Source organism: Achroia grisella, unplaced genomic scaffold (assembly GCF_030625045.1).
Source record: "Achroia grisella isolate CSIRO2021 unplaced genomic scaffold, CSIRO_AGI_Agris_v1 utg152, whole genome shotgun sequence".
Classification (NCBI taxonomy): Eukaryota; Metazoa; Arthropoda; class Insecta; order Lepidoptera; family Pyralidae; genus Achroia; species Achroia grisella.
In genome coordinates this window covers 1,202,557-2,242,725 of record NW_026712648.1, presented here as the reverse complement: position 1 = coordinate 2,242,725, position 1,040,169 = coordinate 1,202,557, and the positions used below count along the sequence as shown (strand labels likewise).

The 1,040,169-nt window shown below is 31.4% G+C and overlaps 44 protein-coding genes, 2 long non-coding RNA genes and 2 other non-coding genes across 61 annotated transcripts; 22 read left to right on the top strand and 26 right to left on the bottom strand.

Moving 5' to 3' along the window:
• Positions 1–21,956: 21,956 nt before the first annotated feature.
• On the bottom strand, positions 21,957–27,155 carry LOC131840929 (uncharacterized). The gene has a single exon (XM_059189144.1). It carries the CDS (start codon positions 27,153–27,155, stop codon positions 21,957–21,959), a length of 5,199 nt encoding a protein of 1,732 aa, XP_059045127.1.
• A 1,126-nt stretch (positions 27,156–28,281) lies between these two features.
• Positions 28,282–65,951, top strand: LOC131840928 (putative uncharacterized protein DDB_G0293878). The gene is made up of 4 exons (XM_059189142.1): positions 28,282–28,480; positions 62,996–63,239; positions 64,080–64,373; positions 64,746–65,951. Exons 1-4 carry the CDS (start codon positions 28,282–28,284, stop codon positions 64,873–64,875), a joined length of 867 nt encoding a protein of 288 aa, XP_059045125.1. The 3' UTR covers positions 64,876–65,951.
• Positions 65,511–78,834, bottom strand: LOC131840908 (uncharacterized). Its single transcript, XM_059189123.1, has 17 exons — positions 78,779–78,834; positions 74,754–74,911; positions 73,775–73,935; positions 72,409–72,791; positions 71,938–72,158; positions 71,276–71,378; positions 70,827–70,954; positions 69,984–70,280; positions 69,400–69,561; positions 68,983–69,111; positions 68,172–68,656; positions 67,886–68,069; positions 67,597–67,792; positions 66,758–67,521; positions 66,409–66,598; positions 66,063–66,176; positions 65,511–65,584 (listed from the first exon to the last, which is right to left on the bottom strand). The coding sequence occupies exons 1-17, from the start codon at positions 78,819–78,821 to the stop codon at positions 65,514–65,516; spliced, it is 3,789 nt and encodes a 1,262-aa protein (XP_059045106.1). The 5' UTR covers positions 78,822–78,834; the 3' UTR covers positions 65,511–65,513.
• A 29,876-nt stretch (positions 78,835–108,710) lies between these two features.
• LOC131840969 (keratin-associated protein 19-2-like) lies at positions 108,711–115,387 on the top strand. Its single transcript, XM_059189188.1, has 4 exons — positions 108,711–108,765; positions 109,932–110,118; positions 114,364–114,477; positions 114,994–115,387. Exons 1-4 carry the CDS (start codon positions 108,754–108,756, stop codon positions 115,152–115,154), a joined length of 474 nt encoding a protein of 157 aa, XP_059045171.1. The 5' UTR covers positions 108,711–108,753; the 3' UTR covers positions 115,155–115,387.
• A 38,794-nt stretch (positions 115,388–154,181) lies between these two features.
• Positions 154,182–171,723, top strand: LOC131840958 (neuronal PAS domain-containing protein 2-like). Its single transcript, XM_059189177.1, has 6 exons — positions 154,182–154,226; positions 154,773–154,911; positions 155,752–155,825; positions 169,007–169,132; positions 169,548–170,129; positions 170,873–171,723. Exons 1-6 carry the CDS (start codon positions 154,215–154,217, stop codon positions 171,404–171,406), a joined length of 1,467 nt encoding a protein of 488 aa, XP_059045160.1. The 5' UTR covers positions 154,182–154,214; the 3' UTR covers positions 171,407–171,723.
• An 8,321-nt stretch (positions 171,724–180,044) lies between these two features.
• On the top strand, positions 180,045–187,146 carry LOC131840936 (uncharacterized). Its single transcript, XM_059189152.1, has 2 exons — positions 180,045–180,216; positions 184,710–187,146. The coding sequence occupies exons 1-2, from the start codon at positions 180,205–180,207 to the stop codon at positions 185,355–185,357; spliced, it is 660 nt and encodes a 219-aa protein (XP_059045135.1). The 5' UTR covers positions 180,045–180,204; the 3' UTR covers positions 185,358–187,146.
• A 197-nt stretch (positions 187,147–187,343) lies between these two features.
• On the top strand, positions 187,344–191,932 carry LOC131840932 (CD209 antigen-like). Its single transcript, XM_059189147.1, has 6 exons — positions 187,344–187,614; positions 188,035–188,096; positions 189,204–189,325; positions 190,471–190,603; positions 190,912–190,972; positions 191,330–191,932. Exons 1-6 carry the CDS (start codon positions 187,610–187,612, stop codon positions 191,454–191,456), a joined length of 510 nt encoding a protein of 169 aa, XP_059045130.1. The 5' UTR covers positions 187,344–187,609; the 3' UTR covers positions 191,457–191,932.
• A 1,176-nt stretch (positions 191,933–193,108) lies between these two features.
• On the top strand, positions 193,109–195,233 carry LOC131840966 (small ribosomal subunit protein uS12m). Its single transcript, XM_059189187.1, has 4 exons — positions 193,109–193,278; positions 193,519–193,685; positions 194,244–194,407; positions 195,115–195,233. Exons 1-4 carry the CDS (start codon positions 193,209–193,211, stop codon positions 195,194–195,196), a joined length of 483 nt encoding a protein of 160 aa, XP_059045170.1. The 5' UTR covers positions 193,109–193,208; the 3' UTR covers positions 195,197–195,233.
• Positions 195,234–202,240: 7,007 nt separating this feature from the next.
• On the bottom strand, positions 202,241–202,861 carry LOC131840927 (hepatic leukemia factor-like). Its single transcript, XM_059189141.1, has one exon. It carries the CDS (start codon positions 202,859–202,861, stop codon positions 202,241–202,243), a length of 621 nt encoding a protein of 206 aa, XP_059045124.1.
• Positions 202,862–208,944: 6,083 nt separating this feature from the next.
• LOC131840926 (hepatic leukemia factor-like) lies at positions 208,945–209,781 on the top strand. The gene has a single exon (XM_059189140.1). The coding sequence runs from the start codon at positions 209,140–209,142 to the stop codon at positions 209,779–209,781; it is 642 nt and encodes a 213-aa protein (XP_059045123.1). The 5' UTR covers positions 208,945–209,139.
• An 8,208-nt stretch (positions 209,782–217,989) lies between these two features.
• On the top strand, positions 217,990–218,619 carry LOC131840925 (transcription factor VBP-like). Its single transcript, XM_059189139.1, has one exon. It carries the CDS (start codon positions 217,990–217,992, stop codon positions 218,617–218,619), a length of 630 nt encoding a protein of 209 aa, XP_059045122.1.
• A 12,442-nt stretch (positions 218,620–231,061) lies between these two features.
• Positions 231,062–233,506, top strand: LOC131840943 (gastrula zinc finger protein XlCGF57.1-like). The gene has a single exon (XM_059189158.1). It carries the CDS (start codon positions 231,153–231,155, stop codon positions 232,575–232,577), a length of 1,425 nt encoding a protein of 474 aa, XP_059045141.1. The 5' UTR covers positions 231,062–231,152; the 3' UTR covers positions 232,578–233,506.
• A 136-nt stretch (positions 233,507–233,642) lies between these two features.
• Positions 233,643–240,525, bottom strand: LOC131840941 (protein Smaug). The gene is made up of 7 exons (XM_059189157.1): positions 239,994–240,525; positions 238,577–238,784; positions 237,639–238,279; positions 237,023–237,238; positions 236,275–236,399; positions 235,736–235,869; positions 233,643–235,627 (listed from the first exon to the last, which is right to left on the bottom strand). Exons 1-7 carry the CDS (start codon positions 240,244–240,246, stop codon positions 235,375–235,377), a joined length of 1,830 nt encoding a protein of 609 aa, XP_059045140.1. The 5' UTR covers positions 240,247–240,525; the 3' UTR covers positions 233,643–235,374.
• Positions 240,526–241,130: 605 nt separating this feature from the next.
• On the bottom strand, positions 241,131–243,045 carry LOC131840970 (5,10-methylenetetrahydrofolate reductase-like; the record flags this gene model as incomplete). The annotated part of the gene is made up of 2 exons (XM_059189189.1): positions 242,730–243,045; positions 241,131–241,612 (listed from the first exon to the last, which is right to left on the bottom strand). Coding segments are annotated over exons 1-2 (798 nt in total), but the record flags the coding sequence as incomplete, so codon positions are not given.
• A 7,397-nt stretch (positions 243,046–250,442) lies between these two features.
• On the bottom strand, positions 250,443–296,553 carry LOC131840909 (serine/threonine-protein kinase SIK2-like). The gene is made up of 9 exons (XM_059189124.1): positions 295,903–296,553; positions 280,938–281,054; positions 273,009–273,072; positions 269,125–269,240; positions 268,381–268,551; positions 267,753–267,876; positions 255,773–255,999; positions 254,176–254,372; positions 250,443–253,690 (listed from the first exon to the last, which is right to left on the bottom strand). Exons 1-9 carry the CDS (start codon positions 296,056–296,058, stop codon positions 251,167–251,169), a joined length of 3,696 nt encoding a protein of 1,231 aa, XP_059045107.1. The 5' UTR covers positions 296,059–296,553; the 3' UTR covers positions 250,443–251,166.
• A 2,179-nt stretch (positions 296,554–298,732) lies between these two features.
• Positions 298,733–301,011, top strand: LOC131840899 (N-alpha-acetyltransferase 30-like). Its single transcript, XM_059189109.1, has 2 exons — positions 298,733–299,780; positions 300,166–301,011. Exons 1-2 carry the CDS (start codon positions 299,019–299,021, stop codon positions 300,328–300,330), a joined length of 927 nt encoding a protein of 308 aa, XP_059045092.1. The 5' UTR covers positions 298,733–299,018; the 3' UTR covers positions 300,331–301,011.
• A 33-nt stretch (positions 301,012–301,044) lies between these two features.
• On the bottom strand, positions 301,045–302,982 carry LOC131840898 (NEDD8-activating enzyme E1 regulatory subunit). The gene has a single exon (XM_059189108.1). It carries the CDS (start codon positions 302,839–302,841, stop codon positions 301,234–301,236), a length of 1,608 nt encoding a protein of 535 aa, XP_059045091.1. The 5' UTR covers positions 302,842–302,982; the 3' UTR covers positions 301,045–301,233.
• A 104-nt stretch (positions 302,983–303,086) lies between these two features.
• LOC131840950 (transmembrane protein 185B) lies at positions 303,087–311,156 on the top strand. The gene is made up of 7 exons (XM_059189168.1): positions 303,087–303,269; positions 303,346–303,522; positions 304,781–304,988; positions 305,725–305,854; positions 306,801–306,931; positions 307,378–307,501; positions 307,821–311,156. Exons 1-7 carry the CDS (start codon positions 303,220–303,222, stop codon positions 308,081–308,083), a joined length of 1,083 nt encoding a protein of 360 aa, XP_059045151.1. The 5' UTR covers positions 303,087–303,219; the 3' UTR covers positions 308,084–311,156.
• A 3,762-nt stretch (positions 311,157–314,918) lies between these two features.
• Positions 314,919–328,736, top strand: LOC131840934 (uncharacterized). Its single transcript, XM_059189149.1, has 18 exons — positions 314,919–315,131; positions 315,351–315,592; positions 316,578–316,710; positions 317,423–317,553; positions 317,993–318,243; positions 318,673–318,789; positions 319,224–319,353; positions 320,122–320,180; positions 320,419–320,509; positions 320,863–320,935; positions 321,225–321,372; positions 321,755–321,922; positions 322,482–322,567; positions 323,000–323,123; positions 323,729–323,846; positions 327,057–327,173; positions 327,833–327,933; positions 328,606–328,736. The coding sequence occupies exons 1-18, from the start codon at positions 314,919–314,921 to the stop codon at positions 328,734–328,736; spliced, it is 2,433 nt and encodes an 810-aa protein (XP_059045132.1).
• A 79-nt stretch (positions 328,737–328,815) lies between these two features.
• Positions 328,816–342,775, bottom strand: LOC131840906 (ribonuclease 3). The gene is made up of 19 exons (XM_059189121.1): positions 341,692–342,775; positions 341,507–341,588; positions 341,215–341,425; positions 340,720–340,855; positions 340,011–340,166; positions 338,999–339,219; positions 338,333–338,460; positions 337,538–337,667; positions 337,139–337,316; positions 336,623–336,830; positions 335,487–335,727; positions 334,930–335,150; positions 334,382–334,513; positions 333,900–334,071; positions 333,387–333,568; positions 332,764–332,928; positions 331,686–331,846; positions 330,010–330,155; positions 328,816–329,346 (listed from the first exon to the last, which is right to left on the bottom strand). The coding sequence occupies exons 1-19, from the start codon at positions 342,603–342,605 to the stop codon at positions 328,922–328,924; spliced, it is 4,209 nt and encodes a 1,402-aa protein (XP_059045104.1). The 5' UTR covers positions 342,606–342,775; the 3' UTR covers positions 328,816–328,921.
• A 287-nt stretch (positions 342,776–343,062) lies between these two features.
• On the bottom strand, positions 343,063–345,432 carry LOC131840948 (mitochondrial tRNA-specific 2-thiouridylase 1). The gene is made up of 5 exons (XM_059189166.1): positions 344,930–345,432; positions 344,483–344,833; positions 344,175–344,401; positions 343,908–344,075; positions 343,063–343,634 (listed from the first exon to the last, which is right to left on the bottom strand). Exons 1-5 carry the CDS (start codon positions 345,003–345,005, stop codon positions 343,335–343,337), a joined length of 1,122 nt encoding a protein of 373 aa, XP_059045149.1. The 5' UTR covers positions 345,006–345,432; the 3' UTR covers positions 343,063–343,334.
• Positions 345,433–347,053: 1,621 nt separating this feature from the next.
• On the top strand, positions 347,054–348,716 carry LOC131840938 (proteasome subunit beta type-2-like). Its single transcript, XM_059189154.1, has 4 exons — positions 347,054–347,281; positions 347,358–347,551; positions 347,841–348,003; positions 348,525–348,716. The coding sequence occupies exons 1-4, from the start codon at positions 347,176–347,178 to the stop codon at positions 348,677–348,679; spliced, it is 618 nt and encodes a 205-aa protein (XP_059045137.1). The 5' UTR covers positions 347,054–347,175; the 3' UTR covers positions 348,680–348,716.
• Positions 348,717–349,851: 1,135 nt separating this feature from the next.
• On the bottom strand, positions 349,852–353,732 carry LOC131840937 (transcription initiation factor TFIID subunit 8). Its single transcript, XM_059189153.1, has 6 exons — positions 353,156–353,732; positions 352,763–352,861; positions 352,494–352,681; positions 351,695–351,845; positions 351,168–351,302; positions 349,852–350,699 (listed from the first exon to the last, which is right to left on the bottom strand). The coding sequence occupies exons 1-6, from the start codon at positions 353,301–353,303 to the stop codon at positions 350,581–350,583; spliced, it is 840 nt and encodes a 279-aa protein (XP_059045136.1). The 5' UTR covers positions 353,304–353,732; the 3' UTR covers positions 349,852–350,580.
• A 383-nt stretch (positions 353,733–354,115) lies between these two features.
• On the top strand, positions 354,116–355,611 carry LOC131840945 (synaptobrevin homolog YKT6). The gene is made up of 2 exons (XM_059189162.1): positions 354,116–354,336; positions 354,509–355,611. The coding sequence occupies exon 2, from the start codon at positions 354,547–354,549 to the stop codon at positions 355,141–355,143; it is 597 nt and encodes a 198-aa protein (XP_059045145.1). The 5' UTR covers positions 354,116–354,336; positions 354,509–354,546; the 3' UTR covers positions 355,144–355,611.
• Positions 355,612–359,423: 3,812 nt separating this feature from the next.
• On the bottom strand, positions 359,424–558,390 carry LOC131840973 (uncharacterized). Its single transcript, XM_059189193.1, has 12 exons — positions 558,066–558,390; positions 513,473–516,229; positions 512,680–512,779; positions 502,796–502,870; positions 369,612–369,718; positions 368,741–368,848; positions 368,406–368,499; positions 367,948–368,153; positions 365,538–367,454; positions 364,206–364,368; positions 363,574–363,742; positions 359,424–363,295 (listed from the first exon to the last, which is right to left on the bottom strand). The coding sequence occupies exons 2-12, from the start codon at positions 516,167–516,169 to the stop codon at positions 363,094–363,096; spliced, it is 5,838 nt and encodes a 1,945-aa protein (XP_059045176.1). The 5' UTR covers positions 516,170–516,229; positions 558,066–558,390; the 3' UTR covers positions 359,424–363,093.
• A 14,023-nt stretch (positions 558,391–572,413) lies between these two features.
• Positions 572,414–618,115, top strand: LOC131840911 (uncharacterized). Its single transcript, XM_059189125.1, has 6 exons — positions 572,414–572,662; positions 613,523–613,727; positions 614,057–614,282; positions 615,343–615,516; positions 616,178–616,412; positions 616,776–618,115. The coding sequence occupies exons 2-6, from the start codon at positions 613,557–613,559 to the stop codon at positions 616,993–616,995; spliced, it is 1,026 nt and encodes a 341-aa protein (XP_059045108.1). The 5' UTR covers positions 572,414–572,662; positions 613,523–613,556; the 3' UTR covers positions 616,996–618,115.
• Positions 614,678–614,748, bottom strand: Trnag-ccc (transfer RNA glycine (anticodon CCC)). The gene has a single exon. It is a non-coding gene; the product is annotated as a tRNA-Gly (tRNA).
• A 2,570-nt stretch (positions 618,116–620,685) lies between the features above and the next one.
• On the bottom strand, positions 620,686–630,279 carry LOC131840912 (deoxyribonuclease-2-alpha). 2 transcript variants are annotated; one of them, XM_059189127.1, is made up of 9 exons: positions 630,098–630,279; positions 629,933–629,990; positions 629,224–629,398; positions 628,177–628,282; positions 627,717–627,932; positions 626,883–627,108; positions 622,601–622,783; positions 621,800–621,962; positions 620,686–621,134 (listed from the first exon to the last, which is right to left on the bottom strand). In XM_059189127.1, the coding sequence occupies exons 3-9, from the start codon at positions 629,326–629,328 to the stop codon at positions 621,033–621,035; spliced, it is 1,101 nt and encodes a 366-aa protein (XP_059045110.1). In that variant the 5' UTR covers positions 629,329–629,398; positions 629,933–629,990; positions 630,098–630,279; the 3' UTR covers positions 620,686–621,032. The 2 variants fall into 2 exon arrangements, with proteins under 2 accessions (XP_059045110.1, XP_059045109.1); XM_059189126.1 differs by having other exon boundaries at positions 629,933–630,279.
• Positions 630,280–631,261: 982 nt separating this feature from the next.
• Positions 631,262–639,716, bottom strand: LOC131840896 (probable methylmalonate-semialdehyde dehydrogenase [acylating], mitochondrial). Its single transcript, XM_059189101.1, has 10 exons — positions 639,540–639,716; positions 637,481–637,617; positions 636,066–636,176; positions 635,514–635,620; positions 634,745–634,858; positions 634,246–634,412; positions 633,360–633,480; positions 633,025–633,174; positions 632,475–632,615; positions 631,262–631,920 (listed from the first exon to the last, which is right to left on the bottom strand). Exons 1-10 carry the CDS (start codon positions 639,573–639,575, stop codon positions 631,436–631,438), a joined length of 1,569 nt encoding a protein of 522 aa, XP_059045084.1. The 5' UTR covers positions 639,576–639,716; the 3' UTR covers positions 631,262–631,435.
• Positions 639,717–665,609: 25,893 nt separating this feature from the next.
• Positions 665,610–705,809, bottom strand: LOC131840947 (protein TIS11). The gene is made up of 3 exons (XM_059189165.1): positions 705,086–705,809; positions 677,510–677,545; positions 665,610–668,554 (listed from the first exon to the last, which is right to left on the bottom strand). The coding sequence occupies exons 1-3, from the start codon at positions 705,143–705,145 to the stop codon at positions 667,832–667,834; spliced, it is 819 nt and encodes a 272-aa protein (XP_059045148.1). The 5' UTR covers positions 705,146–705,809; the 3' UTR covers positions 665,610–667,831.
• A 47,927-nt stretch (positions 705,810–753,736) lies between these two features.
• Positions 753,737–754,797, bottom strand: LOC131840924 (uncharacterized). Its single transcript, XM_059189138.1, has 2 exons — positions 754,567–754,797; positions 753,737–754,258 (listed from the first exon to the last, which is right to left on the bottom strand). The coding sequence occupies exons 1-2, from the start codon at positions 754,795–754,797 to the stop codon at positions 753,737–753,739; spliced, it is 753 nt and encodes a 250-aa protein (XP_059045121.1).
• Positions 754,798–797,902: 43,105 nt separating this feature from the next.
• LOC131840946 (uncharacterized) lies at positions 797,903–801,644 on the top strand. Of its 2 annotated transcripts, none has more exons than XM_059189164.1 (3): positions 797,903–799,152; positions 800,081–800,212; positions 800,728–801,644. In XM_059189164.1, exons 1-3 carry the CDS (start codon positions 798,100–798,102, stop codon positions 800,800–800,802), a joined length of 1,260 nt encoding a protein of 419 aa, XP_059045147.1. In that variant the 5' UTR covers positions 797,903–798,099; the 3' UTR covers positions 800,803–801,644. The 2 variants fall into 2 exon arrangements, with proteins under 2 accessions (XP_059045147.1, XP_059045146.1); XM_059189163.1 differs by having other exon boundaries at positions 800,725–801,644.
• A 5,168-nt stretch (positions 801,645–806,812) lies between these two features.
• LOC131840907 (nuclear factor related to kappa-B-binding protein) lies at positions 806,813–825,518 on the bottom strand. The gene is made up of 23 exons (XM_059189122.1): positions 824,789–825,518; positions 824,384–824,671; positions 824,175–824,291; positions 823,344–823,720; positions 823,151–823,272; positions 822,547–822,804; positions 822,294–822,406; positions 821,521–821,714; positions 820,694–820,810; positions 820,306–820,476; positions 819,144–819,290; positions 818,451–818,595; positions 817,265–818,017; positions 816,872–816,961; positions 816,255–816,341; positions 815,702–815,795; positions 812,654–812,721; positions 810,627–811,547; positions 809,773–809,946; positions 809,456–809,534; positions 808,443–808,504; positions 807,917–807,964; positions 806,813–807,092 (listed from the first exon to the last, which is right to left on the bottom strand). The coding sequence occupies exons 1-23, from the start codon at positions 825,218–825,220 to the stop codon at positions 806,967–806,969; spliced, it is 4,983 nt and encodes a 1,660-aa protein (XP_059045105.1). The 5' UTR covers positions 825,221–825,518; the 3' UTR covers positions 806,813–806,966.
• A 607-nt stretch (positions 825,519–826,125) lies between these two features.
• LOC131840894 (serine/threonine-protein phosphatase PP1-beta catalytic subunit) lies at positions 826,126–832,992 on the top strand. The gene is made up of 7 exons (XM_059189099.1): positions 826,126–826,266; positions 828,029–828,160; positions 829,183–829,398; positions 830,556–830,747; positions 831,053–831,204; positions 832,025–832,159; positions 832,883–832,992. Exons 1-7 carry the CDS (start codon positions 826,218–826,220, stop codon positions 832,979–832,981), a joined length of 975 nt encoding a protein of 324 aa, XP_059045082.1. The 5' UTR covers positions 826,126–826,217; the 3' UTR covers positions 832,982–832,992.
• LOC131840895 (uncharacterized) lies at positions 832,924–836,427 on the bottom strand. The gene is made up of 3 exons (XM_059189100.1): positions 836,177–836,427; positions 835,328–835,537; positions 832,924–835,200 (listed from the first exon to the last, which is right to left on the bottom strand). The coding sequence occupies exons 1-3, from the start codon at positions 836,287–836,289 to the stop codon at positions 834,876–834,878; spliced, it is 648 nt and encodes a 215-aa protein (XP_059045083.1). The 5' UTR covers positions 836,290–836,427; the 3' UTR covers positions 832,924–834,875.
• A 2,340-nt stretch (positions 836,428–838,767) lies between these two features.
• Positions 838,768–849,412, bottom strand: LOC131840897 (uncharacterized). 5 transcript variants are annotated; one of them, XM_059189102.1, is made up of 7 exons: positions 849,302–849,412; positions 846,113–846,228; positions 845,647–845,883; positions 843,423–843,665; positions 841,934–842,098; positions 840,955–841,185; positions 838,768–839,107 (listed from the first exon to the last, which is right to left on the bottom strand). In XM_059189102.1, the coding sequence occupies exons 2-7, from the start codon at positions 846,201–846,203 to the stop codon at positions 839,094–839,096; spliced, it is 981 nt and encodes a 326-aa protein (XP_059045085.1). In that variant the 5' UTR covers positions 846,204–846,228; positions 849,302–849,412; the 3' UTR covers positions 838,768–839,093. The 5 variants fall into 5 exon arrangements, with proteins under 5 accessions (XP_059045085.1, XP_059045087.1, XP_059045088.1 ...); XM_059189104.1 differs by lacking the exon at positions 849,302–849,412 and adding an exon at positions 849,053–849,175; XM_059189105.1 differs by lacking the exon at positions 841,934–842,098.
• Positions 849,413–858,656: 9,244 nt separating this feature from the next.
• On the top strand, positions 858,657–866,956 carry LOC131840972 (uncharacterized). Its single transcript, XR_009357434.1, has 3 exons — positions 858,657–858,746; positions 859,206–859,313; positions 866,631–866,956. It is a non-coding gene; the product is annotated as an uncharacterized LOC131840972 (long non-coding RNA).
• A 24,323-nt stretch (positions 866,957–891,279) lies between these two features.
• LOC131840935 (homeobox protein Nkx-2.2-like) lies at positions 891,280–908,813 on the bottom strand. Its single transcript, XM_059189151.1, has 3 exons — positions 908,428–908,813; positions 898,848–899,068; positions 891,280–892,817 (listed from the first exon to the last, which is right to left on the bottom strand). Exons 1-3 carry the CDS (start codon positions 908,577–908,579, stop codon positions 892,219–892,221), a joined length of 972 nt encoding a protein of 323 aa, XP_059045134.1. The 5' UTR covers positions 908,580–908,813; the 3' UTR covers positions 891,280–892,218.
• Positions 908,814–909,793: 980 nt separating this feature from the next.
• Positions 909,794–909,866, bottom strand: Trnar-ccu (transfer RNA arginine (anticodon CCU)). The gene has a single exon. It is a non-coding gene; the product is annotated as a tRNA-Arg (tRNA).
• A 4,688-nt stretch (positions 909,867–914,554) lies between these two features.
• Positions 914,555–925,609, bottom strand: LOC131840949 (vam6/Vps39-like protein). The gene is made up of 13 exons (XM_059189167.1): positions 925,294–925,609; positions 925,066–925,218; positions 924,414–924,541; positions 924,003–924,206; positions 923,486–923,672; positions 923,050–923,167; positions 922,360–922,486; positions 919,005–919,391; positions 918,566–918,788; positions 917,885–918,340; positions 917,328–917,557; positions 916,585–916,719; positions 914,555–916,173 (listed from the first exon to the last, which is right to left on the bottom strand). The coding sequence occupies exons 1-13, from the start codon at positions 925,361–925,363 to the stop codon at positions 916,018–916,020; spliced, it is 2,574 nt and encodes an 857-aa protein (XP_059045150.1). The 5' UTR covers positions 925,364–925,609; the 3' UTR covers positions 914,555–916,017.
• Positions 925,610–929,660: 4,051 nt separating this feature from the next.
• Positions 929,661–963,089, bottom strand: LOC131840884 (glycogen synthase kinase-3 beta). 5 transcript variants are annotated; one of them, XM_059189074.1, is made up of 11 exons: positions 962,673–963,089; positions 951,437–951,499; positions 944,620–944,810; positions 944,426–944,509; positions 944,235–944,294; positions 935,470–935,580; positions 934,527–934,764; positions 933,796–933,893; positions 933,443–933,538; positions 930,128–930,434; positions 929,661–929,729 (listed from the first exon to the last, which is right to left on the bottom strand). In XM_059189074.1, exons 1-11 carry the CDS (start codon positions 962,782–962,784, stop codon positions 929,680–929,682), a joined length of 1,410 nt encoding a protein of 469 aa, XP_059045057.1. In that variant the 5' UTR covers positions 962,785–963,089; the 3' UTR covers positions 929,661–929,679. The 5 variants fall into 5 exon arrangements, with proteins under 5 accessions (XP_059045057.1, XP_059045060.1, XP_059045058.1 ...); XM_059189077.1 differs by lacking the exons at positions 951,437–951,499; positions 962,673–963,089 and adding an exon at positions 958,384–958,771; XM_059189075.1 differs by lacking the exon at positions 944,235–944,294 and having other exon boundaries at positions 929,662–929,729; positions 962,673–963,088.
• Positions 963,090–965,961: 2,872 nt separating this feature from the next.
• LOC131840901 (leucine-rich repeat-containing protein 58) lies at positions 965,962–971,380 on the top strand. 2 transcript variants are annotated; one of them, XM_059189111.1, is made up of 4 exons: positions 965,962–966,591; positions 968,048–968,264; positions 969,583–969,772; positions 970,200–971,380. In XM_059189111.1, exons 1-4 carry the CDS (start codon positions 966,101–966,103, stop codon positions 970,373–970,375), a joined length of 1,074 nt encoding a protein of 357 aa, XP_059045094.1. In that variant the 5' UTR covers positions 965,962–966,100; the 3' UTR covers positions 970,376–971,380. The 2 variants fall into 2 exon arrangements, with proteins under 2 accessions (XP_059045094.1, XP_059045095.1); XM_059189112.1 differs by having other exon boundaries at positions 966,485–966,591; positions 968,055–968,264.
• A 199-nt stretch (positions 971,381–971,579) lies between these two features.
• Positions 971,580–974,671, bottom strand: LOC131840963 (small ribosomal subunit protein uS2m). The gene is made up of 3 exons (XM_059189184.1): positions 974,461–974,671; positions 973,540–973,617; positions 971,580–972,491 (listed from the first exon to the last, which is right to left on the bottom strand). Exons 1-3 carry the CDS (start codon positions 974,477–974,479, stop codon positions 971,842–971,844), a joined length of 747 nt encoding a protein of 248 aa, XP_059045167.1. The 5' UTR covers positions 974,480–974,671; the 3' UTR covers positions 971,580–971,841.
• A 636-nt stretch (positions 974,672–975,307) lies between these two features.
• On the top strand, positions 975,308–977,390 carry LOC131840960 (dnaJ homolog subfamily C member 17). The gene is made up of 3 exons (XM_059189179.1): positions 975,308–975,635; positions 976,188–976,791; positions 977,175–977,390. Exons 1-3 carry the CDS (start codon positions 975,561–975,563, stop codon positions 977,357–977,359), a joined length of 864 nt encoding a protein of 287 aa, XP_059045162.1. The 5' UTR covers positions 975,308–975,560; the 3' UTR covers positions 977,360–977,390.
• A 1,187-nt stretch (positions 977,391–978,577) lies between these two features.
• LOC131840903 (serine/threonine-protein kinase PAK mbt) lies at positions 978,578–986,075 on the top strand. Of its 3 annotated transcripts, none has more exons than XM_059189115.1 (10): positions 978,578–978,616; positions 979,262–979,421; positions 979,913–980,462; positions 980,940–981,055; positions 981,595–981,786; positions 982,124–982,306; positions 982,760–982,882; positions 983,062–983,226; positions 983,519–983,832; positions 984,091–986,075. In XM_059189115.1, the coding sequence occupies exons 2-10, from the start codon at positions 979,281–979,283 to the stop codon at positions 984,092–984,094; spliced, it is 1,788 nt and encodes a 595-aa protein (XP_059045098.1). In that variant the 5' UTR covers positions 978,578–978,616; positions 979,262–979,280; the 3' UTR covers positions 984,095–986,075. The 3 variants fall into 3 exon arrangements, with proteins under 3 accessions (XP_059045098.1, XP_059045096.1, XP_059045097.1); XM_059189113.1 differs by having other exon boundaries at positions 978,578–978,662; XM_059189114.1 differs by lacking the exon at positions 978,578–978,616 and adding an exon at positions 978,808–978,839.
• Positions 986,076–987,712: 1,637 nt separating this feature from the next.
• Positions 987,713–991,608, bottom strand: LOC131840900 (26S proteasome regulatory subunit 6B). The gene is made up of 10 exons (XM_059189110.1): positions 991,482–991,608; positions 991,314–991,400; positions 990,899–991,070; positions 990,434–990,595; positions 989,703–989,906; positions 989,021–989,168; positions 988,741–988,837; positions 988,559–988,653; positions 988,236–988,394; positions 987,713–987,848 (listed from the first exon to the last, which is right to left on the bottom strand). Exons 1-10 carry the CDS (start codon positions 991,512–991,514, stop codon positions 987,764–987,766), a joined length of 1,242 nt encoding a protein of 413 aa, XP_059045093.1. The 5' UTR covers positions 991,515–991,608; the 3' UTR covers positions 987,713–987,763.
• An 801-nt stretch (positions 991,609–992,409) lies between these two features.
• Positions 992,410–992,943, top strand: LOC131840968 (uncharacterized). The gene is made up of 3 exons (XR_009357433.1): positions 992,410–992,487; positions 992,589–992,650; positions 992,840–992,943. It is a non-coding gene; the product is annotated as an uncharacterized LOC131840968 (long non-coding RNA).
• A 718-nt stretch (positions 992,944–993,661) lies between these two features.
• On the bottom strand, positions 993,662–1,009,864 carry LOC131840923 (uncharacterized). Its single transcript, XM_059189137.1, is given in 11 exon segments — positions 993,662–993,772; positions 994,210–994,400; positions 995,001–995,099; positions 995,468–995,744; positions 996,527–996,749; positions 1,005,718–1,005,725; positions 1,006,272–1,006,391; positions 1,007,142–1,007,335; positions 1,008,188–1,008,286; positions 1,008,435–1,008,708; positions 1,009,652–1,009,864. Coding segments are annotated over 11 exon segments (1,809 nt in total).
• Positions 1,009,865–1,040,169: the final 30,305 nt, after the last annotated feature.

The window sequence follows — 1,040,169 nt, the reverse complement described above, 5'->3', positions numbered from 1 at the left end:
CCTTACATAACTTTTTTCCCACTTAATAATTCTATCTTTCGGCACACATAGTACTTTAAAATTAAATCAATTCTTGTTTCTCTATATATCTCTCTCTCTATCTCCTTTTGTCTCTAACATTATATTACACTATATGTAATAGTATTTTTATAAAAGTCATTAAATATCCATCTTCATATTATTATTTTCATAATTGCTAATCCTAATTCGCAAATTGAATCTTGATTGAAACTGTCAAACAAATATCTTTTCGGAGAATAAATCGTGTTATCTATCCTCATCTATTACTGATTTAATATTTCACTAGGAATTATATATAACAACGAAATATTAGTTCTAAATTCTTAATTTATTATGAGATCTACTAGACGACCAAATAATAATCACTAAAATTGTCAAAACATCATTGTAATGTGATAATTCAATAATGTAGCGTAATTATCAAGGATGTTAATATTATATTATAATTATAGCATATCATGCGCAGGTATATAAAATAATGTGGCAAGATTTAGTAAATAATGATTCATTTAATAAATTTTATCTTAATAACTTTAATGTAAGAATATGAGACTTATTAGTGCTTTGCGCTTCTGTAAATAAGAAAATAATCTAGTCAATGATCAGTATTACATAGGTTTATATTTGTAATTGATTATGCCAAATTTAATAGCGATATTAAGAAGCTTTAGTTCGTTTAAGGTTGTGATTATTTTAATTTTTAATTGGTAGAAAACATTCACCATTCACTATTGTTGTATCATACTATATTATATTATATACTTATGTATATTAGAAAGCATGCCTCTTCGTAAATAATGTAAAATATTATGTGTAAGTAATACTAAAATAGTTTATAAAAATAGACATGTATTACATAACACCAAAATTGATATTGTAGGTAATAAAATGTTTTCATTTTCATATTACAATGTAACTTTATTTCTTCTGTACAAATTATATAAATGGGATAATTACCATGATAATATTGTTCATGCTCTCGATATTCTGTCTTTGCCTTATATAAAATATGTCTTTTTCTGTTTTATATTTTCTGTCTCAGATTTATTAATTGTAATCTATTCCAATGTGGAATCCTCAAATTTTATTTATTATATTATATTATATTTTGATAGTTATAAGTAGTAGTAAAAGTAATAAATTTATGTATGTAATATAATGAGCTGTCTTTCAATGACATGAAAAGTGCACTGCGAGATTTGATAAGGTAGTATATATAATTACTCGCCAAATAGTAATTCGGATCATATCAACAATATAATTGTATAAAATATTTATTAGAAATATATTATTTCATTGTATAAAATAATTTGAATATAATATATTACTTGAATTTGATTGTAATCCAGTATTACTCTATTTAATATCAAAGAACTATTTTATTTTCGTTATCACTGCAGTAGTATTTCCCGCTTAAGATTTATTTTTATTAACAAATATTATTGTAATAAAATTTTTGTTCTGCTCAATTAATTTTAGAGTAGATATACATTTTCCTATCGTTTTTGTGATAGATAATGTAGATAAATTATATGATATGAATGCAAAACAAAATATCGTCTTTTATCTTGCTCAATGAAACAAAACAAAATCGGTAATCAATTGAGACAGTGCGTCATAGGCCATCATGGAAACCAGTTTGACTAATATTTTATTTCATTGATGTACTGCCGTCTGCGCTACACATCTGAAATGGCGCGAAGATAATGAATATAAGGTGAGGTCAGTTAGCATAGTAACAAATTTACTAGGAAATAACCATGATGATTGCCATAGGGATGTCAACCCGACATAGTTAATTGGTACCAATGACGATACTAATACGTATTATTAATAATACGTATTACAAACAATCCCCTTTTAGGATCATTTGCGTATTCTACTGCAATTCAGTCAGCGCGCGTCTTACACCACCTGTATTTTTTTTTAATAGACTCAAGGGGGATGACTTCAAATCCATTACTATAGTTATATTAAAAATATTTCCTTTGTGCGCTCAATGTGTATAAATTTGATATTATCGTGAAACAATAATTATTAGATTCGTTGTACTGTCCAGTAATTTATTATTATATATAATGTAATAATAGTTAAAAACCAATTGTTACAGGGTTTATCAATGAAAATCTTGAAATAATGCTTTCTGATATTGATATATGGACATGTACCAAGTGTTTATATTATTTTAAGTTGTATGAGTAGATGAAAAATTATATTATATATAGTAGAAAGCTTATTAGGATGTTTTAGTACATGCATTATAGAGATATATTTATGACGGAAGTGAAATATCTTGATATATTATATATATCCATTTTTCACTTGTCGCATAATTTATCTAATAGAGTTATTATATAGCTGTTACATATGGTACTTAATATATATAATATTATTTACATGGTCGTTCGTAAAGAGTATACCTAGGTGGAAAAGTCTATGACTTTTAAAATAAAAATTTAAACCACTTTCAATAAAAAATGAAGTGGAATTGTGAGATAAATTTTAGACTTTACGTACTAAATTATACAGGTGATCATATGGTGTGTATGAAAATTTGATTGCAAAATTCTTGTAACCAATTAGTAATTATTTGAAGAAAATCTTTTTTTCAATATTTACTTTATGTTTTCAGAACATTCGCACAGTATATAAATAATATATCTTGCTCTCTTCTTGGTAGACCCTTTGCGAATAACCCTGTATAATATATTTTATACATAATATAATATGTATTGTACTATATACATATATTTCTAACTTATCCTATAATAAATCACAAATATTTACTGTAAAAAATAACCCTGTAATATCTACGTGTAAATAATTACTGTGATTACAGTAAATATCAATCAAGTTAATGATATCAATAAAGGATATTACCGAATTTTATCATAATTATAATATTGTTTATAGTTATGTTTGAAAATTCTACGTGTACAGTAAGAGACAAGAATTTGTATTATTAAGTACTTAAGTATATTATTTGAATCATGAGAATTATGTTGTTTACATCTAATTGACTATTAATTTGTATCTAATAATAAATAGTAAATTATAAAATAATATTTATAGCAATATAATTGTAATAATACCTATTATTATATATTTAACATTATATGTACTTATTGAAATATTTGTAACTGACTGTACTCGAATGAAATTGTATGTACGTTACGTAGTTTGTAAACTATGTTTTCTATGTAAGGTAGTGTTTTAACTTTCTATGCGAAATTGTGATGATTTAAAATATTCTGTTTTACAATTACTTGTTTTATTTAAAACACTCATCGTTTTTCCTTCAATAAATTACTAGGTATAAAATATAATAAAAAAGAAAAATCCCTCGCTGTAATAAAGCGAAAGATGATTCTAGCTAATTACCATAAATACACAAATGCAATATATATCGCTCCATAAGGACAAAAATGAAACAACGAATTTATTATTCGCCATTCTTCTACTACTACATAAAATGAAAAATTTTGATAGAAAAATGGTAAATCGATTTCTGTCAAATTTTTTGATAATGCAGTTTATTATGAAAAATGAGCGTTATATAAATAAAGAGTCAAAAAAATATTATCGTAAAAGTTAAAAAAGGCTATTAATTTGAACTACATCCAATGAAGTTAACTTTTAGAGCTGAGTTAGAGTTGTTCTTGAAATAAATAGCAAAAATCAAATAACATTACAAAATTGTATAATTCGTAAACAAAAAATACGATCCACCACATTACTTTTAACTCGTTCAAATAAAATTTTCGTGGTTAATTCTGTGAGCTCTCTCAACGCCTTTTGTCTACCAGAATATGTACTTTCAGGCCGCAATTAAATTTTGCACACCATACAGGTGTTATATTTTGCATTCCATTGGTCTTAAAGGACGTTATTTTAAATCTATTCTACTAGATCATTTAGTTAAGTATATAGACAAAAATCATATACATACATATTTTACTGTAAAAATAGTTTATATTTCTTTACTCAAAAATGCATATCAATAAAATTATAAAAAAGCTATTGTATTATAAATTAAAAAATACTTCAATTGAATTACATATGATTAGACAAGTGAAGTACATACTATGAGAACCCAAAAACGTCTCATTGCACGGATCTCTTACCATGGTATTCTAAAATTATACTTTTGTTAAACTTATGTTACGTAATTAATTATTAAAAGTAATTCCGAAATTCTAATCTGAAATAGTTACTTTTGAGTATTGAATAGCTACTAGACGTCTTAGTGTAAACGGACATTGTATATCAAAATAAATATTCTTTCTAGTTACAACAGCTAAATCAGTCTCAATATGTTTCATACCGCTGTTGCAGGATTATCAGAAAATATCCTCAATATGTTTGATTAACGATAAATTGATTGAATGTGACCTTTCTCATTCTCTGAACGAATGTTTGTTTGGGATTACGTGTAGGTATAATATTTTGATAGATTATGAGCTGCTCTCAAACCTTTAACGCAGTATCAATCCTATTTATACCTACTGACATATAGGTAATATTATAAATGTCAGTATATATTTATCCATCTTAATTTAGTTCAATGACCCTGTCAATCTTTATGAGATTAAATAGAGTAGGTATAATATAAAAGAATTTTGTATACTAAACTACTATTAGAAGGAAGTCTTATCCCAATTAATTAATATGACCATTATAATGTCTCTAGGTAAAATCAGTTTAATAAAGAAAACTCATAAACTAGATGTTCTCTTAAAGAATCAAGCTACAAAAATAATAAAATTGTCCTTGGTGGCTGTTCGTACAGGGAAAAAATATTAAGTCAATTTCAAAATAATTATTATTGTTGGAATTTTTGTATGTTTGTCTCTGGGTCTTAACCGTTTGGGTGCGTTTTTCACCTGTGTATTGTGGTATGCGTCTCTTAATGTTTTGTTTTTGTTTTATTCTAATCTGTATAAAAATAATGTAAAAAAGTTAGACGATATCACACGACTCTGCTTGGTTAGTAATATAGACTTTCCTCAATGATTCATTAGAGGAATTGTCGAAAGAATGATGATACACTTAGATCTACATATTATGAATTCCGGATCGTTATACGTATGTGTCATATGTGGGTAATGACTACCGCAAGTAGTTCTTTTACTTACATATATAATATAAATGTGGAAATGTTCATTCAAATACGTTCAGTCAATTAAGGGCAAATATCTAATCATTTTTACGCATACTTTCACGTTTATATTTATAAAGATTATTATTACATGCGTATAGGTACTTTGTTGAAATAAAAAAGTTTAATTCATCACATTTAAAATTAGGACTGATGCTTTAGTAGTTCCTGAGATTAGCACGTTATTTCCACCAAACAAACAATTCCTTTGGCTTTATAATATTAATATAGGTAGAAAGAGAGGAGAAAGAAAATATCCAATACAAACACTAATTAATATCTATATTTGTAGTGTGTGACGTTCGAACCCACGAATTAAACGGTATACTAGTATTTTAAACCTTTACATCACCAGAGTCGGAATTTATATATATAATTCCATCTAAGGTTACAAGGTATAGGTATAGTCTTTTAGTCACCGTATGTGTTGCATCTAATGTTACGATGAATTCTGATTGAAACTATTGGTTGGTTCGACCTATCCTCTTACAAAATTTGTAGCGTAGCAATAAATTCAGTCAACCTAACGACTAACCGACATACGCCTAAATGTACTTCATACGTAATCAACTATCCATCACATGTATCCAAAGGTGAGTGACGTAAATAACTCATTAATTTCTTTGTATATTGTAATAACTACTTGTCCTTCCTCTTCAGATCTCATTAGTTTATATTTTAATCATAAAAATGGTAATAAGTATTTGTTGTTTTAATTTCATTACCTATTTTTAGCCAGCTTAGGTAGGAATCCACTTTGTCAAAATAGGAAGCATCGTAAACAAAATGTAACATATAATCAATCTATCTCTGACAAGATTGATTGATCAATTTCCTCCACAATTTGGACGTAATGTTACTAGCCATTCTTGACTATAGAATATTGATGTGACCAAATACGTAATTAACTTGTAATAATTTTCAATTTATGTATATTTAATTACAAATGCGATATATCTATGTATGCAGCAACATTGCTGTATATATGACTAGAGTACTTACCATACCACAGTAACGTTTATTGTGGGTGAAAAATGTAACTAAATATAGGCGTTGGTATATAATAAATATAAAAATAACTATTTTATATTTACGATTTGTCTGATCTTTTTCAGTTTCGTTTTAGATTTTTCTGATAACGTATTTCTATCACCGCAAATATAGAAATGTAAATAGACAGGTAAAGTTTTTGTTGGCCAGATTTGATCTCATAACCTCTATGATTTCTAAATCTGAGTACTGTTACACAAAATGTGACAATAAAATAAAGACTTTTTAATATTTTTTTATTTAAAAGCCCAAAAATGTCTAAAAAAAGTCCAACGTGCTCAGTAGAGTGACATGGTATTTCACGCCTCGCAGTCGCTTACAACTATGCGGGGCACGAATCCGACCTGACATGGAATATTTTCTCACCTCGGCATAGTAGTAGTACAATACCAGCTACTTCCATTTGACTGCATTCAACACCGAGTGCCTCAAATCATCGACAATCAACGGCTTAAAAATGGCCTGCCATTTATATTGCCAAAAACGTTACATTTTTTCGTTTCTTCTACTGTACTTCTTCATCTGAAAAGCTTCTTGTTATATTGTAGGTTATGAAGGCTTTGAATGAAGAATGAGTAGCTACAATTCATCATAAATCAAAACGCGATTCCGACTATCTGAACGAACAATACTTCTTTCAAAATAGAAGTAATTTAAATTCAAATAAACTTAATATAAGCATTTCTGATTAGTCATATTTTTTTGTTCTTATTCTATTAGGAACATAGAATCAGTACAAGAAATATAAGCAATAACTTGCATGTTGCTCTTTTAAATAAACGTTGTTCAAAAATACATTTTTGAGAAATATATTATAATAAATTAAATATAGAATATTGGTTTGTTTTGAATATTTTATCTTGTTATTTTATTGTAGATTTTTATAAAATCATTTACACTCCTGTCTGAAAAGTCCGACACCCGACGAAAAGCACTCTCTGCATGTATTTTGCATACTTGAATGCCACTTCGTCAAAATCTGACGTTTATGAAATCTGGGTTTATTTGTACTAAAGCCAAATTTAATAATGAAAATTACTATAAAAACACTTAACATTCAAGGCATACAATTTTATCATCAAAGACGAGTGGAAGCTTATAAAAGTGAATAAGAACTATTACTGGTGTTTCAATTTATAAAGCTTTCGAATGTTCCGCATTTATTCTCATAGCCAATATATTGTACGGAACAAATGGGTCTACAAAATCTATTACCCAAAATGGCTCGTGAAATATCCCGCGTCTAATCTATCGCGTCATATTGCGGCAATCTGATCACATAGGAGGCAAAATCGTAGTTGAAAGTTAATACTGCCAACATCTTAACCATTGTTAGAGTAACAAAGGCTTTGCTGTATGAGATCTCGATCTGGATTTGGTGCAATAATATAGGGTGGTTTTAAAAATTTTAGCGTATACTTATTGAAAATAGATTCCCATTTTTTTATACCTAATAAAAAAGAACAGTTTTCAAAATTTACATAATTCTAGCATATTCACTAAGTTGTGGACAAACACACTTTAGTAATAATAGTGGCATAAGTATTTTATTTTCTAGGTAAGAAAAAAAATATTTACAACCAGAACACAAAACTAGAAGAGAAAGTATAAATAAATGCAATCGCAATGGGACATGAATTTAATAGCGTCGCGTGAAGAAACGACGGTATCTCAGTATATATTCACAGTTTAGCCATAAATATCAACACAACATAGAAAAAAAACGCCGAATTTGGAATATCTCTCTTATATTATATATATAAATTAAATGTTTTTTATATTTTTGCACCAATCAGTATAAATATAATACAACAGGTGTAAGTATAATAGTTCATGGTAATTATTTAGTTGATAATAATAATTAAATATCACTTTATAGTGATAGTGTGAACGTGTGAATGTGAATGACAGATGTATAAATTGTACAAAGGAATTCAATTCGGTTTATAGACTATATTGGGCGCTTTAATAAATAATCATTATCAATATCAGTGTTTTGAGTATAAATGTAGTCATTAATTTAACCTTCCAGAACAATTTTCCATATGGGCATCATGGAAAGCATCATGGTTAATTTATAATGATTTGACGAGGGTGATTTGCTAACATCATTATCATGTTGTCTTCCAATAAGTATACTATTAGTGCATGCAAGTTACCATTCCAGTGAATGAATTTTTTTTGATGAAAATTTAACTATAAACATTAGTATATTGTAACATTATATATATATTTGACGAAAAATTACAAGTGCATCTGTTCAACCAAGTATTTTTATGCCAACAGATGTTAGTGTATAATCACTAGACTCTAAGACAGTATATCTACATAAGAGACAACCCAAAGAAATATTATTCGTAAGCAAAACCCTACGAGAGATTAATTACAGCACCAGAAGCATTGTTGAAGGGTTATGGGGGATGAATAAGAGCCATAAGGTTACGGCTAGTTATGGAAGGGGGTTATATTTTGGTAACTACCTTAGCATGGAAACAGGTTGGAGGAATCTGTGGTAAAAGTCAGTGAATGCTAACCGGATATCGGATGATTTGCTTACATAAATTTCATTACATATATATGTTACATCTCTACATTTAACTTTTATTTAATATAAATATACATAAATAGTATTACTGTCTTTATCTGTTTATATTACAAATAGCGTATTTTCAAGTATATATATTTCATTACCACAGTAACTGCAGGAATAGAAAATATAAGTATTATCTATGTAAGACATAAGCATTTATAACTAATCAATCCTTGCAATCAAAGAAAAGAATAAGGAATAACAGAAACATTTTTATCAATATATGCCTATATTTCCCACGATACCTGCCAACTTTTGCATTGTACTCTTATATCTATTTCGTCAATCTCTCTCCACACATTCATTCCACATGGCCAAATATGGATTATTTTGCCCATAATAAAACATGTATGTTTTATTATGGGCAAAATGTTATGTATGAAACCTCTAATAAAACAATTTTATTTGATATTTATTGCCATTACCAATTAAAGCACAAACTCATCTCTTGTGTGGACAGAGCAATGCTCAACAGAAAGGCGATAAACATTTATGATAATGATGAAAAAAAATAGTTTATTTGCTAACATCTCGCTTGTTCCGCTATAGTTTTTATTTTAGACCATACATGATTGTGGATAATGGTCGAGTTTGAATTCCGGGCATATTGTCCCCGGAGAAAGGGCGGGATGACGTCTTAGGAGAGTGAAACTAAATGTACTTTCGCTACAATTTTATTAGAAACGTTCTGAAGAGGGCCATTTTCATTTACACTGTTATTAAAATACGCTTATTATGAAAATATAAAGGCAAAGGAACTAATTTACCAGTAATATTGGCACATATAATTTACTGCAAACTTAGGTATATATATTAATTTTGTTACAAATACAGAAAAGAAGATTTATATATATTAACTCTTAGAACAAATATCAAATTATTGTTTGAAACAAGAAAGATATTTATAATTTATTTTGTATTATATTGAATTTACAAAAAGGAATTCATTTCATATTCAGTCATACAAGCAGAGGATAAAGATTATGTAAGTCTATTAGTAATGAATATTTAAACAAAACCTAGGACATAAAATAGGTAATTATTTTACTGTACATATATACATACATCTAAATTCTACTGGATTGAATAAATTATTATCTATTACAAAGAGTAATATACCTTCACAAAATATATATTAAATATCTGAATAAATAGATAAACAAATAATAATAAGAAAATTGTAAGTTTATCGACTAAAATATACCCGTATGATTTATATAGGCGCTATTTTCATTTCCTACGACAAAGCAATAAAGTTATTACATGCAAATCATTTTGTAGAGTACTATATGATAATGAAAGGATCACTAAATAGAACCAGGAATTCAACTGCTGAAGCAATATATTGCTACCGACTCCAAAATAAACTTGAAGTTAAATCATATCTATAGAACATGGAGTTAAAATAATACTGTATAATATCTTTATATATAGTTAAGTAAATGTATACAGGGAATCTATTAAAATATTGCGTTCAAATTCATGTCTAAAAATCTTAGTGGCATTTTAATAATAATAATAACTCAGGACAATTTACACACTACCATCTAGTCTAAGTACGGCTTGTATAATGTGTACTAGACAACTGATATAAATACACAATTTTTTTGTAAAATATACATAAGTATACTTAGGAAATACTCAGACAATCATATTCATACTTACAAATATTTGTGCTGGATTGGAATCTGACAATAAGAAGTAAAGTATCAAAACCGCTAGAGCACCGTGATCGGTAATGAAACATTACAATAAATTGAGAGTTTAATTAGTATGTTGTTTTTTCAATCGTTCATATACCAATTTTTTTAAAGATATCTAGAATTTCGTTGTTAATGTTTACTTTTCATATAATATTCATTTATAGATTACTAAATATTTTCGGCATATTTGGATAACTCTTAGTAGAGAGATTGATATGAAAGAAATAAGATATGTGACGGCAATAAAAATAACGCTCACGAAATAACAGTGATCATCTATTAATTAGTAATTATAGTAGTACTGCTCAAAGTATGTATGTGTAGTGTGATATATATACGAGTATTATATACTTTCATGACTATTATCCTAGACGAGGTAGTCAGAAAATATTGTAAACTACTGTCAACATCGCGTCGCTGTGAACGCGACACTTGACATACTGGTATTTCGGGGATCTATTTGAGTCTATGATGTATAGGACTAATTGGAGTTGGTTGTCTATTACAAGAGAGTTACTTAGAAATATATGAGCACACAAAGTTTTTTGGTCAACCAAAATTCGCATTTACGGCCTTTTAACTCTAAGTCAGGATAGTAAACCACTAGGCCACGATGCTCTGAAAACCTATTGTGTGTGTGTGTGTTATTATAAAAGCAGATATTATTCTTTTACCAATATAACTTATATAATTCAGTCAAGATGAAGTGTTAGTGAGACAAAGTGCATCATTAAAAATCTTTAGGTTCGACAATGGAAAGAAAGCATTCCTGCAGAAAATTGTTGGTTTTAGCTGAGCTGGATGTGAAAGTCTATTGAATAAAAAATCTTTTCTGCCGCATAAAAGAATTTAAAATAACATGAATCACAATTCTTGTGGATAATTATGGTCTCTTTATTACAAATTGAGTCCATTGTAAGACATTATACGTGTTAATTTGATTTCTAGTAGTAGTACTAATTACAATTGAATCATTAGAATTGTATATGTATCATATACAATTTTACAGGTATAATATAAACTTAAAAATAAAGAAGAAACCAGAAGTATAAAGTGGTAAACCACACTGTGTGATATCCGGTTTATATATATACCGAATGAACATTTTGCGGAATAATTCAGAAAGTCGTAAAACGAAGGTAACTCCGTTTTAAGGCCAAAACTTTAATGTTCTGAATTTATAAAGCCGTTTTATTAAATCCATAATGTGGTCACACCTGTGAAGTAGTGCAAAATATACAATATCAGACGATAAGATATTTTGATCACATTTTTCTTAAATTCAATATGTATCAATCTACAATGAAATTTCTTAGTGACTTTTCAATAAATTTCTTAGTCACTTTTTTATCTTAATAAATAAAAGATATAAACATGAATGTGAAGTCGCACGTTTAATACTTAATTACATTATCTTAAAAATAACTAATTGGTAAATTACTGTGAGTTTTAACTTTGATGTTTATTGAGCTAAATACAGAGTTGAATACAGTATTATATTGAGTTAGTTATTATATTTAACTCATAGTCTTGCAAATACGCAGTACGATGACGGAGATTCATTTATTACACATATGACTAAATCTTCCGGGTGAAATTATTGAAAGTTTTAAAATCTGTTGTCATGACTGTTTAGAAGAAGCCGAGAAATTGGCAGACGGAAACAGCTAGTTTATCTCACACTATATAGAGATATTTTTAGCTGCTAGATATAATATTAATGACAAAACCAGCTTATTTCAACAAATTACCATAGACAATATCCAGTTCCTCATAAATACTATAAATATTAATATCACAAATATCTCTGTTTTGTGACTCATATTTTGACTACTCTAAACATATTCACTCTAGTTTTTAAAAACCTTTTCTGTGGATTACTCAATAAATATTTTTAATTAATCTCTCTGCGATTTAATCGTGAGTATTAGTTGAAAAGTTAGTTACTACCTCAATACAATTAATGTCGCCCTTTTATATTAGTCGCCAAGTAATTAATTTGAACAACCCACCTACAAATTAAAATTGCTCGTCTGGTAGACTACTTGCCTAATTTACTCTGACATTTATAAGCCTTTTAGAAGCTTGACACATTACGGCCTATTTCATTTATTTGATGCAAAATTATTGTAGGAGACAGATAGTCCGACAGTTAATTTCATTAGGTGCTAACAAGTTACTGTTTAATTTATGACTCCGGGAAAATATTTATAAATAAAAGAGTTTTTAAATATTTTAATAATACTTCTTTGTATTTCATAACACCTCTGTTTAATTTTATTGTAACATAAATTTATTGCTGGGTTATATGTTATTTTCAATATATCATAGAATTGTATGTAAAACTAGCTTAATCCAAGACTTGTACTAGCATTCAATTTTTTTGTAAACCAATTGGAAGTAATAATAATATAATAAGAATCCAGGACAATTCACCCAGCTATATATTGTCCCGAGCTAAGCAGAGTTTGTGTTATGGGGACTAAACAACTGATATAACACTTAGATAAATTTTTAAAACATACCTAATATGATACATGGGTAACACCGAGACTAATACAAAAAATTATATACCAAAATACAATTTTTTTTGTATAGTGAAGACTAAATATTAAGAGTATATGTATTACACATACAATAAGTATATTATTGAAAAACGTAACCCAAGACGTTAAGATTAGCGCGCACATAATGCACAGAAAAAAATCTACATCATTCATATAAAGACAGCGACCATGCGCAATAATAAATTTTAGAATATACTTGTACATATATAGGTGTTTAAAGTCTTGCCCGTAATCCAAGAGGTTAAGATTAGAGCGCACATATACTCAGACAAAAATTATGTATCGATCATGTAAAGACAGCGACCATGCGTTTATTGCTAATTGCCGTAGTTGTAGAATATACATATACGTAATACACAATTGCATGTTGCGACCCTAATTACTTTGTCTGATTTTCTAAGTGTGAATAAACGGTGACATAGTTTATTTTGCTTTGTCTGCGTCCGTCACGCCATAGAATAAAGTGTTGATTACATTTTATTTGGAAGTCTATTAGTAAGTTAAGAAAATAGCAACCTAGTTTTTATGTTTAGGTACAGAGGGAAACTATCTTTTCACATAAATCTTCGTTAGTCCGACGAAATTAAGATTTATGAGAGAAAAATAGAACAGCTACAAAGATTTTTAAAGATTTAAAAATCAAGACAAATATTAAATCGAGTTTTTTGAAATTGGTTTTAAAAAATAAAGAGCTTTTCGTTTCAGCTTTTTAGCAACTTACTAAATTTATTTAATTATTTAAAATTATATTTAATAATTACAAAGAATAGTATTGTATACATGAAAATTGATGATTGTTCAAATGTTTAATCATCCTAAGATTATTCTAACAAATTTTCTTAGATATTCATTATTATATAGATTTATACTTCCTTAAGGATATTAAAAATGATACTAAAAGTACAATTCATATTAGTATAAAAACTTAAACCCTGTGATAGTGATTATCTATCAAAGTTTTAAGATTTATAGAGAACTTGGGTACGTAATAGGTAACTAAATTGAAACAACTGTTAACACACCTTAAAAGTGCTCTGATTTATATTATTTAAAATAATTAGAATATTCATATATTTCTAATTTTATTTATGCTAAACTTCAAGAGATAGAGTGTTTCTACCTGTACCAGTATCAACCTCTCCTTTCAATAGTACACAATGGACGCATTACAAAGTAATTTTTTTTCAATGATGGAAGAACTAAATGGAAAGATGGCTGCATTTCAAAATGATTTACAAAAGGTAAACACCACACCAAGCACTGTATCACCAAGCACTGTGGCCACATTAGCAGCGGACTTTGCGGTTTTCCAGTCGTTTGTCACCAGCACCTTCTGCAGCTTTCAGCAACAGTTGGAACTGATAGGTCGTCAGATGGATCACTTTGAGATGCGTAGCCGCAGGAAGATTCTCTTGCTACATGGTGTTCGTGAGTCTAGTGGAAACAATACGTCACAGGATGTGGTCAAGGTGATTGGTGAGAAATTGAAAATCCCCGGATTCTCTGAAGCCAATATTAGCCGATGTCATCGACTAGGCCGCTCTTTTGGTGCCAAGCCTCGTCCTATATTGGTGAAATTCCCTGATCTTACTCTGCGAAATAGTGTTTGGTTTGCTAAGACTGCACTCAAAGATTCAGGAATTACCATCTCTGAGTTCCGGACTCAAGGAAGACACGAAGCATTCATGACTGCTCGTCGTCATTTTGGAGTAAAGAAGTGTTGGACGCGGGACGGTTGTGTGATTGTAGCTGGAGACGACGGTACGAAGAACCGAGTTACCACCATCACGGATGTTAACAAGTTGATAAACCTCTCTGCCTCTGATCCGGTGGTACCGCAGCATGGGAGTTCGCTGACAATGGTGGCCGGGAGCTCAGCGGCGACGAAAGCTACGACGGCCGTCACGGCTCGCGTTAAACGAGTGGTCAGAAAGTGAAGTTGTCTTGTTTACCATTGGTTTCGTATGATAGTTTTCTGTGAATATCTTAACTATTGATTTCACCTACGTTAGCATATAATCTCTCATATTTAGTTCTGCTCGATAAACACGTAGGTAGTTCCATAGTATTACAGAAATAATGACTGAATCTGGGTAACGCAATAATATAATCGTTTGTTTTCCACCTTCAAAATAAACTTTTGTTTCACCAATACAATCAATTCAAAGATTTTTATAGCACAGATCTGACATGTATCATCTCAGATCAGTGAGTCTTATTTTTGACATTTAGTTTTTAAGTCAGTTGTTATTTGTCATATCATTTCTTTACATTTAGCAATATAGATCATAGTACAGTGGCTCTCTCTGCACTGTAAGTGTGGATAGTGAATTTTGCAGTATATTATTTTTACTTTTTTTTTTATATGTTCTATTGAGCGACTGTATTCCTTATTTTTTACCTAATATTTTTCTTTTGGTTAATGTTGTTTTACCATTTTTTGTTTTTTTTTCTCCATATTAATAATTGTATTTTCTATTGTATGAAATTTGCTATATACTTTTATTGTGTGTAACAGTTTGTTACAATTTATATGTGTTCATATATTTCATTCAACTGGCGGGTAGAAGCTCTATCTCTGTTATACTCTAGTATATATATTTTTATTATTATTATATTATATTTGGTTATATATTATTATATTTATAAATCAGTATTTAATTGTACACATAATTATGTCTAACATGCAAGATGAAAGCTTTCACTCTCTCTCTACTTTCTCTTCTGCAAATTCTAGTTTTTACAGTTTACCAATTCCTCTAGACGAAATTTTACATAAAGAGTTCGCCAACGTACCAAGAAATTTCAATATCGTGCATATTAATGCACAAAGCATTCCAGCTCATTTCCCAGATATGCTGGCATCCTTTAATGTAAGTAACGTCCACGCTGTTCTTGTCTCTGAGTCTTGGCTGAAGCCCTGTCCCCCTTCCTCTTGTTACTCGTTGCCAGGGTTTGTTCTTATTCGGAATGACCGCACTGGTAAGGGTGGTGGTGGTGTGGCTATTTACCTGCGTACAGAAATTCCCTTCAAACTTATTTCCTGCTCTAATAGTAGTAACCCTTCCAATGAAGCTGAATACCTCTTCACTGAAGTCACTCCTTCCCACTCCAAAATTCTTCTCGGTGTTTTCTATAGTCCTTCTCCTACAGTTGATTATTTCTCTTCTTTAGAATACCTCTTAGAAAATTTGATCCCATCCTATGAGCATACTGTAATCATGGGTGACTTTAACACGTGTCTCCTTAAAAACGATTACCGCTCTAATTCCCTACGATCTGTAGCCAATGCTTGAACTCTTACAATCCTGCCCCTTCAAGCTACCCACTACTTTCCTAGTTGTAAACCTTCACTTTTAGACCTTATCCTCGTTTCCTCTCCTGATCATGTCACAAGACATGGTCAATATACTGCTGATGCCTTCTCTTTCCACGATCTCATTTTCCTATCCTTTAGAATAAGAACTCCTAAACGTAAACATAAAATTCTCATGCAGCGTAATTTTGGTGCCATCGACTTGGACCGTTTACGTAAAGATGCCGTGGATACGGATTGGACTGCAGTTCAGGATGCTACTTCTGTCGAAGATCAGGTGGATATGTTCAACAAAATTGTCACTAAGCTATATGATCGTCATGCTCCGGTTCGACCTGTTCGAATGAAACATCTACCTGCGCCTTGGTTAACGAAAGAAATTAGAGAAATCCAGACTAAAAAGAATAAGGCAAAAGCAAAATTTAAAATTAATCCCGATAGATATCGAGACCAGTACATTAAGGCTAGAAATCATTGCAATAAGGTGTGTAAGAAGAGGCACAACGTCGCCACATTCATAAATCTGTCGAGAATGGTGATCCGGCTAAAGTCTGGAAATTTCTCAAATCTCTAGGGGTTGGTATGAATAAAAATTCTGAATCCACTTTCTTCAATGTCGATATTGACAACCTTAATAGGCATTTCTGTTCTTCTGTTGTTTTTGATAACAATATTAAAGCTAATACAATAAACCTCCTTTCTACTACACCAACCCCTGATTATCCATCTTTCTTCTTTAGTCCAGTTACCAATTGTGATGTTGAGAAGAGCTTGCTATCAATAAATTCTGATGCTATGGGTACTGATGGCATTGGTCGTACTATGGTTTACCTTATCCTTGATATCGTCCTTCCTACAATCACTTTAATTTTCAACAATTCCCTATCCTTAAGTATCTTTCCTTCCATTTGGAAAGATGCCCACATTATTCCTCTTCCTAAAAAATGTAAGCCGTCTTCTTTTTCCGATTATCGTCCTATCTCAATCCTTCCCTTCCTTTCCAAAGCACTTGAACGTCTTGTCCATGGTCAACTCAACAAATTCCTTATAAGTAATGACCTTCTCAACCCTCTCCAATCAGGCTTCCGACCTGGCCATAGTACTACCACTGCTCTTGTAAAAATCACAGATGACGTTCGGCACGGTATGGATAATTCGCAACTGACAGTCCTTACACTGCTGGACTTCAGGAATGCTTTTAACACAATCGATATCGACATCCTATTGGCTTGCATGCGCTCAATCAACATATCTCCAATGGTAACCGACTGGTTTCAGAGTTACCTGTATGGGCGCCGGCAATGTGTCCGTATTGACAATACACTTTCGTCGTGGTGTCAAACGACTGCCGGCGTTCCTCAGGGTGGCGTCTTATCTCCACTTCTCTTCGCTTTATTTATTAATTCTATTACTGGTAAACTTCATTCCTCCTACCACCTTTATGCAGATGATCTTCAGATCTATACGCAGGCTCCGCTGGATGACATTGATACTGCTATTCATACAATTAATGCTGATCTAGTTCACATATCAAACTGGTGTAAATCGTTTGGTCTTGTCCTGAATGCCTCTAAAACTCAGTCTATCATCATAGGCAGCTCTCGGTACATTACAAGAATAAACTGGGGTTCTCTTCCTCGAATAGTATTGGACGGAGTATGCATTGACTATAGCGACAGCGTCAAAAATCTGGGCATCCACTTCGACAGGACCCTCTCTTGGTCAGTGCAGATCGCTGAGGTTAGCCGTAAATTTTTTGCTGCTGCAGCTTCACTGAGGCGTCTAGGCTTCTTTTTGCCGATTGATACCAAAATTTCGCTTGCGCATACCCTACTCCTTCCTGTCCTTGATTACGCTGACATATGCTATCTAGACCTCACCGAAGACCAATTAAACAAACTTGAGCGTCTCCAAAATATATGTATCAGGTTCATATTTGGACTTCGTAAATATGACCACATTTCTCATAATCGTTCACAGCGCAAGTGGCTTCCTATTCGCCTTCGCCGTGATTGGCATATTCTTTCTCTTCTCTACTCCATTCTTTTTAAACCCACTACTCCTCACTACCTTAAAGAAAGATTCTTATTTCTCGGTGAGGCACAAAGTCATGGGCTACGCAGTGCTACAAACCTCAGTTTAAAAACCCCTATCCATACATCCTCATTCTATACTAAATCCTTTTCTGTACTAGCTATTCGTTTGTGGAACTCACTTCCATTCTCTATTCGTAGCGCACCATCACTGTCCGTTTTCAAGAACTCTGTTAAATGTTACTATCTCTCCAACTAAACTTTTCTTGATCTGTCAGTCTTCATCCAGTTAGCTTATTCGAAATTGCGTGTTACATAATTACTCTTATACAATAATTTACTTATATACAAATACAAAATAAACACTCCTGTGTGTTTTGTATTTGTATATAATATTTGTGTGTATGTATGTATATAAATTGTATTATAAATATATATGTTAGAGCGGGGATTGATACCAGACAACTGATCGTTACGATAATTAAATAATAAACACTTTTATCAAATTCCAGAGATGTATTCGGTGCAACGGTTACACACAGAAAGAGAGTTATTCAATTACCGACCTCCGTATTTATAGACCGAATTCAGTGTAGTAGGGAGAGAAGCAGGCGTAACGATTATCTTATGACAAACAACTTAGTTCGGTCTATAAGTACTAGATGGCGCTATTTACAATATTTATAATAATCCTTAACTTTAATACTTCATTATGTTAAATATTAAATAACAGTGATTTGATCAATACAGGTCGAATATAATTAAATTAATCAATTAACAATGAAAATAGTCATTGTATTGAGTTTGCGCTATCACGGCTATCCTGATGAGCTGCTCGTGCTCTGAGCATGCGAATATCCTAATCTGTAACAGAAATAATGTTATAATTCTATTATTAAAGAAAAACTTAATAGAAATGTTGGCCCAGTTGTCAGACAGTTGTTTACACTCGTCCCGACAAGTGGCTTGCTTATAATTGTAATGATAATTGCAAAAAGTTGAGCCCAGTTGTCAGACTGAGTTTTTACTCCCGTACAGACAAGTGGCTTTCATATTTTTGTAATAATAATAGCAAAAAGTTGTGCCCAGTTGTCAGACTAAGTGTTTACACCCGTACAGACAAGTGGCTTCATTATTCATTGCTAATTTTCTTCAGTACAGCTATCACGGTTATCATGGATCTGTGAAGTTTTGAACTCAGGATCGACTTCATGTGTTCATGTGCCACTAGTCACTACTCTTATTGTTTTTGATGTTGTCACTTTTGTTTCTTCGAGGGTAGTTGATAAGTATTGTCATAAGATGGCGGCCTATGAACGGTGACACAAATTGAAATATTTATTTTTATAAGTAGGCCCTTACAGGTACTACTCTAGTCAATAGAAATTAAATAATTTCTATCTATACAATCTTTAGAAGAAAGTTATATCTATCCAAAATAAACAGTTTATACAATACATTCATTTATTGGTATACTATTTAGTACAATCTATGTTTATTGCCGTTTTATTACAGTACTTCGTTAAACTACATTTAATTTATCATTAAATAAATTATATACTAGTAATTTAGTATAGGCCAACTTTTGTTTACAATAAAGGCGTATTGTACCTCCTGTCATAACAATTATTAACTATTTTATTTGTATAAAAAAAAATAACAGTTTTTCACTATGCACTGACAAATTGTGCCATCACAAATTAAGTTTCAATATTTTATCATTTTACTGATGCAATGCATTAATATTAGCAAAGATGATATTAATAGTCTACCTACACCCTGCTCAATAATATTTGCGAGTGCGTGTATACAATCTATAATCCTGTTTATTTACATTCCACGAATTGCCAAAACAAAGTATAATAGTACTATTACTGTCAAAATTCTTTTCATTTATTATTTTGTTAGTTATGTGCCAAAGATAAAAAACCCGGGAAGCAGTACTTTCATTTCATTTACTTTAAATACTTTCTGGGTTTTGGTAATATTTTACCCATATGTATACGCAAACTATCTGAGATGATATACGTTTTAAAAGAACTAGTTAGTTGACAGTTGTCAATTACATTTTCTATTGGTTGAGTCTCAGCTAAAGTATCCTGTACAGAGGGAAATGTCATAGACTGTGACTCTCTAGTCCCATTAACACTGTTACAACTTGCAGATGTGTAATGATTATACGATATAAGTTATTTAGGGCTTAACCCAACTAAATGTTCTATAGCTAATAAATACTCTTTTATTTCATTTTGAGCGATATAGATTTTAATTTTACTTCATGTGTCTTGAATAAATTTGCGTTTTTTTTTTTTTTTATTTATTTGTTTAACTTGATATATTTATTTGTTTGATTACTACCCATAAAATTTCGCTTGATCGAATTAACAGGTAGATGTGGCGGTTAAATCTATCGCCTTAGCTTTTTCAGATCCCGCGATGTTGTTGCAAGTAATCAGTTCACTATATAAATGGCATGTATTTTTCTGAAAAAGAACTTGTTTCTACGATATGAGAAAAGAAATTTGAGCTTGAGCTTCACTCAATTTATTTTCTAGGAAAGATATTCGTTCCAATGTAGCCTCATATGAGCATTGGTCATATGCGTGGAAGATTTCTTGTAAGCGATCCCTTTCTAAACAAATTCTTTCACAATAACCAGACATTTCCGCTAATTATGCTTTAAGAGTAGTATTCCTCTTAATGACATTATCGGTCTTATTACAAAAAATCTGTTAAAATTCTGACGAAACGTGTCTAAATAATCCTGGTTTAAACCATCCCTGAAGTTAATACTTGGAATAAACGTAACATTATTACGAATCCAGATCTAACAGAGAACTTCTCAGTACTACAGTTAAACTAGGGGTATCGCAGGTCTAACTTTAGACCATAGGCGAATCACAGTTTAGAGATAAACTTCTTTATGTATTAATAATAATACTTTGGTCAATGGTTTATTACTAGTGCTAAACCAGGTTTATTTTTTTTTTTTTTCATAAGACGGTATATGTAGCAGACACCGTGAGGCGGTGGAATTCGATCGTCTGCCACACTCTGGTATCACTGCAGGAGCGATCACAATAAATAAGAAGGATACGTGCACTTACTTGGATGGAGTCTTGTGCGACGTTCTGGTTCCACCTTAATTTCAACGAGATGCTTCGAAGAGTATTCTCCTGGATTTATCCTGGTTATTCGGTAATATCACGATTTGCGAGACGACAGACCGCGCGTATGTCAAGCCAAGTGCATGCGTGGGTTCACCGCGCAAACCAACTTACGATTGTGACCGCTCCAAACATTACGCGCGGTAAGCGAATAAAAATGCACAATTTATAATTGGGTACGGTACATAATTCCGCCCACCGAAATCCGATAGGCATTTCTTTAAATAAAAATTTGCACATAAACGATACTAATAAAAAAAAACTATTATTAGAAATACAGATGAACTACTCACTAATGCTATACTATACCTACGATGTAAAACTACGATGGCTAAATATAAATAATAAATATTAAAACGGTTCATTGGGTAATGGGCATAATTTGACCAAAGGTCTCTTGATCAAATTATCCTTATCTGTTCGTACGGTAGCCACGCGAACCAGACCATCTGGTCCAGGGTGTAATTCTACAACTCTCCCTATTTGCCAATGTAAAGGTGGATGATTATCATCTTTGATAATGACCATTGAGTTTAATTCTAATGGCTTCGACTCTTTTGTCCATTTAGCTCGCAAATTTAACGAGTGGAGATATTCGTTTCTCCATCGATTCCAAAACGATCGTTGGAACGACTGAATCAGTTGCCAGCGATCTAGCCTGTTGACATTAAGGTGAGTTACATCCACATCTGGAACAGATGTCAATGGTTCCAGAGTTAAAAAATGTCCTGGTGTTAAGACTTGGTAATCATTGGGATCTGAACTCATAGGATACAAAGGCCGCGAGTTCAGGACTGCTTCAATTTGACTAAAAAGTGTAGCTAGTTCCTCGAATGTCAACACCTGATCACCTACAACTCGATATAAATGCGTTTTTGCAGCTCGTATTTGAATTTCCCATACACCTCCGAAATGAGGTGCAGAGGGTGGGTTAAATTTAAATTCGATCCGTTCTGTCTCAGACGCGATTTTAGTGAGAGACACGAGTTGATTACGAGCACCGATAAAGTTTGTACCACAATCTGCGTGTATTGTGGAACATCTGCCTCTCCGAGCAACGAAACGACGTAAAGCAGCAATAAATCCGTCTGTAGAAAGACTGGAAACGGTCTCTAAATGTACAGCCTTAGTGGCTAAGCATATAAATAAACAAAGATAAGCCTTGTCTATTTTAGCTCCACGATATGGTCCAGTTTTAATACGAAACGGACCAGCATAATCTACTCCTACAATAGAGAAAGGTTTTACTTCATTTACACGATATTTTGGAAGGTCGCTCATAAACGGTTGTAACGGTTTAGGTTGGAGTCGATAACAATTAAGACATTTGGATAAACATCGTCTTATAACGCGCTTAGCCGATATAATCCAAAATTGTTGCAGTATTAAATATTGTGTAGTATTTACGCCACAATGACAGTTGCTCAAATGAACCGATTGTATTAATTTAGATGTGAAGGGATTATTCGATGATAATAACGCCGGATGCTTTTGTTCATACTCAAGCCCAGAACGAGAGATCCTGCCGCCCACCCTGAGTACATCCTGGTCATCGATAAATACATTGAGTTTACGAAACGACTTTGGTAATGATTGACCAGAACGTATTCTTTCTAGTTCAGTAGGAAATGATAAAGTTTGAACGTATTTTACTAGAATATAAAGTGATTTGTACCGTTCTTCACTGGTCAAGACTGAATCCGAAGAAAATTCAGATTTTCGTAATATAGTGAAGCCTACCTTATCGACTATTGCATCCAGCGAGAGATCGCTATTGAGTAAATCCTCAAAAAAAGGATCGAGATTAGGATGTGCCATCTGTTGAGTTAACAGAGTCGCGGTTCGCCTAACTTCTGAAAGCACCGTATTGTCATTTGTTTCCTTAACAAATACAGGGGTTGATGGCCACTCGGTGTGTGGTTTACATAACCACGTGGGCCCCGCCCACCATAACGAATTGTTAATAAGTTGTCGAGGAAGCTGTCCTCGCGAACAAATATCTGCAGGGTTATCATTTGTAGGAACATGACGCCACCGTTCAATCGTTGCAATGCCTTGTATGTGACTAACTCGGTTTGCAACAAAAGTTGTCCACTTTGATGAATGTGATCTAAGCCACGAGAGAACGACAGTCGAATCACTCCATAGAGTGACAGAGAAATTAATACGCGGAGCATATGCCTCTTCCACGAATTTGAGCAAATTCACCAATAATACTGCCGCACATAATTCTAGACGTGGTAAGCTGAGCTTCTTTAAAGGAGCTACGCGAGCCTTGGAGCATACAAAAAACGTGTGTACACGATCGCTACTATCAGTAACACGCAAATAGATCACAGCACCATAAGCCTTTTCTGAGCTATCACAAAATCCGTGAAGTTCATATGACACGGCGTGATCGATAGTACACCGACGAGGCACGAATAAATTTTGAATCGATGGTAATTGCTGAATATAGTCATTCCATGTGCGAACTATGTCATCCGGTGGTGTTTCATCCCAACCTATGCCAGCCACCCAAAGTTGTTGAATTAAAATTTTGGTGTGAATCGTCAACGGGGAAAGAAATCCCAAAGGATCAAACACCCGACTAACCTCACTCAGAATTGATCGTTTAGTGCACATTTTATTAAGAGGTTTTACATGAAAGACGAATACATCATGGGATGGATCCCATTTCAGTCCGAGAACCTTCAGTGTACATGGTTGTTCATCAGTAAACGATTTAGCTTCAACCAGGCAATGCTCAGTCAGTACATCGTCCAGTAGCTCAGGTTTGTTACTAGCCCATTTTCTTAACTCGAAGTGCCCAGACTTGAGTAATTCAACAACTTGTGACTTCACCTGTCGGGCTTCGATCATATTGTTAGCACCAGTAACAATATCATCGACATAGATATCGTATGTAATCGCCCTTTTTGCTAAAGGTAATGTGTCGCCCTCATCGCATGCGAGCTGCTGAAGAGTTCGACAGGCGAGAAAGGGAGCCGATGAAACACCGTAAGTAACGGTGTTCAGTTTGTACTCTGATACCGGTTGTCGTGAATCTGAACGCCACAAGATGCGCTGGTAGTCCCGATGTGTTGGACTAATAACAATCTGCCTGTACATTTGGCGTATGTCCGCCATAAAGACAATAGCGTGTTCTCGAAAACGTAAAAGAACTTTCGTGATATCAGTTTGACATTTTGGTCCAATTAGCAGTGTATCATTTAATGACTGACCAAGATTATCCTTTGCGGAGGCATCAAATACCACACGCAATTGGGTGGTGGGACTGTCAGGCCGTACAACACAGTGATGCGGGATATAATATTTTCCGCGACGCTTTTCTGAAGTGGGTACCAATGACATATGACCACTCTGAAGATAGTCAAACATAAATTCAACGTATTGACGCTTTAAATCAGGGTCACGCGATAATCTACGTTCAAGAGCATAAAACCGCCTCTCAGCAATATCACGAGATCCCGAGAACACGGGTTCACAAGAATTTTTGAACGGTAAGTGTACCACATAACGACCGTGCTCATTCCGATGTGTAGTTGCGATATATTCCTTCTCGCAAAGAATGTCATCTGGGGTAAATGAATTAGCTTGAGGAACGTTATCGATTTCCCAGAACTTCTCCACTAATTTTGTAAGATCATCATATTGGATCTTTGATTGCAGCGCAACCAATGACGAACCTGATAATGAAGTCTTTCCTAGTAATAGCCAACCAAAAACTGAATTAAATGCAGGTGGTTGTGATGGACCGCCCTTAAGTCGTTCTGTAAGTAACGAATCCGCAAAAATATCTGCACCGAGCAACAGATCCACGGGTCCGGGTACATCAAACCCAGGGTCCGCTAAATCTAACGATTTGATATGTGACCAACCAGAAGTATTCAATCTCGCGATTGGTTGGTCACCACAGATCTTAGGAATGACGTGCATGTCAAGTTCAAATGATACGTTTGTATTATTTGTCGATAAGCTTCCTACGATACCACGCACTAAACCACTGATGGAAGCTGACACGTCACCCAAGCCGCTTATTGAAGAACAAGAAGAAAGCACATTAAGATTTAAACGATTTACTGCTTCTTCAGTAATAAAATTATTTTGACTGCCGGTGTCAAACAATGCTCGAAAAGTATTGTTATTCCCGAAACTGTCCTTTACCGTTACAAGAGCTGTTGCTAACAAGACAGTTGTGTTAACACTTGAATTTTGTGTTAACAGTGATGAAGTGTTACTGGAATTTGTTACTTCCCTATGTAACAATGTATGATGTCTACGCTTACATTTTTGACATGTGAATACAGAATTACAAGTTTTCAACTGATGCGACGATTTCAAACAGTTATAACACCACCTTTTCTCGTTTACAATTGCCATTCTTTCATCTACTGATTTTTCGAGAAACGATTTACATGAACCAATTGAATGTGATTGACTACAAAATGGACAACTAGACGACACTGATCTAACGACACTCGACGATGCACCAGTAACCATACCGGTTTTAGACTCATTAGTTGCTACGAGTGTATGCGAAACGTTCATGCGCCTTGTATGAGTACCGGCATGAACATTCGACAAGTCACGAGAATTTGAATGTGGCTTCTGTTCGGTAAAATGTGTATCACGACTATGCGCTTCACACTTAGAATGCAAAAATTCACTAACTAATTTATAAGAAGGAATTTCGATATTCGAATATTTTTCTTCGAACTCACGACGCATCTTTGTGTCAAGTTTTGACAACAAATGGTAAATAAGAATAAAATCCCACTGTTGAACTGGCAAATTCACTTGTTTTAATATATTCAAGTTTTCATCAATCATATCCAGCGACCGACGAAAATCTTTAACATTATTAATTTTAAATTCAACATTTAAAATTTCGCGCCAACATGTAAATGCTAAGTCACGCTTATTTTTGTAACGATTAACGAGTGCGCTATATGCATCGTGATAATATTCACCGGTTACCGGGTACGAACGTATTAACGCTAAAGCTTCGCCTGAAAGGGATGATCTTAAGTAATGGAATTTTTCCAAATTATTTAAAGACGGACAATCATTAATTAATGAATTAAAAATATCGATATATTCAGCCCACTCCTTTATATGTCCTGAGTACGTTCTTAATGAAATTTTTGGAAGTTTTATATGAGAAGAGGTCTTTTGCTCCGATTTCGACGGTAAATTTGAATTTGTATAATTGCGTTGCAAAGCCAAAATGTTAAAATAGATATCATCAAAACTTTCACGGACACCCTCATCATCCGACTCAGGATCATCCTGTAATTCTAAAATAAGAAGATGCGCATTTTCGAAATCGGTAGTAATTTTTTGTAATTCATCACAATACGATAAAAATAGATCTAACTTTGTTGCATCCAACTTCGCGTCATTACCTATTTGTAATGCTTTAGATAAACGGTTAAATGCAATAGTTCGTTTACGTCGCAAGGAAGGCAAATCACGAGTTGTATATTCGTCATGTTTCGATTTAGTTCGTTTTGACAGGCTAAGTTTACGTTTAGTAGTGAGCGACATCTTTAACAAAGAAAAGATTTATTTCTATTTATAAACTAATGGAAACGAATAGATAACAACTCACAAGTAATGTTCGAGAATATTCAAACAAAAAAAAAACAAATAATTTTGAGGGTAGTAATGAATAGAACGTATGATGACCTAAATTATCACGTAAACAACTCTCTTTAACGGAACGACTAAATTATATGTACGTCGCGATAACTGTTACCGTGAAATTAATAACAAATGTAAAACCTTACAAATGTTTTACTATTATAGGATAGTTAAATGTTATGCCAGAGAAAAAAAAATGTTTTTATTACTTCTCACTATTACGAAAGGTGCATAAGAAATATAATAAATATTCCTATTAGTAATGATTACTTTTGTCACTACTAATACAATTAAGAATTTGTCTGTCTTGTTTGTATAGGATATATAATTTTATTATAAGAAAAATTATTACGATATCATTCGATAGTTTACATTCAACAATTACGTGAACCGATACTAATATATAAACACCGATTAAATATAAGATTGTTTATATGATTCCACACAATTGTTAAATATAACGATTTTGTGATAATAACCAGATTGGGAATTTTATATTTAATGTTTATGCAAGCCGAATTCTATTTATAAAAACATCAATATGAATAAGCTTGTTTTTATGATTTTACAAAAACATAAAATATCGATATGACAAAACCAGGTGAAACTATTAGTTAATTCTTCAAACCAAACCTACTCATTACAATGGCAAACAGAGAGTTACAACAGCGTCCGTATACCCACTTATTTTAGGAATAATGGATACCAAATTCGTATAATGAAATTTAATGATATTTAACGATTTATAAATAATTGTATTTAGTAAATATATACATATATATATATGTATATAATTCTATGTTTAATTGAAATATGTAACGTCCCAGTGCAATATAACTTATACAGCTGATCTGAACTATGAACTTTCGTTTGGTCGGGTTTTAATTCGACCGACGATTATCCCGGGTTTCGGCACCAAAAATGAGATGTAGCAGACACCGTGAGGCGGTGGAATTCGATCGTCTGCCACACTCTGGTATCACTGCAGGAGCGATCACAATAAATAAGAAGGATACGTGCACTTACTTGGATGGAGTCTTGTGCGACGTTCTGGTTCCACCTTAATTTCAACGAGATGCTTCGAAGAGTATTCTCCTGGATTTATCCTGGTTATTCGGTAATATCACGATTTGCGAGACGACAGACCGCGCGTATGTCAAGCCAAGTGCATGCGTGGGTTCACCGCGCAAACCAACTTACGATTGTGTCCGCTCCAAACATTACGCGCGGTAAGCGAATAAAAAATGCACAATTTATGATTGGGACGGTACAGTATATATTTTAATTTTCCCTTCATATCTTTCTTGTAGGCTGGGACTGTAGTCATGTGGAGCAGTTTCATTTGGTAATTATTTAAAATGTTGTCAATTTAGTTAGTCTACAGTTTTGCTCTTTAAACTTTGAAGGTAAGACTACACTGAATCTAGCTTCGTAATATGTTAATAATATTGTAATAAGCAGCCCAAATACTATACAGAATAATAACAATGCACACAATATTGTAGATAAATTGTTTTGGCTTCACAAAAAGTGAGATAAGTTGTTAGGATTAGATCCTGCGAATTTATATTTAAATTCAGACTCGTTGCCATTGAACCAGATCTACTGCAATATTTTGTTCTAATTTACGAATTCATTTCAAGTGCTATAACGGTTTATGTCAGTACCTTACAATAGTGGATATTTGAATTGATAACAATTATCCACACACCCACATTAAAGAGATTATTGTAATTAAATGTTCGTAATGTCTTGCCTGTTAGTGAAGATTATGTATTATAATGGCCTAGTATTTATTTTGTTTGTTTTAACTATTGTACGGTTGTGATTTCAATTTAACTTGATTACACATACGATTTTAACACAAAACAGTATCAGTCCTTGGATTTTTTACAAAACGTATTTATCACAAACTGTAGAAACTATCACTAATACTGGCACATAATATTAGTTACTTATTTTTTAACATAAAAACATTTTTGTAATATTTTATTACGTTAATGTAATTTATTAAGCAGAGCGTAAAGTTTATACTGACAGTGGCGCCGCCACTTTCGTCACAGACTGATTAAAAAAAGGCATTATACGAGCAGCACGCGAGCCGACCAGACGAGTTGTGAACAGGTTTCTAATATTGTTTAAATTTCTTTATATTTGTCTTTTATTATTTTTTTTTTTGTAATCGTTGGGTATCCTTACGGAAAACGAAATCGTTAAGTTTGTAGGGGGTACCATTGCCATATCTAATGTCAAATCTGTTTTTATTTTTGAAGCTTGTTCGGTTATTCTGACTGAAATATTTTTTTGGTTGTATTTTATTTTTTCAATGGTAGAAGAATGAAGAACCTTTTATTGTTATTATAGCTATAAAAGGGAGTAGCCCGTTATTTTGGACTTTGTATAATTAATTTTATATTTTATTTAGTAATTCAAAATTGAAAGCTGTCCTTTTTTTTTATCTAAAGTAATTAAATTATTATCATCATAGTAGTTATACTCGGTTGTAGAACGACCTCACAATTCAATCAATGAATCTACTTGCTGGCACCATTTTACTATTGTAAGCCTACGATTATCAGGATTGAAATCCGATAAATATACTTCATTAAGTTTCCGTTTGTATAGTTCTATTTGTTTTTGTAGAATATTAAATTCGTTGTTGCTAATTATTTTGGCAGTGACGCGGTCAATACTTTAAAGAAGATGTTCTTATCCTTAATGTTATGAATAATTATCACATAATAATTCTAAATAGTTATGACGTGGTTGAGCGTCATAGTCATGCTCACTAACATGTCGAGACACGTGGCGGAATGGTGAGACGAATCATTGGGCTCTCTAAATTATGGTTGAGTAGACATTAGTCTGCTCTAACCACTACGACTGATTTACTTTTATTTAGTTACTCAACCAGTTGTGTATTTCTTATTGTGAGTCTATTGAATTGGTGCTAGTGGTAGTTTGTATTCTTATCGTCCAGCTTAAAAATGTAAAATTACAACTAAATTATTCAAAAGAGTAACACGCAAGTTTTTTTGCTCATTTTTCATAAGACAAATTTCCGAATAGGCGGTAGATAGTGCTTCAATGTAGGTTTATTTAAATAAATGATTTGTTATTCTCAATGTCAGTGAATGACACGATGGTTTATTAGATTGTTATTAGTTTCTTGGGCGTGATGATCATCCCTCTCTTCTGATGTTAGAGCGGGGATTGATACCAGACAACTGATCGTTACGATAATTAAATAATAAACACTTTTATCAAATTCCAGAGATGTATTCGGTGCAACGGTTACACACAGAAAGAGAGTTATTCAATTACCGACCTCCGTATTTATAGACCGAATTCAGTGTAGTAGGGAGAGAAGCAGGCGTAACGATTATCTTATGACAAACAACTTAGTTCGGTCTATAAGTACTAGATGGCGCTATTTACAATATTTATAATAATCCTTAACTTTAATACTTCATTATGTTAAATATTAAATAACAGTGATTTGATCAATACAGGTCGAATATAATTAAATTAATCAATTAACAATGAAAATAGTCATTGTATTGAGTTTGCGCTATCATATATGTAAGTAGTATATGTAAATTATTATTATTTAGTATTAATATGCCTTTTATATTTCTCTAGTCCATTCTTGCGCCATCTACCACTTTCTGTCTTCTCTCCTCTACCCAAAGGTTGTCTGGAAGAGATTGCTTAAGCGACAAGACCGCCTTTTGTACCTTATTACTTATTACTTGTTTGTTCTTTATTTAATTGTTTGTCTTTCTGGTGCAATAAAGTGTTAATAAATAAATAAATAAATAAATTGGGTAAAACTATTAGCAATCCTGATTTAAAAAGAAAACTTGTGCATACATCTAGATCCTAAAGTATCAGTTATATATAACTCAAATTCAACATACTCAACTAACAAAACATTAAGAATTTTTGGACTTTACAACATCACTAATATATTTTATTCTAGAAAAATTAAATCTTAAAATACAAACTGTGGCAAACGTCAAGATAACTATATCAATATAGAAAGAAGAAGCGCACTGCAGTCTTAGCCTCTCCCAGAGGGAAGAAGGAGTAAGCTTATAATAATAATACTATAAAAAGTGCTGGACCGGGGTTAATTCAGTTGCTTGAAAGTTATATCATAAAAGAATAAAAACCCACAAACCGCAGAGGCGGAGGCAAGTGTCCATAAAACTTTATGCTCCGCTTTTTCTGATGTACATACATAAAACAAGTATCTTTAATCTAAGCTAGAAATAAACGACACATAAAAAGTGTCTCATCTTATAATTAAACTTGTTAAATGCAACTTCTTCTTAGGCACATCTTGCTTATATTTATGGTATAATTAGAGAGAGATGTTAACATGATTATAGTGTACAAGTATACCGGCGAAAAGGACTTTAGTATACATCCTAAAGAATAGATATAATTTAAAAGGTCCAAGAGCTTTTATTTTTGTGAAAAGAATGTGTAATATTGCTATTTAAGGAAGAATCGAGCAATAAGATGAATTTCACTAACCTAACTTCAGAATATAATTAAATCAAAATTCAATTGCCAAGATGTCAAATGGTAATTGTAAATAAGGTATAATCAAATTAAATATACGTAAAATATTAAAATAAAAAGACATAATATATTTTAAAAACAACCTTCTATTTTTATCACTTTTAATAAAAGGTAAACAGTAACTACCTCTTCATTGAATAATTGAACTGAATAACCATCTGATGCAAAAATTAGTTTCAAACAATTACGATATAAAATACACCCAAATTAGTTCAGTTCATATTAATCTATATTTTGAAATGAATGTAACAAAAGCTCGAAATATCGTAATTATATGAAATTATGGTTATTGCAATTGTTACAAATAAAATTCATATTATACTATTGCATATAATAAAAACTATATCTATACTTTCTGTATATTCATTACTCACTTTGTATACATTTAAGTTTATTACTGAATTTAAAAATGCAATAAAGAATATGTAATATATATCCTTGTTATATTTAATACCGTAAACCAGTAGAAAAAAATGCTATACGAGCATTTTTTTCCAAATAAATTTTAAATCAATATTGAATAAATTTTCATTTTAAAAATAGAATCTAATCCTATATTGTAATTCTACAATATATAGTAAATCTCCTTTTGTTACTAATTCCTTTTTACTTAATAAGCTCAGTTTCATCGGATAACACTTGAATCATCTTCGTTGGCTCTTGTTGGCTCTTAAACCGACTTCAGTCTGAGCTAACGCTTTCCAACAGACCTCTTTCTCAATATTGCTTGAAAATACAGCAAAAATATTATCTAAAGTGGAGTATACTTCGTATCGCTAAAAATGCTCAATAGTTCTTAGTTTTGTAGAACAATAACATGGATTTTGTGACCGTAATGGAAGAACTAAATATTTATTTAGTGTACATTCGTTTATAAACATTCATTAACATTATTATAATAGCGACAGGAAACTTTCTCAACTTTAAAAATACACCTTCAAATAACAATACATTGTGTGATTATATTGACATATAATGAATATAGAAATATATATACATATATCGATACAACATAAACCTGGTTAACTTACGAACAAACTAATATAATAGGCTTATAGCATTACAGACAACATGTAAACTAATAAATATGTATATTTATTCATAATATATGTAAGTGAAATTTTGCACTAATACGATACAATACAAATAAATACAGTATATACTTAGTTCTATTCAATTATATCAAGTTATAAAATACAATGATGGAATAGTTAATCCTGCATAAACAGTACACACGAATAGGGCACTAGTGCATTGTTGCAGGATGAGAATAAAGGGAAGTCAATTAAACCACTCTGAGAAAATACATTACGATTATCCACAATGCTTTACATAAGGGAATGAGTGATAGTGGACCAGTCAATGTACCCTATCTTGTTAGCAATGGGGCCACTAGTCCCCATTACTGGCAATTCGTACCCACCTTTATAGTCTAGTTTCAACAGGGAAATGTGGCAGTTAAATTACTGAGTATGGTGACATTACATCTTCAGTCCTTAGAAATGGTAATTTGTAAGGGTATATTAGTCGCTTTCCAGTGTCCTTAAGTGTTCAAGCATAGATGATGAAACCAATTTCATTTATTCAATCCCGTCTGTTTGTTTAAAGTTCTTATACTTATAAGAAACCTACCAACAATATATTTACATTAAAAGTCTAAAAGTGTATAATTCAGTTAGCAACATGTATTAAAGAAATATGATTCTCTTTCGTTCAACCAATAGCAAATAACAAACCAGATTCGCAGCAAATTTCCTCAGAAATATAATATGTTATCCAAATAAGTGTAATTTACAATTTACATACGTTTTCGTACTCTCATGTAAAGTAGACATTTTGTCATACAATTACAGTTATTCAAATTTGTCTTTTATCCTAATTTTGGTAGACGACTGCGTATATTAGCTATTAAAACAGCTTGTCTAAGAAGTATTCCTATTTTAAGTTATATCAAGTTTTCCTTCATTTCATCATGTTAATCTGCACCCCGACTGCTCATTACACCTTATATTTTCTCTTCATTACGACCATATTTTGTTTCCCTTCTCCAGTTACTGCTCTAACGTAGATATTTTTACTGCGCCACCCGTGAATAAAATTTGTTTTAATTAAAATACAGCTAATTGAGTTTCTGTTACTAATACTTGTTAAAAGTAAAAATTTATAACACATAAAATTAAAAATTATACATACGTATGGAAATTAAGTCACACTAATTAATATTCAACTAGCGAATAAAAAAATATCAATGATAATTAGTTTTGCTGAATAGTTCTTTGTGAATTTTAATTATTTCCGCAGGTAAATGAAATTTTGCGTATTTGTATTTTACAATTGACATAATTTTTTAGCGGTAACGATTGTAAATACGAAAAAAAACTTTACTGGCTATGTTATTTAGATAATGAAACTTAGATTATGAAACTTTAACAAATTTGTACCAATTTTAACTCATTGTTTTATAAAGAAAACCACTTCGAAAAAATACTTAAAATCTATCCAGAATAATGTTTAAGAAATTATGTTAATTAAGAATATGTTCTTTTATTTGTACTACATAAATAAAAAAAAACATCTAATAGTAATTTCAAACAAATGTTCTGCATTTGTATTGAAACTACTATTGACTTTTCAAATATTTACTTAATAAATATAACTTAATATAAATACAAGTTTATTTGAATAAAGATTTCTGAAATCTGTCAACAAAAATAACATAATTCAATATAATTTACCTTTCTACCATTTGACAAATCCAATCGTGGAAATCGAGAATTTCAGAAAAAATGGCTACAGAAACCATTATAATAGAAGTAGCAAGGTGAACGTTATCGCCCCTCAAAAACGCTCAATGCGTAATTTTTTATACATTTTATATGTGTCATCGTCAACAAAGCCGTGCAATGGTGGAGAAAACAAAAAATCGAATTGTTATCTCAGTCGCATCGTTAAGCAATTTTTCTTTCTCACATTCGGATGCTAAAAGTACCTCTAACAGATACATAATATTCTTTAAAATTAAATACTTTACTATTCTAATTTTCTTCATATTAGACGTTCTTCGACGATTCCATTGAGTTTTTTTTTGCATTCATATAACTATTTCGACAGTATGTCAAACAAGCTGAGAGCTTGTTCAATGAAAAATAGTAACCGTCTCATATATACATAAACTGTACTATGAATATCTTATTGTATAACACCTCTGGCACTCCGCTTATATCCTATACTTTAGGATTAAGAGGTCACTTTATTATTGCATGCAACAACTCATCATTCAAACCGGAAAACAGCTTGTACAGAAAGCGGTTTGCGGATAGAAATTCATAAGGATTGATTACGTCTGCATTGGTCAAATATTGGCCTTTGATTCGGAAACATATTACGTGATTTAAACAGTTTTAACCACACCAGGCTGGTAAACCACTGATTCTTACTCCAAGAATACGAAAAATCATAAAAATCATATTTTCATTGAAGATTATCGGTAAAATAAAATAAGAATTGAATTTAGAGTATCATAATTTTTTCTAGAAAGGCAGTATATCATCTTGTTTCAACTGCCACAAACAGTAACTACAAAAAATAGTGTTGATTAGAATAGAATAGAAAATAGAATAGAAAATCATTTATTCAAATAAACTTACATTGAAGCACTTTTGAATAGTCATAACATTTTTTTTTTTTTTTTAATCTACCGCTCATTCGGAATGCTGTCTCATCACAAGAAGAACAAGCAAGAAACTTGTGTGTTGCTCTTTTAAATAATTTATTCTTACTTACAATTTAAGTTTAAGTGTGTGAATACAAACCACCGATTAGCACTAATTCAATTAAATACTCAAAAAGAAAAAAATATTGAATACATAACCAACTGGTTAAACAATTAATAAGAGGAAATCAGTCATAGTGATTAGAGCAGACCAGTCCCTACAAGCAGCACCCGTTCACGAGTATGACGGATGAGCCAGCCATCACTGCGCTCGACCATATTTTAGGGAGCCCAATGACCCGGCCCACCACGCCGCCACAAGTCTGGACATTTTAGTGAGCATGACTACTCAAAACACCAGACCACGTCATAGCTACTCACAATTGCCATCTGATGTTTATAGTATTCACATTTCACATAAGAATGCATGCGGCAATTAATACAAAACCCGCTACGCTTTCATATTTCTAAAATAATTGAATCAAGAAAGCAATGAGATAAACAAATTATAACGTTGTATGCTAATAAACTAATTATTAACTTGATATGTTGTCTTCTATGAATTCGTCTATCCTGTAATAGGCTTTCTTACATAAAAATTGTTTAATATAAGATTTGAATTGCCTCTCTGTCAGATTTAGTGCAGATTCTGGCAGTTTATTATAAAATCTTACGCAATTACCATAGAATGAATTACTGACTTTGTGCAGGCGGCATTTAGGTAAAATTAGCTTATTTTTATTGCGTAAGTTTCTATTTGTACAGTCTTTAAGTTTTCTAAAACTGTCTAAATTCTTCCGTGTATACATGATATTCTCATAAATGTATTGTGAAGTAACGGTGAGGATATTTGAATCTTTAAAACACTGACGTAATGACTCACTCAAACCCATACCATAAATAGAACGTATGGCTCTCTTTTGTAAAATAAATATAGTATTTATATCGGCTGCTTTACCCCATAGTAGTATACCATATGACATAATGCTATGGAAATAACTAAAGTATACAAGTTTAGCCGTCGCCACGTCTGTTAATTGCCTAATTCTTCTAATTGCATATGCAGCTGAACTGAGTCTATTGGCCAATTTTGAAATATGGGGCCCCCATTGTAATTTCGAGTCCACTGTTATACCTAAAAAAACTGTATCATTAACAAAATTTACTATTTCGTCATTAAGCAATAACTGTGTATTTATTGGTCTTACATTAGGAAGTGTAAATTTTATACACTTTGTTTTGCTGGAATTTAATAATAGGTTATTACATGTAAACCAATTTAATATAGCAGACATAGCACAATTTACATCGTCTAATTGATTAGTTTGACGTCCAATTTTAAACACTAACGAAGTATCATCCGCAAACAGCACTATATCTGCAATTTTCTCTACCATAAAGGGAAGGTCATTTATGTAAATTAAAAAGAGAAAGGGGCCTAAGATTGACCCTTGTGGAACGCCCATCCCAATATTAGCTCCCTTAGATTTTATACCGTCAATATCTACAGTTTGGACCCTATCCTCTAAATAAGTTCTCATTAATTTTAGATCATTATCTTTTATACCATAATGTTCGAGCTTGTACAAAAGTGTTTTATGATCCACGCAATCAAATGCCTTTGATAGGTCACAAAAAACTCCGAGTGCATCCTGTGACTTCTCCCATGATTGGAAAATATGTGTTATCAGCGCTACACCTGCGTTAGTGGTAGACTTGCCGGCTGTGAAACCATATTGTTGACTGTGAAGCAGTCGGTTATCCCTGAAGTGTTGTAACATTTGATTTAACATTATCTTTTCAAACACCTTACTTAGAACTGGCAAAATAGATATAGGTCTATAGTTCCCTGGCTCAAATTTATCTCCTGATTTAAATAGTGGGATTAATTTGCTAAATTTCATTAATTGTGGAAAAGTCCCATTATCAATACATTTATTAAAAATAGTAGCTAGATATGGAGCAACAATATCTATGAAAGAACTAACTACTTTTACAGACATGCCCCAAAGGTCTTCTGTATTTTTAAAATTTAGATGTTTGAATATTTTTATGATATGAACGGGGCTAACATGTGCAAATTTAAATCTTAAAGCACAACAACCGATATTAGACTCTAGTAATATTTTTGCTCGAGATGGAGATGAGTCCAGAGAAGATGTAATATTAATCGGAATATTAGCAAAAAAATCTTCAAAAACATTAACTACATCTTTTGTTGCTGTTATTAATTTATTATCATAATTTAATGCAAATTGATTATAGGCTAATTTAGATCTTCCGGTTTCTTTATTTATAATGCCCCAGATGGTTTTAATTTTGTCAGAAGACTGGTTAATTTGTTTATTAATATAATTAGATTTAGCCGTAATACAAACTTTTTTAAAAATTTTTGAATAATTTTTCACATAAGTGGTGAATTTGTCATCAAATCGATATTTTTTTTGATCGTATAAATCAAACAAAATATTTCTACTTTTAAGTATACCTACTGTTGCCCATTCCGTGAATTTAGATTTAACATAAACTTCTTTTTTCTTGAAAAATTGTTCATATTCTCCTGATAGAATAGTAATTAGCTTGGTGTAAAGATAATCAGGATTATTACTATATTGTAACAGCAAATCCAATTTATTTTTAATCGCGCTTTTGTATTTGTTAATATTGTAAACATTTATTTGTCTTTTTGATTTTTTATTATTGTTGACTTTATTGATCTGACTGTTAAACTTAACAACTTGACCACAGTGATCTGAAGGAAGTTTATTTATTATGAATTTTTCTGTATACTCACAGTTACAAAAAACATTGTCAAGACAAGTAGCAGACGTGGCAGTTACACGAGTGGGTTCATGAAAGACATGACTTAAATCAAATGACTGAAATAAACTAATAATTTTTGTACATGTGGGTGTGTTACAAAGAATATCAACGTTAAAATCTCCACATACAATAATTTTTTTAAGACTATTAAATATTTTTTTTAAAATATCCTCCATCACCCCTTCAAAAACATTGTAATCACTATTAGGAGGCCTGTACACACATATAAGGATATAATTTTCTAGTTCTATACAAGATAATTCTATACAACACTCAATAGAAAGTCTAACAATGTCAGCACGTTCCTTTACTTTAATATTATTTCTTGCAATTATCATAGACCCGCCTCTGTTAACTGACTTTCTATTGAAGCAGCTGACAACGTTATAATTATTTAAATTGAACATCATATTGCTCTCTTTAAGCCAATGTTCTGTGAAACAGACAATATCAATATTATACTTTTCTAAAAATAATTGTATAATTAACTCGCTGCCGGGAAAACTTTGTATGTTCTGATGAACAATTATTAATTCTGATTGCTTTCCCTTTGTCTGAATTCTGATTGAATTTATTCATAGATTTCAATAATTAGGACAAAATCACCAAATATAATAATGTATTTTACACTTTCTCTCTTTACACCTCGATGTCAAAGTAAAAGCAAAGGCGGCCACCGCCAAGTTAATAGGTACTCATAATATTTAGTCGGTGCTGATGGGTCTGCAACAGCGTGCTTACCTGCATAATTTATTCGTATATATTTACAGGCATCAAGATGAATATTCAGGGCAACTGGACCTCTATGGGTCCACAAGAGGTCGAGCATCTAATGTTGTGGATATAGAGTAAACCAAAGAAGACAGTGAATATTCTCTAATTACATAAAATATAACTTACCTATACTTTCACAACCGTTATCCTAAAAGCATTGGCAACTGTCGTCGTCAGGACGTATTTGACATGCCTACATTAGCCGATATTTAAAAATAAGCCGATAATCTGTTAGTCAGCTCCTTCACATTGGATTCAAATATGTGTATATTTGAATCCAAAGTGCCAAGCAACTGACTGCAATTTATCGGATTATTTTTAAATAAAGTTCGATGAGCCTGCAATTTATTTTTAAATAAAGTCGATAGCATTGGTAAAGAAGAGTACGGATACCGAAAATCAGTGTGACGTAATTTTACTTTGGACAATCTAAGGACGATAGTTGAACAACCTAGTTGAAAATATACTACGATATAAGTGCCTGATAAACCATAAAATTATTCACGTTAAAACTGAATTACTATATGAATAGTAATACTTATTATCGGTGTTTTCACTACCGGAAAGTAAAGATGTTTGTTGGATAATTGAGATAGACATACTTTTGTTAAGCAAAACTAATATGTACCCTATGTTACAAGTTATTTTTACCCTTACCTCATTTTTATAAATAACATATTATGTCACTTGTAATGCTCATGTCAGAATCACACAAATATCTCAATATAACGAGGTTATCAAAATATGACAAGTTCGCCAATATCGTAATCTTAATATTTATAATATGTAGTTACATATTTATAATAACAATAGTATCTCTGGACAATTCACATAGCGCCATCTAAACCTAATCTGAGCAGAGTTTGTGTTATGGGTACTAGACAACTTCTAGAAATTAGAGTACTTAGAGACATACTTTTGTAAATACTTACATAATATATAGTTACATGGAAAATACCCAGTTCGATAAAAATAATAATACTCATGAATTCAAATGTGTGTACCGTGCGAGGAACTCGCGACCATTGAAAGTACCACGGTGTGCTAAACCGTTAAACCACCGAAGTCATCCACTAATTGAATTACTAATGGTTCCTGTGACTTCATTCACATACTTGAAGACCAGAGTATATGTAAGTCGCCAAAATCTATTTTATGTAAAAAATTAAGTAGTAGGTATAAATTAAATATAATAACAATATTATCCGCAAATATGAGATTTCTTTACCATATTTATTCAAATAGTTGTGAATATATATATATATATGCACTGTCATATCATACAAAAAATATATCATATTATTATTTTATGTAATATATATAAACAAATTTTAAATTTAAGGTTTTAAGGTTAAAAAGTTTTATCCTTAATATATTGACTGGCTCCTTCAATTTAATTTTGATGTATGTTTGTTTCAAAATCTATGCAAAATAAGCACTCTAAAGGAAACGTGGCACTTTATTATGATAAATAATGTAGGGAAATTCATTTGAAAGTCCATAATGTAAAATATTAAAACAGTTAAATAATTTTTTTATGAAAGCGGCGTGAAAAAAATGGATAGATATTTAGTTTGGATTGACTACATAAATGGTCGCCTCAGAAAATATGTCTTAATAATCATTTAAACGTATGTATATAGATCTCATTCATGAATAGAGTATTAAATGAAGAACTTTTAGTAACCCAAATAATTTTTAGAATCTACTTGATAAATTGCATCGAAATTTTATTACTGTTAATAAAATTTTATATATCTTATATTATTTATTTTGATAACTCAAATCATCCATAGCCTCTTGCCAAACTGTTTTGGCAAAGAAATCCCAGAAGTTTTAAGAGTTATGATTATTCAACAATCGGAAAATACAGCCATTTAATTTAGATGATCAGTTGTTATAACATATAAATAATGATGATAATATAATTATTAGTATGCACATATTATTAATCTCAATAAGCTGTTTTTTAACCGTGAATTTGCCTTTTTTTTTAATATGTCCAATATGACTACTTAGATACATATTTTTGTAAATTCATGCATAATATATATAGAAAATACCAGACAGATGCAAATAATCATACTCATAAATCCAAATGTTTGTATCGTGTGACGAATCGAACCGACGACCATTAGAATTAACGGGTGTGCTAAACTTAGCACATCTGTTACTTTTGATGGTCGTCAGTTAACCGGCCGTTAAACCACCGAAGTCATCACTTTTTTTAATTACTAGTGTACCTTTGTATGTATTTTTTTAATAATCTGTCAACACACTTACTTTTTCGTGTTTACATTATTATTAAGTTCATTAGAATACATTTCTATGTATTTAAGTAATATTTGGCAACAGATATATATTTTCGCTTATTCATAAGGACACGTGCATTAGTTTCGAAACAAAAATAAATTCATACTCCACTTACCTACTATTAAATATCTATCAACTAACAAAAATGTATTGATTTCTACAAACTAGTGCAACAAATACTGAATGCATGCATGCAATGCATCGACCATAATTTCAGTGAAACTGGATTGCAATATCTATATAATGAAGTTATTTTTCACTTATAAAAATGTATTTAGTTATTTTGGTAACCTATTTGATTGATTTTAATATTTAAGAATAAAGTTAAAATGATAATTGGATAACCTAGTAGTAAGTTGGTGTTAAATTTGCCACTAGTTTATCCAATTATCACTGGCAGCTTAGCGATGGCATCCTCCAAACTTGCATTCATTCAATCAATTAATGTCCCATCCGTAATTGGAACTCCAGTGTCTAATTGATGACTGATTTGAGAGATCTAGAAATAATTTTAGCTCTTGCCAAAGTCCACGGAAGTAGAACTTAATACTTTTTGTAGTCAATTAATTTTATTTCTTTTTTATATCAAGAGAACGTATTAAGAGCACACTGGATTCAAGTCCTTTGTTCACATTACTTTACGTTTGACAATTATTTGTCATCACTTGAGATAATAATAACCATTATGTTATATTATCTTACGTCATTCTGTTACCTCAGTATGTAGGTACAGTACCACATACAAGCACAATAAATAATACATATAAAGAAAGCAAATTAATATACTTATTAACTTTAAACAGAAAAAATATTTTAAAAAATCATATGATATTTATGTTTCGATTTTTATGAAGCATTCAGGATTTTATTTTAAATAGATAGATAAATACTAGCTACTCGCTCCGGCTTCGCACTGGTGTACATGTATTATATAGGTGTATGTGGTAGATAAAAAACAAATTCTTATGACTATTCAAAACTTTATTTGAATTAAGTTCTTAAATTAAGTTTAATTGAATAAATGATTTTCTATTCTATTCTATTCTATATAAATAATCCTCTACAATCATTATATCTATTAAAAAACCCGCTTCAAAATCCGTTACAAAGTTTTAAAGATTTAAGCATATATATGGACAGACAGCGACAGCGACTTTATTTTATACTATGTGATGATAAGCATTACAAATACTTGAAGATCTAATGTCTTAAAATATTAATAGCGTTTTTAAAATAAGCAGTTTAATAAAAATCTAAACCTGCATATCATATGAATTATTCCTATAAGTTTCAATATCTTTGCAATATAAACAATCTTCTAAAGATAGCCAAGGAACAATTTAAACGCATCGCACTTAGTAATTGCTGAGCGGGCAATTGGAAAACTTATAACGTGAGGATTTCTGGTAGCATCCATACAAGCAAACAATGCAGGGTCTATATAAGGACATAAAATAAATATATGGATTAGTAACAACCACGAAAATGTTGCTGAGAGTATTTAACTCTAGACTTTATTAGTTAATATCTGTAGTCTGTATCTATAGCGTAATACGCTGTGACCTAAGTTCAACTACAACAAAATCAAGGTTAGATATTAAGTTACAATGATACAATATTTTAATTTTAAAAATGAAATGCTAAGAAAGTGTTTTATATTTTATTACCCGCAAATGTTTATATAAAAGTCTCTTCACGTCACGTACACTGAGGCTGCTTACGATGTACCTTCACGTATTGTACGTGTGTGAAAATACGAAACTTTACCAAGCGCGGTATTAAAAAAAGTTTTCTTCTAAATGAAATAACTGATCTATATACATACACATAAAGAATAAAAACTTATACGACACCTAACGTAGATATCTGTATATACATATAATATAGATATCTAAGTATACATCATTGTCTAAAAGTAGATTCAAAGAACAAATTATACTCTAATCATGCAAGCAAAATACAAACGTTCTACTTGATTACATTATAAAAAAATACAATACTTTTAAAACAATGAATTGTCTATCGAAACTAAATTATAAATCTACAATAGTTGCTACACTGCCACATAAATTATGTTTTTTCATATAAATTTTCAGATGGTGATGAAATAATTTATTTCATATCTGTATTTGTCTACCAGGTTATACAAAAAATGTTTAACCACCTGTTTGGTGGCATTATTGAGTAACCACTTGGCCCACATGATAAAAAAAATACATTCAATTTAAAAGTATATTATTTTCCAGGAACAGTAAAACAAAATGCATTAGCTCTTATAAAATATTTTATAAATAAGTATTAGGCATTTAAAAATAAATAAGTATTTACCTATTTTTTTAATCTTATTCAAATACACACACATAAGCTACGTCATTATGTAAAGTGAAATAACTGAAATACCTATCAGCAAAGGATGCGTACGGAGGCTATACCGCAACCCATTAAAGGAATTTAGGTGTGGTTTTCAAGCAAAGAGCTTCTATGAGCTATTAATAATATAAGCTTGATTCTATTTACCTATGTGGTTAATAACTTTCAAATTTTTTAACTATACAGGACGATGGTTTATTTTTAGTAAAATTACTAAAACTAAATTCGTTTTTAGATAAACTAATTTGAAATATGGAATAATTACAAAAACGTACTATTATTTTATAAAACGACAATCATAAATAGAATGTCCTTGCTTTAAAGCTATTGTTTTCTTAATGATGGACTTATATATAAAGCACTATATAGACACAAAATAAATAGAACTTGTACTGCACTATGAATACTAAACAATTGATAGAAATATTTAAATATTATACATATAAAATAACCAAAACTAAATATCCTAATGTATGCATTGCGCGAGAATGAAATCTGTGCCATTGCCAAAATCGTTGGTGTTATATTAATATTACTGATATTTTCCCAAAACTAAACGGGGTTCTACTTCGATTTCGGTCGAACCAATTTAGCTTTTTTTTAAATGAGGTTGTGTTGTAAATGGTTCAGGTGTTCATTCGTTATCTAATTTTTGCTAATAGAGATTATCTCATTTTGAAACGAACAATCAGACTTAGTATTAGGAAAGGTTTGTATATTTGAAAATATATAAATTTTCCTAGATTACTTTGTAATAAAAATTTTAACCTATATCCGTCTCCGTGATATAATCTATATTCTTGTGAAATTTCAATAATATCTATTGAGTTTATTTTATTTGTGTAAATACACTCAAGAATCATACTTTTACACTTATAGTATTAGTAGTATTACTTGTAGTAGTAGTATAGAACAATCGAGATTAATTCGCTAACGCCAAATAATAAAATGATGACATGAAAATCATGGTCAATCTACATTCAAAGGCGCTCAATAGAATTTTAGACTCATTTTTTGTTGCTCTCTATACATATACCACTCATGAGAGTTTCTTTTAAATTTCTTTTACGTTTACGACTACAGTAGGTGAAGACCATTCCTAAAGTGCTGTCTCTAATATAGGACTGCTGGCCTCGTATTTTGTGAGTTATAAAACTCACAGGTCCACTATGTACGCTGTTAAAATTCAGAGGGGACCCTCATAATAAAACGAGCATTGACCTACTAACCCAAAGTTGAGATGCTTATACATCTGACTATCTACAAGCAAGATTCTGAACGTAATTGCAGCGCAGAAGCTATTAACTGGTACAAGTTTATATCTACACAAACCAAAACTTGTAATTTTCATCCCCTGAAAAGTTCTGATAATGAAATACAAAGGTTATCATAGTAATAATTATTAGATTACATTTTTGTACAATGGGAACAATGGAACACTTTTTCCGCATGCTAACAGTATATGGTACATGGTGGATCACCAGTGAAGGATCATAGAATGAGTATGAAGCCAGATCAGTTAGCCCATCATCGCGAATACAGCAGGAATTAACTATGACTACTTTCAGGGTAGATCGTGTTATTTGTCATGATAATGCCCTACTCACCACTATGCTGGCAAGAGTGATACTAGACAAACATTTATAACCATGACACTGATTGAAAAAAATCCAAACTGATTTAGACTGCTGATATACTGTAGGTAGTCGTCAGGCTGCCCCATTGCCACAAACGTTCCGATGGACTCTGATTGCGCACTTGGTTGCTACGAGACTCACCGAAATCGACATTGCATATCAACCCAATGTGACAATGACGACTAGCGGACTGTATGTCAACAGTCTTACTGTTCCAAAAATAGCACATATTTTATTCTTCCTTTATAATATCGATACATTAGATACTCGTATCTTCGCATTGATTGGAAATTACGGGCAACAGTTTCTGTAAGGAATGCCACATAAAGTAAATTGAATTGAAATGTATTCCTATTTGTAATGTAGTCACGAAAGCGGGTGGATGGATTCCAATCACATTATGCACGCTTAATGCTTATTTTACCCAGACACTGTTCTAGACATTTTTAACATGACTCAGGTAAATAGCCTAGATGTATACGTATTTTTTAATCAAATCAAATTTAATCAAATTAAAATATCTTTATTCATGTTAGACCTACATACCTGACACTTTTGATAAGCAAAATCTACTGTCAGTTTTGAAAGTAGCTTTGATGAGCTGAAAAGAAACTCATTTCTCTTTTATACAAATGCCATTGTACATAAATATAAAAATGTAGGTTGAGGATGAATACAATGACCATTATCATATGGTATAATATTATTATAACCAATATACAATACTAGAATAAAGATCATGAATCATCATCATCATTATCTTTATCAGCCCACTGATGATGAAGATGATATTCATGAATACTTACTGCCAAATATGAAAACTAGTATTTGACTATAATAGTCTTCCTAACTAGCCTAAAACAAGTCAATTACAAAAACTCAAGAAACGCACATTAGGTTTTCTTTATTATTATACAATGTTTTTATATTTTGGTTGACTTACTGTCCTCCTAATGGAAAGTGGGTAGAATATGTATTATATTATACACACATGAGTCTTATACAGTATTCAACATTTCTAAGTTACGTTAATTAAAAAAGAAAGAACTTTAATCTTAATACCATTACGTTTATACCTAATATAACAATTCAACTAAATAAATTTAAAATTATACATTATTCATCATGAGACGAAGTAGATGCTGAATGCTAAAATAAAAGCTGGGCTTTAAAAACATTTTAAAATGTTTAAACACAGAGTAGGTATTCATTTTAAGGGACTCAAGTTTAATCTACTGAAGCATTGTGAATATAAATATGTCGAATTCTATTTCAGAGAATAAGTCCATAATATTTGAATATTCAATGTGACATATTTTTGTTGAAAAAATTTCGATTGTTTTTATACAATATATACGAAAAAACTCAGTACGAATCTAAAAACTTTACATTTTCAAATCTATTTAAAATAATGCCATTCAAACTAATTTATTTCCGAGCCTGAACACGATATTATTTAAATATTACATATTAATATTTATGTTGTAACAATTTGCGAAGTCTATCCACATGATTGACATGCAAGAAGTAAGTGGAGATTTTTAGACTTTTTGCTACTTTTCTTATGGTATACTGATACCCGACTACCATATAGTGTTAGCGCAGAATGGGTCACCCCATTATCATTTATTAAAAAATATAAAAGAGGTTCTCATTACACGAATTCATTAGGACTGCCTCGACTAGATTCCAGAGTTTAGGGATCGTTCATTATGGTAGACAGAGATGAGTAGTGTATAAAGAAATTATTATGTCAATTATGGACAACAATGAATATATAGTATAATCTACTCACACAGCAAATAAAATCATAACAGTGGCTTTCAATTTAGTTGAAGGGTTCACTTAGTCGTAATAGTTGGGGACATCTCTCGAACCAAATAGTTTACCAGTTCTCAAGGGAAACACTTTACGACTCTCCCTAGAAGGGCATAATTGATAATGAAACTGTAGTAAAGATCTTTTCACTTCAACTAATAACGAACTTTTGTGAATTTCAGATATTCTGAAGTGGTTTCCAATATTTATTAATTCTGAAAATATAGATCGAAAAATTTTAATAGTGCTAATATATTTAGAAGATTTCTAATATTATAAATAAATATATTTTTAAACTTTTATCTACTACTATTCAACATACTGTACATTGCTGTAGTTTACGAAGGCAGATTACTTTAGTAATAACTAGATAAAATTATATTAATATTGTAATTGTGTGATACTTTTTTTATCCAATTATTCTTTACATATAGAACAGATAAAGAACTTTAATTCTCATATACGTGTATAATACAGTTTTTGCTATGTCCATTTTTATATTGTTTTTATCTATGAAAAACAGTTAAGTTATTATCAAATATTCGCGTATACCTAAACTGTACGGGAAAAATAATCTTCCAAAATATTAAAGAAATTGCCCAATACATTTTTACATTGCCTTTGGAATAGTAAACTATAAGAATCTTTTGTGTCCAAGAAAAATGATCTTCAGTGTAACATATTTCATAGCGTTTCATATCAAAGAGGCTTCATAACAATAGAGTCCTCTTGATGGATTGTAACGACAACTTTAACTTAAAATAAATCAATAACTACGCAAGATATTTTTGTATTATCATATCGTGAGTTAGCAGAATTGTTTAACGTACAGAAAACGAAATAACATTTGAAAAAAAAAATTACATTGGTTAATGGCTTATTATTTCTAAATTAGGTTGTCATTTTATTTAGAAACTGATAAAAGGTAAAAAAATTGTACCAGTTTAGTTTCTTGCTAGTATTTTCAACTGAAGTAGTAGGTAGTCAGACTGAACGGTAGACATACAGGAAAAATTAACTATGCGCATAAATAGTCGAAACTATCTTATATGATCAAATGATTATGACTAGGAATATAATGGTATAGAAATTAATTTAATTTAGCAAATTTTGAGTAACATTTACTGTTGTACTGTCAAAATTTAAGTAGATAATCTAAATCATAGGCACAGTTTATAACTTACATTAATTATATATAATACCACAGATAACATAATATTATAATACTAACAGTGCCCGCGGTTTCATCCGCGATAAATTTTAATATATACATTGAAATATAAAATATAGCCTATTTGTAATTATGATATTACTGTAAAGATGATATTACTGATATTACTGTATGAGGTATATTACTGTAAAGTTTTATCAAAATCTGTTCAGTAGTTTTTGCGTGAAAGAGTAACAAACATCCTTTTTCACAAACTTTCGCATTTATATTTTTATTAAAATAAATTACATTATTTTAACTTAATTTCGATCACTATTTCATTCTAATACATCTTTTGATGTACCTGGTTAAGATGTTCGTCTTTTTGAAGGACAAATTAAAGTAAAACAAAAGAAAGGAATAAATTCAAACCATGGAATAAGTAAATCGCGCGCTTTTACTGCGAAAAAGCAACACACCTACTTGGTATAATTAATTAATATTTTTTTTATCTTATCTATATAATTTATTATCATATTTCTTCACTACAAATTGGTTTTTAAATAGAAGACAAATATTGGAAAACTTCTATCTCTTCCCGATGCAATGTGAACGTAAAATATATCTCATATCTATTACATGAAGTAGCACCATATTCTACACGGTATGAATTCTAAGATTTCTCTCTTAGTGGCATACGAATCTTCGTAGCTTTACCAGCGGATTGCGAGCCCCGACGGACGATGTGAATCCAGAGAAATGCATCGTGTAAATTGCATTCGGATCATCTTATTCCACACACACACACATTCACAGTATGATATATAAATGTTATATTCATATTGAATTAATATAGAATATGTTGAAGAAAATATATAACATGTTAAAGAAGAAAATAGAGCTCATAGCAGAGGAAGAATCGATTTTTGGAGATAATTTTTGACAGTCAATTGCCAGTTTAAAAGAACACCTTTTATGTGGCATAACAATATGTTTATCGCCTTGAGGTCAAAATTCATAACTTAATAACTGAAAGAATTCATATTACATACACTATGCGAATAAATTGTATATGAATTTTATGTGTTAATGCATTTTACCTAAATATGACTACGGAGACATTGTATATAGATTTCGCCTGTAGGCCAGAACTCAACTTTGAATTAGTCAGCGTGTTCAAAATGATTGTTGCTATTTTTGTAATAATATTTCCCTCAGAAACCTAATCAATCCCTATTTAAAATGTTTCAATTTTAAATATATAATTTTAAATGCCGTAAACAGTTAAATCTAGCTAGTCTATTTTTTGGTGTTTGTATAATAAAATATAGCATCCCGATTATTTTTTCTTATAAGTAAATAATCTTTATTAAAGGACAAATATGGATGCAGTTTCATTTGATATAATTTATCATTCCAAATGCACAGAAAACTTGTACTCACTGGCTGCCTCTGCTATCGAACAACAAACAATAATTTATTGCAAAAACAAATAATAGTAGTGGAGAGTATACTTAGCTTGCGCGCTATCTAGTTATGATATAAACCAAAAATAACAGACTTGACATTCAGGACAAAATTATTGTAAATACCATGTACATATCTACAATATATCTGTAAATAGCTAGCTCCAACTTTATCTCATCCTTTCACCGCCTAGTTCCTACAGTTCCTGCCAGTGCCGGTACCATAACTAACACAACTGATAATGTTAGTCATAGCCACTAAATAGGCATTCCACATAATTATTTCTTCACATGTATACATGTTCATTAACTTGTACTATAATTCATATTAAAAGTTTCTATTATATAATTAAACACTTCCCACGCAATACAAGCACGGGAACCATTTTTATTGCTTTTTATGTTTATTAATTATTTTCACGTACCCTCAAATGGGTTGAAGTTTAAAATCACTGTTTTGTTCCCTGAACAATCTTCCACACTGAACTTACGCCCTTTTTGTTTTATTCTGAATCACACATAACAACTTAACAAGTTTGAGTTGTTATGTGTTCGATATTATATCGAACTATATATTGTTCAGTTTTAAAAAAGTACGTATATTATTGTGTGATTTACAATAGGTATATTTTTATAAGCAATTTATCTGCCGTTCATCTATTTAATTAATACTTTTGAAATACCCAAGTACTGACTTATACTACAATGAATATTACTTTGCAAATTATATCAGTAGTTTTACATAAGTTACAGTATGTATAATTGAGGAGTATAAACATAATATATAAGATCGTTTGCGCAGTAAGTTACAGTTACTGTATTATAACCCTATAATTATAACTAAACCGAGATTATGTCGATGCAAAATATTAAAATTTTCAACAAAGTGTAATCCTCGTTAATTAAGTATATTACATGTGACCGATAACCATTAAACCCCTGTTAGAGTGGAGGCCTAAACCAACAGAGTTGTTGGTTTTGCGTGATTGTCCCAAGGCGGCAAGCTTAAGATTTATAAATGCGAAGTTTGCTGACTGCTAATTTATATCAAATATGTGTAGCTAATCGTTATTAATGATTGTTTACTTTGTCCGAGAGATGTGTATATATATTCTATATATATAATCTCTAAATTAGTATTTCTCAACCTGTTGTCCGCAGATGCCCTAGGGGTCAATCATTAGCCGATAATCTCTCTGGACCATTTAACAATCTACACTAAAATGAACCACCAAAGCGCTTTGTCTGTATACTTAATATAATATAAATTTGTACCGTAGGTTAGTCTTTAACACATACCCTAAAATAATTTAATTAAATTGTGGTCTATATGTTTAAAGAACATACAATAATAATAAACAAATCAACGTTCGTATACTGTTTTTTTTTTATTAAATATCGTCTGAAGACTATTTATTCTTTTGTTTACTAGGAATCCTTGGCTGAAAAAGGTTATCTATTTAATTCAGGCTACTAATGAGCCATATTATATAGATTATCATACACATGAATGAAAGAAATAAATTGAAATTAATATAAGATATAAATATAAATTGTCTCTGTGGCCACGACACTCACGATGGCAATCTGCCACGGTAGCACCGATGCAGCACCCCCTTCAGCCGATAGTCCTCTCTCATGAAGGTCAGCATGTTGGTGAGGACCTGCACCACAAACGCCTTGAAACTGAGATTGTGACTCGACTCCAGCTGCGTCATCTAAATGACAGATTACTAATGCTCGGTATCAAAATTCAAAATATCTTTATTCATGTAGGTCTATAACAGACTCTTATCATATGCCAAATCTACCGGTATCAGTATCAGTTCGGAATGATTTCGAGATGAGAAGAACTAACAAGAAACTCAGCTCGTATTCTTTTCAAATAAATGTTTACAGTAATACAGATTCATTTTTAATTTCAAATTTGGGAGAATAGAGTAACCAGTATATAGTCCATAATGTGCTGCTCCTTGGTAGCGTAATGTAGACGAGACGGATACATTGCCCTGTTCGGTAATTATGGCAATGGCAGCACGCATAAGGAAGTTAGGCCCAGTGGGTGCAGTGCCAGAGATTCCGATTGGTCATCTGTATGTACATCTTCTTCTGTACCATGACGAAGTCATCATTGTCACGGTCATCAATATTAGCATACGTAGGTAATGAATTACCATATTAATTATATTTAATACTCCTTATTTAATATGCAAACATAATATTTTTGTTTTTGTAACAAACTGTAATAACAAACAAACCGCATACAAGAAACCTGCTTGATGGGAAGTAATAAACATCGCCTGTGGACCTGAACAACACAAAGTTCAATATCAGTACAGTGGTACGACTTATGTATTGTTCTACTTATATGCAGTAACTTCCCTAACACATTCTTCAAACTGTGTGATCAAATATGTATGTCTTTATATATAAGATAAATAAATGTTTTGAAATACAAAGATTATGTCTATTATGCAGAAGCTTTTGTTAGATTTTGAATCGTGACCTGATTGCCATCTTATTCAGACTTCCGCTTGATATGCAGAAGTGGTTTTAAATATTAAAAAATGTATAGAAATAAGATAAAAGATAAAAGCGCTTATAGGAAAAAGAAGTGAGTTCAATAAACAAACTTTTATTGCGATGAAAGAAATTATCCAATTCCTCGACTCCAGACAGCCAACGATTGCTACTTCAGCATATACGAGCAAACGAAACAGCCGCCATCTTTCTTGTTTCTTTTAAACTTTGTAGCAATATTTCTTTTTGCTTTGTTTCTCGGAATGGATAAAATAATTTATTTTAATAAAACACCAATAATTGCACCGCATTACTCGTTCTGATCAACGTCCTTGAAAATTTCTTTTAGATTTCAGTATTTGTTTATTACTAAGCTTTTTGAATTTTATTAACAAAAGGAAAAATATAATAAAGCAATACGTCTGTTCAGGTATCCGTATAATATGTATTTAAAATTTTACATTGTTAACTCTAAATTATTAATTCATCACATATATGTATTAAATATCTTATCTGTGGTATTTCTGAAATGTTATTGTGTCATAGAACTTACAATATTTAAATGTAGCTGACTCTTGATTACATTCAACACACAATAACTATACAATAAATATACTGTAAAATAATAAGTGAAAAGCTAAGTTTTACCTATTATATGATTAATAGTGGTTCAATATCTATAAGATTTTTACATATGATGATGAGTTCAAAAATAAAATATAAAAAATAAGTCTGTATTATTGTAGGACAAATAAATGTTTTCACAATAAAAAAAATATTTACTCCTTTTTTGTAACAAAAATCCTAACAAGCAATCCTCTGGATTTCGGAGAACTCATTATAATTTTGTAAATATAACCATCTGATATTTTAACTCCTAATCAAATTATTCGAATTTTGTTATTCCACGGGTTTTCAATTGACAGACAGTTTTAAAATGAAAAGCAGCGTTGTCCCAAGGGGCCTATAAATAGGTTTTTTATTAAACTTGGCTCTATTGTCAAAATCTCATTGTAAATTCAATATTTGTCACGGGAGATTCGAATTGAATGCCTCCACCTTTCTTTTGTGGAGCATTGTTGATAAACGAACAATAAAGATATCTTCGCGAACCATTCACAACTTTATAATAGTTTGTGAAGTGAACAAATAGAGATAGTCTTCTAATATGCATGTTGACATACTAATAACACAGATAATATAATATTACATACTAATAATTACATATTATCAACAGTTTTCAATAAAACGGTCATCACACGAAACTAGATATATAATTCTCGTGAAACAATGTTTGTAACAAAACTCCTCCGAACGGCTAGAACTTTTGTGTATATGCAGTCTGGTCATATTATATTAGTCAGGTCTGATGACCTAAACTATTTTTCATACCTTTATGAGATAAGGCTGATCTAGCTCCGTTTCTGGACAACAAAATTATATTTCATTTTTTTTTTGTTATTCAGCATTAATACCATATTTTTTATTAGCGATATTAGTAGGTACTTCAATTTATATGGCAAAACAGTATTTGCCAGGTAAGCTAGTAATTTATAGTATAGGTATATTGTGGTATAGTGATGCAAATCAGATTCATTAGTATAACGACACGTAGGTCACGCAGTACCTCATATATATAGTTTATGTAATTAATCTAAGCTAAAGATGTAACAGTTTATATGTGTTTACTCTCACCACCACTCTTGTCATCACATGGCAAAACAGTATTTGGATCAGATGAGCTAGGTTAATTTATAATATATATTATATAAAGATAGAATAAAAGTCAATTACAAATGTTGTAGTGATTATCAAATGTGCCATTTTCATTTCTGAAACAATTGTCATAAAATGTTTATTATATAAATACAACAACAATAAAAATGTTTATAACATTTTTTAAAAAACATTTTTTTCATTACAAGAAATTTGTTAAATCTAAACTCAATAAATACCAGAGTCTTAAAAGTATTTAAATATTCCAGTGAATATCAATATAACAACAACAAAAACTCTTTGTGTAATTAAATGTAGTAGAGAATATTAAAACAGATACATAGTTTGTTGAATAAGCAATGAACCTATTTAAAATATCTCTAAATGAAAGTCTGAATTAATTAAAAAGTGACGCATGTGAATACTAGATCTATTGACAAAATATAGTACAAACATGTTCCCTTCAAATAACATCAAAACATGATATTAAACAATTCGTTACATTGGTATAAAAACATACTCTGATTATGTGGACTACACTGTGTAGTGATTTAATTAAAATTCACGTTAAATCTGACCGTCCGCGTTTAAATTAAACGTTGTATTATCATTATACGAAATTCAAATATTTTTTTTTAATATAAAATAACGTTATGTGTTCTGTCATTCGAAAAATATGGAATGTTAAAGATATTATGTAAGTTATAAAGTTATGGTTTACTTTATTCTTAATTATTTAAATAGCAATAATTACTACTCTGCGTCTTATCTGTAATTGTTATTGTGTTGTGTGTTAACTGATTTCTTTTATTACTTTTAAAACTAGCTAGTACCCGTAACTTCATTTGCACAAACTTTCACTCTCTACTTCATCCCCATTCAATTACTTTTTAAAATAAATGGTAACCAGTATCCATCTGTTCGTATAATCTAACTTCGTGTCAAATTTTATATAACACTAGCTGTCCCGGCAAACGTTGTTTTGCCATATAAATTAATAATGCTATAAAAAATAGGGGTTGATGATAGAAGGGTGAAAATTTAGGATTGTATGTATTTTTGTATGTTATATCATAAAAAAATAGAAACTAAAAATGTTGTCTAAAAAATTAAAAAAAATTAGGGGTGGACTACCCCTAACATTTAGGGGGATGAAAAATAGATGTTGGCCGATTCTCAGATCTACTCAATACGCTCACAAAATTTCATGAAAATCGGTCAAGCCGTTTCGGAGGAGTATGGGAACGGAAACTGTGACACGAGAATTTTATATATGAGATAATATTACATAGTTCAAACATTATTTATTATCTCGAAAAGGTAACAAATAAAACAGATACGCTTTTACATTTATAATATCCATACACCTTAAACTACATTCTCTTCTACGGCATCGCCCCTCGAATCAAAATCGAAATCGAATCAAAATAATCTATGTTTTCCATTGTCTTTCCATTGTTCAATAGGTCGATGCAATAAAAACTTGTAATAACACTGATAAATAAATGTAGTAAATACCTAATCCCCTAAGAGTAAGAGCTATTAGTCCACTTAGTTTAATACTTAATCCTGCTAACTTCAAAAACGTCCTAATGTTAGTGTTTTGGTGACTGAAGTGCTTATAAAAAGTTGACATTGAGTAGTATTGGAGCGTACTGGAATTAATCGAATTTAAGTCCTTACAAGCTGACTTAACTACTAAAGTTCAGTAGATTCCTTAAAGAATTAAGACTTGTCTAGAAATATTTATATTATTACTAGCAAAGCGTCACTATATTCTACCTGTCTCTAATAAACAACAACAACAGTAATCTATAACAACCTGTATCCTGCAATATTTAATTTACTGCAAAAGTCATGAGACATAAATTAAACCTAAAATACCACAACAAACTCGCAATTAATTTTAAACATCGAAAACTAATTCACGTTGTTAACTTCAATACTTGGTGTGAGATTCAAGGGTGTGAGTAAATCATATTTTTTATGCTATATACAAATCATTATCAATTATTATAATAGTATGTTTTATTCGGTATTTTAGTGGCGTAGTAGATTTACCTACATATTGCCTTATATTGCCTAACACGAATAATTTAGGTTATAATTCATATTAATTGATATTAGTCATTGCGATTTAGTTCTATATATAATTTACAAAAAATGCACTATATTATAACGCAAGTTGTATTCCTGTATGTAACTACCTCATTACAATTATTTATCTTATTGAAATAATTAACTAATCGATTATCTAGTATTAAGATAACGTGGACACTTATATAAAACTATTTCATAAACATTTATTATACAACTCTTCAATAAAATAGATTTTTTCTCTTTGAAATTGGTACAAATCCTCATTGGGATATTTTGCGTTCAAATTTTAATAAAACGAAAGCCAACCTACATCAAATTAAATTCAAATAGCACTACATGTTTTATTTGATTAAACAATTTCAGTGCAAGTTGCTTCATTACTTTGTTAGTACCCACTCTATTGTTCGTAATTAAAGCAACAAATGTTGTGTTTACTGTTTATCGTGGATTCGTGTATTTAACTAACTCCTTACTTCGCTCGACGCCTTATCTCAATGAGACACAATCTAAAAGTCTAATATCAAGACGGCAGAGTATCATTTGAGTACTTATTATAATGGTAGACATTTCGAAGTCTCAAGTACCGTTCATTATTATTACATTAGACATTAAAAAATTGTTTAATACTTTAATAATGATGGGTACAGAGAAGTTAATATTTTTTTTTCCTAAATAATAACAAAATTATCTGATAACTAACCATCTGTTACGTTATTATTAATGTAAGTAGTAATGTGATTATTATGTTTTTGATGACTAGATATTTTTTTTCTGAAAATAACATAACTAAGACAGTTTTTAATATTTACGACTATTATTATTAATACCGAATACATACATTGTTTAATATGGGCCATATTAAACAATGTATTAATACCTATACACGTATTTACAACTATTGTATGTATCAGACCTTCAAATATAATATGCAACATATTGATAAGAAAATATATAAGTGACATTGAAACCCATTTCAAAATATGTTACATAGTATAGAGGAAGGAAGCTGAAATACAGAAAGCTAGTCTGTTAGCTACAATGTGTTTATTACATTTAACTCAACCATAATAGTTTTTGTGTTCCTGCTCTTCTATACTTGTATTTTTAAAAACTTGCCATTTGTTGTCTATTGCGTATTAAACAAAAATCTTTGCAAGCAAAAGAAAGGAGTAAAATTATTAGTAAATTCGATTCAATTGGACAGGCATTAAATATGGGTTATACTTTTGCAACTCTTGTTACTACTTTATACCTTGTGAAAGTCAACGTCAAAAAGAAAATCAGTTATCATAATAATATAGAACAAATGGGGGATGAACCTTTGTATGAAACTTTGTCAATTTTAAACCATTAATCTAAATATATAAAACTCAATTAAATCACTGACAAGTGATCTTTTTTTTATCAACGATATATCTAAATAAATCTACCGTCAGTTGGAAGTACAGCCCAAACCACTGGACGAATTTTTAAAATAAATTTAGGGTCGAATGGTTTAAAGAATATATATATATGAGGCCACTGATTGGACTGTTATATATACAATAAGAATGTATAATAGTCCAATCAGTGGCCAAAACCCGAACAGACCAGTCTCCACAAGCTGCACCCGTTCACGAGAATGACGGATCACTATTCCTATTATCAGTTTCCGCCCAGTTCAACATGAATTTAATGTTGATCTTGACCAATTACTAGGAAGCCGCTCAGTATATGAATTACTGATTTTATTAGAAGCATACATAATTATGACTATTATCTTAGACGGGGTTGTAAGAAGCATTATCCACTGTCGACGTAGCAATGAACAAATACGGTACCTGTTTTTAATATGAAAATACTACTATCACATATTATTTTCAGATGCAATAAAATATTGTGTCTCTAGTAAAAGAAATATATCACAAATCACTATCACTATCTTTTTACTGTAGAACGCAATCAATTTAGTTTATTTCTCCTTACCCTTTTCAAGCTTAATAAGTAGTTGTCTGATGCTTGACCGGACATTTGCTGTGATAGATTTATCTCAAAATAGAAATGGGCTTTTTCATTAATAATGAGTCAAAACAAGTGAACGGGTATGGTACGAGATATGTGAAAGATATTTTTCCAATATAACATTTTATTTACTACTCGCATTTTTTCTTGATATTTTTGAATGATTTGGGTACATGTCAAACTGTCGGAATACTTATGGATCTCTGTCACTAACAGTCCCGACAGTGCATGATAATATCTACGAATGATAACACGTGACTGAGCAATCCAAGAGTAGTCAGGTACCGTAACAAGATTCTTCCCGCATCTTTCATTACTTGTAAGTCCGAGTGGGTCAAAAACATTGTCATTTTGTTATCACGGTGAGTAGTTCTTGTTGGTTTTTTAAGCTGATTATATTTTTTAGATACAATAACTCTTAGTAGTATGTATATTCGTGTGGAAATTCATTTTATTGAATACGTACACGGATAAAATCCCAAAATATACTTACTTGACTGATTTCAAACTTCTATCATATATGAAGACTACATTATGTATGAGTAATATGGCCTATGATGAGTATGTTACGGTTTAATTCCGTGGGATAGAGTTAGTAATATAAAATAACGTAATGAATATTTTATTTTGAATACGACCCATGGTACATAGAAATCTACATTTATTTACAGCTATAGATATTATAATGTATGTACATATAATTATACGACTGGCGCTTGAGTGCTATTTAATTAAAGAGGACATAATCTATTCAAATTAAGCTATCTGGCTGTTAACTTAGGACATGAATATATTAGTAGCCCACATTCGCAATTAGCTTGAAAACTGCATTCATTTTCATTCTATTACCATCAATCAATCTTACTTAAGTTACTTCAGGTTTACGTAGCATTTTAGATAAAACGTTAGAATATTGTATGGGTAAATTAATAGATACAAACCACCTTCAACCCAAGGCCATAGCAACCTCGCAGGCATGACCTCTTAGTCCTCCAGAATGGCAGAACATTATGTGGTACCACGGTACCATGATAACGTGATGACTGCAGTACTGATAATGTAAATTTATTTTATATATTTCGAATATCCATCCATATTATGTTAGTAAACAACTTATAAACCATGTTAGTAAATTACAATAATATGTATTGTAATTTTAATTCATATATCTATGTCTATGTACAAGTCCAAAAGCACTGGATCCGCAGCAGTGCAATGATGTTCAGTGCCTCTGGAGCGGATAATCTGATATATTTACTATAATCTTTTAAATAGACGATGGTTACATTTAGCATGAGATATGCCGTCAGCTTACATGCCATTACAAATGCATTAAAAAAACAGATTTTGATTGTATCCTAAATTGTTCATTAAAGAAATATCATTACATATAAACCAGAAATTGGTATATTAGTTATAAGCTTACACAAATGGAGGCTAAAGCGGTAATATCCAATAAGATACAGCGGTGGATGCGACATGCGGACTCTATATATGAGTGCTAATATCGTTCCGAATGCGTTTTACTAACCATATGCGACTACGATTCAACTGACCTCTGGATTATTACATAATATTTAGTTTTTAATATATTATTTTCGCACCGAAAGATATGCTCACATTTCGCTAGATATATTCAATTGTCACTTGGCAAAGAGTGAGTCTAGTCTGGTCTCTTGGATATTTTTTAAAATTGTTATTACAATTTATATTTCTGCCTAACTGATTCCCAGGCTTTTATATAATTACAATAATAAATGAACAGACCCGACAAGAATATTTCACCCGAACGTTGAGTTTTCATTTGGTTAATATAATTGAAAAATGAAAATATATTCCTGGAACTTTACTGTAGCTGCACCTACAGGATTTACATATTAACCATCCAAGGTCCGTTAAATACACAATTTTTACAACTATAGATACATATACCGTGATAACTTATTTATCGTAGTACTTCGTGTAGAAGGTCTACTAATGAATAGATTTCACCATATACTTGCGAATATATTTCCTCCACTGCTGAATTTGATTTTAAACACTTAAAAAGTGTACATATGCATATTTTTTATCTATTGTAAAATGGTAAACAATCTGACACCACCTGGTGGTAAATGGTAACCATCGCTTATACACATGAACAACAAACATGACGTCGTTATGCGATATCCTTCATGATTTGCCATTTAGAAGAATTAAGGTTGTTTATTATAATTGTAATAAATTCTATAATTTATAACAATAATAATAATAATCCTGGACAATTCGCACAGCTCCATCTAGTCCCAAGCTAAGCAGAGTTTCTGCAATGTATACAACATACAAAATAGTACTATAGTTTTTTTTATTTATATATATATATACTTACTAATACAAAGAATCATACTCATGAATGCAAATATTTGTACCGTGCGAAGAATCGAACCCGCTTCCATCGGATGTCAGTCAGGCTGATAAACCGCTAAATCACAGAGGCCCAAAAAATCACTCAGTTTCCGAAATTTAAAAACAAGGTGCAGAAATAAGCGAAATAGAAATATTCACGCGAACGATGATTTTTGATTAAATCGTGCAATATGAAATTATTGCCAAATAAAATCGACAATTCCAGGCTTCGATTACCGGCTACACTTTCAGAAATAAGCATTTTGTTTATGAAACTATAATGTAGAAAAATAACAGGGGTGCCTAATTATTTTGCCGAAAGAAGGCATTAACAAGGGTTTGGTCAAATCCCTAATGATAATCCTGGTAAGAGGAAAGTCTTTAGATAATGACCGTTGTATTTTTCTAAGGGTATCTTTCTGTACTCGCTAATCCTTGGATTTTATGTCATATGGTTTTTTGCTATTCAAGGATATTAGATGGTCTGTATTACATTTTCCATAAATGTACAGCACTGACTATTTAATATGCACGTTTTTACAAAAAGATTTAATATTGCATCATTCATAAATATGTATATCTTACAGATAAAAACTTTCACAAATTCATTAGGTACTTCTGTACTAAACATATTTTTTTAAATATAATACATAGAATCCGAAATATGTACAATACCAGCAAAGAAATCAAACCATCTGATATCATTGGCTTCTATGGGTCTGCAAACTGAAGTGGCAACAAGCCGATCATGTAGCTATGAGAACCGAAAATTAGTAGGAACTGGAAGGATGGAATTCTTGAGTGGCAATTGGAGACTGATCAATAAGCTTAAAACTATGTTCAGATATCAATGGTTACAAATCGAAGACCGTTCCTTATTGGAATACTTATTTACTAATTGTAAATAAGTATTCCATTAAGGAACGGTAGTCAAATTAAAATTATCAGGTGTATATACAATCTTCAATAATTTCTAAGTGTGGTTCCGCCACCAAGTGTGATTTTAGAAATATTTCTATACCTAAGGTACACTATTCCTATACACTTCATTATATTTAGATTTCCTATCGAAACAGTTTATACTCGTACCTATAGAGAAACTGTAAAAAACAAACAATCTCAGCAGAATTTCAGTAGTTTCCGCAATACAAACAATAATGTACAATTTAAATTACATATTCAAATTGTCGAAGTAAGTATAGTAGTTTGGCAATAACGGGTATTGTAGCCACCTGGGTTTGCGTAAATCCCTCCCAGTAAACTTTCATGTCATGTGCGTGCCGAGACTAGGTTATTACTGCTATTTACCATGCCTATCTGCGGAATCTAAACCACCCTCGCAAGTACGGCCAACCCTTCCCTTCTCATGGAACATCTGGGAGAAACTCAACAAACGGCTAACATAAATTAGGGCGACTTAGGGCGGTACTCAACTAAAGCCTATTTCTACACGGTTGAATAAAGATGCCACGTCCAAAAATAGTTCTACCCTTTCAGGTGATGGTTTAAAGAGCTTTTTATGACTTACCCCTTACTTATAAACTGTAAATAGGTCCACTTGATTGCTAATTAATGGGAAAAGCCTCTTCCACATGGGTTTAATATTAAGACGAAAGAGTCTTTCCAAAAGAAGATCATATGGTTATGGAACAGACGCAATTTCACTTAATACTCTGTACTTTATTCTGTACACACAAGCCACTCATCATGGATTTGCTTTTAACTGCGTTCTAAAATGGAAGAACGCAATTTATTTGTACTTTTTATGACTACTGAAATGAATGTGTGACGAACAAAATAATTATCTTCTGGCTATTTTACTTACATCGGTAATATATTGTATATACGAGCAATATCATTGCCTAGTTACGATACAGAGTTGGAAAATAAAAAAGATTGTAATTCAGAACCGATTTCTTTTCCTGAATATTTTTGTAAATATATCTCTTCTGTACAAATCTTTTATCTACCACGTGTATATAGGTATGTTTACAATATACATACCTAAATAGCTAGAAGTAGATTCATTATTTCAAATTCTCAGAATAAAAACTTCTTGTTTGGAATGTAGTATTCTGCGTAATGTAAATGCGTTTCTCTGTAACAGCAGAAAAGCTGTTACAGAGAAACGCATTTACGAAATATTAGTTATAGTCGCCAAGAACTATTATTATTCAGAATACTACATTCCAAACAAGAAGTTTTTATTCTGAGAAGATTCTGTATGATATCAATAAATTCAACCATAGGTCTAGCATGCGTAACCATGAAATTCAAATTCAACACGTTAATGTCATTTTTAGAAATGTCACATAGTAATGTTGCGTTATTTTTATATTTATTATTATTGTGTTTGTTACTTTGTCTAGAAATATGTTTTTGTAATAACCATTTATCTGATAATTCCGTGAGTCATAAACGCAACTTACCTAGAAGTCAACGTATACGTATTAACCAACGAACCTCTGTTCTAAATAAAAATAAAAGGCAAAGCAAACAAAGTCATGGTGGTAATAATGAAATAACACAAATTGACGTAGCCAGTTTTATACAAAAACCTGATTATTATGATATCGACGATAATGTCTCATTCAATTGGGGAATTAAAGACAGGTTTGCATATACTTTCAAACTATTTCACTCCTTCCAGATTATATATTTAAGGTAACCTCAGTCGTCGTTATGTCAGTATGTCGTATAATCAGATCTATTCTATATTTTTATCAAATTCAATTTCTTGTGAAATTGTAAAATATGACAGATTGACAGGCATTTATAATTTGAAGTTCGGAAAAAATATTTTAATATTTTGATTTCTGATAGGTACATGGTAGTGTTTTTTGAGAGCGACTATGATTACCATTTCTACATATCATTGATATTTCTAACTAACTATAATGCTAACTTCAAACGTAATGATAAATTGTATACATGGAATAAGAGTAGGTACGATGTAAATAGGCCTTGAAATTTTCGAATGCATTGAAGTTTATATGTATATTAAATTATCTCTTGTTACAGTTTCTAGTAACTGATGTCCTAAATTTATTGAACATTTGAATAACTTGACTATTCCTATGTGTATTTATAACTATTAAACTACTATATTGTTTGTCTATTTTCTTATATAATATTGTATATTAAAGTCAATATTAAGAATTTTTACATATTTTATATTAATTTTATATATATATTTATATATTTTATATACTTAGCACGTAGTATTAAAAAAATATTACGTAATACAAATAATGCTCAATACTGCCTGTATTATTTACCTCATTAAATATTTATCAATTCAGCGAAAAATCGAGCACAAAAATGTAAACTAAAACGCCACAAGCAACAAGATACTAAAGACAGTCTAGTTACAGTGTTGCATTAAAATAATATAATTTAGCTTATTAAAATATATTTATTTATTACTATTGTATTTATTCTAATACTTTTCAGATTAACTAGTAGGGTATATTATGATTACGATACAAGCAGATACACAAACACTGAGAAAAATGTTGAAATTAATAACACATTTCAAGAATATTTAAGTGTGGACGAAACTGACATTTTGAAAAATCAATTCATTGATATACCGAATACAAAATCAAATAATGCAATACCCTTTGGAAAAGTGTTGGTTGATAAGAACAACAATAGAAATGAACATGAGAATAATCAATCTAAAGACTTTTACAGAAATAAATTGTCATTAGCTACAGATAATTTAAACAATTCTGTCAAAAAATTGTTAGTAAATCTCAGTTTATTTTTAATACTACCTATACTAATATACTAAATAGCAACCGTAGTCTATAGCAAAACAAAGGGTAACAAAGCAAATGGGAATTAAAGAATTATGTACTCATAGAATATTTAATTCCTTTCCACTTCTGAAGATTGAAGTATTATCAGTACTTAGTCAAATTTAATTGCTATATCTTTGAAACCTATACAGTTGTGTATGTAGAACCCTATCCAGTTCTAGATATTCGAATAAGATAGAGGCAGGTACCACACCATAACTTTACTGACATAGTAAGTTTATTACGTAAAAACTTTTTATATGAAAAAGAATTTCATTATTATTATGTTAATCTAATGTAAAGATTTATTATGCAGATCAATTAAACATCTGAAGTGGCCGGTTTTTTTCCATAATAATACCGACAAATATGATCGAAAAAAAGGAAAAAAAAGAATAATGAATCATAAAGTAACCAATAATTTACCAAACACAGTAAATAATTAAACGCATGATATCAACAAAAATATCATACAGAAACAAGAACACAAAAAAAATTAAAAGAGGTTTAAAATTGTATTCAGAATGCCAAACTTGTAAATGAAAATATTTTTTGAATTCAAACAACAGAACGAGACCTATTTCCAGTCTCAATCATAATGATATGCAATACAACAAACAAAATCTGCTTATAATGGATGAAGAGTTGGTTACGAGTTTACACTGAAAAGTTAAAAAGTTAGCTATTACTTACAAACTATCAACATGAATAATATTTATTAATTGTCCATAAAATAGAAATTATTTAAACACAAACAAACAAATATAATCAAATAAAAAGGTTGCGTATTTCAATAAAAATATGAATAGTTTCCAAAAATAAACAAAAATTTTTATAAAAAGTAAGTATGCATTTTGCTTTCCTATAAATCTACATCTATTCCAACTTATCAATTTTATGTTATGGTACGCATTATATACGTAAGTGTTTTGTAATTGATATGAATTGTAGCTACATTTATTACATTATGTTAATAAAGCTGATGTGTTTGTTTTAAAATAAAATGTATAGAATAAATAGTATATGTATGTAATAAGCAAGAAAATGCAAAATTTTAGTAATTACTGATTAAACAACGACCACATTAATTGAACTTAAATTGCTCGAGGGAAGTTTCAGCTAACAAACAATTACTTTCAACTGTACATGGTCCATCTGAAAAAAAAATGGTAATATTAAATTACATTAGATTAAATTATTAATAGATTCTCTTTGTATTATTCTTTTTATTGTTTGTAATCGTGTGTATATATTCGTGTTTATAACCTATGCTATAGATATATATTCGGACTATACTCGGTTTGTTCAATAAGTTGTTGGCTCGTGACTTTCTGGTGGGCTCTGTCGTTGTGTTTCGAGCATGTTCTGGATTATTCTCTGAATTTTTCTTGTATTGTTTTAAATATTAAGTTTGTACATTGTTTCTTTCCTGAAGTTTCATTTTTGTACCAATTTAGTCATTTATTATTACCATAATAATATTTATGTAACTATAGGGTAACGTAGACTTGTATATTCCAATTATTATGCAATAAAATATATGATACTAATAATATTATAAATAAATTACTTGAATAGTAATATTAATAAAATAACAATATTTTATTTTATTTAAAAATTGTTCTTTACATACCTAAAGGAAACCAAGTAGAGCTAGAAAGTCCACTATCTGATCTTGCAGAAACAATAGCTTCTCTAATAGCAAAGGGTATTACCACAGAAAGGCAAAGAGGAGGCTCCCCAATAGCTGCAAGGAAGTAAATAAAATAAATACAGTTGTCAAAAATCTAATTCAATTGGTATTGAAAGCATATATCCATTACATGTAATAAATGTATATTCTTATACATAATATTCACTAATACGAAAATTTACTTCATCTATATTTGTTTTTAAACTGCTAGTGGGAGTAACACAGAGATAATCACTTAATTAAACTATGAGGGTCGTATATTTCATAATAACAAGTACAGTAATACCTTTAGCACCCAAAAAAAGATCGGCGCCCATTGATTTTTTTCTAAAATACACTCTAAAATCTTGAGGTATGTCTCTTGCCTGAGGTACATAATAATTCCACGTTCGATCAGAAAGAACCTCTCCTGTATTGGAAAACATTATATTTTCGCTTGTCCAATATCCTAGACCCATCACAAATGCTCCTTCTATCTGTAAATTTGTATCTAGTTACTAGAAAAATACAGCCGTAGGACTGCTGGAAATAATATTCCTAATAATTTAAAAATAAATATGTTCACTCAAACGTCAACTTACTAAGTCATATATTTAAGAATAATTAATTTATTAGCACCATTTAACAATACTTACTTGTCCCATATCTACTTCAGGATTTACACTCCGACCAGCGTCTTGTATTATATCCACCCTTAATATTTCTAATTCTCCAGTTAATACATCCACTTCTACCTCAGCACATGCTACACCATAAATATTATAATCTACAGTATCAAGAAAACTTATAAATCCATGAGTTTGCAAGTCAATGTTAGATTGAAAAGCTTTTACTATTAATTCTTCCCAAGTTGGATTATTCATCGTTTTTTTTATGGGATCTAATCTCTGTAAAAGTTGCTCACAACACCTTTGTACACCAAGACCAACATTCAGAGATGTAAAACTGCCACCCGATATAAAACAATTCGGTGCTATTATTGTATTATTGCCTTTAATCTGAATTTTGCTAACAGGTATATTCAGAAGATATGCACATATTTGAACAGCTTTTGTATTTACTCCTTGACCCATCTCTACACCGGCATGAGTTATAGCAACAGTTCCATCGCCATGATAAACTGACAGATTTACATCTAACTGCTGTCCTCCAGCCGGTGTCCATTTTGATAATGAAACTCGTATACCACGTTTTTTCCACCTGTTCTCCACATTGTATTTAGAAACTGATATCTTTCTTTCAGCATAATTTGAATTAGACTTTAATGTTTCAACCATTTCTCTAATTGCGCTGTGTTCGTCATCTAAATTGGCCAGGCGTAAGTCTATTGGATCCAGAGATTGTTCGTAGGAAATATGTTCCATTATACATTCTGCCATTGAAATAGCTTCAAAAGTACCTAAAAATATTGTTATAATTTAACATTCCGTTTAATAAGAATCCACTAAAAAATAATAAAATTTTAAATAAATACCTGGAGATCTACAAAACGTATTTTTGGCTAAATCAGTGATGACATCATAACCCTTAAAATTCCATCTTGTTTTCTTATAACAATTATTGTAAACTCCAATACTAAGCATCGATAGTTGTTCGTTAATGGTATATCCATTACCTTCGTACAGATTATAGTTTAAATATTGAATTATTCCTGAAGCATTAATCCCAGCCTGAAATAAAAAGAAATTGATTAATGTTACATTGACTTTAATACAATACTATAGTAATTACCTTCTGGATAATAATTTTCTTAAAATACCTACTTCATAGTCACTTGTTGCATTATATCTTTTTCCAACCGCCCTCATATTAGTTGTTAATGATTGAATGAATCGACAAGGCCTATTCATTTTTTGAGTTACTAGGCTACAAGCAACTGCTAATTGGGTAGTACGAGATATTTTATAGCCGTAAGCTCCTCCAAGTCGCCGCACATAAACATCTATTCTGGAAATAAAATTAGTGTACTAGTATAAAAATGTTTGCATTGACATTGAAAATTGCTTAAGCATAAATTATTATACGATTAAATTAATTATTGTTGCATACCTATTTTGTTCTATATTCAATGCTCGCGAAATCATTAACTGTATACCATCGGTCCACTGCGTTGCTGCATGTACTTCTAATCCTTCCTCTGTTGGACGGGTTAAACATACTAAGGTCTCCATAGGCATGTGATATTGTTCATGAAAAGTATTTTCTCCTTTTATTACCTTCACTACATCATTGCCCTTATCTGTAGAATTATTCGCTGTGTACTCTTTCCGTCTATTAGGATCATTCTTAGCGTCCTTGATATTAATTACTGGTTTTGTTACATTGTTGTACTTTACTGTAATCATTTTTGCAGCTCTATCAGCTATATCTCGTGTTTCAGCAACAACGATGCCAAAAGGCTGATTGAAATACCTCACTACATTGTCACATAATACTTCTTCGTTTGTTGAATACAATACAGCATCAGATGGAGTAAATGAATTTAAACCAGGTATATCTTTTGCTGTGTAGAATGCCAAAACGCCTGGTTGTTCCTAAGATCAATAAAATTAATATTACTGTTTTTCTAAATTCGACTTTTAACCTTCTTTTATGAATACTATTTTGCATTTGTCTACGAAATAAGTAAATGAAAATATTTTATGATATATATATCTAGAATAACAATCGTAATGGTAGACGGTAGAGAATATAAGTATGACTTCGAAATTTGACCATTTCATAAAATATTTATGTGCCTAGTTGTTCATACCCTTAACTCATATACCGAACACTATATTATTTTCGAAAGTGATTATCTATGACTTTGTCACTTGTCACATATTATAAAAGTATTTGAAATATCTATATATCGTAATACCAGAGCTGTACTCGGATCGATGCTTTCTATATTCCCCGCAGCAACGGTACATAGTGCGAATGCGGCATATACCTCTCTGGGAAAGCAAGGTAAATCTTCTGTATAAGGAGCCTCACCTGAACACTGAATCTATAATAAAACAACAAAACATTGAAACATTATATGCTATACGTATTCAGAAAAATTGATAAATAAATAAATTACATATATATTATCACATAATATATACACGTTCAAGTTTTGTTTTTAATAAATTTATATAGTCTTTGAGATTGTTCGAATATCAATAATATGTACTTAGAAATTTCTTAGCCACGGTGATAAGGATTTAAAATATCAATAAAATGCTAAGAAACAATGTTTATTATTACAAATATTAATTATGAGTTACACGTATTAAAGTAGGTAATATGTTACCGTGGCTTCAACTTTTTCTAACGGTTGATTCAATGGCCACAGAGCCGGATTTGTATCAAATATTTGTCGAGAGTCAGAAACTGGTCTTGTTTCATGTATCTTTATTGCTCCAGAGACATAACGAGAACCCAGTATTTCGGGAGGACATATGGCCAATAATCCCTGTAAAGAAAATATACTTAATTTTAATAAAATATATTTAAAAAATACAGTAGACTATAGCTACTAAGATCAAAAGAAAAGACAGTAATTAAATAAGATATGCTTATATATTATCAGTAAATAAAAAGTACAATTATACTTCCATACAAAATGTACGTATGGAATACTTACTGTACATTTAACATACACACGTATGTGTATATTACGCATATCTTTCCATACAAAATTTACTGTATCTTCATAAGGTTAACACTTTAAATTTGGCACATCCATACTAATATTATATACCGAATAACTGTATGTTACCATTTGGGAATACTATATTACACCGACAAAAAATGTATCTCTTATCTCTAAAATAGTGGTGGATAACAGCAAATAAATTACATATTACTTTTATATTAATAAGATTAAGTTCTTACTTTATAAAACAGGCCTAGAGCCAGTTTCTTTCTATATGCCACAGACCATTCTGACAATAGACCCGTTTCTGTCACCACCATCTCTTTCTCTAGGGTCTTCACTGCTCTTAAGAGTATATCATTTGTAAACGGCATTTTCCCAAACAAATACCTCTCAGTTAAGTATCCTCTACTAAATTCTGATGATAATCCACCAAACACCAATCTAGTTTGCACTAATTTATTGTCTTTTATTCTTAACCTGTATAAAAATCCAGCATTCACTACAGCATGGGCATTCTGTGCCCGAGGCATTACCTGGAATATTTTAATTATATTATATAGCTTACTATAATTTATATACTAGTCATCATAACATATTAAAGTTCTTATATCAAGTGAAATAATTTAGTTGCTTAAAAAAATGCAAAAATACAACTCCAGTACAAAAATCTTTCAATAGCAATAAGTAGTTGACATGCAGTAACTATCGCTTGCTTGTAAAAATATAAAGTGAAGTTCTTAATATAAATCAAATTATACTAAACACAAAATAAAAAATTATAGCAATAGCAATGGGCGTAGTGTCTCTCAAACTACCTGCTTACAAAGACGTTTAACTACTTTTCAAATGACAACTGACATGATTTCCGGTTAATAGCGAGCGCCGCCGTAATGGCGGTCAAATAACAAACGCTTTTAAGTAAGTAACAGGTAAAGATACAAGTAATAATATTATTATATACAATAGTCTATCTTTTATAATAATATTTTAATAGTCGTCATCTTTACTTTATACAAAAAAATAATTATGCATAGTCATATACATATATATGTACCTATATACAAATTATATCAATTTACCTTGAACGTTACAATTTTAGTATCCTCAGCTAAGGGCGGTAGTAAAGCATTTAATATTATTTTGGACCTCATGTTTAATTTCAGGAACTGCGACATTGAAACTCTTTGCTGTAAGCCTCGTTGATTAACTAAAATATAATGTTATGTTAATTTTAATTATATTTATGTTATGCAAATTCCATTTAATATAACTATAATTACTAAATTGCATGTGGTAAATACATATTTTACAGTTAAATTTTCGCCGAGTTTCCAAATCAATTTTTAGTATCAAACTATTTCTCACCTATTTTATGACATTTACCTACGTAAATGTCAATTAAATGCGCAAAGGTAATATAATTCTGTAAGTACCTATAAATTTATGAAAGTATTTGCAATCGATATTAACTAAGATTCTACATATGGTCCGAGGCTGGTATATAAAAATTGACAAACGTAATACTAACCTATAGTTAACTGTGCCCCAACAGTTTCTAATAAAAGAAAAACATCTGACGGAAATTCATTATATTGATGTTTTATCATTAGATTACCTCCCATTGATCCCAGCTGAAAATGAAAATATTACACATTTTAATGCAAATACATGTATTGCATTGATGTAATAAGGATTTTGAAGAGGTTACCACTTCTTTTTATCGTCGAGATATCAAAAAGCAGTTAATTGAAGCATTGTAAATTAATCAGAGTAAAGAAAAAACTCAAAATACCTCATAACCCTATATCTGTTTTGACTTGGTAATACTATGCTACTTTTTCTATAAAATGAGATCTACCCACACTAATATGAAGATTATAGGTTATAATCATTTGAAAATATATTGCATATTCATAGTAATGTTATAAAGAGAGAAAGAGAGAGTGGAATTTATTATGAGGAAAGTAAAACACCACTGCACCGATTCGAGAAATCCTTTCACTACTTGAAAGATATGTATCCTTTCACTATTTCAAAGTGACATACGTTACGGTAAGATATCCAAAAGTAAAATACACATGAACGCCTAGCTCTAGATGCTAATATTTCTTTACATGAGTGTTATATTATTTTAAATTTTGCATTTGCTCAATAAATATAATGGAGTAAAATGTCTAAAAATATACTTACATTTCTTACAGCGATATGCGCAACCAACTGGAGATGATCATAAAATTTCTTTAGATATTCAAAATATACTTCATTAGACATAGTTTTAAAGATATCTATAAGTTCTGTTAAAGTATTACCGGCTCCAATTACCAAGTTTTGGTCTAAGAAACACCCCTTGATTTCCGTCACATCACTTATGTCAATGAGAATTCGAGGATATTCATCTATGGGGTACGCTCCTGGCAATGGCATTACATACTATTATTACGAAACCTAATAATTTATCACCACAGATATAATGCGGATAAAAAAACTACAAAAAAAATAGACTATATTACTTTTAGGACATTATTATGCTATGTTATTAGCAATATCAAGGTTTACAAGTCATGTTTATAAATAAATACGTAATTTAATTAAAAATATTGAAATTATTGCAACATAAAATATTGTAACGTACATATATGCTTTAATTTGTAAAATAAATACCTTTCGCTGTATTTCCTGAAACTAACATATAAGAGTCGTCTCCTGTAAAAGCTAAAATTTCAAATACGTTTCTTATTGTCGATACCTTAAACCAATATTTGCCGTCTTTCAAAAGTATTTTTATTGAAGTTGGTGCATCGACATCAGATTTAGAAACAATGCACCAATCTTCTTCTTGACAATCGTGTTTATCACAGTTTTTGCCAGTTTTACTACAAACATGCAAATCTTCTATATCAAGTATCTTGTCAAATTGTGGAGCATCTTTAGCAAATTTCTTAAAAGCTTCTAGTATAGGCCTGTATCCAGTACATCTGCATATGTTACTTCCAAATGATTTCTCTATATCAAGCATAGTTAGATCATTTTTGTTGTTAATAAGACTGAAAATAATTTTAATGTTATTTGTTAAATTTTGTGATAATTTAAGATTCTCAGTTGAACGATAAACCTATTGTAATGCATGTATACAGCTATAATTCAGCAGCAGATCGTAATTAACAATAACTAATGAAGTCAATGAATTCCCAAGCGAAGCTTCTACCGCCGGATACCTCGAAGACAGAGAATAACGGATGCAATCAAAACATTATTATTCAGTCACTTTGTGTGAAATATCTAAGTATATACAGTATTCATGTGGCCTTTCAAATATTATTGTCTCTGTTAACCGCCATACTAAAAAATGACACTCGACTTGCTAATGCAATTCGTGACACAGGCGTATCGTTTTATTTATAGGTACTTTATCTTTTATTGCACACAAAAAAGCAATTTAAAAATATATTAATAGAAAAGATGTCATGTTTAACTTTGTGAAAATTTTCTTCTTGTAAACTCGGAGTGGATTATAGATTAAGGATTTTTATTTCAAAATTCACAATAAATTTATAATTTCACTAAAAACGTTATATGCTTGAACTGTGTCCACTAACTTAGGCGCTATTGTAGTGGTTGCGAGTATTTCATATTTGAAGCATTTTATTATTGAAATCGAAAGAAAAATAGGTACATAATAATATGGACACGACGTCCTTACACTAGGATGAACGTACTTAGTTAGTAGTATATAAAGACTGATTGTATATTATAATAATCAATCCTTATGTACTAGGAGAACTAACTTGTTTGAAAGCTCTGAACTGCTGTACTGCATATTGCTCATTTTTTATAAAATAATCACCTTAATAACTGAAAACTAAATTGAGTCAAGAATTGAAAACAAAATTAAAAGGAAAAAATGAATCCTCTGTAAACTTGCATCTTTAAATTGCAACTGTAGGTAAGTTTAAGGTCAATGTACGAACTTCTCCATATTGCTGGTGGTTACACAGAGTAAATACATCTCCAAAATCGTGTTCCTCACCTGTACATTGCCATGACCCAACCCGGTGAACAATAACCGCATTGAGTGCCATTGTGTTCAACTAATGCTTTCTGGACAGGATGATATCCGGAAAGTCGGTTGCCAACTTTTTCTACGGTCGTAATTTCCCATCCTTCACAAGAAGTGATTGACACCAAACACTGTGAATATGACAACTACTTAATTCCATCGTAATATTCAAGATAACCATATGTACCTAGTATTGATATAACAAAAAATCATTGTCTCAAATTTTAATATAGAAATTAAATTTAATCATAAATCAGTTAATGCGAAGGAAATGGCAAATACAAACATACATTACATGATAAACTGGTAACGGTTACCTGCTGACATTAACAGTGTTTAAAAATATAAGTACCTATATTACTTTGTAATGTCTGACTGCAGTCTTATGCTTCACTACCTCGTAATTTTACTGCCACGTTCAATATTCAAACTGGAACGGAACTTGTAATTTTATTGGCGTATGAAACCTCATGATTTCACGTGATTATATTAAGAGATAGAACCAAGTTTATTTTCTTATACTCATATAACATAACCGGAAGTTAAACAAAACTATTCTAATTCTTAAGTAGTGAATTCTAGTTTCGCTTATTAACACTTGATTCAATGAAATTTATACAACAATTTTTGAAGCCTATTTATAATGATATCATAGGCAGTCTTCATATAAAGTCGTTAGCGTGCATCAGACAGAGATCTATCTCTACTATTTCAGTGGCAAGCAGCTTGCTTTATTATATAGATGGTGAAATAGAAGATATGGTTCAGTTGGAACGTGAAATGTGGCAGTAACATTATAGGATAGGCAGGCATAACATCTTAGATTGGAATGGCAAAACATGAGATTTACTTACTTCACTACTTACTCACTTATCATTTGCTATTCCATAAAAAATCTTTATATGGAATATATGTATAAAGTATATATACTTTTTATTATATATCTTACCGAATTGACTGATATTGGTTGAGCACCAGCAGTTTTAACAACGCTCACGATACAAGAGCCGCAGCCACCTTCGCGGCACATGTACTTCGTACCACGTAGCTCCAGAAAATCTCGCAGGTAGTCCACCAAGGTTAACTGTGAACTTACCTCGCAACCCACTAAAAAAACAAAAAAGTAAAGATTTTAGCAATCTTTACTTTTACATTATTTATAATTGTCATCAAAGATAATGAAGCATTAGATTGAATATACCCTAGCGACTCATCGTAAAGTATATTTCCGGGTTGAAGTCGAAATCTGTATAAGATATGTGTGTTTATTTTACCTCGGCTTCATCATTATTAATCATACCTTGGAATGGCAAAACCATAACATTGAACATTTGAGATCAGCGTAATATATTTTCCACTTTTATACGTCTCTATTTACTTACAATCTAGCACTCATTTCTGTCTAGCCATATTCTCTTTCACACAATATATCCATCCGTATTTACCCTTCTTTTACCCATATACCCATCTACATCAATATTAAATAATTTCATTGAAACATCTTGTTCAACTGTGCACTTTAAATATCCATACGAAGACAAAAGATTGATACTTAGATTTCTTATTACTAGCTCTTCTTAGTTTGAAGTTCAAATTTAAATATTATTCAAGCCATTTAAGATACTGGTTCAAATTCTACTTCATTCACACATGATATTTTAAGCATTAAATATTTTGCGTTCAAAGAACTGTAACTTGTTTCGACTGACGATGAAGCAGGCTAAATACCTACCTATGTGTTGTTATTAATTATTTAAACTTCTAATGACTGGGTAGGTATATGTGCGCTGGCGCATTAAGCATGCAACCATGCGTGGGCAGTCAAGTATTAGCAGGCAAGCAGGTTCTATATTATTATATCTTCATAAAATGTATTTTAACGAGAGATCAATTGAAGCCTGTTAAAATCTACTTTAATTACTAACTAACTCATATCTATCACTATTAACTCGACTGTACTTTTCCAAGAAAATAACATAGTAAATATAGTTCATAATTTTCAAATGTACCTATATCTATCAATAACACAGTTCAGGAAAGATATAAAGACATAAGTAAGATTACAAAAAAATAAATAGTAAGCCATCCCGCCTGCTAACCCATATCAGGTAGTCTGAAGCATTGTCAGTAGTCGCCTGATAGAGAATGAAGATACTGGACGTGCGCACGTTGAATTCAACGTGGCGGAGAGGCGAAGCTAGCCCCATCTCATAAATTAATTTCGTTTAATATGGTATTTCCATCACTGGAATACTTATGCATTCAGAGTTATAAACAGTCGCACGAAATTTTTGGTGTCACCTAATTATCGAACAATTGAATCAAGATTTGTGAAGAGAAGAGAGAAATTATAGTAGTAAACCACTATAACCACGAAACTCTCGTATTAAGGAGAGATAGAATAAAATGTTGTTATTCTTATAAAATGTTGCTAAAATGTTTATTATTTTGTAAACATAGTAATCATTACGCCTACTATCATAAATATAAACAGACAAAAACTACACAATAAAAAGAATTAACATGTAGACTGTAGCAATAATAATAAACTGACTATTGCGCAGTTTGAAAGAAAATTCAAATATTATTGAAATTACAAAAGGTGTTCTTGTCGGTACAATCATCGATATAATTAGTAATAAGCAAATATTTATTTAATTAAACTGGGACGTGACATATTCATAAATCTATTTTATTCTACAAATAAAATATGTAACATCACAGGACAAATTTACCCAGTGTCATCTAATCCCAAGATATTTTATAAATAAAACATAAGATACATAGAAAAATGCTAGAACAATCCAAACATCATCATCTGCACATCCTTATCCCATTTATTTGTGGTCGACGTAAAATGATTTTCTCTACCATTCATCCCTGTTCTCAGTCATCGCGTTATTTACTTCCTTTCTTACCATATCATCTTTCACACAGTCAATCCAAACAATCACACACATAAATACAAATATTTTTACTGTGCTAGGAATGGAAACCGCGACTATCGGAAGTAAGGCAGTGTGCTAAACCGCTAAACCCGGTGGTGTATATTTTTGGGACCCGGTGGTCCCAGAAATATACAACATTAATATGAACATTTATATAGTTCCATTAAATAATAATTTCGCTTGTGCTCATAGTTAATGCTAAACAAATGCTTATAGCTAAAACACTAGTAAACAATGAAAGAATAAGAAAATTATGGCAAACAGATCCCTTAGCCCATAACGATAGTTAGGTCACATAGTCTATATGGGCATATATGATAGATCTCTCAATCAGAACAATTATAAGCTAAATGTCTTGACTTATTTAAGTCCACGACGATTATCAGAGGAACTTAGAAAATAGAGGTTGAACTGAAAAAGTACATTTATTTATAAATAAAAAATAAATAAATATACTATTAGTCTATTGTTAGCAATTGGAATAATATTATCACAGATAACATTAATAATAGTAGTAAAAATTTCTCATAGACATGCCTCATACTTTTCTTTAAAATTTGTTCATACGTTTACGATTTAGTAACTAACTGAAAGCTGTCTGAAAGAAATTGCGTATGCAATATGAACTTCCTTTGTACCTTATTACTCTAATTTATGTTCTTTGTAATTTTTTTCTGGTGCTGTAAGAGTTAATAAATAAATAAACAAACGTCTACATAACAAAACATCTTTAAAATCATTCATTTTTATAATTTTGAAGTTAAATATTTATCGTCCTTCATTTAATAAATATACTAGTTGCTTACCTATGTAGTACCTACTATTTACGAGTGCATTCAGTACATATGGTTACAATTGTACGTAAATTGTAAACGAATGATGTAATGTTTACATACATATATACATTATAAAGTATACATTATACATTATAAAGTAAAGTCACCGCTGCTGTCTGCTCGCTTATATCTTTTAAATTATGCAACGGATTTTAATGCAGTTTTCAGTAATAAAGAGAATGATTCAAGACAAAGGTTTATATGTATAATACATGCGTGTTAATATAAACACATGCGTGTTAATATAATACATGCGTGTTAATATAAAGCATCAAAATTCAAAGTTTCGTAATACATCCTTGCGAAGTAGAACGGTTGGCTAGTAATATAATAAATTAAAAAATAATATTTTTAGTTTAGTTACTTTTATAAAAATATTAATGTTTTAAATGATTTCAAATATATTTCTATATTTTTCTTAGAAAATATGTAAAACGCTTATAATGTTTTTAATCAGATGGATATAATAAACGTGATCTGGAAAAGATAGCCGGTGTCTACACTCTGGAAGACGCTGAAGAATAAAGTCGAGGCAATGAAAATTCCTAAAGGAATTTCTACAATCCTCCAACCTTGGAGGATTGTAGAAAATCTGAACTGTTTGAATTAAAAATGTGTAATTTTTTTTATTTCAAAGATAACATAATACTCGTCAAAAACTTGGACCAATATAATACTATGTGGCATGTAAATTAATATAAACAAATATACCATATATTTGTAATCATTAATATTTGTATCATGCGAACTAGAACTACCATAATCAGAAGCTAGGGCAGTGCGTCAAAATACTTAATTAATTATATAGTAATAAAAAAAATAGTTGTCTAACACCAATATTGGATATTTAATATTATTAATATTTAGCATCAAACCAAAGAATATTAGTCCACTATTTGTAATTGTTGTTTATTTATTTTATAATAACTGTACAATTAATACAAAGGCTGAAAGGATGAAAATGAATTCAGGTCATATAAGTCATCAAGTCAAGTGACCTAAATTCATCCTCTAACTTTTATCTTAATTTCGACTTCGTTTATATTCGAATACGATTCGCCAGAAATTCATATTAATTTATTTTTATATTAGCAGTCTTAAGTCTTATTCTATGATATGTAGTTATTATTTATTAAATTAATACGTATATAAATTTATTATTATTATTAAAATTAGTAATATAGTCTCACCCGAACAATTAACTCCGTTTACTTTGAAATTAACTCTGTCCATGTCTGTACGGACAGACGAGTTTCAAAAGACTAACATTGTAAGTATTTACACAGGTTGTAATAGTAAAAAAAAGGTATAACATTGTCTGTTCATATTAGACGGGTTCCGTTACTAACATCAATTTATAATCGCACATCAGGCTTTATCAACTATACGTGCTACATTTTTATAACTACAGTTATCAGTACAGACTGAATAATTATTCTTTATTTTTTTTACTTTTTAGATACCTAATAATAATGTCTATCCATTTGTGCCTAAATCTTGATCTAGTCATGTGTTTTTACTTAACCGAATTCATACATGACAATAGTGCCCATATATTATATAATTATATTATTATATACCTAAATAATATTATAATTATATAACTGCTTACTTTGTATGTAATTCGACGAATGTTTATTCTTAACCTATTTCATAGATAACAGTTGTGACAACATATTGTAAATAGGTACCTTATATTATAGGTACGTTACATCAAAGATATCATAACATTACACAGTTATATGTAATTCGAATTTCAATATGTTATTTTGAATGTGACTTAATTCTAATTTGCAGGATAAGAAAAAACAAAAAAGGGTTGCATTTACATGTATGTTTCGTACATCAGTAATAAATTGTATGTTTACATGTAATTAATTAGTATAATCTGCACTGCTATCACTTGATGTCCTTAGGATTCCGTATAAAAATTAATACTTTAGACAGCTGAATCAAATTATAAATGATTACGATTTGATAAAACAAAAATCATAAAACTATACATTTATTACACGGTTATTGCATTTTTTCGATATTTTTTAAACTCTTTAAATATTAACACTAGCAATGTATAAATCCAAATTTCTGTGGTTATTGAAAGAACTAACAGTCATTAACATCGATTTATTGACTACTGATGTAAATTGTGACGATTGGTTTTAATTTTTAACAACTCAAAACCTAAATGTAAAATAAATTATAAAACTATTCTCCCGGACTAAACTAAACTAAATCTGTTCAAATAATATTAGATATTAACATTAGGCAACATACAAATTCTAGATTTTATTGTCACTGAAAGTACTGACGGAGTTTGATATCGATTTATTGATTAAGTTTCAAATTAAAAGTGTAAAACTGCATGGAATACATATATTCATTATTCATTATCATTAATATCTCAGAAGATTGGAGTCCAGAGTAGAGTAAATCAGATGAATCAGTTATAGGCGTTAGTTTTTAAATTGACAAATATGGAAAGGTACACCTGCTAGCTCTTGCGATACTTGGGCGAAAATACTGTAAAGAATGATAAAATGAGGAAGGTCATGTCAGTTAACCCATCGTGACATGTTACACACAAAAACAACGGCATTGTGTACATTTTTTACGGAATCCAAATAAATTTGTACTGTGACGCAGATTAAAACTTGAAGACCGATTATCAACGTAATTAAAAACAATGCCATGAAATTGTCTAGATAGATGTAAGTAGTGTCTAAGTGAGTTAGATAACTTTCCTTCCTGTCGCCGAAGATAATGCGATGAAATAACACCATGAACCTTGTTACAATGTACTACGTCCTTTTTTTCCTGGTACAATCTTCTGCGTTAATAAGTAAACAATTTTATTACTGGGTTTTATTACTAAATAAATAAATAGTTATAATTTTGATATTTATTTTACATGAAAGTTAATTATTAATAAACTAGATATGTGTGTATAATACAGTGCCATCGAGTCTCACGGTAAGCAGAGCTTGTGCTATTGGCACTAAACAACTGATATGAATACTTAGATATTTTTTTGTAAATACTAAACCGTTTGTGTGCTAAACCGTTAGATCACCGAGGCCTTCAATTAAATACATATACAATTAAATTAATTAATAATACTATATTAGTTAAATAATTATAAACTAGTTTAGTAAAGTATGAATGTAAAATCATCTATCTGTTCAAAATAACACATAAAGACTACATATTTAAATATCATTATACAGTATTGTACTATGAACATGAGCAGTATCCCGGACGCAACAGAGGTTGAGGTTCTACATTCCTATCAAGCGTTGCAATTTGCTTCAAGGAAACGGCAGATTGTATGCAAGTATGCAATACACTCAAGGTAATCCAGAAAGAAGGATGGTATTATCCTATTCCTATTTAAATCCTAATCCTAATAATAAAAATTATATAACGTTTTATTCGTATTATTAAGATCCCGATACATAAGAGTAGCGTACAAGTGGAAAAAGTATGGGCAGACATATTCGTTTACCTTTCCAACACTTTGTTTATAATTACTACCGAAACTCGTTTAACACTCATATCGATACTCTCTGTATATATGTACTATCAACTCGTACATGTAACACAGATTGTGAACATTTTCATTTTTTTAATTCACCGTATCCAAACGACCGTTTCAAATTAAAAAATTGCATGCTTACTATTCTACTACAGACATGAGATTACATTATATAAACAAAATAACAGCATAAATTTTACTTTCGAGACATTGAAGATAAGTATCACAATTTGTTTAACTGAATCAACAAGCCTGTCATTGCAGGCCGAATCCCTTTACTGCCTGCTATTGTAAAAATATTTCTCGTTTACATTTCTTATATTTATTACATGTAAATATTTCAATAATATACACATCTAAATAACTACGACTCGTCTTATAAATTTTACTTCTCGTTTCCTAAAGAAGAAGAATACTATACAGACTTAATGGCCATTATAGCAGCTAAATAACTATTTAAATATTGTAATAATTATGGTAACTTATTAAAAATTGTATTTACCAATGTGTATTACAAAAAAATATCAATGCATCTTAAATGCAGAATTTTATTGAACCCGTTGAATTACAGTTATCTCCTAATAATTTATCAGAGCTATGTTTTTATGTTGACCGTATTGCTATTTTATTTTACTAGGATCACTACGTGCAATCTTTAATGTTTCAAATCATTCCTATCAATAAGACATAACTGAACTGATTATAAAGTAAGTATATTTACTAAATTTAAGCCTATTTCTAAATATCTCTAATATATTTGTCTTTTTTGGTCATTGTCCAACTGATATAATGTATCATTTTGTATATCTATAGTGATAACAACATATCTTTATGACTTCTTTGCATTCTTTATAAGCAAGTACAACCATTTTGTTGTTATGTGATTATACTTTACTTCTATTTATTTCAACCAGCGCCTTCCACTTTTTAACCTCAGAAAAAAGACAAAGAAGCGACGGAGTCACGAACTTGTTTGACCAGATTGGTCCAGTTCTTTAGGTACTTTTTTTTATTTTCCATTGGTGTTTTGTACATCGAAAATCCCGTTATTACAGGTGATGTATCTCCTACTCTTGAGGAAATTAATAGGAGTTATTATTATTAATTTAGTGCATTTCAAACCGAAATTAATGTTGGGTATTTCTTAAAACATTTGTTATAAATTAAAGACGTCTCTGATTTTATCCAGATCCACGGGATTAGTAAGCAAAATAATTTGCGTGAATGTCTACTACAAAATCGTTGCATAATCATTCTATAGCAAATTTTACTTTGGTATTTTGCAACAGTAGATATTAATGACATAATGATTTTTTTTTAACCTACGCGTCTTATATTATAAAGCGAACCATTAGCAGCTCACCAATCCTTTACATATGTTTATATTACATTTAAATTAAAACAAGTCTAGCATGCAAGATATTAATGCTCAAGGGACAACCCGAATGTGTAAACTTCACAAATGATAAGTCTATACGGAACTTATTACCACACAGATAATATTGTATACTCATGTATGTTATATTTAGCGTTAATATAAAAGCAATTTTATCAAAAATATAATAATAATCATGTTATATTTTCTAGACTGTTATCTCAAATCTGTAATTTAATATATGAAAATGGAGGGAGGGAATTATTAGTAATAAGAACTAGTGGCCCAATTGTTAGCAATGTACCAATTAAGTTGACCTAAACACGATTTCCCCTGGAATCCATCATTATAAATTCCTGATGAGCTATAAATGATCTGACCTCGTGTTCATATTATCATTATCCACTGGTGCATCGCCGTATGCCGTTAGCGGTGGCGGGTGCACCATTCCATTATAATATAAGTACCCTATCAGGGGGAAAGGGGTTTGTTAATAATATGGATTTAAATCTTATTGCTAGCAATGTACCATGTCAGGTTGACCTCCACGCGGTTCCCCCTCGAAACCATCGTGACAAATTCGTAAGGAATTTATCACGATGGACTAACTTAGCTGACCTCATGCTCATCTTGTCATCCTCCACTGGTGCCCCGCCAGCGTAAACCGTTAGCGCAGGAGAGTGTACCATTCCATTACTATACATAAAAAAAAATATATTTTTATAACCTACGAGAATTTATGAATTCAGTGCGAGACGAGACTCTATATTGACTGGGCCTTATGCAACCTAAAGAACAAAAACATAGTAAGTATATGAAATTCCAAAACTCCTTAGGCGGTTTTGGAATCGGATTATATGTAGGTATTGGAAACACTTTTTTATTTCTTTTTTCATATGCCAAGCAATTGCGACACACATTCCACATTAAGAAATATAGTTTCTTTAATAATAGATCGAATTCCTCTACTGCCTTTAATGTCAGCGAATACGATTACTATGTAGTCTGAGATTACTATATATAACCCATAATTATACTGGCGACCTATCAATTGCTCTGTAGTAACCCGTATAACCCAGTAACTATCTGTAGTTACATGAGTCACTAAGTTTGACTTGTAAAATGATAGCAACCAAATTCGTTATGCTAGATACCTACAGGTTAGTCAACTGTAGTAACTAATAGTCGTATATTCATCGTAAAATTCATACGATGGATAGACCTGACTTATTACTTTTTTTAAGGGTGACACTTTTGCTGGTGTGATCTATCAAGGCATCTATCATGGTAATTACTCAAACCCTTTTATTAAAATTAAGATTGACTTTAACCGAAATTTCTAATTCAATTATTAATTCATAATTTCACTCACTTAAGAATATATAAACATATTATTCAGCCATAAATTAAACTTACGTGATGTGCCTATCTGTAATTTTGCTAATACACAATTCTCAGGCGTTTAAAAGAAAAATTATAGGGTAATTATTGTTTTAATTAACTCGCTGCATTTTATACAGGCAATGTACTATGTATTTGTGTTAAAAATAATAAATTCAACTAATTAATTAGAAAAGTAAGTTGCGACGATGATATTACACGTTATGGGGACACCTTCGTTTAGAAATGCCAACGTATAAAGGGTACTTACTACCACAGATAAGATAATGATACCACGGACACAGTATTTTGTAATATCCGTACTGTATCCAGTGCTTATACATTAGTATAAACATGATTTGCTTATTTGCTGTTTCTTGGTTTACAATATGTTTATTTACTAATTAATATCACTTGTTGATTGGAAGAAATCCCTTTTTTTTGAGGATAAGTCCGCTATTGAACCTATAATTAATTATAAACATAATATTTTTTTCTTAATTTTAAACAAATAATGCTTTTCTATGCTTATATTATAAAGCGGTAAGATTTGTGACTCTGTATGTTTCTAACAAAAATTCTGTTGCTATTAGAATGTGTACTTTCTTTGAGTAATATAAGAGATATATATTACTAGAAAAAAATAAATATCTTCCGCCCTAAGAAGCCAGGAAGAGCCACTACAATAGTACCTACTTGTTCTTATTATACGTCGTAGTGTTTAATATTGAACTGCAAAATAACATATAATTTTTAGCTTTACGAGGAAGAGTTAACCATAATTTACGATATATTTTATAGCTGGCGCCTAGGTAGTCGTGTAAAACGAATCGTTGCCACTGCATAATAAAATTGTTTTAAATAGCTATTGCATGACTGAATACTGTAGGAATTAAAAAGTTCAATTGATATTGACTTGGCTCTTAGCAGTACAAAGCCTCTGACATACCATTTCCGGTTTTTGATACCAATTTGCACTAACATCCTGTTCTACTTTCACCACATTTCTACGTTCCAAAGAAAGGAATACGATATTATTCAGCGACTCAATATACATTACTTGTTTTGTACAAACATCGGTAAGAGTATTTTCTTGTAAGAGAGCAACGGAATTCTTAATTAAGTTAGTTTGTATACGTTGCATATATCACGTCAGTGGAATTAAATTTCAGAGGTGGTTGGTACACTGACTCCGAATAATGTAGTATATTAGGTATCTCAGATCCCTTTGTCAGCGAGCTTATTTGAATTTGATAACAGGTGGGTTATTTGCGCTGTGTCTACAGAAATACATTTTATTTATAATAGCTATAATCTTTAAAATTTAAACAGTAGTAGGTATAAATACAATTAGTAATACATTCTAAAGAGATTATTTTACACTTCTGAACTTATTTTTAACTATTCGTTAATAATGTTAACTTTTATACTCTTTTTGAACTTTAATAAATGTAGTTGACAGTCACTATAAACTTGAAATTAGTAACTTAGTATTTATTAGAAGTGACTCCCTCTTTTATTAAATTTTACGAAGACTGTGATATACCAGTAAGTAACACGTTTTTAAAATTTGTATTTCTTCATTTATTATTTATGATCGTAAATAGTATTTCGAATCGTAAGTTGTCGCCTATGACATGCATAGATTATTAAATGTTTATAGAACTTAAGTAGGTAAAACATTTTTTACTAGTTCTTTAAATAGCTTCATAGTTCAAGTAAAATATTTTAAGACACAGAAAGACGTATTAATATTTATATCTATATATATCTTTCCCTAATTATTCTTTCTTTAAAGTTATTTTTATGGACTTTTATAAGATACCTACAGAAATGTTTATTAATTATTTGTATAAATTCTCAATTTTATAATTACCCTTTTGATTTTTCAAACTTTATATTTTATGCCATGAAAAATGCATGTAAACAAATTTCATACCTAATCGATGTCATCAAAAAATACTCAAATTAAGCTTGAACATTACAACATACAGAACACTAATTTATTTATCCTTGCAAGCTAATAATAAATTTATCAGAGAAAGGCAATTAACAATGTATCCTCTTAATTTGGAAAAACAATTATGTTGGCTTCCTATAATTGCTTTGTGAATTCATGAATAGCTTTTGTTTACGTCGCGCGAACAAAGGTTTGGGCACGTTTGACCTTATGGATATTAGAACTATGGTTTCTCGTTCTTGTTAGATACGCCCTGAATATTTGTGGTCTAGTATTCAATACTCTATATATTTTTATATTGAATGTATATAACCTTTGAATCAGCATCTATAGTTTAATACAAGGCTACGCATTTGGCATTCAAGCTTTCTCAGTTGGAAAGAGCTAGTCAACGCCAAATAAAGGCAAGGACTGGAAGATCAGAGTAAAGCATAATGTAGTAAGGTATTCATTACAAGTAACGTACCTGACCTCAATTAACTGCGATGGATTAGTTTATCGTCATCTTATCAAAAATAGCAGCTTGGGTACTTCAGCCTAACATTATTCAGGCGTCAAGCAGCTTGCTTTGTAAACTGTGTAATAGGTACTGTTAAACACTGTTATAAACACTGCATTTTACGTTGTCCAGTTAGTCTGTAAGCATCCGCTGCATTACAAACACATGTACAAAGTAAATATATGTTATACGTGTATCTATGTAGTTTTCTCCAATACCAACCCCTTCACCATAATCAACAGGTACATAGTTTACAAAGCAAGCTGCTTGGTGATTGAAGATTAAGCAGTGAATTTATAGCAGTCTTAATAGCGGCGCATGAGTTCATTTCCACATTTGTCATATAATGACGTGATGTCCGTAGTGCTGTTCATGTATTATACTTGCATTAGGCGACGGTTTTAGCCTACCATCAGGTTTGCCGACCGCTTGTTTGCTTGATTTCAAGTACATAAAAATATCCCACCAGCCGCCATCCATCCTAAAAAACCATCGCTTGTAATCCTCCTTCATCGCATCTCATGAAGGAAATATTGCGCACAACACAAGCCTAAATAAAAGAATAAAAATATTAAAAAGAAGACTTGTTAATAATAACTATTTTTCCCTGTCAATTGCAAATGACAAGTTTACATTAGTAAAACACAACAGTCCTTATAAGCAGCTCTTGTTTACTATCGAACCATCGCATCGTTTCCTTCAGCCATATTTTAGGAAGCCTAATAACTCAATTCTTCATTAGTTCTATAAATTTTGGTGAGTTAAACTCACTAAGTGGTATACTTACTTACTTAGCAAATTATAATTAGATATGTTACCAATTCTAATCCTAAATTATTTTCTTTATATTATTATAGTACTATAAAGTACCTATCATACTGAGCATCAGAATTATGTTCGTATTATGTATCAGAATTATGTGGACAATTAAATTTAAAAAAATATATAAAGAAGATTTATATATTTTTTTTTTGGTTTCGTAATAATTATTTTTTTTTGGAATTCTATTTGATTTCAAAAATATTAGCTTACTCAACGTTCATAAGTAGTCTGAAAACTAATTCTTATTTCATAAGAACTAATATTTACGTTATATCCGGTCAATCTCTCTTGAAATGAACATTTCAGAATGCAATCATATGAACGGATCAATGGACTATCTCCAATGAAATGTAACTTTACAGTACAGATACATACGAACGATGTTGTCAATTCTAAAAGTAATTTATATCGTAAGTATTGAGCTAACAAATAGATTTACGGAATCCCTTTCTGAGTGATTCGATCAAAAAAGTCTTGAACTAAATCTAGTATTGCTCAAAGTGAAGGCTACATATGAAAAGATTAGCTACTTACGTAAAAAGGACAATAGTAATGTTTTCAAATAAAGCTTACTTGTCTTTATATTATACGAGTATTCCTGCCGTTTAGACATTACATATCTAACCATTTTTTGCCCTAATGATAATTATTTTTAATTAATATTAAAATATTATCAGCAAAATTTTATTTTAATAAAAGTACGTACTACTTCGGCACGGTAAACTTTGTACGTAGCACAGATAACATAATATTACATAGTACGTAGTCATCTGTGCGGGTATTTCTGTTACTCACACGTTTCAAGCGCCTGGTTGAAGAATAAGGTGCCGTGAACTAACAGTATACAGAAGCATGGCATCTTATTCTTCTTAAATGACAAGGCATGTTTGGTGCATACGTGGTACAGTCGTCATGTAATGACGTCACAGCCGTGGTGCTACTCATGTATACAGGCGACACCTTACCATCGAAAGGTCCTTTATCTCGTTTTCAATTCCAATAGCATTAAAAATGAATGCTCTTTTTGTATGGACTATTTATATAACAAAAATTATAAATATAACAATATGTTTAATCACTTACAAATTATTAATAGCAAATATTTACATTTACGCAACTATACTTTTTAGTGCCACATTTACTCACTAGATGGCGCGACCATCGAGTTAAAACGCGATATGTTTTCTTTCTATGTCACGTATAGAGACATTCTCAGAGTTTTGACTCTTTGCCATCAGGAGGGTCTTAACTGACTCGACTGAACAGCGAGTGATGATCTGGGAAATGATTTCTCCTGATTATTCTCCGCTCGCACGCAACTCAACTATCGCAGAGGTGCGTGTCGAATATCTGACGCTGTTTTTGGCCTATTTTAATTTAATTAAACTCCAACGCAAAAACTCTATAATAAACAGTGTGCTGAATAAAAGAAATTGATGAAGTTTTGTGTTATTTGAAATTGAATATTATTGGAATTTGTAATAAAAATAAATTATCTTACTAATACTATTAAAATAATATTAGCTATTTACAAAAAATAAAGTCCATTTTCTTAAAAATTGTTTTTTTTAACTTATAAATCCTAATAAAATCAATAATTATATATTTCAAAATTATATTTTATTACACCGATATATTTCATTTCCTACAACAAATTATTCCTCTACTGCTGCTACAATTACATGATCATGATCTACTCGCTTAAAAATTATATCTAGTTACAATATATTTGACCACAGTCGGCCAATAAAAAATATTTCAATCAAATGATTCATATAATAGAAGTGCGATATTTTTTACAAGCACGTAATAAAATTATATTGACCTCTGAAATATACGTTTAAGAACGCAAGCATTGTTAAAATTATAGACTCAATAGAAACTAGTGCAACATTTTGAATGAGAATATTCACGAAACATATTGTATTTTCCGATCTTAAAAAAATAACTATCGGTAATATTGCTATTAATAATCTAAAACTTATAAAAAAATACGATTATCCATAATTAGCGAACGAAGACATAAAAAAACTAAATATACTTATGTTATCATAATATTAGGGTTCTTGTCAAACTTTTCGTCATCCATTCACTATTCTTTTCCTTATTATTGTTTTTATACTTTGTATTCGTTTGTGCAAATGTGTCATTTTCTTTTTCTTTTGCTATACTTGCAGGTGTAAAAAATATTTTTTATGGAAGTCAATATATATGATGGCCAGAGTTAGCACAGCTAATCTATACTAATTTATTTCTAATGGAGAAAATCAAAATATAGTTACTTAACCTATTTATTTATTTTTTTATTATGATTACGAGAAACAAGTAATGTATTTACTATACGGGTAGCGATTTGCAATACATCAAATTGCATTTTTTAACGGTAAACCTGAGGGGGGGGAAGGGATGGTTAGTAATGTGGATTAATAAGCCTAAGAATGTACCGTCAGGTTGATCTCCACGCGGTTCCTCCTGGAAACCATCGTGTTAAATTATTGGTGAATTTGTCACGATCGGCTAACTGACCTGACCTCATGCTTATCTAATCATCCTCCACTGGTGCCCCGCCAGCGTAAACCGTTAACGCAAGCGGGTGCATCATTCCATAATGGAATGATACATACATACATAAAAAAACGGTGCACTTGTTTTGTGTGTCTGTACTGTAGCAATGAATCAGAGCGCTGTAAGCGGCGGCGCGCGTCACCGCGACCGTCCACCGCCGCCGTCCAGCGCCGTGATTGTCAAGTTCACTGGCAGTTTTTTTAACCACACAACCTTGTCGACAGCCGCCCGCAGAATAAAATACACTAAACATAATGTAAACACCTTGTAATGCTGTCGTGGGAACGATTTATTAAAATTTTATTATTAACCTACTTCAAAGAAAATAGGACCCTCCATACCCAGGAATATTTCTTTTAAATTTACATTCAATTATCTTAAATTATAACTTTAATTGTATGCCGTTATTGAACCGATTTAAAAATAAAACGATGTTCCCAATAGAAATGTTATTGCGTTTTTTTTTCAACTACGCTATTTATTTCACAATTCTGGGCCGATGTCCATAATTTGCAATAAATACGATTACTGATATAACATGACTGTATGATATGATAATTTAAAGATGCCTCTAAATAAAATATAAATTTCAAATCATGTACGTACATTTACATGTTATAGTGTAGAAATAACTGTTATTTTCTCAAGCACAGTTATAAATAATGTTAAATAAATTAAATAAAGATTATTATGATACTGACCAACACCTATTTAATTTATATTTACACATATAATATTCACAAAAAAAAAAACATCATTGTAATCCACACATCTAAGCAGCTCAATTTGTAGGAGCGATTAAGCAAATACACTAACTGTGCCCGCGGCTCCACCAGCATGCAATTTATAGTCTATTATTCTAATGTATAAGCTATATTACTGTAAATTTATATCCAAATCCGTTCAGTAGTTTTTGCGTGACAGTAACAAAAATCCATCCATACTCACAAGCTTTCGTGTTTATAATATTAATAATAATAAGATTTTAATAGACATTTCGACCTAACTTAGGTTTATAATATGTACTTAATTTACTTCAATGTTGTGTACTTGATAATGTTAAACTCTATTCAAGTACCTGAGAACGATCAAATAAAGCAGCGTATTAACTAAATACATTTCATATTATTTCCCTAAAGAACTATCTCACAGTGGTTTAAACAACAATTCTATATTTATTGACTTAAAGTAATAATAAAGTTTTAAGATATTAAACCAAAAGATAACCTTTTTAAAGATAAAGAATACCGAAAAAATAATAACGTTCATAATATTATTAATAGCATAGGTAATAAACAAAAGGTAAAGTTTAAAAGTTCAGCTGAAAATTAAAATATGGTAAATTTGTATTAGGATTCAATTTTTAAGAATAGTAAATGTAAGTAATCCTAGTAGAGATTTACAAAACTCTCCTTTCTTGTTAGATTGCAATAATATAGAGTAGAAGGACGATATTTTGTATACATATAAATATATTTATTGTCTCTATACATGATCTTAGGCTGAGCTATAACCAGTACATTTATAGAGGTTCATTAGAGGTTATATTCATTAGAGGTTGACCTCCACGCGGTTCCCCCTGGAAACCATCGTGATAAATTCTTGGTGAATTTGTCACGATGGGCTAACTGACCTGACCTCATGCTCATCTTATCATCCTCCACTGGTGCCCCGCCAGCGTAAACCGTTAGCGCAGGCGGGTGCACCATTCCATTATCATCCACAAAAAAAAAAAAGTACATCATTAGAGAGCATTTAGTAAATACGCATCTAAAGCATGCATGTGTATGTCAATAGCATGTAAGTTGCGTAATATGTTGCGTACTATGAGACACATCGTCGACTGTGAGAAATCTCATATAATGACGCCACTACATAAACTATGAATTTTGGAACATTAAGGTATCTATATATTAATATAATTATATAAAATAATAAGAGAGATACTAATACTGACATCGAATCCAAAAATAAATAACATTATAATAATATTTTTAAGGGATTATAATGGAATGATGTACTCGCCTGCGCTAACTGTATACTCTGGCGGGTCTCCATTGGAGGGTGATAAGATGAGTATGCGATGAGGTCAGCTAGCAGCTGGCAAGTCCAGCAGGAATTTATCACAATTTAGCGTAGTACATTGCTATCGATGAGGTTATTAATCCACATTACTAACAATCCGAATGAAATGAATTAGACATTACATTTTGAGTTACTTTAAAATAAATGCCTACACAAAGTATGATTTAATACTTTAATGTACCTTTTTCTTTGTATAAGAATAATGGAAACTAAAGAATCTGCCCTTGTGAAAGCATACGCTTACTATAACGGACACCGCCTGCAACATGAGAAGCGCCACGTGCGCGTTACTGACCCTTATTATGCCCTTTTAGGAAACCCCATATCTACAGTATTCTCGAACAATCCAAACAATCTCTTTTGAGTAAAACCTCGATATGATACTTATCCCAATGTTCATAATTAATATTATATAAACAATATTGCGAATTACAACAATTTACAGTATTATTTTTATTTATTTATTTTACCACCAGTTTTAATATTTGTTAAATAGTCAAAATTAGTCGTGAAAGTGCAAAGTCTAATGTTATCATGGGTTAACCTGCAACAAAAATGACCAATAGGCGTGAAAATTTTTCATAACGAACAAATGCAAAATCATGTAAACATTCGTGACATGCTCCATACATGTGCAGTGGATAATGTACGAAACATTGTTACAAAAGAAAAAAAACAACTCAATCGTGACGAAACTAGAAGGTACTGCTAACTCTATCGATTAAAATGAGACTGCTCAAATTCATGCATAAAATTCCATTTTCATTCCTTCCTTGTTGAACTCGTTTGAAATTAGAATTAAAAGAATTCGATATGTATTTTATCTTTCATCATTCAATAATCTATACCTACTCGAGTGAGTTTATGTAGAAGAAGTCACGAGTAACAATTAGTATTATTTATACATATATTAATAGGAATAATAATATACGTACATACATATATTTTAGAAATAGAAATAGTGTTTATTCTAATAAACTCAGTACAAGCACTTCTGAATAGTCATATTTTTTAATCTACCATTCATTCGGAACGCAGATTCATCTCAATGAGCAAAAACTTGTGTGTTTCTCTTTTGAATAGACTTTTTTGTATTAATAATTACTCAATAACAAGTAAGAGGCATGCGATAATCAACATAGAAATCGCTACGCAATCATTATTAAAAAATTCGATAATATTGTCAGCGCTATGACTTTTTAATTTTTCTACAAAATTATTATTATCGTTAACGACCTCTTCAATTTTATATGATTTTTTCCAAAGGATTTGTTTTATACGACGTTTAAATATTTTTTCAGGCAGATTTAGAACAGACTGGTAGTATGTTGTAAAACCTTATGCAATTACCATAAAACGAATTACTAACTTTAGTTAAACGATATTTAGGACATTTAAGAATCAGTTTGTTATTGTTACGTAAGGTTTTTGAATATTTTATAGTTCATTACTATTCTATACATATAATCTTAAATGACATCATACAGTGCATGTAACACTACAATACCTAAATCTGTAGTATTTCATTGCAACAAAACTGTTAGTCAGTGATTCATACAGAAGTAGGGCGTTGGTTCACCTACAATAAGTATCTGTAACTATGGAATGAAACATTAAAATGCAGTATGAATATAGAAAATAAATTCATCTAGATCTTGTTATAAATAAGATCGATTGGAGAAATTCATAAATACCTATAAAATTATGTACATAATAAAATTACATACATACTTTGATCGTCCTGTGTCATTGTTTAAATTCTTCTACAAATTTTTTGAGTACTTTTTTGTATATTCAACTAATCCAATCCAATAAGTTAAGGATTAGAGATTAGAATCTCATCCCTTCTAATTTATTGGATTTATGCATAACATAAATTTTATCTATCGCTTGATAGCTCTACCATAATCAACATTGCAGAAGTAATCCATTACATTATATATTTCGGGTAATAAGACAGCCACCCCAATCATCATATTATCTTATAAACTACTACCAGATCTTTTGACATTCTTAGAGAATTAAAAAAATAATAAATACTTTACATTTAACCGCCTTAGCTTTTAATCATAAGCGGAACTTGTATACTTATTTTATATAAAAAACAAAACTGTATAAATCAAACTGATAAAATCAAACCTTATGTAGATCAAGGTTATGATCAAACTCATTGTTTTCAACATTATTGGATACTATTACTTAACAGCAACTTGCATTGTTCACTTTGCCTTTTTAGTTTTTTTATAATTACTTCCTAACAACATTCTTCCACTCTCTTTTTAATATTAAGGAAAGAAAGCTAAGCGAAGCAATAAAAATCGAAAAGAACTATTTGTTTTATTAAAATTATATAATACATATATTATATACCAAACTTTACGTATTAATAGAATTTTATAATAAACACAAATAATAAAAATATTAGATATACTGTATAGAGCTCTATAAACAAATCAAACTTAAAAATCTAACCATATTATACGTAGCTAATCACATTTTATCTAGAGGTCTATAGCGCATTGTCTTTCCATTGTTACATCACAGATACCTATTGTTAGTTACAAGGAACAACCTACTAACAGTATGGCTATAATAACCTCCACTACCAAGCAACCGTCTTTCATACTACATGCTATGATAACGAAAATCTAGCGGTACGTATGCATCATTCATAAGAATTGACCCAGTACCTGTAAATTCAGTTTGTTCAGAATCAACTACTGAATATTAGTTAGCAGATTCTGAATATGAGTTGCATATTAGTTAGTTTAACAGATATTAATGATTAACATGCATGCCAAAAAGAAAACAGAACAGTATAGTTACCTGGAATTTATAACTATGAAATTTAATAATAATTTAATTTGTTAATAGTATTAAACTGTGATATAACATGTCGTTATGCCAAATCTTAACCACCAATACCACCAAAGAAAAATTAGCTTTGTTACAATCCTATACGACTTTTTTAAATATATACACACATTTTACAGCCTTTAATATAAATGGACTTATTATTTTGCCTATTTTTGACACAAAATTTATTAATTATTCTAATTCAAATAAAATAATATTTATTATTCTCTTTTATATATGAGTGTTTATTAATATACACAATTACATACTAAAAATATAGAAGTTTTATTACTTTAGTTAAGTTCTATCTTTTTTTAATAAAGTTATTTAATTAAATATAATTTGATTATTTTGTAATTGGAGTGTATATGAATGTATACGCATATGCACGTATATGTAATATAATTATATAAAAATACATAGTAACAAAGCCAGCATAAATTAATTATGAAAAAAATGTTTTGTTAGAATGTCTCGACCTGGATTAAATGAATTATGAAATAATTTACTTTTATGTACTTACATTACCAAGGTGCTTTACATTACTAATTATTATGTACTACGCAATGCTACAGAGGTCATCTTCTATTTATAGATGGCAAAGGAAGTCCCTAGTTTTATTATAACATAATTATAATAATTGTAACTTAAATTAAACTTAGATGAAAATAGTTTAAATTTTTACATCTTTATTATATTATAGATATACTATATACATACTGCTCCTATAAAGCAAGTTGTATATTATGTACCGCACCAACACTTTTTTCTATAACTGAAATTGGTTCTGTAGGTCCCTCTGATGGTAAGTGGTAACCGTCGCTTATATAGTTAACAAGTATTCCAAAAGACTAAGGTGTCAGATCTTATAATTTCACTGGCTTATAGCTTATACTAACGTATAATTAATAGTTACAATATTTTATATAAAAGGGAAATTCTGGTACATTTGTAATGCTTTATCTTTGTCAATATAGTTATATTCTGACATAATCTATATCACATTTGAATTATAATTTCAATAGCTAAATAGCTATTACCCCAAATTAAAATGTTTTGGTACGTATCTGAACACCTTTCAACTGTTATGAATTTATTATACGAGTAATAAGTATCTATATTATCATAGAGAACAGAACAGAGCCCCCTGGCATTTGGCTTTCTCTACCTCGGTCCTACTTCATATGAATTTAAATAAAGACAATTTGAAAGTCAAATTATGTCAGCTATTGTGCATGTATGTTTCCCATACGAACCCGAAACCCTAAATCTACCCGCATTTCTCATGACAGTATCTGTGACATAATGAAACGTTGCGGAATTCCTCGATGATATATAATATAATATATGTAATCTAATGAAAATAAAATTTCCACGCATATTTCAGTTTATTACAGCAGGCCCAGATTATTAAGTTTAGATCCGACGGCCCGTACTGAACAAGCCTTTCCTTGACTAACTTACAAATAGATCGGCGTAGTCCACTTGGTTTGACGCGTCTGTAAATAATGTGAGACTGCTCTTATAAGATACTTTTCCAAAAATTCAATTTTATAATCAACCAAAGTATGTAACATGATAGTATAATTTCAGATACGGTATTTAAAGACATAGTCGACTTGAAAGGAAACATACCTTTATGACAAAGGTTTCCTTGCTTACAAATCACAGAGAAAATTTGTAAAGTTTTTTTAACTAAATGGATGACAAACAATCTGACGCTTCACTAATTCCACTGCCTTAACACAAATGACATAGCAATCTATTTGGCGTCTGTAATATAGTTACCCACAAAGATGACTCTTTACAAACTACCTCGATAAGCAGAACATTTTTATAATTATGATATTTTGAAAACTTTTGTGTCTTTATTATTAAAAGTAAAGTTAATTTACACTATTTTTATTTTTCTACATAGAGTACATTATAGAAGTAGTTATATCTACCGATTTGTTAATTAAATTTATATAAGTTGAGTTTAGTAGAAAATACAATGACTTTTGTCTGTTTGATTTGTTTTCGAGATTCGAAAACATAACCAATTTTGAGCATCATTTAACCAATTTTGTCTAATGTAATATTTTATATACAAATTGAAAATCAAGCGTACGTTGTAACATTGGGAATTTGTATTGGTTTATATTTAATTTAATTTGCTTGACTAAATATATCATGATTTATAAATTATTATTTAAAAGAATTTAACATTATTATTGCCTGGATGGCATCGCTACATGAACTATAAAGCCACCTTTTGTTTCCTCTTTCTGCTACGTCTTGTTATGTATTGTTATTTACCTCTTTTTACCCTACGACTAGCCCCGGCGTTGCACGCATACCTTGTAATTCATGTATGTATGTATTATGAAGCAAGTAAATCTTTCATCTCTCTATTTCTTCTTCTCTATTGTTGAAACTAAATTAAAATTCGTTACGTAATTTAAAGTAAAACATCTTATCGGTTAGACAGACGCACCAACATTGTTTTATACTGTGTAATTACAGTGTGTAAAATCATGAGGAAAAATAAAGGGTATATAATTTCATTATTTCTCATATTTTTACAATATAACCTAATAAAGTACTATTATGTATATCCTGACCTTCGAATAAAAAATTCAATAATCCGCCAAAGTAATATCCGCTTTCCATAACCGTCGTTCTAATGTTATTATAATAGCATTTTTTTTCCAAATATTTGCCGTAAAATATGTTCAACCACTCTTTATCAAGCTATCTTAATGTTGATTAAATAGCAATAAGATAACAAACATAATGAGATTATAGGTGTAAATATATCAACATATAGTGCCCTTCCGCTTAAATTTTTTAAATGGCCTGTTTCTGTTACACTTGTTTTTCTCACAAAAATAGGAGACTGTTAGTATTTAACTTACTTCAGAAAAGTAAATAGTTTTCATAACGACAGTATTTTATTTATGTGTATGTTACCTTATAACTTCTAAGGGAACCGTTTTTGGTCCCCTACATTTTATCGAAATTATTTTTTGAGTTATAGATAATAATGCGCTTAAAATCGGTTTTTTCATGATCTGCAAAAGGTATTGTATATGAAGTGTCTCTCTCGTACATAAGAGTACATTATGTATAATGACTGTCTGACGTGTAGATATGCTTATCTATTATCTTAATTAAATGATTCTATTGTTAATTAAAATTACTACCGCAGAACGGTTTTAAAAAATGAGACCCTAAATATCCTCTCTTGTTTTAACTTTGGTAACACCAACATGTTTCAAAATATAATCATTTTACGCGTCCATACATATAATTAATAATAATGATTTATTTTTAGGTATTCCATGTATACCTACCATTAAATTCCATGATAAAACAGCAGATTAAGACGAAGTTATTCAAGCAGATCTTTACTAATATCTACGTTAATTAAAAAAAATGAAATATTTTCATTAGATATATCTCGCTAATTCGTGATATAACCGGTTTCTAGGATGGATGATATTAAACTAAATTCAAGGTTTTACTGCAACATACGCCATAACAGGAAATGATATCGTTATTATTATTAAGTAGTTAAGAGGTGATATAATTGTTTCACATTCCTGATGCAGATGAATCATCGTGTTCCGTTCCCATAACCTATTGTAAAGATACAATCAAATAACCAGAGATTTGTGAATGATTCTGTGGGTCAAGGTCGAGGTGAGTTTGTAACGTGAGTGGTCTATGGTCATTCTCAAGGAACAACTGCTTTGTTTCCATGATTCGTGAATATTTTTCACGCATATTACATAATAGGGTAAAATTAATGTATTAACTAGCTTATGACGACTTCGTACGCGTTGTATTCAGAATTATAACTTTTCTGTTTAAAAGCTAATGGATAAATGAATATATTAAATAATATGCTGTATCATAGCTGGGATAGTCAGCGATTATTGGTGGCGATTAATGGGATAGTTATTGATGTTTCCTTCATTGAAAGAAACATCAATAACAAACAAAAATTAATTCTAGTGACAACTGTAAGCTCTTCAATAATTGACATCGCTGACTCGATCTGTAATATAAATCAACACACAAGATTTTAGTGTTGGTCAGTCAAATATCAACTTACTCCCTTTTGAATGTTTTCGAGGTAGTAAACAGAACATGCTAAAATATTAGAACAAAAGCAGCATTTAAATAAGCTGAGCCGTTTCTGATTTTAGCGTACACAGACAAATTCTGAGACATTTTGATTTACTTCTATCTTCTATCGTATAATTTTTTTATATACACAAATACGTACATACATATTTAGTACCGACATGCCTCTCTCTAGTAAAAAAATAACACAAGCTTGTAGCTTAGAAACCCGTATTGCAATATCAATATCAAGTGATGGCAGATAGTAATAGAGTATAGTGCCCTAATGCTAGCAATTGTAGTACAATGTGAGGTCCATCTAAAAAGAATACCGCACGCGTAACCTTTCAGTGTATCAATATATCATAAGGTTTGAAAAAAGGTATTTTCATGCCACTATTTAATATTTATTATTTATTTAGTAGTGTTTATTAAAGTGCCAATTTGAACGTGTGGCTATTATTAAATGCTCGTAATAAAGAATAAATTACCAATCTACATTTAATTTCGATGTGAATATGGTAATTTTGAATAAACAGAACATTATTGAAGCTTTCCGTTAACCAATAATCGGTATTCAATATAAAATGTCTATTGTGTTTTTGAATGAATTTCAAAATTTTAAAAATATTAAACAGATTTCTTATTGAAATTAGTACGTAATCACTTAATTGACTGTATATATAATAGTTTTAAAATCTATTCCCACGCTAAGAAGAGCTTGTGTTATATGTATTAGACATACCTATAACAGTGTAAGTGATATAAATACAGAGATACATTTTTTGTAAATACCTACTTAATATACATAGAAAACACCCAGACCGATATAAACAATCATACTCATGAATGTTTGTACCGTGCCAGGAATTGAACCCGCGACAATCGATGTGCTAAACCGATAGAACACCGAGGCCGTCAATATAAAATTTAGATATAATGCAAACATTATATCTAGATATTATATTATTAAGGAATTTATTTATTAGCATTCTCTACTTATTCTTTGGCAGAATAACATTTCCTAATATAATCGTTCTATTTATTATGTTTACATAAAAAAAATTATGAATCGTGATGAATTGCTATCTGTCTGGAGGAATAATGATGAAATTTTCACATAATATTTTATTATATGGTACCACACTTATGCTGAAGAAATTTTAGAAAAATATATCGTGTACATACTTTATTTATTTTTGTCCTTTCATCACCATCAATATATGACAATCTACAAATGTATACGAAGCCACGACCACCACTAGTTTATAATAATTTTCTTGGATATGCTATCTAATAAGATTGTTATTATTATGTGCATACATTATGATATCCTTAAATACAATGTCATATTTTCTTTGTGCAATTTGCGTTGAAATTTTTCTTGAATAGAATAAACTCATGAATTTTAAATGAGACCACCAAACAGTTTCACAAAGTCGTACTTAATGAATACTGTTTCATATATTTTTTTCCACTCATAAAAAAGAATACCTGTATAACAAAAATCTAAACCCTACAATTGTATTGATATCTGAGTTTTATAATTAAAACACCTTACACCTGGCAATTGAAATGATGTTAATATACTATTTATTGAATTGATATCATAATGAGTTTTGCATAATATTGAACTGGTATTTATTACGTGTAACACAACCCGATTTTGTGTACAATTAAAAATCTCTAAATTTTTGTTTAAAAAATATTGTCATTGTTAATATCGTTTATATTAATAAAGATTATATTATTTCAGATTTCCTGGTCATTGATCGACTCAGTCAACCATGATTAAGATGTTTGTAACAGCGTTGAAATTTCAGCTATATTATTATGTTAAATATTTTCGTTTATATAAAGTGAATCATTGTAAACCGTGAAAAAAGATTTAAAATCCGTTTTAAACTTTTCATTTTCAACTTAACATTACGTTTTCATTAGGTCATTTTTCATTGTTTCAGACGTAACTTTTAATTTAATAAACATTTCAATATATATGTAGAAATAAAATAAATGTACATTTTTTTTTGTAATATTTTAAAAAATCTTTCACCTGTAGTAAGTCACTTTATCAGCTAGTGATATGGTTTGTAGTCTACAGAGGCAACGCCGCAGGATATCTTAATATGCGATAATTTAATTACATCTACCAGTTTCATAAACTGGGGATCTGTAACTCCCTAACTTTAATAACGGTTTTACGTCTGAAATAATATTATCATATCAAACATTTCATACTTATCTTTCCTTTCTTACTTTGTTTTGTTGAAATAAGTAAACGATGAAACATGAAGGCATATTTTATCCGTTATCACAGTTTATTTTCCAAATTCTATAAGAATAATGAATATGTTTATAACATCATATTTTATTTGCAATATACCTTCACTGTACAGGCTTACGTAAATAATTTTGTAATTTGATAAATATTTATTTTGTTTACGCAGCATAGCGTATTCTAGGGAATATTTCAAGTCTGATGAAAGAGAAATCTGTTTGATATTTAAAATTAAGCGTTAGTAGTTGGTTGCAACTTAGATAATTACATGTATTTATTTCAGTAACTACACATAAAAGTAAAATATGTAGTAGTAAGTATTTTAACCTAATCTCTAATTCAGATATATAATAGGTTAATATGTTAAGAAATCGTAATCTATCGTATCTAAGATCTGAATTCAAATAATTATGGGTATAGTACTATACCCATCAGGTGCGTCGGTAAACAAAGCTTCATGTCATGCATAGAAAAATATAAATACTTTATAAATATGTCAATTATGACAATTATAAAGTACTTTTATTTTTATGTAATTGTACATCAACTTTATTTACTTTCAAAACTATTAATATTTCAGTTGTCAAATAACCTTCAAAACGATTCATATAGATTGATGTGAAAAAGTAAAAACTAACTTTGAAAATCATGTACATATATCAATCCAGAAAAGAAGAAAAAATATACTCATTCTGAGTATATTTTTTCTTTCATCACTTTGAAAATCATGTATGTATATCAATCCTGAAAAGAAGAAAAAATATACTCATTCTGAGTATATTTTTTCTTTCATCACTTTTTATGAATTTGTATCAAGGCTGTAACAAAACATTAACATTGTGTCCACTCTCATTAATACGTGTATAATTAAATAATTAATTACGTTTTATAGTAATTTACTGAACAGTAACTGTAATTGTAAGTAAACAATTAAAAATTTCAATGACGTTTTTTACATATGTAGATATCATTACTATCGTAATTTATAAACAGATTCTAAAAACTGTTTTTTTATCGGGGAGGAAAATAACTTCTTTAATCTCGGTTAAGTACTTACTACTACTATTTTACTTGAATCAAAATTACATATAGTATGCAACCTAATCTCACTTTATTAGCTATTGAAGTCGAATTCTTTACACATAATTAACATGACAACTTTTATATAGATAATTAAAACTATTATTTTAATTACAAGTCAAATGTTTTTCATAGAATATTAGATATTGTTACCCTATAAACGTAACGTAAGATGCACAAAAATCAATAGAAATTTCTTCATTTGAATTAGTATGTAATATTATCTTATCTGTGGTATTATTAAATTTTTAAATTCATGATTGGTATATACATTCTCGCATCCAATACTTGTCTGGGATAAACTACTTAACAAATTATAAAATTTTGATCACTGCGTAAGATTTTTATATGTGATATGTTTGTTTATGTAAGTGCAATGAAAATCAAGCTTTGGGCTAATGGTAAGACGTTTCCTCTTACCATTATGTCGCCTACGTTCGTTAACAGCTCCACGTTATCATGTGACACCCATGATGTACTCATACGTTGTCATTTCGGAGGACTAAGATGTAATGCTTCATGTCCTGTAATTTTGCTGCCTTATCTCATTCTTCAACCGAGCAGCAGCAGTTTCTTTGCATGTTGTGTACATGCAAAGAAACTGCTTCACTTGTTAAGCTAAGCGGCACAGAAGAACCCATGCAGACAGCTTTGTACAAAGTTTATCTCTGGAGAAAATTGGTCCACTTTAAATATGGGTAATTTTTATTGGTTTCGATATTAGAAATACTGAATCATAGTAAAACCAGGACCGCTCAAATACTTTAAAGATATTATGAGAGATAGATATATTTTAAATGATTATATACTTAGATATATTTGAAATAAATAAACATAAATCTTCTAAAAGGCTCAAATTGTTTCGGTATCATTTTTCATCAGGCAGGCCGCATAATATTTATACTTCACACAAATACCTATATTTAAATTTGCTACCGTTCATTTCCAAGCAGGGTTAGAATCCACCCACTGCTACATAATTCCACTCAAAAGGGGTAAAAATGTAAAACCAAAAAGGGTATGTAATATGTTTATTCTTCACTCCCAGTTGTCTAACCAATTTTGGAATATATAATGAATTCAATAAATAAGATATATTTTTAAAATAATTAAACAGTATAAAAACTGTGGTTATCTTATAAATAATATATTTATTATTAAAAGAAAATAACTACGTCCTATGTCTTAATTAATTAATGTTATGTGATTATTTGATAAATAAAATCAATCTCTAATTAAATTTAGAAAACTAAAGAGTTTTATAAAGATTATAAAATGCGGACTAAGTTAATTAAGTACCTAGTTGCTTTGCATTATACTTACTCTAATAGATGTACAATACATACCTAATGAGGTCCAAAATTATTTTACTAAATGGGTACTGAACAATCATACATAAACCTTATAAATTTTGATATGCAAATTTGTAAGCTAAATATCCTTCTCTAACAATATAAAAACAGATCTAAACTACAAGGGTTAGTTAACAGCGTAGTCCTGAGGACGAATAATTTACGGTGGCAGCATAAACTGCTATCTGCGATAAAAGACGATCTAATCCAATCTGCAGTCTACCTGCAATGTAATCGTCTTACATCACAGCTAGCGAGCAGAACAAATGATTGGAATCGTTTCGTAGGTGCGGTTAGATGCGATTTACCTGCGATAGGGCGAGGTACGCGGCGAGCTCACCGCCGCACGCTTCCGATATGATCGCGGATTCAGTACGGTGATACCTGCGCCCTTACCATTGGTTCCTATGCAGTCGCTAAAAGAACTCACATGTCCAATTACAAAACAATATTACACAGATTCATATTTTATTTGAATAAAAAGATATAATATACATTTATTTGTAACCCACGCTGTAACAATATTGTTGCAAAGTTATATACCAAATTACCATTAGTTTAGTTCTTATCCTAATTCATTAGATCATGGTAAAACGCAAAATATGGCGAATATAATCGATACCCATATGGAAAAATCTATTTTATTTTGGCTCTTTTAAACCCAACATACTTCAAACGATAGTTTCTCAATTTTATTATTATATTTGAATTTCTAATAATCCTTAAAATATATATTTTTAGATTTATTTGTTTCGTATTGTCAGTTTCGATATAGTATTGAAAGCATAGTACGGGAATCCCTTAAGTTTGAGAAACATTTTCCCATCTACCCGCGATCCTATGTATTCGATCTTCGCGACACCGCGATAAACATACGATCACATTCGGCTCCTTACAAGATTCGCCCCATTTCTTCATCAGTCGTATATTCTCTACTCTTATCTCTTTTCGATTTTCTTACTCGATATTTTAGGGAAGACAGTTTTCTAATAACACTAACGTCTTTTGTGGGGAAATTACCAATTCACATTCCATGACGGTTCTAACCAGTGACGAAATATTACAATACCCGTGTGTATTGTAATTCTTGTCGTTAAATCTACTTTTTTCTGGTAACAGAATCGTACCTATCGACTGTACATTGAAATCGGTTTTATCGATTTTCTTCAATTGACTGCCAAAAGGATAAGGTATCAATTCAATCTTTTTTTGTATATAACTTCTGGTTAGATATACATACACTGTTTCTCTTAATGTGGCATATTTACTAAACAATTTTAGTTGTTTTTTTTTAATGAATTAGTACTTAATTACAGATATACGATTAGTAATAATTACTGTCCATATTTTTTAAATATATTAGAGGAATGAAAATCACACAAAAGTAAAATAAAAAAATAAGAAAAGTAAATCTTTTAACAATATTATCCAGAGACGACACTTGAGGTTTAAAATTGTAGGTCTAAAATGACCGCATTGGTGGAACAGCACTTAATTAAATATATTTATTTGACGTCGTTTTTATTAACGTCGTTAAGCTTCAAAGAAGTTGAATATGTTTTAAACAATATATTTATTTGCTTACACAGTTTAAATTATAGACAAATCAAATGCTTACAACCTCTCACGTTCTACGTGCACTGAAGCACGGACAAAAGTAGCGGTAAAAACATTATACCCTTCCTTTCAACCTTGCAAACCTTCTACTATAAATAATTTTATTAGTAACATGTGCAAATTAAATATAAATATATTCCAAAAATAAAAGTCATGTACAAATAAACATAATTAATTATATTATCTTTTGCAACAATAACAATAAATTGTACTGTTATCATTCTCTCTCGCTCTTTTTTTACTTAGAGTCACTTAAAAATCATTGATGGAAAGTAAATCTTAAAGTAAGTAAATATTTATTACAAAGTAAAGTTCAGTAAAGAAACACAGTATACAGTATAGACCTGCCTACAAGTAATGATTAAATATGCTTTATTTCTCTGTACTAAAACTAAAAAATGACGAAGTTTATTTCTTATTTTTAATGGATGAATATAGTAATTAAAAGCATAAAAAATACCCCAATACAATTATTTTAAGAATTTTGTTAATTTATCACAAGAATTTTTGAAAGGATTTTGAATTAATCGTACACTTGGATAAATACTAGTCTAATTCTAAAGTATAAAAGTAACAAAAATTTATATTGAATTGTAATGACAATCAAACTAGCTAGCAAGCTATTAATACCAAATAATGGACAGTGGTAACCATCTTGTCTAAACATAAAAGCATCTTACAAAGCAAGCTGGTTAGCAGTAAACACACAGACTCAGATATACCTAGGTTACTAGCATCTAACTTACAAATTCCGTATTCACAAATCGGTCATAATTCGAAGTTCAATATCATAGAACAAGTTACGACACCCAAACAAAGAAACAAAGTTTAAGGTGTAAAGAATTACTTCGTTCAACGAATAATTGGAGCGACCTCGCAAAGGACGCGTACGCAATGATACATTTTTTGTGGGAAAACCTTACGTTGTATAGATATAACGTAGTAGGTATAATGGAGCTAATGGATCATACAAAAAGTACAATTTCATGGTCCCGCGACATTTTCACAAAACACAGCAAGCCGACGTACAATTTCGAAAGGGCACATATTCGTTAATTACACGAAAATATTATACGAATTCCATGCAATACAGTCATAATGAGTCAGTCCAAAAATTAAGTAGGTAACAATAATAAAGAGCAGTACAATACACTAGCTTAATATAAAGTAATCCATTTTTAACCAATAGCTTTTTTATCTAAATAGTCGTATTATAGATTTTTTAAATGTTAAAGATAGACACCTCCTTAAATAGTGAGATATAAAGAGATAAAGGAAATTTGCTGATTCTATATATAAAATGATGAAGTCGAAAAGGAGTTATGATAGTGAACAAAATTGTATGTTACTACAATCTATAATCATAGATCTTTACTATATATCAATAATGTTTAACCCGTGTGAAAATGTTGATTCTACAATATATATAATAAGTTGTTATTTATAAAATATTTTATGATATTAATTATTAAATTGGCATATTCTAAGGTTTAAAAAGAATAATTTAATTACTGATAAAATAGTTGTACGGAAATAAATAAGAATGAATGAACATTATAAAAATAAAATGAAATATCATTATCTTACATTTGTATTATATTTTTTAACATAAAGTAATATATATATTTTATACGTATATTTATATATAATTTGATTATAAGCGTTACATAATTTTATAAAACGTATTTTCGTTTTTAATTTATTTGAAGTAATAATATATAGATAATATTTTCCGTACACAATAATGCCTCAAAGAATTTATGAGCAAAGTATAATCTTACGTAAAACCTAAAATGTAAGCTCCAACGCAATTCTAGCGTATATCTTCTAATAACATCTTCAAATATATTATTGCAATTAAACAATGCACTTCTGCTGCAAATAATCTAAGAGCCCATATATAGTATGGAAACAACTTCTAAAATTACAACAATCTGCTATGAAAATTTAAAATTTGCCATCAGTGTTATCGACATTCAAAATATTCTTGTAAATATATAATACTATTTTAATATTCTCCAATGTTATATATACATATTTAGTAGTTAGTTTCGTAGTTTTTAAGTACAGGGATAATCCCAACTAACTTATGATTAATTTCGGAACAATCTTAAGAACTATTGAACGGATTTTTAAACTTAAATAAGTTGATATCAATGGTTTAGGTATTATATTTCGGTATTTTTTTTGTGTAAATTATATTAAATACGTATGTACGTTCGTACGTTGTGCGATACCGGGGCTTGTCATCAGTAGGTGATAACATAATGCTACATAGTAATACTAATATTTTTCTGATACCTACAAATATTTACTATGTTTATTAATTTAACGAAATTGTATAAGAAGGAAGAGAAGCTATTAATTTACGGACACTCAAGTCTCAGTTATAACTTTCAATTTCAAGTTAGCTTAAATTGCAGTTTAGTATTCTGACGTCATATAATATTATTAGGTCTATATATTTTTTTTTATAACATATAGAATTCCTTAGTATTAACAATACTTTTTATTTATAATTATATGAGTAACTTCGACGACATTTAAATTGTACATTATAATATTATTATACAAATTTAGGTTATTGTCTGACGAATGCCATCTATCAAAAGGAATTGCCATTGACTTCAGAAATACATAATCCAAAAGTAAGTATTGTTATTAAATTAATAAAATACAAAAACCCAATAAACTATAATATACATATTGTTTATTCCTAATATTTCATGAATGAAAATAATTATTGAAATATATATTCTTAATCAATCCTCACAAAAAAGCAAGTTGCATAGAAAATTATACTAAAAAAGAATACCATTTATATTTCGGCTTTGCACGGGTGTACGTATATTATATATTAAATTAATGAAATCACTCTAGCTATTTAAAAAAACGCTTTAAAATCCGTTGCGTAGTTTTAAAGATTTAAGCATACATAGGGACAGACAGCGATAGGAAACCTCTTCCAGGCAACGTCAGGATAAAGAAAATCAATTTACTATAACTATAAATATTTGAAACTTTGTATCGCTTTTGATCTATAGTCATATCATACAAAAATATAATTAAATATATTTGTACTTTTCTATTTATAAAAAGGATATTTCCAATTCAATCGCATTTACTAGGCGCATAGTGCGCACAATATTTCCACTTTTTATTACAGAATTTTTGTGATTACACTTTTAATTAATATATGTGTTAGTTCTGATTTTTGAGGTATACATAGTAAAGTGAATATGTTTTCAAAGAAATACCCTGAAAACCAGATTGGTTGTTATTAGAGTACCTATATATGTAAATACTTATGAAAATATATTCTGAAATATAAATGCCTTTGTTGATCGTTAAATGTCTGTTCAAGGAATTATAAACCACATCTGTTATATGAAACCAACAGATTTTTATGTGATAATTAAATAACTAATATAAATATAAATAAATAATATAAGCCGTTTAGTTTACACACTATATTTTCATTCCCCTTCATCATCCCCAATCTGCACGTACATCGAAGTATCCTTGGCTATAAAAAAACATTAATTGGATCTGCCCATACTAGCTAGGTTATGTTGAGTATATAAGGTAGGCGCGCAGGAGTCGGTCATCAGTCAGTCAGTGAACAGTGCTGTGATACAACTTAACATATCCAACATGAAATTCTTGGTGAGCATATTATTATTATAAAAAAACTGTTGTATTAACATAACAATTTTTTCACCTGCATGAATATAATAAAGTACAATAAAAATAAAAAACATTGGTAATTTCTAATAAATTCAAAAAATTATATATATATACTATTTTATAGTTTTAGCTAATTTATTGTACATATTAATAATTTACAGAATATCTTTTGCATTAATATGTTATCCTAGAAAACTTAATATTATAACTTAAATCGCATGATCATAAATTATAACCATCGAGACGAAAGGACCGTAGGATATTGAACGGCGGAAGTTGCAACCTCACGAATTATAAATATCTTGCTAGAACCCTTTCTGAATAGAGCTCATATTTGCAATAATAATTTGAATCTATGAAATAGATATAAACTTTATTCGAGTGGACTTAATATTCCAGTTAATAAATTAATTATATTTGCATTCTACCGGCCGGAGACTTCGGTTAGTCAAAAATAATGCAAAAAATGGCTCTTTTTCGGTCGTTTCTAGTTAATTAAAAATAGTACCACTTTTATTTCAAATTTAGTATAAATACATACTATTGAAAAGTACGAGTTCTCTATAGTCAAAATATTTTGAGGTTTGAAAAAAAGTATAAAAGTAAAGATTTCATAAACTAGTAGTTATTTGATAATATCTAATTAGTCTAGCATTTGGTAATCGAAAACATATTAATAACTTTCTGTCAAGTAAACCATTAACTGTATGTAATAAATATAAAATTTGTGATTGATTAGCGTAATTTTTATAATAGTTTGCTTAAATCTTTCATATAACTGTTTTCACTTACAATCATTATATGAAGAAAATGTTTAATTGATATTAAATATATCTGTTACTCATAATAACCAAAAACAATAACTTTGGATGTATAACAGAATTTGCATATACAAAAAAAAATATTAAATACGTTTATATAAATTTATTGGTTCATGTAACAGTATGATGATATGATGAGTTATCGTGGATATAACAATATAATGAGTGAATTGTGGTCTTTTAATAAACCAATAGTATTATTAATTTTATACCAATAATAATATTTTTATTACAAAATACATATAGTCTACAAACAATAAAATAAAAGATGACATGTGATGAAGTAAATAATAGGAGTTAAAATTTATTGTTTCTATTTAACAGATTGTTGTCGCTCTTGCTGTGGCCGCGGTCTCCGCCGAAGAGGCCAAAAAGACAGAAAAGCGTGGCCTGGCCGGTCTTGGGTATGGCGGTCTTGGGTACGGAGGTCATGGTGTGGGTTATGACGGACTCGGATACTCCGGCGGTCTCGGATACGGCGGCCTAGGATATGGTGGTTACGGTGGCTATGGTAAGTTTTCGAATTTATTTATAACTACACCTTATAGCATTTACCTCTATCTTTTGAGGTAAAAAAGAACCTATATCAGTCTTTGTAATAATAGTTATTACATAAATTTTCATTAACATTCGTTTTGTTGTTTAGTCACCAAAATGTAATAAAGATATAGACACATTACACCTAATTAGTAGAGACTAAATAAAGAAGGAATAGTGAAGGAATTGTGTAATTTTTCTTTTTTTTTTTCTATTAAAATTAGTAAGATAGTAAATCGTTTCGAGGTATTAGAAAATACGATAATTTTCTTCTCAAAATGAAATAATTGACAGACAGTTGAAATACCATCGACTCATTATTATTATAACATCCCTTATCGTCCCATTGCTGGTCAAGCCTCTTTTCATAGGAACAAGTTTTAATTTACTTGTATCTGGCTGGCCTGACGCCTAGGTATAAGGTTTTATTCGACTTTTCAGTATTTTACTCTTATATTTGCGCATTATCCCAAAGGCGATTCTCGCAGCATCCCGGGAATGAAAAATGAAGATCTGTTATCCTAGAGTAAATAAATAAGGCTTTTCAGAAAGCATCATCTGTAAACCATTATTAATTCTGTACCTACTTATTCCTTAGAATATCATAGAATTTGTAATGCATCCTCTTTGTTCCAAGATTACTCAAATAATGAAGTTATAGAAAGAAAATATCAGAAAGTGCTGCGTTAAACCAATTTATTCGAGCCATTAAATTCTTCCGAGACTTAAAAGCCTAACAAATTACATTGCTTAGGTGCTGACTATACGACAAAGTAGGCAAAAGTACAATACTATTGCCATTTCTTAAACAAACATTAAAAATGTTTCTTCAACTGCAAAGATGTATAATATTTTTTTTATTTACTTGTATTGAGCTCGAGTGGATTAAAGACGTTATCAAACTTATTGAAGTCTAGAATATGTTGTTGTTATAAATATCGACTAACCAAAGCCACATCCATATCCAAAGTTTACTTAAATCTTGCGTGCTAGAATTGCTAAAATAGCTATTTTTATTATAAATAAGAATACTTGTATCACATATCTATATATATGTATGCAGAATAATATTGTACAGTATTCGATAATCCTTTGAATTGAGATCATTCATTTATCAAAACTATTTCTCGGCCGTTACGTTTGATGAAAGTGTCAGATAGTCTACCAATAACATGGTTCTCGTAATTGTACATTGCGAAAAAGAATGAAATAAATTAAAAACTTACGAAGAATTAAGATACTCGTATAATATAATAATGTTACGAAAATTCTAAATTATTTACTTTACTGATATGCTTGTTACATACACTCGTAAGTAGTGTACTATAAATAACACTACCTTTGCACTTTCAAACTTTGTGTAATATCAGGACCACTTAGTTTTCTGATTTACTTTTATTAGTATAAAGGTCAGATTTTATCGCCCAATTCCGTAGCTTGTAGTTACATTTAATGATTGCAAATTTCAGAATTAAACCTCCTAATAAAATCTTAAAACGAACAAAGGATACCATAAAATAACGTTAGTGGTAGAATGGAACAAATCCGTAATACTCTAGCAGAGCAAATCTCTCTAAGAGATTAATAAATACTCTAGCGAAATGAAATGGCCGGCTCTAGCGCTCATTATCTCTTGAGAACTACCTTACTGTTGGTATGGTCAACTAATCTTTCTAACCCAACCCAGCTTTTCGTTCGATTAACAGCTTTACTTCATTTGAAATAAGTGTTTAATTACCGTCATAGATTTACACTGTTACTAATTAATTTACTTAATACAATTTTTAAAGGATATATCGATAGGTAATATAAAATGTTAGTAAGAAAATTATTTTTTTATATTAGTATGTAACGGTCCGACTGATAAAAATTATAATGTATATATATTATGCATTATGCATACCGTAATAAACTCCTCTCATGCGTCTGATAGTGTTATATCTCTTTACTCTAATTCCATGCCAAAACGCGGCTCATAATTTAAATTCTTTTAGTTGTTACATGTTACTTATTTATCGATTGCAAATAATATACTTCGTACTATCCTTTTAGTTCATTGCTATAATGTGTGTGCATACAAATAAATCGTTCAGCTATACGGATAGCTGTCGTTGTAGTTGTTTCCTGTAAAAATTGAAGTCACTGGTAATTTTGATGCTCTTAGAAAAAATATTGTCATTTTTATATTAGTGTACCTGTAACTAGCTAGTTATTGTTAATAATACATAATGTTCGATTGGAATTAATTAAAGATCATTACGATATTATTTATTTTCTGAGAAAAAAATGTCATAGCTATGTAGGTACAGGAGAATAGACATCGAAATATACGGAAATTCTAATGAAAATCATAGACAATACATAATTACATTGATTACCACACTCTGGCAACACAGTGGAGGAAGTAAGGGCCCAGGTATTGGTAAGAAATAAGTATACGTCCGTCGCGTAAGTAATTGCGTCGCGCCTACAATGACGGTCACTTACAGTGTCACAAGTCTAATGACACACGTGGGAAAACTCAGTATCCTTGGCATACAATCTAGGTAATAATAGATATCACCACTGAAGAGTGTCATGGCGTAGTGGTTTACCACCCCGACTCATAGACCCTAAAAGTCATGAGTTCGAATCTGTGCGATATTAAACATTTTGTGTGTCTTATTACTTATATATATAATTAATCTCTAGCGATCGAAGAGCTGATAATAAATTCAACCGAAACACGACATTAGGTTAATCCCTTGTTGACATTAATATAAATATAGTTAGCTAATTTGGACATGTATGTGTAACATGCGTAAATTTTTGCATTCACCACGACGTTAACAGTTGACAATGCTTCTGACTACCCCATTTCAGATTACAATTTATACATCTGTACATTTGGATATTTTGTATCGTACCTTTGTGTATGGAGGTAGAGGTGTTGTAGAATAGAATATATCTGTTAATAATGTATTTGTTACTTATATCACAGATAACATAATATTACATACTTATATTCAAAAATATATACTTAATTACAAGGACAAATTCGACATAATAAAATCTAATAGGTATGTATATTTTACTGACAAATTTCCATTGTAACCTTCATATTGAGCATTCGATTAATAATTCGTCACGTTCTTTGTTCACAAAAAATACAGCTACTGTGAGTTAAACCTTCTTCCTATTCAATTGAGTTGTTATTATATTTTTATCCGAGTGACCAATAATGGAGCATAACATTTTTCCAAATACATTTTTTAAAGCAGTCATACAAACAACTATTACAAAAAATGAAACTTTTCAGTTTATGTACAAAGTTATCGTTTTTTATCCTCCATTTTATTTCTTGATGAAAGTTGTTTTGTTTCATAAATATTCTACCCTGTCTTTATATTGCGATATCCTTTACGCCTAATCTTGTGTATAACGAATAATATAATCGAAATAACAAAAAAAATTATGCCCAGTAGGTTTCCTGATTGTGACATGTTGATGTTTCCTTCTTCTGTCCACTGCTTTTTTTTAAACGTGGAGGCGGTTTAATTCAGACTAGTCCTATTTTTATTTTTATGGTTTTCTCCGGGATAAAGTGTTCTATTGAAATTAGGAATGAAAAATATTTACGTGCCCAATAATCATCTTCTATTAATGCAATTTTAAATAGGCCTGTTGTTCCTAACACAGGCCGCTTGTTTCTTCGACACTTATTACTAGTATGTGATGTGTGCTAATGACTAACAAAGCATAACAAGAATGCCGTAACCATGTAAGGTGTAAGATTAAATTTAGGTTACTGTGACGAACAGATGAAAAGAATCACAAATACTTTTGAAGAAGGTTATCACTCCTTAGAGAGGCTTCATGGTCTAAATATTCTGATTACAAATCAATATTAATAACTTAATTATAATATTTACCCAATATTATTTATTAAAATAATATTTTGAGAAGAAGTAGATCATACAAATATTATCCAATTTTCGATTCCATTACAAGTAATTATCCTTGCGAAGCCGGAACAGTCACTAGCAGGGATGCCAACCGTGCATCCTCGTACAATTTTGTAGGACGCTTAGACCTACGAAAATCGATTAAATTAGTATGATATATGAAGTTAGACAGCAAATTGCGCTAATATAAAATATTTTATAAGTATTTTAAGGTTGGCAGCCTTGGTCACACTAGTCGCTAGTCATTTTTTTAATATTTCATGGATATTTTACAGCTGCCGCCCCCGTCGCTGTTAGCAAGGTTGCGTACACCACCGCTCACGGTCTCGGCGGTTACGGTGGATACGGATACGGCGGCCTCGGTGGATACGGCGGATACTCCGGCCTCGGTAAATATCGTGGGAAACTTTCCCAACACCCTGAGAAATTCTGTAAAATAATAAACAACATTATGGATTTTGTACGATAATCAGCTTGTAGCTCATTGTCTATAAACAATACATACATAAACATGAAAGATATGAAATTACTTACTCTTACATATCAATTCCCGTATATTTCATTAGATTAATTTAACTACTGAGTCACATCAAAATTACGTTTTTATATTTTTAATTTATTATGTCTTTTAGTACCGGTATATTTATGTATGTTCATAAGATTTCATTATTCTATATATATCCATAGGGTACTATACTATGGGAGTCAGTGTATTACTAAAGCGTAAGCCATTTCTTTCACTTTTCAAATTGGAACACAATATACAGAGAACTTTGCGAGTTGCTTATTTTACTCGTATTAAATTTTGACATCAGCTTTTTCACATTTCAAATTCCAGCAAGTGCTAACAGCAATTACAATTGATTGAGACAAATTTAAAATATATTAATTTTTATCTATTTAAGGATACGGCGGTCACGGATATTCCGGCCATGGAATAGGCTACGGCGCCCCTGCTCTGAGCTACGCTAACCAGGTCGCCTACAACGGTTACGGCGGATACGGTGGATACGGACACGGTCTCGGTGGCTACGGTGGTCTGGGTGGATACTACGGACATCACTAAACCACGACGAATATCATTTCGATACAAATGTGTTCATTTTATTATTTTAAATACTTGCAAATTATATGGTACTGCAATACCATCCAGTATTGAAATTTTATAAAATACCTAATGGTTGCACTTATACATCTTCGTACCTCGAACTCAGTGGGCTTTAGTACCACGATATTTTTGTACAATGAATTATACTCTGTAAGAATGTGTAAATATTTAAATATATAAACTAAACTATATCTTCAGTTCTATGTTATTATCCCCATCACTTCCCCAATGTGACAGACAGCTAACAGCTCCAGTTTAGTAAGAGATTCAGATTCAAATTAGTAAAACCTTAAAAAATTTCTTCCAAGTTCAAATTTTATATTCCTATAATGTCTTAGACCGCCTGGATATTTTAATGATAAATTTTGATTCGTTACAGAGATAAGAACCAAATTTATTAAACAATGATAACTGTTTTTTAGCATTCAAATTATATAATTCTCTATAATTTTAATAGTTGTCAAAGTACCTTATGAGATCAAACACCTTTTAGGTATTAAGAATAATAAAAGCATATTTATTGTTATACATAGGTAGATATTGATTGTTATGAAGGAATACTTCAGAAATAATGTAACGATATTAACCGATAGCTGTTTGATATATGATCCATCGCTGTTTATGGATCGACATAATGTTAATGGAACATAGGGAGCCGTATCCAATAGGCTCGAGTTACCCATTCTTTAGGTTTCCCTTGCGATGAATTATGGGCATTGGCAAACATATATAAATATAATAAATCATTTTACAATTGTACCTTTCAATTTATTATGAGCATAACAAACGAATTTTCCTTTCTTTTGTGAATAGTTAAAGGTTTTATTGTAAAAGAAAAACACTTGAATTTTTGAGATATGTACTTACCTGTAAAGTGTAAATTGAGCTCCAATTTCCGAATAAATCCTTTGCGACATTGTTCGCGTAGACCCATGGCAAACAGCCGGTCAATCTCTGCTGACAATCACTTGACAATCACCATCGGTATACTAGGGTAGGTAGGGTAGGGTATCCCCATGTAAGGGAGACTTCACTCTTTCAAAGATGTGTGTGCATTGGGAGGTTTTGCCTACACATTCAGGATTACTTAGGCGGTTGTTTCTAAGATAATAATTGAAATCTTTAATATGGATTTGGAAAGGCGTAACTAACAATCATGAGCGTACATACATCTTAAAATAAATATTAATAGGCATGTTGTCTTAATTAGAATAGAATAATATACTTTTTGTATCTCCTACGGGATAGATATATGACCAATAGGGCAAATACGTTTTAGAAGTATTATATATACAAGTCTATTGTATATAGTTGGCAATAGATAAAGAAAACTAAATGAATACCACATGCAAGCCTTATAACTCGAGATATATTGCTTTACGTCTTTCATAGGATCATTGTATATTATGCATATACATATGTTAAAATTTATATCATTCGTGTATGCTTTAATGTCAAGGGTTAAGTACAAGGCTCGTTATTTCTACATTTCTAAATGAACAGAAAGGATTTAAAAGGTCAGTGGGTCCTGAAATACCCTGATTTGGAAATTGAAGTACCTGTCTTTGTGTTATATGAGAAAACGTATTGAAGTTTCAAAGGATACCGCCTTTGATATTTTCATTTGCTTAAGGAATATATGGACTTTTACGTCTGTTTCATATTTCACCTTTAAAACTTTAATGCCTTTTGTTTATGGTTATAACGACTTTATATTTCATTATTTTTCATTAAAAATGAGTAATTAAAATATTAAGTATTTCATAGTCAAAAACTATTAAATTTTATACATCCTCCTCGTAGAAGCCATGGAATCCGTAGTAGTTTATTCCTGTTGAATTTGCCACGATGGGCTAACTGACCTGACCTAAAGACAAATTGTATGTTACTTATGATAATTATCCTATATTGTATACAGGTAAGATCATACAAAGCTTTGGCATACTTATCAAAGCGCTATGTAAGTGCACTTGCGTGTGATCTCCTATTTGTCCAGCACTACAATACGATAGTAATAATAGTGCAAATCACTAAACAACCACTGAGCAATAGTAAATTAGATCATTGATCAATGATAGCCACTAATCTGAAGAATAATTAGACCTAAACTATTTATACATACTATACCCTTGCAATTAGTCACTAAGATATATCCTGTAGAGGATAGTTCTTAGTAGGAAGATCCTCCTTGCATTCGAGCCACTATCTAGTACTCAGATATTTATCTGTGCAATGACTATGGTCCTGGACTGCATTTTAATCCAGCAATACAAAACAAAGTATTGAAGCCTATTGTAGAATTTAAAGGCTTAAATATACCTTATCGGTTACTCTTGTCTCTGAAGCGCAAAGCAAACAGAATATTAGCATAAATGAATTATTGACACCATGCAAAATAAGCGACACCCGAAGAAAAAAATGTATTATTCAAAAAGGTAAGTCCCAAAGTTTAGTAAAACCAGGATAAATGGAGTATGTTGAGACGGTACACCGCGAGTTTGAAGCCTTCAAAGTTACCAGCGAACTTTTGATATGTAGGTACTAAACTTCACGGTGTAGCAGTTTGCTTAGAACTCTTTGTAGTGTGCGTTTCCCACTAAATTTACTTTTTGGGCATCGATGACATCGGGTGGGTGTCTAATATTATTTTTATCTATAATTATTGTTATAATATAATATATTAAATTAATAGATTGACTGAAATTAATGTTTGAGGGATTGACCGGTAGAAAACTGTTTGTATAATTTACTTCGTCTGTTTTTTTTTCTCTTTCGTTTATTTATTTTGTACTCAACATGTGGCAATGATAATCACATCGTACCATATTTATTCCATATTCTACATATATGACAAAGAGAAATAACTTAAACTAATGTGATGCCAGCCAGAAATAATAATTTGGTTGCATCGAAAGCTGCTCTGCCAACACTTTGTCTTTTGTAACATATATTATATGATGTAAAAAATTATTAAATGAGTGCATATTTCTAAGATCAAAGTACACTACTCAGATTTATTTTTGATCTTAATGCAAATGACTCTGACTTCCCCATCCGCGATAACAGTCATGACTGTATGTTAAATAGTTTTAGTATATAATATATATATCAATTATTTGATATAGATAGGAAGTAATTTTTTAAAAATGTAATAGTTGATAAACATTTAGATACATAGTACCTAAATCTGACACCACAAATTGTATGTTACTTATGATAATTATCCTATATGGTATACAGGTAAGATCACACAAAGCTTTGGCATACCTATCAAAACGCTATGTAAGTGCACTTGCGTGTGATCTCCTATTTGTCCAGCACTACAATACGATAGTAATAATAGTGCAAATCACTAAACAACCACTTAGCAATAGTCAATTAGATTATTGATCAATGATAGCCACTAATCTGAAGTGTAATTAGACCTAAACTATTTGTACATACTATACCCTTGCACCTAGTCACTAAGATATAACATGTAGAGGACTCCTTGTATTCGAGCCTCTATATACACACACACACCCATACTATAGATATAATTAGAAATCACACTGCGTTTTATATCAGTTTACACGGTACTTATCAGAATTGAATCGAAATTGAATATATCTAACCACATTTAATGGTTCCAAAATAAAGAAGTTTTACACATTATGTTTTGTTTTAAAACATATTGTTTAGATTAAACGTATAACAATGAAAATATGTTAAGATTTAGAAGAAGTTACATATAAATGTCATGTCTCAATAAAATTTTCGTTAATTAAATCTTGGAACTGAAGCCTAAAAAAGTTCAATAATGCATTGTTTGTATATATGTAAAAAATAATACCTACTGCTATTACGGTAGGTAGTAAGAGATACAATTTGTTTTTTTAAAGATACCCACCCCTATGCAATATTCATGATACCTAGAAAAATAAAACAAAAGAAAATGTGATTAACACGTCAGAATGAAACGCAAACGATTATTCGGCTTCCAGATTGGCATGTCGACCGAACGCGGCACAGCGTATACGGGTGATAACGCCTGAAAAAAATAACACGCAAACATGTCCCTTCAAACATTTTTGCATAGAGCGGTAAACAAATGATAGGTACCGCAAATTCATTTTCAAGTCACAAAGATGAAATGAAAAACTGACTTTCACATTTATGATTAATAATTATGTATAAAAACTTTATTATTGGTAGGTATTTTAAAAATCTAAAATATTTATACTTATTTTAAACTAGATTGCACAGTAAACTTCGTAACACTTATTATTAAATTGTTTACAATTTTTATCATTTCATTTGCTTCATTTTGATAAATATTTTTCTAAAATAAAAGTAGCCTAAATTACTCCCTACTACATCAGCTACCTGCCCAAAAAGGTCCCGTTAAAATCGATCCAGCCATTTCAGAGATTAACCGGAACAGACAGATATACAGACAAAAATTTTAAAAAGTGGTTATTTGGTGTATTTATATTCATATGCATGTAGTAAAAACGGTTATTTCAATATTACAAACAGACACTCTCAATTTTTTTTATATGTGTAGACTAGATTGGACAGTGAACTTCACAACATCTGTTATTAAATTGTTTACAATTTAAATCATTTCATTCGCTTCATTTTGATAAATAATAAATACTGTTTTGAATTAAAAATATGTAATAAAACAATTTAAGAAGTAGGTACTGTTTTGTATATTGTATACTCATTTCATTTTAAACTATTCAGTTGATCTGTTTGAATAGGGTATTTCAGATTTTTTTGCTAAATTATTATTATAGTGAACAAAACCAAAAAAAAATCGAATCGGTAACGCTAGTTTTGAGTTTTAAGGAGATTAACCAATTTATACATATGTAGATAAAGTCCAAATTTAAATTGCGCCATTAAATATAAAATATATTTACTTCTTGGAAATTAGAATTATTGACTGAATATCGGTGTTGTCTGTCACAAAAAGCGCCGGAGCGGGAAAATCACGTCTTCATATCAATTTTATGCCCCATTTACACGTGTAGGCTTCAGAATCTCTGAATAATTTATATAAACACAGTCGTATCGTATTACTGGGTTATAACGACCTTCCCTATAACGTTAAAAAGGCTTTATATCGTGAATTCGTCACGTTACATTTGTAATGTATGTATACAGTTTATTTGTTTTCTTTTATTTTTAATGGTAAGTTAGACAATGATTTCAAAAAGGAAATACTTAGTTCGTCTATATTTTTATATGTACTGTATTTTATGTGTTATGGCTAATATTTAATAAATATCTGCTTGTTTTATGAAGATTTAGTAATTAGTTTTTTTTCGTGGTTAAAATTTGATATTGTTAAAAGTATTCCAAATAGAAGCCTAAAACTATGGCTATCGTCCACAAACAATCCACAAAAGTGCATCGCTAAAAAATTAATTAAAATTTTGCAATGCCCCTTTGTCATTCAGAACCCAGATCCAAGCTAAAAGGGTTCATATAAGGGAAAGGGTTGATAAATTGCTGGGCGACCGCTTTATTTAGTTACTAGTAAAATATAAGGGGTGTAAGGTCGACGTCTTAGTAACCCCCACCTATATTAGGTATACTACAAACTTTATTACTTAGATACATGACAGCAAAGGTGACTCGTTTTAGGGAATATTTGGAATCTGTTTTGCAGTATATTCAATGATAATACAATATATAATAAACACTATGAATTTAAAATTAAATATGAATATAAAAATATGAATTTATAATAATATTAACTTGCTGTGGGGAGTCAAGTTGTTAGTAAAAGGGAACTGTGCTCCCATTACTAGCAATTCTATTTGAAACAAACATTCGAAAGTAAAATCTTCACTATTTTTAGGGATCAATTTACCATACGAAGTCGGCCTTCGCGTAGTCTCTCTGGAAACTATAATACTGTTGGCCGACTTATGTGAAGTTACTGTTATTTTATGCATATCATCTTTCATACACTCCAGCCATTTTTTTTCGGTCATCGTCTCCCTTTACGCACACGTTCAAAATAAGTACTTTCTTGAAGTTAAGGACCTCGCTCTTCATGACATACTATTTATACAGTAACATTTGATGTAATATTTAAATAAATATTATGTGTAGTATATAACGGACTAACGTTTATATACCTACTCACTTGTTTGCCCCGGATGGATTCTAAATATACCAGGCATAATTAAATCAAAATGATCCACGAACCGTGATGCTGACAAATTCTATTAATAACGTAAAGTTTTTATACTTTGTACGCACTAGATGTAGCTGTGCGAATATATTATGTCTTCTGCAAGCTGTTTGAGGGCTAAAAAATAGAAAGATGGATAACATATATAGCAATGAAAATGCCTTTTTACAAAGTCTACTTCGGTAGATTTTTGTAAAAATTAGATTCGGTAATTTTGTACACAGTACGGAACAATACTTTTTATACAAAAAAATCCAGTGGCGAGAACTTAGATGCGCTTAAAGCTAGTAGTACTTAGTCCTAATTTAGTAAATATTGAAAACTGTTTTTAGAGAAATTTGAGCATAATTATAGTACAGCGTAAATCCTTTAAAAACATTGAAACAATATAAAAAATCAATAGAACTGTACCTACCTAATTCTGTTTTTCCGTTATGTGGTTATGTTTGACGATACCGCTCAACAGATTCAGTATAAATAACAAGAGATTTCTCAGTCCTTCAAAGGTTTCTGTTCAGTCAATAAACCGGGTATGTGTCAATATGGAATTTAATCTAATTGTGTGTTCGTGTGTTACAAGATGTTTACATAACGACAAACAAGTTTGTTTTGTTATCATACGATTTCTAGGCTTGTTTACAGCACCTAATAATTTGGCAATATTTGTGGTCTATATTTAGCGACAAGTTTTATGTGTCTAATTATTTTAACCATATAGTACCTAGTACAGTAAAAGTAGGTTTTTTATATTATTTATTAGAATTGACGGTTTCAGTAATCTAACGGTATAGCACACCGCATTACTTCCGATGGTCGCAGATTCGATTCCTCGCACGCTGGAAACATTTGTATTCATAAGTAAGATTATTTGTATCGACTTAGGTGATTATATCTATAATATGTATGTATTAAAAAAATATATGTATGTATTTGTATCAGTTGTCTAGTTCCAAACTAAACAGAGTTTGTGTTATGTTATGTTAATACTGAATGGCGCTGTATGAGTTGTCCTGAGATATTATTATTAATTAATAATCATGATTTCCGGGAACAATTGCTTGCAGGCGAACATGATAAATTGTTAGTAATTAGATCACCATTACTACTCGCAACAATTCTTTCCCCAGTATAGGTAGATTAATGTGCAAGTATCAATTCACAGAAAAAAACATAACGAAAATTGAAGAGTTAAAGGGTAACAATCAAACGAATGTAAAGGTCAAGCCCATAAATATTCCCTTGGGTCGGGGTCAAAAATATAATACTACAAAAGATCGTCAATCGGAAAGGCAACCAAATAGGATTTTGGGTAATCAACTCTTTGAAAATAAAACAGATAAATGTAGCAAATATGCAAAAATTGAACTTTGTGTTCTATACCACTCACGGAAATACAACCTGTTTTCGTGTTAAGATTTATACTCTAGTCGTGCTATCTGGAACTAGATCAGCCAAGTTCTCTATTTGGTAGATATCATTGTTTGCCTAGCATCAAAATAATGCCAAGTAACTTTTCTCGGCTAAACAGGAGAACCGATCTTAATGCAATTTGGTTAAAAGATTGATTTATGATGATATCACAAAATAAGCAGACTAATTCGCGGATAACAATTTCTTCTAAACTACGCAACGGATTATGAAACTATTTTCACTATTATTTCTGTAGATACCTACATACATATATGTAGTTATCGTGTATCACATGTTTATTATCATATAAGATCAAAAAATATCAGGTATATTTATTAAGAATAACCGGTCAAAGAAAAATATTAATATTGGCACGTTTTTACTGGTATGTCAAATTAAAAATATAAACAATAAAATAAAACTAAAATTGGCAAAAGTCAACAGGAAATCTTGACATGATCATTTCCTCATCCATTTCCTGTTGCATTGACTTTTGCCTATTTTACCCTGCATTTTATTATATTAATATGAAAGTAGGTATAGTACGTACAACTCGTGTTAAATAATGTTTGCGTTCATCCTTTGTTTCCCGTATCGTTGATTCTGTTTAATTAATAATTAGTAAAGATGATTTCAATACGGAGATGAAAGTATATATCGCAATTATTCACTAAGAATAGCAGTTCATTAGTCTTAGTGAGTAATTCGTTCAGTAATTCGTGTATTTCTACATTCTACGTACAGTAGTTGGGTATTTAAGTAATGAAAGGTTCTTATTATTGTGGTGTTTTCAAAACATCTTCGAGCTCAAATAAGTATTATCTTTAGTCTAAATGTCACAAAAATTTAATGAAAGAAAAACAAGTGCTTACTTGTGACTATTAAATTTTATAGAAGCGAATAAAAACCACCATTGAAAACCATGTATTGACATGGTATGGGGTTTTAATTCGCTTTTAAATATATTAAATGATTGCATATTTAAAAGAAAATACATTTTAATATCTTAGTACACCGTTATAACATTTTTATTTCAAAATCATTTATATGATATTAAAAATACATTAATTGGTTATGCATAATATAAACTGTAATAGCACGACAAAACAAAATTTTGTCCTTTTATTTAATTTCATCTTAACATGAATCATTGCAGACAACGAGTATTCAACATAAAGCTAATTTTGCGGTTGCTTGCATCCCTCGTTATTTATTACGTCCACTATTGCATCTCGCGATTTAGAGCAAGTCATAGGAGATAATCTTGTTATTATATATATCTTGATTCATTCTCAGTAGTCCTAAATATATTTATCTATATTTAAGAAATACGAATACTTTTGTCTCATTCACAATTACAATATAGGGAACGGTTTTCTTTGAAGCTGGTTTACACACATCTTTATCTGCTTCGTAGTTCGTTCTAAAAAGTGGGTGTTTGGCTAAGGTAACAAACAATACCGCAAAGTCGCGTATTCAATCTTAATATTCAGGAAGAACCAAATAATAATGATTAAAGTTTTGTATCTTTTTAATTGCACCAAACCTAATATTAACCCGATGAACCTCTTGGTGTCCTCAGATATTACAATATGAACCCTATCAAAATGCCCGCTGGTCCACTTTAATTAATTAACTGCACTTTATTAATATCTCAGGCAAACATTGCATACATTACAGTGTCCAGTAAAATTAGTTTACATTTTCATGAAAAACGGACCTCTAATATATTTAATATTCAACACATTATTCCACAAAGCAACTGCAATAAACAATATTATTTTGTAATACAAATAGTAATCGGATCTTTCTGTCTATGACGTAATGGATTTAATATGTAAAACAAACCCTTCTATTTTCTATTTAAACTAAAACTATAAATTCTTGTCATTAATATCGTATCCTTATATTGTAAACTAATTTGTTGCCCGTTAAGAAAATTGAAACCACACTTCAGTTGGCGGTATCGTGTAAGGGCTTCATAACTGTCGACCTCACACACAATGATTGATGATTGTACATTGGAAAGATAAAGCTTTCGTAGTAAAAACACTCCATCAATGTGTCGCCACCTATGTATTTAGATAAATATTTTTCATGTTTTTAGATAAGGAGATACAACAGAATTTTTTATGGACATCAAATGTCAACAAGTCTATTTATTTAAATTATTAACCACAAGTTTTATGTCCGTACCATTGTCTCTACAATCCGGATATATTATTATTAAATAAATTTTGTCACTCAACACTAACTAGGCAAAGAACTTAAGTCGTAAGTATACTGTATTCTATACTCAGAGATGATTTTTAGTAGCAAATATTCAATAGCAAAATAGGCATAAAAGTTACAGCAGAGCCACAAAAGGAATAGTGTATCAAAGCTGAGCAAATCAATCACACTAAAATACTAACACACAAACAGGTCTATCTATATACATATAAACAGGTCACATCTATAAAAAAGTAAGCTAGACTACATTATATAACAAATGCTGTTACTTGCCTAAACAAATAAAGCAGAAAAAATACACACAATGATGGAACCCCGGTTATACATAATGTTGTATTGAATTCATTTGATGTCGACATCGTGCATCGGAACAAATATTTACTCAACTTTTCAAATATTTATGTCAAATCTTTGAATAGTCTAAAAATCTATATCGTACTAAAAGTACCTCAATGCTTCAGACCTTCCTTTGATCAGACCGGAATGAATCTGATCAAAGTTCTTAAAAAAAAACTTGATCATGTCTATAAAATTGTATTCTTTCCTCCTTATAGTTCATAGAATTACCTGAAATTTCTTTATAGAAGTTATCAGAGTGATCCCACGTAGTTTAGTAGTTTCACATGTGGGATACATGTGAAACTACTAAACTACGTGGGATCACTCTGATAACATCTATACGTACAACTCAATTGGATATTACTACAACTAAAATTCACTTAGCCTAGATTTATCGATTAACTGAATTCCTTACATTGTAGTGTTATACTATACTAATAATTGAAAAGTTTGTTCCATTATCTACACATTAATAAACAAGGTAGCAGTAGAATAAACTAGTCCTAATTAGTAGTTAGTCAGTATATGTAACATACTGAACTAAAATATATGAGTTAAACTATAGTAATGATTATCACGTATGACAGATATAGGTAATTATTACAATAAGAAGAGAAATATAATGGTGATAAATAAGAGTATAACATATTTAGAAATCGTAGATATCTATCAGTTACTTCAGGTGGTCACTACACAGCACATACCCCACACACCCATTACATATCAACGTGAGTCAACCACGGGATCAGAAAGGTCTGTGGGTCACATGTTATATCTCAATTGGTATCAAGTGATATTTCTCGCATATTGCACCACACTGCTTCACTTTACATACAAAGGTATGCGTATGTGTTACTTCAAGATTTATAATAGTACCGGTATTAATAGTAATACTTGTATTACACACCACGCTTCAAGTTAGGAACATACTACTACATAGAATCGCTACAAGCTACTGTCAAAAATTGTTATATTAATTAAAATTTTCAAATGGTACTTATTGAGAAAGAAAGTTTTGCCAATTAAAATTTTGAAGACGAAAATAACATTGTTTACTTGTTATACCCACTTTGTTAGTTGAAAAGGCCTTCAAATATTAATTTGATAATATCTGTTTTGACAACATAATTGATGTTTTGATTATGTATTATTGGAAAGAAATAAATTAAAACATTGCCAAGACTATAGTAGTATGTAAGGTGACCATTTCACAATATGGGTATTGCAATATATGATTATTAGAGATGAATGTTTGAAAATTTATTCAAGTTAAATGAGGGATATAAATTTTTCATGAAAGTATTTCTTATATAATAGATTATCATTTCACTTTTTTCTGTATAATTAAGAAAGAATATTTTTGGTCATTACAAAAATACATAACTGTGGTCTGTAGTGTGGACTGTGTGGTGGTCTGTAGTAGGCTATATGAATTTTCTACTTCAATCTGCCTGAAAAACCACATGCTTTTCAACACAAAATGAAGCCATGAAACCTGGCTTAATGACGGGAAATCAATTCTTAGCCGTCATTATCAAAAATTTATAACTAAATTAGCAATTTTAATTTAAAATTTTGAAATTTTTTTAATATTCATACGTATTTATAAATAAAATATAATAAGTCCATTGAAGACATTTCAATAATACGAATAACGAATGTGATATGCTTATTGTGTAATCACAGTAATAATTTGTGCATTTTCAGAGGATACAATTGTATTTCCAGTATAGTCGTATTGTATTTTCCAACAGTTATTGAAATGTATGTCTATATTATATACTCGTACTTGGGTTGCGGATTACAGGAAAACAATTATCAGACCTTCGCAGTTAGCAGAACTAAATCAATTGAGTTGAGGAAGCTTCTACATATGTCTATTCGATAATATGGACATTGGTTTCATTAAAAAATAGATTAATTTACATATAGCTTTTAAAAATTATTATTTGTTAATAATTTTAAAGCAAAGTTATAAGATTTAACTAGCCAATAAAATTCTATCCAACTCGATAAACCAATATAAAACTTTGTTATTGATTTTGATACTGGTGAATATTGGCATTTGATGGAACTTTGAATATATTATATATATATACAGAAATGTCATTTTACTACTAATTTTGTTTTTTCCTTTAATTGTTACTTTATTACACGATGTAATATACATTTTAAGTTTACAAATGTAACCTATAAAAATCTAATCTGTCTGAATACACTGGTTTTGTGTATCTATAAAATATAACAAGCATTGTTTTAAAAATAAAACAGAGGCATTAAAAGCCGATCACTCTTTTTATAATCCGAATCGTATGTCAATACTGTATGTTTTATATTTATAACTCAGTAATAAACTGTGTTATATTGTCTGTTAATAAAACGCTGTCATTTTGAGGTACATACGAGTATAAAACTCGCTTGGATATACGAGTACATAGTGCTAATTATATTAAAAATGCGAAAATCACACTGTCAGTACCTATTCATAACGCAACAGTCAAATAATCTGAGTGAAAATTGATGAGAAGGTAGACTGTATCATGGTGATGATCATAGACTAACTTTCATCCCGAAAAAACCAAACGAAGTCGCGGGTAACAGCTAACAATTAAAAGTACAAACTTTATATATATATATATATATTGTGTAAAGCCAAATTTTTAACAAAATTGTAATATTTTGACCAACTTAAGTAACTGCAACAGCACTAATATTCTGCCGAGTTTGATATTCAAATAATATTGTAGACACTAATATATCTGCCTAAATTAATGCTCGACTCCATATTGGTAGTATTGAAAAGTTACTGCCGTACTCGTTTTATATAATTTATAACCACCATATTTATTTCATTGTGTTGTCATGATATTGTCGTCTTGCATTGTACTCCAGACATAGATCTATACTGTGTCCACTTTTACCATTTACCCAAGTGAGTCGTCATTTATGTAACTGTGAACTATAAGGCAATTAAGATCAGAATGACCGACACACTCGATCATATTTGATAAACCTATCTATAAAATAACCATATCTTGCCATTTCGCAACTTAGAGCGTTAATATACTAAGCGTTAGATGTCCATGAATCGATAATTAAGTTTACGGGCCAATAGCTTTTACGAAGGCCGCGGTTAGACCGAAAGGGGAGCGACGCTATGGTGATTCAAAACTGATATGGCACCGGTGCGAAGAAAACATTAATACAAAATAGATTCGATCACAACATAAGTATCATCCTCTAGACATAATTAAATAAATGAATTATAAACTGTAAACTTCAATTTTAATAAAAATGTACCAGTTAACATTCTTGCCCATTCATCTCAACCGAAATAATTATCTGAATTGAATGGTAATAAATATAGGACAGTGTTAAACAATTTGAACATGCATAAATGGCAAACAATGTCCTATATGAATGTCTAAATCATTTTGACTTTGAGTTGAATGTTATGAAGATCATAATACCTATATCTATATCTGTATTGGGGAGTAACACTTAGGTGTTAGCAGAAAGCAGCAGACTGATTTATATAAAATTTGATATACTTATATTTTCGTCGAAAAAATATTGATAAGAGAGGTCTGCATCGCGTCTGCGGGTACCTCACTCTATTAATTTCAACCGCCTCGCAGAAGTGCTTTGCAATCTGTCCTATAGTTGAAGGGTGCTATATAAGTGAAATTACAGCATAAGCGGCATGACACCTTAGTGCTCCGAAATAGCGAATGTATAAAACATGCAACTAACAACTAACTACTATACTATATATGTCACTTGTGATCAAAAGTCTACTCAGCCGTTGGTGACCATAGATTTAACAAATACACCCAGCTCAAATAGTTGTGCTAGTCAATTTAATAGTGTCAATAAATTAAAAAAATATATAAAAATAAACAAATTTATTAAAAAGTCAGAAAAGTTAGTGAGAACTCATACTAAATGTTTAAAATCTATAAATATTAGAAGACAAAAATTAGACCTGTTACAAGAACTTCAAAATTGTAAAACAAATTTACATGATAAGGATTTAGAACAAAATAAATTAAAGAGTAAAATTCAAGAGTTGGAATCTTTATTATATAATTTAACAAATAAATATGAGTGTGCTCAACATGAAATTAATAACTATAGTAAATCACTGGATAAATTAATAGAGTTGGGTAATTACAACATGGAGCGGTTCACCTCATTGACAGAGAAATGTTGTTGTGAGACACCTGAATCTCCTAAATCTTGTCAATATAGCCCTAATGGAAATAACAATAAGTCAATCACATCAGTCTTGACTGAGTCAATCACTCCTTGTTCAAATTTACTCAATTCTAACTTGTCTTTAAAAACTGATAATTGTAATGTTGCACCAGTACGAAGGACAATTATTTATTCAGATGAATATGGTAAGGGTTTGGGCCGTTCATTATCAGAAAGTTTATCTCAACATGTTATAAATAATTGTCTACCTGGTGCTTCATTGCCTAATATTTTAAATAAGGTGGTTAATGGTAGGTATGATAAGTTAACCACATTAGTCATTGCTTTAGGCAACTGTTTAAATGTAAAAAAAAGTCATGTCATTAAACTTGTAAACTCTTTGCTTAATATTGCTGAGCTGGGCATAGGTAAAATAATTTTATGTGCATTTCCTTACTGTCATTCTCTGACTATTGAACAAAATAAGTTCATATATTATATTAATAATTTAATTTATAATATGACTTGTCGTCATAATGACTTTTTATTTTTTGATAGTAACAAATTTGTTACAAACTTTTGTATGACTGGAGATAGATTTTATCTGCCTAAAAAACAAATAAGAAATATAGCTAGTTTACTAGCTTATAATATAAATGACCCCATTATAAGTAATATAATGGGTTGCACTAATCCAATTAGTAGTATTTGTACTAATGTTAATACTAAACATTCTGAAAATATTGACATAAATATTGATTCTAGTAAGAATCCTTTTATTTACAATAATTTAAATATGACTGCAGATTTAAACTGCTGAAAAAGACAAAGGGAAAGCTATCAGAATTGAAAATTGTTCACCAGAACATACAAAGTTTTCTCGGCTGTGAATTAATTATTCAATTGTTTTTAGAAAAAAATAATATAGATGTTCTATGTTTAACTGAACATTGGCTCAAAGTGAGCAATATGATGTTAAGCTTAAACAATTATAATATTGTCAGCTGCTTTAATAGAAAAATAGTAAATAGAGGAGGTTCCATGATATTGGTGAAAAATAATATAAAAGTAAAAGAACGTAGTGATATTGGCAATCTTTCCGTTGAGTGTTGTATTGAAATTTCCTGTGTGGAACTAGAAAATTATATAGTTATGTGTGTATATAGACCTCCAAATAGTGATTATAATTTATTTGAAGAGGTAATGGAGGATATTTTAAAAAGAGTATTTAATATTAACAAAAAATTTATAGTGTGTGGTGATTTCAATGTTGACATTTTATCACATAACACCACAAAAACTAAATTAATGAGTTTATTTCAATCTTTTGACTTGAGTAATGTCTTCCACGAACCCACTCGTATCACAGCCACGTCTGCTACTTGTTTGGATAACATATTTAGCAACAGTGAATATTTAGATAAAATAATATTAAACAACCTTCCTTCTGATCACTGTGGTCAATTAGTAATTTTTCCAAATCACGTAAACAAAATTAGGAAAATTAATTTATTAAAAAGAGACTTGACTAGTTATAAGATAAATAAATTTAAAATATCAGTTCGTAGTAAATTAGATTTTTGTCCTCAATCTGATGAACCTAACAAACTTTATACAGATTTCTTCAATATTGTTTCTTACGAATATAATAAGGCTTTTAACAAAAAAACTATCAGTATTAGTAACAAAACAAAATTTTCAGAATGGGCTACAAAGGGAATTCTTAAAAGTAGAAATATATTATTTGATTTATATGATCAAAAAAAATACCGTTTCGATAGTACATTCGTAAATTATGTAAAAAGATACTCAAAAACTTTTAAAAAGGTATGTAATGTAGCAAAGTCTAATTATCTAAATAAAAAAATTAAAGAATCCAAGGATAAGATTAGGACAGTGTGGAATATTATTAATAAAGAAACTGGCAAAGTTAAAAGTCCATATAATGATTTTACGTTAAATTATAATGATAAACTAGTAACGTCCACAAAAGAAATAGTCAATATTTTTGAAAAATTTTTCGCTAGTATTCCAACTGATATTACGTCCTCTTTGGACTCTTCTCCAAGTACAGCTAAATCATTCCTTATTGACAATGTTGCTTCGTGTCCGGTTACATTTAAATTTACATTTATTGACATTGCTACAATTACGAAAACATTTAAACAATTAAATTTAAAAAATACTGAAGACCATTGGGGCATGTCTGTTAAAGTTATTAACACCGCTATAGATGTTATTGCTCCATATTTAGTAACTATCTTCAATAAATGTATTTTTGACGGTGTTTTTCCCAATTTAATGAAACATAGTAAAATAACTCCACTTTTTAAGTTAGGGGATAAAACTGAAGTAGGTAATTATAGGCCCATTTCTATCTTACCAGTACTAAGTAAAGTGTTTGAAAAAATTATGCTCAATCAGATGCTTCACCACTTTAAAATAAATAGACTGCTTCACAGTCGGCAATTTGGTTTCACGGCCGGTAAATCAACTACTGACGCTGGTGTAGCTTTAATGAAACACATTTTTGACTGTTGGGAGAGGTCACAGGATGCTATCGGTGTATTCTGTGACCTCTCAAAAGCATTTGATTGCGTTGATCATGAAACACTCTTACTCAAATTAGAACATTACGGTATTAGATATGAAGCACTATGCATGATGAAATCCTATCTAAATAATAGAATGCAAGTTGTTGAAATAAATGGTGTAAAGTCTGAGGGAACTAGTATTAAAATGGGTGTTCCTCAGGGCTCTATTCTAGGTCCTTTCTTATTTTTAGTTTACATAAACGATCTTCCTTATATGGTAGAAAAGATAGCTGACATAGTTCTGTTTGCTGATGATACTTCATTAGTATTCAAAGTCAATCGACATATTGATGATATGGACGAAGTAAACGGTTCTCTCTCTTATGTTTTAAAATGGTTTACGGCAAATAATATGCTACTAAATGCAAATAAAACTAAATGTATCAAATTTACTCTCCCCAATGTAAGGCCGGTAGATTCAAAAATCGTATTGGACAATAAATCTATTAATTTTGTTGACGATACTGTATTTCTAGGTATCACATTAGATTCCAAGTTGCAATGGGGTGCTCATATTACTAAATTGGCGAGTCGACTTAGTTCTGCCGCTTATGCGGTAAGAAGAATTAGACAATTAACAGACGTGGCAACGGCTAAACTTGTCTATTTTAGCTATTTCCATAGCATTATGTCGTATGGTATTTTGTTATGGGGCAAAGCAGCTGATATAAATACAATATTTACTTTACAAAAGAGGGCCATTCGCTCCATTTATGGTATGGGTTCCAGGGAGTCATTGCGAGAGTGTTTTAAGGAATCAAATATCCTCACCGTTGCTTCTCAATACATTTATGAAAATATCATCTATGCCAGAAGGAATATAGCCAGTTTCAAAAGAGTTAGTGATTGCACTAATAAAAGCTTACGTAACAATAACAAACTGATTTTACCTAAATGTCGTTTGGCTAAAGTTAGTAATTCGTTTTATGGCAATTGCGTAAGGTTTTACAATAAAATACCAGAGTCTGTTATAAATCTGCCAGAAAAAAGATTTAAATGTCAAATAAAACAGTTCCTTTGCAAAAAAGCTTACTATAAAATTGAAGAATTCGTTAACGATAATAATGTTTTTATAGAAAAACTTTAAATCTATAGCACTGACAATATTATCTGATTACATTAATAATGAGTGCGTAGCGACTTCTATGTTGATTATCGCATGCCTCTTACTTGTTATACTGTAATTATTTATATAAAAAAAAACATCTATTAAAAAGAGCAACACACAAGTTTCTTGCTCATTCTTCTTGTGATGAATCTGCATTCCGAATGAGTGGTAGAATCAAAATATGACTATTCAAAAGTGCTTGTAATGAGTTTATTTGAATAAAGATTATTTCTATTTCTATTTCTATTTCTATAACTTTTTATTGGCCGATTTGCTTGTTTACCAATCCCAGAAGTAGATAGTAAAATATTAGTAATCATATAAATTATTACGGATATTCTTGCTTCTCACATCTCAAAACATATCTAGACTTTTAATTGCAATTAAATTTATTAATTTAAATAATATCTATATAAAAATTGTGAATTAATTATATAAGACATGGTTAACATGTATTGAGGTATATTAATTAGTTATGTTAACGTGTTACAATTTAATAAGATTTGCAAATATCTAGGATTTAATATATACGTTAAAACTTACGTTCTCATATTTAGTATCATATTTCTCAAGACATGAATATTGAATTGAATCTTAACACTTTTCATCGCATTTTGCAAATAACAGATTAACAAATATGAGAGGATCCGCACTGCTTAATTTTACTTTCTATAAATTTCGTTATACTTTGTAGGTATCTAACATTACTTTTTTATGTGGGTAGACAGGAAATTCATTTATACCTTCAATATCAGTCGTATACTATAATTGAAACTACATACATCCCTCTTCGATCAATTCTCCGTCCAAATTAAACGAGGATCAAAATTACGAAGTCCCGAGTCGAAATTCGAACCCGTAGCGGTACCCTCATAATCGTATCCGTCAGGCAGAAGTTAGTCTTCAGCAGCTCCATAAGTACCTCTGCGGGTTTGGTATACCATCTGCATTCGCCCCCTGTAGTCCGGTGAAGCTCTAAAGGCCAGCTGCGACCAACAACTTAGAATAGTCCGGAAAAAAAAACTTACGTACTATGATGATTTCAGTAGTCTAATGGTTAAGTTCACGGGCTTACTTCCGATGGTCGCGATTTCGATTCTTCACACGATGCTAACCATTGTGTTTAAGTATGATTGATTATTATTTGTATTGGTATGGGTGTTTTCAATGTATTATTATGTATGTATTATGTATGTATTTAGAAAAAAATATATTTTTGTACCTATATCCGTTGGTTAGTACTCATAACACAAGTTCTGCTTAGTTAGAGACTAGATGGCATGTGAATATGATTATTATATGTTCCCATAAAGTAGAAACCATTGCCTCTATAATTTCACGTGTATGTTTCATGGGAACACAGTTTACAAAGCATGGTGCTGGGCGATAGAAATAAATGAGACAGAGATACACACGCAGAAGTATCTGTATCAATTGTCTTCCATTGCATAAACATCCAAACGACACAAAATCAAATATTTTAACTACATTCATTCAAAAATATCCTTTAAACCAAAGCTTATTATGATCCATTTTGACATTTAATACCCGAGTCAGGGGTATTCAGCGAACAGAAAACCGCAAATAAATTCGTACAGATCATTCGTAAATCCTGAAAAATGTTATCTGATAAATTATAAATGTGCCCAACAGGTTGATTAATGAAAGTGGTATAAAATAAAATGGACTGCCGTAATAAAAATACTTGAAGAATTATCTGTACAAATGTACGTTTGACTACTTGTTCCCGTTATATTGTTCGTCTAAAAAATGATGAATAAATGCTACGCTGCTAATACTACTACGTAACCGTTAATTAATATTTAAAAACATTATTCTAGTATATAAAGCTAAAATATACTAACTAAAAAGATGGCCTAAAGAAATCAACTGTATATAAACAGCCATCACATATAACTGAAATAGGCCTTTAAAATATCTTATTATCAAGTTAGCAAAATTATCATATTTCATTGCACATAATCAAAATAATGACTATAATAAATATAAATAAATAAACTAAAAGTTATCAAAGCAATAACAATCGTATAATCATATAATCAAAATCCAAATAATTTAATGTTGAGAAAATTTTAGAAATGCACATGTAGGTACTATTTGTTAAACACCCAATATATACATCTAATATAATAATTATTATTATAATTAATTATTGTGAATTATTAAGATACATATATAAAAATCAGCAATAATTTAGAACCAACAACTCAACAGTAGAACATACGAAAATATAGAGTGGAATTGAAAACCTTTTAAAACTCAGTTGAAACAACAAACAGGGCGCTTCGCTAATAACAAAATTATTGCTTTAAAAACCCATTTGTCCTTTCCGAAGAAGTAAAGTATCCGTTAACTTCTATAAAGCCGTCAATGAACAAGGATTTCAAATTCGCTCGAAACGTTCGTCGTAAAACGAACGTCAATTTTCCAGAATATCTGTTTGGATAGAGGAAACCCGTTATAATTTTATGAGCGATAAGCTCAACCTAGACTGCTTTACGATCCAACTTGTATCCCACATGTGGAAGCCGGCCCGAATAACATACATTGCCCAATTAAACGGAATTAAACTGCAAGTTTTTATTACAGTTTCAACTCGTTCTCAGAAAATATCATATTACAAATTAGTTGATGCGAAATCTGAATGTTTTTGTAATATGTAATAATGACAAAGTTGTCTCTTAACACCTGTTACAGCAACATGATAGTTGTTATACGAAATTTGAGAATTGTGGTTTAATTTCTCTCTTTCTTCTTTCTTTCTAATTTCTCTCTTTTACATATAGTAGTCAGCAACAGGTACAGGTACTTGCTGCTGACTACTATTTAGCTCGATTATATAATTTCATTAACCATGCAGTATGTACTATGAGAACAAAATGTTCTATTACTTCTAATAAGAACTTCGTTTGCTAAATCTTACAACTGTGTTCAGATCAGTGTATTCTGAATTTCAGTTATCAAAAATATAGTTTTAAAGTATCTTATAAATAACGATTTTTTTATATAATATACTCAGCAATGTATAGATAAACGTATATATATAACGCCTGCATCCTCGGTTGGGTGCCTCTACAAATAGCTTACAACAACGGACATAAAACATTAATTGAAAATGCTTTATGGTTCCAACATTCAAAATCGTAATACATAAAAACTTTTAGGGCTCGCGATTATGCGATATTTTTATCACTTCAATATAATAGAGGTTACATTTTTATGAAACCCGCACAATGAATGTCAGCAATAGCCATTAAAGACCACATGTGCGAGAGCACAAATCAATAGTTTTCTATATCGAAACATTCTATTGATAACTTCTTTTATTTTTTTATGTAACATGAAAGATATACAAACTGACGGCCCACCTTATGGTAAGTATCGTTTATATAAATAAACATAATCAAGACATTACCTAACAACGTAATATTATGCGTTGCCATTGCAGTAGACTAATGTCTTAATGAATAATAATGGAATGGTGCATCTGCTTACGTTAACGATTTAGCTAGAAAGCCACCAGTGGAGGATGATAAGATGGTCAGGCCAATTAGACCATAATGGTAAATTCTCCAGGAATTTATCATAGCGAACACTGCGGGTAGGTCAACCTAGCATTGGTCTTCATGAGTCCAAATTAATAAAAATACCGTTCTCCCTGTAGACTAATTTGCAAACCTGTAATTTCCCTGTCATATTAAACCCTCGAAGCCAAAACACAGTTTACCATGCAAGCTATTTGGCAGCTGAAATAGGTGAGACAGAGTCTACTTTCTACAGAGTCAACCTCGGTAACTTTACACTAATATTTGAGCATGAATAACGACTGGATTAACTGTCGGATGGGTAGTCGACAAATATAGGTACAGATAGAAAGCGTCGGTATTGCTATCCTTTTCGTTCAAATTCATTCTTTAATATTTCTTTCTATATAAAACTCGCTTTACTCATGAAAATTACACAATTTTCTAAATTAAACAATTTGTTTAAAATATAATAGTCCTTTTGACAAAAGATTCTATAGTATAAAAAATAATTATAAAAAAAACTGTAACACCTTTTGTAAAAATGTAACATAATTTACTATTCTCATTTTGAATCTGTTTCGTGAAATGTTAAAATGGGAACATTTTCCTTGTTATTTGTTCTTATTACGTAATAATAAAACACGCTGAAATGAGAAGCGCCCGCCTGTCTCCGAACGTGCACCATACCCCGATGTACAGTCCACATGCTTAAGTAGAAAAAAGTAAACTGTCAAGTACGTAATATTTAATTACTAATATCTTATTATATATTATAAACGTGAAAGTTTGTGAGTATGGATGGATGTTTGTTACTCTTTCACGCAAAACCTACTGAACGAATTTTGTTAAAGTTTTACAGAAATATAGCTTATATATCAAAATAACATAAAGGCTATAAATTTCACTCGGGTGAAACCGCGAGCACAGCTAGCTATGCATAATTTTAAATATAGTTCTATTTCTGGGTACTTCAAATTCAAAATTTAGTATTTGTCAAAACGAACTAAATGCAACACTAAACTCATGGGCTAAATAGGACGAGTTGTAAGAAGCGATTTTGATGACTTCATAGACAGTCTCGGGCCTCGTGTTTAGCTAAATTAGGACCGATTTTTCATAGTGCTGAGCCGATATTGCATCTCATTTTAGTATCGTGTATAGGCTACTTAATGCTGTGTCTACAATGATAATATTTTTTATTAGTGGCAATGTTATGTAAATAATAATTCTCTAACAAGTTATTATTTAATAAAAAGTTGAATTTAATTACTATTTCCAAAAGGCATTTGGAAATAGAATATTTATGTACAATAATAATATTAAACCATCCTCGAAATACGTTGCAAATAAATAAATAAAAGTGTACACTAAATGTATCCAAAGGAGTGTATCTTGTCCCTAAGTACATACATTTCCAAGATCGAATACGTTGTGACATCATTTCACCCTTTTTGATCGTTGACTGTACCAGAGCACGGTTAATACCAGCTATATTTTATAGAAACCTGTTTTTAATAAACGTAACAGATAATTTTGTTTAATATAGCGTTACATTAACTCTCAGATCGAGATCGAAACCCAATTAATCAATATTACAATTCAACCAATTAACTGCAGATCAGTATTGATTGACGTGTCCCTTTCCATTGTACTATCTCTGATGATCTGTTTCATAATTTATAATTGCATTTGGAAGTCACCCGTATTATGTTGCAGTTTGACCATGTCCGTATTGTTAAATTATTTTGCGCACTTGATGTATTTTATATTAGTGACGCTATAAGTGGGGTTGCCACTCGTACTTTATAATAAACAATTGTACGTTATTTCAGATAGTTGTACTCTATACTTTATGTGAATAATAAAGTACACGAAAAGACTTTATTTCACATGAATTGATTTCCTTGGAATTTTGAAAAGTTTAGTCGTACGTTGTATATCTTTTCATTAAACAAAATTTATCGATTGGTGCTAACCGAACCAATATTATTCATTATTTATTTTAATTTAAATATAGACTATATGTACTAGATGCTGTGCAATTATTTAGTAGAGATACTAATTCGATACAAACTGCAATAAGCAATAAAAATATGTTTTTAAATATCATAATAAAGAAAAATAAATTGTACTTTATTTTGATACTATGTACTTTTTTTCTTACCTGTAATAACCAATGTACTTTAACTGTAAAAAAGGTGGCAACCCTAGCCGTGAGATGTTCAAGAAAAATGTGTATATAATTTTACAAGAAACAAAACAATATCGCAGGACAAATTAAAGTAAATAATAATGATGTTCCATATTTAAAAAGTATGTTTTCAATATATACATAATAGCTATTTTAACTGCAAACATCTAGAAAATTATGGAACAATGTTCTATATATTTTATACCTACTCCATTCCCGAGTGATTAATTGACCGGGATAAAAATGATCCTATGTCTACATCAAGTACTACGGGTTTTTTTTTTTATAATTACATTACTGGTCTGCTTTGTTACGTTTATATTACAATATATAGCTTATATTTCAATGAAATGATGTACCTTTCAAACAGTGAAAGAAATTCTTTCACTGTTTGAAAATCTGTACTTTAGTTCCGGTGTTTACTTTCATCGTAACAATATCCGCTCTATCTCTTTCTTTATAGTATTAGTGTAGTTTTGGATTACTCTGAGATATTGTCTAAACTAATTATATATATATATTTATAAGTATCGTACAATTTTTGACAACTATTAGCTATGTGTCCACCACAAAAGATAGTAATATAACTTTTAACAAAAACTTTGTTCTTATAAAAAGGTTGCTCTATCGATAAAATCAATATCTTACAGACAATTAAAGTATATCCTATATCCTTCTCCATATCAAACATAACAGCTGACTATAATTATTCAAGCAGTTAAAACGCAAAAAGTTAATAAATTAACATACTTTCACTTTTATAAATATAATAATATGGAAAATAATGTTATTCGTTGTATTACGGCGGGACTCTTGTTATTTTTTATATAACCCATTGTATGTGATTCATGAATATTACCTGTGGACAAGGCTAACGTTCGAATATAAAATCCAAAACGCACCATTTCCACCGGTAACCATCCGACTGCAATAACCAGCGACATTAATAGTATGCTCCCTTCTGATATAAACTACTACAAATGTCAGAATTTTTGTTTATTGTATAAGATATCTTAAAAATGGGTATTTCATTATAATTTCGCTAGATAATATGTCAAGATCTTAGTTAATACGATCACTACTACTACTAAGTCATTTTTAATAAATAAAATATTTACTGGTATGAATGAGTTCCGCGTCCCATAAATTTTTTATTCAAATAGAGCTTAAGAAGGAGCTCGCAAAATCGCGTCAATTACACAAATTACTGCTTGTCAAAAGAGAGATGTATTTTTTATTGCTAAGAGAGATTATTATTTTATTAAAAGTAATCAAAAACATCCTAATACATTTTTTATTACCTCACTTCTTTATTTTAACATAACTCTTTGCCGTTAAACATTATAGACAATTTATTTATTACATATAATTTTTATATATATCCCATAAAAAATGGGGAGATATAAATAACTCACACATTTATACATGTGTGGCTTCACTTTTATTATAAGTAGTGTCTTACCCTGTTATAGGACAACTCGTATTAGCTGTGTTGAAACGATGAGTCCGATTAGACCAAGTCGTATATTTTGAGTGGTAGTATCTGTCTAACAGTTTAGTACGTATTATCGATGTATTCACAAAAAATACCCATTTAAATATTTCTACCAGCAGTTTAGTAATCATAGTATAAGTTCTGCTTAGTTTAATTTTATTATTAGTTCTGTGTATTACTATACATAATCGTTTATATCGTAAAGCATTTCTCGTAATTCGAAACAAAAGTATGAACTGACATATTCGCGTAATTAAATGCGATGCGGTGAACTGTTACTTTAGTACGTAATATTATCTTATCTGGGTTTAGCATACTAACTTAAAAAGTTAGATAAAGAGAAAAGCACATGTTACTGTCTACACGATAAGTTCCATAGTTTACACTTCCCCAATTTATCCCAAGCAAAAAATTCGATATCGGGTTGAATACTTCAATCATGGCAGCATTCTCCTCTATGAATATTTTCTGTAGGAAACATACTTGAGAATAAGCAGATCATATGTAACATTCGAGTGTTACACAATTTACATTGGCGGAGCAAAAGTAATATTTGAGTTGGAGTAAACGCTTTATTTTTTTCAACTCTTTCGGAATATAAACAGCGTAATATTCGACTACTGAATAATATATTAGACAGGCTAATACATATTTAAAATATAGATATTTAAATTCTTAAATCTACATTTAAATTGAAAAAATTAGATTGTGATTCGCAATCACTATCTACAGTACTTCCACAAATCCGAACAGACATAACTATCACACACTTAATATATATACAGAATATTTTGAAATAATTATAAAAAAATATTACCATTTACCATTGTCAATCTGAAAAACTAAGATGTTATGCTCCGGTTCTCTGTAATTTCCCTTATCTCCTTCCAAACAAAATACATCTTACAAAGTAAACTGCTGCGCGGCTAAAATACTGTAGATGAGAAAGAGGTGCCCACGTTGACGACTTTGTATATAGTCTGCTTCGTAAAGTAAATGGCAATATTACGGTTCATGTATTGTGCCAAACTACCCCAGCGACGATCTATTTACGTATGGCTATAGCTGTAATAATTTAAATACTAATGGGAAAATACCACATTAATTATATTATTGGTATGAACTTAGATACCATTTTTTTATGAAAATCAAACACACCATTACATTCCATGTTAAAAGGACATTACTTCCGAATATTCACCATATATAACTGAATCAAATTACGATTTATTGACTACTAATTACTAAATGTATCTATAAAAACACGAGTTTAATTTTTTATTTACAATTATTCTAACCTATTTTTACTATACCTTCAAATGTTTGAAGACATATTTGAATAACTTTCAACGCACATTTAAAGACATGTTGCAAACAAAAGTGTCTATGTTCACGCCAATTTTCTTACGAGGTAGATCGAGTACAACAGTTTTCAATTCATGCAAAACTGTTGCATCGACTAATATGATTCATGTACGCAAGGGGCATACACGGTAGTTCCAGATATTCTTTGACTCCTACTTGAGATCCCAAATGATGTATCTTATTTTAATATATTTTGGCTTCGCTGTGTATATAAATATTCACTTTCGTATTGTTGACATATCAAACCGTAACGTTATCATGTGATACCCGTGATACATTTTATTCGTTATCATTGCCACCTATCCTGTAATTTCAATGCCTGACCGCGCCAAAACATAGTATACAAAATAAGCCGTTTAACTGCTAATTCAACATATTGGAGTATGGATATGTATATGTCTATATTAAACAAAGTTCAATCCCTAAGGTGCTATTCTAAAGGATTTATACGTACATAAACATTATACATTCCTTTTTTTCATGTAAAATACAAAATTCCCAAGAGTATGTCTAAATGTATTATACATACATATATTATGTATTTCGGAAATAGTCATTTAATCCGCCCACGCGAAGCCATGACATTTTATTAATATATATATTTAGAATGGCTACACACAATAACAATGAATTTGTTTATAATAATATCATGTTACTAAAGTTCCTTTCCAGAGAAGAAAGTTTAAAATAAATCACTTACCATCAGGCGAGCCGACAGCTTGTATGCCATTACAATTACATAAAAATAAACTATGTAAATCACAGATAGGAAAACATGTACTTACTAAAAAGGACATATAAACCAATAATAAATAAGCAACCACATCAATTACCGGACCCAAAAATTTTTAATCTTAAAATTGTCTAAAAAAACTGCGTATCGAACAATAATTGAGCCTTTTTACTAAAATCATAAACAGTACAATAATATGCACCAAGCCTATAATAGCTAGTAGCTAATATACACATAAAAATCGAGCATTTAGGCAGCTGACGAGAGAATTATCGGCGAAGTGGTATAAAGTCGACATATACTCTCGTATCTGACACTATTACATAAATATATGACAAACTGCTTTCTAGTTATTTTTATACTTGTTTGTATATCGTGAGAAAAATATTACATTTATTATCTGTTCGACCTGTTTTTTTCCTAAGCAATCAACAATTATGATCGAGCCCAGCTGTTTGATTACATTTATGTTTCGTTGCGTTCATCTCATTTACTTATAAGCTTCCCTTCATAATTTGTATATTTGCTTATAACATGACACATCAAAGTCTCCCCCCTAGAGGATTGGCTTTTTGAAGCATCGGATTATGATTGACATGGGTTATTTGACTCGTTTACGTGAATTAGTCTGTTCTTAGCGAAACATGGTCTGGACAATCCACATATCTCATACACATACGTAAACCATATTATCAGCAATAATAGACTAAAGCCTCTAAGCTCCTTCCGTGGGGTTATAACTACACCTAATACATTTTATGTTTTTTTTAGTAATCTAGCATGAAAATGAAATTGTATAATTATTAATTTAGCAAGGTTACGAGGATCCAAAGGTCTCTACTGGTTCCGAGTAGTATTAAAATCAAGTAAAATAAATATCTTACTAATTCCGAGATATTTGCCTTTTTATGGACATTGATAGAAATAAAAAGTAACATATAAAGAATGTCCTAAAAGCCGACAATAAACCGGAAGCGAGAAATAGAATAGGTAAAAAAACGATTATATAGCCTGCTACTTCACCTGATTTTTATACTGAGGAACCATCAAAAAGAATGTGCACCGTTGGTAAGATTTGAGGTACAAAGATACAATTTTAACACATAGACAGATTTCTCATTAATTTTATCCAAAATCCAAAAAAATCACCTTCAAATTAATAACCAGTGCCATTTTAGTTCTCGAGATTCACCAAATAGTTTTTTAATGTACAAATACTACAACTAATATTAGACTCATTACTAATATTAAATGTTTTTATGTGACTGGAATGCAAACAAGCTGATGTGCCACCTGATAGTAAGTGGTAGCCGTCACCAATGTACATGACTAACTACGGACATCACGTTATGTGACGTCCGCGATACGATTTAAAAAGTGATTTAAGCCATTCTATACTATTAAGATGTAGTGTCTCTTACCCTATAATTTGTATGGGTTATTTTATCTTTCATCCGAAATACAGGGTAGCAGAGGCAGCCACGGATACGATTTTTTAAAAGTCTACGTCGATAAATTCGTTTATATAGACATATTTCTGAATTGAACGAGTATTGTAATAAAGTATCATATTAAAAGTTTCCCAGCGGCATCACTCGTGCGGAACCCGCTTTCGCGTTCCGGGAAGAATTTCAAATAACTCTTGCTTATTAGTTATCTAATACATAACATGAGTGAAATATCAAACAGACAGTATATTCATGAAATCGCTTCTGATCTCATCGATTATTATTGAAATTGTAACGTTTCACACCCCTTTTTGCGAGTTCGTGTATGTTAATAAAAATTCCTAACTCCGAAACGATGTGGAATAAATATACATAATAAATTACATAACTTATCAGCATCGGCATCTGCAATTAATGACTAACAGGTAGTCTGTCAAGTTAAAATAAGTAGATCACTGACTTGAAAACAACTCACTGACAACTAATAAAAAAATCGATTATCTTAGCAAGTTACCCAATATCTCGATTCGAATATTTTACGTTCATTTGTAGAATCATTAACTTTAATATTAATTTTATATGTGTTTATTTTATGATAGTTTTATCGATAGGTATCGTTGAAACAGATAGACATCAAATACATTTTTAGTATATATATGTATGTATAGATTTTGTACAGAATTTGGAACATGGTCCTTTGTTATAATTTAAGTCATTAAATACTCCAAATATGGATATAGATATTGTTACGTAAACCTTTACTTAATTGTTTCTAGATTTGGTAGGGTATTTTGTGTGCAATTTAGAATATGACCTAGATCGCCCACGTTCATTGTTTTTTTTATAATTGGGCTGTTACTATGAAATTTTCAAATCTAATGTCATTCCATCTGTTTCTGCTATCTTTCATCATCTATTTCTGACAGTTTTATGTAATCTTTGATTTAATTATTGTTGAAATGGCATATACATACTGCATGCAGGCAATGGCAGGCATATTTTTAATCGATCAAACGTCGTCGAAAATCACGAGCATATCAAAACATAATTCCAACTGCATGTGACGTGAAACACCAAGGCTTTAATTACGTGATACTCATAAATATATATTAAGTGTAGGTTTTAAACTTTTAAGATTGAATATGTATATTCTTCTCCAACTTGACATTAATTTAACAACTTAATACGTAACAGCTATAAAATGATAGTATAAAATTAGATGCAGAAGAATAAATGACTTTGCAATTACTTTACAAGTTCTATTTCGATATCCAATAGATAATTAATAAATATTTAAATAAAGTAAAAGCAGATCTTGAAACCAAACTTATATGCATGCGATATGCAATCATCATAACTGTGTCATCATAAATATGGGGAAGACAAATTAAATCAAAATATAAGATGCGTTTATTACTAATAAGTAATAAACGCATCTTATGTTTTGATTCCCATAACAATATCCTAGCTCTGTCATGAGACCAATTCATAGTTACCATAATATTGTATTGCAAGAGGACTTAGATACTTGCATACGTCTTGATATAAATAATATAATTGTGTAAAAGCCTTATAATGAAAGGGTATTTAAAATTAAAAGGTGAAAAGAGGCTACTCGAAAGGCTACAGTTTCCTCCTAATTCGCTATAAATATGAAAGAAGTTTTAGATTATACGAATACCTAATGGGTTGTATAATAAAGTGCGTATAAACCCAATAGCGACTAAAATTTATATGCAAATTCAAGCATAAAACGAAGCCAGTCAAACATTCGAAATATTGACAACGCGGGAAATTTGAGTCGGCGATGTGTTAAATTAAATACTTTTTTGGTCATATACGAGTATCTACATACATCGCATCTTCATAGACAATTTGCATAGATCGATTTTGCTATTCAGTAGTATTAGAAATGCTATATATATGAATAATGAAATATCTTTCTTTTTACGTATTTCTAGGATTTCTTAAGAAGTGAGTAGGAGGTCAAAGTGTAAATACATTTGTGTAAGATAAATCTTGAAAAGCCCCATATGTTATATAGTCCCCTTTAGTCGCCAGCTTCACCGAACAAGGGCCATGTGACGCCTCATGTACTTTACATATTATAATTATTATGACCCCTACTACTGTTCGGGGGGATGGAAATTGTTAGTAATGTGAATTAATAACCCCATTGTTAACAATGTACCATGTCACGTTGGCCTCCACGCGGTTCCTCCTGGGCACCATCGTTATATATTCCTGCTGAATTTGTCATATTAGGCTAACTGACTAACATCATGCCCATCTTATCATCCTCCACTGGCTCCGCCAGCGTAACCCTTTAGCGCAGGCAAAAGAACCATTCCATTATCATCCATTATAAGAAAATAATAAAAAGAACAGTAGTAGACTGTTCATGCACTAATGACATACAAGAAATACTAGCATTAGTCTACAGCAAAATAAATAAATTTACAATGTTATCCATCCTCTAAAGCTTTCGACATAAATTTTATATGCAGAATTAAAATTTAGTCGGTGTCAATTAGTTGCTGAAGCACCTAATTTATGGGCAAGTAGGTATTAAAAGTAGCAGTGGACACGCAAAAGTGTATACGGTTGCGAGATCTAATATCCATATCTGTGAATACGACCCATGTCACAGTTAAGTGACGTAATGAAATTGTAAAGTGCTATAGTCCTATAGGCACCGTTGTCTGCCTTCGTTCACAAATGATAGAATCAGAGACAGGAACAGAATCTAGTTTCTAATGAAGTAGATATATACTATAATCAGCCATTATGAATATTTTGTAGACTTCATGAAACTACGACCACAAATTTGATTATAAAACGTAGGATAACCTCAGTCGACGTTTTATATATAATATTATTTCAGTGTTAAAGTAATAAAAAATATCAATATTAATGTTAAATTATCGTATTTTTTAGACATGTAAAAATTCTCTAGAATATATAATAAATCTATATTTAGGACCACTAAAGTATTTTATTTCGTGTACACACTTGTCGAATCATTCGTATATCCATTCATCCATTCACTTTACTTTTACCTTGTTATCTTCTTTTAACCTTTAAGAATTCTTTTTCAAAAATTTCTTTAACTCCAAATTAAAGTAATGGATTTATAGTACCAAGGTATGTATTTCAAAAGATAAAGTATAAAAAGCGAATAATACTAATAAGTATGGAAAAAAACATTTCTTTTCTAAAAATTTATGTACATTTTCTCCACGCAGTATCAGTACTGCTATAATTTCTTCAATATTAAATTAGCAATAACAAATTGTTTGTGATTTTAAGACGCTACATAGTTACATCATCATTCATGATTATATAACTTGTATAAATTTACTTATATTTGCATTACATCAATTTAAATTATTGGATTCTAGTCATCATCATAGTCTTACCTATTCCATTATTTGGGGTCGGTGTAAAATTTCTGTGATGATCCTCTGATTTCATCATTTTACAATAACTATTTTACAATATATAGATCTTTATCCCAAAACATACATATTTATACAACTAATCTATTTAGCAGAAAGTATCAAATATAAGGAAAGGTAGTGGTATATTTAAATATTACATATATTAAGAATGGATTATGGATGAACCTGAACGCCTATGTTAACGGTATATGCGGGCATAACACCAGTGTCACCAGCTCAGTCAGCTCATCTGACAATTTAACAGAAATTAAGAAGAATAATTTTCGGGAGGAGGGGCAAGTGGAAATCCATCTAACATAGCATTGCTGCAATGGAATCACAAATTTCTAATAATGTCCATTATTAATAATCCCCTCCGCCCAAATTATTATCAGAGGTGAAGATTATGAGCGAAATATTCCATTAGACTGTCTTTCACCAGCAACTGTGTCTTTAATAAATTTAAATAATGTCCTGGGGGTAATTTATTTCAATTTCGTTTTCAATTACATATGTTTCTCTTGGAGTAAATGATTACTATATGAAAAATTATTTCATTTTATTTCTTAGAATAAATGTGTCGGTAGGTAACCAATATTCAAAATTTATAAATATGTGACTGTTGAAGTGTGATGGCTTGACAAACAAACAGAATTGACAATAATATAATGAAGGACATTTGATTGTTTTTTAGATGGCTATTATAAATTTTTGTCTTTTAAAAATTATTGCTTCCTACAAAATATACCTACTTGTAAAAAACATACGATTCTAGATTTTTCCACATAAAAACACTTGTATTCGGTCACTAGTCAAACAACTTCGAATTCGTGAATACATTGCATAATCTAGATCAATTTTCATAACGCATAAAGTGATTTAAAATAACCATCCAATTTAGATTAATAATCATTTTATGTCCATGTGATTACTCAGTTACAATTTGTAAATTTTGTAAGTCTCTTCCTTCTTATACTATTATACTACACTCATCTAGGCAATCATCAGATCAGATAGGTTTACAATCTAAATTCAACATATCTATGGGAAGCCACACTAACCATATAAAAGTGAAAGTATGTCTGTCTGTTAACTTTTTTATGAATAAATGGTTGAACTGATGATATTTGACTTGATATTTAACATGCAATGTATCACGATAACGAACATGGGATATTTTTTTATCTCAAAAATACTCGAAGGCATTTGCCCTTATATGGTATTACAGTGAGTTCATTTTACATGAGTAATTTAGTTATCTATTTTAGTCACATTTCTGCTATATCTAATATTTAATCCGTTAAGTATTTATATATACAACATTATATATATAACAATTTTTTTTTCTATTATATTTAATTCTAATTAATTTAATTTCTCATATTAACACAAATAATTAAATTTTAAGTAGTTTTTATTTAAATACTTTTTTTTTTAATTACAAATATATGAAAAAACGAAAATATTTATTTAGAAAACACATACCTAATAAAAACCGGGATATATTTTTAACCATTTGTTTAAAAACAGTTAAGAATATTATGGTTTTACCCGTTCATCTCTTATATATACTTAGAAAATGTTTACGAGTGTATTTTTAATACCTGCTATTATATACCATGCATTCTATGTGTGCACTTACAACAAAAAAAAGTATCAATGTATTTATATCAGTTGTCTAGTCTATAACACAAGCTCTGCTTAACATGGGACTAGATGGCGCTGTGTGAATTGTTCAAGAGTATTTTTATTATATTCCATACAAATAATTTCTAAAGAAATCAACATAAACTCTAAAATGAATAGAATATATCATCTAAAATTGCGATGCGCTTGAAAATAATTACGAGACAAAATTTACTTTAATCACCACATCATTACCGCGGATGCTCGAAATATTAACTCGGTACGACGATGCCACATAACTTGGTATTTCGCAAAAGGGTCACATGACAAAAATAACACGAGCAGAATTACTACAACAACAGTAAAACTTGTTTTTGTAACGTCACTGTGACAAAAATATTATATTATCTACTGTTGGATTACGAATCCGTATATAGAATAAATAAAATAGACAGTGGACTGTATATTTTAAAAAGAATATAATTATTCGAAAAGGAAGGAAAAACACGATTTCAACCGGGAAGAACGTCTTCGACACTCCGAACACCCCAAAGTAAGCAATGTAACACCCAACTTACTTTTACACTTACTCCGGAACGTCCCGATGTGTAGTACTGATTAGTGGCCACGCACTCTAGATTGTATATTTTTATAAAAACAATTATATTATAATAATTAAACCAATAATTTTCTTGTTTAATATAATGAAAAATAAGGAGCTTCCTTTTTATTCCCGATCTTATTTTCAATGGTTTTTTTATTGTATATTCGAAATTTAAGTGGCCACATGTTTTTATTTGTGCCCAGTATAACCAAGCGCCCTTTACTTCACTAAGCCAGCCCATGATAGAACCTGCTTAGACTAAGGAAGTTCGGAATACGAAATACTATATCATCATCATCATCATCATCATCATCTGCTTCTTCCTTATCCCATTTATTTGGGGTCGGCGTAATATGTTTTTCTCTTCCATTCATCTCTGTTCGCAGTCATTCCGTTATTTACTCCCTTTCTCACCATATCATCTTTCACACAGTCCAACCATCCACGGAATACTATATAATAGTAGAATATTAACGACATGAAAGAAAATCTCTTACAAAAATGAATGACCTACAAAAAGTTATATTAGGGAAACAAAGTAAATTATTCGGATATTGAGAAACTTAAATGTTAACTGTTTTTTTTTAATATAAGATACTAATACTAATATTTAAAATTTACTAATATCTAATAGTACTCTTAAAATTAAGAAGTACATTAAACATATACTTTTAAATAGAACGATAATAAAATTTAAATAATAGCATATACCCGATATACGAATTATTATATAATTGATAATTTACAATTTAGTCAACTAGATCGATATAACTTATGCATAACAAACTTGTCTAGTGTGTAGCAATTTTATGAGCATCGATGACCTTGTTTTAAAAGGAAATCAGATTATGAAATGATAACATCACACACCTGTTGCTGGAGAAAATTGGACGTCTTTTGAGAAAACAAACAAATAACTAATCTAATGACAACTTGTCTAATAATAACTTATTTAAATTTATTATATCGTTCATTTTATTCTCCTTAATATGTATATAAAAAATACAATCAATCTCCTTAATATACTACAAAGAATCTCCTTAATATTTTATAAAAATTACTTATTTATGTATCAGATAACATATCTCGGTCATTCTGACATTTTTATGCAGTTTTGTTTGAATTAGTAAATGTTAGTTGTCAAAACTTTAAAATGATAAATTGGTATGAAAACGTATGAGAAATTAGAGTGAGAAAGTAGATCGTATTTCAAATATCCCAGCGAAATGTGGGTTTGTCATGTATTTACCTCAACCAACAGTTGGCAATGCCCCTAAGACAACAATCACTACGTTATCAATCATACACAATCTGCATGCAATAAATATATGAGAAAGATCGTTTTAGTAGAGGAACAAAATGTTAATTGTCGCCAACTATCGTAAGGAAATTAATTGAAAGCTCCACTGTGTGGTAAGGAGTCATCGACACTATCTTTTCCACACTTTCTGAAATGAATGGTAATCAGCAGCTTTCCCAGGCCAGAATACAGATAGGAAGCAATGTTGGCTAGAAAGAATAAAAAAACATTTTGAGTAACCATAAAGCCTCTGTAAAAAAAGACAATATTATGTAATAAGTACTATTAATAATACATATTATATAATATTCTTTGAAAATAGGTATTACCTAAAACATAATTTATTTTTAAAAGTAATTAAACGAAATAGATTCTAAGTTCACTACTATTTTATAAACCTACAAAAATGGTGGACATACCCTAATTCACATTAACCGCTCATAATTATAACAGTAGCGACAGTGGTTATTATTTTAAATACATCGTAAATTATCGTGTCACTAGTCTACTGATCCGGTTGTGGATGGGCAAGTTATTAAGCGTAAATCTTATGAAATCTGTGAGATTAGAGCATGACAACATTAAAGACGTGCTAGAACTATATGTAGGTACCTACCGCAAAATAAAACTATGTATAATTTCGTAACTACCGATATAGTGTTATGTCATACATTTTTATGCAAAAGACAGAACGACAGCAAGTAAATTTAAATGTAGTATATATTTTATAACTGTTACTTATATCATTTGCTTCGTTAGATAATATTTCTTTGCTGTATCCTTTTCAATTTGGACAACAAATAATCGATAATCTACGCAATTAAGATCTAATTTCGCTAGAAATTACATTACATTTGCATAGATATAAAATTACGTGTTATTGCAGGTAAATGAATACGATTTCGATAATATTGGGTATCTCACTGAAAATTCTATAATGCAACTATACAATTGGCTGGCCAATATACCTTTTCGGGTACATTAGATTTAACATATTTATAATATAAGTGGAAATATTTTTTTTTTGCATTTGCAAGCAAAATTCTATCACCTAGTACTAACTAAAGGATAATGTTCATTGTTACTTTGAAGTAATAAAAACCTGATTTACCACTTGTCAAAACAAGTGAACTGTAAATCAGCTGTAGGTCTAAGTGATGGAAGCAATTTTTAAGACTTGCTCATTTAGCACCAACATTTTTATAACTACATATGTACGGTTATTTAGTGACTTTACTAGCTATTCATTTCTTGAGATAATTGTTTCGACTTCATCTGGAAGTCTTCTTTAAGTTAAGTACATTAGTCACAGCGTCTCACCTCTCAACGCCTATTTTTTTATAATTAGCCTACTAATTGTAAAAAAAACTAATGCAATTGACCTTTACAGCTTCACCCGAAGAAAAGGGGTCCAGTGCAAAAGGTACTCCAAATCCACAAAAAGAGTTATGAAGCGTCTGAAAACAAACTCCTACCGTTTTGTTCCAATACCACTCATATTTGAGAAAACTACTAGGGGTTCGAACGTCGTAATTTGAATACCCATTAAAAAAACATTCGATCAGAGAGCAAACTATATATAAGTAATTGTTGACTTCTAGTCTGAAAAATAAATACAAGATTTATCCATAAAACAAAGATTTTTTCCAATTCCAACATGTTATTGACCACTCCGCTTACCAAAATATATTTATGAAGTTGTCTTTTCTTACTTATGAAGTATGAATGAATAGAGCAGAATAATCATTACTTTTGTTAATGTGACATTTTAAGGAAAAAGGGCATTGAACATCATTCGGACAGATTGACGTACAACTGTGTTATCTTCTTAAGATTGGGTTTTCTTTATGAAAAATTATGAAAAAAATATTGGTTACTTGATTCTATTAAAGAATTTCAGGTTCGTATTCATATTTTATAGATATATATTTATTTATATAATCTATAAAATGGCATAAATATTGTTGAAAATGAACCAATTTATTTCATGATCTCGAAGTTTTATTATTAGTCTTGATCCGTAACTATAATTATTTTCATTCTTTGTAATTTATGTTATATAAAAACAACAATATCATATAACGTTGAAATTAGAGAAATACGCTACGAAAAGCTAAGAATACTTAAAATTATTAATCCTACTTAATTCGTATTGGAAATCCGAGATTACTCGAAATCCTTTAAGGATAACAGGAAATCTTACCATTGCCATTTGATTTCTAAAAGGTTAATTAAACTACAATTAAACTTTTTATTTTTAAAGTACTTGACTGACGAAATAAAATAATATTGATTTCTGTAACGTCAAGAAAGGACTTGATTAATAATACGTTCGTACTATAGCTTAACAAATAATGACATTAGCATGCTAAATCGACGCATTGGTTACAAATAAAACTTGTTATTAGTTTCTTCCAATTATTGTAAATATTAATTTGTAATCAGAATTTATATCTGTACCATAATAGAAGTACACGTTTCTTAAAAATATAATACAATCTTTAATCCAATTTAACTGGCACTATTAATATCATAATTCATAAGAAGTAGATAACCACTTTAATTTGCAACGTGTATTGAGTCAGAGATATGTAAGTAACGACGGGTGTTGCTACAGACCATCCGTCAACATAGAAATACTATGTACCTACCTACTGCTAATTACATTACACGGGCCATACAAAATTGCATCCATGGAATAGTGAATGGCGGTTTACTAATGTATCCCAGAAGTCCTAGAGTCAACATACTTTTCTACCGAAAATCCCTTTTTCTAGACCCTCCATTGGTCTAGTAAAAGGTTTTTTTAATATTTAATTAAATAGAAAACATTTAATTATTTCCTTTTTTTATCTTTTCCTTTTTTAACACTATTTTAATTTATATCAGTTTCTTAGCACAATATACATATATTGTTTTGATACCTACAGACAAGTATATTATGCAAAAGTAAACTATGTCGGATACTGTCGTCTGAAAATTTTTTACTAAAAAGACATAGCGTGAATCAGAACCTTGTATGAGACTATTATTATACATAATAGTATTTTATTTATGCACAACGATCAAATCACCTCATCACCACTGCAACAGCCTACGGTGACAAGCAAAGACGATATAAGCTTCGGCTCACTGCCTTTGCCACATTCGTTGTAGTGTGGTGCTTGTGAGTGTATACCGGCGCGTGCGCAGTGTGACATGAAATTTACGGTTTGTCGATTATTACTAGTGATGTGACATAAAATCGGTGTTGGTGATATTTAGTGGAATGGGTTTACAGGATTATTATTGGCTATGTTCATGTAAATTACATTCAGGAAAACTGTGGTTATTTTCAGTTATAAAAAATATTAAACTGTTATACTACTTATATATATTATAAATAATAAAAGTTAGATACATATCAATTGTATCAATGCTGTAAAGGTTATAAAATACTTTACTTATTTATTTGTAATACAATTATTCATACAACATTACATAATTATAGCTTGTTATAGCTAATAAAAAAGTAATTTATATATTATCATCATGATTTTGACCCGTGATCATCATCCGGGCAGACATATTATGATGGCTAGAAGACATTTTTTCTATAACTAAATTTATATGATATTGCGATTTGATCCTATATAAATCATAGTGGAAATATCGGGTACAAAGACAACCCTTAGTTCTTAGAAAAAAACGATAATAGAGCATATTTCACATTCTAAGTAATAAAAAAATTCTATGTAATTTAAATCATTTTACCAGGCATTCTTCTTGCTGGTGGCCGCCAGCCATGCAGCTGAACTCAGAGCATCTAGAAATAAGGAAAATACACAAGAAGACAAACGAAGTCTTGTCGAAGTGAATGCTAATATTGACAAAAGGGCGCCCGCTATTTCTACTGGTATGTCTATCATTATCTGAAAAATATCTATATTTACCTATCTATGAAAATTTAAAAATTATAAGAATTTAAGTTTTTGTCTTTCTAAGAAAGATTTCCTGTGCGAGGCGAAAATCTGCGTATGAAACATCACTCAATCTATAGAAAACTTCCGAATGAAGTTACAATAATTGCCATGAATTAGGATAACTTAAATTAGAAAAATTTTAAACATTCTGATATATATGTATATTACATTAGATTTATTCTATACCAAACAAACAGAAGATATAAATTTAGACGTTACTTAATTATAATTTTACGGGTAAATTCGTATTCATCCTTATTATGTTAGTACATAACAATAAAATATTACAAAATAAAGGTATCTTACAATGAGATGACCTAATAAACTTAGATCATCATAAAATAGCAAATATAATAATAATATTTACACCATGTTGATAGATTCACGATAAATATATATTTGAAACCACAAGATAATGTTATAATGCTAAGAAATTTATTTACCATCAAGTTTATATTATTTGCTTAAGTCTCAGTACTTATAGATAGTGATACTGATAGTGACTAATTGATGTATAAATAGAGCCATTAATCCTAGATATTAGCCATCTAGTCTAGATCGTAAAACCAAGTAAATCCACGGTTTCTGTGATTTGGTGAGATAAGGCACTATGAAATTTGTCTAACATGAATACAAATCATTAAATGATTACAAATAAATACTCTAAATATGAGAAGTCATTATTTATAAGATATTAAAAAGTATTTTCATACGTTAAATGGCCATAATTGTAAAAGCATAATCTTTTAATAAATTGAAATAAACTTTTCCAGTTGCACCACCCGTTACACCAGGAATCGAATACGCTGCCACCAAGGATGCGCACCAAGACAGGTCACCATCACAGGTATGTCTCGATAAAGCGAAATCGTATTTTAATAATAAATAGTATAGATATTCATTTAGAGTAAAGAAATGGATCTAGCATTATTTTTACACCTGTTATTATGGCATTTGTAAAAATAGAATTTGTATAAGAGTAGGTTATACAAAATTTAGTTCTAAAATATCAAGAACTGACATGTAACATCGTCTGCACAAAATTTTATATCCTATCCCATATTAATCTTGACATAAAAGATGGCCTGTGTCATCATATACAGATCATTTTTATGTCTATCATTAAGCTCTATTCAGTCATTCAGTAGTCATAACACGCAAAAACATAGACAGGCAGACAGATACAATTTTGCATTTACAATGGAAGTATGAATATAACTGTATTATTGTAGGTATTTTATGAATATATATATGGCGGCTATATTTATGAAACACGTTAATATAATTCTTTGAAATAAAATAAACTTAACCAAAATAGTCCATTCTTTTATCAAGTTGAGTATGACGATTCGTTAAGGGAACAATCGTCCCTACGAAATATACAATGATATTTAATGAGAAAATGGCGTTCTTTGAAATCTGTCTACCCTGAAATGAAAAGGGCATGATGACATAATGCCTACTGTCAAACTGCAGGTGTATTCCTAAGGCTCACGAAGAGTTACGAACTCGAGTGACACCTCACACAATGCAGTGATGTACGCCTTGATTTCTCACCCCCGGGACTTATGAGAGAAGTTTGACGGAGAAGAAATTTAATATAAAAGTTGTTAGGCGCCTCACTGGCCGATGAATTTTTGTTGCGAAAAATTTTACGGCTGCCACTCCAAGTCACTTTTTGTTTTCTGTTTTTTTAGGGAAACGGTGGCATTGTTTATTTTGGTCTTACTTTGTTTGGTTTTTACGTATAGAAAAATAAAATGTACGTTTCTGAAAATTAATCTCATGTGCTTGTAATAAATATAGATCAATGATTTGATTTAAACATGTTTTGAATTCTAGTATTTCATTTATAGTGATTAAAAAATTAGAAATAGAGTTTATTTGCATATTGTGACGCTTTCAATGGTCTAGCGGTTTAGCACATTGCTTTACTTCCGATGGTCGCGGGTTCAGCATCTCGCACTGTACAAATATATCTATTCATCAGAATGATTGTTTGTATCGGTGTGGGTATTTCTATGTAGGTATATTAAATATGTTTGCAAAAAATATATATATCTATCAGTTGTCTAGTACCCATAACAAGAGCTCTACTTCACTTGTAACTAGATGGCGTTGTTTAAATTACAGAGGGATATTATATTATACATAAATATGTCTAGCACATATTTTATGTATTTGTGTGTCAATTATACTCTCTAATAAATATCAAATGATGTCTTCACCACAACTGTGACAGTAAACATTCACTGCCGCCAGAGGTATTATATTTCCTTTTACTTTTTTAACTGTATATAAAAAGAAGAAGGTACTTACTTCAATTGCTTTTGTTCGTCGTGCGTATTACTTCAGTGTAATGTCTGCAACGTTGACAAAAAAATATTTTACGGTACAATGCTCAAAGCACAAATTGTTGTTCAAACAATCCACCATATATTGTTGTAATTGTATTGAGAAAAAAACATAGAATGATGTGTGTATTACCACAGATAACATAATATTGCATAGTATTACTGAGAATTGGGACAACCAGACTGATTTACAATAATGTACTTGTGAAATTTAATTATTAAAATTGTAAACATTTTTTTTAATTTAACAATTTTTCCATAACTTTGTAGCATATAAAAGAAAAAAATAATTTGTACCAAAATTTTTTGTATGCTCACGGCAATGAAACCTCTTTGATAACCTAGATTGAAAAATAATCTTATACTTATTTATAAAATAAGAATTGTAACTTTAAACAATTTCTGAAAATAACTATTCATTCAAATCGTTATTATTTTTCTGTAGTTTCGTAATGGCCATTAATGGAAGTTATAAAGCTATGACATGCGCTCGGAAATGTGATGAAACATGATTTCCGTTTTTCCTTAGCCTGTTCAGTTCTAAAATGCTATACGTGACAATAATAGGTATATTGCTCAATTACCACGCTTGCCAAATATGGGTAGATAATCATAACACGGCAATCGTTAAGCTCGCTTCAAAATCAAAACCTCGTTATCTTAATAAACGGTAAACTAACCATAAAGTGTTATCTAACTAGTTCATCAAAATTACACTTTAATTCCAAAATAATAATAACTGTGAAAGCGTACCGGATGGACGTAAGGACCCTTCGTTTAATTAAAGTGAGAGATTATATTAATTTTAATTTAACTTTTCCGGAAACGGATGTGTACTTCCCAATTTCAAGATGGCGATTAATTACAAGGGTATTCGTGAATCTGCCCTTTGTGCCACGGCATTGCGAGCCCCTGCAAGAAATAAGAGGGTTCCACTATGATGGATGGTACGATTATTGTTTAGCCTTTTTTCTCTTATCAAAAAGATTACGCCTAGTCGACACAATCCTTTCTAATTACTGAGTAATATTTATTAGAGAAAGTAACTGAAAGGTATATTAATTTATTATTAGACATACAAACTTGTGTTATAATAAGCTGCATACAAAATATTTTAATCTATATTACTAATTTTTATCCTAACGATCTAGTACAATAACTTTGAAATTAATCATTAGGTTACTGTAATCAAATTTAATAAGTACACATTAAGGTAGGTTATCGAAACAAATAAATACAATACAAGACTGGAATTCTAACCTTTTGAGTAACTTTTCGTGATAGATGGCTTTAGATTGATCTATCATAACCTTTGTTGAATATATTCGAACCTGTAATAATACTAACGAACATGTAAGAATAATATCAGTATTTATTGTTTTACATCGTTAACTAGTACAACGTTGAATACATCAATTAGAATGGTTTTCCATGTTGTTTGAGTAGTTTACCAATCAGATTCAGGCCTAACGATTGTAAGTTTGAATCTGGCCGAAATTGTATATAAAACTACAATTGCAACTCGCCACTGAGAGAAGGCATCATTAATCAAGGAATGAATTTGTTAAGTATCTCAATGTATACAATGACTATTAATTTTTTTTTTAACAATGTATTCGGAATTCTTATAATTTTCAATAGATGATTCGTATCGTAAACTAATCGTTGATTGTAACACACATTCATCAGTCTTATTAATAAAGCCACAAAGTTGATTGTATTGAATGGGTTTACGTAATAATATTTTGATAATGATCAGCATATAGTAAGTATAATGTATATTGGTACTAACCCCAGTCAAGTTGCGATCCGGTTTGTCTACTTCGCAATACATATGTGGCGTACTTTCACACGACGCGCCCATCTGGACCATATCATTTGAGTCATGTTAATTATGCTACTGGTCCGAAAGCTTTGTTTTTCAATCTATACATACATTTAATAAAAATGACACTCAGACGATTATTGTCGGTACATGAAAGATATATGAGTACACACACTACTACTATATTAATGTACTCTAATCCAAGACAATAATTCTTAGAATTTTTATCTGTGTATGGTGTAATTGTGCATCCTAGTCTCTGAAACTGTTTTTAAGTCTGGTTTTCAGTAATGAATTTTAGTAAAGTTCACTCAAATTTAAGTGTTTGTTTTATAGGTTTACAAACAAAAAGTAGCACTGTTACAACTTCTAGTTCTAGTAGTAGAGACAGCTTGTAGGTCTTCAATATATTCAATATTTAATCAAAGTTTTAAAAAAATGTATATTCAATATAGTAGTATTGAGTACGAATAATAAAGCTTTGTAGCTAATAATATGTTGAATTTTCACTTTAATCAAAATTATATATAATATTTAAGGGAATAAGTTTTTAACTTGTGATGAATTTACGTTTGTTATATATATTTAAAAGGCAAACTGATTAACTGAAGTAAAAGTAAATTCTTTTCCGCACAAAATGCTAAGTACCTCCATTTAATGATTTTTGATAATGTAACAAACGAACTTACTTTCACATTTATAATATTAGTAAATATCATTGTAAATACATCTTTACATTAAAAGTACATACAAAGACCGATAGGTACACGTGTTGCTTTATGACGTAATATTTTATATTTAATAATCCAACAGGTTTTTAATAAAAAATATAAACGTACACTTTATTTATAGTGGCCGTCTAGACAACAAATTCCAACATCTTGGTCGTATATTGGGATTTTTTGGATATTGATTATACAGATCATAATAAAATTTCATTTTAAATAACATAATTTATCATTCTATTGTTATCGCTAGAATTATAATAATAACTGTATATAAATAATAAAACAAGAATAAATTTTAAAAACGTTACGAGTTCATTATACCTACTGTTTCGCTGTTTAGTTTACATATTTGAATTTTAAAGTCTATTATTATATATCTATATTTATTCTAATTTATATGTAAATTGTTGCTATAGTATTTAATAATAGAATTCCAAATTAATGAAATTTCAAAATAGAATTAAAATTTATAGAATTGGCTACAGTCCACTGTTAAATGCGACAACTTCGATGCGGATATACATATAAGTTGCAATCCTACTTCACATGACTTATGCAACCTCATGTGTATACCATAGGATGTGATTCAATCAAACCAGTTCGAACAGAGACGACCGGTCGACGTCGTCAACGAAAGTTTAATAAGCCAACTCATTAAATCTTTACGTTTGTGTTTCAAGTCATACATATACCTAACTATTATTTAAACGAACCGTGTATATACAATTCATTAATTATTATAAGATGTTACCGCGACTATTATTGATGTTTTTTTAATTTATAAATATGCATTTCTTTATATACTTATCGATTATTTATCGGTATTGATATCGATCCTTAATCAAGAAAATGTATGTATATTATGTATAGAGTGTTAATAATAGGAAGGTAGTAAACATTTAGGAAATTATAAACTTATAGAAATATACACATAAAAAACTATAAACCTATTTCGAGAGAAAGTTTAACAAAAAAACTAAAAAGAAAAGAAAGTGCCGGGGCGCAGCGTTTAAAAATTAATCGCTTACCATTGTGGAAGGCGGCTTAATGACTCCAGCATTCGCAAGCGAAATAGCCTAAAGCATTTCCGTGAATTTGTCACTGGTCACAAACCTAAACCCTCCTGTGAAATTAACGTAACCCCTTTTATTTGAGCCTCGTTGGAATTCAACGCTGATGAATTTGTTGAAATCATTAGAGAGCTCTAGTTAGTGGAAAGTCGCCTATTCTGTTGTCTTAAAAAATAAATCATAATACAAAATATTTTCGATAAACATCAATCAGCAAATTAAATTAAATTTTTGTTGCACATTACTTTTACGCTAATATCTTTACTTATACTTCGGAAGTAAGGAAATAAAATTGTGGGCTCCAGGAAAAGCTTAATCACACCAACCCCCTTGTAAACATGAGGGGATTTCTAAAACTGGATAAAGCAAGACATAGACAGTAGTCCACGATAGTCGCCATTATCTATCTACTATTATAAGGAATCTGAGACGAAGATCAAAAAGGAAATAAATAATTTAAGGCAGTATAGCAAAATATGACCACAAATATAAATTGCAAATAATCAAGTAATAAAAAGTAATTATGACATCCCTAATAGCATCTATAAATTTATCAATTAAATGAGGCGAGATGCACCTAGTTATTCTTATTTTTACCGGTAAAACAAACTCCTTGATATAAATGAAAATCATAATATTGGAGTACGGAAGAATACGCCTGTTGTAGTAATTACCTCACAGGTCTCTGTGTTCTGTCGACGAGTCGACCAATTTATCTTTAAATTTATTTTTATTGCAACACTCATTAGGAACACAAGTTATATGTTTGAACATTAGTAATATGGTGTGCTAAAATAAATATAAAGACACGTTAAATTGTTAAATAAGTAATAATAATAAAAGAAAACTAAGATTTTGTTCCACAAACTTAATTTAGAATAATAAATAAATTAAATTAAATAAAACTATTGACAAAGGGATGTTTTGTTTTTTATTTTAATAATATATTAATAATATATTGCATATAAATCACTAGATTATTAATAGACTACAAAAAAAATTACATCTTTCTTCATATAATCTTGGAAAAGGAATAATAATACTCAATTTTATATGTAAATATTTTGCTCTCTTGTACGAAGAAAAAAAGCATGGAAATTAACAGCCTACAGGCTATACGAACCCACTAAAATGAAGTACCTATAAAAACTTTTAATTAACAATGATTTGAAAACGTAAATTGTTTTACGTCCAACTCGTCGTTAGACCGATCATAAAATGTAAAGCACTCAGATCTGGATCCAGTATTTAATTTTAATCACACGGAAATTAAAACATCCGCAGAGCTCCTAAACCGCGCACTTGCCGCTTACCAGGGTTGACAACTTAGGGCTTTTAACTTTAAATTTGAGTCAAAAATATGCCTATTGGGGTTTATTTAGGTCCCAAAAAGAGACGCAAATAATATTGCATAGATCATTATAAAATACTACGACTTATTTTAAAACGAAATGGTGGCTTATTACCCCATCTCCAAAATACTACGGGATTTTTTAAACGCTTAGTTGAAATTTAGACAAATTGTTACCAATGATTGATAAAGTAGTCAATCGACATTGTCATTAATTTAACAATTATTATTTTTTTTCGTCAATATGTAACAATTGTTATTTATAATACAATATGAAAAAAAAGGATATCTAAAATAAGTTACGTAATATTTATCTTAGCAAAACCTTAGCTTGCTATAGAATGTTGCTTTGGTTGTAGGATGCAGAATAGTCAGTTTAATTATTATAGCCCTAGAGTAGGTACATTTATTCAAAGGATTTTTTACCCTACAATACCTACATCTGTATACATGTACATACATACGTATAATTTGAATTTATATTTAGGGCTATTTCGCGGTATTTGATACTGATTTTCGAGTTATATTTTTAGGAGTTGATAACCCTGGTGCTAACAATGATAAATTATACACCGAAAGTCACAATCTAAACAAATGAAGAACAATGTTATACAGAACAATAAAAAAGAAACATATCCTTGTACGTGTTTAGAGTAAATGATGTTAATTTAATGGCTTTTTTCTTTTGCGTTTTAGAATTAATAACGGAGTCAGTCATTACTGTAAGAATACAAAACTCGTGTATCTTTTTCAAACGTAATAATTGTACTGTAGTCTACAAGGTATTCAACTTTCCTATGAATAGTATTTTTCGTGACTATCTTTAATTTCATCTAACTACAGATCAGTTACAGATTGAGTAGAGAAAGTTAAGTTTTACAAGCTTTTGCTTGACTCTACAACCATTGCTTCACTCTCTTTAATAAATTGTCTCATTATTAACTAACATACTAATTATATAAATTATTTTATGTAGAGTGGAAATGCAAATACTTGTAAAGTTTACAGGAAAGACACAATTAGTAAATAAAATGTTTCGCTCCTATCACATTTAATCACTGAACTCAAATTCAGTATAAACGATTATTTTCTTTATTGATACTATAACCATAGACAAAACAACATTACATATAATATAGGCACTATTAAGTCTAAATCATTGACCTTGAAAATTAAAATGAAATATTGCAATCCTATAAATCAATATGTGCCGTACTACCTTGCTGCCCTTAAAATGAAACCGTGTTTTGCAGCATCATATTCTTTTACAAGCTTTTTATTCGAGTACCTTTTGACGAGAAATTGCAGTTCTTTAGCAAATTGCGAGGAGGCGTCGAGTGTTGGGAATCGTTCAAGCACTCGTGTGAAACTTTCAAAGATCGCCTCATAATCCCTCGGCATTAGCCGTTGCGTCACGGCTTCCATACGATAAACCTCGGTTATTGCGGCCCATAGAAAGAAATTCCCCATTCCGTTGCGAATTCTGCCGGAATCGACGGCAACTTTACAACTAAGAGGGGATGATTCGGGCCCTCGTTGTGGACTTATAAGAGCTTTAAACGATTCTCCAGTGCGTTATAGGGTTTATAGGACATTTTGCATATTTAACACATTGTTTAAATGTTGACATTTTGTAACCAAAACGTTTTAAAGGTATAGTTTACAATAATTTAGCGTAATTAACTAACCTTCGTAACTTAATTTGGTGTCTGGAATACTATAATAGTGATCATAAAATAAACCATAAAGTTTTAAAAAACAAACAATCCTCTGCAGTGCAATGCAAGGTAATGTGTTAATAATAAATTCTATTTCGTATTATTAATTTTATACCAGTAGCTGTTAGGTCCTTTTAAAAATAAAATAACTCGTGAAGCACTTAAGAAATATAGTATAAAATATACTAATGATCTGTAAACTTCAATCACATATTAGAACAAAGTACTTATAGTTTCGTATTACTATTTTTCATATAATATTTCGTACAGTAAGATGAAATCTTTTTGGTGAATATATACGGTATATTTTTTAACATATTGAAGTTTCAATATTTTAATACTTCGTATATAATATTTGTTCTTTTTTATTAGAATAATAAAGTACCTTTACTTATTCATACTACCTTCAATAATATTTGCAGATATGAATATACCAAAGTAATAGATGGCGAATGATGGATCCAAAACCATTTACCATATTCACAAAATTAATAATACCATACGTGTGTATATATTACGGTTATAACATAAATTTCTAAAATTCCCTTTCCTGGGTTCTCATAAAACAAGGCTCAGCTGCTCGACATGCAAATTGATGATCCCATACCGATACCAAATATGATAGTAACATTAATATTGTCATTACAGATACTTATGGGAGGGTCGAAAATATATTCCTGAATATTATATCCATTTTTGTTATCATACTATAATAAATAGTTCCTATACAAATTTTATACTACGTAACCAGTATACCTTAAAGAAAAACGACCACTAGTGTTACAGATATTATCATGAACAATCTTTGTGGTAACTTTTTTTCTTTTATTATTAAATGTAACCTCGTGGATACAACTAGATATTCTCTTCTCATACTTTATAAATCTGAGGACTGAGTGTTATTCCACTATACTTATTAACTTGATTACCATCTCTTTTAAGGAACATATTATGCATGCAAGCAAACTGTAGCAGAAAATATAGATAAAACACTAGCAACCTATGTACCTAGACAACTTTATACAACATATATTACTATGAACCTACTATAGTTATCTTCTTTCTATCATGTATTATCTATTAAGTCATAAATAGCTTTAATTACACTAGAACACAAAAATCAACAATAATTGCAGCAAAATGTCTAGAATAAAAGTAAAGTTTAAGTGTCCATTAAAAGATGAAGTATTTTTACTGTAAAAATGTATTCTAAGTAGGTAGGAGCTACCGCAAAAATTACGTCCGCTAAAATGCGTATACACGTCAGATTACTACGAGAACCCGTATTTTTTGTCTCCTGACTTTTCCTAAGTGGAAAGTCACTTTTCCGCAATTGGCACACAAATCACGAACTGGCAAAGGGAATAATATATAGTCATTGCTTCACCTTTACGTATCTAGATTAAATAAATTTATATAAGGACAGATAATCTAATTTTTACAAAGCTTTTGTGAATTTTGTGTTATATCATACAACAATCTGGAAATGTTACACAAATATTAATTAACAACAGATCAACACAAAGTCTAAACTTCCTTACCGTTAGGCAAAAGTTGCCTTCAGCCGCTGCTTCAGTTCTTGCGCGGGTTTGGAGTGCCTTTTGCACTCGTCCCCATATTCGTCCGACGAAGCTGCAAATGTATTAGAATAAAGTCGAAAATGATCAATTTAGATCGCTCTTTGCTCAAACTCTTTAAATATATGACATAAAATCATTTCATTTATAAAAGAAAACAAAATAGTTTGTTACTTTTTATGATTAAAAAATATCTCTCACTATCTTTTTTTTTTAATAATTTGTATGTGTAATTATTCTGATATCAAATTGTATTATTATACAGAAATGGTATGAAATTAATATTAATAATATTATTCATCCATTTGAATATGAAATGTAATTTAATATACTGAAACTGCATAGAAATAATAAACCTACATTATTAGAATTATTATGTTAATCAACATCTAGACTATACATTAGGCCCCCAATGAACCAAGAACGCCTGCAAAAAGATTTTCCGTCGCAAAATAAAAAGAGGTTGTACTTAATATACGAGAACTCTAGAAGATTCTATACATTTACATCCAGTTTGATAAGAATATTTTATAATGTTATGTATCAGATTTTGTTAAAATATAATATTAATTGTATTTGAATATTGTCTTTCTCACCATCAGTCATCATCATCATTATCTATACGATATGTGGGTATAATAAAATCTTGGCACTGAAAATACCTCACCCATATGATATCAACTTATCTTGTGTAATTTTTAGGGGTCGCCAAAAACCGCGTTGGTCGTTAGGAGGTCACTACTAGAAGACCCTTCATTACCTTTAATTGTACAATAAAAAGACTACCAGTCACATTAGCTTTTCTGCTAATATTCTTATTACAGATGAATCATGCAGCAAAATTCCTTCAATTTTAGATATCATATGTCTGATGTACGCATGATGCATGTCGATGCAACTATTTGCAATAAACTTAGTATGCGTAGATAACATTTACTCATTAGATCTTCACTAATTTAGAAGTATTGTTTCGTATCGCCTAAAATATACCTATTATTAATCATAGCTAACAAAGTCTTGTTCTTATTGCGAGGTTTTTATCGTGGCCGGATATGAGACGCCCAAGAAATTAGTTTGCCTCAGTAAATTTCTCCCGAAGGCTCCGTGACACATTCCCCTAGTCCCGGGAATAATGTTATGACACTAATCGTCTTATCTACGCCCCGGAAAACCGAGGATCCCAGCGCCTTTCACACTCCCCGTCTTCCAAAATGGACCCGTAGGTATTGCAGACGGTTGTTCTTAATGAGATTGGGTACCTCATATACACATGTTCAGAACTTTTAACAGAAGTTAAAAGTTTCAACAGCAACAAATGAATAGAAATTAATAGTTAGGAGTAGCTATAATTTTCTATAGAAGTAGAAATACTATCATTTTCTATTCATTGCCTTTTATATAGGCGCAAATATAGGTATAAAAGTAAAAAACCTGGTGTAATGAACAAGAAGCTGAGCCGATTTCAGAAGAAACAAGCAAAAATAAACCATCATTACTGTTTTCACCAATGGGTTAGTCAGAGGATTACCTCTGATTCCTTCACATTACTAAAGTTATCGGCGTCGTGGTGAACGCCAACACTAGTCACATTTCGTTGGGCATATTTGAAACCAACTAGGCCTGGGTGAATCAACCGCCGCGCCGTCACTCAAATGAATTTTCGATTTCATTATAGCTGTCTCTTTTAAGGGAGTGTCAGAAATATAAATTGATAATCATTTTTTTGTCAGGCAGATTTTCAGTCACTACCTTTAGTGTGTTAGTCGGGGTATTTAACCGCTAGGCCATAATGCTGTAAATTAGAACTGAAAAATAATATTATACTTTTCGTATTAATTTGCAATGTAACTGAGCAGATTATAGTTATGAAACTTATTTAAATAACATTCTGGTATACGTCTTTAGGAAATTTGTTCAGTTTCATTAATACTGTGGCTTTAGTCTTCATACCCTTTACGACTGACCCTGTGGAGAGCAGTAATGTGTTTGGGTAATGTCGGTCGCACCACAAAAACATTTCAAAGTAAACTTTTACCACTGCATACTGGGGAAAGTAACTGTTGTTTAAATATCAATAAATATGACATTCAATGTTTGTAAAATTTTTACCTACAGATAGCACCGGTGCAATTTCTCTAGCAGTAGCTTACAACACGAAACAAAAACGAAAATAACTTTTTTCAGTACATTACTTAATTTTACGCTCCATAATCATCTGAATGTCAAATTATACTACCAACCCTTTGTAAGTGGTCACCTAAATAGAGCAATATTATTATTGTACTTTATAATAGTCTTAATACTTTTACTAAAATGAACTTACATTTTTTATTGAATAATAAAAAAGTCACTGTTTTTTTTTGTATTCAATATAGATTAGATGACATATAAAATTTCAATATAGTAAATATAAAGTATTGTAAATTAAAGCATCTGTCTCACACACACTGTTCATGAAATTAGTTGGCTTTTTTATTATAATAACTAAGAATAATTATATTAAAGTAAGTTAAATAAAATTAAAGGAAATTATTGGATGAATTGAAAAGATTAAAATATGTTCTAAACAATTGTTAATATATACAATTTTTAAAAGTAATACGGTAAGAAAACTATCTTTAAAGTAGAAACCATTTTACTTTGGGAAATCATTACCTAATAATGATTCCCGCTCGATTGCTAGTTACTTTTATATTTTAATATAAACTCTATTGCAAACATACAATTATAATGCGAAAATTAACTCATGTATATGTATACAAATATGTAATAAATGGCAATTTATTTATAAGAAAGCAGACATTTCGTATAACCTGATGTCATTGAAATGTTTGTTTAGATCACAAAGATTTCCTTGAGATAGGAGCTGTTAAGTGACTTTGATACGACTGTGAGTTTGACATCAAGTTGTACTTGGGCTAAACTAAAAAGGCACTCTGTCTCTACATTAGTTTATATACATAGTATAGACGACAACTGATAAATTCAATGAAGTGTTAAATTCAAACACGATGTATGAATATTTTTTTATGAATGCGCTGCGCTGACGTTATACACTAGTGGGACACCAGTGGGGGATAATAAAATAAGAATGGAGTCACGTCAGTTAATCTTGTCATGAACCATATATTGTTAGTAATGGGCCCACTAGTACTTTCCCTTTCCCCCAAAATTATATTTTCTTCATCTAAAGTTCCTTAGTTTAATATCTTTATAGATATAATAAATAAAAGACAATATCGTATGTAACAAAATAAGATTATTGTAATAAGGGATCCGGAAATACTCATATCACCTCAATGTCTTAAAAGTACATGCCCTTAAAAAATGTTTACAAAACAACTCCATTTTTTCTAAACTAAATTATACCATATGCACTAACGCATAACGTTAAAATTTCCACAGCAAATCTACGCCACTCCTGTGCCACAAATCGCAAAGATATCAGATGTGCTGACGGGACAGGGACCCCCGTTCCAGGCTGCCATTGCAAGCCATCTATACGCCCCCGTGTCGATTTACCAGCCTAGGGTGAGTGAAATGACGTAAATAGACATTATATTATTACTAAGTAAACGTTATGGGCCCAAACAAAGTAACCAGTATTTTCTTTAGGATGCTTTATACACCGTTGTATTGCGGTTTTCAATTTGTTCAATCAATGGTGGTTATGTATTAGCGACTGACCACAAGTGTACTAAATGATAGCGGAGCCGTCCTATAACATAATGAAAGATAGAGCTGATAAAGAGGAAAACGATGTGTATTTGCCAACGAATTAACCACGATGATATGATGAGAGCGTACTTTGGAAGCAATGAGACTACTAGTTCCATTCCTATCAATATTCTTCATAACAGCACATTACTCTCTCAAATATTGAATTGTAATTTCGTCTTGCAAATATTTGTTTCATTAAACTAACTCAAACAATTAAAATTTACAGCTTGGATCTCCCACTACATACGAGATATCTCCGCCGATACAATCTCAATTAGCGTACTCCGAACACAAGATATCATACCAGCCACCGCAGAACGCTATACAGTACACACCGCAAACACAATACGAGCAAACTGCCAAACTAGTACCTTTAAACCAAGTAAACTTACAACGGGTTAACCAACAACAGCAATATCAGCAAATATTTGTCCAACCACAGCCAATAGTGTATTCCCAACGATTGGGCCAACCTCAACAAATATCTGCCTACCAGCCTCTGTCACAAATTAGCTACCAACCTCGATTAGCCGTTCCACAAAATGAAATTTTGAGGCCTATACAATATATTCAGAGTGCTTCGCCCTCCGTGGCATATTTGCGTCAGCAACCACAGACACCACAAACAACCAACTCGGTGCCAGTTATTCAAGCACAAAAGCAATTGGTACTCGCAGCTCAGCCAGGAATTACGTATGTCCAAAAATCCAATGTTGCCCAGAGCCAACCAGCTGCTCAAGCAGTTTTGCCAACCCCAGTTCCAAGACAGGCTAAAGAGGTGGAAAAGGATGTGCCAGAATCTCAGCAGGTATTTATTGAGGAAAATTTTTTTTCGTTACGTATCTCATTAAAAATATAATATTTGTTATAATTAAAACTGTATTATTAACAAATAAGTTTTCTATAAAATCATATGTATATAGATACTCGTTAATAAAAAAATTGTCTAGACACCACTTTATTTTCAAGAATATTTTCTTTAATTATATTAATTATTAGCTGACCTTGCAACTTAGTACCGTATAACTTTCTGTGTAAAACTATTACAATAAAATGTACATACAATTGAGCATTTAAGTATAATAATAAACGGACGATTCACACAGCGCTATCTAGTCCCAAGCTAAGCAGAACTTGTGTTATGGACAAAGAACTGATTGAATACTTAGATACCTACATTTATTTTTGTAAATACATACATAGTATACATAGAAAACATCCAGACCGATACAAACAAACGTACTCATGAATATAAATGTTTAATAAAATAGCTAATTCACACAGACAAACAAAAGGACTAACATAATGACCATTATGCGTTCTTTTAAGTTTATAAAGTTCAATAATAGGTATTCTAAAATGTCGTCTATGTACAAATATTTTTTTTTATATATAGTGTAATTATAGTTATAATACATTATTGTATGTGACGGTACGTAGGTATATATAGGTACATATGTTAGGATAATAACATATTTTATATTTGAATTACATATTTTATAGTTAAAATAACCTATTTATTAATATTTTCAGAAAAATGTTCAACAACAGCAGCAACAACAAGCGACTATCCCATACCTTCGAACCCCAGCTCCGATCGCCTATGCTCAACCTCAACAAGCAGTTGCCTATACACAACCGCAAGAACCAATCGCTTATGCTCAACCACAAGGAGTAATCTACTTGCAATCTCAAGGACCGCTTAATTACAATGACCTACAGGGAGCTATAAGCTTCGCCAGCTTCTCACAAAGTCAGCCAGCCCCAGCCAATCAACAAAAACCCAGAGAACAGCCTCAGTACCAGACAGTACAATATCAAGCACCACAGAGTCTTCTAGTAAAAGCTGAGGCCACTCAGACCTCATCCCAGAAATCAGCAGTTCAAAAACCAGTACCGTACTTGCGACAAAGGACCGCACTTCCTCAAGCACAGCCAATCCAACCCCAAGTTTACTCCCAAGACCAATTGCTACTACCAAATACAAACTACATTTCCTCGGCTTTATCGGAAACACCATCTTTTCCACCCGTTCAATATTTTGGCAAATTCGCCCCATCTATCTTCAGCAGATATAGACGTTGATTAAAGAAATATATATTGACAATTTCTTGATCAATCATTTTGTGTTATGAATGAAACACATTTACATGTGTGTGTGTTATTTATGTATATAAGAATATATTTGTAGGATGTCAAAATTCGAACAACACTAGTTCTTTTTGCAGTAGAAACAAAAAAATATTATAACATAACAGCAGCGAGAATTATAAATATTATAATATATAGCATTACGAAGAAAGTTAAGTTTGTGCGTAGTTAAGTAATCGAAGTTGTAAAGGTGCTAAAAGTATTTTAAGTTACTGTGATGCCATAAATAGATCTTTATTTTAATTGTTTTGCCAATTAAATTTTAAGACCATTTATATTGCGTTTATTTTCAACTTCAACCAAAACCCAGAAACCACAAGGAAACAATTTTAATCATACTTATTTCGTATCATGCATTATAATTTTACTCATTTACATTAAATATGACATTTAATGTTTTACATCAATTCATGCAGCAGCTACTGAGAAGATTTGATGAAACCTGACAGTAATATAGCTTATAGGATATCAGAATAACAAGGGCAACAATTCCTTAAACATATTGAATAAACTAGTGGTTTCCATCATTCTATATCCATGCTTACTATATATTTCTAAACCACTTTTTTCTTCTCCAGGGGTTTGAAGTACCTATACATTTAGTCTATATATTCGTATACATCTGTCACATGTACTGTATAGTAAACATACAAATATTATAATTGGTAAGTATATCTGTCTGTCTATTCATTTCACAACTGAAGAACTAAATGAAATAAATATCTTCTTGAAATTTCAAGTGGAGATACATCATGAAGTCGAGTTTATACACCTTTTACACTTAGTAGAGCTATAAAATGAAAAGTCTATATGTCTAATGTAACAGATAAAAAGGACTTTTGAATTGGTTAACTGAACCGAAGGGACGGGCACTTGGGCTTTCCTGCCCGTAGGTAAGTAACGTTAGAGAGCTTAACTTTATGCGAGCTCAGATCCCTATGTGAGTATAAAGACTTCATTAATGTAATGTTTATTAGCTATATTACGGTGATAAAGTAGTATTAATAGAATAAACGGCTTCATTATTGCTGTAAACACCGACCGAACTCTGCACTTTATTATCTAATGATTTATTTATTTATTTTTTGTTTATTAGTATTTAACTAACTAAATCTTTTCATAATTGTTATTCAAACCGATTAAATCTTTATCCAACAAACTATACGACAACATAGTTTTTACATATATTTTTTTGCTTACAGATAATAGTAAATAAATATAGTATATACATATAACTTCAAAAGCGAAATATCTTTACATATTTTACACATGACATTAAGTATGATTTACTAGTGGTGAAGTCTTACGCGATACGTACTTTTACCTGTATACATAAAAAAATATTGCTACGTTTTTTTTTTCTAAGGTGGAGGTAAATATTTCTGTGTAAGCATGTTTGAGAAAAGTTTAACAATTTCATGAATAGTAATGCCAAGTTTCAGAATTGTTGCCATATATTATTTTCGATACATTCTGTAACTTTCTTACCTATACTTAGAGACGACAGTTTCAACCAAGCGTACCTAATGCGTATTTTAGGAACCGGTACATTTCACTTAATATGAAACCTCTCAGAAGACGGTGACTTGAATTAATGACTTCCATTTAACAGCAATAATAATGGCCAATAGCGTAACGTCCTCTGCATTTTGCTTTCCTAGCTTCGTTAACATTGATTTATATATTGCCTCTATTCATCTGTTCATTTATTACTATCGTTTATCTATATCATGTTTATTTAGAATTCAGCTAAAGATTGAATATTTGCCTTTTTACTTCTTATTTCTCTTCACAAATACACTTTATTAAGCCCCATTTTCAAGTTTTGGCTGGTTGGCTTTAACAGCTGTTATCCGCGGTTTTATCTGCATAAACTTATCATCCCTTATTTCAATGTCCTCAGATATATTTTTTAATTCAATGTCCGTCTTCTTGATACAATCTATTTTCACATCAAATTTCATTAAAATTCTATTCCGACGTTGTGTCGAAAAACGGTAACAAACAGACACTTTTGTATATTATTCTAATTATAATAGTATTTATAATATACTTTGCCAAGATACAGTAGCTATTAAAACATATTTTAATTCTCTCATCTAATATAAATAATAACGAAATCTTAGGCAATATTATTTTATTAATATTTTATATTCCCAAATTACATGATAAGAGGTATTTTTGCTATTAGTGATGATGTTCATGTATATAGGCGACTATTACAACTTATCATCAGATGGGTCATCACCTTGTTTCCGATTTCAATTACATAGAAATAAGTAAGACTTATCAATTTACGATAAAAAATTTGGAACGAAGAAAATTTGAGATTCTAGTTTATACCATAAGTATTTTATAAATGTTTTCAAAGAAAACGTAACACAGTCCTAGGAACTTTATCAAGGGCTTAAAAACTTACCCAATAGATTTTTATTCGCAACTTTGAACTCCGCTGCCTCGAAAAATCAGAGTGCCTACCTTTGTTACATTTCAACTCGTATTTAGAAAGTTTTTCATATATTTCTTACGGAATGAAACTTATCACTACTGCAAAAGTTCACCTTAAGAAATGTTTTGTACAAAGTTGTAATTGACTTGATTTTATTTTAAATTGAACAGAAAACTTTAATTCACATCTACAAGTTGTTATTTTTATGTTTATATATTTGTTTTTTGTATTAAAACTATTACAAAAATAGCATAACTCTAAAAAAGCAGTCAAGTGATATTACATACTTACATAAACCAACATTTGAATTTTTCCATACGCCTATCAATATTTGCCATTTACCCTTTGCCGCTTCCAGCAGGTCTGCATATGCTTCTGCTTCCCATCCTACGTGCCTACGTGACCGGCCCAATACCAGCGATAATGTTGGTGAGTCCAGTGTATCACCTGATCTCGGTGTTACGCAGTCTGTCTTGTAGGATGATACAGAGCATAGATCGCTCCGCTCTATTGCTTTTTAGGTGACATGCAGCATATTGATTTGTGTTCACATCGCACCAGCGTGTATTAGTACTGGAAGTTGTACTTACTGTTTGCGGGATCTTCGATTTGAAAACAACTTTGAATTTTCCGAAGGCGCCCCATTCCAGCTGAATTCGTCTATCTATCACGGCATAATGAAGTAATCTACATCTAGTTGGATTTTATGGTATTCCTGCAAATATTCTAAGGACCCATCCGCTTTGTTTTCTCCAGATTCATCTTCAGGCCTTGAATAAGTCCGAGGTTGATGGAATAAAAATACTTTATTTAACAATATAATTTCGGTGTATTTCCCACCATATTTTTATTCAAGAATAATCATATTTTCTTTTTATAATTATATGGCAACGGAATACCCATATACAGCCTAAACAGGCCTATTTGACCAGATGCTCGACTTGAGGCTGCCGAGCATTTCAGCTATCTATAAAAGATTAATATGGAATAAATATTGGAGAAATGAATTTACACAATTAAAAATAGTAATCGAATTTTTTTTACGAAATATAGATAACAATATCCTGGATTAAGAACACGCTGCTTTTAAAAGGTTGTAGAAAAGCGAAGCTTTTTCACAAATAATGTACCTACAGTAATATTGTATAGTATCACCAGTACGTAGGTACGTATTATCTGAAATAACTATATATTTTTATCCGATCCACTATTGTGTCCAAAATATTTACATTGATATTGAATTTTAAGCTTGGTCGAAGCCAAGAAAAGCACTGACGCACGCTGTATAAACGCGTGAATGGTTTCATTCTCTACATAAAATACTTTCCACATAATGGAAAGGCAATAAAAGCAATAAATGAAATTTTCAATTTTTCCAATGACATTATATATTTATTATATTGCCAGTGCCACATATCAATATTAGCTATCACCCACGACTTTGTTTGCTTTCACGACTTTCTTCATATAAAAATTAACCTATATCAGTCTTCTTGACAATCTATCTTCACGTCAAATATTAAGATTGATTTACCAGCCGTTTAGGCATCAAAATTTGGAAACAGAAATACGAGTATGAGTAAAGATGGGTTATGTAGGTTTATAGCAGTATACTAAGTACCTGCATAGCTTTTGTATTCGTATATTATACTGCTTCTTAATAGCTATTATACAATATCTCAAATAAAATGTAGCCAATATACTTTGACATATGTACTGTATTAAAGAAATAGTCACTGCGATAATTTCTTTCTAAATAAGGATCACAAGGAATTCGACCTGCCACTGTTCATACAAAGCAATGGGGCTAATAGTCCATATTGCTAACAATGCTTTTCCACGGCAGATAATAATATAACATATCGTGTAAGGATAATCAGGAATATGCTCTATAAATATGTGATAGGAGCAATAGACGGAGGCACAGGACGAAACAAAGGCCCTAGGGATCGGTTTCTCTGAACCCGGATAGAGGTTTGACCTCTAATTTAAGATAAGGCAACGCTCGTAGATATAAAATTGGGAATTGCGTCTATTGTCCATTATTGTTCCCTATTTTGTCATAAAATTTGTTTTAATTAATACATAATATAATAATTGCATTACAGATAATTGCCAATAATAATGAGTAGGGTTAGGTACATAGGAATAAATTTGCTTTAAACTCACTACATATACATAAAAACAGGACAATACCAGAGCAATGATAGGGAGAGCCTATAGAACGCCTGGCATGTAGCGAAATAGTAACGTATTTTACACCAATTACGTTTACACAACCCGTCTAATCTGATTTTTGTTATAGGTTCTATGTCATAAAATGTTAGTAAGTAAGTCAGTGTTTATCTAATAACTATCAGCACCCATTATAGCCTTTTCAGACCTAATGTGAAATAAAACATACATGAAGATAGTGAAAAAGAATATTATAATTAAAATAATAACACAATTTACACAAAAATAAAGCTATAAAAAGTATCTAATGTTTCCTTCAACCTCCTAAATTATTATCCCATCAATTCAACCACATCTTCAATTTATCTACAAACGTTACAATTACATGAACTCCCTTTCTCCTTCGTAAGTGTAATATGCGCTGCTTTCAATGATGTAGAGATGTACTCCAAATTTTAAATTAAATTTATTTAAATATAACCATTCAGTATTAAGAACTATTAATTACCTAATATGTTAAAATTAGTTGAATTTAAATTTCAACATTACAATAATTACTAATTATTTAATCTAATCAAAGCCTTCTTTTTGGAATGGTATTCATTATTAGGTACCGTTGGGATTGATATTAATCAATATGATAGAAATCAATTAATTACAATCTACAGTAGAGTGACATAAATCAGCATTACTTTTTACACGTTTATATCACTAACTTCAGATTTCTAACCTATATTTTATTGTTATTTCTTCCATTCAGTAGAATCGCTGTAGTAGTTTTTAGAGAACATTATGAACTAACAATATACTGATAGCAAGTTCTTTGGATACAATACTTAAACAATAGAAAGGCTTCAGTTATGTAATAGTTGACTTACGCCCTACTCAGATGTTCCAACGAACTTGACTTAGTATTGTTAATAACATAATATAGCTAATAGCATAATATAGCTGTATAATAATGTACATAGCAGATAATATCAGGTTTTATTACGAAGCATATTTACTTCTCTCTACATGATAAATAATGAACCAATTTTCCCAACTATTTTGTTCTAAACTAAAATTCAATACCATCTGAACGGAGTCTTAAAGGTCGAGATGTGATTATAATATCATTTTAATGCTAATTGTGTGGGACCCTTGCCGGTTACAACAATAGCGTGAACACAATATGTACACCAGTTTATACCAAAACATGTCACATATATTTACTATGCTTAGCTTAATTAAGAAAGGATCGTTTGTTATTTCAATGTTTGCTGACCTTACCTCATTTAATTCGGCCACAGTCAGACAAACTTTCACCTTGATTAAAATAAACATTAGCAAATTCGGATAGCCATTGTCGGTTTAGAAAAATACTATTCTAAATACAAAATAATTAGGTTAGAGGTACGTAATTATTGCATTACTACTAATATTATAAAGTGGTAAAATTTATACGTTTGTTTTTTCGGAGTAATTTTAGGGTAATAAAATTTTAAAAATATATATTATCCCCAAGTACCCAATAGCGTGATGTTAGATAGTCTATAGGTTATCTAACATTACGCTATGATCAATAAAAGCAAAGACAGCAATATATGTGGCAAAAAATATTCATTTTGAGTACTTCCGCTGCGTGCGCTGCCTAAACGGTTAAACTTACGCTAAAAATATGTATGACGGAATTATTCTCTTTTATAAGTTCTAAAAAAGTCCTCTACAACATATGGGTTATCTATCTTTTGAGCTTATCTCACTATAATCCAATATTCTGGTAATCAATATTCTTCTATAATAATGCATTATTTTGTAAGATGTTGTTATAAACTAGATATGAACCCTTATCTAATTAAATAATATATATGTATATATATTAAATGCTTATAGCATTTAAAATTGAACAAAATTATCCTCCACGACATTTGATTTCAACGAAGTTTTAATAAAAGAAGTAACACAAATATTGGGTTCGTGAGAAGCCGGGGCGGATTGCTAGCTTCCAGAGACTAGTATTATTAATTTAACCAAGGTAGAAACAATTCGTCTACATGATATTTCTGATGCCAAACATGCTGCTTTTTAGGCTGTATATCGATTTAAAGGAAGAGAGACGTGGTGGTATAAATATAGGGTACAGAGGCATGATATCTTTTTACTATCATATCTCATTTTAAATATAAAATAGCTCGTTCATATAAATATATAAATAGCTCGTTCATTTAAGTCGCTAACTATTCAATTGTGTTTATTGAAATACCTATGTATATTATTGCAAGGTAATATATCACTGTAGGTGTTCTATTAAAATACCAGATGCTCTGTAACTGTGGCAGCTAACCCTTCGTTGCGCCCAGCGAACCTTTTGTTCCACCTCGAAGCAGAACCGTGTATCCCCGCAGAATCAGCTCTATGTTAATTTTACGCATATGTAAATCGAGTGGCCTTCCTTTCAACTCTACTCGACCTCGCCTTTCTTCGTCCGATTAGGTTTTTTGACTAGCTATGTAGGTTTTAAGGTTCGTTGGTTTTGATCTGTGAGAATTTAAATTATTTTCCATTAACAACATCATTTTTCAATTACTAGGAGAGGATTATTAGGAGAGTTATCAATTTATAAAAAACACAGACATTCATATTAACTGTTAGACAGATCAGAGAATTTCTTATACTGCAGCCGTAAACTAAATAAAAAACAAAATACAACCTCAATATAAACTACTTACTTTAAAAAAAGAATTAAAATCACAATAGGAAACAATAAGTAAAAACAATATAGTTATCTTACAGTTACACAAGTGTACTTGCTATATATTACATAATTACATAGTATAAAATAAAGTCGCTGTCGCTGTCTGTCCCTATGTATGCTTAAATCTTTATATATATATATGCACGGGTGTACATGCGTAGTTAGTAGTATATAAAACATGTAAAAAAGTCCATAAACCTATTCAAATAAACGTTCCTCGTTTTGCCCTTAGTTAATTGTATTAAAACTACTACTTGATAACTGTAACTATCACAAAAGTAAAAGTTCCAAAGAGCCTCATAAATGTTTACTTTTTAATATAAATAAAACAATATAATAAATAGATGGAACATCAAAATATAAAAAATGCGCTAATAAAAAAGTAATAAATTATTCAGACATTTTAATGAAATTATTATTTTTCAAATTCCGTGGTGCTCTAAACATTAAAGAGCATATTTATACATTATAGGTATCATTTGTCACTTTGTATCAGTTAGGTTCCGTTGAACTCAGAAAGCTATAAATAAAGATCACGTACATTAATTCGTATACGAACAAGTAATATATCTACTTTTAGTATAAAGCAATGCTTCATAAGAGAGCATATTGATATTCAAATCGGATACAGCTTATTGTCCTTGAAGGATAGACATACAATCCCTGGCCTTTCTCTGATACGCTACTTGCATGTAACTTGCATACACACCTCTGCGCAGCCACTAAATATCCAAAATGTTCATCTAACCTAATAAATAATGTAAGGTATCATTCTAAATCAAATAAATAAAAAATATATTTTATCTATTTATCGAAATATTACAGAAATATTTGGTCGTCATAGAATAAAATTTTAAATAATATATTATGTCGTATAAAATTTGGAAAATATATACCATAAAATTTTGCAATTCTTGAAAACATCTCGCAATATACGTACATAAGTCACCTTTTACCAACAATGCAGTCCAAGTAATAATCTTTTATTATTTAATTGATTGCTAATATCTATTGTCAAATAGAAAAGTTATCATACAAGCTATACAGTTTTTTTTTAAATAGATGGCAACAACATTCACTAACGAAATCTCAAGTAAATAATGAAATAACTACTATAAATCTTATAGCGGATTAATCGCCGATTTCATAGCCTTCGTACCTACCAGTAAACCACACGCGCCAACAACTTGAACCCAAATCACAAACACAGTTTATAGAGACAAGTTGACCGTGCCAGTAGTTGATAAAATATTTAAAAAATTTCAAATATTTTACATGTATGAAAATAATGTGATACTATGTTTCGGAGAGAGTATAGGCGTATAATTTTAATTTGTATTTTTATTTATTAATTCTGTGATCATCATTAATATGATTAACAAGGTAAGGTACCATAAAATTAAATTACACACATTTATTCGTACAAATTAAATTTATAAAAAAAGAGAGAACCATATGTATAAATTCTTTAAATATTATCCATTAAGTAGTATAATGATTTATTTAAAAAGTTACAAGAAACATAACAGTTGGAAAGTTACTGTATTTGAGAAGTTTTAGTTAGAGTTTAAGTTCCCTGAACACAACTTATTTTAATAACAATAACTTTCATCGGTTGCCATTAATTTTCTTTCTTTTAATAACCAGACAATTCACACAGCGTCATCGAATGCTAAGCTATATACGCGGAGAAATACATGGACACTTAATATACATAGAAATCATTGCCTGATACTAAAGATTATTCCAAAATTGTATCAAGGCCTTTTGCGTTATTCTTATACTTAAGTTTCTTGCCAGTTCTTCTCTACTAAAGTAGATTAGCAAATTTGTACGTGAATGAAATGAAGGCAATGGCATTAATTTATAATTTTTTAAGGTTCACGATCAGTATGTATACATATACTTAAGTAACGAAATAAATCAGTCATGGCTCCATTCGGTTCAGATTTATAATAAATATATTATAACTATATATTTTCATAATCATATTATATCCAGTATTACACGTATGCTTAAAATTTTGAACTAAAGTCATGTTCAAAGACAAGATATGCTTACCTGAATAACAAAATCAACTAATTAATATTTACGGTGCTTACTTCAATATTCACTAGGGAAAGGTTAAGGCCCGTGGTTTGTTCTGTGCAAGTTTAATATATAAGATTCCTCTCGAGCTGGATTTAGACTAATAGAACAAAAAGCTCACAAGTTTACTACTTCTTCAGGTATATTTGAAGTCGTAGTATAACGTTCTAACTTGTAGTCGTTCTGAGGAACTGTTTGTATTGCTGAATCTCACTGCTGAATTTTACCATCGCACTACCGGCCAGATCATCTGGATTAATGACGGTATCGTACGTTTTTCCAGAAACTTTTTGGCACGTACAACCACATTGTGGAATCACCTTCCAGTAATGGTATTTCCGAACCGATACGATTGTAAACTACAAGAAAAGAACTTATTCCTTTTTTAAATGTCAGCAACGTACTTCCAATTAGCCACAATTAACCGCAATTGGCGTTGCGGGTACCCAAAATGAAGCATAAGTCAAAAGAATAATAAATATAATAACCCAAAATAAATTTAAAAATATTTAAGAGCTATGATAATGTATGAGTTATAAAAAATATGGCGTTCTAAATATGGATTGAAGTGCAGGGATTGTTCTAAATCATTTCATTTGTATTTGTATGCGCATGTAATATTGTAAAAAATATCCGTAATTCTAAATATTTATAGATAACTTTTTTTGCGAATCTACATTAACTTCCCTATTCTATCCAATAGCATTTACCAGTGTGTTGGGACCTCCACAAAAACGTCTTTTTGCAATAAGTTAGCTTTACTGCAATGCAATAGACCAACAAGCAAACTTTATTTTAGATTGAATGAACAAGACAGTATACTGTAGCTTTAACAAAAATTAACGCAAATTAAACTTTTTTCTTTTAAAACCCCAAAAAAATCCGTTTTTTTGGCTCTATTAATAGTCAATTGTTTATTGTTATTAATAGTCTAAGAATGCATGTTCATATATGCATGCATTCTTCGAGCAGATTTAGTTAAATAAAATAATAAAAATTGTAATATTATTGTAGAGTATGTATTTGCTCCCGTAATTTAAATCCATTTTCAGATGACCCACGCGGGCGCGCCAATTAGTCTTCCTTTTTGTATATCATAAATTCTCTAAGGTCCCTTGACAGAAAATTTTATACCTGCGACATGAACCGTCAGACATAATCAGAACCCCAGGGAATATGTGACAACCGCTTGTCAACTTATCTGGGAAATGATGAGCACATTTTCACGTAGTAAACGAGTTCTCCATTTCTACAAAATAGCTATTCTGATATAAAAGGTTATTCCTACTAACATTATAAATGTGAAATTTCTTTATTTATTTCCTGCCATTAGGTACTTTCATGTGAACTTATTATACCGGTATTTTGTATTCTCACATGACTTCTTATCCCAGATAATCAAAAGATTTTAATCAGTTGTAGTTAAAAAATTGCATAAATAAACCTTACTTCATAGATACATAACAAACGTAAAAGTTTCAAAATGAAAACATTAGATATATTTTCAGTTATTATAAAATTACGTTCTGATTGCAACAAACATCCATAATAAGGACATTCTAATACGATAGGTATTGTAAGCCCATTATTATTACACCAACTATTTTACAATTCAATATGTTTAACTACTGGTCCTATTATAAAATATATTTTTTTTAAATATATTCTATTTTGTTTATAATAATAGTAATAATCACAAGACAATTTACACAGCGCCATCTAGAGTTAAATAAAGCTAGCTAAAGCATATATTATGGGTACTAGATTACTGATACAAATACATAGATATATATTTTTTTTCTTCAATACTATAATCTATATTGTATATAAAAAATATCCAGACCGATAAAAACAATCATACTCATAAATACAAATGTTGGTGCCATGCGAGGAATTGAAGCCGCGACGCGACGCGAAGTAAGGCGATGTGCTAAACTGCTAGGCTACCTAGGCCGTCATTATATATACTTTATAAAAATTAAATAAGTTATTTTGAAAGAATTGACTATCTTTAAAAAAGTCTAATATCAAATGTAAAAGGGTACTATTTCATAAATAATGCAAACAGTTGTTGAATTATAGTTGGCAAAACTTTTAGACAAAATCTGTCGCATTTACTAAACTTAAATAATGGAACATCTGTCTCCTGTTTATAACTATATAAAATACAAATTTTGCATAAAAACTAGTTCACTTGTGCGAATAAATTTTATTGAGCGTTTTATAATAGACTGTTAATAAAGAATCTAAGATAACAATATATATAAAAGGAAACCGATAATTCTAAATGAGATCATTATACGACTGTATATGAAATAAAATGTTATTTACAAGTATTAAGAACACTCCAAAAGATTTAATGACCTTTTTAATTCTTTTGAGAACACAATTAGGAACCATATTAACACATCGTAAAACAGCTGTCATTACAAACTGACAGAGTATGTGAAACAATGCAGAAAATATAAACTGTATAATACCAATTATAAATAATATGAATCCTGAAAGCAGAATCCCTTTGCCAACTTTAGTTCTTTACTATTTAGTTATGTCTCCCGAGAGGATTAGCCGTTATAGTAAAAAAAAGATATACTATACTCTTAATTCGTGTCGCAATTAAACATGTAAGTATTTATAATTACATACATATTTTAAAAAAATCACTTCGTTGCATTTTTAAATCATAAAATACCAATATTTGCGTTATACATTTAAAAATAAATCAGCAATTTTAAATAATAAAATTTCGTTATTGTATTAAAATAATGCGACATTTTACTCATAAAAATCATAGAACTAGAACACTGACTACAGCAAATACTACATTTGTTTCAATGAACCTGCTCCCACGACGAGGACCGTTAATTCAAAGGATTAATCCCTCCGACTAATAAGATCTGTACCGAAGCCCCTCATGTCTTGTGACTAAGCTCAATTCTTTTGTCTCTTTGATGTGATATACGATGCTCGGAAAAGGTTTCGAAGCATCGTTGTGGTTTGTGATCTTATTTCACATAACTACTACCTTTACACTCTAATCTACCTTAATTATATACGTAGGCGTACATCTATAAATAGTATAAAGCATTGTCGTTGTTTTCAATTGTTTACTGGCATAGTTATTCAAAATCCCTCTATGGATTTTGACACGATTTTCATTATCACATCGAAAATTTCTTCCGGAAAGCTTTTTACACATTTATAATACGTACGACATCGGTCGCATACTCTGTATACTCATCGAAAGCCTAGGTGGCGGCATACGTAGGCTTTTTATAAGTGTATTTAGTACTAATTTGCTCTAGTTAGCTCCGTATATTAGGATAATAAAAAAAGTATTTTTTTATAATAGTAACCTAAAAATAGCGCCGTCTAGTTCACAACTAAGCAGAGTTTATGTTATAGGTACTAGAAGACTGACAGAGTAAATCATTGTTTCTGTAAATATATATAGAAAAACCCAGACCAAAACAAATAAACTTGCTCATGAATACAAATGTTTTTACTGTGCGAGGAATCAAGTCCGCGACCATCGAAAGGAAAGTAATATGCTACTAGACCACCGAGGCCGTCCTAACCTTAACCTAATTAATTAAATATTAAGATCTGACGATTTGATTAAATATTACCTATTGATATACTGGTATACATTTTGGATCACTGATTCAATGATGATCAATGATTGAACCTTTATTTTACGTAGTTTAAGAATATTCATTTAAAATCTATCATTTTATTAAATTCTGTATGTAACCAATTTATTATAGATATTCCTATTTCTTTTACAGATGAAAAAGCTATCATTTTTGATTCTCATAGTTCAACTTCAGGAAGTCATAAACGTACATCAGTCTCGCATGCCGAATATAAATTCTTTACCAATATCAGTATCAGAACATGAAGATAATAAAATATCACCGGTTTTAGCTCCTCTACTACATTCACACAAAGTTGCGATGTTGACAACTGCAAGAAAGAAGAAGGGTCCAAGTATTCCTTACTCTCTTCCCTTAATACATCACCTTCTTGTACCGTCACAACTACACGTGCTACCCGCGCATTCAAACGTTCATCATAGCTCTGTCCACACTGACATAAAGCATGTTGTAACACACGATAATGTAAAGATACCCATTATAACTCACACTTTATCTCACAGTTCATCCAACGTAACTCACCAAACAGCTGTGATACCGATATTGGTCCCGGTATCATACCCGAATCACGTGATACCGTTGCATGATTTGACTGTGATACCTCTACACAAACAAGTGCATGAGGAAAGGAAACTGAGTCAATACCAAACACAAATGGAGATGATGAAAAACGACGAGGAGGAACAAATGAATAGATTTAGATCGTTTTACGGTGGATTTGGAACAGGCCTCTTCTTTGGGGGCCATGGCGCTGGACATGGTTTTTACGCTTATGGCTGAAATATTTATTTTTCGTAACGATACGTATAAATAAAACAATCTCTTAATACATATAATTATTACACGTTTATTTTTAAGTTTAAGTTACGATATTGTTATATGTAAATTACAATTATATATGTATATTACACATACTGGACTGTTGTATCTAATTCAACATAAAATATGAGGTAGGTATATCGTATTGATATTGTAAACTCAGAAAGTTTGTGAGCAAAGATATGTTTTTGAACGGACTCTAATAAAATTTGGAACATCGACCATATCATTAATTTACACAAAATATCCCTTCCCAAATTCACACAGATGACGCACAGGACATAGTTAATACAATATGAGTCATAAATAATATAGAAGATAAGAGCTCATATACATACATATCATATAGTTTTGTTAGGTGACGCTTAGGTTTGCATATGGTGCTTCAACGTTGTCTCTTTGGAATGCGATCACGTGTGGAAAATCGTCCACACATTGTTGCACGGATGGTGTCTTGGTACCGTCATATACTTGCACAGATCAGATATCAATTGCGGTGTAGCATAACCATAGAATGGTACAATAGCTGAGGACCTCATCAAATAATAAAGTATTTCTCATGTTTTGCCATACTGAGGACTAATTTTATTGCGCTTTCGTACTGTGTAATTTTACTTTAATTGACACGTAAAGATTTTTTTGTGTAATCCAGATTTAATTTTATGGCCATTAGGAGTAAGTTGAAGTAGTAACTACTAGGCTATGACCTCTTCCCAAGGAGCTACTTCTTAATTAATGAACAACATCTATAGACCCATAGCGTCCTGAAGTAGAGATAGTGAGCGTTAACGAGATATCGATACTCTGTACAATAATGAAGGAGTTCATTTTACATAGATTTGACCCATTATATAATTGGAGTAATTGCCACTGTAAAGTAACACCTAACTCATTAATTTAAATGAGTCAGGTGTTACTGACCCTGTCCCCAAAGAAGTGATAACTACATGGAGTACTGGACTATGGTGTGAATTATGTACTATAATTGAGATACTTTGGTATTAGATAGATTACGTAACATGTGATAAGTATTAATAATTATCAGTATAATACTCGTATGTTATAAATTATTTTTCTTAATCTTTTGATTTTTTCTTTTGTTTCCTTTCACCGTAAAGTGTTAAAGGAACGTATGAATCATTATATTCGTCATGCATGTGTCTGATAAATGAGTTAGTGTCGCGTAGTGAGGACAAATAGACGGCCTCTAACTTCTCAGATGTTAAGAAAACTTAAATTATTATTAAACATAAGTCGTTGTCAAATATCTTGTTGAGAGAATATAACGAAAGTCGAATTTTTAGAATTCTGAATTATTTAAATAAGCAGCGCAAAAACTAAACTAAAACTTCATTAGATTAAACAGCTGCTGGAAAATGTTACGTTGATAAAATAAACAAGGTTTATTTAAGAATATACTTCTATTTTTAGTTAAGAAAACTGTTACTTTCTGGAATTAAAAAAATTCATTTTAAAGATACCTTCATGATAGAAAGAATTATATAGTTATAGAATGGAAGGTTAAGCAATTAAATAAAATAAACTCTATATATATATATACAATATGGCTTGACTGATTTTATTTCTCCCTCGTACAATATAGGTACCATCTTGTCTGAATAAAGGTCAGTTTGTTCCGTTACATACCTGCATCCATCCATTTCCTCGTTGTTTAAGTTTTTTTTGCTTTTATATCTTGAACAAAGAATAAACAATGAGTAGTAATTATAGTAAACACTTAACGTAATTTAAAAACATATATTGCCGTAATTTAAAATAAATAATAATAATAAAAATAATTGTAAAATACAAAAAACAATAACAAATACAATCTGACAAAAATATGTGACCAAAACAGTAAAATTGTAAACAATTTATTTTTTCAAATCAGTTGAAGAAAGATGATTTTGAACAAATAAAAATTGTTCATAACTGTAACGCCCACTTACAATTAGTAAACATACATTTATACCATTGGCATTTATTTATGTGACCGTGACACTAATTTATTATAGTAGATAAAAACAACGGTATTAATTATCCTATCGTAGGTAAATTATTCCATGTGGACATTGTCACTGTCATTATTCATTGATGGCATCCATTTCTTCATTCTGCGGCAGGCATTGGCACTTTCTAAACGTACCATACGTCTTGTTTACGTTGTATTAAAATAGTCTTTCTCAGTCATATTATCACAGTGTTCACAAAATATGAGGTGAGTATATTATGTCTTCATCTATAAGTGAATTTTACATCTTCTATTCTATATTAAAGTATAAGTTTTTTAGTATCACGAAATTGTATAGTGAGTCTCTTTATTTCTACCATAATATCGGATTTGTATCATAAAACTTTAATAGATAGATAGTCATCTATATATCTATTTGTATATCAAAATAAACAAAGTACCATTTCTCATGTCGTAATACCTAAATATTTATATAATACATATTAAGATATAAATAATAAGATATTACGTAGGTATATATATATATGTATATTGATTGAAAATTATTTATTTACTAGTTGTTGTAACTTGTAAGTAATGTAAGTATGCCTAAATAATAATTATATAAAATATTACGTATATAAAAAAGGTATAAAATTGTGCTAATTTTAATTATTTCATTTTCAGGTTCTATATGATATTTTCAGTATTCATTTTTATTACATATGCCAGAAGCGAATCCCCAGAGGGTATGTATCATGTCAATATTATCTATGTATTAATATAAGCTCAACTAGAATAACAAGCCTTTGTTTTTGGTAGTGGCCTTTAGAATAAGTTCATTTACCTTGCAAAAATTTGGTAGCCATACAAAGACGCAGAAATAAGAACCAAAGAACATATACATATATCAAGATAAGATCAAGACATTCTATGTATTTGTCTCTTCCTAAAAATATACGATGTGGATAACTATTGTTTATCTGTGACATGGATATAATAAATTTCACGTCCTTTGATACTACCAAATATTTATTATACTTTCTATATATGTATTTTTGTACAAGTTATAGATTGCTAACATTTCTTATTTGAAAAATATTAAAGTAAAATCGGAAATCTACAAGATGATATAGCGAAAATACACCCTTTTATAACGCACTTATTAAAAAAATTAATACATTTTTAGTACTTTGCGGTTCGTTATCTGTCCATAATAAAGAGTAATTATAAGTTATTTACAATTTAATTGGCACTGCTTTACCTAATACAGCATCGGTTGTGATCTGTTACTTGTTAATTAGAAACAGTAGTGAAATATACTATCTCGTATATTCTTCTTCCTCTTGCATATTTTTCAACGAAACGTATGAAAACGTATTTATTTGAATGTTGCGTTAATAATTGGTTAGTTCCAATTATTAGTCCTATTTCTAGATGTGTATAGCACATAACCAGCAATAGGGTCATTTTCGACTCCACGCAGAACGTTCCAGAACGTTCCATCTTATTATAAAAATACCTACATAGTTCACTAGTTGATTTGTATATTTAAGTTGTGTACCTTATGGGATAAATTTAATTATGTAATTACCTCAATAATGTACTGTAAGTATTTACATACAATACAACGAATTTATTTTGACAATTAAAATGTTAGAATAATTTAAATTTAAACCGTTTTGCCACGGCAACACGTCATTAGCTACACCTATTATACGACAAGGTATGGAAATTGCAGTTTTTAGTCAGAATTACAAAACATACATAATCGTAAGACGTAGATATAAATATTTAAAAAATATATTTTAATGAGGTTTCATTACTGAATTACTGCATCGCTTAAACTTTTACAGAATACATCACAAACGAAATAGATGGTCATGGATACAAGTTAATTTATACAGCTGAACCCTGGACACGTGCTAAGGACAAATGTACCGAAATTGGTGCTAAGTTATCAGTGCCCAAATCTGAGGTATTTATTTTATCTAATTATATGGCTTTTTTTTATTTTATCTTCCAAAATGGAGTTTGTATGACGTTATGTAATGTAGGTGCCTGCAGTAAACTACTTGAGTTACAAGCAGTTTGCATTCTAAGAAGTTTTTAGGATTTATTATGATTGAGATATAACAGTCATACGAAAATGCAAAAAAGGTCGTCAACACAATGGTTATTCCAGTCATATAAAAAAAATATCTTTTATTCAGCCATCGATCATAAACTATTCACTACACACACTGTTAAACACTATCACTGTCTATTTTCGACTCTAGATCTCTGTATAAATCTCAAACTCATTAATGTTACTACAATTAGATACTATAAACTTTAATACATCAAAATTATTGACACCCATTAATTCCTCTCATTCTGTAGCCACACACAGAAAAGTGAGATAATTAGTTCGAAATTTGATCTCAGGATACAACGGAGCTGATAATCCTAATAATAAAGCCTCTTTAAAAAAGACAAATATTATAATAACGCCGCCCAAATAGCGTAAAAGTACAAATAAAAGTAAATAGATGCACATTGTATAAGATATAAATAAAACACGATACTATAAAGAACTCTGCTACATACAAACTCATTGTTTCAAGTAGGTAGATACCGTTTGGAAAAAGTTAATAGGTATTTTATGGGAATGAGCATTAAATTGTTCAATAAAATCCCCAGAGATAAATTGAAACTTCCTTTAATAAATTTAAACATTCGCTGTGCTGTTTGTTCCAGGAGATACATTCTGCTTTGGTAACTAATATATGTATGACATGCCATATTTCTAGACAGCTTATTTAAATTCATTTCATATCATTTACTCTGAATCTATAAACCTCTTGAATATTTTTTTTTTAAGTTTTTTAATTTGATGTTATTTTAAAACGTAACTCAAGACAATTTCTTTATATATTTATTGTCTAAATTATCTCAAGTTAAATAATTATGTATCTATTCAGTTCAAAAAAGTTAAGTGTAAAATACAGTACGAACTAAGAGAACCCTTTTTTTAAATCGGTTATAAATATTTTTATATTATAAGCCTGTACGCACTTGTAATTTTTACTTAATAGTAATACTTAATAGTGTTTTGCGTTAAGAGTATGTTTTTATTTCCAGGCGGAGTTTAGATTCATACAAAAAATTGTACGATCTATGAAGTATCCGGATATAATCGGTAGCCGATACAAATTACTTGTTTGGCTTGGAATATACCATATCGATAACCACACAACTTGGACGAACGTCGATGGTAAGTCTTGATTTGATTGCAATATGTTTCTCTGATAAATTACTAACATATTTCTTTGAACTATCCGATCAAAGCATTGTTTACTAATTCCAGCTTGATAAATAAAAATTAAGGAAAACCTTTCTATGATAACTAGCAATTATTATAAGGATCTCTACTATATTATTGATATTATTGTGTTTTTTTTAATTCGGTGAAGTTTTTTTATTTAATCCATAAACAAAAGTCTTATCTTTCGTCTTAATAATATTATTTTAGATGTCTGTATATTAAACTTTTATAGGTTACTAATAACATCACCTTTACAGGTGAGAACATCGAGGATACTGGTTTTCACACTTGGGCAGGACAAAATGGACTAATATTCAGGTATGTGTTAAGTACTTTTAAGATCGACAATGTATGAAAGCATCAGGTGACATTGTGATGTCCGTATCTATACTAGCAATAACTACAAAAGATGTAATAATTCCATTTTAAATGGTTATTTATTTCATTATATAGTCTTATGGTTTTTTTGTGAATTACCACTTTCTTCACTACGAAGAATTATTAAGTTAGGTTAGACCAAAGTGGTAATTTGATTTTTCCAGTAGGAATATATTTGAAGTACACACTACAATTCACTAAAATTTCTCCTCTACCTTTCTACTATTTGGTCCCTATAAAGACCAAATATATGTATATGTGTTGTACTTATATTTGTATGTTCATAACGATTTACAGTGCCAATCCAGCAGAGCCCCACTGCGTGGGAATGGATGCAGCAAACTACGGTCTGAGGTCGTACTGGTGCCATCACCATCAACCATATATCTGCGAAATTAATATAAACTCTACTACTCTCTACTAAGTAATTAATATAGTTTTGAATATAACGTTTTATTTAAAAGTCTGAATTATGAAATAACAATTATTATTAGGCTAAGAACTATATCAAGTCGACCTCTACGGGGGAAACCACCGTAGTTAATTCGTGGTAAATTTGTCACAATGGACTAACTGATCTGACCTCTTGCTGATGCGTCTTATCATACTATACTAGTATTCCTCCAGCGTTGTGTACCAATTATTTATTTTCTGATTAAATATCCAATAATAATAAATACAGTTTACGAACCTATATATTTAATCCGGGTGATATCAGAATGTAATATAAAATTATTGTATACACACTTAACAAGAGCTATATTCGGTGGCCTTGGCCCTGAACTCGAATCCATAAAATGGATTATAAACGATTTTAGACACTGTTCAAGCATCTATAACATAAAATCACTCGAGCCGACTTCTCTGGGATTATGGTAAAATTCCAATATAAATGTAAAAGTCAAATATTCGCTAAGCGGCCCAATAAAACTTGGAGAGATTACGACAGAAGTTTATAATTTAATCCTGAATGTATGAGAAATAAAATTAAAGTTACCGTACCTGTTATTTTCTTTCATTCACCTGTCGCAAGAATAAGAGACCCTATGTACATCTAAGTATTTCAAGAATATGTCATATACCTACACAATTATAACTAATATAATAAAAAAAGTTTCATGGAAACATTCAAGTTTGCGCCCTCTACGTAATTTGAAAGAAATTAAAGACTTTCATAGACACGCTTACACTTAAAAGTCAAAATTCAATATAACTTGTTTTAAATAGATGAATATTTATTGGCGCATCTACCTGCAGTATAGGTACTCCTTGATGGAGCTCCAGTGGAGATGATAGAATGAGCATGAAATCAGATCAGGTAGCCAAACATGGCGAAATAACCAGTAATTAATAACGACAGTTCCAAGGTAGACCTTGTGGAGGTTGATCTGACATGGTGCCATCACCCTATATTTGCCTTTTTTACCAAAATTCGCCTAAACTCTTAAAAGCCTTATATCCTTATACTTTTCTTATACGACGATGGTGGCAATCAAACATACATCCCATCTAATAGTCACAGTAGCCTACGGACGTCTGAAACACCAGAAGTGTGACATGTGCTTTGCCGACCCTTAAGAAATCTCAATATACCCTTAGTGAAAAACCTCATGTAGTCTCTAGAGGAAACCTCAGACCTTGAGAACACTAGTGTTATATCTGTACCTATCGACAATATTATAGCGTAATAATTTAATTTTAACGATGAGACAGTACAGCGCATACTAAAATTCATACTTATTATTGTGCCGTACAGGGCCATCTGTGGGTTTAATAAAACATTATACATCGACAACATTCTTCGCGTAAACGCCATCTACTGAAATAATACCTGAATAATTTGAAAATAAATTTAATGTACTTGGCAATTCAACAGTAAATAGATTATTTATATGTGACTTATTCACATAATAATAATTTGTTTTTAATCTGTTTCTGTAATAAATATTTATACGTAGTAAAAGCATAGTGTTTTTATAATTAAACGGATAATATGTAGCTGCTATCTGAAAGCAGCCATGTATGTTAATCAATAATCTGTCAATCTCGATGTCAATAAAATGTCAGTTGAACAATATTATTTCAATTGGTTATTTTAGGTTATGTTCTACTTGAATTTAATGTTATTATCCAATAATTCCTTATAAATCTAGTATTTTTATTTATTTCACTCAAAATGAATTTTTTAAGAAAAGGAATCACGCTCTTATCTTTAGGAATCAAATCACATTGTACACAACCCAAAGGTAATTACTTCATTATATATTATAGATACATTAAAGTATTATTAAAATAAAAATCAAACTTGAGTGTACTGTACATTTTTGCTTATCTAATGAACTTATTTTGTCTCTCATAACTTCCTGTGACTCTAAATTTAAGATATATATTTTGTATGTAAAGAAATAAAGAACTTAATTTAACATATTAAATGATTGTTTGCGTGCAAAATGTATGCATTAATTATATATTTTTTTCCAATTTAGTTGCTGTATTGAACAATATTTCCTCACACATAACCCAAACAATGTGTACCTCTCCGATGGGACTTCTAGCTCGCACTATGGCATCATTGGCCCAGATGCATAGGACAGGACCACATATTAAACAAAGGAAATCTAGAAATCCATTGAATGGAAATCCTTTTGCTAAGGTAACAAATCAGTTTAAAAAACTATTATTTGCTTAGTGGTGTTTTTTTTGTAAATATTACTATACATCATTTTAAACAGTTATAAATTCACATCTTAATATCTATGCTACTACTATGATAGTTAGTAATGTTATTTAAAAAAATATAAGTATTTACTTATTAAAAAGAATACCCATTTTTTTTTTATTTTTTAGGCAATAATAGCCTTAGTAATAATATACTCATTACTGCTATGCTAAATTCACAATTAATTTTTTAGTATATACTTCTAAATTCAATTCCTATAAAGTAAGAATGCATGTTTACATTTTACAATAATTGTAGTATTGTCCGCAATTAGAATATTTTTATATTTTATTGCTTCAGTTAAATGATTTATGTATAATAATAGAATTAAAAGAGATCTTAGATATGATAGATATGACCTTCAGCAAACTTACACTCTTGACATGTTTTATATTCTGATTTGCATATTATGGCATAAAGTAACTCTTTGGTATATAATTATACTAAAATATGTGATTTTTTTATATACCTTAAACTTGTACCTTATTTCAGGGTGTGGTACTAAAAACTTTAATCAAGAAACCAAAGAAGCCAAACTCAGCAAACAGGAAATGTGTGTTAGTTCGTTTGTCCAATGGAAAAGAAATGGTGGCCTATGTTCCAGGCATCGGGCATAACTTGCAAGAACACAATATTGTACTTGTTAGGGTTGGAAGGTATGAGACAATTCTAGAACATATATTTTAAAGTCACATAAAACTTTGTCTACAAGCAGATAAAATTTTAATTAATGTTGATGATACCAGTTACAAAAAAGCTGTTTGGCCCAGATTAAAATCTACAGTTTTACAATAATGTGTGGAAAAATTTACATATTTAATTGAATTAGGTGTTATTTTGCGGAAGTCCATTTCACTACTCAATGGATTTATATTATTTTGTTTAATTTTTACATTGCACTGAATAAAATATTTTTCTTTCTTTCTTCTTCTTTCTTTCTAATTCCGCTACAATTAACATGTGTGAGACTATGAATATTCAGTGTAGAAACCTTACCAGCGCTACGACCTTCTCAGTGGTGATCAAATTCCGACCGTTATTGAGTCTACACCCATAGCGATATGGGTAAAAATAATATAATAAATAATAAAAATAATATAAATCCATCGAGTAGAAAAATTTACAGTTGCAATTGCAAAACATACAACTTGTAATTTGCAACTTATAGAGATAGAAATGTTGAAAATGTTGACTGTGTGGGTAACAGTGTCTCACACATATCTCACAAGTGTCCTGATTATGTGATGTCCATAGTGATATGCATGCAATGCAATATTATTATTATTATTGTTATTATTAATTACAATTGCGAATTATTAACAGCATTACATAGTAGTATTATTAAGTTTTTTTTTATTTTTAGGCTGAAGGACTGTCCTGGTGTGAAACTTAAATGTGTACGTGGCAAGTATGATCTCTCCCACGTGGTAAAACAGAAGGTGTAATGTTTTAGTTATTTGTATTATTAGTGAAATTATATATATGTAGTTTAAGTATAATGTTGTTTTACTTAAAATTTTAAATGCAATGTTTACAGTCTATGCAAGTTTCTACTATATACTGAACTGAATGTTCAGTATATAGTAGAACAAAAAGTGCATCTGGACTGCATCCATTTAAGATGTGAGTCTACTCAATTATTGTAAATTAATTCAAATCCACTTGATAACATTTGAATTAGCATATTATCAAACATCAAACAGAAAGAATAAGAAACTTTTAGTTCGTCATAATTGCTATATGTAGGTACAAAGTAACATGAGTCGTAGTAAGAGGTCTCTAATGATATGTGTCAAATTCAGTCATTTAATTATCGTATTCGTAATTACATGTACATATAAATATAAGTAGGTAGGTACAAACAGTACATTATTCAAGCTATTAAGTAGTTATGAAGTGTTATCTTTTTCTGGGACAAAATTAATTTGCTATTCAGTTTTACCCGTGGTTTTACTTAAACTCACACTAAAGTGATATAACCATAGCTGTGAGGGTACCTCACACATACAATTTCTAAAGATTTGCAAGATGGTTGCAAATTAATATCAATAAATTTTCAAATTATTTTTTTAATAGAATTGTTATTACTAATTATATAGAGTCAAATTTATTGTGACTGCAAATGAATAGAGACTACAATAGGCAGCCCAACTATGTACAATCAAACGACTGATAAAGTTATGTTATTCCACATTATAGTAGTTTAATACAAATTTGACTTACGACGTTTCCAAGAACGTACAATACATTCATGGCTCAACTCTTGCCCATTGTGGCCGTGTATTCCACTTTTTTTTTAATATGTCTTTGTATTTAGAATCATTCATAAAGAAAAAATCAAATTGAATCTGTGTGTCCGTCATCTGTGGACAATGCCCACTATTAGCGGATTATAACGCACAAAAAGAGCAGGTACAGCGTCTTAGCAGAATTTTAGGTTCATAAGGCATAAGCGGTTAGGATGCGGATAAATTAAATATGTAACTCGTAACCAAATTATAACTTAAAGTTTCAACGAAAATCCGCTTCAATCGTGACAACAATTACCTAGTATAGATATAACGACTAACGATGTAGTAGTAAATTAAGTAAGTACCGAGTAGTTAACATATAACTTCCTCCTATTTTTAATTGCTTAGCTCATCCTATACGAAAAACGCAAGAATTCAGTTCCTGCGTTTTTAGTACTTACCTACGTATATGTGATTTAAATGTTGGATCTTAAGAAAATGGTTAGGTAGTCTTATGTCTTGTGTACCTGCGTCTTTATTTTATTTATAAAATTCAAATTTAAAAATCTAAATATCATATAGTCATGTACTAATAGAATATTTTTGCCGTTTTTGAATGAAGAAAATTTATTAAATAAAATGTAAAACTACCAAAAGTAATTATAAAACCAAACGCTTCTCACTTAAACCACGTCAAAATATTTGCTTATGTTATAGCAGATGCAAACTTGTCACTGTCCCACGGGATACTTCAGCATCACCAGTCACCGATTATCCCTAACAATAACATTAGGCCGGACAACAAGCAAAATGTATGCACGTAATATTTCCTAATCTTCACAGACTTAGAATCTGTTGCGTTTGTTATTTTTAGACATTGCCCAAATAATTTTAACTTCTGAAATATTTTTTGTGTTTGCATACTTGTTTCATCAGTCAAAGCAGTTCTTGAAGTATAATTGATTTCATTTTTGATATTAGTACTGGCAATACGCCTTTTTATGTATAAACACGACATTCTCTTCATAGTACCTACATAGTTGACTATGTAAGGTCTGTATTTCAATTACGATTTGTCTTATAACGCTTATGAAATTATTCAATTCCTCATATAAATTTAGATCCCCTGTTTTCCCCTTTAATTTTCAAGGTAAAAGGTCTCTAGGTTCACATCTGCCTTTGTCAAAATGTATCATACATAATCGATTCAACGGTTTAGGTGTAAAAGCTTAACAAATAAGTACACATTTGCATTCATAATATTAGGTAGGTAGTAACTATATATGTATCTAAATTAAACTACAAAGACAAAATATTGCTTTTATTTGTAGTTTTCTTTGATTTTTACAACTTGTGACTTTATCATTATGTGAACCGTTGTTTATTACTTCCATTACACTACAGTCCTACAAAAAGCCTTCTATCCTATCACATCGGATTGTTGCCAGTTAACCATTCTCTCTAGATTGTAGAGCAAACGCCTACCTATAGTTATAAGAAAGTATTCACAACCAATACAATTGATACAATCCCAATATTACAGGAACTCTGCAAAATGAGCAATTGTTGTTATGTATGTAGTACAGAAAACGCGTATTATCTATATCCCTTTAGTATTGTGAAATAACTCGTCAAACATATCTGCGTAGGTATAGATTTTGCTTCAACGTTTTCTACCTTATTACAGTTGCATTAGGTGTATTCTTGGTTTTGTAGATAGATGAGCTGTCTAAAAGCTGCAACTTTTTTTCGAGGCTTCAGTAGATAATCCGTAAGGTGGTAAAACGGTATTAGCACCTGCAATATTTGTTAGACATTGTCCCCTTACACGTATGTAACGGAGGTTATTGAAAGATTACAGTTAAAAAAAATATGCAATACAACTTTTGTTTTGCTAATAATAAGTATTTTTTTATTCAATTTCAGAACATTATGTAAGTACTTTAATATAAATATGTTGTAAATAACAATAGAAACTAAACATAAAACCATGACGTAATGAGACCCTGAATTTTTGCTAGTTTGCTCTAAACTTTTTCTACATACTTCCTAAAATATTGCATACATACACATACATTACATAAGTTGGTATATATTTATCCTTGATCGAGTCTACTATAATACAAAGAATTATTAAAATTATAGTCATCTATTTATCCCTTCTTATTACTCCTGGTTGCTTCTATTTATGAATAATTTCTGAATGAAAGTAACAAAAAAAAACACATTTCCCAAATTGCAAAATGTAGAAGTATAATTAATGAAGTGTATGTCCAGCAAGGCTTTCATAGAAACCACCGAAGCGGCGGTAACGCAACTGTCGCCGAAATGATGATTTTATTTCACCCATTGTATGGAGGTCTTCAATTTCCGGATGTCCACAACTCTTTCTATATTCAAGTCACGGTGGTTCCTAATGTCCTTCAAAAAAACTTCAGTTCAATAGACACATATGGTCTCTTGGCTTTTTTTAGGCTATTTGTACAAAATAGATATAGGTATCTAATGGAACATTTGAATGTGCAATACAGAATACAAAAATTGTGTAAACGATGAAAATTTATTTTCGTGAAAGTACAACACTAAAAATATAGGGTTTCAGGATAGCAAATTTATTTATTAACGTATATTATTTGTATATTTCTTTATATAGTGACAATTCACACCGCACCATTCGCTTTTATTAGTCCGCACATAGGCACCCGAGTACTGGTGGGAATATTAGAAACATATTGTTTGTGTAAATACATAACAAATTTACTCACTTTCTTGAATATGAGGATACATGAATATACATATCTACTATAGATGAGGCGTTATAATAATAGGTAATAGGTATTGGGTGATAAGGCTATTATTATAATTCACTAAATAATAATACAGTTGATATCTATATTTACCTACACTGGACGGACTTAGAGGTTTTCTTGATTATGTATGTAGGTATAAATCAAATCCAAGATTTTTTATCACATCTGGTCCGTTAAAACGGCCGTGCTACATATAGCTCAGGGGAAATATTTGCGCAGTCGTGGTAGGTGTAAAATCGGCTCGGAGAGCAGAAAAAAGAAATATAAGAAATTGACCTGAAGAGTCTACACATGAGTCGAACTAGGAAGTCTTCCATGACGCTCCCCACCACTGATACCTATTAGCCCTGATTTTAGTGTCATGTGTATGTATGCCATTTTGCAGATTTAAGTACTATACTGTACTTTAAATACGGCACATACCTGTAACCCTATCTTTATATTGATAAGACTTACATGCGTTGTCTCGTGTCAAGTGTTATTTATAATATGAGAAAGAGAGATAACAATATTACCTGTCTACAGTCATATGGTGAACAAAAGCTATTCATTGCACAATGCTGTTATTGGTTGCATATTACCCTACATGTGGGTTATATATTGTATGTTTATATGATGTGGTGCATATATACACATTCACGCATTTAGGTAGGTACACTAACGTTAATATATCAAATGTGCAACTTTGTCAGTTTGAACCCATTGTCCCCTGTGGATGAGTACCTACTTTTCGTAAAATACTGAAAAACCGAATCATTTTAACTAGGTAGACTTTATGGAAAGTCATCTATGTAAGTTACTCTGTTTCATCCATAACCGTATCGTTCAGTCACTAATATAGACGTACTTATATAGGCGACAATTGACAGTTGCCATCCGATTATCATTTTATTTGCCATTACAAACAAACGAAAAGAAAAGTAACGAAACAAATGTCTCTCAATACACTAAAATAAAAAATTTCCCATATTTTACTATTCAATATATATTTTTTTATTATGATATACTTATTAACTCGATTTAGGTAATTAAATATTTTATATCAATTTTCACTATAACTTCTGGAGTTCTTCAAAATGAATTGTCCAGAATGCTGTTTAAGGATTTGCAAATTTGAGGTTTATAGAAAATATCGTGATGAGAAAACGAAAACAAATTATATGTATAGAGTGCCCATATATGCGCGCGATTCGCCCCTTTCCGATTTACCAAAGCTGAATGTCTAATGCTTGGGGGTTAGCTATTTAATTGAGTTGGGAAAGGGGTCGCTCCCTATAAACGCAATGCCTCCCTACCTATATTATGTAATACGCATCGATCCACTTATGAACAAAAATTCTATCGAATAAAACATTAACTTAGATGAAAGAATATGAGTACCTAAAGAACACTTGAATATATATGTAGTGTTGAGTGCCTACTCTACTCTACATATATACCTAATTTAAAAATATATATATTATCGGAATTGCATTTGCAATTCCGTATTGCATTGTATACGGAAAAAAGAAATACATTACAATGCAATTATAAACAACCTATAATTTCCACAATATTTATATGCATATAAAAATATATCGGTAGCATACCTATGCATATCTATCTACTTAAATAGATAGATATACATAGTTACTGTGAGAAGTGTAAAATGACAGCAAGTAATTAATATTTATTAAATAACTAAATGTAATATGATTTTATACAAAAATGTCAAAAATTACACGAAATAAAAGTCATAAAAACTGCAATATGTCGTAGTCATAATGCGGGTTTACGGTACCGCCCACCCATCCGCCCATCGCTCTCTTAGCCTTCATTTAATAATTTCAAGTGATATAAAACGAACTATAATAAAATAAATTATGACAGATTGTGAAAAAAGTCAAGTATTATTAATATTTGACAGTCTCGGTGGTCTAGCGGTTAATTATACTGCCTTACTTCTAATGGTCGCAGTTTCGATTCCTCACGCGGAACAAACATTTGTATTAATAAGTATGATGGTTTATATAGGTCTGAGTATTTTATATGTCTATTATGTACTTATTTATAAAAAAATATGTATTTCTATCAGTTCTCTAGTATCTATACCTAATAGAAGCTCTGATGCCTTCTAGTCTTGTGAATTGTCCTGAGATATTATTATTCATAAAATATATTCAAAATTATATCAAATTATGACAGTGTTGTGAAAAATTAAAATTGATAATGCAATACTGTACTTTCAATCTCGCAGACCTACTTTACACATGCCAATACTGATAACATTGTGTCCTTGCAACTCGTATGGTAACACTGTAAATTCAATAGAAACAAAACAAAAGGGGTTTTTATTGCTATTACTCGAAGGAAAGCAGGACAATTGTGAAATATCTATTCAAAGACAAACTACCAGCATCATTGCTGTGGTACCGTTAACTTTTTTTTGTGTAACTGGAAAGGCCAATAATCTGACGACACACCTGATGGTAAGTGGCAACCGTTGCCTATATATGTATGTACCTAGCACATCATGCCATCATGTGAGGCGCGTATATCCCTCTGTGTTGTTATGAATGTTCTACGATAAGACCTCCGAATGCTATAAGTTCATTGCCATATCTCACTCTCATAAATACACAGCATCAAAGCACTACTTGAATGCTGAAATGAGATAGATAGAAGTATCCATGCAGAAGAAGCAGAGACGACTTTGTAGTCTAGCTATTTTTACCATTTTTTATATTTGTGGTTATTACTACTATACTTGTATACAAAGCTACTATATTTAGTAGTAATATGTAGTTAGGAGTACAGTATAAGAAACTGTATTATACATGTGAAAATCTATTTGTTTTCCCCTTAGGACAACCTGCATAGTTTTCAGCGTTTCATAAATAAGTATAAATAAAAACTTTTATTTTATTACATTTTAATGTCAACTAAGGTAAAAGAAAGAGCATTGAATTTGTAATAATAGTTATAATTTTATTTCACAGTTAGTAATATAATCATAATATTTCTATTTAATTGCACATATAATATAAAATTCTTCTTACAAAATCGAAGTATCTCTATAACTAGTTCTATGCTACACTTTAGTAATAAACCAATATTTTACGTAACTAGAGAATACACGAAATTACATAAAATATAATTCAAATCATACTTATATTTAAAAATACAATTTTACAGTAAATGTTTATAATTAATAAGAGAGCACTAAAAAAAGGGTTTGAAAAAGTTACTATCAAACTTGTTTGAATAATAATCACTAAAATATGATTAGTCTTTCCTGAAAAATAGTGACGTACAAAATAGATGTAGGTACTATTACTAGCATAACTTATCATTGAGTAAGAATTTGAAACTTTATCAAATTTAGCACCGAGTGGATTTCAATGTACATAAGTCACAAAATGTCACAAAGTCCATTGACTTATAAACTATAGCTCTTCGATTCATCACATCAGTATTCACGAACCTGGTGACAACGCGAGCAAACACCGGCAGATAGCCTAGCTCGTAGTTCAGTTACTTTCTTCTTTAAATACGTCGTTTGTAAGGACAAACGGACTTCCCTCATTTTTCTTCTATCTCTGCTCTGTTTAGCAGCGAAGTTGTTTCTTTGTCTCTGTTTTCTATATGTATCATCTACTGCTTCATTAGTTTGTATAGCTCTTCGCATTCGTGGATTATGTCCCAATAATGTTCCGCCATTCTTTTCGGCCATCGCTCTTATGGCATCTTTTTCAAACTCCAAGTATTCCACATCATTACATAGTGACTCTGCGTCAAAGGATTCTACTGACACTGGTGGTGACAGGGCAGGGTTTGGATGTATTTCATTGCCTTCATAAACGGTCGGTAGTGGAGAATAGTTCACATAATATGGCGAAATCTGGTTCAATGGTACACACTGCTGCACTTGTGAAATAGAGCACTCCCTATAATCGAAGTTCATAGATGTAGGTGATGCGGTACTCAAAGGCGGACTTTCGAGTGCTGGTGGAGTTTCTTGTTCTCGCTTTATTGATTTTTTACTCAAATCCAGAGCGGGTTCTAACGCGTACGGCGTCCACAATGACATTTTGAAAATAAGATTTGGTTCTGAGATGTGAACAGCTTAAAGCTCAGATGACAATTGACGAATTTCTATTTATCTATTCATACAAACGACTCCTGTTAAGGGGCGGAGCTTGTTGAGGGCAGGGAAGGGGAAGGGCTACCCCAGAGCAATGCAAGATAGGAATGATATATACACCGTTGCTGATAAAGAAGTAGTATTCTTTATGAATTCTTTTAAAAGTAGTTATAGTTATACATAAATCAATTTATTTCATCAAATTTAGACATGATCTAGACATGGCGCTAATTACTATTAAGTAAGTATTTACTTTGATAAATTGATATAGGTACATATATCTAAGTACAATAAATCTATAAGAATAGAATTTCTGATATATAAATATTTATTTAAAAAATAACACAATAACTTGAAAATTATGAACCAAACATTGTGTTGATAAAATATATATTTTTTCAAATATTTCGTCAATCAAATTTTACAATATATATATTTGAAGCTTATTTTTAATTTAAAAGATACATTTTACAGACAGATTACTATAAAAATTTCGTGCATTTAAGATCACTTTTACCTAGAATACATCCAGATCACCTAGGCATTATTTTAGTAGATATATGACTACTATTTTAAATATTACATGGCTACAATAAAATACTTACCTGCTTATCTAACATACCTGCTTATATAACTAGATATCTGCAATTAGAATTGAACTAAAAAGTTATTATTTAAAAAATAGGTAATAGTGTTTGAAGAAGAAGGCAACTATAATAAAATCAGGATGCCAACTTGATGTGTTGGTGGACTGTAATAAAATAAATAAATATTTGATAATATACCTTTCACATAGCTGTAGATACTATTATGGCTTTTATTATTCTTATATCTAAAATAAAACAAATATATTTTTTGGAAGAAAAGTTACTATGGTACTGATTTTTGCACCCTGCATAAAGTAATCTTGTGTAAAATGGACCGAGTATGCAATACAAATTCGCAGAAATTATCTATTGTCAATTTCCACGTTGAAACTGTAAAATATGCAAATATTGATACCATTGTGTACTACCACTACCTGTTTAGTGAGACTATGAGAATTGGTTAAGTACAAGACAAAAGGGTTTTACCTATTGTATCCCTGAAAGTAACGGTCACGCCAAACGAAAGTATGCAAAACTTCGTCAACTGTTTGCAGTATTGTAATCCATTTTGCAAATTTATAAAATAAAGCAAATAGAAATTAATAATGACCAATTTTTTATTATTTTATATTCAAACTTATTAACTAATCACAGTATTATGCCTTCTCATATGTCTATTATGTTGCATTTAGAGACGAAAACAGTTCAATTACGTAATGAAAGTCTAAACAGAGTAAACATAATTAGTAACTATAGGTAACCACAACAACAACAAAATTTAGGTACTTAGTACCTACATTCCTTACGTATTAATATAATATTTTATGAGGAGCATCTGAATAATTGAATACGAATGTGTTCAGATTCTAATTCCCTACGTAACAATCTTTGTAAACATGTAACAAAATCTGTATCTTTTCATTAAATTGAGATATACTTATTATTTTATCGGTATTCAATTATATTATTTTTTGTCAGAAGAACATAGGGAGGGACCACCGTAACATGAATATTGCATACAAAATAAAGAGTTGTGGACATCCGGAAATTGAAGGCCGCTTACTACAATAAGTGAAATGAAATCATCATAGAGGTGACAGTTGCGTTACTCTCGCTACAAAAGTTTTCTATATAAGTTCTTCAGGACATTCGCTTCATTTAATATTTCTATAGATATTCAAAAGAGAAGCGGTTCCTTTTACGGTTCTGTTGACTGGAAATATAAGTTTAACCGTTGTAAAATAATTTTCACACTATCAGTCGATTTGCTTAGGTTTCAATATTTTAGTAGTATAACAAATAAAATCGGACAGTAGGTAAACAATTTGTTTAACAAGCCTACATCTTAATATATATTTATATATTTCTAATATAATAATTCTCCTTATGACTAAATTAGACATAGTATATTTACTTTAAATATACTAACTTGTAAAATAAGTAGGTATATCTTATGCCCTAAACATCCGAATTTTTTTAATAATGCAAACTGAAATATATTCATTCATTCCACTGCTAATCGTCCCTAAATGAAATTGAAAATTATGTCTAAGAGTATTTTGAATATAATCATTTAAAAAGACAAATTTCGAATTTATGTGATTTTTTTCTCAAGTTTGTGTCATTCCATCTCATCAAAGGTCCTGTCTTCGTTATCAACATGAATAATGCACGTTACAGCCACTATGTCATATAGGATAAAGCGATTTCAATCACAAACCCTAATAATAGATACATACAATTGATACAATCACTGTGCTGCAGGAACCTTTGAAATAATGAATTGTATGAATCACAATACATAACAGTATTCTCGAGAGTCCAGCCCTTTCGTAAATAATTCGTCAGGCATCACACCTATTTCATGCAGTGCTTTCATATTTACCCTATTACACCTTAAATTTAAGATCTCTTTTCGTATCTTAAAGCTGACATGGTAGTACTTACAATAGAAATAAAATCTGCAATGGTTGGTAGTCTCCAGTGGATAATCCGTAAACTAACAATACGGTATCAGCACCTGTTTGACTGACTTGTCTCACACGTCACTCTATCTACCAGTAATTGTTTTTAAAATTGTCTATTTAATTATCTCTACCGCCTAAAACTATTGATATGAGTAGAAAAGTAAAATAAATTACGAAATTATTTTTAATTGTTTAAAGTTATATTTAATCCTTTGCATTATTAAGACAGTTTATTCTTAACGCAAATAATTTTATTATAAATAAAAGTACAAATATAACATCGTAACTACTGAAGTACAAGCGAGTTAGTATACAATACCTATAGTCTCTGTCGTTCGGTGCAATACATGCAATTGAAGAATTAATAAATATATATGATAGATATTAGTAAAAGAATAATGACTTGAAACTTTTAACTTAACTCTTGCAGTTAAGGACGTTCTACTGATGAAAGCACTAAGAAGAAAATAATAAATGATAACGCATAATAAATACCCATACACTTTTTACATTGTCATAATATCTACCTAAAATTAGGTGACAGTAAGCTGTATATAATGATACCTATGGCGGTCAAATAAAAAGAAAAATAACTGTTTTGCACCAAACAAAGGACGAGAAAATTAATGAAGCGAGTGTCCAAGAAATATCTCTTAGAAATAATCGGAGCGATGGTACTGCAACTGTCGCCGTCATAATAGTTTCATTGCCACCAATTCACTACCCGTAACTTCCGGATGTGTACAACTCTACTCTGTATGTAATAATGATGTCACGGTGGTCTCTAATACCCCATGTGAAAAGACTCGAGTAACTGTATTTGAATAGAGACCGATGTGATGGCTTTTTATATGTCCATATGCATTCAATTGTGACCGATTTGTCTGATAGATGCTGGGAAACTTATATTGTGAAAAAAAAAATTATTACTGACTACAAAAATAGTAAAGCCGTCATATTTAAAGTTACAGTTGAAATTAAAATTAGTGATTGTATTTGATTATATTAAACATTAAATGAATTACTGCTATTCTATTTTATTCTAATCTATTTTCATTGGTTTGAATTTAACTAAATATATATTGACGATCTCGGTGGTCTAGCGGTCCAACAAACCGCTTTACGGCAACAATTACGGGTTCAATTCCTTGCACGGCACAAATATTTGTATTCATGAGTATGATTGTTTGTATTGGTCTGGGTGTTTTCTGTTATGTATAATAGTATGTTATACAAACATGTATTTACGAAAAAAATCTTTTGTACTTGTACCAGTTATCTAGTACCCGGGACACAAACATTAGATAGCGCTATGTAAATTGTCCTGAGATTATTATTATTATATACAGTTTTTTTAATGTATTTAGGTCAAGTATCGTATAGATCCGATTTGTAATTGACATCTACATATGAAGAAATATAATTCTGGACAATTTTAAGTTCTTACAACCAGAGTATCTAACTATCAGGATTCATGAAAAATTAAATCTGTATAATTGAGCAAACTTGATGGCAACAGCAATGATTGCATGTGAACGTCATTATGAACAAGTGTCAAAACAAAACTTTCATATTAGGCGTCAGTATGACAAAGTAGTATTGACAACCAGACAGACACAAATAATCTTACAAATATTTGTCCCGTGTGAGAAATCGAAACTGCGACCATCGGCGGGTAAGGCGGTGGGTTAAACCGCTAGACCACCGACGCCATCAAACAACATTATGGCTTTACGTACCTTTTATAGTCTTAAATGTAGTAATTTAGTAGTCAGTGAAAGAACTAAATAACATTGTTAAAGATCGACTATAACGAAAAAACAGTATAAAAATGGACTAAATTGAAATTAATATTGAAATTAGACTCCAGAGTAAACCTAAGTTTCATAGTTTTAGGGCAGGTAGCAAGACCATTCTAACATCATCCATAAAAATTCCCGCAACTGTTTTGTGTGACAGATTAGTAGTCTATTATAACAATATACATTTTCGTAGTAACTTGCTTACCGAAAGCAAAATGTGGGGCAATAAAATCTGATAGTTTTGACTCGTGTCCGCCGTCACCATAAACTTAATACTTTAATGAATTTCCTTATCTGAACGCTATTGTTATTTATTAGACAAAGATGCCCGCATACCCTGCTGAATGCATATAATAATGAAACACTTCTTAAAATACATTGTTAGTAGTTGTAAATTGTCATATTTATTTCGGGGACAATAAATATATAGTAGATAAACATTTGAGATGTTAACGGAAGCCGCTGTTTGCAAAAATTAGATCCCATTCTATTGGCTCTAGAATCTAAAACTTTGTTACTAGATGCTTTTGTACCTAATGTATATAAGAAACCCGTGAATGCTAGAATACATTCATTTTTTAAATTTTTATCTGAACTATGGATAAGTAATAAACGCAACGCATAAGTGATGACTATTTATGTATGTTTTAAGGTAGCAATATTATAATGAAACTCAAGTAATTTGCCTATCTACTACCAATTATATTAATGAAACGTATAGCAGATACATTTTAATAAATGTAGACTTCATAGTTTTCTAATGAACCAGTTATCTATTACTTGTACTGTCTTGTACGTCGCAAAAGAAATGACGAGGTATGACGTTTTGCCTTGACCGTTATTTCGAATTTCGTTTCGTCGTTCGAAAATTTCGTTTGAAATTACAATACAATCCTTTTCTTCAATCTATTCAATTTGCAGTCTCACTAAATTGCTAAATAGTAAAGAGACAATGCTATGAATATTTGCATATTGACAGTTTCTACGTTAAACCGAACAAAAGAGTTTTGCAAAACTGCACAGCACGAGCTTTGACAATACGCAATGTTGATGTTGATGTAAATTCAGTTAAAGTTTATAAACATATAATATATGATATGCTGCCAGCATATAGTCATCTCGTTAAATCAAATCGTTACACCTATGTCTTGTATTACGCTAGTAGTATTTGTATGATACCTACCTACCTAGATACCTACTAACACTCAAAGGTTTGCAGTTACATTGGATTTGGATAATCCGGATTTACAGTTAGTACTGCAATAATAATAATATTCGGTGATAGTTTACCGAATTTCGTAATTCGCTTATCCTGATCAAAACTGTACCTAATACAAAACAGCCTAATTTGTAGTTACGTCAAAAACGTAGTAAAGGCACGAGTAGAGTTTATGATCATTATTTTGAATAAACATATCGAATGTAGAGAAATCAGGTAGACACTTGTCTGTATCTGTCTATATTTTATAAGTAAAATCTTAAATGTCATCTTAATAAAAATATAACACCAATACTTTTATGTCCAAAAGTATCTTTGGACATTAAAGTTAGACTATATTTTTATATCTATTTATAAACTTTTTTTACTAAGAAAATGTAGATAGAGTACATTATAAATTAATTATATCTCATAATTCAAACTAAAATAATCCATCATCAATATACAAAAAGTTAACGGGGTAGCGTCATTCGTCCTTGTATTCCGTTATTTCGGGGTAGCGTTTCCCCTCCTCTGCCCCTAACAAGCTCCGCCCCTTGACAACTATGGGTCGCTTGGGCATACAGATAGACATTCATAGACAGTCCTTCGAGCTTTATAGTGGTATCAATTAAAGAGTAACTTTTACATATTTATTACAACATTCAAAATGTCACTGTGGACGCCATATGTGCAAGAATATGCTTTGGATTTAAGCAACAAAATAACGAAGAATGAACAAGACATTCCTGCAGCCCTTGAAAGTCCTCCGTTAGGCGCTACATCGCCTACTTATTTAAATTTTGAGTACAGGCAGTGTGCTATTTCACAAGTGCAGCAGTGTATTCCAATAAACCAGTGTGTACCAGTAAACCAGATTTCACCATATTATGTGAGCTATACGCATACGCCGCCTCTGTATAAATGCGACGAAATACCACCAAACGCTGCACTATCACCACCAGAATCCGTGGAATTATATGATGCAGAGTCATTGTGTAACGACGCAGAATATTTGGAATTTGAAAAAGACGCCCTAAGAGTGATGGCTGAAAAAAATGGAGGAACACTATTAGGACATAATCCAAAAATGCGAAGAGCTATTCAAACAAATGAAGCGGCGGATGACACATATAGAAAACAGCGCCAAAGAAACAATTTCGCTGCGAAACAGAGTAGAGATAGAAGGAAAATGCGAGAAGTTCGTTTGTCGTTACAAACTACATATTTAAAAAAGAAAGTTGCAGAACTGAAAGCGTTGTTGGCTGCTGATGTTTGCAGCCGTTGCAGAAGCCGATTCCATACGTGCTAATATTTCAATATTACACTCGTAGCATTGCCGACACATTTACATGCATCTAATAGCCAAATCCGGCAAGGTTTGTAAATAATGTGATATTTTGTGAACAGTGTATACATTGCAGCTGATATCATAAATAAAAATAGTACATAGCAATATTTATAAGTTGTATAAGCTTCAGAGGAATTATAATTATAATTGTATTATTCATTTTGTAGTTCTAGGTATAAGGTTTTCAATTATGTAGCCATTTTAGGTAAAGTAATATGTATTAAATAGATTAAATAATGTATAATGTTTACTTTTGTATTTTTATGCTTGTAAATAATTTAAATTTGTATATATTTGGACATCTGTTTTATTTTTAATTATATTATGTGCAATAAATTTACCAATTGTAAGAGATTAAAAATGTGTGAAAAATAAATAAAACTAGCACATGATATACCTAACATTGACTATTTTTGTTTCATTACACCTTGGGTAACATAGGTATATGTTCATATGTTATACCTAATTGTGGATCACATGTAATTTTAATAATAATATTAGGTAGATATTTGTCGATTCCATTCTGAGATTTATGAATAATTAGTATAAAATTCTTTCTACTCTAAAAAATTGTAAATATGTAGTAATATTAAAAAATGGTAAGTTAATACTTTGTAATTGAATAAATAAAAAAATTCTTGAAAGGTTTTAAAAACCATTATCCTGATTAGCTATAGAATAATCAGTAAGTGACGTACTTACATATAGGTAAGTTGTAGGTATTGTACGCAAGGCGGGCGGGTGCCGCGGTAAAATCAACATATTTTAAATACCTATAGGAAATACTAAGTTCATTATTTTTAAAATAAGTATTCACGCCATTTTAAAGAATCATAGTTAAAAAAAGCATAAAACATTTCAATTTTTATGATGAAAGGTATAAAGCTGTTTTTGGACTAATCTGGAATGGAACAAGCTGACGACCCAGTAAGGTTGCCTGTATAACAACGTATCGTCATGTCATGTAACGATTGTGGTAATCAACCCTGATGCATTGTCACTGAGGTGCCATGACCGTACTCTGTGATAAGATAACCACTGCTATATTATATGTCACTGCTATATTATAACCTTTTAATTACACAGTAACAGCGTACAAAGCTACTTGGCCGCAAAAATTGGTCACACGGAAGTACCAACGCTGTAGACTTCATACAAAGGCTACTATAAATCGATATATACACACATATACCATATTTGTTGTATATTTAAGTGTACTAATACTTACAGGCCATGCAGCTGCTCCTAAGTCTCCAAACAAACTCATTTATGTAATAATACTATTAGAGACTATATTGCAACGTCAGCATATTAGTGGTATAGAATAACATTTGTTAGGGACAGTTACGTCGCGCGCCACCACCTACAAAAACCCTTCCGCGTGAACCGAGATTATGTCCGAGAGGGATTTGAAATTTTGGAAAGAACGACAAAAAATACTGTAACGTAATACTGTGGTTGCAGGCCATACAGTTATTTAGAGGCTGTCACTTATACCTATATATATGATTTAAAGCTTCATGCTCATTATCGATATTAAACCTTATTGAGCTTTATTAACTCTATTACTTTGACGACCTCGGTGGTCTAGCGGTTTAGGACACCGCTATACGACCATTTGTATTCATGAAGTAAGTATGATTGTTTGTATCGGTCTGTGTGTTTTCTATGTATAATATGTATGTATTTACAAAAAAAATATCTATGTATATGTATCAGTTATCTAGTACCCATAACACAAGCTTTAACTAGCTTAACTTGGGTCTAGATGGTGCTGTGTGAATTGTCTTGAGATTATTATTAGTGGTAGTAATTATAATAGTTATTATTATTACTACCACTTTCGGTATATCCCGTACATAAATTATATAAATGAAATTAGTTTTTATTGTATTATATACCTAATAATTTCTTTTAATATAGTTTAAGGAATAAGTAATCCTGGCGCCAATCCCATCAAATCCCAATCAAATATAGTATATTATTTTCTTTTGTATATTGAATTCTGAATGTAATACTATAAGTTTCCTCGCATATATTTAACTTTTATTAATTATTACATCTATAATTTATAAATTAGAATTTAAATTTGAGTTTTGCACTCCACACATTGTCGAGTACAAGAAAGGTTAAAATGAGAGGTACATAGAACTCTGGCCAACGCAACTATACCGTAATCACGTATCCAAATTCGATGGCCATTTCACATTTCATATCATTGATAATTATCCCACAAGATAAATCTGGACATACAACAAATCTTCCACTGTTCTTTCTCTAAGTTTCTTTTTCTAAGACAAGTACAATTATGCATTAATGAAGCAGCGAGCCTATCTATTAGAAAGTGGTTACTGTCCCCTGTATTAGACAGATACAGCATCACGAAAATCTCACTCTCCATAGGTTTATCATACCACTATCTGTTGTATGAACACAGAGCTGTACGTATACCTAATTGTAAAAGGTTTTATGAACTCTTTGACATGTGAAAAATAATATGAAGACATTAAAAAACTTTACCGGTATGTAATGAGTTTCTATGTTAAGAATATCCTGTAAAATTTCCCACTTCAACACTACTACCAACAGAATTTGAACTCATATAAAATTATATCTGGGTGGAGTGTAATCAAAGAAAGACTATTACTAGATTAAACTTAACTCTTCCATTGCATGACACGCGGAGTAAATCATAAGTAGGTACTCTAATGAGAACATATAAATACCGTAACTTAATTGATAGATATCATATGCTATATTTGTAACAAACAGTGAACATAAACAATATATATTGGAAAACATGTTTAATGACATAATTAGTATAATATTAATACCTATGTGTATTGAAATATACTAACAATATCTATATAGAACGATATATGTAGTAAGTACAAATACAAAAAACGCAACCCGTAAATTGCGATTGTGGTTGTAGGTTTCCATTCACACAATAGGTAGGTAGCAATACCATAATCAACCAACTGATAAAGTTATGTTATTTTGTGTTATAAATGTTATTTAAACACAAATATGATTTACGATATTTCCTAGAACAGACAATGCGCCCGTGGCTGCAACTCTTGCCCATTGTCACCCAGTGTAGCACTTTCTATTAAATATTCCTTTGTAATAAGAGACACAAAGAAAAAATATCTTGAATCTGTGTGTCCGTCATCTGGGGACAATGCCCACTATTAGCGGATTATAACTCGCAAAAAGAGCAGGTACTGTTGCTTTGTCCACCTCGCAAGCCATAAGCGATTGTCATGACACATAGAATTCATAAGGTAGTATGGCATGCAATAAATATATCACATATTTAGTAATATTCATTACATTAACTTCTATACTTATATTTTTTGTGCGCAATAAAGAGTTTTTATTATTATTATTATTAAAATAATTTCAGTAATTTAATATAAAATTAAGTTGTATATTGAGGAATGAAATTCAAAAATATTAAATTTAAATGTTTCGTTTATTAAAGTTACTTCTATTATGTAATATTATGTTATCTATGCTTCTATTAATTAGAAATATGTGGTCAAATCGGTTGAAAAAACCATTGCAGTAAAGACAATATAGACGCATTGTATAACTGTTTGAAAGCAAAAAATATTTTACTGTAATTTAATTATATTACATATTATATAATTAATGTAAATACAGTTAATGTAAATAAATTAACGCCAGCACCTCATACTTAAACCACAGTCAAAGCTTGCATTTTGTCAGATGCAAACTTGTAACTATCCCAAGGGACTGGACTTCTTCGGTAATACCAGTACCTTCTAGTGGTCAACCATTACGCAGAATACAGGCAAAATGCATAAACGTGATATTTCTCAAATATTGAAATGAGTTGAAATCTGCATTGCGTTTGTTGTTTTAGACTAGCACCTGCACGCAGTTTCGTTTACATTGGATTCAGTAATCTCTATCCCATTAAGACCCTTTAGGTTTGCCGTTTGTCAAAGGAGAATATAGAATATCAAACATATCACTACGGGATAGAGTTGGTTCATAAGTTATCTCATCTAAAATACTTTAAAACGATCCCTACGTATGGCACAATGAAACAAACAAAAAACTTAAGTAAAAATTATACATGCCTATTTTACCTACCAATTCTAAATACCAATTTTACCCGTGGTAGACTGTAAATCTGCTTGAGTGAGATATGTAAGTCTGAGGGTATCTACCTCCATATTTCCGCCACCAAGCAGCTTGCTTTCTTAAGCTGTGTTTCGGTTGTAGAGTGCGATTAGGCAGTCCGATTAAAATATAACATGGTATTTTAGTCGTATAATAGAGTCATGAGTACTATCACGGGTGTCATCATGGTAATGAGATGTCTGTTCATATATATATATATAGACGACGGTTACCACTCATAATTAGATATAAGTGGTAACCGTGGTTATATTAGATAATTATAATTAGATATTTACTATTCCTAATTAAGTAAATTCAGTAAACAATGGTATGCATAGTCATGCCTGTTACAGATAGATATAGGTAGATTTATATACTGGTCAATTACAATTATGTGCTTACATATTATAGTATAATATTCTAAAAACATTAATTAGTTATTGCTTGTTGGTATACCTACAGTTAGTATATATAAAGGGCCTGACCTAAACTGCCCTAAATTCAGAGCCGATTTCGAAGCTGTGGTGAGTAGCTCCCTATATATCGTCCTAGTTTACCTCGTGGGTAGCGAATATATTTTTATTATTATTCCCTCTGCCACTGAAATCGTTCAACGACCTAGGGAACTATATCGCCCCGTGCACCTATAGCATATTTCTTCCAGGCTTTTATGGCCATTTTGTTATTATTACAGTTTGCTTAGAGTTAATATTGGTAGGTACTGACACAAATTACACACACAAAACTAACAATACAAATTGGTAATAATAATAAAATTAAACTTTAATTAAAATAGATATTTAAAGAAAAGTAAAAATCACGGCTACACAATTCCATTGGAATTGAATTGATTTCATTCAATCGGGTATGAGCACAGTAGTTAAAATGTAATATACCACTGCTGCTAACACTGCTATAAGACAAGCAGATTGCCTAACCATCAATGCCTCTGGACGCCGTGCCCATAGAATAGGTACCTACTGTACTTACCCGCAGCTATTACATTATTTGAAATTACTAAATATTGTGTTAAATAATTTTATTTATGGTTTATATACCTACCTAATAAATGTATTAACACCTAAAAGTATTTTTAATTCTTTATCAAATTTCAATTACATAACTACCGTAAATAACCTGTACCTACCCCGTAGAGTATGCAAATTTGAAAAATCCTAATCATAAAGTAATGTAAGTAACTATGTGTGACATTTTGAAATACAAACGTATTTATAAAAGGCGGGTTCATAATAAGCGGTGGGAGCGGTCACAGTGACACAAAGGAATATACCTTTCTAAAGAGGTAGGCGGCATGGCACGTGCTTTAGAACACGAATATATTCTTTTATACTGGAAAGAATGTTCTAGTTTGTGAGTATAGAACTGAAAATATGGTCTTTTTAAAATTAAAGGCTGACAAAATATGCACTATACACTATGAGTAAATATTATTAATTGGCTTAGAATAAATGCAATATTAGGAACATTTTACCCTGAATCTTCCTAAAATAATAGCCAAGATATTTTCTAAACAAACAAAAATAAAAAACCTTGGACAATTCACACCGTGAGACTAGATGACGCTCATCTAGTCTCACAGTAAGCAGAGCTTGTGTTATGGGTACTAGATAACTGATATAAATATTTAGTTATTTAGTTCTTTTTTTGTAAATACAAACTTAGTATACATAGAAACACCCAGTCCGATACATATAATCATGCTCGAGACACACTGTATCTTAATATTAAATTTCATTAAGATTAATTTTAGCCGTTTAGTCGTGCAAATATAACAAACGGACACATATACACAATTTCTAATCTTAATAACATTATAAACACGAAAGTGTTTGTGTATGAATGAATGGATGTTTGTTACTCTTTCGTTCTTTCGTTCGTAATGTGATGCAGAATACAATATTACGTTTAGAGACGACCTTTTACAGCGCCTATTTTAAGTTATCATGAATTTATTTGATTTTGCATAGATTTATTTACTTCTTTATAAAAAGAAATACACATAGAAACTAAACAGTCAGTGTATGGGTTCAATTTTTAAGCTAAGCTTCACTTACTCTTCTTTTTACTGCAAACGTTACAAATTTAAAATGCTTCTCATTTTTTCCTATAAGTAGACAGCTTTAAATATAAGAATATAGTAATAAATTTAAAAAAATTACTTATGTACTTTGTTTTGGTTAGGCTCTGTAATATTATCTTATCTGTGGTTAGGAGAACGCATATAAAGTAATTCTCGTGATCTAAATACGAGTACAAATCAGCGTTCTTTGAATGTGTAGCCTTATTGGATATAACATCAAAGATCCAGACTTATACCTATTATACCGATGTAGGTACAGATAGTATGCATTAAAAATTATTACAATTGCCATAACTGAATAAAAATACCACGCTTCAGTTACAATTAAGAATAACTTAAGCTGTTCTAAAAGTTGCGGCTTGTTTTTTAGAGAAAAAATACAAAATGTAAAGGCTTGTCATAGTTCGTAGTATTTTGCATATAATAGGAGCATTAAAATGAGGCAATAAAACTACTGACACAAGTCACTATTCATTCGTCAACGTGAGTGGTTTAATTGTCGTACCTACTAGAAACATTGTGGGGCCATAAAGAACTTGAATAAGCCTTTTTTCATCTGGATCCTATTGTCACAAATATACCCGCATACTGACTAATAATACTATTTTGCATATACTCGCAAACTTACTATCATTGGCTTTTAAAAGTGATATTAAATTAAAAATGAAAATTGGGTTTGGTGTATTAAAATTACCTACCAGAGAACAAATATTAGTGCCTATTACTTTTGGTAGTACCAACATAACATGCATTATTATCGCAGTTATAAAACTTTATGTTTTTAAATAGAAAATTAATAATTTTAAGTAGGTAACTCCCGATCCAAATGCAATAATATTTAACCCTGGACAATTCTCACACAGCTTTATCTAGTCCTACGGTAAGCAGAACTTGTGTTATGAGTAAGTACTAGATAACTGATATAAATAGTTACTTTTTGTATATATACCGTGCGAAGAATCGAACCAGCGACCATTGTAAAAACGATGTTCTAAACCGTTAGACCACCGAGACCGTCCAATTCTGATAAATTGTACCTAAGAACTGTCTCGATCACATCAACTTTCACATAGAAATTCTAATTAATATCAGTCCATTCAGTTCCATTCCAGTCCATCAGTCCAATCCATGCATGTTTATCTGTATTGTAGGGTAGGAATAATAAAAAAAATTATAAAAGATAATAATAATAATTTAAAAAGTAATAATTAATAGTAATTGATTAAGATTATAATTTATTTATTATTTACTCTTCCAATCCGCAGTGATCGCTTTACTATACGCCCAACATGCAGTATTTCGCAGACAGTCAATACCATATGTATTTTTAAAATAAATCATGTAAGTCTCGTTATTTACTTTACACGATTAAAAATGACCTAAATATATACCTACCCAATAGATTACTTTTTAATATCCCTAAAAACTGTATGAAATGTCCTTTAACCTGGCCAAATTAAAATATTTATGATTTTAATAGAAAAAAAATTACTAAAGCATTTAGTCAATAGCTACAGAGTAAAAACTAAAAAATATATTAAATATATTTTTAAATTTATGTATAAAGTAAGCAAGCTTAAGTTTATAAACTTTAGGAAGAAGTTGCAACAAACATATATGTACTTATTTCATAAAATGCAATTCTAAGAACCAAAATAATGTAATATGACATGCAAAATTTTAGCTATTGTTCCTCTATTGTCATTTACTTATACAATCCTTTTGGGCAGTGTAGCAGCCACCGACCTCTTAATTACGAGTAGGTACCTACTCATTGTTGCGTTATCAGGGATGAATTTTACTCCCACCTATACTAGGTATATACTGTCTCTTATATCAAAAAGTCAGGATCATTCACTTGTAAGAAGTGCTTGTGACAACATCATATTTGCGTAAAAGAAAATAAACCAAACATGTCTATCTGGAAACCATATTGTGAAGACGATACTTTGGATGTATCCAGTGTATCAGACATTAAACCAGAAATAAAATCTTCGACAAACAGTCCGTCCGTACATGTCGCTGAAGATGTTCGCTATGAATATCCTGTTGGACAATCCAGTTATTACCAGTATTGGTACCAATATCCACAGCAATACTATTATCCACAGCCGTACTACGACCCCAACTCCGCTGCAGTATCTCTACATCATGTTCAACCAGAGGCTTCCTCATCATCGGACTCATCAGTATTATGCAATTCAAGACGACTAAGTGTAGATGATGATGAGCTATCTGATGACCCTTCCTACCAAGAATTCGAGCAAAATGCCCTACGAGTTATGACTGAGAAAAATGGCGGAGTTTTATTAGGTGATTATCCGCGAATGCGTCGTGCTGTAATTACTACCAGTAAAGATGCAGCCGAAGATGGATACAAGCAAAGGAGGCTAAAAAATAATATAGCTGCTAAGCAGAGCAGAGATCGGAGGAAAATGAGAGAAATCCATCTCGGGTTGAAAGCAAATTATTTGAAGAAAGAACTAGCACGCCTCCAAGCACAACTTGCTACAAAACTATGTGGTCATTGTAGTAGACTCTAATGGTGCGTGGTTTATATTTAAATATAAGTTTTTTATATCCTGCAGGATAAACAAAACTTATGTTTTTAATAAGTACATGACGATGATTTAGTTCCCAATTGTAAAATATTTGGAACCGATTATGAATTCGACAAAATTTGCCAGTTCTTTTTTCTTATCAATACACTTTTTCGTATTGGTTCATATGAATTTTTGTACCAATTTTCACTAGGTATTTTATGGCACAAAATATTCATATTCTCTTTTATAAAAAGTAAGTTAAGCGAGCCTGTACTGTCTTTGTGAAATTGACAATTATGTATTTTATACTTGATATAAACCCAGTGTTATAAATTGTATTAAGTTAGTAATCATGAATTGTATATTCAATTAATATTAAGTATAATAGAAATGCATATTGGTAAAGTACCTTAGATGTGTAAGTATTTAAACATTTCACAAACAAAACAAACTCATAATCAATTAAAATGCAAACCAAACTTTAAAAAGTGCAAACCTATTGTAAATTTTACAAATAAAAAGTAATATAGGCTCTTAGATTATAAGTTGTAGTAATAAGTATTGCTCAAGAAAATGTTTTTTACCTTTTCTTCTATTTCTCATCCATCATGTACATATTTTGTGCGTGCAATAAAATATAAATATTAAGAAATATTTTTTTTTATTTATTTGGACTCTCCATTATTAGGAACTAATTTTAGTTATATTTGGAAAGGAAAAAGATATATCTTCACGACAAATTTCATCAAAATTCGTTCAGCCATTTTGTCTTGAAAAGTAAACACATCTACATACAATCAGACACGTTTTATGCACAGTTCTATTGTTGATAAGTACTTTCCTGAAACTAATTTTAATTTTTTATTTTACCAATATACTTAGACAAACTTTATAGACTAAATACACATTCTACCCAATTTTTATAATTACCCTCTTATTTTTATATACCTACTTTTATGTAGGTATATAAGGATAAGAGGTATATAAGTAAAAAACTGCTAAAGTAGATCTAATACATTACACATGTATTCTAATACATTACTCTTCATTGAGCAGTTAGCTATTGAAGGATTTTTCTTCTTATTTTTAGATTTTCTGTTCATTTTAAAGGTATAGAGAGATATTACAATGCGATACACTTGTATTATTATACACTTATACTTATATATCCATCAGTTTATTTGTGATGCCTATTTTAGGGCTATCACAAATAACCTGATGACCAATCTGATGGTAAGTGGTAACAGTAGCCTTATATATAAATATATGAATAATGTTACAGACACCGAGTCATAGTGTGGCCCCCGTGTTACCCCTCATGCGTTGCTATTCTAGAAGACTTAAGATATCATGCCTCTTATCCCGAAATTTCGCTGCATTTCCTTATCTCTCAATCAAAACACAGCATACAAAACAAAGTATTTAGTAGCAGAAATAGGTGAGTTTGAGGTGGACTACGCAGACTACTTATTACAAAATCTGTATCGGTCAAAGTTAGTGTTGATTAGATAGTACTCCTTATAATACAAGCTGACAATGTAAGCTGGTTCACGATTGTAATATTTAAGTTTGTTTTTGTCATTCTTCACCCAAAATAGGTTCATACGATTCATCTTATTTCTCATCCCATATACTAAGGAAATATGTAATGTAATATACCCTAATTAATTTAACATATTTTTTTATTTTACACAGAAAATATATAGATATATTTATACTCTCTCTCACCATTATATGCAGGTAACACAATAAATTGCGGCAAGGCATAAAGGCTTCTATTATAATTTCGTAATGCAGTCAGCATTTTGTGCCTTGCAAGGCATGTGTTAAGTATATATACCTACCAACTCCTTATCAGTTACCTAGTTATCAAATAATAACAATAGGTATGTGTGTTCAAAAGTTTTTGTTGGACAATATGTTGCAACTATTACGACTTCCTCCGCCCATAGATATGTGTTATGTGCAAAATCTTGTTGTCGTTCTTACATATAGAATCATTCAATTTAATATAATCCTACACAATATTTTGATACACCTTTTTGAATAATTTTAATTAATAGGCAAGCGAAAGTGACTTATATCTATGTAGGTTAATATGTGTAATTATTTCACTAACTTAACTTTTCAAGTAATAATAATAATAGTGTATTATTATTATTACTACGTGAAAGTTAAGTTACCGATCATAATGAAATTTATAGACATTTTGATATAAAGGCTGGGCTACTCTTAATCCAATCGATTATGGTCACATAGTCGATGTAACTGGGAGAAGTTAGTAATTAAATAAAACTAATGTTAAGGCTATTGTTTGCTGAAGAAATATAACAATGTTTAATGTTTAAAAAATATTTTGAATGTTTTGTACACTGATTTTAGTAATAACGCCACGGAATGTTCGAGAAGTGCAAAATTTATATAAAATAAATATGTGTTCTGTGCCTGACTTTCCAAATTTGAATTATTATAATTTTATTTTTAAATATATTAAATGGCTATTTGCGATCGCAGCTATGATACTATATATTTTTTTAAATATTTATTTTATTGTTACAGTGGTGTTATTCCCTAAAGACAACAAAAAGGTATTTAGGTATCTACTGGAAACAAATAAGATCATTATCTAATTACATTGTTATCCAGAAATATAATCCATACAAATCAATAATATTCTATTAGTTAATGATTTTATTGACAACAAACTTGGATAGATACTACCTGCACATATATTGATATGTCATTGTAGTACCTATGTATAGGTAAATATTTTCTGATAGTGCATAGAAAGCGATTGGTGTTGTCCCCATAGAAACGAAATTTACCTACTGTTCAGGACATATATGATTGTATAGAATCGAACAGAGTGTACATTGTATACGTACATTTCGACGATAGAGGATAGAAAGAAAAGAAGACATATGATCGAATTTACGCAAATTAAAGATGAGACTGATAGAATTATTGGAAATAAGATTTTGTTAATTCGGCTAATACACATGGTAGCCGAACAATTAATCAGTTGTTGTGAAATTATTAATCCGGGTCAATTTCTCTTAATACTTACCTGCTGAACATATTGTAACTCTGATTATAATGTCTTACATAGGCCAGTACTTTTATATTTCTGTAAATCATATAGGTAAGGTCAAATAAATTTTATAATAGAAGTAAAAAATGAAAAATTACTTGTAAATTGGAAAATTAAACGTCAAAGATTAAAAAAAATACTTGATTATTAGTAACATTAATCAACAATACCATAGCTTTAGTATTATTTCTCCTAGAGCAGCTATCACAACAAGTGGGAACCAAGAAGGAAGAAATTCGGCCACTTATCTTTTTATCTTACTATTTACGTACACAACAACAATAAATACAGAAAAAATAAACCCGTCATACCTATCATTTTTTTTTATATACTACTATGGTGGCAATCAAGCATACGGCCCATCTGATGGTAAATGGTTACCGTAGCCTATGAACGCCTGAAACACCAGGGGTATCACTTGCGCGTTGCCGACCCTTAAGAAACCTTAATATACCCTTCTTGAAAAAGTCTCATGCTGTAGTCTCATGGGAAAACCTCGGTAGGAAGTTCATTCCAGAATCTAAGTGTACGCCTTCTGAAACCGCACTGTTCGGGACCACTTAGGTTCCAGTGTGTGGGGATGAATTCCCTGTTGATGGCGAGCGGTGCGGTGGTAAAAGGTGGCTGTCGGCATCATGTCGAACAATTCCTCAGAACACAGTCCGTTGTATAATCGGTAGAACACACAAAGCGAAGCGAAGTCTCGCCTCAAGCTGAGTGGCTCGATACCGCGAGAGAGATTGGGATCATCGACAATTCTCATAGCACGTCTCTGATCCGAGTCAAAAGGACCGAGCTGGTATCCAGGTGCTCCTGCCCAAAGATGAGAGCAGTACTCCATGTGCGGCCGAACCTGTGACTTATATAAGAGAAGTCTCTGGTCCGCATTGAAGTACCGCTTCGCTCTATTGAGCACACCGAGCTTCTTGGATGCCAGCTTTACCTTTTCTTCCAAGTGACTGCGGAACTCAACAGTACTAGAGATGTCGACACCGAGAATCCCAACACTGCATTACGGATATTTCTGGCATAGAGCTACTACACCATGGAATGGTAGTAGGTATGGTGTCCCTAGCGTCTAGAGTCGAATTTGAGGCAAAAAGAGCGCACAACAAATCGGCCTTCTCTTTTGCACTGAGTGCCAAGTTATCATCCGGCTTCCGTAGTGGTGGTAAGGACGTATCTAGCTTGTTATTGCTCTTTTACTTTCTCGGTATCTATATATATATATATAAATAAAATTGGAGTGTATAAGTAAAATTGTTTGTAATATTGAAATAACCGTTTTTTACTGCATGCATATGAATATAAATAAGGAACATACACCAAAAAAACACTTTTCAAAATTTTTGTCTGTCTGTCTGTCGTTCTGTTTGTTCCGGCTAATCTCTGAACGGGGCATTTTTTGGCAGGTAGCTGTAATAGGGAGTAACTTAGGCTACTTTTATTTCAGAAAAATAAAGTTAAATTCCACGCGGACGAAGTCGCGGGTACAGCTAGTAATAAATAAAATTAATAGAATCCCAAGTTTTCTATAAATTACGACCAATGTAAAGAAGAGCCGACAGAAGAAAAATATTATCTACAGCTGCAACACAGATCTTATCCGATATTTATTGATCATAGAATATAATCCTCTAAGAGCTCTCAAACATTTATACAGAAATACGCGTGTGCGCTATCAAAATAATCCTTTGACAGGTAAAGGACAAACCCTCAATGATAACATTCAATGTTATTATATTACCACGTGTCGCGTGCCGTATGTTTCTGAACAAGATCTATAGAGATACCAATTTTAACCAACTTCGTTAGACAGGGAGTTCTTAATTGTACTGTACATATTTAATTTTAGTTGTTAGCTATTCAAAATTTTGAAATAATTCATTTTGCAATCTATATGGTTATAAAACTATATAACAATTTATTATATTTATCTACATATTAGTTACTCTGCCTATTTACTATATTCATTTTTTTAGTATTATACATTGTTCCATTATTTTATTTCAATAGTAGATATAGCAAACAATAGTGGGAAGGTTTTTTAGCACCGCCTCTATATACGCCTACCGGCGTTTACGCAGCGATGGCTTGGTTTGGCCACACCCACAAGTAGGTACCTGAATAAAGCAGATAGAATATACCATATGTTTGTTGTAAATTTTTAGCCTTACTTTATGTAATACTATTATTTTATATAAGGGTTATACAAAGAATATTGTATAATAACAGTATAAACATTACAATGCGAGACACGAGTCCCTGTAATTTCACTGCCTATAACCTCTCCAATAATAAGGACAAAGTTTTATCGCGATAGATTTAATGGTACTCCTAGAGACAGATCTAAAATAGGAAAAACCAAATATTGTTTTTATATAGGTGAGTAATGCTGTCCCTATTTCGCCCCCAGATTATATTTGAGATAATTTGATAGCTGCATCTTTGCGATACAATCAATCTACATGTCAAAGTTCATTAAGATACGTTCAGCCGTTAGATACATAGTGATACGACACTCTCATACTTACAACATCAATATTAATACATTTAACCATACGAACTATAGGTAGGTATATTATGACTTGTACTTATTGATTAAGATGATGTTTTCATCAACCAATGATTATGACTTCAACCGGTACCTAGTCTGTTTGTTGTGAATACAGCGCACTCGTTGAATGAAAATAAATAAATTATACATATATACTGTATCTAATTTATCTATCTCCATTATCCATTCCAACAATACAGTAGGTAGGAAGCCGCAGTACCTATCTGTCAATATAGCAACACTTTGTGAAACGAAAATCAACATCTGCATTTAATGCAGCTGCTTTTGTACGCAATAGAAATCAATTCTAAATGAGTATATGCATAGAGACTATTTTGCGAGAATATAAGTGTTGGTCAATAATAATATTGGTTGTGATTGTTACGTCGCGCGCCTGTCATTTGCGAAACCCTTCCGCGTGGACAGGGATTAGTCCTGCGGGATTTAGTAACATGGTAGGATCAGCAAAAAATCAGTCTCACTCCTATTTTACTCCGAGTAATTTGTGATATCCGTACATATTATTGTGATATCCGTTGAAAATTTATAGGGGAACGTGTATATTACCATGGGAGCTGTTAGTTTGTTTGCCATTCTAATTAAATAAAAAATCTCTAAACTACAATATAAAAAGAAACAATTTATCGTAATTTTGTTGCTGTGGCAAAGAGTAGTTTATAACTATCATCTGACTAGTGGGAAGGAACTTAATACAATACAATACAAATACATATGCATACAGAGGACGCCCTATACGAACATACTGATAAGTACCTACTGGTAAAAAAAAATACATTACCTATACCCGGCGAACTTGTATGAATAGACTAATGAATCAAGAATCGGCCAACCAAGAACGAGAAGCTGCAATATCAGCCAATATCATGCGGCGACGTCAATGATGCAGGAACAGCAATATAGCAGTTGAAGCTTTTTTCTTCTCAACTTAGAATGGCAAACAAGCTGACGGCTCTCCTGATGGAAAGGGGTAACCGTCGCCTATATACATGAGCGTACCTGCCATGTTCATATCAGCACATTGTTTCCCTCATGCGTTGCCATTCCTGAAAACTCGGGTGTTATTCCCCTGTACCTTGTAAATTCACTACCATATATATACACAGGTAGTCTATATAGATAGATATACATATACACAGATAGTATACCCTGAGAAAGGTCATAGACTACTTTATAGTGCGAAAAAAGTATTGTAACGGATTAAAAGCGGAGATGAAAGGTTGTATAAAAGTATCGTCATTGTTTAAGTGAAACAAAGAAACTTTTTTAGGTTATAATCTAAATATATTTCCTTTATTTGGTCAATTTCATTATACCACGCTGACGAAGTCGCGGACACACCTAATATACATATAAGGATGGAACCTTTAAATCAAAACAAAGCCTTAAAACACAACTATTATATATAAATAAAATAATTATTTGCTAAGTATAATATTTAGAACAAGTGAATATGGCAATAATGTATCCGACTCTTATAATAAATTATATTGTATCTATTAATAAATAAACTGAATTAATATGTAAGAAGAATTAATTAGTAAATTTATGTTATAGTAATTTCATCTTCCTGTCCTTATCCCAATTATTTGTTACTCATATTACTTAAGGTTTTGGCTTTTAGTTGTACAATCGGCCAGCATCCTGACATCAACCCTCTAGGAATAATATAATAAAAAAATATGGTCATTATTAGCACTTTGATAATTAAGATAAATCACGTTATTTAAAAAAATCCAATAAGTAGTCTCAGTTAAGTAGAAACATATCACATTATTAATTAAAATATTACAAGGATCAAAATGGTTCATACTAAATCCACACCGATTGAGCTACACGGTTATTTGCGTCTGCGTGTATTACTGTATGTGTGCGTAAATCCATGCGATTAAACCTAAAGTTGAGCGGCATCATTTTGTAATAGGCTAATCTTAAGGAGGAAAAGAACGATTTATTTGCCTAATTCATTATTCACATCAAATTAAGCTATCTTTGCATTACGATTGTACACACCACATTCCTTGCAAATAAACATTTCTTTTCATTTCATACATACCTAATAATTAATAAAAATATCAATATATATATATATATATATATATATATATATATATATATGAAGCCTACATCTACAGGCAAGTCGATTTCTATGTAACTATGAAAATTAATTAATCTACTACTATTTACCTGGCGTTGTCATTTTTGCAAACCGTACAGCGTCAGTTGCCTCTACTTAAACAAGGAAAGGGTGGAATGAGTCAGCTTTCCAATAACTGACCATCGCAACTGCACTATTGCACATCCGTAAATCCATCGACCATTCACACTTCTAAGTATTGTTACACATTCTCACATTTTTGCATGACTTAAGATTTTTCTTTAAGATTGCCACCAATTGCTTTCTTCTTTCATCCTTTTCAAAATAAAATTTGATTTAATAATATATCTTTTTTTTAAAAAGATATGAGAACACACAAATATATACAAATAAATAATTTTAGTGTTTTTTGTAACTTAAAATTTACAGATTTTCACTAAATGCATATCAAAGATTATACATACCTACTCGCATTAAAAAAAATTTTTAGCTTCTCCGTCTGTCTATGTCAATTCTCCGTCTGTCTATTTGTTCTTAAAATCTCTAAAATGGCTGGAACGATAGACCGATTTTAATCTTCATCTGGCAGTTCTAACTTTGTCACAATATTTAAGTGCGGCTATAAAACCAATTAAAATGAATATTTTACTTAGGTATATGATATACCTAGTATTAATTGTAAGTGTTGTTTAGCTAACTTAACGCTGATATGATACTAAATTGTATCAACGCTCTTGCGGTATAAACATTAGGTAAAACTTGTTTCATGATTAATTCGCGTTCATCACTAGTCTCTTGCATTATAGAGACTCTTGTCCCTTATCCGTATAAAAAAACTTACATATAGTAGCTTATATTTAGTAGCCCATATTATGAATACTATATACATTAACATGCATATGATATAGTAATATTCATTTTCTTTGTGGTCACCGCTCTGACGACGGTAATCTGGCACACACATATGCTATATTATGGTAAAATCAAGAAGCAGCTCATCCTGATTTAGGTTTAATTATAAACCACAGAACGTCACACAATTATTTCTAATTTGCACACACTTGCATCTTCAAAAAACCTTTCAATCATTTCGCAGCAGGGTGGTGCCAGTCAAACATTCTGTTCCCGTTATCTATCTCAAAGCAAACGCCTCTAGTTATATAAATTTAATCACAAACCCTTCACAATCGTTACAATTGACACAATCCTCTATAGCAGGAACGCCTAAGCACGCAAAAACGAATAGCTGTATTCTTTCAGCCCTTTCGTGCTTAATTCGTCACAGTATTTTTTTGTCTTGCAACATTGGACTCAGTTTATACTGCGATAGAGTTTATTGTTACTTAATTTGGGTTAAAATAGTAGTAAATACAGATCTACAAGCTGCAAACTTTGGTGGTATCTTGGGACAAATCGGTAATGTGACAGACAATGTTGTATCAGCACCTGCAATATTTGACACACACAATGGTAATAACGGTATTTTAATTTATCCATATTCTACTTCCCTATTAAAGATATTAAAAATATAAGATGCTGTGACTCCTCCAGGCTTACTCTGGAGCTCACAACTTTATGAATATTATATATTTTAATTTAATATACTTACTTAGTACAGCATAAGTCACTTTGCAACAAATAGTAAAATAATTTTTTAAATAACTAGTTCTTAACATAAGAACCTAAGAACTTTGTACTAAGTAAGTATATACTTAGTACAAAGTTCAAATTTTAAATAAAGTTTATTTATATATAGGTACAGAAATAAAAAACTATCCTCATTTATTAGAGGTCGAACATGTTTACTCTCTATTTATAGCAGTCATATAATTAGTAATAATCATCTTTATTTGTCTCAAATATACTCATATCAAAGAGATATAAAAGCTCTTGTAGTCAATAAAGCTCCTCTCTTAATTTTGTTGAACTTAGGTTAAATATCATGTAAGTTCTGATCTACTAGCTGTCTGAAAAAAGCTGCTCTTTGAAAGTAACGTACAAAGACGATGTCATCTATTTGCAATCAAACAGTTTGACTATGAGTACCTCCTAAGTAAGTGAAAATAAAAAAAAAAAAAACTACCTAAATACTTTTTACGTAAATATATATGTATCTACCGGATAACACAACAATCTAACATACGAATTTAAATGTTTGTATGGGTCGAGTATAGCTCCCGCGATCATTTTAAGTAAAGCGGTGTATTAAACCGCTAGATACGGATGCCGTTAAAATAGGATGATATTTTGTACATACATAAATAATATACAACTTTCAAACACCCAATGACATTGCACAGACCACATACAATAGTCAAGCAAGCGAAAACATGGATTCATCGTACCAATAACAAACAACATTGTACAATAAAAGAGCATCCCATGCCGCTACCTACGATCATGCAGTCCTTTCAACCCAATGCTTTTACAAGGCGGGGTTATAAATATTTTTGTATATGCGTACCTACCTACACATAGACTTGTAGTTTTTTTTTAATGGGTGATAATGAAATGGTAATCCCGCCTGCGCTACGCTATCGCTACACTAGCGGGTCACCAGTATGGGATGATAGGTGAGAATGAAGCAGGTCAGTTAGCCCACCGTGACGAATCTAACAATAAATCAATCACGATGGTTTCCAGGGGAAACCACGAGGAGGTCGACCTGACAGGGAATATTGCTAGCAATGGGGCTACTAGTCCCCATTACTCATCATCCCTTCTCCCACTCATAGACACGTAGTAGGTACGTCTATAATGGGTATAGTCACGAGCACTTATATAATTGTAAATTATTGACATTCTAGACAATCCCTAAAATTATATCCCTACTTGACATTACAACACTAGTGTTTGAATGCTAACGCAGGTCCTAAGTACTGTTCTCCTGAAGAAGAGTTGTGAAGCCCTTCTATAGAGACGAGTATCCGCCGTCGAAACTGCAGAAGAATAATCACGCACACCCGTGTCAACGGCAATAAACGGTAGAGATACACCTTGAAATATCGGAACTGGAACCTCTGGAGCGGGCGGGTCTCCATGACAGACTTGTCCAAGTAAAAACACGGAGTCATATTAGAATACTTTGAAACATTTGCTTTGAATCATGCTACTCATGCCTAAAGTTCTCTTAAAAAACACTATCTTGATAAATTACAAACGAAAAGGAAACCAACATTGCAATGCCTATGTTAGTTGCGTGGGTTGCACCCCTTTCTTAGTTGTTAGAGGGTTGGCTATCTAATTAAGTCAGCGAAGGGGTTGCTCCCCTATAGTGCAATATTATTATGTAGGGTAGGTACTCCTCATATCGTATATGTAGTGCCTACTTTATGTAAAATCGATCCATTTGCAAATAGAAAAAAGATATATGTCCTCTTTTTTAAAAAAAATATTGAAGGACAAACAAAATTCATATTTAAAATTTTGTATGAATACAAACTTTTTTTACTTTTGTCAGTCTTGCTATTTGGTAGCAACAGTATTTGGACTGACAAAAATAAATAAATATATATACCTAATAGCTACTTAAGTAACAAAATAAATCAGTCATAGTTATCAGAGCAGACCAGTCCCTACAAGCTCTCGTTCAAGAATACAACGGATGAGCCAGCTATTGCTCAGCTCATCCATATTTTAGGTAGCCGAATGTAAGTAGTAGTACCTAGTATCTAAAAGTATACCGTCTACCTACTTCATTAAAATTTACCAGTAAAGCTTAAGAAGTGGCTTGTATATAACCATTACACAAATTGATAAAAAAAATTATGAAAATTTTTTTTATAGAAAATTAAATTTGAAATTACCTTACGTTCTTCTGCATGGAACCGGTGTAATGCGCATTGGCATGGGGAAACAAAAACAGTTTTTTACGGAATATCAAAAAAGCACTGGGGAAATATATAATATAATGTTAAATAACAGTAAATACTTACAGTATTTTGGTCTAGGAGTAATTCTCCAGAAATTTTCTATTACGCATTATGCATGCACAATTATTGAATGTAGAAAAGCAGAGAATATGCTAAGATGAATATGCTTGTTTATGTAATATTTTAATAATAATAACAAAGAAAAGCGTATATATACCTTTTTTAAAGAATTATCGCCTTATTTTAACTTATAAAGCATGATTCTGTTATCGAACCGACAGTGACATGAAATTTTCCGATCATTTCATATCATACAATTTTCCCTCGTCACAAATATTTCAATGTGATTAGAGGTTGTTATTATTTTTGTTACGCATATTCGTCCGGTTATGTTATCATTAAAATGATTGTTGGATATGTTCATAAGTCCTTGCGCGGCATTAAAGTTCCATCTCTACTCGCCCCCTATAGTTCGGTTAGCTTTCTAGGTTAGCTGCGCCCAAAAAAATTACAATAGTTCGAAAAATAAAAAAAAAACAATAAAATCTGTTTATTCCAGGTAACTCAAGACTCGAGTTACCTGAATTTCAACTCGAGTTTACTCGAGTCATGTTTATTAAGAGTTAGCACATCTCTAGTCAAGCAAAACGTTACTCAATATAATACCTTCATCAAATTAAAATAAATGTTTTGATGTTTCATGATGCTTTAGCTCAATATTTCAAATCTAGCCCCTTTTTTGCTTAGTTGTATATTCTTTGGTTTGACGTGACGTCCAGTTGTCAACACTGCCTTTCTGACAGAATACTATGTGACTGATGGTCTGATATTTCATTTAAAATTTCATAAATAAATTAATTTTATTTTCAATTTATTTAACCCTTTCCCTATACATAAATGGATCTCAAAATATGTAGATTATGTTGTGAAAATAAAGGAAATTCCTACATACATGACAAAATTAATGATAAAATTATTTTAAGTGCCAAAATAATGTATTGTTGTGCCAATATAAACATTGTTGAAGGTGACGGACTTCCAGAATTCATCTGCAACAATTGTGAATCAGAACTGTCCACTGCTTATAATTTTATAAAAAAATGTGAAGCCACCGATAAAATATTACGTTCAGAGGAATTTAACCAACCCTCTCCAAATATGAACGATCATGATGATAGCCAAGGAAAAGTTAGCGTGAAGATTGAAGAAAACCCTGGTAGTGATGAAGATCTAGCTTATGATGATATTGAAGATAAGTTTGATATTACTTGCGAAATTCTTAATCCAGATATCCAATTAAATAATAGTATAAAATGCAAAAAACCAATAAAAAAGAAAGTATATAAAAAGAGAGTAAAAATGAAATCATCAACTTTAAAAAAATGTTCTATTTGCAATCGAAAGTGTGCTAATTCGTCTACATTGGTCATACATATGAGATCACATTCTGATGAAAAACCATACTCTTGTCTGTCTTGTGATAAAAAATATAAAGATTCTGGAACCCTTAAAAGACATGTAGAAAGAAACCATTTAGAAAATAGAGAACGAAATTTTATATGTGAAAACTGTGGTAAAAGTTTTTATTCAAAAAGTGATGTTAAAATACATATGAGAACTCATACAGGTGAAACACCTTATGCATGCTCAGAGTGTCCTATGAAATTTACACAGATAAGTGCAATGCTGCGGCATGTGAAGAGGCATACTGGTGAGAAGCCCTACACATGTATCACATGCAGTAAAGCATTCTGTACCAAAGAGGAATTAAAGAACCACCATATGGTTCACACAAGCAAAAAACAGTTTTCATGTTCCATCTGTAATATCATGTTTAAATATAGAAATAATTTAAAAAAACATTTGAGGCTACACTCTAAATCAGATCATTATATTTGCAGTTACTGTGGGCGTAATTTTAATTTAAAAGGCAATTTAAAGATTCATATCAACCGGCAACATTCTGAGAAGTCTGGTTATTGTACTATATGCTCTATGAATGTATCAGACTTAGAAGTCCATACAAGAAAACACACAGGAGAAAAACCATTAAAGTGTGAGTTTTGTAGTAGTAGTTTTGGGGAATTGAGAGCTTTAGCTCTCCATATGAGCTTTCGTCATAAAAAAACAGATAAACATAAATGTCTAGTAGAGGGTTGCATGATGGCATTTCCATCTCGGCCCATGCTAAATTTTCACACAGCTAAGCTTCATAGCACGGAGATACCATTTCCTTGTGATCAATGTTCCAGAGGATTTTATAGAAAGAGTGATCTTGCAAGACATAAAATAGGCACACATAAGGAAAGGCTTCTAATTTAGACAATGCGGCACTATTCAAAATTTACCAAAAAAGTTTGGAATTTGTATTGTGATATATATTCACTTATTTGACATAAAATATGTCCATAGAATTGCTAAATGTCATTTAGTGAAGAGTGTTTTAATTATCAACATTCAGTATGCTTTGTTTAGTGCAAAAGACCTATCAAAACTCATGTGTCTAACAAAGTTCCAGTCACATCTAGTATATTATGAATGTACTTGCTCCAAACCATTATTGTATCTAATCTCAATTTGAATATCATAGAGGGTTGTAATTATCTAGCTGAAAAATATTTTGAATTATAACTATTTCATTTTTTTTTAGTTATTATTTATCTTGATTGTATGTTATATTATAAATATCTAGCTGATATATGATACTTAGATTTTTTAGATAAAAGATAGTTTAAGTTTAATGTCAAATACAATCTTATCTTTTTATCAAATCTGTAGTCTGCAGTAGTCTGCAATCTCTGTCTGAGCCATGAAATACTAATAAACAGACACTTTTGATTTGCAATATTACTATGTAGTATTCTGCAAACTGATACAAATGTTAATAAATGTTGATACAGAATAATAATTCCTAGTCATCAACTTGAATCAATTTGTGGTTATAGCATTTACCATAACCACAAGGGATATGTTGAATGGTCATATTTTAGAGTTATCCAATGTTAGGTGACCAATAAATTACATAATTGCTGGTGACACCATAGGAATGTTAAGTCTGAGAAAATAATAAAATGGTTTTTGACCCAAGTTATTAACCATTAGTTGTCAACCATTGTCTCAGCTCTTAGGATTTAGTTCAATTGTCAGTAATTTAATATTTTCATTATACTTATGACCAAAACTAGTCATCTGATTTCAACTTGTGATATAATTTAAGGAAACATTTTATAAATTAAGGAAATAAAATAAATATCCACATTACACTTTACTTTTATTTTAGTGCTGATAAATATTGTAATAAAAAATAAACCATATCACAGTCCAGACATATAAAACAGAAGTGTTAATAAAATAGGTACATGAACAATAAGTTCTATGCATGAGCTATTTAAAATATTTAGTTACAAAATAATATTACTCCAGAGATTATTTTTAAAAGTACAATTTAGAACTACAATTATGAATTATATAAATTCATTAAAATTTATAAATAAATTAAAATAAAATGTGGACTGTGTCATATAATTTATATTAACCAATTAATAATAAATGAAACAATTTACTACATACCAATTATTACTTTCATTGCACTAAAAGTCTGTCATAAACACAACTTCCAAAGTTTGTACAAAGCTATAATCTTATTATATAATATTTTAAATACATTGTAACCCAGTCAATTATTTACAAAACTTGATAACATTTATCATAAACATTTATAGAATAAATTAAAAAAAATTGCACATCTTACAATCAGATTTTTGATCCAGTCAAAATGGTCGATACAGATAATTATAAACTAAATAAATAAACTGCACACAAATATTATAAACAATTCTTCAGTCAACAAGTTACATCTAATTTATACCATAACATTAATATTTGTTTAAGAACAGACAATAATGTGCAAGTGTAACAAGTCAACAATAATTACAATGAATACACGAACAACAAATATACTTATTGTTTACAATTAGTTTGATATTAAAACAAATAGGTATCTACAGATTTGTTTAGGCCGTACTATCTGTTTTCGTAACAAATGCCTACGCTACAGCGTGGACGTGCGAATTAAATCACAACCAAGTCCATCTCCTAACTCCAAAATAATTATACCTATATATTTTACTGTAGCTTCACTATTTTTATGTCATAAAAGTAATAACTACTAACCATAATTAAATAACTTACTACAAAAGCTGGAATTAAAAAATTGCAAAATTAGCACCAGATAAATTTAGGATAAACTTTAATTCGTATTTATATTACAACAATTGGACGAACCAAATTAAGTCGATGTCATCGATTATAATAATATAAGAAACTAATATTTTACAGTTTATTATTTACATAATATTTAATTTGTGGACCATGAACTATCTTATATTAGAAAAATGCAAATATCGAAATCTACAAAAAGCATCATGGACTTTCATAGACAGATCAGAAATGTACCTAATAATCTGGAACGTCATTATTTGTATTTTCGTTAAATTAAGGCATCATTTCTCCAGCTCTTCATTAGTTAAATATAAATATTGATTCTCTATATATTCAATGTTATATTAATTTGTTTACTCCTTACCTAAGACGTGATAAATTTTCTATGGTGCATAATGGCTAATATATTTCAACAAAAAATGCGGAACGATAAATAACATAAATTAGGGTTTCATCCGCAGAAAACCCAGTCAAGTAAACATAAATACAATTTGTATTATAAATATATCTCTTCTATGCAGCTGATAAATCGAAGTACATGTGTATATATAATGTACTGTACAAAATAAGTAAATATGTGTATTTTACACAAATCAAATTGTAATAGGAGATGTACATCTTATTATTGGTTGCCTATGGATGGTGTTTCTGTAGATCTTATAAAATCCTTTTCGTGAACATGAGGACATCTATTAAATCAGATGATTAGACCAAAATTCTTATGTTTACGTGAATTCTGCAGTAACGATTTTGGCACAAAGTCATGTACCACACAAACTCTATCTATACATAGTCTATGGTCCCGCCGAAATCGTTAACCGCAAAACGTTACGGTACCAACTACACCATAGTCACAATTCGAGACAACTATCGTATTGGAGAACATGTGAGTGGACATTCAGTTTATCGCCTGCTCAGTCATCTGCAGACAGAGTGCATCCAGGCTGGAGTAGTCATCATTGGGGAAAGGAAGCGCGGGTGTGGTGGCAGCAGATGGAGCCACCAGGCGAGGTGCGGCCGCGGGCGGGAAGGGCGGATAGGAATTAGACTTGCCTCGTGGCAGCGGCGGTCCGCCCTTAGGCTGCGACTGCGGTGCCCACACGCGACGGTGTAAAGGTTTTTGGTATCCATTTTGCGGTCCGAGACGCCATCTGTAACACGTTATTACTTTTTTAATACAGTCATACAGTCATGAAAGTCAAGGCAGACATCTGATCATATATATAATAAAGTACCCTAAATTATTATGTATCTTATACCTGGGCTTAGGACACCGCCTGTTGAGTGGCATATCACTGACATGGTGGAAGAACTGCCTTGGTGGTAACCTATGCCGCAACCTTTTTAACTCCTCCAATAGCTCCGGCTTATTAAATGCCTCGTGATGAAGTGCCTAAAATACAGATGTAAAAATATAAATTATAAAGTGTGAAGCCAGTATGCTCTAATTCTAGTAATTATCAATGTGACAAAGTTACAAAAATATCCCAAGAAATTCCATCATTTTTGAAAATGTCAACAGTTTATGGCCGCCTCGTTAATTTATGCACTAATACTATTAGCCCTATACTATACCCGAATTTTCTACAATTTTACTACCCATATTGAATAACAAAAGCGCAATTCTCAAAATCAAGTATACCAGAAAAATAGAGTGAATAAAATAATACATAGCACTTGACATTACTTTTTAAAATGATTACAAATGTGGTAAAGCATCCTACCAGTAACAATAATACAACAATCTGTGAACTATAACTATTGTTCACGGTATATAAAAAATATGTTTTCTACAAACCTTTTCAACCAGCCAGCAATGTAACGACAGAGGATCAATAGGTAAATCGTGTTCGCTTTCTTCATGAGGCACCTGCAAGGGGACACGCGAATTCATCCCACAACCATTGCATAAAGTATTGGAAGCTGAAAAATAACATGACTTTTAAAATGTAAATTCTAAATTATACCACACTACAAACAGTTTGTAGCTTAATACGTGTTTCAAACAGTGAAATATTTTAAATGGGTCTATGTTTAATGACACATAGGAAGATCATTTGTTTGTTTTATAACAAAAAAGCCAGATAGTCTTTGTTTCAGTGAAATATATGTCAATAAATAAATCCATTATGATATAACAAACCTATATTTATTATATATACTTTATTAATTATGTGTTAATGCATGTTACATGATCACCCACATATATTTAAGTGTAACTGATATAAATAAATAATTATTATAAATAAGTAGTTAATTTTAATTGTATCACAACACAACACTACTTAAGAATCGCAAAAAGCTGGAAACAGGTATGTATTTTAATTTGTAGTCTGGTAATGAAATGTACTTCCGCAAAGTAGCAACGAATTCGATAAAATATTTAATAATTACTTAACAATAAAATTAATAGTAGTCGATAATAGACAGTAGCAATAGTCAATCAATGGGTCTTTCGAACAGACAATTTGAATTCGCGAGCAGAAGCTATATGTATAATGTAATAATTACTAGTTTTTAAAGTTTAGGGTATAAAATTAACTTACCTATATTTAAAGCCCGCACAATTGCGACGGGCAATTCGGAAGCAGGCGGTATAGGACTCAATAATACACCACGCAGACGTTCCAAAGCTCTTGCAGCTGCAGATGCAGACATCACAGGTGTCGTTAAATCTGCTTCTACACTTTCGATAATGGCTACCCGTTCATTCAATTTCTTTATAGACAACAATAATTTATGACGAGCCCCTTTTGTTACACCTGTTGAAAAATTACTACACATTTACTGCAAGATTAGTATAAACCAATAATGACGACCCCCCGTAATCTAGTGATTTGGCAAACTTGCGATAGACGCGGGTTCGATTCCTCGCACGATAAAAAAATAAAAGACGAAAATTGTTCGTTGTTTGTATGGATCTGGGTGTATTCTATGTATATTATAAATGTATTGACAAAAAAATTAATCTAGATATTCACATCAGTGATTTAGTATTCATAACTCTGCTTGACTTGGGAGTAGATGAATTGATGCATGTGAATTTTCTTGAGATATTAATATACTAGATATTATTGCTACATCAATATTTACTAACTGCTTACACAACATAACTAGTGTTAAGTAGAAATTGTTTAGTAGCATGATTTACAATATACCCACCAAGTTTCTCAAGGTATTTGTCATCCATAGCCATCATTTGGTCATAAGTAATATTTGTAAAAAGCCATACATATTTATGAAGTCGCAAACTCTTTAACCATTGTGTCACTGTAGACATTCCAGGGTGTTCAGTAAAATTGTTTGACCTTAAATCATCCAACCGTGTCTCACTTCCTGTTGTGCCATACATAACGCTAATGGGTCTAATCTGGCTTAGGCTGTGTTCACTGGATAAAGAGAAACTACGTGGTTTCTGTACAAATGGCTCATCACTCAAATTTTCAGCAGATGATGACATATGTATAAAATTACTTGAAGGCGGCGTTAAACTGTTGGATCTCTGTGATTTCGGTTGTGACACAGCTGCATCAAAACTTAATTTTTCACCTTCTAAGCTAATATCTACATCTCTGCCATTTTTTGAAAAAGATTCCAAGAGCAAATCTGGACAACACATGTCTAATGTGTCTACTCCCCTGAATTCCACATTTTTTCCAATTGTCCGCCTGAAAGTATTGTTTGTGCTCCAAATGTTAACATCAGGTAGCAAGCCAGGGCCTATCCTCTGCTGCCAGACTGTTTCTGTAGTTCTGTTGCCAGACATGTGATTTTCTAAATGTCGCAACCATTGTGTCAGAGTTCTGAAATATACAAAACATAAAAATATAATTAAAAAATAGTATTCATTAACTGATTACAAAATTATGTTTCATAATTGTAATATAATTTGGTGGATTAGAAAAATATGTAACATGGTTCTATTCCATAAAAAAAAGTTGATTGATATATAAAATGATTAGTGAGTCATTTCTAAAAAAGTATAGGACTTGTAACAAACTATGGTGATGTCAGACTATTTAGTGTAGTTAAAATCCCTTCAGTAACAAATACAAACATGACAAAATAAATCAGAATATAAATTATAAGTAATTATTCACTTTTGATCACTATGTGTTAGAGCAGGATGCAGAAGTAAATAAGATAACAACTGTCGACAAAGATCAGATGTAGCTGATGCGCGTCGTGGTGAATCAACACATCGCTGCACAAATGTCTGTGCTGCTGTCACATAAAGATCCTTGGCACGCTCATTATCTGTTCTCAGTAGAGGTAGTAGAGTCAACAATCTACGAAGTTGTTCCCCTCCTATAAACAAATAGAAACCATCAGTGTGTGTTTTTTATGAAATATTAAGGTCATTTTAGTTGATACAAGAGGCAGTTAATAAGCTATACTTTTTAATTTTGTGTTAATGCCATTTAAAGAATCACCCACACAGAATTTCTGAGGATCCCATTAAAATCTATAATTCATTCATTTTTTATAGTGCCACAACATAATCTAATAACCGCAAAAAGCTGGCTATGTTGCCAGTTTTTTAGTAATATCAAATTTGTCTCTAATTTAAAAAACAGATATAGTAATTGTTCCGTATTCCGAACCTCCTTAGTCTAAGCAGGTTGTATCACCGGCTTGCTTACTGGAGCAAAGGGCGCTCGGTAATACTGGCCACATATAAAACATGTGGCCACTTAAATTTCAAAAAAAGAATAAAAAAACAATTGATAATAAGAACTGGAACAAAAAGGACGCTCAGTATTTTTATCTATATAAAACAAGATAATTAAGGAATTATTTAACACAATATAATTGTTTTTGATGAAAATATACACTCTAGAGTGCGTGGCCACTAAACAGTACTACACATCGGGACGTTCCTGAGCAAAGGTGAGTAAGTTTGGTGTTACATTGCTTACTTTGGGGTGTTCGGAGTGTGGAAGACGTTCTTCCAGGTCGAAATCGTATTTTTACTTGCTCCTCCATTAATTATTTTCTTTTCAATAAATACAGTCCACTCTCTCTTTTATATATTAATTTATAAGGATTCGTAATTCAACAGTAATATACCATACATATAGTAATAAGGCCATCAAACTCCATTACTAACATTCCCAAATTATTAATTACTTATTCATAATATTACACTAATATTTTCACTAAGTGTTAATAATTACTCGCAATAACTTAATTTGGTAAATCTCCTATTTAAAACAATAGCCTACCAAAGTGTACTTACTGCCCATATCACCCCCATACGGTATAGGTAGCTTTACTTATTAATTATCATTAAATCATATAATATACAGTAAGTAATATGTACTAATAATACAGAAAAATTCTACCCTCATTTTGTTCTATCAAATAGAATATCAGTAATCTAATGATACTTTATTAATAAGAAAATAATATTTGTATTTTAAAAAAATACTTAAGTTTAAATATCAATGTACGTACATTGAAAAAAAAATATATTTTAGAACCTACATTGAATAAATGAGATAAATATTTACTTACCCTCATTGTCATCATCATCTATTCTAGTATTGAAAAGACTAGCAAGCGCTGTCTCGTCATTAGCTTCGTGTTCCAAGATCTCATCGTCTAAATGGTTTTGTAAGGCTGCTTCCACCGCCCTCTGCACCAGCTTCAGACCCGGCCAGGGGACGCGTCGCGCGAGCGCGCATGCTACCATTGTCCGTTCGCAAGCACCCCATTGCTCGAAGAGTCCAGTTACGCCTGATAACTGATCATAAAAAGTGCCGTTCATTGCGGCAACAGCATAGCAAACCGATACTCAGGATTTGTTTGTGTTCTACACGTCAAAGGTCCCTGACAGCTGATCGTTGTAGTTATATGTATTCTAGGAAACCACCTCCAACGGTGACGGTTACGCAGCTAATATAAACTAAACACCGCGTTGCACAAATATCAATTTTGTTACAAAATTACAGGTAGAACAGAAAAATATTTCGGGTTGCGACAATTATTTTTAGTTTTTCAATGAAAAAAAAAAATTAAGTACAGCACAGACGGTAATCTTTATACAGATATTACATGCACTTTTTTAATATACTATTTTCACGACTTTGATTGCATATCACTTTCAGCCCAACAGTATTATCAAACGAATACCATAAACAATTAACACTTTCCTGCTGTGTTGCCAGATTAAAAAATACGTAACGTGTAACAAAATCTAAATAGGATCTGAGATAAAATTTTAAAAAGTCATGTCTATTTTTTATTATTATAACAATAACTGAAAACATAAAATTAATATAAATTTTGAAGCTCAAATTCAGGAAAACAATTCCCAATGTGTGTGTAGCTGTTATTAGTCAATAATGTTGTATAATTTAGCGTTTAGTACACTGCTTTACTTCCAATGGTCACGGGTCCGATTTCGCATAATAAAATCATGTGTAATCATTTATGTCTGTTTGTGTTAGTCTGTTTTTTCTACCCTATGCAGTAGCTAACTAAATAAGTATAAGAGATTAGATTTTGCGCTATGTGTATTGTCGAGTTTTATTATTATATTATTATAATTTCCAAAGCTTTATATTCTTAGGTAGGTAGGTAAGTAAAAATACTAGCAATTTCAAAACTCTTTATTTGTTTTAACTCTATTCAAAAGTTATTTTCTTGTTTATATAAAAAATCACAAATAACACCTAACTTGTTCATAGTGAAAAAATGAAAGTGATAAAATTTCTCGCCTTTTATATCGAGTATTAACTGTTTTACAATATCTCGACCGATTATTTCTTGTGACGGATTATTTTTAATATATCCTAATATATTTTCGGAAACCTTAATATCACACTTATTTATAAACCCGGAAAAAGCTGTGTAAGTCTCAAAATAAAATATACCGGGTATAATTGGTACCTTAATACCTATTTTTGCACATCTGTGCACAAAAGTATTGTAAATATTTGCTTCAAAAAATGCTTGAGTCAAAATGAAATCTGCGCCGACTCTTACTTTCTCTTTCAGAGTCATTAGTTTGTCGTCATTACAATTAGGTAGTCCGGCAATACCTATACAGAAGTATGATCCCGTGTGTTCTCTTACACATTTTATCAATTCTGAGCTGTCTTTAAAATCCGACGTCTCCGGATTGTAATATTCTGTAAATAAATAATAGATAGATAATAATGTAGTACGTCACGTCGTCATACAACCTATGCCTCCTGAAAATCATCGTGATGAATTTCTGGTGACAGGTGAAATCCTCATGAGCGGTTACCTGTCAGGTTACCTTCATGTTTATTCTTCATTGGAACCCGGTTGAAGCATATTTATCAGTGGTACATGTTAGGTAGTATTTATTCATTTAAGTTACGGTCCTAAGAGAGATATACCCTCATGTCTTATTTAATAATGACGTTTTTATCTAATATACTAATAAGGTCGGAAATGTGCACATGACATCCTTGGCGTTTCAGATGTCATTGGACTACGATAACCATTTACCATCAGATAGGACGTGTGCATGAATGCCCTTTAATGGCTCTTTACACAATAGAGTGCATGTTGGTGATAATGACTTTTAAATTTCTTATGATTCTAATCTTTTTACTTCATTGTTCTATGTTTTCACACCTTAGGCCCTAGGATTAACTCGACAACCTATTTGTAATTTATGTTTCTAAATATTATCTGATATATAAACGTTGCCATTGTCGAATAACAGATGAGCCTATAGCTCTCTCAGCATGTATCCACTACTACTACTACACACTACTAACATGATGTAACTATATTTTTTTGTAACGGTATATAATTATCCATTACACAGATCCAATTATAAGATAATCACAACATACCGTTATACCTACGTAACGTAAATAATATTGTCGTAAACTTGTTATAATCAATGTTTTAATTCTATACAATAGACAGAAATAGAAATCATTTTTATTCAAATAAACTTAAATGATTATAAGAACTTTTGAATTGTCAGCCAATACTTTTTGATTCTATATATGCATTGCTAGTGATGGGGTCATGAGTCCACATTACTAACAATCCCCTTTCCCCCTAACGGTTTACGTTGGCGGGGTACTAGTGGAGGATGATAACATGAGATCAGGGATTTATGACGATGTTTTTCAGGTGTAACTGCGTGCATGGAGGTCAACTTGTCTTACGGCCTTGGTGCCTTGCTATAGTACATATTATTTATTAAATCATCTGGAAAGCAGACTTATCACAAAAAGAACGAGTAAGAAACTATTTACATACCTCCCAAAATAATTAACAAATTCCTAACATTTATCTTTTGGAGTAGTAAGAGTACCCGAAGTAAAAACTCCTTTTTCAACAAATCACACGACAAATGTAACAAAACATCCTTCTCTTTGCTTCGCAAAAATTTCGCGATCCTTAAGGGACCTATATCCAAATGTTCGTTTTGATGAATTTTTGCATGCCACGTGACAGAGAAGAAAGAAGGCTCAACATTTAAATTATTTATCTCCTCTTCAGGAATATCAGGAGTAACTTCGAATGAATATGAAAATATCCTGCTTCTGTTTAAAATATCTGTAATTTTTGCCATTCCTGTAAAATAGACAAGTATAAATTCATATGATTGGATAGGTATAATTATTTTTTACATTTTTTAATAAGAACATAAATTCTTACCTCAGTAGGGTCAGGTAAGAAAAGATAGTAAACTAGTTGCCAAAGGCCTATTTTTCTCAGGAGTTGTCCAGATTTTGTAGTGTCCTGAAACTTCCTGAATGGTTTTATATGATTATTTTAATTACATGAATTCATTTCACATACTTTTACCTACTACATACAACAATTATTTTAACTATTACAACTCTATTACTGCGTCCTGTTTTTAAACTGAATTCTAGGTAATCCGACTCCAAATCCTGGTTTTTTAAATTTGGGGTTGGCTATAGGGTATAGTAAACATAGTAGATAGAAATCTATAAATAATATCTACCTATGTTACACAATCGCTGTTTTCGTCTGTCTGTTTCTCTTTTTACTTCTCAACCTGAATTTTGACAGGGGTCTATATAAATTTATATATAAATTTCTAATCATAAGAGAATTTCTTAATTCAATAAACTCAAACTTTCATTCAAATTCGTTTTTCAGGTTATAAAATCAACCAGGCCGATGGTTATTGAGATAAGAATACGTAATAAAATAAATATTCAATATCAATAACTAAATATTAAGATAATACATAAGATATATAATATAACATCATATTTTATTTTAAACCGTCTACACGTCACAAAATACATGAAAATGGCTCATAAAAAATTACTTACGAAATCACAACGCGTACACCTTCAACCAAAATATCTATGGTACTAAACACTTAATACCTATTATTACCCTTAACAATAATTTCTAGCGACGTCGCGTTATCAGTTCTATTCCGTTTCTCATCTTATCTCTCTATCTTTTTTTAACTCCTCTTTCCCGTCCCTAAAATTAATATATCTATGTGAATGTATTAAGCCGATGCGACGTTGTACCTTGTTCAAAACTTCTTGCTTCTATATTTGGTTGATAAGTTAATTCTGTATTGTTCTAAGAAGCATATTGTGTTATAACAAACTAGGTATTTTATAATATCGATAACAGATTTTTGATAGTACCCAAGTTATTTATGGCAGTACGTACATATACCTATATGTACAGGGATCACAAGAAACGAGTTTGTTTTGTTCTTTTTAATTCGATTTTGATTTTGGGGATTTCAGGTGTGGTAAGAAATAAAAGCAATTGTTTTTAAATACAATATATATGTATTTAATGTATTTATATATGACTGTTCTATACATTGACTAACAATCAGCCATTATACATATCACAACCAAAACTACTGTTAAAAGAAAATAACAAAAACTATAAGTAGTATCACTACTTGTACCGTAAAGCTAATTTGAAGCTGTGAAATACAGAATACATACGTAATATCTATTGCTCATCACTACGTTATTGATTTGATCCGTTTTATATAAAATTGACTAGATACATAGTTAATTGCAGATATTACTGCTATTATCCTGATCTAATCCAGACAAGGGCGATTTAAACATTGACGATTTTCTTAGAAATGTAAAAGCCTCCAAACACCTATTCTACGATTTTCTATGTATTATATTATAGTAATACAATCTACTTTACATAATAATATATACTTACGTATGTAAGTTATTGTTACAGTTTTGATAAAGCTTTAGCGATCGGCACGTGACCGTTCGTAGACTTAATTAGTACCTACCTACAGTTGTTATCTACTTGTTTACATTGCTTATCAATCACAAAACTTAAAACATGACTGTGTTTCAACATGTGTAATTACTTCAGTAATAAACCAATAGTATCAAGACAAATGAGTATCTAATAGATCCAAATAGAATAGATAAATAAACTAAGTACCTATACGCGAATCTTATACTTAAGACTACACGTCGTCATGTCGTGTCTCCATGAGAGATTTTCTCCAAGCGAAAAAAACGTAGACAAACAATAATTCTATTACGATATACTGTCAGAAACAGCACACATATCTTCATATGACAATCCCAACATTCAGTTGTATTTGTCATAAGAAGAAATATATATATGTTTATTAAGTCCTTTTTTCCTGGCATGAGATATCCTCTCATATGATATATACCATTAATAAATAAAAGAAATTTAGAACTGTAAATTTCTTATAGGATTAGTATCTAGGTATATTTAAACAAAATTCATTGTTAAAGTAAGGTTTTACACACATATACCTATTTTGTAAGAATTTAGTACCCATTAACATATACCATAATCATCGAATGCAATATCCAAACTGATTAGCCCTTAGTTTTGTATATTATTATACAAGCGGAACTCTTCAAGGATATACTAATAAGCGACTCGTCGCTAACGATATATATAAAATAACCAAAACGATCGAATGAAACAATATTATCGCAAGCATGCACAAGTTATAAAAAAGTAGGTTATTGGTTAAAATCGAATATATATGAAACGAGTTCCAAAATAATCTCACTAAAAGTAGTAGGTACACATTTAAGAAATAATACCGCAATATGTGTAATACATACACTCTGATATGTCTAATTAATTGTTACTTACATTAACTTTCTTTTTAAATAAATTAATACCATGCTCCACGCAAGGCGCACCGATTCATCCATGAAAGAATTTATCCGTTATATTGCTTTCTATTTGTAATGGTACCTTCCCAAAGGATTTTTATAAAACTGCAATAACAACAAGCACGCAATCCACCTAATATGTACCCACGGATTATTTATACTGAAGTGTGACTAAGTGCATATGAAAGTACTTGCATGAAAAGATTTATTAAAAAAATTGTTATATGTCTGTCTGTTTCTTCTCGGTAATCTTTAAAAATTCTGGACCGATTTTACGGGACTTTCACTAGCTGAAATTTAATGTCATAAGTAGAATATTAAATTTTTGGAAGTTTTATAAATTTTAATAAAAAAATAATAAAGATCAGGGTATCAGATAGTACAAAATATATTACAACTCCTCTGATACTACATATGTGTTTCCATTTATAAATAATATGTGCAAGTACTTTCGCTCCTATAAACAGCTTGTGTCATAAGTTGCTTGGTAGCATAAATAGACGAGTCAAAGGCGATCATTTAGACTTTTGGGTACAATGTCTGTTTCCTGGCATGTGGATTCGAGGACAAGTGCCTCAGGGACACGTAGTGGTGACTTTGTTAATGTCTTCACAGCGAACTTCAGAATTGACACTGAATTCAGTCTTCTTTCAATGATAATTAGAGGTAGTTTATTTACAGGGAACATTCCTAACCTACTTTTCAATAATACATTGACTTCTCAATTAAACAATAAACGTGTATAATAAAACTGGAACTTCATTGTTATTGTATTACCTTATAGGTACAACAATGTAAATCTCTCATATCTAGACTATACACATGTCTTCGAAGGTATTGTGTAGCGCAGCCTTATTCTACTTACCTAATATAAATACCTACTAAATGGAACAAGAATTTGGAAAAATATCACTGCAAGAACAATCAAGGAGTGCATATAAAAAGTACCTACTTATTAATTCGAAATAAACAGATTATTCAGTTTTCATTTTCCCATAAACTATAAAATATGCCTAGATCTAGAATTGTCGCAGTCATTCTGTTGCAGCCTGTAAAGGATATAATGAAATCTAATCATTCAGTGACATATTAGATAAACACTTTTACATATACCGAGTAACCTACTCAGATATGGTTAGGGAAATAATAAGTAATATTTGTTTAAAATTTTTCTAAAGTTGTTCTTCAGTGACAGTTGGAACAGCTTATAACTATGTTGATATTGTCGCATCATTTACCTACTACTAAATACGCAAGTACATATTACCTACTTATAAATCTAAATGCAAATGCGCCTATTTAACTTACTGTATTGACTTATTGTAGTGCAATAATAATGATTAAGTTTATAGCCAAGATTATGGACTCTCTCATATAAATTTTAGACTAATCAATAATAATGGTATATTAGGTTGGTGCTAAACTACCTATATATAAGATGTTTAAGTTATATTAAGCGATAATGGACACATTATTATAGCCACATAATATTAGAGATACTTTTTAAATTATAGTACTTTAAAGAATAATACATTACTTTAACTTCGAAAATTATTTAAAATAATGGTAATAAAATATCTTTAAATCGGCATTTTGCCCATTTTGTTTAGAGTTATTGCTGAATACCTTCAGTTATTGACCCTACCTTTCATTTTTGTTCAGGATATTGATTTATACATTTTATTACCATACAATTATACCACGGAATTTATTATATTGATTTATCGTTAATTTAATCACATTATTTATTCGTTAGTATCTTTCTAACAGTAAAATTTTTATCGCAATATTTTGGTAAAACCAATTGATGTAATATCTTATACAACGTGTATAAAGTGTTACCTTAAAATCAATGGCGATATCGGAGCAGAAGGGATCGCACATCAGATTGCTTCTTGGATCACTTAATGTGGGCAAAACGTAATCTTTTTAAACGATTTTAGAGTTGTGTGTAGACTGTCTGTGCTTTTATATAAAAATCGTTTAATTTATTTTTAATATAGGTACCAAAATTTGTTGTGATAATATCTGAATTTTAAACAAATGTTACATATATGTATATATATAGCTGTGCTAGAGATCGACAGCGAGTTGGTACGCACAGAACACTGTTGAAACTGAACACTGTGAAATAACAGATCAAAACAATATAACGAGCCTTTAATTTATTTTTCAATCTCGAATTATCAATGTAATCAAAAACTTCTTTATGGATATATTTAGTAGAGTATATTGTAAGTAGCTAAGTGGTACATAAAATGATACACAGTTCAGTCGGATTATGTAAAAAGATCACAGCTTTAGATTTGTTATTTTATAGTACATACCTGCTCCAGTCCAGACTGTACGCTCGAAACCCAATTATAGTAATACTATTATATGTATATTATGAGTACTTAGTATTCTCTTATCAGTAGCACAGATAACATAATATTACAGTATTTTTTATACGACAACTAAACAAGTTTCTCCAAGGAGCAGAAAAAGTAATTCCTTTTGTATAGTTTATTTGATATTTAAACATTTAATTTAATGTTTAGTATTAAAGAAAGTGTACACGACAGGCAAAAATAAAATTATACATATATACCTACATAGTACATTCTAGATGAAACCATATAATTTATTTTCATCGTAATTTACAATTTAAATTTAAACATTTTTATATTACAAACAATTATTAATAGCATTTTATTTTAGGTTGGGGTATCTTTACGATAGTACGAAATGATCTTTATGAGTTACATATTAAGTCGGTTATATCAGAAGTCTCCATGGGGAAATTTGTTCAGTATTTCAGTAAACCTTTCCCACACTATCTCATCTTGTTACATCCGTTCTGATACATGGTATAATTACATGTAATATAAATAGAATTACGCAAAACACCAATTAAAAAAACTTTGTTTTATGATTGTACATTATTATGTAGATAGCTTATTGTACATTTATAAATTCCAAAGAATCAATGTAAATTGACCGGGAGAAGAAGCAGCCCATATTTCAGTCACAAATACCATCTGTAAATTAAATTAGTTTAAACATAATCATTGATCAAATGAACTAACTGAATACAAACTTTTCAGAATCAATGCAATCCATTAATCCCGTACCTTATATGTGACAGTTGCTCGTAATATTGCAATTATCAGTTCAGAATAATAAAAACCATTCTTTAAATCGACTCCATCTGCTCAGTTAACTCCAGTATGGGACTTTCACTTAGTGGTAACATCCCTGCGGTGGGGGGCAAGCTGTGGCCTTGCCAGTTTTGCTGTAATAACGGATTATATTTAATTAATAATTAAATTAGGTTTTACGCTACGTAATTTCTTTGCCAATACATCTTAAACTTGTTAAGTAAATTCGAACTTTTGATATTCTTGATACAATATTTAAGCTTATTTACCTACTTAGTAAACGTGTGGTACAGATTACTTAAATATTAAATGTGCATGACAATTATTGTTTATGTACGAGATTTAAATTCTTAAACAGGGACAACAAAATCTATAAAAAGAAATATAATTGGAAGTATCCATTTGTAATAACAAATTAACAGCTCTTCGCTAAAATATAAATGTAAGTATATACGGCATTTACATAAAAAATAATTTAAATAACTTTTGTCTCTCTGTCAGTCTGTCTGTTTCACAGATAAGTTAATATTATACATATTCTGTTGGTTCTTGCTAATCTCTAAAACGGCTGGACAGATTTTTACGGGCTCTCTCAGATAAAACGACTAACTTAGACTACCTTTACTTATATTTTATTTATTAAAAAAATGTCTCACGAACGAAGTAGTTAAACAGGTAGTTTTTCAAAAAAACAAATCACTAACTAGACGGTAGGAAAAAAAAAATAATTTGAAACACTTCATCTTCTTGGAACTAATGAGTTAAATTTTATATATATATATAATTAAACACATTACTAGTAATGTACCATGTAAGATAGACCTTCTCGTAGCTCCCCAAGAAACCATCATGATAAGTTCCTGGTGAATTAGTCACAATGGGCTAACTGACCTGACCTCATGCTCATCTTACATGCTGCACCAGCGTAAACTGTTAGCGCATGCGAGTGCACTATTCCATTATCATTAATTAAGAAAAGTGATTACGTGCTAAAACTATTTTTTCTAATTCAAAACTACAAGCTGAATGGAATTGTTTAATTTATGCCGTAATAGCTAGGCATCTAATAGATAGGTGTGGGTGTTCTTATCCTATCTAGCGCTTAATATATTTGACATTATTATAGGTACTTACAACATTATCTCGACATCGAAACGATTTATGTTGTTAGACAACAGGATTCGAACCTGTGCCTGACCAGAACATCCACTTACATTCTTATTGTGTGTGACAATGTTTTTATCTATCCTTTAAAGTAATTTTGAGAAAAGGAATCTGCGGTATAGCTCTGATAATAATTATATTATGATTGAAGTTTGATTTTGTAGGTATATAAAAAATTTGTATACCTGTAAATTCACATTTATACTTGGAATATTAAATTCGGCACATTATCTTTGTGGTCTGTAGGTACACGCACTATGATCTAACTCTAGTAGGCATTTATAATTAGCATGCATTTGGTGTCTTCTACAAAACTGATCTGAGCAAATTATAAGGTGATGAAATAAAACAAAGAACGATTAAAATTATACATTTACTTGTATTTTAAATAAAACTTGTTTCTAAATAAAGCTATCACATCTCACATATATATTATAACTTTAATTACAGCAAATAATAATCAATACTATACAGACTTTCATAAAGAAATCATAACCTATAAATTATTATTAAATAAATAGATACCCAAGTTAAATAAAATTAATGTAAGTATCATGGATTAGATTAATACAATTACATAGGAACATTATTAAGTGATGTTTGCAGTTCGTGTAAAATGCACCATAAATTATTATAATATTTTAATTATAAATAATACATTGGCAAGTTTAATCTAACAAATGGAATAGTATGTATAATAAAGATGCAATTTTACTATACGTTCTTAATATTAGGAATGAATGTTCTAAAAATATTTTGAGTAATTGATTTGGTAGTGCAAATTACAATTAGTACCTATATAACTTAGTATTGATACATTTTAATATATGCGAAAGTCCTTCTAATTACTAGCTATATTTATTATTGTTATTTGAAGTGAAATTTGGAGATTTTCTATTTTATGCCCTTTATAAAAATGTGATTATATTATCATATTGTAATAAGTAATGAATATATTTGCAATATAAAGGTGTCGTTGGTATACAGTTTAAAAACTTTAATTTATTGTCATGCACTAATTTCAAGATAGCGAAAAGTACGAATCATCTACTTTATGCTCACCTAGTACAATGCCTTACAATTACGAGTACAAAATTTAATGAGACCAATCATTGATAATATATTATGCTTCTGAGGACGTAACGACCAAAATTTTTAAAGCTATTTCACGATCTTACGCTGCGTGCATACAATTGACACTACTACATCTACTTCTCTACGCTTAACGTGTAGATCTACTTAGTTGATCTGTTGGAATACCTGATAACATGGTTGAGGCTGGAAGAGACCAGGGTTCCACTGGGCCGGCCACAGAGGCGCGTCTACAGCTGCATGACTCGCCGCTTCTGTATCCCCATCACGGGTCTCCTTTCCTTCCCGGTGTCCTGCAAGTTCGGAGATCTGGCACGCACTTTGTAGGTTGGACGGTAAATTTGACCAATTTTCATTGCCTAATTTATCTTTATTCATTATGCTTATTTCCATTGAGCCTTGATATGCAAACTTCGAAACATCTTGATTTTCTTCTGGTTTTGGCTTCGCTGCACGATTCGGCCCTTCTACTATTGCCTGAAATGCGAGTAAATCTCTGTTCTCTGTTTCTGTAAGCGGTAATGGAGGTAGAATTTGTTGCTGCTGAGCTATTTTGTAACTCTGTTGTCGAAGCATTTGCCGTCGACTGAGTCCGACTTGTAATGAATGCAATGTACCAATTTCATGAGCAGGTATGTTAGGAGGTGTCATTTGTTTTTGCAGTAATTGCCGTTTTTGTTGAAACAGTCTATGTTGCATCAATTGCTGCTGAAGCGGAGGTTTATTAACTTGAGATGGCACAGAAGTGCTATGCTGTAATTCTTGTGATTCTTGCAACTGTGCAACCATTTTAGGACTAGCTGGCATCGGTGGTGATGTGCTTGAATAATTGAATGTTTCTGGAAGACTAATACGTTTCGTGGGTGGATTTTTAGAATCTAAATAATGTGGAGTAAAGCTTGCTGCAAACTGATTGTGTTGCAATTGTCGCTGTGTCATTTCTTCGGCAGGAATTGTAGATTGATATTGAGTTTTAAGTTTCTGCGCTTCTTTTTGCACCAAGTGTAATTCTAGAACGCCTTTGGCTTTGCAATTTTCATTTAATCGTTGACTATTAAACGCCAACGTATTTTTTTGTGATTCGTTAGATTGCGCCACTTGTTGTGCTACAAGGCCATCACTTGCCCGACGACCTTCCCTGAAGTCCACAGGACTCCTGGTAATTGCTCGAGCACAGTTTTTAGCAGCCGACTGATAATTTAAAGGATTGTGTCGTGCAATAAATCCTGTGCCTGTTGTTTTATTATTGTATGATGATATATAGACACATGGATGCATTGGACTAGTATTCACTAAGGAACTAGTCTCATAGGCCAACTTATCATCATTTGATGTACAACTAGGCAAACTACTAGCCAACTCACTAGAACAATCCGATAACTGATAATCCAGGCTCTCAAATGCTGAAAAATTGCTTTGCGATGAATCGCAGCTGAGGTTCTGACTGAGGCTTTTGTTATTAAAAAAAGTGACAACACCACTACTCGAACTCGAGCTTGCATAAGAGCTTAGCCTGTTTTGAACACCACTTGGAACATTTGCAACATCTTCCATGTCTGTTTCACAACCTTCATCTGTTGATGATGAATACTGTTGTTGAAACTTAGTCGCTTCAGTTGTAGTACCTTGTAGTCCTTGGGTATAAGTCTGACCAGTAGTATACCTATTTAAGGAAAATTTACTGTCCGGCCTGTACAGTGCATTTGGAAATAAATCCCCTGTAGTTGTTGATGTTGAGGAAAAATTTGTTTCAGCTGTATTAGAAATTGGCGGCAACACTGTATTTTGTAAATAAGAACTAAAAACTGGAGAATGATGATTCACGTAATCTTTGAATGGCGGGGTACTGGTTTGTAGCCGATTTAAATCTTGCTGTTGTGCCTGAGAAACCAATCGACTAGACTCTAATGGTTTTGGTTGCTCTAGGACACTACTAAGCTTCGTGTCTGTTAGTTGGGTTGGTATTGGACTAGTACTTAAATTTACGGTGCCTTTTAATGGTAAAGGTGACTGTTGTAATGTATTCATTAGTTTTGCGGCTTCAGAACACATTGTAAATGTTGTAGAACTCGGCAATTTTACGGACTCCAGATTAAAATTGGTTGCAGATGCAGAATTTTGAAGAAAATTTGCAATAACATTATGCTCTGTCGTCGAAGAACTTCTTCCTCCATCGATAGCACATTTTGAATCGAAACTAGACGATGTCAATAACCTAGTAGTGTCTCCTGTGCCTTTACTAGTTTCCGATCCTACTGTTGTTGATTGCTGGAGCAGTCTCCGGCAATCTTCACTGGATTGTTTCAGTATATTTTGTTGTTGTTCATATGTTGATGTAAGTAGTCTATGAGTTGGGACGGCGTTTTCATTTAATTTTGTGCCTAGTCTTTGATTAGATTGTGATACATCAATATTCCTCATAGAGAGTAGCCTAGTTGATTCTGCTTCATGATTCCTTCCAGATGAAACGTCAAGGTTTCCGACTAGAAAGCTCCTATGCGTGTCCGCAGGATCGGAATTTCGCTGGAGCAGTCTTTGTTCAGTCATATTGACACCGGCAAGAGACAGCAATCGCTGCGTTTCAGCAGACGAGGTGTCGGTTGATGCAGCGCTGATTGTAGGAGTCGCCCTACTATACTCCCTTGATTGAGAATCACCAGAATGAAGTAATCTAAAAAGAAAGAAAAGTCCTATGAGATATTTTTATTCATACTAATATATATCATGCATATTTTTATTGTTTTTTTTTATTAATTATTCTTCCCTATGTATAGTCATTACTACTTTCACTCTTCGCTAATATCTTATATATTACACGAGTTTTCTATTTATGGGTTTAATAAGTAGTAAAATATTAATTCTCAGTCTAAAAACTCCAATGAAATTTTATATTGAGCAATTATGTATATAGTATCTTTTTAAACTTGGTCAACATCTCAGCCATTACCTATTTTCAATACTCTGAATCTAAGACTCAATATAGGCCACTCTATAGGTTTTTATAATAAGAAACTTCATAAATACAATACACACTTCAATAAGATACCACTAATATAGCATATAAAAGAAGATCGCTCTTGTAAAGTTTCATAACTAGAAAGTCTTTTTCCCTGATATTAGTTATTCTAACCAGTACAGTGTACATGTTACAATTACCTAGTATGATGATCCCGTCTATTTTCATGGACTTCCCTAGCAAGCGCTTGATCAGCAACTGACGAGGGACGCCGAGATGGCCGGTTCCGCGTCTCCGCAGTACTCACGGTACTTCCGCCTGCCGCTCTTGCCCTCAAGCGTTCCAACAGGAGCAAATATATAGCTGCATGGTGGTCGTAGCTGTTCGACCGTAGGCTCTAAAATAAAAGCACATAAAACGTGAATTTTGAAATTCTTCATATAAGTAGTTTCTATATTAGAAACTAAGGAGAGCGAAAAGAGTTAGGAATTGTAAAACTTGAATTACACTATGAAACACTATAGACCTACACTATAATGTAAATATATTAGAGTTGTTTTAAATGTTAAAGAAATTATAATTAAGAAAAGTTTTTATTACAACAATTAAATTTATATGCATTAAAAATGTTTTTGTTGTATATTTAATTAAGGTAAACTTAAACTTAGACAACGTAAACCATTTCGACAGTCATCCTTTTCCTTATCCTATATCATTTAGGGTCAGCGTAAGATGTTTTTCTCTTCCATGCATCTTTTTTTTTTTATAACACAGGGGACAAACGAGCATAAGGCTCACCTGATGGCAAGTGATTACCGCCGCCCATGAGCACCCGCAACACCAGGGGAATTGCAAGTACGTTGTCGGCCTTTTAAAAAGGAATAAGCTTTTTTCTTGCAGGTTTCAATATCGTATCTGTTCGGAAATACCATTGCTGGAAGGTGATTCCACAATGTGGTTGTACGAGGCAAAGTTTTTAGAAAACCGCACTGTGGAAAACCGCCATTCATCCAGATGATCAGGACGGTATTTCAGTTTCTGGCGGGTGGTACCGTGGTGAAACTCAGCAGCTGGTATTAATCCGAACAATTCCTCAGAACACTATCTAATATCTCGCCGCAAAGCCAATGGGTCGAGTCTGTCACATAGACGTTGATTACCAATGATTCTGGCTGCTCGGTCCTGAATGCGGTCAAATGGAAGTAGCTGGTATTGTGGTGCTCCCGCCCAGAGATGAGAACAGTATTCCATGTGCGGCCGGATCTGCGCCTTGTATAATTGCAAGCGATGGGCCGCCGTGAAATACCGTCTCACTCTACTGAGCACACCAACCTTTTTTGAGGCTATTTTAGCCTTGTCCTCCAAATGACCGCAAAACTGAACGTCGCTGGATATATCAACGCCAAGGACCTCGAGATTTCGCTTCACATCAAGGAGAGTGTCTTGATACTGAGGAGATACGATAAATGGATTCTTTTTAGCGGAAAACGCGCACTTAACGCGCACAAATCTCCGTTTGCACTCATTAATTCCTGTTGCAAGTTGGTAGTTACTGGCAGCCTACATTACATTTATATAAAGACGTTATATAAAAAAAAACAATATATAAGTCGCAAATTTGAAAAAACATTATTACTTTATCTCACCGTCAGTACAAGATATATTGTTGACATAGAATAGAAGTTAACATTTATACATAAGTAATTTTCAACGATTGGCTAGCCTTAAAAATGTGTTCAAAGCCATTCATACCGTATCATCCCACGCCAAATGATACTAAATATATCTTATATTTACCTCTTTAGTTTTAACTGGATCAATGCCTAAGCTCTGCATAAGCCTTAGCACTTGTTCGTTTGGTTCGTGGTGAGCCGGCGTATGCGCTGGGCTCCGAGCCGGGTCTGCAGTCGCACACGATACCACATAGGGCTCCGCTGCCATCCACCGATGCTTCTTAATTTGTTCAATCGTATACCTCTTCATTGGTTCCAAAACTAGCATCTTCCGAATTAAGGATTCACATTCTGAAACAAATAATAGGTAGGTATGTATTCACTTTTCCAAAACCGACCTTTTTAAACGAAGGAAAGCAATTTATACTTGACTTTATATTTGTGTGTTTAAATTATAGGGCTCATTAATTCCCTTGCCATGAGAGGTCTTATTTCTCAGTTTGTTTTTCAGCTAGTCTTTTTAATTTTTAATCAGAGAGGTTTCGGAACCAATTCCGGTAAAGTCATTTAATCAACAACTTTGGAATGTTGGTTCCTTGTTTGTTTTATTGTATTAAATAATTCAAACATATAATATAAACAGTATATAATTGAACTGTTTAGTGATAAAATACCTTAAATGACAATATAAATATATATATATATATATATATATTAAGCATTCCAAATCCTTTAATTACAAGAAATAATATATATTGAGTTAGTACCTCCTAATTAGCATATCAAGAGGAAAATTAGTCTACTATATTTGGAGAGACATCTGTGCTACTGATGTTAGGTTCTACGGATTATGTGCCAAATCGTGTCGAAAACATTATAACCGCACTAAATTAAATATTTCCTTAAGTTAGACACCATTGCATTGCATTTACACGTGTTTATGGTCTTATGCTTAGTAATTTCGAATAAGGGAAAAATTTATTGATTATACTACTTAATAGTTAATAATGGTCTGTAAAGTACATGAATATATGTAGGTATAAGGTGATTAAGGTCATATATAGATACGAATAATAATCTTTTTTTAACTATTTGTATTAATTTTTGTCTTTAACATAGTCTACACAATACATTTACAACCAAATCATTAATTTCGAATTGAATGACACGTGACAAGTCAGTTTTAATCATCATAGGTCATTATAATATTTTATTATATAATATTTTATCTATATATAATTACTTTATACTAATATAAATATATAGGATAAATACTTATCTTGATATATGGAGCATGAATTAGAAATTTTATCTTTAGGTTTTCTTTTCTTTAACATAAATTCATTAAAAAAAAATACTTAAATTATCTGTATCGTTATATATATAAGTTATTATTACATTCAAAAGAATGTTGCCGGCTGACGATCCCATTGTATTATAAAAACCGTTTGATATATATAAAAATGAGCCCTATTCATATAGTGCGAGATTCTTACCTTGCCGTAACACAGTTATCTAACTAGCACGGGAGGTAATGATTTTTAACTGTATACCCTCAAAAATATTTGTTTTGTTTTATATAGTTTATAAATAGTAAAATTAACAAAAGTGAATAAAATTAGATTAGATTAGAAAATTATATTGGAAAAATGCTAACCTAACCTTAAGTATTTACAAATATTCATAATGTTAATAAAATTTTCATTCATTTTCATTCATTTTCATTCATTAACCTAATTGGATAAAATGCGATAAGTCATCAAACTTGAATGTTTCAAATACTTAATAATGTATATATATAATATTACAATGGAATATAATATATATATTATAGATTTATTTTCCACAAAAAATGTATTCTCTCAAATTATTTTGCTTTACGTACGTACCAAATCATAAAAATATTCATACAGATAATATTTAAAAATTTATTACTAATGGTTAATGATAGTCCTTCCTCAAGTGGTAAACCAATAATGATGTGAGTCCAAGAAAAAATTGAGCAGCAATGTTTGTAAAACAGAAAATTTATTAGTATTTATTCATACAAAAATATTATGTAATACAATAATAATACAGAAACGTGTTAAATATATCCTTAAATATATTATAATATATGATCGTAATACAAAGAAATTTATTTGTTAATATTCTTAGAACAGGTAAAAAAGTATTGGTTTATTCATTTATATATATCGATATTATCAACCACAATGTACATATGTATATTGTACGCTTGATTATTGTTCGAAAAAATACTAACATAAATCGTTCAAAATTAAGATTTCAGGATGATACAGAGCTTCATTTATTTATAATAGACAAACGCTTAAGAGTTTCAAATACGATAGGTATCGTCACAGTACTTCCTACGCATGCTATTTTTTGCCTTTTGCTCTGAGTAAAGGAAACCCTTTTACTTGAGCGCCGGCTAAAGCTTGATTCGGGACTTCCTACGCAAAATTGAGGTACGTTTAAACGATTTGTCAAATCTATATATGCCACAGAAGAGAGTTTCCTACTAAAAGTGTAAATATTTTTATTCTTACATATTTCAGATACAGCTTTATATATGAAAATACCTATATATCTATACTTTCGTCCGAAACTAAAACAGTACCAGTAAGTAATAAGGAACTCTAGGAAAGCAATGTAGAGTCCGTGGTCGAAATATTTATGAATACTTTTTGACAATCAAAATGTGTGCATAAAAGTTAATATTATGTGCATGTATATCCTTATTTATTTTGACAATGCATTTGACGTCATACTACACTTTGTATGTCCGTGGTACTGTGTATGTTCAGTTGTATATTCTATTCAGTTTTATATTACTTTTACTACTTACAATACCAAACGATCTGACTCATTTGACCATTTATTCGAAAAAATCATAAATACCAATTTGACCGCAATCCAATTGACGTCGCGATTAGTACAGCTGTTAATATACGTAGTTTACAAATATCACTTTATACAAACTGTAATTGAGTTGTATTTATAATGACGTATATGATGACCTAATATGTTACAAAGGACGCATACAAATGCAAGGTTTTCAGCAAATAAATTAAATTGTAATTGAGTAACAAACCGAACACCTTTACAAACTTTAATATTTAATGCTAGCAGGATCTCGTAATTTGTTATGTAACTGCAACCTTTAATATACTTGTCATTGTGTCATCTACTGAATCATTCATAATGTATTTGGAAATATGTCTTTGTAGTATTTGAGTTCATTTTTATTTTTCTACTCTCAACTAATAATATCATTATTTTTTCTCGTACTCTTCTGTAATAATACTATATACAGGTATATACTTTTACATATACTAATGCAATTCTCGGTGAAAAGGGGTATATTGACGATGTCCTACGTACGTCATGGTTTACCATAAAAAGATATACTCTAAGTACGTATTCATTTATAGTTTTCTGTATATTGTACTATATTATTATTCCTGTAATCGTCTTTTACACTTATCTTTTAGATAGCAAGTAGCCTTACATACATACTCCGTTGCCAAACTATGACTTCAAAAAACTAATTATACTTAGGACAATTTCAATTCCATTTTTTAGTATATTTTTATACATAATTTATTATATTTTATAATATACTTATGAAAATAAACAATAAGGTAAAGTTAGAGGTATATTTAAATTTACGTCATGAAAAAATATTCAGGTCATGCGTCACTTCAGTGAAAATACAAATAATTGCTTTCACATGCCGATGCCGAAAACGAGTGACGCTCGTCCAATATACCGAAAATAATCTTAAGTAAATATTTCATTCGCAACACTCACTCTTTACTTAGCTTTAACAAAACATAGCTCCAATTCGAGTGACGAATCCGATTATAAATATTCGTATAACCTCAGTGCGCTCTGAAAATAGACAGCGCGCTTTCAAATCCGTATTTTGCCGCGCAAACATAACATAGAGCGCATCAATACTGAGTAATTCCCGCAGAATACTATTTTATTTACATTCTATTCGTTCAGTTCTTTCTCAAATACAGCGGATGAATATACTGCCAGGCGATTCTATTTATAGCTACTCGGACGCAAATATCGCGTGCTTCGTTTGACCATTGACGCAATCATGTGAAAAATGCGCGGATATTATTATAAAACATGGAAAGTCGGGTGGGCGCCCTGATGGCGGTCATACTGAAACTCCGTGAACTTGATTCAGTTTATGAGGGGCGAACGACGCCGCGACGCTCGCTGGCGCTCATCGGCATTGGCCGTCATCTCGCACGTTCCGACTGCCACCGCCGACGACTAATTACAGTCATAAAACTCATGTAAACACGCCACACATTAGCTGACGCATTTGCGACGTCGTTACATACCGTACTGGCATGAATTTTATTGCAACAACAAATGGATCAATAATCCAAACACTGTATTGTTCCACTGTCTGTGGATCTATTACAAAACTTGTCAACTGCATCTTGACTATCCACGTAAGAGAAAATAAATATATATTTATTGATTTATACACAGGGTTCTTTTATTTTCTACAGCTGTTGACGTGATGTTGTTATCTGTCCATAAGAAACACAATGTTTGTCTCAATATTCAATTAGTTTATCAAAAAAAAAACTTTGAAATATGTTTGTATCCATACAAATCTTTTAGTCATTATAATTTGTATAAGAATCTAAAAATTAGGTATTTCACTTATTACTTATAGTATATTAATACAGTTATTTATTGTCGATTTGTTATTAATATGACAACAAAAATATTAATAACAAATAACTCAGTGTAAAGTGTAAATAATATCTAATAAAAAATATATATTTCAATACAGAATAACCCAGAACTTACGTCTGTTAGTTGGACAAACAGTCTGATTAACCAATCAATTAACAAAGACGTGAAACATGTGCATTTCAAATGAAATATTAAAATTGACTTAAACTTATTTCTCACTTATTAATTCAAGTATCGTGTCTCGGTTATAAAAAACCTAATTATATTTTAGTACATGTATTTATTTATTGCTTGTTACTTGTAGTATTAATACATTTCAATAATATTATAACAAAAACTAGACAGGAATAAAGAATTGAATACCAAGTATTCATTCATAAAATCTTGAAGTAGTTACTGCCATAGTATGATGGTACATCAATCGCTTAATTCGATTACTTATTTTATCATATTCTTTAAGTATAAATTGTAATCAATTGCTACTTGTATCTAAGTAAACTTATTCACGTAATAAAGTTTTAATAGCTTTTATTAATTATAAATATTATTTAAGTTTTAAGAGTTTTAGTTATGTTAAGTGAAATGTTTATTTACGAAATGAACATTTCACTTAACATAATTGACATTGTTAAAATAAATATACCTAAAAGTGATTTTTACAATTATTCTACTCAATATGTTTAGAGAAATAGAAAGGCATGCAAAAAGAAAGATGTACCTAATGTAAAAGGAGCTATTTAAAATGTTTTAATAGAAGATCTATTTTTAAATATTCTGATACGTCAAGTATCAAGTATCCCAGACTAAATGAACACAGAGCATGACAAGCACGGAGCGATTTCACAAATAAGCGAGATACTTTTCTTGGTTTAGCATTAATATGAAACGCTAATATTTTGAGCGTCGAGAATGTATGACGTCAAAAAAGCCCGCCCGAGCGATCGCCTCTGAAAGAAAATACATTTTTCATATTGTCCTTAGTTATATGCGGCCTGACGCCAATTCGTGCGTAATAATGTCGTGCTGCCTTTTTAGGTAGGTATTTTCAGATTTTTCACAGGTTTTATATTTCTATTTCAGGATTTGCGTGTGGAGCTTGTTAGGCCATTGGGTGTAGATAGCTAACTATGCTCGTATATTTTCAGAACATAACCAATTACCGACAAACAACATAAATATTGGTATGACGCCCGTAATATATAAATTGTTAAATCAATACAACATTACAATTTCCATACTTTTGAAATGTATGGAAATTGTAAAATTTATCTTTTGTTCATTACTTCGGCAACAAATAATCATTGTAGATATATTTAACAATGATGTCAATGTTTAATATTTATTTTAACAAAAGACATAGAATAGCATATTTTAACCTATTCGTTCATACAAGTGAAATGATATGTTTTAAAATAACTTAAGCCTGTTTGATGATTATTAAAGATTGTTACAAATTTAAAATAAAATATTTTGACAATTAACTATCATGACTGCCAACTTTTGGCCTTAAATTAAACTCTAAAGAAATTGTAATGAGTTAATGTGGAAGTTAATTATATAATGGTACAAGTTCCTGTAAATTCCTTAAAAAGTGAGAAAGTATAAAAAATATTGCTAAAATAAGGCAAAAAGTTCCACATACACGTGTTGAACGTGTGAACATTTAGTTTCATATCAATAGTGTGAACATTTAGTTTCATATCAAAAGTAAATTGTTACTTAAACCATTTCCATCTGTTTTAATAATGAATGACGATAATTAATAGGTGGAATCACGAATAATTACCCATTGTATATTGAATAATGTGTCAAAAACAAGTTATCCATAATAAAATAAAAAAACAAATAATCTAATTCTAAAACTGTTCAATGAAACTTTTGAAATGTCTTCAACATATTAAGCAATACCTATTATCAATAACATACCTAGTGATTTGCTTTTTTTTAAATCAGAAATATTATCGCTCATATCTACTAACGAATGACATCGCTTCCTAGCCTATTCATAACATTCACTTCCAAAAATAAGTGGATTACTTTCTTTTTTTTAGATCATTTTAGAATCAATCTATTTATATTTACTGTCTTAATACAACAAGATATTCTATCAATAGCAAATAACATATGAATAATTTAAAATAACATCATAGTACCTATATCTATCAATACAAACTATTTTGTACATGACAACGTAGGATTAGAAATTAGAAATTCAAAATCTTCTTTGTTTCAGAATACAAAAAATCAATTGTAATATTCGTACATTACTATAAGAATCATTTGTACATTGGTAATTAATGTATTATTGTGTATGTATCCCGTATCCGTATAATTATAGCGATTTGCTTTGATATCCATTGCGTGTCCGCCGCTTATGATTAGGTATCCGGAATGTGTATGTTACACGAACTGTTCGTCATTAATTAACATTTATCTTGTGTAACAAGTAGAAAGTTACTCTTTAGTAAACTACTTTTATGCTACTGGCTTTATTCGTTGGTCGTACAAATAGATATATATCACGTCATATTGCAAGGAGATGTACTTTCGAAAATATATGTCACATGAAGATATCAAGAAATATATAAATGTCATAAAACAGAAGTAAGCCTAATAAGGTAATATTTCACTTTCCCGAAAGCCAAAATATCACATCTAGTTCCATATTCCCGAAACACTACACTACAGCTTAATATTTAGTGTTTCTCTGTATACTTGTCATTTATTAGTGTTTAACGAGTAAAGCAGTCGTCAACTGTATGCAGAAAGACATAACGCTACCTTTTATGGCAATCTCAATCAAATGTTTCTCCCAGTCACGCAGATTAACTAGCCTTAATTGGTCTACTTTAATAAGTTGGTATGCATGCCAATATTATCTACTACCTAATCGTATTTTTATTTAGACTAATAATACTTAATAATGAATTAAACGTTAATGATGAAAATTTAAAATAACTAATACATTGACCATGACCAATGATAATTATTATAACTATGTAAGTAGGGTGGACATAAATTGACATAATTGTAATATAATGTAATATTATTATATTCGAACTTGAAATAAGTTTATTTTAGCAACATTATTCTTGAGGTAAATATAAAAATACAGCTTATAATTCCTAAAAAAGTCGACGAGAAATTAAGTTACGAACTTATTTGGATTCCTGCTAAATTCAACAAGGATCATTTTAAATTGTCGATATCCGTAAACTTGCAAAGTCTTGAACAAATTTCCTGCGACACGGACTTTCTATTAGGATTCTGAATTATTCATAAATCCGATCGTTAGATACATAAATATTATGCTTGTTATAGGGTGCCAATGTGTTATGAACTGGTCGCTATGGGCAAAACACATAAACTTTGCTAACACTATAAATATATTGGTGTTACGTGAATATTACTTGTCAGTTAGAGATCCATAAGTGATCAAGTACTTTGATAAAGAACATATATTTTGCTGCTTACTGAAACTCAAACTCAATCATTGTAAAAAGAAACTGATATACAACCCTTCAACCAAAAGAAGCGTTAGAAAGCAAGCTACTTTGTGGCTGAAATACATGACACATTATATTTTTCTCAACGGTCACGAAAATTATCGTAGGTCAATATGTGTTAAATATGTATATTAAAATTTAATTATTTAATACAAAAATGGACCATATTTTTCTGGTGTCGACGTCGGCAAATTACTTATTTAACTTCGGCCCAAAAATTCTATGAGGCCTTTTATTATATTTTAATTGGTTTAGCATTTAGTCCACTTTAGTGTATATACATATACAATGATATTTTATGTTGTACGTCCGCACGTTTTAGTTAATTCAATAAGCACCTTCATGGTATGACGGTAGAGCCAGAAATAGGTATCCATTGACGCCCGCTAAGTGTTATACTAACGTCGATACATTTCTTGTCGAAGCTTTGACGTAAGAAATATTAATGAGTAGGTACTGCGCTCTACGTAACCATTTTAACACGTTAGCATTTCTAATATTACAATTTTAATTATTTTATATTATATATTCATATTATTAATATATAATGACATTATCAAACAATTAAAATAAACGTTTAAATCAAATAAAACATGCTTATAATTAGTGATTAGTATAATGTAGCTGATCTCTCGATAAAAGTAATGTTTAAAAAAGATACGAGATCTTAATTTACATAAAAGCTAGTGTTTAGTGTGTGTTTACGCATAAAAGTGACAAATATATAAAATTCTACATTGATTTGATCTTGTATTAAATACAAGATCAAATCAATGTAGAATTTTATTATAAATATTTGTCACTTTTATGCGTAAATTTAAATAATTCGTAGATATCCACTCTAATTACAAAAAGAATAGACATATATTCTGATATTGATAATTTGATTCCCTTAATATTATATAAAGTATTGTATTGAAGGTGTTGTTTCATGGTCTATTACTGTAAAACCAATAGATTCTGCAATAATAGAACATGAAACAACACCTTATCATTTAACATCAATTTTCTACCATAGTGGATGACTAGATACATAAAATCATGACAGAAAGTAGTCCTGAAAGATATTAACTAGAAATTGTACCTAATGACTAAATACGAATACATATAGACTGTAAAATCAGAACCGGGGACATAATGAAATTGCCAATCGGACAAAAAGTCTTTTGAAAAACGTATTCTTCGTCTTTTCTTTGCGTGTTTTATGTGATTAAGTGACGTGGTTATAGACATACAGATAAAATAAACAGGTAAACTATTGTATGTTTATAAAGATCAATAATTTAAGGTACTTACTAAACTTTGGGAGTGTCCGATGTCTTCAGAACATATTACGTAAACAGTGTGATAGCATATCATGACAGATCTTTTAATCCCTTAATCATAACGTTACCTATTTGCGTCAATGATATGTTTAATAAGGTATTTAGAATAAAAATCAAACATTGTTATCAAGATTAGGCAATTAATTTTATCATTAGTAAGATACAGGATTTAAATATATACGTCAACATTTTATCGGTAATAAAAAAGCGTGTCAATAACATTGCTGAATATCATTTGAAAAAAAAATTAAACAAATTCTTTTTTGTTCGGCGCAGAATACATTCCAAACTCATAGTAAATTTGTTTATCGACAAATAATAACAGAGTTATTTTTATAATTACTTAATAACGTATTTACCGATACTTATAATTATATAAACAATTTCTTTCTTCAAATTCACGTTTTTATATATTCAATTTGCATTTTATATAAACCTATGACTATAATTACAACTGCAAAGCTAAAAGAAAAGAGCATTTTAGTAGAAAACATAAATATTGTAGATAAAATAATAAAAGAATGTATAAATTTATAATTCAGCTGTTTAGCTTTTTGTATTGGATTGGATTGAAGTATAGGGTACGACAATGCAGTTTTTATTTTTCTATATTTACCTAAATAGACTAGAGCATGACTACAAATCAACGTACATAACTAGTAGATAAATTATAGAAAGTATATCAATATCAAGTACGTGATTTCTGCTTTGCGGACAGAAGAATGCATGATTAAACATATGGGTGACGCAAGTGGCCGCCTCTTATCGATTTCATTATTTTTTATCTTCGGCGTCCGCTCTTTCTAGCCTAGTTATAGTAATTAATTATTATCTATGAGGTTCACTCACTGTAACATGTACTTACTCATAATAATTTCATGATAGATTTATAAACTAGATTACACCTGGGAGCCGAAATTCTCGTTACAATCTATTTTCACGTCAAACTTCATTAATATCCGTTCTGAAATTTAGTCGCTCAAAGATAACAAGCAGACAAACAAACACATTTTCGAATTAAAAATATTAGTATATATTTAATACGCATATTATTTTATTTACTTACTATACAATACAGACGTGTCCTTTAAATAAGCCTTAATAATGATAATCATACACCGTTCCATTAATTATTAGATAACTAAATACATAAAAAATTCCGTTACGTCTCAATAAATAAACAAGGCAAAAATATAATCAAGTTTTTACAGATAACCTAGTTTACTAAAGCAATTAAGTACCCCGGCCATAATCAATTTAATATGGGTTAAAATAACACCCCGAAGGGCAACAATGTTGGTAAACTCATTACTTACTAATATATAAGTCGTGTTTTATGAGTTATATGCTCGTGATCGTACATGATAGAGCACTGAATAAGTGGCCTGCAGTCTGACATTTCTTACCATATAACAATGTTTCCACGATAGACGACGGTTGTAAAAAGGCGTACACGTCTTAATCTCACCCATTTTAACTTTAACTCACCTATTTAACTTTAGCCAAGCAGCTTTATAAGCTGCTATGCAACAGTTACCATTTACTGTCAGGTAGGCTGTCAGAAATGTTATCTATTCCGGTTACATAACAATACATATTATATAAAAAAAATATATATTTACGATTCAATTTTAATTCGATCGCGTAAAAGACAATATCCTTACGATTATCCTTAAAAAAAATCAATAATGTCGAATTTTAATAAGGAATATTGCATATTACAAAAAGAATTGCTATTAATGTAAAATTATCAGAATTTTTATTTAGATAGTTGGTAATCACGAAGGAGTTTTTATATGTTGTTTTGGAAAACTTAGTTAAACCCAGTGATGATATAATACGTAACCTACCTCTTTGCTTTGTTTTTTATAACATTATTTACACATAGTTATGTATAAAATTTTCAGACTGCCTAATTTCGTTAACATAATGTACGAACTTTTCTTTAGAACTCGTAAAAGAGAATTATTATATGCTTCATAAACGGTATAGGTGTCAGCAATATTAAATGAAGTTATAAAACATTCAGCTAACAAAGTCTGTATCCTCTTGCACTCAAGGAAATTAAGGGATCGGAGTTTGGGCCGATCTCTGACGAATCTTAATTAGAAGGAAAATTGGTGAAGTTGAAAGAGCCGTGTTGTTTATAGACCTTTATATACCTTTATATAGTTTATAGGCATTTAGAAAACTCGCATATCATTACATGTTTAAAGACATTGCATTGCAATCATGCGGTCTAAATTATAATTAAATGTTTAGAAATGGTTTGCATATTTTATTACTTAATATTTATTATTTAACAGTAATAACTGAAAACTAGACCTTCAATAGATCGCGGCCACTGATGTTTTAGTCGTAGGAAGTCAGTATAACACAAGACTTGTCACCAGGAAAATTCTGTTATTATATAAACTTGGCAGTATACCAAATATTTCCGAACTTACATAATTGCATAATTATTTTCAATGAATGAAAAGATACTGATTCAATAGCACTTTGGTCGGTTGAAAACGTAGTAAAATAAATTGTCTATGCTCACCTTCACTCATAAAGTAGGGTATCCTAAATCTTCCTGATAGCACACGATCCCTTAATGACTGAAGCGTGGAACCATCGAAAGGTAATGCGCCACAAACGAGCACATACAGTACTACACCAAGACTCTGTAACAGTAAAAGTTTACAATATTTATTCAGATATGATTAATGAAATTTGTCTTCAATTTCTACCCCTAACTAGAAAAATATCCCTAAGAAAATAAATATTTAAATATCCTTAATATTGTTAGTATTGTACATGACGTTACTTCTAAATCTGTGTATGTACAATTTCACAATTCTAGAGACATGGAATTAGACCATGCTTATCGGTGAGTGTCGACATTTCTGTTTTATTCTACTAGTGAGTACACAAAAACGCATTCCTCCTGTCTATACAAAATAGACAGGAGGAATGCGTTTGCGCACCTTCCATATAATTATTTAATTATCATTAAACAGTTCCAGTCGATTGCATTATATGTAACTTGGTATAACATTTTCATATACAAAATTGTAAGTGAGTCATGCTCTGAAAGATATTCTTATAGTTACATAAGGTAAAGCCATTTCAAATCTGTTTAATATTGGAACTGGTAGAGTACAATGAATAAAACTTTAATATCATACCCATATGTCAATTTCGGGGCCGGTGTACCGCTTGCCTTCGAAAACCTCAGGGGCGGCGTAGGGTGGGGAGCCACACCAGGTCGCGAGGAGTTCCCCCGTCGCGTAGTAGTTACTGAAGCCGAAGTCTGCGATCTTGATGTTCATATTAGCGTCCAATAACAAGTTCTCCGCCTAAATAGCAAAAGTTTCCTTATACAAAAAGTCGACAAGTGAAAGAGGGTTTTAATATTTTAAGGTGGACTGACAATGAACTTATTTATGTATAATTTACATAAACCTGATATGTCATAACACGATATATACAAATACATAATACTTTATGAATTTGTAAATTTAAAATTATCGTATAAATCCGAATACTTCAAATGGAGATTGTTCAATAACAAAACCGTAGTGAAAAATTCAATTGTTTTCAATTATTCTGGATTCACACAAGAATTACTAAGAAAATAGACACTATATGCTCGGAAGATTACTTATGTTGGGTTAAGGTTTCGTTTGTACCTACTACATATTTTATAGTTTTTACAAAATCTACTAAAATTTACATAAATACTGAAAAAGTCAAACTTGTAATCAACCCATTCATTACTTATTAAGCATGGCTTTCACGATGCAGGTACTGAATATTTGTTGTGTTCTAGATCAATTTCAAAAAATATATTATATATAATATATTTTTTGTATAATATATTAAATAAATATATATAATATATTAAATAAATGTAAGTATGACAAACAAACCTTCAAGTCCCTGTGCACTATTCTCCTATCGTGACAGTATTCTACTGCAGAGAGAATTTGCCAGAACTTTCTTCGCGCTGCCTGCTCTGCCATCCGGCCATACTTTGCTATGTAATCTGTATGGAAACATGTACACTAAACTCATTAATTGGAACAATTGAGAACATACACTCATTTTGTGAAAAGAAAATTAATACTGCAGGAAACTAGGTAAAATGAATAGATAGAGAACTTCTCCAAAGTATTACTTTTCCTGAGTATTACATCGTATAATCGTAAGCAGTTACAGTTTTCCACATTTATTGAAAATTTTATATTAAGGCCATGCTATTAATCGTATCATAGTATTTTAATGGATTAAGTTACGTAACTTTTAAATAAAATACCTTTGGAAAACTGGTTGGAAAAATCGTAATTGGAAACCTTATCGTTAGTAATATCTATAAATTTACATTGTGGTCACCCAATCATTCTTCAAAGTTTATTAGACTTTGATGTCTTTTTTAAGTATTCTGTCAGAACTAAGGTTTTTATTGTTTCTTTGATTTTATTTATGTTTTGTCTCATGAAATTATCTAATAACATTTTTAATTACGACAGTAAGCTGTGAAAAACAAATGACATTTTCAAAGACATATAGGTATGTATCTATAATTAGATATTTTCATCTATATAACATTGAGAACTTATAGAGCAATTGTTATTCCTCAGTGCCAGCACGCGATATTACTTTCAGATAGTTCAGAAGTAGTAGTAGTTGTATTATAAAATCGCATAACCTGCTGTGATATAACAGCCAAGTTCACTGTCAACATTCTAATGTTCATTTCAAGGACAATAACAGATTATTTATTTAAGTATGATTCCGCGGTATAGGGTACATCCTGAATAGAAATCATTTATTGATTGTACGACCTCAAATGGTAAAATGCTAGTAAATTGCAACGGAGCACTGTTATTTATGTAAGCATGCTATCATATCAGATCTGTGACTCAATTATTGAATATAATAATAATAATAATCTTAAAATAATACACGTCAAGACGCCCTAGAATTAATTATGTATACATGTACGTAGGTGTCATATAAGTACAATTTAAAAGCGATCAGCTATTATCGGTTAATCTTATAATGATCAAAAAGTAAATAATGAAATAAATTGATAAGACAAAATTAATTATTAAGATTATTATTGAGATGTTTATAAGATAATTATATTTAATGCTATTAGTGGAAATGACAACATCAGATCATATTCTGAAACGTGATTCTCAGAAGCTGAATGAAACTCTACCACATGATAAACATGCTGCTATTGGTAAACAACCAACTTTGAGTTTCAGTGACGAGTCATTTTGTAAGCCATGACGTTTTCTAAAACTATAGGTTTCCTGATTCCTCATAACTCATACCACAGAAATCGCAGGGTATCCTAGCCAGATGACAAAACAAATGGAATTATTAATGATTACTATAAAATTAGTGATATCGATCACGTATGTATGACGTACCTACATGAACAAAACCACAAACATTATGGATACAGATAATATAGAGTGACGTAGACTGTTCCCTTGAATGCCCTTCATACGTTGTTAATTCTGGGGAGTGTTAGCTTTTCTTTAATGTGGACTGATACTAACGTTCTTATCTTATTTCAATCAAAATATCGTAACAATCTACGCATAAAAAAGAAAAGTACTAATACGATACTAGCCAGATCTTTTGTTTTAGTATAGTATAATTCTCTTTTAATTATCTTATACTGATGTAATGTGGTCTATTTCCATAGGAGACATCCTCGAGAACAAAATGAATGACACAAAAGATGACACAATATATTATACCTAATCCTTCTTCACGGATTTACGGATATACAAAAAAATGTTTTTCAGTTCACTACAAAATTACTGCAAATGCGTTATTACTTGTATATTACGTATTTTTTCTACTATTTTCTTTCTGAAAACTCAACAAGTACCTACATGGAATCTAACGTTATACCTAATATAAATACAGATAATTGAATAATTGAATCAGTCAGTATTCGCAAAAACACCAACTTTTGGGGCGCACGAAGTCAGCTGTGCGCGAAATTGCTTTTCCCTGTCCCCCACTCAGGCCTTGTAACCCCGACAATACCCTTACCAGTGACGTCACTGCCAGCGTGCTTACGTCATAGACAAAGCGACCACGAACTTACGAGCACCCTTAATCGATTTCGAGGTTACAGTTATGCGCTTTTTGGTGGCGTTAAACTTTATAGTTAGACCACGTATAACCGTTAATTAACATTTGTATAACCATACGAGTATATATGAGTATAAAATAATATATCAAAATTTGTTAAAATAATAATGATAAAAGTTTCCCTTTTTCAGCATTTTGAAAATAATCCATAAGGTATTCGTATATATACGAATAATAAATAAATTATGTTAATTTTAATGCCTGTATATTCTCTAGTAACAATTTACGTAAACTTATGTAAATATTATAGAAATAAATGAGTACATAAATGAGTTTAAGTCGTAAATTTTAATTTAAATAAATAATCTGTCAACCGAGAGGTTCTCCAAAACGATCTACAATAATTTAAACAAAATGTATTTGTTCTTTAATAAAAGAAAGATAATCGTGACAAGGAAACAAGAGAAATATATCTGAATTCAGTCAAGCTGGCTAATGCTAGTACCTACATAATTATGTCTAAATAATATTTCATTAATATAAAATTAGACTCATGCGACATACTAATCGCGGTTAAAATTAAATACAATAAAGATCGTATGATAAAATCTGACCTACAATCTGGTGCTTAAATTAATATACCACTCGCCATTTTTACACCGTTTGGCTCGGTATAGGGGTGGGGGTGCCTTGGAACGGACGGAAAATTAATCATTCAACCTTTTATAACCGTGATAGATCGCGTGGGGCTATAAAATATAATAAAATCGATAAAAAGGTAACAATACATTATTATTAATGCTGCAATATATTTATTTTTCTTTAATGTTTAATATATAATTTTAAATATATAATATGTTGAATTGTTTATGTAATGTAACCTGATATTAGGGCTGCTAACCAAACCTGCTGTCAAGATTGACTGCGATCAAGCGATGGCCCCGCCGGATTTCAAGTGCAAAATCACCAATTTAGTTAGAGAAACCCGACTATTGGAATGATAAATAAATCTAAAAGTCTAGTTTACAAATTCATTTATAAACCATTAATCAAGTAAACTCCGGCACAGTAATAGTACCTACCTGACGTACGACAGAATGTGCAAGGTGAGAACATGCAAACGACATTTTTATTTTGTAATTATATGTACGTATTTTCACTGAAGTATTTCTTTTTTATCGATTTCCGGGGTACTCGTGAAAACTTTATTTCAGGAAAATAAAACGAAGTTATTGATTTTTTGTATATCTAATTACCTAAACTTAAACCTAAGCTAACCTAAAAATGTAAATTTCGTTTTTATCAATGATTTCACGGATTATCTGGATAGTTCCGAAACCAGGCATATAAAAGGTGATGATAATGAAATGATTTACTATGAATGAATTTATAATTATACATTTAATTTATCAATGACAATTTCACCCCTAGTACTTTTATACACCCCCATTATCATGAGATCCAATTTTCAAGACTATTATAATCTCCAAAAAATAATCGTAACCATTTTTATATTTTTTACTGACAATAAATAGAATTAGAATCTCAGTTCAAGTATGTACTTGATGTCGATTTGATTAGGTAAACGTGTTGTACTAGTAGACAATAGTTTCAATAATGTGCAATAAAACACTAGTTTTCGGAAACACTATAGATGTTATGAAATAACATGTTCTGTTCCATATTTACTTACCAAAAATTTCTCCTTTACTTGCATATTCTGATACAATGTAGATCATGTTTTTCGTCTCCATGACCTGTAACCAGAAATATGTTATGTAAAAAAAAAAAAGTCGTCACTACTGTTATCCCAGGTAGGGTAGTTAGACACTGTCATCTGTCGACGTCTTTGTGAACGCAACACTTGATATTTCTATATTTTACTGGGAATATTTAAAGAAGAAATTTGAATATTTTATAACTTTTATTCTTAATGAAGTAAAGTACTTCATAGGCAAACACTATCTGAAAACATGATAGAAATATGTATTATCTGCTGCTAATTTAACCATTTTTGATGATTGTTTACAATGTGACTATCAACTTGATAGAAAGTAGTATCTGTGGTTCATAGATATGAATAGCAACACGGTCAACACATAAGACATCGTGACGCACGTTGTTACTCTTAAAAACCAAAATGTTTTATCTCTTACACAGTAATTTCACTGTCATAGTTCCCTTTCAGTCCCGAATACAGTTATCAAAGTAAGCGCCGCACTCTAAAAACATCTAATGGTTACCATCGTGATAAATTCCTGCATGGGCTACTACCTCATGCTCATATTATCATCCCCCACTGGTGCCCCGCCAGCGTAAACCGTTAGCGCAGGCGGGTGCACCATTCCATTATCATCCGTTAAAAAAAACACTACTCGGCAGTTGCGCGATGTACCTATTTTTATGCATAGTCATAAAAGATATTAGTATTCTACACTATAAAGAGATAAACTATATGTGTGCGAAATTTCATACTTTTCTTCTTTTACCGCGCAATTTTCGTAAAGACGGATACAAAATTTTTACTTTACTAATTATGTATATGTGTATTTACCTATGTATCATGTACCTATAAAATTATTAATTGTGTCCTTATGTACACATATGTAATTCAAATAATTTGCTATACCATAGTTTAACAATATTCAGAGAAATATGATTCATTGTTCATTGAAATTACGCAATATACGAGTAGCTATGGCACCAAACATATTAATACCTACATAACTCAATGTTATGCAATTCGTTGCACTTGCAAGGCACCGTCTAGCGACTGCAGATTTATAACTAGCTACCTATTGCTTTGAATAATAACACGTTACCAATAAGAAAAAGCAATTACTATTTATTAAGATACCCAGTATACCTACAATAATTATGTAATGTTTGTTTATGCTAGATGTTTTTTATTTCAATAACATTTACGTTATTGATGTTGGTCGCTGGTACAAGGCGATCAGCTAAAATTTGTCATAGATAATATACTATTATGTGTGTGTAAAAATTTAAAAACAATCATTTATACGTATCTGTCAGCCAAAATTCTGTCTGTCTGTCGACAAACCAGTTGCATGATGACGCCCCTACCATCTACAACGATTTGCGAAATTTTGTTCTTTATATTTTGTAACTATACACAGGTTTAGAAGTTGCGTAAATGCAGATGTTACTTTGTAATACCATTGAAAACTCTTATACTCCTACATAATATTCCTATGGACGACTAAAATTTTTATTATTTATTAGTTTCTTTTATGAATAGAGATCTATATTAATTGTAAAATTGAAAATACATATTCAGTAAGCACTTATACATAGCTAGTTAGTAGTACTTATTAGTGGAACAAAGTACTTAGTTATTTTGGAATTACCGACACAAAATTAGAAATAAAAGCCTAAAAGAAGCTACCTGTCTGCCGTTAACAGTTAGCTGAATGAGATAAGAGATGAGATACCTGTGACCAGTGTGATAATAAGTTATCGTGATAATGAAATCTATATATAGGTTAATAATTGAGGTCGGTGATGGACGTCGCTATAGCATATTGAAACAAAGTTACACTAATATATGAATCTAGATATGCCACTGCAACGCTTAAGTATAAGGGTCCCAGAATAATGGCTAATTTACGGCAATAAAGTATTATCTGAGGCGTATTAAACATATGTATTAAAAACTAAAATACTTTTGTTATCAATGTATAGAAAAATTACATTAAGGTGGGTCGGTATCCGACATTAACTTCCGCAAAATCATGTTTACAATTTTATTTCCTACTCGCTTAGGTAAATTAAGCAAATCAATCAATACCTACTTATTATCATACGGAAGTTATAAATGATGCTAAATTGTCTTGATTTACTACATTTGGTAATGTCGTTTGATATACTAGAAATACATAATGTTTTAGAATTGTATAATCAAAAACACGTTCTATATTTTGACATACATATAAGATTGTAAATATAAAAAGATTGATAAAAAATTGCTTATCAATCAATTATGAAATACAAAAAAACATATCAACTAATTGAATCTAATAAAACCAACATTAATAAAAACGAGACTGCGAATTTTGTGTTTCAAATTTATTTCCTGCTTTGTTAAACTTCTTTCGCCGTTTGATAAACTTCTTTATTCTAAGTATAGGATATTATTCATCATGGGCGAAGTCCTTTCCAGAGTGCCGGTAGGGCAGTAAGTGTAATTTGTACTAATATAATAAAGAAGTAGTGGATTTTATTATGAATAAAAGTAAACACAGAAACCGCTGTACAAATTTTAAAAATTCTTTCTCACGTTAAAACATGCTTTGTTCCAGAATGACAAATTACATATACTATTATGTTAATACATATATAAGTGACAAATTTATATGCACATAGGGCGGAACTACAGTTACAATACAAACGCCTATAGAGTGGCTTTATTCTCTCTCCCCTGTTTTTAAATACATTTTAATATACTATAGGTCACCTATAGTATATTAAAGTGTAGTATATTAAAATATATGACTATACATATTTAAAATGTATGTGAAAACACGATTCCTCATATATAGTGGTACATCCTGTGGTAGAGTTACAGAATACAAGGTATTTAATATTCTATGGTTGCGGTAGAGTTTGGCATTGGCAGATGCGCGCGGCGGCGAAAAACGCACAGGCGTGCCCGTGAACCGGCCTCGGCCGCGGTAAAAATGTAAACCGTCACTATAAATAATACCTTTCAAACATGACTCATTTCTGTCTGTCTGAAACTATAACAGCATCAAAACATAGAGCCCAGTTGCGGAAGAAAATGAAGGTATTTTAATATTTGGACGAGGAAAGCTACGATTTGTAAAAAAAACTATTATTATGATATTAAGTAAGTACCTGTAGTGTACGAAAAGTAAATAACATTTATATTTTTACGTAAGTATACAAGATGTAACGGCAGAGTATAACAAGCTTATATAGCAGAATAGCTGATTCGAAGATGCTTAACGGAAAAACTGAAATTTAACATCTTTAAATATAAGTGATCACTTGTGAATTTCCTGAAAGAGGACTTTCAGTATCTACTAATTACAACGCCAGTGAACGAAGTATATATTAAATTTTATATAAAATTATTAATATAAATTGGTAATAGTGTGTAATAGCCGACTGTTACACACTATACGTGTATATATATAATTAATGATATTGTCTTCATAAAAAATGTAGATAACCTTTACAATAGGTGCTAGAAGGCGAACAGTTTATACCCCAAAATTACGCACACGAAATTAGCACATATTAATTGCCTACGTAGTTTCAAACAACGGATACGAGTGTTTTATTGTTGTGAATGGACGGAAACAGCCTTCCCGTAGTATAAGGACAAAGGACAAAACAGTCACCAGTCTCCATTCAAGATGAGACAAAATGTTTGTATACACTGAGTTGGCCTTCTCGGGATCCATTGGAACTATAATATTGCCCGATCCATTCATTCGATACAGACTGCTGCACATTACACAGTACCAGGGTTGACTACCGTACGAGGATGCTTCTACAAATACGCGATTTTATTTTAGGATCTACAGAAATCGGTCAAAATATTTTGATGTACGAGGTTAGAGATGCAAAATTTTTTTATATTTACTAGGACGTGGTTTAACTTAGGCAATCCTACACAGTAACTTGTATTCAAATGCCATTGTAGCTAGAATTCATTTGGCATATAGATGTATTCTCATTCTATTTTATTTTACTTCTGTGCTGAATTATAATTTTGGAATAATCATTCCATGATTAATTAGTTAATGAGATATTTATTTTGATCTAAAAGACTATATATTTATTGCACAAGAACAATCTTTATTGGCATTGCATTATAAGCATCGCCAAGCCAACAAACAATGCCAATCTATCTGGCTGTAAGAAGTATTAAAAACTACCTGTTATTATCGATCAACATCGTAGTCTATCAATATACTCTATTTAAATATTTATTTCCTGATTAAGGGAGGGATGCCAATAGTTATGAGAAGTCTCGTACAAATATAGATTTTTGGCTTTTGTACGAGGATATTTTCACCCTCATACAAGTTTTTACAAGTTTATACCTTAAAACCAAACTACTACAATACTATGATATACATTAGCAAAAAGAGCCAAATTGAGTACTGATTTCATCAGATTTTTTATTTCATTTTACGAGGCTCAGTGTTTTTAGGTAAGCAACCCTGGAATCAGGTTTTTATATTCTATGTCATACAAGTTCTTATCGCCATTACAAAAAGTAAATAGCAGTCGAATGTATTTTTCTTCTTTAATGATTATTCAAGTCAATAAGTTAACAATACGCATAGCGTACAATTTAAACGCAAAACTAGAAACAATTTAAGATCTATTATTTAAAAGAACTATATTTTAAACACATTCCTAATTTTCTCCTACATTCTACATATCTTAAAATTAGAGTAAGTACTTGGATTTATTTATACAAGATTCGCGAATGGAGGATTTATTTCGTGTAACTGCCAAGTTTACATAGCAATTGTACTCTGTTAAATTAGATTCTCTCCTGATTAGTTATAACTCTGTCTGCTCTGAGACTGACACGTGAATAACAAGTATGAAATAAATCAGGTAAATGAATTGTACGCAGATTTGAAAAAGAAACAACGGACATATAACAATATGTTACATGACGTAAGAAAATGGGTTTTCTTCACTCATATTTTTTATAATTTTGTTTTCCGAAAATTATGTAACACCAACCAATTTCAGGTGCCAATTTCTATCATTGCAAAGTTAGACAAGATACGCGCAATTATCGATATTACCATTTTTTTATTATTATACTACAGTTTTAAAATTATCCGTAAATATAATCTTACTATCTGTTTTTCACGACTTCGTTTACTTTTTTGTGATGAAAGAGTCTAAAATCTGTCCTTTTAATCATACAATACAATACAATCAATACAGTATATATACAATCATTAATTACATATAATCAATCAATCAATACAATACAATCAATCTCTATCTTATATTGTATTAAGATCTATTCAGCCATCTTATCATGAAAAAAAAAACAAACAGATAGACTGACACAGTTTCACAATTATTATATTAGTATGGAAAATGTAAATAATATATCGGTTGAATTTCAGGTGATTTTAGTACGCCGTACGCCGGGTCACTTTAATTTCCGGAGATATCGGATGTTTATGTGACAATAGGAAAATCACCTTGACAATTTGTCAAAGTACAACAGGAACAAGTAATTTCCACAGAGATTCTATGTGGTATGTTAAAGGTATTTTATATATTATTATTATATTTAAGGGGAAAATTTTCTTTCCAAAACTCTCCTTAAAAGTATATTTTTATATTTTAAATATTTTTTTAAAATATACCTTATGTCCAATTACGTGATACAATTGATCTTCATATCTAATTAGTTAAGATATATTTAACAATTTATAGCAAACAGACAGACAGACATACTTTATTTATTACAATATTAGTTACGCATACTGCGAAAGTAGAGTTAGTAAAGTGACTAATTTAATTTTGTAACTGCAGGTAACTAACTATCCGTCTCCGGTTAGATGAAATATTGTTGTGGTTAAAATAACTTAGTCATTCAATTAGCATAGTTCAGTCGATAACAACGCGCTGTATTTATTTAATTTAATGAAAATGTCTACATTTAGCTTCTCATCTGGGCCTTTGTGCATAATTATAGTTATTTATAATTTTATTATATTAGTCACTAGTAATACTACATTCTGGATTTTTTCAAGTAGTCAACGACTAAGCTGGAAACCATAACGGATAAATTGAATTAAATAAGAAATACATAGAGATAACTGATAGAAGAAAAATAAAAACTGTCATATTACATTCATAATACTTAACGTCAAAACACATACACACATAAATAAATAAAGTAAAAATTATAATCTATTAGCGTATCATTGCAAAATGAGTACGAAATACTTAAATGTAGGTCAAAAGACACAATGTTATGAAATTTTAAACCGACTTCAAAAGATCGTTATATTTTTACACTGGTTGGTTACTCCACCGACTTGTCGGTAATTTAAAATTTCATATAAATCCATATACAGACATGCAATCATTAACAGTTATTGAGTACACAAACAAAATCATTAAATCATTACGTAAACTAGTAATAGAAATGCTTCATTAATTGTATAACTCGAATTCTAGTTTTAACACTTTATTCCTTGGAATATAGATCTAGATTTATTGCAGTATATCCAGTTTCTTACAACTCGATGTACTGCAATAAATCTTACTATGAGTATTACATAGAATTGTATAGTAGAGAGGCAGCCATTAGTAGTGGGTAATATGAACTCACATTGGTATCGACTTCGCTGTATGTATTCAATTTAGCAAATTGAAGATATTTAATAGAATTAATCTAAAGTATATTGTTTTATATATTTACAGTATTGTACATTGAACATTCTATATTAAAATAGAAATTCATACTATTATCATATTTAACTTCCGGAATTATGGTATACATGCTGACAAATTTAATGGAAATTTTAACACTGTCTGTGTTGGATATGAAAATTACGTTCAGTTCTTTATTGTATTCAGTTATAAAAAAATATAAATTTATTATATAGATATATATAGACAATCCACTACATTGGCACTTATAAAATTTTAATAACTTAAGATAGGTGTAAGAACTAGTTGTCCAATTAATATAGTGACTACTGCTCTAATATACATACCTTAATAGACAAATATAGTACTAATAATTTGTACCTTTACGCCTTACGTATATGTTATACCTGACTGCTCTATTCTATTGCTACAATGTAAATCAACGGTACATAAGACTGGGTATTACGTATCGTTTAGGGTTACGAGGTAAAATTCTATATCATTATTTGAAGCACGACATATTGATGTAGACTACGTAATGAGCGTATTACACAGTATACTACTTTACTGCAACTGTAATAAAAATTTGTTCCGCTAATAGTCAAGCTCACTGGACCCTAGTGACATCTATTATATAATTACTAATAGGCAGTGTATCAAAGGAGGAAGGTAACTGTTAATAATTGTGTACACATGTATAAACAGAAAAACAATCGTACATATTCATAATAAATATAGGGCACTTACTAAATCTACCAGGAATTTAATCTTTAGTTTGCAGGACCGTTATTCCTTCCATATAGCTGGTTAATTAGATATTTGATACACTGAAAGGATTCGAAGAAATTTGGTATACGGTCATATACCCTATGCTATATTTACACATAGAAGATTGTTTATCCGTTTACATGCCGGGAGCGTGAAAATATACATCTAGTAAATAATAAAGATATAACATAAGTTCGATTTTTGTGAATATACAGTAAAACTACTCATCTAACCAATGACGTTGATTAATTCTAATTATAGCACTCGACGATGATTGATCATGATTGTGCTCTATAAAATTAAACAATAGTACTCCAACAATAATTACTAGTATTAAAAATGCTAGGCATTTTTCAATATCAACATCAATATATACAGTGCAGTAAACGGTACCATAAACTTAATAATGACCGTACTCTAAAAATATACCAAATAATCTCACCTGATAAAGCTTAATTATATGAGGATGGTCCAGCCTCTTCATGATGTCCACTTCTCTGTACACCTTTTGAAGATTACTGGCATCTAATTGCGATTTATCTATTATCTTAATTGCTACCTGGAACAATATAAAAACGTAAAATTAGTTTTATTGTGAATTAAATTTTCTTTTAAAACCGAATCCACAGAATCCCTGGATACAAATGTAATCTATATACTCATATTATTATTGGAGTATTAAATGACACCATGATATGAGGTTAAAAAGAAAAATTGTCGTAATAAATTTCCAAAAAAAAGCTTAATAGAATTTATCTTTTACATTTTCAATGTTTTATATAGCTACTGTAAATGACTTTTAAAGCCCTTTATTAATAATATAATTAAATTAATTGAATAAAACATGTTACACCCCAGACCCAACGACGGCATAGAATGAATTAATATCTATTTGACAGATCTAGTAATTCATTCTAAGTTTTTCATAATTAATGAACTCAAAACCGCATAAAATCCTTAACTAAACTCAGAAAATTGTACTCAATTAAAATGATATCACATTATTACTGTTCCTGACGCTCATACACATGATCTATCATTATGGAATGGAATATTACATGTTCAGTTCAGCAATCTGTGTCACCACATACAATTTGCTTTTCAGTACTCTAACGGACAATGCCGTTAGCTTTCCAGCCAGACAAAGAGGGTATGACGTCAAGACGAGCGTCATTTCTGAACGATTGAGCCAATTGACGTGATTGGAACGACCGCTCGCTGACGGCCCAACTCCACCGAAAGGTCTTTAGAAGAAAGAAAATTAGTGTCGAGATGCACAAATGCGGCTAAAAATAGCTCTAGGTGTGAACGTAAATAGCACGTAGGTACGAAGCTAGGAATTACACTAATTCTGAAACGTGAAGTGGGTATAAATAATATGGTATATGAATAACATGGTAATTATGATCGTAAATATTCCTACAAATAATGAAGATATTTCATTAGCCAAATTGAAAATGATGTGATAAATATTATATATTTCTTATTATTTTTTTCAGATTTATTTGTTTGGGTATATATAATGAATTATTAAGTCCATAATCCCAAGCCGTTTATTAAGTGTTTTAAATTCAGTTAATTATTTGCATTAATGTAATAATTTCTATAAAATGTTAACACATAACGTTTTATTGCATATAAATACGATTTCAACCTTTATTCAATTAGTAATAATTATAATACATACTATAAATATATTTAAGCAGTAAAATAAATATAGTCTCTAACAGACAGAGACAAAGAGAGCACGGACAAAAATCGTAATCTTCAATATCGAACAAAAATCGTAATTCAGAATTAACGATGCGATTCGGGTAACACATATAAAAAAATAGTCATATTGAAAATATAGTCTAGTATACATCAACATCGTCCCGAAATATAATAAATGTTGTTTGTTTCACAATTTCCCTGACGTTACAACTTTATAAGTGCTTAACAATCATGGTCTTTCAAATTTAATCACTGTAATGCGAAGCTAGAGGGATCTGTTAAATGGAAATCATGGAAAAGTCTTCTGTAATATTAAGTCGAATATGATTCATTAGAAACAAGGGCATTTTTACCTATTATATATTTTATTGACAATTACTTTTCTGTTGAAATAGAAAATTTTGACTGGAAATACTAATTTCGCAAGGTGTAAAATCCCTTTCTTATTCAGTCACTACGTACACTTCGTATCGTATCAAAACACTACACTATGTACCTATATATTAAAACATGTATAGATGTCGTTTACCCAGTATATTATAGTTCAAGATGTCACAGTCGAAGTATATTTAAAACAAAAGCATCTTAATTGAGATACAACAATGAGTGTGTTCTGATTGACCTACTAACGTTATCTTGAAGCGGCGAATTCAATGGCGACTCAAGTATCTACCGCTTATCATATACTTACCTATAATGTATATTGCGATAGGAATGTATTTAATATAACATAACCAATATGGTTACATTCAATAAGTAAATAAATAACTTTTATTTAGGCGCATTATTGCGCTAATTATAAAGATATTGAACTTGGTAATTAATTAGTAACTAAAACAGGCAGTAAGTATAATTGCTAAATAATTTCAGTTTTTAGTTTTTTCTTGTATGTCCCTTTAATGTTATTAGATTTTAAAAATTTATCTTATTTTATTATAATTAGTAGTAGAAAAATTCTTATGATTTTATTACCATTAAAAATCAGTTAATATTAAGTTTTGTCAACATAAATACGTTAGTTCTATTAAATATATTCGAATAGTATTAAAAATACCTAAACTAACACATTATGGTAAAAATCCCGGACGATGCAATGTAGTTAAAATCCACATATATATGTATAAAAATAAAAATACAATCAAAGCAATTACAGTGACGTCTCTACAAATAGTCTACTTGAAAATTAAAGGTCAGTGCTCAAAATTGTTTTTGTTTTGATATAGACCAGGATGCTGATAATAATACAATAACGAAGCAATGCAATAGAGTTATATACCTACTGGTCAGACGCCCCGACATTGACCTGCTTGTTGATAAATGTATTACGCACACATCTTTACGTCACTCTCGTATGCTTGGACCTCACAAAATTATCACCTCATCGAATAAATGATCATTTAAACATAGGTAACTGTGACCCTCCCTTTACATGGTTGGTACAATCGTAATTGAGTAGAAGTAGAAATCCCAATCGAGCACAACATTAATCGGTCTCGTGTATCTATATCAAATCTACCAAATGTCATAAAAAGGGAGGATACTTCCTGCTTGTTAGTAATAGGGACTATTGACCTCCTGGCAGGTCGACTTTCACGCGATCACATAAATTCCACGGTGCCAAGAAAGGCTAATTGGCCTGACTACATACTCATCTCATCATCCACCATTGGTGCCTCGGTAGAGTATGTATTTATGAAACTGTAAGTGGAACTTATAAAAACATGAGTACAATTTATTAAAATTTCACATAAACACAACAGTTTACGTTTACTTCAATCATGTTCAACACTCCATACCTGGGACAAAATCGCATATGCACGAGGTGTCAGGCAATTTATATTACGAACAATGCAACAGACGCAATGAAGTGAAATTATGATTTTCACACTTTTTATGCGCCTACACGACACGGTATCTGCAGAACAAACTCTGCAATTCTATTTGATTTCTAGAGTTTCTATGTTGTGCACCACTTGCTTAAATCCGTTTTACACATAACGTCGAATATTGTGCAACGACAGGTAAGTATGTGTAGGTAGCACAATTTCGGAAACTTGTAGTTACATCATTAAATTTTATGAAAATAATACTATAATTTGCTTAATCGATCAATATTTGATTATGGTTAATCAATTATTCTAAAAAAGATTAGCAGTATATCATGTATTACCTTTCAGCTGTCTGATGTTTAATTTTCAATGAATTTGCCGATCGCACATCATACCCTTAACATCAAATCTCCATTTAAATATATATTATAGTATTTACAGTTATTCATTTGTAAAAAAATACCATTTTTCGTAATACCTATTAAATTTTAAAATGTAATACTATAATTTGTTGTTTTTATTTATTATTATTATACAATTCGAAAGGTAATTATCAAGATAATTTAGCTATGATAATGACGTTTTCTTTTATCTACTTATAAAGTTGATACCGCGCATCACGTCGAAAACATGTGATCATAATGACTTCATCAATTCTTTTTCTACTGCCAAACATGGGCCGCCCACGACAACTGTGTATGCTACTCATATTTATTAAATTATTTATTTATTACGTTACACATTAAACTTTTTCCCAGCTACATTCCAATCTAATCACTTTAAAATTATTAACAGACAATTAAATTTTAATATAGGTGTCTTGATGAAGTCATAATTTTCTTCATCTATATGCCTTAAGCTCTTCTTAATTCTTAATATATTTAACCGGCTACAAACACGAATAATTTTATTCGTGTTCAAAAATTTACCTCTCTCGACGTATCCAGTAGGCTGCACTGGCCGTGAGGTGATTACCTTTATTTGCCATAATATTATTCGAGTTAAAACCCGGTTACCTATATGTAGTAATAATATGTGCTAAACGCGAAAGTTTAAAAATAAGTATTGTAATTGTAAATGAATTTCAGTCGTAACATATTGTATGGAACACTGAAAGGAAAATGTTACGCCATATGCACATAGGCCGGAAGAAACGACCTGTTAAACACGTTGAAAAAATCTGGCTGAGGTTTAAAATCAATATGTAATGTAGAACATACATAGTCTATAATGTCATAAATAATTTGAGTAAACATTAAAATATATTTTTAATACATAAATAAATGCATTCGTTTTTTTTTTCAAATAGACTCTGAGCAAAGCAATATCCATTCAATATTGTATGAAAAGTAGCACTATTTAAATATAAATATATATATATATATATATATATATATATAATACCTATTCTATCAATTAGAATTTAGAATTTCAAAAATAGCTCTCAAAAGATAACACAATAATCAGTAATGTGTAATTATAATAAGTTTTTGGTATTTTTATCTCACTTTAAATTTATCGTTAATTTTACACTTCATTTATTTATACGAATACATATCACCAATCGTACGTAGGTACCTACAATCAATTCAGTTCAATAACCTGAATGTTACTGAACTTTATGTATTACAATATTTCTGGAACGCAGTTGGACCCATCCAATATAGCCAAATTTATAATTAGTGCGTCAACTTGCAACCAAGCTAAATGTTGGCGTGTTTGAAATATTTGGCCTGATTCTATTGGTATTATTCTTAGGCCTGCAGGTCTACTCTAACCTATAATCTCCAATGTCGATTTCAATCTAATATATTCCTGCACGGTTCTATTCAAACATAATCTGAAGACTATACTGAATAATATAACAATGTCAATTAGTTAATGTTTTTTATTGATGAATCAATTAATATAAATAAAATGCATGTAAATAGGTATGGTTCGGTCATATTTCCAGAGTGTTCTCTATAAGTTTTAATAGAAATTATCTAAAATTGCGCTAGTGGTAGCAGTTCCTAATCGGTCCTAAAGAAGAAAGGAATTTTGCTATGAACATCAGAACTACATGATCTAATACAAACAATTCAGATAGATTCTTTTAGTTTATGAGTTTATCTAGGTAATCTTGTCGAGTTTTTTTCATTATTCGTATTTTTACAGCACTTAGAAGTCAAAAAAATTTTCAAGGCAATATAAAACATATTTAAAAGTAAAAGAAAAACTCGTCAGGCTTACCTAGGCTAATTAGGTATAGAAACGTGTGCAATTTTCACTAGAATTTTTGTTATATTATTAATCAATGAAAATAAAATCACTAACCCTAACTATACGTTACAATAAGTTCTTAGCAGACTTTATCAATGATACGTTAAAGAATATATAATATACATATATATAGTGTGTATATATACACTTCGAGTAGATTAACAACCGGAGCGATAGAAAAAAAAAGAGGGAACAGCTGTAGAATGACGCTTCTGAGCATGCCTTGAAAATCGCATTTGAATGGCTTCAGGTAATTGCGCTATATCTCAGGTAATCCTAGTCTGATTAAAGGGAAAATTACCACAGAATATTCCTGAAATATGGTACGGTCATATCAAAAGTTTAGAAAAAATCGAAAACATAGAAATACATTTGTCGATGTCTGCATTTAAATATCAGTTACCACTATAAAGTTAATCTGAAAAATAAAATCCGTCATATTTCCGTCAATAGAAATATCCTAACAGTCAAATGCTCAATAAAAAGATTTGTATGATACACAAATACCTATATGAAAATAAGCATATAGATTTAGTTTCAATATGAAAGTATTGCAACCGCGTCGTAGGAATGTCCAATTTCTTTTAAGTATTTGTATTATACGAACGTAAAACAATATAATCCATATTATTTATAGTAAAGATAAATAATGAAAAACAGTAATAAATCATATCATCTCTGCCACAAAAAGAATACCTACCTAGGATTGTTCTGTTCTATCTACAGTGATTGACGTCATTCTTATCGTACGCTACGTCAGAAAACAGAAAAAAGCGGCGTGTTTATGTATAAGTATTTCATATGTATGTTTCAATATTTCAGAGTTTCGTAGTAGTAGTGCCTAGTAGCAGAAATCAACCAGCATTATTTAACATGTGTTCGTTCTTAAGTCCCAGGAATTAATCGTGACCAAACTTGCAAAATCAGATATTTCATAGAAATAGAAATTAAACATCTCAAGTGTAGAAACGAAACTATAATTTAATAAGATTTTTGAAGAATATTAAGCATAAAATAGTGAGTCAAATAAACAAAACCTGTAAAATAAATGTGACCAGTTCCCCGATTCTTTGGAATGTAAATAAAAATTAGGAACCTAACTGGAAACTAATTAATCAAATCATTATACTTGTCCCCTAGTTATCACAATGTTTATAAAATGCTTTTATTATGTTCGTCATACGTATTACCTGTCAATGTTTATCATGCCCGATAAAATATTCTAGACTACCTGATGTATTTGACCAGTACAGATAAGTCTGATCGGCGTTATCTTATCACAAACTTAACTATATAATTTTATAAGCAAGTACCTACGTCAATAGAAGTAAGATTGCAAGTCTCTCAAACAACGATTTTGCCTTATTTATTTAGATATTAAACGTCACATTATCTTTAACATTCCTTAATGCACGTCATGAAAATTATCAATCGATTAAACAAGTAGCAATCCCGTAACATAAAAGTAAGTTGTTTCCAATTACTTTAACCAATTTCATGCTTGCTGCAAATATTAACAGAACATGCAGTACCCAAATGTAACTGCACAGATGCATGCACATGTTGCATGAAATACTTATTAATTCTCTTTTTATTTGATTATATAACTAGTAGCTATTTACTACGATTTTCTCTCATATAATGATTTAATTCTCGTTGTTATTTTTTTTATTGTTAAAGATGCGATAAGTTGGAACGTCCATTTGAATAATCAAAGAAAAAATATTTAATTATCGTGATGGTGTAATAGACAGGGTAAGATTCTAAAAATAGTTGTTTTTCTATTAATTTTTATAACTGAATAATTTATTTCCTGAAACAAACAATTAATGTTCTGGTATATATATTAAAGCTAGTCTGAACGTATGCTATAGCAGTAGACGAGGCTATTGCTATAGCGTAGGTTTGAACTGATGACTATGATATTTTTAACTAAAATTACATGTCTATGGGCGTCTCATGATATTTTTTAGTTTGTAGTCGATATTTACACCACCGGAAAGTTGGTTATAAATATAAACACACATGTCTTTTTTTGCATTAGCCAGATTTAAATTAAAAAATTTAAACCTCTTGGGTGTAGGCGGAGCTAGTAAACCATTAAGCCATAAAATATATACGCAATTTAACAATTTAATATTTTTAAACTGTTACAGATTCATTTCTATATAGTGTCAACGGAAAATGGCAGACGATGCTGCCCAATCTGTCTCTGCATGATATAATACTACTATCTATAATTAAGAATAACATACTAATACTTTACGCATATATAACATAATGTTTCTAAATGTTTTAGCACCTCCTCGCCAATGAACCCGTAACGTCAACCAGTCTTATAAGAACGTGTAAATGAAAATGAAAAATTATAGCCTCAGAAGTCCCCCTGTCTTTTATTATTATAAACTAGTCGTAACCGCGACTTCGTACGCGTCTATATATTGTAAATCGCCCTTTAACCATCTAATTGTAATAATATACAAATTAGATGTCTTCTGTTATTTGATTACTAAAATTGTAGAGGTATTTCACCATTCATTAAATTAATTATTATATTCTTTGTTTTCCAAGCTCTCAATAACCTATTTGATAACCCACAATCAACATATTCAGTGTAAATTTCATTTAATTCCTATAGCCTTTAAATACGTTTTGTAATACGTTTGCCTAGATAGTTTTAAAGAACACAGTCCACCCTGTAGCAGAAGAGGTGTAGCAAGATAGATACTATAGATTTTTATTATGAGCATATTATGTAAACTACAAATCTGTGACTATAATTATTAGCAAATTTGGAACTAATTTGAGTAGAATTGGAATTAACTTATTAATAAATTTTCCCAATAAAATAATATACGCATTCTACAATTATAACTTTTTATTTTCTTCATTACGTAATATGATTAAGATTTGTCTGATTGAATCCTCAGTTTCTTATTACCTATTCAAATTGCACAGGAATTTTGGTACATATTTTATTTTATATATTCTACATTTATATTACAAAAAAAAATATGTTAGACTTTAAAAAGTCACTTTTTATATTGAATTGTACAAATAAAAAAAACTCAATTTAAACTATATTTAAATGTACAGGGCTAAAACTATTCCAAATGTTAAATCTTATATGATTCAGGAGTATGTGAGTAACGAGTGCCTTTCAGTTTTGAAAGCAGGTGCTAGGCGTCCAACCCTCGACGGAATTCATGCACATAAAGCCTTCGAGGGACGATCAACAAGTCTAGACGACGATCAATATAGTACGCAAAGCGAGACGGGGTAAGTACGACAAAGACAGATATATATACACTTATTTTCCTCCCTTGCAACAGCTACAATGTCTGCTGTTAACCGATCAAGGAGATTTGGACGTCTTTCTGAAGCGGTTGGAAATCATTCTTCTTATAATAAATATGTAATACCTTGGCGTGTATTAATCTGACTACAGTACTTATAATAATTATATATTTGCATGTCTATTAAAGGTATTTCAGGAAAATAATAATTCCACGAATGGTACCTTTAGTTTGTGACCTAAAAACTTATTTGTAAAGAATATATATATATTCTTTACAAATAAGTTATATATATATATACATATAATTGAATATCATATAACGAGTGATATACTACAACAGCCGCAGTAAGTGTGGAATCACCTCTAGCACGTTAGTAGTACATAATACCTCAATGTTAGAGGGCGATGACCTACACAATTTTGATATAAACTACACAGTATTTTTTGACAAACATTATAACGTATATAAGTAGTATCATATGATCAGAGACATTGGACATAAAAGATGCAGTCCCAGTTTCATACATTGTCAAAATGATTGGAATTGTAAACTATGTCGTTAACGACATAGTTTACAATTCTAATCATTTTTAATTATATTGCGACAAGTTACAAATCGATTTATTTATTAATGCAGAATAGTCTACTTTTACATAAAAGTGCAATGAAATTAAAAATATCCTCTTCTTCATGATTACTGAGGCTCTATTTATAATTTTTCCTCCAACTCTCTTTAGAATCTAAATCTGTCAACTAATCTTCGGGCAATTATTACATTCCGATCAGAACCATTACAAAACATCATTTTCTTAATTAACTTATAAACTTATCCCAAGTGACACCACTGATGGCAGTAAAGTATCGGCACAGTCATTATATTGACATTAAATAAATATGATGGCATATTCGAATATATGGTTCCATGGCATGCAGAAGAATGTTCCAATGGTATACAATATTTTATTCACATATACATTGGCTACATACAAAATTATGATTTAACTTTTAACAAGACTTTCTAGGCCGTTTCCGAAACGGGTATCGCTTAATAGAATCCTTTTTTGTTTCAAATTCAGATGACAGGGTAAATCAGGCAGGCAATCATGATACTAGCAAAATTCGGTTGCAATGTGCTATGGGGATCAGAAAACTAAAGCCTTCTATGGTTAATATTCCGCCCACTAGCTTAACTTTATCTATAGGCAAAGACAACATATGCAAAATCTTAACAGTTCCAGAGACGAGGATGACCGCCAGACTGCAAAGCACAGTTATCAGCCAGTCTCTGACGCAGAGTTCCAAAATAGATAACGCATTTGCGTCAAGATGGCGTCAAACATACAGTTTTTCAAGCAAGCAGTGTAAACGAAACGCACGCGATACGAAAAATTTCCTGGCAATATACCTAGGTAGTACTTGTTCGAAATTACATTTAATATAGCGATCACGCTTCCCGAGTCTGAATGCCGATTTGCTAACACAAACACATACATGTAGGTGTACATGTACCTAACTGCCTACTTAATACCTACCTGATTCTCTCATTTACGTCACAGTAAATACCGAAGAAGGCTTTATACTGTACTTAGAATTAGACACAAAAGATTCTAGAAAATAAAAATGTTTATGAGCTTTAACTTGTTATTATATCATCGTCAACTCTTATATATCTATAGTATATATAATAATGTACTCTAGGATTATATCGAGTATTCGGTAAAGGAATGAGAAATTAGGATAGATAATAAGAACGATGAATTAACGTAGGTTTTTTTTGTCAAATACAAACCAGTGGCACCAGATCTGTCTCTAGTACCTCTACACGTACAGGATTGATGAGCCAACCATCATAATTATTAACTAATAAATTTGTGTTAATACAAACCTTATAGTATGGGAGAGTGTATTTTTATATGTATGTAGTTAGTATTACGGGTTAACTTTTGTTGTTTGTTTTTACACTTGTACGTAGCACACGTTTTAGTTTTTTGCTCAGAGCTCAGTTAGCTATTCAACTTTATATATCAACATGTACTTAGCGTGTATTTTTGTTTAAACAAATACAGAAAAGTTACTGGTCATCACCTTGATGAAAGCAGTTGGCGGGGAAAACACAAAATAATAAAAACAAAATACGTGCATCCGGAGGCAAGGTCGATGTTGTGGTATTTCGGTACGCGGCAGCCAGTAGCACGCCGCCGCCGTCGATCGACTCTTCATGTCGAATTGCTCGCTAAATATTAGATACACAATATACTCATACCTAATCCACTGTTCCGTATTACCTGCCTTACTTTTGTAACTTTCATGTCTGGCTAGGGGATATTAAGTTCATCTCATCTAATGATTACACTAGTGGTCCGCGTCCTCTGAGATAAACATTAATACAAGTTATACTACAGTGGTACCGTACTGTACTAGTTTATTATAAACGCGTACAGGCAACAGGGAAGATAAAACTGTTGTTATTTCGGTGCATTCATTCAACGCGGCTACAAGCATAATAAATATTTCCCAAGACGTCACCTCTTTGAGTACATATGATCCTGCTTAGTTTGTATTAACTTGATAATTATTTATAATGAAAAAGAGCTGTGTAACCAATGTTTAACGGGAATGTCACTTAATTCTTGCAAAGTAATATTTAACTTTACATTAAATGAGCACAAGTGTAAGTGAACTCTGCTTACTGTACTCTGTGCAAAATTTAATATTGCGGTTTACTTACTTATACGTATAAAAAAAATAGATCTAGCAAGACTATAGGATTAGACGATTCATTGTCTGTCAGGCAGTAAATCGGGCAGAAAGTGATGATCCTATCAATACAGAATATATGTTTTAGAAAGTCGTTCATAGAAATGCAATCAGTGACTCATTCTCAGCGACGACGCCACAGTATTCGGCCATTGACCCACTTCGGTGCCTTGGACTCATGAGTAGATACTCACCTACCTACTTTAAGCACAAAGTACTTAGTTTGTGCTTTAACTGTTTTAATTATACTGTTATTTACTAAGTACTAATAAATGATAAAAATATAAGTTATTTACGACCATAGTTGTCCTCAAAACCCGTTACGGTTATAAAAGTTGTGAGAGCTATCTTTAGTCCTGGTTTACCCGCATTGGATGCAAGCTTTAACATTCTTCAGGCAGACTTTTGTTTGTTTTAATTAATTGGGACTAGTGACCCCATTGCCGGCAATTTATTAGACCTCCACGCGGTTTACCCTGTAAACCATCGTGGTTAATTCTTGTTGAATTTATTTCGATGGAGTAACTTATTTGACCTCTTGCCCATTACATCAACCACTACTAGAGCCCCACCAGCTTAAACCGTTAGCGCAGGCGACTGCACCAGTCTATTATCATTCATTAAAATATAACCATAACACCTACAAGACACACTAATAAGATCTACACGATATAGGTAGTAATATTTGTTACACTATTTCGAAATACAATTTAGAAAGTGAATACAAATAAATACAAGTCACTTAAAGGTGTGATATATGTATATACCTATATATACGTGGAGTTGGATAAGTGATGCCATTTTCTTTCAGTGTATGCATTTGTGATATTATTGACTACACTTAATTGTTTTTTTTTAATTTATGTTTTTTGTAAGTTCCATTGGAACGAAGTATACCTGCAACAATTCATGTTTTCGGGATCAACAATTTCCACATTTGACCGTAATTGACATGCAGTTAATTGAATTGAATAGATATCTTCACAAAATATCATAAGCTAGTAAAAATGACTAGATGCTTTGAAGCCGTGAGGGATTAGGCATTTTTTAAACATTTTAAATTCTTTTAACAACTACCATATTACCTAATGAAGTTATTACACTAGTAATTTCGTCATAATTATTACTTCGGACTTTAAACTCCAGAGCCACATGTGTTTTAAAATTATGACTGTTTAATTACCTAGTTAGTCGAAGTCGTTGTTGTCATTCTAATAGTTTACCATCCTGTACCATCTTTTCTTAATGAAATACTTATGTAATTATATTTACTCGATACTAAGACTTTCATTAAAAAATAATATTTTCCGATCATGATCATCGGAAATAATATTTTCATTTTATTAAGTTATTTTTGGTACAAAAGATAAAAAATAAATAACCACTTTGATATTTGTGATTCATTGTAGTAATATAAACTGATTAACGTTAAAACAACAGTAACATTACACTGTTATCTCTCTGAACGTATTGTTGAGTTCACATGTAACTTATTTTCGGCAATACTTTTATGTTGTTCTTGACTTACCTCTGTGATTGGTACCTTTATCCCAACTGACGTAACGTAATAATATATATAATGTATACCTAATCTGTATTAAAAATATTAAATATAGGGTCAAAAGAGCCGGTTTACTGACCACTCCGACTACTGCTGACAAATACCTATAAATGTATAAAGGCATGGAAAGAGTTTATTTTAAATGAAGTTTGTTATTTCCAGTGGAAATTTCATGAACAGGACATATTCATTATCAATCAGTGCGCTGATGAATTTGTCTCCGACGATACCAGTTGCTTTTGAAGGAAAAAACTGGTAATAAATTAGTGAGGTAGCAAATTTTCAGCCGAAAACAAAACATGTTCAATGCGTAAACACACAGTTAACGCAGTAAAGTTGGGTTTTTTATATTTACATATATATAAGTTATGTTTCTGTCTTACTTAATAATTGACAGAGAGAATTAGTAATTGGTACTTAATGGGCAAACGAACAGTAAATTTCTTTTAGTTTACTACTACTGTTCGTAAACCGGAAGATTTAGCTGAATCTTAGTTGCGATTTTTAGCATGTTTCATGAATTTAGCGGGTAAAACCGATTTTCATACCTTATTATATGGCTGCCGACTAAAGGTATACTTAATCTATACATCTATAGGCACATATAATTAAAATTGGAGTTTTGGTTTGGTTAATATTGAAATAACCGTTTTTTACTACATACATATAAATATAAATACGGTACATACACAAAAATATCATTTTTTTTAACAATAACATTTTTTACGATTCATACACAATTTTTGTCTGTCTGTCTGTCTGACTGTTTGTTCCGGCTAATCTCTGAAATGGCTGGACCGATTTTAACGAGACTTTTTTTAGCAGGCAGCTGATGTAATAAGGAGTAACTTAGGTTACTTTTATTTTAGAAAAATAAAATATTCCACGCGAGCGAAGTCGCGTGTACAGCTAATTAAAAATATAAAGCATTTTAGTGATAAGAAATTATGTGGGTCAGTTGGTTTTCTTTTATAGAAAAGCATTAATTCTAGCGATGATTTTGTTTTTTCTCTAATTGTCACAGTGGTTTCCAGCGGGAGTCTCGTAGAGGTCAAACTCACCATACATTGCCAGCAATGGGTTCATTAATCCACATTACTAACAAACCCATTTCCCCTAAATTGACCTATATCGTAATCAGTAAGCCCTATTCTCTAAAGTCTGATTTATTTCCATAATGTCCATACATTTTCTATTTGGAATATAAAAATAAGCAAAGTTTCTTCTTCCGATATAAAGGAAGCCCTATTTTCTACAGTTACAATTTTACGCGTTTTGTCGTCAGTAATTTTTTCTACAGGGCATTTAAAATGAAGCCAACGTTCTTTCTTCCTTTCCTTACATTGTAATGATTGCCACCATTAATTTTGAATTGACATCTTATTTTGTTAATTAAGTATTTTACCGCATTTGCACTTAGGTAGGTTATTGAATTACATATACATACATATGTACGTAACTATTTGACTAAACAGTCGAGACCAGTTGCAGCTGTACATACCAATAACATAGCTTATTATATATTAAGTAGTTATAAAGCTGAAATGATGAGCATACGTCTCAGTACGGATGCAGGTAATTTAATGGCTAAAACAGTTTGTGGTTAATAGTGCGAATACTCAATCTACTGAATGGGAGAGATAGCAACGTGGACAGATGACCCATTGTTAGCAATGTACCATACATTGCTAACAATGGGTCATGGGTAAGTTACATTACTAGCAAAGTACCATGTCAACTCGATCTCCACACGGTTCTACCTGGAAACCCTCGTGATAAATTTGTGGTGAATTTGTGACGATGGGCTAAACTCACCTGACCTCATGCCCACATTATGATCCTCCACTGGTGCCCCGCCAGAGTAAACCGTTAACCCAAGTGGATGTAACATTCAATTGTGATCCATTACAAAAAATGTACTGAAGTGAACTGAACCTACAAGAAATATATTTTGGATATATGGTCCACTTCCAATTCCATTTCTTACCTCAGTCTTCGTAATTCGATGTCGTGCTAACTTAACGACGGCAAAATTCCCTTTGCCAATGGTCCTCTCGATGTCGTAAAATCCCACCCTAATGGGGTTTTTTGTAGGACGATCACGATCCGCCATTGTGGACTTGTTAATCACCAGACTTGACATTGTGGAATCAGAAATCTGGTGATTTAAGGACTTAGCATTATGTAGTATGTAGGTAGTAAATGAATCACTCTTGGTTATCCATTTGCAATTGTCAGATGTCTTCACGAACGTAAATAAGAATTAACATCTATACACTAGCTATGGATCGGTAGCTACTAGGTACAAATTATCATAAAGTTCACAAGTTCACTAAGCTATATTCATACACTCATTCATGATTGTTTTAATACGCGGTACACATTCGGTCCAATACTATTTATTGTTATACAGATATCAAAGCTACATATCCATTGCAGTAGCACAATTTGAGCCTAGTTTGAAATGTATACGACTACAGTTCCGAAACCACTGTGAAATTTAATATTTATAACAAAAGGCGTGTATACAAAAAATATTTACAATGCATAGAAAATCGCGCAGAGGCGGCGTGCGCGTAATAAAAGCTAGAACTTCACGTGACGCCGCCGCCTCACCGGCTGTCAACCGGGTACTGAACTCCAGCCAGTCAGTCGAGTCGATCGAGTCGAGTACTCATGAAACAAGCACAACCTACTGGCTATGGCTACTCAGAGACGCGCGCGCTTTCAGCGATCCGCCATATTGCTTCTCATGACGTCAGAGGCCGCTATATCTATCTACAATTAAAATAATCTCTATATTTATTTACCTACATACGACTTTAATCTACCTACTTAAGGTACAGTACATTATATTATAATTATATTTAAACATAACGAATATTACTAAGTGTGTGTAGATGGTAAAATTTCATATAGCTGTTTACATATTTATAGTCTAGTACCCATAACACTAGCTCTATAGCTCAGGACTAGATAGCACTGTGTGGATTATTCATGGTTATTATTGGGATTGATTACAAATTAGGTAGCTATGACGAAAAGATATTAAGGGTTAATTTTTAATAAAATATCCATAAATGATAAATGAGAAAAATCATAGTATTAAAAATAGACGGGATAAATTTTGGGGCACTTGATGCGATAATAATAATGAAAAATAAAAGGAATGACGAGAAGGGACGACTAAAACATAGGAACATCAGGCAGATTGAGAACATAGAGTCGTGTTGTATGAATTAACAACATTTGCCACTCTTTGATTGGAATAAATTATTTATCATCGTGCTTGCCATTATTAGAATCGTATTCAAAGTACCACTTAATAGAACTACTAGTTAAATGATTTTTATCCAAATACAAATATTGCTCGTGTTTCATTCGACCACTTTTAAAACCTCTTTTGGACAACACATTCGCAGGACTCCCTACAAACTAGGACTAAAGTAAGTATCAAATATGAATGTGTTCGGTGTGTACCGAAGTTAATATATAATACATGTAAATATATAAGTAGTAACAAAATATATCATGAAAATCTGTATTAGTATTTTACTAAACTGCTTAATGTTAAATTTTCTACCAGCGGAGTTCTTGATTCTGAACTGATTATGGTGAAATAATGCATGAACAAGTAAAAATATTGACGCGGAAGGGATTAGATTATTAGTAAAAAAAATAATGTAATTTCGTCTAGGCCTATTACCAGCTACATTTCATGGCTTATATAGGTATTTGTTACAAGTTGCGTATTTTTTTTTCATTTTGGGTATTAATGTAATTTTGTAAACACCAGCACTAAAGGTATATGCTAACGGAGCATCAGTGGAGAACGATGAAATAGTCAACCGGAGGTCAACCTTACAAGATACATGGGGTCATGAGTTCACATTACTAACAATCCCTTTCCCCCCATAATCATATGCTTTAGTCAACCCATCATGCCATTTTAAAAATTAATCACGATGATCGCCAGAGGAGGCTACAAGAAGCAACCTTGACGTGTGACATTGCTAGTAATGCGGTCACTAAGTAGTCCCGATTACTAAAAATCCCTTTCCTCGTTATATACTACACCTAGAAAGGTCAATATAGCTACTTAAAATATTAGTCTATATTATAAATAGCTATTCTGATCTTTTGTTTGAAACATTTGAAGATATTCAGCTAAGTATATTATACACAATATATGTGATACAAACAAAATCAAATATAAATAATGCAGAGTGATTTGGTAATTTAGCTAATTACTATAAATCCCAATTTTACTATACCACACTTAAAATTAATTGAAGCTGTGTGCAGTAGAAAACAAGTAACAATTTAATAGGACTAGTGATAGGTCATACTTTGCCTGTTATTGTCCATATTTACATATTTTAGATTTAGAATATCGACAACTAGCAAAATAATGCACTGAAACATGTATATGAACCTCTATGTTCATTCAACAAAACATGCATAAAAATGACCTACATCAATTTATGTATTTAATAGAATAATACAATGGCGCCATCTGTTGGAATTAAGTGAAAGTGTGAAAAGGATACAGCTATCAAATAGTTTCTCTCTTTCTGAATTACATCACATGATATGGCCAGAAAAAAATAAACTTAGTAAATGATTTAATCTTCTTTCACATAGTATTATTGCATATCAAATGCGGGTACTGCTATTATGATTTATAAATATTTTCACTCATAATATACATTTTATTTGCCTTAGATAGAAATAAAACAATCTGTCAATTTTTCTATATAATAATAGCTGGAATCCAGCGCCGTTAAACGATGGATCGTATAAAAGAAACATATTTTTTGCATTTTGCATTTCTATTGCAATGTGAGAGTGAAAAGTTCTAAATGTATATTATAATTATTGACTTGTTATCTCCGAGTATTTCATATTTCAATAATTACAGTTTATTATTTTCTTATTAAAATCTTTTATAAATTAAAAGAGTCCATAAGTTCAATCAAATCACGTTTTCGTCGAAGCAAAATTTTATACTTGTCAAGATGTCGGTGATACTCTTAAACAATTTTGACAAAGAAAATCGTCAAAAAAGCTTTTGAATATTTATATGAGCTTAAAGCAGTGTGTATGTGTATATACAATATATTAAATTACGCCACTATGAATAAAGTAGTAGACGACAATGTACAGATTAATTGCAATCAGATTAATACGAATACGAAAAACAAAAACAAAAAGGCCAAAGATCCTTCGGAAACATCCGATGATATAAGTATATTGGACGATAAATTGAGCGAGGCGATAGTTAACAAACTTCATATTAAAGACATAATTAGTAACCTAACTAATGGGACAAGTGACCATTCGAAAGAGGAAAGTTCCATTGATGCTAATGATATAACTGAAGCACAGGGAACTGAACTGACATCAGTCAGTGAAGGTGCAATAAATGTAAATAGTGTACAGTTTAGTGACACCAATAGTCATCAAGGCAATGAGAAGATAAGCTTGCCTTCTAATTTGGTCAGATGTAATGATGAAGGCAATATAGAAGTTATCAATAGTAGTATCTCTTTCCAAGATGAATCAACACAGGATGAAATTGAAATTATTTCATATGAATCTGAATTACAGATGCCTGAAATCATGAGACTTATACAAAAGGATCTATCTGAACCATACTCTATCTATACATATAGATATTTTATACATAACTGGCCTAAACTTTGCTTTTTAGCAACCCATGAAGGGGTATGTATTGGTGCCATTGTATGTAAGTTAGATATGCACCGCAATGTTGTTAAAAGAGGCTACATTGCAATGTTAGCTGTGGATAAAAAATACAGGAAGCGGGGAATTGGCTCTAAGCTGGTGAGGAAAGCAATACAAGTAGGTTTCAAATTACTATTCAGTTTTCTTACAATCTTATTATTTTTCTTATATTCTAACTTTATTATAAGTGTATTCTCATATAAAGGACAATTTAACATACAATTATTATATAATAATATTTATAGAATATGCAAAATAGCAATATGTTTTAAGAAAATTGCTATATTTATTCACAAAGTAAACATAAGACTAGGTTACATTAAATTATAAAAAAACTTAACATTGTAATAAAATAATACATTTATTTTATAAATGTATTATTTTATTATTAAAAATAAATGAGATTATGAGTTTTCTGTTGTAAATATGAAATGTAAACTGATTGAAAGTTGAAAATAACTTGATATTAGTAGTTTGTGAATTTTTCTTTAAATTGTTTCAGGCAATGATTAATGACAATGCTGATGAAGTGGTATTAGAAACTGAAATCACAAATAAACCAGCTCTAAAGTTGTATGAGAACTTAGGGTTTGTTCGTGACAAACGCTTATTTCGATATTATCTTAATGGTGTAGATGCATTGCGATTGAAGTTATGGCTAAGGTGAAATATGTAGGTAACTAATGGGAAATTCTCAATGTTGTGTTCTACACTTCTGATGGCTATGCACTCATGGCATACTCTACATATACCTAAACAAACTCTACTGTTATTTTAATGGTGTAACCTGCTGTTGCCATGTGGAATTTAGCCAAATGTATAGTTTGTTTCAATATTTTATAGTGATGTGATATGTTTTATTTTATCTAATTTATGTGTTACAAATTGTTAATTAAAATATTTTCTGTAATTTCCTTTATATCACAATTTTAGATTTTAATGGTAAATACCCATACCAGAATACACAACTTTGATGAATTGAAATGTAGTCAGTGTTTATATTAAACCCATTAATGGAGGTTTGTCAAAAGTAAATTAATGAATTTTCATTGACTGAAATTTACTAATATTACATTTACCACTTGAAAAATGTATCAACAATTAAGTTTAAAGAAAATGAAGTGATAGTAAACAGAGTTTGAGAACTGCATATATATCCTTGTATTATTTTATAGTATATAAAAATTATATTTCCTACTATTTTATCTACAATTATACTATAGTCTTATTATGGTGATATATTTGTACCTGTCCTGGGGAGACAATACTATGTTACATAATTTCTCATCAAGTGTCACAACTCACATTTTCTTCTAAAAAGTGTAATGCATTTAAAAATATTAAATTAAATGCCATCCTTAGGATAGACATCAACTGATAGTATTGCCCACATGCATGTGTTTTCTGTGTGAGTTCTTGGAATACTTATACCAACTGCTAATATTGCTGCTCATATCCAAGTGACATGCGTGTCATGAGTAATAGGCAAATACATGAAAACAGATATCTGGATTATTATAAATAATATTCAGTTATAATTTATTAATTTTATTACACATTTAAATTACCATTAAAATGTAAACGTTGCAGTATTTGTAGAAGCTCCATCATATATAAAGGTATTATTTACAGGTTTATATTGTTTTGTTACTATTTTAATTGTCTCATGAGCAGCACAACCACCTAGAAAAGCTGATACAGTGTGTATTTCAGCACCTCCATACCTACACATTTCATGAATATGATCATCTTTAGGGAAAGGTGAACATGATATGTCACTGAGTAGTTTTGAAACACATGATTTCAATTTAGTAATATCTGCTTCTGGCTCCCATTCTCCAGGTGCTCTACAATGTTCAGATTGGAATATTTCTGCTGCTCTTAACAATATATAGTGCACCATCATAACATCAGGTTCCTCCAGATGTCTTGCAATATATGATGCTACAGGGGTACCCAGTTGATATTCAGTAACTATATTAGAACCTTTTATTAAATATAGATCATTAGAATGTCTACAAAATAACTTAACTTCATTTTCACTTATTGTGTCACAGTTCAGTTGAGATACTATTTGCTGCACTTTCCTATATACAATTTCAGCATCCATTGCAGCTTGTGTTCTATAAATATTTTGAAGTGTAACATAATGTTCAGTTGATGCAGTCATATCAGGCAACACCCCACGAACTGGTAATTTACCCTTCCCTTCAGCTTCTACAAAACTCCGTAAAGCCGAACACATTATCCAGAATGGTGGGCTCTCCTTAGTTAAATTTGTGGCAGATCCACTATACAAGAATTCTTGAATCTTGACTGGCAAAAATGTGGGTACTAATGAAGTATTAACTGCTCTCTTGGCTTCTTCAAAGTTTTCTTCATTTATAGGTATCCCATTTTCATCTTTTCTAATGTATTCTTGTATCAAATTCTTTATTTCATTTTTCTCTTTCCTACTCATTGGCCAACTGTTTGGGTTACTAACTTGCCATTTTTGTACTGCTTTATGAAGGATTACAATCCAAGGTATATGTCCATGATCTTTCAAGTCAACATCATCAATATTGAAACTGTTTAAATAGTCTGACAATGCTTGGAATGGCACATCTAAGCGTAGATCTGGCTGTTCATTATCAGGATGAGTTTCAATAATAGCATGCTCTTTAATTTGAATCCTGAAGGACCCCAAGAAACCCACTGATCGGCATAAAATCAAAGGCACATTAATGTCCCATAAATGCTGTCCTAACTTTTGAATAGTTTTCTCACTAAGTACAGTTGCTATTACAACACTGAATGATTTGAAGAAATCTGGATTTTGTTCCAATATTTGTTCTGGTGGTTCCTGAACGGAATGTCCTTGGACATCAGGATTAATTTCTAATAGTAATCGCATTGCTTCAGACCCTCTATTCAGACCTTTACTTGAGCATTCAAGGAAGAAATTAGATCCGATATCTTCGTCGCTTACAATATGATCGTCAACAATAGTAATAGAGCCGACTCCGGGTAAAACTATAGATTTGAGTACTTCCGTGCCCAATGCAGTCGCATTTATCAAGCAAATATGTCCACTTTCAAGTGCCGCCTGTCCATGATCACCCCAGAGACGAAGTTGTCGGTCATATTGCTTATTTTTTTCGCTTTGTTCTGGAGACTTCGGAGACGGAGATGCCATAATCACTTTTAATTATACAGTTCCACAACGTCACTTATTATTTATACTTTGTAATTTAATTTAATTCGGTAATATTTGAATTATAGAAAACAATAAAATAATTAAAGAATAACAGAGACTAAAGTACCTTACCACAGAACATTAATATCCTACCTGAGTCACAGAGAACATTTTTTATAATAATACTGATTGGAGACTGACATATTCCATGGACAATTTTATTCTATAATTCCCTAGGACTTGGTAGTCGGTAGTCTCTGGTGATGATTATTATCAGAAATAAGAAATATTATTTTTACATTTTTTTATTTCTGAAACTATTATTTTCTTGTTTAATTATTGTTCTTGTTGTGATATGTTAAATTTGTACTGAGGTGAATGTGCATGGAAATGAATTTACAAACCTTATTCCAAGATTTTAATCCTAGGTAAGTTTTCATTAAACAAATCTTTTCACATACAGCATAATAATAAGGTAAACTTAATAAAATAATTTATTTTCAGCAAATTCGTCGTTCACAGTTGTTTACTTATATTCACTGCATTATTGGCTTTGAAGTTAGATAATTCAATAACATGGTCCTACTGGGCAGTTTTTACACCCATTTGGGTTTGGAAATTCTTAGTGGTTTTAGGTGCTACCGTTGGCACCTATGTTTGGTGGCAATATCCACATTTCAGGTCAGTATGTCACATTATCATATCAATGAAATACTGTATTATATATTTAAGTTTTCGTGTTTTTCTTTATCTCCAAATAGAACAGCTGTTATGATCGAATATTTCTTTATGTAATACAATTTATTACCACAATATCTTCAATATTTTCAAAGCAAATTAATGCCATGATTTTAAAAACATTATATAAGAAGTTCTCTTGTAGCAAATAGAAACGTAATTATAAATAATGTATACACAATAACAAAGTACCTACTTTCATTCATAATTATTAATTTTGTTTAAGCATTTGCTGGACGAAATGTCCTCACAAGAGAGATTCCCCTTTCCACTTTCTTTATAATATTAGTGTATATTATGTGTCATAACTTAACTTAGGCACATACTAATGGACTTTATTAATTTCTTTATTTGAACTCTACAAATTATTATTCAACTTGCCTATACTTTTTAACACATTGAAAACTGCATGCTCACTGGTGGGTCACTCTGCAACAACATTTTTAGCCCGTATGCTCATAGGTAGGCATACAACATGTTTTATCTGGGACCGCTTCTATGCCTGTGGGCATGATTTAAATTTAAATTTATGTACAATAGTTCATCCGCTGGTCCCTCGAAGAGATACTGCATAGTTATAGGATATAGCGGACTTAGTTAATTTGACATGGCCTCACATAATTAGCAAAAAAAATGCAGGTTCCTATGTGAGAAATAAGATTTTTCAATGCTATCTTCATTGTTCATGATTTTCAAATACTGTATTTAAAAATTTTCTTTCTTTTTTTCCTGTAATATTTGCATATAATAATTATTTAAACTGATTATGTTTTATAATTCTAACAAATTGTAAATGTAATAAAAAGATAAATAAAAAAATAATACAGTGACAGATTGTGAACATTGGGAAGAAGTAATTTAAAAGCAACTAAATAATAACTACTGTAATAAAATAACATACAGTTTTTTAATAAAAAATATTAATGTGGTATTTCAATATCAAGTTTTGAACATACTAGATTATTGTTATTTTGGTTATTTATTTATTTATACACTTTACATTAATGACTATAAATGTTTATCAGCAAACCCCTGCACTGAGCTTAGGACTTGTGTTGCAGGAATCATAAATAATTAAGTACTGAAACTTTGACTTAATACAGGCTCCAGGTTTAGCCTTGTTATATCTGGTTAAACATAAGATAATATTTATTATATGTATCACTTTTTAATATATTTATTTATTATTTTATAATTTCAGATTGGAGGGTGAGGCATACATCCATTACAAAGCTATGCTTATAAGTCTTGCCATACATTTAATTCTGTTAATGTTTGAATTGCTTGTATGTGATCAGTTGACTACAAAACGCCATGTATGGATACTCGTCTTTATACCATTAATCTTTATAAGTGTAGTATCCATTGCCATCTGTATATGGTCTGTGAAACATGACCGTAGTTATGAAGTGAGTATATATTTATATGTTCTTTATTAAACTGTGTTTTTATCCAGCTGTATGCAATGAAGCTCTCTTGACCTATTCATTTGCCTTGACTTGTTTTTAATGCGTTATAGATTTTATTGCTTATTTTAATTAAAACAAATGTTCTGTAGTAATAAATATCTTATCATATGAAACACTTATAGTATATGTAATGTGTTTATAGTTGTATAGACATATACATGATATACTTGTTATATTGATACATATATTGTTATAATATATATGTCTATCTTATACATATTATCATGTAAATATGTACCCATATAGCAAAATTAATTAAATGAATATAGAATGAAAAATCAGTGCTATAGTTTCAGAGCAAACTTCAAGTTCTGAAATTGCATACAAATGGACAAACAGCTAGATAAAAGATCTGATATTGTATTGGGTTTTATTACTTTATAAAACCCCCCAATAATATATAGTTGTAATAGTTTTATTCCCATATCTTTCATGTTACATGATCATTGTGTATGTTTGTATGTTCATATATATATATATATATATAGGAGACATCATTAAACAATTATGCAATGTGTGTAATGTGATTAATAATAAAGCAGCATAGCTCATATTCTGCTTAATTATTAATCACATTACAATTAAGTACCATATTTTAATCAAAGTTCCCGCAGTGATAAAATATTTTATTATATCTGTACATAACTTTATATTCATAATTGAAATTATATTTCAGTTGGAGTTGTTTTGTGCTGTAAATATCCTTCAATTTATATTCTTGGCATTGAAGTTGGATGACTTCATCAACTGGTCATGGGAGGTGGTGTTTGTGCCACTCTGGATACTTATGTGTCTCAGTTTAGTAGGTGAGTGGTGAATATTTTAATGTGACTTAGTTATTACATTATTTGTAATACTTTTATTCCAGTTAAAATTAAAAACAGTTACAAAAATATTTGTTCTAACAAGTGTTTTTTTAAATTAAAATAAGTGTTATGAATAAATAACAATAAACAGTATACCCATTAGAATGTAGTAGGTAAGGACCGGTAGTGTAAGTAATTTTTACGGCCATATTGAAATTTATAACTGTTGTTTTAAAATTATTTAGACTAAATCATAGACAATAATTAGTATACAATGTCCCCCAGGGTATATACCATTTGTTTTCATAAATTTTGTTGAGATATGAGATATTTTTAATGAAGCTTAAAGACAGGTAGGCGGCCGATCGTGAAAGTACTTGTTTAGGCCGTAACCCATAGTAATATGGATAAAACATATTATGCCAACCCCAAATCAATGTTATTATGATTGCAAGATAATTAGATATTATAACTCTGGAGTGAGTCAAAAACTTAATTAAGTTCATAAGTAATGATGTTACAATTGAATATAATGAAACATTATAAAAAATCACGTTATTGTTCTCCGCCTCAAATATAACGTGTGTGTTAATTTTTATTACAATTTGCTTTAAATATTGCCTAAATTTACGAATTCGATAATTCGTTTGCTTGTGGGATATTGAAGTTGATTTATATTAGCCATCTTATATTTTTTATTTTATATCATACATACTAGTGGATTACAGATTGGTACGGGTGCTTGTAATTTTGTAAGTTTTGTTTATTAATTATTAATTTATTAACATATTATTCTCGTATAATCTATGTCACTCTGCAATAGTGTACATACCAAATAGTGATTTTCTGAAAATGTGCAGTGGTTCGAAGTTTTCCTACCTCATAACAAATTCCGCTCTCTCTATGATTATGATATTAATTACATATAATACTATTTTGCTTCCAGGGGTGTTGTACAGTATCATATTCGCTGGTATCCTGCTGCGTACTCCAGAAGTGAATGTGCAACAACGTCGCACTAGTTTTAATTCCGCGCTAGCGTACACATTTACTGTGATACCAATACTGGTGTTTCAGGTTAGTTTAACTGTAATTCGGTCTTCCGTTGTATTATTTTTTTGACTGTGACCCGCATGAAATTAGTTATTAAATTTACTATTTGTTAATCTGGGACATGACTTACCTTTGTACCAAATTTTATTTGAATCTGGAGAGTAGTTTTTGCGTAAAAGTGTAACAAACATCTATTTTTGTTATCACAAATAGTTTTGATGTTAATGTCAATATGATAATATATGTAAATATGTTGGCGTATTATTTTCTGATATTTTTTATGTAACTGGTTAGAGCTGGAATGGTGAACAAACTGAAGATCCACGGTAAATGGCAACCATTGCATACAGATACAAGAGCAGCACCACAAACATCGTTGTATCTGCATGCATTACTACTTCGAGGGTCTTCGATCACTCCTCCAAACTATAATACTTTGCGATGAATTAAATAATTTAAACAATTTGCAGGTGCTATTAACAAACAAATTGGATGACGGCCTCACTCTCTCCTACACGGTTGTAGTGAGTCCGCTCTTTGTGAGCTACGCCACACTCATTATCATGTCATTCAGTTCTAAAGGTGGAAATAAATGTAAGTACTTTACTTTTCAAAACATAAAATCGTCATAATAAGTAGTAACTTATTATGACGATTTTATGTTTTGAATAAAAAAATATGTCGTCTGCAAATATTGTGTCAAAATTACTCACCATGTTTGTCACCATGCCAACACAATTGGCAATATTAAACTAAGGCCTAAACATGGGAAAAAAATATCTTAGTTTAATTAAGTGACAGTTATTGTAAACGAATCTTTTGAATGCCATTTTTTTTTAAATTGTACCGCCTCGTTAGGTCGTATTACAAATTACGTCTTTATCACCAGTCTCATACAAAATATTTTTGCCAGGGTGGTTTGGAATCAGAAAAGATTTTTGCCAGTTCCTGTTATCAGTGTTCCCATTGTTACAAGAATATGCTAATATTGCTTATAATAACAACGTAAATAGAGGATCTAATGGAATACCAAACGAACCCGTCAATCAAGAACCATACAGGGACGAGGAAATTCACAAAAAAGTGAAAGATAGCAAGAAGTCCAATAAAAATCAAAAGAAGAATGAAACCATGAAACCAGTAGTGCCTGTTACTAGCATAGATATGCCAGATTGAGGATGCGTAGCTTTACTGAAGTGTTGACATGTGTGTTCACGTTAGATATTTGTGTATCGTGTAAATATCGGCTTAAAATTGTAACAGAGCAATATTAAACAAATTGTTAAGTTTTATTTTAGCACTAAGCCATGTTTTGTGTGTAGTCATTACAAGAGATATTACGGAATTACGAATATCAGTTTACTGTTTTCTTATATTAGAGTAACATGTCGATGTTTAATATTAAATATAATAATTGTTGCTCCTACTTTGACTGACTTTATGTATGATCTGTTACTCTCAATTACTGTAATAGTAATTGTTAAAGTTGTCACTAAATAGCAGTCTGTCGCTGTACTTTGACTTTTCATGTAATGCAGTAAAATAACATATCCAATTTTCGAGATTAATATACATACATATATTATTATTTTGATTATGTAGAATACTTAAAAACTGATTGAATTCACAAACTATCAGTTAGCAAAACATTTGTTCTCTAGATTATTTTATTTTGTAAGTATGTAACGTAAATGAGGTGTCTGAAAACAATACAATAATTTAATATTATCTTCTTTCAGAAATAAAAACTCTTATTGTTTGAAGGAAATAAGTATTCTGATATTAAAGAATTATTAGTGTTCATTAATCTCGGTTAAAAAGTAAGTGAGTTTAATAGCGAACCGGTACTCATTATTAGAATAGGCACAGTACTTTATTATATCTTGGAATTTTGCGTCACACGAATTTAATTATATTTGAACCCACCTTCGTCCTTGTCACATCTGGACTCACTTATGAATCTCTCCACTGCCTTATGACATATATGACGTCACATATTTTGTAATTGTACACTCGTAAACCGAGTGTAAACTCGTTATCAAAACAATTTTAACATATTATACAAATGGAAAATAATGTTTTTAAGGTTTTTGGAAAAGTTCAGTGTTTTATTACTTTTCTATAATATTTTTAGGTTTTGATTTGTCTTGTCACGAAATTTTGGACTCCCTGGCCACACATCATCCCTCTACTTCCCCCGCATCGTGTGACCTAATATGGATAGAAAGAGAATCTGCGTTGTCCCATTATTCTGAAATTTGACATTTCGATCTGTTCTTTTACTGCACCGAAATAAAAGTTGACTTTATACCTCTTAAGTAGTGACCATATATTGTTGTAACATAAATGTGTCTGAAATCAGGTAACAGTGTAATATACAAGTTTATTAGAATATGAAAACTAACATATTTTCATTTCAGTAAAACATTTACGCAAGGCGGTCAAACATAAGCGCCTTTTCTATTTCGCTGTTATTGATAGACTGAGGTTAGACACTAATTAATTTTATTGTCTGGTTTACATAAATTTTCAATATAATAACTGATTTATAGTATAATAGGTATGACGATAATGATAAAGAGACGATGAAATATTACCTTCAGGATAAATATTTATATTATTGGCATAACAAAATTATAAAAGATGAAAACTCTTCAATGGCGCAAAAAACTATTTTATAATTTTAATATGTATAGAAACATAATTACAAGAAACAAGACATAGAGAAAACAATGGACGGCTATTGCTAAACAGCGATCTCTTCCAGGCAACATATAAAGCAAAATTCGGATTATTTTTTAATGCAATAAAACTCTAATTAAAGCTATCTGCCGTGTAAGTGAAACGTCATACCTATTACATATGAGTATATCTATCATTCTAGTAAATAACTAAATTCATGGTAAATATTACAGAGTAGCCAAATTCTTTGAGTCCTGTAGTAAACATATTTTACCTAGCACTAGTAGCACGTGTTATACGAAATTTAAATTTAATATAGGAAATGCAAATTCTAAGGTTATATTTAGCAATAAAAGACTCCTGAGGCAATAACGAAAAGGATTTTCCAAATTAGTCATGCGTATTGTTCTCATGTTTGTAAAAATGTAGAGTAGATATAGAAAAACAAATTTGAATGGTACTAATAATTTTACTCTTGAACCCAGTATCAAACTCCTTATATTTAAGATCGTACTGTTTGGTTAACTTCTAGTTTTCGTTAGCCAATAGCAAAATCAATGGTCATTTTCTCTAATTAATTTACAACTATAGCTTTCTCATCACAGTTATTATTTTTATTACAATGTTACGTAGTGCATATTCTTTTTTAAGGGATAGAATGGCCCTCCCACCAGTGCTAGTGGAGATTGATAACTTGAGCACGAAGCCATATCATTTAGCCCATCGTTGCGAAATTAAATACGATGGTTTTCAAGGGATTACGCGTGGAGATCAAACCGATATCCGTAAATTGATAGACTATCAACTTCCTTACCCAGTAATCATACTTTGTAATACAGTAATACTCAGTCTATATTTACTGCTAAATAAATCTGAACCACAAACTTCTTATTATGCCCTCTATGGACAATATGTACTATTATTTCTATTTTTTATTTTATTTCGAGTATTTATTCTGTGCCTACAACTTATTATTCAAAGGCAAAAATATAGTTGATCCAGGTGCTGTATGTGTTTTAAGTTACTTTTTATTTAAAGATTTTCGTTTATTTAGAATAAATATATCACAATAATATAACGTCTTTATATTGTTGAGGTTGCTACGTATTTGAAGATTATATTAGCTGATTACCATAATAAATCAACTGTAACTTTATTAGCAGCAAACATGATAAATAAGTACCTTTTAATTTAGGAAAGTTTAAATAATATTTAAAGCCATATCAATAAAGGAATCGTTATATATTATGTATTTTCTCTATTTTGTTCAGTCTTGACATATCGCTTTACACATCGCTTTAATTTTTTCAGTGTATGATTGTTATACATAACTAGTTTGTCTGATCAATTTACATAATATGTTTAGTATTAGATTGTTTATAATATATATAAGTAATATTTATTTTAATCAGATATCTTATTAAACATATTTTCAACTAACTGGTATATGGTAACAGTAATTATAAATCTTTTGAACTGCATATTCAGTTCAGTTGAGGTTCTAAATGATTTTATTGTTATATTATTAGAATTAGCAAAGAAATATGACAGTTCCTCGCAATAAAGCAAATATTGTTATACGCACACAAATCAATTATGTTAATAGGTAAAACAAATACGTTACTTAGTTTATAGGGAACATTACCAGAATAGTAGTTTGGAAAATAACAATTGGCCGCAAAGGAATTAATTGTCCTTGACATTATAATTATATCCACATATTATCTATCTGTTTTATTATCCATATAACGTTAGTTCATATTGTAGGCCTATGTACAATTGGGTACTTATATTGCCCTTCTATACTCCATAAATTTATTTATAATCAGTTTTTGTGTACTTCTTATATAAAATAAGAATAAGTATGCATCGTGCAGAAGATCGATGTATCTTAAAACCTATTTTTAATAATGTTATATAACACCAGTTAATTAATATAAAAAATATATAAGTTCTTTGTATGAAGTTGCACGTAATGCAATACAAGAAACTCATGACCTAAAAAACGAACGACTAATCAAGCGTTATATTTCAATAATAATATGTATATTACTTAAATACACTAGGGATTATATATACTACGTTAATAATAAAATTCTCAGACTGTAGTAGCCATTTAACATAAGGCAAGTCGTGTTCTCAATTGGCTTCGTTGTTGGATAAATATTGTTTATTGCTTTGGCTACGCATATCTATTTGATAACAAGTTAAATGTCAGTCTTATAATGAAACGTTACTTGAAAAATACAGGATATTTGGATAGTCTTAGAATAGTATGACATCAAATGAATATAAGTTGTTCGTTGAACAGCATTTATTTATTTCTATTACTAGGTACTTTGTTATTGTTTAACGAATATCTGTAAATATAGTGTTATTGATTGCCGAAAACCCTGTTAACAATTATATGTAGAAGTAATCTGCGATAAAATATATTTATGTAATAGAGTAATAATACCATTGTCGTCTGCAGACTAAAATAAGCGGGACTTAAAATTATCAATATTTTTAATCACCATCTGCCATCAAAATTTACAGTACATTAATGTATGTGTATGTCATTGTGATATAAATATTTAATGAATGACATTACATTGTATGTGTGTAGTATTTCCATAAAACTATTGGTACCTCTTCATGTATATATTAGGCAAGAAATCAATACATACGTCTTTGTATTTCCAATTGTATCTTTATTTGTACAGATACGATCAAATTCAGGTCATCAAGCCTGATAATAAATTTACAAATCTCTTTATATTATTATAATACATGATTAAATGTAGACAGAATAACGCAGTGTCGTCTAAAGAATAAAGGTAATTCTAATGAAGTTAGAGTAATAAAATAATATCGATTGTTATTCAAACGATGATATAAGAATTTATGACTCTTAACTTATTCATAAAAGAGGTTTTTTTTTTTACTTTTCCAATGATGCTCGTAATTTTAAATTTTCATTTTTTTCAATTAGAATCTTTTACTATTCCTTGATTTAGGACCAAGAAATGACCGAAAATATTATTCAGTTGCAAAACTACATGCCTATTTGCAATTATTTTAATGGCAATTGTGTAAGATAATTAGCATATGCATATGCTGCATTTAGACTGCCCGAATCCAAAATAAAACTCCTGATATAAATATCGTTATGTATAAATTTTATTCTCATATAACTCGTATAAATTTAGCAACTGCTTTCGTACTATATCACATACTCTATTGTTCGTTATTTATAAAACTACATCTAACATATAAACGTTGTCATTGTCAAATAAGAGATGAGGATATTCATACTACCACAATTGAAGAATTTATTTATGTATTGTATTTTGTTCAAACCAACATATGGTCGATCGGTGGTTAGTGTGTTCACGTTCTAGATTACAAGATAAAGTATTATTACTCAATTATAATATTTAATATATAGATTATGCTCTTTCGTTTTTACTGTGATATTCTCTTCCTATACTGTCAGTTTTTGTAAAATGGATTGAAAAATATTTTGTTGATGGAAATATAATAATTCCATAAAATTGTTTCGTCAAAATTAAAAGTACCTACTGTACATAATTGCCGCTTTTTATTCAACCATGCCAGTGACATACCTTTCTATTATAAGTTTTCGTCATACTCGTGAACGGGTGCTGCTTGTGGGGACTGGTCTGTTTGGTTTACGAACACTGATTAAACTATTTGTTTTTGCAGTACATATGCTGGTGGTGCTCTATTCTCCCAAATTTGAATTTAGAAATGAATCTGTATTATTGTAAACAAGCACAACATTTATTTGAAAAGAATACGAGCCGAGTTTCTTAGCAGTTCTTCTCATTTCGAAATCATTCTGATCTGACGGTAGTATTGACATATATCATAAGAGTATAATAGGTCTACATGAATAAAGATATTTAGAATTTATGAAATTTGTCGAAATTCCAGTACATGTATACTATGACTATATGACTATGACGATATCGTCATAGTCGTAGAATACTGACGGATCTGACTATTAATTTAATATAATTAATATAATTTTGAAAGTTTTAAAACAAAAAATTTATTTATATTATAATTTCTTATATAGGTATAATACATGAACATTATTTCTTGTAATATACAAAACAATTATAATAAAATATGTTTCATAGAAAAGAAATCCTACAGTACGCTTGTGGGACAGTTTTTTAAACTCATGTATTATATAAAAATGTAGAGTAGCAGTAGAAATTAAGATAGTTAGAATTAGACAAACTCTATGGTACTCTTTTGAACCCATTATTACATAATCTCAATATATTTAAGATCGTACTTTATGGAGCATTGGTAAGACAGTTTTTTAAAAAACATTTCAACAAACTATTTGGTTTGTTGACTAACAATACGTATAGGTAAGTATAAAAATAGACGTTGAAAATTGCAAGCCTACTAATTCGCAAACTCATCCATTGCCGTTACAATCGGGCCTATCGTCGAGGACAAAGCCTTGGCTTGACCTTCATTATTTCTATGTAAATTTGAATGCTTGTTAACAATCGATCAAACATCATTGACTAAAAAATATAAATAAAATAATAAAGGGTTTTTTGAGAAATTTTGTTTAATTATTACAACTATAAGAAAATATGATAAAATAAAAATTATTTCGATACTTATGATACATATATTATGTACATATCGTTCGTGATCACGTCACATCATGAATTTGTCACAATTACTTAGTTTTTTTGTCACAATTAGAGCATTCAAAATTATTTATAAATAGTATAAAGCAAAATTACTATTTTCGTCATTCTGTTTCTCTGCTTATATAGCCTTCTTACGTCTCCTAAAGTGTAACGGATTTTGATACGATTTTTGTTGTAATTTTGAGAATTTCTTCCGGAATTTTTATAATATGTAGAGTGCATGTATGTATAAAAGTCCGTCACATATACTAAACACCTAAGCGATGACGAGATAGGAAACTTATTATTCTTGTAGGTACCTTGTATGTGTTGTTGTTGCCAGAATCTTGCAGCGGCGTGACCTTTACATAAAATAAAATTGTAATAAAAAACTATAATTTTATTGCCTAAATTCAACTATATGATTTCTTGCATAGAAGGATAGGGTGAAACAGTCATAAAGTATAATTATAGCTATTTGCAAGTTGTCCTACAACTACTTCGACGCTTCGTGCCCCCAACTGGCACCGACGTCTCTATACATCGATTTTGATACAAACATTTAGTAATGCGGTAAATTTAGTTGCCACAATGTCCCCTACGAGTTAACACATACCTGCATACATTTGCTATTTTATTTGAGTACATATATTTTTCTATGAAACATGTCAAGCAAAGTAGTTAGTAAGAAATGGATAAGCGAAGAATCGAGCGAGGAAGAGGAGTTGTTTATGCACTGTCGAGAGATGGAAATGATTTGTTATGCCATAACAAAAGTGATATTAGACGCCGATAATAAATGGAAGTGTTCTACTGGTAGAAGTAATAGCCATTCTTTATCCAATCGAAGCTATATCATGGAATTGGTGAATATACAAGTAAGTATAATGTCGTTTGTTATTGTTGTTAGTTTACGTTGTTGAAAATTTATATACTTATATTTCTATATAAAGTTATAAGGATGTATGAAACATAACTAAAAATTGTAATTATTATGTACTAGTTATTTATATCATAATGGTATATATAACTTAGCAAATACATACGGTTAGGTATGCTGTGGTATTTCGCTCTACAAATATTACATTTTTTTACAGGTTTTAGATCAAATAATAGAATATCTGTCAAAGTTAGTAAAATCCTTTTACAAATTAAATCCGAGATTGGCCCGATTGAAGAAGCAAAATGAATTAGTTCAAAGCAAACATGACCATATATTTGACAAGCTGTGTAGTTGTAGATTTGTGATGCTGCAAGCAACGCATGGCCTTATAACAAACATACTGAACACATGCTTACACAGGGATGACTCGAGGAAAATGATTGAATCTACTTTAAGGTACAGTATCTGTGTAACCGATTTGTTTCTGCATATGTTATAAAAGCCATATGGAGAAGAAATATTTTTGTCTAAAATCATGTTTTTCTGTGACAAATTAATTATTTATTTATTTATTACTATACAAAACAGATTACAGTCAATATAATAATATAACCAGGAGCGTGTAGTTAGGTACAAAACTGGATTGTAATCCAACACTATGTATGCCTAAGAGCCAAATTATATAGACGCATTCAATATATCTACGCTAGATAGCTAGATAAGGTTATATGTATAATGAAAAATTAATCTAAAAAAACAAGAAATTAAGCAATTTGATTTTTTTATTAAATTTTAGAACCGTTTTTAAAACAAAAATGTATTAATTTTGATAATGGCCTCGGTTGTCTAGTCGTTTAGCAAACTGCCTTACTTCCGATGGCTGAGGATTCGATTCCTCGCACAATACAAATTTTGATATTCAAGAGTATGATTATTTGTATTGGCCTGGCTGGCTGTTTACTAGATATATTATGTATGTACATAAAAACAAATTAAGAATTTATGTCAGTTATCTAGTAACGACAACACAAATTTTGTTTAGATTAGGCTTAGGTGGCGCTATGTGTGAATTGACCTTTAGTTATTATTATTTGACTGACACATTTTTTAAACATTATTTTGTTAAATATTATTAGATGTAAAAGTCATTATAACTAAGTTTTTATTATACTTTCTCCACTTAAACATCGTTGTATATTAGCCCTTTTGAAAGAGCGACAATTATATATACAGTAGGCTTATGTATCAAAAATGTACAGAGGGACAGACTAAATAGGCTGCGCTTTGTGCTTCTAATATAATACATATGTTAATATTTGTATGTTTTATACAGATTAAAAGACATAGGTACATGTATGCATACAATATGCCACTTATCAATTTGGACCACCGGCTTGTATACCATTGTATATAATAAAAAAAATGTTTACCATTGTTTCAGCCTCATTGCTATATATAATCACTTAATAGGATTAAGCTACAAGAATTTTGCAGCCAAGTTCAATATTTGCAGTAACACTTATCCTACTATTATTAATGAAACTAAAACAATAACTCTAACTAAAATTGTTCAAGTAAGTATATGTACATGTGTTCAAAAACTACAGAATATAAATTAATCTTTTTGGCAATCACTACAAACAATGTCACCACTGTGAACAGAACGGTAGGTCGACCAATCTCGCTCGCTATTTTATATATGTCAACTGTACCAATAGGATAAGTAGTATATTCTATGCAGTTTGTTAAGACACACGCAATTTGTCGGCATAAAGATTTATGTATTTTATAAAATAAAACACCTTTCCATAAGAAGGCCTTTAACTCACACCATACAAACCCTGAGATCCTCATGCCCATATCTAGCGCCCAACGTGGGGCGCCCATTCTCTTTATTATTGATAATCGCACAATAAGTTACATAGTTACCAGATACTCTGGTATGGTGCTAACGATCAATAATTATTAAAATCTTAAATTAAATACATCAATTGCTATAAAAAGACAAATATAAATATATAACCTCAGGACCGTTATTTTAGATTAGACAAGCGGCTAAAACGCATCTTACACACATAAATGACTTTTCATTACATTTTATTCAATGTGGCAATTTTTTCCCCAAGCCTAACGTTCTCGGATTATTATGGTTTGTTATTGGTATGTCCATCATCGGAGAGTTATTCTGAAACTATAAAATAACGCATAAAGATATATATAAAAAATATAGGTTAATAAAATATTTCATTCTATATTAATTATTAATGTAACCGATTTATGTTTCAGATTTTGTCTAAAAGTCGCGCTGAAGTAAATTGTCAGCGTCTAATCAACTGTCTAGTGAATGTGTATAGACCGGGGGACAACTCCGATAATGACTCCACCACAAGTACCGCAGAGAGTTTGGAAATATATCAGTAAGATTGCTTTCTTGATTTTTAGCGCTCTGTGCGGCACCTTATTACAATATAGACTGATCAAGTAAAAACATCAGACATATTCGTTTAATCACAAAAATCTGTTTAATTTCATTAATTGTAAATTAACTAAGCATATAATGTATGTACTTACGCTTAAGTTTGTTTGCGATATGTATGGTATGTTTGTAGATATTGCCAACTAGAAGGAGAAACCCACTACAACACATGATTAATGGTATAGTACTCATACACAAATAAAACATCTTCAGAAAGTACATTCATAAAAATTTATTCAACCTGGATAAAATCGGACATATAGTGTCAAAATTCAATAAAAGATGTCCCACTAAAACATATATACCTACTTATAATTGTATTATAATTTCATAATTTTTAATATTTTTGATCCAGTTTATAATTTTTTCTTTAATTCTAGCACATTAACAAAACATATAACGCCACCAACATCGACTATTTCTCGCGATTTAACAGTAGAAAAGCGTCGCGAAGCTTTTATAGAGCACAAGAAGGCTAAAATGAAACAAGCACAAAGTCTTGTTGATGTGAAAAATGAGCAGAACAAATTGGTAAGCCATGCAGTGATTGGTCAAAATTCCGATTGCGATGTGGCTTACTCTTCATTGTTGACTAACGAATGTGTTTTGGACAATATTCTAAATAATGAAGGTAAATAATATTGGTCTGGATGTATAATATTGATGTATTTAAGTAGGTACCTATTTCTATCAGTGTCTAGTACCTATAACACAACGTTGCTTAGTTGAACAAAAATATTATACTCGTATATTTTGTTATTAAAATGTCCGTAAGCAAGCATAGATGATTTTTGTAAAAATAGGCGCGTTCTATGCATCGTTACAAAATTGGTCATGAATCCTTACTCATGCAGAACAGTAGCTTTCTCGACAAACATAGCTGCTTAGGTCAAAATATTTTATTTTACAACAAAATCTATGTACAATGAAGATGGTAGGTACTTCTATTTCACAAATTATAGACTTAAAAAGATACCACTATACAACATATACGCCTAGCCGTTTAAACGTAATTGAGTACCTAATATATCTAATCTTTATCAATTTTACAATATTACAGAAAACGTAAACAGCATCCTTCAGAGTGAAGAAAAGTATATAGAAATCCTTCTCGATACTGTTGCAAATATGGCTCCTCTACTATTGGGATCAAATGGAGTGAGAAGGTTGAAATCAGGTACATTATTGTGTTCTTAATAATTTAATTTTACACGATAACGTCAATAATGACGATTGTACTGTTATAATATGTTAAATACTCAAATATGGAATTATGTTATGTCGTACGAAGTTGATATGATGCTATAGATCTACATAGTACTACTTTAATTTATAGTGTTTAATTTTTGTAGTTACAACACCGTAAATAAAATAAAAACCTATTTACATTTATTGCTTTCACATCTTCGGTTTGCGAATACAATTCCTACTTGAAGTTCATGTTACTTCGTATCTGTGGTGATACTATGTCATTTCCTTATGGAATTAAGAGATTGCTTTTAGCGATAATGCCGCCTTTTGTAGAGCACATCTATGCAAAGTATTATTTTGCTCGTATTCATTCTGTGCGCAATAAATAGTTTTTATTATTATTAGTATTAATTTGAACAGGACGCGTCCAAGCCAGTAAAAAGGCAGCTCACAAGGTAACCGAGTGCTATCAGAACATACTCTGGGGCGACGTCGGCAGTTGTCTTGAACACATTGTACTCTGGTGGTCTTCTTTCCCTTTGGCTACAAGGTACCTTTTTTATCAATGATCCTGCAATAATTCTCCCTACACTGTTAGAAGACAAATAATTACTATTTAAAAGTGTTCATATTATGTCTTGTATCTATTGTCCTGCCATCTGTAACGGTATAGATACGATAATAGGACGAGAATAAGTTAAGTCAGTTACACCGAATCGACCAATATATATATAAAACTGTCTGTCTGTCTAAAAGTTTCCTGAATGGCATGAGACCATTAGTCGCTTTTACTATGTAATTATCTCTTCTGTGCTTTAACTAACAATTCCCTCCTCCTACAAAATTAATTTTCTATTCGTATCCTTCCTAAAATGTCTATTTACAAATTTACGTTACCGCAGTTTAAATAAATTTAATAATAGAATAAACCCTCTAATACTCTTTATCACAATTAATTCATATTAGGATTAGATCAAAATAAAAGTAGGTTCATCATCATCATCTATCGTCATCATCATCTCCATTGATTTTGACCCATTAAATAATGATTACAAGTATGCTATGTTTGTATATATTTATGGATCATTATCTATTGTGTCCTTGTATTTGATTATTTTGTATACATTGCTTTAGATACCATTAGTTTAGAAACAACCAAACATCTTTAATATATATAGGGGTACTGTTTGCTATTATTATATTATAGGTTCCTTCACATCCTTTTATTTAAGAAATTCCATAAACTGTTCTTCTTTCTATAATCAGATTTTTTGGTTGCAGTCAGTCCAATTCAACATTTAATTTTAAAATATTACAGATCACCAAATACTTGTCAAAATCTACGAGAATGGTTATTCAGTACATTCAATGTTAATAGTAAGTACAATCAAACTAATTCAAAAATCATACAAATGAATGCAAAATTCATGGAAGCCCAACAAATTCTGAATTCATACTAAACTTATTTGCTCGCGATTTTCCTTAATAAATTTAACGTAATAATTTGAATAGTTTTGGATACTTATTGTATTGTACTTCCATTCGATTTAATATTCTTTAGGTTTCGAAAATCTCCCGCCAATCCTCCATGTATTGCTTCTTTATCAAATTTCAGATACCCCTGAACTAGTGTTATCTGCTCTAAGGATATTAGCAGACGCACTGGGATGTCATGTGACGTCAACATCGTGGGATAAGCATTTTGGGTAAGTGTCGCGTTTTTCTAGAAACAAATATATATCTTGTTTTATATATATTTGTCCTTGTTGTAATATTTTTTCTTCTACATGATGCTATTCACGCTGAATTTGTGATTAAAATAAATAATAAAATAATCTTTTAGTAGGTTATTCCTACATAATGTTGTTTTAAGACAATAATCACGACCTAGAAACCCGTAGTAGTAAAAGTGGCAGAAGTTTTTCAGTATTTTCGTCGAAATTATTATAGGTATTATAGATTACCTACTTAGATATTATTGCGTTATTATGTTACGTTTCCTTAGGTTTTAGTGTAGTGTTGGTACAAATTATAAAACACTATTTTTTTTTATTTACAGTGCCACATTAACTACAAATCTAATGCCAACATCACTCAAACTTCATCCTGGTTTATCTTTATATATTACTGAAGTAAGTATCTACTACAATACCTATTTAAAATTAAATATAGAAAGTAATTGACGGCCTCGGTGATTTGATACACCGCCTTACTTCCGATTATCGCAGAGTCGATTCCTCGCATGGCACAAACATTTGTATTCATTAGTATGATTTTTTGTATCCATCTGGGTCTTTTCTATGTATTTACAAAAAAATATCTAAGTATTTATATCAGTTGTCTAGTACCCATAACACAAGCATGATGGCACTGTGGTAATTGTCCAAGGTTATTTATCATTATATATAATGTTTACATCAGTGTACAGAAACTGGAGCCAATTTTGCGATAATGCTGCAACAGCTGGTTAGTCTGAACAACCAATGCGAGGTAACGTGGGACTACATTCTGGGCGCACCGATAGAAGATCTGCCTATTGTTGAACAAATACCCATTCTTCATAGGCTCGGTTAGAACTTTTCATTGTCTATAAAAAAAAATTAAATGTATTTTATGAATGGGACATCCCTACATTTCAGCTCCAAAAGTTTTATAGATCGTTTTTATTATTTTTTTTAATATTAAAGTTGTTTATCCTTTAACAACACAAACTATCAGTAAAACTTTAATATACTATATAATAGAATTTCTTAGTATAATACAATTTCCTTAATTATATAATAGAATAAATTATTTCATGAAAAAGTAAACATATAATAATTACTAACCTAATAATTTAATGATATTACTTTCTATAGATTATAAAATGTCGAAAACTTTACATATTTCTTATGTATATTTTTATATTGTTTTAAATTATAAGCTGATTAAAATCTTTAAACAATTTGCAGACCATTCTATTCACACGTATAGACTGTGGTGCCTGGCGGAGACGCGACGTTTGGCTAACATGTGGGAAATGGACGACTTCTTCCGTATCTCGCATAACGATATGCAAGCCTACATGGAACAGCTAGTTAATCTGCGGTTTGCTGACCATACTATCACTATCGAATTAGGTTCGTATTCTATGTTAATAATATTATAAACATGAAATTTTGTAAGTATAGATGTTTGTTACTCTTTCACGTAAAAACTACTAAACGGATTTTGATAAAACTTTACAGTTATATATTTTTTATTAGATATCTTTTATATTGAAATTTAACTCGGATGAAACCACGGGTACAGTTAGCAAAATATAAAACAATTTCATATTTAATCTACTGATTTAATTAAACATAGTTATAGAAGTTACGGATAGAAAATGGTTTTGTGTTCTATCAGCTGTAGATAATTTAACAACAAAATAATTAAGGGGGGAATGGGATGGTTAGTAATGTGGATTGTTGACCCCATTGCTAGCAATGGGGTAGTAAATCCTAATGAAACTGTCACGATGGGCTAACTGAGCTGATCTTATACTCATCTAATATCCTCCACTGATAGATATGATATGAACCCGCCAGCGAAAACCATAAGCGCAGGCGGATGTATCATTCGATTATAATCCATTAAAAAACAAAGTACTTTATTTTTCAGGGAAGCGTTAAACTTTACATGCTAATTTATTCACAGGTAAAATCGGTGTACACGAGAATGTTTGCGCCAAAATGAGAGAAAAATTGGTTTCCGAGGTGAAGGTGAACATTCAGAAATTAAAGGTATAGGTACTTTATTATTAGTTGACACAAACGTGCATATTTAAAAAAAATAGCATATCTATAAGTTGTTAAACACTCATAGTACTAAACTCTAGGAATTAACACTTGTCTATTGTAATGGATTCAAATCCACTAAGTCTGAAAATTTTAACGAGCATTACTACTCAAGACACTCCACTACGAGAAAATTACAAACCCAATTTAGTTTAGGCCTGGATGACGCTGTGTGAATCATCCTAGGTGATTATTAATAGACTATTAGGTGTTATTTAAATTCAAATTCATGTATATAAAGATATAATATGAAATAACAGAATAACAGAGAGATGGACTCACTGCCCCCTCCGAGTTGTAGACGGTTTATCTAATTTTATTATAAGCAGCAATTGTAACAGTTTAACATTTAATAAAGGTGATGATTGTTATATGTAGGAGGCGACTGAAGAGATTACTTATGTATTGTCTTGTGTATGCGCTACTACAAGCCTGGCTCAATTGATGTTGTCGTTCCCCCGCACCACGCCACATCACTCCGCCTACGTACGGGACTTCTTGGGTAACTTACTATCATAATTACATAGTATAAAATAAAGTCGCTGTCACTAACTGTCCCTATATATGCTTAAATCTTTAAAACTAGGCAACGAATTTTGAAGCGCCTTTTTTAATAGATAGAATGATTCTAGGAGAATGTTTATATATATAATACATGTATGTACATCCGTGCGAAGCCGGGGCGAGAGTTTCAATTAGTAAGGATCTCCACTTAAACAGTGTGCTTTAATATAAGACAATATTAAAAGTTGTATCAAAAAGTTATATAAGAGAGATCAATGACATTTTTATTACTTGTATGGAATAGATAAGCTTTATTATTACTTATAAATAATACACATGAGGAAATATTGCAATTATCATCTATTATTTCATCTATATGCTTTTAAATATTTCTAAATACAATAGAAAAACAATTAAATAATGTTTATACAAAGAGATACTACATACATATTTCTTTATATACAGTGTGATCCTTAAAATTTTTAATGAACATGAGTTTAGTGAATAGGTTTTGTTTGTATTTATTAGCTTTGTCTTTAACAGTACACATCGTATATCATACCACTGTATAGTAATTTAGCTAACTTGTGTTTAAATTTACAGATAAAATGCTATTACCAGTAACAAAAGCGACTCAAGACATTACTACCTTGAACATGGTGTTGCGTATAATGTGCGAATCCTGGCTACATCACATATATGTCGCAAAAGTGAAATTTAGGTAATGATATTACTACCTTTTATAATAAACAGCCGTGACTAAGCCCCCATATGGCCGAAGACAATTAAATTAAATATCTTCATGCTTGCTTGTATGCACGAGGGTTTAAGAATCAACGTAATGTTTAAAAAGGCGCAATTATTGTATTTATAATGTAATTTTTAATAGGTGAAAGCATTTTAAAATTGGTTTAATATTATGTTTGAGTAGATCTGTACAAATACAAACATAAAATATTGATGTTGTACGGAAGTTATTAACAGACTTATATATTTACATCTTCTGATTATACCTACATAGAAATTCTTACGGTTCCTTTAATCGTCGTAATGTGTATACCAAACCATCAGCGACGATATTCATGAAACTGCAGCATTTTCCTAAAGAAGAATGGAGAAATTACCATATATTTTTAAACCTTCATACCTACACAGTGCAGTGCATCCTACTAGCACAGATAACATAATTGCTACTAGTGAAAAGATCGAAAATTTTACCAATTCCCATGAACTTCTTTGTACAAAGTGATTCAGTTCTACCAAAGATAACATAATATTACATACAGATACCCCATCCCATACAAGAAAATGGTTCCTTCCTAACTCGGGCTATTTTATTTCGCCGCCGTAGCCGCTAGATGTCTCTAGATCTGAAGCAGTTCGAATTACTAGTGGGTGCTTAGTAACAAAGCACGAAAATAGATGGCAGTCAATTCAGTCTACATGACATCTGTTTCACAAAGATAGGTATATAATAGATATGTAGGTAACTGTATCGTGTACCGCATTAGGGACGATTCAAGATTCAATGTAAATGTGTAGGTATAATATCGTTAGCCGACACTCTGTAGATATGGCTTATGTGCCAATGTATATATTATGTTATAGTTTATTCTACATTCCATGCCTATTTTTTTCTCTCGACGAAGATATGTTGTAACGCGTCTGCGCTATACGTATAGGCTGATTTTGATACGTTTATACTCGTACGTATCAAAATCGGGCTATATGATTTTTTATTTCAATCGTTATGTGAAAGAGACTGATTTTAGCTACAATGAATTTACTGGTATACCTATACCTATACCTCCTGTATTCTACGATGTACCCCTCTTTTCCCTAATGAGAATTCCACTATATCTTATATATAAATTTCGTATCACAGTGTTAGTTGCCATATTTCTCCCACATTTTGATGAAATTTGATATGTATACTTGCTAGGTCTGAGGTAGGGTTGTTATCTATTTTTTATACCCCTAAATCATAGGGGTGGCCTACCCTGAAATTTTTTTAGTTTATAATCTTATAATTTAATTAATAATATTGTTTAGGCTGCTAACTAAATATAAATAAATATGACATTCTAAGTTTGTAAAATGTTATCCCTAAGAGGGTAAAATGAAATATAAGATGAAAGTTGAAGATGATGAAGAAATTCGTCATTTTCAAAACTAGTACGATGAAACTTTTTTCTTTGAATTTTTCGAGTTACATTATTAAATATTTATTATTTATTTGATAAAGGTCACTATTCCACACGGACGAAGTCGCGGGTACAGCTAGTTAATTTATAAAGCAAAACAAGGTTTGCCGGGTCAGTTAATTTATATCTATAATGAAATGAAATTCGGTTTCAAAAGAAGGAATATTAATTAAGCTTAATAGCTTAAAACTTCAATCCTAGATGAAGTGAACAGGGTCGATCTAGGTTTTTCATTACTATTATAGAAATGTGTAACGGAACACGTTACTTAGTACGAAATTGTGTATATTACAATAAAACTTAACGAGAAATTATTATAACGATGTCACTGGAACACTCATTGCCTTACTAGTTACTACTATACCATCTATTAGTCGCGAACTTTCTGGATGCGCGAGAGGCGCGCTCCTATTGGCCGGTCGGTGGGTTACCGCACGACGCGCATGCGCTGTACGCTTAGATGAGTCTCACGGCGCGGGCGTAAGTACTTACTATGTAGTATGTATACATATGGGTGTCACAAATGTTTTTATTACAAGTAATATTACTCTATTGTCTAAGCCAGTAATGTGTGCTTATTTTGAACTTGATAACATTCAGAATTACTTGTATAACTTTCGATATCTACAATAATAATATCTTTGATGTATGAAAAAAATGTATGTACCTACATTAAAATATAATTTTTGAAATGTATGAGATGTATGAAAGAAATGTATGTACCTACATTAAAAGATAATTTTTGAAATGTATGCACCGTACAATAACAAGACACGTTAAACATCATACCACAGAGTCATACGCAAGTTAAAAACAAACTGCTATGATAGTAATGAGAAAGGAAAATCAACTTTATGGTATCCGGGTTAGGGTCGATTTCTCTCTTTTTTTTTTAATACTATTTTAATCTTACCAGTTGCCAGTATTCGAAGACAGCTACGATTCGTACTCGATATTTTAAATTATTATGTAATCGATTTTTCAGTACAAATGTAAATAACCAACGACACTAATAATGTACTACTATATTTCGTTCTTTCAAACGGAACACTGCTATAATACAAAATAATGAAATTTTACTGTTCACAAAGACTCATTAAAAGCATCATCGAATAATGCGCTGTTATAAAATCCTGTTATCGATTATTCAAAAAAATCGATAATACATGTATTTATTTTTAATATGGCAACACTTCATATATAGGTATTATTGGAAATAGTATTACTTGCTTGTTCGGCTATTTTTAATTTACTTAAACTTTTTTTATATGTTTAATTTACAATAATAATATATTAAGTGCTTATTATTGGAAAATATAAAAAAGACATTTAATTAGGCCGATACAAATGACAACAATGTCATCTATGAAAGCATTTTGAAAACATTGAGCCCCGTATTAGCAATGATTAAAGTGTAATTAAATACTGGAAAATAACAAAATGAGTAAATATATGAAAATTACTTTTCTAATCGCATTATTTCATTTTAACATGTATATATAACTTTTTAAAAATAGATTAAACATTTTTGAAAACACAGTTTTGTTTTTTTAAACGTTTGCAAAACTATGAAGAATTCCATCGATACCAATCACGCCATCTATATGCAATTTTTAGCAATAATAATTGCTACCTTCCTACGAAGTGCCACTGGTTCTACCTATTTTTCCGCTCCGTATACATTTTACTATTAAAATTGTATATTTGTTGACATGTTTGTTATACAGCAAAGAGGCAGCTGTGCAATTATTGGCGGATTTTAACGAAGTAAGGAACTGGTTAAACGATTGCAAGCAACTGACTGGTGCAGCCCAGAAACAGATGTTACAGAATGAAGTCTTAAGGTAATGTAATAATACTCTTAATTGATTATTGATGGTTTCGTCTATAAGGTTTCAGTCGATTACTGCAAGAATCTGCAAATATTATAAATGCAAGAATCAACTATGCAGTCTGCACAACATGTACGAAAAGAAGGTATGTAGTACTACTAATGTATTAAGTACTTAGCAGCTATGATGGGGCTGCTAATATTTATCTAATGTGTGTTCCCTGTATTGTAGCAACAGAACCAAGATAGGACAAGACAGGTTATATAGCTATGTACCTACATAAGAATTATATTTACAAAAGTATAGTACAAGCACAGATAACATAATATTACATACAGATACCCCATCCCATACAAGAAAATGGTTCCTTCCTAACTCGGGCTATTCTTCGGGCCGTTTTACCGCGCTTTAGCACAGCGCCTTATTTCCGATGGTCGCGGATTCAATTCCTCGCGCGGTTGGTACCATTGGTCATCTCGTAGCGTAACTAGTACTTCAGGAGGGTTGCCTAATAATAATGCCCTTATGGTAATCGTTTACCATAATTTGAGCCGTATGTTAGATTGCCTGCTTTATATTAATAAATTTTTATATACTCATCGTTATCATACTCATTTCTATATCATAACTACGTCATACAAAATGACAGATTTCCTTTGGCTGTGTTATAGGCGATGTGAAGGTGTTGGCCGATTACTCCTGCATACACCGGGAGATCTGCTATCTATGCAAGAATCAACTATGCAGTCTGCACAACATGTACGAAAAGAAGGTATGTAGTACTACTAATGTATTAAGTACTTAGCAGCTATGATGGGGCTGCTAATATTTATCTAATGTGTGTTCCCTGTATTGTAGCAACAGAACCAAGATAGGACAAGACAGGTTATATAGCTATGTACCTACATAAGAATTATATTTACAAAAGTATAGTACAAGTAAAGTAAAGGGTCGCTAAGAATATAACTTAAATAACTTGTCGGCTGTTGATAAGATAGAAAAAATGTACCCAGTCAACAGTGTTGTTACGTGCTGTCTGTAGTTTAATTTTATTTATCTATTCTACATTAGTATAAATAATTTGTAACTAACTGAATTAACGAACAGATTCCTCTTAATTCGTCTTTTCTCTTACTTTTATGGAAATATTAAATGTTTTATTATATTAAGAAATAGATTTAGTACAAGAAAAGATTTTCATCTTAATTGTTTATCTATAGTCTATAGTCTTGTTATTTTTATATTATTTCAATAAAATAAATGTTTACTAAATATATATAATATAATTTAGTAATTTACTTTGTGATTTATAATAACTTGCTGATTGTAAAACTAAGTGATTTCTTTGAAATATATTATCTACTATTCCAATACAAGCTATATGTGGCTACACTGTCATGTCGAGAATAGAATAAAAATTCTTCATGTTGTATTATTATTACAGAAACCGATACGCCCGAACAACTGATGCCAGCGGAAATGTACGTTCCTAATCAAAAACAGTGGCTAACATTGCGTGCCAAGAAACTAAAGGGACCCCTTGCATTTACGCTTTGTTGCCTTGTTTTATATTGATAAGAAATAAATCATATTATTAATTTATTCTGTACTAATACTAAAAAATAAAACAATGTGTAAGAATAAATGACTTTGTCTTTTAATAGCTTTTGTTAACATTAGCATTATATATTTTACGAGTATACAACACATAATATTATCTATAATTCATAATTATATAATCATATCATGATGGTGTCAATTTATTCATTGTCAGAATCTGATTTCTTACACTTCTCCTTTAATTTTTCGTATTCATTCCGCCTTATTAGATCTTCTTTAAGTTTTTCCATATCGCTTAACAGTGTGCTTACTTTGACATTGTCAAGTTTGTCAGTCGACTCTGTATCACTCACTAATCCAGAATCATCGTCAGATTTATCGTCATTACTATCATCATTATCTGATTTATCGAGCAGTTTACCATCATCGTCTGAATGAGGCGAAGCATGGACGCTACTGTCTTCAGAACTGTCCGAATCCTTATGGACTCTGTAGGCTTTAGGCAACCTATTTTGAAAGTATCGTGACGGGCCACTATCCGATGGACTTTCGCGTCCACGGCCACCCTTTTTCTTCATACTTTTGGCGATAACTCTCTTTTGGTGATCCAATTGCGGGAACAACTCTGTAAATTTATTTGGAGTTCATTAAAATTCATTGAAGACTATTAGTTCATTCATTAGGTAGGAACAACTTATTAAATTACTATTAACACTGGCATTATAGTAGTAACACTCTTATGTTCTTTTAAATTGTCGAAATGCTACTCAAAAGAAATTTTGATGATAAGGCTTGTGTTGTATGGAAAGGCAAAGGAAACTGTGTCCATACAAGGATGTCTAGATGTTTTTGAAGTTCTTAATTTTCTTATTTTATTTTATATGTCTTGAATTGTTTAGATAACGTAGTCGTACAGTGCAAAAAATATTCTGAAGAGAGAGCGGGACATGCCCCCCACTGTGGCAGGCCCTAAGGACAGAACTTGCCGTATAGAAAAACCCCGACACACACAAAAACGGAAAACACTCTTCAAGCGCCAAACAAAACTTCCCCTCAGAACGAGCGATACGGATGACCCCAGCAAAGAGCACATCGCGCACGCCCACCATCTTTCAGTGTTTGTAAATTATAAATCTCCGCTTACTAATTTCTCGGTTTGCCTTAAGGTTGACTGGTAGAGAATGCCTTTCGTGTGGCTCGGTGTCAAGTTCGTCATATGTACATTTATATATAGTATTTGTGCATTAAAGTTTCAATCAATAAATGAGTTTGATGATAATAGACGTACCATGCGCAGCTGCCAGTGCTTGCTCTGCGGCGTTCATCTCGGCTTCCTGTATGGAGTGACCGCACGCGGCCGCTAACCGTGTTCCTCGGAAGTACACCCCCACCTCGTATATCCGCGTGTTGGTGGGCCCCAGACACTTGATCACTCTGGAAAGAAACAAACCATGCATTTCAATATACTTGCATATCTGTAAAGACTAAAAGTGAAAGCTATATCATTTAAATAACAATACCATCTACTATGTACCACGATTATAACAAATTAATTTAATTTAATTTCGATAATAAAATAATTGTAGGTAATAGAATAATAGAGAAAAATGCAGTGACAGTAGGGGATGATGAATCTCGTATAACAATTGAAATCTAATTAATTTTACGTCTGAAAAATAAACTCAGTTTAAAGTAAATCCTAAAAAACATACTAATATTCTAAATAATATGGCTATCTGTTGGTTACCTATATTGGACTAAATAGTTGAACGGATCTTAATAAAATTTTAAATTAAAGTAGATATGATGGATATGATATCTATTTCTCAAAAAAACAATAGGAAAGGAGTGAAAATCTATATCAGCAGATCTAGACACGCGGTAGCGTGTCAAGCCGAGTTTCAAGTAACTGGCGAGCAGCACCGTGTGTATATTTACACGAACCATTTGGAGCCACTTTTGACCCCCTCATAACTAAAAAACTCTTTCACATAAACCTGTCAAATTTAGTTCATATATTGAGACTTGCGAGATAAATATGTGTTCCAAATTTCATAAACATATCTCAAACGGTTATTTAGATATTAACGTCCAAATATCGTCATTTTTATCACTGACTCAACTATAGATTAAAATTATAACCCACTTTGAGATGACCTAGGAAGTTCAAATTTGGCATGCAGATAGATAATTAGGTGAATATAAAGGAAAAAATCTGAAAGTGGTAAATTGTTATCATTTTATTGTAATTTTTCACTTTAATTGATTCTATTTCAACTTATATTGGACGAATACTAAAATTCTATGAAAACGTCGATAGCCACCAATGAACATTGATCCCTGGCAAAAATAGCTCATCTTGTACTGGACGGAAAGTAATATTGTATGAAAACGTCGATAGCTACCAATTAACTTCGATCCATCACTGGCTACCAGAGATATTATGATTATTTAGGCTTAGGCTACAGTATATTATCCTAAGTTATAAGAAGAAATGATATTATATATTGTTATAAATACATTTCAGGACATACCATTGAACTTGGCACCCATTTAGATCTCACCTCTTTTGTCGTAGAAGTCAACAATCAAGGCATATATCATAATATTAAACTCGGCTATCATTTCACATTTATGTTTTTGATGGGATTGTTTAAAACGAAAAAATCTAACAATTTTTTTGATTATATTTTTTATACCTTGAAACATATTATGAAAATAAAATGTTATTAAACATATGTAAATACGAAAAATGTAACATCATGGTCACTGAAAGGAAGAGGATTGTCAGTAATGTGGATTTATGATCCCAATAATGGCAATGTACCACGTCAGGTTAACCTCCACACGGTTCCTCATGGAACCCTTCATGTTAAATTCAAATTGAAATTGCTATGTTGGGTAACGGAACTTACCTTATGCACCATTCCATTATCATCACTTAAAAAAAAACATCATGCTCACTTGTACAGGGGTATATCTGGTTCGCCACCTTCCATAGAGCGCAGCGTGAGGCAACACTGCTGCAGTTTGGACTTAGGATCATTCCAGGCCTGATTCATAATGAACTCCTGTAGCCGCGGAAAAAGGCACGCGTTACAAAATGCTTGACAGTAGTCCAAGTTCTGAAAAAAAATTATAATAATAATAATACACTTTATTTTCTCGACAAAAAGATTAACATATTATACAGTGATACAGAGCCATTTGAGTATGTAAAATTGAATGCTCAAGAACAGATTTGTAGAGAACTTGTCACCCGAAGATCTGGTGTCTTACGTTCTAAGATTTATATGTACAATTAAAAGAGGGATACGGCTACTATATATAAAAGACACTGAGAGAAAATGGTATAGTGAAAACAATATATCGTTAAAGTATGTTAAAAATATAGAATATAAGAAATTCAAATAAATCAAAAGTATCATTGTTTTTGCCATATATGATATAGGGCACCAAATTAAATCTACATTTACTTTGGTGCCTGGTGAGTAGTCACTCAGACAAAGTCGTCTGAGTCATCTTACAAATCCAGCTGCCAAGCTGCAGGACTTGTAAAATGTTTTCATGCAGGCATGGCAACTTAGTACGCCCGAATGGCAATCACAATCATGATAATGGCTACGGGATCACAGGACAACATAATGGTGCTATTCATGTGAAAGGCGACGATTACCACTTACTGTAAAGTGGTTCGTGAGGTTCTTTACCATACCATTTACATGAAATAAAGTATTATCGACATGTTCATCCTGTCTCACTTAGATTTAATGGAATCTTTTATACTATCCGCTATCTTACTGTACCATTCTAATATTTATTTAATAATTATTCTTATAAATAAGTATTCGAGATCGACAAGGCTTTCGTTGTCTCGAGCTCGTTGAGTTTCGTATTCCAAATTCTAAATGTTCATTCTAAATATTGATTGTTATATATATAATTAAAACTTGTAACAAAAGCAAAATGAATAATATGTGAATTTAGATTGGTTAGTACAAAATTAAATAAAATCATTAGACAGTTAACCTAATATACTCACTTTATCAATGAACAGAGCACCCAGAAAAGCTTCTAGCAAGTCAGCTTTATGTTTTTTAGTGGTTGGTTTCGCTTTGGGATTGTTATATATTGCATACTCAGACATGTTAAGGTCGTCGCATACCATTGCTTGCGTGCGTTTGTTCACCAACGACGAACGAAGTAACTGTCGAGTATAAGTGTTTTTATTATTAAAATTTTTTTAAGGCAACACCAAGTATGTTTTTTCACTTTTTTATACTTTATAACTTATAATGTGGGTATCTATAAATGTTCCTCAGCGGTTTATCGGTTTTGCACACCGCGCATCGATAGTCGCGGATTCTATTCTCATTATACAAATATTTGTATTCATAACTACGATTATATTGTGTTTCCTATGTATATTATTTCTAAATAAGTTATAGTGATATTGGTACACAGCACCATCTAATTCCAAACTAAGTTCGTGTTATGGTAAAAAAATGTGTAGATAGTATACACATTTTTTTACCATAACACGAACTTAGTTTGGAATTAGATGGTGCTGTGTAAAACTTGTGTTATTATGACTATTATAAATAAATGTACAATAACATGAACTATGTATATATATACATATATCGGTAAGCAAATTGAACTCACTGAAAGGTGTCCCTCGTGATGATCAGGAAAAAATCGGTACAGTCGGTCAGAGACCACAAGCTGTAACACAGTGTCGCCCAAGAACTCCAGACGCTGATTTGAACCCAGTGTTAAGTTCGTAAATCCAACCGAGCGATCGGTAAACGCTCGTGCCAATAAACGAATATGTTTGAATACTACTCCTGTAACCATACATATAAAAAATTATAAACATTCTGTGTATACATTAAGTAATGTAAATATATCATGTACTTATATTACCAAAAGACTTATCTTTAGTTGTGCCAATCACAGAAATCGAATAACAAATTCTAATGCTGTTTACTTTGCTTTTTACTTTGTAGTAAACTCATCAGTGCTTCGAATCGGTTTACAAACAAACAAATAATAATATAGTACTAGATCGCGTCGACATCTAGTTTTAAATAAGTAGTCAAGAAATAAATTTATGACAACTTTAATTAGCAATATAAAAATGTTATTTCAGTATCAAGATTAAACTGTCTTACATACCTATAGATTCTTCGAATTGTGTCAGCTTTTGCAGAAACTCAAAATTTTTTATGTACTTCCGGTCGCCAAGTGGCTCTTGTTCCTGCAATGGGTGGGCGCGGTCTTTTGTCCACACTTCTAGCAAATCTGGCTCATTGTACCAGAGCGATAAAGCAAACACGCGATCAGCTACCTGTAACAGTATATATTACTTCTTAAAAAATGTTGTGGCGGGTATATACTCGCATTAATAAATATGTTCTGTCCATGTCTTGGTGTGCATATTGTTTAACATAATTCATTCGAACTGGCAGTTTGAATTGGGCACAATATTGTACCACATATCATAATTATATAAACTAAATAAAGTTCACAAACTATTTGGTTGTAAAAAAAAAATATGAAGATAATGTAATGTAAATAATAAAAACAATAGTTAGGTAGTTCTAGCCGAAGTTAGTCTAGTTCTAGAGTCAAAGCGGCGGAAATAACGATAGTACTACCTGTAATCCAGCGTCGAGGAATAGTGCACCCATGAGCGCTTCGAAGCAGTTGGCCATCGCGTGACGCATCACTACCTCACGACACAGATCCGACCCGTGAGCGTACAGCATGAACTGTTCCAGAGATATGTTCTGCAAACCAAATATTAATCAGGCACGTATGATAAGTCAAATCTTCCATCAGTCTTAAATGTAGTGTGAGCCGAGAACTGACAATACCTACTCGGTTGCAATACTTTTCATTTACATTGTACATACTTATAATGATGAAGATTAATGCTGACTTTCTAGTTTGGTTTGAACCAAACAACCAAAACCAAACCAAACAATTTTAACTGCAACATTTACTCAAAAGTATAGTATAAACACATTTTTGAGTCAATATAATCCACTACAATCATTCACTATATATAAAAATAAAACATGTAGTATTAAAAACTACATAATGTATAATAATATAAAAAACCAGGTGGTGGTCGCAAAACACTGACAAGTGGCGCTTGGCCAGAAACTGTTAGTCAGATTTTTTTACTACAAATGTTAATTACCTTAGCCAGTTGTGCTAAATGTTGGTTCTGTACAATAGATGCCCGATACGTTGCCAGACCGCCTTCAGTGAGGCCCGGGAACATCCGAAACAAGTGTATAGACGATAAAAACTCTACCACGGCGTCGCCAAGAAATTCCAGTCTTTCATTATGTTTTATTTCCGACTCGGTTTCATTATGTTTCCCGAAACGAGACATAATGTTTATTAATGTCACGATACCTGCAGATGAAAATAAATTATTTCCTAATTATGAATACTTATTACCATTATCTAAAAATGGTCTAACAGACTTCATGCTCATCCTATTATCATTCACTTGTTTATTTCATTATTATCCATAAAAATATCTTCGTATCAATACATCGGTAACTAGTTGTAGAAATAGAAATAGGCGTATATTTTGTAAATAAAATTAATTACCATTTCATTTTCATTTCAAACATTCAGTGATCAAGTACAAAACTACAAATGTATGGCAAGATATGATAGACATGAAAAGAAATGTTCCCACAATAAAAAATGAGTTGGCAAATCAGGTAAGAGTAATGACCAAACCTTTCTTTCTGGTATAGTGTATCTTCCTATCTCCATACTCTGGCTGTCGTATGCCACAGTTAGTGAGGCTATTCCTCGCGTGATCTGGATTTGTACCAAAGTTCTCTCTGTACGAAGGATGAGTTAGCGCTGTTTGCAACAGCAGTCGTTGTTCGAAAACATAACCCATTTTCTTTTCCAAACTGTCCAGTGATTTGTGGAAACGCAGGTGGCGCACTAATACGGGGATTAACATTGCATGCTGAAATAAAGACATGAAACTGTATGTTATTGTAATACTACGGTGTACCATACAATAAAATGTATTATTACACATTTCAAGTTGCCCAGAAGAGATCGCCATATAGCGATAAGGCAACCCATTGTTACCTCCGTATTGTAATTTTGTTGTTTTTTTTTATATTTGGTATACATATTTATTTATGTAATTGTTATTTCCTTTCTGTGAGAGCAACAATAAAACGTTTTTCATTAATCTCATTCAGTCATACAAAGCTAAATTTATAAAATAATACAAATGGGATACTATTGAAAACTAAGATATTTTGAAGAGACATATGGAAATAGAAGATTAAATTCTGACTGCAGGGGAGAAAGAGATTGTTCCCCTAAAAACCATCGTGGTAATTTACCATTTGCCAAGATGGTATACCTAACCCTGACTATATTATTATCCTCCCCTGTAAGGAGCGTAAACTGTTAGCGCTGGCGGGAGTACCATTCTATTATCATCCACAAACTATTGGAATTTAAACTAAAAGTACTTAAAACTGTTTATATAGAAACTTATGTGGATACAGAAACATAAGTTCATATATCAGCAGTTTTTAAGCTATATGCAGCTACATACATAATATACACATTACAAAGAAAATATTAAAAATAAAAATATAGAAATAACTATACAATATAAAAATTAAGTACCATTAAATATTAGGTAAACTCAAGACTGTGTATCATATTCAAATATACTCTACACTGGCTGATTTGCATGTACATCACTAATTATAATTTATAGGAAAAACTATGAGTAAGGATTGACATAGTTGCCTCTCTGTTTCATTTTGCTTATTCCAAAAGAGATCTGGCACGAAGATAGACATCTAAGTATAGTCAATACACATATCATAACTTACTTGCACAATATCACACATAAGACCCGTAGTATGGAAGCCCTCAGATGATATGGCAACTGTGACGTCCCTCTTCATCTTGCTTTGAGTTCTCATCTCCTGCAGTTTAGCCTCTTTAGCTGTTAGTTTTTGCTTTTCTTTAAACGACGGTTTTGCCATATTGGCAATCAGGTGACGGTATTTCACATAGTACCGCCAAGCTTTTTGGTATCTATAAAAAACAAATTTTTGCCACAACATTGAAGATTTCTTCGTAACTATAAAAAAATCGAAGATGTATGTTCTACAATCTGTAGAATATCGCATCTATATGGCATGGCAAATGTCAATAATAGCTAATTACCAGATAATGCAATCCAATTGCATTTTCTAGTAACACTTTAAAAATGTATTTAAATATTTCTATTACTATGAACTGGATGTCGCTTTTAATTATTATTATAAAACTATTTGTGATTAACTATGTTTATTATTGTCAGCCCATCTAAAATGAAATAATATATAAATATTAGAACTTACTCAGGGTTTCCTGCGTAACTCAACTGTGGGGGTCTTATGCCAAAATGAACAATCTCAGGGTAGAATGTTTTTAATTCTTTAGAACTTTTGGTATTTCTGGAAGTAACTGGCGGACTCCGATCCAACTGGTCCACGCGAATGGAACAAGGCTTTTTACCTGGATATGTGACTATCATTCCTGAAACATATTATTTTTTATATAAATACCATACACAGATATAAAAGCAACATAGAGTAATCCCTGTAGATTAAAATGTGAATAAAAGAAATTTGTGGGAAATCTTGAGTTTTGTAACATACATGGTACATAACCTTTTTGACTGTATATTTATTTTAATATATTACAGTATATATATTAAATATTTGATATCTTATACTCATGATACTATAACATCTTACCTTTGATTCTATCAACAAACTTCTGCCAATTGTAATGATCCATACTGTGGACGTCATTCAAAGTTTCTGGCGGTATCAGTAGTCCACTTTCGTCTATGAGGTATTTTAATATTTCACACATAGATAGCACCTATTAAAAATAATTATTATCATTTCACATAACGTGATATCACTAAATATATTAAGTTTTAACACCTTTACTAAATACATACGAGCTATATTCTCGGCGCTGCTTGCATGAAATACAGGCTATGAATACTAGTTGATAATGTAGGATTCTTTAAATGAAGGAATCTTTAAAAACAGTCAATTATTTTGCATTTAAAATACGTCTTGTATTTAAATAAATTATTATTCTTTCTTTCTTTTAAGAATATGTAATGTAGTATATATGTAATAAAGATAATGAAAACGTCTTATTTTTTTAATGAAAAATAGGATTACCACTTATTATCTAGTTGATTGTTAGACCTTTACCGTATTTACCATTTTAACTACATAAGTGATTTAAGAAGTAGTTACACCTCGTTTGTCCACTGTGTTATAAAAAAAAAACCAATAGATAGCTACATTGTTAGAAAGTTACAAAGAAAGAAATTCACGCAGGAAGCTTCGCGGAATGCCTTGTATTATATATAAATTTATATTAATACAGCACTACTAAATTTGATAAATAAAATTTACAATAATACATTGTTATATTTGTTTCGATAACAAATATTTTATTTACAATTTATTGCATTGATTTGCTTTTGATTTAAAATCCATCCATACATTATTATTCAATTTACATACCTCGCAACCTCCTTCTGGAAGATATCGAACAAATCGAGGCATAAAGTGAAATTGTGAACAATAATCGTCAGTAGCTTTTCCAAGGTCCAAATCTACTAATTCCAAAAGTTCGATAAAAAGATATTCCTCTGAAATAGGGGAAAAAAGGAATAATTAAATATTGTCCATAACACAACCATATCTGCAAAGTTAAAATTATATAAACCACTTCATAACAAATAAACAAAGGTCATATTAGTATGCCTTAATGATAATCACTTCAAAGTTAAAATATTGGCTTTCATAAAAATAATAATATCGATAGGTCAGTTAAAACTAGCATTCATGACGTACGGCTAGGTAGAGACTTTAACGACTTTAAGTAACACCAATAAAAGAAGCAAACATACAGAACAAAGGACAAGAACAATGACAAGAGGAAAAGAGACCAGAACAATAAACTTGGAGGAAAATTGTAACAGTACTGTTTAACACGTCATAATACAGTATTCTGCAGAATACGAAAATTAAATACATTCAGAATAAAACTAAAAGCTTATTTGGCCCCATTTCACCCGATTGATTTCACCGTCCTTTAGGTTATAAAAAAATAAAATATATCTAAGTTTTGTATTATAATTGTTTAATCTTATTTATTACTAATTAAATCTTATTAGTAGGGCTTACCAAACAAATCTAATTCTCGGATAGTGAAGTTTTGTGGCGCTGGTTCCTCTACATAAAGTATAGTGTATTCAATATTGAACCTTATTACTTTACATGTAGGCAGCTTTGCCAGCTTGTAGTGAGAGAACATGGAAAATCCGGAGAACAGAAATTCATGTTCATCGTGGCCTATAATCGTAGGAGCCTTTATAAGAAAATTAGTTGGTGGAGATACTGTGATACTGTAATCATAATAATAAATAAAAACAGGATTATGTCATATTATTCAAGAACTTAATTACATGATAAAATATTATTAGAGAAAGACACTACAATCTTTACTACCAACGAAATCATCCAATCATATATTAAGCAGCTTGTTTAGAAAGCTGTTTCTGTTGTAGGTGAGATATAAAAGTTGAATAACAGGGTACGAAGGCATGACAGTTTTGTTCCATCAAAATAGTAACACTTGAGTTCCAAGTACCACAGTCATTATCCTGTATATAAGTGACAGTTGTCCATTCCAGTTACATAGAATGATGAAAAAATCTACAGTTATGATCTTTATTTTATATTGCTTACTAGCTGTACCCGCGACTTCATCGGCTTGGAATTTAAACTTACTTTTCTAAAATAAAAGTAGCCTAAGTTACGCCTTATTACATCAGCTACCTGCCAATAAAATACCGTCAAAATTGGTCCAGCCATTTCAGAAATTAGCCGGAACAAACAGACAGACAAAAATTGTAAAAAATGTTATTTTGGTGTAAGTACCGTATTTATATTCATATACATCTAGTAAAAAATGGTTATTTCAATATTACAAACAGACACTCCAATTTTATTTATATGTATAGATATATACATATGTATAACCAGATCAGTTCACCCATCTGCAGAATTGGCGGAGCAAAACGATTGATGGAAGATGGCCTTACAGGGTTTGGGGACTACTGCCCCAGAGGGAATTCAACAAGCCTCTTACCCCGGTATCTGATATTATAGCTATAATGGCGTGTTACAGACTCACCGGTAATGATAAAGCTTATTAATATTGCTCTGTGTTGGAATACATTTGGGGAAATGCTGCTCGCCAGCATATACCCCGTGGCGCATGCCCTGCCGGCGAGCCTTTGGGCTGCAACGGCAAAGGGGACCACCGTTCATTTGCCCAGTATTGTTAAACCTGTAAAAAACATGAAAATCCGTTAGTTATCTCACAAATATGTACAATTTTTACACACCATTTAAAAAAACGGCCCTTGTGTGCAAATTACGTAGGGACTAAAATAGATGAGACTGGGGTACACAGACGACTTTTACGTTTTTACTTAGGGTCAGCGGAACCTAAGCGTTCTGTAGGATAGTCATTAGGGTTCGGATAAAATTATTTATTATCAGCTATTACAAAATATCACGTGATCAAATATTATTTTGACATAGCACAAAAATGTAACAAGAAATATTCATTATACACATTTCTTAAAAATATGTTATTATATAAATTTCACTATTGATAAATCAACAGTGAAATTTATATAATTAATTTTATATTATATAAATTTATTTATATATTTAAATGTTTGATATGGGGTCCCATAAAAGATAATCTGTTGGTGGTCCATTATCTTTAAAGTTTAGGAACCCCTGCTGTAAGCATAACTTACTATCAGTACTTTTATTTTAAATTCCTGCCAGGACTAGACATACCTTCAAGTAATTTATTTATATTTACTTACCACATCTCTGGATGTAGCCTTCTTGGGTGACTCTGTTTTCTTTGCAGCTCTATCATGATCCTATCAGTGTATCCTTGTAAACCATCTTCATCTAAACAATCATCACTTTCACATGAAGACGAACTTCCTTCTTCCGCTACACAATAATCAAAACAGCATAATATTAATGATATTCCTACCAATATAATAACTTACATAGAATAAAAAATATTTTCTCATGTTTATAATTTGTTTTTGGAACAATATTTCTAGTGTTAACACAAGTGATCTACTACTACTTGTAGTATATATTACATAGTTTAACTAACATAGAAACCAGCATGGCTAATTCCTAGTTATATTGTCACAGAACTTATTATCCTCCACTGGTGGGTGCTGGCATATACCAAAGTGCAGATGACAACACCATTTCATTTCATTTATTAAAAAAAAATTCAGTCCAACAACATCTAATATTTTAACAGAATTTACTATCAATAAATTAATTCAACTCACAGGTATGTCTATTGCACATTTTAGGTTTTTGTGCCCTAAGAGGTGGGAGTTCATCAACTTCTGGTCTGGCAATACGACCCCTTTCAATAAGATTCTTGAAAAAAGTATCACATAGCTTCTCTAATTTGTTTGTTTGCTCTACACCACTGCTACCCTCAAATGTATTATAATATAACTCAGCTGGAGAACTCCTATACCACATTTTTGAAATCTAAAAAAATATGAAATAGGGCACATTATAAAACAGTTTCATTATTCAGTTTAATAAAAAAATTAAAAATTTTACACTCACTTCTTCATCATCAGAATTATGCTCCTTTGACCATTGTTCCATCCTTTCAATAAAGTCTTCAGAAGTCTTACAGTAATTTTTTCTACAATACATAAAGCAAAACAAAATAAATGTAGTCTAGAAATAGGAACAACAATAATTGGAGTCATAGAAAGATAAACAAAGGTATTGAAAACATATAATACCTAAATTCTTCCAGAATTTTTTCACGGTCTGTTAGTGGCTTCCGAGAGACAGACTCATGTCTGGAACGAGGAGAAAGGTCCCTAGCACGGCTACGATGATGGGTGTCTCTGCTTGAAGAACGATAACTGTGTCTGCTAGGTGATCTACATCTCCTGTCATAACGATAGTCATGGCTTTTACTATGACTTCTGTGGTCTCTATAGTATGGACTGTGCCTCCTTTCACGTTCATATTGTCTGTCTTTATGGTCATATTTTGTGAAATATCCATCACGGCTGTCCCTGTACCGGTGACTTGAAGGACTTCTACTATGGTGATACATAGCACTGGGACTTCGACTCGATCTATATTCTCGATGCCTATACTCCCTATATCTATCTCTCTCCCTTCCTTTATCCCTGTCTCTATCATAGCTTTTTTCTCTATGTGGAGAATATCTGTGTTTAGATGTTGATGCATAATCAAATCTGTGATACTTCTCTAAACTTTTAGATCTTGAACTACTTGAATATTCATGGTACATTCGATCAGATACACTATTACTTGATTCATTCCAATGTTGATTAAATTGTCTATTACTTGATGTTGGGCATGAATTAGGGTCTGATTGACTATTGAAAGGATCAATGGGATGACAGTTATAACCGTAATCTGAAGGATATCCTGATAGTGGGTATGATGAAACTGGAGGTGGGAGATTTAGTATATCAGAGGAATACATTACCGGCGGGGGAACATTTAATGGTGGTAACATGTAAGCAGACGGTTTTTCTGTAGGCCCATTAGGTACGTGAAAAGGTGGCAGCGGAGGATGATTATATAATTCCGAGGCCGGTGTAATAGGAGGAGGAGGGGGTGGGGGTTGAAGCATAATCGGCGGAGGAATACCGTAATTCATTGGTGGCACGGACATTTTCTTCTAATTTCTTATTATCAATAAACCAATTATACACCTCATTCTACTTGTAATTATTCATAAATGTCAACTGTTCTATCCGGCACAATACATTAGAGAACAAGTTTTTTTATAACTGATATTCTGTTTTCAAATGTTAAATTGTTAATTATGATAATATAATTGAAAACAAATTGAAAATAAACAAGAAAAAATGTCAATCACAGATCTGAAAGACATGACAGTAATGGTTAAATGTCAAAATAGTAAACAGATTACAGTGGACCACAGATCACAAAAAAACTGACATTGATTTTATTTATTTATTTTACGGTTCTGGGTACAAGTCCTTTTTAGCCCAACTTAAAGTTAGAAGTCTAATGTTGCCACTATACCTGAACAAAAAACAAAATTATTAATACAACATTCACTTTATTACGGTTTCAATGTTTTAATGCGTGCATATCCTAACAAAATCATGGAATGCATCAATGTATCAATATCATGGAATGTAGAAAATGAATATTTAAAGAAGGATACAGGTTATGGTAGTTAAAATGTAATATAGATAGTAAGCTTCCTGTATTTTTTTATTAATTTTACGTTCAATAAAATATATACTAAAAGGAAAATCAAACAATAAGATAATTTTGTTTTACTATAACATTTTATTAGGAAGACAACAAATCATATATTTTCTATTACTTAAAACTAAATACCTATTTAACAATTGATAATGTTAAATAATTAGTAAATAAGATGTTGGGATACACTGTTTATTTTTGCACTACCAAGGCATTCGATATTTTTATAAAGGACAGCATATTGACCTTCTGTTATAGCTCTTAGATGGTTTTCTAATATAATGGTGAGTCCAACAAAACTTTTTACCACTCTACAAGGCACTAATGGTTTAGTATGTTGAAACCTAAAGTAACAGTTCAGTACACCATTGTCTGCTAATTCAATAGGTTCTCTATGTATCCAATGAGGTTTATTTGTAAAACATAGATCATTCCATAAAGCCGGATGCTTAGTGCCTGCAACCTGAAAAGACAATTCTATATTACATTTTTTTTTAAATACATAACATGGTTTTTCACTGTCTGTTGTATAACCATGTATTATAAATAATATGAAGTAGAAGAATTTGTTAAGTTATTCAAGAAGAAGATTTATATGTATAATACATGTACACGCAGGCAAAGTTGGGGTGAGTAGCTAGTATTATATAAAGTATAATTAACCATTCTGCACTTTTCTTGATAAGTAGTTAGCTATGAGTTCATTATTATATACAGTATACATATATATAAATACCACATAAATGTTGTTAGTCTGCAAATCCTTTTTGAAGACAAAATATGCTTGTTTCCAATTAGCAAGGCAGCATCTCTGACCGACTGTCCATTTGTGTAGACCACTATGTTCACCAACTATTTGACCTGTATCTATATCTATGAAGAATCCTTTTCTTGTCTCAATATACTGAAATAAGTCATACAGTGATGGTATAAAAATTTATATCAAATGTTTGTATTACAAATATTTCTTTGCAGGGAAAAAATAAAAAAATTGAGTCATTACTTCTTCAATAAAACTTTGAAATCTCTTTTTTCCGATAAAACAAATACCAGTGCTATCCTTTTTATCAGCTACATTTATAAGGCCCTCTTTTTTTGCAATATCCCTGACTTCACTTTTCTTAAGATTAGCTAAAGGGAACATGCAACGTCTAAGTGAGAATTGTTTCACTTGTGATAGGAAGAATGTTTGATCCTTGTGTTTGTCAGCTGGTTGCAATAACTGCACTTCTGAAAAATAAAATATACATGACTAATGATATAATGTTTACCATCGTATGTTATTATAATAAATGTTATCCATTAATTTACCTTTGTTGTCTGAATATTTCTGCAAGAATGGACCAAAAGATGTATTTGCATAATGACCAGTAGCAATAGCGTCAACTTCTAAATTTTTCCTGCAATGTTCGAAAAAGCTATCAAATTTGATATATCTATTGCACAGTATATCTGGATTTGGTGTTATTCCACTTTCATACTCCTTTAATAGCACTGTGAATACCTCATTCCAATATTCTTTGATGAAGTAGACTTTATGCAAAGGAATATCAAGTTTTCGACAAACGAAGCTTGCATCATCTAAATCTTTTTCGTCCGTACAAAAACCAGCTTCATAGTTACCATCCCAATTTCTCATGAAAACTCCTTCGACTTGGTATCCTGTAAAATATAATCAATAATGAAATGTAATAAACAGCATACACCCGGAATAATTTATTAATAGAAAATTTTTAACAATGTTGTAGGTAAATTTACCTGCTCTCTTAAGAATTAATGCTGCAACAGCACTATCTACCCCTCCAGAAATACCAAGTGCTATTCGTTTAAACATTATTCGTAAATATGAATTACAAATTTTATACGGCAACTTATTTAAAAAAAAAATACGACGACACTATATTAAAATTAAAACTAATTATTTAATTTTGTTACATCACAAATTTAGAAAGACTAGTTTTATTATGGTTTGCTAGGTTAGTTAACTGTTTCGGGTAAAAAAGACGGCACTATTTTTGTCAATAACGACCAATATCGAAATTCAAATTTTCGATCACTGCTTGCTTCTTCCTATAGTCGTATTTTTAATTAGACGAAGTCAACTGACGTTTACTGTGTTGTCAGTATTTGATGAAATAAAAATAGTGTTGTGACAAAGTGAATAATTGAAAAAAATCCTGAATTAATGGAATTGCCTCAATTGTCTAGTCTAGTGAATAGTTAGTGTTACGAACTGCCGATATCGGGTACGGGGTTCGAATTTTAGCTGTGCTTTATACATACCAACAAGTTTTACACAACTATGTTCCTCTAGTATCTACCTATACTGAATACAGAGTATTTGAAAAATGAAGAAAAAAAATGCGAGGAAACTTTTAAGACTGTCCTATTTACAATACATCATGTAGTTAAAACTATAGATGTATAAAATATCTAACATAATATAGTTAGGTAATAAAAATAAAAAACTAGGCTTATTACAAAATTTGTTTTTATTCATCATCAGATAAAAAAATCATTGTTGCTTTCGGTGACATTAATTATAAATCTGTCTGAAAAATGACAATAATTTATCTTTGAAACAGTGTTTTGGTCCACGTTTCTCCAGAGACTTAAATTGTTCATTTTCTTTGTATTCTTTTAATACATTGTAGACTGAGGTCACACCAATTCCCAAAAAGTTAGCTTATTATGTTTTTGAAATACATTATTTTTTTTCGGGAGCCTCAATAGGTAATAGTGATGCAACTTTCTCCTCAAATACGTGTTTGTAGACGTTTTGTATCATAAGTTTTTCGGTAACGCTTAAAGCAATCCGTGGTCTCTTCTTTCTTGGAGACAAGCTTTGGCTTGACATGCATGGTTGAGGATCCATTTCCATCCATCCATGAGGAGGATACATTGGTACGAAACAATATAGCAAATATACAATATACACTATTACAACTATTACCACAAACACAACAGAAGGAAAAATTTATCAAAAACAATAACAAAACAGTGTGAGTGCAAAAAAAGCATTTGTGCTCTCAGACCAGAGGTTAGAAGCCGAATTACGAACAAAATGACGACCGACGCTCGCGACGTTGATCGGTGTTGGTACTAGTAGCTACTAGTGCCACAGCGCGCTTTGTAATAAGCCGTCAAATAACTGATTGTAGTTACATAACACTAGTAACTTATATCAGAGCACTTTCATACAACTTTATTGTAAAATAGAAATAATATTATTTTGTAGTTTGAAATGATTAACTATTCACACTCATTGTTCATTCATCTGACCGAGAACTGAACGCATCAGTATTACTTTAAATATGGCAACATTATTTCACAACGTGACATTAGCTACTGCCAGTTAGCTTCGTCTAATTAAAAATACGACTATAATCCCATTTATTTGAAGTCAACGTAATATAATTCTCTCCTCCATTCAACCTGTTCGCGGTTAACTGGATATTAAATTCATTTCTTGTCATTGTATCGTTCACACAGTCCTTCCTTCTTCTCTTTTTCGGCCTTCCTCTACTCTTCCAACAATCTACATTCATTAAAACATTCATCTATAACAAGCAAGGAACATAATACTCTAAAGAGATAAGTTTCTATCAGAATTTCTTATACTACAATATAAGAGAACGTCAAACAACCGTCATTCATATAACTGACAAAATCGTACGCAGTGTAGAATTTCTACATCTTACGTTTAATCGAGAAAGAATAGACACATTAATTAACTCGCACTTGGGTAACACAAGCAAATAAAATATTACAAACGATGTATTGCATTAAACGGAACTTGAAATAACAATCATATAATATGAAATTGATATCATAATTTTATTTTTTCCATTCTAATTCATCCGTTGTCATCTGACATCCAGACCATACATTTCTGGCAACACAGTTAATCGGCAATATAATTGTATACCTTGTATATGAATGAATTGACAATTTTAAATTCTTTCATTTTATTTGTCGATTCTACAATTTCTTGTTGAAACAAAATGTCTAATATTAATTTACAATGTCTTTTGGGAATACAGTGCAATGATTTTGTTATGATTGCTGCTGATCAATCGAACAGCCACAGTATTATGGTTATGAAGGATGGTGAGTTAGCGGTTTATTATTGGGTATTTAATTATTTTGATATAATTGAAACTATATCTGTATTAAATATTTGCAGATGAAGAGAAGATATACAAAATCTCGGATAGGTTGGTGATGGGCGTGATCGGCGATTCTGGTGATACAAATCAGTTTGCGGAGTACATTGCGAAGAACATTCAGTTGTACAAGATGCGTAATGGTTATGAACTTGGACCCACAGCCGCAGCAAATTTCACTCGTCGAAATTTAGCTGAATATTTGAGAAGTAGTGTTAGTAACAAACCCATTTGTTTTTAATATATTATTATATATATATATTATTTTTACCCAAGGGAAACCATATAAAATTGTCTCTAAAAAGTTCGCATTATAACCTGTGAAGGGAATATATAGAACACAGATCTTAACAATGTCCTTAAGAATGTTAATGCATGATAGGTTTAACTGTATCTATTTATAAGTAGCTATCAGTTTCTTTTCCAATATAATTTCCTAATAAAATCAGCAGACTTTAATATCACTTTTTACTTGAACTTTACAATAACCTTATATTTTGCAGACACCATATTTTGTCAATCTTCTTCTGGGTGGATATGACAAAGAGAATGGCCCTGAGTTGTATTTTATGGACTACTTGGCATCCAGTGTAAAAGTTCCGTTTGCTGCTCATGGTTATGGAGGCTACCTCAGTTTGAGTATCATGGATCGTTATTATAAAAAAGGTATAAAATATTTACAGATTCTACATCCATATAATATTTAATTTGTCATTTTTTCACAATGATTACCTCTGTGATCTAGTGGTTTAGCACACCACTTTACTTCCAATGGGTGTGGGATTGATTCCACACATGGTACAAATATTTGTATTAGTCTGGACCAATACAAACAATCACTTATAAATACATATATGTGTAATATACATAGGAAACATTTGTTAGTTTTCTATTTGTATATGTACATACATTTTTGTAAATACATATTTTATATTAATCTGATAGATACAAATTACTAATAAAGAAATATGTATCTATCAGATGTCTACTATTCATAACAAAATTTAAGACTTGATGGTGTTGTATGAATTATTGGGCCTATAGTAAAGGATATTAGTCATTGTCTATTAATAATTTAAAAATTTCATAGTTCCTTTTATGAAACCTGTATATATTTGTGTTAAAATCAAAATGTGACTGGATTTAATCCATGTGGCAAAAAATTAAATATTATTTTTTCTGACCAGATGCAACTGAAGCAGAAGCATATGAAATATTGAAGCAATGTGTCAAGGAGGTTCATAAAAGACTCTTCGTTAGCCTGCCCAATTTCCAAGTGACTGTAGTCACTAGGGATGAAATTAAAGTTTTGCCTGTCATCAATTCTGAATCCTTAAAGTAATCTTTTTAATGTAAGGGTAAATAAAATTTTCTAGTAATTGGTGTTTATTTTATATATGTATTAAAATTATATAAGATGTATTTAAAATACAATTTAGAAAGTTACGAAATAAATTATATACTATATATACTCAATTATTATCACAATTTCTAAATCATAAAGTATAAAACAATTGCCAACTAAAATTATTGTCTTGTACCATACCGATAGTTTTCCATGATGCTGGCAGTTGCAACAATTGCTTAAGAAATCATTTGAACGAGATACAATCTATAAAGGGGATTGTGGCCTCTGTCTACACTATCCTAATTCTTTTAGACATTTGTTGCCCGCTAAAGCTGTAGTTTCGAATACCACTGAAATAAATAAGTGTGACATTCCCAGAGCCGCCCTGTTCATTTGTACTTACCTTTACTCCAACAGCAGAGACCGAATACGCCATAATCTGGGCGGCATCTAAACGGAACGAATATTTACTTTTCTCATATGAATGACACCATGTCTTAGAAATATTTCCACGCACCTCAGTTTATGATGACCCTTAAGTATCTACCTGTGCTCCACAAATATTAGGGCTCGGATTATATATCCTAATCCGAGCCCTATTCGCAAGGAATTATTATTGAGTAGAGTACCCAAATGAGATGATGGGTAAGATATGAAGCCATAAGCCCGATTTCATAACATTCCAGCATTCCACTACTCCATAGTAAATACTCTGTGGTGACCTCGCCCAGGATGTCATCCTATTCTCTCTAGACCTGAGGCTATTCAGGTAAATTTAGAGAAGGACTTCTTAATCGCCAGTCAGCTGTAGTATCATTAAAAATCGGTAAAATAAATCTGTCAGAAGCAACAGAAAAGCTGCGAGACCAATGTCCTGTACCTACTTGATTAATACCAAGACCCTCGATGTCTCATATGCGGAGCTGTTTGTGACCACTGATTTTCATCCAACTTTACATTCGATACATTCCCTCTAGGAACTTATTAACAACATTATCCATACACGAACTTCATGACATAACCAAACTGGATTCTTAAAATATAAACTAAACGAGGCATGGAAAAACAACAGTAGAAAGGAAAACAAGAACTTGCTGATTTCTAAATAATATTTTCCCTTCCTTAAAGATATAGGAACAACATCGGTAAAAATTTAAACCAAAGCAGAGCTTAGAAAGCTTGTATTTAATCCAATAAAGTTTGTGCATTAGAAAATTTCGTACATTTTGTTTTAAATTTTAAACTATACTACATATATACATCTCTGAGAGATTATTTTTGTAAGAATGGAATGCTGCATCTGCCACACAAGCACGTTACACTAGCAGGGCAGCAGCGAAGGATAATAAACAAGAGGTCAGTTCTGTCAGCCCGTTGTGAAAATTCACTATGAATGTATGATGATAGTCTCAAGGGGGAACCGTGTGTACGTTTGCCTGAGATGGTACATTGCTAGCAATCCAATAAGGTATGTCCTATCCCCCATTCTTTGAGATATTTTAGACCGGCTTTTATTAAGATCTCCTAATTTTAAAGAATACATAAAATTGGGTATTATTAATTAAGTTTGCAGTTAAATTAATTCTGTTTGCAGGATTGCAGATTTTTTCAAAAAAATCTGTTTTCATAAACACTCTATTTTTCTGTTTGAATAGTTCACATAATTATGCCCTTAACAACTGCAATTATCTTAATCTTTTTTTCTCTTCAGAAATGAGACCAAAATTCTTATAAATTAAATATAAAAACGACAAAATTTATCCACTGAATTGTTGAGCCATTTACATTTGAGTTATTTTTAAAATTTGCACAAACTCAAAAAATAAAGATTTGTTTTACAATCATATCTCTTATTTGGTACATAACAATAAGTTACATTGATACAATAAATTGTGTTATCCGCCAGACTTATTTCTGTCAGGGCTAGAATTTACGGGAAGGTCTTGGGATTCTGCTTGTGAACTGTTAGCATTATCATTATCCCCGCCATTATCACCTTCATTGTCTGATTGGTCTGTGAATTTAAAAAATAATAAAAATTATTTCAAATCATGTAAAACCAACAGAATGTGGGTTGCTGCATGCACAACTTGCTGTAATAGGGTATTACTGCCTGGGAAGCTTGCAATTGTCTGATCTGTCCCAAACAATGACCGATTTCATGTCCTACCCTTTTTTATTATCATCAAGCACAAAGAAAGACCAGAACAAGGCAACCGATTGTGCCCTAAAGTCACTAGGTACTGGTTTAGGTTTAATTTTAAAGTTTAGTTTTAATATTAAAGTTGCCATTGATATGAAAGAAGAAGATCCTATACTGAAGATTCTATCTTATGAATATGTAATGCTGTTCTAGTTTCATTCAAATGAAGTTAGAATGCATTCATCAGTTTACAATTTTTCTTACTGATTGGGCAATTAATCCAATTCCATCCATTTAAAATATATTCTACGTAAATGTTTAACAAAACAATAAAAATACCTTTCTTTTCTGCTGGCACATCTTCAGTTCTATTAGCAACTTGGAAGTGGTATTCCAATTCGTCAAAATCAAATACTTGATCTGTAGGCAGCAAACACGGCAAGTAAGCAGGAAACGTTGGCTTACATGCAATCACTGAAAACAAAAATATATGTAAATGAGATAAAACAACTCTGATTATTTCACTCAAAAACTTACATTTTGTAAAGTTGTTTTTTATATTTCATTGATAATATTATAAACTAATTTTATGCAACAAGACACTATGAATCCTCCAGGATATGTTAATGTTATAATATTTTGTATAATGGGGCCTTCTAATGAACTTTCTTGAGGATTAAGCTGGAGAATTATCTTAATATTTGTTCAGATCTGAGTGTTCTCTAGATGTGTCCTCCAGATTTATAACAAGCTACAAAGTCTCACTTTTATACACTTGCATAATCATCATGAAACCAAGTGATCATGGAAAATTAAGTTATTAGTCTGATAAAATATGAGTAAGCAAGAATAAAGTTATTACATACATGGAAAAACTTGATTATCCTCTGTATTAAAAAGATTATGTGTTTCACTTGTTTTTGCTAAAAATTTTGTCAATGCTCTTTCAATGTCTCTTTTTTGTGTTGCAGCTTTTTCTCTAATAGCCTCATATTCAGTTACTGGTTGCTTATGAGTCTGCAATGAATAAAAATAACAGAGGACAAATCACACAGTGCCATCAAGTTGCAAAGAGCTTGTACTATTGGTACTAAACAACTGATAGACATACATAATATATATTTTTTGTAATTAAATACATTATATACATAGAAAATACTGGGACTAATATAATTTAATCTGATGAATAAAATATTCATATCATGCAAAGAATTGAACCTGCAACCAACCAAAGTAAGGAATTGTTCTAAACAAGTGGACCACAGAACCTGTCAACAATTAATGCCCATCAGATAAAGAACTAATATTTATTACATGTTAGTTATTAGTCCAGTACTTATACAATACACATATTCATGACTAGCTGCACCTGCAATTTCGTCCGCGTGAACTTTATTTTTATAAAATAAAAGTAGCCTAAGTTAGTTCTTATTACATCAGCTACCTGCCAAAAATTTTCCCGTCTAAATCGGTTCAACCATTTCAGAGATTAGCCAGAAAAAACAAACAGACAGACAAAAATTGTAAAAAAATGTTACAATTTTTTTTGTTGTTTTGGTATGTACTGTATTTATATTCATATGCATATAGTAAGATACGGTAAATTTCAATATTACAAACAGACTCCAATTTTATTTATATGTATAGATTTCAGTTCAAACTTACAGGTGTTCTTATGTAGGCATGAGGATCAGGTAGAGATGGCAAATAGAATGGTATGTGAGATGCATGTTTTGCCTTTGAACCAGCTGATAGCATTGATGGAGTCCGAGGAGCTGGGGCTTGTTGTGGGGGCTGTATCACATGTCTGTTTGGTCTAGCAGCATACTGCTCTAAACCTTGTATGCTAATACCTAGAGTAAAATAACAAATAAGCATTCACATATTTAAAAATATATTTTCTCATTATAATACAATTATTCATTATAACATACCCATATTTATCATAGCCATCACAACATCACCAAGAACAGGTTCAACTCTGCCTGAAAGCTCACAGTAGCCTTTAGCAGAGTTACCAATTTCTGTAAAAACTGTAATAAAATCAAATCTCTCTGTAAGTCATAACAGCATATTAGATAATTGATACAAATTTGTAAATACATAGATAGGAATCACCCAACCAATACAAACAATGGGTATAAATCCATGAATACAAATGTTTACATCGTGCGAGGAATCGAACCCGCGACTATCGGAAGGAAGCAGTGTGCTACCGCTAGGGCAAAGGAGGCTGACAAAATTTTTAAATGGATATTTGAATAGTAATCTATGACGGGTCTTTATTTTAAGCCAATTTTTACAAATATAGTAGAGCTACTACTTACAACATTGAAGCATTTCTGTGAGTGTTTCTAAAGAAATTTTGTCTGCAGATTCAAAACCAGTCTCCAAAAGAACTGTAGATACAGCAATATTCAGTATTCGACGTCGTGCATCACTTCCAGATTCTAATTTTTCTACGTTTTCAGTCATAACTATGTTGGTATCAGATACAAAACAAAATAATATAAGTTTTGTAAGAGTAAGAAAATACCAAACTAAAAGAGAAATTATAACTGTTTTTTTTCTTTTCAATGGCTTGGCATGTTGGTGTATTTGCCAAATTCAAAGTTTGGGAAAGTATAGGATTTAATAAATACAGGAATATTTTGGATTTTAGTATATGGATCAGAGAAGTTAAGGTGGGGTATAGAAGGAAGATTAATGGATTATATATTTACAATGGGCATTAATACTACTGAGTGTCCGCTAGGATAATAGTGTTCTGTGATTGAGTGTAATACTATCTTTAATAAAGCAATATTAGGAGTATGGTATGGTAGTATAATCTGTGGACGGTATATTCATTGATTGTCGACGACATCTCTTTATATTTTTTAGTTTGTGTTGGTGTGAATCGACGACAGTTCACAACACAGATGGTAACCATAGATTATAAAGCTACTTTTTACTACAATTTAAATTGACTATAAGGATGTCACATTCTCCGTGATAAATCGATTATAATAATTAATCATTTATTTGATTCAGTCGATTATTTCTTAAATAATAATCTCACACCAATTTTTTAACATGTGAGTGTATTTTTTTAGTCTATCATCATTTAATATTGATTTATTAGGCCATTTGGATCGTATGTTAAAACTTGATTACTCAATAATTGCTTTTTGAATTGATAATAGATTAATAATTAATAATAGATCAGAACAAATATTTATATATAGTCGAGATAGTCAGTCAATAAACATCCCTTATTGACTAACTATCTCGACTATGTCTTTCTGAATATTTTTGATCTGTGCTTGACTATGACGAAATCAAAAATTCCAAAGATCTAATTTATTCCTGTTTTGTTTATTAAAAAATATAGCTTAGACGAACCAATTTGATTAAATATAACTTGAAAAGTATTGTCTAGTGTGTTATGAATGTGTTCAGTATTTACTACCAATGAAACATTGTTGAATCCGTAAAACGTAAATTTATTATTGTAGCTTTCACTTAGGTATGTGTTTAATTTTTTATAGTTTAGAATATATATAATAATAAAATAATACAAATATAATTTTATTAAACCTAAAGTGCCGCTGATGTCTTTGATTTTTTATTACTTGTTGGTCAACACATATTATTTTATATTGACTTATGACTATTGTAGTTGAAATTCTTTGTTTCAGGTTTTAGCGTTACTAATCTAGTAAAGTATACAGCAGAAATGGTCAAAGTATATGCACTTTTAGTATTACATAAAGGAATTAATAATGCCTCAATACTTAAAGCAGCTTATGATTTACAAAGCTTCAGCTTTTTCCAAAGGGGCTCTGTGCAAGAGTTTATGACATTTGTTAGTAAGACAATGGTGGAGAGAACACATCCAGCTTCACGGCAATCAGTGAAAGAAGGAGAATATATGCTGCAGGTGTATGTGCGAGCGGACAACTTGGCTGGTGTATTAATTTCAGATCATGAGTATCCAAATAGAGTGGCACACACATTAATAACAAAAATTCTTGATGAATTTACAGCTGCTGTACCAGCTGCCAACTGGGCCACTGGTAATGAGACAACTATAGATTTCCCAGTTTTGCCTCAGTATCTGGCTAAATACCAGAATCCCAGAGAAGCTGATGCATTGACCAAAATACAGAATGACTTGGACGAAACAAAGATTATTTTGCATGACACAATAAAAGCTGTATTAGAAAGAGGAGAAAAGCTAGATGATTTAGTAGAAAAGTCTAATAGTTTGTCATTACATAGTAAAACATTTTACAAAACTGCTCGCAAAACAAATAGCTGCTGTACCTACTGAAAAATCTCAATGTTCGGTGTAATATGGCCATTGTATATTTAAAGTATTTGGTGTTGCTCTGCTGTTTCTTGTTCAATTATAATAATGTATAAACTAAGATGTGGAATGTTAAGGGGTTCATAATGAATACAAGGAAAAAGTAAAAGCTATTATTTCATTGACTTATTATCTATTTATTCATAAACAATATTGTATCTTCAGTATGTACTTGTGTGCGCTCACCTGACAGGAGCTGATAAACCCTAATTAATTAGTACTGTTGCCAACACGACAGTGAACTAATATACATTACTTCTAATATTTCTTACTTGAAATTGTGAAATGAACATTCTATTAAATTCTTTATCATTTTATAGTTTCTTATATTATTCATTAACATTCATTCATTAATATGAAATATGAGGCTTACATTGTTATTGAAATTGTATAATTTTAATGTAGGTTTTTTATTTTTGATATTAACAGTATGATACCAATGACAATTAGTGTCATTTAATAATTCTATTTTGTTTTAATTAATCAAAATAGACATGTAATTGTATTTCAATTCACATTTTGAAGTGAATTTGCTGTTGCAATTTTTCTTTATTGGCTTAACATTCCATCACTTATGCCACAATTTGTAGATTGTGTTCATAAATATATGGTATACAGTTGTGTAGAGTTAGTATGAATTATATATTATGAGAACTTGAGATGAGGCCTAAACATATATATCTTTATTTACAATTATATAGATACTAAGATATAGTACCAACAATGCTTGCAGTTATACACCATTGAATAATCATCTTCTTTTTGTAACATTTATAATTTAAATGTCTAGTTGCATGTTGTGAGGTGCTATTTCTTTATCTTTTATGTACTTTATTGTTATAGTGTGCAAACTGAACAGTAACTTGTAATAGGCAAATTGAACAGTGTTTACAATTTATAAATATATATACTAATACACAGTTGTAAAATTATGAGATTGTTATACCTCCTGCAACGGTTATTTGCATCATACCTAATGATAAGGTACATCATGAATGTGTATGTACCTTTAAAATGTATAGTTACATTTACACAAAAATATACTGTGTATTTTGGGGAGGTGTTGTAGTTAATTATGTTAATATATTATATTATATATTAGTAATATATTACACATTACTAAATATAGTATGAGCTAGGACTGTTAGATGTGTCAATGTAATATAATGGTGTATACATTTCCATGTGGGCTTTTTTGCGTCTGATAAACTATTATGTTAAAATATTTTACAGATTTTGTCATGTATAATTACACAAGTATTCAAATGTGATAAGTAACATGTTAAAAATTGTATCTGTAGGTTTTATGTATGTACCCACTAAATTGCCTACAATTATAAAATATTCCCATATTGTTTAATAATAAATGTTATAATTCAACAATAATTTTATTGTCTTTTATGATTACTTTTTATTATACCCAGTCTGTAATTGTAGGCACCTATTACTATTATGACGACCGATATTGCTTACTGCAGTTGCTTATTTTCTATATAGTGTAAGTATCTACACCACACTAAATTCATCGAAAGAAACATCTTTCGATGCAATATTTAGTTTCGAAGAATCATTTTTAACAAAATTGATTATATACTTAGGTACTCAACAAACCAATGTCTGAATGACAATGTACTATACTTCTTTGACAGTCTGGAAGGTATAGTGCTATAGGAAGTAAGTCACGGGTTTGCTATTGAAACCCGTGACTTACTTCCTATAGTCGCGGTTTTGATTTCTTTAACAGTACTAACATTTTTATTCATGAGTATTATTCTTTGTATTGATCTGCTTGTTACCAATGTTGGTATATAATTAACTAGCTGTGCCACGGTTTCACCCGCTTTAAATTAATAATATAGCCTATAGCCAATACATAATAATATAGCCTGTGTTATTTTAATGCATAAGCTATACTTTAAAGTTTGTAATATTATCTTATCTGTGCTGTAAAGTTTCATCAAAATCCGTTCAGTAAGTAGTCACTGCGTCAAAGAGTAACAATCATTTTTTTCTAAATACATTTTAATAATATTAAGAACGCAAAAGTTTCTAAGTACGAAACTTACAAACTTTCGTGTTTATAAAATTATTGAAAATGTATTTAAAAAAAAAATTATACAAATAAAACGAATCAGAAATTATTTATTCATGTAGGTAGGACAACTAAACTTGTCATATATTATACAAGGTTGCACTCATACTAATCTGGACTTCCGACATTCAGCTATGGGGAAACCTGTCACCCGAATATTGAATACTCCAACGCTTTCAAAACTGAATCCTAAAGTGCATCTTAAAAGCACCGTGGTTCATCACCAACTCAAGGAAGAAATTGGGAAAACGCACCAAATATAGGGCACATCTTGCTGTTCACCCGAACGAACTAGCTTCTAATCAACAATTTAGGAAAGAGACCAAAAAGAGCAAATATCCTGAAGCTGGATGAAAGATTTTTAGTTAGCTGAAATATGGGGACTTTTCAAAGGACAGAGATCTTCCCATAGGGATAAACCCGTACGGATTGCAGATAGCCAACTTCAAAAAAAAAAGTAGATATGCCTACACTTGTAATATTTCGGTCAACACTTGAAACCCTTCTATTAGTTTACGTCTCCACAAACATAGATTTGAATGAAGTGTAAAACAGTCCGCGTTACGACTCTGCGTTGAGTACTCGCGGCTCTAATAAATATTGTAGCACATTACCAATACCAATAAATGCTACAATTATTTACCGGTGTACTCACTACCTACATACTTTTTTTTTTTCGGACTACTCTGATGCTGTTGGCCGCAGCTGGCCTTTACAGCTTCACCGGACGTTAGGGGGCGAGTGCAGATGGGACTCCAAACCCGCGGAAGAACTTATGGAGCGGCTGAAGGCCAATTCCTGCCTGACGGATAAAAATTTAGTCTGAGGGCACCACACTAGGTGTTAACAGCGCCACCACAGCATAACAGCGCTACATACATAGGCATTGTTAGCCGCTTATGAAATTAAAGTTTAAATATTAACATTAATTTTCCCTACCGTTCAGTTTAGCATATAGATTTAATTGAGAAGAACTGGCAAGAAACTCATCAGCTTTTTTTAAAGACGGTACCTACATATATTTACATTGTAGGTATAGGTACTTGTCGACCCACAAGACAACTTCGTACATAATTTCACTCGATTGGCAATTGGGAAATTAAATACCTATATTACCAATTAGTGCTATTGTTATATTACCAGATTCGAAAATGCTTATTACACAGGTACAAGTGCCAATGATGGGTAAAATTGTTCAGGCAAATATATAAATTTCAGGCCGCATAACATCTTAGTCCTCGCTCAACTCATTTTTTTTTTTAACTTTATTTAGAATCAATTGTGACAATACTGCAATTTATTTAATTACTTGTGTTATGGTATAAATGGGTTAGGGTCTAAATACACAATTATTTATAGGCGAACACGGCATGCAAAATAATACAGATACAAAAGTTATACCCATATCAAAAATCGTAATAGAACTGTTTGAAGCTGTACCCGCGAATTGGTCCGCGTGAAATTAAACTTTATTTTTCTAAAATAAAAGTAGCTTAAGTTACTCCTTATTACATCAACTACCTGCTAAAAAAGTCCCGTCAAAATCGGTCCAGCCATTTCAGAGATTAGCCGGAATAAACAGACAGACAGACATTTTTTTAGTAAAAATTAGATAATAGAAAATGTTATTTTGGTGATTGGGATTCCGCATACCCTCTACAATCCCCGTTAGCCGATCACGCCTCTAGCTTTACCGCTTCGTAGAACTGTACTTACTCGATGCAAATTCTCCTATCCCCAGACTGACTAAATTGTTGAAAGAATGCAGTGACTTCGACTCAATGAGTATATATATATATATACTATCACTTATATATATATACATTTACCATCAGTTTGCCATATCAAGTGCTTAGGTACATTAAATTACCATTGCAGTGGTTTCAGAAATACACATTATTCTAGAGTGCCATTGGCTATATACCCATTATGTTAATATATAATTTCAATTTCAAATGTCAAACGTTTTAAGTACCTACCTATGCGAAGCAGGGTCGGCGCATTAGTCATTATTAAATTTCAAGTTAAACGTTCCCCTTTCTGGTTATCCTAGGCTTCATGTTCGTGTTAATGTAATTATTATATTATTGATTTACTTACGTACCTCTTTATTTTATGGTTTAATAAAATGGTAACATAAAATAAAAAACTGTTTGAAATAAAAATACATATATTAATTACATCAATATTAAATTACAGCCAACATAACTATGTAGGTTACAATAATAAAAATATACCTATATAATTTCCATTGAAACAAAATAAATAATAAAAACAAGGTATTTTTGTTTCTTATTAGTAAACCTATTTCTAAAAATCATTGACTATAAGAAGGTTGCAACTGCAGAATACCAGGTAACATTCTTTAAAACAATCCACCTACAAGCAAGGGAGAGCTTACTTATAGTAATAGTATTATGGAATTTACTCATTAATTCTATAATTAATTAATAATGAGTAACAATGATCATAAAAACTGCGAGGAATTTACATCAACAAGAGGATCCAATAGAAAAAGATTTATTAGAATCTACACTCGGAGCGATTTTATGACTTAAAAAAAATAGGAATATAGCTCCAGACCAAGGCCACGTAGGGGAAAAGTAGAAGTACATCTTTCTTATTAGATATATATTATTTTCGGGCTTTTAAACTACATGTTTTAATTATATACTACTCTACAATAATTTAAAATGAAGTAAAAATAAGAGATTCTGTAAATACGGTAGGTATGAGTTACAGTAAATTCCTAGCAGATTATATGGTCACTCGTATAACCTAAATAGAAGGGAAATGGTATTACATCATTACAGAATAATAGAATTTTGCACCTAATTTTTTGGCATCAAGCAATAGAAAAGGAATAACACATAGAAAACTTAAGCTTTGGAATAGACAACTAGTGAGATTGTGATGTTTAAACAGTACTTATATGATACCTGAATATAACATAGTTTGTATTGGTTGTTTAGTAACTAACACTTAGGAACTAACACTGAGGATGAGTAGATACGCATACAAATTAATTTCATTTCTAATTTTATATTATCGTGCGACCGTTGAACTCTATTTGGAATTTCGAAATCATCCTCATGTTATATTATTCTTTATAACTTTCAATATGTATGTATTTATAATGTGTTCCTGTTGATAATTGGAAATCTTTATAGTATATATATTTTATTAGGTTTGTACATCGATCTGGGTTAACAGTCGTCAAGTTATATAGTAATGGCAATCACACATTAAACATGGAGTTACAACACTATACATCGTTGAGGAAAATTCTAGAAAATATAGATATGTACTTTAATACTCCTACAAGTACTCTGCTAAAATGAAGATCAATTTAGTCCTTGCGGAGAAAGTCTTATAGCGGCCTAAAATGGTGTGGCACCATCAATAAAGTTTTATCTCCGACACGATGCTAATGGGACTGTCTCTTATAGTTGGTTTCTTATTTTGGCGATTTAATAAATAAAATTAGCAATCAACCAAACCAACAGTAAGCCAAGTATATATAATTCTTAGGATTTAATAAGAGATTGTAAATTTTGTACAAATCCATCCGCCAGTTTTACGAGATTCGAATCCCTTGTGGAGTAATTCTTCTGATCTATTCTTTAATAATGAATTTCAATGTTTATATGTTACAGATTTATAGATTTGAAAAATTTATAAAGTAAATGGATTTACGGACCCTACATTTTTAGTTGCATAGAAGAAAGGCGAGTTAAGTTAAAACAGATACTTTAAACCGTGTAGTTCTGTGATAAATATGTTTAACGAATTCCGGTTTTGGATATTTATTGGAGTTGACTATCTAGTAACATCATTATCATCTGGTGAGAATTGTTCGTATTGTATTCTTAGAAATTGTTAAAGTACGTTCATACGAGTGGCAAGTCTCCTCCACAAGTTCCGAATTTTTACAAACGCTTGGATGTTTAACATAAATTGATTACGAGGGTTAATTAGGTAATGAGGCGAAGATGTTTCCTTTTGTTATTATTTAGATATTAAAATGAGCATGTATGTTATTTTATAACACATGTTTCTGTAGATCTCACTAGTCATAATAAAGAGCAAGTCTTATAAATAAATTAAGAAGTCTATGTACAACAAAATATTAACATTTTAACCGACAGACAAACAATAATACAAAGATACATTATAAGAAACAATAAGGATAGAAAGAGAAATACACAAGTTGCAAACGTATAAATGCCCTTTACAATCTTCCACGCGGGAATTATAACGTTAAATATATATTCTTTATTAATTTTTCTGCACTACTTAAAATTATGTTTCTAATGATAAAGAGATTTCACTATGACAGTCATACAATATATCTCTTTTCATCCAACACCGACGTGTTTTTTTTGTTTACATCTATGCACTAATATTACATTTAAAATATGTTACAATGTTCCCACTTGTTATATTTCAATAATGTAAAATATTGGTTGACGACTGATTATGTGAACGTAGATAAACAAACATAGTTGTCTCGGAATTGACTGTGTAATAATAAAATTAACTTAAAACTGCACCACCTTCGCAAAATCAGTCTTCCCAATGTATCCACTGCGACATCATATGAAAAAATTTAAAAATTTTGTAATACATGGCCAAAATAAATCAATTCCTTCGAAGGCAGGTTATAGTTCAACTTCATTTTCATCATATTATACGTATACAATATCTCATTCATAAAACGTTCAAAAGTCTACAGTTGTTATTACATTGACTGAAAGCATAAGTACTACTAATAGAGTATCCTTACTTGTAGACAGAGGTCATATTCATTTCAGTGGGACTTTCAAATGATTATTCTATTAATGTATAAGGAAAACCCTTGTGATGTTATTAAAATATTAACATCAATTAACAGAATTATCCTGATTATTTTGTATAGAAATAAAACTAATTACACATGAGGCCCACTTCTACATTACAGACCGATGACATTCTTAATACTTTTAATAATATAAAAGAATAATTTAATATAGACTCTCCTTTGACAACAATGTAACAATTAATTAAAAATAATCGTAATTATAAATGCCTTTTCTCGTGTAGCCGAACAGAAACTTAATGTTTAAATAAAATTTCCTGTCATACAAAAAGTAACCAGGTGTTCATTACATTGATTCTCAACTCACGCATTCGCATTGCTTCTCTAAAAATGAGATAGAATGTAGCTAATCCCATAGAAAAAAAACAAATATGTATATTGCTATACATAATTGTGTATCATTACCATTCATGATTTTCTTACAACTACTTAATCATTATAAAAGGCATCCTTTGTAAAAAATATTCGTCCATAAAATAAAAATTAAACAGCAAATCACTGTAAAATCTTAAAAAAGGAATATCTACTATAAAATCACGACACAAGCAACGTAATAGGACCAATCGGCGATCACTAAACACAACGATTTACTTAGTTTCCACATAAAATTGTCACAGGTCACACATTCTACGTTTTGCACCCGGGAACGTATTTCTTTGTACTAATTTAAAGGTTTGGGGGAGATACACTACGATTAGGAATAACCGAGTCACCATTCAAACATTCCCATATGCCGCTCGGTTAGCTCGCGATCAAACATTTCTGTCCACGTATCATGAAGTACCGCAGTACCGTAGACAAATAAGTATTGAACTTCATAACGTAACTTTGGTGTTCACTCCTTTTAGCCGATTCGTAATACTTATACAATAGTTGCGCACCCACCGAGGTCCGAGCGCACACCTGGCTCCAAAAAGATCAGTAGAGATCCGGCGATAGTAACCACACGTTTGCTGCGCGTGGTTCATTTGTTGGGGACGTATATCTTCTTGGAGCGGAAGTCGTAGACCTTGCGGCAGAAGAGTACAAGTTCCGAGGAGACGGAGAGTGGTAACTTGGAGTCATTGGGCGCAAGCGCAGGGCTGACCTCGCTGGCTGGCATCGGTGGCACAATAGATGGCGGCAACGTGATGCCCTCTTCCGCTGCTTTTAGCCTTTTCCTGTACCTGTTGGATAATAGTTACGTTATTAATTAGATTGAAAACTTTTCCATTTGTTTCTGGAAACCTGGTTGGTTAAACGCTGGGTTCGAACCTCGGCTCAGGGCGTCGTAATTTCGAACCACGTTTGAATTGGGCAAAGGTTCGGATCGGAGGGGAAGACGCCGTGGATTTAAGACGTGGAGCATTGGTTAACGAGCCGATAATATTGTTACAACAACTATTATACTAGGAGATTAAAGAAGACTTAAAAAAGAAATAAGTAAACAGTAGTGTGAACTGACCGACAATACTCGTTGTATCTGAGCACGTAGCACTTGTCCTCGATGCAGGCGACGGAGTTGGCGTCACGGTGGCGGGATGCGAACACCTCGTCGGGCGCGTCGGCCGGCTGCCTTCCGTGTTCAGTGTGCTCGGGCCGGTAATACCACACCAGGGACACCATCATCTCGCCTGCAGTACATAATATCACTTTTATTATCATTTCTATAAATTGTATAATAAATAATACATATTTATATTTCTATAAAATAAAAAATCGCTTTCGGAAAGAATATCACGTGGGATCAGTTATTAGTTATACGTTATAGTGCTAGCGGCGTAGTACCTATATTATTTCCGACTAACCCTTTATGTATATGGGTATTTAATCTTATTAAAAATGCAAAACTTTGTTAGTATGGATGGATGTTTGTTACTCTTTTTTGCAAAAACTACTGAACGGATTTTGATGAAACTTTACAGTAATATAATATAAATTTTAAGTAGCTTATACATCAGAATAACAAATAGGCTAAAAAACAAGCGGGCGAAGCCGCGGGCACAGCTGAAATTATATATAATTTCAGCTGTGCCCGCGACTCCGCCTTTATACACAATAGGCTACATACGTAACATGTGTATGGTAAGTACTGACCGTCGTCGGGGTTCTCCCAGAGGCTAGCGACGCGTGCGACGAAGGGCTGAGCGCGCGCGACAGACGCCCGCAACAACACGCAGTCGCCGCGCGATACGCGGTCGCCACTCGCGTGCGACATGCGCGACCAGCACCGCGCCGCGCGGTCCAGCCGCGAGTCATTCTATAGTACACCATCAAATATTTTATTTTTATAACACATATCTAAACATAAAGCTATTTTAAATGTTGTAAACCATATTTTCAAAAATCAAAAATTGACTTTTCCTTCGATCTATGTATTGATAGCCACATATTATTAAGCATTTATTGTATTTTAATTTTAAAAGTAATAAAAATTTTAGAGCATGTCCCTATATACTAACTATTAATTATAATATATATCAAAAATACCCGAAAGCATAAACGAAAGGAAAAATTTAATTTATTAGAAAAAAAAATATTGACTGCAAAGACTATAGGAACTATGCAGACGCTACAACAGGCTTAAATTTCATTTAGTCGTAAATATGGCTATTGAAAATATGGAATGAGTCATCTATGAAATTATTACACTCTTTAAACAATTTGTAATTTATTATATTTAAATTTATTGTATATTTTATTTGGCTAATTTCAATATAGGTGGTCACTTTGGATTCATTTTCACGTTCATTCGTTGTCATTATTTCCGTCACAATTTAATAAGTATAATCAATAGAGTCTATTAATTACTTCCTAAATTGATTATTATTTGCAATATACAAAATATATATCTGGCATATTATTAGTGTATCGCCGTTTATGTAAAGTAATTAAAGAACGATATTTTAAATGCTAGTGTATGAAGTTCTCATATACACTTGTATATATAGTAGGAAGTATGTCGTGATCGTTAAAAAACGTCCAAAATCTTATATAGATTGTAAACATATCACACTTGTAGCACCATTTAAAACCAAATGTTTGAAGCGACTTTGCACAGATGCCAGCACCTACGAAAATAATTGTTAGACGCTTTCTGAACGTAGGCTATTTTTGGAACACTGTCACACTAATTATTGCGCGATGAGGGTTCCCCATTATTGTGTCAGCCTGTTGAAAACGGTTCTTCGATACTGATCAAAAGAATTAGTATCGACTCTTATCCCTATCCTGTTAATTGTTATGTTTTTTTGCTAGGGTTCTCTAGGTTAGACCTTTACTCATATTAGCACCGTTTTTACGATTTGGATAATGCGCTACTGTTCCCTGTTCTAATACATACTAAATACATTCACACACAGTTTTACATCTTAAGTTCACATTTGTCTAATCAATAAAATACTACTACTAATAAAAAGGTAAACTTACGTTGAGGTAGACTTTGGAAATATAGTGTTCTCCGTCAAAGCTCCAGCCGTTGCTCCAGCGCGGTGTGGTGCGGGGCTCGAGCGCGGGCGGTGCGAGGGGCGGCATGGGGCGGCGCGGAATGCGCGCGGGGTGTCCGGCCGGGCGGCGGTTGGCGCGCGCCGCCGAGCTGGGCCGCCGCCGCCGCCTACGTCCCACGCTTCCCGGCATCGGCGATGAGCACGCGTCCTCTGTCACCAGCACCGCGTCGTCTGTCTTTATTGCTGGCCTCTTCGACACCAGCAGTTTGACCACCTTCTCTACGTTCTTTCCCTTTTGCTCCACGCTTAGCTTGCATCGCTTCGCCGGCCGTTCAGGCTTCGCCGGCCGCTCCGGCTTCGTCGAGGTACATTCGGCGAGTTCACCGCACCGCTCTGCAGGAGTCGCGTCGCTTCTCCGTTTCTCTGCCACCCCCATTGGTATCACAGCTCGTCCGAGCTCCTCTACTTCGGTAGCTTTCGTGATGGTCTCCTTTATTTTAGATGATTTTGAAAGTTTTGTTATTTTTGAACATTTGTCTGTCGCAGATTTAGGATCACCGTTTTTATTAGATGAAGTTTCAACATTTAACGCATCGTTCTTATCTGTAAGAGCCTGAACGCAAACTTTATCTGATTGCTTCTCTTTTACTGTCATACTCCGTTCCTCTTTAAGAGGCGATTTCACGGTAGGCGTTTTTAATACTGATTTTAAATTATGCGTGATCTTGGAATCTACTTTATCAAGTTTACAGCTGTTCTTGTAGGGTAATTTCTTCCCTGGTAATTGGCTTACGGCAGCTATTGCATTAGGCCGAACACTGTTGATTGCATTATTGTTATCAACGACGTTGTTATTTATGTTTAACGTTTTCTTCGCACAATTCTGCGCAATATTTTCGTTGGGCGACAGAAATAATTCCGCTGGATTTAACTCCGTATCGGAACCGTATCCCTTTGCATCGGCCCTATCAATGCTGTTTTTCCTCAAGAGCTTGTCTAAAAGAAGTGCACTTTTAGTTTTGGGTTTTATAAGTATTGATTCTTCAGCTATTGCTGCTACATTTTTTAGGCGTGGATCTTCATTTATAGATTCTACATGGGCTTTCTTTGAGCGAGATTCACTTGGAGCACTATCTAATTTTCTTTTTAGTGTTTTCTTTTCAACAGATTTGGATAACCTTTTAATTGGTGATGCTCTTTTTCTTGGTTCTTTCGTCACTGTCTCCGGCCGAATTTCAGTTTGTTCCCCTGACACTTTCCTGCGCTTCTGTAACTTCACGTGTTCGCCGATACCATTAGTTTTACAACCGTCTTCGAGCTGCGTGTCTTTCATATCGATTTCTAGCTTCGGCTTTGAATGTCTGCGCTTCACCGCTTTCGCTGCATCGTTAGTATCGATTGTATCAGAATTTGTGGTGCAGTTGTGTTCCCTCAGTGCCTGCGCGTCAGGTTTTCTGGGTGGCGTGTTTGTCGGACCCTCATTTTCTTTCTTCACGTCTACGAGTGGCGTGGATCTCTCATCTGACGAGGAGAGATCAATAGGAGCACATACTGGCGGTGAGATGGCGAGGACATCGTCATCAGCGTCGCTATGGTGTGCGCTGGGCGCGAGCGGAGCGGAGAGGAGAAGGCCAGTGTCATCGCCGGCGAGTGACCGGCGGGCCATTTCTTTGCCTAATCGCGCACGCCGAGGAGCCACAGGGGGTGGTTGTGGGGCACAGACGCCGGCGGAGCCCCGTGCAGGCGAGGGCGGGCCCAGCGCAGGCATGTCCCCGGCGCGGCGGAGTTTGTCATGCGCATCAAATATTTCGCGTTTTGGCGACGCGCCGCCCATTGCTGGTAGTGGACACGGACGTGGTGCGTCGGCAGCTGCAGGCGGCTCGGCTTCTAATGGTGGATCCTGGACATCAATTAATAATTTAAAAGTTTATATTTTTAGTATGGAGGAATGTTAAAATGTGTGTTAAATGTGTTTTATACGTGACACCTACCTGACTAGTAATAATTAGATAAGCAAAATTCATATATATCACATAGACGAGTATATAATATATAAATGCCAAAAAGTCTCCATATAGGTTATAATTAGACTGAATTGAATTGAATAGAATAGAATGTTCAGTCGGCATGTATTCAAAGTTACAACAAACAGAAATGTGTTTGGAAAGAGAATTAAATATAACTTCAAGTTATGTACAGCTGCGTAGTGCAAATAGAAATACCGGAGATTTTGAGAATAATTTTTTTGTTAATCTACTTATTTGTTAATTTCTAACAACTTGACTGCATTTCACCGGATTATTAAGTTATTTCTGTTAGTTTGTTTTAGATTGAATGATGAAACTGTAAGAGTTCTGATCAAACTGTGGAGATGTAGATGAGTGTTTGTTTACCTTGCCACTGCCGTGTGCGAGTGTGTCAGGCACTGCGCCGGCGTCGAGGGCGCACGCCCGCACCTTCGCTCTGAAGGCGCCCCCGGGCGGCGCGAGCGCGGAGGGTACGTCCGCGGGGCCGCCACCGGTAGGGGCTTTACCAGTAGCGGGCCCAATAAGGACGTTTTTTGGACACGTGTTTAGTGGGCAGGGACATTGACGGTATTCTAAAATAACGGAATAGATTTTGTTAATTATTTTACGTGCATCGTAATGGATAAACTATAGTATATAAGCATCCTCATTATCATACTATAGGACATTTTGGCACAGCGTGTATTTTATAACAATTTGCATTGTAACCTTGATTCAATTCTCTCACTCCTCAAGCACTTCCTTTTTTTTTAATCTTTGTCTTCTTAATTCTTTCTAGATGCTATACTTCATATAGTATATTACTTGTAACGTTTAATACTCACCCACATATGGTATTCTCTGCGGTGAGTGCTGATAACACGGTGGTGTCCCATAATACTGTGCTGGAGGATACGGCTCATTGCCAACGCCTACCATCTGAAAATAGAGCAAACATTTGCTATCTCGAGAATTTTTCTAGAGAGATGTTCAAATAACATATATAATAAAAATAAGTTAGTTTTATCGTTATACCCTTGATATATCTAATTCTAATATATTAATTCTTGATATATCGAGTATATCTAATTTTATGTATATTATTTTTAATTTCTATTATGTAATAATTGTACTATGCTATATGTCAGAAAAGCGAAAAAAAAATTAAATGTAAGGTAACCTGGGCGTCTGGCTGTGGAGGTGGTATGTGGTATGGGCCGGGTGGTCTGTAATACCGGCTGTAGCATAGCTCCGCGGGGTAGTACGGCGGACCGTACTGTTGTAGTACCTTTAAATAGAGATTAGAATATAGATTAGAATATTAAATAAATAAACATAATGCCAAAAAATGAATACCAATTGTAGAAAATGTTATATATTACAAATGGTATTTAAATATGATCTAATAATGTGGCATATTTTGTGATTGGCAATCAATACCAACCCAATACAATTACCAGAACCATGCAGATTAGACATTGTATAATACATATTGTGAAACCTACTATGTCGGTTACTCAATGTGGTGCTACCATGCTTACATTCCTTTCTTATTTGCAAGGAACGTTCATGAATTCTTATGGTTAGTTGTATTATTGAATACCATGTATTCAAGATTACTTAACGATTTGTGTTTTTTTTTATAAATTGGGTTACGCTTTTCATTAATTATTTTTTATCGGTCAATCATGAACACATTTACATATTGATAATCGCAAATACGCTATAAAATGATATTTGTGTAACTACTACTGTTATAATATAATAGGTAGGTAGATTTAAAACAATATTCCCAGCAAAATGTGCCCATGTTAAGTGAGCTCATCACAACATTGATAGTTGACACTGTCTCTATCTATATCCTATCATTAACATGATCCTACAACCTTTAAGAGCCGAGTAAAAATGTGTCAAAAGAAATGCTAACGAAAACGAAGTAATAACGCGAGCTATTATATGTATTGCGATAGAGTAGGTAAGTATTTACTGCAATTTCTTTTAAAATTAGACAGCGAGTGAATTCGTGTGTAAAGTATGTAAAGAGTACTTACGGGGGGATGCGGAGCATGATAATGTGGTGGGGGATGATACCGCGCCAGCGCGCGTTCTGCTTCTGCACCGCTCTCTTTGATCAGCGGACCCGCTGGCTGGTAATATCCTGCAACAATACAAAAGTTTTCAAGTCAACGCATGAAAGATTTCGTAACGTGAAACTTAATTGCTTTGAACATTGAAAAGAACTTCAGTCGGTTTCTTAGGACCCAGATAAAATCGCAATATAGCAAGTTAAAAATGTTAAATTAAGCAATATAGGAATATAAAAACTATTGTTATTGTTAATCCTAACAAGTTAGGAGAAATTTATAATGAAAGAAAATGAAACAAATAAAATGTTTGGACATCGTCTTATATAGGTTTGTTTTGCGGCAGGACTTTTAACTTGTATATAGGAATTCTTTGTTTAGTGTTAGATATAAATAAAATAAAAGATTGCAGGATGTGGTTAGCAACAAATTCGTGTGTGCAAGAATGAAACGGTGGGAGGTGCGCGACGCGCCGCACCATAACTAGCATGCATGTTGCGATAAAGTTTGCGGTCTCCACCACTTCCGATTGCGTAAATAGACTGTGTTTTTAATAGCGACATATTTTGTTAAATATTTTTAGGCCGAGAACATACTCGTATATATAAAAAAAGATATTTGTATAATAAGAGACAAAAAGTTCCACCTAAAACGGATGTATAATTTAATCAAATTAAGAAAGAAATGATCGTATACTATTCTTATCGTATCATATTTAAATCACATTTAGTACATATATATATAACTCTGTATATATCTTACAAATAACTACGTATCAAAAATATAATATTACATGTTGAATACAAAGGGATGAAGCCTTTAATGGACAATTCTAATAATTACGAGAAAAGTCACTCGTATTCCACGCAATTTACTATGTTGACCTAATTTCATTTTTCATATGTTACTGGTGTCGCGGTAGTTTATAGTTTCAGTGTAGTGCAAGATTACATGAGAATTCACAAAAAAGTTACCTAAATGCTGTCCAATGATCTCGTTCTAAGTAGTGTAAATTCACACAGTAATCTATAGAATATAATAAGATCAATAACTAACGCATGGTCAATTAGTGCAATAAGTTACAGCAAATAAAAAAGTTGAACGCATTAATGTTGGTTTTAGTTATTGCCGCGTGGCGCTAGTGAAGTAGTAATACCGTTATTTGCAGATTGGCTTACACTGTAATGTTAGTAATGCATGTACTATATATCTTTCGCAGCGCTCTATCCGTACGACGTACTGAAACAGGAGTGTGGTACACTTCTGCTTCTACATATTCTTGGTGAAGTTCTAGTACTTACTGAAGTTATACCTTTATTCGATGATTTCTTAAAAACTATATAAAAATAATATACTAAATATCATATAAATATAAAAGAAAACTAAATCGGTATAAGAGTAGATAAATTAATTTCGTTATACAAAGTAACAATCAGAACATTTAAATTAATTGTCATCACAGATCTAATTGTTGTAATAAAATCTATTTGCCTCTGCGTTCGCTCTAGAAAATGGAAAATGGCATGACAAATACACGGCTATAAATTGTACGGCAGGCAACGGGCTCTATTTTAAAGCTCTCACGTTGTACCTATTATTTCCTTTGAAACATTCTTATTATCTGTAACTATTTACATCTGCGACCTATATTTATGGCCTGTTTATAATGCTATGAGTTAATACGTACTTGCTTTATTTATGTGAATTAGGTTAAGAAACAATCTTTTATCTATGTGTTCCATCAGTTTACTACATTTTGATTCGACTATTATGTGTCATTGAAACAGACAACTTTCCAAACTTTCACATTTGTTATAGGTAGTTTCCTATGTACAATATGTACCAGTTATATTAGTGTACCATATAAATAAAAATAAAAAGGCAAAGAGATACAAGTAATGGTTTAAAAAAATTAAAATATTTACATAGATAAAAGACTTGTTCAGTTTTCGTGTTGAATATAGGTACCGACGAAGAGGTAAGTTGGAATATTCATAGGTTACCTATAAACACAGACAAAGCAAAAACCAAGATTAGTTAGTTTTCAATGAACAAAACGTTATTAAAAATAGATTTTTGTAATTCTGTAATGTTGACTCCAGAGCACCAAATCTGTATAGGGTTAGGTGAAGCTAAATATTTAGTATATAAATATAAAACCTAACATGATATTGCAACTCTAAATTTACTTCATTGATTTAAAATAGTCTGCGCCATGACACCTCTATTCTCAGTTGTTAAAATTCCAGCGGAAATATTTTTTTATTGCGTACTTCTCTACCTAAGTAAATAGATTTAAGATTACTTTTATTCTGTAATAAAACTTTATCATTAGTGTATCCGTTACTGATAATAGCCGGTAGTGGAATCTAATATAAATTAAGATTGTTTTCAATAAAATGTTTAAAACGTCTGTTATTTTATTTATCGTAACTTAATCTATGCTCAAATAGTCAATAGAGATCACTGGCGCCAATGTTTTTGAGTAATTCTACTGGGAAACGATGATCTGTTTTCTTTTTGGTGGAACAATATCTCCAATTTGAAACAAAATAGATTACTTAAATAGATTTACTTTTCTCATATTACACAACATTTAAATGTTTACTCTTAGTGCCATAAGGAACGAAACAGTGGATATATTTCATTTGCCTATAATGTAAATGATTTATACTTTTTATGAAACCTCTGTTCCTGTATAATTAACTAATTGTAATTAATTATATATGAACAGGGGTTTTAAGTTTAGGTATTGATTAGATATTATAAGTTGTAATACGAATTTGGTTTCAAAGAGCTCCTTAAATCAATTCAACTTCGGAGGTTACGGTAACTATTTACCATCAAAGGATCATGAGCTCGTTTGCTGTCATTGTGGTATAAAAAAATAAACTTAATTACTAAATTCTATAAATGTTATCGTGTAATGACATGTCGATATACATTAGCCGAAACATTAAATGGCACTTGCAACACTACAAAGTAAAGATGGTTATACAAAAATGTGAGCAAGATCAGGAATGAGCAATATAGAAACATAAGGATCTATTAACGATCTATTACGTTAGAATAATTAATTATAAAGATAGAAAGGTATCTTAATTTTGAAAATTAACAAACATATTCCTATTACAATATAGATTAAATAAATATTTCAAATATCGAGGTCATTTGTCAAGACAAGTTATTAGAAAATTAAAACATCATCGTTTAATTAATGTGCCCACTGTTTATTTTATGGTAGTTATTATCTTGTCATGTAGCCCTGTATTACACATTTATAGTCATAGATAATTGATAGAAGGGATAAATTACTCATGTCTAGAAATAGTTATTACGCTTTTTATTAAATATCATTTTATATCACTAAAATATAGAAATGACAATTATTTATCACAATGGCGATAATTGATAAAACCTCTGATTACCTCATCAGGGTATATAGTCGTAAGGATATATGCCCTTATTTTATATAAACCTACTTACTTATTACTCAGTAATTTTAAGAAGATATTTAGGACATCGAGAGCATGTTTTTCTTTATTTACATTACATTACATTTGAAATTTCCTGGTTTATGTATGTCAAGAAAATAAGGAAAAATTTTACTAAAACAGCTTATGAATTCAATATTGAAGCATTCGAAATAAAATATATTCGTTATTATATTTTTTTTTATCTTACGCATATATATTCTGCAATATCATATCAATTAAAGATAAATTTTATATGGTAGAAAAAGATCTTTGCACAATTATAATAATGAAAGAATGTGATAGCATATTAAAAGCAGGTGCATGGATAAAATAAATTGCGTGGCCATCTTCCATTGTGAAATAAATAAAACTCGTATCAAGTATAAGCAGACTGCCACAACCTCCAAGTCGTTTTTAACTGACTTAAACATGAATGATATTCGCAACACGATTGTATTTTTTGTACGAATGTTTATACGATAATTTCGCAATTATTAATATACTTAATAGGATTTTAACTCGAATAATTTTGTAGTTAATAAGTTATTTACTTCTCTCGAAGTTTCGACGTGTTTGCACTATAGTTACGGGCTGACTGAAGTACAGTGATGTCAATGTCGGTAGGTGTTAGCGGTTTGTTCAACTACCGTTACTAGATTGTTCAACAAATGATCCTTCACGACACAGTCTGTATGGTATTATGGTGTATTGCCGTGATATTTTATTGGAGAGAGACAGGAAAACAAATATCTTAATATACACGCGGTAAGGCTCGACTTACTATATTTATAATAAATATTAAGTGTACACTACGCAATTACTACTAATTGCGTAGCTTAAAAAGTAACTTCGCTAATTATGTTTTAAATGCATTTTGATGATTCTTTTTGTTATGCTTGTATAGACAATATACTTAATTAATGTAATTGTTTGTTTATTAGTTCCATAACATCATTGCAGTGCAAGGTTCGGGTTCTCATAATAAGACACACGGCGGTCAGGGGTAATTCATGATTTGCCACCATAGTAGTAAAAAAAAATTAAAAGTATTAGGTACCTGCGCTTATAGCTAAATATCTCTGTTCTTAAACTCTGAAATGCCAATCACGTATTCCATAAAGGGAATGCACTTAAACTTTATTTCGAAGCTCTAGTAACTCTAGAAAAAAGAAAAAAATCACAACTTACGTTGCAAAACATGGCCTAAAAGAAGCGGGCGGTTTGCCTTGAGCCTGCGCAGCTGCTTGGCTCTATAAGGGGGTTATTTTTGAAACAACTTTTTGTACTTATTTATTTATCTACCGGTCTTATTGTAACGTTGCAGAGCACGGTCGCTAGTCACAGTTATTGTGTTCGAGACGCCTCTGTTAAATGATTGTAAGGCCGATGTGTACTGTGTAGTGACATTATAATGCAACATTTTAATTGGGTATAGCATACTATTATTAATATTTATAGTAACGGTCAAATCTAATAAAAAGTTAGACATTTTTGATGTTTTAACAACGACTTATTATTAATTTTATTCAACTTTGATTTGCATATTTCATTTATACTAGTATTAGTTTATTCTATAAAATTAATACTTGTGTTACATCGTGTACACAAGTGTTATTTTATGTTACACTTATAATACACGATATGGATAGTTAAAAAATTATACGAGTACCACATATAAGTAATATTTATTGATAATTATATATCTAAATAAGCATAGACAGAAGAAATTGCATTGCAGTAAACCGTACTTTTGATATTGGTTGAAAATAATAACAAACATACATACTACTACTATGTGCCTTATGTTATTATTATTTTAAGAAATCGAACTCACGAATCGGAATAAGGCAGTGTGTTAAACCGCTACTTATAATGTATTAAACAGTACTTATCTACTTAAAACATAGATTTCCAAGATTTATAAGCAAAGAGGAATATTTTTTCATTCCGAGTTAAGAATTAGAGATACTTCGCTTGTGCCAAGATGTTAAGAAAATAATGGAGATTTTATTGCCTCACGGTCATAAACACGCGAAAATGTTGTTCGTTCACAAGTTAGCGTAGATACTCGCTTTTATTGTTGTGGACTTTTAATATAAACGAATAAACAGCAGAGTTACAAGTTTGATACGAACACGATAAAACATTGAAGTTTGGTTGTTTCTATTCACAACATTCAATTAGGTTACCTAACCTACCTAGGTGCCAAGAATTTATGATTTTTCCTATGAATAATAATTAAATTATTTGCGATTCATACTAAATTGTAATACTTACGTCAAAAGGTTCCTACGTATAATTATTCAATCTTTCATCTTTTCTCTAGATAATCTAATACATCCCAGACAGTAATACGAATCGACGATTAATATTATTAGCTTAGTTATATTTAGTCTAATAATATATACAATAATTCAGAATTTGGTAACAAAATTACGAAGTTAGTGCCCTAAAATTTCTTTGACAGATTCTCATGAAAACCTCTAATTCGTAAAGCGTTCATGAAACCAAAACAGTTCGTGCTCCAAAATATTTTTTATTAAAACGATAAAATTTAATGACTAATGATTAATTAGGCGTCGTTTAAAATTTTAAAGCGCAAACTTAAAGAGAAACTAGTGAAACACTTTAAAGAAAAATTTGCATGAAAATTAACGCTCAAAACTAGTTACACGCAATTAATTTATTAATATGAAACTTGTAAATTAAATTAGCTTTACTTCTTTGTAGAGCTATCAATTAATGGTTTCTGAATACGAACGAATAAAAACTGAATACACATTAATGTTATGCGCGTGATCGTTTAACAAACACGGCGCACAGCGCCCGCGACCGGTTACGGCTAACCGTTCAATTAGCGACACCGAGCGTGCAATTAGGCCCGCCGCGGACTGTGCCGCAAAAACTAACTCTCCGAGCTGCATTTGGATTGTACAGATTGTAAAAACTAAGTGTTTAATAGACATTTTCTAATACATAATACTTTTGATTTACAAGGAAAAAAAAAAATACTAAGCTAAAATAATTAAATTTTTGTACTCTCTCTCTAGAGCTGATTTTGATCGGACAAAATAAACACAAAAAAATAAGAAGTATAAGAAAACACGGTTTAGAATTGGAGAAAATAGCGCATAAATTATACATACAAATGCAATTAAATATAATACCTTCTTTTAGTTGTGTGAAAAAAAAAACGTAGAATTATAATAGAGTGCGTTTATCTGTCTAGTACCTATATATTTTTTTATGTCTTATAGTGTTTATGTTTCTGCATCTGTAAGATGTTTATTTAAACAGCTTTAACACGTATTGTGAAGTTCGTTTTACTTCCTTTATGTATTTGCTTGGCGCAATGCAGATCACAGCGAGTATTAAATTACAGATGGGTCATGTATAAATAAATTTATTTTTATCACCAAAAATATGTCGCCTACTACCACGGGTTTCCATCTGAATTCTGTGATAAAAAGGTCTATCGTCTATCTATGTTCATACTATATTTCAACAAACTGGCATACTCGTTATTACGTGATGAACTAAAATACAAACAGAAAAAAATAAACAATAATGATGATAAAGTTCATATCTGCCTTTTATTTATAATAGGGCTTGTAAAAAGGTTTGTTGGGAACTAAATAAAGTATAATTCTCATTTAATAGTTTTCAAGTGACTTGTAATAAGACAGGTAGACAGGTAGAATTGGATAGACAAAAATTAGAATATAATTAATTTATTCAAGATAATCTACGCTGTCACTCCAATTTGCCATTTGAGCTTTATTTATAAGGTATACACAGTCGTCAAAACGGGTGCGTACTATATATAAACTATGTAGGTAATTCAATTCAATAGATAATTTAATTCTTATTGAATAATATAGTCATAAATAGCCTATATGATTATGATTAAGATGGCATTACTACAATAGGTTTCTTAGGGCAATCGTATTACTGTCGTTAGGAGAACAGTATTCTTCTAATGGAAGAAATTCTGTTAAAACGTAAGAAAGAATCAAACTATGAAAAAGAATAATCCTAATAGATTGCATGAGAGATATGGAGATTTTTCCCTCCATAATGTTTAAAAATGGAAAGGAAAAAAGTTTATTCATTACTTCTAATTGAGAGACAGGGAAATTGTAATTTAATTATAAACATGTAATTCTGTATACTTTATAATACAAGAATTACCATGTCGTATATATAATTTTGTGATTGTATCTCAATCTTTTTTAAAAACAACCCTTCCAAGAAATTAATATTTTTATGGAAGTGTACTTTGCTGTATATAATTAACCGTATGGCTAATTGGGGGAAATTATGTATTTTTGGCGGTAGAGATATGAAGTCGTACACAAATTGTGTTACAAAGATAAAAACGGAAAAAAGCTATACTAAATACATTTCAGATATATTCCTTATTGCTAAACTGCTGTAAGTAAATAGAATTTGAGTGTCATTAATATTTCAACGAAAAAAATTAAAATTTATTTATTAACGAATTTTTGGAATTTATTGTATACTTATAGTAGTAGGTAACTAATTGCATTGTATTAATAAGTTATTACAGGTTTGTCTATCGCCATGTATACAGTGTTCATACGAACATGTATATATAAGAGTGAGGGCAGAGATTTTATGAAACATAATTTGGTAATTATATGTTATAAAATAATAACAAACTCCCACTTTAGACATTTATCTAATAATATTAAACGAGCGATTCTTATCAGGACTATCAGGACTTAAGTACCAATTTAAATATCATCAGCATATCACTTTAACGATTCGATAAAAGTTTGTAATAAGTTATTGTGCCTAGAAAAAGCCAATTAAAAATAAAACGTAGCTCGGTCGCCAGTATACAGAGTGATAAAATAGGAAGAACAAACGGTAGCAATAATAGTCATTTACGAACAACCTTAACCACGGCGGGTCGTAATTTTTCAATGCGAATTTGTAACGGTTTCCGACAGTAATGTTCTGAGTGCGGACTGCGGACCACCGCGGTTGGCCGTACCTGCGCACCGTGACCAACTCCCCACTACCATTGTAATTGATGTCTGTTTGATGGAAGCTGTAATCGGTTTGATTTTGTAAATACTACTCTACAGTTAATGTTAGTAAAGGGATACAGTTAATGTTAGTAAAGGGGTATCCCTTTACTAACATTAACTGTAGAGGAGTATCCCTAATCTCAGTGTACTCGTATGAGTACACTGAGATTAGGGTTTGTTCGGTATCGTATACTAATCTTGTATACGCGTGCTTCCAAGACACTAGTATAATACTGTAAGTAAATACTGTGTAGTATCCATATTTTACTAGCTTAATAATAAAAAAAAAAACAATTGTATTTCGATTAAATATTTCCATCCATCATAACATTAACAAAATACGATCAACATACGAGTGTAAAAGCTATTCGATTTTGGCGCCTATATTACGTAGTTTATAAATAAAATATGTTTTATGAAACTAAGTTACCTCTTTTCGTAGTCAGTTTATAAAATAAGCTTAGCTTATCTATTTAGATTTATTTTACATAAAGAGAAGACTAACTGATCGACTGATCTATTAGATTTCTAAAGTTTGAGTTATATATATATTAAGCCGTATAAAGTTTGAGTTAGAAACTTAAAATTTGGAATACTTTCTTACATGATATTCTCATTCAATATAGATTCCCGACATGATAATTGTATTATGCAATAAATAACTAACAAATAATGAATTATTTTTAATCACCTTTAAGCAAATAAATAATAATAGACTTAGTGACGCAGATACAGCGAGTATTTTCAATAGGTACTAAAGTTCAATAGGTGTGATATGAATCGAAAACAATGAAAATAAAAATAAATTTCACGTCATTTGTATTTTTATTATATTTTTCTTCATTAGCATGATCATGGGATCAGTAATTGCTGTTCACGTTAAACTGGAATAATTTAAAAAGATTTATATATACTTATTTATTAATTTGAGACGTTCAAATTAATAAATACAAATTATTTAATTAAATTAAATACAAATTACTCAATTCAAATGAATGAGTACGTATATATTGTCTTTGAAGTTATCAAACATAATTTTAAAAGCGATGAAATTGAAAACTATGCCCAATTATATAAAAATGATAAATGTTACAGCCAGCACTATTAATTTCTACGAAAACATAGGTGACCAAACAATGTGTAAAAGTTATTTATGAGTAACGAATTTAAAAACAATTTGAAGCATTTAATTTCGATACATATCAAATGCTTCAAATTATTACAATACAATTTAATATAGCAAGTATTGGGAGTTAAATTATATAAACGTTGGTTATTTTTTTCCTATCAGTACCTAAAGTGTATATATATATATATGTATATAAATACAAATACAATGTTATGGCTTTGTTAAAATTCATGCAATTATTTCCTTGTATATCCATTATAAATTTTAAGGATACAAGATATAACCCATTTAATACAACATTGGACATTGATCTTCGGCTAATTTTTATATATAATATTATCTGTGACTTTACATAATAATTACACATATAGTCTTTTAGGTTATCAGAGACAACTTACCAGAGAAACAAAGTTTCTGATTTAATCCAACCAATTTGCAAGTTATAGTACGAGCGGGATAGTCAGGTCGTCTATACAACCTATAAAACCTGGAGTAGGTAGATATTTTAGAGTAGAAACAAGGAATTGGGAAATGGGGCTGTTATATAAAAGACACTACAGTTGGGACGAAAGATCTTATACGTAGGGTAGTGAAGAGGCTTAGAATGTATTCAGAGGCATACAGAGAGATCCCTATGTCCTCAGTCATGATAATGCGGAAAATTATGATTATATAAGAGACTTACGTTTAATACGTCGTACATGTTATTGTAACAAACATGGAGATCTAGTTTATTAAATGACATTCTCAAAGTTTTTTAAATAGTTTAGGAATGTTTCTTCATTCATTTAATGTAATGTGTAATTTCTCGAAAGACAAAGCGAATTAATAGCCACAATATATATCAATGTGTTAAAGTAATAAATTAGGTAAGAAAGTAGTGAAGTAAGGGAATCTAATTTAATATACAATGATTTATGATGAATAGTTTATATTCGTTCATAACGAGTAGGTCTTTCATGTACACATATTTTATAGCTCGGAAAGTTGCAAGACTAACGAGTTACGTAGACGTGGGATTACGTCTTTGCATGGATCGAAGTATAAGCCCAGTACGTTTATTCTTCTATCGGTCTTTACATAATGTTCTCGCAAACGATTTACAATATAATTTTCATAAAAGTAGAAATTCAAATGTATTAGTTATGTTTTTCTGTGTTGTTAAAATTTATGTTGCTAAAGAAGTTTCACATTATGGCCTTTTCATTACGGAGTTTCTGTATAGTCATATAATATACAATTAATAAATTAGTATGCTTCAATATAGTATTTTTCGAGCGTTTCACGAAAACTTTGATTTATGAGGTCGAGTATGTTAGACTCCTTGATTATTTGAGAAATAAAGCGCCTGACGTTAACTTATAAACAAATTTATATTTATATTAGGAAGGATGGTTAGCTTTTTCATAAATATTTGTACTGAATGGAACAGTGTAGTGCACAATGATTGATGTTGTTTCTTGTGGTAATTGGCTTGTGGTAACGGCCGACTTACTATTGACTAGTTCGATTCTCACGGGGCCTCCACTCGGCCTCGCTATTAGCCCACAAACAAGACATCAAAGTATTGGTAAATCCAATAACGTTAATAGAAACCACGACTGAGCCGGAACTATGTCAATATGTGTGGTAAGTACCTATGAAATAGGTGCGTGGTGATATTTGGAAGTGGATCGCGCATTAATTTGATATTATTATTTATTAGATTGTTTTGTACGGTGAATTTACTAGGTAGGCGAGAAACGCGTGCGCTATTAAATATATTTGTTTTTATGTTTTTAGAGATGGCTAATTAGCACGTGGCACAGTCAATAAATGGCCACTGCTGCCTATAAATTTACCACCATTGAAATATTTTACTCTCCTGGTAGCTAAGATTGGATTCAAGACAGCTTGAATACTATTAATCACAGTACGGTATGACTTTACTACTGAGCTACGGCAAAGTTCTCATCTGATGGGTGTTATGTTTATTAAATTATGTCAACCAAGTAAAGAAAGCCACTTTAATGTTTGGTTAGATTTGGTGATAGTTTTTCTTGTTATTAGTTTATAGTCAATTAGCCATTATTTAACATGAAGTTTATATTTGTAAATAGAAGTAATATAGCCGGGAAAATCGTGGGCTAAATAATAGTCAAACTACATAATAGAGTGGATTTTGGCTCGAGTTCGGGTCATGCCTTGAAGTCAATGACCGCAGCCGATTGTGTACGAGTAGCAATCTAGCAATCGGTATAATGTACTGCTGTGACGAATAAATTGTGACTATTCAAAACAAACGCGATACAGTTAACTATACAGTACCTATACATAAGGGGCCATCCACAAGTTACCAATTTCAATCTATTTTAACCCCCCCTCCCCATGCCCTCTCTTTGCTACTCCTGTTTTAAAGGCTAGTCACATTTTTGTTTTTGTACTAAGAATTAAAACTTCAGGATCCAGGGCTCGTCTAGGAGGATTCGAAGACCTCCTACCCGTGCTAGATTCCATAATTATTGTACACTAATGTAATGTAATGTTGTTGTACACTAAGTTTGTGATTTTTCCAACCCCACCACTGCAATGTCACCCTTTGACAGCCGTCCCCTATCACCCAGCTTGGGTGCCTTTCAATTATTTAATTCTCATTACCGTATGTATTGTAACGTAAAGATGAAATTGAATTGAGAATTATATATTATTTACATTTCTATCGGTCAAGTTAACAAAAGAATTAATTTATTCCAGAACTATAATCACAATTGTTTCAGGTAAATATTTTCATTCGACATACATAATAAAGTACCTACTCATTAATCAGTGTTTATTTTTAATAAACTCTACATTCCAAACAATTCCAGTTTATTGTTTCTTATTATTCTAAGTATTGGTTCGTGGTATTACTTCCAATGAATTATAATTACATTATTATTCGAAACTTTTACACAGTTTATTAATTGTATACGCATACAAACACTATTTATCTTAGAGTAGCCCCGTTAAAATTTACAGTTGAAAACAAAAAGCGAGATCATTACTGGAATGTAATGCGACTGAATAGCATAGAATGTAATAGCTTTTGAAACAACAAAAAAATTGGAATTCACATACTCAAAGTGTATATGTTCAAAATTCCTTTGTCTAGTAGATTTCTTTGGCATATTATATTTTTTATCCTGCAAATTAAATATGTCTTCATATTTCCATTGTTAATAAAGTGTTTGAAATGTGTTGATTTGGTCAGATTGAGTCAAAATATTTGTCTGAAGGTTTGTAAATTATGATTCAAACGAAATGTATGAAGTGAGCGAATTTTCTATAAACATATTATGAGAAGTGGAAACTCGGAATGGATAAATGTAGAAAGGAATAGCCCTTTGCATATCACTATTTCCAATGGGACAATGATATGCATTAGAGATGTGTTCTGTAAATGAATTCACTAGTTTCTGAAGTGCACTCGCAAATTTTGTACGTTATTCTTGCGTCAGAGAAGATAATATAAATATTTATATGTAAAACCTATCGCTTAATTTTTGAGGGTGTTTATCCCTGATCTTAGGCTAACGATAAAAAGTGAGTGAGTGACAATATACTTGTATGTATATATCTACTTACTGTGCCTATATATAAATGGTAGGTGCTGCTTGGATTCGCGAGGTCATCGTCCCTAGATTGGTTAGACATGACGTTTAGTTTCTCGGCGTGTTTTTATATCGCAGCTTTTTGTAGTCCTCGCGTGCGTTACCCCCGCGGCCCGTCTTTTGTTTGTTAGATCTGTGGCTCTTCTAGTATGGAGGACTTGCGCTTGTCCACGAAGTTTTATAAGTGCGAACGATGTATGCCATGTAGGTGGTACTATTTATATATTAATTGGCATACAGCCAAATTGTTGTAGACAAATTGAACACAAGTAATACTAATCTCATTGCTGTATAGATAAATAGTACAAAAAACTAATAAAGTTCTAGTACAGTTATGCAATTTGATTGTTTAGGTTACACATTTGTTTTTCATAATAAGCTTTGCTCTTATTAGGAATTCGTTATTTTCTGAAGCTAACAGATATTTTATTTTATTTATGGTAGATAGATATATTTAATTTTTATGTAGATATAATGTCAATAGCTCCGAAATTAAAAAAAAAGGATGGTTACATGAATAGTATATCAAATTACAATAAAATATTTACGTGTCATGGATTAAGCTAACTCTATATTAACTAGTAACTTCAGGAATAATTTCAGATTTTTATGCTACTGTATTTTATTACAAAAAATCGTCAGTAAATCTTGTTACAGTTATGTCTCGTAGGAAATGTAATACTACGCGTCTCGTAGAACGTAAGCATATAATATTGTAGATACCGCCGATATAATAAACCGAAAACGAAGTAAAAAGATATGTAGGCATTCATCTGTAATAAACAGCAAAGTATATTTAACGGAAGCCCTATATTGGCAAATCAGACAGCACATTTACGAGTCGGCTTGAGGCAATAAACAATTCTATGATCGTTGTTTCGTTATAAAAATTGTTCGTTGAAGTGAATTTCGCGCACCAATTTCGGTCAAAGTCGAACATATTCACAGAAGCGGTCTTAAAGTAGAGTGTAGGAGCCAGTGCACCATGTCAGTACATGGTATGGAAAAGTATTACAAAATGAGTTGTATCTATACTACTATTTCGTTGACATCTTTTTTTATAAAAAGCGTCTTAATTATATTAACACTTTTGATTGTTTTTCAACTGCATGAAAAACACTAAATGTGTTCTACAATATGTTCGCGAAAACAATATTTAAATCAAATACATAGAGAGGGCACGATATTATTATGTGTATGATGATTGTAAACACCGATTTTGATTATGGAACCAATGAATTAAAAAACGGAACGACTACGTAAAGGTCGTTAGCCTCTACGTAGCCATTTTGACGTTATAGGTCTCTGCTCAAACTTGCTTTGCATGATATTCAGAGATAGAATATTGATCCGAATTGAGTTAGTGATACTTTCTATTCAACATGGAACATAATTATTTAGTTATAATTGTAATAAAATAAATATACGTGTAAGGCAAAATTCTGCAAATAAATAGGAGGGTACGTATATATATAATAGGAGGGTATTTAGATAACTAATAAAGTCACGGAAGTATACATATATAATTTTTCCGGGAATTTACCATAGCTAAAACTATTGGATGTTTCATCCGTATAGATATTGTTCCTTTATAATATTTAATGTCTAATTGCAAATAAGTCTAAAAATAATTTACTGGACTGTGTAATCACTTCTATGTAATTATTATGGAGACTATGTAGCACAGTATGAATTATTAGTTAAGAAATGTTGATCTCTATGTGCCTGGGATGAACCATAAGATCAGTATTTGGAACAATCGTGACTAGTAACGCTGGAATTCTAATATTACTTACATATTTAGTGCTGTACTTATGACTAGATCTTGGACCCTATAGGTAAATGAAACCCAAGGATAGTACTGGATAGGTGTATATTGCGTTTTAAGAATGTATTCCTCTATTTCGCTCACTGACTACAAAACGAGTTATAACTATAACATAACACAAAAATATCCTGCCACCGCGATGTAGAAATTATACATAAATGAGACAGCGACATCTAGTTCACTTTTCGGAACTATTATATTAATAAGCTAATCTGTGCTCTTAACTAGATTAGCTTAAACATACCGCCCACCAAGGACATGCTGAAGAAATGTCCTTAACTAAACCGCTGAACATAACGGAAACTATAAAAGTTCTTGGTGAGTAGTATTACAAAAAAAAATTTTAACCTACAAACTAGAAAATATAAAAAATAATCTTATTCTAGGTACTTAAATATTAACAATATCATTCGTTTACTGGCAAAATACATAATTTACTTGTAGGTCTTTTTAAAAGAGATTTCTCAGTACGTAGTGTGACCACCCGGGTTAAACCATCAGTACCAACGTGTTTTTGTTCTACCCGGCCAAGTAACCAGCGACCAGGAGGTAATTCATCTTCTTTGACTAGAACTACGTCTCCGACTTTAGGTTCTGGTACTTGACGAGCCCATTTATACCGATTGAACAACGTACTCAAATATTCCGATGACCACCGCTGCCAGAAATTCTGTAACATTCTTTGTACTAGTTGCCATCGATTCAAGAAACTTATTTGAGAAAGTTGATAGTCATTATCAGGAACGCCTACCAATGGTCCTCCAATCAGAAAATGTCCTGGGGTTAATGGCACAGGTACATCATAATCATCACCACTTATAACTGTCATTGGTCTGGAATTCAAACATGCTTCAACTTGCGTCAGGAATGTACTTAACTCTTCATATGTAAGAGTGGACTCACCAATGACACGTCTTAGATGGAATTTGGTTGAGCGTACGACACGTTCCCATATCCCGCCAAAATTTGGAGCGTGTGGTGGAATGAAATGCCATTCCGTGCCCAAATTTTCCAAATGTTCTGAAATTTGGCTTTGGATTGCAGATAATTCCTTTAGTTCTCGTGCGGCTCCAACAAAATTAGTGCCATTGTCACTCCATACTTGATTGCAGTGTCCTCGTCTGGACACAAAACGTCTAAATGCAGCTAGGAATGCTTGGGTACTCATATCACTCGCTACTTCCAAATGAACAGCGCGAGTTGACATACAAACAAACACGCAAATATATCCTTTATAGGCTCGATGTCCTCGGCCCTTTGTAGTTTTTATATTGATCGGTCCTGCATAGTCTACACCACTATGTATAAATGGTCTTGATGGTGTACACCTTACACTTGGAAGTGAACCCATTAACTGATTGGTCACCTTTGCATTATACCTGACACAAGTAACACAATTGTGTACATGCTGTTTGACTAAACTTTTGGCTCTGATAATCCAATAAGCTGATCTCAAGAAATTGAGCATTAACTGAGGACCACCATGTAAAGTACGGGAGTGAGCACTTGCTACAATAAGTTTAGTGAGGTGATCATCATGAGGAAGAACTATTGGATGCTTCGTGTTATCTGGAAGTGCTGAATGCTGAAGTCGACCACCCACCCTGATTATATCATCATCGTCAAGGTAAGGGCACAGTGATTTTATTTTACTTGTTTTATCTTTTATATACCCTATTTTTGTAAGTTGTGTGTACTCTTCTTTAAATTCTCTTTTTTGACATTCTTTTATACAACATTTTAATGCTTGATCTATTTCTATCTTTTTCAGGTACTTGGTTCTATTACTTTTTTCTTTACTTATAAATCGTTTACAGTATGCTACTACTCTTAGCAGCCTGTTTAAGGAGGAAAACTTACTCCAGGGAGATTCTAATTTTTCTATTGTAACATGAGATTTAATACATTCTTCTAAAGTTATATCTGTATTTTTTGGACGATTGTATACAATATTTTTACTTCGCAGAAATTGTGGTCCTTCAAACCACTGACTACAGTCTGCTAAAGAGCCTGGTTGAATTCCTCTGGAGGCGCAATCTGCAGGATTGTCTTTCGAAGATACATGCGCCCATTGGTCCGAATCAAGTGTGGTTAAAATCTCGGACACACGGTTAGCCACAAACGTTTTCCACCTTGATGGATGACTATTTAGCCAAGCTAATACGACAGTAGAATCGGTCCAAGCTTGCACAGATTCCTTCGGAATGTTTAATGCTCTTGCGGTTTCAGCTAATAGACGTGCCAATAGTAATGCACCACAAAGTTCAAGGCGCGGTATACTGATTTGCTTAATAGGTGCTACTTTAGTTTTGGCCACTAGCAACGATACACTAATCTCTCCTGTACTACTGACTGATCTTGTATAAATAACTGCAGCGTATGCTGACTTCGACGCATCGCTGAAACCGTGAAGTTCTACCGAAACATCATTTCGTGTTATGCCTAACCATCGAGGGATGCGAACTTCGGTAAGTTTTGTGAGCTCATTTCGGTAAGTATGCCATTCTTGTTGTAGAACGGTTGGTACTTCATCGTCCCATTGCATTCCTGTCAACCAAAGCCTTTGTATGAGTATCTTTGCTAATATTACCGTAGGTGCTATCCATCCCAAAGGATCATACAATTTCGCTATGTCTGATAATATGTTTCTTTTCGTTACAGATGCTGATTTTGGAGGCAGGTGCACCGAGTACTTGAAGATATCGTCGGAAGGAGACCAGGTAAGTCCTAATATTTTTGTAGTATCGAATATGTCCTTTTCTTTCTTGTTTTCTATGTTCTCTTCTACTTTATTCTTCTCTTCTTTATCCCCTGTAGTTTCTCCTTTTCCCACATATTTTTCTTCTCTATTATTACGCTTATTTTCACCTTTCTGAAATACCTTTAAAAGGTCTTTGTTGTTAGTATTCCATTTTTGTAACTCGAAACCACCTTTGTTCAATAAATCTGACATTTCCCTGTATAATACCTCTCCATCTTGTACTGTAGAACAGCCTGTCATTAGGTCATCCATATAAAAAGAATTTGGTATTAGTTCTGCTGCTAAAGGATAATTTTTACCTTCATCTATAGCTACTTGATGTAATGTCTTTACTGCCAGGTAAGGTGCCGATGCAGTCCCAAACGTGACAGTAATTAACTCATAATCTTTTATTTCGTCCTCAGGCTCGTCTCGCCATACAATTCTCTGAAACATAATATGTTCTTCTGCAACTCTAACCTGACGATACATTTTGACGATATCTGCGACGATACAAATGGGATGTATTCTCCAACGAGTTACAATATGACGAAGGTCTGATTGTAAGGTAGGTCCTACCATCAAAGTCTCATTAAGGGAAATGTTGTACTCATATTTGCAGGAAGCATCAAATACTACCCGCACTTTAGTGGTGGACTTATCATCTCGAACGACAGCATGATGTGGTAAGTATACTCCCTTAGTTTTATCTCCTGTTTTTACTTCCCTCATATGATTTAATTTTAAATATTCATGTATAACTGATTTATATTTTTCTTTCAGATTTGTATCTTTCTTTATCTTCCGTTCTAATGCCATTAATCTATTCACAGCTATATCTCTACTATTACCACCTACACACAAGGGGTTCCCATCTCTAAAGGGTAAGTTTACCACATATCTTCCGTCTTTCGTCCTTTTTGTAGTGTTTGTAAATAGATTTTCGCACTGTTGCTCTTCATCAGTAAGTATTTTTTCACTTTTATTAGATAATAATTGTTCTTCTATTTCCCAGAACTTTTTAAGGATATCATTTTCATTAACCTGCACATGCATAGTAGTGATCTGTTTTGTACTATTATTAATTTTATTTTGATCTGTGTTTTCAGAGTGTACTGTACCAGAGAGAATCCAGCCTAATCTAGTGCACTGTGCTACAAGTGATCCAGTTTGGTTCTTTTTTATGCCTTCTTTAAGTACTTTGGCATAAACATCTGCTCCAAGTAAGATGTCTATCTTATTGGGCGCATTGAATTGTGGATCTGCCAATGGTAACTGTTCTAAAACTGTCCAGTTTAATTCTTCGAGTTTCCGTTCCGGTAAGTACGAAGTAATATTTTTCAGGACGTATGCATTGACGTTAATCTCGAAATTAACATCGGTTAAGGACTGTAATACGATTGATACCATATATCTGGATACAATATTTTTATTGCCACCGAGTCCAGACACCGTACCCTTAATAGGTGTTTTCTTTAATCGTAAGAATTGAACTGTCGCTTCTGTTACAAAGGAAGCTTGAGAGCCCTGATCTAGTAAGGCTCGTAGAATTTGAAAATTACTTGACGCAGACTGAACTTTCACTAAGGCTGTCGCAAGTAATACTTGTCTCAGTTTTGTGATCCTGGTTGTGGCAAAACATGAAACTAAAGGTGTACTGTTATTTGAAGAAATTGTACCTTCCGAAGAGGTACTTGGTTTGGGATTATGGCTAGTGGACTCATCTGTCTTACATCCTGAATCCGAATGTAATAACGTATGATGCCTCTTTTTACATACACGACAAGATGTTGGTTTGAGACATTGAAGCGTTGTATGATTTCCACCAAGACAGTTATAGCAAATTTTATGATTTACTACAAACTGACGCCTCTGTTCATAGTCTAAAGCAATGAATTTCTTACAGAAGCACATTTTATGACTATCGGAACAATATTCACACTGAAAATTAGAAAATGAATTCGTTTTACGCGTTGCCAACATTACCTTGGTATTAGATTTTTGTGAATATGAACTATTATTTTGTACTGGTACTTTTTTAGACTCAATACACTCTAAGGCTTTGAAACGACTTTCAACAAAGTTCTTGAACTGATGCAACGTTGGCAATTCCGTACTTTCATCACTTGATACCTTCAGTTCCCATTGTTTACGGGTTTCCGGATCAAGTTTGTAAGTTACAACATAAATTATTATAGAATCCCAGGTGCTCACATCTATCATTAAATTTTGTAAAGCATGCAGACACTCTGTAGTAGTGTCTAAAAGGTCTTTTAGTGCCGAAGCGGACTCCACAAACATTCTTTTTTGACTAAACAATCGCTTAAAAATACAATTTGATAAGTACTTTTTATTGTTATATCTACTTTCTAATAGAGACCAACATTGACTATAATTAGAGTCCGTTATAGGAGTATGCCGTATTAATTGCTCGGCTTCACCAGTTAAATGACTTTTGAGGTAATGTAATTTTTGCACATTATCGAGAGTATTATTATTATGAATGAGCGATATAAACAAATCTCTGAAGCTATTCCATTCAGAATATTTTCCTGAATATAAGGGTATTGAAATTTTGGGTAATTTTATAAGAGAACTGTTATTACCTTTAGATTGGTCACTTTTATTTGAATCAGTTTCTTTGATTTTAACTGCTAATTTGTTTGAGGTACTTTTTAATAAAGCGCGATATTCCATATAAGTTTCTTCAACACTATCATAAATTTCATTTTTAAAATACTCGTTATTTTCTATTTTATCATAGTATTCTTCTAACAATTTATAATGATTCGAACGAAAAAGTAACCAGTCTTTATCTAAATTATCTGCTCTAACTTCTACATACTCTAGAGTAACTCTTTGTTTAGGTGACTTATTAAAATTTACAAATGCTTTTTGAATAGACTTTTGTAAATTAACTTGTATCTTAATAAGACCTTCTGCCATGTTTACTTAACTAAATGTACTGTACTAATATAAACAAAGATGTATTTTATCGAATTTGAACTATTTCAATTCGCAAAAAATTTACAAGTTGAAGAAAATTCTTAAAAATTTTACAAGTGTTTGACACAAAATTAAAAATCGGGCATAGGTTCCCCGTTCCCTCGTTTTTTCTTAAATTATTCTAAGTCCTAAATTCTACTCTAATTTTACAAAGTTAATGTTCTATTGAAAATTATTCTAAGTTACTATTTTATATGTAAAAATTCTTATGATCTATGAAATGTTAAAGTTCCGTGGCTAATGAATTTAAAGTTGATAATTGCTTGGCAAATTATAAGTTCAAATTGTACTCACAGACACTTCACTTTAACTGACCCCTATGACGTCTCAGCTCCTCTTCTTCCCTTTGACACCAGGGGCGCTGGGGTCGCAGTTGCTTCCACTTTTCACCAGGGGCGCTGCAGTTGCAGTTGCTTGCACTCTTCACCAGAGGCGCTGCAGTCGCAGTTGTTTGATGTCTGCACTAGGGGGCGCTGCAGTCGCAGTTGTTTGATATCTGCACTAGGGGGCGCTGCTGTAGTATGATGCTAATTTTGAACACCAGAGGGCTGCTGTATTTCCTTTTCTTGGACGTCAGATGGCGCTGCTGTTTGTTCTGCGCGAGCGCAGTATATGGTATATGGTAGTTGTCTCTCGCCACCAGATGACGCTCTTGTTCTTTAGTGTGTTGCACTGATGACACACTTGACCTGTGGGACTTGAGCTTCTTTGACAGTAAACCACTGCCCATTAAGCGTGCACTTCAAAAATGTACTGAATCCAGCTCAGTTAGGACCATATTTAGTGCTGTACTTATGACCTGAACTGTACTAGATCTTGGACCCTATAGGTAAATGAAACCCAAGGATAGTACTGGATAGGTGTATATTGCGTTTTAAGAATGTATTCCTCTATTTCGCTCACTGACTACAAAACGAGTTATAACTATAACATAACACAAAAATATCCTGCCACCGCGATGTAGAAATTATACATAAATGAGACAGCGACATCTAGTTCACTTTTCGGAACTATTATATTGTGCTCTTAACTAGATTAGCTTAAACATACATATTTATAAATAATTAGGGAAGTATATGTTTAATAATTAAAGTTAGTTTCATAACTAATACAAAAATAAAAATAAAAATAAAATTACAATGCAACTGAATCTCTTCATCCGTTTAAATTAATCGAAAAGTCACTTAATAACTAAATAAGTATCTATATCCAAAGAGCTTTTAATATCAAAATAATAAATATTTAAAAGCTACTATAAAAATATATTAATAATTATCAATTCACATAACAGTTTAAAATAAATACATACATATAATTATCATATTTATGGGAGTAATACTATCATTAAAATGTTCGTTCTGGTACCTTACTTTGGGTAGTTCATTATTGTACCTATTTAGGTTTTGCTGCTTTTAAAATAACATGTAAAAAATATGTAATTGGTCGCTGTTCGTACATAAAAGATATATAAGAAAAACTATTATTGGCGAACTTTGTCAATCCAAACAATAATAAAATTTTCATCAGTATGTATGTGCCTTTGTGGGTATTTATTTCGAAAACTACACAAGTAATTTGGATGTGGATTTCACTAATGCATTGTAGTAAGTGAAATTTTATTCTTTGAATTTTGAATTTGAACTGTTATTGATTTATTCCATCAATTTATAAACGAAAAAGTTATACAAATACAAATTTGCGGGTTCAGTTTGTCTTAAAGATTTGTACATATGTATTATATATACGCAAAGGAAGATGTAAGGATGAAACAAGCGTGTTTAATATAAGCACAGATATATACCTAAGTAACTCGGTAGGCACATAGTTGGCTCACCCCTGCGACCTTGAGCGAGGGTTGGCCCCCTCGTCTACTTAATGCACGGACCAATTGCTACAGAGTGTTATTTTGATGCAGTGTTCTACACCTATCTAAATTTCCATATTACTTAGTTTAAAATGTATTCCAAAATCGATTGTTGTTAATAGAAAACCTAGTTGGCTATTAATAAATATTGATACGAATATATTTAGTTTCGGGGAATTTTATCAGTGTGTACTTTTATCACGGTTTTGTATTGCTGTAGTTTTAGCATTTAATAGAATGTATGCTAAAATGTATGTTGTTTTTGGTATAAAAACACCCATTATTTTGAGTTGTACCTTCAACATTTTAAGATCATATCCTGTTCTATTCTATATTTCCAAATCGTTATTTAAAAAGTGCTTTTGAACTTCCCCCTTGAATGAAACGTGTGATATTACATTCGCATTAAATAGTCAATGAATTATTGATTTAGATTGTAAAAATATTAAAAAAATTGCTCATATTTTACTTATCTACTAAGTTGAAAAAAATATCTTGTAAGTGTTAGAATACATAATTGTTTTTGAAAACTGATAGTGTAAGACTTCCGTATCGGCAATACCGAAATTAGTGACAAAATAACAAATTAGTTGGAAACTTTTTTTTAATTTGAATAATTTACAATGTCCATAGTTAAATAACCAATAAATATTTCTTCCATAAATCAGGTAGCTACTTCAAAATTTAAGATGACGAGGATAACATGAAATATGTTTGCGAATGTAATCTCCAATAAGATACGAGGCACTAACAGTTGTTGCTGTTGCGGTGTATGTAACACTTGACAGGCCCAATGATAAAGAAAATTAAAAATGTCGTGTCAAGTCTATTTAGAAACGTTTGTTGTTCGAAAAATGTTGTTGTTTCAGCCGTAAATTTACAGACACTAATCTACAGTTAGGACTTAATTAGAAACCTCTAGAGGCGTGTCCGTGTTTATTTGCGGCCTGGATTAACAGCGATGACCGCAAATCAACTGAGGGCTACAATAAACACATTTTGCTTATTCAGTCTTACGCTCGAAATTCATAATCAATCCTAATCCAAAATCTGCCAAATGCGATTTAAAAATCAATAAATTTTTCAAGTTGTGTGTTAATCGATCCGTGGTACAATCTATCTCTGGGATGGATCATCAAGTGTCATGTCTAAACTTATCTATGAATTTTGACGTTTGGATCGATCACAGTAAACGATGGATAAATTTCGATCGCATACGAATTCTATAATAGCTACCAATTACTGCTTATTTGTTAAGCTGTTTTGTATAATATATTAGACGGGGGAAATAGAATGATAGCCATACAAAAACGGAACCATGTCGACGACCTTAGTGTAAGTGTGTTGGTGTATTATTGACAATAGGTTAGTCAACAGCGACGGGCGGCGAGACATATTGCAGGCGTTCGCAAAATGGGATCCCGCGGCGCCATCGGCTTGCCCTATATATCTTCGTCGTTTGAGTGATCAGACCGAGTCGAGGCCACAGTATACTCAGACACTAGACAGTCTTGAATTTTTATTAATGTGCGTATATTATATGTATTAGGTAACTAGTCTTTTTTGCTGTTCTTGTACTACCTGTAAAGTCAATACTTTACAGGTAGAAATCTTTATCCTAACAAAAATTATCATATTGATGAGGATAAAGATTTCATTACATTTCAACTTCAAAATTTCAAATTCAAAATATTTTTATTCATGTAGGTCTATTACAGGCTCGTATGATATGTGGAATCTACCGTCAATTTGGAATGATTTCAAGATGAGAAGAACTGACAAGAAACACAGCTCGTGTTCTTTTCAAATAATATGTTGTGCATGTTTACAATAATACAGATTCATTTTTATATTCTAATTTGGGAGAATAGAGTGACTACCAGCATATGCTATTGCAAAAGTAAATAGTCTAATCAACACAAGCAGCACCCGTTCACGAGGATTTTTTCAGTGACGTCGTACGCATGACTGGGACACAAATGATAGGATGAGGTAATAAGCTTGAGTATACAATGCTCCAAATAAGTACTATGTATACCAAATTTTATGACGTTTGGTCGAGCTGTTAAGGAGTAAAGAAGTAGTAAACACTATGTACTACAATATTATGTGCTATCTATCCTGGACTCCGAGGTATCGTACTACGAGTAATAGGTGGACTACTGTACAGTACTTTGATAAAACAGACACACTGAAATTGAAGGAAAAAAAATATATATTATTATGGTTACTTTTTTATTAATATACAATAATTTTCAGAATAAATAATTTCCTTTTGTATTATGTATTGTATAACAAACTCGTCAATTTTACCAACTTGTTAAGCACATAATGGGTATGTAGTGCCTACAATTCCCTATATGTAAATGGTCTGTACGTAATGATGTCTCATATCTTAATTTAATCAACGTATAATTATTACATTTTGAATAATTTTACTTCAATTTTGATCTCTGATATCAGAAAATATTGATAAAAGGCTTGTTTAAATTATCCATTATCGTAGTAAGACAGCAAAATTATCATTTTCAAGGTCGACGACTATACCCACACATACGAGCGTAGGTATAAATAGCACACTTGTGTAAACGAAGAGTTCTTATGCGAAATATTTAATGAAAATTCGCTTAAATATTTCACACTTGTTAATACAAAGAGTTTATTCATGTTATTATTCAAATAATAGAGCATTACGGGGTCGTGGATGACGTCACCAATAAATTTTATTTATTATATATTTGAATGTTTATCGTCATTAAAATAATTTATTTTCTGAGGAATTATTTGTTACAATATTCAGATGGTGAGGTTAGATAACGGTTGGCAAATGAAAATTAAACAGAAACGGTAATATATACGGCGAACAGTTTATTAACTAAATTAAAATAATTATAATGATCCTTAAAACATTTAAAAGTTGTAACTTGCTTGCATTTTGAGAATATTTTCCTCTCGAATTTTAATATGTTAGAAAAGTATGTGTGTGATAAGAATATAATATAATCATATAAAGAAAATTGACGCAATTTCCTTCACGGGTTTACTTTAATAGATGTAAATCAATATTAAGAAAACTTTAATTTGGTTTTCGTATCTGTTTTAATAACAAACTTATTCATAGATTTTATTTTATGTTCGGTTAGTAAATAAAATCTTCAGGTCAAGTGTGTTTCAAAGGTACTATGGAATATACTTACACCTACAGAACAATTTGTTTTTCTGCGCTTACACCAACTATCATAGAATATATATATTATGTTCTAGTATCAATTTAAATCTATATTCTATATGTTTTTCACTTAATTTCTCTGAGCATAGCTTTGTCCATAGCTCATTGGACGACTTCTAATAACAGCAATTAAAAACCGTATTTACTGAATTTCTGAGATACATATTTTATTCAACTTAATATATTTTATAAAGTATCTCGCGATTTCATCTGTATAAGTGATATATTGATTGTTCAATCAAGATAAAAGTAGCTTATTTGTATTCTTTTCCACACAATATACTACGTAAATTCCATAAGGGTAAGAGGTGACAAACAAAATCACTTACATATTCATAAGGAACAATCCTTATGAATCACAACTTTTTTGTGAAATGTTTTGATTGGCATAAATAAGATTAACGTCTTAGATAATTATCAAACATAGATAATATAATAGAATGTCCATAAAAAAAAACTCTTATCCTTTCCGTTTACTGCTTGCATAGTGCTTATTGTGTCAAGATTTTTCAGTCAGTGCTGTTCTAATAAACTCTTTGTATTTATGTAATTCTATTTTAAGCTTACTGGTTTCATACATTCTTTAATTTGTTCCACTTAGTTCATCCTAAATATCACATATAATTACATTACAATAATATTCCATGAGCCCTCATAGTTGTCAAATGTATTCGCTCTCAGATTTCTTCCATGGTCGGTTGAAATTTTGTTTGAAAATGGCAAGAAAAGGTGATATTTGTTTAATATTTAAATGTTTATACACGCATGCTTATTAATAACAAATAAATAAAAATGTGTAACGCGTGCAAAAAAACATTATTAACTAGAATGGAAATTCGACATTTTAACTCATAATATTTTTAATTATTTATTTCCATATGACGTTCCATACTGATAGATGACACTTGTTCCTAATAAGAAATCCTGCGTGAATTTATGCGACGACTGTGACCAGTCAAACACCAACTGTGTGTCGAAATAGAGTTTTCAAACGGCGTTTACCAAAACTGGTGTACATTTGCATAAACAATTTATTACCATTGGCCTTGGATATGGAATCATTATACGATAAACCATATACATATATACCTACTGGACACTACTGGTATTACAATATTTATATCATTTATTAATATAAAATCAGTTCTTTTGTTTGTACAAAGAAAAACATTGAAAATCATATATACCGATATGTTTATAATTATAATACATTTTACCATCCATATTGAAATTTATGCACAAATAATAAATATATTATATGACTACTACTGAATGTACAAAAATGTTATTGTTTAACGTTGACAAATATGAACGTATAATGTAAACCGCCTGTAAAAACAAATAATAGAAAATAGAATGTTTTTGTGAATATGAAGAGATACTCCGGTATACATGTAAATAGTAGAAATAACGTTTAATGATAATTATAATAATAAAGAAATAATATTAGCTTTAGCTATTATACATAATGAACAACAAAACAAATTTGTATTTGATGACTGAGCTGCAAAAATATTGCTGAGATTTAAATTGAAAAAAGGTGTTGAATGAAATATGGTTTTACATAGAAATATGCGGAATGAGGGGAATAGTGGGAAACACTTTATATATATTTAAATACTTGTTGGAATTCAGCCATTGTTAGCTTTAACTTTTTTATGAGAGTTACTCTGCATACGTGTTTTAGTTTAGTCGAATTTCATGAGCATTGGTTTCAGTTCACAAAGTTATAATTAGTATCCAAGTGAAACTAAGTTTTAGAACTGTAATCTAATTTCGGTAAATGTGTCAGGTTCGGTTGGAACAGAAACATTCTTCTGAAGTAGTTTTCTTGTACTACTTTTAATTTATTTTTAAGTACATAAATTGTAAAAGCTTGTTACTGAATAAATTAATAGCTTTGTTTCCCTACACATTTTTCCTAAAATAAATAATCTGATAATCAATCTTGAATTCTTATTGCCAATAAATTTACAACTCTCTTGCAGAAAGTTCCTGGTTGTAATATCATAGATATACTTTATTTGTTACGATATTGAAGCAGCTTGAAAGAGAGTATAAAACTCAGTAAGGATGTAATGGTATGGTCGGGTTGTATGGCGACAATGTTGTGCAAATGTACCTTTTCATGGCTGTAAAGAAGACTTGAATCTGTCTTTTTGACCTTTTTCCATACATCAGAATATTATGAGATGTATCCAGACAAACTTGTGGTTTTGCTTACGAACAAAAATAATCTCGCGTGTTCATACTAATTAGTTCTTCTTCGTCTTATCTTGCTCTGTTCCATCTAAGAGATCAGTATTTTTTATAATTTAGCGCCAGTTATGTCATGTCTTCTTATCCCATTTATCCCAGAAGACTATAGGGTATATAATAATACGCTATTACGAATAGGAACGTCAGAATATTATGAGATATACATCTCATAATATTCTGATGTACGGAAAAAGGTCATAAAGATGGATCGATAAATATGTATAATGAAATTAAATTCATTCAATGAAAATAATTTCATTATACATTCACAATTCATTTTATTATTGAATAGAAAAATTGTAGAAAATTTTCTAAAACGTTTCTTTAAAGTAGTTATTAGTTAATTACAGATAACATACTAAAATGTATAAAACGATATAGCGAGGCCACGTACCACGTTCCGATTGTGAAGTCTATCTGTGTTACGGGGTCGAGCCTGTCCACTGACAAAATTATATCTCTTCACCGCAATGCTGTGTAACTTTTATGTTCGTTACTAAAAAATAAAGCTCTGAGCTTGGTTAGCTTATACTCTTTTAGGCGCCTGAATGAACAAACGAGGATTTTCGCGATGCGAGTTTTTATGACCTGGATTACAGTTATTACGTATGAGGAGGTATACAAATTGTTCGCAATAGACCTCTTAGAAAAAGTAACTAACTGCAAACTACGACTACTAATGAAGTAACTGCAATCAAAGGCAGAAGTTCAGAAAGCTGTAAATGATTTTGTTAGAGCCATTTCTATGTGACTGTTATATATTTATATGATGATTATATATATACGATCGATTTCAGATCAGATATGATTTCCTCATATCTGATCTGAAATCGATCAGATATGAGGAAATCATATCTGATCGATTTCAATGAATCCCATTCTGATAATTATCATGGTTCATTTCTCCTTTAACCACGATGAACTAGGTGAGGTTTTGTTTTTATATTCTAATCACCATACGCATAGCCGAGATTACTATGCCATCATCATTAAACATCTATAACAAGCTACAATTATTTTCAGAAATCATGTAAAGTACGATCCTGTATAATAATTGGAATTGTTAGTCCTGTAGATTTTTTCTGCCGACTCGATTAAGAAACTGATATCATTAGGAATATTGTCTACCGCAAATAGTTGCACGCACTCGAGTCACAATAATATCATTGAATTTCTAAACCGTTAATATTTTTCATTAATGTTTAATGCGGCCATATACAAGATAACGTAAGATCAAATGTTAATTGCTTAAACACAACGTTCTTGCCTTGGCCTGATCTTTGTATAATTTTATTGCTCCAGCTGCCACAATACGCTCTAAATGGCGAGTATAGATTTAATATATTTATATATACTTGTTAATTATTTTTACTGATTTATGTATCTTAATATAACACAATTGACAACAACAATCTGATCCGTGCAATAATGTCTGAGACATATAAGAGTGAGAAATAGCAATAAATGTTCCACTTTTGCCTAACATTTTGCATTGCTGCTCCGCTCCTATTCGTAATAGCGTATTATTATATACCCTATAGTCTTCTGGGATAAATGGGCTATCCAAGTCTAAAATATGTTTTTAATTCGAACTAGTAGTTTCTGAAATTATCGCGTTTAACTAAACTTTTCAGCTTTATAACATTAGTATAGATGAACAAAATATTAGACGGCAGGATATGATTATTCGTGTATATGTTGTTATAGTATTCTCTACTTTATTTAATACCAGAAGCAATACATCAAATGCATCCAAATCAAGATGGCCACTATAAAAAAGTATTATGAATTCCAAACTCGCGTTGAAGTGCCAAATCCCTGACGGGCCGCGAATTTTAAACAACGCACCGTCGTTATTGATAGTGACATCGTATTTTATTTGACATTTTGTTGAATCAAGTTTATGCATGCAGGAAGTGTGGAATAAGTGTGTGTTCAGAGTTCAAGATCTTATAATTCTTAGGTAGATATAAAGGGATTGTTTAAATTGTTCTTTATCTTGTAGTTCATTCCTGCGTGTTCCAGCTGAATTCAGATAAAAAGTAAAATATGGTTTAATCTAGGCTATTATCAGCCATCCGTTTTAAGAGTGATTGAGGAACTAATATTGAAATATTTATTTAATATTATTATTAGGATAAAAATTTGTTTCAATAAGTTTTTAAAATATACAAGTTGCTCTACTTTCAAAGTATGTTATGTATAAAGAGTTCAGAAACATTAATGTCGCGTTAAAAGATAATATTTGTTGAATTAAAGCTACAAACGTTAGGGCTTGTGATTCTATATGTATAATATCTTTCCATATTTGTCTAAAACATCCTACAAAGCATTCGTTTACACGTGTTAGGTTGTATATGTAATGAACCATAATATTGAAATACTTTCCATTTCTTACGAGGGAAACTCATAATAAAAATAAATATCAAACAACAAAGTTCGGCATCTATTAGATAGTATTTATTTTATACAGCGCAACCCGTATGCATCGTATCGCATACCTAATCAGGGAATCTTTTTTATCTTTTTGTTACTTTAATTTAATTTTTATCTGTTTATTCTGTATTTTATTAATCAGCCAACTAGATAGATATGTAATATCTCTTCCAGCTTAAGCATCTACTTAAAATCTGTAAATTGACATGTAGTATTAACGTAAAGAATAATATAGTTGGTAATAAAAGTTCATATTTCATTGTAGGTTAGGAACAACAATTATAACTTTCATGAAATTGAACTGTTTTCCAAACAACACAGTGAAATTAAAGAAGTAATTTTTAAAACTTTACAAATAGCGCTATCACGAGATCAATTTGTGACAATTTTGGCGACTGAACTAAAAACCAGTAATGAATATAATGTACCCAGTTAATCTTTACTGTAACAATAATGGTAATGTCGACAATAATTTCCTCCTAGTTAATTTTAGAGGGGTATCAGTAATATGGACTGATACCGCATTGAATACTAGGTCAGACTCGCGGTTCCGTTGAAAATTATCGTGGTTGGTTCTTGGGAAAATCGTCATGATGGGCCCATTGACCGAACTACATGTTCATTCTATATACATTGGTGCCCCGTCAGAGTAAACCGTCAGTGTAGCCGGGTGCAATGAGTTATTTTCATTGATTAAAAATGTTTTGTTATTATGTCTCTTAAATTAAAGAAATAGTAGAATTAAGAAAGTCAATATTAATTCACTTGGCGATAAATTGATGAGATAAGTTAACATTATAGAATGGAATGAAAGTATAAAACGATCATGATAACGTTAAAATTTATTAACTTCTTTCTTTGTCATTGTCTCCGAATCTATCATAATATTGCAACTACTATATAATAACACATATAATTAACATATTTATATTCATAATTGTTAACATGAATACCATTAAAATAACTAGTGCCTACAGCATACATAAAAAACTATTAGAAAATATAAGTTTAATTTATCAACTTACTAATACAAGTAAAAACAATATATTGTCAAACGTTACCTGATTAATAACATCCTGAGTATTTTATCTTATATGTAGTAGAATCAAATTATCTTTACATTTATATAGCGCAAATAAATTCTGTTATATCACTCAAAAATTGTAACAATAATATATGGGCTGAAGATTTAACGCGAACAATTATTTGTTTCACAAGACTTTTTCCTTTCGATTACAGAATTGAAACTTTTTTGGCTATCGAAATTACGTTAGACCGTTTTTAAGATTAGCAGTATATGTTCTGTTTTTTAATAAATAGAAACCGACACTTTTTTGTGGTGAACTGTCGTTAGTTGCGTTCTCATAAGATAGAAGATAAAACATAGATTTCCATGAAAATTTTGCATTCCTCTATTTTAAATTAAAGTAATGACTTAAAATGACAAAAAAATAAAAAAATATTAGGTTTGAGCTTGATTGATCACTCTGTGATGTGAAAGACAATACTTTTTATCTCACTATATGACTACTGTGAAATAATACGTATATTACAGACTGATTAATAGCCCCTTGACTTTAAATGGTTACTCCGAATGCCGGCCGTATATTAGCACGACGGTTAATGTTCCAAATACGTGCTTTACATACCGACGATTTGAATAAGTTACCATGGGTAATTAAGAATGAAATAAAAAGAGTGAAAGAGTACATACATTTAAATTGCTTTATGAGAGAAGTCAAATATATTACCAGTAGTGACAGTTCCGACGTTTGCTGTAGTACCACCCGCCGTGAGACTATTATCCATCAATCAAATTAGTAACTTACTAATTACTTATCTACGTAAGTTATAAGAGAAACAATAATTGAAATAACTCACTAGTTAACCGTTTTTTCCAGAACATTTTTAAGTTTCTTCAAAACACAATTTCATCGCCATTTATTAAGATTTGAAGAATATAACGAGCTTCCTCAACAAAATAAAATAAAATTTCTCTTCATGTTATTGTGTATATTAAATCTAATAAAAAAAATATATACAACAGGGAGAACACTCCGTCCAGAACTCAAACTAGGAACTGAAGTAAAAGCATCGAGCAACTGTCATCAGAGCAATACGCACATCATGATATCACGACGATGATAAACACGAGGTCGATCCCTCTTTTTGCGAGGTCTAGGCGCGGCCTTCGTAAAAATTAACGCGATTTACATAATGTAAAGATACTATATTTACATTATCTCAAAGAATATGAATACTGATAGTACGAGATAACAGTGATATGATCAGATTCGCGAAGAAATGAAATATTAACAAGACAATTAATGACATTTTGTGCGGACACTTAGAAATCAATCTTCAATAACTCCTTAATACGTAGATATTTATTATGAAGCTACGGTTAATGGAAGTAAATATTCTACATACATGGAGACGGTAAATGGCTTTGCAGGAGATGATATGCTGTTGAAATAGTGGCTATTTATGTAGATATATTGAAAGAGGTCTAAGAGCTATAAGAAAAATTTAGATACATACGTATATAAAAAACAACGAGAACAGATATATCATACAGTCGGCTTTTTAATATTCGTATATATCTGAAGTTTAGTCAATTAATCTAATTTTGTTGCCTACTGATAGAAATAGAAAAGGAACTAACGGCTCAAATTAATGAACGAGGATAATGATGGACAGCAAATAAATAAAGATATAAACTATTTATATATTTTTTTAATTTTATCCTGTAACAGTTATCATCAATCATATAATATCATACAATAGGTATTATGTTAGAATTTGTAATTGCGCTCTATATTACAACGAGAGAAAATTATGAAACTAAGTAGGAACCTACTATGTTTGCACAGTTAAGTCAAATAAAACTACCACTATATAGACCGTAATTTTAACATGTATATTTTTAATTCGTAAAACACTATTAAATCTCATCTATCCATTAGTTGATTTTTTCACAAGTTCAGAATAGTTACTTTTAAAACTATACGAACTGTTAGAACTAAATTGATACAATGATTATTCAGTTAAGTGACGGCTTTATCCACCGCTAATGATTATATAGTACTCATCATAAACAATGTACCAAAACCCATTATTAATTGTATAGAGTTATTGCTTACTTATCGTTAAATAATAAAATACACAAACAAAAATTAGGTATTCAACGAAATCTCTCGGAGCTTGTTATGATAATGAGCTCAGCGTGGAAGAAGAGATATTATAAAGGTATGTGAGTGATGATAAGTCGAGCTTAAACATTGTATCAAAGTGTACAGATTAATTTTTTAATCAACTTGATCAAAGAGTTACGATAAAACTGTCGTCTGTTAATTATTCGACAATCAATTGAAATAGTGCCGCCCGCGACACGAATAGCACTGAGCTATTAATGTAGTTTGGATAATAGATTATTCATACTGTAGCAGTGATTGGTGCGTCTGTGTCGGAGACTCGGATTTTTTTTTTTTATGGATGATAATGGAATGGTGCTCCCGCCTGCGCTAACGGTTTACGCTAGCGAGGCACCAGTGGAAAGGAGACTCGGATTGTCGCTCGACGCGTCGCCAGTTCTCCCCTGCCTCCCGCCACTCCCGCGGCTGTTAATATTATTTATGTACGCATATGCGGGCCAACGTATGCAGCGTTAAAACTTATTAATTTGATGAACATTAAACCCAACGCACGGTGATACTAACTTTATACTAAGGGAAACAAACGATGCATACTTCCTTCGCGCCTTGCGTTTTCTGACTATACAAACGAAGCGAGTCCCCCAGCGACGAAATGTAATTAGCGTCAACGTTTATCCTAACAATTAGCATGTTGGATTATTTGGCTTGCTATAAAATTGATATGCTGAGACAGATTAAGATGTGGGTCGTGGGGTAATATGATAGTGGAATTTAGTAACAGTCGGCAATTGAAACAGCATGAAAGGATTGTTTAATTTAATGAATTATCTTATACTTGGTAATAAATCAGCGCAATCTAGTTAGTCTCCAACACTTTAATATCGAGTTCTAGATATCCAATGAGTACTTTGTTGCTGACGACATATCCTTGAACATAAAGGAAGTGGAGCTGAAATGTCAATGAAACGTGTGAAACCACTCGTTATACTTGTATTTCTTGGGTATACATGAATAAATACAATACGACTATTATTAAATTTGTCTGGCAGGAAGTGTGAAGATCTACAAAGGTAATGTTTTTGCATATTTTTATGTGAATGACTGGTATACACATGTACTTATTATATCTTCATTATCAAATGGCTGGTCAGATTTTGACACTACTCACTGACATAGTCATTATACCTATATTTTATAGCTGTATACTAGCTCATAGCGTTGAATAGTAGATTACATTATACACACACCGAATCGACACAATTTAGTAAAAACGATGTTTTTACAAAAATCTACAGTCCGAATTGGGATATAGGGTTATCAAAAAGATATTCATAAATGTGTTATTGGGTTAATGTAACTACGTATTTATAGTTGAGTTATTATTTATATTTTAATGATCACTTGTTTATTGTAAAGCTTAACGGTGCCACTATAGGGGTAAAATAGTTATTAGTTGTTTTCTTTTCATATTGGGTCGTATTTGTGAATAATGTAACATGGGAACCCGGTTGGGCGATGCGGGCGGGCGCGGGCGCGGACGTAGTCAGTACGGAACGAGCGGCGCGGATGGCGCGGGGCGACCTGCTGACCCACTCTAGACCCACTTGATTACAACTGCACAGAGGATTCAATTGGACAAAGGCTGAAAACACGGTTAATACGATTATATTCATAACGTTTCGTTACTGCAGCGACGCAAACTGCGAGCTCGGAATATGGAAATTACTCATGCATATACATAGATACGTGTACGTTTATTGCATCAGCAGTAAATAAACTGTTTAAGAAAAAGAGACGCTAAGGTCGTATATATTTGCAGAAAAAGGTCGAGGTTAAGGCAATTTTGCACTGTTTAACATATTATACTTACCATAAGAGGAGATACGAGGCATAGCGCCACATAAACTGCACGGGCAGGTTGGCTTACCTGCAACAAAAAGTAAAAAGTTAATGCAATTACAATCACCATAATGTGGTAATGTTAAAATATTGTATTTAGTATCCTTTAATAAATATAATGTGTACATACATGATAAATTAGACGGCGCACTCCAATGATATAATTGTAGTTTATTTAAAAGGCTATTTAATGTCAAAGGAAGCAAACATACGTGAACTATAATGCTATGTAGTGGAACATAGGCTTGTGACAGGTAAGGTCAATGCTGTCACGGTCATAAATCATTCATACATCAGTGTACGACAGCGGGCCTAGTGATGTCCGGTTATATACTATATTATAACATGGTCAAACCTACATATTCCGGGTGACGAGAGGGAGTGGTAACACATTGCATTTTCCTTACTACATACAACATTTCGTTCACAAAATTCAGAGAGTATACTATTACTAGCTGTGCCCGTGGTTTCGTCCGCATTGAATTCATAGCTTATGTATTATTCTACTGTTTAGGTTCTGTAAAGTTTCATCAAAATCCGTTCTGTAGTTTTTGCATGAAAGAGTAACAAACATCCATTTATCCATTCATACTCACAAACAACTTTTTGCGTTTATAATATTAGTAGAAGGATTGACACGTTGTGAAAGGAACGTTGTAGTACAATATGTAGCCACTCCTTTTTCTCCCCAGGTAATGGTAAGTGGCGACTCCAGCGTGGTAACTGTTCTTATCATTTTGTAAGTGTCAGGTAATCACACTAGGCAATTGCTTAGTCTTCAATTTAGTATAATTAGAGATATATATAATTAAAACTTATATGCAAATTGATTACAATTAGCTATATCATATGTATATTGTTCAATTCAGGCGAAGCTGTGATGGACAGCTAGTATGTTAATTACAGGTCCATAGAATTCAGTTACCTATGGACCTGTTCTCCAATAGGATTTAAGTAGTTGTTGATTCAGTAGATGAATCTATACAATATTATAAAATAAAATAATAATTTAAATTTTTACAATACAAATATTATACCTTATTACATTATCATATTCTTATACCTCAAGCTTTTAAATACAAACACAATACGGCCGATAAAAGCAAAACCAATATTGCGAGTGAATGGAACGCGTGCCCTGAGGCTAGAAATTGATTCCTAGAAAATGTTTATCACAGGTATTTTTCCGACTATTCAGTTTTAATCTAAGGATATATGAATATTTACAATAAGGTGTAGTGGTTATCACATAAGAAATCAACTAAAACCCTAGCGAGTAACTAGTTAAATTATTACAGTAGTCACTTATAATGAAAAATAAATATACTTATTTGAATTAATTTTGGTTCTGTTCCTTCTTTGAAACAACGTCATTAAATGCTGATGGAGTAAACAGAAAAAGCACTTTAATATGTACGGAATGGTTTTTATTCAAGAAATAAACATTAACATATGCACAACGGGTATTTTATTTTATGTTTACGTTCGTAAAGAGGGGAGTATCTACCGAGTGAGGGTTCCGCTCGACTGATTATTGTTTTACTTAACTTTTTATAGCCCTCAGCCAGGCCACCGATGCCCTCCGACTTCCGAAGGGTTAGGTTCGCTGTTGGCCCTGGAGTCCGATTTGTTATTCAATTTAAAATTAAATGAATAACAAAAATTGCTTAAATACTTTATAATTTTCACTCGATGAAACAGAAGAGATATAAATAAATAATACTCATTTTTATAACTTAATTATTATTAGCGTTAATAATAAAGTTATATTGAGTTTAATCATATCTAAAGTTGAAAAATCGATAGATCTTCAAGTTAAGAAAAGCATGAAAATGTAAATCAATATGACAAATACATTGAATTTTAGGAGGCCAAGGACTTTTAATTTTAGTTATAAATTTGGGACCACTAGCAAATGAAATTATAATAGTCATTACACATTCTTGAATAACACACACTTAATTGGTAGATAAAATATCAACACGTTATAATCTATAAAATAATTTTCTTATTATTTAGCGCATTATTGATTATAATGAGATATTTAGTGCTGGAAGCAACAACAAAGCATTGATATGGCTGTTATAGAAGTTACTGGAACATGATGTGAAAAGAATAACGATGGACGCATGTGAGCATTGCAAAGGCGGTCTTATGTAGGATTGTGGATAGTTCACTTTTCTAGTTTAAACTTCGTTACATAATACATATATTTACCTGCTCGAGACGAGATATAAGATTATGAGTTATTTAGATCATCGGAAACATTTACTGCATTCTGGAATTTTCTGGAACTTAGAGTAGGAATGTGATACGACAGTGCGGTTTAACTAAAATAAAAGTTCAGCATTCGAACAGGGAGCAGAAGGCGTACGTTTTAGTGTTGGGTTAGACGGTCTTAACCTATTACGATACATTAAGAACGGATTTTAACCCTTTCAATTGTAGAATCTTAAACAATAACCTAATCAACAAGTACTGTCTCATTCTTTATTCAAATAAACTAAATATAAGCTCTTAAGAATATATTTTTTCATTAATTTGGAACGCAGACTCATCACAAGAAGAATGAGTAAGATTGATATCAATCAATCAATCAATAGATCTCTATTTATTATTAGTGCATAAATTCTTTTTCAATACCTACTATTAATACGCCTATGGCAATAAGTAACATTTTAAAATGTCCACAAATTACTCGTTCAGTACCGTAGAGATAAATCAAATTTTATTTTACCCTATACTCACCCTACGGCTTTAATAAAACTCAGTTGGAGATTTGGTGAGTCATCCGGAAGTACCCGTGACGTCACCGCACTAAGTACACATGAGTTTATCGATTGTCCACTTTCATGGTGTTAATGTTACAATTCAGACAAGGGTTTCGTTGTAAGGAATATTCTCGTAACTACTTGAATAACAGATAAGCGCCTACTGCCAGTATAAACTAGAAATTACTCGTAAATATTTCTTATTTTCCGTTCCGGTATTCCCGTAACCTCGTACAAAAAATTTTGTGCATAAGCTTTTGGAGACGTAGGATTTTGAAGAAAGGTTTGTTTGTTATCTTGATAACAATATTACGTGAGGGGGATTATTAAATTGCAATATAAAATATATTTAATATATCATCTGCCAGCTTGGAAAGGAAAAAACTATATATTATTCTAACGATTTTATGTAAATTAAAATTATATATAAAACACACTTTTCTTCCAATTGTTTTCGATTGTTTGAAGTTCGTTAAAAAGAGATTCATTTATGTCTTTTACTTATAAAAAGGAAGTAAGTAAAAGTAACATTGCAATCACTCTAAGGATGGGTGACTACTATAGTTTCAAAGAACTGACTTCAGACTTTTTTAAAATGTAATCTACCTGTGTTTGTTAACAATTTAAGTATTATTATTGTGGGACGATATTATTTACGGCACAATCGAAACTCGATTTAGACGAAAAAAGTTTAAAATAGGCACTCCCGTTGCAAATCCAAGAAATCCAAGAATAGATGTAAAATACGTAACATCAAACAATTCCTGGTAATTATAATTTGGAGGTATTAATAACAAGGCTTCAGGTAAAAATAACATATCAATTTGCTGCATGAATGAACATCCAAATATAATATAGATAACCGTGATAATGGTTGCTATAAATAGAGGTCCCGAGTCGTTGACCCTGACAATCGTTTAACATTTAATATACTAGCTTATATAGAATTATCTAGCCGTACTGGAATTTTGATGTACCTAAGTACCTACTTAAGCGGCAAAAATGCCCTATATGAATAAATTACTTTGACTGACTCTGAGTCAAGTCTTGTAAAAGACTACGTACGACTGATATATATATATATATATATATATATATATATATATATATATATCGCCTGCTACCAAAAATTTGTAATATAAGATCGTCATACATACATATTCTGATTTTATATTAACATAAGTATTAGTAAGTACTAGCTTTTACCCGCAACTTTAGCCTTTAGATTAAGTAATAATATCATTGTTACATCTCAATTGCTATGTGTGAAACGAACTAACTAAGCGAACTAGTTTTTACATTTAATTAAAAATTAACATTTAATTATACATTAAAAATTAATACCTTATAATAGAAACAGATCAGTAATTTTGATTTCAATATGTAAGTGTAATCCACGTGAAACTTTATTAATATTGGTTTCATAAAGTTGGAATCTAAAACTCGTCAATATTAGTCACCAACGAAAATAAATTAATATAATCTGATTTTGATATCGGAAAAGACATAAAAATATTCATCAAAGGTTACACCGACCGGGCTTGTTTATTTCTGGTCATAAATATTATTTTATATTAATATTTATTGGTTCAAGGTTCCGTATAAGAAATTTATGTACACTTTAAATAAGTACGTTTTAATAGATTACAACTACTGGAAAAATACTTTTCTGTATAACAGAGCATTATAAGATTATCTCTATATATATAAGATTACTTGTTACAGTTGAACTCAATATGATAACAGGATAACAGGTGAGCTTGTATACATTTGGGGCAATTGACCCAAACGAATACTTTAATTTGTATAATAAAATAAGTAACAAACTATTTGAAATAAAATGTCTTTGTTAAAAAACAAAGAAACTGCGCTAGTATTATTAATTCAAATATTAAAGAAATCATTACAATACACAAAATATCAGAAATTGACACAAGTATTATACTGAAATCTAAGTAGGGCAACTTATAAATCACCACATAGAAAGAAAAAAGAAAGTTAATAAATAAAATACTTACCTAATTTAAAAACTTTTGTCAGTGAGTTTGAATCTGTTCAGACAATATTGGTTTTATTTGGAACAAACGTGTGAGGTTGATAAGTTATTGAGATATAAACAACCTATATGCTATGCTATTCTATTTTGCAAAAGATTTGGCATGAATACATAGTATAAAATACTTAAAATATATTGTAATCTTGAAATAATCAATTTTATAAATATATTCCTATTAACATAGCATATAATATATATACATTTAAAAAAATAATTTACATTACTAATAAACTATATGGCTTATATTTACTATTATATAACATTGTATATATGTATTATTATACAAATTGCGATACACAATAAAGTCGTATTGTTTGAATTGTATGTTTGATGAGAAATTCAGTTTGGTGGTTTGCGAATCTATTAAGTTATGCTATCACGCACAAGGAAATAGCAGCCAGGAAGAATCGAGACAAATTGGCCTTGCTTTACCGTATAATCATTGTTACACGAACTTCGTATACTTCACAATCGCTTTCTAGAATTATTAATATCTTTATGAGTGAGAACATTTATATTCATTTACAGGTATTTAATATTAATATTTTCATTTTAGGTATAATTTTTTTTGAATAGATATAAATAATATTTTGAACGTGAATAGATCTCTATTACTATAAAAAAGGCTGCATACAATACAATCTTCATATTGAAACATGTATATTTTGTTGAAATATTTTTTTAAGATACACATTACTAACAGCAAAGTCGTGATAAAAATATTGTATATAGTATGAAACAACATTAGAGTACATAATTATGTGTAAAAAGATATCCATAATTATCGATATCTAATTTCGGTAAAGACATTATCTTGTCGAAATTATAGATAACTTCAGATTGAATACAATTAATAATAGCTCTATGCCGTAATGAAATACACCTGTATTAAAAATGTCTATCTGTGTATCAGATTTATTCAAAATCTGTTCAGCTGTCTGTATGTAATTGGGTAATGAACATCTATAATAAATATTAAATCAGCTACATATACGTATCTGATTACAAATTGACATCTAATAACTACACACTCGTCTAAAAATAAAAAGGCATCAACTTACCTAACAAACAGCTAAACAATCTCAGTTAAAATGTTATGGTTTATAATTGTTATTTTAAATACGATATTCAATAATAATTGGCGTTGGGTATGTTGTAGAACTCTTGCAATGCTTTGTCTGGCGATTTAATTGGCGGAACTTAATATAAATAACGCTGGCGAACTATCAGATGCCACTAATGTATTGTATGTAAATACGTGAACTGCAAAATTATCCTTCATTTGCTTTTAGGCATAATGTCATTCAAGGTTATTAACATTACCTTGACATAAACATAAACAATGAGGTTTAATATTTAAAAGCATTAATACGATAGTTAAAAAAAACGTGAATTTCATAAAATTTCTGACAATAAAGTTTTGTTGAATAAATAAGTGTAAAATAAATCTAAAATGTAGTGAAACTAATCTGAATGGAAAAGTGAATATGAACCTGTCACAATCCAAAACTTTTAGAGGTACAAATAGTGTACCGTTTACTTCAGTATTATAACACATTTCATTTACTCGATTTCAGAAATGAAAGAGAGTGAGATGGCCAAATGTTATCACTTTCGTCGTATACAGAATATTTGGATGTCATTTGCCGGAAATAAAGGCCGTAAGATAGCTGCTCAATGTCAATCACTCTGCAGGGATGTGTCGGCAATTATGGGATAAGCGCCTTTTCAACAAAATATCTGTTATATTTCGTAAATGTTTGCTTATATTATTTTTACATGTCTTGAAATGTAGTATCGTTGAAAATCTGCATAAATTAAATACAGCACGCATTTTCATTGAATATTCTGTTCTAGTGGCAAATACATCTATTTTATTAAAATCAAAACATTCAGATATTCTATCATTGACTACCCCGTATAGTTAACACTCATTGTTAAATTTGTTATCACTGCGAAATATGTTCTTTGATTATATTAGACGCCGCGTGATATGCCCCCGAGGAATCGAAAATGTATTTACACTTACCCGACTTAAATTTTAATATTACGTCTATTAGTTATGGTAGAATTACTTCTAGTTATTGTAGACTACTTACTTTTATAAAATATCCGTCAATCGTTGTGTTATATGTTGTATGAAAGGAATGGGGTATTATTAGAAATGAAGATTATTTGGCTTTATTGTTTTAACCTTAAATGAGACATTTTTATTTCTATGAAAATTTAATATAGCGCCATAAGAAACTTGTTTTTATGAAATAAAAAATTTGTTTAATTTTATATTTCCTCTAAAGTCAAGCCAGTCAAGTAAAATGACGTAGTCTCGACAGAGAACGGATATTAAAATGTTTAAAGTTAACATAGTCAATCAAAACATTTATTATTAGCATAGTTTAGAAATGAAAATAATATTCTTATGACTTTTCAAAGGGTAGAAAGATTATGTGATCACAATATCACAGAATAGAAGGGATTATGCCTTATCTTTACTGGCATTCATAGGGATTCTATTGTACGAAATGATTATAGCTATGCCTTACTGCTACAACGGTTTTATGTGTGGAGGTTTTTCTAAATTTATGAGTATAAAAATATATGATTAAATTCATTCATAGTGGATCTTCAACGTGTGTATGTGTGTTGTGTGTTTAACGGTACGAGTATAGAAACATGTAGAAATTTCGAGAAATCCATTCTGACCTATTTGTTATTAAAGTAACACATTTCTATTTTACTATGATGTATTATCATTGCTATTTAGTGTCAAGAGTTAAGTTAACATTATAAAAGTAAAACTTATGAATTAATTCGTACACTGTATTGTGTTTTTATTTGCTACATTTTTTTTGGCAGCGATGAGAGTATAGCTGTACAAGTGGTTGGTCAACAAGTAACAAATAACCAGAAACGACGTGGATAATTACAGTGGATCTATTTTATTGACTAACTATCCGATCAGCCATCATTATATACACCACTATCTAACCGCAACCTAGCCTAAACTAGCTACCACTAGAAAAGTTTGATGTCTATCTTTTGTTGTATTTGAGCTATTGTTGTTTTACTAAACACTACTACAATTTTGCTACAGATTCTAAATTTCATCAGAGTGTCTTGAGCTAGCTTTACTTTTCCTCACAGAAAATGACCAGGTGAACATATCTGAGACTAAGTAATATTGATAAAATTGAATAAATCGTAATCGATTTTAAAATAACGTTTAAAAAATGTGGTCCCAATTCAAATACTAAATGTTAAACTACATTAGAAAGTGGTATGTTCTGTATTATCATTAGCATCGTTACACAGATTACCGGAATGCGTTCAATGCGTTTACAGAGCGATATCAAGTCACCAGAAATTACGGATTAATAACAAGTCCATATTTTGTTCCACAAAAAAGAACTGACTACCAATCGTAATAAAATTGACATCACATTGAAAGACAAACATGGCAAGAAATCCTATCGATTGCAAAATAATGATCGAAATCCGTTCCGTTTTGGCGTAGATATCACGTAACATTAAACAAAAAGGTACTGTTGAATTGAGAACCTGCTCCTTTTGGTAGTGGGACGACAAATCCGGAGATGGTATGTGTGGGAAAGAGCATTAAATTTGGCATGTCTTGTTATATGGGAAGACATGTGAATTACTAAACCAGTTCCGACTTTCACAATCATGAAAATTAAATATTAAAATATGATAATGCTTATCATTATGTTAATCATGTTTATTGTACTATTAATATTATAAATGTAAAAGATGTACAGATAGATTTAGATATTTGATAACCAATCTTAATTATCGACATTTACGCTAATTAGGTATTTAGGTATTTTTTTAAAACAGAATAATTTTAACAGCTGAAATATTGGTTATTTACAAGTAGTAGAAATATTAAATCATTAAAATCCCTTTTTAACTTGGGATTGTCTAGAATAGAGAATGAGAAATTTTTGAAAGACCAATTTTTTATATTTTGTAAATACATATAAAAGTAGGTAGTAGGTAGTTTGACTTCTTACTGTAATGAAAATATCTTATCATAGTCGCTAGCGTTGTGAATAGAAAATAATCATTTTAACTTATTTAACTATTAACTATTTTAATTTGTAATTAGTAAAACTACAAATTCTCTTTAATTATATATGTTTAAGATACGGCCTAAGAAATACTTATATCTATGCTCTAATACTCTAATTTGTTATTTAGAGAAGAGAGAAAACAATATTTATATATTAGATAATATCTAAATTGAAATGTCACACATGAGTTAGATAGATAAATTCTGGGTCTATCGTTTATTTTCCTTATTTGTTATTAAATCGAGTATAACTCGAAGAAAACTGCATAAAGAATTGAAAAACATATAGCCAATGAACGGCCCATGTTGCTATTGAAATAATATCTACATAATAACGTTTTGATTATCAAATAACAGATTAGGGCACATATTTATAATGCCGTACATACTACTACATATACATACCTATCTACTAATTTTAATTGCTGATGTATCATCAGTACGTCACCAATTAATATTATTCTGTTTTAAATAATATTAATTCTAATATTTTTTATAATATTTATAAGTATTAGAAATAATAAATTATTCAATCCCACTTCAGCTTGGGACTCTTTAGAATACATAATGTAAAATTTTGAACGGGCCATTATTGCATGCTGCAAATATGTACATAAAAAAGTAAGTTGGAGTTTAAGTTCTTGCTGTATTGAAAAGACCTTGCCATAATAGCTAACAATGTAAATTGTTATCAGTATTCTTCTATTTTAACTTGACATTCATATTTTATGTATGTTACAGCGTAAGTCATTTGTTATTTTAGAATAACAATATTCATATGTTAGATATATCTGATATATCGCAAGTCGCACATGGTTTGGATGGGTAATTCTAGGGTCTATCGGTTATCGTTTTAAATTATATGCAGTAAATTTTTTTGTTTCATTATTTTCTTTATTTGTTTTTAAATCGAGTATAAGTCTAATATATACTTACTACATAAAGAATTAAAAAAAAAACAGCCACTGATCAAACCCATGTTGCGATTTATACAATATCTAATTATCAAATAACAGATAAAGGCATATATTAGTAATGCCGTATATCCTACTATATATATTACAAAATATAAAAATACTAAGAGTTAAAGTACGTCAGTAGGTAAGTACAAAATTACAACTTACTATCTATGCGTTAGTACTGAATGTTAATGGCGGTGCGTGTTTTGGACTAAGGCTAAGTGCACGATACTCACCTAAATTGGCGTAGTAATCGTGAAGCGTATACAATCTATAATCACCTAATTTGAACAGGTACGCGGAGAGTAGCACCGCGTCGTGTCTCGGCTCCACAGGACCAGGGTGGTGAGCTTCAGGCCTCATTAGCGAGGATATAGAAAAGTCAGTAGTCTGCGCACCCCCGCCCCAACCGTTCACACTGCACAATTTACACTCTTCCTTCATAGTTTTATAATAACACTAATATAAATACTCTGTAATATGATATCCGTTTTTTTTTGTACTCGGTTTGTACTGGGCACTGGTAAATCACATATAAAAATATCCCTGGGCTGACTCGCACATCACAGAAGTTATCACAGCAGCGTTCTGCGTCGGCGCCTGTAATCCATTTGTTATAATATTCCATTCAATTCAACGTTTGTTTTCGTTTGTTTACCATCCCATTCACTTATCGCCTTTAATATTTATGAGTAGGGTAGTAGTACATACTCCGAAATGTTTCGCTAACTTTCAAAGTGGCGGTAAAGGTGATAATTTTGAAGTGCGTATATAATAACTAAAATTCTTGTGTAGAATTTCGTTAGTATATTAAAATACAAACTTTTATTGCAATGAAATATTGCGAAGTGAGGCGACTACATAACTGTTATCGATTAAACACACCCACCGCACCATATCACAAACACGTTCACAGAGTCTTCTTTATTATAATCTATTGGAAGTTACGAAACTAGTGTACGTTAGCGTAATAACGTGTCTCCTCTTAAAATACAAATTGGAGTTCCTCATCTATTATCTATACTAGTTTTCGATTGTCGTTAATTAACGTAACTTGACACATATAATGTGTATTTTATTTTTACTAAAAATATTTTTAATATAGTTTCTCTGTTAATAACTTTTTAGTAAGTGGTAATAACTGCCTACATATAGAAACAACACCACGAACATTAGGTATCATGTACTCGTATCGTCTGTAATACAACTCATGCGTTGCCATTCCGGAAGATGATGCAAGATACCATTCCTCTTATCCTGTCTTCACTATCTAATCTTACTAAGCTTTGTAAGCTGGGCTTCGGTTGTGGAAACCGAAGCACAGCTTACAAAGCAAATAGGTAAATTTAGGTCTTCACGCAGGTGAATTTTACAAAGTCTAATTTAACTAATGTGTATTAATACGGAAGTTTAAAGTAATATACTTGGTGTCTTCTTACAAGTTTTAACTTTGCAATTTTGCTTAACATTTCAACTAACATACAAATAATACATTTACATTAAATATTTACAATGCATAATTGAGACGTTTGTTTCTAAAAGACTGAGCGAATAAGTACTAGATGTATGTGATAGTAAACAAACGATTTCAATCTTAGGTAAACAAACATGAAATGTTTTCCGGCGTGGTATCCGCGAGCGCTGCATTGCGGCTTTACTGGGTCAAAGGTGCACTGCCGACGGCGATACAGTTCCAAAGTGTCGGTTTATTGTTTCTCCTACCCCTTAACAATATTTTAATTGAGAAAGTTATAATAAATTTCAAGCAAATATCATTACATACTTGAAATTTATCTATTATTTATGAGAAATAAACTCCTTGTAATATATATTTAAATTGTTATTTCATTATTTTGATAGCATATTTCTACAAAAACACATTCTTTGTTAAACGTTTATAGTTACTGATCTGTCTTGTCTTTTATTTATAATTATTTTTCTAAATCAAAAGGAAAAGATACGTATGTATATATAAGTAACAAGACAGGTGTTCCACCAAAATACTTGTAGCAAGACATATTTTGACTACGACGTATCTTGCGACAAGTATTTTAGTGGAAATGTATTTTGATGGATAAGAACTGTAGACCATGTAGTTTCGTTATGGTACGCATATTTGTTAACAATAGCTTGCTATTTTTCTAACGGGATTCTGAATGTAAGTATGTAATGTGTAGTTAAGATAAGCACATTGTTTCGATGTACATTACGTTCAATTATATAACGTATATGAAATACTTTGCGTGGCTAAACCTTAATCTGTATTAAAAATTACATTGTTTAAGTTTCCGGACACTAATATATTATCTAACTACTACTAATATATCTTGTTTTATTACAATACTGAAATAACAATGTAGAGCCCATAATGCCAATCGGTGAGCAAATGCGATTTATTTATAAAATTAATGGGATAAATTTTCGTTTATATACTTAATATATTTAACAGCAGATATAATTTTTTAATCACTTACTTAACTTCTCAGTAAGTAAGCGATCATAAGTACTTACTTACAAATGATGATAATTATAAGTTTATAGTTTTGACAGATATATCTAGTTTTAGACCATATATGGAGATTAACAAACATCCCGAATATTATTAAATTCAATATTACTACATTGATATTTATTATAGATTTTAAATGGCAATAATATGGAAGCCGATCGGTCATGTTTACATTTCTTTGTTCCCGGTAGACAGCCTTGAAGTCGTCTTGCCCCAACTATTCTCAATAACATTTCAAAATAGAATGTTTCCAGCGAATAAACTTCTTGAGATTGACATTATTCATGAAATGAATATATTTACATAAAGTATAGAGAAAATATGATAAGAATTTACAGTACAGTTTTATTATCTTTTTTGTGTAAATATAAACATATAAGTAATATTCCTTAACTTTGCCTAATATAAGTAATACGTTTGATATTTAAAAAACTGTATTTAAGTATTTATATCAGTTATCTAGTGTCCATAAAACAAGCTCTGCATAGTTTGGGTCTAGATTGCGCTGTGCAAATTGTTTTGGGTTATGGGTATTATTATGTAAATCATTCTCATGATAACAATAGTTTTTAAGTAATAAATAAGTCTGATCGTTTTCATTTGATGACTGGAAAATAAAAAGCCACTTCTTTACGGTGGATGCAACGAGTTGTCACCTAAACCTATGGATGGCCTTTGTACAAGGATATTTTGACCACCATACAAGTTTCTACGAGAGTTTAACCTTAGAAAATCGATGAAAATACTATGTTGTACGAGGCTAAAGAACCAAATGAAACTAATAATGTACGACATTCTATCAGCTTTTTTATTTCTTCGTATGTATGTTTTTTTATGTATATACATTATTGTATATGTTTTAATATCATTCTGATATGTTTAACAGAAACCAATGAGATCAATAGTTACAAATTTTAAGAGAGAGAGTTAATTATTAGTCATTTCTATATGAGAAGGAGGAAAGGATTATCACTAGTAGGTAGCTATTCTGTTTTATGTACCTATATTTTTTGTTATAGTGCAGTGTTATCCTTATTTATGTACCTACTCGTATTATTTAGTCAAATATTACTGCACAATATTTCAAGAAGATTTAGTTTGATGTGGACTTTGATTGTAGACGTCAAATGACGTGAGTTCAGTTAATCCACAAATTATACAAGTTCCTTTGCATAAAAGCGACAATCATCCATCAAATTAATCCATTAAGTCACTGTTTGGTACGAAGTATTGTGATTCATCCTTGTTTGTATATAGTAGGCATAACAGTTCGCTCCACTTGTATTACAAATATCGTCAGCTAAACAACAGACTTGTTCGAAGGTCTATCAGCCGTTAAAAATATAGAACAAAATAATAATGTCTTGTTTGCGTTGATTCATACCCAGTGTGCTGATATTTTTCCATCAAATGTTGATAAACAGCGTGTGTTGTTACCTACTTGTTACTATATTTTAGTTAATAGTAGATATTAATGTGACAATATTTTTATTCTGTCTGATTTAATCAGTAAACATATATATGGTATATCATTGTATTAATTAAAAATGAAATGGATTAAAGTAAATAATTCTTATTTTAGTGTTGAATTTATACTAGCAACTTGTCCTGGTTCCACTCGGGTACTTCAATTAATTTACACAAAACCTTAACGAGTATAATTTGCAACTTAAACCTTCCTATGACATTAATCTGTTGATAGATGAAAATCGCATGAAAATCCGTTCAGTAGTTTTGAGGATTTTTCAGACAGACGGGACTTTTATTATGTAATATATGTGAATTCATTAAAGTTTCTTAAATTGTAATCCTGTCTCAACTCTGAATACATTTTCTATTGTTATTATATAAAGACAATATTGACAAAATATTATAGTATTACGAGTTATTGTGTATTCAATTATTACAAGTTACTGTGTTGCCATATATTATAGTTGACAGGTGTTCTTTTTCCGATTTGCAGTTAGTCGATGGTTACGTGCACCGAATATGTAACGTCGCAATAATGCAACTGACCTTGGGGCGCTAGAGCTCGTAAACAACGTCACGTGTACCGCACTGGAAACTCGCTGAACGATCATACGGAACAGTTCCATGTTGTTCGCGTTACGTCATGTAGAATCCTTATATTATGAGTTTTCTTATATACATACAATAAATATATAACTGTTCACTTTATGTAGATAAAATATATACGGCCAAAACTATTATTGGGAGAGTTTTAACTCATTAGAACCTAAAACAATTATTGTTAGAATTTTGGCTTTACGTTTGTGGGCGCTCAGAAACGGTTTAATCGATTTACGTACGATTTCATTGATGAATTGGGAATTGACTTAGAATGTGTTTGTTTTATTCCAATCGGTTTCCAAACAAGAAAGTTATACAGCAAAATTACATATATGACTACCAATATGAACAAAACAATTCGTCGAGAATTTTCTAACGTTTTCGAAACACGAATTAAAATGGGGTTTCAAATCCTTCTTGAATGAATCTGCCGAATTCACTTCGGAGGTAAAAAACCGACCTCAATAATAGGTGTAGCCGCACGTGCGACGGCAGCTGCCGTGACAGATGTGTGGACGGAAGGACGGCCCTGCTTGCCCTACCTGCCAACCTGACTTCAGAGCTGATTTTAAACCCAATTTATATACCACTATAAATAACTTTTTTAATTATTTCAAATTTCCGTTGTCGATAATGTATCGAGATGATATAATTTGGAGATAAGAGTAGTCAGTTGCAATAAGGGGGTAAAACATTTTCCGTGACATTAGAAAATATCTACATTACCTATATTTTTTTTATTTGGGAGTCACGGAGTCATTCTGGATAGAACCGAAAATTAATGTCACTGCATAAAACTTTTTTATGGTATTAAAATTATGTTAATACATTCACAAATTATAGAATTAATTAAACTTTGATTCTATATTTAATACTGTAAGATTATTTTTAGTTACCAATTAACACAACGTTATAAAGATAATAAAACATGATAAGATTGGCCAACTCCCGTAGTTATTTTTCAAGCAAAGTTTAATCATAGCATGTATAGTCATTAAATTATTATTAGCAACAAAAGACTTGTATTCAATTTTAACTCTTTATGCTATGAACTGTATTATACGAGAAGTTCAAATATGTTCCTAGAAATGTTGTTTCACGAATATGGAAGAAAAATGCATATTGACTTTACTTATTCTATACAGGTGTGTATAGTCAATGGTGTCAAATAATGATTCACTTAACTCGCAAATGTCATTATGAATGAATTGAATTGAAACGATCATCAATCATCTGCTTATCAATTGTGTATCTGTATTAATAATAAAATATAAATCTTTTTTTATACTATAAAATCAACTTATAACAAAGTAAAGGATGATTAAAAAATAAAAAATAACTGTACGTCAAAATCTATCATTAGGCATTAGTAAGCGTTCGTATGTCATTAAAGTTAATTGTCATTTTCTGCTACTAATAGACCAATTGCTGTCTTTCAGTTGGAATATTTTTTAATCTACACTAAAGAATTGCTAAAGTAACTATTTGACGTCTCTGAGTGCGGCAGTAAAAGAACTAAGTATACTTATAAGGAGTCAGATAAGTTTTAAGATTTAGAATTCACTTAATTATTAAATCGACCATCACCACCTATTACACTATAATTAAACCTTCTTACCTCATAATTGTACATAATGTTAATATATTTAAGGTAGGTTTTTTTAGGTCACAACATTTGAGTTGTTATTATCGATGGCTCGATAGGGCAGCTCCCTTGGTTGCACAGTTGGCAATCAACGTTGGCATGTACCCAATTTGTGCCGACTACGGCCACGAAATACCATCGGATAGATTATATTGTTATGATGGATTGTTTGCAGTATGTGCATAGAATTACCTTAATAGAAATTAATAATTACTATTACTGTGTGCAAGCATTATATGATACTCCTAGTAGTAGAACGCCCAGTTCTATTAAGTGATTATAATTATTTCAGTTTACAAATCTCTGTTGTTATGTATTTAAATATATAATTATAGAATCAAAATAATATCTGTTTTGAGTTGAATAAGACCCATACAATAGAACTGTAGTTAATATACAATTATTTTGAAACTTGTCAATTAGAAATAAAGAACTTACTGTGATAATAAAATTAAGTTTTCTTTTAAAATATTATATTTTGAGTTAAAGTTAAAAAAAAATAAGTTTCGTTCAAATCAAAGATCTTAAATTATAATATATTCGACATGCTTCAGCCTAATAGGATTAATAATTTTTGAGATAACATAAAAGAAATGTTTTGTTTTTTATCAATATAGATAATGGATATCTGTTATTATCAATATCGATTACCATATCGTGACGGGCGATAAGTTGATACGAATAGATAATCTGGTTATTACTTTCTATTTGATTTGCTTTAACAGTTAATAAAAATGAAGGAAACTATAATTTTGAGCATATTAAAATTCTAAAATTTCATTTGTGGATCAAAGTATATATGTGCACACTATTTTGTATTCATTTTATTACTGATAAAATATGAAAAGGATTAAAGAATAATAGAAAATTTATTAAGAAAAGTCCGTGGGTAGGTAAACATGTTAAGATGTGGGTATGTGACAGAGGCGCAATTTTGATTTGGGATTCTATGATTTTCTCTTGTGGCTTTAATATTGTAGTTTTGTTTACGTATTACTTTTACCTTAAAATGATCAGAAAATTTCGTGTAATAGTGGTTACATTTGTATCATATTGTCTATAATATGCAGATAATAATGTGTTAGAAAAAATATTACAGCTTAGTGGTGTTCTAATAAATCTTATTAGAATTAAAACTAAGCACTCTATTACACAATGTTGCAATTATTGTTTACGTTTAAAGCTTAGGTGATGATCACGCATTCATTAATCACGATTACCAATTTGTCGAAGGCATATCTATGTAACAAGTAAAAGCACGAGGCGGTTTCACAAGAATCACAAACTGCTTACATAAGCTTGGGCTTGCGTAAACACTACTTAGGTGTAGAGCTCGAATGTAAGTTCGCTTTAAGTTCACGTACGTTGGGTCGTGCGAAATAACAAATCGATTATATCAGTTCTACTCTATTGCCCAATTCTATTAAATTTGAATACGTATACTGTTATAATAATACCTTTACTTAATAATACCTTTGTAATAATAATACGAGAATCTTTAATTATTTGAATGTATGTTGATCATTTTTTTTAATAAACATATTATAATTGTTAATATTGACATAAGTGTAAACAAAACGGACGAAGAGACTATTAAATAAAAAAAACTGCCATAGATAATAAATTTATATATAGATATATAAAGGATATAAGAGATAACTAATATTAATATGCTGTATTGCAATTTTACGCAACAGTTATAAGTACAGAAGAATAAACAAGCAATTATTTCTACTAAGCAAATGAAAGTGTACTTAGTTCGATATAGTTTCTAAAACCATTTATCTCTGTAATTGATAGCTATCGTTAGTTGGAGAGTGTAAAATTTTGCAATAGAACTATATACAAGAGGGCCGGAGGGCTGGAGAAAGTGGGCCTTTCACTCTGCTCTGCTGTTTACTACACGCTGCGTGGCACTAATTTAAACAATTGTACGCAATCTATTGTTGTTGATACCTATTTACAACAAAACAGCAAGTTTATAGGAAGATTGTTAGGACAGAAATATAATTTACTTATCAATTTAAACCATATACGATTACATAGTAGTTATTGGAACTAATCAAAAACATTGTTCATTGTAGTACCTACTTAGAACCGTACTTTAATGATTTTAATTATTATAATTATTCTAATCTAACTACATTCATATAAAAAACTATGGATTCTGCTATTAAAATATTGTTGAAACTATTTCAACGAAAAGAAGAGATATTATATATACCTAAGCGAGGAAAAAGTATAAAACTACAAAGGGGTGAAATATAATTAGCAGAAGACTAGTAAATTTTTTTAACCACAAATCTTTAATAGATTTGTGTTTAAATAAATGATATTTAGTACTTTGTAATTTGACTTACTTAATTGGTCATACATAGAGTGTTCCATTGAGGAAAATGAAAAGCTGATCAACATCAGACATATGAAGAAACTTTCTGTATATTAACAAGTTTAGTCCTCTTCGAGACTTTCATTGGATACATTTTTTGTTTATAAGAATAGAAGTTACTAGAGGACTTTCACTAATCAAATAGTTCACAACCATAACTTCATTTCTTTTAAGGAAGTCGTTAAGCACTGTTATAATCTCGGTGGTAGGGATAATATCTTGTATATTACTGCCTTTTGTCTATGTAGAACGGTGCATTGATGGCATTAATTGATAGCATTGACAAGCTCTGCTTCAGTGCAAATGCCGCAGAGGTTTACGCTGTGAGCCGGGAATTTCAGGTGCATTTAGAAATCTTAGGAGAGCATTCAACGTGGATTCATTGAGGTCGTCTTGGCTTGTTTATGTAAGAGGACTAATATTACCTTAGATTTTAGCATCGAATTAGATACGTAACAATGGCGTTTGGGTTGTCTTTTGAGTATACGAATACATTCTTATTTCTAATTTAAAACAACTTATATACTTTTATGTGTACAACAAAAGGATTGTTTTTGGAATGTAATAATAATATTACTTGCAGTACATTATTTAGAACTAATGTTATTTTTCTTAGATATTTTTTTTAATTAATTTAGAATTCTTATATATCTGTAACCATTATAATAAACTGTGTTTTATTTTCATTAAAAATGTATATTACTAGGTTTAAATTATCTAATTTAGTTCGCATTGAACAAATTCCTAGCCTCTGAATAAACTAAAATCACTAAATATAAACTGTTATTTTTGCGGTTCAGTAGGGGAATCGGGTTGTGAGTGTTCCAGTATCTTTTTGGATACAAGGAAGTATAGCTTCCTAAATGACAGAAACATGCGGAGACTGAAAACCAAATTGATAACAATTGTGTTTACGTAGTTGCGATAACACGCGATTCATATACCTACCATGGGATTGCTACCGAATTAGTGCCGATATAATAAGTTAGAGTAGCGTTCTTGGCAATATTAATGTTGTCTTCAGCTGGAACTCAGTACGATTATGGTAAAAATTATATTAGAGGTTATATTAAAATTTTACGAGCAATTGCGTGATCTTATTTAAGACGTTACATCGGTACACAGGAGATTCGCTTGGATAATTTTGACCCCTTTTATAATCAAGGTACTGCAAAGACTCGAGTATTTAAAATGGCTTTGTCTTATTTTGAATTCATACTGTTTATTGTGTGCATCGTCAATATGAAAAGTGATTATAGAAATTTTTTACAGGTCAATAAGGCCAACAACTTTGATTTGTTTGGCAGACTCTTACAGACAGCCATTCATTGTATCCTACGCTGGAAGTAATACGGACATAATAAAAGAAAAAATATGTACGTTTTTCTGTTCTTTCTCCAATATGTATAATTTTCATATAGATAAAATTGATAACAATATTTTTAAATATGAATATAATAGTTATTAAATCCTACAATTAATAGTAACGAATATGATTTAGAAATTTATTTATCTATACCTTTAAAAGCTATCTAGTGTTACAATTAAAACGGTTTATTTACTATTATGAGCCTAATGTTGTACTATGTGTTTATGAGGAAATATTGTAAATATATCTTAGGTCTGTCGAATGTGAGTTATTGACCGAATAAATATTTAATGAGTTCTTCGATATTCTGTAAAAATGGTAATCTGACACCGGCAAGTTATTCTCATTTACACAGTGATTTCGGCTCGATAGAGCTCATAGTCACCATGACAGCTGGCCGGTGACACTCGGTAGCTACATAACACGTATTCGGTAGTGACCTCGTGGAATCGAACTTGTTTTAGCATAATACTACAAACCCAACATTTTTTTTTATAATCAGATTGACAGCGCTCGCTACTACCACACCGGGTGAACTATGTGTGACATTTATTTACATATAGTTACACGATGTTCCGTTGTATTACTTAAACACCACAAGTCTCACACAATCCATTGATTTGGCACAACACGACACTATACGAATAATTAAAATTAAGAAACTTATATTAATTTAGGTTAAATCGCGAACGGAAACAGCGCACAGACACTGCGTCGTGTTTACAGTTTGCGCGGCGCTTTTATATCGGGCGTTAATACGTGCGTTTGCTTCCGTGGTTGACAGTCTACTAACTCTAGCGGCGGAAAGAAAGCTGTGTCGTAGCGGGGGGCGGGGGGAGGGTGGCGTATCAGGCGCGGGGGGCGGCACACCTGCGGCGGGAGCGCCTCCGGCGAGCCGGCGAAGCTTCCCGCTGCTACGCAATAAACGCTCAATAAACTTTCTCATTAGGCTCGCCTAACCGTGTGACCGTAAGCTCGTTCTGCGTGCACATTAAATGCAATGCAATACGACAACACGAATGTATCCAATTCACACCAACATGCACTAAAGTTTTCGCGATGCTCTCGCAGCTTTTAATGGCTATCGTGTGTGCCGTGCGCTTGCGCAAGTCTATGGAAATCTGTGCTTATATTAAGTATATACTATAATTATTCTTTTTTTACTACTATTAACTTAAAAGAAAAACTTACCTTTATTTTAATTTAGTTTTGACCTGGAACTGACTTGTAATTTAGTAGGTTTCGTATATTGGTAGAATCGATGAAAATAACCAATACTTACATGAGATAAGAGAATTAAAATAATTTTTAATGTTGTTCCTTTGATATTAATAGTTTTCTTGATTTTTAAGATCTCAACTATCAACATTATTTATTCCTGCAAGTTAACAATGCTAATTAGGTTAATCTTAATATGATATACAAAGCGATTAGAGTTTCAGGTAATGTTCCTGTTAGGTTCGTTAATTTACTTCATTCGTTACTTATAACAAACAATCGATAACCTATTTCAATTTGGTATTGTTTTGTAAATAAAATTATATCAAATATTAATAACCAAAGTAACTTTAAGTGCAAATGTGGGCAAAGGTATTTCATTTTCAGCCTCCAAAATTAAAGTAGAGATAATGTTGCCATTGCCAATGGAGAATAGATAATAATTAGAATAAACTGAAAGGATTCTAGATGAAAGGATTCTATATTAATAAAACATCAGGTAAACCTTTAATTAGAATTATTGATAATATTGTTCTAGTTACAGTTAAGAAATAGATGTGATAATATTCCAAAAGGGTAGGTCACAAACGAGTATAATGAACCGTGACGTACAAAAACTGTATCTCCATTTTGGTTGTAAGGTTTCTCCTGAAAACGGAAGAAGAAATCAGAATGAAATTTTCACAAAATATGTTGTTCAATATAGGTCAAATAGCTTAAGAAATTTGAATAAAATACTTCTTAAGGGGATAAAATAATAAATTTTGTGAATGTTTAAATACACCATCAAATATTTCATTAATTAATTAATAAAAAAATGTATGTATATTGAATATAAATAGAAAATTAATTATGACACCGTATAATTGTTTAATTCCTTATGTCATTAGATTATCATTCATTGATGGCATCTACAATGTACTCATGCGAAGTCACGGGCACTAATAATAAAAAATAACATAAGATTATACATATATCTTGAGATCTATACACAACATAGAACGTATATATAGCAAATAAAACTAAAATATACTATATGTAACATTAATTTATTTATAGAATGGTTTGATGTACACACTACTGGGGAATAGATTAGACAAAAATATAACTAAAAGAAATTATAAACAGAGATCATTATATTATGTATATATATACATAATTTACTAGACATTTTCAATAAAGAAATTTATGCTATTAAAAAAGAAATGAGTAAAATAAATGAGTAAAGTGAAACATTTGTTTTACTCATTTCTTTTTAAATATTTAATTAGTATGTTTACATGAAAGCTATCCTATCGTACATACAGTAACCAAATTGCATTGAAATGTTCACAGTTCACGATCACGGATATAGCAGACAAATGCATTATTTTATTAATAACTATCTCGTACCGCCGAGAGTCAATGAATATCACACTGATGATTTGAATACTGACAGGATGACTCATCTCGAACTATTTAGTATGATTGAGGCTAATAGAATTGATCAGTATTAATTCTATTAGTTCTACTACTACTACTACAGTTGCATTTTGTGCTTGTAATTTCTGCAATTACGAAACCGATTTTAAAAATTCTTAGAGTGTTAGATAGCCCATTTATCGAGGAAGGCTATATAATATCATGCTATGGCTAATAGGACTGGAGTTGCAATGAAAAATGTAGGAAAAAACGAGTGAAATGAGACGCAGACGAAGTCGCGCGGATCAGCCGGTAAGAAATAGTTAAAATTGATCTATAATCATAACAGAGGTTTACACTAACCCGACTTAGCTTTATATATATAAATAAATTTCATTACGTAAAAGTGTTAATAATATGAAAACAAACATGTTATACAAATAATTTGCAAACAACTTCATAATATTGAATTTTGGCAGTAGACATAACAATCTACATCTAAGTAATATCGTCATTACTCAACCGTAAATAGGTTCTAAAATAAATTAATTGCCATCTATACAGCTTATTATTCTATATAGTTGTTTAATAACAATACTAGACATAACAATATTTGGTACTCATGGCGGGTACGGGGCCTCGCCTAAGAGGAAAATATATATTATTAATATATATTAACCGAAAAGTAACCTAAGCAAGCTAGCTAAGTAACTAGCTTGCTAAGGTTTCTTTTCGGTTATGTAGTTTTATTGTGCTCTATTTTTTAAATTGGCTATCAAATATCTTTTTACGTGATGATATTGAAACATAAAGCATGTATGCTCATCTGTTCCCTAATAACTTACATAAGTAAATAAGGTATGATGTCGTTGGAAGCGATCTTTCAATCGCTGGTTATAAGCAAAATGACGTCAATTAAAATGAATGTGACGTCCACTAGAAACAAAAGGTCATCATCATTAAAGTTAGGGTGCGATTTTTTAGTCATTGGGTTTTAGTTTTTGAACTTACTTTTTATACAAATACTAATTGTTATATCTTCTGCAGTACACAAAATAGCTTTTCATTACAAATATAATAAAACACTATGTTGATCAAAGAGTTCGTAAATGTTTTAATATTTGATGTCATATCACATATGACGTTCATTCCATTCCGATTCCCGTAACTTTGCGATAATGATTGTTTGCGATGATTTTGTTTGCGTTCCTAGTAAGGAAGCAATTATATTTATATATATTTTATAAAGAATAAAATGTTTATATTATAATTATTTCTTACAAATATTATTATTATTGTCTCATACGAAAACATTATTAATATAAATAACTACTTTTGTTTAGATCATGAAATCTTCTTACCGGCTAAAAACAGGATGATTATGCCTTCTTAACCATATCATCATTAGTACACTTTCGTATTTGCCCTAGGCTTTCCTTCATCTCAATGTAGCTATTTATAACTAATGAAATTGTAAACTTAGTACTAATTAGTCATTTGCAATATACTCGTACATAATTTTTATTTTAATTTTGATGGAAAAAGTTTGAAGAATAATTGACTACGCGTTAGTGTAATGGTTGTTTTGTTTATGCATTGAATAGGTACCGAACTCAGTTTCGATTTTCGACCGGTTTAATTTTGGAAATGAAAATTTGCATATTTCTTGGGTCTCTTGGTTTCTAATATTGTCATCCCTAAGTCTTGAATGAATGTGATATAGAATATCATCACGCTAGATAACACGTGGGGCCTTGCACGTGACTGGACTGCACGTGTTTGCTTCAACTCTCTTACATTATAGGTATCAACTTCTTTAGAATTGTAGCCATACTTTATTTTCTCAGAAAAATCATATTTAAGAAAGTCATATAAATAAAGGATATAAAAGAAGGAGGGAATCAATTTAAAGTAAATAATTCCTGGACAACCTATTTAAACTGTTGTATAATTACATGCCAATAATACTTATCGTTTACAATTTGATTGTTATTACGTAGTACTCAGTTCCAGGTACATATATATTACTGTAACTTAAAAAATACTGCGTAGTCCAGAATATTAATAACATTTTTATGTTAAATATTGCCTAGTGAAAACTAATTAAGTATCTACATCATCCATTTACATTAAATAATTTAATTACATAGATGATAAATTTCTAAGTATAATTTATAAAATATTGATTATTAATATAGATTGTGTTTACTCTTTATTTATTATTTGTTTTATAATAAACAAGTAATATAACTCTTACGTATAAGTAATAAAAAACAAATATATAGTGTTGAGAAGAATAAAACGAAATAGTGAGGAAAAGATTAAAAGTATCTAAGTAGTACAACCGAATTACTTAAGTACTAATACAATTCAATTAAAATAAAGGAATCGATATACGTAATATGTGTGTACGTATAGCCTCAATAAATATTTATGACAATACGTAAATTCAGTAGTATGTATTATAAAAATATATACGTGAAATACGTGGACGTAATACATATGTGCATTTATTAAACGTTATATTTTTTTAAATGGACTCCAAAAAGGCAATAAAACTAAACTACTTGGTTTTATAAGCATATAATCAGTTGATGAAGAAAAAATATATAATAATAAATCTTAATTAATTATTCCAATATTAATTAGTTCACGTTCATGTTGTGAATGTGGAGAATACACTCAGTTGCGAAGTCGTTAAGTTACTCGTATAAGTAGGTACGCTTGTGTAAATCTTCGAAACTTCAGGAAGTTGGTAAAACTAAAGTTGTAATACTCCCACGTTCTGTTGCTGGAAATTCCATTGGATGTCAATCGAGTGCTTGATTATAGTATTTATCGACCAACTTGAAAAGAGAGCAAATTCGCTATTTATGAAATTATGTTGGTATTTTTTTTATTACAGCAATGCTGGTTTGAGAGTACATTTATGTGCTGCTTCGATAGTATCTAAATCAAAGTTCTATTTTATACCAGAGTCCTGGCTATAAAGCATATTCGTTTTGGTTACTTTGTTGGTTGGTTTTACACTAATTAGTCAGTTACAAAATTTTCAGATTATTGTTTGTTGGAAGTGCTGCTTTGAAACACAATATTTTAACTGAAGTGAGATTGAAAGGCAAACTGCAGGAGTTTGCAAGTAGGCCAATACACTTGGCAATATATACAAATCATATTTGTACTACAACTTTGCCAATGAAATCAGATATTTTATTCGATTATTGAGATATCTTCGTATAGATTTAATTTATAATTTATATGAATTTAATTTCGTAACGTAATATTATGTTATCTGTGGTTTTAACTATTGAACTATTTTATCCTTTTGTTCCAAGTGTTTTTTACGAGAAATATAAATGGCAAAAATTGCCAATAAATAAAATACAATTGTGGGAGTTTATAATTTGTATGAATCAGCTCATCAATCAATTAATTATGGTGTAATCGTTACTATTTTCAATTCAATCCTTCAATATCGTTAATTCTTCTAATTATAAAGATTTCCTTAATTTTATATAAATACTTGTAATTGTTTTATAATATATATCATAATTAACTTCTATAAATATAAATTGATAATTTTATACGACAATCTTTGACTTATCGACGATGATAAAGTACTGATTACGTATTGGCGGTCTGTCAACACTATTCATTAAAATAAACATTACAATATTTGAATATCTCTATAATAGGTATCAATCAGTCGTTTTTCCGGGATCTATTTCGTATTGAATGTGTGGGTCTCATGTTAAAGATTTGAGCGTGGGTTTCATCTTACGTACGTTAAAGACACGTTTGCATAAGAAGTTTAAACAAACTTTTGTTCTATACTCGTATGTACTCTTACTTTTGTTACCTGTATCCGAAACCGCATAGCATATGTAACTAGTTTATTTAAGGTAATAATTATTTTCTGTACAATCGAGACAATCTATTAAGTAAAAGTACGACCTTATTTCTGTTGGTAAATTCTAATCTAAGCTCTAACGCATTAGTTGTTGTTTCATTCTTTAGTTTTAATGTAGAACATATTTTTCGTCTTTACAAGTAGGTACCTACCACGCATAATATAATGTAGATACAATATCGGCGCAAAAGAAGGGAACTCGAAATAAAACCTCATACTGGGACACCTGGACAACTTAGTTATAGTAAACTACATTTTTATTTTTAAAGAGAGATCCACAAACGGGATGGGAGGATAAAGGGTCTTTTTGATGTTAATACAAAATTGTACGGCTACAAAATCAGAATAGTTTACGAGAATATACGAAGAAACAGATAAACGATACGGTAATTTAAATTAGTGGCAAGCATTACATTATATTGATATTTAAGCTCATTAATTGTCTGTATTCGAAACCATTATTTCTACAAATTATAGGGCCGCGACGGCAGCGGCATGTAATTCAACTGAGGCGCATGCTTCATTAACATTTTCCGTTCCCATTACGGAAACAGGCGCTGCTTGTTCGAAGCTAAACTACGCGAAACGAACCTTCTTTTTGTCAGTGGAAAGAGAATATGAACAAAAACACAAAAGTTCCAGCCAGCTGCGCCCGAGCATCCTGTCTACGTCACTACACCTTTTTGCATCCATTGATCACGACAACGTATTGTTATCCTTTGCCGGTATATTAGATCACTGTGAGTGGAAGAGAGACAGCAGTTTGTGTCTGTTATTGGGATAATAACTGCAGTCTTCCGCAAAGCGCCGTGTTCTTGATAATTCTTTTTGTTGTTTTGTTGATTTTTAGTTGGGTGTAAAAGGGTCGTTGATGCTTAACACGACAGGGGCGGTCGTTAACAATAAATTGTCATTGTTATGACGTAACCACTTTCTGCTTGGTCTCTAGCAGTATTTATGACATCATTTAAAGCAGGTTATTATGTTAAAAATTAACAGATGTAATGTTTAGTAGCAATAATAGCCCAAAGACTAAACAAAACAAATGTGGACAGTACGAATATGTATTATATACAAAATAGTATATAATAATAACCTTCAGTTTTCTGTCATCAATGTTTCTAAAATAGTTCTCTTTAAATACGAGGTAACTAGATAACGGTAGCAACTTTGCATGAATGAATTAGATGTATTATTTTTTTAATATTTATATGTTTAATTATTTAAGTAACAAATATTCATCATTTTAGTAAAAAGAAATGCTAGGGCTCTTTTTATCTATCTACCTATTTTCCTAATATTAGTACGTATGTTTACAAAGGTTGAGATTAGATAACTAATACCTACTTATTAGATTACAGAATTGAAAATAGGAATTTGAAAATATTGGCCATGTCAGAGATATTCCTATAATAATAATAGTCATAGTCTTTGAATAGAATATAGTGATTCCTCTATTGAGCGATATTGTTTTAACATTAATAGATAAATCTATATTTACCATATGTAAGGGTAAATTCCCATTTGAATCTGTAACCGCACCGTAGTTGCAAGGGATTTGGCAATGAAATTACAGGATAAGATGACATCTGTCTTTCGGAATGGCCAATGCATAAGTGATAACACTGGTAACCCACGGGCTTCACATTATAATGTTGTTTGTTTCGTTCTTATGTATACTGACGTCGATTGCCATTTTCTACTCGGTGAGGTAAGTTTTGTTTGTCATTTGATTTACTTGAAAAAATCTCCTATGCACAAGATATCTGGAGCGATTATATGTTCTATAACGCCCGGTTGCAGTCGCAAGCGCCTCTCATTTATTGCTGACTGATAACACTGATAACAGAATTATGCTGGACTGTTATGGTAAGTTATCTGATGATACTATTACAAAACAACCCATATTTTAAGACTATATAGTGTAAATATAGAGAATCAATGGATCAATGAAATCAGTCAATTTGGAATGTAAAACAGGTATAATATAAATCATATATTATTATAATAAATAAATTGTTAAATAATAATAGATACTTAATGCAACTGTATGCATTAAGTAACATAACATATAATTTTTTTGGTATGGACAGTGACTATAATTAGTCATATCCTGAATGTTTTACTTTATCGTGAGAATTTGCAAACTATAAACCTTGTTTTGACCACAAATAAGTAAAAAAAAGTTTCGAATTGGCGCGGTTACATTATATTCGGCAATTTATTTATATTTATGTAGATAACTTGTTGATCTATCAATTAATGTACGTACGTTTACTTAATAAATTGAAATACTAATTATTATTTTAGTTGGATGTGTTCATGTAAACTGTTATTTAGTAAGACACAAATTGTAGTTATTATGAATTAATGACATGTTTGATGATAATAGTATGAAATTATTGCTTAATTATATACACTTCGATTTTAATGATTGTAATCTTATAATACAATAGATATTTCATTTCTTAAAATTGAATTTCAGGAATTGAAATATGAATGTTCAGGTTCCCTCGACCTGAACATTCATATTATATAAACAGAGTCATTCACATTTGTTAGATTTTTTATTTAATTTTGGCACTTTAAATGAAACCATATATGTAGATAGTTTTACATGTAAATATAGATAGGTACTAAAATATGAATTCCTGGATGACCGAAATTGAATATAGCAGTTATTAAATTGAAAATAATTTCGCGTTCACAAGCAAGTTAACAGTTAAATGAAAAGTAAACTCCCATCGCAATAACTACAAATACTGTCAAAGTAATGTAAATAAATATAAAATTGTTCGTATTTATATTATTACATTTTTATACGTATCATTTATGTAATTAACTTAAATAAATTTGTACGTACGTATTCGTTATAACAAGGAAGTGAAGCGTGACAAACAGCGACCTCGCTGTTCGAGTAGCGATGTAGGGTCCGTATATGTTCCGAGACAAATGTTTTCATACTGATTGTGTCCGGAACCAGTTTAACGGTCAGCAGTCTACCGTTAACTGCGAAATCGTTCCTCACTACATCCGAGATGATAACTCGTGGATTGCGTTTTACCTCTTATTCCGTACTGATAAAACTCCAGTAGCTATTAATGTACAATTATATGTTATCTGTGGTACAATGTAATGTAACGTAGATTACGGTACTTCAGATATAGCTTTGTAAAACAATGATCAGAATAAAACGCTAGTCAATCGTAATATAAAAAGGCAAGATTTGATTTCCGATGTGTATATTTGTGACGGTGGGCATATCCATCATAATCTATAATTAGGCAAAATATTAAAGCTTTCATCTACAGAAGGTTACGCTATCGCGCAGCGCCGTGGGATATAATTAGGATTTTATGTTTTACATAGATACTGTTCAGAAATTATGTAGGTAGTGTAGCTATCTGATAATACAAATGTGATTCCTGAATTAGTAATTATTTTGTAGATTGTTTATCTATACATATGTATGTGGAAGGTATACATATAAGAGTAAATCAGCCGAGAGTTATACATTGTCTAAATGGAAGATTTTGAGAAGAGGGCATCTTAAATTAGGGGCAACTATGATCGATCAATGCGCGTGAAGACATCGTCGTTTCAAGACGTAAAGAAAGTATGTCAAGATAAAATTAGATAGATTCTAACCATTAATGCTTTGTCGTTCATATTCAAGTTAAGAAAATATAGAGAAAGACAAGGACAACGTCTGTTCTATAAAATAGGTTTATTAGAGTTAATAATCCTATTAAGGTTAAAAATGTGAAAGTTTGGAAATTTGTTCTGTTGTGATATTTTTTAGTAAATCAGGCTTATACAACGATTCAACAGTTTTGAAAGAAACTTAGTACAGAAGAGAGATATATGTGAGAAAAAAGGCTATATGTAATATAATAAAGGCTATATGTGCTTCTAAATATTTTGTCTTTAACCATTGATGTAAAGTGTAGAAATAAATAATAAAGATTATATAAAATAAACAAAGATGTCGATTATGAAATATATACACAAAATTTAAAGCAATTCAGAATAGTCCTAAGCTTTTTAAAGATTTAGCAAGAGACGTTGTGATCTTAGTTTCATAATTTAGCGAAATCAAAGCGATTTCCCCAAATATTCCCCATATATAATAATGGTACAAAAAATACCGCGTAGGACATTAAACTAAATCTTTATTATATGTTAATTATATCGTAGTACATAATGAAACGTATGTACATTTGTCTCGCTTCTTACTACAACTTAAAAATGTACTATGTAGGAAAAAGGCGCAGCTTATTTTTTTAAAAGCAAACGTCTAAACGAATATGTATCTAATCTGACAAAATAGTAGCATGGATGAATTCATTGATGTCAGAAAATCTACAAGTAATTGCGTATAGTGATTAGACACTGTCGCTAAAACTATTTAAACAATTTAAAACTCAATTAACTAATGAAGATCATGAAACATTTATATTTGATTACCTTTTATACCATATTTGATCGTTTTTTATATCTTTGATACGAATTATTACAGAGTACCCCTTAAAAAAATACATCCTTTATTGTTCGCAAATAACGTAATTTCTATAGGTGATTTTTCTAACGTCATTAGTCTATTTCTATTATACTATGTACTATTTCTATTACTAGTCCATACTAAACCCAAAGTACATTTTACACAATACAATAATAACATATAGGAATACGTAAATAAAGCAAAATTATACTATCTGTGATACAATCTACCTAGGAAACAGAGTTTTAGTTTTATGCCAGGTACAGTGTTAGCATAGCACGTAAGCAAACATGCAAAATTATACAACCTATATTCTATGATACTACGTAGTCAGTGCACAGAGTTTTAGTTGTTTTTATTTTTTGTACCACTGACATCGCTTTGATCTAAAGCCAGATGAATGAACAATTTCATATGAGATTGTATGCGTACCTGGTGATCGATACTTTGAGTCTAGTAACAGCCTTTAGAAATATTACATGAATAAATATCAACATAAAAGTAAATAAGTACCAATATCATGTCAAACAAACTCTCGTTGCACACTCATATAGAAACCTACTCCCTCATTCCGCTTCCAGGTACTAAGATAGAGTAATTGCATCTAAAAGCATCTATAAGTAAAAATTATATATATGACGTATAGTATATAAGATACTATTATACATCTAAATAAAGTCTATATTCCAATGATACGTTGTGTATACACAGTTTACAATTAATGTACCAGATTATTTACATAAAACTCTTAAAGTAATGTATACAAAAATATTATCGACGCCGAGATTTATGACCTTATTCGTTGCGGATCATCAGTTTCGAGTTGATACGCGTTTAAACATATTCCTTATTACACGGATATTAGTGAAATCCCCCGCCAGTATCATTAGCATACCGTACCGAGATATTTGTATTAGTATCAAACACGAATTGAATATGTAAACAATCCAGCAAGTGAGTGGATTAATATGTCTGACTCATGGCAATAGTCCCGTCCGGACAAAGAGGGATGTGTTTTTATTCCTCATTGTGGCTCACAAAGCGGTCCAACAATCGTACATTTACTCGCAGACGAGCTAGGGTTGATATATGTGTACATACAATGCAACTATTAGTTTTTCTTTTTAGTATAGACTAATAAGAACTTTTATGCAACTGTTAATAAAGTTTGCATTCAATGCATTGTAATATAGGATAGTTAATTATACTATTTATAAATAGAAACATAAATTAATACACGTGGGATATCAGCATTTCAATTAGGACAGAATAATTCATGAATCTGAATACAACCGGGTAAATATACTATAATAATATATAGATTATGATAGATCAAAGTAAGATTCTTTCATTGTATATTATTAGAGATAACGGATTCTATTATCTACCAAATATAACATAATTGGATTAACAATAACATCGCTTGGTAGAAAATAGAATATCTATATCTATACAACTAAATAATATGAATATTAATGGTTTAATAAGACTGTTTTCGTATCGTATCGTATGACAGAATAAAGAGGTCTGATCAGTTAGTGCATCGTGGGGAATTCACCAGGAATTACCAAGCTCATTTCCTGGGGATTTGCGCGGAGGTCGACCTGTAAGGTTGTTGCTAGCCAAATGGACCCACTAATCTCCATTACTAACAATCCCTTCTTCCTTCTAAAGGGAATTTATATCTATTGGCGAATAGAACCGTTACTGTGCACGGGGCAGCCCTGATTGACGTCAACGCTTCTATAGGGCGAGACGGGTGGGACGTCACATCGACAGCATTATAAAGCCCCAGCGGATTTCCGAACGCTCTTTCAAAGCAGTTTACCAACGTTGAAGATAAAATTTTCGCGTGTTATAACATGGAATGGACAAAGGCACTTGTACTTTGAATGCGATTAAAATTTAATGACATCCCGTGGTCATAGTATTGACCTTCTTTCTTTTGTAATACTAGATCAGTTCATCTAAAATGTTTCATATAATACTTAACGAAGAAGCCTGCGCTGGCGGGGTACCTATATATGAAAGATGAAAAATATGCTTGATAGAAGTAATAATGCAATTAAATCATCAATTTGTCAATCCAGATGAATAAATAAAAAGCGTCAAGAAATTGTCATTCAATTCAATGTTCGAAAATCTCCGGGATACTGACAGCAAGCACTCCGAGCGTATGATCCCAGTTTAAGACTATAAATATGAAATTATGTCATCCTGTATGTTTGTTACATTTTCACGACTAAACAACTGATTCCAATGTTTGGCGTGATATACATATGGTATGTTGTATGGTATAAGATGTATGTTTTTTTTAACAAAAGAAGAAATCGCAGGTAACATCTAGTATATTATAATTAGTTACTGATGTATTGATATTACATTTGTTTGGATCATATATTTGTTATAAGACAAATATGTATTTCTAAGCCATGTTCTGTTTGGAGAGATCTATTAATTAAGCCTGAATTAGATCTCATCCGGTCACAAGAAAATTCATTGCGACAACTTATCACGAAGGAAAATATAATAACGTTAGTTTTACCACTACGATCTCTCGTATGCGGATATACTAAAAATAAATAGATCACATATCAACAAAATTCTACTCAATGAGAAAAGTCAACTTATTTGCGACTACAATCGTCACTCAATCTTCCTGTCATAATTTTAGCAGGGTTACCTTTGCTTGATGACAGGAATTACGAAAACGTCAGACTGATATTTTGTACTTCACCTACCTGTAACAAAAACATAGCATTGTTAAAGTTAAATTAAAAATATGATTAAAATATATGAAAACATGGCCTCAAAGACCAAAAATCTCGTATTTGACGAGAATCATAAAGAGATAGATTATATCAGGATAGATTTTTGAATTTGAATGAAAAGATTGCTTTTAGCAATAAGGCCGCCTTATTGTAACGATACATGTGTCTTTTGTTATATTGTTTGTGCTTCTTCTTTACTGTACGTTGCAAATAAAGTATATTCTATCTAGTATATTTTTTGTTTTATCCGATAAAAAGCAGACAAATAAAAAGTTTATAAAAATAATAATTTTGTTGTAATAATACGTACAGTCATACTAGTTAGAGTCACGAATATTTAACAACTTACGGCTTGTATACGCGAATTTGAAATATCCGTGAGTAGTTTATGGAAACATTTAATATAAAAAATCCAAGATCAGGATATAGTCTTTTTGTGTACTATAATCACTTGAACTAATAAAAGCGACGTCAGACTGTATTGACCTATTCTAATATACTCGTAGTTCAAACTGCTGAACAGAATATAGAATTTGCTCAAAAGTAGTTACAAAAAATATAACATAGGCATCTAAAAAGGCGTTGCTGGAAATTCCCACGGGAATGGAAATACCGAGTTCACGGATGGCGGTGACGGAGGCGAGGATTTCCCGCGTGTTTCATATAAAACCACGTATCTTTTCATTTTTACACATTCGCTTCGTATTATTATTGTTAATCTTGATTATGTAGCGGATTAGCTTTAGCTGGTTGTAGATTTGACTTAATATCCTATAACCCAGGTATTCCTGACTGTTTCTACGAACCCGCGACAATCTAAAGGAAGGTGATGTGTTAAACCGCCAGACCACCGAAGCAGTCATATATCTAAATTAGTAATTAAAGAAAATGGTGAATATTTTCATTATTTGACGATAATAAAAGTAATTAATTTGTAGGAGTTATATACATCATTAATTCATTAAGGATTGTGTACAGTTGGTACAATACTTATTCGCAAGCAGGTAACAAATTCCTCGTCTATGTATATAGTATACCTATTTCATAAGATACTTAACACTTGACGATTACCATAAGGTAATTATCAAGTATACTCATATAGGTGTAAATCTATACATATAATAAAGCACAGCCCTCTACCATGTCTGTCTGTAAATTTGCGATAATCTCAAATACTACTGAACAGACACAGGTTTAGACATTAATTGATCTGTTACTCATGCGATTCCGGAGCGTATCGTTAGTTAACTATTGAATAATAATACAAAATTAACACACAAACAGTATCTAAATAGGGGTTAACATTGATATGAATTGATAAGAAATAAGATCATTCAGGAAACAAATAAGTAATGAAATATTATGAAACTAATATACCCGTAAGATAACACCATACGTATATGATTACGGGATGCTGAGTCATAAACAATAGCATTATCTTAGAAGTTGTATGTATATGATAAGAATAATAATGATTTCTCTTTTTAATTTATGATAAGCTGTTTAACAATCATGGTGACAGTGTCCGGGATTTAATTTATTGTCATAAGATCTATAAGTAATATTTATTATTATATAGGTAACTGGAATATTTTTTTAGAAGTATCCAGTCTTCATCTGTCACCGTGGGTAAATTTATCCCCTATGAAAATCCGCTTAATTGTAGAAATATACAACTTCTAATAAACACGATTGTACTGAATTGACTTGTATGTTTTTTTATTGTTTTGATTTCAATATGGCAGAGATCATCCCACCAACGTTTTTGATATTACTTCAATTTCTCGAAAATGTTTTCGGAATATCAGAAGTACATATTGAAGTTTAAAATTTAAATTTTAATGGGAAGATCATGTATTAGCTGTAATCGATCATTGCGATGTAATAGACCTTTGTCGTTCTTTTTATAGAAGTTAGAACATAAAATAAGGAATATTTCAATCAGATCACCGTTTCATTGCCGTTTTATGTGTACTGCATATATCTACTTACGGTATAACGTAGATAGTGAGTCATCGGGCTATTTTTGTTTACTAGATCAGCCATCCAACTGTTACAATGGAAATTTTTGTCTTTGAAAAATGGAAGAATGTTTACTTGATTATTATGTAATATTTCCTATTACTAACTTTCTATCAGCTTAAATATAAACTATGAATATAGTATATCTATCATACTGTACTGATAATAAAAGTTCTTTTTAAGGGTTGTCACTATTAGGTACTCCCTCATTGTCCTCATTATTCCGTTACAAGAAGGGTCAGGGACATGATATTAATAGTGTGGTTGTTCTGGAGGAAGAACTACAAATACAATCTAAAATTACTTCAATAGACGCTAGTGCAGATTTCATATGCTTAACCAAGCAGTTTCTTTGGCTTTAATTACTGTGCCACCAGTTAAGAATTGTTTGCGCCTATATTTGTGGATAAGAAGGAAAGGTAAGTTTGAATGTGGTCTTCATACCATAATAAGCCATTGATGTCTCATTACGCAGTACACGCATCGTCATATGAATAGAATTTTAAGCCATAATTGGTATAACTACTGGTCCAGTAAAATTTGAAATGAAGTCCTATTTCTGACGGCCTCAGTGGTGCAGCACTTTAGCAGACCGCTTTATTTCCGATGCTCGCTGGTTTGATTCATGCACAATGCGAACATTTATATACCTACTTATGAGAATAACAATTTGTATCGATATAGATGTTTTCTATGTATTTGGAAAAATATATATTTAAGTATTTATTTTTATTTGTCTAGTAACTATAACATAAGCTCTGCTTGAGACGGTGAAGGTGTTGTGTGAATTGTCCGGGGTTATTATTATTATTTCAGTTTTATTTAAAATTTTCTTTACAAGCACCATTCGGTTCTTACGGCATCCTGGAAAAGAGACAGAGCTCTGAATAGTACATTTATGGAGATATAAATGTACTAAGTATGTAAGTAGAGTCTATCACTTAGTACGAGTAGTAATGTGTAAATTAATTTATTTGTCTATAGCCTCTCGGAACTTTACATCTACATCGTATGTATTTGAAATTCATGAAAATCTAGCACTTTGAAAAATCAAAGTGCTAGATTTTCAGTTTATTTCATTCATTTTAGTAATCAGTATGAAGTATATAAGTACTCCATAGTATGTAATAATAACTATTTTGAGTTTGTTGTAAAAAAAAAATAGTTGATCCGAAAAATGATCAGGCAACATATTAATGTAGGCTTTGATGTATTAAAGACAGAAAGTGGTAACTTTAGACTATTGTAAAACAAATATGGCGAGTACCTTCTACATTATTAATGTAGTGTAATGCTAAGGAAGGACCAATTACGTGGACCGCTTGGAATGTTCTAACGGTTCCTAGTTAATGTTTCTATTAAAAGTTACTCTTGGTCTTGGTCGCATAATATGTATGTTACTAGAGGCAGAGGACATTAGGTGATTATATTATTGTACATTTATATGCAATCTGTATATTCATAAATGCTGTAACTACATGAAATATTATTATCTTCAATATATATATATGTAATGAATAGTGCATGCATCAAAGATCAAAATGAAAGACTAAACAGAATGAAATTAATTGATACATTTAAGTTCAATAATAATCATATTAAAATATTTACAACTACTACTATATTTAAAAAAAAGAATACATATTACATTAATATAAATATTTATATAACATAAATGTATTGGTATGCAAAATTGTAATTTCTTAGTGTATAGAGCATTTCATAAAAATCCTTGCTTTGGATATTTATTTACTTGTTGCTGTTGTAATATTTTAGCTATAAGAAGTTATAGACTATTCTGAAGTGAAATCAAACTAGCAGATTTACTATTCAGGTGCAAATGGTTTTCCCCTCGGTAGGGGAGTGTATAAACGTGAGCACAGCGCTCCGTAAGTTAAAAGATCATAAATAAGAGTTCGACTGGGGATTTGAACCTGTGGAATGTCTCATTTTATATCCTTCTTCTAGCATCATATCCTCTTGTATACTTAGATTACCTTGACGAAACAATTTTTACATTTCTTAACATATTCATTATAACTACATAGTAGTTATATCCGATGTATGTTATTTGAGAGCGTTGAGAGCTAGTGGTTAGACCGAATGATCGTCGAATGTATCCTTATTTTACAATGAACTGTGTTTATTGATATTTCTGCCTGACTAATTATCGGTAATTGGAACATCGATAATATACCAGTTAATAAACGGAGTATACGAATACCTTATGAATGTGGATTCAAATATTTCGAGCGAAATGTGGATATGCTGCATTCACCACTAGGTCCAATGACTATGTTTGTTCACTTCCCATTTATTTTCCCATTTATTACGTTATTTGATCTCATATGTGTTATATCCTATATTCCTTATTTGACGAGAAAACAGGGAATTTTCTTCTTTCTTACTTTTGAATTTATTTATACATGTTGTTTTCAACGAATTATTACTCTAAGACTTTCTAAGAAGTGGAGTATGAAAGTATTGTGCAGTATGTATATTATTAAGTAATCATATGTATTTTACTCTAATATTTTTTACACTTTTATTGCGAACAAATTTCTTGTAGATGAGATCCATGACAAATTATTTTAATGTATCATCTAATATCATTTATACCTATACCTATTTGTTGTATCATTTATTTAAAATATATTTTACTCACAAGAAATATATTGTCTCCATTTGTTTTTTTTTTCATTTCACAAGAAGAATTGTGTAAAAGTCAACTATTAACAATAAAAGGAAACTCATTTAATTACAAATAGCAGTACAAAGCATTTATCTACAAAAACATTCACTGTAGAAACAGCCTGGATTCCCGGAGGGAGTATTGGGGAATTCCATTGGCATAAAATAAGCTACCTGACACTGTTATACGACCGAATTATATTGTGCGTCATATCCATAGATAACACATTTGTGAAGAATACTACAAATTTAGATAGATACTTTACATGAAAAACATTTTATTGTTTTAGGTATTTCCATGTAAAAATTATTGTGAAACTGAATTTATAACCAGGTTGAGATATCAGTATAGTCAGTCAGTAAAGATGAGTCATACACTATTTAATCATGAATAGTGATATGTGGTGCAATATAATAACAAAAACTAAATATACATCGACATTAATAGCTATTACTCATATGTACAATTACTTCTAATGTTTTTTTGAGACATTATATATCCTATGTTAATCCTTGTGATACAAAGTCGTGTGTTAATTTGCATTACATTTATTCAGTAGTTTTTATGTGTAAAGGTAACAAACAGTTACAAACTTTTGCATTACTATGGATGGATTTACCTAAGAACCAAGATTGTAATTTTCTTTTCAGACTTGAATAATATTATTAGGTATCTGATTTAATCTCTACATTCTCAGAGAGCTAGGATATATACATTATTAAATTTGCTGCGCTGATGTTTTTATTTCGATACATATATACGCAAAAAAATCTTATATTCTTTTTTTCTTACTTCATAGTTTATATGAATACAGGACGAATCAATACATGCCCTCGACAATGCCATATGCCCATAACACATTGAAAAAATATATACAGACAACAAAGATCTATAACTCAGTATGTATGACTTTTAATGGAGCAATTGACCACTACATCTATGACGATTTATAATAAACGCTTTTAGTTTACAGTGTTTAAATACGATTATTATAATTTTGTACTATTTATGTTAGGTCAAGCCTGGTTCTAACATTGTTTCTCATGAGGATAATGTAAGTTCAGTAATATGGCGAATAAAGTTCTTATACATATTTTTTTTCATGTATGATCGTTTTATCGTTCGCGGAATAAAATGATTCATAGATAGAGTACTTACATATTTGTAACAGATTTACTACAAAATATCGTTTGTAACATGACGGTTACCACTACAATTGGTGACGTTGAATTGTACTCATATACAAGAAACAAAATTGTACAGTGTTTAAAACCTCAATAAAATACTAGGTATATTTAATACAAAGGGAACCTTCCTTTGATTGATTGAATTGATATCAAATACTATTTCAATATTAAGTAGGTATGTAGTCCCGTTACTTTATATACAGAATTAAATTACACGTGCATTTTATTTTAATATGAATATTCCAGGAAAATGAAAAAAAACAGTCGAGCTCAACAACTCAACAGTTAAACAATTAATACCTAGTTATATAATATTATTAATATTTAGTCACTGTATTTAATAATAAACCAAATAATTTACTTGAAAATTAAGGAAATTATAAAAGCAAATTATAACACAAAGCGAGAGTAATAGGTAGGTATGTAAGTATAATGTTCTGCGGTTATTATTTAAACTACATATTTTCCCTATTCCTTCCCTCTGTAATTTCTTGTTGATACAAAAACAAAATGTTTACAATATATTCTCGGAATTGGTATGAATCAAATAAATATTTCACTTATATATGAAATCATGTTAAAATATTAGGTATAAGTACATAATATACGTTTATTTAGTTAATATGTTTCATTATGAACTGGTATATCAATGTCGCCCTAATCTTCTTATAGACTTACGTAATACATTTATAACCATTTACAAATATAAAATAATGATACACAGAAAGTTAATAGAAATACAGATAAATAATAATAATTGAAAATATTAAATAATACGATAAAATTATAATTCTAAAACCAGGTAAGCTAATTAGATTTGCCTTATCGACTGTGACTATGTGACTATTGTCGGTGACATTTATTATTTTATTTCATAGAAAGTAAAATAGTGAATGTTTATATTATTAGTAGGACTAACATCGAAGAATTATTAGATTTATTTAGTAATTAGGGGCCATTTCAATACTTTGTTCTGACAATAATAGTACATGTTAAAAATATTCTCTTTTGTTAAAATATTGACAATTGCTATTTAAATTTACATAGGATTTACCTTAGTTTTCGAATATTGTTATGTAGCTTCACTTTAACCGCATAAGTAATATTGTCTACAGGTTGTTTTCTTGGTCTGCTTATTAAAGAAATATAATTGAAAGTAATATATACCTACTTAAATTATTATAAAAGATCAGTGCTCACACTGTTTCGTTGAGATGCGCGGAATCCGTAAACTACTTGAATTAATTTCAGGCAATACACAAATTTTAAAAGTCTCATATAATATTAAAAAAAAAACACTAAAATGCAGAAAGCGTGGTAAAGGTTAACCGTCTGGATAGTAGATCGAGGGCGCGTGCCTTATCACAGGAGGCGACACCGACTGACTGGTGACAGTGCTTACTTATTCATCGCGCGACACAAACACATTTATATACACCCAATTCTAGTTTAAAAAATTCACAATGCCTATTCTCCTAATATTTTTTTTTCCATAATGCACCTGTGTGCGCTAATGTTATATGCTGGCGGTGCACCAGTGATGTTAAATAGGTTCACAATTCCTTGTTACTAAAAATTCTCTCCCTGACTCCTAATATTAAAATATAGCAAACTTTGAACGCATTTGTTAATACTAAGTTTCGCGCGTAATAGCGTAATGTAAGTGATAGAGATGCAGTTCACTAAAACTTAGACAATTTCCGAAGTGTGTACTTTATTTCACAAACAATTGATTATAATATTATCTAATTCGCGTGACAGTTTGTATGCTTTTTTTAATATATTCAAACCACAAACTAATCGATAAATCAATTTGGGACGCGCGTAGTATTTCTAGGGTACTTATAGGTAAGCTAAGGTATATATAGAATGTAACGTGTAACAGGGATGATGTAAATCAAGAATCTGTAAATCCTACTTCAAAACTATTTAAATTTTAAATTTACTATAATATATATATAGAATAGCATACTGTCAATTGACTGAAAGTATTATATTAAATACGAGTAGATTTTATTAATTAAATTAAAATAAATATTATTAAATTAAAAAATAAATATATATAAAGTTTAAAAACCTTGATTACAATTTAAAAAAAACAATATTTAAACTGCAAGTGCAGACTAAACGCTTGTACTTTTTGTGGAATATTTACATGTAGTGAATAAAAATTCTATCTCTCTCTCTCTATTGAATATATTCATAAATTTATGAACAACAATTTTTAGTTAAAAATTAAATGTTTCGCGTTGAATAACAACTGCAGTTCGACATTAGTCCTGAAAGCGGCGTGGCTGCTGATAAAAGTTGCAGTGGGATTTAAATCAAAAGCTCGTTGTGAGCGTATTCTCGGCCGCCGTTTCGTTTTACGAGCTGCTTCTGTTGTTTTAGTTGCGTTTCGTTTTATTCTAATTGAATTATCCCGCCGTTGGTAAAATTACGGTTGTGTAAAATGAATTTAATTCCGTTTTAGTGATTAACTATTTATGCATTGTGAATAATTCAGGACTTAATTATTTACTTCATACGCAAATGTATCCGATTAACATATTCATTATGGGTTTTGTCGTATAGGATTCAAAATTATTGTTGGAAATATTTTAAATAGTAATGAACCGTAATTTAATTTCATCAATGTATTACATTAACTATCTCGAAAAACTTTTAATTAATTTTATATGTAATAACGTATTAATAAACAACTCTATATTAATTCTATATTTAATTTAAAACATAATAATGTTACAGCTTTTCATTCACTGATCGTAATTTTTGTGAAAGAGAAAAACAATTAATTTTCAACACTCTAAACGGTATTTATTAAGTCGTTTTTCACTAATTAGGAAGTTAACTTATGGAGTTTCTTCAAATAAAAACATTCTGGCAAGTCTTACGGTCTTCGGTGGGGAATGTTAGAAAAGGTTTTTTATTTATTTATATTTTATTTTAAGAGGTTTAGTATATATAGTTCATATATTTCATGATTTCCGTGCGAAATGGTGACGTTCATGTTTGGGCGGCGAATTAAGTTTTGAATTATAAATTTGAAGTAAATAATGTTTGTGCTAAATTAAGATCAATGTTGGCAAAATTCCATCAACTAAGTTTTGCAGTTAACAGAAAAACGTTATATATAATATATCATGCGCTAACAGATTCCTTATTATCTTATGGTTTGGGTAGTTACGGTTGTACCTTTGACACATATCTTAATCAAATTAAGGACTTACAAATAAGATTTATGAAGCTACTAGTTGATAAAAATAAGAGACATAAATGTAAGCAAAATAGGTACATTGAGTTGTTTAGAATATGCAGATTATTAGATATAAAAAATAAAAATAAATTATTAATATTAATATTATAATTATTAATATTAAAAATAATAAATTTAAAAATCATGTTATTCATAAAATTACTACACGTAAAGTTAAAAATAAAGAATACATGGTACCTAAGGTCTGCAATTATTACGGATCAAGAACTAGAAAATATCTAGTTCCAAAATATTATAATATGTTACCAAAAAATATAAGATCATTAGATAATGTATCCAAAAAATTATTCAAAAAGAAATTATTAAACTTTTTTGTAAACAAACATTGTGTGGCATAAGATACCTGGTTCTACAGGAATGTGTTTATGTGAATGTATGTGTGTGTATATATAGATTAGAAATAAGTATTAAGTTAAGCGCTTTTGCTGCAGACAAACTGCTGAGCAGTTTTGCTTATTGTTTTTATATTATATTGTATAAATTTGTGTGTAATTAAATAAAAAAAAAAATTTGATGGACTGTCAACTTATTTGCCGGTACAGTTCATAAAAGATCATACTTAAAAATAATCACACTCAAATTACTTCAGACAAAATCTAGCGGTGGTTGTCATTGCTATATAAAGCAGATGATGTCTGCAGGTGTATAAATGTATGTACAGACACATGTATTCATATGTAAAAACATGTATTTCTGGCATTATACAGGCATTGTTTATTATAAACATCTTGAAAGTATTATAACAGGGTATTAATGTGACAAAGTACATTAGTTTTTTTCCACAGATGTGCATGAAATTCTAAATTTAAAATAGTGAGTGACTATATTGTTACCGTGGGCTGTTTCTTAAATGTTACATTAAGTAACAAGATCTCTCCCAAAAAGAAAACTAATTTAATAGGGTTCAATAAATACAATTCAATGGTTTTTATATAACATACTATTGTATAGTATAGTTACTAACAACTTATTAACAATTCTGTCTATATCGAGATATTTATCAATACCGATCTTGACAAAAGATTTTTTAACTTCAATTATAAAGAAATGATAGCTGGGAAAAATATTTATGATAATGCATGTCATGATTCTGTTTCCAATTGATTTTTCTTTTAAACTTTACTTATTTTTTTCATAAATTTTAATAAATGAAACTTAAACTGTATATGTTATAATAATACATACGTCTAGACTAATAAGAAGAATTTTGTTTACTATTTGCTTATGGAATTCTAAAGTTGCTAGCACCTACAGTTTGTACTACAATGAAAGGAAAACAAAGGACTATAAATAGCATATTTCCAAGAAACTGATCGTCACAACACTTGTTAACAACGTTTAGCTTTAAATATCCACTTAGTAAATAATGATTCTATTTTTGTGGCAAATAATATACTTACCACAGTGATAATATTCATTACAATATATTTTTTACGAATAACTAGTGACCGGGCTTAATAAGGGTGTAGTTATTATATTTTTTAAACTATAATTCATTATTGATTTATTTTTCAAGGATTTATCCATAATTAATATTGTTATAAATTGGAAAGTCTATCATGTAGAGCTAATTAATAAGCAGACGGTTCTGTCTGTTTTTCATGGTTAAACAGATGTAAAAAATACCTGTATATTGTAACACACTGTACACATTGAAATTTAATATGATAATAGATTAAATAATCTATATATGTATAGTATGATAAGGACGAAATGAAGCTATCTATTAACTCAATATAACTCTTATTATTTGTAATAATTAAAAAATAAATTATACCTATTTTATTAATTTACAATATTATTATTTATTTATTTGCAGAATACAATGTTACAAGTAGGTCTTACAATATAAATATTCGTTCAATGTATTTAGCCTGCTAACAGGCGTGCAAAATTTATACACGTTATTACTTTTATAAATTGAATTAATTTTTAAAATATTTCTAATAATTAAATTAAATTATTTATATATTAAAATATGTCATAACTAATAATTTTACATGTCAAAAAAATCCTTAATACTATAAAAACAATTTTCTAATAACCAATTATAAAGTCTAGATTTAAAAAGTCTAAAATTTTGCATTTTTATGTCAGTTGGTAATTTATTGTAAATTTTAATCATCATGTTGTAACAATTTTTTTCAAAGATTGCACTTCTATATATTGGTTTTAACAATCGTGTTGGGTCTCTTGGTCTAAGTAAGGAATTATTAGATTTAAGTTTAAATATATCAGGGCGTGTTTTCACAAAACAACTACACTGATGAATATATAAACCAGATAGGGTCAGCAATTTATATTTTTTAAATAGGGACCGACATGAATCTGTCTGTTTCAAATTGGCTATCGCTCTGATGCATTTCTTCTGAGTTATAAAAACTTTGTTGACCAGAGTACAATTGCCCCATACAATTAAAGTACAGAAGCAACATATCCGTGGTAAGCTGTAAGAGCAGTTTTTTCCCCTGCTATATTCTTAAGACGTCTTAAGACATAAATAAATTTTTCTAATTTTATACAAACACTCTCAATATGTTGTTTCCAATTACAATGTCTATCTAATTTTATACCCAAAAATTTTGTATGGTCCGTTTCTTGTATATTTTGATTTTTATAGTCAATATTTAATTTTAGTGGTTTAGCTTGATAGTTACAGAACTGAACGTAGGTTGTTTTAGTCAAATTAACTTTTAAGTCATTGCTATGTAACCAGTCATGGACTATTTTTATGGCTGTATTAATAGTGTCATTGAACATAGAAGTATTTCTATTACATGGTATTATAATTGATAAGTCATCAGCGAATAATATTGATTTATGACTTATAATATGTGGCAAGTCGTTGATATATAGAAGAAATAGGAGGGGGCCTAAAATACTGCCCTGTGGCACCCCTAATTTGTTTTGTCGACAAGCCGATCTATAATTCAACATTTCTCTTTTCTCATTAATTTTATTTATTTCCACACATTGCATTCTGTTTGACAAATAACTATCAAGCCATAAAAGTGCCTGTCCTCTAATACCGTATTTTTCACATTTATTTAGTAAAGTACTATGATTCACCATATCAAAGGCTTTTGTCATATCAAAAAATACGGCCACTATTGGCACCTTATTATCAATATTCTCAACTATATTTTGAATTAATGAAAATGCAGCAAGTGTTGTAGATTTATTTTTTGAAATCAGTTTTGTTCCTTACAAATTATAGTAATAAATATAATATTTTTTACTTCACACATATAGTAGTTACAATTTTGAGAGGTTTTACTGCTCCAAATAGATGTTAGTGAATATAATTGTATCCCCAGTGGACATATGATTTTCTAGATACACTGCTATTTTTAGTTTGTAAAGACGTTTTAGTAGGATGTAGGATGTTGGTTAGGTTGAATTAGGTATGCAATAAATATAGAAATGATATTGTTTAGTGTCTTATCAACCGTTACGCAAGTGTGTTATGTGAAGAGACATGTCAGTACATGTTATGTAGATACATGACGTTTAGATAAATATGGGTTATGATCTCAGTGCCTACTATGTAAATTGCCACTGCTAGCAGACTGCCTACACTCGTTAATTGACTAAGAAGCAGATTAGGATTTCCTAATATGAAGTTTTTGTCTTTTTTGTCAATAATGAACTATCTATCATTACAAGAAATAGAGAAATAATACTTTTTAAACATATCTAATAGCTATATCTTGTTTTAACTATGTACAATCTGAAATATCATAAAACTTTTATCAGTTTAGTTTTTGTTACATGAGTGATTAAGAAGTGTTCAACGGTTTGTGAGAAACCTGTAAGTATCTCGTCTATCTTTTTAGCGCCACATCATTAACAAAAGAAAATTGTTTCTACTCGAAAATAGACAGAGAAGCTTCCACGGGTTTTAATTAAACACAGGAAGCTAAATTAAAAAGGCAGCCGGCCGCGCCGATTGGCTAAAAAGGTAGCCTCAATGTTCATCTGACCAAATATTTAGCTGTTGATCTTTATTTTGTATTTGATCACAGTCATTTACATAGTAACATGGTGGAAGATAATTATGATATAGATATCTATTTAATAACAATTTTATGGAGTTATATAGTTTTGGATTGCAGATTTTCTTTATAGAATATATTTTCTAATCTACTGAAGAGATAATTTTGTGAAATATTATTTTTTGCTGTAGTAAAATTTGAAAAAAAAATCAGCAAACCTAACACTATTCAGCCAAAATAGAATCAGAGGAAGACTGTCTTGTCTCTTAATGTACCATAAATACTATTATTGTCTTGCCTCTATCCCATTATTTGGGGTCGCCAATGTTATTTTCTTCCACTTTCCACAAATACTATAGATACTAATATATCAGGACAACTTGATAGATAATATAATTATTAAAGAACAAAATACGTACTTGTACTTTTATATTAATTATTGCCGGGAAAAATACAACAAGTAAAGAAAATGATAAATAAGGAAACACCTATATTTACAATGTTAATATTATAAAGAGGAAAAGTTTATTTCTTTGTTTGTTTGTTTGTATTGAATAGGCTCCGAAACTACTGGACCGATTTGAAAAATTCACCATTAGAAAGCTACACTATCCGCGAGTGTCATAGACTATATTATATTTCCAAAAAAATTAGGGATCCTTACCAAATCTCTAATAATGTAACCCAACACCGCATGCGCTGCGAAAACTATTGATGATAGAACAAAATGATGTACTACAACTTTGCAGAGCACATCATTATCTATAAAAAGTGTCGCGATGGCATGTGTCTATCTATCACAGTCACGTCATAATAAATTATTTTTTTTGTTTATAAATATATAATTGAAGCGCTACCGCTAGAAAAGTATCTTTATTTTCTATATTGGTATTAATCCTTATCAAAATAAATTACCTCATATTAACGACTGCTTCAATACCTGTATATAACTTTTTGAATTTTTCCATTCGGACATTCCATTCGAAAGATATCACGTATTTAACAATGTAAGTATTAGAAAAAAAACCTACTGTAGCTAATACCTACCTCTGTTAGCTATAAACCAAATGCGATGTAGGGACGTCACTGGGGTACGGGTACACAGGTAGGGGGATACTTGCTAAGATAATACAATCGGGGAAGATAGCGACAGCAGTTGCATCGCCAGGAATTGCTGCAGCTTTCTTAAAGGATGGACAAACTGCTCATTCTACTTTTAAACTTCCGCTATCCGTAAATTTTGAGCAACAATATTCATGTTATATCCAGAAAATAAGGTCTCTTGATAAATTATTACCAGATGACTCATTGATTATGTGGGATAAAGGCATCATGAGGCTTTGGATAGAACATTAAAATATATTAGAAACGGTACTGTTCTCATGGGCAGGATTACTTTTTTATTTATTGGAGATTTGTGACAGAGATGAACATTAAACTGATGCTCAATTGGCACCTGCTGACGAGTATGACGCATGAAATTAGTCTTTACACAACTTAGCCACAATTTTGGGAACTTAATAATTCAAACTATGACGCCATCATCAATCAGAACAAAGAAGAATAATGTAAACATGACATACGTATAACACTTGATAAAATAAATAATTAATGATAAGTAATACGAAAATATGAGCTTCATTTTATTGAATACTAGCTACTCGCCCCGGCTTCGCCCGGGTGTATACTGTATATATGTATTATATATATATATAAACCTTCCTCTTAAATAACTCTATATATTTAAAAAAAACTGTTTCAAAATCCATTGCATAGTTTTAAAGATTTAAGCATACATAGAGACAGACAGCGACAGGGACTTTATTTTATACTATGTAATGAAGATTATTTTATTATTTATTCATACATTTTATGCGCCTAATAGGCGATGTTTAATAATACCCACAAATATACATAGGTATTTAAAGAACAAAAGGTTGAGTAATAAAAGTGATTCAAATGTAAATACTATACTAAATATAGTAATGTAAATACTTATATATTTTTGCTTTTTAGTTTTTTAGCTTGACAAATATAGAACTCGAATATTTTCAGATAAAAGTACAAGCAACTAGCCCCTGTCATATGACTTGAACAAGCACATATAATATGGTTAGGAAGATAATTGGACCACTATTTTTATATCCGGAGTTGGATGCATTAACAAGCGAGGAGTCATGTTTTTATCCAATTAACGCATTTATTATATTGAGACCACGTTTAACGATAATTGAATATGCGTAGGTTTTTATTACAGAGATACTTTTGCAAGAGAGGAGCCGCGATACAGATGGCATCGTATAGGGTCGACTTGTTTTTCATAAATGAGAAAGTTTGTGAATATTTTGATTTTAATAATTAAGTCGATCACGTAACGAAGGTTATGAATGTTTTTCGGTGCTTAGATGTCTTTATTAATATAAAGATCTATATATTGTAAAATATTCTATCTAATAGAAAATAAACTTAAAATATTTTAAAAGTTCATTTATTGACGTTAAACTAATTAAAACAAATGTGTCTCTTTGTCTAATTTCTATTGGTTAGTATCACCAAATATTTCTTATAACTTATCTATAAATAGAAATTTTGTATAACCACTATTTGTCAAAATGTATTTTCAAAGATTACAGTTAAATATCGCTATTTTTTTAGAAAATAAATACTCAGGTCTTCTATTGAATTCTATAATATAGTTTATAAATAAGATTTCCCGTTATAATAGCTATGTTAGAAAAGGGCCGTCAAGCATCAATATTGGCAGGAAACCTCACTGGTACAGGAAGGAATTGGGAATAATTTATAGCCCAATTAAGTATCCCCTTGGCAAGGGAAAAAATACCAGAATCTGACCTTAACAAAGCCGATAATTACTTATTTACAGAACTCCCTCGACCTCGATGTAGGGACGTGACGGACCCAAGGTATTTTTATAAGTGCTTTATGACTTTTCTTAATTAGAATCACCTAAGTTATCTTATTATCGGATTTTGGTGTTTTTACTGTATTTTATATATACATACACCGCTACGACGGTTCTCCCAGATGGGGTGGGCAGAGATTGTTAACTGTCAATGTTGTATTGAACACAACACTTTACATCATGCTAGCAGCTTGTTCACCATTTTTTTTACAGTTTTTTTATATTTGTTTTGATCTTCGTTTTTATACGCTACTTTTGAATTTTATTGCGAGATACTAGTATAGTTACTTTTGTGTTCGTAGTTTATATATGATAGAAAATATCGTGACAGCAAGTCATTCGACATGATGTAAACGTGTGAACCTTTCATCTTCTCAACATTGAAGAGTTTTTATTTTACTATAGAATTTCTTATATCTATCTATGGGTGTAATTAGTAACGTAATCCCGTAGTGAAAGGCCCCATACGAAAGATAGAACGATGTAATTCTCATAAATGGACAATTATAATTACTTTAGTATTTATAAAAAAGACTACAATAGTAGGGAATGAATACACGAGGTTAATATTTTAGATTAAAGAGACCCATCAAATCTGTTTAAATATATCGAATATATTCTGCAATATATAAAAAAAAATCTTTTCTTATTTTTAAACATTGACACAAAAAGAGAGGTGTTATAAGTTTGACCTGTCTGTTTCTGTGTGGCATCGCAGCTCTTAAACAAAGGGACCGATTATGATACGTTTTTTGTTTGATAGCTAACGTGATCGAGATAGTTCTTAGCTAAAATTTATTAGAAGTTTTATTATTTCGGGTGTTTACTTTTTTTTCTAATAATTATTTGTTATTGTGCAGATAATAGTAGATAATATAAATAGTAATTAATAAGCCCTGGATGGACTGGATTCATGATTTTGATGACCAATGTATTATTCAATCATCAATAATATATCAATGATCAAACATAGATTTCAAGGTTACGTTATTATCTTTTTCTGCATAACCAGGATAAGTAAATACCTATGTCATTTTCTATCCTAAACTATTCTCGATGTACTATGTCTACTCTCTCGATGTTTCGAGAGAGCCATGGTCACGAGCTGACTGTAGAGAGAGGTTCCTTTATTTGTCATATTTGTTTTAAGACCCGGTTAAAGATATAAGTAATGTATATTAAACACGATATATAATAATGATTATTTATAAGCCTAAATAATTAAAGGAAGTACTGTCCCAATAAATCAGTGCATGTTGATAGTCGTTAATTATAATTTCAAAATGGGGCTTCCGTAATGAAAGTTGATATCTGTTATTACGTTCTTAACTTTAGATTAAGTGTAATCCTCACTTACCAGCTTGTCAGGTAATAATAGTTTGACAGTCAGTTGTTTGTAGAAGCGCATATTGTGGGCGGCGATGCGCTTATCTAACTCATAGTTAGCTGACATAAAAGATAGATAACATTACGTGGAATTTCCGCTTATAGCTTTGTTATGCATTAAAATAATAAGCCGAGGATTTTTGTGACTGAAATGTTCTGTTTAATAAATTAATATTGGTATTTACAAAAAGTATACTAATTGAATAATTAATTATATAGTATTAAAGTTGTATCGTAGACCTCTTACCTATGTTACCTCTTGTTTATTAGTTCCTGCTTTTTAGATTTGCCATACAAATATGTTTCTATTACAACAACTATATTTTGTATATAATAGTATAATATATTAATTTGTAATAGTGTAGTTCAGTTTTTTTCATTTTTAGTATTGAAGTTTTCATACTAGTACATAGAATAATTTGTACAAAGAAATATTTCATTAGTAGACTGTTGAGCGCACTCATCTTGGGGATATACATGTGAATATATTACTATTTATTTAATTTGGATTAAAAAGAGAATTAAATATGATCTGTATGCACAGTTAGTTGATTTAATGCGTTATACTTTTTATCCTATATATGTGATATATATGTGATGAGAACCGACTAGAACATTATAAAAGGATATTTTGTGGTTAGGATAATTTTCCATTGACATTTAATTTTAGCTTACACTAATTTAGCTTTACATTATATTTAAAACTGAAATTTAGAATATTCTAGATATTCTCTATTTGATTTGAGTTACCGTATTGACATTTCGAACAATAAAATATAAAGAGTTTATATACAAATTTTCTGACAATATTGTATTGCAAATGCATTGCTTATTACCATTTATTACTCTATCTATAGTCAGCCAATATTTATGCGGTTGACCACTACATAGAGTGACGTCATACAGTTTCCCTAAAGATCACATTACCACAAAATATATTGTATATAAATTGTATAAACATTACCAATTAATTTAGTATAAGGAATTATTTAGTCTGATTGCCATTGAGTGGGCAATATACAAGGCTCAATGTTCTTTTATAGTCCTATTGAAAAGATAAGATAAGGGCGTTGTTTCTTTACACATGTCCAGTAAACTAACATACGATTTATGTTTAGTTATAATAGTCGTTAAACTGTTACTCAGTGATTTATTTGTGTTACTTATTGGTATATTTATATTAGATTACACTAAATAAATATTACTATTTTTTAGAGTTTTATGAACTATTATAATTAGTATACTTTTATATTTTATTTATAGAAAAAAACCCTAACGCGTTATTTTTGGTCTAAACTGTAATTATGATTTTGATCAGATTGATCAGTTAGGTTAGAAGAAACTTTATAAGTTATGAACAATTTTCCCACAGAATTCTAAACCTGCATACGACGTCTAGTAAACGGATAATGTGTGTGTAACGGAAACTGTAACGGATTAAGTGGCCAACCAATTGTAATCAAATATTATTAATAAAGCAATCAAACCTTTAGAAACCTAAGAAAATAACAAACGCGCTGATTGTTTTCAAATATATGAGATTCAACACAAATCACACACACGATAATTAAAGACATAAGGGAAACGAATAAAGTTGTGTTAGCAAAATTTCGGCTCAGCTCCAAGAAAGTTGGATTTGATTTGACTCCGAGTCGAGACTAAACTTGCCGAAGTGATTTGGCAAAGTTTCGCGTGAACTCTTTGAGGACGCTTTCGGACGAATGGCTCCGCGAATATATGGTGATTTGTTTACCTTTCTATTTTATTTATTTATTCCCATATCAAGGATATAGATATTTCATTAATATATATTGTATTCGTAATCTTTACTGTTCGATCGAGGTGGTCAGTAAATAGTGACCTTAGTATCATCTAGCCGATAAGCAGCTTGCTTTGTAAGCTGGGTTTCGGATATATGTAGAATGGGATTAATTAGTGAAACTACTGTATAAGAGGCATGACTTCTTAGTCATCTGATATGGCAATGCATGAACGGTATTGTGGATATTACAATAAGATGTGTATATTATTTAGAGCAAATATTACGTAGTACATACCTACACGACTATTATTCCACGTGGAGTAATCAGAGGCAGATTTATAGATATATATTTTTATATGACAGGTATATTTTAATCTGTATATACGTTATTACACTATATAATGGAATGTGGAGGTTATAAATTAAACACAATATACAATGTATAATGTGGCAAAGCAGAAAATATAATAATAGATGGCGTACTAACGTAAAAGTACAAAAATAGGGCAATATTACGTAAGATCTAAAAATGTGTTTTTAAATAACTTTTTAGCCACGTAAGATATTTTTATAGCCATAATAGTCTATTTTTGTACCCGTAATAACTAAGGTAACTTTATTTTTAAAGGGATATTAAATTTAGAAAATTTATGGATGAATGTCATATTAAATTAAATTGACTATCTATAATATTACATTATTACTTATTATATGTGTATGTTTATTTGTCTCAACTGAAGTAGCTGTTAAATCTGGACGATAGAAATAAAAATAATAAAAATCTTTACGTTTATAGAATATGTAAAAACAAAAAATCAATAAATTACTGAGACATAGACTTGATATATCTTAAAAATAAATTCTAGATGTATAAATAGATATAAATATTTTTTTAATATTTAATGTTTATATCTATTTAACCGTATAGTTAACTATAATTTAACAGTACCAAATGGTAATTTAATTATTGTGGTTTTACGAACATAACAAAGATAGCATCTGATTATTATATGTGACATACGAAATCATACACATTATTTCTTATAAAAAAAAAACTGCAACTGTACAATAATGGCATATTGACAATAACAATCTACGAATAACTACCGAGTCCCATAACTTGTTACCGCTCTGTGAATTATATCATATCTCATCTACATCACGTAACTTTTATAATATGAAATACAATATTATAATTTTAGAAAAAAAAAATGTATCGTCTGATTCACGACTTTGTTTGCATTCTACGATTTCCATATCAGATTATTTATCTTCGCAAAATTGTACTCGTATCACTAGCGTAATAGACATATCTATTATTTTATTTATATTACTACTAATACTAATATTACGTAAAAATATCATAAACAAACCGACGTTAAACTTGATAACAATTAAAGATGTCTTATAATTGTCCATTACATCGGAATATAAGTTTATTGCTCATCACTCTTGCTTATAGCCCAAGAGCCCACGACTGCCAGACATACGTCATTTTAATAAACGTGAAAGTTCTTGTATGTGTGTCCCCAACACAGGTAAGAACGATCCCCAAATATGAAACCTGGATCGTGGTTCCTTTGGCAGGTTCCAGGTAACAAAGGTGTAAAAAAATCATACCAAATTCGTTATTTTAAGAAACTCCATATTTTCATATATTGTTCGTAGCACTATTATAACTTGCGCTGCTCATTGCCAGACACGTAGTGTGGTTCCAACCCCCCGCCGGACCCCCCTAAACTATACTATTTTAGAAATAAACTTACGTCATTTTAATAAAGCTGAAATTTATATATATTATTGAGAGTTCTCTCAAACTGAGTTTCCTAAATTGCCAGACAGTTTTCTTGGTTCCTTATCATACCAGACTCATTGAAACCGTATATTGGGTAACAACGGTGTATACAATTTCATATCAAATTCGTTATTTTAAGATGCTCCATTTTTTCACATATTGCTCGTAACAGTATTATAACTTGCTCTGCTCATTGCCAGACCCTTAGTGTGGTTCCAACCCCCCGCCGGACCCCCCTAAACTATACTATTTTATAAATAAACTTACGTCATTTTAATAAAGCTGAAATTTATATATATTATTGAGAGTTCTCTCAAACTGAGTTTCCTAAATTGCCAGACAGTTTTCTTGGTTCCTTATAATACCAGACTCATTGAAACCGTATATTGGATAACAACGGTGTATACAATTTCATGTCAAATTCATTATTTTAAGATGCTCCATTTTTTTACATATTGTTCGTAGCATTATTATAACTTGCGCTGCTCATTGCCAGACACGTAGTGTGGTTCCAACCCCCCGCCGGACCCCCCTAAACTATACTATTTTATAAATAAACTTACGTCATTTTAATAAAGCTGAAATTTATATATATTATTGAGAGTTCTCTCAAACTGAGTTTCCTAAATTGCCAGACAGTTTTCTTGGTACCTTATCATACCAGACTCATTGAAACCGTATTTTGGGTAACAACGGTGTATACAATTTCATATCAAATTCGTTATTTTAAGATGCTCCATTTTATCACATATTGCTCGTAACAGTATTATAACTTGCTCTGCTCATTGCCAGACCCTTAGTTGGTTCCAACCCCCCGCCGGACCCCCCTAAACTATACTATTTTATAAATAAACTTACGTCATTTTAATAAAGCTGAACTTTATATATATTATTGAGAGAACTATTAAACTGAGTTTTCTAAATTGCCAGACAGTTTTCTTGGTTCCTTATCCTACCAAACTCATTGAAACCGTATATTGGGTAACAACGGTGTATACAATTTCATATCAAATTCGTTATTTTAAGATGCTCCATTTTTTCACATATTGCTCGTAACAGTATTATAACTTGCCCTGCTCATTGCCAGACCCTTAGTGTGGTTCCAATAACTACAACCCCCCTAAACTATACTATTTTGTAAATAAACTTACGTCATATATATAAATATTTATATATATTATTGAGAGTTCTCTCAAACTGAGTTTCCTAAATTGCCAGACAGTTTTCTTGGTTCCTTATTCCACCAGAATCATTGAAACCGTATATTGGATAACAACGGTGTATACAATTTCATGTCAAATTCATTATTTTAAGATGCTCCATTTTTTCACATATTGCTCGTAACAGTATTATAACTTGCTCTGCTCATTGCCAGACCCTTAGTGTGGTTCCAACCCCCCGCCGGACCCCCCTAAACTATACTATTTTGATAAATAAAATTACGTCATTTTAATAAAGCTGAACTTTATATATATTATTGAGAGAACTATTAAACTGAGTTTCCTAAATTGCCAGACAGTTTTCTTGGTTCCTTATCCTACCAAACTCATTGAAACCGTATATTGGGTAACAACGGTGTATACAATTTCATATCAAATTCGTTATTTTAAGATGCTCCATTTTTTCACATATTGCTCGTAACAGTATTATAACTTGCCCTGCTCATTGCCAGACCCTTATTGTGGTTCCAACCCCCGCCGGACCCCCCCTAAACTATACTATTTTGTAAATAAACTTACGTCATTTTAATAAAGCTAAAATTTATATATATTATTGAGAGTTCTCTCAAACTGAGTTTCCTAAATTGCCATACAGTTTTCTTGGTTCCTTATTCCACCAGAATCATTGAAACCGTATATTGGGTTACAACGGTGTATACAATTTCATGTCAAATTCATTATTTTAAGATGCTCCATTTTTTCACATATTGCTCGTAACAGTATTATAACTTGCTCTGCTCGTTGCCAGACCCTTAGTGTGGTTCCAACCCCCGCCGGACCCCCCAAACTATACTATTTTATAAATAAATTTACGTTATTTTAATAAAGCTGAACTTTATATATGTTATTGAGAGAACTATTAAACTGAGTTTCCTAAATTGCCAGACAGTTTTCTTGGTTCGACAACGATCAGAGCAAGTTATAATACTGTTACGAGCAATATGTGAAAAAATGGAGCATCTTAAAATAACGAATTCGGTATGAAATTGTATACACCGTTGTTACCCAATATACGGTTTCAATGAGTCTGGTAGGATAAGGAACCAAGAAAACTGTCTGGCAATTTAGGAAACTCAGTTTAATAGTTCTCTCAATAATATATATAAGGTTCAGCTTTATTAAAATGACGTAAGTTTATTTATAAAATAGTATAGTTTAGGGGGGTTCGGCGGGGGTTGGAACCACACTAAGGGTCTGGCAATGAGCAGAGCAAGTTATAATACTGTTACGAGCAATATGTGAAAAATGGAGCATCTTAAAATAACGAATTTGATATGAAATTGTATACACCGTTGTTACCCAATATACGGTTTCAATGAGTCTGGTAGGATAAAAAACCAAGAAAACTGTCTGGCAATTTAGGAAACTCAGTTTGAGAGAACTCTCAATAATATATATAAATTTCAGCTTTATTAAAATGACGTAAGTTTATTTATAAAATAGTATAGTTTAGGGGGGTCCGGCGGGGGGTTGGAACCACACTAAGGGTCTGGCAACGAGCAGAGCAAGTTACAATACTGTTACGAGCAATATGTGAAAAAATGGAGCATCTTAAAATAACGAATTTGATATGAAATTGTATACACCGTTGTTACCCAATATACGGTTTCAATGAGTTTGGTAGGATAAGGAACCAAGAAAACTGTCTGGCAATTTAGAAAACTCAGTTTAATAGTTCTCTCAATAATATATATAAAGTTCAGCTTTATTAAAATGACGTAAGTTTATTTATAAAATAGTATAGTTTGGGGGAGTCCGGCGGGGGGTTGGAACCACACTAAGGGTCTGGCAACGAGCAGAGCAAGTTATAATACTGTTACGAGCAATATGTGAAAAAATGGAGCATCTTAAAATAACGAATTTGATATGAAATTGTATACACCGTTGTTACCCAATATACGGTTTCAATGAGTTTGGTGGGATAAGGAACCAAGAAAACTGTCTGGCAATTTAGGAAACTCAGTTTAATAGTTCTCTCAATAATATATATAAAGTTCAGCTTTATTAAAATGACGTAAGTTTATTTATAAAATAGTATAGTTTAGGGGGGTCCGGCGGGGGTTGGAACCACACTAAGGGTCTGGCAATGAGCAGAGCAAGTTATAATACTGTTACGAGCAATATGTGAAAAAATGGAGCATCTTAAAATAACGAATTTGATATGAAATTGTATACACCGTTGTTACCCAATATACGGTTTCAATGAGTCTGGTATGATAAGGAACCAAGAAAACTGTCTGGCAATTTAGGAAACTCAGTTTGAGAGAACTCTCAATAATATATATAAATTTCAGCTTTATTAAAATGACGTAAGTTTATTTCTAAAATAGTATAGTTTAGGGGGGTCCGGCGGGGGGTTGGAACCACACTAAGGGTCTGGCAATGAGCAGCGCAAGTTATAATAATGCTACGAACAATATGTGAAAAAATGGAGCATCTTAAAATAATGAATTTGACATGAAATTGTATACACCGTTGTTATCCAATATACGGTTTCAATGATTCTGGTGGAATAAAGAACCAAGAAAACTGTCTGGCAATTTAGGAAACTCAGTTTGAGAGAACTCTCAATAATATATATAAATTTCAGCTTTATTAAAATGACGTAAGTTTATTTACAAAATAGTATAGTTTAGGGGGGTCCGGCGGGGGTTGGAACCACAAAGAGGGTCTGGCAATGAGCAGAGCAAGTTATAATACTGTTACGAGCAATATGTGAAAAAATGGAGCATCTTAAAATAACGAATTTGATATGAAATTGTATACACCGTTGTTATCCAATATACGGTTTCAATGAGTCTGGTATGATAAGGAACCAAGAAAACTGTCTGGCAATTTAGGAAACTCAGTTTGAGAGAACTCTCAATAATATATATAAATTTCAGCTTTATTAAAATGACGTAAGTTTATTTCTAAAATAGTATAGTTTAGGGGGGTCCGGCGGGGGTTGGAACCACACTACGTGTCTGGCAATGAGCAGCGCAAGTTATAATAGTGCTACGAACAATATATGAAAATATGGAGTTTCTTAAAATAACGAATTTGGTATGATTTTTTTTACACCTTTGTTACCTGGTACCTGCCAAAGGAACCACGATCCAGGTTTCATATTTGGGGATCGTTCTTACCTGTGTTGGGGACACACATACAAGAACTTTCACGTTTATTAAAATGACGTATGTCTGGCAGTCGTGGGCTCTTGCTCTATTACTGCTTTTACAATAATTAAAAATTGAAATGCTTTATAAATTTTCCAACTACAAATAGGCATTGTGAATAAACCAATTTTAAAAATAAATCATTAACGTAGCTTACGGCTGTGTTAGGTTCGCATGCAGGAAACATTGTAGTCTTTTATCAGAAACCGTTTAGATAGCGATGCATTGAGTGTAAACTTACTCATTTGGTATTAATTGAGACGTGTCGACGACAAACGTGGTCGCAGGCCACAGTGCATCGAACTTTACTTCAACTGAAAAAGGTTTAATTTTCTTTGTTCTATTGAATGTACGGGAATATATGCGATGGTATCGGTCAATAGAACAACTGTTAGACTGTTCTCACGCTTCAATTGTGAGTTACAAAGCTTCGTTGTCAGTAGACACTGATTGAATAACAGTTTTTGTGACTAGGATTAAAATGACTGTTAACTATTCTTTATTATGATAATAGGAAATTTTATGAGGTGATGATTTCGCACTATAATTTTTCATATTTTTATATTATATAACTATGTATATTTACAAGTATTAGAAAATAATAATTAAATTACAATATACGATATTTGTAAATAGAAATCAATTGTTGCATGTAATTGCATTATTTCAAAACCACTGCACTTGTGTTGATTAATTGTTTTTTGTGTTGTTTGTAATTGTCAAACTTATTGTGATTGTATAAAAAATAAATAGCTTAATTAACGAAAAAATACATTTATGCTTAATAATCCCCACATACTCAAAATTAGTATTTCTGTAATTGTCATTATATTTCATTATTAGGTCGTATGATAAAAGTCTCATTTTTTTATTATTTAACCCGTTGGATATGAAAGTGGTTTGAATTTAAACATGCATTTTTCAGTTATTCTCATATCATCGATTTTTCAATCAGAACGTGGAGTAGAATTTCTGAAAAGTATGGCTATCTTCATATTTGCATAATGCGCACACCTGTACCACAAGTCCCAACTTCATACGACTACTTCGTGATGTGCAGTTTAAAGAGGAGAGAAAATATCGATCATTTTTAGGCAAGACTACCACACCATAAATTGTACTAAATTTTTATATGACAACTAAAAAGATTAGTGATGTTTATGTTGGTGTATGTTTATTTACATTTTTTGATATTGTCGTATGTGTTCGGATAATATAAGATATCCTATTACAGTATGAGACATATAAAATTATAAATTTTAATCAAGAAGAAATGTATGCCTTTATCACATTAATTTGTTATAATTGGGTGCCAGTAATAAAGTGTATTCTACTAGTTACATTAAAGATTTTTTTTATATACTGTTGAATACGTGTATCGATTTAAATAAATATATATTTACATTGATTTCGATGACATTTATATGTTGCCTATACTTTCAATTTTCTTGTAAACTATAAATATAATTAATAACTACAACAGAACTAATCGATAAAAATTATAATATATATATAATATATAAATATTATATTCGTTGTATGGAACAAAATTATGAACTCGTTGTCGAAAGAAATTTTAGTTGTATTTTACTACTTATTATATTTGGATAGTGTTCATATATTCCTATATATTATGCAATTTCCAATAAAATAGTACAGCGGTGATTTTGATTTTGATATTCTAGTTTATTGTGATTTTCTTTTAATTTAATTTAATATTTATATTTTATATATACGTTTGTAATTTGTGTCTGTACGTATTTATATTAACTATAAGAAAACATTAATACTAACAAACTGGGCAAGTAAGCTTGATAATAAATACATGATTATTATTATATTAGTCGCCCAATAATCTAAGTCTATTAAAAAGTCGATGTACTCTACAATTAAAATCTCTCATATTTTAAATTCTAAACACTGGTATCAATTCTCCTGGTATGTCTATAAATCAAATCATGAATCTCATTAAATGCACGAGAGAGAAAGATCTTGTAAAAGCTCAAGGCAATCTAACCGCGCGTTGTCACTCACAAAGTGTAGCTAATTGAGACACAAAGATGTTATCTGTACAGACGGGGCCGCATCATTTAACGTTATAACGTTAATAATAGCGTTATAATCGGCGCGTTATTATTAGCTACTCGTCTAATCCTATTAACTGTTTGCTTGCGAGTTTCCTTTATTATGCCCTGTCGCACGAATAACAGGTAATCTGGGTCATAGTGGTTGAAGTAGGAAGGCCAACCATAGACAGTGGGTGTTTTATAAAGAAAAAGGTCAAGAACATGTTGGTCGTGTACTAAAAGGTTTTGGCAGGATTAAATTAGAAAAGGTCAGGTACTATGATTGACAGATCTAACTGTTTATGAATTCCATTTTAAAGTAAGTAATTATTATAAGATGTAATTAGGAAGTAAGTAGATTGTAATTTAATTAATATAAATGACATCAGTATCGCCTAAAAATATGATGTATACAATAATTTAGCTGCTTAACTCAATAATTTATTTTCTAAGAGTCGCGGGTTCAATATGATCACAATCATAACTACCTCCACCGTTATTTATTCGACTCATTGTAGTTTAGGTAAACTAGTCATCACTGTAGGTAAGTCATTGATAAATCGTCAATTACTTGTTTAATTACTGTTACTGCACTTAAGTCAATAAATAAAGATATTATAATAATAAATAAATATACAAATAAAATAAAGCATTAAAGAAAAACTAGAAAGAAAACAAATAAAAAAATTATTACTGTATCTTTAACAATACCGTTATTTACTTTAACTTATAGGCAATTAATTAGTATTAATATATCAGGCTGAAATCGAAAATCTCCAACGAAGATTGGACATTGTACATCTGATTTGCTCCGTGCTTACTCGATAAAAGCCCTGATGTGAAGATATAAATTAGTATTGTATTTCGAATAATATTAAATGAATAAGAATTTATGATGCACAAAAACAGCCGCTTCCATTGAATCAACGAGCAAAGTAAAAAGTCAAACAAGTGAAGCGTTCCAAACCAGAAAACAATATATTTATTGAACATCAATAACGATTTTCCACAAAGTCGGTACTCGGTGTAATAGCGCGAACAAAGTGTCCTCCGTATTTCGCTATATCGAGTTCACGCTCGCTCTCTCCAAATAAATTACCGCCCAGATTGACCCAGAAAGCTTCAGCTACCACGGGCCACGGGACAATGATCTCTACCGTCCTATATTACTAGTACTTGTTTACAATTTCACCTCATTTATTTTGTGTTGTTACATACCTACTATAATTACTCATAAACAAATTTATTGCTTAATTTAAAATATTAATGTTGATGTAAGTTCTTTATTCGTAGTTGATTTAACTTACAAAATAATTATTAGTGAATCAGAAAAAAATGTAACTATGACAATTCCAATAAACAAAATACTGTGTGTAAAGTAGATTTACTTTTATTGAATAAGAGGAATAAGTATCATATAAATGAGATACTCATAATATTGTACGTATAGAGAATTAAAATCAAGTAGAGTCAAGGGTTTTTTGAGAACTTATTAGATACTTAACATTTATCTGCTAATTAACTAACGTCTGTAATTGATTTTATAATACTTATCAATTGGTATATTAAATGTAAACTGTGCTTATGAAAGCTAGTTCCGTTACATTTTGTCAGCTGCCACAAACACACGAATGAAATTAACAGACCAATACAAATTTACGAACGATCATGGAAATTCAAACATGCTAGGTTCGAGTTAGTTTAGTGAATCAGACTTTGTCATTAATATTATATAATAATAAAAAGATAATTAAATTTTTACGTAAGTATCATAAATAATACATATGTATAAAACATTTTTCTGTCTTTGCTTATTTTTGTTTTGGTAACAAAGTGTGCAGAAATTTAAATAATCTGTTAGAACTGAAATATAGTTTATACATAATATAATAAAGTATCTTATATTATGTGTAAGTAAGTAAGTCTATTTCAGTGTCACAAAGTATCAAGTTTTATGTAATAAAATTCCATTAACCATTTAATAAGCCCATTATATAAATTGAGGAAGAAAAAGTTTAATCGTACAATCCAAATTTTTTAGACGCTATCAACAACAGATTGATTAGGTTAGAATTGAACACGTGCCGCGAGAGTTCATACCCACCCAAGGTTTAAAACAAATGTTTGCTCAATGTTTTTATTTTTTTACCTACAAATAAATTATTGGAAATTCTATTGTTCTCCTTAAATAAAATAGAGCTACACAAAATACTACACAGACAAGGTAAAAACAGCAAAGGGCAAGTCAAAAACGGAACAAAAGTGGCCTCGTTGTTACATAGCGATGTTTTCGAGGCATTAAATATTTTTTAACAGATAAAAAAACAGGGGTTATCTATTTGATTGTATTTAAATGTGTATATCAAGTGGCATCTGTTCTGAAATTATGTTTTTTTTTTAATTAATGATGGCAAGACCTAGGATGTACTAATGATTGTTTTTTATGTGCCTTATTTTTATATTTATGTAAATTTTATATAATATGGAAAAAATGCTGACAGTCTACCTAATGGTAAGTGGTAGCCGTCGCCTATATAAATAGCACTACGGACGTCACTCTCGTGGAACCACTCAAGGGATGTCATTCTGGGTTTCTGTAATTCCACCCCCTATCGAAGCATTGCACCGAAAGGCATCTTACAAAGATAACTGCGTGGCAGCTGTAAGAGTTGCGACAGAGGTACCTATGCAGAAACAAAGTCTATAAATTTTGACTTCATAGTATATTAGAAGCCACTATGGTAAATTGTACTTATTTCATAATACTCGCTAATTAATACTGGAGAAATCATACAAGAAATATACTCCAGAACTAAAACAAAATGATGGCGCTGTTCCCTCTTATCTATTTTAACGAAAACAAATAGTGTAACAAATATTTATTCCTTGAAGGTGTATAAAATGTCTGTTACCGACTCATAACTCGAGGGTTTGGTAAACGAGTGAAATGTATGAATAATGTATGGGCATGCTCGCCCCGACTACTACGCCGTAATAATATTACGATACCGGTATCGCTTACGTAACTCACACATGCAGTTGGTGAAAGTATTTATGTACACAACACTAAAAGGGTGGCGATATTAATAAATCAAAACTCAGAGTGATTTTGAGATTTTATTCTCTTCACATTTTGATTGACGACCTCGGTGGTCTAGCGGTTTAGCACACCGCCATACTTCGGATGGTCTGTTCAATACCTCGCTCAGTACATTTGTATATTATTGATTAATATATTATTGTATAATTAATATTGTTATTTATAAAGTAATCTTGGTTATACGTGATACGCATAACCAATATTATATTATCTATATCTATATACATTTATTTATTTATTCAATACTTTTTTTACGGATGATAATGGAATGGTTTACGCTGACGGAGTACCAGTGAAGCATGATACTCGTAAGATGAACATGAGGTCAGGTCAATTAGCCCGTCACGACAAATTCACCAGGAATTCATCACGATGGTTTCCAGAGGGAACTGCGTGGAGGTCAACCAGATATGGTACATTGCTAGTAATGGGATCGTGAGTCCACATTACTAACAATCACCTTCCCCCCTGTATCCAATACTAACTTATCTATTTCTATCAATATCTTTGTACATTTATAATAATGGGATTAAGTTATTTTCAAGTAACTTAGAAGTACATTAAGGAAACTTTCAGTTCTTATTTGTATAGTAATAGTAGATATTTCACTAAAATTCAAAGTCTGTCCGTTCACTTATTTTTTCTGTTAACGGTTGAATAAATTGAGGTTGATGTTGTGTGGAGATACGGTACACTATTGTTAGTAACATTGCTATTTATTTTTTAAAACAACACTTAAAAGGATGAAATACAGTGTAAGTACAAAGTCACAAGTTAAAAAGTAAAAGTTTATGTTAAAAATGCACTTATAAAGCTACATTTTACATTTGTTTCAGAAAATGCAATGCTCTATGTTGAGCTCGGAATTTAACTGGAATTTGAATACAGAAAATTTTCGACAATAGGAGTAGATTCGTGATTAAAAAGTTAAATAAAGTTGTATGAAAATATTTGAATATAACAAACGACTAAACAGAAAGTATAAGTAGCGTTTGTAACAAATGTCAAAGGGAATTAAGCATATGAATTTTGTAAACAGTGTCATAGAGAAACTAAATAATATTCATAACTAGATATATGACTGATAATAATAACACAATCCGTATAATACATACAGACTGCGTTATTATTATCAATCATATATCTAGTTATCAAAAAATAAAATAGACATAAAAAGAATAATCTATAATAATAAGTAACTTTAATATTTAATAATTTCACATTAATTATTTCTATAAAAAACCAAATACTACGATTTTAATTTACTTAGTATAAAAAATATGTCATAATAAACTGAATTTTCCAATTATTTTCTCATATATACAAACAGAAGAAGAATAAGACAAAGACTGTTTATTTTTCAATTAAATTAAATTAAGGTAAATAAGTTGGCTAGATATTTTAGAGATATAGATAATTTAATGACTAGATTGATATTCAGAATTTTTAATATCGATATAATATTGAAAAAATGACTTATCTTCCGCTGGTTAAAAAAGTTACGAGATACCCAAACACTAAGTAATACAACTAGGGTTTGTTGCCAATCCTGCACTGAATACGTTGTTATCAATATATATATATATATATATATATACAAAATTAGTAAAAATAAACAAATTGACGAATAATACAATAGTATTTAATTAACTCAAACAAGAGTTATTTGTATTGCTGTTAATTTAATCCGTTTATCCGTAGCATAAGCGGATTGACATAGAAAATTTAAACTGAATATTCTACACAGACAGGTTACGTCAGAATCTGGTTAATAAATTTCACCCGTAGCAAATGCAGTGATGAAAATTCAAAATTATTACAGCCTGTAAGACTGACCTGTCCACTGCTGAACAAGGGCGTTAAAAGTGTATTATATGATACGAATCTCTTTGAGCATTTTTCATTCGAGTCCGTCTAGTGGTTTCTGCGTGAAACATCTATACATCCATTTCTCGTCACGAACTTTCCTTTTTTTAAATAAGATATCTTTATTATTTCTGCTATTAGTATATGTATTAATGATTAAAAACTATTTGTTTGTTACTTTCGTCGAAAATGTTGACCAGAAAATTTTTTTTTCTAATTATCTGTCGAAATCTGTACTTTGAATGGCATGTTAAACCGGAAAACAAACATTCGTGCCGCCTAGTGATAAGCGACAACAAAGCCGTTAAATGCTGCCTGTTATTATTATTATGTAAAAAAGATAGCTTTTAAAACTAAGCCAAATATTCTAATTATTTCATAATTTTAATCATGTATATGTAAATTGGTTACATATTAAAAAGTAGTCGAATTAATAATCAGTTTACTTTATTAATGTCGTGAACATTGTCCATCAGTTATAAATTTCACCACCACTTTTTTAAATATATAAAGCGTTAAAGTGAAAAAAATGTTATAAAAAAACAATATTACTATAAAATATAAATTAATTGACAGATTGCTTAATATCAGTTACTTCATCAGAACACTACCCAACACACACCCGTGCGAATCCGGGTCTGACAGGTAGTCAAAAATGAATAAACTGTATTTAATACATTTAATACAAATTAAATTAATACATTGTTAACAACGTATTAATTTAATTTGCCTTCTTGTGAAGTATCGCGATCTATGAATTTAAACTAATAAAGTTAAAGTCCCTAGATATTATACGAGTATACTGCCTTAAAATATTATATAGGTATATTTGACATTTGGCAGATCAATCCAGCGGCATGATATTTAGATTATACAGTTGTTAATGTGACCATTAGTACTATGCACGTGCAAGGTCTTGGGTATGAGTCAATAATTACGAGTCAATTGTTACAAGTCTCTGAATCAACATCAATTTCAAATATTTGTGCAATAATGGGTTTACAATATTACATGTAAAAACTTTAAGTTGAAAAGAATATTAAATACATGCGAACGAAATTAGAAATATCTATTATACACAATTCAACATAATAATACTATGAAAACTGTAATACTATTTTCATTAGCTGCATATCCGTCTAAATCGTGGGAGTACCGAGTATTAGGGTGCTGCAAGCGGACTATTCGTTAAGTTGAATACACACTGTAACAAAGTATGGTGTCTTTTACTGATTTATAAAAATGCAATAAAATATCAAGTACGTCAAAGTCACATGTTGTAATATAAAATTACATATTCTGTGGTAATATCATACTACAGATTTTGGGATTTATTTCCTTAACATACTAAGTATGAGTTTGAAATACATGTCATATAGTATTTTTATTTTTTTGCATTATGTGTAGAATACGAGATAGTTATTTAGTATAACTATCTCGATTTCTAGATATGTAATAGGCTGATGTCTGGTGTTTTAATTCTTGAGATTTATGTATCTCTCACTATTAGTGAGAGACACATAAATAACAAAATAATATAGCAATATTTTATTCAATTCAAATGTATTGTACTTGAAAATAATATGGAATTACCGAATTATTGTTAAAAAATTATTTTTATACATTTTATAATTCGCTCACATTCGATTTCGCAATTGAATTAATTACCACCTACGTTACGAAGCCAATTCAAAATATCAGAAAAGCTTATAAGATTTTCTTATTACACAAGTTACAAATTAATATTCTACCTATTTGGTATTAATGTGTAATATCTCATAAATTGGAATATCAAGTTTAAACAGAAAATCAATAATTGAAATACAGATCGCGGAAAGTTTACAGCTCGTGTAGAATGAAATATGTGTAGGACCTTTATAAGTGGAGGTGGGCGGTTAGTGGAACGTGGGAGAAATGACGTCCGCCCACTGTGTGCAGGATTCACAGTTTTTGCTATTCATTTGTTAATTTAAAAATGCGGGCTTTTCATACCAGTTTCAGTTAAGTGAAATTTACTTTTATACATTGAAATGTATAAAAAAGAGATAAGATGTAATATTAAAGAGGAAAGAGCAAAATTTCTTATTCAGTCGTAACTGGGCTGGTATGTGATTGTATGTGAAAATATACAGGTGTCTTCCGTTGTTATATATATATATATATATATATAATACAACAGTTTGCAATAGTTAATTACGGAATATGACAAAAAAGGTAACCAAAGGTCGTCCTTTGGTTGATCGGTTTTAGGTCGATGTTTGATAAGAGTAAAAAGAAGCCTACATTAAAGTAGAATATGTATAGTAAATAATTGAACACTATTAATTTTCTAGCAAATTACTAATATATAGGTTCAATAAGCACAATTCCCTTGAATTCCGTTTTAAGCAAGAAAACTAAACTAATGTAAAGAATATTGCATATTATATTTTGGTATTTCATAAAATTTTGAATAATAGGTAAATGGCTTATAAAACGTAAAAGTGTAAGTGGTAAACCATGAACTAGGTTTCATTCGTAGCAGTGAAAACTTATTACCGTCTACGTAAATATGACTACTCGTAGTCTCAACGGCAGCGTTTAAATAAAAAAAAAGTAAATGCCAGTTTATGAATGACTGAGTGTCCCATAATAGTAAATGGTATACACGGCAAATGATTTTAAGCAGAAAGCGTGGGCGGCTCTGTGTCGTATTTAGCCTGTTGCCATTCGCAAAAATAACCAATACTCGGTTCTATTTCTACTTTAATAGAAAGTTTATTTTCTGATCTGTACTTATGAAATCTATTTATAACCATTATAATGACAATGGAATCTATTTCAATATGTATTGTATAATTTTGTACAAAAATGTTTTTAATAACACAAAAGGGAATAATAATACGTTTCGATAAGTTGGGACCGTATGCTTTTTGAAATACTCCATTCAACAACTGGTCTTAATTTATAAATAAATCATTATAAATAACCGTCATTAGAACAATTATTTGTATGATTGTACGTACCCTGTAATTATTTATTTTTATTGTGGTTATTGTTAGACAAACACCAAATGCTGTATTATTAGACGGTACTAATTTAGAAAAGTTTGTTTAATAAGTTAGCTAAACTAATGTTCAAAATTGATTGAATGATGATTGATGAATTGATGCATTATGTAAAAGGCACGTACAAAACATGTGCTCATAGCATAAAAGCTTATTTTTTAATATTTATTTATTAAGACTTTTCTACGCAGACTTTTGTTCACCACATTATTATCATAATCCTAGAGCCCCAAACATGTCTATAAGTGAATGTGTTAAAGCAAGTTGGGACAGTTCTAAAATATTTATTTTTTCGGTTATCATATAGGCCAATAGTATACCCATAAGGAAGCCAAATTGTACAGAACACCACCGATTAAAATCCATCACACCATTAAAACTTGACGTCGTGCCAAAGATCTGAACATGCTTACATACTTACATATAAATAGAGTTAGTACAGGGTTGAAACGAAAACTCATCTTCCTAGATTGACCTATAGTCTGGTGAAACACTAAAGGTCAGCTACGGACAACAACATTAAAATAGTAAAGAGAAAACGAGATTGACATATATAATAGTACAAGATGAAAGTAAGTACGTAGATATTAATGCTAAAAATAGGTCAGAAGCTTTGTTATAGGATAAATTTATTGAATACTAGCTGTGCCCGCGGTTTCACCCGCGAGACATTTGTAGCTTATATGTTAATCTGATGTATAAGCTATATTACTTTAAGGTTCATTAAAAACCGTCCGTAGTTTTTGCATGAAAGAGTAACAAACATCCATACATACTCACAAACTTTCGCGTTTATAATATTAATAGTAAGAGGACTGTGTATATTACACAGTCATCTTAATATAGGTTAAAATAAAAACTAGTAGAATGCATCTCGTTGATGATAATTGTATATAAAAGTCGGATTTGTAGAATCCGTTGACACAACGAGTAAGGGGATACGAGCGTGGGTGCCGCGGTTTGTTTAGACCCCGCTGACATTTGCGCACACAGTGGGCGGGCGACACCCACGAAATTCATGACTCTCCTATCAATTTTACAGGTTGATTAGCAAGTTTGTTTCCCCTTTTTTCTTATTCAATTTATAATGACTTTTCCTAATTGGTAATATCGTTAAATATTTATTCTTTTTTTTTTTAATGATTATTGATACATACTTAACATATATAAAACATCTAGATCAATGCATACTATCATACAGAATACAACATTTTATATCATCGAACGATATAAAAAATTGTATTTATAGGAATTTTAATAGATCCCGCAACTATCGTATCCATCCGCTAGACTACCAAGTTATCCTTATTAAGTTTTCTTGATTTGGAGCCTCCAGCTATGAATAATAATAAACATTATTGCATACAAATACCACATTTGTGTGAAAATTCATATAAAAGCGTAAGTGAATAAATAGTAATACGGAGGATAAATAAGGGTTTTTTTTATTAGATCTCTGCAACAAGGATTGACAGGGCGATGACTAGCGATGTGAACATTACGTGGATAATTGCGAGTGGGGGCGTAATCCCGAGCCACTAATAAACCCTCTTTTCCTGTACTCCTTGCTCCCTTTGGCCGTGTAATGCTTTAGAAACTTAATTGTAGGGGTCATAAGGGAAATATGGTTTATTTAGACGCATTTTAGTTGACTTCTAAACAGACGTTGCCCTTTTCTGTTTATATCAAGCGGTGTCTTTGCACAAGTTTGAGTACATTTTCATAGTTTTCTTTTAATAAAATACGTCCTGTGTTTAATTCCATTCTAATTAGCCTACTGTTCGTGGTCGTTTTTTTAAACTATAACTAAGTATTGTATCTTATTAGTTTTTATATTAACAACTATTCAAATTAATCTAGAAATAGTGACTATTTTTTTTTATATTACTTCTACAATAACATAATCTGAGTATAAAATAGACGAAATTTAGATTTATATTATAGATACGTGTACTGTCTGAAAAAGAAAAAAGTGTCTTACACAATTTAGACATTATCTTTACCCACACTGCCGTAGGTTGTACTTACTGCTGAATATGTATACATACTATATGTACATGTATGACACACCGTAACAATCCACTAATCTATTATTACTGCTAAACACTCATCAAGAAAAGTTACCTGAAGAAACATGTATATTGGGGATGGAAAGGTATGATCATTTTAATTTCCAGATAAGTTAGTAATGACCGATAAGATTTATAAAGATGTCGGTCTAAATTCCAGGCAATCTAATTTAACGCAAATGGATAAGCGAAACGCCGACGTAATCGGTTTTTCGGTCCCGTCTTTTATTCGTTATTTGTTACTCTATTAGTCGATTTTTTTCGTAATTACAATGAAATTAATATACATTATCGCTACTTTTTATATTTAACAATGAAAATATTTTATCTTATCTCCGAATGGTATTATGAAATTACCTCACGCATAAGAGTGATAATATGAAATAAGTAGTGTTAAGCAAAAACCGGACAAGTTTAAAAATATTTATATTAATAACTTATCATTCATATATTTCAATAACAAAAAACAAACCGCTATCTATTTATTCAACTTTAGTCTAAATCTATTCGTACTTACATCTGTGGAACAGTTGTTTTTAATATAATGAATAATATATTGAAAATTTATTAAATATGATATTTAAGTGGCAAATCATGCTAAATGTAAATGTCGAAGCAGGTGAAGGAGTCACAAGCCAGGTGATGCCTCCAGGAATATCCTCGCACGCAATCATGGTTGCTCATTTTTTATCTATTCGGTTACGTATAACCAAGTAAGACTCCAAATATTTTTAAATTACCAGTCGCAATAAACCTAGGTAGTAAAAGGCACAAAACTTTATTTATGTATTGGTTTATGAATAAGTAATCACAACTACCTAATTTATTTTTCATATAAACTGTTGAAATACTTTTTAAGAGATCCTAATATTGTCTCTGTGGTTGCAAAATGTTTTCTCAATTGAGGAGCGCGGTCGGTTAGTTAGAGGTCGAAACGACCCGTCTGACCTCTCCTTCTCGAAGTACTGTCTGCCTTTAGTAGACATCTATCTACATACATACTTAGGTCTATCCTTTTCAGATTTTTCGTAGTTATATCGGAGTTACGTCGTATCCTATGTATATTATGTTTTTATAGTACATACATCAATCTTTCTTATAATATAATTTTTAAAATAAGAATTTAAATTATATATATATTTGTTTCTTTATAACAATATATAGTGTCTATATATTAAGCTGCTTCAGTTGTTTTACAATTTTTTATACATTAGGTAGGCAAAATAATGATTCTAATTGTAAAAATATGAAGCCTACATCACTGAAACTCCGAAAGTATCACCGAAAATGTTGAATTTTTTTATTTGTAAGTGTTGCAGGCTTACGATGGTGGAATTCGTATTATCATAAAACTATTAACTAACTTAAAGTATTGCAGTGTCTATTTTTCACTCCATAATACTTTTTATTTATTACAGAATTTTATTTTAAAATGAAAAAAATTTTATTCATTAAATATAGTAATAGCCAATTAGGCGTATACTTCAGTTAATACAAATTGAAGTACCTACTATAAAAGCATAATAAGTATTCAGATAACTTTTCCATGTAGTATAAGTATATATTTTGTCTGTATAATTATTGGTAGCCCCTATTAATTTTTTGAGAACCCTCTGTTTCCCAATAATAAAGGTATAGCGTAACCTTGTTGTTCAACACGCGCGCATGGTATTTTCCTAAGGCAATAAATTTCTGTGTTTTGAAGTGTACTGGTAAGTGTTTTCGTATGTATTTATCCTCCGTCAGCCTTGGTATGTATTTTTGAAAAGAACTACGGAACAAAAATTGGGTAAATCAACTAACCCCAACCCCAAACAGGCTTCCAATTGATTAGTATTTTCCCTAAGATTATCTATGATTTGTCTGATACCCATCGGTAGTCAAGCAGTACCGTACTATCTTTCGATACCTAATCTGTAAGTGTTACTAATAAGAGGAGGAAAAATAAAACCTAAGCAAACAATCTACAAATGGGACATATGATATTTCTACCAAATATCTGTCTAGCGATTGTGTAGAAATCTAACTAAAATATCACGTTAATAAGTGATTGATTTACTCATTCGTGAAATGTTTGCCATCATCGTACTGTATGTGCGTAAATTGACACCAGAATACGGATTCCACATGTAAACAACGATCGTCAAACGCAACAAGTCGCGGAGGAGGGCCGCGGCCCCCATTGGTCCCCCACAACCTTTCCAGTCTTTTACGATCTTCGCGATCGAATCTATACTTATCGTCTACCCACAAGATGCGACAGGCCGATCAGAGTCACTGACGTATGAAATTTTTATTCTCCAATTGTACCCGCGGAAGTACGAATTGATTTCATTATGTAACCTTATTTTCTTATTCAGTTGGATCATAGTAATATTGATATTAGTACTTATAAAGGACTCCATTCTCATTTCTAAATAGTTATACATGCAATATTAACTCATATGTCTTCTCAATAATGATGGTTACGAGCAGCTGCATTTCCTAAAATCTACTTTAGATATAGATTGTACATATATCAAGTACTAATCGCATAGGTATTAGTTGAAGTTCAGGTATGATAGGCTTTTGTTCGTTTACTTAGTACGTCATAGACTGCATACAAACAAAACAATGGTACCATTTGCCGGCGCCCCAGTGGCCAGTAGATGTTGAGGACCGTCGATGCTATGGTGTTGCGAATAAAGTTGATGTTCCATTGCCCGCATAGGTGGTAAATCAGCGATCATCGTGGCAAAGAAATGGTCTTTATGCAATCGTAGCGGTCGCGTGGGGACGCGGCGCGGCGCATTGAAGACTGCCGCGCAATACGCGGGAAAGGGATAGTCTGAAGATCACGCATGCGTCAACAAAACGCGGGAAGTTCTTTCTAGAAATCGCATCTGCAAACAGCGCATGTGGGAAAATCGAGACATCTAACTTTAAACAATATAATATTGCAATAAAAAATGCAGTGATTTCAAAAGTTACTTAATATTAAAGGTACTTGATGTCAAGTACTTTAGTAAGATGTACATGAGAAAGTAGTCTTGTCAGATCCAAAATTATTTAAGTAATCAACAGAGCCATGTAGTATTCTGCGACAAGACTCATATATCTAACTTGTATCTCTGTTATATGGAATATAGTTCTCACCGATAATGACAACAGTAACAATTCTCAGCTAATAAAATTTTCCATATAGGTATTGGAATTGAAAAATTAAGAATTATTTGTGCTTTTACGTGAAAATATACTCGCAAAACCACAAATAATTTACAAAATAAATACTAAAATATAATTTAATTTATATTCATATGATTGTATTTTTAAAAGAGATTTAGTATTCATAACAGTAGAACTATTACTACTATTATGTTTATTTAATTAGACTATTGGTTTTGCAGGTGTTGTGATAATAAATATAAAATAATGATGAAATTGTAAACAGAGACGTATTTTAATAATAATTATAATTATTTGTGTGGATAAGTAAGAAAGTGCATCGCATGTGAACATTATTACTTCATTCTACATAGTATGTCAATTACGAAATTATAATATGTTGTTATTTTTAAATTTTTTGTATATTACTGACAGTTGTACATATCTACACATATAAAAAAATTGGTGTCTCTGTTTGTAATATTGAAATAAACGTTTTTTACTACATAACACCAAAATAACATTTTTTACAATTTTTGTCAGTCTGTCTGTCTGTTTGTTCTGGCTAATCTCTGAAATGGCTAGATCGATTTCGACGGGAATTTTATTGGCAGGTAGCTGATGTAATAAGAAGTTACTTAGACTACTTTAATTTTAGAAACATTCTTTTATTTTAGAAAATGAAAGGCAAATTTCAAAGGCCACGCGGACGAAGTCGTGGGGAACAGCTAGTTATTAATATAGTTAAACGGGACTTAATACGAATGTATAGTCGAAAAATATATTAAATTTGTCCTAAGCGTAAGAATACTCATGTATGATATGCATTACAATAGATATCCATAACTGCATCCAATTCATATCTGAAAAAGGTGGTATAAGTACTATCAGCAAAAAAAATTAAATTGCTACCATAGTGGAAAACGCCAAGGACAATATATCGATATTACAAAACAGCATAATATTACACAGTATAATATGTCTATCACGTGAATATTTTATAATCTATCTGATTTTACAATGTTGAATGCATTAAATACGTCAAATTATTTGAGCGTACTTATATCGATACATGCCACATATGCTTTTGTTTCATTATACATGAGTAGTAATGAAATCGTTATGCTAGTACCTATGTGTAAATTCGTTTTATGTATTATAGTAATTTATTGCATTTTGCTAACTAACCTCTTACTTTAAATAGTTTACATAAATTAGTCGATAGAATTATACTACTCGTGACAGATATAAGTAGCTCAAGTAATAATCATCACCACAAACTATCACTTATTGACTGTTGAACATAGACCTCCCTTATAGTATTCCATAATGTACAGTTATTAACTATCAATTTCTTACAACATTATGTCTACATTCCATTTAGCTAGGGCTCTTACTGCATTGCTTTTGCTTCAGGGTCGCTACTCGGGAAATTTTATAACATTGTTAATAATTATGTTGTACGAGTATAAGATGTTACCTAAAAATAATTAAGTTATAATTATGAATTATTCATTAATCAGTCCGGACCGAATAATTGATTTAAATTAAATAGGACTGAAGATTTTGGGAAGCCTAAGTAGGACAGGGGGTCAAGGATAAGCCCGTCCCTGGGGACGGGTTCGTTTACAACAGTCTGCTTTATTAAGCACTTACCAAGCAATGTTGTTTATTATACTGACAATTTATCGCTTAACTTTATAATTGTGGTTGATAAATGGCAGGAGATAGTAATCTCATAATTCTACTAGTTGAAATGCAACTGCTTTCATTGTGCTCGGATTTACAGCTTCACCAAGTTACTTAAATGAATTAAGAGGGTTTATACCTACCTCGAGATTGCCAACGTCTTTATTAACTGTCAAATTCAAAGCGAAACAATTTTACTTATTTCTGAATGTTAATTAAAAGAGTGTCTACATAAATAACTTAAATCTTGCATTTTCTGTATAATAATACCTGTAATAAAAATGTTCTATCAGGTGCTTCTATAAAAAAAATAAGTTTGCAATTGGTCTTCATAATTAAGTAGCTAAGACTTATATATTGAACTATTAGAAAAAAATAAAAATTTAGGAACTTTATACCTAAATTCTAAACTTAAATTCTTTAGGTGACGGTAATAGGGAGCTACATAGTAAATAAACAAAAATATAATTTATTTTTCTTTGCTACAAATAATGTCTAGGGATTAATTATTTTCCAACTTACTTTTAGTTTTTATTTACTGCTTTTCTTTTTATTTACATTTCTAGAAATTCAGTGCTAAACGAATGCTTTTAATAAACATTTTTATAAGTATGAAAGAAATACTCGCGAACTACTGTAGAAGAACGTTTCATTTTGTAACTTTTATTAAAGTTAGTTCAGTGTTAAGATCTGTTATTATGGATACGGAAAATGTGATAAAAACTCTTGAATAATATCTACTGTCATCTTATAATGGTAAGAGATATAAAAAATAGACATTGAGGTAAATAGGTCAGACCGGGAAGGAATTTTACGTTCCGAATTACGCCCAAGGTTGTTTGTGTGAGATGTGAGCGTGGAGGGTAGTACCTATATAGGGACGCAGTATGTATATTAGATGCTTTGATTGTTTTTGTGATTTCTATTTTTGTATGCCACTAGCACTGCCTGCAACTTTATTCGTATATATGACTATCGTGTATATCGACTTGCTTATATAAGGTAGTTCTATTCTTATTTTATATAGGTTTAAGGCAAGTATTGTGATTATTCATATGACAGTTGCAGTTCTAATCTAAGTTGCAAAGTCTGCAACTGATATTGTCATAAATATGTACATATTGGCCGCAGTGGTAAAAAGACCAACGTAATCCGTTGGTAATCCGCTATGTAATGTATATATTCTTCTTCATTTTAAACCTTACGTGTACTCTATTCTAAGTTACATTATATATACAATCTAATGTAAGTTTTGCAACATAAAACTTACTTTTCATATTTGAAATCAATATTTACTAGTATTTCAAAGTTACGACACAGAATATGAACTGAAACTTTATGAATCTGTAGTTATGTAAAGGAATATTATCACAAGCTTAGATGAATAGCTGTCCAAAGGCATGCTAGCATGAATTAGTACTTAGGAAGCATGTTGCGAGTTTGCGACTTCAGCCGGTCTTGTCTTAAGCCACAGATATGAATATAAATACACTTTGAACTGCATGCTGCTCTAACTACTACTACACTTTGCCTCCAAATTTGACACTGCAATAGCTAATAGTAGTCTGTCACAATTTTTTTAAAGTCCTTACATAACATTTGGGATTTAGAAGGTTGGAAACTAAACCATTACCGATGATATATAAGAAGTAGTAACTATATTCTGTAACATAATTAGTTTATTAGCGCCACTCTTAATCTTTAGTTAATTACAGTGCAATGTCTGTATTAAATGTGAATTTTCGCATCTTTTCGTAGATTAAAATTCTAGAGTAGCATCATAGCATCTATATTGCTTGGTCACGGATTAAATTCAATGCCATTGTAGCTGGATTATTATGATTAAACTTGATTGAGTTTCAAGAACGCAGTACAAAGCTGAATTGAATTGCAATTGATATTGAGATTATATTCAACAATAGATCTGCAGAACTGAATGTAACCATCTAATAAAGCGAGTTGTTCGGGATTTTTAACAATCCATATTATAACTAAACGATATGTCACACTCCGACATGATAATAAAACTATGCAATATGAGTGGGACAAACAAGCTAAGAGTTTCCGTATGTATTGCGAAATTATAGGATTATTGGCATAATATCTTAGGCCTATGGATTTGTAACGCATGAGTGGTCACATGATAACGTGATATCTATCGTGTTGTTCATGTGCATTAACAATAATTACTAACTACTAGCTCTTAGGGGGAAAGGGGATTGTTAGTAATGTAAACTAGAGACTAGAATCATCATCGTTGACCTCCACTAGAAACTGACCCGACCTCTCATGGACATCTTATCACCTTCCACTGGTGTCTCACCAGCGAAAGTAGTTAGATTCCAGGTCTATATAAACAGGACACAGTTACCATTAAGTGGGTCGTCAGCTTGTTTGCAATTCCCATTATATTATATTTTTAGTGAGTTGTTAATAGTCTTTTAGTGGTGAACTGTGTTTTAATTAGACGTTAATTTACGTGATTAAGTAAGAAACTTTAATTTTGTGCGGCAGTTCGTGTTTAACGTCAATGTAAGTGCGGTATATGACATTTAGAGTTCGGTAGTAAATTCAACGGTCACAGTTGATTTAAACTATTCTTATACATAGAAAGAATCGAAATGGATGGTATTAATATTTTGTAGTAGCGCTGCAATGGGTTTTTATATTTATTTATGGAACTTTTAAATATATATAACAACAATAGAAGCCGTCACATTTACCCTATTATTTTTTCTTATGGAGATTAGAATAGGATTGTTAACTGTAAGAAAATATAGAAATTTAACTCTATACATAGTAATATAGATCTAAATTTTTAAAATTTTTGAAGGAAATTTCACCTCTGATGTAGTGGGACTGGATAGCGTAAGACTTAGTCACTTCATTTTGTACTGTAATCCATGATTTCAGAAATAAAAATCATTAAGCTATTACCAAGTTAAAAATGTATGAATGTAAACCTATTATTTAGTTGTGAACTGAATATTTGCGTATTGCATATATATCTATAGTATTATAATGTAGCATCTTGATTAAATTCAATCAAATTATATCGCTCAATTATAATTAATATGATATCAACCCCATTTGGTAATGTTACATCTGAATTATCGATATACGACGCCTATAAGCGGATGTAATTTCATAGATAGCATCTATATTAAGAAGATGAACTGAGGCTGTTTTTCCACAATCCCCTTAAGATGTCTTGAATGTGGAAGGTCGTTTTGCATGACCGAGATCACTGATATTACCCTAATATAAGTGTAGTGGGTCTTTTACGAGGCACTCAACGATACGTCTCCAAAGATAATTTGCCTTGACGTGTGATAAAATCGCTAGGTCCTTATTTAAAGGCTCACTACGGTCGTTTTGTCCTATTGTGCTGCTTAAGCGATGTTTTAAGTGGTGATTAGGCGGCATGGTTATGAGTATATCTGCATATAATAGGGTTTTCATTTCGTTAATATTTTAATACATACAAATGATTAAATAATTTATTTATAACTTGTATTTTATAGTAGAAACGACATCGCACGTTTAACACAGTACTGTATTAACTCAAAAAATATATTTGGAAATAAACTTTAAAACATTAAAGAGTAACTTTTGTATTGCTGCAGGAGGTAATTAATTTAAAAATTAAACATCAATCACCATGACTTTATTGGCAATTACTCCAATAAATATTAAAACAAAAGAAACACACTATAGTCATATTATTCGACTTACAAGAATGCTTTTTAATACTAAAATATAGAATAACAACGTTCACATTGTTAAACCAACTATTTGTATTTCAATCTGAGCGGTTTTATAAAACTAATAGTGTAGTTGAGCGCTAGGCTTGTAAAACCTCAGCGCTGGACATTGTTGATTCAATAAAACGATTTTTATCGAATGTTTCTGCTACGTTTTATTTAGAGAGAATTTGTATTAACAGTTAAAAACAATACGGTTGTCGGATGTAATACAACCGATAAATGCATGCAATCAATTCATCAAAACATTGCAATGTAATTGTTACAATTGACTCTTTCTGGTCGTATAAAGATTACTTGAAATATAGCACTAGAAACTGTAGCATTTCCAACTAGAATACTAACTAGCACATAAATTTCCTTTAGAGATTTTATTCATATTTTATATTGGAATAGTAGATAAAATATGCGATACACTTACTGTTATTGCATATTGCAGTTCCGTAAAAACAATTGGTTTACCTGAAAATGAAAAGGAAATATTATTATTTATACATAGAATTTATCATCTGTTCTTTAGCAATTTCAAAGAATGAAATCGATTTTTATAAGTAAGAAGCGGAAAATAGCTTTGTTATTTTGTAGCAAATAAACCGCTGTTTTATGACGGAGCTCGTAATAATAAAGATTGTACGCTTTATTTCTGCCAAACAGCTTCCAAAAATTGGTCAGGACCTCGCTAATTTATAATTATTGTTATCGTAATTTAGTAGAAATATTACATTGTAACTTAATTTACTAAGTGTTTCCACACCGCATAATTACATTAGTAGATAAGAGCAAGAAACAAAATACTGTTGTTAATTTTACAAGTTTATGAAAAACTAGTGCAGTTAATGAAAATATAAAATTTAATTAAAAGAAAAGTTATAAGCTGACACTCGATCTGATAGAAAAGAGCAACTGTGTATATGTTGTAATAACTGAAGTGTAAATAGGCTGATATCACCAAGTATAAAAATGCTATGCCGATTCATGAAAATAGGCGTAGTTTAAACACAATCACACTACGTACAAAGTCTACCGAATTAAAAAGCCTATGTAATAAAACAATGCTATTGGAATTACAAAATTAAGTTCATATCTGATTCAGTTCATTCAAATCATACATAAAGTCAGGATATTTTTATATAACTGGAATGGTGGTAAACAAGCTAATCGATCTCGATCCATCTAATAGTAAGTGACAACCGTTGCCTGCATATACGAACAGCATGAACTACGGACATCACGTTAACCTGTGACGCCCATGATACCGCCAATGCATTGCATTACGGAGAAGTAGGATGTCACAACTCCCTATTTTTTAATTTCACAGCTTTATATCCCGCTATTCAACCGAAATAAAATGAAATAAACGCATCTTGTAGAGCAACCTGCATGACGGAAGAAATTAATATGTATATTATTATTATTATTATTATTATTATATATAGAATTGAATTTTTACATAGAAAACTAGCTGTGGAAATACAAACAATGATATATACACATATTTGTCAAAGAAAACTGAGAAACTGAACTGAGAACTAGAAAGGTTCGTCCCATGATTGCATGGGACGAACCTTTCTAGTTCTCAGTTGGCCACGATGTCTATTTCATTTACTAGATATTGATCTAGTAAATGAAATAGACATAGTGGCCTTAGAAAGACAATGGGTATTTTTATTCATATTAAAAGATTCCTACTAAAATCAGATAAAAAGCCGAAAAATTGATAGATTGTGTGAAAGATGAGTATACAACAAGATGACTGCGAACAGGAATGAATGGAGGAGAAAACATATTTCGTCGACCCCAAATAAATGGAATAAGGAAGAAGCAGATGATGATTAAAATATTGATAGTTACAGTGTACAGCTCTGTTGCGTGTTTCATTTAACCAAGTCCTGCATAATTCGTGGGTAAATTGATAGATCGCAGACTGACATCGGTTTAGAATCTCAGCGTTCAGTGTGGGATCAAATATTTGCATACGTAATATAAACGTTTGAATACGAATCTAAGGCAATATAAATGCGGTAAACTGTTGTATTTCATTATGGATTTATTTGTTAACATTTCACTTCTGAATCTATTTTTTTACGTTTTTATTGTCTAGCGATTAAAGTACCCTAACTTAATTCTGATGGTCGCGGGTTTGATTCCTCGCACGGCACAAACACTTATATTCATGAGTGTGATTGTTTGTTTCAGAGTTTGTAGAATTTATAGTATGTAGTGAAATGGTATATTATTTAATACAGAATAACAATCAATAACGACATAGATAATAAAATTCAATCATTCCGTGTTCTCCTTAGCCATCTTCTCCTCCTTCAATGAACAAAACAATAACAATGAATGAATGTTTTAAATTACTTACGGTTTACGGTTTTTCATATTATCTGCACCATGTTAATAAATATATTTTTTAGTATATTTATTAGGTATCTGAAATTACTTGTAATTCCATCAAGTTTTGCATATACTAATAATCCGTGCCTGTGCATATACATTTTATTACTGGTTTTCGTGCATCTATTTAAATTCCTGGTTTTATTGACACAAAAACCGGCAAATACAATAAAAATAAACTGGTTTTCTAAAGAAAACGTGACGTTGCAATTCTTAGCACGGACGGTCTTTTAATGGTTGATTCAGGTAGCGTAGCGCCCATAGATAAGATAATAACACAATGTAAGTACAGAGTATAAATTATTGATATAATAGTAAAAGTGCGCCAGCGCAAATTGTTTACTTGGCTTGCTAAGAAAAAAATGCAATTTGAATAATGTTACGGTAAGTACGATATTTAGCTATTTTGAATATGTGGTTATGTCGAAATATATTATGTATTAGAAAACAAATACAAGACACAATGTTTAATCTAAATAAATACAATTGCAGTACCGTTTAAAGTAGGACATTTAAAGGACGTTGTAATGTATACACGATGTAATAATGTAAATATAAACAAAGTAAATATGGTGGCAGTAAAAGTCGAAAACCTGTAAAATAAAAACGCTGGTTCTTTATTTTGTAATGTCTACTTGCTTCTAACTCATAATTACTACGATTTACTTAGCTTAAGTACACGTAAGCTCTTTGGCAACGTCTAAACGTGGGTCTGCAGCGACTAATAAGAAAACAAATGACCATAATTGCTATTTATGAGCCAATCTTTAAAAACCAAGAGGGAGTGGCCACTATCATATGTTATTTTTTTATTTTTGCGGACTAGAAATTTAAGCTAGATGGAATATAGTAATATACGTATGTGTATATTATAAAACTAAGTTCTCTGTTCTGTAGCGTCTGTCTGTATTTTTGCGATAAGGTCAACAAGTAAATACCAATTGCTTTGAATCCTATGTGTCAGGACACGAATGTATTATCGTATCTCAGATTATTTTTTGGATTGATATTGGTTTTCCTTTACTGAAGAGTCAGTCATACATATAAAATACTGCTTTTTAGATGTGACCCAGATTTGAACTATAGGCATGGAAAGTCATGGAGTAAACTACTAGACCACGACTGTATGCATCTAATAAGCCTAATATTAAAGTTAGATTGTAAGCATATAGACATTTCTAGCTATGCTATGCTGAATAACAAAGAAAAAGCATTACAATGTAAGTAGGTGGAGCGGAATAACATCTTTCATTTCTAAACATTATTTCTATATATGTAGACATTTGTAGGTCAGAGGGTTGGATGGTTCTTAAGTCTATAAAGCAGAAAGTATGCCCCAATATCGATGATGTTTGTTTAGGAAGGTCCCTCGTAAACTTAAATCATTATTTAGGATGTGACAGTATCGTAGAGCGTTGTGAAACATAAATTGGTTTCAATTTATTCATGCAGATTAACAACTTAGGTTTAGGTAACTTAGGAATTGTTACCGACCACATATAGGGATGGGGAGGCTTTTGCCAAAAATGGAACTATATAGGTTCTAAATATTTTACACCTGGAGATTTCACAAATTTTCATATTTACAATCATTAAAAATTACTTAAATGGGATAATTACTTAGTCATATTTAAATTTATTCGATTACTGAGATTTGACTAATAATTTTTTTTAAATATATAACAGACAGCGCCAATCTGCGCTATTTGTGAATATATATATTCTATCTATAAAATAAACTAGACAACCGTAAATCTTTAGATACTACAACATTATATTATCTGTGCTACAACGGATTGGTGGACTGTTTGAAACGTAAATAAAACAATATTTTGTTTGTGAGCAATTGTAACTGCGAACGTCCGGACTATAATTATGACCGAATTGTGATTATCAAACACGTATATAAATACAACACAAAATGTGTAATATTTCACATGCTGCACATATATGTATATATGCAACCGACAGCCGTCAATTATAAAATCATTAATAAACAGCTGAAAATATGAAGTGGTGAAATAATAAAGCCGGGATGCTCGGTGAGGCAAATTGCCGGTTTGCACCAATGGATCGAGATTTATTCATAACAGCAAATTGGTCGTGTATTCCCGCAGTTGATAAATTCAATGGATCATCGAACTACTAAAATGTAAGCCATTCGCCAAAATTTTGTCATCAAAATATTAACAGTTGACGTGACTATTTATTTCATTAATTTATTTCTTGTTTCATTTATTTTTTATAAACAAAATACAAAATGTTAAAAGGTACTTTTGAGAAATTCTGACAAATATTCAATACAGCATAGAGGTTTGTTTACTAACGACCTCAACGCAAACTTTTCTATTTCAAACACAATTACTTAAAATACAAAGTATTGCGTTATATTTGATTATATGTGTAATTTGATAGATTGATTTGATCATGCTCTGTTGAATAATATCAAAAGTATATGTGTTTTCTTATAAACTTCCCTATTTCTATAGATTGTTATTTTTACGTATATAATAAAATATAACAAAGCCTAATAATCTTTTGTAGAAGTAAAAGACTAGATACTGGTAGATATGAATCACTTCCAGATGGAAATAACTTCTTATTTTATTTGCAAACATACTGTTACACTTTGCTGTAAACATATATACTTGAAGTATATTATAAAAACACAAACAAGTTGAAAAGAACATTAATAACAGTGATAGTTCCAATCTTGTTGTTGATATTTTAAAAGCAATAACACATTATATTGACATTATTAAATAGACTTGTAATAATATTTAATAGACTTTGTCTACATAATACAACTGAATAAATAAAAATGTTAAAGCGTTGTTTCTATAAGACACACTTTCAAACGCAATAAGACGTATCTGCAAAGATACAAAGCTGTTACGACAATTGCTGTACAATGACGTTTAAGACTGCAGTTGTAGAATATTAAACGTTTTCCCTTTTAGATATATTTTTACTTAGTGTCGCTATAAACGGCTTATTGTATTCTGTATTTCGAGATAGTATTTTATTTGCAATGTAACAAAAGAAAAATAACTCTATTTCATGGTTCTTACTAATAACTCCTATAGAAGATCATTGTCTATAAAAATTACTTATAGACGGTTCCCGAAATAAAAAGGACAGAGTGGTTTTGTCACTAAATGTCTGAATTATCCTTAGATGAGTTTCTAAAAAATCTATCATAGGGAGTCCAAGTAGTTAGTTGTTAACGTTCCATAACGAAGTAACTGCTGTAATTATTATTTATTACTTATATTATATTACACATATTATAAGATATTCATAATAGTATTAATATATTATAGTTAATATGTAATTTGGAACCTATGGCACTAAATTTAATGGAGTAATGCAAAAGCAATTACCATGACATGTATTGATCGGGAAATACAATCAGCTTGAATCACTTCACAGCTCATAACAAGATGCAATTAGTCCTTAATCTGACAGTGATTGTATACGCTAGCCATTAGGCGTTTATGTATTGCATGTGATTCATATGCGATCTAAAACCGAGAAAATTCAGATCACTATAACTCAGATCGAATCTGAATGTCGATTGTATACTATGAATATAGACGGATCGGGTTTGGTGCGGAAAGGTTCAAACAAATAATATTGTGGTTGCTTCGATCCCTGAACAATGTTCCCAATTTGAGATATTCTAGGTTTAGGAAATCGGAATTTGGATTTAGTTCGTATTTGGAAGGAATCAGTCATTCAAATAGTACCATGGCTATACTCGATGGATTATTTCAGGTTTGGATTGGATTCCGAATGGACATAAAGTCTAACACAAATTGCCTAAAACTGTACATATATATAATTCAAGAACATTTGCAGTAATTAAGTGTAAGATGTAGTCCGAAAGATCAAAGTGAAATCACAAAGAATAATGTAATAAAATGCTATATAACTGAAGTAACTGGCAAGAAAGTAAGAATCTCGAGTAGCAAAATGGTAGATGCAAGCATAGTGTAGGACGATCACACATTGGGTAGAGTGACACCCTCAAAAATGTCTGAGATAATCGTGTTATACGGAGCTTTTGTAAAGTGTTTTGAGGTCTAATATATGAGAGCGCTAATCACCATTGGAGATAATAACAGTCTTAACAATAATAATGTATATAAATGGATTAAAATTTTATTTCTTTGAGTTTGTATTCTATTCACGGATAATAAAAATTGTAGCCCGTCTGCTTTCTGTTTTATGCTCATTTCATTAAATCACTTTGTTAAATGAAACGGTAACTTGTACGCTGTTAAGTACTCTTCTCAACTTTTACCACTTACAACTAGTTTTGTTCCGTTTTAACTCAATTAAAACTTCTATAATTTTGAACTTGATTCTTTATGAGTGACTATTTGTTAATATTTTAAATATGTTAGTTATATGTATATTTGAATATTTTGAATACAAATTATGCCAATTCAGAAATTTGAATATCCAAGTTTGTTTCTGAAATAATTGTAGTACTTAAATTTTAACAAGTTAACATGATGAAGAAATGGCATACATGTCTCTGTATTTATTAAATATAAACAAAAATGCTCTAATAGTCGGTGGTACTAATATTATATTATCAGCGATTTAACCTTAAAAGTCGTCTACGTAGGTACCTTAGTCTGACTTATTTTAGCCCCAAGCAGCTAGTGTTTCTATTGTAGGATCAGATTAAGTAGTACAATTATAAGCCTATTACGCATGTTTTCTTAGTCCATTGCATTGACAACGTCTGAGTAGTACGTCTGAGTATCACGAATGTCACTTGATAAAGTTTTCATGTATGTTCAAGCATATATATAACAGTTAGTGTATACCATCAGGTGGACCGTCATCTTGTTAAACATTTACATAAGAAATATATTCCTGAGGATATTGTCTCTGTATCACTAATTATATTTTATTTGCGTATTACGCATATTATTATACATAAACAGTTACAATTAGCACTTGACTAATATCTGCTAATGAACCATATTGAAGTACTTAATAAGCTTAAGAATGATATAAGAAACCTGAATAGCATTTTCATTTTCCTGTTCACAGTGGAGAGACGGCGCAAAACAGACAGCGGAAAGTAAATAATGGAGTCCAATTAACTAAGAAAAGAAGAGCAACATGAATATAAAAAGAAACTGAATGAACGATTTAGTGTACTTATTATAATGAAAGGAGTACCAACATTTGAATAAGAAATTTTGTTTGGTAGTACCAAATGATTGAAAATTGATGTTTTTATGAATTATTCATTTTGGTATCGGTTTAATAAAGCTGTCCAATTGTGTAATAAATATATTTGAACAATAATATTGGATTTCTGTAGCTTTTTATTTTATTACAATAGTAATTTTACGAATAATCTAGTAATCTGTTGACGGTGGGTCAACAGATTACTAGATTATTATAGTCAACAACATGAAGGTCGGTAAAGGAAGTTAGAAGATAGAATTGAAATAAGCTCGGTTATCATGGGCTCAATATATATTAAAACACAATAAATAAAATATGAAACATTTTATATGAAGACTTTAGTCGACTATCTGTTTGTCGAGAATTTAGATTATTAATTTTAGAATAGGTTCCATGACGTTAAGATAAACAGTAGAGGCAATAGTTTATAAATGCATATCATATACATTGTACAGTCTATAAATACAATATGTCAATAAATCCAGACCACATCGTTGACAGAATAAGGGATAATAACACGTAATCAAATACAAACACGGAACCAATGGAATAAAAGGGAAAAAGCTTTCTCATTACTAAGAGTTACCACCAGTATGAGGGTAAATAGGCTCCGCCGTAATTCGGCCTCATAATCCCCTGCGATGAAGAGTTGAATAAGCGTCTGGCTTGGCAAGGCATATTCCTGAACGCCATTTCCTTAATAATTCTCCAACCATACTTTGGGAATATTACTGTGATTTCTCGATAAAATTTTCCTATCTTATTTAGGTGTTCTTAAAACAGAATTTTGCTATGTTTAAAAAAGTTTTGTTCAGTACAAATAGACGTTATTTATTACATAATTTCGCGTTTAAAGTTTGAGTCATCGAATATATTCTTGTATTTGAAATTTTTTCATTATTACGTTAATACGTTTAATAATTTTATGTCTTTGAGCCAGTTTATTACTAACTAGCGATTACCGGAGATTTTGTCTTCTTTTTTTAGATAAAATAATAATAATATCCTTAGACAAATTCATAGCGCCGTCTAGTCTCATACTAAGCGGAGCTTGTGTTATGGGTATTAGACACCTGATAAATACACTTACATATATTTTTTTTAAAAACATTTATAGTATAAATGAAATCACCAACAGAGATCAATATAAAGATCATAATGATGAATAGAAATTTTTGCATCAAACCAACGATTCTCGGAAGCAAAGCGCTGTACTAATCTGAGATACTGAAATACCGAGCTAATACCGGCTAAACAAGTTATCCTTAGGATTCCAAACTTCATAAAGAGACACTTGAGAATTTATAACATTTTTTTTTTTTTAAATATAATGCGCATGCAGTTGATTAAGAGTTGAAAGAATAATACAAGATACTATACATTACTTTTCGAAATATCGTTCTAGAAAATACATTCTATGTGTATAAATAAAAGTCTTATTAGATTTATTTCGAGAAACGATAGTTGAATCAGTGGGAGTAAAAAGACCGGGGTGAGAAGGGTAGACACCCTTCATCACTAGGTCAAGGGTCACTGGATCCTCTGCCGAGAAAGGAAACTATATATATGTATAAGGGATGACGATAATGACCTATTGTACTCTCATTACCTCCCTATATTAGACCACTTATCAGCTAATATTTCGACATTTATCGCAATCATTGCCGTCATTGTTCATTCGTATATTATATTATTAATCATCTATACTAATATTATAAATAAAGAAAGATTAGATGATTTGTATATTGCTTATCGGATTTATTCGAGGTGGTTTTTTGTAAAATGTCGCCTATGTGAGTCCTATCTCTTTATATATTTTCATCTGAATCCTTTGGATTGGCCATCCGTAAGAGGTATCGCGGTAGGCATCGTCTATTGAGCTGTTCATGTATATAGCGATAGTTATTACTGTCAAGTACTATAATTACAATTACATAAAATAATTACTTCAGTTTTTATAACACTGAAACTAGCTATAATAGAATGAACATGAAACAATGTTAACAAAGTTGAATTTAGTCCTAATACAGCTCTTCCAATCAATATAATGTACTGGCATAGGTGGATAGTAATCCTAAAACAGCTCTTCCTATCAACCCAACGTAATCGCATACGTTGTTCGATAGAGTGCTTCATAATAGTGCAAGCAATAAATTCAATGACAAAAAGTAATAACTAATGCTTGAGTGATTTTAAAAAGGTTCACACCAATAGAAAGCTACCTACTATGTACGTTACCGCCATCGATTAAAACACTGTATTTCATGTGAACTAGGAATATACCTAATTTTAGAAGAAAGACAAAATTATATAGGCACGTAAACTTACATGCATCATCTTTATATGTATTCAACTTTTATATGAGCTAATAGTATAGTATAGAGCTATAATCGTTTTCACTAATAGATGCACTGGTTCAAGAATACTAAAATTAAAAAATCATGGTGTTATTAATCACTTAGTCACTCCATACTGCCCCTTACTACGTTACTTTGCTTATTACATTACAATACCATATTAGTATTTTTATTGCAAACGTACAAAGCCTGTGCATGTCGCTAGTTCGGATATAAAGCAACAAAATAACGTTAAAAATGGTGGATTGTGCGGCAAACGGTGGTTACATACTTGATATCAAATATTTATGTGAACGTGGAAAGCCGCGGGCTCGGAGCCTCGCAATGGGGTGGAAACGGTGTAAAACATGTTATCCGACAACATATAACATTGTTAGTGAAAAATAACATAATACATACTTGCTATGCTAACGATAGAGCAATTTAATTTAATTGACTTTATTATTCCAGAAAAGTATATTTATTTATTGTGAATAATGTACGATCCATAAACGCTGATATGCATGTTTCTCGTATTATACATGCAGATCTATGCGCAAGCTACAGTTTTTTTTTGTTTCTGGATTATTTATATGTAATAAAGATACATACAATTAAATATTTAATAATATGAAAATAAAAAGTGAAGATACTTTGAAATATAAATGAAAAAGAAATGTAATTGACAATTCTTTTTCATTTACATTTCTGACAGTACCGAGCACAAATGCACAGACAAATGGATATATAAACAAGAAGGTATAAAATATAACAAATAGGATACCTATGTATTATTCTATTATAGAATAAAGATCAATTAGTATAACAAATATTATTCAGATTTGTGTAGTTATTTATACATGAATGAACAAGCTTTCCCAATATTAGTAGGCGAGATATAAAATACATCTGACTATAAGAAGTGATATTTTAACATCTTGAATTTTTCTCGAAAAGGTAAAAATCCCTTGAGCACTTCAATATCGGCCTGAAATCCAGCTTATGGTAATACCCTTTCGGCTGTGTCGCACTTCTGCAAAATTGTGTTATTGTCAACCGATTTATATTGAGAGATTGATACGGTTTGCTTATTTTTCCAGTAGACTTACCCTTGTTTTTGAGGAGTAATTTAATTTGTGTCTACCATACATAATTAAGGAAAATCTGTATGCAGAAGATTTTTAATAGGTAAAGTACGAGTATCAATTTGAGTTAACTAAAAGAATTCAATAAGAATTGTAGGCAGTAGCATATAAACTAGATCATAATTAATATATCTGTATATATATATATTTCATACAAAATTTACTATCATCTAATAACATTGCATACATACTATTACAATATTTGGAAAAAAATCACATCAATATGTGGGCTAAGAATTTGACGGCCCACCTGATGCTAAACGGTAACCATTGTCTACAACTAGTCACTACACATACCATGTTATCATGTGGTATCATGACAACACACACAATTTGCTACTTCAAAGGACTAAGATTGCTTGTCTCTTATCCTGTAACATCACTTGTCTATTCTCACCTTCCCTACAATCAAACCACAGCTTACAAAAAGTCCCATGGCAACTGATGTAGCTGATACTCAGGTATCCACGCTTTACGACTCCTTACAAAGTCTATCCCTGGTGAAATATATAATAATGAGTATATAAAAACATAAATGTGGGATAGTTAGTGTAATTTGATTTAATCTATTGAGTTATTAAAAAATAACTGATATACATTTCCTGACTATCTTTGTAGAGACAGAAATAGAAACATAAAATAATTGACAGGCATTGTTTGGGCAGTATATAAAACATTTAATTCAATCGAGTTATTATGTCGGATAGTAGGCCAATTTGTCCCTTTGTTGTTTATTTTGAGTGAAATCAACAAAGCGATAGAAATTGATTCGTTTATTTCAATATGTGTATGGACTTATTTATTTACAAGTCAGTCTCTATCAAATAGGTTCATGTGTACTTTTTGTGATTTATAATAGAATCTTGATATTTTGTATATGCTTATATAAACGATTGATATCAGTATTACAGTGTGTCACAATGCTTTACTTTTATGTAGTTGTAAGTTTGATTTATGAATGATTCTCGATATAGGTTATCTGTACTGTCTATAATAATTAGTACTAGTAAATAATATTAGTATCTACTAAAACCAATACTTGCGGCAAGTTTGCTTCTCATAATACAAATTGAAGCAGTGGTTCCACATGGTGTTGGAATCGTACGTGTATTTTATACTTACAAATTATTTAATATTATTTTTAAAGTTACATTGACCGTATTTTCCACTATGAATTCCACTGAAAAAATATATCATGTAACGATAGACAGCTCCCAGTAAGTTCGATTACATATTACTTATTTATTTATTTATTTCTTATAGGAAAACGAGGCTATATATACAAAAACATTCTAGAAACAATTTATTAAACAAACCGAACTACTGACAAGTTTTCACAAATAGTAATGAAATTCATCATCAAAACAAATAAAGGCAACACAAATAATGATTAAAAATTGTCAGCAAAAATATCTGATACTCTAATTATTATCAAATATGTTAGATTTATTTTCTAACACGTAATAGAAGAGGTTTAATTAGTATTTAACCGATCTAATTATGCGATAGCAACGCGTTAAGTAATTTACAGTGCGACTAAATTACTCGTAGAATTATTGGAGCTGACATTTAACGTGTAAATATGAATTCAGTGGGCGTAGCACAATATTGCCTTCATAATAAGCCGCTCGGACCGCCCAATAATTTATATTCAAGTCGCGCGCGCACATTTTTTGTTATTTTTAGACAAAGGGGCGATCTGCATATCACGTTTTAAATAATTTTAATATAACTGTTCATTACACTTCATTAATTTATGAAACAATAACAATAATTATTTTTCGTCTAATTTACTCATCTATTGGCGTATATTAAAGTGGATGTATAAACTAGAGATCTAATTTCGACGGCTTCAAAAGTCTAACGATTTAGCACACCGTCTTTCCATGGTCGCGGGTTCAATTCCTCGCAGGGTACAAATTAATGAAATCATTTGTACTCATGAGTATGATCGTTGGTGTTTTTATGAATATTGTGTATATATTTAAATATAAAAAATGTATTAATATCAGTTGTCTAGTATATTGATATGACATAAGTTGTTTTTTATTGTACGATGTAACACAAGCGCTGCTTAGCTTGAGTTCTAGTCTCAAGCTAAGCATTGTGCAAAATAGGTGAGATAGGTATCGTGAGATATTAATAAAAATATATTAATATTTTTATTTTAAAATCTTTAAGAAAAAAAATCTAAATAATAGAAGCAACGAATTGTGTGTGTGAAACCAAACTTATTTTTTCTTTGTCACTTAGTCACTAATTCATGAATTGCTTTCTGAGATGTAGTTTAATGATTTTGGACACAATAATAGACATTTTATCTTAATATACTTTATTTACATAATTATGCTATACATCATATGCACCATGTGAAGTAGGGTATAGCCACTACTTGGCTATAAATTTAATACATATAATCAAAAACTTAATACAAATGAATACAGAACCATTTCCGGTTCTATTTTCAGATGAGTCAGTGTATTTAAAATAACTTTAAGCAATTATTCTTGGCACAATTTTTCAAAATAATAAAACCAAGCATCTTAATAGAAATGCTTTTAATGAAATTCTGAATGACTAAAACTCATTAATTTGCAGATAATATTATTCAGATCGTTGAATAAAATCTTAAATGAGATTCATATTTTAACCATTATAAATGTAGGTATTAATTGTTAGATTTAATTTAAAAAAGTGGTTTATTGGAGTCCCAGCGGATTGGATATTTCTTATACGGAGTACTTGATTTATGATAAAATAAATCATACTTCCATACCAATGAACAAACAAGTGGAATTGAGCAGTATATGTGGATAGGAGTAATGATGTAATTTATAAAATGCACAGGCATTGCTTCACATTTGTTGGAGGCATATAGTCTTGATGAAAGTGCAGCGTAAGTTGGCAGATTAAATCTTTTAATATCAAGTAAAATACCTACGTTACATTAATAAAATGTTTTTATATCCTTTCAGAAGAATATAAGCAAAACAATACTTCAAGCAAATTTGATACATTCAAGAGAAGATACTCAAGAACGAATGCAAATTACGCATAAACCGACAATGCCTTCGATATTAAAGAATAAACAAAACAGCATGAACAGAGACGGTGCCTCAGTGCCTACTAAATATTATAAAATGTTACAATTAAAATCATTTACATTATATATAATAATTAATATTACACTTGTTTATTTGAACAATTCAAATGTTTCAATCAAAATTAATGAGGTCGATTAATTTCGTCAAAGAGCAACTTCGCTGAAACTTCTTACATCCAAAAGATTAAATACTTAATTTAGAGTTGCTGTGGAGCTAAAGAAAATTCCGTCGTTTACGGAGTAAGTCCCAGTTTTAACATTTCCGAGTGCAAAACAAGTTTGTGAAACTTGTTCCCGTTGTGCGACCACACGGGACGTGTTTATTGCAAATAGGAGCTCAGCACCACAGTGAAGTAAACTGAACGAGATACCACCACACAGATTGAAAAAGTAGACAGGATGTTCCATATATATTGATAGTATGATGTTTTTTCTGTGTAGGTTTTTAAAAAGTTATCGAAAGATCGCTTTAAAGATAATTTACTGTTTTTTACAAGTTATCTGTTGTTATTAATATCTACATTAATGTTGTCATTATAATGTGTATATTGATAATGATAACAATGTTTGTGAGATCCTAGATATTTCGGCACTGCTAACAACGACTGAAAGCAGTACAGCGGTCCACTCAGAGACAAATAGCGAGACAGCGGATGACACCAGCCTCATACCCCACTCACTACTTAATGACCACGACCATTCTGTCAAGAACGAATCCGAAGAGAAGAAAAACTGGTCATGAGTCGACTGAAATATCGAGAGGTCATACATAATATTATGACGGTACATATTAAGTTTATATAAATTGTATATTAAAAAATCTAAAGGTTATTTATTTTAATTTAATCACTGACGAATGCGTCGTTGAAATCCTTATTTGAGACAAAGACAAGTTAGTAATTGTAATCTCATTAATAAAAGCCAGTAATTAATAAGAACTTATTGAAAGATAATAGGTATTAGTTATTCAATTAAACCAAAATAATAGATTACAAAATCTTAATTGTTTGAACAGTAGAGACGGTAAAAACTAAATCAGTTATTACACATATTGTATGTTTACATTTAAAATATGGCTGCTCTATTTGTTCACCTCTGTGAAAATTCATGTTGTGCGCCGCTTTGTTGTTATTATTTTATTTTCTTGATGGATATTGCTTGTATCTTATAAAAGGTAAACAAAGTCTAAAAGACTGTTTGTCCCTATGAAATCGTTATTTATTTTGTTCAGATGTTGCTTTTTATCCGATTCTACTCTATTGTATGATGTAAAAACTTAATGTAATTTGTTACAATATTGTTCATTTATTGAGTCACTAGTTTATCTATCTATACTAATATTAAGACGTTTCCTTATTTATTTGTTTATAATGGATAAACAAAATACAACATTAAAATAACTGATGAAAATAAAATACCTGACTGATTTAAAAAATACTGCACCTGCTATTCTAGCAAAATAAGTATATAGCCACTTAGGTTTACCTTATATGACATATAGTACAAAACAAAAACCCTCTTATATATTATATATTGATTCTTGGAGTGGGATATAAGATAAAGAAACAAATACAAAATTACGTACACAAATCCTCAACTGAGTATGGTTAATTTAAGAGACAACTTTTATAACATCCGAATTTGCTACCAAGTAAGAGGTGATTTATTCAAACAGAATGCTACCCGCATTGGTCCGCAGCTAAGGGAACTTGGCTCGGTGTATTAAAGCTCACTCTCACTCGCTTCTCCCTCTCACTACTGAATAAAGTTGGAACAGTGGGCAGAAATCATAGTTTTATTGGATCAAAGAATTTTATGAGTTGCATAAGACGATATCAATTGAAGAATACACTTGGATGCTAACGTAGAGCTTTAATTTCCCTACTAATATACAGTTTACACTCACACACTAGTTACACTCATGAGGTTAGTTTTATTCTTTCTTATTAAGCTACTCAACCAATTGGTTTTATATTTAATATTTTCTCTATTTGAGTTTGAGTTTGAATTAAAATATTTCAATTTAAAAATATAAAGTATCAACTAAATTTTTTAAAAGAGCAACACCCAAGTTCTTTATTCATTCTTCTTGTGATGAGACAATTTTCCGAATGAGCGGTAAATTGAACAAATAATGTAATGACTATTCACAACTGCTTCAATGTAAGATTATTTGAATAAATAATATTATAATATTTTAATTTACGTTACTAATATATTGTTACATTCATGAAGTTGGCCAAATGTGACTACCATTACATTGACTAAATTGGTGCATTTGATTTCTACGCTTCTTATAGATGGGCGTAAGTTCCATTTTAGCAACCTAGCGATCCGACTTTAGGTATATCAACAGCCGCTTATTTTACAGTATCATGAAAACTAATCACATTGTTTTTAGATCATCATCGTCATCATTATTATTACATAGTATAAAATAAAGTTGCTGTCGCTGTCTGTCTCTATGTATGCTTAAATATTTAAAACTATGCAACAGTATTTGAAGCGGTTTTTTTAATAGATAGAGTGATTCAAGAGTTTCTATGTATAATACATGTACACCTGGGAGAAGCCGGGGCGATTGGCTAGTAAATAATAAAAAATAAATATTAAATATAACGTTAATAATGCAATAATAAATTAGAGCAGGTAGCATTGATAGTAGAATAATATTATGTTCTGAGTTCGCTTGTATTTATCTGCACAGTTATGTAATTAAGATAAGTTACAACTTTATTATTTTTAGATAATATTGTAATAGCAGTAGATAAATAACAAAAATAATGAACAAAAAGGAATAAAATAATAAAGTATTTACTAAAGGTATTTGATATTTTCAATTAAAAAAAATTATAATATGATTACTAAAGTAATCTAACATAATATGGATGGATAAATATCCGAAATAAACGAAATAATAATAAATAATTATACTGTAACTTAAATAGATGATTCATTTTCATACTTTAAAATTTAACACTTAAAATATATTTTTTAAAAACCTATATTGTTTATACATTATTGTATTGTTGGTTATTTTTACCATAACGTCTGTAGCTATCATTATAAATAAATATACAAAATGAAATACTATTAATATATACTCTTCGTTTTCATCGGCAGACTAATTTAAAAGAAGTTACTCTGTGTTCACTTAACATTTCTTTGGACTTTCTTTTTCGCTTGCTATAACCTTCCTCAAATAATGGACTGGAAATTTATACCATCAAATCCCCCGGGTAGTTTCAGAGATTAGCGGACTCAAACAAACCCTTTAGCTTTATACGTTATTACAGACTAAACAAAATAAATCTTAATGCGCAATTCGATGTTATAAGCTTGTTATTTAGGTAACAGTCTTTATAAGGGTAATAAGCAGGCACGTGCTCGCCAGTAAGTAGAAACATTATAAAATACTAAAAACTGACCTGGTTCATGGTGTGCCGACGGCGATGGAGCAGAGAAGGCGCTGGAACAGCCTGCAGTACGCCTCAGTTCGGACACTGCATGTAATGAAACATTCATTAGCAATGTTTCATGAAAATATTCATCTACATGCTATTTGATTGGGCAAACAAGTTGAACCGTATTTCGTCATGTGGCGTCCATGGTATATATATAAAAAAAAAAATAACATTGGACAATTAACACAGCGCCATCTAGTTCCAGGGCTTGTGTTATAGAAGCTAGACAACTGATGTATCTAAATACTTAGATATTTTTTTTGTAAATACATACCACATATACATAGAAAACACCCAGCCGATACAAAAAATCATATTCATAAATACAAATGGTTGCACCGTGCGAGAATTCGGACCCGCGACCATCAGAAGGAAAGTGGTGTAATAGACCGCTAGACCACCGAGGCCGTCAAATATATAGCCATTCCTGAGGGCTAAGATGTCATGCTTCTGTACACTGTAATTTCACTACCATATACCACCACATACCACCCTTCAAACCGAAATACACATTACATAGTAAGGTACTTATAAAATGGGTAAAAGACACAGACGAATCTGTAAAAAGTTTCACAAAGTGTAAAGTAAAACATATAACTAGTATTTGGTATGCTGATACAATTTCTACTTTTAGTCAGAAACGGTGGTAGTAAAAAGCTACCAGTAAAACTGCCGACATCAAAGGAAGTCAATTTTATATATATTAACGATTCGTTGAAATTGGTTCACAATTTTTTGAACTAAAATCGTTTTTACCATTTATATGAATGTTCGTAAAGTATGCTTTTTAAAGGAACATCTTATAAGTATTTTGTATATATACTCATATATAAAAATTTTGCACATATTAAATGCGTGATATTTTCTATTATAATCTTATAAAATTCCCGTATTTCTGACACGAAAATTTTATATATAAGATCGGATCGGCTTGACTGATTTTTATGAACTTTATATACATTTAGTAGGTCTCAGAATCGGCTACTATCTATTTTTCACACCCCTAAGTGATACCCCTAACATTTATTTTTTGGACAAAATTTTATTTGTTGTTTTTATATAATGTGGCATTAAAAATACATACAACCTAACTACCTAAATTCTTGTTTAACCCTGTTTTTAAACAGCGATTTTAATTTATATAGCAAAACAACGGAGTCGTAGAATAGTATTATTTACGACCTCTCGTAATATCCACGCTGTTACAAACATTACTGTCACATATCGACAGGTCATGGCGGTACATGTAAACGATTATTACAAACAAATCTGCCTACATGCTTTCGTAGTCTTTTTTTTGTACATATCCGTACCGACACCGACTGGAAAATATTTGATACTCAATATAAAATACACTCACTACATGATTGCGACTTTTTGAAGTAGGTATGTCTAGGTTTCCATTTATTTTTAAGTATACCTATATAACAGACTGGCTTCCATGTGCTATTTGAAACTTTCCTATTGATAATATTATCAAGTTAAATATCTTAGTTTAGAATATATCATATTTAGGAAAGACCCTGGCAGTTTGTTGTAAAACCTTACGCAATTCCCATAAAAATTATTAACGTTAGTAAACGGCATTTCGGTAAAACCAGTTTGTTTTTATTGCGTAAGCTTTTATTAATGTAATCGCTAACATTTTTGAAACTGTCAATATTTTTCCTAGCATACATGATATTTTCGCAAATATATTGCGAAGCAACTGTGAGGATATTTGACTCCGTAAAGCACTATCGAGAAGAACTTCTTTTGCAAAATGAATATTGTGTTTATATCAGCTGGTTTAAATAAAATACCATAAGACATAATGTTATGGAAATAGCTGAAGTAGACAAGTTTAGGCATTGATACGTCTGTTAATTGTTTATTTCTTCTTACCCCATATGCAGCTTAACTAAATCTATCCCTAATTTAGAGATATAAGCACCCTATTTGATATAGAAAAATTTGGAGTCTAATGTGATATGTAGAAATCAATATCAACAAAATGAATAGGTTTAGGTCCAAAGACCATGTTAGACTATTGAGTCCTACATGGTCTTTGGACCTACCTGTCTTATATTGAGTAAGGGGAGTGCGAATTTAAAACACTTAGTTTCATTAGAATTTAATATCTATCATTAACCTAAAAATATTCAACAAAGAAATAAGAGAATTATTTATAACATAGGCTTTCTGATAACAAACAGCCCAGAAATATATTATATTCTTCTTATTATATGTATTATATACATTAATATGTATATAATACATATAATATAATAATTTATATTATAGCCATACTATATTCATTAGAATAAATTACTGTCCTTCGTACCGGTATAATATTGCAATAATTAGGGATATTAGGCAATTTAGAATTTTGTATGTTTGGCATTTGAATATATACTGAGTCAACTACGCAGTCATGCCAGATGAGACTTTATTATTATTTTTATTGGGGCTATATTGACAGGACCTTGAATCTTAACAGCAGTTCTCTGTCAATGAGCTGAATCGCATCATGTTCAAATTACCTAGTTCAATTAACTTATTCTGTGTATTTCTGTGACAATAGCACAACACTCCTCTTTTCGATCGCGTTTTAATACCATAAATCTTGTCAAACATTTATTGTATGTATCTTAATATTACATATTTTAAATATATTTACATACATATACAATATATTATATAAATTTATAAAAACATTCGTATAAATAATCAAGCGTAATAAATTAAGTAAAAGTATTTAATTATTTCCGCCAGCTTACAATGATAGTTATAGATAGTATTGCAAATAGAAAAGAAAAGCATAAATAAAAATTTATATATGAAGAAAGTATGAAACAATCATGTCGAGAATGAACATAAAACATGAATCCCAATATACAAAAGGAAAACATTGGCAAATATAATTTAAACACAATATCCCCAGGTTGTCATACATTTATTCGTACAGCAAACGGGCTCTATAATTGGAAATCAGAAAGTCGACGTTCAGATTTCATGATTAGACTTTGCTCTTTTCTTCAAAATGTGTAATACTTGTAGTACATTATATTATATGAAATAGAGAGGGACATGTTGTATTAAAATTTTAACTTATTTTAATTGAAATAAACTTAGAACCCAGCATTATTGGATGATATTTTTCATAACGCTACAGCACATTCGGAAAACGGTATCGGTTGAAAAGAGTGGGAAAGGTCTGTTTTTATTGGATGATGATGGAATGTTCCCGCCTGAGCTAATAATGATAATTTGTCAGAAATGAATCACGATGGTATCCAGGCAGATCTGCGTGGTGGTCCATTTGTCATTATGTTACGTATGCCAGAAACGAGGTCACTAGTATCCATTATGTAATATTCTCTTATCTGTACTATTACATCTCATCAATTTCAATCCTCTATTAAGCACGGTTGCTGATGCACATTGTAACAAAATACTAATAGATATTATAAAGAGGTACGAGTAAATAAGTTTGTGAGGTTGTAAGTAGTTACTGGAACTTTTAGTGTCACATAGTCCATTTATAGAGAATGCTTATAGGCTATATAACATCACGCTACAATCAATAGAATCGGAGCTGCAATGAAAAATGTTGGAAAACGGGGAAAATGTGGCGCAAACGACGTCGCGCGGGTCAGCTAGTATTATATATATATATATAGTTATAACAATCAAGAAAATAATCATACTTATTTATTTGTAGTGATCATAGCTCATAGGCACTTATCATTCGTACACAAGTTGTTAAAAGAATTGCTTCTTTTGCAGAGATAACGAACGGGTCGTGGGTGCTTATTCTCTAATCGGGTTTTACTGAAATGGGATTTCGCTAAGCTATGAAAATTAAATGCTTCGCTCTCAAATTTGAATTATGCCAAGATGAAAATGAAATAAATTCTTCGCCGATGTCTGTAATATAAACCTCAATCTGGGCCACGTATTTTGTATTTGAACAAACTTCGTAGTTAAGCTCATAATTCTTGTTTGGTTTTGTGACTAATGGTGACTCTTGTGGGGAAATTATATTTGTTGATTCATTTTAATTAATTTAGGGCTTTATAGAAATTTAGTAACTACTTTTTTAGATTGTAAACAGTTGCTATACTGAGGCTCAACTAATTAAGAACGGTATTAAATGCCGATCATGAATCGTTATACAGTTAACTCGTAGAGTATCGGATCAAACATTCCGTTTCAATGACTTTCGGCGTATAATTGAAACTTTGGCTGTATTTCGGTTTCAGTATTACAACTAGTAGTTACTCTGATTTATAGAGAAAAATATTGGTTCTATTTAAATTAATAATAATATTCATCGATAAATGAACACTGACACTGTTTTTAGAATATCTGTTAATAAGTATTGATATGAATGAAGACACTTAGATAAATAAAATCATACATATTCGTTTATGTAAAATTAACAAAAATAAAAAAAAAATCAAGATGTGTAAAATTATCGTTTCCGGTCGATACTGAAATATATACTGAAAGTCGATTTTGGTTATACGTGGTCGACTTGATCGACATAATATACAGTTAAGCTGCCTGGTAGAAAAGCGAAACTCATCTAGACTTTGTATATGTATCCCTCAAATGATTAACTTGTTTTAGATATCATTCTACTTGATTTAATCCGCGATCACTCATTTTTTTAACCTTTTGAACCCCGCGTGGGGTTCTGTAGCCTTGCTATCAAATCAAAAAGCAAACTACAATATTAAAAATATGGTAACATGAGTGTAATAATTCAAATATATTATTACTTTATCTTATGTTATTAATCAAATTATAAACGAAACTTAAATGGGATTGTTATTTAAGTCTACCCCAAAAAGTTTCGAATTTAATTACTAAAATTTTAGTTTTACAATCTGTAGACAACTGAGAGCATCCCGTGTGAGTAATCGCAGCTTAATTAGATACTGACCGGCATTAAGTCAAGCGTTAAGTTTTCTGTGGAATGAGAGTTCTATGTAATCATGTCGCTACAATTCATATAGAAAAACGGCCGTTTGGATCATAGCTTGTACAACCATGTTTTAATGTCTGAATATAGATTAAAAAAGTAATATCATTATAAATAATGTAGTTTGTTATTCTAGAGATACTGACAAGAACGGACATATAGACAGACAAGTCTATCCATCCATAGATCTGTAAGGTTTATTGGGCACATTAAACACACAAACAATCATACTCATGAATAAAAAAGTTTCTACCGTCGAGGAATTGAAAGCGCAACCATCGGAACTACTGCGGTGTGCTAAATCGACAGACCATCTAGGTCGATAAATACAGGAGTATTATGTTGTAAAATCTATCCTTATTACAACACTTAAACATAACATAACATTATTACGACTGTTATCTTAGATCCCTATCTAACAACCCTTTGTTAAAGGCATTGTCAACTGTCGATGTTGAGGAAAGGGGATTGTTGGTAATCTGGTGAATTTGTCACGATGGACTAACTGACCTGGCCTCATATTCTTCTCATCATCCTTTACTGGTGCCCCGCCAGCGTAAACGGTTAGCACAGGCGGGTGCATCATTCCACTACATGAATGCAACACTTAATACATTTCGTTGAATTTACTACAATATATATATTTATTACAATACAAGTAGTATTGATATGGATTTTATACGAATTCTATTGTGGTTTTGTCGAGGTTTCATATAGAATTAAATTGAATATCAAAGAGCGATAGTGCTGATTTGGACTCTAGTCTCGATGGGCGGCCACATAGATAAGTGGTAGCTATTTAATATAAGCTAGATATGGGCGAGTTGGAACCGTGCCATTGGCGGACCACGACGAATCATAACGGCGAACAAATCACAAGTCTTTATCAGAATAGAATAATACCTAATACTTTAATACAAGGAGTATATATACCTATATGTATAATATGTTTGCATGAATAAATATCTAATTTGTAAAGTACTATTGTTTACTACCTACTCGGGAAACAATTGTATCAAATAAATAAGTAATTTAATAAAACTAGAGGACTTTAATAAATATTTAGACCCTATAAGTTACGTTAAATGTAATTAATTAAATTGCAAATCGTAAATCGTTATTAATGGAATCGTATTTCTAGAATTACCTAGTAGTATTAATTATTTTTTAATGTCATATACCATATATCTCTTTTTTTTGGATTGTATTCGTATAAAATTATTGGATGAAAACCATGTATGAAAAACATTTACTAGTAAAGATATAATTTTAATATATAATTAAAAAATAATCAACAAAATAATTATCTTTTGTACCGTCCTGTGACATAGAATGTTTTTTCTATGTGTTATTCTGATGTATAAGCTTAAAATTACTGTAAAGTTTCATCAAAATCCGTGTAGTAGTTTCATGTGAAAGAGTAACAAACATCCCTCCATCTATCTATCCATTCATACTCACAAACTTTCGAGTTTATAATATTAATAAGATATAATCGATGAAAACTGAGAGTATTCTCATCGGGATATATATCTATCGGGTAAGTAAAATACGTAAGTATCGCTAGTTAAAAGTGAGTTATATCGAACTGTACAATTCCGGGAAGTTGTGGCAGATGCTGTGTTCCAGCGAGGTCGAGTTCTGAGAGGATTAGAAAATTTACTGCTCTTAGATTTAGCCGCTTCGGTTCGTTTTGACAGCAAACAACATACAACTGTAATAAGATCGCTGTGTCTGAATCTTTGTCTCTAAAGTTTGAAAACAATTATATACATTTGGATCACAAAGTTATATTTTACTAGTTGATGTGGCTCAATAGTTCTAATATTGTGGTCAATAAATACTAACATATATCTTTTAAATATGACCAAATTGCACACAGGTAGCCAGCCAAATTTAATAAAAAATGTTTTAGCAGTAGTTTCGGAATTTTTCTTGAATAAACATTTTTATAAAGCAATACAAAACACTTCATTTGTCATGAAATCGTATTATTCTACATTATATACTAACCGTAAACACCAATGACGTATATATGAGAGTTTTTTTATTCTTTTTTTTTAATACAGTTTCATAGACTGAATTACTTCAGGGTACTGCAGTGCAGTGCTGCAGTTTCCTTATAATTATACAAATTCACAAAAACCTACAGATTATGTAATAAGTATATGAGTATACACACTTATATTAATAGTAACTTTATCTATCAAATAGAAAAAAGGAACTTCATCTAAAAAAGTAAGGGATTAAAAGTTCCTGATAGGTAGTTCACAGATACTGACACACTGTTATTAGCCAGTAAGTAAGTCTCTTCATCCTCGGTTTCAGACTAATTGTAAGATACCACGACATGCCCAAGAATAGAAAAAGACCCGGAGCCTTGACCTGTCAACTCATTTAAAGTAGATAAAGAAAACGAAGGCTATTATTAAAAGGAAGTAACTAAGCAGGACAGAAAGTAAATTAAATATTATTAGGGTACGTAATTATTTTTAGATTCTAAAGCGTTGGTCGACAAAATTAGAAATCTATTTACTTTTAACTACTGAATAATGTTAATAAATATAAAAGGAATTAAAGTATAATGTTTCTTATTTACAATGTAATTTATTGGAAATCAACTTTATTGTCATGTGCTTCAAAATATTTATTTATTTTACTTTTTATTTATTTGTTTTGGACATTTATTATATCATTTATAAATATATTAACTACATATGTTAATAAAAGCATTTCTTAGATATATCTACATATGTCCATCTCGAGATGATCTGGGTCCGTAGGCATTTGTAATGCTTTTTTATTTTATAAGTCATAAAAGATATCTTCACTGGTATGATTATCTTTAAAAGAGAATAAATAGTGAATCCATATTCTATAATAAAATTATAAATGTCTCTGTCTGAATCTGTTTGTTACAATTATTAAACGCCGGAACGGATCATAATGAAAAACATGAATAAAGATTGCATTTTGAAGAAAGGCATACACATTTTAATTCACTAACGGCTTGAATTATGTGTACTTTCAAATTCCGTTTTATAGAGTTCCAAAATTGGAATTAAACAATTTGGAACGAGTTACAGAAATCTAAATTCTATTCTCAACAGCAGTTACAATGACAGCCTCCTTAAAACATGGCAGATTATCTTAATAGCTGTTATATCCTGAGGGAAGAGCTCGGGGCCAAGATCAGCGCTGACATCTGCACGTCTGGCGTTACGCCAATACTGGTTATGATGCTGTAAATGACGACAATCTAACTAGCGAGCGCTGGTTATTATGATTTTGTTGTGACTTGTCAAGTTGTTGTGTTGTGTTACATATATTCGCAAAGCGGATTTTCATCCTACATTTTAGCGGTTTTATTTTGCAAAAGTAAGTGTATATTTTTTTATTTTTACAGCAGTATTGGGTAGCTTTTTTACCGTGCAGGTTGACGGCATGTCATTTGCAGCCTACGAAAAAATATACTGTAAATAATATGTACGAAACTAATCGAACCACAATAATTGAATTCCATTTTTTATTTACTTAAATATAGATACAGTTTTTCTCTACCGGTAATTAATAAACAGTTAACCGTTACGTGTAGCGATCTTGAATAGTAATGAACTTAAAAGCTTAAGTGAATTTCGAAATTCACTTATGTTTTGATACTTCTTTATTAAATCTAGCAGATTGTTAGTGAGAGTGTATCTGACTTCAAAAAAATTCTGTTAACTTTAACATTTCCGAGTATACTGGTTGGTATATATTATTATAAGTCTTGTCCTCGCTATTTGATACAGGTGATGTTACAACATTAACAAATTTTAAATGCTTGCTTGCTTGCATGCTTAATATGCTGATATTTGTGAAAGAATTTGTTAATGTTGTTGATCAAATATCGACTAACGGGAAGAGCTACAGAAGAAAAAGAAAATGCGCAGCCAGAGGTTGTAAAGGTTAAGTAAACACTTTTGCCAAATATGCAACCCCATACTTCTTGGCTACACTATCGAGAATAAATAGTACTGTTATTATTCAACTCCATGTAATAAAGTTTAATAGCAAATTTAATGTAACACTCAGATTTGTAAATCTAGTTAAAAGCTAGTTTAACATACTTTGTGAAAGTTTTTTTCTAGAAGTGCCAGCATTTTTTTAGTACTATCAGAAGTTATAAGCCTTCAGATAATAAATGCTTATTATAACTAAAATAATCGACTAGTTAATGTTATAGGTATATTTAAATTATTTACTATATTAATATAGAAATGACGAGAAACAATAAGATTTGCAGATTAAACTAAGCTAATGTGAGGCGTCATAAGCCGGTAGGCGCGCGGAGCGTCGTTTGCGCCGAGGTCGCCTGTCGATCAAAACATTGACCTATTTCACGATTGCGCCTGCGCATGTGAGCCAACGGTGCGAAGTTAGATGATATACTGGAATCGGCCGTGCTGTTTGTATCTTACTTTTAAATAGGTAATATGTCTGTAGACTATGGGTATCACTTCCCATTAGGTGGGTCACCAACTTTCTTTTTTATAGCATCAGTAGAAGTGGTGTTATAAATTTTATTGGTAGCCAACCACTGACTAGCGAATAGCTAGTAAAATATAAAATTAGATTTTTTTACCTTCATTGAAGTAGCAAATAAATTTGCAGTTGGTCCATGAAGAAGAGCCGTAACCAATGACCAGTATTGCCGACACTATAGAAAATATACAACGTAATACCGGAATACTATTATTTTTTACCAGGAAACCAATTCAGTGGAATTTTTTTTTCATTAATGCGGAACGCCAATGTTTAGATTAATTTTTTTTATACCAATTGTCAAAACATATTTATAGAATTATTTTAGGCTGTGCATATTTCATATAACACGTACCTGGATGAGGATGAGAATGACTGTGTTCTGCTGGAGGTTGCATCGATGACAGCGCCGATAGCGGCGTGTAGCGGGAATTGTCGTCTCGGGAACATCCCTCCTATAATATTCATATATCATCATTTGTTCAATGTTACTACGTGATAGGTACTAATTTCTCAATAATATTAATTTTAAACTTTATTAGTAGTACTATATTATTTATTAAGCTATATGAAATGGGTTTAAATATAAAATTATAAATTAAATAAACAACAATTATTATTTATCAAAATTGCTAACATCAGCTAAAACAAAATTGTCGTTAAGATTGACTCAGTATTCGTATTATGCGTAAATAGTTAGGATCCCTGATGCTTCTGAGAGTTTAACATAACATTAATAAGGTTTAACGCGTCAGACGATGTAATCTGCATCAAGGGTAACACGATGGATACTCCTTTCACCCGTAAATCGTTACACTCCAATAGATAGGCATCTCGCATTCGACATTCAGCTTATAAATCTATTTCAAAGGGTTTACTTTACTCTACAAACTTTCAAAAGGTAAACCATGAAGTATAAGATGTGGACGAGGTCCCGAGGCGTGTTTATATAGAACTTGCTTCTTTACTAGGTATTAATGAGACCCAATACGCCATCGAAAAAAAATCTTTATTATGAGTTTTCATAAACCAATTTTTTAACTTATCTATAAGATAACAAAGACATTCCGCTCTATAGTATTATCTTGAACATCTACTGATAGTAACAATTAACATATGCTTAAAAAAATATGAATTAAAAAGCATACCTTTTCACAGTTTGCTGTAGCCGTTGTCTGAGTATGGCTAGTTGAGGAGATGCGATACTGCATTGCTGTGCAAAAACCTTCGTGATGTGTTGAATACACTCCAGTTATGGTAACATCAGTATCTTGATTTACAATAACCTCTACTTTTTGTTTCCTATCGGTATTCGATGAGTCTTCGGTTTCCTTTTTTAGTTCTTCTATTTTTGCTTCCGACTTAACGCCGGAAGTTGCCCCGTTTTTTGGCTTCTGAGAAAAAGATTCGTCACTGCACGAGTCGGAAGTAGAATCGTCTTTGCTAGATTTGGGAGATCGCTTTTCATAACTGGCAGCAAGAATAGCAGTTGCATTAAGACTAGCCATGCGTTTTTGTACAACCATATCCTTTAAGTCCATTACTACCTCATTTCGATTGCGCTTTTTCTTCACTGGTACACCAACCGTCTTTTTCATTTTAACCGGAGGTTTCTCAATATCTGATTTTGTTGATGATTTAATAGATATTTTTTTTTTGTCAGGACTGGTAGGTTTCTTTTTAATTTCTAGTTCACTGTCTTCACTTGAAGACGTGGATGATTTTGGATCCCAATATTTACCAGCACTTCTAATGCCCGGTACTCCTCGTAGACTTCGCTGAGGAGGGTTATCGTCGGAACTTTCGGAGCTTTCATCCTTTTTCTCAGTCCTATTTTCATATTCAGACTCAGATGTACTGTCACGTTTTTCAGTATCTTTTGATTTTATGTCTTTCTTTTTCATCACTGTTGGCTTAGAAGTACTAGGCATTATTTGTCTGTCGACAGTTCTCATTAAACCTAACTCCATATGAGTGCGGCTCTCATTTTCATACAAACAATGTACTTTTGCAATAGCATTAAGTGATGCCATTCTATGTTTTTTTGGTCCAGTCCACATAGATAAGAGTTTCAGTCGTCTCTTACTGGGTTTTTCACACAAAAGAATCGATTGCTCTTTAAGATCACAATGAGAATCTTTTGACAGTTCTTTTAATTCCTTCGATGTTTTTTTACCAATATCTGTCACTTTTTTATATTTTTTACTTTTTGTTTTCTTGGGTTTAGGTGTATCAGAATCGCAGGATTCTTTAGCGTCATTATCATCGTTAGATTCACCAATACTTTCATCTGAAGAAGTATATTGGAATGTTTTTGTATTTAGAGCAAATTTAGACGAATCAATTTCACCATCTGACAAAACTATTTTCTTTTGCTTTTTAGATTTTACTGGTGATTTTTTCAAATTAGTAGTTTTAACGGGTTTATCATGTATCTTATCATTTTTATTTGGCGATGATTCTTGTTCCAAGAATTTAGTTGGGCTGAATGGCTTTCCAGTTATACTAGATTTTCTAGCCACCATTTTATAAGATTTACTTACTATTGGTTTTGGTTTATCTTCCAGGTCTTTATCATTGCTAATTATATTAGCATTATCATTAGTAGTAATGGTTTGATTTGAATTTGTGTTACATTCCTCTGATCGTTTGTTCGCTTTTAATTGCTTTACTACTTCTTCAATAGGTCTGTGTGGTGAATATTTTTTCTTTTCTATATCAGTTTTTTTGTCTATAATAGTACCTTTGACTCTAGCTATAGGTCTAACTCTGCCTACGTTCTTGTTAATAGGACTCCGAAAATCAGATAATATACTTTTTGGTGAGTCAACTTTTTCGGTAAATGTGTAAACATCAATATCTGGACCTTGTGATATAAGAGTGTTACTAATAAACTTATCTTTATTGTTATCTTCCGACTTGGTTTCATACTTCATAGATATGAACCTTTCAGACATACTTAAATTCCCCTTTGAGTTCTTGAAACACTTGACATCTATGTCCACTGTTCTAGGAGATCTGGTGGAAGTAAAGAATTTTGGGGGTCTCTCAATTTCTGTTTTTGGAGTTTCTGGAAGATTTGGGGAAGGTACGTTGGTAGTAATTTTACTTAACGATGTATCTTTAATTTCAACTTTTCCTTCAAATTTAGTTTCAATTACTTTTTCATGTTTAATATCCGATAGTATATCTTTATCACTTGATGTTTCCTTTTCATCTTTTTTATCGACATCTTTAATTACATCGTTTTCTTCCTTACTTTCTTCTTTTGCTGAATTTTCCTGTTTTACTTGGCATATATTCTTTTTTTTCGGGGTCACATGTCTTTTTTTAATTATAGTTTTAGCTTTAGAATATTTAGATGTGTTCTTTTTAATGACTTCTATATTAATTTTGTACTTTACATCATTATCTGTTTCACTGGCCTTGTCATTGGGTTTTATCTTTTTAACTTTTTTTGAAACTTTTAGAAACTTTTTAGCTACTACTTTCTTGCCATTATTTTCTTGATTGTTTTTAATCGACTCTTCCTTCTTTTTGGGTTCTTTCCTATGTTTTTTTGATGACGAGTCACTTTGAGTGTTATTGGACTTAGATGGTCCTGCTTTACAGTTTGATGACGATGCTTCATTTTTTTCGCCAACTGAAAGATCACCATCGTTTTTGGCATCATCTTTAGAAGAGTTCTTTTTAGGACTTTTGGCTAAAGATTTGTTTAAAAGATTCTTCACTTTTTTCTGACATACGGACTTGTTTTTTGCCTGTCTTGGGCTGGAGTTCGCCTTAAAAGTCGCTTTACTCAGGGTCCCTTTCTTAGGTAAAGGTTTTGTAGCTTGTGACCGCATTGTCTGCTGAGGTCAGATCAATGTTGTCCACATTGATGGATCGAAGCTTGTTTTCACATTCTGAAACAAGAAAAACCTTATGTTAGGCTTACTATATCTAATAAATAAAATATTTTTACTATTTTATAACCCTTTGTAACTAAATATCAAACGTTGCAGCCGCTTATAATAGAGCAAAAACCTTCCATTGTATGATTTGCCGTGCGACAGATGGTCGTCATTGAACGGCCTATTCCTTTATAAACCTAACGGACGCGCAGGTACTGTGCCTTAATAGTATCAGACGATTGATGTCATTATTATTAACGTACTAGCTGCACGACCCGGTTTCTCACGGGTGTAATAATTTATAGAATTATTTAATTTGAAGGATTGAATTTTATAGTATGAAGAAATTTTCAGTAAATAAATAAATCTTCTTTTTTAAAATATTTTATTTATTATATTTTTTTTATTTCAGTAAGTGAAAATTGCATAAAATTACTAATATACATATACAAACAATGTAATTGTGATTTAATTTGAAATGGAGTCATATATTTAAATGTGAAATATTAGTGGCACTGTAAACTATTCAATAAAATCTAAATGCAAAATGCCACGGGATAAAGAAAACAATTATCATTTTATTGAAAAAAGTGAAGGCGGAATATGTAATAAATTCCTGCCAAAGTAAACATCTGTCTCGATAAACATATGCGCGCACGCACGGCTGATCGAGTATACGAGTATTCTTGGTGGTATCGCGAGAAAAAAAGGTCCAAAGCTAACCGAATTTTATACCTGCAGACACGTGCCCAACCGTCGTCATTAAACCAGATAAAAAGTCAAAGATAAAAGTAGCATGTGTTAACACAGAAAGACAAAGGTGATTTTTTATTTTGTTTGATATTATTATTGAATCATATTGAAAGTCATTAGTAGAGACGAAAAACAAACAAATAGGTATAAAGTTTTATTTTTTGACGAATATATCCTCGGTGGTCTAGTGGTTAACCACACCGTTTTACTTATGATGGTCGCCGATTAGATTCCTCGCACGGTTCACGCTTTTGTATTTATGAGCATGATTGTTTGTATCGGTCTTTTTTTATGTATGTAGTAAGTGTTTACAAAAGAAATCTAAGTATTTATATCAGTTATGGTACACATAACACAAACTCTGCTAACCGCGGGACTAGTGGCTCTGTGTTAATTATACAAGTTTATTTATTTATTTTATAAATAAAATATGCTAGGTTTTAATGGTTAAATTGATCACCCGCCTGCGGTAGTGGTATGCCCTGGCGAGAGGATGATGAATAAAAGAGTACCACGCCAGTTCAGTTACTCTATAGGGGCGAATATACCAGGAATTAACGACAAAGTTTATCTTCATGTCTTCAACGCCGGATCGCGTCGAGGTCGACCTGACGTGCAAGATTGCTAGCAATAGTTATACGATTACCTATTACAACCACCCCTTCTCTACTTGTTAAGTAGGCATGGATATACATATACGAGAAAATATTACATCTAATAGAATTATAAACAATATTTTCAAATATAAAAGGATTAATAAAAATACATATAGGTATCTGAACAGTGAAATATTTGGATTTTCATATTAAAAAAATAAAAACAAAGATTCAATAATCAGCGTATTCTAAAATAAATTGATGACTAATTCAGTCCTGATATTAAACAGAGGTCGTAAAAACAGTAATATTCATTGAGATCGTATTTTGAATGTTATTTCAGCAGGGACGAGAATGCGGTAGGTAGTTAGTTACTAAACTATTCTAATAAAAGTTTTAAAACGGCCTTTAATGTTTTTACTCTTAATCCATTTATACTGACAATATAAATGTGATAGTCTGTCCGTCTATCTATCTGTCTGTTACCTTTTCACTACAAATCGGCTGAATGGATCTTATATTGTACCACAAAGGTGCAATTTATGTAGTGGTTCAAATAAGCAAAGTACCTAATCTATTATTTGTGAGAAATATTAATAGCTAAAGAATTAGATTAAAAATTCATCTTATTGCCATTATTTATTGGGATAGGCGGAGTATGTAATCTTCTTCCATTGATCCCTGTTCGGCCGATATCTGTGCTCACTATCCTTTTATATGCATATCATCTTTCACACCGTCCGTTATAACTTTTTCCGTCAGCCTCCTTTAAAACCACCCACGTTCACATTATGTAGGTACTTTCTTTAAGATTCAAGGACTACCTCGCTCCTCCATATGATATGTATATACACTAATGGGACTAAAATTTACGTATTATGCACGCTTCACACAAGCGTAAATATAAAAATATTCTAATATAAAACCATCCACATGTGGCTATCGTACTGGTTGACGTTTATGACTAATTAATAATGTCCGAGAAAGTAAAAATAACTTTTGAAAATCAACGTTATTATTGCAGCATTTACAAAGGCGTGTGTAAAAATAAATCTGTTTCGTTCATTCATTTTATAGTCTTTTTAGTTTGCGCTACATTTTAATTTGATTAAGTTTTTATTTTTATATAAATGGAAATACATTTTAAAACGCGTCGAGAGAAATTTGTAGGTTTAAATAGTAAGCAAGACATATTGTAAGTAAAATAATAGAATCGACATAAAATTGAAAGCAAATGATTTTTTTTTGTAATCATGTTTTCATCTGTGATAGTTTTATAGTATTGGAACCATTTGTATTATATTATTTGCTTACTGATATTTATTATTCAACAAAAGCAGAATTCTATCAAAGATTCTGTAATTTTAACTCAAGTTAATTGTAAAAATATTAGTAGAACAAAGAATATAATTAATAATAACTAGTCCGTGTCCCTCGACAAATGTTTTGTTTAATAAGTTTTAATTACAATTCTCGACACTTTGTAATTCAGCGGTTGCTTTCATCCGTTGTAGGTAAATAATTAAGGGATGACTGGAGCGTCTTTTGTCGAGGTAATCTAATAGAGCCTTAACAGCAGTGGAGGCGGGCACTTATTATTGTTTGAAACCCCGGCCCCGGCACGGCGAGTTTTTATTTTTATTGCGCATGAACTATGAGAGACGCAAACAATGGTAGTTTGTGTTTCAGGTGTTCTGCAGTTTCAATTTCAAGCGGCAAAAAGGAGGAAGTTTCCGATTCAATTACACTTTTCCAATGTACGATATGTGTATGAATTACTAATTCTAAAATGACGTTAACTTTTAATTTTTTGCCAAAAGGATTTACACGTCGGTTTCATACAGAATTATTAAATTATTCTTTTATAGAACAAAATTATATATTTTTTTTAGTTTTAGGTCTTATTTTACGGCGCGAAATTCAAGATTCTATTTCAACAATAAATTAACTAAAAGTGAAACTAGCTTTTATAATAGTAGTGATTTTATTCTTCCTATCTTTTAAATATATTATTCCATATTTTTTTTACATTATATTATATTAATATTATAACATACCTTTAAATTCGTTTCGGCAGGATTTTAGAACCTAGTTTATTAACCTCGAAACATGAGTAGGAAATAGGACAGCCATTATTAATTACACAATAAGTTAGTAGAAATATTCAAATTTGGAACCAACAAATCGACAGTAAATTATGGTTATACGATTATCAAAAAGAAAATTCTTCACGTCAATGTACACGTGGCATATTTTCATTTCCTCTTATTACCTATTTATTTATATCAGCCATTATACTTATAAAATATCAGTATTGTCTCGTATAATCAGGTCATTATAATCATTTAGAGTTACCGGTCAGCAATATCGTCTAATTTTGCCGTGGGCGTTCTCAATTGTAACCAATCAAATCATCGTATACCGTATACCATTTGCTGTCAATATCAGTTATTTCATACATCATCCTCCCACTGTATCTCGTACGGTAAACATCGGCGAATATATTTGACTGAAAATTAGGAAACCGACCATTTAATAACTATGCATTGAATACAGTACAATTTACAATCGTTGGGTATAATGAGTCTATTACTTAAGTTTGTATAATATAACTCTCATAATGGAGAATTTATATAGATATTTTACCCTCATAATTTGTTTTCGCTAAAACTACTACGAAGCTAAAGTCAATTGCCGACACGATCAATATTTGCTGGTTGTTTATTCCCAAACCTAACAGTACCAACCATTTATCCTCTCAAAACGTTTATTTGCCTGCACAAACAACAGCTACCTATTCAGTTTCGAGAAATCCTAGTGTTACATGATGAAGGGTTGCCACCTGTCTTAATTTATGCAGTTTATAATTATATATTCTGATTTTGGCTGTTGTTTTAATATATATAATCTCTTGTAATAAATGTTTAATCATTTACACAAAGGTACCTAAATTACCTTTTGTACTTATAATGAAAATAATATCACAAACTTTTCTGGTTTGTATATTATCTAATATAATTTCAATAGCTGGGTACGAGTCGCTTCTTATATATTACAGAACAATTTTTTTGGCATGTATGGTATGGAGGTTTTAATATAAATAATAATAAAATTAATTACAAGGCCAAATTCAATTTTAAATAATATGGAGAGATTTCTTTTAATTATTTTAAAATATTTGTTTGATATTATAAATTATAATTATTTTAAATTTAGTAACCAAATTATCCTATTCCACCAATTTTATAAAAGATAAATATAAGTTTACCTACTGTAAATTATGTCAACTAAATAAATTTAGTTAATCCAAAAATGACCAAATATATTACATACGTATATTTCTCTTATATTCAGATATTGCAAATAAACAAAAATTCCGATTTTATTACTAGTACCTACAACTACTTTATCTAATATTATTTTTCAATAACCACTAATATTTTGGAGTTTATCATAAAATTTGGTAGTCAAGTTTTCAAAATGTCGTGCGAGACAGTTTCTTTTTAGGCTATATCTGTTATTTTATTAAGTGAAACATTGGTAACATCTTAACGCCTTACAGTTGTAAACTTAGATGGTAGCCCTAGGCAGCGGGGTGGGAGTACAGAGGGGTAAAGTTATCGATCGAGCCCGCAAGCCAACATCCCGCCATCCGAGACGACTCAGATTCACTTTTACGCCACTTGAGCGTCAATTACCGTAATTCTGATAAGGTCCAACTGCCAACACTGGATACAATACCTACAACTATGAAACCATTGAAGTCGTTTTGTTCATTTAGACCGTCTGTTTATGAGCGACAGATTGAAACAGGTCAAAACATATCGAAATCTCTGAAATAATATTCATTGCAAATATTTGTGTATCTAAGAGAAAACTAATTATTAAAACAATCCTATAGAATTGAACTTGTGTGGCAGTGTCTCTATATAATTGGTAGTCAATGAATACTTATTTAAAAAAAAGTGTATTATATTATGGTATATCAATTTATTATTAATATAGTTTGTAGATGGTAATGAAAGAATGAGGAGAGAACAATGTGCGTCCTGTAGATGTGTGGTGTTGAATTCGTCGCTAATTAACATGGTTTCACCTAGACCGAAATATGATCTAAATATATTTGTATAAATACATTAAATACAAGTAGCTATTAAAAGTTTTCGATTTTGCCATAATCCCTTGAGATCCATAGTTAACCAAGAGGATCACCACTTATTAAGCAAACAGCAATATAGCCGTCAATCGTAATCGCTCCTGTCGATCAATTGGTGATATAGGATATGTTCATATATACATATCGGCAAAACATCAATTTAAATAGGGAGTCCCTATGATACATAATAGCTGTATCCTAATACTGTTAGCGACTCCGTCTATTTAAGTTAAGATGAATGTCTGTCTATTAACTCTGTCTATTAAATTAATTTTGAATTACCGTGGATGAATTTTTACTCGAATCTATTCAGCTGTTTAACAAATATACATACAATTAGCTATACATAAATTAATATTTAAAAAAAAATCTGGGGCGCAAATTATACTGATCTAATGGAATTATGAAATGACAATTTTACTTCGAGGGTTTTTTAAATTGTTCAATAATGTCGTGACTTTATTAAACAATTAAAAAAAAAACATTTCTGAGGAATTTTAGTATACAATTTACTTCAGCAGTCAAATCTTATGTCGACTCATCTAGGAATGGAAAGGAGTGATGATATTATGAATTCAATTGTATGTATTTTCCCCGACGATTTTATACAAAATATGTCCCATATATTTTGTATATATAATTACCTGAAATAATTATAAACATATAATAAAATGAAGAAAGAAAGGCAATTATGTAGTCATTATTACTGCCTGCTACAGACTGGATGCCTTCGTTACGCTAGTGCTAGTGCCTAGTGGAACTCTCTGGACGAGAGGTAAATATTCTATTTGACATAAAATAATTCTTATTTAGACTCAACAAACTAAATAAATATTAGGAATTATATGCAAGTTTAAAAGTAACTATCACTGCAAATTTTTAACAATTTTACCAAGACTGCCTATTGAATAGAGTTTAGTCTACGTTGCTTTTATAATTTACAGTCAGGTCGCACGATATCGTACTGTTTACCTTCACTGTACAATAGATTTTAAATGTTTGTCCACACAAATAGTATACAGAGAAAATACTACAGGATGATTGTAAATGGTCGCAACAAAGTAGAAGAACAATTAAAATTTTACATAAATATTAATAAAAAAGAAGTACAAGATACGACAGTACTTACTGGCTTTGAGTAAATATATTAATATCTATAATATATTTATTTAAGGATATAAATCCTGCAGGTGCTCACGCGACGTTGTCTGCAAGAGAATACTTTAGAAACATTTACAAATATTGTAGTTTACTAAATTTTTTGAGTACTTACAGATACTTGTGGTGGAATTAACAAAAGAAAATTAAGTGATTTATCAAAATAAATTATTATAATCTAAAAATCAGTAAAAAATATTTACTTAAGGAAAATAGCACCTTATTCAATGAAGCAGATATCGTATTTACTAAACCAAGCGCCTATATCTTCAGTGATAAACTACGATAACCTCAATAATTGATCTTTCAATTATCGTTCTATTCACATACGTCGATTGATATCTGTCCTGTAATTTCGACGTTAGTAAATGGAGACACAACTCGATAAGATTTATGAATGAATAAAGAAATCATGTGTTAAAATTACAGACGCAGGCGCAAGTCTTTTATCATGGTTTATTATACGAGCCATTCATTCATTTTATAAGCGGAGGTCGTCTCGTGACAATTTTTCTTTATTGTGACGGTGAAGAGGCGTGGAGGGCGCTAGATGTGAATACGAGTCCTTGTGGTAGACTCTCAATGCGCATTCATATTCTAAGCATGATTTGAATAATGTTTTAAGTGGCATGCATAGTTTTGTTTATAACTAGTTGAACCGACGTCATTGTACTCGTATAACTTTTTTGTTTGTAAATCGATTAGAATTAAACAACTAAAATATTTATTATAAGCTATGTTACACTATTGTATAGGCTAACACATGTGAAAATAGCTGAAAGAATGAAAAGAAATAAAAATTACAAAATTTTAACTGTACTTTACATAACGTACTTAATGAAATCCGTAAACAAAAACAAATACTCTAGTAATCATTGATTTGAGTTCCATTTCGCGGATAGAGTCCTACAATAATAGTTTTTCTTATACTCGTATATCTTCAATATACAGACAACTATCAGTTTTATTATATATTTTTTCAAATGAAATGTAATTTATTGATCTAAAAATATGATAGTAGTTACAATAGCTTTTAAAATAAATGTATAAAAAATATTATTGGCATGTATAGATTTTGTTATAGTATTTGTTTTTATATAAAAACATTAAATTATAATGAAACTGAATTACTGCTGCATCATTGTTATCAATGCTAAAACTGTTGTGCAAGATTACATACACACACAAACACACGCACACACACACATACACACACACACACACACACACACACATACACACACACACACACATATATATATATTCCTATTTATTAGAGAGAATTTTTAAAATAGATTGAATACAATGTTTCCTATAATGTATGTACTTTAAAATTGATTATATAACTAATTATTTATAGTATAATAAACAAGAAACATTTTACAACAGTGGTGATATAAGGTATGGAAGAGCGGAGCCTCCTGGCACAGGCATCTTTATGCTTAAAAGGAGTCTTCAACAACTGTAGAATGTAATTGTAAAATGGTGTTATCTAAATAAAGAATTTTGAATTTCATAATAATATGCTAGATGGTGATTTTACATTATTTATATATTGTTTCATCATCAGTATATTTATTTAATGATCTCTGAATAGTTCTATAATCTATTAAAGATTTAATCTAATGGGGCCGTGTTCAACAGTTAGGCACAAATGGAATATCTAAATTGTAATTAGTACGTAGCACCTACCTTATTAATTAAATTATACTGTTACATAACATTTGACGACATATTATAATTTACTGATACATATTCAATTTTAATTATATTCATTTCATCATTCATTCATTCATACATTTAATTATAAGAAAGAAGATAGTGGAATAGTGAAGACTATTTATTACTATTACTATTTACACTAATTATTCAATTAGATTTTGTGTAATTTAGGTTAGAATGAGTTATATCTTTCATTTACTTAATTTGGTACTAATCTATGTTAGTGTTATAAAGAGAAAGACATAGTATGTACGTTTTTGTAAGAGTTAAATTAATAAAGATCTTACCCGCATTTAACATGTCTACACCTATATTAACGGTAAGTAACGTAGGCTCTATTTCTAGTACTACTCGAAGTGCTGCCTGCATCGCAGATTTCAATTAGTACTTTATGTAGCCTTTTTATATTTTTAGTTTTTCAGGTATATCATTACATAGTATAAAACGAAGTCGCTGTCGCTGTCTGTCGACAACCTAAGTCTAGGCCTGAGACCAGAATCTGTCTGGCGAACGTCCCTATGTATGCTTAAATCTTTAAAATTTTGAAGCGGTTTTATTTTAATAGATAGAGCGGTTCAAGAGGAAGGTTTATATATATAATACATCAACACCCGTGCGAAGCCGGGGCGAGTAGCTAGTTACTACTAAGAGTAAGCAAAAAGTTATATACACGTAAAGAAAGTTGCGTGAATTAAAGATTAGGAGAGATTTTTTTATTCTTAGATTTATTTAGGGATTTTTGTTATAATATGATAATGCCAGTCCCATCGTATCTTATTACAACTCTTATTTTAGTAGAGATGTATAAAATAAAATCGACATTGATTTCATTTATAAACGAACCCCAAGTAATTACGAGTTGGTACGATTTTCAGTTGACGTAAATGTGTTGCGGTACCCGCCGTTGGGCAATTATCGGATAAAATAGCTGTTCTCGCCATTATACGATTAACTTAATATACAATTAGTGAAGAGGAAATTTTAATTAAGGCGTACATTGCATGTTACGTGGACCGAATGAGCTTAAATTTAACGTTGCTTGCCATACCCAGTATTATTTGTATTTAAAATCAAATAAGCTTATGATTATAATTCCAAATGGATTAAACAAAGACAGTATAAATAACTAGCTATTTTTCACACTACTATATTAGTCATATTTTGTTCAGAAATTAGTTCTTGGATGTTAGATGTTTGTTATCTTTAATGAAGTTAGTGCCCCATTCTGATCGCTTAGATTTTTTAAACTACACAACATAATTTATTGCATATTTTTGCATTAGATACAGTGATTTAAGAGCAAGGTTTATATGTATAATACATATACACTCGTGCCAAGCCAGCGTATATTTGTAAAAGCCAACTATAGTTTGTTTTTTACTTATTATGAGTACACTCCATGAGCAACAATAAAGAGTTTTTGGGAATGTACGAGCTAGCATAGTACATTATTTCGCAACACTAACATTTCATTTTATATTTCATATTTTACCAGAAATCAGTTAGCATTTGATCAAGAGCGCCACGCGTAAAATAGAAAAAGCGATATATATTATAGTATTTTATTTTTTTTCGTACATATCTCTCTAATTGAAGTATTCAAATATTTTTATTGGTTTTTATGAATTATCAAAACAAATAACTTATTTTATATAGTTTGATATATCTATGTCAGTTTAATCACAAAATAAATTTTTGAATAAGTTATAAGTATTTGACAACAAACAAATATGTCGTAGTGGTTTTGATGCCAATTTGATTGGACACAATAATAGTTTTTTTTTGTTCTAGTAACTTTTTGTTTTTACATATTATTTATTTTATTCTAATGTGCTGCATTAAGTTCGCCGGGTCAGCTAGTAATACTGCTTGTAAAAATATGTCTTTCATTTTCTTTAAAAAATGTTGCATAGCTTTTCAGTATTTTTTTAAAGAAATGTCTTGACTTTTCTTGATAAAAGAAAAAGCGTTTCCATTTCCTAAGTTATCGTGTCAATTGCCGTAAAATACCTAGAATCACATTTGAAGTGTCGAGAGGGAATCGCGTGCCCCTCGACATGCGTATCACACCAGTAATGACGTCACTTCCCGTCTGGACGGGTTTCATGTCAACTACTGGTATTACACACATCGGCAAAGCTTTTTATATTGTTTTGTTAAGACCGTAAAGAGTAAAGGATATTTCTTTAAATTATACCTACTCTATAATAAGTATAAATACATACGGGTAGCTAAATCAGCTATATACTTAGTAAGCGTTGTAATACATTTATTATAACGACTCTTATCCATAGAAACAAATAACAAACAATATTTTAACTATTGTATTCCTCTATCTTCTGTGTTATTTTCTTAATTTGAAAAAAGCTGCAAATAACTGCTATACGTACCTATTTATAATTAGTTGGTAGGATTTTTATTCTTTTATGAATAAGTTTGAATATTTGATATGAAAAGTTTTACAACTGAATACACAGATCACACAGAACACACAATCATTGTTTTTTTCAAAATAAATTAAAAGCTGTCGTTCCTACATCATATTCTTGTTCCACCAGGCCCGTAAATGTGTGTAACCTCCGAGCGAAGTTTATGAAAAGAATCTGCGTTATATTTTAATTTCTAAGAATGAAGAGTAAACAAATATATGTAGGTACATAAATATATGAGATGTGTTTGAGTTGATGTAAATCTCATTAAACTAAATAAATGGTTTATTGTTATTCATGACATCATGATGTTCCATGGATCTGTCGAGAGGGGTACATGTATTGTGACAATGACGCACGCGACATTAATGACGTCATTTCCCGCCCGGACGCACTCATCGAATACTACCCTCCTCGTCTCGTTCCGAAAGCACCGACAACATAGATATTTAAAGTTAGGTACACTTTGATTTGTTATCTAATAATGTTTTTAAAAGATGTCCAATCTAACTTTTTGTTATTCGTGTGATACAAATAATATTATTTACTTCTAAAAATAGATTGTAATGGTTTAGAGATATAAAGTTAGGCTAGCATCGTCACAGCATAAATTAGACAGATACTAGTTAACGTTCATTTTGTTACTAACAAATATACAGTCTGCAGTTATAATCAATTACTAAATGCATGAAATTCCGTAATTGTATTCTGTAATAAATACACATACATCTTAGCCAAATAAACGACGTAGTAGTGTTATAAACGTACGTAAAGAATTGTAAACACCAAATTCTTGTATGGTATGTTATTTAAGCATCACAGTGTGAAAAGCTAAAGTAATTAGGTAATTACATCTGCTCAGTAAAATGCAAATCCGTTAATCTAAGTTCCTTGCAATACAGAGTCCAGAATATATACTAATACAAAAGTGAATTTTCTCTTTCAAAGGCCAATTCATGGGGCCGTTTGATTTGTTAGAGCGATTTGAGATTAGGACACAAAAGCCAGTGTTGGAGGAAATTCCGATTTCCGCCAATTGTAAAGGTCCCTTAGAAAATGAAATCACTTGTTAGGTTCGCAGAAACAGAATCACTTTTCCGCCACTTTGAATCCGCTCAACCAATATCCGCGGAACTCGATGTCAGCGATTACGCAGCAAGGAAACGATTCAGACGCGGTTTACTTGCAATATGTGTCAATTCTACTGAGAACTGAATATTTTATATTCATAGGATGTGAGATATCGGGTGACAGTATCTATTTATACACTTTGAAGAATCTCGATGAAACTGCGACGGGTATAAACGTTTTACAACCAACTGTATACGTCATCACATTGATCGGTTTATAAGAGATACGTAGCATCAAATGCTTATAAAGAAATTCAGAGAAGCACTCCTAAAGACTGCAAGGACAGTATGGAAATAAATTATACCGTTTTTATGCTATGATGATTATTCCTATACTCACACAATATCACGTGAGTTGCATGCATTGTATATAGTTATATTTATTATTTGTTACTTATACATTTAATCAAATATTTACAAACCTAAGCACCTAGTTTTAAGTTTTAGTTGATTACTAAATCATCAGAACATCTTGCTGGTGGTTAGCCTACCCTTCTTCTTTGTTTGGGTCTCCGTAAATATGAAATAAAAGAATCTATAATGGAGTCTTACTTATTTTAATTTTTGTGAAATTAGGGAGAGTAGTTTGGATTATTGAGAATCTGCTTGCTGAGCATGTCATTGCAACCCTGGGTGGGTCAATGGAAAATTATAATTGCATATTTCGTGCCAATATTGAAACCTTGAACTTTCGCTCTATTTTAACATTTTCTGCATACTATTTTAAAATTACTAAAAACCCTGGTGGAACATGAACTCGCTCCAAAGTATTGTTTTTGTTATTATATTCTACTTTGTAATCTATATATATGTTTCTCTTGTCATCTCGCAATTGCAATACTATCTTTGCGATAGATTGCACCATTTGCAATTGTTTTGATAAGTAGTCTAGGATTAAGTAGATAGGGGATGAGAAATTCATTGAATTATCTATTCGAACGTTTAAATTTAAGGACCATGAACATATTCCAGAGCACAATTTCCCTGAATGCATTTTTTCTAATTTTATAAACGAGAAAATGATAGCCCCTTTGCCAACACTAAAAAGAAACTGGAAAACAATTAAGTTTAAAAACTTAATTGTTGTCCAGTTTTTTTTTTCTTATCCATCTTATCGAATCTAGAAAATAGTAGTTGTGATGAATCTGCATTCCGAATAAGTGGTAGAATCAAAATATGACTGTTCAAAAGTGCATGTAATGAGTTTATTTGAATAAAGATTATTTCTATTTTTAGTATTCGCCCACATTGTACAAAAAAACAACGAAATGAGATGCTCTATAACGATTTCCTACTTTAAAAACATAATACTTTAGAAGCCATTATAAAATTTATTGATTTTTAACCAACTTTAAAAATCGCCGGTTCTCGATTCTACTGCTTATCTTCAAAATATCTTCTGCGTGTATAGAATTGTTTGAAAACTGATGATCTCAATTAAAGTAAACATATCAACATATATAATTACCAACTTTTTAGTTGCCTTTGAGTTATCCTTAATCCCGCGATTGAAGTTTTTCTTAATAACGTTTTTCTGAATATAATATATTATAATATGAATATAATATATTTCTGAATAAATATAATAATAATAATATGTAATAATATGTATTAAAACAGAAAGTGAACCAAACTTTCCGTAAAATATAGTCTCCGTAAAATATGGTAAAAGCTGAACTCTCATGTAGACTCACGTGAAATTTGACGACAAATCGTGTGCACTCTGGGCAAAATGTCAGAACGGCGACACAATTACTTCGTCAGGCCGCGAGGATTACGTCTGTGCCTTATACGTCACGCTCACGTCACGAGACACGCGAACGAGTTATCTCGTCGTTTTGCATTTGCCGTACCGACAATTCAGTTCAGTATTTTATGGAATACTGCCAAAGTTCCGAGAGAAATGAATGACGTCCGACAATGAGTTTCGGGTAACTCTAAGTTTGAAGTTAAATGGATCCTCCGCTTTGAGATTTTATCTTTTCGCCAATGTTGTTTTTGAAAAATTTAATGTAATACTTACGTATATTGAAAATAAATTCATGTATAAATGCGTTTATTTATAATAGTAGACTACGTAACAACTCAATTAACAACACTGTTTGATTTGTTTTCTTTAAATATTAAATATTAGCTGTGCCCGCCATTTCACTCGGGTAAAATTTCAGTATATAAATTTTAATAAAAAATATAGCCTATGTATTATTTTGATGCATAAGCTATATTACTTTTAAGTTTCATCACAATTCGTTCAGTAGTTTTTGCGTGAAACAGTAACATATATTCATATTAACAAACGTTCGCGTTTATAATATTATTAAGATTAGTTAAACCTTTAAACCTTTTTTTGATTTGATTGAAAAACATACCTAATATACTTAATTGTAATTATCAATATACAAAACTAAAATATAATTATTTTCGATATTATTTGATTGGATAATTGCCTTATACAACAAAATGTCATGTGAACTCATGTAGTATATATTAATGAAGAATACTACAAACAATTTATTTAATTCAAACATAAGTTGCCATAAATGTTAACAAGCTATCTCAAAGAAAATTCAACAAGAAATTTCTTGGAGAACATAAACTATACTTATCTTACGGTAACGAATATCTAATGTACTTTTTACGTCAACATGGATAGAAAATAGAGCTAATAAAATACAGAACGTAAATCAACACGTATCTGATCAGAGACATGAGCACATAAACCTTATTTAGACCGATCGTTACTACCCGAAAGAGGTTTGGTAGCATTATTATACAATCCTAAATATGCATACTTCTATATTATGTAGGTATTATGTCAAAATATTTATTGTTTAATTCCTTTTCTTCGAGCTAATTTTAATTTTATAACTCTGACCTATTAGCTATGCTGTCTAGTAGTTTAGTAAACTACTTTGCACAAAGCAAACATTTGTATTCATCTGTTTTTTCTGTCTGTGTGTTTTTGTGTACATCTACAAAAAATGTTCATGTATGTTATCACCTATTATAGCGTCTACTATACAGACTAAGTAGGTATGCTTAGTTTGGGGCCGCATATGCTATTTGTTTTACGTTAAGTTGTTTATTCTAAATCTAATTATCACATATCATATTTATGCAACAATAGTTGTTAATTAATTCAATCACCGAAAACAATAAACAAAACAAACAGTCTTAAGAAAAATTGAATGGAATGGAAGTGAATACCCGTTTAAACGACAAAGATCGCAACGACCACTAATGTGTGAAATAATAAACAAATAAAAATTAAAATAATTAGCCGAATCAGCAATTCGTTTTGTCAACGTTTAATAGCATTATTGTTATGTTTTTTTGGCAACAATAAGTAACAATTATAATTTCCGAGCCGGCGCTGGGCGTCTTTATGCAAATGACATTGTTGGATGTCGGCAATTCAGAGTTAATTATTGCCCAGATTTTTTCCCACAAGTTCGCCGTTAATAGATATACTGAATAATCACGCCAAAATTATAATAGCCTATCTTTTTCACCGCATAAATATAAGTGCTTCATTTACATTGACTGCAGTAATGAATGTTCCATGTTTACTGTACCTAATATTTAATACTTATGTTTAATTGATAAATTTAGTACATTTCCATATTATTTCAAAATGATTATTTGAGAATTTCAAATATCTGATTCCATTTACATAATCGATACTAATTTAAGAGAATGAATTATAGGTGGGTATCTATTAACAAAAATATACTATTATACCACACTATTAATATAATATTATAAATATATTTGGAATTGTAAGAAACACAGAAAAGTAACTAAAGTACAAATAAAGTATTTACTCAAAGTGCGCGTGACTATAAGTAAATACAAAATAATTTAAGTATGAAATTAAAGAGATATGACAGGAATTCATGTATGGTTGAATTACTTGAAGGTTGTTTGCAGCGCTATGAGATATTCCGTGATCTCTATATAAACATGCAAAATAAATATTGAGTATGAATATTAAAAAGTTGTGGAAGGGGATAGAATATGTACCAGCACCAATATTTGTAACAGTATAGCACAAACTACACTGAATCTGAAATCTATGTTAATAATAAAGAAAGTTTATATTTAATCATTGTCTGTTACCTTACAAACACAGCGTAACAGTATATTGCAAACATGTGAAGCTTTAATACGATCACTTACGTAATGATTAAATACATTGGTTTGTAAATAAGTGATTTTTTAATAAGTTAAAGTACGTAAAAACTTTTCCCACTAATAGAAAGAATTCTTCATTTGAAAGAAAGTGACAAAATACTGTGGTCTTAAAATAAAATAGTGTGTGTTTTATTTACATAACAGTTAGCCTGGCTAATAATTTCAATAAGTACAAAAATCCTTATTTGAATTTTAACCTATTATTATTATATAACCTGTTGTAATGTAACAGTTCTTTTAAAAGGATCAGGAACCGTAAACGAGTAAAGTTTCCCTTTATGTTCTCACTTCGTGTATTCACGAGTACGTTAAGTTACCTGTTGGCAAACAAAATTAACTTGAACTAAACTTCAGTGATGATGTCACGATACGAGTATCAACTTGGGGAGTCTGTGTAAACTACATACTTATGTTACTGTAAAACATTGAATGTTGATAAATTCCAAATTACTGTTACTGGGAATAAAAAAGCGTTAGTTCTCTGTATATTTGTTTTGTCTAAAATAATTAATAATAATAATTTATATATTTAAGTTAACGTTACCTTTATCTAGGTATATTTAAAAACCATTTTACAACAGCAATTTCCAAAATAGGCATTGGTAGAAATAATAATTAATTGGCCATTGTACGGCGCTAACCGCCGACGTGTATGAAAATGTGGCGAGCATAATTCGACAATAACTATATTTACCAATATTTACCATACCTTTGTGGTATAACAGAATTAAATGTGCGAATGTTTATTACGTTTCCAATTTTTAAATTGTCATAGACAGAGAGCAACTTTACAGAGGTATATTTTATACAGATTCGTCTGCGTGGGTACCTGTCTCAAGTTATAAGCTGAGAAATATTACATTTTATCGATTCAGAATGGCAACGCGATACATAATGACGTGATGTCTGTAGCGATCTTCTTGTTGAACGACTTGAACTTACAACTATGTGTCTAATTAGTAAATAACGGGATCTTACGTTTTATTTTTATTGAGTTCCCGATATTTCTCGAATAAAACGTGGTAAGATCCCATATTCTACTATTTATAAGTATAAATAATGACCATCTCAAATTTAAAACAGTATATTACAACTAGGTGAATCGTCAAATTGATTGTCACTCTAATTATATAAAACTAAAACTAGAATTTTGCAAGAGTTGTTAAAACTTAGGTTATATCAGAAATATTACAGAGTTCCATTGTTTAAAGTTTTACAGTAACATGTATCACACGTTTGACGGTAACAATCAATCGTACGTGACCCAATTCCGTGAACTTGTTGTTTATTATTGCTGTCAGTGGCAGTGCTATACCTATTGAGTAGGAGCGCTTTCAACGAGATGTACAGGTTAATAACATATTCGTAATTAAGTTTCAAACAAAATACCGAGTAAAAGCAAATCACCCGCGTATTAATTGGGTTCAGTAGCAAAACATTTAACGTTGTTACTATCTGTATAGATTGTATTAAAATATGAATTTATGAATTTTTCACAATAAGGTATATTGCAAAAGTTTCATATATTGATGTTTTCATTCTCTTAATGGTCTCTTAATAGTTTATTCTGTGTATAATGTGTATTTAAATGTCTAAATTTCATGATACTTCTTATCAGAATAAAGTAACTGTCACGTTCGACTCTCTAATTTTAAAAAGATTATTACCGTTTTCTTTACTATAATAATTAAAATATATATAAGTACATCATGTTATTACTGGTCCGTGTTAATACATGTGTTAAATTCCTGAAACGGCCTAAATTCTTTAAGCTACCTAGGATGTGGAAGACAACCCTCCTCGTTATTGCTCCCATAATGCCCTTGACTTTAGTGTCGTGTGTAGGCCGTATTATTTTGCTATTTACTATATAATAAAGAAGATGTTATATCAAATTTATTTACAGGTTTTGAGAATAGATTATTATAGTCGCCTCCAATGTTGCCAACTATTATTTACGTTAGTTAATTTTAATTAGTTTGTCACAAATATAAACGTAGTTGCACTTGCTTATAATTTACAATGTTGCCAGAGCGATTTGTATTTTAGAAATCACTGTAAATTTACGTGTTGGTATTAGCATTGTATATTTATAGTTGCATGCATATTATTTTTAGCAAAGCCACGATATACAAAGATGATGTAAGTGTGACAAGGTATGGCCTTCTCAAAATGCAAAGAGAATATTTGAAGACTAGCTGTCTGCATTCTATACGAAATTACTTGATAAGACTCACGCAAATATCTTCCTATATATATCGCGTTCTTAACATACTGCATTAACTCAAACATTTTTCGATTAAACTAGACCAAGGTTAACTTTAGAGTAGATTGTATGACAAATTAAGCGTGTAATACGCATATTCATTTACGTGATAGTACTGTTATTAATAATTTCGAACTTACAGCTTTTCTCGTAAGAATTTATTTTAACAAAAAGGTTTTCTATGGCATTGAAATTGTTTCTCGAGTTTTCCAACGACATATATCAAATAGTCTTTAATATATCAAAACTAATTGACATCAAATAACTAAATATTAATGTAAAGTATAATTATAACTAAGGAGTTACTATGTATGGAATAAAACGCTACATTACCTATTAGTCACCGTTGAATAAATATATGTAAATGAAAGTAAACAGCAATTTTATTGATAACCGCTTTAATTAATAACGTTCATTATGAACATGAGATAAAAAATTACAAGAAACTAAGAATCCTGACGAAATATTTAAACAATGAAACTATCAATAAAGTAATTGCAAAATAAAGGAAATTAGAAGTATTCGTATATTGCGTAATATTTTTAATATATATATATCTAATTACAGAATTATAACATGCGTTAATCTATAAAACATTATTGTAAATACCATTTACTAAGTACACGTACCTGTATTATTTAATTAGCCATATAATTATGCCGTCCCTAAAGAAAAAGCCGTGGTGTAATAGGTATGATTATTTGCTCAACGCGGCAGGAATCAAACGAGGTAGTAGGTACAGTACAAATAATTAGCTTAAATTACACGACGAATGTTTATGGATTATGAACGTTCATACGTTCAGGGCGATTAAATAATTAATTCTATGAAACCTTATTGTATAGCCTAACCTAAACTAATATTATAAAATGAAATATGTTAGTGGATTAGGAAAGATTTTTAAAATGTCCTTACAATATTTTTAAAAGTACGAAACTGTAATACATGTAATTAAAAAATAGGCTTACTTATATTAATATCCGTGTGCGAAACCGTGGACGATAGCTAGTCATAAACAATGAAAATTACCGATAAATATTTTGAGGTGCTCTCAATTTCGCAGACGTCTGTTTTCGACGAAAATATTATCCGTCAATTTATGCTTAATCGCTTCACAAAAATAGCGTTTTCGACATCTGTCTGTTCCCATGCCGTCGTTCCGACTACAGTTCCACGAGTGACAGTTAATTAATAACAAGTTAAAATCTCCAACCCCGGGCAGGGATGCCAATGCCAATAAATAATACGAGGATCCTAGATAAGTATGATATTTTTGGTATTTGTGTATTCGTGGAATTGTGCGAGGATTGGACGATATTCGTTATCCTCGCACAATTTTGTAAAAAACAATTCCTACGTAAACTTATGTCTAACTTTTCAATCAAATCAAATCAAAATATTTTTTTTCGTGTAAGTGTACTATAGACTCTTATGTCATGTCAAATCATCCACTGTTCTTTGTACTTGTCAACGTAGCCACAATTTTAACATTTTAAGTCTCAGCAAAATAGTTGTGTCGATTTTTAATGTCCTATATAAGGAGGAAAAAGTTTAGGCCGAGCTTGCAACCCTGTATACGTTGGAGCAGTTGACGTTCAACTCTCATTCGTAATGTAGGTCCCTAAGTACAGCTTCGGACTTTTGATTGGAACTCCTGGGACCATGGTTCATACAGTCGGCAAAACTTCATCGGTTTACTTTAGTAGCGGCAAAAATATGCAGTTAAGTAATTCATTTCATTTAATGGAAATTGTTATTGAGTCTTAGTTTGTCTTTTTAACTAGTTAGTAGTCTTGCGAGCAATATATACTTTGTGGAGCCATAACGTTCGCAAGCTATTTCACTGTGCATTTATATTTTTTATGTAATTCGAGTAACAAACAAGCTGACGGTCCGAGACGATGGTAAATGATAAACGTGAACAGCACTACAGATATCACATTGTCCTGTGACGCCCGCAACAGTATTAACATATTATTTCTCTACATTCCTTGAATCCTCAACCAAAACATAACTTACAAAATAGATACTTAACAGATAAATTATAGGAGGCTGAGGTACCGACGCAGACGACTTATTACAAAGTCCATCTCGATCAATTTAAGAACATCTTTATTGATTTGATTAGTACTTTTTCCAAGACATAGATTAGGTTTGTATACCCTCTGAAGCGTACCTTCTGAAGAGAGGTGGGGGAAGGTCTGACCCCCCAAAAAAAAGTGATGGGACACTAAAGCGAGCTGACGCCGCCGGATTGGCGGTGGACTGATATTGCGATCCCACGACTCTGGCAATATCCGCTTCGTCGGGATGTCATACTAGCCATATACCAAAGCGCTGTCCGCATGGAATGTAGTTACGTAACTTACTGATGCAGCTATCTACGGGTGTAAGAAATGCAATCTCTAAAGTAAAGTTTACACAGTTTACAGTGCATCACATAACAGATAATAATATTGTTTTCATTAATTAGTTTAACAACTAATAATAGTGAATATAACAAACAATATAGCTCCTAAACTTATTCCACTTCAGGAGCTTAAGGAATCATGATACAACGCAGCCTAATAATGTTACAAAGAAGTGTTGTTTGGCTGCGGTTTTCCCGGGCGGGTAGTTACATCTCTCTTAATTTACTCGGATTTCACTCGAGTGTAATTAGATCGCGATCACCAAAACTATACAATTTTAGAATCTCTGGGTAAATAATTATTACGTTAATTCTGCTTTAGACAAAGTTATCATTTATGCTGCGGTTGAAATTGTATACATATACGTACTATATCAAAATATATCAACCTAGCTGTTCCCTGTAACTGCGTAAACTTTTTTTAGATAAAAAATATACTATATACCGGACGTACTTCAGATGATACAGTGAAATGTCAAATTTTATTAGTTCAGAGGTTTGATTAAAAAAGAGACGGACTGTCTTTGGCGATTAAATATCGATGTAATAAGGATAAAATCAGGTAATTTTTAATTAATAACTTATATAAAATTGACATCTTAACAAAATAGGTCGCGAATATACATACCTATATTACTGAAAACAATGGCCAACTGTTTCTGTACCTACCATTTTTTTATCTTGCTAGCTAGCTAGGTATACATATAAAATAAGAAAATAATTCTTTATATCATCCTTTTAGAGTTTTCAAATGTCATTGAAATGACATCGAATAGTAGTAATTTATTTTTAGAAATAAGAAAGTGGATTGAAGGATGAGTGTGCCCAATTATGATACATCTTTATATTATGTTCCTTAAACAGTCCGTTTTTTCTGAACTACATGCGGATATGACAAAGTCCTGTCAGGAATATAACTAGATGTAATAAACCAATAAACACAATATGTTAAATCATACTCCTAATCCTTGAAATTGTCATTGAAATGAATTCGCATATTTGTCATTTGTTTAACAAGTGAATGTAAATAATCAACTGAGCGTCGAACACTGTCCGCGCTGCGGTGACATATTGAGACATTCATTACAGTCGGAACGAGTCAACAGTGAATAAATGTATACACGTATAGGTATAGTCTATTGAGACATGTTTGTGTGTGTACATTGTCCTGTTTTCTAACAACTATTGAATGAATTCTGATATATCTTTGTTGAATACATTCATACGTATTAATACACACACAAATATGATTATCTGTAACTATTCTAACAATTAGTTTGCCAATAATTTGAAATTTAAGTTTTGAGATATATATGTACGTACTATTAAGTCTGTATATTGTATGTAAAATGTACAGTAACAAGTAGAGCAGTGGCATAGTAATATGTCAAAAATAAGTAGAGCTTTTCTCTATTGTTGATTAAATTGTTGTAAATAATAGGCTTCCTTACAGACAGTACCACAATATAAAGATAGTATAAAATAAAATCAACTGCTTATGTGTGGTATGTTTATAAAACAATGTGTGCATGCATAAAAGAAATTTGAAACCAAATGTTCAGATCATTGACTCTGAATCTTGCTGACTAGTAGAAATCAGTGTAACTTATTAGTTAGCTGTAGTACGTGACTTATGAATAAATTTCTTTGTTTTTTGATTTACAGCCCTCTGATGGTAAGTTGAGACCATCGCGTATATACAATACGGACATAAAGTAATAACTTTATATACATTATTATTATTATTATTAGTACTCTGGAATTTGAACTTATGAGAAGTTCAAATTCCAGAGTACTAATAGATATGCCATATGCCTCTGTAGCCTCTAATATGCCTTACTTACTTATTATACTTATTAACTTACTTACCCTTAATTTACCTATATGCCATTACTTACCTTTCCACTGAATCTTATCTTACAAAGATAGGTAGAGCACACTAACAAATGAAGTTCCTACTACGCAGACAATTTTTTATAAAGTCTACCTTCTTCGATGGTCAAAGGGAATGTGATAATTAGGATATTAAATTAAAATATAATTTAATTTATATTTAATCACATTTTGAATCGATGGATGGGAATAATCTATGTTTAATTAATTTGCAAAATTTAAAGCGTACCCATTAATAATAATAAAGATAATACACAGATGGCGGAACACGTTATACCAACGACCTAACTTTCTAAATGACATCACGTAAATTTCAGTAGTTTCAACTAAAAGTTTTTTGTACTTTGCAGAGCTATTATAAGAGGAAAAATAAACCAGACCAACGAAATTAATAATTAATTATATTGATAATATTGAAGTGAATGAGAATGGTAGTAATATTTACTTCCTATTTTATATTAATCATATAAGTGGAGGTATTAGGTGTTACCCGTAATTCTGCAGGAAACATTGTTTGTCTATGTGAAAATGAAGTAAGCTAATGGTCTTATGAGACGTGAATCTTTTTTATGTAATTGTTATACCAAACAAACGACATTAATCAGTAACCATTGCTTGTAGACTACGGACAACACGTTATCATGTGCTATTCATGATACCACTCATGTGTTGACATTCCAAAGAACTATTGTATTGCCTCTTATTCTGTAATTTTACTTTCCGTACAACTGTAACACTATTTAACGACTGAAATAGGAGACTGAGGTATACGCGCATAACAGTTACAGTCTACTTCTGGTAGCCATTAAGGAACGCACAATAAGAACACGTACAACAATATTGATGGAACTAAACAAAGTAAGTTTAATGATGAAACTAAATAAAACCATATTAATATTAAAAATGCATAAGTACATCTGTCTGTTTCTTAACTTTTCATGACTCATTGGATATAAATGAAACCTAACGTGAAAATAGATTGGATTACAAGAACGAAATAAAGCTATCGTTATTTTTAAAAAGCATACGGAGGCATTTATATCAAATAGTACCTATATGGACTAATGTAATGCTAGTTTTATATATGGGCCTTTCTCCACTAACAGGAAAATCATGGTCCAAGCATTTTTTTTACTTTGCCTATAATAATGCATAGTTTTATTTATTAAAACACATAATATATAACCTGTTATTTAAGGAGCCAAGCTTAATCAATATTTAGAATCATAATTATTTCATAAAATTGGTCTGAAAGTCACTAAAAACAGTCCTCTGTTATGTCCTAATTCCGGATCGAGTATGATTCGGTTCGGTTTTTATTAGTTCTATTTAAAAATCTAAAATCTTATAAGTCTATGAACATAAAGAATATTGAATGCATGTGAACAAAAAACAATTATAATTTTAGAGATTTTTTTTTTACTAAAAGGTAGTGTTCGAATTTTGTCCGATATATTTGTGAACAGTCCACTGTCACAATTTGAATATCGCGCCACAAAAATATTAAACACTATTATGGGTATATTTCGCGTGAAATGAAACGTTAACAGTGTGAAGTTTACTCGGTCGTCATGCTGAACAAGTCTCCAAGATTTTGCGCAGTGACAACTTCGCGTCTGTGTGGGAGCCACGTCTCTGTAATGTTGAGTGAACATTCCTCTGGTAAGTCTATTTTACAGTGTTTTATGTGTTATAATTATATTTATTTAACAAAAAAATTGCTCAGAGTGATAATTTAGACCTGTTTCTGTGTTGTGAAGTAATATTTAAACTGATACGTGGTATGACATTTTTACGTAAAAATAACAGTCCTCTGTACAACAGTCCTCTGGAAATTTATAATACAGAGGACTGTTTAATGGGACAGAGGACTGTTTTATTTGACGTCCGTGTACTTTATTAATAGTCTTTATAGTCTGCACTAACCTACTGCTTGCCAATAGCGTCTTTCTGTCTTACATTAGCATGTTCCGCTAATTCAGGTCTTTTTTTTCTATTATTATGGATTTTAGAATATAAAATGAAATATGTACCTAGTAACTAAACCATTACGGTTTTTTATATATTGAAAGTATGTTTTATTGTTTAAGAATTGCCGCAATGTCACCAAAGAAGAAACCTAAAACCAAAGAAAAAATAGAAGAGCAGAAACGAATTGCAGGAAGATTAAGACATCAACGGCTAAAAAATGACCCAGTAAAAAGAGAGCCATTGAAGGAAAAATTACGTCGAAACTACCAATGAAAGAGGGAAAAAGGTACAAGAAAGTCAGTTCATGATATGAGTCGACGTAAACACAAAGCTGTTACTAAAGAATAGAGAAAGCACTGTGCTATCTATCGCGCAGGCAAAAAAAGGCTTGGACAGAAATTACAAACAATTTTGTACGAGAAAATACCATATGACCACTCCGCGAAGTGATGCAAGTAATGCGAGAAAGCGTAATGCTAGAAAGAAACGTGACAAAATTGTAACGGATAAAGACAAAAAGTTGGAGTATTACAGAAAAAAATCCGAGAAATATAGGAAGAGATTAGAACGTTTGGAAAAAGCTAAGACAAAGGAAAATGTAGACACACCTAACACTAAACTTACCCAAATGCGTGATTCGCCAGAAGCTCGCATAGAAGCAGTCAAAAACTTGGCATTGGAGAGACCTGCAAGAGAACCGCTGATGTCGTCGTCACTACAGGAGGTGATATTGAGACATTAGTATAGAGGCTATTCAACGAAGATGTTCCGCAATTAACTTGTTCACGATTGACGATAAAGCCATCCAAGAATTGACAGACGACATTCAAAATGAAACAGTTAATTTAAAAAACTTTAATGGCTCTATAAAAATACATCAAGTTAAGGCTGAAATATTAAGAAGTCCTCTGGAATTAGCTCCAAGTACCGCGAAACTCATAATGAAAAGTTTAAGTTGCACTTGTGAAGACGAGTGCCAGCATTTCAATTTAGGAGTGTTAGAGTACAAAAACAAGACAAAACTTAACGTAGATGATATTTACACAGACTCTGAAAGTGAAAACATGGACAACTCACAGGATTCCACAATGGAGACCCACAACGACGTTGTACTGGCTGGACCTAGTTCAATCAACCAACAGAATTACACTATCACATCTTGATTGCATGATTGGTGATTACATCGTGGTTAAATTTCTAGTAAGAAACACTAAATATGCTGATACATAGACACGGAAGAAGGCGAACTAACAGTAACCTTCTTAAAAATTTGTGATGCTAAAGGACACACATTCAGAGGCGATGAAAACGAAAATTTCTATATGTGATACAGTATTAAATAAAGAAGAAAATTTATTTGATTGCAATTAATAATTAATATTGTGTTTTTCTTCAAATAAACATTGATATAAACTGTCCTCGGGGTGGAAAAAACAGTACTCTGGGTGGCAAAACAGTCCTCTGCCGCATTTTTTTACAAAGTTGCCTATAATTCAAAAAATAAGGGACAATTACAATGGTTTCTTGTTCATATGCATTTATATTATGACTATCTATCGATTTGACATATTATATTTTTAATTTTGTTGAAAAATAGGTTGGGACAAATTTCAATAGACAAGTTTCCAGTTAGTAGAGAAAGGCCCATATACGTATTGCCCATAAGAGGTAACAAAATGTACATAGATCATTATACCTTTTCTATTTCAGTGAATTATAAGAACAGCAAATAAAAAGAATGCCAACAAAATCACACACTAACACACTTTAAAGTAACTGGAGCCACGTTCGCAGCGTTTGTTCATCATTTTGAAAGTTAGCGACTTGGCAGAACATAACAACAAGCAATAAACTTAACGGCGCGGCGCGTACAAACAGACTCTACAAATTTTGTCCCAAACGCTTCGGATTACATACAACAGACAAACAAAGACACACTGTTGTGTTGCGGGCTCACAATCTGTCCAACTGGTCGGTCGACTTGTTGCTATTCGTTGACAATATCATTGATCCTGAGTAATCCATTCGCGAATCGTGATTCCAAGCGACGCCTACAACGGTATTATTCAGAATTTTGCTACACTCGAATTGAGTAAATAGATTATGCATACTCGTAACATATGATTTTATATCTAACTATCTTTATAATAACTATACATACATATACATATATATATATATATTATAAAAACAAAATTCTCCCGCCGCATCTAACTGTACATACGTAATCTCAAATCAATCTCAAAAACTACTACTCAAATTTCTATGTGACTTACACCAATAGAGTGATTTCTTAGGGAGGTTTAGGCGCATCAATCACATTGTTAAAAATTCGTAAAGGTTTTGTGGTAATCATTTGAAATACCAGAGCCGGTATGGGTCCCAAGTTATATGTACATACAATTTTTAACGAGTATTTGACTAGTGCATTCTCTTAACAAATGTCCCGATTTGGATAAAAATTGGTAGAGATAATTGTGTTCACATATGTACATGTTTTGTGTTTAAACAATGGAGTTTTAAAAATTACAAACATATGGTATCAAATAATTCATCTACATCATTATATTACAATTATCTAATACATTATGAATAGCAAATAAATAAACATAATTACATGTATACGATATTAACCACAAATCATATATCATCTTTAGATGTTACAAATACTTATTTTATTTGTAAACAAATAGTACCTATTTACTTATTCATAAATACTTTCATTCGAGTAAATCTATTGTACATTCTGTTGAGGGAATAATAATAATATAACACAGTTAGATATAAATAACTATGGTTATTTTTATGTTATTGGGTATTAAAGAGACAATGAACCCGCAAAATATATATATCTCGATAAACCGACAGTTGATGAGAAGGAAATATCTCGATTTACGAATTCTTCAGGAAAATAAATTGTAGATGGAAAACGGACTACACAAGATGAATTAAAATGTAGTGCTATTTATTTTATCGAAATTAAAAAGTACATACAAATCAGTCTGAAACACATATCAAAGCAGTAGAATTGACAACTACGCCTTATATTAAGTCGGTCGTAAATGTTGTAAACAATATAAACAAGTTTATTACAACTTATTGTATCGAAACAAGGGTCGAGAAGTTTACCCGAAGTCATAACATTTTGTTAACAGCATTACGGATCCCTGTGTATTTCTTTCAATTAAATTATACCCTGCATATGGGTAATTTTCCCTGTTAACAACAGCGATTACAACAACCCTCTGAGGTGCAGATATTAGGCTCATTTTATGTTTACGGCACCCTTGTTTTTTATGACATGTTATTGTTGCAATCTACCTAATTACGAAATACGTACCTTATTCTTGGAGCGATGTTTATAATGATTTTACATAGTAAAACAAAACTTAAACGTGAGGATTATTAATCTCTCTTAACCTTGTGAATATAAATAATATAATCAGGAAATTCCGACATAATTCATACATAACACAATAAAATTAAGTAATAGTTAAATTTAAAAATATATATTTATATATAGTATTTTATGAACAGTTTCGGTTGTGGTATAAATAACAAACAACAAAATTTGGGTAGGTATATTTGTTTTATTGACGCTAGCTTAACAGTGAAAAAGGATTGTATCCTTTTTGGATGGTTTAGTTTTTTCTTTGTTTTATTCTAGTTAGTTTTACTCTCATATACCCGTACCCTTTTTTCAACAGTAATCATTGGGTCTTATACTTCTTTATTTATATATTAATCTAAGTTACTATTTACATTTTTATGATCACTTAGCATAATATTTTATTTATGCTAATTTTATAAAAAAATTTATTGTACTTTATTATCGTGGAGTTGAAAGGCATTGATTGACCGGGATGAAAGTAATGAAAAGTCTATGTTCCTAAATGGGACGTATATAAAAATTTTACGACGTTAGTTTGAGCCCATTGGCGCCAAGAAATAGCAAACCGTCACGTGTCGGTTTAGAAATAAATATAAAAAACAAAGTCTTAAACATTTGTATAATAATAAGTAGAGACATTTCAACTCGTTAATATTTTTATAATGTATATTCTTTATCGTATATATATTGTATAGTATCGCTTTTGTAGATGTTTGAATTGTTATTTCAATTAGTAATAATAGGTACTATATTATTTTTACCAACTTTATCTTATATTATTTTATTAGTACTTTATTTCTTTAACATAAGGTACGAGATTCGAGGATTCATAGATCGAGATGTAAATAGCATACAGGTTTACTATCAACGAACGCAAGTTAGAAATAATATATTTTCTGTGAGTCGTGAAAAATCATGAGTTATTGATATTGATCAAGAACTACTTCTTTAGTTCTGAGATAAGGTAGTGAGTGAAACGGTATTAGGATAAGTTTATTTATACGTTTCACATGTAAATAAAGTTACAAAAGGAAATAAAAATATCCGGTGCCATTTGATACTGAAACCATAGGAAATTAGAGCTGTTTGAATGTCTATTGAAATTCCATCTTAGTTTCTTTAGCTCGGTACAGGAAATTAAGTTACAATTTGCAGTACCACAGTCTATAAATGAATGACTATACATTATCAGTGTGAACAAAGGTCACATTTCTGTTTTTTCTAACCTTATTTATATGACTAAATAGATCATTGTTGAAACTATGATATTTTGAACTTCGAAATACAGTCCTTTAAGCTGTAGAACCGGTATACGATTTTAATCATGACATTGAATTCCCATGATATAATTTATAATTAAAGTCTGTATTATTGAAGATCATAAGGTAGTATAATAACATATTGAAGTGAATTTAGAATACCTGTATTTGTTTTTTTCTTATATAACTAGTATCCGTTCACGTGTTCATAACAAATAAAAGATAGTTTTATTTGCGTTTTATTTCACTCGCGGTTATCTTCCGAATTGTTGTCTGTAAATTGCAAAGCTTCACTAAAACCATCACGAATTGCCGGCAGCAAGTGAAGGAACGATTTTATTCTATTTCCATTTATTATATAACATACTAAATACTACTATTAAATATCTACTTCGGCCTAATTCTCACCACATTTCTAGAATTATTATCTATAAATTATGTAACTAATAAGTTATCATTGTATCCAATTACTAATTTACCAAATAGGTAAGTGTCCTACACGATTATCCCAGTGCTTTATTATTGTTCTTGTATCCATCACTTTCTTTTGTTATATGTGCTAATGCTATTTGTGGATATCGTTTACACTGTAGCAAAACCTAAAGGTAAATTAGGTTTACTACTTAAATTACTTAACAATAAATGAACCTTTAAATGCCCTAAAAGACGAGAGACAGACAGAGAAATAGGTATTTTAGGGCATTTATAGGTAATAAAATATTATTTTAAAAAAATAAGAGATTTTACACTTCTGACTAATTATAGATGTGGTTATAAGGAGCAATATTTGGTTGTGTTGAACAATACTGAAACATTCTCGGTATTCTCACTCTTCGGTGAGCATATAGTAGGTTTATATCATACTTACTTGATTCTACAGCTGTCTCTATTATAAATTAAACCATACTACAGAAAGAAATACCTATATATTATGTTTTTTTATCACAACAACAAAGACAAGTGGCAAATTAAGAAAGATTCGTGTCTGTAACAACAGGTAATAATTTATTAAACAATAAAAACAGAATAATTGCTAAAGCTTTCTTGTAATAATATAATTGAAATTAAAATTACTCATGATACTCATAAGCATTATTGTTTTTATATATTACAGATCTTGAAACTTTAGATAAAATTTATTAGATTAGATGATCTCTAGTATATTGAAGTTTGGATATGTTCTAAGAATTATTTAGACGCCTACACAAATTCGTTATTGTTTATTATCTGCAAAACTTTATGCTCAAGTACTACTGAGCCTGCAGTTCTGTAACTGTTAGAGAAGTGCCGCTTGTCTAGGTAACAACTCGTAACTATGTTAATTTAGTTCTTGCTACATCCATAGTAACTGATTAAGTCAACAACAGTATCACTTAACTACGAATCACTAAGACAAAGTTTTGTTATGCGACGATAGACCGTGTTTACATTAATTTTAATTAAAAATTCTTCTCTCTGAACTATTTCATTAACACTTTGTTGGTTTTAGTATCGTACAACGTAGGTTATCCGTTGTTTAATCTCTTATAATATTTTAACAATACAATTTTGATGAAAATTGATTTTATGTCACGAATGACATTGGAGATATAACATTAATGAGAATATTATCTACCATTTTATTGCTGCACGACTGCTTACAAAACCTTTTATTGTTTAGTCGACTGACTTCTATAACGGTTATTGATGTTTACCAAGCGGTCGCAAATTGAATTTCCGCGTTGGAGCAAAGTTTTTTTGACTTAGAATAAAACACTTTTCTCTCTTTAATTTGTTATCGATCAAGTTTCATTTCTTTTTCTGCTGTTTGTACCCATGTGTAGATATAGTATTATGGTCTTTATTATGTTAACTACTCTCTTCTCTTTCTATATTAGTGTATTGTATGACTCTTCTTCTGAACATTAATTTTATTTTAATTCTTTTATTTTTATTTTCTTTTTAAATTCTTTTATCTTTAATTCTGTAATTAGTTTTTGAATTCCGCTCAAAATTTTGTAGATGGCCGAAACTCTGTTCTCTTGGAATGTATTAGTTTATGATTGGTTAATAATAACGTACAAATTTCTTAAACTCTAGCTAATGTAGAAACGAGAATATATCTGCACAGTTTTGTGTTTATTTTCGTTTCTTAAACATAGGCACCAATCTATCCATTATGCAACCGCATTGCAGTTTTCTCCGAAGGATTACATTCTTTATCTAACAAAATCAGCTGACCTAAAAAGATTTGTGCTAACAGCGCTCGTATTCACTGTGCAGTATAAAATTCTACTAAGTAGGTAGGTACTTGTTAAGTAAACATTTGATTATATGATATCATATGTAGACAAGAAATTTTGCGATGAGATAGTTATTATAATGGATTTAATACAATTCTACTTTTGTAGATAGATTAGTCAAAGGTTTTAGATCATGAAAATTATGATTAATGTACAAGTGAAAATTATGAGAATTATACTTAAGTTAACTTGCTCCCGCTCTACAGTAATATTTTATGAGATTCCTATTACACATTTATCAATTTTTTTTATAAGTGAATATGCATCCGCATCGTGGTTATAAATTTTATAAAGTAAAATATAAGCGAATGCATGAATAACATTTACTGCTTTAATTATGTCAGGTTAGATACATGGTGGTAGGATAATATTGAAAGTTTCACATTCAGGCAATGGCATGCAACAGACAACAAAGTTCACTAAGTTATAGTATAGAATTTAGTTAAGGTGAATTTCCTAATTGGTAGATATAAGTAAACAATAAGTAACCTAATAATCATGAAAACTATAAGTACTTTCGATACATTTAGACATTAAACTTTAATTTACTATGAATTAGATTTACAAACTCTATTTGTAAACATATAGTTTACTCTTAATTGCTATGGAATAAAAATTAGGACATGTACAGATATTTTTATTGATGACGTTAACAATATATATCGTATAGTATGTATATCACGTAGCGTATTATTAGAGATTTTTTTATGTTAAACAATTAAAGGATGACATCTCAAACATTAGTAATTAAAAACAACGATATGGACCCAGTGTACAAAATAAATTGAAAGGAATATTAGTTCCCAATAGGAACTTATTTAGATTGTATTTAATATTGTGACAATATCTAACGGATCACTATTACTGGCTTGTTGAAGGTTGTATAATCAAATGATGAAAGAGATCTATTTATATTCTCCAATAGAGGAGAAACGTGACTTTCTATATTATGTTGTAAATAGTCGGTATTTATCTTACAAACAAATAAAAATTAAGTAACGAAAAAGTAATATTGTTAGTATAGAATTAAGTATATTATTTTTAAATGAGTTTATTGATATTTGTACAATAGATATTATAAGTAAAATTTGGGAGGAAATATGTATAAATACTTTTATTTATACATATTTCCTCCCAAATTTTCCCAAATTGAAACAGTTTAATAAAAATAATTGGCATCCGCTAAGAAAGGATTCTGATTAATTCTACCCCCAAGGGGATAAATTAACGCGAGCAAAGCCGCGGGCAAAAGCTAGTTTCTGATAAATATAATGTCTATTAAGAAAACATACGTCATATAATATATATATACCACAAAATATATAATTCTACGTTGTATACATACTATATAAGATCTCTGTCTTCAAAGTATTCTCAGTAACTGAAACGCTAAAGATGTGTTCGATTATAATCATTTCCGGTAGGATCAAAGTCCAATTATGAGATCAAAGAGAAACCTCAAATATTTTCATATCTTCCACATTAATATTATGATTACAAAAAGTTAATCAGTCTATCTGCCTGTGTTACTTTTTGAAAAAGCCAAAACCAATTTTGGTGAAATTCTGCATAGGCTATAATAATTAAACTTAAAGAGGGCGAAATAAGGGAAGGAAACTCTGTGAGAATCAATCATTTCTCAAGTACGGAATATAAAATTAAATGGGATATAAAATCAAATAATATACATGATGTAAATGATTGTCCAAACAGACAATGTCGCTGGCAGTATTTTGTAATATATAATCTTTTATTAAAACTATTAAAGGATTATAGGTACACAGGAAATTAAACTCATAATAATTATTAAGTTTATTTTATTATTAACACTTAAGAAAATTAATGTAGGCGTAAAAAATTAAGACGATATCTGTCTCGTAGAAATAAATTAATATGTACGACACAAAAATAAGAAGTCAAAGTAATTAAACTTTAAGCTGTTTTACAAGTTATTAAAGTAGAATTCTGTGAAAATATCAGATATCCTTATACAATTTGAAGAAAATTATAGGAGAATTAGAGAGGAGATAAATACCACAAAAGTCTGTCTTTGGTGCTCTAGAACTACAGCACTACAGAATACGGATAGTAGAGTAGGACATCTCTTGCAAGTTAATCGTAACAACATGTCTTTAATTGTAATATGAATTAAATTTATTCGTGATTAATAAACATTATGTCAAACATCCTATGATTACACGGAGAATAAAAGAGCATACTGTATTTCTAAAATAAATATGTACAAATAATACAAGCCGAGCAGCATGTTTGAGTCCATTAAAAATAAAATATCAACTCAATATGAACTTCGTCGAATTAACCAGCTCTAAGCTCGCTAATTACTCGTGCGGTTCATTATTAATTAGTCTGCGCCGCCGCAGTCGTCGGATAATGTTCATGCATAGATAAGGATTATGAGGTAATGAGTTGTCTTGTTAATAGAGTTGAGATTACATGTAAATTTGATTGTAATTTAAATTTTTACATGTACTATAAAAAGAACGCCCAGCCAAACTATACTAGAACTATATTTATAACTAGTGGCCCGAACCGGCTTCGTTCGGTTGCCTATAGCGTTGGGAGTTTTGCTTAATATACTACTATATCACTCTGGAATAATTAATATCTTAAACAGTGAAAGAATTTCTCAAATAAGTGTGGTTCCTAGCTCTTTCTACTATATATAAAGAGAGATCGTATTTTAATAATTTGTATTGTATTACAAACGATTTTTTTTTCTTAACTTGTTTGTGTGCAATAATTTAATTTTTATTGTGGGATTCGGGCTATTTTCGTATGCTAAGACCTGTAACACTGCGACTTGCATAGATCTATTGTGCTCGCCCTTTTTCAAATTTCGCTACCTAGATATACGGATCTAACATTAAATAACATTCTATTAATTTTATGGATTGTTGTTATATAAGTTTAGTTTTCTTTGTAATATAACACGTGATGTTTAAACGATTTGATCTAAGCCACAGCAACAATATCAAAGAAACATATAAACTAAAATGATATTTTATAATATATTTGTCTAACGGAAATAAGTCTTAAATAAATAATTTTATCAAAAAATATTTTTATTTCAAATGATTTATTTACTGTTACTTTATTTACTTATTACTTTTTTATATTTTATTTATACATAAAAATAAAACATATACCCGTAATTTTAATTAGTTACATCACCATTAATATAGTCTAAACAATTTATTATTTTCTCTGTAAACTAACAGAATATTATGTTAAAAACAACACTATATTAATTAACTTTACTACGTGTCAACAACATTGTTGTAGACTGGGTAACAATTACCAGCGAGTAATCAGTGATTTGGCTGACCCACTGCGACAATGAGCGGCCAAAAACATATTTTATTTAATAAAATATGCAGTACTTAAATACAGTAAGGCAAATTTTACCAATCCTATTCATGAAAATTATAAATGTACAGTTTAAAATAATTAAAAAGGAATTAAACATGGATCCAACAATTTTAAATGTTATTTTTGCTAGTTTATAAAATGTGTATGTATACAATAATAGTTATAATATAAGACTATATGAATAGTGACTTATAGTAAATTCCTATGCTAAAAATATTTTAGTATAGTGCAGAGATATTGTAGATTATTTTTCACGAGAAACAGGAAAGAGAATTAAAAAAAAGTAATAAACTGGATCAAAGTAATGCAAAAGCTATCATGTCTATAATAAACAGATCAAAGTAATAACGACGAAATATAGAACCTTACTTAAATAAATAGCAAAAGTAATAGGTGTACTATCATGTCTATAATAAACAGACAAGTTTTAAAAACTAATTAGGCCAGAGATGCATTTGACCTACAAAACACTAACGCTCTACATTAAAGAGTTTGGAATTATACGGAATAACGACGAAATATAGAACCTTACTTAAATAAATAGGATATGGATTACTAACATAACATTACATTTAAGTTTTTGATCATTCTGTATTTTATTACATTTAAGTATTTATCAAGTATATCCCAAAACCTTCTCTCTTCCACAGCCATGCTGGTCTTCGAGGTCAAAATCATTGTTCTTGAAGCGTTGAAACCACTCTCGGCACGTTCTTTCACTAATAGCTGCCTCATTATAGGCATTTGAGAGCATTAGATAAGCCTCAGAGAGAAATGACGAGAATTTGGCTGGTAAGCTGACATGTTTAGTAGAGAATAACTTTGTGATGCAGACACAAATCGACTAATATTTCGATGGCGTTATGTTTACAAATACCTAAGCTTATTGTATGACATCTACGATCTATTTATTTCGACTACCATTTACCGCTACAGCCATCTATTTCAAAACGGCGGAAGCAAAGTTGTACACCTAATATTTAAGTATATCCCAAAGATTGACTGGGAGAGAATGCTATAGCATTAAGTCCACCTTTTGTATCAATTTTATGGTCATTTATTGACCATAAAATTGAAATTGGCAAAACAATTTTTAAAAAATAATCGACTGTACCGCATAGTATTATTGTATACTGTGCGATACCTAGCAATCTACTCTATCAGATCGATCTCCACTCATTCTCCTCTGATAACCATTGTGAATCAATCCTGGTTCATTCATCACGATGCACTGACTCACCTGATTTCATCCTCATCTTCAACATCAGACTACATCATCATGCACTGGCGCTTTACCAGTTTATACCGTTGCGGGTACATGTAGTGTATACCATTACCTGGCGGTAGCAGGCCGGTATACCATTATAAATATATCATTTAAAAAGACTTAAGAGTTTTATATAAGTCGTATTAACAGAGCAGACAATTATCGCATATACTTTGCCGGCCTTTAGTGAAACACGATCATTATGCACTCAATTCACCTCCACAAGAACACAATTACTAGGTCTGTAATTCTTTATAGAGTAAACATCAGGAAAATACGATCTGGCGTCAATAGACAGGGCGTGACTGGCGCCTGTATCTAATAATTATGATGAGCGCTATCACATTCTGGTGCAGTTCGTGTAACAAAGAAAAATGTCTATAACTTTTTTATAATAGCATAATTACCATACATACCAACATACTTCAAATTCTGTCTTCAAAGATTTTTTTTTATTTCTTTTTAAATTTAGAGACTTTTGTACCATCTAAGTACATGTCAGTTCCATTGTACCCTAAAACCAATCACTCCATTACCTCACCAGTGAACAATCGGAAGAAATTTCTTCCTTGCTTTTATACTCGTATATTTCACTCGTATATCGTCTCAATCAAATATGTGTATAAATATTTATCATTTTTGTGTTAGGTTTTGTCTACCATTCTATTAGAAGTAAATAAGGTGTACCGAATGACTTCTTTCGTTAATTAGGTATGTATATCTAGTTTGACCTTCCTATTCTAGTTTGATAACTCGTCTTATCTATTCTCTATATGAAAAATTACATGAGTATTATCCGAAACGGGTACTTAGTTTTCTTATATATTTTAAACTTGACATTTAACTAAGTAAAATACATTTATCATGTACTAATAGTTCATTCTGGCTTTACCCAGGTGCAGTTCAACTTAGACGACAAACAGCATCATAAGTATGTTAGTTTTGTAAATATAGTATTAACATAATATATAGCCTATGTCACCATAGAACAATATATCTCTCAAACATTGAAAGAATTTCATAAAACGACGCAGTTTCCGGAGTTTACTTTCCTCATAACAAAATCTGCTCACTCTATAATGTCTGTATAGATAATAGTAAGGTAACATTGACTTTTCTCTATCACAATCACAATTTCTTTCAGAATACAACAATAAATCAAATAAATACAGTTATTTTTATTATTATATGCGAGAACGTTTTACTAGATCTCACCTGTAGTTAGCAGACGACGTGCTCTGTGATATTTGTCGTAACCTCAAATAATGTCCATTGAAACTAGCCATTACATACTCCAGATTATACTAGATGGGGAAACATATATATCGAGAGATTATTTCACTTCTTTCTAAGTCTTTCGAGTATAAAACAAAGAAACTACTTTGTGCTAATAAATTGCAAGTGAACTTCTCTCACGGCAGTTGTTAAAATTACAAGTATTTATTATAAGTAATTCATCAAATCAAAAATCAAATATAGGCAGCACGCAAGTGACTCCATATTTCAGGCGTCCATAGTCTATGGTAACCGTTTACTATCAGATGGGCCGCAAGTTTGATTGCCGACGTAGTACTATAAAAAATTTACTTCTTGACATGATGATCAATAGAGTACAATATATTTAGCTGATATAATCTCACAAGTAATTAATAGTATAATAAACTTATTATTGATTAAATGATATGAGCAGTGCAAAAATGATATAACTACAATCCTTCATTTTCAATATAATTTTAAAGCCACAAACGTTATTAATTTTCCATCTATCCATTTCCATCATTTCAAAATACTGTTTATAATTACGTCCAGTCCAGTTGCATTCGATTATGAAGAGTGAGTCTGATACCTATCATAATTTGTCGCGTGTAGTGAATAGACCTTGTGTAATATTACACATAATATATTCGCAATTTCCTCCAATTGACATGAAAGCTCTATAAATGGAACAAAGTACATTTTAATTAAAATTCACATACGCGTTTACAGCAAAAGCGTGTAATTTAGTGTACAAAATATTTCAAATTAATAAAGTACAACACTTACTGAATGCATTTCATTTAGTTTTAACCGACTTTAAAAATTAAGAGCTTCTAATTTCGACTATTTTTTTGTGTGATTACCTCAGACCTCTTCTATAAAAGAATTATAAAAATCAGTTCGGGTTTTCATGATTCTTTTTTTATTTCAAAAATGATACTTCTTTTGCGATTTCATATATTGATCAAGATTTGAACTCAGTTTTTTAGTTATCCTTTATAATACCTACATCCTAATAGAGTCAATTATTTTGTGGTCTAAACAACAACGTTATTATTGGTTAAACATTTCTAAAAAGCTGCAAGTAAGCTTGTAAGGACTGAAAATATAGTGCTAAATTGAGATAATTTTATTAACAACAAACAGCTCATAATGCAAACTAGACAAGTAGCTACGTTAGCGCTCTACAAAGAATTTATATAGTATTAAGATATGGTATTAGACCAATTTATATGGTTACTTTGATTAAAATAAACTTTAATTTACTTTATTTATCAACTCTGTAGGATATTTAAAAATAAAAGATGCTATGATCTCTGCTATTGTAATTTGACGATTTTTTTACATATGAAATTTTGTCAGTATAGAGAGCTGATATTCTGATTTAGGATGTAGTTTTAGTGAAATTTTGTGAAAAGCTGAAAGTATGATTATTTGAAAATACAATTCTTTTAATTGCATTTTTATTGGCGAACAGCATAATTCCTTATAATCATTTTATAAGATATAATTTTAATATTTTTTTATTTATTATTATTTTCGTTAAGCAAGAAGTATTCAAATTACTAGTGGTTTAAATCTAAAAATAGCTACCGGCCTGCGACATATACACATATACATTCATATTAATACCTACTACGAGACAACTAATTAAATTAATGAATATCAACAAATTCGTACAACATAACACAAACTCTTTAGCAAGCAATTGTTGTTAGTAGCTTATGATGTTATGTTTAAATTTATAATTTAGCACGAGTGAGATGAAAGCTGCAATGCTACCTGATAATAAAATGATAAGAGAATACAATGAAGAACAGTGACTCATCATCTCAGTCATTTACGTTAACAAAATACAAAATGAAGGTTTGTTTATTGCTTTGATTCTGAAAGAAAAGGCGATGGATTGATATGGTTTTGACGATGAAAGTGAATAAAATTTAAACTACATAAAGAAAGATGGGTATTTCTGTCATACTCAAAGTTCGCGAAAAGCATTATAGCAAGAAAATTTTGAACACTTCGCATCTGTAATATCGATATTAGTTGTCTACATTGCAACGGCCGTATAATTAATTGCGATGTATGTTTATGGTAAACTGGCTGAATCCCTTTATCTTACCCACCCTTACTCGTGTAAAAAGTTTATGTGTTAATGTGAGAGATCAGATAGACCATCTGTGTACGAAATTTTAGCGTTAAAGTGTAACAAATAATCATTCATCTTCCCATACACGCAAAATATTTAGAAACCCACATTCTGTAATTGTTTCACGAGTTCAAAATAACGTTATTGTTTATTTACACTAATATATATATATTCTATTTATATGAAAATATTCAACTAGGACTCTCATTGCAATAAAAATTATAAACTCTATTGGAAACTTATATTTTACAGACTTTGTTGTACACTCTGGGAAATGTAACGTAGGAAGTAAGTCTACTCAACATAAAATTCTCAGCCAATCTTTTCTTTGTTATCTTTCAATAATAGCTTGCAGACAAAAGTGAACGGCTTTAAATCTTATAGTCGCGTATGAAATTAGGAACGTAATTTTCATTTATCTTTTATGGTCTCTAAAACCCCCAAATTATCCCGTTTGTTTATCGTTCCTTCTGTACCACGTGCAAGGGAACTACTTACACATAGGGCAGACATTACTTACAATATATTCAGTCATTATTGTTATCATCTGCATAATTCGCCGTTTCGTTTTACATAATGAGTTCAGACCTATGAATAAGAATATGAGGAGTCATTCGCAGTACGTTCCCTCGCTGCATTGAACAAATCCACTTCATATAGTTTTGTTTTCATATAGCTATGTATTTATATTAAATAAATTAAGTACATAAGTAAGTATAATATAATTTACTTTACTGTGATAAATATTATGTCTAATATAAATATGATGTTTATTATAATTACAATGAAACGGTGTTTGGGCCGTGCTAAATTTTATTGTGCAGAATATTTTTTATTCATGAGAACAAAATCCGGACCCACTATGACAATTATGATTACATAAAAGATTCAAAGCATTAACCAAACATAATACACAGTGTTCACTAGAAAAATGTATATGGGCGTTTAATTCTTAATTAAGAATGATTTTTCATATACTAACCCGCAATTAATTTTAAACGAGTAATTCTTGAAATAGATCCCAAAATATTAAGTGAAGATGAGATAATAGTGAATTAATCCTCTTCAACTTACGATTGTCACTGCATATCTGCACCAGCACAAGAAAATTCAATCCCATTAGTGTCAAAATGAAGCACTTGACGAAACAATAGATTCGCGGTAATTCGCCCCGTGGCCGCCCCACGTGCGGTCCGGGCGGGTTCCAATCATCCAACTGCGCCATATAGATGCGCAGTTGCCCTTATTTAGCACAGGTACCCTCATAATAATACTACATAACCGACCCCTAAACAAAGGACTACCAATCAATTAGGGTCAGATATTCTAGCCGACGATCGTCGACGATTACGAAGGTTGAGACTAAAACCTACATTGCTGAAAAGAAATCGTCCATTAACTATTACTTTCCAAACACTCCAAAACTACGTTCATGGCTCGACACTGGCATATGACGCGGCAAAAGAAGAAAAACGCGCAATATGCGCCAGAGAGAGACAGGAATACATAAATTAACTAAGTGTTAGAGCGAGAAGAGCTCAAACATTTTGTAAGCTGATAACCAGAGGCAGCGAACAGAGCGAGGGGAACCATATTCTCGCGCGACTCTGCATGAATGTAATGAATTAAGATTCAATGGTATAGGCAAGACTTTGTGCGTGCGTGTGAATCGTTTTCAATAAAAAGCTTCGTGCTTAGGAAGTACTTACCTAACATGTATTTTATTTCATTGTATACCCAAATGGTGGTGAATGCATAGTTAATTATCTAATTTAATTAGAATCTAATTAGAATTTGTAATTAGACTATAATTACCATAGGTGCTTTTCACGAACTTTGTATGGATCGGCTATTCATTTCAATGGGAGGTTACACAATGAAGCAAGGAGGAAAACATTTCTTAAGATCACAATAATTCAAGGTCTCCCTTGAACAGAATTGAATAATATAAGGTAAATAAGAAACTGGAAAGCTAGACGTTTCGTAAGCATTCAAAAGGCACGTTATCCCTATCGATTCAAGGATACATCCTTACACTCAAATACATGCGCTGCAGTATAGAGGCGCTTTCGTTTTGAAACAAAGCAGTCGCGAAACGCGCCCATCGAATGCGTGGCGCGATTGTACAGGATACACACACGCAAACGAATGCAAAAATTAACAAGTGATTTTTACCTATACATCCATGGAAATGCAATCCATCATTGGATCCTCTAGTATCCCACGTCCGAGACACGCACACAATGCCAGCGCGCACACTAGCGCACCGGACCTCCTCACGCGAAGGGAAAATCTTCACACACGACACAGATAAACATGTCAACTGCTAGACATCGTTACCGCAAAGTTCTTTCACGTTTATCACCACAAATCACTATAATACACAAATGATAACACAAACAGCATAAATGAACACAGAAACACGTAATTATTTCGCAATATCACCCGCGTCCAAGTCACGAACACGACGATTTCGACAAAAATACGCGTAGGTATTGTAGTGTCGATTCGGCGACTGTTCTCCCCGCCCTGTTCCAGAGACGAATGGTGCCGCCATATTGAATCTCACTTAATGGCGCACAGTGGCGCATCTAGCGGCGATCGTCGGAACCAGAGAGTCTTCAGAGTCGAATCATTTAAACTACAGTTAATATTTCCTGAAAAATGATTGGTAAAACCCATGTTTAAATTAATATATTATCAGGCTTTTGTATATCATAAACTAATAATTTCTACCTATAAAGTATCACTTAAAGTAGTTCATTTATAAATAGAGTTTAGATAGAATAACCTTAAACAAGCACGTTTCGTGTTAGGATCATGTTAAAGTTAAACAATCTACCGCTAGATAGCGTTGATAAACACGTTTAGACAGTACAAAATAATATAGTATACAATGGGATTAAAATTAATCGATCTAGTGTTCTTTTTCTGTTGAAATTGAAATAATATTTTTCTTTAAGTATAATTTTTTACCCTATTGTGTATTATTTGTAAAACTGTAAGAGAGAATTGTTATTTAGTGAGAACTAATGGCTCCATTGCAATGTAAGCAATGAATACCAGAGCGATCTCTATGTAAACAGTCGGTGGTACAGTCCTATTTTGTAAATGATTGTGTTAAATTGCTATGTGAATTTTGTTATGGTGGGTTAACTGACCTGTTTTGATCTCTATCAATACATCTATCTATAAAGCAGTACTACTATTCAAACCTCATAGACTAAAAACGTTAGAGAGTATCTTAAATATATTCTTTAGGTTCTATTAGTATTCTACAGTGTATTGTATTACAAATTATTTTTAACTTAAAAACCTTTGTATTGCCGTTGTATCGAGTTAGGTTTTTAGAGAGTCGTCTCTATTTCAGCTGTCAAGTACAGCTTACTTGCTTTGGAAGATTTGTTTCAGCTGAAGGGTGACTGAGTGAAATTATAAAGTATGGAGGCATAATATGTTAGCCCTTCGTAACGGCGAAACTTCGAGTACGTCTGCCACTCACCAAACGGTGAAACGCTGGCACGTTAGCTACATTAGTTACATCTCTATTAGTCTATTAATATTATAGCTTAAAATTTATTAGTATTGTACTATGTCATGGCTCACTTATATAAATATACAGGGTATTCTACCCTAATGGTTACATGACTTGCCATTGAGTTTTAATTTCTATTTTTATTTTCTAGTGTATTAATATTATTTATTCACCTCTCTAATAAAACCCTTCATCCTATAGACGCAGTAAAGGTAGTGAAATAATTATTCTGTTATTACATGGACATATCTAAATATAATATGTATGTACAATAAATAATAATCAATGAAAATACTATTTATAAAATGTACTACAAATGTTTATCATTTGCAAATATTACGTTTCGTATGTCCATTAAATACACTTTATAATTTATCTTTACCCTCCGGTTCTAACGAAAATGTATTTATCATAACTTGTAGTATTTGCCGTACATATGCATATATATGTAGATAATATCTACTACTACAGAGACTATAAACTCTACATATTTATAATAGAATTAGTATGTAAAATTTGATCTTGAATTTAAAAAAAAATATATTTCATAATATATATATATATATAGATGTATATAATTTTATAATCTATATATATATTGTAAAATTTTCCAAATTACCAACATCGGCTTTTCAATTCCTTTTCAAAAGATACTATGAATAGTATTAATAATAATAATTTTTATTTTTCAACAAACATTTATATTTTACATTGTTCTCTGGTACCTAAACTAAGTAAAAACCTGTATGTAGTGCAATTTAGGTTAAACTTTCCTCCTCTTACAATTTTTGAAATTACAATTTAGATAGAGTTTTCAAAATGTTGACATAAATATCAACTTGTCAACACAAATGAGTAATACGTTTACGAATCCTTCATATTCTGCTATATCTACTTTGAAACTCGATATCAATTCATGCAATCATACAGTTCATTGCATTCATGAAATATTGAATCGATCTGATACATGTTATTTACTATGTACACAATATGAGTTGTGCTTGATCTACATGTTATGAATAAGAACATGTGTTCTGTATTTTACGAAATTTAGAGTACATATTAGTAAGCTTTGGTTTTTTTTTCAATTCACTTTTATCAATATATATTAAAATAGTAAATGTAATAGTAAACATGTATGTCTATTTACGTGACTGCAATTATTATTAATAATAATAATACTCGGTTTCAGCTCGTAAGCGTAGTACACATATCATTTAAAGCCGAGGAAACTAAACAAAAAATAATAATATATAAAATTGGACAATTTATAGCCATTGATAAGCAGAGCTTGTGTTATGGGTAGTTAACTGGTCGAAATAATGAAACATATATTTTGTATGTACATAGCATATATATATATATATAAAGTTTGATGTGGAGACAACCTAAAACTCGAAGATTAATATAGGTGAGGACTAACTTTATTACTCGACTTTGCTCACATTCATTACGACAAATAAATGTTTACTGATTAGAATCCAAACTACGTACCTTTAAAAATTGGGTAAATATAGTTGTTAAATTAAAATAAAATTAATTTTAATCGAATTCGCGTAGCTGTTAAACGAATATGAATAACAAATATTTAAATATTAATGCAATATTTACACTTATAATAGTAAAATGCAATCATCAATGCTATCCCACGATAAAAATTTTACGTCGCCAATATTTTTTTAAAAACATGCCTGTTCTATCTTTTAACTTCTAGCTCTACATTGCGCGTAGCAGTAATAAAATCAATATGCTACTAGTATACGAAACTCATATATCACCACCTCGTCTACTGTACTGTCCAATAGATTGGATATAGAAATGAGGCCTATAAATTCAGTGTACTCGCATAGTAGACAGAATTTATAGGCTTCAATCTCTATCCAGTACCTACCGCAAAAACATTCTTGAACTATACGCTACCATTTAATCTCTAAAACCGAAAATTATACAATAAATTGTAATTGTACAAAACCTATTATTGCGTAAGTTGTTAAAGAAAAAAGATACATATGTATATGTAACAAAAAATAATTTCGTCATTAAATTGTAATGTATTAAATTGTATTAAATTAGTATATATCGATGTCCTAAAATTCTTTAATGATAGCACTTATTCAAATTTAATGCACGATATTGATATAAAAGGATAGGGTTACCAAAACAGCATTACAACTTTCACTATTTTGCCAATTTCAGTTCATTTATTACCCACCAATCTGTCCGCAAAAGCCATTACTGGCAATGAGCCAATACTAATATAGAGGTGACACAGTATATTTTAGACATTAGGTTATACGAGGCCAAATAACTGTGCAGACCTAATGAGGGTATGGAAGATGAGGCAGATTGCTGGATTTCACTTCTACTGGAAGTTGTTTATATTACATTACATTAAATGTTACAAGAAATGTGGTACATATGAGACATTGGAAGGAGTAATGACATATTAATCTCAGCATGAGGTAAGGTAACTTACAACGAATTTTATTGACAAGACGACGTGATGCCCATTGCTCTGTTTATAACGACAACGACGATCACTGATCACTGTTACTAATAAAATGATAATCCATTTTGTCAACTCAATCCACATACTACTTCTAACAACATTTTTCTAGTTATTTTTATAATACTTTCGTATAAAAGTTGTGAAAAAAAATATATAATAAAAATTACTGGAACTAGCTTTTTAAACATTTATCAATAACAGCCACCTACTGATAAGCATTTTATGATGACTTTTATTTTATATTTTATCTCTCAGAAAAGTGAAAGAAATCACTCTTGCGACAACCAATAAGACTACATTCATACTAATTCATACCCCATACTATTATTACAAATGCGAAAGTGTCTATTTTTCTGTTTCTATTTGTCATCATTTCACAACTAAACGGATGACGAGACCGTAATGAGATTTAACATGTATATTGTTTTACATAGGCTACATTTTATCTTAAAAAATAATCTGTGGAGTGTGAAATATGAATGAAAGTTTGTACAGAGGAGTTCGCTGGTAACACCTACTAATAATACTGTAAAATAACAGTGACATTGTAAATCAGGCTCGTGTCCGTCACGCTGCAACGGAGGTGATATCAAAAATTTCTCTTTACACTAATGGGTTCTGTGTCTCAGTCTATATACGCCTACATAACTATATATACTAATGATGAAAGAGCATATTTGTCACGTTTCTAATTTCCAGTCAAAAAATAACGAGCGATTGTCCACTTTCACGTAGACAATTAGTTGTATTTTTTGTAGATGATAATTGAGTAGTTAATCCTCTGTTATAGTTTTATGTATATAACTGGATAGGGTAACTGAAAACTGAAGGCCCTCCTTATGTTATAGGTGACCGCCGACTATATATATTATCAGGTGGAAGGAGACTGTTAGTAATGTGAAATGATAACTCCATTAGTAGCAATGTATCATGTCAAGTAGACCTCTAAGTGGTACCTGGAAATAACCATGTTAAATTTCTGGTGAATTTGCCCCGTGGGCCAAGTAACCTGACCTCATGCACATCTAATCATTCTCCGATGGTGCCCCGCCAGTGTAAACCGTTAGCGAAGGCGTGTGCATCATACCATTATCATTCATAGAAAATATATATAATACATTAACACCGCAAACGCTTGTCACGTGATATTAAAATATCACGTGTCGAGCACGATATCACACAAGCTTTGCCATTGCGGAGACCTAAGACGTTACCTAAATTTTTTTGTTTCATCTCATCTAATAAGTTTGTTGCATGAGTGAAATACCTGACAACTGGACTATAGTATCTAAAGTTCGCTACTTGACTGTAGTAGTTGTGACTGAGGTATACGTCAAAGGATTTTACAAAGTTTATCTCAGTCGGTGGTATACCGAAGTATAGACGATGATTATCGTGGAGCACCAGTTTTACAAGGACCTTACGTTGCGTCACCTCATGCACATGTCAATGACACAACCAGTAACTGGTTATACTATACTTACGCAATAATGTATAAACAAAATAAAATACTATACCATGGAAGAAAAAATACACTACTATAGGTATATTATACTATACATTCTATGTATATTATGTGTGTATTTACAGTAAAAAAATTATTTAAGTATATCTAATCCTCTTTATAGTTATTTAATACATACCCATAACACAAGCTTTGCTTAGCATGGGACTAGATGGCACTATATTAATTGTCCTGAGTTATTATTATTACTACAAAAAATAAAACAATATAGTAAGTTTAACAATATATGTTATATGATAGTAAGGGTTGGTAGATGATTCTCTTACTTTAGACACAAATTTTGTCGAAAATCCAATACTTATATTTTTGGGCGGATAACCCACAATCTGGTATTTCTGCAATACCTAAATAAATAAATTAACTCAATCTTAAACATATAATTTTTTTTTTGTCTCTTGGCACAAATTTGCATTGAAGAATTTTAGAAATTAAGTTATATCTTCAGAAGTGATAATAGTAAAATTGATAATGTATAAATAATTACAAAACAATAGAAAAAAACAAAACCATGACTCTCAGCGGAAGAAAACAATTAAGGTTAGAAATGGATAATAAAAAAACAAAACACACCGTTACTTTTACCAACAAACAAACTATTCCACCTATAGGCCGATTAGACATGCGCGGTCAACTGATTCGACTCAGTTTCGCATTACGGAAACATAAATTGCGATGTTATAGACAATATATGAATAACATTGACACAACAGCTAAAAACAAATTACGTAGCATATTTATTTGAAGAAAGGTAAAACTAAGTTTCTAGGTTATTTCTTTTTGTTAAGTGATTACTTCTCAACTACATCACATGTTAAGTAAATTCAACTGAGAAGATTTCACCTAATAAAAAAAATGTTATTATAACAATGTTGTAGTATTCCAGTTTCAGTAACACGTCCTGTACTATTTTGCCATATTTAAAATGTTTCATTAATAGAACAAAAACCATGTAACACATAGTAATGTTTAATTTTAGTCACTTTTATCTATATTATTATTTCTATCTCGCTCTTTCCCCATAAAATATTTAATATGTAGGTTACTCGTTTTGCAATTGAAAATTACAATAAGAATATCTCCTGTGCACGCATAAAATGTATTACAGTTCTGGTAATAACTGAACTAATGTTCACAAATGTGTTACAGTACATAAAACTCATTGCCTCAACTTCTGTGGTGGTTGGGAGGCAATAAAACGGTCTAAGTATACAGTTTATAGTTGTGCAACCTGCCTCCTTATGGATACAAATTAGTAACGCTTCACTTCGGTGCCATATAGCTCTGTTATGAAATATGAATAATAATGTAATGTAATGTATCTGTCTGTAAGGAATTATTAGACGTGCCAATGATGCCCACGTTTTACAATCGCATCACACGATAATGAGTTCAAAATATCTGCAATATTTAATTGTAATACGACATTTATGATGATTTCCTCAAAGATTATATAATAGCATGAGGTTCTTTAAAATACAATAAAGTAATAATTGATTGAAATTATATATAATACTCCTGTCCTATTCAATAATATAGGTATATATGTAGTACTAGCTGTACCCGCGACTTCGTCCGCGTAAAATAGTGACCTTGAGCAAATAATAAAAAATATATATTAATAATCTAACCCAATAAAAAAGTTTCATCGTTCTAGCTTCAAAAATGAAATTTCCATACATAATTCCATACAATTCAATCAACAGCCAAAAACTAAGTTTCAAACTACTATCTTTAAAATGAAGATACTTCCATACATACCATACATACATTACATCTCCCCTTTCAACCCCTTATAACCCTTTTTCTTGTTTTTTTTTAATGCTACTTATATTAGTGTCATCATGTACCAATGATAAGATGTCGCTATACTGTAACCATTTATGGCTGCGTCCTGTGGCGGTAGGTACTGATATTTTCTCAACAGCCTAAAAAATGGGTTTCAAGTTTCTAGCTTTAAAAAATGACAATACATGCATATAACATTTTAACTCCCCTTTTGACCCTTACAACCCATTTTCGTTAATTATATTTAATCAATACGCAAAAAAATAAGATTGAAGCTTAAACTTTTAAAAACAATTCTGCTCTTTCAGTCTCTTATAACCCTTTTTTATTAAAAAGTAACCTATGTCCTATCTCAAGATCTAGACTTTAAATTTTATTTAAATCAATTCAGAAGTTTTGGCTTTTAAGACAGACAGACAGAGTCACTTTCACTTTCATAATATTAGTAAGGTATTTATTAAATAAACTGACCCAAAAAAGCGTAAGAAAAAAACTATATCGTTCTAGCTTCAAATATGACGAATTTCCATAAAAACTTTTATCTGCTATTTTATTTTACCCCTTGAATGGTGACAATGTGATATTTACAAATTTAAATGTCATATTTATTTATATGTAATAAACAGTTTAAACATTTCTTTAAATGCTTTTGAAAATTGGTAGTCCAGTTGGCCAATAACATAATAAAATTTTGTTAAATCAAAATAATAGATATGATATTCTAAATTGCAAACTATTCTACTTGCGCGAACCATATCTCTGACTCTACTGGCCAGAATGGAGAAACGCGTATTCCGAACCTGAATAGCTCGGATGGAACGGTAGATGTTGTTTCTTCCAAGGAAATGTTGTTCATATGTATTGACAACATTTTATGTTGTTTTATTCTTCAAAAATATTAATAATATGTTCTTACGCTCTTGTCCAAGAGCAGGGTCATCAGTTATAAACTATACTGAAGGATTATATTTATGTATTTATAAAATAAATTTGCAGAGCAAACGTTTATTCATTTAAATTCATAAGGAGACAACGGATTGACAATAATCAGTTGCGCGCGCTGCTTATACAAATGACATATATGTTTATTTATGACATATGAGCGTTAATAAGTCGCATATCTAGTACAATACTGGTGTAATTCAGAAATTAACAATTTTTGAAAATAGACTTAATAACACAATTATAAAGTAGACTTTCCAAAATATCTAATTTTTTAGTTAAGCCTTTATTATAATAAGTGTGTATTCAACCGCATAAAGATAACCTTGCATTACCATTTTCAACCCCTTACAACCCTTTTTTCGCATTAAAAAGTAGCGTGTCCTTCCTCGGCGTCTAGACTATATGGGTACCAAATTTCATTTAAATCTGTTCAGTAGTTTTGGCGTGAAAGCGAGACAGACAGACAGACAGACAGACAGAGTTACTTTCGCATTTATAATATTAGTAAGGATTAGTGGATTTTGTTATACGTATAACCTTTGTTTCCCTGCAATGGCTGTTGAACAGACCTAAAAATATTAATATACCGTGTATTGAACTGTACTGGTATGTCTAAAAGTAAATATATTATTTGAGTTTAAAATATGTGAAACAGACACGCAGACGACTTTGTGTGTAGTGTGCCTCTGGTTGTTTATATTGTCTAAATTTCAACAATTGTGTTTTTTCAAGAAGATATGTTATCTCATAGATATATTGATATATATCTATCTATGTATCCAAAAGGTCGTGAAATCAAATAATATTAATAATTCAGGATAATTCACATAGTGGCAGGTAGTCCAAAACCACAGATAACATAATATTACATACCAAAACTAAGCAGAGCTTCTGTTAAGGATACTAGACAACTGATATACATATATAAATATTTTTTATAAATGCTCATAATTATATTATACATAGAAAATACCTTGTCGATACAAATACTCATAGTCATTAATACGAAAATTGGAAGTAACGCAGTATGCTATTGAAAAATATTAAATATTCCATTCACAAGAACAATCTGCCTCTGCAATCTGCCTCCTGACTACCTTATCAGAAATACTATTTATTTAATAATAATAGAGACTACGGCCCACTATACTATAATACTACGGATAATTTTGGTTTAGGCATTAAATTTATTTACAACTAGACCGTTTACGTGTCCGAAAACCTCATAAAGTGTCGTTTATTGTTCGAATAAGACGTGAATGATGTCGCTAGCAAGAAGCAAATAACTATATAGGTATACCTTCTTCCATTAAGTCCTATTAACGATGTAAATGTGAAAGTTTTTGTAGAAGTTTGGATGTTTGTTGCCTACTTAATTACGCAATCCACGACCGAATGGATTTGGTTGTAATTTAGCACACAGATAAACCATTTCCTGTTTCAATGCATAGGGTATAATGTCTTGCATTCATTTACAATAATTAAAGTTCATAATTCTAACACAGTATATGTTTGTATGATATAGTTAATTTTATAAGGGCACGAAAATTATTTAACTGGCAGATAACCAAAATACTCGTAGAACCATACCGTCATAGAAATTGCAGTCTGAGTTGAAAAGTTCTTTTTTACCATACCTATACTACTGTTCAACTAATAGTAGTTATTGTTATTAACTATAATCTATTCAAGTAGGATTTGTCTATACAAATCCTACTTGAATAGATTATAGTATAATATATATTAATAATTATGTTATATCGAAAATATTTAATATATTAGTATGACTCCGTTTAGTGTTCTGTTTGTTTAATGACAAAAACTCTGTACTGAAAATTTGGAGTGGAAAGTTGTGGCTGTTGTCCGAGCGGACGTGCGCCCGCGCAGCATGTCGTCGTAAAATGTATAAGTGATAAGGGACAGTGCATTTAAAATGAGTTGGTATAAGCAGCTGTATGGACTATTATTACTAATATCCATAAAACATCTACGGTATGTAAAATATTTGACTTCTCTTTCTGATTCTATGTACATATATAACTGATAAAGGATATTACCTATTTTTTTTATATTATATTAGCAGAATATGTATAATATATTACTCTGCTATATTTTTAAAATAAATAAATAGAATCGTGTACTAAATTTCATTTAATTTTAGTGATTTATGAAAACAAATTGAATTCAATCCACTATACGAAAATAGCAGCGAAATGGAAACATGGTGAGTATTCTACCCACTATGACGACGCGACGTCGACGCGTCGTGTTTGTTTTGTACTTTTCAGACTAATTCTATATCATCATCCGCAGTCTCCTGTAACTTAACCCAATCTCGGCATCGTGAGTCATGCTTCATTTGCCGCATTATCGCCAAGCAATTTGCATGCTATTTGCAGTAGCTATCGATGTAACGGGAGTGAAGATTGGAATAACGTTGTCGACACGGATATCATATAGTACGGAATATAAATACGAGGGAATTGATATGATTAGAGATATCGGTAGTTTAAACGGGTAACGGTAAATAAAAAATATCGGTTGATACGACTTTAAAATTTACGCATTAGTGAGACTAAATTTATACTGTTTAATTATTTTTAATATTTTTTTAGGCAATAAACAACAATACACATCAAATGTATATCATAATATATGTTATATGTACGCACACACAGTACATTAAGTACGAATCACTGTTAATACTAAAATATTCACGGGAATATTTTATAATAAATCTAAGAAGATTTTTCTACATATTACATTATACCCACTCACTCACTTACCAGTATACATTTAAAGTTCCTTAGTATTACCAGGAAACTAATTCTTCATAAGCCAAAATGTAATGTTACTTTATTAAATATCAAATTTAAATCATGGCAATATTCATCATATTCGTAAGCTAATTATCAATAAATATTCGAAAAAAACATTCGCTTGTCAATCTAGTTACAATTAATTACACTATAAATCAATCTTGAGACCCTGACGTGTTTCAATGTTAGTGAATTGTGGCTTTCATTGAGCAAGTTACTTTATAAATACATTTTATTTACATGTTTGTTGACTTAAGTGTGTCATTTTAATTTAAAACATGCATATGAAGCAATAGCACCGTTATTTAATTTATGTAAAAGATATATAAAGTTTACATATTACTTATGCCTTAATTTTAAATTCAAGTTAAAATCCAAGTTATTATAAGAATATATTAATTCTGAATCAAAAAAATAGAACTGTAACCCTTTAATGTAATTCTAAAGATAAATAAGCTAACTCATTATTACATACTATAAAACAAAGTCGCTGTCGCGTCTATCCGTCCCTAAGTATAGTATGCTTAAATGTTTAAAACTACGCAACGGATTTTGAAGCAGGTTTTTTTAATAGATAGAGTGGATTCAAGAGGAAGATATATATGTATAATACATGTATACCCGTGCGCCGCCGGGGCGTATAGCTAGTATCCTAGCTACTCGCCTACTACTAGCTACTCGTAGTATCCTATAAACAGCACTATGGATATCACGTTATCAGGTGATGCATGCGATACCGCTCATGAGCTGCCATTCCATTCCGGAAGACGTTACGCAGACGATTTTTTACAGTCTATCTGGGTAAAAATAAATTAAATTTGCAGTTTTAATATTAGTTTAAATTGTTCATTATCTGCTCAGAAACAATACCTCTAATGAAAAAATGATTAAAATATATTAAAAGAATTACCTTACACAGTTACAGTTTTCCATGTCATTATTATTATTTAAAACCAATGTTTTAAATAATAATTATACGTCTATATGTGAAGGTAAATGTAGACGTATAGTGATTATTTAAAACACTATACGTCTACGTTTTTTTAAATAATAATTATGACACAACAGTTGGTTACTAAAGAGGTAAAAAATATGCTATTAATATGATAAGTACTCTACAATATTTCTCAATAAACGCAATACAAATCGCCAGTAGTAGTAGTAATAGTACTGTAGGAATGCAATATAGGCAGTTTGTGTGTAGGTTTAATAAAATATGTAACTTCGATATATAGTCTACTAAAACTTGTTAGTAGGGTTGCGAATATCTAAGTTACTAAGACTACTAGTTCTTTAGTTAATTTTAAACTTTCGTGTTTAATATACATTATTTAAATTATTAACCGGGTCTTAACACGAATAATTTTATGGCAAATAAAGGTATTTACCTATATTTATTCGTGTTAAGACCCGGTTAATAATTTAAATACTAGTTCTTTATTCGGTACATTATCAAAAGAATTTTTACATTGTGAAGGTAAAAATATTTAACAATATCTCAAGATGTATTATTATTAAATTAAGTCAAGACGTTGGCTTATGTTTTTAATCAATATCATAAATTATATAAACAAAGTAGAATTCAATATTGTAATCTTAAAATAATAGTTCATTTCATATGTGTGTTTGTATTTGTGTTCTCAATTTGCATGTCATATCATAAACGATCAAATATGTGGTATATGAAATAACTATTTAACGACTTGTGTGTACCAGATATGTTGTAAATAAATGACTATAATTATGATGATATCTAGGTCATGAATCCATTATCAAATAATTTTAAATCTATTCGCCAATTTATAGATAAATTTGATACAGGTATAGCAAAAATATTGAATGACCACCACCTTATATTATTAATATTCACAGCATCTCTACATTCTAACAGGTTACATGAATTAAACCGTGCTGGTTAGACAGATTAAACCAGTAACTTTATATAATAGTTTTGAAGTTAGAAAATGGTTTACAAACTGAAGAAAATGTATTTTCATATATTTAAATTAACTATTATTATTTATTATTAATTAACATAGATACACTATTGGGTGGGTACAAGTAGTTTTGTTTTAACCGAGTGGTTATTTTGACCACTGCGTATTAATGTCGAAATAAGAAATAACGAGTGAATTGCTCAAATTATAGCATAACATAAGCGTAGGTGCTGTTTCTTTAATAAATCATAACGTTGGTATTTGTTAAGTATATAGAGTCGCTTTCAAATAAAATTATCTACATACATACTTTTTACTTAGTGATATTGGGTTTTGCATTACTCTGATAATATGTACATAATGTAAGAGAAGAACTTTATTATAATATGCATAATTAAATTCAAACCTTATTCCAGACATGTTATTACACTACAAAATTCAAATATAGCATACAGGTAACATACATAATATACACCCTTAATATAAAATAATATGCTTGATTTTGTTTAGCAAGTTTACTCTACACCTCACCTGATGAAAAGTCACGCCTTGAACTCACTGTTATTTGAAGAGATAGTATTTATATTAACGGGAACAAGGACGTACATATATATACGTGGTTACACTAAATGATTTTTGTACATAATATTCCTAAGGTATACACATTTTTTAAATTGTTATTACGCTGCGCTAGATACACCTTTTATCAGGATGTGACCAAGAATGATTCCGCATACTTCCATAGGTACATTACCAGATGTACCGTAACGGAAAATATGTAGCCTTATAGTGTAGTCCTTATTTAGAAAGTAGTCTTTGATGTTACGTCGAGAAAAATAAAATCTGTCAAGTGGGAACGGAAAACAGTCTTATGGATTCCGTTGATGTTAGATTATTATTAGATTTTAAAGAAGGTGGTTGTTAACTCAATATAAGTATAGGTGTGATATTTTAATTAAAATATATGTGAAACTGATTTCAAGGTATACTCTATTAAATACAATAAGGTTAATAAAAAAGGAATTTGAAGAGACTCATTATCTATCTAATAAACTATCCGGATACCGACCATAACTAATAACGGGAATGTTGGTATAAATTTGATTTCTGTAGTCTTAACCGTAACTATCATTATTGAAAGGAATGAAATGTTTAATATTCGATATAACATTCCGGATTTTTATTGAATATCAGCTACCTAACTCTAATACTTTAAACAATCAAAGTGTATAGTTATGCTTGAAAATGACTTGCCAAATAGTACCGTATGCGGCCTCTTTAATTATCCAAGTCAATAAATTCAAAACCAAAGATAACCCTTATTCATGCCTCTCTTTTGACAGTACATAGGTACCAGTTTGCTGCACGTAAAGAAAAATAGCCAAGCCGAAGTGGTAGTACAGCATTCCTCGCAAGGCAGTTGGCGTACATTGCTTCGTCGGCGTTCAGAAAATCAGAGAATCTTGAATTGAATCAGTTCGAAAGTAGACTCGCGGTTGTTCGGACGCCAAACGCCGTGAATGTAAACTATACATACATTTCGGATTACTAAATTAAATTCGAAAATTTTAATTGCTTTCTTTCCAAACAGTGGAATTTTATTAGTGGCCAGTGTTGTGTTTTGAAATTGGAAATTGTTACGTTTTGTGCATGCAACTTTGAATTGGATACCGTAATAAATACTTGATTTGATCAATTCTACTGGATTGTTTATTGTGTAAGTATACCTATATGTACTCTTTAATTAAGCTCATTAATCATGAAAATCCGGATTTTATGCAATTATCTACATCCTCGTATGCTTTTATATTTCCGTTACATGGAGGTATCATCCTGTAATCAAAGTACTTCTACAGATTTCTATTTTGATTTATACGATACTAATGATATGATTCATTTCGTGTTTTATATAAGTAATACGTTATCTATAATTTTGTATATAATTCTTTATTATATGTACACAAAGTTTTTGTTTTGCATTGATATAAAAATTATATTAGGTTACCTGTTATCAATTATATAATAACTTCTTAATTAGTACCTAAATAGAAAATAATATTCCCTCCTGCGTTAACGGGCTACGCATACCACTGTGGTGTTGGGAGGCAAGATGATTTTGATTCGAAATAAGCATATTTAACCCATATAGGAGAACTTATCAGCAATTAATTATAACATTTTGCATGGGAACCACATGGAGATGGACGTCATAGATTAATTTGCAAGCAATGGATGATTATTCCCCGTTACTAATAATAAAATGTGTTATCCCAATCCGTGACACAGATCTGCATCACTAACAAGGTATTTTTCCATTTATCTTAGTAATACCACGACATTTTTTTTAATTGCATATAATATACATCGTTAATAATATGATGCATTACGATCCAAATAAAAAGTCATATATGTGTACTAAACTCCAATCAATAAACTAGTAAAATTCCTACACGCAAACATCTTCATAGACTTTTTCATTCATAATATTACGAGTTGAATAATAATTTAGTAACGATCATATATAACTGTATGCGGTGTCACATGCTCCTACTACATTAAATTGATGTCAATATGTCAATTTCAGGCTTTCAGCGATCCATCACACGCTCATAATGCGTATAGTAGAGATTGCCTGATTGAACCACACGCAAACCGATGCCTAGCTAATTATCACATGACATTTTTTCTTATAGATTGATATCAATATATTTTGTAATATTATGTACAAATATGTTATTTTATTAACGGTACAATACCTATGTCAGACCAACGTGAGTTTTATTGCATGTGAATTATAGTAGTACTAATGTAGCGTAACTAATGAAATTATTACTAAACAAAACTTATAAAATTGTATACTACAATTGCAATAACTGTTTATGGCGGAATCTACTGGAATCCATCGTGAGTATTTTCTGGATTTCTTATACCGAGTATACTTAGGTACATTAAAATACACAAGTACCTATCTCAAATCATAAATTTTCGTCTCTGTTGCTTGCTATATATATTTTTTTATATAGTTGTCATTATATAAGTATGATAAATTCACAATTATTTCAATATGTTATCTAATAACATATTTGTAAATTATAAATTATATATATTATCAAACCTATGTTTTATATGAGTCCAAGCCTCTATAGAAATATTGTATTTATTTTTTAATGTGAGTACAGATCTTGTAGAATTATCTTTACAATGAATACCGGCGTTATACATACATAGAAATGAATACAAAATACAGATGTATTAGTATATTATATACTACATATAACAATTCTGCAGTTTTCTTTGTAACATCGGTATATCGTAACTTGATCAGCTAAACAGCTTGCAAATACCTGTTCGGGATATAAAAGAAAATTCGCCGTATTTACATACGATATCGTCGAATATCCATTACATTGAAGACAACAATAATGCATTAATAGCATTTTCTTTTGTCATGACTTATTTTATGCCTTAATCAAGAATGTATATAAATTATGTCGTGTGATGTGTATTGCTTATAAACATATAAGCAATATTTACTAATAATTCTCACGATAAAAATTTTGTTACAAAATCTTTTAATACATTTGTTTTACTGAGAAAGATTTGTAATAAAGTTTTCTTTTATTTTAATTGTGAATACGTGACCTGACCTAGTTATTAATAATCCCTACTTGAAGCTCAAAAGGTTATAAGTTCTAATCTGGGCTTTGTTTGTCAATTTATCTATACAACTCATATACTGATAACTCCTGGCACGTGAGTACAAAAATACCCACCGGTGATTATGTCAAATATTACGTTTACCACAACATCAATAACTGACAATGGCTCTGACTATCCCAACTGCAACCAATCGTGAAGGTTCATGTATATTTAGTTTTCTACACGTCCATAGTGTAAACAGCGCGTAATGTATTTTCACTCGCATACCATGCGATTTGCATTGGAATCGAATTTGTAACGGCAACGATTTCTCGCAGCGACCGGCCTACATGTTGGTTGGTAAAATATATTCTAATGATGTTTCTTGCGTGTTTATATGTAGTATGCAATATATGCAATCATACCTTTATATCAAACATTGAATATTACTTTGTTAGTATAATGAGAATGAATTATAATTAGTCAATTTTAAATTGAGTTTCTTTTTTAGTGAACCTAAAAGATAATTGATTTACAAATTTATTTACATACAATGATTAAAATCATTTGTTATAAATACATACTAATAATAAATATATATATTACATTTAATGTAAAAAGTTAGGCCCATGTGAAAGTTTTCTCAACATTACTTACAAGTAGGTACTTAACTTATACAATATGTATTAATAATTTCACCTTTTTATGTAACTAGTCACAAGAACACGTTACATTACAGATCACACCCTGTTATGATAAAATTGGTTGTGACTGGAGCGGGAACACAACTACTATTTCATTAAAAATCAAAGATTAGTAAAAAATGTGTATATTTCCCAAAAGGGCTTACTGCGAAGAAAGTTTATAAAAGGAATGATAGACAAACTGCCAGCAACAGTGGTGTCAAAAAGTCATTGGTCTCCGGCTGCTGGATAACATGCAGCATGAATTTAAAATATTTAGGTTTAATTTTTTTAGTAGATATATTTTATTACCATAGGTTTATCTACAATCACTCACTTATTATTTTCTAATTAGAGCAATAATTACTATTTCGCTCTAATCACTGCTTGTTTCCTTTTTTCCATTTTTATTTACACCATTGAACTTATAAATCCAGAGCGGCCAGAGTCTCGTGTTGCTATTTGGTGAGTGCAGACTAACCTTGTATGTATTTTCTTTCTATTACTACTACCGTTGTCTGCACTAAGCCCAAAATATATACTCAACCCCACATAAGTTAAATAAGCTCTTTTTATAGGGGATGATCGTTTATATTGACTACATTGATCAAAGGTCAACTATAATGTGTATTCTACAGGATTTGCAGCACCGTTACAAGCGCTAGGACGTGATATTAGTACCTACTTACCTATAATTATTACTGTACCCAGTTTGGTACAATTATAATATTTTAAATAAGTATATAATTCAACCCAAGGCTACGCCTGCGGTGATCACTTAAATATAACTTGGAATGTAATTGACTATGATGGACAACGTAATTTTTATTCATAATAATACTTAACTATCTGCAGATTGTACAGGAAATTTCTATATTCACATAGACAAAAGTAATTATATTTTTCTACAGATATACTCAGAAATGATGGCTAAACGTAAGATGGTAAATCTAAACATATTAAATTAAGTTTCTGATTATATAGGAATACAAATATTTTAATAACACCTGTAGTAAAAATACATAACGAAAATTTAATTACTTACATTTAATTTCCAAACCGATCAAAAAATAGAATTCAATAAAATCTTCTTTTTATAAAACTACGATGGTTTCGAAATGATTATCACGTGGAGGTTCTATATAATACATTGATGGCGATGGGAACACTAAAAGCTATTACCACAGATAAGATAATTTTATATAGTAACAATCATCATGTTCCCTCATGTATATTAGCGGTCACACAGTCAAATAAGAATAAAATTTATACAAAAATGGATTGAAGCGCTGGATAGTACTACCTCACTATACACATACGATTTTCAAGCGCGATTTACCGATTTCATGGTACACCAGTGTCGAACACGTTCCGCTACTATTAACAGTGCAGTCTTAACGCAACAGAGAACATAAAAAAAATCTTGTGATTGCATAAAAATAATGTGAATTAACAATAATAACTATAATTACGTAAAAAACGTGTTAAGTGAAAAAGAAGTAATAAAATATTTACAGTCATTGCAGACATTTTTTTAAACCACCTGACAAAAAATTATCATTTCTTGCTTTTTCTTTATAAGGTTCAGTGCAGAATATCCTCTCTTTGCCTGTTATTTATTAAGAATTCAATCGGGGAAAGATCATTCAATAGACTATTGTAAGAAATTATCTAGAAATAAATAGTGTATATTTCTATCACTAGTAGCACTGACTTCCGAGAATATGATAGAACTGCAGATATGTAATTTATTATTGTTGATATTTGCAACAAGAAGTTATGAATATGTGTATTATAAAATTGTGCCCACAAAAAAGTCAAGACTTTTGACCGGTGATCGACCTTGGCAGAAACCAATTTACAACAGCAATATATTATTTGACAACATCAATTTTATGTTATTATAATTTGGTATTGCACTTTAATTACGTAATATAATAAATTGTATTTGCAACATAGAAAAATAATTTACAACTGTAAACTCGGTTAGGTAAAATTTCACATTAAGTAATGCGGAACGCGCGGCGTGCTGATTGTATGTATTAACGTGAATATTCTCAGATTATATCGGAATCATATGGCACGGAAACATTCTGAAATAGTAAGAGGCAAGAACTTTAATTTCAATAATCATGCTTATTTGTTTGCAATTTTTAATCTCTGATTGGTTATTCGGATGAAAGTAAGAAAGTCTTTTAGAGAAAACTAATATCTGTCTAAGTAACACATTCAATATAATATACTTGACTTGCATAAGTTGAATAAACAACTATTCTAATGTATCTCCTCTTACCACTCTTCAGTACCTTTATAATTTGGTGGTGTACCTGATGGTAGACGGCAATTAAGAGGGTATGATTTTATGCTGTACAAACGTGAAATTTAGGATTATTACATCTTGCTTGGTACTGCGCTGATTTACTTATGTCTATTTTTATAGAAGCAACATTAGGTATTTGTTACTTCTTCTAACGTAGATTCTATTTCAAATTGTTTTTCAAAGAATAAATTAGGTTTTTAAAAAGAACCTAAGAAACTTAGTAAATATAGTTCATGTATACATTATAGATGGCAGATGTTTTTTATTGGCACTTGTTTGTTATTTCATATGTCTATCATTGAATTCTAAAATGTATTAGATGCTAAATGTAGCCGACCAATACATTTTGTTTCTACTAGTGAGATTACAAATGACTAATTTTATAAATGGTAACTCCTAAACGTAAATGTTCTTATGGGCCGTAAAAATACAGATAACATCAACACAAGAAGAAATAGACAACACTAACGAGTAACACTTCAAGTGTGCTCATTTAGTGTTCATTAACTCACACAGGTGATTTAACTAGGACGTGACATCATGTTCGTGTAATGATACAAAGATACTCTACTCGTCTACTCGTAAATGTCAAGATAACTTACGTTGCTTGTAGTTAATCCTGTATATGTTGAACTTAAATACGAATAAAAAGGATTATATTGTTTTTATACTTAATCTATACTACAAATTATGAGTATTAACTTCAATTATGAAGCTTCATTCCCTGTTAAGTCATAAACAATCTATAAGTTAATCTTTTTATTCTTACTTATTTTCCCAATTGAAACACGATTTTTTTTACTAAATTAACAATAAATTAATTAGTAGTAGTAGTAATCTAAATTTGGGAAAAAAATAAAGTGAAATAAAGTTGGGAAACTATTTTCCGTATTTAAGTAAAATATTTTTAGCACTATCAGATACGCGCAATTTTACCTGCATTTTTTTAGATAAAAAATAGCCTTAGTCCGTCTCTGTCACCCAATTTTGTTAAATTTAATTCATTTCCCTACAGCCGTTAATTATGAAAAGATAACAAACAGATAGACACACTTTCACATTTATAGTATTAGTATGGATACAAACAAGCCAGTCTTAATTGTTTACTAAATTGATGGACATCGATTGCATAACTTGTCACCATACATAAGTTGCTTTGTGAAAGCGTTAGCTATACAAATTATTTCCAAAGTAACTACCTACAATGACTTTTTCGCAACAAAAATACGAAGTGCATATTTACGAGTGTACATGCTTCCTTGTTTCTACTAACATACACACATAATTATCGCTTTTACATAATTGAAGAAGTGTAATGTTGATTATTAATTCCAAATACAGTGATATAACGCGAAATTAGAATCGGCACCATTCATCATAATTAAAACTAGTAAGGAAATATTTTTTTAAATATCTGGATAATTAATTTCTTATTAATTATAGGGATAACGACTATGAGAATCTAATCAATAATATACGCGAAATAGATGTAGTTTGTTTGATTGGCTATGCTATTTTAAAATAATATATCAAATAGATCTGTAATAATAAAACAAATTATTTTCTTGGATGGAATATTGTATCACAATGTTATTTTCACTTGGTCACTAATTGGCTTGACTTGACATACAGGTTTACAAATTAAACAACTGTTACTTCCTAGTAATACTATAATGAACCATAAAGATTCAAAAACTAATATTTTAAGATAGCTTAGATGGCTTGGATGATATATTTTTTAAAATTCAAGCTTCGGAGTAGAATGAATGCGGTTGTTAGTTGATCTTCGAACCTTTATTGTTATATTTATAATTTCGTGAATATTAATTAGCAAACAGCATTAAATCATATAATAAAAAAAATAAACTAAAATTAGAATTAAACGGATTAATATTCTTTCAATTGTATTATAATCCGTACATAATCGAAAGTATCATAAATGATAATAATTTCTTATTTAATTGTCGAAGTAATAATTTTTGAGAAGAACTTTATTTAATAGCGCTTTTTTTATAACTATAATAAGCGCAATAAATAGCATCTTCATATCACCATATACAAGAAAGAAAATGTATTTAGTATTTTCATAATAACATGTACAAGTTAAACTTAATGATGGGCATGATATTTAATGGTTTAACATACCGACGAAATTACTGTCCATTGCTAATATATTTTTAACCACACCTAAAATAACATTTACGTTGGTCACAGCTGTACTTACTTCAGCCATTCGTCGCCATTATTACTGGGTATTGAACTCACACTATTGCCTCATATTCCGAGCAGTAATATATTCCCTTTGAAAAGTAATTACACAATTAGTATAAGCCTTGTACGTCTGAACGTTTGAAATACAAAATTATCTATATGGGAAATTGTACAATAGTTGTAGGTATATAGAATAGCGTTTGTAGAGTACTCGGAAAGCAAACATTTGCTTTATGTTATACTAATTAATATTATAATTGCGTAAACAAGTTTGCTAAATTTTAACGCCTAAACAATATTACCAGTATCCACAAAATTTGTTATACTAACATGTAGTATTTCATGTAGAGAGAAACACGCAAGTTTTTATTCCAATAAATCATGGTTAAGCGATCAAAGTTTCTATAGAAAAGAGTTTATAAAAATGTACCAATTAGAAAGAGAAATACATGTTATGAAAAGAAATAATTTGAATTTTTATTTGTAATGGACAAACAGGAAAATTTCTTGTCCCATTTAAAAAAAAATTACTGTAGATAGCCATATTCTCTTGAGACTAAAGCAAGAGGTTTTTCAAGAAAGCTATAGTATATTCAGGTTTGTTAGGGGTCGGCAACGTTTACATGATATCCCTATCAAGTGTTCATAGGCTATGGTAATCATTTACCATCTGATAGGTCGTATGCGTATTTGTCACAGCTATAGTATAGAACAAAATATATTGTGAGCAATTAACATAATCGGCATACTAATTGAAAAGCTATTACAATAACAGTCACTTGATTAAAGATTTCCGTTATATTATTAAGGAAAAACAATATTGAAAGAAAAAACAAACTCAATGAAATTAACAATATTTCCATTTCAGACCTATAATTATTTATTGAATTGCCTACACTAGATAAATAGATTATTTAGCTTTACTACATTATCAGTTCCATTTCTTCAGACTTGAGTTTCCATTGCATTGTACTTTTGTTCGAATGGACGGTGCAAATTAGTGACAGCATCGTATACCGTCGTCGTGTCTCATTATCAAGTAATCGTTAGGAACTGTCACGGTACGCACCTAAGACAACGCCTCTGACCCCGATAAGGCTTAACTTGCTTAGCAATAGATATGAATTATAAGCGACAGCGATAATCCGAACGGATTGTTGGATGTAACCGATTTCTATTATGTCGTCCCATCATTTCATTTTTATTATCTCATATTATTTATATTCACACCTTTTTCTTTCACACAGTCAGTCAGTCCCTTTTTAAGCCTTACTCTGCTTCACCAATATAGACATTGGTATAACATTCTTTAATATAATCTGTCCACTTCTGTAAATAACATGGCCCTTATCAATTACTTTTTAACTTCTCTGAATTATATCAGTCTAATCAAAATATAAGGGAAAATTTCATAGCGAGTAATTTTCACTTATTTTACGAATTATTTATTCACTTCCCAATATGTAATGTAAGATATCATAAGTTCTAATTGGGAATTAATTCATAAAAACCAAAAAGTGGATAATTAGAAACTACCATTCGCTTTTGATTTAACACAGTTCCGCAAAGTCCGTAGCTGGATAACGTGTCCGTCCGTCGACTTGTCGTGCCTCGCATAACAAATACAAGTACATGTACTTAAGTAGTTGCGTTAGTCTTAGAATACACTTAACACTATTAAGAAGTAAGATTATTACAATTCAAAAGATAGAACGAACATAATCTTGTTTCTTTTATTCATGAGAAACTAGCTGTTACCCGCGACTTCGTTCTTATCTTTTCGAGGTATATGTATCGTTTTTTGAGGTAAATTATACATTTTCTTGACTTAATCTATTCTCAAGTCAAATTTCATTACATTCCGTTCAGCCATCTAGTCGTAATAAAGTAAAAATAATAAACATACAGCTGATAGACACATTTTCGTATTATAATATACTAGCTACTGGCCCCGGCTTCACCGGGGTGTATGTATTATATATATAAACCTTCCTCTAGAATCTATTAAAAATTCTATCTATTAAAAAAACCGCTTCAAAATATGAGGAACTGATCTTTTGATTCTGCAGAAGTACTGTTCGTACATACTCATCAGTACCTCTATACATTATGCAGAATTAATGTAAAGGTATACTATGTGTTATTATTACATAATACTCTTTTATTACATTGGTCGTAATACATTCATATAATATATCGCATACAAATGTTGCTCTTGTATCTAATGAAGAAATGATGAATTGTGAATATTTTATTTTTATTACCTAATTATTATTATTATTATCATATTAGTCCTAGTTTTTATATAATAGATATAATAAAAAAGAGAATTAACAACAGTGATTCTTACAATATTTGTCTATGCGTTTTTGCGCACTGATCTTAGAAACCGATTTGTGTATTGTTTATGTTTTATTACAAATGGTATAAACTATTGTTTTCCAACGCCGTGCGTAGGTACGAAGTGTCTAAACTAAAATTTATAAGAGGTTATATATACTTTTTAATGTTTCATGAACTCAAAAAATACTTAACTGATCCGAACAATCCTTTAGTCGATAGAATACTACAGTATCAACACGTAATGTGCACTGTATATTATCTCGATAAAAATGCCTACAATTGCAACAGTCACCAGATAGAGTTGTTAGTACAAAATAATTTTAAGCATTACTAACTATGATAGTGATATTATCCCGTCAAAATTATAATATAATAACTGTTCATATAACTGTAGATATTACTGTAAGAATACGAAGACAAAGGCAAATTAAGAACTTTAAACTTTATAACATGTGTTCCGTACGCGTATGGTAAATTGTTCACAGTCGGAAAAAAAACGATGAGATTGTTTTAATTAATATGCTCACAATGGAATCTATTTTATTGGAGATTGTTTAGTATATTGTAACTGGCTCTATGCGGTTTTGTCAAAGTACTTCTTGAGAGCTTGAGAAGAGGAAATCACGAACTCAAAACGGCGAGACTTAACCAGTAAAATTTCACAATTTACTTAAATTATACGTGTATTATATATAGCTATGACTAGAAAATGTTGATTATTCTAAAATAAATAGTAACTTAATTCTAATTTACATTTTTTTTTACTTTTACATTAATATATCATTGACAATTTCTACTCCAAAAAGGCATAGGCAGTTTAATATTTGATTTTTTTAAACCTGCATACGACCATTATATCTTTAGATTCGGTTATCGGTAAACTCAATTCAGTAATTTAAAATGATAATCATTGGTAAAATATTTAATGATGTGATGGCGATACTCTTAACTGGACTACATTATATACCATCATTAAGACTATACGCTTATATATCATCATTAAGTAAGCCATGGTTTCTTTACTAGCTACTATAAAAAATAAGAGTGCGTTTATGTCCGTGGAATAGTATAATTTTAATAATTGTAACTGCAATTTCAAACGGGAGTAAACTACATACATATTACGTAATTATATATATTTTAAAACCCAAGTAAAATAGAGACTAGTTAGCAAGAAATAAAAATAATAGTTGCGGAACATCCGCAACTGAATATTGTAATTCAACAGGTCTATTCAGATTTTCTACTAATGATAATATAAAGTTTATTATTTATAAAATTCTAATACATAATGTCGATTTACGTACAAAAATAGTAAGGTACCTATAGTAACTTTAGGGCAAAAATAATTTTGGTCGATTTGTTTTCAGACGGTTAGTACCTATTACCAACACGGTAGTCTTACTTTAGAATCGTATGTAAATTTATCATCAAACGAAACAGATATGTAGCCGAGGTAAACAAAGCAGTACGAAGTAAACAGCATGCAGATCATTGCTGAGATGTGAATGAACCACAAAGATGCCGCCAACCTATCGCCTTGCGAACATGATGACGTTATGTGATAACTTACAATAATTATGACTTATTAGTGCTTAGTTCTAGATGAGTATTAATTAAATTATGTTCATCACATATTTCATTTTAATCAGAGGAATACTTTTAAATATTTCTTATAAATTGTATATTTATAAATAAACAGTATTTTTTATATTTTACATGAAATAGCCTTTACAAAAGAACAAAATCTATAAAACGGGAATTAATTTAAGGTATTATACATAATCACAATTATATACAAGACATATCCTGTATTATGTAAAATCATGAAAGAAAGATCCGTGATGTAGATTGGTAAGTAAAATTCTAATTTGTGATAATCAGAATTTAGCTTACCAAACTTCCCGGAAATTTAACTAGGGATCTTATTTATTCTGCTACTCTACAAAGAGAGTTCAATATACTTATAATTATTGTGTAAACAAATGTTTATTTTATTATCAAAATAGTAGTTCATCTAGAAAATTATTGTGTATTCTTTGGTAGGTACACGACGTGACCGTTTTACCGTAGTGCAGTACGTGATAGCATGCGTTTAACCTGATGTATCAAGTGTAAACTGATGACCAATATTCCCTTGAGACTAAGTATTGAGGTAAATAGGACGCTGAATGGTAGAGTTTTAACTTATGTAAACATATTTCTGCTTAGTTCTAGCTACATACATAAGAATCCGCTTTACAATATTTAGATTAATTTTGTATAACGCTACAAATTTAATAGTGAATACTAAGGGTATCATTAACAGAGTATAGCTACAATTTCATAGACGAATTATATGCAATTAATTCTAATACGATTCGTATAAATTCCTTAACTTTTCTTTTCTGTTTTGCCTAAAGATTAAGATAGTGCAATCATATTTATTTTCAGTTCAAATGCTGACAATTTACAATGGGTATTATAGCCGACTCATGTGTTTTTAGATATTCGTAGTGTTCTTATTTACTGGTCATAGTTTCCACTTTCCATCAGGTGTAATAAGGCGTCCACTTTCCGTAAACTTGTTTCGTAATGTATACATACCTAATATAAAAAACTGGATAGTGTGGCTTAACGTTGTAAACCGTCAAAGTGTGTTTAATACAACGTGTAAACTATCTGTATGTTTATTTATTTTGTACTAGCCGCTAAATTTAATAGAAGGCAGGGCTATTTTTGTTCAGTCTATTCCTCGCTAAAAACTTGATATAAGATACATGTTTTATAGGTTTCTTTATTTTGTTTCGTGTATGTTTGCACAAAAATAATCGTTACGTTTGTTTCTACAAAAACCGAATATAATTGTGATTATACGGTGGACTAACACCAAAATAAATCATATATTAGATATATATTCATTAAAAAATAACTATGAATCCACTCGAAATAACGAAGATATCTTATTTATGAACACAAGAAGGCTGACCATCAGCACCATACCACATTCTCATTCATTAATGGTACCAAAGTATATTATTCCGTAAATATTCAATATTGAATGAATCTTAAAAATGAATACTGCTTAGTAGCATAGAAGAACTAACAAACAGATACTGCGCATATACAGTAGTGTAAAAATATATATTAATGTTGTGTAACTGTTTGGATAAAGAGTTGCATGTTTTACTCGTTTATAGTATGAAAGCTGGCATTGCTAGTATATGTTGTAGATACATATATAGTGGTATCGTAGATCGTTATCATTTGACTTCCTTGCGTGTTCGTAACACGGACATAAAAAATATCTATTTGTGTTTGCTGGTTTAGCAGTATGTATTTTTCTTGATTACTGTTTTATTTTAATGTCTCTGTCAAAATTACAAAAAACACAAATTATTAATTAATATTCTGCACAAATTATTCATAACTTAGGTATATGTATTTAGAATGAGAAATCGTTATATTGATGTTTACGTTAATAAAGAAACATTTTTTAAATCTGTATTTATTGCAAATTATGTATTTTATAATGACAGTTAGGGTGTGAATTAAAAAGTTAGTCAGAATGGATTTTAATAGACTTAAATAATTATTTGTTTCCCATGCTATGTTAGTGATTTGTTAGACTTTTTTATTTGATATGATTTTTATAAACATGTTATTCTATAGACGAAGTAACTAAATAAAGTTTATGTACTAATCTATCTGCCTATTACTCATAATGAAATCAAAAACTGTATATCTAATTAAAAACGGGGCCATAAAATTATATATTCGAGTAAACGCAATTCACTTCATGCTTACTTTCAGTTTTATTCTCCTTGAGGTTCGCTGCGTAATACATTTTTTTAATAAAATAAATAATTATATTTTTATATAACTTAGTCTTATTCTAGTGTTTAGATGCATTCTGTCTTATAACTCAATATTATAAGGAAAGTTGTAGACATCTATGTTACTGGTAATCTACATATGTTAATAAATCTTAAATTATGGAATATTAATAATATTTGGTAAACTTACAAGACTTATTTTTAACAAATTTATATGTTGTATATGAATGTAGATAACATTAAATTGTAAATACATGTGAAGAGTTGAATTAGCCTCAGTCTCATTATGAGTAATCAATCGATTTTTCTTCGAATACAATTATAATATCAAATTGAAGTTAATTTCAAGAAGTTGTTGAAATAAACATGTTGGATATTAGTAATCTAGTTCAAAATACTTGATATGAATCTTACAACTATTCCTATAATACAGTAGTGTCCACTGATCTGTGACACTGGTATCGTGCCGGTAAACAGCTAACTGATTGCAGTTAACAACAACCAAGGTAACTATTACACAGCCAATTGTCATAATAATAACTTCCTACATAGCATATTGGTTTTTTGTAAGTACCTCCTCTAAGGCTGAAGAGGGTAAGCTATCATCGGTATAATACAGTGTATCACTATCACTTAGAAAAATGTTACACTGCAATCATATGTAGAATGCAAATTCATCATACATTCCGCAGATAACGTAACAAAAAAACAGTACTTACAAGGTAAGTGTAACTAAGTGTAAGTGTTATTGCTCTCAATAATATTTAGCCTCTTAGTGAAAGAAACTAAAACAACTTACTTTAGATGGCCTCGGTAGTGTATCCGTTTAGCACACCGATTTAGCACTTCCGATGGTCGCGGGTTCGGTTTCACGCACGGTACAAACATTTATATTCAGGAGTATTTGAGAAAAAATGTATCTTACATAATACCCTATCGGGTAATAGCGTACTGCATGCTAGAGTAGTTGTTTATAAAACATGAAATAGTATAAATGAAACAGGTTAGTATGTTAATTAAATGGTACACAATGAACGAAGGTTTGATGCGAGGTTATGGCTAGCGAACATGTTAAAGTATGTTAAAAGTTCAAGTGAAGCAAACAGTGAAGTACTTATTAGTATCATCGTTATTTCAATCATTGACTGACTTGATTTGAGTGAATATGTAACATCTTTTAATCATCACAACGTAAATATCTTAAAATGTTTTGGATATAATGATATTGAACTTGAACCCCAGACTAGCAAAATAGACTATAAAGTTATTAAATTCCCATGAAATTGTGATAATAATCTCATGTATATTTTATGTATTTAATTTTTTTGAGAATAGTTTAGTATCCTTTGTCTTGAATCGTTAAATGTATATTTTTTATATTTTGCGGCATATAATCGCCGCCTATTACAGACACCTATATGTTTTGTCTACAATAAAACTCTTCCGGAATTAATGTTTTTACGATATAGCAAAAAACACGATACAAATGAAGAAAAAGTCTCAAATCTATTGCACCAATAAATTCCGTTGTAGGTATACATTATATGTATATAAATAAATTTATGTAAACTCAATTTTACTATTAAGTTAATATTGACAGTAATAATTACCATGTCTATCGTTTTCACGCTCCAAGGCTTATATCATGGCAGGATTATTGTATTCTAGATATCTTCCGACACTCTTCACTTACGGCATTCTGGAGATAAAGCAGATCGATTACCAAAGACCCTATAATGGTCTAAAAATGTAATTTTAGACCATGTTTTGTTGGCAGCAATTATGTTATCCGTGGTTGGCAGTATCTCCTGTGAGATCCACCTGCACGCAGTCCTCTCTGAAAGGCATTGTAGATAATTCCTTTTGAATTCCTAAGCTCCTGATTTTAGTATTATCCTTTCATCCTTGCCTATTACTAGCCACCATATTACCTACTATTCACATAAACGAACTACTCCATCATCATCTGTAAAAGAAGTACATATAATAGCTATTTACTCTAGCCACAATGTCACATGTCTTCCGAAACATGATGTGCTTGATGAGTAACCCTCGTCTGGCGTCATCAGTTTGCCCGGCCTTGACTTGCCCGTTACGCTTCGAAGGCCACAATAAGCTATTGGTATGTTTTTATTGGTCTCAAACATTTATATACATACATACTATCTACAACTATTAGCTTTTGTCTGAGTTAGGGTTACCAAATGTATGTGAGAGTTATGTAAATTGCAGCGAACAATATTCTTACCGGGCTATTAAGTATGAAAATTTTTCATGACACTGGAATTTTCATAGGATGTCATATTATACACCTCCGCAATCGTGAATGGTATATACTCGTATTTTCCCTCTTATACAGACCATATGGTGTGTTAAAATTAAAAGTATTCATGGGAGTTTATTTTTGTCTGTTTACTTAAGATCTACTTATAGTATTAAGATAAATAGTTTATATATTTATTTACGAGCAGAAATTAGAAAATGAAACTATTAATGAATAACATAGTGAGAAAATATTGTATCTATCTACTATAAATGTATAGATATTTCTGTACATAGAAACTATTTATAAAATTATATGTATAATCTCCTTTTGGATATTGATCAATAGGATAGACAAGTATTGTCTTTAGGATAGGCTAATATCGCACTATCATGATATACTTTTTTTAGTTTACAAAATATTCAATCAATGTCCTGAATTATGAGCAAAGAAACAGACAACATCTTTTATCACGTGTCTGTTTTACTTTAAAGATTTTAATTATATTACCAGGAGCTTTTGTACAGCTCTATTTTCATGCGGTATTTAGATTTACAAAGAAAACATTGTGAGGTTACTGATCTTTCTGTTTTGCCCTATATTTTTTAATAAAATAATGAATTTAATACAATATTTTCCATTGCACTGTATATATTATTTAATAGTGGAAGAAAGGCTATGTTTTTATGTTAATTGTTATTGTATTTTTTACATGAAACTAAATTATTTTCTTACTATAACCAATATTTTTTAATTGTATTATCTTACTAATATTGTAAACTCTAGAATTTGTGAGTATCAATGGATGATTGTTACTATTCTACATAAAATCTACTGAACGAATATTGATGAAACTTTTTAGTAATATACAAACTTTAAAGTAAATGAGAATAACATATAGGCTATAAATTTTATGTGGGTGAAATTGTATTCACACTTGGCATGTTATATATTCTCATAAAAATTTTTTATATATATTTTTATTTGTAATTAATATAAATGCTTAATTGAATAAATAAACAGCCTGGCAGCAGACGATGAAATTGCTTTAATTAACGAAATATTGTACGCAACTGCCATTATTTTTATGAATGTACGTTATTTCAGCACATTTGCGTGGACTATGCACATATATACCGAATACGAAATAATAAAAGAGTGAAATAATTCAATTTAAAGGTAAATTACGACTATTAATATAAATTTACTATTTAAGAATAGGTAGGTATAAATATAGGTATAATTTATTTTTACGATAATAAATATAACAAATAAGCATTCCAATATATTTTATTCCATAAATTTAACAGTCGACATCAGAATATTAAACGAGCTTTTGAAGTGTTATCAATTGGATTATTAAAAACATGCCCTTAATAGAAGATAGGTACAAAGATATATATATATAAATATCTTATAATAATATATCTTTGTTTGTATCCACCATAGCATAAATTTGTTTTTTGGGCCTTCCTTTCGTTCCTCCAATCCAATTCAAACATGTTTTTTTAAACTTTGTTTTTAAAAATCACGAATATTCTTAACTGGCAACCCTGTTCATAAGACAATTTGGTGAGAAACTTTAGTTGAAACTTTAGTACAAAAAGCAATTTGTTGTTTTTTATAATTCCAAGTTCATGTCACGGTTCACGTATTCAGCAGAACTGAAAGATATATTTTACTAATGCATATTAATTAGCAGTAGGTACATAACCATAGTACAATAGTATAAATATTTATTAAAATATAGGTATAATGATAACAAAAGAAATTCGATTGTTCAATTATTTTTTAACAAAGTAAGTAGCAGTAAGCATTTCATTATTATGAACCTGCCATCATTAGTAGAGATCAGAAAACTGCATAGTCTCCACTAACTATGGTCAATCTAACCAATTATTTTATTATAACTGCACTTCAGCAAAACTAAATTTGTATAATTGTTCTTATTCAGTGGAAATATATACAATTTATTTTTTTGTTATAATAATGTTGAGATAATACAGTACCCATAATCTTTCATAATGTATCCTAAGTATTTTGCCATTTTACTTTAAATAATTGTTACATTTCTTTCTCCGCAGTTTATCCAAAAGGGAAAGTTAAAAATCAAATTTGTCGTGCTTTAATTGACAATAGATACGTTTAGCTATATTCCTTTAATCAAAATAATGCGTAGCCAATTTATAAAAGCCACGTTTGTGATCGTTTTGTGTCAGTCACAATGCTTTTTGTGAATGTATTTTTGCCTCAATAGTATTTTCGTACTTTGAGCCTTTTGTAGATACATAAAGTACCTTATTATTTTAATTTTTCTCATTCTAATACAGTCTATATTTAGTGGCTTAGTACCCATTGAATATTATGAATGTTTGAATTTTATCATGAAAATTATTTATTACTAAATTCGCATTAACTTATATCTAATATACGAGATAGAAATAATCTTTATTTATTTATTTATTTAGTTGAAGTTAGTTATGTAGTTTGAATAGTTATATTTTGATTCTACCACTACGAGTATCCAATACAATAGTATAACAAAATTAATAAATTATTAAATTATAATAATACATACATTTATGTAATAAGTATAATTTATTATATGTAGAAATTTAGAATGATATGTTAATTTCATTAAATAAATGTCTTCCGTCCAAAACTCGAACTTTACCTTTTTAAGCAACAAAAAATATTCACTAATGTTTAAAATTATTTGCACATTATGTGCATTTCGTAACCATTATTAGCTGCGATTGGTGGGAGAACTTACTGATATGGTAAACAATAGAACCAATGGCCTAGTATTTAAAACCAATGTGTAAATTTTCGCATGCCCTTTTAGCCGTGTATTGTAAATATTAGTCATAGAAAGTACCTACCTACTTGTTAAAGTAATTATTATAAATTCCTCGTATTTTGATCGCTTAATAAAAATAGTAGACTAACTGATATATTCTATTATACTATCGGACAACTCACATACGATTGAGCTTTATTTTGTTGTAAGCACTAACTTCAGCAACTGCTGGTTCCAATTAAAATAATCTTTTATTTTTTGAGGTAATTATTCGTTATTCATTTATTGAGGAAAACAATAGACATTACGACTAATATGAACTAAGAATCAATGAAAAATCTAGCTAAAACGGGGTATCTTATATGACGCAGACAAAGTGAAGGTCAGCTACACTACAGTACACAGGTATAAGATAATAATGTGCCTTAAAGTGTGATAGGACATTTAATTATCTGGTTTCTCATACCTACCTACCTACTCCTACCTACTATGAAAGACCAGGTATGTATAGTGCTACTGCCTACAATAAGGAGTAAGCTCCGTTAGATAATCGTGCCCGATTTTTCAAAAATTTTTCATGATGGCTTCGGGTCGCTTAATCGCGGGTTGATTGACCTGAAACAGCTTTTACCAGCAACCAGGCTAATAATCCCCATGACTAATACCTTCATTCCTAAAATCATCCCGTCCTCTTTTCCTATATACGACAGGAGTAGAAGTATCAATATTAAAGTAGGGTAACCAAAGTTTTGATATTTCGGCACGTGACATTAATTAAGTAAATATTACGATTATCCAATGTCTAGTAAGTACATTACTTAATACAAGCACGATAATTATACGTTGAACGGATGCGTACGTAATTCAAATCTAATTGATGCAAAGAAAATGTTGCACTTTACATAACACAAAACCCGAACGGGTTAATTGCACGAAAAATTGTACTTCGTAATTTAAACCTAGTTTTTTAATTACGAGTATATATATAGATTCCTCGGTACAGATTTGCGTGTGTACTTCACTTTCTAGTGTGATGTGGCATTGAAAAAATGTAACAAGGTAGAGAGGTCTAAATTAGAGTAGAAAATTCCAGCTACTATAGTCAGTAATGATTTTGTAAAATATAAAATACTAAACTGTATCGAATGCAAAAACGGAAGAGAAAAATAATAAAATCTGTGACCAGAAAGACTATTAATGTAAGCTACTATCGATTATCGGATCGTACCTAAACAACGAAACACATCCCGTTTCATTTACGTACCTACATAGGCTACGGTATCCGTTTACCTTTGGATAGGTCGTATGCTTGTTTGCCAACGTTGTAGTATATACAAAAATCACATTCGAGTCAATTAAAAAGACGAAATCGAGACCTCCAATTACACATTAAAATTAATAGTCTAATAAATTTCTATGGGTACTATGGGGGTCATTCAAAAAGCTATTTATTTTTATAACCTTTGTGCTGAGCATACCAATCTCAACAGCATTTATTTACGGTATGATGTATCTTATTAATTCTATTATTAATCTAATTAAAAGAGTCATTTTGACAATAAATATATTAATATGTTTCTTGTCAATGCATTAAAATAATTTACTCGAGCAGGCTCAATGAAAATAATCGGTGTGTTTTCTGATTTATCAGTTGTATATAGGTATTTATAATATGGACGAACATTTGCAAAATGCAAACGAATACAAATAATATTTAATATACACGTTCTACTCGTGAGTATTACATTATCGCCACTATGTAAAAGTTATACTTAAAGTGTGTTCGTGACTTAGTCTTCGTAGATTTATGACGACCTCAATGTATATTTTTCACTAAGATACATTGTATTTTATTTTGTAGATGAACTTGTATTAACAGTGGCTACAAATAGCACACGAAACGTAGTAGACTTCATCAAATTATCTTTTCGATTAAACGTGTAATAATTGCAAATTAATTACTATAAACGATTAAATACACCAAATCATTACTTCTACTTGTGCATATAAATAGAAGCAATAAATTAATGATAGTTCAATTATTGCCAAACAATGAGATGCGCGCGAATTAATTATCAAATAAAGATTACATAGACTCATCAGCTCATATATAGTATACGATCTATTATAGAAAAATTGATAAAATAATATGAAGTGCATAGGCGATCAAGTGATACATGATTGAATAATTTTGACTTTTACTTTGAAAAGCAGTAGCAATAAAAATAGATTGTAAATTTCTACCAAAACATTTATCAGGTTCGCTTCTACCTGCTACCTACTTTATATTTAAGTACCAACGACCGACCTTCTGCATTGGGAGGCACACAACCTTCACTATAGTTATGTTGAATAGTAATACACCTATAAATTCAATCCATTGCTAAATATAATATGTATGTACGATATAAATCTATACATCTAAACATATAAATATAATTGGAGTGTCTGTTTGTAATATTGTAATAACCATTTTTTACTATATGCATACATATGAATATAAATACGGTATATATACCAAAATAACATTTTTTACAATTTTTATTGTTTGTCTGGCTGTTTGTTCCGGCTAATCTCTGAAATGGCTGGACCGATTTTGGCGATTTTGGCTGGACGGGACTTTTTTTGGCAAGTAGCAAATGTAATAAAAAATAACTTAGGCTACTTTTATTTCAGAAAATAAAGTTAAATTTCACGCGGACGTAAAATATAAATGTAACTGATTGCTGTTTGTACATTGAAAATATCATGTATTAAAACAATGTCTGTTAGAATTTTTATCTGTCGGTCGGTGCATCTGTGCACTCAATATTATTTGTTTCATAAATTACTGAAATTCGATTTGTATACGGTTTTCACAAATGTGTTGTGTTAAACTTTTGTTAAAATTGGGGTTTATTTTATTCGAATCGGTTTATAGAACGTTATTGTTTTACAAATAATAAAAGCCGCAAGTCGCTGGTTCAGCTATTACAATATTATATTGTTATAAAATTATTTACTTATTATTATTAGGACAATCAATGCTTATAAATTATGTCTACTTGTGTGACCTTTTATTTTTCGATCAAGAATTAATTCCCAAATGGTTTGTTACATAATGTTTTTCTACATGTATGAACTCATACAATATTGAGCTGTTATGTTATCATGCTACAAGTCTATACATACTATTTACTAATAATTAAAAAAATGATGCCAGACATTCTCATTTTCATCGTAATTTTAGGGCCGCTTTCTGTAAAGGGATTGTGAATCTGTGAATCCCAAATTTATTATAATTAAAAAAGAAATTAAGCCATTGAATAAACTTTTTAAAATGTTTTTGACACTCATATATTAAACCAAACACATGGACCATGTCACTATCTATTTGTTTGTAAATGTTGAACGTACGTCCGTTGTAATTGACCCAGATTTCAGTGTAGTTATTCATCAGCAGTCACTTTGCTGACGTCTAAAAATTGAACAAGCAAAATTAAATCATATATAGTATTGTAATACGTGATTATTAACAGTACCTACTTGATGTTGGTATCCACAACGTTGAGATATTTACGTTCCTCAAAACTTGTTCCACTGACATTTATCTGACACTGTATCCGATTATTATGTCACTCGCTTATCCCCAGCTCATTATCAAGGTTTTATTAACCTGTTTTAAAATATTTTTTATCTTTACAATTATATTATACGAGAATGTTGACAATGACCAGAATGTCCAATATCTTGGTTGGTTAGTAAGCGGGTACCTAACTTTCACCATTTATTACGTAAAATATTGCTATAACGACATTTTTACAATAAACTCCGTTTTTATTTAATTCATTCTTACAAAACGACAAAATTTTTATAAATAGAGAGAAAGCACTAGTAATGAACCATTGACCAAAGTATTCCTTATTACAAAACGAAGTTTATCTCTAAACCGTGATTCGTATTTGGTCTAAAGTAAGACCTGTGATGCCCCTAGTTTAACTGTGATCTAAATGCAAAAAGTCAAACTCCATTTTTAAATATTGTATTGTAAGTAGTTTTTTTGAAAAGAGGCTTAACTAAAATAAATATATATTAACTAAAAATATTTAGGGCTAATTTATACAATTAGCTTTAAATATTTTTAGTTAATAATAATAAAAATGTATAAAGACGTCATTTGTCATTTTATTCACTCTTTTGACTTTGAAATAGTCACCATTTGAATCGATCCAATAAAAATATCTCAGCGTTCCTTTTCTTCGTAACTCCGTCCTTATTTGTAATTTAAAACTGATTTTTAGCATAATAGTACGTTAATAAATATTATATATTAATGAAATAGTTACAATGAAGACGTAGATAAATACAAATAATTTTTGTTTTTACTTTATACATTTATCATTGAAGTAATTTTATTTTGGATCATTTCAGTTTTCTGGTAAAATGGAACGCAATTGTACTCTGACAGACATGAGTGACTGATTTCTGTATATTATCTGTGGGGAATATATAATGAACGATTTAACTGTAGTACTAAGTAGTCCTCTGTTAGATCTGGATTCATAATAATGTTAGGTTTAATCCAAGTATTAACATTAGGAATGGTTTAAACCTCGACCATTTAGACCACGTTTCGTCCGAGATTTCTTAATGGACTTTTTGTAATAAGACCGTACGAGTTTATAGGTGGAAAACTGACAATAAGATTTTAGTTTTTGTTTGTAAGTGACCGATATTTAGGGGGTAAAGCAACCACGATGATTACGAGGAATAACAATTACATTAATCTAAGTAATTGTAAAAAAGTGTAAGAATTATTGCTGCCCAGACTAACAGACTAGAGAGACATGTTGGAACGAGGAAATTAATAGAATAATGTAGAATCTAAAAATAGTAACTAAACGATTTTAAATTGATTTAACTTTTGACTTTTAACTGTAAATTATATGGTAAGCGAATGTCATGGATTGTATTTTACTTTAAAAAATATATCTATAAATCTATTTTTTTTAATATATAAATCTATAATTACACTTGTGAAGGACATCCTGGCGTCGCTTCTAATTTCATTAAAATATAATTTCAGATCAAGACACTCTTATTGTAATACTACTAAACCGTAAAAGTTGTACCCCTATAACATGTGATATCCTGATCACCCTGAGTTGAGGTCTTCCACCGAGAATTTTTCTAGAAACTTTGACAAGCACAACCACATCGTGGATTTGCCTTCTAGCAATGTTATTTCTAAACCAATACTATATTCAAAAATAATTAAATTTTTTCGGAAATTCATTCAGTAATTAAAGTAAACTTTATATAGGTTTATTATATGAACTCATAGTTGGTGTAATTGTCAAATCACTTGGTATGCGAGAAGGCGAGCTGCGGCTGAAAATTACTTTATTGATGACACCAATTACCAGAGTGCGGCTTCGTTTATACCTTTCGTAACCATTGCCGTCGTGATTTATAGGCGTGTTTGCAATTTTCTTGATAGTCTTGATTCAACGCTAACGAGTGGGTATCGGTTACTACAAAATTACTAAGTGATCTAACAATTTTCTTGATAAGTAGTCACTACCACCACTTCGTAATATTTTTTATATATTGACTTATTTTCAAACTCATTACTTACGTTTCCTACGTTCGTTACGTACATAAGAAAATTTGTCATGTCACACCGGCGAAACCACTCAGGCATTGCTATTCCAGAGAACCAAGGTATCATCTGCACACTTCAACCGAAACACAGATTACTAAGCAAGCTGCTTATAAATAGATTAGACTGGCTTACCTACGCGGACGACTTTCTACAATCTAGCTCTGATGATTCCATACCATAGGAGCTTCAGTAATCTGGTAGATATAATAAACGTTAAGTCGAGAGCAATTAAATTAAATCGATCGTAAAAATCTCAAAGCGTTGAATAGCCACACCATTGTTTAAAATTCATACACTGTATTTATGGTATGAGGTAAGGTAGTGGCATCACGCGACCTTGCCGTAGTAATTATAATTGCACCTAACTACGTACGTCCCACGGGTTTATTTCGAACTGTTCTGCAGAATAACTGATGAATCAACGATATAGGTATTTTAACCTATTGTTTTCATTATTAATTCTTCGGCTAGCAGCTAGTTTAGAAATATGTGTCTCAACATGAAGAATGTGATATAGCTGAAAAGGTTCAAGGTATGGAGGCCTGATATTGTAATCCTTCAAATAGCAACTTATAAGAACCAAACTATTGGGATACCCGTGATTTGGTTCATGTATATATAAATGATAGTGAACCACTTTTCATCAAGTGGGCCGTCCGTTTCTTCATCATTAAACTCATAAAAACTATATTCATTTTTGATATTGTATCTTTAGATTATATATAGTCGCAACAATATAATATAGATTACATAGTTTTTATGTAGATAGAATAACCTTCTGTGAAAAAGCAATTGGTGAATTAGATTAAAGGGCAAGGCCATCAGCAGAGACTCTGCCCTCATTAGTGCGAGTACCCTAGTAGCGAGTACGCTAGAATGTTGTGATTTCTATAATATTGATAGTATCTAGAAATAGTACTTTATTACTTTTAATATTTATAAAAGCCATCAGAATGTTCTATATATATGTAGACACCGTTCTAATAATAATGTTCTAAAAATGTAACTCATGTATATTCATCTTGGGTGTTGAAACTGTGTTTCACTTTCTTTTATAGAATAAAATAGCCGTAATATATTTAAGAAAAACCTACAAAGTAACGAAATGAGGCCAATCGATTCCGATATAAATGGTCATGTGTATGGATATCAGAATGTACATACATTGTACACACATGACCATTTAACCATCGACCATTTGCTAACAGATCAAATAGTACGTGTATAAAAAAGTATCTTGTAAGTCGTACCACAGATGACCGATACTCCTTTAGCTCTTTATTTAGTTTGATAAAATAAGATAAATTAAAAAAAAACTACTCTACGGCTAATACTTACTATAGTATCTATGATCGTGTTGAAAAAACATAAAATATGGCGGGTTAAAAAAACAGACAGCAGTGGGACGTCGCTAAAAAGTAAGAACGTAGGTACTTCATTTAGACCAAAACAAAAAAAAACAACGCTTGTGTGGTATGTCACATGATAACGTGATGCCCATAGTGGTGATAATGATAATCTGTAACTATAATATATAAAAAAAGTCACAGTCACGAACTATTATCCGCAAGACTACAGAACAGTGCTTGTACTTACATAGAAGATATTTTGAATGTATGTCAAACGCTCGTCGGAATGTATGGGAGTGGCGTGTGACCACGGGTACCGATCGAGCTAAGTGTTTGATCACGAATACCATATAGCCGCAGGGTTGCTTGATTGTAACGATAAAAATTTATTTACTAAGCTATTTTGATACCCATTTACACAATATTGGTGTAAATGTTACGAAATCTTATATTGTAGAAAGAATAAATACTTTATTTATATTTATTTCATAGATGAATATGAACGAGTATGACGAGTATGGAACACGTCATCTTATCCTCTTGACTGATCTGACTGAATATTGATTACTTTTGTTAGTTGGTCGGTGTATTATTTTCAATATTTTTTTTATTTTATATTATAAACTGCTTATCCTTTTTCGATATGTCAGACACGTTGTAAACTGAGTCCTAACATAATCACAATTGCTTCCAACTTTTAAAATTATGTATCCTAGAGGATAAGTAGAACTGAGTAGAAATAAACAAATCTTATGATATCACTGCCAACCCTAGGTACCTTATTTTCTGCACGCACGGTAGTAATGTGTATTTGAAACAAAAAAAAAACAATATTTACAGCGGTTTGTACTACTTTTCTAACTATAATGCCGTATATTGTTCTTGTACGTACAATTTTAACAAATCATAGTAACATAATAACTAGTTGTATGCCCAACTCTGCCTGTGTAGAGTGCAGTTTCTGTTACTCGCTAAAAAAGAGAGTTTTCTATAGTATATGTGAAAGAATTTTTAAATTCGACAATTATTTCTTGAGTTTATCCATTACAAACAAACATTCATAACAGGCATGTTATGTCATAATTATTCTGGTTATAAAGTTAAAAGTGAGTTTTGCGTGCATTAACATAATATATGGCCTATGTCACTCTGGAAAGTGTAGGTGCTTTTCAAACAGTGAAAGAATTTCTCAAATCGGTGCAGTCGTTAAGTTTACTTCCTCATAACAAAATCGCTCATTCTCTCATGCGGAGGTAACTGATAAGTACGAGTCATCGAAGGTTTTGTGAGAAAAATTACAGAGATAATGCTACTACGACACATAATACGACAGCGATATATAATCGATTATTAGAAAAAAGTATATATAGAAAAATAAGATTATTAAATTTAAAAATAATATAAAATCCTTAAATGAGTTCGCTACACTCTTTATACGCTGTATGTCGTATAGTATATATAAATAACTGCATTGTTAAGAACGACTTTTCTGAAAAGGAAGGACAGTAAAAATATCATGCACGAACTATTACCACATTCACACACATTAAGCAACTGATTTGTCGACAATAACGACGCAGTCTACCACGCCATTTGTTGTGTTAGACTTTTGCTACAGATGCGATATTAGATAGTAATGTGATAGTACTAGATAACTTCCAATGAAGTGGCATAAAGTGAAACAATATTACTTGCATTATAGGCAACAACTTTGCAATTATAAATTAGAAAATATAAAAAATTCTGATACGAGTAACGATATAGCCTACACTTTCGCTTTGCACGTACCTACCAGTAAAATAAATGGATCTTATAATTTTATTTAATTCACACTTATTCCGATATTCAAATTCCGAAATGTGACAAAATTAAACTATACGAAAAAAAAAGATATTATTCCACAAAAAAATATAGAAAGTACTTATATGAAATCAACATAGTTATCAAACCTATAATTTAAAAAACTAATCTTGTGAAATCGTAACGTATCGCAAAGAGATACCCATATACACAAAAACTAAACATGACCTGTTACCAATCATTTGAGACAACAACTGGTACTTCGTACTTGGAATCGTATCTGTTAAAATTAAAGTTTGCAATTTTTTTAAAGACAAATTTAACAAGTCGTTTTAGCCTTTAACTCTCGTTAATGATACTGACATACTTATATACTCAAAAAACATTACATTCTAATCTTCGGTAGTCAGACAATATGTTGCTTTTGTTAGATATATTTTTCTTCAACATGTGGAAGACACAAAATACTTCATAACGGATCATTAAAATAACATCCAGTCATTTTTATGGTTTTCAATATATAAATATATCTGGTTCTACACGTATTTATTATCTATACGTATTTAGTACATAACTTTAAAGTAAAGCTATTAAAATTTGTACCAATTAACCTAAGCATTTTATCGGAAAATAAAACTCTAACCTGTTATTGCAAACGTACTCGAGTATAGAAAATTTGTACAGTATAAGCTAATCATAGTGCATGAGTGAATTGATGTGCGGTCAATTGTAGTAATGTCGGATAACCGTCGATTATATGGTGTTTACCACGGGAAAGCGTGTGTAATGCATGTTTGCAATATTCATGTCAATCGGTCATTAGATGTTTCCTTATCACTAATAAGTATACAATGTATGTTAATAATTGAATAGCCATATCATATTTTAAATAATGTCCAAAGAATCGTTTACGTGGGAATCACTAATTCAATTAATTCCTCCAGCAGCTTGCTGTATATAAGCTGTGTTCGAATTTCAAAATAAGATATGGCAATGAAATTATAGGGTATGGAAATATTTCATCTTGGTACTGAATAAAACGCATGTGAGACATCACGAGTATCAAAACTATTTTGTATTTGTTATTTATGTATATACTATATAGAGAACTTAATATAGAAAGTATTAGATGAGCAATCAGCTTGTTTGCAATCCTAATTACAAAAAATTAAAGGCTATATTGACGGCTGAAGTCACTGGCATAACAATGAGGGTCTGAATGATCGGCAACGCGCTCGTTACAAGCGATGTTTCTGGCGTCTATAGCCTACATACAGTAACCATTTACCATTAAGACAAAAAAAATAAAAAAAAATGCCTCTTGTCACCATTTTAGTAAAAATAATGAGAAATTAGCCTCATCTAATACCTGGGTCTTAATATATCCATTGTACATAGCTGCATAAAGAATTTATTATGATGTACCTACAGCTTCCGCCCAGATGGTAATCACGGCCAACCTATTCATCTAAAAAGAGCTGCCTCCATAGATCATTGTCGGCCGTGTACGTGTTCTTTCATTAATTTATTACCATATTGTCATTGTACAGAGATATGCTATTGAATAATTAGATGATTTGTTAACGGTGTTGGTCATAAATTAGTTTTTTTCCTGGACAATTCATAAACGTAAACACTTTATTGAAATTGATAAATATTTATATTTTAGCAAACCCGTTTTGTTTTTTAAGATGTTTATTATGTTTTGGGTACTTGAAGGATAGAATAAATAGAATAGATAGATAGAAGCATATTTTTAATAATAATTATAATATCACTGGAACTAGGCAACTAATAGAAATACTTAGATGTATTATTGATTTAAATTGCCATACAAAGTAACAACCTAATAAACCACAAGGTAAGCTATCGTAATCCATATAATTATAAAATACAAAGTGAGTCTGTCTGTTTGTTACATTTTCTACTAAACTAATGAACGGATCTAATGAAAGGAGTTAAAATAGACTCACGAAGGAGGACATAGAATATCTTTCATCTCCTATTAAAAGCAGACGAAGTCGTATATTAGTTAGTGGTTAGTTTGAGATACGAATATGGAAGTATTAATTTATTTATAGATTAATATCATTTCAACAACAATACATGGGTTATAGTCGGTAATATGTTATTAGGAACCATTGAGCCAGGTCCATTTCCTCTGATTCTTCGGCCCTCCCACTCTAAGTTGGAGGACGATTACCTCGTCTGCAAGGTCGTTGCTCTGCACTCTCTACTCCCGTATATGTAGGGTTGCCTCTGTAAGCTTTGATCTAAGGAAATGAGCCTAAGTATAGCTGTGACACCATAATATTTTAATTAGTAGGTATGTACTTTTGAATGCGAATGGTTTGCTTAAGACTTGTGCTGTGTTTAGCCAAATATTTAGTATATTCACAAATTACATGTTAAGACACATCATAGTTCTTTGTATAGGCAACGCATAACTGTTATCAGGCATCATATGACAGAGTAACACAAGCTAAATGTACTATTTATTTTCAATAGGTACAGAAAAAAAAATCTTGTATGTCTTGGGACATGAAACTAATCATATAGTTATTCTAAAGGAACAACTACAAAATCAAGATAATATTCCTTCAATAGACTTTGATGCAGATTTTAAATTTGTGTATGTAAACTAGGTATATAGAGCCTTTCAAGAAGATCCGCCCAGCCATTTAGACGTTACAAGTTAAAAAACATACAGACATACACTGTTTCAAATTATAGGCAATGCAATACGCAACAATTATTTATTTAGAATGTAGCTAGAATTATAATAACAAAATATTGGAGTACTACCCATACAATGTTAAACACCCACTACATGATTAAAATGTCTTCATTCTATAATACTACAAGAATATTTACAATTCAAATTTATAACTCCCATCTTTTTTACATTGGAGATTAATATATTAGATATGCTGGTGCATTGTATCGAGCCTCCTACACTGATAAGTCTTTGCTGTGCACTGACATAAAATTGTAACCTCAAACACAGCCCCAAGCAAGGAGAGTGATTGTTAAATTTGTGGACTAACAGACTAATTTTCTGTTCAATATTTTTCAAACTTGATTAATCAGAAGTTACTTAGATATTTTCTTATTATATGTTCTATATTCTTTTATTTATTGTGATGACCGCAACTTCAGTTACGTATTACATCGGGTTGTATATTTTTGAATTATGGAACAAACACCAAATTTTACGTTTAAATAATGGGTTTCAAATCATTCGAAAGTTCGATTGATGCAAAAGAAATATAGCTACACCCATATACATGAACAGCAATACAGGTATCACGTTATCATGTTACACTATTTATCCGTTGGCATTCCAGAAGACTAAAATGTCATGTCAGGTTAAATCTGTAATTTCACTGTCTACCGAAACACAGCTTCCAAAGCAAGCTGCTCGGCGACTGTAATTGGTGAGAATGAGGTGGGTACCTCTGCAGGTGATTTTTTACATAGTCTCTGTAAAAATATATATATTGTAATGTAGTAATACTATACTAGAGTCTTTTATTAGTCTATAGACAACCCTGCAAGTTGACAAGGACGGATGAAGGTGTTTAGTTACGGTACTACACGTGCCGCTTTTTATCGTTTTCTCTGTACATTAGATGATGACATTGATATTGATGTTTTTACTACAATTATATTTTTGCAAAATCTGAAGTAGGAAATATTAAATTACTTAATATTTTAGATTGATGTGATGTGGATGTATATGTGATGTAATTGGTAATGTTCACTTTATTTGTTTTGATTCGGAATCTTGTCGAAACATAAATATTTTGATTTGATATTATTATAGATACGATAACAATTCAGCTTAAGTATTCTAATCATTTTAGAATATACTTTTTTTAATTGTCGATTTATACTTTGCTAAACCTGCGTGAAACTTATAGTCTATATGTTATTTTTATGTATAAGCTATATTACTGTAAAGTTTTATTAATATTCATTCAGTAGTTTTTTCGTGAAAGAGTAACAAACATCCATCCATCTATCCATTCATACTCACAAATTTTAGGGTTTATAAGATTATAAGGTTCACAGTTAATTACTTTATAATCTACATTTAATAATTTTGCTATTATTTTATACACTTCAAATAAATATGTGAAACAGTATGATGCCATTTTTCAAAACAATTAAACAATATTTAATCTTTATTCCTGTAGCCATTCAGAATAGCGTCACTACTATAAAAATATGAGTGTTGGAAAGTACAAAAGTAAAATACGAAGTACATATCTAAGTACAACATACTCTGTTATTAAAATTTTAGTTTGTTTCAAGAGCAATTTATAAATAACTAGCTGTCCCGGCAAACGTTGTTTTGCCTTAAAATAAAAAAAAAATTAGGGGTGGACTACCCCTAACATTTAGGGGGATGAAAAATAGATGTTGGCCGATTCTCAGACCTACTCAATACGCTCACAAAATTTCATGAGAATCGGTCAAGCCGTTTCGGAGCAGTATGGGAACGAAAACTGTGACACGATAATTTTATATATAAAATTATTCGGAAATGTTGAGAATTGACAGATAATGCAAACGTTGGTTAATACTACTACCTACCTGCTACAGGTATATTAATAATGGCAGTTATACTAGGATTCTTAACAGTATTTATTTCTTTTAACATTCTCATCAACGTCTCCTAATAATTTTAGTGAAAGTAATTACATCATGAAACATATTATAATACTAAGTGCAAATTGCATTCAGTTCTCTGTTACATGATGCTTCTAATTGTTGCGATTACTTGTGTAATTTTACAATCACCGATTTTTTTACTTGATGTATTGATGATTTTTATTTTTGATATATTAGCTTGTGTTCTCCATCTATATTATTAAATTTCTCCCTATCTCATTTTGTAATAACTTTTAAATATTCATATCCATTAATGAGAAAATATGTTTTAAAACAATATTTCACATGATCATATAAAGCATATAATTAACAATAAACTGCGACTGATTTAACATTTACATAAACATGTTTTTTCTGCATTTCTATAACTGGTAGGTTCCACTGTCCAGTAGAAAAGTCGCGGGTCCAACACTTTCGCGCCTTTCACTCGTCGCGTAGGCGCACCTATCGACCTAAACAAACCGACGCCCAGACAATAGAAATATATTACGACAGCGTTGCAATGACAAGATTTTTAAGTACGTCTATCTGTACAATGCGTACTATTATTTAAATTTGTATTGTGTGTAATTAGAAAATAATTGCATGTAAACAAAACAATGATAGGTAAATTGCTGCGGCTTCGACAAAGAAGTGGCATATTAGGTATTTGATAATAATATTGTTATCAAGACTCGCTGCTTTTCATATAACAATAAAATGAGAAACATTGTATTAGTACAAAAATTAATAATTTACATTCTTTTCTTGATTTGTAAGTAATAAACTATTGATATTTTTGTTATTACTATACTTATTCGTTTTCGTTTCTAAAGTATCCGGCTTACGCAATAAAAAACTCTCCATTCTTTTTTCGTAAATATTAGCATTAGCACTATTGCAAGGTATTATTAATTTCTAATTAATTAGTAAAATTAATTTCGTTAATTACCTACATTAGAATGAATCGTTTCTCTTCCCTCTTCCCGTACCTACTTGTCGTGTAGTAGAATAAGGTTGTTATAGTATGATATAACATTTAGTTAAGGTACACTTCAGACTTACAAGTAAAAAAACCTTACATGTTACCAGTCACGGCCAGTTAACACGGAGCGTTAGTTCACTGATTGGGTAATTGAATAATGCCTACACATTCGCTTACTCATTTGGACAGCTAAAATGCAACTTTATTAAAAAACAGTAAAGTGCGTGTAGGTCAATACATTATATACATTTTAAAATATATAAAAAATATTCGAATATATTTTTTATCATAAATACCATATTTTTTACTGCACTAGTTAGAAATATCATTATATTTTCTTTAGCTTAATATAAAGGTAAAGTACTGCTTTATGTATATACGTATACAATTTGATAAATATTGTCTTCAATTATAATATTGTAGATAATTTTAATTAAGATATGGCACTCAAAAAATTTTGAAATCAATATATATGGATGTCCTATCTTCAGCTTACCTACATTTATATGGTAGATACCTATTAAATATATGCACATTTTTTAAGTCAGTAGTAGTAGTCTAAGTAGTTTACCTTTAAAACGTATTATTTATAGACCAGAACAAGTTTTCCACTTAATTTTTGCGAAATGTTGCATTTATATTACTTATATTGAGATATTTTAATTTTAAAGCGATATCGCTTTAAAATTAAAATATCTCAATCAAACGAGGGCCACTTCGATAATATATCGAAGTGGCCCTCGTTAGGTACGTCGTTTTAACTAAAGTTATACATACGGAAGATTTACGTTTTTATTTGCATTAGATAAACTTAATAAAATACCTATAGAGCTACAATATCAGTAAGGAAGATTCCTTGCTGATATTGTAGTGTATATATAGTATTTAGAAAATAAAACAGTCCATCTGGACTGTTTTTCCAAAAAAAAATATGTTGTGGGATGCAGGGGTGGGTTGCTATTTATATAGTGAAACATTGAACTCATAAAAATCCCTACATGACTGCGACATGAAACTGTACTTAGTACTGTAAAGTCATTGTCGTGTCTACATTAGAGTTCAATACACTTAGGCGTCACTGAAATAGTACGTTTATATTTGGACGGATGTAATGTAACCAACAATGTAGTCACTCTAGTTTTATTTTATTTATTAAATAAACCCGTAGATATACATCCAAAGGATAACAGGATAATGTGAGGTAAGGCGCAAAACTCTTTATACGTAGGTAATTTGTATAAATAAAATATGTACCTTTTTTAAAGAGTTTTCGCGCCTTACCTCACACTAGCTGACCCGCACAAATTCATCTGTGTCACATATTGGTGATAGTGTGACCTTTGAAGCCTTTTTCAATAAATAGGATACAAAAAAAATATTATTGAATACAAAAATACAAAAAAAAAATTATTGAATCGATAGTAGTTCTTGAGATCTGCGTAACTTCTTCGGCATAAACCAATGAAACTAATTCTTCAGCTCCTCTTACTCTTATATACAAAATCACTTACGTATATTATTAACGATTTTAAGGAATTTAGCAAAAATTAATTCAACAATGGAATATTTTCGTTTTAAAGTTATCAATACGAGTTGCAATAACATTTATTGAATTAAATTTAGTATTATAAGTGTGAATAAGTATTGTATAATTAAGTGATATAAAAAATATTCCCAAGGTTCAAGCAACTTTTTATTGGTCCATGAATAACAAACCTGCATTGCGCTCTCAAAGTAAACAAGCTTTTTGTAGTGATAAATCTAGACAAACAAAGTTTACACACATTACAAGCACATAAAATCTATTTATGGTGTTAAATAGTCTTAAAAATCGTAACTAATTACTCTAAGAAAATGCAACATTTTTGTACAATGCGAATATTTAACGTTGCGAATATTTAAAATGCAATAATTTAACGCAACTGAGATTTAATACATATTTAGGTTTTCAAACATTAACACATTTATTGTACGATTCGTTTACTCGTACATTGTCTTTTTGTAATAATAATAAGAAATAATATAATAATGAAAGTTTTGGAATTATAATAATAAATTGAAGAAACTTACTTAAATATTATAGACTTTTCGAAATATTGGATGCTTTCGTGTAACATATATGAATATAATCACAATTAAATAAGTTATTTATTTGTTTGTAACCTCTCGAGCAAATATGATTTTTAAGCGAAATTTGGTACATCAGTAATATATATGACATGGAAAAATTGGTATAAACAATGATTTATTTACGACAAAAAATTAATAAAATTTGTAACAAAGATTGCTAAATTGTATTGACATTTTATTGTTTATCGACAGCAAACAATTTCATTGCGTGGGCGCCGAAATCACGCTCGTTGAATATCAATATCTGTCAAGGTGTTGTGTACTAGTTACACATGTGAATTTATTGCATGGTCTAAATTATAAAAGATTGACCACCATCCATAGACTTTGTACGAAGTTATCTCGTCGTCGGCGAAGGTGCGTCTTTCTCAGCAATTTTGTTAGTTTTTAAACTGGGATTTGGTTGTAAACTGAGATATGACAATAAACTTATATTATATGGACCTTATATTAATATAAGAGGATAATGCAGATCAATGCAGGAAAAATATTACGGACGTCACATGATGTCGTGATTTCTATAGCGTATGTATATAGACGCTGACTACCACTTACTATGAGCACAGATAACATAATAATGAGTAAAGTATGTAAAAGCAATGACTAACAAGTTAAGAATATAGAGTATAGAAAAATAACAATTGACATTTAATAGATGAACACTTTTAATTATTCTTATATTAATTATCAATTAGCTACATGTTATTAAAACGCTCATAAAAGTGACCAGTCAAATCAAATAAAGAATTTTTTGATGGAGGAAAATTTAATTGGCCTTATAAACATGAATATAAGCAAATATATGAAAATTTAAGTTACCAGAAAAGGATCGAAGTGACCTTGGTTTAAAAAAAGTGTTCGGTACATATTATTTAACATAAATGTAAATCATTAATAAATTATTAGTAAGAAGACATATGATATAGCAGAATTCAAATAATTTTAGATAATTCCAACACTCACGAGTTTAGTAAAATGTAATAACGGAAAACTGGCACTCAAGTGTAGGAAAATAGTTTCTTGTTAGTAAGATAACATAGCTTGGTATCTGGCGTTAATGATATGTTCCATCTTTGCCCGCCGAACTTTCATCACTTAGTCGTAAAGTGCAGGTGTGCATGAACATCTAGTGTTGTGAAATATTAATGTGCCTATAGCGAAACCGCTCGCAACGGTTGGCCAGTGAGCCTGACTGATTGCATACGCGAACAGAATGATTGAATGCATCTCAAAAACGGACAAAACTTTATGACATTAAACAACTACTACAACTGACAACTAGCGGACATCAGTTACTCGTTTGGCATAGCATATAGGTATATTATTCCTGTACTTTATTCTATTTGATATTAAATTACATATTTAACTTGTCGGTAAATGTAAAGTACTCACCGTAGGTACTTTAATATAGATATAAAAATTAAACAAACTTAAAAATATTGTAAATGTAGTTAAGATGTTGTCAACAGACTTGAATGCCCAATCATTCCAAGTTGCAGCTCCAGTTTTCAAGAATCTCTATAGTTTAACACTAATTTACAATTTAATCTGATTTCTGAATGAAACGGCCTATTCTGTCTACTTAATGAGATGAATAATAATCGTTAACGAGAACTTTCAACGATAGCACAATATTTTACGAAATAAAACCCAACGAACTAAATCCAGCTGTCGTTGTGTTGGTAGTTACATCACTTGCAAAATTGAATAACATCGATGCAATGACATAACAAGAACAACAGCTGCATTTGCTATTGTAACTGGATGAATCAATAATGTCTCCAATGATGTTATGACAAATATTTCAATAAAATCGCAATCCATTCAGTAATCGCATTCATACGACTGTAGCAAACAATTGTCTTTTTTATACTTCTGATGCCGGAGTTTATTTTAAATAAACAAAATTTCACGCATTGCGGTTTTGTTTCTGTTGTTAATAATATATTCATTATAATTGCTGAACATTTGCATAAGATAAGAAATCGTTACCAAACACCTTTCTCTAAACCTTAGTGATGATTACACTAATTAGATAAATACTATTTTGATCAATTAAGACATTGTTAACAGCATAACTACAAGCGCTATCTAGTCCCAAGCACGGAGAGTTTGTGTTGTCGGTTCTAGACAATTGATATACATACATGGATGATTTTTTTTTGTAAATGCATACATAAAAATACCCAGATGGATACAAACAATCATAATGAGGCATAAAAATGGTTATAGCCGTGAACATCAAAAGTAAAGCTGTGTGCTGACCACCAAGCCCATTCGAGGAAAAAAATGTAGTTTAATACTATGTGTGTCCTTGTATACCTATTAAAGTTCCTGAAGATAAGTTTAGCCGTTTAGACGCAAAGAGAGCAAACAAACATATTTTTATATTTATGTTTAGTATGGATAAATATAATAGAATACATAAATCTAGACTAATAGATGGAGTTTTGATCTAACAAATTAACCTACCTTTATTAGTTCATACGCCTAATTGATAGTCAGTGAAATAAAAGTACTATTATTTTTAATTCCTGTCTAACATTCAGTAGTTTTAAAGTAATGTCTTTCCATAAATATTTTACGGGTTTAATTTTTGAGTTTCGCGAACAGATTTACGCGTGTTGGCTTTATAGGTGCCTATTTATAGAACTGTAGTTAATGCGTAATCGGCTATAAAATCTAATTACGAGATTCTGCACAACTGTAATATCTTTTGCAAGCTGAGTTAAGATACACTGAGACAGATATATTGAGACTATAGAGAAGACGTACGAGTACTAGTCCCGTACAGTAACATTTTTACTATTTTACGGTTCATAGATTATTATTGAGCCTATAGCCTAATGTTATTTTTTATATAGCATATATTCTAAGCTTATATTTATTAATAGCAACCTGTGTTTTTAATACGAATATCAACCTTTATCTAAGTATAACTAGATATACACAAAAAAAAATTCTAAAACGCATCTATTTACTAAAACGTATACTTAAGTTTATACGTACAATGTAAGTATAAGAAAACGATTTTTGAGATTTATTCTTAACTGTGAACAAGAGCTGAATTCTCTCAATGTTATTCTCGTATAGGTTTTATTTTATTTTCTTTTTATAACTTGAATATGATAGAATATGTTGTTGATGTAAAGTCGATTTCTGCTTTCAGGATTATCAATGTAACTGTACTCCATTCTATGTATGATTTATCGCATTCAGATGCTATGTGTCAGTTTGTGAATATTTGTTTACTGTGCATGTACAGAATTACTGTATTTTATTGTGGTGGAAATTTACAATGATTACATAGCATAATATAGTAAATGATATGTTTTTAGAATGCGTATTTTTATAAATAAATATTAATACGCGGTTAAACTATACCTACTAATATATAGGCAAAAGCTATAGGTAAGGTAGCCTTGGCTATTTCAATTATTTAAGCATCTCATCTCTCATCCATGAAATAATTTATATAGTCATATCAATCTTTAATATTGTAAAAAATATTTATTGATGTACATCACTATTAAAAGAATTCAAATTGCAACATACTGAGGTGCTAATGTAACAAAGGTGAAGGAAGATACATGATTATATAATAATCGATAGACCTTTCATTTTTAAGATCACGTTATAATATGAAGTATTTAAAGATAAAGAACCTATTATATCAATTTATACATATAATGTCAGACTTTTACATTATCATACCTACATCTGCTTTTTTGAGATAAAAGTCATATCCAATTTCTTTAAAGCCATTCAACCGTTTAATAATGAAAAGGTATCAAATAGATCTATAGTCAAAATTTTCACATTTATTATATTAGTATGGACATAGCTCACAGACACAACATAAAATATGAGTATGTATGTAAAATAAAAAATATAAATTAAAAACCCAATTAATACCTATGTAGAATTTGCCTATTGACTAATTTTTAAGAATATTTTATCATGATTCTATAAATACTGAAATCAGTATGTAATGAAAAAGCCAAACGAAACGACACGTACGAACGCACATCCGACCCTGATCTTCATTCATCTCTTATCTTAAGGAACAAAAACAATGAACTCGGTAACTCCCACGTTTTTATCGTGCTCAGAACGTGTCTTGTGTCATATCTCGTAATGATAACATCATTAACATCTGCTTCAATGAAGTTATCCACATCGATCTAATTACAGTATTCATTTACGTCGCACCAGTATGTTACTGTAGTTATAATTACTGATTGTCCAACTTATCTACCACCCCACATCCACATTTTGGGGTTGAGCCCCCGTAAATACCAGGACACGAGGCGGTAGGGAACCAATGCTTTAGAAGTGCCATATTTGGATAATAGAAAAAAACTATAAAAACTCCAGGTACTAGTCCACTAGTTCTTAAATTAGGTTAAGTGTAAATATTGTGTTATGTCTACCATCAAGGGATTAAAACCCAGTCCCCCGCGGGTTGTGGTCCCCGGAATTGATGCCGGAGCAAAGGAGCTCGCCCCGAGGCTCCCTACCTATATCCTTCTAGGGTTTTCTTATTTGAAAACTGGTATTTCCCATATGATCCTATATAAATTTGAAGAACTAACTAGAAGTTAATATTTTACTCTTAATGATGTGATTGAAGTAGATCGTGAATTGAAGGTTTCGTGGTCTGAACTTCATAGTCCGTATTATTAAACTACTCAATCATCTATACGACAAATATTTACATATTTGAAATGGAGACAAATACTTTATATTCTGATTAATCAAGAGAATAACAGTGATGAACAGTAACATTCTAGACTACATTGCATAGATTTTATCATCCACGCATGGTAAAAACTAGACTATTAAGTATTTATGTGAGTGAGTACATATTGCAGTTGCTACATTTACTAAAGACCACATTCACATAACTAATAGCGCTGCGTGTTACAAAAACATCCAAAAACTAAATAATTGCTATAATAATATAATCCAATGCAAATATAAGTACAGTGAATGTAACAACGCACGGCATTGTGAGATAATTGCACCTCTGTACTATCCAATGTTGAATAAAACAATGACGTGGTTTTTGTTTCATTATTATTCATTTTAGAATGTGCTTTGCCCGGATATGGAATGAGGCAAAAATAAATTTTCTGGCCATACTTCTAGAGGTTGATTACTTAGAAAAAAAAACGGATTAAAAAAATACTTATTTCTAATTAGCCATAAGTCATTACTCTTCGCTCAATGTAAAGGGTCTTCAAATTATTAGGTTATTTAAACATCATATTATGTAATAACCTATGTATCAGTTACTATAAACTAAATATCATTACATTAATGATTCATTTTATGGTAGTACCTAGTTAACCGTTAGCTAAAGCCATTAACTAACTAAAATTAGTCAATATGTAAGAAATACAAACATAAACATTTATTAATAAAGTAATAACAATCTTATGATTATTTACAACAGTCAAGCGATTAACAGCTGTACGATGGCGGCACTGCAATTCCTTACACGACTAAACTGTGGGAAAGACATTGTCGGGGACAAACAGTAAACAATAACAGCGGAGGTGATCGCCATTGTAATCTCTGTTTACTAAATCACATCCGTGCTCGTTACTCTTACTGTCATGCAATTGTTCAAGTATTAAGTCGATATCGAAACTAGAGACAATCGCAATTATCTAAATAAATATAAAAAAAAAAGAATTTATTTTGTTTTTAAAAAAATATCTCTTTCAAAATTTCTTTTATGTATATACCTACCTACCTTCATTTATAGCTGGCAGGGCATTAAATTATGGCAGTGTTTTACTTTTTTACACCCTCGTACGAATACGTTGAAGATGCTAACTAAAAATTACTTTAAAAGAATTTAGAAATATTTTCTGCGATCTATCTATTATGTGCATTCTGCGATCGCTAAAAATATTCCTGTTTTGTTTCAGATGACCTCAAGTAAAATGTTCTCTCAGTAACGATATGGATCCGCTTACGTGGTTGTCACTCGGTCTGCAACTGGCAGCGTTGTGCTCCATCGTTGGGGCCCTGCTGTTGTATCTACTTAGGAAGGTGCGAGTGGCTGAAGTACTCCCAGTAGATAGCGCCAAAACAGTATTGGTCACTTCTGTGGACACCGCGCTTGGTTTACAGGTTTGTTTATGGCCTATTTATAGATATTTTCATAAATTGCTAAATAATCATAAAAGATATTGCACTATGGCTAGTGATAGTATTCATAAAACTTTGTAAATTTCACCAAGATCAAGCTTGTGTAAAATACAGATAAGAGAATGTAAGTTTATCAATATAGAATAGAGAATCTGAATCCTTTTAAATAAAAAAAATTAAAATGATTCAGTTTCTATACACGTTAAAAAGTAAGAAAAATAGAATTAATAAACCCCATTTAGCGTCCTCTTTCTTCTTTTTAAAGTCGTTATAATAAATTAGAGGTTCCGTTTATATTTTTTATTCAACAGATAGCAACATATTTGAGCGACCGCGGGTGGCGAGTGATCGCTGGATGCCGGCAAGGTGGGCTTGGAGCTCGACTTGCTGAATCTTGGCTGCAGGCACACGCGGCAGCCACTCCTGAAGACCAGCCCCCGCCGAGGTTGGCCACGCTCGAACTGGACGTGGCCCGTGAAGACTTGTTAGAGGAAGCCGCGAGGGCTACAGCTCAACATTTGCCTGCTGGCGAACATGGTAAGTTTTTTTAATGGGTTAACAAAGAATTGTGTACGCTGATGGAGCACTATTGGGGAATTCTGTAAGGAAAAGCTACGCTGTCGTGACAAAGTCACCATGATAGTTTTCAATGGATCTACGATAAGGGGAACCTGATTACTAGCAATGGAGCTACTGACTTATGTCGATTACATTACTAACAATCACCTCCCGCCGGAAAATGGGTAGGAATTCTATCTATGTATATGCTTATAAAATATTTTTTTGTCTAAAAACTTACGTGGTGGTTACCACACATACAGCTATTTTTTAAGAAATAAACCCTGTTGCCCATTAATACTATTTATAGTTTAATTTTCAAAACAAAATATTGATTTCATCAATAAAAAGTTAGCAACAAAAACTAAAAAGTGTGCACTGCCCGGGAATCGAACCCGGGTCGCAAGAATGGGAATCTTGCATGATACCACTACACCAGCAGTGCTCGGGAAGGATATTCTAAAATTATGACTTATATCGTCCTTTTCATATTATTATTTTAACTAACTTAAACTTTTGATGTTATAAACACTATAAATTAAATAGGAAATGAATGAAAATTATAAGCTGAGTCATAAAATAAATCCGTTTCATTCAGCCTCTCATTAGACCTTAGTCAAACGCCATCTACCGAGAGCTTACCTCTGTCTGTGTTAGCACAACGGCGCCATTTTGAAATGCTAGCATCAATCAACCAACTCACTGATTAGCTAGGGGGCGCTAAAACTGTTTAACAAACATCGAATCTTGTGTCGAAATCTGTAATTGAATGTAACAAGTGAATGTTTAAAATGTTTAAAAGTGAGACATTAATTTTTGACATATCATTACATCACGTCACGAGTAGATAAAGACTTATTATAGTAATGATTTTAACCGTTTATGCCTAGTATAAATCTTTGCCTACCCTGAAAAGAATGCGACGTGAAAATAATATTTGTGCATGTAGTTATATAATTTGGTAATGAATTTATATTTATTTGTTAACTAAATATAAAAAAAAATATTATGAATCACCTACTGATTTTTTTTATTTTAGGTATATGGGCGGTAATTAATACCGCAGGAAGCAGCGGTCGCGGAGGTGCTGCCTGTTGGGAAAGCGCATTGCGCGGTAACGTGCTCGGTGCTCTGCGGGTGGCGCGCACTTTTTCCCCACTTCTAGCTGCCGCCGCTGCTGATCATCCTCACGCTGGACGACTTTTCTACATAGGTAAATTTGCCATTTACAAGCGTTCACGCCCACATATTGTGTATCAAGAGGTAGACTATAATATGATTAATTCCAACTCCCGATTTCAACCGGTTTTAAGGTAGAGGTTAAAGAAGTAGGTATTCAATGCGGCGTTTATTATCTCAAAACATGGGTTTATAGATAATTAACATAAAAAAATCTGTTTATATCATTATTTTTTTGTATTTATTCTTTTAATTAATGATAATGGATTAGTGCAGCCGTCTGCGTTAACTGTTTATCCTGGTGGGGCACCAATGGAGGATGATAAGGTGAACAAGAGGTCAGATCAGTTAGCCCATCGTGACAAATTCACCAGGAAGGTTTCCAGGGGGCACCGTGTGGAGGTTATCCTAATATGTTACATTGCAAACATTAGGGTTTATAATCCACTACTAACAATTCCCTTCCCCCCTTATTTTGGGGTTAAGCCCCTGTAAATACGCGGGGGTGCTATGTGGGGGGAGGGGGCAATGTAATGTAAGGATTTATGTAAGTGGAATATTTGAATGACATAAAAAAACAAACTACGAAATATAAATTAGCTACGTAAACGCTAAAGCCTTCCTTGTGAACGATTATTTTTTGGGTAATTTCTTATTTATACTTGACATTACTAAAAAATTTCACATTTATATAGGACTGACATCAGACACAGCTTGCGAAAGCCTTTCGCGCTTAGAGTCGTGCGATACGAGCGAGCTGAGCGCAGGCGCTGCTGCGGCGCGGTGGGGCACGTGGGGTGCTGCGCGCGCGCTCCGAGCCGGACTCCGGGCGCGCCGCCTGCACGTCGTGCTACTGCACGCGCCCGATCTCTCTGCTGCCGAGATATACGCACCGCCTGTGCAGCTTGTGCCACCGAGCTTACCTTCCAGGTATCTACGCCAAATACTAAAACAGTAATGTCGAGTATGTTATTTATGTTATGTTATTCTGATGTTTAAGCTATATTTCTGTAGTTTCATCAAAATCCGTTCAGTGGTTTTTATGTGAAAGAGTAACAAATATCCATCCATCCATACTCACAAACTATCGCGTTTATTAGTAAGATGTATTTATAAGAAAAAATCTATGTATATGTATTCATATCAGTTGTTTGATTCCCATAACAGAAGCTCTGATTAGCTTGGGATTGGATAGCGCTGTTAATTATCCCAGGTGTAGCCACATCTACTTTCAAAACTGTAGTAAATTATTATCTAAGAAAAGGATAAAAATATTAACGTTTTATATTCCAGTCGACCAGAGACTCCTAGTTCCGAAGTGAGTGGCAGCACTGCCACCTGCGCCGTCACCATGCCCGGTGAAGCTGCTGAATACAGCGCAAAGGTCTTACCAACCAGTGCGCTTAAAATTCTTGAGGATGCGTTGACAACGCCCGCCCCTAGAGACTCCTACTATCTGAAGATGAAACACGACTCTTGGTTCACAAGATTACCCTCATTAAGGGTTGCGTGAAGGATCCACGTCTCCCTACTAAATCGCCGCCTTGTATTATAGCGTAAAATCACTGGATAAAGAAAATGGGTGCGGAAGTGTATAATCAGGCTTGTTTATATTAATCTTTCAGTTGCTTTTTTTAAATACATATTTCTATTAGCTTTGGTCATGATACAATTTGTCTAATTACGTATATAGATAAGTTTTCCAACCTTCTAACCTTTTTATCGATCAACTACTACAAGACGAAATATAATTCTGTATATTATGTACGTATACATATACTGTTTTTTATTGATATATGTATGCTTTATTATGATGTAGGCTTCCTACGCTTAGAGGAGCAATTTTTTTAATCCTAAAAAGTAGGAGACCACGGTGGTGGCTAAATATAATGGTACTTATGTAATTATGTGCATGTAATTTAGCTATTTTTGTATTTTTTTTTGCATTACTTAATAAAATATAATAATAATACTTATTAAAGAACGTATAATCTGGTCATAAGAAGAAACAATGTGTACATACGTATTTATCCTTTTGTGTTTTAGATTTTTTAATTATTAAGGTTTGTGACAACGTAATGAAAAACATACTCATACATAAATAGCTTAAGTTGTCGTTTTGTCTTTTCATGGTTTGTATGGGCAATAATATCGACCTGCTCATCCCTTCATCCAGGCACGGGACGGCGGATGCATTGTGATTGTGCCAAATCTTTATATGTACGGTATCCGATAAAGAATAACTAATCCATATAGTTTTATAAGTTTGTCTATTGTACCTAACATACCTTTCAACTTTTAGGAAGGTGATGGGTTATTTTCTACATATTTTAAAATATATTAAGTACCATGAATATATTCAAATTTTATTCTATTGTCACTTTTTATTATTACGTAAATCTAAACATATTCTACCTATATTTAGTGCCAATGGTAATAATCATTGTCTTGTTTTTTTTGGTACGTAAGCTTTATATCCAGTGACGCCAATATAATAAAATAACTTATAACTGTTTCATATAAGTCTCTGTATAGATTCATTTCAAAATGAAATACGGTTTGAACTTATACTATGTAAATAATTTTTATGTTGATTATTAAATCCCTTTAAATGAAATGTGTTTTCTTTCTGTATTTACATATTGTTATACCATACTACATTATACCATACGTTTCTTTTATTGGATGATAAAGGAATAGTGCACACGTCAGTGCTAACAATACGCATTGCACTGCGGGGCAACAGTAGAACATAAAGTTACATAATCTGACCTATATGTACGATGGGCTATCATGCCCATTGTGGCAAAATGACCAGGAATTAGCCACGAAGGTTTACATCTGGAGGTCGACCAGACTTACTTTACTTTCATAAAATTGAGGGCACTTGTCCAATTTATTAACAGTTCAGATGATCTCTTTGCAGAGATCAACAACTACAAATGTATTCCGTGCGCGACGGATCTATAACTAGTATACTTAAAACATGCTGTTACACCTAAATTGTATACATTTTTATATTTAACATGTGTCCGTGTTTTATTATACACTCAAATAACATGATCCAAATATCTAAACCAATGGATATTCAGACTCAATGAGATTACAAATAAAATGATTTAATATCAACAAAAACAAAAAGTTAATAATTTAATATACTAATTTATTTTAACTTACATTATATACATACATATAGGCTCTACTTTAGTTATCAATAAAATATGAACATCAAATTCATTTACAAAAAAAAGAATATACACCTGATTTTACTTTTCAGTAAGATAAACCATAGCTTCGAATGGTTTAATAAATAGGTATAACATACAACTCAGACTCCGATATTATTTATTATATAAACTACATTTAAAGCAAAAGTCAATATACAAATGAGCAAAACATTTCATTATGAACATACAACCATACAGTATTTTATAACATTCGAGTCAATAAACAAACAACATTTTCGACATTGTTTAATTAATTTGCAACATTCATCAACACGAAGTCCAAATAGCAACGGGCAATACAGTTTATTTACATTTATCTATAATAACAGTGGGCTAATTATGTAACTTGGTTCGCAACGATTTTCGTATGTAACGTAGTGAAAATGACGTCATCTGTCAATAATGCGATCATATAGACGCCATTTGACGCTGTCAACTAGCATTAACGTATATCGATAAAAATTATTTCTATCGAATGTCGATTTAGTAACAACGTCACGTAATCGCTATTTTGCCGAAATGACAGCGTGGAATTGAAACGGTTTTTATATGAGAAACAATTTAGAAGGTGTTTCTTTTGGTTACAATCTTTAAAATATCAGCATTAGCAGCATTATTTATCTTGTTTTGGTAATTTTCAGTATTACATATATTTTTATTATATTAAATATTACGTAGAAAGTCGTGAAAAGGTTTTAAATTTATTAAAATGGGAAAATTGTCACGACTCACAACACGACATCAGTGTTGCCAATTCGATATTTTATTTTCGTCCCAAATCACATAGAATGTTGTATTAACTAAGTAAATGTTTAATATAAAATTAGGGTTGATTATGATATTAATATAATTAAAAAACTATTTCAATGAATACGATTTGTGAACGGAATACAACGTTTATGATGCTCTGTGATTTGTTTAAAGTAAATAAATTTATTTGTTTAAAGTTTTTACAATTATGTACAAATTTAAAAATATAATTCTAAATTTATATGGATACCTACGTACTTACCTAGGTATCTATAGCAGAAAAGAAAATTTAATTTGTAGGTTAGATTAATATTATTAATGATTATAAATAGTTTGTATAAAATATGCTTTTATATTCAAAATTATTAACCTTATTTTTTCATTAGAATAGAATAGACTTTCTTTATTTTATTTTATTAAATGTCTATTAATAAAATTAAAATAAAAGAACAAGTGAACGCTGCAGTATATTTTGTAATTTTTGAACGCAATAAAAATTGTTTCAAATCAACCAACTAGTGTAACAACCCAATAAATTAAAATGTATCCCTCTAAAGGTATAAGCTATCTAATGTACTGACTTTTTAAATTGGTCGGATTAACAAAATTCCGCTGCAACATAGTAGTGTTTTATCGATAGAAATGATTTATGTTGCGGTCATTCGACCTTACTTGATCGCATTTTTTAAATTGAAATGATTTCATATTGCATCACAACTTCAACAGAAACAATTTCATATCGTGTTACATAATTAGCCCACAGATCACTATATATGACCATTGTAATTATACTGACTTTGTACTATAACTAAAACAATACTTTGTGACACTTATTACGGGCAAACTTATCAAGAAATTATACTTCGTCTATTTATTATTGATATCCTAACTTATCTTAGTATGGTAACGAAGTATCTATAAAAAATCTATTATAGTTACATCCTACATTTAAAAATCACAAACAATACTTTTTGGGCTGTAAAGACATTCAGCGTACAATCAGATCAATCAAAGAGATTCAGAAACAAGAAATTATTTTAGTACGTAAATAAATGCTCAATTAAAACTTTGGAAAATTTTGTGCACAATTTTAAATAAAGTAATTTATAATTGTGTTTATAGTTTTGATGACAACACCAATAAGACTAGATATACTACTTCATATTTGATCAAAAGAAAATAAAATGTAATTACAGTATAAATTACTATGCACTTGGTATATTATATAATAAAAAAGAATATTACAAGTCACCACTTTACTTATAACAGACAATAAATTACAATGACATTCGTTTCAGAATTAATGTGGAGTATGTAAGACCCCCTTTCAATTTTATTCAAATTTAAACAATGTTCTACAAAAATCAGTCAATTTTTGAATGGCATAAACAGGTAAGTAATGACATAAAAGCCTTCCTATTTACTTAAGTACATCATTTTTAAAATCTCCTTAATTTTATCTATTGTTCTGTGCTTTGTAATAGTCTTAAATCTACTTTTTGAGCTACAGCAGCATCGCTGAAACGCTTTGGTATCTCATCACACAATGAAATCATTAATTCTAATACAGTCTTTAGTTACATGTCTGAACGGATTCGATGAGGTGAGCGAAATTACCCCACAATATGGGGCCAGAAGTACATACTGTACCTCCGCCGCGCGATTCTTGTGGTAACTGCAAAAAAAAAGTTAGTCAGGATAGCTACCACGTATTTTAAAAGATGTTTGAATTAATTTCCTGCACATGGGGGGAATGGGACTGATAGTAATGTGGACTAATGAACCCATTGCTGCAATGTGCTCATGTTAGAATGATCTCTACGCGGTTTCCCTGGTAACCATTGCGATAAATTCCAGATGAATTTGCCACGATGGATTAACTGACCTGATCTCGTGGTCAGTACATCATCCTCCACCAGCGTAAACCGTTAGTGCAAGCGGGTGCACCATTTCATTATAATGAATTAAAAACATAATTTCTACTTACGACTTTGCCGACTTGACTACTTACGACGTGTGTATGTTATACATGGGATTAAATGTATTTTTTTTGTTCCCTACACTCAGTCTAAAACGCAGTTTCATACAAGAATTTGCAAAAACTGGACTATTTAAAGTTAGTCAGAGTAATATATAATTATTTATGTATTTATCTTAAACGACTTACTATGGCTATGAAACTGCCCTCACATGATGGAAAGTGGCCTCGTGGCCTAAAAATAAGAACAGTACCATAGACATTCTAGGTGAGGCAAACCTACTCTTGTTTTTTATACCAACCATTCTGGTTTGTATAAATTATTATTACTAAAAAATGACACAATTTTTTACGATACATACCGCTCTATTGATATCTCCCACACAGACCCAGTAGTCTGCCACTTTAGTGTCCTGGCTATTGTGCATTTTATGTGCAACAGCGACCGCCCATTTCGAGTGGTCATCCGTCGATGTGAATGACATTTTTGCTATGGGAAACTTGAGACGTTCTATATTTCGTACTCTGGAAAAGACCAAAATTTGGATTAAATTAGATAAACTAAATAAAAAGTATTAACTTTAGCGACACATAATTCAATGATCACCTATATGAATATGAAAATAGTCATAATGAAACATTTTCCTCAGAGAATATGCTTACATTCTAAGTAATAAAGAAATACTTATAAATTAACAACAAGTATAGTCAGATACTTTTAATGTATACACTATTATTATAAAAATAATTAGAGCGTTAGAAGAGATGTTAAATATAGAATATATTACAACCAAATTACGTACCCCTTACAATTCAACCAGAATTGTTAGAATTGAAACATTAAAACAGATGGACTACTGTTTTCGTAAATATAATTCATAAATTGTTACAGTTTTGATATTAACTTTGTGAATACTACAATTCAAAACAGAAATATATAGATAGATAATAAAATATGTGGTTTCTAATAAAATTAACGAATTGTCAATAACAAATATACTTGATATTCAAATTAATCATATATTAGTTATATCGTATAGTTTCATGAAGTTAAACCATAGATATAATTAAAGTGATATTTTGCAAGGAATGGTCTTTTTTATATTAGATTTTAATTTCGACGATTTTATTTTTGTAGAACAAACAAATAAAGCTAAACTCACTGAAAGTTTCTTGTGCATTCAGAGTCCAACGTCCCTGGACCATTAGTCCATGATTCTACCAAAAGATCCGATTGCAACACTTCAGCCACTAATCCGCTGTACAAGTCATCATTGAACATGGCGCTCTTTGCAAACGAGAGGAATTTACGACCTACTAGCGTCTCGAAGCTCTCTATGTGGTACCTAAAAGTCATATTGAACGCATTATATTATTTCAAGAATTGATCCATAGAACTTGGGCTATTTACATAAGAACAATATAATCATAAAGGACGTATACGTACATCGTACGTACATACGACGTATGTAGTACACATACAGATACAGATGAGTGTATAATCCTTACTCCTTACTATATATTTATATATATTATATATAATATATATATATATATATATTTATATATAATAATATATATATATATATTTATATATAATATTATATATTATATATTATTATATTATAATATTATAAATGCGAAAGTAACTCTGTCTGTCTGTCTGTCTGTCTCGCTTTCACGCCAAAACTACTGAACCGATTTAAATGAAATTTAGTAGGCAGATAGTCTAGACGCAGAGGAAGGACATAGGCTACATTTTAATTCGTAAAAAGGGTTGTAAGGGGTTCAAAATGGAAATACAAGGTTATCTTTATGCGGTTGAATCCTTATTCGTCATCTTTTCATTTCACTAGCTAACAACCAATCAACACATCGCGTGCGTTTGCGCCATTCGCCATCTTTTCATTTCACTAGCTAACAACCAATCAACACATCGCGTGCGTTTGCGCCAATAAGGTATCCATCACAGAGAACAAAACCACAGATAACATAATGTAAAACGAAAGATCTTGCCGGAAACATGACGTTGACGTTTAGTGAAAATATTGTTTTTTGACACCTTTTTATGATAAAATCGTATATCGTGTGTACGTGTTTTTTCTTTAAACCTGAAATTGGCCGATTGCGAGACAAATTTGGCGATTTTTTTTATTAATTTGTTTTACGGCTCTGGATACAAGCCCAGTTTAGCCCAACTTAAAGTTTTACAATATAAATTACAAAAATTAAAGTCAATGTCCAATGTTAAATAATAATAAATGTCAAATGTTGTTTCCCAGTTCTGACAAACTTAAAAAAAAAATTGTTGTGGTGTGGCACTATCCGAAATTAAATTATTTACCCATTTTTGTAGGTTATACAGAAATAATGTGTGGGTGTTTATTTAAAAAGCATTAACACAAAATGAATAAAATATAGGTATTAATAAATATATGGTGTATCAAAATAGAATTTTCTTATTTTTCACTAAAATAAAAACTAACTGTCTTTTTTATAAAATAAATGACCTTTTCATTGTGCCATATATTATGGAACTATTTAAATTATTTAGCTGATTGTAAGAAACAAAATGTTGGTTTGTAGATTAAATAATAGTAGATTAATACTGTAAAATTATTATTTGTACGGAAACGATAAAAATATATTTTTGTGCTGCGACAAAAACTATAATATTATAAATGTGAAAGTAACTCTGTCTGTCTGTCTCGCTTTCACGCCAAAACTACTGAATCGATTTGAATGAAATTTGGTATACAGATAGTCTAGACCCTGAGAACGGACATAGGCTACTTTTTAATGCGAAAAAAGGGTTGTAAGGGGTTAAAAGGGGGATGAAAGATTGTATGGAAGAATCGTCATTTTTGAAGCTAGAAGCTTGAAACTTATTTTTGAGACTGTTGATTAAATATAAATAAAAATGACATTCAATGTTTGTAAAAAATTACCCTTAAGGGGGTAAAATAAAATAGGGGATGCAAGTTTTATTGTAAACACGTCATTTTTGAAGCTAGAAGCTTGAATCTTATTGTTGAGACTGTTGATTAAATATAAATACATATGACATTCATTGTTTGTAAAAAAATTACCCTTAAGGGGGTAAAATAAAATAGTGGATACAAGTTTTTATGTAAACACGTCATTTTTGAAGCTAGAAGTTTGAATCTTATTGTTGAGACTGTTGATTAAATATAAATACATATGACATTCATTGTTTTTAATAAAATTACCCTTAAGGGGGTAAAATAAAATAGGGGATGCAAGTTTTTATGTAAAATCGTCATTTTTGAAGCTAGAAGCTTGAAACTTATTTTTGAGGCTGTTGATTAAATATAAATAAATATGACATTCATTGTTTGTAAAAAAATACCCTTAAGGGGGTAAAATAAAATAGGGGATGATAGTTATTATGTAAATTCGTAATTTTTGAAACTAGAACGATGAAACTATTTTCATTGGTTCTTTTGGGGTAGATTTTTAAATACCCCACTAATGTTATAACTGTGAAACTAACTCTGTTTGTCTTTCTGTCAGTCTTACGCTCCAAAACAAAATAAAAATTTAAATGAAATTTGGTACACAGTTAGTTTACACCCGGACAAAGAATATAGGGTACTTTTGAATGTGAAAAAAGGATTGTAAGGGGGTTGCAATGGTACGCTGTATGGAAGAATCGTCATTTTTTAAAACTAGAAGTTTGAGTCTCATTTTTAGGCTGTTGTTTAAATATCAATAAATATGACATTCAATGTTTGTAAAATTTTTACTCTTAGGGGGAGGGGGGGGTAGTAAAATAAAATAGGGAATGAAAGTTATTGTGGAAATTTGCTGTTTGTGTGGTTGTGGAAGCTAGAACGATTAAACTTTTTTCTTTGTCTTTTTAGTTAGTTTATTAAATACCTTACTGATATTATAAATGTGAAAGTAACTTTGTCTGTTTGTCTCGCTTACACGCCAAAAAAACTGAACCGATTTAAATTGAAATTTGAAACAGACATACATAGACTAGATCCTGAGAAAGGACATAGGTTACTTTTTAATGTGAAAAAGGGTTGCAAGAGGATTGAAAGGTTAGATCCAAGGTTATATAGATGTATCGTCATGTTTAAAGCTAGAAGCTTGAAATTTATTTTTTAGCCTATTGATTAAAGATTTATTTTTACTTTTTATCATTTTTGAAGCTAAAATGATGAAACTTATTTATTTGACTTCATCATCATCATCGTCATCGCAGCCCGGAAGACGTCCACTGCTGGACATAGGCCTCCCCCAAAGATCACCACGACGATCGGTCCTGCGCTGCTCGCATCCAATGCCTTCCAGCGATCTTGACCAGATCGTCGGTCGGTTATTTGACTTATATTGTGTTAATCGAGTTAAATATTTTTTCATTATTTACGCGGACGAAGTCGCGGGTACAGCTAGTATCTCTATAAAAGAAATTAACGCTCCAGCATTTAGATACTTCAATTTCCTAGACGATGAGTAACTTAAATAATTAAGATCACTAATAAATTGTAATATAATATGCTAACAAAGCATTTACATACCTATTAATATATAAATGTTTTCTTAGAATATTATATTGCATACATGATAGTACAGTAATTAAATATCTTCAGTGACTAAGTGACCTACAATGTACAAGGCAGTTACGTTTTACATGTTAGTATTTAAAGTTATCAAATTACTGTAAACATCAAATTAATCATAGGAGACCATATACAAAGTAAGGATTCATTTGTATAAATTTAAAAGCATAACAATATGTTGCAAATATTTTTGAAATTGGAATAGGGTTGTTTAAAAAAATATTTATACCCTGATAGGTACATTAAAACTGTTTTACCTTATAAAATAATTACGAACATTTTCCCTGTAATGTGGTCGTTTGAAGCTAATTCTAAGATTTCCCATTTACCAATTACTTACATAATTTATAAATGTGGTTTTAAACTACAATATTTTATATAAATCATAGAACTTTCTTTATACATTAGCATAAATTTTGCGTTGATATTGATGATACGTTTAAATAACGTGAATTATATAGGAGTAAAAAAAGGGAAAAATGACGACTTTACGTACGTTTATTTTTTATGTGAGTTAAGATTTTAATTCTCAAAAAAATCGCCTTCGACAATAAAAAAATTATGTAGTTTGTGTCTAATAGCTTAAAGGCATGTCGTGGAGTTAGATCTAAATGTGCTATATGGCTTTGTTATGGAACAAAATATTAGTCATATTCGTTAGTCATTGTCGTGGCCCTATTTTAATTAATTAACTACTATTATAATTAGTACTTAGTATACACAGGAAGTTAACTGTATACCGTCAATAAATATCCCGTTTATATAATGTATACGTATTTATATTAATAATATTTTAACGAACTCTCGATAGTAATTGTAAACATCCGTAAAAAAGTATAAAATTAAAGCTTACCATGGTGATGCATCAATTGTCTTATTATGTATCACGTCCACCAAATTAGGAAGCTCATTTTCAAACTCTTGAGGTATATGATGGTATGCAATTAAGGGTTCATTGTATTTTAGTTGAGTAGCAATCTGATTAAGGGTAGATGTTTGTACCGACATACAAAGCATAGACTGGCCATACTTCATACCAGTCGTGGGGTAGTCGTATGAACTTACATTCAAACCATTCGCTGGAAAATAAGTCATCATCAGTTACTTCTTTACTTACTATATCACTGACGAGGACTTTGTAAAATGTAGTCTGCGTGGGTACCAATGGCTTACACTTTAAGGCACAAAGTAGTTTTCTTTATAAGCTATTTTGGTAAGTTAGTAAAATTATGGGGTAAGAGCATCATATCGTGCTACGACAACGCATAAGTGGTATCACGGGCGTCACATGATAATGTGATATCGTAGTACTGTTTGTGTATATAGGCGACGGTTAACACTTACCAGCAAGATGGCCGGCATTTTGTTTGCTATGCTAATTATAAAAATAAAATAGGAGAGATTTTATATTGTACTGTCTCAAAAAATATTACTGATTCTAAAAAATCTTTCTCTTATAGAAAGTTACTTTATCACTATATACAACATAGGCTGTACAGTAGGGTAGGTCCTCACACACAGTTGTTCACAGAATACAGCAGGCATAGAATTACAATGTAAATACCAAAACAGCATTATCTAGATATAACCCAAATTGTACAATTGGTATTAGATAATAATGGATGGAAACTTCTAAATATGTATATTATTTTGTGTTGTTGGTTAAACATTTTTAACAAATACTTACTATCAGGCACTTGAGGGAACCTTGGTACAGAATGTACTAACCATAGAGAAGTAAATTTATCTCCCAGTATAACACCCTTTGTGTGACCACTTTCTACTCTTGTCTTCATAAACTTGGAGTGCATTTTACACATTTCTGCCAAATCATAATCATCATAGTACTTATCACCTAGTTTAAACTTTTTATATTTCTTAAAACCTGCTTGTTTTATTTGACCTGGAATCAAATTACATGTAAGTAACAAAGTAAACTGCAAAAAGAAGTTACTGTATAAATACAAAAATAGTAAAATCTTTAATATTATTTAATAATAATGTTACTAATTGTGTAAATATATATAATTGAAAGTGTTTCTAGTTATATAATAACAAATTACTCTTTAAATTCTTTTTATAAACTTTTACAAGTAATAAATAAATATTTATAACTTTCAAAATTATATGTTCTTAAGCATACATACCTCTTTTGCTTTTGGAATAAAATTGTGCAACAGATTGTAAAATATCTGGTTGATTTTCATTTGCTGGTGGTTGATCATTGTAAATAAGAGAAATTATATTTTTGTCCTGAAACACAAAATTATTAGCTTTTATTCCTTCCTGAAAGAAGAACACTGACTAAAGGGAATGGTATACCAGGGCTACCCTGGTAGATTGCTGCAGTGAATATGGTGACCACAAAGACAATATTATTGTTTCATACATATTCCATACATATTAGCCCCTAGGTATGTATAACAAAACAATTACATATTTTATATCTATTCTTTAGTTAGTGTAAGACACATATTATATAATATATAATATGGGTCATCATTATAAATAATAATCAATTGCCTGAATCAAAATAAATAAATAAAATTTATCAGATTTTATTGCTTAGTATGATATAATGTAACATAGCATTATTACTACTACATTATTACATATTTATTATTATTTATGAAATTATAACAAATTAAAACCAACATACTTAAATAAAAAATAAAATAAGATGAAATTAAATTACCACAATTACTGTAAGATGACTCAGATGTGAAGTAGTTTCCAGGCCGAGGGTAGTTTTAGTAAAGTAGCTTAAGGCTCAAAAAGGCTCAGTGATAGCAAAACCTATTCATTAATATACATTAAATATCTAGCGAGATAGATATCTTGTTTGATATAATTAGAAAGAAAGCTTTGAGAGAGAAATCTGTAGAAATAGACATAAATTTCTTTGTTTCTTTGTTCTATGGCTTCTAGTAGTTTAGCCTCACCACTTTTATTGACCAGGGGTTCAATTCCTTGCACTATACAAACATTTTATTTAATTCAGAAGTTTGATTGTTTATATTAGTCTGTGAGCTTTCACAAAGAATATATATGTAAGTATATCTATCTATAGTTGTCTAGTACCGATAACACAAGCTCTGCTTAGTCTGGTCTAGATGGCACTGTCTGAATTGCCCAGGAATATTTATATTATTAGTATTATGTAATAAATAGTAAAAATAACTATAATAAAATACCTGATATAATGGAGCTAAGGTTTTTCCAAGCATGGAACGGGGGTCACTTATAGCCAGATCTGACATTATCCATCCACCTCTTAATTTAGATGGAGTTAAATGCATATAAGCAACTCCTTTTCGTATTAGTGGATTGATGTGATTTTTTTCCCTTGGTAACTTGTAAACATAAAACCTAAAATATTAAAATTACATTTTGATCATTTATATTAATATTATTTATTATTACATATATGATGATGATGCTGATGATGATATTATTTATGTATATCGCTTCAATTTTAGATCCTTTAGATTGAAAAAAGATCTGCAATCTCCAAAATATAGGAGAGGAACTAAAAGATTTATCTGTTGACTCTTTGTTCTCTTTCGTTGCTCTTTTTTACCTACAAGACACCTGGTAAATATATAAATAAATTGCTAAATATGTTATGTTAATAGTTTAACATGTTATGATATTGTTAGTCGATAGGGAATGGTGCCATTAGAGCAAATAAAATATAATATTTATTACTCACAATAATATTATTTTGTTAGGTAGGTATCTACCTACTTTATACTTGATCCATTAAAGAGAATTAAAGACAAATGTAGCACATAAATAGTACTTATAAACAAATGTATATTAATTATTAGAAAAAATTTCAAACACAGAATTATTACGCTTTATAAAAATAATAACAAAGGAATAAAGAAAATAAATACATACCAATCAACGGGTTCTCCCTTTTCATTTCTACATTGTGGTGTTAAACTACGACAGTCAACTAGAAGTAATAATAACACAAACAATTTTATATAAAGAAACATCATGATGCGTGTTTATTTGACAAAAACAGCGGGCGAAATAAAAGAGTAAACCTGAAGTTCTCACTGCAAGTTGATTATGATGTCATGCAATTTGATCATAGTGTAGTCACGAAGTATCAAACAATCAATTTTATTTACAAAACACTAGCATTATTGTTTCCCTTGTAATAAGATAGATAATTCGATGCGATTTACATGCCGAAATACATGAACAATTTGACTGTTATCAATATTTCATACTTTCTTACTTAATTGCAAAGAATATACTACTCAAGAGCTTAATTGACAGTTACAAACTTGAATGACAGCGTTACGTTACGTTTAGAAATTACTAATATGCGCAGGCGCTGGTGCAGTTTTGTGGACAGATGGATGGATATATTGACTATTAAGGTCGGCAGTAGTTCGACTGTTTGTCTGATAGTGAGATTGAAAATTATACGAAGGCCTCGGTGGTCTAGCGGTTTAGTACAGCCACAGATAACATAATACATAGTACAGTGCATTACGTCCGATGGTCGCGGATTCGATTCCATGCACGGTACAAACATGAGCACGATTATTTGTATCGTTCTAGGTTTATACCTACTACCTATGTATATTGGGGGGAAAAGGGATTGTTAATAATGTGGACTGACGATCTCATTGCTAGCACTGTACCATGTCAGGTCCACGCGGGTCCCGCGGAGACGCGCGCCACGAGGAACCCCTAGAAACCATCGTGATAAATTCTTGGTGAATTTGTCATTAGTTATGCTCATCTTATCATCTTCCACTGGTGCCCCGCAAGCGCAAACCGTTAGCGCAGGCATCCATAAAAGAAACCTATCTATCTTACGTATTAAAAAAAAAGAAGTTTATTTCTATCAGTTGTCTGGTACCGTAAAGTACAGACCTATAGTATATATATTATTATTATATAATAAAGTAAATATGAATACATAATATTTATTTGTAACTATCTTTACTGAGTTAATTTTATTAAAAACAATACATGTTCTGCAAAACAATTAACAAATATGAATTCTACTTGCAGATAAAAAAAAGCGTCGATGAAAAAATGAATGAGTTGAAAAAGAATGAATTGACAAAACAAATTTTCAAAAAATATATTTATTACTCAACAACAGATCTTACTGAGAAACATTACAAATGTAACAAAAACACTAAAATTAATATATGTAATTAATGTGAAAAATATTTATAAATTATTAGAATTATGTATCAAAAATATATTTACAGGTACTTTTGGAAGACATGGCATTTTAAAATTTAAAACACAATATTGAATGTCACTAATTTAAATACTAAAACAGTATATGCTTATATTTGCGTCTATTAATAAAAAAAATACCTATATTGAGTTTCGTTAAATAAATCTTAAAAATATATAAGGTATATTTTACTGTTGTGTGGGCATAGATACGGCAGCTCTAGTATGAGATACATCGCTTTGTCTCCAGAGAGAAACTACAGTCTTCAGTTCTGTGAAGAAGTCAATACCCTGTTTCCCACAGAAGTGGTTAGTACCGAGGAAGCTTCCCCTGGTTCCGGAGAAAGAGAACATGGATAATGGAACCGGAATAGGTACGTTGACACCAACTTGACCTACATCAATCTCCGAGACGAATTTCCTTGCTGTGGCGCCATTGGTAGTGAATACTGCCGTTCCGTTACCATATGGATTCGAATTGATCATCTGAATAGCCTTGTCTAATGTGTCTACAAACAAGCATACAAGGACGGGGCCAAAGATTTCTTCTTTATAACATTCCATGCTAGGTGTCACTTCAGTGAGTATGGTCGGTCCAACAAAGTTGCCCTTCTCAAAACCTGATACTTTGATGCCTCGGCCGTCGAGTGGTAATTTAGCACCCTCTTTGATTCCTGTGAAATAAAAGAATAACATATAAATATTTTACATAAGTCATTTGTAGAGGTCATAAATATCGTAGCATTTAACAATTCTTTCACTTCTGGTTGCGATTTAGTCCTTTTAAAAGTAGTTTTTCCTATCACTACTAAAGTAAACATATTTTATATTTCTGTAGTTGCTTATTATATTCTGATGATGAAAAAAGACTGATAACACATTACAATATGATTACATCCCCTAGATATTTTATTAAGCTACTCCTTAGCAGTGGAATGGAGAATTGCATTGAATGAAATGGAGGATTGCACAGTTTAAAAAGAACCGTAGAATATCTAATACGAGGGTTTGAAAACAACCATCTTGCAAAAATGCCCAACCATTTTTTACAATAGTTATCTATGTAGCATGCTATTTTCTGAATATGAAAGTAAATAACAAAATACTCTAATAACTTGTTTTGGATCGATAACAACAAAACAATATCAGACAATTTCATTTCTTGTATAATATATATTGGCAACAGTATAAAATAGTCTATAACATTTACACTGTATATTTTTTATACCTGATTCAATGAGGCGGAGAATTCTTTCCTTAGCCCTGATAGAGATGACAGGACCGACATCAGTTCCAGGAACGTGGCCAGCGTTTACCTTCAAACCTTTCGCTCGTTCTACCAAGTCTGGGATCCATTGCTTGGCCTCACCTACATCATGAATAACTATTAAGTCATGACGCAAACAGGGATAATTATGTATAAATTTTACAAAGATTATGTGTCTGTGTAATCCATTTATGGCTTGCAATCTGATGAATCGACTTTTGATTTGAAGGGTAGATTGATGGACTGTCCTTGGCTATTTTTCTTTAAAATGTAATCAGTCATTTGAAACTCTTTTCTAGTTGGTGAAGTAACTTCGACGGGATCCAAGGGGTTAATAAATTTATTAATAAATATACACCATACCCCTTACAACATTCTTTCACTTCAACTCTTCTACTCGGTTGCTACTATTTTATATATATTTTAATCCTCTTATAAACTTAGAAGTTATTTTATCAGTTTACTAAATGCAAAAGTTTAAAAATAAGTAAGCATTTACAAGGTTACTTACCAACAAATACAGCAGTGCTGAGAGCCATGCAGCGTTGTCCGGCGGCTCCGAAAGCAGCTCCAGCCAGCTGATTGAGCGTGTGTTCTTTGTTGGCATCCGGCATAATTACACCGTGGTTCTTAGCACCCATGTTACTTTGGACGCGCTTGCCTGTATTTCATTTTATTTATTAATTATTTAAAAATAAATATATTTTTATAATTAAACAGTACAATAACTAAACTGAAAAATTAGGGGAAAAAATATCTATATTTATTTAGTACATCCGAACATATGTACAATGCTTAGTATACAGTTAATTTAATATATTCTGATAAACTCAAAGAAGCCGATACCTGCAGCGGACGCTCTCTTGTAGATATGTTTGCCGGCAGCATCGCCGCCTACAAATGACACTGCTTTAATATCCGGTTGATCACAGATGAAGTTCACCGGATCATGAGTGCCGTGGATTGCCTGAGAATATCAGAAAAAAATATTTTAGATTTAAGCTTGGAACTTCTGAATCATATATTTGGAAATTAATATAAGTAAAACATTACAGAGCAGTTTTTTCCATCGTTCTCTTTGCACGTGCTTTTAGCAGTGACACAATATAATACAATGTCATCAAAATGCCTGCCTTAGATGCATGCGTGAGCGTGAAGCGTGTTTATGAAAAACCAGACAAACGAAAACCTCATACAATTAAGACTTTTCTACATTAAATAGCAATAATAATATCCCCGCACAATTCGAATTGTATTAAAAATAGCATTATTTCTTACTTTGTAGTATGTTTCGTAGACAACATGCCAAATTAAAAAATTTTGAATTCCATATCTATTTTTATAATTTAGTGATCATAAGTTGGCATCTTCCTAAGTGTAGTGATGCCAAATCAATAATAACTATAAAGACTGAGCTAAACTAATATATGTGTTGTATATTTGAATGTTATTGAAAAAGAAATTGTTTAAAAATATTATTATAGTACTAACGCTGACACAGCCGGAATAGGGGTGTATCCCTTCCATTGCCTTCGACAATAAAAGAACCCACAGAATTGATGTTTCTCACATATGTCGCGTAATATATATCCAAGAAAAACACAGTTAAAATGAGAACCTTTAAGTTCTGAAAAGTAATATTAGGGTCTGTGAACATGACCACCACAATCCTTGGTGTAGTTTTTTCCTGTCAAAATAGAACTCTTTAGGAAGTAACGTATTCCATACTAACGTTCACAACACCACGCGGTGCTCCAGCCTCTTGCAATAGTTCCATCAGCATCAAAGTGGCTCCAGGATCCTGTTCCGAGGGTTTAATAATACATGTGTTGCCAGTCACAAGAGCAGGTGGAATCATCCACAATGGGATCATCACGGGAAAGTTGAATGCTGCAACACCTAAAATAGAAGAATTGTTTACATATTACATACCATAACTACCAATTAATATTGCATTGAAATTATTGGGCATTAACATAATACCGAAATATATAATTCGTTAATTCAGAAATCATCAACTGCCCTTAACGTGTTTTTTTAATTGGTGATAAGGGTATGGTGCACCTTTCTGCGGTTAATGATTTACGTAGGCAGGAGACCAATAGATTCAATTACTACACATACTACGAATGAAAAAGTTATAGATATGGCCAGAGACGATCGGGATCTCACAACATCTGAACGAAATAACTGACTTTTAATGATGTAAATATTAATATTATAGCACTTACCGCCAACTACACCTAAAGGTACTTTGTAGCTGTGTGTATCCATATCTTTGGCAATATTCTGGATGGAGTCACCCAGCTGTAGGGTAGTAATACTGCAACAGTGCTCAACTAACTCTGCAAATAAACAGTTATATTTAACATTTAATTTGAGTTTAGCAAATTATGTACGTGTCAATTTTGCGATTTTCAATTCAAATTCGATATTAAATTCGGACGATATTGTAATGCTGTACAAAATAAAAATGCACTTCCGGTTTTAAACTCATAAGTGGTTTCATTTTGATTTAAATTACAATAACATTTCCTTATTTAAAGTGTCTATCAATCAGATGTAAGCTTCAATTGTGTTCTCGTGATATACAGAAGATTTGTTTCTTCAAACCGGATGTTGTAATTAAAATACTCAAAGTAATATCACCTGTTAAAATTATCTCCGAAATTATGTGGTTTAAGTACTCATCCACAACAAGACTGAAACTGCCAATCCAGAGAAATTAGACTGGCATAAAAATATTATTTTACAAATTACAACTTAAGTGTCAAACATATTCAAATAACGCTTATCTACTTTAAATATTGATCAGCCAATCTCCTATTACGAGTTTGAAAAAATCATATAAGAGATTAGTCCGCCTTATGAATTTATAATTAACTTCTGCAATAAACATATGAATACTGCAAAACGTTAGGTTGCAACTATTCTATTTGGAAACAGATAGAGAACTTAATTACATGGCATGCAGTCAGATATGAACTATTTTGAACATACGAATTCCTCGTAAAACATCGCCTTCTGCATCTGCTATTGTCTTGCCTTGCTCCTCTGTAATTTTTGCTGCTAGTTTGGATTGATTCTCTCGCAGCAATCTCGCGTATCTGAAAAAAAGTTAGTAATATTAAAACGACGCTTTCAACAATCAAAAGTGTGAAACAAAATTATTTCTAATAAATATCTTTTAAATATTATTTACTTCTAAACATTTAATACTAACTACAAATATAAAATGCCATGAATGGAAAATAATGAATCTGTCAATTAAGTTAACAAAAAAGAAAACTTATAGCCATCTATCTATACTAATATAGAGGTATAGTTAGTAAGTCTAGATATTTGTAGAAATCTCCGGTACTTATGATCGGATTTTGAAAAATCTTTTAGTGTTGGATAGCCTATTTATCTAATAAGACTATAGGATATATAAAATCAAGCTACGACAAATAGGAGTGGAGCTGCATTGAAAATGTTGTAAAAACGGCGAAAATGTGACGTAGATGAAGTTGAAAGGTCAACTATTTGAAAATAAATCTAAAAAATACAAACTTGAACATAAGCTGCTGCCGGGTGAGGATTGTACTTTGGCTCCATGTTTTATATGCCGTTTTAGCCGCATCCAGAGCATCATTTAGTTCCTGTTGTGTTGTCTCTGGAACTCTATAAACAATAATATCCTATGAGTATTCTATCATCGTAAGTTTTTTGGATGAAAAATTCGTTGGTAGGTACTCCAACAATTTCCTTACCACTTCATCACACACAAGGCGTCTTAAAATATTATATGTATTGAGATGATGTTGATACAATTTTACTAAAATATTTTTAAGTTTCAATAATTAGTTCTAATCATATTTGAATACGTTTTGTAAGTTAGATATTATAATTATTATAGTCTTATTAAACAATATGAATACAAAGTACCGTTACATAATATTGTTATACATATGTAACTGTTATGAAAAGATAAGAAAACGATAAAGTTACAATTAAATCTCACAATTATGATTCGGTTATTACTGATTGATATGACGCAATACAAAACAAGACGGAGACAAGATCATTCATATTTACCATATTTTAAGATTGTAGTTACTCTCGTATAAGGAAATAATCAACAGCTACACGCAAATACCTAATACAATTATGCAAAATATATGAATAAATTGACTATTTATTAATATATACTTATACTTTATTATTACAAATTTAGTTTGCACTTAATAAATCCATTACAATATTTCTTAATTCATTCAATGCCTATGAACTACGAAGCTAGGAACTTATCAAGAGTATAAGGGAAGAGGAGATTGTATAAAATGCTTATCAGGGGCCCCATTGCCATCGCCACAATAGGCTAACTGACCTGACTTCAAATTCAATCCTCCACTATATTCATTTCAGGGTGCACCATCCCATAGTTATTTATTAAAAACAGTTCTTCATTCAAAGACCAAACGTCGGTTGCCTAGACAATTGTCTAATAAGCAACTACACTTACTATAGTGTTTACTGTTTACATAGTTATAGTCTATCAACTTAGAACACGATACTCCTGCAAAATAAGCCGTATTATTTATGTATGGGCAGACAGGAGCGCTCACTCACGTGTTTTTTCCGTTACACTGTGCACGTGATTATAAAACCTTTCCGCACGCATATACCAGACTGAAGGAATGCCCGCACACGAATTTGGCCATTACTGTACTATTCTTTGGCACATAATAATTGTAACTTGACTAAAATTATTATACCGATCCAAACCTGTTATACATTGCAAGACACACAAACCTTTATTATATTTACAACCAAGCAAGATAATATGTGTTGAGTAGATTATATTGGACTTGGAGAGATTAAATTGAAACCTAACTGTTTACCACTAGTAGGTATTTTAGTTCACAACATATGTTCATTTCAAGACTTGTTACTTTTGTTACTTAGAAAGAATATTAATTACCTACCTGCCAATGACTTCATTAGTGGCTGGGTTAGTGAGCTCAATCCAATTGCTTGTCTTTGAGTCTATAAACTGCCCATCTATGTAGAGCTTTGTTGTTGGAGCTGAGCTACTATAGTTTCTACGTAGCAGTACTTGAGACTGAGGAAATAAATTTTCATCAATATTTTAGTATTCTTTAAACATACCTAGAAAATGTGATAGCAGAGTTTTGGATTTTTTATCTACAAACAGATTAATTACAATAAATCTAAGAAAGTTTACATCTATATATATCTATATAGATGTAAACTTTCTTAGATTAGTAGTTTGTTAGTTTTAGTAGTATCTACAAATATATTATTTTATATTTAATAGCAAAACAGAAGCATATCTTTCAGAAAGGACAATTCATTTCAGTGTAAAATTAAAATATTCTCAAGTGTCAATTCTCAAAAAAGACCCTTAATGATTAAGTAAGTAATACTTACTTAATCATTACGGGACTTTTTTATTATATATAAGTATTAGTTGTTTCATCAAAAATAAATAAATACTTTTTAAAATTATTGTACAAACAGATTTAGCTTATATTGTGATCGGAAGAATAAGGAAAAACCATGACAGTATTTTTTTGTAACTTATTATACAGACCTAGAATAACAAAACACACTTGAAAGATTCTTGTTTCACAACCAATGACTACTTAATGTGCTGTATAAAGATCAATTTTGAAAGTGTATGCATTATTTCACAAGAAGTATGCCACTGTTGATCGTGTCCAATGATTTATGAAAAATGAATGATGGAAATCTTATCTCAAATTAGATCAATATAATTTACATTTGTTTACATAGCAAATAATGGGGACCTATGTACATATTAGTAGCTGTTTTGACAATTTCTGCAGTTAAGTAGCTTTACCCTCCATATACCTATTTGAAGAGTTAGCTGTAAAGTTACAAGGTATGGAAGAATATCTAATTTATTTCTCAATAATGGTAATGCATCAGGTGTATCAATAACATATTATAATAACATGATGTCAATAGCGCTGTTTATATGCAACATTACCACTTACTATCAGGTGGGCCTTTAGCTTGTTACCCATTCCAATGACAAAAAACATAAACATCAAAATTTTGTGATACCTGTGATGTTGTCATGTCTCTAGGAAACATTACATTACATTACATTACGTAGTTAACAAGCTTGATTACTACTGTAGTTAAAAAAATGGATACTCTAAATATGTTTTATATCCTTAGATTTATTTATGTTTACTACTGTAGTTAAATAAAAATATGCATACTCATAATCTTTTGCATATTATTGGATTTATTTATGTTACAATAGTGAATAATTTAAACAACAACACAATATTCAACTGCGCAACATGTACTATACAACACCACTATGAATAATGTAGCCATTCTAAATACCAAATTATGTGAATAATTTATAAGCCCTCATTGCTTTTCTAAATGATGTTAACTTTTGTTTTAAAAAACAGAACAGTTTTGAAGCATCGCAGTTGAATCAACAAAATGTTTACTGAATAGTGGACAGGAAATATTTATAATTTTCACTACATGGTATGAATTGCAAATAATAAAATTTTTAATAATAGAGGCATGGCATACCAAATTTGTTACAATTATACTACAATAATACAGTACTACAACTACCCAATAAATAGTAAAGGTAACATAAGGTAAAGTGTAATTTTGTAAATTCATTTTGGCAATATAATTTAAATCCTTGTATAGGAATTAATATTTTTTAATTCATACTGATAGTTGGCATTTATTCAATTCAATAATTACAGATCATTATTAAGTATTTTCTAGCTGTATACTGTATCAAAATATAAATTGTTAATAGATTTTAAATCGTAGTTTAATGAAATTAAACTCCATTTTGATCAAGATTGACCCAGCAACCACAAATATTCGAAGATTGTCCATGATATGATATTTAACCATATAATTATATTATTAATAAACAATACATATACTTTAAATATACAAAATGAAGTGCATTTATGATAAATAAGACAGCAAATTATAAAAAAGAAAACTTACTTCAGATTTCAGAAGTTTTAACATTGTGGACGCCATGGCCAATACTGATAAAATGAATAGTCGCTCACAATCGTGAGTGCACTATGGGCCAAGTTAACTGATTAAAATACAAATATTCTGACCTTCAATTGATAAAGTTATTTCATTTGTCGTCATGTGTGAAGTAATTTTTGTTTTGTTTACAATAGTAAGACTTACTGACAATGACAATGAAATTGCCGCAATTCTGACATATGACAGTTATAACTGATTCACGTTTGTGTGAAACGTAATTACATTTTATTAAACAAAATTTTATTTTTGTCTATAATTGCATATTTAATTTTAATTTCGTTTTATTACATTTCATAATTACTAAATTTCTAAACTTTTTGTACACAGTACTCAATTCAAACTGCGTAAAACGGAATGATACAAATGGATGAAATATATTTTACCATTTTAATTTATATTGTCACACATACATTTTATAATTTGTATATACGTAGTTGGGATTAATATTTAGAAATATATATTAACTGCCGTTGACAGCTATAAAACGAAACTGTTAATATCGTTTGATTAAATCTTTCGTGTATTTTTTTGTTTACTGTATATGTAATAATTATTTGCTCAGTGATTTATTGTTTAGTCGATAGAGGGCATTAGTAGTTCAAAGTATTGGTACATATCAAACAGTTTGAATGAACAACAATTATTAACTTATGTTTTCTCATAAAAACCGCTTGAACGAATGATTTTAAGTTAATAACGCAGATTTTGCGCCTTTGAAAAGAATAGATTCCAAAGGAATATTTTTCCTTATGTGTCTTCTTTTTTTACATAACTAATGGAAGAATCTTTCAATATATTTCTCCTTTATTGATTTTTTTTCTACTTACTTAATAATTATAATTGATGTACACCTGTATAATTATTACTTATAAAGTATTATTTAAGTATATTAATTAGTTCAAGCATAATTATCAGAATGTTTTGCGTAAGATTTAAATTATGTTATTCCTACTCGTCGTTTAGCATCCGGTGGGGTTGTCAGAGCTACAGGGTTGGGCCACAAAGACACCGTTGATTGCTCGAACAACGGCCACTGTATTGATAAGCAACACTTGATCAAACAACTACATACATAGGTGTAGTCAACATGATAGTGGGCTCAGATGTTTCATACAATACAACGAAACGAAGCAAACTGTTTTTTTTTCGGTACATTCCATAGAATTTTTTTCTATATTCACATTAAATATATCATTTATAAATTAGGCATATTTGAGCAGATTGAAATGCTTTTTTAATGGTAATATTTCTATGTAACATACATTAAAATTTGTTGAAGCACATTCAGTGTTTTTGAACGATATAATAGAAGAACGTTCTCAATACGGTTGTATTTTTGGTTTTTAATGATAATTCTCGTACTAATTTTTTATTAGATAGTGTTAATACACTATGTATATATATACACAACTATGCCATGATAAGCAAATGTTTTTAGTAATTATGACAATGTACAATACTTTTTTTATTACGAAATTTGATCGTGATTTACAATTCTGTAGTAGCACAATAGTAGTAACTTGCAAGTCAATTTGTTTTCAATAATTTTTTATTCATTACCTGTTCCATTTATTTATCCTTCTTTATTATCATTAAATGTGCAATATAATGAACGGCTAATTAATATATTAAAATACACAGGTATATTTAAAAACCGAATATGTATAAAATGCAAAGTAGGTGTAACGTGGTATAACCAAGTCTGATGTAGCATATAGACAGTCTATAGATTGAGGTTATATAAGTCATTATCGGGTAGGTAAGACGCAGGCTCATTTTCCATCTTCTCTATTTTATACGTACTTACTTTTAGCGAATAGAAAATAATCTTTGAATTGTGTAATGGTTCCATGTGAAATACAATTATTATAATTAGGAATTGTTAATAGGAAAAGTATTATTTTTAATAAATTGTACGTAGGTACAGGAACTTATTATTTTTAAGAAGTTGTAAGATTTATTGTTCTTAACAAGAAAAGTAGTAAGAAATAGATAGATATACTTCTCTGAGCCAAATTGTCTGACTGTTTTTAGAACGTTTTTGTTAACCCTACTGAATACGTTCTTGTTATTTTTTCTTTATAATATTATATATAAGAATCAAAGTAGAGTATGTGAACTAAAATAGAAGTGAGTAGAAGTTGATATTCTTAAAACGGCGTATAAATTATCATCTGCTTCTTCCTTATCCCATTCATTTGTTTTTCTCTTACATTCATCCTTACACACAGTCATCTTTTTATTTACTCCCTCTCTTACCACTTCATCTAGCATACAGTCCATCTATATCTTTTTCGGCCGTCCTCTGTCCTCATAACCTGGATGGTTATGAGGACAAAGGACGGCCGAAAAATTTCATCATTCATATGTAATACCTTCCTCAAAATATTATTCCTAAAAACGGCGTAAACACGATTCTAAAATTATTATTAGATATCGAAGTAATTGTGGTTTAAATAAAATCAGACATCTACAGACGAGACGATCTAGGAAGTGCTCCAGGATGCTTTCCACTGCTGCGCTGATATTGTCGGCATTGGCACTTATTTTAGTGTCGTGTGTAGACCATTTTACATTTATATACAATTTATAAAAAAAAAACCATCCTAAGAGACCAATACCTACTCCATTGACAGAAGTTCGCTCGCTCGTTAATGCTATTGTTTATACCCACCTGATGATTATGAGTTTTCTGACTAATAGTTACACGAATAAGCTAGTCATAATGCTGGTCACCGTAACTAATGTATACATAACATTCGATACTTAATAAATGTCTAAAGTTATAGTGTAATGGCAATAACACGGAGTCTGAGAATGCTTATTTTTATTCCCAGCATAAAAGTGGTCACGTAGTTTTTTTGTACCATTTAATTACGTAATCCTCTGATGGGTCCCCTGTCGAATTCAAATGGGGATCCCTATTACGATAGTTTGATTCAAGGTTCAAACTCCTAACTGAACCCTCAGACTAAAGTCATATCTGTAAGGCAGGAGTTGGCCCTCGCATCTCGGTGTCGAATCTTATTTGAAGAATGTTGAATATCGAGATGTCATGCTTGGTGATAAGCTCCTTCTGCAGGAAATTTATCTCAGGAAAGCAGCATGGCAGAACGGTGAAGGATGCGTGCGTACTAGTAGTACGGTGAAAAGTCGCCATAACCGAGATGTCTGCTCTACAACATCTAAAGAACGACCCTAAGCTGCCTGAGTGTACAAAAAAAATGAGTTAAACGTCCGGTGAAGCAAAGTGACTCTATAAAGACCAGCTGCTGCAACAATATTAGAAAATATTAAAGAAAAAGGACAACGTGGCAAGGTAGGTTTATTATATACGTAGCTAATGAAGTACTGAAATAAGTCGTTGGGTGTACAAGCGCACTACTTACATGATTGATAAGAAGGTCGTTGGCCGGCCTATCGGTCATACGTGGCGTGCTCGCGATGAATGTCTCATTTAAACATTAAGAAAAAAATTTTTTTAAATAGGTAAGGCGGCGTCCGCACTAAACGATTTTTAGGCAGATCATTAATGTGTATTAATTTAAAATAAATCTATTTTCTTCTGTAATATCTTATTCTTAAAGTTCTGTTCTCAATTTGTTTTTTGAGTTCATGTAGTTTATTATTAAGTATATAACATACTGCCAATCTGGACACACACTTAACACATTCACCTGACTAACTTTTCTAGCCTAGTCATATACCTAACAAATTAATTATTCTAACGACACACGTGATATAATTCTTATTAATGGAGTTAAAAGTATCCTTCTAAGTTATACTAGAAAAATTAGTAGATATGAAAATAGAATTAGAAAATTTCCCAAAATTAATGATAGGTAAATGATAGACAAATATTTTTAGAGTATGTAACAGGAGTCCTGAAAACAATAAGTAATAAGAATAAGTAGTGTAAATGTTAATGTATAATTCGGGTATTACAGGTAACGTACACTATGTAGAATAATAAAAATAAGAATAATACAAAATTTTTAATTCCCCTGACACTAAAAATATACAAAAGCAGGAGGGGTAAAAGTGATTTATTTACCAAGACTTACAACATAGCGTTGTAATTTACACATCGTGTCATAAGAACATTACACCACGATTTTACGTGAAATTTAAGTACCTATGTGAACTCACGATTGTATGTAATATAAATAAGGAAACATATATAACAATCTAGGTACGTATTTCTTTGAACCAAATTTTGGAAATTTTTTTAAGTCGACTCATCAAAATTCAGCACATATCTTAAAATTTTATTTTGAAAGATTAATTCAAAATATGGACACTCATCTTTTTTTAATTGTTAATATTATAGATGGAGACATAAATCCCTAGTACCACCGTACCCTAGCATGCGTCACTTAGGACAAAAGATGTGAAATGAAAGTGTGTTACCATTAATTAGTAAGCTATTATTTGCATATATTTATTTTAAAGATGATTCCAAATGTACAAGCTTCTGTTAATTGAAAACAATTTATGCACGAAGATGGCTCTCCTTTTTAGAACCCTTACAGGTTGATACATATGTTCAATTTTCATAAAGGTGATTCCAGTTCTTATAGAAAATACTTAACACTAATACCTGACCTAAGACACTACTAACAAAACAGATAGTGCTATATTCTACAGTGGGTAGTTAAACTGAGATGATAACAAAAAGGTTTATAGAACATAATCACACATCATTCTACTCTCCTAACTATGTATGTACTCATACATAGGTATATTATGATAGTGTTCCCCTTGCGCGTGCAATCCGCAGACGATTTTAATTTGAACTCGATTGTGTTGGAGTGTCTTCTCGAGATTAGGTCAATTGAGATAACCCTCGTCTGGGGAACTGCATACAGTATACTTATTATACTTACTCTACGTAACAACACTAAGGTATAGTTGTCATAAAACCACACAATATAAAAATAATATCCAGGACATCATTTAAACAAGCACCTCCGACTTTGTACTTGTTGCCACTTTGTTTTATTTTTCAGGTATTGGAAACATTTTTGATACAAGTACAAGATAAGTGAAAGACTGATGACCTTACAAATTGACTAGCTAATAGATTGATAAGATAACCAAGTCATTATAAGTGAGGTGACTGTTTGATAGCAATGAGGCTGTTTTTGATATAAATAAATAAAAGTATGATAGCATATCTGTCATATATTATCATTATCTCATTAATACACATATTATGTTTCATTATTGTTGTATACTTATTATATCTGCGCCTCTGAGAAAGGGCTTAATTATAGTACTTCCAGTTATAACTTTTCTTTTTTAAGCTACTGTAAATAATCAATATATGTATAACAGAAATAGCAAACATGTAAAAGACTACGATTTATTTTACATAAAATATGGTTGATTGCATCTTTCTAATATGGTTGAGTGCAATGAGAGGCTTATCTGTTATACTCTTGAACGGGTGCTGCTTGTAGGGACTGGTCTGTTCGGGTTACGAACAGTGATCAGACTATTTGTTTTTGCAATAGCATATGCTGGTGGTCACTCTATTCTCCCAAATTGAAATCTAAAAATAATTCTATATTATCGAAAACATGTACAAAATTTATTTCAAAAGAATAGAAATTGAATTGCACATGAAACATTCTCAAGTGACGGTAGATTTGACATATCAGGAGAGTCTGTGATATTTTAATTTTTGAATTTGAATACTGTATAGTTATGTGAAAAGTTACTTAAAACCACCTTGCAAATATGTATGTTTTTTTTTAAATTGTTCTCTTTCCATGTCATCTAGAAAAAATAATCTGCATTTTCTCAATATTCACAGGTCCTTTTTTTGTTTCAACCACTATTTGTAATTGTATTGCTATCTACTAGTCTATCATAGATGGAACAACTTATTATTATTCTATAAAATTAAACGATTTTTTAATGAATTATCCAAAAAATAGATAATTTAATATTCTATTTTTGTTCACAAACAATTTTTTGTTCCTTTTTTTCATCCAAGTGGTCTTAAAAACAAGACTAAGCGGTGACTTTAAGAAAAAAATAAGAACACCCTAGAAGCCAAAAAAAAATGTAAATAAATCTGTGTAAAATAATCGATTATGGAAAGATCAATTTTTATCAAATAAAAACCGTGTGTTAAAAAATGTTAAAGTAATCAATATTTTATACAGAACGTTACTTCCCTAGTGTCCGATAACCTGAATTAGTCATTGCATTCAAAACCTTTGTGGCTTCACGTTACACAAAATTTGCGGGAAAATGTAGTTATTTACATTCATATTGAGGTACTAACTGTGTTCATTAAATCACTCATTGGATTCTAAGAAGATGATACCAGTAGGTAAAAATGGTCATCACTGTACAAGCTTGATAAAACAGTTGACGTCATAGAAATTTTAATATGAAAAATCGACCCACTTTATCTCATTTATGAAATCATCGAACCTGCGTTCAGAGTTTGATATTACACAAGGTTAACCATTGAAAAAAAAATATGTCAGTTTATTATAAAACAAAATGTTATATAATTACCATATAGGAAGGAAGTGAACTGTTAGTAATGTGGTCTAATGACCATAGCAATGTAACATGTTAGATTGACTTCCACGCTGTTCCCCCTGGAAACCATCGTGATAAATACCTGGTGAATTTTACACGGTGGGCTGTCATGTCATGTCTCATGTCCCTGGTTTCCTTGTGTAAGATTTTAAAAGCAGTAGTATTATTAAACCATATAATAAATTATGGTATATAACAGCTTTGACAATGTCTATTAGGTACAACTCTATACAAAGTGGTGAATGACATTTACTATAATTATACAATATTTATATATATTATTTATTCTGTATTTAATATAAAATTTAATTTGCACCGCCTGATTATCTCTGATTAACGTGACGGTGGACTGGTGGAGAATTTTGTGTGCAAAAGCATAAAAAATAAATATATATTTTAGAATTAGGGACATAGGGACATATAGCGGCCTAAACACGAACTTATAATCGGGGACAATAATTGAGAAGTGATGGTGGGTGTAAAATTGACTCCGCGGGCATACAATGAAAAATAGGTCCTGATTTCACTACAAAGGAGCGATCTAGGAAACGATCCAAGGTACGTACAATTGAAACTGTTTATAGGCTGACGTCGTATTTATTAATCATCAATCAAAACTATTGCTTGACGTTGTAGAAAAAAACACGGACCACGACCATGTCACTATTTTTGTAACGTATTAAGGAATTGCTTAATTACTATATCTTAATATATCTACAATACGACGCATGGTTGTCCCGATATTGTACCTGATTTTAGAGACGTGTATAAAAATTACTTGTTTTCGCAGGAAACCACCTATAGTAAGAGTCTACTGATTGCCAAAATTTGATTATTTTCGAAGTTCTGTACTTGGCGATTGATGGTAATGAGTCAGTCCGCCGTGAGTTATCTTATCTCTTTATAATAACATTAGTAGATAGATAACTATATTTATTGTAAAATAAAATTGTAAAGGTTAAAAAGTCATAAGTGTACATTGAAATATTTTTTAGGAAAATTAGCTTGGCTGATATAAATAGGGTTGTCTGTAAGAAGATTTTTTGTACGCTATAAATAAATAAAGATATTATTACTATAAAAAAAAAACAAAAATAATGTAAAACTTATATGTACGTTTGTAAGAGCATTACGGTATTAATAGATTTTCACAAATCTTTGCATTTTTATCACCTGGAAAATATTTAGAATTATTGTATTTAATGTTTCCTACATGGGCGTTATATTATTCTTATGTATAAGCTATATTACTGTAAAGTTTCATCAAAATCCGTTCAGCAGTTTTTGCGTGACAATTAAAAAAAGTTACAAACATCTATCCATACTCAGAAACTTTCGCGTTTATAATATTAATAAGATTATTTTGAATGTTCATAAAATATTTCATAACACTTTGATTTATATATGAAATTCAAATAGGTGTAACCGAGTGTCTGCAAAAAGCTATTGTTATTCAATTGGACGATTTAATCGGATGTTCTTTATTGATGGCAGATAAAGGTTATTGTTGTATAGATATAAGTATATTTGCATCATAATTATTATAGATAATGTTATATATATTGTAAAAACAAGTTAGCACATTGCGTGACGTATCTATCAGTGAACGTGATAGACGGCCTGTTTTGAACTTAGGTCGGCTCGGTTATTTCCGTTTTATCTTTATAACAAGTTTAAATTAAATATATATATTGTAGTTATGAAAATGACTGATAGCTTTGACAATGTCATTGGTTTAGTGATGTACACTACCATACTTTCTGATGGTCGTAGGTAGGTTGGTTAGAAACATCTGTTTTGAATTGACCGAGGTCAGGGTTATTTATTATTATTATTCGAGTTGTCTATCCAACTGACAAATATATCTAGCTATCTCATAAATACTCTGTTCTCCGCACCATTTTCATACGAATGTTCTCACTCAGCACTAGCTAGCAGCACTTGTATTACGCATTCGTCACATGGGCCACCCAATACTGATGTAGACCAGACTGAAACAAGGGTAGGAGAAAGCAGTGAAATTACAGAATAAGAGGTATCACATCAATGACCCTGGAATGGCAACGCCTACGTGGTATCACGGACGGCAAATGATTAACTGATATCTGTAATACTGTTCGTGTACTTAGGCGACAGTTACCAATTATCATCCGATGGGCCCTCAGTTTGTTTCTAAGTAATACATGCCAAGTAAGTCTAATTGCTTAAAACCCTTCTTACTTGATATCGTCTTTTAGAAATTACTTACTGAGTGCTAATACAGGTGTTGGTCATAGGAATGACAGGCTTGTGACCCTTTGTTCTTTATTCTTATATATACTATTTATACAAAAGAGAAATATACCTAATAGTCATAATATTAGTGACGTATACTGTTATTGTTAATAAATTGTACAGCTATCTAAAGTGTGATCTGGTAACAGGCGCGCATACGCATATCAACGCGCCATCAGAACGCAACGTAACGTTCTCTATTTCAGAGTGGGGTCAACAGCCAGTGTATCGCTCATTTAGCTATAAACAAAGTTTATCGAACGCACTCACAGCAATACAATGGCACAGTGCGACATTAAAATCACCTACAATAACTAAGGTATTTTTCTGCGGCTATACTGAAAGTGCGGTGGTATAAGGTACGTGCGCTGCTTTTAATACCTACAAACTAAAGCCGGGTACTCACTATACTTTTGTAAGGTATACATTTTGCAGATAATTTGACAGTATTTGTGGTACTGGCTGTACTAGTTGTACAGTTTTCCGTCCCATTTATATGGTAGAGACCATCATACATATTGTTTCTGGTATCAGTGAAGTATGAAAGTATGAGGATCGTGTTAATATCATCATAAGTTGGTCACAATAGTTACCAATAGTGCTAGAAGTTACCAGATGAGGGACTGATATGGTAATTGATGAGAATGACGCCAATTGTTAAAGAGTCCCCAATCTCAATGTTTCACCCCCTGTAAGTCAATCTAATTCATAAATCTGATAATCGCTGTAATCTACACAAGATGTGTTAAAGGTGTAAAACCACTCCTTAGTACACGATAAGGAGTGCCATTATGCTATAAAAATTATGACTTCATAATTTTTAGTCGCTGAGTGTAATAAGTAAAAACCTTTATACTTTACTAAGTGAATCTTATAAAGAAGAGGATAATAATTATAGCAAAAAATGAAATGGACCAAAGTGAAACTGCATACATATGTACAGAATACAAAACAATTGTACTACATAACGCAATGTGCAACGCCTTTTACATAGTTATGGAACATAATTCATTTATTGAGTCAATACACAGGCGGTAAAACAAATAAACCGCAGTTGAACTAACATCCGTATTGTACTCATTTAGTTTCAGATCCAATATTCAAGAAAATATTACTTATTTATCAGGTGAATGAAAAAAATGTGAATAGAAATAATGCGTTCATTCGGTCATTGTGTTTAATTTTTATACAGACATTTTATAAACGATTACTTGTTGTATATTAAGTAATAACATAATTATAAGAACAAACCTATATCTAACATACTTTTTAAATTATCGCCTATCGAATCTCAATATTTTTTAGTATCTGTATATTTTAAAGTAAAAAAATAAAGCTATACGTAGTCTGCTACTATAATTTCCAAAGTAATAAAAATTGTTGGTTACGAAATAATAGGTAACATTACTCTGAAAAGCCGTGGAGTAATAGTCTTTTAAGAAAAGGGTATCAACGAAGAATAAAGGGTTTTATTTTTACCAAATCTAGCGCCGGACCCCAAATCCTATCGCTTGTCCAAGACCTATTCAAATACAGAGGTGATATAGCGACACAAGTGTTACCCACCATGGCGGTATTTGGGCATTGCATACCATAAAGTTCTGTAGTTTATTTGTCCGTCAAACATACACTTTATTATATCCTTGTACGGTCGGGTTCTTTTATATTGTCAATGAACATATTACATGGAATTATTATGTGACATTTCTAATAGTAAAGTTTATAAGTTTATAGAGGACTGACATGCTGCCATCACCTCAGTTAGTCATCACTATTATTCAATGCATTGCATGCAATGCATTATGCAAAATGTTGGACCCACTACTCAGCACTGAGGTACATCTAACACCTAAATGTTCCTTATGTTACATTTTTATCTTTTACTCGGAATATCTTGTTATTTAAATAAAACTATCTTTTGAAAAAATAATCTAAAATCTCAAACTCTCTCAAGAGTTTACCATGTGTGAATAACAATATAATCACAATCACTTATAAGAATATACACAGAAGCTGTCATTAGAAGATTGATAATAATCATAAATACGTTGGTCCGGACGTTTTGAGCAAACATTGTCTAGTCTAGTAGTTTCTTGCTGCGCAACTAGATGGTGCGCAACGGTTTATTGTATAGGTATATATAATTTCTTCCATCAATACTTATTTTTAGGAACCATTCTATGAAACCCATAGGATTATAGATCTATCACTTTTTATCTTTCACTTTATTAGCTCAATTATTATAATTTTTGGCTAAAATATTTGATGACTAGAATATTGAATCGAATCGAGAAGTTTCCAGTTCTCCGAATGTACGAAAAGTATATTTCTTAAATATAATGTAAAGAATTAAAACAATGTTTGAATATGTCCGCCTTAAATATCCAAATCTAATAATACAAATAATATTTGATTTGGAATTTCTACCCCTAACCCCGCCAAACTTAGAATAAAAAATAACGTATATGATAAACTAAAATGCAATGCCTTTGCGTCCAAAATGTCAAACTTTTTAAATCTAACTACTTCTTCTTCCAGTATCTTAAAAAAAATAACTAATGACTATAAATGGTTCACCGCGTGTGTAGAGGTACTTTATTGTTTTATAAATATGTCGTAATTAATTTTGTGCAATGTAAGTTTTGGATAGTGATTATATTTTTTCTTTATTTTATTGTTCAGAAATCTGGTCTATAATGATTATCAAGCAGTTATACAATGAATGATTGTTTAAAAGTTTCTGTATTCAACAGCGCAGCAGTTACTATTTATTGTATACTAGCTACTCGCCACGGTTTCGCACTGGTGTACATGTAATAGACATGTGAACTTTCCTCTTGAATCACTTTATTTATCGCTAAAAATTACATTAAAATCCGTTGCATAGTTTAAAAGATGTAAGCGAACAGACAGTTTTTTACTATGTAAAGATTACGAGTAGGTATTTATGATATAGTAAGCTAGTTCCCGTTTTTTTTGTTTAAACCTAAATAGGTACGGCATGTTAATAGTTTACAAAAGGAATTGAAAATTGTGGACACAACTTATCAACATATAAATAACTATTCAAAGCAATGTATTGGATCACACATATTAATTAAAAAGAAGATTTCCTTGTTTTCAATACTGTAATGTCATACGAGTTCATATCAGATAACATAAAATGTGGGTTACATGTAGATGATAAGTGATGACTCGTGAATTATAATTTTAATTTTACTAATAAAAATATATATCCACTAGCTACATAATATTCTGAGTTACATCTTGTATACAGTTTTAGTTTGAGTATTATTTAAAATGTAACGTTCTTTTCATAATCGTTTCACAAATTTAATTAAGTACATAAAGTAGTTATTATAACCACATTATAACTATAGGTAAATAAGTAATTGACTATTTACAAAATATACATTATAAGCTTTAAAGTGATTATTGAATGTATTCTTGAACTTTTTTTAGTACAAAATTATAAAACCGGCTCAATTAGGCGGGACGGACGTACCTATTCAAGTCTGAATCTATTTTGATAATAAGTAAGTACATCGTCTCCTGTTTAGGTTTTATCTATGATAGATAAGACAGTCTTAATATTAATCTAGTACCTACCATAATATAAGGACAAAGTCAACGACGAATATTATATTTAAAACTGTCTAGGTAAAGTAATCTGTTAATTATTGTTTGACAGGTAGATAATGGGGAAGTTGACATTTTCATAGAAAGGGCCTTCTTTTTTAGTCCGGATTCACACAATCTTGGATATATACGTAGGCCTGTTCATCGATCTTCCGTATCACAAGACTATGTATCATGCCTGTTAGGAAAGACTTTTTATCTAATTGAAATGGCAAACAAGCTAACGGCCAACATGATAGTAGATAGCACAGATAACATAATATTACATACAGATACCCCATCCCATACAAGAAAATGGTTCCTTCCTATTCTTCGGGCTATTTTATTTCGCCACCGTAGCCGCTAGATGTCGCTAGATCTGAAGCAGTTCGGATTACTAGTGGGTGCTTAGTAACAAAGCATGAAAATAGATGGCAGTCAATTCAGTCTACGTGACATTTGTTTTGCAAAGGTATGTATATAATAGATATGTAGGTAACTGTATCGTCTATCTCATTAGGGACGATTCAAGATTCAATGTAAATGTGTAGGTATAATATCGTTAGCCGAAACTCTGCAGATATGGCTTATGTGCCAATGTATATACCTATTATGTTATGGTTTATTTTACATTCCATGCCTATTTTTTTGATATGTTGTAACGCGTCTGCGCTATACGTATAGCCTGATTTTGATACGTTTATACTCGTACGTATCAAAATCGGGCTATACGATTTTTTATTTCAATCGTTATATGTATGAGACTGATTTTAGCTACAATTAATTTACTGGTATATACCTCATGTATTCTACGATGTACCCCTCTTTTACCTAATGAGAATTCCGCTATATCTTATATATAAATTTTGTATCACAGTGTTAGTTGCCATATTTCTCCCACATTTTGATGAAATTTGATATGTATACTTGCCAGGTCTGAGGTAGGGTTGTTATCTATTTTTTATACCCCTAAGTCATAGGGGTGGCCTACCCCGAAAAAATATTTTTTTGTATTGTGGACAATTTTTTATTTATTTATAATGTTACATTGAAAATACATACACGCCTAAATTTTCACCCGTCTTTCACCAACCCCTATTTTTAATAGCGATATTCTTACAAATATTATAAATGCTAAAGTAACTCAGTCTGTCTGTTTGTCTCGCTTTCACGCCAAAACTACTGAACTGATTTAATTGAAATTTGGTAGACAGATAATGTAGACCCTGAGAAAGGCTACTTTTTAATGCAAAAAAGTATTGAAAGGGGAAATGAAAGGCTATATGAGGATATCGTAATTTTTAAAGTCAGATCTTGTAAGATTAAGTGAACAGGGTCGGTCTAGGTTTTTCATTATTAGAAATGTGTAACGGGGTAACACGTTATTTAGTGCGAAATTGTGTATATTACAATAAAATTTAACGAGAAAATATTATAATGATGTCACTGGGACACTCATTGCCTTACTACTATATCGTCCGTTAGTCGCGAACTTTCTGGAAACACGAGAGGCGCGCTCCTATTGGTCGGTCGGCGCGGTTACCGCGCGTAGATGAGTAGATGAGGTAGAGACGAGTCTCACGGCGCCGCAGCGTAAGTACTTACTATACATACGTAGTATACATATGGGTGTTACAAATGTTTTTATTACGAGTAATATTACTCTGTTATCTAAGCAAGTAATGTGTGCTTATTTTGAACTTGATAACATTCTGAATTACTCGTATATCTTTCAATATCTTTAGCGGTATAAACCAGGTTATGTACTACTACTAGTATTGTTAGTGAGGGATAAAGTTGATGAACAAAAATAAAACAATATTCGTATTAAAAATATATTCATCTAATATTTTTGGCATTATTTTTAAGTTTCTTCCAAATACAAGGGGTCTGACATGGGGTGTTATGTACCTACATTAAAAGATACTTTTTGAAATGTATGTACCTACATTAAAAGATAATTTTTGAAATGTATGAAAGAAATGTATTGTATGAAATGTATGAAAGAAATGTATGTACCTACATTAAAAGATAATTTTTGACATGTATGAAAGAAATGTATGTATCTACATTAAAATATAATTTTTGAAATGTATGAGATGTATGAAAGAAATGTATGTACCTACATAAAAAGTTCATTTTTGAAATGTATGAAATGTATGAAAGAAATGTATATACCTACATTAGAAGATAATTTTTGACATGTATGAAATGTATGTACCTACATTAAAATATAATTTTTGAAATGTATGAGATGTATGAAAAAAATGTATGTACCTACATAAAAAGTTCATTTTTGAAATGTATGAAATGTATGAAAGAAATGTATGTACCTACATTAAAAGATAATTTTTGACATGTATGAAATGTATGAAAGAAATGTATGTACCTACATTAAAAGATAATTTTTGACATATATGAAATGTATGAAAGAAATGTATGTACCTACATAAAAATATAATTTTTGAAATGTATGAAAGTAATGTATGTACTAGGGTTCATTCCCGGGAATTCTCGGTTCGAGAATTCCCGGGAAATTCATGGGTTTTGTTCCCGGGAAATCAAGCTCGAGAAAAGTCGAGAACTCGAGAAATCATGTACCTAAATAGAAATTAAATTGCCCTTTGTTTTGTTGCGTGGCGGCGCAATAATTTAAGATATTAACGTTTTTGTTTTCTTTCGTGTTATTTTTTTATTTTGTAGAAACTATTTTTGTTTACATTGTTTTTTTTTATCTAAATAAGCAGCCAAAATGGTGCTATCATTATAAATATAAGTCTGAATAATTAGGTCCTAAAAAATTGAAATTGGCGTTTTGTAAGGGAATAAAAGTAAAGTATTTTTTTTTTTTACAAAATATATCAAAGTAAATAATATATAAAATATATTTATTTAATCAAAGTATGTACCATTTCTATTTATGCACTTTTGCCTTTTGTTTTTGCACTTTGGACTATCCCATCGGAGTGTAATTTTTTCCCTTGCAAGAAGTTATCCAAATTTCGAAAAAATATGGTAATCTGTTGGTGCAAGGTCCGGGAAGTACGGTGGTTGTCTTAGACATTCCAATTGAAGCTCTTTTAATTTGGTAACTGTCTGTTGTGCAGTATGTGGTTAAGCGTTCTTGGCGATTGACCAGCCTCGGTTGTTTAGCAGCTAGCTTTTCCATCATGGTTTCTAAATTGCTGACAATACATATTTGCCGTAATCGTCTGGCCAGATTTAAGAAAGCCGAAGTGAACAACACCGGAAATAGTCCACCAAACGTTCACAAGTAACATTTATTGAGCCATATTTCACTTGGGGCAGGATTTGGTTGGTTCGTCGAAATTTCCAGAACGAAAACGTTGGAACCAAAAATGCACGTGTTTTTCTTTGCGAGACCACTGCCATACACATCATTAATACTTCGAGCCGTTTAGCACCGTGTAGCACTGGTGCCACAGCGGAACTCGTACTCGTAAATAACGCGATATTTTAAGTTTTTTCATTTTGTATGCTGTGAGTGACCCAAAGTGAATAGCTGTATAAATTTGGAAATGGAATTCCTAACCAAAGAAGAGATATTTGAGATCAAAGTGACCAGTACGACAAAACGCCAATTTCATATGTAAGGATCTAATATTATTTCTCTATTTAAAAAAAAAAATATTCATATGTAATATTAATGTTTTTAAATACTCAATAAAAGTTTAATTTGATACTTTTATTTGAGAGGAAAACCACTGAATTTTTTGACGTTATTGGAACCAAATAATATGAGAAAACGTACATAAATGTAAATTTCTCGACAACCCGAGAAGACCCGAGAAATTGACCTCGAGAATTCTCGAGACCCGAGAAATTGAAAAGCTCGAGAAATCATGAACCCTAGTATGTACCTACATTAAAAGATAATTTTTGACATGTATGAAATGTATGTACCTACATAAAAAGTTCATTTTTGAAATGTATGAAATGTATGAAAGAAATGTATGTATGTACCTACATTAGAAGATAATTTTTGACATGTATGAAATTTATGTGCCTACATAAAAAGTTCATTTTTGAAATGTATGAAATGTATGAAAGAAATGTATGTACCTACATTAAAAGATAATTTTTGACATGTATGAAATGTATGAAAAAAATGTGTGTACCTACATTAAAAGATTATTTTTGACATGTATGAAATGTATGAAAGAAATGTATGTACCTACATTAAAATATAATTTTTGAAATGTATGCACCGTACAATAACAATACACGTTAAACATCATACCACAGAGGCATACGCAAGTTAAAAACAAACTGCTATGATATTAATGAGAAAGGAAAATCAACTTTATGGTATTCGAGTTAGGGTCGATTTCTCTCTTTTTTAAATACTATTTTAATCTTACCAGTTGCCAGTATTCGAAGACAGCTACGATTCGTACTCGATATTTTAAATTATTATGTAATCGATTTTTCAGTACAAATGTAAATAACCAACGACACTAATAATGTACTACTATATTCCGTTCTTTGAAACGGAACACTGCTATAATACAAAATAATGAAAATTTACTGTTCATAACGACTCATTAAAAGCATCATCGAATAATGCGCTGTAATAAAATCCTGTTGTCGATTATTAAAAAAAATCGATAATACATGTATTTATTTTTAATATGACAACACTTCATACATAAGTATTATTGGAAATAGTATTACTTGCTTGTTCGGCTATTTTTAATTTACTTAAAATTTTTTTATATGTTTAATTTACAATAATAATATATTAAGTGCTTATTATTGGAAAATATAAAAAAGACATTTAATTAGGCCGATACAAATGACGACAATGCCATCTATGAAAGCATTTTGAAAACATTGAGCCCCATATTAGCACTGATTAAAGTGTAATTAAGTACTGGAAAATAACAAAATTAGTAAATATATGAAAATTACTTTTCTAAACGCATTATTTCATTTTAACATGTATATATAACTTTTTAAAAATTGATTAAACATTTTTGAAAACACAGTTTTGTTTTTTAAACCGTTTGCAAAACTATGAAGAATTCCATCGATACCAATCACGCCATCTATATGCAACTTTTAGCAATAATAATGGCTACTTCCTCATTGAGTGCCACTGGTAGATAGTAAGTAGTAATTGCAGCTTATATACAAGACCATGTGCACGGAGACCACACTGTTATATGCTTTCCGGCATGCGTTACCATTCCGGAAGACTACGAAGTCATGCCTCTATTCCTGTAATTTCACTGCTTTATCTTAACCTTCAACTGAAACACATCATACAAAGCAAGTTCCTCAGCTGTTAAAATTTGGAAGTCTTTGGGAGACCATTTTTTACGGTCTACCTGCTAAGACCATTAATATGACGTTATAAGAGGATCTATAATTTATTTCATGTAACCTTGTCAGAAACCTTGTTTTATAATAGGTATATTTTTTATCATTAGTTTATTGTTTTAGTTTATTATTTAGTCAAAATATATCTTTGGTTTATATTTTTAGTCATTCGCTGACAACCACTAAAAACTCCATTTAAATCACAATATGTTAAAAAGGCTACAACTTAGCATTGATACGTTAATTGACTTAAATGGACTGCGTTCTATCAGTGACAATCAAATGATTTACAGGACTTACAATAGTCGACACGTCACTACCAAGGTATTTTAGAGTATGAAATTCCTCGTTTACCAATATTTTTCATAGGCTATCCAACTCTAAAATATTATTTTAATACAAACCAGGAGTTGCAAAATTTATAACGGATACGTATATTTTTGTGTTTCCATATATAGCTACACATGTATACTTTGCAGATTTTTGAGAAAGTTAAGCGAACAATGCATCAGTTTTACAAATTACATGTTAACTGTTCGATAAATAGCAATCCAATGCAACGCCATACAGACTGGCAGGCGAAGTTGTGGCCTGCGGTCGGCGCAACCAAGAACTGGTCTTCAAAGAATGCTCTTTTATTTTTAGTTGGTTGCCTACACAACTTGATAGGGTGGAACGAAGCGGTCCTTGTTAATAACGGTGAGTAAAAAATATGTAAGTGGTGTTTTTTAGCTTTATAGGCTTTACGATACGTTAAAACTGTATTGTAGCCAGTATTAATATTAAATACAACTGTGATGATAACCGTCACCTATATATATATATATATATATACCATGGTATATGTTAATATAATTTCACTGTAATTTTAATATCACAAAGATAGCGATATATGCAATACTTAAGTAGGCATTGCATATATCGCTACTATCTTGGGCGTAGGTTAATATTGCAATATTTGAATTTAACTTCTTCACGTAAACTCTTCTGTCTTCTTGCCTAGATGGTCGTCACAGTTAGGTTATTAAGTGAATACTACAATATTAAACTATTATACTCATTACGTATAGAATGCTTAGATATCAGTGTAACAATGAACATTATCTGCTTTATAATACAGTTAGCTATAATAAAGTGACTACATATTATATTTACAATGATTTTATTGTATATTACTCACATGTTGCTTTTATTCAAATAACAGCACAATATACGAATATATCAATGAAATAGTATCCACTGTGAAAAATGTATAGGTATACCTATATAAAACGTATATGATATACAAATGAACGATATTACTTTTCACCGCATCATTAGGGTACAGAAATTGAACGGTATTCCGTAAAATATATATGAGTTTGAAAGCCACAGTAGCTTCAGAGGGAACGTTATTTTGAATCTTGGGAAGCTCTGCCAAGATTCAGGATCAGGATGCTAATGGTGTATTTTGTGACTTTCAAAAGCATTTGATTGCGTTAATCCTGAAACACAAACTAGTACATTACGGCATTAGAAATGAAGCTAATATATTGTCATAACCAACATTTCAAATTTTGTGTCTATTGTAATCCTGTACAAATAAAGCACTAAATTTGAAGAAATTATTTGAAGGATAGAATGCAAATTGTTGATATAAATATGTAGCGTCTGATGGGGCTCGTCTTAAAATCATTTTTTTAGTTTACACAAATGGCCTTCCTTACACGGTAGAAAAGCTGGCAGACATACTATAGTTCTGTTTGGCAATGATACTTGATTAGTATTTAAAAATCGTATTGGACAATAAACCTTTTTGTTGACGATACTATGTTTCTAGGTATCACGTTGTATTTTGGTATGGGGTAGAACAGCTAATATAAATACAATATTTATTTTACAAAATTGGTTGCATTTATGGTATGGGCTTCAGGAGGTCTTTGCGAGAGTGCTTTAAGGAATCTAATATCCTAGTATATAATATAATATTACAGTTGCTTCTCAATACATTTGCGAAAATATAATGTATGCCCGGAAAAATATAGACAATTTCAAAAGAGCGATCACTCAAATAAAAGCTTACGTTTTAATATATATATATATTATTATTATATAGTTATAATAATAATTATTATTATAGTGCTGACAGTATTACTTCATTGTACAAAGAATGAGTGCGTAGCGGTTTCTATGTAGATTACTACTCCTACCTACTTGTTACTGCATTGTGTATAACTCAATAAAATAACATTTATTCAATAGAGCAACAAGGAAGTTTCTTGACTGTTCTTCTTCTGATGAGTCTGCCTCCCAAATAAGTGGTAGAATAAAACAATATGACTATTTAAGTGCTTATATTGAGTTTATTTGATAAGAAATTATTTCAATTTTCATGAACCATTTAGAGTTCATTAATAACATGCAAAAAGTAGGTAGTCCCAGGCATATCCAATATACAAAAATTATACATAAACGAAATACCACGTGAACAAAGTTGCGCCCATAGTTAATATTTATTTTAAATTGGATTCTAAGAACTGTAAAGCTCTGTTGTATGAAAAAATTTAAGTCATGTTATCGATTCCACATAGCCAGTATCGTGCCTGTACTATTTATCTAGATACTATATCTTGTGGCAATATATTAAAGTGGCTCTAGATCGAGGCTGTTTGTTGACCGAAAATTGACACAGATAAATTTTATCTTTACGAAAAATCAATAACGATATGTTGATATTATAACGTCTAACTACTGTAAAATGCGTGCCGCCCCAATACATACCTATTACTTATCCATAAGTAAAATATAGTAGTACTATATGTCACAATTAAATGTCTTATCACACCTGAAATGTCTACTAATTAAAAGTAATAGAAAATATCGGTAAAGGGTTTTTATATTAAAAAATATATAATTTATTCAGTATAAGTTGTATTACATATAGCTTATACTTATATTATACCTGCTTCTTGAAATGAGATTTTTATATTCTTTATATTCATTTGGAATGTTTTAAAAAAATGTAATATTTTATGAAATTACTATTATTTATAAAAAAATTAAAAATGATGAAAAATAGTAATTTATTAATAATTACTATTTTTTATAATTTTCCAAATAAAAAAGTAATACAAAAAATGTTATATATAGATCTTTATATGAATTTACATCAGATGCATAAAAAAATCAAAAGAATAAGCAGTGATCCTAAACTACATAACATATGTATATGGTGTAAATATCTCAGGAGAACACTTTATGAAGTAAAAACCAGTCTTCACAGAATACGGTATATAATAACTAATAACAGAATTCTGAAAATAAATGACCGGACTAAGTCTGAAAATAAATTGAAATATATATATATTTATTTGCAAAAACGTGAAAGTTTAAAATTAGGTTTATTTATTTATTTCTCTACAGATTAATAATGATAAATTTATTCGCTCCTTGCCGGGTCAATAGAATTGGCTCCAAAACAAACTTCAGTGTTTAAATAAACCAATCTTCTGTTGGACACTTTCACGGAATTATAATATTATACTTGTGATAGAATACGAGTACATTAATGAATAAACTGAGACATCTATTAGATTACTAGTGGCACGTCCCGGCTTCGCCCGGCTGCTCATAACGTGAGTATTGCATTATATATTTATTAGCATTAATTACAACTCAAATTATTCTTACTGTAGTTCATATTTATTTTGTCTCAAATAAGAAATGTCAGTAATTTCATTATATAATTAAGCTGAACTAGAAAACTTAAGTCATTATATAGATGTTGCAACCTAAGTTGGTTGCAACATCTATAATGATTGTATTCAAATAGCCATTTAATGAGGTAGGATTACGTTCATGTGTAATATTTTGTTTGAGTTTTTAAATATTGTATCTAAATAGATATTAACCCAAAGTAGAGATTTATAAGATTTTGTTTTATTTGTAGCAACCATGTTGTCACAAATACATATGGCGCGGGTGAAATATTATACAATTAAGAAATTCTAATAATCTGACTATAAATATTGGCATCAGTGGTCTAGTGGTTTAGCACACCGTTTTACGTCCTATGGTCGCGGGATCGATTCCTCACACGGTCTAAACATTTGTATTCATGAGTATGATTGTTTGTGTCGGGTGTATTCTGTATATATGTATTTACAAAAAAAGTATCTATATATTCTATACGATATATTACGGTAAGCAGAGTATATCTATATATACTCTGCTTACCGTAAGACTAGTCCCATCTAGATAGTGCAGTGACTAGTTCAGGCTCATTTATTATTGTGAATATTTGGAAAGAGTATTCATCATCAGTATATGTTTGCTATAGAGCAAGGAAAGTCTTGTTAAGATAGACTTAAGTTTTTGAACTTATTACAAATACATGCAAATGAGGTAACTCCCCTACATACAATTACAGATTACATAATGTTATACCTCATTGCATTAAGTGTACCTACGATTAAACACTTATATGGCGTAAAAATTCTTATCAAGCGTGTGTGCCCTTCGACTAATCCCATAAATAAACACGGAACGGTCGGTTTTGTCGTTACAGAATGCAAATTTATGTTTTTCTTCTTTACCCTTGAAGTTGTGCCTTTCCAAATATTCAGCGGCATTAAATAGTGCAGGAAGCGGACGTAGATCTACGGACGGGTTTACCTCACCGCTATCAGATATGCCAATATAAATAAATTTCAGTTTGATCCATTCACATATAAATCGTATTACTCTCTTGTGGATATGGTCTTTATCGTATTGGCTATAACATAGTTTGATGTTACACTCCGTATGAACATTAATGGATATAATGTTATACCTGGATAGCTGCAGAATTTTAGGTATCCTGTGTATGTGTATGTTTATATATACGATGACTATGTCATAATCATCAAGACAAAAGTAGGAAATGCACCAATCATTATTTCTAATTTAAATAATTTGCGAAAGATTTGAAAGTTGGGGTGGAAGGGACTCATTATATTTATTCTTAGTACCCCACCAGCATATATAGCTGACACAGAAGGATGCATCATTACATTGAATATATTTTATTTCTGTATTTTCAATTTTTTCATTTGTAGGTACTGCACAAGCCTTATAAATATGATTACATATGTGTGCTTGTATATGTAGGATTTTCTCCATTAGCTGTGTGGTATTATCTTTACTACTCACAAAATGGTACTTATTATTATAAAAAATCATTTAATTAATTTATACCTTCTCTGATTTTCGACTGAGAGAAAATACTTAGTAACTCCTAACTTTTTTTACATCTTTTGTGTTATCTAATCAGTGTTAGCTTTACAAACATTAGATAATGCACGCCCTTATCGTATACATCCAGCAGCAATTATTATTATCACTGAACTAACAGCATGGCTCGTATTTACTTAGTAACATGTCAGATAGTACAATTGCTATATAATTTAAAGGATGGGCTTTCTGATTTCGAGATTAAGATTTCTCAATATTGCATAAGGAATTATTTATCAATACCTGTTTATGACAAATCATGCATGCAACTAAACCACTGATAACTTTCGTTTCTAATCGCAAAGTATTATTATGTTACAGAAAAAATAATTAATAATTAATAGTTCCATCACGGACATCTCGAATAATGTTGTTTTTTTATGGATGACAATGGAATGATACTCCCGCCAGCGCTAACGGTTTATGCTGGCTGGATGTCAAAATGAGCATTAAGTCAGCTCAGGCCCTCTTGGCAAAGAGCAATTTACCACGATGGTTTCCATGGGGAACCGCGTGAAGGTCAACCCGACATTGCTAACAATAGACCGATTCTTGTATCTCTCTTCAAGAATTATCTCTAGGATTTCGTTTGTGGTCATTCTCAGGAAAGAACTGAGACCTAAGCCATTTGTCTGACTTCGCTACCGCTGTGAATATGTCTATTTACATCATGGAGAATATATACGTATCTCGTTATAAAATTGCGAAAACTTTCAATGCCTTCTAAATTGGTTTTTTTCAAAACTCATTGCTATTTTTTATGAATTTCGCCAATTAGGAATGATTCTCTGACCTTTTCATACAAGCTTATTCATTATGTTCGACAGGCTCTAGATTATAACATCCGTTTCACATGTACAACAATTATATATTTACGATTATATATATAGATTTCGATTGATTTCAACCTTCCTGCATTGGGATAAAGTTTATAGATATTTACTTCGGGTTTGAAGCATATAAAGAGACCGTTGTTGAAACGTACAAATGGTTTTGTCAAGGCCACATCTTATCTGAGTGTTAGTTAACAGAGTTACCGACATAGGTTGGGAGCATGAAGCACAGATCGTCTTTCTATGAGCTGAGTTAGGTGTTTGTATTAGCATTGTGATGTTTAAGTTTCAAGTTACAAGCGAGAAGCTCATAAGTAATAATATTTTAATCATCATAGTTATCTAACTTTATATATGTTGTTCCAAACCTTTAAATCTCAATGACATAATTTTGTTACATAGCATATTGCGGAATTCTTAGAAAATTACAGAATTAGAACTGGATGTTAGGTAAAAATATTAATACAATACACTTGACGTTCGACGCGAGCAGCGCAGGACCGATCGTCGTGGAGATCTTTGGGGGGGCCTATGTCCAGCAGTGGACGTCTTCCGGGCTGCGATGATGATGATGATGATAACACTTGACGTTCATTAGCGCCTAAAATGTTCTACATGAATAAATGATTTTTGATTTGAATTTCTCTTAATGCGCTGTTTTGCACTACAAATACACCATTTAAAAAATATTTGGTACCCAATGTCCATGTATGTAGAGTGTAAGAAGTTTTACATGATTTCCAGTGTCACTTACTTCAATAGCCAAGCTGTTTGCTTGATGATGTGTTTCAGTTTAAGGGTGAGAAGAGGCAACGTGAAAGAAAGAGGCATGACAGCTTGGTATTACGGAATAGCAACTAATGAGCGGTATTACGGGTACCACACAATAAGGTAATGTCCCCAGTACTATCTAATCACAAATATACCACTTACCATCAGGTCGGCTGTCAGTTTGTTTGTCATTCCATTTGCATAAAATAATGAAAAAGATATATCAGAGAGAATTTTCATGAAATAGTAGTTTAAAACACTGTCTCACCTTCAGATGGTTATGAATTCGAACCGCTAACAGTTATAATATGTTAGAATAAAGAGTTATTCTAATTAATTGGCTCCATTCCCGTCAAAGTATAATAATAAGTATATAATTTGATAAGGAAAAAATAATCTATTTCTCTCTCCTAGCAAACATGTTCACCTTTACCTACGTCTTTGTTATAACTAGATTTTTGCAATACATACCCGTAATTACATGTGTAATTTAGCAAGGATCCAGTAGCGCCATGAAAAGGATATGTACACATGTAATATTTTCAAATTAAGTATATAAACAGGAGATAATTTTATGGTCAAACATACTTACACAATTGACAGGTATTTTTGAGTGACTAGTATATTTAATAGGTCATTTGTTTTCGATAGTTAAATGCTTATATTAATTCAAGTTTCATCTAATTATCTCTTAATCATCCGATATTATTAATTACATAAATAGCAATGCAAATTATTATTTCACAATTCGTACTGTTTAATGTTCATGGCAATCTTAATGATAATATTTTACAAGTTTTACTGACTGGACTTGGTTTGGTCATCTTTACTTTGTGTGTATAAACTACAGCTTTTTCTATATATGTAACCAAATCAGACAGACCAGGTGGTATTGTGTCAGAAATGTCCCTCTCCCCTTCTGTTTAATAATCCTAATTGCCTACTTGGGTATAAAAGTATTCTGCTAGGAAATTTTATTTTAATCAATATAACATAGTAATGAAACTTTTAGGAATCACTAATCGCTAATGTAAAGTCTTTGACAAAATGGTTTAGTTATAAAATTACCAATTTTTACTAAACTTATTTGAATACCTTACAACTACTGTTTAAAGATATTTATTTGTAACTTAACCGAGTAGGCAAATGGCAATATATTTCCTGATTTGATTTTTCTTTTTAGATAAGAATCACAATTCCAGCCCTGATAGCCATTAATATATAATTCCGTTATCTGCTAGGAATATGCCGCATTTTCTATAGACGCCTCGTAAAAGTAATCCACTGCAACTTTTATGGGTGGTTTTGGTTGTGTTGGAATAGGTAGAAAAAAAAATAAAAAACAAAATTAAACATATTTTGACTATAATTCAATAAGAATGATGCGAGAAAATAAAGAAAACTTACAAGAAAAATGTCGAAAACAAGCTACAGCTTAATATTTTGTCCACAAAAGAATACGTAGTAATAGTCATTTTTTTGGAATATTACCTTATAATTGAATTAAATTAAAAAAATTAAATACTTAAATGTAACGTCGTACATATGTACTTAAGTTTTAAACTAATGTTTGTATTATTATATGACTGACATGATATATTACTAACATTAAGACAAATTATACTTCGTAATGTTGCTTTAAATATAAAAGAAATTAAATAAATTGGCTTAAATGGTTTACATTTCGTAATGAACTGATAATAAATAATTTTCGTATGTTTTATGAAAACACTTAATACTAGCTAGCTCCTTAAAATTAGGTACAAAATTATTAGTTTTGTGGTCATCCATCATGCAACGACTAAGATATAATAAAAAAAAACTGAAACTAACTTATGAAAACAAAAACCAAATAACCGTCTCGGTTTTATAAAATGTCAATTAAACACAAACCAGCAATGGTCATACTTTTTATTTAGATAATACAAAATTTTAGATTTGTTACAATGGTATAACAAAATATAACATATAATCGGTGCGAGCACAACACAGCTTTTGACTGTATATGAATTTGTCATAGTCCTTACATTGGTCCCTTACTTAAAAATTTAAACTTTGTTATATTATAAATATTATAAAATATCACACTTTAAATTCAAAAATCTATATAGGTACTACATAGAAACTAAGCCGCCACTTAGTTCTGTCAAAGTATATTATACTGTGCCCATTTGAATATACTATTAAAAAGGAGACAATAAATAAACAATTAATCTATCTCGATCAACTAAAAATTAAATATAATAATCGATTTATTTTGTTATGAAGTAAAAGGCACTGTTCGTGTGGAGGGGGCGCAGGGTGCAGGCAAGCAGCGGTGTGGAAGCGCGAGGGGGAGGACTGCTGCTACTCTGCACCCGCGCCCCTCCGGCAATGGTTCCACACGGCAATTGTATTATAAACACGTTTAATATTAGCATATCCAACTTATGTCTTTATTTTTACATGTTATCAGCGCATGAGACTGCGGGAGTTTGGCAATCATATATTCGAATTTCTGTCATTTTTTGCATGCATTCGACGTTCATCGAGTGCCGAAGCGAGGAGGACCCTGAGAGTGCGGTAAGGGTTCGAAAAAAACAATCACCACAAAACATCAAACAGGTTTAGCTCGCTGCCAGCCTTCTTCGATTAACGCAAAACAAAAAAATTCGTTCGCAAGCGAGCCGCCTCTAAAAGCAACATGCCGCTCGCTCCTGGAACGCGCCGATGGTTTCAAATGGGCCACAGATGATTGAGATCGCTTGTGGTGGTGAGGATGCGATTAATGCTGTGTACTTGCTGTGACACAAATGAAAACTTTCGGGTAAAAATTCAGACGTAGGTTAGAACAGAAAAAGTTAAAATAATTTAATATGAAATATTCTGCCGAACTCCCGAAGTATTCTCGACTGATTCGGCCCGTTAAAACTAAAGGTAGAAAACTAGATTTATTTCATTTTATCTGAGCATTATCAGTCGAGCAATTTTGTAAACTTTCAAAACGAGCCACGTCCCGTCGACGCGGGCCCCGTCCGTATGCGGTGCGGCATCGCAGCTGCTAGCTACAAAATAATTATTACAGTTAAAGAGACTCGAAATAAATAATAAATTATTATCTTAAACCCTTAAAAATAGATCACGAGCGCCTTCTCGCGGTACAATACCGAGCGCGGAAAGGCAGTAGAAATAAATAAATGTTCTATAAGCTAACTTTACAGAGACCACCGCTCGGCGGAGGATCGCTTCGGGAAGACTTCCGCGAGCTATGCAATAAATATCTAATAACACAAGATTCCATTAATTACAAGTGCGTGCCAATAACTAAAGATGTACATGTAAACACTACATTCACACCGCAAACTTTCGAGACGCCAGTAAATACTTCTTTAACTTTATAAATTACAGGGCGAAGTAGTTAAAGGGCATCGACAAACTGGAGATCATTCGTTGAGCGGGTGTGCTGGTGCGGCTGATGCGCGAGGCGCGACGAGCGGGACGGCCCTCGGGCACGATTTGGAAGACGTTGAGTAGGCACTACGGTGACAGACGATTCTTATGCTAGAATGGTATAAGTTAACTTAGGACTAGTTTAATAACCATAACGCCCTAGGCAATAACGAGGTCACCGAATGCCGAGGAAAGTCGATTAAACACTGGCAGCCGCTCCTCTTCTGGGTCAGGCGAATGAGCGCGAAGAAAAGCAAATGCCGGAGTTTGTGCTGGTGGAGAAAGCGCTGGCGGAGAGTGAGGAGCCAGCGGTGATTGGGGCGCGAGCGGAGATTGAGGAGAATGTGGAGAATGTGGTGAACGTGGAGATCGAGATCCATCACTCATGTAAGACGCGAGCGATCCTCCAGAGGATAAAGATGCCACAGAACCACCTGGCGAAGATGGCTCACGGCGTCGTGCTTCTTCCGCATTATGAACAAAGTGGCATCGCGGTCCGTACGGACAAAAACCAACAGAATGAAAGGTACGGCACAGCTCAGTCTTGTATTTAGGGTGACGTTGTAGGTTTCGTAATTCGCGCATTCCATGTGCAAACTGGCACTTGTCGCCATATTTGCATACTCCGGCTTCTTCGAATGGTCGACACAGCTCAGTTTTGTATCTGCTAGTTGCGGTAGGAGGTGGTGCTGGTTCGCTGGTAGTGCGTTCGAGGCGTCGATGATGAACCAGGCGGTCCAGCAGACCCGCAAGTGTACGGTGTGCGGGAACGGAAGCGGCGCGGCTGAGTGCTGGATGTTCCCAGTTCAAGCCATTGGTTACTGTACCAGCGCCTACTGGAGCAGCAGTACCATTCATCGTCTGCACTGGTCGAGTTTGGTTCTGCAATAGAAGGAAAATAAATATTTAGTAACTATTCCATTCATTCGGCTTGCTCTTATTTTAAAAAGATGTAACGAAACAAGACAAAAATTTCCTACATTCAATGAAAAAGAAAATCATAAGTTACTCATAAATTCTGGGTAATTAAAATGCTCATTTAGGGGTTGGTATACTTTGCTTTTTAGTGTGTCAAAGAAAGAGAATTAGATTTTATATCGGAAGATTTATATACCCTTATTCTTATCTTCATTTCACAACAATCTTGCACGTTTATAGATAAAAAGATGTATGGGGCCGGAGGCTCCAGATACCTGCACAAAGTTAACAAAAAAAAAAAGGTTCCCGGTGAGTCCAATTTTAGCGTTTACCTGCTCGTGTTCATCTCGTTTTCACGAAGTTTCTATTTACGTTACAAAGTTAATGTTTCGAAATTATGTTAACCCTAAAATTTTAATTCTAAGTATGAGAGACTTATATTTTAATAGTAATTTTAGATTTATATCAAGTTATCAATTGAACTTTGTGACTTCTCCGAATAAACTCATCAGTATGTGCCAGATAATATTCTCCGTTCTGGTGGTTCATTGTGAATTGAGATGCAAATGGTTGAACTGTCTTTTGTTTTTATGGAGCGTCGAACTTCACAAACCTGACGCTACACGGCATCACCATAACAATACCGGCGTTCACGCGAAGGCATTTGACACGACGCGCGTCGCGGCCACAATCTCGTTGATTGTGCACTATTGTTCAGATGTCGCCTGTCGCATCGCCGCATGTGGAATTATTGTCGTTGGGCTATTCGACAACATTGCCTAGTCGTTGTTAATGCTTTATGCTAGGGGCAACGGTCGGCGTTTGTCGTGTTAGGTAACAGTACTACCATAGTGATCTATTCATAGTCTATTAGTTAGCGTTTGAGGATCAGTATCTTTGTCATGTACGCTAACGTTCACATTTGTCACGATTAACTTGACTGTGGTGGTCTAGATTACATGCTCTAGAATTATTTGTCGTCAATAAATCTATACTTCCGTGCTAGTAAAAATGCTGTATATATATCACACAGACAATAAACATAAGGATATTTTTGGAAAGAATTTACAAATTTTCGGTTAGGTTGAGAACAACATGAAGGTTGGTTAAGATGTACATATAGACGGAACACATACTTTATACATAATGTATGATAAACCACATCTTGTATGCGGCCTCAATCGAAGTGAATGACACGTCATTGTATATTCTATTCGCCTCTGCTTCGTCCGGAGATCGTAAACACGCAAACACTTGTGTTTTTAAATACAACAGACAAATTATTTTATTATGATGCGTTACTTGTTGGGGGTCATGTATGCTTGATTATTATAATCAGGGATATTAAAGTTTGTCGTATGTATTATAATGTTATCTACCATCCGCCCATTTTCATATAGCATAATATACAAGTGGTGGTTATAGATGTAACATTATTCAATTTAAATGTATTTAATGACTTATTTTATCGTTACACTACCCTACTTTGTAAAATATTATATATTTTTAGTTCCAATAAAATAATTATTATTATTATTATTTGTCTATTTATAAAGACAAGAGGATAGTTAACAGTAAATTGTAGAGAAACAATATCACACTAACGTATCCAAGAAATAACTATTATCATATTTTCGTTGTGTGTAATAGCAGAGGGCGGCAAAGGTTACCATTGCATCTATTGACGGAGACAGTTCTCTTGCGAAGCGGTAGATGATTACGCAGAACAAGCAGAACTTATAGACGATATTGGGAGGAGAGAGGATGTTGTTTATTAATACAGGTAACTATTGATGCCATCGCTAGTAATGTACCCTGTTAGGTGACCTTCACTCTCCGATTCATCCACAAAAACACACGCGTGTTATATAAGGTCTTTTCTGTAACGAAAAAACGCAATTCTATTGAATGGTTCTGTGTGCCAACAGCAGTTAAAATAGTAAATTACACTTTATGTATTAGATATACGTACGTAAATGTTAAACCAGGAAGGAAGAAACTATCTAAATGATATGAAACCCCGTATTACAATCAGTTGAGTACTTGAGAAGGCGAAAGCAGACGTACAAAAATAGCGGCTTGTTTTTGTTCTAATAACGATACCTATTATCTTGATAATGGTAAAATATTAAAATCGAAAGTGTAGCAAACAAATGGGCATGGCGGTACAATGTCGGGTGAAATGTTGAAGTGAAAAGCCAGGGGTTAAGTTGGTGGTCGCCAAGTGTCGAAGGAAAACGGCCGACTCGTAATTAGAGAGTTATCAGAGCAGAACATTGGTTAAACGCTGCTTTCCATCGGACGTTGCGCCTGCGCAATCGAGCTCCAGGGAAAATTGTAATCACTGTCGATTTCAAATGGCCGCGGTAGTTGCGTTCGAAACTGAGTCCAATCACATGCAGCACAACTCGCAAAACACGATCAGAACTGCTTGTTGTAATAACATATGTTTAACCGTAGCATCGATTTTGACAGCACGACACGACAACAAACGATGGTGCCTTAGTAAATACAAATTTGAGTAAACGCTGAGCTGGTGCAAGAAAAATTTCCAAAAAGATGGGCACAAGTCACACCTCGTGTGTCACTGTAGACAATGTGGTTAGCAGGTTATGCTGTCAATGCGACAAACACGCTCCACGCCCGAGCCAATTTGTTTGTGTTCTCCATTATATGGACGTTGTAACGGCGGTGTCGTTGAATCCACGGCCATAAGTATAGGTCTTCTCAATAAACTAAAAGACGTAGTAGATATACTTAACTGACACCTGCTATATTACTGTAGTGGCAACTACGACGGATGGGTCGAATCAGTCAATCACGATTGTTAAAGGAAAATACTTAGATATGGAATAAAATATGAAACATTATATCTAGTAGTGTAGGAACTCTACTTCTACTCAGGAATTATCATGTACAAGCTATGTGTTTCACCATCATCATCATTGTAATATACATCTATTGCTGTGTACGCGTCACTATAAATGAAATGTGTAGCCTATTCTTACAACTCAGACCAAGCAATATTAGAATTAAAACTCTATGACCTTGATACACAGGACATAGAGTTTTATTTCGAAGCTACATTTTTCAAAGTAATATTAAAATATATATAGTATATATTGTTATATATATTTTAATTTTAGTTTGAAAAATACAAAATAGAATTCAAGTTAAAAAATTGTGATACGTAGTTAAACAGTGACATAAGTCTCCTAAATCAATAAATTATTGAAAGAGCAAACATAAATGTAACAATTTGAAGGTTCATATGAATGAATAGAGGGCATCGACTTGCCGTCTAGGCAGCTAATGGAAACAAATTGTTACTTTTGTAACGAGTGCTGAAACTTGGTGGTGCAGCATACGAATGTGAAGTGAGTGTCGTTAGAGTAATGATACAGGATACCATCAGTATAATACAAGTGTAATAGGTAGAGTTATACATAAAAATACGAAAGATTATTGACCTCTATGAAAACGTAAAATGTTGTATTTACATGTGCAATTAGGGAAAATTTACACCTTGAAACGTTGTTGGTGTCTGAACTCGAAGACCCGCTAAAAATATGCTCTTTTCAGATAACCTCCGAGGCCAACGGCTTTGTATTTATTATACCTACTTAACAAAGAACGCTGATTTAGGTTACGAATTTTCAGTGAGTGTCCGCAAATAAACATGAATTGACAATTCAAATGAACCCATAGCAAACTATGTGATAACAATAGCATAGAATATTTTTTTCGTATACACTTATTAATACGAAGATAATTTGGGGGTATGTACCAATTGTGTTGGTAACTAAAATGGTAATGATATAAACAAATTCTTTTAGAGCAATTTATTTTTACTTATTTATATGGTCGATGGCATGCAAGATAACACTGCTAGCATGTATTCAAGTCATTAAGACTGCCTCGCAACAATTGATGCTGCGACGTACTCTTAATTCAAACAAGAGAACTGCTTAATTGACCGTTAATTGGTTCTAATCAAATGCGTTCTATATTTAAATGAACTATTAACGATTTAAAGTTATCACTTTTTAAAAGACGCTGTAGAAAGATAATTTGTTATATATTTAAGTACATTTCCTCTAGGAAAAACATTAGCATTTTTAAAACACATACTTCTTTGCATGATTATAGGATAAATCGAGATTGTGTGATGCTTATATTTTTAAACAAATAATATAAAAATATGTAATAAAGAAAATAAAAAGACGTCTATTTATAACAACATAAAGAATGCAAATTAAGTATCTATGGAAAAGTAGTCGTTAAAACCATTAATTTAATTTAAATGTCATGTACGTAGTTAAATAACGTTATGCCTTCAAGGTTGCCATGTGACTCTATAAACGTCCATTCCTTTGTGTGAGTACATAAGTAATATATTATGTAGATTTAATAATGTGATATTATATTCTCACGAGTTAATTGTACTGTTTGTATTTATTCACCTGTTATAATAATGGTCATGGTTCATAACAATATACGTTCCGACTATTGTATTACGATTAAATGTAAAGAAATTGCTCCCATTTCTCTTGAGGAGTCGGGCGAGGGTGCTGTCGATTGCTACTATCAAGTTTATTGAATGATTGCGCGAAAATAACCAGCGCCAAGATGGTACCGAGTGGTCCCCCTTACAGCGTCTCACCAATGATAGCAATGTAGTTATTAACCTTTTAGTGTTTCGCGTCACATCTATACTGTCTTAACTTTTATGAATAATACTTATTTATAATCGCTTTATAAAAGGGTGAGGTACAATATTATATACGGTAATTACAAGCAATAGTTTAGTTTGTTCTGGGTTGATTTCTTCGATTATGATAACATATATAGAGTTTAATTAGAGTAGGCGCAATTTTATGCACCATTACTCTAAAACAATATTTTCGATACGATTATTGCTGCTAATGTGAAATAATAAAATCACTACTTTTGTAGTGATTTTATGATATTTTTCAACATTAAAATCACTACTTTTGTAGTGATTTTATGATATTTTTCAACATATATAGGTATATTATTGAATTCTGATGAAATGTTGAAAAATTATGAAGAAGTTATTTGCGTAATTTAAATAATGATACTGTAAAATAATGATATCATTATCTTTGTATGAAAGTATTTTAATAGTATAATTGTACACTTCTAATTGATGGCATAATATTTCTTTCTACAGTGGTTCTGTAAAAAATATGGTATTAACTATTTTTACACCTATTAATATAAATCGATAAATATAATTTAGACATTAACACCTACGCACGCACATCTTATTGATTTTGATGATTTATTATCGCATGATGATGCTTTATATATAGTATTTTCGTTTTAGTTTTAAAACTACTTTTTGTACGAAATACCAACCTATAACTACTCTTAGGCTACAAAATAATTATAAAGAACGTGATTTACAAGTGACCGTTATATGCTACCCATGCCATTTACTAGAATTCTACACAAATGAAATTGTCAGTTTTCAGTAGTCCTATATTATTATATATACCGATAAAATGGGACATATTTTATTTCTTTTGTGTTCATTTATGATTATTATATTCAAAAATACTTTTTTAGGTTTTATTATTCCTACACCTATAAAAAGCAGCTCAATCCCAAGAATATAAGTTAAATACTACGCGAATAGCGCCGCGTGATACAGCTTATGTTTTACTATTATTACTTAAGTAACGTAGTCATACAATAATAGAACAATGCTCTCCCACAAAGTATAGTCGGTGATGTTCTAAATAATTAGTACATTTATAACACATGTGTATAATGTTGATAGTAATTATTGCAAATTAGATTATTATACAAAATCCCACATAACTATTATAAGTTAATTTTGAAAGTATTGTTTGAAATTTAGGTACAGTAGACATAAAGCAGCATTTTATGCAATTTGTATAAACTAAAATTGCATGTGGATGGAATTACTACGAAAAATGTCTGATGACCACAATTACGTGTGGTCACGAGGCACAATTTTAGGAGTTACTGTATACTTAAATTAATTCATAATAAAACAAATACATATACTTCTATTTTAATATTTATAGATAGATATAAAATATATATAGGGTTTAAAAACAACTAACATACAAAAGTTTTTTCTTCGTCTATATGAATACGTAAGTGTACGGAATTTATTCATGACTTGTATGAATTTTTATACATCACAATGTTTGGATGATTAATGCCGACATATTATCAATTCCTAACAAGTGTATATTTCTCTAGTTACCACCATAAGTATGTGAGTGTATGGCAAATGTTCACACAGTTAGCAACTGTTGGATGAGTAACACCGGACGCATGGTGTATGGCTCGCATATAGATGGGCATATACAGCGTGTTTGCAATGCGAGATCTCCGCCGCTATGGTATAAATACCGTCACATATTAACTCAACCATTATTTTCAATAATACGAAGCCATTGTTTTTATGCGAAAAAGAACATTCAGTTACGATACGAATAGAGTAGTCTTCTCCTTGATTGGCTGTTGTTTTCAACTAGAATCATAATGGCAGTCATGAGTGACAGTCACCATAGTCTGTTCTTTGTTTTATTTACTTGATGTAATGCGTAACATTTTCATATTTACAGGAGATATATAATTATCCGGATCTCGTTTTATGAAGTATACATGGAAAATTTACCAAATAGTTTCGAATTAACTGCGAGAGCGAGTGCAAATTTCAATTTGGACTTGGATTTTATTACGACCTGTTTTGAATTCATAACGCGACCATTTATTAAAATAACTAACAGTAGAACACCCGTTGTTCAAAATCTCTCTATATGAAAAATTTAAAAGTATAAGTTTATAAGAAAGCCGTTACAAAAATACTGGGTTTATATTGTTAGTACTAAATTTGTAATTGTCTGTTTGCAATCATTAAATTGCATCATTATCTAACCAAGGGACTTTGAAATATCGACTTGTTAAAGCTTTGTCTTATAATTGCTTTAACATGCGCGGGCGGTCTCGTACAGTATGCAGTTGCGACGATGCTAGTCTACCTTCAACGGTCCACCTTTGTGTAACATAAGCAGCCAAACGCAAGCGCACACTATTTCAGCCAGTATTGTCAGATGAACGTTATACTTTCCTCAAAACTAGATTAAAATGTAAGTTTTGAAGAAAATCTTCCCTTACAAATATCTTATTTATATCATTCAATCCTCGAGTGTGTCATTGGGACCTCCAGTCCTTTACTTATTATGAACATAAGTAAAGGACTTTGTATAATCCCCATTTCATTATTGTTTTTTATTTATCCGGTTTTAGTGTTATTTTTTTAAGACACATTATCAAATATAATACTCGCTTCTCACGAAAAACATTTGTCCAACATGACAAAATCCCTCTAAATGTGGAGTTCTCTTTAATCTGGCACCACTGACATTGAGACAAGCAGGGCTCCAATGTCGGTTTTATTGTGTACGCACACTATCGAGGCGACGATGACGAGGTGGAGCGGCCGTAAAGCGAGTGTCAACAAAGGGCTTCGTTCAACTCGAGCGTGTTTATCCCTCAAAGCGAAGGAAGCACGTCCCCCGGTCGGGCCGCTTTTAGCACCTCCTTATTTATAGATGCAACAACAGAACGCTGTCCCGAGGTCGATTTGCAGAACAGAAAAGGTAAACAATGTTGCTCACAGTGGTGGTTGTCAACAAACGCAACAACACTTCGTTGCCTTGCAATAACTGAATATTATTTGAGACTAACTTTTATCGTTTTGTTTTAATTTGTTAAAACTTTTTTCATAGCACTCCTACGTGTCAGGGAAACCTAATAAAATTGATAAAGAACTCTTTTTTAATTTAACGACATCATATCTCTAACATCAAATTGTATCTCATGATTTACTCGATCGTTTATATTCATTTAGATGAAGCACACGAGTTTTGAAATTGATCTAATATATAACTTTTGTTTTGTTTCGTTCTCTATACAGAAGTACCTACAGATTACAACATATACGACATATTACGACTATTAAAATGATATAAATTTCTGATAGATTACAAGTTTTGAAAGGTACATAAAGTATGCCGTCTTCTGGCTGTATAAAATCAATCAAGCTTAAAATCATGAATGTCGTGACAAAAGACCATCAGGTGCAGTAGTTAGCTATTGCGACAGTAGTTACTCAAAACTTGTGCCCTTTACGGCAATCCCCATGAACGCGGACACCATATCTGCAATGGAAGTAATTCCTTTGTCCGTGCAATTTTTATTGTTGCGTCACACTACCGCGTTACACTTTCCCTACAAATTATGATGAGTCACACAATGACGATAAGGTGGAAAAACGTTTTCTATGACTAATACGTGTTTTAAATCCATTGTTTTATTATAGTCCGATGCTCATTATGCGCATTAATAGAAAGTTTACAACTAGACATTAAAAATTAAACTGGATCTATGCCTAGTTTTGTTTTTTAAGGCAATTTAAATATTATCGTAGACGACATACATAACTAATGACATGGCACTATTAGAGGCGTAGTTAACTTAGACGTTATTTACGAAACATTAGTTTCTTTGTCTTGATAACATACATAGCCGTCGGGTTGACTACAGTATTTACCATACTCAGTTCATATTTCGATGTCAGTGTCAAACTACCATTTGTGTTTGTCTTATGAATGTTCATAAATTAATAATTACCTATGTTCTTTAATGGTCCTTGTTATTAATCAAACACTACTATGTAATGGAATGACAAAATTTGTCATATTAGTTGCAATCTAGTTATCACTCTGTATGTCATAAAGAATTCAATAATTATTGCTGTTTGAATTTTATTATTATGAAGAAAGGTAGGAAAAGGCTAACATAAAATTTTAATGCGTTTTGTAATTACAGAATAAAAAATATAAATCAACTTACGGAGGACGTTATTCCACCATCATACTCAGGACTCATCTGTAAAGAAGAATAAAATAATTATTACAATTGCAAATATTATATACAATAAATCTATTTACACATCTACAAAATAACATTATATAATAAGAAACTATAATTTAAAACAAATAAGTGTAAAATACATAACGAGTATTAGGAATTATATCTAAGTCATAAAATATTATTAATTACCTAACTACCTGGTTTGGTCGACGTTGTCTATCAACAGCTAAATCAGTATTCTATTTTAGATCTCTATTATTAGCATAAATGAACTCTGGCTAATTTAGATTCGCAGTACGAAATGTTGTAAACTAGCGACTCGCCCAATTTTTCCATGAGTGCAATTATTGTAGGAATCTATGTATTTTTGTGAGTTTATCCCTGACAAGCAAAACATCATCATCATCTTTCCTCATTATAATTACACATTGTTTGATAAACATAACATTTACAAAAGGATCTAGTGTTTATTGGAAATTACTTGGGTAAAAAAATTACGACATATTTATTTTTATACAGACTGATGCACTCGCGGTGTCTACATATATCTCTATGTGTGTAGTGGTTTGTCTAATCTACGGATACGCTCCGCAAGGTACTCGCGACCGGTCCCCGTTGAAAGCGACAACACTTCCTACAAGAAAGTAAAAGCGTACTCCGCTAGCCGTCCAGAAAACTTCGTAGAACAGATGTTACTGAACTATCTGATCTGAACACCAATTTCAAATTTTATTAATGTTTATTACACGTAATTATACAATTGAAACTAAGTATTGCGGTGTTAATCATTATGATTTGATATAACAAACGAGAATCATCAATCGACAGGTAAAATAAAATAATAAAATAAATAATATAAATAGGTCGTATACCTAAAAAAGTTACAAAATAATGCAAGTAACGTTATGATTTCATGTTAAAATGATATATGGAATGACACATAGGTAGATTTAACGAAATTACTAAATAAATACTTAGTGTATTTATTTAATAACCCAAACAGACGTAATTGCGTTAACTTAGTATGAAATGCTAACCTTTCCAATTGTCAAAATTGAGGGTACACAATTTAGACAATTACGGAGGACATCACTAATTGAAAAGCTTTCACTCAGTATATCCAATACACTGTGCTATTATTTAAAACGTAATAAGGATTTAAAACTTATCTATTACAATTACGCAGATTGCGAGCCAAGCACATTGTCATGTCGCTGACCGTACCCAATATTTGCGGGCGTCCTTCACAAGCAGAGATATAAAGCGATAATACCCACATTTTCCGCTTCTCGTTACCTAGTTACTGGCACTACGTTTATTCTGTACACAATTAACTACATCGTTAGTTGCACGTGGAAATTACTGACAACAATACTATATTACGCCACCGTGTTTAAACGTGCGGTGTCACGACCCGTGTTCATAATGGGAGAAGTCGTTTCTAACGCAACCGGGTGATCTCTAATTGAACCCGGCAGCGCGCGAAGGTCTTGCGCGGATCACGAACTCTAACAAAAGAATATTAGTGGCCAAAACAGGTATACTTCTTATGAATGACGAACGAATGTTGGTTTTTTCCTGTTTTATAAAATCAATTGCCTTTTAACTAATAATATAAAGATGGCAAAAAATGTAACAAAAAATTTACCAAAACATGTTTTAGCGAACCTGTTTAGCATTTCGCACCGCGATCCGTTGTGATTTTAACAAATAATCGACAACAACTTCTGATAGGAGTCAAAAAGACAAGAAGTAAATTGAAGTACGTAAATAGTCATAGTTAAAATGGGCCAATCATCGACACATCTGTTGATCATTAACAAGTCTGACTCAGTTGGCCACGACATCACCAACAAGTATGATAAAAATTAAATAAAAAGAAATTCAGTAGTCTGAAAACATAAGTAATAAACAGATAATCTTGTGAACGATTACATACTTGCATCATCGTCATCATCTACATACTAATTGATTTTAATGAAATATGTCTTTATTATTATTATTTCAAATAAACATTTCATGTAAAATTGTCGCCTAACGGTTTTAAATTCCTAGATGTAACTCAATCAAAATATGGTAGTTATTTTAAAGAGCTAGGGTATAGTGCGAAACAATTGTATTATTTTGAAATGGCAGTAATTGATTCAACTTGTATGAATTCTACTCGTACATACATACATATATAAATAGATGCCTATATTCGACTATAACACACTACGGCGCACGGCGCCTTGGTTTTCCAACAAACGGGCTCGATCAACGAAGCAATCGCGGCCACTTGTGCTAATGAAACACTTCAATTGAATTGGGGACATTAATTCAGCGTAGCCATATAGCAACACTGTTTACATTAAAACGAAAACAGTTTTAACTGGGTGTACTGAAATATAAGAAATGAAATAAACAGTCCTAAAATTTACCAGTTCATATTAATTTGTTATTTATACAACAATAAGTACCAAGCAAAATTAATCGGCTTGTTTTAGATATGAAGTCATTAATTAGAATAGAATTGAGGCAATGAACTCAAAACAAGGCCACAGTAACAAAAAGGACGATGTAGTTTATTTTACAACGCGTTCGCTATTCGCATTCTGTATCGAAACTATGGAATATAAATAGTGAATAAGAGAATTTGTACCTTAGAGGCTAATAATGGAAATGACATTGTAAATTGGAGCAGAACATGAGCAGTATTGTCCTATCAGTATTAGTTGTTGGACAATCATTTCACTCAAATCAATTACCTTTAAACTGCCTTGCAGCCTCGCCTTCAATATACATATGAAACGCTTAATGAGTGACGCATCGTTAATAATATATTCGTCTTTTCCTCAATTTAAATCATTGTTTACCATTTATTTAGGTACATAGTTTATAAATTGAGTACAATTCCTTATATGTCCCAAATGGGATAAATACATTATTGTGTATCTGTATGCATGTCTAAATCATATATAAACATTTTCTTGCTTCTTCAACGTACATAATTACGTGAACATTAAATTTCAAGCAAACATTTTACACAATCTTATATTGATAACAAAATCTACGTTTAACTTATATTATAATTAGATGGTTTGTTGTCAGTTGATGGGTTTGCCTTGAGGCAATCAAATGCTTCATTAATATTAGGTAGTTACTTATTTTTGCATAAATGCAAATTATATGGCAGTATCTATCTAATTTATAAACGAATACGTACACTATGTTATTATAAGACATTGTCTTGGATGCCGAATAGACTTCAGAAGAATATATTATAAAAAGTTTCAGAGAAATAGACTCAAAATCACTTAGGTGTTAGTCTAAAACCCTGTATTTGTAATTTGACAATCTTTTATATATAAATGTAATTGTCTAATAAGGAATATTATAAAAAAACATCAAAGGGAAAACATTTTCGAGTAAACTTTTATTTCAGTTTCGTTTTCTGTGTACAAACTTTGTTAAAATGTTCATGGGAATGATACAGAAGTCCAACTAAATTAATATTCAAATTAGACTTTTTTAAAATACCAGCGGTGGCCTTGGCTTTAGTTTTGAAGAGTTTGCCGAGCAACCAAATCTTAATTAATTATTTATAACATAACTCGTTTGGTGAGTTCCGTGCTTGCGTGTTGATTTTCCACGCTACAAGATATTGTAATACTATGACACCACATTCCGGGCTCTTCTGTCGTCGCATCTTGCCCTTATCTGAACGTAATGGTTATTTGCTCGTTTGTAAATATTTATTGATATTCTATTAATTAGTAAAGCTTTTTTTTTTCAAATACTCTTCAGTGAAATAATTGATTGCGATGGCCAGTGACGTCTTCCAAATTTCAAATAAGTACTGTCTAATAAATTTTATTAAATATTTGATAATGTTATGAAAACTTAAAAATATTTTACTTATACATAAATGTTTCTTTGAATAAAATGGACAAATCTAAAGATGAAAATAGACTATATAGACATAAACAAATAAACATTCGTATATGTACATATGTTGTTTTAGTCTACTTGTCACTTAATTACATACACACAACTAGACAAACGTTTGGGGACTTTAACTCGATTTCGAGGTTCAGTAGAGATAACATAAAAACCATAAAACTGCTCAATAAAAGTAGTTTTTGAAAATTTGGAACTAAGGTAAGAACGAAGATTCCCTTGCTTGGACTGAACAAGCCACGTATCGCAGAGCTTTTTTTGAGATTGATGGTTAACTAGCAGTAATTTTGTTTCATTAGGGACACTCCACCGATATACGGTACATTTAGTAAGGCGTGATACACGCAAATACAACGAACATTAATATACTGATTGACACGAAATGATACACTCCTAACAACTCATCTATAAATATATTATGTAACTAAAGTGTACAGTACTAATAGAATAGGTACTGAAGGGGTAGAGAACACAGAAAAATCTATACAAATATTGTATGTCTGTTTGTTACCATTTCATGACTACACGACTGGACAGATCCTAAATTTGACATGTATAGGCAATTGGACCACGAGGGCCATTTAAGGGCCATTTATTATCTCGATAAATATTCTAGATAGGTGATGAAAGTTTGTATGAATCAATCATATAAGGAATATTACAGAGATTGTAAACGACGTCGCACGCGTCAACTAGTATGTTATACAACGTTTATTACGTTAAAAGCTAACTGGTTAGGTACAATTCCAATAATTATTTTTAATATATTTTATTGACATTAAAGAAATAAATATTTCATAGCCGTTGAAAGTTAATTGCAAACATAACCACACGGATTACAACTAACTAATCACTTCTCACCATTCGTTTTAGTGTAATTACACACTTATGAAATGGTGCCGTTTACGCAACGCGAATAGACGGATAAGGGCTTGCCTATCGATAGCCTTCGAATTTCCTTCAACTTTCCATTCAATAAGACCACTACATTACATTTAATAAGTAATTGGAATGGCAAACAAGCTGACGGCCCACCTGATGGCAAGAGGAACAGAACTACGGACATCACGTTTGACACCCATAATGGTACTAATACATTGCCATTCCTGGACTATGATGTGATGCGTCTTATTCTGAAGCTTCACGGCCTACTTCTGCTGAAATAGATGAGACTGACGAACCCCCACGCTAACGACTTACAGTCTACTTCTTACTTATAATACGTTTGAATATAAATATAAGTGTAGGAACCCGGAAACACTCTTGAAGGTCGAATAGCTACAGCACGGCCTTGCCGCCGGTTGCGCTACTTTCTCTGCTGCAATGATGAGTCCACGTGGGTTGCGTTACTGCGAAACAATGCTATGTTCCACAAGCTCGATTACGCCGACGCATACTATGGAACAGCTGACATAATCGTCGAAAATTACTGAATTTCCATGCACGGGCTTGGCGAGGACAATTCAGATTACATAGCCGCGTCTTCGAGTGGCATTGTTAATAACAAACAAAGCCTTGGTCTCGGACTATGACCACGGGACATTCTCTTTCCATAGTTATTATGACCCACTCCGTTTCGTAATATTAATATGGTTTACGTAAATAAGCACACAGATACGTGAATATTTAATTTAGGTTGTCCATTTAGAAATATTCTTTATTTATAGTTATACCAGTATATTAAGGAAGCAACGTTATTTTAATTTGGTAACCATGATTGCTTAATCAGATGCTTCTTTTCATTGTTATCAATAATTTGTTCAATTGGGTCTTTAATGTGGTAACTCAGAATAATTGTAATAAAATATGCTATTAATTTGTATGATAGGTAAGGTACTGGCAGTATCAACTTCATTATTCAAATTCGTATAATAACTAAAATATAACTAAGTCTTGATCACCGATCAATGAAAAGTGAATTTTATCGCACTAGGCGTCGAATCAAATTTGTCGTTTACGCAAATATCAATACTGCAATCACAGAAATCGGTATTGATGAACAAACGTTAATGTTATTATAATAGAGGGGAAATCGAAGGTCGTCTAACGCAGCAATGGTGCCGTTGCAAGCGAGATTTCAGCAAGTATGGTAGATACGTGCCATAGCGTCAGCCGCCTTCAAAGTTGTGCAATGTTTCCTAACTTACTGAAATTGTTGGATTGCCAGCATTGGCTACGCAGTCGACACGCCTACTCCGTCGTGGATTATTGGCACGACGGCTTCTTTTTGCATACTCGTTAAGACATTTCAGGAATACAGTAAATGTTGGTTCAATTATAATTTTGATGTGATCATCAATTTAATATGTCTGCTACCGTTCACGACACCTGACCTTCAATAAAAGTAAAAGTTTTTACTCATCGTACCGAGCATGAAAGTCGCGTAAATCTTACCTGCAACAAACGGAGGAGACATTAATAAAAATGTCAGTAGTGTAATAAGCACCAGGATGTACGAGTAACAACATATTTAAATCATATAAAGAGGTAATGTGACAGAAGTGAAAATAAAGCTTTGAATATAATATACCAAATTGTAATTAGTCGTTAATTGAAAATGAAACATGAACATTACTCAGAATAAAAATTGAAATACATAATCCTAGAAATAGTTAGTCTTCATCATGTATGGATATGAGAATACACTAAACATCAGTGATTAATGTTAAGAAATTGGTCGCTCTAGTAAGTTGCTGTTTTTATGAAATTATAGGAATATATATGTAGTATTTAGTAATGTATGGCATGCGGTGAGATAAGATGTATAAGATAGATAAAAATATATAAATCGGACAATCTCGTTTATAAAAGCATTGAATATACTTGCGGTTGTGCACAAAACTACAGTTGAGCATTTAGTTAGTGGGTAGAGTTCGAGCGAGCGGTTGACCTTCGTAGGAGCAAGCAAGCAAATGGGCTCATCAATGGTCGCTTATTCATAAACAGCTTTAATTAAATTCCCATTTTTTTGGAGTGGAATATTGAAGATAATCTTAATAATATCCATTAAAGACTTACCAATAACTTACGAGAATCAATTACAATATTACATTTTAGTTACCAATTCATAGTCCAAGTGTTTTTTTAAATAAGTATTTAATACTTGTGTTAATGGTGTGTAGTTTCTATAGAATATGTATTTTTATACCTAACAAATATATTATATTATATAAACCTTATTTTTCCTTATTACTACTAATTACTGTCATGGTACATACATGTACTTTACTTGTTCCACTTCATTTAAGCATAATGATCACGTAATTGAGATCAATTATGTTTCTAGTCTAGGTTTATAATAAATACTGGCACATAGACCTGCGTATTATCTGTGAAGAAGACAACGGAAGAGGCCCAACGTGCGGGACACATTGTGCGAATACGTCTTACCAGCCCTGCTGGACTCCGCCCTGACTAATTACTTATTATTATGTCTCTGGCACACCAGATGTGCAACATCCGTTCAAGAACGACTTTTTTAAGTCTCATACAATTCCTATTTTGTTGCTATTCTTAATTCCGACATTCTGAATAAATACACCGACCTAGAACGTTGAAGTATGCATTTATAATCGACGGTCGTAGGTGTTAAATCATAGAGCACGATACCAAGGATATTAAATCTCAATATTTATAGCCTTTTCTCCGAAACGCTGACTTATTATTTCTATGCATAAACAAGGATAATATTCTATTGTACGCAATTCGTGACTACAAGTTCGAATTAACGTATTATTAGTTATTTCGATGTAATTTAATTTAAGTTGGTGAGAGAAAATAGTGAGGAAAAGGTTGAAGACACATGCAGTCCAGTGCGTGTAGATTGTACGATATGTTGGCTAGTAGCGAGCGAGCTGGTATTACAAAAATAGAGAATAAGCGATTACGGCCAGTTTCACTTTCGTTGGAGGCGCATGCGGGTCAACACAGTACAACGATGCGCTGCCACGCTGCCCTTCAGGCTCATGCTGCAGTTACATATACATTACAGGTATACAAATGTATATATATACTCTAGTGCAAATATATTTACGATATTGCATAGTATATTAAAATATTTTGTACACGAATACAGATGATATAGAAATAAGATGACCAAAGAAAATATATATCAATTTTGTGATAGATGTCATTTAGAGCATTAAATATCGACCCAAAATATAGCATAAATTTACATAGAACATCCATCCTTCTTCTTTGAATTCAGTTAAAACAGGGTTATATTGATATATCTACAGTGGTATTACCAAAATAAATCTGTATTATTTAAACATACAAGAACGACAATACTTGATAATTATGATAAAAGAAGTGTTGAGAGTTTGGGGTAGCGTAGTAATAATCATGTGAATTTATAACACACTTCTCATTACGGCAATTCAGAGAAAGACTCGTCTTGGAGACGGATGTGGCAGTTAAAGATTATATTTAGTCGTTAGTCGGCAAGATATTGTAAATAAAACACAATGACGAAACGTAATACAAGTTGAACAAACTGCGCTGAGGAGACTATCAGGCGACGGGTCAACTGTGATAACACTTTGAACTAGCTGGACTAGTTAGTTTGGATAACTTATCAACTTGCGTCATAGAGTGTTTTTTTAAGATGCCTCTGTGATTAGATGCGATATAAATAAATATTATTTAAAGAAACATTCTTTTATGTATTATAGTCGTCTGAGGTGTACAGTCAGTTAAGATAATATTTACGCAAATTTATGTATTTTCATATCAACTGTTAAGAATCGAAACTTTGCTCTCGCGATGGTGTGCGTAGTTGTTTTATTATAAGAAACAGATCAATTAATGGCCGATATATTAAGTCGTAGGCCCATTTGAACGTTTTTAATATAATAATTTAAAAATTGTTACACAATAACATCCGATTTAATCATTAGAAAATTATCATGGGTATAACAAATTACCTCGACTGTGACAACATTTACATGGAGTGATCCATGTAAATGTTGTCACAGTCGAGGTAATTTTTTTAACAGATTAGATATGTCGGGATAATGTACTCTTAATTGTAAAGCAAAATGGCTTACTACTACTGTATCTATTGTATCTACTTTCGTAAAATGGTATAGCATTAAGATTTGGGTTTTTTTTTTATGAATTCCAAATGAAATCATATATTTTGATAGGAAACAAACGTCCAGTACGGCGAGCTTATCTTTAGAATTCATCATAGTAATTGTAATATTACGTTTCCATGTCATTACACTTGAATACAGTGCTCAGTTATGAAAACTGGTAATATAGTGAAACTAGTTGTGAATTCTTCGCAACCGTTTTTCCACTGACATCGAGCGTTGGGCATTGAAGCATGACTTTCCATGTTATGCCATAGACCACCCCACTTGTCACGGTAATGGCTCCTCGCCCATCGACTTGACGAGGGTCGCTGGTCGCTGCGCCGGTGCGGTGCAAGTACATAATGAATTATGAAATATTTCAAATAGAACTAACTATACACGTTCTCACGACTATTTCGATTTTCACAATTTATTAAGTAGTCTCTTTCGCTAAAGTTATTTTTTTAATATAGATTCAATGCTGTAATTTAAGAGGTGGTACCTAGTGAGTATTCTCAATTCGATGTCGAGTCGACCTCGATGTGAATGTTACAGTGGAGAAGCTCACATTTTGCATAGCATAATTTGAAGCTAACTTGATTGTGGGCTCACGCACCGCAGTTTCTCTGGTTAATTATATTTGTTTTTATAATTGAATAGTCAGCCAGAAATATTAATTGATACAAGTATTTTGTCAGTCAAATTTAAACTCAAGAACTCCCGTGCTTAAAAATTAGAACAATATACATACTCTGATAAGTATAATACATAATTACAAAATAAACCAAGCTTATCTGAAGTTGCAGATACTTAGTGTAAAATAAATTCAAATATAATTGATCAATACAGAAATGAAATCAATCAAGTAATAGTAAGTCGACCGGTATTATGTTTAAAAAACTGTACGTACACGGTGCGCTCCTACATATGTACATTGTTATGGCTAAAAATGCTGTTTACTACTTATAGCAATCGCTAATTGAGATACAGGACACTTTTTTGAAATAATTTTATATATTAAATCTAATTTAAATATTTCTTCAACTAATTAAAAACCGTTATGCCCAAACGATGTCTGTTGGGTTGTATTGCGATGCCCGCAGTAATATTTTACGTGGTTGGTGCATTTCACGGACCCTTGAACACGTAGGTACCGTTCCGCTGGTGAACATCGATGCACAGAGCACCGATTTAAAAATATATTGTACGGTATTGTTACATGGAATGCATTTCGGGTTCCACTTGTCGGCAACCTGTTAAATGCCTTGAAGCTTGAATCACAAAAAAAACTTGCAATTTAAAAACAATAATTAGTATTGAACCAATACAGAAATAACCCATTATGTTTAAAAGTAATCAAAATAGGTTTAGAAACGACGAAGTTATAGTGCTATAAAATATGGAAAACCAACTTTCTTTAAATCCATTACAATTTGAAATCAAATATTCAAATCAAAATCAGTACTTTCTGAATACACTGACCAAAATCAAGCCCAAGAAAGACTAAAGCTGAATATTTCATTATCGTAAGTGCGACAGCACCAACAACTCAGCACTATCACTAGCCATCTCCTACGACATGCGAATGAAGAAGAATGATGTATTCTCAACACAAGTAATATGATGAAATCCTATTCAATATTTTAAATTATGATTCAGCGTATAACTAAATATACAAACCTAGATACACACGTTTATTTACTCAACCAGGTAGAGAAGCTACAAAAAAAGCGAATAACTAATACAAGCCAGCTCATACTAGCACAGGTATCCACCTTTCTATAAAATATATACTTGAGACTATGTATAGATAGAAGATTTATATGATTCATTAATTATTTACAGTAATTTGATAACTTTAAATACTACGATAACTAACATATTATTGACCGGCCAAAGCGGTCACTTAATATCTTTCGAAGCCGTCTCTACCTACTACACTACAATTCAATCTTGTTGCCTTAAGCTCTTATATACAATATGTGTACATCATATGTATGTATACATGGCTAGCAACAACATTACGTAGCCAGGTTTGGACCACTTTTTATACTAACCAACTGAACAAGCCACGATTAAGTCATGCGTATTGTAAATTTAAACCGCTAAGCTGTATACAGACGTACGGCTATTGAGGCAAATATATAAATTAGAATTTAGAATCGTTTACATTATTGCATGATATAGGTAGTTATAATTATACCTACTTGACATGATAATAGAACAATGAAGACACTAATTAAGATAAACTGCCTCAACTAGCTTCACTGTGTCTATTATTAATATTCAAATATTAGATATTTTTTTATAATAAAACGATATCAATATTGATTAAATTAGTATGAAATGGATACAGAATGAAAACCCACTTTTCTTTAAAAATATTTTCAAATTCATTGTAATCTCGAAACGTGATATTTGTTTTTATAATTTCTATATATTATTATGTTTAAGGCTCTGTTATTGTATACAATTTGACATAGTTCAGAAAATCCAACACTTAACATATTTATATTAAAATTATAAATATTCTTGATTGATGTTTGATGATGGATGGGAGATGGAATGGTTCTTCTTTTTTTCGTGGGACCAAACCTCGGACTCGATTTAAGTGCCAACACGATTTACGAATGACCGAGAAGCTAACGTCTTAAAACATACGCCTGTAAACGTCGGACTGAGTAACGTCTTAAAACACGCCTGTAAACGGCGTAATTTCGTCTGTACTTTAATTATAATTTATGGTGTGTGTGCCCCCAGCTTAGGGAGGCGATGGCGATGTCTCGGTCTGTGCGCGGAGCAGGAAGTGCCGCGAGACCTTGCCAAGTTCAACGCCATTGGCGATGACAACCAAGCCCACGCATGCTGCCTGCCAACCACCACTACGTTTTATCGCTTCCGCCTTGATGAGAAAACTGACCTTTCAACTTGCAATGACATGGGCACACAAAAGGCAAATGGGATTTTAAAATTACATAAGTAATGAATCAATCAAACTATTATCTGCAATAAATGTTGGAGAAATTAAATATTCTTGCGGAATACAGACGAGTCAAAGTAGTCATCTTTTCCTATTAATTAAAATCTTTATCACAGACGACGTACAGTCTAAACATTTGGTTCATGGGTCTAGGAGGCATAAATATTACATACAGTACATGAGAACTAAGACGGAATATTCCAAAATACGTGAGTATCAGATATCGAATTCGCGTGGGCGGAGCTTCGATAAACAACTAGTACCTCAGTAAGAAAGACGAGTTAAAACAATGTAGTATTTAAATTTTGACTATAAGATAATGTCATATCACTGAAGAAGATGAATTAAGATTTAATTATTAATTAAAAGTAATAAACCATAATAAATAAGACATAATACGTTTGTTTAGTTTTAGGTCGAAATGGATGTTTTACGAATACGGTAACTTAATAAATATCACTTTTAGACACTAACTACATTATCAGATATTGCAAAAGCACCGTGTACTAATAGCTTATCTAACTTAACCTTTCACAAAGAGCTGCACGTTCGCAAAAAAACGATCGTCCGTTCTCGATTACGCGACGTGTCCGAAATGAGCACGATGGATGTTCAGTATGACACGGATTATGTAAACAGCAGAACGACACTGACCTACCGGCGGCTGGTCACCGCGCCACTTTCCTTTCATTATTGACACACTATCTTTATATGGACAACACTATCGCTAAGCTTTGCTACGTGACGCTGCGTGATCCCTGATCGATCCACGACGTAATTACTGGCGTAAGAAATAAATATTACGTATCAGTAGTTTTTGTTGTTTAATCCAATTAGAGTAGATTTTTTGAAACAGCTGACTATGCGCCAATCCCCAAAGTTTCAAAATTTATTATATTAAATTTAATATTAAGATGTTCATACATAAAAAGTTAATAGTGGATTTATATATAATTTTCAATTTCTAACACCAAATACTGGCCTATTAAGAAAAGACTACATAAAATTGTACCGGAACGAAATGAAAATTTAAATATATAATATTTTTATCAAAAATGACCACCAAACCGCAGCTTAACGTTCTTAAAACATAATATTATACCATGCATCTATGTTGAGGTATCGTTGATCTAATTGTTTGATGTGTCTGTTACATCATCCATTTAACACTTCACTTTCTTATGACTGTAGAACAAACTACTAAGTCTGTTGGTGGCAACTGTCTGTTGCGAAATTATAACAGTAATAATTCGTACGTGTTGGCAAGAGGGCATAATAAAGCCACTGTAATCGTTTTATAACCAATACCAGACCCTCAAATAGTACCTATATATTAACTGAGCCCGCGACTCGTATAGCTTTTGTTTGTAACCCGATTGGAATAAAACATACACTACGTTTTAATTCAAGTTTAACACAAAACATTATAACCGCACCAATTTCGGTTAGGCCGTTTCTAAGATTAGAGTGCACAAGCAAACAGACAATCAGTCTTTTGAGTTATAAATAATACCTTTTTTATACCTATATCTCTTATGTATGCATACAGTGATCAAGTTACATTTTTATTATATATATGGATATTTATTCGATAATTCACCTGATAACAATATGATTCACTGCAGCGAACTAATTATATACTACTTTATCTACAGAGTATTATACTTTTCATTAAAATGCATTTACCGCTGCAATATGTGATAAACTGTTTATTGATGTTCTCTTAATTAGGTCGTCGTAGTTTCTTACCTTAAGGAAAATAACATCATTAATTTAAATCAAGTTCAGATAAGTTTATAGAAAACAATAATATATTATATAGTATAATCTCTAAACGTACAAATAAAGTCTGAAAATATTCAAGTGATGTGCTATGCTACACCGAGTCCCATTTATCCATATTAATATTATGTATGTCCGTCTGCTCGTTTGTACCCTATCACGACTAAACGGATGAAAGGATCTCAATAAAAAATTTACGTGAAGAGAGTATCATCTACCAAAAGCAGACGATGTCGCGGGCGATAGTTATTATAAAATAATACTAAGTAGAAATAATATTGAAATGTGCATACAACTATTAGTGTATCAAACTAGATCGAAAAGATGTAGTAAATGTTAATTTGAAATTTATTAGTTCTTGGCGAACTACGTGTTAATATCAATTAAAAAAAAAAAATTTTCAACAACATTAAATAAACACTTAAATGTGCTAATGGCAATGACTAAACAAATAATAAAGCAAAGATCACGAAATAGGTTTAATTTGCGTATAAAGTGGTTAGAATAGTTTCATAACTTAACCTGGCTAGTTACAATACAATATATCGGATGACACATCCAAACACTGGCGAGGTCGCCGTATAATATTACTTTCAAATTTAAAACAGTAATTCCGCCGTCCTTGTTAATAGACAGGGACCCACTGAGAAACAAACCAATCGACCTAATTATCTACATACATAGTTTCCATTGTTCATGTGTATTGGCGATGTACACTTTGATTTTGTTTAAATGCAATGCTAATTAGGAATATTGTGGTAAAACATTTTATTAAACAGAAACTCATGTTTTTGTTCCCTTAAATAATAATATTTTTATACTGAAATAAAATAAATAAACCACAAACGGAACGAGTAAGCGGATAGATACTATTTGAAGCGTAAGAAGTACGAAATTTTAAAAAAATATTTTCCATTAGCAAAGTACACTGAAGTAACCTTGAATTAGAACACAAGTTATTGCTAAGCGTTAGTCGTCATGACTAATGCCATTTGCGACATTAACACTAAAAGATGGACTTTTTTAATTTGAGCATTAGGAATAGCTCTAAACTCCGATGTGTAAACCAACAATAAAGCAATAAATATTCATAACCAAGTAAGCGTAAAGAGCAGTAAACACGGTGCCATAAAAAGTGAAAGAGTTCGAAAGTTCGCTTCCTGCATCGCGAGTGCATAAGATATCGCAGCACGCGCGGATTATAATCGCGCCATAATACCTAACTCCGCGTTTGTGCAACACGCTTATGCAAACTGCAATCGTGCGAATCATGCGCAACGTGTGACGACGCCGTTGCGCCTCTATCATTTACATGCTATAAACTTAACTTGAAACTATCCATCGTGAGACAGTAAAAATCCATAAAACAAATACGGGAATATTCGGTTTCCTTATCTATAGACGTAGTGTGTATAGTGATAAACTTAAAATATAAATTAGTTAGTCAATTTGAATAATTAGAATCCAGTATTTACGTAATTAGTGTATAAATCCTAATTCGTATAGAGCATATATTAGATAACTTAATGCTGCAACACTAGGAAATGTTCTATGACCATGAGAAAGAAAATTTGAACTAATATTGTCCCCGGGCTTTTCCTGAACATTATATAATGTGGATATCAAGTTGCGCAACAAGAACACTGGGAGCCTATTCTAATGGATGTACAGTTTAAATGGTTATTATTATAGTTCGATAAATGGCTGTTTGCATTGTGAAACGGCGCTTGTAGCGTAAGTTTGGCGCCGAGCGGCACACCGCGACAGTTCTTCTCCGCTCGTCCGTGTCATTACGAAACAAGAAAAGAAAGTTAAATAGTCTTTTGCTTGAAAGAATATCGCTCAACTCGCCCTGCATTTAGTACGGTGTACTAAATCTCCGCGCTACTGATCGCTGTGTTCGTGACGTAACCGGCTTTGCACGTAAACTTGCACTTTTTTTACTGTATATCGGGTCCACCTCTCTTGTACTTAGTTCGATATAAGAACAGCATATTATAAGAAAAACAGCAATAAATGCAGAGCTTGATGTGCAGTGCAGTGCCTTATTTAATACATTATATTGTCAGTTGATCATTAGTCAGCGGGCATATATAACTCGTGTCAGAACTATGGAAAATTACAACTACAAGGAAATTATTTTCGTAGCTATCTGTATAAACTATTTAATATATAAATCAGACATGTATTTAATTAAAAGCAAGCTTGTTTAATTCATTTTGTAATTTATTCATCTCACTTGTTATATAGAGGTAGGTTCTTCTTGTTATTGTTTCTTCATCACTTTTTGCCAGGAATAAACCGTGACGGAGAACTTTCTATTTTTTACAAATTCAGAATTATTATTATTAAATATATTTTATAAACTTTTAAATAATCTTGAATTAAACATTTTGTTAATAATACATATAATAACACTAACATTTTTCTTCATAATAAAATAATCTATGCATATATGTATAATACTGTAACATAGATTTTGATGTAAAGTTGTTATATTAATATGAATTGAGACCAGTAGATGAGACGGTGACCCTCATTTCAAACTTTATCAGAATATAAAAATATTTTGCTATTGCATAACTCGTGCATAATTCGTGTGTTCTTTACGTGCAATTATGTAAAGCAGTGGATCGGGGCAATCACAAGTAGGTAGACGAGAACTGTGGGGGGACAGTTGTACCGCTGTAATGGTAAAAGTGTTACGCGGTGTGCTCGATTCAACGCGCGTTATGACGCAACGCCACAGCGAATGTATGCCAAAAGTGCAGTCGAGCCTTCAACGAAGATGGCGAAATTAATCTCGCTAGAAAGGATATGAACTAAAAGGGACGAAGTAAGGATTTTATTACACTATAACATATGCATATGCTTGTAAATATTATCAAAATGAGTGGGGATGAAACTCATTTTCTTATGTCATTTCGTGTAGAATCAGAATTCGTATTCGTAAAGGTGAGAAATATTCGTTGCATCGACAGTTGCTTTAAATAATCTTCTTACATAATAAATTAGGGGATCTAACTCAATATTTCTAATATACAGAAATATATTAAGGTTCTATAGAAAAGGAAAAATGGGTTACATATAACTTCGTCATGTTCGTGTATTCAAAGTCAAAACATAGTAAGTTTTCAGTTCAAGTTCCATGCTTCGAGGAAACATCTTCACAAATAAATATAAAATGATCTGGCGATAATTCACACGAGAGATTGTGAAATAGAGTTCATCCGCTGATATATTGGGACAGGTTGAGCGATTACCTTTACTAAAACATAAAAAGGCCAATCTTAGTCTTGGTCTAAAAATGGTTGCAACCTGTGAGAACTAATTTGCTCTATTTACTATACCCGATTTATTTTGTTACAGATCGTATATTTCAGAAGACTGTTAGTCTTCTGAAATATAGGAACTCCGTTATACAATCGTACATCTAAATATACGATATACAACAATTCCCATGTACAAGATATCTACATTAAAGTGAACTTCATTAACAACATCATATTTACGACACAAATATACCTATAAATATATGCGTGTGTAAATACTATTATCATATTATAATCACGATACCCACACATTACAATGTTGAATTTGTCAATTATCATATATATTATACTTTATCTTAACAAATAATAATATTCTTAATGTCAAAGATTAATACTAATGTCAATTAATAAAGTACATTATCCGCACGTAATATAAATAAACTTTATGGTTATGTACGTTGTATTAAGTTGTTATATCGAGTAAATTTATATTATACCGAATAAAAACCATATATTTTAACTAACTAACTTTAACTAAAATAATCGAGCGTGATGGAATTATCGGAGATGTTTTCATTAGATGATTTCGTTCCTAACATAGCTTTTTGGTATAACCATTTAATATTATTTATTTATATACCTATAAATTTAATTAATAGTCGTTCACAAGGTAGTCCATGATAGGTATTTACGTATTGATTTTTTTTTAGTCAAGAACCTGGCCTTATTGTTACTCTTCTAAAATTAACGTTTTTCTGAAACTATCTATCACCCATAGACTTACAATCCGACGGGCACATTGATAACGATTGTTGTACACAGAACAAAATCACTCCATTTGACCTTTTCCTACATAGTTGTAAGAAACAAAATGTTGGTTTGTAGATTAATACTTAAGGGAAACGATAAAAATATATTTTTGTGCTACTAATATTATAAATGTGAAAGTAACTCTGTCTGTCTGTCTCGCTTTCACGCCACTAGTCTAGACCCTACATAGATTGTATGGAAGAATCGTCATTTTTGAAGTTAGAAGCTTGAAACTTATTTTTGAGACTGTTGATTAAATATAAATAAAAATGACATTCAATGTTTGTAAAAAATTACCCTTAAGGGGGTAAAATAAAATAGGGGATGCAAGTTTTTATGTAAATTCGTCATTTTTGAAGCTAGAAGCTTAAAGTTATTGTTGTGAAATGTTGGTTAAATATAAATACATATGAAACTTAAATGGGGTTGTAAGGGGTTAAAAGGGGATGAAAGATTGTATGGAAGAATCTATTTGACTTATACTACTTACACATTTACAAAACTTACCGATGTTAGAATTACTCCATCATTAAGGAGAAATACAGAAAAGCTAAATAATCACATACTATTCACAACAACACTAATAATGTTTCCAGTTGTTATCTGCCGACTAGATAAGATATGGTACAGCACCCCTTTGTTTATGAGCTGCACTCCAACAACCAAGACCTCAGATAATGCATTATCTACATGAATACGGTAAGCTCTATTTGCTTACTCACACGATACACGTCTGTTCTTTGTCTGTGTACATGCATAGTGTGTGAACGCATACTGACACTTTATTTAGACAAATTTGCCTCCTCTAAGAATAAGAGATACTTAATGTTTATTATTACATACAGCAATTATAATTATTGTAAGAATAATTAACTTCGTGAAAAAATTGAAAGCGATAAATAACGTCGAGATGAAATTCATTTTAACGTTTTGTCATGTAACAATTATAAATACAAGTACTATTTACATATCGGACGGTATTACTACAGTTTACGAAAATAATTATACTACTTGGTTCCTTCTTCTTAAAGATGATTAAAAATATATAGATATACGTATACACAAGTTTGTCTTTTTTGCGCAATACTTCAACTTTAATTATAATTGAGTTCCTATATTTATAGTAACAGTTAAAAAGTTAATTTCATTCTGTTAATTTAAATGTAATTATACAGTATGTATTAAATAATATATACCCCGAGGCTGATACAATATTAGGCAGTTATCGGAGAACAAAGACAAGATTGGAAACCATGCTCGCGCGGCCGTGGGCGGTGACAGTCGTCACAATGCCGTATGGCCGGCAATGAACCCTCGCATTTGCTCTGCCGAAACAATTAGCGACGCGACGCGAATCTAACCAAACTATTTACTGAGCCATCTACTTATATGGTCCTCCAAAATTCAAGTATTATTATCGCTTGTTTGTACTTAAAAATAATTAAAAACCGTACTTAGTGGTTGAGCAGTTTAGTTTACCGCCTTATTAGGTAGTCAGTTCGAACTCACACGGTACAAACTAGTAGTTATAAATATTATTGTTTGTATTGGTGTGGAAGTTTTATATATATATATATATGAGTATGAGTTACCTATGCTAGTATTTAAATATTTCTAGAAGTTGTTTAGTACCCATAGTACAAACTCTGCTTAGTTCGGGACTAGATAGGTGAACTGTCCTGGGTTATCATTATTATACATAAAGTTAACTAATGAATATCGCGCCATGTATTGATTATAATTATTAATTGTACATAATATAAAAATAACTATGACATGAACTAACAAAGATAACTTGACGCGACCTGGACAATTTTAAGGTCGGCTCCTTATTTGCATATCACTGCTTAACATTAAATAAAAACTCGTATCTATTCTAGAAACTGGCTGTTGACTAATATACTTAATATTCTTCTCAGTCATAAACAGTAATATAATTAATGTATTTACTTTAATTATAACACAGATAGCATTTATCAAAAGCAAGATATAGATTATTTGGAAAACCTTACTATTCATATACTATTAGTTTGCAAGTTAGTTGCATGCGATACATTGGCTATATCATGACATGTAAATGTTGTTAAAGTAATAGCTATGTACTGCGAAGTTTGAAGTTAAGTGATATGAGTTCATTTTTCCATAGGTAAACAATCAGTTTCAGTAATACAGTCATAATACTTTTATTTGACAATAAATATTAGATTACATACCTAAGACAATAACATCACTTAACAAAGAGCAAAACATGAGAATATTTTATTGTTTATGAATACAAATTCACATAATATTGTTGGTGACGTTAATATTGGTATTATAAATAGCCATTTCAAACACAAGCCAAATACAATTTAACATTTTACGGTTTTATAATCAATGCTGAATTCGTTTCGAATGCAAAATACCTATAAGTGGATAATGTCTAACAAATACTAAAATTATTGTCTGTAATGAGGATGTTTTAATATATGAATATTATGATTCAACACGCCACGCACTTGTCGCAATAACTTTGACTGTCACAGGGTCGTCAAGTAAAAACCTCCATTTTAGTGTTAAAATATGATTAGTATTTGTTTGAGACTCGAAGCATAATGACATCTTTAAATTGAGTAACTTAGCGCTCAAGGTGAGCCACACATTAAAACTAAACAATATTACGCGACTTTGGAAAGCTTGATCTCGATGACATTTGACCACACATCAAGTCGACTGTTCGAGTTCGACCGCCTCTCCTCCCCAAGGCCGACATGAAGCTTCAAGGGAACAAAGGGTTGACTCACGTCCGGACCCGGGCGACGAAGAAAGGACCGATGCTAAAAATAGTGCCGCGGCGGTTACGAGTGCGGCCGTTGGTCCTGGCCTACGCAGCAACTTCTTGCCCTCTTGGCCTGTATGACGCAAGCGACTCAATCATCTTAACGTGACATTAAAGCCTATAAAAGCAGCTCTTTAAGCCATGCAATGAGTCGTCTAATCGAATAGGATTTTCCGGTATCCACGACAAGTGATGAGATAATTACGTAAGTGATACAAACTTTTGTCATATGAGAAGCAAGCGTAATCGAGAAAATACTAACCGAATAACATCGGAATGTAGAAAATCAGTGTTTAACTTTATTGTCTAAATGCAGTTATTGCAAAGTCAGAATTTAGCCAATGTAGAGAAACATATTAGTAGTTTTTAAAAATAGTACAAAAATAAAAAACTGAGACCAGCAGTACCTATAATATCATATTCCACTACATGCTGTGCGATTAACAGAAATGGCGCTACAAATCCCACGCGGCATCACATTTCGCCAATGGGGCATGAGAGGAAATAATCTAAAATGACTTATTGTATACAATGAACGCTGCGCTCGCACTACCGAACTCCCACGATTAACAATTGTTTGCGTTGCACTCGAAGGTTTCTGCAATGTCTAGGTGTTGAGAAACGACGGAGGTGTCGACTTTGAGGCTAAAACCGGCTGTTTGAGAAACCTTTCGAGTTTAGATTGCGAAAAGTGTGGAAAGTTTATATTTGTTCGCATACAATTATACAGAAATTGTCAACAGACAACCGAGTACTTTAGTTTATTATTAATGCTCCAGTATGTATATTTTATCGTTACAAAATAATACATATAATCTGCTACAATTTATTGGTAGAGCTTTCTATATTTAACTGTCCGGTGCAACACATATGTGTTACTCATAGGTATAAATTATATAGATAATTGTGTTGCGTTTTATATAAACGTTGTTATACTGTTAACATTAAATTAAAGGTGTATAGTAGAGACGAAAAATTGTCTAGAAGGCCAAACTAATTAATTTCTGCGGAAGTTTACAATTTTGCGACAACATTTTGCCTCTCGAAGCAAATACACAATGCCTTTACCGGCACACGTGGTAGGCTAATCTCGTCACGTGACTATCTACATTAACAAACTCTTGCAGTCAACCTCTTTTGTTGCACAAGGTTATTCTATCACTTCTAATTTCCTGTGTGTATAATGTAAATGTATTTTTGGACAAATTTTATTTTTGTATGTATGGAATAATCGAAAGTAGATAACACTACCATATAAAAGAATAGAGCGTCATCTACAAAGAGAAGTTCAGAGAAGATAAAATAAAACTGTATGGAGACTTCTAGAAGTTATTGTGACAATATTTTGTCTTTAATGGTTCTCAAGCTTAATAGAATTTGGATGGCAAACTAAAGTAATAATATTAGTTGAACGTTACGTAGAGTTGCATGCGAGCTCCGAGCATGGCGAGATTGCACGCTCCGCCGCTCCACGTGATTACACGCCTTACTGACCAACTAACAACCAGCGAAATAGGTAACAAATGGCAATCACAAGTACCAAAACTGCCAATTAGGAATTGCAATTACGAAAAAATTTAAAAGGTTATCAGACGTCACAACATTATGTCTTCAATTGTCATGTGTGCATGAGACGTTTATTGTTTTAATAAATAATATATCATGATAGATTAACCTGCTATCAAGCAAAATAGCTTAGAAGCTACGATGCCATAGGATTTAGTCATAGGAGCCGTATGCTTGCTACTTCTAAAACTGTAGCTGCAAAAACATTCCAAAACAAAGTATGAGAAATTACCTATCTATAAAATTTCTTTATTACTTAGGCTATAACCGATCGTCCATATTCATAACCAAATCCTATAATACAACGCACCTATAGATTCAGGACGAGAAGATACGGAACAAAGAGCTTTTATCTGGGCATAAGAGTGGCACAAAAAAGCATTGAAAATAATGGAGAGCGGTTGTATTTGTAAATAGGCAAGTGGCAGGTAGAAGATTGTAGGTGTATTCACAAGTTCAACGGTTTTATGTGAATTTTTTTTAACCTTTTACTATACCCAACGTTCAAAAGAAAAATTATTATAAAAGGACGCACCTTTCAAAATTCCCACTGCAAATAATATGTAGTAGGCATTATTTCTTTATATTACACGTACGTTAAAAATTTATACAAACGTTGCTTGTTATTCAGTTTATAAAATATTAGGTTGTTCACCAAGCACTATATTTATAGATCTTGTAGGTAGTAAAATGACATATAGGTACACAGGTGTACATATAGGTGTATATGTTAACAACAGTCTTCAAAATATTTTTATACGTATTACTTACAGTATTAATTTCTATACGTAAAAACAACGAACAATTCTTTTCATACAAATAGCATACAATTTTTAAATTACATATTTATAATAACAGTTCTAGAAAAGGCAGTTATTAACACGTTTAAAATTCTCTAAAGTTATTAAATAGATGTTAGAACTAAACTAAAACATTATTTTCGTTAATAATAAATTTGTGGCTTTTAAAGTAAAATTTAAAATATGCAATGACGGGATTGCTAATAAAATAATTAATTAAAAAAATAACTAAAACATCTCACTAAATCCAGGTGAATCTATTAAAAATGTTGGTAGAATTCGTAATTTGAAAAAAAAAATCTGACAAAATAAAGAAAATTAATCTGTATTTACTAATGAGACTCTTAACATACTATATTATATATGAATTCGCTTATATACGAAGATGATCCGTATATCCCCCTATTTATTATTTACTAGAATACAAAACACAGCGACCCCAAGCAACAAGTGTCTTTTACGCAAAAGAAACGACCACAAAAACGCAGCAGGTAGTGTACGAGAGGGGCGAACCATTTATAACTATGTGATTTAGCTAATAGAACCGGTTTTACATCGGAGTACTACATAAAACCTCCGAAACTGGCTCGGTAAACGATTACGATCTCTATTACGATAGTCATAGATGTGTTTCAAAGAACACGTGGTCCATCGAGCTACGCCATTTTCGTGACTTGTCTGTCCACACTGCACCCCTGCTGAGATTTGAAAAGGATAAAATAAAAACGCATCGTGAGTATAAGTATTCCAAACCAGTTATTAGTGTAGGTATTTAAAAATGAAACGAAATAATAAAAAAAACACGTAACTGAATATAAAACAACTCACTGATTGCATTTTTAAGCATTTAGGGACCTATAAATTAGTTAGATTTAAAACCAGAAACATATAAAGGCGTATTTAAAATTAACAAAGCAAGGAATACAAAACACGAGGTCAAATTTCCTAAAAAAAGTGAATAAGGAATAAAATTCTTCGCAAATTAATTCATCCGTTATCTACATTGAGGTTCTACAATGATCAGTCTAAATATAACAAAGTCATAAAACGTTATTCTAAACAGGTGCTAAATAATAAGTAAACACAATGAACTTGTAAAAAAGATATAAGCATAAATAACCTAGGTATGTAATGTATATTTATATCATAGAACCATTGACATGTTTTTGCTAGTATAAAATAAGATCACATTCAGAGGTCAAACAGAAAAAAATGTTTATATATGTATATATATAAACATTTTTTTCTGTATGTACTGTATAGTACAAATATATAAAAAAACAGAAGAAAAAAGACATTAAATTAGATTAGTATTGTAAAGAGATAAATGACTTATACTACTTTTTTTTCATCACGATTTACAGGGTCCAATCCAAATACTGACTTTCAGTTGATACGTAGGGTTAGTCCACTGTATACACTAGCTGTTTCCCGCGATCTTATCTCGTCGCTTTTTTAGATATGAGATAGTATCTATCCCCCATTTACCCTCTATGCTCCTCATATCATTATAATATACACAACATATATAGTAAACAATCTTGGCATGTCATTGTCAAAATAACGGTGCAAAACTGAACAAATAGAATTAAAAGGTTTTCATGTTATCTATCTAATATTATTGTTGTTACATTATTCTTTTTATGTCTGACTTATTTTTAAATGGCTAATTACGATAAAAAGAGCTGATAAGGTGATTGTTTATTAAAGTGCAATATATAGAAGAGCATCTTTATACAGGTACTTCATATTTTTTAACGAGTGTTATTGGAATGGAGCGTCCGCCTGCGCTAACAGCATTCACTGACGGGCACCAATGCTAAATCATAGGACGAGCACAGTGTCAGGTCAGTTTCATCAAGAAGTAACCAGGATAGTTACCAGTAATAACGCGTGGAGGTCGACTTAACGTAATTATTTACTGTTTAAATTGATGGAAATAATAATCATTTTGAAATAAACATCAAAACTAAGGTCAATAACTGAACATACACCCGTAAAAATTATATCTTGCATGCATTTCATCCTAAGCACTTGGGCGATCATGCTTATCATATGGTATACATATACATGTATAGGCCAGATTTAGCACGTCGCATGCTTCCTATTTCCATGGGAACGGCCGGCAAATTATGTAAACAGTAGGTAAGTTAGTAATTTACCAGTTTACACTAAGTGATACTTGGCCACGAGAATTGCTCCTGTACTGGGGCTACTTAGTGTAGCTGCGGCGATGCACGCAAGTGCAACTGGTTTTACTTATTTTCCGCATGGTATCTACAGATAATATACTAATTTATACGGTAATACTGAGCTATTACTAATGACTAGTTTTTAGATTGCGATGGCGGGAATCCATTTTTAAGTTCATTTCAATTGCAAATAGTAAACTTGGCGACTCAGCTTGTGCATTTTACATCGCCGTTATTTGATAAAGGCAAAAATCTCAAAATCATTAAAAATATCTAAGTGGGATGTAAAATTACTTAACAATGTCTTGATTCCTAGCCACCATTACTACAGTGGGCTAAGACATGATAAATATTACACGAAAATCAATAGTAGAAAGGTAAACATTTATTACATTTGTACAAGAGACAATATAACCAAAATATTAATATTCTAGACATTTACATTAGATACGAACAAAGTACATGTTATGTGTACTATAATAATTATATACTCAGTTGATACTTTTCCATTGTGTTTATAAGCACCTACTTGTACCTAATATTATATTCCAAGAACGTAAAAAGGATCAAAATGACGAGGAAGCAACCACAGAATTTAAATGACTACAGCCAAACCAGAATTTCTTTCATTACCCATTGAATTATACGCATGTTTTATTATAATACAATACACATATAATAAAATAATGCATCAAACCAAAGATCACGTGTAGAAAGGTTTGGAGAAGTATTTATGGGCAATTTATGTATAGAACCAGATACCAAAGGCTCGTAAATATTTAGCATAAGTTAAAAACTAGTAGACATTTGACCTCTCGACCTATTCTTTATACAGTGTCTTAGAACACAGACGTCTTAATTATTTGGATAAGATACATTAATAAATATAATAAATTAACATAAATGTAATTTTCAGCTCTATATCGTTAAATGTATTGTAGCGAACTCTTTGATAGGTTTTTATACCATTTTTAAATTTTATAATAATATTGTTTGACATATTCCTTTTTTTACTTTCTATTATATATCGCTGTCATACTAGCCGCATTTTATTTAATCTCCGTATTTTCCTCATTAAAACCCTCAGCACCTCTCACTCATCAGACACATTTGATACCTCCGCTTCATGTATATTGAACCAGTAACAGTGGACAATTCACTAGTAGAATACCACAATAGGCGAAATCTTATTTTTCTTTCAATCGCGTTTCTCCTACCAAAATGTACCCACACAATAGGTGGTTTAGTAGAGAAGCCTACTTTTTAAGGCATTTTCTGTAAGTTAGACATTTGAGAGCCATGTAGACGAAGTAGCGACCATAAGCTTTTTAATACACATTATTCAATACATAAAATAACTAAAATGAAAATTAAATATCGAAAATAATCTGGATATTTTTAACTATAATGAATAAAATTAAAACCTAACTACAGATAACGTAATTTTAAAATTATAGTAAATTAATTTGGACTTAAAAAGCGGACTTGATGCTATTTTACCTACCTACGTCATCTACCTACCTACCCATTAGGAAAGATGACGAAGTAATAATTGCGCCAGTACTTGATTTACCTACGCTTGCAAAGCATATTCGAGGGATAGGAAAATTAAGTATGAGATTTAGTAACATCGTATTTATCAGGAATTAACCACAATAATATTCAGACCACGTGGTGATTTAACTAACCGGGCACCTATCAACTGTGCTAACAATGGGGCTAATTTGTTACTCCTCTATAGAAAATAAACTCGGGTTAGTTTTTCTTTAGGCGGTAACTATCGAAATATTATTTTTTAAGTTAAGTATTGACACTAACAAATGATTGTTTACTTGAAGCCAGGTAGTTTTGGTAAGTACCTATACCTACCTATTTAAACTGCGATTAGATAGCTGTAGTAGCTATGACTATTATTATTGTTATGACATAATATTGTTTTGATACCAAGTAAAAGGTATAGGCTATACAGTAATAGTAGGTATTTATAGTATAAAAATAAACTTTATCCTGTGTCTATAAACAAATACTTAAAAATTTTAAAAAGCAATAAAAATTGTTGATTATGTTAAGTAGGTAGGTACCTCCGAAATATTTTTTATTTTATTTTAACGATGAATTAAGTTCTAACGACCTTTTTGACTACGGAAGTAATTATTAGTGCATTAACTGTTTTAATCTTACCAAAGCAATAAATCAATATATCAATGTTTTAGGATTTAATCCTTTCAGCTTTGCAAAGGTAGGTAGATACATACAATTCTTCATGAAAGCGTAACATTAAAGCAGGTGGTGTTTGAAAATAAATAAACTAAACATACCTTCAAGAAAAGATCGTCAAAACCGTACAGCGCAGACTGATGCATTATGGCAGTAGACATTATGTAAAACCAATTCGACACTCAATCCAGGATAAATATAATGAAGTTTGTTCTTCGTGTTTAAATTTTGCAAACAGATCCACTGCAGCACGATGTGACAGGTCGACAAATTCACTGTAATTTTTTCGAGTTCAAGACGTTGACGGGAATTTTACAAGAATGTCTTTAAAACGAATTGTAACGTTTTAGCAAATTCGTTGCGATTTTGTTTTGTCGTTTGACGACCACAGATTGTGCCCGAACTAGTTGGTCAAGGGCTCCGATTTTTTTGTGCCCCCACACGATATTGCCAGATCAGTAATTTTTGAACACAATTTCGCAATTGTCGCGAAAATGTACAAAACAGTCCTTTGTTTTCGAAATGTCTTCACTTATTTTCGCGTCTATACGGAAGTTCACAATGTTAGTCAAAAATCTTCGCGAATAGTATAAATGTCAACTTTGTCAATAAATACTTTTTCTTTTTCTCGACTGTATACTCCAAAACGTTTGAATAATTCTGGCCGTATAAATCGCAAGATAAAAAAATAAATCGCAGAGTCAACGTCCGCGCAAGACGCACCACACGATCATTCCGTATCACGCTTGCTCGCGCACTGAGCTGTTTTTACTAGTCTAGTTCGCGATTGCCGGTGACTCGTGAACCGGCGGCGGCAGCGGGCGGGTGAATTTTGTTTTCAAATCAAACAGCACGACTGCACGACGACGCACGTTCATGTTTTGGAGCGAGATTCGTTTTCCATTCGGGCGCGACCGGCTGTAATCGGCTACATTCGGCTTTATGTTTTGTTGCTGCTTCATGTGGTTGCCGCCACAACAAAAGCCCATTACACCAAAATGGCAAAATGAAATTTTCATCACTATGTATTTCTTTTTGATAAGAATAGGATATATTATAAAAACATAACAGTAAAATATATAAATATTCCATTAACATGCTACGAATGAGAATACTTATAGAACTCTTTGGATCCCATGTACCTATGTATTGTATATAATTATTGGTCAATGTTCATATTTTTAGATAATACTAAAAATATAAGCGTTGAAAAAAAATACCATGAAATACAATCTACACAATACCTACTCGTAGTTCAAGTCTAACAGTACCACAAATTATTACAGAGAAAAGTCAAACTTAATCTTTCAAAATATTAAACTGTTGGACTTTCCTTAGTCCAGATCCAAACCACAAAGACTAGGTTGATACTATATATAACGATATCAAATTCTATTAAAACGAAAACTAATATTCCTTCATTTTAAAAGTTAAAATATCGTAAATTATACTAGATATTAATAACTTTATATTGATAGGTATTAAAATGCATCAATAGCATCATAAATCGATTGATTCCAGTTGATCAGTTTTTACTAACAATCTTTCTCTCGTATTATTCTCCGTTCCATGCGTATGCAGATGACTTGCAAATATACCAATCATCAATTCTTGTTATTGGAGATGACAAAAACAATTTCAGCTTTAAACAGCGATCTTTTGTTATGATTGCTGAAAATAGCAGACTGAAGGTGAAGTTAAAGTAGTTGTACCTTCATTAGTATACCTACAAGAGTGTAATGATAACAACATATACAATTAAAGGAAGAATTACGGCCTTATCGTAGTAGGTATATGTAGCACAATGTCATGGACTTTTCACAGAAATGAAATAAAGACAGATTCAATATCAGATTTAATAGTTATACCTATATCATCGAAATTTATTTGCTATTGTTTTTCCTTTATTGGTAAATATATAGCCAGAATCATTGGTAATCAACGTCTATGTGACAGACTCGACCCATTGACTTTGCGGCGAGATATTGCATCTCTGTGCATTTTCTACCGCATATATCACGGGGAGTGTTCTGAGGAATTGTTCGGATTAATACAAGCTGCTGAGTTTCACCTCCGTACCACCCGCCAGAAACTGAAATACCATCCTGCGTTCCACAGTGCGGTTTTCTAGAAACTTTTTGCCTCGCACAACCACATTGTGGAATCACCTTCCAGCAATGGTATTTCCGAACCGATACGATATTGAAACCTTCAAGAAAAGAGCTAATTCCTTTTTAAAAGGCCGACAACGTACTTGCAATTCCCCGGGTGTTGCGGGTGCTCATGGGCGGCGGTAATCACTTACCTTCAGGTGAGCCGCATGCTCGTTTGTCCCCTGTGTTATAAAAAAAAATATGTTAAGAATAGTAACAAATTATCTATACATAAAAATAAAATTGGAGTGTCTGTTTGTAATATTGAAATAACCGTTTTTTACTACATACATATGAATATAAATACGGTACATATACCAAAATAACATTTTTTACAATTTTTGTCTGTCTGTGTGTCTGTTTATTCCGGCTAATCTCTGAAGTGGCCGTACCGATATTGACAGGACTTTTTTTGGCAGATAGCTGAGGTAATAAGGAGTAACTTAGGCTACTTTTATTTTTGAAAAATAAAGTTAAATTCCACGCCATCTAAGTCGCATGTACAGCTAGTATTAAATATAAATATCAACAAAAACTGTTTTACTATTATTTTGTAACTGTTTTACTTACCGACACGAACCAAAACTGTTCTGTGTATAAAAACACACTCTCGACGTAATCAATATTATTGTAAATGCTGATTGATCATTTAAGTAGGTATTTAAGATCATTTTCAAACCTAACAAATTCTGCTACCGAAACTGCACTGCTGCAACTATGCAGCAATAGTTCTGTCCGGTATTTACACATATAAGTTAACTAGCTTATGGTAATTCGTCTGTTCTCAATAAGAATAATTTTTCCCCGTTATTTATTAATATTTTTATTATTCTTCCGTTTTTTTGTCGTGTTCTGATGGTATATTGCCCATTTATCGAATAAGCCTTTCGTCGATAAATGAGCTATACAAAACTTAAAGATTTTTTCTTTCCGAACTGTTCCTAAAATTAGTGCGTTCAACCAAACAAAAAAACTTTCTGACTTTATATAGTAATATTATATTGTAGAGATTCTCTAGTTTTTTTAATAACATAAAACCTTCATTATAGAAATCAAGTTATTACCATATTTAAAGTGTTTAACATTATTCTCTATCAAGTTTGTCAAATGAGGAATCCTGGACTCGGGAATTGAATCGAGGATGTCAACCTAAGTCTAGTTGTTTAAGTACCGGTTTAATACCTTGAATCCTTAGACCGGTATCCAGACAAGATATCGAATAATTAAGTGAGTGGTTTCAGAATATGCTGTCAGTCAGGTGACAAAATAATATAATGCGTAGTTGGAAATATGTAAATTGAAAAGTCGGAATTACCTTTTTAACGACTCCATAAATAATCAGTTCTTATCTACCTATATTCTAAGTACAGCACATTCATTAGTTACCTACTTATAGATTTTGGTGAGAGAAAAAAAAACATACATAATATAACCGAGCGTCGAACAAAAAGTTGCAATTTTAGAGCCAGTTCGAACCATCGAGATGTCCGTGGTCCAGAGCTTGCTATGCTAAGACGATACCACAGTATATCACGAGAGCGAATTAATCTCTAGCGAGCGAAATATACTCACTAGGTATATTAATTTTAGAACATTCATTTGTAACATATATATCATTATATTAATATGATATCTCGGGTATTTCGTCAGTTAGTACCAATATGTAATATTATATTATCTGTGGTACCAATAACTAAAGTTACCTATTTACTGTTGATGAAGTATTTCACAAATAAGATGCTTAAAATATAAATGCAAATAAAAAAATGTATTACCAAAACGCCTTACGTAAAGTACAAAATACCTAGGTATTGCCACAACTCTACACTATTGTAATATTTACAGTATATATAAATGACAGACTGACAGTTAATTGTAATAGCGTCTCTTGATGTGTTAACTGAAACAAATAAAAAATAAAGAGTCTCCGCTCCGCTTATGGCCATGTCCACACGCGAATTCTCGACCCGTCTTTCGAACAACTTTTTATTACGGCATTCGTTCGTTGCAAACCCGTTTGACGATTTTAGTGTTATGCGCTATGTTGCACACACGAGCTTGCGGGAATCGGAATAAGTCTTTCCTGAGCGATCCCATCACCATTACGTGAATGTTCCTTGGAAACGAAACTGTTTATTGCAATCCGATGTACTTATAAGTTTAATGCGGTTTTAATTTACCAACCTATTTGAATAATCCTTTTGCTTGCCTACTCTTAAGCAAAGGTAGGACATGTATTCCTACTATATATATAGTATACATGCAAATTCTTAATCCTAACTTAAGGTGAAAGGGGAAAAGAGATTGCTATTAATGAGGCAAACAGTAACAATATTATTGCCAATGCTACCCCAGTAGTATAATTTCATCCTAAATTAGGTAAAAGAATTTATAAATATTTTTTAAGTTGTGCACTAAACATAGATTTAAAGTGCCCAATTAATGTTTTGAACAGTTTAGTAGGTTGATAAAAACAGAATTACTAGTCCTAATGTTGAGCTACACTTCATTTTTGATACTAAACTCTTTTCTGTTGAACTAACTTCTTAATTTGAATAAATACTATAAAATTGTATAAAAACCGTACAATATCGGGAATTTTTTTTATATATTTAGTTTTTATATAATTTATAAGAGTAGTCTGCATCTATTTATATTGCGCTTAATATACATACAAAATATACAATGTAGAATATTCTTCTATAGAAGTAGGTTAAAGTTAAAGTTATAGGAATGAGATATTACAAATGGTTAATCATTAAGGAACTAAATAAACATATCAACGTTCCTCGTTAAAATTATACTATATAGTTTTTGTGACCTACATGATCTTAACTTCCTGCTCTTAATTATGTTCATTTGTTATACCTATTCATTATTAGGTATTGCAGTGCGATATGTATTCAAGTCATTAAAATTGTGTACATTATGTTATAGAAATAGGAGAAACAATCATGATTATAATATAATAATATACGGTTTTCTCCAATAACCCGACGTAAACAGTCTTCATATTCTCATGGGAAACATTAAGTAAAATGAGTAGATACGTAAAACTTAATGGATAACATTTCTTTAGGGTTCCATTACAACTCTACGTTTTATATTATATAACTTTATTAAAAGCAAAATTATTAAATTCTTTCTTTAATTGGTTATTCATTTTGGTGACGGTTACCACTCACAGGTGAGTCGTCAGTTTGTTTATCATTGCAGTTACAAAACAAAAAATATTTTTCCTGAGACATATTTTTCAAGTACTGTCGATATAGAAATAAAATAATAAAACTACGGAGAATAAATCAATAATTGTAGGCTATTTGACGGGCCCCTTTTCTCCATTAGACATTTTGGCTAAACTTACTAACTATGGTCGGATGTGCTCTAAACAAATGCCCAGGTCCGTCATTTCATAGGGCATCCTAATTTCAAGTTCTTTTTGTTTTGTTGGAATTCAATAAATTATCCATTATCTCTATTATATCATATCACCATATCAATACCCCATTATCTCTGGGGCTTCCAATATGTTAAAAACGGACCAATACGTTATGGGAGTAACTAGTTCGTCGGCATCGTTTGACTATTTATTTATATAATTACTTAAATGTTAACTGTAGATACGACATTAGCGCGATAGATATATTTATACTATAGTAGGTAGTATATTTTTATACAGAACCGCATATTAATTAATGATATTCATAACGTAACCGGTGATTACAATGGGTCAGTGTCAAGTGACGGTCACGTAGTGCTTACTCCAAAAGTTATGGCTTGGAAATACAATACATTGTGTGCAAACAACGCTAAGTATAAAGTGAAGTAACATATGAAACCTACCTAGTAAAAACCTAGCAAAAAATATTTAACTAAATCAGCGTATTTTTATTGCTCTTTGTTCTACAAATTGCTGAGTGCTAATATTTTATTACACGAAAAAAAATTTAACTTACGTTACTAAAATATTGAACTTGAATGTTGTTTAAATATATTTGAATCACTAAAAGAATCACCAAAATTCATTCATATTTGCCGAAGATATAGCTTAACATACATAAAGAAAACAACACACACGCTACCGGAACACCGGGGGTTTCGAACAAACAAAATAATTATTTTCCTTATTTCATTTAAATATATTTTAATTATATTATTTACATAAGGGTGAGGTTATTCATTTGCGATTACTTTATTTATGTATGTACAACTATACCTATTGTAATTTTGCTGAGAATGTTTTTTTATTCTTATTTTCCATTTTGATTTCTTGAAATTATATAAATTTATAATAAAATTATATATTTTTAATATAAGCATTAGTACTTTCCAAAAGTGTACCGTCGGACGAACAGATAAAATCGCACTATCCTCGGTTTTTTAATTTGATTGCCACCATTCTGATTCAAAATCCTAAGAATTTCGAAACCGTAACTCCAAAATCAATTTTAATTATAATAACTTTGTTTAGTGTTTTCGTTCAATTTATAACAAAAACACGAACATTAAATATACCAAATTACGTGTTATTGTAAATACAGTCAGTTAAACAGTTAAATATTATGGCTAGTCTGAACCTTAGTTTGTTACCTACAAATGTAGTACCTAACCTTAATAAAACTAAGAAACAATAGTTAAAAAGAACCACGAGCCAAACAAAGGAAATTTCTTTAGTTTAAAAGTTTTTTTTTTGTAATTTCATGGAAACAACGCAACAAAACAATAGACGTCTACCTACGCTATTTATGACATAACAAACAAAGGAATTTCGAATACTTTTTTCAATGAATTTGGATAGAAGTTTCGTACTTAGTTCTTAATTTATTTATGACTTTATTTTAGTCTGTTTAGTATTTTTTTTATTTGTAGCTGTACCTGCCTAATATAAACATGTTAGTATTTAGCTAATATAGCATGATATAAATAGTATTTTCACTTTGTCGTCTTACAGCTCTAAAGAATATTGAAATTTAGAATGTATGTAGAAATTTAGCATTTAGGATTGAAAAGGCGACGGATAATTGTTATCATTCAGTCATGGTCAAGTGGATGAAGTCGCTAGAAGAAGTTACACTAGTATGAACTGTTGGGCTAAGGTGTAATATGAGTTTGGATCACATTGTAAGATACATATAGGTATATGAATAATGAAATGTTAAAGTGCTTCTTGAAACGGGTTATGAGCACAGTGCCTAAAATGTAAAATGCCACTGATGATGTAATAGCTAAATTGTCAATTCATTAGATACAGATTGCCTATTCGTCAATGCCTAGAGAAAAAAACCTGGTATTCTTTTAGGATTAAAATGGAAACTTACACTTAGGCGCTCGTATATATAGATACTTATATAGTGCGCGTGTATAGGTAGATATTTAAAGAGGAATCATTTCATGAGTTTCGAGGGTGGCGTAAGCACTGTGTATAAATATTCAAATCAAATCCATCAATTAATATTTTTCAACAAAAATTTTTTAGGTCATTGTTTTCGACAATTTTTTTTATGAACGAAATACGACTCTGATATTCTTGACTAAAAAATCATCAACTACTCATCGGAAAAACCTACTACTACCCTCAAATTTAATTTTACCCTTTACAAAACATTTTTACGTCCCTAATTTGAAAATTGTCTATAAACAGAATTAACAGAAATTAAAATAAGTTAGATTTTAGTTAAATGAAAAGCATTCGTAATATAATGTAAATCATTTAATATAGTAAGTATGTACAGAATTAACGCATTATTTACGCCCCAAAATATTTAATTTCTTTATTAATAACGTAAATACTTTGATAACAACATCATCCCATATTTCTAAATACGCTTTTCATTTTGTTTTTATTAAATTCTTTAAATAATACAAAGAATTTATCGTACATAAAACTTGTAAATATATATTATATTTGGCTACGTATCATAGCTTATAAAGATATATTTCTTTGAATTATTCCCCAAATATTGATGAATATTTATGATATAATATTTTAATTCAAACAAAGTATCTTTGTTCTAAACAAGTTAATGCGTCGCATCATAATAAATTGTATATGTAATAATAGGTGGTGTAATACTAATTTTCTTATATTACATATACTCTTAATTCATTGTTATATTGGGTTCTTAGGGATAACTATTGACAAATTTAAGCATATAAACATTTCTTAATCACATCATACCTTAATTCTTCATGCAGTGTTCTGGCAACGAGTGCAACATGTTATTATAGAAACAAATATGACAAATGTGGTATATTTCATTACTTTAGTTGAAGAACAATAAAATGATTTTATATTGTAGTATTCAATCAACAAAGTAAAAATCTGAAATTAAGAAGTGGAAGTTAAATGTCAGAAGTATATATATATATATTATGTTATCTGTGGTCAGAAGCCTCTATTCCTATATGACATTTTTAAGCTATCATGTCAATTTTTCCTTGCAACCATATTATCAATGACGTCCCTAATAATTAACACGTTTTTTCAAATTCTGTTAATAACATTTACACAATTCAAATTGAGTTATAACTAACACGTGAACTATTTTTGGAAGAAATGTTCCTATTTATCAATTTGTCACTTTCTTGTGCAATGCAATGCAATAGGTACATTTAATAGCCACACTTTCAACATTAAAGTAACTTTAACGAGTTTTTAAATTCTTACCTGTAATCTGAGCATATATTACCTTTAGTACCACCTTCCCTTTATGGTGTAGGTTGTAACTATAGCTTCTAAAGGGCACTTTGACGATCACCTCGAACGACGACCTCTGTTCGCTGCCGGGTTGGAGTAACATTAAGCATTTATAAGAATGGATTAACAATATCGAAATACTCATCAGAGGTCATTTAAGTCGAAATGTACAATTGGGCGGTTCAGGAAACTGATGTCTGTATTTCCTGATACATTTTTATAATGACAATAAACCATCATGATAATATAGCAAACGAATTCAAGATGGTTCTTAATTTGACCGGATTTTATTGTATAATAATGCAAAAAAACTGTATAAATCCTCACGAATGTCTTACAATTGTCATACTAGTTCATGTTCCTATTTCACGGCTACAAGTCTATTTTTGTAATTAAAAAAAGTTTATTGTGTTTTTTTCTGGTTTCTTGATTTTTTCTGGTTTATTTCACGAATAGGTGAAGATATTGTGTATATGATACTAACATACATACCTATACACATGCACAGACAAATATAATTGCAATGAGACCTAGCTCCTGTTTAAAATGGATAGATAGGTTTCATAAAGGTCATGCGTGTGTTAGCGCCAGTATTATTTTCTGCTGTGATTGGAAACATCATAAAATCACCACATCCAACAGTAATTAACACTGACAGAGGTTGGACTCACCACCAACGCAGCTTAGTTACAGTGTCATTGTCTAATTAAAGTGCAACATAGTTAATGTTATTGAGTAATAATTGGAGTTACCACACGCTCGATGCAACATTTGTACTATATTCCACTATGAAATCGTGCAGTAGGTATGTTACACGCACGAAATAATCATGAAAAAATAGAAAAAAACTCAAGTTTACATGTCTAGCCGCAATCAGTCCCGTGCGTGTGACTCTATATAATCGTTTCGTCATAGATTAGATAAATAAATATTACCTATTAGAATTGCCAATTCATAATTATCTACAATATATTCAATATAGATCAGTATTATATTACACAAAAACAAAAATTACAAGTGTTAATAATGTTTAACATTGTTTTCACAATTGTTTACATTTTTTGTACTTGTGACCACGATAGTTGTATTAGTTTCGAAATATCAAGATTATATCTTCACGGATATAAATTCTGGTAGGGTAGGCAGAGGATTGCCAAATGAATATAGTGGTCACATGCTCACATATCTTTGAGTATATTTAAATCCAACACAGCAGAAGACATATCAGCCGCTGTCTTGGATTATTTTGATTTGTTATGCATTGTACAGTCGTGTGTTATTATTATTATTGCTCATTATATTCTAAATCTATTACAATTATGTGTCATATTTCTAAGTGTTCGCTGAATAAATTCCATTTTCATTTTAAATGTCTATACCATCATAACACTTTTAATAAACTATGGATGGTATGGTACACGGACCTGCGCAAACGGCTTCGCTGGCGTGATACTTGTGGAGGATGAGCATGAGACCAGTTACCCCATCCTGACAAGTTCGCCAAGAACTTATCACAATTGTTTCCAGAGTATGCGTATTACTAGCAATGTACCATGACAGATTGACGTCCAACCAGTCATGGTACATTGCTACCAATGGGGTAATCAGATCACATTACTAACAATCCCCTTTCCCCATGCACTGATAATTAATGTAAGCAATTTGTCATACATTATTGGCAATTACAAACATTCGAACACTGCCTTAATAAAGTATTATATTGACAGGATAAGAAAAAACATAGCAGTCGAGAGACTATCTGTTAGATGAGCTATGACATTAGGACGTTAGCCGGAAGCAGACGGATGCGGAAAGAGGAAGATCGCACATGATGGAAGGCATTAGGAAAGATCTATATCAAACGAACAGCGGATATATACTGGCTGAATTAAATGGTATGGTGAAATAAGTGTTATAGTAAGAATAATATAATGGAATAATACTATATTAGAGCTCCTTAGTTACTTAGGACCACTAAAATTACTAGGGTGTTACTGGAAAAAAACAACGAAACGAATAGATATTTCAAATACCTACATTAATTTAAACAGAGAAATGTTTAGCTGGGCTGTGAATAATTCAAAATTATTTTTTAATATGAAATAATTAAATTATAATTTTATTATGAAACTAGCTACTCGCTCTGGTATCGCACGGGTGTACATATAATATATATATATCTATATATATATATATATATATATAAACCTTCCTCTTCACTCTACCTATTAAAAAAAACGTAGTTTTAAATATTTAAGCATACATAGGGACAGATAGCGACAGCGACTTTGTTTTATACTAGATATGTAATAATGATTAACATGTAAGTCTAAAGTGCATATTTAAAGAGACAATTTAATAATTTACATAATATCAATTAGCTAAACATCACGCAGTAACTCACGTGTGTTACTTAACTGCATTTTGAAATAATTATTCATGGAGGTATCAATATGTTAGTTTCAACTTGCCGGAACTAACACGCAACCAGTCAGGCATGTAGATACTATATATTTCATAAGAAATCACTATAGACATATTCCTAGTGATTGTAATACCTAATGCAATACACAAATAAATACATTAGTTAATGTTATTTTATTCCTATCTTTTTATAGGGTTAGTAGGTATCACAAATTCAGTAATGAATTAATGATGGAATGATTATGTTGAACCGGTATCCATTGCCTATAGATATGAACAAATTGAACACCACGATCGAAACCACGTATGTTCGTGGCGGCCGTAGTGTCCCGTCACGATTTGCCATTCTTGACGACTAAGGTATTATTCTTCTTAAGTATATTTACAGCCTTTAAATCGGAACAAAGTTAACAAGTTAATTGCACATGTCAGACATGGATAAATCAGATCTAGGTATCCTAGCAAATAACCTAGAACAAAATCTACGTCTTTATACAATCTAAAACCTTAACTTCCTAGCAATTTGTGTTTTAGACGTGGATTTTAAAAGTAAATAATTTGACAGGCTTACTGTTTAGGAACAATAGTCAAAGAAGTGAAGCAATCGTTCCACTGGGCTCCATTGAACTGTCACTGATCGCGTTGTTAGAGATAAAGCAAAAAATATGTATGAATGTATAGCGCTCGTTTTCTGCGCAGTCTCAGCATTTTATGTTTACTGTTATATTTACTATGCATTTTCATAAGTGGTTTCATTTAATAAAACACAAGAGTTACCCAGTCTTAGCGGCGGCAGCAACAGGATACTAGGGATGTGAATAAATAATCGTTTATGAAAAAAATCGATGATTTTATTAAATCGAATTTCTTAGTAGAAAATCTACTAAGAAATTATCGTAATAATCGATTCGTATATTCTAGTAAAATTATTTTTTTATATGATCCTTATGACTAAATGTTTTGTAAAACCAGAATGACCAACTTTATTTTACTTTATAAGAAAAATATTTTTAACAATTATTATTACTTTAACAAAAGTAATCAGTTAATGAATAATAGATTTTTTATGCAGAATATTACATCCCTACAGGTTACTGGATTGAGCCAGCATAAGGCGGCTACGACACCTGGCAGTTTAATGAGGATTCCAATAAAACAATGCGTGGCCTTTTCCAATTACCAGTTCTCGTCACGTACAATTAAGGTAAACTGGATATAAATAAAGAACAGTCAAGTTAAATATAATCGTAAGATTAAATTCAGATAGTACTATTGAACCTTGTAGAATAAATGGACACGTTGTAGCAAACATGTGAAGAGTATCCTGCAAGTCTAGTTTGTTAAGTATGACAAAGGAGAAACACTTACCAACTACAATGTTTTTGAGGAAAACATTATTCATTAACGTCACTGTGTTTTAAACAGTAAACCACCGATTTAGCCAAGCGTTCGTTAACCTTTTAAATATTGTTTTCTAACATAATAACACAACCTATTACATATTCACAGATCACAAGTATAGTAGTTGTCTGTACTAGATCTGTACTAGATATTAGATTCTTTCATCGACTTAAATTATGGCAATCAAGAATACAGCATGAGTATTTCAATAACTTGCAATAATATATATGATATACAGACAGTTATATCCTTATTTTTCATGTCAAATCAAAGTAATGCGTCCTGTCAGATGTACGTGGTATTTATTTAAACTAAATGATTATTCACAGCTCTAGTAAAACTAAGGATGTATAGTATTTATAATAAACTTAACTCAGGTGATGTTTAGCCACGTTAACAATAGCGATAATCCTGCTCATATCTTATTAGTATAGTATAGTTCGTGTTTTGTGTAGTAGAGACAAAGAGTGACCAAGTAAGAAAAGCATTTTAGCGGTAATAATAATAGTATTACTCAATACCACTCTCCTGAGAATAAATGTGCATTTTTTCATTTAGGAAAATGTTTGTTATTATATATTAAATTACATGTAATAAATACTGAATAAACATCGATCATCGATTTACTCTTTCATGTAAATACTACTGAACAGATTCTGTTGAAACTTTACAGTAATATAGCTTATATATAATAACACAGAGGCCAAAAATTTCACGCGTCTAAAGCAGCGAGCATAGCTAGTCAAGTATAAATATATCATTAAGTACCTAGTAGTAAAGTATAATTATGACTATTAAATGTATAATACAAAGTTTGCCCACAGATTGGGTACATTTTTTATGTAATCGCATTAAACGAATTCAGGTACATTAAAAGTCTCTTTCAACTTTCATAATACATCCAGTATAATCACCGTTACTACCTTAAGTAAATTATGTAGTACGATGAATACCTTAACAACACAAAAGAAAAGTATCTGAAGTTTAAAATAATAAATTGTTCTTAAGAACAGCACAAAGAAATATATTGCGAAAAACGTATCACGTACAGAAAGTAATTGTCGTCGTACATAACCCGTACATATTTTCTTAAATGAGTAAAAACATTTTAGCTGTAAACAAAGTACACATTGAAACATTTCTGAACATAAAGAAATCGTTTTGCCTGTATTGGAGTATTTACAACATTACATTATTTACATGATGTTAAGGACTGAAAAAATTCCGTCTGTACGGCAAGTACCTACCTGACTGTGATTGTTATAATTCATGCTAATACATAAGGATTTAAAATACTGAATACAACAGATGATAATGTGGTGTATACGAGTTTAACGAGTGAACGTCAATAGACTGGATGTTTCCGCAGTAATTGATTCGCTCATTAAACATATTGCTTATAGTCATCTATTATACGTAAGATATAGCATCGGTTCGTTTGGTACCATTGATATATTGCGTAATATAGCAACTGGATGATATGCCACATTGCATGTATGCCACGAATACGAGTACATATTATATAAATAAATAATCCCAGGACAATTCACACAGTATCATCTAGTCTAGACCCAAGTTAAGGTAGCTAATGCTTCTGTTATGGTTACTAGATAGCAAACACAAATACATAGATAGATATTATTTATAGAAAACACCCAGATCGATACAAACAATCATTAATAAATGTGGACTCATCGACCCTCGGATTAAAGCAATGTACCATGTCAATATATTATTACAACAGATTTAATAACACAAAAGATGTCCGGAGATTTATTAATTAAATTATGTGTATTACTGGATATTGTCGTTAATTATTAATAATAAAAATGGATATTGGTGGTAGTTGTCGCCATCGTCAATACGTTATTACATTATCATGAAATTTACAGTACATATATTCGTAACACTTCTGATAGAAAAGAACGACATACCCTTCTATTACTATTGCTTTCTTTTCCGGTCAATTAATGTATTGTATTGCGGTTATTTCGATGAAGTTTATAAACATATTTAATGTTCAGACCACATTAATAGCGCACAAAATAACAATTAAATAATTCAATGTAGATGCAAACTATCAAGAAATAGTTATATAGTATATAGTCTAGTATTAGTAGTATAGTAGTTAATAGTTATATAGTATATAGAAAAAATTAGCAAAGTTAATATGTTAAAAAATATAAATATTTTGATACGTGTGCTATCCATGTGAATAAAAAGAACAACAGACAGTATAACCACAGATAACATAATTGGTATAACATAGGCGGCGGTTACCACTTACCATCACGATGTTTGCCATTCTAGTTATCAGCCTCGGTGGTCTAGCCGGATAGACGCTTTACTTCCGATGGTCGGGGGTTCTCTTCCTCCCACAGTACAATTTGTATTCGTGAATATGATTGTGTGCTATGTATATTATATAAATATTTAGAAAAATGCATTTATGTGTTTATATCAGTTATCTATTCTGATTAGCTTGGGACTAGTTGACGCTGGGTGAATTGTACTGGGTTATTAAAATTATTCAATTATTTATGAAAAAGCTTTATATACGAAGACGGGCGATAAATAAAATAATATTTCAGTTATATACAGTAATACAGAAAGGCGTTACTGGGCGGTCGCCTATTAGTTCCAATAACGTAGATCCCTCACAAGGAAGTAGAGGACCGGTTTGCCCAGTTGTCCACACGCACCCCGCGCGGCTTGTCGCCAGCCGTACACATGCCATATACAATAATACCTACCTTTTTACACAAACAAGTTTACATGTAGGAAGTACCTATATGTTGCGGTGTTGTATCGAATAACGATTGTTGCAAATAAAATTACTGACGTCTCAGCGATGATAACGAAAGAGTCAGGTTAACATGCCTCACCAACCCACGCTCTATGTAACGATGAGAATATGCTAGCGTAATAGGAAACGTTCCCTTGAAAACACGTTCGCCATTTACAGGTACTTTTTTTGTATACGTGAATGAATAAAGGATTATTACCTAAATTGATCTATCAATTTATGTAGTCATTGATTCCCATGTTTTATCCGTACCTTTCAAACCCCTACACAGCAGGAAGACAGTATTGTTAAAGATAATAATTAATTATAGTATTAGGTTATTTAAGAGTCTACTAACTAAGTAATGCATTCAGTACTGCCAGTATGTTTTGTGTTAAAAAAGTAGGAAATGGCAGTAATATTGGTGGGGAAAGAAGACATAATACATTATATTTTAGAGTTCTACCATTTGTTAGAGTCGTACCACCGCAATCCAATTCAGTTTTCTGAATTAATATATGTACAGATAAACGATAGTTACTACATTCCATCTTGTGGACCAACAAATTATTCGCCACTCTAGTTAGCTAAAATAAAAATAACAAAAAGGTCGTATTGGAATGCAGACAACTTTGTAAATTTGTAATAAATATGGACACTTAAAAACTTTAATCTTCATGGAACCTGTATAGATATATTCCCGGCAAAAGGAACTTAATCGAATCGAGTGTCGAATTATAACAACACGCACTAATTTGAATAATGAACAATGTTATTCTAAAACCGGTTTGATCACGCGACTGCGCCGGGCACCGCTGTCGGTCAGCGCGTTTGCATTGCTTGCAGAAGTCATCCAATGGTGACCAGTGCTATAATACGCTTTTGTTAGGATTTTATAGCTAAATTCCGTGCGAACAAACCAGCAGAAAATAGCTAGTAAAACATAAATCTATGAACAGGCCCATAAATTTTCTTATGTTTTTGTATTAGTAGAGATATCCATATAATCAATATCTACAAACCCGATAAAAGAAACTATTACGAATATTGAAATAAAAAATGAAACTCGTTAAAATAAAATAGACACCGATTCATCATTTCGGCGTGATGTTTTTGTACGCGCTTACATAATTTAAAACAAAAGGGTGCTCTAAAAAACAACGGAGGACGCGACGGCCCGCAGAGTTGGGCCTTGGTTGGAGCGTTCGTCGCCGTCGGAACAAAGCAAGTTCGCCAAGTTTTATTTTTGAAATCGCTTAAAAGTAGGACCGCTCGTTTGGGCTGCCACATAAATTGACTCCGTGAATGGAAACAATAAGAATGGGCAGTTATTATGTCATTTTTTTGTGTCGAGGAATAGTCTACACCTAACGGGAAGTTACATAAGGTTTGGCATCGACGACAATAAGAATAAAACAACACAAAACGAATTGTTCGCTACTCAGTATCATCTGATTACATTTTAAGTGGGACTATTAAACTTTTCTAATGTAGTTTGCATAGTATGAGTTTAACAATACGTCAGATAGCGAGAACATAATAGCGTAGCAGTTCTAAGGAACTAACTATTAGCTTCGACTGCTTTTTTATAGACAAAATATAGCGTATTTTGGGTGTCCCGCTCGTTAAATGGTACACAATTAATATGTGTAATGAAATGACTTATTTTATTTAGCTTATGTTCATCCTCATGGTACAATATATCTTTGCGTCATATAAGATTAATATCCGTTATGCCGTTTAGTTATAAAAGGTAACATACAGACAGTTTCGCCCTTATAATATTAGTATCGATAATATAAGTTAGAACTCTGACCATGACGATGATAACTACTCCTCACTTAATATAAATTTCAATCTAAATCAGATCTTTAGATAATATGCATATTATCTAAAGATGTAGATGTATGTATATCCAATGCAATATGATATGCTGAGCATATTTAATTTTGTTAGATTCTTAGTTTCTGACCTTGATGTAATCACAAAATTAAATGACATTAGGTCAACTTAATTTAACTAATTAACATATGTTCATATTGAATGTCCAATCGTTATTCAGTTACCTTTACCAATTTGAGTAACAGTGTGAAACTGTGATTAAATAACTTGTATATGGACAGGTTTAGAACAAGTTTTTTGTAGCATAAGTTAACATACCACTGACATTTATATGTCATCTGCCAATTGTCTATGGACATATTTTCGACTTCGGTGGTGTAGCGGTTAGCACACCGCCTTTCGGTGATCGCGGATTCAATTACTCACGCGGTGCAAACATTTGTATTCATGAGTATGATTCTTTGTATTAGTTTGGGTGTGTTCTGTGTATATAATGTAAATATTTTCATAAGAAGTGTATTTAAATATTGATATTACTTGTCTAGTATCCATAACACAAGCTCTGCTCAGTTTGGGACTAGATGGCGTTGTGTGGATTGGCCAGGGTTATTATTATTACATGAATCTTGACATATAGATTCGTTTCTAACTCTACTTATATTTTTATTAAAACAGTAGTCTAATCGAAGTTTCGTAAGCATACTTATTTGTTTTATTTATATAATCTGTGAATACCGACTGCTTTGTAAGATAAGAGATAGCCTAGCCAAACCGTCGTCGTAATATAGTCTATCTTCACATATAATATTATTAAGATCTGTTTTTTATTTCAATTATGAATATGGAATGATGCACCCGCCTGCGCTAACGTATACGCTGGCGGAGCACCTGTGGTCGATGATAAAATAAACATGAGGTCAGATCAGTTCAGTCCATCGTGACAAATTTACCAGGAATTATTTTTTGAGGAATTATCAAGATAGTTTCCAAGGGTACCCGTGTGGAGGTCCAACCAGGCATGGTATGGGTCAAAGGTAATGTAGACTTTACTAATAATCCTTCTTCCTATTTAAGATCTGTTCAACCGTTTATTCGTAAAAAGGATAATATGTAAAAAGATATGATATGAAAGCATTATACCTGTTTGTTCTTGTTAATCTTTGAAAGGACTAGACTGATTTTGACGTGACTTTCACTCGCAAATAGCTAATGTTATATGGAGTAACTTAGGCTACTTTCATTTTAGAAATTTCATTTATTTTATTATAATTAAATATCACGCGGATGAAGTCGTGGGGAATAGCTAGTTACAAATATATTAATTAATATAACTCTTATCACTGGTCTAATGTGGGTTGTAGTGGACCTATAGAAATATTTGAATTTCCGTTACAAATATAGTGCGGCGCTCGCCCTCGTATCCGACACAACAAATAAAATTACTCGTACATAGAGATTTATATTTAATTTGGTCAGCATTAAGTAACCATGGAACATATATTACGAAGTAAGGACCCTATCTAACAGATTTACTGTCAAAGATTAGCCTTTTATTTATTTATATAATTTTTTGAAATTGTTATGTTATTATGTTAGGTTATCTAAAGGGTAGGAGACGGGCGAGGACGATATTAATATGGGTTCTGTTTATTGCCTCGGATTATATCTTTTTTTTAAATAAAAAATAGTATTAGCTAATCTTTAATTAAACGGAGCATCTTTTAATATAATATTATAACATTTTAGTAGTAAACGCCTTAATTAATAATTTAAAATAGATTTCTTATTGTAAATAGATTTTTTTTGTAACTAAAAAAGATTAAGAAAGGCGTATGGAAAATAAAAACGACATTAACATAGAAACAATAACCTTTACTGTAATAAATAATAATATTCACCCTATCTCTCCTTATAAATTATCTTTTTTCCTCCTATTATACTTCACTAACCTATTTGTCTCATTATTAATTATATGTGACATAATTAGGTACATTTTACTTGTGTTATTACATGTTGTATTAATTTATATAGATATAATAAGAATGCCATTTAATTGTGTAGTTAATTGTATACTGTATGTAGCCTGTGGTATATATTGTTAAGTATTATTCATATTATAATTATTCTACATGTTTCTACATATTTATTTATATAATTTAAATGCAGTACTAAAAGTAACAGTACATTTTGGGGACAAGTTTTCCCTCTTCTATTCGACTGTTGTTTGGAAAACGTAGTTTACGAGATAAAAAGCTTACATTTTCAACATTTATATTCCTTTTACAATAAAGATGCAATAACAATTTATTACATCTATCGTCATTAATCGTCATCATACGTCTTTATTTATAATTTTTTTATGTTCAAACAACCATAGTGCGTATGTGTCGCAATGTTCTAAGCTCCACATTTAGCAGAGGTATATGTACATATACTGTATAAATACATATTATACTGTATGTTATTTGCTTTATGCGAGAGAAAAGTCTCATTTATTTTAGCTGTAAAATATCTTACTATTTAAGCTAGTTTCGGTTGTATCGTACAGATTAGGCAGAAAAATTTTAGGTTAAGAGGTATACGACAACTTTTAGAAGACTACCTCTGGAATAGCAACGCATAAGTGATCCATGTATATACACGACGATTACGGCTTACCACCTGTTTGCCATATCTATTACAGAACTTATAGCCAGTATTTTGGAGGTATAAAGCTGATTTTATACACTTTTATACACCCTAAACAAAGTATAACGCGTCGTTGAGATCGTATGTTAAAGTATTCGGGAACACAGATTAAATAAAATTGATATATAAGACAATTTAAAAAGTAAACAATCTATTAGATAATAGTCATGTATAAGAATATTATATTAAAAATAACACTAATATAATTAATATACTAAGTTAGTACCTAGAGTCCATTTTTTATTAATTAGATTATTATGTTTGCAATTCTGTTAGAACGTCACGCCGGAAGACTTAATCTGAGCGGCCACGCAAAAAATATAAACAATTTTAATTAGGCTGGCATAATACTGGCGGTACAACAATATTGTAATTGAAATGAATGGTGGGATTGGAGTGCAGGCGAGGCCAGTCGATATCGGGCGTTATCGCCGCGGCTCGACGCTCTACGACCGACCGGTGACCCCATACGCACGCTGATAGCAACTACAACAATAGTCTTGTGTAGTATACAAAAGATCTAGTTCAGAAGACGATCCCAAAGCCACCCAATATATAAATTAGATATTTATTAAAGATTCTTCAGTTTTAGTTATTTTGATAAAAGTCTATAGAGATCGTTAAAAAAACAATAAAGTACCAGACTTTGTTAAGGCTTAAAAAAGAGACTATAATTAAAGCCTAACAATGTAAGGCCAGAAAACAGACACCATTTGAGGCTAAAAATATAACAGGAACACTTATAGGCCTAGCAGTTATAGGCCTTATCTGACTTGAGTCTGCAGCGAACGGTTGACAAGAACTGCGTACTAAATTGGCCGCTCCGAATCGCGAACTACTATGCACAAGACTATTGTACATAAAACGAGTGCTTTGTTTGCTTATTACTGTGTTTACTGGTGGTACGATATTTTTAAACCACTCGACCATTGGTGTGTTAGGGTCTTATTATTCACCACATAACAGCTATGTAGGTAGCACAATCTGGAGCGCGATTCTACGAATTGCGCAATGAATTTTATAATATAAATGGGACGAATCGTATGAAATTGTATATTGTTATCAGTTATGTTGTTAGAGGAAATAAAACAAATATTAATTGTTATAATAAATATTACAGAGTTATATTTTTGTGACATTAATAAATTAAAAGTCACATTGCTAACTAAATCTATTGAGATTAAGATATGATTTATATAAGTTTAAATTTAAATAACTTCCAAGTTTCAAAGAGTAATTGTATAATACAGTAGTAAAAAGTAGGCTTCATTCTTATAATATAATACCCGCGAATTTATCTACTTTTTTGAAATAGCTTATGAATGCAATCTACACGTAAAGTTGTTGTCGTGGAAAGTCAGTCGTATCGTATAGTAGCAAGGATTTGTTTTGATAATTTTAGTGATTTATAAAAAATAATTTTCTCAGTATTAATTATAAGCTCTGATAGTGTGGAACACGGCTCATTTATTAATCGAATTATTCTTATATAAATAATTATATGTTGTTCTGGCTGCATTCTCCGTGTATTTATATACACGGATAAGAATGCAGCACTAACAGAACGGAGCTCTAATCTATAAATTTCGTATTATATAAATAAATACCTTATTTATATTAAGACTAGATTAATTATATGAAAGAGTACTAACAGCGAAAATATTAAAAATGAAAATCAAATTGCATTTATTTACCATAAAAAAAGATAACAAGAATAGACCCCACGCACATACACTCATCGTTGACACAAATTGAGAGAGATCATTAAATAATGGTCTCTTTGTAGAACATACAACGGACTATCAACTGTATCGAGATACAAGCCAGCAGTCGTCGACTCTACAAATTAGCCATCAATTGACCCTATCTCGCGAGGATGGGAGACACAAACTCAAACAACCACAATAGTCAATGCATTACGTGTCAACATCACTGCACGGCCTTGGCTAAATGGTCTACATTGACCACTCAGACATATCGTGATCGATATGATTTGAAAATACAATTTAATTGTTCATTATAATAATTACTAGGACTACACTAGGTATTGATTTTAAAATAAAAAAAATGCAATAATAAAAAATTTAGCTAACTAAAACTAGCTAACTTAGCAAATCTAATAACGGCTGCAGCAATTCACATGTTTTCATTAGAATATGGTAACTCATACTTAAATGGAGATGCTTTCGCCAAAAAGAAAAGAAAAATTAAGAAATACAATAATGAAAATAATTTTCGATAAGCCTAAGATAATAATACTTTATTTAAAAATTCGTGAATAAAATATTGAGAATTAAGAAAATTAACGAAATTATTCTAAATTTGAATAAGATGTTTAACTTATTGTTAGATGAATAAAAATATTATTCGGTAATAAAATATGTGTATTTTATGAATTCAAAATAAAGAAATTATTCTAAATTTGAATAAGATGTTTAACTGTGGTAGAGCTGGAACAAAAGTATTTATGTCACTACATTTGTCTCACCTATTTCCACCATCTTTGCTTCGTAAGATGTGTTTTGGTTTCTATTACTATGAAATTACGGGGCGGCGTCTCTCGACCAGGTTATATCCGTGATGCTGATATATAGAAACCTGCTGCCATTTTTCACCAAGTGAATGGCTTGTTGGAAAATAAAAAGATATACATATGATACAAGAAAAAGTTATTGATTTATATATTGATTCCAAGAGTCTTGAGTATTGTAGTCTTGAGTTTTCTTAATGTATTTACGATAAGAAAACTCAAGACAGAATGTGTGTTAAACTGAGATTAGTAACTTTTACCCTATAGGACAGTGGAGTTTTATTAGCTTTTAAGCATAACTAGGTTGTTATTGCATTAAATTAAATTGTATTAAACTTAAATATGACGTTGTGAGTATGAGTTGTGAGGTGTAAATCTATAGTATTAATGGTGTCCATGGTGGTTAATGTCTATAAGTGGCAGTTACCATACGCTTTCCATCAGGTGAAGGCAATTATAGGCGAATGTAATTATACAGCAGATAGAGTTTTGATTGACGCAATCGGATGAAATCGCATAAAATAGATGATCCTCTTAAATATTATTCAAGTTTAGTTATTTGTAATAGAACACGGAAAGTACATAATTCAGTAATAATAACGATATTAGCGCAATAGAGTATGTGCCATAGTAGATTATAGTTATCGGACAATACAGGAGAAAAAATAAATATAGTTTATTTTAATTTAGAATTGAAATTACCACAGACTAAATCGAAAGTTATGACCAATACTGATACTGTTTACGTAAAAAAATTGAATATTCTATGTGGTATATCGAACAAAGAAACATGTATTTAGAGTAATCAAAACACCTTTCTTCTAGAAGTTTTATATAAAACTAGGTCTCTTATAATAAATTCAAAATATTTTATGGCACGCCATATACTATAATATAGAACGGTTGGTCTGCACATTACTTTTTAATTACATACTAATTAAGTTACAGCTAATAATGTTGTATAATTAAGTAACAATCATTACACAATGGTGCAACTCACATACCTAATACATACTGTGTTAATTATTGCTACTTAATCATTATTATTATTAAGACTAATCTCGTTGTAATACATTTATTAATTAACTATTAGTAGTGAAAACGCAAACGCAGTGGGCGTTTGCGGTTCTGGGTTAAAAAATAACCTATCCTATCATTTTTTATGCTAAATTATTCATCATAAAGACAATCTATTCAGCTGTTCAGAAAGAATAAGAATATAGAAAAAAAAAACAATTCTAATTAGAATCATAATTGTCAGATGGGATTGAGACCATTTTAAATCAGTATAATCTTCTACCTTTAAATTATACTGATGTTATTTCTGAAGTATAATCAAAAAGCATAATATCCTTGTTATTTACAATCTGACTTAAACCGAAAGGTCGTGAGGTAGAATCTAGTCTGTACCAAAAAAATATATATATTTCGGACTGATTCCTTGCTGATGGAAATACAAAAATAACTTACGACAGCGGTAGGGTCGCCAGAAAAGAAGGTTCGTACATTGGTTTGAAATATACCCAGCAAAACATGGACATGTCAGGTCATGTATTACGGTCATCACGACGTCCATAATTAAGAATTCCTCTGTCTACCTCAGATGGGGTAACGTCGTGAAAATATATTATTATTACTAATTCTGAATTACTTATATAAACATGTAAATTTATTTATACACTTTGTAACAGAAATAATGCAGGAAAAACAAGCTGCTGACACATTGCCATTACTACGCGCTAATATCTGTTCACATTGTACTTGCCTACTAATGTACCTACTTATACCTTTATCTCTATAAAGTTATTTGTTTACGTTAGTTCCGTATTTTCATATATTTTCTTTGTTTAATTATTCAGAGAGTTATATAATTGTGTGTGATTTTAGAGATTATATTATTCTAAACTCCCTTAAAATCATATATGATTACGCTTTTTATTTTTATATATTATATTAGAGGCATTATAAATTGTTGCAATATTTGAGATGCCTACATTTCAATGGGTGTATTTGAATCTAACTTAGCATGGAGCGAACTTACCGCCTTCTCTTGGATTAAGTGGTTTATTGACGGTATTTCTCATACCGGGATTGTCATCATAAATATAAATTCTTATATATTTATTCATACGTGGCGACGGCAAAACTTGTATATTTTAGTTATTTCCATAGCATTATGTCATATGGCATACTGCTATGGGGTAAAGCTGCCTATATAAATACTATATTTATTTTACAAAAGAGAGCCATACGTTCTATTTATGGTATGGGTTCTAGAGAGTCATTACGTCAATGCTTTAAACAATCAAATATCCTCACCGTTGCCTCACAGTACATTTATGAAAATATTATGTATACAAGGAAAAACTTAGATAGTTTCAAGAAACTTAAAGACTGTACAAGTAGAAACTTACGCAATAAAAATAAGCTAATTTTACCGAAATGCCGTCTACACAAAGTTAGTAATTCATTTTATGGTAATTGCGTAAGATTCTATAATAAACTGCCAGAGTCTACGCTAAATCTTACAGAGAGGCAATTCAAATCTTATATTAAACAAATGTTATGTAAAAAAGCCTATTATAAGATAGATGAATTTATAGATGATAGCAATATATAGCAAGAATAAGTTTATTTGCGGACAACGTTATAATTTTAATTTTCATACTGCTTTCTTGATATATGATAGCGTAGCGGCTTTTGTATTGATTGCCGCATGCATCCTTATGTAAAGTGCGAATACTGTAACTACCATATAGTAATTTTTGTAGCTGTGACGTGGTCGTGTGGAATGAGTAGTCATGCTCACTAAAATGTCCAGACATGTGGCGGCGTGGTGGGCCGGGTCAATGGGCTCCCTAAAATATGGTCGAGCGCAGTGATGGCTGGCTCATCCGTCATACTCGTGAACGAGTGCTGCTTGTAGGGACTGGTCTGCTCTTATCACTACGACTGATTTAATCTTATTGCATGATTATATTTGACCCAAAAAATTAGTGCTTGTTGGTAGTTTGTATTCACACGTTTCGACTTGTAAATGTAAACTTACAAGGATTATTTAAAAGAGCAACACACAAGTTTCTTGCTCGTTCTTCTTGTGATGAGACAGCTTTCCGAACGAGTGGTAGATAAAAAACAAATTGTTATGACTATTCAAAAGTGCTTAAATTAAGTTTATTTGAATAAATGATTTTCTATTCTATTCTATTCTATTCTATTCATATCATTCGTTCAATTTGAATAGAACTCGTACACGATTCTAGTTTTTTTTAAATAGATAATATAAATAAGTTCTTATATCATTAGTTAAAAATCTCATAACCATAGAGTCCCTAGCGATATATTTTCTATTTACTACTCTCTCATATAGACCTATTCTTCAATAATAAATTTAACAAATAATCAACATCAGTATCAGAATCAAATTAAAATAATTAAATCTGGCCTCTCTATTAGAATTAAAACGTAATAATTGTGGAATATATAACTAGATAACTATTTCCAATCAGAGGCACAACTTAAGTTAAAAAAAACTATCAGTAAATTATGGAAGTCCCAGACAATAATTAAAATTATATAGAATACACGGTCACTACTGTTTTGGTTATGACTTATGAATGGGCGGGAGTAAATATTACGCTCTACGTCTATTATTACATCATACTAATGTGGGCTACTCCTCGTTAACTAAGTTAAATAGAACACTAGTATAATGATAGTTATAGTGTAATGGTAGCTGATTATGTACGTTAGTAATATTTTTTGCAAAAGTAATGCTACATTAATTTTATTACAGTTTTAATTAGCATTTCATTAAAAATATATTTTATCTCTACATCTATACCTACATAAACTCACAAAATACATGTAGGTAGACTACCTCCATTATTATTATCATATTCTATTAATAATACATTCGAAAAAACCAAATTAATAAGAGACGGTAGACTTGAATATAATAAATCTACCGATTCAATTTGATATAAGAAATGTTTACAGACATAGATGCATTTTAATTTTTAATAGAATGGTTTTAAAACAATATAATAATGGACTTGTTACAACACTACCAATTGTCAGCACCAATCGCGTGTTTCGATCTATCTTACTTGAAAGTATTTAGAACAGTAACTGGATAAAATACTTCAACTATTTACGCAGTTAATTAACGAGACTGCTGAAGTTGTAGTGTCAACCGAAACGTAATCCAATTGCAGCCAGCGCCCAATTATTTAGATACGTAATATTATTTTATTTAATATAGACTGTTTTTTAATTATAATAATGTCCAAAAGTATTGAATATGTAGAGAAAAATTTGTACCAGTACAAATGTTGCATATTTATTATATATAATATGGAGATATAACATTGATTTTATCATCCTATTGTGATGATAATGATAAGACATTTACAAGAAAATCATTACCGGTTCGTGTAAGTACATATAGATAAATTTTAAATGTAATGAATTCGCTAATAAAAATGCTACATAGGCTAATAATATTTTTTTGCCAGTTATTTTAGTTTATATATTAGATGAGACCCCTAACCATATCAAAATAATTCGTATAGTCACAGATTAGGTACTTAATACTACAGTACACACATATAATAAACTTTATACATATTTACAATTACGCGTAATACTTTTTTTTAATTCTGAAAATATAGTAGTATCCTTAATCATTGTGAATTATATACATATAGATGAGTTGTAGGTATATACAGACTGTACTTAATTGATTATACCTACATTATCTATCACTCTACAATTGCGCATTATTTCCGTGTTCTGATACTACGCCTCAGGACATTTATCAAGCATATAATTGTATGTTATTACTATTAATATCAGTTACTTATCAATGTATTGGATGATTCTTTAGACAATAAATGTCATAATCAAAGGTTGGTAAACCACATAATCAACGGTCATAATTACGTAATATAATATCAAATAATTATTACTTGCTTTAGTTACTTGACAGTATGAATGGCGCCTGTCCTATGCGTAGGACAGGGGTATGTAATTACATTGGTGTGCAATTTTTTAGCAAAAATTATTCTATATTTTCTTGTGAATGAAAAATCTAACTAATGATTTTATTGAATAATTTAGTTTAGTCTTCAATGTGTTTTAAAAGGACATTATAAAAATGGATTCGATGGAAATTGATCTTGAGATTACCTGACTTCAGAGTTGACCTGCACAACTTAATCCTCAGATGCTATGGTCTGAGTGATCATAATAGGTTAGTTCAAGCTTCACCTGTGAAACATTTATCTTTTAATTCTCATTATTACATCTAATTTGTATTTATCTTGTCCGATGCATTGCATGTTACATACACTATTAATTCTTACAATTTCAAGAATATTTTTAAAACAAAATTAATCGAAATTCTTTTAATTCTGTTTACAAATATTCGTTAAGACTAATTTCAGATAAGGCGTATTAAGGTCCTTGTATAACCTGGTTATTACCATATAAAACCTAGCTCAGTTCTAGAGTAATCGTTTGTATAGGTATGACATAAAGAGCACCTTTCACCGGGCGAGCAGGCGGCGGCGGCGGCGGCGGCGGCGGCGACGGCGACGGCGACACGGTGGTGGCGCGGGCCACTGGCGGAAGCTCACTTACGTCATTACAGGCTCAGTGGGCCATCGGCTGACCGTAATGGACGCGGCACACTTACCACGGCCCACGAAAACAACGTTGCGTCAACGGCACGACAACATTGCATAATATTATTTTGGATATTTTGATGACGTATCATTTTTAATTCGGGTCTTCCGGACGCAATTTCGTGCGTTTCTGCTATTTGTAATGTAATTATACTTTCTGTTCTTTTCTTATACGTTTTTAGCGTGGAATGGTTAGTATACCTAATTAGAACATTGGTATTTTACTTATATTGTCAGATCAGTAACAATTCAGTCAGGTATTAGATTCATATTAGTAATTTCGATACTCACGAAGGTATGTAGTTAAGTAGAGTAAAAATCAAACTAAAGTAATAATTTACTATTCAGATTCATAAAAAAAATTGATAATGAGTTCGTGCCTAGTATTGCCAAAACTTGGAAATTATAAATTTCGAATGATATATTCAGTGACAACCTAACCACGTCAAATGAATAATACTTTTTGATTATAATTTGATGTTTGACCAATTACCAATTAACTGGTAATAATAAGTTTAGCACATTGTTAAAGGCAAAACTTCACAAAACGCCTATTTGAGTTGGAATTGATCGAAAAATGTTAAAAAAATTGGATATATACAGGTAAGTATATTTAGTTATGCAAATCAAATGAGACTAACATAAGAATTGCTAAAATGCATTTGATTAAAATTTAGTAAACATCGGTTTTGGCAGTTAATTGAAAAACACCCTAAGACCATTTATCAGTAGAAGAAACACCTTGCGAATTTGATTTCCTTATAACTTCTAGTAAAATAACTAAAATGTCAGTACGCATGTAGTATGCAACTAAAAAAGACACAGAAAAATGAATTGGAATTATTTTTCTTTATATTGTTTTTGTTGTAAACTACATTTCCTATTAGGTACGAATCGAAACCCACTAGAGCGTCAATTCTGCCCCGTCACTAACATAATTCTCCGGTGTCGTGTTTGTAAGCAACGCAGTAAATGTCAGTCTTTGTGCTGTGTTCTGCGATATATTATAATGCTCATACATTAAATAAAGCTTACAAACAAATCAAATAAATTATGGCCTAATGGCAAGTAGGTAGGCAGAATGAAGGTCATCACGTACAATTCTCATTGACACGTTCGACGTCTAGTGATTTTCAATATACCAAATAAACGAAAGCTCAGGATCAAAAAATGTTAGGACAAACGCACATTAAATTAGTCAACGACTTGATATATACCACAATTCTTTGATACACACCATGAACAAAATGTGATAATTTATTACAAGTTTTTTATTACAAGTTCAGAATCAGAAAACTAACTCCATCCCTTTGCATTATGTATCAGAAACTATTAATTATTTCACATACCTATCTCAATTCAATTATTTAAAATCTCTCTTAAACCTTAGAAGGTGTAAGTAGGACATCATTTGCTTATATGTGATGAATTAGACTAAATATAGTATAAGTTTTTTTCTACATATAATTTATAATATTTTGATAAAAAAATTCTGAAGTCATTAAATAGACTTAATGGAGTTTTGAGAAATCAATATAATTAGTGACATTATAAGTATAACACGACATCAAGAAACGCAACGTGTAAGCACCATTATAGGATTTATAGTGTTCAAGATATCGTGTGTATTTGTTATCACTTATAGTTATAACAATTACCATTTGATGAGTCAATCTCATATTTTCTAATGATGATTTACATTTGATATATTAATGATGATAAAATAACAAATCTTTATATTATTATGAAACTACTAATTCTATGTTTATAAATTATGACGTAAAGTTACACGTAGGTATGTTTGTAAACTGTAATGCGCCGCTTACTAATTTCTCAGTTTGCCTTAAATGCACTGAGAGAACGCCCTTAGGCGTTCGTCATATGTACATTCATATACATAGTATTTGTGCATTAATGTTTAAATAAATAAATAAATGTTTATATGTACATTTTATACGTACGAGTATATTAGTATGAACAAGATTTGTTGACGTCAGCAACGAACGTGCAAATGACAAAGAGGCTATAATATAAACGAACGAACTTTTGAAATTCAATCCCCAAAAGACAGTTTTCAAACAGTTAATGGATTTTCAAATTACATGTAACAAAAACTGTTTTATTAAAATGTAAATTTGTCTATAAGGTGAATGTAAATTGTATTGTACAGTTAATATAAAATAATAAAACGACGAATCTTTGTGTTCCGTAATATGTAATTAAAATATAATATGTTGTATTATGTAAATTCCAAATCATATAATATGGGGAATATACATATGTTTAACTCTTCAAAAGTCGCTACACTCTTTTATTTAAATATTTATATTAGTTTGTTAAGACATCATCTATGTCAAGGAGAGCCGGCCTCTTAAACAATCAATGTCGATAAGAACTTTTAATAGGAATTCTTTAAGATACTTCTATCAAAATATTAATATGCCTACAGCTACTTCATTATTTAAATCAATTTGTGATTTGGCTTAAAATGCGACTTTATTCACGAAAATAATGCCACCTTTACATTACTTATTTAACCTTAGTACATGAAAACCTCTGACGATGAAGTCATTTTTTTTAAATGTGTTATATTGATTTTCGATAAAAAATAAAAGAAGCCGAGCTAATGTTCACTTAGATCATAGTAAACACTAAACAGCGAACTCTTCAATAAGTTTGTAAACAACAACCACAGAAGAATAAGATTTAAACCAAATAAAATGAAAATAATCAAATGGAAAGAGAGAAATTGTATAAAGTTGAATTTGATTAAATAATGAGAGAAATGATAACATATCAGATATTCAGGAATTTTATTTTTGTCATCAGGATGCAATATGTAATGGAAATAATAGTAATAAATAATTTTGATAATAAATATGCAATTATGACAGCATCATTATATGACGAGCCTACATAACCAGTCAAATAAAACTTTAACTTGCTGTATTTTCGAACTATATAGATTACTATAGTTTAACTATTTTCCTATTCAAATATAATCATAATCGATGATATACAAAATACGATTAAAAATCTAATTTTGTTACCTATTGTCTACACGCACAATGGGTCGCTAGTTGTGGAAAAGGACGACCATGTAACTATTTATAATAAATAATAATAAGCGTTAGTGTGCGTTGTACCTATATATAAAAAAACTATTAAACTGGAAATTGGTTCTACAGAGCGTGGCGCGGGCGCGGCGCGGGGTACGATCCAAATTGGGCAGCTCCACTCCAGTGCGCAGGATTTTCGCTCCGTCATCCTTTGCTTCTTAACCTTGACAGCATCCCTATATTGATTGTGACCTTGACATATTCAATATATTTGATCGAACTAACACCATAAAATATTAAATAGCATAGTAAATAACATAATTTGTCTTATATTCATCACAACTTTATGAGGATTCCCCGAACCCAAAAATTCAATTGATAATTTTTGATAAACAAAATAGTAAATTCGAAGGAAAATTAGAGTACTGAATACATAGTTTAAAACTAAACTATAAAGTTCATTTATATCCGAAAGATTTGATAATAGGGAATATAACATGAGAGTTTATTATATTGTTTATCAAGGGCACAAAAGTACGGGTATGTTAGAAGAGAAATTTCGTGTTCTCTATCATTTCAATAAGGAAACTGGTATGAAGATAATAATAATAATCCACCACATTAATATTACTACCGTTCTACTATTCCTTTTTACCGGCGACGGACCGCCGCAAACTCTTTTGATATTTTTATTATAATTTTAATATATTTTCAGAAATGTTATTTTTATATGTCATGTTTTTTTCACATGTGTCTTATTGCTTTATTAGATTACAACTGCATTATTATATATATTTTACTATACAAATCTAGTTTTCATCATTTAGACACCAATACAGTCCACCGATCCGTTACAACAATAGTATGTACTCTGATGTGATATGAAGTAACCATTGAAAATGTAAATGATATTTGTACTAATATTATAATAGTCATCCACACTTCAGTAAACATTTGTTAGAATGATATTTGAAGAACACATAATTTATTTGCGTCATAAATTTTTAAACCATAAATAATTACAAAATATAAATCTCAATGTTATATACAAAAGGTTAATGTTGATTTTTGTATACCTACATACAATTGGAGAAAACCACAGATAGTGCGAAGCCAGTAAATAATATCTAACAAAGCTAAATGTTAGTGGCATGTACCTAAGTGTCAAGTCGGCAAATTTTAATGATGTTTACAATACTCATTCTACGGCAATATTCCATGTCTACCAACAAGTACGAAAACAAATACATTTTTTTTAATTGGTATGGCAATGTTTTGTGGTAACTGTCGCTTTACTACATGAACACCAAGAAGATATTACGTTATGTTGTGACGTCCGTGATACCACTCAGGCGTTTTCATTTCAGAGCGCTGGGATATCATACACTTAATCCTGTAATTTCACTGCCTGATCTTACCTTTCAACCGAACAGCTAACAAAACTAGCATTTTGGCAGCTGTATTAAGTAAATTAGGTACAGACAACTTTTTACAAAGTTTAACTTCTATAGATTTTCTAATGTTGTAATAGCTTACTTATTGCTTTAATGTCATCATTCTTATCATTATTTTGTAAATAAGCAATTGAACTGGTCTTAAATCGGCGTACCTACGACGTAAGTATTAAAAAAAGCATAAAATTTCCTTATAAGTGCCTACGTAACTAACAGTAATAAAAACCATCATTTATGATTACTCGACCGTGATGATGTGGTTACAAGCAAAAACAACATTTCCGAGATTATTCATTATGTATTCAGTCTTTGTGTTAAAATAACAGCTTAAATAATTATAGATTTTGAATATAATATTTAATTATAGAAAAACGTAAACTATAATTTGCTGGTATAAATTGGTAAGTTCATACTTTAGTTTGTTTATGAAATAAATACATATATTCTTAAGTAAATGGGTATCTATAAATAAATCGACGATAAAGTTGTTTACAAAATTTTTGCAGAATTGTGTGCGGGGCAAATCACATCTTCAATCAAAAGACTTCAACGCGTTATATATAATGTAACACATTATTATATATAAAGCCTTATTACAGTTTCGAATAATAATGCCAACTGTTATTATTATTGAAGTCATGTGAAAATAAATAAATCTGGTTTGCCTGTAACTTCCTAGTTGTTTACTTGAATATCAGCATCAATCGTCGACAGTGAGAGTGGAGCGAGCGCCCGACGGCTGCGCGGGCCGAGCGGCGGCGCCTGCGCACTCTAGGTTACGTCACCGACCCGCGCACACACTCACACTTTCACTGTTAGATAATAACTCAACTCCTCTACACCACGCCACTGCCTTACTTACACACTTACACACACAATAGGAAGTCGTTCTAATGGCTAGTTCAGACTGTGATGGATGGCTCAGATTTTGCAAAGTGGATAAGCCAATAAGCGAGTTAGTAAAAAAAGAAATTAAGCGCGAATACTATGTAAGAGACGGAAGTGCTTAGTACAGAATAAATAGACTTGCTGATATGCTATCAGAAAGTAAGGATGTTGTGTCTGAAAGAACATTATTGAACAATTTCAGTTATATTATTACATACTACAAGTATGTGGTAAACATATAACAACTTTTCAATAGAGTATCTTCTCAATAATATTTTACCATTACAGTATAATATATATTTACGTAAAAAGCAATAGTTAAATGATATTCATATATGTACGGATATCTGTGTGTACACATATGTATGTATTAAATATACGTGTTATTATGTAAGTGTTATATATTTAATCTTTCGTTATCGAGTGTGTAGTTATGATTAGTGTTTGTGGGTCAATGATCGACATACAAGTAGATTAAATTTAATGAATTTCATATGAATAATCGTAGACTCGCTTACATGTATGTATATCAAGCTATGAGTGTTTTATCGTAGATACTATATAAATGTATAGAAGTATTTATATGCATTATCTACTACATTTGGTGCTTAAGTTGATAGTTTTACATTAGTATTTAAATTTGAAATTACAAAATTAAAATAGTTCCCAATTTCAGGTTTCTAGCTACGGTTTCATCGGTTAATTATTGTTAGGTTAGGTAATACCATTTCCTAAAATACTAATTTTAAACACATTACTTAGTCACATATGTGTGAATAAATAATGTTTCAAATGAAATTATCATTGTCTATAGTATAAAACAGTTGTTCCCAAACAGTGCGACGTGGTGCCTCGGAGCACTAACGAATTCTTCTTCAGTCTTTATTAATTTTTTTGAGTACAGTTAATGTTCCAGAATTCATATAACTATATGCATGTATTATATATACAAACCTTCTGGAAGGAGTGTTCTGAAATATGGTAAAGACCAAATCAAAATCTGTTACTACGTTTAAAAGAAGTAATCGGAGAAACAAACTGAGAGATATTAACAGATTCTTTGTCTTATACTATTAAAGATTCTAAGGAGCAAAAGGTAGAGTAATACAATCATAGACGCTGTGTAAGTACATACTGGCTCGTATGTTGGCAACCCAAATTAATTTTAAGCTTGGCATATCCGCATGTAACTCGCGGCCTTGGCGCATGTGCTTGCTCAGTATAATTTTATTCTGTACTTATTGTTCCGTATCATGATGATGAAAATGGCTCTGGTTGGTACGTGCTAACGTTGTCTCATGCCTGTTTTTATCATGATCGTATTGCCAAAATACATTATTAATCCAGTTTTGATTAACATCAGTGAATTCCAAAAATGTTTAAATATACTAAGAAGCCTTGACGAGTACGTAGAATTTTATAGGCTGATAAAACTGATATTACAAATAAATAAATACTAAAAATAGTTAATTGCAAAATGGATCATCAAATTCCATATCCAGAAAAGAGTTCCATAGTTCCATAATTACATAGTTCCGGCATAAAAGTTTTCATAGATATTTTACTTTTCGTCTAAAAAAATATAGAGTATACTAACTACTTCTTGTATTAATTTTATTAATAAACTTAAAAATATATTTTTACACTGTTATAGTTATAACTGTGATTTTCATGTAGATGCAAAACACAATGCTTCGCCTTTGTTTTCCTAAATTATATTGTTCTACCGCATGCGACTTCGATATAAACCCATTTTTAGTTTTTGGTGCCCATTTAAAATTACACGCCGACTTTTTATCCCGACCGCAGTCCAAGATTGGTCACGAATATCAACAAAAACTATTATCATCCAATCGTAACCTTGATCTTATGTTCTGAATTAATTACAGCTTATAATCATTACTGTTGCCATAACTAAATACTGAGAAAAATGTAACCATCAATTATCATTTAGACATACATTATAAAACTACTATTATCATATATTTTAGCTGTATAAACGGTACTTGCGGCTGATCATATAAAAATAATTGAAAAACAACTAAATACCATCGAGTAAGGCATTCGTTAATAAAGCCAGTTAAATTGCTGTATTTATATTATATACATATAAATAATCTAGATTTTTCTGATGGCCCTTGTTCTCATTATTTTCGTCTTAATAAAATCGTGACTAGCGGAAACTGCACATGTATATATAAATAGGTATATAAGTTAAAAAAAATTGGGAAAAATTATGGTCCAAAGGAAGCTATAATTAGTTCTATAATAATTAATCTCTAATATTTTTAATTCATTTATTAATCAAACAATAAATGCGTTTTATAGATGCTTTATTTATTTTTCTCATTTGATCACTATCAGCAAATTGTGATCTAAAAATGTACACGCGTACGAAGTTGCGGGCAGCACTAGTATATAATACAATACATATATTATTAACAGTTCATATGTAATTAAATTTATGTGAAAATCATTATTAATTTACCACAACTTACATCCTCATTTCTACACGGAATTCAATACTGTATGCTTTTACTTGTACTTGGCTAGTTTTATTTACAGATTGCAGCACATTGACCGATTTATAACTTAAGATTATCATACACTTCTCATACTTCTTTATCCCATTTTCGATCTTCAGTACAGGTACTAGAGTTGGGTACAGGAAATTAAGAATAACCTGTTTGTCACCTTCTGCTAATTAATACAATTAGTTGCGTTATAATTTTAATTTAAAAACCAATTGACAGAAAAGCCGTCCATGAATAATTTGTAACATATTATGTATGGGCTAAATTGTATAAACATGTAAACGATGAACACTGCCATGTAGATACACGACTCCTCTTGCTTACACATAAATACTAGGCGCTAGTATAGGCAAATTAAGGTGCGAGCTATATAGCGATCGCCTCGACTCGCTACGCCAGTTCTCAACAATTATGATTAGACTGTTAAAGATATTTTATTATTTTATTCTTACATGTCATAAAAACATATTCATTTGGTGTTACATTTGATAGACAGCATTAAATTATTCCTTGCGTCAGACGGCACACTACCACTTAGTCTCAAGTTATAGAGTTTGAGCTATGGATACTAGACAACAGGTAAAATTCCTAAATTCATATATCTAATAATCATATTTATAAATACAAATGTTTTTATCATGCGAGTAATCGAACCCGCTGCCATCGGAAATAAAGCGGTATGCTAAACCTCTAGACCACCGACACCTTCATACTAAAGGAAGTAAAAACGATGTAATAGGTAATAGTATAATATACATGCTGTTTATATAAATATACATATATCTAATTTAAAAAGAGAAACTGATTGACTGATTAACTTACTGCAAGCTGTGATCTAATTAAAATAATAAGAAATTATACTAACATTGTATAAGTGGAGGGACATAAGTTATTATTAACAGACTAAAGACAATGTAATTTACATTACATACGGAAAACAAATCTCATCGTGACATAACTTGAAACGTGTCAATTGACTAGCCAATAATGTCATCATTACTTGGACATCTGCTTCCAACTATAAAGAGAATAATTGGCAGTGAACGTACAATTTGCAAATTGTTAGTTGAGAGAAAGTAAACTGATTTATTTAGCGCGTGCTCATTTTGAATTGAAAATTGTGAAATTCGGATTCTGGATGCGATTTCACTTGCGTACAGTTATATGAATACTAAAACAGTAGGGGAACCGATGTTCTGATTTCGAAATCACTTTCAGGATTTTAATACAAAAGTTTTCCACTATTAAGTAAAAAATCTTCACTCCCGTTGTGTTATTCGCAGAATATGTGATTCCAAATTCGCTATAAACATTTATGGATTCATGGATACGACAATAACAAAGAATCAAAGTGTCGATGTCTTGAATACCTTATGAATATAAAACGAGTATATACCTTCTTTATCTAATAGAGTCTTGCCTACATGTACACATATATAATCATAACATATCTCTACATTTTGTCTATGATTAATGCTGAAGTCTTACTTCTCTGTAGGGTCGACGCACGATAATATTTCGTTTATCAACTACGTGGCGTACATGCTCGTATCTATTAATAGGGTAAGACAATGTAATCGGCTACCTAATGACTATACGAGTACAAACTATTCAGATGACAGAGTTTTATCTGGACATTGACGCGATGATTCACAATTTCATTCCGGTTACACAAAACAATATTTGCTAGTCTTAGGAGAATCCACAGCAGGGACCAGGCGCAAACTATGCGAGGATTCTTGCACAAATAATTATAATTCTTGGTCTTTGGTACGAGGTAAATACGAGATTATTTTGATTTACGTACACGTTGAGATTTCGATACACATAAATAAAATTTTCACGGCAGTCAAAGCTTTGTCACATCTGCCACAAACACGCAATACAATCAACGTGATCAAAATATAGATTTCTCCTTAAGAGACAAAAACTGAAAGGTCACAAACTGAAAGGTAAAGAATTCCCATAAAGTAAACCGTAAACGGAATTCTTGTTGTTACATCGTTTTATGATTTAAAATAAAAGCAAAAGTGCGGCTGATGCAGGCTATTGCAAATAATGTTTTAAACGCACCCCAGATGCATTATGTGATGCGGGTCGTGTGCTATGCGCGTGTCCCACATACTGGGCAAATTTATACACAATAAAAGTTTAAGTCTACACTCTAACACGCATAGATGATGAGCATTTAAATATACGATGGCGTGCATTATGACATTTCCTATTAGGGGTGAGCCACGAGGGAAGGTGTGAAAAATCAAGGCTGCAATTACTTGACAAAAATATACCAAACAACATTTACATCATAAAAAGTACACTGGTTGGTATTTACAAACCGGATTAGTAGCATCACGCCGTTCTAAGTATATATAATTAATTATTATGATATCCTCAATGTATATATTATTTTAATATTAATATTTTTGTAGACTAAGGTCATGGTAAAGTTATTTAAGTAATGTTTGTTTTCTATTATTTTGTCAAAACCATGCATCAATTGTGTAATTAACATATTCTAAAAATAATAGTAATAAACTAATATGTATAAAGAAAGGGTCCCACTCAATACATTCTACAGAAAGATTTATGTTATCCCTAAATATTTAAACAATATGGCAGTTACTTCAATTACAAATTATTTTTTAAACAATTAAACAAATACAAAAAATATGCTAGTGGTCATTGTATGGAATCGACCCTATTTTAAAAAGCAATAAGTGTCGATAAGTGAATTCGTTAACCTTTCTCCCCTACATGCGTTATTGACCGTTATCGTCACACAGGACATCCCTAGGGTGATTTGTCACAAACACCACCCTATTTTACTAACTGTAAAACGTTGATTCTTATATACTATCAATATACCTACTTGGTAAATATATATAAATATACCAGTTTTTATCATACCAAACTATTTGGCCAGTTTGTTAATAGTTGGCTAATGAGTACTGGCTGGCTACTGATACTTAGATTTTTTTTGTTAATACATACAAACAATCGTACTCATAAATACAAATATTTGTACTGTGTGAGGAATTGAACCCGCGGAACTTGGAAGTACAACGGTGTGCTAAACCGCTAGACCTCAAAGGCCGTAATAATCATCATTATTACATAGTCTAAAACAAAGTCCTATCGTTCCTTAAATTTTTAAAATTACGCAACGGATTTTAAAGCTCTTTATTTAATAGATAGAATGTTTCTAGAAGAAGGTTTATATATATATATATAATACATGTACACCCGTGCGAATACGGGGCGAGTAGCTTTTCAATACGACAAGAAACCCACACCTTGCACTGGGACTTGAAATATAATGTCATCACTTGTAACCACCCATTCGTCGCCATTTCAGAGGAATAAGATGTTACGCTGTACCCCTTTAATTTAACTGCATTATCTCATCCTTTAACCGAAAAACATTCTTCTCAGCAAGCTATTTAGCGGTCACGCAGATGATTTAAACGAAGATTACTGCAGTAAACATAAATAGTTACATAAATAGATATTCAATACTACTCATGATGTAAAAAAATAACTATCCATGACGTAAATTACAAAAGCAAACGGCTACATAAGATAACACGGGAACTTACGTACCACTGTACGTAATAAGTTTCGTTTGTAGATTGCTTCCGTACTACGTAATTGCTTTACTGCACGTCCACATTGTGTTGATAATGTATTCTAATAAAAACAATCTCAGTATTATTGGCTGTATGGGACTGAATCTGGAACACATAATCCGAGCAACATTTTTCTGTAGTCTCATTTGTCTTTCCTGTAACCTATTAAATCAACGTAATTATTGCCCATATACTAACACCTCCATTGAAACCAATCTACTCTTTTTACTATAGACTCGATTACAAATTAACAACGAGTAAAAAAATATCAGAATCCCACGTTATGTTCCCATGACATTAATCTTCCCTGTTTTGATTTCTCCATTAAACGGCAGATTGCTAAATTTATTTATGCTTCAGTTTATTATGAGTCATGATAACATAGCCATAAAGTTGATTATACGACTTCAATATTAATAAGTTTATTAAAAAAATACGTTGATGGTCCGCATCGGCGCGCCCGCATATTTGCCCCATACACAGATTATAGCCATTCTCTAATTTGGGGTGGCAACCCTAACTAATCGACGGTTGAAGTACGCTAGTTGAACATTAATGATAATATAGTGCGTGATAAATAATATAACTGTTTCACGTTTTCCTCTTTTCGTACACAAAATGGTAGTAGCTAGCTTCGTACTTATAATAATGTAATCATACATTTGACTTATTGTACACTTGTACACATTTATTAACATAAAATCTACAAGTTTGCTATAAGTCCATATAATGTGATAAGCCTCAACAAGCAGTAAAAGAAGACGTATAAATATTACTCATTAAACTGTTAATTAATGATTGAAAATTAAAATATATTTACTCCACCCTAAAACAGTAATAATATAATATTAATTAGAGACAATGTGAGCAAAGGCAGACTTATCTCTAAAAGCGATCTCTTACAGTCAATGCAACACAGCGTGGCTTAGGAAGTAGTGAATTAGAAGCAGCAATGAAAATTATAATTAAAAAGAAATATAAAAACGTATGTTATAGGTTAACAGAGCGGAGAAAAAAAATGATTTTCAGTCGATTTACAAGAATATGAATGAAAAGAAAAATATATAAAACTTATGCAGCATAGGGCCGGGCCGCATAAGAATATTATCGCAAATTGTAATAAGAATTTTTATTTATCTAAGGTTTTTAGAGCCGTTAATACAGTTATTGATCCTAGTTCTGATTTAAGCAGTTTTACTTTTTTTAAATCTATAATACATATAGTATGTATTACTTACATATTTAAAATTATTTAAATTTTGTTTTTTATAGCAGTTGAGAGTGTAGCACACTCTCTAGTATATTTATGCTTTTTAAGGAAGTGAAATAGTTTGTGATCCCTTCTCCCCTTAATTGGAATAATTAGAAATATATTTAATTACAAATAAATAATATTATAGGTGGTTCATAATACGTAACACAAACAAATAAGATCTACAACTTGTAGGAAATACGTACTTACAATCTAGTGAACAATTAAATATAACTCATGTTGTAATTTACAATGGAGGCTAGTTCTTATCTTAGCGAAATCAATATTGTAATTGTAAATGAGCCAACCGTCACAATATAATACCGGAAAAGAACGCATCGCGTTCACAATATTGCGGTCCCGTGCTTTAATGACTGTTAGTAATGAAATTGAGATAATCTGTTTTATTTTCTATGATGTTAATAGTAAGTAATAGATAGTTAAGGTTAGAATTTCTAACATTTCAGAAGTTTTACATTTCTGATTACCTTTATGATATCTATGTCCTTTAATGGCTTCCAATTCTTTAAATGTAATATTTTAGATGTTATTCTGTTTTATTAAAAGCAAGACCCATAGAATATATAATAGTACCAGACTGTACAAATGAGACTAAATAACAATTGTCAATACCAGTTGATTAAATTTATATTGCAGTCAGCCGCAGTCTGACGAATTTTATATATCTTTGTAAACATAATTATTGCCAAAAAATCAAGTTTCATCTTTCATTGCTCTCATTTAGTCGTTCATTTAATCGTTAGGGCCGATTTCTAACAATACTAAACTTGAAGCCAGATTATACTCTGTTTCCCTAAGTAAGTAATTAAAATGCAAATGGATAGACAAAACACACCTAACGAAATTAAATATATGCGATCCAGTCACTTAACTACGGAACTCTAAAAACGGGGCATGAAACGAGCAAGGAGGCGCTAGGCGTGGGGAATATGTACTAGGAGCCCGCATCGTAGTTATTAGCGGTACTCCAATCTATAACTATCAAGCCCCTACGCGGGTATTTACAATGAGAGGGTGCACGCGTTTGAATTAAAATGCTAGATCGATTTCTAACGAAAGTATGATTTATCCTATTTTTGTACTAGTTATACTGTTTCCCACGACGGCACTCGCGAGGAATGTTGCCCGTTGACATGTTAAATTCTTACATAAATTCTTTGTCAATTTGGTTCATTATGTTATATATTAACATAATGAATATATAGTCTATGTTACTCCCAGAAATTAATCTACCTAAAAAATACATAATTTCTCAAAGATCACAGTATTTCAGAATTATATTAGTATAATATAGCTTTTACTAGAGATGTTGTTAGCGTGTCCATAATTCTCTGAACGAAATGTAACCTATCCTACCATAATACCACATATGTACCATATCCATGTCTCCTACCCCGTACCAAGTAGTATATGTATGTTATTTTTCATGATGATTGGTTAACCCGTCAAGGCGTGAAAGCGTAACAAACAAATGTACTCACTTTGGCATTCATAATATTTGAATAATAAAATCGTGTAAGCACAAAATTGTATGTTCTTTGTCCAGATGAGTAATAATAAAAGGTATTAGACGCTGTATGACGTTTAATTACAGAAGAATGACTTGATACAAGTGATAACAGATAGAATAAATAATAAAAGTATGTTTATTTTAGGTATGGATAATACCTGTAGATTATATTAAAACAGCCAGAGCCTTTCATTGCAGGTCTGACAAGATAAACATCTTGCGACTGTATGAAATCAATGTGTGAATAAACCAGAAATTAAAACAAAATCACATTATAACTAACTGGCAAGAAGTTTATATGTACATCTCAAACAATCGACTACATTGAATTTTCAATTTACATAGACTTGTGTATTCATACAATGGAAAGGCTCAAGGGCATGAAGGCTGTATCTTATGATTCGCTCGACTGATACTGATACACCCGTTTATATATTGGTCTAGTCATTTATAAAATTTAGTTAAAACCAGTTGAGACATTTTGTTGTATCACAAAAGGATAGACTTCTTGTAGTGCCAGATTTGGGTTGACAATGCTTATTTACGGGATCCTAACGAATTTATCAACTAAAAGAAAAATATTGGATATAAATGGAATAACTTTTCAAGTAAGGGGTAGCTTCAATTTTGCATACAAATTATTATTCCTTATAAATTATCTTTTAAAAATAGTAAAAAAATATCAGTCCAAGTGTAAATCAACTAGTTTAGTATATATCTTATATTTAATGACAATTTTATTATCATTACATTTTCAAGGGATAATGGAACAGGATCGACGTTCTTCAGTCAGTTCTAGGATCGAAATTTTTTGGTGGCTTTTTTTCGGTTTAATTGGACCAACTCATCTAACGTAGTGAACGATTTCAATTAATTTTAATTCTAATTATATTGTTAATAATGATTTTACTTTTAGGTATCAAGTGTGCTCTCGCCTGTAATTGTTATGTAACGAAAAATGCAAGCAATAGTCATAATATATTTTTTTCATTGTATGTAAATCGTTCCCTTTCAATGATGTGAGTACTCATAGATATACACAAAACTCGTCAAGTTAGTTGTTAACTTGTTACAGTTGTTAGTAATTAATGCAGAAGTAGCGATAGATTGCGATTTCCTACATCGCGCAATATTATATGTATGTAAATGACAATTTTATGTTAATAAGTTGTAAAACAAAGTGCTACAACAATAGATGTGACCTTGTCATTTAGCCGGGTGAATAAAACGTATCCTGCGTAGATAATGTCATTTGGTTTACATTTATTCTTGTTATACTCGTAGGTACTACAATCTCCCCTTGCTTGTTCTGGTTTATAATGCCATGTTTGTTTCCAAGTTGTAAAGTGTGACTATGGCGTTTATTTCTTGGTTGACAAACAAGTTTTATAAGTTTATTTAATACATAAACATTGTTTGTTGCGAAAAATGAATCTACAGGTATCATTATTTTTCCATCTGTAATTGGTGAACTAAATAATGAAACAATACTGGAATTTTAATAAAGAAATTAAGATTAAAAAGTAATTATATTTATTTCAGAAGTCAAACAAATAATTAACATGTATGTACCTATACATAGATATATATGTACTATAATGTGTGAAATGTACATATAGGTTTCTTTCTAGTAATTCACAATATTAAAAATATGTTCTTAGAGATGTCTCATAATATAATTAATACTCTACAATTACACTCTGTTTAAAAAAATCTACAGAGCTTAATATTCCTCGTTGCCTCCTACTTTTAGATCTCTAAAAGTATAACAACATTTTAAATATAGATTCATTGTAAATACAAGAATTTTCTCGGCAAACAATTAAATAACGTATGAATGAAAAAGTTCGAATCATGTGGTGGAGTGCAATCGTTAGAAGACCGACCAATGAGTGTCAGTGATCTAAATTTAGTTAATTTGCGTGCATCGAAAACTCGGGTCACGTTTAAAAACAAAGAACTGGCAAGCAGGCGACCACCGCCGAGCTTTCTGAGAACACGCCTCAACTTTATTTAGCTCATAGTTTATACTTGTAGCATCGTATGCTCAGCAGGAATAGTATCACTTGTTATATTAATTATACTCCTGTATATTAGCTGTATTCGCGATTGCATATAGCTGTTTCTATAATAGAATGGCGTCCATTTCTTCATTTAGGTACTTTTATTTGTTAAATGAATACAGCCAACCAACCAACAGTAAAATTAAGTTCAGTGATCGAACTCAAAATGTACATCTCGGGGTTGATGACTGAATCGATATATTTCAAAATTTTTTAATCAAGTTAAGACATGGAAGCAAGTTCATCTATATCATCTTTTTTTCTTTCTTCGATGCAAAAAATAGGCTATTATAATATTATTACAGACATAGAGCTAAGATATTTCATGGCTATTATTTTAAAAGTTTCGTTAAATCATTGCATTATATATGTAATTTTTAAAGTTCTGTATTTCTTGACCAACTAAACTTAAGATATTATTAGCACTAAAATTATTAACCAGGCCATTAAAAATATAATTAACTAAAATTTATGATCAAAACAATAAAATCTAATAAATTATCAACTATAGCCGATGATGTTGTAAGTGATTTGCGCCATTGTCGGTACATTCAATTTAATATTTTATATAAAACCTTCAATTGGTAAGTTTCTTCCATAAATCAACTGCTACGAACCAACACTGTAATAAGTAGGTATCTATTAACTTTTTTCGAAGGACATATTTATGTAAACAAGTGATAACTTAGTCATACAAATGATATGGAGGTAGACGGCTTACAACTCGCACTCAAAATGATAAGGTAGGTAGGTCTTTATGGCAATAATGGTTCTTCAGTTAACGTTTTTTTTACATTCTACTGGGAATCGCAAACAAGCTGAAGGGCTTACACCCAGCTGATGGAAAGTGGGAACTGTTTGTTGTGTGCCTACTTTTTATAAGCTTTTAAAGATTACCGTATATTTTAATAAATATTTTTATTATCCACACAATATAACGAATTTTTTACTGTGATTATTGTTGAGTTGAAATATCCTGTTATGTAGTGCATATAATTGTAAACACTTGTGCAAAAAGTTTAAGAAGTGATCATTCAGATACTAGTTTTACATACTTTTTTTTTTTTTTTTTTCGGACTACTCTAATGCTGTTGGCCGTAGCTGGCCTTTACAGCTTCACCGGACGTTATGGGGCGAGTGCAGATGGCACTCCAAACCCGCGGAAGGACTTATGGAGCGGCTGAAGGCCAACTCCTGCCCGACGGATACGACTTTAGTCTGAGGGCACCACTAGGGGTTCGAACCTCGGCTCAGGCCGTCGTAATTTCGATCCCCGTTTGAATTGGACGGGGGATCGATCGGAGGGGCGCCCGGGGGCGCCGGTGTGGAGCGCACGGGCGCGCGCAGGCGCCCGGTTGAATGCGCGATATTGTGTGTTTGAGGTCGTCGTCTTCGCCGGCGAGGACGGTGTCGTGTGTGTGTGTAAAAGTGTGGTCGGGGTGGAACGGGTGGGCCCGTGGGGAGGTTACCTGCCGTTATGGGGTCGTCGGGGTCAATGAGAACGTGCTTCGGGCGACGTTGTCGCGTATGTCGGATATTACTCCTCGGTGCGTAGTCGACCGCACTGACTATATTAATTGGGCAGAGTAAGTAGCGTCGAGACGCTTCCTTCATAAACTGCTTGAACTTAAGATCGCGGTGGAGATCTACGCTGCGAACGAACCACGGCGCACCGGTGGCTCGACGCAGAAACCTATTCTGAATGACCTAATTAAGAGCAGTAGGGTATGTGGGCGAATACGGGACTAGCGTAGGTCATGATGGGACGGATGCAAGCCTTGTATAATGTCAGCTTGTTGCGAAGCGACATTTTACTGTGCTTGTTAATAAAAGGATAGAGTCGCCCTACAAAAAGGCGGCTCGGTCGCGGACACGCTTGATGTGAGGACGAAACGTTAGTTTCCTATCTAGGGTGACGCCGAGATATTTCGTTTTCGAAACCCACGGGATGTTTTGGCCGAATAGTTCGATCGGGTGATTCATAGAGTCGAATTCCCTGCTACTGCACTTTTTTCGGGATTGACTTCTATGCGCCACCGACGGAACCATTATCAAAGCCGTCTGGCTATTGTCGCACGGGACTTGGCGGATGTAAAGAGAGCCGTGTCATCGGCAAACAGCGATATTTCGACTTTTAAGTCGGAGAATTTAGGGATGTCGTTGGTGTACAACGAGTGAGCATCGGAGAGAGGACGGCGCCCTAGGGACGCCGGCTCGTATGGGGTGCGGGTCGGATAACGCTCCGTTTATACGGTAGCGATAAGAGCGATTCGACAGGAAGTCTCGTACAATGAGTACTAGCCTGTCGGGGACACCTCTGATGAAGCTTGTAAATCAAGCCGTTGTGCCAGACTTTATCGAAAGCCTTAGCCACATCGAAATATATTACGCCTGTACCGCCTTTGGGGGACTTGGTGGCGAAGTACAGAGTGTTTTTGTGAATGTGCTCCGTGATGCGGTGCACTTGATGGACGCATGAGTGTTTGGCTCGGAAGCCAAACTGCTCATTGATGAGCAGGCCTTTGGAGTATATAAACTCCTTTAGGCGGGCGAGGAGGATTCGCTCGTATTGCCTATAGCCACTGATAGGACGATAACTGGACGGGTCGGATTTATTTGTACCGGGCTTGGGGATGCCAATGACCACGGCTTCTTTCCAGCTGTCGGGAAATATAGCGTTGGACAGCGCCGCGTTAAAAATAGCGACGTGACAAAAGTTGGGATGGCAGACTTTTGACTAATCTATTCGATATGCCGTCTGAGCCGGGTGATTTTTTTTGATAGGTAGTTGTTTAACTAGCGTTTTGACCTCATCAAGCGTGACTGGTGAGAGGGATTCGGTGGGCGGGGTGGACGCGATGCGTTCGACTTCGGTGTCTATCTTCTCGAGATGACCTGCCTCGACTGGGAGCGTGCTGGGGGAGGATAATTGGACGCTAACAAGCCTTGTCTTCGTCGAAGAAGGCTATAGTGTTGTCGGGTCGGACTAATGTCGTTTGTCTGTTGGTCGGTTTTGAGAGATTTCGATGCGCCAGTACGCGGTGTGGCATGGCGTTATCTCTTCTAGGACTAGTTTTCCCGGATCTGCGCGATGCGCTCCTTAACGCTTTGGTTCTAGCGATCGTACGTTTATATCGCTTATTAACCTCCTTACGTCATCGGGGAGCTGCCAGCGACGGTCGTCCGTCGCCGGTACCTCCCTGGAGCAGTCCTTGACTGCCGACTGCAGGTGGGTAGTAAGCGAGTCGATCGCAATGAGAGTGTCCTCGGTGGACTCTATGACGTCGGGAATACGGTTTAGTATCGGTGTGTCGGTCGATTCGAGAGATTTCTCGAGTATTGTTTTGGTTGGTAGTGGCGTGTCGGGCGGGGGGCCCAGAAGGAGGGTTACCGGTCGATGGTCCGAGACATGGACTTCTGGGGAGCTCACCCGTAGGGTTACGTTCCTCAGCAGTGCCATGTCCAGTATTCGGGTCGGTGGTTCACGTTATGGGGATAATGAGTAGGGCGGAGCGGGGCGATTATCTCGAATTCGAGCGAGTCGGCTAGTCGGTCTAGTTTGTGGCCGTTTGTCGTGGACACGTGGCAAATTCAAATCGCCAGCCAAATGGTGGCGCTGTTGATATCTGGGAGGGCGCGTAGTGGTCGCTTTCCAGCAGTAGTTTGCCGGGAGGCTGATATACGGATGCCACGGCGAGCGGTCGGTGGCCGGTCATGCCGAGAAGACAGACGGAGGCCTCCATATGAGTGAGAGGCGGTGTTTGTAGCGGTATACAATGTAGGGACAGTTTATAGTATATGAGCGTACCGCCGCCTCTACAGGCGGTGCGGTCGTTCCTAACTAAGTTGTAATTGGCGATTCTAGGATCGCGTACTGAACCAAGGGTCTCCTGCACGAGGAGAATATCGACTTGTCAGTGAGAAAGGAGGCGATTTCCTTTTTGTTTTTTAATCCGAACGCGTTAAAAAACGCTATTCGAACGGACCGAGGCTTTTCTCTCTGAGCTCGAGTACCCATAATTACAGGTTAAAATTGAGGATGGCGGTAAGTATGCCGATGTGCTCGCAGACGGCTGCGAGCCTATTTTGGGGCGACTCCTTATACAGGCGGAGCTTGGAGGCCAGAAGGGCAATCTCGTTAGGGTCGATGGTGCTGGCGAGCGACCAATGCGAAGTCCTGCGCGAGGGAGCTGCCGTTGGCCCAACTGGGGGCCGCGGGCAGTGTTTTGGGGACGGGTTTGTGTATGGGCATGGGCGGGGCCGATTGGGCGGGCGGGGCCGACTGGGCGGGCGGGGCTTTCTGGGCGGGCGGGTTGGGTGCTACGCTTACAATCGCCTGGGGTTTAATCCAGGCATTGTTAGGACGCAGAGGAGCGGGTAAGAGTGGCTCGGGTTGTGTTTGAGCCTTGGCGGGGGCACGTGCCGGAGCACGGTTGGGTGTGGGTGGCCTTCTTTTTGGCGGGACGCGGGGCGCGCGAGCAACCGCGGTAAGGCACGGTTGACCCTCTGTGAGGCACAACTGGGGGCGTGGGGGTGTTGGGCCTATGGCCGCAAATCGCCTAGGCACTTGACGCACCGTGGGCGAGCGAATTACGGGCAGAGTGCCCGTAGTTCTGACAACGGTGGCATTGTCCGGGGTAGGTACGCTTGCGAGGCGCCTCTACGGAGAGTGAGGATAGTTGGCAAACGCTCTTTATATCAAAGATCGATTTGCCTTCTGGGGATAAGTCTAATACGACTAGAACAAGGTCGATATCCTTGTTGCGTGAGCGCGACTGGTACATATGATGTTCGTGCGTTGGGTAATTCTGGGACTGAAGGTCCTCAAGGATGGAGTCTGTTGAGAGCTCCTTGGGTAAAATTACAATATATATATATATATATATGATGGGACTATACTATTTAGTGAGGTAGCCTTAGCATGGCTGAAATTGATATGCTTGTTTTTAAGCATATTGGATAAGGCACTTTTGTCCTGGATGATGACGGGGGCGGGGCTAAACCGGGGGCGGTTTTAGCGGTGCCGTCATGGGCACGCTTTGTTTTGGCTGGCTGGAGCCCTTCTTCTTGGCACGCTTGTTGCCAACAAGAATAAAATCGTCCTCGTCTGAGGAGACCGGGGGATGGGAGAGGGGACGTCGCCGTCGCGGATGGCGTCGAGCTCCATACTAGGAGCGTCAATATATCGTCCTGTTCCATGGCGGGCGATTTGGTCGGCTTGGGTCGGGGGAAGCGGCGAGAGCCGTTGCGAGTCGTCCTATTCGTCAGTGTCAGTGTTCGGTTCGTCAGTGTGAGTCATCATTGGGGACGCGGGGGGCGAACACTAAGTGGACGGGCTTGGCGGCTTTGAATGCTATAAAAGCATTTAAGATGCCGGGACACTTTTTTTCCAAACTGGAAGAACAGAGGCATATCGGCCTCTGATAAGTAACAGTGGTAATGTTAATTACCACTGTTCAAAAGAATAGAATAAGAGTAGAAATAGTAATATAAAACAATACAATAACAATACAACAATACAATACAATAACAAAACAATAAAACAATAGGGTAAGTCAGTACTTAAGATAAGGACGGTCGTCGGCGGGTGCAGCCGACGGTGTCAGCGGGGGCCTCCCTGCCGGGTGAGGCAGGGGGGTGAGTGCCTATTGATATGTGACTGAACGTCCACACACAACACTTCACTTCACTTGAACGAAGAGAGTTCCTCCTTCAGTCCTCACAACACAACACTACACACGCGGAAAGTCCGGTAGCACTGTGTCGGAACGGATGCCGAGAGCGCGGTCGACACGGAGGCCCCGGGCCACGCTATTACCGAGTGCACCTAACACGCGGCGTAGTATCAGTATTAGACCGCGCGAACGTAACTGCGCTACGTGCGCGCGCGCGGTGGTTTGCTCGAGGGAGCGTCAACATACGTGCATTCGCTAGCGCGTCGGTCAAATGGAGTTTTACATACTTAACTAAAGCCGTTTATAACACTTTCTGTAACCGAGCAGTAGTCAGTTATATACTATAATGCAATATATAAATATTTTAACTACAAGACTACTACTCTACCTAAGATTCTGCATCCAGAATCCTATCTTTTCCCCAACAAAATCTTAAACAACTTTCTTACAACAACCAGCTATCGAACAAATCCTTGAGGGGGGAAGGGGATTGTTAGTGATGTGGACTAATGATCCCATTGCTAGCAATGTACCATGTCAGGTTGACCTCCACGCGGTTCTCCCTGGAAATCATCGTGATAAATTCTTGGTGACGATGGGCTAACTGACCTGACCTCATGCTCATCTTATCATCCTCCACTGGTGCTCCGCCAGCGTAAACCGTTAGCGCAGGCGGGTGCACCATTCCATTATATATATATATATATCTCTATATATTTTTTTTTTTTTGCTTACCATAGTTTTGGGAAAAAAATCCGTAGAATAGGACGATTTGAAAAACTATTTGGCCTACGAGACTTTTAGAAATTCATAATAAATAGATTGACTTGAGTTCCAATAGGAAATTTATGGCTGTTGTGGTCATTATTGCTGGCAATTTATAAGAGCCATCGCTATCAGCGTTGTGGTCAACAATAATGATTATCACCAAGCAACATAGTATTTGCAGTTTGCATAATATTACACGTTAATATGTACAGATAAGTCTGTGGGGTCATAGGTGACCACATGGGTTGCCACTCCTGAGGTCTATTATACGTCTGTGATTACCTCTTACGTCAATGATTGCAATATTGATCACAACATTTTACTACATGAAACGAAATTTTAAATTAAATGTATATTTTATTCTGAACCTCATATTCCGAATATTTTCGATTAACTAAGTACAATTGCACAAATATAATTATGGTAACTGTTCATTATAGTATTTTTATGATTATGCAAACAGTAGGTACATACATATTATAAATATTTTTTTAGGTTATCATGTTAATTTGATAATATTAATTTTACTATTTCGTCAAAGCTATAAAACGTCGACGTTTGTTTATATACTTGCCTAATAAGTTAAAGTTTACCAAATAAAAGTTAATATATATTGGGACAGACACAGCTCACAAATAATCGGCTCTCTCTCTCTGCTTTACTTGTAACAGGTGCTAGCGTGAACATAATAGATAAACAAGTCTTATATTAGAACAATTATTTTAATGGCTGGGCATTATTTTTGTAAAGAAAGAAAGAACCTATGTTAAAAAATATAGCAAACCTTAATTTTGTCTTAATCCAAATATTTTTTCAAATATAATAACACCCTTTTCTTGATTTGTATACGGTGGCATATGTATACCATTATATTATGTGCCTACTTATCCTTATAGAAGTTTCAAGCATTGGTACACTGAAACCTGATATCTATGGTAAGGCAATAGTGTATAAAATAAAATTTAGCTTGAGCAGTCAAATCAAGAGAACCAGGGGAAGAGGTCGAGGCTATCGGTCGATAAGAGTTGAACTGTTGACGGCGTGTGAGTGAGCTCGAACGACAAACTCATCACTGTGCGATATGCAAGGCTGTCTGATAACAATACCAATAAAATGTACACACCCGGTATCAAGTTTACCATGGGAGTGAACGAGGCGACTGAGCTTACAATGCATGATACGATATCGCCTCTATGTAATGCAGATAAGCAAAGAAAAGATGAATTACTAAATCTTTTTTTACGATAATATCATAATATATTCACATTATAATAATTAAAGCATAGAAATGTATAACATAGAAAATTTTGAATTTTATTATAATCATTATATTTAGACATTCACATTGTTCTGATAAACAATCAAGATAGATTAGTCATGCCCTCGTACTCATGAATCATGGATAATTAGTATTTTTCTGGAAATATTATATTATAAATTAATTATAAAAGCGGACGAAGCAACTGATTTGTGTAACCGTGTATATGTCTTTTTTTTTTTTTTTTTTTTTCGGACTACTCTAATGCTGTTGGCCGTAGCTGGCCTTTACAGCTTCACCGGACGTTATGGGGCGAGTGCAGATGGCACTCCAAACCCGCGGAAGGACTTATGGAGCGGCTGAAGGCCAAAGACTTTATTAAATTCGATTAGGCCGTCGTAATTTCGATCCCCGTTTGAATTGGCGGGGATCGATCGGAGGGGCGCCGGGGGGCGCGGGTGTGGAGCGCCGGGGCGCGCGCAGGCGCCCGGTTGAATGCGCGATATTGTGTGTTTGAGGTCGTCGTCTTCGCCGGCGAGGACGGTGTCGTGTGTGTGTGTAAAAGTGTGAGCAGGGTGGAACGGGTGGGCCCGTGGGGAGGTTTCCTACCGTTATGGGGTCGTCGGGGTCATTTTCTGATTGTCGCGTATGTCGGATAATCGGTGCGTAGTCGACCGCACTACTATTATTAGTGGGATTGGGCAGAGTCGGTAGCGTCGAACGTTCCTTCATAAACTGCTTGATGGAGGGCAGATTAAGATCGCGGTGGAGATCTACGCTGCGAACGAACCACGGCGCACCGGTGGCTCGACGCATTCTGAATGACCTGCATCTGTTGATTAAGCAGTATTATATACGGGATAAGGTCATGATGGGAGATGCAATTATAATGTCAGCTTGTTGCGAAGCGATTTTAAATAAAAGGATAGAGTCGCCCTAGTATAAAGGCGGCTTCACAAATTTAAACGCCGAGATATTTCGTGTTTATGTCATTTATCATTTCGCCCACATTAAAAGGCTATTGTCGCACGGGACTTGGCGGATGTAAAGAGAGCCGTTCATCGGCAAACAGCGATATTTCGACTTTTAAGTCGGAGAATTTATGTCGTTGTGTACAAAGTAGAGCATCGGAGAATGATCGTATATGCGGGTCGGATAACGCTCCGTTTATACGGTAGCGATAAGAGCGATTCGACAGGAAATCTTGTACAATGAGTACTAGCCTGTCGGGGACACCGTGTATATGTCATGTATCATACATAAAAAGAAATTATAGACCGATTTAAAAAAGGATGAAGTTCTTCACAAAATTTATTAATGGTGCGCAATTTTCGCGAATATCAGTTTATATTATATTTTTTCTCAATTTTAATATAAACTAAATTTATGTCGCTTCTTAAGCAAAAGTCCTAATTTCCATGCCATTAGATTTTATTATATTATGATATTATTATACATATATATTTTTAATTAAAACAATATCATAAAACTCCTTAATAATATTTTCATTTCATCACTTTAAATAAAATATAAATGAAATTGAATTTATGTTATCAATTCGATTTTATTATCAGGTGAATCTGAAATGAAGTTGCTTTAATGCAAATAATATATACTCAATTTATGGTCAAGAGTTTTATCATAACCTTCTGAATAATATTTTTCCAACTACAGAAATACAAACAAGAGACATTAAGTTTGATGCCCTTGATCAGGTCCTTCACGAGAAGGCTGGTTCTGTAAGAGCCACACTTATAAGTCGTTTCATTTACATAATCATGTATTCAACAATCGGGTGTTACTAAATCGCCTATAATACATAGCCCGAAGGTCTAAAAAATGTTAATAAAATAACAACTGACATGTCAGTTGTTATTTTATTAACATTTTTTTATACATATTTAGGTGGTCTTAAATTATTTTTTAATTTTATCATTAAGAACTACACAATTATTGGGCACTGATAACTGTATCTGTACCTATATATAGTTTTAAATGGCGTACAATAGAACACAGCACATAGGTGTATTATGCAAATGTTAGATTATTTTTAACAGATTTTTAATATATGTAATTCCTCTGTACGAGTGTTCGTCACCTAACTCCTCCTTAACGGCTGGACCCATCTGAATGACAAAGTTTATGTTAATTAGATATCCAAACACACACACATACACAAAATGCTCAATTTAATGACTAAGCAAAATAATGGGTACCCTTGATAATGCAAGAATACGTAAAATTCCATAGATACACATGATCCAAATTACAGATTACACAATACATAATGACAATAAAGTAGAATGTCCAGTAGCATTCAGATACTTAAAAATACATTGGTGTTCACTGTTAAGTAATAATAATAACGTTTATTATGTTATAATGTAATAAATTTTGAAACAGAATAGCGTTCACTTTTACTTTCATTGCGATTGCGTCTGACTTCCCTCTTTAATAGCGAGGAATGGGTTTTATAGTTATCTCTTTTATTTTCACGGCTAGTCAGATATTTGTGTCCTTTTTCAACTTCCCTTTATCATCATCACAGCATACCAGTTTTATAGGCGCTTCGTCATCTTGGGTCAAAGATAGTTATAAATGTCAATGCAGTGGATCTCTCGCAGTAGACGCAAATTAATTTTCATTGATATAAATTTGTATGTAAACAATATTTGAGTTGCACATTACTATACTTATCTATTTGTTCTATGAATGTATCTACGTAGATACTTATTCTTAATTGAAAACGCAAACTTTTCATAAACAATAAATTCACCGTATTCGAAGTGTAAGTATGAAAATATATCTTTATATAATTAAATAGTATTGTAGTATAGCGAAACATAGTTCTGACAAAACAATAAAAGCTAAGCGTAATCTGTAATATATAGCTGACTGGTAAAGCGACCAGCCATTTGTTAATAGGTGTAATATTCTCTTATCTGTGGTAATATTACAGAACAAGTAAGACAGTTGAAGCTATGGACTCTAAAATCATATATGACAAAGATGTTCACGTAACTTTCAAACTTACACATATAACAATACAATCTATTTGAAGACAAAACTCATTTTTAATTCGGCTGTAAAAAATATATGCATGATAAAAAATACAAAATAATGACGTGATACACTGTAAGTTACACAAAATACGAATCACCAAACACTGAATATAAAAACGGTGTTGACGTATACAAATGGTAGTGTGGGAATTATTCAACAGCAGCGAATCATGTTTCTGCTATAAATTTTAAATTAGATCGTGTTACATTAATTTACAATAATCACTGTGTTGCATAAATATGTACGTACCTACATAATACACAATTTCTGACTACACTATACTGCGTTGATTTTTTTATGCTCATAACATCAAATTGTAGTTTTTTTATCTAATTAATGGTAAGTGGTATCAGTCGTCTATAGACATAAACAATAATACAATATTACCATGATACTCGTGGTACCTCTCATATGTTGTTATTCCGGAGGACTACCATAAGCCTCCGTACCATGTAATTTCATTTCCTTATACATATAAACAAAATAAGCTACGTAATGCTTGAGGTAAATGTGACAGAAATACTCACGAAGACGAATACGAGGTCTACCTCGGTAAAAGTTATGGCAGTCCATTTTTTTTAAATGGGTAAAAATTATTTAATATTCTTTCTGCCTCTGATATATGTCGCTGGCATAAACAGTCATAAAAAGAACAACCCATTGCCATTGATGAAAGTAGTAGAAGTAGGTAAATAAACAGTAATATATAAATTCTAGCAGTGAGAACTTTCGTAAGTGCTAACAAATGCAGTTTATAGCAAGTCTCCAGTAAATAGGTCAACGGTCTAAAAAGTTATGCAGGAAGATTGTGGTTGCTGATTGCAAAACTATTGTTTATAGACGACGTTTAAAAATAATGATGGAAATTATTTGGAATAGACACAGCATGTTCACAGTACCTTCTACCAGATCTCTATTCCGTCATCTGGAACCTAAAAATTATAATCATGAACCAATAAATTTGATAATTTATACAGAAATACAGACAAAGTTCTAATGAGTACATTATAATTATAATAAAACAATTCATTGTAAATATCTACTTATTTTATTCAATTTATGTGTACCTGTATATACCTACAGAGCTAGTCGCAAAATATGTACCAAGCTGAAAACCAGGACTTATAAAATTGAAGTATTTGTACCATGTTTCAAAGTAGACTAATGAATACATTTTTTTGTACTAAATGTACATGTGGTTTAAAATTTATTTTAAATTGTCTACGTTAGAAAAGTTGTACAGTATCATGAATAATATTATCTAGCTTGTTTAGGCTTGGTATACCCTTTGCGGCTAACCCTGTATAGGTATAGACTTCCCTTTAACATAAACTAAGATTAATGCATTAGCTCTATGATGACTACATCAGAATTGCCGTAGCATCTAATAAATCGGGCCATCCAAACGACAACGAGCCCGCATTAAAACTAATCGAAGTGAGTTGCGATTAGTAAATAGGCAACACACGTACGACCAAGGTCAGTTGCCCCACGCACAGCACCATCACTTCCTAGTCAGTAACCGAGCTGACTTGAGCAACCGCCTCTCACCAGAATCAGTCCCCTTATTACAACACGTTGAATACATCGATCCACTTAGGACTGGCATGAGCGCACCCAATGACGAAGCAGTTGTTATCCGACTGATGAAGAAAGGAGGATAATGTTGTACAAATATGTAATATTAGTACCTATGTTTTTGTTTATCTAAGACTTCAGAGTATTACATGTATACTAAACGTCATGATGGATTTTAACAAACATATATCCAAAGTATATTGTAAGGCGTAATAAAAATATTTAGATTTATTGACAAAACTTAGCTCTACCAGTATTCTTTTATTAGATTCACTTAGTTTATTACAAGATAAATTGTTCATTTTGAATAGGCAAGAAGTCTAAACATTAGAAACAATTAAATTAACCGAATGAACCCTTAAGATACTACTACCTTTTTCTCATCTTTGAATTAGGCAATTTAAAGAAAATATATTAGTTTATATAATACTAAATTTATTACTAAGTCAAAAATCTACACTATAAATTTTTAGCCAAAAATCAAAAGCCATCTCTGGACTACACAGCTGGTTCTTCAAAATACGTATGATAGATAAAATACCTATATAATAAAAACTCTTTTAACATCTGTGAACATTTAGTCATAGAATACTTTAGTTTTAGTTAATTTATTTCTCACATGTATAAACCTTTGCAGAGTTTATGAAATTGTGTTTACCTGTAAAACTACTTAGTCTCTGGTTTGTAAGGATATATTTATTTACGACCCGTAATACTCTACTTATTGTATAATTAATACAATTCTAATTTATCCGACCTAGACGAATTCTTATCATAATAATGATCAGCAAATATATATTACAATATAAGGATAAGGTTACAATTTAATGCTTACGTAAGTACACGATTCAGAATTACCTACGTCTTAGATAAAGAATGAAGGTACGTAATGCTCCTTGTTCCATTATGTAGGATCAAAACAAGAACGCTATTTATTACCAGTGTTTTTGCTTTTATAATTTAATTTTTTAACATGTACCAAAAAATGTTTTATTTTAAATTATGTATAATTACTTGATTGTTGATTAAATTGAAATTGAAAAAATGCTTTATAATTGAAGATATTACGTAAAATACAAAATTTCAGTGAATCAATTACTTATAGCCTAATATTTCTACTTTTTGCATATTTTATAGGTGTTACTATGTATTTCTATGACTGTATTTGTAAATTGTTGGCACTATGTTACGACAAAATTGAGTCAACAACAGTTTCACTACGAAAGGGTAACTCAAAAGTTACGACAAAAAGAATACGATATCTGTTACGAATTTAAATTGATTCGGTCGATACAGATTGTTATTCAATCCAAGAGAAATATTCTAAACAAATTTAGATAAAGGTTTAGGTATCAATGTTAGGCAAACATTTAATATACCCAATAATGTATAGAATGGTCAATTTTGAAAGGAATTTATAGCTCGTGAATAAACTGTTATGTCTTGTATGTGAGTCCCCAGATGTTTATTGTCTGGTTTCACATAGCTTAGAGTACTATTATTATTATTTAGCTTTAAACGTAGTTCACATTAAACTATATTAAAAAGTTATACATTATATATTAAACTTATGTCCGATCGCAGTATATGTTAAAACTACAGTTAACTAGCTGTATCGGTTTATGTAGTTCAATCATTGAAACAAGAATTGTTTTACAGTACCTATTAACTTAGTATTAAGTTACGGAACCTACTTATAAAAAACGTACTTATACCTTTGTAGTTAGTAGCCTAGTTCAAAATATAGCACATTTTACGAGTGGAATTGGAGCTCGGCTCGTTTATCAAACGCGCTATGAAATTCAAGGCTGGCTGCGGTGTCGTGTTGTCCAACACTTGATAAACTAGGAATAAAATGCACAACCTGACGTCACACAGATTTCATTTCGCCAATCGTGTGTTATTAGATAGATTATATTGTATGTATATGAAATGTTTTGTATTTAGTATTAAATTTAATATGCTTCGTAAAATTCGCATCACATTGGCGACTCTAACAGTCAAAAATCAATTACATCCGTAAACATTCATTTATTATACATATCTCGTATTATTCTATGTTCATTAATTAATGTAGATATAATAGACAGTAAAATATAATATATACTGCTTAATTAGTTTATTTATTATTGGTTATTTACTGAATATTTTAATAAAAATATAAGTGCTATTTAGGAAAGACAACTATATTTTCTACTTAAGTAATCTTGATTTTAATTAATTTGAATAAAGACTCATCCAATGAATATGAATCGTCTAATCGAATAGCTGTATAACTGTTAAAAATAGAAATATAGATCAACTTTAACCGAATGGCAGATAAAATAAATAATTAATCCCAAACAGTAAAGGTTGTGTGTATGGAAACATGAACTTATATGCACCACGATTGCCGAAAAGTTAACATCAATCACAACAAAAGATTTTAACACTTTCAGTACAATGTAACGTTCAAAACACAAAGTGTAATAGGGTGCCGGATGTTTGTCCAAAACACACTCGAACCAAAATAACTTTGGATGTGGTCCCGATTTATGTGGTCTTTGTTTCACGCTACGAGGTTACTCTTATTGTAATTAAAATTAGCGTAACGCTTCTTTTTGTTTGAATCTTAAATTTATTTACCTTGATTTATGTAACAATATACAATTGTTCATGTATAATGTATGGAAACAAACGAAGAAAATATTGTTGTTACATTTGACAGTACCGCTCTTGCATACTCCTTATGCTTTGAATGTGTTCCACACATTTGTAAATTGTAAGCACAAGGATTACGTTGTACAGACCTACCTTGTTAAGTCCCAAATATATTACAGATATATTTCTTACTGACAATTTTAGCACGGTAGGTAAATATTAAAATGAGATATTCATACTGTATTCAAGTTTATATACAATATAATGTATATATGATATAATATATCTATTGCATTGAACATTATTTTAATTCATATAATTTTTATAATACACACACAATTGCACACATTTTTATTGCATCACCTAAAAACACATGTATCAAAAATTTTCATGATACCTTATGAAACACTTATCAAGATTTTGGTTGGAGAATCCAAAGTGAATTATAATACAAAATATGACAGATTAATATTTGTTAATATTTTATTTAATAGCGAAGAAAATTATTTAAGTTAAATTTGTTAAAGATTTAAATCGGTGTTAATAAATAATAATATTCCTATTACTCGTATTATTATACATATATAATAACCAATGGACTTAATTAAATGTATAGTACCTACAGAGAAGATTACTGCAATATTTTTTAATGTTAGTATAATTAATTGTTTTTTAAAAATTATATAAGTACATACATATTTTTTAGTTACAGCAAACACTTGTTCAACAGATTTCATTTTGTTTTTGTACGTATGTTTTGCTTGTTCAGCTCTAATAAGTAGTTCCCGATAATAATCACTAGGATCAACATTATTGCTAATACTTATATTAACGTGACGTACTCATAGCAATAAAAGCATGAGGCGTTATTGCTATAAGCATCTACGTCACTTGCACAGTCATGAATTATCTTCCGCGTTTTTCATTCCGTATGCGTCATTGTTTCCTATCAACGTCTACTTCCTATAGCTTAACAGATTTCAGTGCTAATACGTATTATTTTAATATATATGGCGTCACTAACTGGTAGATTTTATTTTCGAATTATTATCGAACTAGTGCTCTTTAGGTATTACGAATTGTTCAACATATGGCAGACATTCCAGAGACGCCTGGTTAATTATATATAAGCCTGAGCTTTTAAACTAGTTGTCTTTATGCTATGTGACAGGTGACATATAACCGACAAACCAGTTTGTACAATCATTGGTAAGCGATTGAAATGTGACGGAAAAAATCCATGATTCGCATTCGCGTAGTGTTAGTAAACATAGTACCTACCTACCTATCACGCAACACGCGTGTTGCGTAGTAATGTCGTCCAATTATCATTTATATTGTACCTACTCGTATAATCTTATGAACAAAGAAGCATTTATTTTTTATAGATATAAACTTAGCTCAAGGTTTTTTTATAACGGACGATTAATTTTAGTAATGTCTTTTTGTTCTTAATTTGAAATTAAATTACAAATTTAATTATAGGTACCACTTTTTTGAGGTAAATATACAGAAAATACCTATACATAAACGAAATATACCCAACGCTGATGACTTAAATATAAGAATGAAGAAACCTACTATTTATTAACCGTAGCAATTGTTACATACTTTATTATTACTTATACAAATAATGTTACGTATGTATTTTGTGCGAGTTGTGCCCACTGCTCTGCTCAAATGGTGATTAAGTTTTGCCTATTATAAAAGCAGTTACATATAATGTATAATCATATCTATATATAAAGACATGGCCAAAGATAAGATGCATGGTAATCTCATCCCTGAATCTCAGTTGGACTTAATTTCATTCTACTTAAATACAAGCACCCTTTTGATTTAGATTAAGTAAAAGATTATAAATACAATGTATTTATAATCTTTTACTTGTGTTTAAGTGTTTATATTAAACACAAAAGTTTTAGATTTTTATACCACGTAAACAAACACACGGCAAACAAGCATACGGCCCATCTGATGGACAACGATTACCGTAGCCTATGGACGCCTGAAACACCAGGGGTGTCACGTGCGCGTTGCCGACCATAGTTTAATTCAAATAAAATGTGTGTTGGTATAAGATACTTAAATAGAGCACGACTATATTGCAGAAATAAAGATTGAAGAGCTTAGTTTCGATTAAATGTAGGCAACACCGCTGTTGTACTTTTAATAAAGTACACTTTGTTTAAAGTTGCCTAGTACTTCTCAGCTATTTCTCAACGCCACAGCTGTATTTGTAAGCTACAGTTCTGTTAAAGAGTTGGCAAGATATGCCAGGGAAATAGCAGGGTACGGAGGAATGACACAGTATTCTTCAGAACGGACAAAGGTACTATAGTCGTAATAAGATGTACCTGAATTATTCAACCACCGATTTATTATTTACAATTACAATTGTTTACAATTTTACAACCTATTTATTCGTAGAGTAAATAGGCGACCTGTTTATACTACGAATAAATTAATATGCAACGTTTGTAATTTCCATCAGATGGACTATTTGCAATTGCAGTTACTTAAAAACAGAGCTATAATTAGAACACCTTGCACTGCTCATGGGCAAACATTTATTTTAAAATCAATAAGTCACACGATAAGTGTTCTGAATTAGACTTTAATGAGATCATTAATAGTGATCAAATAAATATCTTAAGCATAACAACTTGTTACGTGCACAAATCAGTATTATAAGCTCACAGAAAACAATGAGATGTAGGCACGACAGCGAGGTTTGATTTGAGTGTTCATACTACAGAAGCTTTGATAGCATATTCAAATCATAAGATTATTATAACTTCCTCTTTCTATTTTCATTACAAACACGTTTCATTATTAGTATTCTGCAAGAATCGATCCCACAGTCATCGGAAGATCGGATAGTATGCTAAACTACATACTAGATAACAATTTTCATTAAGGCATTAAGCCATAAATAAATATATCTATTATTATTACAATTAATGTACTAAATAAGTTAAATATATATAACGATATAACTGATGGTTTGGTTACTTAGCAACTGGCAATTATATCTTGATTAATATTTGGAAATAATCACTGACCTAACATTTGTTAAAAATATCGCGTGATACTCAATATTTATAATCATTATCTACTATTAGTAGGTACCTACATAATTCTCAAATGGTAATTTGATGTATTTCGTTAACTAGTTATTAAGAATGAGACAGGATTTTTAACTATAATAGTCAATAAGTATATAATCAAATGTAACCAGTAATGGTAAACATTCAATTTCATTACTGTTAAAAAGTTTTAGGATTCTAGGCTGTATCGTAGTGGAAATATACGTAGTAAATAAATCAATGCACTTATTTCATATTGATTTATAATGGGTAGATATTATTTGTGTAACATTATAAAAAATGGCAAGCAAGCAAGGAAGCCTTGAAGCGTTATTACTACTTAGATGTAGGGTTGTGAAAAAATAATAAATGGTAAAAAAATAATCGATTATATTCATCGATTCTAATATGCCAAAAAAATAATTAATTAAAAATCGATTTATCACAGGCTATTTGTTTCAAGCTATGATTTGTTTCGTTAATGTAGTCTAAAAGACAAAAGCAAGTAGTGACCTAAGTAAAATATCATGAACATATCACAAGAATGAAGAGACCAAAATTAAAAGAAAATTAGTTTTCGAGAAATAATCTATTATAGTTAAACAATCATTATTCAATAAAAATAGATATTTATTTAATCGACTCTTAGGCATACAACAATTATTAATTAATAATTATGTCACATCCCTACTTCTACTCCTATTTTTCTTTTTTATGATTATCAAATTAGCACTTTATGGATCATACCTAATGTAACTTGTGGATTAATCGTAATAAATAATCAAACATCCGGGTCATCATGAACAAATATTACCTACTTGTATTCTCTTATGCGAAAAAATCTTTACCTCAATGGTTCTTCTGCGGATCTCGATTCGATCGAAACAAGGATTGCCCTCTGAGTGACTCTCCGTATGTTGTAATAATGGCAACACACATTGGTCGTAAACCAAATATAAAAAGATATATCTTTTTTCGAAAATCTATTATAAATAAGTATACGTAGTGATCGACAATCATAGAATCTCGATTTTTACGTGACATGGACGTTTGACATAATTTTCGTCTTGTCCATGTTCATTTTAAGACCTATGTATTCTCTTAAGAAAAAATCTTATCAATGATATATCATGTTGTATATATAAAAAAATATCTTTTTAAAATCTATTATAAATAGGAACGTCATATTCGATAGTGATGTACTGCTATTCTAAATAAGATTATCAGATATATCAGATATATAAAATAAAATTAATAACATTCATATGCATTGACGTTAAGCAATATCTCATATTGTATTCGTTCAAAGTAGAAACCACTTTAATTTCTCTTTTTAGATATTCATATTTCAATTGACAGTGTCAATCTGTGAATATTATGTACAGGGAGAGAGAGAAAGAGAGCGAATTTTCATATGAGGCAAATAAATTCCAGATTCACTAAACGGATTCAAGAAATTCTTTCACTGTTTAACAGGTACAAAATTTCAGAGTGTCATAGACTATATATATTATTAAACTCACAACGTTATGCAGTGAACCCGGATCAAGCTACTAATTTGTATCAATAACATATTTCTGTCAATCTAATAGGACCTCGGTAATTGTATTGTACTGTAGAACCATAAGACTTCTGCATTAAGTACATACAAATTATTGTATTCACTTATATATGCTATAGTGTATAGTTCAATAAAGGAACATTTTAAAGGAGGAGTACTAACGGAATTTTAGTTACAGGATACTTCCATTGATAAAACTAGATCAGATAATTTTGCTAATTATGTTTATTCCTTTTTTCCATCCGACTTATTATTACAACATTTTTACTTTTATAATATACTTTTCGATCTTCCTCCCCTATACTTCTAAACAACAACCTCAGTTCATCCATCAATATAGCCACCACTATCCTATACTAAAACAGTCGTTAAATAAAACCCTCCCTTACAAAACAAACCTTGCGCTTATTTACATTGATATTCTATAAGTGTAAACATGTAATAATATTGGTACTGTAGATGAATAAGTAAATGCAACTAACTTTTTTAGGTCACCATATCAGTAAATTAACTGGTCTTGCTTACTACACGAATATATATATTTTAATAAATAGCATGACAAATAATTGTACACTCTACAGAGTATTATAAAATCTGAGTATAATGCAAGAAGTTTTATAAATAATTTTCCTTGGGCATATTAGGATTGAAGTCTCTTCTACGAATCCTTTTGTGTAGTACGCGTTATTTTCCTATTTGCGCTTTTTTTAATAACGAAAGAAGAATAGATATTACAATAAAATCTATTACCATTATGATGAATATACATATACAAAATTGACATTACATGACGTCTATATATGTACAATTTTTTTATTTAATATGTAATATTAAAAAGTAATTATCAAAATATATATATAATATATACAGAATTGGTGAACATATAAATATATAAAGTGTACCTCCATGACTTCCAGATGAGGTAGTCACAGGCATTGCATACCGATGACGTCATGGTGAACGCAATGCTTGATATACCCACATTTCACTGAGTGTCTGTATATTCAATACGGCAGGAGATAAGCCTACCGTCGACTCTCGGGTTAACACTTGTATAAATACAATAAATATTTTAGAATAGAAAATCACCTCTACATGGCGTCGATTGAAAATTAGTGGAGTCTACTTTATCGGCTATGACATGAAAGAACATGACGTGAAGATATATTATGCAATCCTTGAGAATTATCTAATGCTAGTGAGATCAATCACCTGTGAACCACGCTATAAATCGGTCATGCATTACGATCGTAATAGTAATGACCAACTTAGGTCATAAACTATGTTACATTGTGACCACAAAGAACACCTACATAAATAAGTATATAGTTCTACGGTTACAGAGTTAGGATGAACTTATTTTTTGCAAATATTTACATATTACATATCCAAATCCAAAAGTATATTATAAATGCAATAAATGCAATGCATTTATAATATACTTTTAGATTTGGATACATTTTTGTGTATCTGTCTCTCCGTTTATTACCTTTTCACTTCTTATCGGTGGATCGGATATTTATGTACGGTATCTGAATTGACATAGGCTATCTTTTATCTGAAAAGAAGCAGATGAAGTTGCAGGTAGGATCTACTTTTAGATAAATACATACCTATATATTGTGCCGTACCTACTCTCTAACCGAAAGATTATGGATAGCGATGAGTTAATATAGGTGGTTTAAATATTGTTGAAGTTGTACTACGTACTGTAAGTTTGTACCATAGGCACCTATTAGCAATCATTACATTGCATGATATATTGGTGACCCTGCCTGCAGTATACTGTACTACAGTTATATGGTTCCCCACTAATAAAAGATAAAAGGTTGATAATGACATCGGATTACTTAACCAGTCGTGGTAATTATCTAAAGATGAACCAAGATGGTTTCCGGGGTCGAATAGTAAGAACTAAAGAGTTAACAGTCATGCATATACGTGACTGAAATTTATGGATTAAAATATTTCTTACCTTAATGTTGAATGTTCATATATTCAATTGGCTTTTGAAGTGTCTAGAAGTAAAAGGCATTTAGACTCAAAACAGGTATAGTTGGTTTGAGCACCTAAGTTTGTATGATTCTTTATGAAACAGGTTTCTTGTCCGTAACGCCCGCAAGTCTACATCGCCATGCCCAAATAATGTCCTGCACAAAAACTACGTTTATTTTATACGCCTGAATCAATTCAATAGAATGAAATCTCTTATGATAGATATCGTTTAATCAATTCATAATAATGTAACAATAATAACTCAGAACGATTCACACAGCGCGGCAGCATCATCTAGTAACAACCTAAATAAATCTAGTGTTATAGATACTAAAACAACCGATACGAATACTTTATAATACTTTTTATTACTATGACTATTGTTTGTTTAGCTTTAAAAAGTATTGAAGCATAAAATTACCTAAATAACTGAATATTATTAAACACTAACTTCTAAAACTTGACAACAAAGTAAAGTACAGCTTGGGTACTATATTAGTTAAAATCAGTCAAATACGAGAGCACTACTGAGGTATAATCAGCAGTTGAACTGAAACAGCCAACAAAGGATATAAAATTATTAAGTAACAACGAACTATCACTACTTCTATTCTCACAATATTGAAGAACATAAATTGCAGAAGATTTATTTAAACTCCAAAGTTGCAAGTGGCTTATTTGCTTTAAGTATTGTTGTATTGATTTAGTAGCTGCTTTGCATCTTATTGGCTCATTATCTACCTTTACTACACTGCGAAATAGCATAAGACATCGATAATATTTACTATAACACTGTGTATCCAGGTGTTTTATATTTATCTAGCAGGTATGAATAACCATAAAAATAATAAATGCTACTTTTTGTTTTGGTAACATTATGAAATTTTGAAATAAGTATACTTACGTATTGAGTAAAGGAAAATGCCAATCGCAACGGAACTTCAAAACTTTAATGACGTAAGATGACACTCCATTTCAATACATTCACGATTGCAAGTATTGGTTCGCGTCAGAAAGAATACTGGTTTATATTAGTGGGTTTTACCTACTCGGTACCAAGTGAAATTCTTTAGACCTTGACTTTGTACCTGTTACTAAAGACGGCAGATTACATCACTTGTGTAATACTGTGTATAACACATATCACCTTACAAAACCATTGCTGTGGTGCTTTGGTGCTATTCGGTGCGAGGAACGTGCTTAGAACACCAAATTCTTAGAGCCATGCCACAATACGCAATCGCTCGCAGCAACATTACAGTGAATGCTTCATATTGAATTTAATACTTACGGCTTAATTTACAATGTAATGTAATTCGAAAAGATTTAACGAGTATTATACAAGCATTGCCTTTGAGGGTTAACGACATATAATATTGTCCAATAAAAAATCCGACATCTGTAGATATCACAAGATTATCAAATTGAACAAACTAGGTAATCCATTTCCATTTTAAAAATATGTACCTGGCTACCAATACAAACAATATTAAATGTAATGCAGAATTTTGATTTAATAAAAGCAATTAGTATGTTATGAAAAATTTAAGAAATGAATACTATTTTTATCAATATAATTAAATAGAAGCATAATCCTTGGCTATGCAAAGTACTGACAATCAAATTACCAGTAGTATTCGTTTCATAAATAATGTATCGGTTACTCCAAATACGTGTAGTTTGTATATCAAAAACGAAAAAGATTAAACACGTCAAGAGTTATGCCATAGTTAGATAATGCAATGGGGGCAATGATAATGATGTGAACTAATGTCACTGTGTTACCAACTGGTGTTTTCTCACATTGCCACACAATTTATATTCGTTTCTTTTTTAACTTAAAACTATTGGTATAGGTAAGTATTAAGATACATTCATATTTTGGAATAACTATTTATATTTCTATATATATTGTAACGAATCGATGATCTGATTAAGACGCTTAGATTTTGTATAGATTTTATAATTTGGTATAGCGACTACAAGACCAACCGAATCTTTGTGTAAAAATATTTTATTAGGAAGTAGCATTAAATTATAAATTAAAAAATAATAATAAGTATATTAATGGAGTTCGCAGTGGCCGGCAAAAAATATAACGAAAGATCCTATACAATAATATATTTTTATGGATGACAATGGATAGGTGCACCCGCCTACGCTAACTGTTTACGCTGGTATATTAAGCAATGTATAATATTAATCTTATTAAGATTATATTATTGTATAGGAAAATATTTGGAAATATTAATTTTGTCACTATGATAATTACTAAAGTGGGGTGGAAGGTATTATTAGTATCGTGGACTATTGACTATATTGGCAGCATCCATACCATTCTCCATAGAAACCGTCATGATAAATTCCTAGTGAATATGCTTTGATGGTATAACTGACCTAACCTCATGGTCCTCTATCATCCTGCACTGGTGCCCCGCCAGCGTAAACCGTTAGAGCAGGCGGATGCACCATTCGATTATCATTCATAAAAAAATTACTGAGGCGTGCTCATTGGATCTTGCACTTGGGCACTGTGCTCATTGCCATCCGTTCGGTTCAAAGGACGTAAGCAAATAAATAACGACTTTTCTACAATTTAACAATCTATTATAGTCGAAATTTAGATCGCTGTAAAAAATTTACATATTTAATTGTGTATATTGTAAATTTTTGACCGCAACTACGTGTATTGTAAACATAGTATCAATGATTACTTAATAGTTACGTAGTATAACCACAGATGAAATAATAGTTCCAGTGTAACGAACACGTGCATGATTTACTACAAATGGGAAGTATAACAAATATAAGGTGCAGAATCAGTTAAATAACCAACAATCCACGCCGTATTATGTATCACAATGTTTCAAAATACAATATCGTATCTTATTTTTATTTATTAAACTTTAATGCACAAATATAGAAGCATATGGCGGACTTAACACCTTTTAAGTAACTGAAATGAATGTCTTTCAGCTGGGAACTGATATTTATTATAAATCAATACTATTTTTTTAGTAATTGAAATGGCAAAGAAGGTAATGGCCCACGTGATGGTAAGTGGCAATCCTTGCCTAAGTACATGAACAGTACCACGGACATGATATCATTACATGTCTCGTGGTATATCCATGCATGCTCGTGCATTGCCATTCCTGAAAACTACTACTACTACTACTTTACATCCTTGTAAACCACAAAACAGCTTACAAAGCACAAAGTTATATAGGCCCACGCAGCCTACTTTATACATGGTATACCATATCTGTTGTAAATTAAATAAATAAATCATCAACAAAATAACATAAAAGTATTGTGAAATCACTGATTGAATTTCTCCAATTAACAATTGCTTTGGGTCTTTCACAGTTCATGCAATTTCTCAAGAAGATTACTTATTATTATTGCTGTTTATATTATTGCGGCTCTATGCTTTGTAGCAAGCGCTGATTACATTTTACATAATGTCCAGGATAGTAAATAACCAGCTGATGCAGCAAAACGTTTACGCAAACAACCGTATTAGCTTTCCTGCTTAGGTACTCCGCTTAGATTGTCTTGCACAGGGGCGTATTACAAACTCTTAGGTAATATTTTATTATGTAACCTTTTTATTTATATTTTTATATATCTATTCAATTTCAAATAGATATAAAATATTCTGAGGAGGCAAAATGTATCGTCAATCACAACATCACCATCTTGCATCGATATCGTCGCTGTGAGACGAATGAAGATATTGTAACGAAACGAGTATGTGGAGTGACGGATAATAATAATAGAACTATTCAATATTCACAAAACAATTCAATTTGCTAAGACTTATCTTAGAATGTTCATTTTATACTCAGATATCAAACGGCTTCATCATTAATACAACTAGAGAAACAACTTAGTTACGGTTACATTTATTCTGTATAACGTGTATTCGTATTTAGTAAGATTTTCTTTATTACGTCCAAAAACACGGCAATCATTCAGTCCTTTTGAAGTATCAAAATGATTAAAATATCAAAATTTGAACTCCACTACATGAAATTACATTTTATTATGCTATGTATAAAGTTTACTAAATAAGTCCTACAAGTATTACTAAATACGGATCTGTACGCCGCAGAGCTGACACCTGGGGACCGGTCGCACTCGTTTTGCGGGCCCACGCACCGCCTCAACCTCTACCAAAATACCTGACATTTCATACAACGAATCCACTATATACACGACTACCATGGACTCTACAATTTCCATTACAAATTTAGTAAGACAACATAGTATACATCGGTACGGAAAAGCAGAGATGGATTAAAGGCTGATTTATTTACAAATACATTATCAGAACAGGATTTTAAAGTGCAGGTTTTTAAGAGGGATACCTAATAACAGCATGTTAGATAAATATCAAAATTATTTACATCTGACGGTATTTTTCCGTAAAATACCAAGGATGCAAATTAGGTTATACTTTGATCTGGAAATCTATTTTTTAGTACTGCTTAGACTATAACGATTGCCACATAAATTAAATGTATATTTTATTTATGTATAACATAAAATAACAAGTCAATATTTTTTACATTAAAAATTAACAGCTGAACAAATCTTGATTTGCTGATTTGCTGATATAAAATTGATATTTGTAATCGCCCACGTCATAGTGCTCTATGAATATGTAACAAATGTCATTACCTAAGTGTGATTCGCAAACTATGATAGAATTATCATTAGCCTATTTATCAAGAGTGTGTCGACTTTTCGAGACTGAAACATTGCTACGTGCTTCTATTTCTACTACATACAAAAATAGATATAAAAAATAATATAACTTTAATATAATGCAGTACTATAATAATAATAGAAAAGCATTATAGATTATTACCATCGCAGTGAACATAGGTTTCAATTGTTCATATTTCGCCAAACATGGAATACTGTTTGGCGAAATATGAACAACAATCTCAGTAGTCACTAGGATAATAAGTACCTTCCCAAGCGTGCAAAACCGGAGGCAACAACTAGTCTGTTTAATCCTGTGTCGGAGCGGACAAGTCTATCTCTTAGTTATAAAACTAGTTCTCTATTCAAAATATTAAACTTTAAATACAAATCCCAAACGATACCAAGCAAATTTTATAACAAAGTTGCAATGAATAAAATATTAACATCTTTGTAAACAGGAACGTGTCTGCCGGCAAGCTATCACAATTTACATTGGTTACAACAAAGCTATGCATTACCAGCGCTGGTAATTGGTGCATAAATCAACTAAACCACCATTGGCTTTGCTGGTGGCCAGTTTCTTCATTAGTTTACAACTCATTATAGTTTTAGATTAACCACTTTATATATTTACTCTTATTAACATAAATATATTAACTACTGATGTAATAGTTAATAATATTTAACATCTGTGTTTTTGAAACCTCTTACACCTACAATTTAAACTCTTTAGTAGTTTTCCGTACAAGACTTAATCGGTTTATGTTATTTATCTTTTAATTTTACTTACATGTCAAATATCTAAATCATTAAAAATAAAATTATTTGTAACTGTTACTGTCTCGAAAGCTATATAATACAGATATGATTATGAATTTTGAATTTCTTGATGATATTTTCCGTGATAATATTATTTATTAGGTTTATGAGATATTTGGACGTGAAAAAAGATTAAAGTGTTCATGTGACATGTATTCGTTCCTAGATCTAAAGCTCAGTCAATACAAATCTTACTAAGACATATTAAATAAAAAGTTGACACGGAAGAAGGCACGGAAACTGGTAGTAATATATAATTGATTTTTATAATCTGTCATACACATAAGGCACAGTGCACAGAGGCCGGTCGGAAGTGCGCGCGACGTCTTCCGGGCGGAAGCGCCCAGCTTCCTGACGATGACTGACGTCACTCGCTCCCGAGGTCTCTGTTCCGCTATTGTCACACATTCCATTTAAATAGTGTCTTTATCATGCAGGCGATAACAACGGGATAGTTGTTAATAGTTTGAAGAAGCTATCGAAAGTTACAGAAATTGGTTTGCATGACGCCGCTGCGCCGCGCCGTATCGCTCTAAATCTGGCTCTACCTTAGATTATGTTCAGTGTTGCAGCGCCTGTTAAGACAGTAAAAGCAATAATTTGTATAAACCAGTAATAACACTCAAACAATGAAGGTTAATATAATATTAATATGTTCATCATTGCCTTGCCTCCTCACTATTAGGTTTCGTCGCAGTATGTTATTTACTTCCACTGAACCCCATCTGCCGTCATATCTAAGCTTAATTCATTTAAGGATATTATAATCTTTTACACAATCGATCCATTTTTTTTTCTGTCGTTCTCTTCCTTTAAATCTATCCACGTTCATATCAGTATAATAACATATTAATTTTTATTTCGTATACAGAAATATGAATACGTAATAATATTTTTGAGGCTTGTGTTGTGTTTTCAATATAGAAGTTATCGATATAACTTAAGATGTCAAGTGGAGAGACCATTTAGGTCTCTAGCTATAGTAACTGCGAAATGCCACTAGTTGTGCAAGTTAATTTCCAGAGTACACGATTTAGTCATAAAAAGTTGGAGAAGTTTTCTGTAAGTAGATGAAATTTAAGGAGTGGTAAATTGCTGTGCCATCAATTTGTCCTATTCTTTTTAATTTCTAGAATGTTGGAAAAAGCGACTAGAGATGCAAAACACAAATAGAAGAAAGAGTCAGTGCAAGAGAAAGAAAGCTCATAATAAAAACTTATACCAAGTGGCCTTGCTATCTGAGTAACTGAAAGTATAAGGAATATTAGGCCTCAGATTAAGTAAGAGATTTTTCTTCCGAAAAGAACTAGCAATCATGTAGTAGTAGTTACAGATTGATATAATGACAATCACCTTTGGCCTATTAAGTTAGTACTGGGGACACGGAGGATTTCACTTGACAGCAGAATACGACATAATTCACTCCAGCAAAATATCGTCTAAAATAAAAAATATGATAAATTTCTCAAATTAATTATGACTGTAACATTGAGGTATTAGGGTAATAAGCAGTTAAAACTTAAAATTAATCACATGCATGTACAAGATCGTAACGTAAGGAAAATGCGTCATATTTTTAGTTCGACCGCTCGTCGGCATCTCACAAATATTTATCAGATATTTCTGGTAAATCGACAACGACGCAAATACCTATTCTGCGCAAAACTACAAGTGCAATGAACTTAATAACCGAAATGCTCTTTTGATATCTGTACCTAATAACATTGCGGGCTATGTTGCTTTCCCTATCACGTTAACTAGTGAAACTGGCATAACAACAAATTAAAGCCACTGTTATATTCTGAGATAATTTTTGAGCTTTTTGAATTTCTATGTCCACGGGATCCAAATCCTAGCCATCCCCCTTCCAAGTTTTAATCAATCGCTTAATGAGTCTCGGGAGACTTGTGGTTCAGCATATCGTCTTACAAATGATCGCGAGTTCGATTTATCGAAAGGTACAACAAATATTTATATAAATGAGTTAGATTGTTTGTATTCTTCTGAGTATTTTATATGTATATTATGTATCAATTTACAAAAAAAATATTTAAATATTTCTATCACTTGTTGAGTATTTATAACTACATTTAGTTATTGCGCTGTAGGATTTATCCTGAGGTATTGTTAGTAATCATAATCTACTTCTTCCTTAACCTTATTATTAATAATATTAACAGAAATTGTTAATCACGTTTATTGTGATTAACAATTTCTAACAACTAACAACATTAGTAAATCTTATTAAAGATTGTTTGGGCCTAAAAGACCTTTCTAGCTACGCCTACGTTAGCAGTTATTACCATTGTAAAGAATATAAAAGCATAGTATAACTATAGCCTACACTGGAATTAATTTGTAATCAATTTGTGTCAACTCAAATTTCCTCCGTGTTTGCTAACTGATTAGCTGTATGTAATAACTTTGGTCAGTACAGCATCGCAAGCACAGATCAAGTTTCATATTAAACAGGAAATCGTGTCATGACGCAGCATTTAGGTATTACTCATACTAAGTAACGATACAATCTATAATGCCAGTTCTAATCTTTCGACCGTATGTAATGTAAGCAAGATCGTGTTGAGTTCATTGAAAAAGTCAAATCTATGTTACCCACGGTCGGCTATTATTACCTACATTGAATTCCACGAATTTAGTTGCACTAAGTCTATAGTTACATATATAGGTAATTAGGTAAATGTGTTAGTTTTATAAGAATAACGCACAGGTTTTATTTGTAATCAATTCTATTCAGTTACAGCACCTCTATTTTTCAGGAAATAGTACTTTCTAAACCACTTTCCTATTAATGTTATATAATAAAATGATAAAAAAATAATTACTTTGATACAAGGTAAAATCTTGATTGAAATCTTCAGTCCTAAAAAATGCATGGAAACTATGTATTATGTTACCTGTGATGGAAACAGAGCTTTTAACAAAACACGATCGATCTTTGTTTAGTCAAATTAAATTCTGATTCTAGCTTAACGAATAGAAACCAATGAGGTTCGTAATAGAAAATTCGACTTAAAATTGAATTTGTCATATTGTAGTATTCAGACATTCACTTCATTCATTCATTCAGACATTCAGATCTATCCTATAGCAAAATAATGTATATGAGTTATATGTATTATAGTACATACATGTATTCAATAAACCCAGGTTTAGTTTGCATACATTTTAGTGTTCCAGAGTGCCCAGGCAGATAAGACGATCATTTGCCACATCCTTATTCCAAGGACAGACAACTCGTTGTCGGTGAATCGCCAACGAAATGCTAATTCGTTCGCTACGGTGAATACCTTATGTGATCTTAAAAAAATTGCCGTACCTACGAGCTCGCTATAGGAAAATGCCGAATATAACATACAATGATGTCGACCTTATTATTAAATGAATAAACTTTGTATAGTAGCAATATAACATTAGCAAATTCATATTTTATTAGACACAACAAGCCTATTTATATACTAAAAACTTAAAAGTTTTTAAGAATGGATGTAGTTGTAAAGTTTTCATGTTTGATTTTTAATCACACTTAAATGATTGGACAAAATTACTAAATAAAAACGGATACATACAGGGACTATATTCTAAAAAATACAGGCATCCTATGATTACAACAATAAGACAGTACACAATATTTACACAATATTTACAAAATTGTGTATATGTTATAATTCTCGAATCAAAGACAAACTGATCATGAATGATTTAACTACGATACGAGTAAGTATGTTTACTACGAAGTGTAATCCATTAATATCTATCGTCTGAGTTCGCTCCCAGAAACATAAACAAGACATGAAAGTTTAAAAGCAGGTCGTTGGCAACAACAGCGGGCGGGATCCGCCAAAAATAAAGTCCTTGACCTTCGTGGTCCGAGTTTATCTCGTACAAAAATAAGTCTAGCCATGAACTTCTTTAATGAAATGTACGAGTACATTGCTTGTGTATGTAGGAAACCCGCTGTCGCCGATCCGGTCGACCTTCGGTGGTTCACGAACAAGGCTCCTTTGTGTCAACTTCTTATATGCTCAGCAGCTTCGAGGAACATAACTATACCCAACATAAGTATTATACAGTCAAGTTTCGGATAAAACCTAACTGTGGGAATAATTTCAAAATTTGAATATGATTGTAAATATGCTATATAAATTATTTCTCCGTGCCTTTTTATATAATTCAGAACTGCAACAAGATTGCAATAACGTGCTGCAAACAGTAAAAATCATCGCTTACATGTATGAATATTTTGATTCATGATGCTTCTGTTTCGCTTTCTCTCGCACAATACAAAAACCACCGTGTAACCCCAAGTAGGTATTATCTACCCCGTAATTAGTATATAAATTTTATCATAGAAGAAAAATAGTAACAATGATTCTAGTCTTATACATTTATATTTCCCTAAATACCTTAAATGTTTTTCAAATTGCTATAGATAAAGTTTCGCTATGTAGAATAATATATAAAACTAAAAATATAATATAAAAATTATGTGTAGCCATGAAACCTTAATTCTTCCATAAAAAACAATCCAGGTTACCTGCTAGCATTTCAGATAGAGTTTTAATATTCTGATTACTGCTGAGGGGAGAATGTTGTTCATCTTCAGCAGTGATCAAAGACATATTAAAACCATTCAATACGGTGACTGTTTAATAAGCATGATAATATATTTTAAAAATTACACGTTAGAGTAAAAACGCTTTTTAAAATTGAGCGTACACTAAAGAAATTCTTTTAACATAAAGTAGTAAATATTGCATTAAACTATGCGACATAAGTTTTTCAATGTACATTCATTCTATAATGTCATTTAACAAGTTAAACTGGACATGTCCCAGTAAACAGCTAAAACGTTTCAATAGTGGACATTGTACGAACGACTCGTAAAGAGCAAAACACACTTACCTCATACTTATTTAAAACCAATTAACGATGAAAAATGTTCGTCCACTTATAATGTTCTTGGAAGATGGCGGCACCAATTAACTTTTGAGTTTCAGCTCTCAGACAGTCGGGCTTTTGTTTCCAGACATTTGGCACTAGTTAACTTTTTTACGTAAATGTGATATAATCTGTAAACATTAAGGTGAAATTTTCCTATGTGGTGTTATAATTGGAATAAAAACATGTTTTCTTAATACACGTGATTGCATTTTATAAAATGCAATAACAAAAAGAAGATTTTATTGACCAATGACGTTGTAGTTATTTAAAAGAAACCCAATAATTACAAGCCCTTGAAGCTATGTTATTTATAGAACTGAACAATTTTTATGAATCCTATGATATGATCCATTGATAATAAATTTGTAAAGATATTTGAATAATTCGATGGCTCAAACAAAGGGCTAGTCGAATTTGGAAATGTAGTACCTACTTACTACATAAGTTATTATATACATTAAAACGTATGATATTTTTGACGTAATTGCGATAACCTTATTATCTTATCTGTGCTTTTACTTTAATATCTTTATAATATAAAATTGTAATGGAAATTCATTTAAATTTAATAAGCAAAATATGCAAGTGCAAAGCAAATAACTACTTCAAAGATAACTTGTGAAGTTTAACTTATTAGCTAAATGGAACCCGCAGTTTTCGAGCTTGTACACCTCTCCGTAGGGATAAAAGAATGCCGCCAGTTGTGGAACCAGTTAATAGGTGCTCCTCGCCTTGAAAAACTACGTCTAACGCCGAAGGCTAAAACTGCCATATTATTAATCAGACAGTTTCTAAAAACGTGGCCTCCATGAACGTGTTTTTAGGACAACCATCTGAAAACGGCGAGGTATTTAAAAAAGTTTTTGGCTAGTTTCACAAGTGATAATTTCCTATGCCAATCTGATTTTTGTCAAGTTCTTTGTTCTTCGCTTACACATAAAATTTTTATTTAATGTATTCACACTTAGAGTTGAATTTTTTAGCCTACTGATATCTTATTAAATCTCCAGGTTAGTCTAGATTTCTGTAGAAGAGGTTATACTCCTGGCGTTGATACAATTGATGTAAGTTTTTTACGTATTGTAGTTATGTGTATATTTTTTAGAATCTCGACGACATTTAAATTGAGTCTTATTATGACATTAAGAAAGATTATAATAATTACAGAATATGAACAGAAGAGAAGAAAAAACCAAGGCATATGACTAATTCTTGCTCTCGATTCAAATGCGTATATTTCGTAAGACTGAGAATGATGATGGAATATTTGCAGTACTTGTGAGCAGTTATTTTAAATACAACCCTGAAAATTGAGTTAGAAAGAAAAATATTTTTCACGGAACTGAAATTAATAAAAGTACATTATCTTCTGTTCCTCGCGCTACGTGCGTAAATAGGCGAGGTCAACCGCCCTTCCTGCTCAGTACTACCAAAAATTATATTATAAATACCTGCCAAGTGAGCACTAATTTGTTTTACGTCACCATCTACTATTTGTGTAAAAGCGTATGCAACCGGCAAATTAATATTATTCTCCGCTATAATACCAGCTTTACGGTTTAGCACACCGTTTTACTTCAAAAGATCGCTGGTTCGATTCCTCGAACAACACAAACATTTGTATTCAAGATTATATCTATATATTTATAACTAAACAAGAAACTATCGTGGAATTAAAAAAAGAAGCTATCAATTATCATTTGATAGTTTGACACTCCACAATGATCACAATAAATACAGAATCTCTTTCATATTAATAACTATTTAAATTCATTCTAATCCCTTTTGTATTTACTCGTGAAAAGAAAAAGACACACTTTTTACAATAAAACATACATATTCGTATAGAAATGTGAATTGTAAATTGTATCTCTATTTAAACTCTTAAGAACTCATATAGCGCCATCTAGTCACAAAGCAAAGCATGTACTCGTACTATATGTAATAGGCAACTGGTTAATATAAATCCTACTTAATTATATATTCCACTAAAAATAATAATAATAGGTGAGTACCTATATAACTATGCAAACATTTAATTTATAAGTAGTTATGGTAGGAGTTAACTACTCATAAATTAAATATTTGTATTGTGCAAGAATGTAACCCGCGACTAGCAGAGTGCTAGACTGCTAGACCACCGAGGTCGTAATTTTGTCGTAATCGAAGGAGAACAGACAGTCGCCAGACAAAAAATATGACAGTCAAATTTAAAATCTCATATTGAAAACAGTACGTTATATTACAGTTTATTAATTGCAATACGCTAGTAGCTACTATTTAGAATTTTAAACACAGAGTAAATATTCTTCGAAGATGTATAATATGTCAAGTCCGTATTTAAAATAATACAGGTTGAAATAGAAATCTCTACTTAAAATTACATCAAATGAAGATAACGAACATCTAAATTCTATTTTGACGGCTCGGTGTCAGTGATACTGCCTTGACATTTTCGATTGAAAACACAGGTAGAATTTATTAAAATCTTTATTATATTGATTGTTTATATTAACAATTTATTTATAACCGGCTGTTATACGCTATTTCGACTGTTTTTTTAGATAATAGATAGCCTATCTGTTATCTCAATAAAAAGCAGGCGAATGTAGATGTACATCTTCGTGAAACGACCTGTCTTCGCATTTCGTTCGACTGTTTAGTCATGGAAAGTGACAGACAGTTAGAGAGAAATACTACTTTCGGATTTATAATATTAGTGTGGATTTTATTTATTACCTTCCATTATTCTTGTACAATACGAATTCTACGTTATTGTATTAATGAAGTTTGATAAATTCCTAGAAAAAAAAACACAAGTGTCGTCGTAAACTTTAACATCCATCGGGCAGTAGCCAGTTAGTCTAACATTTTATCTCTCTCAAGATGAGATGATCAAGTTTGATTCGCAATTTGACACAAATACAGTTAATAATTGAAATTTTAGTACATTTTATCGAAATAATAATATACGGCTGTTAAAAACATAGGTTTATAAATACATATTCCTATATATTTACATACACCTATGTGTTTAAGATTTTAATGTCATTAACAGATATATTTTTTTACAAACATAATAGCTATAATCTACTTAAAACAACGAGGAAACAGCACAGATGGATCACAATATAAATATGACTGTAGAACCAGTACTACTGGTTATATATTTATTATAGACAGAGTGAAGTTATATTCTAAATGATTTTATTAGCAAACTAGTAATTGAAATAGACAAAATAGTAAAGTATCCAAAAATATAGAGTAGATTAGAATACATTTTGCATTTGAATACACTAATCCCACACAAATTTAATATTTTTTACATAAACGTAGCATCCTACAATATGGAGATCTCCTCCCGTCCGTCTCGTCTGGTCGAGACCGGAGACAATACAATGGGACGTGTTTAGGGAAGTGCGTGACCAGTTTTACAATTCCCAGTCTCACATAGTTGCGAGCTCGGTGTCACCCACAACAAAGACACTTCTTTCATAATATTCTTTGAGTTTTTTAGTGAAAAACATGATTTATTTTTTAACTTCCCTTTATTAAGTAAATTATACATTTAAATCTAAAAGAGGTTACAAAGCAATGCCTGTAGTTTTTGTAAGTAACCTGACTTGCATAGTAAAGTGATTAGTTTATATTAATAGGTATATATTACTGCATAATAATAGCCTTTCATTTATTTTGTATTTACATGCTTTTGTACAAATAACACACTGGTTGGTAAATTTTATAATTTCAACATAATATATATTGATAGGTAAGTAATGGAGTTAAACAATGTAATTCAAATAAATTACTGTTATAAGACACATTATTTATCTTATTTTTATCCTACTAACAATGTAATTTTTTGACATAATCCAAACCGATAGTTCCTGTTCTTTCGCATACAAATATTTCCATTTATAGCTACAGGATTAATCTTCATTAATTACTTTATTTATTTATATTTGAAACTGCTTACCATAAATATATTTCAATTGTTCATTTTATCGTGCAAACATCGACTGTATAACATCACTGGCTGTAAGAAGATAAATAAACTTTACGTGCTCGTGTGTATAAAAGTTACGTGCATTACAGATCCTGGAAATCATGCTGCGTCATCTGAAATCGAAACATATGAATACTTACGAAGGCTTATTTTAATTATTTGTAATATTTTGGGATTAGTGAATTAATATTTTCGAAAATAATCATCATCATCATCATCATCGCAGCCTGAATACTTGGACATAGGCCTCCCCAAAGATCTCCACGAATCCAATGCCTTCCCGCGATCTTGACCAGATCGTTATTTTAATTATTTGTAATATTTTGGGATTAGTGAATTAATATTTTCGAATAATAATAGTCATAAATAATTCCGACTAAAATAAATTTGCTCTTTAATACGTAAGTGTACCTATATATTATGAGTCAACAAAACAAAATATGTGTAAAAACATTATTGAAGGAATAAAGACATCCGGCGTCTAAACTGTCAAGTCAATTTAAGTAAATACACATACAACTAGGTACTTTGTATGAATAGCAAAATAAATAATTTATTTTCAAAGCGTCGCTGGGCTTGTCTCTTGTCATGCGCGAACGCATGTTTTACATGCGAGTCTCGACCTCTTTGCTTCTCCGAAATAAAACAAAGGTTTAATGTACATAGAATACTATGAGCACGAGTGTAACTACTAAAGTACATTACAGGATTTAGTAAGATACGTAAAGGTTTCATAACTTATAGTTGAGGGACAGGTGCTTAATAATAAAGATTTTTAATTCAGTTATTTTAGCATTTAAAAAAAATCTGTATATATTACAGATCCTATTAAGTGTCAATGGGTTGCTATATATTCTGACATTGTAAATAGCAAAGTATGACTGTCAATTGTTTTGTTATCTACCTTTTTCATCTTAGCATATTTAACTTATTGTAGTTAGATTATTGTCAACGGACATGGGCTATTTTTATCTTTGAAAATAATCTGTGAGGGTATGAATTAGAGGATGCAAATTTGTGCAGATGAAATACTAAATAACAGCCAATTAAACATCAATAAATCTAAATAAATATTATTACTCATCCAGAATTATTCACAAAACTTATTGCTATCTCTTTATATATATAAAACAACACTAGATAACTAACTAACTGACTAATATGAGAGTAATTTCAAAATTCTTAAATCGATCACGATGAAATAGAATTACCCAATACTTTTTCGCCTATCTTTGCTTTTCCGTCGATTTATAAAGTTTATTTCATTGAGACACAAAGCCAAACCACGTACAAACATAATCAAAGAGATCCGCTTGCAAATACGTGATCGCATTTCACAAAAAGCACTTACTTATTCCTTTGTTTCAGTTCGACAATAAGTATGTACTGGTTATGCGTCAAAATGCGTTCTTCCTTATTTTAACGTAGTGTAAACATATAATTTGTATAAAATATACGTCACCACTGTTGTTGATATCGTGGTAAACGCAGCTTTTGACATTTCGTAGGTAATATTTGAATGCAACATGGCAGAGGACAAACTTACCGCGGATTCTGGGATAAGATTTTGATTTGATATCGGTGTTTTCTTCACTGAGAGTCTATTTGTAATATAAATTGATACACAATTCCAGTAATTCCCTTGCTTTCGCTTGTCTAATTTTATTACTTACTTTTGTTCTAGGAATTTTCAAACCTATCAATCTACATAATATGATTATTATATTTATTATTCGTATTATATGTACCACGACAGACTTCAGCGAAAGAAGTTTTATTCTATGTCACTTAAAAAAACAAGCTGCGAAAATTGTTTAGCTTAGTAATTGCCAAATCATTTTGAATAGAAATTAGAAGTCACTGTGAGTTGTATCAATAATAGTATATTGTACAATCAAATGAAAGTATCGTTTAATCCATTGTTCATCAGTATAATACAGTGTTTCGGTTTTTGTAATGGATAATAATGGAACGATGCAACCGCCTGCGCGAACGATTAATGCTAGCGGGGCACCAATGGAGAATGATAAGATGAGCATGAAGTCAGGCCATTTAATCGATTATGAAGAATGCACCAGAAATTTAGCAAAATGATTTCCAGGGTTCTTCTTCATGCATGAAGATCAACCTGACAACATACATTGAAAGAGGTCATTATTCCACGTTACTAAAGGGTGTAGTTAATAATAATAAGTCAAGTAAATGACTAATAAGTCAAGTATTATGACTTAATAATACATGTAAAAATAAAAAAGGTGTTTTCGTCACTTACTAAATAAAAAAAAACATTGAACTTCTTGAAATACTTACGCGCACATGTAAGGAAATTTCCTAAATTGCCAATACAAAATAGCAAAAAACTATTTCTTTCTGTCAAGTGGTAAATTATTAGAAACCACGCAGCCATATTTATGGGCCATTAGCTGTCCCAAGCGTACTCAACAGCGAGAAATTCAAAAGTTGTTCTTTAAGAAGGGATCTTGAATTTTTTTCGTTGTCACCACATCAATGCTGTATTTTTTGTTGAACCCGTCAACCCCACTCACTTAAAAACAAAACAGACTGGTGTTGCGACCCAATAGATATGATAAGTCAAAAATGTTTTAAATTTGTTTTTGATTCATACTTATAAGGACTAAAATATATTATTAAAAGGGGTCCCTTTAGGCAACGTTCCGAAGATACTGGCAGCGTTCCCTCTTTGAATAGCTAGACTAATTCTTTGTCCAAGGTAGCTGCCAGCTCTTCGGTCTTCTGTGATGTCGACTAACCTTTTCGTTATTTCTTTGAAAAGTCTTATAGCGCTAGGATCCCACGGACCAAGGGTTTCGACACCGAATGGGACAAAGTCATATTCGGAGCCTAGACCCCTGTATTTACATGTTTAGGAAAATTATGCAAAAATACTCATTATATTTTTAATATGCACATTAAAAATATAATGAGTATTTTTGCAAGTCGAAATGACTAGATTATTATACAATTAAATATTTATTAAAAAAATAATAACAAACTAGGACAATTCATACAGCGCCATCTAGTCCCAAGCTAAGCAGAGCTTGTGTGAAAGGTACTAGTCGACTGATATACATATATAAAATAAATAAATGTATGTTGCACTAATCCTACGCATATAATAATTATACCTTTATGATTATTAAATAAAAAAACGTCATTTACGATTTTGTATGAAGTTTTTTTATTCCAGTAAATAATTTGACCCTTTTTAGACCTATGTTATATATTTCTAAACATATTTTAAAAAACTGTTTTTCTATTACTGTCACCTTCGAAATGCACGTCTTTAACAACAGTGACCATAGTTTTTCTTCATATAATCTTATTATACAGTCTTTAAGAATCTTTAGAAATATCTAGTAATGATTTAAATCAAAACCTAAGCTACACTGTCAACGCATAAAATGAGTTAATTACCACATGAGTTTCGCCGCAGGATATAGCTAGTTACAATATTTATTCATAAAACAAAAAGGAATTGATTTACATTCTTATAATGATATCGATAAAAACTTCAGTGAAGCGTAGCACTATACGTCGGCGGGAGACAAGTCACAAGTGCAGAGTTGGGTTAGGTCAGGTGCCACGGTGCATATACGGAACCCAACACACAAACAATGAGTTACGACCTGCCTTGTTTGTGTAGTATTTTTAGCTACTAATTTTTAAAAGGAATACGGACAAGATATAAAGTCCAAAATGCTACTGTATAAACAGCTAGGTTAAACAAGGGTTCGGCATATCATATTTCAAAAGGCAGGTGGAGCAAAGAATCTGGAAGAAGCCCTACAAAAATCGCGTCGGGATTTTCGATATTCTGCAACTTTAGATAGACGCTTGAATTGTGGAGGGAAGCATGCTCCGATAGATTTGCACTGATTAAATATGCAAGGAGTCGTAAATAATATAATTTAATTATGGGCTTCTCTTAGTTAAAGTTTTTCAAAGTTGTAGTACGAATAAGTCAAATAATCGATATTTGGTAAAATATTATATTTTACCAAATTATATTAATGCATATAATATAATATCACCTTATAGCCAATCATATTTTTCACAAGAATGTACACTATCACTAAATTGTGCCACCGATCACTGTAGTAAAAGTCTATTGAGATTTTTTTATCGTCATTCAATATTCTAACTGGACATAATAAGACTTTTGATTCCTCCTTCAGCGGGCTGTACACTATCTATCTAATATAATAGATCAGGCCAAATCTTCGTCATTATCTGTTAGTCACAAAACAGTCTTATTTCATAATAATATACAGTCACTGCCAAATGAAAAAAAATACTATTGTCCTTTGTAGACTATTATTTATGATCAATATATAAATATTGGTATTGTGTTAACTAATTAACAATTGAATTCAGAACATGCATGTGAACGAATTATAATGTACTTGGTAAAATAACTTAGTAATGATAAGCGGTACAAACCAAAGCTTATATACAGACATATATTAACTCTCATGCGTTACCATACCGGAGGCATGAAGCGTCCTCCGTACCCCATAATTTATAAACCTATTAAATTCATATTACATATTAAAAATCTAAACACAGATGCATTAGATAGTAGTAGTCGTGTCTACTTAAGATGTACTTTGATTGACTCTACATATTGATAACGATTATTTGAATCAGCGAGCCTTCACCGACGAAATTATTACTCTTCACTACGTACTGCCACAACAAGTGCATGTAAAGCACATCTTCTATTTAAAATTTCATTAATCAATTACGCATCGCTCAATTAGCGTTAAACCGTCACTCCTGAAGCCCTAAGCGTGAACATGGCACACGAAAACCCGGGAGGTAAATAATTACCAGTCAAACATGATACTCACAATCTAGTGTTGGTGTATATCGAATGGGTAACTAATGGAAATGGACGGATCTGCTTACACTGGGCAATACCACATGGTGTACCGTCAAGGGGGCAAAGGGGACGAGGCGTTCGTGGGAACATCGCCGGCGCACATATGGAGCGCAGCTTTATCTTACGCGTGTAATAATAAAAACTGAGCTAACATAATCTGCATATATCTTATAATTACCGACCACAGCACATTTAGATTGTCAACTAAATTAAAAGGCACATTATTAACAAATGACACTATGATACACACATACGAGTAGACTTACTGGCAGTATAAGTAAAATATACGGCCACAGTAAACAATAAAATCTACATTTTATGTAATCCGCAACAATTGTGTATTTTAGTATTGTTGCAGATTACATAAAATGTAGATTTTCATGTGGACTAGATATAAATTCTTTATTGATTCGCTTTTTAAATAGCAAATTCTTTTTAAGCATATATCATTGATTCATCCTCGGTGCTCTAGCGGTTTAGCAAACCGCATTACTTCCGATGGTCAGGGGTTCGATTCCTCGCAGAATATTTTAATATTATTATTTGTATCGATCTGAGTTTTCTACGTATATTATGTATGTATTACAAACAAATTTATTAATTTCTATTATGAGTTGTCTAGTACCCATAATAACTTCGTACTAGATGGCACTGTGTCCTGGGTGATTATTATTAATTTACATGATTTACATAAAGAAGTAGTATCTAATGTATAGGTACAAGAAATTAGCATGTAACTGCACATATTGTTCAAAGAAGAATCGACAACTAATCGAAAACAAGTTGGTAGTATGTAGTTGTTTGGTTGGTAACCTTGTAAAGGCAAACATTATATATAATACCACCCTAGCATTAAGAAATGACGACCCATATTCAAAGCTCAAAATTATATCTAAAAAAATATATAATAAAAACTTAAGAATGTAAAGTATTTTATGTATTCTTGTTATTTCATTTCATCGTGTTGAATACAATAAATAATGAATGATGAAGACCAAAATAATGTGAATTTTATACCAATGCATATATCTTATTTTACTTTAATATTATCCCCTCGCATATTTGTAAAAATGAGCTAAAATATCTAATCTATTCTGACTTGTGTCAGAAGTGAACAAATGAATTAATATCCAATGTCACTGTCAATTATCCTCTTTACAAGATATTCAAATAGAAATCTGACATTTTGTGTACTTACAATGTTTTTTTGGCATGTCACATTTCGCAAGTCCTACGTTTTACGTCAAAACGTCAATGAACGAAGTCAAGTCCAAGGTAGCATGATTTGAATGATCTCACCTAGCTGCCTGGCCATGTTCCAAAACAATATGTGCTTGACCGTATCTATGTACTTTTTTATAATATGACGACGGTAATCAATCATACGGTTCGCCTGATGATAAGTAGTGTTACCGTAGCAGTTGAACGCTTGTAATTAAGAAAGTCACATGTATACTGCCGACTAAAAAAAATCTCTATAATAATATATATATATATATATATACATAAATCCTCGTGGTGTAGTTTGTATTGTAGGTAGGTAATAAAATGAATACATGACGCTGATGGTTGAGTTCATTACCACATAAACTTTCGCTGAAGAACGACTGTTAAGGATTTCAACCTTTGTGATGAAATACCATCGAAGAATGTGTTTTTATCGGTTTGACAAAATATAAAAAGTGTCAAAAAGGTGGTAGCGATATCTTAACCAGTACATATTGCTGTTTTCTATATTACACTTTAAAAGAATAATGCCACCTTTATAATATATTACTCTATATTACTATTTATTATTAGTTTAGATTGTATAATGCAGTACAATGCACTTGCACTTTCAATCACATCCGTCACACATGATCGGTTCAACGTCCTTTTCCTGAACCTATGCCAATGTCAAATTTCTATGCAGCAAACATTGATCAATTAATTGTTGTATCTACACACAAAAATCATTTTTTATTTACAATATAATTTTGAAGCATTTATTTGAAGCATCAATCTAAACTAATATTCCATGCTAACCCATTGTCTGCTTGTTGTGTGCATGCACTAAAGATTTCAATTTACACAGGTTTGTACTCTATCAAAATATTATTGTTTATTTTCCATTCTATTTTATTTTAAACAAACGGCGTTACAATTTTTAGTTACAATAATGTATGAGGCAATATCAATTATAAATTTCATTTAATTGAAATATCAATATGATTGCGTATAAATAAAACATAAAATAAACTAAGAAACGAATGTAGACGTTGACGGGTTTAGAAATTTGACGGATATTTCTGACGATATCCATCAGAATGTACTCACAAGTACAGTTTTCGGCGAATGATGATGTGGGAACGATGCGGAAGGGTCCAAATCTTGGCTGGATGCCCGAAGTATGGCAGATATATCGTGGCATTGGGCCAGCCCAGGGTCAGGAGCGGGCGATGCACTCACATGCGTCACTGTCTTAGAATCACCAAAATGATAGATCGGCATTATTTTATTGTATCCATCATCCGAATCACTTATAAAACAAAACACACTTTCAGGTAACGCTAAACATACATTACACAATAATACCAAACAATAATTAATAATTATATACATATATTAGGACTTTTGTTGTAAATAACAAAAGTCCTAATAAAAGTCTAAATTACAAAAGAAAATGCTTTTAAAAACTCGTGTAATTAATTTGCTTACATCTTTATGGACACAGATAAATACTTTACTAGAGACATAAATAATAATAATATAGTCGTATACGCATACAAGAAAGCCTACAAATCTGATATTATCTCGGACACACTCAGAAAGTTGCGGATGGATAGATAAGATAAACGGAGAGTGCTTATCTAAAGTCCCTGGGATTGAAGGAGGTAATATAATATTTAGAAAGCGCTGGTTGAAAAAACTCGTAATAAAAACTATGCCTTTACAACGCAGCAGGTAGTAAAGTACTGGTACAACTTCAGTTTCTCTCAGTGTAATTCTCTTGTCAATAGATGAAAGAACAATATTCTTTTGGCAATAATAGCGTTTTTATGACGAGAAGGTTCACTCGCTGCAATCCGGCGGACGATGGCTCGCTATATTACCGGCCTAACACGTGTTCGGCCAAATGTTTATTTAGGCAAAGTCGTAAACGAACTGACAGGATGTGCTTTGAACCCTCAAGGTTGTGAAGGTTATTTCCAATTATAATTATTTTTAGGTAGATACTCATATATTTTCTTCATTTACGACATTTTTAATTAAAATATTCTTGTCAAAAATATAGAACTCAAAAACTTTATGCTGAGTTAAGACCCCTAGTAGGATGAAAATGAATTAGGTCTCTGGGGTCCCTATACGCTTGAAATTATAAATCTTATATATAGATTGTAGAGGTCTGATTGATTCTTCTGTGGACCTCACCCAACGTATGAATGTTTCTTTACTCCTGTGGTAGGCACTTTAGGCTTCACTATATGTGGTTAGATATTTTTTTTATAATTTATTTATTTAATAATTATAATTTATTTGCACAAAAGCAATCTAATGTTAATGTTTGTTTATCTTTCAAAATAAAAAGTTCAATTCAAAGTAAATAGTTATAATAATTATAAATGAACTTCAGAACAATTTATTTTAAAGATGGGGTCATTATTTTACAATGTTCTTATTTATGTCGCAATCTCTTTATTAAACCAGACCGCTCAAACGACTCCATCTCTCGGCACATTTTATACAACTTCAACGAGTTTTGTGCTAGCGATATAGTCCGTACATAGCTTCCTACCGCGGGGCAATACTAAATTAGTCGAAATGGGCCCGAAGAGAGCGCAGCGTGCGTTTGTCATGTGCGTTTATTTACGCGATGCCCCGCAGTGCTGGCCATGTTCCAGAAGCACACGAAAATAGCACCTTTTTCGATGTCATTGTACTAGGCAGAAGCCCTACTACACATAAACGTTACTGCATTGTCCAGTTCACCTTCTCCGTTCTATAGGTTGTACTTGTATTGAAGTAGTTACTACAAGTTTGCAACCGACACCATGTAGCGATGCGAATTCGATAGTTGTTTCTGCTACGCGTACATTAATAACAAAATGAGCCTGTTCCGCCGGTTTTGACGTAGCTTTTAATTGATTTCCAATTTAATAAGTACGTATATCTTAATAGTTTATTTACTAATATTATATCGACATTTATTTGATCAATGTTATGTTAAAATTGATATGTAGATATTGCGAATGATTTTAGAAAAAAATAGTTTTTAATTGCTTTACAATACATTTATACGTTTTAAATTCTAAATATTGCTATTAAATATGTAAATGCGATACTTAGATACAAGAGATAAATTATAGTGATAAATAAGAATTGTAGCAAAACTGGAGATAAAAAAGTTTGTGAATAAAATATTTCCTGATCAATTCTTACTTGAACATAAAAAACCGGAGGCATTAGATTCCGGAAAACGGAAATGTTTCCTTATATGATTCTGATTTCCGTACACTATTAAAAAATGTTTACATAAGTATGTGGTTTTTATTTGTTTTATCAGTAAATTTAATTTAAAAACGCAAATTTAAATCTTTGGTGAGACACTCCTACTATATGTATAATTAAATATACATAGATAATTATTTATTACAAATATCAAAGTACACTTCCCTGGTTGATTTAATATTTCACAGTAGTTGAATATTTCTAACAATGATAAAAAAACTGTCAATGTGAGATTATCATCAGTTTATTTTAAAATGATAGTTAATATAAATAAAACAAATCTGTTTCTTATTTACCGTTACATAATTGCAATAAATAACAAAAAATATGCCACACATTCATCATTTAGGAATATAACAAATAAAAAAATCCTTCCTAACTAATATGAAAGCGTTTATATGTGTGTTTTATCACCTGTTCTTGGTTGTATAATTTCTATACATCGAAATAGTACATCAATATTTTTTCGGAAATTATTTTAATTTTAATCTTTGTATGTCTATAAAATAAAACAAAAATACATATTTTTGTTTTATTTTATAGACAGTCTTAATTATATTAATATCTATATAAATAAAATTATATCGACGTAATACACACAGTTATACAAAACTTGTCTTAAATTGGAGGTAGAAAAAAGTGGATAACCAACAAAAAGTGGGACGATTCGTTCGACCAACCCTTTTATTTTGTTCGACCGTTCTCTTTTTACTTGTATTCTAAAAATATCGCATACACGAACCAATTTCGAAAGGAAACGTGATTTTGTCCAAGGTCAGGTGAATTAGTATTCGTGTAGAGTATTTGATGTTTGACCGGACGCAAAAACTAGTTAATACACTCGAGTTCTTTTTTTCATCTTGATTAGGAAAGCTTGCCATTCGCGTCTGGCTTACAATAATTACGTATTTGTGTGATATATTTATCTTCTATAACTAGAATAATAAATAAAATGCCAACCTGATAGTGGTAACCCTCGTTCGTATAATATATTATGTGATGTGTTTAAGTAAGTATACTAAACTTAAACACAGCACATAATATATAAAGATACTTAAACACATAACATAATATTCAAAATATTAGACATTGTAACACCCGTGAGTAAGAATATTTGATTCATATATATTTTTCCACCTCCGTTATGATCCATTTAAGCATTTATAATTTCCATAATACCTTTAAATAGTTGAACCCTAACTATCTACCTTCACAAGACTTACCTTTTGTGGGAGATACAATACCGCAGACACAAAGACAAAACCGTCGACAAGAGGAAAGGAACACGAAAACAGCTTGAAACAAAAGAATCTTTAGTTACCCGCAGTCTGTAGTACCGAATAAAGAACTCGAGAAAAACATTTTCTAGACCGAGAAAAGTAGGTACTTAATTTACAGTATGTACTATTATGTTACCTATGGTTCACAGTAACGAAGAGATATTTTATATGAATGTATAATCAATGATAGTATATAAATAAATATAAAACACCAGGTGATACCCGCTGCCTATTCTCCTAAACTTTCAGTCCCTATTGATCCCCTTGTAGATTATATTTTGAGAATATAAGATAATCTATGTTTCTCCTCGTATTATAATCTATCTTTATGTAAAATTTCATTAATTCATCAGTCGCATAAAGGACATAAGAGAGACAGACACACTTTCGCATTTGTAGTATTATATATAGTATGGACAGATACAATTAAAAAACTATTTACAAAGTTCTCGTTCGGTGATTATAAATAAATAACTTTACCCTCTTAAAATTATATATAGGTACTTTAGGTACCAAACTTATTTTTATATATACATTCTTTTGCTTATCGAGAAATGTGAACCATGTAACAGATAGTAATTTATGCAGAAACTTAATCCGAGACATAAGCTGATTCATTGTATTACATTTCAGGGAGCCAGTTTTCTTATGACTAAACAATAATTACTCTGAATACGAGCTCTTCAACTATACTTATTTAGGTTATATGTACATACAATGAAGAATATTATAAGTATCTACTTAAGTAATATAACATTATTTATAGGTACAATAAATACAAAATTATGTCATATATTGACATAATTTTGTATCTGGTATTTATTTTGATATATTGACATAATTTTGTATTTAAAAAATTGTTTTTATTGATAAGTAAGGCATTGTGCCCTTGTGCACACGCCGTTCATCGCTAATGGTGTAAACGAGGTGCTAGTGGATGAGAATGATATCAGGTTAGTCATTCCATCGTGGTCAATATACCATTATAAATGTTGTGTCCGTGATTGTATCCACATGGCTACGATCTGTCAGGGAATTTATATATTCTAGTCATGTATATGAAATCACAGACAGAATAAAACAATAGAGATATAATATTCTGCAATAAAAATTTATGCATTTCTAAACCCATTAAATTAACGAAATAAATTGTATGGAATTGGCTGTAAACTATTATTTTTATTCTAAAAATTTGACAAACAATAATCGATACCAAATGTGTAAAAATATTATTTTTATGCTTTGTAGCAACATTTCTCTATATTAAATTTTCTCAAATACAAGAGAAGTACCTAGTAAAGTATATATGTAGTATATAAAATATTTTTTCCGATGACTAGTTAGTACATAGTTCATTTGTTATTAACAAATGATACAATAGAAGACTGAAGCCGGTGTCTTAATCATAACCTCAAAGCTTGGGGTCGCTTAACTGCCAAGTTATAGAGAAGCGCGCAGCCGCTCAATGTTGTCACGCATGCGCACATACATTACCATCAAAAAGCTAAGTAACAACGCTTTTCACAGCAAGAGAAACAACCATGTCTCATGTTCAGCCATATCGATATTAATGGACCGCGTAGCTGATAGACATTCGCGTCTGTGTTATGTCTGCATAGTGAAAAACAAGAGCATGTCATAAAGATACGTGTAACTAGAGAATATAGTGATTTTTTCCGTGATATATAGTAACAGCTAACATGTATAAGACAGTGAGACATGGCGAGAACAGTCTCCAGTACACCATTCTCCCGCAAACAGAGGAGGTACTTAATAATAGTGGCCTAAAAGGTAAAGGTAGAGACTACAGCCCTTCAATCCATATTCGACGGTCACGAAGAAAATCTACAGTGAAATATGTATTGCTCATAATATTTGGAATAATTGTCGCTCTCGCACTAGCTTCCGTTCCACTATATATTATGAATGGAGCTTTGTACACCCGAAGGAGTCAAATAAATCAACATGAAACAATTACTTCTGCCCCCTTAGCACCAACAGGACGTGAAATAGCTAAATCGAGGAAAAAGGAATTAAAGATTTCACCCGGATCAATTCTTGTATCAAAATTGGAAAAAACCATAGGTACTACTCCAGCTGCGTCCACTACCAGTTCATCAACTACTTCTATTTCTTCTACAATTATAAATGAGAGGACAACAAGTCATCCTTGGATTGTCCCACCTTTAAACTCTTGGAAAACTTTAATATCTTCGACAACAGTCCAGCCGATACCAACAGAAGGAAATGAAGAGATACCTCTTATAGGTACGCCGTCTGGTAGTATCCGTTTACTTGACAATTACATGTCAATGAAGCCTTGGGACAAAGATGTAATAATACGACCAAGTGTCACACCCGACACCATCACTTTACACAATACATTCAAATATTTGTCACGCTCATTTCCACCTTCAGAAAAGTCAACTACCATTAAGACAAAATTATTCGAGGACGTTTTAATAACTACAAAACCAACTACTACAAGAACTCCAGTGACCACAGAATTTACAACAACTAGCGAAAAATCAAACCTCAAAGACTTAAAGGACACTATACTTTCAGTAGATGATGACGACGAATTCAAAGAATCTTTAGAAGTAGATGAAGTTTTCTCACTGCCGCCTTCAAAACCTGATTCCTCAGTGCCGGGCACTGATTCTGATGAAGTGACCATTTCCAAAGCTGGTGATAGTGAATGGTATGGAGCTAGGTGGCCTTTTGTCGACACCTCGTCGTACTTCCAATGGACGGTAAGCACATATGTTACCCGGATTATATAATGAGTAAGTGCCTATCTCTTCATATAATAGTAAAAACATCTGCTGATAGACGCTATCTTACGAATAAGGTATATTATTAATATATTCACAAGTGTAGATACCTCTTAGTATAGAAATAAGAACATACGTAAAATAATATGTATCTACTTACGTAACAAGTGGTAATTATGATAAATGCAAATAATAAGATAAAATTTTTTGTGAAGTTGTAAACTTACGCACAATACGATATTATTTCAGATAAAAATGATATTAATTAGTTATGCACCATATTTTCAAAATTAAATTACAAATAAAGTTCAGATAACAAAAACTTGGATAATGAAATGATGGCCGTTTCATGTGAATTTCACTATATTCAGGCCCCGTAATGCTCGCTTACGATAGATTACTTAATAAATATCATTGATCCATATATAGACGCAATTTTATATAGAAATGATTTTTTTCTGATTATGAACAATTTTTAAAAGTTTCTGATAATTAAAGCGTAAAGCTAAACCAAATTGATAAAAAAATAATGCATTTTTAGACACCTTCTTCTGCATTTGTTTATATCACAATAAACATACCGTACTAACTTAGAAACATTTCGTCTCGTAATTTAAATGGGCTCAACCGAGAGAACCGAATATTATTAATAAATTATTACTCCATAATTCTGAACACCAAATATTAATGATGTGATGTATATGAACCATGCAAATTGACGGTATATGTATTTTTTTAATACAATATTATAGCTAAATTCACAGCATATTCCTGCCAAAATGTATTATAAATTATTTCAACGAGATATCTGGTAAATGTAATACCCGAAGTGCTGTTCATGTATAGGTATAGCGACGGAAGTCATGAAACAGTCTTCCTCTAATAAGTAATATTTGCTTGTGTACAGGGTTATTCGCCAGGAGACAACTTACTGCTGCCGTTGTTGGTGGCGGCCCTCTCGTCAATCGCTTTGGTACTGCTTCTAGCGTTGGCTGTAAAACGTCGCAAAAGGACACATGTGGCAACTGCACAAATAGGGGTATGTTTGAAAAGATCAATTAATACAAAAAATAATTTATAATTTAAGATAATTATTACGTCAAAGAATATAACTAATTTTTGTAAAGAAGATTTGCAACTAAAACAGTAGTGATACAAATGAATAAGTAGGTAGTGTCGGCAGCTACTACCCGAGTTTCTTTGATAGTGGAATAGACAGTCTCTATAATATTCTATATATTAGACACACACATGCACTTTATGTACCTAGTCGACACATAATAAGTCGAATAAAATAAAAGATAATGTTTAAATGAAACTAAATCAGGACAAAAATTTCCTTGTGGATCAAATTAAGTTCAGCGAAGATAATACATACTTTATGTCTCGTACTGGGTCTATTTCCTTATTATAAATTACTTTGACACATCAAGTAACATTTTCGAAGGAATAACGTCGTCATAATCGGCCTCGATTCGGTCCACAAGTACAATCATAATGGGCATAAATATGTTTTAACTACAATCATACATCATACGGCCATTGTTCCAGAAGTTGACTGCTGATCTACAAGCTGACGACAACACTAACTTGTTAACAGCTGAGAATCCAGAAGATGCAGAAGAATGAGCCAACTAGTATCCCGCTTATAGCTTAAGAGCTCAACGCAGAATATCTCATGTACATGTATGCAAGAAGTTGCTCTCCTGTGAAGAAGGAAGTACCTACAATTATATTCTATGTTGAACGAATGCTTGCACTTAAATACGCTCCACCAATTAAAAAAAAAACTATTTACGACGACATCAAGTAACATTTTCGAAGGAATAACATGAGCGCACATTAGGCATTCCATGTTCCTATAATGATTTAGCAACTATACTGTAGTTTCTTGAATGCAACCATATTACAAGAACTGCGTGTTCGTCTTATAGTACCGATCATATTTCAAACTTTCAGTGCCTATTGTTTGTATATATGTACGATTCGGTAGCCCGTCGCATATGCGTCGGCCTCTAGTCGGATTCCTGATGTTCAGAGATACGATATAATATGTAAGTATATTTTGTAAACGCAATAGTAAATCGACTGTAGGTAAATTAGGTATTATATGTGTCAAATTCCAAAAATGCTAAAATTATTTTTGTTACATATAAATAAATCTACAACGTATTTACGATTGTCATATACCGTCGCAACGAGACATATAATTAGATAGTAGTGCCCTAATGAGCTTGCTAGTGACTTTTATGGAGACATTAAATTACCTATGTTCTTAAATTTAAAAACTAGGTTCTGTTAAAATGCTAAGGATACACAATACTTTTTGTAAGTTGGTGTTCGTCATTCAAAGAAAACCCAATCTTATAATGGCACCATAAGGCACATAATTAGACTGACCGATTCATGTAGATACGTCGGTTGGTAATGTCCATGAAATGTAGATACCTATATCATATCTCTGAAAGTTCGATATTTTTTTTTGTGGATGATAATGGAATGTTGCACCCGCCTGCGCTAACGGTTTACGCTGGCGGGGCACCAGTGGAGGATGATAAGATGAGCATGAGGTCAGGTCAGTTAGCCCATTCTGACAAATTCACCAGGAATTTAACACGATGGTTTCCAGGGGGAACCGCGTGGAGGTCAACCTGACATGGTACATAGCCAGCGATGGGGTTATCAATCCACATTACTAACAATCCCCTTCCCCCCAAGTTCAATATTATGACTCGTCAGTATTAACAGACCCTGTGGTATTATAAATCTTCATAATAGACATTTATTTTTGTTGATGTAGTCTGAATAGGATAAGATGAAATATCAATCTCTGTGTAATGTTATTACTATATGTTTGGACGTAATTGAAATTTATTATAACTTCAAATATTCTCTTTAATTACATATTCCAATCATTTTAATATAGGTATAAGACTGAGATAGGATTGCAATGTTATGGATCGATGACGATTGTTAGCAACTTGCATTTATTAGCTTTATGCTCATTGCAAAATAACGAATGTCACAAATTAATGTTAAAATATTTATTTATAAATATATAAATAATCAAAACTCTTAACGAGTCATTAAAAAAACAATACAAGCTGAATTAAACCCGCACCTTCTACGCGAAACTATGGCCTTTCGAATTGTATGATTTCGCTCGACTAGATAAAAGTCCGCGAGAGGCATTACGTACGTATCTATGAATATATATCCTTCTTTTTATACTTTTTTCCGTTGTTATAATATTTTATACTGGGATCTTTGTATGTGTAGTAATATTTATTCAATGATACTACTAAAACTAAAAGTTTTTGCGATTACATTTTATTAATAATACGTAATGTAACTCTGTAATGTGTGACAGTGGTTATTTTGCAATGAAATATGTTTTTTCGTAACGGCACTATTCGTTTGAAATTATATTGATACCGCCAGTCTCTGTGTGCTATATAATTAGATATCCATATTAATTACTATATATTTCAATGTTAGCTATATGATATGAATGTATTATAAATGACCGGTGGGGAATTATATCAACGGTGAAATGTTATTGTGATACTTACATAATATTACAATAATAATGTAACTTTACGACTGCTATCTGAGATGGGTAAGTTATCATATATAGACGTCGTGGTGAAGGCAATACTTGACACCCACATTTCGCTCAGTAGGTAAATTTAATAAATAGTCACATGGGTTTGTTTTTTAATGGTTTTTCCATCACCGGATAATTAATAAAGTTTTTTGGCGTCGCCCAGATACGAACTCACGGCCTTTTGGAGTAAGCCTGAGTAGCCACCACTAAGCCACGGCACTCTCATAGTATATTCGTGTTATAATTCCCCTGTATTTAGGAGTTGTGAAAACATGTCCGCAGCGATGCTAAGTTGAAGCTCATTCTTTTTTTACCTCGAGTCAGCCGTTGCGGATGATGAGGCCTTTACAACGATAGGCTATTTAATGATTTGTTAGATTATTTCGCTGCGGCCAGTAAATTAAGACTAATGTTACAGGCTTACAGAAGGCAAATTCATAACAATAAATATACTCTTGCGATATTATTGTCTATTTAATGTTTTAAATGATCGTATGATTATTTTGTTTGATATGAGATCGAAGCACAGTGTGTCAGTAGAGTTAAGTTTTAGTTAGCTTTTATGGTATATATTAGTCGTTCTGTGGATGCCTTGAGCGGTGTGATTATTTCATATTTGCTGTTAACACCATGTAAATACCTAATCAAATAAATTATGTTTTCCCACCCAAAAACGTTTATAATTTCAAACACATTCCCTTTATCTTTCTGTCCAGGTTTTTTAAATAAAATTAAGAAGAATCTTGGCGTTGTTTTTTTTTATTGCTGAGAGGTAACTTTATACAAAATCATATTTTTTGTCCTACACATTAAATATACAGGGTTACTCGTCAAGCCAAAAACCAAAACCAGTGATAGTGATTATGAAACAGATTTTTTCCTAAAGAAGCCAAATTAAATTTAATAATAAATTTTAAAACATGACGACACATGATAAGCTGTCCATCCTCACTTCATGCTCATTTTATCATCCTCCACTGGTACCCCGTGACCGTTAGCTCAGGCGGGTGCACCACTCCACACTATGCGATCACGTGATCGATTTAGTATTGAAAGGTGCTGATTTATTTTCAGATTTCATCTTTATTTCTGGATGAAAGTGATTTTATCTTAAGTATTTCCAGCTTCGTTTCTTTTTAGCATAGTAGAATATTCTAGTTCTTTCCATCTACTTCAAATACAAATTATTTCTTTGTGAAGTACAGGTTACAAAGGTTTAAAGAAATAGTAAGTAAACCTCTGTAGATACTACTACCTTATTCAAAAACTATTGCCCACTGGCCGCGAGCGAAAATTAAATGGGATCTGTGGGCTAATTATGTAACACGATATGAAATTGTTTCTGTTGAAGTTGTGATGCAATATAAAATCATTTCAATTTAAAAAATGCGATCAAGTAAGGTCGAATGACCGCAACATAAATCATTTCTATCGATAAAATACTACTATGAAGTTGCAGCGGAATATTGTTAATCCGACCAATTTAAAAAGTCAGTACATTAGATAGCTTATACCTTTAGAGGGATACATTTTAAATTATTGGGTCTGTTATTATAAGGTAACCTGAGCATCACTTCATACACATCGTGCACACAACATGCACTTTCTTAAAATTAGCACAGCCCAGACATGAGTCGAAAATTTTATAAGTTTTTATTTAGAGGGTCGTGGTGCACTTTAAAACTACATCAGGTACAAAAGGGACACTTACATTTAAGGAGTATAATTTAATGCAGTAGCCTTCTACGCTACTATTGCTCTGGACATTTCACATCGCATTTCAAATAATTGAAGTATAGGAATTAAGCTTTGTCGTAAATTAATATCTGGCTCAAATAGAAATTATAAAATATATAGATAATTCTTTGGTAATTAAATTTATTTAAAAAATATGTTCTCATATCTGAATTTCATGCATTTTCCCTATTCTAATTGAAGACAAATGTGTTATTCTTTAAAAACAATCAAATTCTGATTTTTATTTTCATAAATAAAACCAGAATTTGATTGTTTTTGATTCACAAATTTATTGAATACTCACGTATTCAATAAATGTGTGAATAAAGACAACTTAAAAAATACATTATAATTAACAACAATACTTAGTTGAAAAGGTTTAACTTAATACGTACGTATATTGTAAAAATATAGGGGGCGTTAATTAGTTTTTGCCCCTCCTCGAAAAAATTAAGTTGGCTGGTATTGACTTAAACAAAATAAAACTCGGCATTGTGTCAATTGACTTAGATTTATTTCCGTGTTCATCAGACCTATGCAACAATTATATTACAATTAAATATCAAACAGAATATAATATGCAAATAAATAATTATTCCTTTGATTTATTCCATCTAACATAAATTAAATAAAAATAATAACTGGTTTCTAATACAGAGCCTGTGTTATACACATTCAGATATTCATACATTACAGTATTTATTAATAATATGTAATTATTCTCCCTTCCAAAGAATTTACATTAAATAAATACGCAAGAGGACGTATCTTTAAGATTATCTATATCGACCACATTTATAAAATTTATTCACCATTTTGGCATTTATATTCTGTTTAATAGTACAAGTTCTTAATCTCTTTGGAGAGATGTCCAAACAAAAAAAAATTCAAAGTACTTAATATATATTTTTAATACTAATACAGTAATGCAAATATGTACACATTATTGCAAAATATACAATAAAATAATCTAATCACATTACTAACAATTTAAAAAAAATATTTTGTATAGCGTAATTTTTCAATAAATAAATAAAAAACCGAACAAATTAAAAATCTAACTTCAAATCTTTTTATTATATCTCCAATTTTTATTTATATATGATGATTAAACAATTCATCGTTTACAATACGTTCCGTTTGTAGCTGCGTTTTAAAATTGAGAAATTGTTAAGAAATATTACTATCGAAGTAAAGTCTGTCTTTCTACAAATTATACGAGCATGAAATATCTATATTCGAATAGTTTAAAAAATGAGCGAATAAAGAAAGAAATGAATGTAGAAATTTAAATTGTACTCTTTAAAATTCTTTTTCATTTCATTAACATATAATTCAGTTATTCCATCACGTGTTTAGTAAAACAACTCTTTCAATATCTTAAATAGAGTGTATAATATTTTTTCCACCATATAAGCACACGGATATTAATAATTATTTCTTATACAGAGATATGGAAATACAGAACTGATCTTAACATAACATAAACACGGAAGATGGTACATAATACTCATACACAAATCAAAACTTTTAGTTTAGAGTTATAAATATCAATAAATCTATGATTATAATTTTTATTGTTAAATTCCGTAACGTCGTAAAAGAAATATAATAATTTGTATTATATTTCTTTTATATATGTAACAGGCAAACAAGAAAGTTAGAGAGAGAGATATTGCTGTCAATAAAGTCTTCAAACTAATCGCTATCAGCCGGCATGTGTAAAGTGTTCCTTTAGACATATTATAATCTCTTCTACAAATCATACAATCCATTAACATAAACTCGCTATGACACTGCCGTAAAATTAAAAATGAACAAGACACTCAAAGCTCACCTCACTATCTCTCTTGTTTCAAAAAATTGACAGAAGCGTAAATATATAAAATAGAGTAAAAGATATTTCTATGCATTGGCTGATATTGACCCATGCTTTCATAAAATAACATTGTGTTGCTCTCATGTACAAAAATATATAAAAGCTTGTAGATGCTATGTCACACTAATATTAGAAATAATATTTTCTACTGAATATAAATTTATAAAACGTTTCATGCGACAAGGTATAAAAGTAATATATTACTACACGTACGAAAGGAATTTTAAACATGTGTCCACGGTTAAAATTATATCATACATATTATATAGATAATATAAACTAAATTGCATTAGAATTTCTTTGTAAATAACGCTATATTAGCCAAAAAATTAGAAGTACAAATTTTATTTACATGCGTTGCAACACACCTGCGATACAGAATACAAAATTTGTACAAAACAGTTCATCTGCCTAAGAAAGACATAAAAACCAACAGAATTAATACCTTTTTTAATTGAACAATAAGTTCTATATTAAAAATATATTTAATGACGTCGCAAAAAAGACGAGTATCAAATTTCCTTATCTCATACAGATTATATAAAAGTAACTTCAAAACTAGTCTTAGAATCAGGGTGGAGGATGAGCAGGCCGCAGTATCCTGGCTAGGACGTGACGACCGCCAACAAGCTTTAGTTGCTGACCGTCCATTAGCACGCTGCGAACGCTGGATGTGGGCACACTCGCACTGGTGCCCTGTTATATTATAATGCATTCAATTTACAAAATGTCACTCATAATCTAATAAACGGGATTCAAAATGCACGCATAAAACCAAATTTGTGCCCATCTTAAACCAGCTAGTAACTTTTTCGAACATGCCAGGCATGTTACGCAAATTTTGTTGAAATGTGACGTTAAAACGGCATAACTACATATTTTCATAAATATAATATATTAATACATAATAATACTATTAGATTGTTTCGTATTGATTAAATAATTCATCATTCACTTTTAATTCTTATTTTTTTAAGTTGTCATGAACATCATGCTAAATACACGATAATATCACAAATTATAGATAGTAAAAGTTAAGATCCTTGCAATATAGTTATATAAAAAGGTTAGTATATAATTATAGAAAACTCTGCCTTATCTAAGTATTAAAACATATATGTATTTACAAATTGACGCACCATTCTAGTCACAACTCCAGTACATATGCACTGACATCTATCTAATATTAAAAAGAGGAAAACTATAATATTTATATATGTAATGGATAAAATATACTTGACTAGTTTTAAAAATATATTCAGTGGACATAACTCTTTATTTTCCTAGTCGAAAATCAATTAAATTAAATAGGACGTCAACCAATAAATAAATATATACTATATATATTTAATAAAGTATATATTAAGAAGATATTATGCGCATCCAAGAAATCATTATTCCCAAGCAATTTATTTAAGTATGTCCAGTCTTTGCTATACTGAGCAAAGACTGGACATACTTAAATAAATTTCACACGTTAGTAAAGTGTTTGTTCTAAAAGCATGCGCACTCAAATTCACCTGTATTTTAATTCCCTGCGCGAGTTTAACCTGCTGTATTGGATTCACCTAAAATATAAGGAGAATGATATCTTGAAATATCTTTTCTACCTTTGAATTATTAAGTCATAGGGATGTTGCAGATGCAAAATTTTTACATCAAACAACAAAGCTTTAATAAAACAAAAAAAAATTAAATATGGAAATTACAATATTCCGTTATAATTCACATAAAAATATCCTCTCATCTGCGAAAGAGTCAATTATTGGACACGGACACTATAGCCGCATCTATGGAGCATCCAATAATTTATGAAAGCTCAGTCTCAAAAATTGTTGGTTTCTCCACAGATGAGAACCCAAACCTGAGAGAAAACAATTAATTCTGTGAGAAGTCCTTTAATTGGTCTCACAGATGAAGCGTTAATATTATTTTGACAGCTGACAGTTGAAAGGACATAGCGTACGCGTACATATAGCGTATGTAAAATTATTTCGTACGCAACATCCCCTGAAGGTAAAATTTTATATATTTCTGTGAACTTACTTGTTGCAATTTTAATACTGGTGTTGTTGTTGTGGTAGTTGTAGCCGCTTGTGATTGTCCTCCTGTCGACATATTTTTTTTATATTTTATGCAACTGGAATAGCAAACAAGCTAGAGGAACAGGACATTGTCTACTACATATGGACCAGGAGTAATCTGACATTGAGAGTGACGCAGCTGGAGTCAAGTCACGACGCAAGTTTCAATGCGTTTCTGGCCTGGGTCCCCACCAACATGCTACCTACATTCATCAAGGAGGACTACTGGCCGAAGGGTGTGGTATATCGGCGCTACCGTCGCAAATAGACAAGACCACATAGACAATTTATATTAATATCCTAGGTAACGTGGGCAATGAATGAATTAAATAAATTAAAAATAAATGGCAACCCTAATATACATGGAGAGCGTTACGGATACATGCCTTTTCGGAAGAATGTGACATATCTCGGTATCCCGTAATCACTGGTATATCATCATAGCTTACTCGTCGGCAAAATAGGTAAAACAGAGATACACTTTGTACAAAGTATACATATGGTATATTTTGGTAATTAACGTGACAAAACTTTTATCTGACAACGAGACTGTTTTGGCAAGACTAGTAACCATATGTATACTCATACTTATCATATTATTTATATTCATCACTTTTATTTTTTTCAATTACTTCAAAATTATTTGTTCAAGATTCGTAGTAGTAGTAGTAGCAATAGGTACATTGTCAGTATCTAAAATCTGAACATGCCATATTATATGCGGACAATGAGAAAAATCAAAATATATACACACTAATAAGAAAATAATATATGTATATTTATTACAAGTATGTATGTTTATTAGATATATTTGCTCATAAAATTGAATACTTTACAAAAAAAAAGTACTTACGTAAAACTTTTGAAGTACTTTACAAATAGGAAACTATTGTTTCATAAAATGTTTTCTTCCATTTAAGTAAACTTTGCTTTATAATGCTGGTAATAAATTTATAAATCACACTTTTTACTTACCAATATTACTTAATACTATAGTTTGTGAAGTCGCCGCGCCACCGCTTGATGTCACACGTATAGCACTCCCATCGCTCTGCTGTAACACAGTTAATGTAATATTTTAACTATTAAATTATACTTACTATACTTCAAAATATCTTAGGGATGCTCTTAAATAATCCCTCCGAGTCCCAACTAATTCAGACGAGGATCGAAACTATGACGACGTCAGCTTCCAAGTTCTCGACGAAGTAGGTCATATACCTAAACACTAAAATGCGTGTGTGACGTGTACACACACATATCCTTAAACCGTTAATGTTGAGGTGTCTGACCTGCAATATGATATTGTGGAGCGGCTTGTGTGTGAGCAGCAGCGGACGCGCCGGCGACAGCACCCGCACGGCGCCACGTGGCCGGCCGCCCGCCGCCAGCTGCTGCAGCTGTTGCAGCTGCTGCAGCTGCTGCAGGCGCGGCCCCACCACGCCCTCCAACGAGATCATCTGACCCTACAACCACCGGATCACATACGACACACTCAGCGACTATCATTTTATTTACCTGAGCCGTTTCATCATATTTATTTAACTACATATTATTATAAAATATGTATCTTAGTCTATAAGCCATTTATAATATTAGCCATGAGTAGCCTGAAATAAATAATCCCCGGTCCCCTAGAAAATCGAGCACAACCATGGTCCCCCCCTTCTCAAATTGTATTACATTTATTCCTCTTTTTTAATAAAAAAATTTAAGATAATTTAGATTAGTCTCGCCATGCTGTGCGTAACGATTACGAGACTTGCTTGCATTTATTTATTAATAGAAATGGACACGGGATGGGACCGTGGACCCGGGGCTAGCAGACTACAAGTTAAGAAATACTGATCTGAACTAATATTATAAAGGGGAATAATTTATATTCCTTTATGTATGTAACGAATAAACTAACACAATTAAGAGACTGGCGTAAAATAATTAAGCTATATATATAAACAGAAGAAATTATCCGGATTATCCTTACTCAAATATTGAAAATGTAAACCTAGGTGTAAAAAATGTCAAATCATGCGAAGCCGAGATGGGTCGCCAGTATAGTCATATGTAGCTACTAGTATTTTAAACCGTATCGACGAAATTATCTGATGTCTTTTAAGGACATCTCTAGTACATGTAAATGTCTCACCTGAGCATTAGTTAACAATTTTGCGACAATAGGTTGTGCTGGCTTCTCCGCCGATGCTTGACTTCTGACAACCTGAGCTATCGGCTTTGGTGTCTGTTGATTAGCTAATTGTACTGTTTGACCGCTAGCTAATTGTAAAGTTTGTCCACTAGATAACTGTACAGTCTGCCCACTTGACAACTGCAGAGTTTGCCCACTTGGCAGCTGGACAGTTTGACCGCCAGCTAATTGCACAGTCTGGCCGGATAATTGCACAGTTTGGGATCCTAACTGTATACTCTGTGCACTTTGTGTTTGAACACTTTGACCACTTGATAATTGTACATTTGATCCTAACTGCATAGTCTGGACGTTACCAGTCCCCAATTGCACTGTTTGACCACTAGGTAATTGAACACTTTGCGACGGTATAACTCCTTGGCTAGCAACTTGTACACTTTGTCCACTAGGTAATTTAACTGTGTGACCAGTTAACTGTACACTTTGCCCAGCCAGTTGAACAGTTTGGCCTGCAATTTGTACGGTTTGGCCGGCCAACTGAACTGTGGAGACAGGTATTTGGACTGTAGACTGACTGGTTTGTATATTCTTAACAGGTACAGACACGGTTTGTTGGGGTCGCTGGTTTTGAGTTTTACTCGTAGTGGGTATAGCTCGCACTGTTTGTACAGATGGGGGTGATGCTAGTTGTACAGTTTGCCCGCTCGGGAGGCGGACACTGTGAGTGGGTAGTTGTAAAGAAGATAACTGTAGTGTATGGCCAGCACTCAGTTGGACTGATTGACCGCCAGGAAGGTGAACGGTTTGATTTGAAGCCAGTTGTACAGTACGCCCGCCCGCCAGCTGCACTGTTCTTGTTGGAACCGTCGAAGTGACCACTGTGGGCACACTGCTAACGACATTCGTCACACTTGCAGTACTCTGTAAAGAAAAAAAAATCTCACAATTACACAGGGAGTTACAGTAGGTACAAATGACAGGTTTCACACTGTGATTCGAATAAAATCTTATGTTTTGTTGAGAAGAACATTATAAGGTGACATCAGCACCCTTGGTTGGCCTCCATATGAAATACTTCTCTTAATTTATTATTTTTAATAATGGTACATTTATGATCTTTATCGGCCTTATTACAAAAAGATAAACCTGGTTTAGCACTAGTAATAAACCATTCACCAATGTATTCCTTATTACAAAATGAAGTTTATCTCTAAATCGTGATTCGTCTATGGTCTAAAGTTAGACCTGCGATGCCCCTAGTTTAACAGTGGTCTAAATGCAAAAAATCAAACTACATTTTAAAAATTGTATTTTAAGTTGTTGTTTTTCGAAAAATATTTTAATTAAATTAAAAATATATTAACTAAAAACATTTAAAGCTAATTTTACGATAATAAAAATATATAAAAGACGGTATTTGTTATTTTTTCACTCATTTGACTTTGAAATAGTCACCATTCGCATCGATCCAATAAAAATATCCCGCCGTTCCTTTTCTCCGTGTAGGACTCCTACTTGTAATTTAAAACTGATTTTCAGCCTAATAGTACATTAACAAATATTTATATATTAATGAAATAGTTATAATGAAGACATAGATAAATAGAAATAAATTTATTTTTAGTTCATACATTTTTATTTGAAGTAATATTATTTTTGATCTTTTCAGTTTTCTGGTAAAACGGAACGTAATTGTACGCTAACAGACATGAGTGACTGATTTCTGTATGTAATACATAATGAACGATTTAACTGTAGTACTAAGTAGTCCTCTGTTAGATCTGGATTCGTAATAATGTTAGGTTTATTCCAAGTATTAACTTTAGGAATGGTTTAAACCTCGACCATTTAGACCACGTTTCGTCCGAGTTTTAATAGAAATTTTGTAATAAGACCGTATATGTTTACCAACTTCAGTTATTAAATAAGTGTTCTATATTATTGTTTGAAGAATTAGTATATATATAATTATTTATTTCTAGAAATTTCTAATGAAATTATTTTCTAAGATACAGCACAAACAATACCTGGGCTATAGTAGTAACAGAAGCAGTGTTGGGTACAGTGACACGTTTCTTGTTAGTCGTTGTAATGCCTGATAGGAAACAAAAGAATCATGAATATTCTATTTAATTAATAACAAAAAATAATCATTCATGTTAAATTAGCGCACTATGTCAGCGGCAGTTGTTTGCCTAATACTTATTTTTAGTTTTAATCTATATTAATAATGTTTATGTTTAGTTAAAATCATTAACTCATTGTATAATGATGAGTTAAGTGGTATACCTTCATAGTCATCACGCATGTAGAGCAAGGTTCAGTCGTTAGATGCCGTGTATACACTTGTATAATGATATGTATATGACAATTCAACAAATGGGGAATCAGTTTTTTTGCCAATCCACTAGCATTAAAAATATTAGGTATTAAACTTCGCTTTATTATATATAAACCGCTTTATATATATACTAGCTGTACCCGCGACTTCGTCCGCGTAAATAATGAAAAAATATTTAACTCGATTAACACAATATAAGTCAAATAACCGACCGACGATCTGGTCAAGATCGCTGGAAGGCATTGGATGCGAGCAGCGCAGGACCGATCGTCGTGGAGATCTTTGGGGGAGGCCTATGTCCAGCAGTGGACGTCTTCCGGGCTGCGATGATGAAGTCAAATAAATAAGTTTCATCATTTTAGCTTAAAAAAATGATAAAAAATAAAAATAAATATTTAATCAATAGGCTAAAAAATAAATTTTAAGCTTCCAGCTTTAAACATGACGATACATCTATATAACCTTGGATCTACCCTTTCAATCCTCTTGTAACCCTTTTTCACATTAAAAAGTAACCTATGTCCTTTCTCAGGATCTAGTCTATCTATGTCTGTTTCAAATTTCAATTTAAATCGACAAACACTTTCACATTTATAATATCAGTAAGGTATTTAATAAACTAACCCTAAAAAGACAAAGAAAAAAGTTTAATCGTTCTAGCTTCCACAACCACACAAACAGCAAATTTCCACAATAACTTTCATTCTCTATTTTATTTTACTACCCCCCCTCCCCCTAAGAGTAAAAATTTTACAAACATTGAATGTCATATTTATTGATATTTAAACAACAGCCTAAAAATGAGTCTCAAACTTCTAGTTTTAAATAATGACGATTCTTCCATACAGCGTACCATTGCAACCCCCTTACAATCCTTTTTTCACATTCAAAAGTACCCTATATTCTTTGTCCGGGTATAAACTAACTGTGTACCAAATTTCATTTAAATTTTTATTTTGTTTTGGTAAGACTGACAGAAAGATAAAAATCTACCCCAAAAGAACCAATGAAAATAGTTTCATCGTTCTAGTTTCAAAAATTAGGAATTTACATAATAACTATCATCCCCTATTTTATTTTACCCCCTTAAGGGTAATTTTTTTACAAACAATGAATGTCATATTTATTTATATTTAATCAACAGCCTCAAAAATAAGTTTCAAGCTTCTAGCTTCAAAAATGACGATTTTACATAAAAACTTGCATCCCCTATTTTATTTTACCCCCTTAAGGGTAATTTTTTAACAAACAATGAATGTCATATGTATTTATATTTAATCAACAGTCTCAACAATAAGATTCAAGCTTCTAGCTTCAAAAATGACGTGTTTACATAAAAACTTGCATCCCCTATTTTATTTTACCCCCTTAAGGGTAATTTTTTACAAACATTGAATGTCATTTTTATTTATAATATATTTAATCAACAGTCTCAAAAATAAGTTTCAAGTTTCTAGCTTCAAAAATGACGATTCTTCCATACAATCTTTCATCCCCCCTTTTAACCCCTTACAACCCTTTTTTCGCATTAAAAAGTAGCCTATGTCCGTTCTCAGGATCTAGACTATCTGTATACCAAAATTCATTCAAATCGTTCAATAGTTTTGGCGTGAAAGCGAGACAGACAGACAGAGTTACTTTCACATTTATAATATTAGTTTTTGCCGCAGCACAAAAATATATTTTTATCGTTTCCGTACAAATAATAATTTTACAGTATTAATCTACAAACCAACATTTTGTTTCTTACAATCAGCTAAATAATTTAAATAGTTCCATAATATATGGCACAATGAAAAGGTCATTTATTTTATAAAAAAGACAGTTAGTTTTTATTTTAGTGAAAAATAAGGAAATTCTATTTAGATACAACAACCATGTATTTATTAATACCTATACTTTATTCATTTTGTGTTAATGCTTTTTAAATAAACACCCACACATTATTTCTGTATAACCTACAAAAATGGGTAAATAATTTAATTTCGGATAGTGCCACACCACAACATTCTTAAAAATATGTAAATAATAAAATGTGAAGAAATTGTGATTGTTATTAAGTTTTTTTTTTTAAGTTTGTCAGAACAGGGAAACAACATTTGACATTTATTATTATTTAACATTGGACATTGACTTTAATTTTTGTAATTTATATTGTAAAACTTTAAGTTGGGCTAAACTGGGCTTGTATCCAGAGCCGTAAAACAAATTAATAAAAAAAAAACCCCATATATCTCGGAATCGGCCAATTTCAGGTTTAAAGAAAAAACACATACACACGATATACGATTTTATCATAAAAAAGTGTCAAAAAACAATATTTTCACTAAACGTCAACGTCATGTTTCCGGCAAGATCTTTCGTTTTACATTATGTTATCTGTGGTTTTGTTCTCTGTGATGGATACCTTATTGGCGCAAACGCACGCGATGTGTTGATTGGTTGTTAGCTAGTGAAATGAAAAGATGGCGAATGGCGCAAACGCACGCGATGTGTTGATTGGTTGTTAGCTAGTGAAATGAAAAGATGACGAATAAGGATTCAACCGCATAAAGATAACCTTGTATTTCCATTTTTACGCATTAAAAAGTAGCCTATGTCCTTCCTCTGCGTCTAGACTATCTGCGTACTAAATTTCATTTAAATCGGTTCAGTAGTTTTGGCGTGAAAGCGAGACAGACAGACAGACAGAGTTACTTTCGCATTTATAATATTAGTAAGGATATATATATACCTTGCTGCATAAGCGCTCTAGGCGATATAAGCGACTTCCCCGCCGACGCTGCCGGGCTCAGTACACGCACAACGCCTCGCCTGGTTACTGCACTCTATTAATGAGTAATAAATAACACATATTTATACAACATAAAAGCTTTCTTACAAACGTTAAAATGTCATATAATTGTATAACATTTATGTTATACATTTCTAATATTTAGTGTTTGAAAGTAGAAAGTATTATGTACTAAATACTTTCTACTTTCAGACTGTAAATAAATGATCATGTAATGACTGCATATAATTGTAAAAATCAGGATAACAAACATACTACAACAGCAGTTATATCATATATTACAACTCTGTTAGTATAATGGTTTACACATTGGCTCACCGACAGATGGTTGAGAATCTAATTTGTTAAATATCTAGTAATTATCATGTAACACAAGCTTTGCTTGGTATTAGATAGGATTGCGAGATATATCCAGAGCTATTTAATCTTATTCTATCAAACTATATTAATGACATTCAGTGATCTAATAGTTGTTAATTAGCTTGAACCCTACCTGTGTTGTGGCTGTAGAAATACCAGCGGTGACAGTAGTTTGTACACCAGGCGGTCTGATAAGCAATGAACGCGTTCCTTGTGCAGACTAAAAAAAATAAAAATCACATTGTTATAGAAATTATCTCCAATCATATTTCAATGCTATAATCCCGTCTAAAGTCAGTTTTAAACATAGTTTTATGTAATAGTAGGCTCCGTAAATTGGTTATCAATAATAGATTTTATTGATAACCAATAGCACATAGTATTCCATTTTTTCAGTTCAATTTGAATTCCGGTTTACTTTGTATTTTTTATTCTTATTTTTTAATAGCAACTTTATTACAGTAGCTTTGTTCTTTATGTGAGATTTTAATATATGTTTTAAATCATCATCATTGCCTTGCCTTTATCCCATTTCTTGTGGTCGGCGCAGTATAGCAACGGTCAAATCTGAACATTTTCATTTCGGCAACATGCATACGTCTTTCTTGTATTCCCTTTACAGCCCAACATTCAGATCCATACAAAACAACATGTCTTATAATAGATTTATTTAATAGATGTTTTAGATATGAGTATTTAATGAAGATACGTATGTATAAATAAGTACAGTATAGACAAATAAGTATATACCTTATTTTGAGTTTGTAGTGCAGGTACAGGGATGGTGGGTGGTATTACAACTGCCGCCGATGTTTGTTGACTTACAACAGGAGTGGGTACCTATAACAATAATTGGTACAAAAATCTACTTATTAAACTGCCTTTACACGACATATTCTGTCACGCGGGAAAGCATGTGCGCGCCATGGTCAGTGACTGCATTTTACTACTTTACTTGTGTTCACTCTTTCGCGTGTTACAGCGCGTATTTATTTTTAAACGATTGAAGAACGCGGGTATGCGCTTTCTTTCAATAGGTCCAACATTTTATATTGTATGTTAGTCTGTAATGTAATGTATGAGCCATAAAGTTGCTTAATATATATAAATAATTATTAAAAATAATATAGAATATATGCATACCGGTGATTGTGCGACCTCCGTCTTCAACAATGGCCGCTGTTTAATTAGAGGTGACTTGTGCGGCGTCGATATAACAGGTAATATAGACTTAGACACAGGGACAACTTGTGTATTTGCCTGTGTGGATTGCACTACGACAGTCGGCTTTACAGGCAACTGAACAATGCCAGGCTTCACAACCTGACCTCCAAATGGACTTTTCGATGACTGAAGCGGTTGCTTCACCACATTAACCTGCTTAGATTGGACAACAGTCGGCGTCTTCGGTATATTTTGCTTCGCCGCTAGAGTAACATTGTTTTTCGTCGCCTGCGCCATTAAACTAGCTTGCTTCGCGGATTGGGTCATTAAGTTAGCTTGCTTCGGCATTGACGCATTCAAAGTGGGCGGTTTCGACTGCACTGGTGAACTGGATGCTTTGGATTGAGGAGTGTTAGCTTGTTTAGATTGAACTAAACTAGCTTGTTTCACTTGACTTAGTAGAGTCGCTTGTTTCACGGACTGCGTCATTAAATTGCCCTGCTTTGACGTTTGCTTCGCTGAGAGTGTTAACTTGGGTTTCGGTGGGGTGGTGGCGAGTTTTCCCTTGGTTTTTGGTGTTGGCTGTTGCTTAGCTTGTGTGGCCTGTGCCTGCATGAGGAGCTGAGCGGACGACAGTTGGTGGGATGCCGACGTATCCGAATCCTCCACGTCTACGTCGCTGTCAGATGCATTCTCCGGTGTCTCCGCAACCTTATCTATACTCTTTTCCGCCTGAATACAAAAACAAAAATAAAATATAGTTGAAACTATTAATGGGGGCTACATAAGACTACTGTATATAAAAAAATATCTAAAGTATTGCACGATTAGCGTTATCGTTATTTGGGTGATAACATCAATTGCCTGCATTTTCTGGAAATGTAAAAACAAAGTTTATATTAGATTTTTTATTGTAAATTTTGTTCAGAATGAACAAAGGTAGTTTTAAACAGAAAAGAGTACAATTGAGAATCAGCTTTTATGAAAATTTTAAAAAGTTTATGAAAATAAAAAAATACATTTTAGTAAAATAACTTTATTAAAAAGAAATCTGAAAATAACAAGCCACACCGATTTCTAATGGAGATTGCGTGGAATTTGATACGGTACTCTAAAGTATATCAAGTCCCTGGTACCGTACCTCTAAACAATGAAATGTACTCACGTGTCGATGTGCAGGACGTGCTCGGGCGTTGGGTGTACCGGGAGCAGCCGGCTTCTCCTCCCGCGCAACCTTTGCCCCCCGCACTTCCCGAGCGGTACTTCGCTTACCGCGCTTGCTGCTCAATTTCAACCAATCCTCTTCACTCCTGTATTTGGTAAATAGATAAACGAATTGTCATAACGATCAGATTGACTAGAAAAAAATTGAACTAAGTTTACAGCACAAATTTGACAGCGAAAGATATATCCCATGGGTGTACAAAACTCCCATAGTTCTATTTGATTATTGTTCCATGGTGTTAAAGGCCTGCCTTCATCGCATTCAATTGACAACCTGGGTCTATGGTTTAATACACCGTTTTAATGGTTGTAGGTATTCCTCACATGATGCTAACATTTGTATTCATGAATATAATTGTTTGTTTTGGTTTAGGTGTTTTCTATGTCTATTGTGTATGTATTTCTCTAATATTAATAACACAAGCTCTGCTTAGCTTAACACTAGGTAGCGCCGTGTGAATTGTCCAGGGTTATTATTATTATATTATTTAGGATAATTATATGATGCTTGTAATAACATACAATAAAGTACTTTATTAGATACTTTAATTTATATAATTGCTGACCAATCTTAATAATACAAATGAACACTGTCTCTCAAATAAAAATACAATAATGTATACTTTCTTCTTACCTGTGTCTGTATAAATATGTCCAAATGCCAGTTTTTTGGTCGTATTTGACAAAAGGATCTCGTTTAGCAGACTGCAAGCGATCCAATATCGGCGAGACCGCGCTGAGCAAAACTTGATCACTGCATGGTGCGATCCATTGCGACATTCTTAAACAGAAAAGATTACTCATTAAAACAGACATGAAGGAATAGTGAGATTAGACAAACAATAAACCAAAAATAATGTAGAAAATAAATGAAAAATATAAATTCTTCTGACGTCATTTTTATTATTCTATCGCCCATTCGGGGTACAGATTAAAGTAAAAAGAATCGGGCACAATCTTGTCAAAAAGGTCACTAACAAACACACTTTGTTTATTGTAAATCAGTCTTCAGAATTTAAGTAAGGTTAAGGTTAATATATAGGCTAAGAAAATTCAAGTAATATAAAAATAATCCTATGCCCGCCGTTCTCCGCCTCCGTCGCGCACCAGCGAGTAGAGAGGAGCGTCACCTGAGCAGCGTGAGCAGGTGCGGCCGCGAGCCCTGTCCGTTGGGCAGGCGCGCGGCGGCGTCCCTCACGAGCGCCGCCAGGGACACGGCCGCGAGTAGAGAGGAGCGTCACCTGAGCAGCGTGAGCAGGTGCGGCCGCGAGCCCTGTCCGTTGGGCAGGCGCGCGGCGGCGTCCCTCACGAGCGCCGCCAGGGACACGGCCGCGAGTAGAGAGGAGCGTCACCTGAGCAGCGTGAGCAGGTGCGGCCGCGAGCCCTGTCCGTTGGGCAGGCGCGCGGCGGCGTCCCTCACGAGCGCCGCCAGGGACACGGCCGCGAGTAGAGAGGAGCGTCACCTGAGCAGCGTGAGCAGGTGCGGCCGCGAGCCCTGTCCGTTGGGCAGGCGCGCGGCGGCGTCCCTCACGAGCGCCGCCAGGGACACGGCCGCGAGTAGAGAGGAGCGTCACCTGAGCAGCGTGAGCAGGTGCGGCCGCGAGCCCTGTCCGTTGGGCAGGCGCGCGGCGGCGTCCCTCACGAGCGCCGCCAGGGACACGGCCGCGAGTAGAGAGGAGCGTCACCTGAGCAGCGTGAGCAGGTGCGGCCGCGAGCCCTGTCCGTTGGGCAGGCGCGCGGCGGCGTCCCTCACGAGCGCCGCCAGGGACACGGCCGCGAGTAGAGAGGAGCGTCACCTGAGCAGCGTGAGCAGGTGCGGCCGCGAGCCCTGTCCGTTGGGCAGGCGCGCGGCGGCGTCCCTCACGAGCGCCGCCAGGGACACGGCCCGGGGGCGCGCGCCCGCCGCCAGCGCGCCGCCCTCCGCCGCCCCCGCCGCGCGCCCCGCCGGGCCCACCACGCTCCGGTACCTATGTGCACATAATAAATCTTAGAGTTCTCACTAATCACAGTATGCACTCTCCTTAAAGCCTCGAACTCTTGCGTGAGAAAGTAGAATTAGTTCAAGTATATATTCCATATATTACAAAACCACCACTCTAAATCTCGAAATTTAAAATTTAACATAAATATTCTATATATAATTCATATTATTTTTAGAACAATAATAAATTATGGCATATATACCCGTATTGATGGTATGTGAATGGTTTCGCAGCCGATGCGAATCTGCGTCGTTCCTGTGCGCGAAACTCTGCAATCTCCGCACTTGTCGGTGAACGTACCACCCATGATGTAGGGTACCTATAAGACACGAAATTAATATAAAATAATAATAAATAATTTATAAGCTTGACAGAAATGAAATAAAATTCTTCACTGCCAACAACTTCAAGCAAAATCATAAGCAAATCATATGGTTTGCTTTTGGGACTTCAAATTATCATGGTTATTAGAGCAAGCCGTACTCACTAAAACTGGCCATAAATCATAATCCACCAGATTAAGGTCTAAATTAATTTCTAACCAAGCTTGGGTTGATTGAGCTTTATGACCTTGTTCTAAGTCAGGTTGAAAAGACCATTTTTGATTATGTACTTGTAAGTTTACAAGCAACATATACAGATGCTTTCGATACCTATTTGGCATCAAAACATTGGCACAATTATTAAATGGTGTACCCATTTAATTACCATCATAATTGTGTCAATGTTCAAAACATTGCACCCGCTTGCGTTAACAATATATGTTGGCAGATGAGGATAATAAGATGAGCATGAGGTCTGGTCTGTTAGCCTAGCTGTATTCTAGTCTAGTGGAGTCTAAGATTTTCTCAGCTTAAAAGATGTGAAATCAAGGGACAAGCGGAAAAGAGCATCTGAGAGCTGACTCTGCAGTCCAATTTAAGAGAATACAAACAATTTAAGGTAATAAACAATCAGATTGGACCATTGTATAAAAAAAACAGATTGCCAATTAGAGGAATTCAAAAAGAAAAAAATGAAGATGGTTACCTGGGCGGCGGCAGGTCTGGCCCGGCGGCGGGTGGCGGGGCGGCGGGGGCGGCGGGCGCGGCGGGGGCGGCGGGCGGGGCGTGCGCGGGGGGCGCGGGCGGCAGGGGGGGCGGCGGGGCGGCTCGCAGCCAGCGCTCGCACAGCCGCCCCAGCAGCGCGTCGCAGTCCCGCCCCGCGCCGATCCACTGGTACATCTACCGAACGCTCCACACTATACTTATGTTCCGGTGAGGCGCCTACACTACATTACCTAAAGTTAATTTTCATGTCTATTTTTAATGTATGCTAATAGAATGATGCATCCGCCTGTGCTGACGGTTTACGCTGCCGGGGTGCCAGTGGAGGATGATAAGATGACTGCAAAGTCAGTTCAGTTCGAGTCAGCTGGTGATTACGAATCGCTTGGAATTTATCATGATGGTTTCCATGGAGAACCCCATGACTCCCCCCAAGTCAACCTGTCATGGTACATTGCTAGCATAACTAAAATCCACTTCTCCCTAGAATGTTCATGTTAAAGTTTCTCTTAAATTCAGTGAGCACTATGGAACAACTCGTTTTTGACAACCTTAGATATAAGTAGATATTGAAGAACATATTTGGCTAAAAATGTCTAGTAGAAGTAATACATAGATGATACTAAATATATATAATATATATGATAATACAATAATATTTTATATATACAATTAGAATTGAAAATTTGGAAAAATGGTGTTCATAGTATCCAAATTATGTTACAATATATCTACATATTTTTATGGAAAACTAACTTGTGTTTCTGGCATAAACTGCAAATATGGCACAAAATCATCAGGATGTGGCCCTCTTTCTCCAGCAAGGAAATCCAAAGCTGAATCAAGTTCAGCACACCAGTCATCAGACACTATAAAAGAATATTACAGTATATTTAACAAGATATAGATGTATATATTTAATAATTAATTAAAATAATTTGTGTAATCTTTACTTGTATGTGAAAGTAAATTAGTTTCTTTATACATTATAATCACTATGATTACTTACAGCTATACCATGTATTTAAGGGTGCAATAGGAGACCGCATAACGGCCGCGCATCTAGCGTGCAATTGGAGCTTTGATGCGCGGTGAGCTGCTCGGGCAGGAAACAACGCGCGCACTAACGAGAGGAAGTTGGCGTGCGTTATCTCTGTTAAAGACTCATCAGTATCCATAAGATGCTCCTCTGTCTCACCACTACTACCATCAACAGCTATAACCTCACCAGAGTCATCCGCTATTTCCACAGGTAAAGCCATCATATCTGTAAATATATATATTTTATTAAAAATACATCTTTATAATTCTTGGCATTTATTAGTCTTAAATATAAGCCTGTCTGTTTACTCTATTATAAACAGTTTTAGAAATATTATGAAATTTGACATATAATATATTTGGGAATGAGATAAAGATCTTATATAATTGTCTTTCTAAGATGAATGATATTGCAAAGTTCCTGCAATATAGATAGTTTTCATAAACTTGGCAAAAACTATTTTGAACTAAATAAGGTTGTGCAAATGAAATATTTTGTTGAGCATATGTCATGTCTCCACCAAAATTATTGGCTAATTTATTTATTTATTGAAATGATTACAAATGCTTACCAATACCATCTAAATCTTCCAATTTTATTGGAACTGGCTGATTTCCTTTTGCACCATGCATTAGAGGATCATGTGGCTCTTGTTTTATCACATTGTCTAAATTTGATTCATTGTAGTTAATACTGAAATTAATTTATTATGTTTAGGAAGAACAATAAGGAATTTATAGTTAAAATGAACATTGTTTACTAACTTGGCAATACTAGGATATTTGACATCTTCTTCTTGTTTGATATCTAGGTTTTCATATGACTTATTTGGTTGTTTCGGACTTGTGATTGGATCCACAAAAGAGGAGCTTTCTGAATCAGATTCCTCTTGCTCACATTTAATTTTAATATTTGGTAACAGAGGTCTATTATCTATACTATCTTGCTGTTCATTGATATTTCTTTTTACTAACTTTAAATCTTGTTTGACTTTATCTTTTTTAGATACTCTTCTTAATTTCTGTATTGGTGTTTCACCTTTTTGACCACCAAAGATATTTCTTTTGGCACCATTAACTAGAGCTACTCTTTGCTTTATATCTTCTAGAGATATTCCAGTTGTATTCAGTTCTGGATGATTCTATTACACAAAATACATTTATTAATTGTTAATCCATCACAATTCAGAAAATATGTTATGCAAATCTTATTGAATGAAAAAAAGATAGAACAAAATAGTTTCTTTTTGGTAAAATTAAGCATTAACTTAAACTTAAAATAAGTATAGTATTAATATAAATATATAGTACAATTATAAATAAGGAATATTGTATTTAAACCATGATATTCAAGCAATTCTTTGTGGTGATGGAATAATATTGCAATGATTGAAAAGGACACTAATTTACTTTTATTCTTAAAGGAATTTTTCATCCAAGGAAACAAAAGATAATATTAGCTTATACTAATTGATAGTAATCTCTTATGATAAGCTTACAGCAGTTATGTAATGTTAGACAATAAGTAATTTGAGTTAGGTATTCATGCATTAGGCTATAAAAGTAGAAGACAATATTATACTTCTTATTAATTACCTCTCTGTGTATTCTACGCATATTGTGAGCTGCAAGAATATTCTTCAAGCAAGCCAAAGATGTTGGTTGTGCTGAGTCGGAAGCACCAAGTGTTCCAGACACATTACTATCACTATTCTGAAATTCCAAATAATATTGTATAATCATGTACTTTTTACTTTAACACAGTCATAATATTTTTCTTTCTTTCACTACAAGTTTTTAATTACCTGTCCACTGATTTGCTTCCTTTTTTTAGACATTTGCTCAGGTGGTCCATCAGGATAATTCTCATCATCTGATTCATCACCACCTACCTCACCCCGGATGGCAGCCAACTCTTCAAAATACCTCTGTCTAGCTCTTAAATATAGAGGTTTATAATTATTTTTAGAAGGCTTGGTAGGTAAGAGTGGCAATCGAGGAATGGGACCTGGGGGTGCAGCCTTAGCTGCAGCTAATAAACGCTCCCGAGATAACAATACTTCTGGTAATAACTTGGCATAATAAGATTTTATCTGAAATAAATATATTATTCATGAATGCACAGTATGTCCTAATAACTGTACATTTTAAAAATTATACCTTAAAAAAATCAGTTGCACATATTTACAAAATAGAGTTAATTTTATTACCTTATGTTTTTGTTGCTTAGCCCTTGCTTTCTTTAAAAACTTTCTCATTTTGGCAATATCTGGCCTATAGTTTCCATATTTTAAATTATTATATAAATCAGTGAAAGGTGATGTAAAATGAAATGGCTCATGTTCAAACAGCATTTTAAGAGTTTTCTGCTTTTCGTCTTTATCATTTTCAGAGAATTTTGGCAAATAATTCATTAAATGTTCTCTGTGGCTGTCTTCTAAAGCTTCCCATGTCTTCATGGAGAAGAACTCTTTGAATACTGTGTAGTCCTCACATAGTTCTTGTGGTAATTCGAGTGTCTGACCCAGGATACGAATTGTCTCCTGTATCTCCTCCTCCCCGTCTGAACTCCCGCTAGATGATTCAGACGAGCTACTACTGGCCCCACTCATACTTTGTTCGCTCTCCATCTTCTCCTCCATTGGTAAGAAAGTATAAAAATGCTATACTTCCCGTGATGCAACGGACAATTTTCACTAGTTCCCGATGCGATTTTTCATGTCTTACTCGGATTTTCGCGTTGTATTGTATGTGTTGTTTACGAAAACAGAAGCAATGGTACACCAAAGTTGTAATTACAGTCACGAGTTTTTGTGATCAGCCGTCAGGTACAATCTAAAATAAAATAGAACGCACACGCCAAAGCACAATGTTTCATACATACTATGCGCCAGAACGGCACATTACGATGAGAAAATAGCTTGACAATCAGGAACAGCGACATTTTGACCGCAAGAAAATAATAATTTAAAATAAAAAAATATTTGTTTATGATTAGGTGCTTGTCTGTGACCAATGACACTTCGTAGTAAGGTTTTCATTGGCAAGTGACAATTTACAAAAAATAAAAATATAAAAATTACGTAGTTTCAAACAGTAGTTTTTATAAAATTAAAATTAAATCTAACTTTTACAAAAATACAAATTAAAATAATAGTAATATAACAAAATTAGAAATGGTAAGTTTTTTCGTGGGATTGGTTAGATTAAAACTTGTTTTATTGGTTAGATTAGAACTTGTTTCACATAATTACTTTTATTTTTATTACCAAAAATATAATGTAATCTGTATTTTTTTATAACATCGATTTTTTTTGCAATAGAATGCAGCTAGCCAAAAAAGTTAAAAATATATGTTCTACTACTATGTTATAACTTACTTGAAAACTTGAACATACTTACAGTCCCTATCTTATCTCCAGCCTGAACTTAATGAAGATGATGATTATTTTATAAGTGTGATTTTTGATAGTGTAATAAGTCGTGTACATATTTTGGCATTTCTTTTAGAGAATTTAGCACCATTAAGAATTTACATCTGGTTACACTATACCAAAAACAAAACTCGGCGCAATAGATCATGGATGGAGGTTTGCCTGATAATTTGACTTTTTGACGTAAATTATTCGTGTGGTAAATATGGCTGACGAACTCAATGTTGACAGTCTGATTCACAGACTTTTAGAAGGTAAAAAGAATTTCAATACATATTTTAATGTGCAATGTGTTTGTTATATTCTAATTCGTCTTGATGGATTTAAATAGAACTATGCTCATTGTTCCTAGTTGCGTAATTATCACTGAGTATGTAGAGGTAGAGAAACGTCAAACTCATAAATAAATCGATTATCCTCAATTCCAACCGTGTTTTATATTAGATGTGCCTCCACTAAAACATTGAAACCTATACTTTCAAATTAGATTTGAAATGAAAAGAAACAAGAACATAGTTGCAAGAAAGCTTTCTACATAAAATCATGTCAGTCTACAAGGGACTCTTCTATGGGTTTATTGTTATGATTTTTTTCTCAGTAAACATTGAATTGATTTAAACATGTTTATTTCACTTTATTACGCTGCTTATTGACGGGTTACAACAGTATACAGGCTGCAGCAGGAAACCGCAAGGAGAAAAGGGAAATTGAAAGACATCTTTTCAGGAGAATGTATGGTCACAAAAAAAAATATTCTTGTGGAAGTATTCAGCTAGATTCTATTTTATTCTTCCTTTAGTAATCAACCATAAAAACTTAAATCCAGTTTTATATTTTTCTTTTGGTGTTTATCTCATCCACATTTGTGATAGTAACAACATACAGTGATATGTTTTGTGGATTAAGCCCTTATTGATAAAATATATGTGTGTTCTGGTTTTTTACTGCCTGTCTCCTCTCTAAGATGATAACCTTAACTATGAACTTACACACCACAAAACTTGGAGTTTGTAAGTGGCTTAATATTTCTCACTACAGTCAAAATCTGGTCATTACAGATACCTTGGTAGTGGAAAATAGACTACCTACATGTTATTTTGCATTATTTATTGTTTGATATAGAAATCAAGAAATTTGTGAAGTATACTCTCTGGTAACAACAGTTGGCTATTGGCGGTATGCTTGATAGTCATTATAATTATGTTATTTTCCTAATCATTTAGTCTTTAACTGTTGAAAAGTTAAAATTGAATTTTAATAACTTTAATAATAACAAATTTATTCTATTAATTTGAAAGAATTTTGTCATTTATAGAAAATTATTCATTATAACATTTTAATTTAATATTTGCGTCTGTGTAACTTGTGTGTGAGTATGTTGCTTGTAAAATGTTAAAGTGTTAATGTAATGGTCTACTAATTAAGTAACAATATAATGTAACCTTAGTTGTTACCTTGGCATGCAGTACACATTGTTATTGTAAAAGAAGTGTTTTCACTGAATACAGAAACTTGTGTAGACTTCCATTTAAAAAAAAATTGTTCTGTATTATTTGCTGACAATGATTCATTAATATATAGTTTTCTATTCTAGGCTTGCTTGCCTGTTGCTTTCCATATTTCCTTTTAATTTAAAACTTGTGTTTCAACTAATAATTTAATATCAATGAATGCACTTCTGAATTATGATTGTCATGATTGTTTAAATGTAATTAGCTTACATTTGATGAAAGGACTATTTATGTGACAACTAAACATTGCATATTTGTAAAAAAAAGTGTGAGCTAATTATATTAGTCATTGCTAGAAGCTACTTTATTGAACCTGTTATGCTTGTTAACTATTGTTATAAACAAAAACTTATTTACCACATAATAAACCCATTAATTACTCCTTTATCTGCACTCTGGTAAAAGAGGTAGTATTATTATTAAAAGTTGAAATAATTGTAACCCTGTAATTGTGAAAAAAGTTATGTTTAATTTAAAATCAATTTATTAATACATATTGTTATAGTTCGAGGATGCAGGCCAGGCAAAACTGTGCAGATGTCAGAGTCGGAGGTCCGTGGCCTCTGCACAAAATCCAGGGAAATATTTTTACAGCAGCCAATATTACTGGAATTAGAGGCGCCACTTAAAATATGTGGTAAATTTCAAGTACTTATTGAACTATATATATTTGTTCATCATGAAAAATGAGATTAACATACCTATTGTCTATTTTTTTTAATTCCGGAGACAAAATTAACATTATGTATATTACTAGCTTTTTGAAATTTCTAAATAGTGTTGTGGCACTATATTAAAATAATGTTAATTACCCATTTTTATAGGTGACTCAAAAATGATGTGTGGCTGTTTATTTAGAACACATTAATACAGAATAATAATAAATACAGATTATTATTTTTTAATAAACAATGACTAATTGTCTTTTTTTATAAAACAAACCTTTATTTATAAAACAAACCTCCTAATGGTGTCATATTTCATAAAACATACACATATTTAAAAATAATAAAATGTCGGTTTGTTAGGCTACAAAACATCTTTCTTTTTATTTTTAGTGTAAAAATTACTATATGTATGGTAACCAGAAAAAAATATTTTTGTATTGTATAATACTACTACTGGACAGGAAACACTAGTTTATGTATGTAAATTTTGAAAATATGTTACAAAAAAAAACTAATGATTAAATAAATTATTATCTCAGTTACAACACTACCTCGCTGTAGGTGGTAACATTATTTGATAATTCTCAATTACAGCTGTCATCTGTCTAGTCTCCGAGATTAAAAAACAGACTATATCTATCATATAGCATATAATAAAATGTACATTATTTTATTATTCATACTTCATCTGCATGTATTACACACAGTGCAATCCAGAAGTGACTCATACTGCTTGCAACACCAATCACAAAGTTACCATAAATAGGAATATCCATAACTTATTGTTATACTGCTGTGTCCTGTTGATAGTGATACAAAAATACTCAATACCTTGCATAAATATTAATAACATAGATAATACTACAGATATTACTGTGGATTTGAAAATATTAAGAAACTTGTTTGCACTTAGCATTCAGTCAATTTGTGCGATTCATCTGCACCTTTTATAAAAAATTGTATATACTGTAAACCATACTTGCTATTTCAGGGGATATACATGGCCAATATACGGACTTACTACGTCTGTTTGAATACGGCGGTTTTCCACCTGAAGCTAATTACCTGTTTCTCGGGGACTATGTGGATCGTGGCAAGCAATCTCTTGAAACAATATGCCTCTTGCTTGCATACAAAATAAAATATCCAGAAAATTTCTTTCTTTTACGTGGCAATCATGAATGTGCTAGCATAAATCGTATCTATGGTAAGTAACATAAAACTAGTTTGTTTAAATATTTATCTTTGAGTAAGCAATATATTCAGGTGACCAGTTTTCTTCCGGTTGTAAACATCTAAAATCCGAGAGTGGGTTGAGTAGCAGTACCCATAACAAAAAACATAACAATCTTACAATTTTCTCCTAATTCAAATTGCAATCAAATAAAAATATATAATAATAGGTACCATATAGCATAATTAAACTTATATTGAATATAAAAAAATAGTCAGCTGGCTATAGTTTGGTGTCAGATATAAGTATATATGCTGTTTTTAATTCATAAAGTTGTTAGCTGACTGTATCGCCGTGGAATCTCTGTCAGCTGCGGTTATTAAGTTACAATAGTGTCCTTTTTTAAATATCAAGGTTTATACTACTTTATAAATAAAATAATCAATTTGAAAATCGTTATTGAATACACACAGTAGACTAACTACTGTGTGTATTCAATAACGATTTTTTTAACGACCTAATTATTATTCAGGAACTGAGTATATCATTTGAGAATAGCCTTTATCTAAATGTAGACTACTTTTTATTGAGATAAAAGATAAGCTTATGTAGGATGTGGTAAGCATATTGTCCTCCTTATAAAATTTTCTTCACCTCAAATTAAATTAAGTTTCCTTCAACTGTTCCATCCTGAAAAGATATTAAGAAGCCTCCTTTTTTACTAAGTTTAAAATTTATAAATATAAAATTCTTTTTTAGAATTTTAGATTCTCTGATTTAATGTTTATAACTTAGAATTTTATACACAGACTGATAATTTGGTTTGGTTAATTCTGTCTATTATGTTTTTAATATATGATAATGGAGTGGTGCACCCGACTGCGCTAACGATATACGCTGGCAGGGCACAGGAGGATGATAAGATGAGAATGAGGTCAGGTTAGTTTGCCCATTGTGATGATATCACCAGGAATTTAGCATGATGATTTCCAGGGGTAATCGACTAATCTAACCTAACATGGTTAACTTCCCTATTATCAACAATTCTCTTTTTCTATAAATGTTATAAGTCATGATATGATTAATTAACGGACTAGCAACTTAGTGAGACAAAACCATTAGTATGATTTTCTTTGTTTGACAAAGAAACTCTCACAATATAATAGTAACTGGAATTATTTAATTCACAGGCTTTTATGATGAATGCAAGCGTCGCTACAATATCAAGCTCTGGAAGACATTCACAGACTGTTTTAATTGTCTCCCAATTGCTGCTATTATTGACGAGAAGATATTTTGCTGCCATGGTGGCCTTTCACCAGATCTGCAGGGTATGGAACAAATCAGGCGGATAATGAGACCCACTGATGTTCCCGACACAGGTACGTACATAATATACATAAAAAACACCTAGACTGATTCAATTAATCGTACACAAGAATACCCATATTTGTACCGCGCAGTATAGTATCCGCGACATTCGCAAAAAGGCAGCGTGTTACTATGAGGGCAAGTAGGCCATCTACTTAAAAGAATTAATTTATAATGTTACCTTATAAATCTATATTTGTATTTGTTTTATCTACAGAGATGAAAAATTTATTGACTAAAGTACTAGATATTGTGGTATTAGAATACAAATTATTTATATTGTTGTTTTACAAATTGTTTATTATGTTATTTTCAGGTTTACTTTGTGACCTGCTATGGTCAGATCCAGATAAAGATGTTCAAGGTTGGGGAGAGAATGATCGCGGCGTGTCTTTCACTTTTGGCCCCGATGTCGTAAGCAAATTCCTGAACAGACACGATTTGGACTTGATTTGTCGTGCGCATCAGGTAACTTAGTAAATTTTTACAGACCAGTTTAAAATTAATAATTGATTTTTATTTTTAAACTTAACCGGGTCTTAACTAGCCGTGGTCAGCACGTGACCACGGCTACCTAGTGCAACCTAGTCGAAACGATAGGTAAATAAATACCTTTATTTGCCATAAAATTATTCGTGTTAAGACCTGGTTAATAATTTAAATAATTAATAATTGATTGTTATCAAAATAATACAGGATTTTGTGACTTCATTCTGGCATTTAGACTAAAAATATCCTACTTTTGTATACATATATATACACCTCCTACTACTGACTTTCCTAAAATCTTATTTCATTGTTGTTGTTTCTAAAATAAGTTTCCATAACCCAAACCAATGTATTTCCAACTTCACCTCTAGAGTGATATGTTGTAAACATTAAGGCCAAGATCAACTTGTACTCATGTATCAATCTCCATTAATTGAAATTTGAGCTAAAACATCTACAAACGAAATTCATGGAAGTACCATGAATTTCGTCATCTCATCACCTGTATCATATAGCGATGTTGGAACACCTAAATACTAAGAATGTAATAACTTTAAAAAAATATATTACATTATATAGATAGGTATTGTATGTGTATCTTGGATAAGTCTGCAATCCCCGCCACAATAAAATATATATTATTATCTTCCCATATAAATTTTATCAAGTGAGGTTATTTTTATTTTGTTGAATTAAATATATTATATTTATGCTAATTTTCATTTAGTAGTTTAGCAATAAAAACAACACAGAACATACAGACATGCAATTTAAGTGTATTTTATTTGTTGCCTTATAGGTAGTAGAGGACGGCTATGAGTTTTTCGCAAAGCGACAACTTGTGACGCTGTTTTCCGCTCCCAACTACTGCGGCGAGTTCGACAATGCAGGCGGCATGATGTCTGTGGACGAAACGCTTATGTGTTCTTTCCAGGTAATAACCTGTATATTGACGTTGTAGCGCGGTGGTTATCCTCATCACTGTAGCATTATATATGTTCTGATGAGGTGGCGCTACATAATATATTATTTATTGTAGTATGTAGGTAGTGAGTATACCGGTAAAATGATTACACTATTTATTAGACATTATTAAGTTTATAGGTAGTTGCTACATGGTTTATTAATAACGCGTCCAGTCGACGCGGAGTCGGAACGTTTTTGAACTGATTTTACATTACATTTAACTTAAATCTATGTTAGTGGAGACGTAAACTAATGGAAGGGTCTATGTTCTATGTAGGTCGCAGTGCTACAGGTGCTACAACTAATGGAAACAACCCAATAAAAAAAAAAAAGGGTCTCAAGGTCGACAGAAATATTACAAGTGTAGGCACAACATATTATTTTTATTTCCTTTATTTTGTGTACGTGATCTTCTAGATTTGATTTTGGTTTCAAACAGTAGCATTGCTCAGTGCTACTGTAGTACCTGTATTAGTCTTATTTCAGTTTCATTACACAGGTTTATTTCTTTTTAAACAAAGGTTTTCTTTAGTAGTGTCTGACCGATTTTTTTTCTCTTTTAATTATATCAAGTTAACTTTAATGTCAGGCAGAAACATGCCAACAGGTTGGGGACTAATGTAATAAAATACAATTTCTAAAATAATGTATATAATTTTTACATGATTTTAATATTTTATATTGTTTACAGATATTGAAACCATCAGAAAAGAAAGCAAAATACCAATACAATGGCCTCAACAGCGGAAGGCCGGCTACACCTCAGCGATCACCGCCAAAAAAGAAATAACTGACGTTTGGGATCCAGTGTGCTGCACAGTGAGAGGAATGCTACAAATAATTAATTATATTATGTACTATAATTGTTATGTTTAGTGTGGTCATTGGACATAGCCGAATAATATGTCGTGTATTGTTAAAATTATTTATCAATTTGCTTGTGCCTTCTTATTTTTAATTTTATTATTAAATGTGAGTGATATTAATTTATGAATTTAGTTCTACATTTTGTCGATATTGAGCAGACATGGACTATTCGGCGATGCCTCGGTGACTATTGCTTTTTCGATCCCTGATAAAACACAGCCTTTTTAGAGCATATTATATCTTGTTGTGTTATTCTAACATGTTGATGTTGTAGTAAAATTATTTCGTTAATTTAGAGTTTGAAGAATGGCGAGTGATCTTAAAGATGCGGGCATTGGACTAAAGCGTCATTACCTTTTCATAAATACTACTTACTAAGTTGTAGTGGATCGGAAGCACATTTGCTTTGTTTATTCTATAACTAATGTGCCTATAAATGTAAAGTATGTATAGGTCGTATAGGTGACGATAATTGGTTAATTTGAAAATTTTAGTTTTTACTAGGCAATACTTCAAAATTAAGCAACTATATAGTCTCACATTGTTGTTATTTTTAAAGTCATTGATGACTTATAAAAATTATTATTAAGTTTTATTTATTTCCACAAAATAAAATAGTCCTGTTGTAGAGCTGGCCTAAAGCTAACATCACATTCACTCACTAGTAATGTTATTGAAAAATTGTCACCACTATCACTAACACTAAATGTATGTCATAGAAATAAAAATGGTTAGCACATCAAATAGAAGTAACATTTTATCTAAGTATGTGATACAGTAAATTTTTCTGTAAGTCTTGCTTGATGAAACATAATTTCTTGATTCAGCATTTAATGTCTAATGTGCAAATCATGACAATCTGCCATGACAGTATAGTGATCTCCTACACCATGATCCACAATAAATTATGGTATATAATTATGTATGTACTAATTATATACAATATACATTCTTTTATTTTCTTAGGTATGTTACTTCTATTTAATGCATTACCTTTTCAATAATATCCTTTTTAGGATCCAATTGTAAATGTATGTATAAGGAGTGAATATCCATTGACATTAATATTATTTTGCACTCAGTATTATCTTAAAAAATAAGTAGTATATTACAAAATTATACAAAATATTGGCATGATCTCCCATCTGAGGCTTTAACAGTGCAGATAGTGACAAGTCTTGGAATTAATATTAATTATTGAAGGTGGTAGAATGTGTAATCCTCGCAACCATAGTGCAATTGCTGTAATTATAAAATAATATAAAATTATATGCAGATTATGCATTGTACAATTTTATTTTTAGCTATGTTAACATTGTCCAATGATTTTCATTAATAAATTACTATTTACAATAAGAGGTTTATTTTTGTTTTATTTTAATATACATTTATAATGATGAAACATTAAATTCTCTAAATATTTCATTACTCTATTGTAATATTTTTAATGTATTTTACTAATAAAATATGTTTTTCTTTATATTTTGAACAATATTATATTTAAACTATAATTTTTCTGTTTATATAGTAAATAATGCTTACAAAAATTATTAAAAAAATATCTTTATCAGGACAATCCAAATGTATAATAGTATAGTCAAATTAGGTATGTATAGAGAAGGCAGATTTCTGTGGTTTGGTGTCAGTATCACTTTAAAATGAACACTTTAACATTTTAATGTCTCCTTTTATCTATTTGTAATACTAGTAAACACACTGAAAAAAATTTAGTTCAAAATATATTTCGTTGTACTTTTCTCAAGTGTGTACAATTTTCTGAAATATATAAATTTAATTCAAAACTGTGCATTATCAATTTACTCATTGTTTTCAGACTCAATATCGGACCAAACAATTTCATCTACAGGTATCTTATTTGGTATCAATGATTTGATCAAATTTTCATGATTTTCTAGTTTATCATCAATTTTAATGATAAAATCTTCATTTTTTCTTTGATATTTCTGTATATCCAATTGTAAAGCTTTAAGATATCCTCTTTTAGCTGAAATAGTTTTCTTCAATTTGGTTACCCTTGCTTCATATTCTTTGGCCAGAGATTCTAAAAATACCTTTTGCTTTTGTAAATTAACACAATCACTTGCTTTTAATTGTGCTTTAACATCATCCAATTGTGGCCTCCTGAATAAAGATGCATATAAATTAAAACTAAATGTAGAATATATATATGTACATAATAATAATAATATAGTAAAATAGAAACCTAACAGATATACATAGTAATAAAAATAATTTCTTTTATGCTTACCACAGTTTTTTGTCCAAATGCATTTCTGAAAACTTTTCTTTCTGTTTTTCTAAGACCTCCAATTTCATAGCTATATTTTCGTATGTCCACATTGTGTTTAGTTCTTGCACCATTTCATCTAATATACCTTGTTTCAAGCAGTTGAACATAGGAACCCATTTTACTCGCCTGAGCTTTGCTTTAGGTACTGTTTCCAAGAAATCTTCATTTCTAGAAAACATATATATTTCATAAATAAAAGATGTTTGATTTCTAGGCTTTTGTAAATCAGTACTAATCCTAATCCTTGGTACTTTGATTTTCTTAACTAACAGAATGATTGAATACTGATAAGTAAAAAGATTTCATTTTTTCACTATTTGGTTATTCACTCGGTTAGACAGATAATCCAATGTATTAATATACTTATATATTTATAAGTATATTAATAATTTTTTTTAAATAAAACATTCTTATTCATATATTTCATTTAAAGAAAATTTCATTTTAATCATCAGTAGCTATTTATTTAAAAATACTAAAGATATTTCTTTGTGGTAACTAATTTAGACATAACATTTATTTATATTTAATATTTTTTGCATAGATTGATTTGTGACGGCACTCAGTCATACAGATTTAATCTTTGCGATCGAATAACTTTTTAAGAGCATTGATGACAGATTTAATTACCAATTTTTGTGATCAACATACCTCTATTGACCTAGTGTGCAAATAAATTGTGCAGTTGCAGGATTAACTAAACATCATTAGTGTATTATGAAGTGTATATATAATTCTTTTACACTACAAATTCATGATTTCATAACAAACAGTAGTTGTAAATAATCTAATATTATAAACACTTACTTTATAATATTTGCAATATTGCTGAACTCTTTTAAAATTGTTAGGTTATCAAAAGAACCTCCACCGCTATATATATCAAGATTGCTGGTTTCGTTTTGCGCCTGTTCTCCCATTGTAATAATACACAAATAAATAAAATAAACGGATATCGATCTTTTTAGTCACGAGCGTTAATTATGATCTGTTTATATTTCGTTTGACAATAATAAATGTATTTTTAACTTATAAACAAAAACTTTTATTATGTTTACTGTATATGAAATAAACGTTAATTTTAAACTGTTACTGACTTTGACAGTAAAATAACTGACATTGACGTTTTATTCGAAGTTACTTCAATCAGTTTTTAAAATTTCGTCTTTTTGTCTTTGGCAAATTCACCAACGTGCCAAGACACAAACAGAAAAAAAAATTTCGTCTACGGATATCTCCGATTGCATCAGTAAAAAATACAAACGGAGTGATTACTTGCTAGGTGTGAAATACAAATATAAACTCATTACAAGCACTTTTGAATAGTCATATTTTGATTCTACCACTCATTCGGAATGCAGATTCATTACAAGAAGAATGAGCAAGAAACTTGTGTGTTGCTCCTTTTAATAGATTTTTTTTATATAAATAATTACAATACAACAAGTAAGAGGCATGCGATAATCAACATAGAAATCGCTACGCACACATTATTAGTATAATCAGATAATATTGTCAGCGCTATGGATTTAAAGTTTTTGTATAAAAACAATATTATTGTTACGAATTCTTAAATTTTATAGTAAGCTTTTTTACAAAGGAAGTGTTTTATTTGACATTGAAATTTTTTTTCTGACAGATTTATAACAGACTCTGGTATTTTATTGTAAAACCTTACGCAATTGCCATAAAACGAATTACTAACTTTAGCCAGACGACATTAATGTATTGAGAAGAAACGGTGAGGATATTTGATTTCTTAACCCATACTATAAATGGAGCGAATGGCCCTCTTTTGTAAAATAAATATTGTATTTATATCAGCTGCTTTGCCCCATAACAAAATACCATACGACATAATACTATGGAAATAGCTAAAATAGACAAGTTTAGCCGTTGCCACGTCTGTTAATTGTCTAATTCTTCTTACCGCATAAGCGGTAGAACTAAATCGACTCGCCAATTTAGTAATATGAGCAGCCCATTGCAACTTGGAATCTAATGTGATACCTAGAAATACAGTATCGTCAACAAAATTAATAGGTTTATTGTCCAATACGATTTTTGAATCTACCGGCCTTACATTGGGGAGAGTAAATTTGATACATTTAGTTTTATTTGCATTTAGTAGCATATTATTAGCAGTAAACCATTTTAAAACATAAGAGAGAGCACCGTTTACCTTGTCCATATGATCAATATGTCGATTGACTTTGAATACTGGTAATATAGATATAGGCCTTTATTTACCAACCACAGTTTTTTCTCCTGACTTAAAGAGTGCAATTATTTTGCTAATGAAGTATCATCCGCAAACAGAACTATGTCAGGTATCTTTTCTACCTTATAAGAAATATCATTTAAACTAAAAATAAGAAAGGACCTAGAATAGAGCCCTGAGGAACACCATTTTAATACTAGTTCCCCCAGACTTTAACCCCATTAATTTCAACTACTTGCATTCTATTATTATTATTATTATTACTTTTTAATTGTTATAGTTACATACTATAATACCACCAATAAGCAGATACCTCTTGTAACTGCAGTAAATAGGAACTATAAGAATTATAATGCACTGACCGCACGACTATACGGCACTTTGGTACAGGTGCTATACTCGTTAGTTTGTACTCGATTAGGAATAGAATAAGGCAACTATATGGACATTACAATTTTATTTTTAATCAGTCTGGAGTGTACTCATTGATAGTTTTATATTTTTAAAATTTATAATTTAATCTATACATATAAATAAAATTATATTCTTATATAATATTATATATTAAATATATTATTATTATTATATATTTATTCGTAATATTGAAAAAATATAAATACGAATATATATGAATATAAATACGGTACATATGTACATCAAAATAACATATATTATAATTTTTGTCTGTCTGTTTGTTCAGGATAATGATGGGACTTTTTTTGGCAGGTAGCCGGTGAAGGAGTAACTTAGGCTTCTTTTATTTTAGAAAAAATATTTTATTTTAGTAAAATAAAGTTACATTCCACGCGGACGAAGTCGCGTGTACAGCTAGTATAATATATAATTAATCGCCCTTTATCTTTTAGTATCCATTATATTACATCGCTGTCGTAAAATCCTACCCTTATTTCCAGATTGTCCTGCCTCTTAATGTTCTATTCTTAGCTCATAAGACATTCGATACCTCCGTACGTGATTATTTTTTAAAATGGTTATTCTGTTCATTTAACTTTATTATTACCATTACGTTACTTTCTAATGAGACAGAGAAAATAGAATGCTTAGCTCTCTCTATAGCCCCAAAGGTTTAATGCATACTTCGTAACTCGCCATATACGTGGTTGATTCGCCCCCCAACTATGATTAAAATTATAAAGAAATAATTGTACAACTTAAATTAGTTTTATAAAAAGTTTTATTGATTTTTTTTTAGTTTTGTAATACATAAAAATATTTTTAATAATAACAAAGTTTATATAATGTATAACAAGAGTGTTTAATTACCATGGCAGTGACTATGTTATTGCAGTCTTTGAGATCTTGCATGAAAAGGATCAGAAATATCCGAAGTTAATAATATTAATAATTTTCTTCATCAGTTTATTAATTAATGTAATCTTTAACATAGTCAGTGTTTCGACAGAGAGATATAAATTTATAAATAATAAATTAGGAGTAATATTGTACATAACTTAATATAAAGTGATTTCGAAGTCTGCGTCCTTAGAAAGCAGCGGCTGAAAAAAGAAGAATAGAAGTATTTGAATAGTTGAAAATATGAAGACGGTTACCTACTCACGTAATAGATCATCCGATTCATTATATACTTTTTATTTTTTTACAGCATAATTCTAGGCGAGTAGATAATGGCCTTACTTAACAGATATTTTTATTCGTTTTGTTTAAATGCCTCATTTAATTGTTATTTTGACTGTCACGTTGCAGTATTCCGAAAAATATTATACCTTAACTTTATAGAATATACCAACAAATTTTAAAGAGTAGTACATTCTAATAATTCTTAATTATAACTAAAGAGTAGAACATATTTTCTAATATTTCTGTAGGCCTAATCATGTTAGGTACATCCTAATGGACGTTTGAATAGCACTGAGAACTCTTATAAGTACATATGTACATTGTTCATATTAGGTATATTTTGCTGGCTGGATATTACAACAAACATGGATAATTATCAGAACCACAAATTAAATATAGATATATATAAAGATAAAAAGTATTTATATTCTTAAAAAAATTGTAGTGAATATGGAAGTGAACTAATAAAAATCTAAAATTGAAATCTAGTTCTTTTTGTAGTGTAAACAATCAACAATAAAGGTTCTTTTACCTCTGATAATTTGAAGTAAAAGTACATATGTTAATCTAAAATCTAAATTGATGTGATGACATTTAGTGTCTACAATTATGATGTTCGCTTATCAAAAAGATGCACTCTCATCTTCAATAATCCGTAATATACAGTTACGAAACTTAAGTTATTAGATTTTTCACCTATTTGTGAAATGGAAGTTTGATAATTATTTGTAATAATCTACCTACTTATTAATTTAGACTAATTTGTTATTCAAATTTATATTTAGACCATCGAATTATATTTAATTTTTAATATCAATCAAAAGTAAGCACAAGGTTTTTACAATGAATTTATCTGCAGCACAAGTACAATAAATCTAGTTAAAACTAGATTTATTGTACTTAGAGATATTTAAATAAATACAATATATGGCATAGTTTGTACATGACGTCAAAGAAAAATTTAATAGCCATGGACTAGGGCTACGTAAAACGCAAAAGAAAAATTAATTCATGCTCGTTGGATCGTCGAATGCGAATAAGTAGTACACGATGACCGTGTGAATGAATTATATACAGGTGTCGTGTTGATGCGTCGTCGTTTAAAAAATGTACCAGGATATTATTATTATTAGATATGAATGTCGAGTAATGAATGTGTATCGAATAATTATTTAATATGAGCCATGATAATAATTTATGGATATATGAGATATAATATAGATATATTACACGTAGTATTTAAATGTTACAGACATGGAAAGGCAACTTACAATACAATTTAAAAATAATCTGCTTATTAGATTTTATTATTAATTATTAACCTGCTAGAACAAATAAAGCTAAGTTAAATGTATGTATAAAAAGAATAAATTATTCTATTTAATGGTAGGAAGCACGTAATTTGTACTACCACTTCTACCCTAAATTTGACTAAATACAGGACAAACTCATAACAGGAGAAAGGGAACTCTATCTACATTGTTACCACCATATTCAGATACCTGTTTATTTTCATTTTATAGACTACGAATAAACGGTAATGTCTTGCTTAGATCATCCACGGTCAATGCGTCTGCCACCATTAAATCTGTTGTAATTAGAGAATAATTAAAATACATGATTAGAAACATATCACGGTAAGCAAAGAATACCTGTTAGAATTTGACAACGTTAATTGAATGATTGTGAATGTAATAATATAGGCCGATATACAGCTTAGAAGTAAAGCTGTTGTTCGTTGGCGTATTTACAGCGTCCGACTAACCTAAAGGCCTGATCGGATGCTTGTCCCAGAGGAAGGTGCGTTTGACCGGAGACAGGTACGAGTCACGAATGTAGGATGGGCTGCGGTCCCATCTCGCAAGGGGCTTCAGCTCCGGCCAGTCGTACCAGAAGGGGTCCCGAGTAATCGCCGATATAGGTAGGGATGGGCTCGGGTTGAATATATCAGCCCAAGGCCGGCGTCCCTGTCCCGCGGCGTTCCACAGCGGAGCACCTATATGCCACAATTATTAATGCCGGGACAACAGACACGCAAACACACGTGTGGTTGCGTACAGAGACAACTCTGCACTTCGTCATCTCCCAAGTAATGGTGAGCGTCAAGCTATAATGAGTACCATATGCATGGTGAATATTGAAAGCTGATATGAAGTTTTAGAATGTTAACGAAAGCTTTTAAATTATATATTGTGCAACTCAAGTCGTTCCTATTTCATTTAAAGATTATTCAATTACAAACTTTCATTATTTGAAAATTATATAATGAAGTCCTTTCATTATGAATGTTATTTATATCATAATTACTACGAAAAATCTGTATTTAATACAACATTAGTATCAATATATGTTATTATTTATATTCAAGCATGCAGTTTGTTGCTTTTGATTATTGTGGATTAATTACGTAACAGAACACGTACACTCTTTTGGTAGAATTTCAGTCACAATGTTATACGACCTACGTGGAAATATAGATATTGTGAATAAAGATGTCTTAAATTCCCATTCACGCTCAACTCTACAAGTATCGGAATTCAAAGTGGATAAAGGCACTATAACTACAACAATAGAATTCAAATTATAATCATACTTTTAACAAGGGTAGATACAACACACAGTGCTAGGTGGGCACTTGACATGGAACATGGGTCTGAGCTTCGTGCAGCCTGGTTACCTATGCAGAAAGGGACGTGACGAAGATACAGGGTGCTTTATATCATATAGGGGTCTGTTGCCCTTACCGTCGGCATCAAAAGCCACCTCGCAGTCGCGAGGCGGGCTAATTCTCGGCTTCACCGGTGTTGGAGACTTCCCTCGGAGAGAGCGGTCAAAATCTGCCCATTTTTCGGCTTCCGCGAAAAATGGGTCCTTTTTGAACACGTCCGATATCCTCGCCGGCCACGCTCCTTCACGGCAAGTCTTATAGTCAATAGCAATCCCAAATAGAAAATATGACGCACAACGGGACCCCTATACTTTACGGATATATATTTTTGACGAATTCTCTTATTATTATTATCATGTTGTTATGTTGAGTGTAGTGTTCTTACGAGCATGAATACGCAGTGAACATTCGAGAATGAATGTTGGTATGCACGCACACTTATATACAATGCAGCTCATGCATAATGTTCTGAAATCACCAGGTGCGAGAATAAATTTTGCATTGCTGTTGTAAAACGATAAATGAAAAATTTGAGGTTCCTTCATCCAGAATAAACTAATAAATTTTAGAAAAAAAATAAAAAAACAGACAGGTTCTAAGCTACTAAATCAAAACACGAGTTGGTCTTTTATATTTTAATACAAAAATATATTTAATAAGTTAGATAATGTAAAAAATTGAAATATTAGATAGAATAAGGCTGTATTTCTTTTATCTAAGGTATGTAAAAATATTTGTTCATGGTGGATACAATTAATTTTACAAAATATCTAAATTCGATGATATGTCTTGGTTTATTGTGTTTACATAGGTAAATTATTATTTACTTATTTAGCGTTAAACAAAGGCCAAACTGATACATTCGATTTTTATGTACAATTTAGAATTTTGATGTTGTCTATTCTACAATATTTTACAGTGTAGTAATCTTATAAATATGAAATACAAATTAAATTGGGATCTTAAATTGAAGTTAAAGTTTATAAATATAAAAAATATCAAATTTACTTTTTTTATAGCTTTTAAAAAATATAATCATATGTACTATTAATTACTTGGACTATTTTAGATCACACAAATCAGATTCCATTTAAATAGAATCTAATAGGTAAGTAATGTCCGAATAATTTATAATTTTCTTAAAACACGTATTTGACAAGTACGAATTACTTGTAGTAGATAATAATAATCTGTAATAGATTAATTAACTCTGAACAATATTATATAATATATATATTATCAAAATTATTATGAAAATAAGTATTTCGCACTTAAGTTGTTCTTAAATTATTAAAGAGTGAGTATTGACTAAAATATTTAAAGAAAAAAAATTATATAACAAATTAGAATCGAGTATTAGGTACGTCAATGACAATGAATACATATAGGTATAATATGTACAATGCGGAAAATATAATGTAATTGTTGCCAACACTCACTCTTACCATGATTCACCTTTTATCTATCATTTCCGGATACCACAGAAGATGGTAGACGAAATGGGTGATCACGGCACTATAAACTAACTTAGTCTATTCGTGCAGAGATGTGTTGTTAGTATTTACCTGTTCCCCAGTTTGGTTTATTGTCCGGTTCATATTCGATGCCTTTTAGGCTCTTGGGCTGGAGGCGATCTATGATGGGAGCGTTGAGGTCGGTGATAGGGTACGCCCGGTCCTTCAGATAGAGCCCATAGCGAGACGGGTAAAGTCTGTCAATAGCGGCTAGTCTGTCCAGATGATCCTGCCAGGCCTTGTGTGCGTCAAAGGGATCCACTCCCCGTCGTACACGTCTCGGTACATGGTATACTATTGATAAAAAATAACATCATTAAAACGTATTACAATTAAAAAAAGGGTAGGTTCGTCTGTGGAACCCTTTGACTAGAAGAATAAAAAGGTAATAGATACATATATCAATATTGCAATACAGTTTACGTCACTAAATGTATCAGTAAAAATAATTGTAAAAGAGGAATAGTTTTAGGAAAGATATAAGAATAAAGATAAGATATAGATTGTAACTTTCTACCATTTCTGTATGGACATATAAGAGTGCATTAATGAGAGTTAACTAAGTAGTCTACTGTAATACAAAAAATAAATAAACATTGATTAGTGTATGATTACTTTGCTGAGCTTAAGCGTTATTCAGAATGATAATGATGTTAGAAAAACTACTCCCCTTACTTATAACTCTGTTTGGTTGCTAATCAATCTACGAAATCTAGGGTATACCAAGTAGCATGATTTTTATAAGTAAGGGTGCATTATGTTTTGGCCTGATCATAGTATTCAGTATCATCACATATTATAAAATAAACCTGATTAGAGTAGAAGAGACCTTACTTATTATTAAATAGTGTAATATACTATGCAACCATTTCATGATATGGTAGACTATTCCTTGATCAATACTGCGATCTGGCCATAACATACATATAACAAAGCGACTTATAGAACTCACCTCTTAATTTCCTGAGAAGACTGGATAAAGTATAGTGGGATATATATAATAAATATATCACGGGGAAATAAATAATGTGTCACCTGACAAATGCTAGAAGATTTTTTGATAAACTAAGATGTAAACAATGAAATCGATGTAACATCCATGGGTTTAACAGTGTGAAGTGCTGTTATGTATAAGAGGTGACTTCTATTGAATGATACATGCGATTACAATATTAGCGATGAATATATAGAATAAGTTGGACTTGCACAAGCAACATTATATATTCTAGGTATGTAGTATGATTTAGATACAGATAGACGTTTAAGTTCACAGAAGCGACAACATCGAGACGATCACCAATGTTTTACTATGCACTTTCGAGACATGATAATAAAAGAAATTTCGTTTTACAATATTTTTAAGAGATGTATTCCTAATAATGTATGTACATCTACATAAATGTAACACGAGGAAAACGTATCGATCATGAACATGAATGTGTTCAACTAAAATAAAAAATATTGACTAAAATATAAATATTGACTAAATAATTGGTTTGTGGTTGTGTGTATTGCCATGTAAATGTTAAATCGATTCATCTCATGGAATCTCCGAGCTTGTGACAGGATTCACAGAAACTTTATTATATTTTAATATTTATTTAAAATTAAAAAAATTAATACAAAGTTAAATATTAACATTTTTAATATAGCCCGTAAAGATAGAATGTAGGCATTTAAATATTTTTACAACTGCTTCGAGAGAAACAATCACTTGACCCTAACAATGAGAGTTCGATTAGACAATAATTTAATTATTGCGGCATTAGATGTCGAGCAATATGATTTAAACTCTTCCGGTGACCTTTGGTGCTGAAACAATCGAAATACCTATACAGTGCCAATGTATTGTTATAATATGAGGTAATGGTGATTACAGACCTAACTGTAAAATCAAATTAAGTGACAAAGCAATAAAGCTAGTCATGTTAATTAACCAACCATTTTGTACAAATATGAGATGTTTCAATTTAAAAATATATACAAATATTATAATATTAAAGAGTTAAATAAGTATGTAATGAACATAAATGATAATTTCCAAAGATAATAAAACTTCAAATGTTTTGTGTGCTGAAATAGAGGCTTATCAAATATTCTTACAGCACTTGCCAATCAACTTTTGACAATACATATACGAGTGTCTATGTATGCGACTCATTAATAATAATTGAAATACAGAAATAATTATAGCAATAAAAAGTTAAATAAGTCAAGATTCATTGGCAAGTTGAAGGGTTAGTGATGTGTATCAGATATATTTAATTATACTGACCTGGCCTGTACCGATCGAGAGAGCGCGCGTAGTTGTGAGCGTAGATGGGACGAGGGGAGTAACCGTAGACTTCACGGTGCACTGGCAAGTAACGGTATCCTGGGACAGTGATCCTTTCAGCGGCAGCGACGGGGTCGTCATAGATGGATTTAGAGTATGGATATGTCGACAGCACCTCAGGGAACACGCTGCGACGTGTTGGCCTGTACCTCTCCTCGGCTCTGATGTCTTCCGATCCTACAGAACCGAAATTTATTATAATTTTCTTCTTAAAATTCCTATGGAATCTGTTACTGATGTGATAAAAGAGATTCTTAAATTAAGACTGTATTTATTTTATAACTAGAAACGAAATTCGTCTTAATTTTAAACACATATCTTAAAGCATTAGTGCTGACAATTAAGTAAACCTAATTAAAATATTTATATTGAATTTAATTGTACTTGTAAATAATACGTTTCTTACCTTTAAGAGATCGCACAAAAGATTGCCAAAATCTGGCTTTCTTTGATGGCGTCTCGTTTCTGCCAATCATTTCTAAATGACTTTTAAACATTGTGGCTATTTATGTCGTGCTCGTTCTGTAACAAAATTATTATCATTGTACTGAACATTAAAAATAGCAAAAATACAAAATTTAATGCAAGCATATTTCCATGTCGTAGAAAAGTACCTATTCATACGCAAGTTTAAATCTACACCGGGACCTGCACTACATGTCCTATTTTAAATGTAACTAAAACAAATATATATTATAGTTATTATTGTATAATTGTGAATGACGTAATAAAACAATAGCTAAATAACAATATATCTGTAGATATATAATATTGTGGATACACAACAGGTAACCCATGAACTACTCATGAATCGGTACTTTGTAATTCAATTGCATACGTACTGTTCTAAATTCGAAAGCATTATAATAATAACCTTGATTTTATTATTCTTTATGGTCAATAACTATCTCCAGGTGACATAATAGATAGGTACACAATAGTGTGCTCGTTAGTCGTAAATAGAACAGTGACGTATGCAGAGTTAGTAGCAGGCCCACAAATAGCCGTCTCGGTGGCTGGCTGTCGTGTCGAATAGCCAGCTCTTTGGATGCTTGCCAACTTAGCCGGTGTCGGAGGGAATCTCGAATACAGCGATTTTTACGAATGTCTAACTAACTGCTCAGCTATTTTCGAGTTTCTGACGACCTTGCAAATTTCATCAAACTGCTGAAAGAGCAGTTTGCCGTGATTTCTTCTTATATAATCTTAGCTAAGTATGCAAATATAAACTAGTGTTGATTTAGTACTTGACATCGACTATAAACTAGTAATAAATATTACTCATCCAAAGCCTGCCTAGTTTCAAGTAGTCTGTTAAATTGTTTTTACAATCTCTAATCATTATAATTGTTTTTCTGAAAATTTAAGATAAAGATAGAGAATTAACTGTTCAGTAATCTGAAACGAACTAGTGAGACTAGATGCCATTTGTTATGTTGCGCTACGAATACCTATCGCAAAAACAGTTATGTGTGAAACTCCTGTTTACAAGATGAAATTTCATAATGTAATTATAAATTACGAAAACATTATTCTTCTTATCTGTAAAATATCGCCTACGCCTAATAACTTTCTTAGAGTAATGACGTGATCTGCAAGTTTATTCTGTTCTTGTATACTAGGTATTCGTGGATTTGCGTCATAAAGTTATATTTGAACTGCCAATACCTAGCAGTTTTATCAGTTTCCAATTAAGATTGACATTTGTATAAACACTATATATTTTACTCAATTGGAATTTACGAGTGGGGCAAACTGATTAGACGTCAAATATATAAAGGAATTAAGCAAAGCGAGTTAAGAGCTAAGGAGGATATGTTTAATCCGGTCATTAGGAACGTATCCAAGGTTCGAAGCGTTAGATTCAATTCGTAATGAAATAGAAACGTTTGGCACGATTACGCCAGAAATGCAATTGAGAGTTGTTGCAGATTATATTGTATATTTACGATATTACATATGTATATATTTCCAGAGCTCTATATGTATTAATAACTAGATCTAAAGTATAATGGTTTACTCTCTACGCCCTGAACAAGATAATCAAAACCTTTTGAAAATATTTATTTACAATTTGAAGAAGTTCTCAAAACCAATATAAAATGTTCAATGTTATTTTAACAAATAAATGTTTTGAAGACATTCATTACTCCTCATTTTTACAACTTAATGGTGTGGCCCAAACTGCACGCACTTACAAATGTTTAGGAATATGGCTGATGTCAATCATCGGATAACAAAATGTACTATTACATAATAAAATAAACTCATGTACCTATAGATATTCGTATGTACTGAGAAGTTATAATTGTCACCACACTGTCACAAAAACCAACTATATGCTAGTTGTGGGTTCCTATTCTGTTGTTTCATATCCATTTTACAATAATGTTAACGTTTGCGGAATGGCCTACTATTATTAAACATTGTCAAAATTTATGGCTTTATATCTATAATATCATTTTAGGTCAAGATTGAAGGCCAATGTCAGATTTGTTGTGCTATATAAATAATTGTTGAAATTGATGTATTACAGTGATTACACGTAGGTGATACCTACGTAACTTCTTTACAAATATATTTTATACATCTTAAATTATTATAAGTACGTACGTACCTGTTACATGTACGACAATAATTCATAGATATCTTTGTATATTCTGAAATAATAACAACATGAAACACATGCTTTGTGGCTAGCTATACTATCTATATCTATTTATATAATCTTTTTGTGCAACATAAAAAAGTTATTACTGTGAACTAGACATTACGTTTAGTCGTAACGTTACAAAACCGTGTCATTGCGAAACTGAAACAAAAATATACGTAGGCGTGTCGATTTAGAGGGATTGCAAATTTGGCGCGGGATGAGTCGAGCCGAAAATAGTCGCGCAGGCGGAGCGGATCAGATTCGTAGCATTCCCGGATCCAGCGCATTGTCGCTCGCAGGTGTTGTCTGACATGCTGATATGACGTGATGACTCCACCGTTCAAACGATAAACAACGATTAATATCTTTTAAACACCATAAAGATGCCTTGAACTACAGTTTTGAAAGTAATACACATACCTACATATTAATAGTAATTCAAATATAAAAATTTGATTCTTTTGCATATACTTAAATATGAGTAGTAGATATCAGTAGGAGATATCTCATAAATAAACATTAATTAGAACGGCTACAATAATTTATAAAAAAGGACCATCAAGAGATTTCTATTGTTTAAATAACTATATTAAAAAATGTTTCGTTTTCTCAACCAAATAGTTTTAATTTGATTTTGACTTTAATTCACCAATAGTTTACATATAGCACACTAAAACATAATATTTAACTTACGTGCAGTTGAACCAAAATTACCCAGTTAAGATGTCAGCTTATGTCGATTAAACACGCGCGAAAATGCCAACTAAATTTTCAAACCACTAGTCAAGACTAGTCGAGTGAGACAACGATACGATTGCGCAATACAGAGAGGGACAGCGCTACGCACAGGGGTCGCTCGAAACGCGCGCGCCGATGTGACACACTTTTGGCACAACCCTGATAGCCCTTTGGGTCATAAGTTTAGAGCACTGATTTTCTTACCGATTAAAATATTGGTCGTATAATAATAGTGTAGTGTTGTTTCGTAGACGAGCCGACGTCGAGTGTCGGACCGGGGCGGGCGCGCACTGGCCGTCGTAAGCACGCGTGGCAGCCGTCCGCCCGCCCACCTCCGCCGCCGTTGCGTCGCCGCCCGTCGCCCGCCCGCCCTAGTATTCAATAAACATTAGATTTTGTTCATGTTTTACAATTTAACGTGCTTTACTGCTCCGTGAATATATCCAGACTTTTGCACTCGCACTTTTATTTATGTCATCATCAATATTGTATATTAATAGCTTGCTACCCGGTATAATACCTATATACTCCATAAATTATTATTCTTGCTTGATCACTTATATCTAAGAATTCCGACCTTTTAGAACCTATTTCTCTTTCATTTGGAACTGTCAAGATCTTCACATGCTTCTTCTGAATGCCATCAACCAGCAAGTTTTTAATGGCGTCAAACCAACTTTCCTGGAGTGTATTATTTGTTTACCATAAATTGCCGGTTATAATTGAACCTCAATATTTACAATAAATGACCATTCATTCATGATTATTTATAAAACTGTATTAAATTGTGTTTATTTCAGTATGTACTACGGGATAGCGTTGTTGATCCAAACATTGATTTAAAAAATTCAACATTTGTGTGGGTTGTTGTTTTACATCTTGGAATGTTCGGGTTCCAATCGAACATTAAAATAACAGGCACGTTAATAATAAAAATCATGTTTTTAAAGATTTTTAGTGTGTGGAGATCTTTGTCAGCCGTGTAGACTCTGTCTACATATCTATGTATAATACTCTTATTTGTATGTAAAAGAAATAAGACTACTTCTTTCTCTTATTAAATGATAACTTTCGCTTCCTGTTATTGTTTCATTGAGGCTTCCATTTAAAGATGGCTTTCAAGATTCTATTTTGGTAAGAGGGAAATATAAGTTGTGATCAATTTAGTAGTGCGTCAATTAGTATCAAGATACTTTTGGTCGAAGGCCAACATTAGGGTTACGTAGAAATTAGATTTTTAAAGAGTTAAGTATTTTATTGCATATATTTTAATTTCTATTATATTTTTATATACCTTCCATATGTGTTTATCACATGAAAATGTTGATTAATGTTCAAAACTAGACAATTTGTGTGGTGAACTGATAGAACACTTACATATTAGGTAATCAAATAATGTAAATAATAGGAAACTGCTCCTGCCTATACTAATCTAATTGTAATATAATGGAAACTAATGTCAAAGTCACATCAGTGCGGTTTCTAATCGTCTACGATTTACGATGCTCCGTTCATTTAATATAAATAAGGGATTTACGGCCTTAAATCTACTCCGAAATCGTCGGAATTATCGTAAAGGTGTGGCCCGCATAACTAGTGATAGTTATGTGGGCATATAAATCTCAAAATAAATCTAAGATATAAAAAACTAGTTGTTTATTTATATTTATTAGATCTGTAATGGTCTAACAATCTGTATTTGTGTTAAATCAGAAATCCAAACTATGAGAATTGTTCGTCAGCACGGATAATCGTACTAAGGTCTTAAGCTTCGGGGTCAGCGGATTTGAGGCCGGTACTGTATGGATACATACAAACAATATTTGTTTCTGCTATCCATTTATTACAGGCGATGTAACAAATTTGTAAACTAATTATATTCTCTAATTTATTTACTTTTAATGTAATAACGAGATTGAAATGACTAAACCCACACTCCTAAAATTTAGAGCGGTCAGAAATAGAAATGCATCCCACCTGCGATTATTCAAGTTCAGGTGATTCAAACACATTCTTGAGTATGATTTGTTTATTTACTGTACTTATTAACATTTACTTTTCTGCTACATGATCACAATTTGAGTTTTAATTGACTGTACTATACTGTGCTATATTTATTGAATAATGGTGGTCTAACGTTTTAGCACACTGCCTTACTGCCGATAGTCACGGGTTCGTTCCTCGCTCGAAATTAGGTACATTCAATTTTATGATTAAATAAGCAAAATGCTTTTAAATTATAACAGAATAAATTAGTTTAGAAAGAAATCAGGGACATTAGTGTATATAAGGTAATTAGATGTCTTGATATGAATTTTATAGGTAGTATGAATATTAGAATTTACGTCAAAGTAATCATTAGTCATAACATATTGGTAATCAACTTTTTGAATCTTTATTATATATATATATATCTAGAGAAAGAGAGAATAGTAACTTTATCTCTTAAGTCTCATAATCTTACAGGCAAAAAACTTGTGAACAAAAGTCTTCAAAATCTTGGCGAATACTTTATACAACATTGAAGAGATGAAATTACTCTATCATATTCTACAAATATTTGTTTAGAAGTTCAGAAAATCACATGGTTATGTTTTATTTATGAGCGGATGTTTATAAATATAAGCTTTTTAATGTGCGTACAGATTTTCACAAAAACCGTTTGATCCATCACTATAAGTTATGTATTTTTGTAAAAAAAAGATAAACGACCTTGTTTGTCTCTTTTACTAAAATAATTTTGTGAAGACGCGCGACCTCTGTAGTATATTTATGATAGGAATGCAACAATGGCGGACAAGGAAAAAATATTTCTTTTAAAATTGATACTTGGTAAGATCCCGTTTTCCTTTAACATATGTGACGATTTAGACAAAGAAAGGGAACGTAATGTGTTGTCTGTACAATCTTTAATGAATACTCTCGTCACTGTTTCTACTTCCCACGTGCAAATGTTGCCCTGGAAGAACACGTATTATTGAAATTTGGCTCATTATCAAATTTTATATAAATAGCCCTACGGAGCTGAAACCAGACCTAACTTCCGATGATACAACATTATTTCCGTAGCTTTACCTACTATCGCCAAATGCCAGCCGTAAATAATTTGTTACATTCTACGTCTGTAACAAATGAAAGTTGGATTATTTAGAAATGGAATTCGCGATAAAGTGGAGATTGACTTTGTTGGGTATGAGGACTCACTAGACCCCTAGATCCTTCGATTATTGATACGATACTACACGGTTGTTTTTATCTTATTTATCTTGGAATATTTCAGTGATTAAAAGATAAGATAGTGTCACTATCTTTAAATATGTCAGCCAAATGGTTGAACGTCGAGAATCAGTTTAGTATTATACAGTTATTTGCTGAGTTCAATTTTTAAGACTGTATACAATCAGAGATCTCGCAATTTTTAACGAATACATATAGACACTCATTAAAAATTGTAAAATGTCACATAAACTTTTAACATTAAAAAGACTAAGGTACAGGAAAAGAAATATGAAAAAGATTAAATAAATATTTTTATGAAACAAATTTCACATGCCTAGTCTTCTTGTCTTAATGCAATGTTCAAACAATACTTTTTTTAAAATTTATAACACATAGGTACTCGTTAAAAAAATAATTTGCAAATTTGTAATAACTTATATTTACGACAACTAGCTACTGACAATATGATATAGCTACACAAGAAATAAACATTTTACAATGTTGCAGACATTACGATGTTCCGTGAACATGATTTATCTTTTTAACTAACATAGCAATAACTTAAAATTTACAATCAATAAAGCAGTTGAATCTAAACCAAATGCATGCATAGACCAAATAATAATTTATGTAAACAAAACAATACACAATATTGGTTGTTAAATTTATGCACATTATGCCCAATTCCTGGACCCTACGAATAAATTAATTACAATTATATTTATCAAAACTATAAACAAAGTATTTCAAATAGAAAACATTACAACTTTGGTAGTATTATCCTTACCACAGATAACATAATACATATTTTTACTAATCCTTACTCATATTATAAATGCGAAAGTAACTTTTTATGTCTATCTGTCTGTCTCGGTTTCACGCCAAAACTACTGAACAGATTTAAATGAAATTTTGTACACAGATAGTCTTGACTGTGAGAAAAGACGTGAGGGGTTGAAAAATGTAAGGTTGTATGAAAAAATCGTCATTTTTAAAGTTAGTAAAGTATAAAACAAGATGTACCTAATATTTTTTTTAAAAACGTTTATCATAATGTGTTCTGAGTCCGCATTTGTATTTTGTATGAAATGTTAAAAGAATATTAAATTAGTAAATACTAAACATACCTGGACTACTCACACAACGCTATCTATTCAGAATAAGCAGAGCTTACAGATATTATTGGTACTGGAGTAATGATGGCTTACATTTTATTGGAAATACTTAGTATGTATATATAAAAAAATATCCAAACCAGTAAAGATATACTCTTGAAGTGTATTGTGATAGGATCGAATCCGTGACCGTCTGAAGTAAAGCTCTGTGCAAATAACTAAACCAATGAAACCGTCAATTTCAGTTACCCGTTATTCCTGAAAAAAACTTCCTAGTTTTACGAATCTGGCTTAGATGTATTAGGTCAAGATACACGCCGAGATATTCCGAAATAGACATAGATTTATTTTTATAATATCCGTTCGAGATTCAGTTACCTACTTGTTGATGCATATTTCAACAAAAAATACTAAGATATATTTTTCTAGAGAGCTGCGCGCCAAATTGACGTCGGCGTAGAATGATTACGATTCGGATTACGTACTTACGCTGTTTTCAGCCCAAACATCTGACAATCAATGAAAGCACCATGTGTTTTTGTTTGTTTTTGGCAACAACAGTGAACTTCGTCACGTGTATATCAATATAGCGATGACGGTCTCGATTCATGTTTATAATGTCATGGCTCATAGATTTACGTGCATGGTGGTTATGAATGCGAACAGGGTTGCCAACTAGACTGTAATATCTAAATTGATACAGATAGCTAATTACGAGGAAATCAAATAGTGAATAATATATTACCATGGAGAAATAAAATAAGACCCGCCATAAGGGAGGTAATTATCGTTGATAAATTTCGTCTGACTTGTTTGCAATTTACAATATATGGTATATAATACTGTTGTTGTATTTTTCAGTATAGTATACCCTCCAACTTATTTTACTATGCAGTATAATCAATTTTATTCATACTTTGTCTACCAACAGCATTCAAGAATGAAGTACAAAAGATTTGTCTGACCCAAGCAAATGCAACATCTGTCAATTGAAAAAGGGCAGGTAAATATGTAATATAACGCAGTACTTACCAGTTTAAAATACGTTTAGGTAACTTCCGATGGATTTATACTGTTTTGTATTGACTTATATTGACTCTTGCTTATAGTTGAGTAATATTGGTCAAATGAAGAGAATGAATGAATGCTCTAGCCATGTGTGATGAACACGTTCAAAGTAGTTTTTTCTTAAGAGGTTAAATATTTAATACTAATAAATGTGCTGCTTAAAAATAAAACAACTATTAATGCTCCTAAATTTAGATAACAAGATATCAGACTGCCACCCCTTATATTGAAAGAACAAGGAAACTAACAGTACTCGCACTTACATTACACAGATGCACTCATATATTTATGCTTAAGGCAAATAGTTGAAGTCAAAATTGGCAGAGTACCATGATGTGCATATCAACCGAACAACAATACTTTTAGTGCAATAGTAATTTATAACACTTGTATGCTGTCAGTCACCGCCGTTATTACAGTACAATCGTATATCAATGTTCACTATTTAAGAAGAGTCGCTTCGACCAGGAAATAGGTATAATATTTGGCATAATTATGTGTGACAACAATTTGTGTACGACCATATTTTGTAAGTATACTTCGTACAAAAGAATATCGGACATTAGTTATATTAGTAAAATTTTCCGGTTCATTAGAAATTTATTCACATGTTATAGAGAAAAAGAATCTAAAATTGATTCCTAGCACGGTATAAACATTGTATTCGTGGGTATGATTTTCTGATTGTATCGTATGTATCTTATGCATGTATTTAAAAGAAGTATCTTTATATTTCTATCAGTTGTCTAGTATCTACCCATAACACAAGCTCTGCTTAGCTTGGAACTGGATGAGCTGTATGAACTGTCCTGAGATATTATTAAACTAGATTTTGGGCATAGACATTATTATTTATTAAAAGTTTTAAAGTAAATATTATCTGTATGGAATGTTACGTTACTTTCAAATCAATATTTATTCCACAACATGCACATTACAAATTGTACGAGTATATACTACTTCTACTATTACAAAAGAGTTTTAATCATGACACGTGATTTTTAATAACACATAATAAAAAGCATCTGTTTAACCGGGGTAGGATGACGCGTGTCGATATACATACGTAAGCGAACAATACACAACTGCTATCTCTATGTATACTCACCAGAATATCTCGACCTCTATGGATTTCTTTGTATCTCCTTCGCCCAGTCTAATAATAGAAGAGATGAGAAACATGAAAGGTCTAGGATAAATGGCGATGAGTTGTAATACAATATCATACGACCTTGCTACGAATAGTGCCCGCCTACAGGCGGTTGTTAATGCCGCATTTACATAGTAAGTAGTTTAATAGAAAATATTTCCTACACAAATCGTCACATATGGTTATACCATATCTTCAGTTGTAACTGAAGATGAAGGTGCTTTTCCAATAACCCATATATTATGCTCTTATAGCAAATATGTACAAAACATTAAAACCTAAATTATTTACGACGACGTACGAACTAAATAGATACCTATATTTATTAAGTGTATTTTTTTTCGGGCCTAATACTGTTAGCCGCAGTTTGATTTTACAGCTTCACCAGACTATAGGAGGCGAGTGCAGATAGCACTCTAAACCCGCCGAAAGACTTAAGGAGCGGCTAAAGGTCAACTCTCGCTTGCCGGATACGACTTTAGTCTGAGGGCGCCGCTACGGGTTCGAAACTCGGCTCATGCCGTCGTAATTTCGATCGTCGTTTGAATTGGACGGGGTTTATATCGGAGGGAGTTATCGCAATTAAATTGACTTGGCTTCAAATATTCCACTAAATTCAGATATTTTACAGTAAAAACTGGTTAAATTAAAACACTGGCCTTAAGTTAGTACACCGTCCTCCAAATTGATATTGTTTATGTTATAAGTATTACAATTCATTTTATAATTAATTGGATATAATAGAACTAAATTATAAGAATAACAATTTTATATACAAGTATACATTAAGTGGTATAGCGACCTACTCCGCCTTACTCCAAATAGTCGAGGCTTCGATCCTCGCGCTATGCAAACATTTGTATTCATGAGTATGCTTGTTTGTCTAGTCTATTAGTCTGGGTGTTTTGTATGTATATTATGTACATATTTATAAAAAAAATAGCTAAGTAATTCTGTTAGTTGTCTATTACGCATAACACAAGTTCTGCTTAGCTTGGGATTAGGTGGCGCTGAAAATTATCTCAGTTTATTATTATTATGATAGATATTCTTGAGCACCTAAGCACATTTATTAAATACAAAATAATCGAGTCTAATACTCGAGAGTAAATTGGGTCAGACCACGTTTACACTCACCGTTGACCATGGCCTAAACACTCAAGTAGGCTACCGCAAATAAACATGTCTATATAATCTCTCATATTAATCAAAATGATCATTTGTATCATTAATTCTTAATATACGAAGAAAGTGGCCCCGTTTTAATTAATAGATAAATTAAATGTAGTACAATAGAAGCTGAATTACGTCTAGTACAACAATTTTGATGATAAAGAATAGTTACAAATAAATTATCACGCATCTCATAGTACTTCCGTGACTTCTACGGAAGGCAAATAAATCTTCAAAGAATCGTATTAATAAAAAGCCCCTCAAGAAAACTTCTTGTAGTCTCCTCGAGCTGACAACTCAAGACTCTTTGAAGAGAAGCCGGAAACACGTCAGTGGATTGGACAGTGTAGATGGCGCTACAATAGAAAAGTTGTACGGCTTCGCTGAAGACGTGAGCGTTCTGCCACTTCCGTATGGGACTTTTCGCATACGAATAGTAACATTATCTATTGTTATACAAAAGTTTCCCAGCGTAATGTGCCGCTATACAGGCGTACTTCATCAGTAATTCACTGAGCGCATCCGGTCGATCATACCATCTGATAAATAGTTAGGTCTTCGTTACATTTATTTCTAGGTATAAGCAAATAAATGTAACGAAGGCGTAGCAAATTTATGCCTTAAAATATTTTTATATTTTAGAATATTTTTCTCTATTTGACCTTTGACTATATATGGCTATATTCCATTAATGTTATATTTTAGATTAAAATGCAATATAGTACACATAATTACTATTGTTTTACATATATGAGGGTAGGTAGATACCTACCCTCATATTTTTGTATACATGATAGATTTACTTTTGTATAGATGGGCAGCATTTTATTGTTGTAAATTGTAAGACAATCTTTTCCCCAAACATTTCCAATTAGGTACAAACTGAAACATGTTTATTTTTCGTTACCATATTACACTGGAAATGTATTGTTCTAAAGTAGATTAAAATTTTCAATTATCGTTACATGAGAAGTCAGAATCATGATTCCAGTTAGTAAACAAATACACCAATAAAGAGTACACGGGGTGCGCCAAGGCAAATGTTTGCTATGACACACGACCGACGTCTGCCCCTGTTGGCCCAAGTAACATTGCCGTTGCCAGCTCGTTTGGCATTCTCACATCAATGTTTGCTCTATTTGTTACGGTAATGGCTGCTATAATTGTTTTCCGTAAGGTCAAATATTGTTTGAGTTTAATGTTTGCAATTGTATATTTACTGTAATATCGTGACGTACTTATTATTGCTTAATTTATAATAAGTAAATAAATGGATTCTTCGTAGTACAGCCAGTTCTTATCACGTCATTTTTACTAAATACTCACTTCCATAAACATATTTAAAAGATGGGCATAGAAGGTGTACTTATTTAAAATTTCGAAAGAAAGAATAATAATTATAAAAATTTGTGTAAAAAAAATGTGAAAGAATCATCATAATAATAAAAAAAGAAATCAAATTGAGAATCACCTCCATTTTGAAATCGATTTAATGTATATACCTTTGGTAAAATAAAAGGTATAATTTATTTAATAACCTAATCTGTGTACATAATTCCAGTTGCTGACGTGACTTTTACTTTAAATTATATAGGCCGTATACGTTCACCACACGAAACATGTTTCTGATAATTATTAAACAACATTAACGCAATAGATAAAACAATTATGCTTTTAAACAAGCATAAAAAAACGTATGTCACTACGCCTACATTTAGATAAAAAGTATCTAATAACATTATTAAATAAGGTTGGAAATCATAGTTGATTTATCCGTGAAGTGGGGTTTGTTTTTCATTTTAGCAACAAACGGCATTTGTTGTAGGGTGTAATTCAAAGATGGCGGCACGCGTCGCGCTCGTGTCGGAAGCTACATCCGGAAGCGCGGGAACGCCGCCCTCGCCCAACAAAACAATACAATCGTGTAAATTGAAATAAATTGATGCACTCACATTGTTTTGCTACACAATATCTTTCATACAATGCTAAGTATCATTAAAGATATTTTAGGTACTTAGGACGAAGGTAGGTAAATACTTATGCTGCTAAACAATAATACGTAGAGCCACGGTCAATATGTATTATTGCTTAGCAGCAAGCTCAAAATATTATCATGATTTTCTATTTCTTATTCTATGTTAATTATTATGACTTTTCGAATAACCTATCAGAGTGTAATAATTTATGATACATTTATATAGTTAGATATATGCACTCATACTTTTTTTTATTATATGTTGTGGTAAATCTATACATATAAAATGCCTACATTATAGCCATGCTACTTTGAACATAATCAGTAACGAAATCACTTAATTGTATTTTTCTCATGCTATTGTTCACTTTGCTAGAGTCTCATTTTTCCTTTTTTACTTCTTTATAGACTTTCCGAAATTTACAAAGCGGGACAATTTTGCTACGGCTGAGGACAGCAGAACAGACAGTGAAGACGGGTGTCTTTCTGAAAACGGCACGGATGTTCAGATTATTTGTAATAATAATTATCCCTATATCGAGATAAAGTTTTGAATTTATAAAACACTTTCCTCATTAACAAATCACATTATATATTTATATAATGTATGTGTTATCGTAATTAAGTACTAGGTATTCACTTTTTACACAACTCAGCATACGTGCCAAAACTGTTACCTAGAATATAGATACCTGTGTGTTCAATCTTCCTAAAATAAAACAATCAAACACGTAACTTGATAGTAGAAAAACATTCCTAAAATAAACATAAGTAATTAAAAGGTCCCACGGGTGTGATAAAAAAAGAGGGTGACGTTTTCCCGCGCCCCCGTGACTCGTCGCGCTAATTATGCAATCAGTTCTCACAATTACCTACGCATAATATCCTCAACTTTCCATTGCGTAGATTTACGGGTCCATTATTTTTGTTTTTTAAAGTTCACCAACTGTTAGATAGTCCATTAAAACATGTTTTAAACATAAAATACATTAGTCACTTGCGTATTGCTGTGGAGTCATAACATCGTTGTCCGCAAGAACAGTACTGGCATGGTATCACAATACATATATATTAGGCGATATCTACTATTTTCCTACAGGTGAGTATAAGCTCTTTGCCAATTTTAGTCCAAAAACACAGAATTCATTAATTTTTTTCATCATTCAAACAATACGAGATTCAGCAAGTATTAAAACTATTGCAGATTGAAAATGCAAGGTTCATTACAAATGACCTGAGAATGCTCTTTATAGAGATACGATGGCGGTTGTAAGGGTGCAGCCCTCATATAATTTATTAAACGCGGCAAAGATACGCCGCGAGTCAGTAACGATGTGCTTGTTTGTAACAAACGGATTATGAGCCCGTAAGGCGAAAATGGAAACTAAAAACTATGGATACCACAAAATATCGATAAAAAAATTATATAAATAAGATTTATTTAACATTATCAATTATTCTGAATTTTAAAAAATAAGGTTATACTCATTTTAAAATAATTAATATGTCCTACTGTCAGTCACACATAATAGTTTATTTTAAATTAGAAAACTAGCTTAGCGTACTAGACCGCCTCTGCTATAATTAAAATAGGTTTACAGCTGGCAAACAGCACGTAGTAGTACTGACACAAAAAAAGTACTGTTGAATTAAAATCTTTTGAAGGTAATTTTAAATACTGGTAATTGCAAATTGGTTTCCTATTATTAATTATTTCCTGACACGCAAAGCAACCAATAGAAAAACATAAACCGCTATGTCGCCGGTTTTATTAGATACCTTAGATACCTTTACGTATTTTTTTTATGATGCTTTGATCTCCACATGACGGGAGAGTTTGTCCTAACTTTATGAAACCTTTACAGATCGTTATAGCAAAGTCAACAAAAAGAGTATTTAAAGTTATCAATCGCTTCAACTACAATTTATTTGTTTTTATATCCAACTGAACTAAATTTTCAGACAGAATATTACGATGTATATATATGTGTATGCTTACTTTGTAAAATAAGTAATAATGGGTTATAACAATTTAAATTTCATTTATTGATCTATATAGAGATGGATTTTCAGAGTATAATAATAAATAATCAGTAAAAGTAGATAATTTTCTATTAAATTTATAATGTGTATTAAAAATAAAATAACATAGTAGCTACTCTTTGGTATTATGCGTTAAAGAGATGACAAATACGAGCCGGAAGCGATCCATTTCGCCGGGAAACGGTACGCAGGAAGTCGATTCGTAGACCACGAATGGTGGCGCCACTGTCGGCAGATTCCCATTTTTTGTTTTTATCCTTTACACAGTTAACAATACAAAACATTTTAAACAAAACAATGTCTTGTGTAAAATGTTTTGAAAAACCGGTAATTTTGTAAACAAATGTCAAGTCAAGTCAAGATGTTTTAAAATTTTCTTTGCTTGAACTGTTTATTTTCAATGATCGAATAGTTCACAAAAAAAGTTTATTTATCTTTATAGTCGTCTACCATATTTGCATCATCATATATATAGCTATTCTGTAGTCTGTGATAAAAGTCTACTAAAATTTAATTTCTCAATGAAACTTTAGTAAGTTTCATAGTGAAACGAATTAATGTTGAGATTGGTGTGTTCCCAAATATTAAGCAATACTAATGTTTTCGAGTTTTTACTTTTATTATACAAAATAGTAGATACCGAATTCATCTGGTTTTGTGACTAAAACTCGATACGTCCGCCAATTCTGAAGAAACAGATATCTTTCTAAGTGTATATAAATTAATATTTAAACAATAATATATGAATACCTTATATTTCCGCATTACCTGGTTATGTATAGAGCGCGGTTACAGTAGGGGCTGTGCACATCTGCTATTCACCGACCCGCCCCGACATCTGCACAATGTTTAAAGAACTACTTAAATAAAATTTGAAGATCACATAATATAAATTAAACAGTCATATTGACAAAGTAGGTGCGTTGCGAATTATATAGATACGAACCAACCATTATAGAGACCTATACCGTTTTGGGGTCGCGTGAGGCCAGGTGCTTTTAAAGTCATTCTACGATGACAAATTATCATTGTGTTCTTTTGAGAACGGATTTTATATTTAAGTAGTACAATGGCGATAAAATGATGACACTTTTAGTGGAACCTTTAGAATAATGTAATATTTTATTACAGTCTGGACTAAAAAAAACCTCTCTATTGTTTGAAATATTGGTATTTTAATGATATAAAAAATATTTTACTGTATATAATTAAAATACCAATAATTTAAATAGGACACACAATATTAGAATACTGTGATCTATGTACAATAGACAAACCTATGTACATATAGTTAGAATGCTTATTTATTTTTCACTTTGAACAAATTTTAATAAAAATAGGAAGTCAGCTATGGCTGCTACGCTTGAGATTGGCTGACATAGGCCCCGGATAGATGGCTTTGAAGCCATAATGCGTAATAGAACTACATCACTGATGTGTAGAATTGGGGGGAGTGCAAACAGCCTCCTAAACACCATAGCAAATATGTTGTCTAGAGACATTGGACATGTACTGCTGCGGACCCAGTGCTTCTGTACGAGGAAATGGATATAAATACGTGAATTCAATGAATATAAATTGTAATTTACTAACATAGTTTATAAGTTGTTTACTAACATAATATGGATACATATCCTATGTACCCATAATTAAATAAATAAATAGACAAAGGTTGTCTATGTCAGCCAATGTATCCAGAATATCAGATAGAGTGCTTTTAAACTAACTATAATTATGAGAGTTAGAATTCGATTAAGAAGTCACTTCAATATATTTGGTTTGTGCAACAAGTGTCTTTAATTTCAGTCATGTTATTAATAACCCATAAGATGATATCAAGACTTTATATTCAGCAGTATATAGATTATCATACGTAGTAGCAGGCTTTATTGTCGCAGAGCGTATTACCACAGATAACATAATATTACATAGCATTACTATCGTCACAGGCGAACATTACGTTGTAGACCTACTACGCCGTAGTACATATAAAAAGTTTTAAGTACGTATATTACGTTAATGTAATAGACATTTAACACATTCCGTGTCAATCATAATATGAAAAAATCCCCACAAAGAGGTATTACATGCATTTGTCTAGTGGAGTGTTCAAACAGAAACATTGTTTAGTAATCGATGTAACTATTCCTCTATGCTTGAACTTTCCACGTTGCGGTCGTTTATCTATCGTTTTCCTTTCCAATTAGGTTACTGTGTAGTTAATTAACATTGCTGGGAAGTCTATTAGCTTCCTGGTCTCGTAGCACGTCATTTTACATTGAAACCCGAGCGGTTTGACGGCGCCTACTTACCGCGTTACTTACAAACAATTACCTGGCTTTGTTAGTTGATTTATCACGCAGATGCTTTCTTGTGATATGTTACTTTGAATGTATAAAATCAATGTTTCGTATGTTCGTTCGAAGATGTTACCTCAATTACAATGTATAATTAGTAGCTTATCTATACGAGAACTAAAGCCTTTGTACTCATTTTAAGAAAATTACGCGGTCGTAAGAGTATGAAATTTGGTAGAGTTAATGTACATATGTATAAAAATTTGTTCAGTAAGTTAATATTTTCTATAAATTGCTTTGGTATACTTTAAGTTAATATAAAAAATACTACATATTATACACATACGTATGATCTTATTCATATGCGACTTATTTCACTTTTATACATTTTATTATTATTAGTTTATATATATGAAATAGGTAAATTCCGACATAGTTTCCTCTTCACAAAAAAGTAACTTCTTAATGTTTGCTAGCTTATACACCTATTTAATTCATCCGAATACGCAATAGTACCATTTCATTGTATCTCTCTCTCTTTGTAGTTCGCCGTCTGAGCCACTACTAATCGAATAAAGATTATTCACTTCCTTCCTTTTGCAGACGAATAAACGACTATTGTTAGTCTAGTTCGGCCTGAACGAAGGCGTAAGTCTTGTAACCGATGTGATGCCGACTTTACCATTGTAGTTTTTAAAACTTTTATTAAAAAGTTAACAATTATTCTGACCGAGTTGAGATAGTTTACTCTTTGAATTGGACGAAAAAAATCATGATTCTTAATTCGTTAATTCCATACAAATTTTAATTATCCCTTTTTATAACAGTTTAACTAAAGTTAGTATTTTCGACAACAAATTGTATGTAGTATTTTATGGCAAAACGGATTAAATATTTTCTTAAAGATATAATAAATGAAAAATATTATATCCTATAGTCAAACTACAATGATTAGATAGGGAAGTAATAGACTCAAAAGGATTTCAGTTTTTTTTTATTGTATATACACTGACTCATAAGTTTATAACACAGGGCTAAATGGCAAGCCGAAAAATCAATTGTTATATCTTGACATACGCATCGCATTGTTAAAAGTGCTGCTTTTGTCTGCTGACCCATCATAAAATTAGGGGAACACGCAAACACGACTACGTTGAACTCTTTTTCCGTGGTATCCATCGTAGCATTTGTTCAATACAACTGAATTTGTATAAGTATACATTCGTCAATGTATATGACAATCGAAACAGTATCGACTAATTGTATAGTCAATGTAATAACCATGGTAATAAGCCATTGTCGACTAATTACACGGTGCGCAATGAGCGGCGTTACGATATACGATAACAGTAAAAGTCCCATAATGGCACTGGCAACGTCGATTGTGTCAACTTAGCCATGCTTTCTTAATGATCCAACCCATAGGATTAATTGGTTGACTCACTATAAATTGTGTTCCGATTTTATAGGGCGTGAGGTGAGCTATCAAAGGGGTTTGATATGTTGACAAGCAATCCGAATCTTTAAAGAAAATCATTATGTAGTATACCCATATTTACGAAGTACATTTGACAAATAAAATTCGTATAATCCATATATTAAGTATAATTATAACGGTTATATACCTACTCAGTTATATACATTCTTTCCTTCATTCTCTACGTTACTTAAGTATTAGAATATTATTGTTGTCTAGATCTAGGACTGTACATATAAAAATTGATACTGATAAAAACTGTACTATCTATTCCAAATAATAATCTGTATAAACACTGAACACCTGTGTGTGTACACGACGCATATTTCTGAATAGTTTTGAAAGAAGAAGAGAGTAAAATAAAAAATCTACAAGTGGTTCAAAAGTTCCGAAGGCTCGTGGAGTTATTTCCGATTGTACTACGCAATGACCGATGAGCTGCTCCTGATGACTTGTGGGTGGAAACATCCTATAACGACAATGCGACTTCTTTTGTCGCCGACGTTGCATAAAAACCGTTGCATTTTGGCCGCGAGACGACGCGAATCGCATCCGCTCTTCCGACTTTTGTCGGCATCTCATCTTATTGTCCGAACATATATTTTTGATAAAATTACGTCACACAATGATTCAAATGCGCCGTTGGCTTGTTGTTCGATTGTTGTACCCTCATTGAGCGAATGATGAATGGTCGGGGTCCATTCGGGGTTCCTTCCGATTTCATTTGGTTTGTAATGTTATTGCACAATACACTGGTATTTACAGACCATTACTATCTATTGCAGAATAGGAGAAAATTAATTGTACGTCATCCGACACATGTCTATGGTAAATGTCGGTATTCACCTTGTAACTTCGCATTTGATTTTATTATCAACTATCTTAGACGGCTAAACTACATACATAGAAGCCGATGCTTTGGACTCATGATATCATTAAGTTCATGTCTTCTAAAAACATAATAAACCAAACCTATATTTCAAATTGCACCTTACTGCGCTTACTTAGTACTTTTAATTGTACGTTTATAGTTATAACCAGCTGTTACTGTGACTTCGTCCGCGTGGAATTTAAGTTTATTTTTCTAAAATAAAAGTACCAAAAAAAGTCCCGTCAAAATCAGTCCAGCCAGCCATTTCAGAGATTAGTCGGAACACAGACAGACAGACAATTTTTTTTTTAAATGTTATTTTGATATAAGTACCGTATTTATATTCATATGCATGTAGTAAAAATTATTATTTTATTTCAATATTACAAACAGTCACTTCAATTTTATTTATATGTACGATTAGTATGTATTATAAGTACAGATTACATTATGACCGAACTTATGGCAATAATAATTTGTATCTTACGCCAATTATAAATGAACATAAAAATTCTGTTAGAAGTAAAACGTCACAATATTTTAGTGAACTGAGTGGAACAACCCTTTCCACGCCACCACCAGCACTTTGTCAGAATTAATAACCCGTAAATGCAACCCGGGTTTAGCAGCGCACAACTTTTCTGATTTTGGGATTGTTTTACGCATTATTAACCTAGCAATTCAATTAGGTAAATAAGATTGAAGAGGAGATACTATTTACATCACAATAAAGTTTACCTTTACTTTTGAATAATAATTTGTACAACGTAATTTTTTTTTCTTAAGACTAAACAATTAGTACGTAATATGAAACTAAAAATATGTATTCATAATTCCTAAATTATTTTTTTTAAGTATTTGGCATCATCATCATCATCATCATCATAGTGATGTAAGACTATATTTTACGGCAAAAAGTAATCAAGTTCGAACCTACTCATAATTCTACATATAAGAAATTGAAACGCACCAAGATTGCCTATCATTATTGGTTATGTTTAGTTTTACAATTTTTTTATATACTGGAAATAGCAATTTTCCATAACAAAATTGCTATTTTATTTATGTACTTTATAGATACTAAAGTTCGCTTTCATAGCTTACTTTCATTTAACACTAAACAGATAACATAAATCTCTTTTTAGTGAATCATTTGCGCTTACAACAATGGGGAATCAATCTCGGCGTGGCGGGGTGCGGGAAGCGTATAAAACGATGAATGCTAAAACAACTGGCAGTTAGTAGGGTGTGAAGGCAGGAATGATTAGGCAATATCCTGCGGAACCCTCCGACCGGCCTCGCCCTACGACCCCTGCTGTTACATCTTACTTAATGCGCTCGAATTTGATCGGACATCTGATTTTGAAACTTTAGTGAGTAGTCTGTCCGAAGTTCTTTAACATTGTTTTAATATCACTGTACTTATTAAGATGTACAACTTGTTATAGAGTAATATTAAAATCATATCTAAATTTTGGTCATTTAACAATTTAATAATGATGTAATAATTTATGGTATGTTCCCAATTTTACAAAGAAGATATATTCAATTAAACGATAACTAACAACTTTGACTTAGTTTGTAAGGCGAGGTGTACTCGTATTTCAATTGAAAATAAAAACGATATAGCAAATTTTTTGTAAGGTTATTACTTAATATTTATGGTTCCAATAAAATTTTGCAGTATCGTGATTTCCGAAATATAGCGCTTTAAAAGATATTTGGATTTTATAGTTTTGATATCAAAACAAATTATTAGAACTAATTGATGCAGTAAAATATGTTGTCTGAGTGTTGTAAAATTATTCTAACGTAAACTGGAATAGAAAGCAAAATTAAATATTTGCCAGTAAAAAATATTCAGAGGTTATATATAAAGAAATATAGTTTGAAACAAATTAAATTTTTAATTTAAACTAGGGTTACTATCCTAATCTGAATGGTGCGAAACAGAGCACGATATTAAATGGATCCATCACGGTAGCTTTGCGGTGTCATCCCTTATTCGCTTAATTACACTGTCATTGTTGATATCCCTGAGGGTTAACCTAACAGGATCACTGTTAGGTTTTTTAATCAGAGTTTCTTAAATAGAACTACTATTAATACCAATTGTTCGGTATGTTTAAAGTACATTCAGTTGCTACTCTAATGTTTATGTAATATTTTATTATTCATTGAAGTTTTTTATTATATTTATTTGTTTCTTGGACAAGACTTCCTAAAAAAGGGACAATCGCAAAAGGTTGGAAGAGACCAATAATCGTAAATGGTTGCCCAAATAAAGAGACATTGATGCAATGTAAATGTAATGATAATAATTATTGCATCCTAATAATTAATTACAAAGTAGATGAGAGTAAGTAAGCAAAAATATGTAATGATTATTAATAAAAAATATTTGATTAAATAATAGTGAAATAATAATATATAAATAATTAATAAATTGCAGGTAATATTCTTATTTTGGGAAATGAAAGGCTTTTTAATTTCTTTTTTATATGTTTCTAGTCTATCATATCTAATGATTATAGTACACATTAAATTATTATTTAATTATTAAATAATGTAAGTTTGTAGTAATTAATTATTTAAAGTTTTTATGAATTACCACTTAAACATGCATAATATATTAATTTGTCTTACTTTTATTTAAAAAACTATAGAAACGGAAATATTATAAAAGTGATGATTATTGTAAGAATGAAAAGATAAAGAAATAATAAATTGTTATGTCATTCAAGTTAAAATATACATTGTTTATACTTTGTCGTGTATATGGACAGAATATTGGAGAACAATGAATATAGTTTGGATTACTGGCAAATCCTTGCATGGGTTCGCATACAATAAGGGTGTAGTTGTTACTTGTTTGTTAGCTGCAAAATGTAGGCTGAGGCGGAAAGTACCAATTTACATTACCGAAACAACAATTTTTATTTTTATTTAAAACTAGCTACTCGCCCCGAGTTCGCACGGGTGTACATGGATTATATGTATATATAAACCTTCCTCTAGACTCATTCTATCTATTAAAAAAACTGTTTCAAAATCCGTTGCGTAGTTTTAAAGATTTAAGCATACAATAGGACATACAGCGACAGCGACATTATTTTATACTATGTAATGATGTTGGTTATTTAATTTAAAAATATAATAGTAGTAAATGTTAATAGACATGTGAATGACTGTTGTGTGTGTCTAATATCTGTCTAAAGAAATATCTCGAAATTAGTTCATTTTATATACTGACTAACATTACCATTTTAAAATTATAGTAAAAACAAAATTATAAGTTCATCTATTGTTTCAAAACAAAAACAACAGAATTAGTTAATACACATGAAATCCCGGGTCAAAATCAAATTTGTACGTAAAAAAATGTTAGTCCTGACTCTTGTAATTTAAACCAGACATCGATATAGTAGGGGTGCCCCACGATACAGCAATCAAAATGTACTGGTGGTTTTAATATTGTCAACGATTTATAAGGATAAGTCAGTGAGAGTAAATATTAAATTTGTTAGCGATACTTGGAGATTAAGTGGGAAGGGCTGGTGCGCCGCTTATTGGTCCCGAGCGAGTCGAATTCATACGTGAATATTAGTTTTTGTTTTTATTAGTTAGAACTATAATCGCAAATACTATTGTAATATGGCTTACTAGGTTTTAATATGAACTAGCCGTATCCAGCAGATTTTTCATATAAATTATGATAAAAAGTACAGCGTAGCAAAGCATAATGTAGCTTCTTCTATTACTTAATCAAACTGAGTCCATCTGAGTACCTATGGATATTTATTACAGTAAAAGAGATACATAACAACAACAACTTTTCATTCCATTTATAGCTGGAAAAATCCTCTCTTTCTTGAGGTCTCTGATTCTCCAGTAGACAACGGTAACAACATTTATTACAGACCTGTTACTGAGTGTCCATGACGGGTGGATCAGTGAGTAGACGTCCCTATATGGCTGTGGAAAATGGTAATAACAGTTTTAGTTTTTGTGTTTCCTATTGTATTTACTACATAGAGGAAGTTGTAAAAATATGCAATATATAATCATATCACTTGTTTGTAAAGTCAGGACTGGCCAAAATGAGCGTAGGTAATTTAAGCCCATAGAGACAGGTCTAGCGGAATATGGGTGTGCAATATTCAGCGCCATCCATTCTCATTAGCAAGACAGTGGCGCCCCACCGTCTCGGCTCGGCCTGACGCCTCGCGCCTCCCTTAACACCATCACTTCGTGATTGACTGTAATCTATTCATTCAAGATGAATTGTAGGTATAAGCAGATCGTTTAATTTACAATTCCTTATTGAACATTTTTAGTTGAATGTGCGTAAACATTATGTAATGACTGTATCACGTTTATGCTTAAGCACTTAATAGAATTCTGTGCATTTTATGTTTCTTATACAATAGAACATAGAAAACATTCGATTAGTAGATATTTACTCACTATTTAGAGATACATAAATTTGTCATGTTTAGGTATATTGGTACTATATATATTAATATAGAAGGAAAGCATGCAGCATCAATGGAAACAAGTTACGTTATAAGGCTGCTCGTAAGTATTCCCGTAGATGGCGGGAGGTACACGTAAATCTTCACATATTGCTTCCCCGAGTATGCAAGCCTGTAAGAGAAACAGCCAACCCTTGGCTGCCTCGTTATTGAGCTCTCACTCCAAATAGTGTCGTCCTTTTCGCGCAAAAGACAACCTCCAAAGCCTCTTTCCATGCTGTCTCCCTCCAATTTCAATTTACTCGAGACGGATTTTCAAGACTTTATGGGATCGTATTATACAGGCTATGTGAAAGGTTAAGATAATATTTAATATAATGTTTTTTATAAGTTTACCCAATTACTTTATAAATATAAAAGTAACAAAATTCAAATCACCGATGGCGTTGGAAATGATTCTTTTAAATCTATAATAAAATGATATACCCATAAAAGCTATGGTTTAATCAAAATAGCATGTGATATATTTACATTTACTATATCTGCTATGTGCTCCACGATTTGTTAGATAGCTAATAGAGAAGATAGTATTTTGTTCTTGTTAAGTGCTTTATTCATCTACCCAAAGAAGTTCGTATATATATTGTCGAAGGGAATAATATATTATTCTAAGATTTAATGTTTAACTTCATTGTACTATAATTCATAAGTGCCTAATATACATAGGTACCTATGGATATCATAAAATCCATAGTATTATTTACAAGCTTTGTCTTTAATCTAAGCTAAATATGGAATTTGTCCACTTGCTACGAAATATCATATATGAACTTGCTCATTTTTTTAAATTTTAGTACCACAATAGACTTTGCAAAAAGTTGTTTGTGTAGTACTTATGTATCATCAATTTCAGTGTCGCCAAATAGTTTACATTGTAAGCTGTATTTCAGTTGAAGGGTAAAGGGTAATAAGGTACTGAAATTACAGGATAAATTAAGAGCATTAAGTACCTTCATCGATACGAATAACTAAAATAGAAGTGGCTGATTGTAATTTCAAATTAACTGCTTTTCTTTAAATTTATATAAAAATACATAGGTATAGGTACGTACTTATATCAATAAAATATTTTTTGACTATCTGTTTGTTCTTGCTAATCTCTGAACCGATTTTGACGGTACTTTCATTACCAGGTAGCTAATGTTATAACTAATAAGTTATACTACTTTCTTAGAAATTTTATTTATTTTAATAAACAATTTAATTCCACAAAGACGAAATCGTGGCTAGTAGTAAATACCTATGTACAAGTAATAAATGAATCTTCATTCCAGTAATATTATTTTTCATCATAGTATTTGATAAAACTACCATTGTACAAACAGCGCATTGTTACAGTTTCATACTTTAGCGTTGGGCTTCCAAAACCAAAATGGGCGGAGAACTTATCATCGAAGAGTGGGTGTGATACTTTATATTATTAGCGATCTCTATTGTAGTCATACATAAATAAAATTGCAACCCAGATAGTTGCATGTCACTTTTTGTCAAAGTTCGATGTGCCGAGTGTTTAGTATAAAAAATTTTTGCAAGCAGAATTTTCTATATTTCTAAGATTCTAATATTTTTTTTTGTATAAGCTATATATGTATTAGGCGATATATTTCGCCACATACGCATTGGTTTGTTGTGATAAGGTTTAGCTCCATATACTTAACTGGCTGATCATATTAATTGAAGGCTCCGATGGTCTAGCGTTTTAGCGCACCATCTTAGTTCCGATATTCGCTGATTCGATTACTTACAAACATTTGTAATTATGAGTAGGTATTGTTGTTTGTAATGGTCTGGATGTTTATTATGTATATACAACACTATATAATAAAATAAGTATTTATATCACCTATCTAGTACTCATAAGTTCTACTTGGCTTGGGACTAGATGTCGCTGTGTGAATTAGCGACGAGTATTATTATTAATCATTTCAGAATTGAAATTAGCTTTCAGGAGAGATCTCAATCTGAACGAAATGATATTCAACTGTTTCAAAAAGAAATTTTCTATTTAATGTTTAAAATATCTACTACTTATATTTTTTCTAGACCTGAAGGTATAGTCATTGCAATAATTTGTCAGCGTACTCCCAAGTGTTCAGTGGGTGTACGGATAGCGGGTAGGTACGGAGCGAGTGTGCGGTCGCCATTCAAGATCATCCCTTATTGTGCCATTGTCCGTCTGTCACTGTAGGCCCAAACATTAATTCTCTCTGTACGTCGAAAAAAATCAATGTTTACCTTTATACTTGAGCACATATTTTTATACAAAGTGTGGTTTTATAATGAGAAGCGTTTACAGAATAACGCCTGTCCACAATAGCATAATGTGTGCTGGAATTAAAGGTGCCGGCCGTGATAAATGGACTCCAATGCAGTAATTATGGTATAGAAACGATAAAGTACGGGAAATGTCACATGCATGTGTCAGAAATTAAACCAAACCTATAGTTTATTACTAATTCTTTCTCATCAAGTGCGGTTTAAATCATAGTGTCACATCACATCACACCATGATGCGCACATTTTTTTAATAGTCCATTAAGGAGCTGGATGGGAACACCTAAGTTTTCTTTTTCGGAGTTTAATCCATTTTAGATATTGAAGGACGCTGTGTTTCATAATGAATAAACCTGGACTTCACTTGACACTTCATCCTTATTATTATTTATTTTCTATGTAAACTTTTATAAAATATAATAATTATTATTATTATTGTGCACAGAGAAAAACATGTAATAAGAAAATACTATGTAATAGGAAAGTAATAACAAAAGATGATTTTATCGCCATATACAATTTCTTAGAGACAATCTGGAAGAGAAGAGTTATCTACATAGAAAATATCAGTAAAAATACAGTTTGAAACTTATAAAATGTCATTGTAATGTCAATAGGAAATTTAAAAATAATTTGACCGTCAAGAAACGGGAACAGCAACGAAAGGTCGGAGAAATGTTGGCACGCATCAACGACGCTATTGAACACACGAATACGTAAGTCACAAAAATATGTTTATGTCATTGAAACTATCAATTAAAACAAAAACTATGTTTATATATCCGACAAATTTTTATGTGGATATTGGCATACATGTGGGTACTGACAAATCAGTGTAGGTACCTACATACAAACACTGTCAACTTATTTAAAAGATAAAAAATATTTAGATGATTACACACCTACATATTGTTTTGGTTCATAATTAAATTAAAAAGTAATTTTAAACTTAACTCTATTGTGTTTATATGTATTTGTTTATAGAGTTTTTGTATCTTTATCTAATCCATATCTTTATATATCCATAGTAATCGTAGAAATGCCTTCATTGATTACAACGCAGATTTTATTGTTGCATTGTAAAAGGCTTCTTGTAATATTTTATATTAATTATTTTACATTCATTTCCGAGAATTTTAAAAGAGCAATACGCAAGTTTAACGAAACTTAAAAACGATGAACGAATGAGTAGTAGAATAAAAAAATGACTATTCAAAAGAGCTTATATTAAGTTTATTTAAATGAAGATTATTTCTATTCTATTTTATTTCCTCGGTTCACAAACAAAAATTTAAAGTTAACCATTATTATTCCAACCATCACGAGTACAAATTCGCAAGTGTAGCTAGTCTTAATAGATTGTGTATGATTTCATCATTTATGTTTTTTTTTATGATTGTAAATGTATTTCAAACTTGAAAAGCAAAATATGTAAGTAAATACTACAATACAACGAGTACATTCAATACTTTTCAGTTTAATCTTTTCACTGTGAATCTTTAACATTACTAATTAATTATTATACTGGTCAAGTGTTGGTGGGCACTTTCGTTCGTCAATACATATCGTCGCGAGTGGCTACTTCGGCAATGCACTATGGGTGGTCGGCCACATTTCGTTCATTCATTATTGTATCTGTGTAAACAGCCCACCGCAGACCAGATTATGGATCGCCTTATTCACTTCCGAACGGATGTGCTCACTGGTCATAACAATCAATGGAATTCTGTCTATGACGTTTTATTAAATCTTTATGATCTGTTGGGCTTGAGACAATTACTTTTATCACTAAATTCTACATCGCGAAGTACTGCAAATTTGTCAGCGTTTAGCTGACAAATCTGCAGCATCTTCTAAAAAGTGCCGACTCTTTTGTCTTAAATTGAATATGCAAAGTAAGTCAACCTTACGTTATATATTGTAGGTTGAATGTTGATTGGAAAATGTTCTCTAACAACAGATTGATAATATAATCAATGTGTGTAACGTCTACAAATAACTACTATATACCTAAAGTTGTACTTTTACTTGGTTAGGAAAGTGCACTCGCTTTCCTAATCAAGTCGGTAAAAGTACAACTTTAGGTAACTTTAGCCAACATCTGGCGCAACAATACATGTTGCACCGGATGATACTGAGGCACTAAATACTTGTTTACCTACAAAATCTCTACAAATTACAATTCAAAACCACACCAACAAAATGAGCCTATTGAAACAAGGCCCGAGCCCAACGAAACATTTGTTTAAAAATTGCCTATGGGCGCACATGTGGCGCTTTGTTCTTAACGAGACTTTTGAACAAACAATAAACAACAATAGACCGTAGGCTGTAGTTCTTAGCATAGACAAGTGCCGAAATTGTCACTTCATAAAGCATAACTGTCCGGTACGCTCGTGGGAACTCAGGCTCGGCCGCATTCGCATCCGGACCGGAGTAGACTTAATTTTTTGCCAACCGTTGTAAAACACTCGTAATAGTAAATGGGTGTCCTTAGAAATGTACTGTTTGAAGTGGACGTCTTTTGATCTGCATAAAAGACACCAAAATTACCCATTCTCACTATATTGAATAAAGAAACTTAAGGAATTTATGAAAAATTCTCGAATGAAAGGAATTATCATAGCTTTAAATTCAAATTAGGAAAACATCTTTTCAAAGTCTTTTTGCAATTATCTCCCGTTTTCACGGGACTTTTCAATGGCGATTTGTATTTGTTTTTAGTATGTATATATTTCGATATATATTTTTATTTATTAATATTATTGTACTTACCTATATCTATTTCCTTTTATTATTTTTATTTTATGTTATTTACTTAAATGGATCGCCCATATCGCCCATATTGCTTGACTTATAAAAATTGCTTTAAGGTGTTAAGTCCGCCATAGTTTTATTTCTGTATTTGTGCTTTGAAAATAAATAATAATATAAAATATGTAATACATTTATCCATATATCTATTTTATTGTATTATACATAATCTTGAATGTAATGCTGAAATCAAAGATAATGTATTGTGTTTATTAATGAAGCCATATAAGTACCTATATCATGTAACTATTTAGCCTTATATTCCTTTATTACGTACTAGGATAGATATAGGTTATTGCATTAATTATATTATATGGCTACATCAAATGGACAACTTATGATAATATTAATAATACTATTATAAAAGTTTACAATTTCATATACCTATATCTCTCAGGATTTATTATAAGCTATTCAGAATGTTGTAAAACTTTACAGTATCTTAGTGGCGCTTATGACTCTATGTTTATTTTTAATGAACCCGGAAAGTGGGGTATTTTTGGAATTTATATTATTTTCGCATTATTTAATTTAATAATAACATGACACTACATCTACTAATATATTTAAAAGGATAAGGATTTTAGGAGAATAATATATTTAGGTCTTCGGAGCTAAAAATCACAAAAACAATCTGGTTATACTTTCTCGGATTTTAATTATTGTAATTTTATTTTATTTTTTATAGTTTATTTTAAAATGTCTATGAACATTTCTCAAATAAGATTACAAAATTATATGCATATTGATAGATATAATACATATACAAATAAAAAATGTATTGAAAAAAGAACATAGATCATAGTATTCTATGAGAGGTCTAGTAACCATAACACCAGTTCAGCTTAGCTTGGCACTAGATGGCGCTGTGTGACTCGTCCAGTGTTATCATTATTATTATATACTCATAATTTCGGCTCATATAATGATTAAACGGTTGGAGATAGTAAACTCAGTATACCAATTCATTGTAATTTCTTATTTCAATAAACATTTTAACGGAGTTTTATAATTTTTTTTAATAATTATATTTTCTACATCAATATTTTTCGATTACCTACTTAGGTACATTAAAATTTTAAATATGATTATGAGTATTAATGATACTCATAATCATATTATTTACACATATTTTAATAAAGCGTTTACCTAAATAAGAATATCTATGTATAGTATATTTTGATACAATATATTTAAAATTTTAGTTAGGCATTTACTGCCGATATGAATAAAGAATAAATTATCTTGAAGGAGTAAATATGAAATGCAAAATTCATTCATAAATAGGAACTATACCTGCGAATCGACGATCGTACTACGACTATGAGTTGTAAAATTATATGAATGGGCAGTTTTATGAATGAAAGCAATTCGAGAGTAGAAATTGGGACTGGAGTCTTCCGCCTCTCAAAGGCAGGCATTCGAATCAATTTTACGCTTCTGCGCCGTTGCATAAAACTAAACTCAAACACAACACACACCCCTGAATAGAAAATTTACTAAACTTTGCAATCCCACGGCGCGACTTACAGTATCAACAAATAATATGAATGAACGCCTCTGGAGAATAAACTGCATCCAGATTTTGGCATTCGATCAATGATTGTGAGTCTATTTAACCGAATAAACTGTCATTTGAGATTATATACGTGTGTGATTTTATTGTTACTATAAACCCACCATTTAATATGGCCATTTAATTCCCACTGATACTCTTAATATTATTGTTAATCTTAGGTACATTATACAGTTGTAGGTAGCGAAATAAAAAAAATACAATCCATCGCTGCACCAATTTCGACCTAAGCTGTTATTAATTAGTCATCTTTTCAATCAAAGGTACCTATTCGCAATTATTACGATAATGTTATCGAACAATACAAATAGAGAGATATTAAATTAATGTTATCAATATTGTTTATTATCTTTATTATTGTAAAAGTACTTCGATGTAAAGATAAAATCGTTATTACTTATCGTAACATTATCTACATACATGCGTCCATAAGATCCATTCTCACTTATTAATTCTTCTTACATTATGTAATTGCATGGATTAGCAATTTCTGCTAATATATTTTGCTATATTGATGCACAGACCTCCAACGATTGTGCGTTACTGATCCCATAGAATGTTTATTAAAATGACGCTAGGCGACATGCTGTCTGCCAGACAGAATACACTGCAACAAGCACACAAAGTATTCTCGCCTCATTTTTGTCATTATAAATCCCTTTATGGGCGTGCTGGCTTGACGTGGGTCTTCTTTCCGGTCGCATGTTACATAAAGGAGCCAATTATAAGAATTGCTAACATTACTGTCCTCTTAAAAGATACACAACGGCTTCCGAATTTCAAAGAAACAGGTAAAAGGATAAAGGATTAACGTAATTTAGATGATTCAATGGAATCAATCTTAAACGCGGAAAGTTAATTATAAATAGGCAGTTTTACGTTTTATAGTTCTGTTGAGCTAGCACAAGGAAATATAAATTTACTCGTGTCCACACACACAATCAATTATGGACGCAAAACTTTTTATTGCTCCGAAATCCAGCGTATGCTTTTGTCAGAGGACTGAGACCCCCCGTAGCAATCTAATTTTCCTTCGTCAGTTATATCTATCATGGTCACTCTAAAGCTGTGATCGATGTAGTGTATAAGTCATTCGCTTTCTGACACACAAAGCCCAAACTTAGTACAGTAGCCATAACGATTTAACTAATAGACGATAACTCTAATGTGTATTTGAGTGTATCACTAAGGTAGTCATCAGAAAGAAATATACGTATATTTTGAAAATAGTATATCAATGGAAGCTCTACAATGGACAGTAATGAATAGACGTTAATTTGTTAAATTCTAAAAGGCTTGTTATAGGTGTTACTATGAATTATACATAAGAAAGTAGTGATGATAGTACTTACCCTTAAATCAGTACGTAACAACATGGTTAGTATGTTAATTACAAAAAAGAATTGATAAGATATACTTGAAACAATCGAGTACAGGATTGTAACTATTGTTGTCTAAAACAAATACATAAATACAACATCTTACTAATATCATAAAGTTGTGGATGGATGGATATTTGTTACTCTTTCACGCAAAAACGACTAATCGGATTTTTATGAAACTTTATAGTAATTAATATAGCTTATACGTCAGAATAGCACGTAAGTTATAAACATGCCGGTGAAACCGCAGGTATAGTTATAATATAATAATATAAATTTTCATACACAATAAATACAATTACATATGTTATAAGTGATTTAAATTTCTTAAGCGAAGAAATATCTTGACTGATACTTTAAAGTTACTCATCTTTACAGTAGGTACACCTTTAAACACATCCTTTAAGAAAGTAATAACAATATATTTTGATAAAACAAGGCATAATATTGTATACTGTTTTATTATTGAAATTAAGTATTCTCATAATATCTTAGAAAGTAGTATATTATCCAAAGATATTTCATGTTTATTATATTAAAAGATCAATGTTTATTATATTAAAAGACTGTACTAACATTAAGAGAAAAGAGTTAGTTAGTTATTAGAATTCTAAATTATCTCTGAAGAACATAGGTGATATAATATTTTCAAAAACTATTAGGGATTCGTATTAAAATTTCGATAAAGTATGCAAACGTGTCAAAAAAAAAGAATTCCTTTTATATCGCTTACGTTGATAAATTATTAACAATAGAGCAAAGTATTATAGTTCTATAGATGACATCAATATCGAAGAGTGTATATGCGTGTGTATGTAAAATATTGTAATTTTTTTTGTAAGTACCCGTGCTAAGCTGGGGCGAAGCGTTAGTTGTAATGATGTTATTGTTATTATATTTTATCGAGGTTTCCTTTGCTACTAAGGAGGTTTCTAAACTGTGTTTTGGTTCAAGGGTGAGGATAAGGTACTTAGTGAATTACATGGTAAACGGTTACTGTAGCCTATGGACGCCTAAAACACCAAGGGTGTCGCGTGCGTTGCCGACCCTTAAGGAATATTCTATTCCACATATATAAAAAAACTACCATAATTGAATAAATACATTTGTATGATACTTACATTTGAAAACAATATTCTGTATTAAATATTTTGTCTTACAAAAGTGTTATTCAATGTGAAATTCAGTGTGAAGTAATATTAAATTTGGACTAGGTTAACGATCATCATTGAGTCATCAGCAGTAGCAAGTTGGAAAAGCTTTGATAAGGGTGATTAATCATATCCCATGGATGACCATTAGCTGAGCCAACCAGACGAAAGTCTGCTGAGTCACGGCGGCGCATCGCGGTGGTCGACGAACACCTTAATAAACGATTACTCCAATAGTAATTTTAAATACTACTTAACACCTTCAAGCCTCTCGTTTTATAACAAATCATATATTTAAGGATAGGATACTAAATAAAACAAAATCTATACCTCTACAAAAATTACGCATTCATTCATTTGAATGAATGCGTAATTTTTGTAGAGCTCATTACAGTGAAGGAACAACTTGAGCGGTAATCACAATGTAGCTAATTTACTTTTGAGAACACAGATTGAATGACTTAGTCACTGGCACTTACTGGGTTAGACAAAAATGTCTACAAAATAGAATTCCTATTATATGGTATTATCAGCTGACCTGCGTATATTGTATAATTTTCCCTTGTTTTACAAAATTTTTCGTTGATACCCCTATTGGTCGTAGCGTGGTTCCTCGATATCAACCACTGAAATATTTTTTAAATTTGATTAACATTAGTTTTCATGGAGTATTACAGGAAAATAAACAATTTAGAATTCTAGGTTGCTGTGATGCTTACAATAATTTATTTAAATCTGTTTCTCATGTCCCCGTAATAAATCATGTCGATGAAAACAATTACAATATTTTGTACAGGTCCAATTTTTAAAAATATATATTTGTCTCAACTTTGCATGTGTATAATCTTCAAGAATTTACGACTTTTTATAATCAAATGAAAAAGAATCTTGTTTACTCCACATTATTTAATACTATTTCTATTCTAATATTGTAACGTTTGGTACTTATTTTTGGCTCTGTATCAATAAACACACGTTTAAGGGATTGTTAGTAATATGAAATAATAACCCCATTGCGAACAAAGCACCATATTAGTTTTACCTCCACGCAGTTCCCCTTGGAAACTGTGGTAAACTGTTATTTCCTATGATGGCCTGACCTGACTTCATGGTCATTTTACCATCATCCACTAGGGTACCCCAATGTAAACCATTAGCGCAGGCATATGCATCTTTCCATTATTATCTATAAAAAAACATGCATAGCTATATAGATATTAGAAATAGGGTATAAAAATAAGACTATCTGAAAAGTTAGTATAATTATCCAGAGTATATATAAATGCGATCCCAAATGGCGTTTCAGAATAAAATCTCGACATGATGTCCTGGTTTCCAAACACCTCAAACCCCAAATTTCACCTGGTGTATTACACGTGGCTCAAAGTGATTTGTTACATTACATTATGGATACAATTTGACTAAATTAAGGCACACTTCAGCTGTCCTTTTTTGCATTAGACGCGTGTATTATACATCGTTTTATTATTTATTTATTACCAATAAATTACCATCTACTTGGTGGTCTTATTGAAAGTAATGACAAATCTGTGGTTCATTAATTGATTCTATTTGACATCTCTTTCACAACAATCAGCAGGACTCCATTTTGCGACAGCCGGAAATGTTGCATAGTGACGTCTCAATTCTATGCTTCCTGTCTGACTGGCTACGAATGTAAAAGTTAGTCTTTGTCAAAATAGGAACTTTGATAGCTTATTATAAGAAAAGAAATTAAATTTAAGTTTAAATCACTTCGTTTTTTTATGCCTGATAGATGTGAGTAGTATAATTCAGTCTATTTAAACCTATATTAAATGTTTTTTATCACAAAATATAACAACAACCAATAAAGAATACCCTACATGATAAAATAATTTTAACCTTGACTTTGTTCGTTTATTTTACATATTTAGGAAAAATAATGTAATGTAATGGAATATGCATTATTCAGTGCTTTTCAACAATGTTACAATATAAAACCAAACAAAATAATAAGATTAAATAAAATAAAATTATAAATAATTGAGTTCCTAACTGGCGGTGGAAGATTGTTCCAGCAGTTACTATATTATTATTAAATATTTCTATATAAATCTCTATTATTAAATATTAAAACTATGTATATCTGTAGATTATGATACATCCAAGGCTTTCCTTTCGTTGTTATCAATTTTCACGCAGGTTACACGTGTAAAATTAGCAGCTTACCTTTTCTGACATCATCATCATCATCATCATCATCGCAGCCCGGAAGACGTCCACTGCTGGACATAGGCCTGACATAACATTTCTGACATAACATACAATAAATTTTTCATAATAATATAACTTTCAATACAGTTGCCATAAAGTTTACTTTGTAATTTAGTCAAGCAATCTAACTTTCATATAAAAACAGGTAAGCTACCTGTCAGTTCGGCCTGATAAAGGTATTCCATAGTTGGCGCGAACTTTCAAACTGGGCGTAGAACGAGCGTAATAAACGATCGCTCGCAGTTTGCTATCGATTTTCTGATTTAGTCTCCCCTGCAGATAACGACGACAGGTAACAGAGTAACAATGGTCTATTAATATGCGATGTATGCGTTACTGTGTGCTTACTCATGAATAACATTACTATGTAGTGAACAAGTGTCTACATACTACTGAACACCTACGTAGGCACTCGTACTGTAATATAGTACATTATAATAACAGATGCAATCAAGGTCCACGTGTGACGTAAATGGATATTATCGTTCATATATTACTAGCCGTGCACGTGAGTTTGCGTGATTAGGACAGGAATTGATTAACTGTAACATAAAAAGTTGCCTAATAAATAATATGATGGACCTATGCTCATCTACTTGCCAATAATACCGGTATTTATTTAGTAAATTAATACAACATAAACTTATAGCTAATTGCCAACCCGCCCATTAATAAGTTAGTAACGCCGTGAAGATATAACAAAGTAATTTGTAAATTGTTGAAATGAATAAAAAAGACGACATTAATTTATAAGCATTAATATAACTACTTTTTTTTTAGAACTTTTGTATTAGAACTTTTTATCTTACATCTGTCTATTGTGCAAAAAGCAGACAAGTTATATTAGGAACTCATCAATTAAACTAAACACAACAACAATGCAGCCGATAAAAAAGCCCAATAAAATAAAGTGTAGCATTAATAAAGAAATACGACGGGCCACGGTGCCGAGTTTCCTTTGATTGGAGGGCGATTTATTGTGCGGAAATGCCGTTACTCCGTAATATTTCCGCCCGACGCTATTCATTTTCCCTTTTTTACAGAAAAAGGGCATGAGACGTCTTAATCGAACTTATCGTTCGGACTTCTACCCCCGGGGCTGGAAACATGGTCGAAATATAAGTTTTTTATCGCATAAATAACCATTGTTAATGTATAGAAAACATATCACGCCATATCTTGTCTTGTCTATTTAATCCATATAACTCGAAAATAATATCACAAGAATCCAATATCAGTAAAGGAAAATAAACCAAAAAGTCAGCAATCACACGAACCTAATATTAGTATATTTTTTTTACTACTTAGGTACTTATTGTAACGCTAGGAATATAGTTAATGCTATGCCAACTACTACTATTTGTGATTATAATTTAGCATAATTATTATAGTATTGTTGTTCCTATATCTAATATTATTTATGTTTAGCCAAGTTTTAGCTTATTTGAATAATATTAATGGTATTCAATTAGTTGGTTCTTACAATCTTATTATGTTAGAAAAACTTTTTTCAATTTGAGGTCTTTTATCATAATAAAATATTCAGAATTATTATTTATGTCTATATTTTACTTGATCAATATAATATGCAGTGTAATCGAGTAGTGTATATCATATCTTACGCTTAGTTTACCTTGACAACAAAGCTCATATTATTACATTGCGACGTTAAATAAAGACTGATAACAAGTTAAAGGAGCAAAAAGAGTAACATTTTCGCGCTGCGGTTGGATGGCGAATAATAAAATTACCAGTTGGTATGTTGTACAATCGATAAGACAAATGATTGCAAAACGGGCTCGCCCTACAGAATCGAGATATAACCCCAAAATGTTCGCATCCGCCAGCTATGATATATGCGAGGGTATTTCCTGACACCGGCCAGTAGCTACTTGATTTAGCGGAAAGTCAGATAAAACCTAATGCGCACAACAAAAAATATATCACAATACGAGCCCATAAATATGACGGCCTGTCGTAAACCTTTATGTCTGTGCGTTGTAGCTGCCACGTGAAAAATGGGCCTAGCGATAGACATAAATAGAGAGACTAAGACATATTCGACGACATAATAATATTAAAAGCGAATTTTAATTTGATTACTAAGAAACGTTTTGACTCTGATATCAGAATGATATCTCTTATTCATACTATCTAAAATAGACTCAATCACAGTATACATTGCATGTCGTACGTACTCTGCCCTGTCAACTTACTTGCCCTTAAATTAGTCTTTCAGTACAGTGATTCTGACTTCGTTTCGAATTGGAATCTATATATAAAATAAAAATCTATATATAATATAAAATAAAAGTATAGTAGATGGTACTTTAGCGCTCTACTATCGACATAGAGACGTATGCATCATATTTGTTCAGGGCGACTGTTAACTGGTACAGAATGACAACAGGCATAAACTTTGAATTTGAATTTAATTTTAAGTTTGTATTCAGAAGTAGAGTACCTAATTAAATAGAGCCTCGTATATCAATAAATAACTATATTTTGGAACATCAACATTAAGCAAATACTTTAGAAGTGACACGTTTCGTTTTCATACAAAATGGGATTTCTTGTCTATTTCATTCAAGTCAAATGGTAACATTTGTTATTAAAATACTTAAACGTATCAGGAATATTTTTTGCAATAGCTGACAGTCATCCAGCGTGACTACGGCTAGTGCAAAAATTAAGGATTTATATTATTGCATCTATCACTACCACAAATCACGATTGTCTGCCTGTAAACATAAATATTACATAATAATTATAAGCTTAGTAGGCATCACACACAAATAAATTGTATTGTAAAATAACCAAACAACACAAAATATCACAGGCTATCGTATGTTAATACTTAATAAAGCTAAGCGTATAACGACGTGATGACAGCCAATAAACAAAAACGAAAATCATCGGGCGCACCGGGAAGTGAGTTATTAATATTTGTTAGGTATACAACATAACGTGTTTATTAGAGAAAATGGCAATAAATCCAGAGGGTAGCGAACCGCCGCCGTTGTCGCACGGTTAGCCGCGAAATGGTCCTCGCGCGTGCCGCCTGAGCCCTAACGATGTTCTTCAGATCCTACTACAATATTTGATGACTTTGATTTACTTACCGGATTAAGTATATTGAGCTTTAAATAGCTTAATAAACATGTTTTAGGGCTTTAGTGACTTTAAAAGTATATTTTATTTATTTCCCTTGCAATGTAATTGCAACCAATTTCAGTTTGAACTGGCTACATTTCAAGGAACTGTACATACATTTTCTATTTGTTTTCTTGCTCCTTCAACTTCATCAACTTTGCAAGGATTGTAATAATTCTTTTGTTTTTATATTTTTTGTGCACTAAATCTATCGAGAATTCCATACATAAAATAATATGCAAACAAATTGTTGCATAAATTATATTGATTATAACATAAAATAAATATGTTAATTTTTATATGCTTTAAATATCCTGCTAAGTACTTATAGACATAACACATGGACACAATAGCCCTTATAAAACATTTAAACTTAGACTAGTAAAAAAACAATATAAATTATTTTAATAAATAACCAGATTCACGTAACAGATAAAAGATTTGATACAAAGTCGTCTACATCGGTCTGAATTCTTTTTATAGCTATGCAGCTTAGTATAATAAGTAAAGAGGAGTCGAGTCGTAAAAAAAAACTTATTTTTACAGTGTCCTTAGTTTTTGGGTGCTCAATCTTTGACCTAAAAATTTCTGCAGATATTCCGAAATTAGCATATCTCAATAGTTTCTTGTCTATAATATATTATTTATTTTATATTTTAAAACTGTCGTCGAACTGTTTCTCATATTTATTTTTACTTATTTTCATAATGCTATTGTAGTACCAAAATGTTCAATGTTGTAGAGAAGTCTAACGATAATGGAGTGTTAACGTTCAGGTGTAGTGTATTAAGCTTTGGTAGTGTTATCACAGTTTCAAGTCGACTGCGCGCTGACCGTCCGATACCGCCAGCTCGTCCATCATAACCATATTGCGCTTACATCGACAATATTGTGTTTCATATGCTCACGTCCGGATAATACAGCATAGTAAAATAAACTTTATTCCTTTCAGCTTAGAATGGTACATCCAATAACAAGAAAACAGTAAAATCAATACACCACACTGCCACAAGCTATTCCACCCCGCCATTGTGATCGCTGTGTATTGAACTCTAACGTTAGAGCATTAAGATATAAAATTGATTATATAATCAGTGTCCATGTCGTGGCTATAATGTGCGCCGTCATTGCCATGAAGCACTTACTAAAGCATATCGCGTTCATCGCAAACGGCACATCACGGAAATATAAATGTAATTAAAGGCATAATAATGTAGTATTGTTATAAAAAAAAGTATATAAAAAATCCTGAAAGATTTTTTTATAATAATGAAACTTACTTATACCTATAGTATATTTCCTTATCTCGGATCCATGTTTTAAGTCCCATACTGAATTACTTCAGTTAGGATGCAGAAAAATTCAAATATCAATCGAGCCTAAACCCGATTGATGTAGGTTTCATCAGTCAATGATTTTGATGATTCTTTTCTTATTAAATAGTTAACGCCTGAGAAGTAATGGACGGAATGTAAATCTATGTATGTTAAAAATGTCTAATTAGGTGTAGATAAAAAAGTTATAACTAATTTCTGAAATAGATTCTTGTAAATAGTCTATTCAATCATCCCTACATTCTACAACTAAGATTATAATTACTTTGTTATTTATTGATTATTTTAAATATTGTAATTACTTTATATAACCTATACAATTATAAAGAACTGGGGAAATTATAAAAAATGTGATGTATATCTATGTACTATTTTTAACACTTTGTATGCAAAAGGTGACGAGCATATGTACCTATTGAAGTGATTTCGATAGCTAATAATTGAACATTTCGATATATTTTATTGAGTATACAAACAAACTGATCCCACGTGTGTCAGATGGAAAGGCTGTATTTGTTGTATATCTCTAATCGGCTTAACCGTTCGATTCAACAATCGTACGCCTTTATTGGGCCCCTTTACCGCGACACAATCGAAGGCGTTTCAAGAATTTATCGAAATTAATTCACAGTTTGTTTGCCCATTGTTGAGCTACCGACGACTTAGTACCATTGTGTAAAGTGTTATTATTTATATAAGAAACGACAATGCTTTGTTCAAAAGTGTTTCTGAATGGTCTAGCGAAGGCGTTACAAATGTCGGTACCTATATTATTTTGAACTTATTGTAAACAGAATAAATACACATATATGACAAAAATGCAACTTTTCTATCCATTACAAAAACCGTAGTATTCGCATCACACCATCTGATAAGTAATGATTAAGTAACAAATTACATTGTTTAAAAGTAGGAACTTAAAAAGTAGTGGCGTAACTTAATGAATTCGGTATTAGTTATGTAACTCTGACTATAGATATATCTATTTTGTATAGGTTTATATAGTTTACTCACTAAAAAGCTATAGTTTGTTTGACATAAATAAAAAATAAAAATAAGTAGCAAAAGTAACAAGTATTACATTCACAGAACAAAATCACGAATATATACATTTATTTTAGTCAGTACAATTGCTAATACATAACTAAACATCTGTGCATTTCGACTAGCCGTGGTCACGAGCAGACTGAAGTTGACAGCAGTCATTTCACCTTATAGTTGATAAGGTGAAACGACTGCTGTCAACTTGCGATTGAAATCGCTGTACTCCAGTCTGCTCGTGACCACGGCTAGTCGAAATGCATAGATGTTTAGTTATGTCAGTCATTTCACCTTATCAACTACCATCATTAGAGATTCTAAGGAAAGATCACGACACACAATACTCACGGTGTCCATACACTTATTGACTGATGCTGAAGTTATTTGTCACTGAATTCCACAGATTATAATTTACGCCATTTTCCCGGTTGAAACGTTTTATAAATTCTATCGACTCCCGTAGAAATGGTTAATAATAGTAGTGATCAGTAAGAGCCATCAGATCTCACCATAACAAAAAAGTCCAGGAAGGCCAGTGATCTGTGTCTTCTATTCTACATTTGCATTATAAATTTGGTTTTACCTGCATGGAGTTTAGGTATTTTAAGTAGTCGACCAATTGCCGTTGGGAAGGCATAAAAAATGCAGTAAACAACATCGACATTTCTTTTACTCAGGCTAATTTCTAAAGGCCTGAAGCACATTTGTCTCAATATGCGATCCAAATATTAGCTACTAATAGTGGTTCTGGGTTCTATCGCTGTAGGTGATAGAATGAGTGGACTGTATGTGTAATGTAAATCAAACAATGGATAGAAAATGGAAAATACTTATAATGAAGATAGATACGTTTACAAACGGTTGTAGGCAAAAAGTGACAATAAAAATATATGACAATTCTAAAAGAAAATACATTTAAAATTTCAAAGAGTTTGCAACAGGCACAAACTAGCCAAAATAAGGAGAAACCGAAATCTAAGAGTTTGATATGACTTTTTGAAGAGGCGGCATTTTCTACTTTCCAAACAACACTTTTGTTTCATGGAAAAGTCGCTGTACTGGATCCAAATCACAACCATCGCTAGCATTGCGCTCTTTATTATTATTTAGACATGGTTACATGGAATCTGATATCTTCTTTAGCTTACCGAATAGGCTTCAGTTTTAGGTGATGATCCAAATAAAACCTGTTGGGATTTCTTCGTCATCATTCACTAAGCCATGACTGAGGATGAGTGACTGTGGCTTATGCTTCGTCAATAGACGGTCAATTTGATCTGACTGGGCAGTTATATCGTTATATTGTTAAAGAGAGGTAACGAACTAAATAAATAAATAGCTCTAGATGTTAATCAGGTGGATAGAGCAATATGTTTTTATGTCTTCGGCCGACAGTAAATAATTGTTGTTTTTGCCTACGTAAATAAGTAAAAAAGATAACTCTAAAATTGTACATTAGTATTACATCGAATCATATGTCAAATAGGTGTAGTATGAAATAGAATAGTTGAAGAGAAAACTCCATACCTACCGAGAGGTATTTCAGTAATCGGGACGGACTATCACGTCGGCAGCCGATTAGATAAACTCGTGGAGCGGTAAATATTTAACTAGTAAACAATGATTTGTCACATGTGGATCAGGCAACAAGTCAACATATTATAGTACTGGAAATTTATAGGAATCCACGTATGTCATAACATGGTATTTCAATATAGAAATGTATCTACACCTCATCGCTTCTGGTCATCCAACAATGCCATTAATACTCAATAGGTATACTTCTATCTATCTATACTTCGTCTTACCTTAAAAGTATATTTAAAGAAATCAATATTAGCTGACTTTTATTGTTAAGGTTACATAAATTATATAACCAGTTAAATTTTACTACCGATTTTGATTATACATATTTCTATACCACCATTATTCTAAATAAAACAAGTATTAAGTTTCAATTTTATAAATGACGATACTGAAATAAAATACATAAAAGAAAAATAGAACATAATTGATAATTTCCGTATTATTTGAAATCGGTTAAACCCATTGAAAACTGTTGTTGTTATTAACAACATGTTATAATAATAATGTACTTAATATTATTACAAATCGAAATCGAATATTAAGGGTACTATAGAAAAATTAATTAAAGTAAAAATTCTTTGTTCATCAAAACATACTTTAATTTTTGTAACTATAATTAGGAAGTTATTAACTGCAATGACACCTTTATTCTTACTCTAATTTATACATAAACTCTATTAATTTTTCTATGGTATGAGTTTTTGATTTGTAAACATATGAATTACATAATAATGTTAACATTTTTTTTATAATAACTATCATAGAATGAGTGGACTGTAGACTTTCAAACAATGGATAGAAAATGGAAAATACTTATAATGAAGATAGTCGTTTACAAACGGTTGTAGCTTCTATATATCATCCATTTCAGTCAGCCGCGAAGCAATTTCTTTGTAAGCTATTTGATTTGGAAGGTGAGATATGGCAGTGAAATCAGTCCGTACTGATTTCACTGACATATCTCACCTTCCATGGACTAAGACGTTACAACTCCGTAGTTATAACGCCTTAGTCCTCGGAATTTAAAGAAATCTTATGAGGGTACTTTTATTGTCATATTATATAACCAGTTAAATTTTACTACCGATTTTGATTATGACGTAAATGACGATGCCCGTAGCACTGTATTGTTATAACAACATGTTATGTGAATGTACTTAATATTATTACAAATCGAAATCGAATATTAAGCCACTTACCATCAAAACAAGTAGCATGTTATTTTTTTACTATTCAACCTACATAAAAAAAAATGTTAACATTTTTTTTATTACATATTTCCATCAAAAATATTATAGAAAATATGCAGTCTAGCCAGTACCGCTATAAAAGCTTATGTGTAATAAATCTGACTAATCTGTAATAAATTAAAAATCTTCATATCGTTATTTTATTTTTATCTATAATATTGTACTGTCCTATATACATACTGAGAATCTCCTATATACTTTTTTATTTCAGAGAATAAAACTAGAATAATTATTAATTAACTAATATATTCGATATCCAAAAAAATAATTTTATATACCATACCTACCATTTTAATTTTTTCTTAAGAAAACTAATATTATTCAAAAAGTATAGATAAAAATTTTAATAGTTATAACTGCCGATATCGGGTACGGGGTTCGAATTTTAGCCGTGCTTTATACATACCAACGAGTTTACGGCGATTATGTTCCTATTGTAATGTCCGCGACTTTCTCGTCATGGCATTTGTTATTCCTTCCATAGTTTTACTTCTTTTTACCCTTATATTGAAGGATAGTTACCAAATCTGTCTATTTTTCCCACGTTCCTACATTAATATGTATAATAAAAGTCATAAACAATGTTTTTATATTTAATATTTCTCAGAAAAAACAATTTGTTACTTACTCGTATGTTGCCGAAATCAGTATAAATACTTTGTTTTAATTTATGTCTGTGTTTTATACACGTCAATATCAGTAACAGACCTTATTTGATTTGCATGTGACTTGCGGTACGGTATGTATTACAACAAGATTTGCACAACAGTTAGTGTCCGCTTCACTGCAATTGCTTCAAAAACAAAAAAGGTACGTTGTTAACTCATTGTTATTTCGGATGGCTACCACCTACCAGACACTTGAAGTCACGGGCGCAGCTTGTATGCCAAAGATATAATGTGTAGGAAAATCAGGAGGAATCCTCATGAAACACATCCATTTTCATCATTCATCCAAATATTAAAAAGGACAAAGGATTTTTTTCGTCTCATGGTAAATTTATTCCGTGAGCACACAGTTTGCAAGAAGTTTTATAAATTATTTTCAAATTACCCTTCACTTCTATGAAATAGTGGAATTTAGATACTATTACAGGAATTCCACTTGATACACGCTTTAAAACAATATTTGTATAATAATCGTGTTTACTGTATGAGGATCTAGTAATATAAAAAAAGATTATGACAATAAAGGGGAGTAGGCACCATTGCTAGCACTGTATATTGTTAGATCGGCCCCCACAGGGTCTTCCATGAAACTGTCATCGCCACGACTTGCTAACTGATCTGACTTCATGCTCATTCTATAATATTCTTTACTTATCATCCTTTAAAAAAATAGTCCATCTATTACTTCTTAATAATAGGGATATATGTATGTCAGCTATTTTATTGTTAACTTCGTTCTGGGAGTAATAAAGGAAACAAAGAGATGCATTCAATCAATTTAATATTTTTATAATAATTTATAGTTATGTAACACGTTTTTACAGCCTTAATAATTTCTAAAGAGTTTCTCTTCACAGTTTACTTGAATACTAATTATGGAATGTTGTTATAAATTGAACAAATTCTCTATCTATTAACACACAGGTAATATATAACCGCAGGAATTACATGTAGTCTGTTACTTTCATGTAATATGTCATGTAAATATTTAGTAGCGGTAACTGTCCACACAAATCATTTATTATATATACACAATATATGTACATTTATAGTTACTCAACACTACGTAAATATGTACTTACGTAATATATTTAATATAATATTTTATTTGGAATATATATAAATAATCTCCTACACAAGTATATTCGACTATGATAATACTGAATCTTAACACTAAATATTGCATTCTGATAAAATCTGGTCATTTTTATAATAGTATACTTAACTAACTGTCTCAAAGGCTTTTTACATTAATTTACATACAAAATATCCTTATGGATTATATACCTTTGGATTATATTCGATCATAAATCATTTTCAAACAAGTTAACTGCCATTTCAAGATACTATATAATGCTAAATATTAATTATAATACAAATTATTAGGAACTCCAGATACCTTAAACTTTCAAATATAAGTAGGTGTCAGACATAGGTAGTCGCTACCTATTTCTATTCTGCTATTCGAGTTATTCTGGTATTGATATCATATCAATTTTAAACTAAAAATTTGAAACTAAATGTATCATTTCTACGTAGGTAAGTTATTTATTAGGTAATGTTCAACATTCGCGATAAGCTTGCAAAGGCCGTTGACTCTAGCTTGTCTTTCGTTTGATAAATATAAAGATTATTGCTTATAGGTACGACGTTTGCAAACGAATGGCAAAGGATCGACTAGTATATCACTGTAATCATTGTAAGAATTAACATCACCACCAACAACCGCCGGACTGCGGGCCGTGACCTGAGACGGGAGGCTGATGGTGCATGGGCTGGTATGGGGGTAAAGACATGCCCAGCGGTGGCAGACCATCAGGCTTACCGATACACGGCCTGCCGTCCTTCACCAAAACGGGTACAGCAACTCGTCGAGGTGAATTCAAACTGCCTACATTTAAATCATGCGCACCTTTTTCCTGAACAGCACGTTTGGTCTTATACCTGTGGTTTTGGAACCATATCTTAACTTGCGTTGGTGTCAAGCGTATCAGGCTAGCCAGGTGTTCCCGTTCTGGCGCTGACAAGTACCTCTGTTGTCGGAATCGCCTTTCTAATTCGTAAGTCTGAGCTTTTGAAAACAGAACACGTCTTTTGCGTTTTTTATGTGCTAGATTTGGATCGCCGATATTGTTGGATAGCTGATCTTGGTCATTTTCATCGTCATGTTCTATGTCGTTATCGTTGTCGTGGTCGTGTTCGTGATCATTCCGGGGGTCGGTAACGGGTGGAGATGCAGCAGATGCTCCAACGTAGGACAACTCAGATGCACGAGAGGTACTGTCTGGGCTAGCTTGTTGTCCAATTATACCTTTAACAAAAGAATATTACATTATAAAAACCGTATTATCTACTAAACGTAACAATTACATGAAGATTCATTATCATTTGCTTATCATATTATTAATAAACATACAATTATATATAATTATATTAATAAGTTGTGTAAAATACAGATTCGATAACTGCAACAATAACAAATCACTATACAAAACGGTTTGTTCTCCAGTGGTATTATACACTCGCATCAAAATCTCCACTTAATCTCTGAGGGTTGCGCTCTATTTAACTTCAACTAAGAACCGTTTGCATCCAGCCAAACAAATAATAGAACGTGAAAAAGTCGGTGCAAATATTACATTGTTCACCACCCCTTATACATTAAGAGTTGTTTCACACGGGCCTAGTAATGCGGGCGGGCGGGCGGCGAGCTGGGCGTGGAGGGCGAGCGAGGGGTGCAGCGGGGGAGGTCATGAAGCAGGGGACTAGGGGACGAGGAGACGGGGCGCCACGCCTACCCCCTGGCAGCTGGCAGCTACTTTTGTTCAACGATCGTCCTGTTTACCTCGATAAGCGCACCCAGGAAATTTAATAAAAGTATTACCTCTCGTTATTACGCTTTTATCTTTTCTATCTAACAAGGACATGCCGATTCATTTTATTGCAACATGTAAGTTTGCTATAAGTAGATAATATATTATTAATATTATAAACGTAATAAATAAGTTTTATATACATGTTAGGTATTCGACTTCAAAGTCACGTACTTAAATAATTGCTGCTTATTTCCTTAAACTGCGGTGTGTGCCAGACACATAATAAAAAAAATCAATAAACATTCTCTGAAAAATCAGTTAGCAAAGAAAACTATCTAAAATGACTCATTTTAAGTGCTTACAACCGATAAAGAAAATACCTTATAATCAAAACCCTAAATATGTGATATCATCGAAAATAGTACCTAACAGTAACGAAAATTCATATTAATTATTTAAAAATTAAATAATGTCTATTTACATCAGTATATATCAGTTCATCGTACTATTTTATTAAATAGGTAAAAAAAAAGATTTTTTTACCAAAACTGCATGTAAATCATAAGATCATACTTTAGGTACTAATGCAGTTCATTGGTACTTTTATTACTATCAAAATATACCTCAGTGGCTCAGAGCTGACCTCAGAGCTGTTTATGAATGCCAATTTACGCAATATTTTTTATATGAAAACATTAATGACATTCAGTACAAGAAATTCCAAAATATCTAAATCTTTACATCTACTACTACGCCCTGTCTAACTTTATGCTGATAATTTGATTGCACTCTATATATCTAATTGTCATCGAATTACTCGTCGTATCTACTATGAAATTCGCTAACAAGCGCAACCGTGTAATTGATAGTCGGCAGCTGTCTCAGAGATGGCTGTTCAGGGGCATGAGCGCTATTGGTGACACATTCGCTTCACTCGCTCCCCTCACATCAAACAACTGTTGTTTGGTGACGACCCTAATTTGGCCGAGCAGGGCGTGAACTAGCCGCAGTACCGTGTGAGATTGCCTTTTAAATAATTACATCTCTAAACGTGGGATATACCCATCAACTTTCAGTAGCTTATACTACTGTAAACTGTTTCTAAGGTATCTTGAAGCTTCTTATCTAAATTTACGTGTCAGAGTAAAAAGCGAAAGATAAATAATACTTAGTGTGTAAGTATTTTATTTACATAGTATAAAACAAAGACGCCGCCGATGTCTGTTCGTTTAGTTTAAATTACGCAACGGACTTTAATATAGTTTTCAGCAATAGATAGAGTGATTCAAGACCTCCTCTTATCCTCTCCTCTCCTCCTTAATATATATATAATATGTGTATGTTATAGTATAGATCAAGACAAGAAATTCAAAGATTTGTAAAATGCATACGCATGCATAATAATTTTGGTGAATTCTCTTCAGACATTTTTAAGAGTCTTACTTACTTAAAAATGTGGGTTACCTATAACCTACATTTTTAAGTAATCATTAGGATAAATAGGCCTCGCTTTCGAAGCTAATGAAATCACAGATACATACTAAATTTTTTTTATGAATATGACAGTAAATAATTGGAAACTAAAAAAAAACAAGAATGAGTCTACTTTTAGGACTAATCTTATTACTAACCCAATCTAGTTTTGAATCCCTCCTTAGTAATAAAAAAACGAGTAAACTAAATACCTAAATGAATAACAAAGTTATTAATACAAAAATTGCAAGTTGTCTATTACCTATTCAGTAATACTAATATATAGGTTACTCTAATATCGATCGACTGTAATTATTTTCATGATATTTGTTTTGATTCTGATATTATAATAAAATAATACTCGTAATTAATTTGAACTTATCTACATTATTTTCATATTAATGATGTCTTTATATATAAAAATAAACGCATAAGTGGAGCTATGACAGCTTACGTCTTTCGAAACGATAACATACATATGGGCAGGGCCGTCGCGCGTTAAATTTATATCCCTGGCGCTCTTCATGTATAAAGTGATGATTACCACTTACAATCATGTGGGCCGTCAGATTCTTTGCCATTACAATTCCATAAAAAAATTAGTGGATCTCTCATTTTCTGAAAATCGTTTAAATTAATAACGTTGTAACGATATGATTACCTCTATAAGGGGACTTAGTTGATTAACACGATAATAAATCAGTAAATCTAAATTGTATAAGCAATCGAATGCATAAGTATAGTGGGTGCCAAAATTACTCGATAAGCGATAAAAATAATTAGTGACAACAGATTAACGGGCGAAGGCACTCAACTGGAGGAGCATTTCAAAAAATAATCTCAGGCTCTCGAGCGCACTACCGAATACCTATTATTTCGAGTGGGTCATCGCACTTATTTGTATATGATAATTCGACTCTTACTTCATGAGTGCCAATTTTGGAGATATTACATGAGTAGTTACGTCTACAAAATTGATGTTATAAATATGTTTAGTGGCTGATAACATTGTAAAGTCCTTTAGACAAATCGAGAAAATCAATCATTGATTTATGTACTATGTTTTGATGTATACCTATTTCCTGTATCAGAAATAGAGGATGTGTGGTGTGACTATCAAACACGACTGGTAATTTTTTTACACTGTATGGTAACTGTAACGGCTCGGTGGACAATTTATCTATGAATATGACGAAAACACGTAAAGTTGAACATTATTTTCTAATGTAGCATGTAAGTACTGAGTGTACATGTAAGCTAATAAATGTATGTCTTGAAAAATTGAGGGGTATAAAATGTGTTACAATATAAATTGTGTATTTTTTTATTACATTGCTATTTGCTAAATTGACTAAAGTTGCTCCCAAAAACCTAACTTGCTTTGTGGAAATAATTAAGTGCACAGTGCCTACAGGTATCTATTTATGGGGCATTTACAAATAGTTGCGGCGTGTTGCCGGTCACAATCACATGTAAGTAAAGAATTTCGATGTCATATGTCATGTTTATCTGTTATAATAATAAGATATAAATGTCATTTTTCAAATATCGTATATTCGGCTAACGCAGGTATGATGATAACCTTATCAACTGATAAAACTTGTCGCGAATATAAACTGAGTAATACGCGTTTATATATCGTTGTCAGGTTACCGGATCGGCACAGAGGTCACTTATGTATTATTTTTATTATCACTTATTTTTTTCATTTTTTACAGATATTTACCCTCTCAATTTTTACTAGGTTACTCATTATATTGCCTCTATGCCTATTGCCTTGCCTCTATCAGCGACATCAGTAAAATGACATTTAGGTAATTAATATATTATATAATAATATAATTACATAGTCCCATGTAGACCCAAACTAAGCGGAGTACTAGACAACTAGTATAGAAAACATCCACAGCAATACAATTAAAAACAGATAGGCCATTTATAAAAAAATCTATTGATATTTATATTTTTGTAATAATAATATGCAATCTAAGAATTGTTTATTGTAAATGTCGAAGCCGCAACCTTCGGGAGAAGAGGCAGTGTGTTAAAACACTACACAGACAAAATACTTTTATCGTATTAATTTATCTTTTAATGTAGTCGGCGATTGTCACGTACGGCGGGATCGATAAGTGAGCTATTTATCTCGATTATTCTTAAACTAAGTCTATAGTCCTAGACGAGATATACCCGTAAAACGATGTAAAATATAAAATAAAACTATATCTATCCACCTGTAGATGTAGCATATATACCATCTACTATATATGATACTCTATCCACCTCGCTGAATAAAATATTTCTACAAAGAATTTAAAGAATATTTTAGGAAAGTGTGTTACTTATTAATTAATTAATAAATAACAGCTATGTGCAAAAGATTCTGGATATGTACATTACAGCATGTTCTAGGTATCACAGTAATACAAATATTGATTGATTGATTGGATTGTACATTGAATAATAAATTTCAATCATGCCTATAATTTTTAAATAAAAGAAATACAGTGTAAAGGCTAGGTTATCTATATTTTTAGTTACTTTCTAACAGATGTTCTTTCTATTCTTTTCTCATGTTTATTTTTATTAATAATAAATATATTTTTTTAAATATAGTAGGTACTTTTTTAAATAATGTCTTAAATAGTCTTTAAAGTTTTATATATAACTAGTATTTTTTATAATCTATTATAGAGGAGATCAACTATAAAATGTAAATAAAACATTAACTTAAATAATGAAGTTTCAAGACTAATATATTATAATAAAACATTTTCACAAACATTCCTAATTGTCCAAATGTATATAATAATGTAGGTATATACTATCAAATATATTTGAGTTTACGGTTAGTTTCAACAAAAGTAAGATATTTACTCAAAATTACACTACATATTTGTTGAGTCTGTTGAAATCAAACTGCAAATAAGTATACCTATGAATAATTTGCATGTTCTTATGACCGGTAATAAATTTTGGAACAATTCTTTGTCTACTGTTTAGTTGATCTTAAATCCAAATATTGAATTGTTATTGCCTTGAAAAACAACTGCAACCCATTGTGTAGTGGAGTCAGTGCGAATATTTTGTTCTCCTGATATGAGTGGTGGTGTCGGTTTACAGGTTGAATAATGTGCGGTGTCGTGTTACATATAAACAGAAGGGGCAGACGTAAACATTAGGACGGGCTACCGATAAAAAACTGGGACTCTCGAGTGGTTAAAATGTCACTACATGTGTATAGTGTAATTATATTTAAGTTTTTAGTCGTAAAGGGGAAAAGCCATATACAACATTTATGAAATTGAACCACTTTTACTATGAATATAATGAACATCTGAAAATAATAATTTAACCTCAATTTCTACAATATCTATAGAAGGTCTTATGAAAGTGTCAAAAGATTTTGTTAGAAAATAACTTTACATACTTTCATAAGACCACAAATATTGTAGAATAGAACAAAAATATTTTTAACTTTATATTGTGTATACTTGTCTTATTTAGTAAAGATGTTGATTTATGAATATCATTGACTTCCTGTATAAAACTGTAATACCGTTACCTCTCAGGGTAATCAATTATTATTTATAACTCAATAATTTAGGTATAATTGAACATATTAAAAAGAACGATGTGATTACAGCAAATCTAAATTCTATCAAACCGAAAACACTTTGCTTAAATATCGTTCAAGTCATTCAAGGATTTTTTCATGGATTTTTCCGTACATAGGTAGGTAATATATATATATACATTTTCTATTTTCCAAATTGAAGAAGTATGTAAATGCGATATTTCACCACTCCTACATAAATTTATAAACCATATTTACATCATTGTTGTGGTTTTTCCCATGTTGGACCCCTTTTAACTTTATCAAGATTAGAGTCGGTTGTGTTCTAGAATTAATAGGACTTTCCCATTTATTACTAATCTTACGATATGGTTTTTCGTACCACGACAATACTAACTTTAGAGGCGTCGTACTACATAGTTAGTATCTTTGCCGCGTGTCACAAAATCTAAAGTATGTAAGTAAAAATATTTACCATTTGGTTCATGTTGGTCCAAAGACAACCAAGGTTGGTGATGCCGCAGCAGGTCGTGGGAGTAGTGTGGCTGGGGTGGCGCGTACGGTGGCAGGTCTAAAGAACACGGCCCCAGACCTTGAGTTTGCGATTGTTCCAAACCCTTCCCTTCATTGAGGCCTAATATGTCGGAGATTTGGAAGCCATGACGCTGACCCGGTAACTTCATGCTGTCCAGAAGCCTGTGATAAAAAATATAATTAGTAAAATTATTAATTGGCTATTTGTTCCAAAATAGAATGGTTTAGATTATTTAATGTTTTGGCTCGTAATAAGTTATATTATTTCAAATGTCTTAGCATTAGTATGGTAGTTAATAATTATCATATTTGGTTGAATTAAATGTATCTCATATTTAACACATTTAACTCATACCTCGTTAAAAAGATAAACAGAAAAAACTGACTAGCTATGCAGAAAAACAAATATATAAGATGATACGAAATTAATCCTATCAATTGCCAAAAGAATTAACAAAATTAATTCATTCCGTTTGAGAAAACATACTACCTACATAACTTTATTTTTAATTTAGGTATCCATTGAAACCCTATAGTCGCACAAAAAAAAGTGTGAAAAAGATTTTTACACAAACTATGAGAATGTACACACATTCTTTACTTAATGCTATATTATATACTTATTTTATTTTTCTGATAGTGAATGAAATATTACATAAGTTTCATTTGAACTATATATTACCACTCTATTCATATTATAAAAAAATAAATAAAGAAACTTTTCAACGGGTAAGACTAACAAAACACATCTGAGAGCGTGTAATTGAAAGAAAACATACGACATTCCATCAATATAACAATTATTGGCCAAAGAGGACCTCTCAAGAAAACGTGACCCTAATAAAGGAACAGTCGTAAGGACTAAATGCGTAGGATCCAATGGCTGTCTATTAATATATCAGAATGTTATTACACATAGCCGTGAAATGTTGTTGCGATCCCGTACGTGACTTTATGAAAGGGCGGTACTCGTAAGAGGCTTTAGCAGGTTGTAAACAGGACTATTAACAAGCTCTCACTAAAAGAGGTGCAAAAACTGTCACATCGGGTGTCACGATTCTTTGAACTTTGGATTAGTATTGTAGATTCGAGTGAAGTGCCTCAATGACACGTACACCGGAGCTAACAATAATTCACTATTTTCTACCACAATATCGTCAACGTTAATCATGACCAAATGACTGCCGATATCAATAGCAAAAATAATAGTCAAAATCAATCAAAGGTTAGCGAAAAATATCATCTAAAGTATCCATAAAATATACAATAGAAAATCTCATTGAATTCGTTTAAAAGCCTAACAACCTAAAAACTTATTTTTTACTAATTTGTATATAAGTACAAAATGAATACTTATCTACACAACATAATAACAAATAGACAATAATTTAAAAAAGTAACACAATAAAATTTGATACAAACTCAAAGAAACCTCAAACTAATATCAATTATGCACAAATCACCAAATACTTTCACAGATTCTGACGCTCACCCTGGAAAAGCTGATCTGAAAGCCGCCGGGTAAAGCGCCGGCAGAAATGCTGGGCCCCAAGGTGGCAGCAGGATAGGACTCCAGGCCAGCAGCGACGCTGGCGGAGGCAGCAGAGGCGGCGGCGAGCGCGCGCTTTCGCCCTCCTCGCACTTCATCTCCCGACCGGGAGAACTTGCTTTCGGAATAATCTTGATGGCTGGTGAAACACTCGCGTGAACACGTGCTGCGTCTCTCGACGCCGCGTCTGCACTAAACAACCCTCGAGTGGCCCTCGGGGTGAAGAACACCCCGCGCCGCCCTCGTGCCTCGACAGCCTACTCAGCTCGGGACTAGCCTCGAGGGTGCTCCACTGACCCCATCCAATCGGAAGCCACCGTCGACTGGGCGGGTCTCTCGCCGACCAATGAGAGCCGCACGAAGACTTCCCAACAAAAAAAACTGGAGTATACACTTTGAATAGAGGAGCTTTCGACGTAGCGCGTTATATTATGTCGCTTTTTGTAATGAGTGCGAGCGTTAAGCCCATTGTTGAGCTTGGTTCGTTATGGACGCCGCTCTAAATGTTCGAATAACGTTTTTAATTTAGAGTGTTTGTACTAAGTCCATGTAAACCCATGTCTATGAAATGATTCAACATTTTTTCTGATAGAAATAGAAGGGAGAAAAAACGCTCAAATATTTTATAAACTCCACATACACATGGATTAGACGTACGGGTACTTTTTATATCGTTAGTTGTTGGAAAATATAAAAAACGCACACCTCATATAAATGTGGCATATATTTAAACTATATTCTATGTAAGTGCTTATTGTTTTTACTTCCTAAGTTATACGTACCTAATCTAAGTACCTACTTCAATTTTGTAATAATATTTTGAATCAGGAAAATTAATGTAACTGTAAATATCAGACGTAGTTCTGATATTTCTTTTCATGGATGATAATCGAATGTTGCACCAGTCTGCGGTAAATGTATATACGCGACGGGGTATCAGCGGAGGATGATAGGATGATGATGTAGTTACCTGACTGCCCATCACCCTGTTAGCCCATTTATTATATTTATTAAAGCTCTATTGTCCATATATTACAATTATAACTAATATAATAAACAGATTTCCGAACGAGTGGTAGATAAAAAACAAATTGTTATGACTATCCAGATGTGCTTAAATTAAGTTTATTTGAATAAATGATTTTCTATTCTATTCTATTCTAATATTTTAAGTTAGGATTAATTTATTTTCTTTATATATATGGTCCCATGTGGGTAAAAGCCTCCTCCAACTTGTTCCAACTGTTAGCCCATAGTTACAAGTAATTAGCCACAACAGTTTCCAGAGGGACCGCGTGGAGGTCGAATTGATATGGTACATTATTAATAGAGCCACTATTACCCATTATTAACAATCTTGCCACATTCTTTATATTGTATGTAGGTATTGAAATAGATACACTGTTATAATCAGTAATTATAATGATTTATTTATTTATTCTTTAGCAACACACAAGTTTCTTGCTTATTCTTCTTGTGATGAATCTGCATTCCGAATAAGCGGTAGAATAAAAAAACACTTGACTATTCAAAAGTGCTTATATTAAGTTTATTTGAATAAAGATTATTTCTATTTCTATTTCTATTTCTTATCAATAACTTCTAAATGATATAACGATTAATTATGTAAGAATTCTTAATAATAGAACTAAGCCTTAGGGGGGAAGAGGATTGTCAGTTACATGGAATAATAACCACATTGCTAGCAATAAAAGTACCAACTACGAGTATATCAGGTTGACTTCCACGCGGTTACTACAAGAAAGCATCGTAGTAAATTATTAGCCAAGATGATTACTAACTGACTTGACTTCATAATCATTTTATCATCCTACTGGTACCCCGCCAGCGTATGCCAAGCAGAGGCATTATTCGATTAAAATCCATAAAAAAATATAATTAAACCATATGCTTTAGGTACTCCACTTTGGTGGTAAGTGTAATAAACATCTATTTTGTATATCGGATATCATGATGATGAAATAAGCCAGTGCACATGTGCAAGAACTTAGCACATTGTTGGCAATAAGACAATAGAAAAGGTCGTCAAGTTCTACGAACAGGTAGAAAGCCCACAACTATGACAGTTTATGACTTGCACGTGTGGACACTGTATTGTATTCATTTATGAATACGTTTATTGTCACAACAATAAGACTAAGCTTCGCTTAAATACGGATTGGGTATTACATTTCAAAACACTGGACGCCGAAATTCAGCTAGGTATTTTATTCGTATTAATAGGTATAACTAAACGAATAATCATTTTTGAGTGGGCCCGATCTGCTAGGAACTAAACATAAAATAACTTTATTGAATTTGGTATATGTATCTAAATGTTAATTGTGAATTTTTTTTCATTAGTAGTTTATTATCATTTGTGTATTTGAAGAAGGGTCGAACTTTCGGTAAGCGCTGTGCTAAACCGCTGGACCACCGGGGTTTTTTTATTTTATATGTTGTTGTTGTGCTGTGATACACAACAATGGTTGCGGGTGATTTCTTTTATAATTTTTACATTTTCATATCCGTATTGTCTAATGATATGTTCATTATAATTAACATACTTGTGGTAGATTAAACAATATAGTCGCTCGTTAGATATTTACATTAGAGCATTACATTACATTATATTAGAGCAACACACAAGTTTCTTGCTTATTCTTCTTATGATGAATCTTCATTCCGAATAAGCGGTAGAATAAAAAAACTTGACTATACAAAAGTGCTTATATTAAGTTTATTTGAATAAAGATTATTTCTATTTCTATTTCTTTACATTACTAAATATTTAAGTGTATGGAAGATTTTCCACTCGTTAAAAAATGCTATGCTCATTTGAGTACTGAATAAAAAATACAATATCTAGCCTACCTACGCATACTCGTGTAATGCCGGTGTATAAATTTGACTATGTAACTAAATTTCATATTATAAACTGCCGTTATGTAAATATTAAATATAATGTATTATTTTTATTTGTAATAGGCACGATTTACTATTATTTAAATTTGGATTTGATTATCCGATGCGCACATGTAAGTAGGTATCTGTAGGTACATCAAGTTCCTATAAAAGGGCAGTAATAACAAAGGCCGATTATTTATATTGGAACGATCCCCTAAGTGGCGTGCAAGACTCAAATGTTTAATTGACTTATTGTGAATTAGTTTTTAAAATATCCATCGCTGCAATCGGTGCCTGCTCATCGGTTTTACAAAGCAGTAAGTATACGCAGAATTATAACATAAAATATATTTAGTTCATCTAACTAAAAAAATATATTTTAATTTGACAACTATAAACGCATATAGCGAGAGTTAATTACAAATCTTTTCTATCAATTAAAATTTATTGTTTTTTATATCTACCAGTTCACGTCAAGCAAGGTCATTAGTCAGTTTTTTAAAAATCAGAAATAATTTCTAAAATCGCTAATCTCCGAGTTCTGGATTATACCACAGATAACATAATTTATACTAAATTTACATAAGCGTCTAGTAAACATGATAGTTCATTTACTAATAATAATTTAATATGAAAAGTATTATGACAGTAGATAAAATGATGATGAGATGTTCATATCATAATGATAGAGAACTTTGTGTTGAAAACGGTTTTGTAAATCCTACATAACATATTATAGGATAGGAATAATCTACCCAGACAGAAACATATAGATATGAATATATCTATATGTTTCTTCTACCTCTGTAATTTATTTTGCAGGCCTAATATTTTAATAAATCATGCGTTCTTATATTTACTGTCAAATTCCCCAACTTAACCGCAACCTTACTAAGCATATTAAGCGCATTAACAGAACAGATAAGTAAGTAGACTTCCTTCTATATCCTATAGGTTTGTGTACAATTGTGTGGTTACATTAGGTAGGTATTATTTCCACATTATGTTCCTTACAGGGTTACGTAGTGGCAAACAAGTGGCATAAACCTTCAATTATATAGTATAACATTATAGTACACAGTATAATATTATAGTTAACTACTGGTTAACACAAATTTATGTGCTGATTTACCGTGTACTTGAGAGAGGTAAGCTGCGAGGGCCAGATTTGTGAGGGGCGGTCGGCAGGTGCGAAGGCCCTCCGTTATACGGGTCACTGCATATCGCGCTCCACACAAAACTTAATGCATACATCACCTACAGGCCATAGAGCCCATAATCAATACTATTATGATACCCCTGTTAATCTTCTCTACCAGGTGATTAGTTACAAGGTAGTTATTTTGTCAGCGTAAATCAGTAAGTGAAATGACCATTTTGCTTTGTCGTAGGTTGAGTAAAAAAAATTGATTGTTTTGATTCCAATAGATATATACATAAATAATAAATTGTTTTATCGTTAAAATTAATTATTAAATTTAGTAAGTATATAACCAAAAATTGAAATAATGACTTTAATTTTATATATATAGGTATATGTATGTAAAATCCTATGGCGGTAGTTATTGAAGTAGCCAAAGTTAGTTGTATAATTTCGATATTTGTTGTTCTTATAATAGTGTATATAGAGTACTTTTTTTGTAAATACATAGTTACAAATACTTTAGAGAGTGGAATTACTTTTGTCACTTGTTAGTTTTTGTAAGACATTTAGTTCTAGTTTTTAATCCATTCTGGCCACAATCAGACACCTGGCATGAAATCTCTACACCTGGTGTCACGGTACCCGGCCTTGGTACCCGAAACGTTATCAAGAATCACTACTTCATACTCTTGATAAGTGGACAAACGGTTCAACAATATTGTCAGTAACCACTCTATAATGGTATATTTTATGAATAACATCAAAGTATCCATGACTAATCTGATGAGTCACTGATATAGAAGTTGCACTGGCTACTATTGCCCTACCCTCTACAAGAAGTAGGTATAATATGTATATTACTCGCTAATAGAAAATTTTTAACATTTTTATAATAAATGAGACAGTTTTTTACTACTCACTACTTTTTAGTGCTAGCATATTTACTGGTATAATTATTTGCATTTATTTACTGAAAATGGACAACTAACAAAATATTAAATGTCGTATTAGATATTCCTGTGTAGATTTTTTGAATTAGTATATTAAGAATATAAAATACGCTTATATTTTATACATGACTTTGGTAATTATCTAAACCATGCATAAAAAAAATACATTTGACTTTCATAGACATTGTAAAATGTTATAATGGACTAGGAAGACCGTTTAATTTACGAAATAAAGTATTATTAGAGGTTAAATTCCAAAAGGTATTCGCTTCGTATTTGCGATGCTTAATGATAAAATAATAGGGGTTGATGGGGACACGATAGGAAAGTAATTTGTGTAAAAGTAGAATATTACAATGAGGGACTCGCGCCATTCGTACCATGCGCCGACGGTCGCGAGAAAAAACTACCCTATGACCAAACTTACCGCTGTTACCTCTTTGCGCAATACGGATTATTGTCGTAACGACTCAATATAACTACTATAACTTTGCTAATATTTAATATACAAATGAAGTCCCCAAGTTGTAGTTACAACGCTAAGTTCAAGGATACACAGCACGACCCTCCTTGTACAAAGAAATCTTGCACTCAGCCACTCACTAATAGCTTATTCGTGACGTAATATTGTGTAACGAAAAAATAAATGTGCAAAGCAAATACGTTGTCAGCACCTTTATGCTACTTAAAACAAATTTATGAAAGAGGAAACTTCGTTCCTAAAGTTTAAATGTATTTGCGAGCGAAAAGTCGATGGGTTTCACGAATATTTCGTTATAGCAATCTGGTTAGTCGAACTGAGCCTAAATGGATGAAAGCACGCCAGCCCGCGAAGAGGGTTTCCAAACCAATTAAGGGCTCCACGAAGGCATGGGATAGAACGCAGCTGGTGGATTATGAGCTTGATGGTACTTACTTCCCCGATTCACCGCTGTCGGGACTATAAGTGTGCGGCACGCAACCATCGCCGCACTACCTACGGGTGTTACATGCACACGTAAATTTACGTAGATTGATTTAGCATAAAAAAACACTAATACCAGAGTAAAAATATAGAATTATTGAAACCTTAAAGTAAACTACTAAATAATGTAAAAACTGCACTCAAACCATTTGCCATATTTAGGTAAAATGCAACCGGGTACCGCTTAAATTTATGACAAATATCAAAGAACATTCATTACTTGGATACCTGCCGAGATACACACATTTAAAAAATAAAAATCGAGGCTTTGCACTTCTCACTGTATATCTACATAAATACACTTTGAAATGTGTTACGGTAAAATCATGTTATGTAATGATAAAAATGTGATAATAAATAATAACTACTACACTTAGAGAACAATTTATAAAATCATATACATATTCTGAATATATGATAGAAAGACTAGGTATTATAAAAATATTCATATCTATAAGCAACAGGCAACCTGGTAAATAAAAATGAAGGTTACCTATTTTATATAAAAGCATATACGTGTACCTGTATTTTATTAAATTAATTTTGTCAAATATTTCCGGCAGGTTCAAAATGGAACACGCCTACTTCAACTGCATATGCTAACAGGCCACCAGTAGAAGATACGAGAATTAGAGTAAGATGAGGATCAGTTAGCCCATCGTGACGTATACGCCTGGAATTAACCACGATGGTTTCCAGGGAGGCCCAAGGGAAGGTCAATCTAACACATTGCTGGCAATCATCAAGTATTACTAACAAAACCCCACTCATATTTCTTTGATACTACTAAAGTTACCTTAGTAGGATCCATACGACTAAAAAGATTACAATATATTTATATCACATAACCAAAGCGGCGCGATACCATTAATTAGGTAAACAATAGGTATATTCTTGGTAAACAACTGAAGCACTGCACTGCTACTGCTGCAATTGTTTACCATTGAAGCAAGCAGCTACAACTGCTGCAATTGTTTACCAAGTTGTGGTTAAATTATTTATAAAAGCACTTAGCAACTTACTTAGGTGAACATGTAGAGACCATATCTAGCCTGCTTACAACATTGTCAGTATCGCGTGCATACGATGCACTTTGCAGCCCCGACATAACGGATAGCAATTAGTGCATTGAACAATTTACTACTTTACTTGAGCAATTAGTTTATATACTTATATAGACAATAAAATAAAACTGCTAAAATTCAACTGAGATGAATGTTTTTAAATATATGTAATTATTACCTAGTTACGAATAGGTATGTAGGTAAATACAGTACTTATTACATTTAGGATTATTACATACAAGATAGATTTAAGACTTGACTAAAATCACCGTACCTCGGTTTCGGTGGTTTAGCGATTTAGCACACGGTTTTACTTCCGAAGGTAGGGGCTTCGATTCCCGGGACGGTGCAAACATTTGTGTTCATGAGTATGACTGTTTGTATTGATTTAGGTTTTTTTATATATTATGTATGTATTTACAAAAAAAAATGTATTCTATCTGTTGTCTAGTACCCATAACACTAGCTCTGTTTAGCTTGGGACCAGATGGCGGTGTGTAAAATGTCCTGAGTTACTATTATTATTATTATCTATAGTACGTGTAGGTACAGATTTTAATAATATTATTGAGTAAGATAATTATACACATTTCAATATTAGTGTTTTGGTTAGGTGGCAACATTTAGACTGATTAGTGTTCAATAAATCGGTATTGAAATATATCTGTGCAAAGTGATAGACCAACATACATCTTAGCCAATTCTCAAATTGGGACAAATGTTATAATTATAAGAAAAACAGGATAATGAAAATTGAAAATCGCATTTGTCACAACCACAGTACCTACCTGTGACCGTAGTCTCACGGAATAACTACACCAAGCCGAAACAAAAAGTTTGCCTGCTTTAAAACTGAGATTTCTTGTAACGAAAATAATACAAGTGACATAACGGGAAATAACATTAGTAAGTCAATAACTAAACAAACAAGTTCGTTACTCACGCGTACGAGTTATATCTGTAGTCTTCCTCCATCTGCGGCTGTCGGGTCTGATAGTTGGATTCGGCTCCATAGTCGGTGGGGACGATAGACCAACTGTTGTCGTATCCATAATAGTCCCCATAACCCATTTCGCCTTCACCCATCATTTTCATTATACACTTATTAGTCCGTGCCACTTAAAGATCTCTACGATAATTTTCTCACAACATAAATATAATTCTACTGATAATCTACTATAGTTAAGTATACAATATCAACAATAGCCTATCCTTAATAAAATCTTAATCTTTTATTGTCTAAATCTCCGTCGATAAACATTGAATAATGCTTAATTATTTATAGTAGTAATGATTTGTGGTTATGTGAAGAACCGCGATTGCACTGAGCCCGATCGTATCGACTGATCGATGGCTCATAAGTTGTTATCAATAAAATTGTGTTGTTATCATATCTCGCAGCTTTCCCCCGCGATATGGCATTTTTATAAACGAAGCGACGAGTCACACCACAACGCCAATATTGTAGATATCCAACCGATAGCTTTATCTGTGTCAGATGTAATAATATGTAGGTAAAACGTGCCATTGTCACTGGTGTTATGAAATCCAGGAATGACAGGTGATACGAGTGAACAGAATTTTTTTATTGGCTAACATTGCCGACTTAATATCGCATTATTATAACACCAACAACTATCTAGTATTGCTGTTGTTGGGGGGGATTGTTAGTAACGAAGACTAGTAATAATGCTTTAATAATATTCTGTATTGATACAAAATCTCCATTTTCAAATTAAACTGTAAGATAGATCTACACAAACTTTTATTACTGCCGCTAATTGACTTTCGACAAATGCTGTTTACGACACGTTACATATACATAGCCTAAATACAAAATGATAAGTTAACCTATTTCTGTTGTAGGGATGGAAATTACGACGACAGAAGTCGAAGTTCAATCTACTAACGGTACCTTGAGAATTAAGTTGTATCCGTCAAGCACAAGTTAATCTTTCCTTTCTATAAGGCCCTCCGCAGATTTCTAGTACCCTCTGAATTTCACATTTATATCCGGCAAAGCCCAAAAGGCCAAGTAAGGCCAACTGCATTTGAATAATCCGAATAAATCGTAGTTTTAAGAAATGTACCCGTTTTTTTAAGTGGTGAGTCTAAGACTACAGTCATATGTTGTTTAAAATATATTAATTACAGATATTAGCTATAAAAAACACCATAAGAGTAAATATTTCGTAGGAAATTGTCTTTTCTGTTATGTGCTCTATTTCAAGAATTAGAACGATAAGAGCCATCCTGTTAGTTGCTTGAACACAAACATTTAAGTTTTTACAAAAATGCTATTCAATTAGTACCTCTGGTGGGACTCGAACCCACAATCCTCGGCTTAGGAGGCCGATGCCTTATCCATTGGGCCACAGAGGCAAGCGGCGGACCGGCGTTAGCGACAACTCGCGTTCTACCGACGCCGACACGGTGTCGGCTGTGTTGCGTCATAGCGCGTCATAGCAGACGCTTACGGGTGCGTCCACACGATCAACAGATAATAAAATTATCGAGTATTCATTAATTAACACATAACCGCAAACAGGTAACAAAACTTATAACCTGTAGTAGCCAGAGCCATAAAACTCTAAATACATCAACATCTAATATAAACTAGTTACCTGCTGTATATACTATTTTAATTTGTAATATTTGGAAGTAAATTAATATTTCATGTATTTATATTTTTGCATATGTGCGCTAATTTTATTCACATGTGACTGGCACAATTACAACACAGTAGTAGGAACCTACAGGACTTGCGGGATTTTATCCATATATAGGAGGCTATATACTTAGCAATACAAACCTAAACAGATTCAATTGAAAAGAAATATCGTACAATATAAAAAAACAATCTTTCTGAGAAATAATTTGATTGGGAGAAGAGTCGTAGTACAAAAATAAAAGCTAAATATGGTGCGTTTACCCTAAATAACTAAATGAATTAGGATCAAACTTGGCACTCTGACGTGACATAGTTTATAATTAAAGTAGTTATATACAATTATACATACAAAGGCGAACTCTAGCATAAAACCATATCGCTCACTCCGCTCTACCGCTTACCGTCGCGGCATGCGACATAGCACTGCTACGTGTGTTAGTAGCCTTACAGTAGTTCTAGTAATATTGTTACTTTAATTAATAACTTTTTTGTTATTATTATGCATTTTTTGCTTTAAGCTCGTGTACGGTTGTTGCTTGTAGGGACTGGTCTGCTCTGTTAAACTAGGATTGATTTAGTTTATTATTCAAGTAGCTATTACGTTTATTTACTTGTGTCAATCTTGCAGCTTGCCAATTAGTATTCACACAAAATATGTAATGCAGAATAATGTTTCTTTAAAAAAGCAACACACAAGATTCTTTCATGTAGTTCTTGTGCTTTCCGATTGAGAGATTTCTCTACCTCTATATATGACTATTCAAATTAGTTTTTTTATAAGTTTATTTAAATAAATTTATTTCCATAGCAAATAGAAATAAATTTATTTAAATTTTGGTACTTGGTAAGAAGAATTAAATAAGGTTTAGAAAAAAAATATTTTTGTTGACATGTTGGAACATTCAACAATAATATTTTTTCCTAAAAATAATATGGAATGCAATATATATCATTGTCTTAACAGAAGTTACATGTATCTCCATGTATTAGAACTCTACCACCCGTATGTAATCGAAACGTATATCTTATATCTCAAAAATCATCGATTTCCTTTAATAGTTAGTCAACTTGTTTAAAACTACCAATAGTAAATAGGCATGACAAAAGACTAGAATATATTAAAATTCCCACTGGAATAAAACTAGTTGCCATTACTACACCATTATTAACAATCCCTCTCTTGCAGATTATTACCTACACTATTTACTCCACATTGAATTACAATAAACTGTAATAAATATAGCGAAGTGAAAGCATGTATAAAATTAGCCATGTAGCCGTGAAGACAAATGCTTTATTTCATTTCATACACAGCATTCAAATGAAATTTACAAAGATAATACTGCAAATCCTCGTTTATTTTTAAATGAAATTATAAATTTGGTAAACATGCCTAGTCTATACTTGATTAATCATAAACACAATACAGTAAATATATCTAACCATGCGTTTGAGTTTTTATCTGTGACCACAGGTTGTCGAATAGGTTGTAGGTACCTATTTATAATACAAATTTCAAAACAAGTTTTTATCCGGGTTTAACAGTTCATTGTATGGCTATACACCTATATAGGTGTATAGCCATACAATGAACTACGTGGTAGTTCATTGTACCAAAAAAGAAAATACATGAATAAAAACAGCAAGTAACAATTATTTGGTGTTTTAATTCGTGTATTTTTCCGCTATTCTAATAATTAGGTAAATATTTTGTATAACAACATTCTAAAGATATCAAAATCTATTACTATTTGTTTATAAAGTTCTAATTATTTGTATTTGCTATGTGAATAAAAACCTCAATCATTAATATTACGATATTTCTCGATATGCCATTATTATCTCTGAATTTTGCACGAAATTATTTCTTTATGTATCATAAATAGTACAGTTAAGATATTTAACGAGTATCATCCCATAGAGTTTTCGTAATTCCAATTAAGAGACACAATCTTCAGGCTGGACAGGATCAGAAATCTTCAAATTCAAAAATTATTTATTCATGGAGGACGTTTTAGCTGCTCAGGCACGTAATTTCTTTTTAATTTTTTAGTTCAGTATACAGATTCAATTAGGAAGAACTGACAAGTAACTCAATTGAATTTTCTATTACATTTTTTTAATTTACAATGTTTATTTACATAGGTGTTAATGCCTAACATTAAAAATTATTTTATAATGTACCTATGGCTTGTTGGCTGTATATAGATAATACTTCCTTCAATGCAAGTAAGTAACAATTGCAATCTACCAAGTGCGCTACGGCAGTAGTGCAACAATAACTAAAATCCCAGTTACTAAGAGTTGATAATAATAAAATATGGTGAAATAACAAAAAAAAGAGAAATATTCGGAGTACGGAAACTTTTTGAAGGGACGGATTGTCAAGAAGTGAAAAATAAATTAAACAACAGAACTGTAAGGTTAAATTCAAATTTAGAATATATTTTTAGTAAGTCAGTTACAACACTAAGACAGGCACATAATTGGGAAATCTATACCCATAGATAAGTCATCATGTTGGCTAAACTGATCGCTACCGTGTTTAATTTTTTTTGTCCTTGTCCATTTTTACGGAAGTAATAATAACAAGTACCTAATAGCTATGTTATATTTTTTTATCAAAAAATATTATTTTCAATGTGTAAAGACCTTTTGAGAGCATCAATCGACAAGAAAATTTATTTTCAGACACGACGTCGTATCTATATTTATCACTGGCGTCTATTGACTAAAACTAATAAGTTCAGTTGTAAATGTAACATTAGATAAAAGATTGCTGATAACAGTAAAATAGGACACAGACATATATTTCATTAAATAAATACATAGGTGTCGTAAGCAGATATGAAAGCTGAGGTTATTTGAAAACTGTTGAAGACTTTTAAATGATGTGATCATTTTGAAAATATTGAAATTTGATTTGTATTCTTTTGTCTCGATGTCACATAAAAATTTTAATATTTACTTTATGTGAATATTATGTATAGTATCATTCAGTACATTAGACTTTAATGAGGAAATATTTCCAAAAACTGTATATGTATATTTTTGTTGACAACTCCATCTAGTGACAATTTATATACATATTTCAGAAAACGTTAATTACTTTTGAACATAGTTAGATTACTGTTTGTGAAGTAGAAGCACCTTGCTTTTTATCGAGAGACGGACTCAGAAAGTTAATTCATATATTATTTTTTATTTATAGAGGCCTCTTTATCTCTACTAACACTATCGGTAACTTAGTGCTTTTATTCTAATAACAACTTTTTATTGGTCCACTGTTTTGGTTTCATTGTTCATTTCTATAATAAACTTTTTTCTATTTCATTCATTTTGTCCTTACTTTTCTTTATTTTATCGTTAATATTATACTATTAATAATTAAAAATGTAAACTTTTAACTTTCACTGGGGGGTGAGGGGGAAAGAATGTTAATTATGATTAAGAGCACCATTCCGATATCCTTACCATGTCAGGTCGACCTTTACGGGGTTCTGGAAGCCGTAGTGTTAACTGCATTCGTCACAAAGGGGTAACAGACATGATTTCATGCTCATCCTATCATTATCCAGTGCCCCGTTTGCGTAAAACGTTAGCACACACGAGCACACCATTCCATAAATAGCTGTTTAAAAAAATCTGTTACTATGAGAAATACACGCTTATCTTGTGGATTAACGTAACATTAAATGTATAAAAAAAGAATTAATATATAGTCTTTATGTAACTCTGTAATTTGTGATTAAACTACAGTCTATCCTATAGACAGTTGTAGTCGAACATACAAAAAGAAATCATATTGCAGATAGAAGCAATAGACGGATGAAGCACTTTTTTTAATAGTTGATAATGGTATGTTCCACCCGCCTGCGCTATCACCATGGTTTCCAGGGGGAACCGTGAGGAGGTCAACCTGACATGGTACATTGCTAGGAATGGAGTCATCAGTCCACATTACTAACAATTCACTTCCCCCCAATGAAGCACTATACTAAGGCACAGAGATGGTATTAACTGCTTACTTAACAAATTATCACTAAAAGCTAATGAATTTGTATAAAGTAGAGAGTGGTATAATGTGAAATTAAACAAATATTACTTCATAAAAACTTGCTATATATTTATACATTGGTTAACCATTTACAACATAATGAAATATGAGCCGGTATTTAAGCATACTCGTATTTATAATAGAATATCACACTGAATACATTTTTACAATATCATCTAGCTGTACACGAATAAGTATCTTATTCTAATTATATAATCATGACTTTTATCATTTATTTCATTGTACAAGTGAATACATACAATATAATTAATGAATCTTAAAGGTAGTCATTTATGATGCATCCAAACTGGCTATTATTAACTAGCTATATTATTATTATTATTATAGTATAATATAATTTAAGATTAAACTAATTGAAAAAAACATTGTAAATTTGGAATAAATGGGTATGTTAATATATTTTCTTTGTAGAATAAAAATATTACTATTAGTCACTAATAAAATCACAGTACAACAAAAATAAATGCTCATGAAACTAAGACCAAGGTAAGTAACTACTTTCCTTGTTAAGAAATAAATATTAGTAATAAGTTTTTTTATGTAACTGAAATAGCCAACAAGCTGACAACCCCCTTGGTGGTAAGCTGTAACCGTTGCCTGATGGGCTTAATACAGAATTAGTGAAAACAATATTACGGTAAAAGCCAGTGACTAAATATTATAAATACATCAATATTCCTAGACATATTACACAGTGTCATGTAGAAAAATAAGCAGGTCTGTACGATGTGTAGGTACTAAACATACTGACTTACTTGTAAATAAACACATAATAAACTTTGATAACACACAGACAACAAAGAAACAGACATACTTATGAATAAAAATTACATCAGCATTTTGCAGGGCATCAGTACATTGAGGCAATGTATGTATTAAACCGCAGAAGATTATTACCGCTAAGGTCTTGATTACATCTAAAATGAAGCATATTTTTCCAAGAAACAGACTCAAAATATGAATATACATTTTATAAAAATGATACCACGCAGTGACATATTTTTTCTCTTCAAAATATGATCATTAGAATCATATATAATGACTAATGAGGTGTATCTTAACATGCATAATAAAAATCCAGTTGAATTGAGCACCTCCTTTTCGGACTCGGTAGACGAATTTTCCAAGCAAATTAAATCTTTTTCCATATTTTGCAAACTATTTCAATAATACGTCATACAATTTTTTATAACTCTACCTAGGGGTGTCTATTATTATTGACAATTTGTAACTTTTAACCTAGACCTGAATCAAAATGCTAAGATAACAGTAGAAATATTGCTAGTTTTAACTATGAGACAGTTATGTTAACAACACATGTAACGTATATACGCGATTGTGTCCAAATTGGTGCTAACATCTGTGGAGTGTGTGTAGTGATTGCAAATCTGAATCATATACATGTGCAAAAATATAAAAGGTTCTTTAATGCGTTTACTACATAATAGTATATAGGTATTAAACTATACTTATATATAATAGCTGTTAATTCAATTTTTGTCTTATTATTAGAATGTAATAAATATTAATCCATTTTAACTTATGATTAAAACTAACATTAACATTATCATTCCTATATAACTTTGGACAACTGTAAGATTATATATATCCATACTGTAAATTTCTATCGCTCGTTTAGTTTAGCGTTATAACAATTCGTAGCGCGACTAGGATCTAAGTCACATACAAGATAGCATGTAAAATATTTCAACATTAATAAAAGTTGCCTACAAATTTTCTAATATATACGACTAATTGTACGTTTCTAAATATAGTGGCAAATTCTACTTTTCAAGTTTACATGAATAATGTACGATGTCACCGTTTGGATATCGCACGAACGCGCTCTGGTTACCGAAGCGCTTCTTGCAAACTGGACACACGTTGTAGTCGTTGATGATCACACTCTTCGATTCGTGAAATTGTTTCAGTTCTTGCACCTGCAACAATGTTTGTTATTACTTATGTTAAATTATTTTAAATAATTTGAAAATTATTAAATTAAGTAATGATTGATGATAAAGTTCATATTATAAAAATTTATTATCCCATAAATATTACTTAAAAAATGTTATTTACAAATAACGAACAATGACAACGTAGAGTAGACATTAAGACAGAAAAACATCAAATATTAATTTTATGCATCATAAATGTTTTTTCAAAACAACTAAACATTCACTACTTCTTATAATTTATTTTCATAATAAAATACTCTCTCTGTATTTTGTTCATTTATATTCTTGTTTGCTCTATTATGAAATACAGATTCTTCTTATGCATATAATATATTTACAAAATAAAGGAAAAATAAAAATAATAAGAACATTTATTTAAAAAAAGTAACCAACCTGCATATGTTCAGCATAGAGAAGTCCTTTTAAAACTTGAGTGCGTCTCTTGTGAGTCAGCTGACCATCCAATGCACACTCAAGGAAATTCTTCAATCTTGTGAGAGGCACATCATCAGGCAATACGGATAACGCCTAAAAACAAAATACGACGGTCATCTCCCTCGTACATACCCATGTGTAAATGAATCAAGATCGGTTAAAAAGTAAATTTATTTTTTATCAGTTTAATAAAAAAAAACCTGTAATCTTAACAAAATTAGTATGTACTAGCTACTCGCCCCGGCTTCGCACGGGTGTACATGTATTACATATATATAAACCTTCTATAAACCTTCCATTTGAATCATTCTATATATTACAAGAAACCGCTTCAAAATCCGTTGCGTAGTTTTAAAGATTTAAGCATACATATGGACAGACAGCAACAGCGCCTTTGTTTCATACTATGTAATGATAACGAAGCAGTAAGGTAAAGTAAACCATTGCTATAAAAAAATATCAAGATTTATTATAAGATTTAATTTGTAAATATATCATGTGATATAAGAACAAAAGAATAGTATCCAAATATCCTCATTTTTGAAATAGCAAACAAACTGGCAGCCTATCTGAAAAAATAGCAACTATCGTCCTTTAAGGACAACTTTCTTAGTAAGGAAAGAAAAATGAACACTGTATGAAGACAACAGTGTTCGTTTCTTGAAAAGACTAAACAAATATGTGTATACATTTACACAAACCTTTAATGGCGATATTTTATCACCGTACTTTTCCAGTATACTTAAAGCCGTCTCCAAATCCGGCACTGAAGTTTTTGGATTCCTGGGTACTTTGTCCAGGGGACCGCTGAGGGCGTTACTCTGCTCGGGATTTACTAGGATCTTCATTAACATCACATACACATCTTGGTTTTTACAGTTAGAATTTTCAGTAATATTCTCACAGTATCTCACTGCTCTCTCGACATCACCTGAATCAAATCAAACCAATATATCTTTATTTATGTTTTTTTTTATTACAGTCAAATCTATTGCCAGTTCTGACACAATGGACCTAGTATATAAAAGTATGTATTTACTAAACCAACATTACGTATTTCGCGAGTCATTGACATGGTATAAACAGTATTTGTGAATTCTATGATGATAATTTAAATACTTGGTGATCTAAATTTAAGTCGGGTATGAAAACATTAATTATAATCTTAATAACCAAAATAGCAATATAGTATTTGGAAAATTGTGATCAGGTAAAAAAATAAGAGGTGCTACTTCTTTAGCTGCTGTGTGATGCTTACCAAGTATCTGCACATATATTGCTAGCGCCTGCTCGTGTCTTCCAAGTTTACCGTAAATAATAGCTCTCTCCTCAAAAAGACTATCATTAGGAAAATGAAGTATTACTCGCTCCGGCGTGTAATGCACTGATTTCTCTAAGAATGTTAACAGTTTTGTTTTGGTATGCTGGAGCTCTTCTTCTGTTATTGTTCCTTTTTTGTTATTTAATTTTTCTCTATACATTCTAATTAGCGCGTCATGAAATAATGAGTTTGTATCGTTCCACGTATGAATCACATGCTCCAAATACGGGACTACTAATGCATCGTGTTCCCTCAATAAAAAATCTAAAACCTTTGCACGGGGCAAATTTTCAACTTCAACTTTATCTTCGGTAAATATCTTTAATCCTTCTTCTGGGTGCTCTTTTAGTATCCAATCGGAGAATTTAAATATCAAATTAATGTGTTCAGCGCCTGAAGTAAAATCCGATTATTACAGTTACTTAGCTTGAAATAAAAATAATAGTAGCGAAAATCAATATAGTAAAACTAGATTTTCTGTACAATTTCTATTAACCAATATATGAACCTTGAAATTGCGCAAACTAAACCCAAAGCAAAAACTAAACTCAAGGCAAAGATGCAGAGATAGTAAAAGTATTAAACTACTAGTATATTAAAACATGTAATATATCAAACCTAAATTCTGCATATAATTTTTAGTTCTAGAATAGCCCTTTAGACTAGAGTCCGGTTGTTTAGCCTGTTCTCGCAACAACTGCAGCGCCTTCGTGTGTTGCCCCTTCGTTTGGTACAGTATGATAAGTTCGCTGAACTTGCTATGTTGTAATAAAGTTTTTTCTGCTTCTTCTAAACGGCAATTATTAAGTCGTAATAATGATGCAACAAAAGCGTCGTTTGTCTGAAATGTAAATTATTACAAAGAAAAATAACATTCAGCACCATGCGTCACTATTTTTGCTATATGGTGACTACAAACTGTAGAGCTCTATGATAACTAACAATAACAAGTAGTATAGACTACAGTATACTAGATTGTCCATAATACTATAAAGCAAGTAACGAATATCGTAGCTTATGTAACATTTAGTGTAAAACATTTGTACACTATTCTTACCTGCAAATAACACTTCAATAGTGTCGTATCGATCAACTCCAGTTGTTGTGTCACATTTCTCTGACTGCCTGTCCCTTGTTGGCTACCAGAGGCCTGAGCGGTATTTTTGCCAATGTTAGCTCTCAGCGCTAACAAATATTCTATTAAAGCTTTCAATGCATTTTCCAAGTCCTTTCCTTTTAATTTCTTATTTTTAGATAATTCCGCACCTGGTCTGCTGTCTAAATCTGGGAATAATTCTATAACTTCCGCTGGATCGATGTTGAGTTTCAAAAATTCTTTCATGGACTGTGAATAATCTTTGGTATCAAATAGCTCAAGAGCAAACAATTTCTGTATCGATCGTATAGACTGTTCTTTTTCTTCTTGGGAACATTCTGATAGTTTCTGAAACAAAAGTGAGATCGTAGTAGAAGATTCAGTAATTTAGTTATTATTTTAAAATTTTCAATAAAAGGTAAACGAACTTTTGATTGTGTAAATTACTGTACATGAAAGAAAACATGTGTTCATAAAAATTATAATAAGCTAAAATTCTTACGAGTGTAAGAATAATAAGTATACTTTATCATTATGTTATAATTGAAGTTCTATATATAATTTACTTCAACCTTCTTTAATTTAACGTAAAAAGTGTAAAAGAGCTGACTCCGGCGTAAGAGTACACTAAATCTTGTATAAAAAAAATCTCAAAGGATTCTTTTTACATTTACAATACATTCGATTCCTAGATCAGGCATTTCTTTATACCTGTTAATGCATAATTCTAAAAATAATTCATTTTGTTAAATTACAATACTCCTTTTACACCAATGTCTTCTTACATCGTTGAAAAGTCGACAGTAGTAGTTGACCTAGTACAAACCGGACTTAGACCGAAAGGTCCGTGACCGTGACTGATAGTGCGAATCCAGCCCGTAACAAAAACAAAAGGAGTTAATTTATATTTCTGACTGTATTTCCGATGATAGAAACACCGATAACAATATATACTCATTCCACCTAATTAAACTATATCAAAAATATGATACACAATTCTAATATAATTTGTCCAAAATCTGACGTCGGCAACAACTAATTTAATCAAAAGAAAACTGAATACTACTTACACTAATTAACAAATTTAATGTTCCCTTTCGATTATTTATTTTCTTCAGCTTATACATTTTCGTTTATACACACAATGTCACCATATAAAACAATATCTAGAAATGTCACCAAGACCAATATTCACATCTCACACCTTGGAATACCATATTACATGTAATATATCTGTTTGTTCTCCTCTAGCCAAAAGTTGTATGGAAGAGATCGCTAAAGTGATAAGAGAGCATTTTGTACCTACATGCACTACATTTTTTTTACAGTACTTAGTACATACAGTTTTTTTGTATTTTTGCAATATAGAGGAATAAATAAATAAAAACTAATTTAGGAATTTTGAAATTTAGAATAACTTTTGAAATAATCTTCATTCGTGTAGGTCTAATACAGACAATTATGATAAGTCAAATGGACTTACATTTAATATTGTTACAATGTTCGCTTCTCGTTGTTTTATTTTCCCTTTAAACATATTGACGTTTAGAGGAAAAATGAAATCATTGAATCCCAAAAACATTGAACCGTGTTTTAATTATAATTATAACTATAATTTAAACAAACTTATTAATTACGTGATTTATTTAACATACAACGATAGGGACAAATTGGTCATTTAGATTAGAGTTTTTTTTTTATATAGTACATGATAATGGAATGCTGCACCCGTCTACGATAAAGGTATGCCCCTGAGCAGCGGTGAATATTGGAGATATTATATTATATTGGATATATAGAATATTGGAATGATATAAGTATGTAACAATAAGTAACCTGTAAGTTACTAATTGAATATAGAAAGATCGCATATGTCATGTATCGAGCCAATAAAGTTAAGTTTAAGTTTTTGTTATGATTGACGTCCACTCTCCAATAATTGTGGTAAAATAAAGAGGAGAGTCAGAAACTATTTATATTGATAAAAATAAAAAAATTGCCCATATCAAATCATTATTTTTTTTAAACTTAGTTATTTTCTATACTGTGTTCTTTCAATATTGCCAAATTGGGATAAATATATAATTTAGGTTCTAAATTTAAATCTACAATCTATTAACTGAACTTGACGATGGAAAATTAATGAGTTTCAACAGACAGTTGAATGGGTCAAATATTTACAAATTGACACATTAAAAAAAAAGTCAATCCTTCGTCTGTGTACCACAAAGGTTCTTTTCTGTTTAAATTATTCTAGGCCAGTGTAGCAATAATTTTCTCTGAGAGCAGATTCAAATTTCATCTGTACATATAATATGTAGGAGCTTTAGATTATTATAGGAACATATCAATAAGTGTATTAAAGAAATATTTCTAATTGTAAACTAAGATAAGAGATAATATATATTGGCTCCAAAATCCTTTACTTAACACAACCACTGTATAGCTATATGATCAAATACAACACTTCAACAAGTTTATGTATACATCACAATTATTTTAGTGGAACTGGCCAGATATCACATGTACTCATTAAGTACAATAAGTTATGACTAATGAACAAGGATAAAGCAATATTATAAATGTAACAACTAAACTGAAATTATATAAATAGAGATTGATTAAACTTTAGCTGTTTAGTTGTTAACATAACATTACACGAAAAATTTTTTTTAATTAGCAGTAAGGAACTTACTTTACAGTATTAAATAATTGGACCGTTGAAAAAAACTTGTTTAACTCCAGTTATAGATTATTTCATAGCCACGAATTTAATATCACGAGAATAGAGATCAAATATAGTTTCCTACTGAAAGTAAATATTTAGGAATATACAGGACTTTTTAGCCGTTCGGAGAAAACTACAGAATAATCATACGTTATATAAAATAAATTGAACGTAGCCTATATATATATACTAGTATTAAAAGCAATACGAAGGATTTGAAATTTCTCTGAAAAAAAAAAATACAATATAGGCTGTAGTGTATTGTTTTTTTGGGGTTCTTGTCATGAGTAGGACTACATGCTTAAAGTTTAAGCATTTACTTTACACTTTAAGCCTTAAAGTACAAAGTATCCTATTGTTTATTGTCAAAAAATATTATAATTTAAAATTAATATATTGTTTAACAAAAGTCATATATTCTAGACTTTAGCGTTACACCAAATAATAATGTAAATATTATGCCATAGCATGTTTTATAAATATCTTATATTATATATACATAGTTCATAAAAATCAAGGTTTCTCCCTGGTCTGTAATGGACTTTTATCCTATATATAAATTAATAATTAATTACACATATGACTTACTGTTAAGTCAATAGCGATCTGGAACTGTTTGTCTTTTAGAAGTTGTTGTCTTTGCTTTGTGATATCCACTGAACTGAGACACCACACTTGACCAACTGAAGACACGAATGTTAAACCTCGCTTACATCTAAAATTAGTAAAAAATCTTAATTAAAAATCAATAATATATATACAAACCCGTCATGGTATTTAGCATTTTATTAAAATGCTAAATACCATGACGAGTAAAGGAGTAATTACTCTGTAAATACTCGAAATCCAAGCAGTCCATTTGAAACTGGATATTGGAAATCGGATGGTTTATTCCTAGTAAAACCACCACAACTGGATTGCTGACCCTACTCTATCCACATTCAATCAGAATATAAACTTCCACGGATTCCCCGCCAGCGTATATCGTTAATGCAGGCAAGTACACCATACCTGCCTGTATTAACCATCATCTCATCTTCATCATTTGGTGTGTGTAATAAATGGGATATGGAAGAAACAGATGATGAAATTAAATAACTAATATATAATACAACAACAACACATCTAATAAATGTAATAAACACTGATATTGTTACTGCTATTATATAATAATATATATAAGTAGTTTCGAATACAAAAACCTAATGTTCAAAAGTAACTAAAAATCCTTTAATAGTAATTTTTTTGATTGACTGAAGAAATATGTTATATACATACCTATACATCAGTCTTGCTTTATTCAATTCAGGAATTGTTTGTATAAATAATGAAGGTTCAACAGTCTGTACAACAACTTGATCTTGTAATAAACCTAACACAAACGGCTCATCCCAAACTGAAAGGGAAGATTTATCTGTGTTTTATAATTACATTAACTGACCTATTATAGCATGGTGGTTCTTTACTAACAAATTTTATGTTAAACATTAAATTAATAGATTTGAATTATTGTTGTTTTGATAAATGTAAAGTTATATTATATAGTAATCTGTCACTTGCACTATTAATTATACACTTTTAATGCAATGATCTTGATGACTACTAAATAAAAGCCTCACTAAATTAACAATGTATAAAATAAAATGTATTTAAGTGTACTTATATTAGGACAATTATTTTTAATAATATTACAAATATTTTTTTCTGGTCATACCAACACTAATAGGGGGTTCTGACCATCTAATAGTTTTCTTGATTTCTAAATCTTGTGTTTCTTCTACAAGCACTGAGGTCTGATCACGCCCTAGTAAAAATGATGTATCTGAATATCTAGCTATAGTAGGTTCCAGGGCTTTAGAACTTCCAGTTGGGAATAGTTCTTTTGGTTTCCCTGAAGAGAGCTGAAATCAATTATTATTATCTTAATTTATAAACAAAGGTATTAAAGTAAAAAAACAGAAGTGTAAAAATAAAATGTCAAGATAATTTCTACTACCAATACTTTGATAGATAAAATAAAATTCTTAGTCTCCACTATAATCTGAAAAGGTTTTGCCATTTGTAACTAGTACCCAATGATTGTCATATTTTCATCATATAGTAATATTAACTAATAAGCTTATACAAAATGAAATAGTTTCTCAAATATAATCTAAATATTTCCTGCCTCTTATTCTGTAAATAGGTTATATTTACAGAATAACAGGAGTTAACAAGTAAACTTTTCTTACATCATAAAATGTGTACTCCGCCTTAAACCCTACACACAAATATTCCTGGCCCCATGCCAAAACTTTAGGCACATCTGGTATGGAGAAATCAAATAAATGTTGTTTAAATTGTCCATTTTTCCCATAATATAACTGTAACTTTCTTCTTACAACTACACAGAGACGAACAACTGAGTTTGATTCTCCTGTCATTGATGTTGTTGACTGTGAAAGTAAACAGATGAAATTAATAACATACACTATATTTACAATTAGGGTTTGTTAATACCTATAAATTTTAAAATATTTAACATTACAAAAGTTAGAAATCTGCATTATAAAAATTTTGTGTAAAATAAATATGAATTTATTGAAAAAATAATAACTACAAAAATTCTATAACAATATATGAATACAATTTCTTTTACTCACTTTATTATCTAAGGCAAAAAGTGAAGCACCCTTGGTTTGTGGAAATGTTTCAATAAGTGGAAAATTGACACCATTGATGTCATATGTGGACAGAACATAGTCTGATAAACAAAGGAGTAAATTCTTTTCTGCAAAATAACAAACAGAATGAATACATTTCTTCATTTGCTACTAGATTGGCCGTTTAGCATTGGGACAAAACCTGCTTGGAACTGAATGACTTTTTAAACACATTGTTACAAAAATATTATTTAGGTAACTAACATTTGTATATTACTGTGATTTGTATATTAACTTGATGCCAATTGTTAACTTCTTTACTTTGTACATGTACATGTATGGCGTATTTTCATTAATAATCATAGCTTTATTATGAATATGTGATGACTAATAACAGTGATATTATCTGTCTATTTGTAGTAAAGTGATATTATATATGAGAAAGAGTGTTTGTTACTTTATAATTTGATAAAGGCTATTATATTATATATATACATACTATTTGTAATGATGTTAAAAGATTTGGAAAAATCACCTGGATAAGAATATCAAGTTTATTAATATGTTCCCCTGATCATATGCAGACAATACATATAATTTTAAGTACTAACAGTACATACAAGTAACATACAAATCAAGTAATGTTAAATACCTGGTATCACATCAATTTGCTGTATTGGCTTCTTACTAAAATTTTTACAGTACCGCAACAATTGTATGCCATATTTGCCAGGGTTCCCATTATTGGTTGATAATGAATACATTAACAAATGCCCCTGCCTAGTTCCCAGCAACAGGTTGCCATCTGGAATTATATTAACGTATATCAGCAATTATCATTGTAATGAATATTAAGTGACCAGTAAAATTGATTCCTCACCATATGCAGCTATAGTTTCTATCTGTACAGTGACAGTAAGCAAAGGAGATATATCGTATGCCTCGTGCATGATAACAAAAAAATGCGTACAACTAAAACCTATAATTCCTACAAAATTTCACAAATAATAATCTATTATTGCACTAGTTACATAGTTTCTTTAAATTCCAGTGAATTTTACTCTACGATTACTATACACATAGTTCACAATTTAAATTAAGTCACAGTAGCATAAAAGGATTTATTAATTATTATTATTTTTAATGTTTTTCTGCAAATTTATTTTTTATAACAATCACTAATACTCAAATAATGGAATCAACATTTTCATAATTTTTGATTTTTCACAGAGTACTTTTGCGTTGATGTCATTGTCGTAAATTTGGCAGCATCTCTTTGACAGCTGAATAAGAACAAGAAATTATTTCGTTGTGGTGATAATTTACTCATAAATTTTATCTGAATTTTGACAGTGTTGCCAAAGTTATTGAGGAAATATCATTATTTTGCAGCACTAAAAAGTATAGGGACGTCTATATTAAAAAAAAATCGACGATGTCGATGTCGACATCAATCTATAGATATTAAAATACTGTCTAATGTAAAAAAATCTTTCTGATGTGATGTCATTTTGAATTAACTTTTCTAGTATCGATGATATCGGTGACTTAATATGAATGTTTCGATTTCGCCATTATCCACGACTACAATTAAACCAAAGACAGGCAGAGATGTTTTCGGTTAAATATCGATGTTTTTCAATTTTATTTAAATTAATAATCAATATATAATTTATTATTTGTAGTAGGACTATGGTACTGCTGTATACATACAATCCATACGCTTAAACGTATCAGTGTACTCATCTACAATTTCTTACTATTCCAATTCCAAAAGAAATATTTACAAATATTTTTGATCATTTGATCATTTTCTTTCTCAACCGATCAATATATCTTTAGCATCTATTAATAGAATAGTTTGATACCATTATCGGAAAGTCGCTCCTATATATATCTCATTGGGACAAATATGGTAACGTTAGAAGGGGCGAATAGTGAACCTCCTTTAAATAAATATATATATATTATAATAAAGATATATTACTGCCTACGTCAATTAGATTTCAAATTATAGGGGATATATAGCTAGAATACAATCAATATACATGTATATATCGATACGAGATATATATACCACCATTCACTAGTGGTCGAGTGAAAGAGTACCAAACATTCATTTCAACATACTTTCAATATATATATATAGGAATATTTCAGGCAAATGTAACTTAAAAAAATACTAAAAGTATGTATAAGTATTTATTTCCTATTGCAATTTATTTAAATGATTTATTATAGACTTGCTGATTGCAAGTAGCTAAGATTAATAGGAGCAGAAAATTTTGACTATTAAATGAAAAGCCATGTTTACTATTCATTTAATATTTACTTTTATAATTAGGTTATTTTCATTCATAACTAACAACGATATGGGTGTTATGATGTATTCAAATTCAGTAAAACAAATATTAAAACAAATACAAATTTCACTCACTATTAAATTTAACATTACAGTAATAGTAATACGAAACTCTTTTTTACTTTAAATAATTTATAAGTCATAACCCCATTTCGAACTATATATTGTTTATTATGGGAAATCCTCATGTAGAAACGTGCACGCAAATCGTGAAAGTGAGAATTCAGTGGGATAGAGACGTTCATAAACATCGCTTCACACATTCAGGTCACTAGTATGTATAATAACTTTTTACATAGAGGGTCTTCAGAAGCAACGTCGATTACAAAATTTATATAAGATAGACTTAATAAAAATATGCATATCTATACTACCGTGTCCCGTACTGAGTCCGCAGCGGCGTACGCAATCAACCTTAGACTGCAAGCAGAACGGATTGACGACTGTGCGTCTACAATTGATCGCCCGCTAACCGCTAATCGATAGTCAATTATCGATAAACGTTACTCAGAGTCATGCCATAAAGATAATAATAATATATTTACACGAATTATAAAGGTGTGTCAGCAAACGAATAGCCTTAACGACGATAACTAAGCTCCACTATGTGATTTCAAATCGGTGCGCCGAGCGCACTTAACATACAATAATTTATACGTAAACAGTACATAGGTACACAATGGTATACACAATAATGTATAACAAAAATGTATTTAGCGTTCGGGGCCTCAGCGTAACGTGTAGGAATATCATTACATAATTTTAATAAACTTTAAAGTAAAATAATAAACTTGTAAAACAGCAGATAATGTTGTTCATATATTACGCCTTTTCATATCAGAATCATTGATTGACATTGATTTGGCATATAATATGAATTGCGGTGTAATTGTTTGTACATACATTTCAAGCAAAAATATGCTATTTTATTTTCTTGAGGGGCACCAAGATCAAATTAGTTGTCCCATGTCAGAACAGATATTACAAACCGATCATGTTTAGTAATTTCATTAAAATATAACTTCATCATGATGATGAGCTACAGTGACTGGTGTAAGCGATGATTTGATTCCCCTCTTTAGCAAAACAGCTTTAGCTGCCTTATGTTTACAAAGTCTCATACTAAAAACGGTGCAGGAGGTAATGGTAATTAAATACCAATAAGGTCATGCGTTTAGGCTACTTCTACACCATGAAAAAAGATCTCGTTAGTCTACAATTAAAGATTACCTTTGCCTAATTTGGAACTGTACGCCAAATTGAAGTGCAAAATGAAATTACTTGAATACTTAAAACTATGACAATGAAATTTATATCATTATTTTAACATTGTTTTCATAAATGACTACTAATAATAGTGTTTTCAATGACAAATTTTATTTTATATAATAGAAATATCATTTATTGAATATAGAATACAATATTATCGAAAAACTATGTCGTTACATTAGGACACTGACAGTGCTATTAAAATACATTACATTTACCCAGCACTGGATAAGACGAGGTACACCGCAATAAAATATTTTATTAACAAAGAAGTTGCCGAGAAAATAAATATCTAATAATGTATATCTAGAAATTTATATTCTCTGAATTGTTTATACAAATAGATAATATTTTGTGATATTGTTAAATATTATAAATTATCTTGAGAGATCAGTTTATACTAGTTATAAAAATTTACAAGTATGCTCTCTATGAATGCAAATAATGCTCTGTTTGCTATTTTCTTATCGTTGAAATAACACTAGGCGTATATTTCATAGTGGTAAGTTCCAACAATAAATACGCTAATGCACTACTGAATATGTCTTCCCTACCGATTACACTGCCCAAGCAAGGTTACGTTCCTCACTACAGTATCATGTGGCTATCTCTCAATAGGTGATTCACGTGAAACAAACATGTGACTACCTCTCTTTGTCTAATGCAACATCGTCTCGAAGAATTACGGGCTACATAGTTAAAAGCAAATATTTCTAAAAATCGTTATATTAGTAAATATTACAAGTGAAAGAAACAAATTTTTCCAGATACGTATCTGTCGTTTACCAAATAAACAATATTAAAAACAGCATTTAAGGTATGTACATAAAAAGACAATTTGAGCTTACAAAAGTACAAAGTAATCACATCGCGACGGTTTAGACTCTATAATGGATTTACCCTTCTTACCGACTACGACAGCTCAAGCTTTATCGACAATTACACTACAGTATCACACGATTACTCGCCGAAACACCTATTATGCATTTAATTTTTCCCGATGGCCAACACGAAAAGGACTATCACTAAACAGCATACGAGTGACTCTCAATCTAAACTCTGAGTCGGAGAGGTCCGAGGTCGGCAGCCGTCCGCGGCGCGAAGCGGGCGGCCCGGCGCGCGTCGCCGCCGTAAATGCAGGCGCGAGGCTCGGGGCGGCGCCGGACGCCGGGCCCGAGCCAGCGACGGGCGCGAGGCTCGGGGCGGCGCCGGACGCCGGGCCCGAGCCAGCGACGGGCGCGAGGCTCGGGGCGGCGCCGGACGCCGGGCCCGAGCCAGCGACGGGCGCGAGGCTCGGGGCGGGGCCGGACGCCGGGCCCGAGCCAGCGACGGGCGCGAGGCTCAGGGCGGGGCCGGACGCCGGGCCCGAACAAGCGTCGGGCGCGAGACTCGGGGCGGGGCCGGACGCCGGGCCCGAACAAGCGTCGGGCGCGAGACTCGGGGCGAGGCTGGACGCCGTGCCCGAGCCAGCGTCGGGCACGAGACTCGGGGCGGGGCCGGATGCCGTGCCCGAGCCAGCGTCGGGCGCGAGACTCGGGGCGGTGCCTGAGCCGGGCCCGTACCGGCGTCGAGCGCCACCGCTGGGGCCGCACCGCGCGCCGGGGCCGGCGCCGAGCCGGTCGCCGCGCCGGTCGCCTACGACGCGCCCGGGGAGCCGCCGCTGGGCCCGCTCGCCGCGTTCTCGCCTGCGGACCACACGCACAGTGAGTCAGCGAACCTTGAACTGGAGACTGGGCGTTTTACAGGTACATGACAATTTATATAATAAAAGCTGACCGACAACAACTTTCATGATTCTTTTTAGTCATCATTAACACAGGTCGATATATTTCATTGTCTCTTTTATGTAGCCAAACAAAATATTTACAAATAGACTAATTGTGAAACTCTCTCTTTCTTTTAAGTTGATTGTCAATGTGCATCAAGACATTTATTATACAGTTGCCAGTAGACCGATAGACTTTCGTGAGCTAGGGCCGACATAGAAAACATCGCCGTTTTCAGACGTTTAATGTTTCCGCCAGAATGGCACTAGATGCTCCAAATGGATATGCTGTGGTCTCGTGTGTGGTGGGAGACGGACCTTGCGCGTCGTGGTCGGGCGGCTGTGCGGCAGATGCGCCGGCGGCCGCAGAGTCATGTTCGGCGGCGGGCGCGACGCGCGGCTTGAGGAAGTCGTTGAGCGAGGGCTGGATGGCGAGCTCGTATTCGGTGAAATTGAAGAGCGGTGGCAGCGAGCGGCCGTTGGGCAGGCGCGCGGCGGGCTCGCGCAGCTCGTCGAAGAAGCTGTGCGCGCACGCCTGCAGCGGCGACAGTCGCGCGCCCGGCGTGTACTCCAGCAGCCGCGACACCAGCGAGATCGCGTCCGGCGGCGTGCATGCGCGGAACACCTGTCAGCACACACCACTAGCTTTATATTCTTATTCTTATATATACGCCCTTATAATATTACTCTTAACACATACACAAAAAATATTAATACGAAGTTAATCCGCGTAATTAAATAATATAAGAAATTGTCTTCGTCATTATTATTATTCTTAACATTTATACCGATTCTTTTAATCGTGTTAATCTGGAGTATTTAATATGTTGTCAATCATAAAAAAATTGTCAAAGATAAAGTAATGCCAATCAGAAATTAATTAAATTATTATGTATAAAACTACTTTAGCTCTGCTTATTTGGTCTGTATGATAGCTTGAGCCAAATGGTGTGCCACAAACCCAACGAAATGTAACCAATACATGATGACATATAATTATGCCTTTATTCACATTCTTAGAAAAAAATGTTCTTGAGTGTTTTTACATAATTACGAAATTATTAAATTATAATGCATATTTGTGACTACGGCGTAATTAATATCTTCGAAGGTATGACAAGACAAGATCTATATCAAGATATATTTCTCTTAACAATTAAAATTAACAAAAATATATATTTTAACAATCTAATACACTGGTTGTTCTGGAAATAAAAAAAAAATGCTTTCAATTGAATTACATATATAGTTAGTGAATATGTTTTATTAGACATGGAGTTGATGGAGAATATATTACATAGGTTAAAACGTTAATAAAGTATGTTCAAGCAAACAAACATTCTGTATAAAGTTTCTAAGGAGTATGATAGTTCCCAGTAGGCCCATGAGTATTTTAAAGTATAATATATAGTGGTTATAGGCTCATATGGCACAAGCGTTTATCTAGATCAGACCGAACCCACCTCTGTGGTTTCTCAAGTTTCTAGATATTTCTACATATTAATTAGCCTACGTAAAAACATATATACACCATATTCCTCATGATTGAATAAAAAACTACTAAAACTGACTTTAGTACTTTCAGTGTTATTTTACTTATATTTACAAATATGTTCAATAAGATTTACACTCCTTTCAGACGAAAATTATAATTAATAATAAACAAACGAAAAAAAAGGATTTAATTTAATAAGTAATTACGATTTTATGGTAATTTTCATTATGTTAATGTTAATAATATACATCTATAATGTTGTTATAATTTTGGTTTTAAAATAATTACTACAATAAAACTGTAATTAGAAAGCGTAAATCTTAACATATTACGTACTTAATTCATAAGTCAGGTGGAGGAGTAACAATAGATAAAAATATGTATTCGGTTGTTAATGATGATAATAAGTAAACCATTACTTTGTGTGGTTTATTATCTAATATTTATTTCGTAATATATGCATTAAGCTAATATTTGAAACAAAATTAGTCTTCAGGCCTATGTTTCAATATTGCGGTTTATATTATTAAAAGTTATAATGCAATGGTTTAGCATAGTGACAAGATGTTAAACGCATGTTTGTTGTTTGCTTAAATCATCACTAAAAATATAAAGATTCACAGACGGACTTTAAAACTGGAAATGTTGATCAAACTAACGAATGAATGCACACTGAACACCAACAAACAATCAATTCTCAGTAAGATACAGCGTAAACCGATTAGTTGTGACTTTCAAGTCATTTATACATGCCAAAGGCCTTAATTATCGATGACGCTAAATGCCTCCATGTAGATAGTTATTATTATACAAATAGATAAAGATTAGAATCACTTCACGTGTTTAATATGTACTAATTAGGTTATACGCAGCATTATGGATAGATACAAATAAACAATGGAGACATTTAGGTTTGCGATGGGGCAATGTCTTACTCGAATGCGCTGGTGGTCAGTGGCACTCTTGGGCATGGTCATACGCTCCAACATGTACTGCAATAACGCGCGTGTTTTACACAAACACAACTCAAACCTCGTGGTGTATGGCTACAATGCGTCGATATACTTTTGTATTAGATACTTAAAGGCACGTATGGGTGACCTCAACTATAGCTAGACATATACTGTAGGTACGCAGAACTTGCTACATGGTTAACAAAACCAATAATTTCGATTAAAAAAACTGAACGAAGATAAAAGTAGAAAGTCACCCATGCGCATTGTAATAAAACCTAATGATTCTTTGAAATTGTCATTTTGAAGATAAATCCCATATTTCTATCGTAATGTACTATTTATATCTCAGTTATTGTATAATTTACTTTCACTTCTCCGGCTTTCGATTACCGTGATATCATATTAAATTATGCAAATGTATTATTTGGAAAATGTCAATTTCATTGATATGACAATCTAACGCAGAGTCTAATTACGTGACTGTGATCTTGAATTATTTATTTACTGTAACACAATGTGACAGTCAACACACGAATGCATAATCGTAAGTAAAGTGATACTATACTTGGACAAAATTTCTAATGTAATTTCTAAGTATCAATAAGTAAAGAAACTATTTAAAAGAGAAACTAATAACTTTTAATTGTAATTTTCTGAATCTGTTTCCTATTATGGTACATACAAATACTGAACTGTATCAGGAAACAAGGTAATAAAATAAAAAAAGCAGCAACAAGCAATTATAGATAATAAAAAATATACATAGATATCAAAATATGTTACACCTACTACCTACTTAAAGCAATAGATTAAATTATAAATAGATACTATGTAGTTAGTTAATGTAATTACAATTTTATTAGATTAATTCAAATGTGTATATAAAATTAGATGGCTTTATAAAATTTGTAATGTTTCTTATATATACATTACATATTGCATTCTGCTATACTTGTCTTAAAGTAATTAATGTTATAACATAAAACAAATTTATTTTCTTATAAATTTAAGTTATTTCGCCCATTAGACATTTTACAACCAAGTGATAGTATATCTCATTTTCTCAAATATAAAATCATTCAGATGAGATACGAAAATGATTCTATAAGATCACTATTCAATGTTCAAAGTACATAATGAATTTTATGACTAACAAAATTGATGACCATAAAAACCACTTACCTTCGCCCAAGGGTGACTTTTGATTTGTGGAAACTTGAATTCTGTGTAGTTCGGATTCATCTCTCGTATTTGTTCTCGTGTTGGCGTGCCTAGAACCTGCAAGTTGATACACAATATTAATACAAGGAATAATTGATAAGGTATTATTATATTTGGCATTTTTTTTAACATCATTCATGTTCATTAATTACATAGACATTTTAATAATGGAGTTTGCAACAAAAAAAAATGTGTCAATCAATAGTTTGTGCTAAAACAACCGATTTGTATCATAATAAAATTATTATAAATATGAAAGCATATCCTTTAAATTTAAATTACCTACAATTACACAAAATAATCTTAATATTCACCTTGATTATCTCCACCAGCTGATCAACACCAGAGTCGCCCGGGAATATTGGCTGACCCAAAAGCAATTCTGCAACTACACAACCCGCACTCCAAACATCTGCAAAATTAGTACAAATAAAATTATCATTTTTTATCTACTACAGTGCAGTACATTCAATAGAATTATTCCTACTACTTGGCTGTATCTTACTAATATTATAAACGCGAAAGTTTGTGAGTATGAATGGATGTTTCTTCCTCTTTCACGCAAAAACTACTTAACGGATTTTGATGAAACTTACAGTAATATAGCTTATACATTACACTAACATATAGGCCATAATATAAAAGATATTATGTAAATTAGAAAAATATAATGATAAGTATCAAGCAAGTGTGATGCAGACGAAGTTCCGCGGGTCAGCTAGTATATTATAAAAATATTGAAGACAATACTTCTAATATCAAATATATATGGACTGGATATAGATATATAGATGGACTTTGAACTGAATCTGATATGGAGCTGAGAAAATTTAAATCTAGAAACTCGAATGCTAATGTTGGCGTACGTTGCATACTGCACGTACGAATTACATATACTTGGAACTAGAAAGCTTGGATAATAACCAATACAAATAATATTACATTAATTCTTTTTTATACTTCTATGGTGGCAAACAAGCAAAGAGCCCATCTGGTTACTCTTAAATTCTGAACAGTTAAAAATAAACTCAGCTTTGCAACTTACCTATTTTAGTGGTATAATCTATGGCGCCAAAAATGAGTTCAGGAGCACGGTAATATCGTGAGCATATGTAGGAGACATTAGGTTCCCCGCGTACGAGGTGCTTCGCTGAGCCGAAGTCGCATAGCTTGAGCACGCCTGTTTTCGGGTCTAGCAGTAAGTTTTGAGGTTTTATGTCCCGGTGGCAGATGCCCAGCGAATGGATGTACGCGAGGCTTCTGAACAACTGGTACATATATAGCTGTTGAAGAGAAATTACATAATTTACTCAAGACAATTATAACTGTGAAGATGGAAATTGATGCAATAGAAGAACACTCAGAAGTTATTTAAATTATTTACCATTCAGTAACAGGCTTTGTTTGTGAAAATGGTACTGAAAAGGGACACTAGCTGACGGCCCGTGGCAACCGTCATCTACATATATATTGTACATTAATAAGGCCGTGGACGTCACTTCGTCATATGACGATCATGGTATTCTATACCATACATTTATATATTCATAAATTGTTATTATTGAGGACTACTGTCAGGCCTGCATAACCTGTAATTTCTTTGATGTATACATAGCAAAATGTATACATACAATATAAGAAAAAGAAAACAGTACGACGTTACTAAGTGTATTTTTTAAAATATAATTTCTACCTAAAATAAATAACTATTGTAGTCATGTAATCATTGTCAACATACCAGTAATGGTAATACTATTACTATACTGACAGTGACGAAAATCATATAATCTAGGAAAACACTTGTGCATTCTTACAATGTATGTATGTAATTTAAGTAATAAAAGTTAATTCATTTCGTTTTGTAACAATGCAAATAATTAACAGTGCCATTAGTCGTACTCTTAACTATTACGTCATTGAGTGACTGGTGTTTGTTTCATTAGAAGTAATGAATACAAAAAACTACGAAGTAGATATAACCAGTGTACCTTTATAAAACTAATTGGTATAGTTTGTTCATCTCTGGAGTAGTGACGAGCCACTTTATACACAGTTTCTGGTATGTACTCCAGCACCAAATTCAGGTACACTTCATCCTTCTGTAATAGCAATAAAAACATATTAATGTATATAATTAATCTAAATAAGTTATTATCATAATAATATTCTCTACTTCCTATAAATTACATTATACTTTTATTTTTTATTAAAAAATAAAATATCATTTCTTTATTAGTATCATAATTTTATATTAAATAATATAATGGTAAGTAATTACAAAAGTAACATAATAATATAGTATGACAAATAAATTAAATAAATTTGAAATATGACATATATTCTTTTCATATAAAAAACTGTTATTAAAATAAAACCCAATACATAAAATTCAACAAACATGGCATAATAAAAGTGTTTTTATATATTAAATGTGTCCACTCTCTTACAAATGCATGAAAAGCATATAAGTATGCATGTATATGTGCAAAGATAATTTTGAGATTATTCTAGTATATACCCAACCCTCGATCACAATTTTGTTGACGTAGCGTCAATCAAAGTGGTAGTGGTTTGTAATGTTGTAAAAAATTCTAAAATTTTTTTAAAAAATTCCAAGCTATCTAAATCCTTTGGGATTTATTTAAGGGCCAAAGCGAGCTATGAGAACTATCATATTGACAACTTCACTGTGTGATAGAATGCGAAACAAAAATCTACAGAAGTACAGTGAATGATAAAGTCCAACTTTAATAATCAGAAGTGACAAAGCAGTACGCAATAAAGGGAATAGTTATTTGTTACAAAATATTAAAGGTAACTAATATACAATAATAATAAATAGTATAAGAACAATAGAAATTAGCAGAATATGATAGATATATATATATATATATATATATATATATATAAATATCCCCTTGGGCACTTTGTGGCTCAGACGTGCCGTATAGGTAGTTTTTTGTTGATCCTTTTTCACTTGTTGATCCGGAGGCCTTTTGTTGATCTAATGCCAGATGACCATATATAAATGTTGATCCGTTTTGAGCCACAACTGTCACGACGAGTAATAATAATAATTAAGCGATTTATACACGATTTTATACAAATCCACCTTTTTGGCATACGAGCAGTTCTTGATCCAATTCAAACGGGCCAATCAGGGTGCAGCATTTGCCAAGGGCTTCCTTATTGGCACGTTTGGGCTACTACATTATGGCTACAGTAACTTAATAATGTCTAGCTAGTATTTCAAGAATAATAGTCTATCTAATCTAAATATTTATAGAAATCAGTCTAGAGTAACGTGACTCCAGATCAAACCTCAATACTTGTTATTTTTTGGACGGGAATCTTTTCTGTTGTAACAACGTTACTGAGCGAATGAGAAGACGCAACGACGGATCCAGGGGGAGCGTCATGGAGGTCTTGGGAGTCATGGGGGGTCATAACTCTCCTCCCCATTAGGATTTAGGTAGACTACTAATTGAACTAAAAAATAATGAAACAGCTAAATTTTTTGCACGATCGGAGTGTTGGTGCAGTGGTATTAATTATAATTAAACATTGTTACTTAAAATATAACAGTTAAAGTATTTTATTATAAGCAAAATAAGTATTTTCAAAATACCTTTACAAAAAAAAATTACTTTTTGAGTTTTTGTCCAAACCTCAGATATTTTATTTATTTTAGGTATATCAATCATTACATAGTATAGTATAGTATAAAACAAAGTCGCTGTCGCATCTAACAAGTACATAAATAAAGAAAGAAGACTTTTTGGCTCTGAATATATTTCAAAAATCAATTACTTGTGTTAATCAATTTATATACTCGTTCTTATTTCATAGTACTTGTTTTGATCCGAATATATACAGATACCGTAACGGTCTATTAATTATGAATTTATTATACCTAACCTAGATATTTTATTTTGACGAAACTCCGTGTAGTAGTAGTATCCGATAAGGGTATGCGAACCCTAAGTATTATTTCAAAATGGCCAGTAATTTCGAAGAAATAAGCCTTTGAATTTCAAATCAACTTACCAAACGGACGCTCAAGGTTCGATTCCCGCCATAGAATTTTTTTTATTATTTTTTTTGTTTTGACTTTATTTTATATTTTAAATTAACTATTTTAATAATTAAATGAATTTAATCGAACAAAAAGTTGTCAAGTATTAAATAAATTTTAATTTACATTAACTATTATACTTTCTAAATTGTAAAGCAGCTAACAATTATAGTAAGATCTTATAAATAATTAACACAACAACATTTCAAATGTATTTTCTTTATTATTACAAAATATTGTTTGTGCATGCTATAATAGTTAATGTCACTTAAAATTTATTTAATATTTAACAACTTATTTTTATCGATTAAATTCATTTAATTATTAAAATAGTTATTTTTAAATATTACTTTAAAAAAAAAACAAAAAAAAGTCAATGGTGGGAATCGAACCCGGGGTGTCTGTGTGGTAAGTTGGTACACAGGTACACTCCTAACTAGTAAAATTAATTTAATACTTAACTACGTTTTTCTCGTATAAATTAATTTAATTATTAAAATATTAAATTAAAAATAAACAAAAAGAAGTAAATAACAATAGTCAATGGTGGGAATCGAACCCGGGATGTCTGTGTAGTAAGTTGGTACACAGGTACACTCCTAACTAGTAAAATTAATTTAATATTTAACTACGTTTTTCTCGTATAAATTAATTTAATTATTAAAATATTAAATTAAAAAAAAACAAAAAGAAGTAAATAACAATAGTCAATGGTGGGAATCGAACCCGGGGTGTCTGTGTGGTAAGTTGGTACACAGGTACACTCCTAACTAGTAAAATTAATTTAATACTTAACTACGTTTTTATTATAAATTAATAATCGTATAAATTAAATTAATTATTAAAATATTAAATTAAAAAAAAAAAAATAATAAAAAAAAGTGTAGGATTGGAACTCGGAGTATCTGTGTGGTAAATTGGTAAACAGGTAAACTACTAACTAGGCCATATTGGTGTTGTTTGTTATGGTGAAAAAACTAGTATATATATAAGTTACACGTACAATTTCAAAGACTTATTTCTTCAAAACTACTGGCTATTCTGAAATAAAACTTTAGGGTTTGTATATGTAATGTTTGCATATAAAATATGATTAAAGGTTACCAGTGTATTTACACTTTTACTGAACAAACAGAGTTGTTTAGTACTGAAAATATTGTGTGGAAGCCATCCATTACTTTCCGTGCACTTATAGCTTGGATCTTTTCCTAATTATTATTATTAAGTTTTAAAGTGGTTGAATTTTGAGTAGAGTGTTTTTATACGTTATTTCTAATTTACCATTTATTTTAAGTTTTTTAAACTCTATTCATCGAGACCAATCTAATGAGTCCAAACACGATATTTCTGCTGTAAGTTTTCGAAGAGTATGTTCATCATCTGATAATACTGGTGCCAGTATGAAGTCAAGGTTAACAGATAACTAATTACTCTTATTTCGTCAAAATCTTTAGATTACGTATAATAAATTCATAATATCGCTACCTATTCGAATCAAAACAAGTATTTTAGGTACTTCATGTACTAGTATATAAATTCATCAACACACAAGTAAATGATTTTTTAAATATATTCAGAGCCAAAAAGTTTTTGTGCATTTAAAAAATTTTGCTGATACGGATTCACTAATGCAGGAAATTGTTGAAAACATATATATCGAGTACAGGTACTATCGACGAATACTTTATCTAGGGAACACGCGGGAACGCGGAACGGCAACATGTTGCCGTTCCGCCACGATACCGTTATAGTGGTAGAAAGAGAAAGACAGTGGAGTCAGCAAATGTATCTACGGGTCGTGGCTGGATCAACATAAATGTGCAAAAAAGTGCGCGTATATATATATATATATACACTTGTCTTTAATTCAAAGGAAATATAAATAATGAACGCATCACATTTAAAATAGTAATAAGTACGTAATATTATCACATGGTAACAGCACGTATTATGGCAAAAATAAACATCGGCTGATTTGAAAAGATTTATTATAGTAATAATAGTAATCTCAGGACAATTCACACAGCTTCATCTAGACCCAAGTTAAGCTAGCTGAAGATTATGTTATGGGTACTGATATAAATACAAAGATTTTTTTTCGTAAATACATATATATTATCTATACATAGAAAACACCCAGACCGTTACAAACAATCATACTCATGAATACAAATGTTTGCAGCGTGCGAGGAATCGAACCCTCGACCACCAAGCAGGAATCAAAGCGGTGTGCTAGCTAAATCGCTAGACTACCGACAACTAGCTGTACACGCAACTTCGTTCGCGTGGAATGTAACTTCTTAAATAATAGTTTTTGACTACGAGCATATGAATATAAATACGGTACATGTACTAAAATTTATTTTTATACAATTTTTGTCTGTCTGTCTGTCTGTTTGTTCCGGCTAATCTCTGAAATGGCTGGACCGATTTTGATGGGACCTTTTTTGACAGGTAGCTGATGTAATAAAGAGTAACTTAGGCTACTTTTATTTTAGAAAAATAAATTTAAATTCCACACCGAAGATTAGCCGGAACAAACAGACAGACAGACAGACAAAAATTGTATAAAAATAAATTTTAGTATATTTATATATATGCTCGTAGACAAAAACTATTATTTCAATATTAAGAACAACAGGCTTCAACATTCTCAAGTACCACAAAAAAGATGTTTTTTCTATCGAATAAACCGTTTTTATTAAAAACAAGCTGTTCCCGCGACTTCGTCCGCGTGGAATTTAACTTTATTTTTCTAAAATAAAAGTAGGCTAAGTTACTCCTTATAAATCAGCTACCTGCCAAAAAAAGTACCGTCAAAATCGGTCCAGCCATTTCAGATATTAGCCGGAACAAACAGACCGACAGACAGACAGACAAAAATTATAAAAATTGTTAATTTGGTATATGTACCTTATATATATTCATATGCATGTAGTAAAAAACGGTTATTTCAATATTACAAACAGACACTCCAATTTAATTTATATGTATAGATTTAAAAAAAGTAACAGTCATAAGGCTAGTCGTATGCCTAATATGATTTATTTATTTATTTATTCATCCAAAATAATACAAATTGTGTAGGATAATGTAATAGTAACATTACAGTAAAATTTTGTCAACAACATAATAGTAACTTAATCATCTCGGTATATCTATAGACTAGCTGGCCCCAGCGACTTTGTCCGCGTGAAATTTTATTTTATTTTTCTAAAATAACAGTAGCGTAAGTTACTCCTTATTACATTAGCTACTTGCCAAAAAAAGTCCCATCAAAATCGGTCCAGCTATTTCAGAGATTAGCCGGAACAAACAGACAGACAGACAGACAAAACTTGTAAAATATGTTATTTTGGTGTATGTACCGTATTTATATTCATATGCAAGTAGTAAAAAACGGTTATTTCAATATTACAAACAGACACTCCAATTTTATTTACATGTATAGATGTATAGATTAAAAAAAAAGTAACAGCCATAAGGCTAGTCGTATGCCTAATATATATAATAATGTAATAAATTCATTTAAACAGAAATTGCGGGAACATTATTTAAATTTGTAACTTTTTTACTGTCCTCCTTTTTTCACATCTTTCTATTATATCCCTATAGTTCTCTCTATATTTTCTGTTTTTATTACTTTCAATTTGAGACTGTACTTATAATTTGATTATCGGATCATTATGTATTTATTTATACATTTATTTTTTTATAGAAATGTATATTTTGCTTATCTTTATTATCTTTATAAATCTTTTTTTGACATTTCTTATTTATATTAGTGCACCGCCAATAATCTTTCGCTGCACCACTCATGGTTGCCTGGTAAATAACGCGGCAAAATATTAAGTCCGCCACATGTACAAATTTTTTTGTGCATTAAAGTTAAAGAAATAAAAAAAATACAATACTGTTTAATGAAAATGCGTATTGTCTAGTGCTTTGAGATGTATCAAAATAAGGTCAACAAAAAAGTCCGTGATGGTATATGTCTATCTCATAAGGATAACCAACAATAACCATTTTTTATCTTTTACATTTTACGGGAATTTTTTTTATCGTATGTTTCCCTTAAAATCATGTAAACTATGTTATTATGTCATAATCTAAAGAAATAATAATATTTTATAGTGATATATCCACTATAAAATACCAAAAAGTAGCAATGTAATTCGTTACGCGCAAATCAGCAGTTATAAGGTCAAAGGTCGGTGCAATTTGATAAATAGTGCTTCTCTGGATGTCTTTAAGAGAAAATGGCAGTATGTACGTGTATATGTACAAGTCATTAAGTGTTAAGTTTTTCAAATGTACAATAAAGAATAAATATTTTTAAGTACAGTACTTACGTACATTAATATAATACCTACTTTTTACTTGTATCTATTGTTATCAAAATTAAATTATAAGTTCTTAACTTGACCACGACTATGTGACCCTCTCTTGGCGCCAAAACGAGTGAAAAAATGAACAGCATACGACGACGACGCAGTACCTATAGAGTGGAGCAACTGCTTATTCAGTTTTATTCAACTATTTAGTCCCTCCACCGTTACAATGAATGGAGACGGATATTACAATGTATGTAGCATTGCGAATATAAAATATCTAGATTAGGTATAATAAATTCATAATTGATAGGCCGTTACGGTATCAGAGCCAAAAAGTCTTCTTTCTTTATTTATCTACTGTTAGATGCGAAAGCGACTTTGTTTTATACTACACTATGTAATGATTGATATATCTAAAACAAATAAAATGTCTGAGGTTTGGACAAAAATTCAAAAGGTACTTTATTTTGAAAAAGTATTTTGAAAATACCTATTTTGCATTTAGTATTTGAAATACAAAACAAAAAACTATTTTTGTTTTTAGAGTGACATTTCTATGAATTCACTGTCGATAGCGAGCGGTGCGATGGAAAAAGATAACCGTTTATAAAAATATAATAAATAGCCCTGGACAATTAACACAGACTGATACTGAACTGATATAAATAGATATTTTTATTTTGTAAATACATATAAAACACCCAGACCGATGAAAACAATCGATGACCGATGAGTACAATTGTTTGCACCGTGCGAGAAATCGAACCCGCGACCATCGGATGTAAAGCGGTGTGACCACCGAGGCAGTCGAAATATATAAATAATCTTATGAATTTAATTTATTCTAATTTGTTTGTGTGCGCGGGGTGCGGTGTACGGTGCTCCCCCTGCCTCCAAGCTTGCATGTATGGAGCATTGCGAATATAAAATATCTAGATTAGTAAATTCATAATTGATAGACCGTTACGGTATCTATATATATTCGGATTAAAATAAGTATCGCAATAAGGACCAGTATATAAAGTTATCAACACAATTAACTTATTTTTGAAATATATATACAGAGCCAAAAAGTCTTTGTGTATTCAAAAAATATCTAATTTGTTTGTGTGCGCGGGGTGCGGTGTACGGTGGAGCTTGCATGTATGGAGCATTGCGAATATAAAATATCTACATTAGTAAATTAATAAAGTCATAATTGATAGACCGTTACGGTATCTATATATATTCGGATGAAAATAAGTATCGCAGTAAGGACGAGTATATAAAGTGATCAACATAATTAATTGATTTTTGGAATATATTCAGAGCCAAAAAGTCTTTGTGTATACCAAAAATTTAGCCGTTCGGAGCCATTCAGTCACGAATTATTAGTAAAAAAAGTGTCGAGTATATCGTACTATCGACGAATATATATGGCCGCATCGCAAAATAGAATGCGACGTTGCCATACCGCCTGAGATATACGCGATAGAGGTCAAGTTATTCAGTGCAAAAGGTGGAATCGGCAAGTGTTTAGGTTGTGGCGTGATCAACAAAGTGCCCAAAGAGGTGTTTATATATATATATATATATATATATATAAAATCTGACTTTTAAGTTGAAACTTAAAACTCACTAAGTTTAAAATAGAATTTAGCAAATTAATTGAAATCTGACAGATTGATTATATACGAATATCTGTTGAAGAGAAAATGTTGTGGTGATAATTGCCTTCAGTTGGAGGTTTAGACCTTGTAAAATAAATTTCCTTCATTTCAGTTGACATCTTTTAAAATAAAATTTATAAATAAGTACAATAAGTAATTGAGAACACTTCTAAAAATATGCACTAATTATCTACTAATTAAATAGTTAAATCAAAATTTACTTTGCACTTAACTTATATATTTTTTTCAAACGTGTCTTTTAAAACGCTTACTGTAACGTCATTATAATTTTTATGTGTTTAGGAAATGAAAATCATGAACGCGAGTGTCGATGGAACGGAAAAAGCCATCTCTCAAAGTAACACAAGTGTAAGCAAGCAAACACAAATCTGATGATAAACAAACAAATGATATTCTTATTGATGAACAAATCAAATCATATATATTATAATATAAAAGCATATCATCATAATATGATTTGTGGTATGATAAAGGATTTCTCAAGTATGCACACAATTGTTAGGCTTCGGAGTTACCGATCGATACTTAAACTCTAGCTGTATAATTTATGAGTACAAACACTGATGATTTTCATCTACGAATACATATTGTTCGGTAACCCTTGCCAACAAACACCGTAGACCTAATATGTGCGTTAGCACACTAGCGCAAGAATTTGAATGGTTCTGACATACTTCAACTTCAAGAGACTGCATTGCGTTTAACATTGCGCTCACTGCTGCGGGCACTGCCGCCTTCCCCCAAATAAAACACACAAATAAAACTCCCTTAATTACCAAACTAAAAATTCAATTATTAAAAAATACATTTGCTATACATAATTAGTTTCTTATTAAAAAAATATGCAATTTAATAAAATATTTACCTTTTCTCCACTAGAATAAAAGAAGTATTTCAATTTCACAATATTACAATGTTCCAATCGTCGCATGATTTGAAGCTCTCGATTCTGAAATGTATTGAATTATGTTATTAGATTAGTACAATTTCAATTAAACTATAAAACATAGTGATGTACTTATAACACTGACAATGATATAGTTACTCGTACTTAATTACCTTAAACCTTTTGTCTTGGAGCACCTTTTTGATCGCAATAAGTTCGCCGGTGTCACATAGTTTGGCCTGGTAAACGACGCCGAAGCTGCCATTACCGATGAGCTTCATGTCCGCATAGCTAACTTCTTGTGGCCGATCCGGGCCTTGTCCCGGCGTTGCCACTACAGTCGTCACCTTCGAGCCGTCCTTGCCTGTAACGAAGTAAGTATGATTGTAAGAATACATTAAAACATATTACTCTAAACTTCTTCAAACATAAACATTATTTGCATTGCAAACGAATTAAATCCAATGTCAGATGCATAAAGATAGTTCAAATTTCTGTATTTCTCCATAATTAAAATTACCACATTATAGGTATAGATTTAAATAGAGTGCGACTGTCCAGAATTTATATGTTTCAATATTTACATATTTTAACTCTGATTATTACGAACACTATTTAAAAGCTTATAACAATAATTTGAATGGTAATGATAATAATTATTTATGCTTAACACAAAATTTATACAAGTATATATAAAACCAACTTGAATAGAACGATTGAAACAATAAACGAACTACGAAAACAGTTGCTTTCCACATATCACAGCTACAAAGGTTTTTAATCAAATTAATGTAATCAACAATCGTCATATGATAATTAACCTTCTGTGTATAAATCGTCGTTACAGTTCCTACATATCAATTCTATATACTGTTCGAATATTATAATAATTTTATTTTTATACATTTATACATTTTTATTATACATTTTTTTTAAATAATATTTATTGAATCATACTATTTAGAGTAAGATTGATATAGTACCTACCTATATCTATGAGGACAGTTTCTCTATGATTTATCCAGTATTAATTTTCTTTTTTAATATTTTCCTTTACCTCCAAATTGTAAATAGAAGGCAATCACAAACATCTATTTTTGAATGAAAGTACGATAACTCTTTATTATTTTCATACAGTGCACTTTCAAAGCAAATAAAACATTACACAACGCATACTCAAGGATATACACCAAAATAAGTAGTGACGATGCATTATTACCAACGTCTCTAACGCGTATGTTTAATTCTTCTATTCTCTGTAGGTAGGGTTTAATGTTGCAATGTAAAAGTAGAACGACGGGAGGTAGAAGTGGGACCCATGTCTAAATGTATGACACGACTGTTCACGGTCGGTCGGATCACTTCACAGAATCAGGTCGACACCTCGTAGCAATGCGGAGGAAGCGTCCCCCGCACGAACATATTCAATGGCATTAAAAAGTATATACAGATATAATTTAAGTAATAACATTATAGAAGAGTAATTAAAATCTAACAGTAATAATCATGTAATACTAGATAAAGTTGAATTCTTTTTTGTAATATATCAGTAAACATATCATTAAATATACATAATATATAAAACTGGTCGTTTAAGTATTTTATTCTAAAATTATATCAGTAAAAGAATCTATAAAATGGAAATAAGTAAATAATTTCTAGAATTAGATTAGGTCTGATTGTTAAATGTTCACAAAAATAGCATCCAAAATGTCATAACTATATGTTTTCTGGTGGTCTATAAAAACCTGGATATCGTACTAATAATATCACCCACTAATAATATATTTAAGACGATTAATAATTAAAGTCACATGCCCAGATCGTAACAACGAAATCAGGCCAAATATGTACGTATATTTATTTCGGTGTGACCTAATAAAATTTTTAATGTAGCAGAAAAAATACATATAGAACATATAAATAAAATAACAGATGAAGTTCAAAGAATGAACAGTTTAGTCTTCATTTAATCCTATAGATTTTTTGGAGTGACTGCAGCGTACTCATAATTTATGTACTTCCTCGATTGCGGTAGATCGACGAGGATCTCTATGTGTGTAAGTATGTATCTATACAAAATTAATTTATATTAATTGAAAAAACAACCACAGCATGTTCTTGTAATATTATTATCTTTATTTTCATTATACAACTGAATCAAAATAAAAAGCATATTGGATATAGATATAAGAAACAAAATGGGAACATTTTGTTTGTTATATCTATATCCAATATGCACATATTTTTTATCCAGTTATTAGCATTGTACTATATTTATATTACCGAAATACTTTCTTTTTGTATAAAAATATATCGAACTAGAGAAATAAATTCGAATCTACACATTGTATTAGATTCCAATTAGTATAAACGATGTGAGTAATGCTTTCATTTTCAAATATGTATATATTATAGAAGTCAATACTCCACTTACATCAGACCCGGCCAGTATCATTATATTTTTTGGCCCGAATTCGTGATTTCAATATCATCATTGTATATGATATATATGTCATATACAAACAGGCAAATAATCTACGGTATGCTATAAAACTTGAGCGAAAATAGAATCACAGTAATTTTAAAACTTTTTCTATATACCAATTGTGTAACATGTAAACCCTTCTTAGCTGATACCTCCATTACTAAGAAAATCTTTGCACAAGAAATTTTAACTAACTTGCTCGAGTAATATCAAGGTCCAACCCTATATAAGTGCTTTAAAACATTTCCTAGTGACAACAACATATTTGTAATGTTGGAAAATAAAACCTTATTGTAAGCATTGCTATTATTTAGGTACGTGAATTACAGTTTATTTTTATCACTTTCTATAGCGGAAAGAATTGTTGTTTTTAGCCATTAGAAATAAATATACAATCGTTTCACTTTATAAGATTAATTTAGACTAGATAACGTAGTTTGTGAGAAATATCAGACAATGTAAAATAAAGAGAAAGATTATCCATCACATAGCATTTTATATGTGCAATTATACCACACCCACGTAGGAACCCTTATTGACGTAAGTTCAACCATACTCCACCCTTGTTTATCAGCATTCTATCTAAGTACTTTCACTTTATTTATGGCAATAGGTAGCTGTTAAGCCCGACCATTCAAGTCTCGTTGAAGTGTGTACTAACGTGATTCAATTAATAAATATTTTATGTGCTCAACAACTGTTTAAGTGTACTTGCCATAGATACTTAGATTTTCTTGAACATCGAGGTTTATTAGTTTACTATCTCAACAAAAAATAAGGTCTAGTTCGAATGTGGCTTACACCAAAATACTTAGCGTGTAAATTAATAGTCCTGACGGACTCTCCGGTGAAGGAAACACAGATGACAAAGCTAACTTCATATGATAGATGGCGGTAGGGATTGGATTCATGTATGTATTGACATCAGGTGCTACTTTAACCACGAAGTCGGCAGATGACAAAATGTCTAACTAGTTCATCTAGGATTACAGTTGTGAAAGTATTCTTAACAATATTTTATCTACAATGAGTGGACTGTGTGAAAAAATATGGCGTAAAAGAAGAACGAGTTCAGATTCCATATATGATATCTATGATATGACAGCAGATAAAGATCAGTCAAAAGGAAAACAATGCGCCGAGCCCGAATACAAAGGTAATAATGATTCCTATTAATGTTAAAGAATTCCTATTAAAGAAATATAATGGCAAATGTAAATTGTGGTGGAGGAATTTCCCTACAATTCTCGAAAAAAATTACTGTAGGTAGGTACCTACAGTAATTTTTTTCGAGAATATTATATAATGCTGTTAGTCATAGCTGACCTTTACACACACATACCTCTTCAATACTACTGCGCTAATTCCAACATAAACGGGCGTTAATTCGATCCCTGTTTAAATGCACACAGAAACAACCGAGTAGAGCAAGGGGAAGGAACAATAGAAATAATTCATTTTGAGAACTTATATCACTATGTCTTATCATCTCTATATCAAGGTTTCAGTAATAGACATAGATTTAACAAAAAAATATCCACAAATACAGAACATCCCTCATAAAATTAAAAAAATTAATGAAACACGGGCCTTGACGATTATATTTACTCTGTTAAATTTTTTAAAAAGTAAATACTGTTATCCGACTTGTAAAACATTAAATTATCAGTTAAAATATCAATAATTAATGATTCAATAACAAATATTGTTAACCTCTACAACTTTATTCCTTCCACACAGAAACATACAGAACAAGGAAATTATATGTATAACCGTATATTCGAAATTGACAGGCGATGTCAATATACAATGCGCGGCATATTAAAGTGCATATTTTTTCTAACGTTGCTAGTTGCAGATAATTAGGTGAAAGTTAAAAAAATTAATGATTCGATTATATTTACTGCTGCTATTTTTCATTCTTTTGGACTTGTAAAATATTTAATTACGTTAAATGATAATAATTAATGACAATAACAAATATTGTACAGTGTATCTCTTCTGTAGTCTCTTCTCCGTAGTAATACAGCTGTTACGATTTTTAAAAACTACAAGTTTTCATTTCTCATTTCTTCGGTAATTTTCTTAAGTATATTTTTTCTGATTTTATTAATCACTGATAAGGAGTGGTTTTAACATACCGTTGCATACATCTACGTGGTAGCTCGCGAATAAAAATATAGGAATCGGTTTTGAAATTATGTCTTTTACGAGTGTATTATAAACCAGAGTATGTACATAATAATATACTAATTACGACTGAGCAACTAAACAGTAGTTGTAGCCAATTTGTCTTATCTTATTCAACAACAAACTATGTGCACAATATGTTTAAAATTTTAGTCACAATATGACAGAATATCTTCTTATTCTTAATTCTGTAGTGACCACCTGAAATGCTTATCATTATCCAGGAATATCTATTAATTAAATATCTATGAATAATGGTATTTAAATTAATAATTATTAAACAATTATGAGACTTTATTCAGAAATAATAGCCACAATGTACCAGAGACCTGCATGCGATCCTTCCAACATATAACATAATAAGTTATCTCACCTACATCATATACCACTAGTCCCCCGTCAGCATATAACGTTAGTACAGGCACAAGTAAAAGCATCATATTATTATCACTCACTAAAATAAGAATTAATTTATGGTTAAATAATGTTTTAGAAAAAGAATTTCGCTTACATTCATTATGTAATGTACTACACATTAAATGTAAGCGAAATTCTTCATATTCATATCAAGTAACTTACTTTATTTACTCAGCTTGATTTATTTAATCATCAACATTAACAAATTAACTGTGACTAATGAAATGGAACATTATAGCGTATTTACAGTAGGTACTTGTTGTATGTCGTGTCTTTGCTCGTATCATTTTTAAGATATAAAGTAGTTCTGTGCATTATACTAAAATGGTGTGCATGAAATTTTATTCAAGTACTTTCAGTAATAAAAGTAATAATATTTATAATGTGAGTAGTACTTATTACTTTGTAAATGTTCTTCTATAATTTCACTTGTCCTCCCACAACTGTTTAACTTAATACTATCTGAGTGTTGATTATGCAAATATAATTTTTCATTCATTAATTATTTATGAGGAAGCTCTAGTCATTCACGTTTCAGTGAGTCTCTTTGACGACCTCGGTAGTCTAGCGGTTTAGCATACTGTCTTACTTCCGATGGTCGCGAGTTTGATACCTCGCAGAATACAAATATTTGTATACATGACCATGATTCTATTGGTATGGGTGTTATCTATATATATAAATAATGTATGTATTATTAAAACAAAGTATTATAATATCAGTTCAGTACCCACACATAAGTCTCACAACTCTGCTTAACTTACGACTAAAGACTCTGTGTAACTTGTCAGGTGTTGTTATTTTTATTAAAACTTAGTCCATCTTAACTCCGACATTTTCCGTAATCTGCCTAATTCATCATGCAGTACACAATGTCTTGATCCTCCTTATTTCTATGTATATGAATTTTCATAAATATATCACAATATATTTATTTTATAATTCTTTAACTTTGCATACAACTTCTTCATTGGTTAGTATATATTACAGGTTATTTCCCTTAACTTTTAACTTCAAATGTTCTAAGTTAGTGACCTTTAGGGTTAGTGACTACCTCTAATATATTAAAGTTATACTCGTAATACTTAACAGGTACCAGTTAGCGGTCTTCGAGCTGCCTTAATATTTTATCCAAAGATATTTTAATAATTGAGGAAACCTTTTTGTCTTGGCTGCTTTGGCTTCGACATTTAATTAACAATTAAATTTGACTTTTGTATACGCTGAATTTACATCACGCAAGTAGAATAAACATTGTAGATTTGTATTTCATACGCATATAACGCTTTTTCTTTATTTTAATTATTAAATAAAAACAAATTAAACTGGAAGATGACATGCTAAAGCCCAATTATATATTAGTGGCTATATTTCTATTCTGTTAAAATATCTTGCAAATTTGCCGTTTATTTTTACAACACACAAAATGGAATGAAATATATTCACGATTTTATACAACATATACGTTATTATTTATATCTTTAGCAGTGAAATAAGAATAAAGCCATAAAAGATCAGAATTTAAAGAGTACTGTAACACACACTCGCGACATTCATTAAAACATAACATAAGCACGTATTATATCTATTTGAGTGAATTATGTATTATCATTATAAAAAATAATATTTTGCTACAACAACATCGATCAGACCAGAACATAATAAGTACACACAAAAATTTAAACACATGAAGTGAATAAGAAATATTACGACGTTTACTGCAAATGTCCGCTAACTTTATATTTTGATAACGAAATTTCAATTAATGCATTTTAAAAAACAGTCAGGGGAATATCGCATTTTACACGCCGTAATACATTTATGATAGTGAAAATCTAAAAGAAAATTGTGGCACTACAATCCAGCTAATAACGTGCGCCATATCTAGCACTTACGATGCGAGGAGGCAGCCTTCTTATCCGTAGCCAGCTCGGTTTTTTTAGGAGTATCCACGTCGCCTGCACGATGCAGCAAAACACAAAAGCAGTATTAGAACATTGAAGTACTCAAACGCGCACAGGAATTTTATAGAAAACATCAATAACATTTATAATCAGAGCATATTATGTGTAATGATAGAACAATAACACGGGACTAATATATCGACAACTGATATTTAGACACTCACTGATAGTACGTCGCAATTTTTTACAAAATGTTGAGAAACGATCGCGGGCGCGGCTTAATTGGCCGCTTCTTTCAGTGTCAAGTAAACACAGCAGCGAGGGTTCGGAACGCGCATTGACTTTTCCAACGGGATGTATGGTCGCCGTTGTTTGGCCATCGGACACTCCTAGTTTGTCGAAGCATACCGGCCCAGAACACTCCAGTTTGGATGACAGTATCGCACGCGAGCGCGCGTTGTGGTAGACTGCCGGCCGTCAGCGCGGTACGTGAGTTCTCCGCCCCTCCCCATGTCCCCATGGAGGTGTTAGCCCTCTTTACAACTCACTCAGTTTTAATTCTAACCTTAGGCTAACTACATAAAAGACTTTGTTACGAAGCATCTTACAACTATTTTGTTTTATAATTAACATCTGCATACAAATTGTTTCACAATAACAACCTAGGTTTCAGCAGAGTAAATCATAAGATGATAGTGGACACGACTACTTATAGTCGTAGAGGGTAAACATAACAATATCAACCACAAACCCTAAGTGGGTTTGATATATTAAACTTTCGTATGTAGTAGGATGAGGAAAAAAAAGTCCATATTATATAAACACTAGACAATTAACTGAATAACTAACAATAAAATCAAGTGATCATGCAAAAATTTATAAGCGCTAAGCGCAGAAATGTAGTCTACTCTGCTGTATGTAGTATTGAAACCACCACAATCAAAGCAATTAAACTTATACATTCATCCATCAATTTGATTCCGTTATGGAAAATAATGAACGCAAACATCTTAGAATCCACTGAAGCAAAAAAATCTGGCAAATTAGTTGCTCTGACGGAATTAGAGTCCGAGTCCGAGAGTCTTATGAATAAACGATTCAACTTACACTATTAAATATTTGAGTAAAAATCCGTCCTAATCGTAAATAGTACATTAAAATCCTTATATTAAAATTGACTGCATAATGAAGTTTCGGTGTGACATGTGACAGATTTTTACTAATTTAAAGTGACTGTGTGACACAAGTGACAAGTCCTTCAGGAAGATTTTTCAGTTTGAGTTTATGATCACTGCTATGATTGAACAATTATATTAGATTATTTTAATAACTGTAAGTTTTATTATAGGTATAGTTATAAAAAGTTACACACAGGCCTTAGGAAATTATGAAAATAATGTTATCTAGAAAAATGTATTTTCTTTGTCATACGGTATACAGTCGCAATCAGAATCATTATCACGGGGCATGTGTTCGTGTTGTCCTTTTTATACAACTGGTGATAATTTTTGCAATGTGACGTCATAAGCAAAGAATGAAATAACAAATAAAGTTACGTATACAATAACAAAAGAATACACGCAGTATATGCTAAAATTAGTTCTTACAGAGTCGATTGTTAGTATTGTAATAAAATTACAATATTAATAAAATTGCAGTGTAAAGGGTACTTTACACTGCAATTTTATTACACACACATAAAGTTACTGTGATATTAGGTTAGGTATAACCTAATATCACAGTAACTTTATGTGAATGGTGTGCTTAGAGTTCTATAGTTAGTTTCAGTAGTATATTATATGTACTTATTTATTATTATCTGACATTACAAGTTACAGAGAGAGAGAAAGCCGGAAACCCTACAACCATTTGAAAAATTATTTATTTAAAAGAAAATTATTATTCCAGAATAGCATAAGCTAAAATATACAAAACTATCAACTACCGGACGATTCCGGGGCGGGCCAATAGTTTTCCATAAACTATGTTTGTTAAACCTCATATTTTTTTAGTGGTTAAGATTAATGACTTGTGGTTAAGTTTCGATCAGTTCCTAATTGAGCAAGAATCTACGTGATTTGCCGACATGTTGTGAACAAAATATAAATCAACCACGTAAACTGTCATTATTTGGTTACCATGCATGATTACCTACTAATGGGATTACAGCCTCAGCTTATTTATAGCACAGATAGACAATTGGATTAGAAGTTTTAGTGAAGTTTGTTGGGTTCTTGTCACGCACGTGATACCCTGATACTATACACCTGACTTTTGATATACTTTCCCTTACGGGATGCAGGTTATTAGGAAATTTTAGTAGCTAAAATTTATAGACAACAATGTATAATAGATATATTAGATTATGCTTTATTCCACTTCTACATTATTATAATATGTATAAGAATTGTATAAGAAAACTACTAAAATATTTGTGTAAGAAACTATACACTATTGCAGTGTATTAAAATATATAAAAGACTGTTGTAGATAACTATTGTCTTTTTAACTAAAATGTAGGTTCTCATGCCGTATAAAAGGAATTTCTAAATCAACAAAATGTTTAAGGCATAAAGTCATAGTGTTGATTTTATTAGCAGCACCTTTTTAAAAAATATTAACTATTTATGTCGCAGGAATAGTCTTCTATAATAGAATTAGAACACATATTAAGCAGCATGTCCATAAACTAGATAATAAATAATACTTTAGTCATCTCACCGTAGTTTTTAATATATAACTATTTAAATATAGAAACTAATAAAAATAACTTTTAACTAGAAATAAAACTCCATATTTCATATGGAGTTTTTTTTTCAAATCTTGAAACAGTGAATTGATAATAACCGATGGGTATTTTACATAAGTCGAAACTTAAATCTAGCAACTACAAACTACTACAAATATTAAGAAAGCCTACTTATTACATAATTGTATTAGAAAAATCTTCTAACTTATATTTTTTATTCTATAATAATATAATTTAACGCGTGCAAAATCGCCCCTCAATACAAGATTTTTATACTGCATTCAATACTTTCATTGTTTAAGATATACCATGTGCCTCTTTCGCAATTTAGTACGTATTATAAAAAAATCTGCCAACTGCGGAAGGGATGAGCTAAATGCGTACATAATACGACATGACTACGCAATAATGAGTGCGCGATACTACTTTGTGCAACACATAGCATAAAAGTAACAAGTTGATGCATTTCAAATTTATCGTACTTCATTAGATATCTCAATCGTTTTGTTATCAGTTTCTATTACATAAAAAACTGCCTATTTAGGTAAACCATGCACGATTCGAAACCGGAGAATGCCATTGTTTGTGTAAGGCGATATCATCGTTGCGGTTTTCAACGCTTGTCGCGCATGCTCACGGCTTTTGCATTTGGCCAAGGTTTCGCAGTCCGTCACAATACTAACCGCCCGTAGATAATAGGGGAACCGGTCCTGTCGCCTACATGACACATCGCTCACCTTACACAGACGCCAGAATTAACTTCAAAGCTTTGAAAATGATTCAAAACATATTGGTGCAAATAAAAGTTACAGCGTACATTTCCATTATAATTGGACCGAAATTATCTAACACTATTCCACATATTGATATAGGTACTGGTAGTTTCCAATAGCGCTGTGATAAACAAACGAACTCTTGAAAGAATAAGTCAATAACCAAACTGGTTATCCTATATTGCTCTAACCAACAAACTACATATAATTTTTGTAATATACTTAGTAGAATAAAATAAATAGTCAAAAGGGTCAAGTTCCAAGAGAGGCGAAGTTATTAATAGATGACACTAAGCAATGGCAAAAGTATTCCTTATATTTTTTTAATGATCACTAATCACCAGTTTATGTATGGAAGTTTGTTGTTTCTGCTTATATACTGAAAGTCAGGCTAGTGCAATCTGAAGACGAACACTTTCATTAAACTAAAAAAAGAATTTCTACTATAAGTCGGTACTAAAAAATGAAAAATGGATAGAAATAATTAAATTATTTTTTCGTAAAAGTAGGTAGGTACATTGTCAAAAAATCTAGATATATACAACCGGTCATACGTAATAAAGTATACAAATGTACATATTGTGCGAGTTCGACATACTGTCACTGACACAATATGAATCAGCCAAGGTTATTACTTTGTTAAAGCAAATTCTAGTAGATGATTTTTCTATGATTCCGATTTCACATCGATACGATTATGTCAAAATTTTGTCTGCCGCCAGTCCTTCAATAGAGAAATGTCATAAGCGGAACAAAGCATACATTGTGATATTATCAGTAGCTATTCGTGTCTATAAACGGCGGTTAACACTTTCTGTTGTCAGCTTGTTTACCATTCCCTGTGAAGGGCGATCACATTATATAGGAATGTTTTCTATCCTTAATGACAGAAAAGATATAATACATCTACCGCCCCAAGTTACATGATCTTTGCTACTAAAGCGTTTATTGGTATGAACAGAACAGAAATAACATGGTCACTGATAATTAGATCATCAAATACTATCTTTGCAAGATAAAATATGTTATCTAATTTGATATTGTATATACTAAAGACACTGAAGAAAACATTTGGTGGGATGTTGGTAATGTAATAAATCTATCATATAACTCGTAAATAACAAATTAAACATGATTAATGAGACTTTATTTTTAACTTACTAAATAAAATAGAAAAATAATAATGTACTTTCAAATTCTGAACAAAGATGTTAAAATATGTCCAATGCGAGTGAATTCAGCTTATAACGTCTTTTTGCGTTAGTGTGACGTGCGTAAATGTCTCTAATTATAAGTTTCGAATATATATGAACTGGGATGTAATGTAAACAACCTGGGCGTATGTCCAAGGAAGGCCATGGTTATGACGTTAACCTCATATTGCGAGGATGAGATATAACGTATAAATGCTTTACAATATGATTATTGAACAAGGTGGGTTAATTGCGTTTATTAAATGACTAGCGATTCATTCCCGGCTTCGCACGACTTAACAAGAAAATTCATAAATTTTAAAGTTACGAATAACGGGGCCTAGAATTTGCCCGCACGTTACTATTGCATATTTAACAAGATAAAAGTAGTCATTGTCACATAACTGTAAGGGTTTTTTGTGAAATTGTTAAAACTGTAGTAGTAACTTTTAAATACACCCAGAAGTTTCGGAGCATATTCAAGGCAAACAAACAATCAAATCGTTCCTTTTTATAATATCAGTATATATGACAAAATTTATTTTATCTAAAAAGTAATAAATATACCCATTACGCTTTTATTTGACGTATCTTATCTTAAATTGCGATATATATAACTTTAAACTATTGTTATAAAACCTTATTATATTTTATCGACCATTATGTTAATTGAAAGAGATTGTAAGCATTCTCTAATAGATACTTGATCTATATAAACAAAAACTTGGCTAGCTACATTACTAATACAGTATATATAATAATACTTTAATCCACTTATAACTATTACATTTTTAAAGGAAGGATATAGCAGCAATAAACATTTGCGGTTATGCGGCGAGTACTATTTAATTCACACCCTAAAATAAAGGTAATGTGTAATGTAGTGTTAGTCAAGACTACATTACCCATTACCTTTACCCAGGGTTCTTGTTGCTGAGAAATAAATATAATTGTAATGTTTTAAAAATATTTTTTTTTAATTGGTGAAGAATTTGCAGTCATATGACGTAACTATTATACACATTATACCTGTCTAGTTTTTTAAGACAGTTTTATTATTTATTTAATAAAACTTATTATTTTATTATTTTTTTATTGAACAGGTACAAGTAATTTATTACTTGTCAATATACGAACGAGTTTGATGGCAAGATAAACATCACATTATATCGTTACGTATTACTTAATATCTACCATGTCATATTTATCTGTCGTGACCAAATTGCGGAATTAATCGGTGTAATAAAGTCGAACAGTTCAAGAAATAGTAGCCTTCCATGATGTTGCACCGTTAATAAAAATATATTTTGTTAAAAAATATTATATTACAAGGTTCGACAGAAGAGAGAGAGATCGTTACACGATATAAATAACTCTAAACACAAGCCGTATTATATGGTAAAATTATATTTTAAGGTATCTAGAAGTAGCTATTAATGTTCTTTACTGGAGAGTCAGTCAGAAATAGATATACAAAGTTTTTTTTCTGTGGCGACCAGATGAACTCTTGACCCTTTGGTGTAAGTAGTAAACCACAATGCTCTGAAAGTGTAACAAATATATTGTTCTATCGGGGTTTAGCATAACGTTAATCACGTTTATGTTAACTTGAAATATTAAACCATGTCCAGTACAAACAATGTTAAACTCAGAGTTAGTTGTTACTAATCTCAAAAGATCATTAAACACTTGATCAAAAGTTCAAAAACTCCATGGAAATATAAAAAAACTAGTTTGAGAGGGTACCTAAAAATGTTAATTTATATATATTATAATAAAAATACATAAGTATAGTATCAATCTCTGTCTTCAAATAATCATGTTGTTACTTAATGAATTACTCATTTTGTTTACTTAACAACATTCGCCGATTTACCCGTTTTTTTAACGCTAAACTGTGCTGTAAGCGAGAGTTCATAATTTAAAGTTAAGGGTGTATTCTTATAAGAATTGACGGATGAGAATGTCAATGACGGATGAGAAGAAGTGTTTAATCTTTTTGGTATCGGAACCCTAAAATAGAGTTAACAGTTGATTGTATAAAATATATATATGCACACTTGAGATTGTATTACGAGACAACTACTTAACAGTTCAATCTTTGTTAGTGACTAAGAGATATGATACACAAGTCACATATTTCGAAAAAAGATAAATCTGTCATAACTGTTAGATTACATTTGAAGATCGAAAATAAAAATATGTGTAATGAACAATGGCTACCTATTAATTTCATAAAATATGGAGTAGGTTCCGATGACTTGGTTCGATGTCGACGATCATCGCGATCTGGGTTTACGATGTATGTCCGGCGCCGTCGCAACATTTTTCCTATACAGTGGCAGTCTTTTAAACAACATCAAGGTTACGGATGCACTTCACTAAACAACTTACTCTGTTAATAACTTTAACTCTTTCTATGCTAATGTAGCTATCCTATTTGAAGTACTTTATCATTTTTAATGCACTATTTTTGCGGTCCTGAGTTTTGCACTGATTTATTCCTAATATAGCAATCATAAATGTTCCCGAATTCGATATCCGAAAAGCTGCGCCAAATAATAAAACTAGGTTAACGAACTACCTAATTGGGTAATTTTGCAACATGCACCGATTGTGGCGACCACGTCGCTCGACTGTGACCGGGGCGCTGAGCGAAAGGCGACTCGAAAACCGAGAGTGCGTTGGCACGATTCTTCCGCGAATGGTGCGGTCATAACGACGAGATAACAAGATCGACAACTACACTGATAACACATGCGATAACAGAGGACAACTGAATCAGTTGTGTGAACTTGCGTGTTACGGTAATGGACAATTACTCTTCTTTACCAAGTACTTTAAAACGAAATTAAACGTTTTATACATTATTGAATTTACAAAAATGTAATGTATCTTCATGTAACTGAGTAATTGTAAGCAATTGAGCCAAAACATGAGTATCTTATTTTGACAATTCGACTTATAAAATAAAATGATAAACTGAGCAGAGGCACAGATAAGTACACTAACAGCTGTATTGTACACAAACACATACATACTTATAGCAACGTATACGAATATATTGTCAGAAATACATTTATATTTAACATAATACATTTACAGCCTCTTTAGTTGTACTTACGCCCGGCGTATTCCTAGGATATATCTTGTACTACGCCCTTCACAATGTTGAGCTAAATAACGTTTAAGTGGACTGATTTTTTAATTATTTTTTGACTGTGTAATGGTTTAAAAATTGTATAACATTTATTTTCTGGCTGTCGGATTTCCACAACATATTTATTATATTGGATAAGCCGGTCTTCTGTAGAAGAATCTTTACGACTTATGAAGAGGGATCTTAAATTATCTTCAAACAATTTGTGGCTTCTAAAATGTAGGTAACATAACGTTTACGTTTTTACGTAAACGTTTTTACTGCAGTCAAAACCAAATTTTATTTGGACAAAAAACAAACCTATTGTACAAATTTTCACCCTTGATTGCTGATTGCTATTCTTTTCCAAAGATACTGTAATGCGTGTGTTTAACTAATATTAAAGACCCAAGAAACCAAGATTAAAATAATACGTCTTCTACAAATAAGGACCAATCCTACAAATTTTTCGAAAACGCTAAAATACGTGCGTCCTGATTCATATCCAACAAAAGTTTAAACAGAGAATCAGTATACTTCTTTTTTATGACACATTTATTAATATGCATAGATAATCTTCTAATATATAACAATTGTCGGATATACAGTCCCAACTAACTGCTTGCACAACCAAGGTTGAATTGGCAGTTAGCAAGTTATTAAAAATGCAAAACAACGCGCTACCTTTGGTGTTTAGCCATGGAGAGCCATTTAAGTAAATTTTTAAGCATAATCACACTTCGACTCAGCACTGAATACTCAAACCAACTGTACAGAAACTAACGTAAATATATCATCCAAACTAGGTTAACATTTATCAATATAAATTGACCGATCTAGTAGGTTATTTTCAGTCAAATGTACTTTCGTCGCAATAATAACATACAAATTTTAGCAGTTGTGCATGTTTTTACTTTACATTTTACATGATTTTACTTTTCGTTTTATATGTTGTTGTGTTTTGAGCGTGTTAGTAATAAAAAAGCAGTTCGCGCCATGCGATCTTCTTTAGTTAGTATTATTAAATTACCACATATTGTTTCAAAGTTTGACCTGCTTCTTCCACTAAGATTAAGTGTGTGTTCATCTTACAATAAAATTACAATGCGGCTTTATGCGCCGTATTGTAATCAGGCTAAATATTTAATGTGTTGCAATAAAAAAAGCTTCTTTTCTTAAAAGGGCACACTGGGGATCAAGACAGAGAGTCTATCATCCCTCAACCACTGTTCTATGAGGGAATAAATAATTTTATTATTATTCAATACCAATATTTTATGTTATAATCATTAATTATTTTTAATTGAAATATTTATTCAATTTTAGAGGTAACAATTATTTTCATATAATAGGTAACTACAATGCAGAAGGTGTCGGAGAAATAAGTCAGTGAAAACAGGGAATGAGGCAATTAAAATAGCAATATTAAGGAGGGTGCTGGTAGTTTTTTTAATATACAATCATAAAAAAGATACTCCTCCTGCATTAATTACACACATGCTGATGGTGAAGTATGGAGATCAAATCAGACCACTTATCCTCATAAATTAATCACCATGGTTTAAAGTGAACTAAGTGAAAAGCAGTTTTATAGTTAAGTCTCCATTACTAACAATCACTTCTGGCAAGGTAGGTTATGCTAAGTTTCATACAGCGGCATAATTGAAGAAATTGTAGGCATATACCAAAATGGTACATACAGAAAGATTGTGACACTAATAAAATAATGTAATCTCTCTAAAATCTTTGAATGCATTTTCCAGACCCCAGCCCAACACAAAATGTCCAAAACAGAGAACATCCTTTTTCCCACAAATCAAACCCTACCTAAATATCTCTAAATTTGGGTGTGATAAATTCTCAGTCAATTGTGTTGTGTAAAAAATTCCTATTTAGTTTTCTTTCATAATTATTTGGTGCATTTTAACATTCACAATCAAAAAACATTTAATTCCTTAGGATAGTGAAGTGGGAATGAACTCATACACTCCTCTGATACTCAAATGATATTAAGAGGACAAATAAGGCAATTTTCAGATAGAATTCAATTGCAATAACTCATAGTCTCACTATTAGTAATGGGGACTATTGTTACTAGCAATGTATGGTACATTGCTCTGACTGACCTTGTAACTTCAGTCGACTTCACCTTTGTTTATTAATTTTTATAAGAAAAAGTAAGGAAATATAAAATCAATTTAACTTAAACACTTTATTCTATAATTGACTTTAGGATATCACATTTAACACAAAATTTACAGCCATTGCAAGTTATTTAAATCAAAATAAATGTATTAAATCTATAGCCAATGGGGATATAAAAACTACAAATTAAAGATATTTGTCCTAACAGCTATTAAAATTGAGAATTCACCATTACAATAATCTACAAATTGTTTAATATATTCTAAAGAAAAACTCTTAAATAAGCAATCATAGTAAAATGTATTATTTAAAATATAAAAAAATACAGGACAAGTAAGTTGTAAGAAATAAAAGATGCAAAAAAATAAACTAATTAGGATATGCATTGTTATACATAAATAAAGTGGTCAATAAAAATATACAAATAAATATGATAAAAAATTAACAACATAAAAAGGTTTTCATGTTTTTCTTATTTTAAAATTAAGACCTGTTTATTCTTTGTTACTATTGTTTAATAGATAAAATAATAAGGAAACTTTAAAATGTATCATTATGAAATTAATAATTGTTTTCTTTCTTTGATGGTGTTTCCTAAATGTCTTATATTAACAAGATATATTTATTTACTTCAATTATACTTTAAAAAGAATTTAGTTTTTATTCAGTAGTATTCAAAGAGCACTGTCAAAAACTGTTTAGCCTATAGGACTAAAACTTTGTAACCTAAATAGACATTCCAAACAGTTATTAATTTCTAACAAATATTAAAATGCCATTACATTTATTACGTCACAATGAAAATAACCTAAAAGCAGCATAGAAATCATATTACTTTTGAATACATAAATAGTTTAGGCAGGCAAAATGGATCGTGTGATAGGTTACTTTTTAGAATGATATAATAATTTAAACCACATATGTTAATTTCAGAATTTCATCACATCGACAAATACGCATTAGTTCATAAATGTGATAATTTGACGTGATCACTGTCATACTGGAAAGCCTATGTGGCATAATCTAAGTACAGCTTGTGGCCATTTTTGAAATGCTACCGACCTGAAATGCTGGCGATATTGATTTATTTAAGAGTTATCGTAATTTACACGTTCAGTAGCCGAATTATGGCAGTTTGCAGCCATATTTAAAATTGTCAGTATCGATATACGTCACAGACGCAAAGAAATCACGATGGCCGACAAAAGAATGGTTATGTGGTACTTACTGCTAATTTTTACGCCTCCTAGAGGTGGTGGTTTCGGTGGTTGATTATCGAATGTTTTTCGAACGGATTTGCTGCCCTCGGCGAACGACGTGGTCCTAGGGCGTCCGCTCATTATTAAAGGTATAAAATAAACGGCCTTAAAATCCTGAACTTCATAGGTAATTCACATTTCTCGTTACTACCACCCTTGCACTCGCACTGAACTCTTTCACTTTACCAACGATAGACAAAGTTATAAGTTTTATAGTCAAAACAATATCACTATGACACAATTAAAATGAAAATACTACTGTCCTATTAGACTTTTACAATACCATTTTGTTAAATTTTCAAAATTTACATCACATAATGTACGGCAGATTTTTAGTTACTTCGCCTATTCGCCTTCCTTCTCTACAGAGTTGCACTCACTCGCTCATTCGGCAAATTCCGACAAACGTCGGAGCTTCGATCATTTCAACGAAGATGACGCCACCCCATACAGAGCCATCTACGTTTCATTATCTTTTATCGGTAAAACAGCACTCGGGCGTACTGTCATTCGCACGGGAATAATTATACAGTCCGTTCACATTATTGCGTTGTATGGAAGAAACGATTGGTTGTTTAAAGCAAAGTTTTGTCAATATAATCTCGTATTCCTTAAATTTTTGTACTATATATAATTAAATAAAAATGTGTCAATAAGAGTTTTGATGTAAAATTTTATTCTGAAATTACATAAGTAAATTATTGACAGTGTAAAACGTCGACTAACGCCGACATTCTACCAATCGTTGTATGCATCATGATAATGTGACCGGACAGCATAAGCCCTTCTTTAACCGAGTCAGTGAGCATGTAATCACTATATTATTCTCTGAAACTTCCTATATATGGTTGCCAGTACAAAAATAAAACAATATTGTTGGATAAGATAGATTACACCAAATTTCTATTCCATAAAATTATACAGTATACTTACTTTTTAGCGAACCACTTTATAAAAAATACAATTTCTATCGCAATGATTGAGGTTGTTTGCTATATTTTGATGGCTTTCTCACGATGTACTACTATATAACATTACCGTCCGTCATTGATAGGGGATTCATCCTCACATTTAGGAATCTAAGTGGTTTAGCACAGTGCGGTTTCCGAGTAGCGTACGGAAAAAACTGCCTGAGGTTGTCAATTAAACTAGAGCGTGTTGTTTATAAGAAATATATGTTCAGGTTTTTAAGCAAACAGGTTTTTAACAAAAATAAGCAACGCGCACTTAAGACCCCTGGCGTTTCAGGCGTCCATAGGCTGCGGTAGCCGTTTACCATAAGATTGGCCGTATGCTTGCTTACCACTATTGAGGCATAAAAAATGAATCTGCTCATGCTTCTACTACCATCGATACATTTACAATATAAAAAGTATTGTTTTTTATGGATGATAATGATAAGTAAACGTGGACTGGGATCTTATCATCGTCCACTGGATGAGCATGAGATCTTTACTCATATCCCACCAGTTTATACCATTAGCTCAGATGGGATTAATCATCACTTACAAAAAGAAATACCCAATTTGCCAGCAATAAGATTCAACACAAAGTAATTGTCACGTAGTAACTACAACAATCTGCGGTGTTACCGAGTTAGGTATATATAGCGCCGGAGATCGTGTCACGGGGTATCGCTCTGATAAAATTATACCTACTGTCTGCTTGCTATCTATTATAGATTTGATGTGTATGGCGCATGTAAGTAGGTATCTACGCCGTTTGTTTTATCTTATTGTTTTAATTTCCTGTCAATCTAAATGGGAGCGACAGTCATAATAATATTATAACAGAACTTTAATACTTACGTTACTACCCACTACACTTTTGTCTACTACCTACACACCAAAAGGACTTATAAAAATGGATAGACACTAGATTACTTAACATGATAATGCAGCCTGCATTAGATTTTAGTTATGATTGATGTGGCAGGAATAGAGATGTGACATATTAAAAATAATAGTATTTTAAATATGCAACCGATGTCGAGAGTTGACAATACATTTAGCAATCGTAGCAAAGGTGCATTTAGGTAGCAAAATTTCATGATAAAAGGTATGGTACCATAGTCATCTGAAATGGCAACGCGTAAATGGTAATACGGGTGTCACATGATCAAGTGATGTCTGTAATGCTGTTCATATAGGGGTCAGTTACCGCTTACCTTCTGATGGGCCGTCAGATTGGTTGCCATTCCAAATAAAAAAAATAATCTAACATCCAATCGGGATTGAGCCTATCATCGTATCGGGGATTAGTCTCTCATCATCAGTGTAATATATAATTATTAACTATTCAAAGATCACAAGTAATATTAATGACAATTTGTTTAACAGTATAGCGTTTGATATGGCTATGTTAATCGAAATATATATACATTTTAGGTTAAACAAGTAAAAGCATTTGGAATGATATCGGAGAAAATTTTATTGCGAAGTTATTCGCTGCCTTGTGTGGATAAAAAGTCAATGACGTGACGGGGCGCGGACGGTCACAACCCACCCGTCCCAGGTATGGGCTTGATGTAGGTGGATTTGAAGATTGAATAATTCCCTTCATAAAGCTCAGTCCACACAATAAACCCTTATCTAAGAAATGAGCGCATTTTGTATAAAACAATGGTCTACGACTATGCGCAGATATTTAACAATATAGGGAACTAATGAAACTTTATGATATGAATGCGTATGAAGGTAGGTATTTAGGTATTTAGTTTATTTAGATAGGTATATAAATTTTAATTTAACAGAATGTCTACAACACTGAATAATAATATTGAAACAGTGTTTAATTATTTTCCTTTTAAATGCATAGCATGCTGACAATAGTGAAATTAGCATAGAATTTTACTTTAAAAATTATTTGGTAATTATGATTGTAAATATAAAAGGCTATAATTAGTTGAATATTGGATGTTTTGGATTTCTCAAAGTTTAATAAATAATTAAAAGTTGATGTTTTTGGGATATATTGTAATTTTATTTTTAAATTTATAATGAGTACTTATGCTAAATTTTATACTAAATATTATTATCTGTTTATAATATAATTCATGCTAAACAAACGCCTACGTATTCTTTTTTTACGATTTCAGTTAACCACCGGCAAGTCTTCGACGCGTGTCCCCATTTATTGACTATGATAGCGGACCGATAGTTTCATGTAATCTTAATAAATGAACTTATTATCATCAAGCCAAGACGGCATGCGATGACGGGTGTGCCGCGCGCCAAGTGTAATAGTTTAGAGTAGGGAGAGCAGTTGCGCGTGCGCCGGTTTTGAGCACGATCGCGTCAATTGTGTTTGACATAGAATATTGATAATGTAAATATAATAGCAAATTCTTTGTGCCTGGTTGTAGAGAGGTCATCGCAATCTTCAAAGTGGTATCATAATGGAGTGCTATACGTCGGACAGTTGCGATAGTGATAGCAGGGAACAAAAAACTCTTGATCTATCGTGCAAGTTAATGGATTCACTGAGCCTGTCATTGGAACTGAAAGGAGTTGTTGACGAGAAGAATTGCGCAGAAAATTACGAGATATTATTGCTATATAACAACCATATTACGGCGCTACCAGATACAATAAACAAGTTTTGTAATTTAAAAATACTGGACGTTAGCAATAACAGATTAACAGTTTTTCCCGATATATTTGAATACTGTCCACTCACATCGTTAATAGCAAAAAATAATCAACTAACGAACGAATCATTACCTAAATGTTTTAATGTAACAAAATGTACAATGAAAGAGCTTAACCTCAGTGGAAACCAGCTCAACGTATTTCCAGAGCAAATTATGGAGTTAACATCGCTTAAGTATCTTTACTTAGGTGGCAATAATATAATGAATATTCCAAAAGACATATGGAAATTAACCAGGTAAATGATTTCAGTTAAATAATTTCAAATACCGAAACAATAAACAATTTTCGGTTAAAAATACATAATTGTTAAGACGTTTACATAATTATCATAATGATTAGTAATTATGGGCAATATCGTATTTGACGGAAACTGGTTTTCATAGCCATAGGAAAAAAACAGAATTTGTAGCCGAGTTTCGGCTCAGATCTCAAACAGTAACTGAAAAATTGGGTCAAAATCATGGGATGGATAAAAGTAGAATTAAGGAAACGATCCGTCAATCGTGAATGATCCTGATACCTGAGAACCCCCTGGAGGGTAATAGGTAGACAAGATGAGCGACATATTTTTCTTTAAAAATATAATATAAACTGCAGAATAATAACTTTCAACAATTTTAAGTCTTTATAGTTTCTTTAAATACCCACCTGCCTAAAACGAATGTTGACAAAATAACTTGGTTTGATTTCTTCCCTATCTCAGATATCTATAAGTTGTCAACATACTTTCTTTAATTTGTACGAATATACATTTATTTTCTAGTTTATATTTTATTTTTAAACGAATGGCGAATGTTAAATTATAACGCGACCAACATTATTGAATCTGAAATTGATATAAATTACAAAGGTGCGTAGAGTCATGCCGTCATCTCAGATGGAGACCTAGTCGGTGATATTAAATACTTGTTTGGTAATTTATTTATTCATGGATAAATGACTAACGTAGATAGCAAGAACTCGTTTTCTTCATAATTCGCGTTCAATGTTTAATGGTTGTCTTTCGTTGTACTTGGGTACGAATTTGATCATCAAGTTTTAACAAATTTACGGACAAAGTTTTCCAATGGTCTTATCAGATACCCATCCCCACGACTCTAACCTCAAATAATGTGCAGGGTAATTAGAGGGTGCATTGTCAATTGTCGATGTTGTCGTAAACGCAGCGCTAGACTTGTCCAAAATTTCGCTGTGAATATTTGAACCAATAGATCTTATCACAAACTGCATAACACTAGGCCCATGATTCGGAATAATAAATTACCAAATTACATCGCACTGTTCCGTGAAATGTCATCTCGTGACTCATGAAAAATTAAAGGGACACGCATCCCTATACTAACAGTCAAAGCGGTCGTCGTAGTGTTTATTATTATTTTTGTACGCATATTAGTATAACGTAAATATTTAAATACATTCCACTTATAAACATCTTTGTTCTGATCAATAGAGTTCGCTCTTTTGTGACTTTAGTGTCTAATATTGTGTCACGGGTCTAAGTTGCCGATAAATCTTATCGTGTATACCTTTGAAAGATAAGGGCCCTTATACACTCCTCAATTGTGTATTAGTGCACAACATAATAAATATACTACTTAACAACACAGCACAGCACTATATTACATGCACATCATTGTATTATTTGCAGTCAACTCTCTTTGTAATGATCTTTTTAACTGCTATCGCTTTAGTTTACAGATCCTGTCAATAGGGGGCAATCAAATTTCGGAAGTTCCTGAATCGGTTGGCCGGCTGACTGCACTCCAAGCTTTGGTCTTGAGCGATAACCTTATAGAACAATTACCTACCAGCATTGCTAACTTGAAACAACTTCGGTCTTTGTTAATACATAAAAATAGACTAAAAACACTACCAACACAAATTATAAAATTAACATGCTTGACAGAGGTAAGCATAATATAAATTAAGGTGTTTATTACAAATAACACTTTAGCGAAACTCTATCTGTTAATCTTTTATTCCCGTCTTTGTCTAATACGGGAATAAAACTTATCGATTGCAAAATAAATATAATTACATAGAAATCTGTTCAGGGGGCCTCAACTTAGACAAGTGATAAACGAATATAAAGATAGCAATGCGATTGCAAATATAAGCATGAGATAAAACAAGGCAGCTACAACCGACGTCTGTCTGATATGTATATGAAGTTGCTATCTAATCGTTACCAATAGATTCGTTGTGTATACTTTTGAATTTGGCGAAGATTTGAGTGATATAGACATAACCAAAATATCGTGTAATTTAGAATCACTTATGTAAAATTAAGGGTATATAATGTAAAATAATATACAAGCAGGTAATAGTTATAGTATACAACATTTATAGAACAGTAAACAAAAATGATTCCGAAACGTAACCTCACACTAACAAGTTAACATAAACGTTATATTGTTTGCTACGTATATTCCCTAGGTAGTGACGCAATTTCACTATTAGAACATTATGTAATTATTAGTCACTTAACATGCAATGTAGGTATATGCAAAGAGATTACTACAGAATACACAATAGTAATAGTAGAATGAGTACACCTACATACATACTATGATATGTATAGTAAGTAAGTAAAAATGCCACTTCAAATTCCGGTCAAACTCTATTCACTGTTATTGAAATTAGGTGAATGAGTAGATAAATTTAGATATAAAGTACCTAATTTTACCTACTCATTTACTCACAAATTTTAACGACAAATAAAATAAACATATTTATTTCTAAAAAAACTTTCAATTGTACTAAATTGGGACAGATTTTCAGATTTTAGATGTCAGACACATTTTCAATTACTTATCGGTATGCGGCATTTCCCTGCATATTTCGAATCTAACGTGACAGGCCAAACCTAGTTTATTGAAGTAATATTCTTTTCTATTGGTGTTTCCATCACAGAAGAGTTAGTAAAATATACAAATTGACACATTATAAATGCAAAAGTGGGTCTGTGGTGTTTTCCTTTTTACGGCTTAACGGCTGAATGGATTTAAACACAAGAACAGACCTACAATCTATCCTCATATTAACTCGGAAACCAACGACAGACGAAGCCAGAACAGTTAGATATACATATATGTATCTTCGTTACGTTACGCATTCGTGTGTTAGCGTTTAGCATTAATGTTTTAATATGAAAATTTAGCAACTTTGATGGTATACAAAGGCCAACTCTACTTTTTCTATAACGGATCTTTTTTGTATTCTATAGCTAAGTCTCCGTGACAATCCTCTTGTGGTGAGGTTCGTCCGGGATATGACATTGCAGCCGCCGTCATTGTTGGAACTGGCCGGACGCACTATAAAATTGCACGAGTTATCTATTCATGACGGCGAAATCCCAGACACATTGATTCAGTATCTCCGTGCAGCGCAGTGCTGTGTAAATCCCAAATGTAAAGGTAATATCCTCAATATAAAACCCCTAGATTACTCTTATGTATTTCTTCTGCCAGTTATGAGTACTAGACTAGGTATTTTGGTCCTCATGCTACTATAATCGTTTTACTGAGTATTACTGAGATAAGTAGGTACCCATCCCTGTAATTTTACTGTTGAAATCTCTCTTTTCATAACACGTAATAAATGAGAGACAAATTTTATTTTAAGAAAGTAGTATTTTGTTTTTTTATGTAGTTTGAACGATAAAGAAGCTGATGGCATACCCGATGGTAAATGCTAATCGTCGTGTATATATATGAATATTATACTCTTTATCCAGTTTTACTGCCTGTTTACCCGCTAAAATATTAGTATTTCAGCTAATATATAAATAAAATCTTTAAAATTATAATTTCTTCTACCAAATAATATTTTCTTTATTCACAGGAGTCTTCTTTGATAATCGAGTGGAACATATTAAGTTCGTGGACTTCTGTGGCAAATACCGTATACCACTACTACAATATTTATGCAGTTCCAAGTGTATTACTGGCAGATGGGAGAGTCGAGAAATGGATAATAATCTGCATCCACATATGATGCGGAAAGTTTTACTCGGATAATGTTTATGAAATTTAGATCATAATAGCTTATTTGCAATGTATATTTTGTAAACTACAATATTTTTAACAGCTTCATATATTAACCTATATCGGATGCACAATTTAATAAATTTCTCAATGAAGCATATAGGTAATTATAACATTTTTATCACACCACATGTAGATAAAAAGATATTTTGATAGGCCAAATGGGCTATGTATCTAATACTCACGATAGAATAGGAAACGTTATTATTTTATAGATAGATAATATTGCATATATTATATATATATATATATATAAACTCTTAGTGAAATTCTATTTTTTAATCTTATGTTAATATATAAATAATAACCTACCTGTTTTTATGCCGTGAAATCAACGTATGCGTCCCCGTATGCGCGTTAATACACTTGTGGATAACACTATTAGGTACACATACTCAGTATACTAGCAATATGTACTAAAATATGTATATGTACAAGTCGCCTTGAAGTAGCAAGTGGGCGTTATTGTGTTCTTTATTGATAAGTAGACTGTAGCTGACGATTGGCTTTTTCTACAGTTGATGATAATAATCCACCTTTTTTGCTTGTATGTCAATCAAATTCTGTATTCTAAAAATTCTGTAAATATTAAACTTTACAGTTTGTACCTTTTTCAAACAGAATTGTATTCTATGTAATAAGTGTATAGTGCCATCAAAATTAAACATTGGGACTGAAATATATTTTTTTATTCCTTAATAACCACCACTAGTACAAGCTAGTGGTGCTCCCGATTTCATATGCATATAAAAATGTACATTATTTTGTAAATCACAATCAAACGACAACAATAAATAATACATCTCTACATAGAGTAGACTTCTACCGCAGTATCACTTCTACTACAACCTCAATATTTTAACCGCCAAACAGCTTGATTTCTTAACTGTTTCAGTTTTATCAGTGAAAGTACAGAATAAAATGCATGACATTCTATCATATGATACCATACTATACGATTCGCCATTCTTTCGGAATAGCAACGCATGAATGGTATCTTGTGTGTAGATACATGGTTCCGTGTCATCCGTAGTGCTATTTATGTATATAAAAATGCAATTGTTTCCGACTTACCGTCATTGCTCGTTTGATATTCCAATTAGATAAAAAAAATTAATTCAACATGACCCTATTATAGTATCTGGAATTATTCTCGTATTATAAATTATATATGTCATCAAAGTTTGTTATTAATTTGGTTCATTTAATTAAACTGTTTTTTATTATATCAATTAACTAAATCAATTGACATCACATTGTGGTTTAACTACTAAATCAATGAATAGCTACATAGACACTGTTTGAAACTACTTTGTTAGAAAGATGTTTACACTAAAGCAGAATAAAGTGCAATACCTACTTGTTTCAAATAAAATTAATGTACTTATTATAATCTATATTTATATTTATTTAGATCACTACTACTATATTACAACATTTCAATCATCATTCTCCTGTAAAAACTTCATTCTTTCTTCTTTACCCCTCTTTATTGCTTGTTTAAATAATTCACAGTATAGTTGTATTGCAGTTGGAGTATCATCATTTCCTGGTACTGGATATGTGATTAAATTAGGATTGCAATTAGAATCCACAATACCAATAGTGGGAATTAACATTTTTGCAGTATCTCTTACAGCAGTGTGCTGGTTTAAAATGTTGTTCTGAGTATTTAAAAATATACACAGATCTGGTAACCGTGTCACTGCACCAAACTGATGGTCAGCATTTGTAAAAATACCACCTCGCCAAAATCTAGTATGAGCGTATTCTCCGCATTCTTTTGCAGTTTTTTCGACTAAGTGTGCATTTAAAGCATTCCTATTGAAAAAACAAATTATACCACCTCTGTACGCAATATGTGCAGTAAAATTAAGAGCTTTGCGTAAATGTTCAGCAGTGATGTCCAAATCAAATATCAAGTGACCTAGTCTCGAGCCATACAGGTATGGTCTCATATTATCATTAAGTGAACCCTCCTTGTGTCCAAAATGTACTCTTGCATCAAATAAATCCTTTACTGTGAATAGTTCATGTACTTTGAAGTAATCAGGATAATCTAGTGGCCTTTTCCTTGTCTCAGGTATATCTAGAAAATGTAATATCATTATGTGTATACATAGAAGAATATTTATATGAAAGATGTGTATATTTAATGAAAGTATGTCAAGTAATTATATATTATAATAATATACAACTACTTGTTTCTGTTCAGTTTAGCTGCTATATCTCCATACCTACATACATTACAAAATTAAATATGGATGCCTTATAATCAAATGGCTGACAGTGAAATGTAATGTGTCAGCAAATTTCTATCAAATAACTCTGCTCAGCAGTCTACTCTTACCTTTACCTCCATACTAATATTATAAATGAGGAAGAGTGTTGTGTGACCACATCGCTAAAGTGATCTTAATTAAATTTAATTTGATACTTTATAACACAAGGGCTATCTTTTGCTACAAAGTTATAAGATACTCCTGTATTTATTCCATCTAGTAATTTTATTATATAGTAAAATAATTGTTTAATTATGAATATATTTTCTTAAATAATACTACATTTATACAAAAAAATTATTTAAATAATATTTAAAACCATTTGGTTTATTCATTTCCAATTTTAAGTGAGACTAGGAAAATATGCTGTGATTGTTATGTAATTTGGTTAAAGTTAAAGTCAAAATCATTAATTTATATATACTTTCGGCCACTTATGCATGTGAATTTTTATCACATGCATAAGTGACCGAATCAATTTTTACTATCCATTTTACTTTAATTTTCAAGAACTGGCAAGAAACTCCTCTGGTACATTTGTTTTTATTTTTTTAATCAGGTTTAGATTGCTATTAAATGCTATTTTATATAGACCAAAGAAATATTTTGTGTGAAGTGATTAAATTTTAAATATAATAATATTAATAAAAAAATTAAATAATAAACTAAAGTAGATAAAGCAGATTCTCTTTGGAATTTCTAAGGCAACATGTAACAGGAATATTATATCTCCTAAAACTTCTATATTTAGTAACTTGTTTTACTAATGATATAATAAAGATAATAATAATAGAAACAATATTTCTATTTCATAAGTCCATCTAATATCTAAAGCTATACTAGAATATATAATACCTTCAGACACTGCCAAGGTATCCAATTTCGCATGAGAAGCTGTGGAGTTATATCTTAGCACAGTAACTGCATGATTTCCTGAAAATTACAATTACACATATTACATATATACAGAAATTAAAACTATTCAGTAGTAACTGCAGTATAGAATCGTTAAGGCAAAAAGGCAAGGGTTTTGTTGTATACTATAGTCTAATCTTTTGTAGGCAATTCTGAATTTATTAAGGCAGCATTATATTTTCAAAACGTCTTTTCATTAAGAATATCTATCTGTATTCGAATTTTGATTTCTTTAAATACATAACATTCAATTAATCCTATAGATTTACACAGTGATGGTTATCATTTCACCACTGTATCATTATAAAAATTGCGGTGAGATGTCGCTACTTAATTTTATCCTGTAGAGTTCTAGGTAGACAGAATACAGGTAGAGAGTATACAGGTACAATAATTATACTAGTCGCATTATTAAGTTTAATTTTATTATGTTCTACAATGTCTTATTAGTAACTAGTAACACACAACACAAAGCGGAGTCGTAATATGGACTGACATTCACATTTCCAGAAACTATTTTACCATTAACCTTAAATTGTAGTAAGAATTGAAAATTATTTTTATTGTATCAACAATTTTCTATGTTAACATAAATAAAAATCTGATATGTATAAACGGATTTTATACTGAAAAATGACAAATAAGACAAATCTGGTCAGACTAGTTGAAAGGCTCCTAATAATAAGATTTTTTTCAGCAACTTTTACCATGCCACCGACTTGGTCAAGTAATAGTAGCCCGTTGGTTTCAAGTATATTAATATTTTTCCTATACCAAAGTTAATATGGTAATATACAAAGTAAAGCACTCCGACTGTATTGTATACTGAAAATATAATAAGTAATTTGATATCGTACTTACTTAGTTTTCGGCACAACATTTTGTAAATTATTATAATAATGGTTTTATACAATGAGTGCTTATTTTTCAAAAGTCATATCATTACATAACAATGATTCAGATGAAATTTTATTTATCTGCTTTATAACCAAAATAGTTAATAAGAAAATAAACAATAAAAATTGAAATAATATGGTGAAGTGTGCACAGAGCCACAGATCAGGCTCTGTCATGCACACAGATCGTCATCCATCTGTCATTTATCTACTAGGAGGTTTTTAGTCTAAAGTACGAAATATGGCAGCTTTATTCAATTCATGACAAAATTTTCGAAAGTGGCAAGTTATTTTATCGTGTTGTATACATACACATCTAATCTAAGTATCATATATTATAACATTCGACATTTGTTCAAATCAAAGAAACATGTGGTTTGTGTGTTGAATTGAGAGATATTCCGAGTGATCCAAACTAGATTTTAATTGGTATTATTAATAAAATCAACGATATGATGTTATACGTAACTTTACAATGACAGAATTTATTAGACAAGTACAATTATATATATGATACTCTATGTTCATATAACATTGTGGTTGTTCTGTTTTACTGTATTCCTGATTTTTTTGGGCCGGTAAGGCATTTTATACAGAAAGCAAATGTTTTGTTTTGTATTTAACTTGTTTTTTGTCGTTATTATCGAGGCCTTATATCGATATTTTCCACTCACTAAATGTCGATCTTTTTATAATGATACTAACATCTCTACTGAGCACTAAAAACATATATTTGTTAGTCTATGGCTATTCCTTTAATTCCTTTTGGTGTACTCTTTATTGTTATGTATTTATAAATCTTGTAGTCTTTTATATTTACAATTTTTATCTTGTTGTCTCGTGTTTTGTTTGTCATTTATTGAAATTGAAATAATTTACATATCCCTTCAAAATTGTTACATACTTAATAAATACTAAAATTACACAATGCACCGAAACAAATATGCAACCTCTGAAGATTTATGAATTTCAAAAATACGATAAACTTGTTCTACTTTAAAATTTCTGCTGTTTTCACCATTTCACCATATTCATTTAAACGATTTTAGTTACTGAATTTTAAAGATGTCCAAGAAAAACATTGAAGACATTGATTTATATGCTATACTTGATATTCAAATTACCGCAACAGAAGCTGAGGTAAGTACATTAGTTTTTTGTATTAATGTTAAATTGAACATTAATAAAAAGTGCATTAATATCCAACATATAGAAAGTAATGAGTAACCGCTTATCTTTAAATTTAATAGTGTTAACAATAAGAATTCCATAACATATCTTGCCAGGAGTCTCCACATAACAGCAGAAAGAAACTACTGTATACTAGCAAATAGACTTGGTACAGGCTTTTATTCGAAATTCACTAGTCATACTGGTATATTGTTAGTATTTCGATACATTGCTTTATTCAACATAATAGAGTATCATATTCTGTCACTACACTACACTACCCGTGTGGCTGATGTTATATAAAATATAAATATAATATTATATACCAACATTGTGGGTTACATTATATGTTACATTTGATCAGATACATATTTGATATAAAAGTACTCACTTTATATCATATAAATCACCTAAGGTAGTAACTTGAATAGTAAAATAGAATTTTTAAATTTTTATACCCATAATTTTATGCCTGAATAATATAATATATTTTAACTAAATTATCCTTTCAACATTTTATAGATCAAAAAGGCTTACAGAAAGAAAGCTTTACAATGCCATCCTGATAAGAACCCAGATGATCCCAAAGCAGCTGAGACATTTCATGAATTATCTCATGCTCTAGAAATACTAACAGATGTACAGGCTAGAGCTGCTTATGATAAAGTTTTAAAAGCTAAAGCAGCAGCTAAGTTAAGACATCAACAATTAGATAGTAAGAGACAAAAACTTAAAGAAGATCTTGAAAGACGTGAAAAGGAGGCAGTATCTGGTGCTGGTGCAAATAATTTAACAGATGAACAAAAACTTGCAGCTGAAATAGAGAGATTACGGAAAGAAGGCAGTAGACTTCTACAAGAAGAGCAAAAACGGGTTAAAGAAGAAATAGAGAAAAATAAAGGACAACAACCAGTTTGGGATTCGTCTTTGAATAGAATAAAAATCAAATGGAAAGTGGACAACAATGATCAAAATAACGGAGGTTATGATGAAAACCTATTAAGACGATTTTTAAAGAAATATGGTACTATTGTAGCTATAATTATGTCTCCTAAAAAGAAAGGAAGTGCATTAGTTGAATTTGCTACAAAGGAGGCATCAGAAATGGCTGTTGAATTAGAGAAAGGTATATATAATAATAAACTAACTAAACCAACTACTACAATAATATTAGTTTAATACATAGTAGTATTACTATCATTAATTTTATGTCATTAGAGGACTTAATAAGCAGCAAACCCACCTAATGATTAGTTGAAAATGTTTGCTCATATATGTGAACAGCATCATAGACATCATATTATTATGTAAAGCCTCTCATGCATTGCCATTCCATTCACAAGGACTAAGTCATGGATCAAACTGAGAATCCATAACAACATAGATCATCAATTTCAGACAAAGATTCCCACATATGTGCCAATTCCACCTCAGGGAATGTTTAATTCATTAGTGTTTGTATGTATATCAATTTTGACTAATATCTCTTGTTGTTTTCTGTGATTGTAGGTTTAGCAGATAATCCACTTACATTCAAATGGTTAAATGAGAAACCTATTGTATCAAAAGAAAAAAATATTGGAGGACCATCACTAATATCAGATAGAGATTATGAATCGCTAGTTTTAACAAAAATGAGACAAGCTGCTGAAAGACAAAGATTAATAGAAGAAATGATGAACGAAGACAAATAATCTTAATTATTAATACATAATATTTATAATATTTCCAAGTTATTTTTTTTCAATCAATTGAATACAAGTTAATTATATTTTCTGCATAGCGCTTCTAACACACATCTAATAAGTGTGATCACGATTTCACTCAGTCATACATAGTGAATTAGGATAAATATTATATATCACTACAGAAAAAGGAGCTAAGTACATCTAACAGTTCCACCTCACAAAATCCTCCCACCATTCACAGATTCTTGCATTTTCCTTATTTTGTTTATAGTACTATACTATGTGTATGTGGTCCTGTGATTGTATATGTATATATACAGGCTATCTTAGAAGTCGACATCAAACCGGAACCGGTTCAGTCTAAGTCAGTAGTTATAAAAAAAAAACAGAATTCGAATTGTCTAGTTTCTCTGACAATCTTGGGTTGCTCACTTAATACTTTTTATTGTGTAGTACTAATATGCCTACTTACACAAGTATATGCCAACTATTGCGGCTAGAATCTATTATAGATTATCAAACGCTGCTCATTATCCGCATTATTGAATCTATGAATGTGCACCTCGTCTCGAAGCAAACACAAAATTTTTACGATTTACAGACAGGAGTGTCTAAAAGGACTGAAGGAAGGCAATTTTAATATCTATTGTAATCCAAACAATTGTGCTTTTAATTAATCAAAGTATTCAAATGCTATTAAATTAAATTATTAATTTGATCATCAATATGTTAAAAGTAATTTAGTAGCAGAAAGCAAGACAGACGACCGATCTTTCTAAAATCTGTAATTTTAAAAGTTACAAGCAGTTTATTCTCAAGCTGGAGCAAATTACTATAAATTTTAGGACAACTCGTCAAGACATAGGGTAAGAATGCATAAATAACATCTTAGTTCTCGGAAATGGCAATGTACCAGAGTTACGACAAAATAACTCAGTGATTACTTGCTCAGTGGATTTGTTGATTGAGTTGAGCTCCAATCAAAAACATTATGTCCCGAGAATGAGGCGCGATTAATTCGCAATAATCGCCATAAGTTTCTAGCTTGCAGGATATGTACTATGAATGGTGTAAAATAAGTACTATTTAAAAAAAAATGCTTATCATAGAATGTTATGTAAATTATAAATTTTAAGCAGAGTTTTCTATACCTATCTATTATTCCAAGTTACTCTGTACATACATCCGTGCCCGTTAATAAATTAAAAAAAAAAACTACTATCTATTTATTATAGGTATTAAACATTTTTTACTTCTTTTCAGGTACAAAAATCGATATCTTTTTTTTCTAAGTGTTATTAATTAATAGGTAGGTACTTATTTTTTGTAAAAAAACATATACAAATACTTTTATTCTGATTTTATTGAAACATAATGTTATTACGTTAATTCAATTTGCTTGAAATATGAATGGCTACTCAGGAATGTCGTATTAGTTTTTTTGTTATTCTGTTTTCCCTTTTTAGTATAATAATTATATATGAAGGTTAGTATTGTCCTTAAAAGTTTGTTATTCGTTAACTATCAGATTATACTCAGAATATTTAAATAATCATAATATTGTAAATTGTCCAGTACATTAGTAATTGTTGATTCACCTGTCGTAAAAGAAAGTAGGTACATTGGTTATGCGAGCTTTCTTTTTCATTGTACTATACAAAGTATTTCAAAGTCAAAGATTTTAAATAATTAAGTAAAATTCATCAATTATTCATTAATTTATTATGTTGTATTGCAGTGTACAGACAGTGAAAATCAGCAGTGCTTTCAAATAAAATAATTACGCATTGAGGACCAATTTGTTTATAAATGTTTTTTAAAGTATTTATAGCATTTGTAATTTGGTTATGAATAAAACACGTATCTTTTCTTACTAATGATATATTTTCTCTAATTGTAACATTACAGGGAACAAAATTGAGTGAGAATGTTTTCAAAAAAGAAAAAGAAGCCATTAATTTCACCACCAAGTAATTTTGAACACAGAGTCCACACTGGTTTTGACAAACAGGAGGGCAAGTTTGTGGGACTGCCACTACAATGGGCTTCACTTGTTGGAAATAATCAGGTACTTGTTTTGTAATGTTACCTCTCCATATAATTGCCCTGCTCTAAATGACATTCTTACTGTATTATTGGCACCTCAATTTTTTTAGTAGTAGTATAATAGAATGTATAATTATGCATAAATGAAATAACACATGTCCCTTGATATTATTTTTAAGTGAGTTTTTTTTCTTTCATCACTATTTTTTTACTGTTTCAATATAATACTTGTGATGATATGATATAATACTTATTTAAATTGTATGATTACATTGCATGCATTGAATACATTTAGTGGCATTGTCTTGTGATTCTGAATTGCTAAAACATCATTTGAAAGCCAAATCAAAGTTGATATTGTTCATATAAAATTATAATACATATAATTTTGAGTAGATATTTTAGGATTAGAGAGATCTTTTATTACTACTTATACTATGTATGTACTGAAACTTAAATGACAGTTTATACTTGTCAAACAGTTTCTAACTTATTTCTTGTATATTTTTACAGATATTAAAATCAACTAACAGGCCATTACCTTTAGTCGATCCCTCAGAAATTACACCCACCGAGATTTTAGATTTAAAAACAGTGGTTAGAGGTGAACATAGAGTGACTTCTGTATCCTCAATTGCTCGTCCAATGTCTACTACTATACCAACACAGCCAATACAGAATGGTGTTGTTCTGCCGAAGACCTCAAATGTTGCCAGGTCAAATTCTTTGAGAAGTACTAGCCCACCACGGATACGAAGAGATTTACGCAATCAGGCTAATGTGCCTCCACCTGTACCTGAAGAATCGCCACCAGTGCCACCTGCACCACATGAAGAATCACTTCATAAAGCCTTTATGAGAAAAATTATGTCAGATTACGACTGGGCAGGCCAACAGGTTGATCCATCAGTTAGACCAGGCACAGAGCACAATGACAATCATAATCCAGCTTTGACATACCAGAATATACAAAATGCTAATGTACCTTATCAACATAATCATCCACCTCAGCAAATACCTCATAATGTACATCAAGGGCTCAATGGGAACAATATTAATAGAGGTGACAATATATATTAATACTATAGTCTATAGACAAATAAAGAATGGTAAAGAGAGAGAGAGAGAGTTTGTTACATCTGTCATGTGGTGGTTTATTACCCTGACAAAGGTCATGAATTCAAATTTGAAAAAATACTTTGATTATTTTCTATTCTAAATTCTAATTTTATAAAAAATACTAATAGTAATGGGATCAGCTTTCAAAAATATTTAATTGACTATTTTTCATGTCCCCATCTAACTGAACAACATTCAATCATTCATCAAAATTGGTTTATAGGCTATATGATTAAAAAGTGAATGTACCAGATGCAATAAATTGCCTAAGTTTAAAATTGTTTTCTATGTATGACTAAAAAATATGACAATTAGGATTTTCAGTGGTCTCCATTGAGCAATAGTATAGTTATTTAATTGCTGTTATTTGATGTTGCTGTATGTTTTAATATTAAAATTTTTAAATATGTGTAATTAATAGTGGATGCATACCCAGCACCAGCGTCTCAACATCATCACCAGCATGGGGGGGTTCCAGTGGCTTCACAACATCTTCCACTAGCATCAAAGCATGAGCTACGACTGACTCATGAACAGGTATTGTTATATTATATTTTATATTAAGTAAATACTCTAGCAGTATTTTAGACAATATTTTTAGCAGACAATCTATTTATTTAAAAGTGTGAACCTAGTTTAGACTAGCCTATGTATTGAGTTCTATATGCATGAACACTGTTGCATCACAAAATATTGTTATTCCATAATTTCACACCATAAACTGCTGGTGACAGACATGAATGAAATATAAGTACCCATAGATGGCTTTGTAATATTGTTGTATTATGGGTTTTGCAGTATATTTAGGTCGGTAAGAAAAATATTGTTGGTGTTGTTGTATAGAGATTTACAAAAGGAAGTTGTCAAGAGAATTAATGAATTTCTACATACCACTGTGTTACTTAATACCTAATTTTCTTCTGAAGTTTCCAAGTATAATGTAAACATATAGTACATGCATATAAACAATCTCTTTTACATAAACTGTACACTTCCTACCACTCCACTTCTTTCCTTGTATGGCCCTTGAAGTAATATATAATACAATCATATTTAAATAAGAGTTATTTAAACAGTTCCGAGCTGCCCTGAGGCTGGTAGTCAGTGAAGGTGACCCACGTTGCACACTGACTGGCTTCAGTAAGATTGGGGTGGGCAGTACAGGCGTGGTCTGCGCTGCCACAGACACTTTGACCTGCCGCCGCGTCGCCGTTAAGATGATGAACTTGCTCAAGCAACAGAGGCGAGAGTTACTTTTCAATGAAGTGGTGAGTTTACTCTTTATTGCACAAAACCATAAAGTAGTTGTTTTCGTCTCTGTTTTTCGCTTATATCTAATCCGTGCAACGGATTTTAATATGGATTTCACTAATATACAGCAAACCTTTAAATGTAATATTAGTTAAGTACATACAACATATTATACATAGGCAAATTAATTTTATATTTTTCACAAATATTATAGGATTTGTCAAAATATAGTAAGATATTAAATTAGTTAACAACAATTATAAAAAATATTGTGATCGATAATAAATGTCCCAGTATTATACTTGATATTTATTCTTCTAATATATGTTTTAAAATATACGTCTACCATTACAGGTGATAATGCGTGACTACCCACATCCGAATATAGTGGAGATGCATGCGTCGTACTTAGTGGGCGACGAGCTGTGGGTGGTGATGGAGTACATGGCGGGCGGCGCACTCACGGACATCGTCACAAGGCATTCGGTCAAGATGGACCCTGAGCAGATCGCTACTGTTTGCAAACAGTGCCTCAAGGTGATTTATATGTTTTTTTTAATAGGTGATAATGGAATACCACCACCTGCGCTTAAGGTCGCTGGCGATGCCTCAGTGATCCTCAGTGAATTTACTTGGAATTAACAAAGATGGTTTTCAGGAGCGATGGCATTGATAACATAAATATAGTCTTAAGTATATTTGCTTTAGTTAATTAAAAATATGATGTGTCTAGTAAAATAGCAATAAAAGTTGAAGAATTAATTGGTGTACAACAATTTCAATTGTTTCCATAAAAAATATACTTTAATTATAATCTAATAATGTAAAACAAGCTTATATTTTGATAGGGCGCTTTTCAATTTCAAATGTATTGATTCCTTGAAATTTTTCAAAAAAGATATGTTGTTTGGATATTATTAGAAATGTCATTGAGTAGTAGAACTAAAATTAGATCAATGTTCCTGCAATGATATATAATGTTTATTTCAGGCATTGGCATTTCTTCATGGTCAAGGCGTTATTCATAGAGACATTAAATCAGATTCTATACTTATGACGGCGGACGGACGGGTCAAGTTATCGGATTTCGGTTTTTGCGCTCAAGTTTCACAAGTATGTTATTTTTTTCATTATTATTTATTTATTTATTTTAGGTAATCAACAGCTTATACAATTTATAGACAATATATAGTATTACTTATGTAGTTAGTAAAGCCAATAACAGATACCTCATGAATTATTAACATTATGTGGTATTAATGATAATTCATTATAATTGTTATGTTTTCTAGGAATTACCAAAGCGTAAGTCGCTTGTGGGAACGCCATATTGGATGTCACCTGAAGTTATATCGAGATTGCCATACGGCCCTGAAGTAGATGTATGGTCTTTGGGTATTATGGTAGTGGAGATGGTTGATGGAGAACCTCCATTCTTCAACGAACCACCTCTACAGGTAAGTTTTTTGTTAATTAAACACTTTTTTAATTAAATATATACATTTGCAACTGTCGATGCGATGCGGCGTATCCACGACATGCTGCCGTCTTGGCCGCGCCGTGCTAAGTCAAGGCGATATCGCTAGTTTATTATAAAAAAGCGCATTAAAAAACACAGGACTGACAAACCGTAAGCCCGAACTGGCGTAGCGACTGGGGGCGCGCGCGCCCTTTCTGGTTCTATTTGTCTACATGTACATACACATTTCCTGCGTCAAAGCGTACCTATAAAGCGTGTTCGGTCGGTAGGCGATGCGGCGTATCCGCGACATGCCGCCGCCCCGGCCGCGGCTGGCTGCGCGCTGCCCGGCCGACCTGCTGGCGTTCATCGACTGCGCGCTGGTGCGGGACCCCGCGCAGCGGCAGTCGGCGGCGCGGCTGCTGCACCACCCGTTCCTGCGGCGCGCCGGCCCGCCCGCGCTGCTGGTGCCGCTCATGCCCCACAACCAGCACCATCCGCCTCATCCGACTCATCAGCACCCTGCGCCCCCGCCCCATCCCCATCCCCACCTCAAGCCCCATCCGCAGCAACATCTTCAACCGCACCACCATTCGAATGAACAGTTAGTATATTTTTTTTATTTGTTTATATTTAGAAGAGGTACCAGCAGAATAATTACGGCACACCAGTGTTTTTATTTTTATTTTGTTTTTATTGGATATTTTATTTAAGCTTTAGTATTCTTTGCTTGTATGTGTTGAAGGTAAATAAATTATAATATCTATCTATCATGCGCAAATATCTGCTTCGGAAAAATATCATTGTGCGATAAAGAAATCGTTCCTAAAATATAAAATTCTTATCATTTTATATTTTTCAGATGAAGAAGACAATCCCACCTCGCAGCTGATACAGAAGAAAACAAATCTTGTTGCTTATTTATACATGTGAGTTAATGTTATATGATAAGCCAAAGTTGTTATAAATACAACTTATTACTTTTCTTGTTTACAAATCTACACTATATTATTATAACCAGTGAAATCATTCCAATTACTATAAAATATATGTAATCATATAGTAAATATTTTGTTCGTTGTATTTTTTACTATAGATCTTTGAATTTCAATTATAATGGTATTTTTCTTTTAATTGAACTTTGTATGTAATGCTACGAATATATATATTTTCCAAGATTTATCTACCAATGATAACATTCCTTACTTTTTTTCATTATAAATATTCCATTTAATTCATATAAGATCATTTATTAATGAATTGTATTGTAATATTTTTGTTATATTATTTTTGATGTGTGTTATTGCCATAAAATAAATGTTTGTTGGTTTTGAGGATTGTTGTAGTAATAGTACAACAGTAATTTGCAATCAATTTATTTTTGTATTTGCGCAGCTCTTACGAGTATTATATAAATTTTTTAGTAGTGTTAAGTATTATTGTTAGGAGCTAGATTGTTGGAGATACCCCAATAAACATAAGAGATGGAGAAACAGAATGCATGTAGACATAATTTTATATACCTGACGACTATTTCAAAGGTTTTTTTAAAATAAAATATGGTGTAAACGGTATGCTGTAATATAGTAAAAAAAGTCACAATAGTATCTATGTATAGGTTCGGCATACACATTACTTAGATAATGTTATTTCGTTGCCTTTACATCAAGTGTCTTATCTAAATTATATACTTTTATAATAACTTATCATCGTATTATCATATTATTAGTTAAATATATTTATAATTATATTAATTTGTTTAAAAATTTTTAATTGTCATAATCACACTTAATATTTTAATACATGACAATTTTTGATATTAAAAATGAAACCTATTTTAATAAATGACTATTTTAAAGATGCGTTCTATGCATGAGTAATTAATGTGTGAACGTTAGTAAAATCTTTTTGAAATCAGTATTAAATGACAAATCGCTTATGTACTTATATTGTTATGAAGACGCGTTGTACTTAGGTGGTGTTTTATATTCGACGTTAATATTTATTAATAAAGTTTCATTTCATCTACATTCCCAATAAATGTTAATTAATTATTTTGTATGAAGATTGTGGTATGATACCAGCTGATGAAAAAAATATATTGAGAATTGTCCGTACATAATAAATTGGTCATCTTCCAGCGATATTGCTATGATATTTTTTAAATAGGCCTGAATTGTTGAGGTGAGATCCGTCAGACTACGATATGAATTGTTCTATCACTGGAGTTTACATTCGCCCACATTCAATAGTACTCAGGATTGTAATCTTACATAAGCAAAAGAAGAAATATATTTCTAAAAATTCAAATATTGAACTGTGATTTTACCGATCCAATTTTGTATAAATTAAATAATGTGTTCAGAATAAATGTTGAATTTAGAGTCGAAAACAATTTAAAATGTACTATCTATCCGTATAGGTCTTCTGTTTTGATTTCATAAAAAACTAATACATTTACATTTTGCATATGTATACTAGTAATTTGTATAAAAACTATGCAATATTAAACAAAGAATCAAAATAGGAGATCTATTTAGATCTACGAATATGTAGATAAGTATTTAAACCATGTTTGTTAAAATATGGTCGTCACGAGTGGTCAAATGAATTTAATTTTACCCGAATTCTTGATTTGGGTCGTTGTAAAATATAGTTAACTATTGAAATTTCTAGTCTGTGCTATAGCAACTAATGTTGTTGAAATGTTTTAACTCTTATTTCACACGAGTATTGATTTACTTCAGATTATGAATTCATATAGAAAAATAATGCCTGTGATATAAATATTTAAAATCCACCATTACTATGTTGAGTATTTATTAGTATGACATCATACCGAGATTTTAACTTCGTGCTTAAAACGATGCCCTTATGATACTAGTTTCTCCATTACTTTGACACAGTGTTGTATTAAAGTAGAAAATACTGCCGCTGTTAATTTATTTAATTTATTTTGTACAGACAGGTGTTAATCCCCCCCAATGGCCAACTCATCAGTTTTTAAAACTTTCCGTTTTGTACTGACTGTTTCGACGGACAAGTTATATGCATTGAATAAGAAGTATTACCGTATGAAGTGCATTTATAAAGATGGTTTATTTTTTGTTATATTTGTACAATTTCAACACTGTTGTAAAAGTTTTTAAGTTGCTATATGCACAGATAATATAGAAATGCCATATCCGTTTTAATAATCCCACGGTGGTATTATAAATAAAAACTTAATCATTTATGACTTAGGCAGCTAGAATTGAGATTATGAAGTTTTATAGTTCTGTTTCATTGCACATGTCTGTGTTAATATCATATAGCCTTAAAATTAGACTTAGTGCCTTAACATAGCCTACAACTAGATATTATACTTATTGCACCTGTTGTTATTTAGGTACTTACATTAGTTAAAACTTTATGTATAAGTCAGAGTTCTAATATATCACTCATCACAAAATATCTAATTCATACTCAAGAACATTTCCATTTTGTAATTTATTATTCATTAGTTACGACTTCGTTTTAATGAGGTATATGCCAAATATATTGTAATTCTATATCGCATTGTTGATAAGAACTGTTATAAAATATAGAATTTGAAGTAATAATATATTTTTTATTTATATTTACATCTGTAACACTCGTATTTTAATAACGCAACACCCACTTGATATATTACAATAGATTTTTTGCAGTCATCAATAAGGTAGGTAAAATTTGATGTATCTACTATGTGACACACTAAATCTATATAAGAGTGTTATACTACTCATGCTGATGTACTCCCTGTCGTAAATCCGATAACAGTTTTCACATGAAAGAAAACTCATTACTCTTTCATACATTGAGTACAGTACAATTGGACAGATTCATTATATACTTATGCATTTTTATCAATTATATTCTAAAATTGTTTGAGCGTTATTCAGATCGGTTCTGTTATCAAAATAAATGCTGCAAGCATGTACATTTTTATAAAGCAATGGTGGCACATGTTGTATGAGGACATCTATATTTTATCATCTATGCATTTAATTATCAATTAAAATGTTTTTGGTGGTTTATTCTCATCCAAAAAGTTGTTTGGATCTTCGTTAATTCATATAGTGTGTGCAGTTTTCCGTGTTTGAGACTTAATCCTGCTATTTTATATGGCGGATTGAACGTTAACATTTCACATGGAATTTTTAAGGTCAGTTAGTTATTGGCAGTGTTTCAGCTGCATATTCAATTAAATTTTGAATTGAAATAACATCTTAGGATACTCTTTTACTGTAGATAAAAACAATTGTGTTTACTGATTCTGCATGTACTTTGGGTGTGTTATTGATCTGAGGTAATTAATATACCTATTGTTTATTCATAAAAACTTGTATCGTGTAGTGAAATTGTCGTAAAAAATATTAAAAAACTACTACTAATATTAATATTGAGTAATATACTATTGAGTACTAACTTACAAGGCGATAACTGTGATAGTAAAATACTTATTTTTAAGTTAATATATAATTTTGCATTAAAATATAATGAGACAACAAAGCTTATTTATAAAATTCATATTCACTCTCATCTTTTTTGATGTTATTCTTGTATCCTTTTTCAAAATCTTTCGGCAACACAATATACCTGAAAAAGAAAATTACATATCACTATGGGCAAAAGCCATGAGACAAAACCTTAGGCAGTACAAATATTACTCAGTGTGGCTGTTATGTACTGTATGTTTAAGAAAAAAATACATAATAACTTTGTGTACCATATATTGGAGTTGCATATTTTAAAATACTCATCATATAGATTATACTTGTAACTTATTAGCGTGGAAAAACAGTCTTTAGTGATTATTTTGATAATCTATATGACAATAAAACATTGAATATAGATATATTTCCTATTTACAATGCATGCTTCTGTCACGACCTAGGTTCTAACCAGTGACGCCGTTTAAAATACATGAACATTGTGTAAAACAAATTAGTCTTCACTTGGAACACAAGTCATAATATCTTATACCTGTTCTCTCGAACAGCGTGCATGCCTGCTTCTTGGCATATGGCGTTGATATCAGCGCCAGAGACACGGTCCGGTCGCGCTACGAACTCCTCCAGATCAACCTCTTCAGATAAGTTCATTTTCGCCGTAATAGTTGAAAATATCAGTCGTTTTTGACGTCTGTGGAGAAATGAATAAGTAATTGTTTGGGTTTCCTTTGATCATTTTTATATTCTCCAGCTAATTTTACGACTTTAATGATGAAGTAATGAAGTAACTCGCAAATTTTGATCTTCAGATACTATTATACTAATTTAAACAAAATGTTCATATCCAAGATCTACCTGTCAGGAAGTGGGAATTCAATTTTCCTATCGAGACGTCCAGGACGAAGCAAGGCAGGATCCAAAGTATCAGCACGATTTGTAGCCATTATTACCTAAATAAAATAAAACATTTTGTATGAAGAAAATATAGAATAAATACAATATAAAAGATTGTAAACAAGATCAATGATAAAACTTACTTTAACATTGGTGGTTTGATCGAAACCATCCATTTGATTTAAAAGCTCCAGCAAGATTCTCTGGACCTCCCTATCAGCGCCAGTTTGGGCATCAAATCTGAGCAAAAATAATTTTAAAAAATTAATTGGGTAAAATCACTGAACTCATAGCTGGATTGAGCAAGCTTAGCTCAGTAGTTGGGCACAAATTGGCCTATTTAAATTCTTAGAGTAAATTTATAAAACTAAAGTAAATACATTAAATAACATTTTTTGTCTACATTATATAGATTTTGTATACCTTTTAGTTGCGATAGCATCTATCTCATCAATAAATATAATAGCTGGACTGTTCTCCTTGGCTAGACGGAAGACATCACGAACCATACGCGGCCCCTCGCCCAGGTACTTTTGCACGAATTCGGAACCGACCACACGAATGAATGCAGCTGTAATTATTTTATATGACAATGGTTAATTTATAATATTTTTCAACTAAGCTAGTCATAATTATTAACAGTTGGTTGGTCAGTGTTGTTATGACAACTTTATTAATATAACTTAAGCAGCAGTTGGACAATTACACCATTAATTTCAGTTTATGTCACAAAAATTTCACTCATCCATCATCTTTGACACAGTCCATTCATCTTTTCTTACGTTATCTACCTCCAAAGTCATAATAGAAGTATTTAGTAAATAATCATGGAAAATTCAGTGCTATCTGGTCCCATGGTAAGCAGAGCTTGTGTTATGAGTACTAGACAACTGATATAAATACTTGATAATGTCTTTGTTATACATACATAATATAGATAGAGAACACCCAGACCGATACCCACACTCATACTCATGAACATAAAAGTTTGCATAGCATGAGGAATCAAACCTGTAAGTATTGGAGGTAAAGCAATGTGCTTAACTGCTAAACCGCCAAAGCTGTCAAAGATAGGTATAAAGATATTAGTTTGAATAATTCTTACCTGTGGTATGATGAGCCACAGCTTTGGCTAACATGGTCTTGCCACATCCGGGTGGTCCATACATAAGCACACCTCGTGGGGGTTCAATACCAATTTGTCTGTATAACTCAACATGTGTCAAGGGCAATTCAACTGCTTCTCTTATTTCTTGCTTCTGTGTGTCCATACCACCTATATCTGAATACTGGACATCAGGTTTCTCATCTGTGTGGAATAAGGTATATAATTTAAACTAAGACAAGTTGTCATATAAAATTTAAACGGGAGGTTGACAAGAACTGTATTTATGTGCAAGGAGCCTGATCTCTAAAGTAGCATTTGTAACATCAAGGTAACCAATTTAGTAGTCTTGATAGTTGGTACTTGATTATCAAACAATGCTGCAATTTAGTAAGTTATCAAATATTGGAGTAACATATTTAACTTTATGCCTACAATAATTTAACACACATAATAAATTTGTTACTGCAATATTTGGTAACTTATTAAATTGCAGCATTGGTTAGTAATCAAATAGTGAAAACATTCTGTAATTTAAGTTATGCTTAAATATATAGCTAAAAAATTATAAATTTCCTGAACATTAACAATATGCAGTAATATTACTGAAGAAAAATTGAAGTTCAATGAAAAAATATTTTGTAGAAAGTCTCCCTCTTATTAGTTAGTTAGTTGATTTAAAAAATGAGTTTTTCTTATCTAAAATTATACAATGTCAAAGGTTTAATTACCGGCTTGCAGCATAGAAATTGAGCTGTCTGCTTCAGGTGGGAGTACATCCACAAGAGCATTAGAATGCTTGTGCAGAGCTACAGATGCTGAGGGCTTGAGCAGTTCACGATCTATTGTTGATAGAATGCGCACATAGTAGTTTGAACCTGTGGTGCTGCCAACTGAAAAAATTATTAGCTTTATTAAAACTGACAAGTGTTGTAATCAGAGATTGACTGACATTTGAATTTGTATTTATGTGTATTATAAGAAAGTGTTTCTTTTTTGGTACACTGAAGATATATGCTAGTGAAACACTTAAGGATAAGATTATGATGATATTATAAGGTATGTAGTTAACATTTTGCTTACTAAATCCTGTGTGAGTTATGAGACATAGTAACCACATGTGGGTAGCAATATGCATTTTGGTGGAAATGTAAGAGAATGTGTAATATGCTAAAGTAATAAACAAAAATTTGTACCTATCCCAGTGTTTTGATCGACTGCCTCCAAAAACTGTCCAATTACCAATGGCACTGACTGTATGCGTTTCACCTCTTCCTGAGCATGTAGATATTCTTTTTTCAAATTCCTTTGTTCATCTTTGATGTATTCTTCTTGTACCTCTAAAAATTCTAACATACGCTGTAGTTTCTGTAAGATAATAATAAACAGTCTTTAGTTACCTTAATGATACTTATATCTGCATTATTGACTTTAGTATATAAACTTACGACAGAGTCACTTTATAAAAATTACAGAATACAAACAACGCCATAGTTTCACAGCACAGTACAATGACAATAAAATAATAATTGTTTAGCTCTGTTAGATTAGTTGTATTTTCGAAAAAAAATTACATAATTATTAATAAACTATTGTAAATAGTAATAATACCTTATATTTCGTATATAAATCTTCAGATTCCAGTTCGTCAAAGGATTGAGGTCCAGTGAGTGCCTTAGTGTCGATGACTTGCTCATCCTAGAAGTTACGACAAAGAGTAAATTATTTCATTTATTCAATAAATATTCCATTTAAAGTAATGTCTCAATACCAAATCACCTTTTCGGGTAGAATAATTCCAATTTCTTCCATATTCTATAACAATTATTTTAGAAAGCACTAGTACAATTTATTTATCTAAAGCCACAGCTTCAGAGACTGTACAGAGTAATTTCTACCAAGACAACCAGTGCTGTCATATAATGCCTTTACGAAATAGCTAGATTAGACTAATAGTTGCCAGTCTTTGATTTTGCACAAAACTATTTTTTTTCATCAAGACTATTCTGCAACCATTATTGAAAACCCGACATTGCCTTACTAATTTTTACATGAAATTAGTTATATTAAGAGCTGTTAGAAACAGAAATGATTTAAAAATTTATGACAAGTTTTGTTTGTCGAGTATTAAATTATAGCTAATGTGGCTTTGAATGTACTAAATTAGCAATACTGATGGGAAAATGGGATTTCGGAACAGAACGTCAAGAATCTGTCAAAAAAATACGCATTGTCATTCAACATTCAACGAAAATTGATAAAACGCTCCGTAATACCACACACGGTTCGTTTTACGCATATCGTAAAGAGTATTTTAGTAAACACACAATAATTTAAACAAGGATATAGCAAAGTTACCTATTAAGATATTAATTATATCTATGCTTCTAAAAATATGGCAAACTGATTGTTAGTATAATCGATATATGGCGCAATCACTAGTAATTCATTATAATAGGTACTTTCTGAACTAATACAAGAAGAAGAAATTACTACACAAAACATATAAAACAGAAATTATACACAACGCGTATAGACAGTTGGAAACTTCAACAAAAATAGGAATTAAAACCTCTTCAATCATTTATTTTGTAATATTCAAATATTGAACGCTGTGTTCTCTAGATTACGATTGTCATTTGTTTTTCTATTCTTCAATATTTAATTTTGTTACACCGTTCATTATATCAACGTTTTATTATATATAAACTACACGATTTTTTACAATTTGGTGTTTTACAATTGCATCAATGCACCTGGTTGAGATTCACATGCAGACGATATAGTAAATACTATATAAGATATATAATGAATAAGAATACTGATGTAATGCTGAATATCTTTAGTATTATTATTAAATATCTTTATCAATAATTTATGTTTCAGAGACATCGACATAATCAGAGTTGGTATTCCATGTGTCAGAAAAAGAGTTGAACGAATACAAGGTACAAATAAAAAAGAAATTATTTTAAATCGGAAATTATTAAATTAAAATTAAAATATGTAATAAGTAGATCAACTGATTCTATTGAAACTAGGTACAACTTAGACTGCAGTATTGTATTATTACTAGATAATAACAAATAATATTGTATGAAATATTTATACAAAAACTATAACTTATATTTTATTAGGTATTTAAACTCATTAGTTGGAACCCGAAGCAATAAAGACTCGCTTGCGTAATCGTTAACTTTAGACCCAGATGGTGGAGTAATAAGAACGACCTAAAGGGATATGAATTTACTATTAGTAAGTTCACGTAAGTAGATAAGTTTGCAACAATTATCAACTGTAATTTATTTAATAGTGCATTACGTATATAATATTGCATAGCTGATGATTTAGAAAAAGTATAAGTAGGTATATTTTTTTCGGACTACTCTAATGCTTTTGGCCGCAGCTGGCTTTTACAGCTTCACCGGACGATAGGGGGCGAGTGCAGATGGCACTCCAAACCCGCAAAAGAACTTATGGGGCGGCTGAAGGTCAACTTCTGCCTCACGAATACGACTTTAGTCTGATGGCACCGCTGGGGGTTCGAACCTCAGCTCAGGCCGTCGTAATTTCGATCCCCGTTTGAATTTGAAGCAGGATCGATCAGAGGGGTAAAAAAGTATAATAAGTACCTAGGTAAGTATAGTAATTTTATCGGTTGTCCAGTACCCATAGCAGAAGCTCTGTTTGGTTTGAGACCTCACGGTGCTGTGTTACCTACATCCAGGGTTGCATGAGATAATATTAACTGATGACGGTGACTTGCTGACGACGAGGTGAAATAGGTAGTGAGAGGTACTACGTCTGTTTAGAAAGTTTACTTTGGCGTAACTTGACTTGCGTTTTAATGTAAACCGACGCCGAAATACATACAAGGAAAGAAGATGAGAAAAATAAACCAACACGCATAGGAAATAAATAAATAGATTCTTTATTTAATGTTTTTCTTAAAGAATTAATTAGTTTTCTATATTCTCGTTGAAGAAGTCCACGTAGGAAGTGACTCTTGCAAAAGCAGCCGGGAAACCGATCTCGCAGCCAAAAGCAGACCCAAATGACGTTATACCAATCTGTATAATAAAGCGAAAACAACTTGTTATTTTCTATATAAAGGTTTACGATTAGAAATGTTTTTTATGGATTACCAACCTCACCATAACCAACAAAATATACCATATATAATATATCAATGGGATGATTTGTATGACTTGTTAATGACTTGTACATTATTAGTTTCAAATTCATAATATAAATAATTTTTCTTTCAAAGTAAAAGAAATCGTTGCACTTATATACCTATACATCTTTGAAACGTTTTTCAAATTCTTAAATTAATCCATACACTTATTATAATTTAAAAGTGTGTCTATTAATTTGTTGTATTTTCACGACTAAACAACTGAACTATAATGAAATATATAGAGATTGCCATAAGGAGGTACATACTTTATCTCAAAATAGGAGACGAAGTCGCGGGTATAAAAGAAAGCTAGTTGGAATTAAATACCAGAATAGGTCTTCCGTTGCTCTCAACAATGAGGGGACCACCAGAGTCACCGCTGCAAGTGCTGCCACTAGTACCGCTGGTGCAGATATTACTCGACTGAATGATAATGGGGAAGGCTACAAAGCAGGCAGTATTTGTTATGACTTCTAGACTGACGTAGCTTAGGCTCTGCGTTTCAGGGATGTTTCCGTCTGTAACATTTTACCAATATTAACATTACACAGATATTTATTTTTAGGGTTGCTAATGTGAAATTGCTTTTTTTGTGTTTAAATATACATTTATATAATTTTGAACAGAACCAATAAAAGATATACCTATCTGCTTAGATTTTATATGTTCATAATTAAATTATGAATATATAAAATAGGTCATCACATAAATCCCGTAATTTGGATGTTATGGCGTTTCTAATCATAGAACGTATAAACATAGGTGCAGTCCCTAAAACTAAAATGAGATGTTTAATATTGAGAGGTCGACTTTTTGAAACATTATATCTGTATTTAATGATAAAAATTAAAGAATATTATTATCTTGTATCTTTTAACGACCATTCACCTTGTTTATCGGCATTACAATCAGTTAGTGTCATATTGAATTCGGTGGCCAGATTTTACAAATTGTTTATTGATATTTAATTGTAATTTTTTTTTTACTGTATGATCTTGATTAATTCTTATACTTACAAATATATTATAGTCTATAACTTTTTATAGTCTTTCGTTTCAAGGACATTCATGTCTTTAATCCTGCTGGCCTAAAACCAAAAATATACTATACGCACTTACTATCTCTAGTTATGCCAAATCCTGATGCCACAGCAGTCTCGCCAACGAAGTTTTCGTCTAGTTCCGCCCCAGAAGGCAAAGCGATTGTGTTTATTGTGTCTGTAAAATTATAATACAATTAATACCTGTTGTAGTTATTCTCCGAGTGGAGTATTACAATTTAGCGTCGTAAAGAGGGCATGTAATTATTTGCCCTCTCATGTCACTCATGTATGGAAATTGATAATTTGTTTATTAAGTCTTAGGTGAATTACGATTAATTTCTTATTCGTAGTCGAAGAAAGGCGGGACCGAAATTTATACATTACAAAACCAATTATCGAATTGGCAAAATCGTCGCCTAACATACGCTCTTACTAAAATACTGTCGTCTCATTTCACTATTGTTTGTTTAACATAATAGACCGAATAGGAATAATATATAAGTTAACAGTTTTAATTTAAATGTATTATTTATAGGTACAAACCTGAGAGTGCGACGCTATAAGGCAGGTAAATAACACCTACGTCGTTACGAATTAGAGCTGGGGTCCAGTTGGGGTGTGCAACTACGAGTTCAGACTCTACCCTGGTACCACCGCTGAATAGTAACACTGAACCGAGTACAACAGTAACTCTCCAGCCTTGGTTGATGCCGTCGAACCAGCAGTGGGCAGCAGTGATTACTCTGTTGGCAGATACGAGGGAACCTCCGCACACACCTCTGCCTGTTGTAACACCAACGATGTCAATGATGAGACCGGCCTAGAACGGAATATATTATTGTATTTATTTCTATACAGCTCTCCCAATAGATTTGATTATAGTATTCGATATAAGGATGTATCAAGAGGAATGGTAAAGAATGAGAAAGTAAAGCGCTAAAACCCAAGTCAGTAGTAGAAAAATTGAACAAGCAAATGAATGACAATCAATGTGTTTTGATTAGGTATTGCTATAAAAAGTTGATAACCGATATCATATCGTATAAACTACCTTAAAGAATGACAAAAATATTGTCATTCTTTAATGTAGTTTTTGTTAACGAGTAAATCCATGAGTATCCATATTACTTTTACAAATTTTGAAATTTATAATTATTCATCATTATAATTATTTTAGAATCAATTATTAAATCGACCGTAAAACTCTAAATACCATAGTAAAGCGTATTGATTACTTGCATAGTGTAGTGTAAGTAAGATCTACCTACCGTTTATTCGCTTTTTTGCTCGTAATTAATCGCTATTGTAGATACAAATATCTTTACTTATAAATAGTAACTAAGCATAGGACATATATTTTACTTGTAATTTTCAATCGAATAATGTTATTTATGTTAATAAAATCAACAACATATGAATAACTAGCTGTGCCTGCGGTTTCACCCGTATGAAATTTATAGCGTATATGTGTTATTTTGATGTATAAGTAATATTAGTAAGTAAAGTTTCATCAAAATCCGTTCAATAGTTTTTGCGTGAAATAGTAAGAAATATTCATCCATACTCACAAACTTTCGCGTTTATAATATTAATAAGATTTACCTGAAAAGGGATTTGCCCAAGCGCCGCTGGTGCGCCATTGATGATTCTGGAGGGATCCCGAAGCATCGCCTCTTCAGCTTTACGGATCTTCTCCCCTAATGGGATTCCTACTTTAGTGAGATATCCATAAGCGTCAGGAATCCCACCATCAATGGTCTTCGAGTAAGCAATGGTCACGGCCACTAACACAATCACTACAATCGACTTCATTTTGTAAATTGGCCTCGAAAAATTTCAAGACAAAACGAACAGGCAAACCCGGTTTTATAGTCTGCCCCAATAGATAATTATATGTCTGTGTATAATTAGATTGATAAATAGATATAAATTTTAGACTAGATTAATATAATCTTGAGTAGTAATTAGTGTAAGTGAAGAATTAAAGATTATGTTTATAAGGTTCCGTAGACTTTATACAATCATTATCGTGTAGATCTTGTTGAACCTTCATTACATAGTATAAAATAAAGTCACTGTCGCTGTCTGTACCTATGTATGCTTAAATCTTAAAAACTACGCAACGGATTTAGAAACCGTTGAAAAAGAAGGTTTATATATATAATACATATACACCCAGAAAACTTGAGGACCTACCTATTGAACAGAAAGTAAACTATCATAAAGAAGTAAAGTGGTAATCAGAAAATATACTAGAAAGATTAGAACTTGAGTAGAATTAGCGGTGTTAAAATATTCTCGTAATCGCAGTGCCAATAATTGCTAGATATGTTATTAGTAACAACATATCTAGCAATTATTGTCACTATCTACATATATATCTATATGTACTTATAGACATAGTAATAACTTATTACTATGTCTATAATGTAGATACTCTATAGACACTTAAACCTTCGAAATATATGTTAGGTATATATATATATATATATATATTTATATATATATTTTTATATATATATATATATAAATATATAAATATATATATATATATATATATATATATTTAAACAAAAAATCGCTATTAATACTTATATACTTATATATACGTTTGTATAAATAAATAATGGGTAGAACTATCTGGTGTATTAGGTATATCTATTTTTTTATTGGGAAAACTAACGCGTAGGTGTCTTTAAGGTACATAAATGACTATACCACTGCCCATGATTCTTAATCGCATCACCTTGATTGAGACTGATGAATGGTCTGTTATTATTGACTGTTAGTTCCGCAGAGTGATTACGCATAGAAAAACGCATTGTGAAGGATTTTGTAATTACTGGTGTAGTATATATATATATAGAGTCACGTGGGGCAAGTGTGCGCAGCGAGTAAGTGTACGCACTCGAAGTATTTCAAAAACGGTTTATAGGTACGAACTGATAACACCCCTCCACATTAGCGCACAAAAGGCTATACTTAGTGCAACTTTTTCACTGTCCGCCGGTGAACCATTTTGTTTCCGTAAGTGAGTATTGTTTTTTGCTTGAATTATTGCGATTTTTGTCTTAAATGAGAGACTCATTCCTTTGTAATATATTTATATTTTGAAATTATGCTTTATACCATCGAACAGTACATTTTATGTAATATAAGCCGTGTTTAATCTTTTGGTGATGACGATTACGTAATATTGCTCAGTTCTGGTTAAATTTTATTTTGATGTATTGGGGCAAGTGTGCGCATACGAATGTCGGGTAAGTGTGCGCATGCGAATACTTACCCCGCTCCGCTTTGGCTTTGTATTTATGATGCAATTTGTTATTTCAGAGTTTAATTATACATAAAAAATGCCTCGATTATAAAAGAAATATACCGGATAGAAGTGTTGTCACAGAGGAACAGCTAGAAGCTGTTAAAAGATTAATTTCGGAGGTTGGTAGCAAACGACAGTGTGGCACCCGCAATAATGAGTGTACCTTCGTCTAGGAATGAATATGTACGACTGTCATTCATCCAAGAAATGCCTAAGGCGGCCTTAGGCATTTACTTGGAGGGATGACTGTGATTCAAAATCGGCGAAAGATAGGCAAAAAGTCAATCATTGATACTGTAAGTCCTTATAAAGTAGAATTGGAAAAAAGAAAAAACAAGAGGAAGAATAAATTGCCAAAAAAGAAGATACGACTTGATCTGAAAATAAATAAAATGATGAGCAGGAATTATTTTGCCCACTGTGTGTAGAAAAATACATATTTCCACCGAATGAAAACTGGATCCAATACAGCATCTGTAGGAGCTGGTGGCATGAACAATGCAATAACTTTGAAAAGGAAATATTTGAACTGATGTATTATTAGGTTGAGGATGTCTATTTTCTGGTTTGTCGTATGAGTCTGACTCTATTTACTGTATGTTACATGTTGCGTACACTTACCCGCACTACTGCGCACACTTACCCCTATACTTGGGTAAGTGTGCGCATTTAAACAGTTTTGATTTTGTTGATTTCCAAAGAATTTGAGTAAATGATAATTATTTATTTTGCGTTTAAGTTGTTGATTATTAAATATTTTATATAATAAACCTTGTTTTGTTCCAGTTAACTTCAAATATTTTATTATATGATACTTCAAACCTTAAGTGCGTACACTTGCCCCACGTGACTCTATTATGATAAAAATAGCAGCTTTCAGGCGTACATAACTTTATAATTTATCGACAGTCAGGGTGTTATAACATTTAGCACACTGCCTTACTTCTCATTGTCGCTGGTTCGATTCCTCGTACAGGTACAAACATTTACATGCATGAATATGATTTTTTGTATCAGTCTGGGTGTTTTCTAAGTATTTATGTGTTTCTATTGTTTAATACCCAACACAAGTTCTGTTTAGCTTGGGATTAAATGGCGATGCGTGAATTGTTTTGATTTATTAATATTATATTTATTTCTACTTGGATGTAATAAATAGATGGAAGGTAAAAATTTCAATACTATCTAATCTGCATTAAGTGATTATAATATAGGTCTTATCAAATTATTTTTATAATTTATCGTTCAATATCGAGTATAGGCCATTCTCATAAACTCTCCGGTCTGTGAAACAAAAAACTGTCCGGAGAATCTGGCGCGAATTTACCCCCTGACAGATTCCTAATTGACCAGTTAATATTTGATATCTCAAATAGTACTTTAATATTTATCTTATTATTTTTATATCATCATGCTTATATCAGGTTTATAAAAAAAGGTCAAGAGATTTAATTTTCAATTGTCAATTTCGAAACAATAATTATTTTTTATTCCTAACGAAATTTATAATTCCGTATTGATTGGTATTGAATGAATTCTATTTTTAAATGAATCAAAAATTTAATATTTTGGTAGTTATGTAATGTAATTCAGATATTTTATAGCAGTATATCAGTTTAGTAAAGGTAGACTAAATAACATATTGCATTAAAGAACAACAGCCTTTAATGTACAAATTTAGATGCATAAGAACTATCTCATGCATCGAAATTAGTACATAGCATTGGGGAACAATGGCATAGTAGCCATTTTTAGTTCGAAAAACGGATTTAGATGGCGTCATTGGTATCGAATGGAATTCAACATTGTTTTGTAATCGTTTAAAACCCAAAACTATGTTTTTAAAAAGGTTTAATCTATTTTTAAAAAGGTTTAATCTATTTTTAAAAAGTCATATATAGATGTTAAAATGAAATAATGCGTTTTGAAAAGTAATTTTCATATATTTACTCATTTTGTTGTTGCCCTGTATTTGTTTACAATTTAATCATTGCTAATTGGGGCTTATTGTTTCCAAAATGCTTTCATAGATGGCGCTGTTTTCATTTGTATCATCGTATTTTAAATGTTTATTTTATATTTTCAAATAATAAGTACTTACTATATTATTATGATAAATAAACATTTAAAAAAAGTTTAAGTAAATATAAAACAGCTAAACAAGAAAACCATATTATTCCAGTAATACTTATTTAGAAAGTATTGCCATATTAAAAATAAATGCATAGATTTATCGATTTTTTCGAATAATCGATAACAGGATATTACAACGCATTATTCGATGGTGCTTTTAATTAGCCTTTGCAAACAGTAAAATTTCATCATTCTGTATTATACTCTTATTTGGAACGAATTTCAATGCATAATTTTTACTCGACGACGGCAAAATAGAGAGATTTTGACAGGTATGCAAGTACTATATATTTATCTGTTCGCTCATAACTTCGAAACTTGAAGAGGGAAATATTAATTAGATTGATCTGATACAAGTGTACTCTATTATATCAACCTCCACGCGGTCACCCTGGTAATTATAGCAATTAATGACATTAGTGACATAGTTCTTCTATTAAAAAAAATAAATACCTACTTATTGTAATTTAATGAATGAGAATTGAATGTGGTATAGAGTATCTAAGGTCAGCTATACCTTTATGAAACCTCAATAAACAAGTGTTATATGGTATCTAAATTACTGACATTGATAGCTAAATATGAGGATCCTCGAATTTTTACAAATACTCATAAGAAACTTTACAAATACTCGAATTTTGCTTTTGTAGAAGGATATTTTCAACCTTACTAAATTGTACAAGGTTTTGAAACGATAATCATTCATAATACTATGATATATTACTGATCCTAGTACCTGCTATTCATGATAATTAGTTTTTTAATATCTCCATTCGAGGGTAGGTTATTCATAATTTATATTATTAGATTTCATCACAAATAAAAATATCGATTTAAAATCGTAGGTTGGTCCATATTTTTTTATTATATCGAAATGACAACGAGTACTGACAACATAAATGAAATGTTAAAAATATAAAATATAGGAATAAAAGAATAGGATAAACGACTTTAAGTCAAATGCTTAAAACATATTTTCACTAGCATTGGATTTTTTCTCTTTTTTCATCATTTAAGTTAAGTAGGTACTTCAACTTTTGAATTGTTCCTGTTCAGAGTTCATTGAACTTCTTATTTTTTTGTCAAACTCAATAATTTAAATGTGTCTAAGGACTACTACAAATATTTAGTAATCTATTGTGTCTTTGAGGATTATCTCATACCAGGTATAACTATAAGTTGTTAAAAACTTGCATATGTATGCGTGTGTATCTTTCATATTAAAATATAATAAACATAGGTACTTGGTGACCGCTTTAATGTGGTATTATTATGTTTTTATTATTGTTATGAATGTAACTTCAAAAAACTAACACTGATTTTATAATTTTTGATTGATTGAGAAAATACTGAAAATTATTAATCAAAATAAAGTACTAAACAGTAGTATTATTTTTATATTTTATTAGAACTGAATGAATATGATGTATGAATAATATGTTTATTGTGCTAATAAGGTTACAGTTTAGTTACTTTCATGTAAATTCATTCATGTAAGTTCATGAAAATGTAACATAGGTATATGATATTGTTTTCAGATTTTCCTGACATCAACAACTTAATACTGAACAAAGTTTAAACAAATAAGAGATGATATTCTAAATCTCCTAGTCATTCAGATGAAGATAAATAACATTTTTACTGTAAAGAACAGGGGTTCAAAAGAATAAGAAATATATATGTATATATGAACATTTTACTGTATAAAATAATAATGCAAGTAAAAATAAGAGAAAAAAGCATAAGAAAAATCTGTAAATTATTAATCACAATGCAATTAATAATATAATTAAATAAGTAAGAAAGCAATGGACTAGTGATGAGAAGAAATTCCAAGTAATTATATTATGTGTAACCGACTGCAAATAAGTTTATGATTTAAGCACATGATTATTATTATATTGCTTCATCAACAAATCCAGGAATATTTTGTGTACCAGGAATTAATTATGAAATGATTTTGATGAAATATTATGTCTTGATATTGATTTACTTGGAATATAATATAAAAATAACAGAAGTGTTTGAAGTTTTAGTGGTATAACAGACAAGCAGTGAAAGAAATATTATTGTAAATTATTAACAATTGTTTATTCTGTGATTAATAAATTATTTAAAAGTGTTTTGTTACCTGAAATAAAAATTTTATGATCTTCAAGTGTTGTGTTCATGCAATGTTAGTTTCACCTCATTTGATTTAAAATGTCAGGAATTATTTATTACATAATGATTTTGTATTAGATGGTAATCATATATATTTTTTAATGCAATGTGTGTAATAATTCCCATTTACATCAAAAAACTTTGTGTAAATCTATATTTCTGTCTATAGACTTTGGTCGTGGAATACTAATAAGAAACTAAATCTAGAGACTGTAGTATATCACAGCATCCCAGAACCTTGTATTTAAGTCATATAAGGACTTAGTACCTACCTAATACTTGCTACTTTTTTAATCAATTAATTAATTTGATCTCAACCATCATGATGACCAATGATGATAATGTTGAGAATACTGCCAATGATGAATTTTATGGTGGTCATAAATAAATACCACCGTCACTATCGTCAACAGTCATTATTGATCTCATCATCATCACCGTTACCCTCCCTCATCCATATTGTCAAAAGTTACTACCTACTATTATTAACTGAAATGGTAAATAAGCTGACGATCCATCCAACCACGACGCTATCCGACGTACATACATACACATATATTATTAAACAGCATTACGTCATCATGTCGTGCCCGCTATATCCCGCATACGTTATCATTCCGGAGAACATAGATATTATGTCCAAATATCCTGTAATTTCGCAGCTTAATTTCAACTGAATAACAACTTACATAAATACCAAAAAACTAGCAGTAAAGGCGTAGTTTGTAGATATCGAAGGTTCTACAAATAGGTATATCAAAATAAGTACCTACATGTCATTAGCACCGATGTAGTATCCCTGAAAGAACCTACATATAACAGATTGATGGTTTGCAGATATTATTTTCAGTTTTACAAATTGCCAGTTTACCATAATTAACTACATATTGAGAAATAATTATACACTGAAAATTATATGAGGTACCCATATGCACATCAATTGATTATAGCTAAAATCTATCACTATCACATAACAATTTAAATAAGAAAAACCGTATTAAAATCGGGCTATTCGTTAAGGAGCTATTGCTCCTTAACCGATAGCCCGATTTTAGTGCAGACGCGTTACGACATATCTTCGTCGGGAGAAAAAAAGTAGGCATGTAAAAAAGTAACTGTAACATAGTACATACATAGATACATATGTAGGTACATTAGCCGTGTCTGTAGACTGTCAGCGAACAATATTATACATACATTGAATTTTCGATTGTACCCAATCAGGAGTTCGATACAGTTATATATCTATTATGTACGTATCTTTGCAAAACAGATGTCATGTAGACCGAATTTCCTGCCATCTATTTTCATGCTTTATTACTAATCACCCACTAGTAATCCGAACTGCTTCAGATATAGCGACATCTAGCGCCTACGGCGGCGAAATAAAATAGCCCGAAGAATAGCCCGAGTTAGGAAGGAACCATTTTCTTGTATGGGATGGGGTATCTGTATGTAATATTATATTATCTGTGGTACATAGTCTATATCTAGGTGAGTCCGGAACCGGAATCTGGAATTAAAAACTATCAAGTAATGCGTATATAGCACAACACGGATAATGCATAGACTAAATGACTTTTGTTTATCATGACAATGTGCGGATAACACAATTATTATCTATGAAATATATCTATAATTAATATAATTATGTATGTATTTAGAAGTATGTATTGCTACTTCTACTTTAATTCACTTGGTACAGTTGCCTACAATTATACCTACCTACCCAAATAGATAGTGTCTATATTAAAGCCTAGTCTAGTTCTTAATTTTCTATAAATTTATAATATCTTGGCATTAGTTAGAATTACGTTTAATGTAATAATGTAATCTGAATTACTAATTGTATGTTAGTATGTAATTACCTATGTACATAATTTTGGTACGCTGTGTACTTATAATATATTTTTATTATAGGCCATTTAACATTATAACAATACTTGCCCATATCATATACCTATCTTAAGAACTAATATATATATACAGGAAAATACAAAATTATAATATTGTCTCTGTGGTCCCCACATAGACTAGGGCAATCTGCCACGGTAACGCTGGTACACCACTATAGCCAGCAATCTTCGTTCATGATGGTAGACAGCGTTTTGGTTGGTCTTTGAACTATTTGAGGCTCGCGTTGTGAGTCGATTCCAGCTGCGTCACCCAGGTCACTTTTGCTCCGGAGCAAAAGTGTCCTGCCAATTTATGATTTTGTAAAAATATTAGTACCTACCTATTTTGTAGAATCACCAATTAAAAACTAATCACGTATTTATTGATATAACAAGCAATACAGTGTCGATTAATTTGAAATAGTGTTTAGTGCAGATACGTACATATCAATAAAGGTGACTGTATTTTATTTCAATGGGTATTTTGGACTTACAGATATCATTAATAAACCGATAATGTAATCCTTTAACTTTGGCTACGATTTAACATCATGTAATGTTGTCTACATTAGATAAAGTCTATCTAAAGTCGATCAGTAGCAGTAATAAGTAATTTTAATGTTATCCATAGACCTGGAAATGCCCACAGTCAATAAAGGTTCAAAGGAATTATTTAGGTTATTTAGTAATTAAAATCTTTACATTTATAACGAAATCATAATAATGGAAAATGTGTCTGTTTGTCTGTAACTACAATCATTTTCACAGAATATGTTGTTAAATGTATAGGTTACAGAATTTATAGAAAAATATTCTTCAATTAGTAGGTAATATCCAATAAATAATTATTAATTTTAAATACGCTATCTGCTATTACGATATCTGTTATTTCATATATTATTGTTATCATAATAAAATAATAGCGTTGTATAATGCTTTATTTATTTTTGTGCTTTGATTACTGTCAATAAATGGCGTTTGCAATTATACAGGGCGAAATCGCGGACATCGCTAGTTTAAAAAGATAACTTCTAAAACATTTAACTTAAATAAAGAAACGTTTGATTTGAAGACAGATAGAAAATGTCTCTATATTTAGCTTTCAGCTACATACGTGTGATTCCTAATTCTATTCTGTGATTCAACTACTCGAATGATTAGTTACTAAAGATTCTACCATATTGTTAATCGGTTAAGTTAATTTTTAATAAGGTTTTTGGAATAGGACCGATCAGTATCATTTATTTGAACAAAGTTTCGTATGTATCTACGTGAATACCTACTTCATTTGCTAATGACAGTAACGAGTATTTTAATTGATTAGATCGATTAAATGTAGCATATGCTCTTCACTATCATAACATTCGGTACTTGTAAGTTAATTTACAAGAATTGGTTGATTATCACGTGTGAACGAGTGACATACAAACAAACTCATTTTTATATTTATAATCTTACCTAGGCTTTTGGATTTCAATCGAGTTTAATTTGTTGAAGTAACATACAGCATTTTTTTATGTAACATTTATTTAGTAGTAAACTATCTGACGACCCAGTTGTCGTTTATGTACATGAACAACACCAGGTTATCATGTGACGCACGTGTTACGGATGCATTCCTGTTCCGGAGGACTAAGATGTAATGCATCGGAATTATTTAATTTCAGTGCCTCTTTACGAAGCTATCCTTTCGACGATGAGGTGAGACAAAGGTAGAAGATTTCGCATGAAATCTACCATGGTAGAAAATTAAATATTAAATAAAGTCCTTTACTTTCGTATTATATTTACGTAAATATATATTTTTAATTAAAATAACGATTAATATAAATTATACATATAATATATCAGTTCAGAGATGTTCGTTGATAAAATCGATGAAGGACGTAACTCGAGCGTAGGCGGCTGGCAGGTTGGCTTGGCAACCAAAAGCGGATCCGAAGGATGTTACACCGATCTGTGGATATATTAATACATTTTTAATAAAGTCGACTTCAAATTTAGTAGTTCGTCCCCATAGACACATAAATATGCAGCCAGACCCAGACAACATAATATGCGGTATTTAAAGTTAGCCATAGAACATCTAAACTATTTTAACAAAATAACAAAGGAATATCGTATAATAAAATTAGTAAACGAACCGTGTTTATAAATTTAACTTTAAATATTCTGTACACGTTGTATTTATTTTACAGAATTCAAAAGAAATGAAAATATTACTTTATTCGTCTGTATGATTGTGGACGTGAATATCAGAAACAATATAACAGATATAAATGATGTTTTTATAAAAGTATTATAGCAATCTTCTTGTATCATTCTAATTAGTACACAAAACAAAAAAGTTATGTTAACCTACTGTTATTATGAATATCACATAGACGACGTCGCTAACTAACGGGCACAATTAGTGCCCGTTAGTTAGTATAGTTGTAAATATTTTTACAAGCAATTGAATTGTTCAATAATGCCAGTTACTTACTAAGGATAACTAAATTGTACTTTAAAATTGCAGATATGGAGATACATTTATTTTACATAGGTAAATTTGTTTTAAAGAGACATTTACTTTATCTATATTATAAATTTCTAACTACATCAGTATTTAAAAATACCTAGAGTTGACTAGAGATTACAAGTAACGGACATAAAGTCAGTTAATAAATTAGATATTATGTAATTTTAATTAAATAAATGTGCATACCAAGATGTGCCTATTATTTCTAACAACAACGAGTGGACCACCGGAGTCGCCGTTACATGTGCCAAGACCACCGACACCGCTGGTGCAAATGTTGCTGGGTTGAATGATCAAAGGGAATGCATATGAGCACGCGGAATTCGTCACAACGCTCAAGGTGACGAAACTCAGGTACTGGTTATTGGAGATGCTCCCACCTAAATATAGATACAAATACAAAATCAATAGAAGCGAGAAAATTACATTCTACGATGTATAAAGTTATTATTAATAAATATAATAAAAAAATCGACGTCGATATATATTTATTTATACTCTTTATTACACTAAATAAAGAAAATGTTAAGAAAAAATATACATGATCTGATACAAAAGCGACTTTATCCTTAACCAATCTTTTCTTTTGGGTAAAGAAAGTAAAGACAAGAAAAAGGTAAACGGAACATAAATATATATGTATATAAATGTACATATTAATATATACATTAAAATAACATATACTTACGAGTGCACATATCTTTGGAAAGGAGAAAAGCACCATAAGACAAAATACGTGAAAAGACACTCAATTAAATCACAAAGATGGCATTCAATTATATATCTATTTACTGGTGTGATTTATCATAGCTAATGAATACGTCAATCTAATTATATTGAAATCTTTTGGAATCTTTAAAAAGTAGGAGGTATTCATTATTATTATTTCCTACATACAGCAATAATGTTTATAGAGAACAATTAAATATTAATTAGGTAAATTGGTAATGGAATTAATGACATTTGGTACATTGATATTGGTACGTAGATATCGTATTTATTCCGAGATTGTACTGTTACAAATATATACTCTTACACGTACATTACTTTACGTAATCTAGGTATTCTTAATGAACTAATTACTATCTAAAAATTATTATCTACATGAAAACAACAAAGGACATTTTAAATACTATTGTATTATTACGTAATTAAAACAACACTAATATCTTACATTTAAATATGATTACCATCCTTCATCACAATTAAGTTTGTGTATAAATATTGCTTACCGTCACTAGTTAAACCAAAACCAGACGCAGTAGCGGATGCGCCAGCAAAATCTTCCTGAAGTTCAGACCCAGTAGGCAAGGACACAGGACTGATGGTTGCTATATATAAAATAACAAATTAAACAATTAACTGACTCAAGATAAGGTTTTCTAAATATGCAGGATCTTAAATTACGCAGTACCTAATGTTTAATTAGAGCACAATACCTAGAACCCATTTTAGGAATAGTTAATATTTTATACTGACCTGATGGTACAACGGCAACAGGTAAATAAATTACTGAGATATCATTCCGAATTAGAATAGGGGAGTAGTTGGGGTGGTTGACAACAGCACTGGTTTCAATTCCAATACCGCCACTGAATAAGAAAACGGTGCCAAGTACTACGGTGAATCTCCAAGCTTGATTGATGCCATCAAACCAGCAGTGAGCTGCAGTCAGCACTCTGTTGTTAGAGATGAGGGAACCACCACACACTCCTCTGCCGGATATGCCAATAATGTCGCTAATAAGTCCAGCCTGTAAGTGGAAAGTGTAATAAATGTCCTAACATTGACGCATTTTCATAGTATAATATAATTTAGAATTTACTATTGACTATTTAATAATAAAATTTGTTACCAGTACCATAAAATATAGAATATACTGTAATAGTTTAATAGGTATTTAAGCGGGTTTTCCAGACATTTTTGTTCTGTTTATTTTGCTTTGTATTTTCATGAATAAACATAACTTAATACATTAAATTGTGATGTAGGTCAAGACTAACCCAACGGTGTCTTCACTACTTTTTATGTAAGATAGAGCATGAAATAATAAAGTCAGTATTTTACTTAAATATAACACTGTACACTATCATTTTGGAAAAAAATTGGTATGGTATTTGATGGAGAAAAACTAAAACAAGAAGAAGTTTGTGAAGAAAACGAATTTAAGTAAAATTTTATTGGGCAGCATACAATATAATAATATATACTTAAGACGCATTTATACTGGGCAGTATAAACACAATACACATAGTCGGTGTAATTCAAATGGGGTATTCCAAACTAAACAATGTGTGACTTTTGGAGTGAGAAATGACTAGAAAAGATAATTCTTTGAATAGTTTCTTATGTTATAATTGAGCGATTGCATTTGAAATAATAATTGATTGACTTGTGCAGCTTCGATATTTCAAGAAATATGTATGAGTAGAAACGAGGCGTTTTTATTTAAAATTGTCTGGACTTTTCTGCTTATAAAACATTGCGTGAGGCAGGTTATACATATATTATTTCCGCCCATTTTAACTGACATTGGTTATTGTGAATAACACTGTCCGATAAGTAGTACTTGTCTTGTTACAAATATAATTATTAATAACGATTATTTTATTAAACTAATATCAGTATTTACAAGTATGACTAATGAAATTAATGAAATGTAATGAGAAAATAGAAAATTATCGTGATTTTAAAACCTGGTATGGGATTTGTCCAATTTCAGCGGGAACGCCACCGACTATTCTAGAGAGATCGTTCCGATAAGCCTCTTCGGCCTTGCGGATTCTTTCGGCTTCTGGTATTCCATATTTCGTCAGATATCCATAGACAGTGTAATCATCGGGAAGTCCAACGTATTTTGCATTGCCAATAGCGACAACCGCTAGGAATGTTACCAAAAACACCTTCATTGTAGAAGCAAAAGTAATGTCATAAAATAAACTATTCTTACTTTATATAATCTTCTTATGCAGATAATACCATCACTAATATAGATAACAAATTTGATTTGATAATTGTAATCATCTGATATTGTATTTATGTATATTTTATAGCTGTCTATCAATTATATCTATACATACTAATTTTTATTTTTATTAAGAGAAGAAGGAGGAATTTTGTTACAAGGAAAGTTAACACTGGAACTACTGAGCCTATCCGACAAATTCTGTCGTTGATTAAAAGGTATATTATTCCAGAGAGTTATAGGCTAAATATCATGTTAATATATATAAAACTCACAAAGTTATGAGTATCCAGGCAAGGTCGGTGTGTAGTATAGAGATTTTAAAAGCAAAAAGTTATTGTATTGAGTTACGAATGGATTTCTAATCATTATCCGCATTAACTTAAATGTTGTTACGTACAGTTAATTAAAAGCATTTGACACTAATATTTATTGAAATAATATATAAGTGAAGATAGACCTCAATAAAATTATGTATTGATGTATACATTTGATATTCACATTATTGTGCATATAGTGAATGGAATATTAATTATCTCATGTGATATCCCTTGACGGGCTCGTCATGTCGTCATAACAATGAGATTTGATTGGCTGTCTGTTGGTAGAGACTGCTCGCTAGTATTTAGACTCTTGGCAAGCGTCCAGTTATATCTAAACACAGCATACACGCAACTCTGCACAAATTGTATTATTTAATACTTTAAACTTAGCTTTTTATGTCATGACGTATGTAACACATGAGTTTAGTAATAAATATAAATTTATTACTAAACTCAATAATACATTTATTCATGTCATAATTTTTTGTTCGTGTTTATTTACAGTTGTTTTGTTAATATATAATATATATATATATATATATATATATATATATATGTATATATTTTTTTTATAATTGTGTGAGTAATAATAATCATTTATTTTATAATTGTCATTGTTTGGTGATATTCACCCGCAATGACAAGTTTAACACCCCATCAAAGGGAGATATATAATATATATATAAAAAAACAATAATAATAATAATTTATTTACAGACAATACTTTTGCTTTTTTTTTTAAATTGTATAGTACATAAGAATACTGTAAAGCTGAATAATAGACATTTATTCAGCTTTACAGTATTATTATATACTATACAACTTAAAAGCTAAAACATACTAGTAACGCTGAATGTGGCTCCCACTCAGCATTTATACTGTAGTATAGTTATACCACAGCGCTGATTTTCGGTGGGGCCACCACACACGAGACGGCGTACGTAAAGATAACAAAAGAAAATAAAACGTTAAGATTAAGACAATTTTGTAAATATTCATAAATGCAATTTTAATTAATATATGTAGTAAATTTAGTATATTATTTAAGTAGGTATATTGTTATGTAATGAGATATTTATTATAATAAAATTTATTAATAATATTTAAATATATAATGTACATAAATGGTGTAGTTGGTATATGTTTTAGATGCTTATTATATTTTATATTGTGTTCCCTGCTACAATGATTTTTTTTCCTTAAAGAGGTGAGTAAATAATTTATGTTTGAAAGAACCAACTGTCACTGAATTAAGAGTATGATTCATTATTACAATAAAAATATTATTAGATTACTAAGTTTATTTTTACAGATTATTTACTACGCGAATTAAATTAAGTATTTACATAGTAAATACTTAATACTAAATGTACGGTACACAATAGCAATAGGTTAGTTTCAACTTCACTAAAATGTTTACGGTATGGATCTTCGTTAGCAGAGAGATAATACAAAATAAACTAACGATCTCTGCTGGAATACGTTTACAAATATCCACAGATATAATCAAATCAAGTTGCTCCCAAGAAAATCGAAGCTAAGCACCTATTTATATTTCAAGATAGCGAGTCTAGCAATTTAATAAGTACAATATTAATATTGCCGGGGGAACGTTGTTGGGCTGTTCCAGACGTCTGTCTCAGTCGCACTTTTAAAATTGCCTATTGTTTCATCTCTATTTTAGCAACCGAAGTATGGGCCGCATGCTACTGACGTTTAATAAACTTGCACACCAGATTATATAGTTTACGGTATACGTTTTGAAGGGTTGCCTGAACGTATCGAGATTTGTTATTTTATTCGTCTGATAATAATTTTTAAATAGATGATTTTAGATATTTCATTGTATAGTTTGAAAATAGTAGTTCATTTAAATGAAAAAAGTAAACATGTAGTAAATTACGTATTTGCGGTAGAGTTCTACGTGACTAGCCTTTATAAGCGAGGTAATGACTAATCAGTTGCATTTCGATTTAAAGATACAAAGCTTGTAATGTTGTAAATATTTAAATTTACAGATTTGCCATGATTCCTAAGTCAGTCGGCAGTCGTAAATAGGCCTAATATAAAATAAAATAACATAATGCTGCATGTGCTAAACTTTTTAGAATTCTTTTATATACTTTGATATTAAACAAAATAAAATACAAGTAAAAGAAATAAACGCTAGTTTGCAATCGACATGGTTAATGCATTATTGCAAAAACTTCAAATGTAACTTACTTTACATAGGAATTTATGGTAATTGTATTATACCATGACGTCTCAATGAAGATCAACAATGACTAGTATAAATATTGCTAAGCTTTTTAAGGTACAGTAATTTCATTTGATTAAATTTTAATTGCTCGTTTTGGTCGTTCTGTATTTTAAACAAGTTGATTTATGCACTACATATGTTGGTAGGTCACTATCCTGGTAGAGCATAAATCAAAGCTGTCATAGTCTGTCGGTAGACGCTGGCGGAGTAATATTGGATAAAGATAGAATGGGGATGAAGGCAGTTCAGTGGTGGTTAACTTAACAGGAATTGATCGTTATGGTTTCCAGGGGGACAGAGTGAAGGTCGACCTGACATGGTACAATGGTAGCCATGGCTGGCTGGCTGGTTAATCCAGTAGTCTTGGTTCTACACGCGCATTGAACCGAATGAGAGGCTAAATGCAGAAATTAGAAACCGACATAAATAGGGTCGCTATTCTCCATTATTAAGATGAAGAAAAAATTATATTCTCCTCCACCTCTCCTATATGTATTGATTCTATATTTTATTTCAGCACTTTTAAATCCTACGAGTGAAAAATTCATGTCATGCAGAGCTAATACGGCTTTAGTTGACGATTGCTAAAACTCGGCGGCAATTATCACGCTAATTAAATCCACGCTGATATTACTAATTTCTCCAATAAAAGGTTCGTCGCCAGCGAAAGCTGGAAAAATACGTAAATCTCTGAAAAATTAATTAATTTTTATCAAACATTTGGATAACATGTATACGACTAGTTACTAATATTTTTTTTGTGATAGAATTGTGGCTTGTTACGTGCAATTGGGTTAAGATAGATAGACACATAGATAATTTATAATATCGGTAATAGTTTACACAGATATTTTTTTGCTTGAACAATGTTTAAGCAAATAAATTATCTATCTATGTGAACTACAGTAATTAAGTAAACAAACTTTACAGTTACAATTCAACAAAAAAAAAGATAATAAACCGCGTATTTAATTTGCTATATTTATTCTTACTCTCTTCACCACTGATATGTGCGAATATTATGTGAATTTATATATAATAATAAATATAACACATATTTTTTTAAATAAGTAGACTTATGTACTGGTTGGCGACCGATTGCCATTTCTAATTGGCGTCCCTGTTCATCGGCGTCAGCGCGTGTGACGTGCGAGTTGATTTGACGCCCGTGATGTATGTCGGTGCGGTGATGCTTGCGAATGCATTTACGAGTATTTTGTTTACGCGCTTTGAGCATGAGTCGAGGTATAAAAAAATAGAACATGAAATATTTTATAATTATTAGTACGATGTGTTTAAGAAAACTGCAATGCACTGGATTCTTTTGGGGTATACCATGAGGAATCTGGTGTGAGGATTAGTGGTATTAGTTTCAGATCCATCTGGGGATTTGTTAAGTATGTCTTTACAAATAATTGGCATTTGTATAATTTAGGTAATTTTTCATTGAGAAACACTTGAAGTTTTATAACTGTTATTAAAATTAACTGCAGTAGAATTTCTTACTTACTTTTCTAGGTAGAATATTCTTTTTTTTTTTTTATATAAGTTTTATATAAGTTTATTGTGCAAAATTGTTTATTGTGTTCACTCTTGACTTAAAAGACCCAATGTCGTAAGAGGCAGGAAAAAAAGACGCTGGTAGAGAGTTCCACTCCTTAGCTGCTCGCATAAGGAAAGATGATGCAAAACGGTTAGTTCGAGCAGCTGGGATGTCAATAGTGTAGGGGTGGAGCCGCTCTCTACGTCTTGTTGTACGTTGATGGAACGGTGCTGGAGGAAAGAGGTTGTGCAGTTCTTGAGCACATTCGCCAAAATGGAGCCTATAGAACACCGATAGACAAGCTACTTTACGTCGGTGATTAAGACTTTGAAGCCTCTTAGCTACAAGTGATTCGTCCCCGATAAGTCTCCTTGCTCGTCTGTCGATTGAGTCTAGAGCGTCAAGTTGGTACTGAGCGGATCCATCCCATAAGTGGGAAAAATACTCCATGCAAGATCGGACCTGTGCTTGGTATAGCGTTAAAAGCTGTCCAGGCGTGAAGTATCTTCTAACCCTTGAGAGGACACCCAGTTTTTTTGATGCCGTTTTAGCTTTTTATTCATTCCGATATTGTTGGTGACATAAAAATGACTTTACTAATAAAGATTTTATAACAATAAAAAGCATATATAACAATATATGCTTGCATGTACTACTGCTTTGTTATTTTGTTTTAACTTAGAATATTAGTTTACTGAATTGCTCTTTTAACAAATTGACTACAAATCGACATTCATACAGTTATATTCGATTTTCTGTGAGTTTGTGGCATTCGTATACGTTGATGCTTGGTTCAATTGTTTCACGTCTCGTTGGTTCACAACATTCACGAACTGTTCACAAGCATGTACTTGTCATCTGTTACCAGGGTCTCGGGATTACTAGTCACCAAAATAGACGACTTTGAAACATGTTGGTACAGACTCCGGCTATAGGGTACGTGTCACTATTTTAGCTAACTTTATGATACGAAATGGTTCGCGTATCTCAAATTTAATTAAAATGAAACCTTAAATATAATTTATTTAAGGTTCAACTAAATATGTTAATAAATTTAGGTCTTCAAGAGTTTCTGGAATGCGTTTTAGGTATGTTTGAGCTATGAAAAAGGATGAAATAAGAAATGTGTTTTAACGGTGGTTATAATCTAATAAAATAAATAAGTTCCATCCAATTATCATTAGATTATCCCACCATTATGACAATTTATATAGTATACATTACATTAGAAAAAATATGTAAGTAGTAGAATGCCATTTATTTTCAATACATTTTATTTATTTTTGAAATGTAGGTTATATTTATTATACATATGTCATTAGTTAAGTCGTTGATAAATGGCATTACTTCGTTACCGTGTTTTTTTAATATCAATGCGTAAATCACGCAACCGTAATTATAACACCTTCTATCTTCAGGTTTACTCAAATAATACTTCTTATTATAATCCAATAGTTCGAATGTGTCGCCAATACAATGAAATTCTTGTCTCGAATAGAAATATAGATATTTTCCATTCAACGCTGGTCCAGTTCCGGAGACAATTAAATTTCCACCGTAAACTGACAAATTATATTTAACATTAGGTATACCAATTTTCTTTTCTTTAATATAAATAAAATTCTGTTAACATGATAATTTATTGCATTACGTAGTTATATATCATTTTCTATTTAGTTTACTTTTTATTATATAACTTTATCTAATTATCTAGCGTATATTGAATGCGTCTATATAATTTAGCTCTTAGGCATACATAGTGTTGGATTACAATCCAGTTCTGTACCGAACTACACGCTCCTATTATATTATTATATTGACTGTAATCTGTTTTGTATGCTAATAAATAAATAAATAAATAAATAAATAAATAAATAAATACCTATCTACCTACTATAATACCTACAAACCTAGGTATTTCAGATTCGCATGTCCATAATCGATATTTACTCTTAGCTAACCGATGTTCGAATGGTCGTAGTCTATGCAAAAGGAGATGGGGTTTAAACATTAATCGAATTTCGATTGACGGTCGATCAAGTGTACGTCAGTTCACATTACCCAGGTCTCTCGAGTCGCACTCGATACTTGCTCTCGATTGCTTGATATTCGATATGGACTCGAGATGTCTAACTCGAGTGATTGCATATGTCAGGGGGAGGTGGTGAAGGATCAATGCAATGCGATGCATGTGTGTTGGTGGTCACTTCAGTTCTGCTACAAATTATGGTTCAATTTGATTATTTCTGGTACAATTATAATATATTTTTGTTAATTCGTGGTTACTCTCGTTTTGTACAATACTGTGTCACGAATGTAGTGGGTATTTGTCTTTGTGGAACTAAATCCTATTAATACTGATAAGCAAATAAGTAAATACCTATACAAACGCGTCGGTACTATTCTGATAAAAACATTTTAAAAACATCAACGTTCGGCAGAGTGGTATCAAATTTCCAGTGAGCACTCTCTCGGCGCATGCAGGGGCATTACCAGGGCTGTCTGTTGTATTAGTTCTCAAGTTATTTAATTTTTCTTTGCAATATTGCATTTTTAATACGCATATCTTAAAATTAGTACTGTACTCAAAATATATTTAGAATTAAAATTATAAATTAAATATAAAATCTAATGAAGAATCTGTGTATATTAAATTGACAAGAGGTTTAGCACACTGCTTTATTTCCGATGGTCGCGGGTTGGATTCCTCGATCAGATCAGTCATTGTTTCTATCGGTGTTTTCTATGTACGTTATGTATGTATTTGCGGAAAAAATGTATTTAAGTATTTTTAAAGTGTAGTGCACAAGGTCGAAACTACATGTGTGAATATTGTTCTGAGTTATTATTATAAATTAGATTTTAGATAGTATAATATCCTTCTAAATATTATTGTATTTTAATTTATAAATGTATGTATCAATTGTCTGCAAAGGCCACACGCGGCATTCCATTGGTCTAGACTAAACAGGAATATCATAGAAATATAGAGATTCCAATATATGTATGTATATTATAGGTACTGTTATATACACGAAAGCATGTACTTGTACATGAAAGGACAAAGTGTAGTAGCGGATAACAGTTATTTTAGATTCTTTGTACATTACTAGACGATAATCGTAACTTCGCCCACGTATGGGGGATACGTTCTTGAAAACATGTAAGGTCACATGCGAAATTTATCCCTTCATATTTATCATAATGAGGTTGTATTTCAAAAATAATTTATATATTCCTTACATGTTTATTTACTGTACACAAAAGGAATTTCCAAATTTTAAGAGGGCCATCTTCTATTGGTTACCTCGTGCGTGGTTTTTTATTATTGGAATTGCAAACAAGCTGGCCCATTTAATGGTATGTGGTAGACGTAACGGTCTCGGTGGTCTAGTGATTGTGCACACCTTGTGTTGGTCGCGGATTCATTTCCTCGCACGGTAGAAATATAAGTTTGATTGTTTTTATTGGTCTGGGTGTTATGTATGTATTTACAAAAAAATATCTACGCATATATTGGGACTACTTGGCGCCGTTCAAGAATATTATTATTATCATAAAAGTTGCTTATATACACAAACAATGCGAAGGATATTACCTCATCTGCGAGAGATACCTCTAATGCGTTGTCGTTTCGAAGGACTATGTTGTATCCTCAGTAACCTGTAATTTCATTGCCAGATATTGTCCTTCAACCAAAATACATTTTGCAAAGCAATGGTTTATCAGCTGAAATAAGTGAGTCAGAGGGAGATATGACCATATGATATATATATGATATAGGTATGGACCTATGCGAGGACTTTGTAAAAAATATACCCTGATTAAAGGAAGAGTCGCACTTTAATGTGTATATGTTAAAATGAGACTAAACAAAAGTGATTGACAACCCTACATACAATACAATCGCCACGTTTTGCATTAACCCCGTGTTCCCACCACTTTAGGCGAATTTTAAAACCTATTAATGTTTTGAAAAGGATGTCCATTAGAGAGGCAAAATTCTTCCACCTCGCCATTAAGCGGCACGCCGTGGTCGGCGATATTCCTCGATAAAAATTTTCAGTGTCAGAGCTGCCTATAAACACCTGTTTGATAATTGACACCTTTATGAATAAGTACCAGAGTCCTGGTTCTTTTCTGTTTGGTATAATTTAGCAATCATATTAATTATAATATATATTGTTTTATGTATAATAAGGGAGTGGTACGACTACTAGCACTAATGGTTTACTCTGTCTGGTATTAGTGGGGGATGAAAAGTTGATCATAATGTCAGGTTAGTCATCATATTGAGGCAAATTTATAAGGAAATTATCACAATGGTTTCCATGGGGAACCGCCTGTATGTTAACATGACAGGGTACATTTATAGCAATGGGGTTATTAGTCCACATTATTATCAATCCTCTTCTCTCTATACGTATAGTATACATAAGACATAGGGCAAATGATGAACTAGCTAACTACAAATTTGAAATAAAAAAAAAATTAAATGTCATTTATCAGTATAAAATACTTAGTTTAAGTTGTTTCAAGTAAACTTAATTTCAACAGTGAACCAAATATTAAGAAAAATAGTTAAGAGGTTCTCAAGTTTCTCCAGGATAAATGTGGCGCATATTTTTTGTAACTATAGGACTGTAATTTTATGTTTAAAAAATATCAATCAAGCCGAAATTATTAGCTATGATATTGACATTGACATTGAATAAACGGTTTTGTTAACAAAATGAATCGTCAAAAGGTGCTTAAAATTAGGTAATATAGCAGAATTGAATATTTTATAGTTTATATTAAGTGGCAATACATCAAAGCTTCCTCTAAAAAGCGTTACAATGTCGGTGTATAATGTATTGAGAGTTTACTTACTCTCAATAATTAATTTTGAGTATCTATTTGTAATAATAGTATTATTTAATATAGTTAATACCCACACAGCCAACAAAGCACTTAAATATCAGAAGCATTAAGTTTAATTTAAATTGCAATACCATGGCTGCAATCTGCGTGTTCGCGATGTAGCACAAAAGATTATCATTGCACGTAAACGTGGGATTACCTACAGTTTACACATAACTAGGCGATCGATCTCCCTCTTGATTGACAACACAAGGGTTAGGGTGTGTCGCTTCGCTGACAATACGCATTCGGTACTATTTTGTTAACGATACATTAGTCTCTATGTAGCTAGCTAGCTCCATTTACAGTTTGATTGATAAACTGCGTCAATTGCTGTTATTGGTATATAGTATATGTATTGTATCGCCGGTACTTCGGTATTATATTGTTATAACTCTGCCTACGTTTATAATAAATAATCAGTCTCATATAGCGTTGTTTACTGCTTCCGTAATATTACTAAATAAACCACTGGCTTACCCGCGCAACTTCGTCTGCATCACACTTATTTGACATTTATCTTTATATTTCTCACAATTTACATAATATCCTTTTAAATTATTCCTTATGTTATTCTGATGTACAAGCTATATTCGCGGGTTCGATTCCTCGCACGGTACACACATTTGTATTCCACGAGTACGGTTGCTTGGTTCTATGTATAATATGTATGTACAAAAAAATATCTATGTATTTGTATCAGTACCTAGTACCCATAGCACAAGATTTAACTGGTTTAACTTGGGTCTAGATGGCGCTGTGTGAAATGTCCTGATATTATGATTATTATATGTATTACTGTAAAGTTTAATGAAGATTCTTTGAGTACTTTTTGCGTGAAAGAGTAACAAACATCCAACCAGATCTATACTTACAAACTTTTGCGTTATAATTATATTTTATTAGTAAGATAAGATAACATTTTATATAAGTAAGATTTAGCGACGAAGATGAGATGTGAATACGTTATTTTGTTTTTACGGCCCAGTATAAGTGAATATGTGACGGCGTTAGTGGTTTAGGTGTTTAGCACACCGTCTTACTTGCAAGGACCGTAGGCTCAATTCCTCGCGATACAAACGCACTTATGCTTATTTTTCGCAGCTTTATCAAATTTATTATTTATAGCTCAACAACATATATTTAACTCCATAATATCACAATGTATTCTCCTCACAAAGGGTTGATAGAATCACGTACGTATATCTACTGGATTTTGTTGCACAAACTGATTTCGATCATTACAATAACATATGGAGCCGTCCATAACTTACATACGTCACAGGAATTTCATGATTTTTTAAACCCTCCTCCTGTCCTTGTCCCAACTGGTCACATTTGAGGTACTTCCCCTCCCTCAGATATTTTGCAATTTTATTAAAGATTAGGAAAATATTTTTAAGCAGTTCGTCATTAGTTTTACGTATATTATAAATTGGTTTATTGTACGGTTTGACATACGATGCCATAAAATCTAGGGTCGCTCTGATCCCTTGTCACACAATGTCCTACTATGGTGACCCCTGCTCGCTGACGTAATTTATTTAATTGTATCTATTTAGTTTGCAATAACTCCTATCGAATACAGAAAATCACAAAGGTTACTTTTTATCCTGTGAATCTTGATCATACAGACGAAGTCGCGGGGTGAAGGTAATTTTATAAGTCAAGTGCTAAGTTCCTGATTTTCAGAACGAATATAATTCAAATAGTGTATTGTAATATTGAGTATGAAGGGCCCGTAAGGTCCTTCAATTAGTGCCAAGCTGTCAACACTCAATACAGATAATATTCTTGACTAGGTATTATTATAGATCCACTAATGTTAGTATTATTATTTAATGGGCAAGTTAGGATTGTTTCTTCCTTTAAAAAATTAGGTCTTCCGTATTTTTCTAAAAAGGACATCGGATGCTGTTTATTCCAGCCAATCAATATGTTCCGTTCTTGTAGACGATAACAAGGGAACAACTTGATATTTTAGTATAAAAATACTATTTACTAAACTTTGTTTATTATTCGCATCATGCCAGTCCAAGGAAAGGTCATTAATTTTGAAATATGCATGTGTAGTATTCCGCATATCAGGATTTTTTATGCTAGTCAATCTATATTATGAGCTCATGCAAGTCACGTTTATAAACAAGTAGTTATTGCTTTTAAATCTATTCTACTGGAATGGAAGGATAGTTAGATTTTTGCTGTAAAAGTAATTATAAGTGTTAATAACTTACCACTTGTAAAAAGTAATTTAGTATTTTAAATATTCAAAATTCTAAATTATATTAGTGTACACCTATGTATTTCAGCTGCTTGTATCTTGCAAGTTAAGGATTGAACATTGAGACCTCGTACTGCAATTACGAAAAGCAAATTGCATAGTCTCCAGGAATACTAACGAAAAAAAGTATCATGAACGTTAGAATGTAATTTGGGCGTATGTAATACCTTCGTGTATATATGGGAAAGTTATCATTTTTCATTAGAAGTGCCGTAAAACAAAATTACGTTATTAAAGCTAAAAGAGAAATAAGCAATGTTCAAAACTGTATGAATAATAATAAAAATCTCTTTTCGACTAAAAATGACAAGCGGATTGGAAAATAAATATAATTAAACGACAAAAGTGTCGCGAACACGACAACGGAGGGACGTTAATGCCACCGGACTAAATGACGTTAGAGCACCCTTGTTACAACAATTACTCTCGGCGGGCCGGTTACATTAGAGTTGTACCGCATCGCTAAATAACCGTGGTCGTGGATACGGGCACGCACATAAAGGTTTTGTTTAACGCCTTTTTGTATTGCAATATTTTTTTTTTATATAATTGGAATGCCATGCAAGCATGGTAAGTGGTAACCATCGACTACCATTGTCATGTATACCCATAAAATACCATTAATGTATTCCCATATCTGAGGACTAAGATATTATACCTCTTGTGTTGTTATTTTACTGCCTAATCTCACCTCAATTATGTAATATAATTTAAAAAGCAAGATGCTTGGCTGAAATAGGAAAAACTAAAGTTCTCATCCAGACGACTTTTTACAAAGTCTACCTCGGGTATAGTTTATATTCTATTAATAAATTAATAATTACTTTATCAATGTGGTTAGTACACAAAAGCTACTTATATATTAATACCTTTCAATATTATTACATTATTATTACAAAAATAAAAACAAAAATTTCCGATTATTAAAATCTGAAATATTGTATAAAATCAAAAAAACGTCGCTTGCGTATGTATGAATATATATATTCCGATTCATTCCTAGGACAAATCCCTGGGAGTCGTGGATACGTATCGGCACGAATGAAGGTTTTCATCCGGATTTAGTACGCATCAAGTGATATAGTTTAAAGCATCAATCAGGCCTGCCCGCCGCCCGGTTTATGGATAAAGCTTCTGAATGTACATAATAGTAACAACAAGTATAATGTTTTGTATTTTTACAATTTAAATATAAATTTTACAGTTAATCATATCACGATATATATATATATATACATATAGATGTAGATAAAAGTCTATAGGATAGCTTAATAATTGTTACATTCCTAAAATATATTACATTTAAAACTTGTTCATGCAACTAGATTACTAAAGGAAAACACACAATTACTAAAGGAAAATTTCTATCTCGTGATGGACTGAATTGAACTGAATAAGAAAATATATTATCTGTTAAAGTGTATTACTGTGTCCATCCATCTAACTTCAATAGTAATTCTATAAAAGTTCCACACAGGTCCAGAATTCAATACTGCAAAATTTAAAACTTTTTACGTTTGCGTCTGAATTTTATAAAAAGTTCTAAATTGCACTTTATACATAAAGTTAAAAGTTATATTGATGTCAAACTTAAGGAAGTATAATCTTATTTTTTTGCCACAGCTAAAAAACATTTCAGAAATTATATTTGAAATTGTAACACGTAATTATGACACTCATAAAAGTCCTTTGAGAATGTGACAAAGGCGAAACTGGTCAGATGTTAAAAATAAAAATGAAATTGTGGAAAGGTACAATCGGCTTCAATAATTATATAAATCAAAATCAAAATGCAAATACAAATATGATGGAAAAGATATGGGAAATTTCTCTTAGCATATTGAACTAATATCAACAACTGAGTAATCATTTAATATTCTAACGGTTATTAACCATGAATTCCTTCTTCGAAAATAAGGACAATTTGCATGTATTTTTATTATTACAATGTACAGTGTTTTTTAAACTTTGTGAACTTGTCGGAAAAAAAAAATAAAAATCATCATTTTATTTTAAAGTATTAGGGTTAGGGAATTATTTGCCTCATTACCGAAAATTAGAAAGTATGTACATAAAATTGATTTTATGTCTCTTGTGATAATTAAGTTCGATTGCTCGATTTAACGCTATGGTGTATATGAAATAGACTGTACAAATATTTTTATATATATATATATATATATATATATATATATATATATAGCACCTAAGTAATTATTTTTTATTCAGGATTCTATGGTACTCCTAAACATAAAATTATTGGAAATATTTTATACTTGTATTTATTTTGTCTGCCTGACATTTATTTCTATCAGTAAATATCTGGATAAATATATATTTGAGTTGTAACCTAAATAATGAAGTAAATAGAAAGTAATACCAATAATACCAGTTAATAATACCAGTAATTTATTCGAGAGACATATGTTTATGGTTCATCAATGACAACATTGTCATATACGTGAAAAAGAACGGGTATTTATTCTATTAAATTGTTAATTCTGGATAAAATTAATTCACAAATTGATTGGTTCATTTATCGCTCACCGATTTTAAACCTCTCTGTTGTGAAACGATAAATTTGTCGTATTTATAAAACGAAGCTTAAAATGTATACGAATATAGACGATAAAGCGTTATGATTGTCGTTTAAAAGGGATACAAAGAGGTGTGTAATCATTTGAAATATTTATAAATAACACTAATAATTAATTATATATGGCTATACAAGCTGCATGGACTACTTTAGGTACAAGAAATGATAGAAGAACATAGTAACAGATGGAGCTATTAATTACAACTTTCAGGTCTGAGATTATTTTTCTATTAGTTTTAATTAATTTTCGTTCTTCATCTGGAGTCATCGCGCAGGCACGCATTGACACTTAGTGCATAAAAAGAAACGGATAACAATTTTTAAATGTTTTAAAGTAGGCTTTAAACGCACGCCTGTTCAATTCTGAAAGGGCTATAGGATTGGACAATATTACACTATACACGCTATTATAGTTTAAGGGGTTTTAATTCTGATAATAAAAACCAAATGTTGAGTTATCACTACATATTAATTTTAATAAAATTTAATGGCAGGATATTTTGATAGTCAGCTATGAAGTATACTAATCTGCAGATTGAGATTAAATTACGCCATCAAAAACAAACTAACAGTAGGTCTACAATATTGAAATTGCTATTTTAACTAGAATTCAATAAATTAAAAATGTAAGTTGTGTTTTGTTCAGCATTTTAGTAGTGAAAAGGTAGTATAGTCACACTTTCGCATTTATAACATTATAGTTTACTAGCTACTCGCCCCGGCTTCGCCCGGGTGTACATGTATTATACATATAAAACTTTCCTCTTGTATCACTCTATCTATTAAAAATCCGCTTCAAAATCCGTTGCGTAGTTTTAAAGATTTAAACATATAGGGATAGGGATAGGGACAGACAGCAACAGCGACTTTGTTTTATACTATATAACAATGATAAATGTAGTTAAGTCTAGTATGAATGTATTAATTTTATATTTGACTAATGACTACTAGGTGAAATACAGATTAATTAATCAAATCGTAAACAATAAATCACATCTTGAATTAATCAGTTGTCTGGTTTCTTTCAAGTGATACTTATTTAACAAAATACCAACTTAACGTACCATGTATACGTACCCTAAGCCATATCCTGCTATTGGTTAGTGTTGCCACTTGTCTCGGCAACTAAGTTCCGACTTCCTGGATGCCACGGGAACTGAATTAAATAGTTTGTTCTCAAAACTGGGTTGTCGTAAACAATTTACAGATGGACGTCCGCTGCTACAGCTGCCAATATCGGTGAACTTCGGAAACAAACATCATTCGGTTATAGCGCTCTAGACAAATTACTTAAACTACTTTGTAATCAATACTTACACAAAATTAATAAAATTTTATTTAATTAATTTCCATTAAAATCAGTTGAAACCATTTCCAGATTTTAAGTTAATATTTATATTGTTTGTCATGAATTCATAATAAAAAATATTTAATTACCAACTAAATATTTTTTACTATTAAGTAACTATTAAACTAGGACTTTTGGGTAACTTAATTATAATAATATCATTAAAGGTATTTGTTTAGCCAACGGAACGTCGTTACAGGAATTAATGATCCCATTATGAATTGGATTCTTGATTAAACTCCAGGATAAAGTAGGTATTATTGAGTAAGTAATCGAAGTCGAATTGCAAAGATGAGACTGGATAATTATTGCCGTTCTTTTTAACAACCAAGCATTTCAGGCGTAGTCGCCCCTAACAAAAGTTGTTAAGGTCAGATGTTTCCTGTTTGGAGCGTTTTATTAGATACTTTAGCAATATAGAAAATTCGTTCCATAATACTTCTTCTTCATTGCGAGTAAAGTATCATACAAAATGTAGTCGTTCGAAAAGTTCTTCGGAGAAACAACGCATGACTAAATCACACCCTTGTAAACCAAATATTGGCTTCATAACAGAATGACAGTCGATTGTTTGTTTAATAATATCTCTTGCTATCCTGTTAATAACTAGCAATTGTATAGATATCTATATATGTATGTATAGTATATGTATATGTATATACATATACATACTTAAATATATATATATATATATATATATATATATAAGTATGTGTACTCAGTACTCTTTCCTATCGAATAATTCTTTGTAATTGAATAAAATCTTTGTAAAAGTACCGGAAACAAAAAAAACATAAAAGATCACAATTGATATAAAATGAGCAATTTATATATGTATACCTACGGTAATAACAATGCCATATTAGTTGCACTGTACATAGTCATTCCCAATACCACTAAAGTTATATTTTTTAATGAATGCAAAATGTAAGATTATTATAAACGAAAAAGAAATCCAGCCTTAATTATATAATTATGAAATTGGGCGCTTTGTCTAAAGGTAACGGATTATTATGATGGTATAAAATATTGGTCGAAATATTATTTTTATGAGATGAATAAGCAATCGATCCCTAATAAACAACAGTGGCATATTTAACCTGTTAAATTTAGGTCACCACGGTCATCACATAGCGTTGCTAGTATTGAACACTGTAACTTAATTATTATATCTTATTCGGAACATTTTGTAACCACAACATATGGAAGCTGCTTTAAAATAAAAAAGTGACAAAATAGTTGAATTGAGAGTGGTAAAAATAGATGAAGGGGAATAGACTAGAATAGAAAATCATTTATTCAAATAAACTTACATTGAAGCACTTTTGAATAGTCATTACATTTTTTTTAATCTACCGCTCGTTCGGAAAGCTGTCTCATCACAAGAAGAACGAGCAAGAAACTTGCGTGTTGCTCTTTTAAATAATTTTATTATTACTTTACATTTTTAAGTTTAAGTGTGTTAATACAAACCACCAATTAGCACTAATTCAATTAAATACTCAAAAAGAAAAAATATTGAATATATAACCAACTGGTTAAACAATTAATAAGAGGAAATCAGTCATAGTGATTAGAGTAGAGGTATTGATGCCGATGATTTTATGTAATTCTAGCTTCTGGTAAGCCCCAGTTATATAACTTAGTTTTTTTATGTAATTGAAATGGCAAACAATCTGACAGCCCACGTAAAGATACAGGTAACCGTCGCCTATATAAATACATGAACAATACTACGGACATCACGTTATCATATACCTATATACCCGGGTTACCACTAATGCGTTTCCATTTCAGAGGGCTAACATGTCACGCCTCTAAGCCTGTAATTTTACTGACTAGTTGCACCCCATCACCGAAACACAGCTTATAAAGCAAGCTGCCTGATGGATGAAATACAGATCGACGTCTATTATTTATAAATTTTCATGAGCCTTGACTAGTCGTTTTCATTGCTAGTACATAATACGATAAAGTGTGATTTTCATTGCGAAAATTGTTGGAAAAGATCGAAACTCCTGTGGGAATATAACGCTTTTATGGTGGGAGCACAGTTCGAACTCGTTGTCCGAACCATTAGCAGAGTTAAACTTGAGGATTATCAACTTAGCGCGTAAACCTCTCTTGGGAAAATTCTATTTAATAATTTACGTATCGACTCCACATTCAAGTGAGTTAGTGAAGTTGGGAGCGTCAGGGTTACCTACTTATATACTTATTAGTATAATATATATTTTATATAGGTACCAATTCTATAAAACAAAATTAAAGTAGATAAGATTACACATTATTTTATTGTAATTAATTATTTTTATATAGGTAAAATATACACCAATATATATTTCTGAAATTGCATCGTATAAAATAGTAATTTTTTTTTATTGATAATAGTTGTAATGTTTAGGTATGCCATAGAGTTATAATGACTTAGATAATTGTTTCACAAAAGAAATCACTTAAATAATAATATATTAAATGTAATATTATATAATATATTAAATTCTATAATATTATTAGCAATGGGGCAGTGTACTCAAAACGATATTACGTATTGTTAAACGTTTTTTTACATAGTCGTTCACAATTGTCGACATTATATACGATAAACAGTATATTAGTAATGAAATTGAAATTAATTATTATTTATGGCAACCGTTATGTAATGTGTATACAATAATTTCTTTTAGATAAGTAAAAATATTATTAATATTTAATTTATATCTTAGTTATAATTAATTACCGTCAACTCAACATTTCAACATTTTCTCAAAAAACGTTATACGGGTATCTTTTAATCTTGAACCCTTTCACTAATCTGGCCGCAAGAGACACGCTAGCTCCACCAAGGGTCTTTAAATGAATGATGATAAATAGTAACATCCCGCAACCGCTTACAGATGAGTCAATGAGGAGAGACGGGGGATTTTCCTCTTAATATTAAATTTTCAAATAACATATGAAGGTGGGTTTCTTACATGAAATAATATGATTTCCTGAAATTAGTCAAGATACGATTATAATGGTCTTAGTGATGTATTATGGGTCATGTTCCGTTGGTTATGGCTTCGATTTATGTCTACAATAGTAGTATTTTTTGTGGATCGACCTATATTGTGACATTTATACGTATAAATTTATTATAGTTTACGATTGTTAATTATATGGAACAATTTTAAGAATATGATGAAAATAATATTTATTTATTTTATAATGGTTGTTAATTTCCATAATTTTAACAGACTACAAATAAATGGTTAATAATATATATATATATCAAGTTAAAATATATGTATCAAGACTATTATATACTTATTCAAATGTAAAAAAAATATTTATGTTATAATTGTAGTTTCAGCCCAGCGGTCGTTCTAAGTTTGAATATCATAAATATTTATTGTTAAATACTATAATAATATAATAATTTATATAAAGATACTTATATATGTGTGTGCGTCTTGTTTTTCTTTCGTTTAAACTATTTTAGAAGCATAATATAACAAATGATCTGCATTTTTTCTGCATATACATACTTACTTTATATTATGATGATATAAATTAATAATTTATAAATTTAATATTACGATGATTAAAAAAATATATACCTAGTATCATGACAGATAAAAAAAAATTGTAGATGTTGTACATACTTATGTTAACTAGATTAGTAAATAGTTTTCATAGTGTTAGTCTGTTTCTCCGAGCATGCTTATCTCAAAAACGGCTTAACCGATTTGAATAAGATTTTTACTGATGTATTAGGTAGGTAGGTAGGTAGGAAGAATCTACTTCATTCAATCGATTCATAAATAAGAGAGTAAATGAATTGTTATTTCGTATACCACGCTTAAAAGGTCGCAAGCACAGATAAATTCAAAACATAAGCTCATGTGAGGTGGTAAGGGGAGGGATGTGCGTACCTCATTTAAAGTTGGGTCGCTCGCATGACTGGGCACTACCCGAAATACCACTCAGTGTGGTATAATTTTCAATGAGTAATAGCTACAACAAGGATCCGACCTAGGTCAACGCCTTACGGCCGAGAGGATCGCTTCCGTGGCCAACAAACATGCGTCGGACTCGGAGACGCCTTCGTTCATGGAACATTTAGCAATATTTCGCTCATGTACAGTGAACAATGTTTTGTCTTTGAATAATGGTAATTCTTTGAAAGCTTATAATTTCATTTCCCAACGAGAACTCTGACAATTTAATAGTCCATATTAATGTTACAATTGCGAATACGTGATTGTCTGCTTTATGTTTGAACGATAGACTGTATCAAAAGAACGAACATAGGCTTTGTTTTTAGTATAGGTACTTCGAAATTCGAGACTTTAAATATTTCTTAGTCTAGTCAGTATTGTCAGTGAAGAAATGGTACTTAAGAATATATTATAGACTTATCTACCTATTCAAAGTATACATCAATAGATTTTATATAAGGAATAATAACTTGAAAATTATTTAATTTAAATATAATTTTTTTCTTAATATGTCATAAGAATTGTACAATATACATCGTCTCCACTGCTTTGTTTAGCCACTTCCTGCACAGAGGCGGGGTGCCCAGAGATTGGTCACGCTTATCTCTCGTGTAAACATCGGGACACGATGACGAGTCGTCAGATAGAAGACGAAATAGGGTCACTATAAGGGGGCTGATAGCAATAGTCATTTGGTGACGTCAGCGGACATAATAATAGCATAAATTTGTAGAATTTCATAATAATACCAGGCAGTGAATTGAAATAAATAGTACTGGAAGAAAATGGTTTATTTCAATAGAAGATTAATGTATTATATATATGTGGTATTGGTATCTGCGATGCAGTCAGAACAATCAAGAGAATGAAATGGAAGTGGACAGGACATGCAATAAGACGTAAGAAAGAGAAATGGACCAGGGATGTCTTAGATAGGTATCCTAGAGATCAAAAAGGGAAACGAGGGCGACAGAAACAGAGGTGGTAGGATGATATAAGGGCAGTGGAGTGACCAACATGGAGAAGGAAAGCGTTGGACAGAGGAACATGGAAGACTCCACGTTCCTCTGTCCAACGCTAGTTATCATTTAATATATGTGGTACAGGGGTACCACATATGTTAAATGATAACTAGACGTGACACATGAGCTGACATTCCTCAACAGAAACAACTCATACAGTAGTCTGCTTGACGACAGAAATAGATAAGACAGAGGACTAGTAGTAGTTTCCACGCAGTCGATTCTACTATAACTCCACTGTATAGTAAGATATTGATTAAGACTCTTCGCTCCTTTGCTGTAAGCCTCTTTGTTAACTTTAAATATAATATTTATATGAAAAATATTGCCGCACTTTAATTCTATGAAGAATAAAAACATCCTAAGTACTATCTTCACTGTGTATTTAGAGATAAGAGGGATTGTAAGCTCTCCGGTGGGGTTCACTACAATATTCCACTCACAGGAAGATATAAAACAGTACGTTGTCTTTAAATGCAGGTGTATAAAGGAAGTTAATGTACAAAGCTCACAGGCTCATGTTGGTGTACTGGTCTATTCCCGGTAATCTCTGGTACTGTGGCTTATGGTACGAGATACGAATGATGTATAATTAACTGCCTTAAATATTTCATATAAATTTAACAAAATATATCAGGTATAATACCGTAAGGGACGGTATGCATAAATTATATATGTATACTCGTATGATACAAGCTATGATTTTATTCAAATACTTCTATTATGTCATAGTAGGTATTAAAAATGAATCTCTAAATGTACGAAGTGAATTTAGAGAATGGACCAATTTATTAAGATTTTTTTAAAATGTCGTGCCCAGGATTTACTCATAGGTTTTTATATATAGAACATAAAAAGTGTAATTGGCTAAATATATATAATATAATATTCCTTTTAATGAGGAAAAGACAGTTTGTCTGTTCACCATTAATGGGAGGTGTCAAATTAAATATTTAAAAGAATATAGTAGAAAATGGTTGAATATGATAGCGTAGGATTGAACGGAAGAACAGGATAGAACGGAATCTAACGGCGTAAAATGGAATAGAATAGAAGGGACGAGAAAGGGCGACACGATAAGAAAAGGTTTTAAGAATATTCTCAAGGTAGAAATAAAGTTGGGAGAGTTAAACGATTGCTTGGCTTCAATGATAACACCTGTGAGGCATTTAATAATAAATGGATTTGGACTTATATGAATAATTATCTAAAAAAATGAATAGTCTGTTTATTGTTTTATGTTAAATCCTCGCTTGAATCTTGTGACTTGTAACACACGACACCCGTAATGCAGAACACATAGCACTCACGAGCCGCGATTGTTCTTTTCTGGCGCAGAATTAGTGAATATTTCGAAATGCTTTTTAATACTGAGCTTTGACTATACTAACCGTATTCTGTATAGCGGAGGATTAAATTAGTATCCTAGTGTATTAACATTTTCTTTTAAGTGTATTCATTTACATGAGAAATTAATGGAATTCCATACATATCTTGTTCTTGTACATTTGTTTTATCTTTCCTAATTGTCAATGTGTAAGCTACCTTGTTTGATATTTTATTCGTTTGCTGGGTTTTAGTTAATGTTTCAAATTTTACATGAAGGATACAGGCTAGATCTAATTTATTTCATTGTAATCACAGCTCGATTATAAATATTGATTAGATGCGCAAAACTAGTAGGTATAATGTAGTCATTAGCTTACATACATATGTATAATTAATTTCGAATTACGAGTAGGTATACTTTCTCTGTATGTGTATATTAATAGCGCGTGTGTATGATAACGTCAACATCAAACATGGTTCCCCTTATAAAATGATCATAAGATAATTTATTCATTAATGTAACCCTTGTATCAGGAAATTTGCTACAATTCAGTAATTGAATCAAATCGCAGATGACTCATTCAATGTGAATTATGAAAAGATCAGTGCAGATTAGCATCTGCACTGATCTTATTAAAACTAGCGGTTATTACAAAAGAATATTTTATCAAAGAATGGACAGATATACTAAATGATTAATATACACAGAAAGGATTTGCTATGCCACCGATAACAATATTTACATTAATTGTGATAAAAAAATAGTTATTATTGTACTTCATTAGCAACTATAAAAAAAACTGTGATCTGTATCCAAGCTTGAAATAAAAAATACGATAAGACCAAAAGTTTCTTCAAATCTATCTGTATTATGTACTTTAGTAGTAGTATATCATTATGATTCAATAATAATGTTCGTGTGTGTTCACTACATTATTATTCTGAATTTTATAATTTTTCCATTAGGAAATGAATGTTATAAAATAATAAACATTATCAATTAAAAATGGAAGTCGTATCTACCTAACAAATCTCTTAAATTTACGAGTTCTAAGTAGGTATGGTGTGGTCTTTATTTTCTTTTATTATCGGTTACCATAATCAAGTAAGTTCCAAAACTGCGTACTGATAATCAGACTAATGTTGTGTAAATAAACCGATGGCATTGATTCAGAATAGTATTCAGGACGCGGTGAGGCGGCAGCCGCGCCCGCATCGCTCATCGACCACAAACACTACCGGACTCGGAACCAGACCACCGACAGGTGTCTCGGATCTCGGTACACCGCATTTGCATAAACAATATACCTAACTACGTATATGTAAAATCATAGCAGCAGTTTATGACACGCAGACAAGGAACAAATCAATATTTTTTTGTAAAATGTAGTCTAAAATATCTAAACTGGCTGAAAGGTTGTCGGTTTGATATCTATATGTCAGTTTATTACCTTTTCACGACTAATTAGGTGTGCGAACATACATTACACTTAAATTATAACGTGAAGATAGAATACGGACGGACATAAGGGCTTTATATCTTTATCTTAAAAAAGGCAGACGAAGCCGCCGGGAAACCATACCTTGTAAAATTAGTTATAAAACTAATTTTACTAGGTATGGATTTAGAATTGTAATTCATCATTAGTGATCAATGATGAGTCACGGCGATTTGTGTAGCCATTTAAATGGTTGCTAAAACGCACCCAACTCGTAGGATCGTAATCCAAGACAGAAGTCTTGGATTACGATCATACTATATCCTACTGACATACCTGACTTTATAGTAATTTTATGACAACAACAGTCCAAAACAACAACAAAGACTCTTAGGTTAGTTTTACTACGTTGAGTAATCAAAAATTCAAGTACAACCTGGTTAGTACAGTATATCAATTCTATGTACTTGTAGTAATACTACGGGTTAGTTGAACATGGGTATCTGCACGATTCTATCTACTGAATTCATATTTTTAATACTTAAAAAACTAGCAGTGTAATAATATAAATTAATGAATTGGTTTGTCGTTTAAAGCTTGTTAAGATACTCATATCAATATCAAATTTTAATTATTATAGAGATACAATTAGATCACATTTTTTTCATTGTTATATCACTTATATTTCAAAGTGTAATTTTAAAACTACGTAAATTCATTCTAGTTGCGTTCATAATGCTAATAATGTTCATGCATATTATTTAGCATCGATGTAATCAATAATTATCGTGTTATACCTCAGAATGGCTAGAGCATGTAAATAAAATATTTTTTTAATAATAAACCAATTTATTAAAAAATATATACAATTTAATACATTGAGCCCTGGCTTTCAAAATAGGTAAACCTATGGCACCAAAGCCAGTTACTTCTAACATTCTATAAACATTTTACTTACATAATAAAGCTGAACAATTCACATAACGTCATCTAGTTCCAAACTAAGCAGAGTTTATATTAAGAGGTACTAGACAATTGATATAATATAAATATAATGTATATAACCCCCTCTCTTCCCGTGGGTGTCGTAAAAGGCGACTAAGGGATTCATCGACCAGTGGACGGGCAGCAGCGTCCTACTGAGTACCTACCATCATACTGCGATCGCCAACCCGCATGCCAAGCGTGGCGATTATGGCAATATCCCCCCAAATGAATTTACACCCAAGGCCCCGGCCCCCAGTCCCCGGCGGCCCCGCTAGTCTTGACCATGGTAGCGGTCATGGAAACGGCGGGGCAGGGGGTGCGAAGAATCCCCGGGTAAGACCAGGCTACCACAAACGACGACCACTGGCCCTGGCAACATACAACGTTCAAACACTGCGGACCGACGAAAAGTTAATTGAACTGGAGGAAGAGTTGAGCAGATTGCACTGGCATGTCGTGGGATTATCTGAAGTCCGAAGAAAGGGGGAGGACTCGATAGTCCTGAAATCCGGCAATCTGCTTTACTTCCGGGAGGGCGATCAACTGTCCCAAGGCGGTGTCGGGTTCCTCGTCCACAAGTCCCTTGTGAATAATGTTATCAAGGTCGAGAGCGTGTCGACTAGGGTAGCGTACCTGATACTCAGAATTACCAAACGGTATTCATTGAAGGTCATCCAAGTGTACGCTCCAACTTCGACGCACTCCGACGATGAGGTTGAGGCTATGTATGAGGATATCTCCAGAGCCATACATAGTACAAAGACTCATTATAACGTTGTCATGGGGGACTTTAACGCAAAATTGGGCAAACGAAGCGGTGATGAGCTGAGAGTGGGGCAATTTGGTATCGGTGATCGGAACTTCCGAGGTCAATGGCCGACTTCATGGAGAAGGAGAACCTCTTTATGATGAACTCCTTCTTCAGGAAGCCGGAACACCGGAAATGGACGTGGATTAGTCCCGATGGTGCCACAAAAAACGAGATAGATTTCATCTTGTCAACGAGAAGACAGATTTTTCAATGATGTCTCTGTGATCAATGCCGTCAAAATTGGAAGTGATCACCGGATTGTAAGAGGCACATTGAATCTGAATCTGAAACTCGAACGATCCCGATTGATGAAATCTACGCTCCGCCCTACACCTATACAGATCCAAAACCCCGAAAGCTTTCAGCTAGAATTGCAAAACCGTTTCGAAAGCCTTGGTGACTGCGTTGACGTGGACGATTACAACAACAGGTTCGTGGAAACTGTCCGTGCGGCTGGGTCTAAGCACTTCAAAACCCGCCGCGCAGAAAGAACCGGAAAAATATCTATCTCTACCCTCAAATTGATGGATGAAAGGCGAAGTATGGTCCTGCAGTCTCCGACTGACGCTTCTCAGTATCGGCAACTTAGCAGGCAGATCTCTAAGTCCTTGACTCGTGACTTACGCCACTTTAACACAAATTGTGTAAAGGAGGCTATTGAGAGAAACAAGGGCTCAAAAGTCTTTAACAGGGATCTGGCTGCCGGACAGAGCCAGCTGACGCGACTTAGGACGGATGACGGCAGGATCGTTTCGTCTAAACCCGAACTTTTGAGGGAAATTGAGAAGTTCTATGGACAGTTATACACGACAACACGGGCACCTGTTAACAACACGGCGAAAGACCCTAGAGCCAAATTAACCCGACACTATACCAAAGATATCCCGGACGTCAGCCTGTACGAGATTGGTATGGCTCTTAAACAACTTAAAAACAACAAGGCGCCGGGCGATGATGGAGTTACTGCTGAGCTTCTGAGGGCTGGAGGTAGACCTGTTCTACGAATCCTCCAGAAGCTATTCAACTCCGTCATCCTCGAGGGCAAAACGCCTCAAGCATGGCAAAGGGGTGTGGTGGTTCTGTTCTTCAAGAAGGGAGACAAATCGCTTCTGAAGAATTTCAGACCCGTAACACTGCTGAGCCATGTTTATAAGTTGTTTTCGAGAGTCATCACGAATCGTCTCGCGCGCAGGTTTGACGACTTCCAGCCTCCCGAACAAGCCGGGTTCCGAAAAGGCTTCAGTACCATAGACCACATTCATACGCTGCGGCAGGTAATTCAGAAGACCCAAGAATACAACCTGCCACTTTGCTTGGCGTTTGTGGACTATGAAAAAGCCTTTGATTCGATCGAGACGTGGGCTGTGCTACAGTCTCTCCAGCGGTGCCAAATTGACTATCGATACATCGAAGCGTTGAAATGTTTGTATGAAAACGCCACTATGTCAGTTCGCCTCCACGACCAGAATTCGAAGCCTATCCAACTGCAGCGAGGTGTCAGACAAGGCGATGTCATATCGCCAAAGCTGTTTACCGCTGCGTTGGAAGATGTCTTCATGCCCAGCCCGCTCCAGTCCAGAGACTGGAGCGGGCTGGGCATCAACATTAACGGCGAGTACATCAATCACCTTCGATTTGCCGACGATATCGTGGTCATGGCTGAGACCCTGGAAGACCTTAGCAAAATGCTCGAAGACCTCAGTAGAGTCTCACAAGGAGTAGGTCTTAAAATGAACATGGACAAGACGAAAATTATGTCAAACGTCCATGTCGTACCTGCTCCCGTAAAAATCGGAGATTCTACACTCGAAATTGTCGATCACTACGTATACTTAGGGCAAACTATCCAGCTAGGTAGATCCAATTTCGAGAAAGAGGTCAATCGTCGAATCCAACTCGGATGGGCAGCGTTCGGGAAGCTCCGATATATCTTTTCGTCCAAATTTCCGCAGTGTCTCAAGACGAAGGTTTACGACCAATGTGTGTTGCCAGTGATGACTTACGGAACAGAGACGTGGTCGCTAACTATGGGCCCCATCAACAAGCTCAGAGTCACTCAGAGGGCAATGGAGAGGGCTATGCTCGGAGTTTCTCTGCGTGATCGAATCAGAAATGAGGAGATCCGCAGAAGAACCAGAGTGACCGACATAGCCCGAAGAATTGCGACTTTGAAGTGGCAATGGGTAGGGCACATATCTCGTAGGACAGATGGCCGTTGGGGCAGTAAAGTCCTCGAGTGGCGACCACGGACCGGAAGACGCAGCGTGGGAAGGCCTCCAGCAAGGTGGACCGACGATCTGGTCAAGATCGCGGGAAGGCATTGGATGCGAGCAGCGCAGAACCGATCGTCGTGGAGATCTTTGGGGGAGGCCTATGTCCAGCAGTGGACGTCTTCCGGGCTGCGATGATGATGATGATGATGAAATATAATGTACGCAGAAAACACCCAGAGCATCATCAACACTTGTATTAATAAATACAAAAGTTTATATCGTGCAAAGAATAGAACTGCGACCGTCAGAAGTAAGGCAATGTACTAAACCGTTAAACCTCCAAGATCGTTATTGTGAAAATCATCATTTTTATTGTTTATGTGTCTCTTATGTCTATTTAGCTAAAACTATAAATTTACAATACTTTATTTCAAATATGTGTATTCTTAAGAGAAAGTAATAACAAGTTATTAATCTAGCCATTTTTAGTAATTCGTGCACGTACTTTTGTTTATTATTATAATGTCATTTTGTATTTATTTTTAAAGTGAGTCTACAAGCAATTAATATGAAATAAATTATATGTTCAATTTTGAAAGTAAATAACAGTTTTGTCATCTGAATATAAAACAATGTGTGATTTATTAATGAAATTGTCTGGGATTACTCACTACTCGGCCAGTGGATATTAAAGGGCTGATACGATCGGTGTAATTTATAGTTATTTTATATTTTTTAATCAACAATAACAGTAGTTACTACAACTTTCATTATAATTAAATACTTGTTTAATATTTATAACAATAATAACATTTAGGAGTTTTGTTCTTTTTTCAAATAAAGAAAATTACTTGCCAATATTAATGACAAAATGATATGATGATGATGTAAATGATGTTATAATGTTTATTTCGCGTTTGAATAATAAAATATTTAATAATAATAACCTCGTGGGTTATTATTATTAAATATTTTATTACTAAGCTGCGCTATGATGTCCCAAACTAAGCAGAGCTTGTATTATATGTACGTACCAAACAATTCATAGAAATACATAGGCAACACCCTGACAACACAAACAAACAATCATAGTCATGAATACAAATGTTTATATAGTCCGAGGAGCCGAACCCGCTACCATCAGAAGTAAGGCGGAGTGCTAAACCGCTAGATCACAGTGGTCTAACAATAATGCACTACAAAATGTTCAACAACTACATAAACTTCTCTTTATGAATTGAACTTGATGAAATAAATGTGATTTTGAATTCAGCAAGAATAATTATAATAATGTAACGAAATACGTTTATTATCTAAAATGTTATCTTTGACCTTTCCTTTTAGTTACATTTGAATCAAACTCCACGATAGGTACTGTTATTTTAACAAACAGAAATTAGTTCGTTATACTTGTACAGTTGAATTGTAGGAATAGGACCAAGGGGAACTGAACACAAACGATTGAGTATTCGGCAAATTGAGTTTAAGTACATAATATTTTGAATCACCGCTTATTATAAACTACGTAGGTGTATTTGAATAACTAATATAAACTATTAACAGAATATACAAACTACCTTATTAACTTTTACAGTACTACACGTTGTTTATCTCGTTCCATTGTGTAATTTCTCTGCGTCAAGTAAAAAGTCATACATAATAATTCACTATCTTCACGACTGTTATCCCAGATGGGAGATTCCGAGACTAATATCTCCCATCCATTTCGACAGTTCGACATCGTAGTTAGTGAAAGCAACACTTGACATGCATTTCATGTTGGATTCATCTGAATGCAACGTGGTAGGGGGAGAGCTTATTGTTGTTTCTTGGATTAATTTGGTATCTTATGCGTGTTTTCATTACCGGAGGGTTAGTCTTATGGATGATAATAGAATGGTGCACCCGCCTGTGCTAACGATTTACGCTGGCGGGACTCCAGTGAAGGATGATAAGATGAATATGAGGTCAGCTAACACACCGTGGTAAATTAACCATGAATTTATTACGATGGTTTCCATGAAAAACCGCGTGGTGGTCAACCTGACATATACATTGTACATGTCTAGCTATGTGGTTATTAGTCTACATTAGGTACTAACAATCCCCTTCCACCCCAGAGGGTCAGTCAAAAATATAAATTGACATGATATAGGACATATTTGAAATCCAATAAAAAAAAAACTTTGTATCCAAGTTGGGGTATCCAACCACTGGGCAACTACGCTCTTTTATAGATATATATCTATATCTACGTATATTATAGTACTTACTACATAAATTAAATTCGACTATATCACAGAATATATCGGGTACATTATTGAGGTGACTTAATGTCGATTAGCCAGTAAGCCAGTAGTAGGCAAGTACGGAACGTTGGGCACTGGTCGTCTGTGACCGCCGTTATTCAAGATTCCAGTGTGCGGTTACATTCCTGCATAATGCTTGACAATCCATCTATTTAATGGATGGTTAACCTTATAATAAATACTGGCGACAATCTCTGCCTTGGATTCGCAATATACGTCACAAAATTTTAATATGTGTATATTGGCATAATTGTTTAAAGGAAAAAAGGAGGTTAAATTTATTGTAAACATTATAAAATATACCTGTAATATTATAATTTATAATGTTTAAAATAACATGTTTTTAACTTAGAGTATAAAAAGTGTTCTTTTTGCAGACAATATATTTGCTACTTATTAATAACTGCAAAAGCATCAAATTTATATTTTATAAGCTAAAGCAAATATATATATATATATATATATATATATATGTAAATTTTCACAATAGGGTGGAAACACTGCTTTATGCACATTAATAGAGATTATTCACTCTTTTTTATTGAATTGACAACACAATATTGAATTAAAATGTACTACAAAGGAAAAGATTTGTAAACACTTCACAGTTAGTGTTATCATAATTTACGAATCACGTCGGAAACTCATTCCAGGAGCACGGTAGGAGCTCTCCCTCTAGGATTCGGTCGTTGGGCACCTCGGCGCATTAAATCTATGCACACATTGAAATAAACAAAATTGTTCCCCACTTCTATGTGCGCGCCATGATTAACTATTTACTACGTACAGTGTAGTACATAGATTACAAAGAATTCAATAAATTTATGCGTGTATTTCATTGTATTTGTAAAAAATATGTGTGTAACCCTATAAATTGTCTCGGACCCTTGGTACAAGCTCTGC

Coding starts and splice junctions, on each gene's coding strand:
- LOC131840929 (XM_059189144.1), bottom strand. CDS start 27,155: ATGTCGCTCACTACTAAACGTAAACTTAGCCTGTCAAAACGAACTAAA.
- LOC131840928 (XM_059189142.1), top strand. CDS start 28,282: ATGGAGTCTTGTGCGACGTTCTGGTTCCACCTTAATTTCAACGAGATG. Junction 28,481..62,995: donor CGCTCCAAACATTACGCGCG/GTAAGCGAATAA, acceptor TACTTTGTCTAG/AAATATGTTTTTGTAATAAC. Junction 64,374..64,745: donor AACAATTCTGTCAAAAAATT/GTTAGTAAATCT, acceptor TTTATTATGCAG/ATCAATTAAACATCTGAAGT.
- LOC131840908 (XM_059189123.1), bottom strand. CDS start 78,821: ATGGACAGAGTTAATTTCAAAGTAAACGGAGTTAATTGTTCGG. Junction 73,936..74,753: donor AACCAATATCAGTCAATTCG/GTAAGATATATA, acceptor TCATATTCACAG/TGTTTGGTGTCAATCACTTC. Junction 70,281..70,826: donor CTAAAATTGTAACGTTCAAG/GTAAATTGATAT, acceptor AAAATATTCCAG/GTAATGCCTCGGGCACAGAA.
- LOC131840969 (XM_059189188.1), top strand. Junction 110,119..114,363: donor TGGTGGTTACGGTGGCTATG/GTAAGTTTTCGA, acceptor GATATTTTACAG/CTGCCGCCCCCGTCGCTGTT. Junction 114,478..114,993: donor CGGCGGATACTCCGGCCTCG/GTAAATATCGTG, acceptor TATCTATTTAAG/GATACGGCGGTCACGGATAT.
- LOC131840958 (XM_059189177.1), top strand. Junction 154,912..155,751: donor GGCGCCCGCTATTTCTACTG/GTATGTCTATCA, acceptor AAACTTTTCCAG/TTGCACCACCCGTTACACCA. Junction 155,826..169,006: donor AAGACAGGTCACCATCACAG/GTATGTCTCGAT, acceptor AAATTTCCACAG/CAAATCTACGCCACTCCTGT.
- LOC131840932 (XM_059189147.1), top strand. Junction 188,097..189,203: donor CAGAAGCGAATCCCCAGAGG/GTATGTATCATG, acceptor AAACTTTTACAG/AATACATCACAAACGAAATA. Junction 190,973..191,329: donor CAAAATGGACTAATATTCAG/GTATGTGTTAAG, acceptor AACGATTTACAG/TGCCAATCCAGCAGAGCCCC.
- LOC131840966 (XM_059189187.1), top strand. CDS start 193,209: ATGAATTTTTTAAGAAAAGGAATCACGCTCTTATCTTTAGGAATCAAA. Junction 193,686..194,243: donor ATGGAAATCCTTTTGCTAAG/GTAACAAATCAG, acceptor ACCTTATTTCAG/GGTGTGGTACTAAAAACTTT. Junction 194,408..195,114: donor GTACTTGTTAGGGTTGGAAG/GTATGAGACAAT, acceptor TTTTATTTTTAG/GCTGAAGGACTGTCCTGGTG.
- LOC131840927 (XM_059189141.1), bottom strand. CDS start 202,861: ATGTCATTGTGGACGCCGTACGCGTTAGAACCCGCTCTGGATTTGAGT.
- LOC131840926 (XM_059189140.1), top strand. CDS start 209,140: ATGTCACTGTGGACGCCATATGTGCAAGAATATGCTTTGGATTTAAGC.
- LOC131840925 (XM_059189139.1), top strand. CDS start 217,990: ATGTCTATCTGGAAACCATATTGTGAAGACGATACTTTGGATGTATCC.
- LOC131840943 (XM_059189158.1), top strand. CDS start 231,153: ATGGATCTCAAAATATGTAGATTATGTTGTGAAAATAAAGGAAATTCC.
- LOC131840941 (XM_059189157.1), bottom strand. CDS start 240,246: ATGAACGGCACTTTTTATGATCAGTTATCAGGCGTAACTGGACTCTTC. Junction 236,400..237,022: donor TGTGCGGGCTTTAAATATAG/GTAAGTTAATTT, acceptor GTTATTTTTCAG/CTTCCAATACTTTATGCAAT. Junction 235,870..236,274: donor ATTGCTGGCTGGTTGAAAAG/GTTTGTAGAAAA, acceptor TCTGTATTTTAG/GCACTTCATCACGAGGCATT.
- LOC131840909 (XM_059189124.1), bottom strand. CDS start 296,058: ATGTCAAGTCTGGTGATTAACAAGTCCACAATGGCGGATCGTGATCGT. Junction 281,055..295,902: donor ATCGAATTACGAAGACTGAG/GTAAGAAATGGA, acceptor ATATTGTTCCAG/GTAGCAATTAAGATAATAGA. Junction 256,000..267,752: donor ACCCTACTTTATGAGTGAAG/GTGAGCATAGAC, acceptor TATTTGTTTCAG/AATGTGAATCCTTAATTCGG.
- LOC131840899 (XM_059189109.1), top strand. CDS start 299,019: ATGTGTATATACAATATATTAAATTACGCCACTATGAATAAAGTAGTA. Junction 299,781..300,165: donor TGGTGAGGAAAGCAATACAA/GTAGGTTTCAAA, acceptor AAATTGTTTCAG/GCAATGATTAATGACAATGC.
- LOC131840898 (XM_059189108.1), bottom strand. CDS start 302,841: ATGGCATCTCCGTCTCCGAAGTCTCCAGAACAAAGCGAAAAAAATAAG.
- LOC131840950 (XM_059189168.1), top strand. CDS start 303,220: ATGTGCATGGAAATGAATTTACAAACCTTATTCCAAGATTTTAATCCT. Junction 304,989..305,724: donor AACATGACCGTAGTTATGAA/GTGAGTATATAT, acceptor ATTATATTTCAG/TTGGAGTTGTTTTGTGCTGT. Junction 307,502..307,820: donor TTCTAAAGGTGGAAATAAAT/GTAAGTACTTTA, acceptor TATTTTTGCCAG/GGTGGTTTGGAATCAGAAAA.
- LOC131840934 (XM_059189149.1), top strand. CDS start 314,919: ATGTCAAGCAAAGTAGTTAGTAAGAAATGGATAAGCGAAGAATCGAGC. Junction 320,181..320,418: donor CAGTACATTCAATGTTAATA/GTAAGTACAATC, acceptor ATCAAATTTCAG/ATACCCCTGAACTAGTGTTA. Junction 322,568..322,999: donor TGAACATTCAGAAATTAAAG/GTATAGGTACTT, acceptor TGTTATATGTAG/GAGGCGACTGAAGAGATTAC.
- LOC131840906 (XM_059189121.1), bottom strand. CDS start 342,605: ATGTCCGTGCCACCAATGAATTACGGTATTCCTCCGCCGATTATGCTT. Junction 336,831..337,138: donor AGTTACGCAGGAAACCCTGA/GTAAGTTCTAAT, acceptor TGTTTTTTATAG/ATACCAAAAAGCTTGGCGGT. Junction 331,847..332,763: donor GTGCTCTGTTCATTGATAAA/GTGAGTATATTA, acceptor ATTTTTTTTCAG/AACTTGGACTACTGTCAAGC.
- LOC131840948 (XM_059189166.1), bottom strand. CDS start 345,005: ATGTTTAAACGAATAGCACTTGGTATTTCTGGAGGGGTAGATAGTGCT. Junction 344,076..344,174: donor TTCAAAGTTTTATTGAAGAA/GTAATGACTCAA, acceptor GACTTATTTCAG/TATATTGAGACAAGAAAAGG. Junction 343,635..343,907: donor AGACTAACAACATTTATGTG/GTATTTATATAT, acceptor TTGTCTTTTCAG/GTTGCAGGCACTAAGCATCC.
- LOC131840938 (XM_059189154.1), top strand. CDS start 347,176: ATGTCTAATATTAATTTACAATGTCTTTTGGGAATACAGTGCAATGAT. Junction 347,552..347,840: donor CTGAATATTTGAGAAGTAGT/GTTAGTAACAAA, acceptor TATATTTTGCAG/ACACCATATTTTGTCAATCT. Junction 348,004..348,524: donor GGATCGTTATTATAAAAAAG/GTATAAAATATT, acceptor TTTTCTGACCAG/ATGCAACTGAAGCAGAAGCA.
- LOC131840937 (XM_059189153.1), bottom strand. CDS start 353,303: ATGACTGAAAACGTAGAAAAATTAGAATCTGGAAGTGATGCACGACGT. Junction 351,303..351,694: donor GGATAATCAAGTTTTTCCAT/GTATGTAATAAC, acceptor TTTTGTTTTCAG/TGATTGCATGTAAGCCAACG. Junction 350,700..351,167: donor TGTGCCAGCAGAAAAGAAAG/GTATTTTTATTG, acceptor TTAAATTCACAG/ACCAATCAGACAATGAAGGT.
- LOC131840945 (XM_059189162.1), top strand. CDS start 354,547: ATGGTCAAAGTATATGCACTTTTAGTATTACATAAAGGAATTAATAAT.
- LOC131840973 (XM_059189193.1), bottom strand. CDS start 516,169: ATGCGGTCACAAGCTACAAAACCTTTACCTAAGAAAGGGACCCTGAGT. Junction 502,871..512,679: donor TCATTCTCATCCTCATCCAG/GTACGTGTTATA, acceptor CATTACATGCAG/TGTCCGAACTGAGGCGTACT. Junction 368,154..368,405: donor GCAGAGAATACCATATGTGG/GTGAGTATTAAA, acceptor CCGTTATTTTAG/AATACCGTCAATGTCCCTGC.
- LOC131840911 (XM_059189125.1), top strand. CDS start 613,557: ATGGATCCGCTTACGTGGTTGTCACTCGGTCTGCAACTGGCAGCGTTG. Junction 613,728..614,056: donor ACACCGCGCTTGGTTTACAG/GTTTGTTTATGG, acceptor TTTATTCAACAG/ATAGCAACATATTTGAGCGA. Junction 615,517..616,177: donor TGGACGACTTTTCTACATAG/GTAAATTTGCCA, acceptor ACATTTATATAG/GACTGACATCAGACACAGCT.
- LOC131840912 (XM_059189126.1), bottom strand. CDS start 630,036: ATGATGTTTCTTTATATAAAATTGTTTGTGTTATTATTACTTCTAGTT. Junction 629,399..629,932: donor AAGGGAGAACCCGTTGATTG/GTATGTATTTAT, acceptor TTAATATTTTAG/GTTTTATGTTTACAAGTTAC. Junction 627,933..628,176: donor TTATTCCAAAAGCAAAAGAG/GTATGTATGCTT, acceptor ATTTGATTCCAG/GTCAAATAAAACAAGCAGGT.
- LOC131840896 (XM_059189101.1), bottom strand. CDS start 639,575: ATGGCGTCCACAATGTTAAAACTTCTGAAATCTGAA. Junction 633,481..634,245: donor CACCGCGTGGTGTTGTGAAC/GTTAGTATGGAA, acceptor TGATATTCTCAG/GCAATCCACGGCACTCATGA. Junction 631,921..632,474: donor TCTCCGCCTCATTGAATCAG/GTATAAAAAATA, acceptor TTTATTTCACAG/GAATCAAAGAGGGTGCTAAA.
- LOC131840947 (XM_059189165.1), bottom strand. CDS start 705,145: ATGTCTACTGCCATAATGCATCAGTCTGCGCTGTACGGTTTTGACGAT. Junction 677,546..705,085: donor TTGACGATCTTTTCTTGAAG/GTATGTTTAGTT, acceptor TCTTCTTTACAG/ATGAGTCCTGAGTATGATGG. Junction 668,555..677,509: donor ATGGTGGAATAACGTCCTCC/GTAAGTTGATTT, acceptor CTTCTATTGCAG/AACCAAACTCGACCAGTGCA.
- LOC131840924 (XM_059189138.1), bottom strand. CDS start 754,797: ATGGAACAGGACGATATATTGACGCTCCTAGTATGGAGCTCGACGCCA. Junction 754,259..754,566: donor CGTCATCATCCAGGACAAAA/GTGCCTTATCCA, acceptor CACTCTCCGTAG/AGGCGCCTCGCAAGCGTACC.
- LOC131840946 (XM_059189163.1), top strand. CDS start 798,100: ATGTATAAGACAGTGAGACATGGCGAGAACAGTCTCCAGTACACCATT. Junction 799,153..800,080: donor CGTCGTACTTCCAATGGACG/GTAAGCACATAT, acceptor GCTTGTGTACAG/GGTTATTCGCCAGGAGACAA. Junction 800,213..800,724: donor TGGCAACTGCACAAATAGGG/GTATGTTTGAAA, acceptor CCATTGTTCCAG/AAGTTGACTGCTGATCTACA.
- LOC131840907 (XM_059189122.1), bottom strand. CDS start 825,220: ATGGAGGAGAAGATGGAGAGCGAACAAAGTATGAGTGGGGCCAGTAGT. Junction 823,273..823,343: donor AAATATCCTAGTATTGCCAA/GTTAGTAAACAA, acceptor AATTAATTTCAG/TATTAACTACAATGAATCAA. Junction 822,805..823,150: donor GGAAGATTTAGATGGTATTG/GTAAGCATTTGT, acceptor ATATATTTACAG/ATATGATGGCTTTACCTGTG.
- LOC131840894 (XM_059189099.1), top strand. CDS start 826,218: ATGGCTGACGAACTCAATGTTGACAGTCTGATTCACAGACTTTTAGAA. Junction 828,161..829,182: donor GGCGCCACTTAAAATATGTG/GTAAATTTCAAG, acceptor TTGCTATTTCAG/GGGATATACATGGCCAATAT. Junction 829,399..830,555: donor TAGCATAAATCGTATCTATG/GTAAGTAACATA, acceptor TTTAATTCACAG/GCTTTTATGATGAATGCAAG.
- LOC131840895 (XM_059189100.1), bottom strand. CDS start 836,289: ATGGGAGAACAGGCGCAAAACGAAACCAGCAATCTTGATATATATAGC. Junction 835,538..836,176: donor AATATTGCAAATATTATAAA/GTAAGTGTTTAT, acceptor TATGTTTTCTAG/AAATGAAGATTTCTTGGAAA. Junction 835,201..835,327: donor CATTTGGACAAAAAACTGTG/GTAAGCATAAAA, acceptor ATCTTTATTCAG/GAGGCCACAATTGGATGATG.
- LOC131840897 (XM_059189102.1), bottom strand. CDS start 846,203: ATGTTTAAAAGTCATTTAGAAATGATTGGCAGAAACGAGACGCCATCA. Junction 843,666..845,646: donor TCTCGATCGGTACAGGCCAG/GTCAGTATAATT, acceptor TTTTATCAATAG/TATACCATGTACCGAGACGT. Junction 842,099..843,422: donor TAAACCAAACTGGGGAACAG/GTAAATACTAAC, acceptor CTTGCCGTGAAG/GAGCGTGGCCGGCGAGGATA.
- LOC131840935 (XM_059189151.1), bottom strand. CDS start 908,579: ATGAAAATGATGGGTGAAGGCGAAATGGGTTATGGGGACTATTATGGA. Junction 899,069..908,427: donor TACAGATATAACTCGTACGC/GTGAGTAACGAA, acceptor TTTTTATCACAG/GCTTCTGGACAGCATGAAGT. Junction 892,818..898,847: donor GGACCAACATGAACCAAATG/GTAAATATTTTT, acceptor CTTTTGTTAAAG/GTATAATTGGACAACAAGCT.
- LOC131840949 (XM_059189167.1), bottom strand. CDS start 925,363: ATGCACGAGGCATACGATATATCTCCTTTGCTTACTGTCACTGTACAG. Junction 917,558..917,884: donor AATATATGTGCAGATACTTG/GTAAGCATCACA, acceptor GATTTGATTCAG/GTGATGTCGAGAGAGCAGTG. Junction 916,720..917,327: donor ATAAAATATCGCCATTAAAG/GTTTGTGTAAAT, acceptor TTTTGTTTTTAG/GCGTTATCCGTATTGCCTGA.
- LOC131840884 (XM_059189074.1), bottom strand. CDS start 962,784: ATGAGCGGACGCCCTAGGACCACGTCGTTCGCCGAGGGCAGCAAATCC. Junction 951,500..962,672: donor AGGAGGCGTAAAAATTAGCA/GTAAGTACCACA, acceptor TGCATCGTGCAG/GCGACGTGGATACTCCTAAA. Junction 933,539..933,795: donor AGCTGGTGGAGATAATCAAG/GTGAATATTAAG, acceptor ATCAACTTGCAG/GTTCTAGGCACGCCAACACG.
- LOC131840901 (XM_059189111.1), top strand. CDS start 966,101: ATGGAGTGCTATACGTCGGACAGTTGCGATAGTGATAGCAGGGAACAA. Junction 966,592..968,047: donor GACATATGGAAATTAACCAG/GTAAATGATTTC, acceptor CTATCGCTTTAG/TTTACAGATCCTGTCAATAG. Junction 969,773..970,199: donor TGTAAATCCCAAATGTAAAG/GTAATATCCTCA, acceptor CTTTATTCACAG/GAGTCTTCTTTGATAATCGA.
- LOC131840963 (XM_059189184.1), bottom strand. Junction 972,492..973,539: donor TACCTTGGCAGTGTCTGAAG/GTATTATATATT, acceptor TACATTTTCTAG/ATATACCTGAGACAAGGAAA.
- LOC131840960 (XM_059189179.1), top strand. CDS start 975,561: ATGTCCAAGAAAAACATTGAAGACATTGATTTATATGCTATACTTGAT. Junction 975,636..976,187: donor TTACCGCAACAGAAGCTGAG/GTAAGTACATTA, acceptor AACATTTTATAG/ATCAAAAAGGCTTACAGAAA. Junction 976,792..977,174: donor GGCTGTTGAATTAGAGAAAG/GTATATATAATA, acceptor CTGTGATTGTAG/GTTTAGCAGATAATCCACTT.
- LOC131840903 (XM_059189115.1), top strand. CDS start 979,281: ATGTTTTCAAAAAAGAAAAAGAAGCCATTAATTTCACCACCAAGTAAT. Junction 980,463..980,939: donor TGGGAACAATATTAATAGAG/GTGACAATATAT, acceptor TGTAATTAATAG/TGGATGCATACCCAGCACCA. Junction 982,883..983,061: donor TTTGCGCTCAAGTTTCACAA/GTATGTTATTTT, acceptor TATGTTTTCTAG/GAATTACCAAAGCGTAAGTC.
- LOC131840900 (XM_059189110.1), bottom strand. CDS start 991,514: ATGGAAGAAATTGGAATTATTCTACCCGAAAAG. Junction 989,907..990,433: donor AATTTCTATGCTGCAAGCCG/GTAATTAAACCT, acceptor TATTCCACACAG/ATGAGAAACCTGATGTCCAG. Junction 988,395..988,558: donor GAATTCCCACTTCCTGACAG/GTAGATCTTGGA, acceptor ATTTCTCCACAG/ACGTCAAAAACGACTGATAT.